At 44.8% G+C, this 1,146,645-nt stretch overlaps 5 protein-coding genes, 1 long non-coding RNA gene and 1 pseudogene across 20 annotated transcripts; 1 reads left to right on the top strand and 6 right to left on the bottom strand.

The window, feature by feature from the left end:
• The first annotated feature begins 57,343 nt into the window (after nt 1–57,343).
• Nucleotides 57,344–59,597, top strand: LOC125637316 (uncharacterized). The gene is made up of 2 exons (XR_007356895.2): nt 57,344–57,453; nt 59,357–59,597. It is a non-coding gene; the product is annotated as an uncharacterized LOC125637316 (long non-coding RNA).
• A 16,192-nt stretch (nt 59,598–75,789) lies between these two features.
• On the bottom strand, nt 75,790–839,312 carry NRG1 (neuregulin 1). 15 transcript variants are annotated; one of them, XM_048851616.2, is made up of 14 exons: nt 839,177–839,312; nt 498,963–499,037; nt 374,103–374,230; nt 275,756–275,933; nt 264,147–264,271; nt 249,279–249,329; nt 114,992–115,121; nt 105,576–105,634; nt 98,871–98,894; nt 92,656–92,758; nt 88,884–89,010; nt 88,168–88,298; nt 87,161–87,364; nt 75,790–80,945 (listed from the first exon to the last, which is right to left on the bottom strand). In XM_048851616.2, the coding sequence occupies exons 3-14, from the start codon at nt 374,224–374,226 to the stop codon at nt 80,294–80,296; spliced, it is 1,908 nt and encodes a 635-aa protein (XP_048707573.1). In that variant the 5' UTR covers nt 374,227–374,230; nt 498,963–499,037; nt 839,177–839,312; the 3' UTR covers nt 75,790–80,293. The 15 variants fall into 15 exon arrangements, 14 of the variants coding, with proteins under 14 accessions (XP_048707573.1, XP_048707574.1, XP_048707575.1 ...); XM_048851617.2 differs by lacking the exon at nt 839,177–839,312 and adding an exon at nt 822,074–822,129; XM_048851618.2 differs by lacking the exon at nt 839,177–839,312 and adding an exon at nt 822,074–822,118 and having other exon boundaries at nt 498,963–499,033.
• Nucleotides 210,932–211,271, bottom strand: LOC142072241 (uncharacterized). Its single transcript, XM_075128910.1, has one exon. The coding sequence runs from the start codon at nt 211,160–211,162 to the stop codon at nt 210,989–210,991; it is 174 nt and encodes a 57-aa protein (XP_074985011.1). The 5' UTR covers nt 211,163–211,271; the 3' UTR covers nt 210,932–210,988.
• A 139,509-nt stretch (nt 839,313–978,821) lies between the features above and the next one.
• On the bottom strand, nt 978,822–979,770 carry LOC142072265 (enamelin-like; annotated as a pseudogene).
• Nucleotides 979,771–979,938: 168 nt separating this feature from the next.
• Nucleotides 979,939–985,879, bottom strand: LOC125637416 (enamelin). Its single transcript, XM_048851814.2, is given in 4 exon segments — nt 979,939–980,033; nt 980,036–980,461; nt 980,464–980,792; nt 985,845–985,879. Coding segments are annotated over 4 exon segments (885 nt in total).
• An 11,339-nt stretch (nt 985,880–997,218) lies between these two features.
• Nucleotides 997,219–997,714, bottom strand: AMBN (ameloblastin). Its single transcript, XM_048851815.2, is given in 3 exon segments — nt 997,219–997,259; nt 997,262–997,675; nt 997,678–997,714. Coding segments are annotated over 3 exon segments (492 nt in total).
• A 93,469-nt stretch (nt 997,715–1,091,183) lies between these two features.
• Nucleotides 1,091,184–1,117,912, bottom strand: LPL (lipoprotein lipase). Its single transcript, XM_048851626.2, has 10 exons — nt 1,117,673–1,117,912; nt 1,107,811–1,107,986; nt 1,106,421–1,106,600; nt 1,103,278–1,103,389; nt 1,100,020–1,100,253; nt 1,099,251–1,099,493; nt 1,097,471–1,097,591; nt 1,096,521–1,096,703; nt 1,094,445–1,094,546; nt 1,091,184–1,093,375 (listed from the first exon to the last, which is right to left on the bottom strand). The coding sequence occupies exons 1-10, from the start codon at nt 1,117,767–1,117,769 to the stop codon at nt 1,093,357–1,093,359; spliced, it is 1,467 nt and encodes a 488-aa protein (XP_048707583.1). The 5' UTR covers nt 1,117,770–1,117,912; the 3' UTR covers nt 1,091,184–1,093,356.
• Nucleotides 1,117,913–1,146,645: the final 28,733 nt, after the last annotated feature.

Consider the following 1,146,645-nt stretch of genomic DNA (forward strand, 5'->3'; position numbering starts at 1 on the left):
AATTTATCCTAAAGCCTAATTTGGCTAAGATAAATATTTTACAGGCCTTAGCCTGTAGGTTTCATAGAATCATAAAAGATTTGGGTTGGACGAGACCTCAGGAGGTCATCTAGTCCAACCCCCTCCTCAAAGCAGGATCAGCACCAACTAAAACATTTCTTGCATTTCAGCTTTAAGCCTCAACCTATCCAGCTCTTAGAATAATCTATTAGTTACAAGCTACATTATACTAGAGTCAGGTGTGTGTGGGGAGGGGGGCTGTCCAGGCTTTGATATAAGTTAGAGCAGACTCAGGGCTGCTCTAAATTACACTTAGCTGCCAGAATGGGTCGTTGGGGCCATAGCCAGCTGAGAATAGCGACAGCCCAGCAGTAATTCAGCTATGCTGGGTGCTGTCCAGACATCAAATTAAAGGCAATTCAAAGCTCAAAGAGATTGCAATGTAAACAGGGACAAGACAAGGGTGTATAGGTGCTGGAACTAAGGGTGCTGCCACACCCCCTGTCTTGAAGTGGTTTCCATTATCTACAGGCTTTACAGTTTGGTTCAATAGTTGTCAGTACCTCCACTGTACAGATGGTTCCAGTACCCCAATAGGGTGGTGTAGAGCACTGTAGAAGGGGTGACAAGACTCATACTGGGAGACAGGGAGGGAGTTATCTTACCACTGACATGTGGTCCAGAGCCAGGCGCTGCAGTCACTACTCCTGGAGGAGGACTGGCCCATATATGTAGGTGAGAGGGGGTTCAAATAGCCAGTATGTAAAGCATGGCTGGGGCTGGTTGCAGTCTGTGGTCATTTGGGAAAGGCAGGGTAGAGTAGCACGTGCAAGGTTAGAACATCTCTGGCCCCAAGGCATATGGTGGGAGAGGGGAGAAGGACTCAGGGGACCTTACTTTGCAAACCCAGTGGGCCTGGGGGAAGCAATTGCTCCATCTCTTGTGAGACCGAAAACTGCTGACACCATCTCCTATTCTGCAAGAGTCCAGGAGTCGCTGCTGTCAGGAGAGACAGTCAGTGCATGAGCACTCAGCTCAGTCAGAGGCTGCCTGGGCTCCTGGAAAAACACAGTGCCACGTTACAATGGCTGTCTCGCCACCATGAAGGAGAGGGTGGGCTGTGCAAAAAGCCCTCTCCCATCCTCCACTCCCTATTGCACAGCATGCAAGGGAGTCTCACCATAACAATCCCTTCAGTTCCGGAAAGGGAGGAATTGCTCAATCTCTGCCCTACCTTGGGGAACAAATTGCTTGAAAAGGGACAGGGAGGGTCAGGCAATGGCCCTGCCCCCTCTGGACTGGCCTGAAAAACCATCTGTGCCTGAATGAAGAAGGGGCATAGAGTGCAGCTCCACACACACAGAGAAACGCCAGAAGACACTGAGCCTTCCTGAAGTAATTTTAATCGTGTTTTTAAAAGGCTGGGGAAATTAAGTAAGATCTATAGCACCACCCATTCTGAAATTTGGCACGAAATAGTCTGGGTTGAAATAGGCAGCTTTTACTGTCTCCCTGAAAATCCACTTGAACACAGCAGAGTTGTAAGCTGCAGCTCACTGCCACTTGAACCTGTGCATTAGAAGATCCTTGTAGGGTATGTCTACCCAGCAGAAAACAAAACACCTGCAGCAGGGCGTCTAAGAGCCTGGGTCAACTGACTCGGGCTCGCAGGGCTCCTGCTATGGGCTCCAGCCAGAGCAGGGACATCTCCACTGGTAATTGTAGCCATATAGCGTGATCCTGTGTCAGCTGAGACTTGCTGCCTTTTTTTTTCTCTTTTAATTTAATTTTGCAGCGTAGACATTCCCTTAGAGGTTGTCTCAAAGTCTCTGAACACTCCGTCTGCCCTGGGCGTGCGCCCGTGCCCAAGTGAGCCGACTGAAGCAGCCACACATAACCGACCTTCATGGGACACAGACAAAATAGTGGATTATCGGTGTGCTAGTCCAGATAGCTTCTGGCTTAGGGGAAAATGCATTGAACTTCTAGGCCGGTAGATTGTTATTAACACCCACCGAAGATTTGAACACACAGTGTGTTCTTTCCAACTGTTTTTATTGACTGAGGGCTCAAGCCCCTAATTTAGCAAGGTGACAAGGATTAACCTCCACATATTCCAAAAAGGAGTAACAAAGGCCGCACAAAGTCACTTTGGGCACAAGTGGGAATAGAACCCAAGTTTTATCCACTTACTCACACTATCAGGCAAAACCTGCTAAATCTATGTACCTAGGCAGGCTGCCTATAAAACAGGATACATCCGGCATATGTAACCCAATGTTTCATTGTATCCCCTTGTAGAGTCTAATCTACAGAACAGGGGTGGGCAAACTATTTGGCCCGAGGGCCACACTGGGGTTGCAAAACTGTATGGAGGACCGGGTAGGGAAGACTGTGCCTCTCCAAACAGCCTGGCCCTTGCCCCCTATCCACCTTCTCCCTCTTTCTGCCCCCCTAAGAACCCCCAACCCATCCAACCCCCCCTTGCCCCCTGACCGGCCCCTCCCGGGACACCCAACCCTAACCGTCCCCCAGGATCCCACCTCCTATCCACCACCCCCTGTTCCCCGTCCCCTGACTGTGCCCCCAGAACCTCTGCCCCATCAACCGCCCCCTGCTCCCTGTCCCCTGACTGCCCCCCGGGACCCTCTGGTCCCCCGTCCCCACCCCCTTACCATGCCACTCAAGGCAGCAGGAGCTCGCAGCCCTGCCACCTGGCCGGAGCCAGCCACGCTGCCGCGTTGCCCAGCAGGAGTGGCGGGCCAGAGCGCGGGTGGCGTAGAGAGCTGAGGCTGCAGCGGAGGGGGGACAGCAGGGGTGGGGCCTGGGGACTCAGGGGCCAGGCAGGACGGTCCCGCGGCCCGTAGTTTGCCCACCTCTGCTATAGCAGGTCACTGCTTATACCACTGCAGGCTGGTAAAGTTAGTCCTTTCGCTCAAGTAGGAGCAATCTGTGCTAAAAGATAGTGTTCAAACCCGAGTGATGAACCAGGGAGGAAGAGTTGTTACAGTTGCACATGACTGAATTTGTATTTTTTTTTTAAAACCAACAACCTAGGAAATGGCATACAAAGTGCTAAGAGAATGGTGAGGTTAAAGTCAAGCACTTAAGACAGGGAATGCTGTGGGCAGGCTCCCGTGTAACCTTAATTCAGCCCTATTGTGCTTATGCATTATGGCCATGTGCTATTTATTGTTTCCTTGACAGGCCCTTGCCTTATTCAGTAGAGAGCATTGTCCATTCTATGCAAAGTAACTCAATGCAGCTCAATTAGACTCCATTTCTTTCCTGTTGGAGTTCTAGGGTTAACTTACAGCAGTTACATTTCAATGTGTCATTTTAACAAACTGTGGAGTTTGGAAATAGGTTTCAATAGAAAACAAGTAGTCAAGATGGGGCCCTTTAAAATATGTAGTGCTGCTCAGAATAAATCTATCAATATTAGGTACAAGATTATATCTGTGAGCGTTCTGTCCTGTGGGTTTCTTCTGCTATTAGTTCTAGAAAAAAACCCTCAGGACAAGATTTGTCAGTATCTTGGAAATAGGAGAGAGAAGGAGAGCTGAAATGAGATGGGGGAGATTTCAGGATGCCAAACAACTGGCTTATGTAATTGTTCAGCAATTCTGCCTGGTTTCCACTCCACACTGGTATAAAGTGTCAAACTCCATGCAGCCAATCACTTTCCACGACTTCTACTGTTTACTCCAGTGAGCACTGTAAACCAGTGTCCCCGGACATGTGTTAGCATTATGTTATATTGAAACACTTCCTGATGTCCAGACAAGGATAATTTAAAAAAAAAAAACACCAAACCCAAAACTACACACACACACAGATGCAACATGAAAACATCCACTACTCGCCAACATTTAACTCAAGAGCCGTAATTAATGTTGAATTTACTCTAAATGGAGACTAATGGCTGAGGTAAAACAGGAGTGGTGAATAGAAACATGGTTTAAGATGAGGACAGATGGAAAGTTTTCAAGCTGGAAAGGGTTTAAGAGTAGAGTACCCCAGGGGTCAGATTTAGGACATCTGTTGTTCATAATGTGGGTCTATTTATAAAAATAAATTACTTGGATAAGGGTGTTGAAAACTTAGGCAACATTCTGCTCATAGTTCTGTTTGTGTAAATCCGAAGTAATTCCGCTGGCTTCAGTGGAGATAGTTCAGATTTACACGGACGTAATTTGAGAGAGGGATTTGGCTTGAGACCTCTGAATTTTCAGATGACGCAAAAATTGGAGGGTGAGCAAATAATTAGACACGATGTAACCAGCTTCCAAGGGATTTGGGTTATTGAAGTGCTGGGGCCAGCAGATGGCAAATACAGTTCATTGTCAAAATGATAAAATAATTAACCTAGGGAATATCTGCTAAACGGAACAGCCATTCAATAGCAACCAGGAAAGGGACTGAAACCAACAGCTACACTACATATAGACAAACAAAATGCTACACTAAATTGCATTAGTGGAGAAAGACTATAAAACAAGAGAGACAATACCTTTTCTACATAAGGAACTGGTTAGGCAGACTCAATTTATTGTCTCCAGATCTTGTCATCAGAGCATGGGAAGACCATCATAGTATTCCCTCTGCCTCAGAGAGAGAGAGAGAGAGAGAGTGACATAAGGCAAAAAATAAATTGCTACCAGGCCTGGGAAATTATGGATGAGGACAATGTAAATCAGGGAGGAGAGGCAGAGGGTGAAATTTTAACCCCCATTGACCTTAATGGGCATTTTGCCATTGACTTAAATGAAGCCAGAATTTGGCACAGAATCTAGGACACTTCTGGTGGGAGGGGTTTTTTTTTGGTATGGATGAAGCCATAATCTTACATATTAATACCCGAAAGCAATACAAGGCCCTCATCCTCTGTGTAGGCACAAAGCTCCGGCCATGTGGAACTCACTGCTAGAGCTGGGTGAATAATCGATTTTCTGGTTTTTGTGGCATTTCCAAAAAATTGGGGATGGGGGGATTTTGGTTTGAGCTGAACCAAATCTGAATTCTTGGTGAATCAAAGGGTCCATCTGAGGTTTGTGCCAGACTGGGGATTTGAACCTGCATCTTCCACATCCCAGATGAGTACCCTGGTCACTGGGCTAAAGATTATAAGGAGAGCTAGGGGCAGCAACTGCACCACCTCCTCCAGCCATTTAATGAATGGTTGAAACTACACACATCAAATTCGTGACTAGTTTTGGGTTGACTGAACCTGCATTCTTTGGCGAATAAATTATTTGTTTCAAAAAAATTTCATCCAGCTCTATTCATGGCAGGATTAGGGCCTATGATATAAAGAAGGGCATTTACAAATATTGGTTAGTTAATTAAATTGGACTGTTTTAGCTACTACACAACCAAGTTCTATGGGAAACTCTCAAAATCCCACAAATGGAGCAGGGTCCCTTAATCTGTGGCTGATGACACTGTAGATTTCCATGGGAAAATGTACCTGTTTCATGAGTGCAGGAACTCATACAGTGATTATATGCGCACTAGCAAGGATATAAACCTTAAAAGGCTATGACTTGCCCATCCAGACTAACCCCAATCCCCAAAATCTAATTGCCCAAGGGGGGAAGCTCTCATTCCTCTCATCTCCTTCGCAATATTAAAAGGAGCCTTGCACTGTAGTCAGAGGGTCACTAAAATCAGATTCCACCAGTTAAAGTTGCGGGGAGCTCAGGCGTGCCACCAGTCTTCTTCCTTTGAACCAGAGGTTGTTAGTGTGGGTGTCTCTGCTGATTACAGCTACAGATTCTTATCATGAAAAGAAGGGGACTCGCTCAGCCAGGTCCCAAATCATTGAGGACTTTATAAGCTTAAGCTCCACCAGAAAGTTTATAGTGCAGTTTATTACCTCTATTACTCTATCCTAAGTGCTGAGATAATACAGTGATGGGTTGTCAAGGTTCCTCCCCCATTCTGAACTCTAGGGTACAGATGTGGGGACCTGCATGAAAAACCTCCTAAGCTTATCTTTACCAGCTTAGGTCAAAACTTCCCCAAGGTACAAAATATTCCACCCGTTGTCCTTGGACTGGCCGCTACCACCACCAAACTAATACTGGTTACTGGGGAAGAGCTGTTTGGACACGTCCTTCCCCCCAAAATACTTCCCAAAACCTTGCACCCCACTTCCTGGACAAGGTTTGGTAAAAAGCCTCACCAGTTTGCATAGGTGACCACAGACCCAAACCCTTGGATCTGAGAACAATGAAAAAGCATTCAGTTTTCTTACAAGAAGACTTTTAATAAAAATAGAAGTAAATAGAAATAAAGAAATCCCCCCTGTAAAATCAGGATGGTAGATATCTTACAGGGTAATTAGATTCAAAAACATAGAGAACCCCTCTAGGCAAAACCTTAAGTTACAAAAAAGATACACAGACAGAAATAGTTATTCTATTCAGCACAATTCTTTTCTCAGCCATTTAAAGAAATCATAATCTAACACATACCTAGCTAGATTACTTACTAAAAGTTCTAAGACTCCATTCCTGGTCTATCCCCGGCAAAGACCCAGCATACAGACAGACACAGACCCTTTGTTTCTCTCCTTCCTCCCAGCTTTTGAAAGTATCTTGTCTCCTCATTGGTCATTTTGGTCAGGTGCCAGCGAGGTTACCTTTAGCTTCTTAACCCTTTACAGGTGAGAGGAGCTTTCCCCTGGCCAGGAGGGATTTCAAAGGGGTTTACCCTTCCCTTTATATTTATGACAAGGACTTTATAAGCTTAAGCTCCACCAGAAAGTTTATAGTGCAGTTTATTACCTCTATTACTCTATCCTAAGTGCTGAGATAATACAGTGATGGGTTTTCTAAAAAATCAAGATAGATCTAAGTGAGAGGCATAGTGTAAAAAACTTAGGAAGCATGAACCACATTCTGCATTCACTTAAGTTTTCAAGTACTTTTACAGAGTCGCCTCATGCAGAACACATTATTTAATTTCAGGACATAGTAACTTTAAAAAAACCAAAACGGTTCCAACCACTGCTCTGGGGTGCTTATACAATAAAACACATCTATCATCATTACCAATTAAATCATATTCTCAAGAGCTCCTTCTTACACAGTTAGCCACTCAAAACAAACAGAAACCACTCTCCTTAGCTCCCTTACCCCATTTATAACGTCTTCCCTTTTCCACCTCCACCCTCAAAAGCCTGAGAGTAGCAAACTCAGGCTCTGTCAGCCTACGTGAGCAGATAAGTTCCAGAGTTCGTAAGCTCTTACTACGAACACCTTCCCTTAATCCGGGGGGTGTGGGGAGGTTAGCTCACACACCTTTGCTGATCTATCACAGGAGAAGAAACTGGGCCTCTCAGGCATTAGGTCCTTCACTATTTAGGATTCTACAAATCAACAGCTTGAATTTTACCTGGAAACAAAAACAGGAAGATAGGGATGCACAGATGTAACATTTTTCCAGAAAGCCACCTCCCTAAGCAAGAAAACAGCTGCATTCTCAACCGGCTGTAGTTCTTCCAAATGATCTTTGCATGTAGCCCCTTGTAGAGTGCATTGCAACAGTCCCATCTGAAGGTGTGAAAGGTATGGATAACTTGAGAGAGATCCATGCCCAAAAGAAGACTTCAAGGAGTTCTGGTCAAACACAGATGAGAAAAGCAGTCTTAGGATCAGCTGCTCCCTGGTCATTCAGGAACAGTGGAGGATCAATAAGACCTACCAATTGTGGACCCCCTCATTTGTGGCCTGGTATCACCACTGCCTTTCTTCCACTTGCTTTCCCCATGTTACCAGCATTATCCCAGAATTACATGGGTTGAGTCTGAGCCAGCGAGGCCTTATCCAAGACCTGGCATCTGTCAAGCAGTGAGTGACTGGCACAGCTGCAGGAGCTGAGTCAGATCAGAAGGGGATAAAGAGCTGGGTGTTGCACATGTGCTGAAGGCACTGCAGCCCAGGCCTTCTCATTAACCCAAACGAGATCATGCACAGACCAAACAGCCCTGTAGTACTGCTCCTAAGAACTCCTTTGGGACAAGCAAGCATTTACCCATTCCTACCCCCGGGACATCTTGGGCAGAATGGAATGGGACCATACAGGTCTATCTACCCCTCCTAGGCACTGCACACGTATCACCAAGACCTCCTCATGACTAGTACTAGCCAAGGCAGCTGACAGATCGGAAAGAATCAGCATGGACCCTCTATCCATTACCGGGGGAGCTCATCTACCCATGCAACTTGTGAAGCTTCTGTACCATTCCAAGCCCAGAAACCAGAGTGAGTGGAGTCCAGCTAATCTTGTTCGGTGCCTCTAAGTGCTATTGTAATATAAGTAACAAGCCTAATAAAGGGAGGAGTAAGATTATTTTTAAAATGGGAGGTATGTTGAGCCAGACTCCCTTTCCCTGTTCCTAAATCTATGCTCATGTTAATTAACTCATTCCATGAACTCATAGAAATTAGAGATGGAAACAACCTGTCATTGTAGGTTGTCTAGCAGTCCATTGCTCAGGGGACCAATGCAGGATGATTTTGGACAGTAATTCCTAGAGCTTTGTCCAGTCTTAGTTTAAAATTTTCCTTTTCTTAATAATCAATGAATCCACTATTTATCATTATTAGATCTGGCTGGAAATTTTCCGATGGAACATTTTTCTATTGGAAAAGGCTGATTCATTGAAATGGAAACATTCTGTGGGAAGGTATCAATTTGGGCACAACTCACAAGGAACTTGTCTGGTTTCTTCCCCACCTGGCTCCTTGCCAGATAACTTGATAGGGGTCTTGGGAACCACAGCTCCCAAGCTCCTTGAAAGCCCACCGGCTGAACTGCTGGAGGGCCGGGACTCCCCAGCTCCCAGAGTTCCTGGTTCCCCAGGAACATGGGGAAGTGGGACTGGAAACTTTTGAAAAATTCCATTTCAGTTCTTCCAAAATAGAATTGATTGAAAATGTCCCTCCTGTGAAAAATTGTGCATATTCGACTTTTCCTTTCAATTCGGAGTGAATTTTTTACAGAAAGGTGAAATTTTCCATGGGCGGGAAATTCCAGTTCTCACTCGTCTCTAACAGTTACGTCTCCTCTCATCCATTCCTCTTGCACTTATTGTCTATGCCTTGTTTTAGCACTGGGGTGCCCAGGTTTGTTCCAATGGTAAATTATCATTGCTGTTAAAAATGTGTGCCTTATTTCTAATTTGAATTTGTCTGGCTGCACATACAGCTGTCTATGAGCAATCACACCCTTTCCGAGGCAGCAGAGTAGAACATTGATGTAATTTTTATAACCATCTTCCGATAAATATCTTTATGGAACTTTTCCCGTCTAAAAATCTGACGAATGGAAGTGTTGACCTTAGAAGAATTTAATCTCTTCTGACTGAAAGCCTGATACACACATTACTGGCTTGCAGAAGAAACTGGTATAATTTTTTAAAAAAATATTACCCCTAACAAACATGTATGGGCACCTGAATGGTTGCAGTCCACTAAAAATGAGTTTTGACTTCTTGGTGATCTCTGACAGAAATGTTACACTTTGAATCTGGAGTTAGCTCTTTGGCCTGTAATGAATGAGTGCACAAAATTTCAAGATTTTAGCTCCATGGGAATTAATAGAGTCAGTCAGTGAGTGATCTGTTGCTAGTCCCTGAGTTACATACTGCAGGGGAATTTATGGGAACAGTGAATAGATACTGGTTTCACTACACATCTTTTGTAAATTGCAGTTTAAAGAGCCACTGACCATATGCTAACAGATGTGAAAGCAATTGTCATACAGATTTATGGTTACCTTCACATTTTCACCAGAGAAGTACAAAAGACTGAGTTTCTCTTGTTGGGTTAGAATTCAGGACCAGCAACTTCCGTGTTATGAATGACAAGCAGTGATTTTTGCCGTTAGAGTGGTATTTTCACATCTCTGTCAAGCCTTGTAAGTCTTTCCCTGTGTCAGACACAAAATGCCTAGCAGGAAGTAATAGATGACAGATGCTTCTACTCTCAATTATTTCTCATATCTAGCAACGTTCCTTCAAATACTTTCATTTTGAGGAAGAGGGGTGGTTGCCCCTCATGAGATACTGGCCTAAAAGTTCAGCTTTTTTTTTTAAGGGTTCAAATTAGTTTTAATAGAGCCAGTCAAATTATTTCTTGCAAATTTAACCCTTTTTCTGCTTGCAAAGTATTCATGAATGGACTTCCACTTCACAAGACTAGTAGTTATTTACTATTATTTACACAACCAGTTTACCTGATTGGCTTTTCGATGAACGGTATCTATTTATTACACATGGTTTAAGAGTGGTTACCTAAGCAGCTCGGTGATAGCTCTGCTTCCTAATTGGATTACTGAAGCTTTTTAGAACAGTAAACCAACAACAAATAGCAAATAGTAAGTAATGAATACTCTTATTCATGGAGACCATACCATTGTTTGTAGTCAAATCTAGGTATTTCTACAGAGAACCAGCTATTCCCCAAGGGCTTATGAGACTAAAAACTCATTCACCCAAATAGCAAGGGGCAGGAAAATGGTCAAATGGAATAACCCGTCCAACCTTGATGTTAATCATTATTACACCAGCTGTACGTTTAAGAGTTGTCACCTGTCAGAACAGATGGATTTATGTGGTTTTTCAGTGTGCCTCTCTGATGCCACAGACAGTGGAGATTGCTCCAGCTTTCCTCTCTGTTTCAAAGAATGGTGGAGAAGTTGATTATTTAAGGGAATTCACAGAAACACTCACCACCCACAGATTGGCGAGACAGTGAATTTTCTTCTGGACCACCCAAGAAATAAATTTCTTCAACAGTATCTCCTGGGGAATTGATTTTAGTCAGGACACCCACGTTTGTTTCATTTTCCGTCATTGTTTGAGACAAGTCTGACAAACGCCTACAAAGCAGCTAGCCTCAGACCTCTCAAATGTTTCCTCTCAGCTCCAAAGGCTAATCAAATGTGTGATTCTTTGTAGCAAGAAAATTCAATTTCCACAGATTCCTTGTGGTTGAGTGCTGGCTTTCAAGTTAGAGTGCTACCCCGTAAACACGGGAGCAACCGGGGAACAAAGTTGGAGGGAGAGGAGCACCAGGAGGAAAAGATTTTTTGCAATGTAAAAAAAGTCCAGGGAACTGGCAACACAGCCAGCCAGGGCTGGACAGCACCCTAGGAGCCACTCAGAAGCCAGGGAAAGGGAAAAAGCAGAATGGTGTGGTGCATAGAGGCCTTAGGTGGAGATCAGCAGTAGCAGGAGGACTAGTTTCCGAGGGATTAGAAGCCTTTTCATTTTGAACTCTATAGCCAAGGAAGGGGGACAAACAGATTTTTAGCAGTATTGCACCTGACCAGTTCTACATCCACATTTGAATGTCAGTAACAGAAAAAAGATTAAACAAAATTTGCTTCCTATACAAATCATGCAAAGCCAACTCCCTAAATTCACTGGACCATTGTAGTTCAAACAAATCTACTACACTTCCTCTCTGTGTTGCACATGACCATTATGGTGGTGTCTGTACACTTCTGCAATGAACAATGGATGAGAAGACTCACAAAGTGCAAAATCAAGCCCCCCTCTCAGGCCTTTAAATGATAAACAGAATGTCTGCCTATTTGGTTTTCTGCGTGGCTGTGCACTGGGCATTTAATTCTCTTCCTTTCATATTGTTTTGAGCTGCCATTATTGAAGTCAGTCAAATTCTCTGTCCTTCTGTAGAAGGAAGGATATTTTAAAACTTTTGCTACAATCGCCCTTAGAATCTCCAAATTGGCTGCCATTGTAACAGTGATTTTGTCTGCTCTATGAGCACCTCACAACCACAAGTGGAGTTTATCACCGCAACACCCCAGGAGGTAGGCAATACAATCAACCCCATTGTACAGATGGGGGAAACTGAGGTGCAGAGCAGATTAAGTGGCTTGCCTAAAGTCACACAGGGCAGTCTGTGGAATCAATTGCACTAACCACGAGACTATTCATCCCACTCTGACCTCCAGCCAGTGAGACACTACGGTGTTTGTCAGAAATGGATTCCCATTGACGCCCACTAGTGGGCTTTGGATTGGGCCCACACAGACAGTAATTCACTACAGGAGCTTGGTGAAGATTTTTCAGCATTTTTTCAGGGAATCAAAACTATTTGGAAATGGGGATTGGATTCAGTAAATAGCTATAGTGCAAAAAATGGAATTTTGTTTCTGAAAAAGTTGCAATGGTTTGTTTCAACCCTGGCAAAATGAAACGTTTTGACTTCTCCTTTTGAAACTGAAAATGTCAGCTCGGAATTTAGCTACAGCTTTAAACAAAAATGGTGGAAAACACCCTGAAAGTGAAATAACCTTCCCTACCGTTCCCCACAAATTTTGTTTTGGTTTGCATTGGGGGTGTTTTTCAATCCAAAATGATTTTTTTTTCTTATAGTTTTTTGTTCTGGTGAGGGGAAAAACGAAAAAAAAATTTTCAGTTTTGGTTTGAAACTAATAAAAAATTTTGGGGGGTGGATTTTAAAGTTCAGTCCCCAAACAAAAATAATAACAATACCCCCCCACACACGATTCTTATGTTCTTATGTTTAATTATTCACTCAGCTCTACTTACTACATGCACTAGCATCTCTGAAGAACCATAGGTTTTGGCCTTCACATTGTAATCCAGTGAGTCAAGTTGCTGTCATTCCCACTTGCATGACAAACTTCATTTATGCTGGCCTTCCCACTGGTCATTAAAAATCCTTTCAGGAGAGCCTCCTGAGTGGCAAGCCTAGAGCCAAGGTCTTAATTAGGGTCAAGAGACAAAAGTAGAAAGCTATAAATGAGCAAGTGTAATACCAGGTCAGGGAGGACTTCTGACTTTTAAGGTTGGGGTAGAAAAACACCTAGAAAAATCGCTTGTTGCTATCCTTGGGCAAACAAGATTCAGCTAGGGCTCCATAATGCTCACTTGCGTAGAATTCCCCCCAACTGGTGGAATTAGTGGGTGAAATTCCATGGCTTGTGCTAGACAGAAGGCCAGAGCAGATTATTCGAGGGTCCCTTCTACCCTGAAAAGCCCTACATAAGGCTGAAACTTGCCTTTATTCCAGATGTACAGAGTTCAGCATGCATACTCCATGCTCTTCTCTAAACCTCCCCTTCCACACCTGCATGCTTGCTATTTGTATACATCTTTCACCCAATTAAAGCCCACACCAGCAGTTGCCTTGCCTTTAGCTCACTGACCTGCAGCCTATGTCTTTCTTCATTGCAGAAAGCCAGGCTTTATCAACCCGATAGAGTTCTCTGAAGGTATTAGTGATGTGTCAAAAGCATGGCATTCAGTGGATGGAGCATACTAACGTCTTCCACAACAGATACCAACGCTTTGGAAGAAAGAGCATTGGATAGGAGGTAGAATGGACCCATTCTGGGAAAATGGCTTAGAGCAAGGTAAGTACAGATGGAAAATTTTCAGACTGGAAAGGGGTTAGAAGTGGGTTGCTCCTGCTTTGAGACTTCAACATCCGTCTATCAGGAAATGAGTGACCCCGATTAGGATATTAAAAATAATCTGCAGAGTTGGATATTTTTATACGTTGCTAAAGCTGGAGACAAAATAAACACAAAGAGTACAGCTGGCCACAGTTAACTCATCCCGGGGCAGCAATGGTATGTGAGCGCTCTTGGCAAAGAAGCCACAGCCAGAATGAGCCTGGAAAGCAGTCTGTCTTCCAACGCCTGCAGGTGGCTCCCTCCATGTTTGAGGTGCAGTGGCAGTGCAGTGTGGAGAAATTTGCACTTCTGTCCCCGCTCTGTAGATAAGTCAGAAGACTTTGGGCACCAGAGCTGACTCCTCAGAAAACGGGCATTTTCTGGGATTCTCTGCTCAGCGTCCTCCACTGATTCCCTCATTTTGATCCTGGAACCAGCAGCCTCAGGCTTGTTTGTTCATTTCCTGTTCCTCACACTCAGCTGGTGCCTGAATTCTATGGCCCCTCCGTCTCTTGAGGGAGGAAGGCCTTCTGTTGCTTTGGTGGAGCCCAGCCACCAATCCCAGGCCAGCCCTAGTCACACAAACTTACACACACGTGCAGATGTGTGACGTTAGTGACTGTAGCTTTTCAGAGTTTATTTTCCTTCTGGCAATTTTCTGCCATCGCACCTTCCTCTCAGACGAGAAGTCTCCTAACACTGCTGCCCTTGGCTTGCCGAAGTCGGCTCCCACTTTACCACAGGGTAACCAATGGACAGAGAAGGCTAATGACGTACATTACCTATGTGACCAGTTTGATGCATTTAGCTAAATTCCTGATAAAGAAAATAGGAGATGGTGATGGTCAGAGATTATCTTGTTTCCAGGAAACAACTGTGACTGGGAAACCAATATGTTCAATGTGGAGTGCCAAATTGCCAACACAACCCTCCTGTTTCATCCTGCACACAGCTAGCGTTCAGCCGCTGGTGAGTTCAAAGAGCATGAGAAGGATGGGAGGAGCAGTAGGGAGTTTTCAGATCTTGTCAGATTGCCAGAAATGTGTCAGAACAGTTGGCCCCTGGGTGACCCAGCCCCATCCCAGAAGAGAAATGCCTGGCAAGAAGATTGCACTGGAGGAAAGCTTTGAACAGCTGGCAGAAGCAGCACCGTCCATCTCCCTGCAGCAGTAACGAAGGCAGGGGGAAGTGCCGATAGGAGAATCTAGCCTAATCAGATTTCTGAACCAACTGTCAAGTATAATGTAAGGTGTGTGCCCCACAAGATGGCAGCTTGGGGGTTTTTATACACCATGGTCCACAGAGAGACCCAGCCACATACCCTGGATAAGCTCTGCTGTACAATCAGAAATGTACCCTCATGGTCGTGTTTTCTTTCAAATGAGAATTTTAAAAAGCAATTTCAGAAACGATGGACTGGGTTCACCGGTACACTCTGACTGCACTGTGCCACTCCTGATGTTCAAAGAAGCCACAGAAGCAGCTTCCCTGCCTGGTTAAGCTGCTTTTTGGGCTGCCTTGCCTAGCCAGAGCAGAACAAAACAGCTGGAGTGTGCCAGTGAATCTGACCCTTTATGCTTCGTGGAGGAGAGGCAATACGACCACCTGAGGTGTACAATAAACATAGTTAGAAACAATGTTACCATTAAAAGTAGGGAAAGGTGAATTGTGAGCATTAGGCTGCTGAAAGGTTTCCCTCATGGCTGCGTTCTTCACTTTGCACCATGCTTACAAGTGACGAACTTTTCTTTCAGCTGTAATTCAGTCACAAATAGCACTGCTCTTCTTCCCTTTGTTAGGAACCCTTTGCCTTTGCTTCTGCTTGTGCTTTACAGAGTGGAAAATACGGAGTATCCTCTCTATGAGATTTAAAATATCATTTTCCCATTTACTACCAAATACATTTTCCCAGTTGTAGAAGACAAACCTTCTTGTGACATTTCAGGTGTTCGAGTTTCTTCCTGGGTGTAGCTGAAAATCAAAAGGCCAGATAAGAGGAAAGGTGGTCCAGTGATTCGATGCTTGTCTGGGATTCAGGGGACCCGGGTTTAGTTCCCTACTCCATCCCAGACTTCCTGTGCAATTTTGCCCTCTTTGTAATATGGGAATAATAGTACTTGTCTATCTTGCAGGGGGACTTGTGAGGATAAATGCCTTAATATCAGAGTACCTCATGTACTTTAACGTAATGGAGACCATACAAGTACATTAGATACAAAAGTGCCTCTGTTTTCACAGGGTGTGTGAGAGCTGCTTTCCCTCAGTAGCTAGCCTGCCCCTCTCACTTTTAACCTCCATGTGAAAAACCATGGGCCAAGTTCTCTCCTGGCATAATTCCACTGTCCTGAGTGTAGCAAACTGCAGGGAGAACACACGTCGCAGGAGAGAAGAGGTTGGAGGAAGCACCAGGAAGTCAATCTGTGTGCACATGGCTGGAATGCTAGCTGCAACTGCAGCTTCTCTAGGTAGCTCTTGTAATAAGGAACCAGTTTAGTTTTACAAGCCTGGCATCCTGCATGTAGGGCAATAACATGACTGGAGTTACACCAGCAGAAAGTTTGGCCCAGTATGTCTTTATTCTGTTCCAAGATACAGAGCTGCAGGTTTTCAGTTTTGTTTCCCCTCATGCTTCTAACCCACGCGGACTGAACTCCAGAAAAACCTCAGTAGTACAACAATGCGAGATTGCAGTCTAGTGCCATTAGCTGCCTCCCAGAGTAACTGACATCCCCATATCTACAGCACAATGCAGGAACATTAATGTCCCCATACAGGAGAATACACATAGTCCATTTAGTCAGGTATCCTGTGTACAGCAGGGGCTAATAATGGACCTTTCAGAGGAAGCAGGAAAAATAGGATAGTATTGCAGCATAAGGACTACTATTAAATTGTGGCAAATTTCATTGTAACCCCATCTGGTGGTCAGTTTATGCCTGAAATCAAGAGGCTAAGTAGCCTATAGGATTATTATCACAGACAATGTAATTGCAAATCGTATTCTCCTTTGTTTAGGTATCTAATCCCTTTTTGGAAATCTTACTGACACATTTGCTTCAGCATCTTGCAAGCCTAATTTAATTAGGCCTTGTGTGAAGAGAATTCCCCGTTATCCATTCCACTTTTAATTCCATCAGCTGACCTCTTCCATTATGGCAAAGGGTAAATATACATAGGAGTGCATGGCTGGCTTTCTCTGTACCAAGGGGATCTTAAATGATTCCACCTTAGACCCCAAATTCAGTTATCTTTTTTTCTCCCAGGATCCTATATCCCAGAATCCTTTGCACCACTTGAGAAGGGAGGGCTCATGGCTTTGGGGTGAAGAAAGTCTATGTGAATTGGATCACAACCTGCCCGATGAGGTAGAGTGATGCCACTGTGGTACCCAAGAGGGAAATTAACAGCCAGAAGAAAGTAAACCAGCAAATGAGGAACATGGGCCATGCTAGTGATGCTTATAAGGAAACTACCAGCATTTCATCCCCACCACATTCAAATGTCACCCACAGTTATCTTGGTAAAGAAAATATTCTAAAGGAAACGTTATGAATAAAGACACCCAGCCCCTCAGCTTGTACCCACTGGATTGCTACCTGGAGCAATCTCTTTTTCAATGGAGGCCAAGTTCATCTGCAGTGTAACCCCACTGAAGCCAAATTAGCTAACTCATCTCTGAACCTGCCGCTCAGGGGCAGATCTATGGCTGGTGTAGCACCACTGAAGCCACGGAGACAATTCACACCAGCTGAAGGTCTGCCCTTCTGTTCTCCTCTTATCTCACTCTGCTATGCCTCTCGCTACCTTGTTTCTTTTTCATCCTTTTACATCTGTCTCTTTGAACAAGGGATTAAATGCATTCAGTAATGCATATATATAATTACATATATGACCTTTGACAGCTTTAATCAACATATGGAATTTAAATACATAGCCATATTCCCCCATGAATTAGTAAGACTTTTACATCTGCCTTGACATCAATATCCTGCATCAGTGACTAAATAAAATTAGCAGTGGACAGGGACTGAAGTTGAAACCTACAGTTGCCCTCCCCCACAGTCCATCCTCCAGGAGGCTGTGCCATCTTGAATGGAGTGATCATGACACAGTTGCCAAGCAGCACATTTGAAACTGCAACATCAGAGACATAGAGCTTTTGAGAACCATGTTTCTCCAGGTGGGTGAGATATAGACAGTGGCAATGCGACCTAGGATTTCTAGCTCAGCAAATAAATGCAGAGCTCTCAGCTAGACGCCCCTCTCCTGGCCCGTACCCCATCAGGGCTATTGAGAGGCTGGGATGCTTTTGCTCTTGGTTACTGGGGTTGAACTGGTGCCAGGGCTTTGTCAGCAGGGATCCCTCATCTTTGTGCTGTCCATGGCAACACACCAGAACCTGATTCACAGATTTTAAGAACCAGAAAGGCAAATTATGGTCATTTAGTCTGACCTTCTGCATAATACAGATCATAGAACTTCACCCAGTGATTTCTACATCTAGCCCAATAACTGGTGACTCAACAAAAGTACGATGCTGTCTTCATTTAAAGACTCCAAGTAGTGGAGAATCCATTACATCCCTTGGTTCTAGTGGTTAGCCTCACTGGTTAACATTTGCATCTTTTTCTGCAACTGTTTGAACTTTGCTGACTTCAATTTCCAGTCCCTGGATCTTGTTAGCGTTTTGTCAGCTAGTCTTCCAGTATCAAATCTCTTCTTCATACACTGCTACTTAGAGATGGATCCAGTGGTCTCTTAACCTTCTTTAATTAGACTCAGGACTTGTCTACATGACAGGTTATGTCAACATAACGTATGTCGCTCAGGGGTGTGAATAAGCCAACCTCCCTGAGCGACGTAAGTTTGGCTGACCTAAGCGCCGGCGTGGACAGCGCTATGTCAGCAGAAGAGCTGCTCCCACCGACACAGCTACCGCCGCTCATGGAGGTGGAGTTATTGTGCCGATGGGAGAGCTCTCTCCACCAGACGCGTGACAGCGGAGCAGCTGCGCCACTGAGGCACTTCTAGCGTAAACTATGCCCTGAATAAACCAAGCCCTTCAGTCTGTCCTGGAGAGGCGCATTTCCCAGGCTTCAAAATCATTCTCGCTTTTTTCAGAACCCTTTCCAGTTTTGCCAATGTCTTTGCTTAGAGTTGTCACCAAAACCAGACACAGCATTCCAGTGATGCTCTCAGCAATGCTGTATACAGGGGTAATGTTGCCTCCGGGCTCCGTTACTAGTTATATATGGAAGGGTCACGGTAGCCTGCTTAGCCACAGCATCGTACTGGAAACCAACGGAACCCATCTCCCATGACCCCTACGTTCTTTTCAGCGGCACTGCTTTCCAGAATACAGCCCCCTAGCCTGTAATTATGGCCTTCATTCTATTTTCTTAGATCTAAGTCCTTGCATTCGGCTGTATGAAGATATGTTTGATTGCACCTGGCTTACTAAATGACCCAGATTAATCTAAGTAACCTGTGCTTGATCTTTTCCACTACAATCTGTGTCACCTGCAAACAATCAGAAACGGTTTTACGTTTTCTTCCAGATTATTGGTAAAAGTATTGAACAGTGCTGGTTTGGGAACCAGTCTTTGGGGGACCCCACTCACTGACTATACCTGATTAACAATTGCTCTTTGAGATCTATCAGTTAGCCTGTTTTTAATCCATTTAATGGGCCATATTGATCATGCTAATATTAAGCTAGGGGTTCTTTAGCATACAATGGATAGCTTATTCATTTGGTGTAATGCCTGCTTTGATCCTGGGGGGTCTGATGGACTCTATGCTGCATATTACAGAGTTAGTGTCAGTGTCTATCAGGCCCTTGCAGGTAGCATTGCATTATTTGTATCTTAACATTTTCTGTCACAATAGTTTGATGCCCCAGAAGTATAAGCAATTGCTACAGTAATGCCACAGCTTCCCTGTGCTCTGCTTTTCTCACATGCTCCCCTTTTACACTCTCTTGATGTTCTCTGTTATAGGCAGTGCGTTCTGCAGGAGATATTTACAACCACTAGGAGTCAGGTTTTTAAGATCTAGAATTAAGAGTTCCTTTGTATGCGTCTTTCAGTCCCTGCACCCACTGCTGGCCTCCCCCTTGAACCCTTCCCATTCTCCCCAGCATTCTCCATGTCCTCTGCCTCCTGTCCCCATTCCTATGTCCTCCTCTATGCCCCCAGGTCCCTGCATCTGCCTTCATCCCCAGCTCCATGCTGTAGCAGTCTGCTGTCCCCTTTCCACATCTCTCCCAGGGTCCCCGCTCCCAGCCTACTGCCCCTCTGCACCTCCCCCACCTGTGGCTCAGCACAGCCTGGGGTCCACAGCAAGGCAGGTTACGTTATATGTTTAACTTTAAAAAATCACTCTTTACTACATAGAAATATCCTTTCCTCTTTGTAAGTCTGGGATGCTCCCCAGAAGTACACAAGGTAGCAAGGTGAGAGGCACCTTGCTACCACCCTGCTCTTCGCATGAGGGAGCCTTGTCTGTATTTGCCAGGGGTCAGCTCCCTGTCTCATCAGCCATGGAAAACACAAGCAGGCTCCTCTCAGCCCATGCAGGCTCTGCTGTCCCTTTGCAGTTTAGCAATAGGCACACACCAGCCTGGAGCATCCCCCTGGAGTGCCCAGACCCTCTTCCACTAGCCACTCACTGATCTGCTACTCCCAAAGGAAGGGTACACACCAGCATACCAGTTTCAGCTCAGGATCACCACTACACTTACACAAAGCCCTTCCATTTGTTTATAGTGGAAACAAGTGAAAGTTTATGTAAAAGATATGAGAAGATTCAATGGAAACATTGTCTATATAAATGCTATCATAACATGCTTTCTAGAGCCTCAACTTAACTCATAAGACATCCCCTTGTCTAATAAATTTAAGATGCAGCTCAAAAGTTTCTAGTGTTTTTCAGCCAAGCCTGGCTGTGATTTCTCACTCCCCCCTGCCCATGAAACACACACACTGTCAGCTAGGTGAAGGATGCAGTGTGTAGCTCTGTACCTAGAGTTGTAGTCCAAAACTTCATTGTAAACAGGACTTCCTCCTGCAGGCTTATTTCATCCTGTCAATTCCCTCTCAAAGATTTTACAATCCCTTCATTAGCATTTGGCTCTGGCTAACTGGGCATCCATTGTGAACCATACAATACTCAATTTACATATAGCCAGCCAGCCAAACATCTCCTGCCTAAGAGAAACTGGTTTATCAACTTCTGGGGACCAGCCCCAAATCACAGACCTCAAGAACATATTTTTCAGTATATATAACTCCTTATCTATTGTCTATACATACATCTTGTAATCATTATGAGGACCAGTGTGACACAGGCTTTCAGTAGAGACCATACCTGGCACTCTCTGGTGAACTAGTATGCACATACCAGACCCAGGGGAACTCTAACTCTTATGTGTCTCTGTGCCCTCTGCCGGTTGGCACCAAGAGGTCTCTGAGTCAAAGTCCTATACTATCCCTCCTCAACACACTCGACAAGGCCCCTTTTCTCTATAACAGCAGCAGAGCTGTGTGATGTTATTGACATGAACTGTGACTGTATAGATCATTGTTGCAACCACTGTTATATATTTACAGCAACTATTGTACAAAGCTTGTTGAGTGAGGTGTCTATGACAAGGTTATGATTTGCTGGTTATGATTATGCTGTCTGTATGTGTATATCATTTTTGTATTTGAAGTTATGAATATTGGCTGTGTACTTGTATCTCAATGTGTTTGATTCTAAGTAGCCTCTGTGAAGCATTTGGTCAGCTCCTTGAGAAAGGACTATTCTCAGTAAGTGCCCAGTCAAGAAACACTTAACTGACAATGGACTTTGGGAGACGCCAATCCCCATCTGAGCTTTCCTGGGAACATTCAAACTAACATGTAAACAATGATGTCGGCATGCAAAAAACTGAATCATTCATGGACATGTGACTAGCCTCAGTGGCCACAAACTCCATCTTGTTGCTGTGACTTTGCACAGAAGAACCAAGGGGTTTCCACCCACAAGCGAGAGAATATAAAAGGCCCTGGAAATCCCTCCATTTTGTCTTCAATCCTGCTTCTTGCCTCTGGAGAAACTTTGCTACAAATTGAAGCTCTGAACAAAGGACTGAATGACCCATCCAAGCTGTGGATGTACTCCAGAGATTTGATTTGAACCTGCAGTTTATTCCATCACTACTACAAGCCTGAACCAAGAACTTTGCCATTCCTGTATGTAATTGATTCCATTTAACCAATCCTAGCTTTCATCTATATTTCTTTCTTTTATGAATGAACCTTTGGATTTTAGATGCTAAAGGATTGGCTACAGCATGATTTGTGAGTAAGATCTGACTTGTATATTGACCTGGGTCTGGGGCTTTTTTTCTTTTACTGGGGTATTGGTTTTCATAACCATTCGTCCCCCTAACGAGTGGCACCGGTGGTGATTCTTGGAAACTGGAGTGTCTAAGGGAATTGCTTGAATGACTTCTGGTTAGCCAGTTGGGTAAAAACGAAGTCTTTTCTGTTTGGCTGGTTTGGTGTGCCTTAATAGTAAAGGAAATCCAGCTTTGGGCTGTAACTTCCCTGCTCTAAGCAATTTGTCCTGAATTGATACTCTCAGTTGTGTCCCGCCCGAGGCAGCATCATTACAAGCTGAACAACCGGAGAGTGGGAAGGTGGAGACATTGGGAAGATAGGATGAGCCAGAAAAGCTAGGAATGTTTTTAACAACTAAACAAGAGGGAATGTTTTATGAATCCCTGTAACCCTAAAACACATTTTCTGACCCCACTCCAAGCTTCCCAGAACACCTCTGTGCTAGCAGGCGATGTGGCCAGTGATGTTTCAGGTGGGTTGGTTTCTACCTGTGGAAGTTTGATAGCAGGAATTGAAAGCAAATAAACCAGACAGAGTGGGAAGTTGGCTTCATCTTGAACTATTAGGCAGCTACAGCCATGCCATGATCCACTTAAGGGCATACTTGACAATGGTCAGGCAGCTGATGTGCTGAACCACTTCCCATCATGACGGCCAACATCATCTCATTACTCCCCCGCCTGTCTGTAGCCACCTGTTGTCTTACGCTGAGACTGTAAGCTCCTGGGGGCAGGGACTGACTTTATGTTCTGTATTTATACAGTGCCTAGCACAATGGGGCCCCACTGTGGGACTGGAATTCCTAGGTGCTACTGCTATACAAATAATGATTACTAATACTAGCTTACTTTCTCGTGCAACATGATAGTAGCTGCTATTGTGCAAGAGAGGTATCTAGGAGAACATTTGCCCTAGCGGGGGGCTTCTGATTTCTGAATGGAATGAAAGAAAGATGTCAGAGAAAATGTGGAGATATTAGTAAGGCATCATTGCATTGGGCTCTCGTGTTTGGTTCAAAGTAGGCCCAGCCTTTTGGGGCTGTCTTCCTTCCACCCGCAACACATTCCTGGCCTGTGACTCCAGAAATGCAGCACCACAACTTCCTACCTTGGAATCTGAGCTCATAGTTCTCTTTAGTCCAAGCTCACAAGATCTTTGTTTTCTCTGCTAATCCTGTTGAAGGAGGGGTGAGAGGGAACATAGTAGTAAAATCAGCAGGGGGTAGGGCTCACCAAGAGATAAGGCAGAAGAAGCAGTAGTGATAGGATGGGACTGATTGGGCAACATTCTGGAAGAAAGAGAGGAGTGGGAAATTGTATGCATGGTGTAATGGCATGTTTACTTGCTGTACATAACTCAGCCACTAGATGTCTCTACATACCACAGAGAATTCCAGACAGGGTGTGGTCCTTGGTAAACGAGAATCAAAGCTGGAACTCAAGCTGTGTGGAAACAGTTTATTTGTTTGTATCTGTGTAGCTGTTTTATTTAATATATGCCTTTTGTTTAAGAATGTCTTTGGTTCTGTAGATGTCATGACACATGGGAGAGGGAGGAAATAAGGGAGCAATGAGAGGGGACATGAATCTTTTAAAAAAGATTCTGAAAGACAGAGAAACAGACATGAAGAAAGAAATCAGAAGATAAGAAAAGGAGAGTGACCCACCGTTACTGGAACAGGTAGTGTTCCAGGAACTAAGCCATGTCACCAATAGTAGCAGAGCTAAGGGGTTAATCTCCTGTTAATAAATGTCTTCTAGTAGCTGCTAAAGTATAACAGTTGAATGTGTGAGTATAGCAGAAACATTCACTGGAGAAAACCCATGTAATTTCTCTATGCAAGTCCTGCATCATACATTTTAGAGCCATGACCATGGGCTGTAAATTAAATGAGTGACAGAGCTCACAGGGCACTCAGTGAGGGATTTAGAAAAGAATAAAATACCAGTAGAAAGTTCTAGTTTTTGATGAGGCTATGGAAAGACAAAATTGCTATCCTTGGTATTGTGCCAGGGCAGCTCCCTAACCCCTGACCGGAAAGCCCACAGAATTCTTGCAGGCCCTTCAAATCTATGGGAGGATTTTGCTAATGATTTTTCACTCTAGATTTCTGCTCCTGCAGTTTGTCTCCATCCCTCTGTCCTACTCACTCAGTGGCAGCTTTGCTGCTAAAAGGGTTTAGTATCATTGCCTAAGGCAACAACTCAAGGTTTTAGAGATGGTTTTCATGGCTGTGGTAGACAATTAATGATGGAAAAGGACAGCTATTAACTGGCAGCAATAAAGGGAAATACCAGGTTACCAACTCTTTATGTATGTGATGTTTTACATACATCCCCAACTCCAGGAGACAAGAGATTAGCTGAGAATCTCATCTTTCATTGAAAATAAAAAGGAAGTTGTAGTTGCAGGTGAAAGCTTGAAAACATGACCCAAGCGGATCCTAAAGGCTCTGAAACTGGAAGGCTCCCACACCCCAAAAAAGCCCCAATATGTAGCTGTGAGAGGTTGGATCACAGAAACCCCCTTTGGGACTGCCACCTGATGTGCCTAGAATACCTCTGAGTCTATTTTCCCTGCCAGCTTGGAACTTCAGTCCCTTGCCTTGTTTGAGCCAGACACACTTGCCTGCTGCAAACACAGATCCGCATCTGAACCACGTCCCCCACAAGCTGCAGGCTTAACTGAAAACAGCTTAAGAAGTGTTCCTGTCTCCAGAACTCAGAAACCCAACTCCCAATGGGGTCCAAACCCCAAATAAATCTGTTTTACCCTGTTTAAAGCTTATACAGGGTAAACTCATAAATTGTTTGCTTCTATAACACTGATAGAGGGATATGCACAGCTGTTTGCCCCCAACTCCCCGGTATCAATACATACTCTGGGTTAATTAATAAGTAAAAAGTGATTTTATTAATTACAAAAAGTAGGATTTAAGTGGTTCCAAGTAATAACAGATAGAACAAAGTGAATTACCAAGCAAAATAAAATAAAACATGCAAGTCTAAGCCTAATACAGTAAGAAAGTGATTACAGATGAAATCTCACCCTCAGAAAGTTCTGATAAGCTTCTTTTACAGACTAGTCTCCTTCTAGTCTGGGTCCATCAATCACTCACACCCCTGTAGTTACTGTCCTTTGTTCCAGTTTCTTTCAGGTATCCTTTGGGGATAGAGAGGTTACCTCTTGAGACAGCTGAAGACAAAATGGAGGGGTTTCCAGGAGCTTAAATAAACTTTCTCTTGTGGGTGGAAACCCCTTCTCCTCTCCTATGCAGAATCCAGCTGCAAGATGGAGTTTTGGAGTCACATGGGCAAGTCACATGTCCATGCATGACTCAGAACTTTACGGGTCGATGCCACATTCCCAGGAAAGCTCAGATGTGGATTGGCGTCTCTCAAAGTTCAGTGTTAGCTTAAGTGTTTCTGGATTCGGCAATTATGGAGAATGGTCTTTCCTCAGGAAGCTGACCAACTGCTTCACTGAGGCTACTTAAAAACAAACAAGTACAGAGCCCATATTCATAACTTTGAATACAAAAATGATACATGCATATGAATAGGATGAATAGATTCAGTAGATCATAGCCTTTGCAGAGATACATTACATGGCATATCTAGCATAAACTATATTCCAGGCACGTCATATTTACACTCATAAGCATATTTCTATAAAGCCTTACGGGGGACAATGTCACAGGAGCTTTTGAAAAAAAAGCTCATGAATTCCAAGCCAATCTCACGATTTTTTGGGAGGCCAGACTCCTGATTTTGGAACGTGTGGGGCTGCCAATGCTGCATGCAGCCTCTTTCCCCCCACACGCTAGTCTCAAGCAGGCTGTGCTGGTGCTCGGGTGAGTGCAGGGGCCAAGGGGGCAGTTTGTGACTCCTGAATTGAGGGGCTGTTCATCTCCTGGTGTAGGCGAGGGCAGACTTGAGGGCCATCCAAACTGGTTCCCCCAACGCCCACGGAGCAGAAGCCCCTATGGGGCATGTTGTGGCAGGGACTCAAAGCACAGGCCTGATCCAGGCATCCCCCCCACCCAGTCTGGTCCATCTTAGTCATCTTTGAGCTGGGGGCTCCTTGCCTAGTGCTATTCAGTGGAGGTGGGCTAATGCTATCAGGTGACTGCGAATCAGACCTTTTGAGTCTAATCTGGAATGCAAACAGACATTATAGTTCATGGTATGAGCTCTTTACAGCATGTGTATGTACCTCGCTGAAATCCACCCCAGTGCAGAGAGCCAGCACAAAGCCTGTGCACCACCCGAGCCCTATTTTGACAGGCACAAATGGAAAGAAACAAATCAGTTACTAGGTCTATTGACAGGTTTCAGAGTAACAGCCGTGTTAGTCTGTATTTGCAAAAAGAAAAGGAGTACTTGTGGCACCTTAGAGACTAACCAATTTATTTGAGCATGAGCTTTCGTGAGCTACAGCTCACTTCATCGGATGTATACCGTGGAAACTGCAGCAGACTTTATATATACACAGAGAATATGAAACAATACCTCCTCCCACCCCACTGTCCTGCTGGTAATAGCTTATCTAAAGTGATCATCAGGTGGGCCATTTCCAGCACAAATCCAGGTTTTCTCACCCTCCACCCCCCCACACAAATTCACTCTCCTGCTGGTGCTAGCCCATCCAAAGTGACGACTCTTTACATAATCAAGTCGGGCTATTTCCTGCACAAATCCAGGTTTTCTCACATCCCCCCCACCCCCATACACACACAAACTCACTCTCCTGCTGGTAATAGCTCATCTAAACTGACCACTCTCCAAGTTTAAATCCAAGTTAAACCAGAACATCTGGGGGGGGGGGGGGGTAGGAAAAAACAAGAGGAAACAGGCTACCTTGCATAATGACTTAGCCACTCCCAGTCTCTATTTAAGCCTAAATTAATAGTATCCAATTTGCAAATGAATTCCAATTCAGCAGTTTCTCGCTGGAGTCTGGATTTGAAGTTTTTTTGTTTTAAGATAGCGACCTTCATGTCTGTGATTGCGTGACCAGAGAGATTGAAGTGTTCTCCGACTGGTTTATGAATGTTATAATTCTTGACATCTGATTTGTGTCCATTTATTCTTTTACGTAGAGACTGTCCAGTTTGACCAATGTACATGGCAGAGGGGCATTGCTGGCACATGATGGCATATATCACATTGGTGGATGTGCAGGTGAACGAGCCTCTGATAGTGTGGCTGATGTTATTAGGCCCTGTGATGGTGTCCCCTGAATAGATATGTGGGCACAGTTGGCAACGGGCTTTGTTGCAAGGATAAGTTCCTGGGTTAGTGGTTCTGTTGTGTGGTATGTGGTTGTTGGTGAGTATCTGCTTCAGGTTGCGGGGCTGTCTGTAGGCAAGGACTGGCCTGTCTCCCAAGACTTGTGAGAGTGTAGGGTCATCCTTTAGGATAGGTTGTAGATCCTTAATAATGCGTTGGAGGGGTTTTAGTTGGGGGCTGAAGGTGACCGCTAGTGGCGTTCTGTTATTTTCTTTGTTAGGCCTGTCCTGTAGTAGGTAACTTCTGGGAACTCTTCTGGCTCTATCAATCTGTTTCTTTACTTCTGCAGGTGGGTATTGTAGTTGTAAGAAAGCTTGACAGAGATCTTGTAGGTGTTTGTCTCTGTCTGAGGGGTTGGAGCAAATGCGGTTGTATCGCAGAGCTTGGCTGTAGATGATGGATCGTGTGGTGTGGTCAGGGTGAAAGCTGGAGGCATGCAGGTAGGAATAGCGGTCAGTAGGTTTCCGGTATAGGGTGGTGTTTATGTGGCCATTGTTTATTAGCACTGTAGTGTCCAGGAAGTGGATCTCTTGTGTGGACTGGACCAGGCTGAGGTTGGTGGTGGGATGGAAATTGTTGAAATCATGGTGGAATTCCTCAAGGGCTTCTTTTCCATGGGTCCAGATGATGAAGATGTCATCAATATAGCGCAAGTAGAGTAGGGGCTTTAGGGGACAAGAGCTGAGGAAGCGTTGTTCTAAATCAGCCATAAAAATGTTGGCATACTGTGGGGCCATGCGGGTACCCATAGCAGTGCCGCTGATCTGAAGGTATACATTGTCCCCAAATGTGAAATAGTTATGGGTAAGGACAAAGTCACAAAGTTCAGCCACCAGGTTTGCCGTGACATTATCGGGGATAGTGTTCTTGACGGCTTGTAGTCCATCTTTGTGTGGAATGTTGGTGTAGAGGGCTTCTACATCCATAGTAGCCAGGATGGTGTTATCAGTAAGATCACCGATGGATTGAAGTTTCCTCAGGAAGTCAGTGGTGTCTCGAAGGTAGCTGGGAGTGCTGGTAGCGTAGGGCCTGAGGAGGGAGTCTACATAGCCAGACAATCCTGCTGTCAGGGTGCCAATGCCTGAGATGATGGGGCGCCCAGGATTTCCAGGTTTATGGATCTTGGGTAGTAGGTATACATCTGATGAAGTGAGCTGTAGCTCACGAAAGCTCATGCTCAAATAAATTGGTTAGTCTCTAAGGTGCCACAAGTACTCCTTTTCTTTTTAGGTCTATTGAATAAATCAAAACCAGGCCCCTGTCCACCCCAGCTCTGATTCCACAGGAGTGTGCACCAGCACTGGTTGGGGATGCCAGGGAATAAAGACACTGCTGGGAGTGGCCCTAGGTCCAGATTCCCACATTTATCCATGCACCTAACTCACACTGAAGCCCAGGGGATTTAGGCATGTAAATACCTTTGCAGTCTGGGTCCTATTTCTTACATCAGGCTGCTACAGCCAGGCAGTTCTTTGGTCCCATCAGGGCCTACTTCATATGCATGAATAAAAATGATTCCACAGAGCTGGAGCTGTTGTGCAAAACTCAGCTTTCCCTATGGTATCTTTCTAGCCATAGGTTTCAGAGTAGCAGCCGTGTTAATCTGTATCCGCAAAAAGAACAGGAGGACTTGTGGCACCTTAGAGACTAACCAATTTATTAGAGTATAAGTTTTCGTGGGCTACAGCTCACTTCATCGGATGCATAGAATGGAACATACAGTAAGAAGATATATATATATATATATATACACATACAGATAAGTTGGAAGTTGCCATACAAACTGTGAGAGGCTAATTAGTTAAGATGAGCTATTATCAGCAGGAGAAAAAAACTTTTGTCGTGATAATCAAGATGGCCCATTTAGACAGTTGACAAGAAGATGTGAGGATACTTAACTTAGGGAAATAGATTAAATATGTGTAATGACCCAGCCACTTCCAGTCTCTATTCAAACCCAAGTTAATGGGATCTAGTTTGCATATTAATTCAAGCTCAGCAGTTTCTCGTTGGAGTCTGTTTTTGAAGCTTTTCTGTTGCAAAATTGCCACCCTTAAATCTTTTACTGAGTGGCCACAGAGGTTGAAGTGTTCTCCTACTGGTTTTTTAATGTTATGATTCCGGATGTCAGATTTGTGTCCATTTATTCTTTTGTGTAGAGACTGTCTGGTTTGGCCAATGTACATGGCAGAGGGGCATTGCTGACACATATCACATATGTGCACATCTACCAATGTGATATATGCCATCATGTGCCAGCAATGCCCCTCTGCCATGTACATATGCTCTAATTTGTTAGTCTCTAAGGTGCCACAAGTACTCCTGTTCTTTCTAGCCATACACTTCCCTTAACACATACTTCCAGAGGCAGGGCGTGTTGCCAGTTATCCCTGGTAAGGTGGGCATACACAGGCTGTCTCCTGGGCCTCACTGTAATGGACTCTCAAAGCTTCAAGGAGCTGTAGCCCTCCCTTCTCCTGTCCCATACTGGAGAAGGGCAAAAGGCCCACATTGGCAGTGGCCCCTGGTTCTTTTAGCTAGTTCTGGTGGCATAAGTGTCCTGGGTAACATGAAGTGTGCTAAGCTCTCTGGCCTCACATGCTGTGCGTATGAGACACAGACCTCTAACAATCATGAGCTCTTTGGGTAGGGAGTCTCATTGTATTGTGGTAGCACTTAGGAAGTCCCATTGTGCTAGGCCCTGTACAAACATAGCAAATAGTAAACAATAACCTCACTAACATATACCTGCATATATCAGATTGCTGCTCAGCCAACAGTTTCCAGGTCTCTCTCTAGAATATCAGACCCAAAACTTCTCTGTACTTGAGCCATAAGACTGCTTTAAATGGCCCAGCACACTCTGTCACAAGTTGATACTGACCTTGGAATGCTGACTGGCCAGTCATAAACGTACCGTTCTCCTGCTGCTGTGCGTGGTTTGCCATAAACGGCTGCAAAACCTTGCCCATGCAGGTCTGGATTGGATGGAATGACATCTTTAGCTTTGGTGCCAACAGAGACCTACGTCTGGTGCTTTTGGTCTCTGAAATCCAGACAGGTGATATTCCCCAAAGTTCTAAGAAGATGCATGTTCTCTCAGACTTTAGAATCTTTTGCTTAAAACAATACGACATGCAACTAAATTGTTCACTAGGAGGGTGGTGAAACACTGGAATGCGTTACCTAGGGAGGTGGTGGAATCTCCTTCCTTAGATATTTTTAAGGTCAGGCTTGACAGAGCCCTGGCTGGAATGATTTAGTTGGAGATTGGTCCTGCTTTGAGCAGGGGGTTGGACTAGATGACCTCCTGAGGTCCCTTCCAACCCTGATATTCTATGATTCTATAATGACTGCATCTCCAACAAATAACCATCAATATCCCTGAATCCTGCCTGTCTTGTATTTCAGATTTGATATGGGGCAATGCATTGCACCACTGTTGTTACTAGGAATATTCCTGCTTTTGTTTTGCACTTTGCCAAGGTTCCTCCCCCACTCTGAACTCTAGGGTACAGATGTGGGGACCTGCATGAAAACCTCCTAAGCTTACTTTTACCACCTTAGGTTAAAACTTCCCCAAGGTACAAATTAATTTTATCCTTTGCCCTTGGAATATCCACTGCCACCACCAAACTCTAACTGGGTTTACTGGGAAACATAGTTTGGACACATCTTTCCCCCCAAAATCCTCCCAACCCTTGCACCCCACTTCCTGGGAAAGGTTTGGTAAAAATCCTCACCAATTTGCATAGGTGACCACAGACCCAAACCCTTGGATCTGAGAGCAATGAAAAAGCATTCAGTTTCTTACAAGAAGACTTTTAATAGAAGTAAATAGAAATAAAGGAATCACCTCTGTAAAATCAGTATGGTAGATACCTTACAGGGTAATTAGATTCAAAACATAAAGAATCCCGCTAGCCAAAACCTTAAGTTACAAAAAAGACACACAGACAGGAATAGTCATTCTATTCAGCACAATTCTTTTCTCAGCCATTTACAGAAATTATAATCTAACACATAGCTAGCTAGATGACTTACTAAAGTTCTAAGACACCATTCCTGGTCTATCCCCAGCAAAAGCAGCATACAGACACAGACCCTTTGTTTCTCTCCCTCCTCCCAGCTTTTGAAAGTATCTTTTCTCCTCATTGGTCATTTTGGTCAGGTGCCAGCGAGGTTACCTTTAGCTTCTTAACCCTTTACAGGTGAGAGGATTTTTCCTCTGGCCAGGAGGGATTTTAAAGGGGTTTACCCTTCCCTTTATATTTATAACTTCCTTTAAAATGTTACCCAACACGCCTTCCACTACTCTGGGGATGTCTTTCGCTGCAGGTTTAGTTCCAAATGTTGGCTTCTACACACAAAGCAGCGCTGGATTAATTTAAAGATGTGATTTTAAGCCAGTTTAAGAAAGCCATGTAAAACCTTTTATGGGCACTTAAACCTGGCTTATAGTAGGTTAGTTTGCATTGGTAAATTTAAAGGTACAAGCTAAATCAATATAACCAGAATTAAACCATTAAAAGGGTTTCCATAGTGGGGTTTGCACAAGAACCAGTTTTAGTTAAACTGGTGCTACATCTGGCCCGTGGGACCGTCCTTCCACGCCCCTGAGCTCCTGGCCGGGGAGGCTAGTCCCCGGCCCCTCCCCTGCTGTCCCCGCTCCCCCGCAGCCATGCTGCCTCTCGGGCAGCGTGGCTTGCACCAGCTCACTTTCCAAGCTTTCCAACAAGCCTGCCCTGCTGCTCTGAGCGGCCTGGTAAGCGGGCGGCGGGTTGGATAAGGGGCAGGAGGTCCCGGGGGGCACTCAGGGACAGGGGGCGGTTGGATGGGGCAGAGGTTTGGGGAAGGTGATCAGGAGACAGGGAGTGGGGGGGGCGTTGGATAGGGGGTGAGGGTTGGGGGGTTCTGGGAGGGGGGACAGGGAGCAGGGGGGGTTGGATGGGGGTGGGGTCCTGGGGAGGCAGTTAGGGATGGGGGTCCCAGGAGGGGGTGGTCAGGGGACAAGGAATGTGTGTGTGTGTGGGGCGGGGGTTGGATGGGTCAGGGGTCCTGGAGGGCCTGTCGGGGCGGGGATGTGGATAGGGGTCGGGGCAGTCAGAGGACAGGGAGCAGGGGGGGGTTGGATAGGGGGTGGGGTCCCGGGGGGGCCTGTCGGGGCAGGGATGTGGATAGGGGTCGGGGCAGGCAGGGAGCAGGGGGTATAGGATAGGGGGTGGGGTCCCAGGAGGGGGCAGTCGGGGACAAGGAGCAGGGGGTATTGGATGGGTGTGGGGTTCTGAGGAAGGCAATCAGGGGGCAGGAAGTGGGAGGGGGTGGATAGGGGGCAGGGGCCAGGCTGTTTGGGGAGGCACAGCCTTCCCTACCCGGCCCTCGATACAGTTTTGCAACCCCGATGTGGCCCTTGGGCCAAAAATTTTGCCACCCCTGCTTTAAAGAGCCTGTGAGGCAGTGGGCCATTGCAATGGCGCCCCCTCTGGCCAAGCCTGGTGCAGCCCCAGGGCTCACATGGCTGAACCGGCCGTCAGTCTATTCCTGGTGCCTAGCAATGTCTGAAACCCTTTCTCCATTCCCAAGCCTGTCACGGGGGTTCGTAGGGGGACCCAGGCCTACGCACTCCTGGATCTTTGCAGGCTCTCCTGCCTGTTGGTCAGTTTGTCCCCTCCGGGCTGGCTGGCACTCCTTTCTCCAGTCTGCTCACTTCTCTGGTAGCAGCCATGCCCCTCTGCTTCTCAGCCTTTTTGTCCTCCCAGCTGCTGAAAGACTTCCGATCAGCAGTGGCTGGCAGTGCCTGCATTAACCCTTTGGTCGCTATTTATAATCCATCAATACCACCCTGTCATGGGGTGTATGCCAGTGTGGGGGCCATACACCCCATGACAGGGTGGTATTGATGGATTATAAAAAGAACTGGTTTTGATAGGAAAATACCAGTGCTACATGAAGGCCATGTACAGTCTGCTGCAAAGCAACAGGCAACGTTCCTCACTCCCTGCCATTTCTGAGTGGCGGCTTTCACTCCGTCACACACAGGAAGGATGGTCTTGTCTTGTGGATAAAGCGAGGGAGTAGGAGGACTCAGCAGAACTCAGTTCCCTCGTGATTGTGGGCGAATCAGCCTCTCTCTGGGATTCTGCTCTCTCTGGAGATATGACCTTGTTAGGTCAGACCAAATGATCACAACACTCCCTTCCAGACTTTAAAGTCTATGTAGTAATAGAAAGACTCCTATTGACTTCAATGGGCTTTGGATCAGGCCCTGAATTTGCAGAACACTATCTGGCCTTGAAGAGTCTTTTGCAATCTGTGCAGTGATACTTCTCCCAGGTGTATGCTGCAGGCGTATGGAGGATGGTTCTCCTGATTTATCCTCCATATAACCATTGGGGTGCCTTCTTCTTTGATTTAATTGGGGATTGGTCCTGCTTTGAGCAGGGGGTTGGACTAGATGACCTCCTGAGGTCCCTTCCAACCCTGATATTCTATGATTCTATGATTCTATTAGAACGAGGGGTAACAATTGGATTGACTTGGTGGATGTTTTCCCCTTCTCAGCTATTACAGTTGAATGTATCATAACACATGGGGCCGTATTAACATGGAGTAACAGCACGGTGTGCTGCGTCACCGACCGTGGCAGCTCTCCCATCTTTATCCAGAAACTCATTTGTACATGCAGAGGAGTTTTAAAGGGCCACACAGCACGGACTCTGGTGGCCTGGGGCTGGGTGCTCAGGCAAAAATGGGAATTTCCCAAGTCAAGTGCTCCTGCTCTGGAAGTCTGATCTAAACCTGAGTGGATGCAGAGAACACGTGCTTGGGCAATGGTATTTTCAAAATCTCGTTACTCCTTTGTGGGCTAATAGGGGCTCTAGGTATGCTGCTCTGCTGCCCATTTCAACACATGCCCTCCAAAGTAGCTGCAGACACTGCATCAATCCAGCACAGAAAACCCCCCGCTCCAGACCTTTCACTGTGAAGCAGATTGTGACACCTGAGGCCAGATCCTCAGCTGGTGCAAATCTGCATAGGTGCATTGATTTCAGTGTAGCTATGCTGGTTTGCACTATCTGAGGTTCTGGGCCTTGCTAGTCCCAGCTCTACATACCACATATGATGGGTGCTTTTGGATTTCTGCTGTCGTTTGGTGCAGAAGAGGAATGTAAATGAAGAAAAGGAGCAGTCTGTACATATGCTGACCCCAAACAGATGAGACACTTTGAATAGCTAACTAGAGCAGGCCAACATTTTTCATTTGAAAACATTTTTTTCAATGAAAAATGGCTTTCCTCAAAATGGAAATGTACATAAGACCATCAATATAGTCAGACTGGGTCAGAAAATGGTCCGTGTAGCCCAGTATCCCGTCTTCTGACAGTGGCCAATGCCAGCTGCCCCAGAGGGAATCAACAGAACAGGTGATCATCAAGTGATCCAGCCCCATTTCTTTGGAAAATGCTCACTTTTGACTAAATTGTTCGGGGCTTTGAGTAATTAGAAGTGAAAAGCTTCAACCAAAACCTCAAGAGTTTTGATCAACCCTCTACCCACCCACCCCCACCCCCCGAAACATCAGTTTTTGGATTAAACTTTTTGGTTTTTGAGAAAAATGCAAAAATTTTAGAAGAAACTTTTCTATTTTTGCTAAATCTTTGGCAGGAACAAAAAGCCATTTCCCAACCACCATTACCCCTGTGCCCCACATCAGTCCTTTGTGCTGCAGCCGTCAGAGACATTTAGATGGCAGAGTTCCTGGAGATGCCATGGCAATGCTACGGGGGTAGGGGGAGCAGGTAGGGGCTATGCTCTGGGTAAAACCTGACATCTGTCACTGTCGGCTTACTGCAGGCACAGAGATGTCAACAGGGAGCATCAGGCTGGCTCATGACAAGACTAGACTCCTGGACATCTTGGAAGCCATTCAGGTGTCACCCTGGTCATGAGTGAGGAGTCCCCTGCTAAGCCTTCACTAGAGCAGTTAGAAGCAAAATGATTCTTCATGGCACAAAGCTGCCACAGGTTTCATCGGAGGTACTCTACCAGCCTACATTAGAGGCAAACTTGCTTCTTGAGGAAATGGGCAGTCTCCCATCTCAACCCAAAAGACAGGGGCACAGTAAGAGCCAGGATCAAGTGGTATCTCAGGCAGTGAGCAAGGACTGTGCTCTGCCTGCCTGGCCACCAGAATTTGCCTTGCCTTTTCCCAGGAGGTTTTGTGGCACTCCACCATTTGTCCACAGGAACCTGATCTCATCCACACTGTCACCCAGCACATCAGATAGGTCAGTGCATCAGCAAACAGCAACCCCCCCCCCAAAGCTATTTTTCACTTAGAATCATAGAATCATAGAATATCAGGGTTGGAAGGGACCCCAGAAGGTCATCTAGTCCAATCCCCTGCTCAAAGCAGGACCAATTCCCAGTTAAATCATCCCAGCCAGGGCTTTGTCAAGCCTGACCTTAAAAACCTCTAAGGAAGGAGATTCTACCACCTCCCTAGGTAACGCATTCCAGTGTTTCACCACCCTCTTAGTGAAAAGGTTTTTCCTAATATCCAATCTAAACCTCCCCCACTGCAACTTGAGACCATTACTCCTCGTTCTGTCATCTGCTACCATTGAGAACAGTCTAGAGCCATCCTCTTTGGAACCCCCTTTCAGGTAGTTGAAAGCAGCTATCAAATCCCCCCTCATTCTTCTCTTCTGCAGGCTAAACAATCCCAGCTCCCTCAGCCTCTCCTCATAACTCATGTGTTCCAGTCCCCTAATCATTTTTGTTGCCCTTCGCTGGACTCTCTCCAATTTATCCACATCCTTCTTGAAGTGTGGGGCCCAAAACTGGACACAGTACTCCAGATGAGGCCTCACCAATGTCGAATAGAGGGGAACGATCACGTCCCTCGATCTGCTCGCTATGCCCCTACTTATACATCCCAAAATGCCATTGGCCTTCTTGGCAACAAGGGCACACTGCTGACTCATATCCAGCTTCTCGTCCACTGTCACCCCTAGGTCCTTTTCCGCAGAACTGCTGCCTAGCCATTCGGTCCCTAGTCTGTAGCTGTGCATTGGGTTCTTCCGTCCTAAGTGCAGGACCCTGCACTTATCCTTATTGAACCTCATCAGATTTCTTTTGGCCCAATCCTCCAATTTGTCTAGGTCTTTCTGTATCCTATCCCTCCCCTCCAGCGTATCTACCACTCCTCCCAGTTTAGTATCATCCGCAAATTTGCTGAGAGTGCAATCCACACCATCCTCCAGATCATTTATGAAGATATTGAACAAAACCGGCCCCAGGACCGACCCTTGGGGTACTCTACTTGATACCGGCTGCCAACTAGATATGGAGCCATTTATCACTACCCGTTGAGCCTGACAATCTTCTTGAGGCACGCAGGGTTGTGAGTCACCTTGTTGCCATTTGCCTCCAGCATGAAGGTGTCTTGCCTTTGTCAGCTGGCTGTTAGCTTCCTAACAGAACCAGCCTGTCAGTGACTCAAGCACTCTCCTCTGGGCTATCCCAGCCCTCTCTTTGCCTTGCAGCTTGACAACAGATGCACCCCAGCCTCTGAGTCCTTTCAAAGTTTTCCCCTCTGGTATCCAGTCCCTGGTCAGCGGATAGCCACATAAATCCCAGACTCTGCTCCCAAAGGAACACTGTGCCATGATTTAGCAGTTTTACCTTAGACCCCTCCTGTAATATGCACATCACTTGAGTTCAATTATGAAACAAAAAGGAAATTTATTTAAGAAAGAATAGAGATTCAAATAAAAAACACTGTGAGAGATGGGAACAAATGGTTACATATAAAACAACATCACTTTACACATTCTGAACACTCAACTTAACTCACGAGTTGTCTTCCTGTCTAAAGAAGCTTAGCTCACTCAAAATTCTGTTCAGTGTTTTCATCCAAGCCCATCTGAGACCCATTTTTCATGAAGCCAACTCACTGTCAGTTTACTTCCTAGGGGAAGGATGCCAGGGTGTCTTTTTGCACCCCTCAATATACCAGAATAGAGCTTTCCTGATGGGATGGGGGGTTGGGGAAACTCTATTATGATCCTGTTTACCCCTTCCTGTTAGTTTCCTTCTTAAGTCTCCACCAGCTCTTCATCAGCGTTTGACTTAGAATTCTAATAGACTCCTATTCATAGAATCATAGAATCACAGAATATCAGGGTTGGAAGGGACCTCAGGAGGTCATCTAGTCCAACCCCCTGCTCAAAGCAGGACCAATCCCCAACTAAATCATCCCAGCCAGGGCTTTGTCAAGCCTTACCTTAAAAACCTCTAAGGAAGGAGATTCCACCACCTCCTTAGGTAACCCATTCCAGTGCTTCACCACCCTCCTAGTGAAAAAGTTTTTCCTAATATCCAATCTAAACCTCCCCCACTGCAACTTCAGACCATTACTCCTCGTTCTGTCATCTGCCACCACTGAGAACAGTCTAGATCCATCCTCTTTGGAACCCCCTTTCAGGTAGTTGAAAGCAGCTATCAAATCCCCCCTCATTCTTCTCTTCTGCAGACTAAATAATCCCAGTTCCCACAGCTTCTCCTCATAAGTCATGTGCTCCAGCTCCCTAATCATTTTTGTTGTCCTTGGCTGGACTCTTTCCAATTTTTCCACATCCTTCTTCTAGTGCGGGGCCCAAAACTGGACACAGTACTCCAGATGAGGCCTCACCAATGCTGAATAGAGGGGAACGATCACGTCCCTCAATCTGCTGGCAATACTCCTACTTATACAGCCCAAAATGCTGTTAGCCTTCTCGGTAACAAGGGCACACTGCTGACTCATATCCAGCTTCTCGTCCACTGTAACCCCCAGGTCCTTTTCTGCAGAACTGCTGCCTAGGCACTCGGACCCTAGTCTGTAGCGGTGCATGGGATTCTTCCGTCCTAAGTGCAGGACCCTGCACTTGTCCTTGCTGAACCTCATCAGATTTCTTTTGACCCAATCCTCTAATTTGTCTAGGTCCCTCTGAATCCTATCCCTACCCTCCAGCGTATCTACCTCTCCTCCCAGTTTAGTGTCATCTGCAAACTTGCTGAGGGTGCAATCCACACCATCCTCCAGATCATTAATGAAGATATTGAACAAAACCGGCCACAGGACCGACCCTTGGGGCACTCTGCTTGATACCGGCTGCCAACTAGACATGGAGCCATTGATCACTTCCCATTGAGCCTGACGATCTAGCCAGCTTTCTATCCACCTTATAGTCCATTCATCCAGCCCATACTTCTTTAACTTGCTGGCAGGACTATTGTGGGAGACGTATCAAAAGCTTTGCTAAAGTCAAGGAATAACACGTCCACTGCTTTCACCTCATCCACTGAGCCAGTTATCTTGTCATAGAAGGCACGACTTGCCCTTGGTGAATCCATGCTGACTGTTCCTGATCACTTTCCTTTCCTCGAAGTGCTTCAAAATTGATTCCTATTGATGTACAAGACACTTGGGTCGCCTCTGGAGATAAGTGTTTCCCCATCTCTTGTTCTGAGGAGTTGGTCTCAAGACACGCTACTTTCAAGTGACCCATTTTTAAACTACAGACCTAGAGAACATGACTTTTAGTACATATATACAATAACTCTTCACACATTCTCTATACATACATCTCACAAAGGTTACGACCACCAGTGTGACACAGGTTCATTAGAAACAGTACATGACATTCTTTTGGGGAACCCAAGTGAGCCCAGTACCCCATTATACCCAAGTGCCCTCTGTGAGGTTGGCATCCAGAGGGTCTTGGGTCACAGGGGTTGCCATTTCACATAGTCCTATCAGACCCATACATTAGAGTGCTCCAAGCAGGGTCGGTCTGCAGGGGGCACTGGGTTAATGTTCTAGTCTTTTGTTGTTTTTAAATCTTACCTGACAGAGGTTCAAATCCTAGCCTTCTCACTGATGAAATCAACTCAGATGATCTCATCCTATTTCCTCATGATAGACGTTAATCCACATCACAGAAACAACCACACAGTTTGACAAGACTGCAAGTCTGTACTCAAGGGATAGCTAGCAGCAGAACAAGAAGGAGAGGGGCTGCAAGATTGCATCAAGACTGCAAGACGGTGCATCAGATGACTGGGACAGAGAGCACCTGTCTGCCCTGTGCTTGCCTGCAGACAGTGCTATTAATTCATAAGCCCTGAAATTCACCCCCAAATATGGGGGGAAATAGTTACAAACTGCGATAGCAGATGTCAAGCTGTTCTGAGCTTCTTCACTAATATCTTCCAAGGTGGAACATTTTAACAGCGATTGCAAACACATCAAACCTTCCCTTCAAAACTGTCACACAGAACAACAAGTAGGAGACATGAACTCATACGAAATATAAATGGAGATTTCTCATGAGCAGAAAATATGCCCCATGGCTGCATGGTGACTTTATTTGGCAGTTCAAGAAACATCAAGCAGTTTATGCTGCAGAATTGACCTATCTTCAAATTAGTTTAATCTGGTAGGAAATGACATCTGAATTTTAAATGTCTGATTTTACATCCCTCCTTTGGCACAAAGAGCTAAGTCATAGAATCATAGAATCTCAGGGTTGGAAGGGACCTCAGGAGGTCATCTAGTCCAACCCCCTGCTCAAAGCAGGACCAATCCCCAACTAAGTCATCCCTCTCTGTAAGTGAGTCCTAGAGAAGGGGCCATATACCATGGAAAATTCAGAGCTTACAGAATTTATTGCCTGGAAGGAAGGGTGCAGGAAAGACTCAGGACAAATCAAAGTGCAGGCAATGGTGAGAACATGGCCTTTAATGGGGAAAAAGTAGCTAGACATAAAACTGTCTCTAAGGTGCCACAAGTACTCCTTTTCTTTTTTCATGGATTTACTGTTCTCATTCTGCGATTCCTTTTCCTATATGTGTCTGCAGATGCCCAGGTATGTTTTCCCTAGAATTTTTTTAATGAATGCCCTGGAGCAGTGGAGAGTCTACATAAGCCTCAAAGCAGGAGCAAAGCAAGACCCTGGCAAGGAACTTCATAGCTAAACTAGAGGAGTGGATGAGGGAGAGGTTTGCCACCCAAAGAACATCAGAACAATAAAACCCACAACTCTTAAATGAGCTAGATTTCTTGGTCCCACCCCTGGTTCCTATAGCAAGCAGCTGGTCCCTCAAAGCAGCAGAAGATATGAAAGGCCATTGCAATTGACATCATGATATCTTTTAGAATGTCCCAAGTCTGTAGATCTTAATTTTCCTACATTGATATTTATTTAAAGTACTAGATAACATTCAATGCCACTTTCCAGCAAGGCAGTGTAGTACCAGATTTATGTCTTAGTTTACGATCTATGGTAAAACTTAGAACATCAGAAATGAAATACGTTTTTTTCTGGAGTGTAAGTGATCACTGTTGAGTTCTCTGCAGCTTCTTGTGCCAGTCTTGTAATGTGGGGCCTGCAAGAGGTGAAGTCACGTGATTTAGCAGTCAGGCTAAAATACCTCCTCAATTGGAAAGCTAGTCTTCAGTGGAGTTCATCTGGATTTTTTAAACGTTGTTTTTTTAAATCATTGACCTCAGACAAACTAGTGGATAATTTATATTTTTTCCTATGTCGACTGTTATCAGAGGAAATGTCCTCAGAGTCAGGACTTACTGTTTTTGTGTTTTATCTGTGCAGCAAATTCCATTAAGTGAAATTTAATGCCAAAGCTGTAAGATCTGCATTCCTGGGGAATGACTGTTTGGGGCATTGTCTTTGAATCGGCTGCAAACACAAGCTGATAAAGCACTTGTTGGATTAGTCAGTCATGTCATCTTTTGCTGGACAGTAATACAAAATTGCTTAGAAGCAAAAGTATTTCCTCACGGGGACCATGATGCCTGCTGTAGGGCACAGCCATGCTAAGAAGCAAGTAAGCAACCGTGCTGTTTGGTAAAGTCACACTCATTTTGCTCCTGACTTGTACTGAGGTAGTGAGATCTTGGGCCTCAGTCGCATGGAGTGAAATAGAAGATTAGAATGTAATGGCCAGATGTTTTGATTTAGTGTCTGGGGGAAAGGAAGACGTCATCTCATCTCATCTTTCTCCAAGATTTGATTGTTTTGCATCTTGCATATGCTACAATGGGGAATCTACCTAGGAAGAATGAGCCATAGAAAGAAATCAAGGGACTGATTTCTCCACTTCCCTGCACCCTAAACACTGCCAGATTCGCCTTTTCTACTCCCTGTGCACAGGTGGAAATATCTATACAAGGTGCAGGGCATGATAGAATCAGACCCTGAATCTGTAACAGCATTATCAAACCTCACAGAAACAGGAAGGGAGCATTCTGAGCTTGGCAATTTACATGGTGGCCAAAGCAATTAGGCATGTGATTAAAGTTAAGCACATGCTTAAGTGCTCTCATATTCAAGGGCTTAATGAATTCTTCTTGTTCAAAGATGATCACCAGAAAGAAAGTAAGACCCACAGTGTCATGGACCCATCTCTACCATGTACCTGAGGTGCTGGCAAATCTGGGAGAGAAGATTAGAAACAGCCCCAAGGCAAGAGGGTTAAGTGTGTGTTCAACACTCATTGTGCCGGTTCTGTACTGATTTACAGCTCTGTGAAATCCACTTGACTTCAGTGAAATGGCATTGAGTAAAGTCCAGCGAGGGATTTACTCCCGTCTGCTCCGGCTGTTTTAATCTCTTTAATGTAGAATACAGCAGGTCCTGTGCAGGGCTGAAGAGGGCAATGGCAGGTCTTTCTCCAGCTGTACATCCAACTCCAATTTCTGCGTTTCCAAAAAGAGATCAGCACTTACTTCTCTGAAGCCAAATCAGAACAGAGTGCTACCCATGTTGTGGGAGTTCCTGTGTCCTCAGTTCTTGTTACAGTGCTTAGTCTCATCACATCCCCAAATTCTGCTAACACTGGAGACTTTACACAACGCATTTGCAACCTGTGCATTGCAACCCCCAGCAAAAAGGGTCATGAACAGGTACCTGGGGGGACTGGAGCCTCTTGGCCTTTCCCCTATTGATAAATGGAAGGGACGGTAGAAGGGGAGGAGAGACGTTCCCCAGCAAAGTGACAGGGAGTCTTGGTATGGAAAAGCTCAAGAAGCCGGGCATCATACACTGCGTCCACTAGTATCCAAATGAGGATTCTAATTAGCAGTCAAGTGTTCTCACCTTTTTCTAAACACACTTCCTGAATTCCTGTTCATTCCTACCCTGCTAGTGACACAGAAAGTGCCCTCTCATTCTCTTACATCAAACGAGCTTTTATAAAGCAAGAGAACAAAAATAATTTGTTCCCACAGGAATTTTAGGTTAAGGGAGCCAAATCACATGTTCATCCAACAAATACAGTCACTTTACTATTACCGAAGGTTACCTATTTCATTAAACAAAGCCTAAGTGCTGTGCGGTGTGACCTCGTGCAGCGGCTCTCAACCTTTCCAGACGACTGTACCCCTTTCAGGAGTCTGATTTGTCTGGCGTACCCTCAAGTTACACCTCACTTAAAACCTGCTTGCTTACAAAATCAGACCTAAAAATACATAAGTCTCACAGCACACTGTTCCTGAAAAATTGCTGACTCTCATTTTTACCACATAATTATAAAAATACCCAGTCGGAATAAAATGTTGTACTTACATGTCAGTGTATAGTACACAGAGCAGTATAAACAAGTCATTGTATGAAATTTTAGTTTGTACTGACTTCGCCAGTGCTTTTTATGCAGGCTGTTGTAAAAGTAGGCAAATATCTAGATGAGTTGATGTATCTCCGGGAAGATCTCTCGTACCCCTGGTTGAGAACCACTGACCTAGTGAAAGTGAGGGTGTGCCTACACTAAAGGGCCTATGCCCCTTAGTTCAAATGAGGCATGTGCTGACAGGAGCGTTTCCTGCTGATTTAGGATGACTTCCTCCTCAAACAGGGTTAGCTAAGCTGACAGAAGCACTCATCTGTTGGCATAGCTGCATCCACACCGGGGATTTTCTTGGCATAGCTGTGTCGTAAGGGGGTGTGGTTTTTTCATATCTCTCACCTATTTAGCTATGCTGATAGAAAGGTTGAGGTGTAGGAGGAATATCTGCACTAGGAACCCTACAGCAGCACTGCACCACTGTAGCGCAGACACTTACTACAGCGGCAGAAGGCGTTCTTCTGTCATGTAGTAAATCCAACTCTCAGAGGCAGCAGCTATGTTGATGGAAGAATTCTTGTGTCAACTTTGCAGTGTCCACACTGGGGCTTAGGTCGACTTAGTTACCTCTCTCAGGAGCATGAATTTTTCACACCCCTGAGCATCCTAGCTACCTCAGCCTAAGTTTTAGGTGTAGACTAGGCCCAAGCCTGAGTGGTGTACATCAGAACTAAGGGCCTAAAGATATAGATAGGCAGATTGTGGAATATTCAAAAGCAGCCAGTGGGAGTTAGAAGCTTTTGAAAATCTCACTAGGTGCCTATCTGCATCTTTAGCTACCCAAGGCCTGGTCTATTCTTAATAATGAGATCAGCCTGACTATGGAAAATGTTGCACCATGAACATCGTAGTTGACAGAAAAACCCTTCCGTCCATGTAGGAAGTGTCTACACTAGAGACCTAACCGCGATGCTCATACCACTGGTTTGCAAAATGTCAGTGATACACCGTAGCAAGGCTGCTCCCTCCCTCCCCGTCCCAAGACTCTAACCAGCCCTTTAAAAGCCAGTTTTTACCTCGGCACTGCTCCGTTCACTACATAGCACTCTCCTGTGCTGCTGCAGTTTGAATAAAATGGGGATTTCCAGCTGGAAAGAGCGAGTATCTTTGGGCTGCAGCTACCTTGTCTGACTGAAAGATTGCAACTGTCCACGGAGCTCTGTTCCCAGCATCATGACGATGGTTATGTAGTCAGTTGTTCATATTTTGTCATAAGCAGTTTTTTTCATGGGTAACACATTCCATTTCCACTCTGTCATTAAAATAACATTAAAATAACAATGTAAAATAAAATAGCTCAAGACCTCTCCCTGATAACCCTGTGGACTGTACAGTTTCCCCTCCTCCCGCTCCTCCTCCTTTTAAGTACTCAAGAGATGTAGTTTTGCAACAAGGCCACTCATTCCAAAGAGGGCGCAAACCTCGTCAGCATCAGGTAAACATATCAAATAAATAACGTAGGCCCGGTGCGTGAAAGAGGCTCACATCTGCTAAGCAAAGCTCAGGGCCTGATTCTGGCACCCTCACTCATGCAGTGTAGTACTTTACTATGTGCATCACCTCAGTGCGATTACTTGCACAGAAAGGTACTGTTCTGAGTGAGGGGTGAGGGGTTGGAAGGATCTGGGCCTCAATGCTATTAAAACGCTAGTGTTTACCAAATCCCCCAAGAGCTGTTATCATTTGAAGGAGTAATACACCTAGCAAGTTTCAACCAACATGCTTGCGAAACACACCTTGGAATTTCTAGGAGATTGTCTTTAATGACCTACTATTAGAATCTGAATTTCCTGGCTACATTATGTCCAGTAATGGACTGATTAAAAACGTATAGCTCAGTGATGAAGCACTGCTCATATCACAGACCTTGATGTCATGAGTCTCAATAAGTGACTAGTATATCCCCCACCCTCACCTTCACTGGCACATACATGCTCTTCTGTGAATGCAGCACGTCATCACCTTAGAATCATAGAATATCAGAGTTGGAAGGGACCTCTGGAGGTCATCTAGTCCAACCCCTTGCCCAGAGCAGGACCAATCCCCAACTAAATCATCCCAGCCAGGGCTTTGTCAAGCCTGACCTTAAAAACCTCTAAGGAAGGAGAGTCCACCACCTCTCTAGGTAACGCATTCCAGTGTTTCACCACCCTCCTAGTGAAAAAGTTTTTCCTAATATCCAACCTAAATCTCCCCCACTGCAACTTGAGACCGTTACTCCTTGTCCTGTCATCTGCTATCACTGAGAATAGTCTAGATCCATCCTCTTTGGATCCACCTTTCAGGTAGTTAAAAGCAACTATCAAATCCCCCCTCATTCTTCTCTTCCGTAGACTAAACAATCCCAGTTCCCTCAGCCTCTCCTCATAAGTCATGTGTTCCAGACCCCTAATCATTTTTGTTGCCCTTCACTGGACTCTCTCCAATTTTGCCACATCCTTCTTGAAGTGTGGGGCCCAAAACTGGACCCAGTACTCCAGACGAGGCCTCATTAATGTCGAATAGAGGGGAACGATCACGTCCCTCGATCTGCTGGCAATGCCCCTACTGATACACCCCCAAATGCCATTGGCCTTCTTGGCAACCTTGATTTTCAGAAAAGCTCAGGGCTGGAACCTGATTTTCCAGAGAGCTCAACACCCAGCAGCTCCCATTGTGACCCTTATGGCTCAATTTTCAAGAGCCCTCAGCACTTAAAATGCACATGGAAAACCTGGCCTCAGGTGTGTACATGCCTTTTCACGCTCACGCTATACCACACTGGTATCCCTGTTACAGCAGAAACCCCCTACTCATTTCAGGCTTGAGATGCTTCCCTGGCCACAGTACTGTAATAATCTTTGTACAAAATATGCATTGTAATGTATCATTTGAAAACTAATAACGCACTGGTTAATAATATCGTGGTGAAATGTATGTAACAATATTATATGTAAAATTATGAACATAAGCTGAAATCATGACTGAAGTGTGTTTACCAGACAAGTCTGGGATATGGGAAAGAGTTTCTCAAAGACAAAGGATAAGTTGATGCCCCAGCCAGGTGTCAAAGCTGATGAGCCATCACGTATCAAGTGGCCGTTCTTTGGCAAAGAAGGGGTTTGTGTGTGTGTTGGGGGGGCGAGGAAGACCAAACAGATCTGCATCTTAGCAAAGAACAGCGTGAAACTTCTCTCCCATCAGACTCCATGTCTCCTTGCTCGCAGCTAGAAAGAACTGTATCTAGGGGTCACTCTCAGGAAAATGCATTTCAAAAAGTGACAACTATAAAACTGAAGGGCAAAGACACTCCAAGTTCTCTCTCTCTACCCAGCTCTCTCTTGTCACCTAAGACAACAAATGAAACTGTTGTTGCACTTTGGGAGCAGATCCTGGCCTGAAATTTTGGTCAGCAATAGTACTGGAAACATGTGGGTAAGGACTTCACTTTGAACCTAGTTGCTTAAGTTTAGAAAGCATTTTATCTTTATATTTTTCTTGTAATCATTTCTGATTTTAGTGCCTCATTACTTGTACTCACTTGAAACCTACCTCTTTGTAGTTAAATACACTTGTTTTATTCTTAATTAAAGCTAACCCAGTTTTATGAACTGTGTGGGTAACTCCAGGTAGCAGACTGTTGAATGTTGATCTCCGTAGAGGAGGAACAGACCTAATATAGCTGGACTGTCCAGGAGAGGAATGAACAGTGCAGAACACACATCTTCGGGAGAAATCCAGGACTGGGAGTGTGTTGGGGTCACCCTGCAAGTGGTAATCAAGGTTGCTGGAAGGCAGAGTGTGGCTGGTGTTTGCTGACAGGCTGTTGGGGTCAGAGCTGCAGGACCAGGGTTGTCGCTATATACAGACGCGCAGGGTGTGACCTGCAGGCTGTCTGGCTGCTTGCGAAGCATCAAGGTTGCGGGGTCGGATTATGACATTCTGAAGCCCTAAGCTATGTCAGGTGTAAGAGGCCCCACACCATAACACCATATTTTCACAGAAAGGACATTGAATATATAAACACAAAAGCTTTATATGTGCGTAAATACAAAGGTGAAGTTGTAAAAAATAGAATAATAATCTTCATTTTCAGCAGCCCTCTCTATAACAATGACGTCATGAGAGAAATAAATTTTAGACAAATTCTTTGAACTAATTGCAAATGTAAGTAAGTAAAAGTAAACAATACAATAGAAAAATACAAAATAGAAAAAAATATAGTAAATACTACAATTTCCTAGAAGAGTTCTCAGGAAATTTTTCTTCTCTGTTGGGGCATCTAAATTGTGGAATTCCTTGTCTGAATATGCACTGAGACTCAGAGGAGAAAAGATGGTAATAGAGGCTACAAGAGGCAATAGAGGATATAGGATGCGGATAACCCACTAGCTTAAAGCTCAGTTATTAGCTATATTGATATTAATTACACTCAGGTAATAAGCAACCCATCAGAAAATTGTGTGTGGGTTGTATTTTTCCAATACATTATTTGTTTTGTTTTTGTAGAAGGTTATGCTGAATTACCTAATATTGGTACTAAAATTGGTAGCAGAAAGTTTTTATTGAAACCAGTAAAAGATTTAATTTTATATTATAAATATTGAGATTTATATATCTATACAACTATATATATGCCAAAAACCTGTGTTATTTTACCAGGATATTTCTGTGAAAGTTCGTGCTATTTTGTCTATGTTCTAACAGGAAAACAAGAGAGGACATATAACTTTTTTTACACCAGGAATAAGGAAAATTATCCTTCTTTTCATATGAATAAATGAAAAAACATTGATTAATTTTGTTAGGAAAATACAAAGTTTATCCAGACTATATATAAAATATATTTACAAATGTTTATTCCTATTTAATTTTCACTACAAAGCAATGAATTGTTGGAATACTATAAAAATACAATGTATTATGCATATGATATGTGATTTATAAGTCTATATAAGAATATTTACATAGGATACTACCTATAATAAAATATTATATTGCGTGCTCCAAACCTGCCGAGCAGAAAATCCAAGTCTTTTTTCTAGTCAGGCATCTCTCTTCACATTTGCTTCTCTATCCAATGTCTCCCCCAGGACGACTAATTTATCTTGAGTAAACACCTCGGACACACAGAGTGACAACAAGCTGTATGTGCGAAAGAGAAAGAAAGAAAAAATACTGGTAATCTCGAGTCAGACATTGAGAAAGAGAGAATAACTAGCCTATATTCAAGCAAATATAATGACTATTATAGGCTTTAATAGCCTTTAAATCATATATGCACATAATTTGAAATAACTTGCTCACCAAGTACTCAGAATATTTTGATATATATGTATATCTTCCTTCACTTCTCTCAAAACCCTCTATTTATCCTCTCGTCAGCACTCTCTGATATTTACTGTGAAGGTTCCCAAAACTGATGGAGGGGAGCCAACACAAATTTTTCCTCCTCAAGATCAACTCGACCCAAGTCGACAAGATGATCACCTGCAAACTCAATCATGTGAAGCATGGATAGCACATGATGCAGTGTGCGCGCTAAAATACAAACTTTTGTACGTGTGTACAGGTCAAAAGGAGAAAGAACACACTAACATACAAGTATGAGCTAGGCAGGATTGCTTCATGACACTGCTGTCTCCGACTTCACATTTTTCCTGATTTTATCGGCAGTGAGATTATTTATTTATTTAAATAAGCTATGAAGGCACCATCAGAATTTTACCAGTAGCTCTGGCCAACAAAATGCTCCCTTAGGAGACCGATAGAAGACTTACGCGTAGAAATACTAATTTTACAAGTGCAATTATCGTTTTTTTTCCGCCCTGGCCTCCCACCTGTCAATAATGAACAATTAGTAGGGCTATTGATTAATCACAGTTAACTCAAAAAAATTAATTGCGATTTAAAAAATTAATCATGATTAATCAAAGTTTTAATCGCACTGTTAAACAATAGAATACCAATTGAAATTTATTAAATATTTTTGGATGTTTTCTACATTTTCAAATATATTGATTTCAAATACAACACAGAATACAAAGTGTACAGTGCTCACTTTTTATTATTATATTTGATTACAAATATTTGCACTGTAAAAATGATAAACAAAGAAATAGTATTTTTCAATTCACCTCACACAAGTACTGTAGTGCAATCTCTTTATTGTGAAATGGCAACTTACAAATGTAGATTTTTTTTTGTTACATAACTGCACTCAAAAAGAATACAGTGTAAAACCAGGAACCTATCCTTGCAACAAAGCCCATTGCCAACTGTGTCCACATATCTATTCAGGGGACACCATCAAAGGGCCTAATCACATCAGCCACACTATCAGAGGCTCGTTCACCTGCACATCTACCAATGTGATATATGCTAACATGTGCCAGCAATGCCCCTCTGCCATGTACATTGGCCAAACCGGACAGTCTCTATGTAAAAGAATAAATGGACACAAATCAGACGTCAAGAATGATAACATTCAAAAACCAGTCGGAGAACACTTCAATCTCTCTGGTCACTCGATTACAGACTTGAAAGTCGCAATATTACAACAAAAAAACTTCAAAAACAGACTCCAGCGAGAGACTGCTGATGTGGAATTAATTTGCAAACTGGACACCATTAAATTAGGCTTGAATAAAGACTAGGAGTGGATGGGTCATTACACAAAGTAAAACTATTCCCCCATATTTATTTTTTCCCCCTACTGTTCCTCACAGTTCTTGTTAACTGCTGGAAATGGCCCACCCTGATTATCACTACAAAAGGTTTTTTTCTCTCCTGCTAGTAATAACTCACCTTAACTGATCACTCTCGTTTTGTGTGTATGGTGACACCCTTTGTTTCATGTTCTCTGTGTATATAAAATCTTCCTACTGTATTTTCCACTGCATGCATCCGATGAAGTGAGCTGTAGCTCATGAAAGCTTATGCTCAAATAAATTTGTTAGTCTCTAAGGTGCCACAAGTACTCCTTTTCTTTTTGCGGATACAGACTAACACGGCTGCTACTCTGAAAACAGTGTAAAACTTTAGCGCCTACAAGTCCAATCAGTCCTAGTTCTTGTTCAGTCAATCGCTAAGACAACCAAGTCTGTTTACATTTATGGGATGTAATGCTGCCCCCTTCTTATTTACAATGTCAGCTGAAACTCAGAACAGGCATTTGCATGCACTTTTGTAGCCGGCATTGCAAGGTATTTACGTGCCAGATATGCTAAGCATTCGTATGCCCCTTTGTGCTTCTGCCACCATTCCAGAGGACATGCTTCCATGCTGATGACACTTGTTAAAAAAAATATGTGTTAATTACATTTGTGACTGAACTCCTTGGGAGAGAATTGTATGGGATGATACATACATGGGCTGGGATGATTTAACTGGGAATTGGTCCTGCTTTGAGCAGGGGGTTGGACTAGATGACCTTCTGGGGTCCCTTCCAACCCTTATATTCTATGATTCTATGATTCTATGTCTCCTGCTCTGTTTTACTCACATTCTGCATGTATTTCATGTGATAGGATTCTCAGATGATGCCCCAGCACGTGTTCATTTTAAGAACACTTTCACTGCAGATTTGACAAAACACAAAGAAGGTACCGATGTGAGATTTCTAAAGATAGCTACAGCACTCAACCCAAGGATTAAGAATCTGAAGTGCCTTCCAAAATCTGAGAGGGACGGGGTGTGGAGCATGCTTTTTGAAGTCTTAAAAGAGCAACACTCCAATGCAGAAACTACAGAACCCAAACCACCAAAAAAGAAAATCAAGCTTCTATTGGGGGCATCTGACTCCGATGATGAAAATGAATCAATGTGCATTGTTTTAGATTGCTATTGAGCAGAACCCATCATCAGCATGGACACGTGTCCTCTGGAATCGTGGTTGAAGTATGAAAGGACATATGCATCTTTAGCACATCTGGCATGTAAATATCTTGCAATGCCAGCTACAACAGTGCCATGCGAACGCCTGTTCTCACTTTCAGGTGACATTGTAAACAAGAGGTGGGCAGTGTTATCACCTGCAAATGTAAACAAACTTGTTTGTCTGAGTGATTGGATGAACAAGAAATAGGACTGAGGTGACTTGTAGGGGCTAAAGTTTTACATTGTTTTAGTTTTGAGTGTAGTTATTTTTGTACATAATTCTATATTAGTAAGTTCAACTTTCATGGTAAAGAGATTGCTCTACAGTACTTGTATTAGGTGAATTGAAAAATACTATTTCTTATGTTTTTTCTGTACAAATATTTGTAATACAAAATAATATAAAGTGATCGCTGTACACTTTGTATTCTGTGTGGTAATTGAAATCAGTATTTTTGAAAATGTAGGAAACATCCAAAAATATTTAAATAAATGGTATTCTATTATTCTTTGACAGTGTGATTAATTGCGATTAATTTTTTAAGCGCTTGACAGCCCTAACAATTAATGAAGGGTAAGGGGTAGGGTAAGGGTATTTGTGTAGCTAGATGTGTATATTTTGGTCATATTTGAATGAAAATGTCTGTATTTAGAGAGAATCTTTTCTCCATATCTCCTTTATTTATCAACCAATTTTGATAAAATTTGAAATGGGGTCAATTTTTTCTTTTTTAGGGGCCCCTCATATTGTGAGGCCCTAAGCTGTAGTTTAGTTAGTTTATGCCTTAATCTGACACTGCCAGATTGGGAGGTACAAAAGCAAAGCATTGTGAGGCACCCCAGGTTGCAGAGCAAGTGATGACAGAGCCACTCACTAATCTGGATTGTACCCTAGAATGTTGTGCTCACATTCTCCACTCCAGCTGCCCATGTCTTCACCCCCTTCTCTCCGCTTCCTCCCTGCCAGCTGCCCCCACTCTCTGCCCCACGTTCTCTGCCTCCATGTTCCCTTTCTTCACCTCTCCTCTTCCTGCCTTATCCCCAGTCTCCACTGGGCCTGGATGCCCCCAGCTTCTTCCCTTCACCCACCCCTAAGAAAGTAGGGTGGTGGTGGTGAGAAGAGGAGCTGCTGGCCTGTAGGTCAGGTTCCCTCTTGCTCTGCACTCAGAACCAGTTGGGGCTGGGAATGGGGTCCAGCTCAGACTGATTGCAGCAAGCAGTCTCAGCCAGAGCCTCCAGCCTGCCCAGCAGGAGCAAGAGCAGCCCCTCTAGGCAAGAGGCCCAGATGAGTGCTTCTGTTCTGGAGCTGACTGACTGAGAGCTACAAGGACAGGCTGGAGTGTTCAGCTGAGTGCCCCTGCACAAAGCAGTCCCAGAAATTCTCCTCTGATGCCCACCCTGCAGCCAACTGACCACTGGAATGAGTGACAGGCATAGTGTCAGCTGTTCCTTAGTTGGTAGATTTCAAGGGCCTCCCCTGAGCCACCTAAAATTATGCCCAAACTAGAAAGGAACATTTTTTTGTTCTGATGCTAGAGCATCATGCATATTATTGCTTGATTTGCCTGGCAGTTCCTTTTGCATGGGTTACGTCATTTCAGCTCTTCTCCATATGTTATCAGCTGCTAAAAACACTAATCTGAAAAATATCTGACACTAAAAGTATTTCTGTTAAGTGCTGAAATAGTCTAAACAGATTGTTAATTGAACCACTGACTCTCTCCTAGACAACCATTCCAGCAAATATTCATCACACAAGCATTACATATGCTTTTGTATTTCTTAAACTAAACTGTGCCTGATACAAAATAAGGACAGTGCCTCGATATATAGAATCAGAGTCTGATTTAAACAAGAGGCATTTATTACAGAAAACAGCTACAACCAGAGACACCAGTAAATAGCCTTCCACAGAGCTCCAGTCCCAGCTTTGTCTCCCTTGTTTACCAGGCACCACACCCTGTTTGGAATTCTATGTAGCACCCAGACACAACCAGTGGCTGAATACACTGCATGTAAACATATCATTACATGCCCAATCCTACAGGGTGCTAAGTACCCTCAGCTCCCAGTAGATCTGACCCTATTGTGGTATGAGGACAAATGTGTCTGGAGCTCTGTGACCTGATCTGATTCTGCACCCACTGAGTTTGCCTTTCTTGAACAGGACCTCTCTCTCTCCCCCACCCTCATTTATTCATAGCTCTTGTTAGCTTTCTGAACAATCTGATTTATAGCTTTGACTCTTTCCCCATGTGTCTGTTTCTTCTCAAAAAGAAAAGGAGGACTTGTGGCACCTTAGAGACTAACAAATTTATTTAACCATCAGCTTTCGTGAGCTACAGCTCACTTCATCGGATGCATCCAGTGGAAAATACAGGAGGGAGATTTATATACACAGAGAAGATGAAACAATGGGTGTTACCATACACACTGTAGTGAGAGTGATCAGGAAAGGTGAGCTATTACCAGCAGGAGAGCGGGGGGAGGTTGGGGGGAAGAACCTTTTGTAGTGATAATGAAGGTGGGCCATTTCCAGCAGTTGACAAGAACATGTGAGGAACAGTGGGAGAGGGGGGGAATAAACATGGGGAAATAGTTTTACTTTGTGTAATGACCCATCCACTCCCAGTCTTTATTCAAGCCCAAGTTAATTGTATCCAGTTTGCAAATTAATTCCAATTCAGCAGTTTCTCATTGGAGTCTGTTTTTGAAGTTTTTTTTTGTTGAAGAATTGCAAGTTTTAGGTTTGTAATGGAGTGACCAAAGAGTTTGTCCCACCAACCTGCACTGTAATTTTCTATCTCAGGTGTCTCCTCTCTTTTTCCCATCTTACCAGATCTCTCCATCCCAGTGCTATGTGCGGCTGGGTGCTGCTTAGCCAGGAGGATCTTCTCAACCATGTTCTGTGTCTCAGATGCTGGCCTGGCATAACAGATTAACATTCCAACTGATGTTAATAGTCTAACCACAGGCCTGAATTTGGCCAAACACCTCAATCCTTCAGTCTTGTAGCTTCAGCTTCCACATCCAGCTGTCTAGGACTCATTTAAGAAGAGTGATACATTGCCACTTCATCAACAGCTCCACACTGGGCTGACATAAGGAGTCCTCAGTGGGCAGATGGGCTCCCCTAGCAACCTCCTGCCAAATCAATTTGGTAGACCTTGAGAGTCTGAGCTAAAGTTCATTGAAAGGCAGTGGAAAGACTCCCTCTGATTTCAGTGGGCTTTGGATCAGGCCCATAAGAAGAAGCTACACATAGAGAAACGGAAAGAAGCAAGAAAAAGCCATTAGTGCTCTTGATCAGATAAAGTCCCCCAGGATATCAGGGGAATGAGAGGCTAACAAATAGGAAGACAACTGACTTCAGTCTTGACAGCCACACACAGAGGAGCCCCTCTGGGAGCCTGGGGACTTTGCCCAAACTAATCCTGCTCAGCGCCAAGTCCCTTTCTTAAGCCCATTTTTCTTGCCAGAGGTATGAGAACCTGACAGAAGAGACGAAGGGGGCAGATTTATTTATGTGAACTCTCTACTCTGTTTCTTATGTAACATTCAGGGAAAGAAACATTTCCTTTCCACTAGGGCTGTCAATCAATCTCCGTTAACTCACGCGATTAACTAAAAAAAATTAATCTCAATTAAAAATATTAATTGCAATTAATCACACTTATAACAATAGAATACCAATTGAAATGTATTAAATATTTTTTGATATTTTTCTACATTTTCAATATTGATTTAATTACAACACAGAATACAAAGTGCACAGGGCTCACTATATGTTATTATTTTTGTTGATGTAAGCAGAGTCAGGATGAGCTCCACCATCACATCTGGTGGTGAGTTGTGGCAAGTTGTGGAAAAGAACTTCAGGGGTTGATCTCATTTGCATAGGCACACCCACCCCGCCTAGCATGAGCCCAATAGCTGCCCAAATGGTCACTTTGGCTGCTGTGGGATCCCCAGTTTCTCTGTTATTGAGGCAGGAAGAATAAATTGTTATTATCCTGATTATGTGAATCAAGGACAGTGGAACTGTACTTGGCCTTTTGTTATATTGGAGGGACTCGCCATCAACTAAGTAGCACTCACTAGGCAAGGTACATGGGTTCCAAAACACAATTAATTGAGAGATGCTGGGGATAGGTATTAATACCTGGTGGTGAGGGCCCAACATGCTAATTGCACCTTCTTGTCTCGCCACTGTAGAATGTCAGAGCTAGTTTTGATTCTATTATGAGTCTAGTCACAGTCTGCTGAGCTGAATTCACTTGGGGCCAATGGTGTACCAACACTGAGGCTATTCCTACTACAAGCTGAAATCACAAAAGAGCTAAAATTACTAAGAGCTGAAATCACTGAGTGTTGTGTTAAGTAGTGGGGGAGCCTGAAGATATATTGCGGAGCAGTTTGTTGGGGGTGGGCTGGCAGAGCAGAGTGATTTGTGGGATGGCTGGTAGAGTGGAGCGGAGCCCCATGGTGGGGCAATCAGCTTCAGACCATGTAAGGGGCCCCTTAAGCCTCCCACCTCCACCCAGGTTGGGAGGTAAAACTCTGCAGATAAATTTTCGAACTCTGGGGCTGCACTGACCAGGGACAGAGACTTTTGGGTTGTTGGACTTTTGGGACTTTGGACAACTTTTGGGTTGCTGGACTCAAGAACCAAAGGGAAAGAACACAGCCCAATTTGCTTGGGATGGGTTTTTGCTCATGGGTTGTGTTATGAATCCTGTTGGTGGTGTTCCCCCAACATAATGCCCCATTGTTTCTCTCTGTTATTAAAAGGCTTTTGCTACACTCAGACTCTGTGATTTTCAGAGGGGAAGTACTGCCTCTTAGAGGTGCCTAGCGGGGGGGTGGGGTATATATTTGTCCCAGGTCACTGGGTGGGGGTTCGAGCTGGTTTGCATTGTGTTATTGGAATGGAACCCCTAGATACTGAACCCGGCCCTTGTTGCTGCCAATTCTGACGGGCAGAAGGGTTACATTTACAAATATATGCACTGTAACAATGATAAACAAAAGAAATAGTATTTTTCAAGTCACCTCATACAAGTACTATAATGCAAGCTCTTTACTGTGACAGTGTAACTTACAAATGCAGATTTTTTTTTGTTACATAACTGCACTCAAAAAGAAAAAGCGTAAAACTTTAGAGCCTACAAGTCCACTCAGTCCTACTTCTTGTTCAGCCAGTTGCTAAGACAAAAAAGTTTGTTTATATTGACGGGAGATACTGCTGCCTGCTTCTTATTTACGATGTCACCTGAAAGTGAGAAGAGGCATTCGCGTGTCACTTTTGTAGCTGGTGTTACAAGGTATTTACATGCCAGATATTCTAAATGTTCATATGACTCTTCATGCTTCGGCCACCATTCCAGAGGACATGCTTCCATGCTGATGATGCTTGACAGAAAAATAATGCTTCAAATAAATTTGTGACTGAACTCTTTGCAGGGAGAATTGTATGTCTCCTGTGCTATTTTACCCGCATTCTGCATGTATTTCATGTTGTTATAGCAGTCTTGGATGATGCCCCAGCACGTGTTCATTTTAAGAACACTTTCACAGCAGATTTGACAAAACACAAAGAAGGTACCGATGTGAGATTTCTAAAGATAGCTACAGCACTCGACCCAAGGTTAAAGAATCTGAAGTGCCCTCCAAAATCTGAGAGGGAAGAGGTCTGGAGCGTGCTTTTAGAAGTCTTAAAAGAGCAACTCTCTGATGCGAAAACTACAGAACCCAAACTACCAAAAAAGAAAATCAACCTTCTGCTGGTGGCATTTGACTCAGATGGTGAAAATGAACATGTGTCGGTCCACTCGGCTTTGGATCGTTAGCAAGCAGAACTCATCATCAGCATGGATGCGTGTCCTCTGGAATGGTGGTTGAAGCATGAAGGGACATGTGAATCTTTAGCGCATCTGGTATGTAAATATCTTGCAATGCCATCTACAGCAGTGCCATGCGAATGCCTGTTCTCACTTTCAGGTGACATTGTGAACAAGAAGCAGGCAGCATTATCTCCTGCAAATTGTAACCAACCTTGTTTATCTGAGTGATTGGCTGACCAAGAAGTACGACTGAGTGGACTTGTAGGCTCTAAAGTTCTACATTGTTTTATTTTTGAGTGCAGTTTTTTGTACATAGTTCTACATTTGTAAGTTCAACTTTCATGATAAAGAGATTGCACTATAGTACTTGTATGAGGTGAATTGAAAAATACATTTTTTTTTGTTTTTTACAGTGCAAATATTTGTAATAAAAATAAATATAAAGTGAGCACAGTACACTGTATTCTGTGCTGTAATTGAAATTAATATATTTGAAAATGTAGTAAACATCCAAAAATATTTAAATAAATGGTATTCTATTGTTGTTTAACAGCGTGATTAATTGCTCGATTAATCGTGATTAATTTTTTAAATCTCTTGACAGCCCTACTTTCCACATATACCTTAGTTTTTGGCCTAGTAAGTAGCTGTGATGGATGCAGAAACATTTGTTCTGTCTTCTTTAATTCCCTTCCAGTATATGCCTCTCTGACTTTTGTTGCATGCCACAGTTTCACTTTTCAGTGCAGATGGCACCAAAGACTGGGGACATGTATTACAGCTCTTCTACTGAGCACGTGGGTGGTTTGGGAGAAAAGTAGCTTACTGGGTGTGTTGAATCTTTGCTTCCCTAAGTCCCTATGCTTTGGAACTGCTTGCCTGGCCAAATGCAGATGTCTGCTTCTACAGAACACGTCCTCAAGTGGGGTAAGTCAGCATAATCAGTGGAGCTATGATTTACCAGGGCTGAGGCTCTGACCCGATATTCTCTTAGTCACTGTTCTAGGGACCTTTTCCATCTCTCATTTCTTTTATTTGAATTTTATTTTACCTCTTACCCTCTTCGCAGATATCAATTTATGTCTCCCACGTCATCACTTTCTTTCCATTTTAAACACAAGTAGCACTCAGGGGTGTAGACTAGCATTAAAAAGATGAATAAATTGAAAAAAATCCCATAAATTGCTGTGAGCTCCCTACTTTCTCTTAGTTCCTATAGCAACCCCTCCAAATGTCCATAAAACCTGAGCTGTGAAGCACAGGTCTATGAAGAGTTAGAGCAGGCGAGTCAGTAACCTGCTTGGCGTTTGGCTTGTTTAATCTATTTTTCACACGCAGCTCTTTCATCTCCCTTCTGATTAAGTAGGATCCAGAATGCAGCAGGGTTCTATCAGCTGTTATTTTTAACAAGAAGCCTGCCTGCCAATGAGTTGCACTCAATGATAAAGATTAGAAGTCAAGATGAAAAAGAATAAAAAGAGAAATGTTCCTATTTATCGAACAGTGTCTCTAAAGCCTGAAATGTATATTGCATCATGAGAATGCCTTAGTACTATAGTTTTATATATGCATCAAGCTAAAACAGTTGGGGTATTTTGGACTGATAACATCATATTTAATGCAGCGTTCTAGGGCAGAAGACCAAAGGATCACCAAAAAAGTAAGTCATCCTTAAATGCATAGAATATCAGGGTTGGACAGGACCTCAGGAGGTCATCTAGTCCAACCCCCTGCTCAAAGCAGGACCAATCCCCAATTTTTACCCCAGATCCCTAAATGGCCCCCTCAAGGATTGAGTTTACAACCCTGGCTTTAGCAGACCAATGCTTAAAGCACTGAACTATCCCTCCCGCCCCACAATGGACTGAACTGGGTAAAAGGGCTGGATCCAGGCTAGAGGGATTTCTAGCCTGTGAATGAAACATCTGAGAACCCAGGGATAGCTCAGTGGTTTGAGCATTGGCCTGCTAAACCCAATCCTTGAGGGGGCCATTTAGGGATCGGGGCAAAAATTGGGGATTGGTCCTGCTCTGGGCAGGGGGTTGGACTAGGTGACCTCCTGAGGTCCCTTCCAACCCTGATAGTCTATGATTCATAGCCTAGAATGTCTTGTTAAATATAAAATAGATTGTAGCTATAAATATAGCTGACATGGCTTGCCAGCCAGAAAGCGTTAGCTTTTTGTATCGGGAGATGGGTCAAAACTGACCCTTTTCCATAAACCGTTTTGGTTTTGTTGAGCTGGTGTTTTCCACTGGAAAGGCATTTCATCAGAAAACTCCTGACCAGCTCAACGTTTGATCTAAATAGATAGAGTCGGAAGGGGAATAGACCCAGGAAGCTGAAATGAGTTCCCAGGGTTCCTCAGCATGTCACCATCGGAGCTGGAAAGAGAAGTCGGGTGGCCTGAGTCTCAGGGGACATCTAGGTGGCAGCCGAGGGTGTGAAAGGCAGCTCATGTCGATGTACCTGTGTAAGCTGTACTCTAGGTAGCTTGCTACCATTCGCAGTGAAGAAGCTGCAGCACAGGGTTGAGCACTGGCTGCCCAGGAGAGTACAGACGCCGTGGGTCGGGGGGTCATCTGCACTGAAGCCTGGGCCGTGGTGCCTCACTTCGATTTTTAGCATGTTAGCTAGCGCGGGTTTGTCTGCATGAGCTGCCCATTCACACTCCCGGCTGGAACGCAGACAGACCCTTAGTCTAATTCCCAGTCCATTAGGCAACACTGCTACTCCTGTCTTCGCACTATGCCAGGAAAGGCCAGTGTGTCTGAAAGCGTCATGGTATGTGTGGAGATCCATTGTCATTTTCCCTTTCCTTTTGTCGCAGAGAATCGTGCGCTGCCAACAAGAAGGCAACCCCCCTTCACTCCTCTGGAATTGTAATGGAGTCTATATCACACAGCAGTCTTTCCTGTTGATTGAATAGCAGTGGCAGTCACTTCTCATTTCATGCCGCTTAACCTCCAGTCCACCTCACGCTGCGGTAATCGCTAAACGAGCTGCTTTCTAACACGTTGACACAATTGCTTGAAATGGCAGAATAAATACAGTTTGTTTTTTCAGCCTCACTCCGTTGCTTTATTGACGGGGAGAATTTAGGAGCACTGCTGCTTTTTGTCCCCTAGTAATTGAAATTGTTTGCGAGGCAGGTGCTCTTGTTAACCAGATCGTGCAGGGGAAAATGATTGCGGTTTGCATCCCTGTTTGGAGCTGCTGTCTGCGGAATAGAGCTAGCTGTACTCGGTTCCGTGTTAAGCCAAGCCAAGGCTCTGCTCCTCACCCAGCCCCCCAAGGCCACCCACACAAGAGCGATCTACTGGGTTGGTGGAGAACACAGGACTACTCCTCGTGGGGCAGGCTATGCCTCTTCCATCCTCCTCACCTCAGACAACTGCTTTGTGAGCTCAGGCCTGGCTCAGGTCCAACCTGGAGGAGGGAGGACTCAGCAAGTTCTGGCCATGGCCAGGGAGGTGGCTCCACTCAGACTGAGGGGAAGCTGAGTGGGACAATGGCACCCGTAGTCCCCTCCCCTCAGTAGGCCAAGGGGGGCACTGGTGGGAGCTAGGCTGGGGGAGGGCACTGGGCTGTGTGTAGGCATGGGGAGGGAAGGTGGACTGTTTGTCTGGAACACTGGAATTTGGGGGGGCAGGGTTTGGGGTGGGCATGTGCAGTAGCTAGGTAGCCTCTGTGGCACCCCTGTCTGTGATGGGGGAGTCTGAATGGCAAACACGCTAGCTCACCTAACCTCTGGGTTCACTCTCACTTTCCGGCCCCTGCCTGAGTAAGACCCATTCTGCAACACAGGGCCAAGGGGGCTTGGGTAACACATAGGGGACCAGTGCTGCACTTGGGTTGACAACCAGCCCCACAAAGATTGTATTTGCTTTGAAACGTACAGCAACGGTCTGTTCAGTGCTAACAACTTTCATGCAGGTCTGGCAGCATCCAGAAAGCCTGTCCCTGTGAAGGAAGAGTGAGATTAAAATACAATAATAGAAACTTTCAGAAGTGCCGAATGATTTTGGGTACCTTATTTCTGAGTCTCCAACTTGAGACTACCTGAAGAGATTGGAAAGTGCTGAGCACCCATCCTCTGGAAATGAGCTCTGTTAAGCAGAGTACATGTAATCACTAGTCACCTCAGAAAATCTAGACCAACATTTGTTTATTGCTTTTTGCAGTCAAGATCACTGACTTCTTCAGTGGAAGGAGATGGCCTCTGAGGAGAAGGTCCTTTAGCTCTTTATGTTTTATTCAAAATTAAAATCTCTCAAGGTAAATTCTCTCTTTAATAATGATCATTCACTAAAACTTCCTTTACTCAAGGTCTCCTGGAGGGCTCGCCTGACAGTTACATCCTTGATGTTTCTTCCTCTCTTCCTGTGCCAATATTCTGAACGGCTGCTGTTCAGTCAGAATGACAGACGAAGTGGGGTGAATCAGTATGCTGTATCCTATGTCATTTCTCTTAACGACCACCAGATATCTTTAAAAGCACTTTACAGAAACTGTAAGTGTGTTTTTGTCTCAAAGGAAGTTTATACATGTCACATTTGGACATGTGGCTTATTTGAAAGATGTAAAAATACAGCTCTAAAACGTTTGTAAAACTGGACTCTCTCAGCTTGCTTGGTAGGAGGACAATTCTTCACTCTATGAAAGTACCACGTTTAACATTTTCAAAGAGCAAATAAGGAGTTCAGAAGAATCTGAGCTAGATGTATAAACTGTAGCCTTGTACTGTCTTTTAATAGTCATTAAAATTGTAGAAGATTAGGGCTGAAAGAGATCTCAGGAGGTCATCTAGTCCAATCCCCTGCTCAAAGCAGGACCAATCTCCAACTAAATCATCCCAGCCAGGGCTTTGTCAAGCCGGGCCTTAAAAACCGCTAAGGATGGAAATTCCACCACCTCCCTAAGTAACCCATTCCAGTGCTTCACCACCCTCCTAGTGAAAATTTTTTTCCTAATATCCAACCTAAACCTTCCCCACTGCAACTTGAGACCATTATTCCTCGTTCTGTCATCTGCCACCACTGAGAACTAGGTCCATCCTCTTTGGAACCCCCTTTCAGGTAGTTGAAAGCAGCTATCAAATCCCCCCTCATTCTTCTCTTCTGCAGACTAAATAATCCCAGTTCCCTCAGCCTCTCCTCATAAGTCATGTGCTCCAGCTCCCTAATCATTTTTATTGCCCTCCGCTGGACTCTTTCCAATTTTTCCACATCCTTCTTGTAGTGTGGGGCCCAAAACTGGACACAGTACTCCAGATGTGGCCTCACCAGTGCTGAACAGAGGGGAATAATCACTTCCCTTGATTTGCTGGCAATGCTCCTACTTATACATCCCAAACTGCTGTTAGCCTTCTTGGCAACAAGGGCACACTGCTGACTCATATCCAGCTTCTCGTCCACTGTAACCCCCAGGTCCTTTTCTGCAGAACTGCTGCTTAGCCAGTCAGTTCCCAGGCTGTAGCGGTGCCTGGGATTCTTCCATCCTAAGTGCAGGACTCTGCACTTGTCCTTGTTGAACTTCATCCGATTTCTTTTGGCCCAATCCTCCAATTTGGTCACTCTGGACCCTATCCCTACCCTCCAGCGTATCTAACTCTTCCCCCAGTTTAGTGTCATCTGCGAACTTGCTGAGGGTTCAATCCATCCCATCATCCAAATTATTAATAAAGATGTTGAACAAAACCGGCCCCAGGACCGACCCCTGGGGCACGCCGCTTGATACCGGTTGCCAACTAGACATCGAGCCGTTGATCACTACCCATTGGGCCTGACAATCTATCCAGCTTTCTATCCACCTTATAGTCCATTCATCCAATCCAAGAGGTAAGAATACCTCTTAGAGTGATATTCCTTTTTTTTTTCAGAGCAAGTGTAAAATCAGCACACTTAAATGTCAAGAAATGCTTTAAAAATAGCAACATCAGTATTCAGTAACTCACACTTTTGTGGGCAAACATGAAGATATGGGATTTTGGTGAAAGCATCCTCCCATCCCAAGTAAATATGATTTAACAAATATTTTGTTGAGGTATATGAACGTTGAAGCTATTTTGACGTAGGAGGGGGAGCGGCTTTTGCTGAGATTACAAACCACTAAAGATCAGGACTGACAGAAACTTTAACTCTGAGATGCAAAATGACAGCTACGAAATGACTGTTGCTAGGGTGGTTAGTACGTAGAAGTGAAGGAGGTCATACTGATGGTCATATGAAGATAAGAGATGCTATGATGGTGTGTAGCATAACTATCTCTAGACCACAGAGTTGCAGTAGGCTCTGGGTACTAGTTATTAAATTGTTGTTATTTAATCAGCTGTTTGGTTGATTATTGAACAAAATTAGTGCTATTTAAAAGTAAAACTAGATAGTAGTTTTTGTACCTACTGTCACAAACTAAGTACTTGATAGAAGTAGACATTCTTTTGAAATGGCTAGTTTGGGGCTACTTTTCTCACACAACTGGCTAAAACTGGAACCCTGAGGCTGATAACACTGCCTTTGGTTTTCACCCCGAGCCCTTGCCCCCCATATCGCACAACAAGTCTCTCCCCACCCCCATCCTGCTCCACCCCTCCTGGTGTGTCTAGTCAGAACTGCTACCCACCAGTCTCCTCCACCTTATGTTGAACATAAACTTCTTGGGTATTCCCCCTGATCTTCCCCAGCTTGGGGCCCACCCTAAACTGTTTCCCGAAGTTGTCAGAATCCTCCAGCTGAGAACAGGGGTTGCCATGGGACATGTTAGGCAAACATCTATATGTCACTATACCAGTGGTCTTCATGCCCAGAGAGAGCAGAAAAAGCATTCACCATACAGGCATATTCCTTTTGCGGCTATTCTTTGAAATGAGTTATCAGATACTGCACAGCCATCTTTATCAGAGCCCTTTGGAGCACTCTGAAGTTCAGCAGCTCCAGAATGAAAGCAGAGTATTACGCTGCATGCTTGATAGTGAGTCATAACCACTCTGCTCCCATAGGCCACAAGACATTCTGTTCAGTGCATGTAAGGCAGCAGAGCTGTTTCTCTCTGAGCCTCAAGATAACGGGGAGGGAGGGGGAAATTCATGGTATGAACCAAGCAGAGATCACTCTCTAAAGCCGACACGTGATACATTTTGGTTTAATCCTTTTCACATGGCCAAGAAAGACCCCAGATGCACTGGTTCATTCCTGGTAATGAACTCTGACTGTAACAAGGTTTGCTGCAGTGTTGTGGTATCACTAACACTATTAATGTAAGTGGCAATAATAATTTCCTTTGTACTTCCTCGCCCTAGCTTGACTAATTGGTATCAATAGAAACAGCTACATTCAGGGCCCTGCCAGCCCTTGCAGCTTTGCGAGCAAATATGGAAATGTTTGTTATCTAAGGAGAGCACAAAATTTTGATCTGCAGAACTAATTGTGTTTAGATAGAGGCTAATCCTCGTACACAAATGAGCACATTAAATACAGACTGCATTTTGCTGCAGGGCGAGTTGTCTTTTAACCTTTGAAAAATGGAGTACCTATGTTTCTACTGTATGGGAAGATAAAGGCTTTGTGTATTGAAACTGATTAGCCTCATTTGCATTCATGAATGAGCGGAGCGATTTTTGCTCAGGGCAGATGCTTGGTCAGCAGGAAGCTAGCTGATTTATTTTCCCCCTTAAGTTGGAGTTTCTCTCTGCAGATTCCTCAGCGGTCCAGTTGGAGGATAACACTCTTGGTGTTATTTTTCTGTACGTTTAGTTTTTTGATTTCTTATGGGATTGAAAATTTTCATGTGAAAATGAAGCAGGACAAGGCTTTAGCGAGCCCAAGAGTGAGATTCGGCCTGAGAGTACAGGCCATTTGTATTCAAGCTGCATAACAGCCAGACATAGTTTAGGATGACCTAGGGGTTAGAGCACAGGACTAGAAATCCCAGTAATACTGTTCAATCCCAACTCAATCACGTTTTCAGAGAAAGCTGGCACTGGCCACAAACTCCTGTGGTGTTGAAAAAGCCATAAAAAGAGGATGGGTGAAAAGCTTAACCAGCTCTAATGCTGCTTACATTACAGGTGGCATGGGAAGTGTCGCGGCCTCATCTTCGAAACCAAGGCATCTGAAATTAGACTCCTTAAATCCGTATGTAGGGATCGAAATCGAAAAGTGGCCTGATTTTCAGGAGTGCCGAGCAATCCCAGCTCCCCCTGGAATTAATGGGCGGTACAGAGGCTCAGAATCTTTAAAGTCAGAACATGTCTCTTTAGGTGATCTACTTTAGGCACCAGGGTTTGAAAGTTTTTGGAAATTGTTTGTGGAGATCATTGGACGGAAAGGACCGTATCTCCCATCGACCCAGCGTGGTGTGGACACCGCAGTTAGTCGACCTAGGTTATGTCGACTGCAGCTACATTATTCACGTAGCTGGAGTAGCATAATTTAGGTTGACTTACTGCAGCAGTGTAGACATAGAGAACATTTCATGTTTGGTCTTAAACAAGTAGCAATATTATTTGGTCATGTTGCAATGAAGAGGACATCTCTAGCATGCAGCTCTCCTGCACATGTGAACTCACTACCGTTGCTTAGGGGCAAACACAAGAACACTGCAGTGCAGTTATGCTGGTGAGCCAATAGGCAATTTTTCAATTAAATGAAGCCATAAATTTCATAATCTGCTAACCCTTTGATAATTTGCCAGGCAACAATTTCCGAAAAATGGTGAGTGCAGCAGCCAGAGTCCTAGAATGGAAATGGTAATTGTTTATGAGAGGCACGCAAATGTTCAAACCCAGGCCAGGCTGTAAAACACAGCCAAATAAATGAAGGAGTGGAGTGTAGAGTGACCTTGAAATCTAAATTAACTTGTGCTAATTGGATTTAAGTGATCGTAATTTCCAATTTGGAGTTTGTAAAGCTGGTTTCTACTAGTCAGCCCCCCTCTAAACGAGCGTGTTCTCTCATAACTAAAGTGAGAGGGACGCTCTTCTGGCAGTTCAATCAACTAGATTAGGGGCACTGATTTAGTACCACAACAACCAAGCCACTGAATATATAGATTTACAGCCACCCTTAGAAATAAGTTCGCTGTGGCCTGGCCAGCTCTTGTGCTAAAGTTTTAAAGCATTTATCACTTTATTTTATGGGCCATTAGAGATCATGGAAATATTGCACTAGTGAAATATTGAACCCCTTTGGCTCCTCTTTTCCTTTTGGGAAACCTGTTGGCCATGTGGTAGACACCTGAGAGGAGTTACTTTCTTGCTGAGGCTTCCGATTACATGTGACACCTCCAGCGTACACATGTAAGGACTACACACTTAGTGTGGGATTTTGGCCAGCAGTCAGCACTGGCCTAGCTCTGCTCCACTGAAGTCGATGGGCTTTGTTTTTCCATTCATTTCAGTGGCAGCCAATGCGGAATTCTTTTGAAAATCCCACCCATGCCTATACATGTCTGTGCCGCATGCCCCTACCGCTTCCCATGGCAGCTGGCATCCTGGCTGCTGGGCAGGCCCTGCTTTTCCATCTGGCTGCGCAAGTGACATGCAAACCAGCTACTCAGATAACATTAGGCAACTAGCATTTCTGAGAGCACCTCAGAACGATCAATGTGAGGGGTGGGTTCCTGATCAGGAGGCCAGGCCTGGCCAGGGCATCACATTAGGTGTCATGCTAACTCTAACCAGTAGTGTGGTCCTCAACATTTTCCATGCGGCTGTTTTCTGCCCCTTCCCCCCCACAAACCCACCTAGCTGGTGTCACCTGCCATTTAGCCATGTGGAAAGGGCAGGGTGGTCATGACCCCTTGACATCTATTTGTGGCACTCCCCTCAGAGGTTGTGACCCCCAGATTGAAAACCCAGGCAGAAGTCCACCCTCCTACTGCATACTGCTCTTTGTGTAGTGAGGGGGGTCACTCACTTCCAGGCTCTGACATTTCACTTTGGCAGCTCAGGTTGCAGAGTTGGGGATTTGAAAAAAGGCCTTTTTATTTGCCCAGAACAGCAATTTGTTATGCCAGCTGACACCCACAGTGGTATGTCCTGCGCTTACTTAAACCATATGCTCTGAACTGAGGCTATGGCTGTGTCTAGTAGACAATTTAATTAGCTTGACACCTGGCAGCATTAGGAAGTTAAGGGTGTGTTGGCATTTTCATGGCAGGCTCCGTGAATAGAGGTGTCTAGCCCAGCAGCTGAGTGTCTCTGCAGGCTGAGGGCCGGCACGTAAAGTTGCAGGGCATTCTCAGGGAGCGCTTCCTGAGTTCCATTTTACCAAACTGTTACTGATCCTGTGTTAGTTTAGCGGAGGTTCGATAGTTTGGCTCAGAGTCGAGGCTCAGTGGTGGCTCTGCCCCAAGGCCTGAGCAGGGAGCAGTGCATAGCTGCGCTGTCTCTGGAGAAGAGCAGGAACAAGACTGTGACTTGAAGCATTACAATCTGGCTGCTTGCTCCCTGAGCTGCTCCAGTCAAGGAGGTATTCTGTGCCAGCCCCTCTCCCTGGTGCAGACGACTCCCCTACTCCACACTGGCTGGCATGTTGTTGTAGCTGGATGGGGGAAGAGTCAAGCAGCCACCCATTCCCTGCTCACCTGGGTGGGGAGAGGAGCAGGGGGCTCAATCTGTAGCCACATCATTCCTTACTGCTATTTAGCGTGCATTGCACATGAGATCTACGTACCTGTGTACTTTCTGTATTGCTGAAACCTGAGCCCTCTGACTGGCAGATGTGGGGGCTAGAGGCATTCCATACGTGTTGGCAGTGCCAAATCCTGAGCATAAAGTGGTTTGACCTAATGTGAAATGTCTTACTCTCGCAGAGGTCTGGCCTTCCGTGCTCGTTATAATCAATGGCGGTGTTGCATGGTCTTTGGCCACGTCACCAGGATGGAAAACACCCAGACATACAATGCTCTCATATGCTCCATCAACATCCTGCCCCCCAACCTGGCGTTCCCTGTAGGGCCGCTCCAGAGATTTGTGGATTGGCAGGATTGACCCAGACCTAGGAATTTTGCTACATGACGCCTGGTGCGACTCCATCAACCGTGGGCACTCTGGCTGGCGCAACGGCCCTCCGTCAACTGTGCATGTTAGATGCTTGCACACCAGGAAACCAGTACGTCCAACAGTCTGCAGCAAAAGCAATCCCTAGGGTAGTCAGCATTCCTCCCAGACACTTTTTTTTGCACGTTCCATAACTTGGTTCCAAATCAGTAAAGATTTAATTAGCAATTAACAGTCAGTGTATTACCTGCGATCTGATCAATGCTCAGCCACGGAACGACTTTTTGTCACAGCTTCTATTACTATCAGAAGACCTGTCTTTGCTCAGGGAAGTTCTTAGAAAATTCTTCCAGTGTTTTCCTCTGATTTCCCCATGCAGCTCTCTCTATACAATGAAGTCCCTTGCTATCCGTAAAGGGAGTTATCTGGGTGGGGGGAGGGGCACCCGTTTGCCATTAACGTTAAAAGTTTCACTTAAAAACAAAGCCAGAGAACAGGCAAAGTTGTCACCCCACAGCCTAGCAGCATGGATGGAAAGCGTTAGGGTGACTCTGCGGAAGTAAATGGACGTTTTATGGGGGGGGGACAGGATTTTACCCTCAGGGTAAATGAGGATTGGCTTCAAATTCCCTTCACACCACGCTGTCAGTGTAAAAGGGCCATAATGTGGGCCTTTATACTCACTTCACAACCCTTTTCACTGTGAGCGTGGTGAAAGGAAGCCTTCATGTAAATGAGATTCTGGCCCTGTGTCATAATGCATAAGCACAGCAGGACAGTGCCAATGATGCATGAGCAATTCTGGCATCACCTAACTTTAACGTGCTTGACTTTGCAACCTCAATAATGTTCTTTTGATGCAGTTTTGCTGCATGAACCAGATTAGCTGGAGATAACATTATTCTGGGGGGGAGGCTCACGAGGGGGGCTGAAACTTCATTGAAGCTGGTGGTGTAATTGATGCCCTTCATTCAGGATACATGTACCCAAGTAGCTGAAGCAGTAGGAGCCACCACCCAAAACACAGGCACATGGCAAGGCTTGAGTACAAGGTGAATCATGTGACCCAATGGGTTTCTCTGGTGACTGATGTAGCAAAGGCTGGAGCTAGGGCCTTGATTGCAGGAGCTGTGTGTGAGAGAGAAGCAGCAGAAACACACAAAGGAGCAAAGAAGCTCCAGATGCAGACAGAGATGCCCTAGTAGTAGGACCCAGAGAAAAAGGCCAAGAGAGCTTTTGGGCTGAGTGCTGGCTGAAAGAGGCTTGGAACTATGAGCAAAGAAACTCTCCCCTGTTGTTTAAGTCCTGTTGGGATCCAGGAAAACGGAACTTTGTACCTTATGGATAAATAAACAAGATTGCATCAGTGAACTACCTGATTCCATTAGGAGGCGAAAATGATGATACGAAACAACCTGATAACCTCCCACCCCCTCCAAAACTGGCCAACAGCTCAGGTGAAAAGGGGATAACATTATTCGCTTGTGAGTGAAAGCTATGGTTAAGGCTGCAACATGGCTCCAGTGCTTAAGCTGTTTGTTTGTTTTTTCATTTGTTCATTGCTTTTCACCCATCTGGATGATATTTTTCCATACTTGGTTTTGAGCCAAAAAGTGTTTTTATTTTTAAAGTTAGAGCAAAATCCCACCTCCCATGATTTAGGCAGCTTAAGATGGAACAAACATGCACTTTTCTGTTTTGTTTATTTAAAAAACAACTTTTTTGAGAGAGAGAGAGAGAGAGAGAGAGAGAGAGAGAGAGAGAGAGAGAGAGAGAGAGAGAGAGAGGCCTCTGCCCAAAACAGCCGAAGTTTGAAACATGTAACTTGACCTCTGACTGATTCCTCAGTCAGGCGAGGAGCCTGCGGGTTTTGTTTTGTTTTTAAAAACATTTGCAAATCACAAACATAGCAGAAAATGTTAAGTCAGAAGGTGTGTGCTTGGGTTACCTGCCAGCCCATAGACCAGAGCAAGGTACCGGCAGAGCTCCTGGGATAAAAGGCAAGAAATCTGCCCCCCAAGCCTTGGCAAGGCAGCAGGCCTCCCACACCACATTCAGGGCTACCCCTAGAGGCAGAGCCATTGCTCTTATCCTCAAATCCTTGCAGCACAGCGAGGCAAAGGATGCAAGGCTACCCCCTGCTGCATGGAGGCACTGAATTCCATCCCCAAACTGGTGCTCCTCGCAATGAGCGGGGTCTCGTTACCCTCCGAGGCAGGCCAGGAGCGATGCACCATGCTGGCACAGCGGTGTGCGCGTAAACTTAACAATACGGATTCAGCAGTTGAGCAACAGATGACCCCCCCCCCAGCCTGGACCCCTCAGACCCACTGAGCCTCATTGTCCTCAGCCCCAGGGTTATACCATCCCCAGGGATGGGTAATGGGGTGCACTCACCTCTCGTGAGTGCCCCCTTGACCGAGTCACGCGCCTGCAGACTCTCTCTCTCTCCAATTGTCTCTGGAGAGGGCGCCCTGGGGCACTGCTCTATCCCAGAGCTGGGACAGTGTCTTCACCCTCTTGGGGCTTCCTGGCTACAGCTCTCCAGCTGGGCCACTATAGTTCAGTTCCCTTTTTGGGGTGCCTTAATGGCCAGGCTACTGTCCCCCAGTCGCTACTAGGGGGTGAGGGGGACCCAGGCCTGCCCACTACTCCAGGTCTCAGCCCAGGGACCCTGTAGAGAGCAGCCGTCTGCAGTGTCCCTTTAACTATGTCACACGGCTTCTCCAATTCCCTCGGCCACTTCCCTGCAGCGTTTTCACCCTTAGCTCAGGGCCTTGTCCTAATGGAGTCCCATCAACCTCACTCATGGCTGTCCCTGGCTTCTGGCAGCTCTGCCCTAACTGGGGTTCCATCGCTCCATCTGCCAGCCACACTCCTACAGCTCCAACAAGGAACCAAACTCCCTCTGGCCCTGCAGCTCGTCTTATACTAGGCTGCTTGGCCCTGATTGGCTGTGTCCCACACAGCCACTCCAGGCAGCTTGACGGCCCCTCTCCACTGCCCTTTTTGGGGCAGAATGTGGCAGAGCCTCCAGCAGGGGGCCTCAGAGGGTCTGGTATACCCGTCACAGGGTCACGCACCCGGTTCCCAAGTGCTTGGGCTTTGGAGTAAACTGGTGTACTGCAAGGACCTTGGTAGCTGGGCATGGCTGAGTGGGGGCTTTGCTCCCAAGACTCAGCTGCGGCCTCTCCTCCCTGACTAGGGAGCAGGTTTCCAGTTCTGTCATAGATGATTGGCCCTGGCCATGACGCAGAGCTGCACTGAGGCCCCTGTGACGTGTTCCCCATTAGGGGGACGTGTGCGAATGGTACAGCGGAGGAAAAGAACGCAGGGCACTGAAAATAACTGCCCCAGTGGGAAATGAAGTAAATGATTTGCCAAATAATCCGTTCATGCACCATTCAGTCCCACCATGTCAATGTCGGCGAAGGAACCTAGAGCAGGAGCCATGCTGCATATTGAGGACTCGTTAACGCCTCTCCAGGCATGGTGTTGAACTACTGCGGGAAGGAGACATACTAATTTAGCACCAGTGGGGTCCTGTAGGAGGGATGATTACAGCTTTAAACAGTCGCTCCTCCCAAGGCAAGTATCCCTGCCTAGGCCTCACTCATAAACACCTTCCTCGAGGACTGGATCAAGCCTACATCTATCCCCCTTGCAGATATAGTGGGACACGGCACTCCCAGGGCCCTACACTTTACTGCACCTCCAATGGGGAGCTGTCTCCTAGCCCACCGTAGGAGATGTTTTCTAGTGTTGTCCGCCTTGTTCAATGTATAACTCAGCGTGACTGTCAGGTGAACACAGCCAAGTTCAGCACACATGCTGCGTGGCCCAAGGGGATGTGGGCACACGAGCCTGGGCATTTCCTGTGGGTGGCCCTTGCACCGGTGTCTAGGGGGTTGCACGAAGTTGCCCTGCCCTGGCACAAGTGCTTGCCACAGCAGCAGTCTGTGCTCCCAGCACTCTGCAAGCAGGGGGCTGCTCACTCAGTCTAAAGTATTTAGCGGGCTCCCCTCTCTGCAGCAGCTGATTGCCTCATGGTTTTAATGTATTAATCCTTGCAACACCTGCTGCTATTATCCCCATTGCACTGCTTGGAACGGAGGCGCAGAGAGGCTAAGTGACATTCTCAAGGTCAAACGGGCTCTCTGTGGCAGAGTTGGGAACTGAGGCTGGGTCTCCTAAGTCCTAGGCTTGTGCCCTGACCACTGGACCATCCTTCCTCCTTGTTACCCCTGTAGGACTCCAAAAGGGGGTGGATAGATGAGAGAGAGAGAGGCATGCTTCTCCCTCCCCCTCTACACTCACCCAACAAAGCAACCTTGTCCATACCAGACAAGTAGCCCCAGGAGAGATTGTTCCTGCCCGGGGGCGCCTCTCCCATGCTGCTGCTGGAGCAGTTATTCCACGCTGCTCAAAGGGTGTGACTTCCAGGGGAGCCGTTCAGCTTTACCGGGCAGCCTCCACAGAGCACAGGCACGTACAGATCTCCTTACTCTATGTTCCATTCTGTGCATCTGATGAAGTGGGCTGTAGCCCCTGAAAGCTTATGCTCTAATAAATTTGTTAGGCTCTAAGGAGCCACAAGTCCTCGTGTTCCTTTTAGGCACAGCCCTTGTGCGTGTCACATCATGGAGGTGTGCCAGCTAGCAGCTCCAGTGTGACGGTGATGCTGGGCTTGTCTCTTTGACAGGATTTGGGGTGTGAGGAATGGCCCGTTCAGATTTGATTTGTATATGAATCCTCTCCAACTCAACATGTTGATGGACCAGAAGAGTGATATGAAAAAATATGGATCTCAGCTCATTCCTGTGAAGCACGGATGTGTCTGCAATGTGCTGGGAAAGGGAGTGTGGTATTATAAAGTAGCTGAGCAGACCGGTTTTGGCAGTTTTGCCTCTGTTTGCCATCAGATTTTGGCCAAATTCGAGTCAGGCACAGACGAATTCCCATAACTCTCTAAAACTCTCCACTTCTTGTTACCCATCATGAGCAAATTGTGCAGCCCTTACCCTCTCTCCCGGCAGTGCACTCTGGCCAGGAATACGGCAAACAGGCCTGCCGATGCTTCCCAAGATGCGCTGCAAAGGGCTACCAGGGAGCAGTGTCTTTAAAATAGCAATTCTGCCCAGAGAGCTACAGAAGGGTGCATAGGCCAAAGGAGACCTTAGAAAATAAATTCTCCGAGGGCAAAGAGAATTCACAGTGCCATAGACATATTGGGGTTCTACTGTCTCTCCTCCCACATGCGTTCAATTGGCCGTGAGTGGCAGGAAAGAGTTTGGCAGCAAATCAGATAAGCCCGATAAAAGCCAATAATACCGACAATGGTACTCCTGTGGCAAACACATGGGTCCAGCAGAATACCAGGCTGTCTAACCACCTGGATGAGACTTGGGCCTGATTCTCCTTTGCACACGTCCCCTTTACTCTGTTAATGTGGTGTAAAAGGGCCTGGGTGGAAATGGGACTGGGGCCCAAGGAGTTCACAAAAGCAGGCAGAAGAGGCTGTTGACAGAGTGCTCACAGAAATCGCCATCTCTGGGCCTGCTTCCCCCAAGTGGAAATGAGGGCAGCCCGTACGGCTTCGCATGCGCCAAGACGCAAGGCTCAGCCAGGAGCCGGCTGGGCATTTTAAACCTTCTTCTTCTGCGCTCGCTCAGCTGCACCTGAGACAAAGCAAATTAGGTCCGGGAGTCCCCCGCCCAAGCCCAGACGTTGCGGCCCTGTGGAACTCCACTTGCAGTATGCCCTTTCCCCTGCTGCAAACCACACAGGCAGGCGCCCCTCCTCCTTTGCTCTGAAGGTCTTTCTGTCCATCTGCTGCCTCACCCACTGGAGACTTATAGAGACTAGAACTCAACCATGTCGAGCTGTGAAAGGAGCAAGCCTGAGCTCTCGGCCCAAGCCAGCACTTCTGGGGTGATCCCCAGTGTCAAAAGAACTCAGCTCTCACTTAGAAGAACAATGGGATGATAAACTTGTAAGTCGACTGGGGCAAGAGCTGTCTTTATGTTCTGTCTGTACAATGCTTAGCGCTATACCAGCAAGACTCAGACTGAGGCTTGCGAGCCGCAAGTGGCTCTTTGCACCACATGATGTTAAAACACCATGTGGTTTAATTATTAACCAATCTAAGCTATTAACCAATCACTAGGCTGTTACTATGTTATTAACCAATTGTAGTTAATAAAATAAAAATACTTGGTCAGTCATTTTGCTGGGAGAATTATATATAAGCTTTTGACACGGTCTCCCACAGTATTCTTGTCAGCAAGTTAAGGAAGTATGGGCTGGATGAATGTACTATAAGGTGGGTAGAAAGCTGGCTAGATTGTCGGGCTCAACGGGTAGCGATCAATGGCTCCATGTCTAGTTGGCAGCCGGTGTCAAGTGGAGTGCCCCAAGGGTCGGTCCTGGGGCCGGTTTTGTTCAATATCTTCATAAATGATCTGGAGGATGGTGTGGATTGCACTCTCAGCAAATTTGCGGATGATATTAAACTGGGAGGAGTGGTAGATACGCTGGAGGGGAGGGATAGGATACAGAAGGACCTAGACAAATTGGAGGATTGGGCCAAAAGAAATCTGATGAGGTTCAATAAGGATAAGTGCAGGGTCCTGCACTTAGGATGGAAGAATCCAATGCACCGCTACAGACTAGGGACCGAATGGTTAGGCAGCAGTTCTGCGGAAAAGGACCTAGGGGTGACAGTGGACGAGAAGCTGGATATGAGTCAGCAGTGTGCCCTTGTTGTCAAGAAGGCCAATGGCATTTTGGGATGTATAAGTAGGGGCATAGCGAGCAGATCGAGGGACATGATCGTTCCCCTCTATTCGACATTGGTGAGGCCTCATCTGGAGTACTGTGTCCAGTTTTGGGCCCCACACTACAAGAAGGATGTGGATAAATTGGAGAGAGTCCAGCGAAGGGGAACAAAAATGATTAGGGGACTGGAACACATGAGTTATGAGGAGAGGCTGAGGGAGCTGGGATTGTTTAGCCTGCAGAAGAGAAGAATGAGGGGGGATTTGATAGCTGCTTTCAACTACCTGAAAGGGGGTTCCAAAGAGGATGGCTCTAGACTGTTCTCAATGGTAGCAGATGACAGAACGAGGAGTAATGGTCTCAAGTTGCAGCGGGGGAGGTTTAGGTTGGATATTAGGAAAAACTTTTTCACTATGAGGGTGGTGAAACACTGGAATGCGTTACCTAGGGAGGTGGTAGAATCTCCTTCCTTAGAGGTTTTTAAGGTCAGGCTTGACAAAGCCCTGGCTGGGATGATTTAACTGGGAATTGGTCCTGCTTCGAGCAGGGGGTTGGACTAGATGACCTTCAGGGGTCCCTTCCAACCCTGATATTCTATAATTCTATGATATATATAAATGAAATATATATATATATATAAATGAAACAATGAATTTACACTCCTGTGGCTCCTTTGGGGAATGTGGATCGTTAATTTGGCTCCTGACCCACTAAGATCTGAGTATCACTGCTCTCTAGAGTCCTGATCCGTGCTGGGGCTCTTAGGTGCTACAACAATACGTAAAACAACAAACAAAAATCAGGTCTTTAGAAAATCCAGCCCCGACTGTGAGCACTTTTAAACCTTGGCTTGAATGCTCCAGCTGACAGCAACACAGCCTCAAAGAAACAAAGTAGAGAAGGAACCCAACACAAAAATTGGGACACTTTCCTTGGAAGAAAGATTGACAAAACTGGACCAGGAATTGCTATTAAACGAGCAACGTATTGATGCGGGAGTGTCTTAAATTTCATATCCAAAAATCTTTCCATCTATATTATTTTGCTGCTCCACTCCAAGTCACCTGTTCGTCTTTCAGTTGAGCCATTAAGGACACGTGAGACATGACACTGGAGAATTTCTTTCTTCCTTTTTTACTTTCTTTGAAAATCATTATTGAACCCTGGTCTACGCCAAACTGCTCAGCAGCAATTAGACCCGCAATCTCTAGGAACAAAGGAGTCAGAGGATGGGATGGCAAACTCGACTCCAGAAATTAGGACACGAGAGAAAAATCAGGCCCAAATGACCACGTAACTCACCAAAACAAATGTTGGCGCTAGACAAGGTTGTCGCTGGAGAGTCGTATCTGGGCCAGGGAGCCTGACAGGACTGACGGAGTCTGCTGAGCCACTGTGCCAGCCCCACACAGCAGCAGTTTATTCCAGCACCTCTTTTACTGCAACGGAACCCTTAAATAAATCAACACTTGCTCCTTGCTTCCAAATGGGGATAATAAATTCTTTAGTTTATCAGTACCTTACGGCCTTCCAGGGTGCATTCTTTGAACAGTTTCATTACAGATACAATCCTCTCTTCTCAACAATAAATTATTTTTTTAAAGGAAAAGAGAAACAAGAGGATACATGATAATTTTAAAGCAAAAGGAAAACAAAACCTATTTTTGACATATATCTTCAAATAATACGAAGCCAACTCTCTCTGTGTTAAATGCCTAAGTATAAATAATAAAGGACATTATGGTATTTACAGTGTTACACAAGGAATTGAGAGAGCATCATTGACACGTAACTCAGAAAGACAATAAATGATGGAGGAAAACATTCAAGTATGTACAAGATGTATTTACAACAGAATATATCATTAAAATAATGATATGTGGCCATTTTCTTTGTCTGCATTTCTCTGCAGCATTTCATAGGTGCTCTTCTCACTGGAAGTCAGTGTGGCTGATGGAATCTAGCCAGTATCGAAGACAGAGAACAGGCTTTGCTTATGTTTGCCAGTGGGCGACATGCCCTTTTAGCAGGTACAAGTTTGCTATTCTGAATGCACGAGTAATGGTTTGTAATCTGTACAAAGATATAGTCGCTGGATGAAAACAGGAGACGATGCTTCATTGTCATGAAACAAGAGCAAGGAAAGAAAGTTTTATTGTTTCCATGGCAAAGCAAAGCGAAATGATGGTCCTTTCACACCCAGGGAGAAATTTTGCCGGATGAGGTGGGAGATGGGGGAAAACACAAATGTGAGGATACAGGGCCAGATTCTCAGCAAGTGTAAATCAGCAGCTATGGTACTGCACTGATTTATACCAGCTGAGGATCAGGCCCCCACATTTTACACACCACTTTCCATTGTTCACCCCGACGGGATCCTCTAATCATGCAGAATTTCCCAAAATGCAAAACTGCTTAGTATAAATACGTCCTGCTGGGGTAAATGTCATGGTCATGGAAATCAGGGTCATTTTACAGCCACCGAGTCTTCGTTCCCCCTCGGACTGCTGTTGCACTTACTGTGAGTTTTAGCAGAGGGACAGTGAGGCTGCCAGGGGGTTGCACATTGTTAAAGGGACCCCAATAGTACAAAGAGTGCAGCAAATGGCCCCAAGAGATGACTTGGCCTGCCACCGGAAAACATGTTTGCTCTAATGCTGAGAGTTGAGTTTCCTCCCCCTCAGTCCTGCGAGGTGAGCAGCAGGTCCAGGGATTGCTCAGCACCTCTTGCAGGCTGAAGCCCATCTCCAGGAGGCAACAGGCCACAACAGTGTCAGGGCTAGCCAGGCACCTCTTGCAGGCTGAAGCCCATCTCCAGGAGGCAACAGGCCACAACAGTGTCAGGGCTAGCCAGGTTACTGGTTCGTTAACCTCATCTCAGACTGTGCAGAGCTAGGTCCTACCATTCTCAGTGCATATTTCTAATGTGGCTCATGCAAGGGGCCAAATTCTGCTATGTTACACTGGTGCAAAACCAGGGTAACTCTACTGACTTAACACACGTTTGGTTTTTGCTGGGATTTCCAAAGGCGTCTAAGGGAGTTAGGCAGCCAACTCCCATTGACACTCATTGAGCACACGCATCTCTGAAAACCCCAGCTTAAAGCTCTCAGGGCTCATGCTCTGTTGTGCCTTACTCCACCTGTACACTGGGGCAGCTCCTTTGGCTTGAGAACTTGACAATGCAATCAGAAGAATATAACAGATTTCCCCAGGTGTCCCACATGCACAAGGCACGGACTTCCATTTTGTAGTGCTCTTCTGTAATCTTTGATAATACTTTCAGTGTTATAAGTAATTTACTCTGCTTTCATGTGATCAGCCCCACTCCCCCCCCGATTAATCTGTGAAAAGCCACAGAGGTCACCAAGACATGGCATGCTTCAGTGGATGGGGCACTGAATGTGGACCCAGGAGATTGGGGCTCTATTCCCAGTGGTGCAGCCTTGGGCAGGTCACTTTCCCTCTCTTTCCCCTCCCACCCTTTGGCCATCTAGTCTATTTAGTAAGCTCATTGGGGCAGGACTGGGTTGGATTTTCAAAAGCACCTAAGTGACTTGGGAGCACAAGTCCCATTGACAGTCAATAAGACTTTTGTTCCTAAACCACTTAGGCCTCTTTGAAAACCCCAGCCACTTCGTCTTACTATGTGCTTGTATAGTTCCTAGCAAAATGGGGTCCTGGTCTCTGCTGAGACCACTAGCTCTCCCACACTGCCAACAGCAATAATGACTAACATGAAATGAGCGCACGGCATCCAGAATTTACACAGGGCCCTGGTTGTGTGTAGATGCAATACAAAGACAGTGGTTAAGCACAGTGAAAATACAGCAATGCATACAAAAGAAGAGGGAAAACTGGGAAGGAATATGAGTCTTGGTAACACATTAATTAAAAACTCTGCAGTCTCCCATATGCTTTTTAAATGCGCAGCGATATGCAAGTACGACTGAGCCCACTGCCTGAGCCCTTTCACTGAAAATCACCTGCCCTTGCTTTCCCTTCCATCAGAAAGATTCTCCCTTTAATCTTGTCACCATTTCCCTGCTGTCCTAAGATCTCAGGCTGCTTGATCAGACGGCTAAGTACTTTCATCTCAAAGCAAAAGTGAAGCTGACGTTGTCTGCTTTGATAACACAGTACTGTAGCTCCCCGCCTTCATCCAGAGTACTGAGCAGTTTCATTTACCACAATAGGCCAGATGCTGCTTTTAGACCCTGAATGAGCTGTCCAACCTGTTCAGCAAAGCACTTCAGCGTCTGCTTAACTTTACTCATGTCTTACTGATGTCAATGGGACTTGAGCAAATGCTAAAGATAAGCATGTGCTTAGAGGTTTGCTGAATTGCGACCTTAGTTCCACTGGTGTATATCTGGCATAATCGCCTTGATATATTCTGATTTACACCCGTGTAAGTGGGATCGGGATGTGGCCCCAAGAGTAAATCACGGCTGAAATTTTTGTTGTCCTGAAATGGCTCCTATTTAGGATCAGCAATGCTCACAGCACTGATGTTCTCCTATTCGTACTCCCAGGGGTCCATGCAGAATGCTTGCTATTTACATCAGTCCTGAGTCTGCATTGTGCCAGCTGAATGTAAAATCAAAATCAAATGAGGGGGCCACCCCACTAAACTGATCAGAATTTGGTGCAAAAGAGGCAATTTGCTTCTGTCTGAAAGGGTGCAATAACTCCAGTATCGATCCCACACTTGCCTATGACCAGTCAAAGATTCTAATGCACAAACACCCGTGCACATTGTGGGGCTAAACGGCGCAGCGTGTTTGTCTACAGAAATGGGCTTTTTCATAGAACTATTAAAAAAATCAGGTCACCAGATATGAACTCAGTGATTCTTCCGCTGTGCCTTTCCCACCAGGGCTCTGTTTAGCTATTCAGCAAATTGATTTGGCTGCACGTCCTTTCTATGTGCAAGGATGACTCTCACTCTAATCGCAGCTCCAACGAGTCACAGAGTAGACATTGTTACAGGTTTCCTGTTGTTTTTTTCTCACCGTGTCCCCTTGGAAACAAAGACTCACTTGTCTATTAAAAATCAACATTAAAAATACGGGTAAAAATGGCTGCACTTTTATTAGTGGCTTTTTTCCCCAGCTAGTTCTTTTCCTTGTCTGGTTACAGACACCGGGTGTATTTTTTCCAGTAACTTAAGCGAATAGAAATCTTGTTCTTTTGTCAAGTCCTGGGTTCACAGCCTTTGCTACTCTGAGCCCATTTTCTAAGGGATAACTAGGACAATTAATATCTGGAAAAAATGTAATGACAGTTCCTAGTGAGTACAAGCTGATTTCTGATTAATAACATACTCAGTTTAAAATCACAGCATTACTCTCTTTCCAATATGTAACATTATTTAATGCAATTTTTGTTATCCTGCTGTCATTAACAGTAGCACGCTGTTTGATGTACTATTATTCCAGTGCCCAATGAAGCAAACCTGTTGGCCGGAAGAGAGCAGACACAACTCCTTTCAGATACGGAAAGCAAATAAAACCTCTTATAGAAGAAAACAGTATTGTTTTGTTGGTGGGTATGCCATTCTAGGGTATTGTGATTGGGGGCGGGGGTCTACTACAAGCAAACATAGGGACTTTTGCAATTCTTGCCAGTCATACATCCAGTTACCATAATGCAATGCACAAAAAAGCCAGGAGAATTGAAGGTCGGAAGGTTCTGCAAAATACCGTGGAACAGCAATTACTGTAACAGTACAAAACTTGCTCTCAACATAACATAACATAAAGGCACCATTGATATCTTTCTCATTTTTGAAATACTGTAAAAAATTGCTACATATGGCACATAACACCTTTGTACATACATATATTTAATTTATAAAAGTTTTTTTCCCCCTCCTGTTTTCTATTAGTGGAATTTGCTAAAATAAAATAAATTGTTTAATTTAAAGGTGGAATACTTCATTATATAAAATAAAGTTTTACATGTGAATCTATGCGTTTTGTTTATGTTTTATACAGCAATAGGGTCTTGATTAGCTATTACACTGGACAACCTTGCTTGTAATTCTTCCTGTGTGGAGAACCGGCTAGTTGGGTTAGTCCTGCTGTCAGCCAGTCGGTATGCAGTGGCTGGCTCTAGGCTGGTTGCCATGGGGTTCTGTATGCTCAGGAAAGGTGTATCCTCACCTATTCTTTCATCTTCTGTTTCACTCTCAGAGCTACTGCTCTCAGAGCTTGTGTCGGTGTCCACTTCTAATCTGTTGGAAATGTGGCCGTTGGGCTTTGTTCTTTTTGCCCTCCGGCTGTTGACTAGTTTCTTTGGGGGCTCTTGTGCTGGCTCATACTCCTGTGTGGTTTCATATTCCTCGTCCTCTACTATCCTCAGAGGACTAGGTGGCGGACTGTTGCTCTCATGGGCGGGATTGTGGTGGAAGGAGTTGAACTGCTGAATGTGATGGTCATACTTCTCCCGTAACCGAGGTGGCGTCACCAGGAGCAGAGGCCTCTCCTCTTCCATAAAGGGACTGACCGCCACAGAAGGGACAGATACAGTTAAGCTGGATACCGGTGGAGACATTTCTGAAAGGGGGGACTTTGGAGAACTTGGAGTGTGGAAATCAACAGGTGACATGCGAGCCGGTGTGGTCATAGCTGATACATACCTGAATAAGAACACATACAAAAAGGCCCCATAAAGGTGGAGAAGGAATAAACATAAGAGAAAACATAAGAAAGGCCATCTTTGAGGAACAAATCAAGTAGAATCTCCTTCCTTAGAGGTTTTTAAGGTCAGGCTTGACAAAGCCCTGGCTGGGATGATTTAACTGGGAATTGGTCCTGCTTCGAGCAGGGGGTTGGACTAGATGACCTTCTGGGGTCCCTTCCAACCCTTATATTCTATGATTCTAAATCATTGCCATATTATCCGTGTCCCACGTTTGTGATGTCACGTGAGATACCCTTGGGAATAAAGGAATTCATTTTCTAATGCATGCAATTGTCAAGATATATTTTTGCATGCGCTTGTCTTGCACCTGCCCACTGGATGTTGCATGCATGCATGCGAGCGGTGGATCTGACATGTGCACGTAGCTGCGTGCAGGGATAATCCTGGCAGTAGGGCATGCATACTGCTTTTCATTTAGGCCATCACTGAAAAACGCAGCAGCCTTTGTCAGTGCTCCCATAATCAATGCACCTGACAGACAGACATTCCCAATATTATTAGCCACATGGTGTGTTAGCTTAGAATGCTTTTGTGCTTATGGGGAAAAGTGAGAGAGGAGATGAATTTGATGAAACCAGAGGTGCAAGGTTATTGGAAGAGCAGGGGAAGTATTTTCAGTTCTTTGGCGAGTCCAGCGACAGGAGTGAGGGAGCAGGAGATGAAAGAAACACAATGCAGTTGCAAGTAGTTTATAAAAATTGTAGTGTTTGTTGTTCCAGAAAACATTTGCCCCATGTCTGGGACTTGAGGGAATGAGCAGGGAAAAAGAACTAAAATGAGCAGAGCTGAGGCTATCTGAAGCTTGAGCCTGCATATCTCTGGTAAAAACAGAGGGGCAGATTTTGCCACCTTTACTCATGTTGATTAAGTAGTTCTTTACAGTGACAGTAGTTCCATCAGAATTGGAACCAGAGTACTTAGGTGGACCCCTAATGTTAGAACATATCGGGCCTGAGTTTCCAAAATGAACTGGAATCTCCACCTTGTTCAGTGGAAGCATCTGCGTGCTGACCCCTGGAGAAACCATCCTGTCTTAGAGCATTGAGCTGGCTTTTAAATGCGTAAAATAGCATTTTAAAATGGCAGCTGTTCCTTACGTGGAATATGATCCGTGTAAGGTCTTTTTTCAGGACACACCTTCCCCCCGCTGCACACAATCTCCTTGCCAGTTCTGTGGGGGCATGAGGAGCCAGCCCCTTGACAGAATGACCCGGCAACAGCTTCAGAAATCAAAACACATAGCATTTCCTGTCCCCTGTGTGGAAACAAGAGCCGACACAAAGGACGGTTTGGCTCAGTATTAATGGTCCCTCTAGAGAATGTACTCAGTGTCCCTTGGTATCCTTCTGGGAAAGGTTAGCAGTTGAAGGTGATTTTTATAAATGGAGCTAAGCTGCCAGGTAGGCAGCCGTCCCTTAAAACAAAAGTCCTACTGACGTTCAAACAAGAAAGACAAAGGGCCAGATCCTCTGTTGGTGTAAATCAGTGTAGTTCCCCTGCACTCAGGGAAGCCAGGCTAATTCACCCCAGCTGAGGATCTGGCTCAAAATGTCTGATCAAAGGCACAGTGCCCAGCATGACATTTAACATTGTTTGGTTTTGCCTGTTTTTCCTTTCCCTGCACTTCACCAGCTTGAATTTCAATTGTACCCAAATTTAAGACATACCCTCGTCTTTACAAGTTACAGGCCTACTGCTGATAAGTGCATTTTATTTTTAATTGGTGAATAGTTATCTGAGTCTGAAATTGTCAAAATCAGTCTAAATACAAAATTGTTATCCAAAGCATGACTCAGTTCTGCATATTCCCCTTGATTAAACACAGCAGGATAATTGGAAGGAGGGGAAATTGGGTTAGACTCTCAGCTGTAGTAAACGGGTATAGTTTCATGGATTTCAGTGGTGCTCTGCTGATTTACATCTGCCCTTTGTTTCTAGGGAAAAAACGACAGCTGTAACCGTTTGTGGCAATGAATCAAGTTGGCCACCGTGAGACCAGAGAGGAACGAATAGGTGTGTGTGTCGAATAACAGAATTAAATCATTCCCTCTTTTTCCTTATATTCAGGAGCTCTCTGTTCTATTCAATCTTTCTATAACTGGTGCTGAAGGGATAGACCCTTCCACCCAACAAGTGCTGCTGACAGGAAGTTTCACTTCATTTGGTTTAGTTAAACCGGTCCAACGTTGTGTATTGACGCACGGATAGAGATACACCTGGATGGCATGTGATATGTTTGTGAATGGGATTATATGATGGAGTTTCCTGTCACAGGAGGGGACTGGTCTAGATGACCCAGGAGGTCCTTTCCAGCCCTATGTCATATGTTCCCATGACAATTATACGGGTTTAAAACTGGGTGTATCAGTTTAGCGTGTGCCTGTAAATTTACCGACATAAACTAGATGGATAGAATCCAGGTTTAAACTTATATAAGAGGATCCACACACAGAGATGCAGTGGTTTAATGAAATCAACACAAATCACTTTGAGTTGTGGAAAATGGCCAGTGCTACTGTGATGGGTCCTGCACTTTTTCTTGGTGTGGTGGGCCAGGGCGCCGCCCCTTGCCCCTATTCTTGGGCGTTGTGGGCTCTGCTAGTGCCTCGGTGGGCGAGAGAGGGGAGCGGGGAAGGGACCCACGTCCGCTCTCCTATCCTGGGTCCCAGCCCTTTCAGCTTTGCGGGCTGCTTTCCCTCTCTCCCCTTGGGTAGGGTTTCCCTCAGTCCTCTGTGCCAGGGGAGTCCCTCTGCTCTGCTTGGGCAGGGTTTCCCTTCCCCTGGTCCTCTGGCTAACAGCAATACTCCTTCATACTCTAGTCAGCTCTTCTTCATTCTCTCTGCCTGACTGAAGCAGGGTTTTTTTATTAGGTCTTGGGTGGGGCCTTAATTGGCTCCAGGTGCTCCAATTACCCTGTAGTAACCTTTCCGTAGTCCACAGGGAATAAGGCCTTGATCAGCCTAGGGTTTATATACCTCCCATCGACCACTCCTGCTGCTCTCTGGCCCTGCTGTATCACAGTGTGTAGACCAGATCTTAGGTCAGCCACCGAGATGGTTTCTACAAGCTTCTCTGGTGTGAGATGCAGCAAATATGTTCCACTGAATACTAGGTGGGTGCCCAGCAGGTGTAAACTGGTGTCGCTCCATGGACTTCAATGGAGCCAGGCCAACATGCATTAGCTGAGGAGCTGGTCCTCAACCTTCATTTAGCTTTTAAAGTAAAATTAAGATGTGACTCAGGTTTACCTTAGAGATCAGAGCGTGGAAGGAATATATTCTTGTCTCATTAACTCCCTGCGCAGCAAAGTCTTAGAGGAGAAGGGAATCTTCATTTTTATTTTAACCGGTTTTTTTATGGTTCCAATTCAGCTTTAATTTAGAGTCTCTCTCTCTCTCCCCCACCCATCTCCCAGAAATAATTTGCCATTTATTTCCTGCAGGCTGAAGATAGATGAGGCCTAGTTTAACACCCAGGGTTCATGGTCACATAAGGCACAGGTTTGGGCCACTGGTGATTTATTGTAAAAATGCACCCTGTATTTCCCCCTGGAATGTTATTTGCAGGAAATGCAATGTTTGGAGATGTGGTGCCCTCTTTCTCCTCGTTAGAATGAAGCGATATATACCCAAAAAGCTTGCTAATGTGTCAAAATGCTGCCCGGGGTTACCTAGACACTCCAGAAGGGCAGTGCAAACAACATCCTCTCTTCTCACCCAGAAGATCAAATATGCTATACTAATGATTATTTTATCTGCACGAACTTGGGAGTACAATCCATATAGCCCGTAGATGGTACAGAATACAATATTTGCTGCTATAGGCCCTAATCCAGTAAAGCACTTAAGCACATGTTTGATGGGGTGGCTGCCCCTCACTGGTATGTAAGGGGTTAAAGCCAACCTGGGGAGGCTGCACAGGAGGCAGCCAATAAAGAAAAGGCTTGTAGAGACAGCCAGTCAGGAGAAGCTTTATTGGAACAGCCAATGAGGGCCGGACTGGCGCATATAAGAAGGGGCTGCTGAGCAGAGCAGAGGCAGTCACTCCCTGGAGTTTGAGGGAGGAGGACTGGCTGCTTAGAAGGCTGGAGTACCATGGACAGAGCAGTGCTGGGCAGGGTCAGCGGAGTAGGAGGAAGCTCCAGGCTGACGGCTGCCAAACTGGGGCCCTGATACAAGCGCAGAGGAGGTGCTAGGGCTGTAGGGAAGTAGCCCAGGGAAGGAGATGGCAGAGCTGGAGGAGGGGCAGTACGTGGCTGCTGGCTATAGGGTCCCTGGGTCAGTGGGCAGGGCCAGGCTTCCCCCTATTTCCCACACTGGCCCATGAGCAAAGTGGTCAGTGCATGGACTGCAATCTGCCTCTGAGATGAGTGTCTAGAACCTGGACTGCAGACTGCCACTGAGGCAAGTGGTTGGTCGAAGAACTGTTGGTCCCCTGGAAGGGGGAAAAGAACTGAGTGGGGCACAGCCGGAGGGCTGTGTCCAGAAGAGGATGACGTGATCTGGGGAGTGATGTGCGTTCTGGATGCAGAGACAGGAGTGATGATGGGCGAGACACCACCTGAGAATGGCGCACTGGCAACCCTGAGCTAATTCCCAGGATGGCCAGCAGGCGGCGCCACAGTGGTGAGTTGAACCCATCACAACATGCTTAATTTTACACTCGAGTGAGCCCATCAATATTAACAGGACTACTCACATGATTAAAGTTAAGCACGTGCTTAAGTGCTCTGCTGGATCAGGGCCATAGCTGGTTCCCTGATTTTGGGGTTGCTAGACGCTGCATTTATTGAAAGCTAAATTCCAGAGTAAAATTACAGGCAGTTTTTTCACAATAATGCGACAGCTAGTAATGACCCAGCATTAGCTATGTTTTGCCTTCCTACATGCTACATTCATAGAGCTCATGTCCATTATTCACGCTTCCCTACCTTAGCCAGCTCCTCTCTCTGTAAGAACCAGTGCAGGATGTATGGCTTCTGCTGTCATTTGCACACGCTACTTTTTGACTCATGAAAGTGTCTCCTGCACAACTCAAGAACTTCTTTGATTATGCTTATTTGGCACATTAATGCTACCACAGACAGGCAGTTAAACCGCCCCTGTGAATTCATAACACTCAGAGAGCTGGTCTAACAATGGTTTGTTCTAATTTTTCTTATATCCTAACCCATAGAACTGTATGACCACACTCAGTGTTAAGTTAGGGCTGCCTATGAGGGCTTAAAGGGCCGACGGGGCTAGCTGGTGCTAACTTAATGTCTTTATAATTATTTTTCAAAGTTGCAAACACAACAGTGTATAAAGAAATAGTTTGTACTTGACAGTATGCCCCTCCCGCACTCCTTCATATGCCACTCGTCCTTTCCAATTGTAAGCTCCTGGAGGCAGGGACTCTGTCTCTGTACATGTCTGTACAGTGCAATGCCTCACACAAAAGATCCTGAGTGGGGCTCTCCTGTGCTCCTATAATGACGAGAACGACAGCGCTTCACAGGCATTGTAACTATTCGTTCAGTTTCCCCTTTTGCCTCTCTCTCTCCTGTGTACGTAGGCTGCCGACACTCCAGTAGTGTCAGTCACCCTACCCGGTTTCAGTTCTAGCCCTGCTTTCACTTACAAACACACCGGGGGGGGGGGGGGGGTTGTTCAAAAGCACCTAAGGGGTTTAGGAGCAGAAATCTCACTGAAAGACAAAGGGGCTTGTGCTCCTAAGGTACATAGGTGCTTTTGAAAAATCTCTCCCCCAGTGGATCAATCAATCAATCCTCTTTATCTTCCTCTTTTGTCTCTCATAAACTCCATAGGCTGCCTTACTTGAGTGCAGGAAGCAACCGAGAAACAGAACTAAGTAAAAGTCTCCCCTTTGATCTCTTTTTCTAGCTTCATATGCGAGAGAACCTCTGGCCAATTAGGTCTTGTATGTATGTGAACTAATGCCCAGTAGCCATGAGCCAGGACAAGAAGAGGAAGGAAGCGAAGAAGGAAGATTAATGGGGCACTGCTCGGCACATTTTATGAATAAGGAGGAACATTTTCTAAAGAAACGGAATTTTCTTTGTGGTCCTCAGGCACGAGGATTCACTCTGAATCTCTTCAAGCCCATCTTGCCCTGGCAGCTAGAGGAAGCAAAATTAATTTCTCGTAGTACCTTTCGCTGTGAGGTGAATCTCGGTAGGAGTCAGGAGTCTCTCTTGCATGCCTCAGGAAGCTGTTGCAATCTCGTGGACCTCCTATGCCGCCGAGGCGTCCTCTGGGTCCTGCTGGGCTCGGGTGCCTGCTGTTCTCTACGGAAGAACTCACAAGCACCGAGTGGCTTTCCGAGATAATGCTTTCAGTCTGACCGTTACTCCAACTGATGGAGGAGAGGGGGAAAGAGGAGAGAGAGAGCTTTTACTTTAAATTCAGAACAGGAGAAAGCAAGCTAATGGAAGTTTAACAATGGGAAAGCAAGGGCTACATGCAGCTTGGGATATGCCTGTTAAACGCCATACCAGTTTATGGCAATCGAAGACCCTAGTTGGTGTGAACTCTGCTATCCTACAAATGACAAGATGGTTTTATTTCTGTGAATACCAGTGGGTGGTTAAGTTAGGGGGGGGAAAAGACTTTTCCAGTCATTAGCTTCTCAAACTGTGGATTGGGACCCCAGCGGGACCCGTTTTAATGGGGTCGCCAGGGCTGGTGTTAGACTTGCTGGGGACTGTGAGTTGTGGGGCTCAGGCTTTGGCTTCAGCCCTGAGTGGTGGGGCTCAGGATACAGGTCTCCTTGGGCTGGGGCAGAGGGGCCCGGTTAGGCTCAGGCTTTGGTCCTCCCTTCTGGGGTCATGTAGTGATGAAGTTTGAGAACCCCTGAGCTAGAGCCATGCTAAGTGATCTCACAGTATCTCCAAGAATACACAGTATCGCCCCGATTCAGCAATTTGTGTGTATTAAAATTCACAGTACCAGTAATGGAACTCCACACAATCATTCGTCTTAGTAAACTCCGAGGAAGATAATTAGTTTCGGTGGCAGGATGTTAAGTCTCATACATCTTTAGATTAAAACCCCGTGACCAGTGCATTTTTATGCATCTGCTTTATGCAATGGTGGCAGAACTGACATCCAACACCAGTTTCTCCTTAGGCAGGGAGGTTTGTTTTCTCATTCTGGTACCTATGGCTGGGCGTCTGGGTGACAGTGGTGGAGTGATGCGTTGTCGAGGTGTAGTGACTTGTGGAAAATGACGTCTCTGTCTCTCTCTCAATGACGTGTTCGCTGGATATTACATGTTTAGATACATACTGCTGAAGAAACAGACGTATCTCAGGTTTACACGGGGAACGTACAGCACATCTGCGCACACACGCACACACACACACACACACACACACACACATTTTTTCAGATATTTATTTTGGGCCCCGGGTGAGCAACATTCACCAGCCTTTGCTGGCTTGAGGAACAAGAAAATGGGTTTGACCGTAACCTGGTGACTACAAAACAAAAAGCATCACAATCTACCAACTGGCAGTTAGGCTAGTCCACACCAGGAAGATTAAATATCCACTTGGTACATTATTTGTAGAGAAACCTCTCCAAAGACATGCTTCCTTACAGTACCGTTGCTATGAGCTCTGAGTTTCTTCTGCTAAGGCTGGTATTCTAACATCTCAGCCTCCGACACAGAGCGATCTAGTGACTGACATCCAATGTTCTTCTGAAATGGTTGTCCATGAAAATGCTCTGAATTTACTGTACATTAGAATCATTTCTTAAAAAGTGTCTAATCATTTCTTGGTGGAGAAATCCCACATTCCTGGAAACCCTGATCATTCATTTTTAGCAGCCAGCAGTTGAAAGGCCCTCAGATAAATGCAACGGCTACCTACATTGACCAGCTGGACGTTTTCGGGCGGTGGATTGGGACGGTGGGGCCCATTGGCCATGTTCACCATGTTGTTCTGCTCAGAGCGAAGGCTCTGCCTAAGACGCTCATGCAACTTTTTCCGTTGCTTCCTGTGTGGGAAAGAGGGAAATGGTTTTAATAGATGAAAGAGAGGCAGCTGCGCCACCCAGCATGATGGAAGCACTTTATTGTCAGCCCATGCCCATTGTTGAGGGTCTCCGAGCAATTCCTAACAGCAGGGTGAAAAGCGCTGGCAGAGCTGGGGAAGGTGTGTGTGGGAGTGAAGGAGTTGCAGAAGGACAGGGAAAGGTGGGAGAGGAGGAGATCCACTTCCAAAACTTACTCCATTTCAGAAGCAGTTCTCTTCTGAAGATCAGACTGACTAGGTGACATTCTGGATTTTACAATGCACTGACTTATATATAGCTTGGTTCCCCTCTACTGTACTGAGCTGCCACTCCTCATAACTATGCATCAAACCACAAAACACAGTGGATGTACTTCTGCCTTTGCTTGACATGTAAATGCAATATGGTACCATGCAGGCTGCTTACGGGTTTGATAGCATGGGCTGGATGGACATGCTGGAAACAATTCATCTATAACACATCCTATGGGTCTAGGAGCCGAGCCAGGGAACACCCATGTTACAAACAACAGCTAAATGCTTTGCACTGGCAGCAGCAGATCCTGTTCAGAAGAGCAGCAACATGCATCCTGCAGTGGCTGTTCACCGTGAGCCCTCCAGTCCTGTACCTGTTCCGCAAGCCTTGCAGCTAGCAATGTGTTACTGTGATGACTTTTCTCAGTCAAGACAGGAGGTAGCCCAGTGTTTCATACTGTGTGTTCTGGGACAGTGCAGCTACAGAATTTGCCATGGAATTCTCCCCCCACCACAGAACTGTGCTCTACAATTCAAGCTTTCACGTAAAAATATCTTTAGAGTCTTTATGGTTGCAGAGGAAATCTTGAAAATATTAATGAAGTGCTAACAGATGAAGTAAGGTTGGCCTAAGTATGTGGACACCCTGACAGCTCTGAGAGGTGTGAACTGCCTCATTTATGTAAATGGAACGTTAACTCTGAAACCTAGTGATTGTCACATTGATGTCAACACTGTTAATAGGTTCACTGCTGTTTTGACAAAAACATCCAACTTTTGTGTTTCTGCCACTATCTCAAAATGCCTCGGACTCCTCTGCTTAGACCACAACCTTGATGTCCCCTGCTCAGCTGCTAAACCATCTATGAACACTTCTATGGGCTAATAACAAGCTGCCAGTACAAAATCTATAGCACACCAAAAACTGAAACTGCAGTATAAAATATATCAGGACTACAGTATTACAACTGTTATTCAATTTCATACTTAATTTATAAATATCCTCCAAATTTGTTTGAAGGTACTGCAGAATTTCCGTGATAGTGCTGCAGAACCCAGGGAATTGAGTGTAAAATTTAGGTCCAGAGTATATAGGGTTTTGCCTATAGTACCTACAGTTCCCAAAGCTGTCTACAGAAGTGTAGATATTTTAGCAGGATAAGATACTGCAGGATATAACCATGTTATTTTCAACCCTTTTCAGAAATCAAGGGAGGATATTCCAGGCTTGGCAAAAAAGGAAAATAAGAAGCTGAAGCTTCTTAAAAGATGCTGTGATCAAGGAAGCTTGAATGCAAAGAATGAGTTACTGTACACTGTGCATTTTAATATTTTTGCATGAATTACTGGAGGCACATTTTGGTTTTTGTTATAATTTAGTGCAGTGGTTTTCAACCTTTTTGTCATTTGCGGACCCCTAAAAAAATTTCCAATGGACGTGCAGACCCCTTTGGAAATCTTAAACATAGGGGTCCGCGGTTGAAAACCACTGATTTCCACTCCTCCTGCACTGGTGAGGGCAAGATGTAGCATAGGTTTCCTGGATGCACTACAAATACAGCAGAGTCAGGAGATATGATTACTACACAATTCCAATGCACACGACTTTAGGCAAGTTAGGGAACATGATTCAGGTCGCATCTACGCTAGAACCTGGAACCGTGTTAGTGGATAGCTGTATGGTAACTAGGACACCTGACTCAGCTGTATTTGTAGTGTAGGCGGGTCCTAAACAGGCTTAGATTCATAATTTAGGGGTCAGATTCTTAGCTGGTATAAATGGCATAGCTCCACTAAAGTCAGTGGAATTCTGCCAATTTGCACCATGTGAGAATATGGCCCTATGAGTCTGTGCTACTTTTCACCTTCAGAAATATAGCTGGGCGCATTTTGCAAATGTGTCATTCTTCTTGCATTTAAAGGACATTAAGTAAAAAGAAATTGCAAAAGGAAGCTGAGAGGAAAGAGTAATGGGAAACCTAATGTGGTTTTGCGACGTCTCTTCATTAATTTAATTGCTGTGCAGATAGAACACTTCGGAATTAAAGATTCGCTGTTAGATGTCGTCTTCACACTCCATCAGCAGTGTCATTTGCAAAGATGCCCAGGCATTTCTAGATCTTTCTTTTCTTATGTATTCTTTTCAAACCCATGTGGGGTTTTGCTAAAGACAGGATGTGGGAGGAGGGAGCACACTGAGCATATCCAAATGCTAGCATGACTCCACTGCTACATTTGGAGGGCTTAACCTATCAGTCCCCTTTTCACACTCATCAAGTGCTTTAAAAATATTTCGCAGGCCGCTGACAGCAATTCCCAATATCTCCTGCCCCTCCTGATTGTCAAGGGCTGGTTTGGATTCCAGGCTGCTCTAGAGAGGTATTTTAGGATGTGTATATTTAAAAAGCTGTAGGTTAGAAGCCTGATCCAAACCCCACTGTCCATTGGTTTCAGTGAGTTTTGGATCAAGTCCTAGAAGAGCAAATCTAATGGAACATCAGCTTTGTGCAAATGTGGTAGACGTACAATACTTTATTTTAGTGTTTGGTAGGTACAATTAGAAGAGTTTTATAAAAGCAGCAAAATAATTTGACAGCACAAGTCCTATTGACTTTCACTGGGACTTGCTCCTAAATTTTTTACATTAGCCCCATAATTTACAGAGACATTACAGAATTTAACAGCACATGTCTATACATCAAATTCAATCCTTTAGTCTTTTGGATTTCCAAGTTCCTACAGCCACTGATCTTGTTCTCAGATACTTACAAACTAGTCTGATCTTTTTACTTCTAGTCCCTAAAACCCACATTACAGTGTTAAAAAGCTGGGCTCTGTTGTCCCATCATGATTCCCATGGGAATTATGAACATGTGACAAAAAAGGAATGAACAGATCAGTAAAGTTAGTTTGAATCACATTCTAATTGGGAGGATTAGTTAATAAATTAATGTTTGCAAAGCCCTTTGATATCATCCCAGGTATGATATTAGAAATACAATTATATATAATTGTACTTCTAATATCACAATAAAATTAGTATACTTTCACCCACTATTGAGTGAGATTTGTATCTGCCAGTATTTAATCTGAGTGTACCGATTCCAATTTTGTCACTTACATTTGAATTTAGATAAACACACATTGACTTTGCATGATGAAATCATCATGCTTACATACGTGGCCATCACATAGCAATGGTGTGAATCAACAATGCAAGCCTATGGCAGGTTTCAATCAGGCACTGACTATCACCCCACAACTGTCCAATGGGACTACTCCTGGGCAGTTAGCGTTATGTTCAGCTGTGCGGGTTTGTGGTATAAAGCCCTTAGGGATAATCATAGAGATAAAAAGGAAGAGAAAAGTTTACTTGGTTTTGCAGTAGGCCACAACACACATGATGCCAACTACAAGGAGGGCAATGCAGATGCCAGTTATGGTCAAGACCCTTTTCTGGTATAGTTCCTCTGCTTCTAGAAAGGGACAAAAACAGAGAAGATTACAAGATGCAGGCTGACGATTCAAGCAGATGACAGTGGACATGCTACATACCACCATACAGGACCACACAGTAAAAAAAAAACCCATGATCACCGTGCACTTTGGGCAAAACTCTATTGCAGGATCAGAACTTAATCTCTTAACACAATATCAGCGGCTAGTGGGTGCCAAAAAAACCATAACAAGTAAAATAAAAGATACTTATATTGTTCACTAGAACAATATCCAAAATATGACTTTTAAAACTGACAAAATATCAGCATTTGCTGAAAATAAAAACACAATGCGCTAAGGTAATAATATGATTTGAAAATGCTTTGGATGTTTTGCTCTTGCAAAGACAGCTGGAATAAAGGTTAATTCCCAGTCTCAGAAAACAAATTTAGCTTGTTTCTTCTCTTATTTTGTGTTAACATTCAATGTCGTCCCTTCCCGCAGCACCTCCCCCCCCCAAAAATCAAATTGATATCTCAGTGGTCTTTACAGGAGAAATTTCAGAGTATCTTTTTACATTCGTAACATGAGGTTGGCTTGTAATTGTATCACCAATGAAAATGAGACAAATGGTCAGAGGTCGCTAATAACGCTCAGCAGTTGAGCCTTTCGCCCCCAAATATGGCAATAGCAATTATTAGTGATGCACTGTATCAAAGAAACACTGTATGATTACTTACATGTCCAGATTTGTATTAAAGGAATGGTTCTAGCGAGAGAGTAGCCTTGCCCTCTGAAGAAAACCTGTTCTATTTCACTGATCTCATTCGCAGAGATATTTCACCATTCTAAAGAAATCATTAGCACCAGCGATGTTTGGGTTGGCTCAGCCTTCACATTCCGTCATCGGTCACACTTGGCGAAAGCATCATTGTATGTTGCAGTACAGAAATGTTATGCTTAGAACTTTGAACTGGAGACACGTAGACCCAGATCCTCATAGTCATTTAAGTGCCTAACTCCTACTGAGTAGATCTGGGCCCAACTGAGGGTTGACTCAAGACACGGCATTGCGAATTCTGGCCTGTTTCCCTCTCTTTGGGACTGAAATGGTCACCATGGTTGGGCTTTTAAAAAAAATTTGGCACTGCTGGATGAACTAGCCAGAATTCCCCATGGCAATCGAGAAATGTAGCCTTAACAGTGATGTGACGCCAGTAGGAACTTGGCCTTAAATCTGGCAGGGCATCATCTTGACACCAATGGTGAAACAGCCATAAGAGAGATTTACAAACAAAAAGAAATGCAGCTCCCCACCATGGTGGGGACTGAGTCCTGGCGGAATGGGCACAGGATTTGAAATCTGCTGGCCTGGTTCCTAGGGGGCAGTTCTAATTGGTGTGCTCTTGACCTGTCAGTCTGCCTCTGACCACACAGGAGTAACCTAGGGGCATGGAAGGTCACCGCTAGGCACAGAGATACACTTACTGTTGACCTGACCCTGACCTGCCCTCTGATCCCTTCATACAGGTTTATGGCAATACAGGTCTCCATTAGTGTCTCTTTAAACCCAGGAGCTAAATGCTTCACTGTCTTATGTCCCTTGCATATCCACCAATGTCAACGGAGCTGCAGGCAATGTGAGACAGTGAAGAACCCCCAGCATATCCTTTGGTTATCACATGGCTAAAGCAAAGGATTAGCAACATGCTCTGGCATTCAGTGGGCTTCCTCTGGTACCCAGTGTGGAAATTTGGAAGAAACCCTGAGTGGTCTATAGAGGTGGCTTGGTATAATTTTACATTAGCTGATTGTACTGAGGCTCTCGGAAACAAGGTCAGGTTTGTCAGAAAGGCTTTAGGAACCAACATGGGTGAGTTGGTGTCTATTCTAGGCTAAGTATTATAGTGATTGGCAGTAGATCCATGTGGCTTAAGGGTATTGGTTAGTTCCATTTCTATGTCATATGATCTGAGTAAAGGGGGAAAGTGAGGCGTCAGGGGATGGTGAGTGAGATTGGATGTGGGGATTGGCCTTACAGTCATGTCTCCATGAAGGTCCTGATTCTTCATGTTGCGAAAGGGCCAATTCAGGAGTTTTGGTTGGGAGACTGAACTTTACTGGTAATAAAGATACATCATACTCATAACATATGGTGAGCCAGTTAGGCTACTATTTAGAAATGGAAAAGGGACTTTCGAGAATTTAGTTGACGTCTAGGTAGCAATCCTAGGTGCTATGGTAATACAAATAAATAATAATTTCCTGAGAACCAGTTAATTAATTTAAGAAATGTTGTGGTTGGTTGATGAGGCATAACCCTGTATCTGTGTATGTATTGCCCACTCCAGAATGGCAGTGGCTATGCAAGGGAGTACACAAAAGCTGCTCAGATATTGTATGTCCTTTAAGGCCTGCCACTCTTGCAGAAACTAATTGTCTAAGGTAACAAGTTTCAGCGTCAATGGAGATTCTTCCCCCCCAAAAAAAAGTATCTTAGTTTCTATGATACATTGCACCTTATCATGAAATGAATACTTCCTGCAAGCCAACCCCACTGTAAATCAAAACACCAGTAAAGAGATCATGAACACCGTCAGACAAAATTAATAGCACTGAGTATTAACAGAGGGGAAGAAGAAGTCAGTGTGGTAAAACTAGAATGCTGCAAAATTTATTAAACAACTCAAAATCCAAGAACAGGAAGTCAAATGGGGAAAAAAAAGCCCAAAACAAACATGACAGACAGGAAAAGACAGAAGGTGAAATACAGGGAAAGACAAGGTTATAAGTTGAGGAGTCAACTGCAGGCCTGGCACAGCATGCTTGATACTAGAAAAAACAGAGTGAAGAAATGCTTGAAAAAAAGGTTTAAGCAGAGTCCGAAGGGATTTCTCATACAGCATAACTCCTAGCCTAGGCTAGTTAGACGCTTCCGTGAAAGTACTTATTGGTTAGCCAAGCAAATGGTGCATTTTGAGAACACAATAAACCAACATATAGGAGAACTATGTTAAATACAACATATTACATGTAAATTCAAAATGATTTGAACTGGAAGTCTGGTTTCATGTTATTATGTTAGCATATATTTTATTCTATATAACTCTGGAAAAGTCCTGCTCTCAGTTATATCAGTGTAAATCCTATTAACTCCAGAGGCGTCACTGAGGTTACACCAGACACTGAGGTAATGGAAACTACATTCTGCACTGTGATAGCTTTGATAACCGTGTTAGAGACGTTGAGGCTTGTTATAGGTACGTTGGGGTGTTCCGTGGTGGTCATGTGGTGTCTGTCATGTGTGATATATAAATAGACACGGTGGTTTGTGTGTGTTTATGAAGTGAATCTTGCACCGACAGTCCACCGCCTCCTCATGGGTGTGGAGCACAATGTGTTGTGGGTACTACAGGACAAGCTCCACGAGCCTGATTCTGAGTGGTGAAAAGGGGCCTTAGGGTAAGTGAGAACCAGGCCCTAATTAAAAAGTGGAGGAGACTGAAGGACGGCAGCAGAAGCGGGTATGATGGCCGGGGTGCTCACAGCAGAGCTGCTCCTTTAGTGTAGTGACAGGGTTCTTGCCGAGTGAACTACTTTCCCTTTTGATCTGGCCACTTCACCGGGAATAGCCCCTTCGAATATGTGCTAACTACGCGTGGTAAACGACCGGTTTGATCGTGTAGTTAGCTGTGGTGCTCTGAGTACCATTCCCAGGCCTGAGGAAGAGCTCTGTGTAGCTCGTCTCTCTCACCAACAGAAGCTGGTCTACGATATTACCTCCCCTACCTTGTCTCTCTCCTATCCTGAGACCGACATGGCTAAGCCTGGCCGTGATTCCCACCCAGACGTTTATTGGCAGGTCCCGATGAACCCCATTGCTGCCAAGAAGCATCGGCTAGGAGAACCAGGAGCACTTACTCTACATGGCTTGCAGCTGGGAGGATCTGATGGGCCAGGATTAACACCCCCCTTTTTTGGCTTCTATCCACCCTGGCCACAGCATGCAGCTACAATGAGGGAGTCCAGCCTAGTGCGCTGTGCTTCCAGGCAGCAGCACAGATGGGGCCAGTGCCCTCTCCCGATGCCCTGGGACCCGTATGGTTGGGAAATGAAATACTGCAGAAGGGAAGAGAGAGACAGCGCCTGGCTCTTCACAGCAATGCAGGTCACAAAGACTTCCTACCCACTAGTGGTGGCCCATCACAACTGTAGTCTCTGCACCCAAGGGGGTGGGTGGGAAAGGTCAGGTCACAAGCCTGTTTCCCCAATGCCAGCCTGCAGAATGGCACAGGTAGAGCTGGGAAAACAGGCTGCATGAACCAGCTGTGAATGTTCTGAACCACAATCCATGCGTATTCAAGCCAGTGCTCAGCGTCACACTCAGAGAGAGGGTGTGGGACAACCGAGATCTTTCTTGGTCAAATAAACCAAGTGAAGATTGACCAAACACAGGCCAGATCCTTAAACTGGTGTAGCTCCACTGACTTGAATGGAGTGACAGTGAGACAGTGACAGTGAGACACTGACCTGCCTTTCATATTCATTAGTTTGATCGATGTAACATTTACAGATTCATTTAATAATATTTTGCAGAACAATAACTACAATGTTGAAGTATTTTTTTTAAAATAACGTGGAAGAAGTTTAAAACAGCCTTGGGAAAAGTCCTTAGAGAGATATATGTGCAATGTGAATTTACAGATGGTTTTTTCTACTGACTGTTAAAAAATCCTTTATAGATTTGTTAGTTCTTCCTCAAGAATGCTAGGATAATGCAAATCACCATTAGCCTTAAATCATAATAGTGAAATATGTGTATGTCGCAAAGGCACCATTAATTACAAATTACGCTAAACTACTCATAATTACTAATGTATATGGATTTATTTTAAGTTTGTCCTCTAACAGACATTTGTGAAATTTTAAAAGAAAGAATCATATCTCAAGCGGTAGTTTGAAGTGCTTTAAAATGCTCTTTCCTGATAGAGGTTTGTATATGAGCTAAAGTCTGCAAGTGAGTCTGCGTGGGATTATAGCAAATAATTCACCAGACATTATTTTAGTAATAGAGTTTCTTCTATTACAGCACAGTACTATGTGACCTAGTGCCAGACTTTTAAAAGTATGTAGGTGCCAATAAGGGGTAGGCACCTAAATACCTTAAAAGTCTGGCCCTTGCAGAATATTTTGCTTGTGATTTTTTTCTTCAAATTTATAATGGTCAGCACTCCACACACTATTTCTGTGGCTATGAATTAATTATATATCCAGGCAATTTTAATAGGAATCAAAATTAATTCTCTTTTGCAAATAATGAAAAAAACAATTTGTCTACTTCATATTTTTGTAAAGAATTTTAGGAAATTCCAAATTATAATGAATTACATTAAATTTAGCTTCATTTTAATAATTCAGCCAGTTCAAGAGACGTTTCACCTCCTGCAAAACATTAGTCATATGAGCAAGGACTACTCATTTAAAGGGTTTGTAAGATCAGGCTCTAATCCTTATATTTACTGCACCATGGTGAAAATGGTACCTATTGTCAGTGCTTTTGCCCTTGCATAGTTTGGATTTATTATTGGATAGATTGAGCCCATTTTGTAAACTTGAGTATCTGAAGGGAGGCTTGTAAGCTCTTACTCAAGTATCTAAATACCTACTGCAGGCAATTAAGTGCTGATTTAGGCACCTAAATATGGATTTAGTCACTCAATTTTACTTTGAAAACTGAGCTCAATATTGCTTATTTTGTTGCAAAATTTAAGTGGCTATATTATCTTCTTGACTTTTTTTAAAGACAGTCCATTAGCCACTATGCTTAATTAATTCAGTTGGCTTTTCCAAAACCCAGCCACACCAAAAGATAACTAATGCTAATGTAACAAGTGTTTAAGGCCATCTGACAGAAAAGTCAAGTATGGCGACTTCAAGGCTAATGTATATGAAGTCTGGAGATTTAAAGTATCCTATGTTAACATTCTAGTGAGTTAATCACAACTAGGAAGTCGACAAAGGTTATTGTTATAGCTGTATGATCCCTTCTAAAGCGTAAAGAAATTGGTTAGAAATTGAAGGAGGGGGAAAAAAGGTTTTAATCTCTCAGGCTCTAAAATCTGCAGGCTAAAAGGAATGATTGGTCCATACCCATAAATTCAATCCCAAGATGCTCTGCCAATGCAGAAAGTTGACAAAAAAGAAAGAAAAGGGAAAAAGTTTCAGAAAAGAGCAATACACTGTACTCAAAAACAAATTACACATGAATATTACGGCTGTTCTGTGTCTGCACACTGAAACAGGACGAGTGGCGTGTGGTTAACAGGGCAGTGCTCAGATAAGCGCCTGTAAGCTTGCGGGTCAATAACGGTTGTATCAAAGGTGTTACACACCAGAATAGGAATATGGCATTTGCACGGGCACAATGCAGTGAACACAGCAGTTAACCCTTAAAGATCTTACTGAGAGGTAATGGAAGTGTGGTTAGGTGGTGATGCTTGAAATAGTTTATTTTTAATCACTGACAATTATAGTCTATGGAGTCCTTACATTGAGCTGAATTACCCCTGCCAGAGAGAGGATTTAGGGGGTGCTTACCCCCAGTTCCTGAAAACGGTGATTCTGGTGGGAGACACTGCCATTCTTGTTGTTTAGGGGCAACTTCATCCTGACCATTACTATTTTGTTTGATGGGAACAGATATCTGCCACAGAATGGGCCCTCGTCAGCTTCTCAGATGGCTTGAATCAGCACAGCTCCAGTGACTGCAAGGGCGTTCCACACCCACTTACACTAGCTGAGGATCTGACCCCGTGTCCTTAGGCCACGCAGCCCCTGCAGAATCCTCCCTTGGTGGCCAGCCATGCGTCCAAAGGAAAAACCCAGACTTGTGGGAGGATGTTTGTGTGTGGGGTGGGGGAGCTGTCGCTCTGATAAAATCAATAGTCTAATCTGGCATTCCACAGCCAGCACCAGTGGGGAACGCAAATTTCTCCGTGGCTGCATATTCTGGGAGACCCATGTAATTTCCATGGGTAGAGGAGGTTGTTTTCTTGTTCCCTTTGTAGAACTAAAAAATGCTGGATAAAATCCTAGCTCCACTGGCATCAATGGCAAAATTCCAATGGGCTTCAATGGGACCAGGATATCACTACTCTGTGCTTTGGCTAACTGGGTTGCATAACAAAGTTATCCATCAAAATCCAACAAATATAGGTTTCTCTTCCCATTGGGTGACACTTCAACCAGATTAGCTTTCGCTTCCTAAATTTTTTGTTTATTATGAAGTTTAGAACCTGACCCTAATTTTCTACGGAAGTAGATATTCAATTAGCTTACACAGATTGGGGAGAGTGAAGTGCACAATTCTTTCCTTGCCTATCGGTAACATTTTAAGGGTTAACTAAATTGGAATCCATCCAGATTTCTTTCTTAGGAGCTGGTACTACATGCCGAGGTGAACACTGCTAACAATACACATTAGTTGCATAGAAAGCTTGGTTAAATCTTCAATAAAATTAGTGACATGCTCATGCATATATATTACTGCATTTATGTTGTTTTATAGGTAAGACTGCTAGTCCGGTTCTAATTTAATTTGAACAGAAGTCATTCATATCATGCAGCTTCTTTTTCAAATAATTCACTGGAAATTGGTCCTTAAAACGGGAACATACTCTGGTCATAAGTCCTAAAAAGAAACCATGCTGAGGAAACATGCAGCGCTCATTCTGATCCTAGACAGCATAATTTATCTTTGCTATTCGGAGCGTCAGTCTCTTTTTGATTAAAAGAAAGCAGAGTACCCCGACACTTAATTTTATAAAGCGCTTATTACATTGTATCCATTCCCATTTCATGTTGTTGTCTCATATTCAACAGATGCAATATGCTTCCTGTTGAATTTCTGCCCGTGTGTTTTAAAAAGAAACACAAAGATTATTTTAAATAGTTAAGTTCCATTGTAAATGTGATTTCATGTTGGGCAAACTTTAAAACACATAGTTTAAGGGTAAAATTTTCAAAAGTGACTTAGGAGGGTAAGACCCATTTTCAAAAGTGACTTAGGGCCAGATTATTATAGGTATTTAAGTGTCTAGCTCCCATGGATTTTAATGGGAGTTAGGTGCCTAAATACCTTTACAAATCTGGGCCACAGGAACTTAGTAGCCTCGGTCCCATTGAATCTCTACTAAAATGCTTTTGAAAATTTGTGTTCTTAAGGCAGTTTTGAAAATGTGACCCCAAGTCTAATTTAAATTTGAGAAGACAGTAAATGTTCACTTTTGAGTGATCCTGCCCATCATATAAACGTCGAATAGTTTGCTACGCTCCAGAGCATTGGTCAGGCAATTTAGATTGAAAAAAAAAATGTGGCCTTTGACTTTCATCTTGGGGTGAGATGAAGAATAAAATTTTCAAACGTGCCTAACTTAGGAGCCTGAGTTCCACAAAATGTCAGTAGGACCTAGGTGCCTACATAACTTAACCACTTTTGAAAATTTTACCTGAAAACTTCTAATACCTCGGTAGCCAGGGTTCTATTTTGGAAATTTGTATGATCTTAGAGCAAATCTGCCAACTGTAAATTTCAAAACCTAAAATATAATTTATGTGTAAAAACTGAAAAGTGAGGGAGTTACTGTACAGCAATCAGCAAGTCCAGTGACAGCTGGAGTTGTCACTACAGTATGTCAGAACTTAATCAAACCTTGCCCATCATCCCCTGTAATTTATTGGCCAGACAAATCTCAAGGTTACATGACAGAAGAGTCTCATAATTTTCATAACAAATTATTCAACCATGAAAAAAAATGATCACCAAGCCTGATAAGGCTAAAATTGACCAAATTTAATAAGTGATGTGTATTGCAGGTCTTACCTTCAGGACTACAGGTTTCTTTCCCACATTTAGTCCCTTCTGCCACTCTAATGCATTTTATGGGAGTGTGTGCGTGTGTATATGTGCACATACACACAAATCATACATACCCCCCATGCAGATGTACCATACAATCTACTGAGAGACTCACAATTAAACTTACAGCCATGCAAGGGGTCCTCAAACCACCAGGGACAGGATAAAAGGAGAAGATGTTTACCTGTGCTTATGTTCTAGAGCTACCTGTCCCATGCTGACTGAGCACTGTGGATGTAACCTGAATCCCTGGGGAATATATTTTCACTAGTTCTGCATACATTCCCTTTAGACCTTCTCCTGACCACCAGGAATGAATCCTCTCCCCATCTGGCATGGCAGATGAAGACAGTAGATTGTACTTGGGTTTTGCCGCTAGGGTCCCAATTAAAGGGTGCTCTAGGGACTCCCAGATTTTTCACAGGTTCATAGATTCCAAGGCCAGAAGGGACCAATGTAATAATCTAGTCTGACCTCCTGGCCACAGAACTTCGCCAAACTAATCCCTGGAGCAGATCTTTTAGGAAAAACAGCCAGTCTCTGCTTGAACCAGATCTTGCACCAGTCATTAACTGTCAGTTTTATAACAAATTGTGCATCTTATTCCCCTTCCCTCACGATGGTAGGAAATTTTGTCCACTTGCAATCCTGATGGTAAATTTTGCAATACACGAAACCTGTCAATTGTCATGTTGCAGTGCAAGGCCCTTTAACCACGATAGAGCATGCTCATGAAGCTGGAAGCGAATGACCTTGCCAACATCCGTGGTGTAAAATGCTTCTACAATGTTTCCTCCTCTACTTAAAGGAAGGAAAAACTATTTCTATGGGGGAAGGTGCCTTAACTAAGATACCTATGAAAAATACCTCTCTTTTCAGTGCAGTATGAGGAGTACAATATTCTTAGAGATATCTTTTTGTTTGAACACCTGCATATGTTGAGTCCAGTCCAGGGCTCCGTATCTAGACAACCTCTTACTGGGGTATGTGGGGTATGCTAAGGATGGGATTTTCAAAAGCACTCAGCATTGGCTTCGCTCTGCTCCCGCTGACAGTCAAACTCCTTCTGACTGCAGCCACAGCGGAACGAGGCCAATGCTTTTAAATATCCCACCTTTTAAGCTGAATATTAACAACAGAAAAATGACATTAGGATTTTAATCCATAGGTCTTTGTATGGAGCCACATTGAACCATCCGCTTCAAAGCAAACGTGCCCCTTGAAATCAATGAGGACTTCTGCTTGAAATTGGATGGCGCAATCTAGCTTCCATTTTTTTCTTTTTCTATTGGTGCTTGCTTTGTTTAACATCTGATTTGCTCAATGTGCTTACCTGACTAAACTTAATTAAATCAATTGCTCAGTATGTGGGATACAGCATAAGCTCTTGCCTTTCAGCCCCAGATATAATGTTAGAATGATTCTTCGGATCAGGCAAAGTTCTCTTTTTAATTGTATGGCTTGACCTATACGTGGCTGTAAAACAAATGTAATAGAAATGCTTCTTTATTGATTTTTCTGGCTACGTTGAAATGGGCTCTCCCTGGTCTACTTCCAGAAGTGTCATTTTAAGATTTGTAGCATCTTAAGAAATGCCACTTTATGCTTCAGATCTACTGTATATAGAAAATGGTAGAATAAAATAAATAGGCTAGATTTTCAAAGTAGCCCAAGGTAGGTAGATAGGTGCTCTACACCCACTGAATTTCAATGGGGTTGTCAAAAATACCTCAGTGATTTAAAGACAGGCGTTCCATAGGCTTGTGCTCCTCAGTCCCTCGGAGTATTTCTGCACAACAAAAAGCCCCACAACAGTGAGTCTCAGAGTCTGGGTCACTCTTGGGCTTCTGTTGTGGGGGCTAAAAATTGCAGTGTAGACGTTTGGACTCAGGGCTCCGAGATCCTCCTCCATTGCCGGATTTCAGAGCTCCAGTCCAAGTGGGAAGTCAACATTGCTATTTTCAGCACTGGAGCGCAAGACCCAACAGCCCGAGTCAGCTGACCTGGGCTCTGAGACTCGCGGCCTCTGTTTTCTTTTTTTTTTGCAGTGTAGACATATCATACCTGTAGGTGCCTAACCCCCCAAGGGAGTCGTGAGGATCTGGATCTTAGGTGCTTTTGAAAATCATGGCCTTTTTGAAAAACCCAATGACTTGTTTAAAAATCCCAAGCATAGTTAGAAAAATTAAAAACAAATGAGAAAAAAACCCCAAATATATTATTTTTCTGTGTGGAAAAAATGAACTTGTGGTTCATGTCTGAGTCTCCATTTGAATTAATTTTGGAAAAGTGTAATTTAGCCTTTGCACTACTTTTTTTAAAAATAAATGTTGTAACACTTGTTAAAAGCACAGAAAATTTGGTTTTCAAAATAATAAATTAATGTTCATAATTACAAATCTAATACTCAGGTACAAAAGGACTGCACAGCCTAGAAAGGTATTTTAGTCTTTTGGTTGATACATGTAAGAGGCATTTTAAAAATTACTCACACTAATAAACCTTTTAAAATGCAGTGTAAAATAAATACTAGAATGCTGTGCAGTCGAATCGCCTGCCATTGTCCTGGGGATTTACCAGGGTAACTCCCATGATAGACAATATGAATTATGTATGTACATTCTTTGTTCACTGATGTAAGAGAAGACCTATGTCTCTATTAGGGCTCCAAAATGTCCAGTGTGTGCTAACAGCTTTTTAGCCTATGTACTAATGGAAATCTAAACTGAGCAATCATGCAGTCTCTGAAATCTTTCAATGCTAGTGAGTGATCCATCAAAAATAGTTCATATAGAACTGCCCTTACATCATAATGCAGTGGAACGCCAGCAAAAATTAATTATGAATAGCGAATGTGCATTAAAAATGTAAACCCCAGGCAATTTCCCTCCATTTTACATCTGACTTGGTTATATCTGAAGGCACAAAATAAATATGCAACGTACTTCGCACTTTCTCACTATTAAATAATAATTAATAGTTAACAAGACCATCCAAGAGGAAGTTTATGAAACTATGTCTCTAAGGCCCCAGTCCTACAGTGTGTGTGTGTGTGTGTGTGTGTCCAAAGGAGTCTACATGGCACATTTCTTCAGCCATTTAATCTGCCTCTGAAATATTTGATCTTTTGCACCTGTCCCCCATAAATAAGAAATGTCAATCAGCATCATTTAGGTCCCCTTCCCCCCTTCTCTTTCTTCATGTAATTTTCTTCCTACTGAAATGTAAAATGTTTGGATAATAAAGGAAAAAAAGCCCTCACTCCTGTTTGAGTGTATTCATTTGATACACCTGGAGCATGTAAACTTTTATTTTCCAAGGCAATTTATGTATATCCCTTTTGTTTGGAAGGTTACTATCTTTATAAAGATTTTATAAAGCGATTGCTGTTTTAGTGCTGGGATTTATTTCTTTTAGCAAATAAAAAGCGAGACTTTTAAATGACAGGTTTCAGAGTAGCTGCCGTGTTAGTCTGTAGCTGCAAAAAGAAAAGGAGGACTTGTGGCACCTTAGAGACTAACAAATTTATTTGAGCATAAGCTTTCGTGAGCAAGTGAGCTGTAGCTCACGAAAGCTTATGCTCAAATAAATTTGTTTAGTCTCTAAGATGCCACAAGTCCTCTTTTTCTTTTTTTGAGACTTTTAAATGTATCTTTGAACTTCTTGTCAGCTACAACTCCGTAGGACGTCATTCAATATTAATTTCAGAACGCTCCTAAGTCTCAAATGCCTAAACATCAATGCCAACAAATCCAACAGAGTACTGCAATTGCTTTTGTTATCATTTTCATGCAACAAGCAGAGGCAATCAATATTAGGCCTCAGGCAATAAATCTAGTTACAGGTAAAAAAAATCGGAGGAAAGATGCAGCGACAAAGAAGCAGCACTGACTAAGCATGCTCCTATTGAGGCAGAGACAGAAAGGAAGTGGACGTACTGTAGAAGCTGGCCATTACGTAGTTTTGGCAGCGATCACCAGTAAATTCATTTGGGCACCTGAGAGGAAAAACAAAAAAAATGGTAGAGAAAACAGAGAAAAGAGAAGAGGTGAATATACACTAAGAAAGAAGCTCCTTCAGTGTGAACTGATTTGACTTGGTGAGTTCACCTTCAGAAACTGAATCTTGGTTTAGCATGTCAAAATGGCTCAAGATGTTGAGAGCAGCCCACTTGCTTTGCAGAAGCCCCAAACCAATCGAGATCACAGTATATTTCAGGATGCAAAAAATTCACCATTCCAAATTTCCAAATCGCTTTTGTAAAGTAGTATTCGCAAGGCAGCTAGGAAATGAAATCTGTACAACATTCATCTCAGTCTACATATTCCTTTAGGGTAACAATTTGCAGCATTTCACCAACCAAGAAAGTTGGCAGAGTGAAACAACAGCAACAAAATTCTGCAGAGGATGAAAAGGATCCAGTTAAAAAAAAAAAAAGTCACACAAACTAGGAACATTTTTGACGCGATAATGCCATGGTGTACAGATTAATAATTAAGAGATTCAAGCCATAATCAGAATCAAAGGATGCCAATTCCAGCTGAACTGTGAAAACACCAAGTAATAGTGATTGTGTTGCTGTAGTTGGGGAGAAAGCAAAGTTCAGATTATTTTAACATACTTTCTTGGTTTTGGATTTTCATGGGCAGAGTGTCAGTACATCTTGCTCCAGTGAATCCAGGTTGGCACCTAAAGGGCAAAAATGTGATAAGCAATAGAACACCAAAACCACTGAACTATCAGACTGATAATTTTTTTCCTATGGAACATGGAAAGTCTCTAAATGACTTCAGGGGGCCAGAAACTAATGAAAAAATATAATGAAAGAAAAAATGTGTCCTCGGAGAATTATCATTGTGTAAAATTAAAAAAAAAATTTATTCAAGAAAATCTGTGCAGTTTTAAAAAAAGTCAGCTCTAGTACAAATGGACTGCTCATTGTTCCTTCCTGAGACACTGATTACGGAACCACACCAAATTTTCCCAATTAACGACACGGTGTTGGACAATAATTTTACATCCTTGCCTTCAACAATCATGTATATTGCAGGACCTATGGAAAGTCTACAGACTTTGCTGTTTCTTTAATAGCACGTTCTACCTTCAAGCTCATGCTTTTCTTTCTTTCTTTTTTTTTAAACACAGCTTTGTTCAAGGCAGCAGTTATGGTTAAACGTATTTGAGAAATGGAAAAGAGGTAGACCAAAAAACAACAAGCAGGGAGGTAGATATAAGTAGCCTCCTCTCATCTCATCTCATGAAGCACACATCATAAGCCTTGGAAAAATGCAACATGAATTCAACTTTGGTTGTAACGAGGAACGTCTCTCCCCCATGTTGTCCATGACCTCCTTTCTGCAGCTGCGGCCAGCTTTTCCTTCTTCCTCATTCTCCTGGACCTCAGTGCAGCTTTTGACATTGCGTGGGACTTCATTCTGTAAGGCCGGCATAGCTACGCAGGCTTCTCTGGTTTCCTTAGAACATGATTCTGATGGTCCTCTTATGGAGTCCCACAGGGCCATCTGCTTTTCTCCTACCTATTCACTCCATTCTCAGTGTTCTACTAAGTTATCTGCCTTTTACCGTCATGCTAAATCAAGTTATGTTGACACATTTAAATTAAGTTATATTTATGTCAAGTTATGCTTTATTCTGTTTGTTTCTAAAGCACTTCATGAGCTTGCTCCAGCCTGCTTCTGGTCTCTCTCTCTCTAATTCTGGCCTCCCATTTGTACCTTCTTGCAATCTAAATTCAAGAGCATTCTGCTCTGCAGCTGCATTCATCTAGAACAGTCTTCCTGTACCTCTTCAACCCATATCAGATTTTCAGCTGCACTGAAATCTCATTTCTCCCTTGCCTGGCTTTTTAAAGTTCTCTCTCCCTTTGCTCACTATTATCTGTGGCATTAATTAACAATAAGGATATTAACACACTGCACTTACATAGTAGTTGTATTTTTTAACCTTGTAAAGTGTTTTGGAATTTCATACAGAACATACGATACAAGATAAGCAGTGTTAAATACAAATGGATGCATCTTTGTCCAGATGCATTGCACAAGATTTACTTTCTTTCAATACAGGTACATTTTGAGCGTCTGAAGAGGTTTTTTCTAAACCGATTGCTGTAGAGATGAATCTGTTTATCAAAGGAACAGATTTTAAGCTTTCCAAAGCACGGATCCTGTCTTCTGATGTATTTGTATAGCCTTAGCACATTAGGACCCTGATTCCAACAGGGATCCTTGAGCACTACCATAGATAAATTCAATAAAGAATGAAATAATAAAGACAGAGGAAGGTTATGCCACTGGGCAGGGAAGTAGGTTGAATTTGGATTTGTATTAGCAAACTGGAAGAAACAAAACTGCAATAGAGTGTTTTATCCTGTTAATTTAATTCTTATTTTACACTAGGCTTTTACTGTTAAGTACCCATCCTCGTAGTAGTAGTAATGATACCGTGTTCTTCTACAGTGCTTTTTATCACTAAATCTCAGACTAAGGGCCGTTCATGCCTATCCTGGATTCCCATCTCCTGACTCAGGCCAAACTTCAAATGATGTCTATGAGCATTTTGCTGATTAAAAGGCTCAGGATCAGGCCCACAGTCACTGGCCTCTGGGGTCCGCTTGCTCCTTGTTCTATTCCTGTTGTCAGCAATGGGTGCAGCTGCATTGGTGTTGGCAATAATTTACATGCTAGTGCATTTCCAGTCTGATCGGGGTCAGGCTTCTTGACACAGCACTGGAAAACAATTTAGCTGTGTTTATACTGACACTTAAACTGTTGTCAACACTGGTGCAGTTGCCAACCATTGCAAACAAGGGATAAAGACTGGCCCAGTGTGGACAGAGGGTCGGATGACCATTTCCACTTCTGATTATTCGTGCATGTGAAAGGCATTTTATTGCGGACAACCAAAATTCAGTGCAGATTACAATTCTGCCTGTCAAACTGTCTCCTCTGGATTATACATGTATGAACAGGCAATATTTGAAAGTACCTTCTTATATTGTAATTTCTCCAATACTGTCACTAGTCATCACTCTCTTTTTTGGTTACCCACATAGCATTTTCAATTCTTTCCTTTTCTATATATGGGCCAGTGTCCACGCTCAGTTACATCAGTGTAAATCAGAATAAGGCCAATGAAGATAAGAGCTGCTCTGGATTTACAGTGGTATAACCGAGAAATTACTCTGGGCCTGTATCTTCTCTACTGGCTAATTAGAGGCTATACCAACTATTTATTAAAGAAATTGGATGGCTTAAATCATCAGGACCACAGCCTTTTCCTTGATCCGATAAAAGAATAATCATAGAATCATAGCATATCAGGGTTGGAAGGGACTTCAGGAGGTCATCTAGTCCAACCCCCTGCTCAAAGCAGGGCCAATCCCCAATTAAATCATCCCGGCCAGGGCTTTGTCAAGCCTGACCTTAAAAACTTCTAAGGAAGGAGACTCTACCACCTTCCTAGGTAACGCATTCCAGTGTTTCACCACCCTCCTAGTGAAAAAGTTTTTCCTAATATCCAACCTAAATCTCCCCCACTGCAACTTGAGACCATTACTCCTTGTCCTGTCCTCTTCTACCACTGAGAATAGTCTAGAACCATCCTCTCTGGAACCACCTCTCAGGTAGTTGAAAGCAGCTATCAAATCCCCCCTCATTCTTCTCTTCTGCAGACTAAACAATCCCAGTTCCCTCAGCCTCTCCTCATAACTCATGTGTTCCAGACCCCTAATCATTTTTGTTGTCCTTCGCTGGACTCTCTCCAATTTATCCACATCCTTCTTGTAGTGTGGGGCCCAAAACTGGACACAGTACTCCAGATGAGGCCTCACCAATGTCGAATAGAGGGGAACGATCACGTCCCTCGATCTGCTCGCTATGCCCCTACTTATACATCCCAAAATGCCATTGGCCTTCTTGGCAACAAGGGCACACTGCTGACTCATATCCAGCTTCTCGTCCACTGTCACCCCTAGGTCCTTTTCCGCAGAAGTGCTGCCTAGCCATTCGGTCCCTAGTCTGTAGCGGTGCATTGGGTTCTTCCGTCCTAAGTGCAGGACCCTGCACTTATCCTTATTGAACCTCATCAGATTTCTTTTGGCCCAATCCTCCAATTTGTCTAGGTCCCTCTGTATCCTATCCCTGCCCTCCAGCGTATCTACCACTCTAAAAGTTTTTCTAGTCCCTGATGATTTCTGTGTTTAGTGATTTTTAAGTTTGTAAAACGACTAGTCTCCATGTTTTGACTAACTGTACATATTAATAGAAAAGATCAAGAACAAGTCTCTTTACTATAAGCTAATATGTAGTACAGGTAGGTAGCACAGGAATATGTTATCAATATTTACATGAATCACTGTAAGAACTGTGCCTTTAATTGCTTAGTTCAGAACTGTTAACACTATCCTGCCTCTTGACCCACTCAGACTTGGCAAACCTTTCAGTTAGCACTGTAATAAGCTTACCTTTTTTCCCCTCAATTAACAGTTTTCTGGATCATCACATTAATTAATTCCTACTCAACCCATTCCATTTGCAAACAAGGATATAGACAATTATAAAAATAAGAAATTCATTCTTTTGTTGTTAAGCAAAGTCAAGTAATGTCTCTGCTAGAAAGAAGCACTGTTTTCAACCACCGAAGCTGTAGCATAAAATCACTTTGAGGGAATAACAGCAGCAAAGGCAACACAAATTGTGTGGTGTGTTACTAAGGAAATATCAAATTAGCGTAATCAAAAATGGGTTATGGAAAGACTGTTCAAAACAGGGCTTGAAAAAACACGAAGAATACTATATAGAGTCTTCTCCAAATAAAAGAGATCTGCTAACCACTCTCCTTTTCACAATACGGTTAAAATACCACATGGTCTGGCACTATTAGACTTCGGGTAAAATTTTCAAAAGCACCTCCGTGACTGAGAAGCCTAAGGCGTGGGCTACACCTAAACATTATATTGCCTTCGTTACATTGCCCGGGGCTGCACAAAATGTTGCGCCCTGTGCAACACAGTCAGGTTGAACTAAGCTCCATTATGGAGAAGGTTCGGTCAGCGGAAGAATTCTTCCATCACCCTAGCTACTGCCTCTCGGAGAGGTGGAGTAACTACAGCGATGGAAAAACCTGTTTCCTCGATGAAGGACGCATCCAAGGTAAGGCGTGACAGCAGCATGCCCTGTCGCTATGATACCGTAGTATAAACGTGAGTCCCATTTCCAGAAGTGATGTAGGCACTTAGAAGCCTACGTTTATGCCTGCACTGCTCTCAGAGGTGTGACTGCCACTTGTAGACATACCAGCCTAGCTTTAATCTAGCTAGCAGGCTAAAAATAGAGGCGAAGACCTGGTGATGCACAAGGCTGCCTGGGATTGCAGGTGTGTACTCGCGTTGCTAGCCCACGCCAGGGTCTGTGCCACCCTGTCTTCACTGCTATAGTTAGCCAGGCTACCTAGCTGAAAGCTAGTGTGGGTATGCCTACTCAAGCTGCAGTCACATCTCTGATTGCACAGTAGGCATACCCTATGTCTTACTGAAAGCAAATGGGTACGTCTATAGTGGAAGAAAAGACCCATGGCATGGACATGGCTGGCTCAGGCTCACGGGGCTCAGGCTGTGGTGGCTAAAAATTGCTGTGTAGATATTTGGGCTTGGGCTGGAGCCTGGGCTTTGGGACCCTTTCCCCTTGTGGAGTCCCAGAGCTGGGCTCCAGTCTGAGCCCAGTGAACTCAAACCGGGTGGCCCTGGCCAGCCATGGGTGTTCCATTGCTGTGTAGACATATCCAATGAGGTGAAGGCTTCCAAGGCCCAGATACTCAAAGGTGTGTAGGCGTCTAGCTCCCATGGGACTTATGCACCTAAATACCTCTGAGGACCTGGGTCCAGGTGCCTAAATCACTTTTCAAAATGACTCCTTTCTCATTTAGGCACTTTTAAAAGTTTTACCCAATGTCTCATTAAAAAAACCCTCCAAACCCTCTTTTTTTGACTGAGATTATTCTGTTTAGTCCAGGATTGTAATTAGATTACACAAAAGAGAAATGTATACAACACTGTGCCACTGTAGATGTTGCTATATGCAACATTTCAGGTACAGTACATTGTAGAAACATACACATCTCAGAAATAAATCCAGGTAACTAACAAACAATCAATTCGCTCAAAATTTATACTAGTATCAGTGAAAACAAAATGTGACACAGTGTTAATTATTATACCTTCAGTTTTTTGGAGATCACTTTTGATTACACAACTTCTGACTTTAGCAATAGGAGACAGATTCACGGGGGGCTTACATGACCAGAGACATTGCCTGGAAAATTCCATGGTTGTTGTGCATCTGAGTCACATTTTTTGATTCGTGTTAAAAACAATTTAGAACAATGAGGCTCATGCTTTAAAAATTTTGTTTTTGCTCTCAACAGATGGAGCATATGGAAAATGTGAACTTGCTACCAAGGCAGAAACATGAAGAGCAAGTACCATCTTTCAAGTTTTTTGATTCCATGGGCACATTCTGGAAAAAGATTTGTTATCACAGTAGAAGGAAGCAATGTGTCCTTGACAGATATTTGTTTTAACAGACACTTAAAAATAGACATCCCTATCTTTAACCATGCAAGAAAATAATGCTACTTTGTTTCTTCAGATTTGCAGTATGTACCCAATAAAACACAATTCAGATTCTCATGTCACTGTATCGCAGAGACATTTGTCTTGTTTTGTTACAGTATAAACAGCTTCAGGGCTGGTAAATATCAAAGAGACATAGCAGAAGCATTGCAAACTAGTTGTGAGCTTAGCTCTCCTTTACAGTGAGCTCCCTTTCCACTGCTTTAGTATAAATAAAAATCAGATCCTGTGATTTTACATTGTAATGACTTCTCCAGATATTTCTTTTGCCACCCAGAAAAGTGCCCTGCACAAATTTTAGGAAGTTATTTTTGTTTTCACTCTGATTCTAGATTTAACACTTATTTCTTTTCTACATCAGAAAAAATAATTTAAGAGGGCCTGGTACATTTAACATAAAATAAAATTACAATAATAAAGTGCAAACACTGTCAGATCTGGCTATTTCAAAAAGTGTCTTGAAATACACTGAAAAAGAGGTGACTCTAAATTCAACAGAGCAATACCAACGAATAGTAAAAATGTTCTGCACGCAGCAAACGTGTTACGCGCACAGCCATGGGGGCTGCTATGAAAAGTTCTGAAGGGGGTACGAGGAGGAAATGAAGAGGTGGAAGCACTGGAGCTGGTTTCTGGTAGGTTCCCAGGGGTGTAGTATTAAAATTGGGTCATCCTGCACTGCTCGGTTACGATGATCATGTAATTTTAGTGCAATTGTCCCAAAACAAAGTTGGTGCTTTTACTTTAAAGAAAATGGTTATAAACAGCAATAGAATAAATAGTCATGATTCCAGCAGCTTGGGAATTCGTGACAAAACAAATCTGGTTAATTGCAGGTAAGATCCACAGAAAAAGGCAAAACTGAAGTGAACAGAAAGTGTTTCACTAGAGTGCAGCCAGTATTTCCTGGAAGCAATTTCTATCTTCTCCTTTCCATGTGAAAGCAAGGTATCTCTCCACCCGCACTTTACATGAGGTTGCAGAAGAGCAATTATTGGGTTTTGATTTTTAGCCTTTATAAGACTGAAAATTCATGTGATTACACCAGATTGTGTATCTTACTGAATAGCTTCTGCTGCCTCTCTTGAAAATGCTAATATGCTTACAGAGAAAAGTTCCCTTAAGGTTCAGTTCTTCAGGATACTGAATGCCACGTGCTGAAGTCAGTGAGAATTCAGAGCACCCAGTTGCATCTGGCTCTGGTCTGTGATCAGCACCACTGCAGCATCCAAAGGTACCTGTTGTACAATGTGCTATGGCAAGATGCAAAGCTTCAGCCACAGCAACTGAATTTATACTTTTCAGAGGGGTAGCCGTGTTAGTCTGCTCCTCGTTGTTTGTATTTATCCTGGGTCTTCTGCAGAATAATGGGCTGGTGGAGGCTATAATTTGGTCTTGTTTGTGACAGCAAAACTAGGCCTCGATTCAAGAAGGGTGCTCAGGCACGCATTTCAAGCTAAGAATGTGCTTGAGTGAATTCCTGAATATGGATCAATGTTAGCACATCCTTAAGTGCTTTCCCGAATCAAGGCTCTGTGTCTAAAACACTGACATCCACTGATGAGTTCAGATGGCAATCTACATTGCTTATTATGAAATGTGCATTTAACAAAGTAATAACTCCTGTTATTAATTTGACCTCATTAGACCCGGCGACTTTGTAGTCACCTAACTTCAAAACAAAACATTTTCTGGCAGCACTAAGTTTTCTAAATAATATTTTAATTGATCTTTAATAAGTCATTTGTTTTACTACAACATGTTAATAAAAATTAACTACTGTATGTGCTATACTGTATGCATGTGCTATATCAGACATAGTTATTCCACAATGTATCTTTTCATTATTTGGGGTATATTTAATCAGTGATACCTGTCCTCTAAGATCTAACAGCCACGATTTCAAATAATAGTTATCTCAGGGTATCCATATGCCAGCTGGGCACATAGCACTATCTGTATTATGAAACCATCTGTGGAGTTTTAATAACTATTGTGTGAGCTATCTATAGGCTTGGCTTCATTGCAACAGTGAGTACACTTGAGTTATTCCACTAGTCTAGACTAGCCTCTCAGATGAGACCAACCACACTATGAAACAACACTCCAGCTACAAAGAGTGATGGGATTAGCGGCACAGTGATTGGATTAGCAGTTGATGAGTTGTTGTAACTCGAGCTATTGCATCCCCACTGCATTATTAGCTCAAGGGTGTCAAGTGGCTTCTCTGCTCTGGGCCAGAGCTAGAGAGATTAAAGCTAGTTTGGGTATGTTTACATGAGCAATCACACACCATGATTGTAGCATCGACAAACCCCAAGTGTCAGCACCACTCAGGTTTCAACCCCTTCCCTCATTCCCCCCCCCCCCCAAATAAGCTAGCTAGCTCGAGTATAGAGCACCACTTAACTTGAGCTAAAGATTCTGTGTAGAGATGGGAGTCAGGTTAGGGGCAAAAATCAAGTTATACCTTGAGTTAACCTTGCAATGAACATGAGCCCTGTTACACAGGGGTCATTCTCAATAGCTAGAGAGTTTTCATACCAACTCTGCCACACAAAGGTGAAGATGCGTCTAATGCTTCTGTTAAATATCTGCTGGGCCGTTTGTGGGAGAGAGAACTGTTCAGATATTAAAGCAATTACTTTGAGAAAAATTACACGAGAAACATGGTGGCTCCACTGAAATAAGCCAAAGGCTTCTTACCTGCACAAATATCTGGGGGGATTTGGAAGGTCTTTGACCATGTAACACTCTCCCCCATTGACACAGAAGGCTTTCTGCTTTATGTCACATTTTGTGAGATGACTTGTCCCAGTCGTCGATGTAGAAGTGGCTGGAAGAGAGAAGAGAGAAAATACAATTCAGGATGCTTTGGTTCTTTACTGAACAGTCTTTGGATTTGAATACAATTTAGGCATGTGTGTGGAAGAGACATGGGGTAGGGAAGAATTAGTCATTCTTGTGAGCTATCTGCATGTGGCCTCCTAGAAATAATCTGAGTCATGGAAAACAATAGTTAGTGGGGGCAGTATAGTGCTGACCAACTTAAAGAGCACAAAGAGGTTTACAATTCTTAGACATGCTCCATGCACATAAACTGGGAGAGTTTAAAATTCCATACTGCAACCCATCAAGCACCTGTAAATTCCATCAGAGCTCAAGGACATTTCATTAAAAGGACTGTGTAATTTATCTATGAAATTACTTCAATTGCAGTAAGCCTATTGTGATAAGATCTTCAGAGCAAGGATTGTCAGTCACTATAGGTTTGTGAGGCCCTCGATTGGTTGTCCTCTAGGTGCTACCACAATATACATGTTAAATAATAAATATTAATAATACTATATAATGTGATATTATGACATTCCGGGATACAATCCAAACTAGTGAGGGGCTCGGTCACCTCTGCCCTGCACCCTTGGGTGCCTTATAATGCTTTGCTGATATAGCTCCCAGTGGGCCACTCACAAACAGCCTTCAAGCATGCAGGTCACCCCCCCGCCCCCCACCCCGAGTGCCTGCCAGCCACACATAAGTCACATTCTGACTTCTACCATCTGGCTACCACTTGCAGGGTGACCGCAACATGCTTCCAGTCCTGGAATTTCCTCCAAAACCACGTGTTCTGCACTCTCCTACCCTGTCCTGGACAGTCCAGATATATTAGGTCCATTGCCTCTCTAAGGGGCTCAATATACAACAGTTTGCCACCCTAAGTGGAGTTACCCACACAGCTCACAACACTGGGTTAGTTCTGATTGAAGAATAAAACAAGTTTATTTACCTACAAGGAGAGATATTTCAAGTGAGTACAAGTATAAGGCATTAAAGTCAGAAATGGTTACAAGAGAAATAAAGAGAAACTAGAGTGAGTGAGTTCAAGGTGAAGTCCCATAACACTGCTGACCAAACTCCCAGGTCAGGCCCAGCTCCCAGAGTCTACGAGCTGTTTAGACTTTGGGAGCTGCTAAGCAGGCAGGATTTCTAAGGTTTACCTTATTAATTTGTTTATATTTTGTAATTTTGTTTTAAAGTTAACTGATCCAAAACCATCCAGCTGTGCATATAGCTTGCTCATTCGTATAAACCTGAGTTCCTAATGCTGTTTTCCAGGGCCTCCCTCCCTCCTTCCTTCTATTTGTTTGCACCCACTTGTTACATCTTGGGTCCTGATCCTGATTGGGGCCCCAAGGTGCTAATGAAATGTGAACAATTAATAGTAAATCCTGATAACAATCCATTCCTTTCCCCTTGCCCCTCAGGTAGGCTCAGTTAAATGAAGGCCATATCTAGTCTAGGTCAATAGACCATGCTTTAAAAGCCTGGGCTAACATGTTTTAACATGATGTTTCACCTACTGTAGAGAGTGCGTCATGTCGGCTGGTTGTGGTCAACCCTATGGGGAAACCTAGTCTAAGCATGGCTGTAGTAGTCCAAAGACTCTGTCAAGTGTGAGGTTATGTCTACATTGCACAGCCTAGGTCAGCATAGCCACCTAGTATAGATGCAGCACATGCCAATGGGAGTTCTTCTGCTCGTGTAGGAACACCAGCTCCCCAAATGACATTAGCTATACTGACAGAAACACTCACCTCCCTGACCGAAATTAGGGATGTAAATGCTGTTTAATAAGTTAACCATTTAAATGATTAAAATATTTTGTTTAAACGGTTAACAGAGTAAGCAGCTGGGCCCGCTCTGGCCAGGTGGTGCTGCTCTGGCTGCTTCGGCTGGGGGCCATGGCTGGGCCCACTCCAGCTGGTGTGGGGCCGCTGAGGTTAATGGTGAAGGCGGTTAACCGGTAAGACTAATCGGTTAACATTTTACATCCCTAACTGAAATATACACTGGTGTAAGTTTTAAGTGTAGACCAAGCATACGTTGAAGTGAATATGCGTCTCAGTAGGTGATACATTTTAGACTGGATAGGACTGGAAGGTGTAACTTACACTAGCTTAGACTCCCTTCTGAATTTAGTTCAACCTATGAAGCTTGACTGCGTATTGCCCTCCTTTTAGCCCCTTTAAAACATTTCTTCTTGAAAGTAAGACCATTGTTCTGAAGACATCCTATGGTTCAAAAATCTAATGCATTAATTTGAAATGAAAAGCAATACTGTCTGCCTGAACTCCCGCCGGCAAAGCTTATTACTACCACGAAGACTAATGGAATGTTTGAAATTGAATTATAAGGATAGTTGTAGGGAACGAGCCTGTAGCTATCTATAATTGCTCCGGTCATCCTGCTCGGCACTTTTTCTTTAAGCAACAGCTAGATCAAAATTGATCATCGTGGAGTTTGGAAGTAACCGTTAGTGCCCTGCTGATGTAAAGTGAACTTTGGATGGCTGCAGTGGCTCTGAACAAATTGTGAGAGATGGGAATACAGTGTCATTCTCAGACAAACCCCAGGATAGAAGGGATTTACATAGTTTTGCCAGGAGTTTTTTTTCCCCCTCACTCTTAAGTTTGGCATTGTGTGTCTTATAAATCTTATGCACGTTTTTTTCCTGTCTTTCTGATAGACTAGCACTGCAGTCTCAATCCACTCTGTCCTCAGTCAGTTAGTTCTGGAGACAGCTTGTCTTTGATGCATAATTTTTGGTGGATAAACCAGTATTAACTCTATCCGCTGCATGTCTATTTTGCAAATTAAATTTAAAAAGCACCAAAATCATGGTGTTTGCTTTCCCTTAAACCCACATGGCGGAAGAAATGTTGAGTTCTGGAGCAGGTGGTCCTCAGAGCAGATTTCACTCAATCCATAACAAGCCCCATAGCTCTTGCCTTCCGTAACTCATAAAGTTCTCAGAGGGGGCCCTGAGGGCCTGAGTTATTTTACAATGTATTGACAATGAGCTGCAGCGGAAAGGCATAGCACAGAAGTAGCTAACATATTTCTCTGTTACGTATTTAATCATCTAGTCAAAATTTTTACCCTAATTTCATTTCTATTTTATAAGCCCATATTAAATAGGCACGAGTGATATGTATATCTATTTGCATGATCCACTTTCCCTAATTCATTGTCTTAATTTCCTTAAAGGATAAACCACAAATCATAAAACAATTTGTAAACATCAGGCATAAGCAGACATTTAAAAATACTGGGTGTTCCATTTTCTTTTTTCATGACTGCGAGCAACATTTTCTTTACTAAACAACTGGACACAGCATAAATGACACGTAACATTCTCACTAATGCAAATATTCACAAGGCAATGAAAGACAATGAAACCTCTTCTCTCCTGAGGGAGCTACTCGAGCACAAATAGAAGACTAGAGAGGTATCCTAGATACTATCTTTCTCAAAATCGTAGACGTTTTAGACACATTTAATAACCGTTCTCTAAAAAATGCTTCACACTCCACCCAAAAGCCTTAGGGAAGCCCAATCTCTTAATTCTACCTTAGCACAACTTCACATCAGACAGTCATTGCAAAGTCATGGCAATTTTTTGCTTACCTGAGAGATCTCTAACCTTTCTGTGTCTTGAAACATGGAAATGCATGCTCGTTTGGATCCTCTCTCTCCCCCCTTTTCCCAAAATGGAACTCTACAGTAAATAATCTTGCTACAGTAAATAATCTTGTAAATAAGCTTTAGGACACACGGATCCTTTATAAGTGCCTATGACTCCATCTGCTACCACTGCCAGAGTTCTAAGAAGGCTCCGTGTTCTCATTGCGAGTGAACATCTGTGCGATCTAAGCACAATAGAAGCCTATGCCTATTTTAATCTAGTTTCTGCAGACATCGGTGTAACATCAGAAGACACACTCTCAGCCACCCAAGGTGACAGGTAGGATGTCAATGCTCAAGTGAAGAGAAAATAAAGTACCAGCCTCAGTGCACAGAAAGGATCATTATTCTATCTGAAGGCAGCTTATAGGTCATGAATAAGATTAGTTGCTGAATTGTAAGTAGACAGCCTTGTCTCCTTTTGTGAGACGAGATGAGAGAGAACGCTCAGTATATCATACGTTTCTATGACTAAACACCACTATCAACCGCAGCCTAGTTATAACTCACTCCAGCGAGAGAGACAGGGACAGAGATGAAAAAAGAGACAACTCTGAGACAACATATTCTGAAACAATGACACCACATATCCCTAAATGGAATCAGCCTTACTGTCCCCACATTCTCCCAACTGGAGCTCAATCACCCTATTCTATGCACAAACCCAACTCCCTACTGACCTGAACATTAGCCACTGAAAGATCTGCAGGGTGGATTAATTTCCCATATGGCCTTGGACAAGTCACTTCATCCTTGTATGTTTCAGATTAACCATCAGAAGGCTTATCCTGCTAAGTAATGAGCATCCTCAACTCCCACTGACTTCTTTGCTTGGCACCTCCCAAGAGTGAACCCCATAAAACAGAGTTAATAATATTTAATTATCTGCCCAACTCCAAGACATGCTGTAAGATTCCTTTATGTTTATATAGATCCTCTGAAGAGGTATTTGCAGACAGCTGCTAATGGGTAAAGTTCCCAATACAAACACTACACAAACAGAAGCTCGCTGGGTAGGTTTTCCACTGAAGTCAACAGAAGCTCTTCCATTGACTTCAATGGGAACAGAGTTAGGCCAATACCAACTGCTTTTGAAAATTCCAAACTCTGTGATTTTGGAACACACAGGAGAAATTTAGTTTCACCAGAAATATGGATGGAAATGTTCCAGCTTCTTTACATTTCATGCTTTTAAAAAGGAAACTCTAGCCATCCTTAAAACTACACACTGAAATTTCAAAATATAAGATTAACCGCTGGGCAAGAAAAAACTGCTAGAAAAATGTTTGGTGTATTATAAATAGGCATTTTGGGTCAAAGGACCAGATTCATCAGTATATTCTGGCTGCTTTGCATCACTCTGGTGATGCAGTGTAGCCAAAAGTCCCGTTTGGCTGGCAAATTACTACGATAATAAGGGCTTTAAAGAGCCAGGTTTGCATCGCAGGCATGGCATAAAGCAGCCAGAGCATACTCATGAATTTGGCCTGTTCTAGTCAATTGCAAAACTGAGGCACATATAGAAGTAACTTTTCAAATGAGCAATTTGTGATTGCCCAAGCTTTAAAACTTCATAATATTCACGCACAAATCAGTATTGTGTGCACACGTTTGTGAGAAAATCTGGGACAAAAAATACAAGGATCCCTACAATGGGTAGAATACACACCACTGCAGGCCAAAATATAAAACAAACAGAGGAAGACGCAAAGAATCACAAAATCACAAGTTTCACCAAATGCCTTTGTCATCATAGTGTGAAGCTGCAGACTTTTGGAGAGAGAAAATGGGTAGATGTATCAGCTTACATTTATCCAGAACCTTTTATTCGGATGGCTCCCAAAGCATTTTACAAACTGAACCAATAGAAAGACCATAACCTTCATCCATCAGCGAAATGCAGCCACCTCTGAGGTGAAAGATGACCACTGTTTGTAATAGTACACTGCAAATCTACATATTATTTTAGCACAGGAAGCAAAGACTAAATTACCCAATTAAAACTGCAAAGAAAATTTTAGGTTGGCAGAATGCAATTATGTATGGTGAGTTGGAATCTGGCCATAACACAGGGGTCAATGCTCCTACCCTTCTGAAGAATGCCATAGGATCTTTAGGACTAGATTCTGCCACCTTGTGAATGTTGAAGAGTATCTTTCCAGGTGGTTATTTGTAAAATAAGATGCTACTCAATGTGAGGTAGGGTGGCAGAAAGTGGCCTTGAATGGCCAGGTTGTCCATTTTGTCAGAAGGTTGACAACTCCAGTAACAAGACTCCATGTTGGGGCATCAATTCCTACTGACTCAGAAGTGCTTGCTACCTACTGTACCACCATAGCATAGAAAATGTCTATTCAAAATGTGAGGGGGTCGGGGGAGGTTGTCTCAGCTTTTTGTGACATACCTGTGAAGCCACAGACACAGCACAAACATTTCTAAGCTAGTGTGCAACATCAGAACAATGTGAGGTAGCACCTCACAACTGAAAATCAGCTGTGTGTCATGCCTTTCACTTCTTCAACAAGCATGTCACTCTGTCTGGAGTGGTTCATGACCGTGAGTGCCTACCTCAGGGCAGACTGTCAAAAATAGGGCAGATACCCCAAACTGGAGGTATGTTCTATAATTAGTGGAGTGGGGGCAGGGCCTGGGGCAGAGCCAGGGGTTGAGCAGTGAGCACCTGGAAAGTTGACACCTGTAGCTCCAGCCCCGGAGTTGGTGCCTAGACAAGGAGCCGCATCTTAACTTCTGAAGAGCTGCATGTGGCTCCGGAGCCACAGGTTGGCCACCCCTGCCTTAGAGAGACAAGGTGGGGGAAGTAACATCTTTTATTGGACCAACTTCCGCTGGTGAAAGGGACAAGCTTTTGAGCTCACACCGTGATCCTCTTCACAGGTTCTAGCAGAAGAGTTACAAGATCTGTGGCTTTTGTTGTTGAATGGCACATTTCGAGAACACACTGCTTGGGCTAATCCATAGGATATAACCTTTTAAAATATATATATTTAGCCTTAATCTTCAAGAAGGACTATTATATTAGTCACAATGTGGATGATATTCTGTGTAAGTTCACAGAAGATCTTTTAAGGAGCCAGTTCTGCTTTTAGAAGCCAGAATCAAGCACCTTAACAGTCAGAGAACGATTCTATAGCTCTCTTACAGTGGCACTATCTCTTTGAAGATCAGGGCCAGCTAAAAGGAAACAGGAAATCACTGGGTCTGGGAGATAGAAACTTCAGGAAAGTTTGAGAGAATGTAAACTGTTGTTGAACCAACACAGTTTGTCCCGCTCGCCTCCATGACACAGAGTCAGAAGCAATTTCCCTTCAAGAGTGCAAACCGAGAAAAGAAAAGCAGAAAACTAAAGACTAAGTCTTCAGTTCCTTGCGCCAGATCGCTTCCTCCCTGATAGGCCGACAGACTGACCCAGTTGGCAGCAGCAGTCCGGCAGGATCTGCACAGCATCTCAGCTCACCGCGGAGGGCTGAGAGGAGACGTATGCACCAGGCAGCATGACCAGGAACATTTTTGTTTTGTTTACTTTTGAGATAGAGAGGGAAATTTAGAGGCTGTTTTTAAGGAAGTCTGATTAGTGTTTCATATGAAAACACGAGATGAGACGTGAGCCCTGACTGCACATAACACAGGGGAAATTAGAAACTTGGGGAAATCTGTGATTAGGCGAGATGAGCACAGAGAGACCTGGCTTGCAATTGGGATTTCGGACAAGCAACTCTTTACAACGCTACAGATGAGGTCAGCTCTCACTTCAGGGAAATCGGAAGAGGCTAAACAATGCAGCAAGAGATGGCAAATTCACTGGTAATGGGGGGTTTAAATGCCCCCAATCCAATCGGAGGACAGAAGAACAGCAAAATAGATGGTCATGTTGGGGTACATGGTACAGATAGAAAAAATGCACAAGGTATGGCCAAAAGGTCATGTGTCTAGGAAAGTAGGCTCTGAAAACATGCATGGGAAACCAACAGTCGAATAGGTAAGTGCCTTATGTTTGGGTCCTGTGTCAAGCATCGGAGAAAACGTTCGCATTTGGAGGGGGGGGGACAGACAAGGAGGCAATTGTGGCTGCTATTATAGAAGGGACATTCCAAAAGCTGACTTCCACCCCGAGCTGGAGAATACACGTTATCCTGAACAATCTGGGTGGCCAAGTCAACCGGGGTAGGGAGTTTGTGGCTCATCACAACCCATTCATTTAAAGCCTTTGCAGACAGGAGGCCAATGCAAATGATTTACTGAGCTGCAAATTCACAATATAAATGTGCAAAGAATCCTGGAAGTCTGCAGCGCATTTGATGAGAATGGTCTCCTATACAGAGGGCCGTATTCTCATTTACAGTAGGTCCCTTTGCCCAGCTCTGGCAGTGCAAAGGCATTTTAAAGTGGGCGTGAATGTAATTTATACTCTGAGGCCTCTTCACAATGCCTACAGGGGTCCTTGTGTAAATGAAAACCAGGCCCTGAGAACCTATGAAAATAGATATGGTCCCGTTATCAATCGAGTTGCTCAGAGATGCTCATGTCAGTAATACAGTTCTAGAAATAAAGTGGACATATATACCCCTTCTTTTCCTTAGTACAGCTTTCTCAGGTGTACGGCAGATTGATACCTAGTGGGAAATTAATCAGATACACTACATATGCTGCATAGATGCGGGCAGAAAACCTTGAAGACAAATGCCAGGAACTTTCCTGGCATACTCAAGTGCTAGTATCACTCTTACATTTTTATTCCTGATCAACACACTTGCATAATACTGGTTGGCCTCTATGAAAAGGAAATGATCCCTTGTGAATGTCCTAGGCACTGCTTATACAGCTTAATGTAACACGCTGACAAGTTTCAGCTGCCCCAAAGAGAAGACAAGCCTGGAAGCATCAGGGGAAGGTTTCTAATGATACTCAGAAAAAGAGACAGATAATACGAAATAGGATAACGGAGCTAGTTCAGGAAATGGAGCCAAAAGTGCATCCACAGTGGGCCTGTGAGTCATGGGGATCCCCGCCCCAACAGGGCCAGGTGGAAATGATAAGAGGGATGTGACTGCACATGGAGCGAGAGCTCTATAGCAACTAGACCCTGAGGAGTTTGGAGAAACAAGATGACTCCCTTTCATTACAGCCCCAGCAAGGCTACATTTTAGGTTTCTCCATTTACACAGGAATTCACTGTTCCCTGAATTCTCTCCACAGAACCACACCCAGATCTCCCTTGGCTGCCAATAAGATTGTCAGTAAGAGACAACTGGAGTGATGTTTTTGTAATTAGGACACTTGCCTATTAGGAAGTGGGCTGACACCCTCAGAGCACCAGGAGCCCTATTTCATACATGCCAATGAACAGACATCAGAGGCACACACTGCTACAGAGGTATCTACAAAGCTGACCTGGATTTGAACCAGCCAACTAGACATGAAAAGGGTCTAGCCTCGCTCTTTATCAAGCTGCGGTGCCTAGCACAATGGTGCCCTGATCCTGACTCGAGTCTCTGGGTCTGATTGTAATATAACCAGTAACATCGTCATCATTTCTATCCCACAAATGTAGTGTACAGTAAATAAATGTACACAATGATTTTAATTCCAAAGGCATTAATAAACCCCTGTTCTTGTTTGGTGTCTGCAATAACAATTCCCCCAAAGGGGAAACACTAACACACATAGGTCCCAATCCTGCAGCTAGGTCTGCAGAGGCAAACCCTTGCACCTGCTGACTGCTAAGGTCTGCTTGCCTGGATCTGATTGCAGGACTGGTGCTGTAGTAGTTCACTGAGCCAGCAAGTATGTAAGAACACATACTGGAGTTCTTATTCTTGGTTACAGGCTCTTTTTCCTCTCACATCTATGGTTTTGTCTTCCTATGTGAAATGTTTTGCTATTTGTGGATCTCACCTATTTTAAACAACACATTCAATTATAAAAAACCCCTACACCTAACCATTGTGGCTTGAGTTAAACTGAAATAAGGTAGTGAAGTGTTTCATAAAACATGCCATCTAGGTCAGTGTTATTGCTCAGTCTGCCAAGCTTTTACTGCTCCTGCATGCTATTGTAGTAAGTGCTACATTATAAGTTCAATAAATTAATGCTTTAGTCTTGATTTATATGCTGATGAGATCTACCTATTTGCTTATGAGATGGACTAATGAAATACTTCCATCCCATAGAGATGTGTGATTCAAAGTCTGGTTTTCTTCCCCTTTTAGCTGTAGAATTTTTCTTATTAGTCCCAGGTGTGCACTCAAATTCTGTAGCTAAACAGAAATATACTAACTCTACTCATTTCTATTGGTCTGCTCCTAATTTCAGTTTAATCTTTCAACTCTTTCAGATTAATGCAATCTGCTGATGGTGACAGAGACAAAGTGTCTTTGAATGCTCGGTAGTAAAGTCCATTCACCACCTTCCTAAAATGTCACGCAAGCTTTTCATTATAAAGGACATGTCAGCTAAATCCAACCTGATAACTGTAACGTCCCTTTCTCCTCTCACTTCTCCATTGCTAGGGCCCCAATACAGCAAACCACTTCAGCATGCGCTTAACTTTAAGCATGATCCTAAGTTCATCCCCACCCAAGAAAGCACATGTTTAACTTTCTATTCTTAAGTCCCATTGACTTCGGTAAGTCTTCTGTATGTCCTTAAGAGCTTTGTTGAAGAAGGATGGATTTAAGCACATGCTTAAGTGCATTGCTGACTCAGGGCCTAAGTCAGGGTCCCAGGTTAAATCTGCTTGCGTGAGTGACCAATGTCCAATCCTCCCCTACACATTCTAAAATGTCCAATCTCTAGTGCTGCTCAGTATGAATCAATGGGTATGTCTACACTGCATCTGAGAGCAAGCCTCCCCATCCAGGAAGCTCGCAGGGCTCGCAGTTGTGTGTTGTTCTGATGTTGTGATTCAGGTTGGAGCTCAGGCTCTTAAGCCAGGGGACGTGCTTAAAGTTAAGCACTTGCTGAAATGCTTTATGTACTGGGTCCCAAGCAATGGAGGAGTGAGAGGAAAAGGGGTTTTACAGTTAGCAGATTGGATTTAGCTGAAATGTCCCAAATCTGCCTTCTGTTCAAGGTTTGCTACAATGAGAAATATTCTCTAACTCTGTCGGGAAATATAAATACCTGAAAATAAAATAAAATAAAAATGCTTCTGAAAGTTATTCAGTGTATCGAGGGTACAAAGGTTTTCTAAAATAAAGACAATTACTCATGCTCCCTCTCCACCCTAACATGGGTGCAAAGGAGCAGTGCCCTATGGATGCTTGGGCACGGAAGGGGACATGCCAATGATGAAGCATTATGGCTTTTCTCATCCCTCAGACAACTCCTGGGCCCCTCTGTGGTGCACAGCAAAGTCTGGCTCCCAGTTTGTGCTCCCAGCCCATGGAGTTTCTGTGTAAATCACAAACCAGTGTAGAATGATCCCCCAGATTCCTAGTGGAATTTATTGCACAAAGAATTTCACCCAGAAAGCAAAAAAGATGACTCGCAAGCTGTCAGGTGTCTCCTTGATAACTAGGATAAGACAGTAGCACTTGGAAAGGTCTCCTAAAGACCGTTGTCCGAGGATTGTTGCTAGAGACAGCTTCCTTCTTAATGCACTGAAGTCTGAATTTATTTGCCAATTTACTTTGATATTCATGTTCTCACTGACATTCTTCAAGGCCTCAGAACATTTTTATGAAGCACATTGCAATTTAAAACAAGTCTTTGAGAAATAACCCACAGAAAAGAAGAGCTATTAATTGCTTGACAGTTGTATCCCAATTCTTCATGCCAGCCATGCACTGTTCTCCATGGAAAAGGTTAGTAGAGTCTGACAAACAGATCATAGCACCTAACAAAGCTATTGGATCTGGCATGTGGTTTCTGCTAGGGGAGCCACCCTCTGGCTTTGCCTGAGAGCTGCTCATCCAGCCACAGAGCGACAATCTTTTCTGGGTGGGTACACATGGAAAATTCCACTCCAATACTCCATCAAAGCACCCCTTTGATATGCCTCTTCTGAAAAAGAGAGACAAGGTAGGTGAGATCTTTTATTGGACCAACTTCTGTTGGTGAGAGAGACAAGCTTTCAAGCTTACACAGAGCCCTTCTTCAGGTCAGCTGTTCTTCTGAAAAATGCAGACATTCATTTCCGTTTTCCTTCTGAGAACTTCTCACAGCAGAAGAGAGTAGTGGAGAATGATATTAGTAGGTGTTTTCCTTTTAGCCAAATCCTAGAGGTCTTGTAAGCAAGGTCTTTTTATAGAGAACTGTCAAGGCACTTGAAACTGCCATCAAGCAGCGTGCTTTATATATCAGGGAGACTTTTCTTTTTCCCCTCTCACTTAATTTCCAGCCCAATGGTATAATACCATTTAAAAATGAATGTGTGTGTGTGAAATGATACACCATCAAATGTGCTCCTGCCAGGAAAAAGGTGACTTCAGAGCAATTTTTTACACAAAGCAACATATTCCTTCCCAGTTTTCCCTTTTTACTTGACTACTTTCGGAGATAAACCCTGCTGATTTTAAAACAGATTAGTTGAAAATATAATAGCCAGCGGTTCTCAAGGGCTGTTCAGAGATTTGTACCCTCAAAGATTTTTTTGTTCCATACAGGGTAAGAGGAATCAACTTTAACAAGTGGCAGTAGAAGTTGCTAGTGTTTAATACATGTTTTTCATTTTAATTAGATGTAAATTTCTGATGCCTGATCTACACCCCAGGCTTCTGACAGCAGAGCTACGTCAGTCAGAGGTCTGAAAAGATGTGATCTCTGAACAACAGAGCTGCTCAAAGTCCCTAGTTTAGGGGAAGTTTTTACACGATAGCTTGTTTTGGTCATGGTTGGAGGTTTTACTAAACCGGTATAAAGCGCAGCTTTTCCAGGATTGCTGCGTTCATACTAGGAGCTCTTTGACAATACAGTATACTGGTATTCCTACAGCAATAGTGTCGTGTAGGCATGGCTTATGTGTCATGCCCTATGTGTCCTAGTGTAGACATGGCCTTTCAGTGAGAAGGTGATAGAGAATGATTGCTCATCTTATTTCAGTACTGCAGAGTCTTTATTTAGGGCCCGTGGAAGCCAAGGGCAAAACTCCAGTGTGAATGGGATTTGGCCCTTAATGCATAAATGTCGGTTCCTGTTGTCAATTTCGCTGTTCTAAAGACAAAGAGTGGAGTATTTCTGGTCATGGGGAAGGAGAGAATTTAATTGTCCTTGTCCTCCAAGTAGGCTGTCTCATTCACCTGCTATTTCCTCGCTGACAATTATATTATTAATACAGCCTGACAGTAATCTGGATTTAATCAGCACCTGCAGCAAAGTGTGTTAGAGCAAACCAATTCAACACACACATTACTGTGCCTGGCACTTCTGAAATGTGTGTGTGTGGTTAGAAAGTACAATAAAGGCTCCACAATACCAGCCTTTCCTTGCCTCTAAAAAAGTGATCTAATGTCTGTCAATGAGAAAATGCAACGTGGTAGAAGAGTAAAATGTGCTCAGGCTGAGACTCAATGGCACACTTCAGCCAGCCGATAATTTCTACAGTCTCGTTCTAAACCCGTCAAAAAGGTGATTTACAATGAAATGCTGACAGGCTCCTAACTATAGCTGTGCTAATGGCCCCACTGTAATACACGCGTCTCTATCCATAAATCCACCTCCCTAGTACATAAATCACTAACAAATAACATCAGCTAAACTTCAGCTCTATAATCTTGCTAACCTAGAGACTGTAGCTATCCCTGTGAATGTTTCCTTTCTGGTCCAGATTAAGAGAGGACCCTTGGTATCCAGACTCAGTGGTCCAAAGGGAGAGGACACTGCAGAGAAAATGAGTATGAACGATAAGAGCCAGGAGGGAGTCCAATAGGGGGACTGCCGATTAAAGAAGCAGTCACTGTGACTTTTAACACCCAGCCCACATTCAAGGATCCCTTACAATTAAAGCCCAGTAGTCCTGTGGAAGAATGTTCCAAACATGCCCTCTCACAACAGCCATACTGCAGGGCTCAGGAAGTTAATTTAAAATGCTACATACTATTTCTAGGAGGGGTGCAGCGGGACTGAGCCACCACAGGAGCCCCTGAACTAGTTTTTGCCAATTCAGGCAAAACTCCTTCAGCAGCCCTATGGAGCATACATCAGAGCAGGAGCGAAGCCACCATATACACAGATGCAGCACATGCTCCTCCCAGCAGCCCTACCCTGGCAGCAGGCATGGAAGGGGGATCTAGCACCAGTGACAGCTCCAATCTCCACTGGACATTGAGCTCACAGTCTAACACTGGGGATTAGGGCTTTCCCCGCTCCCCCCCCCATCCCATTCGCAATAGAGCAAGGCCAGTCACAATGCCACTCTGTCTTTAAGAGAGGGACTGTGGGAGGAAGGAAGCTCCAGGGGTCTGAGCGGGGATGATGTCTTTTTGTGGGGGCACATGAAATGATGGTGAACCTCTGGCCCCATGATTCCCAATGGTAAAAATGAGATCACTGTCACATGGAGACAGAGCAGACATCTCTGACTATTCATTCACAAAGCCACATGATAAAAATTGGTGGCAAAATAAAACCATGTGCACACACAGAAGCGGCAGCAGTTTAACTTAAACTGGTTTAGCTAAACTGATGTAAACCCTTACGTGGGCACTCTGATTTCAATTTGAATGGATTATTAATTATAACTTATTATTTGTATTATTGTCGCACCTAGGAGCCCAAGTCATGGAGCAAGGACCCCTTGCGCTAGGTGCTCTATGAACACGGACAGTTCCTGCCCCAAAGAGCTCACAATCTAAATATAAGATAAGAAACAACAGATGGATACAAACAGATGGAATGGGCATACAAGGAAACAACAAGCCGATATTGGTCAGCTTAATAGACTGAGATTTCAGCACATCAATGGCCTAACCCCTGTCAAGTGTTTTGGTGAGATCACAGCAAAGGGGAATTTTAAAGAGGGTTTTGAAGGAAGATAATAAGGTAGCTCTGTGGACGTTTACGGGGAACACGATCCATGTATGTGGGGCAGCATGTGACAAAGCATGAAGATGCTTGTTTGAAAATGTAACAAGATGGAGGCTTGCATCATGGGCAGATCAGAGACCGGAGTCGACACCTTAATAGTGAATGAGAGATGATAGGCTGGGTAGGGATAGAGCATGATGGGCCTTGAAAGTGAAGACAAGCAGCTTGAGTCTGAGACCAGCGGAGGAATGCAAAGAGAAGGGCGACGCAGTCAAAATGACAGGCTTGGAGAATGATCTTCACAGCAGCATTCTGAATGGCTCTGAATGGGGCAAGGTTGCATTTGTGAAGGCCAAAGAGATGCAGTAATTGAGACACAAGATGATGAGAACCTGGAGGAGAGTTTTAGTTGGATGAACAGATAGGAAAGGCCATTTCTTAGAGATGTTATGCAGACAGAATCAACAAGATTTAGATCCAGCCTGGATGTGAGGACCTAGAATGAGGTCTGAGTTGAAAATAAGGCCCAGGTTACAGTCCTGAGTGACAGTGGTGTTGTCCACCGTGAATGAGAAAAGAGGTAGTGGGAAGAGTTGGGGTGGTGTGGGAAGGGAGATTAGGAGCTCTGTTTTAACCATGTTGAGCATCAGCTGTCAACTTGACACCTATGAGGAGATGTCAGAGAAACAGGCTGAGATTTGAGTTTGGACAGGAAGTGACAGATCTGGAGCAGAGAAGTGAGCACAGAGATGGTAGCTGAATTTGTGTTTGCAGATGAGATTACCCAGAAATAAGATGCAGAGGGGGAAGAGAAGGTGACCAAGGACAGAGGCCTATGGAACCTTGTATCCTGAAGGTTTAGGATACTTGTTTCAGAATAGTCTTTAAACACGTATTCCGGGATGGGGAGTTTTGCCTGGTCACTGGGGACCATTCTGGAAGCTAATAAAGAAGCAGTTGTTGAGATCAGAGCTAGTGTGTTGTGCTGCCTAAATACTCTACACAGCTGTAACATACTGGCGAGGAGGTGTGCTGGCTGATGTGTGCAAGGCATTATAGGTGGATGCAGTGCTGTGGTACTCCGAGGAGCTGCTTCCTGGGACTGGCTGGTTTCCTGAGAGAGGAGAAGGGTCCTAGGAGCCCTGAAAAGCCAGAATGAGTTGCAGGAGAAGCGTGGAGGTGCAGACTCTGGGTTCTTCAGTCACACTAGGGAAGGATGCGCTACAGCAGGGAAGATGAATTCGAGACTCAGAAAGAAACATAGACACGTTATGTAGAACACGCCTACTGTTATCTATTGGCTAATGGTGTAATGGACGAGACAAAATGAAAGTTTTATCCTCCTCAGTGTTGTGGGTTGCAAGACCTGTGGACTGATTCATGATCTCCTGGGGCCAAGAACTACTGAAATGGTGACACTGGAGGCTATAATTAAAAGCAGAGAAGGATCATTATGAACCAAAGCCACCTGTTTGTGTCCTGTGGTTTAAATTTTACTTCTGCATCAGGGTGCCTAATGAATCTGTCTCACAGTTCGTGGTATAACTATGCCAGCTGACAGCCAGGTGTGAATTTGGAAACGGTTGGGAGGATATGCTGCATGACCATCAATGATGGCATAATAATGAAGCTATGCAGGGAATGATTCTGGCAGAGCCCACTCTAACACTCCAAAAGGCCATGGATATTTCTGTGGTGCTGGAGATGGCTGCCAGAAGCACTTGCCATCTTTTCTTGATCCCCACCAAGTGGATCCACAAGTTGAGGGATAGGAAAGGGATGGTCAAGCCACACTAGGAAGGTCCAATCTCCTGATCTTCTAATGCTAGAGGGAAAAAGAGTGGGCTACCGATGTGGGGGGAATCATTCTCAGATAGAGTGCAGGCATAAAGACTCAGTGTCATTATTGTAAAAAGAAGGGACATTTGGCTAGGTGCTGCAGAATGAGAGTCAGGGAATGCAGGGATACCTGAAAGATGAAGGGGAATAGGATGCACCATGTGGAAGGAGCATCAGCTGGGGACCTTGAACCGGAGGAGGAGGAAGCAGATGAGTTGCATGCTCTCGTGAATCAAATGAACTCTTGTGAGGCACCAATCCTAGTCAAGATACAGCTGAATGGGCAGAATGTGAAAAATGGAGCTTGATACAGAGGAAGCAGCTATAGTGTTGGTGCAAGAGACCTACAAAGATATCGCTGATGCGTTCTCCAGCTTGACTTTATCCCCTACTTGAGCTATACTCAAATCCTGCACTGCGGAGAAAATTCCCATATTAGGGAGGGTGGAGCGGAGGCGAGGGGGCTCGTCTCCCTCTCTTTGTGGTAGCTGGGGCAGGGCCAAACCTTTTCGGATAGTATTGGCTCTTCACCTTGAAGCTAGACTGGAAAAGACTCCTGGGATCATTGTATCACATAAGCACAAGATCAATCAATGACCTTTTGAAAAAATATGAGTAAGTATTTAGAGAGGAGCTAGAAGAACTCCAGAATCTCAAGGTGAAAAAAATATGCAGATCCCATTTCACACCCCTGATTTTGCAAGGCCCACCCTTTTCCTTATGCTCTACAAGCCAGGGTAGAAGAGGAACTCTGACGTTTAGGGACTGCAGGGATTAGCTAAACAGTGAAATCCTCTAAGTGGGCTGCTCTGGTAGTGCTGGTAGCAAAAGCTGACGGTTCCATATGTATGTGTGGTGATTACAAACAAACTGCAAACCAGGCTACCCACTTGAAACACTCCCCCATTCCTTGCACAGAAGGGCTTTACAACAAGTGGGTGGGTGGAGTCTTGTTTACCAAGCTAGATATGCCAACAGGTAGTCCTGGATGAAGACTCACAGGCTGTGATCACTGTCAATACACATAAGAGACTCTATAGGTATACCTGCTTACTGTTCAGGATTTCCTCTGCTTGCGCTATATTCCAAAGAGTCATGGAAGAGTTACTGGTTGGATTACGCAATGTCCAGGTATACCTAGACAATGTTCTTATTACAGGAGAGACAAAAGTGGACCATCTACGGAACTTAGAACAGTCCTACAAAAGTTAAGGGAGGTGGCGTTGTGACTCAAGTGCTCAAAGTGCATTTTCATGGCTAAGGAGGTGGTTTATTTAGGACATAGTGTTTCAGAAAAAGAACTGCAACTATTGGAAGAGAAAGTTAAAGACATCAAAAAAGCTCCAGTTCCAAAAATTGCACGTGAGCTCAAGGCAGACGTCCCTTCACCTTTTAAACTATTATGGATGATTCTTAGCAAATCTGTCAATGATGCTTGCCTGCCTTCACGCACCGCTAGAAAATGGCGCAGCGGGACACTGGGGTAATGATCAGGAGATCACCTTCAAAGAAGCCAAAGGGCTTCTGAAGTCAGCCAAACTCCAAGTGCATTTTGACCCCACGTGTGACCTGTTACTTACTTGCAATGCTTCACTCTGTGGTGCAGGTGCTGTACTTTCACACTGGAATATAGGACTGACAGGCCACTCTGCTACGCCTCACGCTCCTTATCGTCAGCAGAACAATGGTATCCCCAGTTAGATAATGAAAGATTGGCTATTGTCTTTGCTGTCAAGAAGTTCCATCAATATCTCTATGGGTGACAATTCACTATAACAACTGACCACAAGCCACTTTTGGGACTTCTGGACGAAGTCAAAGCTATTCCTCATATGGCCGCCATGCCTGCAATGTTGGGCATTACTGCTAACTGTCTACCAATATCAGCTGATTGATAAACCTGGAGTGGCTCTGTTCTGCCCCAGGTCTCTTGTTTAGTATAGCATTGGTGGCCCAAGTTGATAGTATCTTTGGACACACATCTGTATTTTCACAGGTGTTGTGAACTAAGTCTCCAAAGCAGAATTCTCCTCTGGGGATCACGAGTTATAATACATCCCAAGGCAAGAAGGTTAATCCTGGAGAAATTGCACAGAACGTACCCTGGGATGACCCAAATGAAAACTGTAACCGGAGGTTATGTCTGGTGGCCAAGCCTAGATAGAGAGATGGAGTAAGTAGTATTGTGCCATGCCACATCCCAACAGTTAAGAAAATTGCTTCCAGTAGCAGACCTATCACCAAGGGAATAGCCAGGAAGGCCTTAGATCAGACTACACCTCAACTATGTTGGTCCCTTCCTTGGGTCAATTTTCCTTGTTGTGGTGGATGCACATTCTAAATGGATGGAAGTCATTCCAGTCAGAGTAGCTACCTCATCTGTAACAACTGAGGAGCTTTGCTTCTTGTTTAGCGCACATGAACTGCCTGAGACCGAGGTCTTCGACAATGCTAATCTCTTTACCAGTGAGGAATTCCAGGCCTTCTTGAGGGCTAATGAGATCAAACAGATAACATCCGCTTCCTACCACCCATCCACACATGGGCTGGTAGAGAGAGCTATTCAGGCCTTTAAGAATGGACTCAGGAAGGTTACAGAGGGGTCGCTGCAGACCAGGCTGTCTCAGTTCTTGTGTAATTACAGAACAACCTCTCATGCTACAACAGGGGTATTGCCTGTGGAACTACTGATACGGCAGCGGATACATATCCGCTGGAGTTTCTTGAAACCTTGTCTGGAGAAACAGGTGCATCAACATCAAGAAAATATGAAACACTATCGTGACCATCAGCAGAGCACTTGCTTTGTGTCTCCTGGAGTACTCATTTGAGTTCAGAGCTTTGTGGGAATGCCCAAGTGGTTCCCTGCACAACTGTAAAAGCTACAGGACCACTTTCCTATCAGGTTGCTGTAGGAGAATTCCTGATGAGATGGCACATAGATCATCTACTTGCCTGAGGAAGAGGTGAGGAACCTGAGTCAGGTTCACAGGACTCACTGTCTCCATCTGGCGGTGATGGATCAGTGGATGCTACTGTTCCTGTAACAAACCCAAGTTCAGAGTCTGGGGAGGTAGAGTTTGCTCCTGTTGGAGCAGGTACTAGAATGGCCCTCTGGAAGGAGGTCTCAGTCTCCTTAGTACTGGGGTGCTTGTGGACTTATTGCCAATCCTGGCTACGCTGGGAACATCTACACCAGTTCTGCTTTGCCATGAGACAACACAACCCCTGCTTGAATCTAGTGTTTGGGTGACTTGTGGAAGAATCTGTAGAGTGGGGGTGAACTGGGGCAGAATAATCCCCTTTTTCCTCATTACCACATGAGGTTGGGTCGTCTACGCTGCACCTCTAGTTAGAGTTCCAGTTACTATACTGAGCTGTTGATTTTCTTCTCAAAGAAGTTTTTTGAACTTTGAGGGGGAGGGATATTGTATCCTTGGGGTTTAGGATAGTCCCTAAACATATGTTTGGAGTGTGTGTGTATACATATATATATAGGAGTTTTGCCTGGGCCCTGGGGGCCATTTTGGAAGGTAATAAAGAAGCAATTGTAGAGAACAGACCTGGTGTGTTGTGCTCCCTACATACTCTAAGCGGCTGTTACAAACCCCCACAGGAAGCTGGAGGTGGTATTAGGAGGATCCTCTAATGGGCATGATGAACGAGCGATTAGGGAGATAGGAGGACCTTACACTTCATCTTAATCCTATTCTCAGCCAATTTAAACCAGAATAAACCTGTTGTAAACAGAAATAACAGTGTCCACACTGCCTTTTGTATGGCTTAACTAAATCGGTTTAAAATCACACCTTAGATTAAACTGGTGCAACTTGTTCCTGTAGATAAGGCCAATATTTTTGGCTTTCATGGCGAAGAACCATTAATTCAAGTGACAATAGACCAGTGTCTTTTTAAACTCTCCACTTCCTCCAAAATCTTTATTTCCCTGTAACAAATAAACCAGCATTTACATCATTAAGCCTTTTAATGGGTTGTTTTCCATCTTTCTGGCCACAGGCTGATTTCAGACGGTCTCTCAATCACTGAATCAGTCTTAGAGTGCCCCTGAATGTGCCCTGAGGCAAATACTTGCACCAATGAGCACCTTGCATCTTGATGTATCAACACTTCTTGAAGGTGACCTAGCAACTGATTTTCCACCACCCTGTAAAGCTGCTCGTGGAGCTTGGCCAAATGATATTTCTAGCCAGATAATGTTATTTCCTGAGTTTCAGTTAGTAATTTAATAAAGCCCAAATGACAATGCAAAGGCTGGATGAGAAGTGTACATTTTAGCTCAGCTATGCTAGTCCTGGCCTTGGTCCAAATGCTGAATTTGTCTCACATACAGTAATTATTAGATAGATTTTGATCTTTTTCATGTTCACTGTAAAGTTGGAAACAAAGATTTCTGAAGATCGACACAAGAAGATGAGAGTTTAAAATAAACCAGGGAAAGGAACGACATCAGTAGTTTTACTTCCAAATATTAGATTAAAGCAAAATAGTGGGGAAATTTACAAAAACTTATAGATTAGAAATGTTTTTGTGTGTGTTTGGCTTTTTAAAAACACGAGTATTCGCCTAGAACGTGACCTAAAAAAACAACAGCAGTATTGCCAAACCCAAGAGCTCCAAAACCATGAGTCAGGCCAAAAAATCGTGTGTTCGGCTTAAGAATCACAGGATTTTAAAAGATAATAAATTTGGAGTTTTTATTTTGTCTGCTGCTTTTGAGCCCTTAAGATTGACATTTTCCAAGCTTTTTTCCACAACCATGAGGGCTAGCAACTTTCTTTTTCTTTTAAATGAAAGCCGGGATTTCCCTGCAACAACAGGACAGGGGCTTTAAGAAAGATACTGAATATTGCAAGATTAGCAATAAAATCCTGAGAGTTGGCAATGCCGCAACAACCCTGTTACTAGTGCTTGGGAACCAGAACTGAAACTGCCTAGAAGCTGCCTAGAAGCTAAAGTGAAAGCAAAGAGCCTATGTGCACTGCCCAAATGGTGTGAAATGCAAAAAAGGAAACTAACAGCTTAAATGGTGAGAAGGACATTAGATGAGATAATTTCTTTTAGTCCTAGAAATGCTTGGACCAGACTGTGTCTGTGTGCGGAAACAACAGCCTGAAGTTTCCAAGCTGAATGCCTCTGAATCCTTCTGTCAGTTTTCTCAATCTCCCCTAATGCACAAAAGAGAATGGGTGTCTGGCCCACCAAATGTGAGCCTCTGCCCCAACTTGCTGACTCAGAGCTGCCATGTTTTGAGGAGCTCCTTGAGTGACATTCAGTACAGGACGGGGGTTTCTGTTACGGGGGATAATTCCTTGGGGGAAAACTGTGGTTTTGTGTTCCCACTCCGTTGTGCACCCTTCATTTTGGCTCCCCTGTCTCTCACATTCTGCCTCCCCCTGCCGATTTGCTGCCCCGTTCTCCTCTGTAACATGCCCGCAGTGAGTGTCAGCTGCCCCCTCTTTATCCTTCCTGGCTGTTGTCACTGCTAGCCAGTCGGGGGAGGGGGGGCATGGTGTGGTGCGAAGGGAGTAGGAGACGAAGTCTGGCTGCTTATCCCCACAGAGACCCTGTCCCCAGAAAGCACGGAGGATGTCATGGGGTGAGTGAGTGAGTAGGGCTGAAGATGCCAGGGGCTGCTGGGTGGGGGTAAATGTGTGTGCTGGAAGCTGGGGCTGCAGGGCGGTGAGGAGGTATATTTAGCAGGTGCCTTGGGGCTGCAGTAGGCAGACCCGGAGTGCTGGGGCTGGGACTCCATCCCTGCCTTGCAGCATTGCACCCCGGTGGTCACGGCGTGGTGCCTGGCAACTGGCCCCCAGTGGCCAGGAGCAGGGATTGTAGAGAATTGGATTAATTTGGATTAACACACAGCATTCCAGTGGGGTTGTAGCAAAGCATGGCAGGGGGCTGCAGGTGTGACCGTCACATGAGATGTGTGAGACTTGGCAACCTTACTGACAGCATGGCTACTTGCCCTGGGATGTCCCTTTAAGGAGACTCCCCAGCATGGAGGCAGCTCCACAGGAAAGTGAATACCAGCATGACCTTTCCTTTCCTTATGTCACTTGGTAATGATATTCGGGCAGCGGAGGGGAAAGTGTGCCCTTTCAAAGCCCCCTACTCACCTGCAGATCCTTCGCCCAATGGAGAGCCCTCCAAGGAAAGAGGGGCTTGTGTCATGGAGTGGGGAGAGGGAGATATACATACAGGGGTCTCCTCTGCACAAGAGTCCTAAAGTCCTATGTTATTTTCAGTAAGAATGGAGGTAGGTAAGAATTAAGGGGCAGATTTTTAAATGACCAAAAGGCACATAACCACACCACTCCCACTGCAGGTCAGTGAGAACTGTGTGCCTTATGCTCACGTGTGCTTTTGAACATTTTCCCCAAATGTATTTGTATTACATTTAGTGTAACATTAAACTAAGGAACTTAGCCCTGCAAACCTTCACTCCCCTAAATAATCCCTTAATCAGCTGTTCCACTGAAATCATCTGCGTAAGGTCTACTCGTGTGAATCCAGTTTGTAAGGTTAATCCCCATGTGAATACAGAATAATAGCACTGATTCAGGTCTAAACTACAGCATATCTGTAGACTCACAAAGGCTCCACAGAATGTATTTCTCCAAGGTTAAATATTTCAAGGTCAACTAAGACAAGACTGACTTTGACTAACTAAGGGCAAAACCAGAAATGAATATGCCTTTCCTCAGGCTATTCAGTTACAGTCAAGCAGAGCTGACTTCAGGACTTTTTCAGTCTTTCCTGGGACTCAGAGATCTAGATCAATCATGTGTATCTTATACCCTAGACTAAAAGGATGGGACATCTCAATGACATGGCCACCGGAATACTGCTGTGTCACTGGCTTTCTTTGCATTTCTGTTCTGTTTGGAGAGAACTCTCTGTTCTCTTCCTCCACTTACCTGATTTTGCCTGCTTGTTCCAGCCAATGTTATTTTTAAAGTTTCTATTTATAACATTCAGAGAAATAAAATGAATTGTCACCTAAACTACCTCTTTGTAAAAAAAAGTAACCCCCTCCCCCCCAAATACTACAGCACAAATGATTTCTTATGCTAACCTTTGAAAATCTGGGTTGAATGATAATAAAACATTAAATAGGACAAACACTTATGGACATATCATGCCATTCATTTTCCAGCAGAAATCAATGGGGAGTTTGGCTTAAAACTGATGACAAAATATGGCCATTGGTCAGCAATATGTCAACAGCAAGTCAAGTTATAGTGACTGGGTCATACTTTACTTTCCGTGGTGTCTTAGAAATAGACCACAAGGTACAATTAATTTCTCTGGACTTTTTGAAACTCACTGAGTAGGATGCTACTGTGTGGTATGGTGTGATAAGGTAGCGATGAGAGAAAGGGGCATATGGGCACAAAGGATTTATCTGCTAGAGTCACATATGAATAGACTCAAATGAAAAACTGATCCCAGAGAGAGAGAGAGATGGAGAGTGTTCTTCTCCTGTCTGGCATTTGAGCACATCCTATTTGCCTTCATTTACATGGACCATGGCAAGTAATCCCCACAACGGAGTTCAGAAATGGATGCTGATAATGTCCCTAAGGCTGAAGTCAGATTCTGGAGCTAAACAGTTTGAATGACCATATGTAAATGAACTGTTTCAAGCAGCTATATAAAGCTACTCCCTTCTGGTTAGGGTTGTAAACAAAGATCATTTAATCAGACTTGCTTAAAATATTCAGATGAGGGGGAAATAATGATCTAAATCAGCAGATGACAGCTCTGATTAAAGTGTTTACTAATGGCAAAATGGCTTCTCTGATAAAATTGGAATAAGAATGTATAACACAGAATTTATTTGCTTAATTTCTAGCAGCAAGATCTTGTGCTCTCCAGTTTATTATATTTTTTGCTCTGTTGGCTTTGCTCAGCCTTTCAGAAATGTGTCACTAAAGAGGTACTTTGCTTACATTTCTGATGTTGATAAAAAAGAAACGAAGGTAACCCCCCCCCCAACAGTTATAGTAAATGAAATGAAAAATCTGTCACACATTTTATCGAGCCAGAAATGAGTTCAAGAAGCATGACTAAAATATTGAACAACTTTGTGCCTTCAAAAGCACCATTAACATTTTTAGCTTAGCATCTTTTGTTTCCTAAAAACAAGTAGTCAAAGCTAGACAGAAATGTCAGGAGATCAATAAAAAGTAATTAAGAAGAGTGTTTAATGCCCTTGAGAAGGGTTTGAAGGAAAAGTAGCAGGAAAAAAAAGGGATAGATCAGCATAGCTACCAAAATGTTTTCCATTTAAGGAAACAGTAACACATAATTTTTGCCCAAAATTGTGGTTAAATGTATTTAAATTATTAAACATGAGAAAACAAAAGAAATGGATTTGGAGATGAATTACCACCAAAACCCACTTGCTATTTTTCAACTAATAGTTCTTGCCTTCTGCATATCCTTTATTAATCTATTACCTCTATAGAACACTGTGTATTTGTCATCAATTCTCTTTTCTAATTAGGAGACAGAAAAATGTTTCTAATGTGAAGAATGATGATACTAATTCTCCAAAAAGAGAAACCACTTGATAAATCCTTTTTACTCCATCCTTTTATCTACAGGCCTCTAGAGCAGTGGTTCCCAAACTTGTTCTGCCGCTTGTGCAGGGAAAGCCCCTGGTGGGCCGGGCCGGTTTGTTTACCTGCCGCGTCCGCAGGTTCGGCCGATCGCGGCTCCCAGTGGCCGTGGTTCGCTGCTCCACGCCAATGGGAGCTGCTGGAAGCGGCGCAGGCCGAGGGACGTACTGCCAGCTGCTTCCAGCAGCTTCCATTGGTCTGGAGCAGTGAACCGCGGCCACTGGGAGCCGCGATCGGTCGAACCTGCGGATGCGGCAGGTAAACAAACCGGCCCGGAAGCGGCGCAGGCTGAGGGACGTACTGGCCTCCGCTTCCAGCAGCTCCCATTGGCCTGGAGCAGCGAACCGCGGAGACTGGGAGCTGCGATCGGTTGAACCTGTGGATGCGGCAGGTAAACAAACCGGCCCGGCCTGCCTGGGGCTTTCCCTGCACAAGCGGTGGAACAAATTTGGGAACCACTGCTCTAAAGCATTGCATCCAACAGTGACTGGGATGATAAGAGTGTGGCTTTCCCTAAGGATAACAGGCCCTAGTTATTTCAGAAACGATGGCTGATTTTGGAGGGCCAATTTGACACACCTTAAAGGGTCTGATTTTCAGAAAATGCTAAGGACCCATACTCTGAAATCAGGCCCCTATGACATATCTCAAGGTAGCACCCAAAATGGAAGAATCCAAAATTATGCATCTCCTTTGAAAATTTAGTCAGAGCACTGTAATTTACAGTAATTCCCCTAGCTTCAGTGGAATTACCCCCGACCTGTCTTCCAGTAACTGAGATGAGAATTTTGCCTGAAGTCAATAGAGGACACATTTTATAAATGAGCTAGAACAGGATGCTGTTTATTGCCTTCCATCATTCACACATATTCTGTGTGATCAGGTGGAGGGTGGCACATCACAGAAATACATCAAAGGGGATTATCACTTTGAGATACAGTAGGAAAAAGCAAGTCACAGAGATTTTATCCATGACCTTATTCTAGGTATGCAGAGGTGCTGTAGCTGTGTCAGTCCCAGGATATTAGAGACAAGGTGGGGGAGGCGATATCTTTTATTGGACCAACTTCTGTTGGTGAGAGAGACGAGCTTTCAAACTTACACAAAGCCTTTTGAAAGGAGCAACTAATACCCCCAAGACAGATTTACATTAGGACTAGCTGCCCGCTGATGGCCTTTTAAGGAGAATCCACTGTCCCAGTGGGCCCTTCCTGAAGCAGGTAGACAACTGGAATTGCTTAACCCAGTGACTCAGCAGGGGACGTAGAACATGTGATCCCTGACTCCATGTTTGAGACAGTATCTTTCTATGCCCATTGATTTTTGGGGGTACAAACTGGAGTCTGTGACATCACCTCAGGCCTCTCTCCTCCCTCATATACTCTGAAGGCAACAAGAAGAAAAGACTTTGAACTAGGGTGATTGGTCCCAGACTGAGCAAAGAATTCAGCCTGTGTATTAAGAGCTATGAACTGCTTACAACGCCTAGTGGGGTGAGAAAAACTGCTTGATTCAAATCTTGCTTAGTCTGATAAAGTGTAGAATTTAGACTGCGATTTTATTTTTATTTACATATCTACATAACCAACTTTGACCTCTATGTCTAACATTTATAATCACTTAAAATCTTTCTTTCTGTAGTTAAGAAACTTATTTTAATGTTTTATCCTTACCAGTGAGTTTGTCTAAAGTGCTTGGGGAATCTGCTCAGATTATAAAGCCTGGTGCATGTCCACTATCCTTTGACAAAGTGGCAAACTAATTAATGAGTTTGCATTGTTCAAAAGAAGGTCTTGAGCAGTGTAAAATGGGATATTTCTCAGGTGCTGGTGGGGATTTGCTGGTGTCTCCCTCTGTATAGTTCATGAGAGGTTTAGAGCACATTCATGCAATTTAGCTGGGTGTGTCCCTGCATGTTGTTGGCTGAGTGATCATAGCACCTGGAGGGGTTTGCTGCTTTTCACTAGCATGGCATTGTAAGAGTTAGCCCAGGGAGGAAAGTTACAGCAGGTCCCACAGTTCCAGGTTGTACCCCAGGGATCCCGTCACAAGTGGGTAATCCTGCCCAATAATAAAGGTCCTGATCTTGCAAGTGTGTGTCCACGTGGTTCTCAATGCAATAGCCAAACTCATCAGTGACTGTGTCCTGTGCATATTCTAATGTTCTTAGCCTTTTCTTTTAGACTGCAAACTCTTTGGTTTGCAGGCCTGTTTGTATCTTGATACAGAACACAGTGTTGGTGATAAACAACGAATAAATAAAATCATAACAGTTACAAATACAGTGCTTTCACCCTCTACAAATGTATCCCACTGTAAGTCTTTACAAACGTCTGGGGAGCTATGGAGAACTATGATTTTAGCAACTCTAGCTTCATATACACAGTTTAATTCCTAATACCTGGTGTTAAAGAGAACCCACCTTTTTATTTTTCCACCCCCAACAATTAGGCCAATGGGCTTTCTGGATTATTAGTACAAAGTTAATTAGGAACAGGTGAGAGGCCCATATGAAGAGTAACTACCAAGCAATGAAAGGATAAAAAGTGTGGAAATTAGCTCTGCTAATTCCAGCCAACGAAGATATGAGAATGATGCTCAAGTAGGAAAACCTCTTTCATATTATGTTAAATAGTAAAATGGGTTTCAACACACAAGTTACAACTTGTTGTAATGAGTATGTATTGCATTCAAGTAGTGTCTGCACAAAGAGATACAGGCGGCAGGTGGAATTTTCAAAGGGCCAGGCACTCAACTCCTTCTGAAATTCAATTCCTATAGGCTCCTTTGAAAAACTCAGTTTTTAGAGTGCTATAGCTGTACTCTAATGAAAATCTGTGTAGAATCAGGGAACCCTTGCCCACATATTCAGAAACAAATTGCTATCAGCAATGCTACAGATAAATATTCTGACAGAAAATCAACAGTGAACTTTACCATGGGAAATTTCCAGTCTATGGCCATTTAAAATGGAATTTTTCTATAAACCCAGGGCCACATTTGCTGCTACACTCCTGCTGCTTTGTGTTGCTCTCACAATGCAAAGTCCCCATAAAACTGGCTTAACTGGCTGCTTAAACTATGTGTTTAGCTTGGGTCCTTGCTTTTATATAAATTAAAATGTCACTGCTCAGTTCTACTGCTCTGCTGAGCCGCTTTTCCTTCTGGCCCCACCTCTCTGACTGACAGCTTAATTCCACTGCTCTGTTTAGTGCTCTCTAGTGCTCTCAACCACTCCTCCCTTTCGCCCCGCCCCTCTCACTGAGAGCTAAATTCTAATGCTCAGCACACTCCCTTGTCCCTAAACACCTCTGAGGCAGCTCAATTCTCTTTGCTCCACTCCCACTTTGTCTCTCAGCCACCTTCCCCTGTGACAGGTAGCTCATTACTGCTCGGCTGGATATCGCTCAACCTATTGTTCTTCTCTTGACGGCAGGAAACATGATGCTTTTACTTGCCCAAATAACACTTCTACTTGCCCTGGACTTCTGGTAATAGAGTTTTCCCAGCCTTAGCTGCTATACTTACTTCTTTTGAAAGAAATAAAAACCTTTACCCAGCCACAAACTGCACAAATGAATCCAGATTATTATGCCTGACAAACTTCTTGTATTCATGTATCTCTCCACAGAAGGTCTTCACAGAACAATCCACTTCTTTAGGTGCCCATATATCCTTTGAGATCCCTTCTAAATTAATTTGGGGTGGCCCCTATCTCTCTGCCTCAGGAGGATTCAGGTCTTTGATATGCGCAAGTCAATTAATTTTCTTCCTTTTCTTTCTTGGGACAGGTTTCAGAGGAACAGCCGTGTTAGTCTGTATTCGCAAAAAGAAAAGGAGTACTTGTGGCACCTTAGAGACTAACGAATTTATTTGAGCATGAGCTTTCGTGAGCTACAGAAGTGAGCTGTAGCTCACGAAAGCTCATGCTCAAATAAATTCGTTAGTCTCTAAGGTGCCACAAGTACTCCTTTTCTTTCTTGGGACAATGTCTTTTCTTTGTGCACAGTTCTTTAAAATATACAATACAAGAAATATGAGTGCGTATAAATGAAACTAAGGTGATGGTGCGCACTAGCTCTTTTGTCGGTATAATTTATGTCACTCGGGGTGGAAAAAAACTACCCCTAGGAGCAACATAAATTACACCGACAGAAGCGCCGGTGTGGACAGCGCAGTGTCGGCGGGAGGCACGCTCCCGCCAACAGAGCTGTCGCCGCTCATTGGAGGTGGTTTAATTATGTCCCCAGGAGAGCTCTCTCCCATTGGCACAGAGCGGCTACATGAGCAATCTTACAGTGGCACAGCTGAATCTGTGCAGCTGTAAGATCGCTAGTGTAGACATGGCCTAAGGATTAGGATCTTCCATTGTCTTTCATTTTGCAAAAGTAGGCGTTAAATGCAACCATTGGAGTGAGTGAGTGAATGGGTGTAATTGCACAAGGTGCAGGGCAGTGGAAAAGCAGGCCCTAGATGAGTGAAGGGCTCTTTTAAAATTACTTTTTGATAGAATCAAGTGTAATAATACCCCCATCAAGTCACAATATCAAATCTAAAAAGTAGAACATACATCCTTCTTTGCCATTTGTGACATGATGTCTCTAAGTCTTTTTTTGATTCTTCCTAAGAAGCATTGTTCTGCCATAAAATCTTGCAGCTGATATGAAATAAAGACTGGAGTACTCTAGGTACTAGTGTTCTGGAAGGCTAATGAGCCAGGAAAAGGAAAATGCTGTCTCAGTTCTATATACAGGCATCAAGACTACAAGAAGATCTTTAGATCCTTTATGTATGGCCATTACATTTTTCCACTGGAGCATTTAAATTAAAATTTCTAAGTGCAAGGTCTAATGCCCACTATATGCAACAGTATCTTTTATTAAAGTGGAAGACCACACTTCAAGGTGCACTTTTAAAAACACATGATTACCAGTCAGACATACCTAATTACAAAGTCTCTTCCTTCACATCCCCCTGCTCATGGCTGTGGATCAGTCCCATTTCTCCTTGGAATCAGTGCACTGGATGAAAAAGGTCTGGGCAAGAATTAAGCAGTTGATGTGCACATGGTAGAACTGAGGGTTGTCCTTAACACTGACTGAGCCTGGATATATTTTTTTTTCATTAAAATATAATCCCATGGCCTTGACTTTTAAAGGTGCTGAACATGTGCTGCTTCCATAGAAGTTGATGGGATTTGCTGGAGCTCAAAAATCTCAGTTTAATTAATCTGCTGGAAGCACTTCAAAAATTCTCAAAAAAAGGAGACTGCGGCCTGGTCTACTCTTAAAACTTAGATTGACCTAGATATGTCACTCAGCTCTTGTGTAGACATACCCTACACCAAGAATATCTCCCAACGATGCCAGATGGAGGCTGCTTCCTGAGACTCTCCCATGGTTCATGAGACAGGGCGTTCTGATAGCTTTCTGCTGTATGTGTCCAGATAATAGAATTAACACATCTAAGGCCTACGTTTTCAAAGGTGGCCAAAGATTTTGGATGCCACACATTTTGGTCATCTCACGTGAGACATTTCAAAAGGGCCCTGATTTTTAAATGGTGTATGCTCAGCATTTTCTGAAAATCAGGCCCCTTTAAGTGCTGGATGGAGTGGCATCTCCTCAGCTTTATGCTCTCCCTTTGAACTCTATGGCGTTTGAGATGTGCAGAGCTCCAGCGGAGGGCCATTTGTGTGCGGAAAGGGAGAGGATGTTACAGACGCGGCATTCCAGCTGTGATTGCAATCAGAAGTTTCTTCTTCTAATTTTTTAATAGACTCTTCTACAGAAACCTCCTCATGGCTGAATGAGTCTAATTAAGATTAAATCAGGACTTGAAGTCTGATATTGCAGAAAACACCGCGACAAAAGAGATCTTTGAACAGACTGGAGTCTGATGGGAAGCCGACAACTTGCCTGCCACACTTACTAACGTGATTCTGCTAGGGCCTAAGGAGAACGTGACAGGAGAAAGGAGAACCAGACTCTCCTTTAAATAGGAAGGACAGATGAAACAACACTTTTCCTCCCTTGCCTCCACATTTTCTCTTTGGAGACACCCTAAGTGCTAAATAAACAAGGAGGAGGAGGAAAGGATATAGAAATTAGGCCTCTTTTAAGTGCAGATAAGCAACTTGCCTAATCACTCAGCAAAAATGAAAAGCAAACATCTTTGTCCATAGTGGGATCTGATGTGTCATATGGAGAAAATATATGTCCAACCCTGCCCCCAACTCTTGGGAAAATCAATGGTAGGGCTCCAGGAGCCCAGGCAGCAGTATCGTCTGGGTATGAGCGGGGTATCCGGTTCCCTATACGCCATCCCCCAGGCCAGCACTCAACCGGTGAAGGCCCAACATGCAATAAAGACCCAAAAGAAAGGACACACAAACATTTTCCTCACAGGAAATTAAAAAACGTTGTGAGATTCCTTATGTTGGAGTGTGAGAGTCTGGAACCTCGGTCACAACCTTCAGCACTTTGACAATAAAAATGAGGGGGCTGCCAATTTGTGTGGGTAACTTTGGGACTAAAATAAGGGCCATACACCAGGTGCGCTCGGGGAAGGCGACGGTTAGTGGTCACGATCAACAACAGCAAGAGTGGCTGCTCGAGAAGGAGAGGCTTTTAAAACCACCTACCCTCCTGATGTCAGCTCCAGGAGGATGGGTCAATGGTGAAGGCCTCAGAGAAGCAGCAGCTTCTTCTTTCAGTAGCTTCAATCAGCTTTAGTCGGGATTTGTAAAGTCGCTTCAAGAGAGTTAGGTGCCCAACTTCAATGGCCGCTAGCTCCCTCAGGCTCCTGACTTTAATTTTATGTAACATGACTGAAGTCATGGTGCCTGAAATGACATCTTTTCTTCTCCCTAAGATTATGATCAACCTGCTTCTGCTGCCAGTGACCATCAGGGAGCACTCTAAACTCTCACTCCACCAGCCTGTCAAGGACAGGCAAGGAACAGCAGAGAATCGAAACACCTGGACAACAACGTCAGCTAATGGTAGACAGAATACAGGATACAGTGTGAATGTGAAAATATGGGCTATTGTCTTATGAGAGTAACTGAAGCAAAATAATTCTGTAGCAACTCTTAGTCATGGTTTGATTTTTTTTTCTAGGACAAGCTTGAGTAATTTAAAAAGCTATAGATATAAAAAAAGACCAGCCTTTTTGCTACAAAAACAAACGGTAGTGCTTCTGGGTGTGAATTCTGTAACTGATCTGTTGTGTCACAAACTGGTACCGGAGATTTGACTGTCCTCTTAATTCTGCTCAGTGCCTGAGGCATAGTGTCTCTCCGCCAGCATATGGAAGTGTCTGTATGATGACAGGTTTTTGTTGTTGTTGTTACAAGAGCACAGCTACATTAATGCACACACGCACCAATAAATCTTAATGAGGAAGGTAGCATGAGTACCACAAATCTGCATTGACTGGTATTAACTGCATCTCATCCCCACCAGAAGACAAGACAGATTACTAATTTCATTGAGGATGCTTCCTATGGCTTTTACTGGCCATCTGCAGATGTACTGAGAGAAGAAACAAATGCACTGAGTTTGCTGTGCAGTTAACTGCTTGCAAATGAGAAGACTTGTGTGTCCCTGTCTCACCCATCACTCACCCTGCTGTCCTGTTATGTTCTACAGCACCTCGCTTGTTTACATCAGAAAATTAGGTCTAATAAGATAGAAAACATCCTGTATCTATAATGACCTTCACATCATATTTATTTTCCTCTCTTAGTCTCTTTACTTGATGTATCCAGATCAGATGTTTCCCATAAAGTTTATGGTCACATCAGAGCCCGCAGTTTGATCTGACAACCCCATTAAAAATCATGAGGAAAAACAGCTTGGTATTAAGTGAAATCTCCTCTTTTCCCATCCTCCAGCATACACAGAATGAGCCGATATTAGTGGGAGTTACACGAGGGGTAAGGTTGGCCCAAGGGTCCTAAATTGAGTAAAAAGAACAATTTTAAAAATCTGAGGCCAAGATTTGCAAATCTATGTGCCTAAAGTCCGGTTTCTAAATCCACAACAAAGCATCTACGTAAAGGTGGCCTCATTTACAAAGTGCGAACAGCTGCTATTCCCATTAGCTTCCATGGGAACTGCAGGCTTTTTTATTTAGATATCTCAGTAAGGAATTAGGTGCTTGACTTCAGTTTTAAATTCTGGCCAAAACTGTTTGCAAATGAAAATGTAGATGTGTCCCTCCGCTGCCCTGTCAAATTCATCATCAGCTAATGGGCGCAAATCTGCTCATTTTGTCAGTATGGATCAGGACATACTCTTCTAGAGAGAATCAGAAAAGATTCCTGGAGAGATTTGCATAATGGTAAGCGAGAACAATAATTGAAAGTGCAGCTCTTCTTGGAGCAGTGAGTGTAAAGCTGGTGTTGTGGGGTTCTACAGTTATTGTCTCTCAGTTATGCCCAAATCAAATCTGATTGGCTTACAAGATATTTGTCTAATTGCCAGTCCTTCAAACTCACATTTAGAGTCTGAGGCCTTGTCTACACTACAAATGTTTTGCCGGTATAGCTATACTGGGAGAATCCCAAGTCAGCTTATGTCGACAGGAGTTTTTCTGTTGGCATAGTAACACTACCTCCCTGAACAACATTAGCTACGTTGACAGAAGCACTCTTCTGTTGGCGTAGCTGCATCTATAATGCGGGTTTTCCTGGCATAGCTACGTCACTAGGGGTTGTGGTTTTCTTACGCTCCTGACACAGCTGTACCGAAAAAAACGTTATAGCGTAGGTCTAGGCTGAAAGTCAAGGTAGGTTCATCACCATTAATTAAAATCCTGCAATCTGGTTTTAGTTTACAATTTTGTTCATGCATCAGCCAAAATCCAGCACACTCTTCCATAGCTGGGTTGGCTCCTTAGCATTAACAAGGGTAAAAGCAACAAAGCCTTATGTTAATCAGCAGAGTGAGCCGAAGTGGCTGAAAAAAGTGGTCCTGCTTCGAGCAGGGGGTTGGACTAGATGACCTTCTGGGGTCCCTTCCAACCCTGATATTCTATGATTCTATGATTCTATGAAAACACATAGGAAGACACATCTGAGTAAGAATGCCACTTTGCAGAGCAGAATCACATTTTAGTGACTTTGGGATTTGTCTCTTGGAAATGTGGTTCTGCTCTGAAATGTGATTCTGTAAAAATTGGCTTTGTGGCAGTCCATCGAGGGTCTCAGCGACTTCCATCTCATCTTTGTTCAGTTTACAAGTGACGGGATAGTTAGTCTGATCACCAGCCCCACTAGAACATGCTCCTCTTTGTTTGTCCTGCTTTGTAGGTCAGTTGCTAAATGTTGCACCAACTGTAAGTTTAAGATGGCCGTTATGGCCATTCCCCAGTACAATAGCACATTGTAATAGTCTAGCCTGAAGGTGGCAGAAGCCTGCACCATCGTGGCATATCTTCATCTGCCAGGAAAGGATGCAGAGTCCTGGACGGCTGTAGGTGGAAAAAGACAATTTTGCCCCTTGTTGCTCTAAGATTCCCAGGCTGCACACCACCTTGATAACTCAGGGGCAAGATGCAGTCAGTAGATCCTCAGTTATATGTATTTTCTTCTGCCAACCATTATCATCTCTGCTTTCCCTGGATTGAGTCAGTGCAGTTTGCTTTCTAGCTATGTCTCTATTTTGGCTAGGTATTTGTATGCTGATATTATCTGTCCAGGTACTGCCACCCTTAGTCACGATGTGTAGTGCCGTTATTCGCCAAGTAGCTCCAGTGGAAAAAATTCAGGACTTTTCAGTGCATCACTCTGCAAACTTAACACACTTGTAACAATCCTTTTGCATGGAAGTTCTTTTGATCTAATGTATTACACGTGAATACTGTCTAACGGAGCCAGTTTCCCATTCTCCTAATTTCTCTGCCTTATGAAGACCAATGGCTGCCCTTCCGTCCTGTTTATGAAAAATCTGTAATAATTATACTTAATCAGATCCATATTCAAGTGTAGTTTGATCTTGCAGAACATTTCTAGGAAGGCAGGAATCGCCATCCTGGATCAGACCAAAGGACCATCTCGCCCAACATCCTGTCTCTGACAGTGGTCAGCATCAGCTGCTACAGAGGAAGGTGTAAAAACCCCACCGTAGGGAGATGTGGGATAATCTTCCTCATACATTAGGTCTCATCTTGATCTCACAGTCAGATATCAGCTTAAGCCCTGAAGCATGAAGTTTAATATCCCTTCCAATATTTCTGTTGTCATTAGTTATGATAACTCTGTATGTTCTTGTCATCCATATAAATGTCCAATCTCTTTTTGAATCTTGTTAAATTCTTGGCCTCAATAACTTCCTGTGGCAAGGAGTCCCACAGTCTAATTATGTGTGGTTGGAAAGAGAATTTCTTTGCACTGGCTTTGAATTTCCCACCTTTTAATTTATTCAATGACCCCTTGTTCTTGTGTTAAGAGGCAGAGGCTCCTGACCTACCTGTTTAGAATATTCATTATTTGATATACTTTTATCATGTCCACTTGTATTTGTATCCTTTCTAAGGTAACAATCCCAATCTTTTCAATCTCTCTTCATATGAGAGTTTTTCCAGCCCTTGATCATTTTTGTCATTTGTCCCTGAATTCCTTCCAGTCCTACAATATCTTTTTTGAGATGGGGTGACCAGTACTGAGTGCAGCATTCCAGAGGACATCTCACCAGTCATTTATATAAATGAACTGCAATATTTTCCATATTATTCACCATCCCCATTCTTTATGCTTCTTAACCTCTAGTTTGCATTTTTGACCACAGCTGTGCATTGAGCAGAGATCTTCACTGAGTTGTCTACAATGATACGCAGGTCCTTTTCTTGAGCTTTCTCAATGTGACTAAAGAACCACACCCTCAAGTGAGAACAAACAACTATTTTTGCTTTCCTGGTGACAATTCTTGAGTTTAACATGACCTCATGGACAAATGATGTTTTTTTAAAAAGTCACATCTATACTGTAGGGGGCGCAGAAGATCACCATACCGTTGGCAGCTCCTGGAGCCATACTGCATGTGATGGAGACATAGAAACAATTCAGATCTCCAAGATCACTAGGAGTAGCACACACAACAGTGGCAATTGCCACACTGGCCTTAGTCTGCCTGTCGATGTGCCATGTCTTCTTTGGGTTTTCCAGCTGGCAATCCCTATGGCTTCCTGCTCCCTGGGATGCTGCCTGCCTGCTGGTGTGTGTTGGAGGTGGGGATGGGGGGGAAGAGAAGGGAAGGGCTCTCTGGACTCTTCTTTACTTGCATTATGGTAGTATCGATAGGCTCCAATTCAGATCAGGAACCCACTGTACAACACATAGTCAGAGACTGTGCCTACCCCAAAGAGCTCATGATCAAAATAGATAGACAGACAAAGGGTGAGACGGGAAACCGAGATAGGAAGTGGCTCGCCTAAGGTCACATAGCACATTAGTGGCAATTGCCCTATCTTATGCTTCTGTGTATGGGGAGCTAGACTCTGGCGCTATCTAAAATATAAACCATTGAGATAATGAGGCCGTTCCCTGTATCAAACCCAACAAATCACATAAAAAGAAATGGAGTACTTGTGGCACCTTAGAGACTAACCAATTTATTTGAGCATAAGCTTTCGTGAGCTACAGCTCACTTCATCGGATGCATACCGTGGAAACTGCAGCAGACTTTATATATACACAGAGAATATGAAACAATACCTCCTCCCACCCCACTGTCCTGCTGGTAATAGCTTATCTAAAGTGATCATCAGGTGGGCCATTTCCAGCACAAATCCAGGTTTTCTCACCCTCCACCCCCCCACACAAATTCACTCTCCTGCTGGTGATAGCCCATCCAAAGTGACAACTCTTTACACAATGTGCATGACAATCAAGTTGGGCTATTTCCTGCACAAATCCAGGTGAGTGAGTTTGTGTGTGTATGGGGGTGGGGGGGATGTGAGAAAACCTGGATTTGTGCAGGAAATAGCCCAACTTGATTGTCATGCACATTGTGTAAAGAGTTGTCACTTTGGATGGGCTATCACCAGCAGGAGAGTGAATTTGTGTGGGGGGGTGGAGGGTGAGAAAACCTGGATTTGTGCTGGAAATGGCCCACCTGATGATCACTTTAGATAAGCTATTACCAGCAGGACAGTGGGGTGGGAGGAGGTATTGTTTCATATTCTCTGTGTATATATAAAGTCTGCTGCAGTTTCCACGGTATGCATCCGATGAAGTGAGCTGTAGCTCACGAAAGCTTATGCTCAAATAAATTGGTTAGTCTCTAAGGTGCCACAAGTACTCCTTTTCTTTTTGCGAATACAGACTAACACGGCTGTTACTCTGAAACCTGTCATAAAAAGAAATGAAACCATCAAAAACCTTGTGATCTATTTCCTTTTGTCAAGCCCCTATTCTATTGCTCCCCTGTTATTTTTTGCACTGTTTATTACTCTCCAGTTGGTTAATATGAAGCATGAGAAGCAATTCCACTCCACTGTCTGTATTCTTACAAATGTGTGCAGATATATTCGCCCAGGAGACAATGAAACTTTGACTGACCCAGTTTTAACCAAAGTTTAACTTTCAACAAGGAAATAAGAAATGCTTTTGATCCAAACATTTCAGGAAGGAAACAGGAGAAAACCAAAGATGAAAGCCATCTAGTCACCCTTGAAAGACATAACAGAGTTGAGAGTATCTTTTTTTTAAGGGTGTCGGGGGTGGGAGGGAGGGGCAGCAAAGGAACTCCACTTTCAGCCCCGCCTTCGAGTATTACAAATATTTAGTATTAGGAGTCTTTAATCCTACAGCTGTTCCAAAATATAAATATTGGCAGCTCTATCCCCTATCATTTTCTTATTGACACGTATCTGGTGTAAGAAGGGCGACTGGACAAAGACATATTGTACATGCTTTAGTGAACTTCCTAACTGGCATGAAATTTCCCAGTAATCAATCCCATGTTGTTGATTCACACCAGACATTAAATGAAGAATAGACTCTCCGTTTTCCTTATTGATTTTTCTGATTTATTTTCAACGTCATGCCTCATTTCAGGGTGAAAAGTTTCCGGTATCCACATCATCCTCTCTCTGAGTTTGTCAGCAGATTGTGTTGCCATTCAGTAGCAACTGCAGATAGTACGATAGGCTGAGAAAATGGGAATAGCAGGCTGAGAAGGTTGGTTCAAATTCGGGGGTTGGCAAGAATATATAAAAGGCGTTTACAAAACAAACAGGTAGATTTTCTAAAGATCTCTGGGTCAGATGTTTAAGTATTCAACATCCGCACCTGGGTGCGGGTTTTCAAAAGAGCTCAGCTCCCATTTATGTACCTAAAACAGAGCCATTGTTTATAAAGTGTTCACTCCCAGTGCGATGCTTAGGGCCAGATCTTCAAAAGAGCCCAGCACCCAACATGCTGAGTTCTTTTGAAAACCCCATCAGTTACTTCAGCACCTAAATAGGCACTGAGCTCTTTGGAGGCTCGGGCTCAGACTGAAAGTGCTGGGCATGTTTCAAAAGCTGCTTGCTGAGCTGAGCCTTGAATGAAAGATTGGAGAGCTTTTCATTGTCAGGGCGTTTGAGGAGTATTTCAGGCAGCCAGAGCATATTGCTTCGAATATTGGGGGTTATAACGATGGTTATGTCTTCTCTATAGAATAACCATTAGAAAGTAAGTGAATAGCATGTCTGATTTGGTTGGGCAGGAAAAATATCAGAGCTTGAAAAATAAAAAGGCATACTGATAGCTCGACTCTCCCTTCCGCTACATTCAGTCACAGTCACCAGCTGATCCTTACATTTTCTTCAATTCATCCCGCTAATCAATCATTTATGTAATTCACAATCATTTAACCTCTACACATTTGGCCTAATTCTACAATAGGCCAGGCTCTTCAGATTATGTCATTAATGATGACTCCTGAGTAATCTCATCCACTTCCTTGGTCTCTCTACACTGATGACTCAAATCTACCCTCCTTCTTGGTCCGGCCTCTTCTGGGATTTCTGGTATGTCTGAATTTTCATGTGTTCTTCTAGTTCTTCATCCCTCTCCTTAACTCCATCGTCCCATCACTGTGATCTTAACTGACTGTCCATCCATACTGTGAACACCCTACCTCCCCTGCGGGAGTAAAGTAAAAGAAACGATACCTCGACCTGAGGTGCTGGACCAATTTTTATAGTGGAGGTGCTGAGAGCCCTTGAACCAAACTGTAAACTTTGTAAAAAATGGAAACCACTTCAAGCCAGGAGGTGATGCAGCACCCCTAGTTCCAGCACCTATATCCTATTATCCTCAGTAATATCCTATGACTTCAACACAAATATCCTAGGCATTTGTGGACGTCTTCGGAAACAGACCACATGGTTTTTTGGGGGGGGAGGGGCCAGAAAGGGGGAGGGGGGACGTAACTCCTGTCTGCTTAGTAGGCAGGATGCACAATTGCCACTGCTCTTATCCTGGGAAGGATGATCCCATGGAAACGCCTTGCATGGAAAACTGCAGGCTATTTTGGCCCTTCTCTTCCATATTGCACATGGAAAGAATGGTTTTGGCCCAGCAAACAGAAAGTTATAACGGTTCTTAATACTGCCTTGTTCAGCCTTCAGATGCATGTTGATAGATCCCACTCAAGTCACCAGAACTGTGTGAACATTTGAGGGCAGAAATGAGCCCTGAGGGAATTTCTCTGTAAGAGGAGATAGCCTAACTCTAATATTGTTGCTAATAATTTCAGATACACCAAAACTTGATTTTTCACCAAGGTGTTTGATTGTTTTACTTCTGAATCCACATTTACTTAGGAATACAGGAACTGACAGACTGGATCAGACCCAAGATCCATCTAGACCTGTATCCTGTCTTTTGCAGTGGGCCAACAGCAGATGCTTCAGAGGAAGGTGCAGGAAACTCTGTTAAAGCTCAGTGATGGAATAAACTGCCCCCAGAGAAATTTTCTTGCTAGAGTTTGACTTATGCCCTGAAGCTTGAGGGTTTATATTTCTTCCAAAACCTCTCATTTATTTTTAAGTCCTAACTATTATAACTCCTCTGGATATTGTTGCTGTCCATGTAATATCTAATCCTTTATTGAATTCTCCTAAACTATTGGCTTCCATAATATCCTTTGGCAGGGAGTTCTATAAGCTAATTATGCATTGTGTGAAACAGTACTTCCATTTATTAGTTGTATTTTTTGTGGGGGAGTGTCTTAATATAAATCCTTTTGCTATTTTAACTCCTCTTCCGTTTTCAGCACTAGACAGATCTCCAACTCCGAACTGCAGCAGAAGGCATAGGCCTATATTTTAAGCATAATGGGTGCCAACAATTCAAATGCTTTTAACATGGGGATCAAGTGTTGCTTAATGGTTGAGAGTGGTTCATTTTAAAGCACCTGTGAAGTTTCAACTTTTGAATGCAGGGAAAAACTGAGTGCAAAGGATAGGCTTTCATCTGAGCTTGGAAAAGAATCTGGGCTGCTTATTATTCTGGGCCTGTTTGAAAACAAGCTTGTTACGGACGCCTTAACCCAATAATTTGTTTCATTTGTTTAAATCATTTATTCATTGTTCTATTAGATACCTGCGATCCTCAGGGCCAGATTCATTAGAGCTGGCACCGACAGGTGTGAAATACACCTTTAGATGCCAGTCTTCCCCCTTGTGCTCCAGCGGAATTTGTTCCAAGAGAAGACAGCATTACATTTTTGGCGGGATTTTTTGATGGGGCAAAGCGTCGTTAAATTAAGAGCAGATCTTTACATGAACCCACCAGGGAAAGGCTGAATTACCAATCCCCCTGTTGCCTTTTCCAGATGCCTACTTTTCAGGCGGCACTGGCCTTCTTATCCCACAGAGAAAAGGGGAAGTTGAAATTATTTTCTTCTGTTGCAACCTCCCACCATGCAGACTGAAAGTCAAGCAGGCAGGTTACTGCTGGCCAACGCCAGCATAATCTCAGGCTTCCAGAATGCTTCAACTGAGTTCTGACAGGGAAAAAATAAACCCAAACCTTGTAACACAAAAAAAAATGGGGGAATTGGAAGAAGTGGTACAGGGCAGGGTGCAATCCCCCCCTCCCCAAAAAACCAAACCAGCTTCCAGAATATTATGAGAGGCGGCGGGAATGAGTTTACAAAAATGTGAACCACAACATGGCCATGTTCCTGACTGTTGGTTAAACAGAAATCAGAGGTTTCCCTTCACACCTTTTGTGGCAGTCATTCCAAAATAGGACTTAAAATCGCAATATTGTGTTACATCTAACAACTATTTTGCTCACTGTTCCAATACCTGGATGTGTGCCAAAGACTGTATTTCATAAGAGGTTGTCTTCTTTATCTTCTAGGCAAACAGATTTGACTCTTGCAACCACATTAATCACTAACCAAAGCAAGCTGTTTAGCTAATCAGAATCTGGGGTCTTACAACTGTTCTAATTTAATGATTCAATTTCTCTGCCATCATGGGCATACAGGGCCCTTCAATCACTGTCACCTATTGAACAGGAGGAAGTGAAACAGTTTCATTTTTAATGACTACTTAATTAAAGGCAGAGTAGCAACGGCATGGCAGTTCCATTCATGCGCAGCCACATCACTCAGGGGCCTACGAGTACCTTGGTACAGAGAGATCTCACAAACCTGGGTGACTGAGCAACAAAATAGCATATGAAATTCAACACCGATCAGTGGAAAGTAATGCACATTGGAAAGCATAATCCCAATATACATGTACAATGATGGGTTCTAAACTAGCTGTCACCACCCAAGGAGGAGATGTGATGACTCTGAAAACTTCCGTTCAGCGTACAGCAGTAGTTAAATATCACTGCATTTCCAAGCAGCATTCTCTCTCGTGCAGTTCCCATCCACTCAGCTGAACTGACCCCCAGTGAAGTTCTAATGCTGAACTTCTGACATCCCACTCACTTCCATGCTATGGAAGTAGATAAAGGGAATTTGGATGCAGACCTCTGAAATGAGCAGGAGTCAGGCTAACTCTTTAATAACGTGAGATTTGTAGAATAATATCTTTAATAATGTGAGATTTGTAGAAGCGGGGATAGTACGAAATGAGTGGAAAAGAACTGTGAAAGAGGCTGTTGTGACCTTGTATGAGATAAGAATAGAATGTAGACTATAAGAGAAATTGGTGAGGAAAATAAGGTATCATGAAGGAATATGTATAAACAATATGCAGCTGTTGCTTATTATTGTCTGCAAATAAAGGTATAAATGCTTGAGCCAATTGTTTATCTTTAGAGAGACCCGCCTAGGTGGGGGAAACCCTGTGTCCTAGTGAACTCTCTCCCTCTGTGAAATTGCTTGAGATAATAAAGTGTATCTGACTTGCTGCACCCAACCTGAGACTGAGAACTGTGTTTTTCTCTGACAATGGCAACGGTCTACGATAGCATAAACAGGTACCGCTTGACTTCGCTGCAAGATCGAACAAAAGATCTGCATGGATTTCTCAGAGGGGTGTTACTAAGCAGTCAAAATAAAAATGACACAAACAAGTGTAAGTGGAGAAGGTGTGATGAAAAAAGCCCTTCTTCAGATCCTTAATCATATTTAATGACCGCCAGGATACTACAGATAAACTACAAGAAAGGCAAATTGACTTTTTTGCGACTCTTCTTTTTTCAAATGTATTCCTGTATGAAATTCCTGTTCTCCCTTTAGCAGAGGACAAATTGAATCCATACATTCCCCTTTAAAAACCTATCAAGCTCTGTGCCTTTCAGTGTACTGTAGTGTCTTAATGTTTACTTGATGTAAACATTCTTTGGCCAAGGAATGTCACCTCTCCTAGGCCCCAACCCTGCAAGCAACTCTGGGTGAGTTGGTTCCAGTATGTGAACAGAGCCCCATTGACTGTGCACCTGCAGAGAGTTGCTTACAGGATCAAGGCTTTAAATTGGCCAATGAGATCACTGAAGAAAAACTGGAGGCATTCCCCTGTCCCAACACAGGCTGAGTTAGATGTCTCAGTTATGTTCCCAGACCCTATGAGCCTAAAGAACAAGAAATAAAAAGATAGCAAAGCATCCCTTAATCACAACCAACATCCCAAACATCTCCTCGCTGCACCAGGAACTGTAAGTTAAGAGAAGAAACACTAATCATTCCTCTGCTGAGACCAGCCATATTGAAAACACTTGCATTTTATTGCATCTCTCAACCTAAAATACATACAAAGGATCTCCTATATAGAGAATTAAAGGCCACTGGATCGACCAAGGCTCAGGTCCAAGGATGTTTGCAAGCGGGACTAGAATACTTTCAATTTAGTTGGTGTTGGTCCTGCTTTGAGCAGGGGGTTGGACTAGATGACCTCCTGAGGTCTCTTCCAACCCTGATCTTCTATAATTCAGTGTTGACACCGCAAGCGAGGAAGATGCATTTAGCTACAGCTCACAGTGGAGAGATGTGTTACACCAAAGAGGCTGAGGGGAGGGGGATGAGTGAGATGGGAAAGCGAAGCGAGAGAAGAAGAAAACACAGCAGGCCTCAAGCGCTAACAGTGGGTCAGCTTCATCCTCTGTCCCCACACCTCATGCCTGCATTATCTGTGGCAAAGACTGTCGCTCTATGACTGGACTTTTTAGCCACTCACACTGCTACAGCATGACACACAGTAACAGAACGGTTTTGGTGCTTATATCATCATCTTTCAAGATGGATGCCTGTCATATTAACATTGTGTACACACACACACACACACACACACACACACACACTGGCATTTTTCTGCACTGAACTTTGGTCCCAAATTAATTACAAACACTGTTTTCAGTGATCTCAATTCTTATTGTCTCTCCTGTGTTATAGCTCTTTTTTGAACTCCAGACAAAACATGCAATTACACTTGGAAGGGGAAAAAAGTGCTTTTCTGATGTGCTTCATTGTTTACAATTACTGTTGTCTTTACTGCACCAGTGCTGAACAGATTGCCTTGCACACAAAGGACCATTTTCAGCACTAAAGAGATTGCCTTTGGTGAATCACCGAACAAAGGCAGTATGCAGATGCTATGCCAAGTAACCTAATGGGAAAATATTGCAAACTATTTATCAGAGTAGTAGCCTGTGTTACTTAGCAAGGGATGTCCCTGTACTTGATAATAGTGGGGCTTCTATCTCTGTTGTCTGGGAGATTACAGGTCAGAAGTGAGTGTATGAAGATAAAAAGTGGGCAACTTGTAAATTATTCTTGGCCAATTCAATCATTTTTTTTTCTCTGAGGGCAGGTCTACACTACGGGGCTAACTTGACATAAGTTACGCAACTCCAGCTACGTAAATAATGTAGCTAGAGTTGACATACCTTAGGTCTACTTACTGCAGTGTCTACACGGCGCTGGGTCCTTATGCTTCTTGTTCCGGTGGAGTACCGGATTTGATGGGAAAGCGATTGGCAGTCGATTTAGTGGGTCTAGTGAACCCCCAGTGGATCGATCGCCACACGTTGATCTCCTGGTAAGTGGAGACAAGCCCTGCGAGACAGATCACATGAACAAAAATTCTGTAAGATTAGCTGAGTTGGAGGCTGTACATTCAGCCCTTGTAGGAGGGGAAGGCAGAAGTGGCTTGCATCACTCAACCATTACCATCAGGGGGATTCAGGAATGGCATTGGCACACATTCTGAGGGAATTCTAACCAGCGGGTCTTCACTATAAGATTGGTGGCTGACATGCAGGGGAGTAGGAGATGAGATGAGTGGGTTCCATGGACTGAGTGACAGCTATAGAGGGCACCTTCCTCATTCCAAGGAAAACACCCAGATAAAAATGGGTACTAAGAGGAAGAGGGATGTACACAGCTACATTTTCTAAAGCGTTGGATCTCAAAGTATGGTGCATGGGTACTTACGGAGAGTGGCCAGCCACACAACTTTGGCTCTTCCTCCTTATTATCAGCTGTCAGACTGCATTAAAGGACAGCTCAAAATACATTACACACTACCCAAATATGACTATCCTATGGGCATGCCTACACTGAATCATGGGTGGGATTGCAGCTTCTTCAGACATACCCAAGCTAGTTTGAATTCAGCTAGATACTGCAGTAATGAAGCTATGACAGCGTGGGCTGGAAAGCCCATGTGACTCTGCGTAATTGCTCAGATGGTTAGCCTGTGCTGAAGCTCGCCCTGCTGTGGCTTCCCTGCTCCAGTACTCGAGCTAGCTAAATTATAGCCAGCTCAGATATGTCTACACGAATCGCAACCGCACCCCGTGGTTGCTGTGTAGACATATCCTATGTGAACAACTTCTGCGGGTGCTATGGGGAGGGGATGGGAGATGATCGCTGAAAAGGACGTTACACAGCAGTCTAGTCTCAAGATGACAAAGGCATGAATGACAGTAGCAATATCTGCAGAGAAGCTGAAGACCAGCCGGCCAGATGTAGATGAAGAACTGCCTGTTTGGCTATTATTACTATTTGATGAGTCACACATGGCAGACACAATCTCTGAATGAGGGGGCAGCTATCATCCTTGTCCACTCTTTTGAATACTGCCCCCCGACCCACTAACACCTCTTTGATCTTGTCTGAATTAACCCTGAGCCAGCTTGTCCTCATCCACTGACTTCACCAAAGGCCCTGGATGGGTCTGAAGGGATAGCAAAGTGGGTCTGAGTGTCACAAGCATACACCCCCTCTACACCCCCTGTTTTCCCATGGCTAATGCACCCCTTCAGTCAATGGAAGCTTTGCTATTGACTTCAGTAGTACACCCTCAGGACCTCTCTAGAGTCTGAGCTCTTCCGACAGGGACCACCACCCTTTATTGAATGTCTGGAGAGAGGTTGGAATATCATGTGCACTACTGCAAAAAAACCAAAACTATCTCCCACTGAGCCTTAACTATTACCTCATGCTCCCATCAGCTGTTCTGACGACTGTATTTCTGACAACCCTTAATGAGAACAGCCCTCCCCAAAATCTCCATTTGCAAACAAAGAAGGCAGTGACTGTTTATACGGGGCCAAAAGTGTGTTAGGTGCTTCACAAAACAAGAGACACCATGCTCCCAGAAGCTTACATTATCCTTGGAAGGAGACCAGCAAACTGAGCAGCAAGAAGGGCTATGTGAATGGAGACACCCTAAGAAATGAGATCGGTGGTGAGGTTGGGATAGAGTTGTGCAGTGCATTGAAGGCAAAGATGAGAAGTTTAAAATTCAGTATTTAGATGGCAAACTCTTTGGGGCAGCACCATCCTGTTCTGTGACTGGTCCGGTCCCTGACTGTGACTTTTAGTCACTACTGTACTAGAAATAAATAATAACACACAGTGGCTAAGGGGGAGGGACTTTCAGGAAGATGACTTTAGCAGCTGATTTTGGACACAGAGCAGTGGAGTTAGATCTATACTCAGCCAATCATGTTTCCTTTGAAGAAGTCCCCGAGTTCTCGCTTTAACCTAGTATGAATTTATTGACATTCCTTACAATTATTTAAGCAGGCATGTAGAGGAAACCCACATCTGCAGGGGCATGCAAGGTAATCATCCTTGTGCTACTTGGTGCTGGCACTAGACTGAGCCCATGGAGGGATGGAAAGTCTTCTGGGATAAACCATGAAATGCCCGCTGTTCAGGTACAAGAGGTGGCGGCTGGGTAAGGATTTATGGCTGATTATGGCTGCAGGCTTACAAAGGTCAGAGGGGATGAGCCACCTTCTTTGTTCTCCTCCCTACACCTGTAACAAGTTAAAATTATGCTGAAGTTGGAGGCAGCCCTTTTTACTACCTGTCACAAAAATAAAAATCCTGGGGAATGTAAAATGTCCAGAGAAAGAATAGTAAGATGCTGTTCAGTTTGTAAATAGGTCTCTACTAATGTGAAACAGCATTATTGAAGCATTGTAATTACATGAAAATAAACCACAAAGTCAGGAGACTACAATGTAGGCTTAGTTTCATGTAATTACAACAAACCTGAATGTCCAGTACTGGTTTCCCAGGCCCACCTTAACTTGGACATGTTGCCATGAGTATCTTCCACTTACTGGTGGGAAAGCCCCACTAGCGACAACACAAAAGAATTTTCTTTTGCCTGCTGTGTTTATGAATTATAATCTTATAGTCACTGAGCTCACCTGCTGCCATCCTTCTGCTCTAGATTAGACACTGGGGATATCGCAGGCCCATCTCACACATAGGGTGCTGGAGTCTGCAGCCTGTATGCTGAGCATGGATGTGGAAGAAGTTTGTCTCTGGCTAAGGTCTGCAGTGTATGGTCTCTAACCAATGTTGGGAGGATGAGTGTGATAAAGCAGTGCAGAGTGGTTTATCCAGATCATAGGAGGGTGCTCGAAAAGGCAGTGTCCTATGTGGACCACCTGGGGAGTGCTGTGTGCAAGATTCAGGATAGTGGAGGTCTGGGGTGATAGTTGAACGTTAGAGAGGGGATGCTGGTCGAGAGTAAAGTTAAGGTCAGCACTGGAGCCTTATCTGAGAATTTCCAGATTTTCAGAGGTTTAGGTTGTTTCACCTACCAACGACCCTCCTAGTTTTCCGACTCTCAGAAGTTTCCTTTTTAATCTAAGCTTACAATTTCCTGACCATTTAAAATGACTGCCATACTTGTGGTCCTACATTCTCTCCATCCCCCTCATTCAGAGGGGCAGTGAATATTGCTAGGGGCAACCACCAGGAAAGTCCTTCTACCCCGGGGAACATGGGGACAGAGGTACAAGTAGGAGGAGAAGTTTCTTAAACACATATACACCCCCCTCCCACCTCTTGCCCAAGAGCTGGGCAAAACCCAACTGTGTGTGTATAGTTAGAAATACTGAGAAACAGCTAAGGAGCAGCTAAAAGTTCTGCCTATGCAAAGAGGAGTTATTTACTTCATACTGGAGAGCATGTAGTTTCTTGTGGAGCTCAGAAACAATGACAGGCAGAAGATTCAATTCCAGCCCCACTCCAGTGGATATTACAGGATCTGACTATGAGGGTGGCCCTCTTTAGCCCGGGAAAGGTTGTGCGCTCTGCATGCTCCCTGTCCTAGGTTAGCCTGGGCAGTTATTTCTGGTCCTGCAGATCATATAAAACCCACAAGCCCAATGAGAATAGCTGAGACTGGACAGTTTTATAATAAATTTCCAAATGCTGTAGGACCACAGAGGCTCTCAGGCTTTTCTCATTCTTCAGACTTTACATGGTCCTGTGGTTATACAGAGCTAGTGGGTCTCTCTTTTCCTGAACAGTTTATCAACCTTACTTTAGTCCCAGACCAGGGAGCCTGTGGAGTTTATCTGGATTATACATTGTGCCTTGGGATGCTGCAGTGTTGGAGAAGGACAACAGAATAAGCCACATTCAGAGTTTCTAGTTCAAGTTGGTTGTAAGTTAACTGTAGGATACTAAATAAATAAAAAAACAAACAAACAAAAAAAAAAAAACAAAAAAACCACCAAACTCCAAACCCCAAACCAAATAATAATTGGGAAACTTATACAAAAGTGAAATCTTCTGTTTTTTATATTTGGCTAGTTCCCCCATCCAATTACCCACTTACTTTCTAAACCAATTATTCTCCAGCAGAGGACTAGACATGAATCATAGACTGATTTAGTTTGAGTGGGGTGGAGGATTATAATCAAGTTTATAATGGAAAGCTAGTTACAGCCTTAACTATGGAAGACTCCTGACTCTTCCTAATGTGTGCTCCTGAAAGAGCAAAGCCTCAATTACATTGTCTGCGGTCATGCATACTGCATGCATCTCACACACAGAGTCTGAAGCTGTCTCAGAGGGAAAAAAGAATCCGTTACAAGAGTGCAGTGTTTAAACTGACGTTTAGCATTGCTGGCATTTCTGAAATGCCTACCTCTTTAAGGACTGAGACATTTCTCATGTATTAAAACACTATAACACCATACCCAAGGACTCTGCAGTCAGGAGATGTATGCCACTGAAAAGGAACTTCTGCAGGAAGGTTCAGGTTACGGGGAAGATGCAGAAAATGGGATTTTTGACTGAGGAGCTATAATATTTTGATCAGAAAGAAAACATAATTTTTTATCACTAATTGTTATTCAGTAATTTGACAATGTGTTTAGCATTGTACAGGCACAAAGAGAAACATGATCTTTGACCCCAGAAGTTTACAACCTATGGGCCTATCTCCGCCTCCTTTACTCAAATTACGTAGGACCTTACTACATACGAAACCCCATTTATAGTTGAGGTGTGTCACGTGGGAGTACTGCTCAGGGACCTAATTATATTTCCTAGCCCTAGTCACCTGAAATGCATCAGGGATACAAAAGATTAATTGACACTGATCCTAGGGGCTATTGCTACACTGTCCCTTTTTCAGAAAATTAAATGCAACTACAGCAGAACACCAGCTAAATTAAAACCCTAAATGGCCCAGGGGTCATTTCTACAGGTACAAAGGGCATTTAGGTGCCTAGTTCTACTGACTTGCAAGGGGAATTGGGCACTTAATTCCCATTTCTTCCTTTGAAAATCTCCCCTTCAGTTAACAAACACAGACAATTGGAGACATCTCAGGTGGACTTTAGGGGATGGCACGTCTACCAATAACTACTGTCTCGGACTCTCAATGGCTTTCTGATCACACACTTCTTGTTCTCAAAACAGTTCCTTCTGCCACCTGGAGCCTGTGATGATTGCCAGGGGTGCTGCCAGAATTTTCCATAAGGAGGGGGTCCAGAGCTCTCCCTCCCCTGCACCCTGCCCCACACATTCCTCCTAGCAAACCCTGGATGCAGCCTTGAGCTCTCCCACACCACTCCCCCATGCCCAGTCCTGAGCTCTCCCACACTACTTTGGTACCCAAATCTACACGTTCCCCCCTGCACACAGTTCCACACACATTCCCCTCCTGGTGCCCCATACCTAGGCTCACACTATTCCCCACATATTACTCTGTATCCAGGTCCAAGCTCTCCCCCATCCCCCCCTACTAAGTCCCATGGTCTGCCTGTCCCACACCCCGCCTGGGCTCTTACCCAAGGAGGCGGTCAGGCAGAAGAGTACCATCCCGACGAGGGGGCCAGGATGTTCTGGGAGTGTAAAACCAGCTCCAGGCAGCAGACAATGAACCCTGGGTCCCCCCTTGTTAAACTCCTGATTCCTGCTCCTAGTGGCGTTTTCCATCATTAGCAAATCAATAGGCGTCTGTTACTTCTGTCTGCAAAAGATCCCACACTCCTCTTTCTTATAAGTTAATGGTTACATGGCACAATGTCAAGTTCAAATATTTTCTTTTGCTTGTGGGTTATCTGGCCTCAGATAATTGTGGGGCTGGTGCAGTTTGTGTGGTTTGCATGGGGTTGTCTGGGTTTGGAAGCCACTGCGTGAGGTGAGTTGTGCAGCCTCAGAATTTATGATGTACAGATATGGATATTGTGGTTTAAACTGATTTATGCCTTTCAAAGGGTGGCAACTTTAGGCGCCTTGTGCAGAGAGCAGGGGCAAGCCTCCCCTTGTTGGGTTAGGATTACAGTGGTCTCCCAGCCCCACAGAGGTTGGGAGACATGCTTTCCTATGGATTAGGATTAGGCATCAACCCAACTATCATGATGATGGAGGATGGGTCCACAGGAGCTACCAAGCTCTTGTTGCAGGACCCTTAGTTCCCAGTGCAGCAGCCTGGGGATGCAGGTCTTGGAATGTTGCCAGTCCATCAGGGCACTGGGTTTAAATGGATGAGGCAGGCCTTGAACATTTGGGCTGCCTAGATTTTGAGTAGCAAAAGAGACACAAGCAGAGGACAGCATCTTTTTCCTTACGCTGATGCCAGGAGAGGATGCCTGTGTTACGTTGTTTTGTCTTTTAAGTTACAGGCTTTAAAAAATAGCAGCCAGGATGCAATTAACTAAAGGAACAAGTCCTAACTGAGGTCAAATGTAAAGTCTAGCCCTTTAGTCTCAACAGAGCAAGTTATATCCTAATTCTGCAGCTACAGAAACAAAAGCACAAAACCAAACCAACTCAAAGATTAAATAAAGAAATAGCAGCTAATGCCAAAAACATTGTATACTGGCCAGGATGAAATCCTGGAATATTAATTGTAACACAAACTATTATTGAGCCTGGTACTGAGTGTCTGTTATTAGAAAATACCTGCACATGAGTTGATAAAGAGGGGGACAGAGGAGATGCAGATATGGGTCAAAATTCAACCGTGTGGGAGACTCTTCTTTTAGAAGACGAGCGTAGACCAGCCTAAATAAGTTTGAGGAGTAGCAGTTGGAAAAAAGTCTCCAACAAAGCCAAAGTGATCTGTGTCTGCTGGAGTGTCATTGAGGATGGCCAAGGAATGCAGTGGCATCTGTGGGAAGAGAGGCAGCATAAACTATTTAGCATTTCCCACATCCTCCCAGAGCAAAGCAAAGGGGAAAACAGGAACACGGCCTGCATTGCATCTCCTCAACGCAGCTGGAAGGATCTGTGCTCATGTTGGCTGTTGTTCCTGATTGCTTTTTGGTGCTAGTGTTAATTTTTAATTGCCCATCCTTTTGCAATTTAAACCCCTAAGTGAGTCAGCCAACGTGTATCTTTCATCTAAATGTAAAACAGATCATTCATAAAAACACAATGCTTCAGGGCAACATGGTACCCAGACACAATCTGAGTTGGTTATTCATCCAAATGATAAGGAACTCATCTCCCAGCTTACTGTACAGCTGTGACTCACTCCAGGAGCCAGTGCACACCCACCCCTCTTGTATTTTCCCCATCAAATACCATTAGCATTGAATCAAAAGCCAAATGTGCCGCCAATATTTTCCTCAAACATTCCTATTATCTATTGCTACTGGTTGTATTGTTTGAACCATTTGGAGAGGACAGAAGTCCTGTAAGTGAGCGTAATGTCTAATTTTCCTAGTAGGCATTCACTAACACATTCCTTCTGCTTCTGCCACCCCCTTGACAATCAGATACTGTCCCCCAAAGCCTTGAAACTCACTTGTTACCTATGGGTGCAAAGGCTTTTGGAATATGCTTGTCACCACAGTGCCACCCACATGAAAGCAAATTGTGTGCTGTTGGACAAATTGACTTTGCTAAGAGGCTGAATGAAACTGACTCACTCATGACCATTAGGCAGCTGGCAGGAATCCAACTGGCTAGTAAATAGCTACACAGAACAGGTCCTTAGGACCACTGTCTGAGGCCAATGATGTCATACAGAAGGCTCCAACATTGGGCTACATGCTGGATTGCCTCAGTCTACTAAAAGTTTAAAAAACAAACTAAAAAAGGCAATAGAAAGACCAGAGGTAAAACGTTCACATTCACATTAGAATTAAAGGGCCAGTTTTTTTAATATGAATATGAAAATATAATGTATATTAATATTAACCACTCACATACACTATCTAGCAAGGACAACAAGATTAGGCTTTAGGCTGCACACTACATGTACAAACAATATAACTTCCGGTTATATTGCAGATGCACAATTTCCATTAACCAAAACACACTATATTCTAAAGATGAAGCAAAATAGATATGTAAGTGTATACAGATACACTCTCTCTCTCTTTTAACATTAGCAAAACTACCTATTTTCTCCTAACTTTGTTCTTGGAAATGGCTAAACTTTTTGTCTGAAACTTTCTAGACAAATTTAGCCTGGGGTAGATACCTGGCATGGAAAATTTCAGCCTGAATGGCTACAATTTATATAAGTTATAAGCAGCTGAAAGCAGGGGCTTATAATCGAAAATGTTACACAACCTTAACTACAAACATCGTTACCGGCTCTACCTATAGTTCATTTTGAAAATTAAATAGTTAAAAAAAATCATTTCCATCTTTATTCACATCCCAGGACTTGTATTCAGTGTATTGTGTTGCTGCTGCAACACTGGATGGCTTCTCTAACACTTAATATAGTGTCAGCAAGTGTTAATGATGTCATCCACCACTGCAGAGGAAATAGAGAGCTCTGAGCTTAGATCTTGGCAGGAAAAAATAATTTTGCACCCAATCTCTAATCAAGTGTTTAAATAAAGTTTATTTTACTTGAATGTTGTAGTGTCTAAGAATCATAGAATCATAGAATCATAGAATATCAGGGTTGGAAGGGACCCCAGAAGGTCATCTAGTCCAACCCCCTGCTCAAAGCAGGACCAATTCCCAGTTAAATCATCCCAGCCAGGGCTTTGTCAAGCCTGACCTTAAAAACCTCTAAGGAAGGAGACTGCACCACTTCCCTAGGTAACGCATTCCAGTGTTTCACTACCCTCTTAGTGAAAAAGTTTTTCCTAATATCCAATCTAAACCTCCCCCACTGCAACTTGAGACCATTACTCCTCGTTCTGTCATCTGCTACCATTGAGAACAGTCTAGAGCCATCCTCTTTGGAACCCCCTTTCAGGTAGTTGAAAGCAGCTATCAAATCCCCCCTCATTCTTCTCTTCTGCAGGCTAAACAATCCCAGCTCCCTCAGCCTCTCCTCATAAGTCATGTGTTCCAGACCCCTAATCATTTTTAGAATGATGTTAGTAAACTCCCCCCCGAGGCAGCTAGTCCCTGTGCTGGTCTAGATAAATGAAAGGTGAAGGCAGCACAAGGGGAAGGATAGGACAAGTGTGTGGCCTCCCTTTAGCCAGGTTAGCATCCACCTCACTCCACCGCTATGTCAGGTGTTCCTATAGTTATTGGGGCACACCTTTATCCTTTAGATGGCTGCTATCTTTACAATAGAATATTTAGAAACAGGCGCTTACATTTGCAAAACTGATTTTCTCAATGACCACCCAGCCTGAGAAGGTTGAAGGGGCCTGACTTTCAAACAGCACTGAGCACATGTACTCTGAAAATCAGGGCCCTTAGAGGCATCTCAAGTTGGGCACCAAAAATCACAAGCCACTTTTGAAAATTTAGGCAGAAACCTCAGCACTCTCTCCTATTGACTGCCAAGCTTTTAATTGGAGCTATGGCCTATGATCCTAGGGTCACCGCAATAATACAGTGGGTGACACATATAAAGTAAATAAATTTAAATAATTAATACCTCTATATTGTAATTTACCATTATATTTCCAATTTTGGCAACTTTGGAGTTGGGAGAGAAAGTACACATGGTTATAGTCATATTTCTACTTACATGTTTTACAGTTCTACAGTAACGTATGAATTTAGGCATATAGCTGAATAATAGTTTAGCCAGTGTAAGATAGTACAAAATATAATTATGGGATTTTTCTTACTGCACTAAACACACATGCAGTGTTAACAGAAAGAGGAGTGGCTCAAGAGCTGTCTAATACTAAGACCAAACCTAGACGTAGTTGCTGTTCAGATTTTGTGCTGTTTCCAGGCAGAAACCAAATGTAATTTACATTTTATCGAGTTGATGCAACCAATAAAGAGAACAGACCATGAACACCCTAGTCTCTTTTTCTTCCCCTAAAATAAGGTTTATCTGCAAAAGGAGAAAACCAACAAGAAATGGAACCATTTAAAAAAGTCAGGGAGGTGAAAGATCTTATCACAGAGAAGTATTTAAAAACACTACAGTTTGGTTGAAAAGAACCACTTTACAAATAGCATGTTCACATTTTGTTGGACTGGCTGTGCAGATGTTTTCAGTAATATCAGGTCCCTGTGTGTATTCAATATGCTGTCTTGCTTTCTTTGGCTGCAGAATGCTTTCTTAGAAGACATCTGGGACACAACGCATATGTTGTGTTTCGGATTCGGGCGTTATAACCCTGCAATGGTGAATGTGGTTTAAAGACAATAAACCACGAACAAAGTAAAACGTAGTGGAGCTTTTCTTTAAGGACAATTAGTTGGTAAACAAACCACTTATTATTATTTTTGCACCTTGTGTCGCATCGCAATAGAGACCCAAACATTTAGAGCATATGGATAATCATTCTTTTTAGTATACCAAAATCCAAGGATATATATAAATTTTAAACTTAAGCAGGTCAGTAACCACAGTGTATTGTTACAATGTGTCCAGCATAATGCTACGTGGCTGCCTATAACTCAAGTCAGATCTTCCGAGTTCTCCCTTCCTCTGACCTGCAACCTCCCCTCTAACCTATTTTCACTTTTTGGTGTTTCTTTGAAACATTTACTTCCCTTTGTGAGCCATAAACATTCATGTTTTTCCCTTTACAGCCTCTGTATGAGCTTGTGGCAGTGAAGGGTTATGGGAAGAGAAAGAGTTGTCTAACACATGGCATAGTGCTGGATGTTGGGCTTTATTGGCAGTCCATTGTTGTATGGGACCCTAAATAGCCAGTCTCCAGCTCAAGTTTCTGCTCTTGTTTTCTTTTCCACATTTGGCGACAATCCCCTCTTTACCGTGATACTCACTGCCTTCTTCCCACCCACACATTTCCTTGCAGTCCTCTCTCCTACCTTAGGACCTGATCCAATGCTCATTGAAGTCAACGGGAGTCTTTCCACTGGCTTCAATGGACATTGCATCAGGCCTTTTCCTGCACTTCCACATCACTGGTGTATTCCCATTCGGTCACGTCCTGTCATCAATCTTTCCAAACCATGCGCTGAAGCTATCTGACACTGCTTCACAGGTGCATGGTACATTCAGTTTCATCTCCACAGCTCCCAAGATTGCAGAATTACCTCATGTCTTGTGTCCTTTCTGATCTTGGACTATTGCCATTTTTTACCATGAGAACAAGTCTATTCCTCCATTTTTAATTGGTATAAATTCCTTTGACTTTTGCTGAAAGTGGATCACCTGCTGCCTTTTTTCCCTGCATTATTCCCTAGGTGGTTGCAAACAGTCACTCACCACTGGGAATAGCATTCTCTCTCTCTCTCTCTCTCTCTCTCTCTCTCTCTCTCTTTATTATCAGCTTTTCTACTAGGATGCTGCCCTTGCGAATGTGTTACCATCACAACCAAACAGGGAACCCTGCCTTGATTTTTGTAAGCTTTCTAATTTATATTTTGACAGTATTTGCTGCCAGTTCCTTGTTCCTATTATTCTGTGAGTGCCCAGAGAAGGACAAAGTGCCCTATCTCCCATTTTTCTCTAAGCCAGTGGTTCTCCAACTGAGGGTCCCTTTAGGAAAAGCAGCTTTGCCTGACTGATCACTGTCAAAAGCAGGTTTCAGAGTAGCAGCCGTGTTAGTCTGTACCCGCAAAAAGAACAGGAGTACGTGTGGCACCTTAGAGACTAACAAATTTATTTGAGCATAAGCTTTTGTGAGCTACAGCTCACTTCATCAGATGCATAGAATGGAACATATAGTAAGAAGATATTTATACATACAGAGAACATGAAAAGGTGGAAGTACCCATACTAACTGTAAGAGGCTAATTAATTAAGAGGGGCTATTATCAGCAGGAGAAAATTTTTTTGTACTTTTGTAGTGATAATAAAGATGGCCCATTTCAGACAGTTGACAAGAAGGTGTGAGCTCATCTTAATTAATTAACCTCTTAAAGTTGGTATGGCAACTTCTACCTTTTCATGTTCTCTGTATGTATATATATCTTCTTACTATATGTTCCATTCTATGCATCCGATGAAGTGGGCTGTCGCCCACCAAAGCTTATGCTCAAATAAATTTGTTAGTCTCTAAGGTGTCAAAAGCAGCTGCCCATTGTACACAAAACATTTATTAGGTTTCCCCTCAGGGGAAAATGTTCACAACTGATCTGAGCTGACAAGAGAAGAATCAATACTGGGGCTTCCTTTTTCTTATCTTAGACTCAAGTTGACTATAGCAGGAAATAAAAAAAAAACTCACTTTGCTTACTCAGGACTAAGTTGTGTTATTGCCACCGAACCTGCAGTGAGGGGCAGTGCACTCAGACAGGCACAGTAGCCCAGACGCTCCAAGGTGTTGAACTCCCACTGCAATGTTTCCAGGGGCAACGCACGGGAAAAGCCTGCAATGTCTACTCCAATAGGGGATGAGCACGACTGACCATGCCACGCAGGGGGAGCAAAGCTTCAATTACAGAGCAGCATGACTGCAGTTTGGAAGCCACAGTAATACATCTTTTCTGCTTTTCACCAAGTGAGCGTGGGGCCGAAATTAAGGCACACGACAATGACCAAGGCTCAGGTGTTTGCAGCGGTCTGGGAGTACAACACAACAGCTGTTGGTACAGAGCTGCTCTGAGAAGTTGCGGGTGCTATTACAAGTGACCCAACAAAAGCAGAGTCTCTGGACAAAGCTGCTTTTTTTGGTAGAGAAAAACCACCTCTCTGTAAAACAAGTGGCGGGGGGTGTTCTGTCAAAGCTTAAAAGAAAAGAAACAGGCAATTAAATCGATGATACTCAAGACTAAAAAACAACGCTCCCCCCCCCCCCGGTGTCTTAGGGTACCCAGCTTTTGCAGCAGGTTACCTGTGTGAAAGCCATCGGTTAGAGATTGGTGAGGCAGCCAGGTTCTTCTGCCTCATCCCTATTCGGTCCACATTTTAATAGAAGACTTTTTTTGGAGGAAATATTAGATGTCAGTATATTTTCAAATTACACATTCTCCCACTCTCACTGCTGCAGCAAGCGGTGAGTCAGCAGCAGACAATACGGCCCAGATTCTCAGCCGATGTCAGTCAGCACAGCTCCATTAACTTTCATGGGGCGGGGGGGGGGGAGGAGAGGGAGGAGGGGAATGTAACACTGTAAATCTCTGGCTATTGAGACATGACAGCACTGTATCAACTCAAATCAGGTACCTTACTATAAAGACTGAGGGGCTGATTCTCATTTACCCATAGGCCTCTTTACATGGCCAGAGTACCATGAGGGGGCCTCAATGTACATGAGAACCAGGCTCTTAGATTGGAGGTTGCTTCTGTCACAGTCTAATCAGAGGCAAACAAAAGTCAGAAGAATGCATGTGTAGGGGGAGGACGGGACAGGACAGGTGGGAACAGAGGGGGACACATCTCAGTGGACGAGACAAGCAGGCTTCTCTTCTCTTGGTGAAAAGCAGGTTTCTGTAAAACCTGCACACAGCCTAGTTTTGAAACAGCTGAATATCCATTATGTGCATACAAATTCTTGGTCACCAGGAATTCTTGGTCACGCTGTATCTCTCAGTGTAGTGTTCAAAGTTTGAGACAATCATTGTGATTTTCTTCTCCCCCACACAGATGCCTTCGTCCCCCCCATCTGCCTTCCCCTCCTGAGAGAAACCGGGAGAAATGCAGTGAAGTCTGCAATTAGATTCAGTCTGGCACTGACTCACCCAATGATATTTTTTCTTATGTTGTGATATTTCACAACATTGAAACCCACTGACAATTCCATAATCATATAACAGCAAGACCTCACTGTGTCATGGCTCTGGGGGCTGTGCTAAAAATAATTATATAATTTTTTAAAGCCAGGAAAAATGCTTGCACAGTTGTACAATACAATGACAACTGTTGCTGGTAATGCCATCCTATGTTACATGTCATGTGATGCTCAACAATCATACGTAAAACACTGACAGTAAGTACTTTATTAACAAAAACACCCAATAGACATATATGCTGCATGATACCCAGTGCTAAAATGAGGTTACAGACCAGTAAGGGTTGTTTAAAAAAGGGACATCATAATATTCACAAGTGATACAACCTGGGATGAACGGATGAGAACTAACTCCTCATGCTGGAACTAATGTCCAATGACCTAAATGCTAACATTATAACACAGGCACAGTATACCAAAAGTGTACTGTACTTTGTTTTATGGCAGTTTATATCAACACACATACTTCAGTGTTATGCAAATTGGCAGAAAGCACTGAAAAGGTCAGTGAACTAGTATGAAAATGGATATTGTGCTCTTCTGAACAACATCAGATGTAGTTAAGTGGTCAGAATAATTGAGTAATTATATAAAATAGGATTCTGTATATAGATATTGCCCAGAAATGCTAAAATGCACATAAACAGCATTATTTTTACTATCCAAACATTGAACCTTTAAATCAGAGTTGTCTTCAACCCAAGCCCTCCAAAAGTTAACAAGTAAGACATTTCCTCTTGCATAAATTCTGTTGTCACCACAGTGGGTGAAGACAATGGCTCTGACTCTAATCTCACTTACTCCTCAATTACAATGGTGTTGCTCCACTGACTTCCATGGCGTTACTCCGGATTTACAGTGCTGGGAGAGGAGAGTATGGCCCACTGTGGTGCATTTTAATTTCAGATGGCGCAGATCCTCAGCTGGTATAAACTGTCATTGCTCCATTGATGGAGTGATGAAAATTTACAACAGCTGAGGATGTGCCCAATTGCTTCTTAATTTCAGTGCGTATTTGACTAAAACTATATCGCAAAGTTCCAAAAATATTCTTCTATTATTTATTTGCATTAGAGTAGCATCGAAGAGTTTTAGGCATCGATAGGAATCTATTGTGCTAGGCACTGTACAGACAAAAAGACAGTTCCTGCCCCAAAGTGCTTACAATCTAAGAATAAGACAAGAGACAACAGTGGGTGACAGACTGACATTGGACCCCAAGGAAACAATGCAACAATACTGGTCAATATAATAAGCAGTGATTTCAGCACACCCACTGCCTAGCCATTGCCAAGTTTTCTGTAGGCATTGCAGCAATGCAGAATTTATATCATCTTATTTCGCTGGTCTAACAACAAAAGTGGTACACACCAGGGAGACAGCACTTGCTGTCTCCCCACAACAACTGTAATTGAAAAATTCCAAGTGACAACACGCCCTTCTGCAGTAGGTATCTCTGCAGTGTATCAGCTTCTGTTTAAAAAAAAACTGAGCACACAACAGGAAAGAATAGAGTTGCACACCAGAAACAGGGCATTAGACAGCTAATGGAGTGTTACAAGATTATTTCACTCATGACTAAGCTGGTTTTGACTTACTTGGTCTTTCAAACACTTTCCCACAAATATTCATGAAATATTTCTTCATTCATGCTGGGAGTTAAGTCACTATGTTCCAAAATGCAATGCCACAAACAGCACCAGTGAAGAACATACAATAACATGATTATGGCATTTGATTTTTATTACTAATATTGCTGTTCATTTTCCCAGTTTCCTTTTAATTGGAGCCTGTGTTTTGCCCACTGCAGAAAGGAGTAGAAATTCCATCCTGAAATGAGCAACTACAACTCATCCTACAACTAGTAGACCACTGGTAGGGCTGCGGGAATACATACAGGCTCTGTCCTGTTGTCTTTACCCAAAACGTTAACCTGCCATGAAGGGGGGGGGGGGAGGGGGAGGGAGTTCAAGCTATGTAATGTGCTGAAGCACTGAAATAAAGACAAATTTTCTCTAAATATCATGGAGACATCAACGACCTCATACGGTCGCCTTAGTCCTAGAATAAAATGAACTGCAAAACAAGACAGCCCAGTTGCAATTTCTAGAAGACTTTATTTTGTAGGCAGGTGGGCTTGTTTCTAAATAGCACAAAATCTTTCGCAGCAAAATCTTTTGCAGGAAGCATTACTGTGCAATTCCGAAGTACTCTCAATGCCTCCTCAGACCCCTGCCCTTCCCTTGCTCATGAGTCTTCATTACATTGACTGCCAGGAGACACCCAGCACGGAGTGTCAGCAAAAAGCCCAAGCCTTAAGATGAAGCGCAAAAACGCTTGCTTTGCTTGAACAGATTTTCAAAGGGAAAATCTGGAATCCATGCTCGTGGTATGGGCCATGCAGCTGTGCACAGGAGGGAGGGAAGGAACTGAGAGGAGGCCAAATCTTTCTCCGTCGTCACAGCCCTGCAACTCCCAGCCCCACACCTCCCCTCTTCAAAATGAAAGCCAGGGGATACTAAGAGAGTGGAAGATGGTACGTAAATCTCCACTGCTCCAGTTATTGCTACCTTATTCCTTGGTCTTCTCCTCCTCTCTTGACATTTACTCCTGGGAAGGCTGTTCTAGTGTTTTCTACGCATTTATCCTCTCCCGCCACCATCTGTGGTGCAGCCTTTGGGACCAGCATGTAGCCAGCATCATCAGCTCAGCTGGCCAGTCTCTGGGGTAGATTAAGGCAAGTCGGAGCCCTAGACAACACCACAACACATGGCCCCAATCTGGTGCTATAGCTCCACCCCATTTGGGGTGGTGGTAGCAGGGCAACCTCTCTCCCTTCCTTGAAAGCCTGGGACAGCAGCATAAGGCCCACTTCCTCCACCAGGAGTGACTCCTTGGGAACAGCATTCCCATAGTTAACACAGCAGCCAGGGTGCTTGGGTTGAGCACCCTGCACTCTTCACTTGCCATACACAGAGTCCTCTGCTGAGGTGCAGTTGGTGAAGCTGCCACAGAGCAGCGGGTCTTGGAGTTAACACCTCATTGAGAGTCATGAGGCACTTCGCCCTCTCAGAGCTGTTTTTCCAGGTTCTCTGCAGACATCACTACAGCAGTTCCACTCAGGTCACATTTACAAGTTTTTCTTGACAACCATGAGGACTAGAAATCTACCTTTTTGTCTAAATGAAAGCTGGGATTCTGATGTAATCACATGACTCCAGCAGCTGAGGGGCGCTAGGCATTGGCCAATAAAGCCTATGCCTGAATCCAACTCTGGGCAGTCAGCTGGTGCAAAAACGAAGGCGTTTTTGTAAAGCCAGTAGACTAATTCCCCAGCATAAGTCTACATCTGAAGAGAGTCTTTGATTGGTGATGTAGCAGGAGCCCCTGCTACGTACATGTAGCCAAAAATAACGGAGTGGAGCCGCATTGCAAAAATGCTTTAATTGCATTTGACACTGCACACGAATTTCTTAGCTTCATTAGGCTCAGGGCAGATGACTCAGAGCAATGTGGAATAGCGACGAAGGGAACACAGCAGGACGCAAAGAGGGGGAGGAGGAATTTCTTAAGCAGTGAGTAAATTTCAGTTGTGAGCAGTCCTGCTTAATGTTTCTTCTTCAGCTTGACTGTTACTGCAGGCCGGCAGGCAGTTTCCTGTGCAGCTGCCCACTGAAGGGAGAGATGGTGGCAATTTTCAGGACCAAGGGCTCTAATCTCTTTGATTGAGATCAGAGACTACAGTGTCCTTTCCTCAGAGGTCCTGAGTCACAGAACTAAATACAAAAGGGAAGAATCTAAATATATTCTGTATAAGTTTTAACCAAATGGCAAGCTGTTCCATCAGCCCCAGATCCACATCATCTGGCCTGAATCTGCATTTACACCAAAGCTCCTTTATGCGGGCAGAGCAGCGTAAAGGCCCTTCCCATACATGAGAATCAGACCCTTTGGGCCAGATCCTCACTGAGAGCTAGGTGCCTGTGTACCTTGGAAAATCCGAGCTTGTATGTTGAACTATTGCATTTGCCACAGTATATGGTATTGGCAAAAAACTCAGCCCCTCCAAGCAACTCCATAATGATCACGGGATTTATTTATGGGAGTTGCAAACATGAGCTTTTCACAGAGAAGGGCTAGGAACTCACGGCTGTATGCTTCATGGTGCTAGCAACCAACAGAGTTCATCATCAAACTGACAAGAGCACAGTCATCCTACATGATTCATACCACACTGAGAGGTTCCCTGAATATAAGTGCAATTACCTCCAGATCATTTCTCCTTCTAGATACCCACAATTATTATTATTTTGATTACAACACAGCCTGCAGGCCTCGCCTGAGATCATGGCCCCATTGTGCCAGGCACTGTACAAACACAGACCGAGAGACAGACATTGCCCTGAAGAGCCTACAGTATGAACAGAGAGGAGAGGCAAAGGGTAGATATCTCGGTGCAACATTTCTCCCTATGAAAAGGGGCTATTTACTGCAATGCACAACCCCGCTCTGAGCTGCCATGTCCTAGATTCGGACCAGGTGGGGTGTCCTGAGAGCAATGGCCCTGTTCGCCTAGAGGCTGGATTAGTTATCACTCTTACTGAATTCACTTTGGAGATTGAAACACATCAAGGAACAGCTCTATTCATGCAGACATTTCCTTAAACGCATCCCTTCCCGATAGAGCCAGTAAAGGTCCTGAGGAAGAGACAAGTTGGGGTCTCAAATCACACAGCCTTTGCGCAGTCACGCATGTCCATTAAAGACTGAGTTTTTCAGTGTCAAACATTTTTGTTCTCTCTCTCCCCCAGCTGGGTTCGTACATCTACTTTGTCCTTGGCATCCTTATTCTTTTTAAAGACCTCTCCTTTCCCTTAATGGTGCAGTTCTTTAAAGATGCAATACCTAACACACAGCAGGAGTGATTCACTGCTGGGCAAACAGGCATGGAAGGATTAGAGCATGGAAAGGGTCAGCTAATTTGACAGGTTTCAGAGTAACAGCCGTGTTAGCATCCGATGAAGTGAGCTGTAGCTCACGAAAGCTTATGCTCAAATAAATTGGTTCGTCTCTAAGGTGCCACAAGTACTCCTTTTCTTTTTGCTAATTTGACAGGCCTCTTTGGTACTTGCCTTTTAGTGCAAGCAAACTAATATGCAAAACTTATAAAGGCAACAGCAAGAATTTTAAGTCTAGATGAATGAGGAAGGCTTTGCCACAGGAATAATGAACTGTTTGTTAACATTAATGAGAACATCTTGTTTGATTCCATGTCTCTTGCCTGTGAAATACTTATGTCCTTAGAATTACCAGGCTCTGAAAAGTTATCAAACATTTGCCTGATTGTAGAATTTCTAGGAGAGGTAGGGTGACCAGACAGCAAATGTGAAAAATCAGGACAAGCGGTGGGGGGTAGAATCATAGAATATTAGGGTTGGAAGGGACCTCAGGAGGTCATCTAGTCCAACCCCCTGCTCAAAAGTAGGACCCATCCCCAATTAAATCATCCCAGCCAGGGCTTTGTCAAGCCTGACCTTAAAAACTTCTAAGGAAGGAGATTCTACCACCTCCCTAGGTAACGAATTCCAGTGTTTCACCACCCTCCTAGTGAAAAAGTTTTTCCTAATATCCAACCTAAACCTCCCCCACTGCAACTTGAGACCATTACTCGTTGTGCTGTCCTCTTCTACCACTGAGAATAGTCTAGAACCATCCTCTCTGGAACCACCTCTCAGGTAGTTGAAAGCAGCTATCAAATCCCCCCTCATTCTTCTCTTCTGCAGACTAAACAATCCCAGTTCCCTCAGCCTCTCCTCATAAGTCATGTGTTCCAGACCCCTAATCATTTTTGTTGCCCTTCACTGGACTCTCTCCAATTTATCCACATCCTTCTTGTAGTGCGGGGCCCAAAACTGGACACAGTACTCCAGCTGAGGCCTCACCAATGTCGAATAGAGGGGGACGATCACGTCCCTCGATCTGCTCGCTATGCCCCTACTTATACATCCCAAAATGCCATTGGCCTTCTTGGCAACAAGGGCACACTGCTGACTCATATCCAGCCTCTCGTCCACTGTCACCCCTAGGTCCTTTTCCGCAGAACTGCTGCCTAGCCATTCGGTCCCTAGTCTGTAGCTGTGCATTGGGTTCTTCCGTCCTAAGTGCAGGACCCTGCACTAATCCTTATCGAACCTCATCAGATTTCTTTTGGCCCAATCCTCCAATTTGTCTAGGTCCCTCTGTATCCTATCCCTGCCCTCCAGCGTATCTACCATTCCTCCCAGTTTAGTATCATCTGCAAATTTGCTGAGAGTGCAATCCACACCATCCTCCAGATCATTTATGAAGATATTGAACAAAACCGGCCCCAGGACCGACCCCTGGGGCACTCCACTTGACACCGGCTGCCAACTAGACATGGAGCCATTGATCACTACCCGTTGAGCCCGACAATCTAGCCAACTTTCTACCCACCTTATAGTGCATTCATCCAGCCCATACTTCTTTAACTTGCTGACAAGAATACTGTGGGACACCGTGTCAAAAGCTTTGCTAAAGTCAAGATAAAATACATCCACTGCTTTCCCTTCATCCACAGAACCAGTAATCTCATCATAGAAGGCGATTAGATTAGTCAGGCATGACCTTCCCTTGGTGAATCCATGCTGACTGTTCCTGATCACTTTCCTCTCATGTAAGTGCTTCAGGATTGATTCTTTGAGGACCTGCTGCATGATTTTTCCGGGGACTGAAGTGAGGCTCACTGGCCTGTAGTTCCCAGGATCCTCCTTCTTCCCTTTTTTAAAGATTGGCACTACATTATCCTTTTTCCAGTCATCCGGGACTTCCCCCATTCGCCATGAGTTTTCAAAGATAATGGCCAATGGCTCTGCAATCACAGCCGCCAGTTCCTTTAGCACTCTCGGATGCAACTCGTCCGGCCCCATGGACTTGTGCACGTCCAGCTTTTCTAAATAGTCCCTAACCACCTCTTTCTCCACAGAGGGCTGGCCATCTATTCCCCATGTTGTGATGCCCAGCGCAGCAGTCTGGGAGCTGACCTTGTTCGTGAAGACAGAGGCAAAAAAAGCATTGACTACATTAGCTTTTTCCACATCCTCTGTCACTAGGTTGCCTCCCTCATTCATTAAGGGGCCCACACTTTCCTTGGCTTTCTTCTTGTTGCCAACATACCTGAAGAAACCCTTCTTGTTACTCTTGACATCTCTCGCTAGCTGCAGCTCCAGGTGCGATTTGGCCCTCCTGATTTCATTCCTACATGCCCGAGCAATATTTTTATACTCTTCCCTGGTCATATGTCCAACCTTCCACTTCTTGTAAGCTTCTTTTTTATGCTTAAGATCCGCTAGGATTTCACCGTTAAGCCAAGCTGGTCGCCTGCCATATTTACTATTCTTTCGACACATCGGGATGGTTTGTCCCTGTAACCTCAACAGGGATTCCTTGAAATACAGCCAGGAGTAATAGGAGTAATAGGAGTAACAGGGGTAATAGGAATCTATATAAGAAAAAAAACCCAAAATTGGGACTGTCCCTATAAAACTGGGACATTTGGTCACCCTAATGAGAGGATGTTGTGCTGAAGTTATGATGCATTAGGCTCTCAGAATCAGGCCATTAATGGCTTTCTGGAGCAGTCAGTCCTACATGTGTGTTGCAGCAGCTACTTCAGAATCACAGAAATGCAGGGCTGGCAGGGACCTCATGAGGTCATCTAGTCCAGCCTCGTGCGCTGAGGCAGGACCAAGTATACCTGCCCTCCATTTCTGTCATTCCATACTGAGTGCTGCAAACACAGATATAAGACCTACTGCTCTAGAAGCAGTTCATGGTCCTATTCTGGGAGTCTTTCAGCACTGGATTCTTTATTAGTCTTTGCACAGATTAGCTGCAGATCTCCACACTTTACGTGCAAATTTATTTGGTTTCCTAAAGACGTAAATATGCTTTGCCTCCTTTTCTTGCCTTCAGTTGCATTGTGAACCATCATGCCGTATGTTTCCACACCCAGAGTCTCCTGCTGGTGCAATCAGGTCAGGACTTCTATGCAGCTTCTACAAATTTAATGATGATGAATAAAAATTCCAAGACAAAGCAGGGGGTAGAGAGGTCAAATTTTGCAGAGTCTATTTTGGGAATCTCTTTCCTCCTTGGGCATCATTGCTCATGACTTTAAACAGAAGAGTAACTCCTGTGTTTGGGGAACGGAGAATCAGGACACTGCATCATTACAGCGGAGTTTCCAGGCAACCAAACAGAACGCAAACTTATAATCATTTGATGTTGGTGTCAGCATGTGTTGTTTAATTTGCCAGTACAAATCACTGCAATCATTCTTGGTAAAACCAAAGATAGCTCTTCATACTTTCCTCTTGGGCTAAATGGGAAAGTTCCAATAAAATCAGTGTATTCAGAATACAAGGATAATGTGACAATGTCTTCATTTCTAAAAAAGAGGTATCACATTTTCTGTAAGGTCTTAATTGGGAAGAACATCTTTTATCAAAGATCCCCATCTTAAGTCTGAATTGGAATGTGGGGACCTTTTAATTCAGATGGGTGTTGGACTATTTGTGCTGCATATTATTAGCCCCGTATAAGAGAATCACTCACTGGATTTGCAAGTGTTAGGTTGCGGGATGCGGATTGCTGCTGTTTCTGGAATCTGTTTATGTAAACCCAATTAACACTCTTCCAAGTATATATGTTCTGATCTGGAGAGTTTCAAACCCGGGTGGTTCATGGTGATGATGTACAGAAAGCTACCTGATCACTTAATGCTGCTTCTCCTCCTCATTTCCAGCGATTAATGCACATTAAAAGAAAGGTAAAAATACATTAAAGCACTTTCCTAAACTTTTCCATGTCATTGCTGTAGCTGTGAGTTTCACTATCCTGGCTGTAACCACTGCTCTAACCATTAGGCTAAACTTTGCTCCTACAGCCAGATCAGAACCCAGGAATTTTCGTATCCAACCTTCCTCTGCTGTCCAGCAGAAAGCTGTGTAACTCACTAGTAAAGAAGTTATAAGGTAAGCAGTGAATGAGACAGGGACCTGCAGGAAGAGAACAGACGGTCTTGTGACCGTGTTCACATGTTCTAGACACTAGATGGGGGTCAAAGAATATGTTAGTGTAGTTGTGAGTGTTCAGTGTAACCCACAACCGAAGTCAATGGGAGCGAAGGATGCTCATTATACGTGAAAAATCAGGTCCTAGCTCTCAATTCCCTGTTCTGCATAGGTACTGTTTGAGAGGCCCAGATAAGGACCCTCTCCCCAGCCCTCAAATAGTCTGGGCAGGGACCTCTACCTCCAATCCCAATAACTGCAAACAGATCACAAAACAGGTTTATCTGATTCGCACACTGCGTGAAAACATCCTTAAAACAGGTTTAATATAACCTGTCAATGATGGCACGACGTGCAACAAGACACAGGTGTTCCACATGTCTGTTATTTGTCACACGCTGGCAGGCTTGAATGTTGAGAACCCTGGTTATGGGCTGTGTGACTGTGAATGGGAAGATGTGGTCTACACTATGAAATGTTGAGAACCTCTGTTTTCTCATTCACGCGGCATTGCAGTTTGACCACCAGAAGCGCTTACACCCAACAACATAATAACTTGTAGTTAAATTTTAGCTCCCCACTCTTGCTTTACGGATATCACACTGTATCTTTCATTATTGTAATGGTTATTAAGGGCCAATCTGGTGTACATATGGAATCACTCCACTGACATCAATGGGGTTCCTCTGGATTTACACAAATATAATTCACATTTGAATCTGACTCAGAAGGGAGGAGTGAAGTTAACTGGATGTAATTCCCCTTACCATTCACAACACTCCTTTTCATTTTGAAAGTTTTATTAATGTGGGTGATCTGCTTCATGTCCCTTCTGGAGGAGAGAGATTACTTAACTGAGTCAAGACCCAGCAGCCCTAGGAAAGCTTTTAACTCTCATGCTAGAAGAACTGAAGGTGAAGCAATTGATCAGAAGGAGCTTATTTTTAAGAGTATGTTTATCATGAGAGCTTGGCTTAATTTTCATCAAAATGACCACCACACAATGTTTAACAGGTAGAGCTAATAAAGCTCTTTGTTTGGATCATTAAAGCCAGAAGGAACCATTCTGACAGTCTACCCTGACCTGCATAGAATAGGCCAGACACCTCTTGAAACAGAGGGATTTAGGAGGAGAGAGAAATCTCTCTGAGCTCTGGCACATCGTGTGTGTGTGTGAGTGTGTGTGTGTGTGTGTGTGTGAGAGAGAGAGAGAGAGAGAGAGAGAGAGAGAGAGGAAAACAAAATGCACAAGTCAGCAACTTTGGGTCATTTTGGGGGCTGTTTATTGCCAGGGATGTAATAGTAATTTCCCATGGGAAAAATCTCATTTTGGAAAAGCTCCAGAAGGTTGTGATAATTTTTGAATTATCTTAAGTGTTTTGGAAATGTTCTAGAAGTTTTTTTTAGACATTTGTAACATTGCCCAGATCTTCCATCAGTACCAGGGATGTTTGTGTGTAATATCTATGGATTTTTATATTTTCCTACAAGCAAAGTAGAGGCTTCCTAGAAATAAGGAGGGATATTTAAAGAAAAAAAATAATCAGGCCTGAGAAACTTCCTATACAATGAAATCAGTAAATATCTCTTACTGAAATTAACATTTAAAAATCATATTAGCATAAACATCATGAGATTAAAAAAAAATTAAGATCTTTTTATTTGCTATTGGTTTTTTGAGCCTCACATTTTCAAGCTTTTGTCTGCAAGCCTGAGGGCTAGACACTAACTTTTATTTTTAAATGAAAGTTCAGATTTTCACATAACAACAGGATTCCAGGTGCTGGGGCTTTAGGAAAAAAACAATAAATATTCTGAAAGTCATGATAAAATTGTGAGAGTTGTCCAGATTGCAAGTTTTGAGGCTAAAGCTGGACAGAATTTAGGATCCACTTTTTATTGCTTACTCTTAAAGGGCTGCTAGAAACAAAAACCTGATTTGGCTATAAAAGATTTTCATGATCGTTCATCAGACCATTTATTTTTTAATGGCTTTTTTTTAAAACATACACAAAACAGATAGCTTCTAAGAAGAACTATCTTAATTAAATGTCTGAGGAGGACAGTTAATCAATACTCATTAGTAGTTTTTGAGCATAGCTGAACAAATCATGAGCCCGACTGTACAAAGGGCTAAACTGCTTTCAATTCCCACTGCAGTCCAGGAAAGCTGAGGTACTCTACCCAGGTACTCTGCCCAACTGGGCCCAAAATGCTGACGAGATGATATGGGAAAAATGCAGTGATTTGCTTCTGAGGGAAGAGCTGCTGCAGGGAGAAAGGCACCTGCAGGAAAGGGAAAAGTTTGCTGGGAAACAATGGGAGGTTCCCTTGACTTACTTCTTCTCAAAACGGAGAGGGCTTTTGTGGGCAGGGGGGCACAGCCCTCCTCCCTTACAGCATGGATACTACAGGAACAATGCAAGAACTGGCCCTTTCCACCATGTACTAAGGGCCAAAATTTTTAAAGGTTTGAGGTGTCTAAGGATGCAGATAGGCACCTAGTGCGATTTTTAAAATTGCCTAGACACCTAACTCCCTTTGGTGTTTAAAAATATACCTTTAATAATCTGCCCTTGCCCCCCAGCACCACTCTGAAGGGGTAGAAGGTGCAGAGAGCGAGCGTTCATGCTGCTTGAAGCAGTACTATTCACAATGAATTTCCACTCTGAAATCCGCTGGTCACAGACGGTAGCATGCTACATGCACTGACTGATGCACCAGTTCCCTGCACTACTATGCCCCTGGAGACAAAACCCAGCAGCTTGCCTGAGAAGCCACTGCTCACCTGAATACCATGCCCCTGAAGCCAGTTCTACTGGTTCTCACCCCCCCTTGCCAGCAAAGAGGGGAGAAGGATTTGGACCCATGCATTTAAAATTCTGGGGGAAAAACCCTTCCTATTTGATGACTATTTGAGAGAAGATTTCAGACCTGAGTAGAGATTCATTTGTCGTTCTGATCTTCAGGCCCCAGGTCATCTAGCAGGACACGCTGTGAGAATGCCACATAAGGAAATGGAATAACCCTGGACATCTACATCGGCATTGCTCAGAGCAGAATTCGGCCTCTGCTCTCCACCCCAAGAAACACTCATTTATACCCAGGCTGAAGCTGACCCTATGTCCCCCCGAAGTCCTGTAATGCAGGCTCTGAGTCTGGGCAGATACGCAGAGGACGGGTGGTAGTGCTGAGAATTTTCTGTTTTGTAGCCTTAACTAACAGTTGTCATGCAAAATGAATTTGCAGCCATGCCTCTGTTCTGTAGGGGATTATCCGGGTATATGGCTCAGTGGCACATTATCTGCGGAGCCCGGGGCTGGAGGTCGCTCTGAGCCGTTCTATCCCCGGGGCAGCTCACCTGATGCTGTAGGCGTATAACATTCTTCTCGCAGCACCGAGCCCTCTCTATTCCTTGCATGCATTTGCATAGGGGCCACTCACAATCTAGCCCTTATACCTCACGTTTAATCACTTCGTCGCCTACAGTGATAGCACGTTCTGAATACAACAACCTCTGCATGTACAAGCTAGCTAGTGCCGGCTTACCGCTGCACACACAAGCGCCAAGTGGTCTGCCAGGAGCTACTATCGTCCTTTTCTCTCCTTCACAGCTTGGAGTCCACGTCACAGCCTGGCCCTTAGAGAATTAGTACCCCATGGTAAGTGTCTTTTACATGTTCTCTTAAGATATTTGTTTCATTAAGTTTCTCTCTCAGCTTTTAACATCAGAAAAAAACGATTAATATTGGTTCAACTCCACTGATTTTTCTAAAGAAATGTTTGAAAAGCTCACAAGTGAATCACTACCATTTCTCCCCCCGCCCCCCTTTACAATTAAGGACGAGCGGCAGGCTTCAACGTACTCAGGAGCATGGTCCCTTTAAAACTCGATGGTCCAGAATCAGTGTACAACTCTGAGGAAAACCAGAGAGCAGCCTCTTCAAAGGAGCTTGTTCTAACAGTATGCAGGAAGTGAGAGTTTTTGCTATGGAAGCAACCGCCTTGGCAAATCGATGCTTTAAGGACTTGGAGGAATAAGCAGCGGCACAGTCCCGTGGCCTAGGACTCTCGAAACCTGGTTGTTGTCCTGGTTCTGCCCTTGATCTGCTGTGGGACCTTTAAGAAATCGCTTCCACCTTTTGTCTCTCTCATCTCTTTAGAGTACAAGCGCCGTAGGGCAGGGCCTGTGTCTTGTCTCTGTGTGTTTGTACGGCCCGTTGAAGATTCTGGGCACGACTGTAATGCTAATAATAAATAATAATAAACACTCGCAAGTGGATTATTAACAGGGCCTGAAAATATTAAATTGTTTTGTAACAGAAGCTAAAAACCACAGCACTCATGTCTACTGTTCCAAATCCTGGTCCCAGTGAAGTTGACATTTCCAAAGGTTTACATGGGACAAGGATGTAGGGCCAGGTTTCTACTGCCATTGGAAAGATTTGCATTGCCTTTAGTGGCAGTTGCATGGGATCTTGGTCACTAGAGAGAACTTTCACTTGAGAGCCCCTTCAGTATTTTTGGACGGTGTGAGCGCCTCACCATACCTCCATAAAGATCATCGCTAAGGGCCAAATTGTGAGAGGTAGTACACAGGTAATTTCCTCCCTGGGTCTTGGATTCCTGCACTACTCCACTTCCTGCACATGTGGGTGGGTGGGTGGAACATTAACTCCACCTCTTTCCCAACCTGTCAACCAGTTCAGCCCTGCTGGCAGAGACGGGGATGGGGTGGAGGGAGGGAGAGCCAGGAAATTAAATTGTGATTCTTTTGAGCTTCTGGGACATTGCAACTAAGGGCTTGTGGCAGCTCCGCAATTAGCCCTAATGAGAACCAGCATGGCAGGAATGCCAAAGCAGGAGTTATACGCGTAACTGCGTTTTATTCTGTGCAATTATAAAGCCGTACAGATCTGTAGGATATGAGTTGAGTAAAACATTAATAATGGAGGCCTGTTAAAATTGAAGTTTTGAAATAAATGGCAGTTTTTCTGCCTCTGCCAGTTTGTTTAATTTTTCCTAAAACTGGCAATCAACTGGAAAAAATAAAGCGGGGGTAGCAGAATTCTCATTTACCAGAGAGCTCTCCAGCTATCCCTGGAGATTTATTAAACCTTATGGCTTGCTCTCTGCTAACGTCTTATACTTTTGGATTGGCCATTTGTGGTTAGAATAAGCAATGGCATGCCTTTTCTAAGCCCAGCACAATGGAGAAAGATTGTCTTCTAGTTCTCTAAAAAGTTTAACTGAATTACACTGTAAAACATGAAACAGCACAGAATTTTTTGAAGCAAAAGTAAAACTAGTCACATTCAGTATCTATGGTCTTTCATTTAGCGGAAGAAACAGATGAATAATAGATGTTCCCTTGGAAATACTATTCTGTTCACTCTTAGTGGAAATCAGGCAAGGGCAATACATTAAGTGTAGTCAAGATTATTCTATTTTATCTTCATAGTGATACAGTAATTTTAGCCTTGTAAAAAGCACTGACAGCTTTTTTTGCATAGAAGACCTTAAATCTGTACATGAAAGGAGGCCTTCTCCACATCCCCTGGCAATAGATAACGAGTCTCTAGCTTCAGTGTCTTCTGTGGAAGTGTCAGATAACCAGGCCATGATATAAGGCATCCAGATTATGAAACAATATACCTCCACTACATTTCATGTTGTGGGGAACCTCTTAAAAAAGGCTGTCAATATACTAAGTAGAGAGACAGTCTATCAATCACAAATATCAGCAACAGCAGCAGGACGATAAACTGTTGTTTACTACAGATGTTTTAGGCTATGGTTGCCAGATCTCCAGGCAGAGGCTGGGCATGTGGGAAGCAGAGAGAAAACGGAGCTACCGCACTCAACATTCAGTCTACAGCTTTCTCACTATCTTTCTGATATTAAGATTTAATATCTGTAAAACATCACACCAGTCTGGAAGATCACACTAGTAATGACCAAACAGTAGCTGGTGCTTGGATGTCCAGAGTATGCGCTAATAGTTTTGCATTCTGGTCTACAACTGTGGTTACATTAGAGGGGCATTATCCTATGGGGACACTGCTACTAATAAACCCAAACAAGTAGCCTCTAAAGCCTAACTTTTTTTTATTGTTCTATTATGTATTCCTTCCTCTGTATTATCTCCCCACCAAAACACACCGCAAATTCATCTGAAAAGTTAAAGGTCCAGATAGAATTTTGTTTCAGTGTGATCTGAATCCAAACCAGATGTGTGGGATTACAGAGCAATGGTTTGCTTCTATGGGAGCAAGCGAAGCTGTTCTTTGTTGTTTTGCTTTTTAAATGGATATGATGTTTTGCTTCGTATTTTAGATATGACAGCACTCTACAAAACATGCAGCACTGAGTTCCATTGCTCCCTTCCTACACAAGGGGAGATGTTTTGGCAAAAATCTCCTGTTTTCTTTCCCTAGAAACCTGGTTTATTCTTCCAGCAGTCCCAGGGCACAGCGTGGACATGGGGTGTGACCTGGTAACGGCACATCAGCTAGGACACCCATGAGTAAAAACTGCATTAAATGAGGGCAAGTCTACACTACCGTGCTGTATCTTCCGCAGATGTGCTATGACGCCAGGAGAGTGTCTCCTGCCCACAAAGCGTGATGTGGACACAGCTTTAAGTCACTGTAACTTATGTTGCTCGGGGGAGGGGGTGGAAGGGCTGTCGTTTTCACACCCCTGAGCGACATCATTTACATTAACTTAAGTGGCAGTGTAGACTAGCCCGTAGTGCTTCATGGCCCATAGGTGCTCACCTGTTTGTCTTGACAGTTTCCAGACATGCTAGCATGGCCATCTCACTTGCTCCCCAGCTCCCACACAGCAACCTGCACTCCCACCCCCTCCAGCACTACATGGAAGGGACACACAGCATTAGCTTATGGATGGTTTGCTGCTCAAGTAGCTGCAGGTCACGATGGGAATAGTGAATCCACCTCCACCCTCAGCAATAAGATGGGTTTGCCACCCTGCAGTGTATAGGAGGGCACGGTGGGCAGCCGTCCTTCCACTCTGCACGGCTCCCTCTGGGCCACAGAATAGGCAGTCTGTACAGGCTGTAGGTAACGTCTCTATTGTTCGGGCGAATAGCTGATGATAATGATAGAGTTCATTAATGTGAGTAGGGTTTTCAGAGTCAAAACTGAGCCATGAACGTGGCATGTTTATGTTTTTACTAGTACTGTACAGTAAAGCAATAATTTGGGGTGCAGCTGTGCCATTTAGACATCGCCCTCTATTGGGGTGGTTCGGAACTGCATTGCCCTGAGGCAGCATGGAACAACGGAACGAGAGAGGTGGGGACCCCACCTCCCAACGCTACCCAGCACATGTAGGGGGAGGGGCAGAGCTGCTGCACCTGTTCAGTGGGCATCACGTACTCCTCACTGAATGCCCGTACTGCTCGGCTCCCATCCCTCCCCCAAAGACAACCCGCCTAAGGGTTGTCCTGCATCCCAGGAATCCCATAAATGAGGGGTGTGTGTCACTGTGCCCTGCCCTCACTGTGCCCCTGCGAGCAATCTGGACCACACTTCACAATATGATCATGAGAATCCTCATTCAGCCCTCGCACACAATCTAAACAGGACTTGAGGGCGTCCCAGCAATTGGTCACATGCACAGTTTGGGCATTGGGTTTCTTCTTAAATGCCCACACTTAAACCTCTTCTGTCCTCCTAAAGGGCTTGGCCTGGAGATGCTCTCACTCATTGTTCAGTGCTGAGCCATCTCATTCCATATGGAACCCGGGAAGGCCTTGCACTGGACCTGAAGTTTTGTCGGTCAGCTCTGAAGCAATCTAACTAATCTGCCAAGACTCAGTCTGGTGCAGGACACCAAGAAGGAGCAGCCTAACCCAGCCAATGCTGAGTGTCCAGCTGAGGCGGTGTTTGTGTCGCTTTCTGCCAACAAGAACAGCAGCAGTACTGAAGTGGGAGGATGCAGATGGAGGCACGAGACAAAAGGATTGTTTCTGGCCCGCTTTCCCCACCTACATGCCAGAGGGCAGCATGGTTGGAGCCTAGCAATGACCTGCAATTGATTAGCATAATGGCAACAGTCAAGGGTAAAGCTAAAGGATTTTTTAGGTCAGGGCTGAGAAGCAGCTATGAGGATTATAAAGCTCAAACAGTCAGTTCCCCTTCCCTGTCTCTATGATCCCCAGAGGGCATTTATGGCTTTCAAAATCTCCCTGACTCTCTTCTCCTGCATGCAACTCCTCACCAGCCTGGGCTAAGACCTTCCCCTAGCACATCCCCTACCAGCTCTGAAAGGCTCTGCAGGGACTCTGGAGGACAAAATTGTCCCTTACATGGGCCTTAGATGAATCTTTACAAAATGTCAGTGGACTGAAACTTTTTTTTCCCTGAAGGAAGCTGTTAGCAAACAATCTATTGCCTTAAAAAGCCAATAAGGCAGCAATAGAAAACAGCTTAACTCAAAATGTCAGGGTCTGATTTTCCTGTCATTCATTTAGTCCATTTTTGAGTCATTTGGGCTCTCAGAATATTCCCTAACAATATAGCGAAGCCCTGCTTCCTAGCTAGTTACAATTAACAAAAATTAACAATTTTCTACCAACAGAGAACATTTCTGGATTCAGACAAAATTTATGATTTTTCCAAATTTCTGAGTGCTTTTGGCAACCATAACGAATATTTAAGACTGGCAATTGTTTTGGCCATTTATTTTGTGTTTTCAGCTCATAAATGGCATGTTGTAAAGGGAGGACTGCACTACAAGGTGGGTAGAAAGCTGGCTAGATTGTCAGCTCAACGGGTAGTTATCAATGGCTCCATGTCTAGTTGGCAGCCGGTATCAAGTGGAGTGCCCCAAGGGTCGGTCCTGGGGCCGGTTTTGTTCAATATCTTCATAAATGATCTGGAGGATGGTGTGGATTGCACTCTCAGCAAATTTGCGGATGATACTAAACTGGGAGGAGTGGTAGATACGCTGGAGGGCAGGGATAGGATACAGAAGGACCTAGACAAATTGGAGGATTGGGCCAAAAGAAATCTGATGAGGTTCAATAAGGATAAGTGCAGGGTCCTGCACTTAGGACGGAAGAACCCAATGCACAGCTACAGACTAGGGACCGAATGGCTAGGCAGCAGTTCTGCGGAAAAGGACCTAGGGGTGACAGTGGACGAGAAGCTGGATATGAGTCAGCAGTGTGCCCTTGTTGCCAAGAAGGCCAATGGCATTTTGGGATGTATAAGTAGGGGCATAGCGAGCAGATCGAGGGACGTGATCGTTCCCCTCTATTCGACATTGGTGAGGCCTCATGTGGAGTACTGTGTCCAGTTTTGGGCCCCACACTTCAAGAAGGATGTGGATAAATTGGAGAGAGTCCAGCGAAGGGCAACAGAAATGATTAGGGGTCTGGAACACATGAGTTATGAGGAGAGGCTGAGGGAGCTGGGATTGTTTAGCCTGCAGAAGAGAAGAATGAGGGGGGATTTGATAGCTGCTTTCAACTACCTGAAAGGGGGTTCCAAAGAGGATGGCTCTAGACTGTTCTCAATGGTATCAGATGACAGAACGAGGAGTAATGGTCTCAAGTTGCAGTGGGGGAGGTTTAGATTGGATATTAGGAAAAACTTTTTCACTAAGAGGGTGGTGAAACACTGGAATGCGTTACCTAGGGAGGTGGTAGAATCTCCTTCCTTAGAGGTTTTTAAGGTCAGACTTGACAAAGCCCTGGCTGGGATGATTTAACTGGGAATTGGTCCTGCTTCGAGCAGGGGGTTGGACTAGATGACCTTCTGGGGTCCCTTCCAACCCTTATATTCTATGATTCTATGATTCTATGAGGAAGGCTGGTCTTACGGTTGAGGTATAGAACTGTGAGCCAAGAGACCTGGGGTTTGTTCCCAGCTCTGCTACAGACTTTCAGGGTACCTATGGCCAAGTCACTTGGTTGACACTTTTTATAGACTTGGGCAATTAGACTTGTTTCTGCTCAGCAAACCTGAAAACCAGGCCCTCTGTATCTCAGTCTGGCCACCCAACATGAGGGGAAACTTTTGCATACATTAGGCACCATCTCTCTGTGCCTCATGTTCCCGATTTGTAACACAGGGAAGGTGATAACAACGCTTACCTACCTCATCGGGTTGTTATGAGGGTCACCTCACTAATAATAGTGTAACTATTTAAACTCCTTGGATGGAAGCACAAAGTAGTATTATTTAATGTCAAATTTTGTGCATTGCTTAAAAAGTATTTTTCATCCTACACCCCCCGCCGCACACACCCACACCCACCAGTCCTACCATCTTTCTTGGTATGAAACTGACAAGAAAAGCGGTCAGAGACTGGAATGTGGCATGTGGTTCCTTTAAACAAAGATTCAGCAGCAGGTTCTTATTAACACTATAATAGAATTCACTGGTAATTTGTCATTTTAATTAAAAAAAGTAGTTATTTGTTTTCAAATTTGAACATTAGCCAGCAGCATAAAGCAAGCTCTGTGAGGTGAGGACTGTCTTTTTGTTCAGTTTGCACAGCACCTGGCACCATCAGGTCCTGGTCCATGAGTAGGCTCCTAGTTGCTACCACAGTACAAATAATAAATAATAAAATAATGCCACAAACACTATAACCCCAAAAGAACTTTCAAAGCTGAGATGCAGGATAAAGCTTCATAAAAGCTGCAGCAAGACCCTCCACCTGCGCAAAGCAAACGCGACAAGCCTTAGCATTGTCTCCACTGTTTGCAAGGAAAAAGAAAAAGCACTTGTATCATCCTGCATCTGGGGCAGGCAGTGAGCAGCTCAAGAACATCCTAAGCAAAAACAATCTCTCCAGGAACTCAGTACCATTTAGCGCACAAGCCCAAAGGGCCAACGCTACTGTGACATTTCAATCAGTCACTAATTTTTTCCAGACTGAAGCCCATTAACAGTCTAATCTGGGCTCCTTCCCAATGGTCGACTGAAGGAAGCACTTTGCTGACAGATTGGAGCCTAATAAATCTTACCACAAAACTCTAGCTGGTGCTCTCTCAGGTGATTAAATAGTCAGGCAGGGGAAAAAAATGGTGCAATTCAAGGATTGCTTTTAACCCAGCTAACACATAAAAAATGAAAAGTGGCAGTATATTACTTTGCCTCCCCCTTCCGCCCATCATCACCCCAAATAGTAGCTATGGAGTGCTGTCCTCTATATTATGGGCTTATGCATAATTCAAAAATCCTGTACTGTATTCAACTGTACGGAAGAGCCGATCACCACGTCTGTGTACGCTGAGAATATCAAGCGGCATGTGTCTGAAGCTAAGAGCAAGGACTAGTTCAGGGCAAGAAAATGAAGCACTGGCTGTACTGGCTGAGATAATTCATGTGATCAGAATAGAAGCTCACAAAGGGATAGATTGCTCTAAAGCTTTGCTTGCAAATTAACAGAGGTATGAGGCCATTTCTCAGCTCCCCTTTGACTAAAGTTTTTTTTTTCCTTCATTGAACAAGAAATGGGTCAAAAGCCAACCTTTCACATTGCCCATTGCCTTCACCACAGGCTGGTCTCAGAACAGTTACAGAATTTTAAAAGGCAACCAGTTTTTCTCCTACTTTCCATTTGTTAAGATAATAGGGGACAGGAAGAAAAGCAGAGGGAGATTCTAAAATGCAAAAATCTAAGCCACAGTCTCCCATTGCACTCATCGCAAAATGCCATTCCTTAGATCGGCCCCTCTTCTGAGCACCCCTATGATACATCATGTACATTCACCATGCAAACCACTGATCTGAAAGGAACTCACTGTACTTTACATTAGCAAAACAAATATTAGACTCTGGATGGTGTTATGGAGGTTCTGCTTGTTCCCTAACATCCAAGGCCCAGCTATAACTGGAAAGGTGGAGGACACTTTGAATGCTGAACTCTATTATGAAAACTGCCTAGTTTACAGCTGAAGTGCATTATTTTACAATGCAAACTGGAGTCAGCATTGAAATAAAGAGCAATTTACATTATTCAGAATTAAAAGGTCTCCATTTACCTTCAGTTACCAGACAGCGTGGTTGGAATTTACCACAACTTTACTTGGAATAGAAAATGTGTGGTACCCGTGTGGTGACAGTTAACAAATTCTGACTTTTCAGTGGCTTCTTCTAAGTTATATTAATGCATTAATCCACCCATTACAAGGAGATAAACTTTACACGAGTAGGAACTGTGGGCCATTTTATCCATGATAATTAAAGGACCATTTGGATATCCATTACCAAAATTTGGATAGCCCTACCAAACTCATGGTCCATTTTGGTCAATTTTACAGTCATAGGATTTTAAAAATAATAAATGTCATGATTTCAGCTATTTAAATCTGAAATTCCACGGTGTTGTAGTTGCCGGGGTCCTGGCCCAAAAAGTAGTTGTGGGGGGGTTGCGGTACTGCAACCCTGACTTCTGCACGGCTCCTTCAGAGCTGGGCGCCCGGCCAACAGTCACCGCTCTCCGGCCGCCCAGCTCTGGAGGCAGCGCAGAGGTAAGGGTGGCCACACTGCGACTCCCCCGTAAAGTAACCTTGTGATCCCCCGGCAACTCCCTTTTGGGTCAGGACCCCCCAATTTGAGAAAGGCTGGCCTCCCCCCGTGAAATCTGTATGGTGTAGGATAAAAGGCCACAAAACACCAGATTTCATGGAGGGAGACCAGATTTCATGGCTCTGAATTTGGTAGGGCCCTACTGATCATCCACCTTTCCCCCTCCAGCGAGAAAACGGCCTTGTCCAACAGACTGTTAAAAGTGACCCTCAAAGCCCCCAGCTGTACATGTCTGTCCATTCACAAAGTGCTAGTACCACCTCACTGATACCACGTGGAAAACACTGAACCACGCTCATTGCTGAGTCACTGATGTATCAACCCCCTTCCCTGGAGACAGCGATGGGCAAAATTCACCTGTGGCACAGAAGGCTGTACAGCACCCTCCACAACATCTAAATCAGGGGTTATCACAAGAATTTTTTTGGTGGCCTAGAGTGTGGTTTGTTTCTTTTGCCTTTTCAGTTGCTTTTTTTTAAAGACTTGCTAGCTAGTAAGGCTGCTGCTGTGAAAACTGATACATGTATATTTGTATGTAGCACTTTTCACAGGAGACTTACCAGCTAGCTGGGAGGCAGTGAAAAGTGATATTAACAAACTACAAATATTGCTTTTCACAGCAGACTTACACAGCCCTGGCAAGCCGGGGGACAAATTAAGCTGTGGATGGAGAAGTGGGTAGGGAAGCCAGGGGCGATGGGGGTGGGGGGGCGGGAGGGGACAGGGGAGCCGGGGACTGGAGCCCAAAACCTCGTGGCTGGGGGATGGAGCCTGAAGCCCTGTGGCCGGAGCCTGGCACTTGCCACCCCAGGGCTAAGCCGGAAGCCCAAGCCGCAGCACCCCTGGGAAGATGGGGAACTCACATCAGCTGCCTGCTCCTCTGGCATTTGTGGCTGCAGATGAGGGCAGGCCCCAATCCCTGCTGGCAGCTTCCTCCCCACCATCACTGCCCAAGAGGCTGTGGCTTCAAGAAAAGCCTCTGGTGGCTGCATTTGAGAAACACTGATTTAACACTGCACACAGGGCCAGATGGTGCAAGGAACAGAAAGGGTCTGCATGCTCCCTCCACAAAGACCGTCAGAGGTGTAAATGAGGAGAGAGACTCCAGGATCCCCACTGACATAGAGCTAAAGGCTGGAGCAGTGACCGCAGATGAGCTGCGCTACCATCCCGTGCTCTGTGCCAAACCTGGGAGTGGTGAATTTCACTTTCTCCTCATCCCTTCACTTCATCCACATAGTGCCCCAGCAATCAGGCTGTATGTGGATGACGTGGTTCTCACTCCTCACGCGGCCGTAGTTCTCCAATGGTTACCTCGCAATCACGGCCACAGCACGCAACTGCCATTCACAGGAAGAGAATGGGTACTTCAGGCCAGGAATGAGAAGCCAATGATGCTGAAGACAAAAAGAGCCTGTTCTCATGCAAAATTTCACTAATAATAAAAAGCAAGAGAAGGAAAGGTTTGGTTCAAGGGATAGGGCACTGGATTAGGAGTCCGGAGACCTGGGCTCTAGTCCCATCTCTGACAATGATGTACTGGGTGACCTTGGGCAAATTGTGGCACCTGCTTCCCCTCCCACCTGTTTGTGCAGCTTGTTTATCTAGATCAAAAGCTCTTTGGGTCAGGGAGTCTCTCTTATTACATAAGCTATATGAGAGCTGGCTTACGTACACCGAGCCTAACATGACAGAGCATCCAGTGCCACCTCAGGGTGCTGCTGTGTTACTAATACTAACATTACTAGCTCTAAGAGGGAAATTGTTTCTCTGCTCCACCCATTCTCCACATGCTTCCTTTCGAATTCTGCCTTTATTCTACCTTAACAACTTAACACCGATCAGTGGATCACATTCAGTCCCAAACCAAGCAGCCACTATCGTCCACTTACATTTGGAAAACATTGCTCTCATGGTTTGGTTTATGTTTACTGTTACTAACAAATGAAAAGTGTCCCCAGACACTGTCATCATATCTACATGGTCTGAAATATCAGAGCAAAGGAGAGATGTCAACTTCCAAAAGACCACTGTAGAGTCATAATTTTCAAGGCCAGATGGGACTATTATAATTGTAGTAAGAAGAGGCCCAGAAACATAAATTCTTGTATCAGAGGCCCAGTCTGAGGTCTGAAGCCTGAACCAAAGTACTTCCAGGAAGTGTTAAGCAAAGCTGGGCTGTGAGCCAGAGGCAGGCCCCACTCACAGAAGTTGGCAAGAAAAGGTTGTTAGAGGCCCGTGCACACACACACATAAGGGCTAATGAGAGGAACTTGTGCCAAGACGGCATCAGAACACTTCACAGACATAACATGGAACTGGCAGGTGCATCTTAAAGACAGGGTCAAAAGGACAACATGATGGATAGATTCGTTTGAACTATGATGAGTAATCTGTCCTGCAACTGTATAAAAGTAGCTTCCTGGAGCGCACATCTTTGTCCAGCCTAGGGGACAGTGGAGTGTCCCGCCACTGACTGAGCTGTGTCCATTGCCGGGGGCACATATTCGTAGTATGCCCTGTAGAGTCTATAGGGAACTATTATTGTGCTTCGTTTGACAATAAACCTGGCTCGGGTTCCTTCGTACCTTACTAGAGTCTGTGGTTTTTGGGGGTTCTCTTGGGGTCTGTTGTGTTAGCGATCTGCGCAGAGCTGGGGCAGCACACAGAGGGAACATGCACGCAGCCGACTGTTATCATCATGGAACAAGAACAGAGCACCACACCGGTAGCTACCGACAACAATAATCATCTAGTCTGACCTCCTGCACAACACAGGCCAGAGAATTTCACGCAGAATTCAGGCAGAATTTTATGGTTGAAGTACATCATCCCTTTTAGAAAGACATCCAGTCTTGTTTTAAATATTCCAAGTGCTAGAGAGTCTACCACATCCCTTGGTAAATTATTCCATGAGTTAATTACCCTCACCGTTAAAAGTTTATGACTTATTTCTAGCATGCATTTCTAGCTTCAGCTTCCAGCCACTGGTTCTTGTTATACTGTTTGAAATCTTCTCTTCATGTAGGTACTTTTGGATTGTAATCAAGTCACCTCTTAACCTTTTCTTGGATAAACTAGATTGAACTTCTCAAATCTTTCCCAAGTAGGTTTTCCAGGCCTTGAATTATTCTTGTGGCTCTCTTAGAATCATAGAATATCAGGGTTGGAAGGGACCTCAGGAGGTCATCTAGTCCAACCCCCTGATCAAAGCAGGACCAATCCCCAATTAAATCATCCCAGCCAGGGCTTTGTCAAGCCTGACCTTAAAAACTTCTAAGGAAGGAGATTCTACCACCTCCCTAGGTAACGCATTCCAGTGTTTCACCACCATCCTAGTGAAAAAGTTTTTCCTAATATTCAACCTTCTGATCCCTTTCTAATTTTTCGGCTAGCACTATTACCCTGTCCTCATGTGATCCTTGTTAAAAAAAAAATCACTCAGCAAAATATCCATTGTACCTTTCTGTAATGAACTTGAGTTCAGCACCATGCAGTTGTCACACAAAAGCAACGCTGGGCCCCCAGTTGGGTATTCAATACAAAAAGTTCACCCAATTAAAATAGCGCACAAGATCATTGGCGGGATAATGGCCAATAGAATATAGATTACTATCCAATTAAAGTGGAGAATATTACAGGAAAAAAATAAAATATAGGAAATTAAATCAACAACAGAATGGCAGGTATATAGGGCTGTTAGCATTAATGAGTCAATATTTACCAACATCCAGAACGGGTCAGAATTCACTGACAGTCACCACAATGAGGTATCTGAGATGCCGCCATTATTTTCCGTTCTAAGGAGAGGGCATACCTGGATGGTTGGCACATGCTAACTTTCGAACGGCGACAACTCTATTTACATTCTACATGGCTTTTTGAACCGTAACTTATTGAGACTCCACATTTGTCAAATCTCAGCACAGAACATAAGGAAAATAAACGTTTCTTTTCTTTCTCCTCTGCCCCCATATTACCAAGTCCCTCTTTGACCAGCTAACCTCCCCACTTAGCAATGTAAGTGCTTTTATATTTCATCTGAAACCACAGCTACTAAGACAGCGTTCTACTTCCCGAGCTTGCTACCACTGGTCTGCCTCCACTCACAGCAGACAAAAAAGAAAATACTGCTTTCAGATTTCACAGTGGCATAAGGAGAATGCGGCAAATGGAAAACTGTCGATTACCGGCAAGTAGTAAAATTATAAAGTTACTGAGCAACCTACCGATCCAAAGAAACCTCCATTAATCTCCATGGCAGGGTCAATTTAAAAGCTTGAAGCTAGCAAGAAAGAATACCTGGAGAAGTTGCCAGCCATATACTAGGACCTGTTTGTTCAACAGCCCATATATTGGCTTTATTGGCCACAGACTGTTTTATAAAGCAAAGGGGGAATTATACCGTATCTTTCAGTTAACTAGCTTTGAAAAATAGACTCTGTGCACTACCATATTGATTGTCTCTTTGAACCTGAAATATGGCCTTTCTTTGCAATAACAAACGATATGTACACAGCCATATATCTAAAATTACATGGCTGAAGCAGCTACAAATTGAGACTACTGTTATTGGTAACCTGAAAACATCTATTCGCACTGTAAGTGAATCGAAGCAGGTCTGGACACAAAAGAATGGTTGGATTTGTGAAACTTGTTGAGGTGGCATCCAGAAAGCACGACGACTTTCAAATGAAAGGACAGGAAGGGGTTAATAATGAAGAGCCACCTGGTGCTCTGATCTGCCGGCAGAAGGGGCCACTCTGGGGTCACTTTCTTCTATGGTGGAGGTGCTGTCCATGGGTCTCAGGATCCACGTAGTCCCCACAGTGGGCAGGCCTGGGATGAAGGGGGCATGCGGTAGCAAAGGCCGGGGAGGTTGGGCCTCTTTCCCTTCATTTCGAGGGTGCCCAGCAGAGAGTTTCTCAGACTCACAGTACATCCAGAGAACGTATTGCTTTTACACCTGTGCCCCTTTGCAGAATGTCCTAGAGCCAGCTGTGACCATGGGAACCCTAAGGAGTGGGTCCGAGGCTGATGCAGGGGCAAAGAGCCCTGCACTGATCTCAGGGTGTCTGTGGCACCAAAGGCCAGATCTTCTCTGCTTTCTTCTACAAGGGAGAGAGGACAAACCTGTCTTCCCTCATTTCTCCCACGCACATTGTCTCTTCTCTATTCGCCAACATCTTAAAATGCCAAAGCTTTTCCTGTTCATCTCTCCCTGGTCCATCCACAGCAGGCAGAAGGAGACTTCTCTCCTGCTGTCCTCTCTGTGCCTAAGTGACCCCAAGCTTCTTTCAGTCCTTCCCAGGCCCTCCTCTTTTATTTCTAATCCTCTCCCTAACAAAATATTCACATAGGAAACCCATTCGTCACCCAGAAACTACAATGCCTTCCATCCCTCCCATACCACAACTACACAAGCTACCCGCAATTGACATTGTTTAACGGTATTGGAAGCATGTCTAACAATCCTTGAAGTGTGCTGTGGTATTTTATATGAACTGCAGCAAATAAAAGTACAGCAAGAAAGCCTAGAATGTGAGATGTGAGTAATAATCTCCCAAGGGAGCTGATGGAAGACCCCTTGTTTGGGACAGTTAAAGCTAGATTGGTCAGATCCCTACACATTATATTGTAGCGGACAATCCTGCCTTTCCTATGGTGGATGCCTTCAAAAACTTCCACTGGCATAAACAAAAGCTGCATCTGTGAGCGAAGTGGTACCATTTCCTGGAGTAGGCAGAGCACACAGAGGGCTATGAGTATTAGGGCCCAATTCTTAGCTACACAAAGGCCCCTTCATATAGTTCTGGCGATGTTCATGGGCCTTAGAGAGGGTGTTACATTATTTTTGCCAGAATGGCAGAAAAGGGCTTTTAGTATTACTGAATTCAGGCCAGTGTGTCTACTAAGGCTGCAGACACTGAATTACCATAGCCAAAACAACAAATGCACTTGAAGCTCTCTTACTGAATCTAATTCTGGCACCTTCATGATGACTTTAATCAACACCTTAAAAGAGTCAAGTCATTTCTTTTTATAAGGCTGGTGGTTTCTTTTGCATTCAGAGAGGCTTATGAATGTGCCTGATGTCTTTTCCCCCTTTGTTGTGTCTAATCTTAAGAATTAATTGACTAATAAAAGTATAAAATTCCAACCTTTTGGGGGAACTCCAGAGCAAAACTGAATTATGTCACTAATCATACTGAAGATCATAGCTTCATATGCATTACCTGGCATCATGCAACTACCAAGCCATGACTGATTTCTTTTCATCTTGAAAACTGAAGAAAAACATGAACTGCCAAAAAGACAAAACCCATCTGAGTCTTCAGAACCCTCTGCCAGCCTGTTCCAGAATGGAGTATATTAAGAAAAAGAATCATACATGAAAAAGTTTTATTTCATTTAAATAGGAAATACAATGAAATAGTTGATACAGTAATGTAAAATAGAACTCAAAGAGGAGCTTTATGCCACCTTTCCTCTTCCCTTATTCTGGGCTGGCCTCGGGACTGAAATTACATCTAGTGTAACTGTAACCCTCTGGGCTGCTCTAAATTATGTCAGAGGCAGTCAGCCACTATGCCACACAATCAATTCTGTCCCACTCTGCTCCTGATAACCCCCTTGTGTCTCTGACACAGCTCCTGCATGGAGCAGGGAGGGCAGTGAGCACAGGTCGGTTACATCAACTTTGTGCTACCCAAGGAATCTCCTGTGCCAGACGGATTTCTCATTTGCACCTCTGGGGAGCTTTCTGGCTGCTGAGGACTGAGCCCAAATGCTCCCTTCTTCACTTTGCATACTTTCTTCTTAGAATAGATACAGCTTCCATAAACTGACTGGAACTCCCCAAAGAAATATTTTACCTGCACCCAGAAACAGTACAGTACCTACAATCACAACCAATAAATCTATGAAGCCTTTTCTCCTAACACCTCTGTGACCTTGATTAAATATGCTTTTCGTACAGGAAGCCCTTCATCACCTGCCATGCTATTTTATCAGGCCTGTCTGCCCTTTTCCGCCATCCAGCCAGAGTGGCTGTCTGCTGTAGATTGCTATCATATGATCTTTCCCTGAACCAGCTGCCTCATTGAATCGATATTGATTCAGACTTGGGTTTCTGCAGCAAATTGTTGCATTTCCATTAGCAGGACTGCAAATGATCAAACGTAGAAGGCTTCATTTACATCATTCCAGCTCCATGTCACAGAGTAAATGCACAAATACATATTAACGTGATCTGAGCCAAATTATGCCTTCTTGTCTCCTGTTGGGAAAGTAGCAGATCTCTTTTTAGAACCAAAGAATATCATCTGCAATGCAAACTGCAAATATAATAGTGAACTTAAAAGTTCAATAGGTGCAGAAAGATAGGAATTCAAGTCCCCTGCAGTGAAAATCCAAACTTAGGGCCTTATCATGCCACCAATTTTTAAGCAGTTCTCCCCACTGATCAAAAACTAATGACGTGCTATGGCCCCAGACACCATTTTTAATAAGTAAGTCATGATGAATATATACTTACGTATATACTTACAGATTATACATTTATCTATGCATTAATATAACAAATACAAATGGTTATATGCATATATAAAGAGAAAAAGGGTATTGAAGTTCTCCACTGTAAGAGCAAATACCTAATTTTCCATTACAAAAGAGGCTTACAAAGAAATGTTCAGATCAAGCAATTATAAACAAAAGCCTCCCCAACAAACTAAAACCTGGGTAATTGCAATCACTTCACTCTGAAAAAAACAGAGCATCTTTAGAAGCAAGGGCTTTAGAAATGACTAGAGACAACGCATTTTAATGCTATCAGCTTTACATAACCAAATATTGAGTCAAGCACTGCACTGAGTTACTACAGGTACAGGCCAGTGACTTGGGGGCTTTTGCACCAGTGCGAGCGAGCACAGAATGTGGCCCACTGGTTTTAGATCAATTTAGTCTGCTGCACATACAAACTGAATAACTGTTTTTCAATTAATTAATTTCATGAAAAGGGGGAAAATGGGAGTGAGAAACTAAAAAAAGAACCAAAACTACACAAAACGAATAAAATGCGTGATCCTCTCTGGTGCTATAAACATGTTATTATGACATGTTTTGGAAATCTGAATGGGTTTGCTACTTGTAGCTAATATGAACGATCCACATTTATGGCTCTCCACCCCTGTTTCACACACACGCACGTGTGCTTATACGTTACAGCCCTGTTGTATTCTGCGTATTGTTACCTTGATTACACGCATCTAAAGCTCCTCTCAGCACTTGGATCCTACAGAGACAGGGCTTTAGGAGTACACAGAGATTGGAGGGCTAAGTATCCGGGAATATCCTTAACCAAACCTGCTTAACAGAGGCCCAGCTACATCTCTCAGGATTTACAATGCTAGGCAGCCAGCCAGTGTCTCTATATTGCACGGTGGGTTGGTGGGTTTGCGGACCCTTTTGAATGCTTTTTCACTGGACCCTTGGCCATATGAAGCCTCATTTTTCCAGAGGGTAGGGTGTAACCTGTTGTAGATAAATGGGGTAGTCAAGCATATACATACACACGGACATACCAACCCCCCCCCATTATCAGTAGCAGCTGGAGTAACGGAGGCCAGTCAACAGAACAGGCCTTGTTTGAGACGGCAGCTTCAGAGTCAATAAAAAGAAAGGGAGTACTTGTGGCACCTTAGAGACTAACCAATTTATTTGAGCATGAGCTTTCGTGAGCTACAGCTCACTTCATCGGACGCATACTGTGGAAACTGCAGAAGACATTATATATACAGAGACCATGAAACAATACCTCCTCCCACCCTACTCTTCTGCTGGTAATAGCTTATCTAAAGTGATCACTCTCCTTTTCTTTTTGCGAATACAGACTAACATGGCTGTTACTCTGAAACCCTTCAGAGTCAATGGGAGCCTTGCCATTGACTTCAATGGGCATGAGATCAGGCCCCAGCTGTTTCAAGATCCATGCTTTGGGAATGGGAGGCCATCTCTTGAGCTCTCCTCCTATATGTTTAACCTTCATGAAATAAACCCCTAGGCTGTTTATTAGCTCTGGCTTCCTGCCCCCTTACTGAACACACCTCTGTGCACGACCTCTGAGGGTATGTCTACACTGCAATTAAAAACCCAGGACTGGCCTGTCCATGCTAGCTGTCTCAGGCTCGTGGGCCTCGGGCTAAGGGGCTGTTTAATTGCAATGTAGATGTTCGGGCTTGGGCTGGAGCTCTGGCTGTAGGGCCCTGCAAGGAGGGAGGGTCCCAGAGCTGGGGCTGCAGCCCAAGCCTGAAGCTCTACACCAGGGGTAGGCAAACTACGGCCCAGGGGCTGCATCCGGCCCTCCAGACGTTTTAATCCGTCCCTTGAGCTCCTGCCAGGGAGTGGGGTCTGGGGCTTGCCACACGGCTCCCAGAAGCAGTGGAATGTCCCCCCTTCAGCTCCTACTTGTAGGGGCAGCCAAGAGGCTCCGCACGCTGCCCCCGCAGCTCCCATTGGTCGGGAACCGTGGCCCATGGGAGCTGCAGGGGCGGCGCCTGCGGACAGGGAGGCATGCAGAGTTGCCTGGCTGCGCCTATGCGTAGAAGCCGGAGGGGGGCATGCCGCTGCTTTTGGGAGCTGCTTGAGGTAAGCGCCACCCAGAACCTGCACCCCCGACTCCCTCCTGTCCCCCCTTCCTCCGAACCCCTCGGTCCCACCCTGGAGCACCCTCCTGCACTCCCAACCCATCATCCCCAGACGGAACCCTCACCCCACCCCCCCGCACTGCAATCCCCACTTTTTTGAGCATTCATGGCCCACCATACAATTTCCATACCCAGATGTGGCCCTTGAGCCAAAAAGTTTGCCCACCTCTGGTCTACACTGCAATTAAATAGCCCCTTCGTCCAAACTCTGCGAGCCCGATTCAGCTGTGGGTGTCCAACTGCAACGTAGACATGCCCTAAAAAGCATCCCCAACTTGTACTACCAGAGAAAGAGAAAGGAATAGCACACCCAGGCCTGTCAGATTACATAATCCCTGCCCGGTGAAAACCATTGCATAAGGGAAGCAAGAAGTGGTGGTGGTATGTGTCTGTGGGGAGGGGCAGTAGGCTGAGATGGAGAGTTGAGGGCAGGTGAAGAAGAAAAATCAAAAGCAGAGGTATAAGAGCCAATCTGGAAAACGAGAAGAGGTGAAGGAGGCAGCAAAACCAGAAGAGTTAAGGGGACAGAACCCAGGGTAAGGAGCAGAAATGTGGACAATATCGACAATGTGATGTAAAGCCACTTAAAAGTCAAGTTTACCCTTACTTTTTTTCCAAACCCTAAAATAGGCCCATTTAGATCAGCAATTATGCCATGGTGCATCGATTATTTTGAGTGGAAAGAGGATGATTTTTGAGCTAAATGGTCCTGTTCTCAAGTCTGAGATGGCTTTTTTAATGGCCTGAACACCGAAAATAATCATTTTGCTGACACTTCTCCTGAGGAAAGGAACAAAAAGGGGAGACAAGTAAAATATGAGGCAGAAATCAGAGAAATGAAAATCAGAAGAGCTGTCTAAGCCAAGGGCAGACAAGTAACAACAATACTTACAGCTTTCCATCTTTAATGCACAGTGCAAGCGATAGCTAACCCCTGCGAGATAGGGACATATTATCATCCTCATCTTACACACGGAGAAACTGAGGAAGCGACGGGTCATGTGCTCACAGCGACAGTCACTGGCAGAGCTAGCAGTAGAATTCATTGGAATCAATAGGCTGACCACTTGGCTACGCCAGCTCAGTGTGTAGAAGAGTGGAGACACAAGGAAGAGCCCTTCTGCCATGAAGAACCCAGGCTTTTAGGCACAGTGAGGCATCACTTCATCCAGAAATGTCAAACCAGGCATCGCAAGTGGCAGAAACGTCAGAAGAGAGTAAATCACCTGAGCTGACGGAGGAGAATAAAAATGAAAAGATAAAAAGACAAAGGAGCCGTGTAGGCGAGGCCTGCCTGGGCTGAGCTCAAGCAGCTCTGCAGTGCCATGCAAGATGCCTGCCGGCAGGTTCCACATCTTGTACCAAATGACGTGCTCAGCTATGCTGATCTATTCATCTAAGCTACTCCAGCAAAATGGATTTATTTTTGATTTAAAGTGATGCAACCTGAGAGCAGAATTTGACCCACCTTGTGGAGTCAATTACACCTATGCAAGGGGAGTGCAGAGTGCTGGGGCCCATTTCGCTGTTGCCTTGCACCTAATACTGTCCTTTTCGCTAGTGCAATGTCAGAATCTGAGTGTTTTACGGTTACTTTGCACTGATGCAATTGACTACGCAAAATGCAGGGCTACGAAAACTCAGGCCAAGGTGTAAGGAAGTGGTGAATCAGACCCTGTGGCTGTCCAGAGAAGCTATAAAACCCATGGCTCTAACTCAAAAGTTACTGAGATCTCAAGGCTAGCACCACAGATTTCTAGCTACAATTTATCCTCTACCTTCACTTGCATATTATCAATTTTGCTCACATGAATAGGTTTAAGAACTTAATTGGTTTGGGCACAATCCATTTAAATGGAAAGTGAAAGCAGCTTAAAGATCTATCAGGAGGGAGGAATAGTTTAGATATTATGCAGCTATAAACAAAACAATTATTATGAAAACATACCCATTAGAGGACTATGGAAACATAATCATTAGAGTACGTGATGCCTTGCTGCAGGATTGCACTTAAAGAGAAAAAATAGAATTTAGTTCCTGCACTGTATTCCTATTCATAAGATCTACATGTCTTAGACATAATATTCTATAGACCCCACCTAAATGAAACATTCACACATATAATTTAGCAGAAACTGACATGCCTCACACATGTGGACACTTAGAAATGTTTGCTTCTGTTTTCTGTTTCAGCAAAGGAAAAATGACCATTTAAAATGGGGAGCCACCAAGGAAGGAAAGACATTATTTCTGTACTGAGAGAACACGAAGTATAATAATACCAGGTAGACCGGTCTTGGGACTAACACAGCTGACACAATTACTAGGATTGTCTCTCTCCTGCTCTCTCCCAGATTCCAGGATAAAGAAGAATCAATTAGCCCTCAACAGACTATGACCTTGAAGGGTAGAGCTCTAAACGGAATATGCTGAGTTAGATAGAAAAGGGAAGAGGAGACACGGCTTCTAAAGTGCACTGAAGGGTCTGGTTCAGAAATGATATGTCAGTCACTGAATAGGAGCCATGACAGCTCTTATTTAGTCCTCGATGGAAAAGTATCAATGCAAAGGGAAAGCTCACATGCTTTTTCTGAATAAATTACCTAGTCATGTTGGAAAAAGGAGAGAGGGTGAGATGCCATAAGGCCAATCCAACTTACAGATGTTACTTTCTGAGACACCATTCCCAGAATTTTACACTTGACACAACTCTTCATAAATAATAAAGTTTCAATGCAGTTTCTTGTTTATCCCTCTAACTTTTGCTGGCATAACATAGATTATGTTCGCAATCCAGTTTAAAATACCTCAGGACCAAATGCCTCTTTGAACTCTGTGGTAGATATTGTACAATCTGCCTTTCCACCCTTATTTCCACAGGGATTCAAGGAACTGCAGCTGCTTGAAGCTTCAGAACTTGCTACACTTACGCTTTTAGGCAGCAGTAAATCTTTCTCACTCCGTGCAAACCAAACAAAATCAATTGCCAACCCCCTCTTTTCTTTCTATCAAGATCTATGTGGAAGTCAGATCCCTTAACACACTTAGTAGATATTTATCTAAAAAAATTAATTCCCGGACAGCCGTTTATTTCCCAGATGTGAGTGGATCTGAATGCAGATAATGGCTTGTTGCCTGTGGCTGCTCACCAGCTAGTCATTTACTTCAGACTCTGAGTGATCAAGTGAGAGCAAACCAGCTGTTCCATGTTGAATTTTGCAGGGTGGTACGTTGCTGTTATTGCAGAAGCTGCTCTTGATTCCTCCCACCCCCAGCCCACAAGCCATTTCAGTGGGATGGTGTTCTTAGGTCACTTTGCCAGGTGCAAAGAGGTGGGGATTGCAGTGACATCTGTCACACCTTTAATGATACTTCTGAGGTTTGTCGATGATACTGCTACAAAAAGGAGTTGCTGTGCTAATTACTTCTGGGAGGAAAAAACCCTTTGTCATCATGGCAAAAGCTGGTCCCAATAACTTAATCCAGAGTCTCCCAACTGATTGTAAACTAGGCAAATAATGCTTTTGTTTGACTGCACACCCGTGTTTTCTTATCAGACTCTTCTCCTCAGAAAACTTACTCTCCATCTAACAGCAAGCCATCATACATTATTGAAGCAAAAGGCTACATAGGGTTATACATTTTTATCTTTACATTTTCCTTTCAATATCGTTGGAACATCATTTGACATTATGCTAACTGGGCCATGGGTCAAGTCAATGAAGGTATACCTACGTACACCAGCTGAGGATCTGGCTCATGACATTTTCTAATATAAAACATAACTAACCCAAGATGATTACTGAAAGAGTAAACGGGTGCTCCTGATCCTACATTGAGTCTGAGCATGCTTCAAAGCTGGATTCAGTGGCAAAACTCTCATTGATTTCAATGGAAACAGGATGAGGCCAAGTACGTATGAATCACCAAGTCATCAGCCTGCAGTGGTTTAGGAAGGGCACAAAGGTCGAGACTAGAGGGTCGCCTAAACAAGCCTACAACAAAATTTGTTGCCAGTTTTAACCACTGGAGACCTTGATTGTGGATACCCGGCCTGGTCTTTAGCACAGCTGTCTTTTCACTTACAAGAGTTACAGAGATCACAGGCCATCCGGCCTAACCTGCTTCCATCTGACAGGTTACAATGAAATGTTGAATAGATCATATGTTTTACAATGTTTTAAATAGATGTTTTACAATGAACACGGAGAAATTTCTCCAGAAGCTTGATTTGTAAAAGGCTAACTCGGGGCCCAATTCTACATGTATGAGCTCCTTAACCAAATCATCCGAGCTAAATCGATGAGACAACACTCATGAGTAATTGGTTTCAGAGTAGCAGCCGTGTTAGTCTGTATTCGCAAAAAGAACAGGAGGACTTGTGGCACCTTAGAGACTAACCAATTTATTTGAGCATGAGTTTTCATGAGCTACAGCTCACTTCATCGGATGCATTCATGAGTAAGGTTTTGCAGCGTCAAACCCTTGAGGAGGAAAAAAAAACCCCAACAACCTGTAATGAGCCCTGAATGAAAAAATAGCCATAATTGTAATTGCTCCATTAACAACTCTGGAATTTTTAGACCTGCTACAAATGTACGGTCGCCCTTTCCCACTGCTCACTGACTGCTTCAGGAAGACGGCAGGGGCATTTATCAGCAAGGCAAGACAGGAAAGAGGAAATAGACGTGCTTTAGAGACAGGACAATGATATTAACAAATATAAGGGACTCAAAGCAAATGCAAATCAAATTGATCACTGAAATGGCATGCTAAATTACATGAAAAAGATACCAATCAAAATGTAATTAAACTGATTCAGCCTTTTGTATAATGTATGCAATGAAATAACTTGTGAAGACTTGCCTCTTGATAACTGGCCAGGATATATGGCTTTACAAAATATCCTTTCTGGTACAACCACCATGTCTATTTAGCAACAGTTTCAGAGAGCTTGTGATCCACCCCTGAACCTCGCTCAGTTTATTCCAACCTAACATGCAATGTCAGATGCAAGGAAAAGATACAGAACAATCAAAGTCCTTTGTGGAAGAAAAAAATTAGCTGCTACTTACAAAGTTTTGGTGCAATTTGGAGATTAGTTTCTGTTGTTTGTGCCTGAGACACGGTGGTAGCCTCTCTCACCTCAGGCTCCAGCGTGGGCGGAGGGAAGGAAGGTGCGGCGGAGGGCAACAATGTAAAATCTAAGACACGGTTATGCGGAGAAGGCAAGAGGAAAGGCTCGGAGGGCACTAGTGAACTATCAGCTTGCACTGTTACTTCAACCTTGGTTTCAGGGCTCGGTACTGGGAAAGGTGAGGTATGCACTACCGAAGGCACCCAAGCAGACAGAGCAGTAGGTTCCACTGAAATCACCGGGTCTTGCCCTATCCTCCCAGGGTCTAGGTGGGTAGGAGAGTCATACTCAAAAATTTTGTCTACAAACACCCACTTGAGGCCAGCAATGCAGAGGCAGAGGCTGAGCAGGCAAGCCAGGATAGGGACGATGCAGATCTTTTCAGAGTTGAGGCAGCCCCTCAGTCGCTCTGCCTCCAGGCACACGCAGCAAGTAGCGGCAAGGCCTGCTATTCCCTGGACCCTCCCGTCCTCCGTTTGCATCCCTGACATGTTGTCCTCAGCGGGGAGCCCTTCAAGAGACGCAGCAGGGTTCAGCTGAGTCGAGGAGTGGGGAAAAGTCTCTGCAGATACTTCAGACATATTTAAGCATAAAAATCTCAACCAGCTCACCTCCAAAAGGCCTTAACTCTATCACAGTCCATTACTATGAGACAGGCAAAAATCAAATCGCCCAATTCTGGAAAAAGTCATACAGTGGAAGTCAGCAGAGAGTCCAAGTTCAAGAACAGCATCTGAACTGGGAGAGGGAAAAAATAAAAAAAAACCCTCTCCTATTGAACAAGAAATAGAGTTGCTTAGTAATTACTTAGCTCCCATTTCCTGGCCACTTTTATAATTCCTTCAACGCCTCTCAAGCCATCCCAGCTCTTCCGAGGGGGCTGGTGGTGGTGGTGTGGGGGGGGGGGGGGACACACCGCACCAAACAAAGCACAAATTGTTAGATTAAGTGAACCAATAGCCCAGGGCGAAAGGCTGGCTCCTCACCTTGAGCGTCTGAGGCTGGTGTCTGCTGAGACGAAGAAAACAACCGTCATGCAGCAGAAGCAAAAGCAAAATGAGGCACAGCAGCAACGGTGGCAGCAGCGGCAGAGGTAACAGTGCCAGGAGCAACAGCATCCTGCTGTGTTAAAGCCGCGGCTGGAAGAGGCTGAATCATTACAGAGCAGCAGGTGCCTGCTCCCTGAGCATCCCTGCAAACAATATCATTGCACAGAGGTTTGAAAGGAAGCGCAATGCCAGGAGGGTGGTAACTCCCTTCTTCCCCCCACCCCTTCCTCTTTGTCCTTCTTGAGCGCTCGCTCACTTTCCTCCTCTTTTTTCCCCCCTCTCCTCCCTCACAGTCTGTTTCTCTGATATACGGACACCCTCTCTCCTTTGTCTCCCCACCCCCACCCCTCTGCAGGACGGCTCTGAGTGAAATCAGTACACCCAGCAACACAGGACTGCAAGTGACTTCCTATTTTATCCAATTAGAAGGAATAAAGGCCATCAAATCAAAGGGAGGCAGGCAGGCAGCAGTTATGCGCTCTCTCTCTCTCTCTCTCTCTCTCTCTCTCTCTCTCTTCCTTCCACTGTTTGGTCAGAAGAAGATGGTAATCGATTACAGCAATCTAACAAAGCTGAGATGGGGGTGTAGATGGTAGGCTTATGGGTTAGACCTGATGCTCAGCAAGTCTGATATCTGATCTCTCCCAAGGGAAGTAGGTTTTTCTACTGCAGTTTCTTCCTGCCTGTCGGGTACAGATAGCATTCCTTCTCAATCACTCTAATAAGTTTAACTCTCTAACAATGGGGTGATGCATCTTAGGGAAACGAATATTTAAAAAAAGTCATTTTAATCTTTGACAAATTTGCCTGTAAGTTTATTATGGAGAGGGGGATTGCACCAGCTTTTTAAATTCTGTTTTGGAAATAAATTTAACATTCTTAAAAGAAAATCCATCTCTCAAGAGCTAGTTTGTAACTGATACAGAAAATACAATGTTTCGGTCCTGCTTGAAATTGACAAAGATCAAGGAAATCCAGCATTAATAAAGCTTCTGCTCTTTCCTTAACTTGGTCCATTGTTTCTCTGTATTGCAAAGATCTGTTACATCCTATGGTGCTTATTCATGCCTCACTTAAATTAGCATAAATCAAGGAGCAGCTTCACTGAAGTCAAAAGAGCTATAATGGTGTAATGGAGATCAGAATCAGGCCCTTTATGTGTTAGAATACATTGGCATAATATTAACATATACGATGAGAAAAGGGGCTCTGATTCTCAGCTCCTCTCCTCCGCCTTGTGCCATCATTTCCACCAGGGAATTGGCAGCGTTTTACACCCATTTTATACTGGTACGAATGACGGCACAAGGTGCACGGAAACAAAGAATCAGTCCCTCTGAATTGACCTGGTTTTGTTTCTTGTTTCGAATGATACTTAGTGACTAGTTTCCTTTTTATTTATTCATGGTAGTTGAAAATAACTAACTCCCACTGGGACCGCAGTGTAAGGGGGAGTAATCTTTGTCTAAACCAGGGTTATTGGCACTGAGGTAGTTCCACGGGTGATCTGCTGTTTACCGAGAGTGAACACCACCACCAGTTTCTTTGGTGCCACTGGGACACATTTATACCTGGTGAAAATCAACTGGTGTCAAAGGAATTATACCAGGAATGACTTTGTCCCATTATATTAAATTAAACCAATAGGGGTCTGCGCTCAGCTATGTTTATCAAATACTTCCTCTTAAATGAAAACAAATTGAGCATTAAGGCTCAGAAGTCAAGCTCTCATAAGCTAGACAATGCCAAAATGTTGCAGCAGTAGACAACGGGAGTCCAAGGTACTCAGCACCTTCCAGAAACACATCCATAGAATCATAGAATCATAGAATATCAGGGTTGGAAGGGACCCCAGAAGGTCATCTAGTCCAACCCCCTGCTCAAAGCAGAGTATCTTTGCTTGGCCAACTATAGCAGCGGTTCTCAACCTATTTACCACTGCAGGCTGCATATGCAGCTCTCTCTGTGTTATGTGGGTGGCATCCACACAATATATATACTACCTGTATGGCCCTGAGGATGACACATGGGCCACAGCTCTGTGCTGACTGGGCTGCAAGTGACCCACGGGCTGAGAACCACTGAACTATACAATAGTACATGGCAGAACAACATGTGAGAGTCTGGGGAGAGACCCATGGTTACATTAAAAAAAAATCCACAGCTGATAGCAACATTCTTTATAAAAATATAATCAACAATCTAAGGCTGAAATTCCATTGTGGGATCTGGTCTTAAGGTTTATGATGTGATCAGAAATCTCTGCCAGAATGATTGCCTTTGATCACATAGAGTTGCTTATCTTTTTACCTTTGCATTAGCTAGCTGATCATACTGCATCTTTTGGCAAATATAGCAAAATACTTCCCAAATGGCAATGAATCACACACATTATATTGCCACTGTAAGGTAGGGAGTATTATACTCTTTCTACAGATGAGGACCACAACGTTTGAGTGTCTTATACACATCTTCTAATGCAGTGGTTCTCAAATTAGGGCTGCCACTTGTCCAGGGAACATGGTGCGGATGCAGCAGGTAAACAAACCGGCCTGTCCCGTCAGGGGCTTTCCCTGAACAAGTGGCAGGCCTAGTTTGCGAACCACTGTTCTAATGCATTTCACCACTGGATTTTTTTTTTATTCAGCCTAACTATTTTCCAAATCTTGCTTTTTTATTATCCCTAACTATGACCTTTTCGCACACCTGGATCCCTCCAAATACGGGTAACCCACTACCATATTCCCCCACATGGAGCTGCCTTTTAGAAAAACTACATATATTTAGTTCTCTGAATCTTTCTCTGTAGCTCAGTCCCTCTACCCTATGCATCATTTCCGTTGCCCTTCTCCCAGTTTTCTCCTCTTTGTTGACATCTCTCTGGTGCGGAGATGAACAGATGTGAACGTGGCAGGGGCAGGCTCACAAGTCCCATCTAATTAATAAATAATGTCTAGTTCTCTGGAGGGCGTAGAAAGGGACGATCACCTCCTTCGCTCATGCTGTGACACCTCTGTGTATGCAGACCAAGAACCTGCCGTTCTTCCTTTACCACCACACCGCAAGCTGAAGATCACTAGGGCCCCACTGTACGTCAAGCTCTAATTCTGTGCACTTGGCCTGGCCATTTATTTTCAGCCCTTCCACTGGGTTTTCAATCTGTGTAACACGTCCACACTCATTTGAAATTGTTGCTCAGGCCGTGCTTTGTGGGAGTCTCACACATCTCAGTTAGAACAAGCTCCCTTACAAACGGTAGGTGAATCCGCACTGCCCACCTCAGCTGCGACCCTCTGCTGAAGAGTGGCACACCCCGGCACAGACCAGTGCCATAACCACACGCAGCGCACGCAGCTCTCTCCTGCTCGCTAGGCGGACTGCCCCTGCTGGGGGATTGTCTGTCCCGTGTCACTGGGAGCAGGGTTGTGCGAAGGTGGGGTGGGGCAGGAGGGAGGGAGCTGTGATAAAAACTCAGCATGCATCGCATCACTGCAGCTGCTGAACATGACTGGCAAAAACCAGAGTAACTTACTGTAGCTCCTCATTTGTTTCAGCTACTCCTCCACATGCCAAGGCCCTGCCCATCTGCACTGTCTCAGCACTTCGCTCGTCTAGGATGCAAACCCCTCCTGCTGCCTGCTTCAGCAGCATCACAACAGGCCTGGCTCCCCTCCAAGCTGCAGTAACCCCCTCCATCGGTCCAGCTTCTCCCTGCTCTTGACTGCAGGTCCCTTACACCACAGCACCACTAGGCCTGGCTCACTCTCTGCCTCCTCAGCATTAGCACTCAGTTCCTATCCTCCCTCACACAGGTCTCACTCCCCCCTCCCCATGATCCCCTTCCCACCAAGCCAGCTGCACTGCTGCTCTCATCACCCACTCAACCCCCCTAGCCCGCCCACACCCCCGAGGTTTAACAAACCCCACTGCCCTCCCTCACCACGGGGTGGGTGGGGCCACACCCTTTTTGTGGACTATCAGGGCTCCATTCACTTCTTCTGTGCCAACAAGCTTCTGCATGGGAATTGGAGCCCAGGGAGCAAAGTCTGCATCCTCTCCCACTCTGCGTTTCTGGCCCTGCTCCACACATGGAACCGGGGCCAGGGGGACAATCTGCCCGAGTGCTGTAATTCTAGCTCTGAGAAGCAATTCGTCTGGGCCAGAAAAATTGCTGGTCAAGGCACCCTCTCACACATAATCTACAAAAGAAGACATCCGTGGCTAGGACATGTGCTGAGAATGGAAAAAGAATGCTTACCAAATACCGCCCTTGAACCAAAGCCAGAAAATGCAAGAAGAAAGAGAGGAAGACCGCGAATAACATGGAAACAATCAGTTCTGAACAACATCAAGCACCTCAACATGAAATGGGAAGATTTGGAGAGAAGGGCAGTTGATAGGCAACGATGGCAAATGGGGGTAGCCCAACGTGCTGCAAAGCACGGGGTGTGAAAAAGGAAGGCATTGGAAGAGGAGGTGCGCTAGTACACCTTATCTCGCTTCACCTGGGGAGTGGGGGGTGGGGGGAATTTCTTGCCGTTTGGTGCTTTCTACCTATAGCAGGGTGGGCAAACTTTTTGGCCCTAGGGCCACATCAGGGTTGCAAAACTGTATGGAGGGCAGGGTAGGGAAGGCTGTGCCTCCCCAAACAGCCTGGCCCCTGCCCCTTCCCACTTCCCGCCCCCCGACTGTCCCCCTCAGAACCCTCAACCCATCCAACCCCCCCTGCTCCTTGTACCCTGACCACCCGCTCCCTGGACCCCCGTCCCTAACCACCTCCCCGAGGACCGGCAGCTGCAAGGTTTGGCTTTTCATTCCTGCATTACCATAGTAGGAAAGATGTATATTGCTTTAACATGGTTCTGTTGCAGGTTAGAGAAGATGAGCAGCTGGGAGTCAAACCAACAATGGGTTAATGGGAATGGAGACCCTGAAAGGTAAGTGAGTCTGGGTGACTTGTCTATAGCTTGCCGGTGCAGAAGTTAACCAGACTAACCCACTGGTAACAAATCATAAGAGTAGGCTAGGCAAGGGTCTCCGTAGGTGAACTCCCAGTGTACAGCAGTATGTCTGTGTACGTACATGACTTGAGCCTCTTTGGCCAAGAGGAAAAGGTGGTGCAGATTCCATGTCAATGAAGCTGTTGTGTGACTGTGATCGGACTCCTGCCATATAATAAATGGTAGACTTGGACTTAGAAGTTTGCAAAATGTTTTTGTATTGGGTGGTGCACTTTGCCAGTAAATTTAATATAAATCCCTTCACTGCTGTAAGTTCTCAAGAAGAAGAGAGAAAAAATAATTATTCTCAAGACTGAGATGGGGGGAAGTGAGCAGAGGAGTTGGTAGAGGCTGTATCAGTCCTTCTGACTGAATAGTGTCTAACGTGGTTTTCACACATTTTAAGGATAGAAGTCACCCTTTTAGTCTGACTTCCTGCATAGCACAAGCCACAGAATGTAACACTATAGAGAACCATCCTCCAGCAAGCCACAAATATACATAAAACATTTCTCAAAATAAAGAATAAATAAATATATAATCACCATGAAGAATATCCACTGCCAGCAAAGTAAAGCAACGAGTAACATTATTCTCAGGTGGTCACTCGTCCATGTACTAACCAGGCCCAAACCTGCTTATGGGTTTAAAAATTAGGCCTGATAAGCCTTATTACTCTTAGCATGAGGGTAATCTGATTTGAAATTTCCAGCTGCTACAACCTCACTTTAATTCAAAATATTCCCTACCTGGATTCCCTAAGAGTACACTACATTCTGGGAAGCATCAGGATCCGAAGAGACAAAGTATTTGCTCCTGGGCAGATGTATTGTACGTTACACTTGGACATGTTGAGTCACAGGTTGAGAATGGATGATGGTTAGTAGCAAAATACTGGTATTGGCAAAGTGACTTCATTCCGTGCATTGCACTCTCGGAACTTTCAAACAGACACGAGCAACAATATGCTCTTGTGGTATTAATACAGGGAACCACTCTATCAATTTGCATTTCATTCCATTTTTGCCATACACTGAGAAACTGAAAACAGTGTAACTAGGAGGATTAAAAAGCTGCACATTCATTAATATGGGATTGATGATTAAGGTTAAAAGGATCCCGCTTATTGATTATGGGCCACTTTCTTCCAATTAAATAAATGCAGCACTTAGAAGACGAAGGTCATCAAAAACCACCAAGCATGCCCAATGCGTATCGACACTGACAGCAGTTACCCCCTCTCCCCGAAGTGTATCGACGTGTGTGTATCGATATGTATACATAAGGAGATATCCATGTCATAAATTGGGGAACCACATGGTAGATCCATTTGTCATGCACCTTTGAGGACTCACCTGCCCTCTGCCCACTAATCCATCTCCCCAGGGACTAATTCCAGCCATCTGAACCTCTGAGAATTTCAAAGAGCTCCCATGAAACACTCCCACACAAAAAATGCTTAAGGAGAAATCCTATTTCTCTGTAAGTCCTTCACTGGAACGGCAAAAGCTAAAAGCGAGACCAACCTGAGCCTCGCTGTCACGTACAGAAGACATAATTTTTCTGAATGGGAGTGTCACCAGGGCTGTCGCGTCTCCCTGGCTCCAAACCATGTGCTGCCACGCTCGGCTTTTCAAGGAGGTTTATTTTCACAACAGAGGTTATCAGACAGGCAGAACACAGTCTGAACTCAATCCTCAGTGACAGGCTTCAGGGCCACCCCTCCAAGGGGTCTCTGGCCCTCCAGCTCCTGCAGGCCTCCCAGCCTTGGCCAGCTCTGCTCCCCTCCTGGAGCAGCAGTCGCAGGGCCGCTCCCCTGAGCCCTTTGCTAGCTCCACTCCAGTGTGACTTCCCCTCTGAGGCTCTGCCTGTTACAGCCCTCCCTCTCCAGCTGCCTACTAGCAGCCCTGTATAGGCCCAGGTGTGGTCCAGCCCTCTTTTAAATGGCTGGATTGGGCTCTGGTCCAGGGAGCTGGGTTTCATCTATCTACAGGGAGTCACAATTCCTTCCCTGCTCCCACCTTGCTCTAAGAAGGGGACAGGGGAAGGAATTCATGACATCCCTTTTGCAGGTGCAGATGACTTCTGGGCAGTGCATGCTCGGGGGTGGAGTGAAGGTTCTGTCTACTTCCTGACCAACTAGAGAGAGAGAGACAGAGAGAGAGAGGGAGTGAGAGAGAAAGAGAGAGTATGTGTGTGTGTGAGAGAGAGAGAGAGAGAGAGAGAGAGAGAGAAGCAGATGTCCCATGAATCCTGCTTTCTCCCATGCACACATAGCGGACCCCTCCCCCTCCCTCTGCCATATCCCCATGTCATTGGGAGGACAGCTGTGCTGGAAATCTGTACTTTATTTTCTCACGTATGGTTTTTGGTACGTGCGTCTCCTTTAAGGAAAAGGCAGGAAAGCTTTAGTGCTAAATACATATGGGCCCTAATCTGACACAGCACTTAAGCATGCGCTCAACTTCAGTGGGATCCCTTTGTGAAGACTAATACATTCCCTTGTGATGTGCACAATAAAAGATAGGACGCAACCTTCAACAAGCCTTCTCGAACATGTACCCGGAAGTGTGTCAGCTGGGGGCAATCACAACAACATATATCTATCAGAAACCTGCAGACCAGTCATTAGGAATGTCAGTGCACTTGAAAGGTTAATGCTCATCCCAGCATGCATTTTGACTTTACTGTGGAATCATCTATATGTACAGCGTATACCCATATACTATCTATTGGCAGGATGCAGACTCTTTAAGGGCAATCACTGCGGTTTCCAGAAACGTGCTTCACTAAAAACGACGGGTTCTCCCAAGAAATGTGAATCGTTTCAATCTTTGCTGCAAGTAATTGTAATGTAAAGATACAATAAGATGGGCTGTTGTTTAATGGGAACAAAAGGGTCTTCTGACTCTTTTCAGCCTCCAGTGAAATGTGAGACACTGCGTCTCTTTCATCCTAATCAGAAGCAGAGTTTGTGGCACTCCCTGTGACGCAGGACTATGACATGAAACATGAATTTCAGGAGCTTTAATCAATGGCAATAAATTGCTCAGCTGATGTATACACAGGCTCAGACTATGTTGAATACTGGAACTGTCCAATGGAAAAGATAATCAGGGGAATTATATGGTAAAGTAGCATTCAGGAAATGAGCAGACAGTTTAATACAAGAAATAGAAAGCACCCAACTCATTCCTCCTGCCTAGGAGAGTAAGCAGTGGGAAAGAGACGAGTACACAGTGTGTGTTTTACTTGAGAACAGTATTCTTCTCATCTCCCTCAGTGCTGTAGCATCTGAGTGGCTCACAGTCTTTAACGTTTTTATCCTCACAACACAGCTCCATGAGTTAGCAAAGTGTGGTGATCCCCATTCTACAGCTCAGGCACAGAAAGACACTAAGTGGCTCACCCAAGACCATACAGGAAGCCTGTGGCAGAGCAGGAATTTGAACCTAGGTCTCCAGAGTGCCAGGCCAGTGCTCTAACCACTGGGCCTTCCTTCCCCTCTGCTAAACCTCAGAAAAAGATGACACAAGCAGCACCTATAGTTCATTCAGCAGGCTCTGCACCAAGTAGAGTTCTTAACAAAGAACCCGAGGATGAGGGCAAAAGTGTTTTTCTGCTCCTCCCCCACCATATTTAGGGGCTGATTTACCACCCTCCTCCCAGCTCAATTTAGAGATTCCTTGGAAAACAGATGTAAATAGGGTAAAGGGACTCAACCCTGCATGGGGATATATGATATACATACTACATAATTATTCCATGGGGAAGCTTAAAAAAGAAAATTAAGGCTTTGCAGCCAGTGCTAGATGGAAGCATTTTTACAATTTACGAACATAAGAATGGCCATACTGGGTCAGACCAAAGGTCCATCTAGCCCAGTATCCTGTCTCTTAACAATGGCCAGTGCCAGGTGCCCCAGAGGGAATGAACAGAACAGATAATCATCAAGTGATCCATCCCCTGTTGCCTATTCCCAGGTTCTGGCAAACAGAGGCTAGGGACACCATCCCTGCCCATCCGGGCTAATAGCCATTGATGGACGTATCCTCCCTGAATTTATCTAGTTCTTTTTTGAACCCTGTTATAGTCTTGGCCTTCACAACACCCTCTGGCAAAGAATTCCACAGGCTGACTGTGTGTTATGTGAAAAAATACTTTCTTTTGTTTGTTTTAAATGGGCTGCCTATTAATTTCACTTGGTGGCCCCTAGTTCTTGTGTTATGAGAAGAAGTAAATAACACTTTCTTATTTACTTTCCCCACACTGGTCATGATTTTATAGATCTCTATCATATCACCCCCACTCGTCTCTTTTCTAAACTGAAAAGTCCCAGTCTTATTAATCTCCCCTCATACGGCAGCCGTTCCATACCCCTAATAATTTTTGTTGCCCTTTTCTGAACCTTTTCCAATTCCAGTATATCTTTTTTGAGATGGGGCGACGACATCTGCACACAGTATTCAAGATGTGAGTGTACCATTGTTTTATATAGAGGCAATATGATATTTTCTGTCTTATTATCTATCTCTTTCTTAATGACGCCCAACATTCTGTTCGCATTTTTGACTGCCGCTGCACATTGAGTGGATGTTTTCAGAGGACTATCCACAATGACTCCAAGATCTCTTTCTTGAGTGGTAACAGCTAATTTAGATCCCATCATTTTATATGTATAGTTGGGATTATGTTTTCCAATGTGCATTACTTTGCATTTATCAACACTGAATTTCATCGGCCGTTTTGTTGCCCAGTCACCCAGTTTTGAAAGATCCTTTTGCAGCTCTTCACAGTCTTCCTGGGATTTAACTATCTTGAGTAGTTTTGTATCATCTGCAAATTTTGCCACCTCACTGTTTACCCCTTTTTCCAGATCATTTATGAATATGTTAAATAGGACTGGGCCCAGTACAGACCCTGAAGGGACACCACTATTTACCTCTCTCCATTCTGAAAACAGGCCATTTGTTCCTACCCTTTGTTTCCTATCTTTTAACCAGTTACCAATCCATGAGAGAACCTTCCCTGTTATCCCACGACAGCTTACTTTGCTTAAGAGCCTTTGGTGAAGGACTTTGTCAAAGGCTTTCTGAAAATCTAAATACGCTATATCCAGTGGATCCTCCTTGTCCCCATGCTTGTTGACCCCTTCAAAGAATTCTAGTAGATTGGTGAGGCATGATTTTCCTTTACAAAAACCATGTTGACTCTTCCCCAACAAATTATGTTCATCTATGTGTCTGACAATTTTGTTCTTTACTATAGTTTCAACCAGTTTGCCTGGTACTGAAGTCAGGGTTACCAGCCTGTAAATGCCAGGGTCACCTCTGGAGCTCTTTTTAAAAATTGTCTTCACATTAGCTATCCTCCAGTCGTTTGGTACAGAAGCTGATTTAAATGATAGGTTACAGACTACAGTTAGTAGTCCTGCAATTTAACATTTGAGTTCCTTCAGAACTCTTGGGTGAGTACCATCTGGTCCTGGTGACTTATTACTGTTTAGCTTATTAATTTGTTCCAAAACTTCCTCTATCTGGGACACCTCAATCTGGGACAGTTCCTCAGATTTGTCACCTAAAAAAAATGGCTCAGGTTTGGGACACGTACTCAACCGTGAAGACCGATGCAAAAAATTCATTTAGTTTCTCCGCAATGGCCTTATCGTCCTTGAGTGCTCCTTTTAGCATCTCGATCATCCAGAGGCCCCACTGGTTGTTTAGCAGGCTTCCTGCTCCTGATGTAGTTAAAATTTTTTTTTGCTATTACTTTTTGTGTCTTTGGCTAGCTGTACTTCAAATTCTTTTTTGGCCTTTCTAATTATATTTTTACTTTTCATTTACCGGAGTTTATGCTCCTTTCTATTTTACTCACGAGGACTTAACTTCTACTTTTTAAAGGATGCCTTTTTGCCTCTCACTGCTTCTTTTGCTTCGTTGTTTAGACACAGTGGCTCTTTTTTGGTTCTCTTACTATGTTTCTTAATTTGGGGTATACATTTAAGTTGAGCCTCTATTACGGTGTCTTTAAAAAGTTTCCATGCAGGTTGTACTTTTGGTGCTGTACCTTTTAATTTCTATTTAACTAACCTCCTCATTTTTGAGTAGTTCCCCTTTCTGAAATTAAATTCTACAGTGTTCTCCGCAACAAATTTAATTATGTTATGGTCACTATTACTAAGCGGTCCAGCTATATTCAGCTCTTGGACCTTATCCTGTGCTCCACTTAGGAATAAATCAAGAATTGCGTCTCCTCTTGTGGGTTCCAGGACCAGCTGCTCCAAGAAGCAGTCATTTAAGGTGTCAAGAAACTTTATCTCTGCATCCCATCCTGAGGTGACATGTACCCAGTCAATATGGGGATAGTTGAAATCCCCCATTATTATTGAAAAAAGAAAAGGAGTACTTGTAGCACCTTAGAGACTAACCAATTTATTTGAGCATGAGCTTTCGTGAGCTACAGCCTTTCTAATCTCCCTGAGCATATCACAATCACTATCACCATCCTGGTCAGGTGGTCAGTAATATATCTCTACTGCTATATTTTTATTATTAGAGTAGGGATTGGCAACCTTTGCATGTGGCTTGTCAGGGAAAGCTGCTGGCGGACTGGGATGGTTTGTTCGGCCGATTGCAGCTCCCACTGGCCGCAGTTCGCCGTTCCATGTCTCATAATCTCAGCATCATCAAGGAGATTTAATATTTAATACTTGTCTCCTACTTTACCCACAAAGCCAAGAAATGAATGAATCACTCTTTTGGCATTGGATGGAGAAAGTTGTGGATTTCCAGCAAGTAATTAAAATTCAGTCAAGTAAGAATGACAAAGGGGAATTTTATGCTTAGTCAGCACTCTGTGTTTTAACCAATTTTGACTTGTTGCATACTGTAGTTACGTTTCTAATCTGAAACCTTCATCTGAATAGCTAAACGGTGTTTTCCGCTGTATCTCCCCTCTGCTATATCTTTGGTATTGTATACGTTACACATATCATTCCACAGTCTGGCACAGTGACTAGTATGTCACAGTTTACAGCATCAGTACGAAAAAGGCATGACATTCACATTACTACATGGTTGGCTGGTATTGAGCTAGAGAGAGGAACAGGGACAGTTACCAGCACCTGGATAATGTGCTTACTGCATTTACATTTCTATCCCTTTACCATGTTGGTTAGTGGGTTGAACAGGAAAGTAATGTTGCTAAGCTTTTTCAGTACATAAAACAGTCACTGAAGCTGCTTTTCTATGATGACCTGCATTTAACCAAGATAATTAAGAAACAATCAGATACAAAGTTTGGAGCTATGCTGCTGGATGAGTGTTCCTTGCCAGAATTTCAATAACTAGCCCTGCTAAAAGAACGCAGGGGATTTGGTGCATGTGTGTGTGCCAGAAGAGAATAAAGTTCATTCCTTAACCTTCCATACTTAACAAACATTAACAAATATCACAATGTATCCATTAGGGTTAGACACTGGCTAATTAAAAAACCCCATGCAGCTGGAGTCTAATCAGTAATAATAATTACTTGCAGCTGTTTCCACCACTGTCCATCCCCTATCTCCTCCCCTCTCCCGCAATAAAAACTCTGTGGATTCTTGTAGTTACAGGAAGCTGAATGCATTATTTATGTGGATGCAGAGTCGAGAAAGTCCAGGCATGCTACCTACCACTATAGTGGTAAGTTACAGCTATTGGCAATAGAAAGCTTGCTTGTGCATTAGGTGCTGTGGACAGATTTCAACCTTGCCAAACTAAATAGCTAAGTAATAACAAATATTAAAACAACAACAAAAAACAGCGCTAGGAATAGAAGGCCGGTCTGAATTCGCTACTGAGACAGAGTACAGTAGACCATCAACAGGAAGAATGATCCAGTAACAATTAACCTGTGACAATAAGATTGTATATTTCCTTTGATCTATTAACATGATTATGTTCAAATGTATTTACTCAAGCTAGGGCTCTCCAGAGGGTGTGTGGGGAAAACAACTGCAGATGGCACCACTTAATTTAGGCCAAGATGAAAAGTAAATGACGGCCTTTAGTGAGGCATTTCACTCTTGCCCCTCTCCCATTAAAACAATGCACTTTTTATTCAGAAAAATCATTGTGTTTGTCCAGGATTTCAAGGAATATCAAACTGGTAGTCAGGCAAGCCAGAAATGCTCATTTCCTGGCATGCTAAGCAATGACCTACCATTGCAGACATGTATCTGTCAAGTTGACATCTGTGCACACATTCTGAAATAATGCCTTTCAGATTTCATTTCCAAGCTGATCATGGGCAACAGATCATGCCACATACAAATATGGATGCAGAGGCTGAGCCCTGAAATGAAGGCTAAGTAACAAAGTGCGGGGGGAGGGGAGGGGAGATGAGACTTAAACAAGTAATAAGGTTGCAGACGGTACAAACTAATTAAAATAATAAAAAGGAAATCAGTCCTCTCCTGATAGGCTGCATTTGTTCTTCCCAAAACGAACTTCACCTTTTTTCAGGCAGCTGATTTCTGCAGGGAACTTGTGACTTCTTGACACAAGTGCTTAGCTGTGAAATCTATAAACAGCAGCAGGCGAATGTGTGATGCTGGCCTAATGCTGAAGGCTTCCCAATACTCCTCACATGGATCTTGAAGAGCCTTACTGATTTCAGGGGGATGCCACATGTGCACACAATGGGTCCTTGCCGAGAGACCATAAAATAGATCCATTAGGTTCATGGTAGGATCCAGGGGTCCAGTATTAGGGTGCAGCCTGGGTCCTGGGGGATGTTGGTTCAATTTCCTGCTCTGCCACAGACTTGATCCTGCATAAGTCACTTGGGTCCAGATCCTCAAAATGTATTTAGGTGCCTCACTCCCATTAGGCATCTAAATATCTTTGAGGATCTGGGCCTTAATCTCTGTGTGCCTCGGGTCCCCATCTGTACAAGGTGGATAACAGACTTTCCTACATCACGTGGGATGATGGGAATACAAATACGCTAATGAGTGTGAGGCGCTCAGTACCTGGGATAGATGGCACTTGCAGGAGCTTCCTATTCTAGTATACCCAGTGTCATAATGCAATCTTTGGGTTTAGGGATTCTCCATGGGCCATCTGCTGAAGTATGTCACAAACATTGCAGTAACTTGCAGAACGCTTCCATGGAACCCTACACAAACCCTCCAGGTCTCGCAAAGTGAACCTTACTACATCGTGAGATGATGGTGTTGCACCAGGTTAAACTCCCAATTTCTTCCTGCTCCCTGCTAATTACAGTCCCTTAGCAACAGTGCCTTAGTTCCACCATTAGTGGCTGGTGGTATTTTTGAGGCTTAAGTAGTTGTTTCCTGTTCCTATTGGCTAGGTGTACTGGGGCTCATGGCAGGAAGAACTGTAGCCCTCCATCTGAAGGTGACTCCATCTCTCCCAAGTGGCCATGAATTAAATGTAACCTTTTCAGCCATACTCTGACATTGAACCTCCGTGTGTCCTAGAGAGGCCCTTCAGCACCACTGTGGGGAACAGCGCTGGGATGGCATAGAGAGCCTCTTGTAATTATTTGGTCTAATCCTATTAGGAGAAGGAAGGCTTTCATTTGCTAATGTAACAAATACCTTTCCTAGAAGCAACCCCCTGCATTTAAAATAAAAACAAAACAAAATCTCAAACAACATGACATTTATTGTGTGTGTGAAACGCTGTATGTTAGATCAAAAGCTGTTTAATATTAAAAAAAAATTAAAAGGAAAGGTGTTATTAAATGGCGGCAAATTTTGAAACTACAATTCTGCACTCGTTATACAAGTGAAAACAATCTGAAGAAGCCGTGACATTGTTAAAGATGTATACCAGCCAAGCCAAAGAGGCAACTCTTTACAGCATATGCACTGTTTCACAGGGATTTTTGTATTGCAAAATATTCATATAGGATCACATTTGTGGTTGACAAAGTTGCCGTTAATTTAATGCTGCAATAATGTTATACTGGTTTCTATGTTCTCGATTGCAGGAATTAGCTATTTCAAATGCTGATCAGAAATGCAGGTAGAAGTTTTACAATTATAGTAACCCGATTTATTGAGCAATAAACAACATTCTTTCTATAAAGCCATGAGCCAAACCTTTAATTCCGTAATAGGGAATGTGGATTTAGAGCATCTTCTTTAAGCATCACACAAACAGCAAGGTCTTTAAGACCATCAGATAATTTAAGAAAAAATTCTCCTTAGCTGTGTAATAAAGAGCATTTAAATTACTTCTGAAAACATCTGTCTGTTGCTGAATGACATACCTGCCTCCCCATTGACATCAATGGTTAAATTACCACTTATGCCATTGTTGTGTATTTGGGTCCCATGCACCTACTCAGTCACATGCTTAGCCAAATCCTGGTCCCACCGAAATCAGAGCCCAAACTCCTCTTGATTAGAATAGGATCATAATTTGGTTTCTCTGTCATTTTTATCTGGCCCTTGTTTCTGTGGTAACTAAGTACTTCACATTCTTTAACATATCCTGGCAACACCCCTGTGAAGTAGGGCGGTGCTATTATCCTCATTGTGCAGATGGGGAACTGAGGCCCAAAGAGGTGAAGCCCCAGATCCTCAAAGGTATTTAGGTGCCTAACTCCCATTGCTCAAGTTCACACAAAGTCTTTGCCAGAGCAGGGACCTGGGTCTCCCAAACCCCAGGCCTAACCACTGGACCATCCAGTCCTCTGTCTTAGCTGAACACCTATTAAACGCATTCTTGTGCTAACGTTGTTTATTCACCTCTGCATTTGCTTAGTCAGATTTCATGTTATTGAAGGATTTAGGAATTTTTAAGCAAAGGAGCATTTCTGGAAAATCTAAGGTGGGGCTGTACTTGAAGTAAACAAGAGTGATATGCTTACCGGGAGCAGACGCGTGGAAGATCACAGAAGGTATGCAAATTCATTGTGGGACCTTATAAAATGCTTCTTTCATTCACCTACCAAGTGCAAGTAGCTGCAAGCTCTCTTCACAGCCTCCCACGCAACAAAAACAAAGGGGAATATTTAGGTTTGTGATGAGGGAAGAGAGAATATCAATTCCAAAGTTACAATCATCTCAGAAACAAATTGCTGTTGTCGATTCATATGTGAGTTATAAAACCCAGGCAATTAACTTAGACCTTCAGACCTGACTGGTGCAGCCCAAACAACTGTCAGAGACAAAAAATTGCATCTATATAGATGATTCCCCTCCCTCTCCACAAATGTTCCACCTTAAACCTGTACATTTCCTCATGGTAAAAGTATGCATCATGCGTGAAATAGACATAATTATGGAAATCCCATCTGGAAACGATTAAGGCTCATGATCCCCTGGTTTGCCAGAAAATGCATCCTTCCTTATTCACCCTTCCCTGAAATGAAGAGTCGGGTTTACTGTCTTGCCCTGATGACGAATAAATTGCTATCTAAGCTCTATCTGCACCAAGACAATCCCCTTCCCCAAGGCAGACTAAGCATGCAAATTCTGAAGACACATTTGATACCTTCCAAATTATTATGGATAAGCCAGAGCTTAGTTGCGCTGGCCCTCTGCACAGAGGTGAATGTCTCCTGCTATGTGCCTGTACATATTTACTGTATGTACAAAGACACACACAGAATTCATACATATATCATACAGATTACCTTGTAACCAGTCAACAGTCACCTAGGAACCTTACAATTACTGTGATGCACACCAGTCACTCAGCACTCCATAAGGACTGTGGGATTAGAATTCCCGTCCTCTATTGTCTATGTTCTCACATCACATCTAACACCATAGTAGCCAAATGCCTCTTGCTTGGAAAGCAAAACCCCCTACCACTTGAGCTAAGGAAGAATCTCTGTTGGCTGCTGGCAGTACAGGAAAATTGTGCCCCTCTATACTTCTAGAATTCTTCATGGATCATTGTGGCCAAGGAGAAATGGCCAAAGTTTCCTAGCAAGATAGAGGTAGAAAAAAACTTTTTTAGGGGGGAGTGTCATTGAAAATACCTGTTCACTTAGAGCCATTGAGGCCACAATCTTAGTAGGATTCAGAAATGAATTAAATATTGGTATGGAAAATGAAAAGTCTACAAGTGGCATCAGATAGCATACAAACGATTTATAGAAGGAATATAGACATTCATGCTTCAGGGCATAAGCCAAGCATGAACCAAGGGGGGACTAGGAAGAAATTTCCAGACAATAGGTTTTCCTAAATTGCCTATTAGGTTTTTTTTTTTTTGCACCTTCCTCTAAATCATCTAGGCAGAGACAGGATACTGGAATCAATGGATCACTGCTCTCATGTGATATGGCAATTCCTTTGCTCCTGTATCAGTCATGGATGATCCAGTTTCATGACTTTTGAAAATGACACATGATTTCAGCCACAATATATGATCATATGCCATGGCTATGGTTCCTTCTAGTCAGGGTAAATGATGAGTTAGGAGAGCTAGGAGCCAAAGGAAAGACAAAAACTTCAGTTGGTCACTTTCTGCTTAGTGCGGACCACCTCCCCAACCCCTTTGTTTATATTAGGCATGACACAGTACTGAGGCCCTCAACTCCTACTGAAGTCAATGGGAATTGAGGGTATTACTGACATCATACAGGACAGGGCTCATTATGAGCAACTTCACACACTATATAATTAGACTGTGGAACTCATTGCCACAGGCTGCTGTAGAGGTCAAGAATTTAACAACATTCTAAGAGAAATTGGATATATAAATGGCTAAACGGTATATTGACAGTTATGATTAGAAGAAAAGTTGTAGAAGGATATAAAACCTTGTGCTTCAGAGATTACACCAATCTCTAATTATTAGGGGTTAGCCAGAGAATCCTCTGGTGGGCAGATTATTCCAACATCTTCCTACTGCATAGGGTTCTTGCACATGCCTCTGAAGAATCAGCCGAACAAGATGAACAAAGCATCTGATCCAGTCTGGCAATTCCTAAGTTTTATCTTTCTTTGACTATTTTTGTGTGATGTCAGAATTCACATACACCATTTGTACAGCTGGTCAATTTCACTTTCTTCTCCACCAAAACAACAAAGGGAGGAACAGCAAGACTGGTTTGTGGGAGGTTGATGTATATGTGATCAGTGACTGGCTGGTATAGAGCTAAGGAGATGGAAGTTTAATTTTTAATCCACTAATATTTCAACCGCTTTGGGGGGAATCATTTTCCTCTGTTTCTGCCCCCCCATCACCATCACCATGTATGTAATTGTTCATGGATGGAAATACTCTTCTTTCTTTTATTACTGTCACTGCTATCCTAACTGTGTTTCCTGTGTTTACAATGTTACAGTTGTGTGCATGATGCTTTACACCTCTCTCACATCGTTCCTAGAACGCTTGACCACCACAGCAGATGGGCACTGAATGTGACCCTGACAGCAATTATGTCTGTCCAAAAAGAACAGTCACTCTTCTGTTCTGCTCTTTGGTATATTACTCAGCTTTTATCATTAGATAAACTGCTGAGTTTTCTTACTTGTGTTCCTGTGCACACTCAGTCGTAGCAAAGCTACAATTTTATCTTGGAAAGTTTATGAAAGATCATGAAGCTGGTCAGGATGAAAAAGGGAAAAGTGGTACAACCTCTGTCCCCTTGAAGTCCCAGGCATTATTTAGCACCAAAACCACATCTAATCGGCATACCAAATCTTAAATGTCTTTTCAAAAATGTAGGTACTTGGAGTGAGATTTACAAAGGTATTTAGGCACCTAAAGATGAATGTAGGAACCTAGTGGAATTTACAAATGTGCTCCATGAGCAAGGCCACCTAAACCCCTTTGACTTTCAGTGGGCATTAGGCACCTAACTTGCTCAGGTGCTTCGTAAATTCCACTAGGAGCTTACTTGCCTCTCTAAGTGCCTAAATACCTTTGTAAATCTGGCTCTTAGTACTTTGTAAAAACTGCATGTGCCATTTTGTGCAACCAAATTGTTGCCTTTGATAGTTTGTAACGAAAAAGAAAATGAATGAAAAAAAAAAAAACAGGTGAATGCTAGTTTTTTATGATGGAGAAACCAAATGTTTGTTTGAATTATTTAACTCCTCAGAAGTGTTAGTGAAGAGTTGCTGTTTTTCTAAAACAAGTTTTAAAAAGAATTAGTTTTTTATTTGAATAAAACTGTTAGCGCATAGCTAAGGGGTTTCAAGGAGAGCTGGTTTTTCCCGATGTGCTGTTCTGCAGTGTAGGGAGGGCTTATTTTCTACTTTTTTAATGTTTGTCTTTTATCACAGCTGGTTGCGGGTTTCGGTGAATGACAGTTTAATGTCAACAAGACATTTAAGAACAATAAAATTAGCCAAGATCACATATCATCCCAAGTAACAGATTTGTAAAGAATGAAAAGGAAAGCAGGCTGCTTGGTAATAATAAATAATCCCTCCAATATGCAAATCCCTTCCTTGAATGGAGGAGTGCTGTTTGGGCCCATATGTTGAAAACTCACTGGCATATGTGAATTGAAGTCTTTGCCTCCAAGCCTGTTCACTATCACTGCGCTCTTGTTGGGGGAGTAATGGGTCATGAATGCACAAGTATTACCTCGTAGGACTATGTCATTGCATGCACAATTCATATCCAATTACCCACAATTTTATGGCATATTTTACATGCATAACTCAGATATTAAAAAAAGAAGAAATCAGCCCTAAGGGTACAGCTACACAGCAAAAAATGCCACAACAGTGAGTCTCAGAGCCCGGGTCAACTGACTTGGGCTCACAGGAATCACACTATGAGGCTAAAAATAGCAGTGTAGATGCTCTGACTTGGGCTGAAACCCAGGGAGCGGGGAGGGTCTCAGAGCCTTGGCTCCAGCGCTAGCAGGAAAGTCTACACTGCTCTGTTTAGGCCTGTAGTGTAAACTGGAGTCAGTTGACTCAGGCTCTGAGACTTGTGGCCATGGTTTTTTCTTTTCTTTTTGCAGTGTAGCCAAGCGATAAGAGTCGTGCTCTGGTGTACTGTGTCACCACAGTGCTCTTGCTCAGCTCCTGTCTTCTATGGTGAAATTCACTTATTCTGTTGAGGGCCAGTGCAAGGTCTTGTCTACACAGTGACTTAACGCGCAGCAAGCCAGGGTGTGAATCTTCAGTGCACTAGCCTGCTAACTGGCTGTGTAGACCCTGCTACCATGCACTAACAGTTCCATAGTGCACTGGGATGTACTCCTATTTCAAGTAACCACCCACGCCCTGAGGAGGTGCTGTAGAGAAGGATTGTGGGGAAAGGCCTGTTAGCTTTCTACATGTCACAGAAAGTGCTATTTCAGTACTTGGCAATTAATACGCACAATTACCTGTACATAATAAGCAGCACAAAATGATTTATCCAAGTGCTTTGCATGTTCTAGAACATATTTTAAGGGAAAGAAAGCTATCAGAAGGAATGGAGGGAGAGAGCTGTTACTGAACATTTTAAGAAAGGGCTCATGGGTTAGATTCTGATCTCGTCTAAATGAGTTCAGTGGAGTTACTCCAGATTTACATGGGTTTAAATAATAAAAACATGTTAAAGGAATACAAAATACAAAATAATGAATGGTAGAGAAAAGGTAAAATCTGGCACTCCTATTTACTTTCTTATAATGGAAGAAGAAGAGATGACATTCAATTACACTAATATACAAAGCATTTAAATCTGAATGTTTTTAACTCAACTCAACTCAACCAGCTTGTGGAACTTATTGCCACTAAATATCCTTGTGGGTAAGTGCTCAGTAGAATTCAATGACATATTAGACATGGATAATGAGAACATCCCTGGCTATGTTACTTAGCATTAAAGACATTCAGAAGGAACAACCTGGGGTTGTCCATTGTCAGAGACAGGACACGGACTATAGGGACCATGGGTCTGACACAATATGGGAATTTCTGTGTTCTCCAAGTCTGTGTGGAGACAAGACATATCAATCAGTGTAACTGTCCTGTTAAAAAAAAAACATACCTTCTGGTTTATTGTAGGAAGTTAAATATATTCCCCAGAATGCTGCTTTATCTTTTTCTATTAAAAAATCAACCACTATAGTAATTCACGCCAACAAATGTGCTCACATTTTTAGACGCCAAAGACAGAATCTCCAAAATACCTTGTCAAAAATTTGAACATATTATTAATAATTTCAGTTCATGTAACTTTGAATACTAACAGAGTAAATGTCACTAATAAAACTCAATGTGTGGTCTGTTCCATCCTCTGCACTTTAGAACTTGTCATGATCATGACTTTATTATCTGAGCTTCATTTCTGATGCTAATACCACTCCACGTAGAAATGCATTATGAGAACATAACCTCAGACACAGGATGCTTGCAGATCCAGTCCTGTGCCGAGCCAAACACTTCCACATTCAACCTCTACTCTGAGTTTTAAGACTTTATGGTAAAAAAGCTTTTCCATGCTAAATCTTGGAAGACAAGTTCTCAGGTCTGGAAAAACTCTTCATAACCCCAGCAGGCTTGGGATCAGGAATATAAACCATGGTCCAGATTCTCTGCCCCTGAGCATCATAAAGAATCCAGAATCTGGTGCCAGCGGCCAAGGTTAGAATTCCCTTGGTATAACACCAACTACCCCTCACCCTGATGTAGGTGGCATATCAGGGGAGGGATGGGCCACGACGGGGGCCAGTGCTCATCTGGTCACGTAGGTACCACACCTGCTGTCAGAAATTAGAGAAACCCCTATGCTGCTCTAACTCACACGAGGGCCAGGGCAGTTTGAAAATCAGGGGCCATAAAAAGCTCCCCTCCCCTGGAGCAAGAAGGTCTAGGTGCAGAAGAGAATCCAGCCCTATACTATAATGGTGATGTGAAAGGGCAAATTTGATAACTAAACTTTTAGATTTACTTAATTTCTAATGAGGTCTATACCAGCTCCTTAGATTTGCTTATCTGTAGATCCCTAACAAAGGGGAAATGTCTAACCTAAAAAGCACTGAGTCAGAAGAAAAAAAAATCATAGGAAGGAACATGCAAGACATTATATATTTATATATTTATTGAAGAAAAACATTGACACCCCCTCAGATGCATACATCCATGATTCATAAATCACAATTGATCCAGGGTAGTAGCTTATTTCCTGACAATCTGAATGGGTTGTATGTGCCAACTTGCCATGCATTTCTAAGATACTGCAGATATGCCACTTAATTACCAACTAGTCAACTACCTTTATGTATTCAGAGGGACATACATTATGACAAACAATAGTATTTTTAAGTGATTGTGCTTTAATTGCTACATAAAGTACAGTTGTTTCTCTCTACTCTGTGTAAAAGGTAGAGTTTCATGAAAAGCCATAACATGAATTATAAAAATACATTAACTGCAAACAATCTCCAATAACATTTTGAAAATGAAAGTCACCGGAGATGTAACTTTTCTCATTTGCATCTAATTAGAAGAGGTTACCAAAAGGCAGCTGATTTCACAATTTACAAAGGAAAAAGATGCAAAGTGTGTGAAGGGTAATGTCTATTGGAGGAGAGTTTAGCATAGTTCTCATTGCATTGTAAGAACAGAAGTGCATGGGAACAAGGTTCCTATTAATTCCCATGATTAGAGCTGCTATATATATGGCCCAATGGAGATCCAGGTCATGTCTCAATTGCAATGTTTGGTATCCCCATGATATTGGTGACAGAGTACGCATATTGTATAGGTTCATTTCCAAAGCAGTGCCCCTTGAGCCAATTAAAAATATTTGTGCATCTAGTTCTTTATATATGTGGCTTTGAAAACATAACCCAGAGTGTGTAACTCAATTTTTTTTAAGCAAAAGGTAATATTTCAATGAGTTGCTTTTAAAACAAACATTTGTTTAGAACGATGAACTTTACAAATTATTCCAAACCTAGCAGTGTATCTCGTTATCTTTCTCTATTAATCAGTATCTTTTAATTTATCTTTCAAAGAACAAATCCAAATTGATGCTGGTTAGCAGAGGAAACACTTTGAAGAACTAGCTAGGACATTTTCATTGAAGGCAAAGTGGTGCAAATTCTCTAAATCCTCAAAAACAACAAGGAGTCTGGTGGCACCTTAAAGACTAACAGATTTATTTGCATCTCCAAATAAAATAAATCTGTTAGTCTTTAAGGTGCCATTGGACTCCTCATTGTTTTTGTGGATACAGACTAACACGGCTAATCCTCTGATACCTCTGAATCCTGTTTGACACATTACAAAGCTTAGGTGATGAGGTAGTGTTAAATGTTAATGACCAAAAATAACCTCTTTCACCTACTGCTCACTAATAAACTTTGCCCCTTCCTCTCAGGCAATGGCCTGGCCAGTGATCCATGCATTTATCACTTCCAGACTGGATGACTATAATTCACTCTATCTGAAGCTAAGCAAAGGCTCCAGTTTGTGCAGAATGCAGGTACCCGCCTCCCACACAGGTTAGGCTGCCATCAGCATATATCAACCTTATGCTCCAATCCCTCGATCTGAATCTTCTTCCACTGCCACTTGATGCTAATCCCACAAAGTCATTAATGGATCATCTCCCAGCTACACTAGAGATTGCTTCTTAATGGACTGCCAATACAGTTGCATTCCTTTGGGACAGTGAAGATCAGAAAGCCCAGGATGCACCACATGACAAATGGAGATCCAAGCTTCTGAATCAAAGGGAACACAGCTGTGGTACAAACTTTCAGGGAGAGTGGAGTAACTCAGAGCCAGACCACCTTCAGGAAACATTGCAAGACCTTCCTCTTTGATAAGGATTTCCTACCAGAATCAGAATGATATTGACAAATAGAGCCTCCTCTGAACAGAAAAGAAAGAAAGAAGACTTCATGAAGTCCCCTGGGAACCTTGCTTTTCCAATCATAGGTGGTAGGGGTTCATAAGAGTGATGAGCGCCTATACAAAACCCAGAGGGAGGGAGGGAAGGAGATAGAGATAGATATATAGTAGCTAGAATTCCATTGTGTCGGTCTCCTAAATTTTAGGGCAATTTATAATTACTTAATTAAAACACAAATATTGTTCTTCATGCAAAGCATTTCCACACTAAGTTTTGACTTCTACGAGGATCCGTTTTTAGTCTTTAATTGAGCGTTTTGGGCTCTGTTATGCTTTTTTAGAGTGCAGAGACATTCTTGATTTCAGCATAATGACATATCTTGATGCACCAGAATGTCTGAATTGCTTGTATCCTGTCAAGGTCACATCTTTCGCTGTAATTCAGCGGATCTCTGGTTGGCTAACACCATTGGCTCCGATGGAACTTTATTCCATCTATATTATCGTTATGCCTTGAAAATAAAATTAAAAAGGGGGATAATTCAGAGAAGCCTGCCCCAGTACTACTAGATATTGTAATAACTGCTGTCCAAAAGATGATAGCCAGAGGGAAGCCTAAGACCTTGACTATTTGTTATTGTAACAGTGACAGCTTTAGATTTTTTCCTCCTGTGGAATCCATAATGTAGCAATAGAAATGCTAAGGTCAAGCCTGACAACATATCCCTCTGCGACAGGGTGTCTATAATTACGCGATCAGCACAGACACTGCTGGCCCAATTTTGGTCATGCTGGTATAAATCAAGCATAACTCTAGTGAAGTGAAAGGAGTTACATAGGTGCAAACCATCCCCAATGTACAGGAGCACCCCACCCTTGGGAGCTAGGGAGGTGTGATTATTCCCATTTTCCACCTGCTGGGATTTTCAAATGTGTTCAGTCTTGGCCTATCTCTGCTCCAACTGAAGTCCATGGGAGTTTTTACCCTTGGAGCAGAGGGGGGCCAATGCTGAGCTTTATGACGATCCCACCCTGAGAGATTAAGAGCCTGATCAAAAGCCCCCTGAAGCCAATACAAGTTTTCCATCCACTTCCATGGGTTTGGGTAGGGTGACCATATTTCCCAAAGGGAAAATGGGACAGCGTGCGGGGCTGGCCCAAGCCGCTCACCAGAGCCCTGCCTCCCCCGGCGCAGGGCTGGCATCACCGCTCGCCTCCCACACGTTCCTCCACACCCCACTTTTTGGACAAAAGTGGGCATTTGTCCCGTTTGCTCTTGCCATCTCAGTTACACATGCCAGCATCAGTCACAGCACACCACACTACACAACTAATGAAGTGAACAAGACAAGAGTCATTCAGCCTAATTCACGACCTTACTTCACCTCGTTCACTGTATATAAAATGGGGAAGACTACAGAATTTCCCAATTAATCCACCAGTTAAAGAAGGTTAGTACAGGCCTGTAATCAGTTAATCAGCCAGTTTCCACACAAAACAAGGTAACAGAACAATGATATCACAAAGAGTGTTGATACCTCCGGCCAATTTCCTAGTGAGACATTTATTCAGTTTGGAACCTGGCATCTAAACAGAGCCTCCAAGCTTTTAGAGTTTTACCTACTGATTTAGAAGCACAGGCCCAGATCTGCAAAGATCTCAAATTCTCACACGCTCTCAAAGAAACTGCGGAATCACCTGATCAACATCCTCTAGAGCAAACAGGGAAAGATTAAGAATGAGCTCTCAGAATTGGATACTCTCATAAAAAAACAACCTTCCACACAAACTTCCTCGTGGCTGGAATTTACTAAAACTAGACAAGCCATTTACAATGCACACTTTGCTTCTCTACAAAAGAAAAAGGACACTAAACTTTCTGAACTACTACATGCTATAAGGGGCCACAGCAATGGTTCCCTCAACCCACCCAGCAATATTGTTAACCTATCCAACTATACTCTCAGCCCAGCAGAAGAAGCTGTCCTATCTCGGGGCCTCTCCTTCTGCCCCTCCACCCCCACGAACATGATACAGTTCTGTGGTGACCTAGAATCCTATTTTCGACGTCTCCGACTCAAGGAATATTTCCAAAATACCTCTGAACAACATACTAACCCACAGAGGCCTCCCTACCAACATTACAAAAAGAAGGATTCTAGGTGGACTCCTCCTGAAGGTCGAAACAGCAGACTGGACTTCTACATAAAATGCTTCCGCCGACGTGCACGGGCTGAAATTGTGGAAAAGCAGCATCACTTGCCCCATAACCTCAGTCGTGCAGAACACAATGCCATCCACAGCCTCAGAAACAACTCTGACATCATAATCAAAAAGGCTGACAAAGGAGGTGCTGTTGTCATCATGAATAGGTCGGAATATGAAAAAGAGGCTGCTCTGCAGCTCTCCAACACCACTTTCTACAAGCCATTACCCTATGATCCCACTGCGAGTTACCAAAAGCAACTACAGCATTTGCTCAAGAAACTTCCTGAAAAAGCACAAGATCAAATCCACACAGACACACCCCTGGAACCCCGACCTGGGATATTCAATCTACTACCTAAGATCCATAAACCTGGAAATCCTGGGCGCCCCATCATCTCAGGCATTGACACCCTGACAGCAGGATTGTCTGGCTATGTAGACTCCCTCCTCAGGCCCTACACTACCAGCACTCCCAGCTACCTTCGGGACACCACTGACTTCCTGAGGAAACTACAATCCATCGGTGATCTTCCTGATAACACCATCCTGGCCACTATGGATGTAGAAGCCCTCTACACCAACATTCCACACAAAGATGGACTACAAGCCATCAAGAACACTATCCACAATAATGTCACGGCTAACCTGGTGGCTGAACTTTGTGACTTTGTCCTTACCCATGACTATTTTACATTTGGGGACAATGTATACCTTCAAATCAGCGGCACTGCTATGGGTACCCGCATGGCCCCACAGTATGCCAACATTTTTATGGCTGATTTAGAACAACGCTTCCTCAGCTCTTGTCCCCTAACGCCCCTACTCTACTTGCGCTATATTGATGACATCTTCATCATCTGGACCCATGGAAAAGAAGCCCTTGAGGAATTCCACCATGATTTCAACAATTTCCATCCCACCATCAACCTCAGCCTGGTCCAGTCCACACAAGAGATCCACTTCTTGGACACTACAGTGCTAATAAACAATGGTCACATAAACACCACCCTATACCGGAAACCTACTGACCGCTATTCCTACCTACATGCCTCCAGCTTTCACCCAGATCACACCACACAATCCATTGTCTACAGCCAAGCTCTGTGATACAATTGCATTTGCTCCAACCTCTCAGACAGAGACAAACACCTACAAGATCTCTATCAAGCATTCTTACAACTACAATACCCACCTGCGGAAGTGAAGAAACAGATTGACAGAGCCAGAAGAGTTCCCAGAAGTCACCTACTGCAGGACAGGCCTAACAAAGAAAATAACAGAACGCCACTAGCCGTCACCTTCAGCCCCCAACTAAAACCCCTCCAACACATTATTAAGGATCTACAACCTATCCTGAAGGATGACCCAATACTCTCACAAATCTTGGGAGACAAGCCAGCCCTTGCCTACAGACAGCCCCCCAACCTGAAGCAAATACTCACCAACAACCACATACCACACAACAGAACCACTAACCCAGGAACCTATCCCTGCAACAAAGCCCGTTGCCAACTGTGCCCACATATCTATTCAGGGGACACCATCACAGGGCCTAATAACATCAGCCACACTATCAGAGGCTCGTTCACCTGCACATCCACCAATGCGATGTATGCCATCATGTGCCAGCAGTGCCCCTCTGCCATGTACATTGGTCAAACTGGACAGTCTCTACATAAAAGAATAAATGGACACAAATCAGATGTCAAGAATTATAACATTCATAAACCAGTCGGAGAACACTTCAATCTCTCTGGTCACGCAATTACAGACATGAAGGTCGCTATCTTAAAACAAAAAAACTTCAAATCCAGACTCCAGCGAGAAACTGCTGAATTGCAATTCATTTGCAAATTGGATACTATTAATTTAGGATTAAATAGAGAATAAGTCATTATGCAAGGTAGCCTATTTCCCCTTGTTTTTTCCTACCCCCCCCCCCCCGACGTTCTGGTTAAACTTGGATTTATGCTGGAAATGGACCACCTTGATTATCATACACATTGTAAGGAGAATGGTCAGTTTGGATGAGCTATTACCAGCAGGAGAGTGAGCTTGTGTGTGTGTGTGGGGGTGGGGGGGTGAGAAAACCTGGATTTGTGCTGGAAATGGCCCACCTTGATTATCATGCACATTGTAGGGAGAGTGGTCACTTTGGATGAACTATTACCAGCAGGAGAGTGAGCTTGTGTGTGTATGGGGGTGGGGGGTGAGAAAACCTGGATTTGTGCTGGAAATGGTCCACCTTGATTATCATACACATTGTAAAGAGAGTGGTCACTTTAGATGGGCTATTACCAGCAGGAGAGTGAGTTTGTGTGTGGGGGGGGCGGAGGGTGAGAAAACCTGGATTTGTGCTGGAAATGGCCCAACTTGATTATCATACACATTGTAAGGAAAGTGATCACTTTAGATAAGCTATTACCAGCAGGAGAGTCGGGTGGGAGGAGGTATTGTTTCATGGTCTCTGTGTATATAATGTCTTCTGCAGTTTCCACAGTATGCATCCGATGAAGTGAGCTGTAGCTCACAAAAGCTTATGCTCAAATAAATTGGTTAGTCTCTAAGGTGCCACAAGTCCTCCTTTTCTTTTTGCAAATTCTCAGAAGTGGCTCCTATCGCGAGGCACTTAGATCCATATCGCTTGAGGTGCTATGGCCTGTATTATGCAGGAAGTCAGACTGGATGACCACAATGGTGGCTCCTTCTGGCATTAGACTGCATGGATATTTATTTCACAGGGCCCTGGCATTAGAGTTCTGTCAAGGGAACAGGCCATGAGACATCCTACGGTGCATTTCAGCACTATGAATCAGCAGTGACCTTCGAAAAGCACTCCGTTTGGAATAAGTGGTCATAGCCTTCACCCTGAGGGGGAAATAAATATGGGAGGGACTGTTCTAAGACCCTGAATATCATCTAATCGTATTCAACTGACGAGTCAAGTGCCAGCCTCATGGATTTATTCCTCACACAGAAAAAACATGCAGATGGATAAAGCTAATGTTCTTTAATATCCTTTCCAAGCTGCCAGCTGTATTTAAGCATTATAAACTCTTCCACTTATTCCTCTGCTCCTGCAGTGTCAGCTTCTTCCAACTTTAATAGCACTCAGCCCAATCACTGCTTTTTACCTCTTTGACTTCCACTGGAGAGAGCGGCACAGGAGAGAATTGGCTTTGTATTAATTGTCTGTGAGCCAAAGGATGATGTATACAAACTTTCTCATGGAACTGGCTAATTCAGCTCAGACCTGCAGTGCCAACCTAACTCCCATGGAATGAAAGGAGAACCAAAGATTATAGCTAAAGAAAACGCTGTGAAATTAAGTAGTTAGAGGCAGATACTTAATACCACATAAGGACTGAGAACCAGAGGGCGACTGAAGATTGTGCGTCTCCTAGAGGTCTGAGAAATGTTAACTATTTGATTGTAACTGTTTCCTTTGTGATCCCTTCTGCAACCAGCTTTTGCCCTTAAATAGGAAATGTAAGATTCATTCATATTAATTATCTCAACCTGCCCAGTGTCACTTGTAAAATCCCTAAAGCAGAGACGACAATAAACTCTTGGGGGCTGATTCTGAAATGAACGATGCCGCAGAGTATTTCCCTGACTCAATGCCCCTGCATTGATATTAGGGGCACTGAGCTACTGGAGAGGTGCTGTCTTTCAGATGTGGAACGGGTCCCATATGAGGAGAGATTAAAGAGGCTGGGACTTTTCATCTTAGAAAAGAGGCGACTAAGGGGGGATATGATAGAGGTATATAAAGTCATGAGTGGTGTGGAGAAAGTGAATAAGGAAAAGTTATTTACTTTTTCCCATAATATAAGAACTAGGGGCCACCAAATGAAATTAATGGGCAGCAGGTTTAAAACAAATAAAAGGAAGTTCTTCTTCACCCAGCGCACAGTCAACCTGTGGAACTCCTTGCCTGAGGAGGTTGTGAAGGCTAGGACTATAACAGGGTTTAAAAGAGAACTAGATACATTCATGGAGGTTAAGTCCATTAATGGCTATTAGCCAGGATGGGTAAGGAATTGTGTCCCTAGCCTCGGTTTGTCAGAGGGTGGAGCTGGATGGCAGGAGAGAGGTCACTTGATCATTACCTGTTAGGTTCACTCCCTCTGGGGCACCTGGCATTGGTCACTGTCCGCAGACAGGATACTGGGCTCGATGGATCTTTGGTATGACCCAGTGTGGCCATTCTTATGTTCTTATGTTCTTAATTATGTCCTGAATACTTGTGGTCAGAGATCCTGTAGTACTTTTGACAAGAGCTGGGGTTGTTAGTCCCACTATGCTAGCAAAACTGCAATATGAGTAACTGCCTTCTGCCTATCTAAATTCCCTCAGCTGTTTCAATTGGATACAGTATTCTTCACTTCCTGCTCTGGACTAAATGACTGTGCAGTGTTGCTAGGCACTGTTAAAACAGTTGTGTCGTTTCACCCAGAGGTGTCTGCATTTCAGTGGTAAGTGACGTGATAGCAATATATTTTGTTGGTACGGTAAAGCAGTGTGAGCTCCCTTGGGATAAAAGATGGTAAATAAATGATAGATTATTATTATTCTATTCTGCTTGTCCTCCAATTCTTTATTCTGAGCACATGTACACTGATGCAGGAGCCACTGCACCATCTTCTTTGTATTTCTAATGTAGAGAGAGTATTAAACGTGAACATCTGTTAAACTCAGAATACAGTGGAGTCAAATAAAACTAAGGGAACTCAGAATTAAGACAGAAACTCCATCTCAAAATCTTAACACACCCCAATAAGCCTGTATGTTACAGGGTCTCCAGATAGCAGGTCATCTTACATACACTATGTGCTGCAATAGTTAGACATACGAAAGAGAGAGAGTTTAGAATTGAGTTTCACTCTCAGCTTTGCATTTTATTGCTTGTGTAGATTTTAGTCAGACCTTTATCATCAAACACCTGCAACAATGGTCTAATTATTCCTTAGTCCTGCCTTGGGTGCAGGGGACTGGACTAGATGACCTACTGAGGTCCCTTCCAGGCCTGTATTTTTATGGATCTATGATCAGTGGTGGGTAACTGTTGGGTCTCCTCGCTGTAATGCAATTTCCTTTGCTTTTCTTGCTAGTAGCATTAAAAAAAAACAAACAGAACAAGTAGAATCTCTGAAAACTAGACAGCAGGGTAACTCTATTGGCCTTAATGGTTCATTTCAAACCAAAAATGATCTATTCTCTGAATTACAGAAAAACTAACAGCGAGCAAGCCTTAATCCATTTGGAGGGTTGGGTAAGCATCCAGAAGTCAGAAGGCTTAGCCAAAAGCTATGCAAGCCTCCAAAGCTCTCAAAGTGGGTGTCAACACTGAAAAGTTACTGTAAAATTAGATTCCAGGTTTATTGTTTCCACCCTCCCCTTTCCTCTCCTTCTACCTCCCCCTCCCCCTCCCTGAGAGACCAGCTCTAGCTTGCTCCCTTCACAAACAAAAAATATTTTTTCTTACTGCAACTCAGTGTGTTCATATTTCTGTTGGGTTCTTTCCTTACTAGCATTAGGGAGGCAGTGTGGTTCGGTGGATCAAGCCCTGATCAGAAAGTCAGCAGACCTGGGTTTTATTCCCAGTTCTGCCACCTTAGGTAAGTCACTCCCCTCTCCATGCCTTGTTTTCCCCTCCCACACGTGTCTATTTAGATTTTCATCTATTTGAGGCAGGGACTGTCTCTCACTATGTGTTTATCCATCACTTAGCACAATGGGGCCCAAATTTTGGATTGAGGCCTCAGGGTTCTATTGTAATAAATTATAATTTCCCTCTTGCATCTTTTCACCAATAATAAAGTTCTGCAGATCAAACTACATCCTCACGTATACCCAGGCAACTGTTCTGAAGGCTAGAAGGCTGGCACAGGAGTTATGGAGAGCATGAGCTGGCTTCCTGATTTTTTATTACTGGTGATGATACCAGGAGAGAACCCAGTCTGACTCTAGTTTGAAGGAGTAGCAGAGAGAAAACAACTCTATTTGTAGATGGAGCAAACTGGAATGGAAAGTCACTGAGAAGCAGGGTACATGGAACCCCACAATGTAATTTTTAAAGGGTAGATCCCTAATGTAAGGATGCCCCCAGACTCGGAGAGCTCTCCAAAAACCTCCTGGCTTTATCTCAGAAAAGTCTTCTCTTTCCCATCCCAAAACTCAGTGCCCACCTGTGATAATAGGGATCTGTCCAGCTCTTTGCAGGAGGCTTCATCTCCAGCTCCTAAATCTCACAAGGAAGACTGCATGATTAAGAGTATCCAAAGGACAGTGCATTTGTGCTGTAGATCCTAGGCCCACCTGAGGTTGCTGCTAACTTAGAAGGCAGTGGGGCTCAGAAGGATTATAGTTCAGGAGAGGGTTGTCCTAATTGAGCATCTATCTGGAGAGAAATAATTAGCAAGTGTGCAGGGGAGGTTCTTATCACACACTTTTTACTAATCTTTATGGAGGGGTTGGGTACAATTTGGAGATGGAGAAAGGTTTGGGCCTATTCTTATTTGGCCTGAAGCAGTTCACCCATCACTAGCGAAAAGCATGTGATTTCATTTACAACATTTTAATATGCAGGCTACTGACTAGTGAGACAGTTATCTTTGACAGTGTAAGTTCATATTAACACACTGTAAAACTACAATCTCCTAATACAATCAACATAGTTTTTGCTGTTTAATGTGTATATATTTTAATGGAAGCACAATTTTGAACCTGAGATAGTGTGACAGCCAGAATGCCTTTGCGTGATCTTTGCTGTGTCTGTCTGAATCTGCTCCGCTTAATATGCAGGTTGGAAAATGCATTATTGCACTGTGAAAAACTGGAAAGTTGTGAAGATATCTAGCTATGTCTAGGATGGATTGAACAAATTATTATCTATGGATAGAAGAGATGAGCACTGCTAGCTGACATGTCACATCTCTAAACTGACTATTAGATCTAGCTGGCTTTCTTTTTTTTCCAGTTGTGCATGCTCTTGGATGCATCTTGTGGAATCATTGTGGATGGTTCTCTGAGAACATCCATTCAGTGTGCAGCAGCAGTCAAAAAAGTGAACAGAACATTAGGACTCATTAGAAAAAGGATAAATAATAAGACAGTAAAGAACATAATGCCACTATGTAAATCCAGGGTACACCCACATCTTGAATACTACTTGCACTTCTGGTTGCTACATCTCAAAAAGACATATTAGAATGGGAAAAGGTCCAGAGAACGGCAACAGACATGATCAGGGGTAGGGAACGGCTTCCATATGAGGAGAGATTGAAAAAGACTGGGACTGTTCATCTTGGAAGAGACGACTAAGGGGGGATATGAGAGAGGTCTATAAAATCTTGACTGGTGTGGAGAAAGTGAATAAGGACGTGTTATTTACCCATTCACATAACACAAGAACCAAGGGTCACCCAATGAAATTAATAGGCAACAGGTTTAAAAAAAACACAAGGAACTACTTCTTCATACAGTGCACAGTCAGCCTATGGAACTCATTGCCAGGGGATGTTGTGAAGACTATAACTGGGTTCAAGAAAGAATTAGATAAGTTGATGGAAGATAGGTCTGTCAATGGCTATTAGCCAAGATAGTCAGGGATGCAACCCCATGCTCTGGATGTCATTAGCCTCTGACTGTCAGAAGCTGGGTGTGGACACAGGGAATGGATCACTCGATAATTGCCCTGTTCTCTGAAGCACCTGGCATTGGCCACTGTCGGAAGACAGTATACTTTGCTAGATGGACCATTGGTGTGACCCAGCATGGCCGTTCTTGTCATTTAGGTTTAGGAGAAAATAAAGTGAAATTCATCCAGAGAGCAGAGGGTTAACACCAGGTGCTGCCCTCCACGTCAGATCTGAACAGAGGCTACACAGCAGGGCCATGGGAGGAGCAGCTGTGCGGAAGTTCCTGCACACCCTGGAAGAGTTCTCTGGCCTGGCTCGTCACACGCTTGCACAGCGGGCAGTGATGCATGCGGACGAGTGGACACAATTGGCAGCGGAGGACCACAGCTGCTATTTCAATCCACACAGTGGCACTCAACGACGAGGAAGCCGGTGGTGCTGAAACAATATAAACCAAACTGTAAACCCTGTATATGATGGAAACCACTTCGAGCCACGGGGTGCAGCTGCAGCCTCAGCACCAGCACTTATGGCGAGAGCTGCATTGCTGCCAGATCCTTTCTCCAGGTTGGAGGTGGCGGATTTCACCTTTCTAACCCCCCTCGCACTGCATCCACCTAGAGCCCAAATACTCTGCCTTCTCACACATTGCATGGGTTTGGTCTTTAATGAATGATAAGGCTAGAGTTTATTCCAAAAAGGCATGGGGTTTTCCTCTCTCTTTTTTTATTTTTCAAGAATAAAGACGGTCAAACACCCGGTTAAGTAGCTCACATGGGTTTTCTGAACCAGGACTTCCCGAACAGGACTGTTGAGGATCTATTTTAGGAAAAATAAAGTTGGGGTTTTTGTGGAATCAAGGCCATATGGAAATAATTCCACTGCATCAGTACAGGCATCCCTGTGAGTGAGGAATCCTCATTATTCAGCAGTACCCTTTCAGACAAATATTCTCCCCTGAGGTTTCTATCTTTCCTTTGACTCTCTTACAGGTTTTGACTCTGTTCAAGTCCAACGTTTTCCACTGCTATTGCTCATTAGTTTGAACTAGTTTTACCCCTAGAACATCAAGGATGGCACTTGTTCTATGTGGAAGAATGAAAAAGAGAAAACTCCTCTTCAGTTTCTTCTCTTTCTCCCAACCAACAGGCGCCCTGGCTTCATGACAGCCACCACACCCTCCCACTGTCTCTCCACAACACTTCAAGGCCTCTCACATTTCCATAAACCCTTGTACAACTCCCTGCCACTCTCATGAAGCAGAACCACCTAAGCCCTTCCCAGGTCTGATTTTCCTCTCCCCTCAGCCGCAAGCCCATCTGACTCTTCTGTCCTGCAAACAGTTCCCCCACGCTGATCCCGGCTGAGATCCCAACATGACTGGCTTCCCCTTCTTGATCCCAGCCTCTGGATTACCAGCAGGTCAAAAGTGCTCAGAAACTCTTCCTCGTGCTAATACAGCATACACAGAAATAGTGCCCAGCAAAACACTTTATGGAACATCCATTACACAGAGATCACCCACCCACTTCTCCCCATGCAGAGATTTTGCTGCAGAGCTCCTTCCTGTGCAAGGTTCTGATTATGACTGGTACTCCACTAATTGTCCGGTGCCTTATCACGGCACTTGGTCACTTTAGAATCTCACCACATTATAATTTTACAAGCAAGAATACATCTTTAGGGACACTTTGTAAAATAAGAGCAAGGCCATGCAACACAATATTTGACTGTCATGGCGATGAAGCAGAGCATTTTTACAGCAATTCTCTTAACACTGCAAAGCCAACCAAATTTTCCTTTCTGGTCTTAAGCATGCAGTTAACTAAAAGCACGTGATATCAAGGCACTGAGTTGTCTTGTTTCAGAATTACTTCTCTCTTACCAGCATCATACAGAAAAGAGTCATAGGTTGTGAGGGATTTGTTTCAGGTCACTGCAGCCCTAAAAACAGAAGAAAAATGACTTCCATTCCCTAACTGCTCAGATGACCTCAGCAGCCCTTGCTAATGATAGTGCAAAGGGCTCCAGTTACTAGTGATTTGCTCACTTAGCTCATCCAATCCTGCAGGGGAAATTCTATCACACAGAACTACAGTGAAAAGAAAAATAAAAGCTATAATTCAGTTTTCAGTATTGAATAATAAAAAATAAACTTAATGGATACTATCCTGCAAGTGTAATTTACTTTGAATTTGGAAAACAAACCACCTGACAGCGCTATCACTTGTAAGTTAGTATCATCCATAGATCCTTGCATGATGAAAGAAGATATGAACAGGCTTTGACCTGAATTCTTTTCTACTGATCCAGATGAACCGTTGGATAATTACAAGCACCAATACCTACATTTTAAAAGGGACTAGTGATTTTGAGGAGGGCACCTCAATTTTTGGGTGCCAAACTTGACACACCTTAAAGAAGTGGTGAGCATTTAGAAAGTGGTGAGCACCTGCCCACTGAAAACCAGGCACCCTTAAGATGTTTCAAGTTGGGTCCCCGCAAAAATGAGGCACCTAAAATCTTGCAAATACAGACTAACACGGCTGTTACTCTGAAACCTAAATTACTGGTCACTTAAGAAAATTTAGGCCAGGGCAATGTTCTGAGATTCTTGTGTTTGGCTGATGGTGACACTGCTGGTATGTTTTCTGAAACAACATCTAATCTTCTCAATGTGGTGGAAGGAAAGAGTTTATTTTACCTCCTGTGGCTGTTACAAGATTCATAACAACTACTGTGAAATGGGCATGACCCAGTCAAATCCGGAAAAAACCCTAAACAACTTCATGCCATATATGGGGGCCTAATTGTCAAACATCTCGCCTTGCCATGCCTTGTGTGTCAGTGTCTACCCACATGCAAAGCGAATGTAAAACACGACCATTCTGCTTTGGGAGCGTTTTTTCTACCCGAGGGGCAAGGCTGTAGGGTCTACTTGTGCTCTCTCAACAGTTTTCCTGTTTAATTCTACTGACTTGAATGGAGTGACTCCTCATTTACATCAGTGTGAGAGCAGAATTAGGTTGCGGAAGTCTCAGAGGCTATTTTAAATACCCAGTCCTGAGGATGCCTTTCAGGTGGGTTGTCTTTTTGCCCTGCTGTTATGCCTCAAAAATGTAAGATTCCATTTATTACTCTGACCTTGCAGGCTGAAAGATTTTTGCCAGCCCCTAATTTCTTGTTTTCCCTTGACACACAGTTAAAAGCACCAATCAATCCAATAGCTAGAAAAAAATCTGCTGGCATTAATCTTATTTCTCATTTTAAGTACGGAGAATATTCTGAGTTCCATGTCCAGGCATTTGGCTTTGAAAATGCCATATTATGCTCCTACAGTAGCTATTAAACATGAACTAAGGGCATCTATATATAGTTTGCTATACCGTGCAGAATACATTTTATAGAAACACTTGAACTGTCATGAGGGATCATCAGACCAATGGTCCATTCACCTTGGCAGTAGTCAGTTCCTAGTGGTTCAGAGGAAGATGAGCCCCGCCCCACCAATCGTCCTATCAGTTATACAGTGATGCCTTCCCGATGCTCAAAAGCTAGCTGTTTGGGCCAGGGGTGTCCAGTGGATGTATGGGCTTCTCAACTGTGGCCCTCCAGGGTGCTTGTGGTATGACGACTATGTGCACGTTGTCAGGAATGGAAAAGTGGCTCCCTGAGCTGCAACCTACGATGGCCAAGCTGAAGGGTCTGAATCAGCCCCATCACGACGTGGAGGATGTAGGAGAGCCACCTCCACAGCTGCTTCACACTGCTTCTCCTGCAGCCCCAGGAGCTCTCCTGGGAGCAGTCACAGCAGTTGCTGTCCCTTCCCTGATGCCTCTGCTCAGCACCTCCCCCCGGCTGGCTGCCTCTGCACTGCAGAGGAGGGAGAAGAGTAGCTTTTACTGCTCTGTTGTCCACGTCGCTGCCAGAGCCCCACGAAGAGCAGGGTAGGAGCTCAGCAGGCTCTGCCTGAACCTAAGGGAGCACTCAGCAAAAATGTCTCCCCTCCCCCACACAGCCACCCAGGGCAGTCCAGGGCAGGGGAAACAGAGAAGAAACGGTGAAGCTTTAACATGAGCCAGCTGACAACAGACTTGGAAGGACCCTCAGGGGCCATGCTCCAGATGGGGGTAGCTGGAGCTTTGCACATTCCAGTACCATGTGCTGAGGAAAGGGAGGTAGGAGCCAGAGGGCTTGCTGGGGACTCCCCCACAATGGGGAAATTCCCAGTAGGGGACTTTGGTGGTTTCCTCTCCCTCTGCACTGCCTGAGTATGGCCCCTCGACCTTTCTGAAATAATACGTTTCGCCCTCAGGCTGTAAAGGTTTGACCCTCTCTGGCTCAGGTTCTGAAGCTCAAAGACTGATACAATAGCATTCACGAACACTGACACTTAAAAATATATTGCTAGTCCCAATATGCAAATGGGTTGCTCCCTGTCACTTACTGTATCTCTGGGATAACTTCATTATCCACTCATGGAGCTAGAGAGGAAAATGTGTGTCTGGAGAGCTAGTTCTTAAAGACTTGAACTGTTTGTATGTACTTACAGGAGGAGGCATTAGTCCCTTCTGTTGATGCTTGTATCCCAAACACGGGCTCTGCAACACACAGAAGGTAACAACAAGGTCATAAGGAGATAACAAAAAAAACATCACATTATATTGGAAGATCTTAAACTTATCTTTCCCAGAAAAAAGATAAAGAAAACCATCAAAGGAAAGAAAAAAGAAAAACAACTCCAGAAAGTGAGGCACTTCGAAGTCACTACAGCAAGGGACACTCCATGAATAAACAATTAATGCAAAAATGTCCTTGGAGGGAAACATAAGAAAAAATTGGCAGTGGTAGGAACAACGTTTTCAGCTGCCTGTGACAGAATCAGGGGCCAGCCTCAAAGCAGAGGGCCTGAAAGTGGCCATTCTCTTCTGCGTATTGAGCAAGGAAGTGCCAAGAGCAAGTAACTCTCTAGAACAACACCAAATGGGTCATCAAGGCTACATGTAATAACAGCTGTGCTTAGGGACTGCCGTGACTAAAAAGAAAGCAGCGCCTATGAAAGCCACCAGGTCTGGCCATATCCACAGCCGGAAGGGGGCACAGACACAAACCTGCGCAAGGAAGATATGTTCAAGAACAAAACTGCACGTAGTGGCAGCACAATGTGGTAAAAAAGAAAGACTGAAGAAAAGCAGACTTAAGCGGGCAGGAGTGAATCACAATCTGTAGGGCAGGTGAAGCAACCAGTTCTGGGAGACATATAATGATGGGGTAGACTTCAGAAAAATTACTGGAAGCAATTAGTGTACGGAAGCAGGCTAATGGGTCAATCAAACCAGGCCCAGACCTACTGAGACAAAAGGTACGAGGCCCAAACGCATGCAACAAAACCAGGGCATGTATTTAGGAGTTGCAGAAGATCTACCCATCGAGGGTCTGGCAATACATAGTGTAACACATGAGTACAGTAGTCATATGCAAAGGTGTGCAGGACAGCATCTCAGCTAGAAAGTAACAATACAGAACCCATGCAGAAAGAGGACTTTACTTGTGGTAGCACTAGAATACCATGCAACCAGTGAGAGGAAGACAGAGCCAAGGAATGCCCAGCATTGAACAACAACGCCAAGAATGTATAGTGAGGTTTTTGGTAGACCATTGGGCAGAGGTTAAACACACTGCCATATTCCCAGTAGAGATCACAGGGTCACAGGGTGGGTCACAGTAGGTACACCAGATGAATGAGATATTTGTAGCCCATTGGGGTTCGAGAATAAGGCCCAAAAGGAATAATCCATGTAGAGGGAAACCACACTTGAAGTTAAGGTGACTCTGCAAGTTCCTTCAGCTCCAAAGATACAAAAGCAACACTCCTAGGCAACCAGATGGTGGCAGTCTAAACAGGAGCACTGTACACTAGTCCATCTCCAATCAACAAAGAAGATCTAATGTGCTCATCTGTACTGCAGGGTGTATGAAATCCCAATTATTCTGAAACAGCTAGAGGATTCTGTAATGATTTACAGAGCAGAAGTAGCATAGATCCAGGATTAACAGCTTTGTGGGTATGTTTGGATGTACAAGAGCTGAATAGAGTCATCCCGACCCACCCCGACTCCATACCAACGTAAGATGATCTCCTATGCTAAGTGGCCAACACTCTATTCAGAATTCTAGAGAGACAGTGGCTGGAAACAGTCCCTTGATAAGTAGTCATCAGATTTATGCACTTTAATACTCCCATTGGTGGAAAGTAGTTTTGATATTTACTATTTGGCAATAAATCTGCAAGTGCAGTATTTTAGCAGCAAATGTCCTTTTGAACACCTCAGAGACCACATCATAGCCTCTGCCCCAGTCACAGCAAAGAGGAGAATATTCCTGTGCAGAAGCAGGCAGTGGGAAGAACACAAGTAGCAAAAACACAGTTTATGTGAAGAAAGAAGCGCTGTGTACAGGTTTTGTTCTTACATCACAGGGGGTGAGGAAATGAAAGTGAAGTGCAGGCAAGGGCCAGCATGACACTCCTCTGAACAAAACTGGCTCCAGTGCTTACAGGAGCCCTTGCTATTAACTGTTTGGTCTAACATGTCTCAAGTGAAGCAATACTGACAGCCACACTGAGAACATGAGCGAATCCTGGATCCTCTGATGGGCATTTATTAGACCCCAGTGCCAAGATTTCCCAAGCTACCACATACAGAGATGCATCAAAGGACAGGCTGCAGGCATGCTCAATGCAAATTCTTGTGGTCACACTTTTCTCCTTGATCTAACCTACAAATGTTGTCATCTCAGACTAAAAGCAGCCTTTGCCAAAAAATAGGTTTTCCATATTTGAACATTCAAAAAAGAGGACACTCCACGGGGGGAGGGGGAGAGGGGGAGATTTGCTCATGCCCCCTCCGCCCCGCCCCAACTCCACCCCTTCCCCACCCCCATTCCAACCCCTTCCCCAAAGTCCCCGCCCCAACTCCGCCCCTTCCCTGTCACACTGGACCCCTTCCCCAAATCCCCACACCAGCCCTGCCTCCTCCCCTGAGCGCTCCGCATTCCTCCCCCTCCCTCCCAGCCGTGCAAAACAGCTGTTTCGGGGCGCAAGCGCTGGGAGCTAGGGGGAAAAAGCGGACACTCTCTCGAGTAATCAACATTCACTTTCTTTCTCGAATAATCAACATTCACTCTCTTTCTTGAATGCTCAACTCTTCTTTGAGGAAAAATAATAATGGCAAAATCCCAGACGTTTTTAGATATTTAAAAATTCCTCCCGGATGGCGATTTAAGAACCAAAAAGCTGGACATGTCCGGGAAAATATGGACATATGGTAACCCTACCAGATACGGCATTCCAGAAGAGCTAGCGAGAGACCACAGTCCCTTTGCCAGCCCGGATCTGTGCAATTTCGCAAATCCGTGGGATGTATGTCTTATCCACCCCAGTCTACAACTTCCTCAGCCAGACATGGTAGGAGAGACATGACCATTTATAAAGTATCACTACAGTGTTATATTGACCATCTACCATACAGGGACCATTCGTAAAGTAACACTAATTTTTTAATTTTTTTTTAAAGCAAGACAGTCCACTCTGAGTGCCCCTGGAGCCTAGAAACATGCCCCTCATACGCATGGAACACTTAACAGCAGAGCTGTTCAAGGGCAGAATGCTGAGAGGGACACTCACACCAACTGGGCTACACACAGAAGAGTTCAGACCAGACTGAAACAGCCTCAAAGGTAGTAAAAGCACACACCAAGAATACGACCTGCATTCATGAAACCTGCAGAAGGGCAGTACCAGACTGCAGATCCGGTCAGGTTAAGCCACCCATAGGAGAAAGATAAATGAGGTGCTGGTGACGTGATCACACAGGTCGTAAGGAATCACTAAGGGACAAGAAAGTGTCACTATGAGCTAGCCAGGAACCTAAGTGAGCCACATAGCCACCGAGGACCCACTCTTACATGAATGGGAGATAATCATCGTGTAGCCTGCAAGGAAACATGAACATATGTGACACTGCCATCCTACAAAATGCACATGCACAGGCAGAGAGTCAGACACAGCTACTTGCCAGTTGGAAAGATTCTGTTATGGACCAAGTGTAAAGATGTGTTCCAGCAGCTGAAGTGTTACTAGCAACCTATAACCCAAGAAGAGGTCAGGTGAGCCGCAGCACGCTGAGGGTTGCAGTGAACGACGCAGGACAATGTATACAGCTCAGAGACACTGGAAGTTATGCTTAGCCCCTTCTTTAATTGTTTGCTAAAGAGCACCTCCACGTTAAAGGATTAAAAAATAGTTCACGCCTATTTTAAAGTCACCAATCCAGGGCCAGTATTCAAGTCACTCTCACTCCCACATAATGGAGCTCTGGTTCCAGGCAAATTGTTATATGCAGAATGAGCTAGAGAGAGCAGACCTAGGTCTGAAGAACTAATTGGAGAGAGACGAGACCACTTAATTTGACTTATGTGAGGAAGTTTTTGCTCCTTCTGTTGATACGGGTGTCTTGCTGGACTGCTCTGTAAAACATAAAAGGTAACAGGAGGTTACAATATGGTTTCAGAAGATCCTGAACTCATCATTCTTAGCAGTAAAAGCCAGTTTATCTGTTAAGAAAGGACTGGCTCAAGAAAAAAATTAAAGCTCTAAAAAGCAAGCTCAGACTTCAGCCTCAGGGGGGCAAGGATGCCTACGGCTGTTGACTGTCTACTAGCAAAATAGCTTCCTGGGGGAAAACACAGGATGATCTATGGCTAGAATGACCCTGTTCAAGTCTCTCATTCTCGTCTGGGAATAATGGATCCATGGCAACTGAGGAAAAGCACACAAATGCCTGTATTTATGGAGCAGTTCAATGAGTGTATTGAGTCCTTGTGCTTCTAAGCAGTTGGATTTTGCAAAGAAAGATTTCTGGTCATCCTATTTTACTTGTTCATGAATATATCCAATGGCATCCTCCTCTACTTCATGGAAATCTTCTAACTCACGTGCACAGCCAACTCCCACTCATGGTGGAGGCGGAAGACTCTGCTTTGGAAGCCAGCATTCATGTTGCGCAAAAGTGGAGTCAAGTTGTTGCTATACAAAAGTCCCAGGGAACGACTGCTCTTGGCATAATGCCATAGGCTTCTCCCCACTTTGCTTGTTGATATAAAAGTCGGCGGCAATGGTACATGATAGAACCAGCACTTAGCTCCTTGCTAAATGATTAGCAGAGTGTCTAATAAGTAGATGGATGGCTTTCCGTTAGAGCGGGTTTCTGTGGGGACCCAGAGCACTGAACATCCATATCACAATATGCTATTGTGTTGTCTGGCTGAGTAGAACGCTCTTCAGCACATGTTCCTGGACTGTACATTTTCTGAAGTTGTCTAGACAGTTATCAAGCACTGAGGTGGTAAAGTTCTTTATTGCTGCACAAGTTACAACTCCATTGGTAGTCAATATCCTCATGCTTGGCTGGAGAACGAGAAGGGTCATGGATGACACCATTTCCAGAAGTGTCGGGAACATCCTGCTTAGAATTTTAAGCATGTGAGCTTCCAGAAGATCAGAGAAAAGGAATACAGAAGAAGAACGCAGAAGACACTTGGGAAAAGAACTCCGATAGCCACTGGCCATACTATAGTGTTAGATCTTCCTGAACAACTGTGACGGTGCCCAACTGTTCAGCCCTGTCACATTGTTCAAAATATTCCAGCTCCCTGGGACATTCAGATTGTTCCCATTTTCTGTAGTACTACAAAAATACAGAAATCCCTTATCGAGGCACGAGTTAGTGGAGGGACATCTGTCCACGATTTTCTTTCAAGGCAAATAAGACTACCAGGTTGTTCTCTGTTCTTGATCCTGGTTGCACATGGACATGACCAAGATCAAGAACCAGTCTATGTAATTTCACTCAATGTAGCTGCAATCAAAGCTTGATGTAAGGCCTTTGTATTAGGATCTGTTCACCTTTCTGGCCTCCCTTTTTCACTAGCTCTTCTGTTTGGATTTTTTCCCTTGTGGCCCAGTTTCCTTTGGCAAATTTACTGTTTCTCTGGAACACTTGGTCCACGATTATCTCATGATGCTGGAAAAATTGTTATGAAGTGCTCCCCCACTACTCTGCGGTGGGTGCTCTGCAAATGAATAGTGTACATATGCATATAAAATACTAGGGTCAAAATCTTGTCACACAAGGTCATAGCATGTGAGGGTCCATGGCTGGGCACCAGTAAGGATCTATGCAGCTTGTCAGGGATGGAGACAGTGCACTGATATATAATTTCAGCTGCCCAAACAATTAACTCTTGTTAAAAACGAGAGGGGACACGGCAGGTCTGGCACTTCAGACATCTCTGCATCAGGCCGTATTGGAGCAACATTTTCTTTTCTTCTTAAAGAAACAGTGCTCCATTCAGTGCCTGTGCTGAGCTGGTGGAGCCTGTCTCATCATTCTCGTTACAGGCTGAGCAGTATCAGTCAAAGCTTAGCCCATGTTTCCACAAAGACAGACAGCAAGTTGCATTTGTAGCGGGAGGTATGACCAGAAGCTCGGCACCAACAGGGCTTCCAGAAGAACCACATTCAGAAACCAGGTGGCACAGTCACACAGCATCAAGCGCGGTTCGTAACATTAACAGCTGAAGGTGTAAAACACAACAGCAGCTCATTATTGCTTATCGAGGGCTGTGTGCTGCACCACGGCTGCGATGCATTCCACTCCGCACAACACCTGTAGAAAACAGGCTGAGGAGAAAGAGGAAGGAGGCCTGAAGGTGGCCTCCAGTGCTCGCAGAGGCAGAAAAGCCATAGGCGGTTTTCAGTAGTGGTGTCTTCAGCATTGTGAGGAGCTGGTGATCTGGAGAGTGGCTTCTGGCCCTCTCTTCATCTTCACGTCTTGGTCTCCATCAACAGCAACAATGTGAATAGCCCTGTCCATTGCAATCCTCCCCCTTCCCCCCCACACACATATTCAGGGGTTCTGCAACAATTTCTGTAGTGGGAGTGCTGAGAGCTATTGAAACAAACTGTAAACCCTGTATATGATGGAAACCAATCCGAGCCAGGGGGTGGGGAAGCAGCCCCAGTTCCAGCACCTATGCACATATCCCCTTCCTCTTGGGGCACATCTAAGGTCTGTGAGAGGCGCGGCACTGTCAGGGCTTAAACAAAAGACACAAATTCTTCTCTGAAAATGGAAACATTTGCCTGTTGCTCCTCCACTTCCCTAGGCAAAAACTGCAGAGGGAGAGGCAAGTGAAACGTTGGGTTTTTTTGAGGTAACATGGAAGGAGTTCTCTGAGGCACCTCACTCCCACAGTCCCGGTCCCCCCAGCCAGACCCAGTCTGCGCTCTTTCCCCGGCAGGTGACTGAAGAGAAGGCAAAGACCAGGAAGCGCTCATCAGCACAAACTGCCTGCTGTGTCCTCACTCTGATCCATTGTTCTCATCCATGAAAGCTGTGCCGGGACTGCTGAGAAAGAAGGGCTAACCGCTCGGACAACGAGTGCTATGTGAACTCAGCTGAATGGTCCACTTGCTGGAGTCTGACCTGACATGCCACCCTTTCAAATCATTCCCAAAGGTGGGCCGACACCCATTGTGTCCATGCCTTCATAAGAGCTGGAGGCACAGATTTGACACCACTAATGGATTATACCTGATCCAGCTGACATTAAACAGATGACCGCACAAACCAGGTCAGCAATGCTCTGCTCTATGAACCCAGGCCCCGCTGGCACAGTCAGCTAGCCATGCCTGGAGGAGGAGGGGCTTCACAGATAAATGGGGAAACAGACAGGAAGGCAAAGCGAGGAGCAGAGAAATCCACTCCTAAGCAGTGTTCCCCTCAGGGACTTCAAGAAAGAGGAGGATCCCTGGAATAAAAGGCAGACCCCGTCTCCCTCACAGGCAAAGGGTCCTGCTGGAGTAGAGGGAGTTTCCTCCTCCAGAGCCTGGCAGAGAGATTGTGATGATCCAAAGCTCCAGGAAGGGATCCTAATCATGTTAAGAACAGAGAGTGCCTTTCTCCAGGGATAACTCCTGGTGCCCTCGTCTCATATAGAAGCCACTGGCACATCTCTGCGCTCCCTTTCTGCAGTGTTTTATGGAGAGTATGCGGTCTATGGAGGAGTTTGGTGAGATACCCATTTATGTTTAGTGATATAGTGTATGTATGAAAATATAATCAGACATGGAGGAATTGCTTTTAGCATGTTTCATTCACTTTCCAAGTGATGGCTTTCATGTAGCTCCTGTACAGTACCAAGCAAGATTGTTATTAAACATTTTATTTCAAATGATTAATTAGGGTTATGTTGCTGACATACCAAAAGGACGATCTGTCCATTCATATCTTCATGTTATTTATTTATCATTGAAAAGCTGAGCTAGTTATCCCTACGGGTTTCCCCTCTAGCTCATTGGAATTGATAGATTGGTCATTTTTATGTGACTCATATTCCTGTAGAAAGTTCCGAACGGAACAGATACCCCTGTAAAAAGAAAAGGAGGACTTGTAGCACCTTAGAGACTAACAAATTTATTTGAGCATAAGCTTTCGTGAGCTACAGCTCACTTCATCGGATGTGATGTAGCTCACAAAAGCTTATGCTCAAATAAATTTGTTAGTCTCTAAGCTGCCACAAGTCCTCCTTTTCTTTTTGTGGACACAGACTAACACGGCTGCTACTCAGATACCCCTGTTTTTTCTCATGGCTCCTTTGAGGTCATGCTTCCTGGTGCTTGCAAGAGCTCTGCCCCTAATCCAAACTCCTAGGGATATTTCTGCCTGATCTGATCTCAATGGTTGCTGCTGTCATTTAATCTTTTAATCACTGAAAGCTGTCCAAAGGAATGGAAGTTGCCCACACACATCTTTTCCCCCGGCACAGCTATGTTCATAGCTCCTTCCCTCCTCATCCATTCTTGAGGGGTGCTGAAGTGGTGACATTGTTCTTCCTACTCAAATTGCACCATTAAAACAAATGCAACTTGGTCCAGATCCTCAGCTGGATTCCACTGGCTGCAATGGAGCGATGCTGATTTACACCAGCTGAGAATCTGGCCCACAATTTCTAGCCTGGCCTCGTCAAACACACAAGAGAGGAGTAGGCTGGTCTCTTGCTCTAATCAAACCTCAGACTGATCAATATAGGGCCACAAAGGGATTTTTCTTTCATGAAATGCATTGCACATTTGGCCAGGTGCATTATAGGATTTAATGTTTGTAAAGCTGGGTTTCATTTATGATTTTATTTGCCTTCCTCTTAAGCATCAGACATTGGCTACCTCCAGAGGCAGGATAGTGGATTCCATGGACCAGCCTATGGTGGCATGAGAAATCCTGAATTCTTTACTGTCTCCATTTGACATGCTGAATGGTGTTATAGTACCAACACTATTGTGTTACACTGTAAAGAAGCCCACGCATTAACGAAATGGTGGCTGTACATCACCATTTCCAAACCAGGATGCGTAAAGTTGAAATCAATGCAGGGTGTTCAGTACTTTTGAAAATACAGTTACTTCCTTCAGTGTCTACATACTTTTGGAAGACACATTTGAAAACTCTGGCCTTAGTTTATATTACTGTATCAATGCTCATTTAGTACAGTTAAAATGATCCTTAAAAATAATAAAAGTAAGTAAAAAGTGTGCTGCAAGAACCCCTTTGCATAGGAAAAGTGACAAATTAGTATATGAAAAGCAATTAGCACAATGCACCCAAATCCCAGTGCTCTCTATTTATAGATCTCCAAAAGAGTTTTGTGCATCTTTTCTGACCTCAGTTACAGTCCTTCTTAGGGAACAAATGTGAAAAGGAAGGAGGCCAAATAAGAAGGCAGTTTGTACCCCATGGGCAAGTTACGCTCATTATAAATGAAAAGAGGACAGAAGAACTGCCGCATACCATTAAGACTGCTAGAAACTAGAAATTGTAATTTTTAGAATATTCTTATAATTTGATTTTAGTTGTATTTTTTAAATTTAAAAAAATCTATTAATAAGGCACTCTACGTGAGAAATTCAAGTTCCTTTCATCTCCCAACAAATTCTACGAGAAGATCTGTCCAGCCAAATATAGCGCATAGCCTGGTAGGAAGAAAAAAAACCCGCAGCATTAGGGCAAACCTGACAGTTTTCAGGCTCGCATTCCCAACACAAGGGGACTACTTCGGACTTGGAAGGAGAATAGGGAAAACAGAAAACAGTTGTTAAAACACGATGAGTAGACCCAAGATCAATTAAAAGTAGCTGCCTAGAACAAAAAGGGCTTCTGAAACACTCAAATAGCAGCCAATGAGAGACTTCTGATGGATCTCCTTGGGAATGGAGTTCCGCAAGTGAACAAGACATACACCATCTTGTTGCTGAGTGAACCTGGGAACGAAGAGCAGACATGACCCACCCAGCCTTATCTACTGGGCATGGACTCATGGTGAGATGCTTCAACAGATCATGGAAGGTGGGCTTTGATTCATTCACTCCTGTCTCATGAAGGAAGCAAACAGCCATACACTTCAACCTCCAGATTAATTTCAAGGGAAGCTCAGTTAGGAGTGCATTACAGTAATTAATTATCTTAGAGATGACAAAAGTACACGGCAGTTGCGTCAACCATTAGGATTTCTGAATGTGTTTTCAGATGGATTTGTATGCATGCCTTGGTGCTTTGGAAAGGGATATTTTAAGCCTTTAAATAAGGAAATAAATGGACTGAAAAGCATGCATACCAGCAGTGGGGACCCATGTCTGACAGATATGGGAAAGTTTTCCAGATAAAAGCTACTCCTAAACACTCACCAGTTAGTGCAGTCCCTGCATAATGAGCACATGTATTCCCAGAAAGGGCCTCAGAACACGTTCCACAACCAAAAGGCTTCACCTAACCAGGTGTCACTACAATAGGTAGGAGGACTTACTGTCCAAGAGCAATTCCCAGCTGCTGAGAAGGGATGGAAGTTCTGGGGTTCCTATAAAGAATCCTGCTTGGAGTTTTATCTTTTACATTAGACCAGGGGTCGGCAACCTATGGCACACGTGCCAAAGATGGCAAGCAAGCCGATTTTTAATGGCACGCTACTGCCTGCTGGGTCCCAGCCACCCTCCCCGCTCAGCCCGCTGCCGAATCCGGGCCGGGACCCCGGCAGGCAGCAGCGAGCCATTCAAAATCCTGCCCGCCCCGGCCTGCTCTTCTCCACCCACCCCCTAGCAGGGGCAGGATGAAGAAGCTTGGTCCTGCCGGCTGCTGCTGCAGGGCAGGAGAGCTCCTCTTCCCCTGCCTCTTCCCCCGGCATGCTGGGTTCCTGCCCCTCCTCCTCTCCCTCCCTGCTGCCCATCAGCTGATGGCCCTTGCGAGGGCGGGGGAGAAGTGGAGCCGCAGCACGCTCGCTGCTCCGGGGAGGAGGCGGAGAAGAGGTGGGGATGGGGTCTTGGGGAAGGGGGGTGGAATCAGGGCAGATCCCCTCCAGTCCCCTGCTGTGAGCTGCTCTGGGCAGGGGGCTGGGAGCACCCCCACGACCCTAGGCCACACTCCCAGCCCTCTGCCCTGACCCCTACACCCCCCCCACACCCCCCAGCCCCCTGCCCTGACCCCTGCACCCCCCACACTCCCAGCCCTCTGCTCTGACCCCAGCACCCCCCCACGATCCCAGCCCTGACTCCAGAACCCCCCACATTCCCACCCCCACCCTGAGCACCAAATGGGAGCTCCTGCACCCCCCCCACATTCCCACCTGCACCCCTTGCAACAAATGGGAGCTGCCCAGGTAAGCACTCCACACCCAAACCTCCTGCCCCAACCCTGGGCCCCCTCCCTCATTCTAGCTCCTGGCCAGACCCTACACCCCAACCCCCAGCCTGCTCCTTCGCCCCCAGCCCTGTGCTCAGTGCACCCCCACCCTCAGCTCAGTGCAGAGAGGGAGGAAGAGAATGGGCTAGAACCAGGGAGAAGGTAGGTACCCACTCTATGTGGGCAGGGCCAGGATCCCAGACCAGCAGTGGGCTGAGAGGGGCCAGCAGCCGGGACCCTGGCTGGCAGGAGCCAGTGGATGGAACCCCAGACCGGCAGCGGGCTGAGCCACTGCCAGTCTGGGGTTCTGGCTGCCGGCCCCTTGCCAGCCGGGATCCCAACCGCAGGCCCCGCTCAGCCTGCTGCCGGCCTAGGTGAACAGAGCCCCAGGCTGGCAGCGGGCTGAGCGGGCCGGTGGCGTAAGATCAGCATTTTAATTTAATTTTAAATGAAGCTTCTTAAACATTTTGAAAATCTTGTTTACTTTACATACAACAATAGTTTAGTTATATAATATATAGACTTATAGAGAGAGACCTTCTAAAAAACATTAAAATGTATTACGGTCACGCGAAACCTTAAATTAAAGTGACTAAATGAAGACTTGGCACACCACTTCTGAAAGGTTGCCGACCCCTGCAGGAGTGTTTCACTTTTATTTTCTTGTAACCAACTCTGATTTTTATGCCTCATTACTTATAATCACTTAAAATCTATCCTTCCATAGTTAATAAACTTGTTTTATTGTTTTATTTAAGCCAGTGTGTGCTTGGACTGAAGTGTTTGGGAAACTCCGTTTGAGATAACAGGATTTGTGCATATCATTTTCTATTAATAAAATGACGGCCTTTATGTGAGCTTGTGTTGTCCAGGAGAGGGCTTGGCAGTGCAAGACGCACATTTCTGGGGGACAGTCTGGGACTGGAAATTTGCTGCTGTTGTCCTGCAGTATAATTCAAGAGTGGCTGCCCATACCGCTCATACAGTATAGCTGGGAGTAATTTACATGCTGGAGGATGGGTGCGAGCAGACCAGGAGTGGTTGCTCTCACAGCAAAGCAGTGTAAAAGGCACTCCAGAACTGAGGGGTCACAGCTGTTCAACAGTCCAGATTGTACCCTGGGGAATGTCACAATCTTTTAATATAATCTCATTCCCAGAAACAGCTGAACCATTTTAGCTGAAATTTAAACAAATAAATACATAAATTCAGCCCAGATCAGACACGTGACAAATTTCAGCCCAAACAAGTGAAGTCTGATCATGTTAGACAGCACTGAAAACAGGATCTTATAACGGAAAGTGCAGAACATTAACTATAGGGGCTGCTCCCACCTCCGCCTAATTTATGTTTGTACAGCAACTAGCACAACAGGACTGGAGCCTCTAGGTGCTACCAGAACTCAAATAATTAATACTACTACATACATACGACTATTCTTTATTATTGCATTTAGAATGTAATGAAGAGAATATGGGGTTACGACACTGCGACTGTATAAACACACAAATTCCAGCAGCGATCACTTTCTTTAATTAAATGGATGTTAAAAGCAATGGTTCTCAGCCACTGATACATACCGAAACTTTGTCGCTTATACCTGGCTCGCCATCCTGCCATCAGGTGGTAACCCCCACAACCAGGGATGAACTTGGGATCCCACCTCTCTACTGCACCACTGCGCTTGGCTTCCATTCAACTCTACATGTGCTAACATTCCGCAACAGCACTTGGACTGCTCCAGACCTCAGCCAGCCACAGCACCTGGCCATTTCCAGGCTCCTTCAGTGACTGTGAGATGGAAGTGGAAGCTGATACAGAAGAGCTGAATGAGTTTTTATTATTATGGCAAGTTACAGACCACACATGTGAATAGGAGCCACATAATGTCTACACTTCAGGCCTCATGACAGAGGTTGGATCCCAAATCTATCATTAAGGTCGAAAGGGGAAGAGGTCACTGGCAGCAGAGGAACAAGGGGTGAGAAGGTCACTGGTACAGTGGGTATCAGAATCTGGTGAATGGATACAGCTCTCTGAGACAGTGGGGAACCAGTGCTTTTGTAGTCACCAGATGTTACCCATGCTGCCCTGAATTTTGGATGGAAAATTCCGCCAACAATAGCAGCTGCTCAGAGGTTTGGTTTGCTAGTAGAACCAGCTGAGATGGGCAGTGTCAGTGAGGCCATCACATATGTATGCTGAATTTATTTATCAAATCGAGTATTACTACACAGTATGGACTGGTGTTTGATATCGGCTTATCAGATTTAGTTTAGATCTAGGGTTCAGCCTCTTCAGAGAGACAAGGGACAGCTGCAAAGTTTAGATCAGGACCAAACTTTCCTTACGTTCAGGAGTATTTGAGATATTCTATTCTATTCTATTCTATTCTATTCTATACACCCACACTAAGAGTCATTGCACAACCATACATTAACAAAAAAGCCCAAAGACTTACACTGATGACAAATAAAGATTATAGTTTCATTTTCCAATTAGCATGGTACCTACCTCCTAGTTCAGGGCACAGTGTGCAACAAACGTGCATTGCATTGTAATGATGTCTTCAAATTCCATCACATTAAGAGACAAAAGTTGTCTTTTAGTTGCTGTATTGATCTAATCAGGTGTATGATCCCCCCCACCCCCACAGGCCTCCTACTTGAATTTCAACTGTTAATACGTTTTAATTACTCAACAACAAGTCCAAGAAACAGAGTTTAAGCATATACCTGCCAACTGGTCATAACCAGAAAGGTTTATATACAGTGATACAAACTAAATTTTGCTAGAAGCATATGTCACAATTCCTATCAGTGAAACAGAAAGAAGCCTTGAAAAATATAATTTTGTAGCTTCAAATGACTTTGAATAAGCTTGAGAGCTTTGCTTGCTCAGACCCTCCAGTCCTCAAATCACAAGTCTAAATGACAGTATATGAGACAGGCTTATGTCTGTGAATGACTTCATATGTTGATCACGTAGCTTGCATTAAAACATTTCTCTCACGTGCCAGCTTTCAGGACAACTATCGACATATGTGAAAAGAGAGGTGGTCACATTCCGTAGCCACACGAATATTACCTAGAGATGTGGGCTGGTTTTGAGGAAAGGCACTGGACTGGGACTCAGGAGAGCTGGGTTCAATTGCCTGCGCTGCCACAGACTTAATCTCTATGTGCCTCAGTTACTCTTTTGTATAATGGAAACAGTATTATCCTCTTTCTTACACCCTTTGTCGGTCTTGTCTGTTTAGATTATAAGGCCTTTGGTGCCGGGGCTGAGTCTCACTATGTGTTTGTACAGCGCCTAGCACAATGGGGTGTCAATCTCTGTGGAATCTTCAGGGTGCTATTGTAATGCTGACTCCGCTTGTTTGCATAAGGAGGACCAATTTAATCTAAATAGGCTATACCTACATCAGGCCTAATGTTTTTAAATTTATTTTATTTACACCACAATAGACTCACGTGTTTTCATCTCTATTTTGCTTCCAGTGTGGTCTAGTGGGGACGCACCTCTTGCAATGCTTGCAAGGTTCTCATTCACCTACAGACCCTTTTGGCCGGATGGCTCTTTTAATGCAAGAACTTTTAAACTGCAGTTAAACAAATAGCCATGTCTTACCATTGGTGTCCGTGATGGTGATGCTGGCTTTGGTGCTGTCATTCCCTAGTTTGTTGCTCACTTTGCATGTGTATTCCCCAGCGTCCGCCAGCGATGCTTTCGAAATGTGAAGTTCCGAGTACTTCCTGTGGAATCAGGAGAAACACGTTACATCTTTTATCGGAGTAATAATCATGACAAGCAGCTAATGCATTTATCCAATGAAGAAATTCATCTTCCATCCTCTGACTACACCAGTTTACCCCAACCAGAGTTTGGAGAACTCTGCAGAATAGGCACATGAAAGAGCTGAAATAAATACATTTGTTTGTTTATACTTTTCTGCTTGAGAGTTCGCTTTGTTATTAAGGGAAATCTACAAAAACCAGCCTTCTCCCTTCAAGAAACTGGACCCGGAGGTACTCCAACACCACGGAGATGGGTGCCTGTACAAAATATAGATAGATTCTCCTGTCATTGGGGTTCATGCTGCCAGTAGCAGAGTTCTGTGCAAGTACTATAGTTTCTAGCATCTGAATAAATAATCATGAGATAGCAAGAAGCTCTTTAAGCAACCTTTGAAACCCCACTAGGAAATCACTGTCCAGCGCAAACAAAAAAATGTGGACAGCAGTTAATCTGCATGAGGCTACATTTTGTTCCTGGCAAGGAGATGTAATTTAATCAGTCTCCAAGGTTTTAAGATTAGATTTTAAAATGCAGAACTCCTGCCTGCCCATTTATTTGGTAGGAGCACATTCTAGTGTCTCTCAGCAGGGCCCTCACCACAAGTAACCTCAGTAATTCCATTACCTGGACCTGTCATTCTCAGCTCTCTGTATGGCCACAGAACAGGTACAGCACAAGCGGTTTAGCCATAGGCTTCCTCACGCTGCCAGGCCAATCTGGTTTAGCTCTGCCCGGGGCAGACCATCTCTAAGGAGGAGAGGGTAATTCACTCTTTGATCTCACTGCTGAGAGTGCCAATATGGTAGGAATTTGAGGCTACATGAAGGGGTGGTTGTTATATTGTGGACACTTGTGAACTCCTAGCAGAACTAAGGCCTGTTCGACACCTCAACTGTAGGTCAACAGGGCGACATTGCTCAGGGGTGTGAAAAATTCACACCCTTGAGAGAAGTCTTTAAGCCAACCTAAGCCCTGCTGTAGACACTGGTAGGTGGACGGAAGAATCAAGGGTTTGATTACTAGAGCGATGGAAAAAACCCTTCTTTCGCTGTGGCAAGTGTGTATACTACAGCAACATAGCCACTGCAATGCTTGGTGTGTGGCCACAGCCTGAGACTCTTAGCTCTCTGCACACAGGGTGCCAAGCACTCATCGAACTGAAATGATGATCAGGAACGGATGGGCTGGGCTGGATTCAAATTGGAGGTGGCAACCTAGAGGTAAAAGGCTCTATCTACCCTAGTACCAATCCCTAGAGCCAGCCAGTGCCCCTTCTCAGCTCTTCCTTGTGCCTATTGGTCCTGCAACAGTATGGAGCAGTTGTTGCAAAGTAGCTTAAGGTTTCCCGTTTTCACACGAAGGCACAACTGTGGAGGAGATGAATCAGAACAGATGCTGGGGGAGGGGAGCTGTAGACTCAAGCCATTGGGGAGATGGGAGGCTGCAGACCCGCAGGCCATTATCAGAGGGAGAAGGCGGCATAGATGCGGGAAGTAGGGTGCTGTAGCACCCCAGGTTTTATGGGCGGCCACCAGCCTTGTGCCCCACTCCCCAGTCGCTGGCTCCATGCATTAAATCTGGGGGTGCTTCCCACGCCTATGCCCTGTTCCCGGCCCTCCACTCCACAACCCCTCACCTCACCTGGGGCTCGGGTCCCGGCCACCAGCCCCACCCCCTGCTCCCAGGCCTCCTCTCCTGGGGCCCCACTTCCGACCCCACACCCGGGGCTCTGCTCCTGGAGCCCCGGCCGCCGGCCATGCTCCCCAGCCGCTGGCCCCATGCCCAAGGCCCCGCGCCAGGCTCCACGCTCCCAGGGCTCCACACCCAGGGCCCTGCGCATGGTCCCACAGCCGAGGCTCTGCTCTTGGCCCTGCACGTGGGGTCCCGACCGCCACCCCCAACCCGGGGCTCCATTCCTGGCCCCATGCCCACCCCCAGCTGTGGCCTCAGCCCCCTTACCCCTGTCCAAGTCCCCCCACTTCTGGAGACACAGCCCTGCTCCCAGCCTCAGGGGCAGGGAGAGGTGGACAGGGTTAAGGGGGCTGGCTTTCAGCATCCCCACTACTAAAAATGTTCCAGCACCACTGGAAGAAGGAGTAGGCCAATAGAGCAAACCAGAGGCTGGCAGAGCCTAGGCCGGCTAACTCAGGATGCAACATCACCCCACTGATAGGCTGAGAGGGGGCCCGCTAACGTTGTGGAGCCAATCCATGGAATAGTATTCATTGATCCACCTTCCTGGCTGGAGTTCAGGTGGCATGATGCTAGCTGCTTGTGGATGATGTGGGATAAGAATATGTAAGAACATAAGAACGGCCATACTGGGTCAGACCAATGGTCCATCTAGCCCAGTGTCCTATTTTCCAACAGTGGCCAATGCCAGGTGCTTCAGAGGTAATGAACAGAATAGGCAATCGAGTGGTCCATCCCCTGTTGTCCACTCCCAGCTTCTGGCAGTCAGGGGCTAGAGACACCCAGAGCATAGGATTGCATCCCTGACCATCTTGGCTAACAGCTAACAGACCTATCCTCCATGAACTTATCTAGTTAGTTTTTTGAACCCGGTTATAGTTTTGGCCTTCACAACATCCCCTGGCAACGAGTTCCACAAGTTGACTGCAGGGCCAGTCTCGACCAAATGGCTCAGCAAGTGAGGAACATCTTTGGCGCTCCCCCTCCATTTGTTAAATGTTTGAATACCTTATGAGATCCTATAAAGATCCAGAACATTCTAAGGTGATTAGTGAAAAATGAATCCACATACGGAATACTTGAACCGTTACTTCAAACATCCTATTTGACCTTTTGTCGCTAACAACAAAAACAGCACCCCAAGCCCAATGCCCACCTGGTTGCCTGTGTCACCTGCCCCTAAATCTGGCCCTGCTTGACTGTGCATTATGTTGGTTGTTTTAAACCTGTTGCATATTAATTTCATTGGGTTACCCCTGGTTTTATGTCATGTGAGGGAGTAAAGAACACTTCCTTATTAATTCACTTCCTCCACACCATTCATGATTGTACAGACTTCTATCATATCCCCTCCTTAGTCGTCTCTTTTCCAAGCTGAAAAGTCCCAGTCTTTTTAATCTCTTCTCATATGGAAGCTGTTCCAAACTCTAATCTCTTCTCATATGGAAGCTGTTCCAAACTAGGATACAGAGGGACCTAGACAAATTGGAGGATTGGGCCAAAAGAAATCTGATGAGGTTCAATAAGGATAAGTGCAGGGTCCTGCACTTAGGACGGAAGAACCCAATGCACAGCTACAGACTAGAGACCGAATGGCTAGGCAGCAGCTCTGCGGAAAAGGACCTAGGGGTGACAGTGGACGAGAAGCTGGATATGAGTCAGCAGTGTGCCCTTGTTGCCAAGAAGGCCAATGGCATTTTGGGATGTATAAGTAGGGGCATGGCGAGCAGATCGAGGGACGTGATTGTCCCCCTCTATTCGACATTGGTGAGGCCTCATCTGGAGTACTGTGTCCAGTTTTGGGCCCCACACTTCAAGAAGGATGTGGATAAATTGGAGAGAGTCCAGCGAAGGGCAACAAAAATGATTAGGGGTCTGGAACACATGAGTTATGAGGAGAGGCTGAGAGAACTGGGATTGTTTAGTCTGCAGAAGAGAAGAATGAGGGGGGATTTGATAGCTGCTTTCAACTACCTGAGAGGTGGTTCCAGAGAGGATGGTTCTAGACTATTCTCAGTGGTAGAAGAGGACAGGACAAGGAGTAATGGTCTCAAGTTGCAGCGGGGGAGGTTTAGGTTGGATATTAGGAAAAACTTTTTCACTAGGAGGGTGGTGAAACACTGGAATGCGTTACCTAGGGAGGTGGTAGAATCTCCTTCCTTAGAAGTTTTGAAGGTCAGGCTTGACAAAGCCCTGGCTGGGATGATTTAATTGGGGATTGGTCCTGCTTTGAGCAGGGGGTTGGACTAGATGACCTCCTGAGGTCCCTTCCAACCCTGATATTCTATGATTCTATGATTCTTAATCATTTTTGTTGCCCTTCTCTGTACCTTTTCCAATTCTAATAGATCTTTTTTGAGATGGGGCAATCAGAACTGCATTCAGTATTCAAGGTGGGGCATACCATGGATTTACATTGTGGTATTACATTTTCTGTCTTATTATCTATCCCTTTCCAAATATTTGCTTTTTTGGCTGCTGCTGCATATTGAGTGGATGTTTTCAGAGAACTATCCACGACTCCAAGATCTCTTTCTTCTGTGGTAACAGCTAATTCATACCCCATAATTTTGTATGTATAAGTTGGCTTATGTTTTCCGATGTGCATGACTTTGCATTCATCAACATAGAGTTTCATCGGCCATTTGTTGCCCAGTCACCCAGTTTTGTGAGTCCCCACAGTCAGCTTTGGACTTAATTGTCTTGAGTAATTTTGTATTGTCTGCAAATTTTGACACCTCTCTGCTTACCTCTTTTTCCAGATCATTTATGAATGTGTTGAATAGGACTGGTCCCAGTACAGATCTCTGGGGGACATCACTATTTATCTCTCTCCATTCTGAAAGCTGACCATTTATTCCTACCTTTTATTTCCTGTCTTTTAAAGCAGTTGCTGATCCATGAGAGGACCTTCCCTCTTATCCCATGAAATGGGAATAAAATTCTGATAACCAGAGAATGCAGTGGGGAGCGATAGCTCAGTGGTTTGAGCAGTGGCCTGCTAAACCTCAGGGTTGTGAGTTCAATCCTTGAGGGGGGCCATGTGGGATCTGGGGCAAAAATTGGGGATTGGTCCTGCTTTGAGCAGGGGGTTGGACTATCCCTCCTGAGGTCTCTTCCAACCGTGATATTCAATGATTCAAGGTACTGCATATTTAGTTTACAGTCTTGTGCAAGACCAACATTCAGGTGTATCGTGTCCACAATAATTAAAAGCACAGTTTCAACAGTCTCTCATATTTTGGACTCCTACCACATTTCAGTTCACGTTGAGTGGTCTACTTTCCTCTCTCTATCTCACGTATCAAGATCCATGAGAACCATCTATGTGGCACTTGTAGCAGAGGAACAAACCCTCTACTCTGCACAGGTCATTACGTTAACTTAGAAAAAACAGTGAGGTCTAAACTTTTAATTTTAGAATAGAAAAAGGAAGTTAGGAGTCAAATTAGTCAAATTAGTTGTGGAAGTCTAACAAGCCTGGCATTTTGTTATTTTTCCTAGGTGCAAAATCCATAGCAGTAGTTCCAAATCTGAGAAAGAAATTGAATATTCATAGCATCAGTGGTATTATAGGCACTTATTGTTAGCTAATGCTACAATTCAAATAACTGCATGCACACCCAAACTCATTAATCACTTTAAATGAGGAAGCAGCCAAAAAATCCTGGGCTTATATGCATGCATGGAAGGAAGAAAACCCCACCAAGAATGCATCAAAGCCCAGACAATAGGAGGGCTCAGTATCATAGACTGAGGGTCTCGAAGCTGCCTTCCTGTCCTGTCCCTGTCCTCCTGCCTTGTTCCAGATCTGTGCTTCAATGTACTGTCCCAGCTACTCAGGCTCTGACCCTTGGCTTGACTCTGGCTCTGTCCACTAAACCTGATCACCACCGTTCTAGCCACTAGGTATAACTGCCTACGTCCCAGTCTATGACACTTTCTCTGTCTGTCATCCAGAATAGCTATCTGTAAGCAAATATTCAAATGAAACTGATATGGCAGCCCAAACTGCTGGTGCATTTGCATGCAGCATTTCATGAGTGGTTTCATTTCTAATATCAACAGCCAGGTGAAACAGCAAGCGCAAATTATTTAGACACAGGTGCCAGAAAGATTTGAAATGCACAGAAAGAAGATGAAGAACTGAAATGTTGCCATTAGAAGTGGGCAACTGAGTGAATATTTTACTGACGGGTGAGAAGACATGGACTGGTGCCAGACTTCTCTGAATGGCATTACCTGGTATGTCGACTGATACAAAGGAAATGTTTAGTCTTTTGTATCAGCCAGCCCACTGGCTTTCAAGCAGGCTTGGACAGAGACCACTCATATCAGGGGTATTCCTGAAGTCCATTGTAGATGAAAAAATGGGTTCAAAATGTCAATATGGGATTTACCTACGATTATCCCAAGGTGAACAGCATTAGATCATAAACCCATTCAAGCAAGCTAATAGGCCAAGGAAATACTGCATCTGTGACACATCTGCAGATGTCATTAGCTAACAATATGCATCAGGATATTGCACCAGTAAATAACAGTCAGCAATTTCATCTCCTCCACACCAAAGTCTGTTGGTTCTGGTGTCTGTTGGTCATACCGTCCCTGTCATTTTAAAGGAAGCTGCAAAGCTACTCCATTTCTGTTTCAGTAGTTGGCCACTTATTTTGCCTATCAGATATTTTTACATTTTGTCTAAAATTTTACATCTAATTTGTTGGAATTAAAAAAAAAGTTTCTTTCTTGAAATGACTTTGCACTTTCTATTATGCAGCCACACAATGAGCAAAGAGTTGGTGTGTAAAATCTGAAATTAACAAAAGTCACTGTTGATGGTTGGACACTACTTTCAACCTTAATGGAATTTTATTAATATGTATAAACTGTTCTTCTGAACTGTCTGGATTGGTGAAGCCAATAACATTAGGCTGCCTTGAATCCTGATGATGCTAGTGTGTGTCTTCTGCAGCACAATATAACTCACTCTTTAAGTAGCCATTTGTCTGTAAAATAAATATTAATTCTAGCCAGCTCAGGTGACTCTCTACACCTTTTTATAGATCATTATTATAAAAATTCCATATTAAAACTGATTGTCCATATAACAATATAGCAGCCCAAGAATAAGAAATATTTGCCTGCTCAATTATCTTGTATCATAAAAACACTAAAAATAGAGAAATATTAACCATTTAAATTCATTTAGCTTGGTATGGGAAATTGCTTGTGTTCCTTCATTAATCCAATTTGCACATAATATAATTCTGATCTTTACTGCATTCACCTGCACTGTATTATTTTTCCACTTATTTATTTAGCTTTATAATATGTTCCTGTCCTATGTATGTGTACAGTATAATCTAAACATGAATTTCAACTGAGCCAAGGGCTATGTTCATGATCTTCCACCAAAACAATACATATCTCTTCGCAGGCCTGGAGTGGTAGCAGCCAAAGCAATAACAAAAGCCCACTCTCTCCCCAAGTTACAATACTGAATGACAAATTCCTTCAGCTGGGGACACACCACAGGCGACTATCTCCGAATCTCAGCTAGACACTCTTCACTCACAGCACCTCACCTACATATGGACCAGGAAGGCAGACAAACGGACTCCTGTGGTACAGAGTATGGGAGTGATGTCAGGGCAGAGGAGCTGTCAGTGCTAACCTGTGAGGACTCTCAGGCTATGTCTACATTGCAATTAGACACCTGGGGCTGGCCTGTACTAGCTGACTTGGGCTTGCAGGGCTCAGGCTAAGGGGCTGTTTAATTGCTGTGTAGACGTTCTGGCTTGGGCTGCAGCCTGAGGTCTGGGACCCTCCCACCTCACAGGGTCCTAGAACCTGGATTCCAGCTGGAGTTGGAATGGCTACAGGGCAATTAAACAGCCCCTTAGCCATAGCCAGCTGGCATGGGTCAGCCACGTGGGTTTTTAATTGCAGGGTAGATATACCCTCACAGACAACACCTGTGCAGTTTGTCACAACTTCATCACCTTTTCGGTAAAAGCACAGAGCCACTCGAGCAATTTCAGCTGTCTCTGCCAGTTTCCACAGGCATATTCCCAAATATCATGCGGGCAGTGGTACTGAAGGCAGCTGATAGATCTGAAAGAATCAGCAAAGGCACTTGATTTGCTTCCACTTCCAGAAGGTCAGTAGCCAAACAGACCAACTAGGTAAGTCTCTGTACCGTATCCTAGCCTAAAAGCAGACTGGGGTGGGGGGGGGGGGGGCGTGTCAGGGAAATCAGAGAATTCCAAGTATTACCAGAGTTACCTCATTAGTCCTTCCCAATAAATCCTCTGAGACAGGGTCAGAGATCAAGTTCCTCAGAATCCAGATACAGTTTCTTGGGCCAAGGCCTAACAATTGCTTCTTTATGAGATTTTGCTTCTACACCCTTTCTAAAGGGTAGCATTGATACTCTCCTCCACTAATGGTCTCAACATTTCCCGGCAAAATTTGGTGAGTTAAGAGAGTCATTAGTCCAATGTTCTCCAATGGTCATACAACAAAGCTCCTCAAGCACATCAAATAATGTAGGGTGAACAAAATTGGCCAAAACAGAAGAAAAAATGGCATTTGTCACATATAGGCAGCCAAGGGTCAGGTTTCTCCACAATACAGACTGAAATTACTACACTGCAAGAAACACTTGACTCTGCAAATAGGTCTAGATTCACTGGGCTATTTATCACCTGGAACAGTTCCACTTACCAGGACTTCACAGGTGCAAAGTACGGAGGGCAAGGGCCCTTTCTTTATCATGCCAAGAAACTTCAAAAATTCTTTATGTCACAGTCAGACAGACTCAAGGGGTGGCTACTCTAGCTGACTCCCTTCCTGCTTCCTCTGTCACTGACTATACTGCAGTGCACTGCAAGGACAATGCCGGGTAAGAGAGGAGAGAATGTATCTTTTCAGTCTCATTCATTTGATAGCGAGAACAGATATGCTTGGTGTAACACAAAAAGATTAAGTGCTGCTATTTGGGTGGAGGATTTGACACACAACAATAAGTGTTCACCCCCTCAGAGGAAAATGCAACAAAATCCCCCACCTTAGAGCAAAACACCAAAACCAGTTGTGGTTTGTTCTACAGAAAAGTGTGTCTTCAGATCTGATCCTGTAAAGTTAATAGCACTTTAGCCTGAGCAAGGAGTGCAGGATTGGGCCCCAAGTGTCTTAAATGCACACAGTAGGACCTCAGAGTTATGAACACCAGAATTACAAAACTGACCAGTCAACCACACACCTCATTTGGAACTGGAACTCCCCCCCAAAGCAAACACAGTATAGTACTGTTTTAAATGTAAACTACTAAAAAAATAAAGGGAAAGTAGCTTTTTTTCTTCTGCATAGTAAAGTTTCAAAGCTGTATTAAGTCAAAGTTCAGTTGCAAACTTTTTGAAAGAACAACCATAACATTTTGTTCAGAGTTACAAAGATTGCAGAGTTATGAACAACCTGCATTCCCGAGGTGTTCGTAACTATGAGGTTCTACTGTACCTTTAATACACCCTTCTATGTAAGAGGGACAAGGTGCAAACCAGCTCTTTGAAACCAAAACATTCTTGTGGGAATAGAATGTCAAACCCTCCTCCATAGATGAGAGAATAAGGTATTACTTAACTTCTCTCTCTCTCTTTGACTGCCTTTTACACAGAAACAGTGCTCCAGATTCTTCCCGCACATGCTTCATCAGCCACCTGGTAAGGACATTTTCCTCCACCAGGAGCATGAATTTCTGACAGCTCTCAGAGGAGTGCCCAATCTTGTGAGGTTCTCACTGGAGCGCCGTAACGTTTTTTTGACCAAAACTTTTTTTTTCAGTGAAAATGCAGATTTGGGTCAACTGAAACATTTTGCAAATTTCTGTCCATTCTGGCAAATTGTTTCAGTTGAACTAAAAAAAATATGAAAAAAATCAAAACAGTCCATATTGACCTTTTTTAAATGAAATGATCTGATCTATTTTTTTTATTCCAAATGACTTTCTGTTTAGAAATGTCCTTACACTTTATTTTTAAAATTTATAGAATATTAAAAAAATCTTGATATCTAAATGAAGTGTTTCATTTTCGGTTGAACTAAACGTTTTGTTCGACCCAAAACAATTGTCGGACTCAACGGGTAGTGACCAATGGCTCCATGTCTAGTTGGCAGCCGGTGTCAAGTGGAGTGCCCCAGGGGTCGGTCCTGGGGCCGGTTTTGTTCAATATCTTCATAAATGATCTGGAGGATGGTGTGGATTGCACTCTCAGCAAATTTGCGGATGATGCTAAACTGGGAGGAGTGGTAGATACGCTGGAGGGCAGGGATAGGATACAGAGGGACCTAGACAAATTGGAGTATTGGGCCAAAAGAAATCTGATGAGGTTCAATAAGGATAAGTGCAGGGTCCTGCACTTAGGACGGAAGAACCCAATGCACAGCTATAGACTAGGGACCGAATGGCTAGGCAGCAGTTCTGCGGAAAAGGACCTAGGGGTGACAGTGGATGAGAAGCTGGATATGAGTCAGCAGTGTGCCCTTGTTGCCAAGAAGGCCAATGGCATTTTGGGATGTATAAGTAGGGGCATAGCGAGCAGATCGAGGGACGTGATCGTCCCCCTCTATTCGATATTGGTGAGGCCTCATCTGCAGGACTGTGTCCAGTTTTGGGCCCCACATTACAAGAAGGATGTGGATAAATTGGAAAGAGTCCAGCGAAGGGCAACAAAAATGATTAGGGGTCTGGAACACATGACTTATGAGGAGAGGCTGAGGGAACTGGGATTGTTTAGTCTGCAGAAGAGAAGAATGAGGGGGGATTTGATAGCTGCTTTCAACTACCTGAGAGGTGGTTCCAGAGAGGATGGTTCTAGACTATTCTCAGTGGTAGAAGAGGACAGGACAAGGAGTAATGGTCTCAAGTTGCAGCGGGGGAGGTTTAGGTTGGATATTAGGAAAAACTTTTTCACTAGGAGGGTGGTGAAACACTGGAATGCGTTGCCTAGGGAGGTGGTGGAATCTCCTTCCTTAGAAGTTTTTAAGGTCAAGCTTGACAAAGCCCTGGCTGGGATGATTTAATTGGGGATTGGTCCTGCTTTTGAGCAGGGGGTTGGACTAGATGACCTCCTGAGGTCCCTTCCAACCCTGATATTCTATGATTCTATGATTCTAATTCTTTTTGACTTTTCAATTGGACAAAAATACCAAAATTTTTCATTTTTGGATCGATCCAAAATTCATTTTTCTTTTGATTTTTCAGAATTCACAAGAAACCGAAAAAATCTATTAGCCACACAGCTCTAGTTTGGAGTGCCCCGGGAAAGCCAGTGGTAATTGAAGCCTCTCAGAATGACACGGGAGACACTCAGCAACTTCCAATGCAAGACTCAACGTTATTCCTTTTGATAGTTTCAAACAATCTGGGACTTCAACAACAAATATGAGATTTTATCAATGGCCTGCACCCAAGATTTACTAGTTTAAAAAAATGTCTGCACTTTACTATAAAAAACAACAATCGGAATAAAAAATAGAGTATTCGTTATGAGATATTCCATTTTTGTTATTACTTGACAACAATATATAAGTCCTAGTGAAAATAAAGATAACCTATTTCCATTAATTCTCTTTCCTTATTTCACAGCACTCAGTTGTGAATGCTGAGATCATTAATACTCCCAGTGCTTGGGTGAATAATTCCACTTTCTCCCCCCAGCCCAGCTTGCAAGATGTATCACTGTACTTACTTTTGTTTTTTGGAGATCTTGACATTTTCCGGTTTGTTTTTTTTGGTTATTTCTTTTCCATTCTTTAGCCATTTGAATCTGAGAGAGGGGTATTCGGAATTGGCTTCACACCTGAGCACTAGCTTCTGACCCACAGCGGACTCCTGGTTTTTCAGCTCCTTCAATTTGGGAGGCACAGCTAAAGAGAGAAAAGAAAGCACTGGTGATTAGGCTGCTTTCAAAAGAGAAAACCATGCTAACTGAAGTAGACCTAGGCAAGCCAGAACATTTACAGACAGAACCAGACTAAATGATTTCTAAACCAAAAAATCTCTCATTTGCATGAATTATACTTAAAATATATGAAAAAGAGAAGATATGAATTGGCTATATTGGTGTGTTTACCCTGGAAGGAAACAAGACTTCTTTGACTTCCCAGACACAAGACATCACAACCTATGCAGAACTAAAATGATGCTCCTATAGTCAATACAGAGATGCAGCCAATGAATACTGGGATCTGCAGTTGAGTAATGATCTATGTGGCAGGCCAGGCCTCTTGAAGCAAGACTTCATGATGGGATCTGTAGGGTATGTCTACATTGTACACTGAGCCCAGATCTGTGGGACCTGGGCTTGGTGTTTCCAAGCCTGTGCTTGAGCATCCAAACTCCATTGTAAACCTGGGTTTACAGTTACTGGACCCGTGTCTCACAGAGATGCCAATATGTCCATACTGCTCTATGCAGACCTTCTGTCTCCAATTTGTGGCTTGAGCTGCATCCACACTGCAAAAGGATAGGGCTTGAATCTGAGTCATGCAAGATTTAGGCTCTGACCCACTCCCCTAACAGGGACCTAGGACTTGGGTCCTGAGTGCTTGCTGACCCAAGTCAAACTGATGGAGCCCAAGCTTCCCTTCCATCCACACACCAAACCTGAGTCAGAGCCCTGGTTTGGGTATGTCTACACTGCAATAAAAGACCAGTGGCATGGCCGTGACTGGCCTTGGTCAGCTGACTTGGGTTCGTGGGGGGTTGGGCTGCAGGGTTGTAAAATTGCAATGTAGACATTTGAGCTCAGGCTGGAGCCCGGGCTCTGAGACCCACCCCTGTCGCGTGGTCCCGAACTCCAGGCTTCAGCCCAAGCCCAGACATCTACACTGCAGTTTGATATAGTCCCGCAGCCAGAGCCCTGCGAGCCAGAGTCAGCTGTCCTGGGCTCTGAGGCTCAGTGCCACGGGTTTTTTAATTGCATACCCATCATCTCCATGGGCCATACTGAAGGCAATAGAATAAGTAGTGTAAAACATGTTATTTATTTGGCTATCAGACACTGCCTATCCAAAGGCTCCAGGTACCTCTGATACGACAGACAGCTTAAAGAACAAATATAAGCATAGCAGCTTCCCAAACCACCGCGGGGAGAAGACACTCACTCCAGACAATAATTCCAACCCACATTACACTGAGCTCAACCTAAACTAGCCCCTTCTTTCCCAAGGCCATAGAAAAGAGGCAGGCTTTGAAGCATACTTTGGGGATCAGCAGATTAGGGCCATATTGGATTGAGGGAGTGGGCCTGAATTCCAGAGTCCAAGGTCAGGTCTACACTAAAATGTTAAGCTGACCCAGCTATGTCACTCGGGGATGTGAAAAATCCACACCCCTGAGCAATGCCATTAAACCAACCGAACCCCCAGGGTAGACAGCATTAAGTCAATGGAATAATTCTTCCGCCTTTTTAGTTTCTGAACGCTGAATTTCCCCCATCCTCCAAAAAAAGTGGTTTAAAACAAACAAAAAAGCCCAGGTTATGGAAGAACTGAATTGTTTTTGGGAACATTTTTGAAAAATAATAATAATTTTACCATCTCCCACAAAAACCATCAGCATTTTTCACCAGCTCCATTAGTGACATGCATGCTGACAAACGTGCCATTGAGTTTTGTGGATCGGAGATCAGGTTGTCTGTGAAATGGGGAAGGTGAAATTTGCACATCAATATTGTCAATAATGGAGCAGGTGAGCCGCAAAAGGTAAAAATATTTACATAACCTTCCTTAACCAGTTATCTGAATACTCATAAAACATGTCCCTGTTATATAGTCCGTATAACGGTTATATTAAGCAGGGGAGCAACATCAACTATAGGGTACCAGGTTTTTGTATTGGTTGAACTGTCAAGCTCAGTAAGAAATAAGAGCTAATGTTTTGGATCTTATTTTAATTCAACAGTTTCTGCACAAAATGGCTTGCAGAACTTTTTCCCATCAGAGCTGTCAATGGAAACCAGTGTTAAATGAATATGCTCCTGTAGCGGGATGGTCACCTGCTCCCGGCCCAAAGGGGTTAAAAGCCAGCCCTGGGAGAGGGCCGGGGCTGGGAGCCTTAGGCTGGGCTGATTGGGAGGCAGCCTCAGCTGTAGCCATGCCCCAAACAGACTCGGCTGGCCCTATGAAGGGGCTCCTGGAATGAAGCTCAGGAGACGCTCTCTAGCTCTGAGAGGTCACTCATTGTCTACAGGCCCTCCACGGAAAGCGGTACGATTTGCACTCAGATTTGACGGAAAAAGGAGTGTCTTTTTTCATTTCCAGTATGTTTGTTTGTATTTCCCTTCATCCATGCTTTTGCAAAGTTAACCATATACCTGTCAGGCATATGACAATGAACTTACTGATAAATTACAGCATAGAACGCTTTACACTTTGACATTTAGTAGAAATGCAGCTACACAGATTATAACTGCAGCTGTCCTTCACTCCAGACCTATCACTGCTTTTGGTGCAGTCTCTGTGGGACATGCATTGGTTTGGAAGGAAAGTGACTTTTAGAGATACTAGTATCTTTAATGCTTATCTTTTACTGTCCATTGCTTTAATAGCCCCTTAAAAGCTTGAAAATATTATTTATTTCTCTGTTAGTTTTGGCCCATTTCCATTCGGTAAGCACTGATTACTTCCCTGGCTTTATCTCTAGGGAGTTCATGCCAGCATGACTGCGCTTCATTTGTTCCTGTGTATGCCAACCAGCATCACGGATGTGACCAGCAAACATTTGCCAAATGGTAAGGATGAAGTTTGCTGTTACAGGGCTAGAGCACGTGAGCCCAAGACCTTAAACCTCTTCTCTCGGTAATACAAAATAGTGCTTATTAAACAATTGTTGGTGGCAGAATGATTTGTACAACATACATATTTAACACTGAGAAGTATAGCCCTCCAATGGTTAAGGCGGATCAAACTTTGGACAGAGCTCTTCCAGGGATTTCAGTATCGCAACAGAAGTGGTTGTACACATGACACCAGTAGAAAAATGACAAGGCCACACATTTAAAAAAAAAAAGAGAGAACCGTTTAAAAGTAACAATGGGAAAATCCCCAACGAAGCAATGCCCATATTAAGGTGCACTGGGGTATACTTTACAAGCATTCTTTGGCTGAGAAACTCATTGAAATACTAGGGGGTCTCATGTTTTAAACATTAAATTAGACACACAGAAAGGCATCCATATTTAACCCTGAGCCTTCCACACTCCCCACTAAGGATCACTCTCTACCATCTGCAGACCTCCACTGACATGACAAACTTCACGCCTCCCCCGCCCCCCAAAAGCAACACAGGATATCATGATGAGAGAGAGAAAACACTGTGAGAAGTCTCAACAAGTAGAGCCAAAAGGCCCTTGTGTCAGTAAAAGACCCAGCACTGCTAATGGGCTCGGAGAAAATTTAGTAGGCAGCAGAAGACGAGATATTAAACCTTCGCTTATTAACGCGGACTGACTATTGGGTTTTTTGTTAATTTTTCTCTCTGGGGGGCGCTGTTACTTTTGAAAGTCTCAGTGTATAATATTAAGGACAAGGAACAAACTTTTCTACATTTACTCTGCAAAGCCATGTTGATAATATAAAACCTGAGGTAATCTGTCATTACTGGACTTCGGAGAGTTTGGGAGCATGGAGTTCTCATCACCTTCAATGTTTGATTGTTTAGTTAATCTGCATGGAGCCTCAACACACTGAACAAATTAAACAGGAAATCTGCAAAATATCATCCCGCAGCAGCACACTTGCAGCTGAAATTCCATGGAGTCTTTCTAGAAGAGTACAAAACCTTTTAAGAGGGTGAACACAGGAACGTATTAGACACGCTTGCCATCACACATGTGTATTATTTGGTGTGAAAAATTGTGATTGACAGTTATGTTAATAAATGGAAGCCACAGGAGTAACCTCTATCGGTTCTTCGGGCTGCTGGTGTGCAAAGACCACAGCTTACCATGCTGACCAATATTGTCTCATTGTTTCCTTGTACTCCCCTGTCTGTATTCATCTGTTGTCTCTTGTCTTACATTGTGAGCAACTTGGGACATGGTGCATGGTTTTTTTGTTCTGTGTTTGTACAGGACCTAGCAAATGGGGTTCATGATTCAGGCTCCCAGGCAATTCAATAATACACATAATACAAAATAACTTATGCTCAAGGAAAGAGAGACAGTCACTTAAGTCAAAAAGAAAAAGAGGACTTGTGGCACCTTAGAGACGAACAAATTTATTTGAGCAGAAGCTTTCGTGAGCTACAGCTCACTTCATCGGATGCATTCGATGAAGTGAGCTGTAGCTCACGAAAGCTTAAGCACAAATAAATTTGTTAGTCTCTAAGGTGCCACAAGTCCTCCTTTTCTTTTTGCGGATTCAGACTAACACGGTTGCTACTCTGAAACCTGTCACTTAAGACAGAATACATCTACTTCCCAAATCCCCTCCGCGCCACATCCACCTTGCTGACAAGATTACAACCAAGCTCCAGTTTATAAACTCCAGACCAGATTTTCCAAAGTGCTCCTACAATGCCCAAAGGGAGGTGCAGGGGGCTGGGCACTTTTTAAAAGCTGGCCACTCCATTTCAAGGTATTGAGGCTCCATGCAGATTATCTACACAACCAAACACTGAGAGTGATGATAGGACATAATCCTGTGTTGCCAAACCCTCCAGAATACAGAAATTACTACATAGGCACTGAGCTCTTTGGAAAATCTGGCCCTATATGTTTCAGATTCTGTGACTTAATATTACTGTGCACTGTCATTTGCAAAGACGAACAAAAAGGAAACAGGCAAACCAGTAAGTAGTTATTAGACCTGAGCTGTCTAGCAGTCTAGGTACCAAAACCAAGAAACCAACAGAAGTCAGCCCGCCCAACCTTGGCACTGTAAACAGGAGATAAGCACGGGACAAGTACAACTAAGACTCTCCGACTGCCATGCTTCTTAGTGAAGCCACGAGGACATTTCTGCAAAAGTTTGAGCTGTAGATGCACCATCACTAGCATTTCAGCTGAAACTTTCAAAGCAGTGCTGCCACCCTGCAGTCTCAAGAGCTCTCATTAAACAGCTTCGTTTATTTTTTGGTGAAATTTTCAACTCGAATATGTGGCATGTCACCCAACCGGCACAGATGTTTACCTAGAAAAGTGGAGCTGCTCTTTGAACTTGGATTAGTGCCTCCTTCCTATTCTTTCCTTTATAAGTACAGTAATCCCCTCCGAAAGCAGTTATTGAAGTTGTAGCTCTTTCCTTGAAATGACTTTCGGAGAGCTATTATTAATCATCTTGTCTAAAGCATGGAGATAGAGTCAATTAACATTTCCCCAGAAGCTGGTGCAAGATGGTGTCACAATGAGGAACTAGAAAGTGAAAGCAGAGCATTAATCCGAGCATCTATGTTCACTCGCTGAAAACAATAATAAAGCAAAAACTAAAAACGCTGCATACATGGGGAAAGCCTGTTCCTCTCTGTTACAGTGTGTAAAGGGAGAGTAACCCTGCCAAAGTCCTGGGACGATGTTCAGGCCAAACCTGTGTGGCTGAAGGCAGAATCAGGCTCATCATGAAAAGGCTGACAGTGTCCCTTGGGTAGCCTCGACAAGGTAACGCAGCCACACAGAGCATCAGCTTGTAAGCTTAGTCACCAGATTTCTGCACTGCAAGGCAAGAGAATGCTGTCGAGAGAGCAAGCTGAATTCAGAGGTAATGAAAATGAGTGAGGGAGGGAAGGAGGGAGAGTGCCTAACCTACAGATTATAATTTAATTAACTTGCTGCTGATCATTTCTGCAGAAACATTCAGCTTACCCCTTCACCCCAATCTCATCAGCTACCAAATGCCTCCGCTGACTCCTACCCAGTTGCCAAAATTTCCTGCTTCCCCGATCAACTTTCATGATGCTGTTACACATTGTCAATACAAAAATCTGACCCAGCAGGCTGAAAACATGGGGACAGCATAAAATAAATGCAGTTAATATCAAAATAAACAATCCAGGGGCTATTACTCACATTTAAGTACATAAAAAGCACTTAAGGCTGATGTTGCAAACCTAGGAGCCTTCTAAATCCATATTTAAGTATTTAAATAAAAATGGCCTGATGCTGAGCAGCCACAATTCTACTAAAAAACAACGAGGAGTCCTTGGGGCACCTTAGAGACTAACACATGTATCTGGGCATAAACTTTCATGGGCTACAACCCACTTCATCGGATGCATGGAGTGAAAAATACAGCACATGAAAAGATAGGGGTTGTCTTATCAAGTGGGGGGGGGGGGTCAGTGCTAACGAGGCCAATTCAATTAGGGTAGATGTGGCCCATTCCCAACAGTTGACAAGAAGGTGTGAGTATCAACCGAGGGAAAATTACTTTTTGTAGTGACCCAGCCACTCCCAGTCTTTATTCGGGCCTAATTTGATGGTGTCAAGTTTGCAAATTGATTCCAGTTCTGCAGTTTCTCGCTGAAGTCTCAACACTCTCTTGTCAACTGTTGGGAATGGGCCCTGTGTTCTGATAGAACCTACATTAACAACTCTGTGTCCACATGACAATCATGGGGTCTGACTGCCACTTGTGTAGATATGTCTGAGCTAGCTTTAATCCAGGTACCACAGCAGTGAAACAGCTAAATAAAAGCCAGCTACATAGCTACATGAATTTCAGTCATACCCCATGAACGCAGTCGTCCTTTGATTTACGCTGTCCCACCCATCTGGAATTCTTACCCACCAACCCAGTCAATGACTCACTTCCTTTCCTTAACATTTTCAGTAAAACTATCCTTCTTTCTCTTGCCTACTCTGTTGTGCTGATTCTCAAGCATTTTATGACACTGTGTATTAAGTACACTGTATAGCAAAAAGATGCAAAATGCACTGGCTGGTTAGTAAATTACACATCATGGGTTTACCTTAATAGGACTCACTCCTATAACACCCAACCCTTGATTATCCCTGTGCGGGAGCAGTGCTGACAGAGCGGTGCCATCCTGCCTCAATCTTTTGAGTGCACAAAGGCGCCATGCCTTAGGACAATGAATGACACCATAAATCATAGTGCTATTGCCAGCAGTTTTCTTTAGGTGCCTGTTCAACACATCTGCCTAATTAAACTTGTCATGGCCGCAGCTGGGCCTCGTTCCAGTGAGATCTACACAACAATGCATGGAACAGGCTGCCATTTCTGTTCTGCAGAAGCAATGCACTGAATTAAAATGGCATCATTCATCATTAAACAGAGAATGTAAGCAAGTTTCACGGGGCACTAAAATACTTCTGCTGTCCTAAGAAGCGACTTTGGAGGGCATATTGCCATCCGTGGCAAGTTTACCTATATTACATACCTTGTTAGGTATGTTCTGACTGTAAAATGAATGCCAGTGCTTGGGCTGTCAACTCTTACATCTCCTTGCCTGTCTACAGTGCTGGAAGGTCTGGGTGAAACTCACCCCTCTGTGGAAGGACATCCCATGGACTACAACAACCTCTTCGATCCCACTTAAGTCTTGCCTAGATTTTGCCCTGGGCCACTGCAAAGCAGTGAGCATCACTCTACATGACTACACAGCATATGTGTTTCAGGGGGAGCAGCGTCGATGCTAAGGCCTCCTTGGGTTTGCAACAGGAATTTGAAATGTAACAGAGGATAGCTGTCGGGTCAGAGAGCACCCTTTGGCTGTCCTCATGGAAATCCATCCATCGGCCAAGTTACATGTTCAGAAATCACCATTTGATCAGCATAATGCTCCAGAGAGTTTGCCATCAGCTCACTGCCTCAAACTGGGAGCATTCTGCCTGCCTCGCTAAGCCCCCCGTCACATGTCCCATGTGCACCAAGTATGCCCCCCAGTGTCTCTCTACCGAAACAGAGAACCACAGCCACAAGCTGTGGGGACAGGGGAGTCTTTCTTCCCTGGTAACGTTCCCTCCCAGCAATTCCTGCCCTACATCTGGAGAATTAAAAATGAAAAAATGTCTCCCCTTTCACAGGCTTGGGAACTATGGGTACAGGGAATGCTGTACGCCCCCAGGTTTTACCCAGGGTCCTGTTTGCCGGCCCCACACCCGGGGTCCCAGCTGCTGTCCCTGCACCCGGCCCTTGCCTCGGCCCCCTTACCCCATCTGCATTCCCCACCTCTCGGAGCCACAGCCCTGCTCCCAGCCCCAGCTCTAAGGGGCGGCAGGGGGTGCAGACAGGGGTAAGGGGGGGGGCACAGCTCCCCCACTCTAAAAACTGTTCATAATTATGGCATTTCCTAACTTTTGAATGCTTGACTTTGCAACCTCAACAACATTCTTTAACATATTTTTGTATGTAATGATATTGTATATCATGTAACAAGGTACTACTAACTATGTACTAATGACATGGAAAAGTATGTTGGAGCGGGGAACAGTGAAGTGGCAAAATCTGCAGTTGGCACAAAATTATCTAGATTGGTCAAATAACCAAAGGATTGTGAGGCACTTCAGAGGGACCTAACAAAGCCAGGTGAATGAGTAAGCAGGATGGTAGATGAAATTCAATGCAAGGTAATACACGCTGGAAGAAATAACCTGAACTATTTATATACCCCATTGAGAGTGCTAAATTAACTGTAACCACTCAGAAAAAAGAATTGAGACATGATTTTCAAAAACAGGAGCCAAAAGTTAGGCTCCTAAATCCATATTTAGGCACCAAAAATACGTGGCCTGATTGTCCAGGTGATTTTTTTTTTGGTAACACACAACCTGTGGAATTCACTGCTGCAAGATATTACTCAACCTTCCCTGTGGATGCACTTTGATGTGGTGGGAAAGCTTGTGTGCTCCAATAACCCTGAAAGCTATGCCAGCAAGACCTATAACTTCTGGTAAGGCCAGCCAAGCTGGACAGATCAAAGGAGAGGGACCAGTTGGGAGTTGAGCAATTAGCCAACAATCTCTCCTTATAAAAAGAGGGATCTTATAGCAACACAAGATAGCCTTGTTTGAGCCCTAAGTGACATTGGCAAAGATTCAGATTCAGAAGATATTACTGAAGCAAGTAGCTTAGTAGGATATTCAGAAGAGTTTTGTCATTAATATAATTTTTTATTATTTGTATTGCGTTAGAGCCTAGGAGCCTCACTCACGGACCAGGATTCCAGTTTGCTAAGCATGAGGGACACAGAACAAAAAGATGGACCCTGCACCAATCTCAATAATATTCACAAGTCCATAAGACAGGACAGAAATGTTTACAAGATACCAACCCTCATCCTTCAAGACATAAGCCAACCACTAGGTACCTGCAAATGGGAAGAGATATCTCTTCTGCAGAATACCTGGGGATTACAGTGGATGAGAAGCTGGATATGGGTCATCAGTATGTCTTTGTTGCCAAGAAGGCTAACGGCATATTGGGCTGCATTAGTAGGAGTATTGCCAGCAGATCGAGGGAAGTGATTATTCCCCTCTATTAGGCACTGGTGAGGCCTCATCTGGAACATTGCGTCCAGTTTTGGGCCCCCCACTACAGAAAGGATGTGGACAAATTGGAGAGAGTCCACAACAAAAATTATTAGGGGGCTGGGGCACATGATTTATGAGGAGAGGCTGAAGGAACTGGGCTTATTTAGTCTGCAGAAGAGAAGAGTGAGAGGGGACTTGATAGCACCCTTCAACGACCTGAATGGGGGGTTCCAAAGAGGATGGAGCTCGGCTGTTCTCAGTTGTGGCAGATGACAGAACAAGGAGCAGATGACAGTCTCAAGTTGCAGTGGGGGAGGTCTAGGTTGGATATTAGGAGAAACTATTTCACTAGGAGGGTGGTGAAGCACTGGAATGGGTTACCTAGGGAGGTGGTGGAATCTCCCTCCTTAGAGGTTTTTAAGGCCCAGCTTGACAAAGCCCTGGCTGGGCTTATTTAGTGGGGTTGGTCCTGCTTTGAGCAGGGGGTTGGACTAGATGACCTCCTGAGGTCCCTTCCAACCCTGATATTCTATGATCTCCTTAAGGCGTGTTATTGTAGGGTTGCCCACTGTGCAGGTGTTATCTCTTCCTTTGGAGCATCTGGTAGTGGCTAATATCAGAGAGGTAAGATAACACACTAGATGGACCATTGGTCTGTTCTGGTATGTCAGTTCTTATGTTTCTAATCAAAATAATTAATAATAATGATGTCAGAATGATAGCCCAATAGACTCTGTGCATGTTCAAAACACAATTTAAATATTTTAATGAGGACAGTCTGAGCAGTGGACTACCTCAGTGGGTTATATAATATTTTCCAAAAATAATCACTTATCTCCATTAAGGTATTGGCGTGTAAGGAAAGAAAAACTGAACTGATTTTGGAAGATTTCTGATTTCTTTTTCCATTAGCAGAACTGAGGTTAAAAAGTACAAACCTTTGGAGAAAACAAGATTAATTTAAGCATCAAAAGCATAAAGTTGCTGTTAGAGTATAGGTGGTATAAAATATTCACAGCGACATGAAGAACTTTAAAGCTTTTAAGTCATTGATTTGCTAATGCAGAAGGCAATTCTTAAACTATGGATTTGGGCTCCTAGTTCAATGGAGTCTAATGTGTGATATTTTTGTGACGGGATCCCCAGGGTGCAGCCTGGGACCATGGGACTGCTATGCTCCCTAAACTCTCCTGCCTGGCTGTGTCTCACAACACTTTGCTAGTGACAAGCAGAAAACCCTTTCAGGAGCTGTGATCACTCAGCACACCCAGCTAGTTTGCATGAATGCTGCCAGAGCCACTCATGAATCACACAGAGAAAGGCACCAGGCAAATCCCCCCAGCTCCCAGCCTTGTACCTTAGGAAGACAAGCAGTGCAAGTTTATTAATTGGTTCACCACTTCATCAATGGAAAACGGACATACACCAGTCTTTACAAACATGAGCAGATTTACCACACACGTCAGGCAAACTCACTGGTAAAGATAGCAGTAAAACAAATGTATTGACCACAAAAGATAGATTTTAAGTGACAGGCAAAAAGTCAGAGTTAGCTACCAAAAGAAACAAAATATAAGCACGCAGTCTAAATTATCAACACTATTAGACTGGGCAACAACTAGATTAAGCAGTTTTTCTCACCCCACTGGATACTGCAGTTCATAGTACACAGATTTCACCCTTGAAACCTGGGCCAGTCCTTTCTGTTGGAGTCTTCAGTTATCTGAGTGTCTTTGTTGCTTGCAGCGTAGGTGGGGGCAGGAGAAAGGCCAAGCATGGGCCTGCTCTGTTCTGTTTTATACCCTCAGTCCATGTGCTTGGGGAACACACAAGTCCAGGCATGTCTGGGGGCATTGCTGAGTCCTTAGGCAAGGTTGAGAAATTCCCCTGGTGTGGCCTCATGCAGGTGAGTCATTGAATTGTAGCTCCCTTGCTGGACATGACTGTTGGTTGTTTGACACCCCACCTGGGTGTTGGTTACTCTCTTTGCTGTTGTCTCTGGGGAGCTAATAATATCTGGCTGATTCCCCAATTTACAGCATATTTTAATGACAACCATACAACACAATCTCATAACTTAATATGCACTAAAGATATACATATTTATATAGAACAATGACTTTCAGCTGATCAAAACCTTTTCCCCGATACCTCACATGGCCTGCTTTATATGCAAGATCACAATTATATATAAATGAGGAAAATGGGGGTCACAGGATGCTCCCGCAATTCCTTTTCTGGGATTCATCATAGTCTATATTCACTACCTTATATGCCTAATACTGTACTTCCCATGCTACATTATTATTCAAGACTTGATTTTTTTTTGAAGGGTCACCCTCCAAAATCTATATAACCTGGGATCAAGTGTACAGCTAAAGGGTTCAGAACTTCAATATAGTCTCTGTTTCACTAGAAGAGGCACATAGAGATGGTTTATGCAAAACAGAAATGGTCACTTTTAGGCAAAAGCTCCAAAAATGATAAGTGGCAAAATTGAAAGTCTTTCTACAAGACATGCTCTGAGTCTAGACCAACCACAGTTATTGGGGTAGGTGATGGAAACACTAGGTCAAAACTATAGCCTGTGTTATGCACAAAATGACTTACACATAGAAAGGGACATAAAAGGCAACAAGCAGTGGTTCTTTAAATACATTAGGAGCAAGAGAAAGACGAAGGAAGGAGTAGATCCTCTACTAAGCGGGAATGACAGCTAATAATTGATAACATCAAGACGGCTGAGGTGTTTAATGCTTATTTTGTTTCAGTCTTCACTAAAAAGGTTTAACTAGAACGGGGAAGGAATGCAAGCCAAAATACGTAAAGAAAAGGTTAAAGAATATTTAGATAAGTTAGATGTATTCAAATCAGCAGGGCCTGATGGAACTCATCCTAGGGTACTTAAGAAACTAGCTGAAGCAATCTTGGAACCATTAGCAACCATTATCTTTCAGAAATCCTGGAGGACGGGTGAAGTCCCAGGGGACAGGAGAAGGGCAAACACAGTACCTATCTTTAAAAGGGGGAACAAAGAAGACCTAGGGAATTATTGACCAGTCAGCCTAACTTCGATACCTGGAAAGATACTGGAACAAATTATTAAACAATCAGTTTGTAACTACCTAGAGGATAATAGGGTTATAAAGGAATAGCCAGCATGGATTTGTCAAAAACAAGTCATGCCAAACCAACCTAATTTCATTCTTTGACAGAGTTACTGACCTAGTGGATAGTGGGAAGCAGAAGACATGAGATAACTTGATTTTAGTAAGGTTTTTGGCACAGTCCCACACGATATTTTCATTAGCAAACTATGGAAATGAAGTCTAGCTGAAATTACTAAAGGGTGGGTGCAGAAATGGCTGAAAGACTGTACCCAAAGAGAAGTTATCAATAGTTTGCTGTCAAACTGGGAGGGTGTATCTAGTGGGGTCATGCAGGGGTCAGTCTTGGGTCCAATACTAGTCAATATTTTCATTAATGACTTGGATAATGGAGTGGAGAGTAGGTTTATAAAATTTCCCAAATGACACCAAGCTGGGAGGAGTTGAAAGCACTTTGGAGGACAGGATTAGAATTCCAAACAAACTTAACAAATTGGAGAATTGGTCTGAAATCAACAAGATGAAATTCAATAAAGACAAGCGCAAAGTACTTCACTTAGGAAGGAAAAATCAAATGTACCACTACAAAATGTGGAACCACTGGGTAGGGGCTAATACTGCTGAAAAGGATCTGGGGGTTATAATGGATCACAAATGGAATAAAAGTCAATAATGTGATGCAGTTGGAAAAAAGGCTAATACAATCCCGGCATGTATTAACAGGTGTTGTATGTAAGACTTGGGAGGTAATTGTCCCACTCTATTTGGCACTGGTGAGGCCTCGGCTGGAATACTGGGTGCCACACTTTAGGAATTCTGGTCAATTCTGGGTGCCACACTTTAGGAAAGAGGTGGGCAAATTGGAGAGAGTCTAGAGAGAGCAACAAAAGTGATAAAAAGTTTAGAATACCTGACCTATGAGGAAAGGCTAGAAAAACTGGGCACCTTTAGTCTTGAGAAAAGAAGAGTTGGGGGGGGGGGGAGACTGATAAGTCTTCAAGTATGTTAACGGATGTTATAAAAAGGACAAAGATCAATTGTTTTCGGTGTCCACTGAAGGTAGGACAAGAAGCAATGGACTTAATCTGTAGCAAGGGAGATTTAGCTTATAAGGGGAAAGGGCCATTACGCTCTGGAATAGGCTTCGAAGGGCGGTTGTGGAATCCCCGTCATGGGAGGGTTTTAAAAACAGATTGGACAAACATCTGTCAGGGATGGTCTAGGTTTACTTGGTCCTGCCTCAGTGCAGGGGGCTGGACTTGATGACTTCTTGAGGTCACTTCCAGCCCTACATGTCTGTGATTCTATGCATAGGTTGAACTAGATGATCCTAATGGCCCCTTCTGGCCTTAAAAAATGAATCTGTGAAAAATAATATAATTGGAGTTAAATACAAAATAATAATAATAATGAGTAATTATATAACACAGCAACATCACACTCAGAAGCCCAAACAGACCAGGACAAGACCAAAACAAATGGCGAGAACTGGTGATGCCATATGCTCCTGAGGGTCCAGGAGGATACAGAAAGAAAAAACAATAAGTATCAAACCACTGTAAAAGCATGACCATCTATCTCAGTCACTGTGCAAGAGGTATGTTTTGGAATGATTCTGTTCTAAGTTGATGATGTTTTCATTCAGCTGAGGGCACATACGGCATGTTTACACCGCAGCTGAGAATGTGCCTCCCAGCCTGGCTCAACAGACCCGTAATACCTTTATTCAAGCTAGAGCTCTAAAAATAGCAGTGTGGACCTTGCAGTTTTGCGGGAGGTTAGCAGCTAGTCACCAGTCAGCTGCCCGCTGGCTTTCTTCCAGCTACAATGCAGACATACCCATATATGTGTTCTGCAATTTCTCAAAAATATCATGTTTTGGAAGAATTAACACAATTTCACAGAACTACTGAAATGTAGGTCTGGAAGGGACCTTGATAGGTCATCTAGTCCAGTCCCCCGCACTGAGGTAGGACTAAGTATTATCCAGACCATCCCTTACAGATGTTAGACTAACCTGTTCTTAAAAACCTCAAATGGCAGAGATTCCACAACCTCCCCAGGTAACTTGTCCCAGTGGTTAACTACCCTCACAGTTAGGAAGTTTTTCCCAATGCCTAACCTAAATCTGCCTTGCTGCAACTTAAGCCCATTATTTCTTGTCCTGTCCTCGGTGATTAAGGAGAATAATTTATCACCTTCTTCTGTATAACAATCTGTTATGTCCCCCACTCCTCAGCCTTCTCTTCTCCAGACGAAATAAACCCAATTTTTTTCAATTTTCCTCCTAGGTCATGTTTTCTAGACCTTTAATAATTTTTGTTCCTCTCCTCTGGACTTTCTCCAGTTTCTCTATATCTTTCCTGAACTGTGGCACCCAGAACTTGACACAGTATTCCAGTTGAGGCCTTATCATGTTTTGCTTACAACACTCCTGATAATACATCCCAGAATGAAGTTTCTTTTTTGCAATAGCATTGGATTGTTGTCTCATATTTAGTTTGTGATCTACTATAACCCTCAAATTCTTTTTATGCAATATTGCCTCTTGCACAGTTATTTCCCATTTTGTATGTGTGCAATTGACTATTCCTCCCCGAGTGGAGTATTTTGCTTTTGTTCTTATTGAATTTCATCCCATCTATTTCAGACCTTTTTCCTAATTTTTGTCAAGATCATTCTGAATTCTCAACATCCAAAGCTCTTTACAACCACTCCCAGCCTGGTAGCATCCACAAACTTTTTAACTGTATTCTTTATGCCATTGTCCAAATCATTTCTGAAGATATTGAATAGAACCAGACACAGAGCAGATCCCTGCAGGGCCCCACTCAATATACCCTTCCAGCTTGACTGTAAAATATTGATAACTACTTTGAGTATGGTTTTCTACCCATCTTATAATAGGTTCACCAAGGCTTCTAGTTTGTTTATAAGAAGGTCATGTGAGACAGCATCAAAAGCCTTATTAACTCTATGTCTACACTATGGACTTTACAGTGGCACAGTTATACTGCTGCAAGGTCTCCTGTGTACCTGCTCTATGCTGGCGGGAAAGCACTTTCCTGACGGCATAATTAAACCCCTCCCGATGAGGGATGGTAGCTATACCGATGGGAGATGCTCTCCCACCAACATAACACTGTCCACCCTGCTGCTTTTGTCAGTGAAACGTATGTCCATCCGGAAGGTGTTTTCTGCCTTTTCTGAAACAGTGCCACTAGAATTTAATGGGAGGAAAGTCTCATTTTGTTCTCCACCCTTGCTGGGCTCAAAATGGCTGAAGGTATTTTGCTTGAACTTTGGGGGGCAGGATGCGGGAGGGGGAATTCGACTCCAAACAGAAACTGAGCATCAAAAAATTAACCTTAAAATGTGTGAAAACAGGGGGTTGGGACGTAAATTGCTTTGTAACCATAACTACAGCAGGCATGACCTAGCACACACGTCATGTATACTACGATACAGCATAAAGGGAGCACAGAGCACTGCCATGTGACAAACCCAATCTCAGGCAGGATTTAAGAGAGTTATTTCCCCATTGCGATAAAAAATGAGCCCATTATTAAGACAGTATAATATGTTCGGGCAAGAAACTATTGACTTGTCTCTTAAAGCTGGCACGCTGCTCTCATGATCCTGCAACAACAGCAGCAACTGTGTTTAAGAAAGGAAATGAGAACAAAACGGGCTAACCAAAAGTTGGTATGGTGACAAGATGCTTATAAACATAATGGATAGGCAGTTCTCTACTAGGGTAGCACAACCCCTCTTCCAGATGTCCAGAAGTCACGAGTACCCTGCCCTTCCCACATTGCTAAGGAAGGAAGGCCTGATTTGGAAGAGTTTGAGAACCACGGCAATAGGCAAATTAGACCCATGGTAGTGAACACTGCAAACAGCTGGAAGAAGAAGGTAAAGCAGTAAAAAAACAAAGAGAGGGGACATTAGGGTGACCAGATAGCAACTGTGAAAAACCAGGACAGCGGGTGGGGGGTAATAGGCGCCTATATAAGAAAAAGTCCCCAAAACTGGGACTGTCCCTGTAAAAACAGGACATCTGGTCACCCTAGGGAACATTCACAAGAAAATGCATAGGCCATTTTTTAATGATCTGTGAGAAAATCTAATATCCTAGGTCCCCCTGCTGGTTGTATGGGGAATTCTTAGGTAGTAACTGACCAAAGAGGTCACCATCATTGCTCAGGGAAATGCAAAAAACAGACACAAAAAATGTCCTGTAGAATATGGACAAACTCCTTCACTCAGCTTTGCCTTACTCTGAATCTCTGCCCGTCTGTAGGGAGAGATAATAAAACAACCTGACAGGAGATAATAATGAAAAAAATCAAAATGATTAAATTGATCCCCCACTCTATTTCTGCCTTTTATTCGTGTTTTATTTTTTCTAGCAGGAACTTAAAACACATTTCAGAAGTTATTAGTTCCATTCACACAGTTCTCTTTGCAAAGTGTTTTATCTCATCAGCTTTATGAATATCCAATATCTTTATAGTACATAAGTACACCAATGATTAAATAAAACTAATTTCGAAGTATTTTTTTGCTGGAATCTCTGAAAGAGCAAATTGGCTATTCATCAGGGAACAAGAAGAATGTACAGTCCTTAATAAATTTGCACAGAGGTGGGTACAAATGGCCAATGGCTGTTCCCATGAGATGACTGTGAAGTGAGTTGTGAGAGGGGAAGTCTCGATCTAACTGGACAGTTACACAGAACATAAAAACCATCTACAATAATCATCCAACTTGACACTATCCAGCATCTCAGTTGGCAGCCTTGGCAGAGTTGCCAAGGCTGGAATGGGTACACAGATTGGCACTGGATTTGACACCTAGGACTCTAAAATTCTGTGCCAAGTGCTGCAGACGAGCTTTGTGACCAGCTCCTCTTCCTTCTCCACCAATCCTTGAGGAGCAGGAATGTTGCAAAGATTTTTAAAGTTCTTATAAGGGGTGCTAACATGACAGCACTGATAAACAGATTCCTCTTCCACTCACACCTTCCTCTGTGTATCCTCATCCCACTCCTGCCCTGGAGGGTTAAAACTGGAGGATTCCTCTTGGTGAAGGCAGTTTTTGTGATGTGCACACCTGCCCACTGCCCAGGGGACTGAGACCACCAATTTTAGTCATCACATGGTAACATCTTCCAATCACTTCCGGCCTAGCCTAACTTAGAATTAGTAACTTAGAGGTGACAGACAGCCTCCCCGTCTTTACCAAACTCTTGAGTCATCCCAGCTGTATGGAACAAAGTTTAAATGCCCACAGCAAACATGGTTACTTATGTTACTTCTGCGTTACTCCTCTTCCCTCTGTTCAGAGACACTAACGGGAAACTCCTAGACTTTGATTTGATCTAAACATTTATTAGACTTAAGAGCTCACACAATGGTGCTATGGCTGTGCTGGGGCCAATGACATACTCCAAGGGTCATGGCTCCAAATTCTAAAACCATTAGCCTGGGGGAATGAAACTGTGTTTTCCATGCACCTGTGACTTCCTTACATCTCTTGTGTGCTGTTTCTCCATCCCACACCATTACATAAAACCTGTTACTGCAGTTCCCAGTTTCTGAAGCACGAGGTCTGAATTCTCACATGAGAACTGCGTTTGTGTTCTCATGAAGTCAAATGGAACCGCTGATTTGGAGGAAATGTCGCTGTTACAATACAGAATCAAAGATTTATGTTTTAAACAGGCAGCAGCTAATATCAAGAGGGAATAGATATATTACAAATAAGGAATTTCCAAGCAGCTAATAACCTTTCCCTACCCACCATATCCTAGGATACATTTTAAGGTTTAAGCATAACATATACATTGAAAATAGCAGAAACATCTGGGGTTTATTATAACACCACTTTGCTAGTCCAGGGCATTGTACTAATCCCTGCAGGCCGATGCTCACCCTTGACCTGCCAAACACGATTACCGCAGTCAAGCAACTTCCCCATGCTCCACAGCTGCTCTCCTTCCCCCACTCCCGTCAACAGACGTTAGAGCTACTATCCTATAGCAACCAATCAAGAACTTTGGTTGCCATGGTCACTGCATGGAGCTAAAAGATAGGATCACAAGGATGATCAGTGGAGTCATTTTGCCAGCAATGCTGGGGGCAGGCGAAAGACACACAGAGCCCCATAGTGCTACTAGAGTCTTGTCTCCCCATCAAAGAGCCCCGCAGTGTAAATCCCCTCCTTCTCCCTTATGCCCCCAGTCCTCATGTGGCTCTACACACCTCCAGTGACTCTTCCTTCCAAATCCCAGTCACTCCTTCCTCTCCGGACAGAGTCCTCCCTTCGCCCTTAAGCATTGCTCATGCCCAGCAGGAGTGAGAGCAGCTCCTAGTGTCAAGAGGTTGCAATGTAGCTGCCTTCTCCAGATGAGCCCAGCTGGCAGGAGAGTTCAGGTGAGCATTGCCGTGTAAAGCAGCTACAGAAACCTCCCTCTGATCCCCACTCAGCAGCCTGCCCCAGCCAAATGAAAGATGGGGTGGGGGCAAAGTTGGGATGTTCACATTCAAGCTATGACCAGATTTACCCCTGCTTACTTTATGGGAACTGAGGCAGTCCCCCTCCATTCTGAATATTCCCACTCCCAAACAGGTATTTGGGCGAACTGTTCTAGCAATATTACATCGTCACTGTCCTTCAGCTTTCCCTCCTAGATTAAAGTGCATTGATTAAGTGCTATCTTCATTTTGGTGGTGGACCACTTGAACCTTTGCTGGTTACAGTATTCTGTCCAATTTGTCCTGCAGGATAATTTGGAGAAGTGAATTTCTAAAAATAAGCCTGAAGTGTCTTGCTTTTCAAAAGTTCCATTTCTCAATAGCTTGGCAAAACCTCTGTGTTAAAAGTAATGATACTTACTTTCACTTTTTTTCTGTGTGTATTAAATTCAGCCCGCCGATCAATTGAAACGTCTTCTTGGAGTTATGCCATGGTGAAAGAAATGTGCATTTAGAGAATAAATGAAATTGATTCTCTGCTGGTATTAAGGGGATATCTAGATGATGATTTAAATATAACCCCGATCCCTCTCTGAAGAAGCACCTGGCAATTCTGGTTTTGGATTATAGTGTGTCTCCACAAAAACTTTATGAGGTCATGCATTTTCCCTTCCCCCATTACTCCTGGCTGGAACTTTTACATGTGGCGTGCTCCACGCTAGAGGCTTTATGAGAAATGTAGATACTAGCGCTGGTGAAAAAGACACAGTAAGCACCCAGATACTAACCCAGCCCTAAACTGGCAGCATTTTAACAAGGGGCTCCCTCAATGAGTGACACATGTGCCATTTCCTCTGTAGCTCATTCCCTTCTCTCCCAACTCAAAAAATCCTTCAGTGCTTCACTTTCCTTTCTCACCTCAAAAAAAAAATCAATCAAATCACACCCCAGATCCATCCAAAACTCCCCACACCTCGGATCTGCCCACCTATCCACTCTCCCCCACCCCCTTATGAGCTTCTCTAGGCAGTCCCATCTATCAGCTAAGTCTCACAGAGGCAGCTGTTGGGTCATTCTGTAGCCTCTAGCTATAGGATGGCTGAGATGGGTGAGAAGCAGGTCCCCTCTGATAATGATGGGCTGGGTGGGGGTTTGGGAATATTTGCTGCTTGTAGTGAGTGGGTCAGCCTGACCTCGTCTCCCCTCGCTGGGTCAGGGGAGGGAGGGAGCCCTCCCTGGCTTGCAGGAAGAGGGTCTAGACCAGTGGAGGGAAAGGGTCTTTTCTATCTTGTGTGAGAGAACTGGGGAGGAGGAGGAAAAGGGGAGATCAGTGCTAGTGCTATGGAATAAACATGAATCCCCGGCTAACTGACGGGAGAACAGCCCTGCATTCATCTTCTATAAGTACATTCCTTTGCCTGGGTTGTTGGTTTTTATCTTATCTGCTCAAAATTTATGGAATCAACATAAATGGTTGCAAAGCAGTTTTATGAATGTAATTGGCCTAATAACCATATTCCAAGCACTTGGTGCCTCAAGTTGTTACTTATCCTACAACTTCAAAGCATTTTACTGGTCTTGTTTGTTCTGTGCCTCTTTGGGACTGATCAGAAATGGACTCTGACTTTTTCCAGGAAATTGACAGTCCCTGGTTAGAGAAGAAGCCTTTAGTTACAAATTCACCATGAAACAAGGCAATCCAGCGATGCCTGGCGTCCTGTTAATCTGTCAAGGGAGTTCTGTACCAACTGGAGTTTTAAAAAAAGGAAACTAGCTATTCATAACATTCAAACGCTCCCCTGCTGGGGGCTGATTTCCGCTTTTCTAGAGAGAATTGACTTCCTAAGACTATCAAAAGAACATACTTTAGTCGAAGATTTGTTCCTCGCTAAGAGTTATTAATACGGAAATAAAGGCGTTATTTGGGAAAAAATACACTGGTCTCTCGCAGCAATCTTTATTTTTCTTACTTACGGACAGCAGCACTTTCCAAATCTGTGCCATCCAGCTGTTAGCAAATTTCACAGAACCACTCCCTAAGGGGGCTTTGTCCATAAAAGCTCCAGCATTTTTATGTAACCAAAAATTAAATACGGCTTAAACAAAAAGATGCACTTTTTCCTGACACATCCCTGGTGGAGGAATTCTATGATGTAATAACATTCTAGGAGGGCTTAAAGGCCAGGGGCATTTACAACTGAACTCGTCTTCTTGCTATAACTGTGAGGGGCAAGTTTTTGCATCCGTTTGCGCATGCCTTAAATCTGCACTAACAACTCTGAAAAGGTGAAACATTTTGCCATTTCTTTGCAACTCCTAAAAACATGAAGGTAGAATGAGAAACTGCAGTTTCTTACTTTGCAGAACCTGAGAATAAGATGACAAAGGTGCTGAAAACACCTGCATATCTAAAACCACCAGGTATACACAAATTCCACCTGTAAGTCAGGTTAACTATTAACTTAATGAAATAAGTATCAACATTACTGTTTCTCTTTCTCTTCCTTATCAGCTGTTGCCCTACTGGAGACCACACACAGAGCCTCAAACTAAAAGCATGAAGTCCAACCTAATTTCTTTCAAATGTTATGCTTGAAACACAGAAGACTATTCACTGTTTTAGTTTAAATGGCTAATTATCTTTTTTCTTGTTCCCTGGCTCTTTTAGAGTTATGTGCTGAGGTCACCCGCAGACTCATGTTTGAAAGCAGTGGGTCACTTACAGAGGGTGGAAGCAGTGTAGACCTCTTTCAACAGGACTCCACTCCATCTCCAGCTTCTGTGAACTAAGGACTCAATCCTGCAAAATGTTGAACACTGTGGTCTGTCTAGCAGGGCAGTTAAGCACGTGCTTAACTTTAAGCATGTGAGTAGTCCCATTGAAGCTAATGGGATTATTCACCTTCCTTACAAGTTAAACGTGTGCCTACGTGCTTTGCTCTTCGCAGGATCCAGCCTTGAGACCTCTGCACTTCTCCAGCAGGGGGATGAGGAGGGAAACGTGGGACTGTGCAATTGCAATGGATCAAAATTGTCTGCAGAGGGGAGGAGTGAGCTGGGCCCAGTGCTCTCCCTATGCTCTGTACTGGTGGCACTGGTCCAGCTGCACCGACAGCGTGCCGAACTGGGGCTGAACATTCCAACCCCGCAGCTCACTGAGAAAATCTTTGATGGGGGCTTCCCACCTCCCATAATCAGCAATAGCACATTCCTTTGCTACAGTGGGCATGAAGGCCCCCGGGAAGCATACATAACTGGGCCAAGTGAACGGCACTGGAGCTAATTAGCATCACAATCCATTCTTTGCCACTTCTGGAAGCAGTACAGAGCTTTTCCCTGTGGCCGGCCTTTTGCTCAGGAAGAGATGGGGACAATGAGAACAGGTTCAATTTCACCCTCCTCATCTGGCCTCTTTGTGCTGCTCAGAACCCGGTCACTAGCGTCACAGGTCAGTGGAGATCTCCCCTGGGGCAGAGGAGCAGCTCCGCTGGTGTAAAGCAGCAGAGCCGGGTCCTCGCCAACTGCCTCATCCTGGCAGTGGGCAGGAGGTGGCGTGTCAGTGCACCCAAGCTCCATCAGCTCTCCACTGATGGGGCCAGGGCAAGCTGGCATTAAGTTAAAGCAACCGAGGCTGCTCTAACTCATGTGGAGACTTGGGCAGTTTGAGAAAGAAGGAGCTGTTACTGGTGCTCACCCACCTCCCCTTTGAACAGGCCTTGATGCAGGAGAGAGTCTGAACTAATCATTTTAATTTTTGGCATCCAAAGACCCCTGGGCACCTTAGGAATATGAATTCAGAACTAAGTACCATAAACAGGGCAGCATGAGAAGATGAGGCATCAAGACGCTTTTTGGCTATTGCAAGCATCGCAGTACTTACCAAATAAAAACACCCAAGAAGCATGAAGGTACTCATGGGTTTTCATCTAAGTAATGTGCTGCCTTTCCTTAACCAATGCTACAACTCAGGATGTCAGATTTAACCTGCATGACAACTCAACAGGAAACCTTAACACACACAGCAAGAATTAACAGAGACTAGCTTTGGGTAAATTAAAAAAATCTAACCTGAGATTTAACAGTAAACATCGACACTTTCCTCCTTTATCCAGAGCTGGTAATTGACTTCAATGTTGCAGCTATTGCCAATGAAGTGCACTGAAGGAGCAGCTACAGAAATCAAAGCCGGTCATAAAGAGTTTTACAAAGCTTCATCAGGATTTAACTGCCTTTCTCTGTCCCTGATTGCTGCTTCTTTTCAGCATTTTGAAGATATTCTTAATGTGCACTAGTGATGATTAATGAGGGTCTTCCAAAGGACAAAAGAAAGTAGAAAGAAGGAGGGGGCGGGGGAGATTTGGGAAAGATGCAGGTTTGTTTGTTGTTACATTCAATACCAAAGCCAAAGAGACCATTTAAATATCATTTTCATGATGAGGACTAGATGGCTCACACATTGGATTGGGAAGGGGCACACAGAAGGTTGGTAGTGAATGGAAGTAGGAACCTCCTGATAATTGAGGCTTATCTACATGGGAAAATTGCACCAGTTTCACCTCAGATCTGAATTTAAGCCAGGTTAGTTACACCAGTGCAAATCCAAGAGTAGACACTTCTATTTCAATTTAAGAGTATCTTATTTTGATTCAGTTTAAGTCGATTGGGAATAAATTTAAGATAAATCAAAATAAGAGTGTCCACACAGGGATTTTCACTGGTTTAGCTAAATTGAGTTAAAACCTGATTTAAGGTAACCCAGTGCAACCTTCCCATGGAAACAAGGTCTTGACCCAATAGTAGGAGTCAAAAATGGGCTAATCCTGCAAACACATAAGCATGTGAGTAACTTACTTATGTGAGTATTATCATGGATCTTAATGGAACAATTCACGTGAGTAAAGTTACTCAGTGCTCACATGTTTGCTAAATCGGGCCCAAAGGCATTTCAATCGACAGCTTTTAGGAGATCTGTGTCAAATCAATTGGGGGTCCGAGTCCACTTTAGATGAAAAGTCGCCCAAAACACTATAAGCGGCAACCCAATTGGCAGAGAGTCCAATGACTGAAAGGGTACTGCACTCTCCCTGCCCAATCTCCCCTAAAGGTCATCCGCCTAGGACAGGGCTGAGATGGATTTGCCATGCAGCGGGAGGGTTCTGTACCTCTTCTGGGGGCAAAATGGAGATGCTGAGGAGACAGAGAACCTAAGTCTCCAGCACTGTCAAGCTGCTCACTTCCATAAGCGTTCATTCAGGAGACTTCCAAAGGAATCAGTGGAAGGAGCGCATACGTTGCCTGATTCTATGCCTACTGAAGACAATGGCAGAGCTGCCATTAACAGCAGGGGTGCAGGATCCAGCCCACAATACCCACTGAAAGTCAGGGGAATCTGCCTTTTGAAAATCTCTCCCTAACTTTTTTTTAATTTAGTCGGTGCTCAGAGGAAAGAAGAGAGGGGAAGAAATCAATCAAAGCACTGATGTATTTACTCCAACATCCACAGGATAAAATGCCTAAACTGGGCTCAAGACACTTATTTAAAATGATAATCTCTCTCTCTCTCTGTCTCTCTCTGAAAGCTGGAGAACATACCTTACTTAGCATTAGGGTCTGAACTTCCAGCACACAGTCAGGGAAAGCTGGGGAGTGTTTTCCCTGAATCAGGACTGGCTGACTGGGATCATAGGCAAGAGGCATGTGTAATGACCAAGAGGTAATTTATTTGGAGCAATGCCTAATTTCAAGCAAGAGTGACCTGATGGTCCCCCTTAGATCCACTAACAAAGGAAACATTCCACATGTGGTTCCCGCCATCCATGCACCAAAGGTGGCATTCAGTTGCCTCTCTAATGCTATTCCCCTTCCCTGCCTCCAATGGAGGGAACTCGACAGGAGATTCAGGGAAAGGGGAAGAGATTGAACACATAGCAATGAAGCTGCGAAGGGCCAGAGCTGGTCAGAAGGCACAGTGTCTCTGCATGAATGTCCCGGACTTTTCTCAGAACCCTTGGGATCAGCATGAATCTCTGGGAATCCTCTTGGCTAGGGGCTGGGCCACACGGATTTTTCACACCTCCTCCTCTAAGCCCCCTCACTGTGCTTAGCCAGGACCAATGTTCAACAGGAACAGAAAACTCAGAAAAGATGCAATGTTGAGTTAAAAGAATATATTTTTAAAAATCGTTTTAACAAGCAACATTCTTAAACCCAAAGAAATTATCCAGTTGCTATATGCTCCTGGCATGTCTCATAGTCTGGGCAAGCAAACTGTGTTAGCCAGTGTGACTCTGGGGTTCTCCTCCTTTAGCACAGCACACCAGTGTTTGTATTTACTCCCTCATATGCTTCAATGCAATTAATGTAGACAAAAATAATTCCTAAATCAAAATGTATCTAGGAACAGAAACAACTGGAGAGGCCAGAGCTGCTGGAGCCAGGGAATTCAATCTGGCAATGGTTCATAGGCCAGAAGGGGCCATTATGATCACTAGGCCAACCTCTACACCACAGGCCACTAAATACGGCATCATGCCCCTAACTTCTCTTTGAGCAATAGTGTATCTTCCAAAAATCCATCCAGTTTATCTAAAGACTTCAAGTGGTGGAGAACCCACCACATCCCTTGTAAGTGGTTCCAATGGTTAATTACCCTCACTGATAAACATGCTGTACCTTTTTTCTAGTCTGATCTAGTTACCAGTCATTTCCTGCATCCTCTGGAGCTCCCGCCTGGATGGAGTGTTTTGTCCATGGTTCATTGGCAGGCTGCCCTTTCCAAGAACAGGTATGACTAGCAGCTTTCAGAGTCTGGTGTCTGATTTTCAATAGCCTGGTTCATCTCTATAGACCAGATCGAGACTTCAACGGCTGATCAAGCTGCAGATGTCTGGTTGCAAATGTTCATTTGCAGCGGTACAGCCGAGAACAGTGGTGAAAAGCCGACGCTGGTACGGCTAGAATATGGAATATGACAATGTTCTGCTTTCCGTCTCCGTCAGCCGTGCTAACTCCCCCGTGGAAAAACCTGCCAGGGGAGGAAAACTCATGGAGCTCCTCTCCGTCCGGGTGGGTGGGAGTTGCTGTCGTTTGGACCCAGACCACTGGGGGAAATGGCAGGAAGCCAGAAACATCTGTGCCTTTGCAGGTCTCTGGCACTACACTGACACTCCCTGGTCGTGCAGGTCCAATGCAGTCGCGCTGCCAGGATCTCCTCTGTCTGCTGCTGCCCCCAGAGCCTCCCTCAGCGAGGAGTTCCCGTCACAGAATTGGGTGAGAGAAAAACGTGCATTCTATCTGAGACACCTACCTCTTTTCTCACCTCCTCCCCATGAATCCCCAGAACCAGAGAGAGCCCTGCAACACCCCTTTCTGAGCAAGGAGGGGGAGCTCCATGTTTAGAGGATCCTTCCATGTGCTAATGTTTAGGGCTTGATCTGGACCTATGTTACTTCTGGGTCTCTAAAGCAATCTTCATATATTGGGAAGGCAGTGTGGTCTAGTGGATAGAGCACTGGCTCAGGAGTCAGGAACCCTGGATTCTATCCAGGCTCTGCCACTGACCTGCCACAAGATCCTGTGCGAATCATTTTCCCTCTTGTTTTCCCCTGCCTTTATCTATTTAGACTGTAAGCTCTTTGGGACAGAAGCTGTCTAGCAGTATGGAAATTACTCTCAGCTGAGATTCTAGGTGCTGCCATAATGCACATAACAGCAATATACTCAATGCAGTTCCAACTACAGGCAAATTCCACTTGCACAATAAGAGGTCATATTTTATATTGTGGCATTAATAACCAATATACATTTCCCAAATAACCAATACACATGTCCCAAATATAATACAAAGACTAGGACTGAAAGCTGCATTCAGTGATATTTCAATACACAGGGGACAGAACACCCAATACACTACCGTTAAGAAACACTAAGTAGCCTACCACTAACTTGTAGTGCCCAACAGAATTGTTAGATTTCTCCTAAAATACCAATTTATGAGATTGCTTCCTGCAGTACTTGATTTAAAATCGAGCTTTTCTGTCATTAGCCGCACCCATGAAATCGTCCTTCAAGCATCCCTGCAACTGTATTTTACCAAGACTCTCAGTTTACTCATTGCAAAATCTATACATGAAGCTGTAACATTATTCTTCATGGGGGATCTCAACTATTAGGTGTACAATAATGTAAACTGCTGTGCAGGTAATCAGTAGACAAGATGAGGGCTACTGCCACATGAACAAGCTGTTAAGTGGGGCTGAACATGAATAAAAGTCCCAAACGCCAAACCTAGATCTGCCTGATCTGGATTGCCTCTTCTTATGGAGATGAAAGGGACAATCAACCCAGCGGGGCTGATAGAGGCAGACAAGGCATTAAAGAAATGATCCAAACAAACAATCTCAACACTGAATTGTGCTTACTTTGTTTAGTCCTATGGGGACCTGGCTCAATATCTAGTTGGCCCATATATAGGGCCAAATTCTGTAACTCTCAGCCTTGCCAGAATTAGGATTGCTTAATTTGGCCTCAACTGACCAATCCACATAATGGGGTATGTTTACACAGCCGGCAGAAGCCAGCCTCTCAGCCTGGGTCCACAGACTCAGGCTTGTGTCCGACTAACAGCTGTGTAGCAGAAGGAGCTCGGGCTCTGGAACCTACTTTTAGAGCACTCGTACGAGACCTGCTAGCCCAAGTCTGTTAACCCTGGCTGACAGGCTCCCTCCTCCAGGCTGTGTAGACGTACCCAGAGTGTCTGTTTTCCCAGAAATCCACCTGGGGAACTCCCACACTCCCGTGAGAGTTATGCCCGTATCAATGAGCAGATGGGTGCCAACAGGATTTCGTGCACTGAATGCCACAAGTGAAGCAGAAGTAATTATCTCACAGGATCTACGAGTTGACGTACCAGAGAAACACAAATGTTCAAGATAGTGGGTTTACCAAAAAGTTCCCCATTCATTCTAAGAAAATTTGTCGCTATATTCAAAGCATTCCCTAATTGTTTTTTCCCCTTAGCAGAAATAAAGCGGCTCCAAATACCAGAGGGGAAATGAAAGATGGGAATGAGAAAAGGACAGTACAGTATGTTCATTAGCATCTGTATGACCTCACACTGAACTTTTCATATTCAGATCACATGGGACCAGAGCAGAGTATGTGCCAGGACTGTGCTTCCCTCTCCCAGTTCACCTGCGCGCATAGCTTTGACACTGCTGCACTTCCGAACTCTTAGAGGGCTGCTCGATCCAAGCTGCCACTTTTGCACGGCTTCCTGCCATGTTAAGACGCTCATAAAATACAAATAAAGTCAAAGCACTGAAAGATCTTAATAAAACATGCCCTGCCTCCCACACAACTACACTGAAAGCTCAACAGCTGTCTGGGGTAGGCAGCTGCCTGCTTGCTGAAGCTGTGAAATGAAAGGTTTGGGATGTTTTGGCAAACATATTCAGAGCCAAATCCTGCAGTCCTTCTCAAGCCATGCTCCCACTGACCACAAGGGGAGTTAAGTCTAAATGGAGGCCCTGCGTGACTTCTGCCACCAATTGCCAGGCCTTCCTTGCTCCCAGAAATATTTCTGACACACAGAATCAGCGATTGTCACCACACTCTGCACTTCGCTGGGGCTAGGGAGGGGAGACATGAGACGACAGGATGAATCTCTCTCATGCTACAAGGCACAAGCTGACAACTGATTAAACTGCAAGGCAGGTGAATTTTGGATAGAAAGGAAGGTGAATTTTCCCAGCATAAAACCCCACCCAGCTGAGCCATGACTTGGGGGAATGACCTCGATTGAAGTCTAGTCTTCAGCATTCTCTACTCATGTCGTGCTGGGGATCTGAGCAAAGTTAGATATACGTTATATCCCCACATCACAAAGCCTAACACAACAGGAAGAGAGACTCCTGGAGAATGGGCCAAGATTATGAAACTCTCACCCCCCTACCCCGCGCAAAACTAGAATTACATTTCTGAAGCCAAAGACTGGTGATTTATTCCAAACCATTATTCTGCCCCCCAAAATACAGTGGAAGCCTCAAGTCTAGGGCTGGCCTTCAGGAAGCTGAGAGTAACACAGAAGTGAGACATTTGGATTTGTGAGTGGTGCTCTCAGAGCACCCTCTAGTGGCCAGAGAGGGGCACCATGGGAGTAGCTAAATTAGAGGAGTATAAAAATTCAGGATTAATGGCATCCAAGGACGTACTGGAAAAAAAAATCCCAGGACCTCACTTGAACCAGCCTTCATCTAAAATCATCATCACATCAGTATATCAGGTTATAGTCCCCGTGGCAAACACTAAGAGGGGTTGGATAAGTGAGGGGACGGCTGATGTTTTAAAACAGAAATTACAGAGCTGGCATGGCTCTGAGTAATTGTACCCCGCAAAAGAATGAACAAATATCCTCTCTTCTCCCTTGACAGAAAAACGACTTCTAATTTACTCACATCTATGTCGGAAGTCCTTTTAGGTACGTTCTTTCTGAAAACATTATTTCCCAATGTCTTTTGCTTACGATCAGGTAAAAGGAAACTTCTGGAGAACACTTTTCATTCAGATAAGGTTTAAACATTGCAAACATACTCTACACTTTTGAAATTTATTGACAGGTTTCAGAGTAACAGCCGTGTTAGTCTGTATTCGCAAAAAGAAAAGGAGTACTTGTGGCACCTTAGAGACTAACCAATTTATTTGAGCATAAGCTTTCGTGAGCTACAGCTCACTTCATCGGATGCATACTGTCTTTCCACAGTATGCATCCAATAAAGTGAGCTGTAGCTCAGGAAAGCTTATGCTCAAATAAATTGGTTAGTCTCTAAGGTGCCACAAGCACTCCTTTTCTTTTTGAAATTTATTGATACAACTCTCTTTTCTGTTAACATGACCAGTTAATAAAGATTGACCATTTTTTTCTTTTTTTTTACATTTCATATTTTTCCATAGCAAGCTCTGTTGGTGTTATGGTAGCACCTAATTGTAATGAAATGTTAAATTATTATTAATTTGTACTGTCACAGCATCTAAGAGCCCCACTCACTCACAGACCAGGACCCCACTGTCCTTGGCACTATATAGACACAGAACTAAAAGAGGATCCCTGCCCAAAAGAGCTAAAAGTCACTTATGCTTGTGCTTAAACTACGTTCCTTGTATTTTTCAATTGCAATCCTCACATTAAAACCATGTTTAGCTTAGATTTTCTCAGGCTGGAACAAATGAATTTAGGGTTGCCCACAGAGAATTCTGAACTGGAGAAGGGAGTAATTTAGGGTTAACTGAAACACTTGAAGTGCATTCATGCGGTTCTTTGTACAGCTTGAATGACTCACACAAAATATTGACACTTGGTTTGTTTTCTTGTATCATAACGGAACATGATAAACTATCAGTGCTGTTAAAGTTGCATTCACTCTTGTTACTTTTGGAATGTTAACAAAACACTGATTTGGTAAGAATTCATAGCATTTCCAGAACTTCTAACATTTTGCGACATGATTGTTCTTCGTTGTTTGACTCTCGATTGTAAGCACCTGCCCCAAACTACTATTGGACATTTAGGGCTAGATTTTAAAAAGAGCTCAAGACTAGATTTTCCAGGACTCAGCAACCTCAGCTAGCGGGTCCTGATTTTCAAGACAGTGCAGTTCCCATTTAGGCACCTAAATAACGCTCAGATTTTCCAATGTGCTCAGCATTCAGCAGCTCCCACTGTGACACTTGTGACCAGATTTTCAGAAGGGTTCAGCACCTTTTGAAATTTGGCCACATATTTTGGGGCCTAGATGGGGAGCTCAGCTGATCCCAGACTGAGAGTGTTGAGTTCAACCCCTTACCATCTCAGCTAGCATTCATAGTTGTTTGGGCGGGTACTGTTTCACACCAATTTATGTTTTCTTTCTGTCTCAACGAGTGCATTTGCAGTAGTCTCAGGAGGGAAGACAAGTGAGACAAACTGAGATTTAAGTGTTAGCTCACAAGCTTTGCCAGGGGTTAATGTTTTAAAATCCTTACATCACTAAACAAATCTGAACAATATTATACCAGAGACAAATACGTTCAGCCTTCCCCAACTACCAATATTTGCACAAAGTTTAGGAGAGTTTCTTTACTTATTTCAGGGGAATACCTTTCTATACACAGCCAATAGTTATTGGATAATCATACTGTAGCTATACTGGTATGTACTTACAATTTTATTTGCATTCCAGTGGCTATCCTGGAGTAGCTCTTGGTGTGTTACGTCAAAGGCAATTGAATAGTGACTGATCTCACATAGTACACAAACCATGAAGATACTTACATGCTTTAAACGAGATTCATTATCAAATTGTTCTGAAAATGGTCTGGTATGTTTGGAATCATTCACACGTTGCATAGAGGTAAAGGGCTTTTCCTTCCCAGTCATAGAATCATAGAATATCAGGGTTGGAAGGGACCTCAGGAGGTCATCTAGTCCAACTCCCTGCTCAAAGCAGGGCCAATCCCCAATTTTTGCCCCAGATCCCTAAATGGCCCCCTCAAGAATTGAACTCACAACCCTGGGTTTAGCAGGCCAATGCTCAAACCACTGAGCTATCCCTCCCCCCATATCCTCCCCCCATACTCCTCATACCAGGAGTATTTAAATATTTTGGGTTGGAAACGATAACATAAATTTGTCACTTATTCTGCAAGATTATTTTCCCCTAGAACTGGTCAAACATTAATTTGAAAACAGCTTTGGCTAACACCTCAAAGGATTCACAGATCTTCATCGCTCCTCCAAACCTGCCTTCTTCCATCCAGATCTTGGCCCGCCCTTCAGATCTCTCCTCAGAAATGTGCATGATTATCTATTTAAACTTAACATGCCCAAAACTGAGCTCTTAATCTTCCCCACCAAGCCCTTGGTTCTGCCTTTCTCTGTTACTGTGGTCAGCACCACCTCCTCCCATCATTCAAGACCTCTGGCTCCAGTGAATGCAATTTTCCTCTCCTCAAGTCCATTCAAAAATCACAAAATCATAGAAGTGTAGGACTGGAAGGGACCTCAGTAGGTCATCTAGTCCAGTCCCCTGCACTCAGGGCAGGACTAAGTAATAACTAGATCATTCCTGACAGGTATTTGTCTGACCTGTTCTTTAAAACCTCCAATGATGGAGATTCAACAAACTCCCTAGGTAATTTATTCCAGTGTTTAACTACCTGGATACTTAGGAAGTTTTTCCTAATGTCTAACCTAAACTGCCCTTGCTGCAATTTAAGCCCATTTCCTCCTGTCCTATCCTCAGAGGTTAACAAGAACAATTATTCACCCTTCTTGTTGTAACAGCCTTTTATGTACTTGAAAACTGTTATCATGTCCCCTCTCAGTCTTCTCTTTTCTAGACTAATAACAAACCCAATTCTTTCAATCTTCCCTCATAGATTATGTTTCCAGGAGTTCTCAGGACAAATTTTTTGGTGGCCTCAGAGTGCGGCCACCAACTCTTGCTGGTGGCCACTCTCACACTTTTTCCTAAAATACTTAATTAGTTTTAGGAAAACCAAATAAATATGCACATATACACATCCAAATCTTTGTAATTTATGTATTGCTAGCTAGTAAGTCCGTTGTGAAAAGTGATATTAACAAACATACGAATATCACTACTTCACCCTCCCCCTCACCATCACAGCCCAGGAGGCTCTGGCCGCAAGAAAAGTCCCTGGTGGCTGCATTTGAAAAACGCTGTTCTAGACCCTTAATCATTTTTGTTGTTCTCCTTTGGATTTTCTCCAATTTATCCACATCTTTCCTGAAATGCTGCTCCCAGAACTGGGGAGTTCTCCAGTTGAGGCCTAATCAGCGCGGAGTAGAGAGGAAGAATTACTTCTCGTGTCTTGCTTACAACACTCTTGGTAATACATCCCAGAATTATGTTCGCTATTTTTCAATAGTTGACTCATATTTAGCTTGTGGTCCACTATGACCCCCAGATCCCTCTTCCGCAGTACTCCTTCCTAGGCAGTCACTTCCCATTTTGTACGTGTGCAACTGATTGTTCCCTTCCTAAGTTGAGTATTTTGCATTTGTCCTTATTGAATTTCATCCTATTTACTTCAGACCATTTCTCCAGTTTGTCCAGATCATTTTGAATTTCAATCCTATCCTCCAAAGCACTTGCAACCCCTCCCAGTTTGGTATAGTCCACAAACTTTGTAGGTGTTCTCTCTTTGTTATTATCTAGATCATTGATGAAGATATTGAACAGAACCAGTCCCAGGACCGATCCATGAGGGACCCCACTCGATATGCCCTTCCAGCTTGGCTGTGAACCACTGATAACTACTCTCTGGGAACGGTTTTCCAACTATATAGTAGCACCCTCGGGGCTGTATTTCCCTAGTCTGTTTATGAAGTCATGCGAGACACTATGGTGGTGCTAAGGTTGTATCCCCTGGTTCTTTGTTCTGAAATTATTCCCTCCATCTTTGCTTCCCACCTTCTCCACCATAACAAACTTATCTCTACCTAGAAGACCCTTCACAGCTTAGCCCCACTGTGATAGGATGCTCAGAGGGCTGGGAGGCTTGGTGGCTAGTGAACCTGACCTCCTTGTCCTGCTGTCGGGGGAAGGGGTGGTAACAATGCCTGGTCCCTGCCCCCAGGCCAGGAGCATATGGGTCTCCCCGATGCATCTGGGTCCTTTGCCCATAAGTGGGGCCCTGTGGGAGCCGAAGCGAGCCTAAATCCACCGACATGGACTACTTCCTACCTATGGGCCCCTTCAGTTTGGGGCATGGCTCCTATGGTCCAAACAATCACCAGCTTCACAGACAAAGTCCCTGCAAGACCTGCTGCTTTTTAAAGTGTGTGGTGGCTGCGGAAGGGTCTACCAGGGCTTTCCCTGCTCTACGGCCTCCTCTCAGGCTCCACCTTCTGTCAGGCTTCCCGGAGAAGGATCCCTCTCTCCTGTAGTCTGTCCACTGCCCCCTTTCACCAGCATGCTCAGCAGGCCCGGAGGAGTGGGGTGACCAGGGCCCAGTATTGCCTTTTAACCCCTTGTAGTCCAGTGTGGGGTTTGTATACCCCATCACACCTGCCCTTCCTTTCGACCCTAGTAAGGTATCGAGCTGTTGATCTAACCCACTCACACAGTCTGACTCCATCCCCCAATGACCTCTGCTCTGCCAATGATGCCACACTTTGTTGCCCATTAATCCAATTTTCTTGCAAGCACCTTCATGCTTTCTCCTTTCCCACCCTTTCCATCTAGCAGGAGTTCCCTGCTCATATCCGCAAAGCCATTACCTTATCCTCCTCCCAAACTCTCCATAAAAAACTCACCTGAGCGGTGATGCTTGTGACCAGGCAGTTGATGTGCTTATTTTACCAAACACAGTCATTTCACTGATTTTGTCCAGCCCTCTCCCCTCCTGTTTGTTCTCCCCTTCTGTACTCTTTTCACGTGCTAACACTGTCAGCTCTTTGAGGCAGGGATGGTCTTTATATGACAGGTGCGTACAATGGGGTCCTGACTGGAAGATACTGCAATATGAGTAATAACAACAATATTGTAAGCTTCAGCATCCACTTGCTGTGGCTTTTGGAGGAAGCATCTGAAACTGACAAAAAGTCACAGCTTTCTAATGTCAGTTTCCCCTTCTGCCAGGGAGTGAGTGCTTCTCTGCGGGATGCCCTGGGGTATTCCAATGGTGTCGCAGAATGCCCGCCAACAGAACTGTTCAGCCTATTTGCAAACTTAGTTAGCATAGCAGGTCAATGATGTCATTTGGAGAGAAGCTGTCAGCTTCCATCCATTTGTAATACTAAGTTTCTCAGTTTTTCCACCACCTGTACTCACAAGAGCCTGACGTGCCCCACTGAATAAAGACACAATAGTTCTGGAGTTAGGACAAGCCAGATAAAATTGATTTGTTCAAGACCATTTGAAAGCGAGAATAATATTGTTCCTTCGCACAATTTTAGGGATGAAGAAACTATGGCAACAAACAATCCCTCAGATGATCCTTTTTAATATTGGCACTTAGCCCCTATTCTACCCTGTGCAATGAAAAGTGTTAAAAAGTTTGGGTTTTTCTTTTTCTTTGTTTCTGTTTTATCTGAAAGCCTTTTTAAATTTGCATCTCTGTCTTCTTTGACGGATGTTCTGCAGTTACCTAGAGTAACTTTAGAAGACAATTCAGTTAAAAAGAAAACCTCCCTGTGTGATTTATTTAAATAATAAAGCTGATTCTGAAGCTAATGACAAGTTACAAATTAAAACAATGCTTCCAGCCCCAAGACCGAAAGGATCTGAATTACTTTGACAGCAAAAATAGAAAAAAGGATTGAGAAAAGCTAGAATTTATTTACTAAGTTTATCTCTAGTGGTACAGAGAATTTTAGGAATAATTCCTTAGCTTAACTGCCACATTTCATATCCCAGAAAACCAACAGACAGAGACACCTTAAAGGAGATAAAGAATGAAAACCTAAAGCATAAAACTAGTATCTGCTGCTCCGCCCCATATGTTTAATTTTTTGTCTTTCCCACTTTGGAATAGCAGTTTTCATTAATAGGTTGAAATGCTGTGCTTTGATTTTTAATGTTACTTACTATCAAAAAAGAAAAAAGAAGGTTCTTAACAGGTAAAAGACATAACTCACAAACCTAAGATCAGCTGTTTGAACGTGTTCAGTGACAGAACTAATGCATAAAGGTGCATTGTGTTTCACATGAAAGTTTAAATTGTACATTTAGGTCTCAAGCCTACAAACACTTACACATGGGAATGACTCTACATGAGTTGTCTCGTCACATGCACATGTGTTTGAAGGACCCGGAATTTAATTACATAAAATGAAATGATACTTAGGCCTGACTAGAAACTTTTGCAGCTACAGCAATGTCACTTAGGGATGTGATTTTTTTCACAGTATTTCTTATACCTAGCATAGATGCAGTAATACTGCCGAAAAAGTACTTTTGCTGGTATAGCTTATTGTGTTTGGGGCACTGGTATAAGCTAATACTAGCAAAAGCACTCTTTTGCGAGTAAAAGGTACATTTATATTCGGAGGGTTTGCCAGGATAGCAATACCAGGAATCCCTTTCTAATGTCGGCAAGGCCTCACAGCACCTGGCTGACGAGCAGCTGGCTGGAGCTGAATCCTGATAAGACTGATGTGATGCTGCTAGGAAGAAAGGCATACTTCCAACAACTCACCTGCTCCATTGCAACCCCTGCCCTTGATAGCACCTGCCCTTGGATTCTAAGATCAGACAGCATCATTGGGGTTGTCACTGAGTCATTAAATGCAGTTACATACCCAAATATCCTTGCTGACAAAGAATTTCCACTTCCCTCTGCAGTTGGTCAGAGGACAATGCCCCCATCCTATTGCATCCTGATCTGGACCCATGTGTTTGGAATTTCCCTACACCGGAGAATGAGCCTATAGGAAGCTACACCTGATTCAGCAGCTCATCTGACACACACAGGGTTTGGGGACATAAATCCCCCCATTCGGTGCTCCCTACACGGGCTCCCCATTGGACACAGTTCAAGGTCTCTGTACTGATTTTCATGGCCCTGCTTAGAATTGGCCCTACTCCGGGAGAGACCATCTCTCTCCTCACACAATGATGACCTCACATAACAACTTTGCTCGGCTGGAAAAATTAAGTTGTCAACAGCCCAGAGAAGAGTAATCTCTGCAGGAGACAGAAGCTCCATGAAAACTGGACTGAGACAATGGAACTCATCACCAGACACAGTTAGCATAACTGCCGCCATCTCCGCATTCAGAGCGAACTGCAAAGCCATTTCTTTGACGTTGCTTACCTGTAACCACCCTTTCAAACACATCTCCATCCCCACACTATAAACTTATATCACCCATCTCCTCCCCCACAGGGAGCTGCAAGCTTGTTCCGGTCGGCAGGGCTGGAAGGGAGAGGGATTTTGGCGCTTCCTTTTTTTTGGAAGCCACCCAGATATTACAGTGATAACAAGCAACTTTATAAAACCTAGATGGATCGAGAGATAGATAATAAAAAGGTCAAAGGAGTATTTGTACCTGGTTTTGCATCGTAAGGGAAGTCTCCCCTGACGTATCTAAAACTCTTATTCACACTCATTGATAAGTGCAAGCCGTGCAATCTGTCTCTCACTGAGCAAGACAGAGCGAGAGAGGACATACATGGCGGTGGTGTGGTTTACTGGCATGAGACTGGGATAGCTGCCACTCGTGAATTACACAAGTCATCTCCAATGGCTGATTATTAAACCTTTATATTGTGTGACAGCATCCTGTGGGTCACAGCGCATTAAAAGAAACATTAATTTCGGCATTTGAAAGCATTTTCACATTTTCCGCTGCTGCTCCTTGTAAAGCAAGGCGCCTTATCTAACAATATTCCAACTGTACCAATGAAAGGCAAGAGATTTAAAATAAAAGAGATCTCTAGGCTATAGAGGGCTGATTCTCTGCTACCCTGCACCCCACAAAGTGAGGATGACTCTAAATTGCTACCAAATCTGAATTTCAACATTTTAAACTCATTTTGCACTGTTGTAAACCACTACACAGGGCCATGGGGAAATCAAATTCTAGATTTGTTGTATTTATATGACAGTCCATTGTAGACAGCCCAACCGAGGTCAGTGCCTCACTGTGTTAAGCACTGCACAAACACATAGTAAGAAACAGTCCCTGCCCCAAACAGCTTACATTTGAAATGTGTATAAAATAGCTTGTTGATAAATCATGGTGACATAATATAAGGTCTTGAGGGCAAGGTCCTGTCTTCCTATGTTTCTATAGTGCCTGGCACAACAGGACCCTGATCCTGACTGCAGTGATTGAGAAATACTACGATAAAAATAATACATAACATTAATTAGTAATAAGGCCCAATATCCTAGGCTCTGATCTAGCAAGCTGATCCACATAGGCAGGTACCTACAGCTGTTTCTAGCCCAGACAGCTCACAAAGCACCTGACCTTAAAGTACCAGGGGTCTGGTTTATCAGATCAGACTAATTTGGGGACAGTGGGGATGGACAGGGGACATTTTTTAACAGTGTGTTCTTTTTGTTAAAATCAAAAGTTGAAAGCAGCTCAAAAGTTTGGGCTCAGACACAGTCCCAATGGAGATGAATTAGGGGGCAAAGTGCATGCAAGGTGGCCAAAGGACACCATAAATGCAGCTTATCAGATGGCTCTGTGGTTTATCACAGATGCCAGGACCACACCGGAGTAAAAAAATAAACTAAAATCTACTTGCCAAGGGCTTACCTTAAAAACTTGAATGACATGTGGCTGACACTGGGCTCTCCCTTTCTCTCTCTCACACACACACTAGTGTCAGCTTAAGGCTCTGTACAAAGTAAGCCCATTATTACAGACTATTCCTAGTTCACGAGGGTCGCCGCAAGAGAAGTGCCGTGGGCATGGGGAAAGCACTAAGGAGCCCGCTGGTGCCAGGGGGATCTCACAGGCTGGCCCGAGCTGCTTGGCCGGCCCCGAGGAACCCCGGCTCGGCGGATCCCAGCGGCGCTGCCAGGCAGGAGGGAGCAGCGCACCCCCAGCGCTGGGCGCAGCGCGGAGCGCGCAGAGATGGGGAAGCAGCAGCCCCGCGCGGCCCCCTCCCCGGCTCTCTCGGGGCCCGGCTCCCGCAGCATCCGCGCTGGGTCAGGCGGCGGGGCTCCTCCTGCCCCCCAGGGGCACCTGTGCCCGGCGGCGGCGGCGGGTCACCCGGGGAGAGGACTCAGGGCTCGCCCTGGGGGGCGCAAAGGGAACAGGGCGCGCAGCGAGCCACGGACTCCGCCAAGCCCCGAGAAGCAGGAGAGAGAGGGGGGCACTTACCTGCCACAGGTTCGGCCGCAGCGCCCCCCTCCTGGGGATCCGCTTTCCGGCCAGCCCCTTTGCCGCCCTTCTTGCCTTTCCTCCCTTTGCCGTCTCGCTTCTTCTCGGACATCCCGGCCGGTGCTGCCCTAGCGCCCGGGGACGCTGCGCCCCTCTCCCCTGCTGAGCTCCGGGCCCCGCTCTCTGCCTGCCCCGGGCGCGCCGGCTGGAGCAGCGAGCGAGCCGGCTGGCGGGGGAAGTTCGCCTCTCCCTCTGCTGCCCCCTTCCCCTTGTCCCGGCTGCGGGGTCCCGCTCTGCTCCCTGCCCGCTCCTGCTGCTGCTGCTGCCACCTGGGACAAGGCGCCAGGACTTCCTGGAAGTTTTGGGAAACTCCGCTCTGCTACGTTGCTTTGCCCCCTCTTCACTAATACCCGCCCCGGGCACCGCAGGCTGCTCCGGGAGGAGCCTGTACAGGTCCGGGGCACAGGGCTGTGGGTGGGTGGGGAGGAGCAGGAGCGGCTGCGGCGGCGAGAACCCGACAGAGGTCGCTCGAGCGGCTGGGAAATCTCTGTGCGCACGCCTGGTGAGCAGGGACACGCACCTTGGCCCGAGCTGCGGCAGCTGCTTGCTGCTTTCACCGCCCCCCGGCTGCGAGCGCCTCCTTGCCCCGCGGGGAGCTTTGCGCGCCTGGGACCCTGTCCCCCGCCGAAGCTCTAGCACAGAGGGGAGAAAGTCCCCCCAAGGAGGGACAGCACTGGGGAGCCCCATTTGAGAGCCATGTGGCATTCTGAGATCTGACCCCAGGCCACTTCCCTCTTCCCCCAGGGCAAGGCTAGGTTCAGTCCCAAACTCTTGGAGAGCCTCCGCTGAAAGGCCCCAAAGAAGTGTAAAGAGCGTTGTGGCTACTTGCATGGTGGAAGTTAAAGTCTCCCCTTGTTTAAAAACAAGCAAACAAACAATAAAAAAACCCTCATTGTTTCCTTTCACTTTAATGATTTCCCCTTGTACTGTCAAAGCAAAACAGGCCCCCATATTTGTCTGCCACATTTTCATACTGCGGGGACTCTTACGGAGTTCGAGGCCCTGTTCTGCATGCTGAGCTAACCACCAGATCCAGGCCTCATGCTTTGATTCCTTCATGAAGGTCTGGAAAGCAAAGTACATAAATGTTTAACAATACATGTGGCTGACATGGCTAATAAGCCTCTTTCTTATCACCCCAGTTCAGAAGTCCATACCTATCCATATGTCCTTTGCTGAACAGGGATGGATTTAAGCACCTTCTTAAATATTTTGCTGAATAGGGGACCTTTTTGTACAGTGGAAACTAGTCTTGCAATTTAAATAGGGGTCAGGTTGCTTGTGTGTGGGGGGTTGGGCTTTCAAACCTCAATCCTACAAGCTGTTCTTTGAAAGTGGATCCTTGTCCCTATGTGGAGCCCTATCACGGGTGTCAAGCCCATGTAAAGTACACATGATGCTCAGATTCTCGTAGGAACAAATACTATATTAAAGTGGACTATGCAGTCTGTAGGCCCCCAGCTGAATTCTTCTTATCTCATTAAGGACCTGAGCCTGTAAACATTTGCACCCAAGTGACAGTCACCCAAAAACCTGGACGCTTTAGTAATGTTTAATGTTTAATAAAACATTTTTCTTGTTTGAAACCAGACCTACATTATAATGGGACCCTGCAGAGCTGACCTGTGTGGAATAACAGGCAGCACTGGTGCCTAAAATTGGGATTGCTGAATTTTCCCTTAATATTTATCAACATTTAGTAGATAACAGAGAATGGTATGTTATTTTTAATGTCCCTAGGATTCAAAGTATTTAAAATAATCACCATGTGCACAAATGGTGCGATAATAATGTCTAATATTGCCAACTACAACTGTTGAAAAAATATGAATTAAATTTCAAGAAAATCATGTGAATTTAGAAGTATACATTTTAGGTTCCTTTTATTTGTTGTCTAGGGTTGTAGCCTTTAGGGTTCATATTTTCAAGCTTTTCTCCACACTCACGCTGGCTAGAAACTTACTTTTCTTTAAATAAAAACTGTGATTGTCAGGGACCATGATTCCAGCATCTGGGGTTTTAAGAAACATACCAAATTTTGAGACACATGTGATAAAAGCGTAAGAGTTGACAATACTGCAGTGACCATCAAAACTGGATCTGATTCTGCACTCACTGATGTTAATGAAAATCCAGTGAGTTGCAAGACTGAGCCCTATCTGAAATATGCATCATCAGTGTATGAAAGAATAACATGCGTAAATTTTTAATAGACAAAGTCACTATCGGTGTCTATTTTTCCAGTGTTCAGTGCATTCAAACTGCACTTGAATTCTTGATACAAAGTGTTCTGACATGTGAACAGGCCAGACAGGGATTAATCTAAAGCCCAGAAAAGGAAAGCAGGTCTCTGCACAATTTGCGATTGAAAAAATGTTATTGGATGCAGTAGCTCTGTTTTTCCTGAAGGGGTCACTACTTAGCAAGGAGGAAGCATTATCTGGCAAAATGTGGAAAGAAAAATCCATGTGGAGAAATGTACTGTACTTTCAAACACTTTTCTTCTAATCTTCTACATACTTAAGTTTACATGCTCAAGGTAAAGTTTTACCCCACTATTTATTAACGGATAGTATTATACTAATTATTGTGAATTAATTGTATTATTATTTTTCAAGTGCAGACAGCGAACTGTATGCTTAGACATAGCTTTCCTTGTTAGGTTCCAATACTGCAAGTTGATGACTGAAGGTCCGCAGGATCATGGGCTAAAAACAGAGGGTCGGATTCTGGTGCTCTTACTTACTCCTCACAGTCTCATTGAAATAAACAGGGCTACTTGCATGGTAAGGGACTGCTTGGCATGCGTATGGATATCAGAATCTGCTCTCACAGAGGGAATTCATTCCCTTGAGACATGTTGTCGGTCTATAGTCGTTTGCAGAAGAGATTACTTCTAGATAAAAAGTGAGAAGGTGGCAAGGGCAGCTCCTGGTACTTTACCCTTCTCCCTCAGCATCTTCTTGGTGCCAGCTTCCAAGCACCGTGGCATAACCGGTAACAGCAGCTGTGTCACCATTTGCAGGAAGCACTGGACCTGACCAATGGCAGCATGTTGGTAGAATATAGGTTTCCAATACAATTGGCTAGAAAATGTTCACTTCCACCCCCACCCCCCACACACACACACATACACACAACCGATGGACAATTATGATGAAAATTGTCCCCAAATTTAGTTTTTTGTTAACATTTTCCACAGCTCTTCAACAGTTTCAAAGTTTAAATAGACAAGATTTTTTTTTTAAATCAATCATCACTGCAAATCATAAGGCTGACCCTGCAGTCCTTACACAGGCAAAGCTCTTACTGCCTTCAATGGGACTTTTGCCTGAGTGAGAAGTGTAGGATTGGGTCTGATGTTTTTAATGCACTGTCTGTACTTGTTAAATTAGTTTTAGTAGCGATAGTAAAATGTTCATGTCCTGGATACTACACAGGAATTATAGAGCTTTGTTGGCGATAGCTGTGTCTACACACAAAAGTTGCATCACTAACTTGACACACCCCTAGATGCTGCAGCTATGTCAACCTCACGCCTGGTGTAGTCGCAGCTCGGTTGATGGAAGAATGTTTCCATCAATCTAGCTACCGGTGCGTGGAGAGGCGGTGTTCTTATAGCAATAGAAAAAATCCTCCAATGCCGTCTACATTGCGATTATGGCAGCATAGCTAAGGTGCCATAGCTCTGCCGCTATAGACCCTGTAGTGTAGACATGGCCTCAGGATAGAGGGATTTCATCCCAGCATAAAGGGACAGCTTCTACCTGCACAGCTTAGTCCCATACAGGAAGTGGAGTAAGCTATACTGGAAGAAGGCACCTTTATACTGATATAACTGCGTCCACACTAGGTTTTGTACTGGTGCAACTTCACTGGTAAAAATCATGCCCGTAATTGACATAGTAGTACAAAAACTGTTTGTAGACCAGGCCTTACATTGCTAAGCACATACATTAATACTTGGTAATCCTGTAGCACATTCCATCTGAAGACAAAGCACTTCATCAATGTGAGTGAAATAACTCTGTGAGGCAGACAAGTATCATCCCTATTTACAGATGGGGAAACCAAGGCACAGACTTGTTATGTGTTACACAGAAACCTGAGGAACAGCCAGACTGACAACCCAGATCTCTGGGCTTCCACCCCTATCTTTTAACCACAAGACTATCCCACATGCGGTAGATTGGCTACATAGGGCTTGATTCTCCATTGCCCTGCACCTTGTGCAGCTATTTACACCAGTGCAAAGTGAGCAAAATCCTACTAAAATACCCACTTTGCACTTGTGGAAATGACTGCAACATGTAGGGCAACAGAGCCTCGTACTAAACGAAAAATAAATAGAGTGCTCCAGTGACATAAACAGCTCTGCGACTAAAACGCTAAGGGCCGATTCTCATTTACACTTAGGGTCTGTCTAGACTGCAGTCATTGGGTGCAATTGACACTTGTGTAAATGCACTTGAACTGGCCTTAATTTCACTAGATCGGGTCCCAGACCAGTGAAGCCACGGCAACATGAGCTGTACAAGCCCTCTGGGTAATTACTCACAGGGCTAGTAAAGCTGTGACTTCACTCTTCTGGGATTTACAGGGCTAGCCTAACTGTGGCTAGCTCAGATATGTCAGCTGAAGCCACAGTTACTCCCAATGGTTGCAGTCTGGACAGACCCATAATTTACATCCAGTTTAAGGCTCCTTTACATTGGCAGAGTGATATAAAGGGGCATTAGGCCTGGTCTCCGCTACACCAATTTAACTAAGTTGGTTTGTAAGGTGGGCAGTGTTGTCACGCTTTATCGCCGGGGGCGGGGAGCTCTCCAAGCGATAAAAAATAACCACCCTGAACGAGCAGTGGCAGCTTTATCCCTGGGCGCGCGGATCCTGGCGATAAAGCACGTCTATACTGGTACTTTTCAGCACTAACACTTTCGTTGCTCAGGGGGGCGTTTTTTCACACCCCTGAACGACTAAAGTTTTAGTGCTGAAAGTGGCAGTGTAGACACAGCCTCAATTGATTTAGTTACATACAATCCCCTTGTGTGGACTCTCTTAAATCCGTGTCTACACGCTCATCAAGCTAGCTCCCTAAAACTAGAATGTCGTAGTAGAGCGAGTGATGGGACAGGTGAACCGCCCTGCGTACTCTCTCCTCTGAGACGCTAAGTGTGTTCTAGGGCAGCTAAACCTTCCCACTGCTTGCGCCACTGTGGCTACATTCTGTTTTTAGCACACTGGCTTGATCAGAGCTAGCACAGGTATGTCTCCTTGAGCTGGGAATCACAAAAAGTGCAGACAGACCCAATCAATGACTGATCTCGATTGACACTACTTTAAAACCCCTGTAAGTGAGAGGAATTTCAGACGCATAAGCCTGAATTTTCATATACAGTAAGGCCCCTTTCTGCTGCTCTGACAGTATAAAGAAAGGGGGCTTAAGGTGACCACATATGTAGTGTATTCAGTATAAATGTAGCATAAACAAAAATCAGGCCCATAACTTCTAAATGGGAATAAACCACCTCATCTCTGACTATTCTTGAGATTTTGGCAGTAGTTAAACATTTGTAAGCTTCATAAAACCCCTGGACACGGACTCCGCTGAATCGGTACAGCAGTAGCTTTTATTTTATTGACCTTTACAAAGATGCAGACCCTGGTTACATAAAGTCTCCAAGCCGTGGTTTAAGGGTCACGGCTACAGACCAATGCCTTTGGCAACAGTAATGCTTGTGGCAGGGGATGACGTTTCTTTAGCGTCTTTTTTCTGGAAATAGCAAATTTGTGAGTTATTTGTGTATGTGTTTGTATATACACTGCCACGAAAAAGGATCCGACAGCATCTGATTTATCATCGATTTTATGGACCTGATCTGTGAAAGTTCAGAAAATGTCACAATGTGGGAATCAGAGTTTTAATATTTATTATTTCTGAGCTTTCAGGGGCTTTAAATCAGCAACTGCTAGTCAGATTAACAGGCAGGAAACTGACACAGTGAGAGGTCTGGTATGAGTCTGTGGCAATTACATGGATTTATGGAGGACAAATTTTAGTCTCCTTCAAATATATTGTGCTAAAATCTCCTTTCATTTATAGAAGTGCAACTCCTATTGCAGTCGATGAGAACTTCACCCATATAGCTGACAGCAGAATTTGGCCTTTTCTAAATGATAAATGAGGGAGAAAGGGCACGGAAAGTAAAGTTCTATTTTAAGGAATGATTTTGGCAACCTCCAGTTTAATTACTTTATCTCAATGTCCACTACATCCAGATCCACAAAACAGTAACACTCTGCAACGCAGGCTCTGCACTGAGACCTGGGGCTGCGGGGTCTCTCATTTATATTGGTGTAACTCCCGTGACTGAAATGGCAAAGTAGCATAATCCACATTGATTCAGTTCACGCCGCACTCCCCGTCAGGACCTGGCCCAAGACGGGGAAGCTAATGATCCAACCAGCAGCCCACATTCAGTGATGAATCCTGGTCACATGCCACTTGAGCCACATTGAGCATATGCTTAGAAGAAGAAGTATATTCAGTCGGGCTCAGGGTCGCCTCTCACTTACACTGATGCAAGTCAAGAGTAAATCCATGGTTACTCTTGATTTACATCAGACTAAGTGAAAAGAGAATCTAGTCCCTACTGAATAACAAATCAATGTGGGTTACACTACTTTGCCTTTTACGTTCACACCAACATTACAGTCAACTTACTTCTGATGGGTAGCCTACACTAAAGTATACAGAGCTACTGAATTTGGCCCAGGGATTTCGAATGAAGTTGCATGTGCTTATTACTGGTTGAATTTAGTGTCATATGTCCAAACCCACAATCCGGTGTTTTGCCACGTGACAGCACATAGGTTTTATTGATATCGCACCACTCTGTTAAGGTCTCATATAAACTTCACCAGGCCACACCATCAAACAGAAAATTATTACAAACTGGCAGCATGGAGAAAGGTTGAATTGTTCTCAATACAATTTTTTAACACGAGCATGTGAAATCATTCGTGTGTGTGCACGCATGTGATCGTCCCCAAAGGGATCATTTTCCCCATCTATCAGGCATTTGCGGCTACGTGTGAAAATGCACAGCTACCGGGCAGTCTCATATTTGCATAATTTCCAGAAATTGGCCTTTGCATTCCCAGCACCAATTTTATATCCAAAATACTGGGCTTGTGCGGGCAGCCAGGAGAACTTTGCAGACATTTTTGCACACAGCTCCAGGCACCAGAGGTTTTGAAAACAAGGCCATGGGCAGCAAAATGAATTTTTAAGACAGGTCTAAGGCAAAATCAACTAACAGGGCCGGATGCATTACCTCATAAATGCTATGCTTTTATCCAAGAATGAATGATTATTCCCAAATCTCCAACTAAACCACAGGGCTAGTTTTTTCAAACTCTGTTGGGTCCCTCAGGGCTCACTTTGCTACTCCTATCCTGCTTTGAATCACCAGCTATCTGAAGAGAATTGCTTCTCTTTGGAATCAGCCAACACAATTCAATCAAACTGGAGTGGCATTTTGCCCGTACTACTTATCTAAAGCAGTGGTTCCCAAACTTGTTCCGCCGCTTGTGCAGGGAAAGCCCTGGCGGGCCGGGCCAGTTTGTTTACCTGCCGCGTCCACAGGTTCGGCCGATTGTGGCTCCCAGTGGCTGCGGTTCGCTGCTCCAGGCCAATGGGGGCTGCGGGAAGGGCGGCCAGCACATCCCTCGGCCCACGCCGCTTCCTGCAGCCCCCATTGGCCTGGAGCGGCGAACCGTGGGCAGTGGGAGTCACGATCGGCCGAATCTGCGGACGCGGTAGGTAAACAAACCGGCCCGGCCAGCGAGGGGTTTTTCCTGAACCACCGATCTAAAGTACTTCTACAGCCCCCACTATCCACAGTATCTGCGAGTCTTCCAGTCTTTTTTGTATTTCTCCATCCCATGCAGTAGAGAAGTGCTACGTTCCCCTTTTTTACAGTAGGGAAAGTCACTTAGCCTATGGTCACACAGGAAGTTTACTCCACAGCAGAGACTGGAACATAGGTCTCAAGTCCTAGGCTACTGTCCTAACCACTAGGCCATCCTTCCTTTCTTCCCTGTATCATGTGGACTGTACTGATGCCATGTCCCCTACAGATCTTTGTGGGACCAGGGAGAGTGAAACTTCTACCTGAAATTTTCCCCAAGCGAAGAGCATTATGGCCACTCCAGCTCTGTTCCAAATTCTAGTTGTCAGTTAACAATTATTTGAATCACACAATGCATTAAATTGAGCAACTCTCTACCAAAGTCATGAAAAGCAAGTACGTTTTTCCTGGTGATACTTAATATCCTGTGTAATTCGTCAGGAATTTGTCACTTCTGAAGCACAGTGCTCATTTACAAGAAGTAAAACAAACGAACAAAAAACTACAGTGTGTATGGGGGAGGGAAAGAAATGTAAATCAGACAATTTCATTTAGATTCTTCTCTGTTATTACTGGATAAACTTTCCGACAAGAAAAAAGGGTGAGATTCTTCTCCCCCATAGGTCAGCTGGATGGAAAACTGATTTAGCCCAGTTGAGAATCTGGCCCTAATGCACCATGAATATTTCCAATCCAGTACTAATTTAGATGTTCCATTTAGGCTCCATTCAGGCCAGTCCTCGTTCACAGACAGCCCCCCAACCTGAAGCAAATACTTACCGACAACCACACACCACACAACGAAAACACTAACCCAGGAACCTATCCTTGCAACAAACCCCGTTACCAACTCTGTCCACATATCTATTCAAGGGACACCATCATAGGACCTAATCACATCAGCCACACCATCAGGGGCTCATTCACCTGCACATCTACCAATGTGATATATGCCATCATGTGCCAGCAATGCCCCTCTGCCGTGTACATTGGCCAAACCGGACAGTCTCTACACAAAAGAATAAATGGACACAAATCAGATGCCAAGAATTATAACATTCAAAAACAAGTTGGAGAACACTTCAACCTCCCTGGACACTCAATTACAGACCTAAAAGTGGTAATTCTTCAACAAAAAAACTTCAAAAACAGACTCCAACGAGAAACTACAGAAATGGAATTAATTTGCAAACTGGACTCCATCAAATTAGGTTTGAATAAAGACTGGGAGTGGATGGGTCATTACACAAACTAAAAACTATTTCCCCATGCTAATTTTGCCCCCTCCTGTTACTCACACCTTCTTGCCAACTGTTTGAAATGGGCCATCCTGATTATCACTACAAAAGTTTTTTTTCTTTTGCTGATAATAGCCCACCTTAATTGATTTGTCTCGTTAGAGTTGGTATGGCAACCCCCATCTTTTCATGTTCTATCTATCTATCTATCTATCTATCTATCTATCTATCTATCTATCTATCTATCTATCTTCCAACTGTATTTTCCACTCCATGCATTTGATGAAGTGGGTTTTAGCCCATGAAAGCTTATGCCCAAATAAATTTGTTAGTCTCTAAAATGGCACAAGTTCTCCTTGTTCATTTAGGCTCCGGTATATAAAAGACATGTTTAATCAAAGATAATTGATCCACTGCATATTCACGCCCTGATACCGCAAACACTTATTCACAAGCTGAACTTTAATCATATAAGAAGGCCTGTTTACCACAATAGGGGTAGCCATCTGTAAAGTTACTCACATGCATGTTTGCAGAACTGGAGGCTTACATGCCTTTTGCAGGGTGGACTGATTCAAACAAAGTGATTCAAATCACTGATTTTAATCATAATTCAAATCAGCAAGTGGGAAACCTTCCCTTTAAGCATCAGTTGTACTCTTATTTGTATTTGTACTTTTTAGTTATATTCCTAAGAAAGGTGGATTCTCATTGACTGATAACCATTAAAACATGTTGATTTGCAACTAAAGATAGCCTTTACCCTAGATTTGACATTTCTTTTTGCTAACCAGGAGAATGCACTTTATCTATACATATTTAAGCAATTATATAGCTTAATTTACATTTGTTCAGATTCTTAATTACTTTTTATTATGTTAGAAAATGCTGTTTGATTCAGCTCTTATTTACCAGACGATGAATAATATTTTACTTGTGATTTGTGACATGTCACATTTAGATGGAAATTGAAATTCAACTAAAATGCACAAAACCAGCATTTAAAAATTGTTTTCACAGTTAAATAATACTACCTTAAATGTGCTGGATACATAAGAAACAAAGTTTATCACAACATGTTTTTATTTTGTTTTTTAACTAACTGATTTATTAAACAGAGGAAATACAATCTGTAGTTTATGAACTGAATTGACTGTTTCCAGTTACCACATCCTTCAAGATTTTAAAGCTAGTAGATCTCACCTTCTCACACCTTGTTTTTATTCATGGCCTGGAAGAGGAAAACAAGCTTTCCTGGTTTTTCACCTCCCAATCGGCCTCTCATCTTTGAATGAACTAATCATTGAACTGAACTAGCTGAATAAATTGAAATGAAGAAAATATTCCCTCTGCACTAAATCTGATTTAGTATGTCAACAAACTCTGCTTCAAGGGGCTTAGCTAGTTACTTCCACCAGCTCAGTGCTTCGGTAGCAAACACCATGTACTACTTCAATTTTTTTATTTAATTAAATGATTTTAGTAGCAAATAGTAAGTTTAGGACTGAATGTAAACTGCCAGAATTTCAAATAGGTTTATTTTTAAAAAGAAAAATATATTAATTTAAATTGAAATATCTGATTTAAATATAAAAATCTGATTTTTTTCATATTGATTTTTATCCACCTGGCCTTTAGTATTTCAGCCATGAATTAAAAAATAACGTGAATCATCACGATACAAGCAAATCACATCTGATGATAACTTTGGACAAAACAGCACAATTATTTGGGCCCTGATTCTGCAAACACTTATGCACATTCTTAACTTTAAACATTTAAGTAATCCAGTGCAGTCAATAGGACTGCTCGCATACCTCAAGTTAATCGTGTGTGCATGTGTCTGTAGGGCTTGTCTACATAGGGAAGTAATATGGGTGTAAGGTGGGGAGTGAATATAAAGTGCTGTAGTTATACTGATATAACTCCCTACTATGTGGGTACTTTTATTCCAATTAAAAGCTCTTCTAGACAGGGAAATTGACCAGCATAGTTGCTGGGAAATGAGCTATTCCTCAATAACTCCCCATGTGGGGAATAAAAGTGACTTCATTCTGGATTAATAAACCCAATCAGAAAGCAGAGTAATTCCGTAATAAAATCACTTTTAATCTGGAATAAAAGTGTCCACACAGGGGAGTCATTCTGGAAAAGCTCAATCATTCTGGAATAGTTATGTAAAGTTTCCCATATAGATAAGGCTTAAAGTGTCCACATGGGGAGTTACGCCGGTGTTACTACAGTGGGTTAACTATCCTAATATAATGTCCCATGTGGACAAGCCCTGCACAAGAAACTCTTTACCAGAACATTAGATCCTCAGACACTTGTGCGTGTGCACACACACACACACTTAAAACAGCCTTCAATAAATATGATTTAGAGCATACTCTGGCATGCAGAGCCCAATCCACGTAACATTAGGAACACATACACATCTGTTTGCCGCTTCCTTTGGAGCACTAAAAACTTCTTACAGCTTTGCCATGTTTGCCAAATTTTGATTGTTTAAAATAAAGATAGCTGGGATCTGGATACTTCCTTTTAGGGCAAAGTTTGCTGTAACCCCCCATTAATCCTAGCCCAGCATCACTAACTTCTAACGAGTAGTTTTAATTGGATCATAAAACATTCAGAAATGAGCCAATGCCAAGACTCCCATTACTCTAAATGTACTGGTTCTATGCAATTTTCTAGTAAAATACTGGAAGCTGTTGGCTTATCTTACTTGGAGGGAAGAAGAATCCATTTTAATGGCAGATAGATTCTCCAGATTGGCTTGTGAGTTAAAATTAGAACTGAGCATACAATTTCCAATGAATACATTATTCAACATCTTTAGCCCTTCTTTATGCTCATGAACTATCCCCGGACAGACTGTAATGTTTATTAATGTGACTGCTACACATAATTGTTTGCTGAATGTTTTATCCAAACAAATTTCAGCCTATGAATTACTAGGAAACTGTTCATTGCAGCTATTCTGGATTCATGATTCAAAGCTCATGCTCAAATAAATTGGCTAGTCTCTAAGGTGCCACAAGTCCTCCTTTTCTTTTTGCGAATACAGACTAACACGGCTGTTACTCTGAAACCTGTTCCAGCTGTGTGATTGTTCGTGTGGCCGCATTGGAGGACTGAACATTTATAACTAGGAGCAGGGCCCGAACAAAACAATGGGGCTGTAACAGTAGCTGCCAGAGTGAGTGCATACTGACCCCTATCATGTGACTAGGAGTATTACCCTTTTGTGCCCCGGTCCCTGTTAGGTATTTGTGGTGAGGTAATAAAGGCTAGCGTCTTACTAGCACTCATGCGTCTCACTTTTACTACATGGTATCAGAAGAAAATTAAATCTTTGGCAAAAAGGGAGTAAATGAAGGCACCCGAATCCCTTAGTTTTGAAGGGAACCGGCCAGAGAATGGGAGGAGATGAAGGCAGAACTATCAAAAGTTCCTGGAGGCCGTGAAACTGAAGAGGGTGAAATTCTCCATACTGCTACTTGTCACATGCACAGAGACACTGGAGAACTACAATACATTCCAATGGGAACAGGTCGGAGAATGAAACCATTCAGAAATTTGAAGAACACTTTGATCTATGCAAGAATGTCACTTGTCAATGACAAATCTTCCTTGGAGAAACCAGCTGCCAGATGGGACCATTGACTATTGTGTTACAGTCCCAGGTAATAAGTAAAGGCCTGTGAAACAGGCTAATCAGAGAACAAACAATTTGAGGTATAACTGATAAGTAAGTCAAAGTGAGGTTATTTTGAGAAAATGGACTTGACTTTGCAAAAATGCATGGCTATATACAGGACCAGGAGACACTGTGTTTGCCAAATGAAGTAGGTTCCGACCCGAAGCCCACTGCAGTCAGTGAAAGGCTTTCCCCTCACTTCAATTGATAGTTGATCAAGTCCAGTGTTAGCAACTACTGAACCAAAGTGCATCTAATTAAAAAATGTACACCCAAGGCACAGAGACAGAGTGCAGGGCTAAACAAATGGTAGCATCAAGATCTGTTTGCAATAAAGAGGGAGGCAATCGCAACATGACAGACGTTCAGGCTCCACGGATGCAGCGTCATGCATGCAATAAAAGCAACCATTTGGCAACAATATGTTAGTCTCAGCACAAACGGCAAAGAATTACCAAAGGAAAACCCATGCGTGAACATACAGCTGGAGGCCAAGGCTCTGATGACGCTGCGGAAAAGGGAGCTCTTTGTCGGATCTTCGAATACATTTACAAAACAATGTTCCACAACAGATTGATTTGCGCCACTGGAAATAAACGGACAAAAAGTGAATTCCAGATAGACACTGGAGCTGAGTGCAACGTAATTAAGTACAGCAAGTACTTAGAAAAAGATAAGTGACCGCCAAATGTTACTGTAAAAAAATGCCCTTGTTTCATATACGAAGCAGAAGATGAGCCCTTTGGCAAAGCCTTACTGGCACCTCTGCATAAGGACAGATACCACTGAGCAGAAACTGAAATAATGGATGAGGAAGTCTCATGTGTGCTTGGCTTGAACTACAGTATGCAAATACAGATGGTCACACATGTTAGAGCACTTTACAATTCAAACCCCTATAGACTAGACTGTGGGGCCGTGTAGACAAGCCCTAAATCTGTTCCCCTCTGAAATCAATGGTAAAACTCCCTGATGGTCTTTCAGTTCCCAATAGACTTGCCTGTCACCCTCCATCATTCCTGTCTCAGCTCTTCCAATCCATCAGCCCATTCCTTCTGTAAAGGGCACCCTTTTTTCTCTTCTTCATTGCACAGTAAAACTCTTTTCTCTGTCACGTATTGCAGCTTTGAAAATACTGGACCAAATTCTCTGCTGAAGTTACTGAGCTGCACCCAGTTACACCAGCAGAAAATCAGGCCCCGTCTTCAGATGTTACAATAGCGGTTGCATTTCAAACCATTTTTCTTTGTTCTTAGCAAACAGAAAATGTGAAGAATTTGCCGACAAGTCCTAGCAAAGAGCTACAGCCTGAATCAGCCTTTGTTTGGCTTATATAGTGGATTAATTTTTATAACATCAGATATCCTTGGATACATCCCAATAACCACTGTTTGAACTAGTATGGTTCTTCTTAAAAAGTTTCTTCCATTCTGAGAGAGACTACTGATTCTGGCAGTATTTTCCAGGTTTAATTATAATCATTCCTAAGTCTTATACAGCACTTTTCATCCACAGCTCTCAAAGTGCTTTACAAAGGAGGTCAGTATCATTATCCCCATTTTACAGATGGGGAAACTGAGGCACGGGGCGATGACGTGACTTGCTCAAGGTCACCCAGCACACCGGTGGCAGAAGCAGAAATAGAGCTCAGGTCTTTTATGTGCTAATTCTATGCCCCATCCGCTGGACCACACTGTTGCCTGATAGGTAACATCTCTCAGACTGGTAAAATTGTTCAAACTGAAACGTGCAGCCACTTAACAGTACAAGCCTTAAACCCTTACTTAAGGCCTGATCCAATTGCTGTAGGATCAGTTGGAGCCTTTCCATTGACTAGCATCGTCATTGGCCCAGGCCCACAATGCCAACGCAGGAACAAGCTGGGAAATGGTGCTGGTGTGGGGTTTTGTATGGAATCAGATTTTCCTTCAGAGACGTCAATATTCTGTACTCACCGTGACAGGTAAAACTGTGAGGATCCCCTCCACCCCCTGAGCTGAACATTGCTTCAGTTTGATTTGCAGTCCCACATGAGCTACCCAGTCGTTGATAAACTCTCAGCAGCACTGGTATGTCCAGAGTAACTGCACTGAAATCTGGGTTCCTGAAGGATGGGCTTATGGCCTCTGTTATTTCTATGTTACAACTCTGAAGTGCTACCGTGGCAAATGACAAGGTACCCCCCTCACCATGGTAACTCCAGGCTGCAGCATAGTTGGAAGTGTGTGTATGTTTCCTGCCCCCTCTTCTTCGCTTGCTCAGACAGGCTACGCTGACTTTTTGTCATGCTTTCTTAGAGCCCTTAATTGACTCTTCCCCTTTTATGATCTTGAAGGGGCAAAAGTTGCTTGGCTGCTTAAACAGCTTAAACTTGGCCACTTGAAAATGTGAGGATAAAAGGAATCAATATGAATGCAGAAATGGGCAAGTTCCTTCAACTTTCTGTGTTTCTGTTTCGCCTCATGGCCTTTGTCTGTCTTCTCTGTTGAGTTAGTAAGCACTTGGAGGCAGGGACCTGTAGATGTACAGAGCCTTGCACAACTGGGCCCCTTCATCAGTTAGGCCTCTAGTCCAGTGGTTCCCAAACTTGTTCTGCCGCTTGTGCAGGGAAAGCCCCAGGCGGGCCGGGCCAGTTTGTTTACCGGCCGCATCCGCAGGTTCGGCCGATCGCGGCTCCCAGTGGCCGCGGTTCACTGCTCCAGGCCAATGGGAGCTGCTGGAAGCGGCGTGGTACTGGCCCATCCGGCCAGGGGCTTTCCCTGCACAAGTGGTGGAACAAGTTTGGGAACCACTGCTCTAGTCAATACTATAATACATTTGGGACAATGTATACCTTCAGATCAGCGGCACTGCTATGGGTACCCGCATGGCCCCACAGTATGCCAACATTTTTATGGCTGACTTAGAACAACGCTTCCTCAGCTCTCGTCCCCTAACGCCCCTACTCTACTTGCGCCACATTGATGACATCTTCATCGTCTGGACCCATGGAAAAGAAGCCCTTGAGGAATTCCACCATGATTTCAACAATTTCCATCCCACCATCAACCTCAGCCTGGACCAGTCCACACAAGAGATCCACTTCCTGGACACTACAGTGCTAATAAACGATGGTCACATAAACACCCTATACCGGAAACCTACTGACCACTATTCCTACCTATATGCCTCCAGCTTTCACCCTGACCACACCACACGATCCATCGTCTACAGCCAAGCTCTGCGATACAACCGCATTTGCTCCAACCCCTCAGACAGAGACAAACACCTACAAGATCTCTATCAAGCATTCTTACAACTACAATACCCACCTGCTGAAGTGAAGAAACAGATTGACAGAGCCAGAAGAGTACCCAGAAGTCACCTGCTATAAGACAGGCCCAACAAAGAAAATAACAGAACGCCACTAGCCATCACCTTCAGCCCCCAACTAAAACCTCTCCAACGCATCATCAAGGATCTACAACTTATCCTGAAGGACGACCCATCACTCTCACAGATCTTGGGAGACAGGCCAGTCCTTGCCTACAGACAGCCCCCCAACCTGAAGCAAATACTCACCAGCAACCACACAACAGAACCAATAACCCAGGAACCTATCCCTGCAACAAAGCCTGTTGCCAACTGTGTCCACATATCTATTCAGGGGACACCATCACAGGGCCTAATCACATCAGCCACACTATCAGAGGCTCGTTCACCTGCACATCCACCAATGTGATATATGCCATCATGTGCCAGCAATGCCCCTCTGCCATGTACATTGGTCAAACTGGACAGTCTCTACGTAAAAGAATAAATGGACACAAATCAGATGTCAAGATTATAACATTCAAAAACGAGTCGGAGAACACTTCAATCTCTCTGGTCACTCGATTAGAGACCTAAAAGTGACAATTCTTCAACAAAAAAACTTCAAAAACAGACTCCAACGAGAGACTAATGAATTGGAATTAATTTGCAAACTGGATACAATTAACTTAGGCTTGAATAGAGACTGGGAGTGGATGGGTCATTCACAAAGTAAAACTATTTCCCCATGTTTATTCCCCCCCAACCCCGCACAGTTCCTCAGACATTCCTGTCAACTGCTGGAAATGGCCCACCTTGATTATCACTACAAAAGGTTTTCTCCCCCCCACCCCCCTGCTCTCCTGCTGGTAATAGCTCATCTTAAGTGACAGGTTTCAGAGTAACAGCCATGTTAGTCTGTATTCGCAAAAAGAAAAGGAGTACTTGTGGCACCCTAGAGACTAACCAATTTATTTGAGCATAAGCTTTCGTGAGCTACAGCTCACTTCATCGGATGCATACTGTGGAAAGTGAAGATCTGTTTATACACACAAAGCATGAAAAAATGGGTGTTTACCACTACAAAAGGTTTTCTCTCCCCCCACACCACTCTCCTGCTGGTAATAGCTTATCTAAAGTGATCACTCTCCTTACAATGTGTATGATAATCAAGGTGGGCCATTTCCAGCACAAATCCAGGATTTAACAAGAACGTTGGGGGGGGGGGGTAGGAAAAGATGTTATCTTCTGTATTTTCCACAGTATGCGTCCGATGAAGTGAGCTGTAGCTCACGAAAGCTTATGCTCAAATAAATTGGTTAGTCTCTAAGGTGCCACAAGTACTCCTTTTCATTTACATACTGTGCATTTAGAACATGGATAATAAGTTCTCAAGCTTCTATTGAATAATAATACAATTATAAAATAAAATAATACCAATCAATAGCTCATATGCTCCATGTAAAGCATGAAAGAAAAACTCAAGCAGGAATCAAACAAGGCTAGTTTTTCAGCTGGCATACATCAGCAGTCAGAGCTGTGCAGATTACCACCAGCTGAGTACCATATACATTTTCTGCCTGGGTTTTTTCCTGTATCACAGACTGCTGTCAAAAAAAGCCGCAGGGGTGCAACACCTCAGCAGAGCCAGTGTGACAGATGATTGGCACTGAAGTCACCATGCAGTCAGACAAAAGTGAATTTGTGCTTCCAGTCTATTCTTGCAGCAGCGTCATGATGGGGGCGTGGGGGAACCCACAGGTCGTACAATCACTCTCATGCAGTAGGGAGACTTGCAAGAGCTATGTCTCACACACACTCAGTGAGGATGACATTTGGGGGGGCTTCCTTTTCCTCTAGCAAAGCTGTAAAAGCTTTCCTTTCCTTTCCTTTCCTTTCCTTTCCTTTCCTTTCCTTTCCTTTCCAGATGCCGGTTGGAACGCTGGGAATGTGCAGGCACAGGTCTATCAGCTGAAGGGTGGCAGGACGTCTCATGGCAGGAGCAAGGAAATCGTCCTCCAAAGTCTCTCCCGCCCCAGTTGACAACAGTGGCAGCTATAGAGGTTCATTTTTCTAAAGCATTTTCCTTCAGGAGAGGCAGTGCAGTCTACAGGAGTGCACACGTGCTTCAGAGTCCTTACGTTCTGATCCTGCCTCTGACGCTGTCTTGTGCTATGACCTTGGAGGGGCCCTTTCAACACACTGCCTGAGGTTTCCCCGTCTGTGAAATGGGAATATTCTGCCTCATTCATCTATTATACCGTAATAGCTGTGATTTGACAATAGCTTTGGGATACCAGATAAGATTGCTGTGTGCTAGGGCCCATTACCGTAGGACGGACTCTCTGCCCTGCATCCAGACCCAGTCAGTGTGAATCAGTTTATAAACTCCACTTATGACTCGTGTTTAAAAAAAGGCCTTTGGAAAACAAACATTATGTTAGCTACTTCCTCTCTTTCTGTGCGCCCAAAAAATATCTGCACTCAGCGAGTACACATCATCCAGAGCAGACTGTAGAGCATTTCTGTCTTTCTGATCTCAGTATGAGCTGGCAAGAGAGATTATTAACAAGTTACTTCTTTCTTGACCAGGGATTTTTTGATTACATGTGTCCAGTTCTCAGTGACATGCTGCTGACACACAGGGAAAACACATGGATTTGGCCAGCTAAGAATTGCCCCAGCATTACTGAGCTCCCAGTTGTCACAGAGCTGACACACTGATTCTCCACAACAACAATCTACACAATGGATTCATGCAACAGTGTTTGTACAACACCTTGCACAACGGAGTCCTGTCCATAACAGGGTAATGGTGTCTGAGTGGTTTTTCACTGACTCTTGGTTTCTTTGGGTAGCACGAGGTTCTCAATTATGGCTGAAATTTTCAGAGGAGTAAGGGAGCTAGGTGACTGACTCCCACTCAATTTCAAAGGGAATCCCTTTAGGCCCTTTCAAAAATCCCAGTTTAAAATGCCAACATTTACCCGCAGCTGCCACAGAGTGGTATCCGAGTCACTGCAGGACTTCTCTGTTCTCACAATGGAGACTCACTGCAGAATCTCAGCTCCCCCTCTGTGATGTCTGTGGGCACACGCTGATTTTAATAGTGATCACTCTGCACAGGAACATGGGAGAAACACTTCAGTGTATGCACATACATTATGGTCTAAATTCTGCAACCCCTCACCTACACTGCATATTACTTACGTGTTCCCACTGCCATCCCTGGGACTGCTCATCACGAAAAAGCCTTCTACAATCAGGCCCCAGATAACTGAGCATTCCAACATTTGTGCATAACTGAATTTAGAGCCTGATGCTGTAATCCTGGCATGATCCACCCCCACCCCCCAACTCCCACTGCCTTCCATGGGAGTTTGGGGAATAAAAGGTGTCCGGGCCCTAAGCCTTTGTCACCAATTTCTAAAAGGGTGGGGAGGGGCGGTAAAAGGGAGACAAAGAAAGCACTGCATTTGAACCAAGGAAGACGTTAAGAAAAATTGAACATCTGAGTCCCAAGTGTGCAATATTTAATTTTCTCAGCTAGCCCATTGCTTGCAGAAGGAAGAATCAAAGCTTTATACATAATGTATGACTTTCAGAAGTGCAAAAAGAATCAGTTACTGAATTCCTTAGTATAGAAAGGGGAGCCAATGAAACAGCCCATAGCACGGGACCAATCTACCATGCACGTAATATTGCTACCTCATTCAGGAATTGACAATTGTTTCCTTTGCATCAAGCAAAATAGAGGCTTTGGGTGAAGTCCTGTTAATGACAAAATGCCCATTGCCTTCAATGGGACCAGCATTTCACCCTTTATTGAACTAACTAGAGTAAAAGCTGCAGAATGATCAGTGAAGTGGCTTTATTTATGGAGTGTTACTGGATGTTTACCGGATATCAGTCTATTTAAAATACCACACCCCTAACTTTACTGGTATGCCATTCTGCTATTTTTGTTGAACACTCTTGCAAAGTACCTTTCTGATACCCAAATGGAGTAATAAGCCTTGTTGTCTCTATACAACCACTGTAGAAATATGAAGCTCATATCCACATGTTTCAAGTTTCAGCAGGGCAGATTCAGCATTTCATCATTCCAAAGGAGACAAATCGTTTCCCCTGCAGGTTACTAAGTGTGGATCATTCAGATGAGACATTGCAAATCAAGGTCTGGTGTTCGCTCTAAGGACAGTAAATATCCTGTGGCCTTTCTTGTGAGAGTAGGTGTTTTCCCACAAAACTCCTACAAGCGCACACACCCACAGAAACACAGCTGTGCACTATACTCTGTGCCACTTCATGGCTGCCCTCCATTCCAGAGGACACTACTTCAGTCTTACTGGATTAGGTACATTTTTATTTATTAAACCTATTTCTAAGATGCCCATTGCTACGGTACCTGGGCACCCTTCATACTACACGTAACTGAAGAATAACATTTCCCCCAGCTAGGGAAGAGAGCTTTCCATCACTTCATCTCAACTGCTTTCTGAAAGGACACACTAAATCTGATTTATTTCAACTCAATGAGACTTTACAGGCCTGACAACCTAGACAAATGTTACCAAAAGGTCCTGGCGGATCTGTCAGTAGTTAATTCCACAGTGGATGGATCACTTGATAATTACTTGTTGTGCTCATTCCCTCTGAAGCACCTGGCATTGGCCACTGTCAGAAGACAGGATACTGGGCTGGATGGACTTTCGGTCTGACCCAGTCTGGCCGTTCTCATGTTCGTATGTATGTTCACAGCCAAGTGCCCTCTGCTGAAGAGCACCCTGATTCCAGATGCCCAGAGTTCAACCTGCACTAAAAGCCAAAGTGTCCTCATTCATTTCAAATGCTGCGACTTTACAGAAGACCTTTGACTTGCCCCTGGAAATGAGCTTGGCAGCAGCCTCAGAATCACGTGCCTCCGTAGAAAGTGCCCTGCAGCATTCTACACTAGCTGCAGCTTCTGGGGAGCCCTAAATCAAGCCAGTTGAGCATAACACATGACTCTAAACTGAAGGTGTGAAGGCATGGACAACAGTCGCTAGATCCGCAGCTAGGAGGAAAGAATGCAATACCCTGGCCAGCTGTGGGTGAAAAACACCTTGCTGGTCTCTCCTGCTCTCTGGGAGCTGGGCTGAGGACAGTCAGACTGAGAAAATGCCACATCTTAACACAGCTGAGGGCAAAGTAACAAGCCTTGCTGCTTCAGCAAAATACTTCTCCTGGCCAATGGACATCTCTTCTGTCTGATGCCGATGGAACCTAATTCTGCTACTGGCATTTTTATCTAGGCTCCTATGTTGGCTACAAAGTGGGCATCAGGCCAACAGTTTTGTCTGGGCTTGGTAAGTAGATCAAAGAGCTGGGTGTCACCAGTATATCTTTGTGATTGGCTTGTTACATGTGCCCTTTAAACCTTTTCCTTTTAGCTGCTGGGAGCATGTTTTGTTCCCTTTGCAAACTGATACTTGTTTAGGGGAAAATCCTTGTTTTGCTCTATTTAACTCTGAGAGAGAAGGTCTAAAAGAACACTCTGGCAGCTAACTCTGTATCTCCCACGCCAGGATAAGGCATTTCTGCTGAAAATGTTTACTCTGTAATTCAAGGTGGTAGGTCAACAGAAGAAGGGTGAAATGATTTGATGGGCTTTGGGAGCCTTGCTAACTTTGTCTTGAGAATAGAGAAGAAGGCCAGAGTCTCTCCCGCTCTTCCAGGAACTTTGTGTTGCTCCAGCAATGAAACTCAGTCCTCACGGTCTAACTGAGAATTCCCCCATGCAGGGAAGCTCTGGGATGTGGCATAAAGTGGAATAGCTGGCTCCTATGCCAATTGCCTCCAACACCACCGAAGTAGGAAGAGGTACATTGTGCGGGAGGGGTGTTGTAAGTGGGAAAGAGTAGGGCAAAGTGCATCAAAACTTCACCAATTCTAAGCTGATGCATGGTTCCATAGGGGTCTTTGCTGGCTGGCATGAGTTAGAGCAGCTAGGGGCGCTAACTTACAATAATGAGACCAGGCTGACACAAATGCACCATGAGAATCAGGGAAGTGTAACTTGCTCCCTGGTCACCTGCATGTCCATTGTGGAGAGGAGCTCAGTATCTGGGCAGAGGATCTCTACAATATAATCCATGCAATATCAGCTCTTCCCTTTCTCATTTTTAGTTTTAAAATAAACAATCTCTGATTAAACCCATTCTGTCTGCTTCTGTAGCAGACCCATGTAGAATTTATATCACTGACTATTTTGTGCACCTGACTGTGGACCCAATCGAAAGCCTAGGAAGTCAATGGGAGTCTTTCCCTTGACTGCAGTACACCCCGGCTCAGGCCTTATGTGAAATTTTGCATTCTCTTTCCTGCAGCTAAGCGATAATCAAAGTATTTTTTTAAATCCTGAATTTTAATTGGTTTAACAAATCGCTTCCATTTCCAACATTCTACAGTGCATCATGGTTCCTGGATTTTGATTAGCTGAAGGCATGCAGAACTTTTAATACTTAAGCAAAAATACTACAACTTCCTTTAAAACACGTCAAATAAAGAAAATCAACATTAATGTTTTCGTTACCATTTTGGGGGAAGAAGTATCATAGAATAAGTGCTATGTCCCTCTCTGGTTTCAGAGTAACAGCCGTGTTAGTCTGTATTCGCAAAAAGAAAAGGAGTACTTGTGGCACCTTAGAGACTAACCAATTTATTTGAGCATGAGCTTTCGTGAGCTACAGCTCACTTCATCAGATGTATACCGTGGAAACTGCAGCAGACTTTATATACACACAGAGAATATGAAACAATACCTCCTCCCACTAAATTGGTTAGTCTCTAAGGTGCCACAAGTACTCCTTTTCTTTTTATGTCCCTCTCTGTGAGCCATGGCTAGAGCACAGGATTCCACAGTGTATTTTCCTTGTATATCTTCTGCTATATCTTGCATTAACACTGTCCTTGGCTCATTAGCGCTAACCTTTGATTTGAAGAGCAAGCAGATCTGTTTACCTGAGGACAGAACCTTGTCTACGCCCTTTAAATGACATCAGCCGAGTGAAGTCCATTTTTATGCCCAAAGTCAAGCTGCCTGAATCCCCTGTTTTTCAGGGCTTATCTTCCCCTCTCTAGTCAATGTGAACCAGACACCACTGGCAAACCTAGGCAGCCTGAACTAGGACAAACCCTTAATATTCCCAGCTGGGAAAACATCATCACATTTTTCAAACTTGGGTAGATAAAATTAGACCCCATATTCATGCACCTAAAGAGTCTGCCTGATGTTCAGGAGTGACACTGAATGAGGCAAAGTCCTGCAAAAAAAAATACTATGTGATTGTGTAATTAAAGCCTAGTGCAAACACACAAGGCAGCAGAAGTAGGGTTGCATAGGGCTGTGGTTCTCAAACAGGGCTACGGGTACCCCAGGGGTACTCAGAGGTCTTCCAGGGGGCACATCGACTCATCTAGATATTTGCCTAGTTTTACAACAGGCTACATAAAAAGCACTGGCGAAGTCAGTACCAACTACACATTCATACAGACAGTGACTTGTTTACACTGCTCTATGTACTAGACACTGAAAGGCAGGTCCTATATTTATATTCCAACTGATTTATTTTATAACTATATGGTAACAATGAGAGAGTCAGCCGTTTGTCAGTAATAGCGTGCTGTGACACTTTTATGTCTGATTTTGTAGTTTTTAAGTGAGCTGAAACTTGGGGGTACGCCAGACACATCAGACTCCTGAAAGGGGCACAGTCACCTGGAAGGTTGAGAGCCACTGGCATAGGAAACCTTAATACTGCCATTTCCTAACTTCTGAGTGCTTAACTTTGCAACCTTAGTGTTCCTTTAACATTTGGGTTTGTGTATGTGTGTTGTTAATATAGGTTGCTAAAATGTAATCAAAACTAGTTCATCAGTCATAAGGGGAGCTTGGAGACCATGCTGGAAAATGCTATACATCCATCTCTTGACAGACAGAAACGTGAACTTCACCATGGTCTCCATTACATCACAGGTTTCAGAGTAGCAGCCGTGTTAGTCTGTATTCGCAAAAAGAAAAGGAGGACTTGTGGCACCTTAGAGACTAACCAATTTATTTGAGCATAAGTTTTCATGAGCTACAGCTCAATTCATCGGATGCATTCAGTGGAAAATACAGTGAATGCATCTGATGAAGTGAGCTGTAGCTCATGAAAGCTTGTGCTCAAATAAATTGGTTAGTCTCTAAGGTGCCACTAGTCCTCCTTTCCTTTTTACATTGTAAAATGTATGACAGGCAATGGGAGTAAGTCAGTAATTCAAAAATCAAGTTAATCATCTCCAAATCATGCTAATGGTATTATATTATATTATAAAACTCGTGGAGAACGGGGGAAGTCCCGGATGACTGGAAAAAGGCTAATGCAGTGCCAATCTTTAAAAAAGGGAAGAAGGAGGATCCTGGGAACTACAGGCCAGTCAGCCTCACCTCAGTCCCTGGAAAAATCATGGAGCAGGTCCTGAAAGAATCAATCCTGAAGCACTTGCATGAGAGGAAAGTGATCAGGAACAGCCAGCATGGATTCACCAAGGGAAGGTCATGCCTGACTAATCTAATCGCCTTTTATGATGAGATTACTGGTTCTGTGGATGAAGGGAAAGCAGTGGATGTATTGTTTCTTGACTTTAGCAAAGCTTTTGACACGGTCTCCCACAGTATTCTTGTCAGCAAGTTAAGGAAGTATGGGCTGGAAGAATGCACTATAAGGTGGGTAGAAAGCTGGCTAGATTGTCGGGCTCAACGGGTAGTTATCAATGGCTCCATGTCTAGTTGGCAGCCGGTATCAAGTGGAGTGCCCCAAGGGTCGGTCCTGGGGCCGGTTTTGTTCAATATCTTCATAAATGATCTGGAGGATGGTGTGGATTGCACTCTCAGCAAATTTGCGGATGATACTAAACTGGGAGGAGTGGTAGATACGCTGGAGGGGAGGGATAGGATACAGAAGGACCTAGACAAATTGGAGGATTGGGCCAAAAGAAATCTGATGAGGTTCAATAAGGATAAGTGCAGGGTCCTGCACTTAGGACGGAAGAACCCAATGCACAGCTACAGACTAGGGACCGAATGGCTAGGCAGCAGTTCTGCGGAAAAGGACCTAGGGGTGACAGTGGACGAGAAGCTGGATATGAGTCAGCAGTGTGCCCTTGTTGCCAAGAAGGCCAATGGCATTTTGGGATGTATAAGTAGGGGCATAGCGAGCAGATTGAGGGACGTGATCATTCCCCTCTATTCGACATTGGTGAGGCCTCATCTGGAGTACTGTGTCCAGTTTTGGGCCCCACACTTCAAGAAGGATGTGGATAAATTGGAGAGAGTCCAGCGAAGGGCAACAAAAATGATTAGGGGTCTGGAACACATTAGTTATGAGGAGAGGCTGAGGGAGCTGGGATTGTTTAGCCTGCAGAAGAGAAGAATGAGGGGGGATTTGATAGCTGCTTTCAACTACCTGAAAGGGGGTTCCAAAGAGGATGGCTCTAGACTGTTCTCAATGGTAGCAGATGACAGAACGAGGAGTAATGGTCTCAAGTTGCAGTGGGGGAGGTTTAGATTGGATATTAGGAAAAACTTTTTCACTAAGAGGGTGGTGAAACACTGGAATGCGTTACCTAGGGAGGTGGTAGAATCTCCTTCCTTAGAGGTTTTTAAGGTCAGGCTTGACAAAGCCCTGGCTGGGATGATTTAACTGGGATTTGGTCCTGCTTCGAGCAGAGGGTTGGACTAGATGACCTTCTGGGGTCCCTTCCAACCCTGATATTCTATGATTCTATGATTCTATGATATGAATAACACAGGTTGGATTAGTAAGCAACCAATGAAGACACACTCCTCCCAGAGCCTGGAAAGTATTTTTTATGCAACATGTACTTATATTTGTCAGTGGAGTTATTGCAGCCCCAGGCTCCACATGCTGATTCATTAAGGTCTGTATTTTACCATCAGTCAGTCTGAAGACTCTGTCATACTGTGTCTTTCAGATGGCTGGTTGTTGACAGGAACGGCTGTATTTATCATTTCAGCATATGGCTACTGAGAGCACCTCAAGTGCAGAATTAAAATGACCGGCCCAATTTTATCATCAGTATGCTAAGAGCTAGAATTCCCCTCTGTCCACCAGCACAAGATCTGCTTAGGTCTTACCATAAAACCATCTCATCTCCCATGAGGACCATGCTTAATGGGCCTGCTGCCAGAATGGGAAGGAAAGCAAGATCAAGGTAATTAGCAGCAACTGTCATGGATGGCAGGACACTCATCTGTGAGAGCCTAAGACACCCTTCATGTTAGTTGATCAACAGACTCATGTGCCACCCTAGAAGCTCTGTTCATAGATTTCATCATCGTCTGATCTCCCGTATAATGTAGGCTATTACACTCCACCCAGCAATTCCAGCAGTGGAAGGAATTATTCTTCTCTCCTACGTGAGTGAGTACTACTGGGCCAGGTAATTTGTGGTTGAAATAGAGCATATCTTTTAGAAAGACATCTCATCTCAATTTAGAACTGCATTTTCTAAACTGACTTTGGGTGCCCAACTCGAGACCACATAAAGGGGCCCGATTCTCTGAGAGTGGGTGGTGGTACTCAGCACTTTCAGGAAATCAGGCCCTGATAAGGTATATCAAGATGGCACCCAAAAAGTGCTCCAAATAATAAATTTACCATGTTCCTTGACTAGCTGTTCTAATGATTAGTGATCCGGAGGGTTGGAAAGTTGCATTTTATTTCCAATTTGAATGTTTCTAACTTCAACTTCCAGCCATTCACTCTCGTCATGTCTTTGTTCCACGCCTTTTGATTACTGAAAATGATTTACATCAGCAAATCAGCATAACGAAACCAAGGTTAGAGAGATTATTCTTCATACCAAAAGAATTGATCAGACATGTCATTTCAAAGTTCTCAGCAGTACCTCATCAATTGGATCCTTCTATTTGCTTTGTGTTTCTGGTTGTTTCCAACCAGGGGAGAAAGGATATATATATAGTCAGTGATGAGCTGCCAAAATCTTAACAACCGGTTCCCTCCTCACCCCACGAGGGGGTCGTGGCCCGTCCCCGCCCCCTGGGACTCCTGCCCCATCCACCTCCCTCCCCTGTCCCCTGACTGCCCCTGGAATCGGGCAGGAGGGTCTCGTGGGCCACTGTAGTGGGTGCCCACCCCACCCCGCCCCCAAGAGCCAGAGGGACCTGCCGGGGGGCGAGGTGGGGAGTCCCGGTGGTGCGTACCTGGGACGGCTCCCAGGAAGCATCCGGCAGGTCCCTCTGGCTCCTAGGGGTGGGGTGGCATAGCTGGGGGGGAGCAGGGGGAGCAGCCGCTCCCCCCACTGATCACATCAAAAGTGGTGCCTTAGGTGCCGACTCCGTGGGTGCTCCAGCCCTGGAGCACCCACAGGGAAAATTTGGTGGGTGCAGAGCCCCCACCGGCAGCTCCCCGCCCCATGCCCAGCCCCAGCTCACCTCCCCTCCGCCTCCGGCTCCTCCCCTGAACGAGCTGCTCTGCTTCGCGCCCCCCCCCCCCATGGCTTCCTGTGAATCAGCTGTTCAGCAGGAAGCCTGGGAGGGCTGAGAAGCAGGCGGTGGCTTCGCGCTCAGGCCCAGGGAGGCGGAGGTGAGCTGGGGCGGGGAGCGGTTCCCCTGCACCCCCCCCGCCCCAGGTTACCTGCTGCGGCGCGGGCGGCCCTCCTTGCGCCCCCCATCCCAGCTCACCTCCGCCTCCCTGGGCCTGAGCGCGAAGCCGCCGCCTGCTTCTCAGCCCGACCTGGCTTCCCGCATGAACAGCTGATTCGCGGGGCGGAGCGTAACTCATGGGCGGAGGCAGAGCAGAGGTGAGCTGGGGCCGGAGACCGGTAGGGGAGCTGCTGGTGGGTGCTCTGCACCCATCAAATTTTCCCCGTGGGTGCTCCAGCCCCGGAGCACCCATGGAGTCGGCGCCTAAGGTGCCACTTTTGGCCGGTTAAATTTAGAAGCCCTTTTAGAACTGGTTGTGCCTCGCAGAACAACCGGTTCTAAAAGGCTTCTAAATTTAACTGGTTCCAGTGAACCCGTGCAAACCGGGTTCAGCGAACCGCTGTATAGAGTAAGGTAGAGGAATGGCAGCCTAGAGCCCCAGTTTCTTTTCCTGGTGTTGACAAAAACTTCCTGTGTGACCTTGCACCAGTCACTTAAGCACAAATATTAAAAGTGGAACCCAATTTTAAGTGTCATATTTTGGGTGCCCTTTTAAAAATTGTGCTTTATCCTCCAAGCCTTTGGGATAATAATATTCCAGGGGTCAGCAACCTTGCAGAAGTGGGGTGCCGAGTCTTCATTCATTCCCTCTAATTTAAGGTTTCGCCTGCCAGTCATACATGTTAACGTTTTTAGAAGGTCTCTTTCTCTAAGTCTATAATACATAACTAAACTATTGTTGAATGTAAAGTAAATAAGGTTTTTAAAATGTTTAAGAAGCTTCATTTAAAATTAAATTAAAATGCAGATCTTATCAGTTTAGTGTGATCCTTGCCTTTGCTTTTCCTTGCTGAGTTTTCCAACATCTGGCAGGTATTTGGATACTTTAAGCTGCACACAGGCTTCTGAGCGATCAGTTGTTAACTGGCTCCGAGAGAGACAGAGGACAGATTTCATGTGTGAAAATACCTGTTCACACAGGTATGTGGATCGAAATGCTGAAAGCATTGCAAACGCAATTTTCTTCAAACAGTTAAATTTCACTGGCAGGGACGTCCAGCAGGTCAGAATAGAGGCCCCATGATCTCTCTCAGTAGCTTCAAGTGCACTCTGCAGATCTTCAAACTTTGATGCCCCCAATTCTGAGCCTTTTAACTGAACGAGCTGCATTTCGAAATCTTCAACACCTATCCACTGAAATACAGACAAATCCAAGTTGCTTTCTTTGAACTTTTCAGGTTTAATTAGAAAAGAAAGCACTGGGCCAAATCGCTGGAAATCTGTCCGAAAATTCTGATTCCAGTTCTTGCATGTACATTCTAATCTCAATGTCAAACGCAGCGCGCTGTTCCACGTGGCGTGAGAGTGACGTAAGCAGCAAATCAGGACTTTAAAATATCCCACTACAGTGGTGCTGGAACCATTTTTAAGGTGGGGGTGCTGAGCTGTGCACCCTCTTGCCTCTGTCTGCAGCCCTCACTGCCCCAGGCGGGGGCCAGTGGGCCACAGCTGGGGGTGTCTGCAGAGCCCAGGGCCGGTGGCCAGGGCCTCAGGCCAGCAGCAGAGCCCCCCGGACCAGTGGCTGGGAGCCGGGGCTGGCAGCGGGCTGAGCAGGGCCGGCAGACGGAACCCCAGCTGGCAGGGGGCCATCGGCTGGTACCCCAGGCCAGCAGCAGAGCCCCTGGACCGGTGGCCAGGACCCTGGCAGTGTGAGTGCCTTTGGCACGTGTACCATAGGTTGCCTACCCCTGTAATATTTGCTTATTTCACTTTCTTTGGAAAGTGTTTTGAGTTCCTCAGATGGGGCCTGATCAAAAACTTGCTGAAGTCAATGGAAAGATTCCCACTGCCTTCAATCAGCCCTGGATCTGACCTGTGTAAAGCACGTCTAGAGAGAAAATCTGTATTCAGTTCCCAGTGCTGCCACAGATGCCTTGTGTGACCTCAAGCAAAATGTTTACTTCCTCTCCATTTCAGTGCCCTGTAACAATCCTTCCTCCCACCCTTCATCTGTCTTGTCTCTTCAGAGAGTAAGCAGCTTGGGGCAGGGACTGCCTCTCACTACCTGCATGTACAGAACCTAGCACAAGGAGGCCCTGATCTCTTCTGGCAACTCTAGGCATTACTGTAATAGAAAGAAATAACAGTAACTTAAAGGTTTGCTGAGCCCCCTTTAGATTATTCACCAACCCCTGTCTCTTCCTCCATCATATCCTCATCTGACAGAAAAAGGCTTTCCTATTTGGTCTTTGGACTGTATTTAAAAGAAGTGCAACCGGTGGAGACAGTTCATTGCAAATGAGCAAAGAGATGTTTGGCACTGATTCACAACTGCAGCGATTTAGCGGCAGGTTGACCTCCACACCACTTGCTGAAAGACTCACGCCAGGCGTGCTGATTGCTGGTGCCAGAGGGCAGGTAATTTTGTGATGGGGAAGAAGGCTATGGGAAAGAGAACAGAATTCCCAGAATACCCTTCACTTTTTCTTCTTGTTACACAGAGCCATTTATATAAAGTGGAAGCAGATTAATGTGTTCTCTAGCTAATGTGATGACTGCCAAGAATGAAAACCAAGGTTTAGAAACAGCCAGTGTTAGAACCTGCAGGGCTGAAAGCTGGATTCAAGGGGGCTCTGGGCTGCTGACACTTCCACATCATCACTGGAGGCTTAGGCTGGGCTCCCATGGGAGGACCTTGTGTTTAGGCTTGGGCTTGGCAGGAAGTTCTGCCCAGCAGGACCAGAGTGGCAGCCCCTCACAGCCGCCTGATTGGCTGATACCAGTATATAAACCAGGAAGCCATGAAGGGGAGCTGTCTGATCAAGAACACAGACTGCCTGTCTGTCTCTGCTCTAGACTCTGCTTGTGATAGACCCTAGACTCTGGTTTCTGACCCTGGTTTGTCCTCAGCTTTGTTATTCAATTGCTGTCTGTAATGTGGTACCTGTCCCCAATCTCCTGGTAACCTGCCTCTGCCTGCCTCCTGACGCCTAACTGTCAATTCACCCAAAAGGCACCTCTCCGACTCTGACCCCAGTACCTGACTCAGCCCAACTCCTGCTACAACCACTAGTTCTGACTACTCTTGTCCCTGCCATGACAGTTTGCTCAGACTATCTGCATCCTCCTCAATCCATCTGACCCCTCCACAGATGATAGAAGGGACGGGCTGTCTGCCAACCAGTGGCTCCCTAAGGTCACCTGTCTGCAGGCGGAGAACCATGCTACACAGTGTGGACCCGAAGCACAGGCCCTGCGCGAACAAATAGACCGGTTGCAGGCTCAGATGGCACAGGTCACTGCCGAGGCCCAGCCCCTATGCAGGCAGCTCACACGCTCACAGGGAGAAGCTGCGACACTACGTGTCCAAATAGACTGTGCATCACTTGCACCATCCCCTGCCCAGCTGGATGATTGGAAATTCTGAGGTTTCCTGAACCAATGCCGGCTGCTCTTCCTGCTCCACCCCTTAGTGTACCCCACAGACCAGACTGAGGTGGGACTAGCACTCAGCCTGCTCTCCAGCGAAGCGTTCAATTGAGCCTCCCCCACTGTTGGAGCAGAGCAGCCCTGTGCTCTCCAATTGGGATGCCTTCATGACAATCTTCAATGACCCACACCGCATCCACTTGGCAGAGGCTGCCTTCTGGAAGCTTTGCCAGGGGCAAGAGCTAGCCACCTCCTATGCCGCACATTTCCGACAGCTCGTGGCTGATGCTGAATGGAATGAGGCAGCCCAACTTTACCCGCTCTGGTGGGGGCTCAATGTTGAGCTACAAGACGAACTAGCCCGGGTCAAAACCCCACCCATCTAGCCATATTGATTGACTTCGCCCTGTGCACTGACTCTTGTCTTCATGAACAGACGGAGGAAAGGAGAGTTGGCTCAACACCCGCACGCCCACCCTCCACATTGAGACCTGTACAACTGAGTCCTGAACCCATGCAGGTCAGGCTGGGTCACCAATGTCGGAACCCGGAGGAGAGAGCATGTCAACAACAGCTGAACCTCTGTGTTTACTGCAAGGGACCAGGACACTCACCTCCTGCCCAGCTCAGAAGAACTCAGGAAACAGACCAGACCAGCCCCAGGACAGCCCAGACTCCTAGGAACTACACTGCTGCATGTACATGAAAGAACCAGACAATGACATTGATGAAATGTCCTGCAGGAGCTATTTTCTGCAACGTCCCTACCTCTTACTTGGTCACCAGATGGCAAGCAAAGTATGCACACCCACAGCCTTCACTAACAAGCGTTTTGCATATTTTAAGGATGAACTGGCCAGTTGAATCACAACAAAACAGTACAATGTCAAACTGCAGCTGAACAGTGTCTGTTCCTCTGAAACTTCTCCAGCGTAGTGTACTTGAAAAAGAATTGCATTGGAAAAAGGCCTCGTATCTCTTAATTCTACAATGCCCTTCACATGCAGACTTCCAACAGCTGCACTTAACTATTTTGTACCTTGGATATTTTCTGTTGTACAAATATATACTAACGGTGAAGTGCGTGTGTAACTTTAAGCATGGGACTCGTCTCATCCCATTGAAGTCAATGGGACCACTTGTGCTTTAACATTACATATGTGCTTCAGTGCTTTGCTGGATAGAGGTATTACTATAGGTACTACTGGTTATAATAACTGAACTTCTACTATAGAAGTTTCTTCGTAGTTTATTGCTGGTGGGTGAATGTTTTCAAAAGGATTCAGAGACTCTGGGTGCTTCAGAAAAGCCTACGCAGAACTCTTTGGTCTAGATATTGCAGAAGAATAGGTTCTGCCATAAGATTCCCATTATTTCCTTTGGCCAGTTCAGATAGTCTTTAGGAAAGGCCCCTCTCTTTGGTCTTCAGTGTTACTTCTTCAGGGGTAGGATAAGTCAAAATGGACAAAAGGAAATATTTCACCATACAACATATAATTAGCTGGTGGAACTCATTGCCACAGGATATTGAGGCTACAAACTTAGGAGGATTCAAATGTCCAAAGACATTTAGATGGAGAACAAGAATTTCCAGAGTTGTTATATGAAATACTTTAAAAGTGGTGGAAGGCTATAAGCAGTCATGTTTCAGAACTGAATTTTCTGCTGGAACAGTCTTCCATTGGGAAATCCTGATTCAACAAAATAAAAGTGTAGCAATTTTGTCAAAGTTTTCAACAGGAAATGACCAAAACTTTTTGTTTTGATACGGCCAAAATGTTTTGGACTTTATCATTTTGACTTTTATGTTATGTTATATTATAATATAAAGGTCAAAATTTATAATTTCAGGATATTTTGTTTAATGAAAAATTCCAACATTGACTTCATCCCGATTTGGGACTAAATGAAATTTCAAAAGCTACCTGCATGAAATATTATTCTCTCTTGGTTTAACGAAACTGGAAAGCAATTTTATTTTTTGTTTGATCATAACAGGAAACTGCTTATGCAAATAAATCATGATCATCATCTTATATGGCATCCCCATTACTGGACGTTTGCAACCATGGCAGTCCATTCTGTATGATCCTCTGCTGACATTATACAAACTTATACAAACTTGTCTCACTCCTTCTCTCTTGATCTCTGTTCTGTATTTTCATCTCCCATTATAGTCTCCTTCTGATTTCAGTATAATTGTTTTATTACTTTGAGTTCATATCCATCAATCCCTACAGTTTACAATATGTTGAGCAATTTCAAGTAGTGGTGCTTGTCAATTGATTTTTAGAAGTCAATAAAACACAAGTATACTGTTTTCTCTCTTTCAATTGATCTTTGTAATATAAGCTTCAAGTTCACAATGGTGACTATCATGCCCTTTCCACATTTGAAGCTGTATTGTTGTTTGCTTATTTCCTTGTCAATCCTTCCTTGTATTTGGTCTTGAACAACTTGCAAAAGTATCTTACAGGCATGGGATAGTAGGCTGTTTGTTTGTAATCTTGACAATCCATAGTGTTGTTCTTTTTGGAGATTTGGAAACACAATGAACTTTGTAAAGTCTTCTGGCAATTCTCCTGGCTCAAACCGATTCTTCATTACCTCTCAAAGGGCTTTTAAGCCTTTGGCCCCTATTTTTTTTTAAAAAAGAAAAGGAGTACTTGTGGCACCTTAGAGACTAACCAATTTATTTGAGCATGAGCTTTCGTGAGCTACAGCTCACTTCATCGGATGCATACCGTGGAAACTGCAGCAGACTTTATATATACACAGAGAATATGAAACAATACCTCCTCCCACCCCACTGTCCTGCTGGTAATAGCTTATCTAAAGTGATCATCAGGTTGGGCCATTTCCAGCACAAATCCAGGTTTTCTCACCCTCCACCCCCCCACACAAATTCACTCTCCTGCTGGTGATAGCCCATCCAAAGTGACAACTCTTTACACAATGTGCATGATAATCAAGTTGGGCCATTTCCTGCACAAATCCAGGTTCTCTCACCCCCTCACGCCCCTCCCAAAAACCACACACACAAACTCACTATCCTGCTGGTAATAGCTCATCCAAAGTGACCATTCTCCCTACAATGTGCATGATAATTAAGGTGGGCCATTTCCAGCACCAATCCAGATTTTCTCACATCCACCCCACCCCCATACACACACAAACTCACTCTCCTGCTGGTAATAGCTCATCCAAACTGACCACTCTCCAAGTTTAAATCCAAGTTAAACCAGAACATCTGGGGGGGGGGGGGTAGGAAAAAACAAGAGGAAATAGGCTACCTTGCATAATGACTTAGCCACTCCCAGTCTCTATTTAAGCCTAAATTAATAGTATCCAATTTGCAAATGAATTCCAATTCAGCAGTTTCTCGCTGGAGTCTGGATTTGAAGTTTTTTTGTTTTAAGATAGCGACCTTCATGTCTGTGATTGCGTGACCAGAGAGATTGAAGTGTTCTCCGACTGGTTTATGAATGTTATAATTCTTGACATCTGATTTGTGTCCATGTATTCTTTTACGTAGAGACTGTGCAGTTTGACCAATGTACATGGCAGAGGGGCATTGCTGGCACATGATGGCATATATCACATTGGTGGATGTGCAGGTGAACGAGCCTCTGATAGTGTGACTGATGTTATTAGGTCCTGTGATGGTGTCCCCTGAATAGATATGAGGGCACAATTGGCAACGGGCTTTGTTGCAAGGATAAGTTCCTGGGTTAGTGGTTCTGTTGTGTGGTATGTGGTTGTTGGTGAGTATTTGCTTCAGGTTGCGGGGCTGTCTGTAGGCAAGGACTGGCCTGTCTCCCAAGATTTGTGAGAGTGTTGGGTCATCCTTTAGGATAGGTTGTAGATCCTTAATAATGCGTTGGAGGGGTTTTAGTTGGGGGCTGAAGGTGATGGCTAGTGGCGTTCTGTTATTTTCTTTGTTAGTCCTGTCCTGTAGTAGGTAACTTCTGGGACTACTACATGCTACAAGGGGCCACAGCAATGGTTCCCTCAACCCACCTAGCAATATTGTTAACCTATCCAACTATACTCTCAGCCCAGCAGAAGCAGCTGTTCTATCTCGGGGCCTCTCCTTCTGCCCCTCCACCCCCACGAACATGATACAGTTCTGTGGTGACCTAGAATCCTATTTTCGACGTCTCTGACTCAAGGAATATTTCCAAAATACCTCTGAACAACATACTAATCCACAGAGACCTCCCTACCAACACTACAGAAAGAGGGATTCTAGGTGGACTCCTCCTGAAGGTCGAAACAGCAGACTGGACTTCTACATAGAGTGCTTCCGCCGACGTGCACGGGCTGAAATTGTGGAAAAGCAGCATCACTTGCCCCATAACCTCAGTCGTGCAGAACACAATGCCATCCACAGCCTCAGAAACAACTCTGACATCATAATCAAAAAGGCTGACAAAGGAGGTGCTGTTGTCATCATGAATAGGTTGGAATATGAACAAGAGGTTGCTCGGCAGCTCTCCAACACGAGTTTCTACAAGCCATTACCCTATGATCCCACTGAGAGTTACCAAAAGCAACTACAGCATTTGCTCAAGAAACTTCCTGAAAAAGCACAAGATCAAATCCGCACAGACACACCCCTGGAACCCCGACCTGGGATATTCTATCTACTACCCAAGATCCATAAACCTGGAAATCCTGGGCGCCCCATCATCTCAGGCATTGGCACCCTGACAGCAGGATTGTCTGGCTATGTAGACTCCCTCCTCAGGCCCTACGCTACCAGCACTCCCAGCTACCTTCGAGACACCACTGACTTCCTGAGGAAACTTCAATCCATCGGTGATCTTCCTGATAACACCATCCTGGCCACTATGGATGTAGAAGCCCTCTACACCAACATTCCACACAAAGATGGACTACAAGCCGTCATGAACACTATCCCCGATAATGTCACGGCTAACCTGGTGGCTGAACTTTGTGACTTTGTCCTTACCCATAACTATTTCACATTTGGGGACAATGTATACCTTCAGATCAGCGGCACTGCTATGGGTACCCGCATGGCCCCACAGTATGCCAACATTTTTATGGCTGATTTAGAACAACGCTTCCTCAGCTCTCGTCCCCTAAAGCCCCTACTCTACTTGCGCTATATTGATGACATCTTCATCATCTGGACCCATGGAAAAGAAGCCCTTGAGGAATTCCACCATGATTTCAACAATTTCCATCCCACCACCAACCTCAGCCTGGTCCAGTCCACACAAGAGATCCACTTCCTGGACACTACAGTGCTAATAAACAATGGTCACATAAACACCACCCTATACCGGAAACCTACTGACCGCTATTCCTACCTGCATGCCTCCAGCTTTCACCCTGACCACACCACACGATCCATCGTCTACAGCCAAGCTCTGCGATACAACCGCATTTGCTCCAACCCCTCAGACAGAGACAAACACCTACAAGATCTCTGTCAAGCTTTCTTACAACTACAATACCCACCTGCAGAAGTAAAGAAACAGATTGATAGAGCCAGAAGAGTTCCCAGAAGTTACCTGCTACAGGACAGGCCTAACAAAGAAAATAACAGAACGCCACTAGCCGTCACCTTCAGCCCCCAACTAAAACCCCTCCAACGCATTATTAAGGATCTACAACCTATCCTAAAGGATGACCCAACACTCTCACAAATCTTGGGAGACAGGCCAGTCCTTGCCTACAGACAGCCCCGCAACCTGAAGCAAATACTCACCAACAACCACATACCACACAACAGAACCACTAACCCAGGAACTTATCCTTGCAACAAAGCCCGTTGCCAATTGTGCCCTCATATCTATTCAGGGGACACCATCACAGGACCTAATAACATCAGTCACACTATCAGAGGCTCGTTCACCTGCACATCCACCAATGTGATATATGCCATCATGTGCCAGCAATGCCCCTCTGCCATGTACATTGGTCAAACTGCACAGTCTCTACGTAAAAGAATACATGGACACAAATCAGATGTCAAGAATTATAACATTCATAAACCAGTCGGAGAACACTTCAATCTCTCTGGTCACGCAATCACAGACATGAAGGTCGCTATCTTAAAACAAAAAAACTTCAAATCCAGACTCCAGCGAGAAACTGCTGAATTGGAATTCATTTGCAAATTGGATACTATTAATTTAGGCTTAAATAGAGACTGGGAGTGGCTAAGTCATTATGCAAGGTAGCCTATTTCCTCTTGTTTTTTCCTACCCCCCCCCCCGATGTTCTGGTTTAACTTGGATTTAAACTTGGAGAGTGGTCAGTTTGGATGAGCTATTACCAGCAGGAGAGTGAGTTTGTGTGTGTATGGGGGTGGGGTGGATGTGAGAAAACCTGGATTGGTGCTGGAAATGGCCCACCTTAATTATCATGCACATTGTAGGGAGAATGGTCACTTTGGATGAGCTATTACCAGCAGGATAGTGAGTTTGTGTGTGTGGTTTTTGGGAGGGGCGTGAGGGGGTGAGAGAACCTGGATTTGTGCAGGAAATGGCCCAACTTGATTATCATGCACATTGTGTAAAGAGTTGTCACTTTGGATGGGCTATCACCAGCAGGAGAGTGAATTTGTGTGGGGGGGTGGAGGGTGAGAAAACCTGGATTTGTGCTGGAAATGGCCCAACCTGATGATCACTTTAGATAAGCTATTACCAGCAGGACAGTGGGGTGGGAGGAGGTATTGTTTCATATTCTCTGTGTATATATAAAGTCTGCTGCAGTTTCCACAGTATGCATCCGATGAAGTGAGCTGTAGCTCACGAAAGCTCATGCTCAAATAAATTGGTTAGTCTCTAAGGTGCCACAAGTACTCCTTTTCTTTTTGCGAATACAGACTAACACGGCTGTTATTCTGAAACCTATTTTTTTTTAACAATTCAGCTGGTATTTCATCACATCCCAGTGCTTCTCCATTCAAAAGTCTTTTTATTGCTGCCATGATTCTTCATCCATTATTGGTGGGCTGACTTGATTGATCTCTAGTTGAGGTTTATCAGGCCTTTTACTAATTGGTATATTCTTGTCATCGCTTGTTCTTCTTGTCTTTAGGGTCTGCCACATATTGTCCATTTTTGTCCTTAAGGGTTACCCTTCTTCTATAATTTATGGCACTTACCTTTTGATACATCTCACTTTGTTCGTTTGCTTTATCCAATTGCTGATCCAGTCATTCATTCAGACTTTACTAATCTGCATTTATTCTTTATCATTTTTAATCTTCAGTATTCCTTTTTTTTTCTGTTGTTCATCTTTGTGCCTTTACTTTTCTTCTTTTGTCCATTACAGCGGTGACGTTATCCATGGGACTTTCTTAGCTATTAACTTCTTCCCTACATATTTATCTGCAGCTTCTTTGATACCATCTTTCAGACATTCCCAAGTGACTTGGTGTTTGTTCGCATTAATGATCTACATCACGTCTTCTTGGTAGTGATTTTATATCTCATGATTCAGACCTCAGACCTCCACGGTTCCATCCTAGATAGTGTTTGGCTTTCGGTAACTTTTTCAGTTTGATATTTGGTCTCTATGATCTGATCCACAATCTGCACTTGGCATTACTTTAACCTTCCTAACACTATTTCTGTATCTATGGTTAACCGTGATAAAATCAATTTGGTTTTTATACGTCCTTCTCAGTGAGTCTCATATACACCTTGCACTTTTTGTTCAGAATAAGCACTGCTGATAATGAAGTCATGTTTCTTGCAAAATTCTATGAATCTTTCTCCTCTATCATTTGTTTCACCAATGCCAAATGGGCCAAGTGCTCCAGATATTCTGTCCTCTCTTACTTTTGCCTTCCATGATAGGTGTCATATGAAAGGGAATTTTTCTATCTGCCAGTCAATAATCAACTATTATTACAACAGTATTTTTTTAGTTACAAGGACACAAATGTGTGCTACTGCAATACTCCTGTGTGAAACGCCTCACATATTTGCACTTTTAATGGTTAAATTTTATTTATGAATTAAGGGGAACTTTTCTAAAGTGCCTAAGGGGTTTAAGAGCACAAGTCTCACTGTAATTCAATGAGACTTGTGCTCCCAAATCTGCTAGGCACCTTTAAAAAACCCTCCCCTTATATTAGTTACATACAAAGAACATTTTTCAATTAGCAATTAAAAAAAACATTTTTGAGAAAAGGTCAACTTTTAGCCTGGAGTAAGGTTGCATATGCAGACTTAAAAAGCCATTGCAGTGTGCTTGTGTGTTAGGCCTAGCATTCTGTTATAGTAGAAATAAAAAGTTTTTTGTGGGTTGCACCTTCATATTAATGAAGGTCTGATACTAATCTACGGTGTAAAAAGCAATGGAAGTATAAACAAGTCTTTGTTGGCTTAGGAAAGGTGCTGAATTAACTGAAAACATCAGTTTTCCCCATCACCTTCATCTTCATACGTAAAATGACCTTATTAACATGTGATGGTTTTTCTGCGAAGATAATTTTGTGTCAAGTTACTAGTTTTATAAAAAGAATCGAGCACGGAGAGAGATGGAGAGCTCTTTTAACAGTGACCATGAGTTGGTTGAGTTCAGGATCCTGACACAGGGAAGAAAGGTAAGCAGCACGATACGGACCCTGGACTTCAGGAAAGCAGACTTCGACTCCCTCAGGGAACGGATGGCCAGGATCCCCTGGGGGACTAACTTGAAGGGGAAAGGAGTCCAGGAGAGCTGGCTGTATTTCAAGGAATCCCTGTTGAGGTTACAGGGACAAACCATCCCGATGAGTCGAAAGAATAGTAAATATGGCAGGCGACCAGCTTGGCTTAATGGTGAAATCTTAGCGGATCTTAAACATAAAAAAGAAGCTTACAAGAAGTGGAAGGTTGGACATATGACCAGGGAAGAGTATAAAAATATTGCTCGGGCATGTAGGAATGTTATCAGGAGGGCCAAATCGCACCTGGAGCTGCAGCTAGCCAGAGATGTCAAGAGTAACAAGAAGGGTTTCTTCAGGTATGTTGGCAACAAGAAGAAAGCCAAGGAATGTGTGGGCCCCTTACTGAATGAGGGAGGCAAACTAGTGACAGAGGATGTGGAAAAAGCTAATGTACTCAATGCTTTTTTTGCCTCTGTTTTCACTAACAAGGTTAGCTCCCAGACTGCTACGCTGGGCATCACAAAATGGGGAAGAGATGGACAGCCCTCTGTGGAGATAGAGGTGGTTAGGGACTATTTAGAAAAGCTGGACGTGCACAAGTCCATGGGGCCGGACGAGTTGCATCCGAGAGTGCTGAAGGAACTGGCGGCTGTGATTGCAGAGCCATTGGCCATTATCTTTGAAAACTCGTGGCGAACCGGGGAAGTCCCGGATGACTGGAAAAAGGCTAATGTAGTGCCAATCTTTAAAAAAGGGAAGAAGGAGGATCCTGGGAACTACAGGCCAGTCAGCCTCACCTCAGTCCCTGGAAAAATCATGGAGCAGGTCCTCAAAGAATCAATCCTGAAGCACTTGCATGAGAGGAAAGTGATCAGGAACAGCCAGCATGGATTCACCAAGGGAAGGTCATGCCTGACTAATCTAATCGCCTTCTATGATGAGATTACTGGTTCTGTGGATGAAGGGAAAGCAGTGGATGTATTGTTTCTTGACTTTAGCAAAGCTTTTGACACGGTCTCCCACAGTATTCTTGTCAGCAAGTTAAGGAAGTATGGGCTGGATGAATGCACTACAAGGTGGGTAGAAAGCTGGATAGATTGTCGGGCTCAACGGGTAGTTATCAATGGCTCCATGTCTAGTTGGCAGCTGATATCAAGTGGAGTGCCCCAAGGGTCGGTCCTGGGGCCGGTTTTGTTCAATATCTTCATAAATGATCTGGAGGATGGTGTGGATTGCACTCTCAGCAAATTTGCGGATGATACTAAACTGGGAGGAGTGGTAGATACGCTGGAGGGGAGGGATAGGATACAGAAGGACCTAGACAAATTGGAGGATTGGGCCAAAAGAAATCTGATGAGGTTCAATAAGGATAAGTGCAGGGTCCTGCACTTAGGACGGAAGAACCCAATGCACAGCTACAGACTAGGGACCGAATGGCTAGGCAGCAGTTCTGCGGAAAAGGACCTAGGGGTGACAGTGGACGAGAAGCTGGATATGAGTCAGCAGTGTGCCCTTGTTGCCAAGAAGGCCAATGGCATTTTGGGATGTATAAGTAGGGGCATAGCGAGCAGATCGAGGGACGTGATCGTTCCCCTCTATTCGACATTGGTGAGGCCTCATCTGGAGTACTGTGTCCAGTTTTGGGCCCCACACTTCAAGAAGGATGTGGATAAATTGGAGAGAGTCCAGCGAAGGGCAACAAAAATGATTAGGGGTCTGGAACACATGAGTTATGAGGAGAGGCTGAGGGAGCTGGGATTGTTTAGCCTGCAGAAGAGAAGAGTGAGGGGGGATTTGATAGCTGCTTTCAACTACCTGAAAGGGGGTTCCAAAGAGGATGGCTCTAGACTGTTCTCAATGGTATCAGATGACAGAACGAGGAGTAATGGTCTCAAGCTGCAGTGGGGGAGGTTTAGATTGGATATTAGGAAAAACTTTTTCACTAAGAGGGTGGTGAAACACTGGAATGCGTTACCTAGGGAGGTGGTAGAATCTCCTTCCTTAGAGGTTTTTAAGGTCAGGCTTGACAAAGCCCTGGCTGGGATGATTTAACTGGGAATTGGTCCTGCTTCGAGCAGGGGGTTGGACTAGATGCCCTTCTGGGGTCCCTTCCAACCCTTATATTCTATGATTCTATGATTCTATGATTTAACACTGAAGCTCCTGCTGATCTTCTCAGGATTGGAAATGAAAAATACACAATGCCAGAGGGTTTCCCCCTTCCTCTCCCCTCCCCAGCCCTCGCAAATAAGTTTAAAGAAGCGTTATTTATTGAACACAGGATGATATGTTAACAACAGGTGTGACCCTGAAAACAGACATGAGAAGCTCTTGACTACTGAAAATGTATTGGAAGCCGTTTTTTCTTAGGTTTCAGAGTAACAGCCATGTTAGTCTGTATTCGCAAAAAGAAAAGGAGTACTTGTGGCACCTTAGAGACTAACCAATTTATTTGAGCATAAGCTTTCTTGAGCTACAGCTCACTTCTTGCGTTTTTTCTTACTGTTTATGGTTCTCTTCTTTAAAAAGAGAAGAAACATAAGATGAATTAAACTGTGCACACAGCCAGTCTGTGCTAAAACTTCCATTTATTTTTTTTATTACCACTCCTTCCCTGCCCATTTGTATGCCTGGCCATCTGTTATGTTGTATCTTTTAGACTGTAGGCTCTTTGGGGCAGGGAGCACTGTTTCCAATGAAGGAGATTTTCAAAGGAACTGAACAGATAGGCATCCAGTTGAACATCAGTAGAACTTATGCCTCTAATTCCCTTTGGCGCTTCTGAAGCTTCTCCCCTATATATGCTTGTACAGAACGTAGCACAATGTGGCCCTGGACTGGTTGGCCCCTGTGCACCATTGTAATATACATGTTCAGTAATAACTAGGAAATTAAAGGAAAAATAGCTACGAAAACGGGAAGCAGCATGACACACAAAATAATGCGGCATTGTAGCGCACGTGGTGGAGGCAGCTTGCATCTGGCACAGCTTATGGTCTCTGTAGTGCACACTGAAATGGAGAGAGGCAGCTGTCCTGCTGTAAAGGCAGCTGTCATTTCATGCTCAGATGCAGCCTGCTACAGAGAGAGACACACACAGTTTGTACTCGCTTGAGCAGAATTTCCTTTCTGGATTTTGCAGCCTTATTAATCTAAACCAGAGGTCAATCTGCCTGAAAGTGGTAGGGCTTTGTGCATGGAAATATATAGCAGGACATATGCTGGTCCTCCCACCACACATCTATGCCTGCTAACGCCTATCCATAAAAATACAAATCCTTTATAGAGGCTCCCTGTGGCTGGATTTTCTGTTGACTGCAGTCGTGCTTGAGCAGGTGGGAACTTCCTCTCATAGTAAACTGACATCATTGTGCTAAAGCTACTCAGTGGAGTTCACTGAGACCCTTTTGTGCGGATAAGTAACAGCAAGTTCAGATGAGCAGCTCGGGCAGTGATGCTCAAGTTCAGCGTTGCTTCCTGAAGCAGGGTACGCATGCCCCAGAGAGGCAGTTTCAGCATGTGGGTATCAGATGAAATCCGAAGTATACGGTGGATTTACTCCCACGTTGTTAGCTTTACAAATCTGGGTTTGGATAACTGGGTGACCCAAATGCGAGGCCAGCTGTTCCCAGGCTTCACTTTCAGTTTCTTCCTCCTACTTTCTCCTTAAAAAAAAATTAGTGCAAAATCCCTTGATGCCTGTCATCATCAGATGCTTCCCAATTGCAATCGTGTTTTGCTTGATAAAAAGTGAGGTGTGCTGCTCAACAGCAAACAAGTGACTAAATGCTAATTGCCTTGATTGCGTGAAAAGCATAGAGAGACTTCTTCTTGCCACAGCATTGGAGTTCCATTGTCCAGTGGACAGGATGGTGGTATGGAGAGCACATGCTAGAAGGAGCATGTCAAGATGGGGTGGATACACCGTTTGATAAGTTTAAAGAAGGAGGATCTCTTAGTTTACTCACCACAAAATCCTGCTGGGGCCTGCCATCCACACAGTGCACCTCCTTCCTAGACCAGCATGAAGTTTTTGGTTCAGCCATTGTTATTGACACGGGTCTAGTTCTGACTCAATGCCGGAAAATAATGAATACTCAGCTTGATTGGCTTTCTGCTTCTGTGGTCATCTATCCTCCTCTTCATCCACTTCCCACTTTATGAACACTTTGCCTCCTGTTTGCTTTGATCCTCATCCATTGTCTTCCCACTGCCCTGTGTTTCCCTGCCTCACAGGTTATCTCACTGATGCCACCTAAATAAAGGGCCATCTAAGCACTCAGTGTTTCCACAACAACAAAAGGTAGGCTTGCATGCTTCAGTTCACCAGGAAAGAAGGGAAGAGCCATCAATCTTGCTGGATACTGGAGAGGTCAGAGTGCTTAGTCAGCTGTCCAATCAATTATCCACTTGAACAGACCATGGGTTTTAGAAAGAGGACTATATGCTATTCTTTCTGACATCAGGGCTGCAGGTATTTACAACAGATTTAAGGGACTTGGGGAGACCAATGCAACCATGTAGAATGCACCCTGAAAGCAAAGCAAGTCTCGTTTTAATGGTCAAATGTGGGAAATATTTTGGAGATTCAACAAACTTAAAAAAACCAAACTCCCTTAAAATCCACCACACAACATCATGCCCATTTGCTCAACACGTTTCTCAGTTTTCTTATCCGTCATCCTACAGCCTCATCCCAGATCCATTAGAAAGAGAAGTGACTTGCTGCAGTGATAGTTTGCCACTTGCATCTGTAAAAACCAAGCACTATTCTTATCAAACCTTATTCTCGTTCACACTAAGGCCAATTTACACCATTCTAGTATTAATGTAAATGTAATTAATGCCCACTTTAAGGCTTCTTTACACTGCCAGAGCCATGTAAGGTGGTTTAGCGTAAATGAGAATCAGGCCTAATGTGTCAGCTGGTCTAAGTGTCAATGCCACACCTCACCACTGTATCTCAGTGACCAAAATTTGATTAAGCAACGGACTGTAAAATAAAATAAAAAAATCACAAAAAATGTCGAACAGAGGTGCTGTGAGAATGAATTCGTTACTATCTGAAAAGCTGAACGGTGCTATACAGCTGCTTATTCTATTCTAGCATGACCAAGTACTTGCATTAACCCATCATTTTACATTATAGCATAGTCATAACAGTGAATACAAGCCGGGGGGAATCAATAGAAGGCTTTCAAGAAATCAAACTGCTCATCAAGGTTAGAGTTTATCTGTTAAATAAAAATCACACAGAACATGGAATCTGCATGGCCGACCACCTTACAGAAGCCAGTGCAGATAGGTAATAAATAATGCAGTCTAACTTTGAGTCTGAGTCGAAGTTGTGTGATCCCAGACTCAATACTGATATATTAGATTTACTGCTTTCCCTAGAGCCATAAATGAGTCACATGTTACGGTGAAAGAGAGCTGGCCTGGCCAATGGAAAGCCAGCTGTGTGGAAGCTCTGGTACCTTTTAGAGGCTTGGTTCTCAGAAGACATTCCTCCTGTTTGACTCCATCCAGTGACAGGTGGAGGAACCATCCTCCTTGATTCATCTGAAGGCTCAGAGAAGATGATCCTTGTGCAGGATCAGGGACCTACTACGTTCATTATGTTTACAGAAATACACATATCGAACACTCTGGGATAGGCACTCTTCATCTGTAGATAAATAAAAAACTAAATATTTGTTTGAAGTTCCTGCCTAGTGTATTGTAGAAGTAAATGCTCCTTGTAGCAGTCTGTGTTCCTGGCTATATTTACACACTATATGCCTTGAAACTACTTGATTATACACTTTCAAGCTGAGATCTTCAGGGAACTTTGGCAATTAGGTGCCATTCATTTCAGTGGGACTTGTACACCTGCATCTCCCAGGCAGGTTTGAAAATCCCCAGCACTAAACTCTGAAAAGTCCGCAGTGCAAACAAGAAACAATTCTCCCAAGTGAGAACATTCATACATTTGCACTTAACTTGTTTGTAGTCTGATTGGCTAGTAATGAGCTAAGGGGCACTCACCGGGTCACTGAAAACCAATCTAAAATCAAAGCAGCAAAATGTGCGTCTCTAGTGGGTGGAGCTTGTTTTGTGGGTGGAGCTGAGAAGAGTAGCACTTTTTTTCCTTCCAACTCAATCCCTTTGTGCACATTTTCTACAGTGAGGAAGGGGAAGATTCTGCCACCGTGAGTCACACTAAATACTTCGCTATGTGATTAGTTCTGCTAAAGTCATATACATCTACTACCTATTTTTTTTGTGCATTAAAAATGATGACTAATGAGACCATGAATTGTAAAAATGCAAACTTGAAAAATCTCAGCTTACATTTCCTGATGTTTAAAGAGAAAAAAATATGTTCAGAATCAACATGTTGCAGTGGAATTGTTATCTTCTTTGCATGTCCTAAGTCATTATGTTGTAATGAAATCCATCTTTTGGGTCCCATTGAAATCAACAGGCCTTAAGCATGTGCTTAAGAGCTTTTCAGAACTGGGACCAAAGGCCCTGATCCAGGAGGGCACTTGAGCACATGCTTAAGTTAAGGTATGTGATTGATCCCACGGAATTCTACGGGGCTACTTCCATGCTTTAAGTTATGGGCATGTTTAAGTCCTTTGCTGGATCAGGGCCTAAGTGTTTTTGCAGAATAAACTTGGGCTTAAAGCTAAACATATGCTTTGCTGAATCAGGGCCTGTGGCACCATGGCCACCACCCAACTCTATTTTCCTTTGACTTAAGGCCTCTTTAAAACTGACCCCTTTTCCAGTTGCATTCTCAGCCCCAAGCCTTTTAATTCAGTCTTCACCAGGCAGCTGCCAGCAGAGTTTGTCAGAAACAGAACTCCAAAGTCCCAAACAAACACAAGTCTTTCATCAGTTCCAGCTCCAGTTTCCTGGCAGTCCCAGCTACTTCTCTCAGCCATAGCCCTCTGCCCTGCAGATTCCTGGTGCCTTTTATATTGGGAATTCTTCCCCTCCGGCAGGGCTCATCTTGTAATCGGGGCTGGCTTAGCCCACAGCACCTTATGGTACATGTGCATGGATAAGCACATTTTAAAAAGTCAAATGCAATTAAGAACTATATTTCTCCAAGGATACCCACTCTAAGAAATATTTTACCCACAGGTTTGGCTACTACCCAATTCCTAATGTTGCAGAGGGAAGTCCGTGTGTAAAATTGGCATTTAGGCAGTGACTGGGGACCCTTGTGCTTTGAAAGATTTAATTTAATTAATTGTTTTCGTTCTGTTTCCTCTCCAGATACATTTCTCAACCCTTATGTCCCTTTTGTCCTCATCAGTGGTCTCAGCTTTTCTCAACCTAATAGTCTGTGAATTTGTGTGTTGTTTGCACCTTCTTCCAGAACATTTACGAGGAGATTAATTAAATCTGGTACTAAGAGTACATGTCTAGATACCAGTTAGGAGTACATCTCTCCTAACTCAATTCAGGACTTTGTTGATGGTGCTTAACACCTAATACAATCTGGATACATTTTTCAATGCAATATCAAATGCTTTCATAAAATCTAAGTATTTCACATCTACTGCCTGCCATCCATCCAATCAATTTATAATTCTGCCAAATATACTAATCAACATTTCTGGTGAAAATTATTCTCTATTAGAGCTGAGTGAATAATTCAAAATGAGTAATTTATTCCATGAATGTAGCCAGACTTAATAGAATATGTTCAAGCAGAATCCAATTTACTTGTTATTCTAATGTATCTGATTATTCATTAATCCATGGTTGACCCATGAATAGTTAAATACTCCAGATGTGGCCTCATCAATGCCGCATAGAGGGGAATAATCACTTCCCTTGATCTGCTGGCAATGCTCCTACTAATGCAGCCCAATATGCCTTTAGCCTTCTTGGGAACAAGGGCACACAGCTGACTCATATCCAGATTCTCACCCACTGTAATCCCCAGGTCCTTTTCGTCAGAACTACAGCTTAGCCAGTCGATCCCCAGCCTGTAGCTGTCATGGGATTCTTCCGTCCTAAGTGCAGGACTCTGCACTTGTCCTTGTTGAACCTCATCAGGTTTCTTTTAGCCCAATCCTCCAATTTGTCTAGGTCACTCTGGACCCGATCCCTACCCTCCAGCGTATCTACCTCTCCCCCAAGCTTAGTGTCATCTGCAAAGTTGCTGAGGGTGCAATCTAGTGTCGGCAACCAAGTTTGAAAATTTTGGCCTCAATGGCTGGTGAATATTACAAATTTCGTTTCTCTCATACGCAGCACCGATCTGGAGAGAACACTGTGCCAACTCATCCCTCATTCCTAAGCCTGGTTTGCACCCTCGTTACATTACAAGCACTCACTAGAAGTCTAAAGTGACCAGTCTCATGAACTCTCCATAGACTTACTATTTATCTTTTTATTATTTCATGACATTAAAAAAAAACAAACCTAAGGGCTTTTCTGCTTCCCTACCGTGAGCAACAAGGTGCTACCTTTCCTCCTCTCCTTCCTCTTCGTGGACCTGCCTGCTGCCTCTTTGATTTCTGCACTGCTGCCGTTGTCACTTGTGCCCTTGCTCTGGAGATCAGGGAGAGTGGGCGGATGAGGGGGGAAGGGCATACAGGAGACATCTTTGCAGCACAAGACCTGCTGCAACTGGCCATCAACCAAGTGCAGTGTTCACCGCATACACAAGGTATGTGTACGCGGGAGCTTTGAGCTAGCGTGCTAGAAATGGCAGTGTGGACATGGCGGCACAAGCGTGTGTGGACCCAGGGGGCTGGGTGAGCTTGGGTACTACCCGTGCCGCAATGGCCACACTCTGTTCTGAGTGTGCTAGCGAGGGGTGTCTGTCCACCCAGACTGGGACGCTCACTCCCAGCAGCAGCGTAGATGTTAGATAAAAACAAATACTCTGGCTGGAAGGTCACAACGTAACACGACTTTATTTTTTAGAACTCACAACAATAACACACAAGAATCCCCAAACCAGAGAGACAAAGCGGGCTGGTCCCTAAAAGAGAGAGGTACAACTCAACTCACCTTGTTCTAGGCTGGTTGGCTGCAGGCTGACTTCTATTAGGCCCAGATCGGACTCTTCCCTACAGAACACATTCACCTGCTGGCAGGACCATGAAAAACCCTTGAAATTTGAAGTGACAGCCTACAATTTTCACAGAGGTTTCAATACATCACACAAAGCAACTAAAGTGGTGGTCCCCCTTCCTTTTAAGCCTCCACGGTAGTGTGCCAAAGGTACCAGGTTTGCCAGCTGAAATGTCAATTGACGAGAACCATTGTACTAATTCCTTCGGATACAGATGGAACAGAGTCCTTTGAGTAAGGGAGCAAGTGGGTGTGACATATTTGAACGCTTTCTTTCCAGACCACAATAAAATATTACTCTTCTCTGATCAACAAAGAACCAAGTACAGAAATGTTCTGATCAAAGGCAGGTTTTCTCTACCTGACCTTTGGGAGAAGGTGTGAGAAACAATGGTCTGACTAAATATGCCAGGACGTTTCCATAAAAAAAGGATTCTAAAAAAAACCCAACAACCCAGTTTCTTGGCACTTTCAGATCTGGAGTTAGCAAATAATAAACTGCCTCCCCAAGGAAGAGAGACCAAAGGCCGATTAGACATGAGCAAGTACCCTATTCACCATAGATAATTAACTAGGCCTTTATCTGTGTTTAAAGAGGCACATTCTAATTCTGCTGATTGAGCGTGTCAGTGTGTGATTAATTGCCTTTGCCTTGCCACCCAACTGCTAACCAGCTCAAGCCTAGGTTTTGTTATTATTTGAACGCAAAGGCAATCCACACTGAGATGTTAGTATAATTGGCTGGGGTTGGCTGCATATTTTAAATATGCTTCATTCCAAAGTCTTCCTTAACCTTAAACCAAAACAAAGACAAAAGCCCAATGTGCCCAACCTTTAAGAACATGGTGAAAGTGATGTACATCATGGAGAATCAGGAGAGAAGCCATACAGATACCTGTTAACAAAAATTCTGATTGTTAAAGGGCAAGTACAGATTGCCATGGCTTTCACATGCTTTTCACACCACCATGTTAGCTTTCTTTGTTAACACTCTTTTTATTCTTCAGATACCAGAGAGTATAAATACAGAACCTGCTTCTGCACAAACTTATGTTTGTGTGTAACTTTAGGCATTTATCTAATCCCATTGAACTCACTTGGACGACGCATAGGTATAAAGTTACTGAAGGGTGCAGTGTTGCCAGCCCTCAGATTTTATCCCAAGTCTCATGATATCTGGTATTGTTCTTAAAGCCCCAGGCCCTGGAATCATGTGAATACACCAGAATCTCAGCTTTCATTTACAAATCAAAAGCCCATTTCTAGCCCTTATGGTTGGGGAGAAAAGCTTGAAAATATGAGCCCTAAAGTTCAAAAAAGCCAGGAGGCACATAGAAAATCTCCACACTTATTACTTTGAAAATGTCATGATTTTTAAGTCAATCCCATGATCTTTTGGGCCATGACTCATGATTCTTGAATGCTTAGGGTTGGCATTAGCTGGATCTGGGCCTTAGTCAAGAATGATATATTATGATAGCCTAAAACAACTTGCTGAAGACTTTGAACAAAAAGTAAAGGCCTGCAAAACTTTTCCTTTGGGAATAGTCCTTATGGAAGCAGCCTTACTGCTGTTGGCAGGACTGCTCGCGTGAGCAAGAGTTTGCAGACAGGGTACCATTTTAAGGTGATAGGAGAAGGAAGTTTGCAAAGCTGGAGGTTTCATTTTAATTTTATTAAAAAGGCAACAGAGTAAACAAAATAAAACACTAGGCACAACATGCTGTAAAGGCAAATGCTGTGAGATGAGAGTAGCATACGGGTTTATAGACAATGTTTCAATACTATCGTACTGGGCCCATGTAGAGAGCAAGAATGGTCCAGTGGTTGGGGTGCTAGGTGGGGACATGAGAGCCCCCCAGGGTTCAGCTCCTTGCTCTGCCATAGGCTGCCTGTGCCTCTTGGGCAAATTGCCCTGTGCCTCAGTGTCCCATATGTACAGTGGGGATAACAGCTCTGTTCTCCCTCACAGGGAGCTTTGGAGAGGGGCTCAGGTACTATAGCCAAGGGGGCTAGATAAGTACAATAGACAGGTCAACTGTAACTGCTCTGCTATAACATGGGTGATGCACCATTGGGGTTAGAGCTAGTAAAAACGGGCAAAGCTCAGTGTTCCCATCGAGCGGAGGCCAATTGGCAGTATTTGAATGGAGAGGGAGACTGGAAAGAATTATGTGCCCTCATCTTTGTGGCATCCATAGACAGCAAAAAGACAGTCCAGTCCAGGTTAGCAATACCGCATGGGCTGATGTTCCTTAGAGAGGTGATTGAACAGAAAGGATAATGGTGCTTCCAACCCACCCTTTGACTTATCAGCTCTTCAGGAGCGACCGAGTCTTACTGTCCATACAATGCCGAGCACAATGGGGCCCTGAGTTAATCTGGGACCCCAAAGTGCTACTATGGCAAAATTAATCCATAGTGAGGAAGATGGAGACCGAGAGAGCTAACATGCTGGCAACACCCCTGCCTGTTCCCTGCACATACCGCAGCTAGTGAGTAAAAATGTCAGCTTAAAATTTGCTTTGAACAATTCATATTTTTCTAAGTTTTGAAGTGTTAAGTTATAAATTGTCCCTCTGCCCTGATGGTTTCAGTGTCAAAGATATCTCCTAAGGTAAGTAACATTTTAAAATGGCTGCACCGGTGCTCTGACGAACTGCTGTGAAACCTCTCTCAGACTGGCCTTGTTGTACGGTGCATGATGCAGCCAACACTAGGGGAAAAAACAACCAGTTTCACAGGTGGCATGTTCTTCCTGTATGATGATCAAGTAAATTCCCCTCATTTTCATTGCAAAAAGTGGTTGGTAAGGTGGTTCTCCCAATAAACACTAGGGGGCGTATTGTCTACAATGATAGCAAAATCCGTAGTATCCCTCGGATAGCAAGGCCATATCCGTATCCATTCCAGGGTCTTCCCTGAACTCCTTTTACACTAGCATGGCAAAGTTATCATTCCAGTGGGGATCTTATAATGCAGTTTTGTCACCTCATCAGAACCCCAAGGTATAAATATAGCTTTATATTTTATCACTTAGCTATATATTATTTTGTCTGCCATTTAAGGTTCTGATTCAGCAAAGTACGCAAGCACATGCTTAACTTTCGGCATGTACTTACATCCCACTGAAGTCAATGAGATTTAAACACATGCTTAAATGTAACATGCTCAAGTGGCTTGCTAAACAGGGGTGCTTTGCTAAATTGGGGCCTAAATGCTGTAAAAATAAATAGTTGTCCCACTATAAAATACTGGATGATGTGTATGATCAAAGTTGTACCCTTAGCCAATCCATATCTCAGTCACTGGAGATTTTTAAGAATAGGTTAGACAAACACACCTTCAGGATGGTCTAGGTATAGTGTCACCTATGTATGGACCTTCCTTAATGTGGGGTGATGAACTAGATGACCTCATGAAGTCCCTTCCAGCCCTACATTTCTATGATTTTATATCCTTGTATTAAAGTTGAAACATCAAATGCCAGATAATTGCTAATGGGATGACAGCAGATATCATGAGGAATAGCGTCTGTCAATGATCAACACGAGAAAGCCACAATGCAGTGCAATGGCACCGAATGGCTGCCTAATTAAAAAGGCACATGGCAAGCAGCACCCTAGATGTTTCAGTCACAACAAACAGTTCTTCCTGGAAAGAAGTATGGGCCTCCATCCCTGCAGGTCCCCTGCACCTGTTGTAACCCTTGTTTCTGATATCTCTCTGCATCTTCTCTTCCATCTTTGTCATCTCCCTTCATCCTCTCTGCTCTTTCTACACCCTGGGCCTGATCCAAAGCCCACTGAAGGATTCTCATTGGCTGCAATGGGTTTTGGATCAGACCTCTAATTCTCTTGTCTCCATCCCACTCCTTACCTCTCAGCCTTCAAGCCCCAACTCTTCCCACTGATGACCTGATGACTACTTACTGTGTACCTGGACCTACTGCCCTCCTACACATTTACCCAAAATCTCTCTGTCCCCTAGGAGGATTTCCTCTCCACTTCCCCCTCTTGAGAAAGCTCAGTGAGGCCAGATCCTCAGCTGGCATAGCTCCACCATGGTCATGGATTTACATCAGTCTGGATCTAATTCAACATCTCCTTAGAGTGGGCCTCCAATAATGGAGAAACATGAGGCTTTGCCTGATTAGTCCATTGTACACAGCTCACAATCTACACTAGCTACAGGACTGCAGGAAAAGCACCACACTGAGGGCTGGTAGTACAGTACCACACTCAGTGTCTCTGCAAAGCTACTCCCGATGTGCTAAATAGTGTGATGTCTCCAGCAAGCAACTGCATTTGAATAGCTTGGAGAATGCCTTTTCCCAACAGCTGGCCCCAATCCCCTACCCAGAAGATTGACGTAGTTACTGACCAAAATGTGGGAGTGAGATGATGTTTAGTATCGGGACTAAGAGTATCCCTTTAGGAATCAGAGGTTGGGTTTTTCTAAAGTACTCATTGAAGTCGGTCGTTTTACTGTTGGCTTCAGTGGGAGCAGAGTCAGGCTAATGCTGAGCACTTCTGAAAAGCCCAGCCCTCCTCCTCTCTTTTACTTGCTTTCCCGTCTGTACTAGCTGGGATGTTTTTGTTTCTTACTAATAAATGTAGCTACCGTATTGCTAGACCCTGGCATTCAAAGTCATGAGTCAGCCCGCCTCAGCTCCTCTCACCCCCCAAATCAGGAGATTTTTAAAAACAGTATCTCTTGGGGCCTTTTTACCTCTCTTCTCATGCTGTAACCATTCTGGTTCTGGTACTTATCTGGCCTTCATCACTGTAGTATCTATTACACCTCGCAATCTTTAACGTATGCACCCTCACAACACCCCTGGGAGGCAGGGCAGTGCTGCCGGTGGGGAACTGTGGCCCAGACAGGCTGTGTGATCTGCCCAAGATTGCACAGGAACTCCATGGCAGAGCAAGGACTTGAACCCCAGTCTCCCAAGCCTAGGCTAGCACCGTGACAACTGGCCCATCCTTCCTCTCATTCATGAGTTCAGGCTTTCCTGTGCAACCACGGAGACTACACGATTCCTTGTTTTTTAAACGAAAGCTGAGATTCTCACCTAGTGACATGCCTCCAGAAGCTAGGGCTTTAAGAAAAAGGATGTAAAAAATGATAGCTGATTATGTTGATTAGAAACATTAAGACACGTCTTTCGTATTGGCCATTGCGTCAGTATTTGCGATGGACAAAGCAAGCTTGTGGTAGCCCTGTTTGACAACACACAGATAAGAAAGAATCCAGCTGGATCCTACCAGTTGTTAGTACACCTCATTTCTGGAGTTGTTATGAATGGTTTAGGTTGGTGTCACTGTCAAGTATCAACAACAATGTTTTAAATGACAAATAGCTGCTGCAAAGTGACCATGTGTTCTTTGAATATTAAACCAAACACTTCATTGCAGTAAGCCCTGACTATCCATGTGGTTTTGCCCACCTCCTCAGGGACCTTTATAGTGCTTCCCTTCCTATAAACAGTTTAAAGTCGTAATGGTAAACACGCAGAGCTAAAGCTAAACTTGCATTCGTTACATTTGTGTTGACTATTTGTGACAATACTAGAAATATTTACCAGTCCAACAGAGCAGTTTACACAGGAAACCCCCACACATTTACCTCTTGTGCCATGATTAATTCTTGGTTTACACTGAGGAAGAGACATAATGGATCTGGTTTTCTACACCAACACAACCTTGCAGGAACTCCTGGGTACTAAACTCCAGCATTTTGTACGGTTGGTTTAAAAAACAGATGGAGGCCCTAATGTTCCAGATCTATCCTGAAGGGTTTCATCTCTGTGTAGTTTCTCCCCACCCCCTGACTGATAGCTGACCTCAGAAAGGCCATCATCAGTGGAAGAAGAAAACAGTATGTGAGGACTAGATCCTCCAGGATACAACCGGAGGAGCAACCTCTAGATGGCATGCTGGGAGGCATCTTCTACTTGGTGATGAACACAACTGGTGCTCCTAGCAATCAATGTGATGGGGGCGGGGTGGTCATAGAGTGCTCCCAGGACCCACAAGTGAAGCTCTATTATGTGTAATGACATATTGCACCAGGAGGCACCTCAGGTGAGCAAATCATCTGTGGTAACAGCAAACCTGGAGCTGATGAGTGTAGGCTACATAATCCCATGGGCTGGGCCTTTAGGCAGGAAAAGAGATTTGCCAGAATTCACCTCTGATCTCTACTTTACCGATTAGACTGGGCAGGAGCCCTGCAATCTGTGCTACCTCTTCCGTGCCAAAACTGTAATTCTCCATCATTTAGCAACAGATACAGTAGGATGTCTGGGAAGAACCAGGCTAGAATATTACTACATCCCAGTGGGGTGCAATTATTTATTTATTCTTGAGATTTATGAAATAACAATGAGAAGGGGCCCATGCCAGAGCACCCTAGCCATATCTGACACCCATGTAAGAATACAATAAATCCCAAAGCATGCAGAAGCCCCATGACAGAGGATAATGCAAGTAACCAGGCCGTGCAAAAAGAAATCATAGTCTCAATTTTTCCCCTAAACATTCTCTCTCCTCGCCTCCCCCCCAAACAATCTCTGCTTCTTCAGCAGCCCTGCTAAGAAGATAGCCCTTGCAGCTGGCCCTTGTGGCCAGCAGATTCTGGATATTTCAGACCAGGATGGGGGCACCTTCCAAAGGGAAAAGACCACAGGGGCCCTTATGGAGAACACTGCCAGCAGCCTCATTATTATACCAAGGAGGAAGGTATCCCAGCTCAAGCACATGAACAAATCTCATCGCCACCCGACGCCGCAAGCTTCCTCCCATAGGTCTAGTAAGGCCTAATTCTTACTAGCCAGGAGGCCAGCTCTACATCTCACTTCATGAAGATGGTTTATTAAGAGCCACATATTATGGCCCTACATTCCACTCCAATGAGTGGACAACAGCAACAACACGGCCTCCTCTGAAGAGCCACAGTCTTCATAGATGCAAGCAGTTTCAGCTCTAAAATCCTCTTGAACCAAACCAGAACCATAGAGCAGCTCCTGGTACTTGACTGTATTAAAGAACTACTCCCTCTAAAAGCTACCATACACAATAATATTTGGGAAGTTGTTGCTGTAACTGGAGAAAGAGGGTCAGGTTTCAGGAGGCATTTGGATTGGCGTGACAAAGGCGGGCAAGTCAGGGCCAGGCTGCTACCACACAAACAGTAGAAGATCAGCTAAGACATCGGCAAATACCTGATAGATCCTAGTGCAGAAGAAAAAGCTGTTCATTATGGGCCTGAACCTGTGCCAACTGAGGTCAACAGCAAGACTCCCTTTGACGTCAATGGGGTTTGGATCTGGCCTCAGATAATTTGCCCAAATGTTAGTAGGCAGTAAGGAGGAAATTTTCAAAGGCACAAATGGCAATTAGGTGCCAAACTCCCACTGGAAATCAATGGAGTTAGGTACCTCAACTATCCATTCTGCCTTTGAAAGTCTCCCCCTAAATTCTTACCATTTGGATTTTGAATTTCCATTGGTACAAACATAAATGGTGCCATTTCTCAGGGAGTCACTACATGGAACCAACACTAGGTGCATCTGTGAATCTACTAGCTACAAAAGGAATGTTTATGAAAACACAGCATTTCTGAGGCCGACTTAACAGCGTACAAAAACAACGAGGAGGCCGGTGGCACCTTAAAGACCAACAGATTTATTTGGGCATAAGTTTTCGTGGGTAAAAAACCTACTTCTTCAGATGCATCTGTCATTTTCACTCTATGCATCTGAAGAAGTGGGTTTTTTACCCACGAAAGCTTATGCCCAAATAAATCTGTTAGTCTTTAAGGTGCCACCGGACTCCTCATTGTGTTTGTGCATACAGACTAACACGGCTACCTCTCTGATACTTAACAGTGTAGTAACTATAGTGCTTGTTTCTTTGGGTTTATTTAATTGCTAATTATTCTTAGTCAGGTTTGCAGACAGTGACTGTGAAGAGTGCATGTAACAAAGAAGCAGGAATCGAGACACATTTTTCCTCAGGTCCTGAACAGAAGCCAGATCACAGAAGTGCACATTAAAGAAGGGAAGTGTCTTTCCATTTCCCCAGTGTTACTAAACTGTCTGCAATTAGCCCAGCTACTAGTATTTTCCATGGGTTTTTGTTTTTGAATGTATCTTTTTTTTCCAGCCCCGCATACAGAAGGAGTTCCACAATCTATCTGCCGCCCTTTCTGGCCTTTATCACCTCTTTCCAAAATGTCTGCCTCCTAGGGCACTCCTCTGGCATGTAGTGGAGTGTTAATTTCCTCGTGTGTCAGACACATATTCCTGTCCCTTGAGGTAATGTTTGGAGAGTTCTAAATTTGAATTTTGATAGAAAACAGGTGACTTTCGTTCTCTTCCTTCATTTTTACAGTGGTGGTGTAGCTGCGTCAGTCCCAGGATATGAGAGAGACAAGGTGGGGGAGGTAATATCTTTTATTGGGCCAACGTCTGTTGGTGAGAGAGAGAAGCTTTTGAGTTTACACAGAGCTTAGACAGATCTCTTCAGGTCATTTTACAATTTCTTTGCTTGTCTTGAGGCCTTATTTATATACCCAGCCTAGCCATAATTTACATTATTATTGCTATTGTTATTTTATACTTAGGGCTTACATCTACCCTTTGAAAGATCCACAGGGGTAAATGCTCCCTAAATAGCGTCACTGTTCTTGCAAGTTACACTGATGCTGACTTGGAAATCTGTATTAGTGGAGCTGGCCGAGGTAAGGGTTTAGACAGATGTGTTCTGGTGGAATACAGGGTCAGTGTTTCAACAGTTGCTACTCTTGTCCTCAACCATGCCCCCTGGGGTGGGTGGGGGGAGTTTACAGCATCAACCTGTTGGTTTTCTGGAAAGAGGTGCCTGTGGATTCACATCTACTGATTGGTACAGAAGCAGCTGTCAGCCCCACAATTACTAGAGACCAGAGTCTCCCGTGAGATCTGTGGTGTGGTTTGTAGCACAGAATTTACTTATTAAATTACTTAATGCACTCTTTGGCTCACCTACATGGAACAATCACAGCACATACAGCTTTCAGACAAGTAACATAAATAGCAAACGGGGCTCTCTCAACATGTAACAAATCCTTTGGATGAGATGTGCACAAACCACAATGGGAGAAGAAAGAAAGAAAGAAAGAAAGAAAGAAAGAAAGAAAGAAAGAAAGAAAGAAAGAAGAAGTTGAATCACCCCCACTGTGTTAGATACACATCTGTCACTAATGAGGGCCTACGCATATTTACTAATGCAGAACAACACTTAAACTCATCCTACACACCCAACTCATCCTGGTACATACATAGGCATCCATGTACATCCACACACATACAGCCACATGCACACTGCAACCATTCAGACAGAAAAAAAAACACTAGACAAATATGCAAACAAATAATAAAATATATATTTAAGTATAATTGCAATACAGTTGCATTGTCTTTTTACTGACCCCTGTGGCCATTAAAGAGCACTAGATTCTGAACTACTGGAAGTTAAACAAGGCTGTGAATACAATATATCTGTTCACTAGGAAATGTATATAACAACACTGCTGCCCATTGAAAATCACATGACAAGTTAACTCATGACATTGTCCATGAACAACTGTATATGAAGGCTCAGCTAAGCCAAAAACATATGGAGACTGGTTGTTTTCTCCGCACGGTCAGCCCTTAGATTGTCAGCTCTTTGGGGCAGGCACTAGGTTTTAGCAGCACCCACCACAGGGGGACTCTGGCCGTGATTGGAGACCCTGGTTGTTACCACAATAGGAATATTAAATAATAATAAAGAATCTATAGTATCTAATCAATGGTTTCCCAAAAGCAAAAACACAATCTCAGCTCCTCAGCTAGCGACCAGTAGCTGTTGGTTTCAACAGAAGATTAATTTCAATGGAGCAACACCAGTTTATAGCAGGGGAGGATCTGGCTGACATTCTTAGTGTAGCTCACATCCTTTGCCTTTCGTTCCCTTCCCTCCAGCTATGGACACCCTTGTGCCTTTGCGGGAAGAGGTGGCTGGCACCTCCATTTCCAGGAAGACTCCGTATGCTGCGGAGTGAATCCACAGACACCTACCTTCGTATTTCAGGCTTTTTCCCCTTGTCCTTCTGAGAGGCTTTGGGTTCTGGCTTGGTCCATTGGACTGGCGAGTGCTGTCTCCTGCTGTTTCTTCTCGTTCATTTTCCTGTTTGGATCCCATTGGTCTGTGAAACAAGGAAGAGAGGAATACTGACTGGATGAACATAACCAAGGCACTGCTGACACATATCATAACGTATAGCTATGGCAAAGCCTTCGCACTGAGCTGAGAATATTCACTTCCTTACGCTCCCATCTCCCTGGTCCTGAAAGCAGTGTTATCCTACATGTCCTAACCCTACTGGGTAGTTATTCTGTTGCCTTTTCAACTATCCCCCTAAGAGCCATCCAAACCTACTCTGTGGATTGCTGCTGCCCATGGAGCGCTTGATGGAGGTGGCCTGGCTGGCCATTCTCCTTATTTCCAGCTGCTAAATAGATAGATATCTACAACACACTTGGTACTTCCTTGGTCTTACTCTTCCCCAAAACCAATTGCCATAGGTGCCACAGGGACATTACGTGATCACAGAGAGTAGATGAGATGGCTGCATGGTCATGGATGGGGCGGGCAGCGGATCTGTGCACTTGTGAATGGGAAGGGGAGGTGTCCCTGAGCATGTGGTCCATGCTATGAAAAAATCTGAGGACCCCTGTCCTGCTGCAGTGTGCAGAGCAATATGCAGTGTGCTATATGTGACACTGGGCTACTCCCTTAGAGATTGCATTTAATGACAACAGGTGCACACCGCCAGCCCCAACCACCGAAAAAAGAAAAAACAAAAAAAACCAAACTTACCAAGTGTGAGAGGCTGCAGGGCTTTCACAGCGCCCCCTACCGCCTCCCCAAGGTCGTCACACTAGCCCATGACAGCCGCTGTGCATACCACCCCTGGGCCATCCTGGGGAGAAGACGGGGGCATGTGGAAACCCTACTGCTGCAGCAAAGCCTTTTTCTTCAGTGATGTGTTTTCCTCAGAAGTGTGATGCTCATCGAGTGAGATCAGGATGCCATGGCGCGCATGGCTGCTTGCATGCTGGATTGCTAGCTGATACAGCTGAGGTAAAGTGACAGCACCTGCTATATTCTAGGTGTGTGTTTTCCTGCGGTACCTCATTTCACACAGCATTGTGTGAATCCTCGGCACACACCCCTAAAGCGGTTAAAAGGAAGCGATTCCCCCAACTGCTGAAAATCCACACGCAAGTCCGCCCTCGGTGTATTTCTCCACACCGTCATTCTAGAACTGATGAGGATGATTCCCACATACAAGGGCCATGTCTGGACGAAAGATCCGTGGCAGTGAAGAAATGCGCTCATGCACACAGTATGCTGTGTGTTGAAATGATACACGTGTTTGAAGGCAAATCATGCTACTCTAAATACTTGAACGGGGATCATTTAATCTTCAAGTATCTTTAGCTTCTAGGATTATTTTTATTTGTACTGCAGTAGTGGCTAGCGGTCCCAGTCAGGGGTCCGGGCCTCACTGCACTAGGAAAGTCTACCCCAAAGAGCTTATAATCAGAGCGGCTTCCCGTTTTCCTGGGGACTGAACTATTTGACTTCAGTGCTTCCCAGGGTCTTCTATCATGAACAAATATGCTTTCAATGAGATGTGAAGAGGTCAATGTACTCTAGACCTATTTAATCACTCGTTTCCACACCTAAAGTTAAATGGCTCTGTTGTATGAAACTAAATTGAAAGCTGATTGTATAATCATGTTCAACGCTACCCACAGGTAACCTAATTATCAACATAGGGACCAAGGAACATGCGTAAGTAGTTTTAAACAGAGGAGCTAGCAAGTGAAAATGAAAACATTACATTTGCTTTAATAATATAAAAGAAAAATTACTGTAGCGAGGTGTGTCGAAGATGGTTGGTTTCTTGGTTTGTTTTAGGAAAGTTGTCTGTGATTCATTGCTAACGGTGAGAAAGGCAAGATGAAGAGAAGCAATGATACAGTGTATACATGGCGCAGTTACTGTAGTAATTTCCTTGAAATAATTAACAGTTAGGAGGAGGTTGCATATGCTATTCCAGATGTGAAAGAACAACAGATGGGCAGCTTTCTAAGGCTCTGATAATAAAATGACCTAACACTCTATTTAGAGAAACAGAAATTCTTCTCTTTGGCTGTTTACAGATTTTAGAAATATCACGATAAGCAAATCCAGACAGTTCAAAGCAATGATATAAAGGACAAGTGGATAAATAATGACCCAACTTTGTTACGAAACATAGTGTAACTGTTGTATTGTTAATATAAACACAGATGACCTTTATATTTGCTCAACTTTTCGTCCTTAGCACAGGAAACAGCAGATGATCTTTATCAGACAGTAGAATCTTCCACTTTGCTTCTACTATTGAGCTGTGGGGCAGATTCTTATGCTGACTTTAAGGGCATGACAATGTCATTATCTTTTCAAAGCACATGCTGAAAACACGATATGGAGTGGAGGAGAAAGACACATGGCTTCCTGTAGCCTGGGGATAGCATGAACCTGGGCGACAGGGATCCATGCCGTTAGTTCTCCTCTTGATTTTCACAAAGCGAAGTCACAACATGAATAAAGTTCACAGTAAAAATAAAGCTGCAAAGCAAGAGAATCCTATAAACATAACCTGGTGGAACAACATGTCAGCAGTTGCACATTCGTTTTTATACAAATACAGCTAATGAATGTTGAAAGTTTCTGTTTCCATGGAATGTTTTACCTTGGCATGGAAGAATTTGAATTTGTTCTTAGTAATTCATGTATTTGCATTACAATAGTACCTAGGCCCTAGCCAAGATCGGGCCCCCCCGTGCTAGGAGCTGCACAAACACACAGTGAGAGACAGTCCCTGCCTCAGTGAGCTAACAATCTAAACAGAGGCGAGACAACGAGCGGCAGAAAAGTAATATATTTATCCCCATTTTACAGATGGGAATCTGAGGCCCACAAAGATTAACTGACTCACTTAAGGTCACATAGGAAAGTCTGGGGCAGAGCCAGGAACTGACCTCAGATTTCCCACCTCTTAGTCCAGTGCTTTAACTCTGCCGGGGGAAATTCAAGAGAAATTATTTCTATTGAAACACAGTTAGTCAGGGTTTAATGTATCCTACTAATTCCCTCTTCCCTCCAAGTATTAGGATTAATTAATATTTATGGAAAGGTTATACCCACAGGCCCTAGTCAGAGGCACCTTTGTGCTGACGCATAGAACCATACAGCTCTTGGCCCAAAGACCACTGTACTTCCCCCCTCTGCCACAAACAAACATGACACAAGTCATTCTGCCGTTTGGTGCACATGGTCAATGCTGAATCCAAGGGGACAAATTCCAAACAAACAGCAAGCCTTTGATAAAAGCCTTTGTAGGTTCCCCCCTCCCCTAGGTGAGTGTTGTAAGCCAGTGGGGATGGGGAAATGCATCTCTCTTTGGAACGGAGAGGTGCCAAAGAGTGGCTAGCAGTGCCTGACACAGAGTGGATATGAAGACAATACAGTGAGAGCCAATATGGAGTGAGGGAACAGGGCCAGTAGGCAGGGCAAGCACTGAGGGTGTGGGGGCATGCTGGTGTTGGGAAGGATCCTGGCTAGGGGAAAGGAGCTGTGGATTGGACCACAGCATCCCCAACAGTTGGCATCTGGAGTGGGCCCACGTACCCAATGGCCAGTGCCTGGAAGGGGCCCGGATACCCTACGACCAGCGCCTGTAAGGGGTACGGGTACCCAATGGGTGGTGCCTGTAGAGGGCCTATGTACCCAACCGCCGGTACCAGGGGAAGGAGGACCATAATCAACAGCTGGTGCCAGGCAGCAGCCACCATTTTTGGTATGCAACATTGATGCTTTGGGAGATGTTTCAACGTATATGCCTACAAAATGTTTCAGGAAGCTGTTATCCATATGACTACTGGGTTTGGAGCTGTATTCATCCAATTCCAACACGGCAGGTGGCTCACTCTTCCTCTGGGCCTCTGCTCATGTAGATCCCAGCTCTTAACAGCCCCTGTGTTCCTGCATTTGCAATGAAAGGAGGGAAGAACAGGAAGAACATGTTTCTATTTACTTTTTTCCAATATTATTGGATTTAACTTTTTTGCCTCTTCCTCCATTTACTTCTGCACCACCGATCCTCCCCCATTTTCCATGGCCCAGTCCAATCTGCATTTTCTCAGCAACTACCCCGGATGGTGCAGCTGCTCTCAGGGTGTTGTTCACAAAGGCTAAATTGGGGATTTAAACTTTGCAATAATTAGGATTTATTGACCTTTGGGGACTGAAAGTACATACAGTCTGCACCTTAGGTCCCAATTCAGCAAAGGACTTAAGCAGATGCTTAATTTTAAGCACACATTTAAATGCTTTACTGAAACTGGGCATTGGGTCACACATTCACTGCAGAAGTTTGGGGAACAGTGCCCAATTGCAGACCAAGGGGCAGTTGCAAGGCAGATGAAACACTGACAATAGCAGTCAGTCATCAGCGGGCACTGTTCCAGGCCAGCAGAGGGTGCTCTGCTATTTCCATAGAGCTGTCCTGGAGTTGGCTTGGAGTAAGATGTCCTTGGGATTCATATTACAAAGGTACAGGCGTGGTCCCGTAGGCTCTGAGTAGCATTGTATAGATATCTCACGGTGCACAGCGGGTAGAAAGTTCCTTTGCCAAAGAATTGTCCCATTTGATCCGACTGATCGAATACAACTAGCTTTAAACCTGCCTGCTGAGGAAGCTAGGCTGGGAGAGTGCTTTGAAAGTAGAGCCTCAGGGCATTGAACTCTGTTAGAACAGTATCATTGGGTTCCCTAGCTCCACAGTGGACTATAGCTCACCTCTAAGCTACCAGCAAGCTGCTATTAAGGGAAGTAGTCATGAGTGGCTTTTAATGGCAAACTCCAAGGAAATGCACTTGGCTCTGAACATTACATTCCAGTACATTGCCCATTGTCCCTTCCTCTGCCCATCTCTAACATGGCTTCCCTGGCAGTCTGCTACAACGTCTGTGGAAAAAGCTAAACTGGGAGCTGTTGAACACTTTCTCCAGCCTTATCACTGGTCAAGTAATATCAGTTAGAAGTGTGGGCTGCCAAGAAATTCCTAGTGGAGCTGGGCGAAGGCTTTCATCACAAGGAGGATGAGTTCTAGGGACTGGACTTCTATGAAAGCATGTAGGGCTTATTACTTAAAATTGTCCACAATAGTGAATGAGAAGAAGAGGAGAACTCAATGAACTACAGAATGGAAGGTACACCATTGTTTCCTGATTTCTGAACTTTAGTGGATTCCCAGAAAACTGAAACAGAAACAGATCAGAGACAAGCAAGCCCTGATGGTGGAACAGAGGAAAACACCAGTTTACGCAATGAAACCTGTGTAGAATTACAACAGTGCTGGGAACATTTTCAACTAAGTGGAAGCAAACTGCTGGAAGAGAATAAACAGGAGAAGACTCCCAAAGAGGAATCTACTTCTCATAGTCAGGAATCATAGTTGTTGTGCCATTTTATGCATCGCAAGGCAATGGAAATAAAAAATGAGACAAGATAATACAAACTTTCAAAAAGAGCTCAGTCCCCACTCAGACATTTACATAAAGGGCTCAGATTCATAAAACGGCCAGCACTCAGCAGCCCCAACTGAGAACAGTGGAGAATTCCGCACTTCCTTCCGCTATTGATAACAGTGGAAATGCTGGGCCCATTGGAAAATCTGACACCGCCCCCTCTCCTTTTTGGGAGGGGTGTGTGCATAAATGCGTGCTGAGCTCTTTGGAAAATCCGTCTTAGAGTCCTTCTGCAGTATTGCCAATCCCTAAAGTTCAAAAAACCAGAACATGAATCAGATGGTCCAAAATCATGAGACTGACTTAAAAATCCTGAATAAAATAATAATAATAATAATAATAATAATAATAATAATAATAATAATAATAAAATATACCAAGGGTTCCGTTTTATTTGCCTTCTGGTTTTTGAGCCTATAGGATGACTTCAGGCCACGTTTTCAAACTTTTCTCCACTACCATGAAAGCTAGAAATTTTTTATGTCAAATGGAAGCTGAGATTTCTCATGTCAACCCAAGCCTCAGGAGACAAACCTTTAAGAAACACACCAAATATCATGAGAATTGGCAATGCTGCAGCTGTGCCTTGTTACGCCAGCTGTCTGGGATGACTCTGTAATGTTACCTGTACCCTTCGTGTGGCAATGAAGATGTACAACGGGCTGAGTTAAGGATAGACTTTCTGCTTTTAGGCTGGAATTTCCTAGCCATTTGTGCAACAACTTAACTGTCACTTACAAAGACACATTATTACCATTTTTATTTAATTTACTCTTCAATGTTCATAACTCTTATAAACTTGGAAGGGAAGTTCTCGTCGTCATTTCTCTGTTTATTTCAATCTTTTCTGTTTGCAAACACTGATCTTCTGCACTTTGAGAAAAAATAACATTGTCCCTCTGAAAGATGGAGGTGAGCCAGAACCAAAACCATGGATCCAAATATCCCCAGACTTTGAGGTAGTCAAAATCTTGACCTGAAGTTCAATTCTGCAGTATACAGCCATCTTTCATTTCTATATAAGTATAGTCAGACTTAATATGGGTGGGTCAGAACGTTCCTGCAAAACAGTTTGCTATTATGTTCAAGTTGTTTCTGTGGGTTCTATTTCCATTAAACATCAAGAAAAGAGTAGATTAAAAAAAATCCTAAAAAAATGATACATTTAGAATCTGGAGGATATTCTTTGCTATGGCCCCAATTCAGCAAAAGTATTTAAGGATGTGATTAAATCCATCCCTATCCAGCTAAGCACTTTTCTGGATGCTTGAAGTTAAGCATGTGCCTATTTGCTTTGCTGAGTAAGAGACTAGCTCAGGACAATTTTTAGGTAGTTTTTGTACCGAAGCTTCTTAATAGCATCCTTGCAGATTTAGACCCCGATCTTGCAAAGATTTACACATGCTTAACTTTACACACGGTGGACCCAATTTCACACTACGGAAGCCAACAGAAGCTTTGTGATTGACTTCAGTGTGCATAGACTCAAACCCCACAAGTCACCCCACTGAAGTCAATGTGTAAAATGAAGAAAAGGCGTAAGCCTTTGGCAAGATGGGCCTTTGTTTGTTCTTTTATGATTTTAAGACAAACTAGCTGAGATCTAAATGGCCACGGGAAACTAAATACACTCTTGTCCTTTGTGGTTGAGGACAAGATGAAACAAGAATCTGTGCAACATATTTCATGCTTGTGTTTATCGAAGAAAAACATTTTCTTAATTCATTTGTTTATTCTTCTTTACTTTTAGCCTCGCTTTCTTCATCACTTACAAAAAATAAAAGTAAATGGAAGAAAACCCCCAAACACCTGGCAGTTGATTTCAATGATAAACCATTAGAAGGCAGATTCAGCCATGACTCAATTAAAAACAGAAAAGCTCAAGCTGATGTAGCCACGTCTCCTTTACCCGGGTTAACCTAACTTAAATGCAGGCTGCACCGTAGAGGCGGCTCTACTGATTTATTCTAATTAGCAGCATTAGTCACCCACGAAGCACTAGTGTAATTCTCTTTTACGAGCAGTTTCACAGAATTAAGAATAATGGATTGGTTTCCAACAGATGTAATTAAAAAATTGATGGAGCAGTTTTACTATTTCACTGTGCTGTTAGTTAAAGACTGGAGAGTGAATGTCACTGAAGAAATAACAAATTGTATTTATGGATATTATGGGTCTGTTTTGTGTGGCAGTTTTACAAACAGGCTACAGTATTATCCCCATTTATCCAAAACCCTATCATCTGAACCTCCGTGTTATCCATGTATTTCATGCTGGGGGACAAGGAAGGGATTTGAATAATGCAGAGGTTCGGATAATAGATCCCCAGCCAGGACTCTGAGGAGGAGGAAGAAGATGAGCCTGTGGCTATAGAGGAGACCATCCTGCTGCTGAATGGATCCTCTGGCAGGCCTGGAGTTCTTTACAGCCCCGCTGTCCTGGGAGCAAGTAAACAGGGCAGAGCACAGACCCCTGGCCACTGCAAGGAGAAAGATGAGCGCCCAGCCACAGGGGAGGCCACTCCGCTACTGACTGGCTCCTGACCTCTTGACTATCCAAATTCCCCATTAGCCAAATAAAATCTGTCCCCCCACCCCCAAGCCTATTTGGGCAGTATACTGTATATAGGGACTGAAGGTGGGATTTACAGAGGAGCTAGGTGGTTTTCAATGGGACTTTCTTAACGTCCTTTGGAAAATCTCAGCCTTAGGCTGGGATTCCCCACTCTGGGACACTGGTTTCATGCCATGCAGAATTACGAGGTATAGAACTGCTGTAATGAAGTGGAGGATTAGGCCTTTATGCTTTCAATATTTATTTAGATTTCAATTTTAGACAACCCTCCCCCCCCCCTGCCAAAGCTCTGGGGAATCCTCCACATACGTTTATTGCACAAGAACATTGGAGATAGAAAGTTGGGATTGAGCAAGGCACAGAACTTCTTCCTCCCATCCAAACGCACATCATTTGGTAACCAGTCATGTGACCAAAACACCTCTCACCTCTTACTTCTCTGGAGATGTGATTGCAACACCTGTAGACACACCTGAGCTAACTTTGATCTAATGCAGTGATACTCAGACTTCAGTGGTTCAGGAGCAAAATTAGCGATCAACATTCCCCAAAAGAGCCAGAGTAGTGTAAATTCATTGTTTCATATACATATATATATAATTCTCCCAGCAAAATGACTGACCAAGTATTATTATTTTATCAACTACGACTGGTTAATAACATAGTAAAAGCATCCTGATTGGTTAATGGGTTAGATTGGTTAATAATTAAATCCCACAGTGTTTTAATCTCATGTGCTGCCAAGAGAGACGCATCAAAGAGCCACTTGCAGCTCGTGAGCCACAGTCTGAGTATCACTGAGCTAATGAGATCAAAACTCACTCAAGTAACAATAGCAGTGACACCGTGGCGGCAGAGGCTAGCCACTTGAGAACATACCCAGGGTCTTGGGCAGGCAGAGCGAGCCCATGCCACTGCCACGTCATCGCTATTGTTACTCAAGCTAGCTTTGATCCGAGCTAGCTGAGGTCTGTCTATACATGCTGCAATCACACCTACTGATGACAGGGCAGACATAACCTAAGAGAGAAATCCCACCCATCACTATCTCAGCTGTCTGCTGGTACATGCGCAAACTGATGGGCTTGGCAGTGTGTGTGCAGAATATCAGGCAATTCCAGACCTTGGGGAGCATCAGGGAAGGAGCTTTTCTTGGTAAAATCATTAGAACACATTCGTTTTTTAAAAAATATGAACTGCATTTACCAAAGAAACGGAGTTGTGCCTTCTTTTTCGGACAGATACCACAATGATAATCACAGACGCTTTAAGTTTACCCCAAAACTTCTGTTTCAGTCATTTGATGGTTTAGATAAAACTAGGTAACTCCATGAAACTATGAAAGGCTCTCAGCTAGGGCCTCAAAGTCCAGTTCCAACTCAGAACTCTTCCACAATTCAAAGGGTTTTGTTTGGATCCACTCGGCATATTATTGAATATTTTTAAAAACACCTTCCTTCTAATTTAGGATCATAGGAATTGTCAAACTGGATCAGATATGAGGTCCGTCTACTTCATCATCACAGGGGGGCTGGCCATCCTCTTTAAACTGATTTTGTGCTTTAAATTTCTAAGGCGCATTCACCTGACTTGACTATTCCATTTGTCTTAGCTTTGAAGGCCCAACAATAGATGCTGAGCCTTTTACAGGCCCTGAAAATTTGCTATTAAAGCCTGCACCATAAAATGCTTAAAAGTATCAGTTGCCAATACTCCCCACATCGCTTAATGGTATGAGTTATCCGTAGAATAATGCCTAGTATCAGACTTTGAGTACACCACCCTATCACACATGGCTGCTGTGTCAGTTGGCTTCTGAATGAATGCATCATTTTTCTCATCTCCTCTCTGATTGCCAGACTACCTCTCCAGTGAACAGCCTTACCTGGGTTAGCCACTCTCCTGCCTTTTTATGGCTCTGAATCATAGAATCACAGAATCTCAGGGTTGGAAGGGACCTCAGGAGGTCATCTAGTCCAACCCCCTGCTCAAAATAGGACCAATCCTCCACTAAATCAGCAGCTTCCAAACAGCTTCATTCCACTGAGGGCACAAAGATCAATGTTTATGACTGTCCAAAGCCAGCCTTTTAAAAAGGAAAATGTTTTGGACCCCAGACACTGCACTGTTGTGAACTTGCTTATTGCAGTTCACCAATAGCGCTAGCTGGGGTGCCAACCGAGTGGGTCAAATATGAACAGCTCAGTGGAGTTGTGGATTTTAATATATGCAGCCAGACTAAAATAAAATGGAGCTAGGAGATAATCTGTAATTCTCATTCTAGTGTTAAATGGAGCCAGCAAGACTTCAACTGTAAGACAATATGTTGTATCTGCATAACATATATCCTTCCAGTCTTGCAAATACAGATCAGTTTTATTCATACCTTATGCACCAAAGTTTGCGCAAGGTATGCCTTGTCAGGTATAATTTAAAAATCTCATAATTTACTGGTCAGTATTGTCCTGGTAAAATATGTGTGCCAACATTGTACGTAAAGTTATAAGACTCCTCCATATGATTTTATTAACACAGGTTCCAAACCCCACAGGCTTGCCCAGACAGACGTTGGCAAACAGGTCTGTTCTTAACAAAGGAATGTGTGCTTACCATAATTTGTATTTAAGCAGTAAACAGAGTCATCAAGCAGGAAGGAAAGATGAAGAAAGTTAAACAGATGAAAAAACCAGCAGGGAGTATCCTTCTACACAGACTCTGTGCCTCCTGGCTCGCAGCTGGAAATGGTTTTCAAGCGGGAGATGGAAACTATAAAAAAGGAGGGACAAACACTCCAAGGCACCTATCTCCTCTCTCCTTGCTCATCACATTCACTGCACTTGAAGACGCAAAGGAAGAAGCCACTGGATGCTGGGGGAGGGGCCCTGACCTAAAGAGTTCGGTCAGTAAAACCACTGAAAGCATGTGGTGAGAAAACTTTGCTTTGAATCTAATATAATTTGTTAAGTTAGACACCAGTAAACATTTTATCTTTATTTTTCTTGTAATCATTTATGACTGTTATGCCTCATTACTTGTACTCACTTACAATCTCTCTGTGTAGTTAGTTGAGTAATTGTATTGTTTTATCTAATCCAGTGTGTTCAAGTTTAAATGTCTGGGTAACTCCATTTGGGGTAACAAGTTGTGTGTATATTATTCCCTTCAAGGAATAATGGACTCGATATATCTGTACTGCCCAGGAGAGGGCTTGGCGGTACAGAACATACATTTCTGGGTGAATCCAGGACTGGAGGAGTGTTGGGGTCACCCTGCAGCATAACCCAGGCTGGTAAGAGCCAAGGTGTGGCTGGCTGGCTGCCTGCCGCACACACACCGATGTAGCTGGGAGTGACTTACATGCTGAAGGTTGTTTGTGAACAGTCCAGGCATTGTAAAGGACACCCCAGGTTCCACGGCAGGGGGTGACACAGCCACTTATTAGCCTGGATTGTGCCCTGGTATGTCACAATATACCCTGCCAGTCTTACAGATACAAAGAAAGAAAGAAAGAAAGAAAGAAAGAAAGAAAGAAAGAAAGAAAGGTGAAGCTGTGACAGATAATTTGCTAGCACTTTACACTAAAAACAGCTTTTCTTGATTCTGAAATGTGCTCAACTGTCTCTGTGACTTGTTCTCATGTTTGGAGCTACTACCATGCCTCACATAAAATAAACATGGGATGTGAGGTTCTGTCAGTTGTCAAGCAACATGATTCATTAACAAGAAAAAAAGCTGATGATTCAAGTGACAGTGAATTGGAGCGTTGTATGTCAGGATGAGATGACTGCCATTGTATATTTCACCTTTGTATATATCATCTTTCACCGTTTTCTTTATAAAATAAAAACACCCGGTGATATACGTGACACTTCACTTTGAGGGGCTGGGCACACCATTTAGAACTGCAGCAAAGGAAGTGAGAACTTTCCCACTGTGCTTTATAAAATACATATCAGCTTTGGCCTGCAAAGACCTATCAAAGAATTCAGAGTCCACCTGCTAAGTCAATTATATCCCATGGCCTCTTGCAGCAAACACTCACAATTTTTGCATGGTTGACTGAGTTCTGAAGGTTTGCCTTTGATGTAGATGAAGATAAGTAAAATACGAAACATCATGGATATCAAACTTCTCATATTCCCTCGATTAATTATCATTGTGAATATTACTGATGAAATTATTATGAGGAAAAGGTCTCGCCCACAAAGTTGTTTCTATGGGTTCATTTCAGTTTACCTTATTACAAGTTCCTCTGCATTACTTATTAGCTTTCTTGGTACTCAAAGTGAAGAGTTTATTTCACATTTTTTCCTCTCCAAAAACAACCCAATTCCAGGGACACCTTGGTTTATTAATCCAGATTGAACACTAGCATCTCTACTGAGTTGGAACAGGGTGGAGTTACAAAGAGTAAAACTGGTGTAAGTTAGAGAAATTCTTAGAGTCTAACAAGCAGAAAGTGAGCTTCTGCATTTGCTGGACCCCAGACGCTCCACAGGCCGCCTAGGCTACGAAGACATGAAGGCTATTTGCCAATTCAGAAAGGACAGTAGCAATGCAGTAGTGCAACAGGTATATTCTTTTCCTTTTATGACTCTAGCTAGTAGTGATCATATTCATGGGAATGACACAAAGGACTAAGTGAGCATGTCTTACTAGAGGAATAGGTTCTTCCCCAGTTGACTGACTATCCATAAGCCAAGAAATAATTATACAGGGGTCAGAGTCCATAGATATTGGGATTCATTGGGATGTTATCTAGAGATGGTAATAATAATACCTAGCTCTTATGTAATACTTTCCAGCCCTCAATCTCAAAGCACTTTACAAAGGAGGTCAGAATCATTATCCCCATTTTACCGATAGGGAAGCTGAGGCTCAGAGTTGTGAAGTCAGTTGCCCAAATCCACACAACAAGCCAATGGCAGAGCAAGGAATGAAAGAAGAAAAGTGTCAAATCTTGGCTGGGTAGTTGTACTGCAGAATGGCAAGCAACAATCACCGTATCAATGTGATGGTCCACAACTGACACTATCATGGGAGCGTTGGTTGTGACTCTATAGTTAAGAATGAGTTTTTCACTGGCAGCAGGGATTAAGAACAAAATTTCAAAGCAGCTAAATCCCATTTTCAAAAATAACTTAAGCACTAGATGGGGAGGACTCTGAGTTACTACAGAAAATTCTTTCCCTGGTGTCTGGCTGGTGGGTCTTTCCCATATGCTCAGGATCTAACTGAGCGCCATATTTGGGGTTTGGTTTTTTTTTTTTTTTTTGCCTTCCTCTGCAGCATGGGGCATGGATCACTGCAGGTTTAAATTAGTGTAAATGGTGGATTCTCTGAAACTTGAACTCTTTAAATCAAGATTTGAGGACTTCAGTAACTCATCCAGAGGTTAGGAGTCTATTACAGAACTGGGTGGGTGAGATTCTGTGGCTTGAACTGTGCAAAAGGTCAGACAAGATGATCATGATGGTCCCTTCTGGCCTTAAAGTCTATGAGTCAATGGGGTGTCACTGAAAGGCAATACAATGGGCTCCTAAATGCCCAAGTCATACAGATGCTTTTGAAAATGTTACTTTTTACCTATTTGTTTTGTATGACTAATATAATGCATCTTCTCCAGTCCATGCTCTTTACGCAACAGATTGTCTGAGAGTTTGCAAGTCAATCTGTTAGTTTCTGAGTTAAAATGAATTAAGCAGGAGCTCTTTCTGAGTATTGCACCATATTTTGTTTCTTGGCTTCACTCTAGCTAACAAATAGCTTGTTACCAACTCTTCAAACTTTCGTCATAGTTAAAACTCATTGAAAGCTCATGCGTAGGCTACTTTTGAAGAAATTCAATTGCAATCAAGACAAGTCATTTCACAAGCTTTCAAGCCACATAGAGTACTTCAGCACCATTGATAGTCTCTCTATGGTCCTTATCTGGTCCCCATTACCATAGTATCTGAGCACTCCCCAAATCTTTCATATATTTATCCTCTAAGGCAGGGCAGTGCTATTATCCCCCTTTTGCAGATGGGGAACAGAAGCACAGGCAGAATAAGTGATGTGTCCAAGGTCACACAGCAAATCTGTGGGGAAGCAGCGAATTGAATTCAGGTCTCTGGAGTCCCAGGCTAGTACACAGACAACTGGACCATACTTCATCTAGCTTCGTAACTACAATGACTCTTGAGAACGGTTGCAGACAGGTTACAAAAAGCAGATTCATTATAATATATAATAACCCAGAGATAATAGTCTTCCAAGACTGCTCACAGCAAGAAATAAAATCATTTGCAGACTTTTCTATGAAACAATGAGAGCATGTAGGCCTTAAGCAACTGCTACTACAGTAAATATCAGAATTAGTGCTTTGCTGAATTGGGCTTTCTATAGCCTATAATACCATCAGACATAGCTATTCTGGTGCTATGTGAAGCTACCTGGCTCTTTTAGAGGCATATTATTTTCTAGACACCTTAATGCTAATAATATTTGTGGAAGTTTTAAAAAAGAAATGGATGCTTGTACTGAGACAAAGATATAATTTGGGATGTTAAGGCTATTAAAATATGATTATTTCTGTAACTAAATTAGGGTGTCAGTCTAATTGGCCCTACAACAAATACAAAAAGTTAGAAAAAAATCTGTATTTATTTAACCAGGCAAAGAACCCTTGAGGTATACATATCAGATTAGTCAGATTGAACAGAATGCTGAGAAATTATTGCCTTGAGATGTTTTCCCTGATTTCTTATTGATGAACTGTAGGTTGGAGTTATTGTTGTGACAGAAAGGAAAGCTTTTACAAGCTCACAATTGCTTGTAAAAATTTCAATAAAAAGCTCCACTAAATTCAAACTACTTAGGGGGAGAATGTAATTCTAATTTCAAGCCGCTATCACAGGACAGATTTACGACTCATAAAGTCTTCATTTGGTTATATATTGCTGTCTTGTTTTCAGCACCCCAAATCATGGCAGAGTCTGCTGTCTTCATTAACACTCGCAGCCAGCTTTCAGATCCTTTGTAAACTGCTGGTTTGTTTATTTTTTTTAAAGGACTGTTTTATCCCGGTGTTAAAATAATATTTCATCGTAGGGACATATGGGAGTGAAGGGCCAGTTGCTGCTTCCATTATAAAATGGCTTTCTAAAGTTTAGGACACATCAAGCTGAAAGTGGACACATGGGCCTGCATGCAATTTTTTGTAACTTGCTGAGATCCATTAATTTGCTTTCAGAGATGCTATGTCTAGAAGCTCCAAATATCATTTTCTGACCTCCTCCGGTGAAATAATAGTCTCATTTTTCAGTCACTTAGTTCTTTGCATGGACGGCCACTCTTAGCAATTAAAAGGAAAATTTAAACAGGTGAATTACTTAACTTTGCAAAGTGGCCAATATTAGCCTTACTATTAATAGTCCGAACAGTCCAAGAGCATGTTCATTGAAATTCAGGGCAGCAATAAAATGTCAAGTAAACAGCAATTATCCCGCAAACATTCATCACGCAATCACAGATAACAGTGTTTAGGAGTGCTGGGGATTACATCTAAGCACAGAGTTTTCAAAAACAGAGGCCTAAAGTTAGGAGCCTAAATTAATATTTGGGCAGCTAAATAAGTGGCCTGATTTTCAAAGGCGTTGAACCCCCAGCACCTCTCATTGATCTTTATAGGAGCTAATGGGTTCTCAGCACCTTTGAAAATCAAGCCACTTATTTCTATGTCTAAATATGGAGTTAGGCTCCTAACTTTAGGCCTCTGTTTTTGAAAACTCTGTGCTTAGATGTAATCCCCAGCACTCCTAAACACTGTTATCTGTGATTACATGATGAATGTTTGCGGGATAATTGCTGTTTACTTGACATTTTATTGCTGCCCTGAATTTCAATGAACACGCTCTTGGACTGTTCGGACTATTAATAGTAAGGCTAATATTGGCCACTTTGCAAAGTTAAGTAATTCAGCTGTTCAAATTTTAGGCCCCATTTTTTGAAAACAGTGGTCTTAATTTCCAGGGTTTGCAAAAAGGGAGATTCAATTCTTGTTATTTGTATTTTAATGTAGCCTGTAGTATAAGGCAGGGGACAGGAAAAGGGAAAAATGCTAACAATACAGGATGATGGGGCCTGCAAAGTTCCCTTGCTTATTGTTTGCTTATTGTCTCTGAAAATAAGTGCTCAATAAAGACTTGATCTAAATCTAACTGAAGTCAACAAGAGTCTTTCCGTTGACCTCAGAGAGCTTTGGAGCAGGGCTTAAGGCACAAATCTTTAGGCTAATGCCCAGTTTGAGCACTAGCCAGAGGGTGAAGGGAGTCTGGAGGAGGAAGAATGCCCTGCCCCCAAGCTACAGATCTGCTGTATGTTGACTGTTTCAGTCTATCCTACTTAGTGGAGACTCCAAAAAGACTTCTCCCGAGGAATCAGGTTAATCTCCACTACTTCCCAACACAACAAAGAGAGGATTTGGGACCCACAGGTAGTGTGTCAGGTAGAGAGCCCCCAACACAGGGAACCCTACACACAATCTCAACAGAAGTGAGAACACGGTCTTGAAGACTGATCAGACCCCCTCAGAAACTTGGACTTTAGAATACAGCTCAGGACTATTTCAATGCAATTGATAAGAGAACATCACAGGGTAAATAGTTTCAAGGAATTTCAAGTGTCTTCTGGATTGTTGTGCGTATTTACTTAAGAACAAGAGGGGCCATATTGGGTCAGACCAAAGGTCTATCTAGCCCAGTATCCTGTCTTCTGAAAGTGGCCAATACCAGGTGCTTCAGAAGGAATGAACAGAACAGGTAATCATCAAGTGATTCATCCCCTGTTTATGGTTTATAATGTAAGATTTAATCTTTTACTATATAGAAAGGAGCTGTGCAGTGGTTATAGAGGTCCTGGTCCTCCACAGTTACCAGAGAGGACCAGGATGTGTTGCACTGAGAAACTTAATAAAGGTAGGAACTTCCTGGTTAAGGAGCACTCTAGCTGCTGAATAAAGCATGGCTCTTTGCGTTTATGTCCTCATATTATTCGTGCCTTAGTGACTCCACTGCAGATCCTCTAAGCCTACCCTTCTCCGGTCCACCCACTCCCTGCATGATGCCATATAGGGCTCCCCTGTGGAGCAGAGTTCACTGCAAGACACAGGATGTCCACCCACCCTGAGATTCCCTACTTATCCTATTCCCCTACCGCCTTGTTCATCAGAACCACTGCCCAGTTCAGCTACCAGGGAACCTCTGTGGCTGCAGAAGGGGTGGGATTTGTGCTTCAGGAACCCTCCCTACACTCAGGGATGTGAAGAGAATGTGCAACATCACAAAGTAATCTGTGTGTAATCCGTGTGCCTGGGAGGGGCTCCTTGGCTTGGCTAAACTCTAGCTCTGCACTACCCTGAGAACCTAGATGTTGTGCAGCAGCAGAGCTAAGCACATTTCCACACTTGTGCCAAACATGGGATGTGGTCCTCCCTTTATTCAGGTAGCAACAGCCGAAGAAAGGAAATTGTTCAGTGTAAATTAGTCCAACCGCATGGTGGAATAAACAACACCCATGAACCTCCTCAGCAGCAGAGTCAGCAGGGAACTGGTCACACATATCAAATGTGTTATTTTGCAATTCATTAGATTGATGCAGAGCAGATGTAAGGACCCATTGCCAAGGGCACAGGACATTTGAGATATTTTTATTCATCTTCCACCTAACTCAGCTATTGAAACATAAAACATAGAGCTCGTGGATATGTGGATCCAGCTGGAAGAATTTTTTCAGCTGAAATGTTTTCAATAAAAATTGCCCATTTGGGACTACTGAAAATGTTCCTGAATTCATGATGAATGTCAAAAATTGTTTCAGCAGAAAAATCAACCAAAAAAAATTTAAAAAAATGTTTCATTTCAACGTTTTTGAAACAAAATGTTTCCATTTTGATTCAGAACTTTTCAGTTTGAATTTTACTTCAATTTTATTTTAAAGGGTTAAAAAACTCTCAAAAACAAAATGAAATGTTTCATTTGACCCAAAATTGTGTTTTTTCAATTTTTTGGTCAGTCAGCGAGCCAAAAAATCAGTTATTCGCACAGCTCTATATATGGAGCTGAGACCTGCATGAGCGGGATCTCACATCCATAGTATAATGAGATTACATTCTTCCATATCAAAGCCTTTTGCTAGTGATGTTATCAGAGTGAGATGTCATTTGCATTCTAAACACCTATTTTCAGCAGCCTATATCTTTCGCTAAACATTACTTTTTGGAGAGATGTGTTTCATGTTTGATCTCAAAGCACTTTTTGGAAAGTCTCCTTCACATCCACTGGACTGTTTCTGAGTTAATCAGAAGAAGAAAAATACAGTCATCTTTCAGGTGTTAGGAAATGCAACAAGCATGAAATCCCAGACTGCTATGAAATCAGTGACAAAACTCCCATTGACTTCAATGGAGCCAGGATTTCACCCTAAGGTTTTTTTGCACTGAGATAATTAAAAAAAGCTTTCCCCCCAAAAAAATTTCAAATTCTTATTTGTAACAATAACCACTGGAGTCAATAGATACTCTCTCATGCCAGGAGAGAGAGAGGTAGAGTCTTTTGTAGCCCTGATCCATGCCATGTGACTGGAGCCAGGAAATACAGTCTAGTTTCTTATCAGTACTTCTGGGTGTCACCCCTTTATTACACGCCCAGCCAGAACAATGGGTGACCAGTTGTGTAGTTTAAATCATAGAATCACAGGACTGGAAGGGACCTCAAGAGCTTGTGACGTTGCACTCTATATATTTTATGGAAATATGCTTATGAGTGTGAATGTGATGTAACTGGAATATGCTCTTGCAAAAGGTCTCTTGTAAGGTATCATAACAAAGGTTATAAACTACTGAATATATTCTTTCTATTTGTATGCATGTAACATTCTTGTATCTGAAGCTAGAAATATGAAGTATAACTCTGAGGTCCTATTGTAATTATGCAAAGTGTGGGCCACTAATGGTGGTTTAGAATCTTGATGGCTCCCATTGACTAGGACAATTGGTTGTAAATGGTTTATTTACCTGCAAGCCTTCCTATGTAGGTGTGCGCCAACCCAGGATGCATGGAGACTAGGGGTCTTACAGTGACATGTGACCAAGTCACATGATACTGGAATCCATCTTAATTCTTGTACTTTTCCATTGATGACGTGGGGATGGGGACAAGCACAGACAAAAGATTCCCACCTTGTGCCAAAGCTATAAAAGGGGTGGAGCAGGACAAAAGGGGCTGCCAGTCATGGGAAAACCCCTGCTTACCCCCTAAGATATCTGCTGAATCTAACAAAGACTGTACCAGGGAAAAGGTTTGGGCCCAGACTAGGAAGGAGTCTAGTCTGTGAAAGAAGCTTATTGGAACATCTTTGAGGGTGAGATATTACCTGTAATAAGTTTTTTAATGTATTAGGCTTAGACTTGCGTGTTTTGTTTTATTTTGCTTTGTGACTTACTTTGTTCTGGCTGTTATTATTTGAAACCACTTAAATCCTACTTTTCATACTTAATAAAATCACTTTTGTTTATTAATAAACCCAGAGTAAATTATTAATACCTGGAGGAGCAAACAGCTGTGCATATCTCTCTATCAGTGATATAGAGGGTGAACAATTTACAAATTTACCCTGTATAAGCTTTATACAGAGTAAAACGGATTTATTTGGGGTTTGGATCCCACTGGGAGCTGACTGTCTGAGTGCTGGAGACAGGTAACCTGCTGAGCTGTTTGTAGTTAAAGTCTGCAGCTTTGGGGGCGTGGCCCAGACCCTAGGTCTGTGTTGCAGCAGGCTAGTGTGTCTGGATCAACAAGGCAGGGTTCTGGAGTTCCAAGTTGGCAGGGAAAACGGGCTCAGAGGTAATTTCAGCACATCAGGTGACAGTCCCAAGGGGATCTTTGTGATCAACCCTGTCACAGAGGTCATCTAGTCCAGTCCCCTGCACTCATGACAGGCTAAGTATTATCTAGACCATACCTGACAGGTGTTTGTCTAACCTACTCTTAAAAATCTCCAGTGATGGAGATTCCACAACCTCCCTAGGCAATTTATTCCAGTGCTTAACCAGCCTGATAGTTAGGAAGTTTTTCCTAATGTCCAACCTAAACTTCCCTTGCTGCAATTTAAGTCCACTGCTTCTTGTCCTATCCTCAGAGGTTAAGAAGAACAATTTTTCTCCCTCCTCCTTGTAACAACCTTTTATGTACTTGAAAACTGTTATCATGTCCCCTCTCAGTCTTCTCTTTTCCAGACTAAACAAACCAAATTTTTTCAATCTTCCCTCTTAGGTCATGCTTTCTAGATATTGAATCATTTTTGTTGCTCTTCTCTGGATTTTCTCCAATTTGTCCACATCTTTCCTGAAATGTGGCACCTGGAATTGGACACACTACTCCAGTTGAGGCCTAATTAATGTGGAGTAGAGTGGCAGAATTACTTCTTGTGTCTTGCTTACAACACTTCGGCTAATACATCCCAGAATGATGTTTGTTTGTTTTTTTTTTTTTGCAATGGTGTTACAGTGTTGACTCATATTTAGCTTGTGGTCTACTATGACTCCCAGATCCCTTTCCGCAGTACTCCTTCCTAGGCAGTCATTTCCCATTTTGTATGTGTGCAACTGATTATTCCTTCCTAAGTGGAGTACTTTGCATCTGTCCTTATTGAATTTCATCCTATTTACTTCAGACCATTTTTCCAGTTTGTCCAGATCATTTTGAATTATAACCTATCCTCCAAAGTCCTTGTAATCCCTCCCAGCTTGGTATCATCCACAAACTTTATAAAGGTACTCTCTATACCATTATCTAAATCATTGATGAAGATACTGAACAGAACTGGACTCAGAACTGATCCCTACAGGACCTCACTCGTTATGCCTTTCCAGCATGACGGTGAACCATTGATAACTACTCTCTGGGAACGTTTTTCCAACCAGTTATGCACCCACCTTATAGTAGCTCCATCTAGGTTGCATTTCCCTAGTTTGTTTATAAGAAACTGAATAGCAGCCCCGGGTTCTTTTTGAATAATATCTGGGGTGCCCTTTCTTAGTTTGTGATATCCTTCCAATATTTTTTGAATATCAAATACAGTTGAATGCAGTGGGACTGATTTTCACACTTCCCACAAAGCAACAATTCGCTGGATTTTACTTGACCATTACTCCTAGATGAGCTGGATATTTAAGGGCTGATGTGCCTTGGCAGAGCTGAGGAGTGAGGGGAATCTGTACTAATCCTGCCTGTCTTAAAATGTCTTAACCTGAAGTCTCTTTAACTGGTCCCTTGCCTTCAGGAACACCAAAAGCAAGCCACAAGCATGAGACCCTGCCACTTCAATGATCTATGTTAGTGCTTTAGCTCACCTGCTAGGAGCATAGGCTTTTAGTTCAGAATATCAAGTGTTCAAACCTCACTGGCAGCCCAAGCAAGGTCAACTAAATGTGCACAAATAAAATAGTAAGTGTGAAACAGATGGATATCACTCAACAGCAGCCTGTTTAAATAAGGAATTGAGTCCTTCTCTTCACGGTCTGTACACGCCTTTGGAAATCCTCTTTCTTATTTTTAGCATCCTAATGGGCACGGCTGGGTTGTTTTAAAAGGTTGTTGCATCACTAATGCAAGAAAAGAAAACTGTAGTATCTAATATCTCAACATGCATGAGCTAATAGTCTGGGGAAGTCAGAGTCAGGCTTTGGCTAATGCAAATTCTGATGGGAAGCTTATGTTTGACATCACTTATTCAGGTTGCATATCTGGCTCTGGCTACAGCATGACGTTCAAATCCTCATCAGACCACCTGTTTCTTCAAATGTGGGACTAGGAACAAAGTGGAGTAGGCAGGTGGCTACCTAATCCCAGCCATTCGAAGATCTACATAACATTGAAAGAAACCCACTGATGCTGACAGCTGCTGTCTTAGCACAAGTGGCCAAGAGCAGCCTCTCACTATCTGTGCCCTTATCTCAGCTTATCCTGAGCTATCAGAAAGCAGATAGAGAGTGATGCTTTCACTAACAGGAATTAAGCACGCTTGAGAAGTTTCTGGTGGAGACACTTGAGATGTCAAGTATGGGATCCAGCCATCCCTTTGATTTTGTACTATCCTGCAGACACTGTCATCATTGTGAAAAGGAAATAAGCTCATTGCCAGAGTGGCTGGACAAGCTCATCGATCCAGGATGGATGTAGTAGGTGGAAAGGATTTATTTCCTTACTATTGGAAATATACTGCAGACGTTTGGGGCCCTGATCCCAGCACAATGTAGGCAAGGCCTTAGAGCTGCGTGTGTGATAGAAAGCCGTGGGTACTGGGATAGATACTTAGCTTGTGTAATCTGGCCAAGCACCACTGACATCAGTGGAGAGGGAGCAGCTTACACCAGCTGAGGATCTGGCGGTTTGGTTCTAGGGCAGGCTCACCTATTCACAAGAATGAGCCACCTGATGGTAAATCTAAACCCAGGAACAGGCACCTGCTTTCCATGGGGGGGAGGGATAGCTCAGTGGTTTGAGCATTGGCCTGCTAAACCCAGGGTTGTGAGTTCAATCCTTGAGGGGGCCATTTAGGGATCTGGGGCAAAAATTGGGGATTGGTCCTGCTTTGAGCAGGGGTTGGACTAGATGACCTCCTGAGGTCCCTTCCAACCTTGATATTCTATGATTCTATGGAGCCTGGGATTTGCTCCTCACCAAACATTTCAGCAAGAGAGTCAATCTTTTCAGTATGAAAACCTGTAATAATGTATGCCTTTTCTCAGCAAACCCAGCCTGCGTACAGTCACCAGTCTCTTACTAGGTGAATGAGTATCAGCTGGGCCCATGGAAGCCCTCTCCTACTTTACTGCTCCCTCTCCTGGTCCTTCAGTGTCCCCTTGTCACTGCGGCTGAGCCTCCTGTGTGGAGTCAGTGCATTATGCAGAAACTAACCCCTGAGGCTCTTTGCCTGGGGAAATTGACAACCCCTGACTGCATAAGGCAGGGAACCTTACAAACAAAGCTCAGTGGGATAGTGGTCCCAGTGAAGGGGCAGCAGGTTTGTAGAAATTTTGGTGGTGCCCAGAACGCCCAGAGCCTGCCCTGCTCTGCGAACTCCACCCCCACCTGCCTAAGGCTCTGCGAGGGAGTTAGGGTTGGGGGAGGAGGTCTGAGATGCAGGCCCTGGGCTGGGGCAGGGGTTTGGGGTGTAGGACAGTTGAGAGGTTGGGCTCTGGGACAGAGTTTGGGTGCAAGCTCTGGGCTGGGGGTGCAGGCTCTGGGAGGGAGTTTGGGGGCGGGAGGGGGTGTGTGGGAAGGGGGTGCAGGCTCTGGGAGGGAGTTTGGGGGCTGGAGGGGGTGTGTGGGAAGGGGGTGCAGGCTCTGGGAGGGAGTTTGGGGGTGGGAGGGGGTGTGTGGGAAGGGGGTGCAGGCTCTGGGAGGGAGTTTGGGGGCTGGAGGGGGTGTGTGGGAAGGGGGTGCAGGCTCTGGGAGGGAGTTTGGGGGCGGGAGGGGGTGTGTGGGAAGGGGGTGCAGGCTCTGGGAGGGAGTTTGGGGGCGGGAGGGGGTGTGTGGGAAGGGGGTGCAGGCTCTGAGAGGGAGTTTGGGGGTGGGAGGGGGTGTGTGGGAAGGGGGTGCAGGCTCTGGGAGGGAGTTTGGGGGTGGGAGGGGGTGTGTGGGAAGGGGGTGCAGGCTCTGGGAGGGAGTTTGGGGGTGGGAGGGGGTGTGTGGGAAGGGGGTGCAGGCTCTGAGAGGGAGTTTGGGGGCTGGAGGGGGTGTGTGGGAAGGGGGTGCAGGCTCTGGGAGGGAGTTTGGGGGCGGGAGGGGGTGTGTGGGAAGGGGGTGCAGGCTCTGGGAGGGAGTTTGGGGGCTGGAGGGGGTGTGTGGGAAGGGGGTGCAGGCTCTGGGAGGGAGTTTGGGGGCGGGAGGGGGTGTGTGGGAAGGGGGTGCAGGCTCTGGGAGGGAGTTTGGGGGTGGGAGGGGGTGTGTGGGAAGGGGGTGCAGGCTCTGGGAGGGAGTTTGGGGGCTGGAGGGGGTGTGTGGGAAGGGGGTGCAGGCTCTGGGAGGGAGTTTGGGGGCGGGAGGGGGTGTGTGGGAAGGGGGTGCAGGCTCTGGGAGGGAGTTTGGGGGTGGGAGGGGGTGTGTGGGAAGGGGGTGCAGGCTCTGGGAGGGAGTTTGGGGGTGGGAGGGGGTGTGTGGGAAGGGGGTGCAGGCTCTGAGAGGGAGTTTGGGGGCTGGAGGGGGTATGTGGGAAAGGGGTGGGGGTGGAGGCTCTGGGAGGGGGTGGGGGGTGCGGCACTTACAGAGAAGGGACTGCCATCACATCTGGCTTCCTTCCTCCCCTGCTGTTCCTCACCATAGCCTCACTGGGGGTGGGGGCTGTCCCTTTGGGCAGGAGTGGTGGCTGCAGGGAGGGAAGGGGGGAAGGGGCGGATCACAGGGTCAAACACTCACCAAAGCCCCAGCAGCTGCTCAGGTGAGTGAGGTCCACTCCAGATGTCTCCCGCCAGAAGCCCCCTCGGTGTCTCCTCCTGGTGGGTGCAGGGGGAAGGGAGGGCTGCCAAGTGCTGTAGCCTTAGCCAGCAGCAGCAGCCGGAGCCGGCAGGCGAGGGAGAGCCATGCTGCTTTCATTCAGGCAGGGACGCGCCGGGGCCTGCCGGGGGGACGCTCAGGGTGAGGTGTGCGGGGCAGGCGCAGGCTGGGGGCCGCTCCAAGCAGGGCCGGGGGACAGACCCAGCTCCAAACGTTGGTGGAGCAGGGTCCCCAGCCCTGAATATTCCTGGAGCCCGGGCACCACGCGCCCATACAACTCGCCGCCCTTGTCCCCGTGCTGTTGTGGCGAGACGGGGTGGTGTGACCCTAACAGCATCCCAGTACAAGAGGGCAATAAGTTTCAGCTGGCCAGACCAGTTGTATGTACCCCAGTTCACTAACCTGTATCGAGAGGGTGTTATCTAAGATATCAATAGAAAGCTAATACACTGATCTTTCATATTATTGTGTGGTGTATGCACAGAGGACAAATTCAAAATTACAAACATATTGGAAATGATGTTATCAAAAAGAGTCTGCCAGGCAGGGGTAAAGTTAGCCCAAGGTAGACAAAGGAATGTGGTGCAGCCACCTTGAAGAGACACATTAAGAAACAATGGGAATGCAATTTACCCAGAAGGCAAATAGGACCGTCAAGCCAACAAGGGGAGGAGATAACCACTATGCATCACAGCAAGGGGAGGAGATTGCGGGAAATAGATCTATTTGCAGTTTAGCAAACATCAGCAGGGGAATATACCAGCATGAAACTTTCTTCACCACCAGGCTGCATGTCACCTTCCTCACAGCTTGAATTAACTTTATTTGGGGCGGGGGGGGGGGGGGAACCTTCAGAAGAATCCATTACCAACGTTCACTGGCGTATAAACAGAGAGGCAGAGAACACCAACTGATCTTTCACCTAAGACATCAAAGGAACTGGGCACTCTGGACTTTGCAGGAGAACAGAGGCTTCGATCAGAGGGGTTGGGCAGACATCTTGCTGAAAGGTAGATTGGCAAGGAAACTGCCTTGAACAAAGGCTGTAGCATTCTTTGTTACATCTTAGACTCTAGAAAGTGTTTTCACCTTTGTTTGCTTGTAACCATTTCTAACTCTATCCTTTGTACTTGAACTCACTCAAAATTCTACCTCCGTTTGTTAATAAACTTGTTTTACTTTTAATCTAAAGCAGTTGAGTGCCATGTTTGATTTCAAGTGCATGCTACCTCCAGTTAATGTTGGCAAACTGCTGGGGATTATAAATTTAAAGGAACAAACAAACCTTAATATCCCTCTGAATTGTCCAGGAGAGGGCTGGACATTGCAGAGCACACAGTTTGGGGGAAAATACAGTACTGGGGAGACGTTGGGATCATCTTGCCAGGTGTAACCAGAGTGTGGCTGGGATGTAACAAGAAGGCTGCTGGAATGAGAATTGTGGAATCACAGCTGCTTAACACACTGAGCAGGCTTGTGTGCTGGCTGGGAGCATCCAGACAAAGGACACTATGGCAGAAGAGCCTTTGGAGTGATTTAGAATTACAGTGACACAACCCCGCACTGGTATGGATTGCACCTCAGCATGTGACGTGCGGTTGTTAGCTAAAAATGCCTCTCCTCTCCTTGGCTGACATTTCCATTCTCAGATCCTGCTGGACTAAGGCCTGAAGAACTTTACAATTTTCTCCTACTTGAATGAATGTCAACTGGCTTGCGAAGAGCTCCCCCACCCCAATCTTAGGATGTGGAGACAGCTGGGGGAAGTAGTGGCTGCTCCGTCCTTTGGAAGAAGATGCTCAGGTTTGTGCCTGCTAGTGAATGTGCATTTCCCCACTATGAAACACGAGCAGCCTCCAGAGCTGTGTAGTGCAATGTTGGAGCGAGAGTGTCTGTGCTGGACAGAATGTCAGACCTGCTAATGCACTTGGATTCCTTAACAATATGCCTTATTGGGTCATATTGGGGAGAGGGTGTCAGAAACAGGAGAGCAGAGAAGAGACTGAACTTTATTTCTGGGCCCTTTGGGTCTGGGTTACAAAGGTTAAATACCACTGCCATGTGGCAAGGGTCAACATCTACTAACTCTAGTGTGTGGTATATTGATGTCTGTGTTGGAATTGCAAGCTATCACTTTAAAAATGTGTGTTTTCAGGGGATTCCTGTTCCTGCTTGTGGTCTAGGGGCTCTGTAGGGAAGCGTGCAATGAGCATCAGTCTGCAGATAGCCTACAATAAGGTGGGGCAGGTTGTGCCTCTTTGTATCAGGGAGCAGCCTGCTTTGTCTCTCTCTGTTTTGGGTTCTTATGTGTTATTAGTGTGACTTCTATGAAATAAAGTAGTGTTGTGTTGCAATCCTACAGAACTGGGATTTATGTTTTTAGCTAACTTTCCCGTTTGTATGCTGTACACATAACACAGTGGCTGCAGTTAAACGCATGTGCAGAAGCAGCTGCAACAGACAACCAAGTCTCTTGCTATCTTTTCTGTTGCCCACATAGGAAAAGGATGGTTCAGGATGCTTTCTAGCCTCTAACTCAACAAACATAATGTGCCGGGGGGTAGTGGACCTACTCATGGTATGAGGGAGATCAAAAGATAAGGCTAGTAGTCACGGCATATATCAGGATCTCTGAGTCACAACGCTCTGTGAGTCATATTATTATTCATCATGAGCAAACTAAACTATTAAAACAAAATTTTAGGATAACATGACCCTTTGTAATCCTTAGAAGGATACTGTCTCAGAGTGGGGCACTACTGTTTACTTGTCAGTCACTGATGATTAATCAATGTTAGACACTAGTTAATGACTCATCAAATTAGACTGTAAATTCCCTAGAAGTGGTCACTTCTTCCTTACGTACATGGGTCCTATGGGAAAAACCTTACCATCATCCAGCAAATGGAGTATCTCTCAGGCTAGGTACATTCCGATGGGGGCAGCATTTGAAAGCAATTAAACAGGAAGATCCAAGGGTGAACTTCTTTGAGTTGTAAACTTCCCCAAGTACTGGTTTGTAACAGCAGTGGGGATCCACAGACAGGTCAGAGTTTCAGTACAGATAAGCACCCAGAGGTTCTGATGCTTATTCATGGCTCTTTGAAAAACTGGGCAGACGATGGCAAATTTCCATTCCTTCTTTGCCAGGAATTAAAAAATGGGTACTTCAGAAGTTAGGCTCTTTAGTTCATACCGAGCAGCTAAATAAGTGGCCTGATTTTCAAATGTGCTGAGCACCCAGTAGCGCCTAAAGAAGTCAGTGGCACCCATTTTTTTTTTAAATTAAGTTTTCAAGCTATTCTAATGTCTACCTGAGAAACTGTGATCTAGTCAGTAACCTTCAGGAACTCAAACAAAATTACATATGTTCCTTCAATACAGTTCTGACTAGCAAACAGGAGCAGCAAACGGGAGAGTTTTGCTAGGGTGTTCTCCAGGTGAAGAAGGAGAGACTATGTGACCCCTGGGGTAAGTTTGTTGTCTGTTAATTTGTCTTGTGTGCTTGCTTGACTAAAGAGTATAGTAGGGTCTGTTGTGGGGGCTGTTTGCTGAGCCATACTGTCTGCTAAACTAGGCTGAAAGCTTACTAAGGAGGCTCTTGCTTGCCATCCTTTAATCCCTACACCCTTTAGGATCCCTTGACAAGGGGCAAAGGCTAACTCAAGGAGGACGGGGTTTATAAAGCTAGCTCCTAAGCAACCAGAGGAGCTAGCCAAGAGGGGAGTTTCTTGAGGGGGTTTAGAGAAGGAGTGGGAGAGGCAGCTACATCTAACAAACATTCCCTAAACATAGGCCAATTGCCCCAGAAAACAAACAGAGAAACAAAAATCCCTGCAAGAATGAAAATAATGCAGGCAGAAGTCCAGTAACAGAGTGGGGGCTATCCTGTTTACTGCACTGAATGCAGCATAGATGATTACCTGCCTTGTGGGCAGGTGACATGTGTGTGCATGCGGTGCAAGCAGCTGATGACGCTCAGGGACCAATCGTGGACTCGTGAGACCAGAGTGGTTGAACTGGAGGAGCTAAGGGAGACAGAGAGGGACACAGTAGAGTGGTCCCATCCCCAGTCTGACAACCTCTGTGCTATTGAGGAGGATGAAGATCTTGGGGAAGAAGAACACCAAGCTGGAGCAGAGGGAAACAATCCCATAGTTGGGACTCTCCTTCCAGATGATGCCATGGTATCCTCTCGCACTGAGTGTACAGAGGATGCAGTTCCATGGAGATGGCACATGTGCAGTCCGGGTGGCACCAGAAGCTATGAGGGCATGGACCATGCTCAGTGTAACAAATCTTCAGAGATTTTAGCCGCCAAATTCTAACAAGTTTCTACTGAGGATAAGGAAACTATGATTTTTCAGAAGCTTATAAATTGGCCTAATTTGGATTGATTTTCACAGGAACAGCCATCAGCACATCCCTGCCACACTGGAGATCCCCCAGCCCAATTTCTAGCCTTTGCTCCAAAGCAAGGGGATACTAAACCTTCTCAAAGAAAAAAGTCACAAGAATTTTTTTTAATATTGCAAAACAATGTGTTTTCCCTAGCCTCAGTCTCAGAAATGGCTGAATCATTTTGCCTGAATTTTTCAAGAAAGATTCATCTCCCGGCAGACATCTGGCATGGAAAATTGCAGCTCAAATGGTTCAGGTTTGTCAAAGTTATAAGCAACTGAAAAGAGGGTCTTTAAATGGGAAGTGCTGAGCAACCTTGATAATAGGGAGCACGACGAGCCCTGCCCATAATAAAACATACAGGTAAAAGAACCAAGTAGGTGCCATTTGAAAATCTTTAGGTACATATGGAATGTGGTGAGGGGCAGAGTCACATTTATTTGTGGGAAAGGGTAAGGAAAGCTGACTCCTGGCTGTTTACAGGGAATTTGATAAACACACAAAATCAGATCTCTTTGGTGTGATGTGATAGTGATGCTCCCCAGGGGTACCAGGGTTGTGTGGCACCTCATCACCACCTGCCCTTAGTGTGAGGAGATCTTGTTTGTGTCTGCTGTGACTGAGCTTCCTGACTTCACCAGCCTCTGGCAAGATAAGCACTACTTTCAAGCCCAATATCTGAGCCCTCTCCAAGCATTTCCTGTAGAGTCTAGCCCCTCACTCATAGAATTACCAGGCCTGCTGTTCCCAAAGGAACAATACACACCAGACTGTAAGAGTTAGCTTGGGGCCAGCACTTTGCTTAACACCACAGCACTGCAATATGTTTATAGTGAAATCAAAAATAAATTAATGATCAAAGAATAGAGACTCTAGCAATAGTGAGCAAGAATATTGGAAACAAATGGTTACATGTTAAACAAAATCATAACATAATTTCTAGAGACTAAATTTAACTAACAAGTTACCTCTTGCCTGCAGAATTTTAGCTCATCCAAAGTTCTCTTCAGTGTTTGCAAGCGAGCTTGGCTAAGACCCTTTCATTGTCCTTTGGGCTCCTCAGTGAAGGTTGCCAGGGTGTCTCCATCTCCCAAGCACAGTGGAGCCAAACTCTGGAGTGCACCCGCCAGGTAGGATTTCTTCCCCCCTGCTCCTTTTTCTCTTCCTGTTAGATTTTGTCTCTGGAGTCCTCACAATCCTTCATTTGCATTCAGTTCAGACTGATCATCTGTGGTCCATTGTAAATGAAACAATATTCGGTACACATGTAAGCAGACAGATGAATAGACATCTCTTGTCTGGCAGAGAACCTGGTTTTCACTTTTGCTGGTGACTAGTACAAGACACACCAACTCTCACAAATTGAGAGATTTCAGAGTAGCCGCCGTGTTAGTCTGTATTCGCAGAAAGAAAAGGAGGACTTGTGGCACCTTAGAGACTAACCAATTTATTTGAGCATAAGCATCGGATGAAGTGAGCAAATGTAGCTCACGAAAGCTTATGCTCAAATAAATTGGTTAGTCTCTAAATTGAGAGATGTGATTTTTAACTAAAATGAAGCCTCATTCATGATGTCGTGATAGAACTCTGAAATATCAACATTTTTTTTCAGCAGGGGCTAAAAATAATCCTGACATTTGAGAGTTCTATCGAGATAAGGGAGGCTTAATATTTATTAACAATCACTGTCAGCCCCAAACTCCGTGGAGCTCCTGCTGGCAGCCCCAGGACCAGGGGCGGCACATGTTCTGCAGTAGTAGAGAATGGAAACCATCTGAATGGTTTCACCCGGCACAGTTGGGTGCCTCTAAGACAGGGCTGGGTATGGAAATTGTATGGCGGGCCATGAATGCTCATTAAGTTGGGGGTTGGGGTTCAGGGGGGTGAGGGCTCTGGCTGGGGCTGGGGATGAGGGGTTGGGGGTGCAGAAGGGTGCTCCAGGCTGGGACCGAGGCATTCGGAGGGAGGGAGGGGGATCAGGGCTGAGGCAGCGCGTTAGGGTGCAGGAGGGGATCAGGGGTGGAGGCCCCAGGCGGCGCTTACCTCAAGCAGCTCCCAGAAGCAGCAGCATGTCCCCTCTGCAGCTTCTACATGGAGGCGCGGCCAGGCAGCTCTTCACGCTGCCGTGTCTGCCGGCGCCACTCCTGCAGCTATCATGGGCCACAGTTCCCAGCCAATGGGAGAGGCAGAAGCAGCGTGCAGAGCCCCTTGGCTGTCCCTACGCGTAGGAGACGGAGAGGGGGACATGCCACTGCTTCTGGTAGCTGTGCAGAGTGGGGCAAGCCCTCAACCCCACTCCTGGCTGGAGTGCCAGAGCAGGGCAAGTCCTGGTTCCCACTCCCCAGCAGGAGCTTGAGGGCCAGATTAAAACATCTGGAGGGCCAGATGCGGCCCCCGGGGCATAGTTTGCCCACCCCTGCTCTAATACATTTGCTGTTGGGGACTGAGGAAAATAGAGAGATCTGTTGGGAAAGTAGTCAGGGTGGATCTGGGGAATTGGAGCAGGAATCACAAATAAGGGGGGAAGCTGCAGCAGGTGCAGGTGTAAAGAGAGCAATGATAAGGAACGGTGAGCTGGAGAACACCCACCATGGGAATGAAAGCCACATGCTGGGGTGAGGGGCAACAAGAACCCTCAAGGTAACCGGGTTTGAGAACTGCAATTTGGAAATGTGAAACTATGGGAATGGAGGCATCTCTCCTCTCAGCCCCAGCCCACAATCTTGCTTCCCTCTTGGTGAAGCCCTGCCAATTCCTCTTCATAGCTAACCTTGTGCCCATGTCCCTCAAGTGTGTGGTGGAGTGAGAGGGAGGAAAAGAGGCCATTGAGCTGGTGCGGGAGGAACTACACAAGGTGGACGTGCGCTAACCACAGTTCTTCTACCTGCCCACCAGGAAGTCACAAATGCACCAGCTGACAGGAGATTGCACTATACAGTCCGTCGGGGCTGGAAGTGTGCTGAGCACTTCAGCTCCAAGAATCCGCAAGGTCTCTTCTCCACACCATCTTCTGCCTCCCCTCCAAGCCAGCTAGAAGTTGGGGGAGGGGAAGGCACCCCCAAGCTGAAAGCTGGTGGGGGGAAAACATTCCTTATCTCCCCACTATAACTACATCCACATTTGTGGAGCATTAGTAGAGGAGGCATTTCAGTCCGAACCTACCAACCCATCCAGCCATTGCTGTTGCAGTCTTTCCAGCTTCATCTTACACTGACACTGTGAAAGCAGAGTCTGAATGAGCTCTCCCCTGACATCTAGTGGTGAGTTGTGGAAAAAGACTTCAGAAGCTGATCTCGTTTGCATGGACACACCCACCCTGCCTAGGTGCTCAGCATGATGGGATTGCTTGCCCAAATGATCACCTATAGCTGGTGTTGGATCCCCAGTCCCCTCGTTATTGGGACGGGAGTAATAAAGGGTTGTGTTACCCTTGTTGTGTGAACTGAGGGCTGCAGAACTGTACCTGGCACACCCCAATGGAGGGACTCACCCTCAACTGAATGGCACTCATTAGGCAGGGGACATGGGTTCCAAAGCCCAAGGAGTTGGGAGAGGATGAGTGTAAGTGTGTGTTTGGCTGTGTTGGTTCTGTTTAATGGTCCTAGAAGCCATTTGACTCTGTCTCTCTTCATGGTATAATAAGAAAACTAATTTAGATTCAATTAAGAGTCTTGTTACATGGTGCAGAGCTGAAATCACTGGTACCTAGGTCTAAGTATTAAATCTACTTTGGGAAAGTGTCTCTATTGCAAGAGACTCCTCAGTGTGCACCAGCAGTGGGGCTCTTCCCCCTAGCAGTGAAATCACTGAGAGCTGTGTTAAGTGTGGGGGCCCTGAAGACATCTTGGAGCATGACCAGCTGGTGGAGTGGCATGGCCAGCAGGGTAGCTGGTGGAGAGGTGTGACAAGTGCGTGCCTGAGCAGTGCAGTGCTCAAGGTGCCTCCTTACTGCTCTCCCCTGCTTTCCACACAGGGTGGGAGATGAACTGTGTGGATGAACCTCTGAACTCTGGGGCTGCACTGGCCAAGGACAGCAACTATGAGTGGGGAACAAATTAGGGATGGGCACATTAAAGGGACTTTTGGGTTGCTGGACTTAAGAACTTGAGGGGAAAAGGACACTGCCCAACCTACTTGGGGGTGGGTCTTTTGCTCATGGTTGGTGTTTAAGAACCAAATTAATTGCAGTGTTTTCCCAAATTAATGCTGAGTTACTTCTCTCCTTTTATTAAAAGTTTTTGCTGCACTCAGACTCTGTGCTTGTGAGAGGGGAAGTATTGCCTCTTAGAAGTGCCCAGGGTGGTGTGTAATTGTCCCAGGTCACTGGGTAGGGCTCGAGCCAGTTTTGTGTTGTATTGTTGAAAAGGAACCCCTGGATACTGAACCTGGCCCTTGTTGCTGCTGGCTCCACCAGGCAGAAGGGTTAGACTGTATGGCGGGGTGTTGTCACTGGATCACACCCACTCATGACACAGCAGGTCACTGGTGGCACCACCCTCAGTTCCCCCTGGCTTTTCCAAAATAACCCATTCACAGCTCAAAGTACTTAACAAAACATTCCCTCTAGCTAGGGTCCAATTTATTAAGTATTGATAAATATACCGCTTCCTTTGATCCTTCAGGCCCAAATCCTTTGAACTGGTTAAGAAATTCCACAGTCCACCCTTCTGAGGTTGTGCAATGGTTAAGGTCAGCTTCCCCAGCCTACCAATAGCCAGGTTCCAGCCTTGCTTCACAGATCCTCTCTTCCCATCTGCCCTTTGGTTCAGGGCCCCCCCCCAGCCCACCTTCTTACACAAACATTCTCCTTTCCGAGCTAGCTACCCTCTGCCCAGAGTCACCTCACAGCTGCTCAGGAGGTTCCCATTCACCAGCTTGTCTGCTGCTCCCTTAAACACCTGTTTCTTTAAGGGGCCAAGTCATAGAACAGGATGGGCTGGCCCCAACCCCCCTCCTCCCTAAAGGAGCGAGACCACCCAGTGTCATGCTGCCTCTGATGCTCTGCCTGCTGTCACATGCACACACCCTGAGGATGGGCAGGGGGAGTTCAAAAACCAAGAGACTGAGCTAAAAAACACAATGTAATCTTCTTTTAAAATGTCATGATTTTGGAGCCAATCTCATGTATTTTGGGGATCCGACTCATGATTATGGATCTCTTGAAATTGGCAATATTGTCATACCCACACTCCTTAAGAATATATGTATGTAGAACAATCACACAATTCCTTACACGGTATTGTACATACATGTTGCAATGATTGTGATTACAGAGTGACACTGGCTTTCATTTAAGATCTCACATAACATTCTTCGGTAAACTGGAATGTACACACCAGGCCCGTGTGGTGTCTCTACCTACTCTGCACCCCTTTGCCCATTGGCATTATGAGGTTCTTGGGCCACAGTGTTAATGACTCTAAATACAATTTTGACCAATTAAGCATGATGTTTAAAAAACAACCATGCTAAGTAGCTCTTACAGCATATAAACAAACAGAATGGAACTGCCTTGGGTAATATTTTTTGTAATAACTATCCTTTGTTGACAGGTTTCAGAGTAGCAGCCGTGTTAGTCTGTATCCGTAAAAAGAAAAGGAGGACTTGTGGCACCTTAGAGACTAACAAATTTATTTGAGCATAAGCTTTTGTGAGCTACAGCTCACTTCATCCTTTGTTGGTCCTTCTCACTTCCATCTTTTTATAAAAGATGACATGTTTTTTGTTTATCCAAAACTACCTGATCCCTTTGTTTTTTCCAATCACAGCTACTGCTTGCACTAACTTCTGCGCTAACGTAAGGTTCACCTTAATGGCTGGGCTCAATTTGTCAGCACAGCATTGGGGTGTTCTATTACAGAACTTCAGACTTCTACTCTCATGCTGGACCTTTGCTCTTAAGCCTCAGGATGCAATTGTTTACGAAACTAGACAACGGTGATGCTTGGATGTGCCTCTCAGCTGTTCCATCACACATGCTTATGCTGTAGCTGATGAGCACAGTTGTTAGTGAAACTCAAATCTGGCTGGTTCAAGTGTAGATTGTGGGGTATCTGGGACAATTACTCATTATAACCTTTATTTCAGCTCTTTAAAAATAAATGTTGTCTCTGACACCTAAAGCTGGTCAGGAATTTTCTGTTGCAATGATTTTCCAACAGAAAATGTCCTTTATACAAAATCAGAATTTTCCATTGGAAAATTTCTAGTTTGCTGAAAAATTTTCAATTTTCTATTGCAAAAACTGAATGGATGGCTCCCTGCCGAGAAAGCTTTTGTCCGGGCCACTTTCTGCCTACCTCAGGCTAAGCCCCTGAACACTCTCTCTCTCTGCCTTCCCCAGCTCTGGCTGCAGGAGAGGCAGAGAATTCTGGCACTCCGCCTCCTCCTCACAGCGCCTCTCCTAGGCTGGCTGGGAGAAAGTGAAATTGACAAGAGCCTTCCAGGAGGGTAGTCAAGAAGCCAAAAAGTTCCATTTTGGTTCATCCCAAGAAGGAATTTTTCTGAAAATCCTTCCTGGAAAAAAAAATGTGTCCCCTGAATTGGGAGCAATTTTTTTTCCCCAAAACAGTGATATTTTTCTCAGGAAGGGATTTCCATTTTCCAGCCAGCTCTATTGACATGCACTTTTCCAGGAAACCAAATGTTTTGAGGTCACAGAGGGTATGATTTTGCAGATGTGTCAGAACAGAAAATCTTATGAAGTCACCTGGCATTATATTCTTGGCAATAATGACTGCAGGTTAAGCTCATGGGACCTGCCTATTATCTCATGTGCAGCAGTGTAAATAAGGAATAATGACTCTGGTAGAAAGCCAGGATAAGTGAGATCAGAATCAAGCCTTCCTTTCCTTTTTCTTCTTTTGGACAGTGATATGAAGCTTTTTGCCCTGATGTTCTCAGCTTGTGAGGTGGATTCTTCTCCATTTCATTTTCTTGCTTAATTTTGAAACATACGCATGTGTTGTGTGCACATACATACAAACACACACAGAGATTTGCTCCTGGAAACAGGTGTGTTCTTTGTACCTATGACAGCAGAAGAGCAACGCCCTGCCACATGCACTGACAGATTAAAGACAGGTTATCCCTCCTCAGAGTAGCTCTTCCTTTAACCCAGGCGCTCTTTTATTTCCTTTTCTTCCTTTGTCTGTCTTGTTTGCACTGTAAATAGCACTCTGCTTAAAATGCAAATGCCAAACGAAGGAAAAAACAGAACAGTTTCTTCAAAGGTGATTAAGGCCCTGATCCAGCAAAGCATTTAAGCACATATGTAACTGTAAGCATGAGTTTCAGAGGAACAGCCGTGTTAGTCTGTATTCGCAAAAAGAAAAGGAGTACTTGTGGCACCTTAGAGACGTGACTTCCATGGAAGTTCTCATGTGCTTTAAGTTACATGCTCATCAAATATTTAGAAGAAAGGAAAATAATCCATGGCATGACTCAGCCTAATTGAATCCCAAGTGTTTGTAATATATTGGACTATTCTGTATTTGCTTTTCATCCTCTTCCCACAGTCACATCTTCACCATTAGTATATGGACAAAATCCACAGTCTCCATCTATCAAGTAGAGGATGTTCGAGCTGATCTTTGGAACACCCATATATCACAGCCATCCCATTTGTACCTTCTCAGGTGCTTGTTATGACACGAGGAGCTGATATGTAATGATATTATGAACACTGAGATGCAACAGGTTTATGATCAGGTCAGTGAGGCAAAGTTGTGATATACTGGGTAATTTGATTGTTCTGTATCGATCTAATTTAAACTTCACGTAGTGGAGTGTTTATTATATGTCGATAATGCATGCATTCATGGGATGTGTTCATTAGTGGCTTCCCAGATAAGAAAATCCAACCAAGCACTTGAAAGGCAATAGGGCAAGCTGTTAGCTTCAAGGATCCTGTCTCCAACAAATGACAAACTTTGTTTTGCCAAAGCGAGGAGATACCAGCACAAAATGGAATAAACAGTTGAAAAGTGACTCGATTGCTGTGAAGGAGGGTGATAAAAGCAGTGGGCTGCGAGTTAAGGAGTGAGCTCTAACAGGAAGACAAGCTGACAGACAGCGAGGCTCTGCAGAAGAGCCTATAGGTAGGACGTTAGACGTCCCCCATGTGGAATATGGTTAGATACCTGGTAAGGTAGGTATGCATGTCTTCTGTATTATCATTTTAAATATCTCTTTTCTCTGAAATGCTTTGTTCTAAATAAATGATACTTTGCTCTGAGGAGGTTGTTTGGTCACTGGTTCCCAATGTCGATGCCCATTACTAGGAAACGGATCAACTTATGTTTACGAACCAGGCCTCACTTGTGATATTCGTATCAGTGTCTAATCTTATTAACCTTACTCTTCAGGCCACTTGCTCCTTTCTGATTGGAAAGGAAATTGTTTTACACTCAATTTATACACACATTTCATTAAAGGAGCACCTATCTTTTGCTCTAAGCTCTCCACAAGACGAGTGTTGCCAACACTCCCAATTTTATCGTGAGTCTCGTGATATTTTTGTGTTTTTCCTAAAGATCCAACTTCTAGAATTAGGTTATTACCAGAGAATCTCAGCTTTCACTTACCTAAAAAGCAAGTTTCTAGCCCTCATGGGTCCTGGAAAATGCTTTAAAATGTGAGGTTCATTAAGAGAGCTTCCTGTTCATAATGCTGCCAAACTACGGCTTCATAACTGGTACTTAATAAAGGATCAAGCACAACTAAGCTTCACAAAAAAAGAAAGGCTGCATAGTCTGGTGGACAGGGTGCTGTCATAGGTGCCAGGTGATGTGGGTTCTGTCCCCCACCCTTGGCGCTGACCTGCTGTGTGACTTTGGGCAAGTCACTTTACTTCTGTGTTCTTGTTTTCCCTGCCCCCCTCCCCGCAGTCTGTTTAGATCATAAACTCCTCAGGACCCTGATCTCAGTTGGGGCACCAGTAATACAAATAGAAACATCTCTTCGCTGAATCATTAACATAAATCATAACCTAGCAGCTAAAACCTAATCTTCATGATCTCCCCTCATTGCTGTAAGGGTCTTTTCAAATACATAGCGTTAGATAGCTCTATTCACCAAGACAAATTGGCATAAAAGAGAGTCAAGGTTGAAAGTGAGTTTGAATGGAAACCAGTGGATGCCAAACAGCAACACTGCAGGTACAAATATCCTGTCTTTGGAAGCAGTCCAAATGTTGGAGATAGAACTGGGGGGAAATTTCCCACCAAATTTTTTTTTTAATCAAAAATTATGTTCTCAACTAAATGGAATTTTTAGTAGAATATGTTTAATTTGTGTCTAAACTGAAAACAAACATTTTCAGTTTTCCAACAAAAATCTGAATATTACTGACAAAAATGAGATAATTTTGTTTTCACTGACATTTTTCACAGGGGAAATAATCTCATTTCCTGACCAGCTCTAGGCAGAATGTCTAGAAATAAACAGTGAAGGCATCTAGCCAGTTCACCACAGCTCTATACTCCTTTATCACTTACTGTTAACCCCTCTGATTTACATAGATCAGTCAACCTCAATTTTGCTCATTCGTTATTATTATTATTTATTATTGGTATTATTGTAATGTGTAGGAGCCCCTGTCATGGACCAGGATCCCATTGTGCTAGGTGCTGTACACACATGGGGGAACCTTGTTTTGTAATAGAAATACACTGTTGGGTGCTTGCTGTTGGTTTTATCTACTGTTTACTGAATGTGTTGCAAAGACTTTGAACAGAATATAATTCCAGATCTAATCCCTAATCCTATGTCAGGGCTCGGGTGACCAGATATCCCGATTTTATAGGGACAGTCCCAATATCTGGAGCTTTTTCTTACATAGGCTCCTATTACCCCCCACCCCGTCCCAGTTTTTCGCACTTGCTGTCTGGTCAGCCTAGTCAGGGTTCTATGCATTTTCTCAAAGCGTGATATTTTGGTGGAGTAGCAGAATATATTTTTGAACAGAACCCGGATTGTTTAATCTCCTTGGCATATAAACTATTTATGCTCATTCAAACAGCTGGAAAATTCACAAGCAAAACTTTGTTAAAAAGAGTTGAGGTTGAGAGGGTGTTTCAGCGGAGTTCAGCTAGCAAACTAGGACCCTTTATTTGCAAAAATTCAATTCTTCTTTAAAAAGAACCCAAATGTGAGAATGTCTGGAAATGTTAAAGGACCCAGCCAGTTCCTCACTGACAGAATCCTCCATCCTTTATACTCATCCCACCTGATCTACACCACTGACATCTAAAATTTGCAAAATTATATGCAAGTGTCAAATAGCTACAGTACAAGGTGCTGGCACACATCTTATGCCCCACTTAAATTCCATCTAAACCTTCAAAACAAGGGCTTAAGTGGGGCTTAAGTGACACTCAGGCCTCTGCCCAGGGCCATTTCATCCAAGGAGATTGTGAAATATTATTTCCTATTAAAGGGATCAATTTCCAATACATCCTCAAACCAGCATACACTAGATTACTCACTACAGAAGGAAACTGCATAAAGCAGTTGCTGAGGAGTATAATTAATATAATTAAATATAACAATTTGCCAGGCTGGCCCAATGTAGACAGACCGGACCATGGTTTTCTTTAGCCTTGTGCAGAAAAAAGAGTAAAGCAGCAGACAAAAGAGAGCAAACTGGCAAGCAGTCCTTGATTTCTAAATGAAGAGCACAGCTGTGGCCCTGGCTAAGGGGCACCCTTGTTCTCTTGCCCAGACGTCTGATATCACGGGGTGCAGCACAGGAGGGACAGCAGCCTCTGACCCACTATTCTCCCACTAGTGCAGGTGGGTGTGGAGCCTTGGATGGATGGAGCCTTGACTCCAACCTTCCCCAATGCACTGGCCAGCACAGATGAGCCAGGGCAAAGGGGGTGTAGTCAGTGCCCTTCCCCCAGACTTTCTCTCCCCCAGCCATCCTCCCATTCTTTCTCTCAGATGCTTGGCTGGCTGGTTCTTGCTCACGGTCATATGTGGGGTCGGGAAGGAATTTCCCCCAGCTCAGATTGGCAGTGACCTCAGTGGTTTTTCGCCTTCCTCTGCAGCATGTGGGTGTGGCTCTCTTGCCAGGTCTATCTGGGCGTCTTTCACTAAAGCATTTCCCTGCCCCTGTGGGGGCCTTGGGCTCTAGGGCACCTCAGTTCCTTTTATTCCCTGCCTGTGGCCCATAATAATCTAGTCTCCTTTGGGCTGTAATAGTTTGGTCTCATTTTGGTTGTTGGGTTTAGTGTACGAGTGCTGGGTAGTGTTGGTGGCCTGTGATATACAGGATGTCAGACGAGGTGATCCGATGTTCCCTTCAGGCTTCAGCTGTATGACTCTAAGACTTCAGTGGCAGAACAGGGAGGCCACAGTGTGGGGGGAGGGGGGCAGTTGGAAAATCCCCACCCTTACAGCACAACAGGCTAGAGAACCTTTGTCTGTCTCTAATTTCTACAATGTAACTCTGGCCATTTTGAATAAATGGTTCTACAATTATCATGCGTCACAGGAGTAAAACAGCAAATAAATGGTGGTTGTAGAGTATGAAAAAACTTACTGATTTCTTCTCTCTTTTTGGTGAAATTAATATGCTCAAGCACTTCATTGATCTCCACTGAATGAGACATATCTTGTATTTTTTATTTAGCATGATTTTTTCACGTCTGTCTAGCACTTAACCATACTGTGTTACACCTAGATCTCTCTTCACAGATAACAACACTTATTGCACATTAATGTCTTACCAATGGAGTATTAAATACGTGTTCACTAAGGGTTAAAACGTAATTTGTCTTCCCTGAGCCCCACTCTTGGACACAAGCAAACACCAATAATTGTAAAGGTGTCTGGAGTACTCCTGGATAAACACAGACTGAAGGAGTGTCCTACAAGACCAGTCATTTAACAGCCTCTAAATCTAAAACCGTTAAGCTGAGCAAAGGCAAGAGTTGAGTTTAATCACGTCTTTTACCTGCAGACATCAGCACTGAGAATCAGTAGAAACTAGAGGTGGCCTGAAGCCAAAGTCTGGATCTGAAGACCCCTGAACTTTGGGATTCAGCCAGTACAGGGGTGATCCAGGTTTTATGGTAGACTGGAAGCTACAAAGAAGCCACCTGATACACTGTCAAAGTCAGACCTCCATCAGCTCAGGGTACAAACCCTCTTAACCCCATTGCCCCTAGGCTTTAGGGGGAAACAATGTTGCCAACTCTGGTGAACCTGTCATGAATCTTATGATATTTTATGTGTTTTTTCCTAATAGCCCCAGCTTCTGTAATCCAGTAATTATGGGAGAATCTCAGCTCTCATTTTGTTTTCAAGTAAATTTCTAATCTAGCCTTCATGGTTGCAGTGAAAAACAAGAGCGAATGAACTATAAAGGCTCAAAACCAAGGCAAATAAAAAGAACCTCCAATAAATTAGCTTTACAGAATAATTAACGTTTAAATGTAACTTATAGAATCATAGAAGATTAGGGTTGGAAGAGATTTCATAAGGTCATCTAGTCAAACCCCCTGCTCAAAGCAGGACCAACCCCAACTAAATCAACCCAGCCAGGGCTTTGTCAAGCAGGACCTTAAAAACCCTTAGGCATGTAGGCATGACAACCTAGGAGGAAGATTCCTCCCCTGCTCCCTCTTTATTCTGGGAGGGGAAGCAAGTTTCTCCTCCCCATACACCTGACCCACAACTCTGGATGTCAAGGAGAAGGTGGGGCCAGGGCTCCTCCTGCTCCCCATACTTCTTTCCCACCCACCTGCTGACAGCGGGGAGTATCAGGTGAGTATAGAATCATAGAAGATTAGGGTTGGAAGGGACCTCAGGAGGTCATCTAGTCCAAACCCCTGCTCAAAGCAGGACCAACACCAACTAAATCATCTCAGCCCGGGCTTTCTCAAGCAGGACCTTAAAAACCTCTAAGGATGGAGATTCCAGCACCTCCCTAGGTAACCCATTCCAGTTCTTCACCATGCTCCTAGTGAAACAGTTTTTCCTAATATCCAACCTAGACCTCCCCCACTGCAACTTGAGACCATTACTCCTTGTTCTGTCATCTGTCACCACTGAGAACAGCCGAGCTCCATCCTCTTTGGAACCCCCTTCAGGTAGTTGAAGGCTGCTATGTGCAGCGGTAGTCAAAAAAGCAAACAGAATACTGGGAATAATTAAGAAAGGGACAGATAATAGGACAGAAAATATCATGTTGCCTCTATATAAAACCATGGTACGCCCACCATCTTGAATACTGTGTGCAGATGTGGTCACCCCATCTCAAAAAAGATATACTGGAATTGGAAAAGGTTCAGAAAAGGGCAACAAAAATGATTAGGGGTATGGAATGGCTGCTGTATGAGGAGAGATTAATAAGACTGGGACTTTTCAGCTTGGAAAAGAGATGGCTAAGGGGAGATATGATTAAAGTCTATAAAATCATGACTGGTGTAGAGAAAGTAGATAAGGAAGTGGTGTTTACCATTTCTCATAATACAAGAACTAGGGGTCACCACATGAAATTAATAGGCATTAGATTTAAAACAAATAAAAGGAAGTATTTCTTCACACAATGCACAGTCAACCTGGGGAACTCCTTGCCAGAGGATGTTGTGAAGGCTAAGACCATAACAGGGTTCAAAAAAGAACTAGATAAATTCATGGAGGATAGGTTCATCAATGGCTATTAGCCAGGATGGGCAGGAATGGTGTCCCTAGCCTCTGTTTGCCAGAAGCTGGGAATGAGTGACAGGGGATGAATCACTTGGTGATTACCTGTTCTGTTCATTCCTTCTGGGGCACCTGGCACTTGCTGTTGTCGGAGGACGGGATATTGGGCTAGATGGACCAAGTAGGGCCTGACCCAGTAGGGCTATTCTTATGTTCTTATCAAATCCCCCCTCACTCTTCTCTTCTGCAGACTAAATAAGCCCAATTCCCTCAGCCTTTCCTCATAAGTCATGTGCTCCAGCCCCCTAATCATGATCATGCTGGCAGGTTTCTAACACATGATCTTTGAGTGCTTGGGCGGGAAATACTGGGAAAAAAGTCAAGTGGGTAGCTGCAATGAGGTCTTACTTTACTGCTACTTTTGCCTTGTCTTACAGAGGCTCATTCCCCAAAATGGACACATGCACAAAGCCATGGCAGCTTCTAAAAAACGGTTTTTAATGTGTAAATTTATCAGAAAATCAATCAAGGTTGCCGGGTATGATTTACATGCGGTTTCTCCTCGTCTCTGTGCTCAAATTGTGATAAAAGGAGAGTAGGTTAAACACGACTATGCGGACTGTAAAATGACTTTTAAGTCATTTGTTTTCATTTGTTTACAATATATTCAGTAGTAACTGAATGAAACACATTGACGAAACAGCTTGGCTTTTCTGGGAAGTTGCTAAGGCTGGAAGGTTTCTAAAAGGGAGAAAAATTGAAAACACTGTGTTCAGAAAATCTTCCCTATTCCAGATCTTCAGCCCTTTAATGGATTTTAATTTTAATATTTGGTATTAACAGGCATCAAGGGAATCAATTCCACAGATCAGTGGCCTGGAGAATAGGCCCTAATTCAGCAAAGCACCTAAGTACATGCTGCAGTCTATCCCTAATTCAGCAAAAGTGTGTTTTATGTTAAATGCATGCTTAAACCACTTTGACTTTAGTAGAACTTAAGCACACACTGAAAGGTAAGCATGTACTTAAGAGCTCTGCTAAACCAGGGCAGTGGTGCAAGTAGAAATCATTTCTTGCTGGTATGCTGCACTCATTGGAGGGACACGAAGGAGGGGCATGGGACCTCCCCAGCGGGGAAAGGAGCAGAACTCTGCCAGGTCCTCCGCCGGCTATACTGGCCCCAGCCCTGTCCTCCGGTGGGGCTGCTGTACGGACAGAGGAGACGCAGGTCTGTGGAAGGGCAGGGGGCAGGGCTGGGGGTGGGTTCCTCCTCTGTCTTTCCGGTACGCCGTGCCTACTATAAATATCTCACTGGTATGGCACAGCTTTTCCAGTGTAGACACACCCTTCCTCACAGGGACCATAAAGGTTGAAAACAGGAGAAAATCCTCAGATCTCCAAAAGGGATAACTAGACTCCCCCATAGTCCTTGGATTATAAATACATTTTCAAAAGCACCTACGTGGTTTAAGAGTTTGAGTCCCATTGACTTTGAATACAATGTAGCGTCCTAAGTGACACAGGCACTGTTGACAGATTTACTTTCTGTCTAATTTCTGACCTTTTCTATCACTTTTCAGGCACCCATCCCACCTTTTCCCCTGATGCCGCTGTCACAGTTAAGTATATTTCTGATACTTTCATCTCTTTGCAAAAGTCAGGAAAGATGCGCAGCATGCAGAAGTCTCCTTTTGTAATTACAGAAGCTCCATAGCAACAATGGCTCAAGTATGTCCCCATAGCACCCTCTACTGCTTCAGGACAAAAAGCTTTGGAGCTGATTTAACCTTCACCACATGCATGTTGCAAAAAGAGGCAACTCAGATGATTTACAAAAGAAATCTCTTCTCTCTTCAGCTTTCCTTTCTTAAAGGGGCAACCCAACATATGGCTTGACTTTTTTTCCTGAGAGGCTTGCCAAGCACAGTCCACATGACTGAGCTGACTTTTCATAACAAATGTTTCAATTATCCTTTTGTAAAAATAAAAAAACACCTCCAAACCCAGTGCCATCAAATGTGAAAAGCAACCTAACAACAATAACTTACTCTGTGTAGGTGATAAAACAAAAGCACCTTGTTAATTAAACCAACAGATTTCAAGCTGCCAATCAGTTATTATAGGAGTGAGTAATAAAACATGCCCAGGAATTTTCTCAACTGTATTCTTTCAAGATAAACATCCAAAGTCAACCCCAATGAAGCAAAGGTTTCATTTCACCCCCGCACAACATATTGTACAGGTGTGTTTTGACAAAGACACACAAAGAAAAATCTTGAGGTTCTTTCCACACACACCTCTGACCTCAATGACTTTCTTCTTAGAAACAGGCTTCTTGCAAGCAAGGAAAGACTACAGAAATAGTTGTAAGAAAAACAGAGGGGAGTGTGGTCTGTCTTTATCTTCTGAGGGCTGTGTGGCAGTCTGCTTCTATAACATTCCCAGTGCATGCATTCGTTATCACACACCAAGTCTCCAAGGAAGTGTTATACATTATACATACCAATATATAGAATGTTGTCAAAATGGTCTACAAGGTGCCTATAGGGTATGTTACATGCAACACACCTGGATCCTGGCTATTTTATTCCATCACTCCCTTTGGTCAATCCACACCTCCAGAGGAAGCACTCTGGGCTTGATCCAACACCCATTAAAGTCAGTAGGACTAGAGATCTTATTGGCTTCAGTGGAGACTGTATCGGAATCTCTGTTTCTATCCTTCTTCCAAACTTAACTTCATCATGCCTTCTTATCTGCTCTTTATACTCCTAACCTCCCCCCACATCTCCTACACTGAACATTCCCCTCCCCTTTAACTCACATTTCTCCCACAAAGCCTTTTCAATGATTGTTCTTACACACCCAGATGTCTGCACACAAGCACTCACTGATCTATGTCTGATCTATTTTGTCTGGGTCTGAACTAGCTTGGAGGAAGCTTGGGGCAAACACAGCATCTCCAGCTTGGTTACACTAAAGCAAAGAAACACTTAAATAGCAGGAGCACTTGTTTCAGAGTAGCAACCATGTTAGTCTGTATTCGCAAAAAGAAAAGGAACCTATCCTTGCAACAAAGCCCGTTGCCAACTCTGTCCACATATCTATTCAGGGGACACCATCATAGGGCATAATCACATCAGCCACACTATCAGAGGCTCGTTCACCTGCACATCTACCAATGTGATATATGCCATCATGTGCCAGCAATACCCCTCTGTCATGTACATTGGTCAAACTGGACAGTCTCAACATAAAAGAATAAATGGACACAAATCAGACGTCAAGAATTATAACATTCAAAAACCAGTCAGAGAACACTTCAATCTCTCTGGTCACTCGATTACAGACCTAAAAGTTGCAATTCTTCAACAAAAAACTTCAAAAACAGACTCAAACGAGCGACTGCTGAATTGGAATTAATTTGCAAATTGGATACAATTAACTTAGGCTTGAATAGATACTGGGAGTGGATGGGTCATTACACAAAGTAAAACTATTTCCTCATGTTTATCCCCCCCACCCCACCCCACACTGTTCCTCGGACATTCTTGTCAACAGCTGGAAATGGCCCACCTTGATTATCACTACAAAAGGTTTCCCCCTCCACCCCCGCTCTCCTGCTGGTAATAGCTCACCTTACCTGATCACTCTCGTTACAGTGTGTATGGTAACACCCATTGTTTCATGTTCTCTATGTATATAAATCTCCCCACTGTATTTTCCACTGAATGCATCCGATGAAGTGAGCTGTAGCTTATGAAAGCTTATGCTCAAATAAATTTGTTAGTCTCTAAGATGCTACAAGTATTTTTTTTCTTTTTGCAGATACAGACTAACACGGCTGCTCTCTGAAACTTAAATAACAGTTTCAGAATGGCATCTCTGGGATTATTCAGTTTCAACGGTGCATACTGGGTACATTTTTCAAAAGCACACAACTGATTTAGTAGTCAGAGTCCCATTGAAAGACAGAGGCTCCTAAATGACCTGGGTGCTTTTGAAAATGTTGGCCAATATGTAATTACTTCACAATGAGATATGCCATAATAGACCTAGCAGAACAAAATTTTACTCTCAGGTGAGCAAAGCACTTTGGATGACGCTGGTATGACATGGGTCTTGCACAGAGCTATGCACATTGTCGGTGCTCCACAGAGAATACGAACGACGTATTATTTTAATCTGCGTAAAATACTCCACATGCTCTGCTCTCTTAGGGCCTGACTCAGCAAAGCCCTGACACGTGCTTAAATTGAAGCACATGCTTATGTCCCTTTGACATCAGTGGGCCTTAGGCACATGCATACGTGCTTTGCAGAATAGGGATGAATTTCAGCACATGCCTAAAATTAATCATGTGCTTAAATGCTTTGTTGAATCTGAGCCTCATAGCATCTACTGTATCTTCCTGAGCGCTTGAGGATACATACTCAACTCCTCCGGTAATTCCATCATTTTTTCTTTTAATTTAATTTCTTTGGTAAAACTAGTAGCCTTACGCCGCTTCCCTCTCCTTTCTCATAAGTGGACAGGGAGTTTGATTATGATTATAACCTTTGTTTTAACTTGTCCTGTGTGCTGTATGTTGGTATGTACACACATATTGATCAAATGCAGCTGCATTTTGTACTCGTACTAGATATCAATAACAAACTAATATACACGGAATAAAATATCTTAATTGAAAGATTACCTTTTTCCAAGTCACCATAAAAGTGTCTATTTCTAGCTGGCATTTTTGGAATTTTAATTGCTTTTCCTCCACTTATTATACATAAATCTTTGTACAAGTGGTTTATGCTAATCTGCTAATATTCATTTCAGAGACAAATTTGAGACCATTCAAGACTCTACAAGAGGTATTAACAGGCCACTTCACCTTGAATATCACCCTGTCCCCGCTCCTCCCCCTCCCTCCCAGCGCCTCCTGCACGCCGCTGAACAGCTGCTCCCCGGAGTGCAGGAGGGACTGGGAGGGAGGGGCAGGAGTTGATCAGCGGGGATCACGGACCCCCAGCAGAACCCTCAGTTCAAGAAACACTGTCCTATGCCAGTGGGAGAATCCTTCCTGTCGGCACAGGCAGCATCTACACTGCAGCACTACAGAGACACAGATACAGCGGTGTAGACAAGCCCTAAGTCACATGTTCGCACAGGGAGTCTGTGGCAAAGGAGGGAATGGAATTGGAGTCCTAGGCAAGTGCCCTAGCTACTGGACCATCCTTTCTCCCTTCCTACACTATGCCGAAGAGCAGTGCCAGCTTGAACTTGTTGAATGTCAATGGCTTCTCTGAACTGGCGTCTTCACTGGCTTGGAACGTGGGCAGGCCTTCGCACTTGGGCCAAGCAGGTGTCAAACACTGCCGTTTTGATTCGGTAGCATTTTACACCCATTTTTGACAGGGTAAATGGCTGCCCCTGCTACAGGAAAGTGGAGAATCAGGCAGATTCATTGGCACACTCAGCCTTTGCACTTTTCCAGTCCCACAAAGCAGCCATTACCAGCTTTGACGGATAGCCTGTAGAAGACAGGGCTGGGGAAAAGGGGGGTGTCCAGAAGGCTTCTAGAAAGATCCCGGGGGGACTATTGCACCCTGAGTCCATTGAAGCAGCTCTGCAGAACCAGATGTGCTCCAAGGGTCAGGGAGTCTAACAGCCTTCTCAGTGACCTCTCCCACCGTGAGCTCTGCAGATTGTTGAACAGCCAGTCCTCAGGATCTGGCCCTTGCTACTTACCAAAGACAGGGTAGTCTGCCCCTACGGACCCAGTAGTTCTGTGCTATCAACTTCCAGCAGCCAGCTTGGAAAACCAGCCTCGGTCAAAGCAGCACTGCCAGCCTCTGACCTCACCTGACTGTCCTTGGTCCCCAGTTGCTCCTTTTTCTGTTTGAGGAAGAACTTAACTGTCTCCTTGCTCTGAATGCAGCAAGAGAAAACTCCCACAACTGTCCCCTCTTTCTAATTACTCTGGGGAAACCCAGCATCGGGAGAAAATTAACATTCAAACTCTTACCATTTGTCCCAAGCAGGAACTGAATGAGCAGCATGAGAGAGGCCGCTTAGTTTGCTACTGGTACCATGCTAATTACAGACAGCACAGTAGAGCCCATGTCTTCAGAAATCATGAGTCAAGTCCCCAAAATCATGAAAATGGCTTTAAAATCAAGAGATTAAAAAAAATAATAATAATACATTTGTGGGAAGGGGTGTCTTTTTCTTTGCCTTTTGGTATTTGAGCCATTCAGGTTCACATTACTAAGCTTTCACCCTGAGTGCTAGAAACTTACTTTTTAACAAAACAAAACTTGAGTCTCACACGATTGCCTGACTCCAGCAGGGGACTATAAGGAAAAGCACCAGATACCAGAAGCCTCCCAATAAGATCATGAGAGTTGGCAACACTACAATGGGGGTGCATCAGTGGCACATGCAGGAAACTGGTCAATGCTGTTTGCAGACATCTTTGATGCGGCTGCTGTCCTTAACAATGGTGTTTGGACTCATTCTTGGACCTGTTTGGATGGCTAAAAGGCAGGCAAGGTGAACACGATATTCGGTGGGAAGGGAAGAGGTAAAACAAGTGAGCTCCTGGCTCAATGAACGAATTTGAACTTTTCCAGCCCAGTTATCAGTCTGGGGGTGACCTGTATCACTGCTACCCTGGGAAGTCTGCACTGTAGCATTTCAAGGGACTACTTCCTACAGGCAATGCAAAGGGCACAGAGTATCTTTCCCGGTGACAAACAGTAGCAGCTGCCCCAAAGGAGAGGAAGGAAGAACACATTACTATGGTTACTTCCTGGGGGTCTGTAATTCCGCGAAACAAATTACCTCTGTGCCACGGATTAAGAACAGATGCAGCAGGATCCAGCTGCAGGGAAGCCTTTAGTGCCTTGTAGCAGAGTGGCCAACACCCAGCACCCCTGCTGACCCAAGGGCAGCCCTGCATACAGCACTTCACCTCAGTTTCCCTGCTTGGATCCCCAAATAAATCCCACACAGGGTTTTCCAGTCCAATCACACCAGGGTCTGATTTATTAACATAAAGTTCAAAGCTAAACACAGCCCCAACTCCCCTGGTTCCATCACAGCCCTTCCGGCCTAGCCGGCTACTCCCTGCCTCTCCCAGTGGGAGCAACTCCCTTGGTCTCAGGGTCTGCTCCACAGGAGCCTCTCTCACTTTCTGTGGTCTCAGGACAGCCTCCTGAGCTTCCCCTGACTGCTGCCACCTTGTATCCATGATGGGAAATTGCCTGATTCCCCTCAGGTGGGGCTCGTCTGTCAACAGGGTTGGCTTGGCTCCAGGCTCTCCAGCCCAAGGGCAAGCCACCAGTTACACACTAATATCAAGGAACAGGCGGCCAGAAGAGTTTAACAAGCTCTACAGGGTGGCCAGGTAGCATTCTCTACCTCACAACTTTATGGGTGTGGAGGAAAAAAACAAACATTGGGGGCCATGTCTGCTTAGCAGCTAATGGCAAACCAGGGCTCCCTGCTAACCAGGGACTTCTACAAATACAACGGCTGGCGGTATGGTGGGGAGGAAGCCCATGGCTAAAGCAGCAGTAGTGTTAGTATCTCAGAGGCACCTATGGATTCATGTTACGTTCCAATTAAGTCTTAACATAAAGGGCCAGATGCTGAGGTTTCTACTCAGACCTTACTAAAGCAAAACTACCATTGATGTCTACTGGGGCAGCTCCTCAGTAGGCGACTTCAGTGGAGCTATGCCTCTTATCAGAGCTGAGGATCTGGCCCTGTCTAAGTAAGAACCTCAGGAGCAATACCCTGTTAGCATGCCTCCGAGCTGGAGTCAAGGAGAGTCCATCTCTGTGTGATGAAGCCCCATGGAGAGGGAAAGCTAGATGGAAAGTTCCACTGGAATATAACCTTGATCCAAGAAAGGCGCTTCGTTTGTGAATATGGGGCCAGATCCTCAGCTGGCCTAACCCGGCACTGCTCCACTGACGTCATGGAATGACGGCCATTGATACCAGCTGAGGATCTAGCCCACACTGTGCACCCAGAGCATGGGCACAAGGTACATGGCACCAGTTTTCATTTTGTTTGGGATTGCTTGGGGCAGTGTGGTTTAGTGAATAAAGCAGTTGGGTGGGAATCAAGATACCTGAGTTCTATTCCCAGCTCTGCCACTGGCCTGCTAGCTGACCTTGCACAAGCCACTTTGCTTTAAGGGGGGAAGAATAGCTCAGTGGTTTGAGCATTGGCCTGCTAAACCCAGGGTTGTGAGTTCAATCCTTGAGGGGGCCAGTTAGGGAGCTTGGGCAAAAATTGGGGATTGGTCCTGCTTTGAGCAGGGGGTTTGACTAGATGACCTCCTGAGGTCCCTTTCAACCCTGATAGTTTATGATTCAATGTAGGGCACAGCATGCTTTGCACTTCCTCCTAATTTCCCCTTGGCCACCTCTGGTCCAGTCTATGCAACATAGGTTCTTATACCTCCCAGAGAGGGGGCAAATTTTAAGCAGATTCTACATTCAATCTGGAAAAGAACCTCCTCGGCAATTCTCTAGGCATCTCCTTAACTGATTATTATTATTTTTTTTTAAAAAGTTTATTAATGGAGCAGCAGCAACAACTTCCATGAAAGTCTCCCGTTCAGCCTTTTAGGAACTTAGCAGTAGCTTGCTCTTGTGTTGTGCCTTCTGTGTCCCAAGGCAGCCTTTGGAAAACGAGGAATGTGAGTGGAATAACAGAAAAATCCTCTGCCCCAAAAGTCCCCTTTTCTCTGACTTTCATTAAAAAGAAAAGCAAAAACCCAACAATATAGTCTTTAAAATCATTAATGAGACATTTCCAGCATTAGAGGAAGCAGCAACAAGCTCCTTGTCCTTTTTTGGGGGGGAGGGAAGGGTAGGGAAGGGGCTTTCATTCATAAGAAGGGTGATTCACGCCAGAGTTATGCTAAATGTGCAGCAGCAGCCCCCACCCACCTACCTGGCATGGATACTTACCCTGTGACAATATTGTTTGAAAAAGTCAAACAAGTTCATTAAGCAAAACTTGGGAGGGAAAAAAAAAGTCAACACGCCTCTGCTTTTACTTGTCTGGACAAAACCGGAGCAGAGTTGTCATTTTTTCCCTTTTGGTCAGAAAGTGAGTTTGCTTGGAATGGCATAATTTTGCAGAAGAGCATAAATGAAGGGGATTTTTAAGCAGCAAGACAATGTCCCTTCTCTGTGACCGAAGGCATAATGCAAGTTGATTAGATCAAAGTGTAACAGCAGTAGTTCAATTCTCAGGAATACTGTACTGTAAACAGAGAATGCCTGTCAATATTTATATACCCAATGCTTGGGGACATAGACGCTGCTGATGAGTTCTGACTTGTTTGAAAGGGCTCATGAAAACATGGGGCAGTGCTAAAAACCATACCAAGAGAACGACAGTCTGACATTGAAACCTTCTCAAGTACTTTGTTCCGAAATCAAGGGCACCAAAGTGTGGAACGTATTTTGACAGGAGTCTCTCTTTCGGCGTCACATATAGCGAGATCTACTGTTCATTGTCATTGCCCTGAAGCACATTCAAACGTACACAGCCTCTGTGAAAAGAGCGTCTCAGCAAAAATGTGAAGGCCTTACTACAATATAGTTATTAACTCGAGGCAACAGCCATGCATGCGATTTACCCAATGAGCATACGGATTTACACCATTACAAGCATTCATATAATACTCAGGCAACAAAGTCCTTCACAAATAACTGAGAAAAAAATTGGCCAATTTTTTAAAGAGTGACTAGTGATTTTGGGTTGCCACTCTTTTTGGGTGCCCTACTTGTGAGACCTTAAAGAGGCCTGGTTTTTAGAAAGTGGGTACTCTTCATTTTCTGAAAACCAAGTCTTGTTAAGATGTCTCAAGCTGGACACCCAAAATCACTAGCCACTTTTGAAAATGTAGGGCCTCATTGTGAATGGAATACCCCAAATGGACCCTTGGAGGCAGATTTGAGGTGCCTAAAGATGCAGATAGGCACCTAATGGGATTTTCAGACATGCTAGGTGTCTAACTCCCATGGATTTCAACCTTTTCTTTGAAAAAGCATTTTGACAAAAGAACTGACCATCCCTTCTGTACATTGTCCTGGAGGCCGTGTGGCTGTGCCTGATCTCTCTTCTGAGTGGCACAGGGTGCACCCATCAGTAACATGCCGGAGGCAGCAGAAATTCAGCACAACATTCCTGATTTTACATAACAGTACCACACTGCCAACAGTAATGGAGCGGCCCCTTCACTAGGGCAGGACTGGGCTGACCAGATGGTTAATATAGGGCTAGACTGCAATCTGCAATGGGGAGCTGGGGGTAGCACAAGGCAGGCAGAGCTTCTGCACAGCTCCCCTTTCTGCACACATACTTGCAATATCAGTCCATTAGTGTCCTTGCCCTCTTCCTCCCCGGCAAAGCAATCACCCCCAAAGAGGCAAAGAACAGCCTCCAGTGGAGGGAGCATCCTGCACCATTCTAATGGATGGTGCAGAACGTGTATGTGTAGCCAGCCGCTCGGGGAGAGATGCCTGTCCTGGTGCTCCCCCAAGACCAGGGAAGCTCTGCACCGCCCCCTGCTTGTGGCTCTCTGCAAACTGCAAAACTGAACCCATCATTATCAGAGAAGTACAGATAACTTGGGCCAGACCCTCAGCTGGTGTAAACTGGACCAGCCCCAGCAAAGGCAGTGGGGACTGTTCCAACTCTGAGGAATGAAATTACTTGGGAAGCCAAGAGTGGGAAGAGAGGTGGTTCTGACAACTCTCTTGTACAAGTCTGACTGCAGAGCTGCACAGCTGGAGGAGTCTGTGAATCTAGTGGGGAGCGGATACTTCACCAACATAGGGTCTCACCCAGAGCCCACTGAAATCAACGAAACTCATTCTATTGCCTTCATTGGGCTTTTGTCCAGCCCCTTAGTGATGAATGAGATAGAACCCCCCACCTTACCTACTAACATAGAGTTAGGGTCAACCCCAAATGGGTGATCCTTCAGCTCATGCAAGTGGTCCCATTGGTCTCCTCCTCCAGGGCCTCTTCACATATCTGATTCCAAATGCAATCCAATTAAATGAATGTTAATACTAATAATATAGAGCACATCATCAGTAGATCTCAAAGCACTTTAGAGAGGAGGTCAGTATGTCCATTTTATTGTTGGAGAAACTGAGGCACAGAAAGGTAACATGATTCACCCAAGGTTGCAGAGAAATAGAAACCTCTGACTCTCTGGTCAGTGCTCTAGTCACCAGGCCAGTTGTAATGGGGGATTTTTTTTGCAATCCCAGTTTTTCTACTGACCTCCGGAGCAAGGAATTCACCCCCTATTTCCAACTGTTTGACCACTGGCCAGGTTTAAGGGTAAACTGTAATGCCTCTCTCAGATCCATGATGGTGTCTTGTAGCACCCAGCTACCACAATGATTTAGACAGACAGATGCCAGCTCGTATAGATCCTGTGTTCCCTAATCATTAAGCCCCATACACTCCTAGTCGTAAAAACCCTCATGGATTTTTATTACTAAAAAATGTGACTGTAGGGGAAAGTTAGATTTTACTTCAACATATACATGTTACATATGTTGTGGGGAGGGTTTGAGCATTGGCCTGCTAAACTCAGGGTTCTGAGTTTAATCCTTGAGGGGGCCATTTGGGATCTGGGGCAAAAATTGGGGATTGGTCCTGCTTTGAGCAAGGAGTTGGACTAGATGACCTCTTGAGGTCCCTTCCAAACCTGGTATTCTATGTCTGCATTTTACCAATTTCCAAACTGCCAAAAGCAATTACAATGTATTTTACTGGACCCCTTTTGGAGTAACACAAGCAGCAAGAGTCATCTGAAACTAGCAGATATTTTGCACATACTTTAAAGAGGGGTAAACTGCTTTTTAAAAAAAAAATCAGTAAAAGAGTAATATGATTCTGGGCTGAGATTTTTGTATACAGGCTGGCCATGCATTTCCACAAGTGACTAGTGAGTTTGAAGGCCCAGGTTTTTGGGTGCCCAACTTGAGACACCTGTAAGCTGTATGGTTTTCAGAAAGCACTGAGCCCAGCCCCCTTCCCCTGTCCCAAAATCAGGACCTTTCAAGGTGTCTGAGGTTGGGCACCCACAGTGTTGCCAACTCTCATGATTTTATCATGAGTCTCATGATAAGTATTGTTTTCCTTCAAGCCCCAGCTCCTGGAGTCAAGTGGATATGTGATGATTTCAGCCTTCATTCTTAAAGAAAAAGTAAGCTTCTAGCCCCCGTGGCTGTGGAGAAAGCTTCAAAATGTGACCCTAGTGTACCCCAAAGGCTCAAAAAGCAGAAGGCAAATAAAAACAAACAACAAATATATTATTTTTTTTATAATCTCATGATTTTAAAGCCAATCTCATGATTCTTGGTGAGCCTGACTCATGATTTTGAACATTTGGGGTTGACAATAGTGCACCCAAAATCGCTAGTTACTTTTGAAAATCTTAGCCTCTGTGTGTGTAGTTTCTCTACACAGCACATTTTCCAGGCATGTTTGCTTTCGAAATATCCAGCCCATTCTCGCCACCTTCATCCTGAGTGAATCACAATACACAGGTTACTACTGTACAACTTTCTGTCGTGATGCAAAGGAGAAATGTGTTGGCTTTCTGCCACCTAAAATATCTAATGAATTCCTTTCCTTCCATTACTAGTGTTGGAATCTTTTATATGTGCCTTCAGTGTATAATACAGCACAGTCAAATGCTACAACAGTAATAAAAAGACTTCATAGAAAAGTAACACCTTTGCTTCTTAACTCAAAGGCTTATCTTCCTGACAACAGCACTTAAGTGATTTTTATCAAGAATTAGATTGTTCTTTCTGCCAAAACGCATTTAAGCCCTGATCCAGGGGGTCTTAGTATAATTTCTGCTACTTGCTTTTCTTTTTCAGGTCTTCCCAGTTGTATAATTTTCCTTTTCATTGTATTTGTTTATTCCAGCAGACAGACATTCTTTGATAAGGGAGCTGGCCAGCTGTAGTAGATTTGTATGAAATTTGCACTTAATAGACAAACCGAATTTCTGTGGGGTCCTGGCCCAGTCACACAGTCTCTCTGTGCTTCATGGGGATTATAGCACTGGGTGTTGTGAGGATAAATACATTAAAGATTGTGAGGCACTTTGAGATCTATTGATGAAAAGTGCTATACAAGAACTAGGTATTATTATTATTATTTCTGCGTGGATGCAGAAACTATTAATCAGCAACTTACTGAAGAAAATACATACTGATGGCTGGTCCACACTAGGAACTTACATCGGTGGAGATATCTTTCTCAGCGGTGTGAAAAATCCACACCCTTGAGAGATGCAGCTCTACCAACCTAACCCTCCAGTGTAGACAGTGCTAGGTTGATGGAAGAATTCTCCTGTTGACCCAGCTACCACGGCTCTGGGAGGTGGATAACCTATGCTGAGGGGAGAAACCCTCCCATCAACATAGTGTGTCTACACTGGAGCAAGACAGTGGCACAGCTGTAAATTTTTAAGTGTAGACATACCCTTAATGTAACCAATTAGAACCACTTGTTCATAGATTTAAAAGTAAGAGTACACCATTGCATTGGCAATCAGCTAGTCTGACCTCTTGCATAGCACAGGCCAACACATTTCATCCAGAGATTCCTACATCATGCCCATAACTTCTTACTGAGCTAAAGTATCTCTTTTAGGAAGGCATCCAGTCTTGCTTTAAAGACTTCAAGCAATGGAGAATCCATCAAGTCCCTAAGTAAGTTGCTGCAATGGTTAGTTATCCTCAGCGTTAAAATTTTGCACCTTATTTCTAGTATGAATTTGTCTAGCTTCAGCTTCCAATCACTGCATCTTATTATGCCTTTTTCTGTTAAAGTGAAGAGCTAGCTGCAATCAGAAATCTCTACCCCATATAGGTATTTGTAGACTGCGATCAAGTAATCTCTTAACCTTCCCTTGGGTAAGCTAAATAGATTGAGTTTCTTTAATCTCTTGCATTAAACCATGTTTTCCAGACCTCAAATCATTCTTGTAGCTCTTCTCTGAAACCTTTTCAATTTTTCATCAACCTTTTTGATGTGTGGACACCAGCCATACTATTCCAAGATTCTATCCCATAGGATGCTCAGTAATTCACAAATCTCAGTCTTCATCTCTTCCATTCATCCTCTCCTGGGTCACATGGAGTGAAGGACTTGGCTTTATACAGTGAAATTCCAGGGAACTGTATCTCCCCAGAGCAAGTAAACAGCTCCACCAGCTACAGAGACTGACAAGCCATAGGCTGAATAGAGACAGATGCAGGTATTATTATATCATAAATGTATTTGATGGAAACAGAAGGGAAGGAAACATAACTAGCTTTTTTAATCTTCACTATTGGGGCTGATGTTCAAAGTTCTCTGCAGGAGCCACTGAGCCCTGGTCTACCCTAGGAGATGAGGTTGAATTTATCAGCGTTAAATCGATTTAACCCTGCACCCATCCACACGACGAAGCCCTTTTTTTAGACTTAAAGGGCTCTTAAAATCGATTTCCTTACTCCACCCCCGACAAGAGGATTAGCGCTGAAATCGGCCTTGCTGGGTCGAATTTGGGGTTCTGTGAACACAATTAGATGGTATTGGCCTCCGTGAGCTATCCCAGAGTGCTCCATTGTGACCTCTCTGGACAGTGCTGTCAACTCAGATGCACTGGCCAGGTAGACAGGAAAAGGCCCGCGAACTTTTGAATTTCAATTTCCTGTTTGGCCAGCGTGGCAAGCTGCAGGTGACCATGCAGAGCTCATCAGCAGAGGTGACCATGATGGAGTCCCAGAATCGCAAAAGAGCTCCAGCATGGACCGAACAGGAGGTACGGGATCTGATCGCTGTATGGGGAGAGGAATCCGTGCTATCAGAACTACGTTCCAGATTTTGAAATGCCAAAACATTTGTCAAAATCTCCCAGGGCATGAAGGAGAGAGGCCATAACAGGGACCCAAAGCAGTGCCGCGTGAAACTTAAGGAGCTGAGGCAAGCCTACCAGAAAACCAGAGAGGCAAACGGCCACTCCGGGTCAGAGCCCAAAACATGCCGCTTCTATGATGAGCTGCACGCCATTTTAGGGGGTTCAGCCACCACTACCCCAGCTGTGTTGTTTGACTCCTTCAATGGAGATGGAGGCAACACGGAAGCAGGTTTTGGGGACGAGGAAGATGATGACGATGAGGTTGTAGATCACAACAAGCAAGCGGAGAAACCGGTTTTCCAGACAGCCAGGAACTGTTTCTCACCCTGGACCTGGAGCCAGTACCCCCCGAACCCACCCAAGGCTGCCTCCCGGACCGACCAGGCGGAGAAGGGACCTCTGGTGAGTGTACCTTTTAAAATACTATACATGGTTTAAAAGCAAGCATGTTTAATTATTAATTTGCCCTGGCATTTGCGGCTCTCCTGGATGTACTCCCAAAGCCTTTGCAAAAGGTTTCTGGGGAGGGCAGCCTTATTCCGTCCACCATGGTAGGACACTTTACCACGCCAGGCCAGTAGCACATACTCGAGAATCATTGTAGAAGAAAGCATTGCAGTGTATGTTTGCTGGCATTCAAACAACATCCGTTCTTTATCTCTCTGTGTTATCCTCAGGAGAGTGATATCATTCATGGTCACCTGGTTGAAATAGGGTGCTTTTCTTAAGGGGACATTCAGAGGTGCCCATTCCTGCTCGGCTGTTTGCCTGTGGCTGAACAGAAATGTTCCCCGCTGTTAGCCATGAGGAGGGGGGAAGGTTGAGGGGGTAGCCACGTGGTGGGGGGAGGCAAAATGCGACCTTGAATGAAAGCACATGTGCTACGTATGTAATGTTAACAGCAAGGTTTACCGTGAAAGAGTGTACCCATTGTTCTATAAAATGTGTCTTTTTAAACACCACTGTCTCTTTTTTTTTCTCCACCAGCTGCATGTGTTTCAAGGATCACAGGATCCTCTCCTTCCCAGAGGCTAGCGAAGATTAGAAGGCGAAAAAAAAGCACTCACGATGAAATGTTCTCTGAGCTCATGCTGTCCTCCCACACTGACAGAGCACAGACGAATGCGTGGAGGCAGACAATGTCAGAGTGCAGGAAAGCACAGAATGACTGGGAGGAGAGGTGGCGGGCTGAAGAGAGTAAGTGGTGGGCTGAAGAGAGGGCTGAAGCTGAAAGGTGGCAGCAGGGTGATGAGTGGAGGGAGGATTCAATGCTGAGGCTGCTGGAGGATCAAACTAATATGCTCCAGCATATGGTTGAGCTGCAGGAAAGGCAGCAGGAGCACAGACTGCCGCTACAGGCCCTGTGTAACCAACCGCCCTCCTCCCCAAGTTCCATAGCCTCCACACCCAGATGCCCAAGAATGTGGTGCGGGGGCCTCCGGCCACCCAGCCACTCCACCCCAGAGGATTGCCCAAGCAATAGAAGGCTGGCATTCAATAAGTTTTAAAGTTTTAAACTAATAAAGTGCTGTGTGGCCTTGTCCTTCCCTCCTCCACCACCCTTCCTAGTGCTTCTCTCCTCCACCACCCCTCCTGGGCTACCTTGGTAGTTATCCCCCTATCTGTGATGAATTAATAAAGCATGCATGAATGTGAAGCAACAATGACTTTATTGCCTCTACAAGTGGTGATTGAAGGGAGGAGGGGAGGGTGGTTAGCTTACAGGGAAGTAGAGTGAACCAAGGGGCAGGGGGTTTCATCAAGGAGAAACAAACAGAACTTTCACACCGTAGCCTGGCCAGTCATTAAACCGCGCCCTCCTATGCTCTTCTAACTGGCCTGGTGTCTGGCTGTGCGTAACCAGCAGCCGGGCAATTTGCTTCAACCTCCCACCCCGCCATAAATGTCTCCCCCTTACTCTCACAGATATTGTGGAGCACACAGCAAGCAGTAATAACAGTGGGAATATTGGTTTCGCTGAGGTCTAACCGAGTCAGTAAAGTGCGCCAGCGCTCTTTTAAACGTCCAAATGCAAATTCTACCACCATTCTGCACTTGCTCAGCCTGCAGTTGAACAGCTCCTGACTACTGACCAGGCTGCCTGTGTATGGCTTCATGAGCCATGGCATTAAGGAGTAGGCTGAGTCCCCAAGGATAACTATAGGCATTTCAACATCCCCAACGGTTATTTTCTGGTCTGGGAATAAAGTCCCTTCCTGCAGCTTTTGAAACAGACGAGAGTTCCTGAAGATGCGAGCGTCATGTACCTTTCCCAGCCATCCCACGTTGATGTTGATGAAACGTCCCTTGTGATCCACCAGTGCTTGCAGCACTATTGAAAAGTACCCCTTGCAGTTTATGTACTCGCCGGCTTGGTGCTCCGGTGCCAAGATAGGGATATGGGTTCCATCTGTGGCTCCACCACAGTTAGGGAATCCCATTGCAGCAAAGCCATCCACTATGACCTGCAGTTTTCCCATGGTCACTACCCTTGATATCAGCAGATCTTTGATTACATTGGCTACTTGCATCACAGCAGCCCCCACAGTAGATTTGCCCACTCCAAATTGATTCTTGACTGAGCGGTAGCTGTCTGGCGTTGCAAGCTTCCAACGGCGGCTCATAGTCATCCTGTGATCAACCAATACACCTAAGTCTTTCTCTTCATCTGTCATTTCCAACTGATATGTCCCCATCTTATAGCAAAAATTATTGTTGTTAGTCCCTAAATGCATGACCTTGTACTTTGCACTATTAAACTTCACCCCATTTCTATTACTACAGTTTACAAGATTGTCCAGATCTTCTTGTATGCTATTCCAATTCTCCTCTGTATTGGCAATACCTCCCAACTTTGTGTCACCCACAATTTTTATTAGCCCAATCCCGCTTTTTGTGCCAAGGTCAGTAATAAAAATGTTAAATAAGATTGGTCCCAAGACTGATTCCGGAGGAACTTCACTAGTAATCTCCCTCCAGCCTGATAGTTCACCTTTCAGAATGACCCATTGTAACCACTCCCCTTTAACCACTTCCGTATCCACTTTGCAATTCTCATATTAATTCCCATCTTCTCCAATTTAAATAATAAAAAGAAAAGGAGTACTTGTGGCACCTTAGAGACTAACCAATTTAATGCAGTTGATAGATTTCCACTCCATACGGCTAAATGCAGTGCCTTGCATAATGACAGGTTTCAGTCTCTAAGGTGCCACAAGTACTCCTTTTCTTTTTGCGAATACAGACTAACACGGCTGTTCCTCTGAAATTTAAATAATAATTTCCCATGTGGACCTGTATCAAATACTTTACTGAAATCCAGGTAGATTAGATCTACGGCATTTCCTTTGTCTAAAAAATCAGTTATCTTCTCAAAGAAGTAGATCAGGTTCATCTGGCATGATCTACCATTTGTAAAACCATGCTGTATTTTATCCCAATTACCATTAACCTCTATGTCCATAACTACTTTCTCTTTCAAAATTTGTTCTGAGTCCTTGCATACAATTGAGGTCAAACTAACAGGCCTGTAGTTTCCTGGATCAATTTCCCCCCTTTTTTTAAAAATAGGAACTATATTAGCAATTCACCAATCATACGATATGACCCCCGACTGAGCAGATTTATTAAAAATCCTTGCTATAGGGCTTTCGATTTCATGTGCCAGTTCCTTTAATATTCTTGGAGGGAAATTATTCAGGCCCCCCAATTTAGCCCATTAAGCTGCTTGAGTTTGACTTCCACCTCAGATGTGGTCATTTCTACCTCCAGATCCTCATTCCCATTACAGGTTTCAGAGTAACAGCCATGTTAGTCTGTCTTCGCAAAAAGAAAAGGAGTACTTGTGGCACCTTAGAGACTAACCAATTTATTTGAGCATGAGCTTTCGTGAGCTACAGCTCACTTCATCGGATGCATTCCCATTAGCCACCCTGCCACTATCTCTAAGATCTTCATTAACTTCAGTAAAAATGGAGACAAAGTATTTATTTAGGTGTTGGGCCATGCCTAGATTATCTTTACTCTCCACCCCATCCACAGTGTTTAGCAGTGCCACTTCTTTTTCCTTGTTTTCTTCTTATTTATATGTCTATAGAACTTTTTACTATTAGTTTTAATTTGCTTTGCAAGGTCCAACTCTACTTGGCTTTTGGCAGTTCTCATTTTATCCCTTCACTTTCTGACCTCCAAGAGGTCGCTTTCCTTGCTGAACCTTCCCATCGTCCATTCTGTGTAGGCTTTCTGCTTTCTCTTAATCACCTGTTTGAGAGGCTTGCTCATCCAGCTTGGTCTGTAAGCCTTCCCTATGATTTTTTCCCCTGGCTTGGGATGCAGGCTTCAGATAGCTTCTGCAACTGTGACTTAAGTAATTCCAAGCCTCTTCCACATTCAGATCCTTGAGTTCTTCAGTCCTGTCCACTTCTCTAACTAATTCCCGTAATTTTTTAAACTTTGCCCTTTTGAAATCAAAGATCCTTGTTGCAGATCTATTTTTGTATATCCTTCCATTGAGTTGAATCAGAATTAGTTCATGATCACATTATAAAGCCATATAGTTCAAGGCCAGAAGGCAGCACCCACCCAGATCATCTAGTCTGACCTCCTGCATATCAGAGGCACTAAACCCCATCCAGTTACCCCCCCTCCCTCCCCTGCCCATTGAGCCCACTAATCTGGAATAGATTAAAGTATTACAACCTTCCAGAGACTAAATTATTATTTGCCCCAGGGAGGACCAAGGTGCGCCAATGCCTGTTGCCAAATTGATTTGATGAGCTATACCCAGATGAACATTATACACCCTAACCCTAATAATTGTAACTGGGCTGTTGTTGGCAACTAGTAGGGTCTATGTGCCGGCACCAGTTCCAAAATAAGATCAAAGCACAGCCTGTCATGTGTGACATTTTAATTTAAAGTCATATAGGGTAGGTATTTTCACATCCTTATTATGTGCAACTGCTCATGTGATAGCACAAAACAAGTATGGAGGTTTTTATACTCTGCTTTTTTGCAAGTGTTTCAGTTTCTCTGTTACCTGCAGTTCATGCTAGTCACATACAGACAGCTCTCTGGAATAGGAGGATTAATGATGTGATAGTCTCTAAGATACCCGTTTCCATCTGTACATTTTTAACTTCACCCATATTACCGAATGGGAAATAGGTGAGCAGACACAGGAATCATATGTGAATGGTTTCCATGCATGCAGCAGAACCAGCACCCATACCAGTCAGCTGGGTAAATGCGACCTGGGGAAGGAATCCATTCAGCAGGCTGGAGATCTGCTTCAGGAAGCCTACTCCGTGTCAATGCCTGGCGTAGGCTGGTATTTACATGTTCCCCCAATCACTGAAGAATCTCAGGAGAAGTTCCGCAGAAAAGGACCTGGGAATTACAGTGGACAAGAAGCTCGATATGAGCCAACAGAGCGCTCTTGTTGCCAAGAAGGCTTATGGCATATTGGGCTGCATTAGTAGGAGCACTGCCAGCAGATCGAGGGAAGTGATTATTCTCCTCTGTTCGGCACTGGTGAGTCCACATCTGGAGTATTGCATCCAATTTTGGCCACCCACTATAGAAAGATGTGGACAAATTGGAGAGTCCAGCGGAGGGCAACGAAAATGATTAGGGGGATGGGGCACATGATGTATGAGGAGAGGCTGAGGGAACTGGGCTTATTTAGTCTGCAGAAGAGAAGAGTGAGGGGGGAATTGATAGCACCCTTCAACGACCCGAATGAGGGGTTCCAAAGAGGATGGAGCTCAGCTGTTCTCAGTGGTGACAGATGACAGAACAAGGAGCAATGGTCTCAAGTTGCAGTGTGGGAGGTCTAAGTTGGATATTAGGAAAAACTATTTTACTAAGAGGGTGGTGAAGCACTGGAATGGGTTACGTAGGTGGTGGAAACTCCATCTGTAGAGGTTTTTAAGGCCTGGCTTGACAAAGCCCTGGCTGGGATAATTTAGTTGGTGTTGGTGCTGCTTTTAGCAGGGGGTTGGACTAGGAGACCTCCCGAGGTCTCTTCCAACCCTAATCTTCTATGATTCTATGATTTGAGAAGGGACTGTCTCATACTGGATGTCTGTACAGTGTATAGCATGTTGGGACCTCAATGCACTACCCTAATGCAAATAATTAATAATAATAGAAGTAGTAGGTGAAATAACACTCTATTAGGAGAAGAATTATCATTTGTAGCATGTATAATGCACAAGTCCTGAAGGAAAACACACCACAACCAACACAAATAAATCCTTTGTAACTCAAATTTGTTTCCAAAATACACACCCATTGAATAAGTGAGGTTTAGTGTTACATCCATTGCAGTCTTTTTCTAGAGGGGATAACACTTTGGCCATTTGTATCTAGCTGTTTCAGAAGCTGGCATGAGCTCGAAGATGTTGTCATAAACAATTGTTTAATGTTATGCTAAGAATTTTACGGAAGGTTTCCTGAGGTAGGGCTGCTACCAACAGAAACAAGATGACTTTGCTCAGGGTAATTGGCAAGCCAATACCCACTCACAAGTAATTAGTGGTACCTCAGAAAATTCTTTACTGTCCTCGGCTGCTCAGTTCCCCTCTCACCCCCAACAGACTTCCATATTTTCAGGATAAGATTACTTGACAAGTGACCATATTGCTTTCATTTATCAAAATCAAGGTAAATATAACCTTATGCTTCAGGGCGGACACTGATTATCACCTTGGGAAAGGGGGAAAAACAGACTCCCAGATATAGCATTGGACAAATAGATGGAGCTTGGGCATTTCACTCCTTCCTCTGAAACCCCTGGGATTGCTGACCAGCCAAGCCAAGACTGACCTGAGGTCTGTCCTCATAAGGCAATATCTGTGTTTATGTTTGCCATTTGGGGCAGCACAGCGTTCAGAGCCTGTGTTCTGATCCTGGGTTTGCCACTGATTTTCAGTATGGCCTTTCTGGGCCAAGTCAGTTCCCCTCTCTGTCCCTATCTCTCCCTCACTACTTGTCTATCGTGTCTATTTTGCTTGTAAGCTCCTGGGGGCAGACATAGCGTGTCACTTGGTATTTGTACAATGCTTAGCTCAGTGGGGCATGGATTCTGACTGAGGCCTCTTGGTGTGACTGTAAAATACATAACTAAATAAGAAGTCAGTAGTGTTCACCTATCTCACAGGGCAAAGAGAAGGAATTATTAGCTGCTATTTCAAAATGCTATGTGTTATTAATTCTCATACATCAACAACTCTCACAGAGGCATTGTATCATCTTGTGCTAGACTGGGACCATAACATTTCGGGAATTTTGCTGTTAAACAAGTTTCCATGTCGCAAAGTCACAAATGAGCCCGCACTTTTTCTCAGAAAGCAAACTATTAAACCCTAAATCACCCCCTTTTCTCCCTTCCTTCCCACGCACCAAATCCTCCTTCAGACTCCACACATCCTGCCACTGAGCGCACCCCAAGAGCCGATGGCAGAATGGATGGCAGCACCGTCAGAGGAGTGGCTGCAACATGCACAGAAGAAAAGACCTTCCATGTGTCTTGCTGAAAAAACCATGAGAAACCCTGGCTTTCAGCACATGTTTCTGTTGGGTTGTCCCCTGCTGTCTCCTGGCTATTCCATATCCCCTTGGGCCCAGTGTTGAGGGAGAAGAATGTGCCCAAATGGCTGAATTTCACAGTTGTGTGTGGCTCTGGCAATAGTTTGTCCCCTTCTATATGTTTTGTGTATAGCCTTAAGACAGGAGATAGCTTTCCATTCAAACATTCATTATTCACTCTCTGTGCTTCCTTTTCCTTTTTACTGTGGCCAGTCATAAACATAGGTGAACGATTTAAAAAAAAACAAACATTTATTTTTTTGTATAATGCTTCTCAATGTAATCAACACATTAGTTCTGCTGCTGGTTTTCAGGGCATGCATGCTCAACACTATGAAAACTAGGCCCCTCCAAAGTGTCCCAAGTTGAACACCCAATGATGAAGGCACCCAAAATCCTTCATCGTTTCTGAAAACCTGGGCCTTACACAGACCTCAAATTCAGCTACCACTGTATGGGCCACTCTATGTATCCTCCCCTTCGCCAGCACTGCTTTGCCTGGACATTCGGGTGATCAGTGGGAGGGGGAGAGAACAGAAGGGTCCGGAAGTGGGATGCATGGCTATGTTCTCATTCCATCTAAATGCCCTACTACTGGGGCTGTTAACAGCAGGATCTACCCTCTCTCGTCATTATTATACTGTTACTTCCATTATTTTCTTTAAGCTGTATTTATTAGACTGATTACTTTTTTCTGGTGTAAAACTGCAGTGCATTTGCACGGAAACATATACTGTTAATTCAAAAGAATTAAAATTTGTAGCTTTCCTAGTTATTCCCTCATTTTCACAGAATGTTTCTAAATGCTTCTTACAGCCTTCCTCTTCCCCCCACCCCCACCCCTTCCTCCGGGGAAAATTTTGTATGCTTCACTCCCGCCCATAGCCATGATCTGTGCTATTTCTGATGCTCGGGCTTCCCTTCCAGATGATTGCTGAATCCCCATATCAAAACATGCTCAATTTGGCTACTTTGTACTGGCATATTGAAAAATAGCTGGTGTCGCTAACCAAGTCTTCATTCCATATGGCAGAACAATGGTGCTGCAAACCTCACTGCCAGCTCAAAGCGGAAGAAAGAAAACAAGATCTCCGGTCGCACTTTTATTTTTAGCTTTTCTTGGCATTATTCATGAGCAGAAATGTTTGGGAATTTGGCACTGTTACACTGGAAAAGAAAACTGATTTGTAAAGATTATAAACCCTCTAACACATTCCCTCCTCATATCTGTCTAAGTTTGGGTGAATTACAACATATGTCCTGACAAAATGTTTAGATGAATAGAAAACTAGTGCATACCTATGGAGTATTGCTCTTTGGTCTACTGATCTTCTGTAAATATGGATAACCATGACAATCATCCCGAGATCTAGTCACTCAGGACCTGTTCCTGCTCCCACTGGAGTTAGTGGCAAACCCCACTGTAGTATCTGTGAGGAAGCACTCTTCGGTTTCAGTGAAATGCTTTTATGTGATTAACTATTACATTCACCACAATGGATGAAACCAGATTCAATATCTTAACCTCCATCTGTTTCCATGTCTCTCTCTAGCCTACTTCTGGTTGGAAACCAACAGGGTCCACAAGATGGCACTATGCCACATTCTCATTTATGGCAGCAAGCTCAAGGCCTTGAATTGCAAAGTTGATGAGTAAGATTGCTCTGTATGTATTAAAATAAAATATTAAGAACAAAACCCAAGCAGATGGCATGGACAGTGAAATGGACCATTTCTCTTCCAGGGGTGTGAGCCAGATAAATGATGAGTATCCTCTGCAAGGTGCTACAGGCATTCAACTCCCATGGAAGACAGCTGGAGCTGAGGGTGCTCAGCTTTCCCCAGGAGATGTTCTGCACCTCACAAGGTCAAACCAGAATTTTCCAAGCCTAGGCCCTGATCCTGTAAAACTTCAGTGGGATTTCACAGGCTTTCTAGGGTTTTCTTGGGAGTTTCCAAAGGCCTCAGCAAAGGCCCAACAAACACAGTGAGCATTTTACCATTTGCATCAATGGGGGCATAGTTTGGCCAACTCTGAATACTTCTGAAAATCCCTCCTATAATGCTGGACTGAACATAATGCTATAAACTTGGCCATGCGCAGTTCTAAACAAGGCGAAATGTGTTCAACAGGTCAGAGTGTGTGTGTGTGGGCGTGCGTGTGTGTGTGTGAGGTGTTGAGAAGTCAGGAGCGCAACCTGAGAAAGTTGGAAGGATATAAGATTTGCCATTCATTTTTAAGTTACAGTTTTCTGTAATGTACATTTCTTGCCTTGCACAGATATAAATGCTAACGCTTTGCTATACTCTTCTCAAACACAGCCTGCAGAAATGTTCTAAAACGGGAAATCACTCCAGTAGAACAGATGTTGGCACCAATGAGATTAAAAAGTTACTGTTTGTCAACTGTTCAGTGTCATCTCACTTTTCTGCGCTTTTCCCCGACGCTTAGCACAGGAGACAGTATGCTCCTCAGGGCACGGTAGGACTCCGCTCTCATATATGCCAGTGGAAATCCATTGTCAATAGGGTTACAGTGCTGGAAAACGTATGTAAGTGAGAACAGAATCAGTCCCTGTGTCTTTATACCTGTCCATAAATCACTTATCACACTGTTACAGGTAGGCAAATAACAACACAATTCTTTTTCTTATTGTCTGTGTGTCTGTAGGGTAATGATTGGTAAGCATTGCACTGACTTTTTAACAGCTTCTTCTGTGCTGCATGCTTACACAACACCCCAAATTCAGGGGAATCGCTGAGACTTTATGCATGGAAATAAACTAATTAAGTCTCAGCAGGAAGCCAACACCATCTGCTACCTCAGGGAGATGTTTGCTTTTCCATATTTCACTGGTGTGTTCCCCTGTTTCTCTTTCTGGCACTCCCTTTAGAATAAAACAGGCTGAGGTTGTGTTGAATGTGTAGCAAGGCAACCCTCACCTTAGCAAGTTCAGGCAGACCAGTGTGACACACCCTGCTGGAAAAAATCACAATGGGGTCCGAGCATCACTCATTCTGTCAAGTCAGGGCAGAGAACTGCAAATGGGTCTGACCTGGCTGTTAGGACATGCTTTGCTGTTACTAACTGCTGTAATTATAAAGTTCAAAAGCTAACGTACTGCCAAGCCCCAGAATGAGTAGAAGAGAAAATAAAACCCACTGAAACAAATCACTAACCCTCCAGTTTAGGAGATTGTCCAGTTCTAAGGTTCAAATGACAGACTTCAGGAAGACGATGGGGAAAGAAAGGGAGGTGAAGGAGACTGGCATCAGAGAGGGCTATAGAAATACTTTGGAATAAACAGCATTAAAGAGATAACGTCCTTCTGACTTTTCAACTGACAGAAGGGATTGCTGGTCAGCAAAACACCAGTCACCCAGCAAACCTGAACATGAACTCTCAGTGTGCTCTGGAGGCTAAGAAAGCAAATGCCATCCTTGGGTATACAATATAAGTAGGGGTCTATAGACAGAAGTAGTGAGAAGGTATTATTTCTATATATGGCATTACCAGAATACTGTGTCCAGTTCTGGTGTCTGCACTTAGGATGCTAAGAAATAGGAAAGTGTTCAGCAGAGAGCCACAAAAATGATTTGATGTCTGGAAAACCTGCCTTCCAGAGAAAAACTAAAGAAACTCAATCTATTTAGCTTAACAAAGAGAAGGTTGAAAGATGACTTGTTTACAGTCTATAAGAGGGCCCTGAGCCTAGCAAATGGTGAGTTTGGTGGCTCCTGTGACAGGAGAAATCTTAACTGACAGGAAGGGCCAGGCCTCGCAAGATTTCTAGCTCCCACAAGACTTCTGGGCTGGTGATCTCATGGCATTTGTCATGAAATTTAGAGCCGTGAAGGAGCCCTGTGCTCTGGGCCACTTCCTGTTTGCCAGTTTGACCAGCAGTTGACCCCCACCTTCCTTCCCTTATCTAGGTCACTGTGGGCTGTGCGAGTCACTGCTTTGGGGCTGGCAAGCATTTTCCCCCGTACCTCCAGATTCATAGAATATATCAGGGTTTGAAGGTCATCTAGTCCAACCCCCTGCTCAAAGCAGGGCCAATCCCCAACTCCCCAGATCCCTAAATGACCCCCTCAAGGATTGAACAACCCTGGGTTTAGCAGGCCAATGCTCAAACCACTGAGCTATCCCTCCCCCAAGTCTGGTTGGTTTTTTTGCCTTCCTCACAGCAAGGAGTTTGGTTTGGAGTAACTAGAGGGTTGGGATTCTCCCCCTCCTGGAGGGCAAAGTCTGGACCTATGGGAGAGTGGTTGAGTGGTCATTACTTCTGGCAGGTTCCCAGTGCAGGAACTCGCTGATTTAGGCTCCAGATCTAAAAAAAGAAGGTAACATAGTGGGCATCTGGAGAGCATCTCCTTATGAGATGGGGGCATGGTGTCTGATCCCTTTCGGACAAACCAGGGGCTGGGACACTACCTGGGGGGACTGCCTGCGCCAATGCACCTTACAGTATGCTGTTGCAGGTCTCTCGTCTCTCGCCTCAACCCCCAAAAGAGGAAGGGATGCTAGCAGGCAGGTAGAGGCACCCAGAGAACCTCCTAGTACAATGATTGGCTCCCCCTGCAATGAGAGCACCCTCAAGAATTGGCAAAGGGTCAGTGGGGTGCAAGTGACTGCATTGGGCTGTCCCCCAACGGGAAACTTGGATGTAATTTGACTCATAAAGTTGCAGCCTGGTTAAACCCTTCTTCCGTGCAGTGAGCAGACCAACTACATGGTGAGACGATTTCTGATAGTTGATGGCTCTTTAATCTAGCAGACAAAAGGCCAAGAGCCAGTGGCTGGAAGCTGAAGTTAGACAAATTCAGGCTAGAAACGAGGTGCAATTTTTAATAGTCAAGATGATTGGTCATTGGAGCAGCTTACGTGGGGATGTGGTGGATTCTCTATCACTTGGAATTTTTAAGTCAAAACTAGAAGTCTTACTAACAAGACACTCCAGCTCAGTCAAAAGTTATGGGCTTGCTGGAGCAACCATGCTGTGAAATTCTATGGTCTGTGCTGTGTAGGAGGTCAGACTAGCTCAGGGGTGGGCAAACTTTTTGGCCCGAGGGCCACATCTGGGAATAGAAATTGTATGGGGGGCCATGAATGCTCACAAAACTGGGGCTGGGGTGAGGGCTCTGGGGTGAGGGAGGGGGTGAAGGCTCTGATTGGGGGTGTTGGCTCTGGGGTGGGGCCAGAAATGAGGAGTTCAGGGTGCAGGAGGGAGCTTCGGGCTGCGGTGAGGGAGTTGGGTGTGGGGATGGGGTGGGTGAGGGGTCCGGCTGGGGGTGTGGGTTCTGGGGTGGGGCTGAAGATGAAGACTTTGGGGTGTAGGAGGGTGCTCTGGGCTGGGATCGAGGAGTTTGGAGGGCAAGAGGGGGATCAGGGCTGGGGCAGAGGGTTAGGGTGCCGAGACCGGCTCAGGGGTGCAGGTTCTGGACGGTGCTTACCTCAAGCGGCTTCCAGAAGCAGCAGCATGTCCCTTCTCCAGCTCCTATGCAGAGGCGCAGCCAGGCGGTTCTGCGCATTGCCCCGTCTGCAGGCACTGCCCCAGCAGCTCCCATTGGCTGTGGTTCCCAGCCAATGGGAGCTGTGGGGCAGGGGCAGCATGCAGAATGGAACCCCCTGGCTGCTGCCCCTGGATCAGGGCCACACCACTGCTTTTGGCAGAGGCATGGAGCAGCCCCTGACCCTGCTCCCTGGCTGGAGTGGGGCAAGCCCCAGACCCCATTCCCCAGCGGGAGCTCGAGGGCCGGATTAAAATGGCTGGCAGGCCGGATCCAGCCCGTGGGCTGTAGTTTGCCCACCCCTGGACTACATCATCTAACGGTTCCTTCTGGACATTACATTTGTCCATCTTTGAAACCTGAAGCTTTTAAGTTTCTATCAAGCACATTTCATTGCTTTGTCTCTGTGTTTTTTCTGTCTCCTCATTATACATAAAGGACCAGATCCTGAACCTTTTTTCAGTGGTCTGTGGAGCTTTTGCCAATTTACACCAGCTAAAGATCTAGCCTATAATATTAAACTGTATTTTAGTCTCACTGACGTGGTTTATTTGAGTGAGTTTACTTGAAAACCTGGCTGCACCACACACATTCACTACTGCTTGTCTGATTTGCTCAAAGTGAAAGGTAAAACTCCAACTGGGTTCAGTGGGAGCAAGACTGCGGTTTTTATGTAACATAGTGCATGTGTCTACTTTATCAGTTTCCAGTTCCTAGTGTTTAAATTGTGACCTTTGGCTAGGAACCCCAGAGACTGAACCACCCAAATTCACAAGTCACTTCTGAAAATCTAGATCACAGTTCTACATGCTAGAGAGACCGGAACTATCATGAGAAGGGTGAACATTTCACACCAGAAGAAGCCAAAGGCAGAGCTATGTAGTTATGATACATTTGCTGATTGTTACCTTTACCCTCCTTTTGCATCTGGTAGCATACGTCTGCAGGTGTGCCACTGTGATGAATTTGCATGTCAGTGCTGATTTCCAGTCAAGCAATGAGGCTATTATAGTACAAAGCAATTTCTTAAAACACCTACTAGTCATGGAATTAAAATGTTTCTGCTAGGAATGCTGTGGGTTTGGAGCACATTCCTCAACAACGCAGGGAGGGAAATGACAGATCATAGAATCATAGAATATCAGGATTGGAAGGGACCTCAGGAGGTCATCTAGTCCAACCCCCTGCTCAAAGCAGGACCGATCCCCAATTAAATCATCCCAGCCAGGGCTTTGTCAAGCCTGACCCTAAAAACCTCTAAGGAAGGAGATTCTACCACCTCCCTAGGTAACGCATTCCAGTGTTTCACCACCCTCTTAGTGAAAAAGTTTTTCCTAATATCCAATCTAAACCTCCCCCACTGCAACTTGAGACCATTACTCCTCGTTCTGTCATCTGCTACCATTGAGAACAGTCTAGAGCCATCCTCTTTGGAACCCCCTTTCAGGTAGTTGAAAGCAGCTATCAAATCCTCCCTCATTCTTCTCTTCTGCAAACTAAACAATCCCAGTTCCCTCAGCCTCTCCTCATAACTCATGTGTTCCAGTCCCCTAATCATTTTTGTTGCCCTCCGCTGGACTCTTTCCAATTTTTCTTCTTGTAGTGTGGGGCCCAAAACTGGACACAGTACTCCAGATGAGGCCTCACCCCCAGTGTTGAATAGAGGGGAACGATCACATCCCTCGATCTGCTGGCAATGCCCCTACTTATACATCCCAAAATGCCATTGGCCTTCCTCGCAACAAGGGTACACTGTTGACTCATATCCAGCTTCTCGTCCACTGTAACCCCTAAGTCCTTTTCTGCAGAACTGCTGCCGAGCCATTCGGTCCCTAGTCTGTAGCGGTGCATGGGATTCTTCCGTCCTAAGTGCAGGACTCTGCACTTGTCCTTGTTGAACCTCATCAGATTTCTTTTGGCCTAATCCTCCAATTTGTCTAGGTCCCTCTGTATCCTATCCCTACCTGCCACCGTATCTACCACTCCTCCCAGTTTAGTGTCATCTGCAAACTTGCCAAGGGTGCAATCCACACCATCCTCCAGATCATTTATGAAGATATTGAACAAAACCAGCCCCAGGACTGATCCTTGGGGCACTCCACTTGATGCCGGCTGCCAACTAGACATGGAGCCATTGATCACTAACCATTGAGCCCGACAATCTAGCCAGCTTTCTATCCACCTTAGAGTCCATTCATCCAGCCCATACTACTTTAACTTGCTGGCAAGAATACTGTGGGAGACTCTGTCAAAAGCTTTGCTAAAATCAAGGAACAACACATCCACCGCTTTCCCCTCATCCACAGAGCCAGGTATCTCATCCTAGAAGGCAATTAGATTAGTCAGGCATGACTTGCCCTTGGTGAATCCACGCTGACTGTTCCTGATCACTTTCCTCTCCTCTAGGTGCTTCAGAATTGATTCCTTGAAGACCTGCTCCATGATTTTTCCAGGGACTGAGGTGAGGCTGACTGGCCTGTAGTTCCCAGGATCCTCCTTCTTCCCTTTTTTAAAAATGGGCACTACATTAGCCTTTTTCCAGTCATCCGGGACTTCCCCCGATTGCCATGAGTTTTCAAAGATAATGGCCAATGGCTCTGCAATCACATCCGCCAACTCCTTTAGCACTCTCGGATGCAACGCATCCAGCCCCATGGACTTGAGCACGTCCAGCTTTTCGAAATAGTCCTGAACCACTTCTTTCTCCACAGAGGGCTGGTCACCTCCTCCCCATGCTGTGCTGCCCAGTGCAGTAGTCTGGGAGCTGACCTTGTTCGTGAAGACAGAGGCAAAAAAAGCATTGACTACATTAGCTTTTTCCACATCCTCTGTCACTAGGTTGCCTCCTCATTCAGTAAGGGGCCCACACTTTCCTTGACTTTCTTCTTGTTGCTAACATACCTGAAGAAACCCTTCTTGTTACTCTTAACATCTCTTGCTAGCTGCAACTCCAGGTGTGATTTGGCCTTCCTGATTTCACTCCTGCATGCCCGAGCAATATTTTTATACTCTTCCCTGGTCATTTGTCCAATCTTCCACTTCTTGTAAGCTTCTTTTTTGTATTTAAGATCAGCAAGGATCTCACTGTTAAGCCAAGCTGGTCGCCTGCCATATTTACTATTCTTTCTACACATCGGGATGGTTTGTCCCTGTAACCTCAATAAGGATTCTTTAAAATACAGCGAGCTCTCCTGGACTCCTTTCCCCCTCATGTTATTCTCCCAGGGGATCTTGCCCATCAGTTCCCTGAGGGAGTGAAAGTCTGCTTTTCTGAAGTCCAGGGTCTGTATTCTGCTGCTTTCCTTTCTTCCTTGTGTCAGGATCCTGAACTCGACCATCTCATGGTCACTGCCTCCCAGGTTCCCATCCACTTTTGCTTCCCCTACTAATTCTTCCCGGTTTGCGAGCAGCAGGTCAAGAAGAGCTCTGCCCCTTGTTGGTTCCTCCAGCACTTGCATCAGGAAATTGTTCCTTACATTTTCCAAAAACTTCCTGGATTGTCTGTGCACCACTGTATTGCTCTCCCAGCAGATATCAGGATGATTGAAGTCTCCCATGAGAACCAGATGATGGTCTTGTCATGTGTGCTGCCAACGTACTTACACAGAGTCACTCTTGGAGATGAGAAATGTTAATGTTTCAGGAAAACCTTGCTGATCTAAACTAACGAAGACATGAAGATGAAACAAAGAACGGCCTAAAGGAAAACTGAAAGGAAGGACGGAACAAAATCCGTTTCCAAGGACAGTAGCACCAGGCTGCTAACACATATTTTCATTCCACTTTGGAGCCTAAATCCTTTAGGAACATACAAAACACTCTTTGGGCAACTAAGGCCAATTCATGGCTTGCCCTCAGTGAGTGGTTAGGAAGGGAGCTGAGCTAGAATGACGAAGCAGGAATTTCCTGAGCCATTGCGTGGAACATATGGCAGCAGAATGGTCAAAGGGTCAGCACCAGCACCAGGCCTTACTCCTGCTATGTGCGGTATGTGCTTCCCTCTGCCTGCTGCTAGAGGCCAGCTTTCAGACTGGGGAGGTGGAGGGAGTCAGGAGATTGGTCACACCGTCTCCCTGGCAGACCATCCCAACTTGGGGTTATGACGCACTGCTGGGCACATTGCCAGTGTCCTCTCTCTAGAATTTGGGAAGCGCTAGATATGAGTCTGGCCAGTCTCCTGCACAGCTGTGCTAGGGCTGGCAGTGGAGAGAAGCTTCCCTGTATTGTCGTCTCATCCCAGTCCACCTACACAGAGCAATGCAGAATTTGGCCTTCAGTGAGCAGACTATCTTGACCTCTGCAATTCCATGTACTGAAAACAGTGGCTTATTTCTAGCTATCAACATTTCCAAAGCAGTTATTACCGTGGCATGAAGGCTCCACATGCACAAATTACAAAAACAAAGTGAGATCTGCATAGAGGAATATTAGAGGGACAGGCGGCTCTTTGCCCTGGTCTTTGGCTTCACTGTCGATTCCCCTCTACCTTGGAGTGCATTCCAAGTTTTCCTGCTGTTCTGATTCCTGAGGGAGTGGTCTGGGAATGAGGTGAATCTTGCAGAGTGACCTTCAGCTAGCGAGGTCAGGCCTTCTCCTGAGCTCCTGCCAAAAGGTGCATTGGGGACCACCATCCAGAAGGCTCTTCCACTGGCTTGCTAAAGTTTATCCCAGAGCTCCATTAGTCACCACATGCTGGACACTTCTAGCTGTTGTGACAGGTTCTGGAAGGAGAGGTGGTTGTTGAGACTTTGTGGGCCTTTTCCACGAATGGTTTTGCAGGTCACCTGGGAATTTTTCCCCAGGTCAGATTGGCAGAGACTCTGTTTTGTTTTGTTTTTTGGCTTTTCTCTGTACCATGTGGCATGGGTCACTTGTAGGTTTAAACTTGCGTAAATTGTGGAGTCTGTGTAACTTGAAGTCTTAAAATCATGATTTGAGGACTTCAGTAACACAGCCAGAGGTTGTGGGTCAATTATAGGAGTGGGTGGATGAGGTTGTGTGGCCTGCAATGTGCAGGAGGTCAGACCAGATGACCATGATGGTCCCTTCTGACCTTAAAGTCTATGAGTCTATGGAATATAGGCATCCATTTTTAGTCTGAAACATGGGGAGTTATCCACAACATTTGCATTAATATTGAAGGGAGATGGGCAAGTAAAACCTTCTGCATCAATCTGAAAATGTTTTCACTGGAATGTCTAATGGAGAGCTAGATACAGGAAGAACAGTCCTGCTCATGTTTCTGTACATAGAATATTTCCCTATTCTGCACTTAATGAGCGAAGCACAAGCTTAGACAAGAGAGACAAGGTGCGTGAGGTAACATATGTTGTTGGACTGAGCTTTCGAGCTACACAGAACTCTTCTGCAGGTCTTCAGGTAAAGACCTCACCCATCTTGTCTTTCTAATATCCTGGGACCAAAATGGCTACATCAGCCTTATGTTGGTATAACTACGTCCACACCACACAACTGAGCAACGCAGTTATACCCGGTGGACAGGGAGCCTTGAGATAGGGCTCAAACTGGCAAGAAGCCAAGTACGAGGTCCATAGGGAGCAGGTTAAGCTCCTGTGGGGGAGGCCCTGAGAGAGGGTTAGTGAAAGCACTTGAGTGGGGGCCCAGAAGGGTGGGAGAAAAGCTCCAGAGAAGGGAGAAGCCAGAGGCCTGAGAAGCAAAGGGAGCTATGTTAAGCAACACAAGGGAGCATATGTATTGGGACAGCTATCCCAAGACCGCCTGTGTTACCCCCGGCTACACGGCTATTCCCCTCTATTTGGCACCGGTGAGGCCACATCTGGAGTACTGCATCCAGTTTTGGGCCCCCCACTACAGACAGGATGTGGACAAATTGGAGAGAGTCCAGCGGAGGGCAATGAAAGTGATCAGGGGGCTGGAGCACATGACTTATGAGGAGAGGCTGAGGGAACTGGGGTTATTTAGTCTGCAGAAGAGAAGAGTGAGGGGGGATTTGATAGCAGCCTTCAACTACCTGAAGGGGGGTTCCAAAGAGGATGGAGCTGGGCTGTTCTCAGTGGTGGCAGATGACAGAACAAGGAGCAATGGTCTCAAGTTGCAGTGGGGGAGGTCTAAGTCGGATATTAGGAAAAACTATTTCACTAGGAGGGTGGTGAAGCACTGGAATGGGTTACCTAGGGAGGTGGTGGAATCTCCATCCTTAGAGGTTTTCAAGGTCAGGCTTGACAAAGCCCTGGCTGGGATGATTTAGTTGTGGTTGGTCCTGCTTTGAGCAGGGCGTTGGACTAGATGACCTCCTGAGGTCTCTTCCAACCCTAATCTTCTATGATTCTATGATTTTATACTCACCTGATACTCCCCACTGTCAACAGGTGGGTGGGAAAGAGGTATGGGGAGTGGGAGGAACCCTGGCCCCACCTTCTCCTTGCCATCCAGAGTTGTGGGTCAAGTGTATGGGGAGGAGAAATTTGTTTCCCCTCCCAGAGTAAAAGGGGAGCAGGGAGGAATCTTGCTCCTAGGTTGTCATGGCTACATGCCTAAGGGCTCAGTCCTGCTGATGAGGAGTAGAACTGGGGAAATAATTATTACTTAAAGCCCCAATCCTATAATTGATAGCATGGGGGCAGACTGCTGGTCCCATGTGGACCACCCCTGACTCAATGCGATTCTGTGTGGGTGCAGACAGCCACCCACACATTGTCACTTGTAGGGTCTTTATTCGATGAATTTCCCGTCTTCCAGTCTATGAATTGCTTGCACATAAAGGATGAACGTTACAGTTTTATTCACCATTCACAGTTGTCTGTGAATTTCTTCAGGGACTAATCCTGGGGCTGTTCCCAACAGGGTCTGATTTCCTGCTGCCCTGTTAAAATCTCAGGGTCAGGAGTCAGTACCAGGACAGGATACGAGCTCCAGAAACTGGCAGGTTGCAGTAAGAACAGGATTCTGTTCTTACCACACTCAGTCTCCTTAATGCTTTTCAGTCACTACACGTTTGGTCTATAGACCCACTGATGATGCAAATTACAAATCCGGGGCTTGATCATGACTCTAGACACAGCCCTGCAACAGGGGATGGTGCAGAGCTGCTCCAGCCCCAGGGAAGTACTGGGAGACAGTCTGCTTCAAGTGGGTAGAACGTCACTTTCAGTATGAGAGAATGCCCAGGCTCACCGCGGCGCCTCTCCAGGAGAAGCCGCTTACTCCATCCATTGCACCGGTCCTGCTCAGCGGGGTTGCGCAGGAGGTCAGTGGGGCCACGACATATTGTTTGGAGACCAAATTCTCCCCCCAGTTACAGCTGTTCAACCTTCCAGAAGTTAACAGAGGTCTAACAGAGAGCAGTATGCCCCTTATAGGCCCAGCTGCTCTGCTGATGTGTACGGACTTCATTGGAACTGCACTGATTTATACCAGCTCAGGGTCTGGCCCTGAGCGCTTTTAGATTTGTATCTTTCCACAGTATGCATCTGATGAAGTGAGCTGTAGCTCATGTAAGCTTATGGTCAAATAAATTGGTTAGTCTCTAAGGTGCCACAAGTCCTCCTTTTCTTTTTGCGAATACAGACTAACACGGCTGTTACTCTGAAACCTAGATTTGTATCTGTTACTGAAATGTCTTTGATTCTTCAACAACACAGTGTTGCCTGCTACAGGGATTTTCCTGCTTCTTTTCTTTCTATCAACGAGGTTTGAAGGCAGAGCCAGTTACAAATAACCAGGACTCACTGTACTTGTGGTGACCGGCTGCCCTCCCCACCTTGCATTTCACAAACAGACAGATACACACACACACATACACACACAGCATGCCAAAAGCTCATCATGAGGATCCAGCAATTGCCACTGTGTGCAGGCGCATCTCAAGAGACCATGCCATGGAAGCTTGCTCCTTTACGGTCACATTATTCAGTACTAATGAAGTCTTCATACATGAGTGTGTGTATATATAAAACACTCAGGCCCTCTATCTAGCATGAAGAAGTATAAAAGGGCACAAGGTTAATTTTTAAAAAATCCTTTGCAAGTCACTTACTAGAATCATAGACGGTTAGGGCTGGAAGGGACCTCAGGAGGTCATCTAGTCCAATCCCCTGCTCAAAGCAGGACCAACACCAACTTAATCATCCCAGAACTAACAATGTGCTTTACAAATATCAATGACAATTTAACTGCACACCCTTAATTTCATACACAGGGCTCCATTCTGCCACCCTGGCTTTTGTTGAATAGTACTTTATGAATAGCCCACTGACTTCAATAGTGCTACTCTTGAAGTAACACACTACTCACTGTAAGTAAGGACAGCAGAACTGGGCCTGAAGTGGTTCAGAAGCCATTCCATTTTTCTTTACACCCTCTTTGATTCAGATTAAGGAAAGCTCCTTGCCATAATCTAGTACAGGTCAGCCACGGCCAGCTAGCAATCTTTTACAGACAGCTGTGGGTTTGTTTCCTTCCTAGAAATGTTTTTCAGAAAAAAAACATTAAGAAGTGTGCCACGCGGACTGCGGCAATTCCATTTCTCTCCATAATTCTTTACGGCTGGTGGCTTCCTCCTTTAGAAAGGGCACAGCCATGAGCAACTGGCTTATGCCTGAGATGGTTTTTCGCTCAGGGATTCCCTGTGAGAGAAAGCCAGTGACATCACTGGGAGATTTTCATTTCACTTCCATGGTTTGTGCAGGGGAGGGCACTCGCCATCTTTGATAGCAAAGGACGGAGGATGGGGAATGCAGGGAGTTTCCCGGGAAACACTGTAGCAGATGACCTGGACTGCTGATAAACAGTGACACAGCTGCAGCTCGACCAGTGGAAAGGGTATTTTTAGAAATCTCTGCTCTCCTACGTCTGGCTAGTGTTTTTCTCTGCTAGCTACCTTCCTTTTTACTGTCACCTTTCCCTAGGAAATGAGGCTTTGCAGCTTAGATTGCAAGCACATCCTCCCCAGCAATGCCATTTAAATTCTCTATTTATGCCTTTCTCTAGCCCCAACACCCCCTCTGCATCTAATTAAGCTCTATGGGCTCCTAGGATGGTGCTGAATAAAAGAGCAAATGTTGCCAAGGCAACAAGAACGAAAGGCATCCCTTTTTCAACAGATACTTTGTAACCTACGGTGTCAATTTTGCACCATTTAAATGAGAAGCCCCTGATAAGATCCAGCCATGCCTGCCTGTAAATAACAAGGCATACGTTTTAGCATACTCCCCCATACTTTGTCAGAATAAAAATAAAATGCCATTCTCTATTCATTTTGCACATAGTGTAGTTTACACAATGGTCTGGCTAGATGGGAAAACACTCCTCACGAAGGGCTAGGTAGTAACCTATGTGGCTGAACAGGTGGGTTAAGAGGAGTAAAATTCTTCCATTACATCCCTTCTACCTGTGTAGGTGAAAGCCAATGCAGTGTGCTTACCTGGAAGCAGGTAGTGAGTAGTTAGGGAACAGGTAGAGCCAAGATTCTGCTCCTCCCTCTCCCCAATGAACCTGCCGCCACACAGTTCCTTCCCTGTTCTGCTCTAGGGCCACCCCAGCTCGTGCCACCCCGTCCACAGGGCATGTGGCAAAGCTGCAACCGCAACCTAATTAATGTAAGCCCCTGTTACTAATGAGTCTGTGCAGGCATTTTGAACAGTCCCTGCGGTTTTATTGTTTCATTATTTTTATTTCGTTTTCACTCTTTGCCTTTGTATGGTGTCTGCCCAGCCAAATTCTGGGTGTCCTTGGGCAAAGAGAGCTTCTCCCTTTGCAAATCCACAGGTGGCTGAGCTCTTGTTTAAAGAGCTTTTAAAATCCTTCTGGTAAAGGGCCCAATTCTGAGTTACCTCCACTCCTGGCAGCTGAGGATACAAAGCACCTCGCACTAGGCAGGACTGGGCTCAGAATGCATGAGCCTAGGTTGCTGAGATGGGTGAAAGGGAAACGCAAACTGTGTTTGGATTTCTTTGACAAAACCCCGTCCCCATAGTTATCCCTTTAAAAGCAGCTCTCTATGGAGCTCAGCCCCTCGGTGTTACAGGAGATCTCCCCGCTCGGCCCCACCCCGGCACCAAGGCATAAATGAGCTGCGTAGCAATGTTCCCAAGAGTGAGATGAACCTATGGCCGAGGAGCACAGAGGCTGGCCTCTTTTAAGCCTTGCCACTTCGACGCACACAGCTGTTCTGCTTCTCCAGTGAAATCCACTCTTTGCTTTTTGTGTCTGACATCCCAAACCGGCTCTTTGAAATCCCTGCGCATGTGAGGATTCACATTGAAATCAACTAGACAAGGCAGAAAGTGGGAATGGAAACAGAGGCACAAGTAGTGAAATGACTGGCCCAAGTCGCATGGGCTGTTTTGAAAATCCCCCTCTAAATTCACCAAGTGGTGGCACTCCACAGAAATACGTGTGATGCCCTGTCGTCATGTACTTGTTTGTACAGCAGCCTGGAACTAAGGGCGGATTGCAGCAAAGGCTTATGCCTGTCGTTTACTCTAAGCACGTGAGCACTACCGCTGGAGTCAATGAAACGTCACGGGTTTGAAATTACGCACGTGCACAAGTCTTTGCAGAAGGCCGGTCTCAGCTTGCACTATACCGCAAACTTAGCCCTTCCTATGAGGCCCTATGGTGGCTTTCATGCTTCTATTCATTCTTCTGTAGGAGGACATGTTTCTCTAAGCAGAGAGTTGTGTTTTGCAGTGAGTGAGAAGAAAGATTATTTCCAGCAGCAGAGGCTCTGATTTTCAGCTAGATTTCAGCAGGATATTCCTTTTTGCCAGTGCAATTCCGAGCTGCAAAAATTGCACCTGTGTTGTGTGTGTTTGTGGTTTTTGTATCTATAATTTGTTAGTTGCACAAAGTTTTGCCAGTGCAGCTTGCCTTCCGAAAGTCTAGGCCTTTTTTATTATTTCTTTGCTCTTAAAAAGCTCTCTGTAAAACTAGCATGTAAATTAACAGAGTGAACTGAAAACAAAGCCTGTTCGTAGAGGGGCTGCTTGATACAAGAGCACAAGCAAGAATGCTGTATAACACAGGGTGCAGCTACACTGCCAAAAAAGACCCACAGCAGTGAATCTCGGAGCTCAGGTCAACTGAATCAGGCTTGCGGTGCTCACACTTATGGGGCTAAAACTACTAGTGTAGATGTTCGGGCTTGAGCTGGAGCCAAGGCTCTGAAACCTGATGAGGATTCACTGATATTTGTGGCCCTGTAGCACAAGCCGCTTGAGCCCAAGTCAATTGAACCAGCTCTGCGGTTTACTGCCCTAGATGTTTGTTTGTTTTTTTTGCAGTGTAGACATCCTGACGGGCTACAGAACTTCCATAAAATAATTCGTAGAGCAGATCTTTTAGAGAAACATCCAATCTTAATGTAAAAATTGCCAGTGATGGAGAATCCACCATGGCCCTTGGTAAATTGTTCCAAGGCTTAATTACTCTCACTGTTAAACATGTACTCCTTTTTTCCAGTCTGAACTTGTCTAGCTACAACTTTTGGCCATTGGATCATGTTATACCTTTCTCTGCTAGATTGAAGAGCCCATCATCACATATATAGGTACTTATAGATTACAATCAAGTCACCCCTTAACCTTCTCTTTGTTACACTAAGTAGACAGAACATCTTGAGTGTATTACCATAAGCCATGTTTGCCAAGCCTTTAATCAATCTTTTGGCTCTTCTCTGAACCCTTTCCAATTTATCAACATCCTTCGTGAACTGTAAACACCATAACTGGACACAGTGTTCCAGCAACAGTCGCGCCAGTGCCAAATACAGAGGTAAAATAACGTCTCTTCTCCATCTTGAGACTCCCCTGCTTATGCATCACATTAACTGTTTTGGCCTCAGGTTCCAATGATTATCCTCCACACCCTCAAATCAGAATCACTGCTTCCCAGGGTAGTCCCCGATCCTGTAAGTGTGGCCTTCGTTCTTTATTGCAAGATGTGTACATTTACATTTAGCCATAATAAAATGTATATTGATTGCATGGGCCCAGTTTATCAAGTGCTCCAGGTTGTTTTGTATCAGTGACCTGTCTCCTTCATTATTTACTCACTCCCGCAATGTTTGTGTCATCTGCAAACTTTATCAGCGATGATTTTATGTTTTTTTCCAGGCCAAGAACTGATCCCTGCAGGGCCCTACTAGAATCACACATGCTCAATGATGATTCCCCATTTACAATTACATGTTGGGACCTAACATTTAACCAGTTTTTAATCCATTTAATGTGAGCCCTATTAATGTTATCATTCTACTTTTTAAATCAACATTTCATGCAGTACCAAATCCAATGCCTTACAGAAGTCTAAGTATGTTACGTCAACACTATTACCTTTGTCAACCAAACTTTTAATCTAATCAAAAAAGATAAGTTAGTTTGACAGGATCTGTTTTCCATACACCTGTGTTGCTTGGCATTAGTTATATTACCCTCCTTTAATTCTTTACTAATTGAGTCTCCTATCAGCTGCCCCATTAACTTGTCTGGGATCGATGTCAAACCGACAAGCCTATCATTACCTGGATCATGCTGTTTATCCTTTATAAAATATTGGCACAACATTAGCTTTCTTCCAGTCTTCTGCAACTTCCACAGCGTTCCAAGGCTTATTCAAAATCAAATGTAATGGTTCAGTGAGCTCCTCAGCCAGCTCTTTTAAAACTCTTGGGTGCAAGTTATCTGGATCTGCTGATTTTAAAAATATCTAACTTTAGTAGCTGCTGTTTAACATTCTCCCATGATACCAGTAGAATGGAAAGAGTGTTTTCATAATGAGATGATATAACTACATTATCTGTTTTTTCCCCAGATACAGAACAGAAATATTTACTGAATGTTTCTGCCTTTTCTCCATTCTTAGTGATAATTCTCCCATTTCCAGCTAGGAAATGTCTGTAAATGCTTTGCTAAATAGGAAAGGGCTGCTGAACTGGGAGAAGAGAGTGCTTAAGAGCCTAAATCTCAATTTCAAAAGTGACTTTGGCAATTCGGAGCCATTTGAGACTTAGGCTCCTAAGTGTTTAAGTCATTTTTGAAAATGGAACTTAGCTTCTAAGGCCATGGTTGGACAGGTGGTAACATACGATGGAACTTATTTCCGTACCCCATTGGGCCAGGCTATTTTTTAGGTTGATATTTCTCAGGCTGAGAGATTTACATGTTGCAGGTATTCTTCTTGGACCTGGATCTGAGAAGGGCAGCGGGAAAGGCATTCCACTGAAGGAGTAAAAGTTGAATTCCCTGACGGGCCTGACAGCCAATTATTCAGAAACACTGTCACAGCTCACCTTACACAGATTCACCAGATATAAGGAAAATGTGTGAATTATTAATTCACAGCCATTCTCAGTGTTGTCCATTCTGCTGAGTGACATTTATAGTTTCATACACAACTTCATATGAAGTAACAGACGTACGCAGTTGGGTCTTATTTCCTTTAAACTTTCAAACTCTCCCAAGTAATATATGATACCCACCTTTTCCCCAACTGCTTACAGAGATTCTATGTCAGACTCTACACGCTGCTGCAGGAGCTCCATGTGACGGTTTAGAGCACAGGGCCTGGTGTGGGAATCAGGACGTGTGGGTTCTACTCTGAGGTCTACCACTTTTCTGAAAATCCCACCCACAATCCATCAAAGGCTTTCAGATAAATTCCGTCTCTGTTTATCTTAAAATATGACCATCTCTAAGGAAGCCACTTAGGAACTGGTCCTGGAGCAGCAACTGTCAGCACTCTGAAACCTGTCTTTCCAATGGCTCTTCTCTGCCATTTTTAAATTATCAACCTAATCTTTCTCTGTGCAGCGATATCAACATTGGCAGAAGCATTGTTGAATAACAGGAATCCCGGAGTAGCCAAACACCTGGCATTGGGATTATTATTTATTTTCTTCAACAACATACTCATAACCCTTCCCAAGGCAGCAACAAGGCATTGAGGCTTGGAGCTCTTCTGCAGATAGCCGTACATCCAACAGAACTTTGACAATCCCATGCGTCTTGCGATGTGTCCAGTCAATGCTGCACGTTACTCTGAAATACTGCAATTTAAAATGACCATGCCTTATTGCTTTACTATAAGACAACACTGCCTCTCACTGCTTCTCTAGTTTTTCACATGTCAACATGAAGATCCCATTAGTTCAGGGCTTCTGGGTCTCAATCATATAGCAACTGTGGAAAAAAATTGGGCCAGATTTTCCATTGCCCTGCACCCGTTATAGTCATTTATTGTAACATGCTACGACATCCGAATGGTAATGTTTTATACTCACTTTGCACTGGTACAAAGGACAATGAAGAATCCGGCCCATTGACTCCAGTGTGGCAGAACAAGGGTGGACACAATTTCTCTACCTGCAGTGCCTGTTGATTGCACTGCAATCTCCAGGGTTGCCCCAGTCCTCCAATCGAGCTCCTGGCAAGAACCACTCATAACATGTTTACCGCAGCTTCACACAGCTATTGACAGGCATGCTCCATGCCACCGTCCTGTTAGAACAGGATGACAGAGCAATCAGTGTCTTAGTGATTTTCCCCTGGGCACATAAAAATGCAATACCTCTCTTGTTAATGGACAAATGGAGGGAAGATGATGCAGATTCATAGATTTTTTTGTATTTCCTGCAACTAGGCAGGCCATTCATCTGGTTTGAAGTTCTAAGGTTTGTCCCCTGTCTGGTACTGAAACTAAATTGGATGTGGTTTTGTCCAGAATTGGAGGGGGGGTGCCATTTTGAAGAGCATGCCACCCTTCCCCCACCAGCATGACCTCGCATGCACTAAGTGTGAGGTCACGCTGGCAAGGGGCACTGCGTTCTTCAAAATGGTGTCCCCTGCGTGGCATCCCCTTGCACGCACCATGCATGCAAGGCCATGCTGGCAGGGGTGGGGTCACATTGGTCCTGGAAGTACTGGAATCTCCAGTATTTGGGGATGTGTGAGTGGCCACCCTATCTGCCAACCCTTACTTTGTTTCCATAAGTTACTTAGGTCAAAGCATTGTCTCTCTCTTCCCTCTGTATTAGATGACATAGTAGCATGTTATCAGGGGTTGCTGACTTTTGGGCACTATAATCCTGTACAAATATAAATAAATAACCAGGTGCAAGGGAATGAAAGGACTTCTTACTGTTTTCTAACCGAATGACTTGCTAAGGTACATCATGTATATTATGGGAATAAGAACAGGAATGCCATGCACTTTTATGTCTTTCTAAAAGATACTCTCTAACTCATCAGCAAGTGATCGGACTAGCTGCAGGAATAACAGGGTGAAATTCTCTGGCTGGTGTTGTACAGGAGACCAGACTAGATGATCATAATGGTCCCTTCTGGCCATAACAATCTATGAAGCTATTTCAGAACCAAATAGTAGTTTGATAAGCAGGGAAAACAATGAAAATGCCAGTTATAAATATATAACGTATTGCCCCTTAGCTACAATTAAACTACAGCGTGAGCAGACTTAAACACTATCTCAGCCCACACTCCAGTGAGTCTACATATATTCACATTCATTGGTATGCTCCAGAGGTTATGTGCTACTCAAGTAATACAAAACTACTGTATCTCTGGCTTTACTAGGCAGTTAAACCAGGTGCGTGGCTGTTTTGTGTAACTGGCCAAGTACAGAGCAGCTAGAGTGTAGCCATGACTAGCCCGTGATTGGGATACCAAATACTCAGTCGTCTGCCAGGCTTGCTTGGCTGGCTTGCATCTTGACAGTAATTTCCCTTTTCATGAGATCATAGGCAGATTTGTGCACCATGGGACTCTGCCCATCCTTTCTCAGGGACGGACAGAGCAGTACAAGTTCCTCCCACACAAAACCCTTCCAGCAGCCACAGTGATTTGACTCACGCCCTTTCAGCCTGAGGGCAATCTTCAGCGGAAACCCAGCAGCTAGGCAAGGGTGTAAAAACACATCTAGTCATTCCAGTCCTAGTTTCTAAGGCAACAAGGCAACAGCACTAATCAGAGTTCCAAGCACATGGCTAAAACCTCACATTCTATTTTGGCTATATAGAGAGAAGGCCCTATTTTTCACTGCCTGGCACCTTGTGTAATCACTTACATCTGCGCAAAGTACATCTAAAAGGACACCATTCTGACCTGGTAGCATATCACACTCACTTTGCATGAGTGTAAATGGCTACATAAGGCACGGGGGAGTGGAGAATCAGACTTAGATATTGTAGATAATTGGCCATATTTTCCAGCTCATGCACTCACATTTGTGTGAATATTTGAACATGCCATACCCTTGTGTTAAAAAACCAACAAACATGCTCAATTCCAACCTGCGTGCACACAGCATGGTATCATTACAACCAGTGAGATAATGGAATTTTCACGCCACAAGAAATATGTCATTTGTTTTCATCCTGAATTGGGACGAAAAGGCAAAGTACAAAAACAATTCATAGAATGAATAATTTAAAAACAATTCCATTAATAAATATCAAAACAAAAAATTTCACACTTCAAATTGAAATGTCTACATTTAAATGTCAATTCAAAGTGAAAAGTTTTGGTCAGAAATGACGTTAAGATGATGTTTTAAGTTGACATTACAATTTGAATAAAAATTTTCATTCAAATCAACATTTTGAAAACAAAATTCCAGTTTGTTTTGAAAAGTCAATTTGAAAGAAAATTTTGCTTTGATTTTTTCCAATGGAAAATAATTTAAGAAAAAAATCAACAAATTGACATTTTCCCATGAAAAAAATTAGATTTCAACAAATCTCTATTTCCTAACAGGACAATTTTGGGGTCAGAAAATTTCAAACAACTCTATGTATATGCTTCAGCTAGGCATATGCAAAATTGTGTTTGTGTTTTCATACACGTTTGAAACAGGCTCAGATACTCTATTTGGTCCTTAGATTCTGACGGGCTGAATCAGAATTATTATTATTTGTTTGTATTAGTGTAGCATCTAAAAGCTGCAGTCATGGACCAGCACTCTATTGTGTTAGGTGCTGTACAAACACAGAACAAAAAGATGGTCCCCACCCCAGAGTTTGCATTGGGGAAAGCAAGTGATAGTTCAGAAGGGCAGGTGAAAGATCACTGCACGTGATGCACTCTGCTTTCGAAAGAGAACATGGCCAAAACAGCTTCCATTTTGCAGAACTCTCAAAGTAAAACTCTAAGCTGCTTTTTATTTAACTTTTTAAAACTAGAAGCGAAATGACGAAGCGTGGTGGCAGCCGAATAAAATATTGCCGTGGAGAGAGAAAAACTGCTTTACTGGAAAAGATTGGAAAACAATGCCTTCAGCTTCTGGAATTATGCATGATCATGGCAAATATGCTATCCCCTAAGGCAATATTTACTGCAAGTAAAGTCAAAACGTGTCACTTTTTAATATGCATATTGGACCAAATCATCTCCTGTCATTACACCTTTGGGGTTGTACTGGTGCATCTGAAAAATGAACTTGGTTCAATATAGGTATCTGTTCCGTAGACAGTATTATGTACCCTTTCAGTCATTACAGTTTTCACCAAAATAACATTACAGGAGTGATTCTCCGCCTGGCAACAGGTTTCTTTGAGTCTAGAGTATCCCCCATGGCCATAGACTCCTCCTTAGCAGCAGACATAGAAGAAGGCAGCAGCTGATTGTGGCTCTTTCCCCAGTTGTTATCCCACAAGTTACACCTGCAGCTGCTGCAGAAATGGTCCTGCAAACAGCCCAGAGCTCTTTGGACTGCACGTACATAGGTAAAGACAAAGGGCCTCCATGGCCCTGCATCGTGTGCAGTCATTTACACCAGTTCAAAATGGGTGAAAATGCTGCTAAATCTGAATGGGAGCATTTCACACTCATTTGGCACTGGTGTAAATGACTGCACTAAGTGCAAGGCAGTGGAGAATCAAGTCCAAAATAATACGGTGTTGTCACATATAATGTAGTGACAGCAAATAAGAGCACACAAATTATACAAAAAGATTTTCTCTTTTCATAAAGATTCTAAACCTCGTCCCCTTGTTATTCCTGCTCCGTAATCTTACAGAAATCTTACCGTGAAAAGAGAATGGTTGCTTTTTAGCTATACTTCCTATGAAAAAGTGGAGGGGCGTGTAGAATTTTGTTATTAATGATGGAATGGTAACTCAATGAACCTGTTGAGCATAGCTTGCTTGTAAGTGTGTTGCCCAACCTGGATAATGTCTAACTAAAACTGGGCTCATATTGCAAAACAGTATTTGCATAACAAACTGGACATTTGCTCTGAATGCATGCTAGGCCTCTATTGTAAGTTTTCTGCATAGGAGTGATTTATTTTTGGTTCACGATAAAGTGCATGGCAAGTTTGTATTTGCATAGAGGCTCATATTGTATGTTTTCACGTGATCATCTTTAACTCCCATTGAGTTCCCTCTTCTTGTTCACAGGGGTGAAACTCAAAGCTCCATCTATTTAGTTGGTCAAAGAGAAGGTTACCTGGTGGCGTGATCATGGTCTATAGGTATCTGCAGAGGGAGAAGATTTCTGATAATAAAGGGCTCTTCAATCTAGCAGACTAAGGCATAGCAACATTCAATCACTGGAAGCTAAAGTTGGACACATTTAGAGTAGAAATGTGGCACAATTTTTTTCCATTTAAAAGTGACACGTTTTTAATGGAATGGGCACAAATCTGATGGATTCAAACATATCACCACCAGATAACGTAACTAGCAGGAACCAGACACATTCCCTCTCTATTCCAGAGTATAAAGAAAAGGAGTACTTGTGGCACCTTAGAGACCAACCAATTTATTTGAGCATAAGCTTTCGTGAGCTACAGCTCACTTCATCGGATGCTGTAGCTCACGAAAGCTTATGGTCAAATAAATTGGTTAGTCTCTAAGGTGCCACAAGTCCTCCTTTTCTTTTTGCGAATACAGACTAACACGGCTGTTACTCTGAAACTTATTCCAGAGTATATATATCCAAGTTTCATTCCCCCCCGCCGATTTAACCGTCATCTCTCTCTTATGGATGCTGCATTAGCCTGACCAACCAGGAGTCTCAGTAGCAATTTTAAGAGAGCATTAGTAAATAACCTGAATGGCAGACTGAATGGCAGAAGCATGTTGTTAAGATGTACGCACTACAGACAGCATAGCCAAACCTTAACCAGGTAGAGTTCATCCTTTGCTCTCCCCTGATTTCACCTAAGGCTTTATTAAATAGTGCCGTTGTGACATATATCAATATAGGTGTTAATTAAACAATCTGCATCTTTCCTCCTTGTGGTACTAGGCTTTTCAATGAACTTTCAATAGAGTTTTCTCTTCCTACTCAATCGCGTCTTTCTTTTTTGCCAACACCAGACACCACAGCTGCATCATTTTCCCATTCACCAAGGCAACATCCATGTCTCTTCCCCACCCCTGCAAAATCATGCACAGCTCCAATGATCTGTCCTCTTAACACAGTTGGTGCATCCCAGCTCTTCCTAACATATTGCCTTTCCCACGTACCTCACACAGCTGTAGCTTGCTCTGGTTGGCATTGGACAATTCTTGCATAAGTTACAGAAATAAAGAGTTATATACATTCTAATTTACAGCTGTAATTTGCTAAACTCTGAATACTGCCAAGTGTGCCTTGAACTGGCTCAGCAAAAACCTAAAGCCTTCTGTTCCAGCACTTGTCATGTGGGCCCAAACTTTTGCTGAATACACACCCACATGCACTGACATGATTAATATTTTCTTTTTGATTTGCTGTGCACATTAATACTGGCATTTCTGGAGAATGACAGCATTTGCAGGCAGCACGCACAATAAGTTGGAGGCAGCTACTTTGGCTCCAAAACCGTCTTTTTTAGTCGATCAGTTTCCTCAGACAAATTCCTTTTTAGTTTGTTTCTCATGCGTATGTGATTCATTGGCTCTGGGCATGTGATCATGTCCCCACCTAGTGGCTGACTCTGGAAAGAAGTCTTGCTCATTACTTGCAGTTAATTGACTCACCCTCCCTATTCAGGATAGCATTCAAACATGCGCTTAGATTTAAGTCGATTGAGATCAATGAACACATACTCAAGTACTTTGCTGAACTGGGACCTTAGTTCTGAAGGGTTCCAATAGGATCTCCACTGCGTATTAGTGCAGCCATTATTTGTTACTAATTGACAGATGGCTAGTTGAATTCCTGTGGGCCTCAGATATGCAGGATCAGCTTGTCCAGCAGGGGGTAGTATGTACTAACTCCATCACATCACCTTCTGCTCCTTATACTTGGTCTCAGCTCAAAGGAAAATTCTTTATTTCAAGAGCATTGCCAGCAGATTGAGGGAAGTGATTATTCCCCTCTATTCGGCACTGGTGAGGACACACCTGGAGTATTGCGTCCAGTTTTGGTCCCCCCACTACAGAAGGGATGTGGACAAATTGGAGAGAGTCCAGCGGCGGGCAACGAAAATGATTAGGGGGATGGGGCACATGACTTACGAGGAGAGTCTGAGGGAACTGGGCTTATTTAGTCTGCAGAAGAGAAAAGTGAGGGGGGATTTGATAGCAGCCTTCAATTATCTGAAGGGGGGTTCCATAGAGGATGGAGCTCAGCTGTTCTCAGTGGTGACAGATGACAGAACAAGGAGCAATGGTCTCAAGTTGCAGTGGGGGAGGCCTAAGTTGGATAGTAGGAAACACTATTTCACTAGGAGGGTGGTGAAGCACTGGAATGGGTTACCTAGGGAAGTAGTAGAATCTTCATCCTTAGAGGTTTTTAAGGCTCAGCTTGACAAAGCCCTGGCTGGGATAATTTAGTTAGTGTTGATCCTGTTTTGAGCAGGGAATTGGACTAAATGACCTCCTGACATCTCTTCCAGATTCTATGATTCTAAGTCCCAGTGAAATCAGTCAAACCATTTGAGAATGAAAAATACACACTTTTCCTGAACGTTCCCATCATACATGTTTCACTTGGAGAACTCAGACATGGCTGGAGGTGAACACTTAGCATGTGGGATGTTTCAGTTTTGTTGTTTTAGTTTTGGCCTTGAAGAGTAAGACAGGTTGTGAGAACAGCAGAATTTGAAATTTTCTATCCGTTTTTTCTAACAGATTTTGAATGAGGTTGTTAAGAACACCCCAGTTAAAGACGTTTTTTTAAATCAAGGACTCCATCACTAAGGATGACTGGCAGGCTAAAGAGCGCCGTATCTTACAAGGTTACTTAAGGATGGATGAGGTAGTGATGGCCAATGGAGTCAGAAGGCTGCAGATTTTATAAACTCTACATGGGAGAGAGCTACCGCACATGCCTTTTGCCCGGGAGAGAGGAATTTAGAAAAGAAGCAGGATGGTTTTTGAGCTCGGACTCATGAGACCAGGATTCAGTTATTGGCTCTACCATAGACTTTCTTGGGCAAGTTACTTAATTTCTCTCTCAATGTGTATAATGGTGATAATAATGATACTTCTTTCTCCCACCCCTTCCCTTTTCCATTTAGTCTCTAAACTCTTCAGGGCAGGACTATCTATTATGTGTATGTACAACCCCTAGCACAATGGGACCCCAATTTGGTCAGAGCCTCTAAGCACTACTGTAACAGAGATAATAAGATTGTTTAGGACATTGGTTCCCTGTATCCAACTGGAGAGAATAAACCAATTGGTTCCTGATTCGCTTGGCTCCTGCACTGAGCTCAGCACTTGTATAGGGATAAAATCGGGCTTTTATTTTCAGTGTCTGAACTCACAGCTGTGTACCAAGACCTATATCCTAGTGGATTTGTTTGTTGTACTAGATGATTTAATTAAGTAACACAAAACTGATTCCAACCTAAATATTCTAGTTTGGAAGATTTGACCAATTTACTTGTTTTTGTTTATTTTTGTTTATTTTTTTTTGTTTTACAAATAAAAAGTAGTTACGAAAAATTAAGACCAGAATCTGTAAGTGGATCCAGTATTGGAAAGGGAGCCAGTGCAGTAAGGATGACATCAAAGTCCATGTGAAGTGCTGTGTTTCCATTGGCCTGTGCTCCTTAGTAGAGGGTTTGAACCAGTTGGAACTTCCTCAGAACCTTCACTCTCATCCTCAGGTTATGATGTGTTTTTAAAAGACAAACAGGGGGTGACAAATATAGCTGATCAGGAATTTTCCAATGAAACTTTTATTGTTTGAAAATGCTGATTAGTTGAAACTGTCCCTGGGAAAGGATCTGTTTTGCTGAATCTGTTACAAAAAATTGAAAAGTTTAGAAACTGTCAAAACATCCCATTTTGACATTTCCAAAACAAAAAGTTTCGTTTTCTCAGTTTGAAATGATTGTTCAGTTAGAAATTTTAGTTAATTTATACTAAAAGAGATTTTTTTTTAGAGAAAAGTCAAATCTAAACAAAACAGTTTGATTGACCTGATCTGAATTTTTCCCCCCAGCTTGTCGGTTTGCAAAAATTGGATATTTTTATTTTTTGTCCCAATTTGGGACAGGAAAATTTTTCAAAATCTTGAAAATCCTCACAGGACAGGAAAGCCATTTCACGCCGAGTAGTTTTTGATGGACAGCTCTCTAGGTTCCCTGACTACTGCACTAAGACTTACTGCAACAGCAGGACGAGTTCCATCTTGATCCTGATGCTGTTTGTGAGGAAGGGGAAGGCAATTCCTGCTTACTCAGAAGAACCCAACTGAGTCTGGGGCACAGCAGCTCTATGTGGTTGCCCTGGGCATTTTCTCACAGAGCTGGGAATGTATTTTCATAATGGAAAAGATCCTTGAATCCTGAAAGGTCCTAAGTGAAGCGATGAATTGGACACTGCAGCCGACAGTCAGCCTTACAACAATCTGAACTTCCCCATATCAATCTTAATAGAAAAACACAAGGTATCTGAACTGGAAACGACTTCTCTTTAACATTCAGCTATAAAAACAACATGGGTTCATGTTAATAGGGCTCACCAAGGGGTTTTAACAATCTATTTTCTATGACACAAAAATTAGCATGAAAGTCCAGAACGGAGTAGCCACTTGGGAATGCTGAGTCCATTACTACACTCATCTTTAACCTCCACAGTAACCTGTGTAACCCTGAGTAGCTCAATATCACATTTTAAAGGGCATTTTTACAATTGTAATTAAAATTATTCTTCAAATAAAGTTCAGAGCTTGTATTCATAAATAACATGACCTAGCCCTAGCCCTTTCCATCAGGGTGGATTATATACCACGCTGTACCCAGAGAACTAGAGCCTAGCCTAGAGCCCTAGCATGCCCGGGTTCGCTTCCTCAGCTTCTTACTGTGAAGGAACTTCTCTCTTCGAAGCAGCCTTGTAGGACTTAGGGTCTGTTCTCCAGTCAATGTACAATCCTCAACCCCTGATCCTGGCAGTGGTCCCAGGACCCCAGGGAGAATGCCCCCATCTCCTCAGTAATAAAGGGAAAGCACAAACAGATATTTGCCAGCTGGAAGACAGAAAGATGCAAGGCCCATTTCACTTTTGTGCTAGCTGTGCCCTCTGTGAGGGCATCAAATCTGTGTTGCTGAGGAGGGGCACAGCTGTGTTCACAGGACTGGCAGATTCACACTCAGCTTGCGTTGCTGTAGTCCCGCCAGGTGCCAACTAAAGCATGTATGATGCAGGGCAGGTCTTCATCCCCAAGGTGGGGGGACCCAGTCTCTTAACCAGTCAGATATGGTAGGACCCTGCAATGTGATCAGAGATGGGATTCAGAGCTGGAAAGTACTATTTTGGGGCCTAAATCCTCAGAGCTTCCTGGGACTAGTCTCCCATTAAAATCCATGAGAGTTTGACCTGCTACTACTCCTACTTGGCCCTTCTATAGCGCTTCTCATCAGTGTATCTTCAAGTGCTTTACACAGCACATGAGCCGCGTGACTGGGGCCTTAGTCTTTTTTTGTCTCAGGACTAATGTCTTGTGAACTTTTAATTGGTTTGATCATTTTTCCTTTTGGGTAACATGGGGATATTGAAATCACAATTAAAATGCCAGGAATCCTTCTTTGCCCCAGAGATTGCTCATAAAGGCTGATAACAGTCTTTGAAAGTGTCGACATCGTTTTAATTAGTGAAAAATCATTCAGTAATTCTATGATCTTTCATTCCAACCAATATATGACAACTAAATGCAATCAGATGTCCTGTGGGTCAGAAAAAATGTTCATGCACAATGAGAAAATGCCTTTTTTAAGCCCCTTTCTTTTAACGTTCCCTCCTCTCTGCATGGATTACATTGTGAAGTTCGAGCGCTCGTCCCCAGAACCTGCGATCAGAGACCATTCACAGGAAGTCAGAGAAAAGACAAACCTATCTCACTGGAAGGTCAGGTTTTAAACCCCAGAAGATGGGTTAGAGTGAGAAACAATTAGCTTTTCTAGTGGAAGACAAGAATTTACAGACTGTGGGAATACTGCACACATTGTAACGTGCCCACATCCCATCCTCCAGCAGGCATTTGGATTAATGACAACCTCTGAAGTGGTGGCATAATTCCAATATTGTCAATTCCCCTCCATTTTAACAACTGCCTGCTAATACATGGAGTGAATTGATAGGCTTCAAGATACCCCGTGGAGAGGCAGTCAGAGGGGTATACTGGAGCTGTTACTGAGCTTCAGAGAATAATACGCTGCAGCAAAACAGAATACTCAGATTCACTGTTTACCAGGATCAGCCAAATACCAATACATTGAGAAAAGGAGTAAATGATAGTAAGACAGTAAAGAGACAGGGATAGTAAATCCCGTAGACAGTTAATTATAATCTCAGTAATGAATCCAAGTTGAAGGAAATGTTGATTACGCTACAACTTTAACAGTAGTTGAACGCAAACCTTTTGTGATGTGCAGTCAACACTCAACGCCCTCGCATGAACATTTTGCATACCTTTGGTACCACTTTGTCCACGAGATGTGTCCAATGTTTTCTATTCATGTGAGTGAAACAAATCCAGAATTGAGAAATAACCAAATATTACCCGCAAAGTTTAACAAATGAATTCCTAGCTAATGCTAAAATGTGGCTGAAATGTTCAAACTTGGGTGACTAGAATTAGGCTCTTAAATCTGTATGTGAGAACCTGCAGGGCTAGAACCTATGGACTTGTGTGCTGCTGATGCTTCCACACTGCCACTGTAGACTTAAGCTGGACTCCAAAGGGAGGAACCTGTGAGGCTTGGCAGGAAGTACCACCCAGTAGGGCCTGATTGGTAGCCCCTCACAGCCCCTTCATTGGCCAGTACTGGTGCTTAAACCAGGAAGCCATCATGAGGAACTGTCTGAGCAGCAGCACAAACTGTCTGCCTGCTTCTGCTCTAGACCCTGCTTATGATAGACCCTAGACTCTGGACTCTGACTCTGATTTGTCCTCGAGAGCAACTGAGTCTCACTCGCTTGCACACACACCTGCATACCCAACCCCACCCCCTGGCGGTGACTGATCTCTCTGCACACACACCTAGGTAGGTCCTCCACCCCTGACACTGATTTATGTCTCAGCTAGTTGTCTGGCTGCTCAAACAGACACGTCCGGTCTGCCAGGGAAGGGGCATGCATCCTCCACAGATTTCTTTGCTTCCCCATTTTTCTACTGGGAAACAAAGAAATCTGCATGGGACATGAATTCTGTGCACATGCAGTGACGCAGAATTCCCCCAGGAGTAGAGAATGCCAATCCTTCATTTAGAGAAGGGCTAAGCCACATAGAGCTGTACTGAAACCAGGGTTATGCTGGTGTAACTCAGGACAGAGTGCCCTCAAAGGTGGAAATAATGCCTAGACGGGGAATTGCAGTTGTGAAAAGTAAAAACTGTGTTCCAGAGATTGTCCCACAGTTGGCTAGTTCTGTCCCAAAAGTGGGTGGATCTGGCCAGAAACGGAGCATAGCCAGGGTATCCAGAAGAACTGTTAAGTCAGTGTACAGCAGAGCCGGAGCTACAAGTCAAAGCTGCCCTTTCCCAGTGCAGTTCCCAGGGTGGTGAAAACACCATCTAACAGTCCCTGTGGGTGAATCCCCACTACGGTACACCTCTGCCTGCTGCTGCAAGAGTTTATTGACCCCACACATGATAAAATACATTATTATAATTAAGCTTTTAATGCTACTCATAGGCATGATCTTTTCACTGGGAAAATGCACAAATGAGGTGTAACTGACTAGTTCTTAGCAATGGGTGGAAAGTTTTCCAGCTTTGCACTGCAGAAATATCTTGGAAAATGATAGGCTCATTGATGCTAAAACTTCATCGTCAGTGGAAAGTTTAATCAAGTTTATTAACTAGCAGTTTCTGAGCTGTTGGTCTTGTATGAGATTCCTATATCAGGGAATGCAACGTCCCAAACACATGAGACACAATGCTGAACTTTTGCTTGTAGAAATGTGTATGTTTTTACTGGCTGTCACTGCCAATGTGGCTTATTGGCTTCATCTCTCTAATCCCTGAAGCATTTTTACTTAGGCAGAACTGAAGGACTTGTACAAAAAAAAAGTTACAAAACTTAACACAGCGAGAACATAAAAGAAAGAGTCTAATGATGTGACCTGATCCCTCAGGGGCTTGGTAACTTCAGGTAGTGCATTCTGTAAGGCAACGGACAGCTCCTAGTTCTCGGCTCAAGTCCCTTTGTATCTGATCACATGTAAGAGTGCTGTTATCAAACCTAGTACTAATGTAACACTGACAGACCCCGGTCCTCAGCAGGTGGGAGCGAACCTGGGATCTCTACAGCTAAATGCATGAGCCTCTACTGCATGATTCAGGCTGTAGAGCAGACTCCTTTAATCTCTCTCTGTAAGTGGTCTCGGTGCCACTAGAGGGGACAGAGCACCACACCCAGGAGGTGTGTGGGTTACACTAGCATCCGCAAGACAACTCACACTGGGTGATTCCAACACTCACCCAGATATTCCTTTGACAAATCAGCCCAAGATCTACCACAAGTCATGGGCTTGATGAAGGAATTAGTGGGTGAGGTTCCCTGGCCTTTGCTATGCAGGAGGTCTGACTAGAAGATCTTAATGATCCCTTCTGCCCTTAAAGTCCATTCATTGAATGCCCACCATGCTCATAGCTGGACCCACAGAGCAGAATTTTTAGAAGAGCTCCGCTCTGACGTGTGCCCCCACAAAATGATATTGAAAACTTGCATAACTTTGAATATATTTGCATATATTCAGGCATAAACAATCAGAAATGCTTGCCTTCCTATTTTGAACTTATGCTGCAACAAAACCCTAGTGTGGGGAGGTAACTACATGTATTCATATGGAGCTACAGACTTTGTAGATATCAACTATAAAAACGCCTGAAAGGTGAATACATAAATAAATAAACTCCCACACAGTATTTCTAATGAAGTTCCTCCTCCCCTTCCATGGTGACAAGGAGATGCGTAGGGGAGAGAGAGTGCTTATTGGTGTTATCCTAAAACAACCGAAAAACGTCAATCAGAAGGGCATGCTATTTTGATCAACTCCATAGTGATGTTCTTGGAGGGATGGTAGTATATGGCCATGCCCTGGCTTGTTGAGAACTCAGAAAATTCATTCCTATGTTTTTACTCTCTGATTCCTGGGAACAACCTGAAAAATCCTCAAGGAAATTCTCTTAGTAAGTTTCAAACTTGATTAGCAGGAAATGAGAAATCTGAGAAAGCTGGACATTCCTTTTATTTTTCTTTAAAAGAGAAAGTGGTTGCCTGGAATTCTGTCTCATGAGAGAACAGAAGCAATCTGAACATAGATCATCTGAACTATGGAAGAAGTCAGGGATTTGGAAGCATCTGAAACATTGTGGTGTCAGGGCTATTTCGTACATACCCAAGTCACTCTCTGCATATGAAATCCATATGAAAAAAAACAGGGGATTGCTTGAGTTTCCCCATATAAAGGGCCAATAATCAGTGGTCTACATGGAAGAGCAGTAAAGTTGGCAAGTGTGTACTACGCCTGCTGTAGGAATGACAGATCACCACTCACATGCTGCAGTTGTTCACCTCCACTGGCTTTCCGAGCCATAATTTATCCCCCAGTATATTTGCTTCTCCTCTTTGCATGTTGCAGTAAAAGAATCCTTAAATTTTAAGCCTGTTAAATCTTGATTGTTATCAATCCAATTCTCTGACGGGCCAGGCTTTAATATATTCTGTCTCTAACTGCTCTATTTGTGTATGTCAAGAGAATGGCCTTCCTTGAGACTCAGCTTGAAATGGTGTTAGCTTTTTGCATCAGTCACTTTAAAGCTTTGCTGAAAAGGGTGTAAGCACATGTTTAAGAGCTTTACTGAGTCAGGATCCTACAGCAGAATCCAAGGGGGATAAAATATCTTCTCATCCATTTCTGTGTAAGTCTTGTTTTGTCCGCTCTTGGGTATGCTAAGCTTTCTGTGAAAGCCTTATGAAATACGACTCAGGGAAAAGGATAGATTGGCGAATGTCTGACAGTGATAGCGTCATACTATGAGACCTGTCATTTGTAGCATTGTAAAAAAGAAAAAAAAAGAGCAAAAAAGTAAATCACCACCAAAAATGACTAGGAGAAACTAGAGCCAGGTGCAGAAGCCATGAAATAGTAAACAGATTTTAAAAGATGTTCTGAGCTCCTAAAAATATTTTTGCTTTTTATCCATTTTGATATAATCTAAGATATAATCTATCAAGAACTTTTGGAAGCTGTCCATTTTTATTAAAATGTCAATTTAGAACATCTTTGATGGACTTTTGAAAATGAGGATTACTGCCACACATACAAACCAATACATAAAGTACAGCTATTGTGATCAGAACGATAGAATACACAGGTTGCCCTTTAGAAATCAATAACTGCCAACCTTTGCAACATGGTACTAACGGAAATACTATAGCTACTCCCTGTACTTAGGAAATGAGTACTTGGTTTGGGGGAAATAGCTGATTTTTTAATGGCACTACTTATACACAGTCAACATCAAACTTAGAAAATTCACCGTTCTATCCTGCCAGGTTTAAAAACAACAACTATGCAGCATGGCTGGTGAAAACTAACAAATCCATGCAGCTGGCACGAGGCAAGGCTATGTATTTTACATACTATATAGAAACTAGCATCAAGACTATGGTAAGGCTATAGAACCAAGCACTTGAAAGTCAAATTCCCACATGGCCAGCTTAACACTGCAGGAGAAACCTTGCACTTTGGAATGTCCTGATTTCTGAATGGATGTTTCCATCTTAGGCTGGGGCTCTACAATGATGTGATTGTAACAATGGCAGCGTGGAACTCCTCAGCTAGGCATAAACCAGGATTATCTGAACCCAGAGCAGTTTGTCATTGGTACACAATGAGTAATAAAGTTTTAAGGTTATCTAGTATGTATTTTAAGCATTTAGGGAAGAAGTTCCAACAGCCCAACCCCTTGTATGTCTCTAGTAAAAAGGATATCCAGTATTAGGAACTAATGGCCTCTTTCTTGGGTCCCAGTGCCCTTTATAAAGAGATGCTCTAGTTGAAAATGCTGTATGCTTTTATTGCAATTTCAGTTGGTGAGTGTCTCCTCAGCAATACTATATAGTCCACACCTTGTAAACAAGCTTTCCAGGGGAGGGATCAGAATTGGGGCCAGAACCATCTAGCTGCAGTGGAGACTGAAGCTGCTAGCAAGAGGAACTTCAAGAATGCACCAAATATGGATCAGATTTTAAAGAACTTGGGACATTTATAGTTCCCATGAAACTACATCCCAGCCACAATGCACATAGATATGCATTTTAAACCACTACTCTTGCATTGAGACATTTTAAAGGAGAGGGGAGTGTTAGCAAGTATTGACTCTGTTGGGAAAGGATTACGTGAGTTCTGATAACTCACCGAGAGTAGTGGCTCATAACTCCACCTGGAAATAAGGGCGAGGGTGGGGCTCTTTGGGGAAAGAGGACCTAGGGTCTGAGTTGAGCAATCTTGAGGGAGGAACCTTTGGAGAGCCCTCTCATATTGGGAAGAAGGTTTAGGTTGAACTTGATGGGTGAGATTTTCAAAAGTGCTCAGCACTGTCACAACTCTGCTACCATTGAAGTGGTTACGCCCTGACTTCAATGAGAGCAGAATTAGATCAATACTGAGCATTTCTGAGAATCCCACCCTGTGTATCCTTGTTGTTGATTTCTTTGTTAAAGGCACAAAATTCAAGAGATTTCAGTGCTAAGCATCACATAACACGTATGCCTTCGTTTTATTACTTCCCATTTTCAGTAACATTCACGTGCTCGCAGCAAAGGCACGGTGGTCGTGGTGATTTCTTCTTTAATATACTGCACAATATTATTTTCCTCCCAGCTATGAGGTCATTTCTGCTTGTTTTCACAGAATGCCATCTATCAAGCAGTGGTGTAACTGTGATAATTGAAAGCATTAGGAAAAGCAAACTATGCATGATGCTAAATGTGTGCTGGAAATCTGACTCAGTATGAAATAACTGTATTTGAAAAACCAGATGTGTTTGCTATAAATACAGCCCTGGCCACATTTATTTTGCTTACAGCAAACTTTTGTTCTCAACACAGAATCACAGAATCATAGAATATCAGGGTTGGAAGGGACGTCAGGAGGTCATCTAGTCCAACCCCCTGCTAAAAACAGGACCAACCCCAACTAAATCATCCCAACCAGGGCTCTGTCAAGCCAGGCCTTAAAAATTTCTAAGGAAGGAGATTCCACCACCTCCCTAGGTAACCCATTCCAGTGCTTTACCACCCTCCTAGTGAAATAGTGTTTCCTAATATCCAACCTAGACGTCCCCCACTGCAACTTGAGACCATTGCTCCTCGTTCTGTCATCTGCTACCACTAAGAACAGTCTAGATCCATCCTCTTTGGAACCCCCTTTCAGATAGTTGAAAGCAGCTATCAAATCTCCCCTCATTCTTCTCTTCTGCAGACTAAGTAATCCCAGTTCCATCAGCCGCTTCTCATAAATCATGTGCTCCAGGCCTCTAATCATTTTTGTTACCCTTGGCTGGACGTTTTCCAATTTTTCCACATCCTTCTTCTAGTGTGGGGCCCAAAACTGGACACAGTACTCCAGATGAGGCCTCACCAATGCTGAATAGAGGGGAATGATAACGTCCCTCGATCTGCTGGCAATGCTCCTACTTATACAGCCCAAAATGCTGTTAGCCTTCTTGGCAACAAGGGCACACTGCTGACTCATATCCAGCTTTTCATCCACTGTAACCCCTAGGTCCTTTTCTGCAGAACTGCTGCCTAGGCACTGTAGTAAACCGCCTAGTCTGTAGCAGTGTATGGGATTCTTCCATCCTAAGTGCAGGACTCTAACACAGGATTCAAACATTTAATATAATGAAGAAAAGTCGCTGCTCTATTGCTACAGTGTCAACTACTTTCAAGATCTACAATAGGTCAGTTTGTACTTAACCACAAGCATTGCAGTGGACTGCACCTTTAAGGGAATGGAGAGCGGCACTCACTAGGACGAGGAATTGGCTGGATCCAGCTGTGTAACGGGCAGAATGATCTCTGATGAAGCTGCAATTTATGTCTGTTTGTTGGGACCTTCTGGGTTGTATCTGTTGGTTGCCCCTATGCTCATACCAACCCAGAGAGAAGTCTTCTGTCTCCACATGTTTTTCTGTATTCAGAGCTCCCCATCGTAACAGCTCACTCTTACATCAAGTTAAGCTTGAATAACTGCACTCGGCAGGCACAGTGACTGTTGAACCGTCCACCACTAGGCTGCCAGGGCCAGAATGCTCAGTGGAGCTAGGCTGTGCTCAGGAGACTTCACTTTGAATGAGTGAAGAATAAGTGAGGCTTTTTCCACATTCAGAACACAAAGAAAAGGTCTCAAATACCACAGTGATGAGTGCACCCAAAGCGTCTAAATGACTGGATAACTGTTAAGCTCCAGGCTTTGAGCCTGATTCTCCATGCGCACCAGTTTCAAACCGGTGGCCACAGTTACTCCTGATTTATACTGTTGTTAGGTGAGAAAAGAATCAGGCTCCTTTGTCTTGACCCCTTAATTTTGCAGGGATAATTTGCACAAACTCTGGTATTTGGGGTGCAGGAAGAGGAGCACCTCATTTTACTGTGATACACCCTATGGCCGAGGTCCCAGTGTGGGCCAGCTGAGGTCACTCAGTTAGGGTGAACTGCAAAGAATGGGGCAGACAAACCCTAAGGCTGGTTTCAGAGTAGCAGCTGTGTTCGTCTGTATCTGCAAAAAGAAAAGGAGGACTTGTGGCACCTTAGACACAAACAAATTTATTTGAGCATGAGCTTTCGTGAGCTACAGCTCACTTCATCGGATGCAATGTAGCTCACGAAAGCTTATGCTCAAATAAATTTGTTAGTCTCTAAGGTGCCACAAGTCCTCCTTTTCTTTTTCCTAAGGCTGGTGGAAATTCAATACTTAAATTTACCAAGCCAGCACAAAACAGCTTCTTTATTACCTCGCTGGTTGCCCAAAAACCAATAACACAGTTCTTTAAGCAACCCAGCCTCAGGCCTCCATCCAAGTACCCAAGGCAAATATGATGAAGATTTCTGAAAATCATATTTCGTCATATAAAAGAAAAGGTTCTACCAATCCCAAAGGATCAGACACATTACCGCCCAGGTTAATGAATATTCCAGATCTCTCCCAAATACACGCTACAGCCAATTCTTATTAACTAAACTAAAATTTATTTAAAAAGAGAAGAGAGAGCGTATGGTTAAAAGATCAATATACAGACAGACATGAGTTCAGTTCTTGAGGTACAGATACATAACAGATATGGTGAGTTTTGTAGTTGCAAAGAGTTCTTTTAGAATTTAGTTCATAGGTTATAGTCCAATGTCCAATATCATATTCAGGGCAGACCAGTCAGCATTGGGTTCCCAGTCTTGTGGCTTAAGCTTCCCCTGCATTGAAGCATCAAGCAGATCTGAGATAAACAGGATCAGGACCCAACTCTCTTTTATACAGTTTTCTATCAGCCACTTGACCATATAGTCCTGGGTACACAATAGGCTTTTGATGTAACCTTCTGCTTCCTAAGCACCACCAGTAATTAGTTACACAAATTAACATTCGGCAATTTTTCCATTAGGCAGTCTATTACAAACTTCAAAGAGACATAGACAATGACATTATTTCATCCAAGATTCATCTAAATGTTAACATTCCCTTTTGATCTCTGAATTAAAGCTATAGTGACAGACAAGAACTGTCTGTTTACACAGACAGCATCAAAGATACACACAATTAATATTACTTCTAACAACATCGGTTTGTATTTCAAAGTTCTAGCCTATTTAGCATGCAATGGCCCTAATTATCATTCGCATATGTTTCTAACATATCTTTATCGGTCGGCTTTGGGTTAAAACAACGAGGAGTCCTTGTGGCACCTTAGAGACTAACAGATTTATTTGGGCATAAGCTTTCGTGGGCTACAACCCACTTCATCAGATGCATGGAGTGAAAACTACAGTAGGCAGGTATAAATAAACAGCCCATGAAAAGATGGGAGTTGCCTTACCAAGTGGGGAGTCAGTGCTAATGAGGCCAATTCAATTTCAATAAAGTGCAAACAGCGTAACAGAAAGAAACTTGGGCTTTAGTTTCACTCTACACAGATAAAAGAATTCCAGTGGATGTAAGGGTCAGTTCTGGCCACCCCTCTGGCATCTGTAGTGGAATATAAGCGCTGCAGATGAGCCACAAAGGGTTGGGGATAAGTCTGCCAGTGCAGAGCAGCATACGGCTGACGTAAATTTCCCTATGCTGCTCCTCTTGCAAGATCTGAAATAGGAAGTGTGCTTGTTGGCAGGATGGGGGCATGTTGGGGCACAAGAGAGAGGGGAGAAGCTGTATTGCTATCTCCACCACTGCAGCAGCCCAGAGTTGGGATGGCATACCACCATCTTTTAGGTTTGCCAGTCATCCGGTTTTCAGAATGCCCGGTCGAAAAGGGACACTGGCTGCTCCGGTCAGCACTGCTGTCCGAGCCATTGAAAGTTCAGTCAGCAGTGCAGCGGGGCTAAGGCAGGCTCCCTGCCTGCTCTGGCTCTGCACAGCACTCCAGAAGAGGCCGGCATGTTCATCCCCTAGTCACAGGGGCCAGCAGGGAAGCTCCGCATGCTGCCCCCACCCTCAGTGCTGGCTCCACAGCTCCCATTGGCTGGGAAATGCACCGCGCAGAGCCACCTGGCCATGCTTCTGCTTAGGAGCCGGACATGCCGGCTGCTTCTGGGAGCAGCACAGAGCCAGGGAGCCTGCCTTAGCCCCACTGTGACGCTGACCGGGAGCCACCTGAGATAAGCGCCACCTGGCTGGAGCCTGCACCCTGAACTCCCTCCCACACCCTGCCCCAGCCTTGAGCCCCCTCCTGCAACCCAACCCCTTGCCCCATGTTAGACCCTCCTCCCTAACTCCCTCCCAGACCATGCACCCTCACTCACACCCCAAACCCCCTGCCAGAACCCCTTCCCACACCCAAACTCCCTCCCAGAGCTCACACCCCAACCCCAGCTCTGAGTCCCTCTAGGAGCCCAAACCCCATGCCCCCTCCCACACCCCAACCCCGAGCCCGCTCCAGCACTCCAAACCCTTTGGCCCCAGCCCAGAGCACCCTCCTGTACCCCAAACCCCTCGGCCCCAGTCCAGAGCCCCCTCCTGTACCCCAAACCCCTCATGCCCAGCCCAACCCCAGAGCCTGCACCCCCAACCGGAGCCCTAACTCCCTCCTGCACCAGGTCGGAATCCCCTTCTGCATACTAACTCCCTCCTGGAGCCTGGACCCCACACCTCTTCCCGTGCCCTAACTCCCTCCCATAGCCTGCACCCCAACCCTCTCCCACACCTCAACCCCCTGCCCTGAACCCCTCCCAGAGCCTGCACCCTGTACCTCCTCCTGTACCCCAACCCTCTGCCCCAGCCTTGAGCCCCCTCCCACACCCCAATGTCCTGCCGCAGGTAGGAACCCCTTCCCACATCCAACTCCCTCCCAGACCCCACACCCCATCCCACACCTCAACCTCCTACCCCAGCCCTAAGCCCCCTCCTGGAGCCCATACCCTGAACCCTCTCATAGAATATCAGAGTTGGAAGGAACCTCAGGAGGTCATCTAATCCAACCCCCTGCTCAAAGCAGGAACAATCCCCAACTAACTCCAAATCCCTTGTCCCCAGCTCGGAGCCCCCTCCTGTACCCAAACCCCTCATCCCCAGCCTCACCCCAGAGCCTGCACCCCCAGCTGGAGCCCTCACCCCTTCCTGCACCCCAACCCCCTGCCCCAGCCCGGAGCCCCCTCCCACACTCTGAACCTCTCATTTATGGCCCCACCCCAGAGCCTGCACCCCCAACTGAAGCCCTCACACCCTCCCACACCCCAAACCCCTGTCCCAGCCCAGTGAAAGTGGGTGAGGGTGGGGGAGAGCGAATGATGGAAGGAGGGGAGCTGCAATGAGTGGGGGTGGGGCCTCAGGAAAGGGGTGGGGCAGGAGGCAGGGTGCAGGGCAAGGGTGTTTGGTTTTGCTCCTTTAGAAGGTTGGCAACCCTACCATCTTTGCCTACCCCTTCCACCGGCCTCCACCTTCTACGCTGCATGTCCCAGCACCCACAGCGCTCCACCTGACCCATGCGATCTTCACTGAAAAACTTGCACTCTCCACGCAGCAATGGATGCTAATGACTCCTGCGCCCATAGTATAGCAAGAGTCTTGTGTGCCGTGTCGAATGAACGCCTCGGCCTCTTCCTCCTCTGCCAGCGTACTCAAACTGTTCATGATCTCAGAGTGCCTTGTTCAGATTTATTAGCACCTCAACAACTACAGGTCTAGCTCTGGCAGCCTCAGCCACAAGGGGGAGAGGATTGGGTGTGCTTTTAAAATAATCTGTTTCCCTCACTTCTAATTGTGGGCCTCGTAACGTGCTCAGAGAAACTGAAGTAAGGAAAACCACTCAGCTGGAGTTCACTATTTGGGATTTCATAGTCAATGAAGAGGACGGGCATGCAGCTGCAGGAGAGGTCAGTCCTCTACTAGAAGCCAGCCGAAGGAAGCATTATGCCTCCCTTCCAATTAACACTGAGCGGTCGGGTTAAAGAAGGACTCGTTATTATTCAGGTAAGGGCTTCCCAGCAGCCAGGTGGTGGGCTAGGGCGGCTGCAGACAGAGTCCGAGCAATATGGACACCTGCATCACAGTTTCTGTCCCACCCGCCGGAGGTCAGCCAAGATGGGTGGGTAGGGAGGGACTCCACAATCACCACACTGGTCAGAGAAACAGGGCTGGAACATGGCAGCCTCAGCTCTGAGTCAGGGGTGCTGCAGAGCGACTCCACCCTGCACCCTCAGCTCCCCAGGGCTCAGCATGGTCCAGTCCCTTGCTCTCAGCTCACCCAGTTTGCTCTGCAGGCTGCCGTGGAGAGGTGAACGGGGCCATGGTGCTGCCTCCTCCCTGCCACTTTTGGAGGGATTTGCTCTCTCCCCACATGGAGGAGCCAGCCTCTTCCCCCTCAAGTGCTGCGACTGTGTCTCAGCAGCACAGGGGTCGGGGGACCAGGCCAGCTGCACTGTGGCCTGGGACAGCCTGGTCTATGCTACAGGACACTAGAAGAGGTGAGGATGGTGTGGGGCGCGTCAGCACGTATAAAGAGGTGGAATTAAATAACCCCCCAAAAGCCCATTGGCCCTGACTGTGAAAGCCTCACTTCCAGTGGTGAGCAGTTCCACTGACCCCAATGGGGCTACCCAGGCAAGCAGCTGCTCACTAATGTGAGTGAAGGGTCCATAATTGGGCCCTTTGTGGTTAGTGTAACTGACCCTGCTCAAGCTAACAGCGGGCTTTGAACCGTGGACTTTCAGAGCTAATGAGCAAGGGTCTCATTGGGGGGGGAGGGATAGCTCAGTGGTTTGAGCATTGGCCTGCTAAACCCAGGGTTGTGAGTTCAATCCTTGAGGGGGCCATTTGGGATCTGGGCAAAAATTGGGGATTGGTCCTGCTTTGGGCAGGGGGTTGGACTAGATGACCTTCTGAGGTCCCTGCCAGCCCTGATATTCTATGATTCTATATTGCTTGGGCTAAAGACTCAGTCTGTTAGCTGGAAGCAGTGACAGACTCATTAACTTCCCATGCGGAGCAGCCACTAGAGGGGGACAAAGCCCACCCAGTGTGGTTTACAATTAGTAAACCCCGTCCCTTTTATTGTTGAGCATTTGTATGTATTTTAACTTGGGTTTCCAGAAAGATGAAAACTGAGGGCACAGCACCAAGAAAGCTATGAATTTATGAACAAATGCAAATTGATGCCTGCGGGGCAGGAACACGCTGGGAACCTTTTGTATCAGAGAGGAAAATGAACCTCAACATGAACGGGATTTGTGAGCTCAGAAAAGATGCCTTGTTCAGGTGAACATTTAACTGTTGTACACAGATCAGAAGATGAACATAAACACGGGGCCTGCTCTGCAGCTATGAGCTGCCTTTGATTGTGGGGTTTTAGAGGAATTTGGCAGCTGAGACCACACCCTGGGCTTCTGCACCTGTTCTTAGTAAGAGTCAGAGCCAGATGTGCTGTGATCTCCACTCTCTCAGGGTATGTCTTCATTGCAGAGTGAACCCAAGTTATTTCCCGGGTTTGTCCCCTAGCGCTCACACAGAAAACCCTCTGACCCGGGCTTGGGGGTGCTTTCAGCCCAGGACAGCTTAGCTAGCTGGGAACATGGGTTAGAGTCCAGTTTCTGCTTTCACTCAGACTGGAACCCACCCACTATGCTGTGAGGATGAAGGTAAAACCGCTCAAGTGCTAACAGTCCTCCAATGCCCTTCCCACAATTCTCCCGGAAGGACAGACAGGTTCTCCCACAACTAACTGGGGAAGGCTCCTGGAGCATCTCACAAAGACCCATAGGATACGCCCCCAGACACATGGGGGTGAGTGAAGAAACACTGAGGGCACAGCAATGTGGCCAGGGCCTTCCAGTGGGGAGGCTCACCCAGGCTGGGCTAGCCCCGGTGCTCAGAACCAGTGCCAGTTAACGGTGCAGAGAAGACATACCACCAGAAGGACAAGCAGGGCCAGATAGGGATGCAATTGTATAATGGGGGTGCTGAGAGCCACTGAACCAAACTGTACACCTGTATATAATGGAAACCACTTCAAGCCAGAGGGTGCAGCAGCATGCCCAGCACCCCCAGCTCCAGCACGTATGGGGACAGTTCCTGCCCCTGCAGCTCTGTGGGTGCAGTGTCCGGACACTGCTCAGTGTAGCTAAGCTTCGTGCCTGCAGGGGGCCAACGGCATTCTGAGGGTGAAGGCCACTTCAGAAGCAGAGGGTGAGCTGATTCCTGACTGCTCAGCCCCCCTGGAAGCAGGGGCTGTGAGCCAGGGTCTCCTCTCACTCACGCCAGTTTTATCCTGGAACAGCCTCATGAACTTCATTGCTGCTATTGCCAATTTACACTGTACAAGAGGGGACCCATGTTGTGTCTTCTCCCTGACCATCGGGAATGCCAGGCAGTGCCTCCCCTGAGGTGCCTGCATAGGGCAAAGGGCCTTTCTCAGGTTGACTGATAGATGGTGTGAATACCCCTTTCCCTAGAGACACCAGAGGCAGCTGAGGGCTCTGAAATGGAGCCGTCAGATGGGAACAGCAGGGACCCAACTGGACAATCAGGAGCAGGATTGGGTCAAGACAGCTACCTGGAGCCAATGCAAGCCTTCCCCACCCACTTGGCAGGAAGGTGTTGGTGAGGTTGCAGTACAAGATCTTTCAACCCTTCAGAAATTGCTCCCTGTTGCTAACGTCATCCCCACTGTGAAAAGGTTTGAGAATATCTTTTAATGGGAGCATGCAGTGCGAGTGTTTTATACTCTCAGTCTGTGCTTGCCTCCATCAAAGTGGTTTAGGGTCAGAGTCTCATTTCAGCGATACTGTTGCAAACCTGAAGTAACTCCACCGAGGTGCACAACTGCAGCTCTACGTGAGGTACGTTAAACCAAATGGAATTACTTTGCATTTACCCACTATAAGTGAGAGCAAAATCTGGTTCTTAAAGGAAATATGAACAGGAGCAGAAGAGGGAATGTGACACTGAGTGAGGTGGACAAGGTGATTTAGAGCAAGCTAGAGTGAAAAAGGTGTGCAAGATTCAAGAGGCAGGTAAAAAAAAGGGAGGTGACAAAAGAAATGGTTATTCCTTTAGCCGTGATCTACACAGGCCACCTCTAAAATGCGAGGAAGGAGAGTCAAGAGAATAATTCAAATGCTTTCTATACATCTGTTCTGGGAAGGTCTTATTTTGTGTGTTATCACAAAATGGCTGCCATACAAGTATTTGTAATAGAGTTCCATGTGGGATCAGGAGATACACTGGCTGAGTGTAACACCAATACAGCCTGATAGATAACTGTACGAACATACAGAGCACAGACTGTGTTACTCACTTCAGTAGCAGGAGCAGATAACAGAAGGCACATAAAATCTTCCATGAATAACAAAATCCTATTTGAAGCTTTTTAAAAAACAGATGGAGAGTCCGTACTGCCAATGCATGAGGGAAAACAAAACAAAACAGATTTTCATAGATTCATATATTTTAAGACCAGAAGTAACCATTATGATCACCTAGTTCAGGGGTAATCAATTATTGTTTGTCAAGGTCCAAATTTCTTTGTCAAGATTTAGTCAAGGTCCAGACTCCAGAGAAAATAGTACAAAAATAATAACACTAATGATAATAAATAAATAAAACTATTTTGCGGTCTGGCAGTCTAGATTTGGCTGCAGGTCTGCCTATTGACTATCCCTGATCTAGTCTGCATAGCACGAGCCAATTTCGTCCAGTGATCCCTGCATGAAGCCCATAACTTCTGTTTGCGATAGACCATCTCTTGCAGAAAGGCATCCAGTCTTGAGTTAAAGACTGAGCGTGATGGAGAATCACCATGTCGCTAGGGAAGTCCCAGGGATTAATTACCTTCATTTTGTGGCAGGCCTTGTGTCGCTCCGGATTGAAAATTGTGCTGCTAGGCGTGAAATCAAGTTGTCAGGGAGACTTGCGTCTTAGAGGCACCAGGGAGGAGAGAAAGCTTGTATCTGAGGCAGTCCAGAGTGAACTGGGAAGGCATTCTCTACATGGCAGTCCATGCCAGGAGAAATCCGACTGAGCCCATTCCACATAAGCCTTCCTCTAGGAACAAGAGCTGTCGTGGCAACCAATGCAAGTAGCAGAAAGAAGAGAAAAATATCTGTAGAGGGAACCTCGAAAAAATTCACCGCTGTAAAGAGGTTCAGCAGTTCTCTGGAACTCCTCATTTTAAAAATGGGGAAGAACCTATCAGCATTTATAAAGTGCCAGTCACTATACTAGCTAGGTACTTGACCATGGTGTCTTGGCTTTCTGTAATCTCTCTGTTGTACACTCATTATCAGGGGCCTTTGGGAACAGAGTAGGCTAGAGGGGTTTGCTGGATGTTCATTTATGCCAGCCCTATCTAGCAAGGAGTCTGATTGTTGTTGCTGTTTATACCAGGGCAAAAAAAAGAGGGGTATTGACACTGCTTAAGTCGTGCACAATGTCACAAAGCGTTTAAGCACAGCTTGGTTTTATACGTAACACAAACAGGGTCAACTCGGTCAGAGTCTCATTTGCGTTTTGGACCGTTCTGAAGCTGGGAGAAGGCTGCCCCGGCACGCTGCAGGGAGAAATCTTGTAAGGCTTCTGTGTCATTTACCTAGTGCCTACACTTGCTCACGGGGATTTATGGCACTAGAGGTTCCACCCCAAAGATCAGCTGCTGCTTTCAGCCGACTCCACTTCCATTACACGCCAAGGTGCTGAATCTCCACTGGCACATTGTTCGTTTTTCATCTGAGCGGCACGATGAGTTATTGCTCTTGTCAGTGCGACAAGAAAGAAAGGAGACGGCACTTTGAAGTGAGGTGACAAAGCAGGGGAGAACGGCACATTTCGAACTGACGGAATTCCCAAGCAGAGAGAGTTCAGAAGATGTAGTAAAATGCATGCACAGGTGTGAATACCAGGGATCACTACTATTCTGAACCATTCCCGTTTATTCCTCCTGATTTCAACTACTGTGTAAAAGAGAGGGGCTCAAATGACCTGAGGCAAATACTTTTAAGCGCCTAAAGATGCAGACTGATGCCTAGTGGGATTTTCAAAAGCGCATAAGCAGGTTAAGTTTCAATCAGAGTTAGGCGCTTAACTTGCTTAGGCATTTTTCTAAAACCTGCATCTTTTGGCACCTAAATACCTTTGTGTATCTGGCCCCAGGGCGATATTTCCCAGGGACTGTCTTTAATTTTTAAGAGGGCTTTCTTTTTTTCTCAGATTCATTTAAGGGTGGGATTTTCAAAAGGTGCATAAAGGATTAAGAAACACAAGTCCTAAAGTTAGTGAGACTTGTGCTCCTAATTCATTAGTTATTATTGAAAATCCAGCTTCCAGGTCCCGGATCAGCAAAGCACGAAGCATGTGCTTGGGTCGCCATTAAACTCAGTGGGCGTTAAGTACAGGTTTACATGCTCCGCTGAATAGGAATGGATTTAAGCACATGCTCAAAGTTTAGCAGACACCTAAGTGCTCTGCTGAATCAGGGCCTTATGGTTTGAATTTATCCCAACCTCTAACATCAGGGTCCACTTTGGTTTTATTCTGTACATGCATATGGTGCCCAAGCCTTTAAAGAGAAGGGTTTTCAAGTCGTGGCCCAAATAGCCTGTTAATTTTCACACACCAGTCTCCCATTTCTCACTGTCATCTAAACCTGTGCATGGCACAGCCAGCACCAGTTCTGTGTAAGGGACACAGAACCCTTCCATTCCACCCACCTCTCCCTCCCCTGGTCTCTGGTGGCTGTTGACCCATGGAATCTCCTGGGACCTCATAGGTGTGACTGGTAGAGGAGACACCAGTAAGTCTCCTTTCTCTGGCAGGAAACACCAGGGTAGAGAGAAGCTCCACCTGAGCAAAGGTGAGGGCACTCAGGGTGCTCTGCATGCATCCAGAGAGAAGCCAGCCTTCTCAGCCTCACAGAGATCCCCAGAAGAGGGGCAGGAGAAGAGACTGCAGGTAGTAGCCAGATGGGGAAGGAGGGAGATGTGGAAAGGAACAGCTGAGTTACACCCGTTCCCCTGCAAACAGCAGCCCCTGCAGTGAGTTGGGAAGGGACTGAGCAGTCTGCTTTCCTATTCGCCCCTGAACTGAACTGCCTGCTGCCCACAGCTCTGACACAACTGCAGCTCTAGCCTTGAGGGGAAAACCCTCCGAAGGCCTGTGCCAGCAGGTGCAGCTAGCTGATGGCCTGCGGAAGCAGTGCAAAGGAGTTCTGCATCCCTTTGAGACCCCATCGTAACAAAGAACTGTATGGCACACAGAATTGACAACCTCCAGGGTTCAAAAATCATGAGATTGACTTAAAAATCACAAGAGCTTTAAAAGGAGACATTTGGGACTGTTTTGATTTGCCACCTGACAGTAGGCCTGATTCCACTCTCACTTACACCAGCATAGCCCCATGGGCTTCAGTGGACTTAGTCGTGCTCCGCAGCAGTGGGCGGACACTCAGGTCCATTCTCCACGAGTGTGCCCCGAGAGCGGCTCCAGTGTCAGGATCCTTGCTCTGGCCAGAGGCTGCTTAGGCCAGTAGCGTAGAATCCACCACCCCTCCACTTAGACAGTCATGCAGCGAGAGGACGGAAGCCACACAAGGACACAGTTGGATACATGGAGGCCATCGCTGTGACTGCTAAGAATCCTCCTTTTCCTCTTCTTTTTCCTACAGGAAAACTGCATGATAAATGAAGCAAGACTGCCTGCATCAAGATCCAGGATGAAGTCTTCATCCATAGCTCAATGGCATTAAAGGCTGTGGTTGCTCCTGACCAGCTTATCTGTTTATCCTTAGGAGAGCTTTCCCTTTTATACCAATGACCAATTCATTTTTTAGAACCACAGCTAATAAAAATCCTTGGCCGCTCAGACTAACTGACCAAAAGCACAATCAGACGTTACCCAGGGAGCGAGTTGTTACCACAGGCTCTGAGCAGCCCCAGCACTGATCTGCATCGTGACAATGGGAAAGAGAGGAGGACAAAGCAATTTGCCTCATTTTCATTCCCAGCGCAGAAGGCATGCTTCCATGAACAGTATATGACCTGTCCTTTCTGTTATTTCACCAGATACAACATAATGCTTCATGAGCTATTAATTTAATAGCTCTGAATATTGCTCTCATTTTCATGCCAGTTGAGCCTACATTACCTATTGGATATAGATAATCTTCTACATTGATTAATTCCTGCTGCTGTCAGTGCTAGTTGTCATCGGAGATGTTTCTCTCCCCTTTCATGCTAAGGTTGCAGACGCAATAATTCAACCGTGTAACTGGGGTGTCATATCGTAAGCCAACCTTTCCTCTCCATGCTCATTTCTCAAGACTTGGGAAACATTAGCATTCAGCTAGGGTGCAAAGGGGGAAAATGCATGACTGCAAATTTAAATGGACAATACCTGTCCACGTCACACTCAGATAGAGCTACACCAGCATCACTGGGACAGGAGAACATTTCTGCTACATTTTTTCAGTCATTTTAATGTTTTTCTCTTAATTTCTTGTGCAATTAAAAACTTTGTGTGAAAGTGGGAGCAAGCAAAAGGCTTCCTTCTTTGACTCTTCTCTCAAAGGCTGGGCAGGGTAAGGAGCTGTGGCAAATCATTTGGTTTGAAGTGAGACAATTATTCCAGAGCCTAAATCCATTGTGGAGAAATTATATTTGGTGTCTGCAAAGAAAGGGTAGAAACTAATGTATAGTCCAGCAGAGTACTTGTGTGCAATCTCTACAAAAATACTGGCCATTTAGAATCAGGGCAGTGATTCAAAACTACGCATTTGGGTTAGCTTGAAAGGGGTTTTAAATCACTTATTCAGAATGTCAAAGCTGTATTATTGCAGAGATTTCACCTAATTGCTCAGCTGCTGCTCTTGGATCGAATACATTGTGTGTATTGGTCAAAGGGCTTGTCTACACTGGAAATTTTTCCAACTATATTGGTATAACTCCCCATGTAGACACACTTATTCTGGAATAAGAGTGACTTTTTTGGCTCCATTTAAACTGCTTCTAAAGGGACAAACTATACTGAAAAAAGGTCCTCTTATAATGCTGGAATAAAAGTGTCCCCACTGGGAGTGATACCAGTATAAGCGCTTTAAATTCACACCCTACTTTACACTGGTATAACCTTCCCCTGTAGATAAACCCACCGACACTCCTCTGACACAACCTCTGCTGACTCTGACTCACTCTTAAATGCCACTCTTCTGTCCTTAACAGAGTCTGTTAAGGACTCTGTGGAGGAGAGTGTTTGGACTGGAATTTCACAGGTACGTGCAATACCCCAGTTTTCATTTCTTGGTCTCTCTGTACACATAACTGTTGGTTTTGGTCTCCACCTTGTATGTTTAATGGAGGACGAGGTGGTGGTAGGCATTTCACAGTGTTCACCAACATCTCACTGCTAGTTCTCTCAGGCTAGCTGTTAGCCTGGTGTGTTTCTCTATGGAGTTGAACATGGATGTTATGCTTCTGGAGGTCCCTAGGAGTAAATATACCTCTGTGGACTGTAGGTTTGCCATAGCTTACTCTTTTACTGCAAATATAGAGAATAATCTTCGACATCACTGCTGTGAAAATATTGAAACAGGTCCACCCTACAAATCTTGATTATTGGCTTTGCTTCAGACTCCGAAATATTTCTGTTCTGCTTTTTCAGCATTATTTATTATTATATTCAAGCTCTGAGTACATTGAGCACAACGTACTTTGTGAATTTCACAAAGAAATCGTATATCCTGACTCATAAGCTATGAATGAGTATAATCAATAAATCAGTATAATCACCAGCAATTGGATATTTGACAGTCACTGCCAAAATCAGGGTGGAGAAGGAGTAAAAAAGGTATATAGGAATTGCCAGACTGGATCAGACCCAAAGTCGATATAGTCCAATATCCTGCCTCTGACATTGGTCAGCACTATATGCTTCAAAGGAAGGTGTAAGAACCTCGCAGTAGGAAGACAATCTACCCTGAATATCATGTGTCATACTGAGCTCTAATAGCTAGAGACTGATTTAAGCTCAGGAGCACTATGTTTAATATCGCTTCCAAAATCATCATCATAAATTTTGACATTTGGATATTCTTGCTATCCTTAAAAATATCCAATCCCTCTTTAAATCCTGCTAAATTCCTGGCCTCGATAACTTCATTTGACAAGGAGTTCCACAGCCTAATTACACATTGTGTGAAAAAGTATTGCCATTTATCAATTTTGAATTCTCCACTTTTCAATTTCTTTGAACATCTTTTTATTCCTGTGTTTTGAGACAAGGAGAACAGAAGTTCCTGATCTACCTCTCTATTCATTATTTTATATATTTTTATCATGTCCCTTCTTAGTCATTTTATTAGCAAAAGAAGCAAAGAGACACAAGAATATTGATTTCTAAAGAGATGACCCTGAAATTCAAACACAACTGGAAAAGCAGGGGATGCTTTAACTTCCTACGAACAACTGGTACTTCCATAAATCATATAATTCCACCTTCCTTTGCTTAATTTATGAATTATGGTTAATACAAGAACATTAACACTCTGCATTGTTTCTGTTCTCCTGTGGGCCAGACCCTCAGCTGGTGTACATCGGCAATGGTGGCAATGAATCAATGTCAATTTACACCAGCTGAGGATCTGGCTTCACGGAGTAAAACATCAGGTGACATACCCATGTCTAGCTCGAGAGTCCATCTCAAAGTCTCATTTGCATAGCACACCTGTTTTTGCTTTTGGAGCGTTGTCAATGATTTTCCTTATTGGACAGGCAAATATCCACAGTTCCCCATTTGTCTCAAAGGTCAAGAGTGGGCAGGCACGTTCACAGGATAGGATGTGAATCTTTGCGTTAACCAGGAACAGTAGCAGTAGAGTAGGATCAGCATAAGCGGAATGTATAGCGGCAACTTGCCAGGCTACCCCTTGGAAAACACCCAGATGCAGCCACTATGGACTGACGCAAGCTGCTTTTCTTTTGCAGCATAATACTTAGAGCCTGATCCTCAACCTGTGTAAATCATTATTGCTCAACTGAAGTCAATGGCATTATGGCAGTCGACACCAGCTGAGGATCTGGGCCTTAGCGCTCAGTCTATATTAACCCTTGCACAAAGCTTTTAAAGGAGGTGAATCCTCTTCCTGTCTACATTCAAGGGCAAGGGCTACTAAAGTTAAAGAAGTGAGCAAGTGGATTGAGCTGAGATATGCCAGTTGGGACATAAGAACACTGACTGGAAGAAACTTGGAGCTGTGTGAGGTCTCAAAGGGGAGAAGAGAAAATGCAGCATGTGTACAAGAGACAAAATAGAAAGGTTGTAAAGCTAAGACGCTGGTGGAGGTAGGGTGACCAGATAGCAAGTGTGAAAAATTGGGACAGGGGGTGGGGGGTAATAGGCGCCTATATAAGAAAAAGCCCCCAAAATCGGGACTGTCCCTATAAAATCAGAACATCTGGTCACCCTAGATGGAGGGCTACAAAATCCTGAAATGGTATCAGAGTTATTCTGGATGAAACCACGAAGAGGCACGTGATAGAGATTACCAGAACATCGGACAACAGAGGGATGAGTGTTGGGAAGAGGTAACGATCCATATAGTAAATGGGTATGCGCTACAGTTAGGAGAAGATGAAAAGTTAAACTAATTTTTCAGTGGGTTATTGTGAGTTTTTCAGTGGGTTATTGTGTTTCACTGGAAACATACCACCCAATGAGAAGATAATTCTCAGAGCAAATCCAAGTGCACATGTTAGCACTGAGAAGGCTGTGTATGAAGTATTCCATGGAGGGCATGGCACTGGAACCAGAAACTCTGAGCGGGCAACGGTCCCACAGACTTGTCTGGCACGGGACGTGGTGATTGCAAACACAAACGTTCAGAAGAGGGAAAGTCACCTCATAGCCGGTGGAAGACAAAAGTCCCAAATGGATTTATTTTTAACAAAAAGTGATCAATCACCAATAATCAATGGTACAGTAATACCTGGCAAGTGCATTGTGAACCAGCACAGACTTTTCCTTATGGACTTCAGAATGCAGAGACCTTGGAAGCAGTGAAGCCCTGGACACTGCAAAAGCCTAAGTGATGGAAACTTAAAGGAATAAAACTTATGGGAATAAAAAGAAATCTTTAAACAGGACATAATGCATAAACTTCTTGACTACACACAGGGATGTATGGAGGATAATTCATGCAAACCAAAATTAATGCTGCTGGATAAGGTACATGAAGTCTGAGGAATGATGAAACCAGTGTTGAAAAAGATAAGAATGGAAACTTGATGGTGGAATCCTCCAATTCAAGACTCTGTTGAGAAGGAAAAGGTAATCTTAAAAAAATGGCAGGCCAGTGGCTTGAGCAGGGATAAGAGTGTGTATATGGAGGCAAAAAAGGAAGCGAAGTGTTACAGAGAAGAGCAACTCATTATACATTTTAATCTTCAAATCAGTATAAAGCACTATGTTGGAATTTTTCCATCCATTTTACATGCTGACAAAAATTTCAGGTTGCCACAAATATCAGGGCATCCTGAGGTACAAGTTAGTGCCACAGAGCATTCAGAAAGACATAAGTATAAAAGTTTTGCAGTAACAAACATCAGCTTTCAGTAGCGCACTGCTAACTTGTTGTAACACAACTAAGTTACTATATGTTCTAATAGTTCACTAGACTTGTTTCTACAGATCTTGTATCAAAAATGATAATCTTTTGCTGGTTGCAGCCTAAATTTGCTATGTCCCAGGTTGCCTGTTAGTTTGCCATTTGATAGGGCATAAATAACCAGTAATGTCAGAGCTACCAGTAGGGAAAACACCATCAATTCTATCACAGTAATTCATTTGGCCCGTTTAGAATCTGCTCCAAAGCCCATTAAAACCAATAGGAGTCTTTCCACAAACTTGGAGTTTGGATAAGGACCTTAGTGAACTGAATACAACAGCCAAGAACCCCAGAATGATGGGCAATACTTACTAACTCTGCATACAAAGCAGAAATTTATGCTGAACCCTTCTATCAGATTAAACACCAGTCACAACAAACAGATAAAAAACAGTGCTTAAAGAAGGGAATCAAAAATCCATCAAAACCAAACAGATTCAGCCTTTGACAACATACAAAAAGAGACCAATAAAAACCACGTCACAAATCATCATGTGATAATACAACATGCCTTCTTCCCATGAAAAGAACCAAGCCTTACCTCACACTCTAGCGGCAAAGTGTGGCTGGCATTTAGCCCTCAGAGAGCATCTGCTCCCTTACAGACCATGCAATGAAGTGAGATTAGTGCTTGTGAAAACTTTAGCTGCGTTGACAGACATGGAACCTGAGCGCTCGCCCACAGTACAGGAACAAGGCAGGCAGTACAAGCTTCTTCCAGTTCTTACCGATATGCCTCATCGCTGACCTCTGTGAGGGGGTACTTCAGTCTCCATGCCCCTGAGACAACTCACCAAAGTGTCGATCAGTGTCAGCTCAAGGTTTGTGGGGGATTGGGCTTTGTTTGCTCTTTTCAATACTTCTAAGCCACCCTTCAGTCCTTGTTTCTTCACTTCCTGGCTGCTCTGAGCATGTCGCAGATTTAATTCTGATTTAATACATAACATTCCACCATGCTCTTTTCCTCTATAACTCTGTAACCCATGTGCCTAATAGGGAGATATCTCTTTAAGAGACTCCTTGGGAGGAGGTAGGAGTGAGTTGTGTCTGGGTCATTGTTGCTAGGTAGATTAAGCACTCCACATCCAGAAACTTTGGGTATGCTCCAGTACAGGGGTGGGCCACATCTGGGTGGGGCAATTATATGCAGGGCCATGAATGTAGGGCTGGGGCAGAGGGTTGGGAGGTGCGGGAGGGAGTGCAGGGTGTGGGAGGGGGTGCGGTGTGCAGGAAGGGGCACAGGGCAAGGGGTTGGGGCACAGGAGGGGTGCAGGGTTTACAAGGGGGATCAGGGCAGGGGGTTGGGGTGCAGGAGGTGGTGTGGAATGCAGGAGGGGGCTCAAGGCCGGGGTTGGGGGGCTCATGGCAGGGGGTTGGGGTGCAGGAGGGATGTGGGTGCGGCAGGGGGCTCAGGGCGGGGGGTTGGGATGTAGGAGGGGTTCGGGGTGTGGGCTCTGGCCCAGCGCTGCTTACCTTGAGTAGCTCCGGGGTGTGAGCGGGGCTAAGGCAGGCTCCCTGCCTGCCCTGGCCCCATGCCGCACCGCTCCTAGAAGCAGCCAGCACCACGTCCCTGCGGTTCCCCGTTCCCAGCCAATGGGAGCTGCAGGGGGTGGTGCCTGCAGGCCAGAGCAGAGCGCGGAGCCCTGTGCTCCCCCCCCTCCCTCCCCCTGCCTTAGCCCCGCGGTGCCACGGGGGTGGCAATCCCGCGGGCTAAATCCAAAGCCCTCATGGGCTGGATCTGGCCCGCGGGCTGTAGTTTGCCCAGCCCTACTCCAGTAGGTTCCCTGTTGCTGGGGTCAGACTCCAGTCAGGGCAGCTGCTTTGCGGAAGGCCATGTGCCCTGTGTGAGTTGGGAGAAGTTGAGCCCAGGAGCAGGAAGCAGGCTGTTGTCCCTAACTCTGAAGCATTTTGCAGCACGTTAGTGATATTGTTAACCCTCTAACAGGGAAGCCTGGGCAATGCTAATTATAGCCAGGGGAAATTGGGAGGGAAAAATAACTCTTTTAATTGTATGCTTTGAATGTTGTTTTGATTTTCGCCAAATTGTTCCAGTTAAATTGTCTCAACTAGTCTGAGTCACCAACCTTTTTTTAAATGCAGTAATGGGGAAAGAGTCATTTCTACTTTGCTATTTTCAGTTTTGTGTTTTCTTGTAACAGGGTTTTCTTTAAATCTATACCCGTAACTGATGGTGGGTTAATCCATCAGCTGACTGGCTAGCAGTGATTTCAGCAGGGGAAGAGTCTACCTGGATCCAGCTGAAGATCCCTACGAGCAAGGGGAGGGAAGATGTTGTTTTAGACTCAGCAGACTGTCTAGATTTGGTGATCAAAGACTCTAACTCAGACTTAGGTGAACTAAACCTGCGCTTCTGGGAACTTTCCCTTTCTTCTCACTGTGTTTCTGTGGGGACTGAACAGTTCAGATTTTAATTTGTTTTATAATTTAATTTGTTTAATATGTTTATGTATAACTGTGAAGGTAATGTCTGTGGATTATAAAATAGCCATGTCATGCGGTAAAAATTAGATTATTTATTTCTTTATTATACGATTTTATAAAGTTATTTAATTAAATTCAGTTCTTTAGTTCCTTTTGGGACTTGCATGTGGAGAGGTTGACCCTGTGCGATCCTTGCTGAACTCTGGGTCTCCAGCTACTTTCTATGGGAGTTGGGTTTTTTTTAAGACACTGGAGGTGGGAAATGAAGTGAACTGTAGCCCACATAAAGGTTACAGCTCCTCACCATTGCACAATGGTAGAAGATGCCACCATTGGGTTTTTTTTGGGAAGACAGTTGATTTACAAAGAGGAAAGATGATCTTGTGATTAAAGCACCAGACTGGGTATCAGGCTAAGTTCAATTCCGAGCTCTGCTACAACCCTCTGGTGTGACCTCTTGTCAGTCTTGTGATCTCACGGGTTACATCTACACAGCAAACAATGTCGCCACACGGTGTCAAGGTTCAGAGCCAAGGTCAACTGACTTGGGTTCGGTGTAGATGTTCCTGCCTGGGCTGGAGCCCAGGCTCTGAGACTCTCCCCACTTGCTGGTCTCAGAGCCCAGGCTCCAGCCCAAAGGGGAACAGGTATCCTGCTGTTTTTAGCTCCAGAGAGTGAGCCCAAGTCAGTTGACCTGGGCTCTGAGACCTGCTGCTGCAGGTTTTTTTTTTCCTGTGTAGATGTACCCTCAGCTCCTCATCTGTGGCATGGGAATAACACCCCTTCCTTTCTCCCACCTTTTGTCCTATCTATTTAGACTGTAAGCTCTTTGGGGCAGAGACTGTCTCTCACTATGCATCTTTACAGTGCAATGGAGCCCTGATCTCAGCTGGAGGCTGCAGGCATTACTGTAATACAAACACTAATAACTTTTGGAGGTACTGTCTGGTGGTCTCCTCCCTGTCTCCAGATGTGTGGTGTTTAATACATTTGCTGACAGATGGGAGTGTCTGCTCAGGAGAGAACGAGGTTTTGAATATCCAAGGTATGGCAAACCAGGACTGAAGGGCATTGACAGCTCTATTGAGAGCCCTGCACAATAACTGCCTGCATTACTGCATGGCTTTAGCCAGTGCAGTTATCACCTGCATTTCACAAGCACCAGACTCACAGAACACTAAGCAGCCTGAATGTGTTTCTCTTTTGGATGAGGCCGCATAACAGGCATAATACAATCAACAACAATTCCTAGCTTTCAGATCTAATCCCAGGATTTGTTACGATCTGATTACGTGCAGTAACTCGTGAATCAAAAATGTAAAGTTGTGCAGTGAGACAAAGTAAGACAGAAAGGAACTATGGCAATGGGACTTTAAAAAAGGCAAAGGATGTGGAAGACACAGAGTGGCTAAGGGACACTCAAGAGACAAACAGTGGCTTTTAATTACAAAATGAATTGCTCTGCAGGGCACCCTCACAAGTGATAATACCATCACCAAGCTTTTTTCTTTTTTAAAGAGGAGCCAGTAATTTATAGAGGGACTATCAATGATCATCTGGTCTGACCTCCTGCACAGGGCAGGCCACAGAACCGCACCCACACACTCCTGTAAGAGACCCCTAAACGTGTAAACACTATGCTGAATGTCATACATCCTCATTGCACAATGTATGCATCATATCCAGTTTACCTGATGACATGCTCAGGGTCAGCAAAAGCCCTAAATCCCCAGGTGTCCTATATAGATACTCTAGGGGCACCATTCAGTTTTAAAATTCATTTCCCTGTGGTACAAACACAGGCCCAGATTCTGCAAATGCACGTGAATAACTTTGCATGTGAGTAGCCTCATTGAATTCAAAGTTCACCTCCATATACTGCAGGATTAGGGCTAGGACTGCCAAAACAGCTGGTTTGATTACCCAGGATATTGACACTTGTGAACAACAATTGACACAGGCAAATCACAGATTACAGGTACTGTGGAACTTGAGCAAACTAACAGAGAACAATTTACAGGGGAAAAACCAGTACAAATCTCTCAGATCATGGAAGAACCAGCTAAATATGGCAAGAAAACAAACAATTCTCATTTTTACAATCAAAGAGCAGTGAGCTATTGGTTTTGTGCTGTAACTCTCCCATTGTTCACCATGCAGCATAATACGATCAGATTTTGGTTTAGGCCATTATAACATTATTTCAGTTTTATTTATGGTTCATGAGCAAGAATTTAACAAATATCACTCTAGCAAACTATGTCCATAATGTACTAAGTGTGCAGTATCTATCTAACACATGGAAAATGTTAGAACTATGCTGAGGACAACAGAGTTTCCTTTCGTAAAAGAGAGGCAACCCCATCACTAAGGCTGTATTTTTCCTCTGCCCTAGAGGGGAACATTAGACTTGCATAAACACACAGTGCAATAGGCAGTATAAGGTGCTAGAAATTATATTGTACCTGTGGTGAGTCCTGAACTGGTGACAGGCTGAGGTCAGGGATCTCTCTCCCTTTCTGCCATGGGAGGGACCATTTCACAATAGGGAGCTAGGATTCCAGGTTTTCTGATGGCCAGCTTACCCATAGCATGTTCTTGGCATCACTTCCATCACCTTGGAATGTGTCTCAAGTCTCTGATGCCTACAAGCCCCAAATCCATTCACTACTCTCCACCTGTCATGCCCCCTTCTCCAATTCACTCATTACTCCCCATTCTGCTCCATAGTCTCCTTCAGTCTGTGCATGTGCACACTTCACTTAGACTATCTCCCCACTCTCACCACCCCATCCTTGCCCTTCTCCTCCTCCAATCTGCTAACTCCTTCCATCCCCCACACCGGCCTAATCCACCTGCCGAACGATGCCGGGGCAGGGGTCTCAGTAGCATCCCCAGCCGGGAAGGGAGCCAGCAGAAGTCTGTTGTTCGCTCCTCTACGGGGAACAGAAAGGGGCAGCTGTTTCTCCCCTGGACCTTGTAGAAGGGTCGTGCATTCTTATCTTTCCCTTCCAGAGCTCTTTCCCCACTGCCGGGGCAGGGAAGAGGGCTGTTCAAACTCAGGATCCTGACAGGTTTCAGAGTAGCAGCCGTGTTAGTCCGTATCCGCAAAAAGGAAAGGAATACTCGTGGCACCTTAGAGACTAACACATTTATTTGAGCATGAGCTTTTGTGAGCTTATGCATCTGATGAAGGGAGCTGTAGCTCACGAAAGCTTATGCTCAAATAAATGTGTTAGTCTCTAAGGTGCCACAAGTACTCCTTTTTTCAGGATCCTGAGTGACTGCGTGGGGGTGTTACAGCTGAAGAGTCAATGCTCCCTTTCCCTCCCATGCTGGGGAGCACAGGGAGGAGTGGAGAGGCCCAGGCTGACAGCAGCTGAATTGCCGCAAGCCAGCAGGCCGGATCTCTGCTGCTCTAAGAATAGATCAGGCAGAGTTAATGTAACATAGATCAATGCTCCTACTCAGCATCAAACTAGGATGGGCACCAGTCCCCTGGAGCATGCCAGAGAATGAGCAAATGACTGTTTGCCTGATAGCTCAGTCTGTGTCTGGCTTCTGGTTTCCTGGGCTTGCTTATATCATTAATATGCCTATATCCAGCACTGCAATAAGTTTCTCCGAAATTCAGGGAATTTCTAAAACTCATTTCGTTAGTGACATTCCCAGCTACTGGCTCTCAGGTCAGATCTCCCATGGCTCCTGTAATGGACCTTGCTTTGGGGATCGGGGGTGGGGGGGTGTCAGAAGCTCTAAGGATGGCCCAGGCAGAGGACTTCTGCCGAGTACAAACACATCCGCAGTCCTCAGTACAGTTACTGCACATTCCATGTACACAAAGTCACATCTTTCAAACGGTTCCTTGATTTTAAATCCACTCACTGTTGTAGCTGCTGTTGTTGTTAGTCTCTGTCGGTGCCAGGCTGTGCTGAATTGGCCCTTCAGAAGTGGCCCTTCCTGACAGTAAATGGGAGAAGAGAGGGGAGGCGGGGAGGGGGAAAGAAAGAGAAGGGAAGGGGATATTTAGATAATCTCACTGACCAAACAGCAAATACTTCAACTGTTTAATGCTATTTGCATGCCAGTTTGTATTGCAATGCCCTACCCCGCCCTCCCATGCACCTACTGTAGACAATAGCAATGGAGATGTTGGGCTGTCTGCTCAAGGTTGGCTTGGAAAAGCTGATGGCCTGAAGTCCAGCCAGAGGACCATTAGCCCTTGCTAAGCATCAGTCCCCAAGAAATGCTTTGCACTGTACTAAGATCAATACACACATGAAGAAAGAAAGTAATGGGCTGTTCGTTTTTTACACACGCCAAGCAGTCCCAACAGGCATGTCCAGGGCATTCTGTACATCGCTCTATCAGTATGCTTGGATCATCTTTCAACATTCCATCCAACAGCCCTTAAAAACACCAAACTCTTTTGTGTTACGAATGTGTTTAATTCATGTTGGTGAAACCGTTGTCATCTACGGGGTCTGCTTTTCTTTCACAAACCGTACTTGCTACATAATCTTGTAAGGAATCTGCCTGTGCAAAATTTACAGATAGGTGCTTTATAATCCTCTCATGTAATTACTCCCAAAGATATTGCATTTTAAAACAAAGAGGCAATTCACAGGACCTTAAAGCCTGCTGGGTTGAGAGGACTGCACATTTTAATGTTAGAGATGATATTTACCATGCATAGGATCCATTACTCATCTCACAGCCTGATTGTCCTCTTGCTTACACCAGTGTAAATCAGGAATAGTGTCACTGTTTTCCATAGAGTTACACTTATGTAGAGGAGTGTAGGATCAGGCCCCACGGTTATAAAATTAGCAGCTACTGAGGATGCACACACACATACATAGTAGCTAATTTTTCCTAACTGTGGAGTAATGAGCTTGGCATTAGTTCCTTAGTCTGCATCTGAGTTTGGGAGATTTCCTGGTATGCAGTCCTGGTAATGAACAGAGTCAAGCTTACTCTGTAAATATGAACCATCTCTTTTTTAAGCACTGGTTTCTCTTTAAATGCTCTCCCTTTTCCACTTATTCTTCTAGAACTTGATGGGACTCCATAGAATCATAGAATCATAGAATATCAGGGTTGGAAGGGACCCCAGAAGGTCATCTAGTCCAACCCCCTGCTTGAAGCAGGACCAATTCCCAGTTAAATCATCCCAGCCAGGGCTTTGTCAAGCCTGACCTTAAAAACCTCTAAGGAAGGAGATTCTACCACCTCCCTAGGTAACGCATTCCAGTGTTTCACCACCCTCATAGTGAAAAAGTTTTTCCTAACATCCAATCTAAACCTCCCCCACTGCAACTTGAGACCATTACTCCTCGTTCTGTCATCTGCTACCATTGAGAACAGTCTAGAGCCATCCTCTTTGGAACCCCCTTTCAGGTAGTTGAAAGCAGCTATCAAATCCCCCCTCATTCTTCTCTTCTGCAGACTAAACAATCCCAGCTCCCTCAGCCTCTCCTCATAAGTCATGTGTTCTAGACCCCTAATCATTTTTGTTGCCCTTCGCTGGACTCTCTCCAATTTATCCACATCCTTCTTATAGTGTGGGGCCCAAAACTGGACACAGTACTCCAGATGAGGCCTCACCAATGTTGAATAGAGGGGAACGATCACGTCCCTCGATCTGCTCGCTATGCCCCTACTTATACATCCCAAAATGCCATTGGCCTTCTTGGCAACAAGGGCACACTGCTGACTCATATCCAGCTTCTCGTCCACTGTCACCCCTAGGTCCTTTTCCGCAGAACTGCTGCCTAGCCATTCGGCCCCTAGTCTGTAGCGGTGCATTGGATTCTTCCGTCCTAAGTGCAGGACCCTGCACTTATCCTTATTGAACCTCATCAGATTTCTTTTGGCCCAATCCTCCAATTTGTCTAGGTCCTTCTGTATCCTATCCCTCCCCTCCAGCATATCTACCACTCCTCCCAGTTTAGTATCATCCGCAAATTTGCTGAGAGTGCAATCCACACCATCCTCCAGATCATTTATGAAGATATTGAACAACACCGGCCCCAGGACCGACCCCTGGGGCACTCCACTTGACACCGGCTGCCAACTAGACATGGAGCCATTGATCACTACCCGTTGAGCCCGACAATCTAGCCAGCTTTCTACCCACCTTATAGTGCATTCATCCAGCCCATACTTCCTTAACTTGCTGACATCATCACTTAAGCAATGTACGTGGTTGATAAAACAGCATTTGTGTTACTTAAAATAAAAGATATTTTAAAGCGAAGATGGGAAGCTAATTCTCCATTGGAGAAAGTGCTGAAACATGCATTTGAGCAGTCTGCTGTCAAAAACCTGCCCATTTCACTCATATAGAAGCAGCAAATGCTGCATTATTGCTGACACAAGTGCAACTGTTCCCCGTTAAAGTCATTTCTGTCTTGTGATAAGCAGAGACTAAAGAGACAATTCATGCTCAAGACCACAATCCCGCCTCACTGGATTCAGGTCCTGACGAAGCAGATGAACTGGGAAATCCTTTTTATAAACTAGAGTTTAGTGAAGAATGCATTCACTTTCCCCCCATCTTTGTGTAAAAAGTAAAAGTAAATAAAAAATTTATTCCTGCCCCTTGCCATGCCGACTTGTCATTACTTTTTCATTTAAAAAAACAAAACACAACTTTTGGAAGTCTTTCAGACTAAATTCCCTTTATAATATGGAAGGGGGGAGATTTTCAAAAGCACCCAAGTGAGTGAGAAGCACAAGTCTCATTGCTTCTGTAAATCTCCCCCCCCTCAGTGCGTGGCTCCTACAACACTTTGGGTGCTTATGAAAAATCTCCCGCTTTGGGGCATGGCTCCCATGGGTGCTGGTTTAAAGCAGGTAAAGAAAGAAATAGCGTTAGTTCTTCTTTGTGTTATCTAGCCAGGCAAGCACAGAGGGACTAATTTGTTCTCTTGGCTGGACTTTTTTAAAAAAAATCATATATTTTACATTAAGCTGCTCTTTATTCTGTGTTATTTTTCTCCCTTTGTCTCTTTGCTGAGGTTCCTTCTAACACATAATAAGAAGCAAACCTTCAAAGTCCTTCACTGGCTTCCCATTCAGCTCAGAGCCCATTTCCAAATAGCCCTTGTTGTTTATAAAGATTCTTCTTGAACTTGCTCCAACTTTAATCTTTCCCTCGTTCTGTCACTGGTCCATTTGCTTTAGTACTATCACTTCCCTCCCTCCCGTCTCTTCCTGCAGTCTCACCACTGTTTGTGCAAGAGCCTTCTCCTCTGCAGTTTCATCTCTTTTCAGTCTCATCTACCTGAAAATCTGTCTTTTCTCCTTTGCCTACACTCCAACTCTTTAAAGTCTTTCTTCCCCTACAAATCCATTTTAACTTATAAAAAGAAAAGGAGTACTTGTGGCACCTTAGAGACTAACCAATTTATTTGAGCATGAGCTTTCGTGAGCCACAGCTGTGGCTCACGAAAGCTCATGCTCAAATAAATTGGTTAGTCTCTAAGGTGCCACAAGTACTCCTTTTCTTTTTGCGAATACAGACTAACACGGCTGTTCCTCTGAAACCTGTCATTTTAACTTACGTCATTCCATAGGCATATGTTGTTTCTACTATGTCTTTTTATTTCTATATCTTATTTATATATTTCTTTTCTTTAATGAAAACAGATTCTCACAAAAGGGTATGTCTACACAATAGCTGGGAGGGTGCTTCCCAGCATGGGTAGACAGAAATGTGCTAGCTTTGCTTGAGCTAGTGTGCTGAAAATAGCAATGTGGCCAAGGCAACATGGATGGTGGCTCGGGCTAGCTGCCCGCAGTACAATACCCCTGGGCACGTACTTGGATGGCTAGCCTGAGCCACCACGGCTGCGCTGCTATTTTTAGTATGCTATTTTTAGTATGCGAAGCACCCTCCCAGCTGTAGTGTAGACTCTCCCTGAATCACATGAATCCAGCAGCTATGGCTTTAAGAAAAACCACCAAATATCACGAGACTCACAATAAAATCGTAAGAGTCAGCAACCATTGTACATCTCACAACTGTGGGCCTTGACTTCATTCGGCATTGGATCAGACCCGTTATGGCCAATTTGCCCAGCTGCTAAGACTAATGTGCGGCAGCAGTGTGCCTTTCTCTCAGCTGTAGGGTTGCCAAGTTTCTACTCGCACAAAACCAAACACCCTTGCCCTGCCCCTCCTCCAAGGCCCGCCCATGTCCTGCCCCTTCTCTGAGGTCCCGTCCCCCCACTCTCCTCACCCTCACTCACTTGCTCATTTTCACCTGGTTGGCTCAGGGGGCTGGGGTACGAGAGGGGGTGAGGGCTCCAGCTGGGGATGCAGGCTCTGGGGTGGGGCTGGGGATGAAGGGTTTGGGGTGCAGGAGGGTGCTCTGGGTTGGGATTGAGGGGTTCAGAGGGTGGGAGGGGGATCAGTGCTGGGGAAGGGGGGTGCGGTGCAGGTGGGGGGGTGCTCAGGGGTGCAGGCTCAGGGCTGTGCTTACCTCAAGCAGCTCCTGGAAGCAGCAACATGTCCTCTCTCTGGCTCCTAAGCAGAGGTGCGGCCAGGTGGTTCTCTGTGCTGCCCCATCTGCAAGCACCGCCCCCACAGCTCCCATTGGCCATGGTTCCCAGTCAATGGAGCTTCAGGGGCAGCACTTAGGTCTGGGGCAGCGTACGGAGCACTCTGGTTGCCCCTATGTGTAGGACCCGGAGAGGGGACATGCCACAGAGGGGAGCCTGCCAGTCCCGCTGTGCGGTGCCGCCAATCAGACAGTCAGTGCCCAGTCAGCAGTGCACATCCCTAAATACAGACACACTGGGCTGATAATGAGCCCCGAAGGGTGTGTTTACACAGCTAGCAGCATTCCGCAGCAGTGAGGCTCAAAGCCCAAGTTGACAGCCTCATGCTCACAAGGCTTGTGATACGGTGCTAAAATGGGTAGGGTGTTCAGGCTCAGTCTGGAGTTCGGGCTCTGACGCACACCCGCCTTCCTAGGCTTCAGAGCCCAACCCCCAACCTGAGCCCAAATGTCTACACAGCAACTACTTTTAGCACCACAGTGTGAGCCCGAATCTGTAGACCCAGGCTTTGAGACTGGCTGCCACAGGCTTCTGCTTGCTGTGTGGACACACCCTATGTGTTCATCTACCCTTTTCAAAAAAAAGTCTTTGATTAAAGTCACATTTTATCACAGGTATTGCGATATCTGGTGTTTTACTTAAAGCCAGAGCTCCTGGAGTCGAGTGTGAATGTCACATTATCAACTTTCATTCAAAACGTTTCTAGCCCTCATGATTGTGGAGAAAAGCTTGAAAACGTGACCCTTGAATTCTCAAAAAACCAGATGGCAAATTAACCCCCCCCCCAAATGTATTATTTTTAAAACCTAATGATTTTTAAGTCAATCTTCTGATTTCGGGGGTTGGGGGTTTGGTTCGTGATTTTGGAATATTTAGGGTTGGTATAAATACTGCATTTGTGTAAGTATAAAGGGCACGCTACTTAGCATTGCATTGGTAAGTTCGTTAATTGTGACATATTCTCACATACATACAGGCTTTACGAGGAGCCATTTCACAAGCTTCTTGACCTATGGGTGGACTTTCTTTTCCATGCTTATGACCTATACCCTACAAGTAAAACCACTTCATATACTGAGCTGCACACTAGATTTGAAATGAAATGACCTACAGAAGATTATGGCTTGCTGTTTTTTTCCAGTTCTTGTTATCTCTGGAGGAAAAAAACTTTGATGAAAGATATTTTATCTTGCGGATGATGCTATTACATGCACACTGTCGTGCTACCCTAAACAGAAATGGCCCACAGGTATGAGGTTGAGGTTCAGATCTGAACTTCCCTGAAGCACAGGCATATTTAAATCATGGGATTTTGGCTTGGGCTCATCTCTTGTCAGAAACCCCAAACCTTGCTGAAGCCCCATTCATCACTACCTTGCAATTTGTTTCTAGGCAGCAGTATGGATTGGATATTCAATAGCTCTCAACACTGGCTTAACTCTGCTCTCTTTGAAGCCAGTGGTAAATCTCCCATTGGCCTAACTCTGCTCCCATTGGTTTAGCAGGAGTGAGGGTGTCCAACTCTCAGCAATTTTGAAACTCCCAACCTACAGCTGCCAGTGGTGCCTTAAAAAGAGAAACAAACTAACAAACTTCTCTTTCACTCGGCTTTTGCAGGCATCCATCAAATTGTCTCTCTGGTTTCACTCCAGATCCCTTTTGCAACTCAACCAAGAGAACCGGCGCAAACATCATGTGTCAAATGTAAGAGGGAATCATAGACAAAGGCTATGTCTACAGTGCCAAGCTTTTTCGCCCAAAGTTAGACCACTTTTATTAAGGTGCTTTAATTAAATCGCTGTTGCATGTCCACACTGCGCTCCTTGTGTCGCTGGAGCACATCCACACCAGCAGCTCTTGCATCGACAAGAGAGTAGTGCACTGTGGGTAGTTATCCCACTGGGCAACTGGCCTCAGGGTGCTTTGGGAAGGGTTTACAATGCCTCATGGGGCAGGTACAGCATCATGTGATGCAGGTTTCTCAATCCCATTGTTCCATGGGCATCCTAATAGATTGCCAGCCACTTTTCAACTGAAGTGTGGGGCATAGCAGGGGAGAGTGTGTGACAGGAAGTGGGGGGGAGACAGACAGTGTGTGTTGGGGGAGAGTGAGTGTGTTGGCACACTGTCTGGTAAGTTCAGACAGTGCCAGAAGCAACCAGTCCTGAAGCAGGGGAAAGGGGACATCAGCCCCCACCTCCCTCCCTGGCTCTGCACAGCACAGAGTCTCTCTCTCTCTCCCTCTCTCTCTCTCTCACACACACACACACACACACACACACACAGATATCCACCCCTGCCTGCCTCTGAGTTCCTCGTGTGGGAAACAGCAGGAGCATTCCACGTGAATAATTTGGTCTTTGGTTCCTGGAGCAGAGCAGCACAGCACGGTGGCTGTCAGAACCGAGCTTTGAAAGGGACAGGGCGCAGGCCTGCAGGGCCGCTGAGTTCAAAACACTGAGCAGGGCGGTCACTTCAGGCATTGTGGGACACGCCCAGAGGCCAATTACAGCGAGAAAAGCAAGCAAGGTGTTTACACTGGTACTCTGGCGATAAAACCTTTGTCCAGTAAGCTGGATCCCTTTCCTCGAGGTGGTTTTATTAAAGCGCTGCCATTTGCAGCTGAGGAGGTTTGTCACAAAAAGTGGCTTTGCCATGTGTACACCTTGGCTGTTTCATCGCCAACAGCTGCCATTTGGTGAAAAAACTTGGCAGTGTAGACCAGCCCTAAACCAAAGCGTGCAAAATTGTGAGTGACTGTTGGTAGCTGTAAAGACAAAGAAAATGGAGGAATGGGCATTTCGTACCCCCAGGAATCCCCTTTGATGTGTAGCCTCTGGATGAGTAATGCAGTAAATCTGCTGTATTTCACAGATAAATGGGCCCTCAGCCTACCTGTGGAGTTCTTAAATATTTTCAATGATAGTAGCAGCACAGAGTTTATACAGTGATGGATAAGGGTAATTCAGCCTTTTGAAAGCTAGTAAATAAATCATTTCTGGGTGTCCTAAACATTTACATCCACAAAAAGCAGATTTCTTCAAACAGTTTTAAACAACACATATTGAGCTCACTTTTCATGCCTTTTAGCTGTGATCGAATTTTATGCAATGGGGGGGAAATAATCTGAGAGAAGCAGTTCAGAGTCACTCTCCAGACTCCAAACTGCTCTTATGTAAGAGAAGAAAAGCTGTAATTTAACTCAGTCTAAACTTGGGGATAACTGGGTTTTTTTGTGTGAATCAGACTAAAGTAATTGATTCGTTAAGGACCAAATTCTGTCCTTGGGTGGATGCATGAAGTGTTCACTGAAATCCACAAGTGCTAAGTGCCTGTGTCTGATGGCAGAATCTGACCCACATGTTGAAATGTAGCCAACCATCCTACAACCTTTACTCTTATGGAAGAATCCCATAGGTTTTACTAGAAAATGAAAACATTCTAAGAGAATTTTTAAACTAATCCATGGAATTCCATAACAGGGACAGAATGTTCTGTTAAATTGTATAGGCTGGCTTAAAATTATACAGAAAGGATAAAATTTTCTATTAAAAGCTATACATTTCTAGAAAAAATCTATAAACCCTACTGCATTCAGTTTTTATAGAAGCCTATCACATTTCATCACTATCAAATTCCAAAGGACTTTCCCCAAAAATCACATGAGTAATATTTATTTATACCACTCGACCAGATCCTCCCCTCGCCTGCACTGGTGTCAATCAGGAGCAACTCCACTGATTTAATTGGAGTCACACTGGTTTAAAATAAGTATATGTGAATTCTGTGGGATCACTCAGTCGAAACAAGACTGAGTCCTTTTTGTTCTGTTTCCAACCTAGATGGAAAATACCCTTTTTGCACTTGCAGCACAAACTCTACATTCAACTTCTTTCTCTTACCCCGCCCACCATTTAGACTCAGAATGCAAACTGCATCTTCCCTTGGCAAATCCTTCTGGTCTCCAGCCACTCACACCAATTCTTCCTATAGTACATTACAGTATATCTCGTATATTATTACAGTACCAAGAGTCACCAGCTGAGATCAGGGCCCCACTGTGCATCTTGTCATGAGTCAAGATCAGGAGTTGTTGAAGGCAGAGACTGGGGATTTTTTTCACTTGTTTTTACAGTACTTAGCACAATGGGATCCCAATTCTTGACTGGGGCCATTAGGCCCTAGTGTAATACAAGTTGTACATAAATAAACTCCCATTGAAGGGAAGCTCTGTACATGGCAGCCCAGCAAGATCATCCCCAGAGGGGAAGAACAGTTAATATTGGGTTGCAGAATGCATTTACAAATGTTATTCTGCCAAACTCAGGGAACTTTCTAACATGCTGTAGAGTTTGCATGTTTTCAAGCAATAGACAAAACAAATGAGTATCTAATTACAGCAATTTATAACCTCTGCATCCCTCAGCCCCCCGTGACACAATCAGCACTAAAAGTTAATGGACCGAGATATTTTGTTCTATACAAAAAGAAACTCCAGCAAGCAACATGCCAGCTATATACCAGTGTGGATAACACGTCTTCCAAACGGGTTTCCTTCACCAGCTATTCTAGCAGAGCCAACTACAGCCTGCACCCAAGGAAGCAAGGAAGCTTATATTTAAAATTGCAGGAGAGCCAAAAATATTGCGAACAACTAGCATTTTGTGCTGCTTCCTGCTGCTAGTCAACAGTGAATTCACTCTGTTCTCATTCTTTGCATGATTGGATGCTGTGACTAACTGCTTGACACCACTAGAATTCAACTTGACCGGGACAGAGTTGCCAACTTGGATCAGGGAAAACATTCATTGTTACAGCCAGATGGCATAAGAAAGGATTCTATTCTACATAGCTTTGTATACTGTGCTCGTCACTGTAGTATCAGAGCACGTTCCAGTCGTTCATTAAGCAACACGACTAACAGCTGTCTTGGGATACGATTTTCAAAAGCTTCTCAGTCATTTAGGTGCTTCTGAAATTTTTACCCTTAGTCAATACAGTTAAAAATGTTATTAACAAAGCTGCCCATTCTCACTTTTCCAGTTATTGTCAAAATGGCAGAAATCAGCCACGCGTAGCAGCATTTGTCTCCCACTAGATTAATGTTCGAGAAGAAACCTTCCTGAAGATTCCTCCAAATGACCTGCTACAATAAGTTGGAGAAACAGGAAACTTGTACTCTTTAAAGACATCTACCTGAGCTGAATGTCTTTTCTGAAATTAAAATATCAGATATTTTAAAACAGTTCTTTGGAAGGGCTCAATCCAAGGGCTAACTGCCTCGCTGGCTGTTGGCGCACACAGGATGAGGGACCTTCCTATCTTACACAGCTATGGAGGTTCTGACTAATTGAGGCCCCATCTCTGACCTGAATCTGGCCCCCTGAGAGAGGGATATCCTTTGCCGGCATGACATCAAGCTTCATTACCATATATTGCAGTCAGAGTTATGGGAATTATATCAAGCAACCTACTGGCATCATAACATGAGGGAATCCCACAACTTGCATCCTCTAACACAAGGACAGGCTGCTCTCCAACAAATTCAGTCAATTAAAAATGGAATGAAATTTATTTTCAAAGGCCTTCTTGCTACAACAGCCACTGGTTTGAGAGAGCCATTCTCCAAAGTCATATCTTGCAAGCACAGCAAGATTTGAATAGTACCTTTGCAGAATGTGACTGTAAGAAAAATGTGGAAATATATGCATATGGATATAAAGGAACTGGGTATAGCAAAGGTACAGCTTGCCTGTGCAGGAGACCACACTTTCACCAGGACCAGTCCAAAATTATGGCACAAGAAAGGAAGGATGGTTCAGTGGTTAGCACACCAGCCTGGGATTTGGGAGACCTGCATTCAAGTCCCTGCTCTGCCACAGACTTCCAGTATTCTCTTGGCAAGTTAGCTTACCTCATCTGTATAATGGGGACAGTAGCACTGCCCTACCTCACAGGTGTGCTGTGAGAATAAATACAGGAAACACTCAGGTAGTTGGGATCAGATAAGTACCACAGGTAGAACAAATGCCCACAGGATCTAAGAAACACCAAGACATACACTACTTTCTTCTCTGGGTACAAGTTGCAGTTCCCTTAACTACAGCACGTATAAATAATATTTTTCAAAGTACACACGCAATTTTTCCCCTGGGGAGAAGAAGAAAAGAACCACATGAAACAGATGTTAGTCATGTTACTTAATGCATCCCTGGAAAGTGCTCAGATCTTGCAGTGATGAGTGTGGTATCAGACTAGAATGAATAACGGTGGGAGCCTTTAAACAGTTCAGGAAACACACGTTGACATTTTCATTATTATTATTTATTTGTATTATGGCAGCACCTATGAGCCCCCGTCATAGGCCAGGACCCCAATGTGCTAGGCAAAATATTGAATAGATGCTCATTGATTGAGTACCATCCATCCTGGTGCATTGAATGAGGCAGGGGTCCTACAGAAAAAAACAGCATGTGATGATAAGTATGAGACATTACGTATCACAATGCCTCTGCACAAGGGGGCTGAACTGAGATTGCAGAAGCAGCCTTAATTCTGGCATGTCCTAATATTTGAGTGCTTGACAAAAGAATGTTCTTTTAACATAGTTTTTGTGTGTGTGGATAATAAATAATAATAATAATAATAATAACAATAATAATTCCCTGTTACCACATTTATTACTTGCTTGGTCTGGAGTCTAAACTTCCCATGTCACTTACAAGGCAATTCAGCAGATCTTATGCAACTGCAGTGAACTTGGCTATAAATAAAACTGCAGCAAGTAGCATTGATATTATTCAGCATTATGAACATGGGAACTGACTGACAATAAAAATCAAGACTGATTAACTCCAGGGCCTAATGGCTGCGTGGCAGCTGCTGCCAGAAATCAATGCATTAGGTCAGTAAAAAGCAATCTGCCGATTTTCCCTGTGAAAACTCTCTGAGGCAGAGCTGTGTTGTGCTCCCTGTTTTTGTGCTTTAAAGAGCTGTCATTTCTATAGTAAATTAAACGGAAAGCCAAAACGGAGGAGAAAGCATCTGACATCACCTAAGGAACCACAGAGCTAAACTGTTTACAGAATTCCTTACCAGGGCGCATGATGAATTCACCTTGGCATTGGCCCAAAATAATAGTTTTAATACACTTTAATTAAGATTGAATTTCATGTGCCCTGAAAGCACAGACCCAAACACCATCTTCCTTGCCAGAAACACCTAAAGGGAAGGAAATCTCTGCAAAATACCTTTCCCCAAGATCATTCTATCAGGTGCATGGGGTTTGCCATCTATTTTAGGTTCTTCTATGGCTTCCAACCACTGTGCTTTCTGAGCACTTTCCAACACCCCTGTAAGGTAGGGCAGTGCTGTTATCCCCATTGTACGGATGGAGAACTGAGGCACAGAGAAACTAAGGCCCAGATCCTCAAACATACTTAGGCTCCTAATAGCCATTGATTTAATTCTTCAAGTGAAATCCATGGAAGTTAGGAGCCTGGCTCTAGGGAAGTGATACTCAGCCTGGAGCTTCAGGAAACTCTTCAGGCCCCCCACATCTGGCTGTTTGATCATAGCTCCTCTTCAGTTCTTCCACAAGTCTGTGGAGCAGGCTGAGGACAGGGTCCACAACAAAATGAACATAGTGGCTCCCTAGGACTATACCTAGGACACAGGGACGGAGGGAGAGATGGAGAGACCTCCCCCAATAGCCAGGAAAGGGAGAGGAGGCACGGAAAGACTGGAGGCCAGAAGGGGGAGGAAACAGGATGCACGAAGCCAAAAATAATTCCATCTTATTGATGTGATGTTGTTTTCCTCATGGTTGCCTTAACATCCACACAATGAGACATGATGACACACATCATGATGGAAATAAGGCCATTGCAATAGATTCGTTTGTAGCTCTGTTCAATGACAATGTGGCCTGTTGCTCTAGGGGTTTTGCTTTTCCAGGCTACTTGGATGATGTCTGCTCACTCCCAACCCAGTCATTCTGTGGGGAAAAGTATGTTCTTACAGTATTTACAATCGACAAGCGAATCCTGGTATACACACAATGACCAAGATTTTCAAAAGTGACTAGCAATTTTGGCAGCCTTAAGTTTTGAGTGCCTAATTTGAGGCGTGGTTTTGTGCTGACCGCACACACTCCCTGTAGCGAGGCAGTGTGGCTCCCCGCCGCCCCGGAGAGGGTCGAGCCCCTCCAGACACCAGAGTGGGCGGAGCCAGGGAGCTCTAAGCCCGCCCCTCAGAGGGATAGGCAGCGACCCGGAAGTAGAAAGACACGACCTGGAAGTATAAAGGCAGGCCCACAGAGCTCACTAGAGGACCAGCCGCCGAGGAGGCCAGATGTAGCCAGCCTAGCCCGCGACTGGGAAAATCCCACAGCCCCAGGTCCATACTAAGACTGGCCGGCCCGGCCCCGTGCCAGCTGCCCAGGGGAGTGGCCAGCCCTGTCCTGCGCCAGCTGGCCAGGGGAGTGGCCGGACGTGCCCCGCGCCAGCTGGCCAGGGGAGTGGCCGGACGTGCCCGGCCCCGCGCCAGCTGGCCAGGGGAGTGGCCGGACATGCCCGGCCCCGCGCCAGCTGGCCAGGGGAGTGGCCGGACATGCCCGGCCCCGCGCCAGCTGGCCAGGGGAGTGGCCGGACATGCCCGGCCCCGCGCCAGCTGGCCAGGGGAGTGGCCGGACATGCCCGGCCCCGCGCCAGCTGGCCAGGGGAGTGGCCGGACGTGCCCGGCGCCAGCTGGCCAGGGGAGTGGCCGGACGTGCCCGGCGCCAGCTGGCCAGGGGAGTGGCCGGACGTGCCCGGCGCCAGCTGGCCAGGGGAGTGGCCGGACGTGCCCGGCGCCAGCTGGCCAGGGGAGTGGCCGGACGTGCCCGGTGCCAGCTGGCCAGGGGAGTGGCCGGACGTGCCCCGCGCCAGAAGGCCAGGAGAGTGGCCGGCCGGCCGCTTGTCCACTGTCCCGAGGAACCCATGGTGCTGGACCCCCCGGAGAACACTGCGGGGACCCAGGCACCAGAAGGAGGAGAGTTAGGAAGTAGCCTGGGGACAGCAACCGTAGTCTGGCTGTAACTCTGCCAGAACCCATGTCAGTGTGTTGTGGTTAGGATCCCCACTGACCCAGCAGCGGGTTGTTTGCTGCTGCTAGGGCCCCGGGCTGGGACGCAGTGGAGTGGGTGGGCCTGTGTCCCCCCTGCCACCCAACTCATGGGTGGTAGTCTCCCCCTCTTCCAGGTCCTTGGAGGCCTGGGCTAATTTAAACATGCTGTGTTGCTCAGCCCCTGCCTGAGGGCCTGAGCTACTGACTATTTGGTGCCCCGCCCTGACTCAGGGCCCGGACCTACGGTACTCATTCCAGTTACCGCAAGGGCTGCCGAGGGAGACTCCGGTGGCTGGACAAATTCCCCAGAGTTAACCGCAAGTAGCGAGCCAATGTGGCTCCCTGCCGCCCTGGAGAGGGTCGAGCCCCGGCATAGCCCCTTTACACTCCCTGAAAATCAGGCTCCTCGAAGGTGTGTCAACTTGGGCACCCAAAAATTTAGTCTGCTGAAATCGCTAGTCACTTTAAAAAAACTAGCGTGTGCTTTTAATATGTAACAATTTCCTGCAGGTGCTTATACAGGGAGCTTTTCAAAGGCACTTGGGTGCCCCAGCAATTCCCCCCATTCCCACCTCCTCCTCACACATCTAGACTCATCTCCATGATTCTTCTTCTTCTCCTGTTTCCTTTGGCTGTGGCAAAGCCAATCAGCTAATACAAATCTCTATTCCACAGGAGAAATTACCCTGAGAAGGGAGGGAAATCATTTCCCAGACTGTGTCCCACCCTAAAAGATGAAGAGGAGGCAGTGTGCAGGTGAGGGATGGCTCTGCCCAAATGGACCAGACACCATTTTGCTTCAGAATTAATTTTAAGAGGAGAAGGGTCTCATGACTGACGTTGTTGCTCTTGGTGAGGCAATCTATACCCTCCCTTTTTGTTCAGTCTGTGTGTGCTGCTCCTGCATAGAAGTTCTCCTCAACTCTTTAATGAAAAACTCTTCTTTCAAAATGCCCTTTGCTTTAACTAGATAATTGAAATGCAATGTGTTCTCTCGGTCTTCCTGTACATATCCTGACAGCCAATTTATTCCTTCTGCCTCTAATACTGGGAACATCTCATAAGATCACATCTGTTACAGTCCCATATCAGTTGAATTAAAGAATTTAAAACTTCAGTAAGACCTGGAGTGAGAAACTTGCACTGGATAATTTGTAATTTTCTGCACGGTAACAGTTATATTTTCTTCCCTGAACATTCGCCAGTAAACAGCACGATCAGAGACTGCTAAGCTTTAGGAACTCACTTTTTGGCAACTAATGTGCTATTTTTTTTTAATCCTTTCTCATCCTAATCTATGCACCACACAATGTAGCTGTTGCCTTTACTTGTACATGTAATCAGCACAGCTTTTATCATTAAGTACCAATAACAGGAAAGCTAATTCAAGATAAATTACTTATAGATCAGATCAAAGAGAAAACCCTATTTTAGATCACTCTTTTTTGTCATGCCTCAGATTAGATTTCACCTGAAAACAAAGGGAAATCATACACAAGCTGCTGAAAAGACACCAGCTTCTTCTGCATATTTGGACACTGTTTTATTAGTTTCACAGCACCACTGTACAGTCTGTGTTTTGTAGACAGATATACACTGGGAGCAACCACTTGGGTGGCACATGGGTAGAATTATTTCATTTCTGCCAAAGTATCACAAGTGCAAATTTCAGTACCTCGCTCTGCTTCTCAAAACAGGTAGATCTTTGTATTAACTGTGTAGCGTCCAACGCACAACCCAGTGAGGAACGCAGAACAGTAACTAAACCTGGTAATGAGAAGGGGTGGCATCAGAGTTGTTCTTTAGGTGCCAGTCCTACAATTTGGTGTGTGTGTGTGGTGCGTTTAAAACTGAGGCTGGCTTGAGGCTGTTTCCTTGGTTTAATTTGGAGCAGCCTCTGGGCTTTTCCATCAGAAATGTCCTCTGTGCTGGAGTCCAGGAGTGGTGGGGAGAGCCCTCTGATTTAGGTGGATTTAAGGCTCCCTTTGCACAGCAGGAGTGAGAGGTTGGCCCACAGTGCCCAGCTGTAAAAATACAATAACTAGAACTAGACAAGGTGTTATTCAGAGTCACAATAGTAGAGCTGAGCTGTCTACTGAGAGCACAAACTTCACTGTAACACAATGGACCAATGAACGATAGGTTAGGTCACCACAGGGCTTAAATTCTCCTAGATTATTTCCTGGAGTCCTGTATGCACCCCCATTCAGGGCTCTGGGCTTCAGCTGTGGCTGGAGGTTTCAGGGCTTTAGCCCCACAGGGGTTGGGGTCACACCGGCGCTCTGGGCTTCAGCCCATTGGGGGAGCGTGGGTGCCAGGGCTCTGAGCTTCAGCCATGGGGCCCTGCAGACCCCTGAAACTGGCTCTCGCCTAGGGTTGCCAACTTTGTGATTGCAGAAAACCTTGCCCCACCCCCTGCCCTGCCCCTTCCCCAAGGCCCCCTGCTCACTTCATTCCCCCTCAGCACTCACTCTCCCCCACCCTCGCTCACTCTCACCAGACTGGGGCAGGAGGTTGGGGTTCGGGAGGGGGTGAGGGCTCCAGCTGGGGGTGCAGGCTCTGGGGTGGGGCCAGAGATGAGGGATTTGGGGTGCAGGATGGGCTCTGGGCTGGGAGGTAGTGGCGAGGGGTTCAGAGTGTGGGAGGGGACTCCAGGCTGAGGCAGGGGGTTGGGGTGCAGGAGGAGGTTTGAGGTGCGGGCTCTGGCCAGGTGGCGCTTACCTCAGGTGAATCCTGGGAAGCGACCAACATGTCCAGCTCATAGGCAGAGGCGTGGTGCGGGGACAGAGTGTGGAGTCTCCCTGGACATCCATGTGCCATGGGGCCGCAGGGACACGCCAGCCACTTCTGGGAGCTGCACAGAGCCAGGGCAGGCAGGGAGCCTGCCTTAGCCCCGCGGCGCTACCGATCGGACTTTTAATGGCCCGGTTGGTGGTGCTGACAGAGCCACCAGGGTCCCTTTTCGACCGGGCATTCCGATCAAAAACCGGATGCCTGGCAACCCTACTCTCACGCCCTCCGCCCTGAGGCGTTTGAAACTATTTACTGGAGCTCCGCTCTGGACAGCTCTGGATGAATTTGAGTCTGGGGTCAGCAGTTCTCACACTGTGGCATATGAGTAAAATCCATGGGCAGCAGCCACCTAGACCTGCCACAGATGCCAAGGTTTATGCAGCTCCCAGCCCTGCCCCTACCGCTGCTTGGGGAAGAGTACATGGGATAGAAAAATCAGTGACTCTCTTCTTCTGAGAATCGCAGTTGGCGCTGTACAAAACTTGCCAGCTTTGGACAACCAGGCCTAGAGAAACAGCCAGTCTGGCTAGGAAGCAGGTATAATGCTAGGGCTGGCCGGAGAATAAAAGTTACGTTTTGCAAAGAATGTTGAGATTTGGGAATTTGGTTTTTATTCTGCCTCGGAACCATACTGAGATCTTCTGAAAATTGTTATGACAAAATACAGTGGAAAGACTCAGCCACAATAGCCAATAGCCCAGTATAAAACTGACCCATGGAGACCCACATTTAAATCCTGAAACGATGAAGTGAGCTGTAGCTCACGAAAGCTCATGCTCAAATAAATTGGTTAGTCTCTAAGGTGCCACAAGTACTCCTTTTCTTTTTGCGAATACAGACTAACACGGCTGTTACTCTGAAACCATTTAAATCCTGCTCTTCTTGATTTGGAGCAGGGACATGAATCTAGGCTTTCCATATGCCAAGTGAGTGCTGTAACCACTGGGCTACTGGCTGTGGTGGGGGGATGTGACGCATGCCCACAAAGGGTTAAACATCCTGCAGGATAAATAACTCAAATTCAACCCTTAAAGACATATGAGCAGATAATGTTTGTGTTTGTGTATTTACATACATATGGGTAGTGGTCAACAATGTAATCAACAGTCCCTCTCTATGCTGTATTCTGTTAATTCAGAGATCAAAAGAACATCCGAGCATTTAACTGAATTGTAAACACTGTATTCCTCTCTCTTTGAAACGTATAGCAAATCATCTGTAAATGGTGGTGGAACAGGCAATTGCCTTATGTTAATTCATATAGCTAAGTACTGGTGATGGACCTACTTCAAAATCACCCTAATTACCTATTGTAAGCCAAGGGACTCCGACTTGTCAAAGAAGGCTTGAAATTGTATAAAAGATCCTTGGGTCCCAATCCTTTTAATCTCAGATCTGCTTGAGGTTTCATGCAGGGGAAGCCTAAGCCACAAGGACTGAGATCCCAGTTCTGACTGGACTGCCCAGAAATATAAACATTGGACTATAGCCTGTGGACTATTTCTGAAAGAACTCTTTGCGACAACAAAGCTCACCATCTCTGCTATGAATCTGAACCTCAGGAATTTAACTCATATCTGTATGTATACTGATCTTTTAACCATGCTTTCTCTCTTTTCTTTTTTTAATAAATTTTAGTTTAGTTAATAAGAATTGGCTGAGAGCGTGGATTTGGGAGAGATCTGGAATATTCATTAACCTGGGCGGTAATGTGTCCGATCCTTTGTGATTGGTAGAACCTTTTCTTTTATATGATGAAATAAGATTTTCAGTAATCTTCATCATTCTTGACATGGGTATCTGGGTTGAGGCTTGAGGCTAGGTTACTTTAAGGGAACTGTGTTGTTGGCTTCTGTGCAACCAGTGAGGTAATAAAGAAGCTGTTTTGTGCTGGCTTGGTAAATCTAAGTATTGAAAATATCCACCAGCTTCGGGGAATGTCTGCCCCATACTCTGCAGTTCACTCTAATTGAGGACCTCAGATAGTGCCCCCCCGGGACTCTGGTCACAGGGGGTCTCTCTCTCTTTCATTCTCTTCAACCCTTTCCCTCTACCCCCACATATACTGCACCTGAGAAATTTTCCTGATGAAAGGCTCATAAAAATGATACATTTCTGTGAAATGTAGATGAATCTGCATTTTCCGATGAAAAAAATGTTTCAACAAAAATGCCCAATCAGCTCTAGTCTACACAACACAGGTGTTTTCATAGAACAACAACTTCCTACTGTGTTGGAATGTTCTTAAATACACTCAGCTGTCCACAAAGAGTGCTTAACCTGGACAGATATGCAGAGGATGAAACATGGATTAGAGCTATTGTACGAAGCCTGACAGTCAGACTTATATTTTTAGTTGGCATTAGCATTTTAAAAATAGCACAGAAATCCACCAAGGGCAGAGAGGAAAACAGAGCTTGAAATAACGCAAGACTATCCCAAGGTAAAGGGTGTGTCGCCCTCTCTCACCTCCATCAAAGTTGTGCTAATCTGAGTTTGCAGGTTTTTTCACTAGTACTTGATAATGGCTCTCAAAGGAGACTCTTAGAACACTTCACAAATGTTAATTAACTATGCTCTTCAATGTCCAGACAGGGCGGAAAGCATTATATATCCACTTTACAGCTACCTACCCTGAGGCACAGGGGCCCACATTCTCAAAAGTATTCAGGCTCCTAACTTCCTCTGAAATCTGTGTAACTTGGGACACTACCTTTGAGGATCTGGAAAACCTAAGTCCCTTGACCAATGTCATGTAGCATGTCAAAACCAAGACTAGAACCTAGGAGTCCACACTCTCAGTTGCCTGCTATAACCACACAGCCTTCCTTTGCCAGCTCAGGAACAGAAAGGAGAAGCTTGCTGCCCTAAGTGGCATGTAGCCCTGTTGCAATGGTACCCGTGGGGCTTTAGAGGGGCACAGGAATCACCCCTGGAAAACTCTGCCCCAGCCACACCTCTGCCTCCTTCAGCACACTCCTGACCCACAACAGAATGTCCCTGGCATCTGGGGCTACTGGGGAAGCAGGGCAGATCTGGCTCTGCGTCTAGAATTGTGGCTCTGTCCACTGTGGGTATTCCTGGGGAGGGCCACAGGCCTCCTCTGCTGCTCCTTTGTGTCAGAAGGGGGCCCCAGTGCAGCAATGGAATTCAGCCATCAGAGGCATCCTGCTGGGAGAACTGGTTCCCATCACTTAAAGGAAGGAGAAGAAAAAGACCATTCAGGGAATACAGCTATGTGCCCTCTCTAGGGCCCTCAAGGAATGACTGTGAGGGGCTCGGCAAATTAACTGGAGAAACACATGCCTTGGTGTCAGGGTTCCTTCCCCACTCTGAACTCTAGGGTACAGATGTGGGGACCCCCATGAAAGACCCCCTTAGCTTATTCTTACCAGCTTAGGTTAAAATCTTCCCCAAGGTACAAACTTTGCCTTGTCCTCGAACAGTATGCTGCCACCACCAAGCGTTTTAGACAAAGAACAGGGAAAGAGACCACTTGGAGACATTAACCCCAAAATATCCCCCCAAGCCCTACACATCCCCTTTCCTGGGGAGGCTTGAGAATAATATCCTAACCAATTGGTTACAAAATCATCAAAGACCCAAACTCCTGGATCTTGGAACAATGGAAAAATCAGTCAGGTTCTTAAAAGAAGGATTTTATTTTAAAAAAAAAAAGGTAAAAATCATCTCTGTAAAATCAGGATGGAAAATACTTTACAGGGTATTCAGATTCAAAACACAGAGGATCCCCCTCTGGGCAAAACCTTAAAGTTACAGAAAACAGGAATAAACCTCCCTCTTAACACAGGGAAAATTCACATAAAACAAAAGATAAACTAATCTGCCTTGCCTGGTTTACCTAGACTGGTTGCAATATTGGAGACTTGGATTAGGATGGGTTGGAGAAGATGGATTTCTGTCTGGCCTCTCTCAGTCCCAAGAGAGAACAACCACGTAAGCAAAGAGCACAAACAAAATCCTTCCTGCCCCCCCAGATTTGAAAGTATCTTGTCCCCTTATTGGTCCTTTGGGTCAGGTGCCAGCCAGGTTAGCTGAGCTTCTTAACCCTTTACAGGTAACAGGATGTTGCCTCTGGCTAGGAAAGATTTTATAGCATTGTATACAAAGGGGGTTACCCTTCCCTTTATATTTATGACACTTGGAAACATGTCTTGGTAAAGTCAGGCTCTCCATACCAGGCTCCAAACTTACTGGACTATGCCTGGTGCTGCTTGCACTCTGAATGACTAAGGAATAGTGTCATTTCCCCTTCTTACTGCTGAAAAGAAAAATTAGGTATCTGTTGAAAAATAACTTCTCACTCAAATTCCAGATGCATTTAACTAAATGAAAAAGGTCCCTTTGCGCACCAAAGCTTTAATTACATTATTACTTCTGAATATTTTATTTTCAACTATTTCAAGACCCAAACCTTTTTCTTTAACCAAAGAACATACTAATTTTAAACACATTGGCCGTGCTGTCTCACTGGTGTGACTACAGTTCTCAGATACTTTGCAGTCCACATGAACTCCTGGGGCCTGAGTTTCCATTGCGATCTGGCCATTCTGCAGCACTCCAGTGACACAAACACTCCATAAAGCCAGTGTAAACTCCCAGAGGTATAGTGACACCTCCATAAAACATAGGGGCGTGGTCAGAGAAATGATATTGTGCAGATCCCCAGCTGCCAGAATGGCCTTTTGTGCTATTAAAAAGATCGGAGGTCTGGAAAACATATCTTCCAATGGAGAGAATGCAGGGGCTCCATCTATTTAGCTCATTGAAGAGAAAGGTTAAGAGGCAACTTGACAACAGTCTGGAAGTACCAATGCAGGGAGATGGTCTATGATATTAAGGGGCTCTTTAGTCTTGCATATAAAAGCATAACCATAAACATAACAAGAGTCAGTGGGTGGAAAGGGGAAAGGATGCCTGCAGTAAACTGACATGTCAAGAGTCCACAGTTTGCACCATTCGTTGTTCTCTCAGATCAAGATATGGATACGGGCCTGGAAGGTTCCCTGAACAACTTTCTTTGCTCTTCAAGGAAAGAGTCTGTAAGTCCCCCTCACCCAACAGGGGTTTTCCTACAAATTCAATCCACGTATAGATTCATATTGCACCAGTCACCATGGTGTCACAGTGCTTTCTCTTTTGTTGTCTTCCATTTCATCTGCCCTTTCCAACCAGAGCCCTCCTGTGCTAGCACCTCAGTGTATTCCCTCTTAGGTCATGACTGACTTTGTTCCTTCTAGCCCACCCCCTCCTTGGAGAACCCTCAGAAAACCCAACGTTTCTCACTAAAGCGGCACTGAACAGTTCCTCCCTGTCCCGGAGCTATCCCCTCATCCTGTGGTGAGAGGCAGCCGCTACCTCAGTTTCTCTGCCTACCTATGCTTCAATTTCCTCCTGAGCTGCTAGGGAAGATTAATTGCACCCTCTGGTTAGCTTAGGAATGTCCTCTCCTTGTAGGATAAGGGAAAGTCCAAACAAAACACAATGACACCTTTGCCCTCCCCAAGCCGCAATCCTCTTGCCTGTGTGCATGCAGCCGTCTCCTTTGGATACAGGAAATGAAGGCGGGCCCTTCTGTGATCCCCAAACAATAAGCCAGTACCCATGTTGGACTCAGGCCCATACTGCTGCTCTTCTCCCAGGCTTTTTGGGTAGGGAACCTCTTAAAGAGACATCACAACTTCACCTTGGCTTGCACAGATTCCAGTTTCCTTGAAATCAAAGATTCTTAACAAGTTCTCTGTTGGGGAAACTAACCTTTCTAAAGAGCCTTGGGCTCTTAAGCACAGCAGGGCTTGAAGTAGTCATAACTTCTGTACCTGTTCTCCCTACCTCCAAGAAAAGTGCCACGTGCTCCACAGAATTTATACCAGCCTCCAAATTTGAACAGCCCTTAAAAGGTGTTAAATACGTTTCAGTTGCTTAAAATCCACTTAATTAGCAAGATAACACAAAGCCTCTCATACTAATCTTTGTATGATTGTTTTGGTATGAGTCTCTCTTCCCCCCCCCGAAATCCTCCCATATCCAAAACCTGAGAGCTTTTTAGAAACAGCATGGGAACGAAAGGTGTTTTAATTTGATTTCTCGTTGTTCTCTGCCAGTTGTGCATGGATCAGATGAGATAATCAGGTCCCTGGTACACACAGGGGAAGTGTTATGTTTCATGTGTACCCACAGAGCTAGCTCAGCCTTTTACTATATTCAGCAGTAACGCAAGGAACCTACAGGCCGGTATCCTGTAAGACATTGGCTTATTCATGATAGCATAAGTAAAATAGGCCTATCACCCTTAACATAATAAAATGGCTCGACAGTTATCCTAGATTTTGGGGAACTGGGAATAGCTTGCTCAAGAATGGGAACTGGTATGTAACCACAGGAACACTGAACTGATACTGGGCTTGGATATTTTACGATAGAATCATTGACAGAGGTTTAATCATAAACTTGCTTTAGCAACAGGTGATGTATATGATAATGGGCAAACAGGCACTAATATATTAACCTATAGGATAAGTGCACCCCACTATTATGAGGGAGAGGAAGTTAGATTTGCACATGGAAGGCTGGGCCTCTGAATTACTCATGATAGTGCCCAGGCACTATCATAGGCCGAGCCACCATGTGGCGTGGAATAGCTTTCCATCATTGACCCGTCAGATCTTCATTGTTGTCTACCACCAACCTTTGGGTGTTGGGGTTCTGGACCATCAGACTCATTTGGCATGCCAGAAACAGGCATGTCTCTCACCACCAGGTCCCAAAGGAAGGGTGTGAGTAAAATATAAGTATATGAGCATACGGAGAGGATGACACCAAAGATATCCCTAATACTGCATTACTGCTATTTGTTTATGTGGTTTGGAGTTGTCTTGTGTTTATTAATTGTGTTAATAATAGCGGCTAAGGCTTGGCTTTGCCCTCAGTGTGACTGTCTTTGCCAGACAGCCCGGGGCTCCCTATAAGATATTGAACTTGTTAGTTTTAATTCTGTGGAGCCTGATTCAGGGACAAGAACCCTAGTGCCTCCAGCTCATTAAATTAGTATAAATTGGCAATTGATACAATTATTATTAACCATTCAAAAGGATCAGGCAACACATGGCACACACACGGTTAGATAAAAGTTAGATAAAAACATAAATACTCTGGCTGGAAGGTTGCCAGAACCACCTGATCAACATCCTATACAGCAATCAGGGAAAGATTAAGAATGAGCTCTCAAAACTGGATACTCTCATAAAGAACCAACCTTCCACACAAACTTCCTCATGGCTGGACTTTACAAAAACTAGACAAGCCATTTACAACACACACTTTGCTTCTCTACAAAAGAAAAAGGACACTAAACTATCTAAATTACTACATGCTACAAGGGGCCACAACAGTGGTTCCCTTAACTCTCCCAGCAATATAGTTAATCTATCCAGCTATATTCTTAGCCCAGCAGAAGAATCTGTCCTATCTCGGGGCCTCTCCTTCTGCCCCTCCACCCCCATGAACATGATATAGTTCTGTGGTGACCTAGAATCCTATTTTCGACATCTCCGACTCAAGGAATATTTCCAACACACCTCTGAACAACATACTGACCCACAGAGACCTTCCTACCAAGACTACAAAAAGAAGGATTCTGGGTGGACTCCTCCTGAAGGTCGAAACAACAGACTGGACTTCTACATAGAGTGCTTCCGTCGATGTGCATAGGCTGAAATTGTGGAAAAGCAGCATCACTTGCCCCATAACCTCAGCCATGCAGAACACAGTGCCATCCACAGCCTCAGAAACAACTCTGACATCATAATCAAAAAGGCTGACAAAGGAGGTGCTGTCATCATCATGAATAGGTCGGAATATGAACAAGAGGCTGCTAGGCAGCTCTCCAACACCACATTCTACAAGCCATTACCCTCTGATCCCACCGAGTGTTACCAAAAGAAACTACACCATCTGCTCAAGAAACTCCCTGAAAAAGCACAAGAACAAATCCGCACAGACACACCCCTAGAATCCCGACCAGGGGTATTCTATCTGCTACCCAAGATCCATAAACCTGGAAATCCTGGACGCCCCATCATCTCAGGCATTGGCACCCTGACAGCAGGATTGTCTGACTCCCTCCTCAGGACCTAGGCTACCAGCACTCCTAGCTATATTTGAGACACCACTGACTTCTTGAGGAAACTACAATCCATCAGTGATCTTCCTGAAAACACCATCCTAGCCACTATGGATGCAGAAGCCCTCTACACCAACATTCCACACAAAGATGGACTACAAGCCATCAGGAACAGTATCCCCGATAATATCATGGCAAACCTGATGGCTGAACTTTGTGACTTTGTCCTCACCCATAACTATTTCACATTTGGGGAGAATGTATACCTTCAGATCAGTGGCACTGCTATGGGTACCCGCATGGCCGCACAGTATGCCAACATTTTTATGGCTGACTTAGAACAACGCTTCCTCAGCTCTCATCCCCTAATGCCCCTACTCTACTTGCACTACATTGATGACATCTTCATCATCTGGACCCATGGAAAAGAAGCCCTTGAGGAATTCCACCATGATTTCAACAATTTCCATCCCACCATCAACCTCAGCCTGGTCCAGTCCACACAAGAGATCCACTTCCCGGACACTACAGTGCTAATAAACGATGGTCACATAAACAGCACCCTATACTGGAAACTTACTGACCGCTATACTTACCTACATGCCTCCAGCTTTCATCCAGACCACACCACATGATCCATTGTCTACAGCCAAGCTCTACGATACAACTGCATTTGCTCCAACCCCTCAGACAGAGACAAACACCTACAGGATCTCTATCAAGTGTTCTTACAACTACAGTACCCACCTGCTAAAGTGAAGAAACAGATTGACAGAGCCAGAAGAGTCCCCAGAAGTTACCTACTATAGGACAGGCCCAACAAAGAAAATAACAGAACGGAATAACACTAGCCATCACCTTCAGCCCCCAACTAAAACCTCTCCAGCACATCATCAAGGATCTACAACCTATCCTGAAGGACGACCCATCACTCTCACAGATCTTGGGAGACAGGCCAGTCCTTGCTTACAGACAGCCCCCCAACCTGAAGCAAATACTCACCAGCAACCGCACACCACACAACAGAACCACTAACCCAGGAACCTATCCTTGCAACAAAGCCCGTTGCCAACTGTGTCCACGTATCTATTCAGGGGACACCATCATAGGGCCTAATCACATCAGCCACACTATCAGAGGCTTGTTCACCTACATATCTACAAATGTGATATATGCCATCATGTGCCAGCAATGCCCCTCTGCCATGTACATTGGTCAAACCCGACAGTCTATACACAAAAGAATAAATGGACACAAATCAGACGTCAGGAATTATAACATTCAAAAACCAGTCAGAGAACACTTCAATCTCTCTGGTCACTCGATTACAGACCTGAAAGTGGCAATTCTTCAACAAAAAAACTTCAGAAACAGACTCCAATGAGAAAAGGAGTACTTGTAGCACCTTAGAGACTAACCAATTTATTTGAGCATGAGCTTTCGTGAGCTACAGCTCACTTCATCAGATGTGATGATGTAGCTCACGAAAGCTCATGCTCAAATAAATTGGTTAGTCTCTAAGGTGCTACAAGTACTCCTTTTCTTTTTGCGAATACAGACTAACACGGCTGTTACTCTGAGACTCCAATGAGAGACTGTTGAATTGGGATTAATTTGCAAACTGGATTCAATTCACTTAGGCTTGAATAAAGACTGGGAGTGGATGGGTCATTACACAAAGTAAAACTATTTCCCGCTCCCCCTCTCCCCATTGTTCCTCACCCGTTCTTGTCAACTGCTGGAAATGGCCCACCTTGATTAGCACTACAAAAGGTTTTTTTTCTCTCCTGCTGGTAATAGCTCACCTTACCTGATCACTCTCCTTACAGTGTGTACGGTAACACCCATTGTTTCATGTTCTCTGTGTATATAAAATCTCCCCACTGCATTTTCCATGGCATGCATCCGATGAAGTGAGCTGTAGCTCACGAAAGCTTATGCTCAAATAAATTTATTTGTCTCTAAGGTGCCACAAGTCCTCCTGTTCTTTTTAAAGAAGTTTGTAAAGTTTAATAGTCATTTGATGGTTAATACAACAGTGCTACAACTAACAGGGCTATAAAAAAAAATCAGCCACACAGCACAGGATTGTTCTGAACTCTGGTTTCAGCAATTTAACAGACAAACAGGACTGAGTTGAAAAATTGCGTTTAATCAACTAACATTAGAACGAATGAAATGAGATGATAATTGCACACATAGTTGACTGGTTTTGCATAGCTCACCTCAGGGACAGCAGTGTGGTTGAGAGGACACAATTAACTAAACAAAACCACAGGCACAAATGATGAAGGAACATTGCACCCATCCATGCAGATGCCTAGAAAAAACTGCCTGGCAGTGTGCGTCTGAAGCCAAACCATCCCCTCCTCCAGCCCGCGGGCTGTGTGCTGTTGTGCAAATCCTTTCCTCAAGCACTGCTTCTCTTATCTATTGACAGACAGGTACAAATTATACCTATAGAACTGCACAGCTCCCCAGTACGGGAGGAAATGAAGCCTCTGGGCCACAGCCAGCTAAATGATTTACATGATACCCCTCCAGCAAGAACTCATCCGAATAGCCAATTTCTTTTATTTATATGCGACACCCGAAACATCAGTAGGGCAGCTGCAGGAGTGACATGGTTTCTAGGGTTTCTTTGCATAGGCCTCAATGCAGCAGTCCATTCCTTTTCAGCAAAAAGCATGTAGGCATGTACTTTAATGCTTGACAAAATTTGGACTTTAAAGCTCTAATTTGCTCCTCACTCTAAGAATCAAGCCAAATAAACCCCATGATTTTTCCTGTTACTGGCTGCTCTCTGGGAGATTTTATTTTTCATCTCCTCCCCTGCCCCTCTTAGAAAGCTCTGTCAGCCATTATGCAAAGGGAGCGTTTCCTCTTTTTCAAGCGTTTCCTCTTTTTCAAGGAATGACTGAGATTCCTCAATTTTGTTTGTATACATGGCATTCAATTTAACCGACTAGACATTTCGACCCTTAAAATATAGTGGGCTCAAAGGGGCACATGAATAGTTACTGCACATTTTATAGTGGACAGGAATTTGGTCCCAATTCAACAAAGCACATCCTTAATTTTAGTCACTACAGTAGTTAACAGAACTACTCCTGTGCTTAAAGTTAAGCATGTGCTTAAGTGCTTTCCTGTACTGGAGCCTTAAAGATGACAGAACATACCCAATGTAGGACCAAAGTTTGCAGCTCTCAGTGAAGTCAGTGGAAGCCATGGATGTTAAGAAAAGGACAAATTTGGCGCTCTAGTTACAGATACTTTGTGCAGGGATTGTACTCTAAGGGTATGTCTACACTGCAGTTAAACACCTGCAGCTGGCCCGTGTCAGCTGACTTGAGCTCCTGGAGCTTGGACTGCAGGGCTATAAAACTGCAGTGTAGACGTCGGGGCTTGGGCTGTAGCTAGGGTTGCCAACCCTCCAGCATTGTCCTGGAGTCTCTCGTCTGATGAAACCTCCAGGAATACATCCAACCAAAGTTGGCAACCCTAGCTGGACCCCAAGCTCTGAGACCCACTGGGGGAGGAAAGTCCCAGGGGCTGGCTGTCTACACTGCTATTTTATAGCCCTTCAGCCCGAGTCAGGTGACACAGGCCAGCCGTGGGGGTTTAACTGCAGTGTAGATAAACCCTAAGGCTTTCAGATACATTCATTTTGCACAGGAGAGGTTATAGTTACTGGCGATGTCTATATGCCAATTAATCACAGTTGTAAGCAACAGCTGTTTATCTCCAACACCAAAACTCCCCTGGTAGCAGAAGAATTACTTTCAAAATTTGTGACTGGATAATGGTAAGTAGTTAAGCTGTGATATAAACTGATCACACAGTCATTCACAAGGGGGTTTAAGTGCCAAACAGATAGCACTGAATTGTAATGATAAATGTTGGGGTTTAATTTACTTGTGATGCTAATGCCAAAAGCCAGGCTCAAACTGCACTTTGTGGAGTGAGTGGAAGCCCTGCCAATTCACAGCCGGTTTTCAGACAGCTCAGCCTGCATAAGAAGTACTGTGCGAGTTCCTTGTTATTTTTGAATCAGTTGTAAATACCAGTGTCATATAGCGGCACACAGCTCAGTGAATTCTCTATGCAGGCTTTCAGGTGTCAAACACCTGGTCCATGAGCCAATGCCAGCCTGCTTTGGCCCAGACAGCACACTCAGAATCTGCAGACTAGAGGCATGTCTATTCAGCTCACAGCAGTGCGCCTCCAGGACTGGGTCGACAGGCTTGGGAAAGCAGGTCTTGTCCCACCACACTAAAAATAGCTGTGTCGATGTTGCAGCTCAGGCTGGACCTTGGACAATGAAGCTCACCCCACCCCCTAGGCTTCAGAACTCCAGCCACAACTTCAAAGTGCTGTCTGCACAACTACGCTTAGGGCGGTAATGCAAGCCGCAAGAGCCAGAGCCTGTCAGCCTGGGTGGGGAGGGTCACTGGATGTGCAGATGTGCCCTAAGCTTTCATTTTCTTAAAAAAAGGGGAAAAAAGGAGATTTCTGGCCCTCATGATTGCAAATGAAAACAAAAACAGAGTATTATCAATTTAGTCTTGTCTTCCTGAGTCTGCAGACAGCTGGAAAAAATGACTGAGACAGGTGAACTCCCTCACCCAATCCCCATTCATCTTATCAGTGTTAACGCTAAATTGTTAGGTGGCCTTGAGGGTAAGATACTGGAATAGGATGCAGAAGACCCCCGTTCTGTTCTGCACTCTATCACAGAGCTACTGTGTGCCCTTAGGCAGGTCATTTCATACCTCTGTTTCCTCTCCCTTCCTTTGTCTGTCTTGTCTATTTAGATTATAGGCTCTTTGGCACAAGAACTGTGTTTGACAGTTTGCATGATGCCTAGCACAATGGGCCCCGGATATTAATGGGGTGTCTTGGTGCTACCATAACACAAATAATAAATACTGTATGGCCATGCGGAGATGCTCTATGGAAATGCTGTAAAAATTGAGTTAATTATGAAAGACAAACAATCACAGAATGATTTGTTCCCTTTTGGAGATGGAGAGAATCTTGTGGCCAAGCAGAATTTAGGATGACAGTTTTCACTTGGTAAGGAAAGCAGCTGGGTGGAGCATTTTGACTCTGAGCTCTCTGTGGCAGGGGCTGTCTTTGTGTAATGTTTGTACAGTGCCTGGTACACTGGCCCCCATCACTGATCAGCACTAGCCTTTGGCACTACTGCTGTAGAAACAAGAAGAGTATTTGCAGATTCAGTGCCATCCATCATTTCCAGTCTAAATTGGACCCTGTTAAAAACAAATACTTGTGAGCTCCCAGGGCTTGATCTAAAGCCAATTGGAGTAAATAAGGGTCTATTGATTTCAGTGTGCTTTGAAGCAGGCCCATGTGGTAAATTGTTCACTCAGCACTGGTCTAACTCTACTCCCCTTGAATCTATTGGCCATTTTGCTATTGATTTCAAGGGAGGAGAATTAGGCTAATAGGAGTTTTACTACTGACTTCAATGAGAGCAGAGTTAGATGAATGCTGAGTGCTTGTGAAAATCTCACCCTTCATCTTTCATCTCCGTCTGATTTCCATTCGTTAACCTGAAATTCTATCCCAGCTCTATCCCCAAGTGCGACAGCTGCCTTGCAGGGTAAAACAAGCGAAAGGTTATTGAGCTAGCTTCTGTTTAAAGCTCCTGAGTAATAATGTTCTGAAAACAGGATGGGGAAAGGGCCAGGAGATAAACAAGGAAATGGAGAGAATTAAAAAGATGCAATTCTGATATTTTTTTAAAACCTGCACATTATAAAATGATGAAAACCAGAGACTTTGAGCATGAGGTAACTTCCCCCAGCATCCTGCTTTCTAAAAATATCAGTGGTGTCTTCTTTTCCACCTTACTAAAAGACTGATGTCAGGGCCTTTGCTTAGGTCAACAGCTACACTGCTTCCATTTGTCTACTGTCTGTTTTCCTCCACATGACCACAGATGCTGTTATCAATGATAACCAGAATCACAGGGCTGTATCAAGGTCCTGAACGTTGCAGTCTTCAGGGCAGTGAGGGAAGAGGAGGAGAGAATTTCCAGAAGTTTGCAATCTATCCAACTTAGAAAAGTAGAAGCTTGTTTTTCACAGAGAAAATTCAGACCAACAGCAAAAATATTTTCTTTCCAGCTATGACTGTTTGCTGTATGATCTTGTATCTAGGGCCCCAGTTCAGGAAATCATTTAAGCATTTAAGCATTTAAGCTAAGTCATTTGCTTAGAGTTAAGTAAATGCTTAAGTGCTTTCCTGGATTGTGACCTGGATGTTTATAGCAGAGTTCTCTACATCCCACTATCATATGGTTAATCATTGCTCTCTGCTACTGTACCAGCATCTCAGCCAGGATGCATTTTGTTGGTCCTAAACTTGTCCTCACTAAAAAATTAGGCATTGTTAGAACATGACCTTAAGGTGTTAACTAACATGAGGTTAAACAGGACATGATGCTACGACCCCTTTTGTCTGAAGCTCTGAGTACTGCATCATGGAGCAGGCTGGAACCTAAAGTACAGCGAGCTAATGTCTTTTAAGCATGTTTAAATCGGGAGCCAGTTACTGAAAAACAAAGCAAAACTCATCTTAAAACTCTTGGATCGATGTCCAAGTGGAATATTGAAAGGGCATGGAAATGGTTGAAGAAGTTGCAGAATAGCAAAAGGTCTCTTTCAAATGTTCCATCATCAAGTTCTCCATAAGTTCCTTTGGAGACATGAACCTTTCCAGGGGACGAGAAGACTGTTGGACTTTCTACTGCTTAGATGTCATCTTATGGAGGACAGGAGCCACACAGAGGGGTTTTCCCCCCTCTTGTGGGAAGATTATTAAGGTTTCAGCAGATTAACTGGCTAGGAGAAATTCAAATCAGAGTCGTACTACAGGCAATGAACTACAAAGACTAATGGGAAGTGTACCAGGAGGATGGTTTCCTCCTGTTGCACATATTCACCCACATGCTGCTGTTTATCAGCTAGCTGTAAATCAAATGGCAGAGCTCTTCTCGGTTGGCCATTTCACAAAGTCGTTAGCTAGTCAGATTTTTTTTAAAAAATTAAGATACTTAATGGGAAGCAGCATTGTCTGCTGTCCAGAGCACAGAACTGAACATTAGGAGACTTAGGGTCAAGTTCCAGCTCTGCCACTGACTTACTATGTGGCTAAGGGCAAGGCACTCAACACGCCTTGGTCAATGTGTCTTCTTGATTAACAAGATGCCTGGGATCAACGGTGCCAAGATGATATTTTTTTGTCTTGTGGGCTGGCTATGGCAACATCTCCACATTGCTAACATGATCACAGGTACAATCTGGCAACTTGCTATTATCACATCACCAGTTTAACAGACTGATCATAGGAGATACTGAGTGCCCTAAACTCCCATTAACTTCAGTAAGAGTTGATGACATCCATATCTCAGCACGTAATAGTTTAGACAGAGGTCTATAAAATCATGAAAGGAAAGGATAAAGTGAGTAGGAAAGTGTTATTTACTCCTTCACGTAACACAAGGACCAGGGTCACTCAATGAAATTAATAGGCAGCAGGTTTAAAACAAACAGAAAGAAGTACTTCTTCACATAACACAACATCAAACTGTGGAACTCATTGCTGGGGATGTTGTGAAGCCCACAAGTATAACAGGGTTCAAAAAAGAACTAGATAAGTTCATGGAGGACAGGCCCATTAATGACTATTAGTCAAGATGGTCAGGGATGCAACTGCGTGCTCTGGGTGTTCCTAAAACTCTTGACTACTAGAAGCTGAGACTGGATGACAGGGGATGGATCACTCAATAATTGCCCTGTTCTGTTCACACCCTCTGAAGCATCTCACAATGACCACTGTCGGAAGACAGGATACTGGGCTAGATGGTCCATTGAGCTGACCCATTCTTATATTCTTAGTCTCATGTGGACTGTAATACTTTGGTCTAACTTCAGTTGTTGGGTTTAGTGTGCAGGTGCTGGTGGCCTGTGACACACAGGAGGTCAGACTAGATGATCTGGTGCTCCCTCCTGGCCTTAAACTTCATGAATTGGGTCCTAAGTAGGGTTATCCAGTGGACAGGACACTGGACTGGACTATGCTATTCCTGTCTCTGCCACGGACTTGCTGTGTGACCTGGGGCAAGTCACTTCCCTTCTCTGTGCCTCTGCTTCCCCTTCCCCACTTAATCTATCTTGTGTGTTGAGGCTGTACATTCTTTGGGGCTTCTCTCTTACTGTGACTAGCACAGTGGGGCCCGATCTCAGTTGAGGCACCTAGGTGCTTCCATAATATAAATAATAATGGTGGCATTAAGTACAGGCTTGCCATCTTAAATCCTGCCTGTTTATGATGACTTGTCAAATATCTTTCTAAATATCAGGTTTTGGTGTATGTGTGAATTTCTGAACAAAACTGAGATTTGGTTCAAAGAAAAAAATCTTTTCTCAGTAATCTGGAGCTCTCTCTTAAAGATATGCTGTAAATTCAATCCCATGCTATTGGGCTCCACAGTGTTCACAGATGTAGCATCAGGAAGAGCAATTCCTTGCACTGCGTTGTGTGGGGTTGTAAGGCATTTGACTTAGAATTTGGCTTCATGGACAAAAAAACACTCTTGGAACCTGCTCTAAAGGACTTTGAACAGGTTTTAGGCATCATCTCTTTACAATCAATTGGCCAACTGATCTAACGAATAGGATTGGCTCTGAAGGAGGCCAATTCCAGGACCGAATTTGCCAGCAGTTACTAGAACGGCATACAAGGAATAAAAGCAAATTTAACGGGACACACAAAGAGGGTGGAGAGATTGACCAGTAGTTTAATTACCAGACCTGAGCTAAGAAACCAGGGGCACCCTTACCATGGCAAGATTTTTCACTAATGCTCCATCTGATAACTTTTTTTTTAAACCTTGATTGAACCAAAGTTTAGCCATGTGCTATGTTACTAAATAACCAAAAATGTCCTTTGCCACTGAACTGACCAGGTTAATTGGATGTACATAATCCTTCTTCCCAGTTACATTATTGGGTAATCAATGCATAATTCTGTACTTTGAGGCAGGACACTCATAAAAATAATCTTGTTTGCCAATATTGGTGATGATTGATTTAATACGTCCTGGAACCATATAAATAATTTACATCTTGGTTTTCCCGCTAACAGATGTAAACATGTTGGTACAAGTGATACTAAGTGTCATAGGAGAAGGAATATACTTCAAGGAACACATTGTAAACTAGAGTCTTTAATATTCTATTACTGATTTGCATCAAATCTCCCATAATACTTCAAAAAAGTTATTTTTTTTCACGTGACAATGAAATGATCATCCTAAAATTCATCAATTTTAAGGCCAGAAGGGAACATTACATCATCAGAATGGGATTAATTATTTAACCTCTCCCTTTTCACATGCCCCAAATATTTATAGCTATTTATAGCTATACAAGTGGTGACTGCTAAGCATCAAGTCACATAGCAACTCCAGACTTTCCTGGTGGTGTGTGAATAGGAGTGGTCTCAGGTTTTGTTGGCAGAGAAGTGGCTCAGCGTTGGTGTTGAGTTCAATGGGAGTTGTGCGGGTGGAGCAGCGACAGGATCCAGCCCTTAACTAGCTGTGTGTCTTCTATATACTGGTTCTTATACTGTATTCATCACCATAGTATCTATGCCATGCACACCCGTTTACATCCCTCTTCATGGGCCCAGTCAATGGGAGCTTTGCTGTTGTCAAAGAGAGAAGGATCGGGCTTTTAGGCCCCTTTCCTGCACACACTTATGCAAGGAAGTAACTCTAGGTACAGGAGGAGTCACAAGGAACTCAATGGGACTAACCTGATGAATAATGTTGTTTGCACACGTGTTTGCAACGGTGTTGTCGTAGTGCTCACCTACAGACTTAGAAATGGAAACACCAACTGCACACGCTCAAAGTGCAATTTTAAAAGGTCATTATCTATCTTGAATCAAAACCAGCTTTGCTTTTCAAATTCAGTCATTCCGAAGTCTATTAGGACCATGGCAAGTTTGAGACTTTTTTTTCTGTAGCCCTGTCTAAAAAAAAACCTGTCATTTTTTCCAGTAAAAAAAAAATGTACCTTTTCCCCCCGCCAGCTGATGGATTTGGAAATGTGTGAAATGACTTCACTCAATCCTTAAAAAAGGGGTGACTTTCTAGCAGAGACCCTGAGGGCCTGGGTAATTTCAGCCAAAAACGGATAGTTTGGTAAAGTACATATGCATGAACACAAAGATAGTAGTAACACCTTTGTGACTTTAACTGCAGTGTGTAGTTGGGGCTACCATTCATAGACTTAAGGCCAGAAGGGACTATTATGATCATCTAGTCTGACCTCCTGCATAAGACAAGTCAGAGAAACTCACCCAATAATAAGCACACTGAAAAATGCTGAAACCTAAATTTGAAAGTTTCACACAATATGAAAGTACCTCTTCAGTGTAAAGTTTCTTTAGCAAGCACACGCCTTGCAAATGTACCTCTGTTTCAAGGACATCTCTCATTTTGGTCCCAAAGCTACCTCTGTTCAACATAAATACGGGGCCCTCTCAACTTTCACTGATGAAATTTGTTCATATCAGAAATTCAGGATCCTGTAACAGAGGGTGAAACGGGAGAGCTATTGATATGGAAGGAAGGAATTCCACATTATTTTCAGATGCCTGCATGAATAATTTGTGTCCCTCCCTCTGGCACACATCTCATGTCACTGATTCGTATGCCTTTCACTAGTGTAATGGAAGATTTCAGAGAACAGTCATTGGCCATTTAGGGCTAGGTTGTGCGCTTCAGATACAGTCCTGCATTAACGTTGGAACAGAGCTACACCAACCCAGGCAGCAGACCAGGAAGAAGTCTGCCTCGGAGTGAATGCCTCCCAGAGCTCCCCAGTACACAGAGGTGGCATGTCTACTGCTGCTTTGATTGTGAGCTCTTTGGGGCAGGGTCTCTCTTTTGTTATGTGTTTTACAGCTACCGCAATGGGGCTCTGATCCATGATTGAGACCCCATGTACTGTAATGCAAATGAATATATAATAATAATACACTCCTTTGAGGGGGACTGTGACAGGGTGTACCTACGCCGCACCAGTAGGGTTAACTGTGCTTTGTGGGCTAAGGAAGCCCCTCCCCTCCGACCATGCTGGGCATGCTCAGCCTGGAGGCGGAGTATAAAAGGAAGCAGCCCAGCTCAGTCTAGGTGGTCTGCTGAAGGGAGAGGACACAGACTGCAGGCTGTCCCCAGGGAGTGGCTGCAGGCCCTGACCCCAGGAACAAGGCACACAGAGGCCCAGATGGACACCAGACTGCCTGATGAGCCCCCGGGAGAGACTGTGCCGGTGGGAGCTAGGCCATTGGAGGACCCCAGAGACCTGGGGGAAACGTGGTGCTTTGCTGAGGGAGAAAGGGGAGGAAGCAGCCCAGGGGACTTAGAATCTTCTCTGGTGAGTGAAAGGGGGAACCGGTCCGTGTGTTTTGGGAAGATCCCTGCTGACTCTTTTGGGATGTATAAGTAGGGGCATAGCGAGCAGATCGAGGGACGTGATCGTTCCCCTCTATTCGACATTGGTGAGGCCTCATCTGGAGTACTGTGTCCAGTTTTGGGCCCCACACTTCAAGAAGGATGTGGATAAATTGGAGAGAGTCCAGCGAAGGGCAACAAAAATGATTAGGGGTCTGGAACACATGACTTATGAGGAGAGGCTGAGGGAGCTGGGATTGTTTAGCCTGCAGAAGAGAAGAATGAGGGGGGATTTGATAGCTGCTTTCAACTACCTGAAAGGGGGTTCCAAAGAGGATAGCTCTAGACTGTTCTCAATGGTAGCAGATGACAGAACGAGGAGTAATGGTCTCAAGTTGCAGTGGGGGAGGTTTAGATTGGATATTAGGAAAAACCTTTTCACTAAGAGGGTGGTGAAACACTGGAATGCGTTACCTAGGGAGGTGGTAGAATCTCCTTCCTTAGAGGTTTTTAAGGTCAGGCTTGACAAAGCCCTGGCTGGGATGATTTAACTGGGATTTGGTCCTGCTTCGAGCAGGGGGTTGGACTAGATGACCTTCTGGGGTCCCTTCCAACCCTTATATTCTATGATTCTATGATTCTATGACTCGGTGGTGAGCACCCCCACAACTGTCAGGGCCCTGGGCTGGGACTCAGAGGAGCAGGGAGGGCCCAAGTCCCCCTCCCCTGGGCACCACACTCCCCTCAATGGTGTCCCACTACCCCAACGGGCCAATAGACCACACAATCCCACAGAGGTGGGCTACCCCAGTGACTCCATCCACTGGGCTGCGCTGCCCTGTGTGGAAGGGCCGTTTACCGACCCTGGCCACTGGGCCATACTACCAAATTTGTAGTCAGTGTCACAAACATAGGACCTGACAAACTGCTATTCAGTTCTTTTTCCCTTCTTCACCCCATACGTGACCCAGTCTCCGTGATGAGGTATACCTACCCCACTACAGGGACCAGGGTATTCTTGAGCTCTTCTCATCCTCTTTGGGATACTATGTGCCTCAAGAGGTGAGGTGGGGGGAAGAGAGATAAGGAATAGTGCCGGAGCATCACAACCAGGACTTGGGCTGTGGTTGGAGCCAGAGTCAGCATCACAGTGTCAAGCCAAGGGTCAGAGCCAGAGTTGGAGTTCAGGGCAGAGTTCAGGAACCATGCAGGGAAGCAGAAACCAGGGACAAGTCAGGACAGCAGGGCTCAGGTGTCAGATGAGAAGTCAGTCTGATGAAATAGCCAGCGACAAATTCACCAGGTAGCAGAGACAACTTCCTGTACCGCCTTCTGTATTAAGTAGCACAGCTGGATCAATCATTAGGCCCAAGTGTTCCTCCAGCCAGGACAATCATGGGCAGTGTCTCTGGTAGGGCCAGGACTCCACTAGCTATTCAGCCCACTAGTTAGTAATAAGCAGGATGCAAAGGTTGCCTGGGGATCTATGTACCTGGGTTCAAGACCCATGGATCCACATACAGAGTAGCCACAGCACATCCTGAAACTCAGGACTGCAATCTGCTTAAGACAGAGAAGGGTCAATACACTAATAGCCCTAAATAAATACTGATTTGTTTTTAAAAGTGCCATAAATCTTGCTTAACCTCTAAAGCTATGTTTTTTTATTAGCAGTCATTTTATCAACACACAATACAATCAGAATCTGGTCACATTTATTTAAAGTTATTTTAATAAATGGCTTATAAAGGGTTAATAAATGATTAATAGATGTTATAAGCATACTACAGATATTAGTAGGTTACAGATGGTTATAACACACAGTGCTAGAAGGTGATATATAGGATCATAAGCAACCTATTGACCTGCTGGGCTCAATTAATTAATTGACTGTTTATTAAAAATGTCTATTAATCATTTATTAACTCCTTTTAAATGATTTTTAAATGGAATTGTAACAATGTGCAGCACAGTGTCCTGCTGAACCTAAATTAAATATGAGCGGGGAACACAATGCAGTTTAAAGCATCACTACATTCTTCTCTGCATTTGCCCACTCTCTCGCTGACTAAGTTCTGAAAGTATGTCATTTTTGTCCCACTTTCAATAAAACAGGCCTACAGTTTACTAACATCTGTTTCTGTATTCTTAAGTCGCTGATTTTAACTAACACCTCAGTAAACTGGAGGAAATTTGGATTTAGCAATATTTTCATGTGTTTTTCCCCCTCCCCTCTGGAGGACAGCCTAAGGTCTCCCGTTGCTTCACAGTGTAAAACTAATAACAAATTAAGGGTCCACAGAGGAAATAAACCAGGATGTTTAAATCTTGTATGGAAGAGTATGGGCTCATGCTCCCATTGGAATCAATTTATGGTTTGCCATTGACTTCAAAGGAAGCAGCATTAAGCTAAAAATACATTTGAAGCTTTCAAATTAAAAATTTCTCTGCTCCAGATGACATACATATGCTGAAGTTTAACAGGTCCAAGAAACGGAAAGTCAGATATTGCCGTAATAATACACCAGTGGTACAATAGAGGACAGTTTTACGTGCCAGGGTACTGTTGTAAACAAAAGAGTGTTAAAGGTTTAAAACTGCAGGAAAATAAGTGTAGACCAAAGTGCCAGATAATGTGTTCAGACTGCTTGTTTTTGTTCCTGTTAAAAACAAAAATCCATTCTGGCCAGCGGTTGTAAAAGTGGCATAATCAAGAGACAGGGATGGCTCTACCAATTTTGCTGCCCCAAGCAGTTGCTGCCGAATTGCTGCCGCGCCTGGAAGAGCGGCGGAGCTGCCGCCGACTTGCCGTCGCGGGACACGGACTGTCGCCTCATTCTGAATGCCACCCCAAGCACCTGCTTGGAAAGCTGGTGCCTGGAGCCAGCCCTGTCAAGAGACAAAGCCGAAAGCCAATGGTACCCCTACAGACTGGATTTCCTTGTGCTGCTGGGAAGCAAACATAGAATCATAGAATATCAGGGTTGGAAGGGACCTCAGGAGGTCATCTAGTCCAACCCCCTGCTCAAAGCAGGACCGATCCCCAACTAAATCATCCCAGCCAGGGCTTTATCAAGCCTGACCTTAAAAACTTCTAAGGAAGGAGATTCCACCACCTCCCTAGGTAACGCATTCCAGTGTTTCACCACCCTCCTAGTGAAAAAGATTTTCCTAATATCCAACCTAGACCTCCCCCACTGCAACTTGAATTGCAACATGTCAGAACTGTGAGCACCCAGAGGCACAGAGTGAGCACTACCTCCGTGGAAAGGAAAGGAGGCTGAGGATCATCTGATGGTGTGAACTGTTGCACTACACTGACTTATATCAATTGAGACTCTGCCTCACTATGAAAGGGCTTGAGCAGCAGATCAAAGCAACTGTTCAGTGCTTTAGATGACAGAAAAGATCATCCTGGATTATTGTTTGTATTACAGTAGCACTTAAGGGCCCACACCATGGATCATAGCCCCACTGTACTAGGCACTGGGTGATTTGGGAACTAACAATACTTAATTTGAAAGTCACAAGAAAAAGGTCTTGTAACTCGGACATATTTTGTGTTTAAAAGGCATCATATGAACAATGTAATTTGAGCTGGCTGAATATTTAAAAATGTGAAATTTTGAATTTGTTTTAATTTCAGAGTGAACCTGTTGCTTGCAACACTTTTCACCATTTTTTAAATCATACTCTTTATCAAAGTTGACAGCAAAATAATTTGTGATATTTTTTTGTTCACCAAAATCTTGATTTTCTGTAAACGGAAAACACTGATAACTATTTCCATAACTATTTTGAAATAGATTTCAACAAAAAAATATGAAAAACTTTGTAACAAATGTTTATAGTGTTGACAGTTTTTGAAAAAATGGTAGGTCTTGAAAATAGGCTGTATATTTTGACAAAAAATATATGGGGGAAAAAAATTAAACAAAAAAATAAAAAAAATTAAAACAATGAAACAAAACATAACAACATGCACAAGATGGAAATATCTATAAATAACAACATTCAGCATTCATTATTTGCAAAACCTGGAGGAAAAACAAACCCTGAACCTGTACAGGTCATGCAGGGAATCAGTTATTAAAGTGATTAAATAGATAAATAAGTGAGAACATAACCTATGAGTATTAGGGACTAATATATTAAGCTATAAAAGTATGCAATAGTTTCATGTATGACCAGACAATCATTTTTTCCAACCATTTCTATTAGTCTTTTTTTTTCCATTAATGCAGTAGCAGAAAGCTCACTAAGCCTGCATGTGTGAGAGGGAAGAATTGCAGATTCACATTGTCTCAAAATAACTCTTTTGGTGACTAACATGGTTACTGCAATCCATTTCTTAATATTAACTTGTAAGACCAACTCATCTGGCACCCCTCAAATACACAAGTTTGGAGAAGGAATGATAGTGACACACCATTTTTGAGAGAGCCCCAAATATGGTGTTCCAGAACACATGCATTTTTGGACAGGTATAGAGGAGGTGCAACAGGTTGGCATGTGGCTCTTTGGCAACATCCAGCAAATGTTGGATATACAATCTAGATTTAAACAAAGTCCAGGAGTACCTGTTTAATATCTTGTTCTGGAAGAATCGCAAGGATAAGGAACTTGAAGTATCTTCACATTAAGCCAGATATCCTCCCAGGTTTCTGTCACAGTAAGGCTAACTCCTTTTCCCCAATTTCTTTGAGACTGAGATTGAAAGGGTACCACAAAGCATTGAGCCACCTGTAAGTACTTTCTACAAAATGACTTTTGTTTCCATTTTTCTTAACATAGACTCCAAGAAGTGAAAAGGTGAAATGGATAAGTTGTCCCCTATCCTAACATGAATCCGTGAGCATAGCTGCTGAAAAAGAGAACTCTGAGACAGCAGTAGCTGATATTAAACATGTAACTGAAGGAGGCCAGTCTATCATCCTGTATTATATCTTTAATTTTTGTTAATCAGTTTTCTGTCCAAATTGTTTTACACAAGAAGTTGGCCTTGATCCTGAGGCCTGGGTTATCCCACAGTGGTATGAGAAAAGAATTAGTAATTGTCTTAATGGGTTGCAGGATGACCATGTAGATGCAAAGATTGGATTTTTCCTTAAGGATGTGGGTAACCTCTTAAAGTATATAAAAGAAGAGAGAGAACCAAATGGCATAGCTAAGCTTTTTTCAATCTCAATTCAAGCTGGTGTGCATACAGAGCAAGTAGGATGCATTTGGAATGCTAGATGATGATGATGATACTAATTTTGAAACCCCAGACCTCCAGTTGCCCAGGATTTTTAAGGGTCTTGTGTGACAAGTGAGGTTGTTTTTTATCACACATAAATTGCATGATAAGTGTATTTATTTGAACAAAGAGCAAAGGAGAGACCTTGAAAGGCAACAGGCTAATGGTATAAGTCAGTCTCTGGTAGATAGTCATTTTGGCTATTTCTAGTCTCCACAGTTAGGATACATTCTTGGAAATATCTTTTAAGAAATAAATGCATATTTATAGAAACTATTTTGGGAAGATTAGGACAAATCTTAACAGCTAAATAAGTTATTTCCTAGCATATCTGAAATGGAAAATGTGGGAACTGAGAAGGATCTGATCTTTTGGATACATCCACTGCTTGTGATTTATTCCTGTTAATACAAAAACCAGAGATTTCCCAAAAATATCAGCTACATTCAATAATGATGGGATTGAGGATAGATTCTTCAACAGTACAAAAATGCCATCAGCATATAAACTGATTTTCTATTCTTCCCTGTTCATAGCTACACCTTCAATGGCTGACTGCTGACGTATGCACATTGCCAGTGGGTCATGAGAGATTAAAAATGAGGGGCAAGAGGGAACAGCCCTGTTGAGTCCCTCTTTCTTGTTGAAATGGGGGAGAAATAATTCCTTTAGTTGATAGTGAAGCAAGGGGAGAGTTGTATAATACACTGACCTATTCAGAAATATTGGTTCAAATCAACTTCATAGAATCATAGAATATAAGGGTTGGAAGGGACCCCAGAAGGTCATCTAGTCCAACCCCCTGCTCGAAGCAGGACCAATTCCCAGTTAAATCATCCCAGCCAGGGCTTTGTCAAGCCTGACCTTAAAAACCTCTAAGGAAGGAGATTCTACCACCTCCCTAGGTAACGCATTCCAGTGTTTCACCACCCTCTTAGTGAAAAAGTTTTTCCTAATATCCAATCTAAACCTCCCCCACTGCAGCTTGAGACCATTACTCCTTGTTCTGTCATCCGCTACCATTGAGAACAGTCTAGAGCCATCCTCTTTGGAACCCCCTTTCAGGTAGTTGAAAGCAGCTATCAAATCCCCCCTCATTCTTCTCTTCTGCAGGCTAAACAATCCCAGCTCCCTCAGCCTCTCCTCATAACTCATGTGTTCCAGACCCCTAATCATTTTTGTTGCCCTTCGCTGGACTCTCTCCAATTTATCCACATCCTTCTTGAAGTGTGGGGCCCAAAACTGGACACAGTACTCCAGATGAGGCCTCACCAATGTCGAATAGAGGGGAACGATCACGTCCCTCGATCTGCTCGCTATGCCCCTACTTATACATCCCAAAATGCCATTGGCCTTCTTGGCAACAAGGGCACACTGCTGACTCATATCCAGCTTCTCGTCCACTGTCACCCCTAGGTCCTTTTCCGCACAGGAAAAATACATAACTTCTCTTAGGACTGCCATTAGACAAGGAAATACAATCCTATCAAAGGCTTTCTCTACATCTAGCTATGGAGGGAACATCTGAGCTTGCTGGATCGAGTGAGAAGGGCCAGCCCACAACATTTTGGTACCGGGGGGGGGGCTCAAATGACGCCCCCATGCCCCCTCGCTTGGGCCAAAACTTTGAAAGGTCTCAATTCTGCCTTCTTCCTGTTCTACTCCTCTCCTGGTACTGCTCTGCTACCTACCCCAATAAAGGAGAACTAACAACTTAAAATGCCTTGTTCAAAACTTTTAAGTAATACTTAACTTTCAAACACCTGAACAGCAAATGTAACTTTTCTTGTCTGCATAGTAAACACGGGCATTTTTATCTGTTTGAATAATCAAAGTGGTGTTTTCTGTGCCTTCTTGGTTGCAAAGATTTTAACTGCTTCCTAAAGGTCCACAGTCTGGGCCAGCTCATGCTCTATTGCGATGGCTGCTAGGCTAACCAGCCTCTCCTGTGTCATTGTGGAGAGTAGATGTGTTTTTATTAACATCAGCTTAGAGAAGCTGCATTCTCCACTGGCAACTGTTACAGGAAGTGTTAGAAGTATGCACAGAGCAACAAAAGCATTTGGAAAGAGGGTGGTCATCTTATTTGTGCACACATATTCCAGAACAGCCTTTGGAGTTGATCCTGCTGAGTGAAATGTATCTTGAAAGGGCTTTCAGTTCATCACCTAAATCACTTGCATCAATATCCCACGTCATCATGTGTCAACACTGTCTCTAGTGCCCTGCATTGCTGGTATAGGTCTTCTTCAGGTATAGTGAGGAGTTTTGGAATATGAATACAACATCCCAAATATACTGCTGTGTTCCTTGAGCTGCATGAAATATTCTTCAACTGACTGTATTGCACAATCTAGCACCTGATTAAAGAATTCAACTTTGAATTGTTTGGGGTCTCTTATAGGATTATCCCATGCCTCGTAATCAAAATATCTTCTTCTTCGGTGACTCTTGTATTCTTGAATGGGTGGGAAAACAGCTTCAGTGTGAAGTTCCTCTGCCAACTTATGTGCACTCTTCAGAACGTTTTGAAATCCCTCATCTGACTGGTAAGACTGTAGGTATGACTTTGCTTTGTCCAGTTGTTCATTGCTCCAGATATATCAAGGTCAACATCTTGGAGTCTCTTGCTTACAACATTTATTTCAAACAGTATGTCACGCCACAACACTAAGCCACACAGAAATGTGAAGTTATGTATGTTTCTGGTGATTCCATTTCTCTCTGCCACTGTTCTCCCACAAACAGTTCCTGTCATAGCATTATCCTCCATAATGGCAACTATGGCATCATCTGTCTTCCCAATTTGGTGTGTGATAGGCTTTATTGCCTCCACTCGACTTTCCCATCGTGTGGCACTCAGTGATTTCAGTGTCAAGGAGTTCCAAGATGTTGCTTCAAAATTTTCCATCGATGAGTTGATGCAAAGAAAAATACATAGATGCTTTGAATTACATTAAAAAATTCAGCACCCTCACTAGAAGCTGATGCTGCATCACTGAGCACCAAGTTCAATGAATGAGAACTGCATGGGACAAAAAAAAGCTCGAGGGTTTAACTCTTGGATCCTCTGTTCTTTCCTCTCATGTTGGCACCATTATTGTACCCTGACCTCTCATGTCAGCTACCGCAATTCCCGTCTCTTCCAGCTTTTTAAGAAGCACATTTGTCATACCAGCTCCTGTAGTATCATCAATGTCAATAAATTCTAGAAAATGCTCTCTGACAGTCACCGTTGCAGGGACATTTTCACTATGTTCTGTTAAAAAACGCACCTTTAAAGTAATTTGTTCCCTACGGCTGATGTCAGGTGTGCAGTCCAGAATAACAGAGTAATATCTTGCTGACTTCAGATCTGCCACAACCTTCTGTTTGGTTTCAGAGTAGCAGCCATGTTAGTCTGTATTCGCAAAAAGAAAAGGAGGACTTGTGGCACCTTTGAGACTAACCAATTTATTTGAGCATAAGCTTTCGTGAGCTACAGCTCACTTCATCGGATGCATTCAGTGGAAAATACAGTGAGGAGATTTATATACACACAGAACATGAAAAAATGGGTGTTATCATACACACTGTAAGGAGAGTGATCACTTAAGATGAGCTATTACCAGCAGTAGAGCGGGGCGGGGTGGGGGGGAGAAAACCTTTTGTAGTGATAATCAAGGTGGGCCATTTCCAGCAGTTAACAAGAATGTCTGAGGAACAATGATCTCATTTTGAATTGTTTTCCCAAAGTAGTGGTGTGTGTACATTTCTTGGGTGGTGACTCTTCTTAGATGCTCCTGGAGTACAGCATCAAACTCAGCCATCAGCTCCACAATTTTAAGGGTGTTTCCATTGTTTGGCACATACAGCTGATCTGAAGTGCCACGCAGTGCTAGGTTTTGGGTAGCAAGCATTCTCACAATGGCAATGAGCCTTTTCAGAACATTTTGCCAGTAAAGAGACTCTGATGCAATCTTCTCTTGATGTTGATCATCTATGGTGGCTTTTAACCTTAGTCTCATCTCAAGCTCTTTCCACCTATGGAATGCTCTCTGGTGATTTGCTGTCTTTTCATGGCATGCCAGATATCTAGCCAGATTTTTCCAGTCCTTTGTTCCTGTGGAACCCAATGTGGCTTGAACATTAGACTGGAAGAGTTTGCAACAAAAACAGTATGCAGCATTCTGGGTTTTTGAGTACATAAGTCATGGCTTCTCGACTTTGTCAGCATTGGGGATTTCACACCAGTAATGTGCTGGATGGAAACTTCTATTTTCATTGTCTTTGGGGAACATGAAGTTTTTCACTTGCTGTGGCCCATGCAGTACAAGGAAGTCCCTCAGACTACTGCTCAAGTGGGTCCACAGTCCTAGATCATCTAGACTTAAGGAACTAAACTCAGCAGAAGCTGTTTCTTGCAGCTCCACCACAGTCTTCTCTGATCTACACTTTTCTTCAGGAATGTGCATGGTTACATCCATTTGAGATGGAGATATGGATGCTGCAGTAGCTGCCAAGTCACCTGCACTCTGACTAACTGGAAGATCAGGCATCTCCTCACCACTCACATCCTCACTGGGGCCAGAAGGCTCACCGTGAACATTTGTGTCTATGTATCTCAGGAGAGCTCCTTCCTGCTTAGATAGAAAAGCTTCCTTTGCTTTCTTTCTTTTTCTGAGTGCTGCCCCAGAGGGGCGTTTTCTTCTTTCACTCATGACTGCTGTTCTGTGCCAGCTATAGTGGCTCTGAACACTCAATTGAAGGGGACAAATAAGCAGGCTGGTAGCAGGGCCTGAGTGAGGGAAGATATCAGCGTCTTAAGGGCCTAAGAGTAGCAGCCGTGTTAGTCTGTATCCCCAAAAAGAAAAGGAGGACTTCTGGCACCTTAGAGACTAACAAATTTATGCTCAAATAAATTTGTTAGTCTCTAAGGTGCCACAAGTCCTCCTTTTCTTTTTAAGGGCCTAACTGGCTCCTACTACTTCAGTAGACTGCCTGTTCTCCTCAAGTGGATTCAGAGAAGCAGCAGGAAAGAGGAAGCTCCCTGAGAAGCTGGTGTTAATCAGTCCAGCTCCTGGGGGTGCTAGAGAGGTACATAAGAGGCTCCTCCTCCTCTCTCTCCCTGCAGCTCCTGCTGCTTTCTGTTATTCCCTCTCCCCTTTTCTCCTGCTTGCCTGTTCTGTCTCTTGTGCCTTCCTTCCTGCAGCACTGCACTCCACCATCTCTGTGCATCTCGAGCAGAGAGAATCCAGATGCACCAGCAGCAGACACAATTTTCTACACTCTGGGGCCTAGTGGCGCCCCCCACCCCCCACACTCTGGCACCTGAGGCGGCCACCTCAGTTCGCCTCATGATAAGGCCAGCCCTGCGAGTGAGCGACTTTTCTTGTATTATTAGCTGTCAATCTTCCTTTAATGAAACCAACTGATTTATGTGTATAATTGTTGGGATGATGGTGTTCAGTCCGGTCACTAAAATTTTTGTAATCTGGGTTCAATAGAGAGATAGGGCGGAAGTCACCACAATTGCGACCATCTTTGTTCTTCTTGAATAACAAAGAAATTACAGTAGTTCTCTTGTCACAAGATGTCTCTTTTTTGGAATGTTTCAGTGAAGACCTTTGAAAGAATAGAAGACAACTGATTATAAATTCTTTTGTTGCAATCTTCCGGAATCCATATGTTTTACAGCCTGTACCATCTCTTGTGTTGTGAAAGTGTTGTCCATAAACATCACTTGTTCTGAAGTCAGAGCATTAAAACGTAGGCCTTCGACAAAATGCTCAAATGTATTAGAGCCAAGTGGGTTGTCTGATTTATATAAATCTTGATAGAACTGCTTACACTAATTATTTATATCTATTGGTTCACGGATAGCACTCCTGTCATCTTGTAATAAGGAAGATATATTGTTGTTGGCTAGTTCCATCTTAAGTCTCCTGGCAAGTAGTTCAACTGCTTTATCTCCACATTCATAATATCTTTGTTTGACCTTGTTGACTGTAATTTTGACTTGGCTGGATAAGCATTTGGTATTGATTAGAGAATGTAAGAGGTTTTCATTATTTGGGTTAGTCTTGTGTGTTCTCTGTAACTCGTGTTTCCTTGGCCAGACAGGCTAGTAACTTGAGTCTCTGTCTCTTCTTTTGAGAGGTACACTTTATGAATTCACCCCTTACAGTAGCTTGCAGAGCTTCCCAGGAGGTGCCATATAAGTGTAAGGGGACTGTTGGCCCCTTACTAACATTCAGTGGGGGTGTTTTGGTTGGCTAGCTTCCAGTACTAAAAAGGGGGAAGGGTCGATGGGGAATCAGGACCCTGAGACTGACAGCCCCCAGGAACAGTGGGGAGAGGCCAATGCTCCAGGTCAGCCTGAATGACAGGGTGGGCAGGCTAATCAGGGAGTCAGGAGGCCAGGGAGGTCCTGTCCTCCATGTGAGCTGGATTTGCCTGGGTCAGACAGAGTGGGGCCAGGCTAAGGAGAAAGCAGGGGCCCGAGCTGTGCTGAGGAGCAGAGCTGTAGCCCCAAAGCCAGAGGCACAGCCCAGAGAGAGCAGACCTGTCCTGGGAGCAGAGCTGCAGCAACCAGAGATAGAGGAGCCAGAAAAGCAGCCCAGGAAGCAAGTCAGTGCTGAGAGCAGAGTCACAGAAGCAGCCTGCAGAGCAGACCTGTCCTGGGAGCAGAGCTGTAGCAAACAGAGCCAGAGGGGCCAGAGAAGCAGCCCAGGGAGCTGGAGGCAGAGCAGCAGCAGCAGTCCTGAGACAGAGAGGTGCAGCTGGGGCTGGAGCAGTCTGGAGCTGAGTGCGGTGAGCAGCAGTGGAGACCGAGGGGGACCCTGGGCAGCGGGCCCAGCACAGGGAGACACCTCAGCCAAGGGGCTTTGCACGTCAAGCTTGGATCATAACCCCAACAGGGCATAGGCGATACTGGGAAGAAGGGTCCTACCACTTAGAGCCTGAGAGCGTGTGGCCACCACCAGAGCAAGTGTCCAACCCACAGCATCCCTACAGCACAGCCAGGGCCTGAGAAGAAGGCCTGGGACTTACAAGGAACAGACTGTGAACTGCCCGGACGTTCCAGAGACACTGTTTGTGATGTTCCCTGCCACAGAGCAGGTTGATGTGTTTCCTTTAACCTTTCCCATTTTTCCTTATTCTTTTTAAAATTAATTGTTGATTAAATAACTTGCATTTGCTTTAACTTGTATGTAATGGTCAGTGGGTCAGAGAAGTGCCCAGTGCAGAGAGAGTACCCCGGAGTGGGGACACCCTAGGCCCTGTCCTAGGTGACCACAGCAGGGTTGGGGGTTGAGCCCCCCAGGAATCCTGGGCCCAGCCTTGTTGGAGTTATGAGGACTCTGCCAGACAGGACAGTGGAAGGGGAGTCCTCAAGGGTAGGGAGGCCACTGGGTAAAGGAAGTGGGAGCGAGGACTCAGATCCTTTCGCTAGCCCACTTTACCGGGGTAGTGCAGAAACCAGGAAAGTTTCCCACAAGAGCGGGACTATTCCCCCGCTTACATAAGGTAACTGGGGCTCATTTTCTTGTATGAAGTCAGAGGAGACTGAATAAGCTGTAGAACAGAATTTTTTGTATCCTTTAGTAGCCGAGTGAATCTGAAAAATTTTAACCATCTCTAGTCAGATATTTCAGCTATAACTGACAAGAGCAGTTCATAAAGGAGAACAGGTTTAAAGAAAATCAGTCAGATCTCCAGACTATAGTACTGATACATCTTTTACAAATTATGACCTGAAATCATACATAAATATTTAAACAGAGTAGTAAATTCTCAGTTATACATAATTACAAAAACATTTGTCTGGGCAGGATTTTGCCTTAATGTGTAAATCATGCTTTCCATGATTTGCATTGTTTTGAAGAATATCTATTGCTTTTAAATGGTAGTATTATTTAAAAAAAAACTTTCTAAGGGGCAATTTCTTAATTGAGAACTAAAGCACTCGTAAAAGGTTTGCTCACGGGAACAAGGTGCAGGGACTTCTCTCCTGCCTCCTGCAGTCAGTGTATACGCAGAGCTAGACTGAGGCTTCTACTTCTGGGTATTTAGGGCTTGATCCTGCACCACAGAAGTCCAGGGGACTTTAATGTCAGCACAGTTAGGTCAGTGAGAGTTTTGCTATTGATTTCAGCAGAATCAGACCTAGGTTAATAGGTGTTTTGCCGTGGTCTTCAATGGGAGCAGGATCAGTATTTGTTTATTGCATCTACCCGTAATCTGTCCCCAGCTACTACCTCTTTGGCTGGCTGGTCTGTGCCTCCCAGGGAGACATGAGGCCAACCAGGGCTGCTCCTCAAGGAGCTAGTGGGGTATCAGCTCCATATGGCTGGGTAGGGGGAGGGTACCTGCAGCAACTCTCCCCTTTAGTTCATCTCCAGTGTTGGGGAGCATCTCAAAAGGGCCACTTTGGCTAGACCTCCCTCCTATGTGGCTGAATTGTAATTTGAGATGTCCATTTGCCTTATCGAAGATTGATATGTCTGTCTAGTCTAGTGTCCCTTGAGTTATTATCTATATTTAATAGGTAAGGGTAACAACTGTTGTAAATGCTTATACTCGTGTATGGGTAAACTATTTCTAGTTTTCAGCTTAACATCTTTATTGCTACTAGGGGACACATTTTTGAGACAATGAAAGACATTAGCCATATTGGAGGATCACCCTCAGAAAGGAAAAGCCCTTGCAGCAATGTCTGAAGCTTCAAACACTTTGTCTTTTGTAGGAAAAAGCAAATTAATGCAAGAAACGATGACAACCAAGCTCCAATCGTGGCAAAGGGCCATCCGGACTGGAGCTGAGAACCTGACCGCTTTGGTTCTACTGGTGGTTCTAGTCTTCCAGAGTAGAAGGATATGATGATAGCAAGTGTTCATTCAGCGTGGCCCTGGTTTTCACAGGTGCGAAGCACTCACAGCTTCAGCTGAAGTCAAAGGGAACTGCAGGCGTTCAGGCTCTGTTGTCTCCTATGAGACAGAGCTGTTGTACAGCTATACAGGAACATTAACTCATCTCTGCAAATTTACTTCCTTATTCATTTTAAACAGCCTAGTTTTGAAGATGTTCTTATGCTAATATTCAGCTGCTAAAAATGGACATGTTCTTGCTTCCTTGTTAATGAAATGTGATTGTATGCCAATCTGCAAAGGGTGCAATCTAAAATCTCTCTCTTCAACACTCCTAAAACAACCATTACCTGACCACCTCACAATCCTTAACATATTTATCTTCACAGCACTCCTTCAAGGGAGGAACTGCTGTTATCACCATTGTACAGAGGGGAAACTGAAGCACAGAGAGGCAAAGTGACTTGCCCAGGGTCACACTATTGTGGACTGGGATGTTGGCAGTCTGGCCTAGTAGACAGAGCAGGAGTCAGGTCTAGTGGGCAAAGCAGACATCTAGGTTGGGGAACAAAGCTGAGGGTCAGCATAAGAATCAACTGCCAGTTACCAGACCCTGGGGTCAAGCCAAAGTCAGAGGCCAGGGTTGGAAACAGGACTGGTAAGGGCAGGAGCTGGAGGAGAGGCCAGGATCAAGCACGGAGCAGGAGCACAGTGGGAACAGGAGCAGAGCAGGAATTAGGAACAGGGGTGGGTGCAGGAGGCAGCACAAGTAGAGTCCAATGCAGCCACAACAGGAAACAACCTTGTTGCTCAGCCAACTTCCCGTGCCTCCTTCTGGCTTCAGGGGCATGGCTGGAGCAATCAGTGGAGCCTGGGCCATCCTCCAATCCGGGCTCCCCTGGGTGGGGCCTTGGTTGAGGCTGTCCTCCTACTAGTTTTTCCGCCCCCAGGTTTCAGCAGACTTTGGGTGGAGGCCAGGATGCAGTAGATGTCTGGGAACTCCCAGGCCTGGCTGAAAGACCTGGGACGTCACACACACACAAGAAGTCTATGGGTGAGCAGAGAATTGAACCCAGACTCTGGAGACCCAGAACAGCACCCATGCCCCTGGCCTATGCCAAACCTTTTTACACAGCAGGGAGTGTAAATCTAAAAGCTTGTACAGGTATTTCTGAAAGAGTGGGAAACCACTGTTCCATTTACAGCTAAACAGGATCTATTCTTACAAATGTTGAGCCATAACATTCACACACTCTCCCATTATTTGAATGCCATGCCAGGTGCATGCCTGGACATGAAAGATCTGAGAATGGGCAACTTTTAAAAGGTGAAATACAATCAACTGTCTAATCTGGCACGCTATACTTCCTATTGATGTACTTCAGAAGTGTATGAACAGACGGGGTCTCTTGTACCATACCTGCTCTAGAGGTCCTTTAAATGTCAAGCTCTCCAGATACACACTCCTACTCATATTTACAGTATTTCTGGGAAAGCAGTGGTGTGCTGTGACATTTTAGTAAGGCCTGCAATTCTACACTTACATGCCGTATGGGGTTGTGAGGTCAAGCTGTGCAGAGGATACCTTTTTATTCTCCAAAATGGCATCCTCTGTGTGCATCTGGGGGCTGGATGGAATCATTGCATGGGCACAGCCAGTCCTGAGGCATACAATGCATGCCAAAGCTCAGCTGAGATGGTTCCTAGACCCGAGTTAGTCGGGACTTGTTTTCGTGTTGGATTTGGTGATTTCAATGTTACTGCCATCCAGCATGATGAGGTGGCCCTCTTGTCACTGAAAGGCCAAATTACATGAAATGGAATAAACAACAATAATGCTGTGTTAAGTCTCTCTGTGCCTCACCAGCACATTGGAGATAGCTACACCTTCACCAGGGAAAGCAGAAACTTCATTTTGTTTCCAGCTGAAAGCATAGAAATTGCAGAATGTTGAAAAATACAGCAAAATTTGTAGACCTTTACTCCATTGGACTTGCTGGTTTTCTTAGCACATGTAATTTTTTCCTGTTGATGTACAGGCCTTTTTTTGGAGAATTTTGCTGTGTGTTCCATTGAGGGAATTACAGTTTCTATAATCCCAGTCCCACAGCCTGCCTGAGTTCCCTGCCGAATACAGTCATGTCAAAAAGGGGGCGGAGCGTCACACTCTCTCCTAGCTCAAACAGCTGATGTCAGATCATACTTTAATAAGAAAAAAATTAGAATCTTTTCAACTTTTTTATTTTTGGCAAGCTCAAAAACTTGTCTCGCTCACCAATGGAAGTTGGTCCCATAATAGATATTACTGAGACATTTGGGACCAAATAGATGACGACGATGATAAATGGGCAACACTAATTCTGGCGTTTCCTGACTTTTCAGTGCATGGCTTTGCAAACTTTACTGTCTTACAATAGTTTTTTCTTTGCCTGTTTATGTAAAGCATTCTTCGGTATCACTAGTAGTTGGTATTAAACACACACACACACACACACACACACACACACACACACATATATATGTATGAATATTGCCTCTAGCAAATCGGAAAATGGAGCTTGAGCTCAGGTGCTTTGATAAAGGTAGGGCCTGAAGGTAAAAGCTTTAAGGGCCACTGACTTAGAGCAGCCATGAGGCTGCTGTAAGTGGCACTAGGGGACCAGACTGGTGCAGGATTTTCAAAAATAGGTCAAATGTAAAAAATGTGTATAAGCCTATAAGTCTGTGTGTGTGCGTGTGTGTTCATCTTGTTAAAAGTGTGTTATTTAGTCTTGTTTTAAAAGCTTCTCTCTCATGCTGATCAAAAGAGGAGGGACTGCATATTCAAATTGCCATATGCAGTGAAATAGATTAAACCTTGTGAACTCTATAGCTAGGGGCTTGATAAAATGTGAAATATTTTAGGCTTCACCATAGTTCTTCACTGATAGCCTTGAATCACTAGACTACAAAGACAATAGCTACATAGAATACTACAGTTCAAGAGCATTTGAATAAAAATCCTGTCCATTTACCATGGTTTTTTGGGTTTCCATAAGCTTTTGGAAGTTACCGCAGCTCTGAATTATTACATATTTTTTCCTCAAGCCATCTCTTAGGCCCATCCGTTCTTATGTCCATCCTCATTCAGCAAAACATGTGCTTAAGTCTTAATGAAGTCCAGGTGATTTTCTGAATAGGAATGGACTGCTGAATCAGGGGCTGAGTGATCTAGTAGATCATTACCAGAGATAAAACAAAGATATCTAACGCAAGAATGTTTCAACGTTCTTTTTAGAAACTCTTTAGATATTGGCATCTGTTCAACCGTGCCCTCAGTCCTGACTCCTGCCAGCCCTCTGTGTTGAGCTCCCACTGATATGAACGAGTGATCTGGACATTGGGTTTGCAGCTTTGGGCCTCATATACAATGCTCTCTATGAGTTCATTGAGCGCAGAATGTCAAAGAGAACTTTTTGCTTTTGTAGGGCCCAATCTCAATACCCTTGATCTTGTGAGTGGTACTACTGTCATCAGTAGGGCTACTTACAGAGTGAACTGCTCCTAGGTGTGACTAAAGGGATCAGAACCTGGCTAGGGTTACCATATGTCCGTATTTTCCCAGACACGTCCGGCTTTTTGATTCTTAAATCGCCATCCAGGAGGAATTTTTAAATATCTAAAAACGTCCGGGATTTTGCCACATCGGTCGGGACGCCCTTTGTCCCAATATCGGGGACCGCTCACCTCACCGCGCGCACCAAAGTCCCGGGGCTGGCGGTGCTCCCTGGGGCAGCTCCTGGCACCCGCCTGCCGGCAGGAGCCTGCAGTGTGGGCGGCCCCTAGGCACAGAGGCAGAGGGGGTCTCCGCATGCTGCACCGGCTCCCTCCTGCCAAATCAGAGCTGTGGGGGCGGGGCATGCAGGCACCGGCAGCGGGCAGAGAGCCCTCGGCCAACCTGACCAGAAGCCAGAGGGACCTGCCGGATGGCTCCCGGGAGCCGCCCCAGGTAAGCACCGCAGGGACTCCCCACCTCGCCCCCCAGCAGGTCCCTCTGGCTCTTAGGGTCGGGTCCCAGGGGAGGCGGAGGGCTCCCTGCGAGCTGCTGGCGCCTGCAAGCCCCGCTCCATGGCTCTGGCAGCTCCCATTGGCACTTTTCCCAGCCAATGGGAGCCACGGAGCTCGCACTTGTGGTGGGTGCAGCACGTGGAGACCCCTCAGCTGTCTCTGATCCGAGGAGCCAGAGGGACCTGCGGCAGGAGGGATGAGTAGCCGAGCGGGGGGGAGGGGGGGGGCGTGAAGAGGAGAGCGGCGAGGGAGCCATCAGCAGCAGGTGGGGTCCAATGGGGCAGGGAGGGGGCGGAGTTGGGCAGGGACTTTGGGGACGGGGTTGGAATGGGGGTGGGGAAGGGGTGGATTTGGGGCGGGGTGGGGCGCGAGCAAATACCTTCCCCCATGGAGTGTCCTCTTTTTTGAATGTTCAAATATGGTAACAATAAACCTGGCGCATACTTTCGCTCACTTGCTCACTCACCCCATCCTTTCCTGGGGACTGCGCCTGGATGGGTTGGAAAGGCAAAGACCCTGGTAGGGCCACCAGAGCCCAACGGGTCAAAGGGTAGAGACCAGATGAAAAGCAGCCCACTAGTACTCCAGGTTGGGTGTTGAGCTAGGCCAACAGCCTATCCTCATGCAATCACAGTGTTTCAATTTGAAGCTTCCAGAGAAATCAGCCCCAAAGTGAAACACTGCGACTGCATGATAATATCACAAGGGTTGATAACACTGCAGACTTTGGGGAGATCCCCTACACTGAGGGTGAGCTCAATCTTCATTCAGCATTAGTTAGGCATGAAGAAACAGAATTAAACGGTGTGTTTGCAAAACTGCAAAAAAATTGGTACATTGTTATAATTCAAACCTAACAGCTCAATCATAGAATCATAGAATATTATGGTTGGGAGAGACCTCAGGAGGTCATATATGAACACTGGGCCTAGTGGAAATCTCCCTAGTATTATAAGTAGGGAACTTGGCATCCCTGACAATAGGTATCTTCTGAAAATGACCTGTGTTACGTTACCTGTAGGAGGAGTCTATACAGGAGTCTACACATTATAAATATTGTAGTGCTGTGTGTCTGGGAAAAATAGATAACTGACGAGCATTTATGACTTTCTAACAGGCAGCCTATGCAATACAATAGAACTGCTGACATCAGCGAGAAGGATCGGCAGAAATAGCCCATATGGCCCAGCATTCCATCGCTGTTCCTGGAGGACACCTATATATCAGACACTTGGAATGAAGTTTATTACAGTTTTGCAGACATTTTGACTTTTTAAATCAAGCCCTTGGATTACACAGACTTCTCTCAGCAAATATAATGGTCTAATCCAGGGGTCGGTAACCTTTCAGAAGTGGTGTGCCGAGTCTTCATTTATTCATTCTAATTTAAGGTTTCGTGTGCCAGTAATACATTTTAACCTTTTTAGATGGTCTCTTTCTATAAGTCTATAATATATAACTAAACTATTGTTGTATGTAAAGTAAATAAGATTTTTAAAATGTTTAAGAAACTTCATTTAAAATTAAATTAAAATGCAGAGCCACTGGACCAGTGGCCAGGACCCCAGGCCGGCAGCAGAGTCCCCCGGACCGGTGGCCGGGATCCGGGGCCGGCAGCAGGCTGAGCAGGGCCGGCAGACGGAACCCCAGCTGGCAGGGGGCCGGCGGCCAGTACCCCAGGCCAGCAGCGGAGCCCCTGGACCGGTGTTAAGGACCCAGGCAGTGTGAGAGCCACTGAAAATCAGCTCACGTGCTGCCTTTGGCACGTGTGCCATAGGTTGCCTACTCCTGGTCTAATCCAAATAGAAATCTGATAGTTTGTGAATGTGATGCAGTGTTTAAAATCTCTGGGAGTGGCTGGGTCATTACACATATTAAATCTATTTTCCCATGTTAAGTATCGTCACACCTTCTTGTCAACTGTCTAAATGGGCCATCTTGATTATCACTACAAAAGTTTTTTTTTCTCCTGCTGATAATAGCTCATCTTAATTAATTAGCCTCTTAGTTTGTATGGTTTCAGAGTAACAGCCGTGTTAGTCTGTATTCACAAAAAGAAAAGGAGTACTTGTGGCACCTTAGAGACTAACCGATTTATTTGAGCATGAGCTTTCGTGAGCTACAGCTCACTTCATCAGATGCATTAGTTTGTATGGCAACTTCCAACTTCTGTGTGTGTGTGTGTGTATATATATATATATCTTCTTACTATATGTTCCATTCTATGCATCTGATGAAGTGGGCTGTAGTCCATGAAAGCTTATGCGCTAATAAATTTGTTAGTCTCTAAGGTGCCACAAGTACTCCTGTTCTTTTTGCGGATACAGACAAACACGGCTGCTACTCTGAAACCTATCAATTGCAGCTCTTCTCTAGGGCAGCATGCAGTTCCTGGCACGCTGGGCTTCCTACCACTCTGGGAATTCCCAGACTCTCAGAGCAAAACTTCCAGGCCTCCTGCTCTGGTGGGAACTCCCAGGGTCTAGGAACCACCTCAGCTGAGCCTTGGGAACTCTCTATCAGTCTCATTAGCTGCCAGCCAGTCACCTAGGGATTTAATTACTCCCAGTTTGGCCTTAGGTACATTTAGAAAAATGGAGGGTTTTCACTTAATTAAATGTGAAATCCTATGATACAGTCAGTCCATCATCCCCTGTGCTGTGGAACGGGATACTTCATTCTCTTTATTTTACAATGCCCTAGAATGCCTCATGATCAACGTGCTGCAGAGTTGTGTTTTCTGCTCTGTAGAATTACTAGGACAGACTCAGAGGTTGTGGCAGCCGGTTAGGAAGCTGCTTGGGCTGCTAGCACCTTGGTCAGTGTGGGAGGTAATTTGCAACTGTGGGATAAACAACATATTAGCTCAATGTCTCTGATAAAACAATCCTCCCTGACATGCCACTGAAATGGTAATTGTTCCTTTTCAAAGACAGCACTTCATTACGGTGAATGGGAGTAGTTCACACTGTATGCAGACTCAGGCAGATGTCACTATGTTTATGCTTGGTTCATGTTGCTAAGGGTGTCTTCACAATCAAAAGGGCTAGAAACATAGTTTTAAAAAAGAAATCTGAACTTAGGTTCTGGAAGGATAATTCTGCACCTACAGTGGATTCTGTGGTAAGTTTCATAGCTGTAAATCATGGAATATATGGGGCACTAACTATCTTTTCTAAATACTATATTTCCTCTTCAGATATTCTGGACAAAATCCTAGAGACCATATAAGGAGATTCCTCTGGGAGTACCAAAAGCAGCAGAGCTGGTGAATTTCCACGGTGCGGTGATCCGTATTCCCTGTGTGTGCAGAGGTGGTGCAGCGGCAGAACGGGAGGGTGAGGAGCAGCCCTTGTAAATCTGCTATTATGTGGCATATACCCCAACCGTACCCTCTCAAGAAAGGGGTCAGCAACCAAGGTGGTTACTGCTGTCCTGACTGTGAAGCCGCTCCCTGGCCACTCTGTGACCTTTAGGAGGGGACCCCTACGCACATACACACAACTTCCACAAACCCTCCGCAGCACACAGTAGGGTTGCCGGTGGCTTCTGTATCCGGGTGCCATTTAGGGTTGCCAGGTGCTCGGTTTTCAACCGGAAAGTCCTGTTGAAAGCGGGACCTGGTAGTGTCTGATCAGATGTACTGACTGGACACCAAAAGCCTGGTTACTGCAGGGTAGGGGGAGGCATCAGGTCATTAATCCGCACCAGTCCCTGCTCAACTGGGGCCGCCTTCTACCTGCAGGCAGGCTCCTTGTCAGGCAACAGCAGGTCCTGTCCCGGCCCCAGAGCAGAGGGAGCCCAGCTGGTGGGGGAGGCGAGAGGTGGATAGGATTCAGAGAGTAATGGGGGGATAGCAGCAAGTGATGGGGGCGGGGCCTTGGGCAGAAAAGGTGGAGAAGGGGCAGAGTCTGTGGGAAGAGGCAGAGTGGGGGTGGGGCCTTAGGGGTCTGGTTATCAGCAATTAGAAAGGTGGCAACCCTAGCACACAGGCTTACAGAGTAGGTTGCACTTTCCCCCTCACCCCCAGAGTAGAGACGCTGCATTCCTGAATGTCTGCGTGTAATGCACACGGAATGTCCAATACCGGAACAAGGGCAGCAGCCCTACTTGCACAGTCAGTAGCTGATGCGGCTTTTGCACCCAGTCAGCCCCGTGATGCTCTGCCCTGCACTGTGTAAAGTCTTCCACTCTCCTGACATTCCTAGCGGGGTGGGGTGGGGGAGGGTTATCAGTTTGGTTTCCTCTCCTGCTCACAGTGATAGAAAGAACATCTCCACATTTCCTCCACCCACTGAGAGCGCTAAAGGGATGACTGCGAAAGGTCAAGCAAATCTAGCTCTACACCCTTCCTTTTCAAGAAAATCACCAGAGCAAATATTTCACAACCGAGGCCTGGTTTATTTTACAAATAATTACACCTACACGAGATAACTCGCTGGGTCAATGCTCTGGAATTTTGCATGTTTACAAATGGCATTGTTCCTGATCGCTCATTACACAACTCGTTTTATGATGTTGCCAAGAACAAAAGAAAAATCAGCCCGAGAAGCAACATGCTTTGATTTGTTTCTTATCATCCGCTACTATCCAGAAGGATCTGAATAACAAGGGGAGCTAGTTTTCTTTGCAGCAGATAGAATATATAGCATATAATACATGCGGGCAGCATGGCCCCTCACAACTGAGCTCTGTGCCAGTCCACACAGAAAAACAGGCAACAGTTGCATCCTTGGCTTTTCTCTACACACTAAATATGTTTAAATCCTACCAAAGCTTTTCAAACTCAGCATCATGTTGTCCTTCTCAATCAATCCCTCCCCAACACCAGTAAAGCTATGAATGTATTCTGTTCCCCAAGCCCATCATTTAAAACAGATACTAATATTAGCCCAAATGGGGAAGAAGCTGCTGCAGCCCATTAGCTGAGGCCCAAACCTCTGTCGCTGAAAGGAAAGGGAAAACATGGGTTTTGCATGGCACATGGAAGAGGGTGAGCACTGGCCTATGCAAACTACCAGATGGCAAGTTCCAGAGCTGAGATCGCCCATTAAGAGTGACCTTCTGCCTGCCTCCAAGAATGCAGTCAGAGCTGCCTCTGTAGGTCACAACTGCCTCCGCTGTGCTTGGGGGTGGGCAGTCCCAGAGAAACCACACAGAAATATCGAAATGGACAACACTCTGCTAACGTCTCATCAGTATAAAAGGCAGAGTTCACGATAAGATTAACAGTGTTCCTAGTTAATTTAACCATTTAATACAAGACAACATTATGTATAGTTCTACACATTGTGATAGACCCAGGCCACTTGGGTACAGCAGAGTAGCCTTATTGGGATCCACTGATAAAGGATTCCCCCCCCCCCCAGCCTAAGAGGGGGGTCCACAGGACCTGGAAAACCAAATAATTACGGGGGACAACTAATGAACAACAGGGACAGGAGTGCGGTCAAAGGGTGAAACGAAGGGAACCGGATGGGGACACCGAGCAGAGGATCCTGGACAGCGCCTACTGCTCCTCGAAGGCGTCAAAGGAGTCAGTGGACGCTGCCCAGAGGAACTCTGCCCGGAGGCGTGACCGGACGGAGGATCGGAAATAGGCCCCACAGTCACAGGAGACTCCATGGGCCAACCTCCTTACCCTGATTTTATAGATGGCCACTTTAGCCAGGGCCAGGAGGAGGTTGACCAGGAGGTCCTGTGACTTAGTGGGGTCACGGATAGGGAGTGCATAAATAAGGGGGTGAGGGGAAAAGTGCAACCAAAATCTTAACAAAATATTCGTGAGGAGCCGGAATAGGGGCTGCAACCTGGCACACTCCAGGTATACGTGTGCCAGGGTTTCCCTCACGCTGCAAAAGGGGCAGGTGTCCGGGATTGGGGTGAACCGCGCCAATTACATGCCCGTGCTAACGCCCCCGTGAAGGAGCCGCCAACTGATATCCCCGGCGGGCCTCGGGACCAGGGTGGAATAGAGGCTGGCCCACTGGGGCTCCTCGCCCTCTAGAGGTGGCAGGAGGTCCCGCCACTTTGTGTCTGGGCGGGACGCGAGGATGAGGATGTGAAGGGTGGGGAGCACGAGCAGGTATAGAAGTTTCCTTGGCACGGTCTGGAACTGGACCGGCTGCAGCTCACGTAGCTGGCTCACGGTGAAGGGGTGGGGGGGTCGGTCGGGTCCACGGGGCAGGGGCCAGATGAAAATGTCCGGAGGGCCTGGGGTGTGAGCAGAGTAGCAGAAGGCAGATATACTGGCCACTGGATTAACAATTTTCTGTTCCCTGACTGACCAGAGCAGGGGCTGCTCCAGGCTAATGAGAACACCTGACTCCAATTAACCTGCAAAGAGTCAGGTGAGGCCATTAAGCTAATGTGACCACCTGACTCTAATTAAGGCCCCTCTGATAATATAAAAGGGCTCACTCCAGTCAGGCAGAGAGGAGTGGAAATGCAGCTGAAGGGCTGGTTAATGAAGACACCCTCAAGTCATTAGTAAGGGAGCCCTAAAGTAAGGGTGAAGAAGGGAGAAGCAGGAGAGCTGTGGGGAAGTGGCCCAGGGAAATGTAGCAACTCTGGCAGTGAAAGGTTGGCTGCCAACACCTGCTACCATTAGGGTCCCTGGGCCGGAACCCGGAGTAGAGGGTGGGCCTGGGTTCCCCCCAACCCACCACTACAGAAAGACCTCCTGGAAGGGGAAAACAGGCCCCTGTCAGGACAGGAGGCTAAACCGTTTTGGCATGAGGCCGTAGGAGCAACAAAGACTGTGGGAATTCTCTCACCAACCTCCATTGCTGGCTTATGATGAAAAGGGCTCAGTAGACTATATCCCTGTATCCCTGGCCCTAGAGAGAGACGGGCTACGTGGAGGGTTGCAGTGAGCCTCTGAAGCTAGCATAAACCGACTGGAAGCGCGGGACCCACGGGGACAAGGTCAGAGCTCTGCCACAACATATATATGCTCACACACACAATCAGAGCCTCTATTGGACGATCCGAAGGGAATATCCATTGTGTTGTCTTACATGACTTACACACATCCTTGAGTCATTACATGGGAGCACAGGACCACGTGTCTATGCTGAGCTGCCAGAAGAAAAAATGTTAAAGAAACCAAAGAATTGTTAAATTCTGTAATTCAGTTAGTTTCACCCAGGGTGAGTTGTTTCTACTTTGCACACACTTTCAGGTGCCTAGATCAGTTATATGATTTATATCATTGTAATCAAACCCTTGTCTACACTAGGGTTTGCCAGCATAGCTATCCCAGGAAACCCCGTTAGAGTAGATACAGCTTATACCAGCAAAAGAACTCTCTTCCTGGTATAGCTTATTCTGGTTCCCCAAACAGAATAAGCTACAGCTGCTTTTGCCAGTATAGCTGTGTCTACACTAGGGCTTTTCCCAGGGGAGGTGTCAGTTAGGGGTGTGATTTTTTCTAACTGATGTAGCTAAGACGGCAAAACTTTTTAAGTGTAGACCAGGCCTGACATTTGTTCAGCAATCTGAGACTTTTGCAGGTTAGTGGCCAAGCAGAAAATACAATCCAGACCTCCTGATTCCCAGCCCAGTGCGCTACCATCTGGACTGCCTTTCCCGTTGGAACCTGTGCAGCGTCCTATCAGTGCAGAATGTTATCACCATGATCAAGTCAGCCTTCCTGCAGTGAAGTTATGAAACGCTTTCAACTGTTTCCTTCTCCTGCTGCAGCATGAACACCGGCGCCCCATAGCTCCCATTAAGTTTTGTCCCTTTCCAGTTCCTGACAGTTCTTGTCCATTCAGTCAGGGCCTGTGAGCGTTAAGGAGGATTCCCTGGCTACTCTTACAAGCCTCCCATGGGAGAGGGGGAAGGATGACTCAATCACTGAAGCTGATCACTAATTCACCCCACCGCTCCCGATGTACACGGCAAGCAGTGTCTGTCACTATCAGTGCCTTCAGAGAGGGATGTGTGCTTCTTGCAACACAGCTGAACACATCATAGACGAGGAGGAGCAAAAGGAAGTTTATCAACACACACACCACACCAGGTACCGCTGTGAGCAGAGCCGCAGCTCTTCCTTCTGCCCGTTGTCAAAGCGACTACGCTGAAGAAAACTTTGCAGGGGGTTTTTGGGGCTGATGCACAGGTTTAGGGACATGCCGACTTTCCCGTCCATGTTTTTCCCTTAATTGTGCCACATTGGGGGACTCATGCCCACTCTCCCTCCTCCAAGACACCTCTCCCTCCCATTTGGGCTCAAAAAATAAATGCCTGGTGTAAAAGCCAGTCTTCATTTTCCTCCTTCCGACTTCCAACCCAAGAGTAAAATGAGTAAGTTATGAGTGCTGATTTGATGGCCTGAAGGGATACTATCGACTTGACACCTGGACGTAAGGCAGCCAATCAAAGTGTGCTCATTAGAGCTAATCTCCTTTCTTCTGTCTGTTGAAGTACAGTATGTACGAGGCCCCTTTACTGTAGTACCTGAGTGCCTCACAATCTATTCCTCTTCACAGCACCCCCTGTGTGGTAAGGAAGTGTCATTATCTCCACTTTGCAGATGGGGAACTGGTGCCCGGAGAGCGTGGTGCCCTGGTGCCCTGGGCGTGTCTGGTGAAACAAAACCTGACGCTGGGTTTCCAGAGTCTCAGGCTAGCACCCTGCCCCTGGATCAGTCTTACTTTGCCTGTTTCAGCAACAAGAGCCAGTAGGGGAGGAAGTGGGACAGACGGGGGCACGCTCAGTAACATGGCCTTTACACCGTGTTCATACTGCACAGTGTCCCTTCTTTAAACAGAAAATGCATTAATGTACTCCAGTTAGCTAAAGACGGGGATGGAAAACAGAGCTTTCAGAGAGTGTAGGGAACCTCTCTACATTAGAATGAGAGAAGAGAATGTCCCAGTACATGCCTCAGGGACTTTCAGGATTTCAGGCACATACAGAGCGTGACCTCATGGAAAAGCATCAGCCCCATAATGAGGAACTGGAGGCTGTATAAACTGCACTCCCTGCATTTTCTCCCTTCTGTTACTGCTGTCTGGGGGTGGGGGTGGGGGGGATATACCATGTCCCAGCAATATTAAATCAGGACTGAGTCATCGGTGGCTTCAAAGGAGTGAGGCTGACACATCACTGAAGGGATGAGGAAGTGTTCTGAGTGTTAAGGGACCAGAGAAGTAAGTGAAGCTGAAACAAGTCCAGACAGGTGAAGAGAGAGTACTCGGAAGAATAAGGAAGCTGTGGCCGTTGTTCTCAGCCTTCCTGGTACATATGTCAGATGCCTTAAGATCCTGAACTGATCACCAGATGAGAAATCCAACTAGAATCATAGAATATCAGGGTTGGAAGGGACCTCAGGAGGTCATCTAGTCCAACCCCCTGCTCAAAGCAGGCACGATCCCCAAATTTTTTTTGCCCCAGATCCCTAAATGGCCCCCTCAAGGATTGAACTCACAACCCTGGGTTTAGCAGGCCAATGCTCAAACCGCTGAGCTATCCCTCCCCATTAACTAGAGGTGGGAGAGCACACATGTCAGAAGAACTGATAAAACTTGAGCAGGCCACAGAGGAACCAAGGCTAGCATGCACAGCTAGTTGTGATGGCCAGGAGACAAGCAGCCTAGGATGGCGGTAACGGCTGGAAGTCCTGGAGTGATGGACAAAGTACTGATCTGTGGATGGGGGAAAGAAAACTGAAATGGATTTTGAGGTTTGGATTTTCAAAGAAGCCTAAAGGAATTAGGTATCAAACTTCCATTGGCTTTAGGGTTCTTTGGTACCTCCGATATCTGTGCTCTTCTAGCTCCAATAGGATTTCTCATCTGGTTAGCAGTTTGATGCACATCTGAAGGTTCTCCATGTACACACGGGAAGGCTGAGAGTGACTGACAACAGATTCCTTATTCCTTTGGATGCCTCTGAAAATCCCAGCCTGGAATTTTAATTCAGAAAATCCAGTCTCCTTGGTTTATTTTATTAGAACGTTGTCCTAATTTGGCCAAGGACTTTTACCAAACTATTCCTCTGATGCTTGAAAGCTGTGTATCAAGCAGTACTGGAATACAGCATAAACTGTCAGTTTAAACACAACTCTGTGCCTTGCCTGCCCAAGGAGAAGCGACTGATCATATATTTCAAAGACAGAGGGGTCAAACAGAGGGGTTTTCTGCCAAGCATCTTGTTCATGTCACAATTAGGACATTTCATTGTTAATAAGGATCAGAACTTATTTACGATGCTGTCAGCTGAAAAAGGTTGCAACCATGAGGTGTAAATTTCAGGATTTTGCAAGATCCTGCTGGATTTTATAAGATTTTTGGGGAAATTTTGCAAAGTTTCTACAGAACAAAATCACTTCACAGAGCACCTGATGGATTACCATATTTTTGGACTGATGAAACTGTATGAGATGCACAAATAATGATTTTATAACAAAGTCGTTATAAAAGAACTGTGTTTGCTATGCAAACTAACCTAAAGGTGATGAATATGCATTTTTACCTCTCAACGTGATACCTGCATTAGGTGCTGAGCACTGGAAAATCTGGCCACTTGTTTTGGTGCCTACTTGGAAGCTAAGCCCTTGGAACCTGGCTCTGAGCTCTTTGGAAAGTCTAAAGTGATCAGTCTAATTTAGGGACCAGCCTTGCAAACATTCATTACCCCTTGCTGCACACAGAGCCAGAATGGAAACTTGAGTTTCTTAAGACAATTGACACAGGTAACTACATCTTCATTATGCAAAAGAGCTTGAGATTCAACCTGGAAATGGAACAAATGTCTGTCCAGCATATATTATATGCATTCTGAGCTGGAATAGATCAGTGCTTGATAGTTCACCATGGAGGTAAGTAAAAAGGGCCATTCAGAGATGTCACAGATCCGATAGAACCTTTGTTGGTTTAGTTACAATAGCTCTTGGCATCAAGGGCTCTTGCCAGATGGGCTATTTCCAATCAAGTGTTAATTTAGCAATGCAGACACACTTAGCAGATGCTACTTGCTAAAATACACAAGTGATGCGGAGTCACTATTACTGAGCTGAAGGCATACAGTATATTTTATTGTGGAGCTCAGCTGGCACTTAAAGTCACAGAATGATGGCTATGCAGTATAGCTGTATCAGTCCCAGGATATTAGAGAGACAAGGTGGGCGATGTAATATCTTTTATTGGACCAACTTCGATGGCTAGTGATTTATAAGATGGGCCATCCTCGCGGTTTATTATATTATTGTTATTACTCGGCATTGATTGCTACCAGCTCTGTATTATTCTAATGTTGAATACTTCATCTCGTCTATATCAAGATAAACCTGCTGGGCTAGTCATTGTTGCTAAGCATTTTCCCTGCCTGGTAAATCTGCGCACAGTCAATACCCTATTAGTACTCAGTGCACCAGAAAACAAAAAGAAGCAATGAAATCTATACTGCAAACCAGTGCTGCCAAAGTACAGCATGTCTGCTCATAATCCTTTCTGAAGGTGTCCTACTACTAAAAGGTGGAACAGCAGGTTCCGGGGACATAGGGCATGAGTGACAGATACAGTCATAGAGCAATTACGATATTTTACATTAGCAAGACTGTAGAGCTTCCCAGAATTGTTAACACAGAGCCAATGAGATAAGTGCATGTGTCTCTCCATCAGCTCTCTATATTCACACTCAAGAGGTGGCTAAGAGGACCAGCTCTCACTTGCAGTACCTTCAAATCTCACGAGAGCCCTGGCTGGGGGTATGAAAAGGATCAAGATCGGAGGGTTTTCTAAAAGGTATTGCCTGTGTCATACAGCCTAGATGACCACAATGATCCCTTGTGGCCTTACAATCTGAGAGACACAGACTTGCCTAGTTCGAGCACCATGCAGGACAACTGCCCCAAAAATATATTTCTATCCTGGCAGACGGCATTTCAGGAACTAAACCTTTATAACACTCCCTAAACTTGCCCCCAGTAGTAGGGAGTTGTAAAAGTGATAGTTTCATGTCTTGTAGGAGACAGTGGATGACTGAGAAACTCCTAAGAAAATTGGTTGCTATTTGAATCATTCCGGTATTTTAATGAAATGTTTACATTTTAAAAACTTGATGCTCTTTTAAGTTTAGAACGAACATATAATGTTTAAGGGCGACCACTCCCTGGCTGCTGGTGGGCAAAAAAGTATAAAGAGAATGTCTTTCCTCAATGTGTGATAATTGCTTACTTATCTACCAACATCTGTTCTCAATGGGAGCTCTCAAGTGCTGAGCACTGCTGAAAAAAATCTGGGCATTTATTTAGGAGCCTGATTTCAGTGTGGTTGGTGTCACGGTGTTTGGAGTGGCTTATGACCATAAGTACCTACCTCAGGGCAGACTGTTACAAACAGGGCAGACACTCCAAACTGGTAGTATGTTCTATAATTAGATTTCACCGAACCAGTGACAAATATGAACTCTTGGATCACTATAAGATCTTTTTATACACTCAAAGCATGAAAAAAAAAAAAAGATCTTCTACACTTTCCACAGTATGCATCCGATGAAGTGAGCTTTAGCTCACAAAAGCTTATGCTCAAATAAATTGGTTAGTCTCTAAGGTGCCACAAGTTCTCCTTTTCTTTTTGCAAATACAGACTAACACGGCTGTTACTCTGAAACCAGTCTTACCATGGAGTCACAGACAGTTCCCTTGGACTTGCCAGTCTATCTTGTCACCCACGCAAGCTGGCCTTAGAAATAAATGGTCACTTACACCAAAAATCACAAAATATTCAGGTTGCTGCCAGTCCCTCGAGACCAGTCACTTACCCCAGATCAATTGGTACCCTAGATCTTACACCAAAGACGATGTCTGTAGCCAATTCTGTAATAAACTAACTAAAGGTTTATTAACTAGGAAAAAGGAATAAGAGTATTATTTACAGCTTAAAGCAAGCAATCATATACACAACAAATGAGTTGCAATCTAAATCCTAAGAGTGACAGAGTTGTAGTGATCTGTCAATTCAAAATGTCTTTCAGCAGATGTCTTTCAGCTGAACCTGAGGTAATCCCTGGGGATCTCTGCCTTCGTTTAATGTCTTTAGCCCTGTGAGAGTTCAAATAGCAAAGAGATGTAAAATTTTCACATCAACTATTTTCATTTCCCTCTTTCAGTATTCAGACAGGATGGGATGAGGCCTTCTGCACATACTTCTCCATGGGTGAATGGGGCAATTAACAAAGCTTTTGTCTTATAATGGCCCACTTAATTTTTGATAGTCCTCCTGGATGGACAGGCAAGGACAATTCCTATGCCTGGGTTCACAATCTCAGAGCAAACACTTTCAAAGTTATAAAGCAAAATGTATATATTTCCTTGTAGCCTGGAATACAGACCTTACAAATGAGCTTAATGCAGGCAGCAACTTACAAGCATTCCATAGAGTCTAAACACCAAATAGATTCTTATAAAACTGATACCTATTTGAACAACACTAATATACAGGTGAGCTGGTTTGGGTTCCAGCTAGAAGTTGGTCAGTTCTTAGCTAACGCCTAAGGCCTTCACCAGAGCTGGTACTTGGTTTAACCAGCATCATAGTTGGGTGCTGAGCCCCTTTGGAAATTTGAGCACAACCACATATTGGGTTGTGCATCGGGTGGTAGAAGCATAGGAACATGGTTTTAGTCTTTTAAAAATGTTAAAGAATTGCCACATGGCCAGGCTGATGATGCGTTAGAAATGTAACTTGCTCTTCATCTTCATTTTTATCTCCAGGATTTCTCGACTTTAATGTTGCAGTAACAGTTACGAAAGCTTATGCTCAAATACATTTGTTAGTCTCTAAGGTGCCACAAGTCCTCCTTTTCAGTTTGTATACAGTCTGTTAATAAGAGTGTCATGTACTTTGTGGAGTGTATGAACGAAAGGCACTGTATAAATACAAAGTCATTATACTCCTCACTCACTACAAAGGGAAAACCGGTGTGAGTCCAACTGCACCAACCCCAGCAAGGAGCCCCTCCATCAGGAAGTTTCCTCACATATATGAACTGGAATGTCTGAACAATAAGGAAGATGCAATGACAAGAATTCCTCTGGACACTGATCAGTAGTGACCACAGCTCCTGTCTAATCTGCACTGGGAGATTTTCAGATGACAGGAAATCTGCTGTTAACCAGATTCAGATATCAAAGATTCGCAAAACACCCCTGAAAACCCATAACTTCTTCAGCTTTCCTCATTTCCTCTTTCACCCGCATGAAATAAGACACTGTTTTCCTGAGTTCGTCTTTTAAAGTAATCACACACCACAATGTATTGCATCAAACCAGCATGAGTGAGCTACTCTGTGTGTAGAGATTTCCCAAACACTGTATTTCCTAACTTTTTCTGAATATTTTATCATGTATTCCCAGTTGTTCCAGCCATTAAAATAGCTAACCATTTTCCCTTCCTTTTTAAAAAAAAACTATTACGATACTGACCCGCTACTCAACATATTACAATACTTGTTATCCTTCCTCAGAGACTATGGAAAAGTGGATGAAAAGTGACGACCTAGTTTTCCTATGGGAGATAGTAGGGGACTTCGCTGTAATCTCATCTTTGTCTTAACACCTCCTGTTGTGTTTCACAAACTAGGTGCATAGATAACACCCTTAACATGTGAAGATAGGGAGGTAGTGTGACCTAGTGGATCGTGCCTTGGACTAACAGACAAGTATTCTATTATTGGCTCTACCACTGATCTGCTGTATACACCTTTGCCTGCTTAGGTGTAAGCTCTTCAGGGCAGTCACTTTCTATATATTTGTAGCATGCTTAGCACAATGAGACCCCAACCTCAGAAGAGGCTGTAAATCCTACCATAATATAAATAGCATTCGTCCTTATGAAGTAGTAAGTACTATGTCTAGAATACGACAGGGTGGAGACGGCGGTACACATAGGTGTGGACAGACACACGAGTGCACCGTTTTACTGCACACATGGCATTCATCATAGCTATTACTATTGTGGTTATAAAAGAATGTACTGTAAGAGAGAGAAAAATAGAGTCCTCAACCTGTCAGGGCTCAGGAAAGGTCTGAGGGGGCAGATCAGTCACAGTGATACGTGGTGTGAATTTTTCAGCATTTGGATATGACTGAGTAAATGACATTCTTCTTGTTTGCCGAGTCTCCTTTTGAATTTCAAAAGATGCAGTCATTCTAGTGACTAGCCCTGAGGCTCTCGTTAACAGAAAACCACCGTGTGCACCACAAAGACCTCTTTGCATATTTAGGATGTGTAGTAACTAGAGTTGCAACAAAACCAGAGTGAAGAAATATGGCTATTCTGGAAACTTGAAAGCAAGACTTCCTGACAATCCTTTGATTGTCCGATTGGTCCCTTAAACGTGAAGCCAGCTACTGTGATCAAACCAAAACTTATAAAGTACAAACTAACTACTTGTATAGCAGTCTGGATGTGAGATTCAGTCTGATTGGTGAAAGAAGCACAGGGACTGTCTCTGTGCTTGTTCAGCACCTCACACAATGGAGTCCTAGTCCAGGAGTTGGGCTCCTAGGCACCAGGGGAATATCAATAATACTGGTAGTGCTCTCAGGCACATCCTGAACAAGGGGTGGTGCGTAAGGAGGCACAGTGCAGAGACATGGCTATGAGTCACACACAATCCCTTCCCTGCTTTCCCCTTGTTCCAAGGGTTAGCGATTTGCTGCTAGCTAATCCCAAGAGCAATGTATGCCACACATGCCACTGCATTGGTTCATGTACACTAGGTACTGTGCTAGGGGAGTAGAGCCAAGGCACTGCCTATTCCCCTGTGTTTGGTATTAGTTGCTCCCCAGGGCCAAATTCTGACATCATTACATTCACTGAACAGTCCCTTACTCCACAAGCAGTCCCCCTGAAATCAGTGTGAGGGAGGGTGTCAAAATCTGGCCCTCTGTGACTACAGCATATATTTTTCCTGTGCCTGCCTGCTTCATTTCCTGGGATAAAGGTATAGATCTTCTCCCCAGCCATCCCTTTTCCTTGGTGGCCACCGGGTCCTTCCAGTTATGGCCTTTGCTCTCTCAAGACCTTATCTACCCGCCACTGAAATCAATGGAAAGACCTTCACTGACTTCAACCAATCTGGATCAAGCCCTGAGTCCTAAAATACTGCACTTCCAGCCATCGCCCTCTGACTACTGCTGCTGTCTCCTCTTTCACCCTCCCCTTTCTTATCACAGAACTATGGCACAAGAGGGTTAGAAGGGACTGCAAGGGCCATCTAGTCTAGCCCCCTGCCAAGGTCTAAACCTCCCAGACAGATGGCTATCCAGCCTCCTTTTGAAAACCTCCAGCGAAGGAGATCCCATGACCTCCCTAGGCAGTCTGTTCCACTCTCCCACTGTTCTTACAGTTAGGAAGTTTTTCCTGAGATATAATATAAATCTGCTATGCTGTAGTTTGAAGCCATCCCCCTGTGGCAAGAGAGAAAAATGTGTCTCCATCTTTTTTATGGCAGCCTTTCCAGTATTTGAAGACTGCTATTTATCCCCAGTTATTGCCTCCAGGGGAGGTTTTAATGTGGCTCCTGGTACTAAAGGAAGAAGCTCATGTTTTCACTTGATCACATTACTAAGTTTGGGTTATTCTGCGATTTAAGGTATGTCTATATCTCGAGCTGGAGGTGCAACTTCCAGCTCAAGGAGACATACCCATGCTAGCTCTGATCAAGCTGCCAGGCATGTATTTGGGGTGGCTAGCCTCAGCTGCCAATCACACAGCCATGGCTTCGTTCTATTTTTAGCATGGTAGCTCAATTAGAGCTAGAGTGGGTATGTCTTCTCAAGCTGGAATTTAGAACATAAGAACATAGGAACGGCCATACGCGGTCAGACCAATGGTCCATCTAGCCCAGTATCCTGTCTTCCAACAGTGGCCAATGCCAGGTGCCCCAGAGGGAATGAACAGAACAGGTAATCATCAAGTGCCCCATTCCCTGTCACCCATTCCCAGCTTCTGGCAAACAGGGTACGGACACCATCCCTGCCCATCCTGGCTAATAGCCATTGATGGACCTATGCGCCATGAAATTTATCTAGTTCTTTTTTGAACCCTGTTATTATCTTGGCCTTCACAACATCCCCTGGCAAAGAGTTCCACAGGTTGACTGTGCGTTGTGTGAAGAAATACTTCCTTTTGTTTGTTTTAAACCTGCTGCCTATTAATTTCATTTGGTGACCCCTAGTTTGTGTGTTATGGAAGGAGTAAATAACACTTCCTTATTTACTTTCTCCACACCAGTCATGATTTTATAGATCTCTATTATATCCCCCCTCAGTTGTTTCTTTTCCAAGCTGAAAAGTCCCAGTCTCATTAATCTCTCCTTGTTTATACTTCCAGCTCGAAGTGTAGATGTACTCTTAGAGGCACAATATCCCCAGTTAAGAGGAGTACTTAATCACTTGCTTAACTCCCATTGAAGCTAAGAAAATGCTTGAAGTTAAGGATGTGCTTAAATGCTTTGCCAAAGTGCAATCCCAGCCTCGACTGGATTTGTCTTTGCAGTATTTTCACTCTAAAACATCCATGATAGGTGAAGTTGTGGAACCACGACAGTTTCAGAGCTGAGCCCCGTCACACACTGTGCACATTGTTATGGCCCAAGTGAGCTGATAAACCCTGAAACGAGGGGTTTACAAAAGGGACAGCTGACATCCCCTCAGCTATAAGGTAGCGTATCACTATAATTATACGCGTCCCACTGACAGATATTACTTGTGGATAGGTGTTTGATAAGTTGCTCAGCTAAGCTCCTAATCGCCGTCTGCAGCCACACTACTTTCAATACTGAACAAAGCTCTTGGCCAACAAATATACATTTGGAGGCAGCACTGTAACAACTAGCATCCGTTTTCATTCCAGGGTTTCAGCCTGTCCTTTGTTCTTAAGTTCAAATGCCTACTTTAACTAGAGACCAGGTAGGTGAGGAAATATCTTAGACTGGGCCAACTTCTGTGGGTGGGAGATACAAGCTTGAGAGCCGCACAATGCTCCAACACCACCACAAACATTTTAACTAGGGCCGAGAGAAATGTTCGCAAAGAAACTTGAAGCTACAAGATATTAGCATAGCTTCAAATTGGGTTACAAGCTCAAGACTCCAACTGTGTGAGCTGAAAGATTCCCTCTGGTTTGCAGGCCTTTCAAATAAACATGGGCCCAGTGTCAAGATGCTTTCTGGGTTGGCATCTGTTGGGACTGTGCCAAATTATTATCAATTACAGTGACTAATATGAATGAATGTAGTAAGCGTGGTTTGGTGTGGCTTGGGATGTCAAAACTTGCTAGAGGATTCTGGGAGCAGGATTTTCTTAGCATCAGACAGTTGGCGTGGAAATTTACTGAGAGCGCTGCCAGTGAACTTGAATGGTTAATTGAGACTCTATCTGTGTGTGTGTTTCAACATGAGACTTTGAAACATGTCAGCCAATTGACCAGCTCACAAAGTAAAGAAAACGCAAAAAACTCGTGATCAATGGGCTTGGTACAGATTGACCTGGGTCAAAATAACCCCTTTTGGATGATACAACGCTAAGAGCTCAAGTGAATGGTTGATGAGAGGATAAACATCAACTGATCTTTGGACTGTCTCCGTTTTGCAGTCCCTTCTGAAATATTAATTAAAGAAAACCAGTAATGAATGCCCATACTGCATATTTCTGGGATATGTGACTCCTTTGAGGACAAAAGGTATAAATGCTAAACAAAGTTAGTTAGTTAGTTAGTTAGTTAGTTCCCCAATTAAGATCTGAAGAGGTCTCTGATGCTGTAAGACAAAGGGTCTCAGGGTAGCCAAGACCCTGCTACGAGGGACTTTTGTAGGACTTTTGAACCAGAGGGCCTTAAGATAACCAAGACCCTGCTTCAGATGACATTTGACAGACCAATTTTCATAGTAGCAGCCGTATTAGTCTGTATTCGCAAAAAGAAAAAAGAAAAGGAGTACTTGTGGCACCTTAGAGACTAACCAATTTATTTGAGCATGAGCTTTCGTGAGCTACAGCTCACTTCATCGGATGCATTCCGATGAAGCTTATAAATTGGTTAGTCTCTAAGGTGCCACAAGTACTCTTTTTCTTTTTTCATTTGACAGACCAAGTACCTGAGAGGGGAAAAGAAGAGAAGAAAAGAAGTCTCCGTCTAGGACCGGTAGCTATACCTGCTTTGTTTGCCAATCAGGATACTGTATAAGGCCAACATAGTTACTGAGGGTTTATGCCTGGGGAATTGAGGCTTATTAGGGAGATGTGTGATTCTTTCTCAAATAAACTGCTGAGCAAATTGAGCAAATTGAATTTGAATTTTCACTGGTACCGGTAACAATCTGCCCAGCTGTGGGCCTTTAAAGATCCATTTCAACAGCATCCGAATCATGTAAAATTTGCAAGCTTGTCTGAATTTGACACGTGGTTGGTTTGCACTTGGAGCAAAACATGGGAGCGCAAACCCAGCCTGAGTATATTCCAACAGGCCCTTGCCGCACCAAAGCCTGCAGCTCCCCCCAGTTCTAATGGAAGAAGGTTACTTTACCAATTGATGTATTGGTGGCTGGGGGCATATGGTTCTTTAATGGTAATGTAGAGGTTTGTGCTCCGGGATCATCCCAGACACTGCTGCAAGCAGGAGATGATTTTTAAGAGCGCTCAGGGACTCTTTTCCTCTGGCTCAGCACCCAGTTCACTGAGCTCTTTTGAGAACCCAGGCTTGTCTTTTGGTGCCTAATGGAAGCTAAGCTCTTTTGCAAATCTGGCCCACAGTGCTGACATTTAAGGATTGCCAGCTTTAGAGAGACTTGTCCTATGGGATTCAAAACAAAGTTGCATCACAGCATGGCAGCACTGGATTATGCTGCAAAATTACAATCTCATCATATTATGTCCCATACAGAGTTCCCCTGCCTGAGTTAAATTTGGGAATTTTTAATGACGTGAGAGCTAGTCTGCATAGATGCAGTAGTCTGCAAAACACCACCCTGAGAGTCTCCGAAATGTGGTTGCCAGTAAACTAGAGCACAGACATTTTACAGATTTTAGTAAATGGCTATAAGCTTTTATTTGCAGTTGCATATTGCGGCTGAAGAAAGAAATTTGTGTGTACACAGCTCCCTGATAAAGAATCTGTTGTCTGCCTGCAGGAAGGTGCATGAACATTTTCTGGGCTGGGTTTATTTTTATTTAATATGTAATGATGAGCTCACTGCTGGTCTTGGAGCAGTAAGCGCTGAAATATTCATTAAGATATAACAGAGATGGGGAGGGTGTCAAATTGAGCATTGCCTATTTGAAAAGCTTTGAAGGTTTTGAACAACCTCCAACCAATCTTGTTTTCCCATGTATAATTGTACAGCTAATTTGGAATCAAAGGCAAGCTCACCTTCCTCTCAGAAAGGGGAGGCTCACTGCAGAGATTTTCCGAGTTCATTTGGACAGATGGCGTAGTGGAGAATTACTCGCCCACTCTGGAACAAGGAAAAGGGAGTCAGGCCCCCAAACTGTATATTGCCCCCAACTCCCCAGAGTGGAATGCACTACGGAAGTCCAACACACTGCCTGCATCTCTGTTATTTGTGGAGCTGATCAAAACGAGGCATTTCCCTGGGTGTATTGTAAAGTGATGCCTGATCAAAGATAGAAATTAGAAATCTAGAACAATGTGTTTTAGGAAGAATATTAATTCAGGAAAAGAGAAATCTCCTGGGGGTGTGGGTGGGGTGCTCATCCTACATCAAATAAAGTCTTCCCTGCCCAACCCATGTTTTGGACTGACTAGGAGACTGCTTGGATGCGAAGGGGTAAAGGCAGCCTGTGGTGGCTCAGAGCTCCCTGAAAGAGGGGAAGGAATTAATATGACTTTTCTAAGCAATTTTTGATATTGAGGGACAGATCCTCAGCTGGTACATTGGTATGTCTCTCTCCACTGGCTTCAGTGACATGACGGCAGTTTACACAAGTTTTAAGGGAGGCAGTGTGTCCTAATAAACCAAGCACTGGACTGGGACTCAAGAAATATGTGTTCAAGTCCCAGCTCTGCCACTAGCCTGCTGGGTGACCTTGAGCAAGTAACATCTCCTCCTTGCGCCTCAGTTCTCCCATCTGTAAAATGGGGACAATGACACTGACCTCCTTTGTAAAGTGCTTTGAGATCTAAGGATCAAAAGCACTAAATAAGAGCTATTATTATTAAGGATCTGATGCTAGCTATGTTACTAGCCGCTGACTTTTCACAGTCACGTGCACAAGTATCCAGCTGAACTGGGGCCAGTAATTGTGATTGTGGGGGTTGAAAATACTGGAAGGTGGCAGAGCTGGTCACAATGACACAGACACAGCACACTGTCATGGTTGTGCCTTTAGTTACGGTCTCGTTTGGAACACATGAGTAAGTTTGCTCACTGATATTTTCAAGCTGCTGCTGTGCAGTGCGGGTTGTAGTCCTATCAGTGATCACAAGTTCGGTGGGGTTTTTTGTTTTTTTTGCAGGGAGCATTAATTTTGGGATACATTGGACAGCTCTTCCACACTCTGTCCCTCCCTTCCCCATCCCTGAATGCCCCCTGCACCAGTGTGTGTGGGAGGGAATGGCAAAGATTACCTTAAGCTTTTATGATGCCAAAAGTGGTCACACAATTTAAGGCCAGAAGGGACCAGTATGATCTTTTTACCATCTCCTGCAATTGGCCTTGTAATGTCACCCAGTGATTCCTGCATCAAGCCCAACTCATGGCTGAACTAGAGCACGTCTCTTGCAAAGACATTCAGTCTCAATTTAAAGGCTCCAAGAGATGGAGACTCCATCACAGCCTTGGCAATCTGTTCCAAGGGTTCATTACCCTCACTTTTACACATCTGAATCTTAGGGCCTGCCAACATGGAGAAGTTATTCTTCAGTAAGGTCGGGTGTGTGTGAATTTACAATGCTACAGCTATTGCAGAATAACTCCCCATCTGGACACGCTTATTTTGGTGTAAGAATGTCTACATGCGACTCTATTCTGCAGTAGGTCTTCTCGTCAATTTCTCCTTGTAGATAAACCCTTAACTCCAGTTTCCTTGTTTCTGATTTCCCCTTCCAGCCATTCGTTTTACCAGGGGCCGGGATTCTGATTTCACTGGAATGCTACTGGAGAACGACAGTCTTCGTGTAAGACTGCAGAGAAACAGTTGATTGAAGGGAGTAGAATTTGGGATATTATACAGGATGCTTTACAAAGGACTGTGGATATTGGGGCTGAGATTTTCAAAGCTGCTCAGCAGATATGGAGCCTGATTTTCATCAATTTCAGTGGGAGCTGGGTGTCTCCATCCCAGGGTATGGCAGCTTTGAAAACCTCAACCTATACCAAACAAGTGTGTTCTAGAAAGTGAAATTGCAGTGCACAGAAGAGACACATTTGGATGGCAGCCACTGTTAATGTGCACATTTATAATATCACTCCATTCGAATTACCATAAGCTTTGGAAATGAGATTGTCAGTACATTTAGTAAGGATGATCTCACATGCATTGTCACTGTGCTATGACACAGATGCAAACATTTCAAGCCTTTTCCCTTAAAAATAACTGTAATTTAACAATTCAGATGCAGTCCATACTTCCCCAGGCTAGGGATCAACCTCAAATCATTTACTGTCGCTCAAGTGTCTGCAGCTCAGAATGTGAATTATGGGGAGGGGGGGGGGAAGGAGGTGCAGAAAGGGAATGAAATCAAAATGTCTTTCCTGGCTGAAAAGGCTCTGAATGCCTGGTAAGTGACATTACTGGATTTGTTTTGGGTAATATCTGCGCTTTAAGACAGCAATTATGCCAGCTCCCTGGGATGACAGGCTTTTCAGTTTGGAAATGCAGGAAGAATATCAGGCTTAAATGTTGCTGTAAACATTTCTCCCCAGCAATTTCTTTTTAGTTATCTTTAGCATAGAGAGCAATTTGCAGGCAGACAGCTCCTCTGGGTGAAATTCACCCTGGTCATGAAGGGCCAATCCAAAGCTATCTATCTGCACACCTTAAGCTCTCCATAAGGTCTACATTAGGGGGATCCCTACTGGGAGAACTCACTGAGAGGATTCCTATGCACCCATTATGCATGACAGAAAAGTCCACTGTGCTGTCTGAGGCCTCTTGGGGTAGCCTACATAGCATTTGACAGCTCCAAGACACCTTACACTCATTAGAGTTGGTGAATTTGGGAGTATCTTTGGAGTGAAGATGACAAATACTGAGTAGTGCAACGTGACATGAAGAAACTAGAAAACCATCAAAAGGAAGAAGCTTGGAGCACTGAGGTACTAAGGAGAGATGGTGAAGTTGACACTGCAGGGAAAGGCTCCAGGCATCCTGGAAAGAGAGGTTCAGCAAGCACAAGGATTGGCCCAACATGGCAAAGAGGATCTTCAGCTCTGACGAGCTTGATGATACTAATATTCATCTTCAATGGCTGCTTATCCCATTACAACAAACTAGAGATCTTCCAGTGTATTTCTTGTTGACCATTTGACCCGGTAGCCTCCCGTTCAGTTTTTTAATTTTCCTCATTTTACTTGAAAAATTAAATCCAGAAGCTAACTCACGGGTCCAAACCAATAAACACAAGATGAAAACATTAGGGAAGAAAATATTCTGAGAATATTCTAAGGGCATCTGCTACTAAGAAAACAGCTTCTTTGGTGTTCAAAATAGCAACCACATGGCAGTCCATCTTTGTGAATGTTGCAAGACATGTGGCTCTCTCAGAACCTACAAGAGCTCACCAGGCTCAGAATTTTAACCAAAGATGAAGGTGTTTTGTGTATACGTTTATTAACATCTAGAGCCATGATACTACAAGAGTGATTAGTAGCTTTTGATGCCCAGTTTGAGACATCTTTAAGGGGCCTGATTTTCAGAAAGTCTGAGCACTTGCCTTCTGAAAATCAGACCCCCTTTAAATTGTTATAAGTTTGGCAACTAATAATTGAGGTACCTGAAATCACTGGTCACTTTCAAACATCTTGGCTTTATCTTTGAGCCCTACAATCTTTAGGTCTTGTTGGGTTTGTTTTGCTTTTAAATGTGTTGGAACACAGTAGTTTTGCTAAGGTGAAACCCAGATGAACTGTAACATTTAAATTGCAGAAATACCTGTTAAATCAGTGTAAACTGTACAGCAGTCCAAACCAATCTATAATACTCAGATATGGATCCCTCTATGGTTATTTCCCCAGATCTGACACAGACTTCTCTTAATATCCCTCTAACTCAGTTTACCCATCTTTAAAAAGGGAGATTGTTATAATTAAAGTGACAACATCAACTTGAAATATAGTTCAACTGGACAAAAGAGTGAAAAGCAGAGTAAGGTACTAAACCTGCCTCTGTGGTCATTCATTCTACTTCTCAATACTTCAGAGTCCATGATTACAATGTTTAACAGTCTGAATGGACTAGTATAGCACTCAGGATAAGACAACAAGTTCAGGTAGCTCCACCCACAGAGCCCCTTTAATACAGTCACAAATAATTTACTTTTCTCTCTCATGGCGTACAGCCAACATCTTCCCCCCTCACACTTCAGCAGCAATTATTTACTCCCCTTACTGGTCTCCATCACTTCCTCACCTGTGTACCTCATGAAGACTTGTCTTTGCTCATAACATAGGGTGACTGGGTTTTGGCCCTACTTATTTCTTGAGAACCAAGATACACCCACATCGGGTTACACCCTGACCAATAAAATTGCTGTAAACCCCCTTTACATTTACCTTCCATATATCCCATGTATATTTCCCCAGTAATCTCTCCTGAGTCATCTCATGGAGGATAGGTCCATCAATGGCTATTAGCCAGGATGGGCAGGGATGGCGTCCTTAGCCTCTGTTTGCCAGAAGCTGGGAATGGGCAACAGGGAATGGGTTACTTGATGATTACCTGTTCTGTTGATTCCCTCTGGGGCACCTGGCATTGGCCACTGTCAGAAAACAGGATACTGGGCTAGATGGACCTTATGTCTGACCCAGTATGGCCCCTCTTATGTTCTTATCAAAGAATCATATTGTGCTGCCAAGAGGCTCTGAACCCCTCAGATAGCTAATGAATTCCTATGAAGCTGTGAGCCCTCTGCTTAGTAGCACCCAATCTGCTGGAGAAATTAGTCTCTCACTCAGGTAGTTAAGTCTCCCAGGACAGTTATCTTCCATGTCCTAACTGCCCTTTCACTGCAACTCCCGGCTTCCTCCACTGCTCAATGCTTTTAACACACACCTCCAGGGCACCTACAGACATTTTACCCCAATCTTTCGAAAAGTTATTCAAATAGATTTGATTCCATTACTGGGTAACCTCATTGCTTTACTAACAGATACCAGAATGTTCTCCTGTCCAAACAGCACTACCCCTCTCCTTCCCAACTCCCGAGGACCACCCCAGCTCTCCATCTCACCAGATTTCCATACCTCTGGCTTCTCCTGACCAGCTGATCTGGCTCTAATGCAAACAGATTCCTTACCCAGAAGGAAATCTGGCAGCACCTGTGCTGGTTTATACTGAGAGGACAATCTGGGAAAAGGCAGAACTGCTACAATGAATCTGTCTCGTTTAAGTTCCTGGGTGGTAAATTGCTGAGATACTGCTCTGTTTCTTCACACAAACACTTACACACCTGGAGGTCTTCTGAGAATAATTCTTCTGGGAGCTTAGCCACACTTAATGCTTCGATTGTGTCAAGCCACATGTAGCCATTAATAGCCAGCTAAATCAAAACTACGGCAGCACTTGACACCTAACTTAGTGAGTTGGTACAGAAGACCCATTACTCAGAGACATAATTTAAGTTTATTGCAACTTTACTGCCTAGCTGCCACAAAGTGGCGTGCAAAGGAACTACTGAACATGGGCAGGTGCATACACTTGGGGCAGGGGATGGGAACAAACAAGCAGCTGTTACTGTAAATCTACATACGTTATAAAGCCTTGACATTTAGTAGTCAGTTGACTTCTAAATTACGGTGCTCATTGTGCAACAGTTAATGCTAATACACTGCACTGACAGAGATGCCGCCGGAGGGTCTCGTGGCTCTTTGCAAACAGGAACTGAACAAGCTTCACAGAGCAGGTTCCATTCATAGATTCCAAGGCCGGAAGGGCCCATTGTGATCAGCTAGTCTGACTTGCTGGAACACGCAGGCAATAGGACAGGGGTGGCCAACCAGAGCCTGAGAAGGAGCCAGAATTTACCAATGGACATTGCCAAAGAGCCACAGCAATACGTCAGCAGCCGCCCATTAGCTCCCCCCACCCTGCTCCCAGCGCCTCCCACCCACCGGCAGCCCCGCTGATCAGCTCCCTGCACCTCCCAATCAGCTGTTTCGTGGCGTGCAGGAGGCTCTGGGGGGGAGGGGGAGGAGCAAGGGCACGGCAGGCTCAGGGGAGGGGGCGGGAAGGGGTGGAGTGGGGGCAGGGCCTCTGGCAGAGCCAGGGGTTGAGCAGTGAGCACCCCCCGGCACATGGGAAAGTTGGCACCTGTAGCTCCAGCCCCGGAGTCGGTGCCCAGACAAGGAGCCGCATCTTAACTTCTGAAGAGCCGCACGAGGCTCTGGAGCCCCAGGTTGGCCACCGCAGCACCAGGACATCCCCAAAACAATTCCTGTTTGACCTAGAGCAGATCTTTTAGAAAAACATCCAGCCAGTGATGGAGAATCCACCATGACCCTTCCCCCGCCCGTTTTATGGATCAAATTCTCTGCTGATGTAACTCCATTGAACTCACTAGCATTATGACAGCAGACCATTTTGAATGTTTGTAAGGGAATGCTGGAGTTCTGATCTAGTGGACAGCATAGGGAATGGGGATTCAAGGCAACCTGGGCTCTAGTCCTGGCTCTGCTTTTAATCTGCGGTGTGACCTTGACTCAGACATTCCCCCTCTCTTGGTTCTGCTTCCCCTTCTACTCTTTGTCTGTTTACACCAGAAGCTTTTTGGGGGAGAAATGCATTGGTTTGGCATCTAACACAACAGGGCACTGATCTGAGTTGGGGCACTCCAGGCACTACCCCAATAATAATAATAATAAAAAATCCGATGCACCCAGAACTCTATTAATAATTCCGTTGACCTACTATCAGGGTTCAAGGACCTTTGCAGCATGCAAGATCTCAATGGGAGATTTTTTTTAAAACCTTAAGTTAGCTTTCAACCCAGGTCACAGACTTTGATGCAAAAAGGTGAAGTGCACAGAAAAGCATATCAGTGGGGAAAGGTGTGAAGGTGACTGGAAGCAAACTGAAGTGCTCTTGTACAGGACAAAAAATGTACCAATTCCTTTGAATTTTTGGAACTAGGCTGATGTCAGCTACACTTCCCAATGGAAACAGTCAGCAAAGAGTCATGCATGTCAGGCAAAATCAGTTTTCTGTCTGGCATAACCAATAACACAAACCACAATAAAGACACTTTGTTTGGAAAATCAGCTTTTCTGCACGTCTCCGATTGACTATGCGATCATCCAACTTCCCTCTATAGGTGCAATGCCCAGTTTGCATAACAGCATCTCAGTGATACCATCTGCTTTTCATTTTATTTTAGGAAACCAAAATACATTACCTCACACAGAACACAGTACCCTCAGATTAAGGCAATGTGTAAAATATTCAAAAGCCTCTAAGTGACTTAGGAGCATAAATTCCATTTTCACAAGGGACTTAAGCACTTGGGAGTCTAAAGGCTTGTCTACATGGTGCCTTAGTCTGCACCAGCTGGGTGTAAATTCTAAGGTGCACTAACATGTTGTGGCCTGCAGGGACCTTGCTGGTGCTCACTAAGAGCTCACTAGTGCGCATTACTGTAGTTCTGTTTCAAACAATACTATATTAATGTGCATTAGGCACCTTTCAGAGAGTGCAGGGATGGGGCACCAGATGCAGAGGGTTCTGAGTTACTATAGAAAATTCTTTCCCAGGTGTCTGGCTGCTGAGTCTTGCCCCAAACCACTTGGCTCCATTACCAGATTGGTTTTATTAAAGTGTTCTCAAATTCAATCACCACAAGCCATTGTGTGAAAACAGAGACAAACCACACCATTCCCAACCACTTAGGGGATGCATAGACTCAGAGTTTAAGGCCAGAAGGGACCCTGTAGGGGGGCAGTTACCCCGCTCCTAAGAGAGAAGGCTAGGCTGACTGGGGAAGCAGCCACAGCTGGGGCCACGCCCCAATCAGGCCACAGCTGGCCTTAGAAAAGGGTAGCTAGCTAGGCCCTTAGGCAATCTCTCTCTAGCTGTGGAAAGAGGTGGACCTGGCTGCCTGGGAGCTCAGGGAATGGAGCAGTGCTGGGGAGCTCAGGCCTGGCAATCTCCCAGGCCGCAGCCTGATAGAAAGGCCAAAGCAGGTATTGAGGCTACAGTGGCGTAGCCTGGGGTTAGGCAAAGGCAGCAGGTCCAAACTCTCCTTGCTGATGAGTGGTTTACAGACTGCAGTCTGCCCCAGTGAGCGGGGGCTAGATGCTGACTGGCAGTAGCCACTGAGGCAAGTTGGGGATACAGGGTTGGGGGTTCCCCTGGGAAAGGAGACCCAGAGTGTGGGGACACTGCCAGGGGGCAGCACCCCAAGGCAAAGGGGCACTGGGGTCTGGGAGGGACACAGGGGCCAGCAGCAGGTGAGATGGTAACAGGATAGGTTGGATGTTATCACTTTATTGCCAGGACCATTTACAATTGATAGCTCAGAATCTGGAGCTAAATTCTGCTCTCCTTTATACCCATGTAAAACTGGAATAGTCCAGTTTCTTCAGAGGAGTAACTCTGGATTGACACCACTGTCAACAGGAGCAGTGTGAGCTTGTTTTCTATTTCACCATCCATAATGCTTACATTTTATAGCCCTGTCCAGTCAAACTTGATCCTCCTCCCTTGGGAGGCGGGAGGAAGAAGGCATGCCATGGGCATAAAGATCATTTCTCCCTACAGTGCATGCAAGACTCTGATGAAGGCAGAGATTCCCTTCATCAGGCCAGCAGTGAGTTCACTGGTTTCTTTTTTCCTACCCCGATGAAAGCATTATAGTACTGACAGGGCAAGGAAAGCCAATAATCAGGTCTGACATGCCTTAGTTTGTACAAGGCAGGAGCGCTAAGTTCCCATTCTGGTTTCTAGCCTAACAAAGGCAGTTGACTCAAAACACATTAGTACAGCAACCCAGCACGTTGGGATCTGGTCTGTGCTGGGGCTCTGAATCACTATGGTAATACAAATAATAAAATAATATTAACAACCATCTCCTGAGGGACCAGAATGCAGTGTTTTGGTTTTAAATCCACATAATAATGGCATGCTGAATAAAATAGAGATTGATCAGCACGGACAAAGGCATTCTGTCCGAGTGCTAATCTTCTTACCTAATATAAATGCAGGAATCAACTGCTGCTGACAGTGTAATAGTTCGCAAAAAGAAAAGGAGTACTTGTGGCACCTTAGAGACTAACCAATTTATTTGAGCATGAGCTTTCGTGAGCTACAGCTCACTTCATCAGATGTTTACCGTGGAAACTGCAGCAGACTTTATATACACACAGAAATCATGTAATAGTTATTTGTATAACTAGCACCTAGAGACCCGCACTGAGATCAGGGCCCCATTATGCTAGGCTCTGCACAAACACATAGGGAGAGCCTGTACGTTCTAAGCAGGCAAGACGGACGGAGGAGTAGGCCAAAGAGGCAGAGAGAGATAAGTGATTTGTCTGAGGACATGCAGCAGGTCAGTAGCAGAGCTGGGAATAGAACCTCAGCCTCTTGAGTCCCAGTCCAGCACCTTACTGGCTGGAGGTTTGATTGTGCTTAACAAATAGGGGTGTTGACAGAATCTACACTAAAGGACACCGTCTGCCAAGATCGCAGTTACCGACTGCATGTCTGACCAGCTGCAGGAGGTGACACTGTTGCTGTATGTGAAGCAATCTGGGCTTCAGAGCATTTTTTCTCACCGCTGTAAGGCATGGGACTATAATTGAATGTTGTTCTTCTATTACACCAGAAACTAATGTTGACACTACAGAAGACTCCTTTCCAGCCTGCAGGGGATAGCACAGAGTCCTAAAATTCAGCTCTAAAATTTAGATTCCTTGAATGCACAAGTTTAAGGTTCCAGTTCAGCAAAGTACGTAAGTGGACGACTTCAATTTGCTTAAAGTTTTTCATGTGAAATAAAATCTTAAGCAGATCTGTAGAGAACAGTCAACATTCTCCTCGCGTAATGCAGGAGGGACACAGAGCCTTCTAGTGAATGAAGAAGTGTAGATCTCTTAAAGTGTAGTGGTTTATCACAGTCGATGAACATTGTGTTGAGGGTATTGTGGGGCCAATTGTTAGAGCACTAGTCTGGGGCTTGGGAGACTGGAGATCAAGTCCCTACTCTGCTATAGACTCCTTAGTGTGTCCTTGGGAAAGTCACTTAGCCTCTGTGTGTCTCGATCTGTGCAAAGGGGATAATGCCCTTCCCTCCCTCCCAAGTGTGTTGTGAGGGTGAATACACTATAGAGTGGGAGGCGCCCAGACACTGACAGTAATGGCCATCATGTTCTACTACATTCTTCATAGGAACCAGAATGACTGAACAAGGATGATTTCCGGGAGCAGTGGAAGGAGTGCCAACGTGGGGAGGAGGAGGGAAATGGCATTATGACCCCACGTGCCAGGTTACGATGCCACTCGCTCAAATTCAGCCAGTCATGATGGAAGGGCAGACAGGCCAAATCTGAGTGAATGGTGTTGCGACCTAGCACACGGGGGTCACCATGTCTCTCATATTGGCCTGCCCTCCTCACCGCCCCCCATTATGATAGCAGAGAAAGGGCTCCACGGTTATGCCACCCAGCTCTAGTCAGGGACCAAAGGGGGGGAACTTTGCCGCCCCTCCTTCTTTGTGCCCCTGCTGAGTTCAGGCTCTCAAAAGTGAGCGAACAATGGCCCTTTGCCCTCCCCCCACACCTGGTGCTTCGGATGATTTCTTACTGGGTCTTCTTCAGCCTTTACTGAGATGACGAGAACCCTCTTTCATACAGCTTGTTCCAAGAGACATTTCTGAGGAGACAACTTTGCCACTGAGAATCTCTCTGCAGAAGTCACAGACGCTGCTTTCAAAACAACTTGGCGGTGAGCACATGTAGTATTGTCTCGGACAGAAATCTGATGTGGGTGGAGGCATGAAATCCTTGCAGGCTGAGGGAAGCACAGACACACCTCCTGGGTGGAAAAACTAAGCAGAAAGAAGGAAGACATTCTGGGGAGTGGGTAGGAGAACAAAGCAGTGCAATCTTTAAAATAAGTTCCTTGATTCTTGAGATAAACTTTTATCCATTACACTGGCTCAGGGGTATCATTTGTCATGGTGACAATCGAATGACATCTTCCATCTTTGAGGCTATTTGACTTCATCACAGATTTTGACAGCTACATGGTTCTGGAGACAGCACTTGTCAGACGATGTCATCGTACCTCTCCAGATCTTTTCTACAGAGATCTGAGAGTAGCAATTTAATGAAAGTTCACAGAGAAATCAGGAAAGTGATGGGGAGGGAACCTCCATAACTCTGGATTTTTGGTCATTGCTTTGTTATAATCTAGCCCCGTGTAGATTTTCATTCTGTAACTAGCCATTTGAAACCTGTAGTGTTTATTGAAATCTTCAAGTCTTAGCAGGGCTTTTTTTGTTTGGTTAGTTTTGGTATAGTCCTTTTCTTGACAGAAACCTAAACATTCAACTACTGCTCCTGGGAATTCCCTGGCTGTTGGGGTGAATTTAGAGTCATAGAGTTTAAGGCCAGAAAGGAGCACAAGATCACCTGGTCTGACCTCCTGTACAGCACAGGCCACCAACACCACCAAGCACTCACACACTAATCCCACCAACTGAAATAGGACCAAACAATTACAGCTCCTGGAAGACTGGACTATTGGGTCCTGAAGGCAGAGAACAGGAGAGACTGCGGTGCACCAAAACCCAAGGCCCCCACAGGGGGATGGAAATGATTAAGTGAGATATACCCAAATAAACCTCATAAGTGACCCACCTCCTCATGCTGCAGAGGAAGGCAAAACCCTCCTGAGGTCACTGCCAACCTGAGCTGGGACATGTGGCGTGAGGGAAGAACCAGCCAGCCAAGCACCTGAGAGAATGCTCAGTGCCACCTGAGAATCCCGGCCCGCTCTCCCCAGTGTCTCATCTCCAGCTGTGAACGTCCCTGATGCTTCAGAGGAAGGAGATAGAAACCTCTCAAGCCCCAGAACACATGGAGAGTGGGAATCCCTTCCTGACCCCGGCAGGAGGCTGCCAAAACTCAAAAGTATGAGCTTTTAGGAATGTAAAAGGAACCAGAAGTGAGCCCCAGGGCTGCAGCACCTGTCCCCTACCATCACAAGTGACCCTGTCCTACCATCACACTCAAATGTGTCCAGCATTCTCTCAAAACTAATTGTTTGCCCTCACACCTCCTGTTGGGAGGCTGTTCCAGAACCTCACCCTTCTGAGGATTAGAAACCTCCTTACTTCCAGCCTGAATTTGTTCATGGCCAGTTCATAGCGGTTTGTTCTTATACCAACATCCTCCTTTAGCTTAAAGAGCTCTTCACCTTCTTGGGTATTGCCCCCTTCATGTATTTATAGACAGCAGTCAGATGCTCCCTCAGCCTTCTTTTTGCTAGACTAAACAAGCAAAGTTCTTCTGGTCTTCCAAGATTATCCAAAATTCTTCCTCTCTTCCCCCAGATTATCAAAGTAAGTCTTCCCCGCACCTGTTCCAGTTTAAATTCATCTTTCTTGAACATGGGTGACCAGAATTGTTCACAGTCTCCCAGATGAGGTCTTACCAGTGTCTTGTACAGTGGCTTTAATAGGTCTCTAGCTCTTTAACTGAAGGACCAGGAATTGGTTAAAATAGCATGCACTTCCTCCAGGACAAACGGACTGTCACAGCTTCAGGACTGTACAGTCCGAGGAGAATAATTTTAGGAAGAAAAGTTTCAGTGCAGTCGGCTCGTATACTGTAAGCTCTTCAGGCCCATATTTCCACTGGGAACTACCTGGCACAGAGCACTTTTGAAAATCTGGCCCTATATGTCCTATACTGCACACCTGTGGCACATACACAAGCTGTTGGTTATCAGGAAGCTTATCAAATAACTTTGCCATTACCACTAGGGAAACAACTGCGGGCTGCCTGTATGCAAGATTACTTTACATCTCCATACTACACTTCATGCCCTCGCACACAGCATCACCCTAGGTCATTTATAGATTTTAAAGCCAGAAGGGACCCTCAATATGATCATCTAGTTTGACCTTCTGCATAAAATAGGCCAGAGATTCCACCCAATAAATGTGCTCAGCCTCAAAAGTTCACTGCCCAAGTTTTCTAATTAGCAGCTACAATATCATTACGCAGCCATTGTGGGGCAATATGATAAATATGGAACAGGGAAAATGTGGTGGCTGATTGGGTTATATTACGGATCTTTCATAGGGTAGTACAGTACCATGAGATTTATTTTTAAATAACTCCTATTCCCTGAGCATTATGCCAGCATAAAACCAGAGTCTGCCAAAGCCGGTTCTTAAGCCCATGTAACAGCTGCTCCCTTTGTACAGAACACAACCAACTTCTTAGCTTAAGGGTATGTCTACACTACGAAATCAGGTCGAATTTATAGAAGTCAGTTTTTTAGAAATCAGTTTTATATATTCAAGTGTGTGTGTCCCCACAGAAAATGCTCTAAGTGCATTAAGTGCATTAACTCAGCGGAGCGCTTCCACAGTACCGAGGCTAGAGTCGACTTCCGGAGCGTTGCACTGTGGGTAGCTATCCCACAGTTCCCGCAGTCTCCGCTGCCCATTGGAATTCTGGGTTGAGATCCCAATGCCTGATGGGGCTAAAACATTGTCGCGGGTGGTTCTGGGTACATATCGTCAGGCCCCCGTTCCCTCCCTCCCTCTGTGAAAGCAAGGGCAGACAATCGTTTCGCACCTTTTTTCCTGAGTTACCTGTGCAGACGCCATACCACGGCAAGCATGGAGCCCGCTCAGGTAACCGTCACCGTATGTCTCCTGGGTGCTGGCAGACGCGGTACTGCATTGCCACACAGCAGCAGCAACCCATTGCCTTGTGGCAGCAGACGGTACAGTACGACTGGTAGCCGTCATCATCGTGTCCGAGGTGCTCCTGGCCACATCGGCCAGGAGCGCCTGGGCAGACATGGGCGCAGGGACTAAATTTGGAGTGACTCGACCAGGTTATTCTCTTTAGTCCTGCAGTCAGTCCTATTGAACCATCTTATGGTGAGCAGGCAGGCGATATGGATTGCTAGCAGTCCTATTGCATCATCTTCTGCCGCGCAGCCATGAGATGTGGATGGCACGCAGTCCTTCTGCACCGTCTGCTGCCAGCCAAAGATGTAAAAGATAGATGGAGTAGATCAAAACAAGAAATAGACCAGATTTGTTTTGTACTCATTTGCTTCCCCCCTCTACCCCATCTAGGGGACTCATTCCTCTAGGTCACACTGCAGTCACTCACAGAGAAGGTGCAGCAAGGTAAATCTAGCCATGTATCAATCAGAGGCCAGACTAACCTCATTGTTCCAATAAGAACAATAACTTAGGTGCACCATTTCTTATTGGAACCCTCCGTGAAGTCCTGCCTGAAATACTCCTTGATGTAAAGCCACCTCCTTTGTTGATTTTAGCTCCCTGAAGCCAACCCTGTAAGCCATGTCGTCAGTTGCCCCTCCCTCCGTCAGAGCAATGGCAGACAATCGTTCCGCGCCTTTTTTCTGTGCGGACGCCATACCAAGGCAAGCTAGACTAAACAAGCAAAGTTCTTCTGGTCTTCCAAGATTATCCAAAATTCTTCCTCTCTTCCCCCGGATTATCGAAGTAATCATGGAGGCCGCTCAGCTCACTTTGGCAATTAGGAGCACATTAAACACCACACGCATTATCCAGCAGTATATGCAGCACCAGAACCTGGCAGAGCGATACCGGGTGAGGAGGCGACGTCAGCGCGGTCACGTGAGTGATCAGGACATGGACACAGATTTCTCTGAAAGCATGGGCCCTGCCAATGCATGCATCATGGTGCTAATGGGGCAGGTTCATTCTGTGGAACGCTGATTCTGGGCTCGGGAAACGAGCACAGACTGGTGGGACGGCATAGTGTTGCAGGTCTGGGAGGATTCCCAGTGGCTGCGAAACTTTCGCATGCGTAGGGGCACTTTCATGGAACTTTGTGACTTGCTTTCCCCTGCCCTGAAGCGCATGAATACCAAGATGAAAGCAGCCCTCACACTTCACAAGCGAGTGGCAATAGCCCTGTGGAAGCTTGCAACGCCAGACAGCTACCGGTCAGTTGGGAATCAATTTGGAGTGAGCAAATCTATTGTTGGAGCTGCTGTGATGCAAGTAGCCCACGCAATCAAAGATCTGCTGATGTCAAGGGTAGTGACCCTGGGAAATGTGCAGGTCATAGTGGATGGCTTTGCTGCAATGGGATTCCCTAACTGTGGTGGGGCCATAGACAGAATCCATATCCCTATCTTGGCACCGGAGCACCAAGCCGGCGAGTACATAAACCGCCAGGGGTACTTTTCAATAGTGCTGCAAGCTCTGGTGGATCACAAGGGACATTTCACCAACATCAACGTGGGATGGCCGGGAAAGGTACATGACGCTCGCATCTTCAGGAACTCTGGTCTGTTTCAAAAGCTGCAGGAAGGGACTTTATTCCCAGACCAGAAAATAACTGTTGGGGACGTTGAAATGCCTATATGTATCCTTGGGGACCCAGCCTACCCCTTAATGCCATGGCTAATGAAGCCATACACAGGCAGCCTGGACAGTAGTCAGGAGCTGTTCAACTGCAGGCTGACCAAGTGCAGAATGGTGGTAGAATGTGCATTTGGAAGTTTAAAGGCGCGCTGGCGCAGTTTACTGACTCGCTTAGACCTCAGAGAAACCAATATTCCCACTGTTATTACTGCTTGCTGTGTGCTCCACAATATCTGTGAGAGTAAGGGGGAGAAGTTTATGGCAGGGTGGGAGGTTGAGGCAAATCGCCTGGCTGCTGGTTACGTGCAGCCAGACACCCAGGCGGTTAGAAGAGCACAGGAGGGCGCGGTACGCATCAGAGAAGCTTTGAAAACCAGTTTCATGACTGGCCAGGCTACGGTGTGAAAGTTCTGTTTGTTTCTCCTTGATGAAACCCCCCGCCCCTTGGTTCACTTTACTTCCCTGCAAGCTAACCACCCTCCCCTCCTCCCTTTAATCATTGCTTGCAGAGGCAATAAAGTCATTGTTGCTTCACATTCATGCATTCTTTATTCATTCATCACACAAATAGGGGGATGACTACTAAGGTAGCCCAGGAGAGGTGGTGGAGGAGGGAAGGAAAATGCCACACAGCACTTTAAAAGTTTACAACTTTAAAATTTATTGAATGCCAGCCTTCTGTTTTTTGGGCAAGCCTCTGTGGTGGAGTGGCTGGTTGGCCGGAGGCCCCCCCACCGCGTTCTTGGGCGTCTGGGTGTGGAGGCTATGGAACTTGGGGAGGAGGGCGGTTGGTTACAGAGGGGCTGCAGTGGCAGTCTGTGCTCCAGCTGCCTTTGCTGCAGCTCAACCATACACTGGAGCATACTGGTTTGGTCCTCCAGCAGCCTCAGCATTGAATCCTGGCTCCTCTCATCGCGCTGCCGCCACATTTGAGCTTCAGCCCTGTCTTCAGCCCGCCACTTACTCTCTTCAGCCCGCCACCTCTCCTCCCGGTCATTTTGTGCTTTCCTGCACTCTGACATTATTTGCCTCCACGCATTCGTCTGTGCTCTGTCAGTGTGGGAGGACAGCATGAGCTCAGAGAACATTTCATCACGAGTGCGTTTTTTTTTCTTTCTAATCTTCACTAGCCTCTGGGAAGGAGAAGATCCTGTGATCATTGAAACACACACAGCTGGTGGAGAAAAAAAAAGGGACAGCGGTATTTAAAAAGACACATTTTATAAAACAGTGGTTACACTCTTTCAGGGTAAACCTTGCTGTTAACATTACATACATAGCACATGTGCTTTCGTTATAAGGTCGCATTTTGCCTCCCCCCACCGCGTGGCTACCCCCTCAACCCTCCCCCCTCCCCGTGGCTAACAGCGGGGAACATTTCTGTTCAGCCACAGGTAAACAGCCCAGCAGGAATGGGCTCCTCTGAGTGTCCCCTGAAGAAAAGCACCCTATTTCAACCAGGTGACCATGAATGATATCTCACTCTCCTGAGGATAACATAGAGAGATAAAGAACGGATGTTGTTTGAACGCCAGCAAACATACACTGCAATGCTTTGTTCTACAATGATTCCCGAGTACGTGTTACTGGCCTGGAGTGGTAAAGTGTCCTACCATGGAGGACGCAATAAGGCTGTCCTCCCCAGAAACCTTTTGCAAAGGCTTTGGGAGTACATCCAGGAGAGCTGCGAATGCCAGGGCAAAGTAATCCTTTCACATGATTGCTTTTAAACCATGTATAGTATTTTAAAAGGTACACTCACCGGAGGTCCCTTCTCCGCCTGCCGGGTCCAGGAAGCAGCCTTGGGTAGGTTCGGGGGGTACTGGCTCCAGGTCCAGGATGAGAAACAGTTCCTGGCTGTCGGGAAAACCAGTTTCTCCGCTTGCTTGATGTGAGCTATCTACAACCTCATCATCATCATCATCATCTTCTTCGTCCCCAAAACCTGCTTCCGTGTTGCCTCCATCTCCATTGAAGGAGTCAAGCAACACGGCTGGGGTAGTGGTGGCTGAACCCCCTAAAATGGCATGCAGCTCATTATAGAAGCGGCATGTTTGGGGCTCTGATCCGGAGCGGCCGTTCGCCTCTCTGGTTTTCTGGTAGGCTTGCCTCAGCTCCTTAAGTTTCACGCGGCACTGCTTCGGGTCCCTGTTATGGCCTCTGTCCTTCATGCCCTGGGAGATCTTGACAAAGGTTTTGGCATTTCGAAAACTGGAACGGAGTTCTGATAGCATGGATTCCTCTCCCCATACAGCGATCAGATTCCATAGCTCCCGTTCAGTCCATGCTGGAGCTCTTTTGCAATTCTGGAACTCCATCATGCTCACCTCTGCTGATGAGCTCTGCATGGTCACCTGCAGCTTGCCACGCTGGCCAAACAGGAAATGAGATTAAAAAGTTCGCAGTTCTTTTCCTGTCTACCTGGCCAGTGCATCTGAGTTGAGAGCGCTGTCCAGAGCGGTCACAATGGAGCACTCTGGGATAGCTCCCGGAGGCCAATACCGTTGAATTGTGTCCATAGTACCCCAAATTCGACCCGGCAAGGCCAATTTAAGCGCTAATCCACTTGTCAGGGGTGGAGTAAGGAAATCGATTTTAAGAGCCTTTTAAGTCGAAATCAAGGGCTTCATCGTGTGGACAGGTGCAGGTTTACATCGATTTAACGCTGCTAAATTCGACCTAAAGTCCTAGTGTAGACCAGGGCTAATTCTATTCTATTCTCCTGGAGTTTCACATCAAGTACTCTGTACTCAGCCTGACTCACTAGTCATGGCAGAGGACACATACTGTCTTGCAGGAGATAAGTTAATTTAAAAATCGCTGTAGTACACAGCAAATTCTGCAAATAAAAATATGAAGGGGTTATTCAGCAACAAATAACTTGGATTTAATAGTTCCCCTTTTTTCAGAGGTCCCAAGGAAAGCCCAGTGCAGACCCTCCACCATGCACTTTGTTGGTTCTATTTCACTCCTCACTAGCAAACACTAGAGCTGGAAGACAGGTGATGGCAGCCTGACTTTAAAGGGAAGCTATTACTATTTATTTTTTGTTTTAGCACCTAGCAACCTGAATTGAGTAGGGTCCCATTGTGCTTAGATGCTGTACAAGCACATAGCAAGAGACAGCCCCTGCCCTGAAAAGCTAACCATGTAAACAGACAAGGCAGACATAGGATAAAAGGGGAAACTGAGGCACAGAGTGGGGAAATGACCCAAGCACATATAGCAGGCAGTAAATAGAACCCAGCTCTCTGAACTCCTAGATCACACTATCCCCTAAATCAGTGGTTCTCAACCAGGGGTATGTATACCCCTGGGGGTATCCAGAGGTTTTCCGGGGGTACATCGACTCATCTAGCTATTTGCCTAGTTTTACAACAGGCTACATAAAAAGCACTAGTGAAGTCAGTACCAACTAAAATTTCATAGAGACAATGATTTGTTTATACTGCTCTATATACTATACACTGAAATGTAGGTACAATATTTATATGGTAAAAATGAGAAAGTTAAGCAACTTTTAAATAACAATGCACTGTGACACTTTTTTATGTTTGTCTGATTTTGAAAGCAAGTAGTTTTCTTGTGAGGTGAAACTTGAGGGTATGCCAGGCAAATCAGACTCCTGAAAGGGGTACAGTCGTCTGGAAAAGTTGTGAACCACTGCCCTAGATCACAGTGCTTTTCAAGCTAAGCCCCAGTTGTACACGATCGAAAAAAGAATACTGGGGAATTCCTTCCTTCCTCCATCCCCAGAAGGTACTTGATATTTTCCTGATTAAACATTAAAAACTGAACCAAAGTATTTGTTTAGATGTTAGGCCATGCCTAGATTATTTTAGATCTCCACCCCATCCCCAGTGCTTAGCTGTCCCATTTCTACAGTCAATAGAAAAATCTCTTTATTAGATCCTTCTTAGTTATGCCTCAGCTGACAACCATCATAATGAAAACACAAACAATGATGAATGCTTAAACCTAGGACTTTCACACTAGCTGGAAAACAACATTGCCAACTCTCAGGATTTCATTGCGAAGCTGAGATATTTAATGTGTTTCTTAAAGCCACAGCTCTTGGAGGCATGTGATCAGGTGAGATGCCCAGCTTTCATTTAAAAAAAAAAAGTGTCTAGCCTTCCTAGTGTGGAGAAAAGCCTCCCCTCATAAGTCATGTGCCCCAGCCCTTCAATCATTTTCATTGCCCTCCACTGGACTCTTTCCAATTTGTCCACATCTTTTCTGTAGTGGGGGGCCCAAAACTGGATGCAATACTCCAGATGTGGCCTCACCAGTGCTGAAGAGAGGGCAATAATCACTTTCCTCCATCTGCTGGCAAGGCTCCTACTAATGCAGCCCAATATGCCTCTAGCCTTCTTGGCAACAAGGACACACTGTTGACTTATGTCCAGCTTCTCATTCACTGTAACCCCCAGGTCCTTTTCTGCAGAACTGCCGCTTAGCCAGTCGGTCCCCAGCCTGTAACAGTGCATGGGATTCTTCCGTCCTAAGTGCACTTGTCCTTGTTGAACCTCATCAGATTTCTTTTGGTCCAATCCTCTAATTTGTCTAGGTCACTCTGGACCCTATTCCTACTCCCCAGCATATCTGCCTCTCCCCCCAGCTTAGTGTCATCTGCAAACTTTCTGAGGGTGCAATCCACACCATCATCCAGATCATTAATGAGGATGTTGAAAGAAACTGGTCCCAGGATCAACCCCTGTGTTAAGATCCAACACAGAGTACATCTTCTATTCCTAACACTCCTGAGAAGTTTCTGGAGATATTTAAAAAACCCAGTGAATCTCAGCTGGCACTAGGCTTAATACACTTTTGAGGAATCTTGAAAAGGGCTGGGAACTTGAGTTCTTTGTGCTTTTGGGTCTGTTTGCTTCTAATTTCAGCCTTTGTGTTAGCCTGAGATGCTTATTCTGGAACTTTAAAAAAGCCTTGAAGAAAAGAACTCTTGCTTAAGGACTACTTTGGTATTCCAGCAAGAGCTCATGGGGAATAGTCCAGCTCGACTGTAAAATAATCCTTCAGAAATATGCAGCTCATTAGAACACAGTTGTCTCACAGAAAACCCTCAGAACAGTTATTTAGGTAAGAGCTCCTACAAACACTGATAAGAGTCATGCAGCTATCCCTGAAGACTCTTCCCATGGTGTTTATGTCCTAGATTACCTTGTCATCGTTTACCACTGATTTCAGTCTGTCATTCAGCTGACAGCTCAGAGACTGTTGGCTCTTAAGTCTCTCTTAATACCTGCTTCTGTCTCTATTTTTGGAATCATTATCTGGTTTTAGGACAGCTCCTCAACAGTGTGAAAGGAGACCAAGAGCTCCTGCATTCTCCAAATAAAAAAAACCCCCAAACCAAATGACAAAAAAGCCTGGTTGTAGATAGCACCATAGCTTTTCAGTGTGAGTGGGGAAGGTGTTGCACCTGACTGTCTACACTGTTACACTTGCATCAATGCAACCCCCAAGGGTCCATGGGTAGCACTAGGATAAGATGGGGATAGCATCAGTCTGACTTATCAAGGTAAGTCTATAACAGCATTGCCAATTCTCATGATTGCATCGTAAGTCCCATAGTACTGGATGCTCTTGTTAAAGCCCCAAGAGATTACAGGAGAATTTCAGCTTTTGTTTGTAAAAAAGTTTCTAGTTTTTGTGGCTGCGGAGCGAAGGTTGAAGTGAATGCACCCTAAAGACTCATCAACCAGAAGAACCCCCCCCTTATTATTATTATTATTTTAAATCTCATTATTTTGGTGGCCTGACTCATGATTTCTGAAGGCTTGGGGTTGGCTAGCACTGCAAGTCAGTACCAATCGAATTACCTCAGTGCACTTATATCAGGAGTTGGCAACCTTCAGCACACGGCCTGTCAAGGTAATCTGCTGGCGGCTCGCGAGATATTTTGTTTCCATTGACCATCCGCAGGCACGGCCTCCTGCAGCTCCAATTGGCCGGGACAAGCTCAACATAGTCAGGAAAGACTAATACATTGATACATGGAATTCAGGTCACAGTTATCATTTGCAGCCTATCTCAAAAAAAGATTGCTTGGATTTTTCTGTCGTACATTAAAAACTTCTGCCACCTCCCCTACCACCTTCAACTACACTTAGCCCTGGTCTACACTACGAGTTGAGGTCGAATTTAGCAGCGTTAAATTGATTTAACCCGGCACCCATCCACACGACGAAGACCCTTTTTTTTGACTTAAAGGCCTCCTAAAATCGATTTCCTTACTCCACCCCCGACAAGAGGATTAGCGCTCAAATCGGACTTGCTGGGTCGAATTTGGGGTACTGTGGATGAAATTAGATGGTATTGGCCTCCGGGACATATCCCAGAGTGCTCCACTGTGACCGCTCTGGACAGCACTCTCAACTCAGATGCACTGGCCAGGTAGACAGGAAAAGATCAGCAAAATTTTGAATATAATTTCCTATTTGGCCAGCGTGGCAAGCTGCAGGTGAGTGCAGAGCTTATCAGCAGAGGTGACCATGATGGAGTCCCAGAATCGCAAAAGAGCGCCAGCATGGACCGAACAGGAGGTACGGGATCTGATAGTTGTATAGGGAGAGGAATCCGTGTTATCAGAACTCCGTTCCAGTTTTCGAAATGCCAAAACCTTTGTCAAAATCTCCCAGGGCATGAAGGACAGAGGCCATAACAGGGACCCGAAGCAGTGCCGCGTGAAACTTAAGGAGCTGAGGCAAGCCTATCAGAAAACCAGAGAGGCAAACAGCCGCTCCGGGTCAGAGCCCCAAACATGCCGCTTCTATGATGAGCTGCATGCCATTTTAGGGGGTTCAGCCACCACTACCCCAGCCGTGTTGTTTGACTCCTTCAATGGAGATGGAGGCAACACGGAAGCAGGTTTTGGGGACGAGGAAGATAGCTCACCGCAAGCAAGCGGAGAAACCGGTTTTTCCAACAGACAGGAACTGTTTCTCACCCTGGACCTGGAGCCAGTACCCCCCAAACCCACCCAAGGCTGCCTCCCGGACTTGCCAGGCAGAGAAGGGACATCTGGTGAGTGTACCTTTTTAAATAGTATACACGGTTTAAAAGCAAGCATGTTTAATGATTAATTTGCCCTGGCATTTGCGGCCAGTACAGCTATTGGAAAAGTCTGTTAATGTGTCTGGGGATGGAGCAGAAATCCTCCAGGGACATCTCCATAAAGCTCTCCTGGATGTACTCCCGAAGCCTTTGCAAAAGGTTTCTGGGGAGGACAGCCTTATTCCGTCCACCATGGTAGGACACTTTACCACGCCAGGCCAGTAGCACGTAGTCGGGAATCATTGCAGAACAAAGCATTGCAGTGTATGTTTGCTGGCGTTCAAACAACATCCGTTCTTTATCTCTCTGTGTTATCCTCAGGAGAGTGAGAGATCATTCATGGTCACCTGGTTGAAATAGGGTGCTTTTCTTAAGGGGACATTCAGAGGTGGCCATTCCTGCTGGGCTGTTTGCCTGTGGCTGAACAGAAATGTTCCCCGTTGTTAGCCATGGGGAGGAGGGAGGGGTGAGGGGTTAGCCATGTGGTGGGGGGAGGCAAAATGCGAACTTTTAACGAAAGCACATGTGCTATGTATGTAATGTTAAGAGTAAGGTTTACCATGAAAGAGTGTACCCATTGTTTTATAAAATGTGTCTTTTTAAATACCACTGTCCCTTTTTTTTCCCTCCACCAGCTGCATGTGTTTCAAGGATCACAGGATCTTCTCCTTCCCGGAGTCTAGCGAAGATTAGAAGCCAAAAAAAATGCACTCATGATGAAATGTTCTCTGAGCTCATGCTGTCCTCCCACACTGACAGCACACATGAATGCGTGGAGGCAGACAATGTCAGAGTGCAGGAAAGCACAAAATGACCTGGAGGAGAGGTGGTGGGCTGAAGAGAGGGCTGAAGCTGAAAGGTGGAGGCAGAGTGATGAGAGGAGTCAGGATTCAATGCTGAGGCTGCTGGAGGATCAAACTAATATGCTCCAGCATATGGTTGAGCTGCAGGAAAGGCAGCAGGAGCACAGACCGCCGCTACAGCCCCTGTGTAACCAACCGCCTTCTTCCCCAAGTTCCATAGCCTCCTCACCCAGATGCCCAAGAACGCGGTGGGGGGGGCCTCCAGCCTCCCAGCCGCTCCACCGCAGAGGACTGCCCAAGCAACAGAAGGCTTGCAATCAATAAGTTTTAAAATTTTGAAGTGCTGTTTGGCCTTGTCCTTCCCTCCTCCACCACTCTTCCCAGTGCTTTCCTACTCCACCACCCCTAGCGGGCTACCTTGGCAGTTATCCCCCTATTTGTGTAATGAATTAATAAAGAATGCATGAATGTGAAGCAACAATGACTTTATTGCCTCTGCAAGTGGTGATTGAAGGGAGGATGGGAGGGTGGTTAGCTTACAGGGAAGTAAAGTGAACCAAGGCAGGGGTTCATCAAGGAGAAACAAACAGAACTTTCACACCGTAGCCTGGCCAGTCATTAAACTGGTTTCCAAAGCTTCTCTGATGCACACCGCACTCTCCTGTACTCTACAAACCACCTGGGTGTCTGGCTGCGCGTAACCAGCAGCCTGGCAATTTGCCTCAACCTCCCACCATGCCATAAACGTCTCCCCCTTACTCTCACAGACATTGTGGAGCGCACAGCAAGCGGTAATAACAGAGAGAATATAGGTTTCGCTAAGGTCTAACTGAGTCAGTAAACTGCGCCAGCACGCTTTTAAACGTCCAAATGCACATTCTACCACCATTCTGCACTTGCTCAGCCTGCAGTTGAACAGCTCCTGACTACTTTCCAGACTGCCTGTGTACGGCTTCATGAGCCATGGCATTAAGGGGTAGGCTGGGTCCCCAAGGATAACTATAGGCATTTCAACGTCCCCAACGGTTATTTTCTGGTCTGGGAATAAAGTCCCTTCCTGCAGCTTTTGAAACAGACCAGAGTTCCTGAAGATGCGAGCGTCATGTACCTTTCCCGGCCATCCCACGTTGATGTTGGTGAAACATCCCTTGTGATCCATCAGAGCTTGCAGCACTATTGAAAAGTACCCCTGGCGGTTTATGTACTCGCCGGCTTGGTGCTCCGGTGCCAAGATAGGGATATGGATTCTGTCTATGGCCCCACCACAGTTAGGGAATCCCATTGCAGCAAAGCCATCCACTATGACCTGCACATTTCCCAGGGTCACTACCCTTGATATCAGCAGATCTTTGATTGCGTTTGCTGCTTGCATCACAGCAACCCCCACAGCAGATTTGCCCACTCCAAATTGATTACCAACTGACCGGTAGCTGTCTGGCGTTGCAAGCTTCCACAGGGCTATTGCCACTCGCTTGTGAAGTGTGAGGGCTGCTTTCATCTTGGTATTCTTGCACCTCAGGGCAGGGGAAAGCAAGTCACAAAGTTCCATGGAAGTGCCCCTACGCATGCGAAAGTTTCGCAGCCACTGGGAATCCTCCCAGACCTGCAACACTATGCCGTCCCACCAGTCTGTGCTTGTTTCCCGAGCCCAGAATCGGCATTCCACCGCATGAACCTGCCCCAGTAGCACCGTGATGTCCACATGGCCAGAGCCTGTGCTTTGAGAGAAGTCTGTGTCCATGTCCCCATCACTCTCGTCACTGTGCTGATGTCGCCTACTCGTCCGGTTTCGCTTTGCTAGGTTCTGATGCTGCATATACTGCTGGATAATGTGCGTGGTGTTTAATGTGCTCCTAATTGCAAAAGTGATATGAGCAGACTCCATGCTTGCTGGGGTATGGCATCTGCACAGAAAAAAGGAGCAATTGTCTGCTGTTGCTCTGACGGAGGGAGGGGCGACTGAGGACATGTCTTACAAGGTTGGCTTACAGGGAATTAAAATCAACAAAGGGGGCGGCTTTACATCAAAGAGAAACAAAAACAACTGTCACCACAGAATGTTCCCCTCAAGGATTGAACTCAAAACCCTGGGTTTAGCAGGTCAATGCTCAACCCAATGGTCAACCCACTGAGCTATCCCTCCCCCCAGTATTTCACGCAGGACTGATTCTCCATTAAACTTTTCAAGGTGCCCCTGACAGACCTCACTGAAACGATTGTTGGCCATTGATTTCATGGAGGGAGGGAGAGGGGAGCAAATGAATACAAAACAAATCTGGTGTATTTCTTGTTTTGATCCACACCATTTATCTTTTACATCTTTGGCTGGCAGCAGACGGTGCAGTAGGACTGCTAGCCATCCTCATCTCCTGCCTGCTCACCATAAAATGGTGCAATAGGACTGCCGGCAGGACTAAAGACAATGATCTGGTCGAGTCACTCCTATTTTAGTCCCTGCACCCATGTCTGCCCAGGCGCTCCTGACCAACCTTACCGAGGTGGCCAGGAGCACTTTGGGCATGATGACGATGGTTATTAGGCCTATTGCACCGTCTGCTGTCACAAGACAATGTGTTGCTGCTGTGTAGCGATGCAGTACCATGTCTGCCAGCACCCAGGAGACGTACCGTGACAGTGAGCTGAGCGGGCTCCATGCTTGCCTTGGTATGGTGTCTGCACAGGTAACTCGGGAAAAAAGGCACAAAACGATTGTCTGCCATTGCTTTCACGGAGGGAGGGAAGGCATGACGACATGTACCCAGAACCACCTGAGACAATGTTTTTGCCCCATTAGGCATTGGGATCTCAACCCAGAATTCCAGTGGGCGGTGGAGGAACTGTGGGATAGCTACCCGCAGTGCAACACTCCGGAAGTCGACCCTAGCCTCGGTACTGTGGAAGCACTCCGCCGAGTTAATGCACTTAATTCACTTAGAGCATTTTGTGTGGGGACACACACAATCGACTATATAAAAACAATTTCTAAAAAAAGACTTCTATAAATTTCACCTAATTTCGTAGTGTAGACATACCCTTACAAAGGATGGGCCAAATTCAACCCTGGTGTAATTCCACTGAAGTAAAAGGAAACACGCTGCTCTTTGTGCTTCCCCATCTGTTTGTATCCACTTGTCTCTTGCCTTATGTGTAGATTGTAATCTCTTTGTGGGTTGGACCGTCTTTTTGTTCTGTTTACATGGCAACTAGCACAATGGACTCCTGGGCCGCACTGCAATAATAAATAGTAATAATCTCAGCCAACCCACTCTATGAAGGTGACCAGGACCCTGTATAACAAGCAAAAACAGATTAAAATGCAATAAAAATACTAGAACACACAATAGGTGGTTCGCAAAAAGAAAAGGAGTACTTGTGGCACCTTAGAGACTAACCAATTTATTTGAGCATGAGCTTTCGTGAGCTACAGCTCACTTCATCAGATGTTTACCGTGGAAACTGCAGCAGACTTTATATACACACAGAGAATATGAAACAATACCTCCTCCCACCCCACTGTCCTGCTGGTAATAGCTTATCTAAAGTGATCAACAGGTGGGCCAGCAGGACAGTGGGGTGGGAGGAGGTATTGTTTCATATTCTCTGTGTGTATATAAAGTCTGCTGCAGTTTCCACGGTAAACATCTGATGAAGTGAGCTGTAGCTCACGAAAGCTCATGCTCAAATAAATTGGTTAGTCTCTAAGGTGCCACAAGTACTCCTTTTCTTTTTGCGAATACAGACTAACACGGCTGTTCCTCTGAAACCTGTCAATAGGTGGTTGTAATTTTTCTGCACCAGAAGTTGTTTTTCTATAAAATTAAGTAGAAATGCAAAGGTTAAGATCCCCAAATCAATGTTAACTTTACCATGTTAAGTTTTTTTGGTGGTATGGTGAGGCTTGCAGGTGACACGTACGTTAAAGTATATGAGCCTATGCTAGCCTTATGGCCTGAGGAACAGGCCTATTCTGTTCTCAGATCACCAACTAATTGATCCCTTTACCTTGATTTTATTTTCTTGGCTACTGTTTCAATCTACGTGCACTTACACTCCCTTCAAAGTTATGTTCTGAATTTTAGATTCAGAACAACCACCCATGCTCAAAATGAAACTCAGCCAAACCTGCTTTATTTTCCTGGGCTCAGGACCAACCAAGCAAAACTGTTAAGAAGGTTCACAGGTTCTCAGCCTAAGCCCATAAATTCTTCTCAGGAATCTGTGCAGATGCAGACATTGCTTGAAACTTGGCCTAGGTTTGCCTGAAATGCTGCCCAGGGTTTACTGGAAAGTTTCATGAAACTGAGTGAATCTGAGTTAAGTTTCAGATTTGCAAGAAAACGGAAACCAGCGAAAAAAGGTAGCATCACGTAAGTTGAGCATGGTTCCTTGTTGACTGTCTATACCGCTAGTGCCATCTGCTGGCTGAAACATGTACTAGACTTCTTTTGGTGATACATGGAGAAGTCCACAATGGAGCTTGCTAGGCTGGCTAGCTGTTTAGAAGCAGCTAGTGAAGATCCAGTAGCCTATACACACAGCACCAAGACAGATAAAAATCAATGATGTTTTTAAAATGGGCAGTTTAAAAAAAAATTAACTGGATTTTTAAAATTTAAAATACAGGTTTTTTAAATAAACCTATTTAAAATTAAATTTGAAATTATGACAACCTCTGTTAAGGCCTAAATTTACTACAATCTACTAAAATAATTTAAATTAATTTAAAAAATAATAGTAAGCAGTACATATTTGCTGCCAAGTTTTAAAGAAACTCAAACCACCGAATTTGTAGAAGTCACAGGCTAAGCACCTGGAATCATAGTTTATTCAAGTCTTAACATAGCTTTTGAACTGTCTGCAGGTGCAGACCGAATATTTTTTTCTTTTCAGTTTATTCAACTAATTCAGTTCGATGAGTAGTTCATTCAAAGACGAGAAACCAACTGGGAGTTGAAAAAGCAGGAGAGCTTGTTTTCCTCTTAAAATTTATGAATAAAAATGGAGGAGTGAGAGGATGAGATCTACTAGTTCTAAAATCTTGAAGGATGTCAAAAGCAGAAAGACCTGTTCAATTCATTAATATAATTCCTTTGTTTAATAAATCATTTTTTAAAAAATATATTTTGATAAGCTTTTGTTCTTATGTATCCAGCACATTTATGGTAGTTTTATTCAACTAATAAAAAAAAATTTAAAATGCTGGGTTTGTGCTTTTTAATTGAATTTCAGTTTCTATTCTAAATGTAACATGACACAAATCACACCTAAAAATTAATCATCTGGAAAGTAAGAAATGACCATTTCCTAACATAATAAAAATGTAAAAATTAAGAGTTTGAGTAAATGTAAGTTAAGCTATATATCACTGCTTACATAAATGTAACTAGATATATAGTGTGTCCTCCAGGTTAGCAAAAAAAAAAAAAAGTACCAAATCTAGTGTAAAGGCTATATTTAGTTGCAAATCAAGATATTTTAACGGGTACCAATCAATGACAATCAACTCTTCTTTAGGAACATAAGAAGTAAAAAGACAAAAAAATAAAATAGGCAATTTAAATCAAGGTTTCATGCTTGCTGATTTAAACCATGACTGAAATAAGTGATTTAAATCACTTTGATTTAAGTCAATCCACCTTGCACAGTGCCCATCTCCAAGTTGAAAGTGAAATGCACATTTTCATTGTGAAAAGTCTTTGAACATTGGTTATACTCAGATGTGCTCTCTGGACTGAAAAAAAAAACAACAACCCTTAGACATGCTGATAAACAAGCCAGGAGTATTTACAATATATATTTGCAGAGTAAATTCACACTGGTGGCTAGAAGTTGTGTGGGGGATTTAACAGCTCCGGTGATGCAAATCCTATGAATCAGCTGTGTGTGTTAGACAGTACTGAGTGCATGTGTGAGACAAGGCTAACCATGATTCTGTACAGCTTTTTTCATACTTTTACTGATCTGCAAAACTCAGTCACTCAAAATGGCCTTGGCCTTACACCGAAGCCTTTCCTGACGGCTAAAAGAGATAACAAATGTAGCATTGTATCACCTTGAAGTCATTCTATGGAGAGCTCACTATGGGAACTGTGCCAGAAAAGGGGATGACGGGGGAGGGAGAAATGGACCAGCACGTGATCTTGGCTTAAGACATCACTGTCTTTTCAGTGCTGTAGTGCCTCTGAAGCTGCTTAGCCACATGCGAAGCCTAGACAGCTTGACAAAGAAATATTTGAAGAGCTATCAAGAAGTAAAGAGAAGATCTGGCAGCTACCGGGGATGTTTACTATGATTTTCTGAACATTTCTCCCTAATGTTTGTTAGTCGTATTGGCTACAATTTGCAAAAAACCCTAAGCGGCTTAGGAGCATCCATTCCATCTTCAGAAGTGGCAGGCACTTAAGAGCCTGTTTCACAGAAGTGCAATAGAACTCAAGTTCCTAAGTCACTTTGGAAAATGGGACTTTTGAAAATATTCACCCAAGGTCTTTGTTCTGTGATTCTGGTTTCATCTCTGCCCGGGTTCCAGGATCTCCCCTGCCTGCCAAGGACTTTCCACATGGAATTCAAGGTGTTATTCATCTATAGAGCAGAGCTTCGATGGTTTAGGACTAGTTACCCAAGAGACTGGCCAGTCTTGCAGTGCCATAATACAACTGATGTGACCTGTTAGACTTCCAATATAAAAAGACAAGAAGATCCAATTAATGCATGAATTGGGCCTTGATTCATTTTTGCATTGACTTCAATGAGCTTTGGATAAGGCCCCCATTCATTCATTAATTGGACCTTGTTTCTTTCTTCCAGTTATATTTTACTGGAAGCCTAACTAGCCCTGATTATTGCTGCCCTATATGTACAACTCTACACCGTTGTTAATTAATTTATTATTAATTAGCTGTGACACAAAGCTATAGAAAATTATTTGCCCCTCAGGGAGGATGCCCTGCACAGCAGATTCCCCCGGTCTGCAGCAAGTAACCTTCAGCTGACATGTCTGAACAAATTACACCAGTTGTAGTATGGTAGATTGCTTCCCCCCGGGCCCACCAGAGCCTTCTTTGTGACCTTTCAAGGCACGCTGCAAAGCCCATCTCGTTTTGCAGGATTGTGGGGAAGGGTTGGGCTAAGGTTTGGGTTTGAGAGAATGGGTAGTCTTTTGGCTAAGGCATCAGGTGGGACTCAGGAGATTTCAGGCTCTGCCATGGACTTCTGGTGTGACCTTAGTTTCTCTGGAACTCAGTTCCTCATCTGTAAAATGGGGACACTTCTACCTCCTTTCTCTCACCCTTTGTCTTGCATGTTTATCATGTAACCACTTCCAGGCTGGGACTGACTCCTATTATGTATTTGTACAGCATTAAGCACTGATCCCGGTTGAGCCTATGCACTACCAGAATACAAATTAAATAAACCCATAATCTTTAAAAAAGGGAAGAAGGAGGATCCTGGGAACTACAGGCCAGTCAGCCTCACCTCAGTCCCTGGAAAAATCATGGAGCAGGTCCTCAAAGAATCAATCCTGAAGCACTTGCATGAGAGGAAAGTGATCAGGAACAGCCAGCATGGATTCACCAAGGGAAGGTCATGCCTGACTAATCTAATCTCCTTTTATGATGAGATTACTGGTTCTGTGGATGAAGGGAAAGCAGTGGATGTATTGTTTCTTGACTTTAGCAAAGCTTTTGACACGGTCTCCCACAGTATTCTTGTCAGCAAGTTAAGGAAGTATGGGCTGGATGAATGCACTATAAGGTGGGTAGAAAGCTGGCTAGATTGTCGGGCTCAACGGGTAGTGATCAATGGCTCCATGTCTAGTTGGTAGCCGGTATCAAGTGGAGTGCCCCAAGGGTCGGTCCTGGGGCCGGTTTTGTTCAATATCTTCATAAATGATCTGGAGGATGGTGTGGATTGCACTCTCAGCAAATTTGCGGATGATACTAAACTGGGAGGAGTGGTAGATACGCTGGAGGGGAGGGATAGGATACAGAAGGACCTAGACAAATTGGAGGATTGGGCCAAAAGAAATCTGATGAGGTTCAATAAGGATAAGTGCAGGGTCCTGCACTTAGGACGGAAGAACCCAATGCACAGCTACAGACTAGGGACCGAATGGCTAGGCAGCAGTTCTGCGGAAAAGGACCTAGGGGTGACAGTGGACGAGAAGCTGGATATGAGTCAGCAGTGTGCCCTTGTTGCCAAGAAGGCCAATGGCATTTTGGGATGTATAAGTAGGGGCATAGCGAGCAGATCGAGGGATGTGATCGTTCCCCTCTATTCGACATTGGTGAGGCCTCATCTGGAGTACTGTGTCCAGTTTTGGGCCCCACACTTCAAGAAGGATGTGGATAAATTGGAGAGAGTCCAGCGAAGGGCAACAAAAATGATTAGGGGTCTGGAACACATGAGTTATGAGGAGAGGCTGAGGGAGCTGGGATTGTTTAGCCTGCAGAAGAGAAGAATGAGGGGGGATTTGATAGCTGCTTTCAACTACCTGAAAGGGGGTTCCAAAGAGGATGGCTCTAGACTGTTCTCAATGGTAGCAGATGACAGAACGAGGAGTAATGGTCTCAAGTTGCAGTGGGGGAGGTCTAAGTTGGATATTAGGAAAAACTTTTTCACAAAGAGGGTGGTGAAACACTGGAATGCGTTACCTAGGGAGGTGGTAGAATCTCCTTCCTTAGAGGTTTTTAAGGTCAGGCTTGACAAAGCCCTGGCTGGGATGATTTAACTGGGAATTGGTCCTGCTTCGAGCAGGGGGTTGGACTAGATGACCTTCTGGGGTCCCTTCCAACCCTGATATTCTATGATTCTATGATTCTATGATTATTATGTGCACTGTATTTCCTGGGGATAAAAAGATGGACTGAGCAGTCCTTTATATTGTATCATTATTGATATCAAGCATTTTAAATCATGTAATGGGCGCTCAGAGCATAGGATGGATACCTATAGATTGCAATAAATAGATAACACAAAGATTCACAATAAAAGATAACACAATGCTTTTAATAATTCTAATATTAACAAGTCTATTCACTTCTTTTCTATAGTACTTATAGCCAAGATGCTAAGCTGGCGTAAGTTGGCTGATTTACACCAGCTAAGAATGCTTCCCAGCATTATTTTAAGTGGCATTGTATTTTATTATTAGAAATGGGCTTTCATAGTCCCCCTTCCTTAAGTTCCACAAATAATTGAAGACAAAACTCTTTCCTGACATGAAATGACCTCCAGGGCAAGTGCATTTTAACTGTTAATTTCACTGCTGAATAGTTGAAAGAGCAGCAAGAATCGAACAGTTCTAGAACCTAATATATTATGTGCTTATGATGCAAGGTGTCAGGAATCACCTTCATGCTTCATGATCAAAGATACATGAAAGTGAAGTGCCTGATGCCCACTAGACCACTAAATGGAACCACATAGGACAGATCTATCAATCGTCGGTTAGCCTTTTCTTGCTTCCATTCCTGGCTGAAAACAGTATCAAAGCCCAGGTTTTATGGACTGTTTAAAACCCATTCTCCTTCCATGTGCTGGCCTTGCCCAGTAGGCACCCTTGCAACAACTGGAAGTAAGTAAACTGATATTCAGGAGCCATCAAATCAAGATTTCTTCCCTCTTTGGGAGAAAAGAAGTTGTCTAGATGTGTTTCTTTATTCAGCCTTGTCGGAACGACTCAAGGAGTGAGGACAATAAGTAGACATTTTAGAAGGAGAATAATCATGTAAAACTACGACACTGCAGGCTCAATCTGATATTAAGAATATCCCATTTCTTTCCCTGAAAAGATCTTGCCAAATTTATTTGTCATAAGGCTTAAGGCATTGGCTTAATTGGCACAAATTGTCAGCAGCCTTGTGTCTCAGCCAGTAAAGAACAATATACCTTTGTAGTCACAGGGCATCCATAATCAAGGATAGCAGGTCATTCAATAAAATATAACTATAAACATATCTTAAGTTTTAAAAGTCAACAAGGCCTAATGAAAGAATGAATTAGGGCCTGATCCAAATCCCATTGAAGTCAATTAGAGAGTTCCCTTGAGGCCATTGGGCTCTGCATCAGAACTTTAGGGTAGGAGAAAGAACCCAAGAGCTCAAATGAAGGAAAGCAGAAATTAAAAAGGAAACTAAGAGCCTGTAGCTCCGATGCAAAGGATGCCAGAGGTGTACCCTGCAATGTGCGAAGCAGGAGACCACCCAGCTCACTGATCCTTGACAGGGAAGGCCCTCTCTTGGGCCCAGGCTCTATGGGCCCTTCATTACTTAGCTGTCTTAAAGCCCAGTGACCTTTCTGTGTCCAGTTCCCAGTACTAGACAGCCCTCTACCAGTCTGCAGATGACACCAGGTAGCTTCTCCCCTTCTCAAGATTATTATAGGGAGAGAAAGATCAGCAGTTCTAACCACCACAACAGGACATAAGGCAGAAAATTATTCCCAGGCAGTTCAGTCCTACGTTATTTAAGACTTTAAATATTGACAGTAAAAATCAAAAGTGCGTTCACTGGACAATAGGTAGCTACTGGTAGTTTTTGCCACTGGCACATGCATCTTGCTTTGTACAATGCACTATGTATTCCACCCACCTAGAATCTTGAGGGAGAAACCCAATCCGTCATGTAACTTGGTGAGAGTAAACGACAGGTATTGAAATACAGCTCTAGTTATGGTGGTATTTATTCATCAACACTTTGGAAAATATATATGACATATTTTACAAAATAGTCCAAGAAACAAATGAGTATATCCATCCATAACCCACATTCCTTGAATGCAGTAACTAGCCCTGAATGACAATAGAATTCATGGAAAATGCCCTAACTGGTGTTAGGTTAATTCAGTTCCTTTCTCAGCATAGATTGTGGCTTTTAGCCTCAGCTTGGCACTGGGGGCAGAGCAGAGCCTCAGGAAGATATGAGCCCTACCAGCGCTCACCCAAGACACTGCAGGGAGAATAAATTTGCTACACTCCATTAAATGGATGCAACAGACTGCTCCTATACAGAGGAAGGGGAGGAGGATATGACAGAGCCATGACTCTACCTACTTGCTGCCCTTCCCCCTTTACTGTGAGTTGCTCCCAAAGGGGCTTTGTAGGTTACCTTTCACATGTACTGTAATACTCCAGGAACGACCCCTTTGCTTACATTTGGAATTTGCAGCCAGCGTTTCCCTGCAGCAAAGTGAATGCCACAGGAGTGATGTGCTTTTGAAGTAAAACTACCTACACACACCAAAAGCAAGGCTAAAAATGCAGTGACCTGAAAGGTGCGAGGGACCATCTTATAGCTGGTGAACAGGTTTGTATAAAATACATGGCTGGTGGCAGTTTAAAGGAAAAGCACAGTCATATCAAGGCACCAGTCAGGGGCCTGAAGTGGGGTGAGAATCCTCACCAGCAGGATCAGGATTCTCTGAGGGCCCAGGGAGAATTCAGGAGTGATCTGTGGGAAGACTGGTGTTTATTAATTCAACACAGAGTCATTTAAGTCATCAGGACAGTTTCATTCATTATTCAGGGTGCTGTAGGTCAGGTTTTATTGCTGGGCAGGCACACGTATTATGACTGGCAGTTAGATGATGTAGCAGACCTTGAAGAGATCACTGAATGGATGGAGCAGTTTTTATTGATGTGGCGCAATACTCTTCAAATGGGGACTATGGCAGTGTGGCTAGGGTGCTGGTTCGGAGTTCTGGGATCTATTCCTAGTTCTGGCACTGACCTACTGTGTGACCTTGGGCAAATCCCTTCACCGCTCCGTAACTGTTTCTCCCTCAGCCTTTGTCTATGTAACTTCTTCAGGGCAGGGACAGTTTATTTTACAATATGTGCCTAGCACAACAGAGTGTCTAGGTGCTATTGCAAAAATAAAACTACCCACTTTCAAAAACTGTGCTTAATGATTTTTAATGTTCAATGTAGAAAAAGGGTCCTTATAGCTTATAAACAGACCAATACAAAGGACAGTGAGCTATTCACATCTGACACCAGATCTTCAGCTCGTATGAACTGGCATAAGTTCCAATGGCTTCAACAGAGCTACAATTTACGTCAGCTGGGGATCTGGTGTCAGGGAGTTTAAATGCATTGAGACAAATCCATGCTTGTGTTTACTCCAGGGATGAATTCTGACCAACATGCATATGCACATATAACTACTGATGGGGAGGGGGAGTAGTTTTCAAAAGAATTTAGCATCCATTGATAAGAGCCAGAGCTTCAGAAGAGTTCAACCCAGCATAGATCCAAACATGCTGAGCTCTTTGAAAATCCGACCTAGGCTGTCTGATCTCCTCTCCGAATGATTAAGTTAATCTCCTGGTTTTTGGAGGAGCAGGGGAGGAGGAGGCATTTGATTGTCTCACAGGTCCATCACAACCCAAGTTGTAAACATATATTTCTGATCAAAGACACGTTGAGTATAAAACGTTTACAAGTAACATCAGCTCATTGCCCTTGTCCCCCTTCCCCGCTGCCCCGTGTGCCAGGCAGCTTTTCAACTAAGTACAGCAACAACTCGGAGACAGCCGCAGCTGACATGAGACATGTGCCTGAAGGAGGCCAGTTTCGCACCCTGTACGATCGCTGTAATACGATACCTGTTCGATCGCTGTAATACGATACCTGTACGATCACTGTAATTTTTGTTAATCCTTTTTCTATCCAAATTGTCTTATGTATGGAGCTGGCCTTGACCCTGAGGCCCAGGTTATCCCATGGTGGTACGAGAAGAGAATTAGTAAGATCGGATGCTGTAATTGTCTTAACACATTGCACGATGACTTATGTAGATACAAAGATTGGATTTTTCCTTAAAGACTGTGGGTAGATCATAGAATCGTAGAATCTCAGGGTGGGAAGGGACCTCTGGAGGTCATCTAGTCCAATCCCCTGCTCAAAGCAGGACCGATCCCCAACTAAATCATCCCAGCCGGGGCTTTGTCAAGCCTGACCTTAAAAACCTCTAAGGAAGGAGATTCCACCACCTCCCAAGGTAACGCATTCCCTTGCTTCACCACCCTCCTAGTGAAAAAGTTTTTCCTAATATCCAACTTAGACCTCCCCCACTGCAACTTGAGACCATTACTCCTCGTTCTGTCATCCGCTACCACTGAGAACAGTCGAGAGCCATCCTCTTTGGAACCCCCTTTCAGGTAGCTGAAAGCAGCTTTCAAATCCCCCCTCATTCTTCTCTTCTGCAGACTAAATAATCCCAATTTCCTCAGCCTCTCCTCATAACTCATGTGTTCCAGTCCCCTAATCATTTTTATTGCCCTTGGCTGGACTCTTTCCAATTTTTCCACATCCTTCTTGTAGTGTGAGGCCCAAAACTGGACACGGTACTCCAGATGAGGCCTCACCAATGCTGAATGGAGGAGAATGATCACGTCCCTCAATCTGCTGGCAATGCTCCTACTTATACAGCCCAAAATGCTGTTAGCCTTCTTGGCAACAAGGGCACACTGTTGACTCATGTCCAGCTTCTCGTCCACTGTAACCCCTAGGTCCTTTTCTGCAGAACTGCTGCCTAGCTGTTTGGTCCCTAGGCTATAGCGGTGCATGGGATTCTTCCATCCTAAGTGCAGAACTCTGCACTTGTCCTGTATGTAAGGTATATAAAAGAAGAGAGAGAGAACCAAATGATGTAGCTAAGCTTTTTTCAAACTCAAACCAGACTGGGGTGCCTACAGAGCAAGTAGGATGAACTTGGAATGCTAAATAATAACGGCAACCCCATGCCTCCAGTTACCCAGGATTTTTAAGGCTTTTGTGTGACAAGTGAGGGTACTTTTTATCACATATAAATTATATGATAAGCCTATTTATTTGAGCAAAGAGCAAAGGAGAGACCTTGAAAGGCAACAAACTATTGGATGCCCTGATATCCTTGATTATGCATGCCCTGTGAATACAAATGCATATTGCTCTTTACTGGTAGGGACACAAGGCTGCTGAGAATTTGTTCCAATTACACCAATGCCAGCCTCTTAGCCCCTCTGTAGCTACCCTGGAGCAGCTGCTGCTCTCCGGCTGCCCAGCTCTGAAGGCAGAGTGGAGAGAGTGGCAGCTGCTGGCTGAGCACCCAGCTCTGCCACCAGCAGGGGACTAGGGGGCCAAAGAGAAGCCCCTGGCCCATATCCCCACCCACCGGGGCGTACTGCCCAGGGGAGGTGGAGGGTCCAGAGGCTCCCCACAGTGGCCTGGACTGACCTGCTCCAGCCTGGGCTACTGGGCCCCACCCCCACAGTCGCTGCTCTCCGAGGGCTCTGCTGGCCCCGGAGCTGAGTCCCCCTGGCTGGGCAGCTGTTACCATCTGTGAACAGCCGAATGGTGTCGGGGAGCTGAGAGCAGCCTCAGCCCTTGGGCCCTGGGCACCTGCCGGAGGAGACGGGGGAGCATCGCAGCTGCCCGCACCATGACACCTGCCAGTGCAGCAGCCGCCCTGCACTGCCCGGCTCCAGCTTCTGCCTCCAACCTGGCCAGTGGGTAGGGCTTTGGGGGCAGAGAGGAGGAGACGGGGCCGGCACTTACCTGAAGAGGAGCAGCAGGTGGGGCCATGGAGAAAGGAGGAGCCTCATGGTGAGGGGGACAGCCCCCCAGTTTTCTGTCTAGCCCGCCTTAGCCTCCCCACCAGGAAGAGGGTGGCACAAGTGGCTCTTTAACGTGTCTCCTGTGGCTCTTGGCAGCACATGATATAAAAACACGGTGTGATTTAATTACCTAGTGTAAATTATTAACCCATCCGGAGGCTGTTACTATGTTATTAACCAATTGTAATTGATAAAATAATAACACCTGGTCAATCATTTTGCTGTGAGAATAACTAAATATAGATATAGATACATACTAAATATTTCCCTGTCACGCTGTTTAAATATGAATATCTAGTACTACAGTCCATGAAACAATGAATTCACGCTCCCGCGGCTCCTTTGGGGAATGCTGATCGCTAACTTGGCTCCCGAGCCACTGGGGTCTGAGTATCACTGCCCTATGCATTGCAGTCCTTTACAGTTGTTGTCACTGCTCAGTTCCAAAGGCGATCAACAGCAGAGTTCAGCTCAGCTGGTTATCTGCTCGGAGGCTTCTATAAGTGAACGTTACCATCTCTACAAGGATACATAGGAAACAAACTGATTTTTAAACTTTATGCTTTTCATGATGAAAAAAACATTCTAATTTTGGTCAAATCTGGTCTCAGTCTTTTAAGTGTCTGCCAAGCTTGAGAGGGGGTCTTGCAAAATCTTGTGGAGCCTGCTAAATCCACAGTGAAGGTGGATGGGTACTTGATGCTGTCATGTTGGTCCCCCTCAAGATTTGCTTTATATCATTGAATGCAGCCCTATTTTTGCTAAGCTCAGTTGAGAAGTCAGGAAAAAGAGAAATGTTGTGGGCTTCGGACATCAGGGTATCAGCTTTTATGGCAGCATTCTTTATCATTGAACTTCAGCAGCTTGAGCTGATGGGTCTGGGCTTGCCAGACTCCTGCCTTCTAGTACCAGGCATTCAATGAGCCCTTTCAATATCTAATGGGGGCAGCTCAGGATCCAATTTAAGTACGTAGTGAGCAGCTTCTGAGGAAAGCTGATACAATCCTCCCGGTCTACACCCTCAGCAATGCCCAAGAGGCGAAGGGTGTTTCTTCGATGTCTCTTTTCAAAGTCATCCTGTTTTTCTTCCAGTTTGCCTTTTCTAAGCTTTAAGGAGGCAGTTTCTTCTTTAATTTCTCTGGTTTCAATGGCAGCCTTTTGTAGCTCATTCTCCAAGTGAGCCAGTCGGGATTTTATATCACATACATCTTTAGAGAGGCCACAAACATCTTTTGAGATGGAATCCAGTCGGCCTGTGAGGAATTCTTTCGGTGCCGCAATATCCTGGCCTAGGTTCTGCTGTGGCCTTGCGGTCTCCCCCGCAATAAAACATCCATGGCTGGCCCATGTCATCTCACTCAGACTTGGGCTGCAGGGTTATAAAGCTGCAGTGTAGATGTTTGGGTTCAGGCTGGAGCTCAGGCTCTGGGACCTTGTAAGGGGGTAAGAGTCCCATGGGCCAGCCAGGGGTGTTTGACTGCAGTGTAGACATGCCCTAATGCATTCTACCTTCACTGCACTGTAAGCCCGGCGTTTGAACTCAGGCTCAAGCCTAACCCCCCTCCATCTACACCTGAATCACCTGAACACAGGGCTCAGACTCAAGGACCCAGGAGCAATGGGGGTGGAGAGTCTGAGCCTGAATCAAGCCAGGACCCAGGGTTAAAACCTTATTGCTTTGCAGTGTAGATACAGCCCCACTGACATGTGCTCTGGGAGTCTGCCAAAAGTATTCCACAATACTACAGCCAACTTTCTTTGTCCCCTGAACAGTAAAGTTTGGCAGCAGTCAAGTTTTCCCACACTGCACCACGAACAACGGCTTAGGGCAGCCACATTTTGAGAGGGCGCTAGGAAGTCTGGGATATCAGTGGTTGGACTCAGGCCTGCATAATGCAGCGTAGATGCTAGAGCCCCAGGTTGGGACCAGAGTTCAACAGTCCCTAAATCTGGGTCACAAATGAGTGTAGACACTCAACCCTAGATTTACAAACCTGGAGTCTGCTAACTCAGGTTCTACTAGCCCTGGGCTAACATTGCAGTGTAGACAGACCCTAACAGAAATAATTTGAAGAGAGCCTTACAGGAAGGGTTTATAGGGACTGAGAGAAAGCGGAGTGTGTGGCGGGGATTGGAGAGCTGGAGGGAGTGGAAGGAGGGAATGGCAGGGATAGGGGGTGGAAACAGGTACCCAAAGTGGGGGAGTAGAGGAGAGGAGGGAGGATCCCAAAGAGGACTGGGGGCCAGTGGTGGTGGGGGAAGCAGGGACCTGGAATGAGGGGTTGTGATGCACACAGAGCATGTGGCAATGAGGGTTGGTGATATGGGGGAGAGGATAACTTGGGAAACAGAGTCCCTACCATAAGGAAGGGGAGGGGGAGCTGCAAGAAGTCCCTGAAATGTTGGAGAGGGGAGAGTGACATACAGGGAGTTTGTGGAGGGATGGAAGGAGACACTGGTGGCTGCAATGCACTCAGCCTGCAGAAGCTACAAAGTGGGCAACCCTCATGTTAGACTCTTTTCTTTATCCTAGAGACCACAGCAATGAACACTGTAGTTAAGGCTGAAATGCAACTTACATGACACTCTGCCTTTTCCAGTGGCTGATAACTGTCTCAGAAATGCTTTAGGGCTGAAGTTTCCCAAACGTATTCTCTCTCTTTTGGAGAGTTTGATCAAAATCCATCCAGCTATATTTCTGAGGCTTTGGTTTCTGAACAAAAACTACATTTGCCCCATGTGTTCTCACCTGGAATTTCATGCACCCAACTCAATAATGTCTGAACCTACTTTGTTCACAACAGGCTTGCTTTGTAGAGATCATTTAAGCAATATGTCAGGATGGATAAATTTGGTTCAATAGTTCTTCAATGGTGAGTGCTGAACGGTTTGCCGAGGAGGAGGAGAAGGAGCGGTTTGCTTTGATCCTCTTAAATCTGTCAACCTTAGGTTCTGTGAACAATAGGCTCAGTTCTCACTCTCTGATTGGCCAGTTTGGAATAATGCATAATTTTGAATGGATAGGAGCTCAGTAGCTGAACTACCAAGGGACTTTCAATCCAGAGAACGCTTAGGAAGTCCAGTTCCACTTAAAAGAGAGCTCTGACGATAGTTGATCTCACTACAAGGCTCCGCAGACAGGAGACGCAGTGCAGGGCTGTAGATTCCCAGGTCTGTCATGGAACGCACACAGCGCTCTATGCTCGGCACTCAGCATTGACTTAGAACGTCCAGCACCGCAATGAAGTAAGCAAATATCAACCAACAGCAAATTTACCCGCCAGAGTTTGAAATAGGCAGATAATTTGCGCAGCACATTAAGTGACCTTCTTTTCTTCAGCGTCAGATACTGAAACACATACATCTTTTAATGTTAGAGCTCTGGTTACACTGGAAACCGCGGTCACTTTCAAATCCCTCCTTCAAACTCTAGGCTGCCCTGATGCCTGCCAACTCTATGGGGTTTTCAGACCTTTCTATGGGGTAAAATGCTAATCTATGGGGAAATCCTCTCTCATTGGCTCTCCTTCCCCATTCACCCACCCACCTCCTGGGATGGGAGCACATCGGGTGTTCGAGGTGTGTGAGGCACACCAGGGGCACATGGGAGAGCTCAGGAGGCAGAACTCAGGGGTAGATGCACACTGGGGGACAACAGATGCTTAAAACTTGATCAGGTTTTGAGCAGGCTCTACACTGCAGTGGGACTGGAATTGCCGGGTCCTGCAGGGCCTGCTGCCATTATAGCAGAAGCGGGATATAAATTCAACAAACAATGCGGGAGTGGGTGGGAGTGGGTATTACAGGGCGGGATGGGAGCAATGATTAAATAAAAAAGTCCTTCTACTCTGCAAACAACATGAATGTCCCGACCAGCAGCTGCCACTCTCTGGCTCTCCACCTCTGAAGGCAGCGCTGCCATGAACAGCAGCGCAGAAGTAAGCTTGGCAATGGGGAGCGACTGGAGGGAGGGCACAACAAATTCCATGAAAAAGTTTGCGCACCACTGGTCTAGAGCGTACAGATATTTGCAGGAAGAGGGTCACCTATTCGGCTGAATCAAAATTCACTTTGAATTTGAACTAATGGTTGCTGATTGTTTTTTCAACTCTCTAGTTTAGACAGACAGACAGACAGAACAAAAAACATTTTGTTGATTGCTCTCCCCACACCCCAGGATGATGAGACGTGCAAGTGAATTCCTCCGATCAGCTGAGTTTGCAGCTCAAAGCGCAAGGGAGAAGAGAATAAAACCCTTACCAAGAAGGAATGGTATCTTATGTTGGTTGGACTCTGGGGGACAAGGGTTACCAGGCCTAAGCAAAAGATCCCTAGTGCGTAGCCAGGGTTAGCCCAAAAGGGCACATAGAGCTTGCTTATTACAGAAGCTTCTACTTTTTCGCAGTTCAGGGCTGGGTTTCATATGTGTACATATGTTACCTGCTTTAACCTTGTGAATAACTCTCATTTACTTTGCCTACATAAGGTAATCCTTAGATAGTTTATTGTACGATTGGCTACAAGCGTGATCTTTGGTGTGACATCTAAATTGCAACTGGCCTGGGGTAAGTGACTGGTCCTTTTGGACTGGGAGTAACCTGAATATTGCAATTTTGCACAAAGGAAAACTTACCTGGGTGGCAAGACAGAGCGCAGTACCCAAGGGGATGGTCTGTGATGCCATCTTAAGGCTTTTACACTGCTTGAGCAGTTTACACTTGATAACTGGTTGGTGAAATCTAAGTATAGAACTTACAGCCAATCTGGAGGGGTTTGTGCCTTGGTTCTTAACAGTCTCCCCTGAGGTTGGTACTCATGCTCTTGAGCCAATGCAGGACAGCTTGAAAATATTCTCCTGCTTTGGCACCCCCTCTCCTCTTATGTCATCATTTAGACTTGTGCCAAATAGCGTGTAAACCCTGCTAAATCAGAATGGCAGCACTTTGAACAGGTGTAAAATGACAACTCCTGTACAAAGCAGGAGCGAATCTGTTTGTTTGAAAACCTGGTTTCACTGAAGTCAATGGCAAAGCTTCTGCTGACTTCAGTGGGGCCAGGATTTCACCTTTTCCATTTATGGTGGTAAAATGACATTCTTTGTTTCCAGTTGTAAGGGGATGAGAAACATAATTGTAACCGTTCTGCCAGGTGGAGCCAGCAGCAACCAGGGCTGGGTTCAATATCTAGGGGTTCCTTTCCATTGATACAACACAGAACCAGCTCGAGCCCCCACCCAGTAACCTGGGAAAATTACAAACCACCCCTGGGCCCCTCTGAGAGGCAATACTTCCCCACTTGCAAGCACGGAGTCTGAGTGTAGAAAAGATACTTTTAATACAAGAAGGGAAGTAACTCGGCATTAATTTGGGAAAACACCACAAACAGGGTTCATAAACACAAACCATGAGCAAAAGACCCACCCCCAAGTAGGTTGGGCAACGTCCTTTTCCCCTCAGGTTCTTAAGTCCGGCAACCCAAAAATCCCTTTCACGTGCCTGACCCTTCTCTGCACCCCACTCACAGTTGCTGTCCTTGGTCAGTGCAGACCCAGAGTTCAGAGGTGCATCTGCAGAGTTCACCTCCCATCCTGGGTGGAGGGGTGGTGGTAAAGAGGCACGTTACTCGCACCTTACTGCTCGGGCATTCACTCGCTGCCCTGCTGGCTGCTCCTCTCCACCAGCTGCCCGTCTGGCCACTCGCCACACCTCTCCAGACACCAGAAGGCCATCATCCAAACACTGACCCAGTCTCACCTTGCTTAGCTTGCCAGACCTGACAGATCATTTCATTTGGTGGCTTCACTGCACACTGGTTACCTTCTCTCTTGTTAATGATGTTGTCATGCCCTTAATGCCCTGTAGGAAGAGTTGCTCCCAAGACTCAGTTAGACAAGTAGTAGAAACACACCAACCATCTGAGATCTGCAATAGCTGTCTATTAGCAGTCTCTCCAAATACAGTCATTTCTCCAATTCTATACCAATTCTCACTGGTGGTTCTGTACTGTCAACTGTACTGGTTCTCTGAGCAACATGGGTGAGAAACCCAGTAGTACTCTGTGCTGGCCTAACTCTGTTCTCCCTGAAGTCAATGGAAGCAGAATCAGGCCAATGCCAAGCATCTCACTCTCTATTCCTATGTTTCCCTATGTTTACCCTCTAGGTAATTTAGACCTTTTTATACATTTATTTTACGCCACTTACTAGTGAGCCTCTCTCATTAAAAGGGACAATGGATGCCTAGGGCATAGTATGGTTAGGCACTGCTCAGATGTTCCATGCACATCTTTGCCTGTCCAACTCAAACCCCTGCCGCAAGACCTTTGCTGGGGCCAGCCCTGGGCCTCTCCCACGCAGAACTGGCAATAAGTTGTGTGTTAATGTTTTTCTATGTAGACAGAAGGGTTTAAGCATGAGGTCACCAAACTCATTTTGATTTGTGGTCTAAGCCAGGATTCAAATCCTGGTCTCCAGCAGTAAATGGAGGCCAGTTCAATGTCCCAAAACCCTATGGGTACTTTGTACCTCAGACACTTAAAACACTGTTGCACAGAGACAGTATTTCTCAACCTCAGCATGAATCAATGCCACGCAGCGGTACGCAACATTTCACAGAAAACCATCCCTTGCAATCACAGTGTGTAACGGAATGACATAAATGCTACTATTTATTATTCCCACACAAAAAGCCTTCATTAACCTATGTGTTAACCTGGCAAACTTATCCATTTGGTAATTTTGTAGCTTCTCTGATTACTGCAGGATACTGGAACTGTAGCAAGACAGGAACAAATTACAACAAAGATGAGGTGCCTCACTTCGAGCAGTAATTGCAGTTCTTTGAGATGTGTGTGCTTATGGGTGCTTCTCTTCAAGTGGCTTCCAAGGAGGAGGGAGTGTCCAAACAGAGTCCAGAACCAAAAATAGTACTGCAGAACCAAGTGTGGCATCGGATCTGACTACATGGATCAGGGCATAATGTTTCAAAAATCATAGAATATCAGGGTTGGAAGGGACCTCAGGAGGTCATCTAGTCCAACCCCCTGCCCAAAGCAGGACCAATCCCCAATTTTTGCCCCAGATCCCTAAATGGCCCCCTCAAAGATCGAACTCACAACCCTGGGTTTAGCAGGCCAACGCTCAAACCACTGAGCTCTCCCTCCTCCTAAATGTATGTATTGAAGCCCATGCAGCAGCCCCACATATGTCAGATACTGACACATTCTTAAGCAATGCCATAGATGTTGCCTGTGATTTGGTTGAATGTGCTAGCAGTCTTTTGGGGGTTGGGGGAGAGTAAATGTAGCATTATAAGTGATAATACATCCAGATATCCATCTCAATAGTCTCTAACCAGAGATCGTGGACGCCTTGGATCTATCCTTGAAGGAAATGAGGAGCTTAGGTAACTTTCTAAATTGCTTGAGCCTAAGTAGAAAGCCAATATCCTTCTAACAGCCAGGGTATGGAAACAGAGAAACTGTTGGTTTCTGTTTGTATCTTTTTACAAATTGTGGGCCAGATGCTGAGCTCCTGACTCATGCTGGGTAGCAGTAACGCAGTGTAAATGCAGCAGATTCAGGTGCTATGTTTGCAGGAAGAGGAGGTTTCATTGCAGGGTTAGTGTTTCCATTTCATCTCCATTCAAAGATATCACCTTCCCATAGCACCGCACTGTTTCACTAAACTATTTGTTCTGCAAAACAACACAGCTCTAACCTTATAATACTTGCCTAGCTGCGGCAGATTCATCGGTCGCTGCCATTATAACACTGAATTTTAGTATCTTTAGCTGGATTGTAGAGAAAGCAGCTCTCAACATTCACTGTCAGAACTACCATGTGAGTCGCCCCAGCAAAGGAAGTGAAGTGTTCATATAAGCAGTACCTCTTCCCAGAGAGAGAATCGCCTCCACTGGTCCATGGCCAAAAATCCTTAGTCAGCTCAGGTCTCTCACTTGGTAGTGAGATGTGTTACACAGCTGCCAGCACACTCACCTTTGTCTGACTGATGATAGTGTATTAGGTTAAGAAGAAACCCGATGAAGAAGAGGGGCGGAGGCTGCAAAAGGCACAGGAAAACCCACCCAGAGGACATAAACATGAGTTGACCTTCAGCTATAAAAATAATGTTCAAAAGAAATAAATCGTCCTTGGATCACTGCAAACCAGGATAATCTTTTCTTAAAATTTCCCCATTTCCACAAGGAGGAATAATAATAATAATAAATTCCCTTCAGGATCCTTAAAGTTTGACAGGTGGATAATTCTTAGCAGGAGAATTAATTGCAGCTAGAGGATACTGTATAAAAGGGTCACTAATCACTACGAATTTTCAGTACTCAGAAGGTCCAACCCTATCCCAATCCAAGTCACAGCAGACAGTTTTCTCACAAGTATTTCTTAGTCAATTTCTCTGCACTTCCACTCTGGGGCCCATACAGGCCTACAATTAACAGATTCAGTTCTGTGGACCAGTTTGTATCAAAGGTTAAATTAGTTTCACCCTTTGCTCTCAAGGGCCTGATTGGAAAGCCTATTGAAGTCAATGAGAGTATTTTCATTGACTCCAGAGGGCTTTGGATCAAGCCCTGACGTTGGCAGTTGTATGAGACCATACCGTGTTACTCTGACACAAAACAGAACAGGGAAGCTAGATATACTAATAATAATTCAAATCCTGCAGCTCAGATCATGGGGAGAGCCAAGCTACCACAAAGACAGATTTTGTCCCTGTTACCCACTAACTATAGAAACATTTGGGGCACAATGACCTGGCTTAGCCCAGATAGCAAACATAGCCTTTCTGGATTTGTGATGTACATATGGCATGGGATTTTCCAGAACACTTAGCATTTGCCAAACTCCACTCCCATTGAAGTGAGAGTTTTACCAGTGATGTCAATAGTGTTAGGTCAATGTTGAGTGCTTTGGACAATCCCAGCCCTCCAATGTACCTTCAGTACAGTTGTCACTGGCAAATTGGTGGGCTGGATTCTCCATGATGGCTGGGTCTGAGTCTAGGAACAGCACTTGTAAGTGCAAGCAGGTAGGCTGCAAACCACTAACAGGAGACCAGTGGAGGTCTGTTTTGTCTGTTCTCAGCCGATAATAAAGTGAATGAAGTGTCAGTTCAGTGTCATTCTGGCATAGCCAATAGTAAGTGCCACATTTTCACAGCAAAACCAGCTCTTATGCACTCTGATCTTCCAGTGGACTCAATGTCCGTTAAACACAAAGTGCACGGTATTTTGCTACTCACACCTTTCGACAGCTTAAAGCACTTTGTCTGATTTGACTAGCCTGCTGTGAATCCAGGGATGCTGCTTATCATCTCACAGTGTCAACGTATCCAGCTGGAATTCAGAACCATAGAGTGTAAAAGTAATTTCCATCCCGTCTCCACGGCTATAATTCTTGAGGCACTTATCAAATCAAGGTCTGTATCACTCTGAGTTATAAAAGTGTCCAGTAAATGCTCCCGCCATCTGATCTGGTTCAGCAAATGCAACATTTGGCAATGATGTGTGTGCTGAGCAGCTGCCGCAGGTGCTGTAAATCAATGCAGGGTGCCTGTGTTCCACGGGGGGCTGAAGCCTTCCCAGCAGATCATCTGCACAGATTTCTGGGTAGCAACGTTGCCTTATGAACACACACTACTGGTATCCGGTTCCCCTTCATTGACTGAATGTGAGTTGTTCAGCAAAGGAAATGCATCCTGCACTGGGGACAGATTTGCAAGAAAACTGAAGTGTAATGTAAGACAGAGTACAATGCAGGTCATTGTAAGAAATTTCTAAAGAAAAAACATTGGGAAGAAGAGAGAAGATTTAGCACATCTATAAATATAAACACACCCTTTTTTACACGATGAAAAAAAAATACCCCAAAGAAATATTTTAGTTTGAGAGAAGGACAGATTACAAAACATTCCTGGTGAGTCTATTTAAACTCTCATTCTTCCAAGCAGAGATAAATGCTATGTATTCAGTGCACACAAAGGATGCCTGTTGAGTTCCTTATTCAGCAGCGAGCTCTAATGTCTAAGGCTAGTGGAGACTAAGGGCCCAATTTATACCATTTTTATTAACTTCAGAGCTCAGCACCTCTGCAAATAAGCCCTTAAGGGCCTGATTCAGATCTTGCACTGTTAGATTTCAGTGGAGCTATTTGAAAAAATGTTTCCCACCACAAGATTTTCACAAAATAATTGGAAAATGCCTTCCCTCCCGACACACCATGGATTTTCTCAGCAGCTGGAATCAGGAGTGGCATCTGAAATGGACAATTATCCTAGTATAAAGTGGGTGTGAGTGAAAAGAGAATCAAGCCTAGAAGCTGCTGGCAAAGCAGGATAGTGGGTTTCGTAGAGTTTTAACTCCGTAGTGGAATGTTATATGGTATTAAGGCAAATGTCTTACATGAGTCTACATCTGGCATTCCCATCCCTGAGATGAAACTCAGAGCCACTGTGCATTTATCATGCACCTTTGGCCATCTCACCATTAATCCATCTGTGCCCAGACTGCTGGAAAGGACAGAGTCATATGTTTCCATTGGGGGATGTGCTTCCTGCCCTGAAAAGTCTTGAGGCACCAGAATTTTGAAAAAGCCACATTACAATGTTTAGTGAAACTCTTTGGGAGTTTCTAGAGCCTTGTCTACATGGGGAAGTTTTACTCATTATATTGGTATAGTTATACCAGTATAACCCCATTTGGGCTCTCTAATTCTGGTAAAAAAGTAGGTTTTTTTCACTTTGGTTAAACCTCTTCCCAAGTGATAAGAGCTAAACCACATAAAAAGTTATTTTTATAGTGGAATAAGAGTGTTCACACGAAGGGTTATACTAGAATATTGGTTTAAATTCCCACCTTACCTTACCCTGGTATGACTTTCCCACATAGACAAGGCCTAAAATGTATGTTTATTCCCCCTTTCCCTCTAAATCCTACCCAGTTCCCCTCAGGGAACACATGGGCTCAGATAAGAGAGCCTCACGGTAGGGGTGATCTCTCCAAGACATTTCAAAGATACAGTTTTACTGAATATCATGTGATGTATCCGGAATTCAAGACAGGCCGGGGTGGTAGAAGAGGTATGATTGGCACTCCTTTGGGATGACATGTGTGACTCTCTTGTGAATGACTGAGCTATGCAGGTCATCCCAAACGAATGACTCAAGAGTTGGGCTCTATTCTGTTCTCTGCCACTGACCTGCTGTCTGACCTTGAGCAAGTCACTACTCCTCTCTGTCTGTTTCCTCTCTCGCTCTTTGTCGGTCACGTCTATTTAGACTGAAGGCCATCTCTCACTGTGGGCAAGTAGAGTGTCTAGCGCAGAGGTGGGCAAACTATGGCCCACAGGCCACATCCGGCCCGCAGAACCGTCCTGCCCTGGCCCTTGAGCTCCCGGCCAGGGTGGCTCGCCTTCGGCCCCTCCCCCACAGCCTCAGCTCACCGCAGCTCACCATGCCGCCAGCGCTCTGGGCGGCGTGGCTGTCTCTGGCCAGGCCGCGCAGCTACAAGCCCCTGCTGCTCTGAGCGGCATGGTAAAGGGGTGGGGAGCGGGGGGGTTGGATAAGGGGCAAGGGGTTCCTGGGGGCATTCAGAGGACAGGGGGCGGTTGGATAGGCGTGGGAGTTCCAGGGGGCAGCGGTCAGGGGACAGGGACCAGGGGGGGTTAGATAGGCGTGGGAGTCCGGGGGGGGGCTGTCAGGGGGCGGGGGTGTGGATAGGGATTGGGGCAGTCAGGGGACAGGGAGCAAGGGGTTGGATAAGGGGTGGGGTCCCAGGGGCACGGTTAGGGGCGGGGGTCCCGGAAGGGGGCAGTCAGGTGACAAGGAGTAGGGGGGGAGTTGGATGGGTCGGGGGTTCTGAAGGGGGCAGTCAAGGGGCAGGGGCCAGTCTATTTGGGAACACAGCCTTCCCTACCCGGCCCTCCATATATTTTCGCAACCCCGACGTGGCCCTCAGGCCAAAAAGTTTGCCCACCCCTGGTCTAGCGTAATGGGACCATGATCTTGGGTGGGGCCTTTGATGCTTCTGTAATACAAGTAAATGGTAATAATGAATTTGCCAATCTTTACATTACATAAGAGTATAAGAACAGGCATCCTGGGTCAGACCAATGGTCCATCTAGCCCAGTACCCTGCCTCTGACAGTGGCCAGTGCCAGGTGCCCCGGAGGGAATAAATAGAACAGGGAGATTATTGAGTCATCCATCCCTATCACCTAGTCCCAGCTTCCAGGAGTTGGAGGTTTAGGGATCTGCAGCCCTGCCCTTCTTGGCTAATAGCCATTGATGGACCTATCCTCCATGAACATATCTCATTTTTTAAAGAACCAATTATAATTTTATCCTTCACAGCATCCTCTGGCAATGAGTTCCACAGTGACTGTGCATTGTGTGAAGTAGTACTTCCCTTACTTTATTTTAAATCTGCTGCCTATTAATTTCATCAGGTGAACCCTAGTTCTTGTGTTATGTGAAGGAGTAAATAACACTTCCTTATTTGCTTTCTCCACACCAGTCATGATTTTACAGACCTCAATCATTTCCTACCACTCCCTTTAGTTGTCTCTTTTCTAAGCTGAACGGTCCCAGTCTTCTTAATCTCTCCTCATACAGAAGCTGTTCCATAACCCTAATCATTTTTGTTGCCATTCTCTGCATCTTTTTCTATTCTAATTGATCTTTTTTGAGATGGGATGACCAGATCAGTATTCAAGGTGTGGGTGTATCATGGGTTTATACAGTGACATTATAGTATCTTCTGTTTTATCATCTCTCCATTTCCTAATGGTTCCCAGCATTCTGATCGCTTTTTGACTGCTGCTGCACATTGAGTGGAAGTGTTCAGAGAACTATCCACAATGACTCCAAGATCTCTTTCTTGAGTGCTAACAGCTAAGTTAGATCCCATCATTTTGTACGTATAGTTGGGATTATGTGTTCCAATGTGTATCACTTTACATTTTTCAGAGTAACAGCCGTGTTAGTCTGTATTCGCAAAAAGAAAAGGAGTACTTGTGGCACCTTAGAGACTAACCAATTTATTTGAGCATAAGTTTTCATGAGCTACAGCTCACTTCATCGGATGCATTGAATTTCATCTGTCACTTTGTTGCCCAGTCACCCAGTTTAGTGAAATCCCTTTGTAACTCTTTACAGTAAACTTTGGACTTAACTATCTTGACTAATTTTGTATCGTCTGCTAACTTTGCCACTTCACCATTCACCCCTTTTTCCAGATCATTTATGAACATGTTGAACAGCAGATGTCCCCACTATTTACCTCTCTTCATTGTGAAAACTGAGCATTTATTCATATACTTTATTTCCTACATTTTAACCTGTTATTGATCCATGAGAGTACCTTCCCTCTTATCCTATGACAGATTACTTTGCTTTAGGACCTTTGGTAAGGGACTTTGTCAAAGGCTTTCTTGAAAGTCCAAGTACACTCTATCCATTGGATCACCTTTGTCCACATGGTTGCAGACTCCCTCAAATAATTCTACTAGATTGGTGACACATCATCGTCATTGGGTTGACTCTTACCCAACATATTGTGCTTATCTATGTCTGATCATTCTGTTCTTTACTATAGCTTCAACCAATTTACCTGGTACTGAAGTTAGGCATACCAGCCTGCAATTACCAACAACACCCCTGGAAAGCGAGAGGGGAAGGGAACAGAGAGGAGCGAGCAGGGGCAGGGCCTCAGGGTCAAGGGGCAGCGCGGGAAGGTGGGGCTATGGTTCGGACGCCAGTGACCTCCCCACTTTTAGGAAGCTTCTGTCGCTCCTGACAGCAATCATTTATCTTGTCTAGAAATTTTCATCTCTGCATCCCTTCCTGAGGGGACATACACCCAGTCAATACGGGGATAGTTGAAATCCCCCATTATTATGGCATTTTCTGCCTTTGCAGCCGCTCTAATCTCCCTGAGCATTTCACAATCCCTGTCGCCATCCTGCTCATACAGTATATTCCTTCTGCTATACTCTTTGATTCATTTAAGATTCTTTATTATATTTGATTCGATGCTCCACCTGACCAGTGTGACCTACTCTATCATTCCTATACACTTTATACCCTGATATTACTGTGTTCTGTTGATTATCCTCATTCTACCAAGTTTCCGTGATGCCTATTGCATCAATATTCTCATGTAGTGCCAACCACTCTAGTTCACCCATCTTAGTATTGAGACTTCTGACATTTGTATATAAGCACTTGCATATTTTGTCAATATTCAGTTGCTTGCCTTCATATGTTACATTTAAATGGGACTCTTATGTTTGACCTCAATAGCTCCTCCCTGTAGTTTACCAAATTCTTCTCTATTCTCTTTAGTAGGATACAGAATTTCCCGTTAATAAATTCATCCCTAAGAGATGTTTCCATCCAAATCGGGTGCTCCTCCACACCTGCTGGCTCTCCCCCAACCCTTAGTTTAAAAAATCCTCTACAACCTTTTAAATTTTGCATGCCATTAGTCTGGTTCCGTTTTGGTCTGGTTCCATTTTGGTTCCGGCCTTCCTGTATAGGATTCCCCAAAGGCTCCCCAGTTCCCAATAAACCTGAAACACTTCTCCCTATACCTTCGTCTCTCTCATCCACGCATTGAGACTCTGCAGTTCTGCCTGTCTTTCTGGCCCTGCACGTGGAACTGGAAGCATTTCAAAGAATGCTGCTATGGAGGTCCTGGACTTTAATCTCTTACCTAGCACGATACATTTGGCCTCCAGGACCTCTCTCCTACCTTTCCCTATGTCATCGGTACCTACATGTACCACAACCACTGGCTCCTCCCCAGCACTGTGCATAAGTCTGTCTAGATGTCTCATGAGATCTGCAATCTTGCACCAGGCAAGTAAATTTACCATGTGGTTCTCCCAGTCATCACAAACCCAACTCTCTATATTTCTAATGCTCAAATCCCTCATTACTATTACCTGTCCCTTCCTAATAACAAGGACCCCATCCCACAGAGTGGTACCCTCCATGCAAGAGGATGCCACGACATGATCTGGGAGGAGGGTACAAACTATGGGATTGTTTCCCTACACCAAAGATTGATGTTCTCCTTCCCCAAGACTTTCATCCTCCTCACCAGCACTCAGGCTGTCAGACTTTGGCTGCTTTCCTGTGTCCCTGCAAGTCTGTCTCCCTTAGCTCCTCCAGTTCAGCCACTCTGACCTCAAGAGCCAGTACTGCATCTCTGAGGGCCATCAGCTTCTTCCACGCATGCACACACATGCCACCTGTCCACGTGCAATGTGCTGGAGAGCCTCCCCTCTGCTGCTGGACTTCTGCCTGCATCATTTTTACTCCTGCAGGGTTGGGGGGTGCGGGGGGGGCGCCTAAGTTTAGGATATATTTGTTAGGTGTATCTGCCTCTCACATTCCCTCTCTAAATGCCCTTTGAAAAACTCCCCTGTTTGCTAGCTCCTTTAGCCACTTAGCAACTGGCTTTTTAAACCTCTGTTGTCTTTAAGTTAGTCCCCCCTCCCTTGTCAAGGGATTCTCAAGGGGGTTCAGAGGAATCAAAAGGATAGCAAACTAAAGCCCCATTAGTAAGTTAAAATAGGCAGCGAGATACTGGGGAGCCCAGAGCATTCATATATGCCCGAAGTGGACTCTGGAAAGCCACATGTCATGATGTAGATAAGATACCATTGATATGAACACATCATGTAACCAAAAGAGATTCATTGAAACTTGGAGGAAAAGGACTTTTTAGGAAATAATTTCCCTCCCTCAGCAAACAGCCACACACTAAGAACACAGGAACCAAATTGTCAAGTAACAGAAAGCATAAATACTTTTGAGAGTGGGGTGGGAGGTAGGAAAGATATTGAAGCTCAAAAAAGACCCATCCAGATGCTGACAAAATGAACTAATTGCATTCTGACAACTGCTTAAGCGCTTATCAATGCATACCACACTCTTTCTACAAAGGTAGGAAGTTAAAACGTATGGAAGCTTTGAAGTGATGCAGCACATAATTCAGGAAATCCTAAATAAAATGTGTATTGTGTCAGAAGTTGAGGTGATAATTAGAGTACATTTCTTATCCACCCCAACACTTGTTTCAAAAGCAAAGGCACACATTTTTTTATTCCCTGGGTTTTTCTGATATTTTTGACAGTATTTGAATTGTTTCTGCATCTTCAGCAATGCAGTTAAATCTCATCTGTAGCCGCAGAGATAATGTCATGTAGAAAAATAATTGTCAGAACTTATTAGAGAGGTATAAAGGTCAAATACATATAGTCATGTAAATTAAAAGGGTCACAGGACTTGAATCATATTTACACTGTAATTAACATGTGACATCACTTTTAAAATACATGCCCTTTTCTAAATCCATTCAATTTGGTATACCAAATTTGGTATATCCATTTGGTATATCAGCTATGCCTATTTAAATGAAATGAAAGTTAAGAGTGTCTTTATTCGCATTTACTAAACTTGCACACATGGAAGGGCTGTACAATCACACCCTCTGTTATTAGGAATAGAGAAATTGTCATACTAGATAGAGCTGGGTAAAATTTTTCATCTGAAACACTTTTTGACAAAAAAAATGCAGATTTGGTAACACAGAAGTGCTTCGTGAATTTATGTCTGTTTCACCCCACTGTGTAAATAAAACACCCAAAAATTTCATTTTGACATTTTCAAAACAAGTTATTTCCATTTTTGATTTGAAATGACTTTTAGATTAGAAATTCCCTTCAGTTTTATTAAAAACATTTTAAAAAGTCAAAATTGGAAACAAAATGTTTCATTTCGGGTCAAACAAAACAGGGAGACCCTTTAGCGGACAATAGAATTGCCAAAAAGAGAAGTCATTTCCTAATTCCATCTGTTTGTGTTTGATGTATGTCCTGAAGATCAGTTTTACGTCTCATTTTTATATCTATTTTCTATATTTCACGTACCTGTGGATGTTCTTATGTTTTCAGTCCTTCATGGAACCCTGCTAACTGCTGACATCAATATTGTGTGGCAATGAGTTCCCCAAATGAATTATGCATTGCACAAAATCATTTTTATCATTTTTCCTTTTTGCCTTTCAGTTTTGTTGATGGTCCCCTTGTTCTTGTATTCTGAAAAGTGATTGACAGGGGAGCCTGACTTGCTTTCTCAACACCTTTCTTTAGATACCTCTACCATGGCCCCTGCTTCTCATCTTCTCTCTAAACAAAACAGTCACAATCCTTTTGGTCTCTCTTCACATATATCTCTTCAAGCCTCTAACCATTTTTGTTGCCTGTCTCTGAACCACCCTGTACCTTTGCTATATCATTTATGAGATGGGCTGACCAGAACTCAACAACAATATAATAACAAAACTTAGTTTTCATCAGTAGATCTCAAAATGCTTCACAATCTTTAACGTATTCAAGAAGAGGGTGACCCATAGCTTTATATAAAGACATTATTATATTTTCAGTGTTATTTCTCTCCCATTCCTTATGTGTCTTAACATTTTGTTTACTTTGTTGGACTATCGCTGAACATTGAGTTGTCCACAAGGACAACCAGGGCCTTTTTTTCTGAGCAGGTACAGTTAATTGAGAACCCGACCCTACTCCTTGGTGCTGCCATTATTTTTATTACTTTCTTCTCCCCAGCAGCATTATACCTAAACAAAACTTACTGAAAGACAAAACATTTAGGAACTTGACTATAAACTACATAAAAAAGATGTTGTCAAGGTTCCTTCCCCACTCTGAACTCTAGGGTACAGATGTGGGGACCTACATGAAAGACCCCCTACACTTATTCTTACCAGCTTAGGTTAAAAACGTCCCCAAGGTACAAACTTTGCCTTGTCCTTGAACCGTATGCCGCCACCACCAACCGTGTTAAACAAAGAACAGGGAAAGAGCCCACTTGGAGACGTCTTCCCCCAAAATATCCCCCCAAGCCCTATACCCCCTTTCATGGGGAAGGCTTGATAGAAATCCTCACCAATTTCATAGAATCATAGAATATAAGGGTTGGAAGGGACCCCAGAAGGTCATCTAGTCCAACCCCCTGCTCGAAGCAGGACCAATTCCCAGTTAAATCATCCCAGCCAGGGCTTTGTCAAGCCTGACCTTAAAAACCTCTAAGGAAGGAGATTCTACCACCTCCCTAGGTAACGCATTCCAGTGTTTCACCACCCTCTTCGTGAAAAAGTTTTTCCTAATATCCAATCTAAACCTCCCCCACTGCAACTTGAGACCATTACTCCTCGTTCTGTCATCTGCTACCATTGAGAACAGTCTAGAGCCATCCTCTTTGGAACCCCCTTTCAGGTAGTTGAAAGCAGCTATCAAATCCCCCCTCATTCTTCTCTTCTGCAGGCTAAACAATCCCAGCTCCCTCAGCCTCTCCTCATAACTCATGTGTTCCAGACCCCTAATCATTTTTGTTGCCCTTCGCTGGACTCTCTCCAATTTATCCACATCCTTCTTGAAGTGTGGGGCCCAAAACTGGACACAGTACTCCAGATGAGGCCTCACCAATGTCGAATAGAGGGGAACGATCATGTCCCTCGATCTGCTCGCTATGCCCCTACTTATACATCCCAAAATGCCATTGGCCTTCTTGGCAACAAGGGCACACTGCTGACTCATATCCAGCTTCTCGTCCACTGTCACCCCTAGGTCCTTTTCTGCAGAACTGCTGCCTAGCCATTCGGTCCCTAGTCTGTAGCTGTGCATTGGGTTCTTCCGTCCTAAGTGCAGGACCCTGCACTTATCCTTATTGAACCTCATCAGATTTCTTTTGGCCCAATCCTCCAATTTGTCTAGGTCCTTCTGTATCCTATCCCTCCCCTCCAGCGTATCTACCACTCCTCCCAGTTTAGTATCATCCGCAAATTTGCTGAGAGTGCAATCCACACCATCCTCCAGATCATTTATGAAGATATTGAACAAAACCGGCCCCAGGACCGACCCTTGGGGCACTCCACTTGATACCGGCTGCCAACTAGACATGGAACCATTGATAACTACCCGTTGAGCCCGACAATCTAGCCAGTTTTCTACCCACCTTATAGTGCATTCTTCCAGCCCATACTTCCTTAACTTGCTGGAAGTTTGTACAGGTGAACACAGACCCAAACCCTTGGATCTTAAGAACATTGAAAAAGCAATCAGGTTCTTAAAAGAAGAATTTTAATTAAAGAAAAGATAAAAGAATCACCTCTGTAAAATCAGGATGGTAAATACCTTACAGGGTAATCAGATTCAAAACATAGAGAATCCCTCTAGGCAAAACCTTAAGTTACAAAAAGACACAAAAACAGGAATATACATTCCACCCAGCACAGCTTATTTTACCGGCCATTAAACAAAAGGAAATCTAATGCATTTCTAGCTAGATTACCTACTAACTAACAGAAGTTCTGAAACTGCATTCCTGACCTGTTCCCGGCAAAAGCATCACACAGACAGACAGACCCTTTGTTTCCCCTCCTCCAGCTTTGGAAGTATCTTGTCCCCTCATTGGTCATTTTGGTCAGGTGCCAGCGAGGTTATCTTAGCTTCTTAACCCTTTACAGGTGAAAGCGTTTTGCCTCTGGCCAGGAGGGATTTTATAGCACTGTATACAGAAAGGTGGTTACCCTTCCCTTTATTTTTATGACAGATGTTAATACACCATTATGGTTGATGTTTTAAGACGCAATTCAGGAAATTGTTACATTTCTCAGTGCAACCATAACTGAGCAGACTTGTCCACAATGGGCCTGCTCCTGCCTCCATTAAAAGCAGTGGGAATTATGGCACAGAATTTAATGGAAACAGGCTTAGGCCCAGTGTACTATGGGTAAAAAATTCAAAAGTGCCTAACGGCTTACCAACACAGGATGTTAGTGCAAAGCAAGCCAGGATGGGAATCGACAGTGCACTAACTTGCTGCGCAGTAATATCCCATTGTGGTCACGGCTACAGCGCAGTGAAAGGCCATATCTACATTTCAGCAGTGCCGCTGTGGTGCTGTAGCATAAACGCATGCTACAGCAACTAAAGGGCTTTTTCCATCACAGTAACTCCACTTCCCCAAGCAACAATAGCTAGGTTGATGGAAGCCTTTGTCTGCTGACCTAGTTGTGTCTACACTGGGGATTTAGGTCAACATAGCTATGGTGCTCAAGTGTAGACTAATTCAAAGGCCTAGCATGTGCTTTGATATACTTCCATTTCAAACAACAGGAACGTTAAACAGCACTATGGAACTTTTAGCGTGCTTTGGCAGTGTCCACATGGGACATTACTGCCCAACACGCTTGTGTGCCATACGTTCACACCCTGGCTCACCATTCACTAACACCCTGTGTCGACAAACCCTACATTTCTTTTGAAAATGCCACGGAGGTGCTTTTGAAAAATTAAACTTAAGTCTCAGTGAAAATCATCCTTATTCAGAATTAAGTTCATTCACAGGTTTGCTGCCTTTTTTCATTGGAATCCTTTGAGTTTTCTGAGAGGGAGAAAGCCTCTTACAATGTCATTACAGCAGACAGACTGCTATTGTCCATGTTCATTCGGCACCAGTTCAGCAAAGTATTGAGGCATGGGCAAAGCCTTAACTTTAAGCATGTATTTAAGCCCACGTGTGATGGGGTCCTCAGTGGGTTGAGGAGCTAATGGTTAGCGCCCACTTGGTCATGAGGCAGTGGTAGGAGAACCCGGGCCTGCTCACTCCACCAGTCTCCGACCCCGAGCCCTAGGAAGGTCAGCAGCGTATGGCCTCCAGGAGGGGCCCTCTGAGCTACTTTCCCTGGATTGCTTTCTACAACTGCTTCCCTCCCTCAGCTTCTGGTCCCAGACAAGGGGAAAAGAAAAAAGATCAGGAAACCAAACTGCCAGCCCTGGCTGGGCTCTGCATACTGTCCTGTTCCTTCAGGGAGGCACCTCCAGCCCCTTTTGGCAGTAGCCTGCCAGGCCCAATACTGTCCTTTAACCCTTTCCGTCCCAGTGTGGGGTTCGTATACCCCATGACACCATGCCTGTTCAGCTAGGATTTAAGCACATGCTTAAAATTCCAGACTAAAAGGGCAATTTTTTTTAATGTTATAAACATCTGGTAATTGCATTTTGTAACAAAAGTGTGTCTAAAATGCTCTAATGAGGAAAAATAGATCCAAGCCAGCATCAATTAGGTCCCATATTCATGTGATCTTCATTTGTTTGTTACAATTAGCTCTCTGTTTTCATCATGGCTCAGTTTGGTGATATGAGGGTCTCACCCCAATTCAAATTCAGAAATGGCTGGAATATCCCAACAGGAAGTAGTATGCACAGCGGGAGTTTCACTGCCATTAGCAGGTGGAAGATTAAGGTTATTTTCTATTAGACTTTTTATAAATTTAATTATTTTTAATGGCTCAAAATCAAGAACTAAAACCAGCTAATTAATGGCAAGCACAAACTTGCCTATCTGAGTCCCATATGGGGCCATTATATCATTTCATCACAGAGATTGCCTTCGAATATGAAAACAATTACAAAGAATAGCCTGCAGTCTCTGATATACCCAGCTACTGGTGTAGTCCCAAAAGTTGGGAAGGGGCAGCCCTGGCGCCAATAGGCTCAAGGCATCCAGCGAATGCACTGACCATCCTCTATTGAAACACACAGGTCTGCTCTCCCTTGCAGTGAATCCCCCACCATGGTGCCCACAGGGGTGAATCTGTCCCTTCATCTCACTGCAGCCACCGACAAGTATCAATCTCAACAATTGCTATTGAGCACCATGTGGTTTTCAGTAGCAGCTCCACCGGCCAGTATTTCTATTCCCACAGCTTAGCTGGATAGTTTAGACTGACAGCTCTAGCAATCATCTTCTTTTCTCAGACTGTATTTTAGAGCACATAAAACATTTATGGAACATGGCCACTGAGACTCATCAAGTATTCAGAGCAAGGCCCAAGCTTTCACGGGAGTAACTGAGCAAATGATCAGGGGAAAGCTGCTGCTCTTTTGAGTTCCAGATTCTTATGGTACTACAACATTGCCTGGGCATAACACACAACTTTGGAGGTACAGGTATTCTGAGGGCTATTTTCCTAGTCATCACCTTCAAATATTTCCCACAGTTCCCAACAATGCCACTTTGGCCCAAATCTCAATGGACAATGAGTTATGTGCATGCAGGGAAAGAACATAAACAAGTAATTTGCCAATACACTACTTTCCAGATCACAAAGATGTGGGAGTGGGGGTGGGGTCTCAGCTTGGGGCAGTTTTTGTGTACCCTTATATGGCCCCCAATACTTAGTGTTTGAGCACTTCTATAGCAGCCTTACTTACATAAGTTACATTTTAGCGATGATATGTAGTACAAGTGAAGTGTTTACTTTTTACATGTATTATGCTTCATATATGTAGTATTTCATACTATTTTATAATATGAATAAAACACATTTTAAAAATGAAAAATCGAAAATTACAGCTAGCTGGGACATGCTAATTACGGACTACTTTAGTTTTTACTATGCAACTTGAAGCTTTTGAAATTGATCCATCACCATTTCCATAATTGCAAACAGTACTAAGACATAAAATGTTGAGTGTGCGCCAATCATATTTTAGTGCTCAGCACTTCAGCTGTTAATGAGTCGGAATGTATTTGTCACAGCATGCTATGATGAACTAATGACTAATCCAATATTCCAGATTTCAGAGCCGTTGCTTCTTTCACATGATTAAATCTGCAAGATGCAGAGGCTCATGTCTGTTGAATGACACTGCATGTAGCACGGAAGTTTTTATTCAGGGTATGTGGCGCTTCCTTTCATCCACACTAGGGTGGGAAATATGTAAATTACCTATGTAAAAAAAAAACAGAACCTTGTACTGCAAACCCTTATATCATGTGCAGTACTTACTAGAAACAATTGTTCCACTGGTTCTTGTGGGACTATTCATGGCAATTAATGATTTCTACCAGTCATATGTATTTATATATATCAATGTATGTTTGCAGACAACAGCAATCAGTGCAGTCTCCTGTTTCTCCAGTGTTCCTTCTCAACTCTGCAGTGTCTAACTGTGATGCTGACACATGCTGTGGGGATATCTATGTTATAAATTGCATGGCCATGCGATAGACTGCACCTTTGATGGTCTCAACTGCTTCCCCTCCTCCACCAGGATTACTTCCAACATTCCAAGCCTCTGAGCAGCTGCAAATAGCCAGTATTTCTTAATCAAACCACCAGCCATAAGATTGTTTCCTTCCCACCTAAAAAACTAGGAATTTCTACACCCCCACCCCAAATTACAACAGCCTGAAGCATAGAATGAGCAGTCTGTCCTAGCCCAGTGCCCAATTTATGGTCCCACAGCTTCCAAATATTCACACATAGAAATGGGCACTTTATACTAATGGAAAGGGGGAATTTCTAATTCTTGCTTCAAAGCCCTTGATGATCTGGAAATATCAACATCTGATACTGTGGCATTATTGGAGGAAGAGCTATTTTAGAGGTTTCTATAATTTCATGGTTATAACTATAATGATCCATACAGTGATAATCAGGAGAGGGAGACAATGTGTGATGGTGTATTATAAATGTTAAAAAAGCTTGGGGTAGCTGCATCACAAACATGTCCCAGTCAAACTCTTAGTTCACAGTAGCCCATCAATGTATTCCTTAGATGCCACATATTTTACAGAAAAGCTATTTTAGAAATCATAGAATCACAGAAATATAGGGCTGGAAGGGACTTTGAGAGGTCATGTAGTCCAGCCCCCTGCACTGAGACAGGATTGAGTAAACCTAGACAATCCATGACAGGTGTTTCTCTAACCTGCACTTAAAAATCTCCAGTGAGGGAGATTCCACAACCACACTTGGAAGCCTATTCCAGTGCTTCACTCTCCTTGTAGTTAGAAAGTTTTTTCCTCATATCTAACCTAAATCTCCCTTGCTGCAGATTAAGCCAATTATTTCTTATCCTACCTTCAGTGTTCATGGAGAACAATTGATCACAGTCCTCTTTCTAAAAGCCCTTAGTATATCTGAAGACTAACATCAGGTCCTCCCTCAGTCTTCTTTTCTCAAGATTAAAAATTATCAGGTTTTTTTTACCCCTTCCTCATAGTTCAGATTTCTAAACCTTTCATCATTTTTTGTTCTTGTTGTTGCTTTCCTTTGGACTCTCCCCAGTGTGTCCATATTTCCCCTTTCTAATCTTTTCTGATGCAGAGTTTTTAATATTGTCTGGATACCATTTTCATATGCTTTGTATTGTGTCTTTTGCTCTTTAAATTGCAAAACCAATATGAAGTAACTACATGGGCAAAGTTGGGTGCCAAATAACCATGTCTACTAAATATACACAGACATGCCAGGCCTAGCCATACACAGACCGCTGCTCCGACTGGTTTCTTGTGGCTTCTAACATATAGAACACAGTGAGCATCACTAGAGGACTCACAAAATATTTAAAGGGATACTATCTTATTCCTGAACACTTCACCTCCACATTGGACTTAAAGGAAATATATATATATATACACACGTCTCTACACATATACACACACTCACATGAGTATGAGGCCTCCAATTTGGAGAAATGATGGTAATTTAATGTAACTGGTTCTATTTTTGGATTTTACCTAAGAAAATGTCATATGTTCCAGGAAGGCAACTTCATTCCATACGTATCTACTCGCATCAGCTGCTCTGTTTATCATGGTTTTAATATGAGTGTTCATCAGTTTAAAACATATTGTGTCTGAAATCAAAACATGGCATCAGAAATCTGTCACTGTAACCATAAATTCTTATCTAAAGTGAGACAAATAGACCTATAATTAACGACTCTTCAAAATATACCATGCATGTCAACATATGCTGAGGCACAGTGAGCTCCACTGGATCGGGCAAGCATTGCACTGGATTTAGGGGACGTCGGTTTTATTCCCAGCTCTGCCGATGTCCTGGTGTGCGACCTTGGGCAAGTCAATTCACCTCTCTGTGCCTGTTTCCCCTCTCACCCTTTGTCCATCTTGTCTATTTAGACCGTAAGCTCCTCGGGGCAGAGCCTCTCTCTTACTCTATGTCTGTACAGTTCCTAGCACAATGGAGCCTTGATCTGCCAAGTCCAAAACATGTTAAATAATCTTGCCCCATTTCAGATCTTGGCATTGTGTCATTAGTCTTCTTGCATTTGGAAGCTAGGAAACAGACTTAAATTAACATATCTGAGCCTGGTTCATTTGCAGATACTCTATGGATTTTGCATTCTTTACAGCTATCTAGCAATAATATGGCATAGAATCTTCAAACATTTTCCATTTAAACTGAAATAGACTTCCACTATTACCATTCATGTTTTCACTATTTTTCCCATGGCTTCTCCATCTGCAGCTCAGGCAGAATTCAGAATTTATGCACCTATCTTCACAGAAGGGATGTGGCCAGCAAGAAAAGGGTAGGCTGAAAGTGTTCAGTAAAATAAGACCTTTTTTTTTTGACACCTATAATCCAAAAACTAGTGCTTTAAGGTAGTGATGGATGTACTAACTATAGGTGATATTACAATGAAAATCGTATTTTACACAAATAAATCTGTGTCAGTAAACACTTTGTATGTCATCATAATTTATATTTTTAGCCATTTTACCGTTATCCTTGAAAAATATGCTGAAAGGCAGGCAGGTATAGTTAGGGCAGAAGAGCATATCTGGAGTAGAAACACGGGGTTTTAATGATAGAGTTAAGTTTTAAAGAAGGCATCATACGTTGAAGACAACTTGATCGGTCATTACCCTTTCTGTAATAATAATAATACTTAGAGCTGGTCAAAAATTTTTCAGAGGGAACAGTCTTTTGTTGGATAATGTGCATTCAACAAAATCAAAATGTGCTGCGGAAAGTATCGATTTTGATAAAATTTCATGTAGACAAAACTCAAAATGATCCATTTTGACTTTTTCCTTTTGAAACAACTTTTTCATCACCATACCATCCCCTCCATCACCTCACTCAATAACCACTTAGAGCTAGATTGTCACAGACCTCACTCTGCCATGCGGGGAGATAGGCTAAGGTCCCCATTACTGCCTGGAGTAGGAGGAGCTTCGGGTCTGCTCCAGTAGTTCACTGAGCACACAAGCTGCTTCAAGAGAAGTGAGAAGTTACTTACTCCATTTTAGGGAGGAATTAGGATTCGGAGCCATAATCTGCTCTCTGGTTTGCTCCGCAGGGTAGGGCAGCTATGCATTACCCCTTACTCAGAGCAGACTGGCAGGTTCCAATGTAGCCATCAGATCTGAATGGCAGCAGTAGATGTTTGCTGAATAAGGACTGAGTCCAAAGCCAGGCTCTCCAGACTGGGCCCTGCGTGGGGGAGGGAAGAGTGCAGAGGTGGGGGAGTAGATGCTGTGTACGAATGGAACAGCAGTATATGTAGGAGTGGAGAGGTATATAGTACATGAGGAGCAGGTGATAAGCATGTGATGGTGAGGGAGGAGGCACCCCAATGACTTTTATTATTGATTTGTCTTTTTAACCAACAATATGAAGCAAATTCAGAAAAGAGCTTATAGAAGTATGTATAAACACGGATACGGTATGAAACACACTAGAAATATTCAGACTCAGGGGAATCAGGTAAAAACCCTACAAAGAGCTACTCTAGGGAAGTTATAATAAACAAAAAGAGATGGTTGGAAAATGTTTTTTTACCCAGCAGGAAATTCATACTAAAACAGAAATATTTTCGTTTTAATTGAAAATTAAAACACATCTTCACTCTAAACCAACTACTAGAGCGTTCACGGGAATACAAGTTCCCTTTGTGCATTGCCTTCATGGACTATGGGAAGGCGTTCGACAGAGTAGGGACTAACACTGTCCTTGAAGCTCTTTCAGAACAGGGCATCCGCATGAAATATATCACATTACTAAAGGAAGCGAACTCTGGCTGCAGCACGGACATATCGCTGTTTGATACTCCCCTCCGAATCCCCATCAAGAAAGGTGTGAAACAAGGAGATACAGTTTCACCAAAATTATTCACAGCCTGTCTTGAATTGGTTTTTCAATGAGCAGACTTGAAAGGTGGGATTAATATCAACGGCGAGCGGCTAAACCATCTCAAGTTCACAGATGATATAGTGCTGATAGCCAAAAATACAACCCAGCTTGAGAGAATGCTTAAAGAACTGAAAGCGAAAAATAGTCAAGTTGGATTAAAAATGAACCGGTCGAAAACGAAATACATGAGATCAGATGTTCTGCCAAGAACCCAAATAACTCTTGGACGAGAACTGATCCAAGAGGTTGATAAATACACAGGTTTATTTGGGCCAGGAAGTCAACATGCACCACGATCAGAAAGGCAAACTGTCGTGCAGAAAAAAAGCTGGATGGTGCGCATTCAGTTACATCAAGGACATCCTCCAAAAAAGATCAGCAAAACAACTTGTGCGAATCTTTTTAACTCGACCGTGCTTCCAGCAATGTTATATGGCAGCAAAACATGGTTGCTGACAAAGATGGAAGAATATCAACTGTATGTCACACAGAGGGCGATGGAACGAATGTTTTTGGGCATTTTACTCTGTGATCACATCCCCAACGAAATAATTAGGCAGCAGTCTGGAGTGCGAGACGTTGTTGTTGAAAGCAGGCTCAGCAATATGCGGTGGGTGGGACATGTGGCCCAACTCAGCGACAACAGAGGGACCGCAGCTATATCCGAGTGGTATCCGCAAAAACAGAAACAGCCACGCAGTCAGCCTTCAAAGAGGTGGGATGATTTCCTAACAAGGAGATATGGACAAGCATGGCAAAGGATGGTCCAAAGCGAGAGAAGATTGGAAGACGTGTTGTGATCGGCTCAGTCTCAACTGATGAAAGACCAATAGTCTACGCAATTGAAAATTTGTTTAGAAAAAGTAGACTTCTGTTAAAAAACCAAAACTTCTGTTTTCAACTTTCCGGTAAAAAAAATCAAAACTGCCTGAGAAAATTTCTGTGAAATTTTTAATTTAGTTCAAACCCAATTGTCCATCAAAAAGAAGCTTTGATGGAAATGTTTTAACCTGCCTTATAAATGAGCTATTTACAAAAGAAATTCTGTCCAGTATAAAATCGAACATGGGTCCTACATCTTCTTAAGAGCCATGCTGGCATGTGCTTATTCACTGTGCGCAGTTCTTCCTCAGGTGAATCATAGAATCATAGAATATCAGGGTTGGAAGGGATCCCAGAAGGTCATCTAGTCCAACCCCCTGCTCGAAGCAGGACCAATTCCCAGTTAAATCATCCCAGCCAGGGCTTTGTGAAGTTCTATGGCAGAATGAGGCCCTGTGGAGCTGATCTTTATATTACTAACACATCAGGTGTGAGCTACCAATGATATTTCTAGCTCTGATGGGAAGTGAGATATCAGACTTTAAAAGCATCCAACTGACTCAGATTACCAGCTGGTCTTTTTACCACCCATCGCTTCATTTCCAACTTGGTTTAATGACTACTCACTTAGAACCAAAAAAGCTAAAATCTAACCTTTTTTCTTATTATTTATCTAAAAGAGCTGGTATGCTGCTTTTCAAATGGGTTTTCATTTACTCTTACGCTAGCAGTTCATGAGATATTGGTCAATAAAGTCACCGCAATACTAAAGTGAGGGGAAAGAGCAAGGTACTGATGAGGATGACGCTTCTCAAGTTTTGTCCTTCCTAAGGACATTAGTTTCTCCATTTAGCTTTAATGAGCTCTGTGTATCAGGTTTTGCATTGCTCCAGCTGTGTAAAGCATCCAGAGATGGGATGGATCTGGCCCTCTGATGATTCCTCCAGGTAGTAGCTCCACACTAACCCCTTTCTAGAGGGCATGACTGAGGAAGAAGGCTCCAGCCAAGGTGCCCAAGCACTCAGGCAAGCTTCCAGAATAGCCCCTTGTGGCCACAGACAGCTGGGCACAAGTTTCAGCCTCAGGACCGGAGCACCTGGGACACGGAGCTTTACCTCACATTGTGTCGAACTATTCAGTAGTTTTACAAAGATAACATTCAGCGATGATACATTTGAAAAATTACGTGTAGACTACCACCTGGGCCTGATCCTGAGAGCTTCTAAACAGCTGCAGCCCCTATGGGAAGGGAGCTACGCCTGGGTTAGGACTGTAGGACCAGCCCCACAGCTTTCCGTGGCAAGTTTATTATATCTTTGTGCTAGTACAGGGAAACGCTTGCAATCACACATATGCACACCAGAGATTTGTATACATTCCATGTGAGTGCCTTTGTGCTTCTATTTGCTGCTTTTTTATCATTGTTACCCACTCCACATAAAGTGCTTTCCTCATGGGGAGCTAATGAGGCTTTTGCAGCTTGCAATCCCTGCACTATCCCAGTGCCATGCAGCTTCCATCTGTTACCATAGCTGATTAATTATAGCCGCATTATATTTTCACCTAGCAATATACTTGGTAGGAAAGACAACATGATTATAATACTTAGCATTTACAGAGTGCTTTACATGTTCAAAGGACTTTACAAACACCATCTAATTAATTAAACAAAAGACATCCTTCATCCTGCTGATATCACAGATAGGCATAGTTTATGGAAAAAATGAAGAGAACCTTATGTATTCTGACCGAGGAAATGCAGGAGAGAACACACAATAAATACTACATTATGTAAAATGTATTTGAATTGATACTCAAGATCGAAAGGGCCCTCATTTTCAGAGGGCAAGTTCTCAGCACTTTATGAAAGTCAACTTCCTCCCTTTAAAGTGTGTCAAGTTGGGCACCTAAAACAGCTAGTCACACTGGAAAGGCTTGGGCCATTGATCCCAAGACTTTTTGGTTCACCCAATCAATCACCTTTCCCCGAATCCTCAGGGTGGCCCTGCTGCTCTTTTTCAGCTTTGTGACAGATGTAAACTGTTTCCACGACTCGGCTTTAACACAGGGAGATGTTTCTGAGTCTTAGAGTAAGGCTTCATGAGCTACCTTTGCTCCACTTGCATGTACCCTGCACCCTGCAGCTGAACTCGTTAGTTTTGAACATTCTCAACAGCACAGTAGTAAATGACAGACCAGAAAGATTCTTTTAAGGATAAGTGCAGGGTCCTGCACTTAGGACGGAAGAACCCAATGCACAGCTACAGACTAGGGACCGAATGGCTAGGCAGCAGTTCTGCGGAAAAGGACCTAGGGGTGACAGTGGCCGAGAAGCTGGATATGAGTCAGCAGTGTGCCCTTGTTGCCAAGAAGGCCAATGGCATTTTGGGATGTATAAGTAGGGGCATAGCGAGCAGATCGAGGGACATGATCGTTCCCCTCTATTCGACATTGGTGAGGCCTCATCTGGAGTACTGTGTCCAGTTTTGGGCCCTACACTTCAAGAAGGATGTGGATAAATTGGAGAGAGTCCAGCGAAGGGCAACAAAAATGATTAGGGGTCTGGAACACATGAGTTATGAGGAGAGGCTGAGGGAACTCGGATTGTTTAGTTTGCAGAAGAGAAGAATGAGGGGGGATTTGATAGCTGCTTTCAACTACCTGAAAGGGGGTTCCAAAGAGGATGGCTCTAGACTGTTCTCAATGGTAGCAGATGACAGAACGAGGAGTAATGGTCTCAAGTTGCAGTGGGGGAGGTTTAGATTGGATATTAGGAAAAACTTTTTCACTAAGAGGGTGGTGAAACACTGGAATGCGTTGCCTAGGGAGGTGGTAGAATCTCCTTCCTTAGAGGTTTTTAAGGTCAGGCTTGACAAAGCCCTGGCTGGGATGATTTAACTGGGAATTGGTCCTGCTTCGAGCAGGGGGTTGGACTAAATGACCTTCAGGGGTCCCTTCCAACCCTGATATTCTATGATTCTATGATTCTATGATTTTGCCAAAACCTGAAGGAAAATGACTACTGTCAGAAGTGCCAGTATTACTTGAAAGTTATCATTACAGTCTTCATGATGCTTGTGGGGTTTGCCAATCCCAAAGGGACAAGCCAAATCTTTCTCTCAAACTAATGTGCTTCAAAGCTGCACATGCAGCTGGGTCACCACCATCATCATCAGATGGTTCCTTTCAGAAAGGCTATTATTAGATTTTAAGGCCAAGACAGGCATCTATGATCATCTAGTCTCATTTCCTGCATAACACAGGCCGTAGAATTTTACACAGGGATTCCTCATTGAATCCAATAATTTATGGCTGAACTAGAGCATGTCCCAAGTCTCCTTACACTAAATCAGTCATCAGCTTTTTTTTTTACCTAAAAAACAAGAGTCAATCCATTTTAAAGGTGAACACTGCAAAGAGTTTAATTGCATCAGGAAATATTTACACAAGATTCAGTGGCTAAGGTTTTTGACCTTGATTGTTCATCGAGGACATTTCACCACCAGTTTGCTTATCTTTAATCTGCTGAACAGACACAAGCATTCAAAGATAAGAGATTTACTTGTGACAGTAAATCCTTGATTACTAAAGCAATGATTGAAAATCCATTAGTGAACAAGCTCTGGTCCGACTGCTGTATTTCTTGTGTTTTACTCCTGTACTGCTCATAGAATTACTGAAGAGGACGCCCTGAAAGGGGCACCAATTTTAGCTGGACTGGCAGACTTGTCCAAATCTCCAGGACTTGATTTTGATCACATTAATTGCTGATATTTTAGCAATACCCAGTCAGAGTTTTTGATTCATAAACTGAGTGTCAGCTTCCATTCTTTGCATATGGCCCAGTTCCCAAATTCCTTGACACACTACAGAGGATAAAGAAATCAGCTCCTAAAGTCACTCTTCCAATTGAGGAATACATTTTCAGCATGCTGGATGTGGAACCTGGTACGTCTCTCCAAATTTACTACAGATACACCATACACCAGCCTGGAAATATACCTTCACAGCTGTTCACCTATCAATGCTATTACTGGCCAGCAAGCCTGGTGACTGATCTGGCATATCTGAGCGCACAGGGCCATGCATTCTGATTAGTACAGTGGCACATGGTGGTAAGTTAACACATTTTCACTGTACCTAAACTTTTGTAACAATGTAAGAGAGCTGTAGTGATTCCATGAATTACTCGAGAAAGCACCATCTGTTCACCACTGTGTTACTCCAGATTTGCAATGACGTAACTCCATTGATTTCAATGGAATTACACAAGCATAAAATTGGAGTAATGAGTGGTGAAATCAGGCACTGGACATTTTTCCACCTGCAACAATCGAGTTCATCGCAATTTTTGTAGTAAATACAGGGAATTACACCAAAACAGCATTATCAGCATCCACTTTAAATGGTACTCATCGTATAAAGAAATATGAAATAAAAATGGAAAGACAATTATTACAAAATGAGAATCAAATGAAAGTGAGGCCTCATAAACATTTGTACAGAACCTGCGTGATGTTAAACACACACCTGACAAGAAAAGAGATCCGATACTGGAGAGTGAATTCTTTCTCTAGCCGCCTACTTGTTTTCAGTGGGCTGGTATTAAAAGTGCATAAACAGAAGGTAATGTTAATACACTGCCATTGTGAAACATTTTCAGAGCTGAACAATAGGATTTAACACACTGAACCTGCAAACACTTTTACGTTCAAATACTTCCCTTATTTCAGGTATCAAAGCACCTTGCCATTTTTAACGTATTTACTCTGCCAACACCCCGTGACGCAGAGCAGTGCTATTATCCCCATTCTACAGGGAGACTAAGTGACTGCCCCAAGGTCACACAGGAAGCCTATAACAGGCCAGGGAATTGAACCTTGGTCTCCTATGGCCCAAGCTAATACCCTAGCCACTGGGCCATTCTTCCTTGCTAAAGAACTTTACTCGGGTAATTAGTAGTACTGATTTCACAGAGGCTACTTGCAAATGTTTGTTTGTTTTGAGGGAAGAAATCCCACTTTCTCTCATTTTAATTTTTTTTCTGGTGGGGGAAAAAGGGGATGGGGAAGAGGTGGGACTCAAAGTGACAGAAAGTGTGAGGAAACAAAACATTTTCACCTTTCCCCCATTTTTCCAATGGGGGGAAAGTTTAAGTGGGTCTTCCCCAAAATTTTGACATAAACATTTGTAACAGCAACAGACCCAGATTGTTGGTGGGCAGGAGTGAAACTGGGACCTTTGAAGCTAAATGCATGAGCCTCTACTGCATGAGCTAAAAGCCACATACCTATTAGCTAATGCTGTAGGGCAGACTCATTAATCTCTCTCCAAGTGGTCTCCATGCTGCTAGATGGGACTGAACATCACACCCAGGAGGTGTGTGGGTTACATATTTTCAAAAATGTTTGTAGAAATTTTTGTTGAAAAATTTCACTGGAAGAAAAAATGAAATGAAAATGTCAATTAGTACTGCTGCTTTCACTGGCTCTGCTTTCATGAGCTAACTTATTCATGTGCCTAAATATTTGCAGAATCAGGGTCTAATACCTTGCTTCACCCATGATTTGTCACTGTTCCCCCGTAAAACCAAAACGACTGCAGTCTGAGAGGCAAAAGTCTTGAGCTGCTGGCTCAGGCTCTCCATCACTCATTTCACATGACCAGTAGGCACTAGTCATAGAACATCAGAGTTGGAAGGGACCTCAAGAGGTCATCTTAGTTCAACCCCCTGCTCAAAGCAGGACCAATCCGCATTTTTGGCCCCAGATCCCTAAATGGCCCCCTCATGGATTAAACTCACAACCCTGGGTTTAGCAGGCCACTGCTCAAACCACTGAGCTATCCCTCCCCCCTGCTAATGCTAAACTGTGTACAGAAACTAACATGTGAGTAGGGTTTAAACTTGCCTCATAAATAATTATCTAACCCTTTGCACTTACTATATATAGGGCTTTTTATACAATGGTCTCAAAAAGCTCCACAGATGTTTGTGGTTACAAATTGGAATGTTTCCTCAAAGGGAACTCTAGCTTCCATGTTACCTGTAAACTCAAGGCTAGTGAAAAAGCCACAGTTCAGCCAAATAATAATTAAATGTGGCTCTTCGCTCCCCTCCCATGCTGTGTAAAATGTGCTTTTAGGCCCCAATCCTGTAGCCCTTCTCCATACAGAACGGACAGTGCATTCAGTGAATGATGCACATGTGGAAGAGCTACGCGTCTGAATCCAATAGGTAGGGCTAGGGTTGGTGATGGAGCACCAGTCCCAGTCTTACCCGTGGGATTAAACTGATTGCAGCTCTTTTTGGCAGAGCTGGACAAAAAATGCTAAGCATACATAGTAAAAAAATTGGTAAAAAATGAAAAGTTTTTTGTTTCCTTCAACATTTTGCACAAAGCTTCTAGTTTTGCAATGAAAAATTTCTAACTACACATTCTTATTTCATTTTTATGGGAGAAATCCCTCTTTCTAGGATTTTAATTTTTTTCTGGTGGGAAAAAGCAGGGGAAAGGAGGTTGCAGTAAAAGTGAAAGTGTGGTGAAAAGAACCCCCTTTACCTTTTCCTCACTTTTCTAGGAGGGAGATTTGAAAAAAAGGGTAAGTGGGATTTTCCCCCACAATTTGGAAATAAACATTTCTAAAAATGTTTGAGGAAATTTTTATTGAGAAATTTTGTTGGATAGAAAAAATAAAATGAAAATTATTTTTTGCAAAAAAAATGTGGTTGTGATTAAAACCCCCATTTTCAGCCAAAAAAACTATTACAAAAATGTTGACCAACTCTATACCCAGGTTAACTGGGTTGGTCTAGGTACATGGTGTGACAAAGTTCCTCCTCTGCCTTGGTGGGCCCTGCGCTTATTGGCGGATTTGCTCGCCTCAGAGATTCACGGCAGCCCTCAGTTTGGCCACTTTTGCTAGTGGCTCAAACCTGCCGTTCACTCAGCTAACCTCATCACTGGCCAGCATGTGGAAAAGGAAGGAGAACAATCCCCACAGTCTCTGCTGGTCCACCTAGTGGGTCAGGGGACAGGCCAGGGACCTTCTCCTCTGGTGGGACCCACAGTCCAGGTCAACTCCTCCTGTATCCAATAGGGAGTTGGAGGAATGGAGGGAACCCGGGCCCGCCCTCTACTCCAGGTTCCAGCCTAGGGCCCTGTGCATCACAGCTGTCTATAGTGTTTTGTGTAACACCTGTGTGACAGCTACAACTCCCTGGGCTACTTCCCCATGGCCTCCTCCCAACACCTTCTGTATCCTCACCACAGGACCTTCCTCCTGATGCCAGATAGCGCTTGTACTCCTCAGTCCTCCAGCAGCACACCCTCTCACTCTCAGCTCCTTGTGCACCCCTCACTGACTGAAGTGAAGTCCTTTTTAAACCAGGTGCCCTGATTAGCCTGTCTTAATTGATTCTAGCAGCTTCTTAATTGGCTCCAGGTGTCCTAATTAGCCTGTCTGCCTTAATTGGTTCCAGCAAGTTCCTGATTGTTCTGGAACTGCCCCTGTTACCTTACCTAGGGAAAAGGGATCTGTTTAACCTGGGGCTAATATATCTGCCTTCTATCACTCTCCTGTAGCCATCTGGCCCGACCCTGTTGCAATGGTTAACCTGACCTGTTTCTAAAAGTTATGAAATATTATTTATCTGAAGCAATGACAAAAAATTATTAAAAGGGAGAGAAAAATTTTAAAATGATTTTAGCAGATCATAGACTCATAGAATATTAGGGTTGGACGGGACCTCAGGAGGTCATCTAGTCCAATCCCCTACTCAAAGCAGGAGCAACACCAACTAAATCATCTCAGCCAAGGCTTTGTCAAGCCAGGCACTAAAAACCTCTAAAGATGGAGATTCCACCACCTCCCTATGTAACCCATTCCAGTGCTTCACCACCCTCCTAGTGAAATAGTGTTTCCTAATATCCAACCTAGATCCCGCAATTTGAGACCATTGCTCCTTGTTTGGTCATCTGTCACCACTGAGAACTAGCTCCATCCTCTTTCCCTCTTCAGGTAGTTATAGACTCATAGACATTAAGGTCAGAAGGGACCATTATGATCATCTAGTCTGACCTCCTGCACAATTAAGGCCACAGAATCTCCCCCACCCACTCCTGCAATAACCTCTCACCTATGTCTGAGCTATTGAAGTCCTCAAATCATGGTTTAAAGACTCCAAGTTGAAGGCTACTATCAAATCCCCCCTCACTCTTCTCTTCTGCAGACTAAATAACCCCAGTTCCCTCAGCCTCTCCTCGTAAGTCATGTGCCCCAGCCCCCTAGATGTGAGAAGCATCTCAAGACAGTGGATCTTAATTTTTAAATAGACAATGAAGCCAAGAGCAGTTGAGCAACACTTTAAATTGATACCATGTCAGATAGGAGAATTTTTGTTCAAAGGCCATTATCATAATCTACACCAGGTGGCAGATTACATCAACTCTAGAAACTGCATGGCACATATGGAACTGTATCCAAGTTGCACAAGATTATGTGGGAAACCAGGCATTATTTCTTTGTGAGATTTAACACTCTGCTGCAAGCCCTAAAATGTGCCTAGTGCACTGGCAGAACTGCCTGGGCAATAGCATGTCAGGGATTGGAAACAGAAAGCATTTGTCCATTTAACAATGCCACTGTAATACAAATTCTGTTTAGAAAAGCATCAACTCCACATCTGAAGACAATGTTATGTGAAGGTGGAGCACCTACTTTGGGCCCCTGCCCTGTACTTGGACCCAAGCAAACAGGTTATTGCACCCCTGCCCAGCTCCAGTCCCTTCAGGATTGGGGCCTTGGACATTAAGGGCAAGACTGTGCCTTGTAGGGTTAGATCGTGCAAGGCGGTGAGCGCTCGGACCAAGCACAGCACTCAGGCGGCATGTGCTTAACTTTAATCATGTGAGTAGTCCTGCAAGTCTCAAGGTGCAGCCCTGCACTGGAGGCACTATGAAGCCATACCACCTTAGGGATACGCTAGAGGGATTGGGTCTTGGGGGGCAAAAAACCCGTGCACGCAGGGGTTGCATGGACTGCAGCCTATCTGGGGATTTCTCTAGCCCCAACTTACTGTTGTATTAGAGACCCTCACAATCCTTAGTGTATTTATCTTCACAACGCCCCTGTGAGGCAGGGCAGTGCTATTAAACTCATTGTACAGGCAAGAAACTGAGGCACAGAGAGACTTGCCCAAGGTCACACAGGAAGTCTGGTAGAGCAGGCAATATAAGCCATGCCCCTCCACCCTAATGACTGGACCAGCCTTACTAGCGTACCTAACCCATTCCAGGCAATGCAAAGAGGTAAGGACTGGGGCCATGGCCTCCTACCTACCCCTTCCTTTCCACTTTAGGAGAACGTGTACCTCCAGGGACACATGAAGGGAACAGCTCCTGTTCTCAGACTGCTAATGCCCCTTGTCCTTGTGCAAGCTGCAAAAGGCTGGCTGCTTGACCCTCCTCCCCCCCAGGACCTAGGCCTGCTGATGACATGCCCTAACATGCCAAATGTTCTGTGTTGCTTCACTGGGCCAGCTCCTCAGCTGGTGTAAGCTGGCGCAGCCCCATCTCTGGTCAAAACACAAAAAAACAGCTGGGACCCTTATAAAGCCCCCAAGTTTTCTATTTTGAGAGTTCCCATTGCTGCTAACTGCCTCTCTACTTTCATATGCGGTGCGTTAGCCTGAATCTTTGCTTTCCAAGTATTTTTCCTTCCATGACAAAAAGATAAAAAGAGGAGAAGAATTAGGCTCCCTGATGCCTTTTGGGCCATAGCTGACACTGAAAAGACAGCAGTTGACAACCCAAATTTAGAAACAATGGTTAACGTTAAACTAGTCTATGTTGGCCTAGACTGTAATCTTTGGGGAAGGAGCCACCTTTGTTTTGTGTGTGTATACAGTGCCTTAGCACAATGGGGCACCAGCCATTGAGCTTCTAGGCCGTACAAATAATAAATAAAAGTAATGTACAATAGTGAAACTATTGAAAGAAGTAGGATTTAATGTATGACTTGCGGACAAAATTTGACCCAATATATTCTAAGTGTGAAATTCTTTCTTAAAGCTCCTTCCCCTGCAAACTGATGATGTGTGATCAATAATAGAATTGCTAGCATTTGTTTGACTAAACTCTACCCTACGTCCCTGTAAAAAGCTGGAATTGAGTAAATCACTGATTCTTTGATTTTCGGTCTGGTTTGCTGGTTTTATCTTAAAATCAACAAGAATATTAAAATAATCACAAGAGTTAGATTTTATTCTTTGAATGCATGAATGGAAAGAGAGATGCACAGACTGTGGAGTTATATTAAATCAAAGTGTTATATTAAATGATCAGAGAGAGACTTTACATTTTTCAGTTAAGGACTTTTGTCCCCTCTGAAAGATTTTCAACTAAGCAGTAATTTCAACCGTTACTTACACTAACGAAAAATAAGTGAACACAACATGAGTTATATGCATCCTGATCTGAAGGTAGAAGCACATAACGGAAGGCAAAGTCAAAAGTCTGAATGTTGACCTGGATAAAAACAAAGAACTATTGTGGTTATAATACTTAATTTTCATAGATTGCAAAGTAAAGGAGGATCATTCTGTTCATCTAGTCTGACTTCCTGTGTAACACAGCTTCACTCAGCGATTCCTGCATCAATCCCAAGAGCTGAGCTTTTCTGGTTTATTCCAAATGTTTTCTTCATATGAAACTCCATGTACTTTTATTTTCTTTAGTGTTCCCTCCTCTTCCAGATACTAATGCAGTACACATCTCCACTTCTGGCAGTCACTGTATCCATGGACATGGCACATTGCCATTGTGGTGATTAAGATAAAGCATGCTTAAAACGTGAGCTAATTACCCAGCAAAGATTCATATACTGGTATTTCCCCTGTTTACATGACTCATCTCTCCTGCGTCACATGACATAGAAGCATGGAGAACAGAACTCACATTCAACATCCTGGTATGTTTACACTGCAGCTGGGAGTGACGCTTCCAACCCAGGCAGACCAGTCTGGCACTAGATTTGCTCCACCTAGAGTTCTAGAAATAGTATTCAGTAGATTAATTCACTGTGGTTTGCTGCAGAACTAAAACAGAACTCAAAACACAATGCCTCAAACTCTGAGATTAAGAAAACAATGTGTCTCTCATCCTCAAATAAAACTTTTCATTTAAATAAAGAGTTTACTCTTGTAGACTTAGAACTATTAGCCTATAAATATTTACATTTAATAATTGGGGCACACCATTTGCAGCGCATACACTCAGCTTCCTCCTTTTCTCCTGTTTTTGTTTTTGTAATACTTCCCTGTGTTCTGAAACATATTCTGATTCAGATTTTCATTTTCTTCCTATTTTAGTGTGTCAGATCTCTAAACCGTTATCGGCTAACAACTTGAAATGCATATGTGGTGGGCATGAGATTCATCAGTACGTTCAGTTCCGCACGCACTTCAGAGCTTGTCTGCGTGCCTGTTTGTTTATTGTGTGACTCTTATCTAAACTAATATATAGCCTTGCTTCAACATGCAGCTTTGCATATACACACAGACCAAGGTATTATTGTAATACATGTATCTCCTGCAATGAATTGTATTTCCTAATAAAACAAGTTATTTTTTATACATTTGAACGATACAAAAGTCAGATGAAAATCAGGAAAAAACGAGTAATACTTTTTGTAAAACTCGGGATATTTTCTGTAAAACTCGGTTTAAACTGAAAGCGAAGGGGCTTATAGATAGGCTACTGGCATGGGAGTCAGAAGACCTGGGTTCAGATCCTTAATCTGCCACTGACCTGCTCGGTGACCTTGGGTCACTTCTGTTTCCCCTCCCACCCTTTGTCTGTCTTGTCTATTTATAGTGTAAACTCTTTGGGACCAGGACAGCCTCTCGCTATGTGTTTGTACAGCACCTAGCACAATGGGACATCTGGGCACAACTACAATTCAAACAAATAATGACCTCACACCTCCTCTAAAGTAGGAGAAGTGAAATGTGATTTTATAAGCATATGAAAAGTTTGAAGTGGGAAGGTGTGATAGGTAATATTGTGGATTAGGGGTTTTATTTAAAACCCTCACATTTTTCAACATTCTAACCCTGACTTCACTAGATCTGAACTTTAATCATTAAAACAGGCTCCAATATGTTCACTCCTGACCCGTGCATTCACACAAAGAATCTTGGGAAGTCACTGGCCAACCACGTAAACTGGCAACCCTGAAGCATGCAGGTGTTTCCACCTTACAGCCAAGAGAGGTGCATCTTTGCAAACTGTACCCTGAAGACTTAGTGCAGTCAGAAGCCATGCCGTTCAATAATGATGTCCTATTGTTTGGCTGCATAATATGAGATAAAATTAGCAATGCTCTTTAATTAGGGGTCCCCTCAGTGTTTAGATGATAAATCCTCACATCAGGTGCAAACCTGACAGAGCATATCTCAGACCAAATAAGATTATTTTACCATTCAAATCAGTTTGACTGTTGGAATTCTCTCTCTCCCAAGTTCCATTGATACATACCAATACCAAGGCCATCAGCCAACGAGTCCCTGCAATACTAGGGCCAGAATTCAAGACCACACTATTTCAAAACACTTAGCTCTACTTGTGAGCAAAAGTAGCAACCCCACCGCATTGGTCAGCATAGGCTACATTAGCTCTGGATGCTTTCTTCACTCCTACAACTAATAACCTAGAAAACCAATCCAGCTCACTTTGCTGATTGTGATGCTTTAAGAATATTCAGTCCAATTTGAAAAAACTGCTCCTGAATAGTCACAATTTGTACATTACATAAAGATTTTTAAAGCCACTGCCTTGCATGGCTAATCAGGAAAACTATAGAAGTCCTCTAGGTTGAAATGGAATTTCATTTACTGTGAGTCACATCATTGTGTTATTGGTCCCTGAGACCTATTAACATACAGGCAGTACAAAATCGTGGCAAATGGTATAATGTGCAAATATCCGTGCAAATCCCAGAACAACGCTGGCCCTGATGCTATTGCAGTCACAGATGAATTTGCCAAATTGATCTGAATGAAATTTTGAATTAAAAACCCTAAAATGATGCCTGATTTAAGCCTTAAGTTTTTAAGGGCTCAGCACCCATAACTGGAGCTCAATTTCCCAACGCTCAGCTTCCATTTAAGCATCTAAATAAAGACCAGGTTTTCAAGACAGCTCAGCACCCAATGTGCACCCCTTTTGAAAATCTGCCCAAGTATTTTAATACAATTGTTTATGCCTGAATTCACATCTCTTTGATTCAGTTTTAATCCCCACAAACATAGTTTGTAATGGAAACAGCAAGAAAGCTATAAAGATTCTTTTGGACCCTCTGGGGAAGATCCTCAGCTGGTATAAACGGTGATAGCGACAATTCACAGCATGTGAGGATGGACCTCTCATACCCTCACATGTTAAAAGAAAGCTTAAAAGCACATTTAACCTGCCTGGGACCAAACTGAGTCCCACTGTATACCCCACACCACTGCATTATGTTCAATAGGATTAAACAGGACATAAATCAGTGTACAATTTAACTCTTATGGCCAAGTTCAGCCATGGCGTAAGACCCTGCAGCACTTTTTGATGTCAGTGGATCAGCACAATGTACCCCAGCCCAGAAAGTGCCTGCCTACGGTAAAACCAGCTGGGAGGGACCATAAGGGGAAGAAAACCCTGTGAGGTTCATCCTGTGGAGTTTTTAAGAAATTTCTCCACTGGAGAGGGAGTTGTGTAGCTTGCTCAAGACTAGAGGTAAAGCCACAGTTGGTCCCTTTATATTTTCCACAATCATTCACAATTGCAATTGCCACTTTGGATATACAGATTTGCTGATACACACATTGGTTGTCTCCCAGCACCACCTTCGACATGTATTTACCAATAAGTATGCTCCACTCCAAAGCCGCTCTTTGCTGTAACCTGTCCACCATGCTTCTGCATGTTAGGCATCCTGGCTGGGGGATGTCAGTCTGAATCCCACTCACTGTCTGCCTTTAAAGGACAGTGCTTTTCTTTTCCTGTCATTCCCCCGTATCCAATCTGAATTACTGACCAATTAACACTGATCTGACACAGTCCAGTTCTCCCCTCAGATACACCATTACATCTCACTGAAATCACAGTTGGCTGTGCGTGCTTTTACCAGGGTAGGTTTGAGCAGCTGAGTTAAAAAGAAACGTATAGTGCAACAAAGTAACAAACTCATTCTTATAACAGGGAAGGGGACAGCAAAACTTTCAATACTTCTTTCAGTCCAAAGAATTGCCAAACCCAACTGCATTTTTATTCAAAAGTTCTCCTCAACATGTATCTGTGGGTAAATTTTCATAAGTGCCCAATTGACTTTCAGTGTGGTTTAGGGCAGTGGCTCGCAACCTTTCTAGACTACTGTACCCCTTTCAGGAGTCTGATTTGTCTGGCATACCCTCAAGTTTCACCTCACTTAAAAACTACTTGCTTACAAAATCAGGCATAAAAATACAAAAGTGTCACTATTACTGAAGATTTGCTTTCTCATTTTTACCAAATAATTATCAAATAAATCAACTGGAATATATATATTGTACCTACATTTCAGTTTATAGTACACACAGCAGCATAAACAAGTCATTGTCAGTATGAAATTTTAGTTTGTACTGACTTCGCTGGTACTTTTTATGTAGCCTCTTGTAAAACTAGGCAAACATCTAGATGAGTTGATGTACCCCTTGGAAGACTTCTGCGTACCCCCAGGGGTACATGTGCCCCTTGTTGAGAACCACTGATTTAGGGTCTTAAGTCACCTGGGTGCTTTAGAAAATTTTACCCTGTTGTGGGTTTTAGTTTTTTATTTACAATTTTCGACATAATCTGAGGGCCTGTCTCCATGAGGAGTTACCCTAGGATAGCTATTCCTGATTAACTTCATGTATTGACGCTCTTATTACAGAATAAGTGTGTTTTATTCCATATTAGATTAATCCTGAATTATATCCTGAATACTTCCCCCACCCCACATGAATTTCAGGTTATTCATTTTCAGCACAAGCCAGTTACAGGTCCAATGAGCATCAGTTACTGCAAAGCCATTTGCTTTCACACAGTTAAGTGAATCAAAGAAGCTTTTTAAGGTCTTAAATGTAAAGTGACTGAAGGTCTAGAGGTTCTCTGCTTCGCTCTGGTTTTCAGGAGCTCAGCAGACTTACTGCACAACTGTCTACGCAGAGCATGTCTTTTCATTGATCCCATAAAAGCATTTGCTGATCCCTGACAAATGCAAATGATTTGAGTGCAAATGACTCAAGAACTAAAAACGGGAAATCCTTTGTGACAACTCAGTAATCACTAGGGAGGTGTCATGCTTTCACAGCTCGAGGTACAGAAACGGAAATATGTGCCATGCTGCTGTAACAGTATTAAGGCATGCAGAACTGAGAAACAAGAACACTCGAAGATCCAGCCACCAACTGCCAATGGAGGCTCCAATCCTGTGATGATACCATGCGCTGGACTGCGACGTACGTACAGAGCGACACTCAAGTCAATGGTGGCTGCATGTGTCCTCCTATCTAGATCACAAAGCAAGGCTGGGGCATACATATGTTCTTCCTCAGCTCTGTGTGCTGTAATGTTGTAAGGTAAATGGCGGCTGTGATTGCAGAGCCATTGGCCATTATCTCTGAAAACCTGTGGCGAACGGGGGAAGTCCCGAATGACTGGAAAAAGGCTAATGTAGTGCCAATCTTTAAAAAAGGGAAGAAGGAGGATCCTGGGAACTACAGGCCAGTCAGCCTCACTTCAGTCCCCGGAAAAATCATGGAGCAGGTCCTCAAAGAATCAATCCTGAAGCACTTACATGAGAGGAAAGTGATCAGGAACAGTCAGCATGGATTCACCAAGGGAAGGTCATGCCTGACTAATCTAATCGCCTTCTATGATGAGATTACTGGTTCTGTGGATGAAGGAAAAGCAGTGGATGTATTCTATCTTGACTTTAGCAGAGCTTTTGACACTGTCTCCCACAGTATTCTTGTCAGCAAGTTAAAGAAGTATGGGCTGGATGAATGCACTATAAGGTGGGTAGAAAGTTGGCTAGATTGTCGGGCTCAACGGGTAGTGATCAATGGCTCCATGTCTAGTTGGCAGCCGATGTCAAGTGGAGCGCCCCAAGGGTCGGTCCTGGGGCCGGTTTTGTTCAATATCTTCATAAATGATCTGGAGGATGGTGTGGATTGCACTCTCAGCAAATATGCGGATGATACTAAACTGGGAGGAGTGGTAGATACGCTGGAGGGCAGGGATAGGATACAGAGGGACCTAGACAAATTGGAGGATTGGGCCAAAAGAAATCTGATGAGGTTCAATAAGGATAAGTGCAGGGTCCTGCACTTAGGACGGAAGAACCCAATGCACAGCTACAGACTAGGGACCGAATGGCTAGGCAGCAGTTCTGCGGAAAAGGACCTAGGGGTGACAGTGGACGAGAGGCTGGATATGAGTCAGCAGTGTGCCCTTGTTGCCAAGAAGGCCAATGGCATTTTGGGATGTATAAGTAGGGGCATAGCGAGCAGATCGAGGGACGTGATCGTCCCCCTCTATTCGACATTGGTGAGGCCTCACCTGGAGTACTGTGTCCGGTTTTGGGCCCCACACTACAAGAAGGATGTGGATAAATTGGAAAGAGTCCAGCGAAGGGCAACAAAAATGATTAGAGGTCTGGAACACATGACTTATGAGGAGAGGCTGAGGGAACTGGGATCGTTTAGTTTGCGGAAGAGAAGAATGAGGGGGGATTTGATAGCTGCTTTCAACTACCTGAGAGGTGGTTCCAGAGAGGATGGTTCTAGACTATTCTCAGTGGTGGAAGAGGACAGGACAAGGAGTAATGGTCTCAAGTTGCAGTGGGGGAGGTTTAGGTTGGATATTAGGAAAAACTTTTTCACTAGGAGGGTGGTGAAACACTGGAATGCGTTGCCTAGGGAGGTGGTGGAATCTCCTTCCTTAGAAGTTTTTAAGGTCAGGCTTGACAAAGCCCTGGCTGGGATGATTTAATTGGGGATGGGTCCTGCTTTTGAGCAGGGGGTTGGACTAGATGACCTCCTGAGGTCCCTTCCAACCCTGATATTCTATGATTCTATGAATAGTCGCAGCCTACTGTGAAGCAAGGAGATTCTTTTCCCCAAGAATCAGGCAGGCACAGACAATACTGAAGGGGTTTATTTCTCGGTACTGGGAAGACTGATAAACAGCTTCGAAAGTGTGGAGTTACAGTGACCAATTATATACCTTTCTCTTATCACTTAATTTGCATTTATCACTTAATTTGCATTTATCTTGTTCTTACAGAGACAAACATTATTTCACAGACAGAGAACGCACTGAACATGACAATGACAGGAACAGAACATACACATCAAAACTATTTTGATTACATTGATTATCTATAACTGCCCTTTAGGCGAAGGGGTTGGGGGGGGTGAGAGTTTACAGATATCCAGAGGGCTGTGAAGGGAGGACTTGTTCTGTTCTAAGAGCCGAGTTGCTGGGCGGACATTTGACCATATAAGTTTATCAAGAGTTTACAGTTGCCAGTGTCCTTGAGCTTCCGGTGTTCCTGCTTGTTAGTTACGTGGGTTTCTGTCTCACTGCTAACTACATTTTTAACTCTTGCCTAACACTACAAATCACAACAGCTTTTTAAAATGTTGTTTATTCAAATGTTTAAACTGCTCAGCTCACAATATCTCTAAGGGCCTGATCCAAAGCCCATCCAAGTCAATGGGAGCCCTTCAGTGGGCTTTCAATCCAACCCTAATCCATGTCCAAAATCCACTAAAAACAAACTTCAGAAAAGTGTCAAAAGGATCTCACCACTCATCTCATTGCAGTAACAACCCCAACTTAATACTCTTTCCTACTCAGTTTCCTCTGCCTACCCTGGGCAGTCCTAGCAGGATAGACACATTGCAGCATGCCCTGAAGTTTACTAAGGCTCTGATTCAGGAAATCATCCCTGTTCAGGACAGTATTTAAGCCCCACTGAAATCCATGGGACTTAACCATATGCTTAAAATTGACCAGACAATTAAGTATTTTCCTGAATCTGGGCTCTGGCACACCAAGAGGAAAGCATGTTCCAAAGTGAAGGATGTTAACTGAAGACACCCTGTCAGCAAGTAACTGTCCCTTTTATACTGCAGGGGCCTGCCGCTCTGCCACAGTATACATGCAGAGACTGTCAGAGGAAAACACCAGGTTAGCATTGTCAGCGAGCACGTACAATCAAATAATTATTGCATCGTACCTCGGCTGAGGGGTAGCAGACTTCATCTAAGGATCTCAAAGTACTTCACAAAAATTAATTAGTCCTGGCACTCCCCTTCTAAAGTAAATAAGTAGAAAACCCACTTTACAAACAGGAAAACACAGGCCCAGAGGTTTTATATGACTTGTACAAAGCCATCCCGCTGGTCAGTGGCACAGCGAAGGATAGGACCCAAAATTCCTGACCCACATCCTCCTTTCTGTATTAGTGAAAAATATATTTAGTTGAAATAAAAGATTCTGTTAATTCAAGATGCCTGGATTAGTCATGACACCACAGTGCTCTGACTAAGTCAGTTTCCAGGGATCAGATGAAGTTTCGGCAGGCTATTTTAAAGTTGCTGGGGTTTTTTTTTTTTCCAAATATGGCCAATTTTTACAAATCTTTACCATACGAACACCAAAAATACAATGTTAACCATTACAAAACTCAGCACTCTTTGTTGGGAGAATCATTAAAAACAACACAGTCTAGGATAAACTGTTGCTGGGTATTTTGTCAAACTGAAAGCTAATTCTGTCTTTATTCAAATTACCTAATCAAAGCCAGTACATTATACTTAGCAATATTTTAAAAAATCCTCAATTGCAATTTGTGTGGGCAAATATTGACTAAATGGTAACAAAATATCTAAGTATCTCTTCATCCTCTATTTTGCTGTACATCTACTGGGTGCATTCACGTCTCTATAACAATAACCTTCCATTCCAACAGTTACAGCTGATAGTTCCTAGTCTCGCACAGTGATGTCCAACCTTCCTAGCCTGAGCTTGACCCACATTACATAATGGGCCACAATCAATACTTGGGGAGAGATTCTCTGGGGCTTGCACACTGCAAAGGGAGCACAACTTTTTCCATCCTCCCAGCCCCATGCAAATCCCTTGCTTGGGATTCCCTTGGAGGGTGGGGAGTTTCCACTGGGCTTAAGGCTAACATATGTGGCTTCCACACCACCTCCTTCACAGCCCTGGCATGGGGAACTGGCTGGAGTATGTTGCACTCTGGTTATCCCCAGCTGACATATGGGGATAGGCAACTGGCACAAGTTAGAGCAGCCCCCAGGCTGCTGCTCTGGGGCCAGGGCAGAGATTCAGAGAGCCATAACTGGCTGTTGGTTCTCAGTGTGTGCTCCTTTCCCTCTCTCCTGTGCTGACTTGGGTGTCTGCACAAGGGAGAAGAGCCATAGTTTGCTTGAGTCTCCCATAGGCTCAGATTGAGTTGAAGTCCCTATCCTGCCCTTCCTGTGGCTCCCCCAGCCCATCAGGCACGCTCCATACCTGATGACCATAGGGATGAGGCCAATTCATACACTTTAGTTTAAATAACTCAGGGTGCTGCTCAGAGGGGCACATGTTCAATTATAATCAAAGACTGACCTTAATAACGTTGTCCTCAAGGGCTACAATTTGGAGGGCCACAGGCTGTGTATCCCTGGTGTGATAGCTACTGAATGATGGGAGATTAATTCTTTATTCCCTCAGGTGAAACCTTTTCCACTAGACCATTAAATCAGCAACTATTCCTCCCATAATGAACCATCCAACGTAATACTGAGGACTAAATAATATGCATGTATACTTAATTATCCATATTTATTATGATAAAAAGGCCCCAGCAGGCTTACCAAAGAGCCATTTAATAATCAATGCCCAACAATTCACTTTTGTTTTCTTAATAAATTGTATCTCCTGCCAATAGTTGAATTATGCTTCTTATAATGGGAGTTTACAGGCCTCTGTGGAGCCAGAAGACTGTTAGTGCCAGCAAGGAAGGTAAGAAAGTAAGAAAGAGAAACTCTGAAACAAAAAAAGGCAAGGTAAGCAAGAGGATGTAAGGACAGTGGTATGGGAGAGGACACACAACCAGCTGCAGTGCCCATGGGAGTGAAATAGGGCATGACAATGAGGATCTAGCTGGGAATAGCTACAGAGAGCCAGAGGGGAGAATGGATGAACTGCTTGTAAGAGGTGAACAGAGAGATGCTAGAAGGAGAATGACGAGGACGTGAGATAAGGGCTAGAGCTGAAAGGTAGCCGCAGGCTGCAGAAATCCTTTGACAAATGGAGCTCCGGGAATTCTGTTTTCCCATTGGGCGTGCTGCTAAAGCATCCCTTCAGGGTTATAAATGAGCAAATAATGGGGCTAGCTTTGTTTAAATGGAACAAGCATTCTCTTGTCTTGATATTTAATGCCTTCTGCACTTTGAAAAGTGCATTGGTTCAATATACTAAATCTATCATATACCGCTACAGTCCTTTCCTTTCCTGATTTGTACATGATGCTATTATGCCATGACACGCCTGCAGCATGCCTCTGTTTGGACCACTCTGACATGATACGAGGTGCTCAGACATGATGATGGACAATAAAATATACTTTTATTTTAAAATAATAAATGTAGGGTCCTTTTTCATTTGCCTTCTGATGCATGAAACTTCAGGTGCGTGTTTTCAAATGTTTCTCCCCAACCAAGAGGGCAAGAAACTTACTTTATTTAAAAAAAAAAAAAAGCAAATATTCTCACATAAGTAACATGACTCCAAGAGCTGGGTATTAAGAAAAACATCAGCGACTGTGGGACTCATGATGAAAGTGCAAGAACTGGCAACACTGCCTCCCTGACTCAGACACTAAAGCCATTTTCATCCACCAGGTGGTTGATGTAATTGTTAAATAAAAGCATTTCACTGATTTGACAAAGCCCTGGCTGGGATGATTTAACTGGGAATTGGTCCTGCTTCCAGCAGGGGGTTGGACTAGATGACCTTCTGGGGTCCCTTCCAACCCTGATATTCTATGATCCCCCTGCTGCCACACACTGCTGACGCCAAATCCTAACACTCAGCATCTCACAAAGGCTGTGTCTACACTCGGAGCGGGGGGTGTGAGTCCCCTGCTCGTTTACACCTACTCCCACTAGCTCTCATGGAATTAGCATGAGCATAGATCGCAGTGAAGCCGCAGCAGTGATAGCAGACGGAGTCCGTTAGCCATGCAGCGTATGTCCCTGCCCATTTCAGGCAGGCTCCGCCACGCCTCTGCTGCCTCTACCTGTACAGCTGCAGTGACGCTGCTGTTTATCCTCACACTAGCTTGATGAGAGCTCATGCGAGTCTGCATAAGTGAGCAGGGGAATTACACCTCCACCTCACAGTTCAGATGAAGCCAAAGAAACATTAAACTGAAAACTTCTCAGTGACCAGCACCCAATCAACTGCAATTCCACCCCTATTCGTTCAGGGCCTGAGCCAAACTTCCAGGGAAGCCAGTGGCAAGCGGTCCTTTTACTTCAAATGTGAATTGCGCCAGGCCATTATTTGCCTTTTTACCTTTGCAAATATGGATCATTGAGAATACATGAGCCTATTCTCTAGTCTGCAGTATCAAGCTGGATGGTTTATTATGGCATGAATAGTTCATGATTTAACGTAACGGACAGCGTAACTGTTATGCTTAGTCTACATTTTTACCGTCGCTTTCTCTGGAATTTTGCTGTGACTGTCACTGCCTGGGCAGGTGGCTTTAGCAACCAATGAGTCCCCAAGAACTTGAAGCCCTCCAAAAATGGTTCTGACCACCTGGCTGCCTCAGTATCCCCTACTGGCCTGTGAGCCTAGCCAGGAGAGAGACCAGGAGATGCACTCAGGAGCGCTGCACGCTGTGGCTGTCCAGCAGATCCACCACCACATGAGTTACAAGGAGCACCAGGAACGATTTTGCCCAGAAGGAAAAGCTTGATAATCGGATATGTTGACAAACAACAGCACTAGTGCTTGTAACAGAGCAAGCTACCCCAGAGGATGCAGAAGCCCAGTAAACAGATCTTGGGAAAGGTTAACTCAAAAGCCTGCGTTAATTGTACTAAATCCACATAGAATGATTTATAGGTGGAGTCACAAGGAAAACCAACCCCCTGCTGCAGGCTGCACACAGCAGAGTGAATCTCTTTCCATTGCCCTTAGCTCAGAGAAGAGACCCAGCCAGTCATACTTTAAGGCAACATTGATCCTGGATCCAGGAGAGAACAACATTTTTGCTGAGGCTGCTGGACTCCATTTTGGTTCCTGGGAGGGGGTTTGTGAGTGCTAGGGTTGCCAACCCTCCTGGTTTCGCCAGGAGTCTCCCGGAATCGGGCTCTATCTCCAAGAGGGTACTTAAGCCAAACGGTGAGTTTTTAGGCTGCTAAAAGTCTGGCGGCGCAGTGGGGCTAAAGCAGGCTCCTTGCCTGCCTTGGCCCCATGCTCTCCCGGAAAGTGGCCGGCACATCTCTGCAGCCCCTGGGGGTGGTGGTGAGGGGGCTCCGTGCGCTGCCTTTGCACTGAGCACCGACTCCACAGCTCCCACTGGCTGCAGTACCTGGCCAATGGGAGTTGCGGGGGTGGTGCCTCTGGGCTGAGCCTGGAGCAGAGGGTTGGGGTGCAGGAGGGGATGCGGGCTCTGAGAGGGAGTTTGGGTGTGGATTCAGGGCTGGGGCAGGTGATTGGGGTGCGGGAGGGGGTAAAGGGGGTGGCACTTACCTCAGGTGGCTCCCAAAAACAACCAGCACATCCCTCTGGCCGTGACTCCTAGGCGGGGGGGGGGGGGGGGAAAGGGTCTCGGCTCGCTGCCCCTACCCATGGGGACCGTCCCTGCAGCTCCCATTGGCTGCGGATCCCAGCCAATGGGAGCTGCAGAGTTGGCAGCCCCTGGGGGGGGGGCGGGGCAGGGGGCTCCATGCACTGCCCATGCCTGCAGTTCCACCCTCCCCCCCACAGCTCCCATTTGCCGCAGTTCCCAACCAATGGGAGCTGTGGAGTTGGCGCAGAGATGTATTGGACACTTCCAGGAGAAGCACAGAGCCAGGGCAGGTAGGGAGCCTGCCTTAGCCCCACTGCGCCACTGGACTTTTAACACCTAAATTCTCCCAGTTTGGCTGCAGTAGCCTCAGAGAGATAGAGCCTGATTCCGGGAAACTCCCAGCAAAACGGGGAGGGTTGGCAACCCTCTATGAAAACCTCTGCTAGGGGAAAGACCGGGTACACACAGTCATGTGGAAGGTGTGGGTCATAGCATGCCCCCAAACAGTGTGTTGCTTTTGGGAAACTCTGTCATAAATGTGGGGGAAATAATCATTTTGCAAAATGCTGCAGATCCCAAATTCAGAAAAATCAAGTGCATTCGGGTAAAAACAATCTGGTTGAGGAGTTTTTCATTGACGTACTGGAATCTAGCAAGCCTGATGAGAAGGACTGGATACTGCCTATGACAGTGAGTAGAACAATTATTCTACAGCAACTGGACACAGGAACTCAGGTTAATATTCTGTCTGAACAAGATTATGGGAGACTAAAAATAAGACCAAAACTGGGACCAACAAAAAATAAAGTAACTGGCTATTCTGGAACAAATATACCAGTGAAGGGAAGGGGCATTGCTAGCATTAATCATAAAAACACCTTGTACACGCTCCTGTTCAATGTAGGGCCAAAGGAGGTGATGCCAATTTTAGGCCTGGCTGCACGTGAGAAACTCAATCTGATAAAATGGGTGCTCTCTCTACAAGGTCACATCGAACCTGGCTATGAGACACTCTTTGGGGAATATCATGACCTGTTTTGAGGGTTGGGTTGCGTGCAGGGGGAACATACAACCCAGATAAACAAGCAGGTCCCTCCAGTTTATCTATCCATGTAGAGAGGTGCCATTTGCACTCTGTGATAAACTCAAGGCCATCGAGATGCTGGCGGAATCGTATGAGTTGGGTGATGAAGAGTTCATGTCGCAGACAGACAAGACAGAGCAGCAGAACACACTGCACACTCCGTCCAGCAAAGTGGAGGACCTGAGCACATGCAATGACCTGACTGGCAAGCACGGCACGGCACTGCAGCATTCCCTCAGCGAGGTGGAGACCCTCAAGCTGCCTGCTGAGAGTAATGAGAAGATCAAGCTGGTGAACGAGCGTGCCACACCCTTCTGCATCACCTCCAATGTCATGATCAATGCCTGCTGAGACTTGCTAACCTGCCTGGGAAAAGACATATTTGAAGAAAGTGAGTGGTAAAGATTCACTGGAGAGTGATGTGCTGATAACCTCTCCTCTCTAGGTAGTTGATATATTGGGTTTATGGAAATGTACTAGATGAGATGAGAATTTAATATATGTGTTATTATATAGTTATTAACTGTTTATATATATAAGTTAATTCATTTTTCTTTAAGAGGAAGATGTAGAAATATGTTTATTAAAGATTGTGATTTGAAGATGCTCCCTCATAAGTGACAATGTTGTGAATGTGGGAACTGGGGGATTTGCTCTGGAGGTGGGAGGTTGGGAACACCACATGGCTGTGTGCAGCAGCTCACTACAGAAGCTCTCCAGTTTGTTTTATTAACAGTTTTATTCCTTTCTCATTCATTTGGTTTGTTATTTAATGAGTTCCAAGATTGTTACAATTAGTGACCTCATATGGGATGCGGGAGACTTAGGTTCAAGTCCCTAGTCCAATGATCACTTAATTTTGTATACAAAATGAAATGTACAGGAGAAATTGACAGAACCCTACCCCAGTGGCTGGGCACTTATTGGAGAAGAGAAAGAGGTGGGCTCAAATTCTTACTCCCCACCAACCAGAAGGGGGAATTGAACTTGGGTCTTCCACATCCTGGGTGAGGGCTCTAATCACTGGTAAAAAGGTATAGTGATGGTGGTTGTTCTTCCTTGGCTTGTTGCAAGAAAGGACTTAGCGATCTAACTCTAGGAGAGGGTTCACAGTTGTGAATCACAAGTGGAGATAGGCGCCTAGAGAGTTATACCACGTCCCTCTCCGTGGCATTTCCTATTGGCTAGCGTAGGCAGCTCCATGCTCTGTGTGCTGGCTTGTGTGGATTACATTTTTAGGCACCTAACTCTCTCCATGCATTGTATAGGGAGCCTGGGCATCTAATGCAGGACTGTGGCTTCCTCTAGGTGGTAAGGTGCCTAAAGTGAGGTGTTAAAAATCTGAGCTTACGTCTTCTTTGTGGATCTAGCCCAGTAGTTCTCAAACTGTGGGTTGGGACCCCAAAGTGGATCGCGACCCTGTTTTAATGAGGTTGCCAAAGGTTGGCATAAGCCTTGCTGGGGACCAGGACCTAAGCCCAAGCCCCACTGTCTGGGGCGGAAGCACTTGGGATTCAGCTTTGGAGGCCCCGCCCCCCGAAGAGCGGTGGGGCTCTAGCTTTGGTTTTGGACCTGGCACCCCTGCCCAGGGCGGCAGGGCTCGGGCAGGTTCAGGCGGGCTCAGGCTTCAGTCCCCTCCTGGGGTCGTGTAGCTTGTTGTCAGAAGGGGGTCACAATGCAATGAAGTTTGAGAACCCCTGAGCTAGCCCATGGTATCTTGTGCATCGGTTTGCCTGCTGCTAAGTCTCCTGAATTTTTAGATATAGCTCCTCAGTTGATGTCTGCTGTCTCTTTATGCTTTTAAAACTTACGGAAGGCATTTAGCGTTCCTCTATTGGAAAAAAAGCTCACCACAGATAAAACACTGTATGCCCTGACTTTTCTTTTAATGAAGTCAAGACTTTCCACATTATTTTCCATGACAAGCAGCCAGACTGAGTTATAACTCAGCCAGTTTTGTGACTCTTAAAAGCACACAGAGGATACTGAGCTCATCACACAAATCTTCTATACAACCCTATGTACCCTTGCAAGGGAATCTCCTCCTCAGGCATCGCACATCCCAGTGTTTCCCTCTTTCCCACTACCTGTTCATGAAACTGATTCCTTCAGGGTGACAGACTCGGGAAGCCCGACTCAGTAGCTAAAATTATTTTGACAGACCCGCTGCTCTTCAGATCACTTTTCATCACTTCTGTGACAAGTCTTCCCTGGAAAGAAACGGACGAGTTCAAGACCAGCATTTCTGCACACCAGCTACAAACGTCCAAAGTGCAGTTAGTGCACCAACAGCTTTCGGTATGAAACGATACATGTCCCCAAAACCTGCTTATTTTAGGTCTTAGAATGTAATCTTAGCCACATGGTTCTTAGATGTAAACATGGTTCCAGTCTCATTATTTCTCTTTACAAATGTGTTATCACCCTTCTACTTTCAGTGCTAACTCTAGCAACGGTAATACAAATAAATAATAATAGCTACCTAGAGTTATCACAACTGTAATAGAGTAACTAGGCTCTGTTCCTTTAACCCTCCACTGCATGTAGTCCAACCCTTGCCATCAATCATTTCCATTTTCTCTTCCTTCCTTCCTTTTTCTTTTGCACTCTATGTGAGCTATTGACTTTATTTCCTACAATTCAATATTTTCCATTTTCCACGGACTGAGGAAAGTCTGGTGAGCAAATAAAATGATTTTCGATCATGAGTTAGTAACAATAAACACAAAACAATATGTAGGAGCTCGATTAATACCAGTCAGGTGTCTGCTAGTTGTTTCTTTTACTAGTTTTATTAATACACATTGTGAATAACTGGTAACTTACCCAAATTCTGTGGTTAACAGGCAGTTTTAATCATGTTGGGCTATATCCTCAATTACTGCCAACGAGTATAGGTCGATTTATGCTGATGATGGAGCCACAGCAGAGTGATGGAGCCACAGCAGTTTGCACCAGCTGGGGATCTGGGTCATTCCTTGGAAGCTGCACTTGCTACATGTTCGATACACTTCACTTTACCAGTAGTTTCACTGATTTCAAGGGGGCTACTTGTGGTGTAAAGCCATTCTCATTAGGAGTAAGAAATCAGAAACCAGCTCTCCTGAAGCATCAGGCCTAAGCTACTACATAAACAAACCCATGCCATCCAAAATTCTTTAAGAGTCATAGATTATCAGGGTTGGAAGGGACCTCAGGAGGTCATCTAGTCCAATCCCCTGCTCAAAGCAGGACCGATCCCCAATCTTTGTCCCAGATCCCTAAATGGCCCCCTCAAGGATTGAACTCACAATCCTGGGTTTGGCAGGCCAATGCTCAAACCACTGAGCTCTCCCTCTCCCCAAAATCCAAAATGAGCAGCCTGCCCACTGCCCCACAGACTCTGGGCAGACTGACCCTTTAGATGCAGCCCCAGATGCTGCATGTAGTAGCACTGACCCCTGGGGAAGAGGTGTGACAGTCACAATTGATCCATGAGGGAGTCATTTGCTATGGCCCCTTGCCATGTGTAGCCTACTTCCTCCCCTGGCCTCAGTTCAATACCGCCAGCCAGCACATGGGTGGGGCGGGTAGTGTCAAGACTTCACACCCTGTTTTCTCCCAGGGGGTGGCACAATAGAGCTTGGAGCAGAAATGTGAAGAGGCCATGAAGGGGAGTGTGTCTTCCTCCCCTGTCTGGGAGAACACTCTTGGCTTGCAAGCACACACTAATCTGAATAGGAAAGGATGAACCTGATAACCCAAAGAGGGTATGTTACTTGAAAGACAGCACCTCCTTCATTGGCATTGGATGGGAGGGCAGAAGGCACCACTGACTTTAGAACCCTCCAAACTCCATCAGCAGCTCTGAGGCTTCTCTAATTGCTACAAGTGAGGAAGAGGTTTGTGCACATGAGAGAAAACAGAAGGTGTGTTCTACGGATAATCTTCACGTCAGGTTTGATAGGAAGATGCTGACACATCTGCCAGCCTATCAGGCTGTAATCTTAAGATTACATCTATTTTCACTCTAGGTCAGAGCAAAGGTGAACATGCAGATGAGGCTGTAGGAGACTTCTCTACCAACATTTTCAGGAATGAAAAAAAATCTTGCCCTAGAGAGCTAATTTCAGATGACAAAAAGGATATGCAGGTGAGAAACCTTTTTGGCAGCTCTGTTTTTAAGAGTAATCCAAATTATCATAGAATACCAGGGTTGGAAGGGACTTCAGGAGGTCATCTAGTCCAACCCCCTGCTCAAAGCAGGACCAATCCCCAGTTTTTACCCCAGATCCCTAAATGGCCTCCTCAAGGATTGAACTCACAACCCTAGGTTTAGCAGGCCAATGCTCAAACCACTGAGCTCTCCCTCCCCCTTTTGTTTTTGAGTATCTCTCTCCAAAGGCTGAGAATTCAATCAGAAGCTACGTCATGCAAGCAGAACAGCCGTCAGGCAATTACTTCGGTTACAGACCTCCACCAGCTGCAGCACTACTAAGCATTTATGGTTCGTTTCACACGACCACATCGTAATGAGGGGTCTTCAGGCGCGGAATGGATTTAAGTGCGTGATTAGTTGAATCGTGGCCCTTATACACCCAGGTATGTGAGTGAAGTTAGAAGGTGCCCCCTTCCTACTCCGCTCAGCTTATCAGCATTGCTGGGCTGCTACTCACTTAATGCACAAGTGGGTGGAATCTTAACTGCCTCCTTCCTCCAGTGCACTGGTCAGAAGCCTCAGCACAGATCACTTCCCTATGGATTAAGGGGAGCGAGAGAGAGAGAATTCATAGATTCGTGGCCTCTAGTCTGACTCTGAGCCACAATCCCCCCTGTGATCTGCTCCTGAGGCAGCATAGCTACACGATGTCTCTTCCTCAAACCAAAATGCAACCTGACACTCTGGCCCTTAATGTTCTTAAACTAAACTGATCTTGCATTTCTGCAAATGCAAGAGTACTCTAACTTTATTTTAAACCCCCAGAACGAATGGCCAACGTGGGTTTTAATCTGGGAGGCTTCAGCAGCAGCACAATCTACAGCTGAGCTGTAAATCCTCGGAAGAGGGAGTTCAGAAATGGAAGCCTTGACTGCAGCAGTCGGAATGTCATTGCGACAAAAAGTGCCTCTCTATGTCCACATCTCTTCTCAACAGCAATTACCAACCCTGGGTTTTACCAATAGTTTACAACCTGAACAAAAGCAAGAAGGGTTTCATCTTTGCTTGAAATTCATTTCAATGTTTCTGCAGCTGAAAAGACCCTTTGCAGAAGTGTCAGCTCAAATTCTACAGTTACCAAGAGCAACTAATGACACCAAAGCAGTATTTTGCCCCGATTTGTGTTCTGCCACTTCCCTTCTCTATCTGCTGTGAATTGTTTTTGCAAGAGGCTTTTTTTATTTTCCTTTGCTGGAAGTAGGATGCCAGTCCTGTTCTCATTTAAGAACTAGAATAAGAAAGAAAAAACAAATGGAAAGGCTTTGGGTGAGATTGTGATACCCTTACGTAGGCTAAGTAGCACTTTACTCTGGATGCAGTCATGAGCTATCCTGCATGCCTGCACAGGGGAGTATGGAGGGGTAAAGATGCCCCTACACAGGTTACCCACATTGCCAAACCTGTAGGCAGGGATGGGGGAGTGGGAAGAGCCTTGGTTCCATCCCTCAACAATGCCCCCAGCCTACGATGGAAAGTAATCTGTGCCAGGAAAGGGACCAGTGCAGGTTACTTCCTACACTCCCAAGCAAGGGAGGAGGGGTACTAGATGGGGACTCTCAGAGGGCTTGCTATGTGACACCCCTTACTCCGACTGGACTATATGTTTACAATCCAGTTTTCCATGAGACGATCTGCTGATTTTAATGTGACTACTCCTGAAGTACCACAGTCCTGCTGAGAAGTATTTTACCCTCTGCATCCTAGTGCTAATGTATAACTTGACAGGACACTGAAGGGGAAAAAAAAAAAACAGCAATGCATCATCAGTGATCTACAACCCATGCTGGACAACGATCCCTCACTTTCACAGGCCTTGGGAGGGAGGCCAGTCCTCACCCACAGACAACCCGCCAACCTGAAGCATATTCTCACCAGCAACTACACACCGCACCATAGTAACTCTAACTCAGGAACCAATCCATGCAACAGATCTCGATGCCAACTCTGCTCACCTATCTACACCCGCGACACCATCACAGGACCTAACCAGATCAGCCACACCATCACCGGTTCATTCACCTGCATGTCTACCAATGTAATATAAGCCATCATGTGCCAGCAATGCCCCTCTGCTATGTACATCGGCCAAACTGGACAGTCCCTACATAAAAGGATAAATGCACACAAACCAGATATTAGGAATGGCAATATACAAAAGCTGTAGGAGAACACTTCAACCTCCCTGGACACACAGTAGCAGATTTAAAGGTAGCCATCCTGCAGCAAAAAAAACTTCAGGACCAGACTTCAAAGAGAAACTGCTGAGCTTCAAATTTGTAGTTCATTTGCAAATTTGACCCCATCAGCTCAGGATTAAACAAAGACTGTGAATGGCTCGCCAACTACAAAAGCAGTTTCTCCTCCCTTGGTGTTCACACCTCATCTGCTAGAAAAGGGCCTCATCCTCCCTGATTGCACTAACCTCGTTATCCCTAGCCTGATTCTTGCTTGCATATTTATGCCTGCCTCTGGAAATTTCCACTACATGCATCCGACGAAGTGGGTATTCACTCACGAAAGCTTATGCTCCAATATGTCTGTTAGTCTATAAGGTGCCACGGGACTCTTTGCCATAATAGATTGCATCTCTTGTTTTGTTTTGAGAATACCTTAATTCAGAAACCCCAGCCCTTACCAGATTTGATAAGATGAACAGCAGCACTAAAGTAAACGAGCTGGGAAGCATCAGGGTGAGATTGGTGTGATTTGTTTTTCTGAGTTTAGGTTAATGTGTTGATTAGCTTTCCCCCTTAATTTCACCTTTTCTTTCTGAAGCCAGGAAAGGACAGCTGAGTGCGAAACCAAAGTGCTCTCCACCAGGGAAGCAACATGCTCACTGAAATCTGATTTTAAAAGGTCATGTAATTTGCTTGATTCCATTAAAAACGATGCCCAAATGTTAACTTTGCAGTTTGACAACAGTCAGGGAAAATGATAATTTAGAGGAATGGATGGAAAAGCTTTGGCCATGTTTGTGAAAAAATAGTTCAATTTTTTTACCCATGAACCAAAAGATAACAAGCTTCCTCAAACACTAGTTGCATGAAACACTTCTCTGCTTCTGTAAGAATGGCTTTTCTAATACAAACGTGTTCTCCACCGTAGAGACTTCCCACTGGAAACAGCCTTTTAAAAGCTGCATTACTCAGAAAGACAGGCAGGCTAATATGGAATTGAATCAAGTCACATCAATTAGCCTCTGGATGCAAGGACCATGAGGACAGACAGTTATGGGCCAGAACCTCAGCTGGCATAACTCAATTTACACCAGCTGAGGATCTGGCTCCATATCAGGCATATTCAAAGGGGGAAAAGAATTTGTGAAGGAATGGAATTGGAAAGGGAAGTCATGCTGTTTTTCAGGCTTCAAAGTATATTCCTACTAATAATTGACCATCTACAAATATCAGGATTTTTAAAAGAACCCTAAAACTTGAGGAATATATTTTAGGAAGGAAGAAAAGAATTTGAGTTTAACATAAGAAAGCAGCATGGCGTTCTGGAACTAAATCTTATATTCCTGTTCTGTTTTTACCCCTAAATTATTGATATGTACTCTCAACATTAATTCTATCTTAAAGTGGTATTTATGTCGGGGAATAAAATATGAACTTCCTAAGAGTTAGGTAACATTGTAGTGCTGTCAATTCTTGGTCATAAAGCTCTGAGAGAAGTTGCCGCACAGTAAGTGGTTGGTATGTTTACTGCTGAGCTCCCAGTAAGTGCAGAGTGTGGAGACACCGCCATTTGCACAGTCTCACTTACAGTTTGTTTACTTCTTCATGATTGTTCCTTATGGGCAACTTACCATGAACAAGGATAAGAAATTGATACTGGAACGAGATTTGCAGCTCAAGACAGATGAACTGAAAAAATACTGCATTACGAGCCAGGGCCTGATTCTTTCCAGGTGCAGAGGGCGTGCCCAGCCTTGCAGCCGAGTGGATCGTGTGTGTTGATCCCTGTCTGGAAAGATGAGACAAGCTAACTGCACACCACAAGACAGGGCATTTTGCAAGAATTGGTTATGACCAAAGAAAGCAATCCATATATGCAGATAGATATGAGAGGTCCATAGTACTGCTTAAAAATAAGCTATACGCTGCTCAGGGAAAAGGGGTTCCCAGCCACATCGACAAAAGCATCAGAATGTCAGACCACCTAAAATTTTGCTACATGAGGGGAAAATAATTTATCTTCCTGGGGGCCGCTAGTTAATATGGGGACTAACGGGGTGAATTCCACCGATAAGGCAGTCAGAGGAAGCAGAGGGATTAGATCAAGAGGGCTGGAGAGACCCCAGAAAAGGTGAACAGAACTGATCATTTTATTTATACAGCAATAAATTCGGACCATGTCAGGAAAAGAGGACTTTGTACATTCTTTGTAAATAGTCAGGAGTGCATCAAAGAAACATTGGACTCTGTCATCAATTTCTTCTCCAAATGGAAACAACCCACATGTCCCAAGTCTTGGTTAACCTTTTAGGTCAAAAGGAACAACACAGGTTAAAAATCTCCCCTTTTGACTCAAATGGTTAGCCAGAATTTGGGGCCTGTATGTTGTTTCTATTAGGAGAAATTGATGATAGAGTCAGGTGTTTCTTTGATACAACCCTGTCTATTTACAAAGAATGTATGAAGTCCTGTCTCCCTGAAGACAGGAGGAATCAGACAACAAGAGATAGTGTCTTTGCCCACACCTGCAAGCCCCTTTCCAGCCAGCACTCAGCCCAAAAGCTATGTCAGATTTTTCTCAGGGCCACGCCTCTAGTGCTTCTATGGCTGTGGCTGGTGCTTCCCTGCTGCCTTCTCTCCCCATGTCTCTGGTCTTTCTTTGCCTTTCTTTCACAAAAAGAACAGGAGTACTTGTGGCACCTTAGAGACTAACCAATTTATTTGAGCATAAGCTTTCATGAGCTACAGCTCACTTCATCGGATGCATACTGTGGAAAATACAGAAGATGTTTATATACGTACACACCATGAAAAAATGGGTGTTTACCACTACAAAAGGTTTTCTCTTCCCCTACCCACTCTCCTGCTGGTAATAGCTTATCTAAAGTGATCACTCTCCTTACAATGTGTATGATAATCAAGGTGGGCCATTTCCAACACAAATCCAGGTTTTCTTCCCCCCCCCTTTTTTTTTTTGCAAGGTAACCTATTTCCCCTTGTTTTTTCCTACCCCTCCCCTTCCTCTGACGTTCTCGTTAAACCCTGGATTTGTGCTGGAAATGGCCCACCTTGATTATCATACACATTGTAAGGAGAGTGATCACTTTAGATAAGCTATTACCAGCAGGAGAGTGGGGTAGGGGGAGAGAAAACCTTTTGTAGTGGTAAACACACATTTTTTTCATGGTTTGTATGTATATAAACATCTTCTGTATTTTCCACAGTATGCAACCGATGAAGTGAGCTGTAGCTCACGAAAGCTTATGCTCAAATAAATTGGTTAGTCTCTAAGGTGCCACAAGTACTCCTTTTCTTTTTGAGAATACAGACTAACACGGCTGTTACTCTGAAACCTCTCTTTCACAGACACACAAAACTTCACAAAACAATAGGCAGAGAACCCGTCTGATTATATGTGCCTTTTGCGGGGGAGGCGGGGAGGTAGTGGTGACATGTGTCTCTGTTTGGGGTGGAGGCCACTATTGTTTCAGCTTTCTGGTTTGATAAAGGAATGACCTTGGGCAAATCACAGTCTTGCTGTGTGCCTCAGTTTCCACATCTGTAAAATGGAGATAACTATACTGATCTCCTTTGTAAAGGGCTTTGAGATCTACTAATAAGTGCTACATATTATTGTTTTTATTTAATGTTAGGTAAACTGGCAGTATGATAGTAATACATTTTTCTTTTACTTGTACCTCATGTTCCATGGATCTGTCAATAGGTTAAATAATAATTCTGCTTGCAAATATTGACTTCTATAGGGCCAGTTGTGCATTTGGGACTTGTGGAGCTAAATCCCACCAATGAGTTGGGCTGCGTGTAGGATGCAGTACGACATGATGTGACTGGAAGACCCTCATGGGGCTGGAGCTGGTCCAGCCCTATGGCTGCTGCAGTACATCTGGCTGTCACCATGGGGAATTCTGACCCTGCAGGAGGCAGAGGCAGGAGGCGCAGAGCTGGGAATACAGAGTTCTGTGGGGCTCAACCCACAGAAGCAGAGACACCATGACAGTAGTGGTGGGTATCCTGGAGGAAAGGGAAGCAGAGGTTTCTGAAGCTGCAGGGAGTGATGAGCATGTGTGTGCGCGCTTTCTGAGCCTGGGAGTGTCAAGTGGGGTAGGGTTCAGTACTGCAGGGTTCTTACTCTCGCAGAGAGTGTGTGAACAGTATTGCCAATCCCAAACATGCAAAAACCCTGAGTCAGGCCCCCAAAATCAGGAATCATAGAATATCAGGGTTGGAAGGGACCTCAGGAGGTCATCTAGTCCAACCCCCTGCTCAAAGCAGGACCACCTCCCTAGGTAACCCATTCCAGTGCTTCACCACCCTCTTAGTGAAAAAGTTTTTCCTAATATCCAACCTAAACCTCCCCCACTGCAACTTGAGACCATTACTCCTCGTTCTGTCGATAGAGAAAGGAGATTGGCTTAAGATCCTGAGTTTCTTTTACATAAAATGGTGGGGTTCTTTTTATTTGTATTTTGCTTTCTGGTCTTTAGGATGCACTGGGGTCACATTTTCAAGCTTTTCTACATAACCACAAGAGCTAGAAAATTGCTTATTTAAACAAAAATTGCAGCAGAGATTCTCACATCATCATTTGTGTCCAGAAGCTGAATCTTTAACTACAACATCAACTATTGCAAGATTCAAGCTAAAACCATAAGAACTGGCACCAGCGTACGTTGATTTTTCTGAGTAGAGAGGAGCTGTGGAATTTCTGAGCTAGGAGCGGGGCAGGCTGGGTTGGTTGGGATGCATGCAAGGAGAAATGAAGTCAAATGGTGAATGAAGATGTGGGGGCAGGGAGGGACCTAGATCAGCAAGGTTGGGACTAGGCGAAAACACTGAAAGGGTCACAAAACAATCAATATTGTTTTTTCCCATCCTGCCCTTTATTGTAAAGTGTCCCAGATTTTCATTCTGAAAGGGGGACTGGTGGGAGAGAGGGAGGAGAATGTCCCTTTCTCTTTCTGTTCCATAGATTAACAGATTACAAGGCCAGCAGGGACCACTGTGATCATCTAGTCTGATCTACTGTATAACACAGGCAATAGGACATTTGAATTTCCATGCTGATTTCCTTTATCTCCCAGCAAAACATTGTGATACCCCCGATCATAGAATCATAGAATCATAGAATATAAGGGTTGGAAGGGACCCCAGAAGGTCATCTAGTCCAACCCCCTGCTCGAAGCAGGACCAATTCCCAGTTAAATCATCCCAGCCAGGGCTTTGTCAAGCCTGACCTTAAAAACCTCTAAGGAAGGAGATTCTACCACCTCCCTAGGTAACGCATTCCAGTGTTTCACCACCCTCTTAGTGAAAAAGTTTTTCCTAATATCCAATCTAAACCTCCCCCACTGCAGCTTGAGACCATTACTCCTCGTTCTGTCATCTGATACCATTGAGAACAGTCTAGAGCCATCCTCTTTGGAACCCCCTTTCAGGTAGTTGAAAGCAGCTATCAAATGTCCCAGTTATTCTCTTGAAAGTGTGATCACAGAATCATAGAATATCAGGGTTGGAAGGGACCTCAGGAGGTCATCTAGTCAAACCCCCTGCTCAAAGCAGGACCAATCCCCAATTAGATCATCCCAGCCAGGGCTTTGGCAAGTCTGACCTTAAAAACTTCTAAGGAAGGAGATTCCACCACCTCCCTAGGTAACGCATTCCAGTGTTTCACCACACTCCTAGTGAAAAAGTTTTCCTAATATCCAACCTAAACCTCCCCCACTGCAACTTGAGACCATTACTCCTTGTCCTGTCCTCTTCCACCACTGAGAATAGTCTAGAACCATCCTCTTTGGAACCACCTCTCAGGTAGTTGAAAGCAGCTATCAAATCCCCCCTCATTCTTCTCTTCCGCAGACTAAACAATCCCAGTTCCCTCAGCCTCTCCTCATAAGCCATGTGTTCCAGACCCCTAATCATTTTTGTTGCCCTTCGCTGGACTCTCTCCAATTTTTCCACATCCTTCTTGTAGTGTGGGGCCCAAAACTGGACACAGTACTCCCGATGAGGCCTCACCAATGTCGAATAGAGGGGAATGATCACGTCCCTCCATCTGCTGGCTATGCCCCTACTTATACATCCCAAAATGCCATTGGCCTTCTTGGCAACAAGGGCACACTGTTGACTCATATCCAGCTTCTCGTCCACTGTCACCCCCAGGTCCTTTTCCGCAGAACTGCTGCCTAGCCATTCGGTCTTTAGTCTGTAGCGGTGCATTGGATTCTTCCATCCAAAGTGCAGAACCCTGCACTTATCCTTGTTGAGCCTCATCAGATTTCTTTTGGCCCAATCCTCCAATTTCTCTAGGTCCCTCTGTATCCTATCCCTACCTGCCACCGTATCTACCACTCCTCCTAGTTTAGTATCATCCACAAATTTGCTGAGAGTGCAATCCACACCATCCTCCAGATCATTTATGAAGATATTGAACAAAACCGGTCCCAGGACCGACTCTTGGGGCACTCCACTTGATACCAGCTGCCAACTAGACATGGAGCCATTGATCACTACCCGTTGAGCCTTACAATCTAGCCAACTTTCTACCCACCTTATAGTGCATTCATCCAGCCCATATTTCTTTAACTTGCTGACAAGAATACTGTGGGAGACAGTGTCAAAAGCTTTGCTAAAGTCAAGAAACAATACATCCACTGCTTTCCCTTCATGCACAGAACCAGTAATCTCATCATAGAAGGCAATTAGATTAGTCAGGCATGACCTTCCCTTGGTGAATCCATGCTGACTGTTCCTGATCACTTTCCTCTCCTCTAAGTGCTTCAGGATTGATTCCTTGAGGACCTGCTCCATGATTTTTCCGGGGACTGAGGTGAGGCTGACTGGCCTGTAGTTCCCAGGATCCTCCTTCTTCCCTTTTTTAAAGATTGGCACTACATTAGCCTTTTTCCAGTCATCCGGGACTGGAGGGGGAGGGTCCACAATCCACAGGGTAGAGGAATGATGGAGGAGGAGGAGGAGGAGGCAGACTGCTACCAGCAACCTCCTCACTTATTTGGTGCATCAACCACTAGTGGTTCTGCCTTTTTTGGTGTACTGTAAAAAAAATTATTTATACACACACACACACACACACACACACACAGTGGGCTTTGTTTAATTTCTTCTTGTTGATGGCCTAACTTGGCAGCACTTGGAGTACCTGATATTCTGATGCTCTTGCCAAGAATCTATTACCACCATCAACAACAAGTGTGTGTAATTTGGAGCCAAATGTAATTAGATAAATAGTAGGGTTAATTACCTTGACTTTATGGAAGGCAACAACTCAATCCTCTTTAAATTGATTAAGAAAATAAATTCCTACAGAACAGAACAGGCCTGAATAAGAACAAGCTGTAAAGGGGAAAGGAAGGGGGGGCGTGAAACTAAAGAGGTTCACTGAGTTCTCCAGAGAGGGTGTCATAAATATAAAGGGAAGGGTAAACACCTTTAAAATCCCTCCTGGCCAGAGGAAAAACCCTGTAAAACACTTCACCTGTAAAGGGTTAAGAAGTTAGGATAACCTTGCTGGCACCTGACCAAAATGACCAAAGAGGAGACAAGATACTTTCAAAGCTGGAGGGGGGGAGAAACAAAGGCTCTCTCAGTCTGTGTGTTGTTTTTGCCAGGAACAGAAAAGGAATGGAGTCTTAGAACTTAGTAAGTAATCTAGCTAGATATGTGTTAGATTATGATTTCTTTGAATGGCTGATAAAATAAGCTGTGCTGAATGGAATGTATATTCCTGTTGTTGTGTCTTTTTGTAACTTAAGGTTTTGCCTAGAGGGATTCTCTATGTTTTGAATCTGATCACCCTGTAAGGTATTTACCATCCTGATTTTACAGAGATGATTCTTTTACTTTTTCTTCAATTAAAATTCTTCTTTTAAGAACCTGATTGTTTTTTCATTGTTCTTAAGATCCAAGGGTTTGGGTCTGTGTTCACCTATGCAAATTGGTGAGGATTTTTATCAAGCCTTCCCCAGGAAAGGGGGTGTAGGGTTTGGGGAGGATTTTAGGGGAAAGACGCTTCCAAGCGGGCTCTTTCCCTGTTATATATCTGTTAGATGCTTGGTGGTGGCAGCAATAACGTCCAAGGGCAAAAGGTAAAATAGTTTGTACCTTGGGGAAGTTTTAACCTAAGCTAGTAAAAATAAGCTTAGGGGGTTTTCATGCAGGTCCCCACATCTGTACCCTAGAGTTCAGAGTGGGGAAGGAACCTTGACAGAGGGTAAAACAAAGATTTGGTTTTGAACTGACTTTCTGTTCCCTTGGGATCCCAGCTCCGTGCTTCAGTTACTCACAGGACTGTGTAATGCTTTGCCCTAAAAACAAACAAATAAACAAACAAGGCTGTTGAAGAAACCCATGTAATTATTCTGGTAACCTGCTCTCTAGTAACTGTACAAAATAAGATCCTTAACCTGACTAGGCAGACTGGGAATTTAACTCTTTGAGAACTCCCAAGATAAGAAACTCTCCAAATACACCCTCGCTCTAGCAAAGAGAAGAAAAGCCTTAGTGAAAGCTGTCAGGCTAAGCTTATTTCATATTATTCCCAGCAAGACTGAAAGTTGTTTATTAAGGTCAAAGTTTTATATTCCAATACCAGGAGAGTTTGTTTATCTCAGGTATATATGTGGCTCCCACTACCATGGTATCTGAGCAGCACACAATCGTCGATGTATTTAGTCTCATGACACTCCTGGGAGGCAGGGGAATGCTATTCTCCTCATTTGACGCATAGGGACCTAAGGCACAGAGAGACTAAGGTCTCTCAGGAAGTTTGTGGTACAGCTTGGAATTGAACCCAGGTCGCCCAAATCCTAATTACCAGCCCAACCACTGGGCAACCCTTGTGCTGATCTCAAGGGGAACGGAGGGGACAAATCCCTGGGGCAGCTTTGAAAGTCTCAGACTTTCTGCTAAATTAATCCAGCAATGGGCATGGCAAGAAAGAGACAGAGCAGGACCTGATGGCATGGTCTCATACACTCTTGCTGAAAACACTGAATAATGTGGGTTTTTTTCCCCAGTACTATTTACTTTCTCTTGGAAGGAATATTAATATTGCCATTTGTGTTAGTATTTAAGATCACCTCCTACCTGACTCTCTTTTTCAGAGTCATCTAGTTCAGATGAACAAAGACAAGACAAACAGCACTTCATGTGCCTTGTACGTTGGAATAAACACAATTAGGAGTTGGGCCATTTTACTAATTTTTACCTCTGCATCAATCCCAAGGTGAATGCAAATAGATAGAAGGTTGCTTTGCACTCTGTGGAGATAGTAGTGAGTTTGGCGCTGAATTCAGAGATGTCCTACTTTGTACATTACAGACTCATCTCCCATAGGCTCAACGCCATGTCAATAATGCTCAAACACGAGAGACTGACCCAGCCCTCACCAACACCACAACAAAACACTGCTGAAGTAAATGGAGTCAACCCCATTTTAAAACAGTGCCAAAGGAGAATGTGACTCTGGATCTCTAAGATCCCTAAGACTGCACTCATTAGGTATGGTCTCCTCTTGTCTTGGAATGAGGCCTGGGTTTCATAACGACAGCTGCCCCTGCAATCAGCTTTTTCCCCTCGCATCTTTTCCCCTCTGTCTGGAATTACCCCTTTCCTTCCATTACCTGACATGCATGTCTCTTGTCAACTGTTCTTACTGTTGTAATTACACTAAGAACACAAAATTCTGTGAGGCTTAAAACAGAACAAAAAAGAAGCATGACCAAAAAACACAAACCCTTTGAATCCTCATTGATCATGAGCTGGTAATAAGATCCAGTCACTGAGGATGTTACTTTTATATGCAGATCTATAAACTCTGGTCCCCTATCCTGAGTCACAAAAGGGTTATTAGAGGCATGTCTCCATAATCAGTATTTTGAAACGGTTTTCTCTTGGGATTAGTTAATTTAAAAGACCCTATGCATTAAAATTAAAGGGAGAAATGACACAGGAGTCTTGTTAGTCACATATCCTGCGGCTATTGTAATTCCCTCCGTTGGCTCGCTTGTCCGCATTTTAATATGTCCGTGTTGCTCATGCTTGATTGCTATGACTATTGTGATGCTTAAATTTCATCACTGTAGGACTATGTGCTCAGGAGGCTCTGGGATGCAAAATTACCTGGTCCATTCCGCAGACTTTTCATTAATGCTGACAAAGATTATTACTGAACAGTAAAAATCATACTCACTAAACGAGTTAATTCTTTTTCTGGACATTAAATCTGGTTTATTTCATTTTTCTCCTGTGCAATACTGCTTCTTATTCTTAAGTTTTTGAGCAATATTTGTTGGCACAATTTCTATAGTGGTAGTTGAAAACTTAATAAATAAAAATCAGTTTTTAGAAACCATCTTTTATAAAGTGCAGAAAACCCCATTTGAAGAGAGTGTGTGCCCCATCAGAACCCAAAATTCTGATCTGAGATCTGTAGTGCACATTTTGACATCAGTGGTAATCCTGTATATGTAGGGTGAGCTGCATGCAAGAATGGAGATTCACTGGAGTGATCTGAGGACAGAAATTTGCACTTAATACTGTGTGTGTTGTAGGATGGGACTGTCAGAAGTGCACAATGGTGACTTAACTCAGCTCCCACTGAAGTTGGTGGAAGTTTAACCATTCTCTCCAATGAGAGCAGAGCTAGGCTGATGCTTAGTGCTTCCGAAAATCCCCCATGTAATTCTCACACATTGTACAGTTCAGAGATGCCACCGGTTACTTTGCCGTTAACCCAAGAGATAATGAATGAAATTGTGAGTTATCCGTAGGAATGGGCAAGCGATTTAAGTCAAAATAATGGAGTCCTACCTCTTTTTCAAAACCTCTGCTCATTTTAAAGAACTGAATTTGAACAGCGTCTTTCCTGAGCCTCTGAAATGTTTGGAGATGGCTTTGTTATGATTTATGTGAATGGGACTTTTGTAATGAATGAACCCCACAAGGGCTCTCTTTATATTTGGGAAGATGCTTTGGACTATTTCTCCTCAGAAGAAGGGAAACTGAAGCAGGCACACCTGTCATGCCACAGCCTGCTGCAGGAGGGCACTCTGGGGGAGGGGGAACGGACTATCCTATAGCTGCGAGTAGCCCCACCACACCACACCACAGACACCAGGCTGCCTCTGAACATGCTGGAGTCACTCTGCATGGAAAGATGACATTAGAGAAGAAGAGGCAGGGCAGGGGAGGGGTGGTGGGTTACAGAGGGGGAGAGGGCTGAGTGGGGAGAGTGGCCAGAGGGACCTCCTCAAACTGCTGGGTAACTTGAACCAACTTCCAAGATGCTAAATGAACTATCTGTGTGTCTCATCATTGCCTCAAGCCTTAAGTTGAAGTGTATAAAATACTAAGTTAAAAATTCATGTAATTATACTTGTCTCATCTTTAGTTAAGCCTATCCCAGAAACATGGGCTTTTCTTTCTGAAGTCTCATAAAAAATATAATAGCTTCTCTCTTTTTTTCATTCTGGCTTTTTAAAAAGCCGCATAAAAACAAGTGGTAAAGTCCTATATTATCAAATTGGCTGATATGAAGACACCTAGCCAGCCCAGGCCTAGAGAGAGATGCTCTCTCATAAATACATCTCAGAAAATAACATTTGGGGAGAAGGATAGCTCAGTGGTTTGAGCATTGGCCTGCTAAACCCAGGGTTGTGAGTTCAATCCTTGAGGGGGCCATTTAGGGATTTGGGCCAAAAATTGGGGATTGGCCCTGCTTTGAGCAGGGGGTGGGACTAGATGACCTCCTGAGGTCCTTTCCAACCCTGATATTCTATGATTCTATGTGAAACTGGAAAAGCATCAGTCTCTTTCTGCTGTTTGAAGAGAACTTTAAGGGTTTCCTAGAAGCTAATTGACAACTACAAGAAATAAATCTGGTTGTCTTAAACAGAATTCCTGCTCTGAGCTCTTTCCAGCAAATAATTGACTCGTCTGCAAAAGGCTTTGAGAGGCAGTGACGAACAGAATGCGGTAGAAATGGAAATGTGAATCCAGTGCTATGTAAAGATCTGTTAGGAATGGCTCTGACTGCTAAATGAGAAACAAGAAGACTAGAAAAATAAAAATGGAGGCCAGGTTTTTTTATCAGTGTGAGGGTTAGACTCTAGTAAAGCGCTGAATAATCCTTTCTTGGGTTAAAGCTTACCTATGGGGTACCTCTGGTTTTAAAGTTTTTTTTGACTTATATTGCTTGAAAATTAAGAGCTTTGGAAAACATACCCAAGCAATTTATTTAATTATACTTTGCATTTTAACCTAACTACAGTCACCAAAGAGTGAAATCAATGCACAGTTTATCTTTGTGCTTAAGCCAGTTGGAATAGCTGCCTTTTGTGACTACACACAAAAAGAATTGTTGTTAGTGATAGGGAAGAAGGTTTGTGTTTGGGGAGTGGACTGCTTGTGGATACAAATAAATGAACCACCATTCTACTAATTATGCCAGTTTTGAAGAACACATGAAGCTATTCTCTGATGCTCTCCATACAGTCTCAGATAATACCTTTGAAGTGGGCTCTGTACATGTGTGGGGGTAATCTTTGATGCAGGCTGTGCTGGAGAAAAAGCTTTAATTAGTTTTGCTCTCATATTTCTGTTGCTTTTTCTTAATTTTGTTTATATTGGGTATTACACTCTTGATTTCTTGCTCATTCTTTGGAAAATAATGTTCTAGATATTGAGTATTTTAGTTCTAATAGCCCATTACTACAAGACAGGCCATCGTAGCTGTGATGTGGTTCTTCACACCTGAATCTGCCGCTGGAAAAACTGAGAGGACAAACTTAGGATGGAGCTGGCAACACGTCAAGTAAATTCAACCATTGGGACCAGGAATCAATACCCAGTAGCATTCCTGCACTGTCTAACACCATGTGGGAGCCCTGTACCTCAGGAGGCCAGGGAAGCTCCAGACTTATCTGTAATGCTCCTCGAGCGGTCAATGATGTGAACACAACCTGAGGTTTGTTAACAGAGTTATCCATTTTCCTACTTTTGCAGGTTAAAAGCACATCTTCACAGGAACAAGAGCTTCTGAATGGGAAAAGGAGTGCCGCACACGACAAATGCTAGTTGTGTCGCTTAATGCACTCTTGGAAGGTGCTCCGACAGTCTGGCGATGGAAGAGGCATAAGAACCTGAATAGACCAGACTCATCTGGATGTTTAAAACGTATATAAAGATTGGACTTTACTGACACACTTTCAGTAGCAAGGGACAAGTATCCAACAATGTGCTACTTTTGGAAATGTCTCACTAGAATTTCATGCAATACTGAACATTTACTGTACTAAACGTTTACTGAACTACTTTCCTGTGCGTAAGTACGGAATCAACTGCATCGACTGAAGACTCGGCCTGAATGACTCGCTGCACTGAATCTGATAGTGTACTTCACTAGTAAAACAAATGCAATCAATTCTTCATATATTGCCATGGTAGGTCTTTATGGTGCAATCATCTTCACTACACCAAACACTTGCACCTTTACACACCATCTCTGTGGGCCTGCATGGCCCAAGATGGGCTATTGCTATAATGATCAAAGCTACATATGCCATCCATGCACAACTCCTCGCATCCTCCCTGTGGGTCTATGCAATGCTAGATTGTTTATAATTGTTAGAGATTATTGAAAAGTAGATATTTTCTTCCGAAAACAAACATGAACAAAACATTTTAATTTCAAATTTTTGCACAGGAAAATTTCAAACAAAACTTTCAATTCAAAATGGAAATTGTAAAGTCAACTTTCAAACACCAAGAATTTTTAAACTTTTGAAATCCTGAATATTGTTTCCCCTTTTTAACCACTAATTCCACGAGAATTTCTACCTTGTCTCTCCAATATCCTGAGCCCAAAATGGCTACAACAAAATTACATTCTAAAATGAATGTCTTTTTAAAACTTTTCTCCAGTTTTGGAAAAGATACAGTTGGCAAAAGGAAAACTTAATTAAGAAACCACCATCAACAACAAAAAAGCCCAAAGCCCCAAACAAACAGAGACATCCTTAACTACTTTGTAGTCAATGGTAAAGGAGACAGGAGGTGGGGGAAAACAAATCCTAATTTTTTTTTTTTGACATTTAAAAAAATTGAAACAAATGTCCCCTGAAATAAACAAAAATTTTCATTTTATTTTGAATTTCCCCACTGAAAAACATCATTATAAACACCATTTGTCCCATGAAAAATTAATCTTTTAATGAACTCTCATTTTTGAGTGGGATTTTTCTTTTTGTAATAAAATTTCAACCAGCTCTAATGTTTGGCATTCTACTACTATTAGGTGACTTTATGAAAATGAAGGGCATGTGTTTGTGTGTGTATAACTTTTTTTAAAAAATTCCAATAATAGCTCCAGTAGGCATGTGATAGGAACTAAGTAGTTTTTTAGAATTTAGATTCTTGTCCTTTACAGGTTTTAAACCCAACCTGGAAAAACTGGCTGCCATTTTGTTGTCTTCCCCCTTGCTCCCCCATTTTTAATTTGCAGCTGCATGCCCATTACTCCGCAACCTTAGCAGGTGGGTAGGAAGGGGGCAAAGAAAGGCAGGCAGGAGGCAGACCCCGACCCCAATGTGCCAGCCAGAACTGCTAAGTCAGTAGGAGGCGGAGAATACAAGGCTTTCTGTCAAAGGCTGCAGCAAGCTACTTCCCTTGACGATCATAGAAATAACTGAAACTGAATCATAACTTTACTCCAGGGCTCCCCCTGGGGCAAAGTAGCTACCTGCTGCCTCTTCCCATGGCTGATCCTAAAGAAACAATTTATCCCTCAGACAAGAAATTCAAGGCTGGATTCTATCACCCTTACTCATGTTGGATAGTACCCATCCCCCAAGTGTACCTTGTTTTGAGAGACATCACTCATTTTGCTCCCAAAATTACCCATATTCCACATAAATTTGGTGAGGCCTCATGTCTATTGTCAAAAATGTCTTTTCCTGGAGCTAAGGACCTAAAGTTAATCACCCCGACGGAGTAAATCCCAGAGCATCTTCAGTTCCCTGTGTAACGTTGCACTCCACATGCTTTGTGAAAATATGCTTATGAGTGTGAATGTGATGTAACTGGGATATGCTTTATGCAAAAGGTCTCTTGTAAGGTATCATTACAAAGCTTATGATCTACTGACCGTGTTCATCCCATTTGTTTGCGTGTATCATTTCTAGGTCTGGAGTTAGGAGAATAAGACATAAACTTGTATCACTAATGTAAACATATTAAGTGGAAGCCATTAAGGGTGCTCCAGAATCAATGAGCTGTCAATGGCTCTGTTTACCTGCAAACCTTCCTGTGTAAGTGTGGGCCAGTCCAGGAAGAAAGGAGGCTGGGGTCTCACAGGACATGTGACCATGTCACATGATACTGGAATCCATCTTAAATCTGGTACTTTTCCATTTAGAAGGAGGAGTGGGACCCAGAGAGACAAAAGATTCCCACCTTGTGCCAAAGCTATAAAGGGTTGGAGCAGGACAAAGTGGGGCCAGTCATGAGAAAGCCCCTGCTTACCACCTGAGATGGCTGCTGGAACTAACAAGGACTGTACAAGGGGAAAGGATTGGGCCCAGACTAGGAAGGAGTCTAGTCTGTGAAAGAAGCTAATTGGAACATCTCTGAGGGTGAGATATTACCTGTAATCAGTTTCTTAATGTTTTAGGCTTAGACTTGTGTGTTTTGTTTTATTTTGCTTGGTGACATTGTTCTGTCAGTTATTACTTGAAACCACTTAAATCCTATTTTTTATACTTAATAAAATCACTTCTGTTTGTTAATAAGCCTAGAGTAAGTGATCAATACCTGGGGGGAGCAAGCAGCTGTGCATATTACTCTATCAGTGATATAGAGGGCGAACAATTTATGAATTTACCCAGTATAAGCTTTATACAGAGTAAAACAGATTTATTTGGGGTTTGGGTCCCATTGGGAACTGGGTGTCTGGGTGCTGGAGAGGTAACCTGCTGAGCTGTTTTTGGTTAAAGTCTGCAGCTCTGGGGGCATGGCCCAGACCCTGGATCTATGTTGCAGCAGGCTAGCATGTCTGGCTCAACAAGGCAGGGTTCTGGAGTCCCAAGCTGGCAGGGAAAACGGGCTCAGATGTAATTTCAGCACATCAGGTGACAGTCCCAAGGGGATCTCTGTGACCGAACTTGTCACACCCTGTAGGAATAATGTATGCTTCCCCCTCACTGGGAGTCTGCATCACATATTGCATCCCAAATTTGGGCCTCAGCAGCTTGAGAAATATGGCAGCAGCTTACTCCATGTGTTGTTCTGTCAATTACAATGAGACTGCTCATGGGGCAAAGTACTATTCAACATGAGACAAACTGTCAGAACCTGGCCCCTTGAAAGCAAGTTACCTTCCAGAGCATTGACATAAAATGTTTTATTTATCAGCTAACGGCTAGATTTTGACTCTGCATGCTCACATGGCAGCAAAAGGGGGTGTAGGAATCCCATTTATGTCCCTGCACAGGCTTCCTGGACCTTAGGTTTGGGTATGCAGAAGCAAACCAGCACTGCATGCCCACTTAATCCCTTCCTAGATCAGACGGATGGAAAAAGTGGAGACTTGACTCTCAGAACTTCAATGCACCAGCCACCAGAGCTGAGTGGAGATGGCAGCACGCTTGTTATTTGCTGCTAGCATGAGCCATCTTTTCCTGGGGCAGTACAGCAAATGTCTTGCCTAGTACTATCAGCTGTTGGGATGGCTGCCATCTTGGCTGGCAATAGGGATTGAATTAGGGACCTCCAGAGCTGGAAGCCTCTATAGTTTGTTAAAGAGCCAGGATCTCAAACTAAGAAGTGAAAGAGAATCACATTCTCAGTGGATTGGGCACTGACCCACACACACTGACTAGTGGGTTACACCGTCCTTGGGACATAAGGGCACTAAGTGTTGATTTTGAGATCCAAGTTACCTAAGCATCACTAGCCCTCCTGCCCCAGATACTGAACACTGGCAGCACTTAAACAAAGAACACACTGAGATGGTATTACTACCCCCCCAACCCTGGTATTGTAATTCCTGTCACTCAATAGAAGTATAAACAACAGTGTTCCGAGAAACAACCAGAAAATACCAGGGTCCTGGATTTTGCAGCAGGTGGCATCTGCCAAGTAATTCTAGTGCTATTGTGACCTACGGCTTTGCTCTTTGCCAGTGCAGCTGATGCTGTTGGACAGAGCATGACTAGTGTTTATATCAGAGTAGACCATCTGGAAACACAATCAGAATCCACAGTCTTAGGGGATTACTGAAACCAGCAGAGCACGAAAGGAAGATTTGGGCCCACAGCTATTTGGTTCTGTCATGAACTTAGCTCTGTGCAGCAATAATTTTGACCCTTTAATGTGACTAAATCAAGTACAGGCGCCAGTTCAGTCTGCCACCACAAAAGTAAGACACTGTACAGCAGCAGGTGTCCGCACAACTTAAAGCCTTGTGTGTGCTATAAAATCTACACAGAGTTGCCAAAATATCGTGTATCCCATTAATTACAGACACAAATTCTTGTAAATTTATCTTACTTGCAAAGCAAAATATTGAACAATCTAGTTTAGTTTTGGTTGCACTCAAAGCTTTTGCCCCAGCTATTGGCTTTTCAATCAAAGTGCTGCTTTTTTATATGGAGTGTCAACTTCCTCTTAAAAAATGGTCTGTGCCTGGAATAAAATGTGACGTTTACACACACAAGCAGTCTCACTGGGGTCAGAGGGACTAGTCTCAGTGCATAAAGTTAAGCGTGTGCTTACATCTTTGCAAGATGGGGGACTCGCATAAGAAAAATAACAGGTCATATTGTGCATCAGTTTTTAAGCAGAATGCCCCATTGACCTCTGTGGGATGTTCTGCTTTTAATAAAAGGCACAATTTGACGCAGTTGTATTTCCTTACCCAAAGTACTGATCTTACAAATATTTAAGCATGTGCTTAACTTTATGCCCAGTAACTAGTCCCATTGATCTCAGTAAGACTATGTGTGTAAAGCTAAGCATGTGTATAAGGCCATGTCTACACTACAAAATTATGTCGACCTAAGTTGTATTGGCATACAGCCACTGCAGTTATTACACTGCCTGTGCGTGTGTGTGTACAGTACGCTCCTTGTGTTGGTTGTGCACGTCCTCACCAAGAGCACTTATACAATGCAGAATGAGTGCACTGTGGGTAGGTATCCCACTGTGCAACTTGCCACCATCCAGTGCAGGGTGTTTTGGGAAGATTTGGCAATGCCTCATGGGGCTGAAATGGGTCACTCAGGGATGACTGGGAGCACTGAGTCAACTTCCCGTAATGCAGTGTTCTCCATCCCATAATTTCATCTGCATCCCATAATATTTCACACCTCTTTTCAAAGAGGTTGCATGCATACGGCACCTGATCCTGCAGTATTTGCAGAGCCACAAGAGAAGCTGCTTGGACCATGATGATTCCTTGGAGGCTAGATTGCTGTGGAACATAGAAAGAAACAATTTCAGGTTGTTGGTGTTCAAGGAGCAGCTGGAGATGGTGGAGTGCTTGCTCTGGGCCTGAGAAACAAGCACTGACTGGTGGAATCACATCGTAATGCAGCAAGAAAAGGAGTAATAGTGGCACCTTAGAGACTAACCAATTTATTTGAGCATAAGCTTTCGTGACCTACAGCTCACTTCATCGTAATGCAGGTTTGGGATGACAAGCAGTGGCTACAGAACTTTTGGATGTGCAAGGCCACCTTCCTGGACCTGTGTGCCGAACTCGCCCCAGCCCTCTCGTGCAGGGACACCAAAATGAGAGCTGCACTGATAGTGGAGAAGTGAGTGGTGATTGCACTGTGGAAACCTGCAATGTCAGATTGCTACTGGTCAGTCAGGAATCAATTTGGAGTCAGGAAATCTACCCCAGGGCCTGTTGTCATGCAAGTGTGCGGGGCCATTAATTGCCTCCTGCTATGCAGGACTGTGATTCTGGGCAATGTGCGGGACATAGTGGATGGTTTTGCAGCAATGGGTTTCCCAGACTGAGGTGGGGCAATAGATGGCACATATATCCCTATTTTGGCAGCAGTCATCTTGCCACAGAGTACATCAACAGAAAAGGCTACTTTTCTATGGTAATGCAAGTGCTTTACCAACATCAGTGTGGGCTGGACAGGGAAGGTATATGACACATGCATCTTTAAGAACACAGGACTGTTTGGAAAGCTGCAAGCAGGGACTTTCTTTCCCAACCAGCAGATTACCATTGGGAATGTTGAAATGCAAATAGTGATCCTGAGAGATCCAGCCTACCCCTTGCTCCCATGACTATGAAGCCATACATCAGCCACCTCGACAGCACGAAGGAGCGGTTCAACTACAGGCTCAGCAGGTGCAGAATTACACTTGAATGTGCCTTTGGTTGTTTGAAGGGTCGCTGGTGTTGTTTACTTACAAGATTGGACCTCGGTGAAAAAAATATCCCAGTGGTTATAACTGCCCGCTCTGTTCTCCATACAAAGGGGGAAAGGTTTCTGACCGGATGTAGGGCAGAGGTGGTGTGGCTGTCTGATGAATTTGAACAGCCAGATACTAAGTCTATTAGAAGAGTTCAATTCAGAGCTATGTAGCTCAGGGAGGCTTTGAAAGAGCATTTTAATTGTGAGACAGAATAGTGATTGTTGCTATAGTGTGTTCTACATGGCCATGCTCTTTTGCAGCCCGGTATGAATCTTGTGGTAAATTTTGAGTATGTAGGAATACAACATTGTCAATGCACTTAAAAATATTGTCTGTGAATGATGTTATGGGTTCTGTGACAAAATGAAGTAACAGGAAATCGGTTGGTATCGTAACTGCTCAGCATCAGACAGCATATGTTATGAACTAATAAAGAAGAATTTTGTTCCAAAAATAGAATTTTATTTGGTAACATGAACCAGGCAATTAAAAAACCATTTAAAAACTTAATATAGAAAAGGAACAGAAGTTATAAGGGGGAAAGAACACACATTTTCATTTCAGGTACACATACACCAACCAGGGCTTTCACAAGTCAGTTGTATGTGAAGCTGTGATTGCCTTTAATGTCCCCCTAGGTGCACTGACCCCTGATGCCACGTGGGATGTTGTGGGTGGTGTGACAGGTCCCCCCCTGGGGTGCCACCTGGAACTGGGGTACCACTCAGCCCCCCTGACCTTCCACCCTGGGCTCCCTTTACACCGTACTGCTGTGACAAGTTGCCCAGCCCACATATAGATAGAAACACACCCAGCTGAATTTATATGTGTGGGAAGGCTCCCAGGCTACTCAGGCACGTACCTCCTCTGGAGTGTAACTGCCAAATTACACCATCTTGCACTGCACAGGGAACTGTATAGCATAAACGCATGAAATTCGCTCCCACCCTCAATGTGGAGAGGAATACACAACAGCTTTCTGCCCTGAGTTATGACTCCCACACTGGTTTTAAACGAAGCAAAAACAAGTTTATTAACTACAACAAAAAAGATTTTAAGTGATTATAAGGGATAGCAAACTGATCAAAGCAGATTACCTAGCAAATAAACAAAAACACAATCTAAGCTTAATATGCTAAAGAGATTGGATATGAATAGCAGATCCTCACTCTAATTGATGGTACAAGCCGGCTGCAGATTCTTAAGGGGCAAGCTGCACTTGCTTACAGCTTGAAATCCCCAGGTGTTCCATTCACAGGTTAAAAATCCCTTTAGCCTGGGTCCAGCACTTCATAGATAGATTCATAGATATTAAGGTCAGAAGGGACCATTATGATCATTTAGTCCGACCTCCTGCACAATGCAGGCCACAGAATCTCACCCATGTCTGAGCTATAGAAGTCCTCAAAACATGGTTTAAAGACTTCCAGGTGCAGAGAATCCTCCAGCAAGTGACCCATGCCCCACGCTGCAGAGGAAGGCAAAAAACCCCCAGGGCCTCTTCCAATCTGCCCTGGAGGAAAATTCTTTTCCGACCCCAAATATGGCGATCAGCTGAACCCTGAGCATGTGGGCAAGACTCACCAGCCAGATACCCAGGAAAGAATTCTCTGTAGTAACTCAGATCCCACCCCATCTAAAATTCCATCACAGGCCATTGGGCCTATTTACCATGAATAGTTAAAGATCAATTAATTGCCAAAATCATGTTATCCCATCATACCTTCTCCTTCATAAACTTATCAAGTTTCATCTTGAAGCCAGATAGGTCTTTTGCCCCCACTGCTTCCCTTGGAAGGCTGTTCCAGAACTTCACTCCTCTGATGGTTAGAAACCTTCGTCTAATTTCAAGTCTAAACTTCCTGATGGCCAGTTTATATCCATTTGTTCTTGTGTCCACATTGGTACTGAGCTTAAATAATTCCTCTCCCTCTCTGGTATTTATCCCTCTGATATATTTATAGAGAGCAATCATATCTCCCCTCAACATTCTTTTGGTTAGGCTAAACAAGCCAAGCTCCTTGAGTCTCCTTTCATAAAACAGGTTTTCCATTCCTCGGCTCATCCTAGTAGCCCTTCTCTGTACCTGTTCCAGTTTGGATTCCTCCTTCTTAAACATGGGAGACCAGAACTGCACACAGTGTTCCAGATGAGGTCTCACCAGTGCCTTGTATAACGGTACTAATACCTCCTTATCTCTACTGGAAATACCTCGCCTGATGCATCCCAAGACCACATTAGCTTTTTCACAGCCATATCACATTGGCGGCTTATAGTCATCCTGTGGTCAACCAATACTCCAAGATCCTTCTCCTCCTCCATTACTTCTAATTGATGCGTCCCCAGCTTATAACTAAAATCTTGTTATTAATCCCTAAATGCATGACCTTACACTTCTCACTATTAAATTTCATCCTATTACTATTACTCCAGTTTACAAGGTCATCCAGATCCTCCTGTATAATATCCTGGTCCCTCTCTAAATTGGCAATACCTCCCAGCTTTGTATCATCCGCAAACTTTATTAGCACTCTCCCACTTTTTGTGCTGAGATCAGTAATAAAAAGATTAAATAAGATTGGTCCCCAAACCGATCCCTGAGGAACTCCACTGGTAACTTCCCTCCAGCCTGACAGTTCACCTTTCAGTATGACCCGCTGTAGTCTCCCCTTTAACCAATTTCTTATCCAGCTTTCAATTTTCATATTGATCCCCATCTTTTCCAATTTAACTAATAATTCCTCATGTGGGAAAAGCCTTACTGAAATCTAGGTAAATTAGATCCACTGTGTTTCCTTTGTCTAAAAAATCTGTTACTTTCTCAAAGAAGGAGATCAGGTTGGTTTGGCATGATCTACCTTTTGTAAAACCATGTTGTATTTTGTCCCATTTACCATTGACCTCAATGTCCTTAACTATTTTCTTATTCAAAATTTTTTCCAAGACCTTGCATACTACAGATGTCAAACTAACAGGCCGGTAGTTACCCAGATCATCTTTTTTTCCCTTTCTTAAAAATAGGAAATATGTTAGTAATTCTCCAGTCATACAGTACAACCCCTGAGTTTACAGATTCATTAAAAATTCTTGCTAATGGGCTTGCAATTTCATGTGCCAGTTCCTTTAATATTCTTGGATGAAGATTATCTGGGCCCCCCGATTTAGTCCCATTAAGCTGTTCAAGTTTCGCTTCTACCTTGGATGCGGTAATATCTACCTCCATATCCTCATTCTCATTTGTCATGCTACCAGTATCCCTAAGATCCTCATTAGCCTCATTAAAGACTGAGGCAAAGTATTTGTTTAGATATTGGGCCATGCCTAGATCATCCTTAACCTCCACTCCATCCTCAGTGTTTAGCGGTCCCCTTCTTCTTTCTTTGTTTTCTTCTTATTTATATGGCTATATAACCTTTTACTATTGGTTTTAATTCCCTTTGCAAGGTCCAACTCTACTTGACTTTTAGCCTGTCTCACTTTATCCCTCCATGTACTGACCTCAACAAGGTAGCTTTCCTTGCTGATGCTTCCCATCTTCCACTCCCTATATGCTTTCAGCTTTTTCTTAATCACCTCTCTGAGATGCTTGCTCATCCAGCTTGGTCTACAACTCCTGCCTATGAATTTTTTCCCCTTTCTTGGGATGCAGGCTTCCGATAGCTTCTGCAGCTTTGACTTGAAGTAATGCCAGGCCTCCTCCGCCTTTAGATCCATAAGTTCTTCAGTCCAATGCACTTCCCTAACTAATTTCCTTAATTTTTGAAAGTCAGCCCTTTTGAAATCAAAAACCCTAGTTGCAGATTTATTTTTGTTTATCCTTCCATTCAGTTTGAACTGAATTAGCTCATGATCACTTGAACCAAGGTTGTCCCCTACAACCATTTCTTCTATGAGGTCCTCACTACTCACCAAAACCATATCTAAAATGGCATCCTCTCTTGTCGGTTCAGCAACTACTTGATGAAGGAATCCATCAGCTATCGCATCTAGGAAAATCTGAGCCCTATTATTATTACTAGCACTTGTCCTCCAGTCTATATCTGGGAAGTTAAAGTCTCCCATGATCACGCAGTTTCCATTAGTATTTACTTCATTAAAAACATTAAAGAGGGCTCTATCCATATCCAAATTAGATCCCGGCGGTCTATAGCACACCCCAAGCACTATCACGGGTGGGGCTCTAGTAGTTTTCTTCCCCAATGTGATTTTTGCACAGACGGACCCTGTCTTATCCATTCCGTCGCTTCTTATTTCTTTATATTCTACCTCATCATTGATATACAGTGCTACTCCACCACGTTTACCTTTATTTCTGTCTTTCCTAAACAGCATATACCCTTCAATACCTGTAGTCCAGTCATGACTACTATTCCACCATGTTTCTGTTATCCCTAGAATATCTGGTTTCACTTCCTGCACCAGTAGCTCTAGTTCCTCCATTTTGTTACCTAGGCTCCCTGCATTGGTGTACAAACATCTTAATTTTTGCTGTTTGGCCTCGCTCACATTCTTTACCCAATGAGGCACGGTCATTCTACAGCCAGCAGAACCTATTAGACTGGTATCCACACTGCCCTTCCTCCTTATGTCTATTCTCCTACCCACAGCTGTATCCTTTCTTACTTTGTTTTCTTCCCTCTCAATGTTAAAATCCAGCGTGGAGATTACCTGGACATCTCCCAACCATCTCCCCCAGATTCCTAGTTTAAAGCTCTCTTAATCAGTTGTGCCAGCCTCCATCCTAGAAGACTATTTCCTTCCCTCAGATGAAGTCCATCCCGAGAGAACTGTCCTCTGTCCATGAATGCTTCCCAGTGGCAATACATCCCAAAGCCCTCCTCATAGCACAACTGCCTGAGCCATCTGTTGAAAGTCATTATCTTGTCACACCTTTGTTCAGGCAGAATCCCACCGAAGATCACCTGAGCCTCAATTTCCTTAAGTGTCTTCCCCAGCCTGGCATAGTCTCCCTTGATATGTTCCAGCGAGAATCTACCGGTATCATTTGTTCCCACATGAAGGACAATCAGTGGATTCTTTCCCGCTCCCTTTAGGATCCTCTTCAACCTCAGGTCCACATCCCATATCTTAGCACCTGGAAGACAGCACACCTTTCTATTCTCTGGATCAGCTCTGGTTACAGACCTGTCTATTCTTCTCAGTAAGGAGTCCCCGATCACGTAGACCTGCCTTTTCCTGGTGCAATTCTCTGGTCTATCCCCTGTTCCCTCTGGCTGCAAGTTCTTTCCATTCCTATTCTCCCTTGTAATCCTCTTCAACCCATCCTGTATCCTCCTGGGGATCATATTTGGTGTAGTCTCCATTGACTCTTCCCCTTTTCCTATAGGACTAGCCGCTCTTCTCTTCTTCCTTGCCCTTCCACCTTCAGTGACCACCTGCTGAGCCCCTTCTTCATTTTTCAATCCTGCAAACCTGTTCTTGAGCTCTATTTCTCCTTCAGTAGCCCATCTTTTCCTCTGCCTGGTTCTCTTAGTCACATGCTTCCACTGTCCATTTTCTTCACCCAGCAGTCTCCCCTCAGAGTTCTTCGGTCCTGCTTCCATCTGCAAGTCTGAGCTTTTTCCTTCAACTGCCTCATGTCTTTGCTCCATAATCTGCTCGAACCCCCTTCTAAACTCAACCAGACTTTCCACCTGCATCTCCAATCCTCGGATCTTTTCTTCCATCAGCTCTATCAGGCGGCACTTCACGCAGACAGAATTCTTTCCAGGTACCCCCTCCAGGATCATGTACATACCGCAGCTTCCACATCCAGTCATCTTCATTGTGTCTTCCACTACTTGGGTCACTCCCACTGCTGCCTCTGTATCTGTCATAGCCTTCCCACCTAAACCCTGTTAATCTGGGAAACAAACCACTCCAAAACACCAGCACCCACAGCAAAAACAAAACCCAAACGAGCACCGCAATACAAACTCCCCTTTCAAACTCCCACTCAAACTCCCCTGTTTACAGCTCTGTTTGCTGGCTCCTGTGCTGCTGCGGCTGTTGGAGGAGAAGTTCAGTCTTCGTTCCTCAGGTGTTATCAGGAGTCTTTTTGCATGGGAAGTCAGTGAAGAACTATGATGATGTCACTCCCGCTGCCTTATATAGCTTTTGCATATGGCAGGAATACTTTTGTCAAAGCTTGGTTCCCACGCCAGCCAGTGGAAAAATACTGATATCCCAAGATGGAGTCCAGTACCAGGTGACCTGGTCACATGTCCCTCTAGTGTCATAGCAGCCATTACTCAGAGGTTGTCTGCAGCTTCCTCAGGACGTCTCCCCAGGTGTGACATAAGCTTCTTCTAAGGGCTATTGTTTTCTCTAATGGCACTTCCCCACCCAGCTTTTCAGAATGAAAGCATCTTGCCCAGTGGGCGTTCCCTAGGTGTGAACACATTTGTAATACACATATATAGTCAATATTCCTAATTTCAGATACAAAAATGATACATGTATACAAATAGGGTAATCATATTTAGTAAATCAGAACCTTTCCAATGACAGCTCACATGGCTTATCTTGCATCAAATACATCACAATTATGCCATAATCATATCATAATAATATCACTGTGAAGAATATGGGGTGCAGTGTCAAAGGAAGGTTGGGATATTGAGTTCTCTATGGGCTGCAGAAGGAGGGAAGCACAGGATTGCTGAACCTGCAGGTCCACCAGAGTCTGCAGCATGTTTGTTTGCTGTCTGAGAAGTGTAAGCATCTCCTGTTGCACATCATTCTCCTTTTCTGGTGCCTTTTTCCTCTCTACTCTGTCCCTGGCCAGGCGGTCCGTGAGGGTGTTGCTCCAGGCCTTGGTATTGTTCTCTGATGCAACACTGGCTTGCAGGGTCTCCTGGAACATGTCATCCCAAGTAATCTTCTTTCTCCTTTTTATCTGGCTCAGTCATTCTGTGGGTGTCGAGGGGGAGAACCTGAAGGCCACAGTGGCAGCAGCTGTAGATACAACACACAGAGGTACCACTGTCAGTGTATTCACAACGGAAAGGAAAACTTAGGATTGTGAGCTCACTCCCCTTGGTCCCCAAAAGTTGTAAACACTACATCCTCACTTCTCCTTGGGACTGATAGAGCATGGTAGCAGTCACAACACCAGCCAGGTGAGTATGGCCCTAAGGTGGGGGTTGGGGAAATGAGGGGGGGAATAGCTCACAGGCATGAGTATATGTGGATTGGGCAATGGCACTGAATATTGGCACCATTTTCCACCGGCTGTGGTGATTTTAGCTGATATCTCACTCCTGAGGTAACAGAGGCAAGAGAGAGCACAGCTGCTGCTAGTGGCCCGATGCTGCCCAGGCCCATATGCTGCCAGCCTGTGCACTGCAATGGTACCTGCTGAAGTACTTGCTGAGTGATGTGGGAAAGTGTCCTACCGTGGTGGGTAGATTCCTTCCCCTGCATTAGGCTCATTTGACCTTGACTGTTGGGACTGAATGGACTGCAGTGGGGTCAAAAACATGTCCGGGCTTACTGGATCCCCCAGTCACCTGTCCCCCACACTCCTCCTCCTCTTTCTCATCCACCTCCTCCTTCTCCCTGTTCACAACAGGGATCTGTGACTCAGGCTCCTCCGAAGTGTCAATGGCGCTCTTGGGTGGCGGTGGTCTCTTCACCAAGGATGGCATGCAGCTCTTTGTAAATGCAGCAGGCCTGTGGCTCCACACCAGATCAACTGTTGGCCTCCCTGGTCTTCTGGTACACGTGCCACAGCTCTTTTTCTTTCCGCTGTTCCCTGTCGTAGCCCTTCTCCTGCATCTCCTGAGCAATCTGCTTGTAGATGTCTACTTTTCTATGGCTGGATTGGACCTATGCCTGCACTTCCTCTTCTCCCCACAGGATCAGGAGATCCAACACCTCCTGTGTACTTCAGGCAGGAGCACGCCTGGAACATGTAACCAGCATGGTCAGCTGGGCAGTTACACCCAACAATGGGGAGCTGCTAGGTGTGTTCACCATGCAAAAAGAATTTCAAAAATTTGCAGGGCTTTAAAGAGGAGGGGCAGTTTCCTATCCCTGTGCAGCAGAGTTCACAACTGTGACCAGAGTGATCAGTGTGAGGCATTGTGGGATAGCTCCTGGAGGCCAGTAATAATCAATATAAATAGCACAGTGTCGGTACTGATATTGTGTTGACCTAACTACATCAACCCTGAGTCTATGACACTAGGAAAGGTGTTGTTATTAAGTCGGCATAACGGGGCAGATATGTCAGCAGGAACAATATTTAAGTGTAGACCCATCCACAGCTAGATCGAAGCAAGTTGCCCTTGGTCGACCTAACTGTGTAGTGTAGACTAGGCCTAAGTCTTTTCAGGAATGGAGACTTATCGAATAGGAAAGATTATATTCATTTGATGTCAAGTACTTTTTTCCTTGAACTTAAATTACTTGGGGTTGTTCCATTTTCTGATGGGGTGGGGAGGGTAAAGAATTTCCATTTTACAGCAATGTAAAAAAAGGAAAGCTGTAGTTCTTTACTAGGTAGGCCAAAGAAAATGACAGACCATATGGGAAAGTGGTGGCTACTGAAAGGTGCTATGTTATTTGTGTAGAGCCATTCATATTAACCACTGCAAAATAACATGAGGAAAGGGAATCAAATAACTTGATTTTTTTGTATTTGTAGCCAGTCATTTTAAGAGCAATGTCAATATTTCTGAGTGTTTAAACAAATGCTAACACACATACACAAGCTGAGATTTGCAGCGTTATCTAAGGGATTTTGTACACCCAATTTCCAAAAAACAAATGCAAACTGGGCATCCAAATTCCCTTGATATCTTCAAAAATCTTAGCTATAGCATATCCATAAAATGTATTCAATACATTAAAAACAACACAGAATCAATGGGGAGAGAAAGGAAAAAGGAAGCTATTGTAGTCAATATTTGTAGGGCACGCAGATGCCACATTGATGAGGATGGTATAAAAAACTTAGTTAAAGATAAAATAATCTTATTCTTAATTTCTTCTTTGGTGAGGTTTTCTTCCTAACTGCCCTTATCATCATTTAGCCAGTGGGTTCTAAGGTCTTCTTTGTGACGAATGTGACTGAGGAGTTTCAGCAGGACCACCATACCAACTAAAGCTTTCTTGACTCATTCACCATAAAAGAAAATCATCCATTATTCTGATAGATAAAATATGCTTATAAGAACCTAAGAATGCCCACACTGGGCCAAACCAAAGGTCCATTTAACTCAGTATCCTGTCTTCTGGTAGTGCCCAATGCCAGATGCGTCAGGGGGAACAAACAGAACAGGACAATTATCAAGTGATCCATCCCCTGTTGTCCAGTCCCTGCTTCTGACAGAGTTAGGGACACCCAGAGCACACATGTGTCCCTGACCATCTTGGCTAATAGCCATTGATGGACCTATCCTCCAACTTATCTAATTCTTTTTTGAACGCCATTATACTTTTGGCCTTCACAATATCCCCTGGCAATGAGTTCCACAGGTTGACTGTGTGTTATGTGAAGCAGTACTTATGTTTGTTTTAAACCTTCAGCCTATTAATTTCATTGGGTTGCCCTGGTTCTTGTGTTATGTGAAGGGGTAAATAACACTTCCCTATACACTTTCTCCACACCAGACATGATTTTATAGACTTCTGTCATATCCCCACTTTAGTTACCTCTGTTCTAAGCTGAACAGTCCCAGTCTTTTAAATCTCTCTTCACATGAAAGCTGTTCCATACCCCTAATCATTTTTGTTGCTCTTCTCTGTATTTTCCCTACTTCTAATATATCTTTATTGAGATGTGTAGAGCCTTGAATACAGTTCTGGTGGAGGGACAAGAACTGCATTCAGTATTTAAGGTGGGAGCATATCATGGATTTATACAGTGGCATCATGATATTTACTGTCTTATTTTCTATCTCTTTCCAAATGGTTCCTAACATTGTTCGCTTTTTTTGACTGACACTGCACACTGAGCTGATGTTTTTCAGAGAACTATCCATGATGACTCCCAGATCTCTTTCTTAAGTGGTAACAGCTAAGTCAGACCCCATCATTTTGTATGCACAGTTGGAGTTATGTTTTCCAATGTGCATTACTTTGCATTTATCAACACTGAATTTCATCTGCCATTTTGTTGCTCAGTCACCCAGTTTTGTGAGATTCCTTTGTAACTCTTTGCAGTTCGCTTTGGACTTAACGATCTTGAGTAATTTTGTATTGTCTGCAAACTTTTCCACCTCACTGTTCCCCCTTTTTCCAGATCATTTACGAATCTGTTGAACAGCACCCTGTATATATTCTTTGGGGGACATCACTATTTATCTCTCCCCACTGTAAAAACTGACCATTTATTTCTACCCTTTGTTTCCTACCTTTTAACAGTTACTGATGAGAAAACATTCCCTCTTATCCCATGACTGCTTAGTTTCCTTAAGAGCCTTTAGTGAGGGACCTTATCAAAGGCTTTCTGAAAGTCTAAGTACACTATCAACTGGATCACGCTTGTCCACATGCTTATTGACACCCTCAGAGAATTTGTATAGATTGGTGAGGCATGATTTCCCTTTGCAAAATCCATGTTGACTCCTCCCCAACATATTGTGTTATATGTCTGATAATTCTGTTTTTTTTTAATAGAGTTTCAACCAATTTGCCTGGTACTGAAGTTAGGCTTACCAGCCTGCACGTGACATGATTGCATCTGGAGCCTTTTTAAAAAATTGGCATTGCATTAGCTATCCTCCAGTCGTCTGATACAGACGTTGATTTAAATGATAGGTTACATACCAGAGTTGGTAGTTCTGCAGTTTCATATTTGAGTTCCTTCAGACCTCTTGGGTGGATCCCATCTGGTCCTGGTGACTTATTACTGTTTAGTTTATAATTTATAACTTCACAAGATCATCTACTACCCCTTCTTTTTTAAAAAAAGTAGATATCAGAACACCTTTATTAAAGAATATATATATATATTTTAGTTATATTAGGACAAAACCAAATCTGTATTGCTTCGGTGCATGGAATCAGATTTGTATTTTAAGGAGTGACCTACACTGTAACCTAATGCCCTAATCTGATTCTTCATTCTTCGTGCCATTGTGCGTATTTCCATCCCTGAGCCTGCCCTGCAGCAAAGATGTAACATGGATTCGATAAGCTAACCTGGTCTGATACTGCACTCTATCAAATAAATATTACAATTGTCCTTCCATTACTTATTTGTGTAGTACAAAGGGAAGCAATTGTAAATAAATCTCTTGTACAGTCAGAATGGCTTTAATCTGGCCTAAAAAGAACTAACTGCAGATGGTTTGTCTGGAAAGTACAGACCAGAGCTATGTAATCATGATCTGGTAGCTTACAAATAGTATTATATCAAATAAATTAGAATTAAAGACAAACCAAAGAAGTTGGACAACATAGATAAATGTTAATGGCTTGTATAATCCACTCACATGGACGTACCAGATACCCTGCTTAACGCATTTGTACCTACGCTCCAGTGGGCATCTACTCCCCAGTGCAGTCTCCCCCTTCATATTAAATCATTCCCACTCCATTACTATGAGGTAAAAACTTTAGCTGCATGTATACAACAAAAAGATGAGAAGAGAATGAACTACTCCCCAGAACAATAGACTAGATTGTGCCCTTTCATGTGAGAATCTGCAGGAGGGAGGAAAACCTATATTATACGACAGTAGAACTTCAGAGTTACAAACTAACCAGTCAACCACACACCTCATTTGGAACTGGAAATATGCAATCAGGCAGCAGCAGAGATAAAAAAAAACAAAAAAAAAAAAGCAAATACAGTACAGGACTTTCTTAAATGTAAACTACTAAAAACATAAACGAGATTTTTAAAAAAAATTGACAAGGTAAGGAACCTGTTTCTGTGCTTGTTTCTTATAAATTAAGATGGCTAAAAGCAGCGTTTTTCTTCTGCATAGTAAAGTTTCAAAACTGTATAAACTCAATATTCAGTTGTAAACTTTTGAAAGAACATCCGTAATGTTTTGTTCAGAGTTACGAACATTTCAGAGTTACGAACAACCTCCATTCCCAAGGTGTTTGTAGCTCTGATTTTCTACTGTCTCAGGGGGTTGGAGTTGGCAGCTCACTGCAAACCCTTCCATTCATATCTCTACTATATTAGCTGCAGAAGCACGCTTTCTAACTCAAGTACGCTCTCAGCTCCCAACATGTACCACTATAAAAGGGGCCATTGCGGCCTGATGCCTCATATTAAGATGGTCCTCTTTGAATGCATTGTAAAAATGATGCTCTAAAAGGTCCATTGTGCCTGGTGATACTGATACCCTTCCAGACCATGCTGCAGCCCTCAGTGTAGTGGTGATGTCCTTTGCAGTGGTATCTCAGGAACGGGACAAATCTGAGACCTGTGCCTGTGTAAGCAAACTGTTGGGGTATCTATAAGATAAGATCTTGCTGCTCCAAGCACTGATCTCCATATTGGAAGAGAAGATTGAAGGTCTGGAGCAACAGATAACAACCCTGCGTTGCATACGGGAAACTGAGGATTTTCTGGACAAAACTCAGGATAGGCTTCTAGGGGCACAAAGCTCTACAGATATAGAGCAGGTTGCACAGAGGAGCCAAGAGGCCAGTGAAGAAGCTTGGCAACATGTGACCTCCAGAAGAGGTAAGCGGAATGTCCGGGTTCCAGTAAAACAGACACAGGTAACTAACCGCTTTCATGTTCTCTCCACAGGTATCGTTGCGGAGAGTGGACCAGATGATATGTCTGGGGCGAGAAAGCAGAAGGAGACTCCGCTGGTTGGAAGGCATGAGATGCGCTGTCCTGAGGTTGGGAGTTCCACGACCACCACTCCCAAGAGGAGAAGGCGGGTGGTGGTGGTCGGGGACTCTCTCCTCCGGGGGACTGAGTCATCTATCTGCCGCCCTGACCGGGAAAACCGAGAAGTCTGCTGCTTGCCGGGGGCTAAGATTCGCGATGTGACGGAGAGACTGCCGAGACTCATCAAGCCCTCGGATCGCTACCCCTTCCTGCTTCTCCACGTGGGCACCAATGATACTGCCAAGAATGACCTTGAGCGGATCACTGCGGACTATGTGGCTCTAGGAAGAAGGATAAAGGAGTTGGAGGCGCAAGTGGTGTTCTCGTCCATCCTCCCCGTGGAAGGAAAAGGCCTAGGTAGGGAGCGTCGAATCGTGGAAGTCAACGAATGGCTACGCAGGTGGTGTCGGAGAGAAGGCTTTGGATTCTTCGACCATGGGATGGTGTTCCAAGAAGGAGTGCTAGGCAGAGACGGGCTCCACTTAACGAAGAGAGAGAAGAGCATCTTCGCGAGCAGGCTGGCTAACCTAGTGAGGAAGGCTTTAAACTAGGTTCACCGGGGGAAGGAGACCAAAGCCCTGAGGTAAGTGGGAAAGCGGGATACCGGGAGGAAGCACAGGCAGGAATGTCTGTGAGGGGAGGGCTCCTGCCTCATACTGGGAATGAGGGGCGATCAACAGGTTATCTCAAGTGCTTATATACAAATGCACAAAGCCTTGGAAACAAGCAGGGAGAACTGGAGGTCCTGGTGATGTCAAAGAACTATGACGTGATCGGAATAACAGAGACTTGGTGGGATAACTCACATGACTGGAGTACTGTCATGGATGGATATAAACTGTTCAGGAAGGACAGGCAGGGCAGAAAAGGTGGGGGAGTAGCACTGTATGTAAGGGAGCAGTATGACTGCTCAGAGCTCCGGTACGAAACTGCAGAAAAACCTGAGTGTCTCTGGATTAAGTTTAGAAGTGTGTGCAACAAGAGTGATGTAGTGGTGGGAGTCTGCTATAGACCACCGGACCAGGGGGATGAGGTAGATGAGGCTTTCTTCCGGCAGCTCACGGAAGCTACTGGATCGCATGCCCTGATTCTCATGGGTGACTTTAATTTTCCTGATATCTGCTGGGAGAGCAATACAGCGGTGCATAGACAATCCAGGAAGTTTTTGGAAAGCGTAGGGGACAATTTCCTGGCGCAAGTGCTAGAGGAGCCAACTAGGGGGGGCGCTTTTCTTGACCTGCTGCTCACAAATCGGGTAGAATTAGTGGGGGAAGCAAAAGTGGATGGGAATCTGGGAGGCAGTGACCATGAGTTGGTTGAGTTCAGGATCCTGACACAGGGAAGAAAGGTAAGCAGCAGAATACGGACCCTGGACTTCAGGAAAGCAGACTTCGACTCCCTCAGGGAACGGATGGCCAGGATCCCCTGGGGGACTAACTTGAAGGGGAAAGGAGTCCAGGAGAGCTGGCTGTATTTCAAGGAATCCCTGTTGAGGTTACAGGGACAAACCATCCCGATGAGTCGAAAGAATAGTAAATATGGCAGGCGACCAGCTTGGCTTAATGGTGAAATCTTAGCGGATCTTAAACATAAAAAAGAAGCTCACAAGAAGTGGAAGGTTGGACATATGACCAGGGAAGAGTATAAAAATATTGCTCGGGCATGTAGGAATGTTATCAGGAGGGCCAAATCGCACCTGGAGCTGCAGCTAGCCAGAGATGTCAAGAGTAACAAGAAGGGTTTCTTCAGGTATGTTGGCAACAAGAAGAAAGCCAAGGAATGTGTGGGCCCCTTACTGAATGAGGGAGGCAAACTAGTGACAGAGGATGTGGAAAAAGCTAATGTACTCAATGCTTTTTTTGCCTCTGTTTTCACTAACAAGGTTAGCTCCCAGACTGCTACGCTGGGCATCACAAAATGGGGAAGAGATGGACAGCCCTCTGTGGAGATAGAGGTGGTTAGGGACTATTTAGAAAAGCTGGACGTGCACAAGTCCATGGGGCCGGACGAGTTGCATCCAAGAGTGCTGAAGGAACTGGCGGCTGTGATTGCAGAGCCATTGGCCATTATCTTTGAAAACTCGTGGCGAACCGGGGAAGTCCCGGATGACTGGAAAAAGGCTAATGTAGTGCCAATCTTTAAAAAAGGGAAGAAGGAGGATCCTGGGAACTACAGGCCAGTCAGCCTCACTTCAGTCCCTGGAAAAATCATGGAGCAGGTCCTCAAAGAATCAATCCTGAAGCACTTGTATGAGAGGAAAGTGATCAGGAACAGCCAGCATGGATTCACCAAGGGAAGGTCATGCCTGACTAATCTAATCGCCTTCTATGCTGAGATTACTGGTTCTGTGGATGAAGGGAAAGCAGTGGATGTATTGTTTCTTGACTTTAGCAAAGCTTTTGACACGGTCTCCCACAGTATTCTTGTCAGCAAGTTAAGGAAGTATGGGCTGGATGAATGCACTACAAGGTGGGTAGAAAGCTGGCTAGATTGTCGGGCTCAACGGGTAGTTATCAATGGCTCCATGTCTAGTTGGCAGCCGGTATCAAGTGGAGTGCCCCAAGGGTCGGTCCTGGGGCCGGTTTTGTTCAATATCTTCATAAATGATCTGGAGGATGGTGTGGATTGCACTCTCAGCAAATTTGCGGATGATACTAAACTGGGAGGAGTGGTAGATACGCTGGAGGGGAGGGATAGGATACAGAAGGACCTAGACAAATTGGAGGATTGGGCCAAAAGAAATCTGATGAGGTTCAATAAGGATAAGTGCAGGGTCCTGCACTTAGGACGGAAGAACCCAATGCACAGCTACAGACTAGGGACCGAATGGCTAGGCAGCAGTTCTGCGGAAAAGGACCTAGGGGTGACAGTGGACGAGAAGCTGGATATGAGTCAGCAGTGTGCCCTTGTTGCCAAGAAGGCCAATGGCATTTTGGGATGCATAAGTAGGGGCATAGCGAGCAGATCGAGGGATGTGATCGTTCCCCTCTATTCGACATTGGTGAGGCCTCATCTGGAGTACTGTGTCCAGTTTTGGGCCCCACACTACAAGAAGGATGTGGATAAATTGGAGAGAGTCCAGCGAAGGGCAACAAAAATGATTAGGGGTCTGGAACACATGAGTTATGAGGAGAGGCTGAGGGAGCTGGGATTGTTTAGCCTGCAGAAGAGAAGAATGAGGGGGGATTTGATAGCTGCTTTCAACTACCTGAAAGGGGGTTCCAAAGAGGATGGCTCTAGACTGTTCTCAATGGTATCAGATGACAGAACGAGGAGTAATGGTCTCAAGCTGCAGTGGGGGAGGTTTAGATTGGATATTAGGAAAAACTTTTTCACTAAGAGGGTGGTGAAACACTGGAATGCGTTACCTAGGGAGGTGGTAGAATCTCCTTCCTTAGAGGTTTTTAAGGTCAGGCTTGACAAAGCCCTGGCTGGGATGATTTAACTGGGAATTGGTCCTGCTTCGAGCAGGGGGTTGGACTAGATGACCTTCTGGGGTCCCTTCCAACCCTTATATTCTATGATTCTATGATTCTATGATCCTTGTATTTGACTCTCCATGACATGTATATCTTTTAGCTTGTATGGGGTCTAATAACTCATGTTCCATGGTTAACATGTTTTAAAAATAGAGGCCTAAAGCGAGGCTCAAGGCCATATTCAGGCACCTACATAAGTGAAATGGTTTTCAAATGGCTCTAAGTGGTACCGCACTACTTCTGCATGAATTACACGTGTCATCAAGCTCTGAATCTGTTCAGATAGTCCTGGACTCTGCATGCTGTGCTGTGCTCTCCCTCTGCTGTTTGCTGTTACTCAGTGACTGTGATGGATGGATCCAAGCATTTGAGCTCTCAACTGTTCTGATGTACCAAGCCTTCAACCTTTTCAAAACAGACTCTCCACTGATTTGCCACTGGTTTGGGAACTCTTCAAGAACCATTCCATCTCGTGGCTAACCTGTCTCTGCCAAACTTGCTGGCAGGTTCTACCACCTTTTCATGCTGGCTGTATCTATTTAAGTTTTGACTGAGTTGCTGGTAAACTTGGCATCCCTAATCTCAATTGCTCTTAGCTGTTCTTCCTTTTCAATGGAGAAAGCATTTATTAAAACAAGATGTGATAGGGGGCTGGGCAGCATAGTGGTCAGCACATCCGAATTCTGGCCCTGTGCCTCTCTGCCAAGGCAGTAGAGGTGCCTGTTCCTGATCCTGAACTGTGAATCTTCTGCTCTCCACCCACACCTAGGCTTCTGTCCTTAAGAGGGTGTAATAGGAGGACCCAGGCCCTCCCCGTCCACCAGGTCCCAGCCCAGGGTCCTGTAGGAAGTGACACTGGCAGGGTTCTCCCTGCAGTGAGTCCAAATCTGCTGAACTGGGCAACTTCCTACCTATATGTCCCTTCAGTTTGGGGTCTGGCCCCTATAGTCCAAACAGTCACTCATTTAATGCAAAAACAGTCCTAAGGAGCAGAGCCCTGCAGGTTCTCAAAGACAGAAGGTGGGGCATGAATCATAGAATATGATTCTATGTTTCTATAGAATCATAGAAGATTACAGTTGGAAGAGACCTCAGGAGGTTATCTAGTCCAACCCCCTGCTCAAAACACGACCAACCCCAATTAAATCATCCCAGCCAGGGCTCTGTCAAGCCAGGCCTTAAAAATCTCTAAGGTAGGAGATTCCACCACCTTCCTAGGTAACCCATTCCAGTGCTTCACCACCCTCCTAGTAAAATAGTGTTTCCTAATATCCAACCTAGACCTCCCCCACTGCAATTTGAGACCATTGCTCCTTGTTCTGTCATCTGCCACCACTGAGAACAGCCTAGATCCATTCTCTTTGGAACCCTACTTCAGGTAGTTGAAGTCTGTTATCAAATCTCCCCTCACTCCTCTCTTCTGCAGACTAAATAAGCCCAGTTCCCTCGACCGCTCCTCATAAGTCATGTACCCTAGCCCCTGAATAATTTTCGTTGCCCTCCGCTTGACTCTCTCCAATTTGTCCACATCCCTTCTGTAGTGGGGGGACCAAAACTGGACACGGTAGTCCAGGTGTGGCCTCACCAGTGCAGAATAGAGGGGAATAATCACTTTCCTTGATCTGCTGGCAATACTCCTCCTAATGCAGCCCAATATGCCGTTGGCCTTCTTGGCAACAAGAACACACTGTTGACTCATATCCACCTTCTCGTCCACTGTAACCCCTAGGTCCTTTTCTGCAGAAACCCAGCCAGTCCCCAGCCTGTAGCAGTGCATGGGATTCTTCCATCCTAAGCGCAGGATTCTGTACTTGTCCTTGTTGAACCTCATCAGATTTCTTTTGGCCCAATCCTCCAATTTGTCTTGGTCACTCTGGACACTATCCCTACCCTCCAGCATATCTACCTCTCCCCCAGTTTAGTGTCATCTGCAAACTAGCTGAGGGTGCAATCCACACCATCCTCCAGATCATTTATGAAGATGTTGAACAAAACTGGCCCTAGGACCAACCCCTGGGGCATTCCACTTGATACCGGCTGCCAATTAGACACTGAGCCATTGACACTACCCATTGAGCCTGACAATCTAGCCAGCTTTCTATCCACTTTATAGTCCATTCATCCAATCCAATTAACTTGCTGGCAAGAATACTGTGGGAGACCGTATCAAAAGCTTTGCTAATCTCAAGGTATATCACATCCATTGCTTTCCCCATATCCACCGAGCCAGTTATCTCATCATAGGAGGCAATCAAGTTGGTCAGTCATGACTTGCCCTTGGTGAAGCCATGTTGACTGTTCCTGATCATCTTCCTCTCCTTCAAGTGCTTCAAAATGGATTCCTTGAGGACCTACTCCATGATTTTTCCAGGGTCTATGGTAAGGCTGACCAGTCTGTAGTTCCCTGGATTTTCCTTCTCCCCTTTTTAAAAGATGGGTACTATATTTGCCCTTTTCCAATCATCTGGGACCTCCCCCGATCACCATGAGTTTTCAAAGATAATGGCCAATTGCTCTACAATTACATCAGCCAACCCCCTCAGCACCTTAGGATGCAGTGCATCCAGCCCCATGGACTTGTGCATGTCCAGCTTTTCTAAATAGTCCTTAACCTGTTCTTTCACCACTGAGGGATGCTCAACTCTGCCCTACTGTGCTGCCCAGTGCAGCAGACTGGGAGCTGACTTTGTCTGTGAAGACTGAGGCAAAAAAAAAAAAACACTGAGTACTTCAGCTTTTCCTACAACATCTGTCACTAGGTTGCCTCCCCCATCCAGTAAGGGTCCCACACTTTCCCTGATCTTCTTGTTGCTAACATACCTATAGAAACCCTTCTTGTTACCCTTCACATCCCTTGCTAGCTGCAAATCCAGTTGTGCTTTGGCCTTCCTGATTACACCCCTGCATGCTCGAGCAATATTTTTATATTCCTCCTGAGTCATCTGTCCAAGTTTCAACTTCTTGTAAGTTTCCTTTTTGTGTTTAAGCTCACCAAAGATTTCTCTGTTAAGCCAAGCTGGTCACCTGCCATATTTGTCATTCTTTTTGCACATCGGGATGGTTTCTTCCTGTGCCCTCAATAAGGCTTCTTTAAAATACAGCCAACTCTCCTGGACTCCTCTCCCCCTCATATTAACCTCCCACGGGATCCTACCCATCGGTTCCCTGAGGGAGTCAACGTCTGCTTTTCTATAGCTGGAGAAGCATGGTTGGAGAAGGCTCTGCCTGGCACCTTACCTGCTCTGTGATCCTCTCTCTGGCTGAATCCTCCATCTGGCTTCCTTGGAAAGGGTTCCTCTCTCCAGCAGCCTGTCCACTGCCCTTTGCCTGGGCTGCTGAGCCCCTTTTTACCTGCTCCTCCAGTTGGAACATGCTCGGCAGGCTCTGAAGGGCGTGGGTAACTTCAGGTCCAGTGTGAGGTTTGTATACCCCACCACACAAGGCTTTTAGATGGTAACCTGGATCCCAGTAAGACGACCAAGGATTTGTGGTAAGTCTTAATAGCAAAGTCCAGACACATCCTTTTCTATCTGACCACATCGACATTCCCTATTTGTCAGGCTTGTTGAAATGAAGGCCACCAGGCACTAATCTTCTCATGGGTTGTAGCTGGGACATGACTAAGAGCTTGTAGGATGCAAGTTAAACCTTTTCTCTTGTATCTTGAAGCCTAGACATGACCACCTTGGGGCAACACTTCCTTTAGGATCTACAGAAACCTTAAACTTGTTTGGTTTTTTGATGGTAAGTATACTGTTATTCCTGTCAATTGGTGTCTAAATTTGCACAACATCTAATTACTCCAGCCAGTCAAGTTCACTTTTCACTTGGTTTCCAAGGTCCAATGGGATGGTACATGGTGTATTTTTACACCCTGTTTTATAGGCAAGTAATACACGTGTTTGGGCATCTGCATTTACAGACTGCAATTCAACGCAAGTACAAATGGAACCTACTCTTCCATTATTTCAAATTCTTAGTGATACTTGTTCTTTATACAGACATACAAAGGGGCTTTACCCAAGGGTCTCATTTTGTGTCCACTACATGAAATGAGCTTAGTTTTGAATTTTGGTACCTGGCATTCAGTAATATTTTCCATATGTTTGCTGTGTTCACATTACATGCAGCTCCAGGATCTGTTTTGAAATTCACTTTTTCTTCATTTCCAATGTCACAAACAAATCTGTTACAGATCTTTTCTCTGTAGATTTATTAAAGAACCCAACCAAACCCCCTGTTTTATAAATTCCCCTCAGAGATTTATCCTCCATCTGTATGATCAAAATATTTGCCCTCATCATTTGTATGACATGACAGCCCTTGTGCTTTACATTTTGTTGCACTTGCCTGCACATTTTATTACAAACAAATTTGGTCCCTGCCATTTGTTTACTACTGAATTTTGTCTTTATGGTTTGTGCATTTTAATTAGATTCATCTTAGTTCTTTCTCTACTTATTAACACTTTCATTTGAGAAGCTTTTCACTAGAAATATCCAATATTCTTTACAATGTCAAATTCATTTCTCAGAATAACTTTGCATTGATCTGATCTTTAGTTATACTTCAAATAATTTGATTCTCTAGTCCAGCTAAAAGCAGTTGTCATTATTGTTATTATTTATTATTTGTATAATCATACTGTATAGGAGTCTCAGTCATGGGTAGGGACCTACCACAGACCTACGGCTGTGAAAAACGTGTCATGGACCATGAAATCTGGTCTCCACCGTGAAATCTGGTCTTTTGTGTACTTTTACCCTATGCTATACAGATTTCAGAGGGGAGACCAGCATTCCTTAAACTGGGGGTCCCAACCCAAAATAGGGTTGTGTGGGAAGGGAGGAAGTTGCAAGATTATTGTAGAGGGGTCATGGTATTGCCACCCTTACTTCTGCACTGCCGTCAGAGCTGGGTGGCTGAAAAGCCGCAGCTGCTGGCCAAGCACCTAGCTGTGAAGGCAGCATTGCCAGCAGCAGTGCAGAAGAAAGAATGGCAATATGCGGCTGGAGAGCGGCGGCTGCTTGATGATGGCCCAGCTCTGAAAACAGCAGCGCAGAAGTAAGGGTGGCAATACCATGACCCCCCTACAATAACCTTGAGGACCCCCCCCCCACAGACACACTGCTCCCTTTTGGGTCAGGACCCCTACAGTTACGACACAGTGAAATTTCAGATTTAAATATCTGAAATCATGAAATTTATTATTTTAAAAATCCTATGATGATGAAATTGACCAAAATGGACCGTGAATTTGGTAGAACCCTAGTCCTGGGTTAGGACTCCATTTGCTGTACAAACACAGGACAATAAGATGGTCTCTAACCTAGGGAGTTTACAGTAAAGTTTATTTCCAAGACCTAGTCACCGGGATTAGGGTTACCAAAGGCACACTATAAGGGTCAATATCCATTGATACCAAAGGTTACTCTTACACTCTGTCTCTTCACTTGGAAATTCCTACAGAACTTAGCAACGTACATCAGCGGGCTTAATCATCTTTGGTTAACCCAGAGCGTTAGTGAACCTGACCTCAGTTAAACAGGGAGGACCTGTATTCCATCCCTAGTTGGTGGCAGAAGCAGTAATTTGACTTCCTGTCTATATTATTTTAGGGCATACAACTCTAATAAGATTTTTTAAATACATAAATGAGAATTTGTAAATCTGACCAAAATACAAATAAGCAAATTAATTGTCTATTATTCTTCATTAGATTCTAAGACAATATGACAGCTACATATTCAAAGTTCACTGTGTGCTAGCCAAGATCTTCAGAAACGATTAGTGATTTTAGGTGTCTCAATGTTTGTGCTCAACTTGAGATCCCTTAAAGAGGGCTGATTTGCAGAGGGTGGCTGCACAGAACTTTCTGCAAATCAGGTCCCTTGAGGGTGCTTCTATTTAGGTACCCAAAATCATGAATTAATTTTGAAAATTCAATAGTGAATTGTATGGTCAGCGATGATTTTTCTCAGGAGTAGTTAGATGGTTAAGAAAATTGTTAATTTTCTGTCTATCACTCTGACACTTCCCATGTGGGAAGAAAAAAGGCATCTCGCTAAATCATGACACATTAAATAAGAGTCAACCGCAAAAATTGTATTTTGATGCCATGTATTGCGAAGTCCATATGAACAAAGAATTGAGTCAACTGAAAATGGCAACTTTTATTTATTTTCTTTAACTTTAATAGGGAGAAAAACAATAATAAGTGATATTTGTGCAGTAAGAATTCTACCTTGGGAAGTGATATATTTAGAAAGATTTTTTTCCCCTCAAAAATGTTCCCTGTGGCATGGTTACAAGTGAAAGAGTTTCTGTTGAGCTTAGCTGAAAAATGAATACATAAGCATGCAATATTTTAGCAGGTAGAGTTCAAGGGTAGTGCAGCACTCACGGAAAAGTGATTTTCTTTCTTTATTTTTCTTTTTGTCTTTCTTTAAAAAATACCTCAATTCTCTTGCCTCCAGTGAGTAACACACATTTTTGGGTTAGAAATATGCTGAGAAACTCCAAACTGGGACTGTTTTATCAGGTAAAAATATTGTGTTCCCAGTTCTAACAAGTCGTGTATCTGTTCAACTTTCAAAATAAAGTAAAGGGAAGAGTCTCGTAAAGGAGGGGGTAAAAAGTGGCAAAAGATGTTTAACTGGATAATGAAAACATCCACTGATTCAGAAAAAAAACCCACTTTTTTATGTCTTAAGCCAATCACTAACCCATCTGGGGTGAGTGATTTTTATTTTTTGCTTTAAAAGCTTCTTGATTTTAATTTCTATTCCCCAAAACTCTGTCAGATTAATATTTTGCACATAACTGGTTTTCAATTGCAATCAGACAAGATCATGAGCTGGTCATCTCATTCCAAGATTTGAACAAAATATAGCGTTCAGACTACAAGCCCTATGATTAGAATTGTGTTATTTAACTGGAGGCTTCTTCCGGGTGATAATTAAAGCAGAAGATAATCATATAAAGAAAAAAATCAATGGGCATGATTCTGACCTGATTTACAGGCATGCAAATACAGTGATTTCAGCAGAGTTACTCTTGATTTACACAGGGGTAACTGAAAGCAGAATAATTCTCTGTCTGTTCCATGAAACCAGATTAATTAAAATATCCCACTGTAAGATGAGTAAGCTTTCTTCCACTGGCAAATAAGTAACTGTTAAATCTAATATCTGTCCCATACAGTAGAATAAACTCCAGGTAATCTATTGAATTGTAATTGGTGAATTAACTTTCTTGTATTATAGTTAAAAAATAAACAATGCTAGAGAGTAGAATATTAGATTATAAATGGTTTCAGTCTGACAATAATTTATATCGCATAAAGGCAACATTCCTTGATAATCCAATTGCTCTCCATTGATTTCAAGTCTTATAATTACGGTGCAAGAATTCGACTTATAATTAAACAAGTAAATTTCAATCACTTGACACCATTGGCCACAAGCTGCCACAAAACATTAGCCCCATCCCATTTATGGTATATTCCTTTTAGTTTGAGGATTTACTTTTGGCAGCCTTTTAAGCAGAATCCCTTTAAAGATAATGGTAGCAATAGACTGCAGCTTTTTAATGATCCGTGAGCATTTCTTTGGTTATGTGTGTTTACAGTCTTTTCTCTAAATAAGATGGCTTTTAGCAAGTATATATGTGTATTTGCATGTAAGGGGAAAATCTGTATCCCTCCTAATTGTTAATGCAGACTCATACTACATATAACGTGAGCCTAGACAATTTAGGATTCTAGTTTAGGCTATCTAGCTTAGGTGTTACTCTGGCCCCATTACCAAAGTATCTGAGCACCTCACAATCTTTAATTATACCCTCACAGTCCCTCTGTTGTGGGGGAAGCACTATTATATTTACAGATAAGGAAACTGGAGCACAGGCAGATTACATGACTGTCCCAAGATCACATAGGAAGTCTGTGGCAGGGCATTCTCACTTACATTCTAAATTCAAATGAGAAAGGGATTTGATTTTTATTGACTGGCTTCTCAGTTGTGGAAAGAAGCTGGAACTGTCGCCTGTGCATAGTGCACAGGAAATAGGCATAACGGCAGAAAAGACAGCCCAGAAAACAAAGTTGATACAAGATGATCAGTAAAGAGCAATAATGGAGGTGGTTCCAGAATGAAAGAACTTTTGATACAATGGCACAGAACCTCCACATCGTCTGGATGTGTAACTCCTCGACTTTCATCTGACGCAGTCAATGAAGGGATCAAACTGTCTTCGCCAAGTAATACTGTGTGTCCACTGTACATGTTTTGCCCCGGTGAAGGGTAAAGAAGGAACCGGTTTATATTTTGTAGCATAGTTACAAGCCAGGACTGCTTGGCCGGGTTTGAAAACTCCATTTCTGGCTCCTATTCCTTGTCAATGTACTATACTTGTGCCTCTTGCTCTGATGCCATCTTTCAGGGTTCAGTAAGTCAAAACAGATACCCAGCTGCTGTCCAAATACTAGAAGTGACGAAGCCCTTTGCAGGGGCTGGTGCTATTATTTTGATAAGATAATAAGCTAGCAGGCATTTATGAACTACTTATTTTACTTGTAAAGAATAATAAAGCTTGTTTATTTATACCTTGCAAGATGAGGGACTTTATTCTTACAGGACATATTCTGGGAAGTAATGACTCTGAAAAGGACTTAGGGGTCATGGTAAACCAAGTGAATGGGAGTTCCCAACATGATCCTGTGGCAAAAAGGACTAACAAGATACTTTTATTATTGAATTACAGTAGCATCGGAAGGCTCCTCATAGTGCCAGGCACTGTAAAAACAAAGAGTAAGAAACAGTCTTTGCTTACAGTCTAAATAGACAAGATAAAAGGAGCGGAAATGATTTGTCCACAATCACACAGCAAGTTAGGAGCAGAGCAGGCCTAGCACCTCGTTCTGGTGTCCATTTAAAAAGGGATGTTTAGAAAAACTGAAAAAGGTTCAGAGAAGAGCTATGTATCAGAGCTTCATAGTCTTGAAAACATGTCTTATACTGTGAGAATAAAGGAGCTTGATTTATTTAGCTTATTGAAGAGAAAATTAAGAGGTAACTTAATCACTGTCTCTAAGTACCTGCACAAAGAGACAATATTGGTTTGAGAGAGAATTTTTAGTTTAGCAAAGGCCTAACAAGATCACAAGTTCAAGTCAGCAAAGTACAGCACTGGAATAATGATGAAGGTAGTTAACTCTGTAAATAGTCTGCATCCAAAGAAATGGGTATTCACACACAAAAGCTTATGCTCCAACACGTCTGTTAGTCTATAAGGTGCCACAGGACTCTTTGCTGCTTTCACAGATCCAGACTAACATGGCTACCCCTCTGATACTCTGCAAATACATTAGCTGTGAATGTGTTAGATTCTCTATCACTTGGAGTCTTTAAAACAAGATCAGATGGCTCACTGAAAAAGATGTTCAACCCTACCTTAATGGGCTAGCTACAGGAATGACATTCTCTGGCCTGTGTTATACAGGTCAGCCTAGGTTATCATTATGGTCCTGTCTGTTCTTAAAATCTATTGGTCTATTGGAAAATATTGAGTCTCTTCTAATCTCTTGGAGACTGGATGGAATGGTGCTGATTGGATCTGATGCTCACCATTAATCTCCATAAAAGTATGAACTCATCAGTTATAAACAGGGTTCATTGTCACTTATCAGGTGGTCTGATGGACCATAACGGCTGAGCATTGCACACAGTCTCTAGATAGCACATTCAGTAGTGGGCATCAAGCAGATCTGGCTTCAAGACCTATCTGCCTTCAAGATTAAACTCAATAAGTTTATGGAGGAGATGGTATGATGTGATAATGTGATTTTGGCAATTAACTGATCTTTAACTATTCATGGTAAATAGGCCCAATGGCCTGTGATAGGATGTTAGATGGGGTGGGATCTGAGTTACTACAGAGAATTTTTTCCTGGGTATCTGGCTGGTGAGTCTTGCCCATATGCTCAGGGTTAGCTGATTGCCATATTTGAGGTCGGGAAGGAATTTTCCTCCAGGGCAGATTGGAAGAAGCCCTGGGGGGTTTCGCCTTCCTCTGTAGCATGGGGCATGGATCACTTGCTGGAGGATTCTCTGTACCTTGAAGTCTTTAAACCATGATTTAAGGACTTCAATAGCTCAGACATAGGTGAGAGGTTTATTGCAGGAGTGGGTAGGTGAGATTCTGTGGCCTGCATTGTGCAGGAGGTCAGACTAGATGATCATAATGGTCCCTTCTGACCTTAATATCTATGAGTCTATGAGATCTCTGGCTGCTTCTAGTAAGTAATGTGGTCTTGCCACATTACTAACAGTCTCTCCTGCCTGCCTGTTTGCTTGAAAGTCTTGCTTCCATGTGCACTTTTGTAGATGTATTCAGAACATTTGTAATCCCCTTGCAACAATGGTAAAAGAAATGGTGGTTTCCACATCTCTCTAGTTGTGAGCAGCAGCTTGGAGACCATGCACTGTGTAAACGACGCACAAGCATGCTGCAAAGGGTGTTGTGTAACACAGCTGTTAGCAAGCTCCTTTTAAGAATGCCACAAACTGTGAAACCACTTCCCCTTCTCTTCTTGGTTTTCTTCTATGAACACAGAATCTCTTGGCAGTTACCCACAGTCTCAGAGTGCAATGTGACTAAGTTCTTTCCCAGTATCTGTATTGATTTTTGTTCCAGATCTATCTAGTTGTATCACAATGTGCAACAGAGTAAAATTTTTACTTCCCAGTCAACCCAGGAATGGGGGTGTGAGCTGGTGCTCTGGTGTGACATTTGCAACTACAGAGCACTCATATTGTTCAATGCAGGAGCTCCAGTGTCCCACAGGTCTTGTTACAGACACCAGCCTGGGGAATTTTATTTAAATAAACCAGTGTCTTCACAGCACTTCCATGTCTCTACTGCTCCCTCTCAGGTCTGTTCAGCTGCCTCCCAGTGAAGTTTCCTTGTCCACTGCTATGGACAGTTCTACTTTTCTCTTTCAGCTTTTATCTCTTTTTTTCTTTCTGTATTGTTTACAACTGACACACTCCTTCCCCCGTTAAGAACTTTCTTCTCTCTCTTGGGATATTCTCTCTCTCATTCCAGCATCTGGCTGGCTTTTGGGAATACACACAGTTCAGCCAAATACACTGGTTTCAGCTTACCAGATCCTTCTGTAGCTAGGAAATTGAATCTTTACCCTGCAGTTGTTCTCTCTCTTTCTCTATAAGCTTCCCAGTTGTCTTGTGGCAGTTTTCCTTATGCTGAAGTCAAGGTTGATTTGTCATCCTCAACACCGCAGTTACATTAGGAATTTAAATAGACTCCCAAATAAATTAAACAACAAAAACCAGCTGCAGAACAGCACCTATTCTGTGTTGCCCATAGGAAGTAAGTTAATGATTACAGAGAGGCTGTGTTGCCCAATGGATAGGCCACAGGCATCAGATTCTGGAGATGTGTGTTCTGTTACTGGCTCTGCCTGTGGCTTTTGGCAAAACACTTTGACTTCCTATGCCTTTGTTTCCCTCCTTCCTTTTGCCTGTCTTGTCTCTTAAATTGCACATTCTTCAAGGCTGGGACTGTCTCTCATGTGTTTGTACAGGAGACCTGATCTCAGCTGGGGCCTCGGCATGCTTCTGTGCTATAAATAATAATAATCTTCATTTAAAGAAAACAATTTTAATTATAAATGTGTGTAAAGTGAGTAACAATGTGATCATATTTTTATACCTCTTAATCTTCTTCACCCTCGTTAAGAGCTGCATATAAAGAGCTGCACCTAGGGAACCATATTACCTTGCACAACAACATTTATTGGTCCTTCCAAACCTATGAATAGTGCTGCATATCCCCTCCCCCCCTTTTATTAAGGCAAAGTTACAATAAAACATTACAATGCTGCATTGTTTATTACTTACTCAGAATCAGGTTCATAGTCAAAGAACCTGGCTAAATATTCTGGCTTGCTGTCTGGAGAGCCCTCCTCCTTTAAATATGCACTAAAGGGTGACCAAATTTCTAAATACCTAGCCTCTTTTGTGGGCGTACTTGGTATGAAAGCTTTTCCATTACAAGGACAGTCCATATGTTACTATAGCACATTTACTTTGACCAGACATCCTGATATTATTCGGACCATCTGGATATTAGAAGCTTTATCTTATGTACGCAACTATACCTGCCTAAGTTCTCTGTAAGCTGCGCGCCCCTCCCCGGGCCCCACCTAGCCCAGTCCCCAACCTGTCACGGGAGGGGCACCCTTCCCCCGGCCCCAACTCCACCTGTGGCCCAGACCTGCCGTGGCCAGGGTGGCACAGCCCAGACTGGATCCAGGCACAGCCAGGGCAGCCCTCCCCCAGGCCAGACCGAGGCATGGCTGGAGCGGCCCTCCCCTGGATAGGACCTGCTGGGCTGGGGGAGGGGTGCCTATCCTGCAGCCCCAACCCCAGAGCTTCCGTGGCCGGGAGAGACACCTTTCCCCCCCACCCAGGTGCTAGATCTCAGTTTGGCAGTCATCAGCCTGGAGCTTTCTCCTACTCTACTGACCCTGCCCAGCACTGCTCTGTCCATGATGCTCCAGCCCTCTAAGCATCCAGCCCTCCTCCCTTGCCTTTCAGGGAGTGACTGCCCCCTCCTCTGCTCAGCAGCTTCTTCTTATATGGGCCAGCCTGGCCCTGATTGGCTGTTCCAATAAAGCTTCTCCTGATTGGCTGGCAATATAAGCCTTTTCCTCAATGGCTGCCTCCCGCACAACCTCCCCAGGGTGGCTTCAACCCCTTATCTACCAGTGAGGGGCAGCTGCCCTGTGACAGTACCTACAGGGCTTGCCCCTGAGCTCATGGTACATCTGGCGCACTACCAAGAGATCTGCAAAGATCTGGTGTCCCACAGGACTCCAGTAGCTCCTCAGCTGGAGCCTACCTGCACCATGAAGAATACCAACACGTCGATGTGCACAAGGCTTTGAAAAATCACAGAACAGCAGAAGTGGAAGGGACCTCAAGAGGTCATCTAGTCCAGCCCTCATGCTGAGGCAAGATTAATGTAAAATGCTCAGTGTTATTACTATGCCACATAGTCTGCAGTCCAGATGCTCAGTGCAGAAGTTGTTATTGCCCAATCCAAAGACCAGCAAAGTCAATCAAAAGATTCCCAGTGCCTTCAATGAGCTTAGGACCAAGTCTTGAGTCTTTTCATCATTCCTTAGTCTCATAAATAAGAAAAGAACTTCTTGTAGACTGGCTTGCCCACCTAACACTGAGGTTTTACAAGTCTTCCATAAAGGGATAAATGTTGAGTGTTTATAACTGCCAAGGTGATTAAAGGAGGAGTTACAAATTTTCAGTAAGACACACATCTCATTTTCAAAATTGTTTTTCCCCAAATAGCATAATTTAGTCACAACAACAGGAATATAAATATGTTTTTGTTTTAAAAATGTCTAGGACGGAAAATTAACTGAAGGACCAACGGAAATCTTGATCTCATCCAAAATCATCAGCAGACACTCCTTCACTGCCAGCCATGGAAACAAACACTTCTAACAAGCCCTGAGATACCCTGCTTGCAAGCTACGGGGCTGCAGACTTCTGAGCACCACTGCGAAGTAAGCCCTAGCTTCTGAATGGAGATGGGAATGGTAGAAATTAATCATGTAAAGTAGGCAGTTTATTTTATTCTCCTCAGATGACCCTTAACAACCTCAAGCTAATGAAAGATGCCAGCGACAATTATTGGGAAACAGCTTCTTTGGAGTGCTGGCATCAGTCACCCTCAGCTGTGGGGGCTCAGACTAATAACAATCAAGCACGGAAGTTTATAAAACACAGGGGCGGTACATAATATTTCATCCTGCCTCTGCTGTAACGTCCAAAACACCGACATACAGAAAATGATATAGTTAAAAAATAACAGAGTAAAAGCCAGAAGAGGCATTCCATGATGAAATAGCTTTGGAGAAGCTTATGATAAAGATTCATTTTTGATAAGTAAGCAAACTCCAAGCCTCATACACAGCGGGTCTCTACCTATAACGTGCTAGGCCTTGATGGGGACCCTGAAGAACTGAGAGGTAAATTCATCAATAGGTTCCAGGTGCTTTGTGTTGCAATAGCACCACAAAAATAGCCATAAATTGGTTTTACTGGTTGGTTAAGACCAGGAACTGCCAGACCAGATCAGACCAGGAATCCATCTACTCTAGTAGCCTGCCAGAAGGCTGACAGAAGCTAGTGCAAGTCTAAGGAACCCCGTAGTTCTATTCTCCTGCATTCTTATACAGGGCTCATCACCGTAGTATCTGAGCACTTTCCAGCTGTGTATTAAACAATATGACTAACATCTGTCATAGATTGTTTGTTCTTCCATCCTCTTCCCAGAGGGAGAAGTGTGTGCAGTGGCATGTCTTGTGTCGGTAGGGTTTTTTGGCAGTTGTAGGATAACCTCCTCCTGAGAAATTTCCCCTGACATAATGATGTTGACAGCATTGAGGACAGTTCTTATTTGGAAGAGGGGAAGAGGGGAAGAACATATATGCTTCCTGGACTAAATCCTGTTTAATGTATTTATACAAAACTCCTAGATCTACAGAAATTAGACCTGCATTAGAGGGGATCCCAAACTGTTCTGAGTCCCGAGAAGAGAACACATTTAGCTTAAATCATTTTGTTTGTTTCCTTTTTGCTTTTTTTCGTATTATCTACAAAAGAACATATCTGGCTAGAGCTTCCTTTGGGGTAAATCAGCAGCACTGCATTTAAATCAACGGAAGACACACAGAAACAGGAGCCGGTCCAAACTGCAGTGGTCTGTCTCCTTAGACGTGGATTAGGGATTTGTGGGGGCCTGGGCCAGAGCAAGTGGGGAATGCTCCACACCCCTTCTGCCTAAATCCACCCCCAACCCCACCCCAGCGCTCCTCCCAGGGAAATGGGACCGGGGCATGGAGGCTTACCCAGCTCCCCGCCTGGTGCTCCTCCCAGGGAGTGGGTTCGGGGCCCGGGGCCCATTTTTCCAGGGTCCCCCAATTGGCTGGGACCCTTGGGCATGGGCACCATTGGCCCAGTGGCTAATCCGCCACTGTGTCTCCTAAAAGGAAAACAGGTAAACACAAATACATCACACTGGTCCTCAGCAAACTATATACTGTATCTGATCCAATTGAAAGTTTTCAATGGGCCAGAGCCCAAGTGCACAAAAGACTGCCTCTCCCTCCCTAGTTGGCAGATATGATGCACTAGTCACTACCTAGAACAAAACCCCACTGAAACTGGAGACAACGCATTCTCTATGAAAGGTGCCCTGCTGCAGGAGATCTGGATGCACTTACATCTTGTCTTGTTTCAAGCATAACGTAAGCTTCCTCTCACTGCAGTGGTCTTTCCTTAGATCAGGTGATCGGACAGACAAAAGTGCCTGTATCTGATGACTGGATAAATAATTATTTGCAAAACATAAATAGAGAGAGAAGAGCTACAAAGTCCCCACTTGGATTTCCTTAACACATTCTTACATTTTATTTAAACACAGAAAGAAGATTTGAAACCTCCAGAGACCAAAGTACAGTCTCTCCAACTTCCCACCTCTCTAGCACATTCTCAACACAGCTCTGTTTTCAGCAGTGATCTGGCTACTCTTTGGCAGACCTCTATCTCCAGGCTAATGGAACAATGTGTCATCAGGAATACAGTAGTTCAAATGGACTCTTGCATTATCTCTTATTTATACATTCTATTCCCTCAAGATTATTAGTCAATGTCTTTTAGCAATATTCAAATACACGACTGAGTCACAAAATGCAAGCATCTCCTGCTCTTTCTCCCTCTTCTCTATCGTACTTTTCATGAGCTCTACAATCCTGCAGTACAGCAGATCTAATATACTGCCCCAGCCTGTCTAATTGCTTTCTAATGTCTTTTTCTTGTGGAGTATTTACAATTTGCATACCCACAATTATGGTGGACAAATTATATCTGCAAACCACCAATTATCTGAACTGCTAGAGTTGTACCAGGGTGACGCTATTCATATGCATGAAGGTTACAGCTGAAATGTGTGTGTTTGGAATGTAGACAGGAAACCAAAATGTTCTGGCCATTTATAAATCTAGATCTTTTAACACTTTAGAGGTGCATGCATCAAAGATGATCTGGTAAAGCCAGGTTATGAAATGATTATGATGACAGGCAAAACACACCAGAACGTGCATAACGTGAGCACGGGGCTGTAAGATGAGCTGGAAGAGTCAAGAGGAAATGGAGTGAGCAGTATCACCAAACAGGTGGGAAAGAAATTGGCTGGGCAGTATTAGTGACCTGACAGCAAAGAGAATGGCTTGCGAGTGAAGAGACAGAGTTTAGAAAGGTGATTAGTAGACGTAGTGAGGTCCTATGGCTAGGGCATTGCACCGTGACTAAAGAGCACAGGGGGTCTATTCCCAGCTCTGCCACTGACCTGCTGTGTGACCTCAGGCAAGTCAGTTGTGCTCTCGCTGCTTGTTTCCTTTCCCTTTGCCTGTTTAGACTGTAAGGGACAGATCCACAAAGGTATTTAGGTACCAATGAAATCAATGGATGCTTGGCGCCTAAATACTGTTGTGGATCAATGAATGAATCAATTCAAATCAATGGAAGTTAAGAGCCTAAATACATTCGAGGATCTGGGTCTATGCTCTTTGGCACAGGGACTGTTTCTTACCACGTGTTTGCCCAGCACCTGGTGTAGTGGGGCCATGATGTCAGTTACAATCTCTAGGCACCACCTTCATATAAATCATAATAAAAAGCAGAAAGATCTATGTCAATTTAGGACTCGGCCCAGAGCTTCCTTTGTTCCCTCTGAGAGCCTGAGTGAGCATTCAGTCTCCAGCTGCTTCTCTTTATGCTCTCAAGCCTACGTGAGGGCTAAGTAGGGAGTTAACTCTTCACTTGCCAGTACTCAGGCAGCTCCTCCGCACCCTGTAAATGCTGTGCAGAGGGAAGTGGATTTTAGACTGAACTGGGATATAGCCGGAGCAACACTTCTGTTTGAGTTTCTTTATGTAACAAAACCTCTTTTGTATGTGTTGTAACCTGTGTACTCAAATTCTCCTGAATAAAGCTTTCCATGGTGAAGGGCTTTGAGCCACCTGCTCCACTCCATTATCATACAATGAATAATTTTTGCCTAGTATTTCAACTCTGCTTCCATACTACCTCAGCTTTACTACGGAATCCACCTGTCCATGAGTGTAGGGCATTCAGGGGCACATGGACCGTAAAATGATGGAAGATCCTAGATAAGAGGCAGAATTAAGGCTAGAGGAACATCTTGGTGGACAGTTCACATGCTCCAGGAAAATACTGACAGATGTGCAGAGAGGAAGGTAGTGAGGGTTTCCTGAATAGCTCTTTACAGTTGAAGGATGCGGGAGAGAAGCCAACCAACTAGCTGCCCTCTAAAGAGTTCTGGAAAGGAGGGGAGGGGAATGTTGTACATTGGTTGACACCCTTGCAGGGGACCAAACCAGGGAAGACAGGATCCAGACTTTGTTGGAGTAGGTGCATTCTTGGAGCCGGTAGATCAGAGTGAGTTCCATTGTTTTCTTACTGAACTTCTCCAAATTTGGAGGCAACTGCTGGTTTGAGTTTTGCTTGAATTGGGGAATACATCAACACAAAATGTAATGCAAAACTGGTGGGGTGAAATGTGAGCTAAACTTGTGTGCTGAAACCCAGGGGAACTGGAATAGGCAGCCTTTGCACAGCTTTAGTTGGAAAGAACAAACTATTTGTATTTCTGCTGTTGTCCCAAGTGGTGAAATCATGATTATTCTGTATGAGAAACTGTGCTACTTCCCATAAAAACCTACCCTAAATTATTGATATTCCTTTGTCTAACCTTTGGTCACAGAATAATCTAACCCATTCTAATCTTACTCTGTCTTTGCTGTGGCGACACTGAAATCATTCATTGCCCAAAAAACCACCACCAAATCAATGTGCCACGTCAGCTAGTTCTTAAAATATTTCCACTTCACCATTCAAACGGAGAGTAAACAAAGACGCATCTCCTGTGAATGGAGATCTTCAACAGAACTTCTCCGTCCAGCCCAGCTTTTTTACAGGAGTCAAATTACATCAAATGTTAGAGCAAACTGATGACAGTGATTATGAGCGCGTACATGCATTGTTGCTGCATTTGTGTGGAAAGGGGTAGAGGGAATAGGCCCTGACAACATTCTCGTCGTTTTCAACAGCTGAGATAGGGTTAGCCCTTTTCTCGTTTCGTGAGTGAGACCCCATTTAAAAGCAGAGCTGTGTTCAGGGCAACACTCTGCTCCCCTGCACAAAGCCCTTTGAGAAAGGGGAAGAAGAATCTTTTCCCCGGTGCTGATAAAGCACGAACACAGCCACAATTACGGCCCGTGGAATGTAGGAGTAGCTGCTGCACCCGTACGTTCAGGACTTTGAGAGCTTCAAATTGTAGGCCCCTTAAACTACAGCAGGTGGAAAATTTTCTGATGAAACATCTTTTTGACAGAGTACGGTGTTTTTGTACAAAAAAAAAGTTTTTCATAGAAAGACCAAAAGTTTTTGTGTCCTTGGTTTTTCAGTGAAAACCTGAAACATTCTGGAGAATGTTTAGGCAGAAATGAAAAAAATGTCATTGAAATACTTTGTGGGAAAATATAATTGAATTCAATGGGACAAGTCACATGCTTAAAATTAAGCTTGTGCATAAGTCTTTGAGAGATTGGGACCCAGGTGACTTGCCCAAAGTCACACAAGAAACAGTTAGCAAATCCATGAATTAAAATTAAAGTCTCTTGAGTCCTAGAAGTTAGTGCATTAACCACAAGACCATCCTTCCTGTATGGTGGCTTAGTTTTTGTGCTGTTTGCATAATTAACAGGCATAGTACTTTCTCAATGTCCAAACAACTTTAGTTACTCAGCACTATACAGTATAAGAAATGTACCGACAAACACTCAGGAGTGATATTCAGTTTTAAAATTCTCTCTGATATCACCAGTTTGTTTTCTTTCATGTCCCATATTCTGAGTCATATTTTTCTAATTTGACGGAATGACAATCTAAATATATTATAGTCTCCTTTTGGTGTAAGAGAAGAGTTTATTATATTTCTTCTGATGTTTTCCACTTATTCACACTAGAAAATAAAATTTAAAATGAAAATAAATGTATAGTCTGTTTCTGTGGTGATTTGAGATGCTAATTAGCGACTAATACACTGTTCATTATTCTGACCAATTACATAATCACTGCACACTATATAAACACAACCTCAAAAGAAACCATCTTTTCATAATGTCTTATATCATTGCTAAACAGATGAATTTGATCAAGGAATACTGCTTTAGGGGTGTAAATAGGGTAATTAATATGTTTAGTTTGTACTTGCTCTGTGGTCTATAAACCTATCAGGAACAGATTTCATATGTACACTGTTTCACTTATTTCTTCATAAACTATATAGAGAAAGAAAGGAAGGAGTAAGAAAAGACCTAAATGGAAAATGTAATAGACTCATGTGATCTTCAGGGCAGGGATTGTCTCTTCTTAATGTTTGTACAACGCCCAGCACAATGGGATCCCAATCCCTATTGGGGCCTTTGAGCACTACATAAATGTCACCCTTCTGCCCGTCAGAGTTGGCAGCAACAAGGGCCGGGTTCAGTATCTAGGGGATCCATTCCAATAACACAATGCAAACTGGCTCGAGCCCCCACCCAGTGACCTGGGACAAATATGTACCACCCCTGCTGGGCGCCTCCAAGAGGCAATACTTCCCCTCTCGCAAGCACAGAGTCTGAGTGTAGCAAAAAGCCTTTTAATAACAGAGAGAAACAATGGGGCATTATGTTGGGGGAACACCACCAACAGGATTCATAACACAACCCATGAGCAAAAAAGCAAGCAAATTGGGGCATGCCCTTTCCCTTTGGTTCTTGAGTCCAGCAACCGCAAATCACCCAAAGTCCCAAAAGTCCAATGACCCAAAAGTCTCTGTCCCTGGTCAGGGCAGCCCCAGAGTTCGAAAGTTTATCTGCAGAGCTTTACCTCCCAACCTGGGTGGAGATGGGGGCGGGGGTAAGAGGCACCTTACATGATGTGAAGCTGACCGCCCCACAGCTCCACTCCGCCAGCCACCTCACGAACCGCTTCGCTCAGCTCCGCTCTGCGGCCCACAAGCGGCTCCCACCATCCCACAAACTGCTCCACCAGCTGGTCCACAAACTGCTCCGCGTCCCACCAGCAGCTCCTGCCATCCTATGAACTGCTCCACCAGCCATCCTGCAAACTGCTCCACACTATATCTTCAGGCTCCCCCACTACTTAACACAATGCTCAGTGATTTCTGCTCTTAGTCAGTTCAGCTCTTTGGTGAATTCAACTTATAGTAGGGGAGCCTCAGTGCTGGTGCACTATTAGCCCAAAGTGAGCTCAGCGGCCTGTAACTAGGCTTCTAATGAAATCAAAATTAGCTCTGATATTCCACAATTGAGAGAGGAGGAAGTGCAATTAGCATGTAAGGCCCTCACCAAGGGGCCCATACCACCAAGTATTAATACTTGTCCCCAGCCTCTCTCAATTCACAGAGTTTTGGAACCCATGACCCTTGCCTAGCGAGTGCTGCTTAGTGGATGGTGAGTCCCTCCATCATAACAAAAGGCCACGTACAGTTCCAAGCACAGTTCCCATAATCAGGGTAATAATAATTTATTCTTCCTGCCCCAATAACAGAGACACTGGGGATCCCACAGCAGCCAAAGTGACCATTTGGGCAGCTATGGCCTCATTCTAGGCGGGGTGGGTGTGCCTATGCAAATGAGATCGACCCAGGAAGTTCTTTTCCACAACTTGCCACACCTCACCACCAGATGTCAGGGTGGAGCTCATCCTGACACTGCTTACATAAATATAAAAACACATATCATATAAATCATGTAAATATAATCTATTTACACATTCTTAATGTGCTTATTATTATGTATAGACAACACCTGATGTGTTTTCTCCACAGTGCTTTATCGGGTCTGCATTCCCATGGGGTTGGGGTTAACTTTATGGCCAGATTCTCAGACAGCACAAAGCACAAAGCGAATTTAGGCCCTGATTTGGCAGCCTGTCCTTATTTATCCAAGTGAGCCAGTACTTAAAGTTAACTTAAAGCATGCGCGTAACTCCCATTGATCACAGTGGGAGTTGAGCATGTGCTAAAATTAAGCATTCAGAAATGTTTTACTGAATTCAGGCTTCAGCACAGCTGTGGATTTCCCTGTTGAAGGGGAATCTTCAGCAGGCATATGGCTGACTACAAGAGTGCTAAGCCACCCAACTCCCCCCTGCCTTCCCCCAGCAAAACTGGTGTTCCAGAGCATAGGCATGGGGGAGGGGATGGAGGGAGCAGGAGTAGAATGCAATGCCCCTTGGCAATCCTGCATAGCAAAATAGCTCTTTGGGAGCCACTATCTGCTGACACAAGTTAGAACAGCCCTGACATTATGCTGAGGCCCATTCAGTCCCCAGCAGCCCTGAGGAGGTGAAACGGTGGAGCAAAGACATCTGTGCCCCGCTGCCCCCTATGCCCAGATGCACCAAGCTCTGCTCTGGCACTCCGGGAGATGTAGCCCTCTGCTTTGCGCTTGCTCTCAATGATAATCACATCTGCCAACCTGCCATGACTTGGCAGGAAACAAAGGATTTTAGTGTGACCTCATAAAGGAACTAAAAATGAAAAGCATCTGGAGCTGTAAGGAATGTAATGAGAGCTGATCAGTGCCAATCTGTTTGAAAGGGTCTATTTAAGTAAAATGCATATTGTTGTGTACAGTCATTTGTTGACCCTTTCCCATCCCCTAACACGCTATTTGAATTATACGTGGGTGAGTTATGTTTCTTGTGTATGAGGCATCTGAGCGTGATTCATTGACCCTGTAGCCTAGGTAGAAAGAAAAGCATTGTTACTACTTTCAGTGGGCAGACTGATATTCGCTAAAAAGTGCTAGGTTTTGTCCTCTATGCCATGACATAGGAGCACTGCTACCTACATCTTGGTCCCAAACCCACGCAGCGTGAGAAAAGAAGATCCCATATGGTACCATCCGTTTGTTGCATGTTTGTACAGTGCATAGCGCATTGGGGTCCTGGTCCACCACTGGGCTTTTAAGAGTTGTGCTAATATAAATAATATGATAGCTTCAGACAGGATTTTGAAAGGACCCTAAGGCTGCCATTTGAACCAAGCACACAACTTCTTTAGGTTCCATCCTAGGGGTTTAATTCACATAGGATTTGCACCAAACTGGGGGACAAAAGTAATTACTCACTCAAGCCTCACCCACAAATCAAGATCCACCCATTTGAGTCACCAGAACAACACTCCACCCCCAGCAGATCTTCATAATATTATCGCCTGCTTCATTTCTTGTGCGCTCCGATCATCAGGGAGCAATACTGACTTTTGAAGCATTACCGTCACATTTCAGGGATGTGATGGAAAGGGTATTACAGCTCCAAGCGTTACTAACAATATGGTGTTCTGCTACCTGATTTTCGAAAGGAGTTTATATTATTGCTTTTTAAAGATTATGGCTCTTCTAAAGATCATTATTAACATCTTAAACGTATAGCTTTTAAGTCCAAAAGGGACCATTATGATCATCTAATCAGACCTCCTTCTTAACACAGGCCAAAGGATGCCACCTCTGTAGACAGCTGATGCTGAGATTTTTTTTTTTTAAAAAAAAGCCTTCTTATACATATTTCTAAAATTCAGAAATGACCCATGAAACCCATCAGCATTAATACCTCTGTATAATGACAGGTCTCAGAGTAGCATCCGTGTTCATCTGTATTCGCAAAAAGAAAAGGAGTACTTGTGGCACCTTAGAGACTAACAAAGTACTCCTTTTCTTTTTGCAAATACCTCTGTAGTAATCCTTACAGTAAATCGGAAAATCTAATTAAAGACAATCATCCTTCTCTTTAATAAACCAGGATAATAGGCCTGAATCCCTAGATTTTCTGTTTCATAAGGATCCTGGGGATTTGGCTACCTCAGGCATCCAGAGCTGGCTTATTGCCTAAGTAATTTGGAATCAAGTTTGTACCATAATATGCTAGAGAGCAGGAAATTACAGAAAAAAACCTTTCCTGAATTTCTGTACCATCTCATCTCTTCCTACAAAGATGGAACATCAGTTAGTTCCTTCATTCTCTTAAAAACTATGGCACTACACCAAGTGACTGAGACCCACATTTTGAAAGGTATTTAGGCATTGCTGTGCTCAGCGTTGCAAAACCTAACTGATTTAGGAGCCTTCATTTTATTTTCAAAAGTGATTTAGCAATATAGGGAGCCAAAATCCAATTGATTCATTTGCAAAAGTGATTTAAGCACTTAGGAGATTTAGACTCCTAAATCAGTTAGGTGTTGTAATGCTGAACACAGCAATGCCTAAATACCTTTCAAAAGCTGGGCCTGAGAAAATGAATCACTTCTTTAGAGCATGTGATTGTGCAACAATCTATGGAAGAGACTTTATCATTAACTTTGCTTTTAATGATACCCTAACTAGAAGGGTATTGAATATCTACATTTAGCTGAATACTGAATGGTGTGAGATGACATGTGGTTGAAACCTAATTGCAAGTTGAATAGCGGGTAGAGGAATAAATTATACAGACTGGTGTGTTGTAGTTGATCATTTGAGGTTAGACTGTGCAACCCTTAGTTGCCCAACTACTCCCACAGAGTTCAATGGATCTACTTATGTAAGTACTCACCAACTTAAGTGTTGCAAAAGCTAGTTCCCTTAGGTCTCAATTCAGCAAAGCACTTAAGCATATGCTTAACTTTAAGCACATATTTAAACACCATTCCTATTCAAGAAAGGCAAGTAAGCACTTACTTAACTCTAAGCACTTACTTAAGTCTTTCAGAAGGTGCTTAAGTACTTTCCTGATGTGAGGTCTAAGTGTTTTGCTGAACAGGACTGGACTGCTGAATTGGGACCCAAATGAATTAGGGTATTAATAATAAAATAAAATAAAATAACAAGATCTTAAATAGAGCATTTAATCTTTAGATCTCAAAGCACTTTACAAACCTGTATTTTACAAATGGAGAAACTGAGGAACAGGAAGATGAAATGACTTTCCAAAGGTCACGCGGCAGGCCAGTGTTGGAGCCAAGAATAGAAAACCAGGTCTCCTGAGTCCCATTCCAGAGCCATATCCAATTATGACACACTACCTGAAATAATTTCTGTCATTAAATAGAGAAAAGGCCTCCTCACCTCACAAACTAAACATATTAATGATCCCAATACATTTGTTAATGACTGTTATTGCCACTGTAGCATATTATAGAACTCACAACACACAGAACTGTTCACAATTAGAGGTGTAATACAATTTATTATGCACTAATATTATTAACCTCAGACTATCTATAGACCTGTCTTCCAAACCACAAATGTGGTGTAAAACCATGTGTGATAAATGCTATTTTTCACCTTTTACCACAGCACTTGCCCTCTGCCCACTGATCCACTTCCCACAGGAGTTATTCTAACATTTCAAACCTCTGAGCAGTTTTACAAAAAGCTGCTTTTTTCATTTTAAACCAACCTGCCCCAAAAATGTGTCCTTCTTTCCCCCATAAAGTTGTATACTCTACAAGCCAATGGGCACTGGATGAGGAGGAGCTCCTATGCAGATGGAACTGGAACATTTATCCAAACTTCCCAAATCTCTGAACTCAAAGGGCTCGAATAATATAGGGCCTGTTGAAATCAAGATCTGTTTGATGATTTTTAGTAAAGTAAAATCAAAACCACCACCTAGTCTGGGAACATATAAGAGAGCCAACCTGGGCACAAATTTGCTTTGTTTGTCGATAACCACATTTGCCTTCCATGCTAGGTAAGTGGCAGTCAGGTGTATGTTCTGAAATACTGCCCAGTTCCACATGCAAATGGTCTGTTTGTTGAGGAAGACGTAATTGCTTGGAATTAAGAATAGGGATTCTATTTGGAATCAGAATAGGGATTCCAGGGATACCAGGTCTCTGAATAGCTGTAGAACAGACAGGACTGTGCTGATCTCAAGTGTGTTTGCCACATATGGATTTTTAATTCCTAAACAGACCAAGTATCCTGTGCATGAAACCAGAGTATGTAGGTCCCCTGTCCCATGCAGGATGGATGTGTCTATGATTACACTATTTGGTATGCAACAATTTCGAAGTCTTTTCATAACTGTGAATTGTCCCTATTCTGCTAACAAAACAGTACAATTTGGAGGGAACCCATCACCCAAATATGGTGGATGAGTCTTTGGGTGACTTGTGACTACAGATGGTAAAAAATTTTGGCTTGAAAACAAGTGGGTTCTGGAGGTGTTTTTTGAAAATGGAAATGTGAAAATGATTTTCCTTAAATTTAATCTAATTACTTTTAATTTCTCCAAACCAGAGACCCCATGCCCAACATGCCTGGCTCACAGAAGAAATTAATATAATTTTTGAAAAATGTTATCCAAAATATACGTGTTAAGGCACTTGCATGGCTGAAATAGACAAAATGGGGTCTGATGACATCTGGCTGAAAGGACAAACTTCAAATCTGTTTTTGTTTGTTTTTCCTGCACTCCTTGGCCTATAGCATATGAGTGTGCCAAAAATCAATATTCCACTCAAAAGGAAAACTGAAATTAATTGGGTGAATCAGCATTGAGTGACTTATTATAGCAGGTGTATTATATTTGACATCTTTAAATACATGATTCATCTTCACTTTAAAAAAAAATTCATTACAAAGTCCTTCTACTGATAAGTAGGGATATATTAAGTTATAAACCAGTTTTTACAACATTTGCTAGATAGAAAGAATGCTCGAGTTCTGACAAATATCAGTCATACGTTAGCAGTGGTTGTTTAATATCATAGCCAATACAACTAACATTCTTCTATATCTTAAACTGCAAATGTTTCTACTCAACCCAACTCAGGCCTCATAACTTTGAAACTCAGATATAAGGAAGTCTATATAACGAATAATATTAATTGAACTGCACTAAGATGTCTTATTTTTCTCATGGAAGTACAGGATCTCTTTTATACCATAGTTTTATATCACTTCCTTACAGCCACATAAATGATTGTGCTGACAGAGATTACCTATAATATTATAGAACTGTATGACATTTGCAAATAAAAAGCAGAGAATATAGACAGGCACAGTGGAGAAATCAAATCTATTGAGCATGAAAGATCTCTGCTCTCCAAGACTATGGTAAGAATTTTGTCCTTATATGAAGCAGCATAACTTTGTATTAATCCTTTCATCCGGTTGTTTCTGCTAGGCCTGGAGGGGAAAATTGTGCATAACATGAATCCTATGGGCCTAAATGTAAGATATAACTGCAAATTTGTCATTTAAATTTAGCAAGACATTCAAACTATGGTAAATCAGCATAGTAGTTAATCATCTAGTCCCTGATTCAGCTAAATATTTTAGCCTTAAGCGTATTCTCAAGTCCCAGTGCTTTCAATACACACATGCCTATACATTATAATTGCATTTGGAGGAAATAAAGAAAAAAGATGTTAAGGAAAAGCTTAGCAGATGCACCCAAAAAGCAGCAAGTTAATAGATTTTGGAATTCAAAGCAAATGCATGGATGAGGTTTTTTTTAAACGATACAGTGACAGCAACGAATGAACCCCTCTCGCCCAAAGTGTTTCTTTTTGTAATGACTACTTGTAGAGATTATCATCACTGCTATTGTTAATGGTGGCATTATTTTTAAGTGTTCTACATCAAGCCATCTTTGCACTAATAACATCAGTATTGTCAATATCTTACAATGATGCACAGCCTCATATAATAAAAACAGCCCATGGTGGCTAAAATTTCAAATCTGGATGCCTAAAGTTAGGCATGTAAGCCCAGAATTTGTTGGTTAACTAGCCTGATTTTCAGGGGTACTAATGAACAGCCACAACTTTTAATTTGAGGAGATGTGCAGTCAGGGAATATGTCCCTGGACTAGGAGTCTGGAGATCTGGATTATTTTTCCAGCTTTGCTGTGTGACACTGGGTGAGTCACTTTGATGGTCTCTGCCTCGGTTATTCTGCATGGGAAGAATCCCAGGTACCGCTACAGACTGGGGACCGACTGGCTAGGCAGCAGTTCTGCAGAAAAGGACCTGGGGATTACAGTGGCTGAGAAGCTGGATATGAGTCAGCAGTGTGCCCTTGTTGCCAAGAAGGCTAACGGCATATTGGGCTGCATTAGTAGGAGCATTGCCAGCAGATCGAGGGAAGTGATTATTCCCCTCTCTTTGCAACTGGTGAGGCCAAATCTGGAGTACTGTGTCCAGTTTTGGGGCCCCCACTACAGAAAGGGTGTGCACAAATTGGAGAGAGTCCAGCAGCAGGCAACAAAAATGATTAGGGGGCTGGGGCACATGACTTATGAGGAGAGGCTGAGGGAACTGGTGTTATTTAGTCTGCAGAAGAGAAGAGTGAGGGGGGATTTGATAGCAGCCTTCAACAACCTGAAAGGGGGTTCCAAAGGGGATGGAGCTGGGCTGTTCTCAGTGGTGGCAGATGACAGAACAAGGAGCAATGGTCTCAAGTTGCAGTGGGGGAGGTCTAGGTTGGATATTAGGAAACACTATTTCACTAGGAGGGTGGTGAAGCACTGGAATGGGTTACCTAGGGAGGCGGAATCTCCATCCTTAGAGATTTTCAAGGCCCATTTGACAAAGCCCTGGCTAGGATGATTTAGCTGGTGTTGGTCCTGCTTTGAGCGGGGGTTGGACTAGATGACCTCCTGAGGTCTCTTCCAACCCTAATCTTCTTTGATTCTATGATTCTCATCTGTAAAATAGGGATAATAGCATTTACCTTCCCTTGTAAAGTGCTCGGATATTGATGGATAAAAAGCATTGCATGAAAGCTAAGTGCTATTATAGAATGGTCACTTTGGATGAGCTATTACCAGCAGGATAGTGAGTTTGTGTGTGTGGTTTTTGGGAGGGGGGTGAGGGGGTGAGAGAACCTGGATTTGTGCAGGAAATGGCCCAACTTGATTATCATGCACATTGTGTAAAAAGTTGTCACTTTGGATGGGCTATCACCAGCAGGAGAGTGAATTTGTGTGGGGGGGTGGAGGGTGAGAAAACCTGGATTTGTGCTGGAAATGGCCCAACCTGATGATCACTTTAGATAAGCTATTACCAGCAGGACAGTGGGGTGGGAGGAGGTATTGTTTCATATTCTCTGTGTATATATAAAGTCTGCTGCAGTTTCCACGGTATGCATCCGATGAAGTGAGCTGTAGCTCACGAAAGCTCATGCTCAAATAAATTGGTTAGTCTCTAAGGTGCCACAAGTACTCCTTTTCTTTTTGCGAATACAGACTAACACGGCTGTTACTCTGAAATCTCTCTACAGCAGAATGTTTAACATCATTAAATATTGGAAAACACACGAAGTACTTTCTTTGGACAGTATCAAAAGAACACTAATTGGCAGACCAGCATTCAGAAGCAGATCCAAGACTGGAGAGCGCATAGTGCAATCAATTTTTAAGCAGAACATCTGCTTGATTTCAGCTGGGAGCTCTGCTTAAAAAAATCAATTTCAGAACATGGACCTATGATGGTGAGAAGTTTTATAGGAAAGAGGGTTAGCTTCACACCAATGGTGTCAGCTCCAGATGAAAGCAGTAATTTACCTTTCTGATAAGGTCATGGAAAAGTTGTACAATGATGGGGGAGGGCTGCAGTATGTATTAAAGAAAGAAGAGGGGAAGATCTTAAAAAAAAAGAAACAGAACAAATGTATTTCCTAACCTCCTCCTGGGTTTATTTATTTATTTATTTATTTATAATCATGATTCATTTGGAAGCATTTTCAAACTGTGTATAATTAACACAGTAGCATATATCTGAATGTGCGGGGTGGTCTCTGATGAGCATATTGTTATAGTGAGGGACTGGTAGTTCCTGCTAGAGTTAAGAGGTTTCCCTTATTATTATTTGTGTTCCAATAGTGCCCAGAAGGCCTCAACCAAGATTAGTACCCCATTATGCTAGGTCTTCACAAACATATCATGAGGGATAGTCCCTGCCTTGAAGAGTTTAGAATCTAAACAGACAAGACAGACAAAGGATGGGAGGAAAAACATAGGCCCAGAGGAAATGCCTAAAGTCATTCAGTAAGTTAGTAGCAAAGCTAGGAATCGAACCCAGGTTCTGAGCCCACACCCTAGCTACTCAGCCATACTATCTTATGATGCTGCCCTTTGTTTTTCCTGATTATATTTTTAAGAAAGATCCTCTTTTGGACTTGAATCTTTCATGTTTGTTCCTTGCTGAAAGACAAAGTCTGGGAATGATCTCTTCTGCCATTCTCGAGTATTTAAGAGTGAAAAATATACACTTCCCCTGTTAAGATGTTAAGGAAATATTAAGATACTCTTTTGGTCACAACAAACTCAAAAATGGCTAAAGTATACAATGTGGAATTGTCAGCATGTCTGCTTGTCAACAAGAATTAGGTCCTGGTTTTATTTGTAAAGAAAATCTAAATAAATAATGAATTATAAGGATTTGAAAATTGGGCGTGGCACTTGTAGGAAGTGTACTAATTTATGACAGTTAAAAAGCCAGCATGTGTCAGCAGTTACCAGATGGTGTTTTCTGAGATAGCTTAAACCTAAGTTATCTCAGAAAACACCAAGGCTTAGGGCATGTCTATACTATAAGCTTAAGTCGACCTATGTTAGGTCAACTTACTACCATTGCAGTACTGCAGTGGTTCATCTCCACATTGCCATTTTTGTGTTGGTGGTGTGCATCCTCACCAGAAGTGCTTCCACCAACTTAAAAGCGGCAGTGTAGGGGGCTGAGAGCCCACATGCAGCTCCCCGCCAGGAACCTGGCTGCCCCCTGGAGCTCCCCCCTGGCACAGCCATGCTCCCAGTGGGGAGCAAGGAACTGAGAGCCCAGGGGGGCAGCCGGTATTCCATCAGGGAGATCCACGCCCATAGTCCGGTCAACTGCCATGCTCCTGGCGGGGAGCTGAGAAGCCCGGTGCAGCTGCCCCGTTCTCCAGCTCGGAGTGGGGAGCCAGGACCCCAGGGGTCAGCAAGGCTCCAAGTGGGGAGTAGAGAGCTTGGGTGGCAGCCTGGATTGGAGCGGAGACCAGGCAGCAGCCCAGGTAGGAGTCGGCTTTCTTGTCAATTTCACGGCTCCAGCAGAGCGTTGCTCTAACTACACCAACATAAGCCCTCTGCCTCCTGTGGAGGTGGAGTTATGATGTTGGTGTAGTAGGACACTTACATCCTCGGTAGTGTGTACACAGACATAATTAGGTTGACGTAAGCTGCCTTACATTGACATAATGCTGTAGTGTAGACAAAGCCTTAGAGAGGAGACAAAAGTGGTAACTTTGTGGTACCTGCCACCTAATGCTGACTTATTAAAGGTGACCTCTGCAAGTCTGGCAGCAGAGGGAAACACGGTATTAGTGATGTCCCTTGGTTACATAGGAGTTGATTGACAGTGAGATACTATTGCACAATGACAAGGATTGGAATGATATCATGCTATTAAATACAATGCAAGTTCCTCTTCTCAGGGAGAATATCAATGCTAAATGCTTAGATATCTTTGCACTCTGATTTTACAAAATAGAATACACACAAAATTCACAAAGTAAATGCAGAAGGGAATGCTACGGTGTCATACAACATCCTCAGAGGTCCTGGGAAAGTACAAAATTGAAAGACTTCTAAGCAATGGCAGATACTTGACGCAAGCTATTTTAAAGACATACCTCTCAAATTCTGGCTCTTGCTGTGTTAGGAAAATACCAGATATAATTAAATTAAACAGAAACAAATACATTAATTTCGACAGTCATGAAGTATTCCTTCACTATCACACTTAAACATGCGCTTTATAGTCCATCCCTGTTAAAGAAAGCACTTAAGCATGTGTTTAACTTTAAACCCGTGCTTAGGTCCCTCAATGACATTAAGCACGTGCTTAAAATTAAGCATGCACCTAAATGCACTTCCTGAGCAGGGGATGATTTTCTCCACCACTGGCCCTTTTTAAAACAAGATTAGATGTTTTTGTAAAAGATCTGCTGAAACAGGAATTATTTTAAGGCAGTCCTATGGCCTGTGTTATGCGGAAGGTCAGACTAGGTGATCACGGTGGTCCCTGCTGCCTTAGAATCTGTGAACACAGGCCCAGGACAGACCTGTGGTGTCTAGGGAGCAGTGCCGTGCACCTAACAAGGGCCCAGAAGTCCATCCTCACAGATCCAACTGCAGGGTCAGAGCTATGGCTGCAGAAACAAATAATATCTTATAGGCATGTGGTTCACAAGGATGAAATAATTTGAAGTGAAAAGCCCTTCTGTCTGTATTAGATTAACAACCAAAACTGTCTGAGGAAACATGATGTAAACCAGATGAGCAGATTTTTTAAAAAATCATTCCTGTATCAATTACTGTGACAGTAGGTATATGTATTGTAAAACCTCGGACTTCTGAGTGGAAATCAGTAAAGCCTGAAAACAAAGGGCCTTGCACAGACTGCCTCATTCTGCTGTATGCTCTTATCTTGTCCTAGCAGATAGCCGCATGCGCTTTGGATGGATGTGGCTGCCAGTATTGGCTCCTGCAGAACACTTACTCCTCTACAGCAATTCTCTTGGCAAAAACATGATAAATAGAACTAGTGATCTCAGATGACCTTCATTTCTCCACATCAGACAGCTGAGATCTGACAAAAATAACCTTCCGTGACCTCAGGTGGAAAGGACACATTTGAGATTTTATTTTTTCTGTACTCAACCAGATTTCAAGATTCTAGCTCAACGGGAAGATAAAAATGAATAGTGCTGTTCAACTGGTGAGTGACCCGTTACATGCGTCTGTGTAATTTTTAGGTACCTGATGCTTTCTGTACAGGTTCTCACATACGAAAACAGCTTGTGATTTGTGACAGAGGATTTGGTATTTGTCAATAACTCGTATTTCACAGCAGGTGATGATTGGTAAAAGGAAATTTACAGAAAAATCCCATCTTCAGCTTTGAGGGGTGTAGACAGACTGAGCTAACACCTATAGTCAGGAACAATGGATATGAAAGTTGGAATTCAGTCACCATGACTTTTGATGGTGGGAGGTTTACAGACAACTGTGGTGTGTATGTAGCTTCATAGAACTCTAGGGGATACTGTTTGACACAGAGGTGGGGGTTGTGTGGTATAATGATACACCAGAATCACTGGACAAAAAGCTTTTATGAAAGTCAGTGGATAAGAGAATGAATTCTAGAAACCTCTGTGATCACCCTGGGTCCAGCAGGCTTGAAAATGAGGTCATAGAATCATAGAAGATTAGGGTTGGAAGAGACCTCAGGAGGTCATCTTGACCAACCCCCTGCTCAAAGCAGGACCAATCCCCAATTAAATCAGGGGTCTCAAACACGCGGCCCACAGGGTTATTTCCTGCAGCCCGCCAAGCTCCCTGCCCTCCCCCCACACCCTGCTGGAGTTATTTCCCACAGGCCACCAAGCTTGCCTCCACCACCCCCCACCATGCCGCATCCCTGCTCCTCTGTCTACCTCCAGGCGCTTCCCGCCACCAAACAGCTGTTTGGTGGTGCATAGCGCTTTCCAGAAGGGAGGGGGGAGGAGCAGGGAGCTGCGCTCTCAGGGGAGGAAGCGGAGAAGAGGCGGGGCAGGGGTGGGGATTTGGGAAGGGGTTGGAATAAGGGCGGGGAAGGGCTAGGAAGAGGCAGGGCAGGGGCAGGGCCTCATGGAAGGGGTGGAGTGGGGGCGGGGGCAGTAGGGGGGGTGTCAGGCCAATGTAGTCTTCATGTGGCCCTTGTGGTGATTCGAGTTTGATATCCCTGAACTAAATCATCCTGGCCAAGGCTTTCTCAAGCCAGGCCTTAAAAAAGGTCCTGGAAGACTAAAGGGAAGTTCTGCCATTTTTCACCCTGGATTCTGATCTGTGGATGCTTAAATTCCAGCTGGCACTTCTTAAGAGTTTAGCCTCTGGAGACTGCCTGGAAGACACAGTGAATGAGAATGTCTCCCAGCCAGCCTGGCTCTACTCCTATGTGAGCTGACCTCATCAACTTTGTGCATCACTTCCCCCACTCTGATTTTGGGGGCTTACAGTCCACATTCCACTAGTAGAAACTGAGTTATAAATGAAGCCCTTTATCAGAATTTACAGTGTGTACAGTCACAGGGGTGGGGCTGGGCAGACTCAGAGAGAGTTTGTGGAAGATGGCAGATTTATTTTTCCCTGTTCATATTGAGAAATTGTTTTCTCCCAGTCACGTTACATAAAATTTCTCTTTCATGGAAAGAAGTGGTGCTTGTACAAAGACTTCAGAGATATTACCTGAGGCCTAATTGACTGTTTACTTCAGGTGGAATTGCATGTCAGATCTTAGGGGGTGTTCACGCCCCTCACATTTAAAAAGAAATCAGCGTGGTTCTCAAAAAGCAGTTTTATAACTAGTTTAATGTAGTTTCATAGGTTTTTATTCAGATTGTCATATGGAAATTTTAAGAAAGATGTCTGTTCAAATGCTAGAAATGGGCTATGTACTGCTTGCTATGTACTGCTAGTTGGGAACTGGTCCTGCTTTGAGCAGGGGGTTGGACTAGATGACCTCCTGAGGTCCCTTCCAACCCTGATATTCTATGATTCTATGAATTAGAGGCATTTCTACTGAGGGTAAGGCACAATGCATTATGATATAATGGACATATTGCCAAGGAAATGGTTTTCCTTTCCATAACTGGTCAAAAAGTTTCATGCAAAAAATGTTTTAACATAAGAACGGCCATACTGGGTCAGATCAAAGGTCCATCTAGCCCAGTATCCTGTCTTACGACAGTGGCCAATGCCAGGTACCCCAGAGGGAATGAACAGAACAGGTAATCATCAAGTGATCCATCCCATCGCCCATTCCGAGCTTTTGGCAAACAGAGGCTAGGGACATCATCCCTGCCCATCCTGGCTAATAGCCATTGATGGACCTATCCTCCATTAATTTATCTAATTCTTTTCTGAACCCTGTTATGGTCTTAGCCTTCACAACATCCTCTGGCAAGAAGTTCCACAGGTTGACTGGGCGTTGTGTGAAAAAATACTTCCTGCTGTTATTAATTTCATTCGGTAGCCCCTAGTTCTTGCATTATAAGAAGGAGTAAATAACACTTCCTTCACACCAGTCATGATTTTAAAGACCTCTATCATATCCCCCCTTGGTCATCTCATTTCCAAGCTGAAAAGTCCCAATCTTATTAATCTTTCCTCATACAGCAGACATTCCATACCCCTAATCATTTTTGTTGCCGTTTTCTGAACCTTTTCCAAGTCTAATATATCTTTTTTGAGATGGGGCGACCACATCTGCATGCAGTATTCAAGATGTGAGTGTACCATGGATTTATATAGAGAAGTGGTTCCCAAACTTGTTCCGCCGCTTGTGCAGGGAAAGCCCCTGGCGGGCCGGGCCAGTTTGTTTACCTGCCGCATCCGCAGGTTTGGGCGATTGCTGCTCCCAGTGGCCGCGGTTCGCTGCTCCAGGCCAATGGGACCTGCTGGAAGCGGTGCGGGCTGGGGGACGTACTGACCGCCGCTTACAGCAACTCCCATTGGCCTGGAGCAAAAAATCTGATGAGGTTCAACAAGGACAAGTGCAGAGTCCTGCACTTAGGACGGAAGAATCCCATGCACCGTTACAGACTAGGGACCCACAGGGTAGGCAGCAGTTCTGCAGAAAAGGACCTAGGAGTCACAGTGGACGAGAAGCTGGATATGAGTCAACAGTGTGCCCTTGTTGCCAAGAAGGCCAATGGCCTTTTGGGATGTATCAAGTAGGGGTACTGCCAGCAGATCGAGGGACGTGATCATTCCCCTCTATTCAACACTGGTGAGGCCTCATCTGGAGTACTGTGTCCAGTTTTGGGCCCCACACTACAAGAAGGATGTGGAAAAATTGGAAAACGTCCAGCGGAGGGCAACAAAAATTATTAGGGGACTGGAACACATGACTTATGAGCAGACGCTGAGGGAACTGGGATTGTTTAGTCTGTGGAAGAAAAGAATGAGGGGGGATTTGATAGCTGCTTTCAACTACCTGAAAGGGGGTTCCAAAGAGGATGGCTCTAGATTGTTCTCAGTGGTAGCTGATGACAGAACAAGGAGTAATGGTCTCAAGTTGCAGTGGGGAAGGTTTAGGTTGGCTATTAGGAAAAACTTTTTCACTAGAAGGGTAGTGAAGCACTGGAATGCGTTACCTAGGGAGGCGGTGGAATCTCCTTCCTTAGAAGTTTTTAAGGTCAGGCTTGACAGAGCCCTGGCTGGGATGATTTAGTTGGGGATTGGTCCTGCTTTGAGCAGGGGGCTGAACTAGATGACCTCCTGAGGTCCCTTCCAACCCTGATATTCTATGATTCTATGATCTCACATCCCATCTTGCAGAAAACATATCTTAATTATGCCATGTTCATATCATAACAATATTTCTATGAAGAATATGGAGTGTAACATCACAATAAGTAGCTATACAGGGAAAAGTGATTTGATCCTAGAGAACTCGCTATATGTAGAAATAAGCTGCAGCATTTTAAGTGAGCTCCCATCCTTAGAACAGCTTGCCAAGGGATGTGACGGAATCTCCATCACTTTGAGTCTTTAAATTGAAATTGGATGTCTCTCTACAAGATGCACTCTAAATCAACCCCAATAGTGATCATTTATGAAGTAGGGAAGAATAATTCTCTCGAACACAGGAATCACTGCATGAAATCCTATGTCCTGTGCTATTCAGGAGGTCAGACTAAGGTTAGCATTTTCAAAAGGGCTTAAGTGATTTAGGAGCCTAACTCCCACTTTCCAAAAGTGACTTAGGCACATAGAAGGGACTTAGGTGTTTTGGGAAGTTTTACCCCAGATGATCATAAAGGTCCCTTGGGTCATAAATATTTAAGCATCTATTTATCATTAGTGTTCCCCTCCCCCCGAGAATAAATAATGTAAAAGCATGATTCATTGCTAACACCAAAGATCAGCTTTTTGATAAACTGCTGCAGCTTGCAGCATTGCACCGAATGAATACATATCAATCCATAGTTCTCTGGCACCTATGTCCTTACGCCAGGGTCTATTAAAGTTGTGAATTAAGCACTGTGCCACCCTAGCAGATGCACATGAATAGGGGCACCCAATAGACCATGAAGGCACATCAGCGGTGTAGGATGCTGGAATTTCTCTCCACTACAGATTGTCTATACCTATATCAAATTTATAGGAAGGGCTTTTTCCCACTCTAAACAAGCTCAACTTAGAAACAGCCTTTGTTTTTCAGAAAGGGCCTTTTTTATCCAACTTTGGAGCTGAACTGATTGAGACACAAGCGGGTCACTTGTCTTGCCTGAAGCCACGGATATTCTAGGCACCCTCATGGTTTTTTCAATAATATAATAATAAATAATAATAAAAGGCTTCTCTAGTCACTTAAGCTAATTGGGTTTTTGTTCCTTTGAAGTATTCCTTTCCCACACTCTGCTAAAAGCAAAGAACACCTCTGAAATGGAGGTTAATCAATAGCCCTACATTTCTGTGATTCTGTGTGATGTGCCAACATGCAAACCATGTTAAGTTGGAGTGAAATTCACCCCTGTGCAGAGGGCTAGCTCATATTAATGCCATATTTTGAGGGCTAACACATGTTGGCTTTGTGAAAAATGAGCAATTTCACTGATACAAGATCATCCACCTAAAAAGGAAAAATGGCCAGGCACCCCTATGAATAACTGAAGCAACAGTGTTATTGTTACACCCAAGGCTACACAAAGAGTAAAGAGGAGCCACCAAAGAACATGGCATGAGGGTGCCTAGAATATCCTTGTCAATAGAATAGCCAGTAGCAGAAGTGAAATAAACAACCAGGTTTATTTAAGTTATTTAGCCAAGAGAGTGCCTAAAAACTAATCTGTGCTAGAGTTAGATCCTAGTGGATGGGGGGAAAGAAAATAAAGTAGGGAAGTAAATACGTGGCCTGCTTCTTTTCTTCATGGTTTCTCTTATGCTATAGGGTCATCTGGAAGTATTAAAGGGATTATAAAAGAATGTAGGCCTGATTTCCTCCGGGTCACGCCAGTTTTACACCACTGACTTTTGATGATACTTAGGCCCCTCTGTGCCAGTTACTTCTCCAACTGGGACTTAGATGCTTTTGAAAAAATCATCCATTTTGTTCATCTCCAGCAAACAGTCCCTGTGCTAGGAGAGCGGGTTTCCCCATTTCTTACTGCTTTTTATTTCCAAGTCTCCCCTCCCCAGTGTGGCAACATGAGCACTTTGACCTCATCTTTCATAGAATCATACAATATTAGGGTTGGAATAGACCTCAGGAGGTCATCTAGTACAATCCCCTGCTCAAAGCAGAAACAAAACCAACTAAACCATCCCAGCCAAGACTTTGTCAAGACGGGCCTTAAAAACCTCTAAGGAAGGAGATTCTACCACCTCCCTAGGTAACCCATTCTAGTGCTTCACCACCCTCCTAGTGAAATAATGTTTCTTAATATCCAACCTAAACCTCCCCCCTGCAACTTGAGACTATTGCTTCTTGTTCTGTCATCTGACACCACTGAGAACACCGAGCTCCATCCTCTTTGGAACCCCCCTTCAGGTAGCTGAAGGCTGCTATCAAATCCCCCCTCACGCTTCTCTACTGCAGACTAAACAAGCCCAGTTCCCTCAGCCTCTCCTCGTAAATCATGTGCCCCAGCCCCCTAATCATTTTTGTTGCCCTCTGCTTGACTCTCTCCAATTTGTCCACATCCCTTCTGTAGTGGGGGGACCAATACTCCAGATGTGGCCTCACCAGTGCCGAATAGAGGGGAATAATCACTTCCCTCGATCTGCTTACAATGCTCCTACTAATACAGCCCAATATGCCGTTGGCCATCTTTGCAACAAGGGCACACTGCTGACTCATATCTCAGCCACTGTAATCCCCAGGTCCTTTTCTGCAAAACTGCTGCTTAAGCCAGTCGGTCCCCAGCTTATAGCGGTGCATGGGATTCTTCTGTCCTACGTGCAGTACTCTGCACTTGTCCTTGTTGAACCTCAACAGATTTCTTTTGTCCCGATCCTCCAATTTGTCTAGGGTCACTCTGGACTCTATCCCTACCCTCCAGCCTACCTACTTCTCCCCCCAGCCTAGTGTCATCTGCAAACTTGCTGAGGGTGCAATCAATCCCATCATCCAGATCATTGATAAAGATGTTGAACAAAACCGGCCCCAGGACTGACCCCCTTTATACCGACAGCTTTATACCGGCTGCCAACTAGACATCAAGCTGTTGATCACTACCCATTCAGCCCGACAATCTAGCCAGCTTTCTATCCACTTTATAGTCCATTCATCCAATCCATACTTTTTAAACTTCATCTAACTAGCTAGCATAGCTATGGCTTTAAGGCACCATAACATTGGCCGTTAAGTGTAAAGGCTTCTTTGAGGGGTTTTCTACTATAAACAGGGATAAAAATCTGACATCTGGTAATTTTTGTTCATATTGCAGGATGAGTCCATATGAGCAATAAAAGAAAAATGTATGGAGAAACAAAGCACAGAGGGTATTGCTTTGAAGTCAGGAGCTAGTGGTGGGAGTGGATCTGTGTGAATCAAAGCATTTTCAATGTGCTGGCAATTCTGGGAAAAAATTGTTTGGGATGAACTTAAAAGAAAATTTTCAAAATTTTCAGCAAGTTGAGAAGTAAAAAAAAGTAATTTCAGGTTGAACAAAATGTTTCATTTCAACAAGATCCAAACATTTTGTTTCAATGTTAACCATTTTGAAATGGTTTTGCTTGATTTTTAAAATAAAAGAAATTTCTAAATAAAAAGTCATTTTTACCCAAAAATATCTAAAGAGAAAACATTTAGATTTTTTCAATTTTTTTTTACAGTGAAACTATTGAGCGAAACAACATGAATTGTGAAATGTTTCAGTGTCTCTGAATCTGCGTTTTTCACTGAAAAATGGCTGGAAAATTTTGCCCACCTCTAGTCTGGAGTAAGTAAGAGTATTTAATAAAGTTGCGAAGCAGCTGTTAGGCTTTCGCAGCGGTTATTCAGACTGGCCAATCCTGAGCAAATATTCAGAGTACATTTGATCAGTGGCCAAAGATTTGGGACAGTTTAATATTTTCACAACCGCAAATGACATCCATAGCAAGACCCCTGCATTACAACAGTTTTCTTAACCATTTAGTAGATATAGAATAAATGAATTCTGTTCTGCTGGGCCTGCATATAATTTCATTGGCAGCTGCTGGATTCCTTCCCCTTGGTATTTATCCACTGAGGGGCATGGGTGTTAGAGTCCTTTCTTCTCCTTCTGACCCCTTTTATCCCATCATTGATGGCTAACATTAAAAAGAACAAAAGATGGAACTTTTCTGTCCATTTCCTTGTTATTTTTAAAATACTTCCCAATGGTCAAACTACAATCACTGTTATTAGTGTTAGTAATAAAGAATATCAACAGAACTGGGTGCATTTGTGGGATATATGAAATGCGTTTAAGCTACCAAGAGGGTCACTAATTTTGGATGCCTCCATTTTTGGATGCCCTGTTTATGACACAGAGGCCCTCATCACCAGAGGTGCTGAAGGTCTCTAGCTTCCATTGACTGAAACTGGAGATGTGGGACCTCAGCATCTCTAGAGATCAAATCCTAGGAGTCTCAAGCTGGGCTGAGGTTGCCAAAATTAATAGACACACTTGAAATGTTTGCCTTTAAAACAAGGTTGTTTTGTTTTTAAATATATCTCCTTTGTTGCAGAACTCTTTTTTTCTGTGAAAGACGAAAATATCAACTTATAAATTTTCCTTACTTGGGAAACAGTCACCATTTCTCATGATTTTATTGTGAGTCTTGTGATAGTTGTTTTTCTTAAAGCCCCAATTCCTGAAGTCAAGTGATTCCATGACAATCTCAGCTTTCACTATGAAAAGCATACGTTTCTAGCCATTGTGGTTATGGCTAAATGCTAGATCACATGACTCAAGTATAACCTACACACTTTGGAACACAAATAAAAATCCCCACATGTATATTTTTTGAAAGTCTCATGATTTTAAAGCCAATTTTTTTTTTCTGATTCATGATTTTTGAATGCTTGGGGTGGGCAATACTGGGGATATGAGTAAGAGTCACAGGACTGGGCCTATATAACTCAGTTCAGCACAACATTTATGCATAAGTTTAATTTCCACAGCTCATTAATGCATGTGGTTTAAGCAGATGTATCAAGTTAAGCACACTCAAGTGTTTTTTTTTCTGAATTGGGCCATCTCCACTTCTTTCCAGTCGAATGCTCTTCCTCCAGCTTTGCTCAGGTAGCGGGAATACATTTTTCCCTTTCTAAAACTGAATTGTAATTCCTTTGGTCACTATCCCCACCTTCACTCTTGCTCTTGCATTTGTCTCTCTCTCTGAGCACCTAATCCATTTATACCACTGTTTCTGAAGTAGTGTGAAGCACTTGCATTTTCCCATCTCTGACCCACCTCTGTTAAAAAGGAATACTGCTAGTATTCGGATCTTTCCCCTGTCACAGATACAAGGACTGCTAGGTCACTATGCAGGAATGAAAAGAGATTGAAAATGCTGCAAGAATCTCAAGTCCAGCAGAGCTCTATTACAGAAATTCATTGATCCAGTGACATGGGCCAGTACCAACACACAAGGTCATTGTGCCTTGGCTCTCTGTGGAGCTGCTCCTAGTCTCACCACCAGGTCTCAACAGCCCGGTTAAACAGGCTGAGTGATGGGGAGATTCCCCTCACTCCCCAGCTGCAGAGTAGTATCAGACCCACGTTTTAGCCTCTAATGCACCTACGGGAGAGAAGAGCTGTTTGATGTGTAACATCACAGCCCCACTAGTCTCACTCCCTCTCCTCCCCAACTCTGAAGCACATTTTAGAGACAAGACACCCCCACTCAGAGCAGAGCTCTGTAATGCAAAGAGAGTATGTTTGGAAGTTCCTGTGCCCATGGGGAGGGGGCAGGATTTGCCCCTACTTATCTATCACTCCCACTCCCTTTTCCTTACTGAGAAATTTGCTTCAACTATTGTGGATGTTGCTCTAGGAAAAAGCTGCTAAGAATAGAAAATAACACAAGTACAGCTCCTAGGCAGACATTTTTCAGTAGAAAATATCAGCAGGATGGGACAAATTCATCCCTGGTGTAACTCCTTTGACTTCCATGGATTTACCTCAGGAACATATTGAGCACAATATATCTAATAATGCAAAGAATTAAGTGTCTGTGGATAAAGGGCAGTTTAAAAAATTCCTCCAATTTTCAAGAGAACTAAAAATAAAATATTGAATCTATTATATTCATTCCTGTTAAAAAATGAACAGCCTAGATTACAAAGACGATAGACTTTATATTCTTCTTTGCGCAGTCACGTACACTGGGACAAATTGGATGCAAGATGTGACCATTCTGACTGGGCAATGTTTTTGCAACAATTTTGCACTGGTATAAATGACTGCACATGCACAGTGGAGAATCTGTCTCTAGAACTCTGTAACCAGCTGAGTTAGTTAATATCTGGATGGTGAAAGACTTTAAAAGCCAGGTTCCAAAGTACTCAAACCCCAGCAGTTCCTACTGTTGAAAACCTGGTCACTCCATTGAGGTTCAACTTTTGAAAAATATGACCAAAAGTTTTATATCATCACACCAGATATAATGCGATATTTTCTTTACTTTTTTATTATAATAATGTAGGTTTTTAATTTACACAAGGCCCTCATGTCCTCCCTCCCACCACTTTAATGCTCCCTGCTAAGGTGCTGTATTGCTGAGGTCCAGGACTCAGAGTAGTCTTCCTCTTTGTGACTCTGCCCTTCAGCCAGGTCACTTAGTTCTCCCCTTCTGGGAGGCTGTCAATGTCTCTCTGGACAACCTGTCCCTCTACCGTTCCGGGTGGTCCTCTTTCTATGTCCAAAGCTGTGCCCCTTCCCCAGTGGCTGGCAGGGAAACCCAGGTCTGGCCTTGGCTTCTAGTCTGGGTTCCAGCCCAGGGACCCTATGTTCTGCAACTATGGCCTACTTACTCCCAGACCTGGTTGCTACTTCCCTAGGTTTTGTCCTACTTCCTCCTGTCCTCTAGCACCCCTGGGTTTAGTGCTTATCCGAGCTTCCTCCAGTCCCCATAGCTACTTCCCTCTTTAGCTTCTTGACAGACCCTGTAATCTCTAACAAACCTCCCTTCTGTCAGGAAGTGACCGCAAACTATTTCCCCCTGCAACCCCCTTCTGTTCTCTGCTTCTTAGCTTCCTAGATGCCCCACCTGTTCCTGCTCAGGTGAGCTTCATCCTTAATTAAGCATTACTGATCCCTGGCTCCCCTCCAGGCGCAGCCTATGCCGTTAATTGGCCCATCTAGCCTATTTTAACCCCTTCAGGACTGGTGTGAGGTGAACACCCCATCACAGGCCCCAGAAACAAGCTCCACACATGCTTTTTGTCCCTTTTCCCAGGGCCTAATTTATTGACATAAAACTCAAAACAAAATGACAGGTTTCAGAGTAGCAGCCGTGTTAGTCTGTATTCGCAAAAAGAAAAGGAGTACTTGTGGCACCTTAGAGACTAACAAACACAGTCTTGGGGCTTCTCTTCTCCCATTTCCCCCTTGAGTCTACTCTCTGTAGGTCTTCCCTACCTTGGTAGGCCATGTGCAGCCCTACCATTTTGGAGTCTTTCTGCTCCCATGAAGTATGCTCTTCCTGACCCTCACCCTCAACCTTCTTCAGCTCTCCAGATCTAGCTTCCAGGCCCAGACCCAAACCCTCCCCTGGTCAATGACCTCCTATAGAAACTTCCTGCTCTCTGCAACTTCTGCCACAGTTTCCTCCTCCTCCTATTCCCTGATCCCAGCTGATGTTTTAGGGACCAGTTGCCCTCAAGGAGGCCGCATCAAGAGGCTGTTACTGAGGCACAAGCGGGCTTTAAAAGGCCCAGTCCACCCTGTAACAAGAACACTGTGCCTTAGTACTTTGAACTCAGGTCCATCCAGTTCTAATAGGCTCTGATTCAGGAAAGCACTTAAAGCTGTGCTTAAGTGTCACTGAAGTCAATAGGACTATTTCGCTAGGAGGGTGGTGAAGCACTGGAATGGGTTACTTAGGGAGGTGGTGGAATCACCATCCTTAGAGGTTTTTAAGGCCTGGCTTGACAAAGCCCTGGCTGGGATGATTTAGTTGGGGACTGGTCCTGCTTTAAGCAGGGGATTGGACTAAATGACCTCATGAGGTCTCTTCCAACTCTAATATTCTATGATTCTAGGACATGCTTCAATATAAGCATATGCTTAAAGTTAATCATGTGCTCAAGTGCTTTGCTGAATCGGGTCCACTGAGTGTGAGCGATCCAGTTTTCAGCACAAGATTGACTACATTACTTACATTACAGTTATAGAACCCTGCACAAAATGACTGTTAAACTTCTTCAGGCAATCTCTGCTGAACCTCTATGGCATGCCAGCAAAGGGGAGGCTTTGTTTATTTCCACTGCTGAAAAAACAACTTTAAAAAGAAAACATTTGTCATTGTGATGCTCTTGCAAGAGAGAAGGTGCAGCGCTAATCTCTTATTGGCATCTCATCATGCTAAAAGAATTTATCAGGTTTAATTCCTCTGACAGGTGGTACAGATTTAGATCAACAGTATGGAATTTGATAGGCTCTCCTGCAGGTAGCTTAATCAATGTAATCTCCTGAGACAACAAATACACTGCTCTTCATCACAGCCTGCTCTACAATCTTTTGTCTTACCTTCCTCATTATTTTATAGGCAAGAAAATTGAGAGACTTAAGAAAAGAGCATTTAAAACCTTTTGCAGGAAAATATTTTACCTCCCAAGTTCTCTATTTAACTCCCCAAGACACTGAAACGGCTGGAATTAGTACTCAGCTGTATTTCCTCAGAATAAAAATAATGCTGTAGGAAAACACAGACCCATCATATATGAGACATAAGAATGGGGTCAGAACATTACCCTACATGGTATTATCTGCGCAGTGAAACATAGAATCATAGAAGATTAGGGTTGGAAGAGACCTCAGGAGGTCCTCTAGTCCAACCCCCTGCTCAAAGCATGACTAACCCCAATTAAATCATCCCAGCCTGGGTTTTGTCAAGCCGGGCCTTAAAAACCTCTAAGGATGGAGATTCCACCACCTCCCTAGGTAACCCATTCCAGTGCTTCACCACCCTCCTAGTGAAATAGTGTTTCCTAATATCCAACCTAGACCTCCCCACTGCAACTTGAGACCATTGCTCCTTGTTCTGTCATCTGACACCACTGAGAACAGCCCAGCTCCATCCTCTTTGAAACCCCACTTCCGGAAGTTGAAGGCTGTTATCAAATCCCCCCTCACTCTTCTTTTCTGCAGACTAAAGAAGCCCAATTCCCTCAGCCTCTCCTCATAAGTCATCTGTCCCAGACCCCTAATCAATTTCGTTGCCCTTCGCTGGACTCTCTCCAATTTGTCCTCATCCTGTCTATAGCGGGGGGGACCAAAACTGGACGCAATACTCCAGATGTGGCCTCACCAGTGCCGAATAGAGGGGATTAATCACTTCCCTCGATCTGCTGACAATGCTCCTATTAATGCAGCTCAATATGCCATTAGCCTTCTTGGCAATAAGGGCACACTGCTGACTCAGATCCAGCTTCTCACCCACTGTAATCCCCAGGTCCTTTTCTGCAGAACTGCTGCTTAGCCAGTCGGTCTCCAGCCTGTAGCGGTGCAAGGGATTCTTCTGTCCTAAGTGCAGGACTCTGCACTTGTCCTTGTTGAAACTCATCAGATATGTTTTGTCCCAATCCTCCAATTTGTCTAGGTCACTCTGGACCCTATCCCTATCCTCCAGCATATCTACCTCTCCCCACAGCTTAGTGTCATCGGGGGACTTACTGAAGGTGCAATCAATCCCATCATCCAGATCATTAATGAAGATGTTGAACAAAACCAGCCCCAGGACCGACCACTGGAGCATTCTGCTTGATACCGGATGGCGATTAGACATCGAGCCGTTGATCACTACCCATTGAGCCCAACAAGCTAGCCAGCTTTCTATCCACCTTATAGTCCATTCATCCAATCCATACTTTTTTAAATTGCTGGAAAGAATACTGTGGGAGACCGTACCAAAAGCTTTGCTAATCTCAAGGTATATCATGCCCACCACTTTCCCCATATCCACAGAGCCAGTTACCTCATCATAGGAGGCAATCAGGTTGGTCAGTCATGACTTGCCCTTGGTGAATCCATGGTGACTGTTCCTGATCATCTTCCTCTCCTTCAAGTGCTTCAAAATGGATTCCTTGAGGACCTACTCCATGATTTTTCCAGGGACTGAGGTGAGGCTGACCGGTCTGTAGTTCCCCAGATTCTCCTTCTTCCCTTTTGTAAATATGGGCACTATATTTGCCTTTTTCCAATTGTCCAGGACCTCCCCCGATCACCACGAGTTTTCAAAGATAATGGCCAATGGCTCTGCAATGACATCAGCCAACTCCCTCAGCACCTCAGGATGCAGTGCATCCAGCCCCATGGACTTGTGCATGTCCAGCTTTTCTAAATAGTCCTGAACCTGTTCTTTCACCATTGAGGGCTGCTCACCTCCTTCCCATACTGTACTGCCCAGTGCAGCAGTCTGGGAGCTGACCTTGTCTGTGAAGACTGAGGCAAAAAAAGCATCTAGTACTTCAGCTTTTTCCATATCATCTGTCACTAGGTTGCCTCCTCCATTCAGTAAGGGTCCCACACTTTCCCTGACCACCTTCTTGTTGCTAACATACCTGTACAAACCCTTCTTGTTATCCTTTACATCCTTTGCTAGGTGCAACTCCAGTTGTGTTTTGGCCTTCCTGATTACACTTCCTTCCTGCATGCTTGAGTAATATTTTTATACTCCTGCCTAGCCATCTGTCCAAATTTCCACTTCTTGTAAGCTTCCTTTTTGTGTTTAAGCTCACTGAAGGTTTCACTGTTAAGCCAAGCTGGTCGCCTGCCATATTTGCTATTCTTTCTGCACATTAGGATGGTTTGTTCCTGCGCCCTCAATAAGGCTTCTTTCAAATACAGCCAGCTCTCCTGGACTCCTTTCCCCCTCATATTAGCCACCCAGGAGATCCTGCCCATCAATTCCCTGACAGAGTCAAAGTCTGCTTTTCTGAAGTCCAGGGTCTGTATTCTGCTGCTCTCCTTTCTTCCTTTTTTCAGGATCCTAACTCAACCATCTCATGGTCACTGCTGCACAGGTTGCCACCCACTTCTACTTTACCTACCAGTTCTTCCCTGTTTGTGAGCAGTGGGTCAAGAGAAATATGGCCCCTAGTTGGTTCCCCCAGCACTTGTACCAAGAAGTTGTCCCAACACTCTCCAAAAACATCCTGGATTGTCTGTGCACTGCTGTATTGCTCTCCCAGCAGATGTCAGGGTGATTGAAGTCCCCTGTAAGACCCAGGGCCTGTGATCTGGAAACTTCTGTTATTGTCCGAAGAAAGCCTCATCTACCTCATTCTTCTGGTCCAGTGGTCTATAGCAGATGCCCACCGTGACACCACTCTTGTTGCTCTCGCCTCTAAACTTAACCCAAAGACTCTCAACAGGCTTTTCTCCAGTTTCATACTGGAGCTCTGAGCAATCATACTGTTCTCTTACTTACAGTACAACTCCTCCACCTTTCCTCCCCTGCCTGTCCTTCCTGAACAGTTTATACCCATCCATGACAGTGCTCCAATAATGTGAGTTTTCCCAACAAGTCTCTGTTATTCCAATCATATCATAGTTCCTTGACTGTGCCAGGACTTCCAATTTTTCCTGCTTGTTTCCCAGGCTTCTTGCGTTCGTGTACAGGCACCTCAGATAACTAGCTGATTGCCCTGATTTCTCAGTATTCAGGAAACCTCCCCTGTTGCACCCTCCTCCTTGTGTTTCCTCCCAGTATCCCATTTCCCCACTTACTTCAGGGTTTATGTTTCCATACCGGCGAACCTAGTTTAAAGCCCTCCTTGTTAGGTTAGCAAGCCTGCGAAGATGCTCTTCCCTCTCTTCATTAGGTGGATCCCATCTCTCCCTGGCAATTCTTCTTTCTGGAACAACATCCCATGGTCGAAGAATCCAAAGCCCGTTCTCCAACACCAGCTGCGTAACCACGCATTTACTTCCAAAATTCGATGATCCCTACCTGGGCCTTTTCCTTCAACAGGGAGGATGGACGAGAACACAACTTGTGCTTCAAACTCCTTTATCCTTCTTCCCAGAGCCACATAGTCTGCAGTGACCCATTCAAGATCATTCTTGGCAGTATCATGGGTGCCTACATGGAAAAGTAGGAAGGGATAGGGGTCCGAGGGCTTGATCCGTCTTGGCAGACACTCTGTCACATCCTGAACTGTTGCTCCAGGCAAGCAGCACACTTCTCGAGTTTCCCAGTCTGGACGGCAGATGAATGACTCCGTCCTCCTTAGGAGGCAGTCCCTGATCACCACCACCTGTCTCCTTCTCTTGGGAGTGGTGATCATGGAACCCCCATCCAGAGGACAATGCATCCAATGCCTTCCGGTCGATGGGGTCTCCTTCTGATCCCTTCCCTCAGATGACTCTTCCAAACCATTCTCCGCCATAGCACCAGTGAATAGAGCCTGAAAACAGTTTCTTACCTCTATCTGCTTTGTGGGTACATGGGTTCTCCTCTTTCTTCTGCTGGAGGTCACGTGCTGCCAGTTTTCTTCCTTGTTCTGCACTGTCCTCTCTGATTATTCAGCATGCGGTGCCTGCAGTAACAAATGCTGACTTCTATCCAGAAAGTCTTCATTTTCTCTGATGCAATGCAGGGTGGTGATACTTGGGTCTCTAGTTCTTTAACCTTCTCTTCCAATATGGAGACCAGCTTATGCTTCATACAGACGAAGTCATTTCTATCCTCTGGGAGAAGGACAAACATGGCACATCCTGTGCAGATCACAACAGCTGGTAGCTCACTATCCATATTGTCTTCCTTCTAAGAGCCTCTTCAGATATTGTATTTACTGCTCACAGAAGCCTGAAAGGCAAAAACTCTGTGGGAACTCCCCCCAGGTGAACTCCCAGGCAAACTCCCTCTGTTTGCTTCTCCTCTGTTCGCAGCTCAGTGGGCAGAAGATTCTGTAAGGTGTCCCTTATGAAGTTTCCTCTGTGTTCCTCCTTAGTGGATCAGACCCCCCTAGAAGAAAGCAAAGATCTGGCCCAGAAACTCCATGGATATCCCAAGATCCACAGGAATACAGGACCATCTGCACAGAGGGCCAGTACCTCAACAGCCATCCTTCCAGTGGTGCCAATTAAAGAGAGCAGGGGAAGGGGAGCAGCAAGGTTTTTGCACTTCCTCAGAGTTCCATAGGCCATGAAGCTGGGGCGGGGGGCATGGCCTGACCACTTTTAAGCAGTGGTCCCAAACTAAATCAGCAGGGCTGCGGCTGGAGCAGTCCAGAGTGTCGCTCTGGCTCCATGGTCACAATGCTGCTGAAGTTTGGCCCGGCTGCCACTTCATATAAACGTAGGGGTGGCCAGGTCAAACAGTGCTGACACCTGGGGGAATTCTGCACCAAAAAATAAAAATTCTGCTTACAATATTTTTTAATTCTGCAAAATTCTGCATATTTTATTTGTCAAAATAACGCAATATAATCACACAGGTTTTAATTATTTTGGTAATTTATTTAAATTACAGTACAATGGATGGAGAATGGGAATGTGTCTGGGCTGCACAGACACACAGAGCACTGCTGCCAGGGGGAACGCTGCCTCCTCACTACTGAGTGTCTGCACCAGACGCATCCCGAGAAATCGGGGGGAGGGGGGACATGACCCCCCAGGAACCTTTCATTTGTGCCCCCAACACACACACACACACACACTAGCCCCAGCTAGAGCACAGGACTGAGCCGTAGGTTTAAGAAGAAAAAACCCAATAAATGTGAGGGCAGTAAAAATATCAAATGAACTTCTACACTGGAAAAGGAAAGCATCCCTCCCAATTTACCCTATGGGGTTTAATCTCACCTCAGTCACCAAGACCAGTGAGATCAGAGACAACCTAAGGAATACCGTTTAGTTATAACATGCAGAGAAAAAGCAAAGGGGGAAACAGCAAAACATTTAAACACAAAAACGCTCCTAAAAAAAAAAAAAGGATTTCAGCTGCAACAGCCTTAAAAATGTATGATTAGCTAAATATTTGATGAGGTGTTACTGAGACAGGCCATCCGTTCCTTAGGAATTATAGTGCTCATGTGTGCAGAACATCTTAGCACAGTAAACACCCATTTCTTTTGTTTTCAATTGGAATTTTATTCTGGTACACTTTTGGAAAGCAGATGAAAAGTTCAGGCAAGATGAGCACACAAGAACAGCTCTGTTCTATCCAGACCCCTCTCTTTCATTTCAAATGAACTGTCTCCAATCACTTAAAATCAGTGCTGCCAACTGAATGGAATACCTGTAATGCTGAGGTGGAAGTGCTCTATGAAAACACTAAGGGAAAGCACCCCTGTTTAAGTGCTAAGATGTTCGTAACTTTACTGTCCATTTCATGGCTATATCATTGCATTATTATGGTCTAAAAATGCCTCTCTCTCTCATTGATCAAGTTCTGCATGAAATTATAAATTATAAAATGGCTTGTACAAACCTCTCAGTAATATTTCACCACAATGAGCACACAATTAATATTTATACAACTGTAGCTAAAAGTGCAACATGACTCTCAAAAAGTTTTAAATACATAGAAAAATTAGCTAACTACAACCTGTAGAAATGACTTGAAAGGCAACAAAATCCAACTAAGAGAAAAGGAAAGGAATCAGAATAAAATCAAGGGGAGACTCACACTCTTCCCAACAGACTTTTTGAAATCAGCATTGTTTCATATTTGAGTTTGTCACACAGCATGCTGTGCAGGGACCAGGCATCTGGAGAGGACCATGGTTGAAACTAATTGATTTCTCCATGAAGACAAATAGATGGCAAATCTTTACTATACATTCCTAGAATCTAGTACATGCATTCATTCTAAAGTCTTCCCACGTCAGAGATGTGTCTAATAAGATGGCATGGTCACAAGCCAGAGACAGTGTGGTCCAGTGCATAGGATACTAGACGGGGAGCTGGGGTCTATTTCCAGCTCTGCCACTGACCTGCTGTGTGATCTTAGGCAAGTCATTTCCACTCCCCGTCTTGTCTATTTGGACTCCAACTATTAGGAGGAGGGACAGCTGCTCGCTATATGCTTACAGGGTGCCTAGCACAGTGGGCCCTGTAGGTGTTACCATAATGCAAAACAGTAATTAGTGGTATTAAGAGAGAGAAAAAGTTCACACAGCAGAAGACGACTGCCAAGAAAAGATCATATGCACAATGTAAACATGAATATACAAACTTGAAAGTAAATTAAAGCTGACCAAATACTAGAGGGATTCTTTAAAAATTAGCATACACAGCACTTCATGGTATGTGAATCTCAGTAAATGTAAAGTAAATATTTACTTCTAAAATCATTCAGCCTCCTGACTGAGAATCATTGTATTTGCCAAATGAATCTAACGCTGTATAACATTACAGATTAAATAAATAGCAGAAGGTGAATCTCATTTGCAGTTTATTATTATTGATGGCAGAGTGAAGGAATTACCTTCGCATGTACTATAAAGAAGCTGTGTGGTCTAGGGGATAGGGCACTAGAGAACTGGTTCTGCGTCTACCAACCCATCACATTCCCCTCTCCTGCTTTGTCTCTCTGGTCTATTTAGATGGTAAGGTCTTCAGGGCAGGGATTGTCTCTTACTATCTGTATGTACAATTCATAGATTCCAAGGCCAGAAGGGATCATTGATTAGTCTGACCTCCTTTATAACACACAAGAATGGCCATACTGGGTCAGACCAATGGTCCATCTAGCCCAGTATCCTGTCTTCCAACAGTGGCCCGTGCCAGATGCTTCAGAGGGAATGAATACAACAGGGCAACTTCAAGTGATCAATCTTCTGTTGTTTGATCCCAGCTTCTAGCAGTAGAACTTTCATACAGGCCACAGAACTTCCCCAAAATAATTCCTAGAACAGATCTTTTAGAAAAAAACATCCAATCTTGATTTAAAAATTCCCAGCGATTGAGAACCCACTGTGATCCTCTGTAAGTTGCTCTGTAAGTTGCTCCAGTGGTTACTGTCACTGTTAAAAATGTATGCCTTATTTCCAGTCTGAAACCTGATGGGGCCCTAATCTTGGTTGGGATTTTTAAGCTGCTATTGTAATACAAATAAATAATACTGTGGTAGAAAGAGAACAAACATAGGCCTTCACCTAGTCCTGTAATTATATCCATGTGGAGAGACCCCCACATTTATAGGGGGCCCTTTTGAAGTCAGTGAGCTCTGTCTGCGTGGATTAGATTGCATGATCAGGGCCAGAGAAGTTCTCTAATTTTCTCTGATGCTTCCAGATGAACCTTCCCTAAACACAAGCTCACACAGTGAAAACGACATGTGGCCTGGGCTGATGAGCCAGCCAGCCAGCCAACTTCTTTCCCTGACCATTGCAAAGCTCACTGCTGGGCTACTGAAAACCATTCTGAATTACATAACATATAATAATTTGCTGCTGGGAGACAACAATCATGCATAATGGCACATGAATATTTAACAGCTTTGTAAGTTGCAGTGCAAATGGCTATTTTTGCCATGTAGAATATAATACTTCTATAGCTCTACATCCCACTATAATGTCTCCACTGATACCCACATCCATGACTTTGGCATCCACAGCCTCCCTTGGCATCAGGAGAGTGAATCCTAAAGACATCAGCCGCCCTGCGACATACTGGGTGGGATTTTCAACAGTACTCATTAACCTAATTCTGCTCCCATGGAAGTCAGTGGGAGTTTTACCCCTGTGGTTAGTGGTTTGGAAAATCTTGCCTACTAGCCATGGACTGGGTATTCAGAAACACTCCTATTGAAGTCAATGTTCAATGCCTCTGAAAATCAGGCCAATCTGTTTGTGTTCTGTAACCCATACTCTCTGGGCAACTTCTTAGCGTACCCGCAATGTGCCTCCGGTGGCATATGACCAGGGTTCACCACTGGATTTGGTCCGCTGGTTGCATCATTAACTTCCCTGGCCTGGGCTAGGCACTGACTGCCCTCATCTCTGGGCATTATGGAGCAGATCACAAGTTATGGAAATGACTTTAGGGTAAAAATATGCAATTCAAGAAAACACTGACTTTCTTAGCACTGTGTGGCATTACAAGCAAGAACGTGTTTTGGGCAAACACTTGATTTTGTTTATTAAAATACTTTAGTGTGTGATCTGAAATGCTCCTCTTCTGTAAAGATGCTTTGATGATACAAAAAAACAGATAGCCACCCAGCAATCATTAGTGTAGGGCTTGACCTTGCATTCCTTAAGCAGCCAGAATCCTCAGAGGGCAATGGAAGTTTGGAGTGCTGAGAGAAGGCAAGACTGGGCTCCTCCATTTGGAGAGTAACACATAACCCTGCTACTCTTTTAACTGACTTGTTACTAATAACTTTTCACAGAGAACAGTGTATGGCAGAGCTAGTATAATGCATGTGTAAACAGCCAGGCACAGATGAAAGCCCCTTTGCATAGGATCTCCACCAGTGGGGAATTCCCAGGTGGAATAGATGCAGCTCTGCTGGCTCCATGCCACTCTCTCTCCGATGCTTGGTGTAGGGAACATTGCCAGAAGAGCCCAGGTGAGATCAAAGAACCCCTGCATTCCAGCAATCCTCAGCAGCCAGAACAGCGCAGGGTGGTATAAATTAGTATAAATTAGGGAAGAATTAGTAGGGGAAGCAAAAGTGGATGGGAGGGAATCTGGGAGGCAGTGACCATGAGTTGGTCGAGTTCAGGATCCTGACACAGGGAAGAAAGATAAGCAGCAGAATACGGACCCTGGACTTCAGGAAAGCAGACTTCGACTCCCTCAGGAAACTGATGGGTAGGATCCCCTGGAGGAATAACATGAGGGGGAAAGGAGTCCAGGAGAGCTGGCTGTATTTCAAGGAATCCCTGTTCAGGTTACAGGGACAAACCATCCCGATGGGTCGAAAGAATAGTAAATATGGCAGGCGACCAGCTTGGCTTAACAGTGAAATCTTTGCGGATCTTAAACATAAAAAAGAAGCTTACAAGAAGTGGAAGATTGGACAAATAACCAGGGAAGAGTATAAAAATATTGCTCGGGCATGTAGGAATGAAATCAGGAGGGCCAAATCTCACCTGGAGCTGCAGCTAGCAAGATATGTTAAGAGCAACAAGAAGGGTTTCTTCAGGTATGTTGGCAACAAAAAGAAAGCCAAGGAAAGTGTGGGCCCCTTACTGGATCAGGACTTCAGTAGGAGCCAAAAGAAATCTGATGAGGTTCAATAAGGATAAGTGCAGGGTCCTGCACTTAGGACGGAAGAATCCAATGCACCGCTACAGACTAGGGACCGAATGGCTAGGCAGCAGTTCTGCGGAAAAGGACCTAGGGGTGACAGTGGACGAGAAGCTGGATATGAGTCAACAGTGTGCCCTTGTTGCCAAGAAGGCCAATGGCAGTTTGGGATGTATAAGTAAGGGCATAGCCAGCAGATCGAGGGACGTGATCGTTCCCCTCTATTCAACATTAGTGAGGCCTCATCTGGAGTACTGTGTCCAGTTTTGGGCCCCACACTACAAGAAGGATGTGGAAAAATTGGAGAGAGTCCAGCAAAGGGCAACAAAAATGATTAGGGGGTCTAGAACACATGACTTATGAGGAGAGGCTGAGGGAACTGGGATTGTTTAGTCTGCAGAAGAGAAGAATGAGGGGGGATTTGATAGCTGCTTTCAACTACCTGAGAGGTGGTTCCAAAGAGGATGGTTCTAGACTATTCTCAGTGGTAGAAGATGACAGGACAAGGAGTAGTGGTCTCAAGCTGCAGTGGGGGAGGTTTAGGTTGGATATTAGGAAAAACCTTTTCACTAGGAGAGTGGTGAAACACTGGAATGCGTTACCTAGGGAGGTGGTAGAATCTCCTTCCTTAGAAGTTTTTAAGGTCAGACTTGACAAAGCCCTGGCTGGGATGATTTAATTGGGGATTGGTCCTGCTTTGAGCAGGGGGTTGGACTAGATGACCTCCTGAGGTCCCTTCCAACCCTGATATTCTGTGATTCTATGAATTAGGGCACTCTAAACTAGACGCAGGATTGGAGAGATGCACTTGTCTCCTTGACACCCAGAGCTTCTCGGCATAGTTGAGAATCTGGGATTGAATGTATTCAGTTTTATAGTCATTTCCTTGGAAAACGGAAACATATGGCTCCAGAAAATACCCAGGCCCAAAGCATCCCTGGATTCTGATGTAAGCTCTAGAACAGGGGCAGGCAAACTTTTTGGCCTGAGGGCCACATTGGGTTTCCAAAATTGTATGGAGGGCTGGTTAGGGGAGGCTGTGTCTCCCCAGACAGCCAGGCGTGGCCCGGCCCCCGCCTCCTATTCGACCCCCCCATCCTGCTTCTCGCCCCCTGATGGCGTAGCCTGGCCCCCTGCCCCATCCAACACCGCCCCCCCTGTTCCTGACGGCTCCCCCCGGGACTCCTGCCCCATCCACCACCCCCAGACCCCGTACCCCTGACTGCCCCCTGCTGCCCCATCCAACCCCCCCCCCCCGCCGCCATTCCTGACTGCCCCCCCGGGACCTGTGCCCCATCCAACCCCCCTGTTCCCCGCCCTCTGACTGCCCTGACCCCTATCCACACCCCCAACCCCTGACCACACCCCTGAACTCTCCTGCCCTCTATCCAACCCCCCATGCCCCCTTACTGCGCCACCCAGAGCACCGGGTCAGGCCACGGCTCTGCAACTGCGCTGCCCGGCCGCCCAGAGCCTTGCGCCAGCAGCGCAGTGAGCTGAGGCTGTGGGGGTGGGGGGACAGCAGGGGAGGGGCTGGGGACGAGCCCCCCAGGCCAGGAGCCTAGGGCTGGGCAGGAGGGTCCTGCGGGCCGGATGTGGCCTGCGGGCTGTAGTTTGCCCACCTCTGCTCTAGAATCTAAGCTTTCCTATTTTAAATTTGACATTTCTTGCTTTTTTATCGTGACTTCAGTAGGAGCATATTTAGTGACAGACAGAACAAACAGAACTAGACAGCTCCATGACTCCTTACTGGCTTGTCTCCTTACTGCTCTCATAGCCGTATCAAGAAACTTGATTCATTTCTTCCCTTTTCACATTTTTGTAATAAAGATTTTATTCCCAGAATGAAATTACAGCCTAATGTTCCTAATATCCCAAATATTTTGAATACATTTGATGTAAACAGTTCAAAGTGACCTAGAAATTCAAAAAAGAAACAATACCTGGAGAAAACTGGTTTTTAAAAGGTATCACACCTGGCTGGGTATTATTTCCTGAAAAACACTGTGGGTTTTTTCCGGAGTGCTAACAAATGTAGGTCCTGACCCTGCGTGTGACCAACTTTACACGCTGTGCGAATCCTGGACACTGGCAGCACATAGAAGTTAAGCACACACATAAATCTCTACAGGATTGGGGCACTAGCAATATGAGGGGTCACAATTCTCATTGGTGTCAACAACATACTTCCACTGACTCTAATGGAGCTACACTAATTTATACCGACTGAGACTCTCACATTTATTGGCAGACATACTCAAAGCAATTCAGGGTTGTGCCCCAGGGAATTCAGAAGAGACATTTATTTCATAATAAAAAGACTTTAAACCACTTAAGTGATAGAACTTGAGCATGTGTTAACTAGGCTGTGACATTCGGCTGTGTACCCTCCTATATCACAATCCTATTAATCCCATAATTAACACTCACTGGGTAGCAGAAGAGAAAAGGCACTGCACAAGTCTATGAACACAGATGGGAAATAGTGATGATCACTGGTCAGTAGCAATCAGTAACAAAAGCTGATCATTACTGCCCTATATTCTAGCACTACAGACATTCAGTTAAGAATACTCAGCTTGCATCCCTTATTCACCTTCTTCTGCAGCATAGGCCACTTGCTAGGATCATCTGGGTATATCTCAGTGCCCTACCATTGCAGGGGCTTTGAGCATTAGTGTATCTCAGTCCCTCCTGTTCTCTGCTTGTGGCACACATTATTTTAGTCTCCCATGGACTGCAATACTTTAGTCTAATCCTGGTTTTGGGGATGGTGTGCAGGTGGCTGGGTCATGTTGGTGGCCTGTGATATACAGGAGGTCAGACTACATCTGATGGTCCCTTCTGGTCTTATACACTAACTCTGTCAGATCCCCAATGAAATTAACAATACAAATTTAAAGCAAACCAGCATAAATATCTAATAAGATATACCTTATTCTGTCATCACGACGTGCTGCATCATCACAGTGGAAACAGGCACTCTGGCAATGGCAATTGATGGTGCACTGTGATAACAGTGGTGCTTCATCAGCTGGCAATCATGCTATTAGTGTGCCATACGAACATGAGAACGGCCAGACTGGGTCAGACCAACGGTCCATCTAGCCCGGTATCCGGTCTTCCGACAGTGGCCAGCACCAGGGGCCCCAGAGGGAATGAACAGAACAGGGAATCATCCAGTGATCCATTCCCTGTCGCCCATTCCCAGCTTCCGGCAAACAGAGGCTAGGGACACTTTAGGGTACGCTTTTGCATCTCTGGCCATTCTGACTAATAGCCATTGATGGACCTGTCCTCCTTGAATTTATCTAGTTCTTTTCTGAACCCTGTTATAGTCTTGGCCTTCACAACATCCTCTGGCAAAGAGTTCCACAGGTGGGCTGTGTGTTGTGTGAAGAAATACTTCCCTTTGTTTATTTTAAAACTGCTGCCTATTAATTTCATTGGGTGACCCCTAGTTCTTGTATCATGAGAAGGGGTAAATAACACTTCCTTATTTACTTTCTCCACACTGGTCATGATTTTACTGACCTCTAGTATATCCCCCCTTAGTCGTCTCTTTTCCAAGCTGAAAAGCCCCCGTCTTACTAATTGCTCCTCATATGGAAGCCATTCCATTCCGCTAATCATTTTTGTTGCCCTTTTCTGTACCTTTTCCAATGTATTTTTTTTTGAGATGGAGCGACCACATCTGCATGCAGTATTCAAGATGTGGGCGTACCATGGATTTGTATAGAAGCAATATGATATTTTCTGTGTTATTATCTATCCCTTTCTTAATGATTCCCAACATTCTGTTTGCTTTTTTGACTGACGCTGCACTTGAGTGGATGTTTTCAGAGAACTATCCACAATGACTCCAAGGTCTCTTTCTTGAGTGAAAACAGCTAAAATTTTATATGTATAGTTGGGATTATGTTTTCCAATATGCATTACTTTGCATTTATCTGCAGGAGCAATACGGTCAAATCACTCACCGCTTTCCCCCTAAACAGCACATTATTACTATAAAATATACATCTATACTGTTATGTTTTATGTCATACACATGGAGAAGTTAGATAAAAACCATCAAATACTCTTGCTGGAGGGTTGCAGCATAACACTACTTTATTTCTTACAATCCAGAACATCACCACATATTAACCAAAAACGCACACACAGAGAAAGTAGGCTGCTCCACAAGACAAATAGACACAACACAACCCACTCTGTTCTAGACTGGTTTTCCAGACCCACTCTGATCACACACTTCCCTACATAGCCCCCAAGGCTGCAAGCAGGACCAGGAAACTTCCCCGCTCTTAAAGTGATAACTTGCAATTCATACACAATCTTCAATACACCACATATACAACATACCTGTATATTATTATGGCTTTTATTAAAATTAAGACTGCAGCCATTCTCTAGTTCTTTTTACAGAAAGCATTAAAGGAGAAAACAAGGTTTTGTGCAGTTACATGACTTAAAAATAGCAAAACGGTATACAAATGAAGACATTTTAAGTCTAATGATTAAGAAGTCTAATAGTGGAGGTTGCTGAAAGTTTGATACTTTTATTTATTTTATATATTTATTGCTGAACTGATGTTTTTAATTTGCAAAACAAAACAAGAAAAAAGGAAAGAAGGAAAGAAGATGGGGAGTAGATGGCCAGCCCTCTGTGGAGAAAGAGGTGGTTAGGGACTATTTAGAAAAGCTGGACGTGCACAAGTCCATGGGGCCGGACGAGTTGCATCCGAGAGTGCTAAAGGAATTGGCGGCTGTGATTGCAGAGCCATTGGCCATTATCTTTGAAAACTCATGGCGATCGGGGGAAGTCCCAGATGACTGGAAAAAGGCTAATGTAGTGCCAATCTTTAAAAAAGGGAAGAAGGAGAATCCTGGGAACTACAGGCCAGTCAGCCTCACCTCAGTCCCTGGAAAAATCATGGAGCAGGTCCTCAAGGAATCAATCCTGAAGCACTTACACGAGAGGAAAGTGATCAGGAACAGTCAGCACGGATTCACCAAGGGAAGGTCATGCCTGACTAATCTAATCGCCTTCTATGATGAGATTACTGGTTCTGTGGATGAAGGGAAAGCAGTGGATGTATTGTTTCTTGACTTTAGCAAAGCTTTTGACATGGTCTCCCACAGTATTCTTGTCAGCAAGTTAAAAAAGTATGGGCTGGATGAATGCACTATAAGGTGGGTAGAAAGTTGGCTAGATTGTCGGGCTCAACGGGTAGTGATCAATGGCTCCATGTCTAGTTGGCAGCTGGTGTCAAGTGGGGTGCCCCAGGGGTTGGTCCTGGGGCCGGTTTTGTTCAATATCTTCATAAATGATCTGGAGGATGGTGTAGATTGCACTCTCAGCAAATTTGTGGATGATACTAAACTAGGAGGAGTAGTAGATACGCTGGAGGGCAGGGATAGGATACAGAGGAACCTAGACAAATTGGAGGATTGGGCCAAAAGAAATCTGATGAGGTTCAGTAAGGATAAGAGCAGGGTCCTGCACTTAGGACGGAAGAACCAAATGCACAGCTACAGACTAGGGACCGAATGGCTTGGCAGCTGTTCTGCGGAAAAGGACCTAGGGGTGACAGTGGACGAGAAGCTGGATATGAGTCAGCAGTGTGCCCTTGTTGCCAAGAAGGCCAATGGCATTTTGGGATGTATAAGTAGGGGCATAGCGAGCAGATCGAGGGACGTGATCGTTCCCCTCTATTCAACATTGATGAGGCCTCATCTGGAGTACTGTGTCCAGTTTTGGGCCCCACACTACAAGAAGGATGTGGATAAATTGGAGAGAGTCCAGCAAAGGGCAACAAAAATGATTAGGGGTCTGGAACACATGACTTATGAGGAGAAGCTGAGGGAACTGGGATTGTTTAGTCTGCAGAAGAGAAGAATGAGGGGGGATTTGATAGCTGCTTTCAACTACCTGAGAGGTGGTTCCAGAGAGGATGGTTCTAGACCATTCTCAGTGGTAGAAGAGGACAGGACAAGGAGTAATGGTCTCAAGTTGCAGTGGGGGAGGTCTAGGTTGGATATTAGGAAAAACCTTTTCACTAGGAGGGTGGTGAAACACTGGAATGCGTTATCTAGGGAGGTGGTGGAATCTCCTTCCTTAGAAGTTTTTAAGGTCAGGCTTGACAAAGCCCTGGCTGGGATGGTTTAGTTGGGGATTGGTCCTGCTTTGAGCAGGGGGTTGGACTAGATGACCTCCTGAGGTCCCTTCCAACCCTGATATTCTATGAGTCTAGGATTCTATGAAAGGAGAGAAGGGCCAGCTCCTCCGCAGGTTTAAATCAGTGTAGCTCCACTGACCTGGTGTAAATTGCTGTAGCTCCACCGACTCCAGTGGAGTTATAGCAATTTACACCAGGTCAGAGTCTGGTCCCAAGTGTCCCAAGCGCATGTGCCAAAAACCTGACTGATCTGAGGTTTCAAGCCCCCAGATGTGGTTTGAATGGAAATGCTGACTGACACTGATCTCTACCAACCCAACTGGTGGGCCCTGGTACAAAACAGAAACATCTGTGCATTTCAGAATGATGTCTTATAAAATCAGCACATCTGTGTGCAGTAACTGAATTTATGAGATACACGGTGACCTGAGACTGCACTACTGAGATCACAATGGAGTTGTAACTGGTGCTAATCACTACCTTTACCTGAAGAGGCCAGAAGCTTGCTGCAGTTATCTGAATTCATGGTCCTTTGATTAAGCTAACAATATCTGCTGAGTTGTTTTCTGTTGTCCTTTTTATTTTTGGGGGGGAGGGTTTGTAATGGTGCTCTTTGAAATATCCCATCTCTGGTTTAACCAACCATGTAGTCAGTTTCATTAATTCTAAGGAGAATTAGGATACCAAATCCCTTAGACAGCTTTGAAAATCTCACCCCAGATTGCCTCTCACTCTCCTGGAAGGGATTGCTATTGCCATTTTAACACCTACAACCACCTGAAACAAAAAGGTGTGGGTTTAAATACGTTTTAATCCTCAGTCATTTAATGAATGTCTTAAATATTTGTGATACGTGTACGTTAGACATTTGCGATGACATGTTATGCAACCATCGCGGCAATCTCTCTCTGAATAAGTGCTCGAGTTCAGTCTCCTTGGAGACAACTGTGTATCCTGCAGAAAAATCAAGTCTCGCGATTCCCATTTGGCTTCAAGATTTATTCTTTATGAAAGCTCAGACTCTGCTTTCTGTCACAACTAACTGGAGACCTTTTGTTTTATGACTTTTATGCACCTGTAACAAAGCATAATATGTGCACTTGCCATCTCTTGTCTGAAGGTACATCTAGACTGCCATCAGAGGTGTGACTGCAGCTCAGACAGGCATACCCAGGCTCGTTGCCATCTAGCTAACATACCTAGAAAGAGCACGGAAGCCCCAGTGGCCCAGCCTCAGTGTAGGCTAGCAACGCAAATACATACCCAGGGTTCCAGGTCCTGGGCTTGCACTGCAATACCCAAAAGTTATTAAACAGTTTTTCTAGAAAACATTTCACTCAAATCTTATGGAGAAGATGTTTTGTAAGAGATGAAGAGGATTCTCAAAAGAAGACTGTAGCATTTCTACCAGTCAAGGCCGAATCCTGCAAGGTGCTGAGCACTCTTCTCTAGGTGGATATCAACTGGGTATGTCTACACTGCATTGTAAACCTGGGTCTGTGGGACCTATGCTTGTAGATTTGGTGTTTCCAAGCCTGCACTTGAGCATCCACACTCCACTGTAGAGCTGGGTTTACAATTGCTGGACCTAGGTCTCACAACCATACTAACATGTTTGTACTGCACTGCACGGACCTTCTGACTCAGGTCAGTGGCTGGAGCTGCATCCACACTGCAAAATGAGAGAACTGTACCTCCCTGAGGTCACAACCTCTTGCCCCTCCCCAACAACAGAAGTTCCCCTAGGGTTAGGTGGCTTTGCATCACTGTAAACCAATGACTAAATGCCACAGTTTGGCTCTGAAAATATTGTTGATCATATGAAGAAAGTCTGAGAAGTTAGGGGTTTGGGTTTTTTTTCATTCTCCTCGGTTTTTGTATTAGAAATGCAGGTCTTCCCCGTCTTGCTTTTCCTGGGCTATTCTATGGACCACTGGAGAACTTATAGGATCATGACATCAGAGAACTTATGAAAGTGAAACCTGATTAATTAAGAAGGAAATGATTGTTACTCAGGCTGCTCTTTCTATCTGGGTACTTAGTATGGCTTTGATTAGCCCTGGTGAATCAGAGGAGAAGTGGCAGGAAGCCAGTTGTGGCCCTGGAACAAGTTAGAATAGCTGGGGGGCTTCTGTAGCTTGTGCCTGCTGACAACAGTCCCACAGGAACTGTCCACTAGCTGAGCATAGCTGTAGTACATTGTATTCAAGCCCCTCCTTTCTGCCACTGCCCACCCCGACACAAACCCTGTGCTGGGAACTTATGGGGAAGGCAGCATGGGAAGATCTAAGCCTATGCCAAGGGAATTACCACCTTATTGCCTTCTATGATGAGATAACTAGCACTGAGGATATGGGGAAAGCAGTGGATGTGATATATCTTGACTTTAGCAAAGCTTTTGATGCGGCCTCCGACAGTATTCTTGCCAGCAAGTTAAAGAAGTATGGATTGGATGAATGGACCATAAGGTGGACAGAAAGCTGGCTAGATTGTCAGGCTCAATGGGTAGTGATCGATGGCTCGATCTCTAGTTGGTAGCCGGTATCAAGCAGAGTGCCCCGGGGTCAGTCCTGGGGCCGGTTTTGTTCAACATCTTCATTAATGATCTGGATGATGGGATGAATTGCACCCTCAGCAGTTCGCAGATGACACTAAGCTGGGGGGAGAGAGACAGATACGCTGGAGAGTAGGGTCCAGAGTGACCTAGACAAATAGGAGGATTGGGCCAAAAGAAATCTGATGAGGTTCAACAATGACACGTGCAGAGTCCTGCACTTAGCAAGGAAGACTCCCATGCACCGCTACAGGCTGGGGATCGACTGGCTCAGCAGCAGTTCTGCAGAAAAGGACCTAGTGGTTACAGTGGACGAGAAGCTGGATACGAGTCAACAGTGTTGTTGAGGTCTCTAGTTACAGCCAGAATAAAAATTAATTAGAATTAGGGCTGTCAAGCGACTAAAAATATTAATTGTGATGAATCGTGCGATTAATTGCACTGTTAAACAATAATAGAATACCATTTATTTAAATATTTTTGGATGTTTTCTACATTTTCAAATAAATTGATTTCAATTACAACACAAATACAAAGTGTATAGTGCTCAATTTATATTTATTTTTTATTACAAGTATTTGCACTGTAAAAAAACAAAAGAAAGAGTATTTTTCAATTCACCTAATACAAGTACTATAGTGCAATCTCTTTATCATGAAAGTTGAACTTACAAATGTAGAATTATGTACAAAAATAACTGCATTCAAAAATAAAACAATGTAAAATGTTAGAGCCTGCAAGTCCACTCAGTCCTACTTCAGCCAATCGCTCAGACAAACAAGTTTGGTTAAAACTTGCAGGGGATAATGCTGCCTGCTTCTTGTTTACAACGTCACCTGAAAGTGAGAACAGTCATTCATATGGCTCTGTTGTAGCTGGTGGCGCAAGATGTTATGTGCCAGATGCGCTAAAGATTCATATGCTTCAATCACCATTCCAGAGGACATGCGTCCACGCTGATGACGGGTTCTGCTCGATAACAATCCAAAGCAGAGTGGACGGACGCATGATCATTTTCATCATCTGAGTCAGAAGTTGATTTTCTTTTTTGGTGGTTCAGGTTCTGTAGTTTCCGTATCTGAGTGTTGCTCTTTTAAGTCTTCTAAAAGCACGCTCCACACCTCGTCCCTCTCAGATTTTGGACGGCACTTCAGATTCTTAAACCTTGGGTCGAGTGCTGTAGCTACTTTTAGAAATCTCACATTGGCACCCTCTTTGCATTTTGTCCAATCTGCTGTGAAAGTGTTCTTAAAACGAACATGGGCTGGGTCATCATCTGAGACTGCTATGACATGAAATATATGGCAGAATGCAGGTAAATTAGAACAGGAGACATATAATTCTCCCCCAAGGAGTTCAGTCACAAATGTAATTAATGCATTATTTTTTTAATGAGCATCATCAGCATGGAAGCATGTCCTCTGGAATGGTGGCCGAAGAATGAAGGGGCATACAAACGTTTAGCATATCTGGCATGTAAATAACTTGCAACACCGGCTACAAAAGTGCCATGTGAACGCCTCTTCTCACTTTCAGGTGACATTGTAAACAAGAATCGTGCAGCATTATCGCCTGCAAATTTTAACCAAACTTGTTTGTCTGAGCGATTGGCTGAAGTAGGACTGATTGGACTTGTAGGCTCTAAAGTTTTACATTGTTTTATTTTTGAATGCAGTTATTTTTGTACATAATTCTACATTTGTAAGTTCAACTTTCATGAAAATGAGATTGCACTACAGTACTTGTATAAGGTGAATTGAAAAATATGACTTCTTTTGTACAGTGTAAATATTTGTAATAAAAATATATATAATGTGAGCACTGTACACTTTGTATTCTCTGTTGTGACTGAAATCAATATATTTGAAAATGCAGAAAACATTCAAAAATATTTAATAATTGTCAATTGTTTAACAGAGTGATTAATTGTGATTAATTTTTTTTAATTGCAATTAATTTTTTTGAGTTAATCGCATGAGTTAACTGCAATTAATTGACAGCCCTAATTAGAATACATGTACTGTAGGGGGGAAATAACCCTTGTGCCTACTGTCTTGGACCTGATCCTGCTTACACCGAAATACACAAGTGCCAAAACTCCCATTGAGCCAAATGGGAACAAGATGAGACCCTAAAATTAGACTAGATGGTGACTATCAGTCAGATGGCAAATTGTATGATGGCTATTTCCCAAATGCCAAGACATGACGTTTATGGTTTGGGGATTAAAGAAAACATGTAAACATGAGAAATGAAAAAGGTCAAAATAATGATAATTGGGGCTATAATGAGTCAATTTTTCTATTGGCCTCATAGAGGGCTCAAGTCAATGGAAAAATATCCATTATCTTTATTGCTGTGGGATCATGCCCAGAACCCTGAAGCTAAGGTTTCCAGAGTAGTAAGATTCTAAAGCAAATGTGTATGGCGAGTTGAGCTTGGTCCACTGTGTAGAGCAAGCCACATAATGAAATCATCAGCACTAATCTGGCACATTTGATCAGTCTGCCTGTTCTTGAATTAATTTATGAATTTAGGACTCTAGGAGTGTGATCTTTACACCAACAGCACTCAGAAAGTGAATGTTCCCTGTAACTTTCTTGAGTGGAATAGGACTGTGGTAAGCAGCCAGATCTTCTTCATATTTACTGGTTTTAACATCACAGACTTAGGCCTCAATTCGGGAAAGTTGCTCTATTCAAGAAGGGCATTTAAGTACATGCTTAACTTTAAAGCTTATGCTAAAGTCCCACTGAAGTCATTGAAAACAAACTTTCAGAAACAGAAGAAAAAAGGTAAGTGAACATGACAAATACTTATTTCTCAGTTCAGAACATTCCATTCCTTGTATTATTTATAGTCAAGATGGCTGGAGAAGGGCAAACATAATGCTATTTTTAAAATGGGACACAAAGAGGACCGGGGGAATTATATGCCAGTCAACCTAATTTCTATACCTGTAAAGATACTGAAACAAATTATTAAATAATCAATTTATAGCCACCTAGAGAAGACTAAGGTTATAATAACCAGCATGGATTTGTCAAGAACAAATCACGCCAAACCAAACATAATTTCCTTCTCTGGCAGGGTTATTGACCCAGTGGATAGGGAGGAAGTGGCAGACATTATATATGTTAATTTTAGTAAGGCTTTTGACAGTCCCATATGACATTCTCATGAGCAAACTAGGGAAATGTGGTCTAGATGAAATTACTGTGAAGTGTGTGCTCAACTGGTTGAAAGACTACTCAAAGAATACAATAACTCCTCACTTAAAGTCGTCCCAGTTAACATTGTTTTGTTGTTACGTTGCTGATCAATTAAGGAACATGCTCGTTTAAATTTGCGCCATGCTCCCTTATAACGTAGTTTGGCAGCTGCCTGCTTTGTCCACTGCTTGCCGGAAGAGCAGCCCATTGGAGCTAGCTGGTGGGGGCTTGGAACCAGGGTGGACCAGCAGCCCCCCTATCAGCTCCCCTAAGTTCCTTGTACAACAGCTGCCCAGCAGGCTATAAATTGCTGGCAGTTCAGCTGTCCCTTCCCCCACTGCCATGTGCTGCTCCTGCCCTCTGCCTTGGAGCTGTTCCCAGGAGCCTCCTGCTTGCTGTGCAGGAGTGGGGGGGAGAAGTGTGGGGGAGCTAATGTCAGGATATCCCCCTCCCCCCTGCTCCTGCACCCTGCTTACCCCATCTCCATAGAGCGGTGCGGGGAGACAAGATAGGGCTTAGGACAGAGGGAGCACCCGCTGTCTCAACTTTCTGATGTATTTAAAAAGGCAATGTACTTAGAGTGCGGTCAGTGTGCTTAAAGTGGCAATGCGCATCTCTCTCTCACATACACAGGGTGTGTGTCTCTGTCTGCCATGCTGTCTCCCCTCCCTCCATTCGTGCTGTCTTGTAGAGTGTGAGGCTACATTAATAACAATGTGTTAGCCCTTGAGGGCTCAGCCGAGTGCTAGTTCATCATTTAGCAGTAAGGCGTTCCCTGGGAAATATCCCACCCTCTTCCACCCTCTGACTTCACCACCTCAACTAAGCTTCACAATCATCATCGCTGTGTACAGTATTAAATTGTTTAAAACTTATACTGAGTATACATATATCTATCTATCTATATATATATAAAATATAGTCTTTCGTCTGGTGAAAAAAATTTCCCTGGAACCTAATCCCCGCCCCCCCCCATTTACATTAATTCTTATGGGGAAATTGGATTTGCTTAACATAGTTTTGCTTAAAGTCGCATAAGAACATAACTACAACGTTAAGCAAGGAGTTACTGAGTTATCAATGATCTGCTGTCAAACTGGGAGGATGTATCATAGAATATCAGGGTCGGAAGGGACCTCAGGAGGTCATCTAGTCCAACCCCCTGCTCAAAGCAGGACCAATCCCCAATTTTTGCCCCAGATCCCTAAATAGCCCCCTCAAGGATTGAACTCACAACCCTGGGTTTAGCAGGCCAATGCACAAACCACTGAGCTATCCCTCCCCCCAAGAATCAGTCCTGGGTCCAGTACTATTCAAGATTTTCTTTACTGACTTGCATTATGGAGTGGAGATTATGTTTATAAAATGTGTGCATGACACCAAGCTGGAAGGAGTTGCAAGTACTTTGGAGGACAGGATTAGGAATTATCTTGGGGAAGTTCTATGGCCTGTGTTATAGAACATAGATCAGACTAGATGATCACAATGGTTCCTTCAGGCCTTGTAATCTATGAATCTATGAAGAGTCCTCAAATATGTTAAGGGCTGTTGTGAAGAGACCGTGATCAGTTGTTCTCCATGACCACTGAAGGTAGGACAAGTGGTAAGAGATTTAATCAGCAGCAAGAGAGATTTAGATGAGATATTAGGAAAACCTCTCTGACTATAAGGGTAGTTAAGTCCCTGAACAGGCTCCCCAGGGGTTATAGGACCCCCATCACAGGAAGTGTTTAAGAAAAAGTTGGGCGAACACCAGTCAGGGATGGCCTACGGTTACTTGTTCCTGCTTCAGTGCAAGAGGCCAACTTGATGACTTCTTGAGGTACATTTCCATGAGTCTATGATATGTCAGGGCTAGACTAGGCACAAGTGGAGAGAGAACACGTTCTAGTGATTGTGAGATCACGCCCCAAACCAAAATGGGGCCGATACTGAATTGACTTCACTTTTACACTGGCTGAATTCCATTCACTTCAGCGCAGTTACTCACAATTTGCACCAGTGTAAGTGACACTAAAATCAGGTCCAATTACTTTTTTCTTTCTCTGAGGTTAAGCATTTAATAGCTTTCCACAGTACTTGAAACATTGCTGTTACTTGCTGTCATGGTTTCCGCTTGCTTCTGTGATCAGAGGCAGATTATTTTATGTCATTTACCTGCATCAAAGAACAGAAAATAACTCTGTTTTCTTTTTTGGAGACAAGCACATATTTAATTTTTCATGTGGAATTCTCTTCAGACACGTACTGTTTTCTCCTGTGTTGAGCTGCCCGTAACAGGGCATAAATGGTATGAGCTGAATATCCATCTGGAGAGGTTTCTATTCCCTTGCAATTAACTATAACAGTTCCAGGGCCATGCCAGAAGCCAGCTTTTCTCCCTATGTGCAAGTTGTTGAGGATGCAATGTGTGTTTTAAATTGTTCTTTGTCAGCACACATATAGGTCTCAGATAAGGCCTGCATCCCCCAAAATAAAACTAATTTGATTAAAGATGCATTTGGTTTGGCATAAGACTTTGAAAAAAAAAAAAAAAAAGAACGACAGTTAAAAACCATCAGAGGATACCCAGGCACATCAGAGCCAATGCTTATAAGTGGGATCATACGGGTCCCCAGCACAGAAGTGTGCCTAGCCTTCAAACTGATTTCATCTGACCTTGTTTCTAGGTTTGCTCCTCTATTCTGTGCACAGAGAGGGTTTGATAAATAATTACATATGATATGTCAATATTTAAGTCAAATGGAAACACAGAGATTTGGGACATACCTAAGAAGACTCAATCTTGAGATAAACATTTTATATTTACTCTCTAAAACTGCAACATTTGTGGTGGTGGATTTTCCCCCTCCCATTAAATACGGACACTGAACGCTTTGATTGCTTTGGGCAGCTGTGAGAGTACAGCATATGAAAGGATTAGAATAGGAAGTATGACTAGTATTCCATGTTTATGTACATACACACACTTTCCTCACCCAACGGCATGCATTGGAGGGGGAAAGGTTTCAAAGTTCATTCTGAAAAATGCAATTTCTACAGAATTAATGATAGATAGATGTGAATGAAAATTACCAGTAATAAATGTGGACGCTTCTACACATTGCATTATCTGAATCCAATGCACTGCTTTTAATATTCCAAGAGAGCTTTTTCTTTAACACAGCAGAGCGAGTTCTGCATTTCCTGGACCAAACTCAACATTCCATTTCCTCTTAATGAAAAAGTGAGAGTTATGGATTTGTAGGGGTTTTTTATACGCTAGTGAAATATGCTATTACTGATATTGCAGCCCAGATGAAATTTTGTTTTTCTGGAAAAAATCAAAATGTGTGACTGACTGATCCAATGTATGAAGCCATCTCAAACATTTTGATATATTTTAAAATATTTAATATAAAATTCACCTTGCATAAAGGTAAGCAGAAGGTGTTTTGACTCACAACAAGAGCTGCATGGGAACTGAAATTTCCATTTTGCAGGAATTTCTGCAATTTTGAAATATGTTTTGTTCTAGAATAGAACAAAACAAAAATCAAAAATTTTCCACAAAATTATATTCTGAAAAATAAATTCATTTTGCGTCAATCAAAATAATTTGTTTAGATAAAATTGAAAAATCTGTTCCAGTTTTTACTTCTTCTTCTTCTTTTTTTTTTTGCTTTATGAAAGTGTTTTATATATAAAACAATTCATTTTCTTTCAAAAAGTCATAGCAAAACCAAAATGTCAAAATAGGATGATTCAGCACTACTGAAATTCTTTCATTTTGAGGTGGCGGGGTTAAACAAAATTTTGCCAAAATTGAGGCGTTTCGATGTTGACAACAAAGGCATTCCTCATCAAAAAACATTTTAATGAAAACATTCCAGCTCACTCATCATCCAGCCAGCTCTACTCACAATACCTATAGGGCCAGACTGTGGCCCCGCCTACACAACCCACACAGGGACAAACATTCCCTCCCCTCCCACCATACACACACACACGCACACACACACACACACACACACACACCAGCTTGATCTCCTCCATTTCTACTGCAAGCTTGGTGGTAAGATCAGGGGTTGCATGCTCAGTATTTCCCCCTTTCTCCTATGCAGTGGGGACAGGGAGAAATGGGCAGACCCATGGCTCCACCTCCCCAACATGCAGGCCACACTCATCTATGTTGATGATGAAAGCAGTAGCACAATACTACTCCCCAGAGTAAAGGGGGGGGGGGGGTAGGGAAGGCAACCTGTGTGAGCCACAATTCATTTCTTGGGCTCCTTCTGAGGTAGCACAGTTCTGTGTCATCTCTTATGGCATTGTCTAAACTGCAATCAGAGATGTGACTGCAGCACATATAGACATACCTGAGCTAGCTTTAATCTAGCAGTGAAGCCAGGGCAGTCTGGGGAGCAGCACAGGCTAGCCACCTGAGTACATATCCAAGGTCCTGAGAGGGCTTGTACAGCCCATGCTGCAGTGGCTTCACTGCTATTGTTATTTGAGCAAGCTAGAAGAGACCTCTCACGTCACTGTGGATATACCCTTAGACACTGATAGGACCAAATGTTCAAGCTAACCCAGAGAGTCCTATGAACAGCATTGCCAAGATAGCTAACATTTTAGCAACCTACAGGCCAAGTCACGCCATCTGATCTACATGTGAAACTCAAGGACAGAAAAACTCAAGGACAGAAAAACGGGGAGAGTATCTGTATAGCTCTCACAGCAGTTCAAAGACAAATCTTTACCAGCTGATCCTGCAGAAACTTACACACATGCTTAACTCTGCAGATTGTGTGTCATTTCATTGACTTCAATGGGACCACTCACAGTGCTGGAAATTAAGCATCTGTATCAGTCTTTTCAGGACTGGGGACGTAAGCTCAGATCCTCAAAGGTATTTAGACACTGTGACAGGCTCAGGCCAGATGGCTATAGGAGAGTGATAGAAGGCAGATATATTAGCCCCAGGTTAAGCAGATCCCTTTTCCCTGGGTAAGGTAACAGAGGCAGTTCCAGAACAATCAGGAACTTGCTGGAACCAATTAAGGCAGACAGGTTAATTAGGACACCTGGAGCCAATTAAGAAGCTGTTAGAATCAATTAAGGCAGGCTAATCAGGGCACCTGGTTTAAAAAGGACTTCACTTCAGTCAGGGTGGAGCGCGCAAGAAGCTGAGAGAGAGAGGGTGTGCTGCTGGAGGACTGAGGAGTACAAATGCTATCTGGCATCAGGAGGAAGGTCCTGTGGTGAGGATACAGAAGGTGTTGGGAGGAGGCCATGGGGAAGTTGCCCAGGGAGCTGTAGCTGTCACACAGGTGTTACACAAAACACTATAGACAGCTGTGATACACAGGGCCCTGGGCCAGAACCTGGAGCAGAGGGTGGGCCTGGGTTCCCCCCATCCCTCCGACTCCCTATTGGATACAGGAGGAGTTGACCTGGACTGTGGGTCCCACCAGAGGGGAAGGTCCCTGGCCTGTCCCCCGACCCACTTGGTGGACCAGCAGAGATTGAGGGGATTGTTCTCCTTCCTTTTCCCCATGTTGGCCAGTGATGAGGTTAGCTGACTGAACGGCAGATTTGAGCCACTAGCAAAAGTGGCCAAACTGAGGGCTGCCGTGAATCTCTGAGGCAAGCAAATCCGCCAATAAGCGCAGGACCCACCAAGGCAGAGGAGGAACTTTGTCACAACACCTAACGTCACTTCTTTGTAAGGACCAACTGGGAATAAGAGCATAACTATACATGCAAGACAGAGAAATGGGGCTACATTCTGCTTTCCATTCCGCCTCCCCAGTTCCACTGACTTCACAGTGGCATGACAGGTGTTATTAAAAAGTAGTTTGGTCTGTGATGTCTTTCAGCAGAGGAGCATTGGGGCTTGATAGCTTTTTAAGTGTTTTATTTATTACAGGCTAATTATGCATTTGGATGTGCAAGTGAATCAATAAGTGAAGTCACTGGGAACTACATACCTGTCTGAGGGCAGAATTCCACCCCCCACCGCCCAAAAAAAGATCCTCCCACATATTTTCTTGTAATTTATTTGTAAACACATGGAACGAGAGCTATGAGTAAGTCAACAGCTTCAGTTTGCCCAGACCTGACAAATGGGACAACTTTGTTCCTTACCTGGAAATTCTTGTTTACATACCTATTAAGGCTGAAAGTCAAGAAATCCAGAGATTCTATGCTAAGTGATGCATTGAATTTCATATTTAATTGTTATGCTTAGCTCATTTGAATATCTGTCTTTATGCAAGTTGTTTTGGCTTCTTCTCCTATTCCCAGCTCTCAGCACATCATGAATTGCTTTGCTACAGTTGCAAACATGCTATAAAAGTCAGCAACAATAATAATTTCACTAGACATTTAGGTGCCTGGTGAAACTGATGTATAAATACAAGCTAAGTTAAACGCTTGAGTTTATGAATTTAAGTGTTTTTAGTCACTGAAAAACTGATGGGGTCTCCAGTGAGCACTGGAAGCAAGGAGCTCAGACATGACAATGTGGTGGGGTTGAGGGAAAATGCATTAAAAAAAAAAGTCACGTTATATCCGCAGGATTCCCAGGCAGGAGAAGCCTGGAACATTCTAGTTCTTTCAGGAAGAGATTCACCCTCTCTCTCTGGGCAACAAGACCCCATGCCCTGCTTCCTGAACACTGGATCATTAGGCCATTTCCAGACCCTGCTGTGCTATTGTTGTCAGCTATTCCTTGCTGATGCTCCTCTCCCCACAGCCTCAGCTCCCACTGGTACATACAGGTAGAGTGACGTGTTCTGTCCCAGTACACTCTTCTGAAGTCATCCCTGACCATTTAGCATGAGTCTCATGATACTTGGTGCTTTTCTTAAAGCCCCAGCTCTTGGATTCATGTGAACATAGCTGCACCCATCCTCATTTTCTTATAGTTTTGTAACAAAATTCTGACAGGGAGAATTTTATGATGCTCAGAGGATCTCTGCATGCGAGCAAAGCTGCATGCCTCCAAGCAAATTACTCCCCCTCATAATGCAGTCTCATATCTGCCCATGGGTGTACACCGGCATTAGGCAGAAAAGCAACACAGTCATGCGTTCTGCTACAGCGTATACTTATAAAATGTACACTGATTCTGCCATCATCCAAGCATCCTTCCCATGAGTGATCCACCTATTACTCATGTCTGAAGTAGTGTCATCCTTAAGAGGAGCATATTTAGGTTCCAGTAGGGCATGTGGAGGTTGCCTGAATCCCCACCAGACCATTTGGGTGGCTCAGAGTCCTTCCCGTTTGTGGCTCACAAGGGATTCTCTAAACAAAACAAAGAAACTAATTTTTTCCCTCTCCCTCCGCTGCAAGAGGGAGAATCAGAGTAAGAGAAAAAGACAAAGGTGGTGTCTCCCAGGCAGTCACCCCTTTGGGGTTCAGCACATCTGCCTGTTCTAGTGTCCTTGATCAGGGTTAGGGTCTGCCTCCAGCCACTCCTTTTGGTAACCTCTGCTTTATACCTGATCCATTCAGTCTCAGGGGCAGCAGGGTCTGCAACCGCAACTCCTGGCCACTGCAGGTGGCAGGGGTGAGCCCTGCAGCTCCCCACGGCCGCTCCCGGGCACCACAGGCAGCCAGGGGGAACCCCGCTGCTCCCTGCCCCTGCAGGCATCAGGGCTACCAGCCACTGTGGGGCAGGGGGAACCTGGTGGTGGGGGGGATCCCCACTGCTCCCAGCCACTGCGGTTGGCAGGGGGGTTCCCCACTGCTCCCATAGCTGCACAGGGTACCCATTTTTTCATGGGTATTTTTAGTAAAAGTCAAGGATAGGTCACAGACTTCAGTGAATTTTTCGTTATTGCCCATGACCTGTCCATGGCTTTTACTAAAAATGTCCATGACAGAACTTAGCCTTAGTAACGAGCACTGATGAGCACACCCGGGAGATATGGCTGGCTTGTCATCTTGCACGACACACAGTATTTGCAGAAGGCAACATTCATAGCAAATGATGGAAGTGGTCTGCTTCACAAGTGGCAGACTAGTTGGTGATTGCAGACATAAGCAACTCTAATGTGTGGCCAGTTTTTTTGGTACCACAAAAGTCACAAGATTAGGACAAAATTGCAGCAAAACTGTCATAACACTTACTGAAAATCGGGAAAGGAGCAAGGTTGTTTTAGTTTAATAACTGCACTTGTGGATGGCATGAGATAGAGCCTGCTTCTATTACTTCTTTCTTTCACATTGGCTTAGCAATAGGGCTGGTCAAAAAATTTCCACTGAAACATTTTTGCATGGAAAAATGGATTTTTGATTAAACAAACATTTTTGCTAAAAGTGTTGCCTTCCTCAAAATTTTTCACTTTTTTCAGAAAGTCAAAAATCCCCAAACTGAAAAACTTTGGAGAAATTTTGGTGAAAATTTGGGCTTTCTGCACTTTTCAGCCAAACATTTCAGGTGCCCGATACTGGGGAAAAAAAATCCATTTGGGAAGGTTTTCCGTTTTTTAATGAAATACTAAAATATTCCAAATGAAAAAAAAAAAATCTGACCATCTCTATTTAGCAAATGTCTTGACAGGGACTTGAATTATATGGCTTTCGCTGTGAAATTTGTTTCAAATTTTATTTGTGATGGAAGCCAAAGTACTAAAGGTTATCTAGTCAACAGGAAGATTTTAGATGATCAGATTCTCTTTACAGTTGCAAATATATTTGTACACAAACGTTGTCTGCCAGACCCCTATCACCAAAGGCTACAGAGGGAGAAATAGTCTATCTAGCATATGAAATAACTTGCCCTCCTGGAATGGATTCAAGTCAGTTGATTTTCAGATGCTAGATACTGAATAAGATGGAGGGATGCTTGTTGAAAATACTCTCTTTTGGTCAAATCATGGCCCATTTGTAGGTCCAACAGCTGAAATTCAGGAGCCAAGAATATGTGAGAGGATGGAAGAATCACACACAGCATTGATTAAGGATTTAAAAGATCACAACAACCTTCACTTCAGCCAATTTTGAGATTAGAGAGTAGGCAGAATGTTGTACCTGTAACAAAACATGCCATGGGGGTCTGCTATATCCATTCAACATGGGGAAGCTGTCTACTGCATGTGAAACAGTAACAGGCGACACTTACTCCAAGTCTGGAGGAGTTGGTTTTATTTTATCTCCAGAGTAAGTATGCTCCTTTAGACTTAGCTAAAATAAATATCACGAGCCAAAATTGTGAGCTCAAATGTGCATGTTCTGCTTCCAGTGACCTGGCAAGTTCAAAGAGGAACTAAAAAAAACCAAACCTCTACTAACAGATAGTTCCAATGTGTTGCTAACCCAGGTCAGTCCAACCAACTGCAAGACAAGGAAGGTAAATAACAGTGATTCAAAGTAAGAATTTTCATCATAATTGATACTGTGGGATAGCGTTTCATAGCACTGGATAGGGATTAGCTGTGACTTAAAGTCAACTTGCTTTACACATAAATGTGTCTTGACTTCTAAAACTTCTCCATCATCGATCAATGATTTTGCTGTTACTGTAAAAACATACAGTACTGAAAGCAATTTTTTCCAAGACAAAAGATATGTGCATTAGTGCATAAGGGAAAATGTCTAAATCTTGTCACTTTTCAAAGATCAGGCCTTTTCTGTCTCTCCTGACTGCCAAAGCTCTTGGTCCATGCCTTTATCTCTTGTACATTATCATCTTCACCTCTCTGACCTTGGTACCTGCAACCTTGCCCCCTTCAAATTGATTCAAAACACTCCTTCAGTGTGATTATCTTGCTGGCTCAGTGACCTAACCACATCACTCTCCTACTCATGTTTCTCCACTGGCTCCCCCTTGTCCACTACACCAAACACACGCTTCTTGTCTTCACTTTTACAACCCTTCACTATTTAGCCCTGCCCTGCCTATCAGACCTACGATTTCAAAATCGCAATATCAACCTCCACCTTCTCTCTGCTAACAATACCAGCCTTTATTGCCTGCTTGCACATTTTCCCCACAAGCACCTTTGAGCTATCTCCCCTGCTGCTTCTGATACATTGGGGAAACCTGTCAAAATCCATGAAGCTACCATATTATCCACTTAACACTCAACTCTGCCATGATGCATCAGAAAACTGCCATCCACAAAGAGCAAAGCAGGTGGTGAGATGTTTACTATTTATTACACATAACGTGTTCAGTTTTATTTTACTGCTACTTCATCCCACTAACCCATTCCCTCATCCCTTGCTGTTACTTTCATCTCTTGTGTCTTGTCACAGTCCTTCACTGTGAGTTCTCTGGGGCAGTGTCACGGGGTGCTGTCCATTTGCGGGGGGGAGAAGGCCCCCCTGCTTCACCACTGCAGGGTTGATACACCCTATCACACAGTCGTCAAGATTCTCAGCTGGGTCAGACAAATATAATCAGGGACTCTGGCCCTCTGAGCGGTCAGAGCCAAGGAACAATCTGTAGGCCCTCATCTCCTGCCTGGGGTAAACAATAGCAAATAGAGGTTTCAGCCCCCTGGGTGGGGCACAGCAGAGCAAACAGACAGTCTATAGCTAGGGTATCCAGCAGTAATGCCCACCTGCCAGTGCGGGTTGGAAGGTAGGGGAACCCGGGCCCACCCTTCTCCACCGGGTTCCAACCCAGGGCCCTGTGGAGCCAGCAACCTCCCAGGATTCATGTATTGGCTCACAATACATTCTCTGGGTCACTTCCTCCCTTAAGTCCACTTCAGGCTTGTGCTCTCTGGGCAGCAGCTTTGCATCCCCCTCAGTCTCCACAACTGGTGTGCCCTCTGTAGCCTGGTCAGGATCCCTGTCTCAGCAGTCTGGGCGGCTGACCATTCCTTAGCAGGAGCTGGCAGCATACATCCATCCTCCTCCTCGGTCAGCCCAGACTGAGCTGACCAGCTTCCTTTTACCGGCTTTCTCCACACGCAGCATAGGCAAGGGGGCGTGGCCTCTTGGGCCCAAAGGGACTGGTTAAGCCCCACTTGCCCAGAGCAGGGTTGATAAACCCCGTCACAGGCAGGTATGGAGATATTTATATGTTTATGCAGCACTTAGCACAACAGGACCCTGATCTTTGTTTGGAGCCTCTAGGTGCTGCCACAGCATAAATACTAAAGGATTCAGGAGCCATTATCATTAATTAATATTACGATGTCCCCAAAATAAAACCTCCATTTTCAAAAACCTGGCATTATTTACCTAAACCCACCTTTCTGGTGACTACAGTCAACATCTTTGCAATTGCTACCTGATCACGTTACGGCTTTGTTCTGTGTTTCATGCAGAAACCTCCCATCTGAGACAAAATGATGAGAAAGAACCGGGCTGCACTGCCTGCTCGGATATTGAATATTGATTGCCAGGGCTGAGAAAAATAGTCAAAATTGTTTTTGGGAAAGAAAAGCCAATGGGATCAGGGATACAGCTTTGATCTAAAATTTACAGAACTAATTTCATGAGTGGTTTTGACAATGTATTACAGTTAAATATAGACCAAGATCCTGATTCAATTTTACATTAGCTTGATATTTCCAAGAGCTTAACTGTAGAGCAAACTATCTTGCCCAGCAATTAAGTCCTCATCGATAGGGATGACTGCCAAACTGACCAAGCCAGTTCTACTGGTACCCTAAAGGCAGTGCTGAAATTAACATTTGTTCCTTTCTTAAAATTAAATTTTATTGCAATCTACTGTTCTGCTTTTTAATTCTTCCTGTCTGTGTCTGAAAGACTCAGTATCAGAACAGCAGTGCTAATGGTTACCATATCAGAATCAGTCTGGCCCATTCTCTGCAATATACATCCAAACCATTTTATTCTGTGCAGACAGAAACATAGCTGTAAACAAGAGAGCACTAAGATGGCAGGGCTGCCTGTATAGTGAAGAAGACCTTGCACATGTTTGGAAACAGACCTATGAGAGCAGCTCTGCCAACCAGACTGAAACCTGCTTTACACTGGCATGTGTGGGACTGGTCAAGTCTTCTGTAACTAGAAGAAACCAATTTCCAGACAAGATGGTGGCAGTGGTTGTTTGAGCGCAGGCTCCCAACTGTGCACCTTGCAGGTTTGTTGCCCACTTGAGCCAATCTTTCACTTTTTCATTTTGATTTGGCTATAGTTGAAGGAAGGGGGCGGGGTTCTCTGCACTGAACAGTTGACATGTGGGTGTCCTCTCTGCAGCTGGATACAGCTGGGAGAGTTGAGGAAGGTGAAAATGTCTCCTTTCACAACGAGATACAGAGGTGGGGTATCCCTCCTCTGGCTGGTCACATTTGCGGGGAGAGCCTGCGTGTGTGACATACACCCAAGTATAGCTGCGGAAAGGAGAAGGGGAATGCCCCCTTCTCCGTGGCAAGATAAATGGGTGGTGAGGGATGCGGGTGAGGCTCCCCAGTGTCGGAGTGTAGTTGGTGGGACATTGGGTAAGGTGGTTTCCCCTTTCATGGCTGGATTCTTCTCCCTACCCAGCCCATGGCTCGATATTGTTGTTGGGAAGGAAGTTGCAAGAAACCGTGCATGGGAATGAGACCTGGGAACATATATTCTGGTCATGCTAGCAGCTGTGTTATAATGCTCATGTGGGGTTGGGGTTTCCATGCCAGGACACAACTTGGCAGGGTTGCTAGCATGGACTAAGCATGTGGCGAAAGTGGATTCCATGCTTCTGCTCCTTTAGAACTAAATTCTCACCAGGTGGCCAGAAAGGAACCCCCTTACTCTTATTGATTAGTACCTTCCTTTATGAATAGTCCCACTGAACCATTGTGAGTAATCATGTAAGCTAAAATAATAAATAATGTTTTTCATGCACAGCACTCAGAGTTCACAAGATGCATGATGAGTTGTTTCCTACCTTTCTCTCAGTCATCAGGCACTAGCCTCTGTTAACAGTCTGACTGGAACGTATGCTGGTGTGTGTAGCAAAGAAGGAGTTGTTTTGCCACATATTTTTTTAAGTATTTTCTTAACTGTAATGTAGGGTTTGCTCTTGGCCCCTCCAATTAGCATGACACACATCTCAAAGTTGTATGGAAACAGATTGTATCACCCATCCACACCATCCTCCAGATCATTTATGAAGCTATTGAACAAAACTGGCCCCAGGACCGACCCTTGGGGCACTCCACTTGATACCGGCTGCCAACTAGACATGGAGCAATTGATCACTACCCATTGAGCCCGACAATCTAGCCAACTTTCTATCCACCTTATAGTCCATTCATCCAGCCCATACTTCTTTAACTTGCTGGCAAGAATACTGTGGGAGACCGTGTCAAAAGCTTTGCTAAAGTCAAGGAACTTTCCACTGCTTTCCCCTCATCCACAGAGCCAGTTATCTCACCATAGGAGGCAATCAGGTTGGTCAGGCATGACTTGCCCTTGGTGAATCCATGCTGACTGTTCCTGATCACTTTCCTCTCCTCTAAGTGCTTCAGAATTGATTCCTTGAGGACCTGCTCCATAATTTTTCCAGGGACTGTGGTGAGGCTGACTGGCCTGTAGTTCCCAGGATCCTCCTTCTTCCCTTTTTTAAAGATTGGCACTACATTAGCCTTTTTCCAGTCGTCCGGGACTTCCCCCCATCGCCATGAGTTTTCAAAGATAATGGTCAATGGTTCTGCAAATCACATCCGCCAACTCCTTTAGCACTCTCGGATGCAGCGCATCCGGCCCCATGGACTTGTGCTCGTCCAGCTTTTCTAAAAAGAAAAGGAGTACTTGTGGCACCTTAGGGACTAACCAATTTATTTGAGCATAAGCTTACTGTGTACTTTCCACAGTATGCATCTGATGAAGTGAGCTGTAGCTCACGAAAGCTTATGCTCAAATAAATTGGTTAGTCTCTAAGGTGCCACAAGCACTCCTTTTCTTTTTGCGAATACAGACTAACATGGCTGTTACTCTGAAGCTTTTCTAAATAGTCCCAAACCACTTCTTTCTCCACAGAGGGCTGGTCACCTCCTCCCCATGCTGTGCTGCCCAGTGCAGTAGTCTGGGAGCTGACCTTGTTCGTGAAGACAGAGGCAAAAAAAGCATGGAGTACATTAGCTTTTTCCACATCCTCAGTCACGAGGTTCCCTCCCTCAATCAGTCAGGGGCCCACACTTTCCTTGACTTTCTTCTTGTTGCTAACATACCTGAAGAAACCCTTCTTGTTACTCTTAACATCCCTTGCTAGCTGCAACTCCAGGTATGAGTTGGCCTTCCTGATTTCACTCCTGCATGCCCGAGCAATATTTTTATACTCTTCCCTGGTTATTTGTCCAATTTTCCACTTCTTGGAAGCTTCTTTTTTGTGTTCAAGATCAGCAAGGATTTCACTGTTAAGCCAAGCTGGTCGCCTGCCATATTTACTATTCTTTCTACACATCGGGATGGTTTGTCTCTGTAACCTCAATAAGGATTCTCTAAAATACAGCCAGCTCTCCTGGACTCCTTTCCCCCTCATGTTATTCTCCCAGGGGATCCTGCCCATCAGTTCCCTGAGAGAGTCAAAAGTCTGCTTTTCTGAAGTCCAGGGTCCGTATTCTGCTGCTCTCCTTTCTTCCCTGTGTCAGGATCCTGAACTTGACCATCTCATGGTCACTGCCTCCCAGGTTCCCATCCACTTTAGCTTCCCCTACTAATTCTTCCCGGTTTGTGAGCAGCAGGTCAAGAAGAGCTCTGCCCCTAGTTGGTTCCTCCAGCACTTGCACCAGGAAATTGTCCCCTATGCTTTCCAAAAACCTCCTGGATTGTCTGTGCACCGCTGTATTGCTCTCCCAGCAGATATCAGGGTGATTGAAGTCTCCCATGAGAACCAGGGCCTGCGATCTAGTAATTTCCATGAGTTGCCGGAAGAAAGCCTCGTCCACCTCATCCCCCTGGTCCGGTGGTCTATAGCAGACTCCCACCACGACATCACCCCTGTTGCTCACACTTCTAAACTTAATTCATGTCCTCTTCCAGTTCCAGAGACAGTATTTAACTTGATGATTCTAAGCAATAAAGGTCCACTACATGCTTTATGAAGCAGTATTTCCCTTTTATCTGATATAAATTTACTAGCTATTAATTTTATATCCTACCCATTGTTCTTATAAGACCAAATAGGGACTCATCAGTTTTCACAATATCTTTCACAATTTTTAATATCAGTGGTCTCACATAGACCAGTTTACACATATGTAACTCCAGTGAATTCAATGGAATTACACCAGTGTGAGATAAGGATCAGGTCCCATGTCCTCGCTAACTTCTTTGCAGGTTAAATAATCCTAGTTCTAACAATTTCTTATCAGTAGTAAATCTTGCCCATTTTTATTGCTTTTCCAGGCCATTTGACTGTTGGTATCAACATATTCCTTATGGTGTAAAGACCAAGACTGGGTAAAGTATTTCACATGAAGGTGTACCTTTGTTTGGTATATTGTCATTGCAATGGCTTCATTAATATCCCTTTTTAAATACACCCAATCATTCTATTTGCTGTTTTTAAACATTATTTCTTGACTAAGGTTTGCTGTAGCTCACTGGGAAGACATTTCATTGAGTTACCCATCGTAGTGATTTCTCCAGCGGATCGCTCAAGTTCAGACCCAGCAGGATATTTAAGAAACTGAGACTAGTTGTACAATGTTCATCCCTTACACTTATTGCAGTTGAATTTTATCTGTCATTTTGATGCCATGTCTCTAAGGTATTTAAGGCTATCCAGAGTTTCTCAAAATGCTCCATAATTTTTACTAACCCTGCTTAGGATCATCAGCAAACTTTGCCAACATGCTCTGCATTTTCTCCTCTAAATCATTCATGAATACACTACATTCAATAACTCTAAGCCTACCTTAACCCCTCTCCACTTTGAGGTGCAGCCATCGACAATGACTTTTTTCCCCCTATCACTGAACTAGTTTAAATCCAAGAGAATACTTTGTCATTTACCCTGATTTTTGAAAATTTGATTAAATTATATTCACTTTACCCCTTTTAGCTCCTCTTTTAAGTTGTGCAAACCACTCTGGCAGGTTTGAGAAACAACCTTTTTCCTTTCGAAGCTATTCTGGAGTTATATATTCATTAAACGGCTCTCCAAGCACAGGTGCAACTCTATTAGTGACAGCTGACTGTACAGATTAATGTCCGCATTTTGCTCCTAGAGCATACATTATTCTCCCAGATTTACCCTCACTAACTTCACTCCATGTTTGACTCTTTTACAAAGTAGAATGTTGCTCACTTAATCTTGCTAAAAATGCCTATTCGGGGCCCAGGCTCATTCCTTTTGCAAGTTCCACCAATACAAACATAGGAGCTGTCCAGAGTTGAAGATGACGTTTTGATAAACGGCAGAAAACAGCACCAGCTGAATTAGAGATGGCATCTCTGATCCAAGGGAATAGAGCACTAATTTAATGATCACAGGCTATACTTTTAGTCTGTATATATTACACAAAGCAAAAACTCATAGACTCACAGACTAATAGACTTTAAGGTCAGAAGGGACCATTGCGATCGTCTAGTCTGACCTCCTGCACATTGCAGGCCACAGAACCTCACCCACTCCTGAAATAGATCCCTAACCTCTGGCTGAGTTCCTGAAGTCCTCAAACCATGGTTTAAAGACTTCACATTACAGAGAATTCACCATTTACACTAGTTTAAACCTGCAAGTGACCTCTTCCCCATGCTGCAGGGGAAGGCAAAAAATCCCCAGGGTCTCTGTCAATCTGACCTGAGCATGTGGGCATGTTAGCTTGTGGGCATGTTAGACCCTGAGCATGTGGGCATGACCCACCAGCCAGACACCTGGGAAAACAGTCTCAGGAGTAACTGAGAGCCCTCCCCATCTAGTGTCTTGTCTCCGGCCTTCGGAGATATTTGCTACTGGCAGTTGCCAATGGGTTACGTGCCACTGAAGGAGATCAGGTTGGTCTGGCACAATCTACCTTTTTTAAAACCACGTTATATCTTATCCCAATTACCATTCACCTCTATGTCCTTAACAATTTTCTCTTTCAAAATTTGTTCCAAGACCTTGCACACAATTGACATCAAACTAACAGGCCTGTAGGTTCCTGGATCACATGTTTTCCTTTCTTAAATATGGGAACTATATTAGCAATTCTCCAGTCATAGGGTACAACCCCCAGGTTTACAAATTCATTAAAAATCCTTGCTATTGGCCTTGCAATTTCATGTGCCCGTTCCTTTAATATTCTAGGATAGAGATTATCCAGACCCTCCCGATTTAGTCCCATTAAGCTGTTTGAGTTTGACTTCCACCTCAAATGTGGTAATTTCCTTCCCTTTAGCCACCCCGCTACTACTCCTAAGATCTTCATTAGCCTCATTGAAAACTGAGGCAAAGTATTTGTTTAGGTACTGGGTCATGCCTAAATAATCCTTAATCTCCACCCCATCCTCAGTGTTTAGCAGTCCTACTTCTTCTTTCCTTGTTTTCTTCTTATTTATATGGCTATAGCACCTTCTACTATTGATTTTAATTCCTTTTGCAAGATCCGACTCTACTTGGCTTTTTTCAGAGGAACAGCCGTGTTAGTCTGTATTCGCAAAAAGAAAAGGAGTACTTGTGGCACCTTAGAGACTAACCAATTTATTTGAGCATGAGCTTTCGTGAGCTACAGCTCACTTCATCAGATGCATACCGTGGAAACTGCAGCAGACTTTATATATACACAGAGAATATGAAACAATACTTCCTCCCACCCCACTGTCCTGCTGGTAATAGCTTATCTAAAGTGATCAACAGGTGGGCCATTTCCAGCACAAATCCAGGTTTTCTCACCCTCCACCCCCCCACACAAATTCACTCTCCTGCTGGTGCTAGCCCATCCAAAGTGACAAGTCTTTACATAATCAAGTCGGGCTATTTCCTGCATAAATCCAGGCTTTTGGCAGGTCTCACTTTATCGCTACACTTTGTGTCCTCCAAGAGATAGCTTTCCATTCTGATCCCTTCCATCTTCCATTCTGTGTAGGCATTCTGCTTTCTCTTAATCACCTGTTTGAGATGTTTGCTCATCCAGCTTGGTCTGCAACCCTTCCCTATGAATTTTTTCTCCTTGCTTGGGATGCAGGCTTCAGATAGCTTCTGCAACTTTGACTTAAAGTAATTCCAAGCCTCCTCCACATTCAGATCCTTGAGTTCTTTGGTCAAGGCCACTTCCTAAACTAATTCCTTTAATTTTTAAAGTTAGCAATTTTGAAATCAGAGACCCTTGTTGCAAATCTATTTTTGTTTATCCTTCCATTTAGTTTAAGCTGAATTAACCCATGATCACTCGAACCAAGATTGTCCCCTACAACCAGTTCTTCTATGAGATCCTCACTACTCAACACTACCAAATCTAAAATGGCATCACCTCTTGTTGGTTCAGCAACTATTTGTTGAAGAAATCTGTCAGATATCACATCCAGGAAAATCTGGGCCCTTGTATTATTAGTAACACTTGTCCTCCAATCTATAGCTAGGAAGCTAAAGTCTCCCATAATCACACAATTCCCAGTACTATTTATTTAATTAAAAACAGTAAGAGGTCTCTATCCATATCCAAATCAGATCCTGGTGGTCTGTAGCACACCCTAAGTACTATATTAGGGGAACCTCTAGTAGCTTTCTTCCCCAAAGTGATTGTGGCCCAAACAGACTCTGTCTTATCCATTCCATCACTTCTCATTTCTTTACAGTCTACCACATCATTAATACACAATACTGCTCTACCACCTTTGCTTTTATTTCTGTCTTTCCTGAACCTGCACATACCCTTCAATACCTGTACTCCAGTCATGATGACTATTCTACCATGTTTCTGTTATCCCTATAATATCTGGCTTCACTTCCTGCACCAGTAGCTTTAGTTCCTCCATTCTGTTACCCATGCTCCTTGCATAGGTGTACAAACATCTTAACTATTGTTGCCTGGCTTCGCCCACATTCCTCATCCGATTGAGTACAGTCATTCTACTGTCAGTATCGCCCATCTGACTGGTATCAGCACTATCCTTCCTCTTAATGTCCATTCTTCTACCCACTGCTGTTCCTTTCTCCATTGCTGTATCCATTCTTACTTGATTTTCCTCCCTCTCAATGTTAAAATCAGGCATGGAGATTACATGAGTATCTCCAATGATCTCCCCTGAGTTCCTAGTTTAAAGCTCTTTTAAAGAGTTGTGTCAGCCTCCATCCCAGAAGTCTGTTTCCCTCCCAACTCAGGTGGAGTCCATCCCATGAGACCTGTCCTGCCACCGAATGCCTTCCAGTGCTCAAACGTTCATTTAGGACGAAATCCTATCAATGGTAGTTTTACCAACAACTTTGCTACAGTCAAGTTTTCACCTTCTTTGTTCACATTATACTAGTGTTTTTCAATGATAGTAAAATTATTCATTTCAGTAAGTACCATGTAACCAATGCTAGATGTAATAAACTCTTGTAAAGAGTCTTTATTTTAAAATGAATTAGCAAGATCTCAGTTTCACAATCTACAAAGAAAAAATGGACGATCTACAATATAGCCATCATTTTGAAACAGTAAGAACATAACAGCCATACAAGGTTACACGAAAGGTCCATCTAGCCCAGTATCCTTCCAATACAGCCAGGTGCCCCAGAGGAAATGAATAGAACAGGTAATCACCAAGTGATCCATCCCCTGTCACCCATTCCCACCTCTGGCAAACAGAGGCTAGGAACACTTCAGAGCATGGTTGTGCATCACTGTCCATCCTGGCTAATAGCCATTGATGGACCTATCCTCCATGAACTTATCTAGTTCTCTTTTGAACCCTGTTATAGTCTTGGCCTTCACAACACCCTCTGGCAAAGCATTCCACAGGCTGACTGTGCATTATGTGAAAAAATACTTCCTTTTGTTTGTTTTAAACCTGCTGCCTATTAATTTAATTTGGTGACCCCTAGTTCTTGTGTTAGGAGAAGGAATAAATAACACTTTCTTATTAAATTTTCTCCACAACAGTCATAATGTTATAGACCTCTATCATATCCCCCCTTAGTTGTCTCTTTTCCACGCTGAAAAGTCCCAGTCTTATTATTCGCTCCTCATATGGAAGCCGTTCCATACCCCTAATCATTTGTGTTGCCCTTTTCTGAACCTTTTCCAATTCCAATATATCTTTTTTGAGATGGGGCGACCACATCTGCATGCAGTATTCAAGGTGTGGGCATATCATAGATTTATATAGAAGCAATATGATATTATCTGTCTTATTATCTATCTCTTTCTTAATGATTCCCAACATTCCGTACTCATTTTTGATTGTCGCTTCACATTGAGTGGATGTTTTCAGAGAACTATCCACAATGACTCCAAGATCTCTTTTTTGAGTGGTAATAGCTAATTTAGACCCCATCATTTTATATGTATAGTTGGGATTATGTTTTCCAATGTGCATTACTTTTCATTTATCATTATTAAATTTCATCTGCCATTTTGTTGCACAGTCACCCAGTTTTGAGAGATCCTTTTGTAGCTCTTCGCAGTCTTCTTGGGACTTAACTATCTTGAGTAGTTTTGTATCATCTGCAGATTTTACTGTTTACCCTCACTGTTTACCCTTTTTCCAGATCATTTATGAATATGCTGAATAGGACTGGTCCCAGTACAGACCCCTGAGAGACATCACTATTTACCTCTCTCCATTCTGAAAACTTACCATTTATTCTTACCCTTTGTTTCCTATCTTTTAACCAGTTACCAATCCATGACAGGATCTTCACTCTTATCCCATGACAGCTTACTTTGGTGATGGACCTTGTCAAAGGTTTTCTGAAAATCAAAGTATACTATATCCACTGGATCGCGCTTGTTGACCCCCTCAGAGAATTTTAGTAGATTGTAAGACATGATTTCCCTTTACAAAAACCATGTTGACTCTTCCCCAACAAATTATGTTCATCTATGTGTCTGATAATTTTGTTCTTTACTATAGTTTCAACCAAATTTCCTGGTACTGAAGTCGGGCTTACTGGCCAGTAATTGCCAGGATCACCTCTGGAGCCATTTTTAAAAATTGGCATCACATTAGCTATCCTCCAGTAATTTGGTACAGAAGCTGATTTAAATGATAGGTTACAGACTACAGTTAGTAGTTCTGCAATTTCACATTTGAGTTCCTTCAGAACTCTTGGGTGAATCCCATCTGGTCCTGGTAACTTATTACTGTTTAATTTATCAATTTGTTCCGAAAACCCCCACTAATGACACTTCAATTTGACACAGTTCCTCAGATTTGTCGCCTAAAAAGAATGGCTCAGGTTTGGGAATTTACCTCACATCCTCAGCCGTGAAGAGCAATGCAAAGAGTTCATTTCATTTCTTCACAATGGTGTTATCTTCCTTGAGTGCTCCTTTAGCATCTCGATCGTCCAGTGGCCCCACTGGTTGTTTAGCAGGCTTCCTGCTTCTGATGTACTTAAAAGAAATTTTGCTTTTACTTTTTGAGTCTTCGGCTACCTGTTCTTCAAATTCTTTTTTGGCCTTCCTAATTATATTCTTATGCTTCATTTTCCAGTGTTTATGCTCCTTTCTATTTTCCTCACTAGGATTTAACTTCCACTTTTTAAAGGATGCCTTTTTGCCTCTCACTGCTTCTTTTACTTTGTTTAGCCACGGTCGCACTTTTTTGGTTCTCTTACTATGTTTTTTAATTTGGGGTATACATTTAAGTTGAGCTTCTATTATGGTGTCTTTAAAAAGTTTCCATGCAGTTTGCAGGGATTTCACTTTTTGCGCTGTACCTTTCAATTTCTGTTTAACTAGCTTCCTCATTTTTGTGTAGTCCCCTTCTGAAATTAAAAGCTACAGTGTTGGGCTGCTGTGATGTTTTCCCTGCCAAAGGGATGTTAATTTAATTATATTATGGTCTCCATTACCAAGCGGTCCAGCTATATTCACCTCTTGGACCTGATCCTGTGCTCCATGTAAGACTAAATCAAGAATTGCTGCTCCTCTTGTGGGTTCCAGGACTAGCTGCTCCAAGAAGCAGTCATTTAAGGGGTCAAAAGCAGAGTAACAAGTAAAACATGTAGATTCAGTGGGCCTCATCCTCATTTATACTAAGGCTCCTTTACATGACTATGGCAGTGTGAAAAGGCTTTAAAATGAGAGTAAGTAATTTATACCGATTGTAAGGCCTCTGTACACAGAATGGTGTAATGGGGCCACAGCATAAATGAGAATCAGACCCAAAAAGTTCAGGACTCGCTTGTATCGCTGCAAAATTAGTTTGGTTATAAATGCTGAGCGACAGAGGCAGCAATAAAGCAGTCAGGGCAAAAAGCATCTGACAATTCCAATAAATGATGATAAATTGTGATGTAGAATAGCAGGTCTCTAAGCTGCTGGTTTCAAAGACGTGTATTTTAAGGATAATTTTCCCTGAGCTGCATACTTGGAGAAGAGGTGTTTTGACTGAGCACCATTCTTGACAAAAAAATAATGTTGATATTACCTTATTGAGAGTGAGAATTGAAATTTATTTCACTTCTAAGCAAAATATACCTCCCTGGTGGCAATTTTTTCTCTTCTTTATGTAAGAGTGTTCTTGTGATCCAAGGTATATCTTCAATAAGCTAGCTTGGAAGGCTTTTTCCATTACTGCATTATGAAGTTTTTAAAGGTATCTAGTCAAATAATTGCTTAATTGGCAAAGCATTCCAAACCATCTCAGACACAGGATGGACTGGAAAAGCGTTCTTTACAACAGGCTATGCAAGTTTGTAATCTCTTTGTATTAGGAGAAGGATGAGCAGCTTTCCCCCCTCCTTGCTATTCTTTTATGTCAGGTCATCAAAATTAATTTCATTAAAGTAGAAGTCATAATATCCTGCAAGATATGGATAATGAGCCCTATGTGTGTAGCCACACAGGCAACTCACATGAGCTGGGGAGAGGTGATGTAGTGCAGTGGATAAAACAATAGGCTAACATCCAGGCCAGCTGGGTGCCGTGACACCCACCTGCTGTGTGCAAATCAGTTCATCTCCGTTTTCCCTCCCACCCTCTGTCTGACTTATTTATTCAGATTGTAAACTCTCTGAGACTGGGGCTGTCACTTACCATGTGTGTGTACAGCACCTAGCACATTGGGGCCCAAGTCTTAGTTGGGGCTGCTAAGTGCTACTGTAATGTTAATAATAAATGATTCCCACAAGTAATGGTATTGACTTCAGTGGGAATATTCACAAACAGTATTTGGCATATAAATATCACCTGCATTTGAACAGATCCAATTTTGTTCCAGTTGGATCCTCTAGTGCTAACGTAGTACAAACAACAACAGTGGAAGGTGTTTTTATGCAGCAGTTGCAGAACTGTGTCCAATTCAAATACAAAAACAATTCACTTATGCTGTACATAGAGATAATAATAGGGAGCAGGGGTAAAACTAAATCTGAGGTTTCAAAATTGTCATTATTAAAAAATGCTCATATCCCATTTTACTGGTGATCAATGAAACAATAATGCCAGTTCTGGATGAAAGAAAGAGAAATTTTAAAAAGTTTTTGCATGGAGTAAATCCCCAAATTAGCCTTAACCAGATCATTTATTTTCTCTGCAATAGCATGTACACCAATCCTTCATGACAGAGCTATGTGGGGACTGAGGCAATTTTCACTTATCAGCCTCAGCCATCCCATATGAAAGGGCCCTCATTACAACATTCCTGCCAGAAAAAATATTTCTGGTGTTATACTCATCATAATAGACACTTTCTTTTCTCCTTCAGTGTGTCCATTAATCAGTCAGCAAGGAATAATAAAATAGCAGTCACCATTAAAAAGTAAACATTTACTTCAACACACCCCAATTGCGTTGTTATAATTAGAACGGGAAAGAGCTACAGTGTTTTGGATACCTTTGAACAGTAATGGTGGGTAAAAACTGACTTGTTACTGACAAACACTGTATAAAAAGCAACATACACAGGGAGGCAAGTAATTAAGCTACATAAACCAAGCTCAGTTAAGGATATGAAAGTAAAAATTACATCTTCCATTATTAGCTTGAATTTTATCACATACCAAAACACTACATTAAAATAACACCAAAGTCAACACTCAACAGTTAGAAAATGTCAGAATTAAGGTTGCCCATGAAGCTTCATAAAATGAATTGTCTGGGGTAAGATGAGAGGAAATCCTGTTGGCTCCAAAGTATGTTGCAGAAGGTCACCACTTAAATCTCGAGAATGATAATTTCCATGCAAATCTGCATGCTTTCTTGTAGAAATATTCATATCTTTCTCCATCATGGGGCACTCTCTTTCCTCTCCCATTACCTGTGTCTTCATTATAAATTATAAAGTACAGTATAAAATAGATTGGAAGAGATATTCTTCTTGTGGTGTATGATGTTTCACTCCATATTCTTTATGAAGATATGCTTATGATATGAATATGACATAACTGAGATATACTTAATGCAAGATGGCTCATGTAAGATATCATTGGAAAGTTTGTGATTTACTGAATGTGATTATCTAATCTGTATGCCTGTATCAGTTCTGTATCTGAAGTTAGGAATATTAACTACGTATCTGTATTTCAAATGTGTTACTTTGGGTGTCAACCCCAACCAGCCTTTCGGGTACATCAATGGAAAAGCCAGACAGGGCTAATGGGCCATTAGCAGAAACAATGGACTGTGAAAGAGCTTAGTCTTCCTGTGGACTCTGGAGACAGCCTACAAGCAATGGCTGCAACAGCCATGCAGAGATATGGGTCCAAGTCACCTGGCACTGGATACTCCTCCTCTTTTTGGAATGCCACTGGTTTTCCACTAGAAGACAAAGGGTTCCCGCCTTACACAAGAGCTATATAAGGCAGGGAAGTGACATCATCATGGTGCTCCTCTGCCTCCCCACCCAAAGAGACACTGAAAAACACCTGGAAAAAGAAGAACTGAACTGGGGAGGAAGGACTGAGCCCAAGCTGGAAGGGCATCCAGCTTGTGAGTAATACTAACTGAGGTTTCAAGCTGGGGACCAGTGCATCTGCCTTTCAAGATATTCCTCTGGACAAAACCGCTGTCAATAAAGATGTGTTCAGGGACCCTGCACTAAAAGAGTGATGTAGTGGTGGGAGTCTGCTATAGACCACCGGACCAGGGGGATGAGGTAGATGAGGCTTTCTTCCGGCAGCTCGCAGAAGCTACTAGATCGCATGCCCTGATTCTCATGGGTGACTTTAATTTTCCTGATATCTGCTGGGAGAGCAATACAGCGGTGCAGAGACAATCCAGGAAGTTTTTGGAAAGCGTAGGGGACAATTTCCTGGCGCAAGTGCTAGAGGAGCCAACTAGGGGGGGCGCTTTTCTTGACCTGCTGCTCACAAACCGGGTAGAATTAGTGGGGGAAGCAAAAGTGGATGGGAATCTGGGAGGCAGTGACCATGAGTTGGTTGAGTTCAGGATCCTGACGCAGGGAAGAAAGATAAGCAGCAGGATACGAACCCTGGACTTCAGGAAAGCAGACTTCGACTCCCTCAGGGAACGGATGGCCAGGATCCCCTGGGGGACTAACTTGAAGGGGAAAGGAGTCCAGGAGAGCTGGCTGTATTTCAAGGAATCCCTGTTCAGGTTACAGGGACAAACCATCCCGATGAGTCGAAAGAATAGTAAATATGGCAGGCGATCAGCTTGGCTTAATGGTGAAATCCTAGCGGATCTTAAACATAAAAAAGAGGCTTACAAGAAGTGGAAGATTGGACATATGACCAGGGAAGAGTATAAAAATATTGCTCGGGCATGTAGGAATGATATCAGGAGGGCCAAATCGCACCTGGAGCTGCAGCTAGCCAGAGATGTCAAGAGTAACAAGAAGGGTTTCTTCAGGTATGTTGGCAACAAGAAGAAAGCCAAGGAAAGTGTGGGCCCCTTACTGAATGAGGGAGGCAACCTAGTGACAGAGGATGTGGAAAAAGCTAATGTACTCAATGCTTTTTTTGCCTCTGTTTTCACTAACAAGGTCAGCTCCCAGACTGCTGCGCTGGGCATCACAAAATGGGGAAGAGATGGACAGCCCTCTGTGGAGATAGAGGTGGTTAGGGACTATTTAGAAAAGCTGGACGTGCACAAGTCCATGGGGCCGGACGAGTTGCATCCGAGAGTGCTGAAGGAATTGGCGGCTGTGATTGCAGAGCCATTGGCCATTATCTTTGAAAACTCGTGGCGAACGGGGGAAGTCCCGGATGACTGGAAAAAGGCTAATGTAGTGCCAATCTTTAAAAAAGGGAAGAAGGAGGATCCTGGGAACTACAGGCCAGTCAGCCTCACCTCAGTCCCTGGAAAAATCATGGAGCAGGTCCTCAAAGAATCAATCCTGAAGCACTTGCATGAGAGGAAAGTGATCAGGAACAGCCAGCATGGATTCACCAAGGGAAGGTCATGCCTGACTAATCTAATCGCCTTTTATGATGAGATTACTGGTTCTGTGGATGAAGGGAAAGCAGTGGATGTATTGTTTCTTGACTTTAGCAAAGCTTTTGACACAGTCTCCCACAGTATTCTTGTCAGCAAGTTAAGGAAGTATGGGCTGGAAGAATGCACTATAAGGTGGGTAGAAAGCTGGCTAGATTCTTGGGCTCAACGGGTAGTTATCAATGGCTCCATGTCTAGTTGGCAGCCGGTATCAAGTGGAGTGCCCCAAGGGTCGGTCCTGGGGCCGGTTTTGTTCAATATCTTCATAAATGATCTGGAGGATGGTGTGGATTGCACTCTCAGCAAATTTGCGGATGATACTAAACTGGGAGGAGTGGTAGATACGCTGGAGGGGAGGGATAGGATACAGAAGGACCTAGACAAATTGGAGGATTGGGCCAAAAGAAATCTGATGAGGTTCAATAAGGATAAATGCAGGGTCCTGCACTTAGGACGGAAGAACCCAATGCACAGCTACAGACTAGGGACCGAATGGCTAGGCAGCAGTTCTGCGGAAAAGGACCTAGGGGTGACAGTGAACGAGAAGCTGGATATGAGTCAGCAGTGTGCCCTTGTTGCCAAGAAGGCCAATGGCATTTTGGGATGTATAAGTAGGGGCATAGCGAGCAGATCGAGGGACGTGATCGTTCCCCTCTATTCAAGATTAGTGAGGCCTCATCTGGAGTACTGTGTCCAGTTTTGGGCCCCACACTACAAGAAGGATGTGGATAAATTGGAGAGAGTCCAGCGAAGGGCAACAAAAATGATTAGGGGTCTGGAACACATGAGTTATGAGGAGAGGCTGAGGGAACTGGGATTGTTTAGTTTGCAGAAGAGAAGAATGAGGGGGGATTTGATAGCTGCTTTCAACTACCTGAAAGGGGGTTCCAAAGAGGATGGCTCTAGACTGTTCTCAATGGTAGCAGATGACAGAACGAGGAGTAATGGTCTCAAGTTGCAGTGGGGGAGGTTTAGATTGGATATTAGGAAAAACTTTTTCACTAAGAGGGTGGTGAAACACTGGAACGCGTTACCTAGGGAGGTGGTAGAATCTCCTTCCTTAGAGGTTTTTAAGGTCAGGCTTGACAAAGCCCTGGCTGGGATGATTTAACTGGGATTTGGTCCTGCTTCGAGCAGGGGGTTGGACTAGATGACCTTCTGGGGTCCCTTCTAACCCTTATATTCTATGAAAACGCAAGGCAAGGCGCGAAGCCAAGGTGAAATTTGAGGAAAGATACAAAACTGGCAAGAATAAGTGGTTCTTCCAGAAGCTGCGATTCTAAACTTGTAACATGGCTGAATCAACAAATGTTTATTAAAAAAACAAAAAACAAAAACAAAAAAAGACTTTATGTAATCTCTTTCCAACAATCTCTAGGGTGAGAAATGCTATTTGTAACCAATTTCTTTAGTGAAACTAGATTAGTTTGCATCAACTGCTGGAAATGGCCCATCTTGATTATCACTACAAAAGGTTCTCCCTCCTTCCCCCCTCTCCCCCGGCCCTCCTGCTGGTAATAGCTCACCTTAAGTGATCACTCTCCTTACAGTGTGTATGGTAATACCCAGTGTTTCATGTTCTCTATGTATATAAATCTCCCCACTGTATTTTCCACTGAATGCATCCGATGAAGTGAGCTGTAGCTCACGAAAGCTTATGCAGTCTCTAAGGTGCCACAAGTCCTCCTTTTCTTTTTGCGGATACAGACTAACACGGCAGCTACTCTGAAACCTTTCATTTGCTTAGTAATCTATGTTCTGTCTGTTATCTCTTATATTCACTTAAAATCCATCTTTGGTAGTTAATAAACTTATTTCTTGTTTATAATAAAACCCAGTTTATGCAATTTCTAACTGAGGCGGGCAGCGGGGCGAGAAGTTGTGCCTATCTTCCTGCACATTGAGGGAGGAGGCAGATTTCATAATGTACCTTTGGGTCTGCACTCCAAGGGAGGTGGACGCCTGGGTGTTGGGGCAAGTCCCTTAAGCTGAGCCTTCCCAAAACTGATCTCTGTGTCTGTTTCTTTCTGCAGTTGGGTGCGGCCTTGCCTGTATGTTTGCTGGAGGAGACAAAATAGCCTGGCTCAGCAAGACAGGTAGAAAGGGTGACCAGACTGGCGTAACAGGCTCAGTGGTATCTCAGCACATCAGGTGGCATCCTAAGGGGTCCAACCCGTCACATGGTATATTGAAAATAAGTTCAAATTGTGATATATCAGTTTAAATCGCAGGGATTTTCCTGGTCCTGACTGCAGGCAGGGGGCTCTATAGGGTAGCATGGGATCAGAGTCAGTCTGGAGACAGGTTTCAGAGTAACAGCTGTGTTAGTCTGTATTCGCAAAAAGAAAAGGAGTACTTGTGGCACCTTAGAGACTAACCAATTTATCTGAACATAAACTTTCGTGAGCTACAGCTCACTTCATCGGATGCATACTGTGGAAAATACAGAAGATGTTTTTATACACACAGACCATGAAAAAATGGGTGTTTATCACTACAAAAGGTTTTCTCTCCCCCCACCCCACTCTCCTGCTGGTAATAGCTTATCTAAAGTGATCACTCTCCTTACAATGTGTATGATAATCAAGGTGGGCCATTTCCAGCACAAATCCAGGGTTTAACAAGAATGTCTGAGGAACAGTGGGGGGGGGGAATAAACAAGGGGAAATAGGTTACTTTTTATAATAAATCAACCATTCCTAGTCTCTGTTCAAGCCTAAATTAATTGTATCCAATTTGCAAATGAATTCCAATTCAGCAGTCTCTTGTTGGAGTCTGTTTTCGAAGTTTTTTTGTTGAAGGATAGTCACTTTGAGATCAGAAATCGAGTGACCAGAGAGATTGAAGCGTTCTCTGACTGGTTTATGAATGTTATAATTCTTGACATCTGATTTGTGTCCATTTATTCTTTTACATAGAGACTGTCCAGTTTGACCAATGTACATGGCAGAGGGGCATTGCTGGCACATGATGGCATATATCACATTGGTAGATGTGCAGGTGAACGAGCCTCTGATAGTGTGGCTGATGTGATTAGGCCCTGTGATGGTGTCCCCTGAATAGATATGTGGGCACAGTTGGCAACGGGCTTTGTTGCAAGGATAGGTTCCTGGGTTAGTGGTTCTGTTGTGTGGTTGCTGGTGAGTATTTGCTTCAGGTTGGGGGGCTGTCTGTAGGCAAGGACTGTCCTGTCTCCCAAGATTTGAGAGTGTTGGGTCGTCCTTCAGGATAGGTTGTAGATCCTTGATAATGCGTTGGAGGGGTTTTAGTTGGGGGCTGAAGGTGATGGCTAGTGGCGTTCTGTTATTTTCTTTGTTAGGCCTGTCCTGTAGTAGGTGACTTCTGGGAACTCTTCTGGCTCTATCAATCTGTTTCTTCACTTCCGCAGGTGGATACTGTAGTTGTAAGAATGCTTGATAGAGATCTTGTAGGTGTTTGTCTCTGTCTGAGGGGTTGGAGCAAATGCGCTTGTATCGCAGAGCTTGGCTGTAGACAATGGATCGTGTGGTGTGGTCAGGGTGAAAGCTGGAGGCATGTAGGTAGGAATAGCAGTCTGGAGACAAACAGCCTAGAGCAAGGTGGGGTGAGTTGTGCATCGCTGTTTTTAGGGAGCAGCCTGCTTTGTCTCTCTCTGTTTTGGGATTCTATGTATTATCATTCTGAATTCTCAGAAATAAAGTAGTGGTACACTGCTAACTTCCAGAAAGAGTAATTTTTGTTGTATCTAGCTTCTCTGTTTGTATGCTGTGAAATACAACACTGCTCAGAATATCTTCTTTTGACAAGGTTCTTCTTTTGAATAGCCAAGCTAACATATTTAGGCTGGGAGATTTTTCAGTGCAATGGGCCCCAGACAATCTTGTCTCTTCATAAGAGGAAGAAGTGCTAATGTTGCTATAGGTGTTGAAAACAGGAGCCAGCCTGGCCAGTTTGGCATTTTCAGTATAACCTGTATCCTGCATTTTTATTTTCTGCAGTGTCCTCATCAGAACAAGCAGCAGCGGGAGGGAAGAAGTGTATATTAAATGTTTTGACCTAACCTGCAACATGGCATTCCTCCCTAGACTTCTGCTGTACTGTTCTAGAATGCTAAAAAAAGATGCTTTTTGTGTTCCTAGCGATTTCAAAGAGATGTACTTATAGGTGTCCTTTCATCTGTGTGATCCAATCCAACATCTCCTAGTATAGAGCCCACTCTCCCTAATGAAAACCAGTCCATTTACATATTAGCATCACATTTTATATGTCTGGCTTTTAGCAAATTAAAGATGTTTCACTGCATACAGATACAATTTTATTTCTTTTTGATGAAGTGACAGTGCTCTAGTTTTCCTTAGTTCATCTATGGGCCATGATAAGTTTGTCATGTTATATGCCATTAGCAGCACATGGTATTGTTCCAACTAGCTCTGAAGGGATATGTGGTCTTGGTGTATTGCTGTTAGCTCTAAGAAATAGATGCATATTTACTGATGCTCATTTTCTTTTTCTTTTTGATTCCTGATTCCATCTCATGAAAAATATTGCAAGCAGAAATGGGCCTGAATCAAATCCCAGATCTCAGCATCTCTGAATTTTGAAGGGTTCAAAAATCTAGATCCAATTTTTGTGGCTTGGACTCATCCTTTCAACATGTTAATCAGTGCCTCTGCTGTTTGTATGTAATGGAACTTGAAAGGCGGTCTCCTTTAGCAGGGTGGGACAGATGCAGTGATGGTGTAAGTGACGGTGTAAACTACATATCAGGCTTAATTTGGATCAGTGCGTGTGAAAAATTAGCCCAATTTAGAACCATTTGTCATTCCGTGTCAGCAAAATTCAGCCCTGGCACAAACAGATGCTACAGCTCATACTACAACTAACTTCGGCCCTGGCAGTTTTGGGAACAGAGTGGGATTAAGGCAAACAAGGCCCTCTCCTTTAACTTTTATCCTCCTGCTACATGATTTTCATGCTACACATTCCATTTTGCCTTCATGGGGCCAGTTTCTGATCTCAGTTGCACCAGTTAAATCTGGACTAACTTACTGCTTTATTGTAATTACTCCAGATTTATACTGGTGTAAATGAGAACAGAATCTGGCCCCACTGGTGTATAAATTACTCTAATTTCGCACACCCTCTGAATCCCAAATTGGTTCATTTTACATAACTGAACCTCTTATGACAAATTTACACCCACCAGGTAGCTTACATTACCATTAACCCATCTCTGTCAAATTTGGTTTATGGACTTCCATGGAAAGATGCACACACAAGCTACATGTGTTTGAATTTGATCATACAGCCCTCATTAGCTGCCAATTCAATGACTGGGCCACTGAATTTGGAACTGCAAGGTCATTACCCTTGGTGCCCATTGTGTTTCAAAATATGAAGGATGCACATGTACATTCTTGCTCATAGTACTACATCCAGACTGATTACCATAACTCCAGGAAACAGCAGACTTTGCACGGGTAATCTCTGGTGTCACATCTTGGAGATTTGTAACTCTTTCTTGTGGAAGAAATGCCCTCTAGACCATTGCCTTGCAGAACACGTGATGTATTCCACTACGATGCAATCAGGCTACTTTTGCTTTTGTAGATAATAAATCTGGGATTCTTTAACTCCAGGATTCTTTCATGTGTTGCTTTGATGGCAAATTTCCCTAGAGCTGGTTCTTATCAAGATGTTGTCTAAGCAAGGAAAAAGATTTACACTCCGTGATCTTACAATCACTGTTACCACTCTGAGGATCTTGGTAAATGCCCCCTGTGCTGTTGTGGGGCCATCGTGAAAATTCTTATGTAGAAATTGTACGCAAACTAACCATTCTTCCTGTGCAAGTCTGGTGCCAGTCCTAGATAGAAAAATGTTAACATACCATGATAGGTCTTGATCCTGCAAAGTGCTTGGCACTTTGCCCCAATCCAACCAAGCACTTACATACGTACTTAACTTTAAGCATGTGAGTAACCCCACTGACTTAAAATTAAGCATGTGTTTAAGTGCTTGGCTAGATCAGGGTCAGAGTGCTCGTTCACTTGCAGAATCCAGCCCACAGATAATCTTAACTACAATACATGCTAACACCAGGTTTGCAGTAGCCTTGAAAATAGTCATGATGAAATTCTGAAGTATTCTAAGAAAAATCAATATATTTTACTTCAATTATTTTCACATAAACAGGAATTGTTCCAAGAAAAATATTTTGCAACATGTGCCAATCAGGTATATTACAAGGTTAAAAACAAGTTTAAAATCAAAGTATGTGATGTTTAAAGTACTGTATTTAGACTTTCGTTTCAAAAACTGACATCTGGTTTAGGCAAACACATTCTAATCTGCCAAATGTGATCTTATATCTTTCAGTAAGACCAAGGATACAAACAAAAATGGAAAGGCTCAACAATAGAAAGAGGTTTTTTATTTTTTTAATACTGAAAGGCTTCTGGGGAAACATAAATTGGAGAGGGGGAGGAAGAAGTACTGCATGCTAGATGGGGACTCATGCAAGCACCAGGTTAAATGACTCAGCCTTTGGCACCCCTTAAACTGAATCTAAGCTTTCATTTTAAAAAATAGTCAATTTCTGGCTTCTTTCCTTAATGAACCTTGAAACCATAAACCAACATAAACCAATTGTTTAGGGATGAAGGGCATGTGCAGCTGTGCTGTGCTTCTGCAGCAGGTGGGTTAGACTAATACAGCATTACCAGCTTGCACCAAAATCAGGACTCTTGCAATACTTAATGACTCCAGAAGCTGAGAATTTAAGAAAAAAACATTAAGTACCAAATATCTGGAATGAAGTGTGCCATAATTCTGCAGGTGTTTTAATTGAGTACTTGGATTATATGGTCTTCTCTTAGTGAAGACTATGCTCTAGCCTGTCTGGAAATCTCACCTTGTCCTGTTTGTCAAACTGATAGACTGTTTAAAATCATGATTCTCTGTTCCTAGATAGGGGAACAGTGCTGATAACTCTCACAATCTTATGGTGAGTTTGACCATCTTTGTGTTTTTCTTAGAAGCCTAGCTCCTGTTATCATGTAATTACATGAGAATCTTAGCTTTTGTTTTTAAAAAAATAAGTTTCTAGGCTTCTTAGTTGCTAAGAAAATTTTGAACAAATGACCTATAAAGACTCTAAAAGCTCAGAAGGCAGATAAAAAGAACCCAATTTATTATTTTTTAAATGTCATGACTTTTAAACCAATCTTCAGATTATTGGGGAGGCCTGACTTGTGATCTTTGAACACTCAAAGTTGTCAAAACTGCTCTTAAACCGAATCAATTACAGTTGGTGTGCATCCTAAAGAGACATCTTGATGACTCTCCCCAGCTGCCTGGCACCAGCCCAAATGCACAGCGGTGTGATCATAATGGCCAGGAATTAGTGAAGTTTAAGGTTGGTGGAGCAACAAAAACTTTATTTGCAGGCCCACCAAAAAATGCTCTGGCTGCTTTTGCTTGTTAGCATATTCAGCCCGCCCTTAGACTGGGACGGAGCTGGCAGCGGTTCACTGAGAAAGCTTCAGGCCATGGGCATGCTCACCATTACCACAGCCACTGTAACGATAAGACCTAGCTCCCCGTAACCTGCCACCATTGCATCTAGGCTAGGGCACATGCGATATACTCCTTGTAGTCCCCACACCTCCGCCTCAACTGCTGCAATGGCAGTGCACATGAAGGGGCCAAGCCGCTGCAGCATTAGCAGCAATCCTGCAGCCAATGAGTAATTAATTAAGAACATTTTAACGTATTTCCAGAGAGAGAACCTACATTTCACTGTGTATACATTTCTGACTTCTACAGTCTCTAGCTTTTAAGATTGAGGGGCCTGAAAAATCATGAGACTTAAAATATCATCTGCCGTTGAGGGACCGTTTTTAACTCATTAGAACTCATAAACCGATTAACAGATTTACCGGAAAACCCTCAGAAAATTCGATCTTTACTCACGGATTGTGTGCTGCATGTATGGAGAAGGATACACCACACTTTTCATGCAATACAAAGTTTGAATCCCTGCTTTAAATGCAAAAATGGAGCCCAGCCTTACCGCCACTCTTCCATCATGCAACATTTTAATGGCCTACGGTTGGTCATCGAATCACCAGTAAATTATCTTATGACAATAAACACATGAAACGAAATGACATAAAACTGCTCTGTGGTTTATAGACAGGTCTTTCACAGTTTGTCTTACAATTGCCCCTCTTTACCTGCAGTTCTTCTCTACATAAGGAGCCATTTACAGTGCACAGGAACAAGAAAGTTTTACTGGTCCTAAAAAACTAGGAACAATGCTGCATATTCTTGACACCATCTATGGGCACCTGATCTATTAACTCGCTATTTACGTATATACCAAACATCTCTCATTTTTAGAGTACTCCTGTGACATATGCAATCAAGACAATATTGACTAGATTTTCTATTTACTGTATCTTTTGGAAAAGCAGATGACATTTTCTTTGCTACGGGAGGGACTTTCTTTATATTAAATATTTTTGAGTGGTAATCTTTCAAAATCAAACTATGAATTGCACCCCACATGAACATGACCCCAAACTGTAAGAGGACACTATGGGAAATAGGTTAAAGAGCAAAGTGAGTAATGCACAAGGGAGACAAGGTGGGTGAGGTAATATCTTTTGGTAACAAGCTCTTTCACCCACAGAAATTGGTGCAATAAAAGATATTACCTCACACACACCCCTCCTGCCCATCTCTCCAATATCCTGGGACCAGCAATGGCTACAACACTGTAAATAAAAAACAAGGTTCTTTTTGCAGTGCTTGTTATGTCCTGCCATTGATGCTTTTGGTATCTGGCTGCATAGTAACCTAATTTCAAAATGGAACAAATTAACAGAATTAAACAGAAGGGAACAATAGGTCATATTAAGCCATTAAATTAATGGAGCTACAGTGAAGGAGTTAAAGGCAAGAACAGTACATTAATCACTCATCGGTATTTACAACAAAAAACCAGAGTCCCTGAGGAAGCTGCTGGTGGTAACTGAAGAATGTGGAAACAAGAGAATCAGCAAAGCCTGACAATCCCTATCTATGTATTTGAGAGATAAAGCTAGGGTTAAGATAATCCACTCTGGAAAAAAGTAATGACTGAGATAGATCTGACCTAATACCTCCTTGTTATTTACTAACTATATCCCAGTTTTCAATTTTATTTAGGCAGATGTCATATAATTGGAAACCTCTAACGCTTCTCAGACAAACAGTAATGCCAAAGAATTATGATAAAAAATTACAAAATTAACAAGGAGCCTAGTTACGTGATAAATAATAATAATGGGAAAAGAAACGCTCAGCATGCCGCTGTATTTTAAGTGAAAGGTTTGTGCTTCTAGGAATCTCTTCACTGCTGAATGTCTTCCTTTTTTTATGATTCTCTTTAGTCTGGGTTACAAGAGACTTCCAGTGGCAAAAGCCTGCAGTGCTTGGCAGTCTTTGCTACGCTGCAGCCCTGCTAGTGCTGATCACTAACATGGCAAGAGAAAGGAAGAGAGTTGGAAAAGGTCACTCCTCTTATTTTCCTTATCCATTCTTAGTTTACTTCTCATTCAGTGGAACAGTGTAGAACTGATGGTTAAATTAGTTAAAAGTCAGATTCTTCCCTGAAAAAAATGGTATTGTATGGCTCCATGTTTATTGCGCTGTCCAATTCCATGCCAAGTCTCCTCTCTTTAAAACAAGAATGTACTATTTTCCAAATGCCAGCCCTTCAAACTCACGGTGTTCACAGGAGCTGCAGGCAGCACTGAAAAATCAAACCAGTTAAGCAACTACACATTTTAAACTTGAGGCTACTACCTTTGAAAATATTGGCCCATTGCCTCAAATACACAGATGATGCTCATGGGCCACGTATTTAAAAGTGACGAGCCCCAGCAGGTCCCCTGGAAAACATCAGCGGTTGCTGTGTGGGGAGCACTTTTGAAATCCTGGCCCCAACAATACATCTCCTTCTCCTTAAGTACAATTCACACCATTCCCCAGCTTTCCCCACGCCTGAAGGAAATCAGCTCCTGGACCAAGCTCTCCATGGGCTGGGACTGAGTTACCTCAGAGACTGCCTCTCCCTCCAGAGCCACCGGAGGTAGCCATCGCCTACAGGATCAATGAAACTCACAATAGTTAGAAGTAAAACACACAGAATTTTTGGCAGAATGTGGAACTAGCTGGCAGGAGAATTGAGGACAATGAGTTTGATCTGAACACCTTTAAGACAAAATACAAGACCTCTTTTGATATCGCCTTCCCATAATACACACTCGCCGACACCCATCAAACATACCCACCCACCACTTTATCTGCTTTCACAGTTGTGGAGACATGGAGGAAAAAAACCATAAAGGGACAAGAAGAGTTAAATGAAGTTCTGACCAATCTTTCCTACCTCTAGGAAGAACAATAGAAGAGACATATCTGGTCTCTGTTTAGACATTCATAAAGACCGTTTAATTTTGCCTAGCACTTGAACACCACAGGGAAGGATGTGACCCACACACACAGATCTTAAGTATTTGGAAACACATAAAAATGTCATTGTCAAGTAAACTCACAAATGTAAAAATTGTCAACATCCTAGAGTACATGTCTGGTTTTATCCATGAGATAATAGCTGGATGCAAGCAGAATACACTCACTTCAATCAACTCTTTCAGACTTTAAATTTGAGGCCACTTCAACAACGCACTCAACAGTAGATTGACAGTTTTTGAGGCATTGTGATAATCTAGTCTGAGCTCCTGCATAGCACATCCCACAGAACTTCACCCAGTGATTTCTCATTGAGCCCAATAACTTGTGGTTAAATGAGAGTATAGCTTTTAAAAAGACATTTAGTCTTGATTTAAAGACTTCAAGTGATGGATAATCCATTACATCTGCTAGTAATTTGTTGCAATGATTAATTATCCTTACTGCTATTTTTACTTTGAGCTTTTTTAGCTTCAACTTCCTAGATTGAATATTTCTAAATTAAAAAGTTCTTTATTACCAGAAATCTTCTCTCTGTGAAAGTACTCTTAGATCATGATTAAATCACTTCTTTACCTTATAGAAGAGAAGGTTAGTAGACTAAGGTTCTTCAGTCTCTCATTATAAACCATGTTTCCAGCCCTCAAGATATTCTTGTAGCTACTTCCAATTTTTCAACATCCTTTTTAAAATATTCACACCAGAACTGGATACATTATTCCAGTATTTGTTTCACCAATACTGTCTGGAGAAGTAATATCAGCTCCCTACTCCTATTCAATATTCCTCTATTTATACTTCCACTGTAAATGTCTTTGTGGTAGGGACTGTCTTTTTTGTTCTGTGTTTATACAGTGCCTGGCACAATCGGATCATGGCCCATGACTGGGGCACCCAGACATAATGATGATGATCATCATCATCATCATTATTTTAGGATGACATTAGCCCTTTTAGTCACAGCATCATACCGGGAGCTCATGTTTCATTGGTTGTCTACTATGACCCCTGAATACAGTCCCTCCTGCCTGTAAATATAGCCTACATTTTCTGTTCCTAGATGTGACTTTGCATGTGGCTGTATTCAAATGCGTAGTGTTTGGCTGCACACAGCTTAAAGTGATCTAAGTCCCTATGTATCAGTGATCTGTCCTTGTAATTATTTATCATTCCACCAATATTTGTGTCATCTGCGAAATTTATCAGCAATGATTTTTTGTTTCTTACTGATTATTGATAAAAAAATATTGAAAAATGTTGGGCTGAGGACTGATTGTTTTATAACCCCACGAGAAGTTCCACCCTCCATCATTGATGATTCCCACATGAACAAGTAGGGTTTGAGATCTATCAGTTAGGTATTAAATGGATTAAAAACTATGTGCTACATTGCTTTAGCGTAGTGCTATTTTTAACAGAATGTCATGAAAGGTTAAGTTAAATGCCTTACAAAAGTCTAAAAATATTATGTCAACACGATTACTTTTATCAACCAAACTTGTAACTTCATCAAAGAGCAACACTGGGTTAATTCGACAGAACCTATTTTCCATGAACCCATTCCGACTGGCATTAATTATATTTCCATCCTTTATTTCTTTACTGATCAATTCCTGTATCAACTTTTTAATTATTTTGCCTGGGATCAAAATTAGACTAATCGAGTCTGTAATTTCCCAGGTTATCCCATGTACCCTTCAAAGATCAGATTTTTATAAATAGGTCCAAGATTACCGGCATATCAGAATGGCCTGGGCAGGTATACAGCAACCTGAATCCAAATTTGCAAGCGAAGTGCAAAAACTTAGAAAAGCAGGTACACCTAACATCTAAGACCACTTTGTACATAACTTTGGTTAATGCTGAAATAGAGAACTCACAGCACATTAAAAAAAATATGGGAAGCAGAATTCCATGGTACCATAAAAGATGTCTTTCAGATAAACGTGCTTCAGAATTCACACACCACCACTGCCTCACTATCATGGAATGAATTCTAATGGAAAGTAAATACACTCTACAACATCAGCAAAACAAACTCAAGTAGCCAAAGCCCTTGCTAGAGAGAATAAAGACAACTGGGTCATAACACATACATTTTCAGAGAGTGTGCACAAAGCCAAACATTTTAGTCATACGTTAATGGAAGCTTACAAAAAACCATTTGACATACACAAAAAAATCCAGTGTGTTATGTTCTGGCAGACTCTCCCCCAAAATCTACCAAACAATAAATGAAAAGATGTATTCTGAATATTAAATAACAGCAGGAAAAATATATCACAAGAGAAAATCATACCGTTACAATCTGGCAAAACAAAATACCCGTATTCTTTCATGCTTTGTGTGTATAAAAAGATCTTCTACACTTTCCACAGTATGCATCCGATGAAGTGAGCTGTAGCTCACGAAAGCTCATGCTCAAATAAATTGGTTAGTCTCTAAGGTGCCACAAGTACTCCTTTTCTTTTTGCGAATACAGACTAACATGGCTGTTACTCTGAAACCAGAGAAACAAAGCAGGTTTGAAAAGCATTGGACTTTAATCAGTGAGTTAGTTATAACCTGCAAGAAACAAAAACAAAATATAATGACCTTGAGCTACAGCTACACTGTCCTCTATCTAGAAAGAAATTAATCTCCCATAACACCTGCCTGCCCAAGTGTCTACATGCTGCACCAAACACCCATATACCTGCATGTGTATAAAAACTCTACCTCAGCTTCTTCTAGATTCATCCATTTATAACAATATTTCACCAAATAGCTGTGTATAATAAATATGCATCAGTTGCCTCTGTATATTCTTATGTGGAAACACAGTATCTGTGTTCTTATCTGCATATAATAATAAAGCCTGTGTCCATACCTGGGTATTTTACGTGTATATAGTTACCTGTATAAACAAAAAGAAGTACTGTAAATCAAGCCTGAAGTGTTGGAAAGTCACACGCTACACAAATTTAGTATTTGATTTTTATTTTTAAATAGCTTCACTGAGATTCAAGGCTCAAGATATCGAACACACAAGCATACACTTGGAGTTGTGTTAGTTGAAACAAAGTGCAGACTAGTGGAGCTACGTCGTCATTTTTAAAGTTCAGGGACCGTTAAACCACCACGGTAGATTGATTCACTCAGGATCAGGGGGAAAGCTAGGAAGTTGTGAAACCTTAATTAAGGGAGACAAAAGGTGATCACACATCTGAAAATGGTCAGGAGACTCTTTTGAGCCTCCAAAGCAAGGTCTGGAAGTTAAATAGATTAATATGACTTTTCAAAGGGATTTTTGAAATCAATACCTCTGCACAGAAGTCAATGGTTATTCTGTATTATTAGCGCAAATATTGAGTTTCTTGAGAGAAGTGATGAGAACAAATATTCCCTGCACAAAAGAGGAAGACAAGAAAAATATATTGTCCTCCTTCTATAAATATCTTTCTTATAAATGTTTGCTATGAGTCACACCCCTGAGATAATCAGCCAGGTTGAGTCACAAACAAACAAGCAAACAAAAAATTAGCCACGCGTGGCAAGGGAAACTTCTTTCTCTACATGCTCTCAAAGGCTCTGATTTAGTCAAGCATCCATAGTCAGAAAAGCATTTAAGAATGTACTTAATTTTTCGCACGCACTTAAGTCCCATGGAAATCAGATAATTAGTAGCACGAGCACTCTGATAGGCACATGCAATGCAATCGGGGGAGCAAAGGTGTGGATGCTACTTGCACCCACCAAAGGGAGGCCTTTTTGAAAATTTAGTCAATAGAGTGATTTAGTCTGCACATTCAGCTATAGTGCAGTATAGCCACAATTTTCAAACCTGCTCCTAGGATCATAATTAGGCACCTAAATAAGTTAGAATGGATAAAACTCATATTAAAAACAAACCAGTTCTGTCTTCTGTATAATTTTTTAAAAATTTTATATTTAAAAATACTCAAGGCAGTTTCCACTGATACAGGCTGCCCTTAAATTTATTATTCCTGTTCCCTTTCCCTATCTTTCTTACAATTGTCACTCCTTTGAGGAATTCTCTGCATGTACAAATGACAGGACTTTTCTCCTGATCTTTTTAACTGTTGTCAATAAATGAAAATATTCACATTTGTATAGTGGAAAAATACCCTTCAGAAGATCCCAAACAAACTGAAGGGTTGAAATCCTGATTTCATTGAAGTCAAAAGCAAAACTCCCATTGACCTCAATGGGGAAAGGTTTTCACACAAGATGAACAAAGATACTTGGACGAAAAACATGAGCCAAGTTATTTTCTGCTGTACTTTATGCTTTTTCCACTTATTTTGAGGGGGGCGGGGGGATGACAATGTCCTTCTACGATTCCCTGGGCCAGATCCTGTGCTGGTGTAAATTAGTATAGCTCTGTTGAAGTCTCTGGAGCTCTGCCAGCTGACGAACTGGTTTCTGTAATTCTTACCAATGACCTGTGAAGCAGTGAAGTCCCTTCTGGTCAGCTGAAAGTGGCTACTAATATCAGCCAGTAATGAGAAGAGATTTATATGAGACATTCACCTTCCAGCTTTTCTTCCTTGGCACCCATAATCCAACCAACCTCCGATCAAAACCCATACTGGGGTGTTTATATAACAATGTGTTGCATGGCCAGTATGTACCTGCAAGCCACTCCCATTTTCCTCTGCTTTAGCAAATAAGGATGGGGTTTTCAAAGATACCTAGGGGATTAGGATTACCAATTCCTATTAACATTTAATAGGAACTGGGAGTCCTAAAGAAAACTGAGCATGCAAATCCCCTAGGTGGCTTTGAAAATCTCAGCACAAATGTTTAGAATAACAGCCCTCTGAAGTGTTTATTCCCCTTATGTTGCTAGGGTTCAAAATGTCTGAGAGAAAATATCTTGCTTTCCAGATGCTGATACATTTAGTAAGATTTAGGTCTGCTTAAATATGACACCCAGGGTCATTTGAACCATGTATTTATCAATGTGATGTCAAATACCTAATCTTTAACAAGTGATCTGTTCACCTTGCAAAAAGGTATCACTCTTCATATTTAATCAATCTTTTGAAAAATATTAATCATCTGAGACCCTCACAACAGCTCCACTGATACAGTAACTTTGTCATAAACATTCTGTGCCTCTGGAAAATACTCTCTAACCTATCTTTGCTCCATGTTTCTTTTATTCAAATTGATATAAAAGGAAACTCAATCACAGGATCTCATCACCAGCTGGCGGTATACTTGCAGGTTGGTAACTGATGACTTTCAGTAACCTTAACAATTATTCAGCTTACCATTAATAGAAAGGCACCATGTTTTTGCTTTTGAAGACTAGTGTTTCATAGTAAAACATAATCTCACCTTACATGAACTATATGTTGTTACTGCTGCTATTTTATGCTTTGTAACCTGTTAAAATATATATATGTATTAAAAAATCATGAAAAACCTTTGATCTAAAAAATAAAATGTAAAAATGTCCCTGAATTAATATACACAGAAGCCTAAAGATCCAGCAATTCAGTGTTCCAAATGTGATGGGAGAAAAATAATTTCAGAATCATGTTCATTAATATGTCACAAATAGCCACTCCATTTTCTTACCCAATTTGTGCTGGACTGTAATTATAGCTTCAAGGGCTGTTCCTGCTGTCAGGGAAAGTCAATGGAAGTTTCGCTGTTGACATCAATGGAGACACGAGCAGACCCTAATGTAAATTGGAAGTTCAAACACTTTCAAAATCCTACCTGATAAAAAAATAATGTTGCCCAATATTTTCAGGATCAGCTTGTTCCAAATATTTTAGAGTTCTAATGCAACACAACCAATGTATCTAGTAAAGCCCAAAAAACTTCCACTGATTTTCAATGGGATTTATGCATGTTTATTTAAGTCCTTGATTGAACAAAGCACTTCAAAATGTGCTTAAGGCCCCTATCCAGAAAACATTTATTCACATGCTTAACTTTAACTTTAGTCTCATTGCTGGGACTACTCACATGATTAAAGTCAACCATGCGCTGAAGTGCTTTGCGTAATCAAGCAAAGCACCTATTGATTCCAGGGCAGCAGAATCAGGCTTTAAATGCTACAAAATTGAGCTGCTTCATTTGATCAAATTGTTTATTGAAAATTAGCCAAAAATGTGACACCTATGTTCAATGTTATTCCCACCAGTGGCAGAAAAAATTAACATGCCAGAATTTTTGTTAATAATGTCCACTGAAGACCCCAACTCTGTAACCCTTACTTATGTGATTCACTGTTGCTCACACAAGGAGCCCTACTGACCTCATGTGAGTCAATTCACTGAATAAGGGATGCAAAACCGAGCCCACGGTGATCACTAGAAATAATGGATTTTTTTTCTTTTGTTTTTTGAAATGGGAGAAGAATTCTGCCTTTGTCTTCATTTGCACATTGCTGTGAGATTAGGGCAATTACTAGTGGAGTAATTACACAAGGAGTACCAAATATTTCATTTTAGTGTAGTGGTAATATCCTGCATGTAAACTACTAGATTTAAATGGTTGATACAGCTTGTAACAAATCTGCCCCTTTACAAAATTACTATAGAAAATATTTTATATGTGAAAAATTATTATTAAAAAAACACAACTGTTATTGAAAGCTTCTCACTTATGGCAGCTGCTTTTGCAAAATATTTTAAATGACAGATATTAATACATTCTGATTTGTTCCGCTGGTAGATGCAATCTAGCGTCACTACATTTTCAATAATTATATATCTTTCAGCTCTGAGAACAATAGAATTAACTGTTCTTCAGCAGTTACTAATAAGACAGCTTAGCATAGTTAAATAACAAATGTGAAAGACGAGAAGGAATGGCCTTGCAAAAGGACTGGATGTGTTTTAGACAGCTGTTGCAAAAATTAATTGAATCCATATTCACTGTTCTGAATCTGATTCCCTTCTTCTATACTACCAAATGCTCTTTTGCACAAAGGAAGTAAAAACACATACATATAACTGTTAAAAAACAGACAACTGGTCCTGATAGAAAGTAGGTGGTTTATAAAGGAATTGTAGCTGTTGCCATAAACAGACTTGTTGATATCATGATAAAAAAGTTGTATTACTCTTACAGGTTTTTGAAAACTCATCATAAAAATATGTTTAAAAATAGTAAACAAATACTGTGATGACACACATTTTGAAAATACAGGCAATAGAAATACAGACTGTATATTACACCATCTTTGATTTCAGCAGGAATTTTGTCTGAGAAAAAAATGCAGAATGAGGACCAAATATATCTAATAAAACATAGGCATACATTTAACATAACTTTGCTTTGAGAATCTGAACACTTTCTAATGCATGTTACTGAAAAGAACCATATATTTTGAAGCCGCTGGCCTGCCCTTTCCCCGCACGTTACAAAGGGCACGTTGAACCACATCGGCAGATGCCCTCCCTCCCCAAATTTCACACAGTCCTAATTGGCTTAAGAGCTCCCAGAACCCCTCACAGCTTATGTCAGGAACTAAAAGCGAATATGACTTTGAGTATGTTACACTTCTGTTGCTTAGAGAATGGAGATGCATGACCTTTCTGTGACCTATCTTTTCAGCCTGCTTAAAGTTGTTTCTGTGGTTGTAATTGACTCTGACTACTGGAAGAACAAGTTATAAAGCTGTAATGAAAACCACAAGAAAAGAGTAAGTGGATAAGAACATTATAAAAGGAAAACACAATGAAAGGCAAACATGACAGAATATGACATTTAATAACGATTGGTTAAAGACTTGTTCTGAACCCATGTCAAAGTAGCTTGAAGCTGTTTTTATTCTTTGTCGCTGGGTAATATGAAGGATAATATGAATGGAAATGTAACTGTCTACATTTCCTGTTGGCTGACTGATCCTCAGCTGCCTAGTTAAAACCGCAAATTGTAATATAGGAAAACCACCTTGGCTATAAAGGTCCATTGAAACAATCATAATTCAGAACAAGATGAGCGACAGAGCCCCAGTACAGTACTTTTCTGTTTATGCTGCTTCTAGTCTTCGATTAATAAACCAAACTTGAGCTTGACCAGTTGATGTCTCAATTAATAAATAACCAAAAGAACCCATTATTTATAGCCTCCTCCATGGATGTGGGGGGGGTAACAATCTGGCCCATAGTATTTTGCTTTTGCCCTCATTTCTCCAGATCACATATTATTTTCTAGAGTTTGCAGATCAAGGTTCTTATGCACACATACTTTTGTGTCATAGGTTGCTGTAGGAAACATTAATTTGCAAAGAGGATTTGAAGCGGGTTTTGACACAAGTTGCTAAATTTTTCTGTGGGTGTAACCCTTTGGAGCATAAAGCACAGTCAGTCATGAGACAGGTGTAGAGAATTTTCCACAGTCTCCATAATGAAATGATGGGGCTCTTAAAGTCTGTCCAGTAAAGTAAGAGTTTACACTAGTTAACTCTTTATAGTTTAATCTAAATTTAGGGAAGACATACACTGTGAAGACTTAACTTTAAATATTTATTATGTAACTTGCCCATAAATTATAATCATATATGAGGGAGAGAGAGAGAAATGTCTATCGTACACTTTACATATGATACTATTTAGATTATTTAAAGTGTCATTGGAATAATGTGAATCAAACAGACTGAAGTGAAGAGAAAAATCAGATTTCAAATGTCTTTGAAATACCTGATTCCCCCTGTATTTATTCTTGTACATATATATATGATGTGTGCATATGTCCATCTGTCTATATATGTACACCTGATATAAAATATATCCTTTATACAAGAATAATGTTGATATATACATAAAAATTAGAAACTGAATATATAAAAATGAATATGGCCTCAAATCAGCAAAGCATTTAAGCATGTGAACTCTGAACAATCATTTCCAGGTAGTGATGTATATCTTCTTTCTTTAAAGAGACACATTATTAATATTATCCAGCCACAATTTGATATTTATTCATATACCCATTTAAATGAATTATTAATATAGTTTATTTTCAGTAATTCCAGGAATAGCTAAATAACAATAATAAGTACAAGGGAGGGCCAGGTATTTATATTTTAAATCTGATTTTTTTTTTTAACTTCAGTCTATTTGTGTAAGTGGCATTGCAATACTGTGAATCAATTTAAATAGTAAGTGGACAACATATTTAAAGTACAGGACAGATATTCATATGCTTTGCTCCTTTATTTAATTAGAAACATGTATAGGCCAGTGAGATGTACAGTGTATTATTTTGATTCTTTAGACAGGGCTGTTAACCTCACTGAAATGATTCACAGTCTTAGGGATTGTATCTAACCTCTGTGTATAACAGAGTATGTATGTAATGTCCATTAGAATAGTGTGTGTGCAACCTAGCATATAAAGAGGAAAATATACTCCCATGTGTGAGTAAACAGTAAAGCAACAATTTTTAACTCAGCTTCAAATGTCTTTTTAAATTGTTTGTATTCTAAGGGGTTTTCCCATATGACTATATTTCAGTTTTACTTAGTGAACACGGATGAGAAATTATTTTGGTGTGTACTGAATATCCACACTATAAAAAATAATAAAGTTACACTTCTCAGTAAACTAAGTGCTTCACTCACATGATGGATTTTAGACATCATGATTTGTGTGTTTAAACATAATTTTTGGTGACGACCAGCATATTACTTTGGCAAATTACATTTGTGCATATGTATATATAAACTGTTTCTATTCTTAATGCTAATCACTTAATATAGCTTTGTAAAAATCTCTTTAATGCTGAACAGAAAATCCCCACAGCAGTATTTTAATGTGAATATCTCCTTATAGTCAATATACTTTAAATGCCATTACACTTATAAAGTGCTGAATGCTATATATTATATAAATATTGAATACAGTATCTCGGAATGTAAGACAAACCAGTTCTACACACAACTGACATACAGGAATACAAAGCTGATACACATTCTTATTATACTAAAAAATTTCTCCTGTTTACTGTAGACACCACTTGAAGATAGTAAAATACACTGTATGCGTAATGTTTCTCTAAACGAAAGCTCACTGCTGTAATTATTATTGTTTTGTCTCTGATAATTACATGCCAATGATTTGTAAACCTTTAGAACTTCCTAAATAAATAAACAAATAAAAAGTGAAATGTAAGAAGAGATGCTAGCTTTACTGATAAAATTTGGCCAAATAGAAAATCATCCTGCATACATTTAAAAAGGAAGTATATAGAGACATTCCTTAGATCATATGTAGCCCAATCCTGCAAACCCTAGGCCAGACTGTACCCCCATAATAAATGTATAGCATAATCCCACCCCTTTCCTAGACCCAGCTGGGGAGACATTCTATGGCATCTTCATGGAAGGGATGGAGGCTAGGAATGAGGGATAGATAGCCACCCACGTTGGAGGCGCCACTTCATTCCCTACAAGCCCCAGGCATGTTATCTAGGAAAGATCAAACAACTTATGATGGGGAAACCCCTGTAAGGAGACCAGCCATGGTCTGGGGAATTCCCTGGTAGCAAGGCCCTGTTGAAGCCGTGTTGACAGGGAGTTGGGGGTGGGGAGTATATTGGGGGTATAGAGCCAAGGCAAAGGCACAGGGCCTCAATGAAGATGACATTAGTCTCCTGCTGATCCCTTGGGATCGGCACAGACCCAGGGGGCTCCATGTGGCTTGTCATTTCACAAGGGTCTAAGTAGACCAACTGAATGCCACAAAATGATCCTGACTGAGCTTTCCTCCCCTGCTTAGCCCACTACGGTATGTTCTACCATGACAGACGGCAACGTGGCCACCTTACTCATGTGAGTTAGTCTTTACCTTTGAAGTCAATGGTGCAGCTTGTATGAGTAATAATTAATCATATGAGTAAAGTTCACAGAATCTGTACATGGGGATTAGGTGCCTAAATACCTTTGAGGATCTGAGTCTTAGAGACTGGAGGCCCAATCGTCAAGACACTACCCATGTGGGTAGTTCAACTGGAATGCAATAGGAGCATTTACATGAACAAAGGCTACTTGGATGAGAAAGAACAGAGTTTGGCCCCATATTAGTAAATGTCAAAAGATTTCAAGAATCAAAAGTACTTGGCATTCAGTCCTTCTTCCACTGAAGTATAGGAAAACTGCTATTGATTTCTTTGGGAACAGGATCAGAGGGAGAGAAAGCAGTGAAGTAAAAGAAAAGGACAGAGGGCCAGTTCCTCAGCTGTTATAAAACAGTATAGCACCACTAACGTAAAAAATGGAACTATGACAATTTACATCAGCTGAGGATCTGACCCAGAGACTGAAAAACTCTGGGAAAAATCCTGGCCCCGTTGAACTTGATGGGAGTTTTGCCACTGAGTTCAGTGGAGCCAAGATTTGGCCCTCTCTTGCTTCCAAAAAGCAAGTTAAATGTCTTTAGATAATACCCCCAAATAATGTTAAAGTAGCCTGACATTTTTAAACCAGTACAGATCATCATCATTTCCATACAATCACTACAGTGTATTATTTCCTGTGGTTTATTTGTATAGGGAACAAAGCCTGGGAATATCCCTCCCATCCCCTGCTAATCTTGCTGATCAGTCAGTAACTTCTTAGCCAGATAATTTATTCCCCACCTCCTCGATTTCATTATATTTCTGTGCTATGCACTGTTATTTACCAAATATATTATCACTATTTACCTCAGTCCTCTGCTTATAGTGCCAGATGTAGAGACCCTTGCATGACTGTGCCTTCTGCGCACTGTATCCATCACTAGAGAACTGAGAAAATTGTGTTTTGTGTTTTTTTAAGAATCAAAGACAATTACCCAAACCCTAGGAAGGCAAGACCTGAGCTCACTTCTATATGGAATACCGTGTCCTTCTTTCTTCTGGATTTCAGTGCCTAGATACTGCGGGAAACAGCACCATATAAATATGCGTGAGAAAAGGAAAGGTTTCAAAAATAAGGGAACAACCCTATTTTTTTACTCTTAGGAGTAATTCCACTGAAGTGAACTGGGTTACCTACATGAGTAATTGAAGCAGCATTTGATTCCAAAGTGGCAGTTTTATTCATTCCACAGTTTACGTCTTAAGTAAATGTAAAACAGTATGTGTACACATTAGCAGACATCACAAGGCATATTCTTAAGTTCAAATGCAGCAAGAAGGTAACCTATAATTACTTTATATTTGCCAAATTGCAGGCTGCAAACAAATACTGTAAATATACACACACATTGCACGGGTATAGACTAGAAACAGCAACAACAACAAGATCCTTGCCTGTTTTGAACTACTATGTTAATTGCTGTTTGTATCACCTTGTTTTCTCACTGATTGCTCATAGTTTTAGCTGCTTGAAGGATTCTGCAGCTACAGAATTGCGATGATTAGAAAGCATAAGCACAGAACAATGCCCAACTAAATATTTCCCATTCTGAGTACAATAATAAAACCATGCTCGCAGAGATAATATGGGTTCTATGTTTCAAGTAGCCATTGAAGGCTTGCAGAAAAAATTGACATGAAAATTTGAAACTCTTTAGACATTGATACTGTTATAATGTTCTGAATCAAAATGATCCTGGGGGTGAAGGTTTACACAGTGATTCTTACCACACGAGGTTCATAGCAGTATTGACTTTCTACATGCAGTTCTCAGCTGGGCCTATTCTGTGGCTAAAACAAAATCCTTTCTGTATGTATTTAATGATATCAGAGTTGTTATTAGGGAGGATTGAACAGGCATGCCTTCAAACTCTACAACAGGAGAACACAAGCTGCTGTATAGTATTATTCAGCTTTTATGCTAGCTAATAAGACAGGTCCCCTGAAGAGTGTTTCCCTTGTTTTACAGTGACATCTATCAGCCAGAGCTGGGGAATCCCAACATCACTCACTCCTGCTCAGCACCACTGCGTGTGAACAGCTCCCCTCTGCACACTGGGGCAGCTTTACATTGCTCTGGTGAAAGGGAGGGAGAAGGAGAAAAAAACCAAGTCTGACTAAAAAAAAAAGTTGAAAAATACAGGAGCTAAGCTGATAAGCACCTCATCCTAGCAGCTTGGGCTCTAGCAACCATCCCGGCCCCAGCCACACAATAGAATCACCTTGAAACATTCAAATTAAAGAGGAGTGACAGACTGTAAATTACAGGTGTTATGAAACATGACCAGGTGGAGAGTCGAAAACAATCCAGTTAACCCAAACAGTTCACATTGGCTGGCCGGATTCTATAGGCTCCAGGCGAGCTTATTTGTGTCTAGAGAGCGTTGTCATGTGCAGCCATGGTAATACAGGGGCTGGGAAGAGATCTTGCCTCCTTTCTGTGAAAAGGTAATCACCGGATTGCAAGGATGATTGCAATCGGAGTAGAACAGAAAGGACCGAAATAGCCCTGCTGCCCACATAGCGTAACCAAGATAGTTATCTGATCTGTCAAAGCGGAGCGGAGCAAGTCCGAGGCGGGGGGCCAACCTTGCAGACCCCTTGATTTGTAACTGGGCTCCTCTTTAATTCTTCTTCATGGCCCGAGGGCTAAAGCTCCGTCATCGCCTCTGTTTAACCAAACTCGCAACGTACAAATCGAAGCAAGACATCCAGGCTTTGACTCCCCCAAACCTCTAACCCCCCCCCTATTTCTCGGGAGGATAGGGGAGCAGCCAAGGCCTTTACTAGGTGAAATCGACAGCTCGCCAGCACCCCAGCTTTGGTGACACTTTGAAGCCTCTCCTCACAAACTACCACTGATTTGCAAAGACAAAGCACATGCTGCTTGGCACAGAGCTCTCACACACAGCCTCTGCCGAGCACCCCCAACTCCCGCCCAGCCCGCTGGATGGCACGAGTGGGCGTGGGGCCGGCTTACGAAGTTTCGCCCTCCCCACGCAGCTCTCTGCAGCCAGCCCCAGCAACGTGGCATGCCCCCGGGCAGCGGCCAGGGAAGCCCCCGGGGGCCGAGCGGACAGGCGGGCGCAGACCCCCCATCCCCAGCCCGCCCTCCCGGCGCACGGCGCGGCTCACTTACCACATCCCCGGCACAGCGCCCGGCTGACCTCCCGCTTGAGGTTGCGGCCGGTCTCCAGCGGCGGGGAGGACGCCTGGAAGAGCGCGGCGCCGGCGTCCAGCGGCTCCATGAAGAAGACGTAGCGGCTCTCCTCCTTCAGCCGGCCGCAGGCGGAGCCGGGCTCGCCCCGCACCCGGAGCAGCGAGTCCTTCCGCAGCCCGCCGCCCTTGCCCGCCCACACCTGGTGCACCCGCACCCGCGCCTCCCAGGGCGGGGGCGCCGGGCTGGGGCTGGCGGCCGGCGGCGGGGAGGGGGGCCCGGGCCCGGCCGCGGGGGCGGGGGGCGGCCCCGCTTCCCCCAGCCCTGCCTGGCGGGCCGCCTCCCGCGGCAGCACCTTGCCCTCGATCACCACCGCGGCGCGCCGGGCCAGCTCCTGCACCGAGCCCACGCCGGGCGGCGCGGAGGAGCACGGCGGGGCAGCCGCCAGGGCCGAGGTGCCCAGCAGCAGCAGCAGCAGCGGGAGCGGCAGCGGGCGGGCGGCGGCGCGGGGCGGCGAGCGCATGGTGCCCGGCCCGGCGGCGGGGGGCGCCGCCGGGGGCTAGGGCAGGGGGCGGGCGGGAGACGCCGGGGAGCGGCCGCCCGGCTGCGCTGCTGCCGCCGCTGCCCGAGCCCGGCGCTGCCGCATGGAGCTGGGGAGGCGGCGGAGGTGGGGACCCGCCAGCGCTCAGGGCTCCGCCAGCCCCTCTGCCAGCCAGGCTGCGGCGCCAGGGGCCGAGGGGGGCCGGGAGGCGGGGTTGGGAGGCTCCGAGTCGCCGGAGCCGCCAGCGGCAGCCGCGGCCATGTGTTCCCTGGGCTCTGTTTACCTCCCGCGCTCGCCCTGCGCGCCCCCCGCCGCCCGGCTGTCATCGGCGGGGGTGTAGCCCTGGCTCGTCACCGGCCCTTCCTCCCCCCTGTGTGTGTGGGCCGGGGGGGGGGGTGTATCCCCGGGGTGTCACCCGGCCCTTCCTCCTCCCTGTGTGTGTGTGGGGCAGGGGGGGTGTATCCCCGGGGTGTCACCCGGCCCTTCCTCCTCCCTGTGTGTGTGTGGGGCAGGGGGGGTGTATCCCCGGGGTGTCACCCGGCCCATCCTCCTCCCTGTGTGTGTGGGGCGGGGAGGGATGTATCCCCGGGGTGTCACCCGGCCCTTCCTCCCCCCTGTGTGTGTGGGCCGGGGGGGGTGTATCCCCGGGGTGTCACCCGGCCCTTCCTCCTCCCTGTGTGTGGGGGGCGGGGCGGTGTATCCCCGGGGTGTCACCCGGCCCTTCCTCCTCCCTGTGTGTGGGGGGCGGGGCGGTGTATCCCCGGGGTGTCACCCGGCCCTTCCTCCTCCCTGTGTGTGGGGGGCGGGGGGTGTATCCCCGGGGTGTCACCCGGCCCATCCTCCTCCCTGTGTGTGTGGGGCTGGGGGGGTGTATCAGCGGGGTGTCACCCGGCCCTTCCTCCCCCCTGTGTGTGTGTGGGATGGGGGGGGACTGTATCCCCGGGGTGTCACCCGGCCCTTCCTCCTCAGTGTGTGTGTGGGGAGGAGCATCCTCCTCCTGTCACTCAGCCCCTTCCTCCACAGTGTGTATGGGGAGGGGTGTCCTCCTCCCGTCACCTGGCCTCTGCCTCCACACTGTGTGTGGGGAGGGATGTCCTCCTCCTGTCACCCGGTCCCTTCCTCTTGTGTGTGGGGGGAGCGGTGTCCTCCTACTGTCACCTGGCCCCTTCCTCCTTCGTGTGTGGGAGCTATGTGGCCGGGCGTACCGTGCCCTTTGATGCCCCCTGCTGAAGGCCTTGTGGTCCTGCCACATCCCACCGCAGGAAAAGGAGTAATGAAGTTCGGTCCTCCAGGCCTGCCTAGCGAAGCTAAAGGGAAGTGGCCAATCAGAGTGAAGCAGTCTCAGATAAAATGAGCTGCAGGGGCTGAGTAGGTCAATTGCTAGCTGGGACCAGATGAAGGAAGAAGGACTGGAAGGCTGCAAAACTCCACTGGTAAAGAGGCTTGGGAGAGACCCTGCTCTAGCGGGAAACAGCCAGAGAACCCTGAGGTAAGGGCGAGGAGGAAGGGGCTACATGGGAAGTGGCAGAATAGCAGCAGTAGCAACAGAGTTAAAGGAAGCAGTATGGGGCTTCTATTTGTAGGCTCCCTAGGTTGGGACCCTTAGTAGTGGGCAGGCCTGGGTTCCCCGCAACAGGCACTGGCAGAATGGCCAAAGCCCTAAGAAGTGGGATATGTTTTGTGTAAACGCCCCAACACAGGGCTGGAATTTAAATGGCTTTAGGATGGGCCTGAAAACCTTGCAGGAGGCCAACTATCTGTTGAACTTTGTTACCCCAGGAAGAGGACCAAACTTGAACGAGTAACCAGGCTGGAGAGCTGGGGCAAGAAGAACTGATAAGGCAAAGAGTCTCCAGGGAGGAAGCCAGGGGGCACTGCTCCATACTAGGGTAGGGATGGACTTAACGCTAGCCCAGAAGGGGCTGAGAACTGATCTCAGAAATAGGGCTGCTGATACCAAACCATAGTGATAGGCCTTGTTTGTTACCCTGGAAAGAGTGTGTATGTTTGTTCACATATTGACTGTGTTTGACCTGGCTGGAAGGCTGGGTCACTGAAGACCCACCTGATGAGGTTAACAGCTGACTGGGACAGTGGGAGCAGAGAGACAGTGTGCAGGTTTGCGCCCAACTGACAGGAGGTGCTCACGCGAGGTGAGTGTCCCCTGTCACATGGAGGAATCCCCTTCCTGTCACCCAGCCCCTTCACTTCTCAGTGTGTGTGTGTGAGAGAGAGAGAAGGGGAATGCCCTCACACAGTCACACTGGAGGAGAGGAGACTAATGGGCTCTTCTGTGTCTGTTGCGAGCTAACAAGGTGTATCTGTAAGGCTTGCTCTGCTTGTAGGCAGTGGGGGAACTTAAAAAGGGGAAAACTGACACTGGAAGGGACAGTGAACAAGAGGAGGGCAGTTCCACCTCAGAGTCCATGGACTACAGAAAGAAATCAGCCAAGAGGGAGACAGCAGCAGGCCTCACTGCCCTCAAAGCTGCATGGACCAGCTGCAAAGCAGGATCCTACAAGGGGAGGGGCTTTGGAGGTAGACCCTAATAAAAGACAATAGACCCACTGATAGGCTACGTCCAAAGAGCTGAATCCAAAAAGACCGCCTGAGAGACAGGTCATCTTTGCTTTCACTTGGATTCTTCTCTGTCACGAGGGAAGAAAAGAGATGACCTTTCTTTTGTCTGTCTGTTTTACTTAGAGAACCCCTCCTATCCTACAAACTGGGGGCAAAGGACATTACAAATGACTTGAAGTAGGGGCTGGAGAAGACTTGGGGAAAGCCTTATGCCCCACAGGTGATGGTGAATGTGGGCATAACTATACCTGATACAAGGGGTTTAAAAATAAAAGCCTTAGAGGGGATAGATCTCTGCTGCTCCATGCAAGATGGAACTGGATTGATGGTATAAGTGGTTAGTGGAGATGCAACAGCAGTTCCGGCATCAATTACTGCAACAGTGGACCACCCACCACCAAGTTCACAACAACAACAGCTGCTGAGAGAACTGATGGCCCAGCATCAAGAGTTTGGAAAAAATGATACAGCAGATAGTGCCAGCCCTACGCTCCCAAGGAGTTCCAGTGAGTCATGCTTCTGCTGAGGGGATTTCCCTGCCAGTACCAGGGAAACTAACCAACATGGGACTGGATGATGACCCTGAAGCCTTTTTAGTTACATTTGAAAGGGTGGCACTAGCAGAACAATGGGTTTTGATTCTGGCCCATACTTGACAGGCTGCCTGTGCTAGACCCATCATGATCTGGAATGTACAAAAGACTACAAAGTCTGTCATTTTGGACTATTGTGATATTTCCAGAGAGACCCACTGTCAACGAGTTAGAGCCAAGAGCTGCCCCAAGGGGGTGAGACACTGAATAGTAGTGGAATGGTTGAGGGACCACTGTAGGAAAGTGGCTCCATCTGGAGGAATGATCAGGGGCCCAAGTGGCCAAGACCATTGTGACAGACCGGTTTATGAAGATGTTACCTGTGAAAGGCAAGGGGTTGGAACTACAGCACTGCCTGGGAATGTTATCAGCGGTGGTGAGGCTAAGGGTGGATTTTGTAGAAGCTGAAGGAGAATCCCTCAAGGCATCGGGAGGGCAGGTGATGGAATGGTGAGAGACCTGGGAGGATGAGCCAGAATCAGTAACAATCTCTCTGCGGGGCCTGACCCCAAAGGAGTCCTCCCAGATGATCAGACCACCCCTTAGGATAGTCCAAAGGGGTTAGGCATGAATACAACACCATCAGTGGGACTGCCAGAGACTGAAACAACCGAAGCAGGACTCACAGGCCAGGGTCCTGCCACTACCCCACAACCAGCCTCACCAGCACCTTGGAAAGGTGCCGGTGACCCAAACCCATTAACAGCCTATTCCTGTGGGCGGACAGGACACAAAGGGTGAGTGCCTTCTTATAGAATGTGAATACGCCTAGGTCTGGATGGCAGAAACCTGGGTGTGGAAAGTTAATGGTACCAGGGATGGTCCAAGGGAAGAAGCTTCAAGGACTCTTGGACTCCGGCTGCAGCCAGATGGTGGTTCAGGCCTCCGTGGTGGGAGATGATGCCACTCCTATGAATACAAGCCACCCCCAAAGTATACATGGCAATGTCAAAACATACCCCAGCCACCATTTACAAATGAGAGAAGAACATACTGGAGTGATAACGGTGGCCCTAACCAAATAATTGGCATACCCCATAATCCTAGGCTGAGACTGGCCCTCTTTCTGACAAGTCATTAACACATGAGCCTGGGTAGCAAGTGAGGATCTGGACCAATCATTACAACCAGTCCCCTGGAACATGGTAAGCCTTGGAGAAGCCGAAGACCCTGAGGAGGGAATGTCTCGAGAAACATGATCCAGGGGAATACAGGTACCCTCACCAGGCACCTTCTGCCTAGGCCTCAAATGCCTCCCAAAGATCACACAATGAATCCACTAGCTGCACTGGTCTGGGCCAGATGGATCAACGTTGGAGCCACCTTGCCAAGCTGCTTCAGGAGCACCTTTGCTAAAATCTTATAATCTGTATTCAAGAGGGTGAGAGAGCTCCAGTTTTCTAACAGCAATGTGTCCCCCGCTTTGCTTAGCAGCATCAACAAGCCCTCATTAAGTGATCTCTCCAACTCCTTCCTATCCAGTGCCTGATTAAACATGATTGTCAATACAAAAGCCTCTGGGAAAGTCTGGTGCAATTCACTTGTCAGCTCATTTTTACCTGGGGCCACAACTTTCTTTAAAGCTTGAATTGCTTCTAAAACTTCCTGACACTGAACAGGGGAGCATAAACCTTCTGCCTGTTCTACTGTAATTTTGGGAACTACTGTGGAATCCAAGAATGCCCCAACCTGAACCATCCTTTGTAGGTGACAAATCTGAGGAATTGTCACAGATTGAAGTGTCATTAGAGGGGGTTTTGGACTTAACAGTAACAAGTCACTGGGACCAGATGGCATTCACTCAAGAGTTCTGAAAGTACTCAAATGTGAAATTGCGGAACTATTAACTATGGTTTGAAACCTGTCCTTTAAATCAGCTTCTGTACCCAATGACTGGAAGATATCTAATATAACACCAATATTTAAAAATAGCTCTAAAGGTGATCCCTGAAATTACAGACCAGGAAGTCTAACATCAGTACTGGACAAATTAGTTGAAACAATAGTAAAGAATAAAATTGTCAGACACATAGAAGAACATAAATTGTTGGGCAAAAGTCAACATGGTTTCTGTAGAGGGAAATCATGTCTTACTAATCTATTAGAGTTCTTTGAAGGGTCAACAAACATGTGGACAATGGGGATCTAGTCGACATAGTGTACTTAGATTTCCAGAAAGCCTTTGACAAGGTCCTTCACCAAAGGCTCTTATGTAAATTAAGTTGTCATGGGATAAGAGGAAAGATCCTTTCATGGATTGAGAACTGGTTAAAAGACCGGGAACAAAGGGTAGGAATAAATGATAAATTTTCAGAATGGAGTGGGGTAACTAGTGGTATTCCCCAAGGGTCAGTCCTAGGACCAGTCCTATTCAACTTATTCATAAATGATCTGGAGAAAGGAGTAAACAGTGAGGTGGCAAAGTTTGCAGACGATACTCAACTGCTCAAGATGGTTAAGACCAAAGCAGACTGTGAAGAACTTCAAAAAGATCTCACAAAACTAAGTGAGTGGGCAACAAAATGACAAATGAAATTTAATGTGGATAAATGTAAAGTAATGCACATTGGAAAAAATAACCCCAACTATACATATATGATGGGGGGGAGAGCTAATTTAGCTACAACTAATCAGGAAAGAGATCTTGGAGTCATCATGGATAGTTCTCTGAAGAAGTCCACGCCGTGTGCAGCGGCAGTCAAAAAAGCAAACGGGATGAATTAGTAGGGGAAGCTAAAGTGGATGGGAATCTCGGAGGCAGTGACCATGAGATGGTCGAGTTCAGGATCCTGACACAGGGAAGAAAGGAGAGCAGCAGAATATGGACCCTGGACTTCAGAAAAGCAGACTTTGACTCCCTCCGGGAACTGATGGGCAGGATCCCCTGGGAGAATAACATGAGGGGGAAAGGAGTCCAGGAGAGTTGGCTGTATTTTAAAGAATCCTTATTGAGGTTACAGGGACTGTCATAAATATAAAGGGAAGGGTAAACCCCTTTGAAAACCCTCCTGGCCAGGGGAAAGCTCCTCTCACCTGTAAAGGGTTAAGAAGCTAAAGGTAACCTCGCTGGCACCTGACCAAAATGACCAATGAGGAGACAAGATACTTTCAAAAGCTGGGAGGAGGGAGAGAAACAAAGGGTCTGTGTGTCTGTCTATATGCTGGTTTCTGCCGGGGATAGACCAGGAATGGAGTCTTAGAACTTTTAGTAAATAATCTAGCTAGGTATGTGTTAGATTATGATTTCTTTAAATGGCTGAGAAAAGAATTGTGCTGAATAGAATAACTATTTCTGTCTGTGTATCTTTTTTGTAACTTAAGGTTTTGCCTAGAGGGGTTCTCTATGTTTTCAATCTAATTACCCTGTAAGGTATCTACCATCCTGATTTTACAGGGGGGATTTCTTTATTTCTATTTACTACTATTTTTATTAAAAAGAAAAGGAGTACTTGTGGCACCTTAGAGACTAACCAATTTATTTGAGCATGAGCTTTCGTGAGCTACAGCTCACTTCATCAGATGTTTACCGTGGAAACTGCAGCAGACTTTATATACACACAGAGAATATGAAACAATACCTCCTCCCACCCCACTGTCCTGCTGTATACCAGCAGGACAGTGGGGTGGGAGGAGGTATTGTTTCATATTCTCTGTGTGTATATAAAGTCTGCTGCAGTTTCCACGGTAAACATCTGATGAAGTGAGCTGTAGCTCACGAAAGCTCATGCTCAAATAAATTGGTTAGTCTCTAAGGTGCCACAAGTACTCCTTTTCTTTTTGCGAATACAGACTAACACGGCTGTTCCTCTGAAACCTATTTTTATTAAAAGTCTTCTTGTAAGAAAACTGAATGCTTTTTCATTGTTCTCAGATCCAAGGGTCTGGGTCTGTAGTCACCTAGGCAAATTGGTGAGGCTTTTTACCAAACCTTGTCCAGGAAGTGGGGTGCAAGGTTTTGGGAAGTATTTTGGGGGGAAAGACGCGTCCAAACAGCTCTTCCCCAGTAACCAGTATTAGTTTGGTGGTGGTAGCGGCCAATCCAAGGACAAAGGGTGGAATATTTTGTACCTTGGGGAAGTTTTGACCTAAGCTGGTAAAGATAAGCTTAGGAGGTTTTTCATGCAGGTCCCCACATCTGTACCCTAGAGTTCAGAGTGCGGGAGGAACCTTGACAGGGACAAACCATCCCGATGTGTAGAAAGAATAGTAAATATGGCAGGCAACCAGCTTGGCTTAACAGTGAAATCCTTGCTGATCTTAAACACAAAAAAGAAGCTTACAAGAAGTGGAAGATTGGACAAATGACCAGGGAAGAGTATAAAAATATTGCTCGGGGATGCAGGAGTGAAATCAGGAAGGCCAAATCACACCTGGAGTTGCAGCTAGCGAGAGATGTTAAGAGTAACAAGAAGGGTTTCTTCAGGTATGTTAGCAACAAGAAGAAAGTCAAGGAAAGTGTGGGCCCCTTACTGAATGAGGGAGGCAACCTAGTGACAGAGGATGTGGAAATAGCTAATGTACTCAATGCTTTTTTTGTCTCTGTCTTCACGAAGAAGGTCAGCTCCCAGACTGCTGCACTGGGCAGCACAGCATGGGGAGGAGGTGACCAGCCCTCTGTGGAGAAAAAAGTGGTTCAGGACTATTTAGAAAAGCTGGACGAGCACAAGTCCATGGGGCCGGATGCGCTGCATCCGAGAGTGCTAAAGGAGTTGGCGGATGTGATTGCAGAGCCATTGGCCATTATCTTTGAAAACTCATGGCGATCGGGGGAAGTCCCGGATGACTGGAAAAAGGACAATGTAGTGCCCATCTTTAAAAAAGGGAAGAAGGAGGATCCTGGGAACTACAGGCCAGTGAGCCTCACCTCAGTCCCTGGCAAAATCGTGGAGCAGGTCCTCAAGGAATCAATTCTGAAGCACTTAGAGGAGAGGAAAGTGATCAGGAACAGTCAGCATGGATTCACCAAGGGCAAGTCATGCCTGACTAATCTAATCGCCTTTTATGATGAGATTACTGGCTCTGTGGATGAGGGGAAAGTGGTGGACGTGTTGTTCCTTGACTTTAGCAAAGCTTTTGACACGGTCTTCCACAGTATTCTTGCCAGCAAGTTAAAGAAGTATGGGCTGGATGAATGGACTATAAGGTGGATAGAAAGTTGGCTAGATTGTCGGGCTCAACGGGTAGTGATCAGTGGCTCCATGTCTAGTTGGCAGCCGGTATCAAGCAGAGTGCCCCAAGGTCAGTCCTCGGGCCAGTTTTGTTCAATATCTTCATAAATGATCTGGAGGATGGCGTGGATTGCACCCTCAGCAAGTTTGCAGATGACACTAAATTGGGAGGAGTGGTAGATACGCTGGAGGGTAGGGATAGGATATAAAGCGACCTAGACAAATTAGAGGGTTGGGCCAAAAGAAATCTGATGGGGGTTCAACAAGGACAAGTGCAGAGTCCTGCACTTAGGACGGAAGAATCCCATGCACCGCTACAGACTAGGGACCGAATGGCTTGGCAGCAGTTCTGCAGAAAAGGACCTAGGGGTTACAGTGGATGAGAAGCTGCATATGAGTCAACAGTGTGCCCTTGTTGCCAAGAAGGCCAATGGCATTTTGGGATGTATAAGTAGGGGCATAGCGAGCAGATCGAGGGACGTGATCGTTCCCCTCTATTCAACATTGGTGAGGCCTCATCTGGAGTACTGTGTCCAGTTTTGGACCCCACACTACAAGAAGGATGTGGAAAAATTGGAAAGAGTCCAGCGGAGGGAACAAAAATGATTAGGGGACTGGAACACATGACTTATGAGGAGAGGCTGAAAGAACTGGGATTGTTTAGTCTGCAGAAGAGAAGAATGAGGGGAGATTTGATAGCTGCTTTCAACTACCTGAAAGGGGGTTCCAAAGAGGATGGCTCTCGACTGTTCTCAGTGGTAGTGGATGACAGAACAAGGAGTAATGGTCTCAAGTTGCAGTGGGGGAAGTTTAGATTGGATAGTAGGAAAAACTTGTTCACTAAGAGGGTGGTGAAACACTGGAATGCGTTACCTAGGGAGCTGATGGAATCTCCTTCCTTAGATATTTTTAAGGTCAGGCTTGACAAAGCCCTGGCTGGGATGATTTAGTTGGGGCTTGGTCCTGCTTTGAGCAGGGGGTTGGACTAGATGACCTCCTAAGGTCCCTTCCAACCCCGATATTCTATGATGTTAGGAATCATTTAAAAAGGGATAGAGACTAAAACAGAGAATATCTTATTGCCCTTGTAAAAATCCATGGTGTGCCCACATCTTGAATACTGCGTACAGGTGTGGTCTCCTCATCTCAAATAAGATAGACTGGCATTAGAAAAGGTTCAGAGAAGGGCAACTAAAATGATTAGGGGTTTGGAACGGGTCCCATATGAGGAGAGATTAAAGAAGGTAGGACTTTTCAGCTTGAAAAAGAGGAGACTAAGGGGGGATATGATAGAGGTATATAAAATTATGAATGGTGCGGAGAAAGTGAATAAGGAAAAATTATTTACTTGTTCCCATAATATAAGAACTAGGGGCCACCATATGAAATTAATGGGCAGCAGGTTTAAAACAAATAAAAGGAAGTTCTTCTTCACACAGTGCACAGTCAACCTGTGGAACTCCTTGCCTGAGGAGGTTGTGAAAGCTTGGACTATAACATGGTTTAAAAGAGAACTAGATAAATTCATAGAGATTAAGTCCAATAATGGTTGTTAGCCAGGATGGATAAAGAATGGTGTCCCTAGCCTCTGTTTGTCAGAGGGTGGAGATGGATGGCAGGAGAGAGATCACTCTATCGTTACCTGTTAGGTTCACTCCCTCTGGGGCACCTGGCATTGGCCACTGTCAGGAGACAGGATACTGGGCTGGATGGGCCTTTGGTCTGACCCAATATGGCCATTCCTATGCTCTCCTATCCCTTTGTACTGATGTCTGCTGCTGTTGCTCTTCTGCATCAAATAATTGGCATAATAATCCTGGATCGCATCCAGCATCTCTTCAGGGTCACTAGTATACCTCCCTTCTGCATTTCTCGCACCCAGCATGTCCCTAGTCTCCTTCCTCTCATTTTTATAGGTGAAAAAGCTGGTGACAATGGTGGTTGCTCTTCCTCTAACAGCAGCTACTTTCCTTTTACTTTTATTCTTAACCCTGACATGAAGGCTGCTTATATTCTCCTCCCCATCCTGCGATTACCGCTCTTACCCCGGACTTCCAAGTCAGGGTGCTCCTGCCCTACCACCTCCTGCGTTCCTGACTGGGAAGAGGGTGTGGTCAAGGCTGGGGCTGTAAGGGGATCCTTCCCATGAAGCATGGCTGCTTGAGACTCTGCAGCTTCTCTTGATGATACAAACACAACACTCTTTAACTCGACCAATTCCTTCTCTAGCCATTGCCTTCTCCCCTGACCTTCCTGCCTCTGCTCCACCACACAGGTCAACCTCTGCCCGTACAGCCAATACCTCTCCATTTTCTGAATCTGTCGGTCCTTGGCAAGACGCATGAAAAAATGCTTTATTTCCTCCTTCCTATTTAACCACTAACTCACCAAGGACCAATATACCCTGGTCATGGTCTCGGATTCCTTCAACTGAGCAAGGAAGTGGGGAACCCAGTTCTTTCCCCCCCTGCTTCACCTGGTCGCTGCCACTCATTACTTCCAAGTGCCTGGGATTCAACTTCCAAATGCAAAGTGACCTGCACTGAAATGATCTGAAACCTCCAGTGCAATGGTTCTAAACCTTACACAGTTCACTCCCTGCTGTATGTATTACAGTCTATTACTTCTACGCTTCCTTTCCCCCTCTAAAAAATGTACATCCACCACCCTTCCCCACCTCCTGCTTCTGGGTCGAGTCCTCCGAATCCTCCTCTTAAAAATAAAAAAATCTTTCAATTCAGCTTTTCATACTATCATATGTAACTATTTAACATCTGATCCTTTGATGCCCATTCTGATCCGCCCCACTGCTCACACTCTCTCCTGTACCTGAACATGGGAGTTAAAGTTACATCCAAAAATAACTGTCCAGGAAGTGAAGAGATAAGGAGTAACAGTATTGTTGGAAGGTGCTCTTTCCCTCCCAAAGCTAGGGTGCCCAGAAACAGTAATAAGCCTCTACCTTGTGCCATCTGTATACTCAAAGTCCACCTTAGTGCCCAGCTGAGGGATTTTGAAGGTGTGGAATAATATACCCACACCATCGGTTTCACTGTCACCCACTGACCATACAGACCACCACCAGCCCCGCCCTCCTCCAGCTAGATCTAGCCTTTTCACAGGCAATGGGTCACAGTGTAATCTGGTTTCCTGAATCATTAACACATCCAAGTAACACTGCCACCGTCCACACCTGTGCCCTTGGTGCTCTAATACTATTCATATCCAGCATCCCCACCATCAGAGGGTCTGGCTCCCCATCCACCCCCTGCCCATTATGCCTCTGCAGCTCATGGGGTCCTCCTGCACTGTCGGAAGATGCTATCAGGAGCGCTTACAGGATGTTTGATAGGCCTCCCCTTGGAATCTGACACTTATACATCCACATCCTCAGTGCCTCAAATATCCTTCCTCCTTCAGTTCTCTCCAAACTTGCCCCCTTCGTACCCTGTGCTTTCTTATTCATGCTTCTCAACTGTTTTCCCCATCCCCACAGCTTGTGGATAACCTGGGTGCAAGGGGAAAGACTGCCAGTGATACAGGACACCCCTTCCCCCCTCCACACACACACAACTACCTGGGGACTAAGAGTCAACAGGTGCATTTCCACTGCTGGACATGACTGATCTGCAATGGCCAACCCAGGTGCCCCTGCGAACTGCTCCAGTCCCTTCCCCCAACCATCCCCCATCTTCTCATCCTCCTTTTCCCTTCCCCGCCTGCTGACCCACCGATACCTCCACATTTCCCTCTCCCCCCCACATTATCCACCACTGATGCCAAAGCCTCTATTGATGCAACAATATGCTCCTGCCTCCCTGGCTGACTCCTGGGCCTCCACCTCCTCTGCCCAACTGACCAGAGGGGCAAATGTGTTGCCACAAGGGGATGCTAACAGACAGAGGCCCCACATTACAGTAGCCAATTGAGGTTCTTGGCTTTAACCTCTGTGCTCAGATTCTCATGTGTAAAACAGGGATAGGAATGGCACTACCATGCCTCACAGGGGTGCTGTGAGGAAATCATTACTGTTTGCTGGGGACTAAGACACTGTCATGAGAAGAAAAGCCTATGAGGAAATTCTGTCCTGGGTTTGGATAGTGTACAGCAAATAGTGCGTGTGGCCACTCACTGAATCACAAGGCTAAAAGAGAAATATGGAATAGCTACCCACTCAGTGAGCACGGATTATCTTGTGCATTGAATGAGGCAGGGGTCCTGCGGAAAAAATGTATATGAAGTTAAAGACTGTCACATAATGTAAACACACAAAAGGCCAAATTAAGGTTTTGCAGGCAGTCTTAGTTCTGGTACTTTCCAACTACTGGGTGTTTGATTTTGCAGTCTTAATATTCTTTTCAAATAGAGTTTGTCTGTTTTTAAAGAAATGTGTAACTTTTCTGTGTGTGTGAGAGGGTGTCTCATCTTTCTCTGTCACTCTTCTCCTCTATTCTGCACTGTTGCAGAACAAGCACAATAACAAAAAATTCATTGAGACTCTGCCTCCACAGATCTTGGGTTTGTGTCTGAAAAGAGGGAAGTCCTTAATACAGTTTATAATACTGAAAGTAGGTGCTTGAATAACACCTTCCCTCTGGGTATCTGCTAAGCCTCAGAGTACGCCTAGAGATGCCTGCATAGGAGTTACAGTCTCCATTTCCACTTGTACACAAAGAGCACATGGCTACTACTCCAAGTGGGGGACCTGCCATTGACTCTCTCCCTGTTTTCTTCCTTTTGTTTTCACACTAAAGTGCTTAAATACCATAAGCATGGGTGGAATTTAGTAATGTGCGAAAGGAAGTCTAATTTTACTGTGACATTGCCTTCCATAATGTTTTATGGAAATATGCTTATGAGTGTGAATATAATGTAACTGGAATATGCTTTATGCAAAAGGTCTCTTGTAAGGTATCCTTACAAATCTTATAATCTACTGAGTGTGTTCATCCTATTTGTGTGCATGTATCATTCTTGTATCTGAAGCTAGAAATGTGAAGTATAACTCTGAGGTCCTATTGTAATTATGCAAAGTGTGGGCCACTAATGGTGGTTTAGAATCTTGATGGCTCCCACTGACTAGTACAATTGGTTGTAAATGGATCTGTTTACTTGCAAATCTTCTGGTGTGTGTGCGGGCCAGCCCTGGAAAAATGGAGGCTGGGGTCTCACAGTACATGTGAACATGTCACCTGATACTGGAATCCATCTTAAACCTGGTGCATTTCCATTTAGAAGGAGGGTTGGGGACCCAGAGAGACAAAAGTTTCCCGCCTTGTGCCAAAGATATAAAAGGGGGTGGAACAGAACAAAGGGGGCTGCCAGTCATGAGAAAACCCCTAGTTAACACCTACAATGTCTGTGGGAACTATCAAAGACTGTACCAGGGGAAGGGATTGGACCCAGACTAGGAAGGAGTCTAGTCTGTGAAAGAAGCTTATTGGAACATCTCTGAGGGTGAGATATTACCTGTAATCAGTTTCCTAATGTATTAGGCTTAGACTTGCGTGTTTTTACTTTATTTTTCTTTGTAACTTACTTTTTTCTGTCTGTTATTACTTGAAACCACTTAAATCCTACTTTTTATACTTAATAAAATCACTTTTGTTTATTAATGGACCCAGAGTAAGTGATTGCTCCCCCAAGGTATTAAACAGCTGTGCATATCTCTCTATCAGTGTTAGAGGGCGGACAATTTGAGTTTACCCTATATAAGCTTTATACAGAGTAAACCAGATTTATTTGGGGTTTGGATCCCATTGTGAGCTGGGTGTCTAGGTGCTGGAGATAGGTGACTTGCTGAGCAGTTTTTAGTTAAGTGCTAACTTTGGGGCGTGGACCAGACCTGGGTCTGTGTTGCAGCAGGCGATCATGTCTGGCTCACCAAGGCAGGGTTCTGGAGTCTCAATCTGGCAGGGAAAACTGGCTCAGAGGTAATCTCAGCATGTCAGGTGACAGTCCCAAGGGGGTCTCTATTACTGAACTTGTCACACTTACTACAGCCCTTAATAACCCATTCCATTCTTTGCCATATTGTTCTCCTGTCTCCTTTAGGACTCCTGTTTTGTTGGCTTTGCTCTTTCCTGCTTTCCCAGTGGTAGCCATTGCCTTTGTGCCTCAGAGGATATCCAGGAATGTCACGCATGGAGCTGCACAAAACTTGGCAGCTGTGTGCAGAACCCAGGAGGTGGGTGGGTGAGGGAGGATTGCACAGTGTGGATGCTGTGGGTACATTATGCTGAATAGACATGGCGGTGGTGGGAGGATGGCTGATGCAGGGAGAAACAGCATCAGGGGACACAGAAGGCTATACACCTACACACAGACTGACATGATCACGTTCATACACATAGGGTATGTCTATGCTGCAATGATGAGCTGTGATTGCTGCTCGTGTAGACATAACTGAGCTAGCTTTAATCTAGCGAGCTCAGGTACTGGAGCAGCAAAGACCCAGCAGCATGGGCTTCAGTGAAGACTGTACAAGCCAGCCAAGCACACTGAGTAACCTCAGGTGGCTAGCCCATATTGCAGCCTATGCTGCCACATCCTGACTGCTCCGGTACCTGAGCTACCTACAGTAAAGGTTGCAAGGATACATCTACCCAAGATGCAGTCACACCCTGTGATTGCTATATAAACACACCCTTCAATGCCTCCACACGCACGTTTTATGGTATAAGTGCGGAACACAGTTTTATGGGAGAGGAAGGGAGAGCTTTTAGGAGGAGGGAAACAACCTCATCTGTGGAGCCAGCTCCTTGTCAACCGTTACTGTGCTACAGACAGAGAAGCAGGAATGCAATTAAGTTGATTGCAAGTCCTTGCTTTGCTCAGCCAATTAAATGACCCATAATATCAGGAATAAAAAATAGCACACACATGCAATGTGGCTCAGAGCCACCCTGGAAAAAAACACTTTCCATTTTGTGACTTTTTAAAAGAACAAAACAAAACTTCATTCTTATGATGTTAAAGTAACAGTTCTGCATTTAACAACCCTGCATCTAGAAATTGATTATTTAGTGCAATAGAAGTAAAACTCTCTGAATAACGCAGACAGATATCCAAATACCCTGAGCAGTCTAAAGTGCAAGTGCATTAGATATTGTTTGACTTCATTCCCCTGATGCAAGAAGATATAGTTCAGACAGAGCACACTTGAAGTAATATTTACTTAATGTAAACTTGTTGTTTTCATAGAGGTTGAATGAAATTAAAAGAAATAGACTTAGACAAAGCTTATAAATCAAATCTGTTAAAGTGGCTCTTTGAATACGTTGTAAAAGTTTCACTAAACAGTAGCTTTACCTAAAGCGTCAGATGAAATCTCTGGCCTAGTGTTTTGTGCTAGATCAGACTTGATGTTCCTATGGTCCCTTCTGGCCTCAAATGCTATGCATCTATGACATCATTTATATTTCAGTAGCACCTAGAGATCACAACCACAAGGTCCTGTTATGAGAAACGGAGAGATGGTCAAATTTTTCAACTGTATTTTTTTTTCCATGGGGAAAACTACTTTTTGTTGAAATCAAAATGTTTAATGGAAATGTATTCATTTGAATTAAAATTTTTGTTGAAGATTTCTCCAGTTCATAATGGAATTGCTGGAGAGAGCCCCCCCAGAATAGCCAGTAGCCCAGTGGTTAGAGCACTGACCTGGGAGACCTAGGTTTAATCCCTGCTCTGCCTGGTTCAAGGCAGGGACTTGTACCTTTGTCTCCCACATCCCAGGTGAGTGCCCTAACCACCAGGCTATTCTGGGGTGGGGCTCTTGCTTGCACTCTCTTTTTTTCCCCCTTAAATTCAAAAGGGTTTATTTTTGTTCCTCATTCGAATAAAAGATTTGGAATCTCTAAATTTTTCACCTAATGGAATCACTTTCTGGCTAGCCCTAGAGCCGGCCTGTGTGCACACTGTGAGAGACAGCTGTTACTCCCAGTGGGTTTTCAATCTAAGTAGACACCATAGGCAAAGGATAACAGAATCACAGAGAGGCGAAGTAACTTGCCCACAATCACACAAGCAAGCCCATGGCAGAGCTGGGAAGACAATCCAGGCCTCTGGCTGTCTAACTAATGCCTCACCCACTAGATCACATTACTTCCCTCCACATGCTTTCACATTTGTGCCATCTTTTCATTGTTTACCCCTGTTACAAGTAAAACTAATATATAAAAAACACATGGACGACTCTCACCATTCTCTTCTCTTTCCAAAGCTGAAATTCATCTATGTTAAACAGAGCTTGTGAAATATATCCTGCACCCAACAGCCTGTGGAATATGCCTCTTAGCTGCCTACAGAGTTTTGAATAGCAGCAGAGCAAACTGTTAAGATTCTGACCGATTTTCACTCTGCTCCAACACAGCAAAGCTGTGAGCTGCAGCAGAGGCACTTACAAGAGAGAGCTGCTTTGTTTACACTTCGTTCACTTTTCAAAGGTTGTCCTCGCAACCATGAAGACTAGGACTGTGTGTTTAAAAAACCAAAGCAAAGCCAATTTGAATTCTGCAGAAGACAATGGCACTTGGCCTGGGGGAGTAGGAATCTTTCCCAGCTGAGCAGAGTTTTCATGCCTTGATGCTTGACATTGGCTCAGTTCATATTTTTTGAACTGGATGCATAAGATCTCAGACCTTACACAATGAAGTTAGTGGGAGCTTTGCTGGAGTAAGGACTTCAGGATTGGGCACAGAATCATTCAGATCTGCCTGGGCACCTTCCAATCCATTCTGAGGATGGGGCAGTATCTAGCTGCACTGCCCCCAGAGCAGCATCAGGGACTGAACTGTGACTCTTACAAGTCCATCCCTGCTTCCCTCTTGCTCTATGGGGGAAGTATGTTGGGCAGGGATGGCCCTTTGCCTTCTGTGTGCTGGCTAAGCTGTGCTGGCCAGGACTTTGAGGAGGGCACAGGGCTACACCCATTCCCCCCTCCTGCCCAATCACTCCCTGCCTGGCAGTGGCTGATATCCTTCCTGGGGAGACTCTGGCGGTGTGGATAGCCCACGTTATTAGGGTCAGGGAGCTCCTTATGCTCTCGCCATTCCCTGCATGGACCCATGATTGGGCTTATACCTGAGCCCTTAACAATTAAGAAAAAATGAATAATCTTTGCAATCTTCTGAGACCTAAATGACTCTGTGATTTGAGCAGCACAATGAGGTCTGATTCGCTCTGAAATTTTTTGTGATTGGTGACAGTGATGGTAATGTTTCTGGACAGCACAGCTTGCCTGTTTTCTGCTTTGCAGACAGTAAAATTCTAAACCTTCCCTTTATGCCACATTGCCTTTCATGTGGCAGGCATACTGCCCCAGCAGCTCACGTGGTGCTGATCTAAATCCCCTGAAATTGTCCCGATCTTACACTCATGCAGAAATCTAGCTTTTATACCAACAATGCTGCAGACCTCAGATTTGGGTGTCTTCCATTTTCAGCCTTTTCATTTATTTTAATGACTGTACACAAGATGCAATGCATGAAGTTTTCCTTTGATATAAGTGTAACCCTTCTGCCTGTCAGAGTTTTCAGCAACAAGGGCTAGGTTCAGTATCTAGGGGTTCTGTTCCAATAACGCAATGCAAAACCGCCTCGAGCCCCCACCAGTGACCTGGGACAAATATATACCACCCCCCGCCCAGGTGCCTCTAAGAGGCAATACTTCCTCTCTTGCAAGCACAGAGTCTGAGTGTAGCAAAAGCCTTTTAATAACAGAAAGAATAATAAGAAAAGGAGGACTTGTGGCACCTTAGAGACTAATGAATTTATTTGAGTATAACCTTTCGTGAGCTACAGCTCACTTCATCAGATGCATGAAGTGAGCTGTAGCTCACGAAAGCTTATGCTCAAATAAATGTTAGTCTCTAAGGTGCCTTAAGTACTCCTTTTCTTTTTGCGGATACAGACTAACACCGCTGCTACTCTGAAACCAGAAAGAAACAATGTGACATTATGTTGGGGAAACACCACCAACAGGATGCATAACACAAACCATGAGCAAAAACCCACCCCAAGCAAATTGGGCCATGTCCTTTCCCTTTGGTTCTTGAGTGCAGCAACCCAAAAGTCACCCAAAGTCCCAAAAGTCCAGCAACCCAAAAGTCTCTGTCTCTGTCCTTGATGAGTCCAGAGTTCAAAAGTTCATCTGCAGAGTTTTAAACCCCCTCCCCAGCCTGTGTGGAAATGGGGGGGGGGGGGAAGGAGGTAAAGGAGCACCTTACATGCTCTAATGGCTGACTACTTCATCTCTCCATGAGTTTCTGCTGCCACTAGCCACTCCTCTCCACCAGTCATCCAGTGAGCCACTCCACCAGCAGCTCCTCTTCAGTAGCCATCCTGCAAGCTGCTTACCAATATATCTTCAGACCCCCTACTACTTAACCCAGTACTCAGTGATTTCAGCTCATAGGAGAGGAGCCCCCATATGGGTACACCATTAGCCTAAAGTGAATTCAGCTCTGCAGTCCGTAACCTGACTCCTTGTGAAATCAAAAATAGCTCTGCTATCACACAGTGGAAAGAGAAGGTGCAGTTAGCATTTAAGCCACTCAGAAAGGGTCCATAGTACAAATGCCTATCCCCAGCCTCCCTCCTTTCACTAAGTTTTGGAACCCATGTCCCTTGCCTAGCAAGTGCTACTTAGTTGATGGTGAGTCTCTCCATCATAAGAAAAAGCCAAATACAGTTCCAGTATCCTTGATTTACATAATCAGGATAATAACACTTTATTCTTCCGGCCCCAATAACAGAGAAACTGGGGATCCCACAGCAGCCAAAGTGACCATCTAGGCTGGGAGGGTGTGCCTATGCAAATGAGATCAGCCCCTGAAGTTCTTTTCCACAACTCACCACCAGATGTCAGGCTAGAGCTCATCCTGACTCTACTTACATAAGTATGTGCTCCTAGATTTCCCACATTTTTCCCCCCAGTCTCATCTACATTAAAAATGTATGTTAATTGGCTCCACATTGCCAGCGTGTGTTCACTAATTTAATACCGAATACCATTGACCTCCTGTTGCAGTTAGGTTTTTATTATGATATTTTCAGGCCCAATTCAGCAAAGCACTTAAAAATAGTCTTAAATCCTAAGCCAGTGCTTCAGATTAAGCATACACTTAAATGCTTTGCTGATTCAGGGCCTTAGTCTGAAGCAAAAAGCAAACTATTTGCATTTCACCTTAGTAGTAAAGTTAAAAAATGCCCTGGGATAGAAGAGAAGAACAAACACATTTGCACCATGAATATAAATGCTTATTGGGTTTAATTTAATGCTCCTTTCAGGACGTACAGGACGTAGTAAGTGACTTGGATCGTGTAATGGGAATTCTTTGACCTCAGGTTTGGCTTTTATAAAATCCTCAAACTGCTTCAAGTAGTGTGCAGAACACGCTTTAAGTTTGTCTGCATTGTGTGCCAGCCAATGTGGATCAGACATACTATCCCAAATAATCTCATGTACTAGATCTTCCTCATGTTTCCTTGTGTTTGTGAATGACATGACTGTTGCAGAAATATGGAGCAATGACTTTTCTTCATGACTGTCTCCTCTAATTGAATGTGAGCCGTAATTAAAGGATGCCCTATGTTTTGACTATAGTATCTCCGCTAATAACCTCTATAGTTATATGACAAAATCAAAATGTAACCCTTCTGCCCATCAGAGTTGGTAGTAACAAGGGCCGGGTTCAATATCTAGGGGATTCATTCCAATAACACAATGCAAACCAGCTTGAGCCCCCACCCAGTGACCTGGGACAAATATATACCACCCCTGCTGGGCGCCTCCTAGAGGCAATACTTCCCCTCTCGCAAGCACATAGTCTGAGTGTAGCAAAAAGCCTTTTAATAACAGAGAGAAACAATGGGGCATTATGTTGGGGAAACACCACCAACAGGATTCGTAACACAACCCCGAGCAAATTGGGGCATGCCCTTTCCCTTTGGTTCTTGAGTCCAGCAACCCAAAATCACCCAAAGTCCCAAAAGTCCAATGACGCAAAAGTCTCTGTCCCTGGTCAGGGCAGCCCCAGAGTTCGAAAGTTTATCTGCAGAGCTTTACCTCCCAACCTGGGTGGAGATGGGGGGAAAGAGAGGTAAGGGGCACCTTACATGATGTGAAGCTGACTGCCCCACAGCTCCATAGGCCTTCGCTCCGCTCCGCCAGTCACCCCACAAACTGCTTCGCTCCGCTCTGCTCCGCTCCCCACAAGCAGCTCCCGCCGTCCTATGAACTGCTCCACCAGCCTGTCCACAAGGCACTCCAGCCATCCCGCAAACTGCTCCACAATATATCTTCAGGCTCCCCCACTACTTAACACAATGCTTAGTGATTTCAGCTCTTAGTCAGTTCAGCTCTTTGGTGAATTCAGCTTGTAGTATGGAAGTCTCAGTGCTGGTGCACCATTAGCCCAAAGCAAGCTCAAGCAGCCTATAACCAGACTCCTAATGGAATCAAAATTAGCTCTGATATTCTACAATAGAGAGAGGAGGAAGTGCAACTAGCATGTAAGGCCCTCACCCAAGGGCCCATGCCACCAAGTATTTATTTATACTCACTCACTCACAATTCACAGAGTTTTGGAACCCATGACCCTTGCCTAGCGAGTGCTCCTTAGGTGATGGTGAGTCTCTCCCTCATAACAAAAGACCAAGTACAGTTCCAAGCACAGTTCCCATAATCAGGGTAATAACAATTTATTCTTCCTGCCCCAATAACAGAGACACTGGGGATCCCACAGCAGCCAAAGTGACCATTTGGGCAGCTATGGCCTCATTCTAGGCGGGGTGGGTGTGCCTATGCAAATGAGATCAGCCCCTGAAGTTCTTTTCCACAACTTGCCACACCTCACCACCAGATGTCAGTGTGGAGCTCATCCTGACACTGCTTACATACAGATTAGGGGTCCGATGCTATTCCCTATATGCTGCTCTGGAGCTGTATAAGGGCCACACAGGATCCACAAAGAGCCAGAGAAGAACTCCACTAGTGCAGTCGCAGCATAGTCAATTTAAGCAGCCCTAGGGTGCCTGCCCCTCCCTTCTGCAAGCCCTGGTGTAGGGGGTTTTCTGGGACAGGCCTGCTGGCAGCAGGGGGTACAGACAAAATCTAGCCCCTAGCTTGTGTTCAGTGGCATCTTCGTCTTCTGGTCTGGATCTCTGTGGCACGTTGATTTGACAGACAAGCTGGATGAAGTAATATATTTTATTGAACCAAGGTATGACCTCACCCCCCCGGGTCTCGCAAATATCCGGGGGCTGACATGGCTACAGCTAAATTGCGTACATGTTAATTTGAGGACATTTATGAGCGGGAATACTTCTCAGCTGAAGAAAAATAAGGGAAGGCCTAGTTCCAACAATATATGATTAATGTCCGGCAGGGCTGGGAGTTAAAATGTCTCTGGCACAAAAACTGGCGGTTTCATGCACGCTGCCATGAAAGAAAAATAAACTGATGCCATCGGTCACCATTTAGAATGAGAGTTAAAAAATGGCACAAAAGCTGGCAGTTTTTCTGGAATAAAAAAGTAGGTGACAATACTGTCCCATTCAGTGCGTGAGCCATGCCATAACTATGGCATGAAAGGAGATCAAATAGCACATAATCCCTTGGGGAAATTTGAAAAACAGCTGGAAAAAAATAAATGAGTAAGGAAGGGAAGGGCCAGGATACCCCAGGAAAAGCAACAATTCATCTACGAGGCCCTGTGACAGAGTGCAAACAGGTGAGCCCCGCACTCTGATCACTCTACTGTTAATTAGTTCCCCAGGAGGAAGCTGACGGGGGTAACTACCCAATCAGGCTGCCCAGCTGAGCCAATTACCCCAACAGCCATGGGCTAATAAGAGGTGGCACAAGAAGGGAGGGGAGAGGGCAGGGCTAGCCGAGCCAGGCCAGGCCAGGCGAGGCGAGGCGAGGTGTGGGGCGGGGCGGGGCGGGGCGGGGCTCAGAACAGGGAGGCCTCTGTTATCCTCAGGCCCTGGTGAGAGGGCCAAAAGCAAGCTGAATATTCTAAATAAGCAGTTGCATAGGTACTGTTTGAGGCTGATGGCAGGAACATGAAATAAAAAGGCATGGTGAAGGCTCAACCATTGGAATCTGTGTAATATTTGCCAGGAGAGGAGCCATGCCCTGTGACAGTCCCTCCTAACAATGTTTAAATGTACAGAGCTCAGGGAAAGTGGTAGGTAGGATTCTGCCCCGCTGCTGCCCTATTCTGTATGTTGTTAAACGTCTTCCTTAGTTTGCAAATGCTTGTATCATTGCAGAGCAATCCCAGGTTCCTTGACGTTTGAGTGGACTGGTCAGACAAGCCTGCCACCAAACGTGTGGAGTTCACAAATTCTGCCTACTATCATAGCTAAGGTTATTATTAGTGCTAGCTAAAACCTTTTGAACAAAAAGGGTCTTTTAATATCTCAAAACAATATTTTCTGCTATATATATAAAAAAAAGATATTTTGGCTCAATTTTCCATCAGGACAATCTAGCCAATATTGTGTTTTGGGTCAACATGGATCTGTGTCCATCTGAGCTGCTGTCATGCCTCCAGAGTTCTACTTCCCAGCCCTCTGACGGCTCATTCTTCCCAACGGGAGTTCCAGGAGGCCTTGTAGCAGCTCTGCCACAGGGAAAGACGGTGATGTGTCATGGCAGAAGTAGGCCAGCTAGGGAGCAGGCCCCAGTGGGGAGAATGGGGGGAGCTGGAACTAAAACTCCCACAGGGCACGGCTGTGGTTCAGGCCAATGCAGAGATGAATGCTGACCTCACCTGAAAAGAACCATTTTGATTCAGGAATGTCAAAATGTTTAATTTTGATGTGAAATGTTAAAAACAAAATATTTCAACATTTTAGAATCAATTTTTTGAACTCTTTGTCCCACAAAATGCTTTGCTATTTTGACATTTCATCCTGATTTGGGATGAAAACAAATGTCAAAATATAGGAATTTCTCCAGAGACAGAAATTTCATTTCTCCAGTCAGTTTGAGTTGGTTTATTTATATCCGCAAAAAGAAAAGGAGTACCTGTGGCACCTTAGAGACTAACCAATTTATTTGAGCATAAGCTTTCGTGAGCTACAGCTCACTTCATCGGATGCGTACTGTGGAAAATACAGAAGATGTTTTTATACACACAAACCATGAAAAAATGGGTGTTTATCACTACAAAAGGTTTTCTCTCCCCCCACCCTACTCTCCTGCTAGTAATAGCTTATCTAAAGTGATCACTCTCCTTACAATGTGTATGATAATCAAGGTGGGCCATTCCAGCACAAATCCAGCGTTTAACAAGAACGTCTGAGGAACAGTGGGGGGGGGGGGGGGAAATAATAAACAAGGGGAAATAGGTTATTTTTTATAATGAATCAACCATTCCCAGTCTCTATTCAAGCCTAAGTTAATTGTATCCAATTTGCAAATTAATTCCAATTCAGCAGTCTCTCGCTGGAATCTGTTTTCGAAGTTTTTTTGTTGAAGGATAGTCACTTTGAGATCAGAAATTGAGTGACCAGAGAGATTGAAGTGTTCTCCGACTGGCTTATGAATGTTATAATTCTTGACATCTGATTTGTGTCCATTTATTCTTTTACGTAGAGACTGTCCAGTTTGACCAATGTACATGGCAGAGGGGCATTGCTGGCACATGATGGCATATATCACATTGGTGAATGTGCAGGTGAACGAGCCTTTGATAGTGTGGCTGATGTTATTAGGCCCTGTGATGGTGTCCCCTGAATAGATATGTGGGCACAGTTGGCAACGGGCTTTGTTGCAAGGATAGGTTCCTGGGTTAGTGGTTCTGTTGTGTGGTATGTTGTTGCTGGTAAGTATTCGCTTCAGGTTGGGGGGCTGTCTGTAGGCAAGGACTGGCCTGTCTCCCAAGACTTGTGAGAGTGTTGGGTCATCCTTCAGGATAGGATCTACAACCTACATTAAATGTGTTAACTATGCATACATTTCAATAACCATGTTTACTGATGACATGTTATATCATGACAGAATACTATTTTTCATAGGAACTATTTTGACACAACACAGCAGACATATAGGGTATCATGGCCCTAAAGGACCTCAGAAGATGCCACTGTAACCTGTATGACTTTGTCTCCCTGTAGTGGCCAGACCACAGATCCAAATTTATGGATCTACAATTGCCCTTGAGCTAATAAAGCTGGCCCTTTAGCTTAATCAGCAGATACTTGTGCTTTCAGAACCAGCTGTCGAAGGTTCAGTCCCTAAAGGTGACCCAGCTACTGGTATCGTTAAAAGCAGCCACAGATATGAGGGTTTTGAACTGCAGTGGGCCACTGATGATTAGGAGGAGCTTCCCCAGCCAGCGAGAGTATGTCAGCTATGATAACCCAACCAGGGGACAAAGACAAATGGGGTTATCTGTGGAGACTGAACCTCTGAATCTAAAAGAATGAGACTTCATGGCTCTAGACAAAGGCCATCTCTCAGTTTAAAGGCAGTAGCAGGCTCACTAACCTCTTTATGGTGCAACCAATGGAAGAGGATAAAGACCCACTGGATTAGTGAGTGTTAACACTACCTACAGTCAGAGTGTACTCTGATGACAATGTTTCTTTGTACAAAGAAACATTCTCTAAATTTAAGGCAATACCCCTGCCCCCCATTTTAAAAAAAAGAGAATCAAAACCCAACTACAACCAAGGCTGCGGGAGTAAAAAGAATGCTGGCAGAAGTCCAGGAACAGAGCAGGGGGCTATCCACTTGTTGTACTGATCGCAGCATGTACGATTACCTGCTTTATGGGCTGGTGGTGTATGTGTATATTTAGGGCTAGGAGCTCATGGCCCTCAGACAGTACATGCTCTGGAGATGAGAGTGGCTGAACTGGAGGAGCTAAGGGAGACAGGAGTGCGGTCCTACCCCCAGTCTCACAGCCTCTCTGCTGTTGAGGAGGAGGAAAGTCTCAGGGAAGGAGACCATCAAAGTGTAGTGGAGGGAAACTCTCCCATAATAGGAACCCTCCCTGCAGATGATATCATGGTATCCTCTCGCAGTGAGGATCTCTCTCCGGGGGAGGGAACAAAGTTCCATATAAGCTGCGTGGCAGGCTATCAAGGGTCACAGGCATGCAGGGGGGAGAGGAGTCTCTCCCCCGGCCCCGGCTCCCTGCAGTGAGAGAGGGCTGCAGGGGAGTCCTCTCTCCCTGCCACAGCCCTGGGGTAGTCTGCACCCCAAACCCCTCATCCCTTGCCCCATCCCAGAGCCCACACCTCCAGCTGGAACCCTCACTCACTGCCCCCAAACCCCTCATCCCCAGCCCAGAGCCCCCTGCTACGCTCCAACCCCACCCCCGCCACACATCACCTCCATATTGGTGCACATAAAATTCATTCTGCACATGTTTATCAAAAGTTAGAGGGAACCCCAGTTATTAGGAAGAAACAGGTAATAGTAATGGGGGATTTGATCATTAGAAATATAGACAGCTGGGTTTGTGATAAGAGGGAGAACCGCATGGTGAATTGCCTGCTGGGTGTGACAGTTGCAGATCTTTCAGGACATCTAGACAGACTTATGCACAGTGCTGGGGAGGAGCCAGTGGGTGTGGTACATGTAGGTACCAATGAGATAGGAAAGGTAGGAGAGAGGTTCTGAGGCCAAATTTAGGCTGTTAGGTAAGAGATTGAAATCCAGGACCTCCATGGCAGCTTCTCTGAAATGCTTCCAGTTCCACGTGCAGGGCTAGTTAGACAGGCAGAAAAGCAAGGTTTCAATGTGTCGATGAGACAGTGGTGTAGGGAGCAGGGGTTTAGATTTGTTAGGAACCGGGGAAACTTTTGGGAAAGGGGGAGCCTATATAGGAAGGATGGGCTCCACCTAAAGCAAAACAGAACCAGATTTCATTTAGGCCATAAATGAGTTTTTCAATGAAGGGCTGGGGGAAAGCTGACAGGTGTGGAGGAGCACATGGCTCAGACAGACATCCCTCAGGGGAGAATCTATTAATGGGGATTCTCTGGACCCTAGTAGGGAGGACAGACTGGAAGATGATAAAGTACAGGTGATGCAGTTAAATGAAAGGCATAATGGCAGACAGCTAAAAAGGAACATTTTACAAGTGTATATATAAAAATGCCAAAAGTTTAAATGCTAAAATGGGTGAACTTGAATGCCTTGTAGTAAGTGAGGATATTGATCTAACAGGCATCATAGAAATTTGGTGGAATAAGGATAATCAATGGACAATCAACAGTAATACCAGGGTGCAAAATATATCAGAAGAATAGAACAGGTCGTGCTGAGGGGGCAGTGGCCCAATATGTGAAAGAAAGCGTAGAATCAAAAATACTAAAAATCTTTAATGAACTAAACTGTACCACAGAATCCCTTTAGCTAGAAATTCCATTCTTGAATAATAAGAATATAGTGGTAGGGGTATACTGACTACCTGAGCAGGGTGGTGATAGTGACTGAAATGCTCAGGGAGATTAGAGAGGCTATAAAAATAGAAAACGCAATAATAGTGGGAAATATCAACAATCCCACTATTGACTGGATACATGTCACCTCAGGATGGGATGCAGAGATAAAGTTTCTTGACACCTTAAATGACTGCTTCTTGGAGCAACTAGTCCTGGAACCCACAAGGCAAGAGGCAGTTCTTGATTTAGTCCTAAGTGGAGCACAGGATCATGTCCAAGAGGTGAATATAGCTGAACTGCTTGGTAATATCTACCTTAATATAATTAAATGTAAATCCCTGTGGGGGGAAAAACACCAAAGAAGTCCACCACAGTAGCATTTAATTTCAGAAAATGGAACTACACAAAAAATGAAGAAGCTAGTTAAATGGAAATTAAAAGGTACAGTTCCAAAAGTGAAATGCCTGCAAGCTGCATGGAAACTTTTAAAAAACACCATAATAGAGGCTCAAATTAAAAGTATGCCCCAAATTCATAGTAAGAGGCCCAAAAAAGTGCCATCATGGCTAAACAAAGTAAAAGAAGCAGTTAGAGGGGAAAAAGGGATTTTAAAAATTAGAAGTTAAATCCTGCTGAGGAAAATAGAAAGGTAATAAACTCTGGCAAATCAAAGTAAAAGTATAATTAGACAGGCCAAAAAAGAATTTGAAGAGCAGCTAGCCAAAGACTCAAAAACAGCAAAAAAATGTTTAAGTACATCAGAATCAGGAAGCCTGCTAAACAACCAGTGGGGCCATTGAGCGATTGAGATGCTAAAGGAGCACTCAAGGACGATAAGGCCATTGCAGAGAAACTAAATTAATTCTTTGTATCGGTCTTCACTGCAAAGGATGTGGGAGCAATTCCCACACCGGAGACATTCTTTTTAGGTGACAAATCTGAGGAACTGTCCCAGACTGATGTGGCATTAGAGGAGGTTTTAGAACAAATTGATAAATGTGAAAGTAGAATGAATTATATTGACATTATAATTCATTAAAGAAATGCTACTTGAAGGGTTTGTTGAAATATAGTTGTCAGGAAGAGAAACATTAAGGAGTGTGAGACAATGGGTCCTCAAACTAATTAACTTAGAGCTCCTACTAAGCGAGGAGATTGGTAAACGTTAGTATGCAAATAAGATATGTATGTATATTTGTCAGTTTCTGCTTCCTTTTGTCTCTTATGTTAACTTGGCTTTGGCTTAGCTGTATAAATAAGTTATCATGAGCCTCAGAGAGGGGCTCACATCTGGGTGCGTTGGCAAAGCACTTTGCTAATAAACAGAGTGGTCTAACAAATTATGTGAGTCCTGAATCTGACTTTGACATAAACTAAACAGTAATAAGTCACCTGAACCTGATGAGATTCACCCAAGAGTACTGGAGGAACTGAGCTGTGAAATTTCAGAACTACTAACTGTGGTATGTAACCTGTTGCTTGTAGCAGCTTCTGTACCTGGTGATTTTAAAAAAGGGAAGAAGGAGGATCCTGGGAACTACAGGCCAGTCAGCCTCACCTCAGTCCCTGAAAAAATCATGGAGCAGGTCCTCAAGGAATCAATTCTGAAGCACTTAGAGGAGAGGAAAGTGATCAGGAACGGTCAGCATGGATTCTCCAAGGGCAAGTCATGCCCGACTAATCTAATTGCCTTCTATGATGAGATAACTGGATCTGTGGATGAGGGGAAAGCAGTGACATGTTGTTCCTTGACTTTAGCAAAGATTTTGACAGTCTCCCACAGTATTCTTGCCAGCAAGTTAAAGAAGTATGGGTTGGATGAATGGACTATAAGGTGGATAGAAAGCTGGCTAGATTGTTGGGCTCAATGGGTAGTGATCAATGGCTCCATGTCTAGTTGGCAGCCGGTATCAAGTGGAGTGCCCCAAGGGTTGGTCCTGGGGCTGGTTTTGTTCAATATCTTCATTAATGATCTGGAGGATGGTGTGGATTGCACCCTCAGCAAGTTTGCAGATGACACTAAACTGGGAGGAGTGGTAGATACGCTGGAGGGTAGGGATAGGATACAGAGGGACCTAGACAAATTAGAGGATTGGGCCAAAAGAAATCTGATGAGGTTCAACAAGCAGAAGTGCAGAGTCCTGCACTTAGGACGGAAGAATCCCATGCACCACTACAGAGTAGGGTCCGAATGGCTAGGCAACAGATCTGCAGAAAAGGACCTAGGGGTTACAGTGGACGAGAAGCTGGATATGAGTCAACAGTGTGCCTTTGTTGCCAAGAAGGCCAATGGCATTTTGGGATGTATATGTAGGGGCATTGCCAGCAGATCGAGGGACATGATGGTTCCCCTCTATTCGACATTGGTGAGGCCTCATCTGGAGAGCTGTGTCCAGTTTTGGGCCCCACACTACAAGAAGGATGTGGAAAAATTTGAAAACGTCCAGCAGAGGGCAAAAGAATGATTAGGGAACTGGAACACATGACTTATGAGGAGAGGCTGAGGGAACTGGGGATGTTTAGTCTGTGGAAGAGAAGAATGAGGGGGGATTTGATAGCTGCTTTCAATTACCTGAAAGGGGGTTCCAAAGAGGATGGATCTAGACTGTTCTCAGTGGTGGCAGATGACAGAACGAGGAGTAACGGTCTGAAGTTGCAGTGGGGGAGGTTTAAGTTGGATATTAGGAAAACTTTTTCACTAGGAGGGTGGTGAAGCACTGGAATGCGTTACCTAGGGAGGTGATGGAATCTCCTTCCTTAAAGGTTTTTAAGGTCAGGCTTGAAAAAGCCCTGGCTGGGATGATTTAGTTGGGGCTTGGTCCTGCTTTGAGCAGGGATTGGACTAGATGACCTTCTGAGGTCCCTTCCAACCCTCATATTCTATGATTCTATGACTGGAGGATAGCTAATGTGACACCAATTTTTTAAAAAGGCTCCAGAATTGATCACAGCAATTGCAGGCTGGTAAGCCTAACTTCAGTACCAGGCAAAAAGGTTGAAACTATAGCAGCAGATCTCAAACTGTGGGTTGGGACCGCAAAGTGAGTCACGACCCTGTTTTAATGGAGTCGCCAGGGCTGGCATTAGATTTGCTGTGGCCCGGGGGCTGAAGCCGAAGCCTGAGCCCCACCGACTGGGGCTGAAGCCAAAGCCCAAAGCCTTCAGCCTTGGGTGGTGGGGCTCAGGTTACAGGCCCCTCACCTGGGGCTGAAGCCCTTGGGCTTTGCCTTCCCCATCCCCACCTCTGTTTGGGTGGCAGGGCTTGGGCGTGCTCAGGCTTTGGTCCCCCATTGTGGGGTCATGTAGCAATGTTTGTTGTCAGAAGAGGGTTATGGTGCAATGAAGTTTGAGAACCCCTGAACTATAGTAATGAACAGCATTATCAAACACATAGATGAACACGATTTGTTGGGGAAGAGTCAACATGGTTTTTGTAAAGGGAAATCATGCCTCACCAATCTACTAGAATTATTTGAGGGGGTCAACAAGCATGTGAACAAGGGGGATCCAGTGGATATAGTTTACTTGGACTTTCAGAAAGCCTTTGACAAGGTCCCTCACCAAAAGTTTTTAAGCAAAGTAAGCTGTCATGGGATAAGAGGGAAGGTCCCCTCACTAATCAGTAACTTGTTAAAAGACAGAAAACAAAGGATAGGAATAAATGGTCAGTTTTCAGAATGGAGAGAGGTAAATAGTGGTTTCCCCAAGGGTCTGTACTGGGACCAGTCCTATTCAACATATTCATAAATGATCGGGAAAAAAGGGGTAAACACAGAGGTGGAAAAATTTGCAGACACCACAAAATTACTCAAGATAGTTAAGTCCAAAGGAGACTGAAGAGTTACAAAGGAATCTCACAAAACTGGGTGACTGGGCAACAAAATGGCCGATGAAATTCAATGTTAATAAATGCAAAGTAATGCGCATTGGAAAACAATCCCACTGTACATACAAAATGATGGGGTCTAAATTAGCTCTTAGTAGGGCTCAGTGTCTGTAACGGAGGTCACGGAAGTCATGGATTCTTTGACTTTCCACAATAATAGGAAGAGGGCCTGAAACATAAGCCCACGGATTAGAGGCCTGGTATGAGGCTTGAGGCCTGGGCTAAAGTAGTCAAAACTCTGCTGCTATAAAGCAAAGTGAAGCTGTGAGCAAGAGGCAGGCCCTGCTCACAGAATATGACAAGAACAGGGCTAATATTCCAGAAACACACATTTCTAAGTGGTGCTAGGCATAAGCATATGCACGCAAATACATTCCAGAAAGGTGGTACCAGAACATCTTACTACTAAACACATTCCCCCAAAATAACAGAAACACACTGACCCCTCTTAAGGATAAGGTCAGGACGACAGCACAATGAATAAAAACGTTTTAATTGAAACATGTACAAAGTAATGGGTGGCACCCTAATACATCAGAGGGTGGCACCCTGATATGTCAAGGGTGATACGTCACTTTTTTGTATTGGTGTATAAAGACGTATCTCAGAGGAAGTGTCTTTGGCCAGCCAAGGGAGCAGTGGAAAGTCCCACCACTCACTGAGCTCCATTGTCACGAGCCTACATGTCTTAGTCTCCTCGTAGAGTCTGCCAGGGGCTCTTACCGTGCTTTGTCAGCAACAAACCCGGCCGGGCGCCTTCGCTACTAAACCAAGTCTTGTGGTCTTATTGGGCAGTTCGATCGGAGCCTGCTATATGGACTATCTGCCAGAGCCAGTGCAGCACACAGAGAGAACGCACACATGCAGCTGAACATCTGATGATATCGGTGATCCCCACCACTAATCTGGTGAGTAAATGAGCTGTCCTCTGTAGGAATCGTGATCTAACATAAAAAACCACAAGATGAAAAACTCCCTTAACTCCTCCCAGTAAATCCCCACAAAGTTTAATAGAATATAAACAAGCTGTGTTGCTTTCAAAAAGAGTCCATATAAATTAAAAACACAATAAAAACACCATAAAATAAAATTTGTAAAGCAAAAATTGACAGGTTTCAGAGTAGCAGCCGTATTAGTCTGTATTTGCAAAAAGAAAAGGAGGACTTGTGGCACCTTAGAGACTAACCAGTTTATTTGAGCATAAGCTTTCATGAGCTACAGCTCACTTCATCGGATGCATTCAGTGGAAAATACAGTGAGGAGATTTATATACACACAGACCATGTAAAAATGGATGTTTACCATACACATTGTAAGGAGAGTGATCACTTAAGATGAGCTATTACCAGCAGGAGAGTGGGGTGGGGGGCCTAATCACATCAGCCACACTATCAGAGGCTTGTTCACCTACACATCTACCAATGTGATATATGCCATAATGTGCCAGCAATGCCCCTCTGCCATGTACATTGGCCAAACTGGACAGTCTCTACATGAAAGAATAAATGGACACAAATCAGACGACAAGAATTGTAACATTCAAAAACCAGTCAGAGAACACTTCAGTCTCTTTGGTCACTCGATTACAGACCTAAAAGTGACCATTCTTCAACAAAAAAACTTCAAAAACAGACTCTAACGAGAGACTGCTGAATTGGAATTGATTTGCAAATTGGATACAATTAACTTAGGCTTGAATAGAGACTGGGAGTGGTTGAGTTATTATACAAAGTAAAACTATTTCCCCATGTTTATTCCTCCCCCCCGCCCACTGTTCCTCAGACGTTCTTGTTAACTCCTGGAAATGGCCCACCTTGATTATCACTTCAAAAGGTTTTCTCTCCTCCCACCCCACCCTCCTGCTGGTAATAGCTCATCTTAAGTGATCACTTTCCTTACAATGTGTATGGTAAACATCCATTTTTACATGGTCTGTGTGTATATAAATCTCCTCACTGTATTTTCCACTGAATGCATCCGATGAAGTGAGCTGTAGCTCACGAAAGCTTATGCTCAAATAAATTGGTTAGTCTCTAAGGTGCCACAAGTCCTCCTTTTCTTAAAGCTAAAATTGTGGCCTTAAAATGTAAATACTGCAAACTATAACCATGGCTGTTAAATGGTTAAGACAACATGTGACAAAATTGTCTAACAACATCCATGACTTCTGTGACTTCTGCAGCGGCCAGTGTGGCTGACCCCAGGGCCATCCAAGCATCTGGCTCTGGGACCAGCTGTAACTGCACCTCCTGAGAGACATATGTCAATTGTTTACTACGCATTTTCATACCAGCCATGTGCTCGTTCTGTGCAACCTCTTTGGATGATGACAGAATATCAGGGTTGGAAGGGATACCAGGAGGTCATCTAGTCCAACCCCCTGCTCAAAGCAGGACCAATCCCCAACTAAATCATCCCAGCCAGGGCTTTGTCAAGCCTGACCTTAAAATGCTCTAAGGATGGAGATTCCACCACCTCCCTAGGTAACGCATTCCAGTGTTTCACCACCCTCCTAGTGAAAAAGTTTTTCCTAATATCCAACCTAAACCTCCCCCACTGCAACTTGAGACCATCACTCCTTGTTCTGTCATTTGCTACCACTAAGAACAGTCTAGATCCGTCCTCTTTGGAACCCCCTTTCAGGTAGTTGAAAGCAGCTATCAAATCCCCCCTCATTCTTCTCTTCCACAGACTAAACAATCCCAGTTCCCTCAGCCTCTCCTCAGAAGTCATATGTTCCAGTCCCCTAATCATTTTTGTTGCCCTCCGCTGGACACTTTCCAATTTTTTCACATCCTTCTTGTAGTGTGGGGCCCAAAACTGGACACAGTACTCCAGATGAGGCCTCACCAATTTCGAATAGAGGGGAACGATCACATCCCTTGGTCTGCTGGCAATGCCCCTATTCTTGGCAACAAGGGCACACTGTTGACTCATATCCAGCTTCTCGTCCACTGTAAGCTCTAGGTCCTTTTCTGCAGAACTGTTGCCTAGCCATTCGGTCCCTAGTCTGTAGCGGTGCATGGGAGTCTTCCGTCCTAAGTGCAGGACTCTGCACTTGTCCTTGTTGAACCTCATCAGATTTCATCACTTCCCCTTTGTTTGTCTGTATGATCTCTGTCTGGTTCTTTGATTGTTTCTGTCGGTTACAAAATTAATTTACACCTTGCAAAATTAATTAAGGTGGTGGGGTAGGATTCGTTAGAGAATTTTGTTACAATATGTTGGATTGGTTAACAAAATTTTAGTAGAATGATTGGTTATGGTATAGCTAATCAGGGCTCAAGTTTCACTATATAAATTAGGGTCCAAAAGGAAGTTATTTGGGAACTAGCTGCAGGACACAGCTCCAAGATCAGAGCTGCTTGACCTCAACACTCTGCCAATGACACCATGCAGAAACTGGAGTCCCCCAAATGGACCTGATCCCGACTCGCCATCAAGGAAAGTTCATCTGTCTTATTGGGAGTGGTGAGCACCCGTATGTGTAGCCAGGACCGGCTCCAGGCACCAGGTTCCAAGCAGATGCTTGGGGCAGCAGTCAGAAAGCGGAGGCAGAGTTTCTGCCGCGGTGGCAATTCGGTGGCAGCTTCTCCGTTCAGCCAACCACGGTGGCAATTTGGCATTAGCTTCTCTCTCTCTTGCCAAATTGCAGGAGAAATTTGGCAGCGACAGGTTTTTTCACTGCTTGGGGCGGCAAAAACGGTAGAGCCGGCCCTGTGTGTATCATGTGCCTTCTGGTTTTTGGAGATCGTTAATAAATAGAGGTTACGTAGTATATTACCGTGTAAGGCTCTTTCACTGGTAAAAGACCCCATAAACCCGCAAAAGATTAAGCCCTGAGTCCACAGGGAAAGGGTGTTTGCCCTGAGCCCAAGGAGGACTAGAGCCTGGAGCCCAAGGAGGGGTAAAGTTAGGTGCCTTTTGCATGGAGCCCAAGGAACTGGGTAAGGTGGGTGTCCTACAGTGTGTGAGTAACAGAATTTTTTTTGCGGGTAACAGTCTAGGAATCAGAACTTAGTTCTCAACCGGACTCCCACTGCTGGCTTTAACACTGCAGTTCGCTGCCTCTGTTTCACCATCTGCAAAAATGGGGATAATACAACATACTTTGCTACCTCCATGGGTTGTTAAAGATGAATTCAAGTTTCCAAAGCACTTTGAGAATGAAAAGTGCTATGTATTATTATGCAAACATTATAAACATTCATTTTTAAGCACCCGTTACATGCATAAGAATAGATTTTCCCCCTTTGTTTCTCCCTTCTCACTGAAATGGAAAACATGAGGACGGACAAAACTTTTAAGACAATGGGGATTAGTGCACACATAACAGTCCATTTGAAGGCAGGACATTACAGCAGTGGGGCCTTGGTTCAGTAGTGTTTTACCAGTTTATAATGCAAGCAAATTTTACTGTTAGCAATACTCTATTTTTATATGAAATAGTACAATACACCTTATATAATTATCAAATACATACACAGCCATTAAAACAATTGTTTTTTTCATTATGGAGAAGTAGGTTCCTGTAGGATATTATAGCTCTTCCAAACTATCCATTTGTCTATTGAACTAAAGGGGACAGAACAATGCAGTCTTAGCATTTGTCATTAAATAATTTCAAAAGGGGCTATAAAAATGCGATAGTTTTCTCTGTAACAAACATACAATTGGTTCAACGGCTGTGTGCAAGCCATGTCACTGCTCAATGACTCAGTTTCCCCAGCTGTAAAATACTGACCTCTTTTGTAAAGTGCTTTGAGATCTATGGCTATAAAGCAGTACAGAGGAGCTAGGCCTTTAGTATTATGTTAACATTACCTTTAGCACATCAACAGAAACATTTCTATAATAGGTTCCAATGTCCTGGTTCAGCCAGGTATTTAAGCATGTGCTTTATTTTAAACAGGTGTGTAATCCTATCAAAGCCAGTGGGACCTCTCAAATGCTTGAAGTTATTCCTGTTAAGTATCTTGCTATACCAGAGCCTACATGCTGCTTGGTAGCAGCCCCAGGCTTGCAAGTTACCTTAAAAGGAATAGGGGTGCAAGAAGGAGGCAGGGGCATGACCCTGCCTTCTTCCACAATGGTCAGTGGAGAAGGCTGGCTGCTGAGGGGAGCATATTTGGGGCCCTGCCAAGGGCTCACAACAGGGGTATTCCCACTGCATGCTGGGGTAGGTCTGTGTCTCCCAGAGGAACAGTGCCTCCTGGTGCTCCCACTGAGATGGGGGCAGCATGGAGCTGCCCACCGAAAGCTGTTTGCCAAGGGCCAGATTCCGACACCCTTACTCAGAGGAGCACCTGCCTCCACGAGCGTTCTGTTGCCTTCAGTGGGACGTCCCTGGGATAAAGTACTCCTGAGCTGAGGAGTCGGGGTGTCAGAATCCAGCCACATGTGGTACAATCTGGCTCCCGAGATGGATGACAAGAAAAAGATGAATGGAGGCAAGCCACACTGACTTGTGCTGTAGAAGAATGGGAGAGGTAGAGGGTAAGAGATTGTATTTCCAGGGTTCTTGGGGGTCGTGCACACAGAGCTGGGTGGGGGAGAATTGTAAAACAATAGAAGTATAGTATCCCCCAGCAGCCGCATTGTAAGCTTCGTTTGGTTTAAATCTGTGTGTGTTTATTAGGGTTGCCTTTCTACTCGCACAAAATTGAACACCCTTGCCCCGCCCCTTCTCCGAGGCCCCGCCCCTGCTCACTCCATCCCTGCTTCCTCTGCCGCTCGCTCTCCCAACTCTCACTCACTTACTTTCACCAGGCTGGCTCAGGGGGTTGGGATGTGGGAGGGATGGCAGGGATGAAGGTTTTGGGGTGCCGGAGAGGGCTCCAGGCTGGGGGGTGGAGCTGAGGGATTCAGAGTATGGTAGGGGGCTCCAGGCTGAGGCATCGGGTTGGGCTCTGGGATGGGGCCAGAAATGAGGGGTTCAGGGTGCTGGAGGTGGCTCTGCGTGGGGCAGGGGGTTGGGATGCAGGGGGAGGGAGAGGGCTCTGGCTGGGGGTGCAGGCTCTGGTATGGGACTGGGGATGAGGGGTTTGGCATGCAGGAGGGTGCTCCAGGCTGAGCCTGAGGGGTTTGGAGGAGGATCATGGATGCAGCAGGGGGCTGGGGCATGGGGGAGGGATCAGGGGTCTAGACTGCAGATGGTGCTTACCTCAAGCAGCTCCCAGAAGCAGCAGCATGTACCCCCTCTGGCGCCTATGTAGAGGCATGGGCAGGCGGCTGTGTGCCACCCCATCTGCAGGCGCCGCCCCCGCAGCTCCCATTGGCCACGGTTCCCACCCAACGGGAGCTGTGGAGCCCATGCTTGGGGCAGCGTGCAGAGCCCCCTGGCTGTCCCTACACATAGGAGCCGGGACATGCTGCTGCTTCTAGGAGCCATGATTTAGCCCCGCTGACGGAACTTTTAGTGTCCTGGTTAGCAGTGCTGACCAGAGCCCCCAGGATCCCTTTTCAACCTGGTATTCTGGCTGAAAACCAGACACCTGGCAACCCTAGTGTTTATAGCACTGGTGGACCAACCGTGGTATTATATGTATATGTATGTATACTAATGGTGATCTGTTGTACCTAGCAGTAATCTCTCAGTGGTGGTGTTGTCCCAAGTCCTGAGCAAGGGGCAGTATGGCAGTGCATTTCGCCACAGAGCAGACTCCTTTGCTGTAGGTGGGTAGCAAGCTGTAGCAGCCTGTAGCAAGGCAAAGACTCACCGGCACAGCACCCCCTGCTGGTTGTCTGGGAATTAGCTCTTTCCAGCCATCGGAGCACCCTCTGCAGGCCAGTGTCTCACCTGCCACTGGCCCCTATGTCCCTGCTGGACCCTGGTGCCCCTTTACCTCAGGGTTCTGCCCCAGCAGCACCCCCCATGCTCTGGGTAGCCCCTCCCAGGGGAACCCCCAACCCTCTAAACCCACCTTGCCTCAGTGGCTACTGCCAGTCATCATCTAGCTCCCACTCACTGGGGCAGACTGTAGTGTCATGGTCAGTCATCATTGGCAAGGGGTTAGGACCTGCTGCCTCTGCCTATCCCCAGGCTGCCCCAATACCTTTTTGGGCCTTCACCGGGCTGGGGCTGCCTTTTTGCTAGCACAGCTTCCCAGACAACTAGCCCTTCCCACTCCAGGGCTAGAGTGAGACTCCTCTAACTTCTGGCCCACCAGCTCTCTTATAAGGGTCAGCTGGGCCCTGATTGAGCTGGCCACAGCTGTGGCTGCTACTCCAATCAGCCTAGCTTGGCTGTTTTAATTCCTTTTCCCAGCCGTACCCTCTCCAGGGCTGCTTTAACTATTGGCTCCCCAGGGCAGCCCTCTCCCAGGGCTGTTTTAACCTCTTCAGGGCCGGAGCAGGGTGACCACCCCACTACGCAGTCCTATACCTGGTGCAGACTACATCCCCTGGAGTGTGATACCAAGTCTCTGCTTACTTCCCCTTCCTGCCAACCTGTGTAGGAAGGGGTGTAACAGCTCCTACAGATCATGCTGTCCTCTCCTCCCCACAACCTGGGATCTAGTTAAGCAAAGGCGTGCTTTTTCCCTACTGCCACTGCAGGGGCATGTTACCAGGGTGACAATCTGGCCCTAGGTGCTAACAAATTTAACTGATTGCATCAAATCAGATGTGTCAAAACAGTTAAATAGGATCTCCCTCAACGTATCAGCCAACCACAAGACCAGAGCGACCACTTCAGCACCCCTGCCATGCGTTTGAACTCAGCTCCAGCATCATAAACCCAGAGGTACAAATCAGACAGTACAAATCAGAGGTACAAATCAGCAGAACCAGTAGAACCAGCAGAACCAGTTTCGAAAAATGTCTATGCACTTAGTTCAGGTGCTACCTTGCTTTGCATAGGACACGTTCTGAAACATTAGGCTTTCTTAACACTCCTGTGTCACATTGACATTTGGAAATCAATTGGCTACAGACGCTGTAGAAACAGACTGCACAAGTAGTGGTTTTCTTGATATGGAAAACTGAATTGATAAGGTATCAGATAAGAACATAATTGACTTTTGCTGGAAATCACTTTGGTTTCCATTGACACTTCAGGCTACTTCTCATCCCTTGCCCTCCCCTCCCCCCCAATATAGCAACAAATACAATATCTGAAGATAAATCTTGATCATTAGTCGTGTCTCCACACCATGTTGACATATAGTTCAGCTTATTTCCTGTGCAATGTTTTGATTCCTTCATGCCATCAACAATAAAGCATTTTCCCCAGAGAGAAGAAATAATTTGCCTGAAAACCAATTGCATTAAGTAAAACATTCTCTCTGGCTGATATTTGTTTTCTTTCTCACTTTGATAAAATTATCCCACCAGCTGCCAGAAAAGATTTAAGCTAGTAAATTTACTGACGGAAATCCATCAACTTGAATGCACTTCCCAGTGACTGACTGTGTTGTATGTGAGAGGGGATTCAGGCCCAACGTCTTATTTTACTCTTACTCTGTTTAGCACAGGGGCCCCAGAAAGTGACCAGGCTCCTGTGCACTGGGAGGAAAGGTGTTTTAGGGCAACAGGACAGGTTGGAATGCTGAGCATTAAGCCTTTTGTTGATCTGACAGGTCTGTATTTGTGCATTTGGTTTTTCTTCCCTAAGTGTAGCACCTCACATTTGTCTTTGTTGAATTTCATTTTGTTGTCTATGCCCAGTTCTCCAATTTATCAAGACCCTTTTGAATTTTTGCTCTATCCAACCTCTCCCTGCCTCTCCCCACCCCGTCCCGCCCCCGAGCATCTGCAAATTTGATCAATATGCTCTAGTTCTACATCTAGGTCACTAATGAAGATGTTAAATAACATCGGATCCAAAACAAATCCCTGTGGAACCCTACTTGAGACCTCCTTCCAATCTGATATCATTCCATTAATGGTTACTCTCTGTTGGTGGTTGTTTGTTTAACCAATTATGTATCCACTTAATCGTAGTTCTCTAAGCCTGCGCTTCTCCAGCTTCCTTATCAGAATGTCATGTGGGACTATGTCAAAAGCCTGGCTCAAGTCCAGGTATATTATGTCCACTGCATTCCTCCTATCCACCAAACCACTTACCTTGTCAAAGAAGGAAATCAAGCTGGACTGGCATGACTTGTTCTTGGTAAATCCATGCTGGATGCTTGTGATCACCCCTTCAGCCTCCAGGCATACACAAACTGAATGTTTTATACATTGCTCTAGTAGCTCCCCAGGTATCAAGCTCAGGCTGACTGGTCTATAGTTCCCCAGCTCCTCCTTTCCCCTCTTTTTAAAGATGAGCATAATGTGAGCGCTTTGCCAGTCTTCTAGGACCTCTCCTGTCATCCATGAATTTGGAAATATTATTGCCAGTGGCTCTGCTATTTCTTCAGCTGATTCCTTCAGCCCTCAAGGATGAAGAACATCAGGCCCTGATGACTTGAATTCATTCAAATTAGTCAGAAGATCTCTGACGTGTTCGTTACTTATCCTGATCAGCAGTCCCTCCCCTTCATTGTCCATAGTAACTTTGCTAGTCATCCAGTCACGTTTTTTGTGAGAAGACTGAAGCAAAGTAGGCATTGAGGAGCTCTGCTGTCTTATCTTCCATTCATAGAATCATAAAATTGTAGAATATCAGGGTTGGAAGGGACCTCAGGAGGTCATCTAGTCCAACCCCCTGTTCAAAGCAGGCCCAATCCCCAACTAAATCATCCCAGCCAGGGCTTTGTCAAGCCTGACCTTAAAAACTTCTAAGGAAGGAGATTCCACCACCTCCCTAGGTAACGCATTCCAGTGTTTCACCACCCTCCTAGTGAACAAGTTTTTCCTACTATCCAACCTAAACCTCCCCCACTGCAACTTGAGACCATTACTCCTTGTTCTGTCATCAGCTACCACTGAGAACAGTCTAGATCCATCCTCTTTGGAACCCCCTTTCAGGTAGTTGAAAGCAGCTATTAAATCCCCCCTCATTCTTCTCTTCCACAGACTAAACAATCCCAGTTCCCTCAGCCTCTCCTCAGAAGTCATGTGTTCCAGTCCCCTAATCATTTTTGCTGCCCTCCGCTGGACACCTTCCAATTTTTCCACATCCTTCTTGTAGTGTGGAGCCCAAAACTGGACACAGTACTCCAGATGAGGGCTTACCAATGTCGAATAGAGGGGAACGATCACGTCCCTCGATCTTCTAGCAATGCCCCTATTTATACATCCCAAAATGCCATTGGCCTTCTGGGCAACAAGGGCATACTGTTGACTCATATCCAGCTTCTCGTCCACTGTCACCCCTACGTCCTTTTCTGCAGATCTGCTGCCTAGCCATTCGGTCCCTAGTCTGTAGCAGTGCATGGGATTCTTCCGTCCTAAGTGCAGGACTCTGCACTTGTCCTTGTTGAACCTCATCAGATTTCTTTTGGCCCAATCCTCCAATTTGTCTAGGGCCCTCTGTATCCTGTCCCTACCCTCCAGAGTATCTACCTCTCCTCCCAGTTTAGTGTCATCTGCAAACTTGCTGAGGGTGCAATCCACGCCATCCTCCAGATCATTTATGAAGATATTGAACAAAACTGGCCCGAGGACCAACCCTTGGGGCACTCCACTTGATACCAGCTGCCAACTAGACATGGAGCCATTGATCGCTACCCGTTGAGCCCGACAATCTAGCCAACTTTCTATCCACCTTATAGTCCATTCATCCAGCCCATACTTCTTCCCAGCTCCCCTTCTCCGTCGAGCAACAGGCCCCCACTATTCCTGGTCTTTCTTTTCTGCGTGACTTATTTGTAGAACCCCCTCCTATGGTCTCTAACATTTCTTGCCAGTTGTAGCTCATTCCTTGCTTTGGCTTTCCTGACTTTGTCCCTCGTGCTATTCTCATGTATCTTCCTTAGTGACATGCCCCTCCTTCCATTCCCTGTATGTATCCCTTTTGGATTTTAGGTAGCTAAAAAGCTCCTCTTGCAGCCCCATTGGCCTCATATCCTTCTGCATTGGAATAACTTGATGTTGAGCCTTTAGTATTACATCTTTTACGAACTGCCAGCCCCCTTTGACTCCTTTTCTTCCTAATGGTTTCTCCATGGGACCTTGCCTACTGTTTCCCTGAGTTGGTTGAAATCTGCCTTTTTCTGAAGTCCAGTGTCCTTGTTTTGCTGTTCTCATGTCCTCCTTTTCTTAGGATCTTGAATTCTATCAGGTCGTGATCACTTCCTCCCAAACCTGACCATCTTTGTGTTCGTAGCTACTTCATCCCTGTTGGTCAAAACCAGAAAAAAAATGGATGGCTAACTCATTGGGGAGCTGCCTGTCGAAAGCAGTGCTTGAGTGGAGAGGTGAGCATGCAGCGCATGGAATCGGAGACATGAGGATAGGTGAGGACAGTGGATGAGGTTGAGTGTGAGAGCTGCTCAGATGGTTGGAATGCTAGAAGCAGTCCTGATGGATTACTCGACGGAGGTCAGGTAAGGGGATCAAAGCAATTCATCACATCTCTGTAACTTATCACATGGACATGACCACCTCATGTGTGGGGTCCATGGGTGTTTATTATAAGAGCATTACCAGCTAAATAGAGGGCTGGAAGGGATCTTGAGAGGTCAAGTCCAGCCCCTTGCAGTGAGGCAGGATCAAATAAACCTAGACCATCCTTGGCAGGTGTTTGTCTAGCCTGTTCTTAAAAGCCTCCAGCGAGGGGGATTCCACAACCTCCCCTGGAAGCCTATTCCAGAGCTTAAACTGCCCAAATAGTTAGAAAGTTTCCCCTAATACCTAACCTAAATCTCCCTTGCTGCAGATTAAGCCCATTACTACTTGGGAAGGGAAGAACAGTTGATCACTGCCTTCTCACAGCCTTAACATATTTGAAGACTTATCTGGTCCCCACTCAGACTTTGCAAGACTAAACATGCCCAAGTTTTTTTTAATCCTCTCCTTATTGGGCAGGTTTTCTAAATCTTTGATCACTTTTGTTGTTTTCCTCTGGACTCTCTCCCCAATTTGTCCATATCTGTCCTAAAGTGGTGGTGCCCAGAACTGGACACAGTACTCCAGCTGATTCTCACCAGCCACTATCCACAGAACTAAGAACGAGGAGTACTTGTGGCACCTTAGAGACTAACAAATTTATTTGAGCATAAGCTTTTGAGGGCTAAAATAAATTTGTTAGTCTCTAAAGTGCCACAAGTACTTCTCGTTCTTTTTGCTGATACAGACTAACACGGCTATCACTCTGAAACTTATTCACAGGACAGTTATTAGTGCAATAATATTTGTAATGCACTGTCAGACCGTCAGATGAAAGGTGGTGTAGACATCCAAACCATCATGTCAGGGGTCTGCACTCATCTGAGCATATGAGGATAAAGAATCCTTTACAGTGCTAATACATGTGTTCTTCTGCTTCCCAGCATTATGTATTGTCTGTGGGGAAGGAACCTTAACATGGTGGCAGTGGTGGAGGTTCCTTCCCCACTCTGAACTCTAGGGTACAGATGTGGGGACCTGCATGAAAACCTCCTGAGCTCACTTTTACCAGCTTAGGTTAAAACTTCCCCAAGGTACAAACTATTTTACCCTTTGCCCTTGGACTTTCCTTGCCACCACCAAACGTCTAACCGCGTTTCTGGGAAAGAGTTGTTTGGAAACGTCTTTCCCCCCAAAATCCTCCCAACCCTTGCACCCCACTTCCTGGGGAAGGTTTGGTAAAAATCCTCAGCAATTTGCATAGGTGACCACAGACCCAAACCCTTGGATCTTAAGAACAATGAAAAAGCATTCAGTTTCTGAAAAGAAGAATTTTAATAGAAGTAAAAAGAATCACCTCTGTAAAATCAGGATGGTAAATACCTTAAAGGGTAATTAGATTCAAAACATAGAGAATCCCTCTAGGCAAAACCTTAAGTTACAAAAAGACACAAAGACAGGAATATCCATTCCTTTCAGCACAGCTTATTTTCTCAGCCATTTAAAGAAATCATAATCTAATGCATATCTAGCTAGATTATTTACTAAATTCTAAGACTCCATTCCTGTTCTGTCCCCGGCAAAAGCATCACCCAGACAGACCCAGACCCTTGTTTTTTTTCCCCCCCTCCAGCTTTGAAAGTATCTTTTCTCCTCATTGGTCATTTTGGTCAGGTGCCAGCGAGGTTATCTTAGCTTCTTAACCCTTTACAAGTGAAAGGGTTTTTCCTCTGGCCAGGAGGGATTTTAAAGGTGTTTACCCTTCCCTTTATATTTATGACAGACCATGTGGGGAACAACAGCTGCTGCCACTAGGTAACTCTCCAATTATCCTGGTCCTAATTCTTCCAACCCCATTGCAGCTGTTGAACTTTGCTTCCTTGCTATTGTTCCATCCTACTCCACTCCTTAACAATAACCTACCAGGGAATAACTACCCATTTGGGCCCAGTGGATGCACTTCTTTCCTCCCTCCTGCCAGTCACAATATCCTTATAATTTCCCCTCTGTATGTCTGGGTGAAGGGTTCATAATAAACAGTTTGTCAGATGAATTCTGTATCTTTTTTTTTCCTCTTCACAAGTGATCCAAAACAGAATATGATTTTTGTTTTAAAGACTTAGTTATTTACCAGTTCATTTCTAGGGCTGGTTGGAAAAACGTTAACAGGCGTTTTCTGTCAGACTGCAGCTCCACCGACATTGAAACACTTTGTGAATTCATGTCAAGTTTACTGAAATCTTGTTTTAGAGGGGAAAAGTGTGTGTGTGTGGCGGGGAAGCAGGGGAATGAATGTTCAACCCTATTGAAACAAGAAGTTTAGATTGTTGGAACAAAACGTTTCTATTTTTTCCTTTCAGAATGACAAAATGTAAAAAACCTAACTGAAAAGTATTAACTCTTATAAAACTTGAAAACAAAAGGTTTTGACCTGAATTTTTTTTCCAGAATCTTCTTTCGTGGAGAATTTCCAAGTTTCCGGGTTTCATTCCCAATCAGAATCCTGAAATGGAATTTCCATTCTCTACACAGCTCTACTTGTTTCTGTGAATAGTTCTTGGCTGGTTGTATTGCAGCATTTGTTGGGAATGTGATAGTCCAAATTCATGCTCTTTTGGCCCAAGTCACAAGTGTGGAAGTGGGAAACAAGCAGAGTGAAAGTAAATTAGAGGACTTACCGGTACGCTGGAGTCCTGAGCAGTGGGCGTGGCCTCAACCGGAAGAGGCGTGGCCTTGACCGGAAGAGGCAGGGCCTTAAATCCCTGGGCCCTTTAAATCTTGATTTAAAGGGCCAGGGCTCCAGTTGCGGTAGTGGCAGCTGGGCACTCAGGGCCCTTTAAATCACCCCCGAGCTACCAGCTGCAGAGGTGGCTGGGAACTCCAGGGCTCAGGGGTGATTTAAAGGGACCAGGGCTCCGGCCGCCGCTACTGCAGCGGAGCCCCGGGCCCTTTAAATCACTGAGGAGCCCTGGGGGCTCCCGGTTGCACCGCTACCCCGGGGCTCTGGGCTCTGGCACAGCTTTAAAGGGCCTGGGGCTAAGTTGTGGTAGCGGCTGCCGGAGACCCGAGCCCTTTAAATCCTCGCCTGAGCCCTGCTGCCCGAGCCCTGGGGTAGCGGTGGCCGGGCTCTGTCGGGGATTTAAAGGGCCCTGGGGCTCCAGCCACCGTTACTGCCCCAGCCCTTTAAATCCACTCCGGATCCCCGACGCCGCTACCCCAGGGTTCGGGCAGCAGGGCTGAGGCGGGGATTTAAAGGGCCCCGGGGGTGAGGTAGTGGGGGCTGGAGCTTCAGGGCCCTTTATATCCCTGCCAGAGCCCCGCCGCCGCCGCTACCCCAGGGTTCGGGCAGCAGGGCTCAGGCGGGGATTTAAAGGGCCCCGGAGCTCCAGCCGCCGCTACCTCCCGGGGCCCTTTAAATCCCCGCCTGAGCCCTGCTGCCCGAACCCTGGGGTAGCGGCGGCGGCGGGGCTCTGGTGGGGATTTAAAGGGCCCTGGAGCTCCAGCCGCTGCTACTGCCCTGAGGCCCTTTAAATCCCTGCCAGAGTCCCACCGCCACTACCCCAGGGCTTCGGCAGCAGGGCTCAGGTGGCGATTTAAAAGGCTGGGGCAGTAGCAGCGGCCGGTGCTCCAGGGCCCTTTAAATACCTGCCGCAGCCCCGCCACCGCTACCCCAGGGCTTTAAATTGTCCTCTGGGAAAACCAGTCCTGGTATGGCGCACCGGCTCTTACCGGTACACCGTACCGGGGCGTACCGGCTTACTTTCACCTCTGGAAACAAGGAGATAATGTTGTCTTGAACACCAGGCTTGGTGTTCCCACAAGGCCTCAGAGCAGAAAAGTACCAAGATGGGGAGAAAAAAACAAAAACGAGGAATGAAAACAGTGGGGAAGGAGGGGGAAAAGAAATAGGGGAGGGTAGATGCAAAACACCAGATGAAAGGGCAAACACAAGACAAGGCAAGGAGTGAGTCCACCCCTTTGGTTAGAGAATGAGCCAGGGCCCTGGGAGGATTCACAGCTATTGCCTCTGAGTGAGTGAGGTTGCTGCCGTGTGTTCGTGGAAGGAGCTGTGTAATTGTAACCCCCATACCTCCTGGGTGTGGTATTCCAGCCCCTCTAGTGGCACCGAGACCACTTAGAGATTAATGAATCTGCTACAGCCTTAGCTAAGAGACATGTGGCTTTTAGCTCATGCAGTAGAGGCTATACATTGAGGTTCCAGGTTCAATCCCACCTGCTGCTGACTGGGGTCTGTCGGTGTTACACAATCACTCACTATTCCAGAGAACTGGAGTTTTGTACAAAATTTTCTAGCCTTTTGAAAAAAGCAGTAAGAGTGATCTGGGAAATTGCAGGCTAGGGAACCTGTCACAGCTCACGGCTGGGGCATGGCCTTGTGGCTGCCTCTGGGGAATAGCTCCACCTAGTTTGACATCCCCTTCTGTCTCTGGTTCACACTGTGGCCCCTCATGCTCTAGGAGTTGCAGTGCTTCCTCTTTGTGGCTTAGGGAACTCCCTCTTGAAGCAGAGATTCAATCTCACGGTTATGGAGAAAGAATACGGCATCTCCTCCCCAAAACTACAGCCCTTTTTTTTTAGGCTTGGAATGAACCCTCTGAAAACTTACAAGTAAATCCATTAACTGATTTATGCATTAAAATTAATTTTAAAAATGGGATCTTTTGCCCTGTGCCAAACCTTTTTGTCTGGACTAATCTCAGTAATGGAATAGCATAGACTCTTCAAACTGATCTGGCAATGTAAAGAAGCAGTAAACCCAGCTTAACTGGCCAGTGTGCTCCGGCTGCTTTGCCCTGCTGCAGTGGGACACAAAGCAGCCATAGCCTACCACTGAATATGACCCTACTACAAGTTAACATGTTTTCACATCTACAGAGCATTAGAAACAGTCTCTTTGGGTTACTTGTTCATGTATGAAATCAGTAATAATTTTAAAAATCTAAGGGACCAGACAGAAACTTAAGACAGTTATTAATGTTAAGTACATTAGGATAAAAAATACGAGCATTCAGGAAACATAGGTCTAAGGTTATATTTACAAGAAATCCAAACATATTATGGTATGGACAATGGCACTCGAACCTCAGGTCTGTTACATGTTACATTAACACACCTAAGAATTAAATGACATAAGTGTGTAAGCAAAAGCTAAAATGACAGTAACACTCTAAAATAACCAGATGAAAAGGTAGCAAAATTATATCCAAGACAATCTGCTTTGTTAAAGAAGCAATCTAAAGCAGAGGAAGAAGAAGAAATCGGAAATAGACCCTTTTTTAGCATTAAAGCTGAGGCACAAAAGTGTCATATTTGCAAATGTGTTGTTTGTAAGGAAACGGTGGTTTGGAAGAACAATTTGGCTTTGTAATAATCCCTCTGTGATCTGAATGTGTCAGTGAGAGCTCCAATTTTTATGTCTTGTCTCAGCCATTTAAAACAACTTTTTGTTTTCAATCACTAGAATATGCCAGCAAAGATTGGAATTTGCAACCATTGTTGACGGGTATATGTAGCATAGTTTTGTGCCATGACAAATCTGCAGCTGCTGTTTGAATACATATGGAAGCAAATGTTGGTGATTGTGTTTTTATACTTCTGCAAGCTCATATCCTCTTTTGTGAACCGCTTCATTCTGAATGAATTTCCCTGGAGCAAAGTCTCAGCCAAGTGCAGTATTTACGTAATAAGGAGGGTATGAATGCCTCCTGGAGACTGTTTTTTTTCTGAAGTTGTTAAAGGTGGATGGCTACCTTATTGGTTGGTGCAGAGATAAAATCATGGAAGCTTTATAATCAGAGCATGCAAGCAAAAGCAAAGTTATCATGGGCTAATTTGTACAATGATGGAGCCGCACACTCATCCTCTTAGACTCTTATTTAAAGCCATGCACATGCTCTCTTTGCTCATTTATTACATTCCACCAAAAAATGGGGTTTGCATATATCTCTGGCTTGATTTGTCTAATGCTCCCTGCTTTGGATCTAAGGCCTGGACTACACTTAAAATTGAGGTTGACATGACTACATCACTGAGGTGTCAAAAATTCATAGAATCATAGAATATCAGGGTTGGAAGGGACCTCAGGAGGTCATCTAGTCCAACCCCCTGCTCAAAGCAGGGCCAATCCCCAATTTTTGCCCCAGATCCCTAAATGGCCCCCTCAAGGATTGAACTCACAACCCTGGGTTTAGCAGGCCAATGCTCAAACCACTGAGCTATCCCTCCCCCCAAATTCACCACTTTTGAGCACTGTAGCTATGACAACCTAAACCCCAGCATAGCTGCAGCTAGCTCAATGGAAGAATGCTTCTGGTGACCTAGCTACTCTTGCTCAGTGAGGTGGTGTTCCTTCACAGACAGAAAAGCCCCTTTTGTTGGTGTAGACTGTGGCTACATGACAGGGTTATACTGGCATAACTATATGGTACCATAGCTATGCTGGTATAGTCCCTGTAGTGGAAACATACTGTGACGCACCCTGTATTCGCACCCTATTGTCGTAATTGTTGTACAAGGCATGCCTTGTGCGGTACCATCTGAAAACCTGTAACTTGCTGATCAGTAATATCATGGTAAAATGCAAGTAGCAACATTAGGGGTAAAGTTATGGACACGAGCTGAAATCATGACTGAAGTGTGTTTACCAGACAAGTCTGGGGAGTGGCTAAATCAGTTTCTCAATGACAAAGGGCAAGCTGATGCCCCAGCCAGGTGTCAAAGTTGATGGGCCATCACCTATCTAGTGGCCATTCTTTGGCATGGAAGAGGGGAAGGGACAAAGATTTGCATGTTAGCAAAGAAACAGCATGAGGTCTCCTTCTTCCTCCAGACCCACTGTTTCTTGGTTCTCAGCTGGAAATGCTTTTCAAAGAGGGACTGAAACTATAAAAAAGGAGGGGAAAACACCCCAAGACACCCCTCCTCTCGCTCTCTCTCTTTCTCTCACTCCTTGCACTTGAGAAGACCAAGGAAGCAGCCCTGCACTGTGTGGGAGGGGTCCTGACCTGAAAGTTTGGTCAGTAATGCTGATGGAAGCATGTGGTGAGAAACTTTACTTTGAATCTAATATAGTTTGTTAAACGAGGCACTAGAAAGCATTTTTGTCTTTATTTTCTTGTAACTTTCTTTAACTTTTTTCTTCTCACTTTTATGTCACATTGCTTGTACTCACTTAAAATCTATCTTTGTAGTTAATAAATTTGTTTTATTGTTTTATCTAATCCAGTGTGTTTAAGCTAAAGTGTCTGAGTAACTTCATGTAGGGTGGCAAGTTATGTTTATATTATTCCCTTAATGGAGTAACAGCCTTAGTATTATAAGAAATAAGTTTATTAAATACAAAAGGTAAATTTTAAGTGATTATAAGGGATAGCAACCAGAACAAAGCAGATTACTGAGCAAATAAAACAAAACACGCAAGCTAAGCTTAATACACTCAAGAAACAGGTTACAAAATTTAATTTCTCACCCTAGATGTTGTTTTAGGCAAGTTGCAGAGTTTCTGTAGCTCAGAGTTCCAGTTATTTCTCTTTAGAGACTGGACCCCTGTCTCAGCCTGGACTCCATCCTGCCTTTCCCTTCAGGTGTTTTTAGCAGTCTTCCTTCCTGGACAGGCAATGGAGGAAAGTCCTGAATGCCTTCCTTCCTTAAATAGAATTTACATAAGGTGGGAAGCCTTTGTTTCCAGTGGAAAAGTACCAGCAGTGTCCATGGTGGTATTTTGTACCAGGTGACATTATCACATTATCTTGCAGTGTCAGGGCAACCATGAAACAAGGTTTATTTGCAAGGTCCACAGGAAGGAACTCCCGGGAAGATGGGAGATCCACATCTTCGAAGACTCGTTGTCTTTTCCTAATGGCCCATTAAGTCTGATTGCTTACTGTCTGGTGGGCGTTTCCCAAGCACGTACCCACACAGTTGTAGTTGTTACATAGACAATATTCCCAACTTCAGATACAGAAATGATACATGTATACAAATTGGATGAACATTTTCAGTAAATCATACCCTTTCCAATGATATCTCATGTCCAATCTTGCATAAAACATACCTGAGTTGTGCCATATTCATATCCTAACAATATTTCTGTGAAGAATATGGAGTGTAATGTCACAATGATTCTGTGCCTGCTGTAATATAGTCAAAGGCTTATAGGAACAGCAAGTGGCTTTTGAATATTTTTTAATCTTAAAATGTAATTATATAAAAACTAGTAATTTTGTATCTAGAATAGTATTGCTAATGTATGAACTACATGTTACTAGACAAACACCATAAAAGTGGAGAGAGAGAAATCATTCCTTTCGTTTTTCTGGTTAAAATTGTTTGTTTGGCACAGTAGGACCTTTGACCTTGTATAGCACATCTGTCAGGGATCAAGCTCATTGCAGGCTATAAGCTGAACCTGAATTCGGCCCCCTTGTTCTCTCTTGAAACATGGCCTCTCTTTATAAATTATTTGTCACATATGACTTCAACTGAACTCTAATATAAGTATACATGTTGGATGCCATACAGCTAGTGGGACTATTCCCAGGGTTAACTTTAAGCATGTCCTTAAGTGTGGTGTTGGACTGGCACCTAAGTCTGGACTCTTCTCATGATTAGGGCAATCTCAAATGGCACACCTCTCATGCTTCTTTGTGTAACAGGGTGGTTTGCCCATGGATGGAAGAGCCTGGGGCTAAGCCAGCCCTGACTGCAGGACAAGCTACACCTGGGTTGAATCAGGTGAGCTAATATAAAAGGCAGCAGGAAGCGGAAGTGGGGGTCTAGCTGAGCGGGAGAATGTGTATGGCAGCACAGAGAGGGGTGTGGCCTGGCAGCTTCAGGCAGAGCTTAGGATCACCAGACGTCTGTTCTTTGACCAGAATGCCCGGTCGAAAATGGACCCTGGTGGCTCCAGTCAGCACCTCTGACCGGGCTATTCAAAGTCTAGTTGGCAGTGCAGCAGTGCTAAGGCAGGCTCCCTGCCTGCCCTGGCTCTGTGCAGCTCCATAGAAGTGGACAGCATGTCCGGCCTCTAAGTTCAGGGTCAATCAGGGTAGCTCCATGTGCTGCCCCCAGTGCCAGAAATGCAGCTCCCATTGGCCAGGAACTGTGGCCAATGGGAGCTGCAGGGGCAGCGCCTGTGGGTGTGGGCAGCGCGAACAGTGCAGAGCCACCTGGCTGCGCCTCCACCTAGGGCCAGACATGCCAGCTGTTTCTAGGAGCAGTGTGCAGCCAGGGCAGGCAGGGAGGCTGCCTTAGCCCCACTGTGCCAATGACTGGGAGCTTCCTGAGGTAAGCGCTGCCTGGCCGGAGCTCGAACCCCCACCTGCACCTCAACCCCCTGCCCCAGGTCAGAACCCCCTCCCACACCCTAACTCCCTCCCAGACCCAGCACCCCCACCTGCACCCCAAGCCTCTGCCCCAGCCCTGAGCCCCCTCCTGCACCCCAAACTCCTCATTCCCAGGCCCACGGCAGAGCCCACACCCCCAGCTGGAGCCCTCACCCCCTCTTGCATCCCAACCCCCTGCCCCAGCCCAGTGAAAGTGAGTGAGGGCGGGGCAGAGCGAGTGATGGAGGGAGCGGGGCTGGAGTGAGTGGGAGGCAGGGATAAATGAAGGCTGGGGGGAGCTCCCTTTTATGGACACCCAGACAGCCAGTTAGCTAGAAAATCCCTCTTGGTAGCTGTTCTCTACTTCCTTTATCTGTAAAGGGTTAAAAAGTCTGACTGCATGCATAGGTAAAAGGAATTGAGTGGGCACCTGGTCAAAAGAGCCAATGGGAAGTTGAGAACTTTTTAAAATTGAAACAAGACTCCCCTTTGGTCTGTCTGTTGTTGTTCTCCGGAGAGAGGGGACAGGGCAGGACAGGGCTGGAACTATGCTGCAAAAAGCTTTAAGCCAGGTCTGAAAAATCATTAAATCATACTTAAAACTGACTTATTTGAAACCCCAGACATGTAAGTAGACCAGGAAATGTCTAGAAAGACACGGTTAGGGTTATTTCTTTTATTTCTTTAGGGCTTGTGGACTCCTCTGTGCTAACCCCCAAATGCTTTTGTTTTGCTTGTAACCTTTAAGCTGGACCTCAAGAAAACCATTCTTGATGCTTAATTATTATATTTCCTCTTTTTAAGTCTAGTAATAGCCTAAGTTCCAGATGCATTTTCTTTCTTTTTGTTTTTAATAAAATGTACCTTTTTTTAAAGAACAGGATTGGGTTTTTTCTGTCCTCAGAGGTTTGTGCAGATGTTGTTGAATTAGCTGGCGGCAACAGCTGAGTTCATTTGTTTTCTTTCTCCGCTCTTCCCCGGAGGTGGGGGTGAGAGGGCTTGAGGGCACCCCACAGGGAGGAATTCCCAAATCTGCCTTCCTGGGTCCAAAGGGGTTTTTTGCACTTGGGTAGTGGCAGCATCTGCCCATCCATGGTCAGAGAGAAGCTGTGACCTTGGGAATTTAATACCAGCCTGGCGTGGCCAGTATTAATGTTTAGAATCCTTGCGGGTCCCCACCTTCTGCACTCGAAGTGCCAGAGTGGGGAATCGGCCTTGACAGCCTCAGAGAAGGGACGAGGCAGAGGCGAGGCCTTGGGGAAGGAGTGGGACAGGGCAAGGGTGTTCGGTTTTATGCAATTAGAAAGTTGGCAACCCTAGCACAACTGCTTAAGATGCTGGACTTTGTGTTGAGCACTATTTGGGTGATTTTGCTATTAAGGACTGAGGTTTGTGTGAACCTTGTCTGCCATTAAACCGCCCTGAGGAAGGAGTGCTATGACCATCAGGAGTGCTTAAGGGGCCTGTAAGAAGAGGTTGTTAGGGCAGGGGGCCTGTAAAGCAACCCCTGGCCACAAGGGGATGCTCAATGAGTGGCCACACCACTACAGAGTGCTTGGCCCTGTTTGAAGTCAATGGCAAAACTCCCCTTGGCTTGATAGGACCAGGGTTTCACCCCATGACATTAAACTTTTGGGACATGCTGTGAATGGGTAGGACACTAGTGGTTGAAGAGTGTGCCATGTGAGCTTCAGGAAAGGTTCCCTAAAAGCTGGACTGCACAGAAAGTGCAGCGAGCAGGACAAAACAACTTAAGAACAAAACTGCAGCCATAGCAAGAACCAACCCTGTGGCCTCCTGGTTAGAACTCAGATCTCCTCCCCTCCTCCAGACACATACAGAGATCATTACAGTGGGAGAATGCAATCCAGTTAGATGGTAAAGGATTGGCTCTGATCTAGCAGCCCTTATAGGTCACTGTTATCACCAGCTATGGAAAGACAGAAGTTATTTTGGGTATAAAGCAATTCTTGTGACCTTCAGCTGAATTTTTAAACTACCTTTCCATGACTTTCTCTCTTCACCAGGACTGGCATGGGACAGTCCCTAACCATGAACATAGTAAAGGTTTCATTTGTGGTCTTTTTCTCAGCAACAGCATGAGAAAATCTCTTAACTCAGTTGCTTTGCAGCCTTGGCCTGCAAGCTGGACAGCGGAATGAGAGATCATCTAGTCGAATTATAGACAACAACTGGCCATGCTAACTGCAGCAGTCCTCGTTGCTCACGTGAACAGAAGTAATGTCGGTGTGTCTGTCCCCTTAGCAGCACCACGAGTCCGGAAGGAGGTTCCTTTCACCCTGTCCTTCACTGAGCACCTGTGCAAAGCCAGGCACAATTCAAACCACCAGACTCATGCTCTTACTTTGCTTACTATTCAATAGCATTCTAGACAGTGTTACATAGGTGGGAGGTAGTGGATAAGACGCTGGGCTGTGACTTGGGAGACCTGGATTCTTCTTTCTGGCTCAGCCCCAGGCAAGTCCTTTCACTCTGTTTCCCCTCCCGCCTATTCTTTGTCCATCTTGTTTCATTCGATTGTAAACTCTGTGCTGCTGGGACTGTCTCTGTGTTCAGCACAATGGCACTCTGATCCCAGCTGGGGCCTCTAGATGCTACTTTCACAATAATATTTCTGTACCTGATCCTTACTAAGGCTTTATTAGACTGCACCAAATAAAAATAATCACAAAACTGTTAAACCAAAAGCCCTGTTATCACAGGAGGCAAGTTTCCAATGTGCCTGGGGGTGCTTGACACCTGGCTCTGCCCCAGGCCCCACTGCTTCCCCCAGGGCCCCACCCCCTCTTCCCACAGCCTCTCCACCCCCGCCCTGCCTCTTCCTGCCCCATTCTGCCCCCTCCCCTGAGTGTGCCATATCCTCGCTCCTCCCTCATACCCCCCAGAGCCTCCTGCATTCTGCAAAACAGCTGATCATGATGGGCAGGAGGCACTGGGGGGAGGGGTTGGTGCTGATAGGGGGCCTGCAAATGGGTGCTCAGCACCCATCATTTTTTACCTATGGGTGCTCTAGCCCCAGAGCGCCCACGGAGTCATTGCTTATGCCTGTTATCCTACAGACGTAAGGCACAACCATAATGGCATGATTCCCGCACTGAAATGCTTTTCCAGGCAATACTACACAGCACGAGGGCTTGGACCTACTAGGAAAAGTCCCATTAAAAGCAGCATCCTGTTCACTTTAAGGGGTCTTAGATACTTATTCAAAACATTTGCAGAGGTAAACACTCTCCCCTGCACAGTAACAGGGCCTGAATGTTTCAAGCCTACCTGTGGTAATGGATGCCAATTTGCATTTCAGCTTGGCAGAACAGCAGCAAGAAGCCAGACTTAACGGATAGGTGAATGAGCGGGTTGTGGCCTAAGGGGTCTCTTCCATTTCTAATTTCTGTTCTCACACAAAACACTTAATTGATATGGTGTTACACTGGGGAAACTTTATTTCCCCACACCACAGCAAACACTTTAAAGCATACGTGAAGGCAATATTCACACCTGACGCAATACCAGTCTCCAGGCACTGGTATGACAACGGTAGAGAACCACAGAGACCGAAGAGTCAGTTCCCCTTAACACGAACGAGACGCTCTAAGGAAAAACAAGCATTACCCGTAAAGCTATCTGTCTCACTGCAGAGCTTTACTGCAGTACCTTCCCCTACCCCCCACTTTGCCAGACTTCTGGCTGCAATTATAAAGAAACAGCATGTATATCCTGACCTGGACTGGCTGTGAAATAAACCAGCACCAGGGCACTAAATACATTCTCCATCATGCTCACTTTCCAGTCACTGCGACTAGCCCCCTCAATGCACACATCAGAGAAACCAACATCGCACGCTGCACTGCACAGCCGTAACTCCAGCCTTCCAATACTATTTTATTTATTTTGCAGATGCAGCCATTGCAGGGACTGCTGCACTGTGGGGAGGCCGCCCCTCTTTCTAGTAGCCCCTGGAATGAGAATTGTGAGAGGAGACCTTCCCCATTGTGGGGCACAAGGACCCAGGGGATTCTGCCCCCTTCATATAGCCTTGAGGGAAAATTGTAAGGAGGAACCAGCCAGAGAGCAGAGATTCCAGCCAGTAGGGACAGGAGCAGAGACCTTCAGAGAACTTTCTGCAGTTTTGACTGGACTTTCTCGGCCCTGTGCTGATTGGCTGTTTGTTCCAACCCTCCCTCTCCCTTGGTCTCTTCACTTCAGCTTCACCGCACACCTGCCCTTTTTACCCTCTTCTGCCCTCCCCCCTTCACCTGCCTTCCTTTCAACGTCTCCTCTCCCTGCACTTTTCTTTCCACCACCCCCAGAACTAAAATGATTCTTGCTACCATCCCACTGCGTACTCTGCTTGTGTGTTACACCCTGCGCCCTGCCCTGCGTTTGTCTTGTCTGTTTAGATGGCAAGCTCCTTGGAGCAGGGACCATCTGCTCCTCTTTTTGTACAGCGACTAGCGCAATGGGGGCCCATTCTTGGCTAGTCCTTAGGCACTACTGTAATAAATATAATTTTGGTTAGTCTCTAAGGTGCCACAAGTACTCCTTTTCTTTTTGCGAATACAGACTAACACGGCTGTTCCTCTGAAACCACTCATTTAATGACAACTGTAATACTGGTGTAATGAAATTACAGTCTTAGCAACTCCTCTGTGTCTCTGGACTGTATGAGCCATGTTAATTCTCTGAGTTCAAGCTCAGTATAACCCCTCCTGGTTTAGTTTGATGGCTTTGACTTTGCTTGCAGCTAATATGTAAATTGAAGTAAACCCACTTTCCTTTGTTTAGGATAAAACTGTTTATCACCTTTACCTGGGGAGGTGGTGGAATCTCCTTCCTTAGAGGTTTTTAAGGTCAGGCTTGACTAATATGTAAATTGAAGTAAACACACTTTCCTTTGTTTAGGATAGAACTGTTTATCACCTTTACCTAGGGAGGTGGTGGAATCTCTTTCCTTAGAGGTTTTTAAGGTCAGGCTTGACAAAGCCCTGGCTGGGATGATTTAGTTGGGGATTGGTCCTGCTTTGAGCAGGGGGCTGGACTAGATGACCATCTGAGGTCTCTTCCAACCCTGATATCCTATGATTCTATGGTAGTGTATAGGGTGTGAATGCAGGGGTGCCTATGGTCACAGGGCTAAAGCTGGAACATCACACAAGCCTGTTGGTTTTATAAGCTGCAGGGCCAAAAGACTCAGGGGGCTGGAGCTGTCTGCTCCCTTTATAGGGGTGAAAGGAGATTATTATTATTATTACTGTACTCATGAAAGGACATCAGAATTATGAGGTTATGTGTTGGGTGAGGGTCATCCTGACTGTGTGGCCAGTGGACTCTGGTTTGTCAATGAAATTGATGCTCAACAGAAAACAGGAAAACGGTGTGATTTTTGGAAACCAGGTGTCTTTTCCCAAGGAGTAGGGTCTGCCTGCCTACATTCTGGGATGTATTAGCAGGAGTGTTGTAAGCAAGACATGAGAAGGAATTCTTCTGCTCTACTCTGCGCCGATTAGGCCTCAACTGGAGTATTGTGTCCAGCTCTGGGCGCCACATTTCAGGAAAGATGTGGACAAATTAAAGAAAGTCCAGAGGAGAGCAATAAAAATGATTCAAGCTCTAGAAAACATGACTTTTGAAGGAAGATTGAAAAAATTGGGTTTGTTTAGTCTGGAGAAGAGAAGAAAGTACATAAAAAGTTGTTACAAGGAGGAAGGAGAAAAAATGCTCTCTTTAACCTCTGAGGAAAGGACAAGAAGCAGTGGAAGCTCAAAAGGAGCTTCAGAAATAAGTGACTGCTCTAAGGACCTCGTGATCATGCACATGGCAAGTGAGTTTCCTAAAGACACCGCAAAGTGGGGGAGGGGAGAGGTCCCATGCAGTTCTGGAGTAAGGCGCGGACGCAGGTCAATGATTCTCCCGCCAGAACTGATCCATGGGGTTTTATCCACTTGTTTCCTCAATGGACTCCCTGTATTTCCAGGCGAAGGGAAGGTCCGAGCAGATCTGTCACGGGTGAGGCGATGCTCCCAGGGGTGAGATGTGTCCGTTCTGAAGGAGGTGGGGGGGCCCCTTGAGTCAAGGACCCATTGGGCGAGGTGCTGTACAAGCCCACAGTGAGACAGCGTCCCAGTCCTGAAGAGGTTACAAACAAAGGGGATGCCTACGCTGCCATCAGAGGTGTGACTGCAGCCCGTGGAGGCAGCTCAGCAGCACAGACTCCGTGCACTGCCCGCAGCACTGGGTGCTTACTCAGGGGCCAGCCCATGCTGCCCTGGCTTCCCTGCTGTGGGACATGAGCTAGCTGGATTATGTCTCCATGTGCTGCAATTACACCTCTGACCTTAGGGGAGACATACCCTCAGGAGTCCAGGCAGGGGAGTAGGGGGATGCTTTACACTCTCTTACTCTCCTGCCTGAGGGTGTAGGATTGTGCCTTAAATAGTTCATGCATATTATCCCCATTATCCTTTATTAGTGGAGATTTTTTTCCTCTTTCCAGACCTGGGATTACCTCCTGCACTTGCAGCCCTGCTGAAGTAAGTCTACTCCTGCCAAGGCCTGCAGTGTACAGCAGCTGCATTTATTAACCCTTTTTAAAATTAAGTTGAACATAAGTGCTTTGCTAAGAGCCTATATTCTCTTTACTCACTCAGACTGGGGGGAGAAATCCTTTTCCTCCAGCCATTCGTAGAGCATAAAAGCAATGATGGAAAGTATAAATATATTCACAAGGGAGTCGCATTCGAATTCCGTCCCCTTAAGAGTTGAATAAATGGCACTTACCATTCCTCCAGCTTCAGCCTGGAAGGGAAAAAAGGCTTGCAAGGGAGAGAGGCTATCCACTGGAGGTGGCATGAGACAGGCTGGAATCTAACAGGCACTGCTCACAGGGCTGCAGTGGGAAACATTCAAGAGGATCAGCTCCCCTTTGCTCACTGTGCTGCACCCTACAAAGCAAACCTGTCTAGTTTAACTAGGTTACCTGCATTCCTCCCCATTTCAGCCTCTGACAAGCAACTACTACAGCAGTGCTCAATGTTTGTAATCACATGCAACACTCTCAGACTTCTGAGACCATTCGGAGCATCGAGTCTGAGCTCCTGCATGACGCCGGCCATAGGACTTCACACAGGAATTCCTACATCACACCTTTCTTGTGAGTGAGCTAGACAGAGACAGTTTTGTGATATCAGGTTGTACTAGGTTGTTTGGGGAGAACGGCAGGGGTGTTTGGGGAATGCCGTGGCTTTTGGATGGATCTCATACGGATGGGAGAACCTCCTTACTGTCTACAAATTAACCATTGTGTTCTGGATCCTTAAAAGTCTCCAGGGGCCTAACTCCCATTGAAATCAATACCTTTTGGGGGTCTGGGCACTTGGGACAACGAATTCCCCACTGTGCTGCTCCAGCAATGCAAAGGGACCATACAGACCGGCCAACAAGGCAGCTGAAGTTTCCGTGGGTGGAAGGGAATATCTGGCTGCTATTGAGAAGATGTAGGCAGCTCTATATTGCCCCTGCTTCATAGCTCCTGGCACAGAGGCCATATCGGGGTGTGGCTAGTGAAAAGTAGCATGGCTGGAGCACCCCTGTTGCTGGCATCGAGGCCCCTTGGCTCAGTTTCCACGTGGCTGCTGTAAGTGGCACCAGAGTCTGAGTCACTCTCCAGGCATCCCTAAGATTGGGGAACCCCAAAGATTTATGACCTCTGCCCCAACCTCTCTGCCTAGGTGCAAGTGGAGCTCTCCTGCAATCTGAGGATGGAGCCCTTTGCTTTGCTATGTTTTCCTGCTTGCTGGACTGTTAGAAAACCAGAGCAGAACACAGTTCTCAGCCTTGCAGTACGCTCAGCACTGCCGTTGCCGTTGCTCTGCAGCCTGGAGGATGCCACAGACCAAGGCTCCAAAGTGGCCATTTTCCCTTTGGTAATTAATACATAACTAGCCCTGCTCCCTTGGCTGGCTTCTGACTGTGATCCTGTGCTTGTCTCCTGGTTCCTGACTCTTAGTTCTGACTCTAGGGGCCTGTTTCTGGCTCTAACCACTAGGTCAGACTGCCCATGTCCCAGTTGCTGGCACTCATGACATTTGCCAGCATCTCAAAATGTTTCTAAGTATGCTCCTGTCAAAAACTAAGAATGGTCAAGCTTGGTCAGTGTCGGCATGGGAGACCTCCAAGGAGCATGGAGGGGGCTGCAGGAAGTTGTGCAGCTATTCCCTCTACAAGTGCACTGCTCCCAATATCCCACTGTGATTTTAGGAGGCATGCTGCTGCTAAATGGCTATTGGTGGTTCATTAGAGGGTGTTCTCTCCTCTGTGTTTTAGCAGAACTTTTGTTAATATTGTCACAGTCAAACAGTAGTTGTTCATTATCATTGGATTTAATTAGCTCCCTAGGAGATGTCCCAGTGAAGCAAATTTGCCGATTAAGCTCATTGTGATCAAGTGGCATATGCCTGTAACGGAGTGATAGGAGTCACCTCTTGCTCCAGGTGATGGAATCATGCTGGCTAATTACTTCTGCTTCATTAGGGCAGCTGTGGCTCATTAGACTCCACCCCGCTTAGAAGGACATACTGCTGTAGGTGACTTGAAAATTCAAATAATAATTATCCCAAAGTTACACAGCCACTGGACTTGATCTGGCATTGAAAGGTGACAATTCTGGGAAATATGTTATTTAAAGTGGTTTTCTCCTGGTTTGTACTGAAGCAAAAGTATCAAACTCTTACGTGCCAAGGCTGCAGTCATTTCTCCTTTGGTGCACCAAGCAACCAGAGCTGCTGATTTCCTTTGATTTATCACTGAACTCATGTGACTTTAACACAGAAATGTAAGTTTACATGTGCAATTGTCTATGTCAAGTATCCGGATATGTAAAAAGCATTATATCTGAGAAAGTTGGCCAGATCCTCAGCTGGTGTATAGAAGAGAGTGGATGGAGCTATGGCAATTTTCACCATGTGAGGATTTGGCCTGGGGTGTTCTAAATTAACTTCCTCTTGTTACCTAGTGTTTCCACTGCACTGGTTACAGGTCTCTAGTGCTGGCATGGGGATGGAAAAAGTCTAAAAAGTCAGTTTCCAAATAAATTGCCATGGAAGTTGTGAGAGATGGAATGGTCCTAATAGGTCCATCCCAGAAAGTAGGGCTTGTCTGGGTTTTGAACCCAGCTGCCCTCACACGCAACATGAGGTTCACACTTCTAGATCAACAAGCTGTTTTGGTGCTAGTTGTGAGCAACTTAGCCTGCGTCTCTCTGTAGTGCAATTTTTGTGAAGGTAAAAGCTGAAGCAGGATGCTTCAATGGGAGCGGGTTTCTCTGCAGCTGTTTGGTATTTTGGAAGATGAGCAAAACCTTTGAAAACCTGGCCTTGATTTAGGATCCAGAACTAAGCTCTTTTGAAACTCTCACTCCAATTGTGGGTGCTGGAAATCTGTCCTATGCTGTATATCAACAAAATTATCCAATATTCCATGCCTTTGTGCAATTCTTTTGGGGATTTACAGCTTCAATGTCAGCCCTAATGAACTCTGTAATTAGCGCAGTTCAGCTGAATGATCTGTTTGAGGGGACTGTTGTGAGAGTCCCAGTACTTGGTTGCAATGTTTTGCTGATGCTTTTATAGCTCTGCAGAATTTTATCCTACAAAACTGCCATCACGCCTATCTTACAGTTTTCTCCACTTTGAGTGAAATGACCCAGATTGTAGTCTGACTGCTGGTGTCTTTCAGAGGCCAGGAGTGTCAGGAATTTTGTGCAGCTCAATATTCCCTTCTTAGAGCTTTTATGTCATCAGTTTCCAGGGTCCATCTTGTCCTGGACCGTGTTTTCAAAGTCAAACCTTGTTGCCAACGTACATCTTCAAATGTCTTTAGCAAGATGAAAGGCATAGTTTGGTGAGACACAAACAAGCTGGAAAATGGTTTACACACAGAACTTATTTAGTCAGTAGACCTATGGCTTTAATCTTTGTCTGCAGGCCAGAATCATAGAATCATAGAATCATAGAATATAAGGGTTGGAAGGGACCCCAGAAGGTCATCTAGTCCAACCCCCTGCTCGAAGCAGGCCAATTCCCAGTTAAATCATCCCAGCCAGGGCTTTGTCAAGCCTGACCTTAAAAACCTCTAAGGAAGGAGATTCTACCACCTCCCTAGGTAACGCATTCCAGTGTTTCACCACCCTCTTAGTGAAAAAGTTTTTCCTAATATCCAATCTAAACCTCCCCCACTGCAGCTTGAGACCATTACTCCTCGTTCTGTCATCTGCTACCATAGAGAACAGTCTAGAGCCATCCTCTTTGGAACCCCCTTTCAGGTAGTTGAAAGCAGCTATCAAATCCCCCCTCATTCTTCTCTTCCACAGACTAAACAATCCCAGCTCCCTCAGCCTCTCCTCATAACTCATGTGTTCCAGACCCCTAATCATTTTTGTTGCCCTTCGCTGGACTCTCTCCAATTTATCCACATCCTTCTTGAAGTGTGGGGCCCAAAACTGGACACAGTACTCCAGATGAGGCCTCACCAATGTCGAATAGAGGGGAACGATCACGTCCCTCGATCTGCTCGCTATGCCCCTACTTATACATCCCAAAATGCCATTGGCCTTCTTGGCAACAAGGGCACACTGCTGACTCATATCCAGCTTCTCGTCCACTGTCACCCCTAGGTCCTTTTCCGCAGAACTGCTGCCTAGCCATTCGGTCCCTAGTCTGTAGCTGTGCATTGGGTTCTTCCGTCCTAAGTGCAGGACCCTGCACTTATCCTTATTGAACCTCATCAGATTTCTTTTGGCCCAATCCTCCAATTTGTCTAGGTCCTTCTGTATCCTATCCCTGCCCTCCAGCGTATCTACCACTCCTCCCAGTTTAGTATCATCCGCAAATTTGCTGAGAGTGCAATCCACACCATCCTCCAGATCATTTATGAAGATATTGAACAAAACCGGCCCCAGGACCGACCCTTGGGGCACTCCACTTGATACCGGCTGCCAACTAGACATGGAGCCATTGATAACTACCCGTTGAGCCCGAAATCTAGCCAGCTTTCTACCCACCTTGTAGTGCATTCATCCAGCCCATACTTCCTTAACTTGCTGACAAGAATACTGTGGGAGACCGTGTCAAAAGCTTTGCTAAAGTCAAGAAACAATACATCCACTGCTTTCCCTTCATCCACAGAACCAGTAATCTCATCATAGAAGGCGATTAGATTAGTGGGGCATGACCTTCCCTTGGTGAATCCATGCTGGCTGTTCCTGATCACTTTCCTCTCATGCAAGTGCTTCAGGATTGATTCTTTGAGGACCTGCTCCATGATTTTTCCAGGGACTGAAGTGAGGCTGACTGGCCTGTAGTTCCCAGGATCCTCCTTCTTCCCTTTTTTAAAGATTGGCACTACATTAGCCTTTTTCCAGTCATCCGGGACTTCCCCGGTTCGCCACGAGTTTTCAAAGATAATGGCCAATGGCTCTGCAATCACAGCCGCCAGTTCCTTCAGCACTCTTGGATGCAACTCGTCCGGCCCCATGGACTTGTGCACGTCCAGCTTTTCTAAATAGTCCCTAACCACCTCTATCTCCACAGAGGGCTGTCCATCTCTTCCCCATTTTGTGATGCCCAGCGTAGCAGTCTGGGAGCTGACCTTGTTAGTGAAAACAGAGGCAAAAAAAACATTGAGTACATTAGCTTTTTCCACATTCTCTGTCACTAGTTTGCCTCCCTCATTCAGTAAGGGGCCCACACATTCCTTAGCTTTCTTCTTGTTGCTAACATACCTGAAGAAACCCTTCTTGTTACTCTTGACATCTCTGGCTAGCTGCAGCTCCAGGTGCGATTTGGCCCTCCTGATAACATTCCTACATGCCCGAGCAATATTTTTATACTCTTCCCTGGTCATATGTCCAACCTTCCACTTCTTGTAAGCTTCTTTTTTATGTTTAAGATCCGCTAAGATTTCACCATTAAGCCAAGCTGGTCGCCTGCCATATTTACTATTCTTTCGACTCATTGGGATGGTTTGTCCCTGTAACCTCAACAGGGATTCCTTGAAATACAGCCAGCTCTCCTGGACTCCTTTCCCCTTCAAGTTAGTCCCCCAGGGGATCCTGGCCATCCGTTCCCTGAGGGAGTCGAAGTCTGCTTTCCTGAAGTCCAGGGTCCGTATCCTGCTGCTTACCTTTCTTCCCTGCGTCAGGATCCTGAACTCAACCAACTCATGGTCACTGCCTCCCAGATTCCCATCCACTTTTGCTTCCCCCACTAATTCTACCTGGTTAGTGAGCAGCAGGTCAAGAAAAGCGCCCCCCCTAGTTGGCTCCTCTAGCACTTGCGCCAGGAAATTGTCCCCTACGCTTTCCAAAAACTTCCTGGATTGTCTCTGCACCGCTGTATTGCTCTCCCAGCAGATATCAGGAAAATTAAAGTCACCCATGAGAATCAGGGCATGCGATCCAGTAGCTTCCGTGAGCTGCCGGAAGAAAGCCTCATCCACCTCATCCCCCTGGTCCGGTGGTCTATAGCAGACTCCCACCACTACATCACTCTTGTTGCACACACTTCTAAACTTAATCCAGAGACACTCAGGTTTTTCTGCAGTTTCGTACCGGAGCTCTGAGCAGTCATACTGCTCCCTTACATACAGTGCTACTCCCCCACCTTTTCTGCCCTGCCTGTCCTTCCTGAACAGTTTATAACCATCCATGACAGTACTCCAGTCATGCGAGTTATCCCACCAAGTCTCTGTTATTCCGATCACGTCATAGTTCCTTGACATCACCAGGACCTCCAGTTCTCCCTGCTTGTTTCCAAGGCTTTGTGCATTTGTATATAAGCACTTGAGATAACCTGTTGATCGCCCCTCATTCCCAGTATGAGGCAGGAGCCCTCCCCTCACAGACATTCCTGCCTGTGCTTCCTCCCGGTATCCCGCTTTCCCACTTACCTCAGGGCTTTGGTCTCCTTCCCCCGGTGAACCTAGTTTAAAGCCCTCCTCACTAGGTTAGCCAGCCTGCTCGCGAAGATGCTCTTCCCTCTCTTCGTTAAGTGGAGCCCGTCTCTGCCTAGCACTCCTTCTTGGAACACCATCCCATGGTCGAAGAATCCAAAGCCTTCTCTCCGACACCACCTGCGTAGCCATTCGTTGACTTCCACGATTCGACGCTCCCTACCTAGGCCTTTTCTTTCCACGGGGAGGATGGACGAGAACACCACTTGCGCCTCGAACTCCTTTATCCTTCTTCCCAGAGCCACATAGTCCGCAGTGATCCGCTCAAGGTCATTCTTGGCAGTATCATTGGTGCCCACGTGGAGAAGCAGGAAGGGGTAGCGATCCGAGGGCTTGATGAGTCTCGGCAGTCTCTCCGTCACATCGTGAATCTTAGCCCCCGGCAAGCAGCAGACTTCTCGGTTTTCCCGGTCAGGGCGGCAGATAGATGACTCAGTCCCCCGGAGGAGGAGGAGAATCCCCTACAGGGGGTAGACCCAGGGAGAGAAGAGGAGGGGAGTAAAGTGTAAAGTAAAGTAAAGTTTTATTTGCAAAATAAAAACAATACAAAGACACCTCATTGGCACAGTTGGGCCCCAAATCACCATGTTTACTAAGCAGGAAGAAACATGCAAGGCCAAGTTACGTACGCACTTCTGCCTTGGCTGCTTTCTACAACATCGAACACAGCAAGCATCACTGGAAGGCTAACAAAATCTTTAAAGGGATATTCCCCTATTCTAATATACTACCCAAATCCAACCCTACCAATGTAATAATCCAGGAATATCACCATAGGGTAGGGGTGGGCAAACTTTTTCGCCCAAGGGCCACATCTGGGTATGGAAATTGTATGACGGGCCATGAATGCTCACAAAATTAGGGGTTGGGGTGTGGGAGGGGGTGAGGGCTCTGGCTGAGGGTGTGGGCTCTGGGGTGGGGCTGGGGATGAAAGGTTGGGGGTGCAAGAGGGTGCTCCAGGCTGGGACTGAGGGGTTCGGAGGGTGGGAAGGGGATCAGGGCTGGGGCAGGGAGTTGGGGCATGGGAAAGGGTCAGGGGTACAGGCTCCGGGTGGCGCTTACCTCAAGCAGCTCCCAGAAGCAGCGGCATGTCCCCCATCTGGCTTCTATGCAGAGGCACAGCCAGGCACCTCTGCGCACTGCCCTGTCCGCAGATGCTGTCCTTGCAGCTCCCATTGGCCATGGTTCCTGGCCAATGGGAGCTGCGGGGGTAGCACTTGGGGCAGGGGCAGTGTGCGGACCCTCCTGGCTGCCCCTATGCGTAGGAGCACCAGAGCGGGGCAAGCCCCTGACCCCACTCCCCAGCAAGAGCTTGAGGGCCAGATTAAAACATCTGGAGGGCCAGATGCGGCCCTCGGGCCATAGTTTGCCCACCCGTGCCATAGGAGGCTGTTTGTGGACATTCCCATCCTTCAGAACTCTTTCCCGTGCATTTCTTTAAAATGGAGCAGCTGTGCCTGTGTGATTAAGACTGCTGCAGTTTTGTAAAGTTGCAGAAGAAAACATAGCAAGTTATATCAATAGATGAAGTTGTTCTGATGCTTTTTACTACTGATGGTTTGTGTACTTTGTCTAGTCCCAACTTCAAATGCACTGTAAGCTCTGAGGTACAACAATTGCAGTGTGCACAGCTGCGCCAGGTCCAGGAGACAAGACTTAAAAAGAAAGCACCTGCTTCAAGGTAAAATGTTGACAATGAAGCAATACTTCTATGATAGCTGTAAGGCCTTCCCTAACGAACTATTATCAGCCCCGTCTGAACTCAGTCATTTAACACATGGCCAGTCCTTATTGGCCTGCAAAGACTGCTACAGAGGAAGTAGTGGACGCTGTCAAGGACACGATACTGGGCTAGATGAAGCCAACAGCTGGTCTGATCCAGTCTGGCAAGTCCTGTGTTTCTCTTTACTGTAATTAATGGTGAACAGACACACTTTCTTAGTGTAAATATACTAAAATTGTCATTAAAATAGGAAGTTCACTCAGTAAAAATGATGCTGAAACTATGTTCATATGTTGAGGCAAATCCACAATGCTGGGAAAATGCACATTATTATAGAACTAGGGGCCTGAACCTATCTCAATTACACCACTATCAATGAAGAGTAACATCATTAAAATCATTGGAGTGTTATTAGATTCACACAAAGGTCGCAGAGATCAAAATCTTGCCCTAAGTACTTATCTACAGCAGAGTACAGAAAGGAAGGATATAGTTGGGGATTCCATGTTGTTGTACCAATAAAATAAAACCCAGAAGGATCTTATTAAAGGGAAAAAGGCAAAATACCACATTTATTGTGAATACAGAAAGAATCATAGTAAGCAGTTAGTTATCGCTATAACATTCCATTCAATCTCATATTTATTCACACATTCATTCATACAAACACACACACACACACACACAGGTTCTGCAAAGTTGTTATCATAGTTACCAGCCTTAGAGTTGCTCATGCCAAGCCACTGGCCAGGTGGCCTGGACATGAGGAGGGAGCAGGGCCTTGTCAGATGCTCATCTGATGCTCCTGGAAGTTGGTTTGCAGAATCAGACCCCAAAGTTCTCACTTTTTAGAGTCTATTTTTATAGGAATTTCTTCCTATGCCAGTCTATGGGAATTGCTTCATCATGCTGTTGCTGAATCAATCAGCAGATAGCACATTCCTGATGGCTCCGTGCTGCTAGATGTTATCTTGTTCTTTGGTTCTCCCATTCTTGAGGCTGTTGGGTGGATTCCAGTCTGCCCTCCGGGGGGTCCTCTGGTTATTTCCACTTGACGCCTTCTTCAGCCGATGGACACTGGATTCTTAGGCTGGCACCTCACTGATCATTCAGTTATTATCCACACCAAGCATCCATCCACATACATCCTCTATCTCTATTTTAATCACAATTGTTAATACAACAAAAGGGCGGGGAGTCTCTGGGTGCTGTTTCTGTTGTTAGAGCATTGCTTTGAGTCTCTCTCTCTGTGAATTGCTTTGAGAACAGACTCTGTCTTAGAATGTACTAACACAGTTAGCAGCTTGCAAGTTTCACACATAGAGGGAGAGAAACAGTACCAAAAACCAAGAGTCCTCTTAATTAGTAATACCCTGGAATTTAAACTATGGGGAATCAAACTCATTTGTGATTTTAATACAGAACTTCTTTAATATGATCCAACAATGTTAAACCAGAATCCAAGTTAAACCAGAACATCTGGGGGGGGGGGGGTAGGAAAAAACAAGAGGAAACAGGCTACCTTGCATAATGATTAGCCACTCCCAGTCTCTATTTAAGCCTAAATTAATAGTATCCAATTTGCAAATGAATTCCAATTCAGCAGTTTCTCGCTGGAGTCTGGATTTGAAGTTTTTTGGATGATCTGGAAACTCCTGGATTTAAACCTGGAGAGTGGTCAGTTTAGATGAGCTATTACCAGCAGGAGAGTGAGTTTGTGTGTGTATGGGGGTGGGGGGGATGTGAGAAAACCTTGATCTATGCAGGAAATAGCCCGACTTGATTATGTAAAGAGTTGTCACTTTGGATGGGCTAGCACCAGCAGGAGAGTGAATTTGTGTGGGGGGGTGGAGGGTGAGAAAACCTGGATTTGTGCTGGAAATGGCCCACCTGTTGATCACTTTAGATAAGCTATTACCAGCAGGACAGTGGGGTGGGAGGAGGTATTGTTTCATATTCTCTGTGTGTATATAAAGTCTGCTGCAGTTTCCACGGTAAACATCTGATGAAGTGAGCTGTAGCTCACGAAAGCTCATGCTCAAATAAATTGGTTAGTCTCTAAGGTGCCACAAGTACTCCTTTTCTTTTTGCGAATGACTTCTTAGTTCATCACATTAAGTCCCAGACTTAAAAACAAAGTTATTTGACACTTCCCAGCACCCTCTTTCCAGGGCAGCAGCCGCCGGCACCCCGGGCCCTTTACCTCGCCGCTGGGGACCCGGGGGGGGCAGGCCAGGCAGCACGGAGGGGCTGGCTGGGGGATGCTGACCCCTGCCCCGCCCCTTCCACCCGAGGCCCTGCCCCTTCCGGGGGGCTGGAGCCAGCCTCTGTACCGGTAAGTTCAATTTTACTTTCACCCCTGCCTATTTCACAAGCAAAGTATAAACAAATCAATTGTAAAATGTGTGATACAGCATGGCCAGAAGGCAGCAGGAGAGTGATACAGGAGAGCTATGGAATTCCCAGGATGAGGAGAAGCCTTATTCCCTGTAGAGAGAAAAAAGGTTTCTATAGATTAATTAGAAGCACCTGAAGTCAATTAGAGCACCTGAAGCTAGTCACCTGATAAAAACCCCATGCTTCAATCAGCCAGGGGAAGGAGCTGGAGCAGAGAGCAGTTTGGAGGAGTGCCATGGCTGGCTAGAAGACCAAGACCCTAGGTAAAGAGACACCCAGCTTGTGCAAAGAGAGAGGGCGGGAAGCCCCACAAGCTGAAGAGCAGGAGAGGGAAGTAGCCCGGGGGAAGGAAGCACTAGTTCAAGTAGTTTACCGCTATACGTGGGCAGGGACCCGGAGTAGAGGGCGGGCCCGGGTCCCTCCCTCTCCACTACCCTTCTCTGGGTTACTAGTGGGACAGTAGATACCCTAGTTCAGGGGCAGGAAACTGTGCCCTGAACACCCCCCCCCCACCCCAAGAAAAGGAAGTGTGGGACCCATCATAATCGTACCGGCAATTTGCCACAAATGTACAGTAGGTTGATCTTGCAGCTTTCTATATTCACCAAAGTTAAGATCCCTTCTAGTTCATATAACTACTCCCAACCTTGCTAGAGGGGTCCGAGCTTCGGCCTACCTATTATAAGGCCCCGATCCTGAAATCAGATCCATGCCGGTTCAGCTTTGAAAATGCTAGTTTTAGCTTCGGCCCGATCTCACACACACACGCTGATTTTCCTGTGTTTATTTAACAAGAGAGGCTCAACTCTCTGTTCAGCCCCAGGGGGTGAAGGGAGGGGACAAGACATCTTAGCTACACTGCTAGGGTCCTTACAAGACACCCGCGAGTAAGCTGAGAGGAAACGAGACTGCTACTGTCTCGTTTTTGTCCCAAAGACAGTTGCAGAAGATGAGATCGGCAGTGAAATACTGTCTGGTAAAAGAGTGATTAGAACTCCAAGCGACTGCTCTGGAAACTCCTAGAGGAAGGACTACCCTATGCAGCAAGCATTTAAACACATGCTTCCAGGGTTACCATATTTGAACATTCAAAAAAGAGGACACTCCACGGGGGGGAGGGGGTATTTGCTTGCGCCCTCCTGCCCCCAGCCCTGCCCTAACTCCACCCTTCCCCTTCTTCCTCTGTCCATCAGGGGGTCAGTGCACATGGGGTGCAGCCTTCCACTTCCCTTCTGACCCCAGCCGTGTTTCCTTTCCCTGCACATTGGGGAAGCGAGAGAGGCAGGAAGTTGGGTCCTGGCAGCAGAGACCACCTGACCACTGCAAGGAGTGGAAGGCTTCTTCAACTACCATGCGGTGGGTATCCGTCCATCACCATGGGTACCATCCCCCGGTCTGCTGCCCTTCATTTTTGGTTTTTACCATTTCCTCCCATTTTAAATGTTTTTTAAGTAAAATCCAAAACATTCCCAGGAAATAAAAAATAAAAGCTGAAAAGGAAGAGCTTTAGTGACTAAGAAAGAAAGGAGGGGGAAAGGATCAGGAGCTCCATTTTGACCATGTATGGAGTTAACTGGAATGTTTCCTCCTAGGCATCCAGCCACCAAAGAGAGCCTGAGATTTTAGTCTGGATGGAAGGAGACATAGCTGGAGTAGACTCAGACTTGTGAGTCATCAGCATAGCGATGATGGTTAAAGCCATGTTTTTAATGAAATAAAGACCCCTCTGTAGCTTGATCTTTGTGCAAACCTCCCCTTTGACAGCAGTCGAGGTCTGCTGTGGACTGAGGCAAAGGGGTAGTGCTAAATGTATATACTGTGACAATAATGCAAAATGTGGCCATCTTTAGACCTTGACACTCCTGAGTTACCACGTTCAACTCAGATGACACATCAGATTTTTAGTGAGGGTCCTGATTCCTGAAGTTTTCCAAAGGGATTAATTAAAAGGGAAGCATTGATTTAGCTGCGATAGAAATCAGGAACCTTTCTTTGGGCTAACCAAGTTATCACACAGCTTCATTTATCCAGGAGCGTTATGCAGAGAAAAGGAAGTCTCTTCATGCATCCATGTTTGCAAGTCTTGTTCAAACCCAGCTTCTTCTTTATACTTTTTGAAATGCTGTCCTGTACTTCCAGTCCCAGGGAAGACCTAAATGATAGGCCTATACAAGTCTAATTCTGATAAATAGGCCCTACCCTTAATGTCTAATCCAACAGGTGCTGTGATCATAAAGCTACATAGAAAAGTGGGTGGAACTGTCCAGAAGAGGACAAATGGGCTGGTTTAAAACTTAAGAGCTTATTTCAAAATAAAAAATAGAGGGAGATTTTCCAAAGGCACAGCTGAGTATTAAATGCCCAACTCCCATTGAAAGCCAATGGGAACTACCCTCTGTGCCTTTAAAAGTCTCCTCCTAAAATATCTTCTGTAGAGTGCAGGAAAATGTGGTTTTGAAGAGCACAGTCTGATATTTTTCACCTCATTCCCTAGCTAAACGCATCAGGGGATATGTTTCAGAATGGCTTTTATTCTTTTCTTTTCTACCTTTCAGCACTGAGTCACCAGGAGGTAACAGCTTCACGTCAACGAGGGGATAAATAAATGGTATCTGTGGCCCCAGCATAACAAAGAAAAGGTTAGAACAGCAGACGCCCTGTGATAGCCTTTCTGCAGATCTATAAATAGTGTGCTTCTCTAGAAAGGACTCTAAGAAGTGCAAAAATACTGTCAGGTCCTGCTCAAGGCACCCAGACCTGTAAGCCCCTGTGAGAGCGCTTTGCTGTGCTGAGCTCTGTGTCAGCTACCTGATGCACCAGCCTGTCTGCCTTGCCTGCAAACTCCTGTTACCTGCAAGGCAAGGTTTAGACTGGCAATCAGTGAACCCCAGTTCCTGAATTCCCCCAAGACATCTCTCTGCAGTGTCTACTCCCTCTCACTGGATGCTCACAGAAATTTGGTTTGCTGTCTCCAAAGAGATGGAGCCCACAGCCTCCTATTAGGTTAGCTGAAGACTCAGACTCACTTTAATACACAGCACTGAGATGGTTTGGTAATAAAACAAGAATAAGTTTATTAACCAAGAACAGAGATGTAAGTGATATTAAATAAGAAAGAGGCAGGTATGGACACAAACAAAACAAAACATACTTTCTAGTGACTTAATCTTAGCAAGTTGCAATCTGACTAAGCACTTTTCTTACTCACATCAAGTTATGGGCATCTCCAGCTCTCCAGGCCAGTACCCAAGGTTCACAGAATCCAAGGCTGCTGTCCCCTTTGTTCCCTAAGTGATGGATAACTAAAATGGCTTTTTGCTCCCCTTATATGACCCAAAGTCCATTGTGTCTGCCTCAAGAACCAGGAATGATTCCTGGAGTGCAAACTCTGTTCCCTGGTGTGCTCACTAAGCTGCTGCTTGTTAGCTTGATGGCTTTGTTTACCATTTCTGTAAATGTACTTCCATTATCCTCTTGCTAGCAATCAAGCCAGTCAGACAGGTAAATCTACATTCCTTTCTCTAGGGCAGGCTAAATTCATGCACTGCCCCCCAAACACAGTCTAAGGACATATTTCCAGTACCCATCTATAACTTTGTACACAATCCCTACATACATCGTGCACTGATTTCCAGGATCAGGGTGTCACCAGTTTACATCCAATACCTTACAAGACACCTTTCAGCTACGTATTATGACATCAGTGTGTTGGGGGTAATGAGTGTGTCAGGTGTGATATGTTTTACAGTATGGTGGCCACTCTGCCAGTTGGCTTTGTGAGACTCCCTGGCTTAACAGCCTTGCTCTTTTTTGACAAAGTCAGTGCATCTTTCCCCAAATAACACAAACTTTGAAGTGCTAATGGCAAAATAAAATGTTATGTTACCCACATCCACCAAGAAGTTCTCCTTGCTTTGCACTGTTCTGGTGACCCTAGACAACTATAAATGAGGCTTAGCTGGCTGGCTAAGTGCGGCTTTGCATTACTAGGGTGGTACGCAGTGTAGTAGTGGATCCGGGCTCCTATTTTTAAGATGTGTATATGACGTGTAACGACCAAGTGTATACTGGAGATGGCTGATAACAGAGAAGATACTGCACAATCTCAGTGCTGCTGACTACATTATATATGTACATTTCTCTTATAAGAATTGAGGACATATGGTAATACAGGCCTAGTTAAGATGCTTTTAATTAACCAATTTCCCATATCAAATAAGGCAGCCCTGCCTAGAAACCTTCAGCAGAGGATTGCAGAGTACCTGCATGGAAAGTTTCATTGAGCTATTTAGGAGGATTCATGAGACATCCCTGTGAACATAAGCAAACTGCCTCCGTGGCCGCCCCACTACCTAACTCTAGAGGGGAGTTAGCCTCTTCTAGCACACGTCAATTAATGATAAGTCAAAAGATGTGTCCTGTTACTTCAGGGGGGCCATCCCTGTAATTGAAAATGATACTGCACACTTACCCGACGTTCCTCCCCTGCATTGGGTTCACCCGTGCTCCACTGGTGGGACTGGCTGGAGCACAGTGGCATCAAACACAGGTTTGATGGTTCACTCTGCAGCTGGATCCCCTGGTCACCTATCCCCTATACTCCTCCCCCTCGCTATTCACGGCAGGGGCCAGTGACTCGAGCTTCTCGGAGGTATCCAGGGTGCTGTTGGGGATGGTGGTGGGGTCTCTGCTGAGGATGGTATGCAGCTGTTTCTAAAAGTGGCAGGTCTGCGGTTCTGTACCAGATCAATTGGGGGATGGGTGGGGGGAGAAGGATAGCTCAGTGGTTTGAGCATTGGCCTGCTAACCCCAGGGTTGTGAGCTCAATCCTTGAGGGGGCCATTTAGGGATCTGGGGCAAAAATTGGGGATTGGTCCTGCTTTGAGCAGGGGGTTGGACTAGATGACCTCCTGAGGTCCCTTCCAATCCTGATATTCTATGATTGTTGGCCTCCCTGGCATTCTGGTACACCCACCACAGCTCTTTTTCTTCACGCGGCACTGCCGCTGGTCCCTCTCATAGCCCTTCTCCTGCAACCCCTAAGCAATCTGCTTGTAGATGTTCAAGTTTCTATGACTGTTTGGAGCTGTGTCTGCAAACCCTCTTTTCCACACAGGCCCAGGAGAGCCACCCCCTCCTGTCTATTCCAGGCAGAAGTGCGTCTGGAGCATGTAGCCAGCATGGTCAGCTGGGCAGTTGCACTCAACAGTGGAGAGCTGCTAGGTGTTTTTGCCAAGCTGGGCAATCAGGAAAAGGACTTTCAAAAATTCATGCTGCTTTATAGGTGAAAGGGGGGCTTTTGGTCTAGGTGAGACCCGGGCAGCAGAGTTCACAATGATGACCAGAGTGGTCAGTGTGGGCCATTGTGGGACAACTGCTGGAGGTCAGTAACAGTCGACATAAATAATGCAGTGTCTACACTCGCACTGTGTTGACCTAAACACACCAACCTTGGTTCTACACTGCTTGGGGAAGTGGTGTTAGTAAATTGGCATAATGGGGCACTTATGTCTGCGGTAGCCCAGTTGAAGTAAAGAGACATGCATAACTTGGTTGACATAAGTTGCCTTGTGTCAACCTAACTTTGTGGTAGAGATCAGGCCTTAGAATGTTCCTTGACACCCCGATCAGCTGCCTTCTTGCTCAGACTTCCCATTGTCTTCCACGGGAGCAGAGTTAGGGTATGTCTACACTACGGAATAAGGTCGAATTTATAGAAGTCGGTTTTTTAGAAATCGGTTTTATAAATTCGAGTGTGTGTGTCCCCACAGAAAATGCTCTAAGTGCATTAAGTGCATTAACTCGGCGGAGCGCTTCCACAGTACCGAGGCAAGCGTCGACTTCCGGAGCGTTGCACTGTGGGTAGCTATCCCACAGTTCCCGCAGTCTCCGCTGCCCATTGGAATTCTGGGTTGAGATCCCAATGCCTGATGGGGCTAAAACATTGTCGCGGGTGGTTCTGGGTACATATCGTCAGCCTCCCGTTCCCTCCCTCCCCCCGTGAAAGCAAGGGCAGACAATCATTTCGCGCCTTTTTTCCTGAGTTACCTGTGCAGACGCCATACCACAGCAAGCATGGAGCCCGCTCAGGTAACCGTCACCCTATGTCTCCTGGGTGCTGGCAGACGCGGTACGGCTTTGCTGCACAGTAGCAGTAACCCCTTGCCTTCTGGCAGCAGACGGTGCAATACGACTGGTAGTCGTCCTCATCGTGTCCGAGGTGCTCCTGGCCGCGTCGGCTGGGAGCGCCTGGGCAGACATGGGCGCAGGGACTACATTTGGAGTGACTTGACCAGGTCATTCTCTTTAGTCCTGCAGTCAGTCCTATTGAACCGTCTTATGGTGAGCAGGCAGGCGATACGGACTGCTAGCAGTCGTACTGTACCATCTTCTGCCAGGCAGGCAAGAGATGAGGATTGCTAGCAGTCGTATTGCACCATCTTCTGCCAGGCAGGCAAGAGATGGGGATGGCTAGCAGGCGTACTGTACCATCTTCTGCCGAGCAGCCATGAGATGTGGATGGCATGCAGTCCTTCTGCACCGTCTGCTGCCAGCCAAAGATGTAAAAGATAGATGGAGTGGGTCAAAACAAGAAATAGACCAGATTTGTTTTGTACTCATTTGCCTCCTCCCCTGTCTAGGGGACTCATTCCTCTAGGTCACACTGCAGTCACTCACAGAGAAGGTGCAGCGAGGTAAATCTAGCCATGTATCAATCAGAGGCCAGGCTAACCTCCTTGTTCCAATAACAACGATAACTTAGGTGCACCATTTCTTATTGGAACCCTCCGTGCAGTCCTGCCTGAAATACTCCTTGATGTACAGGCACCCCCTTTGTTGATTTTAGCTCCCTGAAGCCAACCCTGTAAGCCGTGTCGTCAGTCGCCCCTCCCTCCGTCAGAGCAACGGCAGACAATCGTTCCGCGCCTTTTTTCTGTGCGGACGCCATACCACGGCAAGCATGGAGCCCGCTCAGCTCACTTTGGCAATTAGGAGCACATTAACCACCACACGCATTATTCAGCAGTATATGCAGCACCAGAACATGGCAACGCGATACCGGGCGAGGAGGCGACGTCAGCGCGGTCCCGTGAGTGATCAGGACATGGACACAGATTTCTCTGAAAGCATGGGCCCTGACAATGCATGCATCATGGTGCTAATGGGGCAGGTTCATGCTGTGGAACGCCGATTCTGGGCTCGGGAAACAAGCACAGACTGGTGGGACCGCATAGTGTTGCAGGTCTGGGACGATTCCCAGTGGCTACGAAACTTTCGCATGCGTAAGGGCACTTTCATGGAACTTTGTGACTTGCTTTCCCCTGTCCTGAAGCGCATGAATACCAAGATGAGAGCAGCCCTCACAGTTGAGAAGCGAGTGGCGATAGCCCTGTGGAAGCTTGCAACGCCAGACAGCTACCGGTCAGTTGGGAATCAATTTGGAGTGGGCAAATCTACTGTGGGGGCTGCTGTGATGCAAGTAGCCCACGCAATCAAAGATCTGCTGATATCAAGGGTAGTGACCCTGGGAAATGTGCAGGTCATAGTGGATGGCTTTGCTGCAATGGGATTCCCTAACTGTGGTGGGGCTATAGACGGAACCCATATCCCTATCTTGGCACCGGAGCACCAAGCCGCCGAGTACATAAACCGCAAGGGGTACTTTTCAATAGTGCTGCAAGCTCTGGTGGATCACAAGGGACGTTTCACCAACATCAACGTGGGATGGCCGGGAAAGGTGCATGATGCTCGCATCTTCAGGAACTCTGGTCTGTTTCAAAAGCTGCAGGAAGGGACTTTATTCCCAGACCAGAAAATAACTGTTGGGGATGTTGAAATGCCTATATGTATCCTTGGGGACCCAGCCTACCCCTTAATGCCATGGCTCATGAAGCCGTACACAGGCAGCCTGGACAGTAGTCAGGAGCTGTTCAACTACAGGCTGAGCAAGTGCAGAATGGTGGTAGAATGTGCATTTGGACGTTTAAAGGCGCGCTGGCGCAGTTTATTGACTCGCTTAGACCTCAGCGAAACCAATATTCCCACTGTTATTACTGCTTGCTGTGTGCTCCACAATATCTGTGAGAGTAAGGGGGAGACGTTTATGGCGGGGTGGGAGGTTGAGGCAAATCGCCTGGCTGCTGGTTACGCGCAGCCAGACACCAGGGCGGTTAGAAGAGCACAGGAGGGCGCGGTACGCATCAGAGAAGCTTTGAAAAACAGTTTCATGACTGGCCAGGCTACAGTGTGAAAGTTCTGTTTGTTTCTCCTTGATGAACCCCCCCGCCCCTTGGTTCACTCTACTTCCCTGTAAGCTAACCACCCTCCCCTCCTCCCTTTAATCATTGCTTGCAGAGCCAATAAAGTCATTGCTGCTTCACAGTCATGCATTCGTTATTCATTCATCACACAAATAGGGGGATGACTACCAAGGTAGCCCAGGAGGGGTGGTGGAGGAGGGAAGGAAAATGCCACACAGCACTTTAAGCACAGCACTTTAAAAGTTTACAACTTTAAAATTTATTGAATGACAGCCTTCTTTTTTTTGGGCAATCCTCTGTGGGGGAATGGCTGGTTGGCCGGAGGCCTCCCCACCGTGTTCTTGGGCGTCTGGGTGTGGAGGCTATGGAACTTGGGGAGGAGGGCGGTTGGTTACAAAGGGGCTGCAGTGGCAGTCTGTGCTCCAGCTGCCTTTGCTGCAGCTCAACCATACACTGGAGCATACTGGTTTGGTCCTGCAGCAGCCTCAGCATTGAATCCTGCCTCCTCTCATCACGCTGCCGCCACATTTGAGCTTCAGCCCTGTCTTCAGCCCGCCACTTACTCTCTTCAGCCCGCCACTTACTCTCTTCAGCCCTCCACCTCTCCTCCCGGTCATTTTGTGCTTTCCTGCACTCTGACATTATTTGCCTCCACGCATTCGTCTGTGCTCTGTCAGTGTGGGAGGACAGCATGAGCTCGGAGAACATTTCATCGCGAGTGCGTTTTTTTTTCTTTCTAAGCTTCACTAGCCTCTGGGAAGGAGAAGATCCTGTGATCATTGAAACACATGCAGCTGGTGGAGAAAAAAAAAGGGACAGCGGTATTTAAAAAGACACATTTTATAAAACAGTGGCTACACTCTTTCAGGGTAAACCTTGAAAGTTAACATTACATACATAGCACATGTGCTTTCGTTACAAGGTCGCATTTTGCCTCCTCCCACCGCGTGAACGGATTTTGGTTGAATGCCAGCAAACATACACTGCAATGCTTTGTTCTACAGTGATTCCCCAGTACGTGTTGCTGGCCTGGAGTGGTAAAGTGTCCTACCATGAAGGACGAAATAAGGCTGCCCTCCCCAGAAACCTTTTGCAAAGGCAGAACCGCAAATGCCAGGGCAAAGTAATCCTTTCACATGCTTGCTTTTAAACCATGTATAGCATTTTAAAAGGTACACTCACCAGAGGTCACTTCTCCGCCTGCTGAGTCCAGGAGGCAGCCTTGGGTGGGTTCGGGGGGTAGTGGCTCCAGGTCTAGGGTGAGAAACAGTTCCTGGCTGTCGGGAAAACCGGTTTCTCCGCTTGCTTGCTGTGAGCTATCTACAACCTCCTCATCATCATCTTCTTCGTCCCCAAAACCTACTTCTGTATTGCCTCCATCTCCATTGAAGGAGTCAAACAACACGGCTGGGGTAGTGGTGGCTGAACCCCCTAAAATGGCATGCAGCTCATCATAGAAGCGGCATGTTTGGGGCTCTGACCCAGAGCGGCCGTTCGCCTCTCTGGTTTTCTGGTAGGCTTGCCTCAGCTCCTTCAGTTTCACGCGGCACTGCTTCGGGTCCCTGTTATGGCCTCTGTCCTTCATGCCCTGGGAGATTTTCAGAAAGGTTTTGGCATTTCGAAAACTGGAACGGAGTTCTGATAGCACGGATTCCTCTCCCCAAACAGCGATCAGATCCCGTACCTCCCGTTCAGTCCATGCTGGAGCTCTTTTGCGATTCTGGGACTCCATCATGGTCACCTCTGCTGATGAGCTCTGCATGGTCACCTGCAGCTTGCCACGCTGGCCAAACAGGAAATGAGATTCAAAAGTTCGCGGTTCTTTTCCTGTCTACCTGGCCAGTGCATCTGAGTTGAGAGCGCTGTCCAGAGCGGTCAGAATGGAGCACTCTGGGATAGCTCCCGGAGGCCAATACCATCGAATTGTGTCCACAGTACCCCAAATTCGAGCCGGCAACGTCGATTTAAGCGCTAATCCACTTGTCAGGGGTGGAGTAAGGAAATCGATTTTAAGAGCCCTTTAAGTCGAAATAAAGGGCTTCATTGTGTGGACGGGTGCAGGTTTAAATCGATTTAACGCTGCTAAATTCGACCTAAAGTCCTAGTGTAGACCAGGGCTTAGTCTAGTTTCAATATTCACTTCTCCCCATTGCAAACAATGCATCGTCTAATTAACCATTGTGTGGTGCTAATAACTGGTGACATCTGAAATACGCAGGGAGCTATTGATAAAACATTAATTTGAGTTGGATCAATGTCCTTGTACAATTATTTGGGCAAAAATCTTTCCAGTTCTGCAGGTTTTTCAGGGCAATGATTTAGAATAAATAATTGGCTTGAAATAGATATTAACTGTTTGTTAGAAAAGACCTTTACTGTCACAAGGGAAGAGAGGATGACCTGGTAAGAGTCTTTCCAGCATTAATTTTACTATTCTATGAAAAATTGTGCGTGCATACACACATACACACACACACACACACACACACACACACAAATCTTGAGTTTTTTCTGCCTCTTCCTTAAGCAATATTTGTCTTCTGAATTAAAAAAAAAAAAGCCCTGTACAAGTACTGATTGTTCATTGTGGGTGGATTTGAAATGTTTTATGGTAGTTTACCACTCACTCGTCTTGCTTAGAAACCCTCCCCTACTGTCAGCAATCCTGAGCCACAATGTCCTAGTAGAGGCTGAGATTTTTAGAGTGACTCTGGTATTTAGCCATATAACTTCCATTGATTCCAAAGGGAGTTGTGTGGCCTTGGAATTGGGAAATATCAGCAGGAGTGAATAAATAAATACTCACTGTAGCTGTGGGGTGAAAGAGTATTGTGTTGCTATACACAGAAACCCAATGCCAAAATGCTCAGAGTTGGGGGCCTAAAGTTAAGCACCTAAATCCACAGTTAGATACCTAAATAAAAGCAACCTAATACTTAGAACTGCTGAGTACTTGCAACTCCCCTTGACTTAATCGGGAACAGCAAGTGCTCAGCACTTCTGAAGATCAGGCTGTGATGGGTTGGATCACAGAAACCCCCTGTGAGCTGCCACCTGGTGTGCCAAGACAACTCCTGCTCCTGCTTTCCTGCCCAGTCAGCTTAGGACTTCGGTGCCCTGCCTGGTTTGAGCCAGACCCGCTAGCCTGCTGCAAACCCAGACCTAGGTCTGAACCACGTCCCCTAACAGCTGTAGGCTTAACTGAAAATAGCTTACAGAAGTGCTCCTGTCCCTGACACTCAGATGCCCAACTCCCAGTGGAGTCCAAACCCCAAATAAATCCATTTTACCCTGTATAAAGCTTATACGGGGTAAACTCATACATTGTTCACTCTCTTTAACACTGATAGAGAGAGATGCACAACTGTTTGCCCTCCCAAGTATTAATACATACTCTGGGTTAATTAATAAATAAAACGTGATTCTGTATTTAATAAAAAGTAGGATTTAAGTGGTTCCAAGTAGTAACAGATAGAACAAAGTGAATTACCAAGCAAAATAAAATAAAACCCACAAGTCTATGTCTAATAAAACTGAATACAGACAAAACCTCACCAGTTCCAGTAAGCTTCCAGTAAGTTCCAGTAAGCTTCCTTTTACAGACTGATCTCCTTCTCGTTCAGGTCCAGCAATCACTCACACCCTCTGTGGTTATTGTCCTTTGTTCCAGTTTCTTTCTTGCGGGTGGAGAGGCTCTCTCTTTAGCCAGGTGAAGACAAAATGGAGGGATCTCCCACAGGCTTAAATAGACTTTCTCTTGTGGGTGGAGACCCCCTCCTCTCGCCTATGCAAAGTCCAGCTCCAAGATGGAGTTCTGGAGTCACCTGGGCCAGTCACAGGTCCATGCATGACACACAGTTTTTACAGGCGGAAGCCATTGCCCACATGGTATTTTTGAATGTCTCCAGGAAGACTTTTTATGTGGACTGGAGCCTTCCAAGATGCATTGTTCCTTAAGTGCTTCTCGATTGGGCACTTAACTTTGCGAATTCCTTTCTCCAGGAACTGACCAAATGCTCTACTAAGGTTATTTAGAAATCAAGCCAGTACACGGCCAATGTTCATAACTTCAAATACAAAAATGATGCATGCATACAAATAGGATGAATAGATTCAGTAGATCATAATCTTTACGTAGAGATGTTACATGGCATATGTAGCATAGAACATATTCCAGTTATGTCATATATATTCATAAGCATGTTTCCATAAAGCCTTATGGGGGGCACCGTCACACAGGCTACTTGTATTTTGCTGTCTAACTTTAGGCATCCAAGCCTATATATTTTAGCCCAGGTTTCCACAGAAAAGGTGGGATTTTCCTGAGTGCTCCATGTTGGTCTGACTCAGTTTCCATGACAGTCAGTGGTAAAACTCCCACTGACTCCCATAAGAGCAGGGTTAGGTAATACTGAGCCCATTTTTGAAAATGCCACTCAAAATTTCTAAATTAAATTTAAAGAAAATAATTATCTCAAAAATGTGTCAGGATTAATTGCCTCTCTGTTAACATGTGTTGCCTTACTAATCTCATTGATCAATAAAACCAAGATGTTCTTATACATTTAAAACTGGAGAAGTTACTTTACTTTTGTGTTTCTGTCTCAATGCTTAGGGTAAATGTATGGCATCAACTGATGTGTGTTCTCTAGTACAAACTGCTAACTATCACACCATGAAAGTTATCAAAACCATATGGTTAAAACTCTTTTGAGAGAGACAGGCAGTGTGGTGCAATGGGCTGGGAGTCAGGAGACCTTGGTTCTGCTCAGAGCTCTTTCGTTGACCTGTTAGGCAAGTCACTTCCCCTCTCTGAGCCTGTTCTCCTGTCCCATCCGTTGTCTGTATAGATTGTTAGCCCCTTGGGGCAGTGAATGTCCCTTGCTATGGCCTTGTCTACACGAGGACAGGTTTGCCAGCACAGTTAAACTGGAAAAGCACTCCAGTGTGAATGCAGACATAGTAGTGTAGGAGTGCTTATATCAGTACAGCCTTGTCTAGATTACAAAGGATTTGCTGATCTAGTGATACTGGTATAACTGTTCTGGTACACCCACCTCGTGGAGATGCAGCTTATGCTGGCAGGCATCCTTTTGCTGGTATAGCTTTTAGGGTTCCCTGAATAAAATAAGCCATAGGGGCAAAAGCACAGTTTTGCCAGGGTCACTGTATCTAAAGTAGGGTTTTTACTGACATAACTATGTCAGGGAGGGTGTTGTGATTCTTTTACTCCTAACTGACATAGCTCTGCCAGCAAAACGTTTAAGTGTAAACCAGGACTATAGTTTATGCTAATTCCCCCCAGCTGGCATAAACTCTACCTGTAGAAGCACAGTTATACTGGTATAAGTGCATCTACACTAGGGCTCTCCCCGGCATAGCAATTTTGGTAAAAAAAAAATTGCACTCATAACCAGCATAGCTACTTCAGTGAAACGTTTAAATATAGACCAGATGTGTTCATTCAGTGCGCAGCCCAGCTGGGTCTTGAGAGACGTCTGAGTGCTACAGTAATATACAGAATAATCAGAGAAAGTTCTACGAGAGTGCTTCAAATAAAGGGTCTTTAAATACAGACTGTGGATAGATTTAATCAATAGACGATGATGTAGATTGTTTTATTAAACTTTGAATGTAAGGTAAAAAAATGTTACACATTGGACAACCCCTCACCCGCTCAGTATCTGCAGCAAAATGAAGACTGGTAAATATTTCAGGGAATCAGATGGTCTTCTGTGCATGATGTCAGCCGGGGAAATCCTGCTGAGTGTGTCTGCACACAACAGGCAGCTGCACAAGCCTATTTGCTACCTGGAAATCATATTTTTGTGACCCAATATTCCTTTAAAACAGCAGCAGTTACAGCAGGGTTCCTCCCTGACTCTGGTTTAGAACATAATCACAAGCTTAGCTCAGCGATTTCTCCATCAGCGGTGGGGGCAGGCACAGCAAAAAAACAGATCTGCTACAACATAATTTAAAAAGACTTTTGCTTACCAATGTCATTGACTGGAGGAAAAGAGGACTTGTATTAAAGGATTTACAAGTGAGTCCTAATCCTGCGTGCTGCTCTTTAAATACTCAGGTTTCATTATTTCCCTCTTTGTCTAACAAGATGTTTAATCTCGAGAGACTTCACAAGGAAAATAATCAGTTTGTTTTCTGATACAGCCCAGCATTCCAAATTTTAATGGGATTCTAAAAACATTACTTCCCTTCCAAGCAAACAAGTTGGGAGCAACATCTCTCTCACTGAGAGTGGGCAGATTGATTGAATGCTCTGCAGAATAGACAGAGAGAGAATTTGTTGTTGAAATCAGTAAAGACAGAGGAGCTCCAAGGAGAAAACAAATGAGTGGGGAACCAAGTGACTGAAGTATTGGTGTGCTGCTGTATTTCAATAAGTGCTGAATGTTTCCAAGGCAGCCACTTGCCATGCTCCAATGCTAGTCATTTTTCCTGAAAAGCAGTTACCTGATTATTAAAACCCCAAAGAATCCATTCGAAAAGGAGAAACATGAACAGTTAAAGTACGTGGCATCACGCAGGTATGTGAGGTCATTACAGATAGACATAGCAAGATCATTGCAAGCCCTGTGCATGTCTTGAAAACAGAATAATCAAGAGAAAGTCACTTATGAGTAAAGAGTACTTCAGTGCCTCAAAGATCAAGTGACCATATTTTCCCAAGGGAAAAACGGGACAGAAGTCGGTCCAATACCCGCCTCCCAGCGCGGGGCCGGCCCCAGCCCTCCGTGCTGCCTGCTAGGGTGACCAGATGTCCTGATTTTATAGGGACCGCCCCAATATTTGGGGCTTTTCCTTAAATGGGTGCCTACTACCCCCTACCCCCATCCCGATTTTTGACACTTGCTATTTGGTCACCCTACCACCTGCCCACGCGGGGCCAGCCTGAGGCTCCCCTCACCTCCCCACGCACGGGGCAGCCTGAGTCCCCCTGCCGCCCGCTCATGGCCAGCCCAGCCCAAGCCGCTCTCCTGAGCCCTCCCCCCATGTGGGGCTGGTGTTGCCTCCCCCCCCCCCACACACACACATTCCTCCATGCCCCTGATGATCAGCTGGCAAGAGCAAATGGGACAAATGCCCAGTTTTGCCAAAAGAAAGATAGGGCTTAAAAAAGGGACCGTCCCGGCCAAAATGGGACATATGATTACCCTACAAAGATGTCTTTTTCTTGTAGCTTTTGGGACTTCATCTTTGCTGCCATTGGGGGCCTCATGTGACCCAAAAGATCAGGAAGTGTCACACTTAGCACCTTCGAGTATGGAAATTGCCCAATAAATGCATTTTATCCTTTTTTCTCAGAGGACAGTCTTTGAAATCTCCTGTATAGTTTTCAAAACTGCAAAGCATCTAGTTCTGAGGCTTTTAATCATTTGTGTCATCAGAGGAAATGCACTGCAAGGCTACTTGATATGATGTAGTGAGCAGCAAAGCCCAAGACATCAGTTCAGCAAGCTTCTTAAACACATACCTAACTTCAAGCATGTGAGTAGTTCCACTGAACCCACGCGCTTCGTTACTGAAGAAACGTGCTGAAGTAGCGTACTATATTGGGAACAATCCTGAATGTTCCTCTGCTCCTGTACCTTCCATTAATTGCTCAGCCCCTTTCAAGACTCAGCTATAAAGCAGCTGTTTTTCTTTTGCATTATATACTGATCCATGGGGCCAGTCTAGGAAAGCTGAGATTTTTGGTTATGACTTGATTCTTTGCCAATTATAGGCTCTGGGCCAGATCCTCAATTGGAGTAAATCAGTGTAGCTCCATTGACTTCAGAGCTATGCTGGTTTCCAGTACCTGAGGATCTGGTCTCTTTGTAAGAGGGGTCCTGAGATTACCTTCTGGTGGGAAACTCTTTTGAAAATATCTGAGACCTAGCGGAAAGACCCACACCAAAAAATTGCTCTTTGGTATTTTTATGAGCCCCACAGCTTGAATGTCTGGATGGTTGGTAGTATTCTACCAGAGGCAGAGAAATCACCCCAACCTTGCCTTCCCTGTGCTGACAGTATTTTAACAAGGGGCTCCCTGAGCCTCTGAGAGCCCCTTCCCTGTTCATTTGTGTCTAGCAGGGATCAATCTAATTGTGCAAAAGGCAAAACCAGCCTCAGGGCAAAGAGTTAAGTCACTAGCATGTTCTCTATTCATCTTATATTACCAACCTTATAGTACTTCAGTCAAGTACCCCAACAAATACATCTATGCAATTTGTTCTGCCGCTAGAAAGAGGAAATGCAAAATCCTCCCCAGAGAGAGAAAGATCATTTCATTCTTCTGTAATTTGGGTGACTTTCTTCTATCTGCAGCACTAAACGTACAACAGATTTATTTACTGTACAGGACTTGGCCAAAAGACTGAATTTTTGGAGATGTTCAAACCCGTTAAGATGCTGCAACCTATTGCAAATGAGTCTTTGGAGGTTAAGAGACAATTTATCTTGCTGTCTCTTCAAAGTGGAGAGAGGTGGGTTGTGAGGACAAATGGGATTTGAGTGACAGTCTATATTCCTTTCTACCCAGTGAGTCAATCATGTAACTGGGCTGGCAGGAAGGGGACAAGGAAGAAAGTGCTGGTGGCATGGGCAGAATTTTTAATGGTAAAACAGTAAAGACAGCAGCCTTTGACTGCACTGAGAATAGCACAGGGGAGTGACAGATGGTAACCCCCAGCTAAGTGGTGAGATCATGCAGTTGTGAGAAGGAGCCTGGAAGAGGCAACAGGACTGATATTCCGGCTGCTTTGTGTCATTCTGCCAATATAAATGGACCACTAGGCTGACCTAACCTGCCAGGAGAGGATTGACTGGTGTAGGGAAATCCTCTTGTAATCTAGAACCGGTTTAACTACACTTGGTTCACAGCTGCCAGCCGAGGGTGTGTGTAGGGACATGGCTACGGAGAGAGGACATCCATCCTGCAGACCACACATGAGGAAGGCCAGAGAATCAAAGTCCTGTTGCTTGACATGTGGCATGCAGAGCAGTAGTGGGTAACCATAGGACATTCAAGGCTTGTTGCCTTACATCAGCCCTGTGGGGCAGAGCAGGACATCCCAAAGGCCTGGTTCCTAACATCAGCCATTGCATTAAAATACCTGTGGTTTGACATCCTTTCTGGAAGGCAGAGGAGAGTCAGGCCAGGACATCACAAATGCCTGTTGCTGACACTGGCCCTGCAAGGCAGAGGTGGGTAAGGAGTAGGGCTATTGTTTGACATCAAGTGTTCAGAATGGATCTGGGTAAGACTGGGATATCAGAAGGCAGAGACATGTGAAGCCAGGATGACACTGAGACCTGTTGCTTTACTTTAGTCTTGTAGGGGAGAGTTGGCTAAGGCTGGGACATAACAAAGGCCCATGGCTTGACATCAGCTCTGAAGATGAAAAGTGGATAAAGTCAGGCTATTGCAGAGGTCTCTGGTTAGACATCATCCCTGGAGGACCCAGTGGGATACGCAAGGCATGACAGGGGCCTATTGCTTTACAGAACCCCTGGAAGACAGAAATGAGTGCAGCCAGGACTCAAATCTATTGTTTAATATCAGCACTGCATGACAGAGGTAGGAAAGTCCAAGATATCTTAGAAGCCTCTGGCTTTGCATTAACTGTGTAGAGAAGACCTGGGCAAGGCCCATGTTCTGACAGATAGCTTCTGAACAGCTGGTATGATAGCATGCTTAGGCATAGGGGAATGTCTAAGAAGCTAGAGAACTCTGCTGTGAGGAAGTGCTTCATGAAGGAGGATGGTATATGAAGAGGAAGGAATAAAGCATTTTCTCTCTTTTTATGCTTGAACACTGAACAGCCAGGACACTGAAGAGGCCTGTTATTTGACATCAGCACTGAAGGGCAGAGATGGTAAGGCCGTTGAGGCAATAGTATAAATTCTTTTGGCTTGACATAAGCCCTACAGGACACATCTGGGTAAGACCAAGACATCAAAGGCCTATTTCTTTACACCAGCCCTGCAAACCAGCTGAGCAGCAAACAGCAGAGCAGCTAACAGAGGGAGTTTGCCTGGGAGTTCGCCTGGGGAGAGCCCGCTGAGGCTTACATCTTGCCGGCTTCTTTGAGTAGTTACTACAACTCCTGAGGAAGCTCGTAGAAGGAAGGTAATATGGATGGGGAGCGTTCAGCTGTTGTGACCTGCACTGGATGTGCCATGTTTGTCTTTCTTCCACAGGACAGAAGCGACTTTGTCTGTACAAAGTGCAAGCTGGTCTCCATATTGGAAGAGAAGGTTCAAGGTCTGGAGAAACAGGTATCGACCCTGCGTTGCATAAGAGAAACTGAAGATTTCCTGGACAGATGTCAGGATATGCTTCTACGGACACAACGTCCTGAAGATTCAGAGCAGGCTGCGCAGCGGGGACAGGAGGACGGTGAAGAAATTTGGCAGCATGTGACCTCCAGAAGAAGAAAGGGGAGCGTCCATGTACCAGCAGTGCAGATACAGGTAAATAACCGTTTTCATGTTCTCTCCACAGGTACTAATGCGGAGAGTGGACTAGATGATACATCTGAGGGAAGGGAACAGGAGACTCTGCCGATTGGAAGGCATGAGATGCACTGTCTAGGGTTGGGGGTTCCACGACCACCGCTTCCAAGAGAAGGAGGCGGGTGGTGGTGGTCGGGGACTCTCTCCTCAGGGGGACTGAGTCATCTATCTGCTGCCCCAACCGGGAAAACCGAGAAGTCTGCTGCTTTCCAGGAGCTAGGATTCACGATGTGACGGAGAGACTGCCGAGACTCATCAAGGCCTCGGATCGCTACCCCTTCCTGCTTCTCCACGTGGGCACCAATGATACTGCCAAGAATGACCTTGAGTGGATCACTGCGGACTACCTGGCTCTGGGAAGAAGGATAAAGGAGTTTGAGGTGCAAGTGGTGTTCTTGTCCATCCTCCCCGTGGAAGGAAAAGGCCTGGGTAGAGACCGTCGAATCGTGGAAGTCAACGAATGGCTACGTAGGTGGTGTTGGAGAGAAGGCTTTGGATTCTTTGACCATGGGACGGTGTTCCAAGAAGGAGGAGTGCTAGGCAGAGACGGGTTCCACGTAACGAAGAGAGGGAAGAGCATCTTCACAAGCAGGCTGGCTAACTTAGTGAAGAGGGCTTTAAACTAGGTTCACCGGGGGAAGGAGACCAAAGCCCTGAGGTAAGTGGGGAAGTGGGATACTGGGAGGAAGCAGGAACGCGTGAGAGGGCAGGGCTCCTGCCTCATACTGAGAAAGAGGGACAATCAGCGAGTTATCTCAAGTGCCTATACACAAATGCAAGAAGCCTGGGAAACAAGCAGGGAAAACTGGAAGTCCTGGCACAGTCAAGGAATTATGATGTGATTGGAATAACAGAGACTTGGTGGGATAACTCACATGACTGGAATACTGTCATGGATGGATATAAACTGTTCAGGAAGGACAGGCAGGGCAGAAAAGGTGGGGGAGTTGCACTGTATGTAAGAGAGCAGTATGACTGCTCAGAGCTCAAGTATGAAACTGGAGAAAAACCTGAGAGTCTCTGGATTAAGTTTAGAAGCGTGAGCAACAAGGGTGATGTCATGGTGGGAGTCTGCTGAGGACCACCGGATCAGGGGGATGAGGTGGACGAGGCTTTCTTCCGGCAACTCACAGAAGTTACTAGATTGCAGGCCCTGGTTCTCATGGGAGACTTCAATCACCCTGATATCTGCTGGGAGAGCAATACAGCGGTGCACAGACAATCCAGGAAGTTTTGGAAAGTGTAGGGGACAATTTCCTGGTGCAAGTGCTGGAGGAACCAACTAGGGGCAGAGCTCTTCTTGACCTGCTACTCACAAACCAGGAAGAATTAGTAGGGGAAGCTAAAGTGGATGGGAACCTGGGAGGCAGTGACCATGAGATGGTCAAGTTCAGGATCCTGACACAGGGAAGAAAGGAGAGCAGCAGAATACGGACCCTGGACTTCAGAAAAGCAGACTTTGACTCCCTCCGGGAACTGATGGGCAAGATCCCCTGGGAGAATAACATGAGGGGGAAAGGAGTCCAGGAGAGCTGGCTGTATTTTAAAGAATCCTTATTGAGGTTACAGGGACAAACCATCCCGATGTGTAGAAAGAATAGTAAATATGGCAGGCGACCAGCTTGGCTTAACAGTGAAATCCTTGCTGATCTTAAACACAAAAAAGAAGCTTACAAGAAGCGGAAGATTGGACAAATGACCAGGGAAGAGTATAAAAATATTGCTTGGGGATGCAGAGTGAAATCAGGAACGCCAAATCACACCTGGAGGTGCAGCTAACAAAAGATGTTAAGAGTAACAAGAAGGGTTTCTTCAGGTATGTTAGCAACAAGAAGAAAGTCAAGGAAAGTGTGGACCCCTGACTGAATGAGGGAGGCAACCTAGTGACAGAGGATGTGGAAAAAGCTAATGTACTCAATGCTTTTTTTGCCTCTGTCTTCACGAAGAAGGTCAGCTCCCAGACTGCTGCACTGGGCAGCACAGCATGGGGAGGAGATGACCAGCCCTCTGTGGAGAAAGAAGTGGTTCAGGACTATTTAGAAAAGCTGGATGAGCACAAGTCCATGGGGCCGGATGCGCTGCATCCGAGAGTGCTAAAGGAATTGGCGGATGTGATTGCACAGCCATTGGCCATTATCTTTGAAAACTCATGGCGATCGGGGGAAGTCCCAGATGACTGGAAAAAGGCTAATGTAGTGCCCATCTTTAAAAAAGGGAAGAAGGAGGATCCTGGGAACTACAGGCCTGTCAGCCTCACCTCAGTCCCTGGAAAAATCATGGAGCAGGTCCTCAAGGAATCAATTCTGAAGCACTTAGAGGAGAGGAAAGTGATCAGGCACAGTCAACATGGATTCACCAAGGGCAAGTCATGCCTGACTAATCTAATTGCCTTCTATGACGAGATAACTGCCTCTGTGGATGAGGGGAAAGCAGTGGATGTGTTGTTCCTTGACTTTAGCAAAGCTTTTGACACGGTCTCCCACAGTATTCTTGCCAGCAAGTTAAAGAAGTATGGGCTGGATGAATGGACTATAAGGTGGATAGAAAGTTGGCTAGATTGTCGGACTCAACAGGTAGCGATCAATGGCTCCATGTCTAGTTGGTAGCCGGTATCAAGTGGAGTGCCCCAAGGGTCGGTCCTGGGGCCGGTTTTGTTCAATATCTTCATAAATGATCTGGAGGATGGTGTGGATTGCACGCTCAGCAAGTTTGCAGATGACACTAAACTGGGAGGAGTGGTAGATACGCTGGAGGGTAGGGATAGGATACAAAGGGCCCTAGACAAATTAGAGGATTGGGCCAAAAGAAATCTGACGAGGTTCAACAAGGACAAGTGCAGAGTCCTGCATTTAGGACGGAAGAATCCTTTACAGAGTAAGGACAGAATGGCTAGGCAGCAGTTCTGTAAAAAAGGACCTAGGGGTTACAGTGGACAAGAAGCTGGATATGAGTCAACAGTGTGCCCTTGTTGCCAAGAATGCCAATGGCCTTTTGGCATGTATATGTAGGGGCATTGCCAGCAGATCGAGGGACGTGATGGTTCCCCTCTATTCGACATTGGTGAGGCCTCATCTGGAGTACTGTGTCCAGTTTTGGGCCCCACACTACAAGAAGGATGTGGAAAAATTGGAAAGAGTCCAGCGGAAGGCAACAAAAATGATTAGGGGACTGGAGCACATGACTTCTGAGGAGAGGCTGAGGGAACTGGGATTGTTTAGTCTGCGGAAGAGAAGAATGAGGGGGGATTTGATAGCTGCTTTCAACTACTTGAAAGGGGGTTCCAAAGAGGATGGATTTAGACTGTTCTCAGTGGTAGCTGATGACAGAACAAGGAGTAATGGTCTGAAGTTGCAGTGGGGGAGGCTTAGGTTGGATATTAGGAAAAACTTTTTCACTAGGAGGGTGGTGAAGCACTGGAATGTGTTACCTAGGGAGGTGGTGGAATCTCCTTCATTTGAGGTTTTTAAGGTCAGGCTTGACAAAACCCTGGCTGGGATGATTTAGTTGGGGATTGGTCCTGCTTTGAGCAGGGGATTGGACTAGATGACCTCCTGAGGTCCCTTCCAACCCTGATATTCTATGATTCTATGAAATGGCTATGGCTTGTTGCAAGTTCTGTAGGGTAAATCTGGATAAGGTCAGAACATCAGTGAAGCTTGTTACTTGGCATCAGCACAGCAGGAACCAGCTGGGTAAGACTGAGATATCACATCTGCAGCTTGGCATTCTGGGAGCCCTTGAGCAATCTCTCTATCTGCTCCTCTCCCCCTGCTCCCCTCCCCCACCGCCGCATCTCTGGGCACTCCTGTCCTTTCCAGTTACAGGGGAGTATCAACAAGCACCATCCTGCACTAACGCTCCTGCCCCCAGGAGCCCATTGTACCATTATCATGAGGGGGTTACTAGGTCCATGTCAGCCCTCCTGTCTCCCCACTAACAGAAGAGGGGCCAGTATGATTCATTGTCATAATGGCAGCTTTCAAGTTAGGAACAGGAAATTCCACTCACTTCAGCCACAATTTCTGCTCCAGAGCCAACAAGAGAGTCGGATGAATGGGATAATCTCTGGAAGAGTGTCAGAAGATAGACATCAGGGCAAGTTTCCATCACACAGGTGAAATCCTAGAACTGAACCCCCAACAGAGAAGCTGCTCCCAAACGACCACTGTGATGTCATTGTATTCCACTCAGAAAATCACCGCATGATTCCAGTTGCCATTGTAACACTGACAGACCCCAGTCCTCGGTGGGTAGGATTGAACCAGGGACCTCTAGAGCTTAGTACATAAGCCTCTGCAGCATGAGCTAAAAGCCAACTGGCTGTTCGCTAAGGCTGTGGAGCAGACTCATTTTATCTCTCTCTGTAAGTGGTGTTGGTGCCACTAGATGGGACAGAGCCCCACACCCAGGAGGTGTGTGGGTTACATTATGACAATCAAACGCTCTCTGTTAATAAAGCCCACTTGTCACACAAGCTTTCAGAGATGAGCCACTACGGGCAGCTTCCCTTTTGTGCATCCCATTCTCAGGTGCCTCTCACTCCCCAGGGGTTGTATAGAGAGCCGAGGTTTGGGGATTCTTGTGCCTAGAAGTTAGGCCTGGTTCCAGATTTTTAAAGATATTTAGGCACTAACTCCCATTAAAATTAATGGGAGTTTGTTACCTATGTACCTTTAAAAATCTGGCCTTAAGTTTCTGGGCCTGGGTTTTTTTCTGCTGACCCTGAGATTTCCACAGGAGCCTGTCTTCCTGCCCAGCAACTGAGCTTATGCTGGTTTCTATGAGGACCGGGGAATCTTCAAGCTATTGCCTGATCCCTAGCCCCACAGCATCAGGTGCAAGGTAGCTGATTAGTCACAGGAGGAGGCTAGGTAGGCCCAGCTCCAACTGCAGGGACAGCCAACCTGTGACAACCACTACAGGAGCATCAACCACACATTTATAGCTGCTTGACCCCGGTGGAAACGTGAGGGAGTGCACTGCTGCTTGTTTTCTTCACTCAGCTGACCCCAATAGAGCTGGGTCACAGCAGGTGAGTTAAGCTGTATGTACAGCGTTATGGCTCTCCGGAGTAGAAATGATCTTCTGCAGAAACTAGCCTTTTGGTCTCCTTAGTGGACATATAGGAGGAGAACAATCTGTACATCAGGTTAGGGTGACCAGACGACCTGTTTTAAAGGGACAGTCCTGTATTTATGCCCTCCTGCAGGTGTCCCAACTTTTTCTTAAAAACGGGCAAATTGTCCCATATTTTCTGACTCCTCCCCCCCCTCACACACACACATCGGCACTGGTGGGTCCTGCTGATGGCAGGAACCCTGCTCACCATCCATCCACCCATCGGCAGTGAGTGGAGGGGTCCAGTGGCCGATGATGGGGGTGGGTGTGCAAGGCTGGTGGCTGGGCCAAGCTGCAGCATGCAGGGCCGGCCGCTCCCCGTGCTGGTCCATCAGCGCAGCCCCTGCTACGTGCCGGCTCTCGGCCAGCCGGGCCCTGCCCCCATCCAGTTTCTGGCCGGCACTGGCTGCACGCTGCACGCTGCGGTGGCCGGTGAGTGTGGGCAGGCGCCAGGCGGCAGCCGGTTAAATGTCGCCTCTGATGCCCACCCGTCTGCCCTTTACATGCTCCCCCCCTCGCACTGTCCTCTCCCTGCTTTTCCCCTTCACCCCCTCCAAGCCCCACAGCCCCGCTGCTCCTCCATGTCCCCCCCGGCGGGGCACGTCCCACTCCCAGCGCTGTGCGGAGAACCAGCCCCTGGTCCGAGCGCTCAGCTCACCAACAGCCTGGCCGGCGGGCTCCGTCCTTCCCCCACCGCCTCTGGCTGGGCCCGCGCCCCAGGAAAGCCCAAGACCCTCCGGCCTGGGGCGCTGGCCAGGAGGAGCCACGCCCTGCATGTGCCAAAGCCCCGTACAGCGCTGGCATGGGGAAGCCTCTCTGCCCCTCAGCTAAGCTCTGGAGTGGCGGCGGGAAAGTGATTTCCAGCCTGTTCACACCCCAACCCTGCAGGCTCCACAGCAGCCCCCCGGGCAGGGGCTTAGCACCCTCTTCACTCACCCACCCCCACCCCACCCTGGGTCCTGCCCCCAGGGAGCGCGGGGCTGCTCCTTCCCCTAGGCACCCTCCCCTGCTGAGCCCCCTCTCTGGCCAGGTTCGCTGAAGCCCCTGCAGTCCGGTTCCCTGGGCCCTGCTGCACAATGCAGCCTTAGGGCTTAACCCCTTCCTGCCCCCACTGTAGCCAGGGAACAGAAGGTGGCTGGGTTATGTCGGTGGCCAGCAGCCGCCTGGAGGTGTTAGCTGCCTTTTGACAGGGACAAGCTGCTTCCAGACACAGGGGAGTGGGGGGGGGGGGGAGAGGGAGAGAGATGAACTCTACAAAGACATGAGCCAAGTCACCCCTTCCCCCACCCCCAACCCGCAGCTCCCATCCCTTCCCTCCCACACAGTGCCGAAAGTCTGCTGCTGGCCACATTCTGATGTGAACCCTGGCAGAAATTGGGTGGGGGGGACATGTGACCCAGCGCTCCCCTCCCACGTGTTGCCTCAGGAAGGTACCAGGAGAGTCGGGTCCATCCCAGGGGCCCAGCCAGTCATGGAGGGCGTAGAGCACCAGGCAGGGAGGGTCCAGTCAGTCGGTCACCCCCCCAAGTATGAGAGAGGTGTATGGCAGTGTGTGTGTGTAATCTCTCCTTGTGTTTGTCATCCCTCCCCGTCTGAACCCTAAAGCCTTAAAGATAAGACAGAAAATAAAAAGAATCCAGCTATGCAGTGTTCTTTTTAACAGGGGCTCACTCAACTTGATGTTAATTTTAACATTTGTACTACATAGTACTGATTGATTGCCGTTGAACTCACTTGAACACGAGTGATTTTACCAGGTGTCCCGTATTCAGCATTGGGAAATATGGTCACCCTATACCAGGTGTTCAGTGAGGGGACATTTCTGGACAAGCTCTTGGATCCCATACAAGCTGTACAGTTCTTGCAAAGCTTGTAATTTAGTTGGGTTTGTTATTCCATTGCAAACAATGGTGGCATTGGCACCAACCGCTGTCATAAAAGAAGAAACACTAATACCCTTGAGAGATTATTGGGATCGGCCAACCATGCCAAGATTCAAAAGGCTTTCCTACTACTGATGCCTCATCACATTCTTGCTGCGCTTATCACTGTAACACACAATGACTTCTTCCCTCAAGAGGAGTCACTAGGACAGAAATTCTTGCTAGAATTCTCTGGAACGCACAACAAAATAATGTGGGGAGTAGAAAGAAATGAACAGTTATCCAAGTGCCCATTGACTTTACAGGTTTGTGATGCTGTCATCAGGGCCGTCCCTACCTATTCTGGTGCCCTATGCAGACCCCCCACCGGGGGGCTGTGTGTGGCCCCAGGCCTCTGCGGGTGGGGGGGCAGGGCTGGCTTGAGGGGCAGGGGGGAACCACCTCCCAACACTCACCGGTGGCATGGCTGCAGACGGGTTGCTGCACTTCCTGCCACCAGTGAGTGCAGGCTCGGCCCTGCTTCAGTCCTCAAAGGAGTGGGGGTGGGGCTGGGGCAGAGCAGGAGTGGTAAGAGGTGGGGCTGGGGCAGAGCAGGGGTGGGGGCCACGGGGAAGAAGCGGGGCAGGGGCTGGAGCTGTGCAGGGCACCAGGAAATTTGGTGCCCCAAATGTCCTGGTGCCCTACGCAGCTGCGTACTTTGCATATGGGTAGGGACGGCCCTGGCCATCGTGGCTGAAGAAGTCCAGTGGAAGCAATATAAAGAAAAAGATAATGAAGCACAATAAAGCAAGGACCTAGGACTGTGGCTAGTGTATTAACACAGCGATGTGCCTCAATGAAAGTTGAGCGAAATTTTTCAAATTAATTTTTTTTTCATGGAAAAAATGCAGATTTGGATTAATGGAACCATTTACATGATTTTGTATGGAACTGACTGAATTGTTTCAATCAAAAACAATCCAATTGTTTCATTTTGAAAAGAAACATTTTGAATTTTTGATTCACAACCATTTCAAAATTGACTTCAATGTTATAAAAATAAAAGTAAAAAAGAAAAACCCCTCTCTAAAGTAAAAACTGTCCATTTGGGGTCAAACAAAACATTTTGTTTGATCTACAATGAATGCTTTTTTTCTTTTACCTTTGTCATTCATCAAAAAATGCATAAAACGTTCATTTGGTGTTGACCCAAAAATAGTTTTATTTCCTTCTTGTGTGGCCAGAAAACTAAAAATCAGTTAATTTGCACAGCTTTAGCCTCGGTCAAAGACATACCAGGTACATTAAAAGAGCAGTCAAGAGATTAAGGGCCCAAGCTCTCTCCCACTGAAGGTGAGCCAGTTGATGTTGACTTCAGTGGAAGTAGAACTGGGTTCTAAAGATCGGGTTCTCAGCTGGAAAGGAACTTCATTGTTCCATTGACTTCCGCTGAGCTGTGCTTATTTACACCAGCTAAGGATCTGGTCGAGAGTGTTTAAGGCTGGGATTTGCAAAGGAGGCTATGGGATTTAAGTGCCCAAACTATGTTGAAAAATCAATGGAATTTGGGTACCTAATCTCCTTAGGTTCCTTTGAATCCCAGACAGAGTGTTTTCACTCACACATTCTAAGGACCTGCTGCTAGCACACTATATTATACACTTAAACAAATGAAAAGATAGCTTGCAACTCAGAGCTATTTCATAGAGTCACAGACTATCAGGGTTGGAAGGGACCTCAGGAGGTCATCTAGTCCAACCCCCAGCTCAAAACAAGACCATTCCCCAATTTTTGCCCCAGCTCCCTAAATAGCCCCCTCAGGAATTGAACTCACAACCCTGGGTTTAACAGGCCAATGCTCAAAGCACTGAGTTATCCCTCCCCCCATTTTCAGTTGCTTGTAGCACAATATTCTTGTCTGTTCTATAAATCACAGACTAATAAAAGGAAGACATCATCTGGTCAAGTTTGTAACTGCATACAGCTGGAAGCTGCTCTGTGTTGATTAATTAACATAATTGATTAATGTAAATGATTGTTGACTTTGAGGCAGTGTATTATGCATCTATTGCCTAAATCCAAGTGAAATCCATTACAAAACTCTGTGTGGCATTAGAAAAGCAGTGCTTGAGATCCGTGGCAGCTATGCTTTTAAAGTGCTACCCAAGGATTGCTATGAGTGACTCCTCCTAGCAAAAATGGTGAGGATTGGCAGGGTCAGGCACCAGACAGCATTCCCCTGTAGTACTTATTCTTCAGTCTGCTGTTGTGAGAAGCTTCCTGAACATTTGCCTTTCTTCATCATTATTTTCATTCACTTTGCAGCACTTCTTAATGTTAATGTTGCCTCTCAAGTTGTTTTGCACCCTTTCCCTCCCCCAGGTCCCTTCCTGAGGGAGGTGGTCTAGCTAGGTACTTATATGGCCCTCAGTCAGCAGTCAATCTGAGCACCTCATTCACCTCAATTACTGCATCTTCACAGCTTCCTGTCAGGTAGGAAAATGCTGCTGTCCCCATTTTAAAGAAGAGGGACTAAGGCACAGATTGATTAATGGACTTGTCCATGCTCATGCAGGAAGTGCATGGCAGAGTCAGAATTTCCAGCAAACTGAAAGAAATAAATCATTTGGCCAGTTCCGGGCCAGTGCCTTCATCACAAGTCCCCCCCTTCCTCTCACGTGGATTTGGGTGCCTGGGATCTCCCAAGCTCTGTTTCTGTCTCTAAACCTGGCGTTCAACATGATGAGCACGTTTCAAATTCTGGTCATTTATGTTGACATCTAAGAGGTAACTGAGCTTTTTTTAGAGTAACAGCCATGTTAGTCTGTATTCTCAAAAAGAAAAGGAGTACTTGTGGCACCTTAGAGACTAACCAATTTATTTGAGCATACGCTTTCGTGAGCTTATGTAAAGTGATCACTTTACATAAGCTATTACCAGCAGGAGAGTGGGGTGGGGGGAGAGAAAACCTTTTGTAGTGATAAACACCCATTTTTTCATGATTTGTGTGTATAAAAACAAACATCTTCTGTATTTTCCACAGTATGCATCCGATGAAGTGAGCTGTAGCTCACGAAAGCTTATGCTCAAATAAATTGGTTAGTCTCTAAGGTGCCACAAGTACTCCTTTTCTTTTTGAGCTTTTTTTGCCAGTTTAGCCCCAACAGTGGGTGCTGAGCATTTATTTTTTGGGCAAATCTGGCCCCTAGATGATAAGCAATGTGGGGCAGGGACCATGTGTTGTTTCTCTGCTGTCTGAGGCACCCAGCATGCCTTTGCCGGGGCTGGAGCACCCATGGGGGAAAAATTGTGGGTGCTCAGCCCCCACCAGCCACCTGCTGATCAGCTGTTTGGCAGTGGAGATGGTGGGTGGGGGTGTGTGAAGAGGTGGAGCAGGGGTGGGGCCTTGCGGAAATGGGTGGAGTGGGGGTGTGGCCTCAGGGTGGAGCACCCTCCCAAAAAAATGAAAGTCGGCACCTGTGCAAGAGAGACACGGTGCGTGAGGTAATATCTCGTATTGGACCAACTTCTGTTGGTGAAAGAGACAAGCTTTCGGGGTGACCTGAAGAGCTCTGTGTCTTTGTCCTTCTAATATCCTGCGACCGACGTGGCTACAACACTGTATAGCACATGCAGTAGAGTTCCCTTTCAACCGCCCCCACCAGTGCGGGTGACTGTGGGAGAAAGAAGGGAGAGCTGAGGCAGCATCTATTCACATGTTGATTTCTCCTTCCCTCCCACACCACTGTCCTAGACAGAGTAAAGTCTTGGCAACTTCAGTCCAATGGAGAAGCAGAGAGCTGTTTTTCCTGGATACCACACTCCAGGTCTGTCACACAGACTCAAGAGAGACACAGTGAGAGGAAGGTAAGAGTTTTATTGCCTTTCCGTCATCTTCTCATTTCCTTTGTTCACCAGTTTTGATTTCGGAGCCCGTGGCCTTTCTAAGCAAGGCTAGTTCTTTTCTTCCTGGATGTTTTTCAGCACTTGCTTAGTCCATTAACAGCAAGAGACATTTTCTAGAGGCCAAAGTGAGACGACTGTATACTGGCTCCATGTCGTACCTTAGCGTCCACACACAAATTGCACCCATTTGCTAAATCAGTTTCTTAATTGATTTAGTTAAATCAGTGTGCCCCCTTGTGTAACCTCATAAATCAGTGTCAGAGTGAGTGATCTTGATTTAGTTTAACTTGGTAACAAACTGAACTAAAGATTCTATATCCACACGAGGGGCTTGCAGGGACTTAACTAATCAGTTTAGAAATTGATTTATTTCAGTTGGTGCAATTTCAGCATGTAAACCGGGCCTCTGTTGCAACTCCAGACTAATTGCATCGACTTCAGTCCTAGTTGCTCAGTGTTCAGCATTTCTGAAAATCAAGTCATTTATTTAGTCTCCCAAAGCCATATTTAGCCCTAACTTTAGGCAGCCATTTTTGAAAATCTTGTATATACAATTTTTGTTAATTTGAAGAAGTTTTTTCTTGTGCTTTTTCACTTTTCAGCCCCTGTAGTTAGAGCTATAAAGGTTAAAAAAAAATCCAGTAAATGTCCTCTGACCAGTTTAAAATGCAATGGGAAAACTCCCCACACAATAGTAAATGAGCCCATGTATCACCATTACAGAAATAGCAACTGTAGTTCTGAAAAAGGTCAAACAAAGAAAACTACTTTAATCATCTCCGATGGTTAATTTGTATTCCAAATAATGTTATTTCATCAATATCACCTGAATAATATTTGAAATCAAACTAATTTCAACAGATTTTACAGGAAGGAAGATTCCTTTGATACTTTGCCTTCCTTTTGTTTTCTCCAGATAAATTCTTTCATCTGACCTGTATATAAAAAATTGTGTACGTGACTTACACTTTGTATCTTTAAAAAGTTTCCTTTAATCTTTTTATCATTATGCAAGGCATTAATGATATAAGAAGGTATTCCCCATGCTGAGAATGGAAATATCACTCATTTTATTCTTATTCTTATTTAACATTTATACTAAATCAACATCTATCGACCTTACACAGTTCAGGGCCATGTTTTGCTGGCTGCTATACACGCACATAGTAAATTACGGTTCCTGCCCCAAAGATATTCCAGTTTAAAAGACTAGACATAGTGGGTGATTGAAACAAACTAGTGGATCAAGTTTTCTTTGAAGCTATAAAAAAACAAAATCAAACATTGCCATTTATTTTAGTATCTTCCCAACTCTAATTGGATGTGATTTCATTTACAGAATTATTTTTGTAAAATCACTATATTTAAAGGCTGGAAATCTTCATTTTCCAGATGGTTAGAAACAGAGACCCAGAAAAGATCAGTGGCCGAGTCAAGTATTCCTGGCTTCTGGTCTGGTGCTCATTGACCTCCCTGTAGATACCTGTACTCAAAAATGGAGCCATACAAAAATATACAGATGTTGCCTTTCAGGGAAAGGTAATGGGGTGAAACGAGGCAGAGTAAATTCAAAGACATGGGCTTTGACAGGTCTCAATGGGAAAGGTAGGAAAAAGCACTACAGCGTGTGCCCATATAGGAGCCAATTGAGCACAGTACTTAGGCATGTGGCTAATTTTGGGGGGAGGGATAGCTCAGTGGTTTGAGCTTTGGCCTGCTAAACCCAGAGTTGTGAGTTCAATCCTTGAGGGGGTGATCTGGGGAAAAATTGGGGATTCGTCCTGCTTTGAGCAGGGGGTTGGACTAGATGACCTCCTGAGGTCCCTGGCATTCTATGAATTTTAAGCACTTTGATTTCAGTGGGATTGCTCACATACTTAAAGTTAAGCATCTGGTCAGGTACCTAGCTGATTCTGATTTGGGGCCTAATGAATGAACAGGGAGATGAAAGAAATGATTCCAAAATTATCGACCCGCTTTTCCTGGTATGGGATGCCATTTATCTCCTACCAAAGAGGGGGGTAGCGGATGTCCCAGTGAAATTGAACAGCATTTGTAAAGTTGAAGCTTTTGTTTGAAAACCAAATATGCCTCTGGAAGAAGTCCATCCAAATGTGATCCAAGTGCCAATACATGGTGTGTTAAATCTATAGCAGCCAGACAGCTGGAAATGAAAGATGTAGGAGGGGTGCACTTTGCTCATGCATCTCAATGGGGGGCTTCTGAAATGGATGCATAGCCTCCTAGTTCTCAACGTGAATTTAGCTTCATAGTGCCCCGTGAGGAGCGTTGTTGTAGCTGGGTTGGTCCCAGAATATTAGGGAGACAAGGTGGGTGAGGTGACATCATCTTCAGGTAAGAAAAGCTCTGTGTAGCTTGAAAGCTTGTCCCTTTTGCCAACAGACGTTGGTCCAATAAAAGAGATTGCCTCGTCCACCTTGACTCTGTGAGGTAGGGAAGTATTGTTCCCATTTTACAGAAGGGGTCTGAGGCACAGCAAAATTAAGTGATATACTCAAGGTGCCACAAAACATCACAACTTCCTGAGAAGTGAACCCACTGATGGGCTCCTAAGTGATGCAGGTGCAGTTGAAAATCCCATCCCAGATCCCCAGAGTCTCTGTCCTGTGCTTTTAACAAGGCCAGACCTCCCCTCAAATGTTACTTGGTTAAATAAATTAATCTTTCTTGCAGTTTGCTGTGGAAGCCAGCATCTCAGTCTCAGGGTGGAGGGACTACCTTATATCTGTCTCCTATGACGACTTTAGCTGTCTTAGGATCAGCAAAGGTGGGCTCTAGCTGTAGCAGGTTCTAGGCCTGCTCATGGGGAGAAGTGGCCTTTGGGAAGGGAGGCCCTTAAAAGGGATGAGAGCAAATGGAAAGATAGGTTGCATTGGGTGTGGATTATCACTAGAAGAGACTGCAATGGTCTCCATGGAGACTGATAACTCTATGCCTGTGCACTCAATTCAGGATGTGTTTTCAGTAATTAGGGAACTAACATTTTGTTTTGATGTGCATTTGTATTTATTTAGCAATGTTTATCCCTTAATATCCCTAATTTGCTTTCATTAGCAAAGCAATTTGCTACCGGTTACTCACACGGTGCTCGTCTGTTTCAGCTCCAGATGCATTCCGCACCAAAGAACAGGCTGCCGTGCAAATCCCCAAAATGCCAAATGTTGGTGTGAACAGTGTGGCCTTGGAGACAGGCTGACACACATGCCACTCCACAGTCCTGCTGCAGATAGTTTCCTGGGGTGGGCTGAAACAGCGAGACACTTGATGTCCTTGGTAGGCAGCGAATTTGTCACTTCAACAAAGCAGTAAAAAAGAAACCACCATGAAGAAAAGAATTGCAAAACGATATGCCATGCTCAGCAGGGGCAAAATGTGCCACTGTCCTTTTCAATCATTCGGATGAGAGACTCGCTTCAATTTACATAAGCCTCCTTCTCTTTGTCACTCAGAATCGCCTTGGGGAGTAACTGGCAAGCAGATCTACTGAGGTTTTTTTGTCCCAGAGGGACCCATGGTCCATCCCTAGAGCTTGAGAAGTTTCCCTGACTGACAGCGCAGAGCGTGCTCTCCTCTAGTCAGGCAGCTTCGTAACTGACAAGCAGGGGAAATGGGAAAATGTAATCTACCTGGGTGGAGCAGCTGTGGTGTGTAAGGAGGTGGGGTGCGTTTGCAGAGGGCATTGTGGGAGGCAGGGCTCTGGGTGCAGAATGCAGATCTGAGAGAGGCAGGTTGCAGCTTACAGCACACTCTGGGTTCCGTGTGGTGTGATGCTGGAATACAAATAATAGAATTGTTCAGTGCAAGCTCTCATTGCTTTAACATGAAGAATGGCACACTAACTAAGCATGCGTAGGAACTGGGATAATGTGAGCTTGTGGTGACTCCTGTCCATCTACAGATAGTAGACCATCTGCAATCAGGTATAGTGCCCCTTTAAGAATGGAGGGAGCCAGAGGGCCCCATTCCAGGGAGTCAGATTGAACACAGACTCAGGAAATGGCCAGGCAGTAAAAGAGAGGGAACAGTCTCGGGGAATGAGGAGTGGGATGAGGTACAGGGGGGAACCCTAGGACATTGTTCCTTTAAGGGCCCAGGATCAAGAGCCCTGTAGGGTGGGGCAGGGCTCCTTTTCTTCCAGCCAATAAGGAGGAGCCTGTGGAGGAGGGCAATATATAGACAGCCTTCTCCCTCAAGTCAGAACCAGGGAGACACTGACAGGAGAAAGAAGCCAGGGGCAGAGGGCTGATTTCCAACCAGAAAGGGCAAGGACTGGTGGCCTCAGGTGGAACAGACCCCCAAAGGAAGAGTTCTGCATGTGTGACAGGGCACTGTACTAACCACACGTTTCCCTCCCTCTTGACTGTTCTGGGGATTAGCTCTGGGCAGCCAACGCCCCTTCCTGTGGTTGCACTCCACCACGCTCTGTCTCTTTCGACCTGCAGACCCCTCTTGCTTCAGGGACTGCAGCCTCCTCTTCATGACTCGGCCCTCTAGACGGGTCACTCCCCATTCTGGGGGACAAGAGCCCTTCTGCACGACCTGTCTCGGCCATCTTTTCCAGCGCTGCCCTGATGGTGCCACTTTCCCCAGTGGCTGGTCGGGGAACTCAGGCCTGCTCTACTCCAGGTTCCAGTCCAAGGATCCTGTATCTGGCAATCATGGTCCACATTAGCTCAGACCCTGCTGCTTCTTCTCTGGGCTTCATCCTACAGCTGTTGGTCACCGTCCCCGCACAACCTCCCCCCTTCCCCCGGGATGTCCCAGCTCAAACTCCCTACTCCCAGCCTACTTCCATGCAGTCCCTCTCTATTGCCAGCTTCCTGGCTGTATAAGCCCAGCCAGCTCCTCCCTCAGCTGGACTTCATCAGCAAATAAGGCCTTAGCACTCCCTGGCTTTCCTCCAGGTTCAGCCTTTAAGTTAACTGGCCTAATTCTCCCCCTTCAGGCACCCCATCACAATGTGGCAGGAGAATGAGGGCTGAGTGTGAACTTCAGTGTTATCTTTACAGACTTATCTGGGGGACTCCATGCTGCTTGTTTGAACCTTTTTGTTATTATGGACTCTGGGGGTTGTCTGAACCTTTTGTGTTATTAACCCAGATGCCGGGGGGGGGGGGGGGTGCTGTTAGCCACAAGGGAGACTGGGTGGCAGAGAAGAGGGGGCTAACAATGGCAGTGTGCCTGCAAAGCAACCTCTGGCCATGGGGGGTGCTCTGTAATTGATCACCGCTATACACCGGGTACATAATGTGGAATTCTACTGATTTTTCTTCCTAGAGCGAAATAGATAGCAAATCCGCCAAAGAGCAGCATTATCTAACAGCAGCTTGAATGTGACTCTTCAGCTCAGGAGAAACTACGGGAGATTAAAACACGAGTTCTCAGTAGCCTTATAAACACAGAGAAGCCCGTTCTCCCTGAATGGGCATGCTTAACTCTTGCTGCATCTATGAAGGGAGGGAAAAACAGGCCACATTCTCCTCCCAACTTTGTTTTAGGCCTGCCGATCATGAAAATGTATAGCGACACTGGAATGTTCATAGCTGGTGATGTAACCTCTCCACATCAACAAGGAAATGACTAAAGGAGGGAATGCATTCTCTAAAAAGCTTGCAATGAAGGCTTGAGATCTCAGGTTAATGCGGTTTTCTTGATTGAACTGTTTGGGGCAAATTCTTTTGAATTGACTGACAGGGAAGTAGATACAGTAACCTTTCAGGGTCTGCTTCAGACTCACAGGCATAAAGTTAGGCATACGCTTAATTACCTCACTGAATGAGGAGGGCCTCACAACGTGAGTTTTACAGAATCATGCTTCAGTTTAGAGCTTTACTCTGAAGTTCCCATTCCAGACTGATGAGTTTTGGGAATAATTTGCACTCTGTAGACCATGGTGTTATAAGCATTAAATCCACCACAATATTATTCTGCACAACACAGACATACATATGCACATATTTCAAACCATCAGTGAACAAAGTAGCAAATGACATCATCAAAGCTTGTTTCTGTTGCACCTCGGCTATTAATCTACAAGCTACTTGTGATATAATCCTTCCCCTTCATGTGCATTTGTATTTATTTAGCAATGTTTATCCCTTAATAATACCCTTTATTTGCTTTAGTTAGCAAAGAAATTTGCTACCCATTACTCAAATGGTGCTTGTCTGTTTCACCTCCAAATGCACTTCCGCACCAAAGAATAGGCTGCCGTGCAAATCCCCAAAATACCAAATGCTGGTGTGAACAGTGTGGCTGTGGAGACAGGTTGAAAATGTTTGAAATTCAACCAAATGTTTCATAGACATTTCACAAATTTTGTCAAAAGAAAGGGTTAACATTTTAACCAAAAGTTTTGACCAAGTTCTCAACTGTTCGGAATGTTTTAGCTGTTTGGAAAATGTGTTTTGTCCCTGTGAAAATGTTTACTAAAGAAATTTGGTTTTGTATTCATTAACATTTTCCTTCAAACTTTTTGGGATTTTTTTTTAAAAAAGAAAAACCACAAAACTGATTTTTTTTCAGTTTTTGGCTAAAACTTTCTAATTTATAGTTGCGAAAAACCAGGGGGCAGGAATCAGCTTTCGGACTCAATTATTCAATTTTTTCATGAAAACCTGAAAACAAATAAAAATGGACATTTTCTAATGGAAATTTCTGAAAGTCTCTTTCATCAGAAATGTCTGGAACAGAAAGTTTCAACTAGCTGTACCCAGTGCATAAACGTTAAGTAACCCAACCCCTTTTTAAATTGATCTGTTCTGGAAAATTCAGTTTTTGTTGAAGGAAACAAGTGCCTTTTTAAAAGGAATGGAAGGTGATTCAGTGGAACTTACACAGCACAAAATCCCTGTAAGTATATGAGGCATTTTAGGCCATAAAGACAGCAGATGGTGTTCTCACACAATCCGTGCTCATGAGAGGAAAGGAGAGGGATAGAGAAAACAATCTCAGTTCATATGGCCTGATGTAAATCAATGGTTTTATGTCTTTGCCTCTGCTTTCTAGTGATGCACTTCACTGGAATCAAATTATAAGTATCTTGAACCAGTAAGCAGAGAAGGCTATAAAAGGTCTTGTATATGTCTGACCACAATGAAATGGCAAAGCCATGTCAGAGGGAAAGTCACCTCTTCAACAGATTTGTTTAATAAAAATATCATCAACAGTTTTTCAACTGGCAAGAAATTTATCTTAATTGGTGCATCAAAAATCTGCTCTCATGCAGAATGACAAGAGATGCACCAATGAAATCAAACAGAATTGTATTTCTATAACTTGTCACTGAAAAGGGTTCAAGTTTGGTTAAGAGTGACATTCTTGCCAACACAGCCCTAGAAAGCAAGCAAATACCAAGTTATATGAGGACTCATAACTTTGCCCTATAATGCCCATGCAGCACGTTTCCATGGGCAGTGATAGCCTTCACAATGTCATGATGCCTCCACAATGTCACAATGTCAATGTCACCATGTCAAGTTACTTCTGCCATCCAGCAGACAGGAAAATATACTGCATGCATTGTGTTCACGTGCCTGGATGGATGAGCTATTGGTTAGAATAATAGAATCTCAGGGTTGGAAGGGACCTCAGGAGGTCATCTAGTCCAACCCCCTGCTCAAAGCAGGAACAATCCCCAACTAAATCATCCCAGCCAGGGGTTTGTCAAGCCTGACCTTAAAAACCTCAAACGAAGGAGATTCCACCACCTCCCTAGGTAACGCATTCCAGTGCTTGATCACCCTCCTAGTGAAAAAGTTTTTCCTACTATCCAACCTAAACCTCCCCCACTGCAACTTGAGACCATTGCACCTTGTTATGTCATCTGCTACCACTGAGAACAGTCGAGAGCCATCCTCTTTGGATCCACCTTTCAGGTAGTTAAAAGCAGCTATCAAATCCCCCCTCATTCTTCTCTTCCGCAGACTAAACAATCCCAGTTCCCTCAGCCTCTCCTCATAAGTCATATGTTCCAGTCCCCTAATCATTTTTGTTGCCCTCCGCTGGACGCTTTCCAATTTTTCCACATCCTTCTTGTAGTGTGGGGCCCAAAACTAGACACAGTACTCCAGAAGAGGCCTCACCGTCGAATAGAGGGGAACGATCATGTCCCTTGATCTGCCCCTACTTATACATCCCAAAATGCCATTGACTCATATCCAGCTTCTCGTCCACTGTAACCCCTAGGTCCTTTTCTGCAGAACTGCTGCCGAGCCATTCAGTCCCTACTCTGTAGCGGTGCATGGGATTCTTCCGTCCTAAGTGCAGGACTCTGCACTTGTCCTTGTTGAACCTCATCAGATTTCTTTTGGCCCAATCCTCTAATTTGTCTAGGGCCCTCTGTAGCCTATCCCAACCCTCCAGTGAATCTACCTCTCCTCCCAGTTTAGTGTCATCTGCAAACTTGCTGAGGGTGCAATCCACACCATCCTCCAGATCATTAATGAAGATACTGAACAAAACTGGCCCGAGGACCGACCCTTGGGGCACTCCGCTTGATACGGGCTGCCAACTAGACACGGAGCCATTGATCACTACCCATTGAGCCCGACAATCTAGCCAGCTTTCTATCCACCTTTTAGTCCATTCATCCAGTCCATACTTCTTTAACTTGCTGGCAAGAAAACTGTGGGAGACCGTGTCAAAAGCTTTGCTAAAGTCATGGAATAACATGTCCACTGCTTTCCCCTCATCCACAGAGTCAGTTATCTCATCATAGAAGGCAATTAGATTAGTCAGGCATGACTTGCCCTTGGTGAATCCATGCTGACTGTTCCTGATCACTTTCCTCTCCTCTAAGTGCTTCAGAATTGATTCCTTGAGGACCTGCTCCATGATATTTCCAGGGACTGAGGTGAGGCTGACTGGCCTGTAGTTCCCCGGATCCTCCTTCTTCCCTTTTTTAAAGATGGGCGCTACATTAGCCTTTTTCCAGTCATCCGGGACCTCCCCCGATTGCCATGAGTTAGGGTGTTAGCCTGTGATTTGACTTCCCTGCTTTGCCTCTGACTCTCTGTGTGATCTTGGGCAAGTCACTTAGCTTCTGTGTGCCTCCGTTCCCCACCTGTACCATGGGATAATCGCACTTCCCTACTTCAGCAGGGGTGTTGTGAGGATAAATACATTAGAGATTGGGAGGTACTCAGATACTGTGGTGATGGGGCCTGTACAATAGGGTTGCCAATTCTGACTGAAGCTATTCCAGGAGATTTTTGTTCCCCAACATGATGTAATGTCATTTTCTTAAAATAGCCTATTAAAATCTCCTGGATTGCTTTCAATAGTCACTGGGAGATTGATGCTGATGCCAGAAGACTACAGGCCAATCCTAGAGGGTTGGCAACCCTATTGTACAAGTTCCTAAAATAAGGTACACATATAATGCAAAAGCGCAACTACAGCCCCAGCTACAGCTGCAGATGTGCAGGGTTGACCTGAGCACAGGTTAAGAGTGTGGTGTGGTAATGGGGGAAGCCTCAGCTCATCATTCATGTTCTGTATTATGTTGTGAGTATCAGAAATGGGCCGGAACAAATCCCAGCAGTCTGAATTCTGGGGAGCTTTAGATCTGGTTCCAGGTCGGGATCTGAATTTTGTTGCTAGAACCCTTTTCTACATTGGGCCCAAACAAGGACCCCCCCCCCCCCCCAGCCTGGCCTTCTGTCCCCAGATGCCATGGTTTAAATACACTGCTAATGAATGCAAGCTTGGAGTACACCCAGGCCAGTGGGTAGAATACAGCAGAAACTGGTGTCACTGAATTCTTAATTCCCAGTGCATGCAGGAAGGAATTATGTGTGGCAGGGAGCCAGCTGAAGGTCCCACCCTGAAGGGATACCTACAGATCTTCCATGAAAAATCTGCTTTTAATATGGTCACAGATAGGGTTGTAGCTGGAATTTGTTTCCCTTCTGTGAGCTGGTGACAAAATGTCTGTCTCCCTGTGTTCATAGGCTCTGCTCAAGCACTTCCAGACCAGTAAGGAAGCTCTCCAGATTCTAGGGTGTTCTTTTAGGGTGTCTCTCCTGCGATGTTTGTGAAGATTTCAGCTTGTGGGGAAACACTTGACCATTTTTATTATTGCTGCTGTGGCTGCTATTGTTCTAGTGGTCATCAAAACAAGCAGCAATCCAATGTGCCACCAACATTTTAATAAAGGGGTCCCCAAAATTCGTCCCTGGAGCCTGTCTTCTAAGTGTATGCGCAACGTGCTTGAGCTTGAGGAGAGGAGGGGTGAGCAACTGAGGACTCTCTCCATTTGTTTTCCCATTACAACCACAGTACTTTCTCATTCCCCTGGACAAAGAGGAGGAACCATCATGTATTGAAAACCACATCATGTGGACGTTGCTGGAAAGATTTATACTTTGATCCTGGAAATATGTACTGACTACTTAGCATGGTGCTCAGCTTATGCAATAAGACATGCACTGAGATAAAGAGGTTGCAAGAGATCCTGGCATTGCCCTCTGCTGGGACAATTCCCAAGATTTGGTGCAACCTGGAACTCTTGGGAAGTATATTTAGGAGCTAAAGGATGAATACTTTCTGCCGTGCATGATTTAGCAGCATCTGCAGGGCAGGTGAACATCATTATCAAGGAAATCACTGCAGATCTTCTTCCATTTAGGGACAACATTTTAACAAGGGGCTCCCTGTGTACCCCAAAAGCCCCTTCCAGGGTTTTCATGGCTTTTGCACTGTGAGATGCTCCAAAAATGAAGGCCAAGGTTTTCAAAAGTGACTAGCCATTTAATTTTTAGCTGCCCCATTTAAGATTTTCAGCAGGTGTTGAGCGCCTGCCTTCTGAAAGTCAGACCTTATAACGTGTCTCAAGTCAGGCATCTCAACACTGAGGCACCTTGCTTTTGAAAATCTTGGCTTTGTCTTTTGGGGGAATCATGGTCGCTATGGGAAGGCATGGTGTCCAGTCTATACTTTGGAGCCAGTTCAGGCAACACCTTCAACTCACTCACTTTTCTTTCCAAATGTTTGGAGACTACGGAAGGTAAAGCTAGCTAGAAGGCAGCCTGGTCCCGGTGAGTGATTGCCACATTGTGTTTTTTGCTTTCCAAGTATATTCAGTTTCACAGAGGAAGATTTTTAAGAGGCCTCCCAGGGTTGAAATTTCTGTCAGCACTTTTGACATACTGTTTTAGATGGGCAGAATTCAGCAATAAAACTGGCAGTAGGATTCCTGCGGGTGGAAGAGAAGTCAGCATCTGTCTTTCCTAGCTTGTTCTTCTCAATGCGGTTCTGCACAGGATCTCTTCTTTTTCTTGGTTGTTCTAGAAGGCTCTCAAGCAAGTAATAGGTAACGCTTCAGTGACTCAGAACTGCCTCTTTAAGCTGATTCTTGAACAAGTCATTTTCTTCTTACAGCTGAGTCAGAATTTTTCTGGCCTCGACAGTCTGACCAAAATGTCCATGGTGCTGACATGTTAGATTTGTTGTTAAAAAAAAACTCTTTATCATCCAAGCAGTTGCCGTGGAAATGCTAATGTTTTCCTTTGCTATTTAATAGTTTTCTTGTGAGCTTTGCTCTTCTCCACAGCAGAGGTGGCGTGGTGGAGACTTGGATGGATTCTTGTCATCCAGTCCTACCTCTAGGAGTCAGTATGTGGAAGGGGGAGATTCTTCCAAAGCACTGCACATTGGCTTAACTCTGCACCCATCAAAATCAATGGGGATTTTCACACTGACTCATCATACCAGTTTTGCTGTTTTTATTAGTATATGCACAAACGATCACGTTCCTCTTTGCCTGATCCTTATATGGTGTCTTGTTCCTCAGTAGCTATTCTCTTCCTTCATTCTCTCAAAAATCCTCTAATAAAAACATGAACACCGAAAGATGATCGCTTTGAGCTCCCAATGTAGCATCCCCCCTTTGGCTGCAGACCATTCTGAAACCCTGTATGTTCTCCTTCCTTCCTTCTGCCCATTGACGGTCCCAGAGGTGCAGAGATGCTGGAGCCGATTCCTCATGCTGCGGCCAGATCTGAAGGGAAACCTGTCTCGAGCTCAGCTTGCCAATGTGACAGATGCATTTGGCCACAAGGTAAAATAACGACTGAGAACAAGCACCAAGTCCATCTCTTGCTCTTTGTGACGCTGTCTCTGGTACGAGGCTGCCCAAATTCTAGTGTGAATTTTGGGACTTCACCCTGTTCACTTAGCTGGCAAAGGATGTGCACAGTAGGGACAAGTCAAGGAAGCAGACCTTACATTAGTGTAGTTCCTATTCACTATCCTCTCGCCTTTCCATTCACCAGGGGCTGCCGTACCAGCTGCCTTGCACTGTGCCCTTGAGCCAAATGGAGGAGGATTCTATTCCGTATGCAAAGTCTTTGTACTTAGGTTTTGTACAGGGGACCAAGATTGGACCTTTAGGCCCCTGTTATGCATGAGGATCTGCTAGCAGGACCCCTGTGTGGAGTCCTATTGACCTCCATACAGATTAAAGATCCACATGATAGGATCCCGGGGTCGGTCTGGGGCCTTGGGCCCTGATTCAGCAAGTCACATAAGTATGCGTTTAACTTTAAGCATGTATTGAAGTGCTTTGCTGAATCGGGGTCTTAATGAATAACAGCAAGAAGAAGCGGACGTTGCTATTATTTGAACCACTGCTGCTCCAGCAGGATCCCTCTCTGCATGACCTTCTGAAGAGGGCATGGCCCATCTACTCACAGCCAAGAAAGGAAGAGGCTTTAGGGTGGGATTTTCAAAAGTGTTAAAAAAAACATTTTTTTTAATTGACCAAGGGCTAGATGTTCTCAAGAGTAGCTTCTATAGAGAACAACGGGAGCTTCTGGTTACTGAGCACTTCTGGAAAACTAGCCATTTAATTGGGGAGTTGGGTGCTGGGCTTTTTTGAAAAATCAAGCCCCAGAAATCCAGTTAAACGATCCAAACAAAAGCAGTATGCGAAATTTGCTAGCTGGTTGAGAAGATAACATTTCCTGCTGGTTTGCATTTCTCCTTAGTGCTGATTCATTTCATCTAGATATATTACAAGTGAAACAAAGCTTTAATTGCAACCACCATTTTGGAGTTTGGGGGTACTTTTAGTTTACATTGTTAAAGAGAAAGATTTGTCTCTGTAACACTTCCTCTTCATTGTTCTGCTGCTAATAAGGCGGCAAGCTTTATATTTCACGACAATAAATTGAAATCCTTATCCCCCAGTGTGTTTTTAATAGCGTTTTGGAAACCAATCCACTTTTTAATTGGAGTCTCAGGAATTCATAATTGCTTCCTTGTCAGTGGAGCCAAGCAGCCGTCTTTTTCTAGAGAGAAAGAAAAGATCCATGATAGTGAGTGGCCTGGGGCTGCTGTACGAAGAAGAAAATGGGTGGAGTTTCACAGGCGCCATTTCCGATGAAGTCGTGATCTACTGCTCAGCTTCTGAGTCATCTCCAAGAGCAGCACTGCAGAGAAATGAATTGAATTTCTCAGGGATGAGATCTTTGGAAAGGGTCAGATCTGTATTTTCATGGGATATGTAACATGATGGCTGCCACCCAAGCCTCCCCTGTGGCCTGGGCTGCCTTTGCAGTGCCCTGCCCCTGCTTTCCCCTTCTTCAGGGTTCTTGAGACCATGCTTCATGCAATCTTGCTCACCACTCTCAATCTGATTTCTTTATTAACAGAAAGTTCCAAACAAGCGCAAACAGAAATAAATCTACCACCCAGCCTGAAGCTGGGCACAGCCCTTCCTGCTATCTGAACAGTCAGCTCTCCCTGCAGCTACACTCTGCAGTTCTCCTTCCAGCTCTGCCCTCACTGATTTCCCCTGAGCCTTTATAGCTCAGGAGGAGCCCTGTCCCCTTAACTGGCTCAACTGAGAACACCTGTTCTGGCACAGAGGCGCTGCACTTGTTTCAGTCACAGGAGGCCAGAGGTCTTGTTTAGGTGAACCAGAACATAAGAACAGCCATACTGGGTCAGACCAAAGGTCCATCTAGCCCAGTATCCTGTCTTCCGACAGTGGCCAGTGCCAGGGGCCCCCGAGGGAATGAACAGAACAGGTAGTCATCAAGTGATCCGTCCCCTGTCACCCATTCCCAGCTTCTGGCAAACAGAAGCTAGGGACACCATTCTTGCCCATCTTGGCTAATAGCCGTTGATGGACCTGTCCTCCATGAACTTATCTAGTTCTTTTTTGAACCCTGTTATAATCTTGGCCTTCACAACATCCCCTGGCAAAGAGTTCCACAGGTTGACTGTGCGTTGTATGAAAAAAATACTTCCTTTTGTTTGTTTTAAACCTGCTGTTATTAATTTCATTTGGTGACCCCTAGTTCTTGTGTTATGAGAAGGAGTAAAGAACACTTCCTTATTTACTTTCCCCACACCTGTCATAATTTATAGACCTCTGTCATATCCCCACCTTAGTCGGCTCTTTTCCAAGCTGAAAAGTCCCAGTCTTATTAATCTCTCCTCATACAGAAGCCATTGCATACCCCTAATCATTTTTGTTGCCCTTTTCTGAATCTTTTCCAATTCCAATACATGTATATCTTTTTTTAGATGGGGCGACCACATCTGCACGCAGTATTCAAGATGTGGGTCTACCATGGCTTTATATAGAGGCAATATGATATTTTCTGTCCTATTATCTATCCCTTTCTTAACGATTCCCAACATTCAGTTTGCTTTGTTGACTGCCGCTGCACATTGAGTGGATGTTTTCAGAGAACTATCCACAATGACTCCAAGATCTCCTTCTTGAGTGGAAACTGCTAATTTAGATCCCAGTGTTTTCCAATGTGCATTACTTTGCATTTATCAACATTGAATTTCATTTGCCATTTTGTTGCCCAGTTTTGAGTGATCCTTCTATAGCTCTTTGCAGTCTGCTTGGGACTTAACTATCTTGAGTAGTTTTGTATCATCTGCCATATTTGCCAACTATATTTGTCATATATTGTTAAAATCAAGGCAGTGTTGCCTACTTCTCCTGAGCACTCCTTGGACTCAGGAGACCTCAGTTCTATTCTTGGCTCTGTCAAGGCCTGCTGGGTGACCTTGGGCAGGCCCTGCTTTGTGCCTCAGTTTCCCCATCTGTGAAATGGGGTTGATGATACTGCTCTCCTTTGTAAAGCACCTCTCCCCTCCTGCCCTAATCACATCCTCCAAGCCCCGCAGGGCTTCTTCTGCACAGAGCACTAGAAATGATCTCGGCCAGCGTTACCAGGTGCAATGGCTGAATGGTTAAGGTGCATGACTACAATCCTGAAAGTTGTGGGTGTATATCTCACTTGATCGCAAACTGAGAGGCCACTTCCAGTTCACCCAGCTGCAAACTGGGTACCTGATCCGTCGGGTTAGGGCAGACAAAGGTGGTCGGGTGTGGTGTTAGCCACTGCCCTCTGTGCCGTGGGCTATAAAACTTGTGTGCCTTGACTGTGTCAGCCCAATGAAGAACTTTGACTATTACCAGGGGATAATCTCTGGTTGTAGCATCTTTGGAAGTGCTACTGTAGACCAGATGCCATCATTTTAACTGCTGCCACTTGGCAAGAATGGGAAAGGGAATTTCTAGTATAGCCAGGACCTTAGCCACCAATGGGGTAGTTTTCTCATCAGCCTAAACAGGGTGCATGCTGAGCCAGGAAAGCTGATGGTCAAAATGTTTGCTGAAATGCCTCTATCCTTATGTGTCACAGCGTGTCATTTATTATCATTTATATGGATGCCCCAACAAAGATTGGCCTGTGTTGTATGTGGCAGGGTATAAACACCTAGCGAAATAGTCTCTCTCCCAAAGAGCTTGAATCCTAAATGGACAAGATCAAGGATAGAAGGAGAAACAGAAGTGGAGTAACTTGCACCAGGTCAAACAGCAAAGCAAGGAACAAGAACCCAGGGCACAAGACTGGAAGTCAGGAAACCTATCTAATAAACCACACTGCCTCCCCTAGCTTTTCTGTTCGGCTACACGACATTAATGTAAGTCACAAGTTGGGAACAAACCCTTCTTGCTGCAAGTGCCCGGGAAATAGAATTTGTTGGCTTATTTCAGTGCTAAAGTTGTGTTGAAATGTTGCTGTGCTCAGAGCTCCCTTGGAAGCAGGATGCAGTGGCATGAGTTACATTTGGGTCTAAAAAAAGGGAAGAAAAAGAAAAAGTTACACCTACATTTCTTAAAAAAATGGAGGCGGGAAGTTAGCTTATTTATGCACCTGTGTAAAGTGTCTTGATTGTCCATGGCACTAAGCAGCCAGCATCTGGCACTCACAGAAATGGCAGCGGGGGGTTCTGAGCACTTTTCAAAATCATTCCACTTATTTAGGTGCCCAATTGTGAACGTAGGGAAATCTTGGCCTCATTACTCATCTAGCACCAGGGACTATGTATTGTTTCACAGACATGTAGGAAGACAAAGTCCCTGATCCAAGGAATTAGAGTGACTCAGAGACATTTGTATTTAGCTTAATGGGCTGCCTTTTGTGAGTGCATTGCATTAGCCAAGTTGGAACATGGTGCTGATTGAAATAGAACAAAATCCTCATTTAAAAAGAAAAAAAAAAAAAAGGAATAGCGTGTGTACCAGAATATGAACGGTGAGCCATCAAGCTAGAATGCTTTGTTATAATTTAATACCCACTTCTTGGTGCTTCCCAGCATTAGTTAACACATTTAACATGGTGCTTTTAAATTACAGTAGCTGCATTTTCACTAAGGAAGGGAGCATTTGGTTTAAATTTGGTCCTAGTACCCCCTCCTGTGGCCAAAGGGACATGTGCATGTAAATATATAACATAACTATGGCAACAATGGAAAACACTATTTTAAAGATATTGTGACCAAGAGGATGTAGCCCTTATTGGTACTACTCTCTGTAAATTTCAGTTTGTTAGGGGAAATCAAACAAGAGCTGGCTTCTGTCCAAATGGCTGTGGTGTTCTTACAGAAAAATAAAGAGATTACTCTTGTTCCATGCCTAAAGCTCTGACCAGCTTACATTAAGTACATATTTTTGCCTCCCGTAACTCTATAGCTTCTTTTCTTGAGTCCAACACCTGCTTTGTATCTCCATAGTTCAATCACAACTTCTTGTGACCTCTTCAAACTTTCCATATAAATAAATCTGACTGGGGATGCATGTTTTTTAAGAAAATCAGTTGTAATTCAGCAAAACTGTGAGTTATTTTGCATATGTCTTTGGGTCCACATCCTCTCTCACTGATTCCAGTCGGAATGATGGGGCCAGTCTTTTCCGCATTGGTGTCGGTGGGAGTATTTGCTCTTTGATGTTGGCGAGGAAAGGATCAGGCACTATGTGTGAGTGTCTGTTACCTTGTCTCAGCTCGTAACTTAGAAAGGAGGTAAGGGTCATTCTGTAGGTAATAACAAATAGAGAGATACCTTATTATTGTTTATACTGTGGTAGGGCCTGCAGGCCAGGCCCCATTGTGTGCTGAGTCATCCCACTTATTTCTGAGCCTGTTTATGCCTGATGAGTCATCCCTGAGCCAGAGATTGTGATGAGCAGGGATCCTAGTTTTCCGTGATAAAAAACCACAAATGATCAGATGAAAAAACATACAAAGCCACGTTTTTCCACAATTAAAACGAAACACTGACCTTTAGTTTCTCTAGCCACACCACAGATAGGTATCAGGGGAACACAATGTTTTACTGAGATGTTTACCATTTTTGAGCGGACACTGCCCCAAGCCCTGCCCATTCTTCGGATGGTCCAGTCTGGCTCCAGTCCCAATTAGATCGGAAAATTGGGGTTCCACTGTATATGTTTTTATTTTTTTGCAAAATGTAAAAACTAAAGAGTCTTTGTAAAAAAGCAAATTCCGTGTTTTTCCATGGCACACAGATTTCTAGGATCTCTGGTGAGAGTCCTCAGAGGCATTTACCTGCTGGGCTTGTAATAGGCCCCATGTCATTCAGTCAGGGTTTTGCCAAGCCATAGGCAAGGACTCATCCAGGAGATCCAAAGGCAGGTATATAGGCTCCCAAGGGAAGCTGCAGTCTCTCCAGGTGCTGACTGGGTGGCCTGGCCTGGCTGGTCTGGCCTGGCCTGGCTGGCTGAGTTCTTCTTTGTGGGAGATGGACGGTATAATGGAGAATACTGAAAGTTGAAGGAGATAGCAGAGGAGAAGCCTGGTCCACAAGCTAGGAAAAAGAACGGGGGGGGAGGGGGAGTGCCAGAGCTCAAAGAAGAAACAACAGGCCAAAAGACAGAAAAGAGTAAAGAAAAAAAATGTAAATGCAATCATCATAAAATCACTAGTTAAGGATGTGGAGATAGAGGATAGAAACCCTCTGAAAGTGGCTGAGTGGATTAAAAAAGTGCTGGAGACCTAGGAAGAACTTTGAGTGTAACAACAACAAACAAGTGGGGAAACAATAAAGATTAAATTATTCGGAAAACTGAAAGTAAACTGCCAACTGCCTAAGTATCCAACCAAGACAAAAGAAGTTGTATAGGGGGTTACAATCCACATGACTAAAGATAAAGGCATAGGGGTGATGTGCTACTACTCTGTGCTAAGCAGCTAATTTAGCAAAAGGCAGGGGGAGGGGGGGAAGCTACCAACACCTGTGTTAATTGCATTTAAGGGAGAAACCCTTCCGGATAGGGTAACAATAGTATACCACATTTTTTGGACAAAACCATATGTCCCATCCCCGGTGACTTGCTACAGATGCCGAAGGTTTAGACGTGTGGTGAATATATGAAAGGGAAGATCAGATGCTGAAATGTGGAGGGGAGCCCGCCTATGACAATTATTTGGATGGGACACAATTGAAGTGTAGCACCTGTGGAGGAAAGCACAGTGCGCATGTGGGGGTTGGATAGCTGCAAAGCAAACACCGGAGAAACAAAAAACCAGTTAAAGCAGCAGAAAAGTACCTACCTATTAGCAGCTTAGCGGTACATTGAGGTTGGAGGTACCTCCCTACCGTGGCTACCCCTGGAGTGTGTCCCAGTATACTAAACCAGCGCTGATTATTACTGCCAACAGCCAGTATTCTTTTGCCTTTGCTTGGGGAAGGGCACCAGACGAAGATGCCCTCTCTCCCCTTACTATTCAGCTTGGCACTTGAATTCTTTGCCACAAAGTCCAGGCATCCCTCTGGAAAATGGGTCAGTGCACCAATGTCTAGGCCAGAGGGGGGCAAATTGCGGCCCGCGGGCCACATCCGGTCCGCAGGACCCTTCCCTCTGGCTCCTGAGCTCCTGCCAGGGTGCAGGGTCAGGACAGGCTTGCAGAGGAGCCAGCCCAACTCCTCGACAGACCGCTGAGCGGGGCGGAGCCTAACCCCTGGCCCCTCCCCTTCTGCTCCCCTCCTTCCCTGCCTCTCTCGCAGTCACAGTTCCCCCAGCACCTGGGCAGCATGGCTGCAGCGCCGGCCAAGCGGCACGGCTATAGCACCACCAGACCTGGTGCTCCAGGGCGGCGCAGTCGGGGGGAGTTGGGTTGCGGGGCCTGGGCCCTGCTGCCGGAGACAGGGGCAGAGCAAGCCACCTCCAGCATGCTTGGCCCCTGTCCCCATCAGCCAAGCCCAGACAGGGAGCGAGCCCTGCCCGACTGCCAGGGAGAGCAGCCAAAGGTGCAGGGGAAACACACAGGGAAAGGACTAAGCCCCCCTTTCCCCCACCCCACAGGTAACGTGGGGCAGGGAGGGTTGGATGGGGTGGGGGGGGCCCAGGAGGGGTGGTCAGGGGGTGGGGAGCAGGGGGGATTGGATAGGATGCAAGAGTCCCAGGGGGCAGTTGGGTGAGGAGCAGGGGGGGTTGGATAGGGGTGGGAGTTGCGGGGGGCTGGAATGGGGTTGGGGGCCAGGCCATGCCTCACTGTTTTGGGAGGCATAGCCTCCCCCAGCCTTCCCTACCCAGCCCTCCATACAATTTCTGTATCCGGTGTGGCCCTAGGGCCAAAAAGTTTGCCCACCCCTTGTCTAGGCCATGGGGCATTTTGGTGAGGGATGCAAGAGGAGGAGTTTTACAAGGCCCTGGGCTTTCCTTTTATTTTTGATATGTAGCCTCCTCAGCCTGTTCAAAGGTAGATGATGAAGGTAGTCTCTGGGGCCAGGTTTTTTCTTCCATCAGCTTAATTGACAGACAGTCTTGTCTAGTTTCCAAATAATGCCAATGTTTGAAACTCCTGCACCTTGAAGAGCGCCCCTTGTTGGAGCCATTGTCAAAACCTCCCTGAGTTTCCAACATGGTGTCACAATATAATTTCATTGGGAAGAAAGAGGGGGACAAAGGAACTTTAGACACTTAGACCTGGTCTGTGCTAGAAAATTAAGTCTTGCCTGTGTCTGCTGGGATCAGATCCCTGAAACCACCAGCCTCTGGCTGCACCAGCATGGCCTTTCAGCCCTCTGCAGGCCTCCCTTTCTCCGGACAGGTAGTGATAGGCATACATCAACCCCCTAGTCCTCACCAGGGCTAGATGAAGGCAGGGGCTTTAGGAGCTGCAGCCTGGAGCCCCGGCACAAGGGGGGCCCCGCAAAAATAAATCAGAGGCAGTGATCCCTGGGCTGCTAAAAGGGGCGCTCAGACTGTCTGCCTGCCCCGGAAGCAGCTGGCTGCTGGCATGTCTTTGCGGCCCCTGGCGGGGTGGAGAGGTGGGTCTGGACACTGCCCCCAGGCCCAGCACCATCCCCGCAGTCCGGCCAATGGGAGCTGTGGGGGCGGCGCTTACGGGCGCGGGCAATACACGGAGACACGTTGTCCTCCCCCAGGGGCACACAGAGATGCGCCAGCAGCCAGCCACTTCTGGGAGCGGCGTGGGTTACAGCATGCAGGAAGCCTGCCTGAGCCCTGCTGCACCACTGGCCAGGAGCCACCTGTGGTAAGCGCCTCCTGGCCAGAGCCTACACCTCGTATCACCTCCCTCCCCCCAGCCCAGAGACCCCTCCTGCATCCAAACTCCCTCCCAGACCCTGCACCCCTCACTCCTGCACCCCAACCCCCTGCCCCAAGTCAGAATCCCCCTCCTGAACCCAAACTCCCTCCCAGACCCTGCAGCCCCTCCTGCATCCCAATCCCCTCCCTCAGCCCCCTCCTACACCAAACTCCCTCCCAGGAAAAAGACTTGTATACAGGGGCCCCACAAAATCTAATAGCTCCGGGCCCACAGGAGAGTTAATCCGGCCCTGGTCCTCGCAGGGTTCTCTGCAGCGTCCAGCCCCTGTTCCACTGAACACTCACACTCCTAAAGTGTCATTTGAATTTGCTATCCTTCATTTGTTCATCCATACATCGTGAATTTGTCCCTTGTTGATAGATTCTGAGAAGAGGTGAATAGATAGTTCTTGTACCATACTATTATTTGTACCCTTCTATCATGAGGCACATGGGAAAGGTGCCCCCTTCCTTTTTTTCTGAAAAATGAACATTGTACTGTTCAAAAATTAAAGAACTCACATTACAATTAGCCATAAATCAAACTAAGTCCCCAAATGTCATAGCTTTAAAAAATCATTCATGAAAGAATTAAGAATATAAGAACATAAGAACGGCCATACTGGGTCATACCAAAGGTCCGTCTAACCCGGTGTCCTGTCTTCTGACAGTGGCCAATGCCAGGTGCTTCAGAGTCAATGAACAGAACAGGGAATCATCAAGTGATCCATCCCCTGTCACCCATTCCCAGGTTACTGGACTTGCTGAATGTTTGATGTTCCTCAGTCTACTTGTATGAGTCTGTCCAATAGATTAGAAAATTATTTAACAGACCATTTTACTATTTACTTTCCTTGATGAACAAATATTTCATTATGTCATTGTTTCCAGCACTCTCATCACAGGGGAAATATCACATGACTGGACTGTTGTCTAGCACAGGTGTTTTATTAGTGGCTCCCAGGCACTGGCAGGTCGAGTGTTGCACGGAACAATAGACCAATCTGTTGGGAAGGAGATGAGTTTTTGTGCTGGAATCAAGGAAGCCAGACAAGACGACCAGTTCCTAGGGCTAAAGGAGTTTTGTGTCAAGTAATCAAAGTACTCAGGTGGGCAATGAGTGGTGATGACTCCCTGTACTTGATTAAGGCCCTGATGCAGCAAGGTGTGTAAGCACATACCTAACTTTAAGCATGTGAGTAATCCCTGATCTTGCTCCCACCGAAGTCAACGGGAGCATAATCAAAGACACATACTGTAGGCATTGCAAATGAGAAGACAACTTATGCCTCTGGCTCATGTTCTCTGCTGTCCAGCTGTGTCTGTATCTGTCAGCACCACTTAGTTTGCCTACCAGGTTACCATCTCCACTTTCCCGCTGCTCTGTGTGGGCTTGTAAATAACCTCTTGGTCTGGATTCTGATGCAGTTTCTTTACACAGCCAGGCAGAGTGTGTTCATTTGGGGTAGCTCAGAGGATCACATTAATTAGAATTGGGGAAAAAACTATTTTCTGCACATGATTAGATTCACTTCTAATAGATTCTGTATTAGTTTGAAAATGGGGGAAATAGCACATGACTGGACTGTTGCCTAGAGAAGGTGTTTTATTAGTGGTTCCCAGGCACTGGCCGGTCGAGTGCTGCAGGGAACAATCGACCAATCTGTTGGAAAGGAGACGAGTTTGTGGGCTGGAATCGTGATAAAGGTAAGAGCCTAATTCAGCGAGGTGCTTTACATTGGAAAGCTGCATTACCCTTTCAGTGCAATGCAAAGGAGTCAAGGCTGGAAACGATGTAAATAACGTCAAACAATCACTCTTAGCACATATTATTACAGGTATTCTATATGGCCACCCATGTTGCATTGACAATTTATTCCATCTCCTTTAATGAGATTCTTTCTGAAGTGCTCTTTCTATACGGAATAGAAGATGAAGCAAACACAGATTGTCAGAATGTCTTAATCGTGGACACTGATAGATGTTGCATTTTCCTGCAAAAAAACAAAAAAAAGAAACCCCAAAAAAACAAGTGAATTTCAAACTTCAAAAACTTCCAAGGCTTGTACATTTAGAAAACGAATAAATATAAAACCTAAAGTGAGAATCTATCCTCTGCCGACAGTACAGCTTTGCTAGAACATTACAGAGAGAAAAAGTAAATGTACAGTTACATTACATTAGGGGTGGCCATGCATCATCATCATTATATATGAAACCCATATGGTGTGGCTCTCTGTCTTCCACGCTGAGCTTTGTCTAGATCTTGGTCTGTTAGCTCACGCAATTGTGGTGTGCCTTTTGATATAGAGATTCGAGGTTCAATCCTGGCACCCCACAAGCAGCAACGTGTTACACACGGGTCGTACTATTTCTCTTCCACTGTGGCAGATACAAAGACTCATTAAACATTCTGCATGGTGACCAGAATCATATGGGGTGACTGAATATTAAAAGCCTTTATAAAAACACCTTATAAAACAAAGCTTTTACCAATCACTGAAAGCAATAGTTTCAGGAGAAAAACACAATGTACAGTCACAATTTCACGTCACACAACGTACAGTCACAATTTCACAAGTTCACTACTCAGTGTTATTAATGAATCATAGAATCATAGAATATCAGGGTTGGAAGGGACCTCAGGAGGTCATCTAGTCCAACCCCCTGCTCAAAAGCAGGACCCATCCCCAATTAAATCATCCCAGCCAGGGCTTTGTCAAGCCTGACCTTAAAAACTTCTAAGGAAGGAGATTCCACCACCTCCCTAGGCAACGCATTCCAGTGTTTCACCACCCTCCTAGTGAAAAAGTTTTTCCTAATATCCAACCTAAACCTCCCCCACTGCAACTTGAGACCATTACTCCTTGTCCTGTCCTCTTCCACCACTGAGAATAGTCTAGAACCATCCTCTCTGGAACCACCTCTCAGGTAGTTGAAAGCAGCTATCAAATCCCCCCTCATTCTTCTCTTCTGCAGACTAAACAATCCCAGTTCCCTCAGCCTCTCCTCATAACTCATGTGTTCCAGACCCCTAATCATTTTTGTTGCCCTTCGCTGGACTCTCTCCAATTTATCCACATCCTTCTTGTAGTGTGGGGCCCAAAACTGGACACAGTACTCCAGATGAGGCCTCACCAATGTTGAATAGAGGGGGACGATCACGTCCCTCGATCTGCTCGCTATGCCCCTACTTATACATCCCAAAATGCCATTGGCCTTCTTGGCAACAAGGGCACACTGCTGGCTCATATCCAGCTTCTCGTCCACTGTCACCCCTAGGTCCTTTTCCGCAGAGCTGCTGCCTAGCCATTCGGTCCCTAGTCTGTAGCTGTGCATTGGGTTCTTCCGTCCTAAGTGCAGGACCCTGCACTTATCCTTATTGAACCTCATCAGATTTCTTTTGGCCCAATCCTCCAATTTGTCTAGGTCCATCTGTATCCTATCCCTGCCCTCCAGCGTATCTACCACTCCTCCCAGTTTAGTATCTGTTATTAGTAATGACAGGTTTCAGAGTAACAGCTGTGTTAGTCTGTATTCGCAAAAAGAAAAGGAGTACTTGTGGCACCTTAGAGACTAGCCAATTTATTTGAGCATAAGCTTTCGTGAGCTACAGCTCACCTGGATTTGTGCTGGAAATGGCCCACCTTGATTATCATACACATTGTAAGGAGAGTGATCACTTTAGATAAGCTATTACCAGCAGGAGAGTGGGGTAGGGGGAGAGAAAACCTTTTGTAGTGGTAAACACCCATTTTTTCATGCTTTGTACGTATATAAACATCTTCTGTACTTTCCACAGTATGCATCCGACGAAGTGAGCTGTAGCTCACGAAAGCTCATGCTCAAATAAATTGGTTAGTCTCTAAGGTGCCACAAGTGTTATTAATGGGTGTCATACAGCATCAGAGGAGTACTGCCCATATTAACTCCCCTGAAAACAAATTGCCAGATAATATAAATCAATCCATTGACTTAATAGATCTCTACTGATTTACATCAGAATCTGGCCCTAGATTTTTTCTGAGGGTGCTTGGTTCTCCTTTCTTTGTAGCTATTGCAGCCACTTATTTCCTGTCTCCCACCCACCAGGTTGAAATCTTCCACACTCTGCTTGCAGGCTGCATAACCAGGGTTCGTCACTCTGCTCTTCCTCCTCACTTAATCATAATGACACAGGAAAGGCAAGAGGTGAAAAGCTGAAAAGGTTTTTCTTCCTCAGCAGGAAGCTCTGTTAAAGCAGCATGGAGCAGATCTGGTGACGTGTCCGTCTTAGAGTCTGCAATTTGATGAAACACCATTTATTCTCAGAAAATTATGGAAAAAATAGTCAGACAGATTAGTGCTCATAATTTAAGATTTATTATTTGAATTGCTGTCATGGTTACAAGCCCCAGACAAGACAAATAAAAATATTTCTGACCCCAGCTCTCAGGAAAGCTAATGACAGCAACACACAACACTCTAAACTCCCTCTAAGCTGTGTAGCCGTGCAGCAGGCTATCGAGGGCTGTGCAGGCAGGGAGAGGAGTGGAGCTGTCGCGGCCAGAGAGAGGCACCTCTCCCCCAGCCCTGGGCTACTGCGGCGAGAGAGGGCTGGGGGGAGTCCTCTCTCCCTGCCGCAGCCCTGGGGCAGCCTACACCCCAACCTTCTAATCCCCGGCCCCACCCTAGAGCCCACAACCCCAGCCAGAGTCCTAAACCCCTGCACTCCAACCCTCTGCCCCACTCCTGAGCCCCCTCCTGTACCCCAAACCCCTCATCCCTTGCTCCACCCCAGAGCCCTCACCCAAGCCAGAGCCCTCACTACCTGCACCCAACCCTTTGCCCCAGCCCTGAGCCCCCGGCCCCACCCCAGAGCCTGCATCCCCAGCCAGATCCCACCCCCGCACCCCAACCCTGTGCCCCAGCTCTGAGCCCCCTCCTACACGATGAACCCCTCGGCCCCACCCCCGCCACACAACTCCTCCACGTTGGTGCACATAACAAAATTCATTCCGCACATGGATGTAAACAATTAGAGGGAACATACACTGCAGTGTACTGCAATGGGGTATATAGACCCTATGTTTCAACAGCCACCAAGGGGTTAATGGACAGAGCTGCTACTTCCCCACCTGTGGCTCATTATTTGACCAGCAACAGTTAGGGCAGAGACTGTTCTTCCTGGGATACCTGAGGAGGACTTTGCATTGGCGGCAAGCTGGGAGGAAGTGGTGTAAGGTGCTAGAAATACCAAGCACTGGAAGGAGCTGGGGGCCTGGAGGTTGATGAAGGTAGGAAGTGGCCTGGGGAAGTAGCAGAAAGTTGACCTTAGCTGCTTGATTCAGGGTCCCTAGGATGGAACCCGGAGGGGAAGGAGGATGGGTGGGTCTGGGTTCCCATATCTGCCTCTAAGGAAGGGGATGTAAAGCCCTCCTGATGCAAGGGTTAGGGACAATTGAGCCCAGCATGGGGCTGAAGATGGGTCATAAGGTCCTTGTTAGCCTCTATGACCCTGGGAGGGATGGGACCATAGGCAACCTGGCTGGAGGGCTGAGTGATGAAAAGGTGCAAATCACTGCAGCCTTGGAGTGGCTTCTGGGATGCCAGAGTCACGGAGGCTGCTATACCATGCCTTGCTCTAAGGGGGTGCACTGATTAGTGAGTAACCCCTCTCTGTGCCCTCTGTATAGCCCAACCCTTAAGAGTAATTTAGGATTGTAAAAATAAAGAGGAATAAAACTGGGCAGGACTTCCAGGAGTGCTAGTACCCACGGCAACCGCTGACTTCAGCTGGAGTAGTCTGTGCCCCTCTGATTCTCCATCTCAAACAAGATTTATGGCCCGACAGCCCTTGGAGATAACAGGTTTATTTTGGAAAATTCCAATAACCCTATATAATGACAGGTTTCAGAGTAGCAGCCGTGTTAGTCTGTGTCCGCAAAAAGAAAAGGAGGACTTGTGGCCCCTTAGAGACTAACCAATTTATTTGAGCATAAGCTTTTGTGACCTACAGCAGCCGATGAAGTGAGCTGTAGCTCAGGAAAGCTTATGCTCAAATAAATTGGTTAGTCTCTAAGGAGCCACAAGTCCTCCTTTCCTAATAACCCTATAGGGCACCACAGTTTATTCATATGACCCGTAAGTGTTGCAGGCATTTAGCAGCAAGCACTAGTGTTAAAAAGCACACAGTCTCCTTCACATAGAGGTGGATTATACACTGGGGTACTTGGAGACCATTAGCCTAAGCAGAGGCAACTAAGTTAGCAGAGGTAGTTTTGTAGCTCACCTGACACCTAAAATCAGGGGCAATCCCTTGTGCGCAAAGCAGAGGGTGCACACCTGTCACCTAGGAAGAGAGGCTTTGTTTTTGATTGCCCATGACTTACTTCCAGGGAACGAGCACATGAGCCAATTCAACCGCTGCTCACATGTACCTGTGTAGCCAGGAATCTGCTCTCTGAGAGCCTAGAACAGCAGCTCTAGTCAACAGCTAAGGCGGGATTTTAATAAACCACATTAATTTGGAATGATGGGCAATTTAGGTAGGCAGAATGTAGCTAGCCCTCCTTTTCTGGAGCAACCGTCAGCTTGGCTAACACTCAGACTAGTGCTCCAATTACCACAGGATCGTTAATGACAAGTCATGAGCGTTAGGTGCACGTGAAGAGCTGTGTGCAGTGCCCAGCAACTCTTATCGGTCCTGCAAAACCTCTGAATAATGTTGCATATCCTTGAATGCCATCTACTGGCAAATCTTCTCTTGGCATGCACACAGGCACCCCTTTTGCACAGCATTCTTGCCACAATCAGCACCTCTCTTTTATGCCTCAGCTAAAACATGGCCCCTTCCACACAACAGTGCCGTGGTAGGACACTGCTTTGGGGCGGGGGGAGGGGGTGAGCTTCTTAATTAGCTACCATATTCTGGGTTTTTCTTACAGGCTTCCTAGCCAAGAGCTATCTGGGCCCACGGCTGCTTCCTTTATAAAATCTGATCGAGTTAGAGGAGATGGCACTTTGGCTCCAGGTGCAGAATGAAGTGGGTACACGGAAATGCCACCTTTCTAGTGTCCGCACTCAGACGTCTTTTCTGGCCGCTCTCCTACTGGCTCACCCCTCATGATATGGTTTTGAAGATTCAGGCTGTGAATCTGACAGTTTAAGAGACCATCAGAAAATGAAGGCAGGCACTAGTCTCAGAAGAGCCTCTTGCAAATGGGAAGGATCCCTGAGGCCTAAGGATAGAGGTGAAAGGAAGAGGGGGAGGTTGGATTAGATTGGAAAAGGCAAGTTAGATTTGAGGGGGAAGTCTTGCCTCTCCTCAGCGTTCCTACCTGCAGCTCATTGGCTGGTGCGACTTATTTATTTCAGTTGCTGGATCAAATTCCTCTTGCAGATGAAGACCAGGTAACATTCCAAGCCTACTGCAATGCTGTGTGCTGACTGTCGAAGAGCCCTCTGGAAACCAGGCTTAAAGGTAACACAAAGGTGTTTTAGTTCCTTCAGTAACACATCTGCACTCAGTTTTATCTGACTTCACCGCACTGCAATGCCAATACCCTCGACAGAAACCTATCTTGTAGAATTCTTTGTTCCATGGCAGGTAGCGTGGCATAAAGGCACAGCTGTCCACCCACAGGTAAGAGCAATTTGATATTCACATCACAGTATTATACTCGGCAGCTTTTCCTAAAAATTGAGCTGGACCCAATTCCCAGAATCCTCCTCCCCACTTCTGGTGTGGGTCAGATCCTCAGCTGGTACAAATCAGCATAGCTCCCTTGAAGTTAACGGCACTCTATCAGTTGACACCAGCTGTGGGTCTGGCCCTATTCCTTTGTTTAGAATTGATTTGGTTTCTGCAGCTTTATTCCTAACCCTAAATCACAATCTGACGTGGATGACCTCATGGTTAGTTGAATAGCCACCAAGAATTATGATTTTAAAGGGATTTTTTGGTAGTTAAAAAATATAAAGAAGGGTGGGATTGTTACGTCAGATCCTCGGGGGGGATCTGCTTCAGTGACTTGGCTCATATCCTTTGCTGGGGTAGATTAGTGTGACTCCAGTCCCTTATTTCAAAGAAGGATGGTTTTCTAAGACATTCCAGACAAAATGTCCAAAAACGTGTTCCATCAAAAATGTAACTTTGTTCATGGTGGAGCATCTTCCTGATTGACTTTTACTTTATAGAATTAGAATCATAGAATATCAGGATTGGAAGGGACCTCAGGAGGTCATCTAGTCCAACCCCCTGCTCAAAGCAGGACCAAGCCCCAATTTTTGCCCCAGATCCCTAAATGGCCCCCTCAAGGATTGAGCTCACAACCCTGGGTTTAGCAGGCCAATGCTCAAACCACTGAGCTATCCCTCCCCCCCTTTGAGTGGGACCTTGCAAAAAGTTTTGTTATGCTACAGATCTGGCCCAACTGACTTGCAGCAAGTGCTCAGCACCTATTTAGGCACCCAGATGACATGGCAGATTTTCAAGAGTGCTCGAGCCAAGCACTGCCCTTTGTTCTCAGTGGGGTTGAGGGAGTGGGGGAAGGATATTCTGCATTGTTCTAAATGGGAAGTGCTGGTAGCTGCTATTGTCTTGGTGCAAGTTGAATTCTATCGGGGATGTCAGAACAGAGACTGGCATAATATGAATCGTGGGAAGGCCTGTCCCTGCCCTGCCCACTGCTGAAGGTGAAGCATCTGGTGGGATACGAGCTAGCACTGAGGGAGAACTAGCGTCGTGGTGGTGGTTACATTGACGCTAGACATGAGCAGTAGAAGACCCCAAGAGTTAAACTCCGGTAGCTAAGAGCTAGATGGAAACTTGCTCCCAGGCTGAGGCTGTTATCCTTTATGAGGGACTGCAATGCTGCTTCCCCCACCCGCTGCTGCCAGTGAAGCAATAAAGGATCCTGCTGGGTGCACTTGCTGTTTAATGAGTCATGTGTTGAATTTACTGGTGGGGGTTGGTGGCCTTTTTTTTTTTTTTTTTTTAAGAACAGCTTGAATTCCTTTTATGCTATGCTTAATTATAAGCCTCTGCTGCTGCAGCAAGGAGAGCAGTATGCCTGGTCCCCTCCAGTTCTGGGACAGGTAAGAGTTTTCTGCATTGTGGGCCAAGTTTCAGCCATGTCTGGTTTTTATGGCTATCCTGGTGAGAATTTCAGAGTAGCAGCCGTGTTAGTCTGTATCCGCAAAAAGAAAAGGAGGACTTGTGGCACCTTAGAGACTAACCAATTTATTTGAGCATAAGCTTTCGTGTAGCTCAAATAAGTTGGTTAGTCTCTAAGGTGCCACAAGTCCTCCTTTTCTTCCTGGTGAGAATGTGTTTTTATTGCAATAAGTCCTAGCACTGCAGATAAAGTCAGTGAGGCCATAAGCACATTTAGCAAAGGTGAGGGCATGTTGCCTCAGCTGGGACTACACCTTCCAGGTCCAGCAATAAGCATTGTGACAACCTGGAAAGGGGAATGGCAGGGTGACCCAAGTAAATCACTTCTCACACAGCTACTGTTTAGGTTCTTCTCCTTGTCTGTTGGGGATCAGTTCCTTTCCCATTAATTACTAAACAAAGGCCTTTGCCAGATGGCATGTGCTGAGGATAAATCATGCCCTCCGGCATTACTGGGGGACAGTGGAAGATAGGCAGAAAATGCTGACTTTGAGTCAGTGCAGTTTCTGCAGCTGCATCCAGTCAGAGCAGTGGTTCTCAACCCATGACCCAATCAGCACACAGCTGTGGCCCCTGTGACATCCTCAGGTCCATACAGGTAGAATATATATTGTGTGGATGTGGCCCACATAACACGTAGAGAGCTGCATACGCAGCCCACAATGATAAATAGGTAGAGAATCACTGAGTCAGAGTTACAGCCCTTGCAGAGGGTGCTGGCAAGGTGGCTTAAAATAGGCCCTGGAGGCCTACAGCATTCTTGGAAAGACCCAGTCAGAGAGAGCAGACTTTTCATCTGTACATGTGCGGGACGGCGAAGCTGGCATCGGAGCTATCCTGCAGTAGCCCATGAGCAGGGCACTGTAATACTGGTGCAGCAAGGTAGTCGGAGCCACCAGAAGCAGGGCTCGAGGCTCCATGCAAGCTCATTGGTTTGAGCATTGGCCTGCTAAACCCAGGGTTGTGAGTTCAATCCTTGAGGGGGCCATTTAGGGATTTGGGGCAAAAATTGGGGCTTGGTCCTGCTTTGAGCAGGGGGTTGGACTAGATGACCTCCTGAGGTCCCTTCCAACCCTGATAGTCTGTGATCATGCTGAAGTTCAACATCACTTTGTATCGTGTAGCCCCCTCTGGCTTAATACCACAACACACGTGGTGGGTCATCTGTAGCAAGGATGGAACCTGGGACTTCTACACGAGCTTCTGTCTAAGCAAAAAAGACCCAGCTCTGTTAGCCAAAGCTAAAGCCGGCCCAGCTACCAATAGAGGGGGACAGAGCACCACACAAAGTAGGTTACAATGCCACAGACTCCGGTCCATGTCCACCTCCACCCGCCCTTATTTTTGGATGGGAAGGGGAGATCCCCCTCGGCCTCATCTGCCCCACCCCTTCCATATATACTGGCCTGTGACAGCTTGTATGAGGCCTGTTTTCCTCCCCTGCTCCTGTACAGCTGTGGCCCTTAGTAAGAGGGATAGAATGAAAGTGCCACCTTTGCCAAATAGCTGGTCTCGTTTTTCAAACAGGCCAGCCTGGAGTTGAAGTTGACTAGGGGGTTGCCCCACCCACGGTAGCTAAAACCCCCGAAGGAAAATTTGCATTGTGAATGGGGAACCTTCTCTCTAGCTGAGCTGTGCTTGGAGATCCAATGATGGCAATGGGACTGTGTGAGTCCTACAGCACTGATATCATCTAAGAATTCTCCAGAAACCTACATAATTATTTGAAGTGTATTGGAATCAGAAAAATAAAATGCCAGCTAGCATGGAGTTGAGGCGCATCCGTACTGTATTGTGGATATTGCCAGACAGCTGTGTCATCAGGGACATTAGGAAAATGCCAAAAAGGAAGCCAGTCATAAAAGCTACCTGAAAGCTTGAAGCAGCTCTTACTATATTCCTAGCTGAGTACATCAAATTGGAAAATGAAGAGACACTGCAAACACTGTCTGTTTTAAATGCCTGTCTTCCATTAGTGTGGTGGGTTTGGTTTGAACTAAACTATTTGTCACAGTTCAGGGCATCCACACTGGCAGGGTTCCTTGAGGACATCTACTCTAGGCTCCCAGCTCCTCAGAGCCCTAGATATTTATTCTTAAAGAGACTTCCTTATAAGGTGAAAGCATTAGAGAGAGAACCGGTTTTTGACAGTTCCTATACACATGCTAAAAAGCTTACTCAAGGTCCACTCTCAGTTGTGTGGGGTCCCACTAGGCTAAATTCCTTCCACTACTTCCCAGGAAGAATTGAGGACCCCCTGGGACAGAAGGCTCTGGCAATTTGGTGGATCAGAAAGAAGGCCCTGAGTCCGTTTAAATTCAGGCTATTTATCCAAAAATCCTTTCTTTGTCTGGTGGTCTCCGGGGCATCCACTTTGAGCCAGTATATGCAAGCGACTCCAGGAGGGGACATGTTCCTGAAGGTGAAACAACCTGAGTGAATTTGCCTAATCACCCTCTCTATTCTTAGCTCCTGGAGGAACTGTGGTCACATACATGCAATCCCTGGGACTCCCCTTTACCCCAGATACATAAACTTGTACAGTAAAATATTACAGGAAATTGCCCTGTCTGGCTGAATTTTGAATGAGAAGGCTGGTGAAGTTCAGTAATAGCAGGACTCTTGAATACAATCAGTGAGTTACCTAGAGAGAGGTGGACTTCACTTCCTAACTATAAAATAGCCTAGCGTTGTAGAAAACAAAACTGATCATATTAACCCTTAGATTGTTGCCACATGTCTCTGTGACTCCTGCCTCGGGAGGTATGACCTGCTCCATTCTTCCCAGGGAGCTCACAGTCTCCATGACAAGTTAAAATGTCAATATTAACTATTTCACTGCTGATCCAAGCATGGAATAGATATGGTCCGTATTACAAAGAACTGCACAGTTTACAGTGAATGGTGTCTCACTTAGTCTCAAGGAGGTGAGCACTCTTTGTGGGCAGGGCTTGGCAGAGTACTCACTTTTCCCTCTCTCTCCCCAATTCCATCTCTGCTTCAGGGATATGGCACAGTCACTTCCAGTAGGAGTGACTTGACATTGGGGATGTCAGCTGGCAGCCAGGTGTATGTAGCTAACTTAGGATGACCAAATATGGCTCATATTTGGCAAATATACCAGTGTCATGCAAGTTGCCTATCCCTAGCAACAAATGTAATCACGTGAGGATCTATCACTAGGCCAAACTGAGCTCAGGTATAGGAAGACACAACTCCCTTTGAAGACACTGTCCGTTCTGCCCACTTACCCTTGTGATAAATTTGCCCCACAGCATCCACCAAAGCACTTCCAACCCTTGAAAAAGCAGCAGCTCAATGAGGCTCACCATGAGAACTCCTTGAAGCCCTGTGCAGTGACATGACTTCTCTTTAGCTTCTGCAGCTGCCGTTTTCTCCCTCTGCTCCGCTGCAGGAGATTGAGAAACAGCCGGGAAGAGGAGTACCAGAGCGGGCACTGTAGAAGACGTATCTAGTTCTGACTGAGTGGCTCTGGTACCCTCTGTCACGCTGTCTGGAGTGGCTCACAGCAGTGAGTGGCAACCTCAGGCAGCCTGTCAAGAAGCAGGGCAGAGACCCCAAACTGTTTTACCATAAAATCACAGGCAGGCCCCTTGGGCATTGCAGTCTTTCTTGCCAGTCAGGCAAGCTGGACTTAGTGATAGATAGTCCCTTACGCCAAAAATCACAACAGTGTTCAGGTTACTCCCACTCCCAGAGGACCAGTCACTTACTCTCGGTCAATTTGCACCTTAGATCTCACACCACAGACAATGGTTTCAGTCAGTCCGATAGTAAACTATGTAAGGATTTATTCGCTAGGAAAAGAAATGAACGTTATTACGAGGCTAAAGCAGGCAAGCATACAGGCACAAATGAGTTACAGTCAATGGTTCCGAAAGATGACAGTCCTAGTAATCTGTCAGCTCTGAATGTCTTTCAGGGCTAACCCAGGTTGACCCTGGAGATCTCTGCTTCTGTTTTCTAGCTTGAGCCCTGTGAGAGAGCACACAGCAAAAGAAATGAAAAATGTTCTTGTCAGTTATTTTTATTTCCTTCTTCCAGAACTCAAGCTGATGGGACGAGCCCTTTTGCATGTAGAGTCTTCATTGGCCCAAGGAGGCAATTAACAAAGTCTTTCTATTGTGATGTTCCACAGTGGTCCATTTAGTTTTGATTAGGCCTTCTTGAGGGGCAGGAGACGATCCCTCCTGACCGGGTTCACAGTTTCAGAGCAAACTTTTTTTTTTTTTACAGTTACAAAGCAAATACTTAAATATTGCTTTATAGCAAATGATAAAGAAATTATGCATGTGATTAATGCATGCAGCAACTTACAAGCATTTCATAAAGTCATAAACACATTATTATAATCCCAGTCCCCATCTAAACCATACTAACAGACTGGTTTCCAGCAATGAATTTGTCAGAGCTCAGCTGACGCCTAACGCCTTGGCAAGAGCTGCACTGGGTCTGCCAACATCATACCCTCATCACCCCCTGAATGATACGTGTGTAGGCATGTTATTTCTAATTTGTCGTTTCTCAAATCAGATCACACATTTCTATATTCAGGTTGGTTCCGTAATTGGTAAACTATAAATCATATTGGATTAGCGTGACTGAGAGATACAAGAAACATGTTAGATAACATTATGCTGAGGCATCACTTAACTGTAGATGTAAATCAATCGCCTACCTTACTTCACTGAAGTCAAAACAAAATTAGTGCTTAATTAGCAAGGACTGAAGTAAGAAAGGCTTTGTTGAAATGCCCAATAGGATTAACCGCCTGAAATGAGAAGTCCAACAATACCATTTTTGAAGTCCAGAGTTCATTTGATTAATTAAACAATTACAGCACACAGTACATTTCCTGCACACTAATGACCAGATGGGGAAAGCTGATGGGCACAGAAAAAAAAAATTCAGACTATTAATCCCAGCTGCTTTTCAAACCAAGCTTTGCTGGAATTACTGTTGCTGTTAAACCTCTTTGTTTAAAAAATAAGCATTAAAAGTCCTATTTTCTTTCCTGCATGAGCACATGTCATAAGAAAAATAGTGTCCATTTTTTTATGAGTTTGTTGTTGAGTTTGTCCATTAAATAAAAGCTGCCAAGCACAATTCCTTTCTTGCTTTGCAACATTCTCTGTGAGGTTGTCATCTCCCCATCATTCCAATTAAAATTGTGAATGCTAATTTTTCCTCCATGAATAGGTTTCCCTCCCATTATTTCTAGACTGTGCAATAAAGGAGAGTTGCAGGGTATGTAATAAAAGTTAAGAGGTGAAATAGAAGTATGAATTATGTTGTAACACATGGTCTACAGTCTCTATGATATTCAGCTTAGCCACACACTGCCTTAGACCTGAAACAGGCTGGCGTGACTAGTTGACCAAAAGAGAACCATGCATCTCTAAAGCTACATTTTACAGTAAAAGATGCGTGAAGTGCCTATGTTCCAGAAACTATGCAGCAATAGATTGCAGTATATTTTCCAACATGCCAGTTAATACTGTAAAATGTCTAATAGTAAGGCTTTGGATATTATCTCACATGACCTTCTCTTGAACAAGCTAGAGAAATATAGCCCAAAATGACCCTATTATGAGGTGGGTGCACAATTGGTTGGCAAAGGGTACTTGGAGAGTAGTTATCAATGGTTCAATCAAACTGGAAGGGCATAGAATATCAGGGCTGGCAGGGACCTCAGGAGGTCATCTAGTCCAACCCCCTGCTCAAAGCAGGACCAAACCCCAATTTTTGCCCCAGATCCCTAAATGGCCCCCTCAAGGATTGAGCTCACAACCCTGCATTTAGCAGGCCAATGCTCAAACCACTGAACTATCCCTCCCCCCTGGGAATCCTACAGAGACCTGTCCTGGATCTGGTTCTATTCAATATCTTCATAAATGATTTGAATAATGGCAGAGGTATCCACTTATAAAGTTTGTGGATGATACGAAACTGGAATGGGTTGCAAGCACTTTGGAGGACAGGATTAGAACTCAAAATGATCCGGGCGTTCTAGTGGATCATAAGCTAAATATGAGTCCATAATAGAATACTGTCGCCAAAAAAAAGCAAACATCATTCTGGGATGTATTAGCATGAGTGTTGCAAGCAAGACACAGGAAGTAATTCTTCACTTTACTCAGTGCTGATAAGGCCTCATCTGGAGTATTGTGTCCAGTTCTGGGCACCACATGTTGAAAAAGATGTGGACAAATTGGAGAAAGTCCAGAGAAGAGCAACAAAAAATGATTGAAGGTCTTGAGAAAATGACCTATGAGGAACGATTGAAAAAATTGGGTTTGTTGAGTCTGGCGAACAAAAGCTTGCGGGGGGGATTGTTATAAAGAAGAGGGTGATAAATTGCTCTCCTTATGCACTGAGCATAGGACAAGAAGCAATGGGCTTAAATTGTAGCAAGGAAAATTTAGGTTGGACATTTGGAAAACCTTCCTAACTGAAAGTGTAGTTAAGCACTGGAACAAATTACCTAGGGATCTCTAAAAAAGGAAAAGGAGGACTTGTTGCACCTTAGAGACTAACAAATTTATTTGAGCATAAGCTTTTGTGAGCTACAGCTCAATTCATCGGATGCATGGGATCTCTGTCATTGGAGATTTTTAAAAATAGGTTAGACAAACACCTGTCAGGTTTGGTTTAGATTGACATAGCATCTAGAGTGGCTCACAGCTGTGAGTGCCTACCTCAGGGCAGACTGTCAGAAAACAGGCAGATGCCACAAGCTGGTGGTATGTTCTATAATTAGATTTCCCTAAGCCAGTAACAAATGTGAACTCCTGGATCACTATAACAGTCTGACCATGGAGTCACAGACAGTCCCCTTAAACTCTCCAGTCTATCTTATCACCTAGACAAACTGGAGTTTGTGATAAAATGCTCTCTTACACACACAAAAATCACACCACATTTAGGTTGCTTCCAGTCCCAAGAGACCAGTCACTTACCCCAGATCAATTGGTACTCCAGATCTTACACCAAAGACAATGCTGGCAGCCAATTCTATGGTAAACTAACAGAAAGTTTATTAGCTAAGAAAAGGAAATGGAAGTTATTGAGAGGTTACAGCAGATAAAATGTATGTAGAGGTGAGTCACAGTTTTTGTAATTCCAAATGGTGGCAGTGATGTAATAAACTGCCAGTTTCCCAAAAGTTTTTTCAGGGTACTCAGTTTGTCTCTGGGAATCTCCACTTTGCATTTGGTACACTTCCCTGTAAGAGTTCAAACAGTCCAGAGATGAAGGCTCTTTCCTTGAATCCATACTTATAGCTTCTTCTTACAGAAAACAAGCTGACAGGGTCACTACCCACATGGGCTTTTCCTTTGATGACAGAGCGTGAGGAACGCATTGTGAGTCTTTGGCCTCTGATCATCACACACAATGATCGTTTGCTTTGAAATTAGCACTTTTCTGATAGCTCTTCATTTGCATTCCACAAGGCTTCTTTCTCCTTTGGCGAGTTATTTCATTACCGGGGTATTCACAATGTAAATGTTTGCTACTATGTTATAATAGGATACGGATAAGTGAAAACAATGCAAGTAACATCCCACTAGTTTTCATGAAGTGTAAATACCTAATACACTCTGATACATGTAACAATCACTTTGATCTGTACTAATACACAAGTGAATTGGCCTGGGGCTTCAGCATGAGTTGGCCACACAGATAATACTAAGGGCTTGTCTACACTGGCAACGTTAAAGCGCTGTGTAGTCGGGGCACAGGACTGGGGGAGAGCTCTCCCAGCGCTCTAAAGAAACCACATCCAGGAGGGGCGTAGCTCCCAGCGCTGGGGCACTGTGTACATGGCACTTCACAGCGCTGGAACTTACTGCGCTCAGGGGGGTGTTTTCTTCCACACCCTTGAGCGAGAAAGTTGCAGTGCCGTAAAGGGCCAGTGTAGACAAGCCCTTCGTCTTGCCTCATTGTAGGGGACTGGACTAAGATGACCTCTCGAGGTCCCTTCTAGTCCTACATTTCTATGACTTTGAGGGATTTTGTAATATCTTCAAGTTGCTATGGTAATTCATTGATGTAGATCTTAATGGGAACTGAGGGGATAGCCAGTGAGAAATGGGACACCCCTACATTAGTGGGGTGTGGAAGTACAGGTAAGAAAAAAGGGGTTGGAACACATGCATATGTATGAGCCTTAGTAGATGTAAGCATAACTCAGGATAAAAAGGTATTACCTGGCCTGTGTGCTGGGGGGCAGGACACAGGGACCCACGGGGAGACGCCAGGTGACAACCATGGGTGGCGATGGTGCTGAGGAAGAGAATGACTGATGCTCCAGGGTCCCCCAGCAGGAGATGTGAGTGATGCCTGTCCTAGGGCTGAATGCTTTGCATACTCTCTCTATCTGCTATTGTATTTCGGAGTTGGTGGGATTGTTTATCTGCTTAGTGGATGTGTGAAGATCTTCACAGCACGGCAGCTGCAAGAAAAGTGTCGGGAGCAAAACCAACCCCTGTACATGGCTTTTATTGATCTAACTGAAGCCTTTGACTCGGTGACTTGCTGTGCCCTCTGGACTGTACTCTCTAAGATTGGGTGTCCTGATGAATACATCAATTTAAGATTGGATGTCCTGAAGCGACTAAAATTGCTTCCTGATAACATGAAAGCGACTGTTCTGAGCAGCACTGGCTCCCAGAGTGAACCTTTCAAAGTATAAACAGGAGTCAAACGGGGCTGTATCATTGCTCCAGCCATGTTTGCGGTTTTTATTGCCGTCATTCTTTACCTAATTGCTGGGAAGTTTACAGCTGGGGTTGAAATCATTTGCAGAATGGACGGAAAGTTGTTCAGGTTTAGCAGGCTGAAAGCCAAGAGTAAGATCTCCACACTATCTCTGGTGGAACTCCAGTATGCTGATGATAACGCAATCTTTGCCCACTCTGAGAAAGATCTTCAAACTATCTTGAATGTGTTTGCCGATGCTTACTCATGTCTTGGTTTCACTCTTAATATCAAGAAGACTAAAGTGCTCTATCAGCCCTCTTCAAATGAAGTATTACGTGCCCCATCTATCAAAATCAAGGGTGTGGCTCTGGAGAATGTTGATCATTTCCTCTACCTTGGAAGTCATCTCTCATCCAAGGCAGATGTTGATGCAGAAATTTAACATCACCTGAGCTGTGCCAATCTAGCTTTTTCTCGTTTACGGCACAGGGTTTTTGAAGATCATGACATTCGAACAGACACCAAGCTTCTCATTTATCAAGCCGTTATGCTCCCAGCACTGTTGTATGGGTCCAAAACTTGGACAAAACTATAGACACCACTTGGAAGTCCTTGAGAGGCACCATCAATGCTGCCTTCGTAAGATTCTGAAGATCAAATGGGAAGACAGGCGCACCAGTATTAGTTTCTGGAAGAGGCAAAGACCACCAGTATCGAGGCAATGATCATCCATCAGCAATTCCGCTGGACTGGTCATGTTGTCCGGATGCCAGACCATCGCCTCTCAAAATAGGTCCTGTTCTCTCATCTGAAAGAAGGGTACCGTAACATGGGTCGACAACAGAAGCGTTCTAAGGACTTGCTGAAGGACAACCTAAAAAAGTGTAATATTGACATTGACACTTGGGAGACGCTTGCCCAGGATTGTTTAAAATGGAGTGAAGTCCTATGTGATGGTCCTCTGCATTTTAAACTTGCTCGCTGTCAAGCCGAAGAGGACAAGAGTTGTAGGAGGAAGGAGAGACTGTCTTCCAATCATGGTCAACACCCTCCTGCTGAGCCTGAAAACATCTGCCCTCATTGTAATAGAGCTTGTGGTTCAAGGATTGGCCTTATTAGCCACCTGAGGACCTCTAACTCCCATGGAAGATGATCATACTCGGTAACGAGTGATCACCCATCATCAGTGGATTTGTTAATAAAGGAACTTGAGAAAAATGGAAATTATTTCTCATACGCTTCTAGGGTCTCTCATTCTAATGAGACTGCTGATGATATTCCTGATGCTATAGCCTGCAGGACACTGAACCTTTGTTGACCACTACAGTCAAAGAGGCTAATCAGTTAATCAGTGTTAATAACCAATCACCGATCCATCATTGGCCACAGGGAGCATGTCTAGGTTGATCCTGTTCCCTTGAAACACTGGGTAACTGAGGCAAGAAACGCTACAGATCACCTCTTCCTGCTTACTACCTGATGATTAGAGGTTTGGACGCTAAGGGCTACATTTTCATATGTGATCCGGACCCACAAGAGAGCTCAGCTCTCATTTAAATCACCTAAATCAGAACCAGATTTTCCAGACAGCTCAGCAGTGCTGGGTGCGGAGCACTGGAGATGCACTGGTTCTTATTTAGGCAACTAAATGGGGACTGAGTTCTCTCGACAACCTAGCTGAAGTGGCCAGAATCAACCCTTCCCCCCTCTCCCTTCAGAAGCCAATGGGAGTCTTACCATAGACTTCTAGGGGGTTATGATCAGGTGTCAAGCTTTTTTGGTGCTCTGCCTTTTAAAGGCATCTGATCATCAGATAGTGCTTACCCTATCCTTTGCCTGTCATGTCCCTCTGTCCATGTTACTCCATGAGAACCCACTCTGGACATGTGCAATGACAAGTCTCCTCTGAAGTACTGTAACTACCAAAGAAGTTCTGCCCATCTATTAGTGCACTGAGTGGCCATCTGAAACTTCTCCATCTAGATGAAATACTTATATGGCCCATAGCAGGTGGGGGCCTCACCATCTGTTAATGTATTTATCCTCATAACACCCCTGTGTGGAAGGGAAGTGCAATCTCCCTTTTAGAGGTGGAGAAGCGAGGCACAGAAAGTCAGGGGCTCACCTGCATACTGTGTTAGTCTGTACTGGTGCAGTGTAAGCTTTAGTCAGCCTCTATATGTCACATACTACCTGGCCCACGTGGACCCTGGCGACATGCACTAAAAGTTCCCTACTGTGTATTATTGTCGTACTGTGTAAAATGGGACTACATTAACATGCGCTAGTCAATGTGCACTAGGGACCTCCTAAGTAAAATCACGTCAGGCATGTCTGCATGGTGCGTTAGTCTGTGCCAGAGTAGACCAACCGTAGGTAATTTCAGTGGAAGTTAGGAGCCTGAATATGTTTGAGGATCTGAACCAAAGTGACTTGTGTAACTTCACACAGGAAGTCTGTGCCAAAACTGGGACTTGAACCCAGAGTCCCCAGCCCAGGCTAACCCCTTAACTACTGGGCCTTCCTTCCTCTCTGGGTGAAATCCTGCCCCCACTGCAGTCAATGGGAGCTTGTGTCATTTTCACTGGGGCCAGGGTTTCACCTGCTGCCTGGAAACATCTTCAAGGTGATGCAGCCTGTTTTTGGCAGGGCGTGTGTGGACAGTGGGAAGAGGAGATGCTGAAGGTGGCTCCAAAGATTCAAGTGCAGCCTTCCCCCAGCCACTGTTCTTACCAAGGACATAGCAGTGGGCCTCTAACGTTTCAAATACACAAACTCTTTGGTTATTAACTCCTTTATTCCATAGCACTGAGAGGACTAACTGGATCCAGGGAGACAAATATAGCTCCAGTCAGCTGCTCTGGGTGCCTCAACCAGGCACTGACTATATCACTCAGCTGCACCATTACCTGCAAAGTGAGCTGAATATTGCTCTCCGCGAGAAGGGTCCTAGTTTGTAGCCAAGTGGAGACAAGCCAGAATAACCCGGTTGTTTTCAGTTCACAGCTCTGCTAGTCAAGACTCTACCAATACTAAAGGAGATTTCTTTGCCTCTTGAATGGTCACAGCATAGGATTTTGAATGATCCTTGCACTGCTAGGAGGCATATGAAGACCTCTGTCCCTCACATGCTATCCACCTTCCTTCTCACTTCATCTGGTACAAACCTGCTATACAGCAAAGACTGCAGAACCGTGATCAGGGTGACAGGGCCCCACTTATTCTGTGAATCGACAGGCACATAATTCCACTTCCCATAGCATTGTGATCCAGTATCTAACTCTTTATTTTATCTTTATTTTAAGCCCTAATAGCCCTGCCTGAAACTAGAGCTCTGAGAGCTGGAAATTGACGCATTCATCTCAGTGGACTGATAAATCTGAAACCTAATTTCGGGGTAGGATTTTCTAAAACATTTTGGTCTGATTCTCATTTACACTGTGACCCCTTTGCACCACTCCAAAAGTGTAAAGTGGGCAAATGAGAATCAAGCCTTCAGAGATGGCTTAACCCTGCTTTCATTGAGTCCTATGATTGCTATTAACTTCTTTGGGAGCAGGCCAAAGTCACACCATCATGCGGGCTAATGTCCCCAATTTCCCCCTGCCAAATCCTCCATTGGGTCTCTGATGGTTTCTAATGACGCCATTTGGTGTGATCAGTGGAAAAATTAACAACAGAAAATGTGGTAACAGAGTAAGTTGGCTTTAGTTATCAGAATAACATGCTGATTGCTTTACTCCTCTTCCTTGAAGGTGCCACATATTCTCCAGCCTGCTGCACAGTCGAGGGGGTCTTGGCCAACATTTAGGTCTTACTTGCTGCAGTATACGCAGGGCCGTGCCTGGAGCCCCTGAGCTAGAGCAATCCCAGCTGTGCTCATGGAAGTTGATCACAGCACTGAAAGTGCAACAGGGGTGGTGGGGACAATGCCCTGCCCTGCAGACGTACCTCCATGCTGTCCTGGTGGGCCCACCTTGGGGGTAGTTCAGTCCTTGTGCCCATTCTGCTCTTGGCATCTCCGCCTTCCACTAAGGAGCCAAACAGCCGGAGCTCTTGTAATGCAGACCTTTGTCTCTAAGGAAGCTGTGGACAGAGCCTTAGACAGGGGCTCAGGAGCCCTGGGTTCTATTCCCACTCTGCCACTGGCCCGTTGGGTGACTCTGAGCACATCACTTTGCCTCTCTGCGCCTCAGTTTCACCATCTGTACAACAGCAGTAATGATACTGTCCTTGTTGGTAAGGCACTTTGCGATCTGATGAAAAGGATTGTCTAGGTATTATTAAGCATTAGATTGAAATCGCCAATATTTTACATAAACTACTGAATAATCCATGGGACGGTGATGACTTTTCGGTCACTACCAATTATGGGCTGGATGTGAAGCTGTGACTCAGATGGGAAAGGCTCTGTATTCCATTACCCTTAAGTGATCCAGTCTCCACTTATCTGAGACTCTTTGAAGTAACTGGTTGTCACCCAGCCTTTCTAGCCTCAGGTTACGTGGGGGTTGTGTATATTTAATAATTTATGCTTGACTCTAGAATGTTATATCAAGTCTTCCTGTTAGACAAGATTGATCTGCAAAGTGTTGTCTATATTCTTTTCTTCCCTCTAATGCAGGTTTATCCTTTACCTTCAGCTGCAGGAACCTGAGAATTTACCTTAAATTGTTCTTGTATTTGTCCCCAACCTTGTAATTGCCACCTCCTTTCTTATGCATTTGGAATTTACTTTGTGATCCTGCAATTTTTGAGGTTTTAATTGAAAGGCAAAAAATCCACAGCTATCCTGTTCCTCTCTAGATATGCTTGCTGAAAAGGGAAGAGGACTACAGAAAGCATGACTCACTCATTAGCAAAGGTTCCCTGAACAGAATGCTTTTAAAGATTTACCATGTCGCCTCAACAGCTGGTTAAGCGTGTGTAACGTTGTGCAGTGAAAATGAAATTAATGCCCAATATGGCCAGATTGCAAAACAATGACCGTGCCTTTTCCTGTTCCTTGTCTTGTGGACTGACACTAGTGAGGAGTAAGCGGGAGATGAAATGGCGTATACCTCTCCAAGGCATAGAAAGAATGCAGGTTGGTCGATGCATTCACGGCTGCATGTTTTGCTCAGTACACAGGCGCACTCAGTTGAGCTCCCCTGCTGTTAGAAAAGACAAAAAAGCTTTGAGAGGAGACCATTAAAGCCAGTCCCCCCACCCCCGCCCCAAGTAAGTTTGGTAATGGGAAGAATGCTGCTGTCCCCCTCTGCTACAGCACACTGGCCCACACTCTCATGGGTCGGTAGGTGCCACTCTTCACAGAAAACAGAGGTGACCAGAAATGTCACAAAGAGATGGATCTTTCCACGGCAATATTCTAAAAGAGCTATTATTCCGTGACCTAGCTCAAGCTGGTTGTATTATGAAAAGGGAAATATGCCCATTGTAATGGTCCCAGCAGGCATGGCTGGCCTTTTCAAAGGAGCCGCAGAAGTTCAGTGGAAGTTGCTCATCTCTAGACCTTAGGCTGCTCTGCTTACAGCTGAGTTTAAGGAAACATGGGAGAGAAGTAGCAAAAGGGAGTGAAACGAGCATCCTTGCTGGGCGGGTTGCTCGTTCTGCCGGCACTCCCGCTGACTCAGCAGACACGACGCTGGTGTCTAATTGGCATTTTGGAGGGAGCCTCCCAGCCTGCATCGATGGACTTGGGTTAGCAGGACCCGCACTGGCGCTCCAAAAATAGCCATGCTGGTGACACTTTGACTGTGGCTCCGGCTCTTAAGCCCACCCACCTCCCTCGGCTTCAGCCCAGGCCACAGCTTCGAAGCACTGTTTACACGGCTATTACACGCTAGTGTGAGCCCTGCTAGCCTGCTCCAGAAAGCTGTGTGGGCCGACCCTTAGGGCCCTGACGCAGGCTGGAGCAGCAGCAGCCAACTTTACACACGTGAGTAGTTCCATTGATTTCAGTTACTTTCTGTGCTTAGCGTTAGGCAGGGAGTTAAGGGACAGATTTTCAAAGGTATTTAGGTGCCTAAAGATGCAGATAGGCACCAACTAGGATTTTCAAAAGTGCCTAAGCAGCTTAGGTGCCTAATTTGTGGAAGGTCTATTGCTTGGGTGCTTTCGAAAATCCCATTAGGCATCTGTCTTCATCTTCTGGGCCTAAATACCTTTGAAAACCTGGCCCTAAAGTGCTTTGCTGGATTGGTGCCAGCATGCTCAGAACCTTTCAGCGTTGAGACCCCTACGGAGGATTATATTTTTTCCCCTAAAGATAGGACAAAAAATCCTAGAAAAGTATATCCACTTTAGCAGATCAATACTTTTGCTCCCATCTAAGTGTTCTAAAGCAAAATCCAGTAACTGACAAGGGCTTTGGCCACATCTGGCTGTTCAACCTGCTGATTTTTTAAAATCTCGTTTAACACACAAGTCCCTAGTCTTTCATTTTAAAAATCAATAAATTAGGCTTATTATGCTCCAATTTCCTGGCTGCATGCAAACAGTGCAGTTACGCTAAACAAACAGGGTGGAGCATCTGTGATTTCATCGAACGCCTCATAAAAATGATAATGATGTACAGCTAAAGATTTACTGATTTCCCAAATGTCTGATTATTTTTAAGAGTGCTAATAATTGCAAATGCAAGAAGTGCTCAGGACTTTTGGATTGATTCCATGCCTAGAAGGTGTATTCGCTTTGTGGAAGTGATAGTGTTTTAAATGCTTAGTCTCTTTTGTAATTATACCATTACCTAACAGCTAGCTATTCCTATCTTTCTTTAGAAACCAGTTTACCTTACTTAAGACCCTGCCATAGTGACACCATCCTTGCTAATTGCCTCATTTGGTAGAAATCTTAGACTCTTTTAACAAGCTCTTTTTCCAGTCATGTCTTCTAAATCTGGTCCCCTGTATACAGAATTTTCAGAGGGACCTAAGGGGCCTTTGACATGGTGAGTGGCCTAGTGGATGGAGCGAAGCTGTAGACATGATGTATCTTGATTTTTAGTAAGGCTTTTGACACAGTTTCACATGACTGTCTCATAATGGATCACAAACTAAATGAGAGTCAACAGTGTAACTCTGTTGCAAAAAAACCAAACATCATTCTGGGATGTATTAGCAGGAGTGTTGTAGGCAAGACGCGAGAAGTAATTGTTCCACTCTACTCCACACTGATAAGGCCTCAACAGGAAAATTGTGTCCACTTCTGGGCATCGCACATTGGGAAAGATGTGGACACATAGGAGAAAGTTCAGAGCAGAAAAACAAAAATGGTTAAAGGTCCAGAAAATGTGACTTATGAGGATAGATTGGAAAAATTGGGTTTGTTTCTTCTGAAGAAGAGAAGACTGAGGGGGGACAAGATAACAGTTTTCAAGTATGTAAAAGGTTGCTGTAAAGAGGGGGGTGGTAAATTGTTCTCCTTATCTGCTGAGGATGGGTCAAGAAGTAATAAGCTTAAATTGCAGCAAGGGAGATTTAGATTAGACATTCTGAAAAAAACTTCCTAATTGTGAGTATAGTTAAGCACTGAAACAAACTACCTAGGGAGGTTGTGGAATCTCCGTCATTGGAGGTTTCTAAGAATAAGCTAGGCAAATAGCCATCAGAGATGGTCTAGCTAATACTTAGTTCTGTCACACCACAAGGGACTGGACTGGATGACCTCTCAAGGTCCCTTCCAGACCTACATGTCTATGATTCTAAGTGGCCTGAGTCATGCTTTTAGCCCTCTGAACTGCCATGTGAATTAGTTAAGGAGGGTGAGTTTATAAAATAGAATTGATCCGAGTTCCTTAAACATTTATTCCATTTATTTATGTTGGATATTTCTGCAGAAGGGTTCCAGATGCTTCACTATAGGCATATTTGGAGAGCTCAGCTGAGTCTTTGTGCACTTTGTCCAAAACCGATGAGTTTAAAATAATGAAGGAAAGATTTGCCAGTCAAACTGCTTGGGCCCAGCAGTAGCTAAGTTTTTATTTGCAAGGGCGTTAGACGCACTATTAGGCACAGGCCAACTCTCTCCCCAGATCGAACCCCGCAGCAGCAAGTCACTTTACTACAGAGCCCGCTTGGCTCGGGTCGGCGTATCGCTCTGCCTCTAGAACTGTCTGACTGACCGCTAGCCGCCTGCCAGCTTTAATCTCCCCCTTACTAATCACCTCCAGCTGTGTCTGTCACAGCTTCACGGGAAAATTCTTTAAAGACTATGGGCTCCAAGACATCAGAGCTGCCCCGTGCTAGCCGAAGCGTGAGAGAAGGAGCTTTTTCACTGCGAATGGTTCAAAGCAGCTAACGTGAAGGAAAGGTCCGGAAAACAGAGCTGCCAAAAGTCCCAGGGGCACATGGCTCAACTGTAAATAGAGCGTCAGAGGAAACCCCTGCTCAGCTATTTCTCAGGTGAAACCCACTCTCCTTCCTGCCCAACGTCCAATAGCGCAGCTGAGGGCCATGTCCATGAACTCCAGCAAGGGTATAAAGAGAAAACATAAGATGCTGATCAAATACATAGGGCTAGAGAGCATGGTTTCATTTTTCAGAAAGTGGCTAGTGATTTTGGCTAGTGCTTTGTGTTTGCATGCTAAATATGAGACACATTAAAGGGGTCCAATTTTCAGAGGGGGTGGCTATTAAGTCAGGCACCTTTAAATTCTCTTCAAGTTGGAGACCCCAAAATCGAGGCACCTAAAATCACTAACCATTTTTTAAATTCTTGAGCTGTGATTTCCAGTTTGGAGATTGAGTTTTATGTTGGCAGTGCAACAGGGCTGGGAAATCTGGAATCGACCTCAAAGACTGGAGCAATGTGTCATCGTTAGAAATTTGTCAGACCACTCGTTTCTGATGAACAAAGGATGGATGCACCTTGAGGCACAATGCCAGGTATTCAGATGAGCACTGCCAGACCTTGCTTACGACTCCTCCCAAGTGGCTTCAGACTCCGCTCCAGATTCTAATCCTAATGGAGAGGAGAATCCCCAGCCAGGCTGGAATTCTGTCTCGTTCGAATTCAGCAGCTAGGTTTTGAGTTCTAAATACAGGAGATCCTTGTGTTCGCACTATTAGTAGAAATGGAAGAATTGTCAGAAGACCTAATAGATGTATTGATATGTTTATGTGAGATAAATAAAACCAAAGGGAGGATTGTGGCGTACTGCCATCTTGTGGACACAGCAAGCACCTATTTGGAAGTGTAGAGGCAGGAGGATGTAGACTAGAGAGAGAGATGAAGATGTACAGGGTGAGAGCCTCACACTGCACTCTGGCCCCTTTATTCCACATAGAAGAGCCAGGGCAGCGTCAAAGGACCTGAAAAACTCTACATCCAGCCAAGCGCAGTGGTGCAGAAGCCAGGTTTAAAGCTGCCGCCCAGGGATTCTATCAGAAGTCCTAGCACAGGGACATGCTAGGCCAGCCGGGGAGGGGAGCATTGGGGGGTAGAACTACAGCACACAGCACTGCTGACATTCTGGGCAGCACCATTGCCCTGGGAGGTTGCTATAATGTAGACAGGCCCTCAGAGCTGTCTAAGTTATGCCTTGGGCCTCTGCAGTCCAGGATCTGGCAGGTGCTTAAAAAGCCACCATTAGCTCCCATCCATCTGGGCTACAATCTTTCAGATCCTGCAGACCAGACCCTCAGCTGGTACATATCACTATAACTCCATTCACTTAAATGGAACCACGTAGACTTGCACTAGCTGAGGGTCTGGCCCTGAGTCTAGTTTCAAGCTGTAATGCCGTCGGTCTTTGAGAGCTGCGGGAAGTGAAATGGCTAATGGAAATACTCAGTTGTGGCATAGCCAGTGTGTTCTCCAGGAGATGACAATGAAGGTCTGTTCGTTCGAGCCGCCTTCGTTGTGTCTGTTAGCGGCTTCGGTGTCTGATACCAGACTGGTGACATTACACATCTGTTACGCTGCTGATGTGATAGTTACATAAAGGCATGTTGCTGAAACCCGAGTCTCCTTGAGAATACAGCAAAGTCCACTCAGACCTAGTATTAGTACTTCTATTGCTGTGGTGCCTGTGAGCCCCACTCAGGGAATAGCATCCCATTGTGCTAAGCTCTGTACAAGCAGGGAACAAAAGAGTTTACAATCTAAGTACAATATTTCCTCTGTATTCCTGAGCTGTTTATACAGACATTTTACATGCACAGCTATTCCGCAGATCATAATGGTATTGTAAGATGTATCTCCAACGCAGAGTCAGTGCAAAAAAATGGTTTAATCCAATGTAAGTAAGACAGATGTAACTTCAGTGACTCCGCCTCTGGGGGGAAAAAGCTGGGCTATGAGGTCAGTTTAATAATGGAGCCAAATTCAGTCTCTCATGCAAATCATTTGCCTGCAGGTGTTATAATTAATAAGCCTGGTACTTGATTTTGAGAAGGGAATTATGAGTGAGACAGTAACATTAGTGCCCTGCAGTGGTCCCTGTGTATTAGGCCAGTTTATATTCACTGTGAGGCAGTTCTGTGCTGTCCTCTATAGGTATTACACTAGCAGCCGGAGGACCCGCAGAGATATGTGTGTGTGTGTACCTACCTGGGGAAAGGCCCTGCCTTGAAGTGTTTACAGTCTAAATGGACAGGACAAAGGGGAGGGGGGAAGGAAATGATTTGCCTGAGCTCACACAGTAGGGCCAGGAATAGAGCCCAAGTCTCCTGAGTTGCAATCCAGGGCTCTATCCCCTGGACCGCACGGCCTCTCGTGTTCCCTTTTTCAAATCAGAATATCAGGCTTAGAAAGTTATAACACCTGCAGACGAAGGGTTTGCCCGAGAGACTGCATTTGGCTCTGTTATTAAACTGGGGGGAGGGATAGCTCAGTAGTTTGAGCATTGGCCTGCTAAACCCAGGGTTGTGAGTTCAATCCTTGAGGGAGCCATTTAGAGATCTGGGGCAAAAATTGGGGATTGGTCCTGCTTTGAGCAGGGGGTTGGACTAGATGACCTCCTGAGGTCTCTTCCAACCCTGATATTCTATGATCTTGTAGATCAGCTTTTCCCCCAGAGATTTTGAGTCATTCACCAAATACATTATTCACCACAGATAGTTTGCTTGTCCTGAGAGCTGGGTAAATGCAAACATGCATTTATATAACAGAAGTTCGTGGACCATCTTAGCCCCAGCATTCACTACTCAGAATGCTATTATAGGGCTCTCCTCATTTGATCCCTTATTAAAATGCAGCCACCTCTGGAGGGGTTTTTTATCAGCCGTTATAACAGTACCATCAACACTAATGGTTTTAGGACAGGAAGAAAACACCATGTCCAGCTGGAAGCACAAGGTAATTTAGAAAAGCAAAATGCAGTGACTCAAGATATTTAGCCAGGATCCCGGGGCTAACGTCCCTTGCTTTTGGGAAGAGTGTCATGAGCTATGAATGGCCAGAAGCATGCTGTTTCTTTAGCTTGGCTGCTCACAGGAGAGCCGGGTGCACTGGAGCAGAGAGGGCACTCTGAGACAATCTGGGGACATCAGAAGTATTTCTCAGAAATTAGGGAAACATTGATACTGGCTGCTTTCCTGTGTCTCCTGATCAAACCATTCGGCAAGAATTAGCCTCAACCCATCCCATGGCAGTTACAGAGGCAGAATCAATGAGACAAACCAACTTTACATAGCACCATGTCAAGAACTTGTTAATAGTTTAAGCCAATCAGAATGTAACAGACAGCTTTATTCTGATCCTTCTTATGCAGGATTATTTCAGACCATAATTTCTGGCACCATCGGCAAGGACCAGCTGCTGACTCTGCTGCAGAACCTGTACCCCAGAGAAGACCCAAAGACCATTCATGAACTTGCCACTCTTTACCTCAGTGAAGTGGATAAAAGCAATCAAGGTAATTTGGCAGCTGCTGAGTTAATGATTTGCCATGTTTGGGAGGGAATACATCATGATTATGAAGAGTTATTGGCTTGATAGCAGCTGCAGGAGCTACCTGCTTTCAGAGAATGAGAGAGATGGGACAGCCTGGGAAACTGGAAGAAAACATCTGTTGTTCCCTCAGGGATATAGCACAGTGCTATCTTGTGGACCCTGCCAGTATCCAGGCCTGAGAGAAACTGAGGCAGATGGAATTTAGGGGTTCCCTGGATAAGACAGAGGCCTAGTTCCAGCCATGTTGCTGATGTAATTGTTAGCTCAAGACATTTTACTGACAGCTGAAGCTCCCTCCTCCCCTGTGCATATTACAAGAAACCCATAATTACAGCCTGTCAATTCCACCAGCCGGTGCCAGTCACCACACTGACTCCCTCTGGTTCCTATTACTGACATTACCTTCTCCCCTGCAGGAGGACTTTCTGAAAGTACCGTCACGGTTCAGAGGTGAGCCAGAGTAGAAGGCAGCAGAGGAGAGATGCCTGATTCCCCATTGCTCTGAGCCTTGTGTGTTCACTTATCTCTGTGAGAACGTGCATGATACAAAAAATACTGTTCTGATTGGGAAGCATTTTACCCCCGGCTACCTTCACACTGGGCAGGTGTAAGTGACTGCCCACGGCGCACAGCAGCAGGGAGTCAGGATCTCGCACGCTAATAGATGGAGAGTCAAGGACGTGTGAGTTGGACTCTGATAATGAGCTTTCGGGGCCAAATTCATCATTGTCCTTTGAAAGCGAGAGAATGAGAATGCTATATTGGGGTCACAGTTACATTTATGATGTAAAGTAGGTACAACCTTAACTATGGCTGCAAGTGTATGATTCCTTAATAGTAGCAAAGCAGTGCCAAAACTTACTGATCTTTTTTTTTTCTTACAGTGTGATACTGTCATGTTTGAAACTGGAAAGATTGTCATGTGAACAAAAAGAAAAGGAGGACTTGTGGCACCTTAGAGACTAACCAATTTATTTGAGCATAAGCTTTTGTGAGCTACAGCTCACTTCATTGGATGCAACTGTAGCTCACGAAAGCTTACGCTCAAATAAATTGGTTAGTCTCTAAGGTGCCACAAGTACTCCTTTTCTTTTTGCGAATACAGACTAACACGGCTGTTACTCTGAAACCTGTCATGTGAACAGTTTTTCATGATATAGTCCTATCGCTTAAGATACCTCCCAGGGAATGAAGGGGGAAAATGAAATCCAAATACTGTACAGTGCAGTGTAATTCCAAGTTTGACTTAGCAAACAATTGTGACCACTGCTAGTGAATAATGGCTTTCGGATTGCATGGTTTATCTCTGAAATTTGCATACCTCCAGTTGGCTGCATACAACCTTGAAGAACAAAAACCGTATATCTGTGTTCTTAGATTGTATTAATATCTGATTAGGTTATATTGATGAAGATCAGTTTGTTGCTTGGATGCGGACCCTTCCACAACATATGCTGACATCAGCGATGCATTTTCCAATAATACCATCAAACATCGCTCTTCTTAAGGACTCACAGCCATCTTTTCCTCCTGTACGTAAATTTTTAATTTTTCAACACCCATGTGATAGGTTAGAGAAGGCAGCAAACAAGTTCCACTCTACCTGGCACTGGTGAGGCCTCAGCTAAAGAGTTGTGTAAAGTTTTGGGTACAACAGTTTAAGAAAGATATGGACAAGTAGGAGAAAATCAAGAAAAGAGCAACAAAAATGAGAGGTTTAAAAACTATAGCCTCTGAGGAAAGGTTGAAAGAACTGGGCATGTTTCAACTAGAGACGGGAAGGCTGAATGGAGACATAACAATCTTCAAATATGTTAAGAGCTGTCAGGAAGAGGACAGTGATCAATTATTCTCCATGTCCACTGAAGGTAGGACAAGAAGTAACAGCTTAGTCTGCAGCAAGGGAGATTTAAGTTAGCTATTGGGAACAATTTTCTAACTATGAAGCTAGTTTAGCTCTGGAATAGGCTTCCAAGGGAGGTTTTGGAATCCCCCTCACTGGACGTTTTTAAGAAGAGATTGGCCCAACACCTGGCTGGGATGCTCTAGGTTCACTTGGTCCTGCCTCAGGATGGGAGGATGAGCTCAATGACCTCTCGAGATCCCTTTTCCATCCCTACATTTCTGTGATCTCTAAATTCAAGATTTTTAATGCAAAAAGTTTCATTTTAAATAAAACTTTAACCCTTTGGCTCTGGGGGGGAATCCCAACAGTAGCAGGCCAAGATTTTTAAAAGTGACTAGTGATTTTAGGCACCCGGGCTGAGGCACCATAAAGGAGCCAGACTCAGAGGGCTTGACACTTTTTGAAAAATCTGGGCCAGTTCAGATGTCGCCGTTTGTGCACTCAGAGATGGATGCCCCTGAATCACTAGTCATGGTTGAAAACCTCGGTGTCAGTTCATAACTGATGTGGGTTTTCACTAAGGGAATTACTGTGGAACTATAAACGTCCATATAACACCCCACAAGAGGTGGCCTCTTGTGATTCACTGCTGAAGTAGCCTCTCTTTCATCAGAGACAGCAGCCCTTGCAGGGGTAAGCCCTGAACCCCAGTAGCATTATGAGAGCATTAATCTCCATCTCTAATTTACAGAGCGTTTTCTGGGGTTGGGGTTTCCTGAGAAAAATCAAACCTACAAGGAGCTGACGGGAGTTAAGTCCCCAGCTTCCTTGATTCCCTTGGAAAATCCCACCTTTAATCCTCAGTAGATCTACCATGCTGTTTCTGTCACTCTGTGAAATTAAAGAACGAGGGAAGCATGCTTATCTTGCTGTGAGCCAAGAGGACCTACAACTGACTCTGTGGCATACTCCCCTCTTCCCCCACCGTCACAGAGGCTTCTGGGAGGGAAGCCAGGCTACGGTGCCAGAGAATTTCTGCCAAATTCCTCTGCCCTACCAAATCCATGGGGCAAACCCAAGCAAGTTACAGAGACAGGAAACAGTTACTCGCATGTGCCCCCTCTCCACATGAGCCTGGCCCTGTCAGAGGGCTTACAAGGGCATTAGCAATAGGGAAATCGTCTGCCTCCTGCAGAAGCAGTGCTAAGAACTAGCTGTGGCTGCCCAGGGAGCAGCCAAGAGTTGATTGGAAAGAGGGTCTGTTACAAGATCCCCTTACCCTGCTTGGTGCTCCATGCCCATTCTCCTGGTTCTGGACACTTCCATCTCCTGCTCTTCCATAGGCCAATTTCAGGGTCTCCAAATGATTTAGCCCTCCAGCCAAATCATGAACTCAGTGCTGGGGTACATTATAGAACCTCTTTAGAAGCCAAGGTGAGTCTCAAAAGAATTACATGTGGAATTATAATAACTCACATTGCTGAACCTTTGCCAGTGCTCCCAGCAGGGATGGTGCACATCGGACTAGGAACCTGATCCATAGTCCATTGAAGTCCATCAGGAAAGAACCCCATTGACGTCAGTGGGTTTGGATGAGGCCCTAAGTGCATTGTAAGGGGTCTGCTAGCTTTATGACAACCCCTTTCAGTTAGCGAGAAGGTGCAACCTCTTTCCCACTGTTTTTGAAGGCAGCTGTCGATTTCAAGGACCGATCAGGGTTGGATGACAAGCAGCTCCTGAGGGTTGCAGTGGAGATGTCCCTTAAGCACAGAGACTGGAAGCTCTTAGCAAACAACCTGGGCCTTTTGGAGAAGGACTGCTCCTGTCTGGAGCGCAAGCGTTTGGATGTGAAGAGCCAGGTAAAAACCAAACACCAATGGAAAAAGTGAGCACTTAGTTTGGATCATTTCTGTTTTAAATTGTAATCTCTTTGGGGCAGGGATGAAGTCCTCCTGAAAAGTGTGTGTAGAGTGCCCAGCATAATGAAGCCCTGACCCCAACTGAGTATTGTTTCTACTGTAACTAATACTATGATTACTAATACCTTCTCAAATAGCCTGCCCTGTGTGTAGAATCAGCACTGATTAGTTGGGGATGCTGGAGACTGTTGTAATGAAATGAATGGCAGTATCTGTTTGATCCGTTCAGGAGTTATTGTATGCGGACTTCTGTGAGAAACACATAACCGTGCTGTGACTATTTGACAGGGTCAAACAATAACCCTTGCCTCTCCTTTTATTTATCTGCAGATCCTGGCAACGTTGCAGATTTGGCTGAAGACCTGTCGGGAAGCCCCGCTTCCTCTCCTGCAAGCAGTGCTGAGACACAGCGGCAACACAGACATTTGCAATGTAGTGTTTTCCTTGAACTTCTGAAGCTCCCGTGTGGGCAGTGTGCAAATTAGAGAGAAATGCACACACTGCACTTCAAAGAGCGGCGGGAACTCACGGCCATTCTCCTTGGGAGAGCAAACATTGATGCCCGTTAATTTTAATGGGAAAGGGCATCCAAATCTCTTAGCAACGGCTTTGAAAAGTGAGCTGTAATTTTTATATTAAATATGAATTTGCTATCTAATGGACCAAGGCAGTGCTGGGCATTCTCTCCCATTCAGATACTGAGAGCCAGGTCATACCATCTGTCTATCATATCAGTAAAACCATAATCTAGCCCCATAGCTGGAAATCCTAAATTGTTTTGATTTTCTTTGCAGTAGTTTTACTTTACAACCTGTTGGGGGTTTTTGTGTGTGTGGGGGGGGAAGCATGTTCCCTTCAATATCTTCATGGCTTGATTTGTGAAAGGCCCATTGCTATGGGTATCTGGGAGGATGGCATTGTTTTGGCAATCGTGTCAGAATGAGTCAAGAGCTATCTCTTACCCCTCTGCTGAGAGGGACTAGATTACAGATCTCCTCAGTGGGTGAAGTGCCACCTTCCACTCCTGTTACAAACTACGACTTCTTCTGTTGCATTTGCCCAGCTCTAACTGATCCAATCTAACTGATCCTTCCACGTTAGCTCCACTGGAGGACAGAGGGTGAAATTCTCCCTGTACAGTGGGCCAGCACAAAGCTAACATAGGATTTAAGTGATGCATAAGCTTGAGGGCTTTTAATTGGGACTTAAATGGGGTATAGTCCAGTGCTGATCCTCTTCATATGAGTGAGTTTCACCCTAGAAGTATAACAGTAGTGTTGTGATACCATAGTAGAGCAGGGGTGGGCAAACTTTTTGGCCCGAGGGCCACATCGGGGTTGCAAAACTGTATGGAGGGTTGGGTAGGGAAGGCTCTGCCTCTCCTAAGAGCCTGGCCCCCACCCCCTATCTGTCCCCTCCCACTTCCCTCCCCCTTCAGAACCTCCGACCCATCCAACTCTCCTTGTCCCTTGTCCACCCCCCCCCGGGACCCCGGCCCCTAACCACCCCCCAGGACCCCACCCCCTATCCAACCCCCCCTTCTCCCTGTCCCCTGACTGCCCCAACCCCTATTCACACCCCCGCCCCCAGACAGGCCCCCCCCGGGACTCCCATGCCTATCCAACCCCCCCGTTCCCTGTCCCCTGACTGCCCCTGGGAACCCCTTGCCCCTTATCCAATACCCCCCCTTACTGTGCGGCTCAGAGCAGCAAAGCCCCGCCGCCCAGCCAGAGCCAGCCACGCTGCCGCCGCATGCCCAGCACTGCAGAGCACGGGCATCACGTCGCGCTGCGGCTGCAGGGGAGGGGCTGGGGACAGCCTCCCTGGCCGGGAGCTCGGGGGGCCAGGCAGGACGGTCCCGCAGACCGGATGTGGCCCACGGACCGTAGTTTGCCCACCTCTGTAGTAGAGGAACTGCCTTTTACAAACAGAAATAGAGAGTTTTATCTCCATCCTTCCAAACCATTCTCATTATTCTAGTATATATCTTTTATGGATTCACTTGCTACAAGTGCATCAACTGCTCTCTTGCAAGAGAAAGTCTTTGTGTTGTATATGAATGGAAAAAACCACCCGTGAACCTTTAACTGATTGTATTTCAAGCTTGTTAGCTTCTGCAGCCACAGTGCATATCACTGAAAGTGCGAGAAAATCCGTTCGTTATCAAAAGCACTGATTGCACTTATGCTGAGTGCAGCAAATGCAGCTGATATGCAAAGCTGCCCTGTTTCACAGGGGGTTAAGCACTGGTTTTAAAAGGAGCGTTGATTCCTAGCAGCAGACATCCTTTTAGGGTTTTTGTCTAGACAACTTTTGTTTGGGAATAGGCAGCATTGGCAGTAGGTTAATAGAAATAAAACGCCTTGCAGTATCTAGCTTATCTAGTCAAACTCCAAATTCTGTTAAACTTGTTACTTTTCTAATTAAAACAATTCCACAGTGCTGGCCTCAAACCCCTGTAGAAACCCTATTATAGGGTGCAGTGTCTGGGGATGTTATTGGAGCATTTTTGACCTACTCTCTGGGTTGTCTGAAGGTAGAATTATTAGAAGGAGGTCAGTTGGCCATACAGATTTCCCCCCTAGACTGCCTGTTTCAAGCCAGCCCAGAGGCTTAATCCCACGAATGCTTACCGAGCATTATCCTGATCAGTGCCATGGTTTCAATAGTACTGCTAGCAATATGTTCATTAGCAAGGTTCTGTGAAATCAAGCCCCAGCGGCTGGTAGCTATCATCATCTCATGACTATTGGATGTCCTATGTGAAAGTTACTCAATAGATTTTAGGGCCAGAAGGGACCACTATAATTATCCCATCTGACCTTCTGTACAACACAGACCCTTGCTCTGTGCCCTGATTCAACAAACCAGCCCCTCTCAGCCAAGCAGTCAAGCATATGATTAACTTTAAGCATGTGCGTAAGTCCTATTGATTTTAATGCCGTGCAGTAAGTGCTTTGCTGAGTCAGGGCCTCTATTCAGGGATGCCATTGTGTAGCACAAGGAATGCTAAAGATTTGTTTCCAGGAAGAGTGACAATGCTTTTATTGCTCTGCTCTCCTAAGGGTATTATTCCCCTCTCAGATCCACACACTGCATCTCAGCACCATTGGCATCTGGTGCAAGCAGAGAAGGATCCAAGTATCAGAGCTGAGAATTCATCCCATTCATGTTGTATGCTCATGTCACATGGTCCCTCAAGGGAAAGAATATGTACATTTCAAAACCAGGGGGACCCTTGGTGCAGAATAGACATTGCTGTTGTTCCAAAAGCAGTTGGTGCGAAGCACAAATCCGTTCTAAAGGGATAGGATGGTATTAGATTTATACTAATGAAATTTTACACGTATTGAAAATTAGCAGACAAGAGCATGCATGAAAACTACACACACACACACACTCTGCCTGTATGTTTCTAATGAGATTAAAGATAATAGCATCATTTTTATTGCAACATCAGCACAAAGGTATCCGCCAGTTTTATTTCTCTGATCTTAAAGGCCAATTTGCACTTGTTAGTTTTGCAATAGTAGACAGTCTGGCATCCTTTCCTCTGGATCATTTGTCATATCTCCTGTTAGAGAACTGGATGGAGAAGGATTTTCTTCTCCATTTGATAGCTCAGCCTTTAGCAGTGCCTTGGTTTCCAAAGCAAAGTGTTTGCTTTTCTAGGGGGCATTATTTGTTCTCGTGTCTTGTCACCAGGTGGTGCTACAGTGCTGGCCAAATACTGCGGTAACCTGTTTCCAAAGCATGGTACCCTTCCAAAGCCATGTGCTGCATGGTTTTGTTTCCTATCACCTTCGCTACCCAGAGCTGCACTTTGGATTCTTTCCTGCAATGGCCCTTCTTTGGGAACATTTAATGGCCCCATCACAAGCTTTTCAGGCACCGCTTCACCATTTTTCCTACTGAACTGACTTGCTCCAAAGATTTGTGCAAGGACATTGTGTCCATCCCCTTTACGGCATTTCTAATTGGATCTGCACCTGCTCCAGGGTAGAATCCATGTCTCTCTTTCTTCCCTAATGTGATTTTAGAGTATGGCGTATTCCTTTCCTGATCTGATGTTCCATCTCCATTTTCTTGTGGACTAGGTGCGGGGGGAGGGGAAGAGGAGGGGGCGGTTTCCAAGCACCAGTGAGCTGTTCCTTTGACTAGTCTGAATACCAGCTGGGTATCAGACATGCTTGGCATGCTCTGAGTTACTACATGCAAGATATTGTGAGCTTCCTCTTTCTTCCCAGGAAGAGAATATGACCGGGGGAAAGTCTAGCGGAAAAAGGGATTTTCTTTTGGTGCTGGAGAATTCCCTGCACAGCACAAATGGCCAGAGGAAGGATACGCTGCATTCTCTCTGTGATCTGCTGGGTTGCCATCTGGGACTGACATGGTGACGTTCTGGTGTCCTTGCTCCAGTGAACCAAACCCTCTCATCTGGACACACCCGTACTTCCAGGCCATCCCAGCCAGATGCTTTAGGTTCTCTCTAAACCCAGCTGGGAAACTATTGGGGTACGGTGCAGTCTCCATCTGTCCTAATAAACCTATGTCAGGGCCCCAGGAATATCATTCTGAATATCGCGATCTGCCTTGGTGAGACGGAAGGCTCTGTAGCTGGGAATTATACTCCTAGTCCCACGAATTGCCCAAGGGGGTGCTCTCTCCTTCCAAACACACCACTAGAATTAAATGGAATATTTCCCGTTTGCTTTGGGAGGGAGGGGCATGTCATAAGCTGGAAAATTCTCTTCAGGAGCCCAGGGGTTAATTTCATTATACTGTAAATCTCCCCCAAGGCTGGATGGGTTGTCTGTAGAGTACTGGAAATAGACCTGCTGCTCTGCTAGATCACATGGGATGTACTGTGGGTTCCCATGTTGTCCAGCTGGGCTGCCCTCAGGCAAGGGATGCTCATGGCCCCATTTTCTTTGTCCAGGGTAAGACTCATGCCCTAGCTGATCAAAGTGTTCGCTTTGATAATAGCAGCTTCCTTGCCTCTGACTTGAAGGAGAATCTGGGGGATAAAAGGGATTTCCCAGTTGCCCTCCTGGGCTGATGCCAGGAGAGCTTTTTCTGCCATCCCAAAATCTGCCCCTAGAGTAAAGCACATCTCCCCTTTGACCATAGGAATAACTGTCAGGGTAGGAAATGCTCCCCTCTGGCCCAACGAGGTACCTGATGGTTACACCGAGCCTTTGCACTGCCCCATTGTGCCTGCTTCAAAGACCGGGGAGTTTTGCTGGTGATGCCACACCTCACCTTCTGGACAGGGAAAACCGTCTCTTTCAAGATAGGAAGGGTTAACTGTCTGTCTCTCCCAGTCATGCTGACTGGTTACCGGCTCAGACAGATGTCTCCTTGTATCTAAAAAGGCACCCTGAAGGGATGGCTGGCTTGTCAGTTGTGTCCCAGAACCTGGGATTCAACCAGTATCTTCCTTTGGATGACAGAAGTTGTCAAAAGAAAGGCAGTACTTGTCGCACCTTAGAGACTAACAAATTTTTATTTGAGCATAAGTTTTTGTGAGCTACAGCTCACTTCAGTTTGCCCTAAGGTAGTAAAGCTGGGATCTGGAGAACTCCCTTCAGCGCCCCTGTTCTGCCCCCACTCCATCTCTTTCCCCCAAGGCCCGGTCCCCTGTTCACTCCTTTCTGCCCTCCCCCACTCCACTGTGGCCCTGAGACCGGACAAGCTTTGTGCCCCCACCATGGCCCTGGGGCTGCATTGGGGAGCAAGAGCTCCTCCAGCCCCAGGGCCGTGGCGGGGAAGATTTTTCTGGGGGCCCCTAAGTGGCCAGGGCCCCTGGGCAAGGGCCCCGTGAGACAATGCAGTAATCCACCATTGCCCCTCCCACAGCCTCCATTATGTGCTGCCCATGCCTGGTATATGCTTTCTACTGACACCAGTTTTCGACGTCTAATTTCTTGCAAGAAGACATGATACAGTATAAACTGGGGGAAACTGGTGTGGATTTATCTTTCATGCTATTCGTGTCTGTGGTGGAGTGTATACCCCCACATTGGCAGTCAAAGGGTTAACTGGTGCAGACCAATTAGTGAACCTGGTTGCACCCGTAGGGTGGGCCAGGCCTAATTTAGTATTAGGCCCAACTGGGGAGGAGTTGCGTGACTGATACAGGAAGGACTTCATGGCAGAAGGGCCTGGGGATGATCTCCTGAGAAAGAAGTTCTACCAAAGGGTCAACAGAGAGACACAAACACACAGAGAGCCTGAGGCGAGACAGAGGAGCGTTGGATTGCCACGGACAAAGCTATTGGAGGCCTGTAAGAGCCTAGGAAGGAGCTGAGGGAAAGAGCCTAGAGACTGGATCAGTTAGGAAGTGGTCCAAGAAGACAGCCAGGAGTCTGAGGAAGCAAAGGCTTGCTTAGAGGCTTGCTCCAGTGTTCCTGAACTGGAACCCAGTGTGGGGGGGCTGGGTTCCCCAGCCAGACCCCAAGGAGGATGGCATGAAACTCCCTGATACGGTGGGTGTTGAGTCCAGAATCAGGCCCAAGACCTGGTGTGAAGCTGCTGGATTATTTGTTTGGCAGATCTCTGTTACCCCACAAAGGGGTGGGGGACCTGTCCGGAGTGCAAATTGGCAAGAAGCAGATCACTCCAGGTACTGGAGAAGGACAGTCTGCTATGCCACGACCAGCCATGAGGGGGCATGCTGGCTGGTGCATTGCTCTTCTGCAGTGTCCTAGTGCTATGTATTCAAAAGTGAACTAACTCGCCCTGAGGAACCCCCCCCCCCCGCCCCCATAGATATTATGGAAAAGGAAGAAACTCCAGGTTTAATCTTCAGAATTCCACCAGTCTCTGCCAGGAAGATAAATTGCTTTATAACTAACTCCTTGTCAGAGGGCACTGAGTGGTGTAATTAGATAAGGTCTTCTGCCTCTAGCTCAGGTAGGTGGGGACCAAATTCATTATCATTCGACATCTATTTGGCAGCTTATGTGACACCAAGGATGAACAATAGATGCATCAGAATTTGATATGTGCAATTATATTAGAACCAAGTAAAGGAAAAACTTACTTGGGGTGAGTTCAGCTAGGCAGATTGGCCATACTGCACCATCTGCAATCAAATAAATTCTGTGTTTAACTGAGATGTGCCCATTAAGCACTAACCTAGCACCAAATGGAGGTTACATTTCTATGTTCACAGCATAGTGTGTGGCTAGTAGAACAAATTTCTTGACTTTGGCCTTCCATTTTCATCCATTCTCCATAAACTTCCTCTAATAATCAGGCCCAGATTCAGGCATGGCCACTAGAAGCTCAAACCTAGGGCTGCTCCTGGTGTCCCACGTGACAGCAGAACAGAAACTTTCACTTATTAAAAAATATTGTGTTTCTTGTCCTCATTTATGATCCAAGCAGACAGCTTAAAACAATAGCTCAGTGAAGTATGCGCTGCCTCGTTCATCGTAAAGGGGTGTTTTACTCCAAGACCCACTGCACAAGGTTCCCGAACCGACCACCACATGGAAATCTGGTCGTACCATGTGTTTCACTTTGTGAACCCCTGCACTAAAACCCAACAGCAGACCCGCAGGAGAAGACTGTGAACATGGTAGGCCCCTGCTGCCACTATCCCCTCATGAATGCAGCGTGGTGTGGGCAGGATTCATCACGCACACAGCCCTCTGGTCAGGTGAATGGGGGCTGAATCCTCTCTCCTTTCCAGGCAGCCTGACGCCTGTCTCAGACAAGAAGAGGTGGTCCTGGAGGTTGCTTTGGGTTGGTGATCCTGGAGGAGAGGTAAGGTGGTGAACTCCCACCAGACCTGCAGGTGGCTGTTATGTGGAGCAGTGTGTACGGCTACCACCCCATGTGGGGGCAGGGCCTTGGGGTTCCCCTTTGGAGGGTGTGCCTAGAGATTTGGATAGCTTTAATCTGGCTCCGGTAATTGCTGACTTTGAACTCTGCAGCTCCTCTCATATCTCCTACAGCTCTGCCTATTATCCCCAGCGCCACATTGCTCTGAACTCCACCCTCTCAGGGCCACTTCTGCCGAGAGGCCTCCTCCATGTGTGTCTCGCCTTTCTCATTGAATGCATCTCGCTTCCCAGTGGGCTACCGCGTCCCTCCTCTCCAGACTTCAGCATGTTCAGAACATTGTGCTTTGGTGTCTGCCGTTCAAAGAACTCTGACTGCATCACCCCCGTCCCGCTAGCTCTCTCTTCCCTTTAGGCTCCAGTTCAAACTTTCCCTTGTTTCTAAAATATTTATTTTTAAAAAACTATTTGACCAGCTCCATTAATAACTACTCCACAATTCAGATTTCTAAATCCAGTTTTATTTATTCTGTTTAATAGGCTTGTAGCACTGTGTGCACTCACCGCCGTGGCGCCTCCTGCTGGTCAGTCCAGGAATTAGCTCCTTCCAGCCTCAGAGCACCTCCAGCTGATCAGTTTCTCTCCTTTGGTTACCAGCCCTGTTGTCTCCACCACCTCTGGCCCTCTGTCTCTCCCACACCCTTGGGGTGCTGCCCCACAGCAGTGCCCCCACACTCAGGGTCTCCCCTCCTCAGGGGAACCCCAACCCCCCGATACCCACTTTGACTCAGTGGCTACTACCAGTCTTCATCTAGCCCCCTTTCTCTGGGGCAAACTGCAGTCTGGAGTGGCCACTCATCATCGAAAAGGGGTTGGACCGGCTGCCTCTGCCTGTCCCTGGGCCGCACCTCTACAGCCCCAGTACCTCCTTAGGCCTTTAACAAGGCCTCAGCCTGGGGAGTTGCCAGGCAGGAGCTCCTCAGCTCCTCTTGCCCTTCCCCAGCACTGCTCTGCCCAAAGGACCCTGTGCTCCCAGGCAGCCAGGTTCTTCCCACTCCAAGCTGGCGTGAGACTGTCCCGGCTCCTGACTCACAGCCCCCTTATCAGGGCCAGCTGGGCCCTGATTGAGCTGGCCACACCTGGGGCCAGCTACTCAGCCAGCCTCCCTCAGCTGCTCTCACTCCTTTTATCCCAGGAGCAGGGTAACAGCCCAGCTACAAGGCTGTAGTGTGGATCACTTCATGTGTCGTGAGTCCCATTGTGCACTCCATTGCGGCCCAGCAGTGCAGGACGTGTGACCCAATACTGTCAGCTGAGCTAATTGCCTCCCCTAATTTATTATTCATGATAGTTGATAGTGAGTTTATGCTGTGGGAGCGAGGGTTTCATCCTCACAATTTTAAACAAGTGGGATTTAAAATAATCCAGTTCAAACGTAAAATATGTATTTTGATTAAGGGAGGGACTTTCCAAGGTGCAGGATCATTTAGCAGCAGAAATCCCCTTGCCAATGGATGGGACTCTTGCTCCTAATTCACTAACGCTCTTCCAATGAAACGTGTGGTCCTTTGAAAATTCCATCCGATCCCCTTTGCCTAAAAATAAGCCACCGTCCGATTTTCATCTCTTAGCATGGAAATCTGGTTGTACCATGTGTTTCACTTTGCGAACCCCTGCACTAAAACCCAACAGCAGACCCCCATGAGTAGAGCTGAACCCCAGGGAGCCGACCCCAGAGAGAAATCCTCATTTGACTGTTGGCATCACCTAATCTCATTTTTTGCAACTCACAGGGGTGGAGCTTTTGTGGGTGGAGTTTGGTTTTGTAGGCGGAGCATAGAAGAGTACCGCCACGCTTTTTTCCCAGTTTGACCCCGTCCTTCAGGGTAGGCTTGAGGAATAAGCACTGCCATCACCAGCCCTGTACTTCAGCTTGAACAGTATATCTGAAGAAACAAAATTCTTCACTACACCAATCTCTGGGCCTGATCCAAAGCTGGTTGATGAAGTCAGTGGAAGGACACCCACCGATTACAATGGGATTTGGATGAGGCCTTCTAATTCGCCCTCAACGTTTATTGGAGGCAATTGTAATGAAAGAATCATAGAATATCAGGGTTGGAAGGGACCTCAGGAGGTCATCTATTCCAACCCCCTGTTCAAAGCAGGACCAAAGAAAGTGGGACATGTAGTTACCGCTTCTCTTTTGCTTCCAAATCCAGCCTTATGAGGCAGGCGCATTTAGGATAATAAAAATACGTCATTGCAGAATTAACACAAACAGGTTGTTTAAAAAAAATTGTTCGAGCTGGTTGAAAAAAACAAACAAACCTATTTTGCAAAATAATCAAAAGAAATTTTTCATTCCATTTGAAATTTTTCCGCAATTTTTTTCATTTTTTGACAAAAATTAAAAACATCTTGTTCAAAAAGTGTTTTGTTTCAGCGGGATAAGAACCACTTTCTCTCGCTGTACTGTTTTTCCATTGGAGGTAAAAAGGGGGGAATAAAACAAATGCAAGACAGTCTCTTCCCCCCCCCCTTCCCCGTCACTGAAACGGCATTTAAAAAAGACTTTTCATTTGAAATTTTTCATCTAAAATGGAACATTTTGAAAAGAATGTTCATGGGGGAAAAAAAATCAGAACATTTTCTATCAGGGTGGGGGAGAGAAATGCTGAACGTATCCAAGTAACTCTAGAAATCAAGAAAAATAACATCATGCGGGCGAAAGACTGCAATTCTCACCGGCACAGCAAGAGGAACAGGAACTGGAAGAACATCCTTCACCTTTGCACTTGGGAAGAAATGACAAAAGTGAACGGTTCACTGTTACCCTGCAGGTCTCTTTGTCCCCCTCTAGTGGCCGACTCAAATAAGAACCTTGAGTCTCCCACAGCCCCATGCTAATAGAGTGGTTTTTTAGTCTCATGCTTTGAGATCTAGAAGGGCATCATTCCACAAGTCTCCTCCAGGAAATTTATATGAGACGTAGAAAAACAGGCTGATAGATTGGCTGAAGCTGAGACAGGTTTAAATGGTCATTTAGACACAACTCACCTGGCTATGCCTAGTTACTCTAGATAATTGGTGCTTTACCAGAGAGCCTCAGTAATAAAAGGGGTAAAATCACATTCGCTCAGAGCTGTGGGACACCTAAGAAAGATTTTTTTTAAAAATAAACTTTGAAAGGGGGTTTGCAGTGCGGTGGTGGCACAGAGTGTCTGTTTCTGCTGTGGAAGGCTCTGGAATCAACTGAGCTTTCAATTGACCTAATAAGCAAAAAAGTGTAAGTAAAGCAAGCAAATAAAAACTGCTTAGAATCTATGCGTTCTTTAAAGAATTATTCTACCTGTATGTTTTTGACTAAGGATAATGTGGAGTTTAAATAAACTTATTCAGAGTGGTGTGAACAGGACAGAATTTATTTTCAGAGACAGTTTTGCAGTTTTTTTGTTTTGTCAAATACTACCTGCTGGCATTCCAGGAATTTCTGAATCTCCAATCTGTCTGTCTTCACTGTTTGTAATGGACACAAAATCACAAGTTGTACTGCTAGATGAGAGATTTTCCTTTCAAATTCACCAGTACTCCTCTACATCCAAAATTGCCAAATTTCAGCTGGATCCCAAAATGTTATTGGATATTCATTTCTCAGTTAAACCCATATTTTCTCTTAAATGACATTCGACAGTAAAGCCTAATAACCCAAATCTGAACTAGCAGTATATATAATGCCTTAATTTTAATTGTTCTATAATTAACTATTTTCTTTTGGACCTGGGGAAAAACGGATTTCTAAATTTCAAAAGTTTGAAGGAATTGTGAAAAATAAATGAATCACCTATAAATCTTAGAAAGTTCTCTTGGGACCATAGCTGAGATGGGTGAGATAATTTTATTTCCGTTTAAAAGCTATTAGCAGGGCGACATTTAAATGCTGTTCCAAATTTGCAGGACCAATCAGCGGTCAGGAACATGATCCTCATATCATTCTAGGTTTCGACCCAACATCTGGCAGTGTATGGTTTAGAATGTGGTGTTATATGAACTGCCAGATGAAAGTCTCTTATTAGGTTTAATAACAAGTTCAAAAAATCAGCTTAGAACAGTAACATTCACAGGCTGCTCCTCTAGCTAAAAGAGGTAACAATGCAAAGCTCTCTGCTTTTATGGCAGCTGACCTTATTTAATCAGTCCGTAAAACAGCTGCGCTGGTTATATAGTTTACAAACACCGACATTTATTAGTAAGCTGGTAGCACGGCACACAGTTTGCTAATACTCCTAATTAATTATGGGTAATTATCCTCCAAAGATAGAGGATTGATTCTATGCAGATAAGTCCATGGGTGTAACAAGAGCCAATGGCTGGAAACTAGACAAATTCAGACTGGAAATCAGGGGCAGATTTTTAACAGGGAGGGTAATTAACCATTGGAACCATTCACCAGGGTTCTGGTGGATTGTCCGTCGCTGGCTACTTTAAATTAGGGTCAGAAGTTTTCCTAAAAGCTATTCCTGTTCAAAGTAGAGCATGAATTCAGGGGAGTTCTGTGGCCTGTGTTATGCAGGAGATCAGAATAAATTATCATAATTGTTCCCTGGGGCCTTATAATCTATGGATGCTAAGAGGACTCTTTTACTTAGTTAATAGGGAAGAATAATTCTCACCAGTACAGGAATGGCCCGGTGAGAGTCTGTGGCCTGTGTTTATTCAAGAGTCAGACTAGATTAGCACAGTGTTCCCTGTGGCTGGTAAATGTATGCCTCCATTCAAGCTGCAAACTGGGCTGCAAATTTAGGCAGAGCAGACTTTCTGGTGAAATTTCTCATACAGCCCGTGTGTCGTTGGGCCAGCTATATGGCAGGACCAGTGGTATTGCAGTATTATTCGATTTGTGCAACTGCTCAGTGCACTTCTGGTGACACCTGGTACACTCGGCAGCTTTATACATTGGGTATCTAGCTAACCCACAGAGTAGCCCTCTGCCTGTGCCCCTGCCCCACTCGGCTCCCTTTGTGCTTCCCCAGTGGGCTGGAGAACGGCTTTAACAGATCTGCTGGGGGTTCCTGGTGTGCAGGGTGATCCCCCAAGGGTCTACCTCCTGCTGCGTCGCCGACGCTATGTCCAGACACCTGGAGGAGTTGCTGGTGTGGAGCTAGAGGGCAATGTGCTCTGGCTATCCCCAGCTGAGGGTGCAATCTCCCGGGGACTATATTAACAGGGGTAATTTAGAGCAGGCTCAAGGGTAAGGTTACTTCCCCAACCTCAGGTCCCACAGCAAGTACAGCTTGGTTGGACCCAGGGATCTGGTCCCTGTTGTCCACAGTCTAATTACACACTGTGTGAAAAAGTCCTGCCTTTTATCGGGTTAGAAATGTCCCACCTTGAACATCCCTTTGTTCCTGTGTTACAAGACAGGTTAAACAGAAGCTCCTGATCTACCTTTCCTAGACCATTCACTACTTTATATAATTTTAATATGTTCCCTCTTATTTCTCTCCTGTAAGGCAGTGATTTTCAACTTGTGGTCCATGGACCCCGGGGGGTCCACAGACTATGGCTGAGATTTCCAAAGAGGGCCACGCCTCCATTTGAAAATTTTTAGGGGTTTGCAGATGAAAAAAAAATTGAAAACCACTGCTGTAAGGTAAACAGTTCCAACCTTTTCAATCTCTCTTCATATTAAGACGCTGTCTAGACCCTAGATCATTCTCGTTGCTACTTTCTGAACCCCAGAAATTCTGCAGTAAATGTTGCAAATCAAAATCCAGGATCCTAACACCCCAAACATAGCAGAGATTCAGAAACCAAACCTGGGTGTGAATCCAAATTTCTCTACTGGCCAGGTCTGTGCAATGACCTGGGTCACATGTTGTTTGGGTTTGGCAATTTGATTCACACTCTGAAAAGACTAGTTCTGGTGATGAATTTTGGATCCAGAGGCTGGTGTGAATTCTGTGGTTGAGGCCCATCTCTATCACAGAGGCACCAATCAGGGAGGTGTCTCACGCTGATGCCTAATAAGAAGGGCCAGGAATAAGACAGTTGCTAGCTACTTTCATGCAACTGCAGTATATTTGACTTTATATCTTTCTGAATCCAGTTCAGACAGACTATTAAAGTCCCCAGATGAACAGGTTCTTATATAGCCACTATCTCTCCGGGATGCTTGGCCCCCACAAGGAGCATCTGAACAGCCCAGCAGTTCCAGATACCATTCACGAAGCTCCCAGTCTGTTCCTTGCATTACTGTAATGCATTCAATCTAGGGCTAATGATGCTCTGTATCCTATCGTGCACCTCTCCCATGTAGAGTGATACTTTATTCTTTCAAGTAGTCCTGTTGACTACAGCGAGACTCCTCGTGGAGTCAGGCGTTTTTAGCATAGATAAGGATGGCAGAAATAAGCCTCCGATAAATAAAGGGGCCAATCTGTGCCCAGTTCTTCTTCTCTGCTCATATGGCTCAATCCAGTCTGTGCAGAATAGTATTATTTTTACAGTGCACCCAGGCAGGCCATTCATCTGGTTTTAAGCTGGATAGACCTCTTTGTCTATGGTTGTCCCCATCTGGTATTGGGACAAAACTAGACATGGCTTTGTTGGTCATTGTGGACATGGGATGCCATCTTGAAGAGTGCACTGCTGAGCTCTTCACAATGGCATCCTCTAGGCAGCATGAGCTCATATGCACCAGGCGTGCAAGATCATGCTGGAGGGGGCAGAGTCACGCAGGCAACGGGGAGTCCATGCCGTTCCCAGAAGTACCGGAATGTCTGGTGTTCTAGGGATGCTCAGTGGCAAATGACTTGCCCAAGATCCTACAGTAGAACCAGCAGATCCCACAGTAGATCAGAGTCGATCCAGTAGATCCCATGGTAGATACAGTAATAGATCACAAGTCTCCTGACTCCCAATCCAATCAAATGACTTGCTCAAGATCCCACAGTAGATCCAGTAATAGATCGATTTAATTGGGGATCGGTCCTGCTTTGAGCAGGAGGTTGGACTAGATGACCTCCTGAGGTCCCTTCCAACCCTGATATTCTATGACTCTATGACTCCCAATCCAATCAGCTGGCCCACACTGCCTTTCCTGTTCTCTAACTCATTTCTGTTCCATTCAGTTCCTTATGCCATGCACTTCACCACAGTATGAGGTCCCTGGTACTTAATTTGTAATGAAAGAGGTACCAGGGGTCAAGAAATTTTTTTTACATTCATAACTGATGCAGCCAGCCCAGAGGTGCCGAGGCTATGAACTGCCAACCCTGGAAGTGCGGGGGCTCTGCCCTGGCACAAATTAAGCACTGGGGGTCCCCTAACTTTACACCTCTCCTTATGTTCTATGCAATTGCTCCGTGACGCTGGCAGACTAGGCGCCAGCTCATGCCAAGGCCCCAGGCCTCACTGAACGCTTACAAATGCTTAGCTGGGAGCCAGTCTGGCTTACCTGTGTGTTAGCATTATCAAAATAGATACTAGATGTTGAACTGAAAAGAATGTGTTTGGTGTTTTAAGATATGGCTGTAGGACATTGCATGTATTATTCTCATTCAGCTATACCCCATCTTAGAAAGCGAGAGCAAGCATTTGCTTTGTAAACCTCTGTGACTATGTAAGTTATCAAGCAGGGGAAAAGCCTTGTGTACTACAAATGGGCTCTAATCGGAAGATGTTAAATCCTGTTCGTTAAATGCATATGAGCCATTGTGGAAGATCAAGGATCAAAGACTTTATTACGCGCATTCCTCCCCCCGCACTCCATGAAGGGACCTGTGTGGGAACTGCTGCTGTCAGCTTGGTTTCTGTGAGAAGAAGCTATAAATATGGAGAAGAGGAAAAATGCTTTATCCCTGGACTGTTTGGATTCTAACAGCGTAGAATAATTGAACAAGAAGACGGGGAGCCTAAGTTCCCTGTAAGCAGTGCGGCCGCGTGGCTGAGCAGTAGGCTCTCAAGGGCCACGCAGGTTGTGAGAGGTGCCCCTCACCCAGCCCAGCCCAGCCCAGCCCCACCAGAGCTGCCAGGAAGAGGCGCCCCTCACCCAGCACAGCCTGGCGCAGCCCAGCCAGAGCTGCCAGAGAGAGGAGCCCCTCCCCTGACCTAGCCCAGGCCTGCCGGAGCTGTCATGGCTGGAGAGAGGTGCCACTCACCCAGCCCCAAGCTGCCCGGGGGCAGCCTGCACCCCAAGCCCCTGCACCCCACCCCAGAGCCTGCACCCCTACCTGGAGCCCGCACCCTCTGCACCCAACCCTCTACCGTTCTCCTGTGCCCCCTCCAGCACAGCAATCCCCTCATCCCAAGCCCCACCCCAGAGCCTGCACCCTCACCCCCCCACACCAACTCTCTGCTCCAGCCTGATCCCCCTCCCACATGCCGAATGCCTCAGCCCCACACCCAGCACACATCACCTCCATATTGGTGCACATAACAAAATTCATTCCGCACACAGATGTAAAAAATTGGAGGGAACACTGCGGGGAGTCCCAGATTTAGAATCATAGAATCGCAGAATCATTAGGACTGGAAGGAACCTCGAGAGGGCATCTAATTCAGTCCCCTGCACTCATGACAGAAGTAAGTATTATCTAGACCATCCCTGACAGGGGTTTGACTAACCTGCTCTTAAAAACCTCCAATGATGGAGATTCCCCAACCTCCCTAGGCAATTTATTCCAGTGCTGAACCATCCTGACAGTTAGGAAGTTTTTCCTAATGTCCAATCTAAACCGCCCTTGCTGCAATTTAAGCCCATTGTTTCCTGTCCTGTCCTCAGAGGTTAAGAAGAACAATTTTTCTCCCTCCTCCTTGTAACAAATTTTTCTCCCTCCTCCTTTTACATACTTGAAAACTGTTATCATGTCCCCCCTCAGTCCTCTGTTTTCCAGACTAAACAAACCTAATTTTTTCAATCTTCCCTTGTAGGTCATGTTTTCTATACCTTTAATTGTTTTTGTTGCTCTTCTCTGGATTTTCTCCAATTTGTCCACGTTCTTCCTGAAATGTGGTGCCCAGAACTGGACGCAATACTCCTGTTGAGGCCTAATCAGCATGGAGTAGAGCAGAAGAATTACTTCTCGTGTCTTGCTTACAACACTCCTGCTAATACATCCCAGAATTATATTCGCTTTTTTTGCAATAGCGTTACACTGTTGACTCATATTTAGCGTGTGGTCCACTATGACCCCCAGATCCTTTCCGCAGTACTCCTTCCTAGGCTGTCGTTTCCCATTTTATATGTGTGCAACTGATTGTTCCTTCCTAAATGGAGTACTTTGCATTTGTCCTTATTGAATTTCATCCTATTTACTTCAGACCATTTCTCCAGTTTGTCCAGATCATTTTGAATTTTAATCCTATCCTTCAAAGTACTTGCAACCCCTCCTAGTTTGGTATCGTCCGCAAACTCTTTATGTCATTATCTAAATCATTGATGAAGATATTGAACAGAACTGGACCCAGAACTGATCCCTCATCACTCATTATGCCCTTCCAGCCTGACGGTGAACTACTGATAACTACTCTCTGGGAACGGTTTTCCAACCAGTTATGCACCCACCTCATAGTAGCTCCATAGTAGCTCTAGGTTGTATTTCCCGAGTTCATTTATGAGAAGGTCATGAGAGACAGTATCAAAAGCTTTACTGAAGTCAAAATCTACCACATCTACCGCTTCCCCCCATCCGCAAGGCTTGTTACCCTGTCAAAGAAAGCCATCAGGTTGATTTGACACGATTTGTTCTTGACAAATCCATGCTGACTGTTACTTATCGTGTTATTATCTTCTAGATGTTTGCAAATTGATTGCATAGTTATTTGTTCCATTATCTTTCTGGGTAGCCCTAGAAGACTTTTGGGAAACTGGCAGATTACTACCTCTCTGCTACTTTTTGACATTATGGATTGTGACTCGCCTGTACATATATTTTTATCTGCTTTAACCTCTCAATATCTCTCATTCCTTTTTCCTAGCTAATAAACCTTTAGTTAGATTACTATAGAATTTTCTACCAGCATTGTCTTTGGTGTGAGATCTAGGATGCAAATTGACCTGGATGAGTGACTGGTCTCTTGGGACTGGGTGTAACCTGAATATTTTGTGATTTTTGGTGTAAGTGACCATTCATCACATAGTTCAACTTGCCTGGTTGTCAAGATAGACATGTGGAAGGGGACTTGTCTGTGACTCCATTATAAGACTATTGTAGTACTTTGGGCATTCACATTTGTTACTAGCATGGTGAGATCTAATTATAGAACATACCACCAGTTTGGGGGTGTCTGCTCGGGGTTGAAGGGAACTGGCAGCTGGGTTCCATTTCTGCATCAGGCAGCTTTGGGATGGAACATGAAGAACCCACACCAGCAATGTAAATGAGACAGTTACATTTGGGGATATGTCTTGAATGGAACTGGGAGAAACTTTTTGTGCTGAAATTCTTTCTCGCTGAAAACCATATGTGACATTACACTCCATATTCTTTATGGAAATATGCTTATGACAGAACTGAGATGTACTTTATTCAAGATGGCTCATGTAAGGTATCATTGGAAAGGTTATGATTTACTGAATGTGAATATCTAATTTGTATGCATGTATCATTTGTGTATCTGAAGCTGGGAATATTGACCATATGAGCTACATTGGATGACGCCAAACAATGTTAGTGGCTTACTGAAGAATTGTACACAAGCATAATGACAGGTTTCAGAGTAGCAGCCGTGTTAGTCTGTATCCGCAAAAAGAAAACGAGTACGTGTGGCACTTTAGAGACTAACAAATTTATTTGATCATAAGCTTTCGTGAGCTACAGCTCACTTCATTGGATGCATTCAGTGGAAAATACAGTGGGGAGATTTATATAAATCAATTTTAAAATGATTTTTTTCAGTATTTCTGGCAAATTGAAAAACCAGAAGAAAATTCACTTTGGGTCAAATGAAGCATTCAAGATGTTTCACTTCAGAAATATTGAAATGAACCATTTCAGCATTTCCAATTTGTTTTTCTCCTTCAACTGAGACAGTTTGACAAAATAGACACAAATTTGCAACACCCAAGTCTATGTGGCGACAGGTTGGACCCCCTTCTAGGATGCCACCTGATCTACTGGGATGTCACTGAGCCTCTCCTGCTCAACCAGCCTGGGTTCCCTCTCTCCGCTTTGCTGGATTAGGCTCTTCGGCCTCTTCCAGCACACACGTAGGTAGGGCCACACCCCGCTGCAGACACAGACTGAAGTCAGCTCGGTGTCAGAGGACTCCCCCAGCACTCACGTGCTCACCCCTTTTGGGAGGTAAACCCCAAATAATACTGTCCTGCGCTGCAGAGAAAAATCTGCACAGCATAAGCTCATAAATTTTTTGCCAGAAGCTGGGAATGAACGACATGGGATGGATCACTTGATGATTCCCTGTTTTGTTCATTCCCTCTGGGGCACCTGGCATTGGCCACTGTTGGAAGACCGGATACTGGGTTAGATGGATCTTTGATCTGACCCAGTAGGGCCGTTCTTTTGTTCTTATGTAAATCCGCCCTCTTCCTCAATGTGAAGAGAGATATGCATGATTTCTTGCCCCACCCCAGTTAGAAACTGCAAAAACTGGGTTTAATAAAATGCAGTGGAAAATACAGCGGGGAATGCTGGGGGAGTCATCTGAAGTGAAACGTCCTGAATGCTTCATTTGACCCAAAGTGAATTTTTTTCTGATTTTTCAATTTGCCAGAAATACTGAAAAAAATCATTTTTAAGTTGACCCACAAGGAGTCCCATCGTCCGTCCCCTTCCCCCCCCCCCCCCCCCGTTTTTGAGAACAGCCAGCGAACCAATAAAACCAACAGTATTTTTGTGCACTTTTAATCCCAAGCACTTCTCTTGCTGGCCTTCCTCATGCCTGTTAGGCTGGGCCTGTGCCTAATGGGGTGATCGTGTGGTACAGGAACTGGTTTCTCTTTGAGAAAGGGGAGAAGGACAGCAACAAAAATATGCCTCGCAGAAGCACCCCTAGAATGCTAGGGCTGGCTTTGTTTCCTAGCATTTTCAGCCCTTTCTGAGGCGGGGCTGAGCTGGAGGGTGTTCACTCAGGCAAGGGTAGAAAGTCTGAAGGGTCTGGGCGGGAGTGTGGAAGGACGGATGGCTTTTCAGAGGGGTTGGATGGATTTGGTGGAATTTTAGGGGTAGGGAAAGCGCGTCGTACAAAGGCTATATCACATATCACAGGCTGAGGCAGAACAGCTTGGAGCAAGTCTTTTGTTCAAAATGTGACAGTTTATCCCCAAAGCACTGCTCTCAGATTGAACGTCTCTTTTGATCCAAGCAGGGGTGGGGGACCTTTTACTGTTGGAAGCATCAGTTCTCCATTTGGGATGTACCTGAGGGGCCCCCCACCCCAATGTCCCTGCTTCTATAATGAGGGCTGGCATCTCTCTCTCCTCAGGATTGTATCCATGTTCTCTCCTACTGCCCCCTTCCCATTGCTGTTCTCTTTACCCTTTTTGTCTCTCTTTCTAAATACAGTCTCCCCATTTCCCTTTCCATTTTGATTGACATTTTTTCTGCCTGCCTCTCTCAGCGGCCCTCGGCTTTCAGCCTCTTTCTACCTCACCCACATCATCCTCCTGCCTTTGATTCCTTGTCACTCTACCAACCCAAGATACTGCCATGTGCAGGGACAACATGGGGAGAGACAGTCTCTGCTGGAGTTTCTCTGTGCACTCACAGCATGCGGATTAGGTGGGCACAGATCACTGCCTCTGGGAACTTTATTTGAATGTCTAAGCTGTGTAATGAATCTGCTGTCCCCCAGTGCATCATCCAGCCAGCACAACTCCTTAGCACAACACACCTCAAGAGCAGCGCTCCTTGCAACGGGATAGGTTACAGCTGTAAATAGCAATAGCATGGGGTCCCAGACAATGGTAACCCCCCAACACACACATTGTTTGACCAGGGTGTCAGAAAAGTTTTAAATCTCCAATTCTTGACACAGCCTGCCCTCAAGAGGTGCTGGCCGCCTGGGGTGACGGATTAAAGTTCAAACTGGGGACATCGCTGGAGTCATTTTACAATTTCTTTAGAATTTGATGCCAGATTGTAAATACAGCACACATCTCACTATGTTGTGGCCTTTTCTTAAGTGTATTCACATGTGTGTAACTGTATTAGTCACTGATCGTGTTTGGTGACAGTGCAACCCTGAACAGCAAATGAAAATCATAGGGCAGAAATTCTATTATCCTAGCCAGGGCCAGGCTGAAATTGTCTTTATGCGCCTTTCTGATGCAAGGTGAGAGTTTGGCTGGGTGCATTTTGGATGACAGGGAGCTCCCTCCACATGCCATCCCTTCAATCCATGAGAACAATGCTTTATTTGAGTTACTTTTATTTAAAAAGTAACAAACACTTACATGATTCATTAAAAGTTTGTTACACGCCACCTAATTATCAATGCAATAGAATAGACCAAGACATCTAGTGAGAGCTGGGGCCTGGGTTACACACACTCACAATTTTAATGAAACAGTTTGTGGTTCTGAATGCCTTTCCGTTCTCTAAAGTCGGGGGTTTAATGAATAATAATGATTATCAGATGCCGTGTCGGTTTTATACACATGAGCACTCCCCTAGCACCTGAAATTGTGCTGATATAAAGAAAACTGACAGTAATGAACAGCAGAATTTAGTGTATGAACCATTAACCTGTTTAGGTCGGTGATTTTTTCTGCAGCTAAGATTAAAAAGCAAAAGGTTGCACCAGCATTTCCATGGCTGTCTACATTGATTAGCATATTTAATGCTCTGTTCCTCACTCCATAGAAGCAGACTGTAGATCTTTTTGCCAGTGCATCAGGTATAGTAAATACATGAACACTACAGAAGTGAAAAGAAAAGGAGTACTTGTGGCACCTTAGAGACTAACCAATTTATTTGAGCATGAGCTTTCGTGAGCTACAGCTCACTTCATCAGATGAAGCTCACGAAAGCTCATGCTCAAATAAATTGGTTAGTCTCTAAGGTGCCACAAGTACTCCTTTTCTTTTTGCGAATACAGACTAACACGGCTGTTCCTCTGAAACCTGTCACTACAGAAGTGGTGTGTTTCTTCAATACACTCAGGGCTCTTGGAAATGCCAGGCATCTTGTATGAACTGTTGGCCTCATTCCCTGCCACGAGCATATGTTGGGCATCAGGGGGCAAGGTAGGATCCACAGCAGCTCCTTGCTGGACATCCAGAGGCAGCGTGCTCTCGCCACCAAAGGGCATGAAACTATCAGAGAGAGCTTGAGTTACTTCAGGGGTGGCAGCTGCTGGAGTAGCCCCTGAAAATCCTCTGCTCTGAGCTGCAGGTTCACCACCCGGGCTTGGCAAATTGTTGTTGCTTTCTTGGCCCACTGGGGTCCCCTCTGGAAGGATGACAGCAGTTCCAGGACCTGACGGATTAACTCCAGGAAGTGGGGAGACTCCTTGGGGAACCAAGCTGAACCTTCCTTGGACTGCTGGTTTGAGTGCTGTGGCTGGTGAATCATCCTCAACAGTAAAATCTCCCTGCAGGGCTGGGTTTTGTGGCATCCAAATCCAGCGCCCATGCCTATAAAACCGGGAGCCATGTCCCCATAGGCAGGCGCGCCTCCTCCACCTCTCTGAAAAACCCAGGTTGTTTCACCACATTCCCATCATCCTGGTTAGTCAGACTTGCTCCAGCGGTGCAGAAAGCAGCCATGCTTGGACAAAAGCCTCGATATCTGTGGTTTTCATGCAATTGATGAAAGCTGCTGGCTTGACAGCCGTCTAATCACAGAGCAGGCAGAAGCAATAGAAACCTTTCTCACGCAGCCACAGGGGTATCTGTCTGTCTGTCTGTCTTCTGTCTACTAATTCTTCACACTTGTTAATGAAAGAAAATGTTTCTGTGGCTTTTTCATTAAGGTATGGGAAAGGAGTATTTTCCATCTTCCTATACTCCTAATCAGATCTGTTTACGGATTTTTGCTCCATTTTTCTTTAAAAAAAACCAACAACCCCAAACTACTACTTTTTCTGTTGAAGGACATTAAAATTCTATTCAAGGGTTTCAGGTCATCCTATCTGTTTCGTCCAGGGGTGAAAGTAACTTAAGGGACTTACCGGTGCGCAGGGCCAGGGTCCTGAACAGGGGGGTGGGGCCACAACCGGAAGGGGCAGGGCCCTTTAAATCACCACTGGAATCCCATGATAGCGGTAGCTGTGGAGGTGGCCGGGAGCCCTGGGTCTCTGGCAGTGATTTAAAGAGCCCGGGGCAGCAGCCGGAGCCCAGGGCCCTTTTAAATTGCTGGCCTGGGGAAGCTGCCCCCTGCCGATAGGGTCGGCTGTGTACCGGCTCTTGCCGGTACAACGCACCAGACTGTAAGGGCTTACTTTCACCTCTGGTTTTGTCATTGATGGGACACCAGAGCCAAGATCATCAGTGGTATTTAGGTGCCTAAATTCCCTTTGAAATCATTGTGAGATCAACCTTTGAGGATCTGGGCCTTAAAGCCTGATTCACATTTACACTAAGGCCCCTTTACACTGCTCAGGTGTGTAAAGTGGCTGTCAATGACATATAAATTGTAATAATTTAAGTTGTGTAAAGTTCGAAGTAAGCCCTGTATATACACTCTCTGGCAGAGCAAGCTTTTTGGCACAAGGTTCATAGAGCTTTTGCTTAACACTGGATTAAAAAGACAGGTGGGAAAATGTGTAACTCTTCCCCCGAAATACACATAAATACATCTTCAAAATCCCAGATAATCTGGGAGGCCTGTGGTGTTCGATCTGCTAAGAGATCATAAGCTATAATGGGAATGGAGATGAGTACTTTATTGTAAGGTTTGGAGGAAGAGTGTGGTGTCTATTAGTGGCAATAGATTTATCAACGTGAACCCGTTTTTATCACATTTCTTCGGAGCTTGTGATGCCAAGTCTAACAGGAGGACCCCACAGGAAACATATCAAAGCCTGGATCAATCTAGACTAGTGCACACAATACTCTGCTGTTGTTAAAACTTTGGCTGAGATTTTCAAAGCTGCGTAAGGGAGTTGACTGCCCAGTTGCCGTTAAATATTAGGGGGATTGGGGACCCAGATCCCTTTAATGGCTTTGAAAATCTCAGCCTTTCATTTATATGTGTTTCAACTGTAATAGTTCAATTAATATTTTTCTTGGATTGAGGAAAAAAAGAGAGAGACTTGCTCCTTGGTTTGCTATATAGGGCGCATAATACAGCCCAGGGTAAAGCTGGACATAAAAGAAAGTAATCGTTTAAAAAAAGTTGTCTGCTTTAAGAAAAAAATGTTAAAATCAGACAGCGGCACAAGAGCAAAGAATGAATTGTGGGGTGGCGATAGGAAGAAGCTTCTTTGTGGCTGTTCTATCGGGTCTTGCTGAGCTACTTGATCTATACCTGGGTACATTTAGAAACGAAAAAAGGGAAACAATATTGCAGTGCAACACAAGACAAAATGGTAGATAACACAATTGCTCTGATAAATGCAAGAAAGATACACAAAGAATGATGAATATATCATAGATACCTTAGTAACAAACAAACAAACATTTGGACTCTTGTAGCAAACAGAAGGGAATTTATGTCCCGCATTGAAAATGGATATTTTGCACATGCTCTTTTGAATTTCTGTTTTGCTGTTAGAGATATAGTACAGAAAGAGGCAGCTCTCCAGTTGGTCATAGCTCCCAAACAGCAGCATGGCAATTTACACCAGTTAAGGGTCTGCCTGTAAGTCTTTGGTACATAGATAATCATGTTCTGGTTAACAGGCAAGACATAAAATAAATATCTCTACTTATGGCCTGATCCAGTTGCTCTGAATACTCTAGTGCTGGTAACTGCAATATAATAATACAAAAATTGCACAATAAATAAAACAGACCTTAAATGCTAAGAGCTAATAAGGATTGAACTAAGCTGACCAAGGCAATGAAAAAGAAGAAAGGTTTCACTATACATTACACCAGCCAGATAAGTTTGGCCTGGCTAGAGAACCTCTGCCTATAGGGGTAGGAGTTTTGCTACCTGACTTTCCTCCACACTATGAGCTTCTGTCATCTTGTATTCCTTTATTCCCTGAAATAAGGTGATAACGGCATTTCCAGAATTATATCCTGGGAACAGATCAGCCTGTGCTGTGACGTCATTATCAGAAGTCCTGTCCTCTGGAGGGAAAAACCTCTGACTTTTGGAGAAACAGGAATTTCAATCTGGCCCTTCTCATCTTTGGAGCATGATGGGTGCTGGAGGGACCTGCATACAGCCCTCTTCAGCTAGAAGGAGGGTCATAGAATATCAGGGTTGGAAGGGACCTCAGGAGATCATCTAATCCAACCCCCTGCTCAAAGCAGGACCAATCCCCAATTTTTGGTCCAGATCCCTAAATGGCCCCCTCAAGAATTGAACTCACAACCCTGGGTTTAGCAGGCCAATACTCAAACCACTGAGCTATCCCTCCCCCCTCCAATTTACAGGCTGCCAACTGAGCTGGTGTAAGTCAGCATGGTCTATAAAAGTCAATGAAGCCACACTGATGTTCTGTGGCTGAGAAGCCGGCCCTGTTACGGTTATAGACGCACATATTTTTCCCAAAGTTGAGTGACTGTAAAGTGTTTTTATTAGGCTATGTAGAAGAGCATTTCAAATCTTCTGCCCTCAAAGAAGGGACTGGCCCTTTGTATCAGGTTATGCCAATGGATTCCTCCAGTCCCCCCATATACCCCTCATGCCCAGCCTGCCTACTTCATCTCTCCCAACGTAGGCACATAACAAGTAGCCTGATTTTCAGTGGTGCTGAGTCTCCAACTGCTCCCCGTACAGTTGGAAATAAATATTGACTGGTTTCATTTTATGTAGGTACATCCAAATTATTAAATACTGTACAGGCCCTATCCAAAGCCTACTGCAGTCAATGGAAAGACTCCTGTTGACTTCAGTAGGCTTTGGATCAGGGAGTAGATGCAGATGGAAATGGCCTGTTGTTGTCTGCTAGCTAGAACCAGCTGTTCTTGGACTCCCGGCAGTTCTCCTAGCTGCAGTGATGGCTGTCCCTGATGGACATGGTTGGTGCACTTCATTCTGCGGCCTTGCCTTGCAGGCATCTGAGTTGGTTGTGGGAAAGGATTTTGTGCTTGTAATCGAGGTTGTTGCAGTTGAAGAGCCGTCTGCTGTGATAGCAGAGGTGGAGGGTGCAGGGGCAAGGCATATTTATAGTACTGCAGAGAGATGGAAGGAGATGTAGCCATGTTGGGAAGGACGAGGGAGTGTTAATAAATTATGTCACAGATGGAGCATTCTTCTAAATCAAGTTTCAGAGTAACAGCCGTGTTAGTCTGTATTCGCAAAAAGAAAAGGAGTACTTGTGGCACCTTAGAGTCTAACCAGTTTATTTGAGCATAAGCTTTCGTGAGCTACAGCTCACTTCATCGGATGCATACTGTGGAAAATACAGAAGATGTTTGTTTTTATACACACAAATCATGGAAAAATGGGTGTTTATCACTACAAAAGGTTTTCTCTCCCCCCACCCCACTCTCCTGCTGGTAATAGCTTATGTAAAGTGATCACTTTACATAAGCTCACGAAAGCTTATGCTCAAATAAATTGGTTAGTCTCTAAGGTGCCACAAGTCCTCCTTTTCTTTCTTCTAAATCAAGAACATCATTAAAGAAATATCATGGCGTCAGCATATGAAAAAATGAGAGCTCAGCAATGCTGCCTGGAGTGGTCATGTCGAGAATTCTCCCAAGGTTGTTGATTGCATTTCTCAATGTTTATAGCTGTGGTCCTTAGCTTCTTCATACCGTGATCCTTTACGACAACAGAGTACAATGTTGGGCCTCTCTTGCTATAGAGTTCAGGATCCCACTCTCAACTAGCCATGGAGAAAAGGTGTGGTCACAGGCCCACAGATGGACAATCTATGGTTTATAGCATTGAATTGTGCTACACTTACTCTGTATTAGAGTAATTACGCTAATCCCTATTCCCATGCATCATTACAATGCAAACTTTAAAGTCTTGGTCCTGCTTCAGCGCAGGGGGTTGGACTAGGTGGCCCTTCCAGAGTCTATGTGATAACACCCTGTCTGTCAAATAATGTGACAGAACGTAATCACTGTTTTCTACAATATTAGATTCACATTTATATATGAGTAGGGTTGGAAGGATTAGACTTTTGTCCGTAAATGCCGATTTCACTTTACACAGGATAAAATCGATATTTCCATAGATGATCGCTGGTATTTACAGATCGGCAAAGTAAGCAAAATGCTGCTTGAGTACGTATTAGCGTTTGATTTAAGGCTACTTACGCTGTATATGTTGATGTGATGGTGGCACTTTGTGTTTCCATGGTTATAAAGCTTTAACTGTTTGAGTCTCACATCTAGGGTCATTAAATAATTATCTGATCCCCCATTGTCTCCCCCCCCCACACACACACACAATTTCCCACAACTGTGCAAATCTAAATGGCTTCAAAATAAACAGAGATATCATGCACCAAAATGATTTTAAAAAATCCAATTGAGCCAAGCCTATATATAAGATAAACTGTGAACACATAATGGCAGAATCAGAACTGTGTGTTCAGCCCCCAGTTTCCCATTTCCTGATTTGAGCTGTTTAATTCTGCATCCTTAACACTGAATTCACATGTCCTGTTTTACAATTACATTGAAAAGAAAAATCCTTATTTCTCTATAAAAAGTCTTATCCATCTGAGGTATTTCTGTGCCTTCCCATTACCATAGTATCTGAGCACCTCACAATCTTTAATGCATTTATCCTCACAACACCCCTCTAAGGCAGGGCAGTGCTATTATCCCTATTGTACAGATGGGAAACTGAGGCACAGAGCAGCTAAGTGACTCAGCCAAGGTCATTCAGGAAATTGAACCTGAGTGCCCTGAGTCCAAGAATAGGGACTGGACTAACTACTAACTCTAGCCACTGGATATTCCTTCCCCTCCAGTATCTTCTGGATCTTTCAAAGGGCTCAGAGAAGTTTGGTGTCCAATTCAAAGGGATTTGGTCACCTAACTCCCTTAGGCATTTTTTGAAGATCCCAGCTATCCTTGTTAAAATGTGCCTTCATAGTCTGTTTCCTGTGGGTGACTTAATGACATTCATAGGAACATAGCACACCTTTAGTCCCTTATGTGTGCTACCATGCCTCTGTGAGTGACTCATTTTGGATGCTTCAAAGTAAGGCACAAACCCATAATGCACCTAACCTTCCTGAGCCCTGGTTGAGTCACTGAGTACAGTTTCTGGAGTCCTGTCCAGATGGCAATGGCATGAAGAGCTCACCTGTTGGGTCTCATGTGGTCTTCGTTGCAACCACGGAGATGAAGAGTGTGGTGGCAGGAGCCCATGCAGCGAAAATTATATACATGGTTCACCATAGTTGTACCGAGTATACTCAGTGAATAGCAAAAGCAGAGGATTTGTTTTCTGTAGTACTATGCTCATTTCTGACACTAACAGATCTACGTAAGAAGTGATGCTCAGCACCATGTTATGATTCCCCTCGATTAAAACTTGATGGAATTCAGATTGCAAATATGTATCAATAATTTAAGGATCAGGGAATGTAAGAAAATGTACTGACACCTTGGCTTGGTTTTCTTTCATCAAGACCATAAGCACACAATAAATCCTCCCTAATATCAAACTTATTATCCTGCTGGCTGTGAAAGAATGGAGAGATTGCTATTCTTATGTCTATTGTCTGATGCTCGGGAAGCATTTGATACTATTCAGGTGGAGGCCAGATAAGTAGGTATGTCTGTATTGGTGATTCTATTGTGTATTATCAGACCTACTGATGACAGAGAATGAGAAGTCCTTAGAGGAGTACAGGAGGCTCTCTTCACTTAGCTGGGTAGCAGCTAAGCTCTTACTCAATAGCCATAATTTGTTGCCGGGGAAGATTTATGAAGGAAGTTGGGTCAAGGCAGCACTGCTGTCGTTTAGGTCCTGGGTTGTTGAAAATGCCCCTGAACCACTGTGGTGAATGATTTCAGCTGTGGCTCTCAAGATAACAAGCAAAACTTTCATTGATATCCATGGAAATAGTTAGGCCAACACTGAGTACCTTTGAAAATCCCACCCCTTGTGTGTAATATATTTCAAACAACAATAATAGTCGTTAATACTTAGTGTGGCTTCTGTGTTTTCTATATGCCTTTGTGTTTTAGGTGTGTCATGGCAAAATTACAGGTGAAAGCCTCATTCCACTGAAGTCAATTGGAGTTTTGCCATTGACTTCAGTGAGGCTTGGATCTCACCCTACATGTCTTAACAGCATGGTGGTTGATCATGTGAACTTCTGTGGTTATAGCTACTCTAGCCTGTGCTAATTTGCTCAATCAAATGCCACTAGAGGTATTGTCCTATGAGAGAGAGCGCACACGTAATCTGTGTAATGAAGAACATGGACATTGCAGGAAAGCGTGTCTGTGGTTTGACTGATTTCTTCAGTTTCAGCTTTTGAACTCTTTAGATATTGTTCACTCAACGGAATGGGTGTGACTAGATAAACAAAACGGAAAAAAACATACAACTAGTGTAGGAAACGCTTGCGATCCTTGCAATTTTTCTTCTGAGGGTTATATACTTTTAAAATGCAAAGGATGCAGATATATTTCTTAAATGAACATACTTTGTTAAGAAGGAATAAACTGCTATACCACCTCTACAATATCTTGAGATTATCTGAATTTTAGAGAAATAAAGCCATGAGGAGCCAGACTTCCCAAACAGTTCAGCAGCTGGTAGCTCCTACTGAGAACAATAGGAGCTTCAGGACGCTGAGCACTTCTGAAAATCTGGTCCTAGATCTTGACCGTAAACAGCTGTTATCTTGTCAGTATAAACCCAGATGTACAACTTGTGCAGCATAATCACACCAGATACCATGCATGGAATCCAAAGAGAATGACAGATTGTTTTTTGATGTTTTATGCTAATGAACAACTTATAGTTTGATAGACAGATATGACTTACTGGCAGAGCAAAATCTGTGTCTAGGAGGCATATAATCAGCCTCCAGTCATTTAAATTTCAGAGCTCTATCTGAAACAGAAATATGTTGGGAGAATTGCTAATTAGTTTTAGCTCCTGGAAATGAAATAGTGTGCAGTGAATCAACAGCATATTCAATATGAGTGCCATATTCCTTGAAAATCCTCTTAATTTCCAATCACTGAAATTCTGTGGAGTGCTCAAATACACTGTGAGATTACAGGCTGTAATGCATCTTTTATGGGAATGCAGGTATAATTTGGTTTATACTGAAACACTCAAGGGAACATACGCTAAAACATGAAATTTCAATGTTTGCTGACTGATAAATGTGCCTATGTGCTGTTTACAGAATTATTTTTATCACTAATACTCTACTCTGCTTTTTTTGTCTTCAAACATTTAAGCGTCATGGAAGGTACAGATTAATCCAATTATAGCTACAGGTTTTCACAGTAAGGAGACTATCTAAGTAAACCAGAGCTCTGTCTATACTCATGGTGATCGTTTTCCTATGTACCTTCAAAATGAAGGCTCTGATTATTTTTGTTTACTCTATCTGGTGAACAGTACTGGTGAACAGTAGACATGCAGTCCCACAAATTTTAATTCCCCAAAGGAGGGGTGATTACTGATGTTATGTCCCAAGCTGAGGGAAAATTTGCTGACAGCAGAAGCCGGTTTGGGCCAGCTTAGTGCACTAAGTGAAAACAGTAGCCCTAATGAATCAACATCCAACCATGTCTACGCTAGGTCAGTAAAATGAACGTTAACATCACTGATGAATGTTACGTGAACTGCTCTTCCAGAATCTGGTGATGGAAGTAGAGAAAGCTTCACGAGATAAAGACTTCATGTTTTGTTGCAGAACACAGGGGTTTTCAATGAAATTGCAAGGCAGTTAAGGTAAAGCAGATGAAAAGCAATACTTCTTTACAACACCTAACTAGCCTCTGGAACTCTCAGCCATAAGAGATCACTGAGGTTTAAAAGGATTCTTTTATAAAAGATGAAACATTTCTAAGGCTACTGAGAACATCCCCAGTTGTGAGGAAGCCAGTTGTTTTTAGAAGGGAGACAAACCCTTATGCATCCAATCTCTAAAGCCTAGAAAGAAATGTCCTCTGTGGTTATTCCATTATTGTCCACTGTGGAGCTTCTTGCAGTTCTCTGAAGCAGCTCATGCTGGCCACTGTCCGAGACAAGATGCCATGTCATCCGGTCCAGCAGTTCCCCTGTTTATATGCTGCACTGAGTTTTCTTATCAGCACATATTCTAAAATGAAGTGGTTATTTACCATGTCCTCAGAGCCCGGCACAGCTCCCTAGAACCCAACCAAGAAACACAAAATCGGAGTTAGCAAAAATTGGGATTAAGGTATAGACATTTTCTTTTCACCTTTAAAAGATGTGAAAATCTTAACAGGTCCACTAAGTGAGATGCAATGGATTCTTCCTTTTGACCATATGGGCCAGAAAGACATTCAGAATTAAAATCGGGACTTTAGGGGGAGCTAGGCGTATATTAGAAAAATTGCACTGGTTTAACTACATCAGTTTGAAATTGATCTTGTTAAACCAATGCAACTCCCTAGTGCTGCTGCACTTAAACTGATTAAATCAATTTAACTTAATTCTGTGACTTTCCTGCAAATGTTATATCAATTACAACAAGAGATAAAACAGTTTAATGGCATCTACATTAGGGGTTTGTACTGGTTTAACATGATTGACTTTGAAATCAATATCGTTAAATGGGTGCAATTTTTCTAGCAGATAAGCCCTTATTGGCATCAGAAGATTTAGTTAGCCCTGAATTCTCTCTTCTCAGTAGCCTTGGAACTGATAAGGAACTTACTGGTATTATCCATTGTCCATCTTTAGGAGAAAGCGGAACCGCTGCAGAATTGCATATTTAAACTAGAGTTGGGCAAGCAGCAGAAAAGCGATCTACTAATTGCAGTTTCTCAGTTCATCTCTGACTTGTTCCTTTCGTGCTCCTCTTGGTTTACTCAGCTACATACATCTACCTGAAGCAGGTTTTTGTCAGTATAAACACCTGGATTGGCTGATGTTTGTGAAAATACATGTATTCTTGTGCAAACAAGGTTATCTGATGAATATGGGTGTTCACTGGGCGCTCTGCCAGAAGTGCTGTGCGTGATGCGTTCTCACACACACAGTTCAGAGGTTGTTGGGACCTGAATGTCACAGGAAAGGTCATTTGATCTTTATCCTAGAAATCATGCTACTTTGCCCATTCTCATGATGCCTGTTTCTTAGATGGGAACTTTCAAGCATACGTTGTAAAGAACTAGAAATGATGGTTATGGACGTAAGCACACACTCTCAATTTCAATAGCACCAACAACAAGGATATTCTATATTATAGGACATAACGCATCCTCCTTACCTGTGGCCCCATTTGTGCTACTATAATTGGAAACATCTGCATAAAAATAGATAAATAATTAAATGGAGGTTGTTGAGCCAAATTCAGTTAAATCTGTACAAGACTAAGACTGGAGAGACGGACTGGGTAGACAAAGCACTTCACATTCATTTAGCCACATGGCTGCAATGTATTTGACTAAGGAATAGGAAAAGTATTTCATTGACTCAGTAAAAACATGTGAACATATGTGGACTTTTAGGGCATCACAATATTTTGATTATATAAAAAACAACGATAAACTGTATTAGAGAAAAAACGTGGCTGAAATTTTGATCTCTCTCTCTCTCAGTATTCCTGCCCCACCAGCAAAAAGCATCGTTGGGGAGACAAGGAAACAGAACCCCTTGACTTTTAAAGTGCTCTTTAGTGCCGAGTTAATAATTGATTTAATTTTTGGTTTGCTTTTTTCCTGGGGACAAACCAAAAAGTCTATTAAAAAAAAATTCAGTTTAATGAACCAAAACTGATTTTTTTTTTCTGAAACAAAAGAACAAAATTTTGCTTTAGGTCTAAGCAGTCTTTTTTCAGTGTTTCATTATATCAGAGCAGGGGGAGAGGGAAGCGTTTACCCTTTTTTAATATAAATATAATTCAATTGCAAAACAAAGCATCATTTCAAAATGAAAAGTCAAGCCAGTCATTTCAAAAGGAACCATTTCAAATTCCTAAAAAAAAAAATTTTCAGCCAAACCTATTGTCTGAATTTGTTCTCAATTTGCAAATAGTTTTGGTGGCCAGAAAAAATCATCAACCAGTGAATTTACTATTCGCTGGGGAAAAAATTGCCCAGCTCTAGGGCTGCCAACTTTCCAATCGCACAAAATGGAACACCCTAGCCACGCCCCTTCCCCCAGGCCCCGCCCCCACTCACTGCATTCCCCGTCACTCGGTGGCTCACTTTCACTGGGCTAGGGCAGGGGGTTAGGGTGCAGGAGGAGGTGAGGACTCTAAGTGGGGGTGCCAGCTCTGGGGTGGGGCTGGGGATGAGGGGTTTGGGGTGCAGGAGGGGGCTCCAGGCTGGGGGGTGGGGTGAGGGATTTGGAGCGTGGAAGGGGGCTGCAGGTTGAGGCAGGGGATTGGGGTACAGGAGGGCACATAGGCTCTGGGCTGGGGGTGCAGGCTCTGCGGTAGGACCAGGGATGAGGGGTTTGGGGTGCAGGAGGGGGCTCAGGGCTGGGGCAGGGGCTCAGGGTTGGGCCAATGGGAGTGTGGAGCTGGTGTTTGGGGCAGGGGCAGCGCACAGAGCCCAGTGGGTACACCCCCTCGCCGCGTAGGAGCCGGGCCTGCTGGCTGCTTCCTGGGTGCAGCGCCGTGCCGGGACAGGTAGGGACTAGCCTGCCTTAGACCCCACAGCACTGCCAACCAGACTTTTAACGGCTGACTGGAGCCGCCAGGGTCCCTTTTTGACAGGGCGTTCCAGTCAAAAAACGGATGCCTTGCAACCCTACCCCGCTGGAGTGCCAGGTGGATTTTCACCGCAACGCTTAGCTCATGCGTGCCTAGGAGCCTCAGCGGGCCAGGCTGCCAGCAGGACTCTTACTCCGGGGGCTGGCTGCTCTCAAGATCTTCTGTACGCAGTCAGCAGCCAGGAGGGCTGTTAGCACAGCGTGACTGTGATTCTAGACCTGAGCATGAGCCACACACAGAGCTGCCTTCATGAAGGTGTCAGGGAAATTGTGACTGAACTTACTGATTGTTGTGGCAGCAGCTGCTGTTGCACATTCACCCCATTTCCTGCTCTCGGCGGTGCCTGTCACTGGCCCCTTTCTTGTTGCAGCCATAAGCTACATGATGGGGAACGAGATGCTTCTAACGGTTAGAAGCAACCTCACGCAGAAGTGAAGAAACACATGCTACACAAAGTAGAAGTTTGTTTAAATTCCAGCTAAAAATCCAACCAGATTCCTAGAGTTTTAATCCCAGACCCAGAAATGCCAGGTGGAAAAAACAAGTTATCTCATTCACCCCTGCCAGTACACAAATGAGAGGCTTGCAATCTGAAAGACTAGGCCAGTTACCCTTACCCTTCTGTAGAACACACACACCCTTTTACATGCCAAACGTTGCATAATTCTTTGTCTTGCTCATCATACACTGGAACTGGAGCAGTATCTCTGCTATTAACTGAACCTTTTGCAATAAATGAGTGAACATGAAAATAAAAAAATTGACTGTAAGCGGGGAAAAAATCCTATCTTTGAATTTTTATATTAGATGCTTTCTTCCTAAAATTAAGCTAGTGCCACCCACACTTCCTGTGTCCGTAAGGAATACAAGCAGTAATTAAAGACACATTTCATTAGTCTGCAGCTATCGATATTTTGAATAAACGTTATATTGACAGGCTTCCACCTGGCCCGAAGCCGAGGAAGGTTGGTCTGGGGCTGGTGGATGACAGTGTCGTGTAGTGGATAGGATGCAACTCGGGAGACTTGGGTTCCATGCTCAGCATGACATTGGCCTGCGGGGCTCCCCTGGGCCAGTCATCCTCCCCCGCTCCCCGCCCAGGGCCCCGCTTCCTCGTCAGTAAAACAATAGATAATGATATGACCTCCTTTGTAAAGAGCTTTCTGATCTACAGATGAAAACTTCACTAGGTATCAGTAAGCACCAGGGATTGTGGTTAAACCACTGAAGTAAAGTATAGACTTTTTGGGTCCAGTTCCCAGGACCTCTCATAGGCTTGATGTGAAATTTTGGTCAAGTCATCTAACCTCTCTGTGTCTCATTTATAGAGTTGGTCTGGGTTTTTTTGCAGGGGGGGGGGGTTGGGTTTTTTTGCAGTCTTGTTATAGCCGTGTTGGTCCGAGGAAAGGAGACAGACAAGGTGGATGAGGTAATATCTTTTACTGGACCAACTGCTGTCCATGAAAGAGACAAACTTTCGGGCCCCACAGAGCTCTTCATCAGACCTGGCATGGAGCTCGGAAGCTGGTCTCTCTCACCGATAGAAGTTGGACCAATAAAAGATATTACCTCACCCACCTTGTCTCTCTCGATTTGGTTTTCAAACATTGCTGGTCTTGCTGAAATTTTTCAGGTATTTGTCAAAACACTGAAATATTCAGTGAGAAATTTTGGAAAGTTTTTTGTTTTTCATTGTAAATAAAATACAGTTTTGGTGGAGCAGTACTCAGTTCCCTTTCTGTAAAATAGGATTTTATGGTATTTCCTTTCTCCTTCACTATGTCTGTGTTGCGTGTTAGCCCTTTGGGTCAGGAACCTTACGGGGTGTGTGTGTGTGTGTGTGTGTGTGTGTGGCACTTAGCACAATAGGGTCCTGCTCTCAGCTGGGGCCTCTGGGACTGCTATAATATAAGCTAACTGAACTGTAGAAGGAAATATGACATTTTCTGATTTTCTCTCTATTATAGTGGCACAAAACTAGTATAAACAGATGGAGGATGAGGCTTGTTCTCTCATCCTGCTGTTGGCTAAAGGCTCCTGTCACATGCTGAGCACCAGAAGCTAATCTTCTATATCCGATTGAACTCCAATGCAAAATAGAGCTAGTGCACAATACCTGCGTTTGGGGAATGTTGTAGAGTTGCAGCATTTAGGAATTGGAGATGAGATTTTCAGACAATATGGCTTTATGATACATTCTCTAACTACTCCTCATGAATTAAAAGAAACAATCCACTGGAACCAGAGCTATAGTTTTAGGTAGGCGGTATTTTCCGGGCTCAATCAGTTTCTTCTCATGTGTATCATTATTGGAGCTGTTTTTATGACACAGACGCTTCAACTCAAAGACAGCTCCCATTTGGGTATAATTTAGACTGCAAAATTACACTGAATTTCCACAGCACAGACGAGCAATGAAACACAATATATATTTTAACTAAAGCTGACATATTTTTGTAGCCTAACTGGCAGTGAGTAAAAGAATAAATGGACACAAATCAGACATCAAGAATTATAACATTCAAAAACCAGTCAGAGAACACTTCAATCTCCCTGGTCACTCAATTACAGACCTAAAAGTGGCAATTCTTCAACAAAAACACTTCAAAAACAGACTCCAACGAGAGACTGCTGAATTGGAATTAATTTGCAAACTGGACACCATTAACTTAGGCTTGAATAAAGACTGGGAGTGGATGGGTCATTACACAAAGTAAAACTATTTCGCCATATTTATTTTTCCCCCTACTGTTCCTCACATGTTCTTGTCAACTGCTGGAAATGGCCCATCTTCATTGTCACTGCAAAAGGTTTTTTTTTCTCTCCTGTTGGCAATAGTTCACCTTGACTGATCACTCTCGTTATAGCAAAAAGAACAGGAGTACTTGTGGCACCTTAGAGACTAACCAATTTATTTGAGCATAAGCTTTCATGAGCTACAGCTCACTTCATTGGATGCATTCATTTTTTTTCCACTGAATACATCCGATGAAGTGAGCTGTAGCTCATGAAAGCTCATGCTCAAATAAATTGGTTAGTCTCTAAGGTGCCACAAGTACTCCTGTTCTTTTTGCGAATACAGACTAACACGGCTGCTACTCTGAAACCTCTCGTTATAGTGTGTATGGTAACACCCATTGTTTCATGTTCTCTGTGTATATATATATGTATATCTTCCTACTGTATTTTCCACTGCATGCATCCGAGGAAGTGGGTTTTAGCCCATGAAAGCTTATGCTCAAATAAATTTGTTAGTCTCTAAAGTGCCACAAGACCTCCTTTTCTTTTTGGAGATACAGACTAACACAGCGACTACTCTGAAACCTAATAGACAGCATCACTTATGTAATTCAGCTAGGAACACAGTAGTTGCTACAACGAATATGTCAGCTAAGCTATCAGGTTCAGGATCCTTCTTCTGAAGTTAATGGAGAATCCAGATCTAATAATCCAGTCCATTATTCTATCCACTTCACCGCTCTGCCTCTCAGTTGTCAGCTGTCTGACACATTACTGAACCACAGCTCTTACGGATGGTAGAGTTCTATGAGCAGACCATCTCTCTGCCTAGGTACAATTGCTTCTACAGTACTACGTGGCTGATTGTGAGCCGGTTTTAACTATGACAAATGCTGAGGCCCTTAGCTCTTCCCTAGGGAGATTATTTCAAAGCCTAACACTTCTCACTGTTGGGGAGTTTTTTTTAAAAAAATACTCAACCTAAATTTTGCTTTGCTTACCAAATCAAGCAAGTGGATTACCATGGTTAACAAAGAAGACATAGTAAACACACTTACCGGTATTAAGATTTGCTACCTGTGCCAAGAAACCAATGTTACTCTTTCTCTCTTGTTTGATTTCTAAATAACATAGCCTATAACATAGTCTAATGTGATCTCTGCCTTGGTGAAGAAACTTACTTCGACCTCTCTGTTCTCAAGCAGCACCATACCAATGAACAGATTCACCAGGCCCCAATGATTTCTGATGCGCTTCTCTCAATATCCCTGGCCCTTTGAGAGTCCTACTTCAATTTAAACACTGCTCTGAGAAACCAGTTAGAAGAGAGGAACCCACATGAAGTCATTTGGGTTTCATTCATTGCCAAATGCTTCATTAGTTGTGTTATTAGCCGCAGATGCCATTATGCCCCATAGCATCAGCAGGTATTTAGGAAAATCTCTTCTGAATGAAACAGACCAAAAAAAATCATGACCTAAACAAAATCAAGCCTGCATCCCCCAGCACTGACAAGGGATAGACTGTGAAAGGCCAGACTCACCCCACACTTACACTACAGCGGGGCAAAAAGTTTTGCAAGACCTTTTTTCCCTGTTGGAATACATGGGTTAGGCAGAATTGAATCTTGCTGTGGGAAAATGTTCAGCTTATTAAATTATTCAATTTTCAGATTGGAAGAATCAGAATGAAAAGTGACATCTGTGTCTATAGATTAGGCTTTGGAATGATCTCACATAAATTGTAGTATCTGTTAGGGGGCTTATTCCTTCACCCACTTACTTCCCTGGTCTTTCTCGCATGAACAGAGAGCAACAATACCCGAAGTCCAAAGGTGCAAACAATTCGATGTTTATTGGGGTGAACTTCCAGCAAGCATGATTCCAGTTTCCTTCCTTAGTATCCTCCTTCCCAGCTCTGACACCACAGAGCCTTACACCTGTGTCCCTGTTCCCATTACTACCCTTAGCCAAACATGATTCCAACTTCCTTACTCCCATTCCCTGTTCCCATTTCCCCCTTTAGCAAAACATGATTCCAATTTTCTTACCCCCATTCCCTGTTCCCATCTCCCTCACCCACATGCCCACCCCCACCCCCACCCACACCCACACCCACACCCAGTCACTTCCTCATTGACTACAGATTATATAGTAAAACTTGAGTTCTGCTTAGCTATACCTTAACCAATCATTTTCCTGAAATTTAACTAACCAATCCTAACATATTGTAACATGATTATGTAACCAATTATATCCCACCACCTTAATTAGTTTACACCCAGCAAAATTAATTATACAGCAGACAGGAACAATCACAGAACCAGACAGAGATTATACAGACAAACAATAGCAAAGTGGGAACTACAATGACAAGACAACACAGAAGTGAGGATTTCACATCCCAGCTATTGATAAGTGAGTTCTTGCCAGACAGGATGCTATCAAACTAAGTTTCCTTTTACATTTTCTAGGCACTTCTCTTTCTCTGGAGGTGATAGGAACTATCAGGACAGGATTGTATCCTAACAGCCCAATAGCACCTTATTTCAGTGTGACTAGTTTGGAATGTGAGGATGTGACCGGTCGCTTCCCAGCTTATGGCTGCCTCTGCTGCTTAGCCAAAGGCCTTAGCCTAAGAACAGGGCCTCAGACTGTCACAGTAAGAGAAGGCCCTTACACCAGCAGACAGTGATTTTGATTCTTTCTTTTATACCTCTATCACTAGCCAAGTAATAAGAATACACCTAAATTCTTAGAGTACAGGCCTTTGCAGACAGGCCTGAATATCTATATCCTAACAGTATCCATATATATGTATACAGCATTTTTCTTTTGAAATGGCATTTTAACATGCTGCATTGTTTTCTTTCAGTCAAAACTGTCAAATTTCTGTTTTCACCATTTCCAGTTTGAATTTTTTCAGAATTACTTGTTTCATGAAAAAATTTGATCGTGTGACTTTTTATTCCTCTTTGGTGTAGAAAGTCATTTATGTAGTATCTTGCCATGTTTTGAGCAGCTCCACTTTACAACAGTTCTGCCCAGAATGTGATCCATGGAGCCAGTCCTCATAGTCAAAATATGACACACCCTGAATTTTCTGCAGCCTGATTAAAAAGGATCTGAGAAATACACAGATCAATAGAAACATTTCTAATATTATAAGGTAGATTCTGCCACCGTTACTCAAACTGAATTGGACCACTCTAGATCTCTTCGGCCAGTAACCTTCATGAGTTGTCCCTTTCTCAGATAGGCCAGCCTCTTTCATGAGCACTAACTCACTTTAAAAATTAGAGGAGGAACTTGTTTAACTTTGTGCTGATGTTCCTTCAACTATCTGCAGGCACCATGTAGTACTCTCTGCTGCTCAGTGTCCTCTCTATTGATCATGCTGCAATAAACAAGTGAGATTTTTAGGCAAATAAATCATTTGTCAGACAAAATCCACCAAATTCTGGAATTAGTTAACCAGCTGTAATAGTGTAATTAGCTGCCTGGAGAACAGGAGACTAAAACAAAATCCACCGCATCAGCAAAGCAGCAAACTCATTTAATTAGTTTGTAATGACTCAGAAGAGGATTTGAATGTTTGTGTCTAACTGTATTAACTACCTCCCGCAATTTTGTCACGCTATCTGGGAGCAAAGAAACCAGAGTCGTGGCTTACCATGTATCATGGGTATGTCCTGTAGAAATAATAAGGTAACATAACATTCACATGATACTCTGTAATAAAGGGCAAGAACCACTAAATACTTTTGATTCATAAGGTGAGACTGTTTCTTGCATGCACCTCCTAAAAGGGTCCTGGCTTGGAACTCTTATGGGTGGTACCATGCAGTGAGAAATGAGACATTCTGGTTGAACCCAGCTCAATTTGCCTATTCAGAACAAGCTTCAGGAATAAGGTTGAGGTGGTCAGTGGGGTAGTGAAGGACATTTTCCATTGCTGGTGCCTATGCAGCACAAAGAGCCTAGTCTAACGCCTGTTGAAGTCAATGGACCTTTGGATCACTGGCAGTTCTACAGACAGAAGCCTTCTTTTAGGGCCTCATCCAAGGGCCAATCTGATGCCTTGTCCCATAGGAGAGGCCTAGAGGCTGCTAACATGAGAATTTGTCGCTAAGAGTCTGGAGTGATACAGGGCCAGAGAGAGAGTGCGTTGGTCAAGCAGCACGGGAGAACAGAAGCTGTCTGTAAAGATGCAGTGCTCTACTGACCTCTGTAGCAAAAAGAAAAGGGGGAAGGTGAAGACAACTCTCACCAATTTTAAAATGCTTCCTAGCTGCTTTAATATTGCGTCTTGCAGCCTAAAATATTGTATGAAATGTCAGATCCATAAATGTTTCCATTATGAATGTTGAGGGGATCAAAAAATAAGTGTCTAAGACATTTCAAAATCAACTGACTTTTAAATTCTTCCTTCTTTAAAAACCAGGGCTGGTTGGAGTCCAAAACTGAGTTAGAAAAATTCAGCTTGAAAGGGTTATTATTTGGGGAAAGATTTGTGTTGAAGGGAATGTGCCCCCTGTTTTAAATGGAAAATGCAATGGAAACTTTACTGTGGGGCCATGAGACTACTTCTTTTCCCTACAAATTAGCCTTTTAACAATGATGGGACTCTCAAAAGTGCTGAAGGGAGTTAGCCACACAACTCCCAGCCTTGGTCTACGCTAGGAGTTGAGGTCGAATTTAGCAGCGTTAAATTGATTTAACCCTGCACCTGTCCACACAATGAAGCCCTTTTTTTCGACTTAAAGGCCTCTTAAAATCGATTTCCTTACTCCACCCCCGACAAGGGGATTAGCACTGAAATTGGCCTTGCTGGGTCAAATTTGGGGTACTGTGGATGCAATTAGACAGTATTGGCCTCCAGGAGCTATCCCAGAGTACTCCATTGTGACCGCTCTGGACAGCACTCTCAACTCAGATGCACTGGCCAGGTAGACAGGAAAAGGCCCGCGAACTTTTGAATTTCAATTTCCTGTTTGGCCAGTGTGGCAAGCTGCAGGTGAGTGCAGAGCTCATCAGCAGAGGTGACCATGATGGAGTCCCAGAATCGCAAAAGAGCTCCAGCATGGACCGAACAGGAGGTACGGGATCTGATCACTGTATGGGGAGAGGAATCCGTGCTATCAGAACTCTGTTCCAGTTTTTGAAATGTCAAAACATTTGTCAAAATCTCCCAGGGCATGAAGGACAGAGGCCATAACAGGGACCCAAAGCAGTGCCGTGTGAAACTTAAGGAACTGAGGCAAGCGAACCAGAAAACCAGAGAGGCAAACGGCCACTCCGGGTCAGAGCCCAAAACATTCTGCTTCTATGATGAGCTGTATGCCATTTTAAGGGGTTCAGCCACCACAACCCGAGCTGTGTAGTTTGACTCCTTCAATGGAGATGGAGGCAACATGGAAGCAGGTTTTGGGGACAAGGAAGATGATGAGGAGGAGGTTTTAGATAGCTCACAGCAAGCAAGTGGAGAAACTGGTTTTCCCGACAGCCAGGAACTGTTTCTCACCCTGGACCTTGAGCCAGTACCCTCCAAAACCACCCAAAGCTGCCTCCCAGACCCGCCAGGTGGAGAAGGGACCTCTGGTGAGTGTACCTTTTAAAATACCATACATGGTTTAAAAGCAAGCATGTTTAATGATTAATTTGCCCTGGCATTCGCGGCTCTCCTGGCTGTACTCCCAAAGCCTTTGCAAAAGGTTTCTGGGGAGGGCAGCATTATTCCGTCCACCATGGTAGGACACTTTACCACTAAAGGCCAGTAGCACGTGCTCGGGAATCATTGTAGAACAAAGCATTGCAGTGTATGTTTGCTGGCGTTCAAACAACATCTGTTTTTTATCTCTCTGTGTTATCCTCAGGAGAGTGATATCATTCATGGTCACCTGGTTGAAATAGGGTGCTTTTCTTAAGGGGACATTCAGAGGTGCCCGTTCCTGCTGGGCTGTTTGCCTGTGGCTGAACAGAAAAGTTCCCCGCTGTTAGCCATGGGGAGGAGGGAGGGCTAGCACAAAATGACCGAGAGGAGAGGTGGCGGGCTGAAGAGAGTAAGTAGCAGGCTGAAGAGAGAGCTGAAGCTGAAAGATGGCAGCAGCGTGATGAGAGGAGGCAGGATTCAATGCTGGGGCGGCTGGAGTATCAAACTAACATGCTCCAGCATATGGCTGAGCTTCAGGAAAGGCAGCTGGAGCACAGACCGCTGCTACAGCCCCTGTGTAACCAACTGGCCTCCTCCCCAAGTTCCATAGCCTCCTCACTCAGATGCCCAAGAACGCGGTGGGGGGGCCTCCGGCCACCCAGCCACTCCACCCCAGAGGATTTCCCAAGCAACAGAAGGCTGGCATTCAATAAGTTTTAAAGTTTTAAACTAATAAAGTGCTGTGTGGCCTTGTCCTTCTCTCCTCCACCATCCCTCCTGGGCTACCTTGGCAGTTATCCCCCTATTTGTGTGATGAATGAATAAAGAATGCATGAATGTGAAGCAACAATGACTTTATTGCCTCTGCAAGTAGTGATTGACGGGAGGAGGGGAGGGTGGTTAGCTTACAGGGAAGTAGAGTGAACCAAGGGGTGGGGGGTTTCATCAAGGAGAAACAGAACTTTCACACCGTAACCTGGCCAGTCATGAAACTGGTATTCAAAGCTTCTCGGATGCGCACCACACCCTCCTGTGCTCTTCTAACCGCCCTGGTGTCTGGCTGCGCGTAACCAGTGGCCAGGCGATTTGCCTCAACCTTCCACCCCGCCGTAAACGTCTCCCCCTTACTCTCATAGATATTGTGGAGCGCACAGCAAGCAGTAATAACAGTGGGAATATTGACAGGTTTCAGAGTAACAGCCATGTTAGTCTGTATTTGCAAAAAGAAAAGGAGTACTTGTGGCACCTTAGAGACGAACCAATTTATTTGAGCATAAGCTTTCGTGAGCTACAGCTCACTTCATCAGATGCATACTGTGGAAAATACAGAAGACGTGGGAATATTGGTTTCGCTGAGGTCTAACCAAGTCAGTAAACTGCACCAGCGCGCTTTTAAACATCCAAATGCACATTCTACCACCATTCTGTACTTGCTCAGCCTGTAGTTGAACAGCTCCTGACTACTGTCCAGGCTGCCTGTGTATGGCTTCATGAGCCATGGCATTAAGGGGTAGACTGGGTCCCCAAGGATAACTATAGGCATTTCAACATTCCCAACGGTTATTTTCTGGTCTGGGAATAAAGTCCCTTCCTGCAGCTTTTGAAACAGACCAGAGTTCCTGTAGATGTGAGCGTCATGTACCTTTCCCAGCCATCCCACGTTCATGTTGGTGAAACGTCCCTTGTGATCCACCAGTGCTTGCAGCACTATTGAAAAGTACCCCTTGCGGTTTATGTACTCGCTGGTTTGGTGCTCCGGTGCCAAGATAGGAATATGGGTTCCGTCTATGGCCCCACCACAGTTAGGGAATCCCATTGCAGCAAAGCCATCCACTATAACCTGCAAATTTCCCAGGGTCACTACCCTTGATATCAGCAGATCTTAGATTGCGTTGGATACTTGCATCACAGCAGCCCCCACAGTAGATTTGTCCACTCCAAATTGATTCCCGACTGACTGGTAGCTGTCTGGTGTTGCAAGCTTCCACAGGGCTATTGCCACTCGCTTCTCAACTGTGAGGGCTGCTCTTATCTTGGTATTCATGTGCTTCAGGGCAGGAGAAAGCAAGTCACAATGTTCCATGAAAGTGCCCTTAAGCATGCGAAAGTTTCGCAACCATTGGGAATCGTCCCAGACCTGCAACACTATGTGGTCCCACCAGTCTGTACTTGTTTCCCAGGCCCAGAACCGGCGTTCCACCGCATGAACCTGCCCCATTAGCACCATGATGCCCGCATTGCCGGGGCCCGTGCTTTGAGAGAAGTCTGTGTCCATATCCTCATCACTCTCGTCACCGTGCTGACGTCGCCTACTCGCCCGGTTTCGCTTTGCCAGGTTCTGGTGCTGCATATATTGCTGGATAACATGCTTGGTGTTTAATGTGCTCCTAATTGCCGAAGTGATCTGAGTGGGCTCCATGCTTGCCGTGATATGGCGTCTGCACAGAAAAAAGGCACGGAATGATTGTCTGCCGTTGCCCTGACGGAGGGAGGGGCGACAGACGACATGGCTTACAGGGTTGGCTTACAGGGAATTAAATTCAACAAAGGGGGTGGCTTTACATCAATGAGAAACAAAAACAACTGTCATACAGAATGGCCCCCTCAAGGATTGAACTCAAAACCCTAAGTTTAGCAGACCAATGCTCAACTCACTAAGCTATCCCTCCCTCTGGTATTTCAGGCAGGACTGAATCTCCATTAAAGTTTTCAAGGTGCCCCTGACAGACCTCACCAAAATGATTTTCGGCCATGGATTTCACAAAGGGAGGGAGGGGGGAGCAAATGAATACAAAACAAATCTGGTCTATTTCTTGTTTTGATCCACTCCATCTATCTTTTACAATTTTGGCTGGCAGCAGACGGTGCAGTAGAACTGCAAGCCATCCTCATCTCCTGCCTGCTCACCATAAGATGGTATGATAGGACTGCCTGCAGGACTAAAGAGAATGATCTGGTTGAGTCACTCCTATTTTAGTCCCTGCGCCCATGTCTGCCCAGATGCTCCTGATTGACCTTATCGAGGCAGCCAGGAGCACCTCAGACACAATGACAATGGATTTCAGGCCTATTGCACCATCTTCTGCCACAAGGCAATGAGTTGCTGCTGCTGTGTAGCAATGCAGTACCCCGTCTGCCAGCACCCAGGAGACATACGTTGACAGTGAGCTGAGCGGGCTCCATGCTTGCCGTGGTATGGCGTCTGCACAGGTAACTCAGGAAAAAAGGCATGAAACGATTGTCTGCCGTTGCTTTCACAGGGCGGGAGAGGCCTGACGACATGTACCCAGAACCACCCGCAACAATGTTTTTGCCCCATTAGGCATTGGGATCTCAACCCAGAGTTCCAATGGGCAGCGGAGACTGTGGGAACTGTGGGATAGCTACCCACAGTGCAACGCTCCGGAAGTCAACGCTTGCCTTGGTACTGTGGAAGCACTCCGTGGGGGAGGTTTAGATTGGATATTAGGAAAAACTTTTTCACTATGAGGGTGGTGAAACACTGGAATTCGTTACCTAGGGAGGTGGTAGAATCTCCTTCCTTAGAGGTTTTTAAGGTCAGGCTTGACAAAGCCCTGGCTGGGATGATTTAACTGGGAATTGGTCCTGCTTCGAGCAGGGGGTTGGACTAGATGACCTTCTGGGGTCCCTTCCAACCCTGATATTCTATGATTCTATGATTCCGCTGAGTTAATGCACTTAATGCACTTAGAGCATTTTGTGTGGGGACACACACAATCGACTATATAAAAACGATTTCTAAAAAACCGACTTCTATAAATTCGAGCTAATTTCGTAGTGTAGACATACCCCCACTGGCAGTTAAAGGGAGTTAGAAATCTGGCTGTAGTACGGAGTTTTGAGAATTCTGTGACGCTGGCAGACCAGGCACCAGCTCATGCCAAAGCCCCAGGCCTCACTGAACACGGACAAATTCACATCTGGGAACCAGGCTGGCTCACCTGTGTGTTACCATGGTTAAAATAGATCCTAAGTTGATAAGAAAGTTGAAAGGAAGCTGCATGTATTGATCTCACTTATACAATCTGTAACCCATGGTATAAAGTTATGCTTAGGGTATGTCTTCACTACCAATGTTAAAGCACTGCCTAGGGTGACCAGCTGTCCCGATTTTATAGGGACAGTCCTGACTTTGGGGTCTTTTTCTTAAGTAGGCTCCTATTACCCCCCATCCCCGTTCCGATTTTTCACACTTGCTGTCTGGTCACCCTAGTGCAGCCGCAGCAGCATTTGAACATGGCTTTGTAGTCGTGGCACCAGCACTGGGAGAAAGCACACCCACCCAGCATTGTAAAAACTCCACCCCCACAAGGGGAGTAGCTCCCAGCGCTGCTTACATGGCTACTTTACAGCGCTAAACTTGCATCGTTCCGGGGGGGGGTGTGTTTTCACATCCCTGAGCAAGAAAGTTTCAACTCTGTAAAGTGGCAGTGTAGACAAGGCCTGAGTGTTTGCATTGTAAACCTCTGTAACTGCATAACTTACCAACAGGAAACAGGCATTAATTAATGTGAAGTGCTGCCGTGCACACAAGAATGTCCATTGAAACCAAATGGGCCATTGTGAAACATCAAAGAACAAAGACTTTGATTGCCTGCAACCATGAAGAGGACACAGGTGCCAACACTTGTCCCATCAGTTCCAACTCTGGGGAAAGGGAATAAAAATCTCTGACCAGAAGGAACTGTCTGCTGTGAATGTTGTGATTTTTTTTTTTTAATGTAAAGGACTATCTATCACAAAGGCAAGCTTGCCTGGGTGGTAAGATAGACCAGAGTACCCAGGGGACTGTCTGTGACTCCTTGTTAAATCAGTTACAGTGAATAAGGAGCTCTCACTTGATACTTGGTTGGAGAAACCTAAGTATAGAACTCATAACCTGCTTGGCGTTTGTTACAAACCAGGGCACAATCTTCCCTGAGGTTGGCTTTCACGGTAGTGATCCATTCCAGACAGCTTGACAAATTCTATCCCAAATAAACAAGTGCTAGGTCACTTGTTTGACAGAAAAACCTGAGAAGACTGAGAAGGACCCTGCAGAAAAGCATTCAAGCACTTGGCTGCACGTCCAAATGATCTGAATTAGCTGGAAGTTTCCAATGCACTCAATATTGGCACAACTCTTCTCCCACTTAGGTCAGAGTTTTACCATTGAATTCAGTGGGAGCACAGTTAGACCACCTTTGAAAATCCCACCTGTTCTGTCTAGAGATTTTCTATCTTTTTGGCACTAAAATAGTTGAAACTGTTTCACTCAATATGCGTTTTATAGGAGACATCTTCCTTTCACTTCTTTTTGTTCACCTGGATAGTTATAACTGCCTTTACACTCAGCTTAAAGAGCCCCAGAAATCTTGGTTATGGCTTTTGTCTGTTTTGCAAAATGTAATCAGTAGTCCTGCTTTCTGTTCTGAAGTGGCGCATCTTGTATCTGTAAAACTCCAAGATCTCTCTAGTTTATCAGATGTGTTTTATTACACTGTGATTGCAGAACCGTAATGTCTGTCCCCTTCTTTTTTGTGAATAGAACTTTTAAAAAATAATCAAAACTAAAAGTAACGAAAAATCCTTTAAAAAAATGTATAATCAGTTTTTAGCAAAATAGTTATCAATGTTTTTTGTTTTTACTTAAAACTGTTTTTTTCTCTGGGGTATATTAACAGGAGTGTTGTCTGTAAGACATGGAAGGTGCTTGTCCTGCACTGCTCGGCACTGCTGAGGCCTCAGCTGGAGTCCTGTGTCCAGTTCTGGACACTTTAGGTAAGATGTGGATAAATTGTAGAGTTCAGAGGAGAGCAGCAAAAATAACTGTTTTAGAAAACCTGACCTATGAGGAAAGGTTAAAAAACTGGGCATGTTTAGTCTTGAGGAAAGAAGACTGAGGTGGGACCTGATAACAGTCTTCAAATATGTTATTGGCTGTTAGAAAGAGGATGGTGATCAATTATTCTCTATGTCCACTAAGTTTAGGACAAAAAGCAATGGGCTTAATCTGCAGCAAAGGAGATTTAGGTTAGATATTAAGAAAAACTTTCTAACTGTAAGAACAGTTAAATTCTGGAATAGGCTTCCAAGGGAGGTTGTGGAGTCCCCCTCATTGGAGGCTTTTAAGAAGAGGTTAGATGGACAAACCTGTCAGGGATGGTCTAGGTTTATTTGGTCCTGCCTTGGTGCAGAGGGCTGGACTTGATAACTTCTCGAGGTCCCTTCCAGCCCTACATTTCAGGAAATTCCAATGTTTGTGAAGAATTTAGCCCAAAATGATTTATTACTAAAATGAGACTTTGGGTTGGATTACATGTAAATCCTCATCTGAAGAAACCATTTAAATATTAGACTGGATGATACTTTGGCGACCTGCACTTTGGACCCTTCTCTGAGTTCTGAGTGCCCCTCTGTCAGGCATTAGGTCAAATAATTAGATACCTAATTATGCATTTAGGAGCCTAACTTTAATTCCACGCTTCTCAAAATCTTAGCCCAAGCCTACAAGCACCAAGGAGAATTTTTTTAAGGAGTGGGGATTGGACTTCACAGGTGGTGGCATTATATTATTATATAATGGGATCCATAAAAGCCAGCACGCTAGGTGGGAAGCTGCCTAAGGTAACCATTGGGAGCTGCCTACATGAAGGGCATGTGCTAGGCACCACCCTTCCCTGGGAAGTAAGCGCCTAAGTCCAGGCTGCAGGGAGGCACGTATCTCTGCTGGCCATCCGTGAATGGGAACCTGGCGCCTGGAATCAGGTGGCTTAGGAGCTACGGCATGTCTTGTGGGAACAAGTTAGGAACCTGCCTCAGCCCACTCAAAACATCCAGGGGAGGAGGAGGTGCGCAATTTATAATGTTTAGCCCAGTGGTTAGCGCAATCACCTGGGATGCAAGAGACCCAGGTTCAATCCCTTCCTCTGCCATTGTTTGGACAGGGCTCTCCCACCACTGAGGGAGCGCTCTGACCACTGAGCTATGGGATAGTCAGCTGTGGGGTTCCCTGGGGCTCTGCTGTGGAAGCTGATTCACTGTGGATAGCTAATGAAGGAGTGACTGGAGCAGGGGGCCTAGGCTCTGGGTCTCCCCATTGGGAGCCCTCCTCACTGGAGTGCAGAGTCATTCCTGCCGTCTATATTATTTAGTATTTATTTACAGTGGAACAGCTTCAACAGGAGAGACGGAGGAAGCCACACAATCCCCGAGTTCAACGTTTAGGGCACCCTCCGGGGAGGTGGGAGATCTCCCCCTTTGGCAAAGGGGGGATTGAACCTGCATCTCCTGCATCCCAAGTGAGGGTCTAACCACTGGGCTAAAAGTTATAAAGTGGGTGGCACCGCCCACCTCCTCCAGCCAGATTCTGGATGGGACCCAATCCATTAGGCAGCTTCTGAGCATGCCTATGGGATCGGGCCCTGCACACAAACACACCTGTCTTCCCCTACTTCGTGAATCACTCTGAGGCTCAGGTGGGAACCAGGTGTCCGGACGCACGGAGGAGGCAGCAGTGCACATGCTCAGAGGTAGAAATGTCGGCACCAAGGGGACTTTCACCCTGAAAACTTAGGTACTGAGTGAATTTAGGCACCTACAGGGTTTGGCAGGGGTTTTATGGATCACAGTGAAACCTAAACTTAGGTTTAGGGGCCCCTTAGGCATGGGCCCCTAAGTCTGGGGATAAGGCCCTGTAAGCATCCCTGGACTAGCACCTGGGACGGTTGACGTTCCCACAGTGCCTCTGGGAGGTCATGCAGAGCTACAGCCAGGGAGCACTGTGGAGCGGAGGTGCTGCAGGAAGTACCGCCCAACAGAGCCAGAGTGACAGTATCCTGCGGCCCTCTGATTGGCCAGCTGTCCTATTTAACCCTGGAGGTTGCCCAAGAAAGGTGTCTGGGTAATCGCACAGACTTTGAGTTGTCGCAAAGTCATGACATTAAACTCCCTGAAACAACTGAAATACTGCCCATCCTGAGCATTCAAAAATCGTGAGCCAGGCCCCCAAAAATCAAGAGATTTTACAAAAGAATAAATGGGCTTTCCTTTTATTTGTCTTCTGGCTTCTGAGCCTTCAGGGTGCACTTGTGTTTGTAGAGAAAAGCTTGAAAACACGACATCAGGGCTAGAAACTTGGGGGCAAAGGCTTAATGAAAGCTGAGATTTTCACACAATCACTTGATTCCAGGAGGGGGTGCGGGGGCTTAAAGAACACCACCAAATATCATGAGATTTCCAATAAAATCGTGAGGATTGGCAACACTTCTGATGGAGGCGAGTAATGGGGTCCAGAATTTGAACATGGTAATGTTTGTTTCTCATCTAGGAGGTTAAAACAGAACTTTCCCCACTGGAAAGCATTCAGATGTTAGGGTTGAATTATATACTCGTTGCTTGGGCAAAATATTAGGGCCCCGTTATGTTTTTCACCAGCCTTGTTTATCTGAGAATAGGTATGTATATAAATGGCCTATTTGTTATTCACCTCTGCTAACCTCTGTCTGTTTGTCTGTCCTGAGACTACGAGCTCTTTCTAGAGTATTTGGAGAGCGCCTAACAATCACTCTTGGTGGAAATCTGTGTACAGCAGGCTCTGTGAATCTGAGAAAATAACCCCTCAGCCAGGACATGTGACTCTAGGGTTGCCAATTGTCCTGGAGCCTCCAGGAATTAGAGATTAATGTTTAATTAAAGATTATGCCATGTGACAAAACCTCCAGTAATACGTCCAACCAAAATTGGCAACCCTCCATGTGATGTTAACAACTCAATGAAAAACAGTCAGCGGCAACGCAGTAAGTAGCAGGAACATTTTTGGATGGTACATCTTGTGGCTTCACAGGCCGTCCGGTTGCTGACCTCACCTGGTCACTACTGAGTCAGTGGCTGAACTGTTTTTGTGACGAGTGAGCGGTTGAGCACATAGCAGGATTATGTTCTGTGCCTGTCCTTGATTCTCCTTATGTCTGTAGCCTCCCTGTGGCCTTGAATCTTTGTCCTCCCTGGCTGCAGAATGCGTACAGCAAAGCCCAAATCCTCCGTTATGTTTCACAGCCTTGTTTGAACACATTTGTTTTTGGAGAGCACTTGGCTTTTGACTTAGATGTTGCTGTAGAAAATAAATGTTGTGGCAGTTCTGTAACTGGGCACTAGATGGCACAAGAGACACAAACTGCATGTCAGTTTCTTCACACCCTTTGCTCTGCTTCCAGACTCCCAAATGTCTATCTCCACTTTCATAATCCTCACCCTATGGAGAACAGTATACAGCAGCCAATGCTGCTTAAAGGTTTTCTCCTCCAATTGAAGGAGGTTTTGTAATGCACAAAGCAAGGCCTAGTCTTTATTTTGGGAGGCTGCCATGCTGTGGGAAAGGCTAATCTACTGTAGCTACTTGTTGTGCCATTTAAAATATAGTACACAAGGGCATGTTTTCTGTAACTGGCACAAAGCACCTAAGCAGCATGACTGTCTGAGGCAGGCAGGGAGGACTTAAGTTTCAAACACTGTCTCAGACATATCTGTGAATTCGGGGCCCACCCGTATTTGTGCGTTCAAATGAGACACCTGTGCATGCAAACTGGGCAGCTAGATGCCCATGTATGGGGTCCGATTTGTGCGTGCAAATGGATGAGCTCAGAATTTTGGGACAGAATGTTCGTGACCTCCAAAGGTCCCCTAACTCAATACATCTTTCTTTGATCAAAAATCCTGCACTGTCTTCTGCATTGGAAAGCATGACACAGAGCTCCTCCAGCACCCCTTGCAGCCTCCCTGAAGAGATTTTAAGGCCAGAAGGGACCCTTATGGACATATCTCTTCTGACCTCCTGCATATCACAGGCCAGACATTGTCACCCAGTGACTCGTGCATCAAGTCCATAGGGGTGGTTGCGTTACAGCATGTGTTTTTGAAAGAGATTCATTCTCAATTTAAAAACTCTGAGTGCTGGAAAAGTCACTACATCGAATCCAGCCCATCCTTGGAACTATCTTCTTCTTTCGTACTGTTCATCCCGTCCTGCTCTCAGGTAATCCGCTCCCGTCTATTAACACTGGATTAACCCCCAGCTCATCCAAGGTTGGGGTGGACTCCTGAAACCTTCAGATGACCAGAGAAGCTGGGAGCTCTGCTCCTGGAGCCCCTTGGGAGTTAGTGCCAGACCCATGGAGCTCTTACTTTTCATAGGAACAGAACTTTGCTCCATGCCAAGGGCCTGGGGTGGCCAGGTGTAGATTGATAGCCATAGCATCAGGAACCTCTAGGGGGAGCTCTGTGCATCTGTGCCTCTACCAACATCTCCAGTCCCACCCATAGCCCATTGAACTCCCTTCAGTTATCCTGGCATATCACTGGGCTTGACTGGTGCGCATAGCGCTTGTCAGACAACCATAGAAAAAGGAGGCCCCTGCCTTGAGGGGGTGACAATCAAAAGGTCCAGTCCCGATCTGACAGAATCAATGGGAGCTGAGTCACTGACATCGGTGGGAGCAGGATTAGGACCTGGAGAGTTATTGCAATGAATTATGGCCTTAGAGCATGGTGGGGAGGGGGACTGGGAAAGAAACAGAGACAGCAGGCAAGGGAATTCTGTTCAGAGGAGTACATTGCCATTTCATAAGGAATAAAGGTCACACACATGTCCTGCTGGAGAGTTTTAGCGGTCAGGCACCAGACTGGGAGCGGGGAGTGGCCAAGTAGAAATCAGTTTTGTAAAGCTGGCCAGTTTCACTTGTATTTCAATATAAATGTGTCTGGCCTCTGCTATCAGCTGTTCAGTACGGCTGTATGGTCTCCTCAATGCCTGTTGAATTACTCATGACTAAGGATACAATTGTGGAAACCTCCGTGACTTCCAGATTCTGCCTCAGCCCTAGGTGGCGGGGCTCAGGCTTGAGCAGTCAGCCCACCCTAGCAGCAGGGCTCCCAGCAGTCAGCCCCGTGCAGGAGCGGGGCTCAGGCTGTCAGCCTCAGGCAATGAGCTCCAGCCATCAGCCCTGCGGCGTGGAGCTAGGGCTTCTGTGATTTGTTGTTTATTGCCCACGTTCTGCCCATGACTTTTAATTGTAAGCAGTGTCAGGATGAGCTCCACCCTGACATCTGGTGGTGAGGTGTGGCAAGTTGTGGAAAAGAACTTCAGGGGCCGATCTCATTTGCATAGGCACACCCACCCCGCCTAGAATGAGACCATAGCTGCCCAAATGGTCACTTTGGCTGCTGTGGGATCCCCAGTGTCTCTGTTATTGGGGCAGGAAGAATAAATTGTTATTACCCTGATTATGGAAACTGTGCTTGGAACTGTACGTGGCCTTTTGTTATGATGGAGGGATTCACCATCAACTAAGTAGCACTCGCTAGGCAAGGGTCATGGGTTCCAAAACTGTGTGAATGGAGAGAGGCTGGGGACAAGTACTAATACTTGGTGGTATGGGCCCCTTGGTGAGGGCCTTACATGCTAATTGCACTTCCTCCTCTCTCCACTGTGGAATATCAGAGCTAATTTTGATTTCATTAGAAGTCTAGTTATAGGCTGCTGAGCTCATTTTGGGCTGACAGTGCACCAGCACTGTGGCTCCCCTACTACAAGCTGAATTCACCTAAGAGCTGAAATCACTGAGTGTTGTGTTAAGTAGTGGGGGAGCCGGAAGATATATTGTGGAGCAGTTGGCGGGCCAGCTGGAGTGCCTTGCGGACCGGCTGGCGGAGCGGAGCGCAGCCGAGCGAAGGAGTTCGTGGGGCGGCTGGCGGAGCGGAGCGAAGGAGTTCGTGGGGCGGCTGGCGGAGCGGAGCGCAGCCGAGCGAAGGAGTTCGTGGGGCGGTCAGCTTCAGATCATGTAAGGTGCCTCTTACCCCTGTCCCATTTCCACCCAGGTTGGGAGGTAAAGCTCCGCAGATAAACTTTCGAACTCTGGGGCGGCCCTGACCAGGGACAGAGACTTTTGGGGCATTGGACTTTTGAGACTTTGAGTGATTTGGGGTTGCTGGACTCAAGAACCAAAGGGAAAAGGGCATGCCCCAATTTGCTTGGGGTGGGTTTTTGCTCATGGGTTTTGTTATGAATCCTGTTGGTGGTGTTTCCCAAACATAATGCCACATTGTTTCTCTCTGTTATTAAAAGGCTTTTGCTACACTCAGACTAGGTGCTTGCGAGAGGGGAAGTATTGCCTCTTGGAGGCGCCCAGCGGGGTGGTATATATTTGTCCCAGGTCACTGGGTGGGGGCTCGAGCCGGTTTGCATTGTGTTATTGGAATGGATCCCCTAGATATGGAACCCGGCCCTTGTTGCTGCCAACTCTGATGGGCAGAAGGGTTACATTTTTGGGGGCTCGTCCGGGATCGCCTGGGTCAGTACCCCTCGCAAGCACCTGTTGAGTGATCCACTACATTGGGAAACAATTTATATTTTTTTTTGTTTGTGCTTATATTTTGAGGAAATTACTGTTTGTATAATGGCTAATATGTCAGGTTTGTTGGGCCCTGGCTCAGCAGCTTCTAGCTCAGAGGCTGCAGCCTCGGCTGATGATTGGACAAAAGCTCTGGGGCAAATATTGGAAAAGGTTGTGCTGCCCCATGCTGAGTCAGACTCTTGTCGTAAGTTAAGAGTATTTGCTGGGGAGGAGGAGTTTGAACCCTGGTTAGAGCATACCACTGAAATGCTGCAAGAGTGGGCCGTACCAGATGCAGAAAAGCGAAGATGCCTTATAGAGAGCCTTGGCGGCCCAGCATTAGATGTGATTCGCACTCTGAAGCTCATTGACCCTGGGGTCAGTGTGAAGGACTGCCTAGAGGCCCTTGAACACAACTTTGGGAGCGTAGAGGGCCCTGAAGACAGCTACTGTAAGTTCCTTAATTCCCGACAACAAAAGGGCGAGAAGGCTTCAGCCTACATACAGAGACTGGAGAGACTGCTTCAGAGAGCTGTCATGAGGGGAGCAGTGACTGCTGAGCAGATGGATCAGACCAGACTGGCTCAAATTGTAAGAGGAACTCAGTATCAGAACCCGATTCTACTTCATCTCCAGCTAAGAGAACGACGGGAACATCCCCCAAGTTACTCCCAGCTGATAAAAGAGGTCCGAGAGGAGGAAGAAAGGCAGGCTGCGGTGAGTTTTGGGAAGCCCAAACATCGGAGCCAGCCAGCACAACACCACTGCGAACGGCCAGTGTACTGATGTTGAGCACCAGAGAGGAACTTGCCCAACAAATGCAGGTCCTGACGGAACGGATAGCTGAGCTGCAAAGTACCGTTGACCGAGTTAAGACTTCCAGGAATAAGAAGCCTCAAACTGTGGCGATTGAGAAGCCCGCACTTAGAGCCACCATCCCCCCCAGGCGAAGGGGGAAAGGTCAATTCTTCTGCTACCGATGTGGTCAGGATGGACACAGTGCTGCCAAGTGCCGTAATGAAGAAAATCCCTCCTTCGTGTATGGAAAGCTGAGGATCAGTTGGGAGAGATCCGGTAGCTGCCAGAGGGTCTGGGGACGGGGACCCCCCAGGTCTGCAGGATTTGAAGATTCCCCCAGAAAAGACTGTTCAGCTGGGATCCCTGCAGGACTGATAGGGCCTCGAGCAGAGGTCATGGTGAGGATCGAAGGGGTGGAGTGTAAAGCAGTGCTTGACACTGGATCTCAAGTGACTATTATATTTCAGTCATTCTACCAACAGATGCTTAGGCACCTGCCTATACAGCCACTGACTGGCCTTGGCCTGTGTGGCCTCAGCATGGATGAATACCCCTACCAAGGGTATGTCATCGTGCACCTGGAATTCCCAGAGGAGGTTGCTGGGGTAAGAGAAGAGGTAGACACAGCTGCCTTAATATGCCCTGACCCTAAAGGGACTTCTGATGTGTCTGTGCTGATAGGGACCAACTCCAGTCTCTTCAAGGTACTCGCGGATTACTGCAGAAGGCGGGCTGGGGACCAATACCTGAATACCCTGATGATCCATACGCTTTGTGCTGAAGCCTATAGGAAAATTGAGAGCGCTAAAAGGGACACCTCTGAGCTACCGCTTGGGGCACTGAAGTACGCGGGCACAACCCCCTTAGTAGTGCCTGCAAGGACGGAGCAAGAAGTGCTTGTCATGAGTACCTGTCTGAAAGGCAGTAAAGGGACGTTAGCAATGATAGAGCAGCCGATGGGAGGAGAGCTCCCTGAAGGAGTGCTGGTCCCCAGTGGAGTCATAACCCTACCTGCTGAAGCCCAGGAAAGGGTGACTATACTGATTGCTAATGAAACGAGTCGTGATATTTTTGTGAAGCAAGGACAAAAGATAGCAGACCTCTTTGAGCCTGAGTCGATTGTAAAACCCCAGTGTGAAACTCAAGTTCCGACAATAGACCCAGCAAAGTTTGACTTTGGAGATTCACCAGTGTCCGAGGACTGGAAAGATCGCCTGAGGAAGAAACTTTGTGAAAGATCCAAGGTGTTCTCACTGCATGAGTGGGATGTGGGATGTGCAAAAGGAGTAGAGCACAATATCAGACTACATGACTCTCGACCTTTCAGGGAGAGATCTAGGAAGATTGCTCTCTCTGAGATGGAAGATGTGCGACATCATCTTCAGGAGCTGGCTGCGAATGGCATCATTACAGAGTCCCGCAGCCCATACGCCTCACCCATTGTGGTAGTCCGCAAAAAGAATGGGAAAATCCGGATGTGTATTGACTACCGCACCCTAAACAGCCGTACTGTGGTCGACCAGTACACTATTCCTCGAGTGCAAGATGCCTTAGACTGTTTGCTGGGAAGCCAGTGGTTCTCTGTGTTGGATCTTTGAAGTGGATACTACCAGATCCCTCTGGGAGAAGAAGATAAGGAGAAGACAGCCTTCATCTGCCCATTAGGGTTTTATCAGTTCGAACGCATGCCCCAAGGGATTTCTGGAGCACCTGCCACCTTTCAACGTCTCATGGAGAAAGTTGTGGGAGACATGAATTTACTGCAAGTGTTAGTTTATTTGGATGACCTGATTGTGTTTGGAAGAACCTTAGAGGAGCATGAAGAAAGACTTCTTAAAGTGCTTGATAGGTTGGAGGATTATGGTCTGAAGCTTTCAATTGACAAATGCCAGTTCTGCAGAACCTCAGTGAAGTATGTGGGTCACATTGTGTCCCAAGAAGGTGTGAGTACTGATCCTGATAAAATAGAAGCACTCACTACATGGCCACGTCCAAGTAACTACAGAGAACTCAAGACCTTTCTTGGATTTAGTGGCTACTACCGCAGATTTGTGAAGAACTATGCTACGATTGTAAAGCCTCTGAATGATCTTACCAGGGGACATCAGTCCAGCAAGAACAAATCTAAGTCCAAGAATAAGGGGAGGTCCCCAAAGCCTCCTGTGCAGAGACACAATGGCCCCTTTGCACCATTTGGGCCACGGTGGGATGAGAGATGTGAAAGGGCTTTTCGAGAAATCATTACTTGCCTAACTCATGCTCCAGTCCTAGTTTTTGCTGACCCAAGCAAACCATTTATCCTGCATACTGATGCCAGTTTGGAGGGTCTGGGAGCAGTCCTGTACCAGGAAGTGGAAGGCAAACGTAAACCTGTAGCCTTTGCCAGCCGAGGATTGTCTGATAGTGAAACTCGCTATCCCACCCACAAGCTGGAATTTTTGGCCTTGAAATGGGCCATTACTGAGAAATTTCGAGACTACTTGTATGGTGCTCAGTTCCAGGTGTGGACGGACAACAATCCACTGACTTATGTGTTAACAAGTGCTAAGCTGGATGCTACAGGGCAGAGATGGGTGGCTGCCTTGGCTAGCTATGAGTTCAGCATTCAGTACCGATCAGGGAGAAGCAATGTAGATGCAGATGCATTGTCCAGGCATCCGCAGGCTCCAGAAGTTGCTGTGATACCCACAGATGGAGTGAGAGCTATTTGCAGTGTGAGTCGCCGAGAGCCAGAGGCCCGTGAGGGCCTTCAGGGATGTGTTGCAGAAGCTTTGGGCCTGCCCCCTGAATGCATGCCTTCTGCTTCAGTGAACTATATTGCATTAGACCAATCTCCTTTGCCCATGCTCAATGCGGCTGACTGGCAAGAAGCCCAGCGGCAAGATATTGACATTTGTGATACACTACTTGCCAAAAGGGAGGGGCGAAGCCCAGCTGTGGTTGTCCCACCTAACCCGGAGGGTAAACTACTATTGAGAGAATGGACCAAACTAAAACTGATTCAGGGAGTGCTACACCGAATGACCACTGACCCTTTACAAAAACAACGAGCACAACTAGTACTGCCAAAAAAAGTACAGAGCCCTGGCTATGAGGGCCCTGCATGATGACTTTGGGCATTTAGGGATGGAGAGGACCCTGGAACTTATTCGTAGTAGGTTCTATTGGCCCCAAATGGCTGAAGATGTTCACAGGAAATGTGAGACTTGCGCTCGATGTGTTCAAAGGAAAACTCTGCCCATGAGGGCTGCATATCTCAAGAACATCACCAGCAACAAACCTTTGGAGTTGGTATGCATTGATTTCTTGTCTGTAGAGGTAGACAAGAGGAATGTTGGAAACATTCTAGTAGTGACTGACCATTTTACACGGTATGCACAAGCATATCCCACACGTGATCAGAGGGCCACCACCGTTGCTCGAGTATTGTGGGACAAATATTTCTCAGTCTATGGATTCCCGGCTCGGATACACTCTGATCAGGGGCGGGATTTTGAGAGTCACCTTCTGAAGGAGGTGTTGAAGATAGCAGGAATTAAAAAGTCTAGGACAACGCCTTATCACCCCCAAGGTGATCCTCAGCCAGAGAGGTTCAATCGAACCCTATTAGATATGTTGGGAACTTTGCGACCAGAGCAGAAGGCAACCTGGAGCCAGCATGTCGCATTTCTGGTGCATGCCTACAATGCCACAAAGAACGATGCTACGGGAGTCACCCCATATCTCTTGATGTTTGGGCAAGAACCAAGATTACCCATAGACTTGTGCTTTGGTGTATCAGAGGATGGAGATAGCTATGAAACTCATCAGCAATATGTATCCTGACTAAGAGAAAAGCTGCGGGATGCTTATCGCTTAGCTACCGCTGCGGCTCGGAAGAACGCAGACCGCAACAAACATCGATATGATGCTAGAGTGCGTTCGCAGGAGCTCCAGCCGGGGGACAGAGTCCTGCTGCGAAATTTGGGTATTGCTGGCAAACACAAGATAGCTGACAGATGGAAGGCAATACCTTACCTGGTGATGGAAAAGCTGGGAGATCTGCCGGTCTACAAGATCAAACCTGAAGACGGTCCAGGGCAAATAAAGACGGTGCATAGAAACCTTTTGCTCCCTGTGGGGGAATTGGTAAGCACCCCTTGTGAGATGGGCCTCGGCAGGGCCGCCGCGCAGAACAGAGGTGCTAGACCAAAGCCGCCATCCAACACAGACAGTGGGCCCCCTGCAGCTAACTTACCCCTATTCTGCACATCTGAGAGTGAGTCTGAGGAGGAAGACACAACCCTGGTGTATCCTGGGATGGAGACAAGATTTCAGTCTCGATCAGCTGAACCAAACGAGAGTTTTCCCTCTTCCGCCCTAAACCCAATGGCGGAACTATTTAGGCCCCTTTCTGATACCCCGGTGCTGCTGATGAGACCCCCCTGTGATGACACACACAGGTTATTGGACAATGGGGACAGACAGGTAGAGGATGTCCTGGGCACCTTGGACCCTCCAGCGTTAGAACTAGGAGTGCAGGGACCTACGCCAGTAGCCGAGGGACCCAATGAGTTGGTATAAAGGGAGTGTGATTGTCGGGACGACAAAGTCTCGGCTGGGGGGAGGATGTAAGCAGTGTCAGGATGAGCTCCACCCTGACATCTGGTGGTGAGGTGTGGCAAGTTGTGGAAAAGAACTTCAGGGGCCGATCTCATTTGCATAGGCACACCCACCCCGCCTAGAATGAGACCATAGCTGCCCAAATGGTCACTTTGGCTGCTGTGGGATCCCCAGTGTCTCTGTTATTGGGGCAGGAAGAATAAATTGTTATTACCCTGATTATGGGAACTGTGCTTGGAACTGTACGTGGCCTTTTGTTATGATAGAGGGATTCACCATCAACTAAGTAGCACTCGCTAGGCAAGGGTCATGGGTTCCAAAACTGTGTGAATGGAGAGAGGCTGGGGACAAGTACTAATACTTGGTGGTATGGGCCCCTTGGTGAGGGCATTACATGCTAATTGCACTTCCTCCTCTCTCCACTGTGGAATATCAGAGCTAATTTTGATTCCATTAGGAGTCTAGTTATAGGCTGCTGAGCTCATTTTGGGCTGACAGTGCACCAGCACTGTGGCTCCCCTACTACAAGCTGAATTCACCTAAGAGCTGAAATCACTGAGTGTTGTGTTAAGTAGTGGGGGAGCCGGAAGATATATTGTGGAGCAGTTGGCGGGCCAGCTGGAGTGCCTTGCGGACCGGCTGGCGGAGCGGAGCGCAGCAGAGCGAAGGAGTTCGTGGGGCGGCTGGCGGAGCGGAGCGAAGGAGTTCGTGGGGCGGCTGGTGGAGCGGAGCGCAGCCGAGCGAAGGAGTTCGTGGGGCGGCTGGCGGAGCGGAGCGTAGCCGAGCGAAGGAGTTTGTGGGGCGGCTGGCGGAGCGGAGCGCAGCCGAGCAAAGGAGTTCGTGGGGCGGTCAGCTTCAGATCATGTAAGGTGCCTCTTAACCCTGTCCCATTTCCACCCAGGTTGGGAGGTAAAGCTCCGCAGATAAACTTTCGAACTCTGGGGCGGCCCTGACCAGGGACAGAGACTTTTGGGGCATTGGACTTTTGGGACTTTGAGTGATTTGGGGTTGCTGGACTCAAGAACCAAAGGGAAAAGGGCATGCCCCAATTTGCTTGGGGTGGGTTTTTGCTCATGGGTTTTGTTATGAATCCTGTTGGTGGTGTTTCCCAAACATAATGCCACATTGTTTCTCTCTGTTATTAAAAGGCTTTTGCTACACTCAGACTAGGTGCTTGCGAGAGGGGAAGTATTGCCTCTTGGAGGCGCCCAGTGGGGGTGGTATATATTTGTCCCAAGTCACTGGGTGGGGGCTCGAGCCGGTTTGCATTGTGTTATTGGAATGGATCCCCTAGATATGGAACCCAGCCCTTGTTGCTGCCAACTCTGATGGGCAGAAGGGTTACATAATATAAACCCCCATGATAAAATCTTAACCTTACTCATGAATGCAGCTAAACCTAGGCCGGGAGGTGGGCACAACCCATTACATTGCCTAGAGGATGCTGTTTTCCAAGCTGGCTGATAAAGGCGCTGTATTAAGAGGAACAATGAGAATAACTTTCAGGTCAGGCAGGACTTTGACTTTATATCTTAAAATCTGTTTATTTGAGGGTGTGATTTGATGTTCTAAGGTTAACTTTAAATCACCACCAGTACAGTGTATGCCGTGTTGTGCTGTGTCTCTTCGTTTGGGAAAGAATTCAAACAAACCTTGAATGTTATCTTGGCTGTGTTAACACTTTGCTCTCACAAAGGAAACATGCTTTTGGGGCCAGATCCGCTGCTGGTGCAAACAGGGGTAGCTCCTCTTGCCTTCAGTGGAATGACAGATTTACACCCTCACTTCTACACCCACACATAAACTGTTATTGACTCCGAATTAAGGCTACTCTAATGTATTTCCTATCAAACAAATCACTGAGGACCAGGGGAAGCACCAATTAAGCTGACATTAATGTCCACACCCACCTCATTTCTCATGCCTCACCCCTAAACACCATCACAGACTTGGCAACTTCACAGTTCTCGCCTTTTCAAGTCTCGCCCAAAGCCGTCGAGATCCAATTTCTGATATTCACAATTGCCCTCAAAGCACGGCCTGAATACTCACTCCATGAAGATTGGAGCGACAGGGGAGGTGAGGTCATATCTTTTATTGGACCGGCTTCTGCTGCTGAGAGAGAGACGAGCTTTCCAGCTTACACCGAGCTCTTCTTCCGAAAGTTTGTCCAACCAATAGAAATTGGTCCAATAAAAGATATGACCTCACCCACCTTGTCACTCTAATATCCTGGAACAGACATGGCTACTCCACCACTGCATACAGTCCATGTAGATTAAAATTTTCAATAGTGCTTGAGGGATTTAGGAGCCTTTGTCTCATTTTCAAATGATGTGCTGAGACCCATATTCTGAAAGGTATTTTAGGCATTGCTGTGCTGAGTGTTTGTAAGGTCTAAGTGCCATTTTCAAAAATGGCTTAAACACTGAGGCTCATAAGTGTCTAAGGGATTTAGGCCCCAAAAGGGTAGATTTCAGAAGATGTCTAAACATGCAGACAGGTGTGTAGTGGCACTTTCAAGAGCACCTATCCAAGTTGGGCACCAAACTCCTGTTTAGAATGAGACACATCTGATGGGAATTGGAAAGACTCTTTACTTATACCTCGCACGCTAGGGTTGATGAGGAAGTAAGCACATGACCTCCCACACCAGCGATGACCCCTACCTGCTCATAGTGGGGTGGTAGGGGGACAGAGTGAGGGCCGTGGCTTCAGCAGATGTTGTACTCAGTACAAGCCAAGCCACAAATATGGGGGCGGGGGCATGTGACCCCCCCAACCTGTCTCGCTCCGATCCACATCCCAACATGGAATCATCCCGCTGTGCCGCTGTAGCACTTCAGAGCTACCGCTTATGCAAAGCAATTAGTTTGTTTGCCCAAGGGGGATTTCTTGCCAAAAATTAGGGGCCCAGAAATTAGAGATCTAATAATAATCTTAATGATTTTCCCTCTTCCATAATAACTCTGCTGTAACAGTCAGAGCATAACATGTGCAGACCAGAACCTTGGGGCAAGCCTCGTCTAAGAGTCCACTCCTACTTCAGAGTGCCTAGAATGGGTCCATCTCAATCTAAGCAGCCGCACACGCAGGAGGAAGTTTAACTCCGCTCACAGTAGGGCACCAGAGGGGAGGAATCCTAATCTCCTTGTTTCCATGTGCTTCATGCATACAATCCACAGGGAAAGAAAGAGGGTGCTTATGTCATTTTGCCATTAAAAAATGTCACTGCTGGCCCCAAGGGGGTGTAACTTCTCAGGCAAGTGGTCTCAGCAGTAGGACGTAGCCATTCTGGAAAGATAAGCCAGCTGCAACTTCTCAAGGCAAAACAGTGCACATAACCCATTCCCACTGCTAACCAGTGTAATGCCTCCCAGAATATAGGGGTATGTTTGTTGGTGTTTGTGGGTGTGATTAGTAAGAAGTGCGGTGAAAGCGGGGGCTGGCTGCTGAGATCACACCAGACACAATCTCCAAAAGTTCATTATTTTCGCTTGTAATTTTCCTTGCAGTTAATATTCAAGCTGCATGCAAGAGATTGTGTCACTAAACAAATCTCAGGTTGCTGTGTAGACTGGGTAGAGCAGCGGTAACACTGGCTCCCCTGAGTTTTGTGCCCTGTCACTTTCGCAGCAGGGCTAGCAACGGCAGATTCGCTGGGTCGCTGTGCAAGGTGATGCTGCGTAACTGTACTGCCTTGTGCAGGAGCAGGAGCTAGTTAAGCACTGTGCCGAGCACACTTGCTTCTCCTCGGAGAGGCTTAAGAAGCTTTGCTGGATCACGTCCCTGATCCTTGGTTGTTTGTTAATGCCTATTTAACTCAATTGCCTGAAGAACACTTGTGAGAAATAATGTCTTTGTTAACAGTTCATATCAACGGATATCTGAGAGTTTGCAATACACAGCTCTCAAATCCCCAAGAAGTGCAAAACTAGGGAAGACCAGACTGGACATCCCTCATATTTTGAAGGTTAACAAAAAGAAACTGAAGAAACCCTTTACAAAAATCTTTCAATGATGCAAAGAAAGGCACAAAGTCTTTTGAAAGGAAAAATCAATAACTCAATCTGGCCTTAAATCCACAAACACCATTTCTCTTCTGTCACTGAAGACACTACAATATCTCACCTAGAAACCTCTCTACAGGTAACAGTTTTGTGAGTTTTGAGAGTGTAGCTCCTTGGGGATGCTGGCATCCCTCGTGCAGAAGCCCCAGCCTAGATCAAAACCCCATTGTGCTAGGCTCTGTATATACACAGCCCCCTTCCCAGCAAGATGCAGTCTCTGCCTGGAGGCAGAGACTAGAGGTGCCACTGAGTCTGCCTGTCTCACCTGTACTTGAGGGACACACCCAGCTTATAGGGGCTGGACCAGGAGCCTGACTGACAGTCAAGATGACCTACTACAGGCCCCAGGGAGCCTGCCCGTGGCTGGGACTGCCCTGAGGTGTGAGCTGAGCCCAGGTGGAAGCAGTGTGTGTAGACAGAGCTCTGGCCAGAGGGAGGTGGGTTAGAGTAACTGGAGAGGATGCAGTTGCTCTCTGTTGCAGAGGACTGGAGACTCCATTTGGCCAGGGAAGACTGGCTGCCTGCAGTGCTGGGGCTGGGGGTGGAGGTGGAGCTTCCCTTGCACCAGGAGCCAGGGCTTGACCTCACGGTAGCCGAAAGACAGCTGTTGGCTTCCCAGCAAGAGACACCAGTGCTTCACACCAAGCTCCAACCCCACCACCCAGGTAAGGCCTTGGGGGAGAGTTTGGCGGGTTGCTTCCATTATATTCACTTAGTTCATGGGCATCTAGTGTTTGTTGCTGTGGGATAAGGATGAGATTCCTTTGCCTGTCCCCTTCTCCCTTGTTCAGGGTACCGCTGTCATTTCGGGGGGTGGAGGGGGGACCACATGCTGTTTATTGTGAGTTGTTGGTCCTTGATTCCCTGATGTGATGTACTTGCCAAGAGGTCACAGGGGCTGCGCATTAGTTTATGCACCTGGCCACCTAGTGGCAGCACTGTGCATAAAGAACCCAGAAGCCATTGGTCAGAAGGTGGATCACCGGAGCCCTGAAGAAGGAGGAATAAGGGGCCCTACCACCCTTGGGGGGTGGGGTGTGTGGGGGTCAGGGCTGGCCCAGGCTATGCACACAGTAAGAGAGAGTCTCTGTCCTGAAGAGTATGCAGACGAAATAATCCCTGTGCAGGAGGGATTGTCTTTTTCTTCTGTGTTTGCACAGCACCTAGCGCCATGGGGCCCTCGGCTATGAGTAGGCCTCCTGGATGCTATGATGATCATAATAATAGAGAGAGGGAAAGGGACTTGCCTCGGTCACACAGCAGGTCAGGGGCAGAGCTGGGAACAGAGCCCAGCTGTACTGACTGCCACACTAGTTCCCTACTCACTGGACCCCACTGCCTCTAGCTGGCTTGAATAGTGCTAACGAGGACGCATCGGAGCTTATCAACATGAGAAAGAGTTGCATAGCTGGGCTCGAAATGTGGATTCTTCCCTGCCTCCTGAAACAGATCTTTGGGTCAGAGCCCTGCAAATAAATGTTATCAGGAAAGTCTGGAGGTTGGATTGGCTCCAAACAGCCATACATCTAAAGGCAGATATGTCATAACACTCCTAGGGCATTGTTCCTGGGAATGTACTTCTCTGAGCATTTCCAGATGTCCATAGAAAAAAGAATGCACAGAAGAAACATCATTTTATAGGAATCTCCTGAATGGGAGAAAAACTCCATAATCACATGTCCCGAGAGAGCGATCACTACAGGAACAAGAAATGCTGGGAACAAATAGATGTGGCAATCATTACAGATGTATGTCAAATTAACATGCCAAATAAAGTGTATGTGGCAGGGGGCTGGGGGTGGGGGAAGTCTGTTGAAATGGTTCCTGAAGCCCCATCAACCAGAAAATGTCCTCTTTCCCCCAGACCTGATGTTTCCCCAAAGAGTCCCTGACCTCTGGAGATTTAACCTGGGCTTCTCCTCCCAGGAGAAATACAATAAAATCTCTAAAAGAATTTATCTGTAGGGGTATCTCTGTGCGTGTCCTTGCTCTGACCCCAATTCCGCAAAGCACTTAAGCACTGAAGTCCTCAGGACTTAACAACGTACCAAACGTTATATAGGAATTGCCATAATGGCTCAGACCTGTAGTCCATCTGGTCCTGCCTCCAGCAGTGGCCATTACAAGCTGCTTCAGAGGAAGGAGCAAGAACCCCCCAGTAGGTAAAGATGGGATAATCTGCTAGGGGACGCGTCTCACCCAAAACAGTTAAAGATTGGCTTAAACCTCAGACTGTATTTTCCTTGACCTGTGATAATTCTAGATATGCTTTGATCCATATAAATGCCCAGTCCCTCTTTGAATCTTACTGAGTTCTTGGCCTCTAGGATATCTTGTGGCCGTGAATTCCACAGTCCCATTAGTCATTGTGTGAAATGGTCTCGGTTTCAGACTTATGCCCTTCCAATTTAATTGAAGTAAAGAATGTGTTTAGCTACTACTATTCAGCTACTTAGGGGCCTGTTTCTCGTTCCATTTCCTCATTTAGTTTGCTTCTCTCGCTCCAGTTCATCCTCTCTTCCTCCATCTGACCTTTATCATCTTTCTGCTGTTTTTTCCCCACTTTCTTTCTGTTGTTTTCCCTCTTCTCTTTACTATTCCCTCTCCAATTCCTGGGTCTCATTTCCTTCTATTTCCTCCTTTCTAGATCTCTCCCATTTCTCTCTTTCACTATAGTTCCTCCATCTTCTGCTCTCCCCCTTACCAAAATCCATCTGTATCCCTCCTCTTTCTCCTCAATCTCCCATCAATCTCTCTCAGCGCTTCTGCCCCAGTCTCCTGCTTCCCTACAGGAGTTTCATTCTTCCTTCCCTCAACCATGTCTCTTCACCCTTCCTTTGATTCCTCACCCCTCTCTTTCACCTTGGTAAGCAACATTGGTAGAGTGGAATTTGTCCTCGTCCTTAGCTAAAGAGGTAGCCCTGGAGGATTCTGCGTATGACCCAAATCACACTGTACATGGTCACTACAGTCATTCTGCTTCATCGGAGCCCATCTTGGTAGTACTTGCGAGAGGAACGAGCTTTTGAATTGAGTTGATTGTTTCTTGAGCTCCTGCAAAGGGGAAGGTATTTATTTTATGATTGGCAGGCAAATTTGCTGTCCCAAAATGTTAAATACAGTGAGTCGGGCTGTAATTATTGAAGCACCACGGCATTGTTATAGCTGCAGTTGCTTTGAAACAATCACGCTCAAGTGGAACAGCTGCCTACGGGGGAGCGTTCCTTTCAGTCAGCTACTAGGGTCTCTTGCTGTGTCTCTGGCGGGCGACCGCCCACAGCTGCCAGAGCACCTCTGCTCCCATTCCTCAGAGATGAGGCTGAGACAAGAAGCTGGTGTTAAAACACAGGCAAAGACAGAGCTCGATGTCTTGTGAGGTCGGGTTAGCAATAGTTCCTGGTATGGCTGCATTTAAGCCCTGTCTACATTGAAGAAATTCATGCCGGTGTTCCCTAGGACATGGTAGACAGGGTTCAGTTCCTGAACTCAGCCACAGATTGCCCGTGTGACCTTCGGAAAGTCACTTAATCCAGCTGGTGCCTCCGTTTCCAAGGTGGATCAGACTTCCCTGGCCCTCTAATGATTGTGAGGTGCTCAGGTGTATCATGTCTCAGGTGATGAGGATGGCCGAACCGTCAGTGGGAGTCAGTGGGAGTTAAGCACATGCTTAAGTGCTTTGCTGAATAGTAACATACTCAGCACGTGATGAAATGCTTTGCTGAGTCCTGGATGCCGTTCAACGAAGCTGTGCTGTGTAAGCCCTGCTTCATGCCAGAGCACCACGTTCTGATGGGGCTGGTATTGATCATACTGGTGAGAATGTCCTTAATGTAGACACAGCCTGAGAAATGCCAGGAGACTGGCCTCCCCCCCACACACACATTTCAGCCACAGCGAGACAGCAGGATGCAGAACAATTGCACTCTTGCTCTCCCCTACCTCCAAGAACATTTCAGATTTCATTTCATTTTCATCTAAACGGGTCCAACCAATCCCCAAGGGGAACTTCGTTATAACACACAGTAGTGTTCTACCCATTTCAATACAGGTCTGGAGGGACCCCATGATACATAAGCACAAACACTATATGTCCCTGCCAACCTGTTTGCTGTTCAAACCGAATTGCCAGCCCCCTGTTAGAATAACAGTCAGCCTGAGCTAAACTCGGTGAAGGAAGAACATGATTTTAAGGCTGCACATGCAACCAGAAAGCTCAGAAGATGGGGTGAGAACACCAGATGGATGGCTTGGTCTGGGATGCATAGGAACAACTTGGCTACAGTAAACCAAGGTGGTTACAGCAGCTTTAACTGAGAATTTCCCTTGCTTGTATCCCGCCCCTCTCCTCCTCCCCTTCTCCCCCCTCTCCCCCCGAGTTCCTGTCAGAGCATGTACTTTTTGTTTTGCCCAAGAAAACATATCGTTGCTGGAAAGGACAAGGCCAGACCCAGCCCACCAAGTGATCCATCCTTTATTTTACAATATGAAAAGGTGCTGAATGACAGTGGTGCCTCAAGTTAGCAACAGGCTGCTGTGGACAGGGTTTTTAAACTGGGTTTCCCAAAGCTGGGCGCGCTGTATTTAGGCACTCACATCAGACACGCAAGGACCAGGTTTCCAGTTCATCAATACCCTCAGCTGGGCCCATGGTTTTTTTTCAAATGAGCTCAGCATCCAGCAGGTCCTGTTGTGACACATGGCTGGAGTTTCGAAAGATCTGAGCACCCTAGAAATGAGCTGTCTGGAAAATCTGTCCCTTGGGGCCACTGCTTCACAGACGTTATGGGAGGCCCCAGATCTATTACAGCTCTCTGATTTTTCTACCCAGCCTAACCACACATTACATCACCCTACGGGCTCCTCTAGCCTGCACCAGCTGGCGATGGTTCCCAACAAAGCATCCACTGCCTTAGGATTGCTGGAGTGCACCACGCCCAGGCCACATCTCCTCCCCACCTCTCCCAGCCCCCAACCCACTCCCTCGTGCCAGGGGGTGTAGAGAGGCCAGTGTAGGGCTCTGCCTCATGTCGGAAGATTCCCCAACGAGGGGAATGTGACCAGTCTCTGCTCCCCTTGCACTGTCTGAGGCTTGCTTACCCCTGTGGGCCCAGGACCAAGGGGTAAGGATGTAAGGGGGGATTCTTGCTCCCTTGAGCAGGTGCACAGTCTTCCTGGCTCCTGCACCCTGGGGAGACGGATTACCTGTACTGACGGGAGAACCCCTCCCACTGCTCTAGGCAATGTCTACACTGAAGCGGTGCAGCTGCGGCTATGCTGCTGTCGCAGTTCAGGTGTAGACAAGCCTTTAGCCTTGTGCCCCTTCTATGCCTCGTGGCCGTCTCCATTTTTCCTGGGCCCTTTGCCCATATCCACACCCCTTGCCTGTGGCTCAACCCAGCCTGGAGCCACCAGCAGGTCCACTTAGACTTATATTAATTACTTCTAAGTGTTACACCATACAACCATAGAACCAGCTCCTTGTTAACTTTGTATTCTCCCCCACCCCACCCCCCCTTTCCTTCATAAGGCCAACTGACTGGGGATGGAGACAGAGGCCATGGTCTCCATCGGTTTCTTCAAATATGTCAGTGAAGACTAGAGCTGGTCAGAAAATAGGGACTTGCTCTTGCAGGAATTTTCATGGTGGTGGGGTGGGTGGGGGGAGGGCTAGAGCTCCTAGCTCCTGAAATACAAATAAATAATAATAGGTACCTACCTGGGAGCGGAGCACTTCTGAAAATCCATCCCTTTTTCTTTTTTCAGATAAGCGTGTTACCACTGCAAAGCAAGGCAAGAGTCCAATCTTTCATGACAGATCAGCGATGTCACAATGTGCGCAGATTAATACAAATGAAAACTTTACAGTTTTTCTTTATAATGATGATCTTTGTCTGTGGCTTCGACATGGCTGGGATGGTATCTGAATGTTCTATTTCAGACCTTTAACGATAAAGGTAGAATTGATGAGATAAGAACAGCAGCAAGAGACGATGGCAGGGACAGAAAGGTTAGTGGCGAAATATCTTCAGGGATGGAGTATAAATTGGAACGTGTACTCACAATCCACGCAAAGGTACATTTACGTAAGGACCTGCTCATTCCATCCTGCTGTCTGTTGTTAGATCTGTTCTCCTTATAGCAGGAAGCAGTCTGGTTAATGGAAAGAGTGACTTTCCCCCCACCTTCATAACAAGCAAATGGGAAATTTTTCTTTTCTGCATGGCCGATGGTGGTGGTGGGTCTTTCCAATGAAGTGATAAGGACTGGTGTAGGGGCTGATTCAACAAGGCATTTAAGCAAAGCACTTAAGCACACACAGGCATGTAAGTCCCATTGAAGTGTATCCTTAAAGTTAAGAAAAGGAGTACTTGTGGCACCTTAGAGACTAACCAATTTATTTGAGCATGAGCTTTCGTGAGCTACAGCTCACTTCATCAGATGTTATACCGTGGAAACTGCAGCAGACTTTATATACACACAGAGAATATGAAACAATACCTCCTCCCACCCCACTGTCCTGCTGGTAATAGCTTATCTAAAGTGATCAACAGGTGGGCCATTTCCAGCACAAATCCAGGTTTTCTCACCCTCCACCCCCCCACACAAATTCATTCTCCTGCTGGTGCTAGCCCATCCAAAGTGACAACTCTTTACATAATCAAGTCGGGCTATTTCCCTATACCGGAAACCTACTGACCGCTATTCCTACCTGCATGCCTCCAGCTTTCACCCTGACCACACCACACGATCCATCGTCTACAGCCAAGCTCTGCGATACAACCGCATTTGCTCCAACCCCTCAGACAGAGACAAACACCTACAAGATCTCTGTCAAGCTTTCTTACAACTACAATACCCACCTGCAGAAGTAAAGAAACAGATTGATAGAGCCAGAAGAGTTCCCAGAAGTTACCTACTACAGGACAGGCCTAACAAAGAAAATAACAGAACGCCACTAGCGGTCACCTTCAGCCCCCAATTAAAACCCCTCCAACGCATTATTAAGGATCTACAACCTATCCTAAAGGATGACCCAACACTCTCACAAGTCTTGGGAGACAGGCCAGTCCTTGCCTACAGACAGCCCCGCAACCTGAAGCAAATACTCACCAACAACCACATACCACACAACAGAACCACTAACCCAGGAACCTATCCTTGCAACAAAGCCCGTTGCCAATTGTGCCCACATATCTATTCAGGGGACACCATCACAGGGCCTAATAACATCAGCCACACTATCAGAGGCTCGTTCACCTGCACATCCACCAATGTGATATATGCCATCATGTGCCAGCAATGCCCCTCTGCCATGTACATTGGTCAAACTAGACAGTCTCTATGTAAAAGAATAAATGGACACAAATCAGATGTCAAGAATTATAACATTCATAAACCAGTCGGAGAACACTTCAATCTCTCTGGTCACGCAATCACAGACATGAAGGTCGCTATCTTAAAACAAAAAAACTTCAAATCCAGACTCCAGCGAGAAACTGCTGAATTGGAATTCATTTGCAAATTGGATACTGTTAATTTAGGCTTAAATAGAGACTGGGAGTGGCTAAGTCATTATGCCAGGTAGCCTGTTTCCTCTTGTTTTTTCCTACCCCCCCCCCCAGATGTTCTGGTTTAACTTGGATTTAAACTTGGAGAGTGGTCAGTTTAGATGAGCTATTACCAGCAGGAGAGTGAGTTTGTGTGTGTATGGGGGTGGGGGGGATGTGAGAAAACCTGGATCTATGCAGGAAATAGCCCGACTTGATTATGTAAAGAGTTGTCACTTTGGATGGGCTAGCACCAGCAGGAGAGTGAATTTGTGTGGGGGGGTGGAGGGTGAGAAAACCTGGATTTGTGCTGGAAATGGCCCACCTGTTGATCACTTTAGATAAGCTATTACCAGCAGGACAGTGGGGTGGGAGGAGGTATTGTTTCATATTCTCTGTGTGTATATAAAGTCTGCTGCAGTTTCCACGGTATAACATCTGATGAAGTGAGCTGTAGCTCACGAAAACTCATGCTCAAATAAATTGGTTAGTCTATAAGGTGCCACAAGTACTCCTTTTCTTTTTGCGAATACAGACTAACACGGCTGTTCCTCTGAAACCTTAAAGTTAAGCACATGCTTAAGTGCTCTGTTGAGTATGGATGGACTGCTCAAGTGAGTGTTTAAAGATGGCCACTGATGATAATACCCTTGCCGTCTGCTAAATTGGTATTGTCTTTATTCGGTAATGCTTCCTTTCTCCCACCCTTTGTGGCCTGCAATGGCCAGGAGGTCAGACTAGATGATCCTGATGGTCCCTTCTGGCCTTAAAGTCTGAGTCAGTCTTGTCTATTATCTCATTTACTATGTGTATGTACAGCCCTGACCACCACAGGGCCCTAGTCTCTGTTGGGAACCCCAGGTGCTATTGTTGTACAAGAAATAACAATCCAGCTTGAGGGAGAAATGGGCAATGGAATAGAACAGTATCTGAACATTTCTGGGAAAATGTCAGTTCAGCCTCTTCTTCTGTAATCTTGCAAAGCAAAAATCCAAACAGCTTCTGTTGGATCCTGGCCATGGTCTTTGCAGCAAAATTTGCGGACTTGGCTGCCTGATGGAGATGCCAGTACTCCCTCGCCTCTCTATCACGTCTTGGGCACTGACCCAAAAATCACCCACGTGTAGTTTAATGTCAGTAACACTTCCTGCCCTAGCTTTCCCGTCATTCCCTCTGTTAAACTATGTCTGTGACACGCAGATGTCTCAAACAATAACAGAATGTTGTAAAACTTAAAAATAGTCATCTCTGGACTGAGCACCAGTCTGAGGAATCTCAGCCCAAGTGTGCAGGTAACTGGAAGATTCTTGATTTGGAAGTGAATTCTCACTTGTAATGATATCATCATGCGTTAGAAGCAATAATCGCATCTCCAAAGAAGCAATAAAGCCACCATTATTTTCATTATTAGGTAACCACCTGTCACTTTAAATCCTGGTGCAAGATGAAGGCTCGAAGTCCTTCACTATTAAAAAGCTCATGCTCCTCTTCAACGATATTGTGAAAAGGCCAGTGCCCTTCCAAAGTTCAGGTTGCCAATGGCTTCCTCTGTAAAGCTCTATTTAGACACCCTCTAATTTTGGTATGAAGAATTGACATGGTCTGAAAAATGCCAGGCTCACTGTGAAAGCAACAGAGAAGTTTGAAGAAGATTCAGTTACAGTTTTTGGGTCACCAGGTATTAAGAAATTATCTTCATTTATATTTTGACTTTTATCAACTGTGTGTTTGTCTCCCTTTAGCTCAAAAGCTGCTGTTGCTGCCAATTCAAACTGTCCATATATAGTAGAAGCTTGGTCTATTTAGCTTAAGGAAGGGACGGTTAAAGGGGTGACTATCAAGGTCTATAAGTATCTGTAGGAGGAAAAAGCTCTCTAAGAGATTCTGAACGTAGCAGACAAAGATCTAACAAGATCCAATGGCTGAAAGCTGGCACTAGATAACTCAGACTAGAAATAAGGTGCACATTTTTAACAATGAGGATAATTAACTTTTGGAACACTATATCTAGGGGTGTGGTGGATTCTCTATCACTGGAAGTCTTTAAATCGAGACTGGGTGACTTGCTAAGAAAGAGCTCTTAATTTCTGGTTGAGCTAGAGCAGGGGGTCTCAATCTTTTTCTGGCTGAGGCCCCCTCAACATGCTACAAAAATGCCAGGGCCCAATGGGGTGGGGGAGCTCAGGGCTCCGGGGCGGAGCGGGACCCTTGGGCATAGGAGTAGTTTTACTTCTATTTTAGAGGGGGGCGAGAGCTGTTGGGGCTTGAGCCAGCGCCGCACAGCAGGGTCCATGGAGGTAGCCCCGCAGCCACCCTCTGACTCACTCTGGAGCCACCCGGCCTGTCTGAAATATACCAAAAAATATAACTCAAAGGGCGGACTCAGTTCAAAAAGTTTGAAAACTGCTCAGGGTAGAGGATGGGGGTAGTTAGGTCTGTGTGCAGGCAGGGGGTATCTAGGGGCTGTGTGAAGTGAGGGGAGTAGCTCAAGGTACGGCAGGAGGGAGCTCAGGGTGCAAGCAGGGGGTAGCTAAGTTCTGTGTGCAGGAAGGGGCGAGCTCAGGGTGCAGGCGGAGGGAACTAGGTTCTGTGTATGGGCAGGGGGTAGGTCAGGGCACAGGTAGGGGGTAGCTAGGGGCTTTGTACGGGCCGGCTGAGAACTGCTGAGTTAGAACATAGTAAAAGAATAGCTGGGTGACCAGAGCTATCATGTGTCTGTCTACCCAAGCAGCTGGGCAGTGCACTCCCAGCTGCCATGTAGACACCTTATGAATCTATAAATCTCCTAGTAAACTTGTGTACCCACTACAGTTGACATATAGCTCCTGGCAAGACTCTCAGACTAACAAACGTTCCACTTACAGAAAGAGCTATTGCATTTTCAGTTACCCCAAGAGAACAGGACTTTGATTCTATGTGTTAAGCAAGAGACAGCCTGCCAGCACAACAGGGGTTTGTGCTACTCCAGCATGCACTTTGAACCACCACATCCAAAGAGTTAGTATCCTTTATATTAGTGAATCAGATTGTGTGATTCTTAAATTAGCATGTTTCAGAGTAGCAGCTGTGTTAGTCTGTCTTTGCAAAAAGAAAAGGAGGACTTGTGGCACCTTAGAGACTAACCAATTTATTTGAGCATGAGCTTTCGTGAGCTACAGCTCACTTCATTGGATGCATACCGTGGAAACTCCAGTAGACATTATATACACACAGAGACCATGAAACAATACCCCCTCCCACCCCACTGTCCTGCTGGTAATAGCTTATCTAAAGTGATCATCAAGTTGGGCCATTTCCAGCACAAATCCAGGTTTTCTCACCCTCCGCCCCCCCCCCCCAAACTCACTCTCCTGCTGGTAATAGCCCATCCAAAGTGACCACTCTCTTCACAATGTGTATGATAATCAAGGTGGGTCATTTCCAGCACAAATCCAGGTTCTCTCACTCCCTCACCCCCCCTCCAAAAAAACACACACACAAACTCACTCTCCTGCTGGTAACAGCTTATCAAAAGTGATCACTCTCCCTACAATGTGCATGATAATCAAGTTGGGCCATTTCCAGCACAAATCCAGGTTTTCTCACCCCCCCCACCCCCATACACACACAAACTCACTCTCCTGCTGGTAACAGCTTATCAAAAGTGATCACTCTCCCTACAATGTGCATGATAATCAAGTTGGGCCATTTCCAGCACAAATCCAGGTTTTCTCACCCCCCCACCCCCATACACACACAAACTCACTCTCCTGCTGGTAATAGCTTATCTAAAGTGATCATTAAGTTGGGCCATTTCCAGCACAAATCCAGGTTTTCTCACCCTCCGCCCCCCCCCCCCCCCCCCACACACACACAAACTCACTCTCCTGCTGGTAATAGCCCATCCAAAGTGACCACTCTCTTCACAATGTGTATGATAATCAAGGTGGGCCATTTCCAGCACAAATCCAGGTTTTCTCCCCCCCCCCCACCCCCATACACACACAAACTCACTCTCCTGCTGGTAATAGCTTATCAAAAGTGACCACTCTCCCTACAATGTGCATGGTAATAAAGGTGGGTCATTTCCAGCACAGATCCAGGCTTTCTCCCCCCGCCCCCCGGGAACACACACACACACACACATAAACTCACTCTCCTGCTGGCAATAGCTCATCCAAACTGACCACTCTCCAAGTTTAAATCCAAGTTTAACCAGAACATCGGGGGGGGGGGGGGGTAGGAAAAAGCAAGGGGAAACAGGCTACCTTGCATAATGACTTAGCCACTCCCAGTCTCTATTTAAGCCTAAATTAATAGTATCCAATTTGCAAATGAATTCCAATTCAGCAGTTTCTCGCTGGAGTCTGGATTTGAAGTTTTTTTGTTGTAAGATAGTGACCTTCATGTCTGTGATTGCGTGACCAGAGAGATTGAAGTGTTCTCCGACTGGTTTATGAATGTTATAATTCTTGACATCTGATTTGTGTCCATTTATTCTTTTACGTAGAGACTGTCCAGTTTGACCAATGTAAATGGCAGAGGGGCATTGCTGGCACATGATGGCATATATCACATTGGTGGATGTGCAGGTGAACAAGCCTCTGATAGTGTGGCTGATGTTATTAGGCCCTGTGATGGTGTCCCCTGAATAGATATGTGGGCACAGTTGGCAACGGGCTTTGTTGCAAGGATAGGTTCCTGGGTTAGTGGTTCTGTTGTGTGGTATGTGGTTGCTGGTGAGTATTTGCTTCAGGTTGCGGGGCTGTCTGTAGGCAAGGACTGGCCTGTCTCCCAAGATTTGTGAGAGTGTTGGGTCATCCTTCAGGATAGGTTGTAGATCCTTAATAATGCGTTGGAGGGGTTTTAGTTGGGGGCTGAAGGTGACGGCTAGTGGCGTTCTGTTATTTTCTTTGTTAGGCCTGTCCTGTAGTAGGTGTTCTGGGAACTCTTCTGGCTCTATCAATCTGTTTCTTCACTTCCGCAGGTGGGTACTGAAGCTGTAAGAAAGCTTGATAGAGATCTTGTAGGTGTTTGTCTCTGTCTGAGGGGTTGGAGCAAATGTGGTTGTATCGCAGAGCTTGACTGTAGACGATGGATCATGTTGTGTGGTCAGGGTGAAAGCTGGATTTGTGCTGGAAATGGTCCACCTTGATTATCATATACATTGTGAAGAGAGTGGTCACTTTGGATGGGCTATTACCAGCAGGAGAGTGAGTTTGGGGGAGGGGGGGGCGGAGGGTGAGAAAACCTGGATTTGTGCTGGAAATGGCCCAACTTAATGATCACTTTAGATAAGCTATTACCAGCAGGAGAGTGAGTTTGTGTGTGTATGGGGGTGGGGGGGTGAGAAAACCTGGATTTGTGCTGGAAATGGCCCACCTTGATTATCATGCACATTGTAGGGAGAGTGGTCACTTTTGATAAGCTATTACCAGCAGGAGAGTGAGTTTGTGTGTGTGTTTTTTGGAGGGGGGTGAGGGAGTGAGAGAACCTGGATTTGTGCTGGAAATGACCCACCTTGATTATCATACACATTGTGAAGAGAGTGGTCACTTTGGATGGGCTATTACCAGCAGGAGAGTGAGTTGGGGGGGGGGGGGGGGCGCGGAGGGTGAGAAAACCTGGATTTGTGCTGGAAATGGCCCAACTTGATGATCACTTTAGATAAGCTATTACCAGCAGGACAGTGGGGTGGGAGGAGGTATTGTTTCATGGTCTCTGTGTGTATATAATGTCTACTGCAGTTTCCACGGTATGCATCCGATGAAGTGAGCTGTAGTTCACGAAAGCTCATGCTCAAATAAATTGGTTAGTCTCTAAGGTGCCACAAGTCCTCCTTTTCTTTTTTTAAATTAGCATGATTTTTCATTAGTTTTTCACCTACTTAAAAGCTGCTTTTTTTTTTCTTTGATGGGATATTCAAATTGAAATGTTTTTTTTCTTGGGAACAAAGAAGAATCTGTGAGCATACCCCTGATAATAGGCAAGGTCTGTTTGGATTTGTCTGCAAAAAAAAAAAGGTCATAATGGGAGATAACTTAATCTGGAGATAAATTAGAGATAATTGAGTGTAAACTGCATGTGGTCAGAACTTAGTTATTGCTTAGCTGACACATTAGCGCTATAATTCTTGAGAGGCAATGTGGTCCAGTGGATAAGGCATGGCTCAGGGGACCTGGAGTTTGTTCCTACCTCTGCTACTGACCTACTGTGTAACCTTGACCAACTCACTCCCCTTCACTGAGCCTCCTTTTCTCTTACCACCTGTTGTCTATCTTATCTCTGTAGGTTGTGAGCACTTTGGGGTAGGGACTCTCTTACTGTGTGTTTATACAGCGCCTAGCACAATGGGGCCCTGATCTCCAAGGGGGCTCAAGGCCCCACCACAGTGGTTCTCAACCTATTTACCATTGTGGGCCGCATCCAGTACTACCTGTATGGTCCTGAGTATGTCACATGGGCCACAGCTGTGTGCTGATTGGGCCGCAGGTTGAGAACCACTGCTGATTTCATATCACTCAAGAAGCAGCATCCTATAGACTTGTCTGACAATGTATGGCCTGAGCCTGCAAAACCTTCTGCATGTGCTTAGCTCTGTTACTCCTGGTAGTAAAACTAAGCACGTGTATAAGTATTGCAGGGTTGAGGCCTAAAAGAGCATATACCACTATGGGGGGGCAGATATAGCCTCCTGATTCAATGGGGGCACTATACTAGATTGCCCACGGGCCACTGCCCACCCACAGCAACACCCTCCATCCTGGCACCCTAACCATAATCCCAGCGTGGTGCAGACAGGGATGGAGAGTGAGCCCATTTTGCACTCACTGTACAAAGGTGGCTCTGGTCTAAGGGGCTGGGCCTGGATCCCCACTCTGGGTGTTGCAACCTGACACACAGGGTAGCAGCACCGCTAAGGTTTGACCCGGCCCCTGGCGGAAGGGTAGCTGGGCCAAAGGTGAGTAGTTCATCGACCTTGTGTGCTAGGTTACAATGCAACTTACTCAGATCTGGTCCAGAACAAACCAACCAACTAATGAGGCTTAACTTTCATTTAAAAATATAAACAAATAACTGAACACTGCACATGCTTGATTACTGCTGCTTTTAGTTTTAAAATTACTTCGATGCATACTCCTTGAAATTAACTGTTTTGCCCATTACATGTTCATGAATGTTCTAAAAAATGTTCTAATTTCTAAAAAGAAATTGTGATCTGCACAGGGCCCTACTCATGTGATTTATACACTGTGCTGAACAGAGGCCTAAATTTTTAGCACACGAGAAAACTCTTTAATTGGGGATTATAGAGACATCCAAACAGGTTGTGACCTGGTTGGTGAAGAGCAGCAGGAGAGAAAGTGACCTAAGTTTGGGGGTTTTTTAATTTCCTCTTATTAGGCTTTGAATTAAGCAGAAGTGAGATGCAGTGAGATTCACGAGAGAATAAAGAAGATCAGGAAACGCTGATTTTTCAATCTTTGAACAATAAATGCATGTGTGATAAATCAGAGGGTTTTTTTAAAGAGTGACCTGGGTCTTCTACTATCTAGGGGGAATTACCGTTTGGGGAATGGAACTATCTGATTGCAGCATAGAAACCAAATTATATTTCTCTTTTGCTTCTGGTAGAGAAGTAATTGGAGATTATATGACTGTATCTATTCAGAGTGAGATTTGTGGCTCTTTAGATTCCTTTGAAAATCCCAGTCTGGGGGGCCAGGACAATCGAAACTACTACTGTTGGCAAAAAAGTTACTGAAGTGTTAATGTTAAAATCCATATAATAAAAAGAAAAATCTGCTATCTTTATTTCTGAAAAGTCTTGATGTTGAGGAAGTGTAAGGGTCAGCATCGGCTAGATTAGAATTTGGGTTGTGGAGGGGCAGAATCCATTAAGATTTCACTAGAAATTCTTCAGATATTTCCCGGACTTGTTTTAAATCTGAATTAATACACTTGATTTGTAGGGTTGCCAACTTTGTAATATTTAAAAACTGGATGCTTCAGCAGGAGTGTCGGAACCTCCCCGCCCCAGCCCCACCTCTTCCCTCCTCCTCCTGTCACTAGCTGCTTTGTCCCCTCTCCCCCTGCCCCCACCCCCCAGGTCAAGAGGGACTTGCCTGCAGAGCCGGGGCTGGAGCTTCAGCCGCCCATGCAGGTAGGAAGCTGAGTAGGGGCTGGCACAAGTGATGATGACCCAGCGCCTCTCCACCTGGACTTTGGGTGTCTGGTCACTAGATCCGACCGGACACTGTCAGGCCCCCTTTTTGACCGGACTTTCTTGTCGAAAACCGGCCACGAGGCCACCCTAGATTTGAGTGAATGAAAAAGAAGAGATCAAATTATTGAAAAATTGTAGTTTAAAATAAGAATCCTCCACTGTCCTTTAATAGGTGCCGACATCTATAGCCCACCAAATCAGCACTCTTAGAGCCAAATATTAATCAAGTTTCTTGGTCGTGCAATGATAGTAAAGGGGTCTCTGCTCTGCTTCTCCAGTTGAAAACAGCACTATTCAAAGGCATGTTGTGAGACTGGGTGGTTTCATGTCAGTAATAAAACCTGTACATTTTGCTTCTTATTTTTTCCAGTTTTTGGTGCCAGTTTTTCGCTCTTCTGAACATGTGCCTCTTTGGAGGAAGCGATGGTGGACCTTAACTTTGCCTTCCCACATCTCCGTGCTGCAATTCAGCACTGCTGGTGACAATTCTCTGGGCATGCCTCTGTGCTGCCCAGCACAGGAACAGGTTATGTTAGGAGAAACTTGATCGTGAAGACTAGAAAACTCTTGTAAAAAAAAAACAAACGTGAATGCCTTCCCTTGCATTTCTGGGATTAAATATACATGCAGGTCTTTATTTTAAAAGAGGAAAAGATGTGGGTTCTGATTGTTGTTGATGCTAGGGCCCCTTTACACCACTCTGGACAGGATCCTTTAAGAGAGTGTAAATGTATGCAAAAAGGAATTAAATGTAGACCCATTTCAGGGCCCCTGTACATTGCCAGAGTGTCAATAAGAACCAAGCCCGCATTTATTATGCCTCATCTATACCTTAGGTGCTTTACCAAACCCATCTCTGATACCAACGTGGCAAATTATCGATGAATGAATGATTGCTTTCTGCCCTTGCAAGGCCCCAATCTGGCAACTCAATGCATAGGGCCAGAGGCTGCTGCCCCTGCATGCAGTGCCATTGATTTCACATGTGGAGGATTTTTTTTTTTCTGAGGGCCCCCTTCAGTGCAGAACCTCTCCCTGGAAGCAGGATGCCTGTTGAGTCATATCAGCAAGTTTGCTGTGTGTAGGCCTGGAAAGCTTGCATTCAGAATGAATGGTGAATATCGACAAAGCAAATCTGGAGCTGCAAATGTGGCTTGCTTTTAGAAACACAGTAAAAGAAGGGCACTCTTTGCTCTTTGACCCCCCAGCAGAGAACACTCCCCGGGCTTATGGGGAAAAGACTGAAAAAAGAAAAGCTGACTCGCTGGCTGACTTTCTGCCGGACAAACAGGGTGGGGACGGTGGGGAGGGGATAGTTTCATAGGCTGTGTGTATTCTGAGCCTACTGGCTCCTTTGTGAGGTTGCATCTGGTCTTGCGCGCTCTCTCTCTCTCTCTCTCTTAAGATGTTTCCTTGCTTTCTAATGTAAGGGTTTCTTGATGTTTCTGGCTGTCTGCCTAGTGAGCAGCCCTGCCGCTGTAACATGACACAAATACCCACCACGGCCAGGAATGCCCTCTTCCCCTTCCTGACACTGCCTCCAGGGGGTCACGCTGCAGGAGAGGAGCTAGGCGGGAACTCCCTGGGGCAGTGGGCTGACACTGAGGGTCCTGCTAGGGGAACAGTGACAGAAGCGCTGCCATCCCTCCCTGTGCCGTGTTGAGCAAGCCATGATTTGTGAGAGGGAGCGCCATTGAACATCCCTACAGATTCCAGATACTGGCGTAGTGCAGAAATAGGCCACAGAGGCCACTGTTACCCCCTTTCTGAGAGGGTCCTGAGGCGTTCAGCCACAGGAATATCCGTAGTTCATAACTGCTTTTATAGCCACCCCTTCGGCTGGTGAGAACAAGCCCGGGGGGCTGAGCTCCCCTGTTGACACAGTTCTGTCCGTTTAAGCGGCTGAGGACCTGGTCTTGAGTTTGTGACATGAGCTGGCTTGACCTCTCATTGTTTCTCCCAAAACAGGAATTTGGGGTGAGGTGTAAAAACCACCTTGCCTGGGGATTGTATTATAAGAGGAGCTACTGCCAAGGCCAAAGTAATGGCCGCCAAACAAGAACCCTTCGGTGCACCTTCCCTCATGGCCGTCGACTGCTTCGAAAATGGCCCCAGGGCTATGGGCAAGAGTGTGGCTTTTGCGGCATCAACAATACCAGAGGGAAAGGGTTCCTGTAGCCAAGTAACCTCTATCTGCTAGACCCATGCTTCTTGCTCAAAGCCTGAGGCCAGCTGCCCTGAAGGTAATGCCATTGCCCAGAAGCAGAGGGGATGTGCCCTCAAGAGGGAATAATTCCACAGTGTGGAAAGAAGGGGCTGAGGACCCCAATAAGTCAGCCTCCAAGGGGCTTCTGCAGCAAAAGCTGGGAGAGGAAACCAAACCTCACTTGGCCTAAGAGAGGGGGCTGAACTGAAGTATCTCTCAGGATTCGCCAGTCTCTCCTTTCTCACTTGGCAGAATCCTGACTGGACCAAGCTTTGTCAGCTAGGACTTCATCACAGCTTGTTACAAGATGCTTTTAATAATTTGTTTTTATTGTGCTTGGAAAAGGGGGAGGGGCTGCAAATGATTGTTTGCAGTAAATAAAAGGTGCCCTGGGAAGTGGTTGAGACCCACTGCTTACGTTTTGTAGCTTAGAAAAAAAAAACACCTCACCTAATATTTTTCAGTCATTGTCTAAGAATGGAAACCTCCAATGTTCTGGGAAACTTCCAAGCAAGCTATTCCGTGGCCAGGCATGCTTTGCTGGAGAGCAGGTTACAGCAGAACCTCAGAGTTACGAACACCAGAGTTACAAACTGACCGGTCAACCCCACACCTCATTTGGAACCAGAAGCGTGCAATCAGGCAGCAGCAGAGATATGGGGGGGGGGGGGAAGCAAATCCAGTACAGCACTGTGTTAAATGTAAACTACTAAAAAAAGGGGGGAAGTTTAAAAAAAAATTAAGATGGTTAAAAGCAGCATTTTTCTTCTGCGTAGTAAAGTTTCAAAGTTGTATTAAGTCAATGTTCAGTTGTGACTTTTTTTGAAAGAACAACCATAATTTTTTTGTTCAGAGTTATGAACAAGCTCCATTCCTGAGGTGTTCGTAAGTCTGAGGTTCAACTGTACTTGTTTTTCGCTTTTTTGTTTACTGTCCCACAAATCTCATTCTTCCCCACCCCCGCCATCACCACCACTTCCTGCTGATTCAGGCTCCCTTGACACTCTCAGTTCACTCACTGGAGAGTCTTCAGATATACGTCCTCCGGCCCAGTTTGGGGCTCTTGCCGCGTTCAGAAAGCTTCTAACTCTGTGGCACTTCGAACAGACAGTTCCTTTTCATACACAGGCTCTCACACACTTGTGAAATCCTGCACAGCTCAGTCTCGCTCCCTGCTTGTTAAATGTCATGGCAAGGCTCCTAGAGCTCATGTATAGCTATCTTTCTTTTATGTACATATAATAAGAAGAACATAAGAACAGCCACGCTGGGTCAGACCAATGGTCCATGTAGCTCAGTATCCTGTCTTCCAACCGTGGCCAATGCAGGTGCTTCAAAGGGAATGAACAGACCAGGCAATCGTTAAGGGATCCATCCCCTGATGTCCACTCCCAGCTCCTAGCAGTCTGAGAGTAGGGACACTCAGAGCATGGGTTGCATCCCTGACCATCTTGGCTAATACCCATTGGTGGACCTATCCTCCATGAATTTATATTGTTCTTTTTTGAACCCTATTATAGTTTTAGCCTTCACAACATTCCCTGGCAACGAGTTCCACAGGTTGACTACGTGTTGTGTGAAGTAGAACTTCCTTTTGTTTTTGTTTTAAAGCTGCTGCCTACTAATTTCATTGGATGACCCCTAGTTCTTGTGGTATGTGAAGTAGTAAATAAACACTTCCTTATTCACTTTCTCCACAGTATTCATGATTTATAGACCTCTATCATATCCCCCCTTAGTCATCTCTTTTCAAAGTGCAAATATCCCCATCTTTTTAATCTCTCCTCATATGGAAGTTGTACCATACCCCTAATCATTTGTGTTGCCTTTCTCTGTATCTTTTCCAATTCTAATACATCTTTTTTTAGATGGGGTGACCAGAACTGCACACAGTATTCAAGGTGTGGGCATACCATGGATTTATATAGTGGCATTTTGATATTTTCTGTCTTATTATCTATCCTTTTCCTAATGGTTTCTAACGTTGTTAGATTTTTTGACTGCCACTACCCATAGAGGGGATATTTTCAGAGTACTATCCACAATGACTCCAAGATCTCTTTCTTGAGTGGTAACAGCTAATTTAGACCCCATTATTTTAGATGTAGAGTTGGGATGATGTTTTCCAATGCGCATTACTTTGCATTTATCAACACGGAATTTCATCGGCCATTTTGTTACCTAGTCACCCAGTTTTGAGAGATCCCTGTTGTAACTCATCACAGTCTGCTTTGGACTTAACTGGATAGTTTTGTAGCATCTGCAAATTTTGCCATATCAATGTGTACCCCTTTTCTCAGATCATTTATGAATATGTTGAATAGTACCGGTCCCAGTACAGACCCCCGGGGGACCCCACTATTTACCTTTCTCCATTCTTAAAACTGAGCATTTATTCCTACCCTTTGTTTCCTGTCTTTTAACCAGTTACTGACCCATGAGAAAACCTTCCCTCTTATCCCATGAAAGCTTACTTTGCTTAAGAGCTTTTGGTGAGGGACGTCATCAAAGGCTTTCTGAAAGTCCAAGTACACTATATCCACTGGATCACCCTTGTTCACGTTTGTTGTATCCCTCAAAGAATTCTAGTAGATTGGTGAGGCACAATTTCCCTTTACAAAAGCCATGTTGACTCTTCCCTCAACAAATCGTGTTCATCTATGTATCTGAGAATTCTATTCTTTATGATAGTTTCAACCAATTTGCCTGGTACTGAAGTCAGGCTTACTGGCCTGTAATTGCCAGGGTCACCTCTGGGGCCTTTTTAAAAAATTGGTGTTACATAAGCTATCCTCCAGTCATCTGGTACAGAAGCTGATTTAAGGAATAGGTTACATACCATAGTTAGTAGTTCTCCATTTTCAAATTTGAGTTCCTTCAGGTCTCTTGGGTGAATCCCATCTTGTCCTGGTGACTTATTACTGTTTAGTTTATTAATTTGTTCCAAAACCTCCTCTCTTGACACCTCAATCTGGAATAATTCCTCAGATCTGTCACCTAAAAAGAATGGCTCAGATGTGGGAATCTCCCTTACATCCTCTGCAGTGAAGACCGATGCAAAAAAAATGCATTTAGTTATGACAGGCATTCATGACATTATGACAGGCATTGCCAGATGGTGTTGCTACAGCGTCTTCCAAATTCATGGCATGCCAGCAAATGTTGAGCCTATGGAAGACATGCTGTGTTATGAGTTTTAATGTATTCTGGTAGAGGCAGTGGTCCTTGAAAGGGAGTTGTGCAGGCAACAGGAGGGTTTGCTCTCTGCCTTGGGCTCTCATTGGAGTCAGTTCTTGAGGCAGAGTTGCTTCCTGCTGGGACCTATTATTGGTGTTGCACTGAGGTTCCTGAGAGAAAGGATTGCCCTTCTCTCCAGGTCTAGTGAACACGTGTAAGTAAAACAAGTTAAACTTAGAGCATACTTAGACCCCACCTCACTGATTTCTCCCACACTGGGAGGTTACTTGCAAAGGCCCTGGACATGAGCATTGCTGACATCAGAATAGAACTCTGGCATTGAAAGAAGGGACAATAACAATAAATAACTGTCTATTATGGTAGCATGTAGGAACCCAAACTAAGGATCAGAGCCCCATTGTGGTAGGTGCTGTACAAACAAGTAACAAAGACGACAGCCCCTGCCCCAGAGAGATCACCATATAGGTTTTAGACAGAATGCAACAGGAGGAAAAAATAGAGAAACAGAAGTGGAATGTTAGGGAGAAGGATGTAATGCAAAAACATATTTTGCATAAAAGCAGAAATCAGAATTCGCCACTTGCCTAACAAATACCAGACAGAAGTCAAGGCAGAGGTAGGCTTTAAGGATGGATTTAAAACATAAAGTGCCTACTTAATTAATATTGATGGGGAGCTTTTCTCATGCAATAAGGGGCAGCATAGAAGAAATCATGGAGAAGTAGACAAATACAGTGAAACAATCTGAAATATTAAGTATTTTCCACAATTAGTCTAAGCGATCAATCCAACAGTAATAATTCAACGACATACAATAGACTGAAACAATGTTTGTTTCTCACAATTAGCCATTTTCCCATCGTTCTAGGGATAATGTTGCTAAAGTAACAGGTTTCTTAGCAACATCCTAATTTTGTGCATAGGCTCACAATACTAGAGTACTCCAGACAGGACTGATTTCTTTGGCGTGCACAGTATAAATTCGATGTATTAGAGTAAGAAAGGGGTGGGCTTTCTTTCAAATATTATTATCTCTTAAGATCTTCACTGTCTAATTTAACAGTAAATTGGCCTAGTATGAAATATATTCTACAGAGGTAATGTATTCAGCAAGAGGAAAAGAGTGGGCCAGATCCTCAGCCGGTGTAACTAGACAGTGCTCCACTGAAGTCAATGGAGTGACACCATTTACATCAGCTGAGAAGCTGGCCTGATGTTATAATTTTGCGTTCATTTTTTTCTGAGGCCTCTTTGTGCTTAGAATCACAGTATTTGGCTTTTCTCTCTAGCTAGATTTTATATCGCCACTGTTGTCATTACATCTGAGCACCTCCCAGGAATTAATTTACCCTCACCACACTCCAGTGGGGCAAGATTTAACCCTGTTTTTCCTGAGGCACAGAGAAATTCAAAGATTTGCCCAAGGTCATAAGGAGTGTCTGCAGCAGAGCAGAGAGCTGAACCTAGATCTCATTAGGCCCAGTCAAGGGTCTTAACCAGCTTTCCCATCCTCTTTTCATTGTCAGGATCAACCTTGCCTTATATTTTCCTTTTCTATGTAAGGAAATTAAATACCACTTAGAACTGATTCACCAAAACCCAGATTTGATGGGGCAGGTTCTGGTGCTACTGTAACATCTTATCTTAATTCATAAATTGGTTATCACTGTTCTGCACTCACAGCCACAACAAATAAGAGTTAACAAGAGCCATCAGGTCCACATTGACCTTTTGAGAGTGTTTTTTTATGTAACAAAGTGTTCTGGATGCAGCTGAACTGTCTTCGCTTTCATATCTATTATTGTTTCACCTGCCTTGACAAGGGAGCTGGAAGCACTTTGATAAACAGACGGAAAGGTCATCTGGGCTCTGCATGCTGCTGCATCTTCTCATTCACAACTGAAAAGTGATGTGTTGAAATCTCTCCAAACCATCTTTTTCAGTGAATCATAGCAGATATCCCAATTTTTCCTGCAGACATATCACACTTTTCTACAGCAATGGTATATATGGAGATCATAGTTTGAAGTCAATGGGGGTTTTACCATTGGCTTCAACGGGAGCAGAGTTAGGCCAGTGCTGAAGCCCCCCTTCCCCACTCCTATTCATTCTCTTTTTTGTCAAGTGGTGGGAATAAAGAAGTACTACAAAAGACTCTGCCATGCCAGTAGTGGCAGTATAGAACTAACAGACACTTTACTCCAAGAGGTAGACCTAGAACAATTAGCTAAACTTTTATAATGTTGCTAACTTTTATAAATATATTTTAAATTATGATCTTAGCATTTAATATTTAATGTCATAAGTTGTCTGGAATTGGAAAACATTACTTATTTCATTGCCAGGGATTCCAGAATATCATCCTTCGAGAGTTTCCTGTGAAGTCTTACATTTTCCACTTACTTTTTTGGTTTAAGCTCTAAAACAGAAGTTCTCTTTTTGGTGGGTTTCTTTTTCTCTATACTGTGGATGTATTAACATTTCTTTTATCACACAAACACAGTAGCATTCTAGTCCCAGATCTGCCCTGGATATGTTGTTTGGCCGTGGGCAAGTTACTAAGAGTGAAATGTTCGAAAGCAGCAAAGTGCCTTTAGCGCTTTTGACAGTGTTACCCTGAATCTCTTTGTGCCTCAGTTTCCCCATCTGTAAAATGTCAACCATAATGTTAACCCACATGTGTAAAGTGCTGTGATATTTGGGGAGGGGGAGGGAGGGTTGAAAAGCACTATGTGAATGCAAGTTGTTATACTTAAGATATTTCCACATGAGGGAAGCCACTGAACTTTAGTTTGCTTTAAAAAAAGGCTGAAATTTCCAAAGGCACGAAGTGGGATTTTAGCACCTAACTCCCAGGTTTTGTGTAAAGCAGTCTGTCACAGTGTGAAATTCCTTTAGGAATATTCCTTTTCCTCCTGTTCTTGTATTGATTGCCCTCTTGGTCCCTACACCTAGTCTATTTAGTGTGCTCAGTGTCCCCACTGTATTTGTGTATGTGCGTTTTTACAGACAATTTTAATCCTTTGTTTTAGAGAGTCGAGATTTCGTGACACCTATTACTAAAACAGGAAACATTTGTGCTTGTCTGCAGGAGTGACAGACCTTCTGCTGTCAGAGTTTTCCATCGCAGTTAGGAATCTGAGGGAGAAGTGAGTAAATAAGAGGCATTTTATAGTATTTCAGCTTTTATATAGTAGCATACACCTCTTTTAACTGACACTTGTACAACGTTTATAGAGTGTGTAGCGTATCTCCTTGAAGTTGGATTGAGTATATAATTATGGGGAAAGGAGGGGTAGCGTGGGCTAGTGGATACTGTACTGGACTGGTCCCTGCCATACCTGGGTTCTGTTCATGCCACTGACCTGCTGTGTGACCCTAGGCAAGTCACTTCACCTCTGTGTGCCTGTTTCCCTGCCTAGCCTCTGCCTATTTAGATGGTAAACACTTTGTGAGAGGGCTTGCCTCTCCCTGTGTCTGTACAGTGCCTAGCGCAATGATGTCAGGATCTCAGCTGTGCCCCTCGGTGTGATTGTGATCTTAATCTTCGGTACAGTATGTGGATTACGCTAATTGAAGGACCACGTTACGCTGAGCTCAGCGTCGGCCGAAGCATCTTGTCTGTTGCTCCTTTCGCCAAGAGGTATGCCTTTGTACCGCTGCTGCTGAGGGACTCCAGCGGCCCCACCGCTCCACGTGCCACGCCACGCCTGGCCGTCGGCACTTGTGCCTCGCCACGTGCGCCTGCTGCCAGACGTGCAGAATAACGGCTCCGGCGGAGAGTAGGGAAACATTGGCATGTAGATTGTCCCTTTGCTCCTCTAGAGGGAACTCTCATGACGCTGTTCAAATCACTCTGCTGATGATTAATACAACTGACTGGGTCAGAGGTGGGAAGAATTTCAATCTATTCTGCCAGACAGAAAACTGACGCAGCTTTGGGGTAGTTAGCCTCCCTTGGCAAGAGCCTCACCTTTCCCCATGGTTCCTTCTGTCCCCTCCCCAAGGACCCAGGTCTTTGGGAGGTTTGTGTGGGCGTGCTTGGGAGAAGGGCGCAGCGAGCTGGGTTAACACCAGCCATTGCAGCCAAGGCTTTTATTAGGTGAAATCGACAGCTCACTAGCACCCCATCCCTCCTCTGCATATAAACTCTCCCCGGCAGCCACAGAGGGCTCCCGCTTCAAGGTCTGCTCTCTGTATGATGGGACCAGGCATGCCGGGCAGCAGCCAAAAGAAAATGTTACTTTGTCCTGAATACTGAATGGGGGGTGGGGAGAGGGGAATACAGACCACCCTGGAGTGTGCTGTCCAGCCATCTCTTTTATTAGGAGCCTAACTCCCTGCAAGTGGCACCTTACCCACAGCTAGTCCCATTCCGGTCAATGAGCATGCCCATGGAGTAAGATCCTATTCACCACTAGGAAGGAAGGGCCTCACAATCTGGCCCTCAGAGCTTTGAGCACTAGAAAAGCCTAGTAGGCTTCAAGGGGTCTCTGGCACTTTCCCCCTTTGCTGTCTCAGTGCCACTGGCCTGCAAACCCATTTAACGGGCTGGAATCTGGAGATGGGGAGCAATGCCATTTATAGAGCGGGTGGCCTCCATCTCCCACCTTCCCTGCTACGAGCTGTCCGAAGGATTAGCGACCTTCTCACAAACCTCTGAGTACTGGTTCAGAGGTGGGGTGCAAATCACCAGTCGCATTCTTCCAGTCTTCTGCTCAGAGACACTGTGATGCTGTGGTTTGCTCTGCTCAGAGGCCATGTTCAGACAATGGCCCGAGTCTTCATTCATTTCATAGATGTCTTGAAGTCACAGCCAATGACAGAGGGGCAGATTGAGGTCAGGAAGGAATGAAATAATGGGTCAGCCTCTGACACAGCGGGAAAGAGGCAACAACCGATAGGGACAAATTGTGATCCAGGTCAGAGTCTAATGAGATAGAAGCGACATGAAAGGGACTGTCTGAGTCTAAAGCAGATGGCTGACAAAGCAATCTGTCTGTTTTTTCTCGCGGATCACCATTGCTCCTGCTTGGCCTTCTATTGCAAATCAGTTCCAAGATCCTGCAATCAGCAAAGCAAATATTTGCTGATATGGCCACTCATCTGCCATAGCATCACCGCACTGAAAAACCATTACTTCAGAAGGTGTTTGCTGGAGCCAGACAGAAGAGGATGTATAAGCCACAGCTTTCTCTCCTTGTCAGGTCTTATATTAGTTTTGCCAGAGGCAGCAGTTTCTCATTTACCGCTTTACCCGTTGGAAGGAAAAACATCCGAAAACTCACGAGAGAAACCTCTGAGACAGCAAAAAGAAAACAAAGTGCCCACGCTCCTCTTTTGTACACAGTCACACATGTAACAGTGGTAATCATCGGGACTGCTCTGTCTGAACCCAGGGACCTTTGGCCAGATGACTTGAACAAGCAGCGGCTTGTTGGAGGTCACCCTGGTGACTTTTATGACGTGTATATACAGCCCAACTCTCTCATCCCTAATGTCGTCTGAGATGTCTTACTATTCACTTCCTCCGTTTGGTTCCCCTGACGCATTTGTGGATCTGGTCCATGGGTGCCTGGTTCTCCATGCTGGAACTCCATTGATTTCAGTGGAGTGACTCCTGATTGGCAGGGGCCAGAATCAGGTCCCGGCAGGGTATAACTGTCAAAGTGCAGCACTGGCTGAAAGGCTAATGAGTACATTAGAAATCTAACTCACCCTGCAGGAAGAGGTGGTGCACTTCCCTCCCCAGAAAGAAAAGGAGTACTTGTGGCACCTTAGAGACTAACCAATTTATTTGAGCATGAGCTTTCGTGACCTACAGCTCACTTCATCGGATGCATACCGTGGAAACTGCAGAAGACATTATATATACACAGAGACCATGAAACAATACCTCCTCCCACCCCACTGTCCTGCTGGTAATAGCTTATCTAAAGTGATCATCAAGTTGGGCCATTTCCAGCACAAATCCAGGTTTTCTCACCCTCCGCCCCCCCCCCCCACACACACACACAAACTCACTCTCCTGCTGGTAATGGCCCATCCAAAGTGACAACTCTCTTCACAATGTGTATGATAATCAAGGTGGGCCATTTCCTGCACAAATCCAGGTTCTCTCACCCCCTCACCCCCCTCCAAAAACCACTTGGAGGGGGGTGAGGGGGTGAGAGAACCTGGATTTGTGCAGGAAATGGCCCACCTTGATTATCATACACATTGTGAAGAGAGTGGTCACTTTGGATGGGCTATTACCAGCAGGAGAGTGAGTTTGTGGGGGGGGGGGAAGGTGGAGGGTGAGAAAACCTGGATTTGTGCTGGAAATGGCCCAACTTGATGATCACTTTAGATAAGCTATTACCAGCAGGACAGTGGGGTGGGAGGAGGTATTGTTTCATGGTCTCTGTGTGTGTATAATGTCTTCTGCAGTTTCCACGGTATGCATCCGATGAAGTGAGCTGTAGCTCACGAAAGCTCATGCTCAAATAAATTGGTTAGTCTCTAAGGTGCCACAAGTACTCCTTTTCTTTTTGCGAATACAGACTAACACGGCTGTTACTCTGTTCCCTCCCCAGGCAGCTCCCTTAACCCTGTTAACCAAGTAGTAACATACAGCTTTTCTCTGACTTGCTCTGTGACAGCTGTCTCTGGCTTCTGCAAATGCAGCCTCCCTGGAACACTTGCAGGGAGCAGCTGAAGAGCCCAGGTGATGTCTCCAAGGGCCTTAGGGGGAGCACACTGAGCCTGGCTGCCTCTCCCAGTGGGTGTAGCCTTTGCACCCCTGCCAGCATTTGCTGGTATGTGCTTGCACTAATGTGCCTCCTCTGGGATAGCAGCAAGCATCACTCCACGCTATGACTGTTCATTATGGACAAGACTACGGCTTGCCCTGCGCGCCCGCTCAGGGGAGAGAGTGGGGGTTGGGTGCCCTCTTACCCAGCTACCCGTATCATGAGTCACAAGCCAGGTGAGAGAGCTCTCTGCAGGGCTGCTACTCCCCATCCCGCACAGGTGGGTGCGGAGTGGGTGCAGCCTTGACTCCTCACCCACACAGTGCATTGGCTGCTGTGCCAGGGCACCGGGCATCACACCTGTACCAGCATTCTGGTCAGTGTATGGCCAGCTACACGGCTGCGGAATAAACCTGAGGGACAGAGCTCTGCCTAAGGGGCAGATTCGAAGGGACTGGGCAGCATTAAAGCCCTAATTGGCCCATGAGCGCAAGGAGTGGAAGGGGGACGGGGAAGTAGAGAAAGCGAACCAGGCTGTGTGAACCAGAGCCAAGAGAGATCTTCTCCCCCTCCCAGCCTTGGTACAGAAGGCTGAGGAACTCTGTGCTGTTGTTGTCAGCAAGGTGCTGGGCATGCTGTGACGGGGCGGGGGGAACGCTGTCAATAACCCACCCCCGGGGTTTCCAAGCAGCGCGTCTCCAAGCTGTCTGTGCATGCATAGGGTATACCCGGTCCCAGGAGCAATCTACAGCTGGTAAAAGCTTTGGTACAGATTACTGTCCCTTGGGAGCCAGGGGCACAATTCAGTCCCTGCCCTGTGGCTGGCCTAGCATAGCTATGTACTGGCCTTTACTTGGGACTATTGGCAAATCTAGAATCTAGCCCCAGGAGTTGGTGGCACCTTTCCCGTTACGGCACCTATCTTTTGGCTCTGGAAGTATTTTTTTTTCTTTGCCAGCTATTTCCAGGCTCTCATGCAAAGTTGGATTTGCCTCAGGAGCAACTGACATTTCTCATGGCATCCTCTCCAAGCCTAATGCAGACAGACATGCTGGCAAGTCCTCCCACTCAGGCGCAAGCCGCGAAACCTCAGGATCTTCATTTTACGTCACATTGCTGTGACTACCAAGGCATTCCAAAGCCCTTACAAAGCAGCTGTCTCTAATTTCCTCATCCCGGAGTGATGAGACCAATTTAGCTTTAGAGCCTGGGGTCCTCTCCTGTCTGTGCCCCATCCCTACCCACTTGGGCACAAGCCCCCGCTCTCCCCACCATGGCTGGAGTTAGAAGCTGAGGTCCCCACGTGGGCCAGGGAAAGGCTGGGAGAGCCATCCCTCAGAGGATTGGCCTCAGTGAGCTCTACCATTATCCTAGCAGTCTGGTGGAATGAAGGCTTGGAATCCCATATGGAGGAACGCCAGGCATGAGCAGGGAGTAGTCTAACTACCTGTTCTGCCTTATAGCACCTGCCTCCGGCGGGAGGACTGATCACAGGTCTAGATGACCAGTCTGGTTTTTGGTGCATCAAGAAGTCAGGCTCTCACTGGAAAGGCCCAGCTGCAGCTTCAGGATAAAAGAACAGGAGGACTTGTGGCACCTTAGAGACTAACAAATTTATTAGAGCATAAGCTTTTGTGGGCTACAGCCCACTTCATTGGCTGCATAGAATGGAACATATAGTAAGATAGATAGATAGATAGATACCTACAGATAAGTTGGAAGTTACCATACAGACTGTGAGTGGCTAATTAGTTAAGATGAGCTATTATCAGCAGGAGAAAAAAACTTTTGTCGTGATAATCAAGATGGCCCATTTAGACAGTTGACATGAAGATGTGAGGATACTTAACATGGGGAAATAGATTCAATATGGGTAATGACCCAGCGACTCCCAGTCTCTATTCAAACCCAAGTTAATGGTATCTAGTTTGCATACTAATTCAAGCTCAGCAGTTTCTCGTTGGAGTCTGTTTTTGAAGCTTTTCTGTTGCAAAATTGCCACCCTTAAATCTTTTACTGAGTGGCCAGAGAGGTTGACGGGTTCTCCTACTGGTTTTTGAATGTTATGATTCCTGATATCAGATTTGTGTCCATTTATTCTTTTGTGTAGAGACTGTCCGGTTTGGCCAATGTACATGGCAGAGGGGCATTGTTGGCGCATGATGGCATATATCACATTGGTGGATGTGCAGGTGAACGAGCCCCTGATGGCATGGCTAATGTGGTTAGGCCCTATGATGGTGTCACTTGAATAAATATTTGGACACAGTTGGCATCGGGCTTTGTTGCAAGGGTAGGTTCCTGCGTTAGTGGTTCTGTTGTGTGGTGTGTGGTTGCTGGTGAGTATTTGCTTCAGGTTGGGGGGCTGTCTGTAAGCGAGGACTGGTCTGTCTCCCAAGATCTGTGAGAGTGAGGGATCATTCTTCAGAATAGGTTGTAAATCTTTGATGATGCGCTGGAGAGGTTTTAGTTGGGGGCTGAAGGTGATGGCTAGTGGCGTTCTGTTATTTTCTTTGTTGGGCCTGTCCTGTAGTAGGTGACTTCTGGGTACTCTTCTGGCTCTATCAATCTGTTTTTTTCACTTCAGCAGGTGGGTATTGTAGTTGTAAGAATGCTTGATAGAGATTTTGTATGTGTTTGTCTCTGTCTGAGGGATTGGAGCAAATGAGGTTGTATCTTAGAGCTTGGCTGTAGACAATGGATCATGTGGTGTGTCCTGGATGGAAGCTGGAGGCATGTAGGTAAGTATGGTCAGTAGGTTTCCGGTATAGGGTGGTGTTTATGTGACCATCACTTATTAGCATAGTAGTGTCCAGGAAATGGACCGCTTGTGTGGATTGGTCTAGGCTGAGGTTGATGGTGGGATGGATGTGCACTGGACCTCCAAAGCTCATGGGCCTATGGACTGTGGCCCACATTCTCAAAGGCATTTAGGCACCTCTATCAATGGGAGTTGGGTGCCTAAATACCTTTGAATATCTGGGCCTGTGTCACTAAGGCTCCAACCCAGGGACTGAGGGTCTCGGTTTTTGCTAATCTGTGGCTCATGACTCTAGTTTGCGGTGGTTGTGTAGTTGGGAATATACCTGCTTAATGAATTGTTATAGCCCAGATCATGTGCTTGCTTTCTCATTATGACCCCCAAGGGCATAATTTCTTTGCACCTTGATCCACCAGGCTCCAGTCTGCTCTTAATTAGGCTGAAAGTATGAAGCCCTTAGGGAGGGAGAATAAACTAGTGGATGGGGTGCTGAGCTATGATTTAGGAGTTCAGCCACAGATTTTGGATGAGTCATTTTATCTACCCTGTATTTCTCTCGTCCCCAGGAGCACGAATAATATCCCCCTATCTCACAGTGTGTTCTCAAGCCACCCACCACCCAGGAATGACAGCCAGGTGATCAGGTGCTAAGGTGATAAGTGCCATGTAATACCTGGATACTAACAGTTGTTTTTTAAGTATGCTAGTTCCAAGCCATGCTCACTGGTATTTTCTTGGAGACAAAATAGTCTCCGACTTCAGTCTAGGACTAAGAGTCTTTCAAGACGTCTACTCTTTATGCCTATCCACTGCACTTCTGGCTCTGTGCACTTTAAATAAAATCGCAAAAATAGCAAAAAGAAGTACACAGAGTCCTTCCGAATGTCAGACCTTATGTTTGTTCCCATGCCAGCAATAGTCACATGGGAGTAACAGTCCTGCAGCCTCAGCAGGAATTTGCCCTATAGTAACCTTTCTTCCCTGAAGCAGTCGGATTGTTTTAACGCAGATCTCAAAGTTAACATCATGGTGAGCTGTCAGGACAGACGATTCCTGAGTCAAAATCAAGTAGGAAAAGGAACTCAGTATTTCGACACAACTTAATTTATTTTTGTAAGGGAAGTTGGTATTATTCCTTTTTCAGAAATCAATAGTGCTTCATGCTAACCAGCCACTGCTTTCTCCTTAAGGCAGCAGAAGCCTTAATTTTCTTTAAGGAGTTGACTTGAATGGGATTCCTTGGTGTACACCTTCATGTACCTCTCTTTGCTATTTACTATGCCCAGGGGGATGTGCAGGAATTTAAATCTCACTGCTTTTGGAGGGGCATGTTCTGTGCCCCCTCCACAGTCCTGGGGCTGGAGGAGTTCTGTGCCCTCACTAGTTACTGGGGGGGGGGGGGTACTTGCCCCCTTGTGCACTTCCCTGACCACACCCTCTGTTTTGTGAAAGTTCCCATGGGAACGGAATTGCACGCCACGCTGCAGCTAGTTTGTGATTTACCAACCCCCCCGATAAGGGGTGGCACAGAGAGGGCCAAGGAATGAGCTGGGGTGCTGAGAGTTCATTTCCCAGTTCTCCCACCTTGTTCCAGTGGGATGTCATCTGCTACTGGTCTATATCAGTTGCAGATTGCATCCCTTTTTATAGCCGCTCCACCGGCTAATGGACTGGAAAGATGGAGTCAAGCAGTACTTACTTTGTTCCAGGGCTTGCCAGGGCTGAGTCCAAATACCTCTAGGCTTAGCAGCTCACAGCCCTGGCACCTCTGAGCTTGCTGCGTCAGTTATAAAGTAAAAACATTGCTTGAGCCCCAGCACCTCTTTCATTACAAATTAAGCCCTAGAATCAGAATTCCACTCCCTCCCTGCCCCTGCCTCCCTGCCTGCTGGCATCCTAAAGGCTCAGAAACTAGAAGCAAACAATAATGTATTACTACTTAAAAATGTCTTGTGGGGAGGGAAGGCAGCTGACTCATTGATTTTGAACATTTGAGGCTGGCAGTAATGGGGACCTCAGACATCTATGGGAATGCACCACGCAGCTCAGTAGCCCTGTTTCACCAGAGGCAGTTGTGGAAGAAGTCATCTAAAATGTTTACAAAAAGGTAAAAATGCTCTCCCTCCCCTCAAAAATGCAGTGTATGCTGCTCTCCCCCTCCAACCATCCACCGCCGCAAGGTACAGTAAACGCTTCCTTCAGTCAAATGGTTTAGTATTGGCTGTACCATGGCAGGGCTTCTTCACTGCTGTCCTGTCCCGGATCCCCTCATGTTTCCCAGAAGGCCCTCAGCCACCCAGCTGTCTGTGGCCTCAGAGCTGCAGAGCTTTCTGGAGATGGGAGCAGAGCCGCTGCATGTTTAACGTCTGGTGGGGTCAGGCAGGAAGCCTGGCAGCCTGAGGCGCCGCTCCCCTCCCGACACCCTGCCTGTGACAATCACAGGGCCACTCAAAGCCTGCTTTGCTCCATGTGAGCAATATAGGATGGAGCCACGCCATCCCTCAAAACCAACCAAAGGCTCCTGGGTCACTCCATTAGCCCCCTCAGTCTATCCTGCCATTAAAAACCCATGGCTGGCTCGTGTCAGCTGACTCGGGCTCACAGGGTTCCAGGGCTGTTTAATTGCAATGTAGACACTCAGGTTGGAGCCCAGGCTGCAGGACCCTGCAAGGTGGGAGGGTCCCAGAGCTCGGCTGCAGCAGAATGTGTAGAGTGCAATTAAACAACCCTGCAGCCCGATCCCCACAAACCTGAGGCAGCTGGCACAGGCCAGCCCAGGGCATCTAACTGCAGTGTAGATATTCCCTCCAAGGCCTCTAACCCCTCCTTGCCGGGAAGTGGGAGAAGGAGAGAGCACAGCACAGGAGCTGGCCCAGGAGAAGTGATTCAGGTGGAAGCTGGAGCACGCTGCGTGGCATGGAGCTGTGGTGCTGCACTCCTGGACAATCATTTTGTTCAAAGCTGGTAGAAAATAGTAATTATAATAAAATCAGTAGCAAATACGGCAGCGATGCAGTGGGCAAACCCGTGAAGCTAGTCCCTGCCTACAGGATGGCCAGCAAAAGGCTGTGAGCCTGCAATCCATAAATCAAGATTTCCCCTCAAATTTATGGGGAGGGGAAGAAAGAGTGAGTGCCAGCTTTCCTGATTTCTAATAAGGGTTGTCCTCTATTTATACCTGCCAGAGTGCTCTGTGCTGTGGGTAAGAGCCAGCTGGTTTCACCACCACCTCCCAGCCCTTACTTAACAAGTTGTCTTTTAGGATGGCTCAGTCAGGGTTGTGGAATGACCTCTTGCCCTCTGCCTGTTTTTTCTCTTTTTTCCAGAACAGAAAACAACATTGTATTTTGTATTTTTTAAAAGATATTTTAGGATTTTTCCAGATCTGTTCAATTTTTAGTTCTCAAGTCGTTCTGTAGTGTTTACAATGAACTTAAACAAAGAGATGAAACAAAGAGAGGCTAGAAACATTCAGCTTGGATTTCGGTTTGTGAATGAAAACTACATTCTGAAAAGTTAAACAGGAAAGGATGAGACCACTGCAGTTCTTGTTATTCCCTTCAGGCCTGTGAGGGAATGAGACGGTTCTAGACGCCTAGAGGGGAAGGGGAATGGTTGGAGACGCTGGTGATTGGAGGGAAGGGTGTGGCTGGTAGGTTGTATGAACTGTCATTGGTAGTAGGAGAGGAGAGTGGGTGGAGTCAGAAAGTGATAAATAGGACTTGATTGGCTAGACTGTGGAGTCGCCCCTGGAGAGTGAGTAGGACGTGATATCCTGGTTATATTTGAAGATGACTAGCTTATGTCTAGGCTTTGGTCTTCAGGATGTTGAATTCACTAGGAGGCTTTTTTTCCTCGTTCTGTCTGTAAAAGCTGCTGATAAATACCACAAATGTGTGATTAATATTTACAGATCACTGACCCAGGTGTGTGAATCTGGGACCCAGCATAGCTGACGCTGAAGGAAGTGGTAGGAGACAAACTCAAAGGGACTGAAGAAATGAAAGTAGATAATTCCTCTGAAGTGAAATGTATTTAAGCAATGATATGCAAAGGATTTATGTAGAAAATTGATTTCTTTGGGTTCTTCAAGATCAAATGTGCCATTGAATGAAGCCTTGTCCATTGAAGTGGAAGGAGCAGAATACTGATAAGTCTGATGACGAGTGTACTGTTAGTGAGACATTTTCAATGTTTTATAATCGTCATCTAAAAAAGCCATGATGACTTAATTCCTTGTTCCAGACCATCCAGTTGCTCTTCCATATCATTTTCATTTGGAAACAGTCCATTCATCTTCAACATCCAGAAAATGGCAACAACCAGTCTGCAATGAGACCATGAAAACAATGGAAAGGGAGACATGAACTTGATGAACAAGTCGCAATCTTCTGTTCTGCAAACAACCTTACCTTCAATGTAGCACACACTGAGTGATTTAAAGGAACAATTGAAGCCCTCTAAATCTGTCTGGAGGGACATAGCCTATCTCACAAGCCCATTTCTAGGTGGTGAAAATGAAGGAAGAGAGGAAAAATTCAAGGAAGAACTAAAAGTATCTACCCTGATATTAACACATGATGGTTGGTCAGATAAGAGACATGACCCAATAATAGCTGCATACATCAATACAGGGGAAAATGTGTTATGCTCAATAGCATTAAGTAAGATGTCAGACAAGAAAACCACAGGACATGCATTGTGTCAAAATTGCTGAAAACGCCATCCAATAATGCAGGAAAGAGTCTGACTACAAGGTCTCTCCTATTTGCTGAGACAACAAAAATATCATGAAAAAGGAGAGACTTTTTCACAAAGTAGTCATCCTATACTGGACATGAGGGTGTGCGCCACACTAGTTAAACCTTGGTGAGAAAGGAGTAACACCTAACCAGTTCTGAAGCACATAGTGGAAATTCAGAGTGGGGTTTTCAAAAGAGCAAGCCCTCAACTTTTATTGAATTTCAGTGGGATTTGGGTGCATAGCTTCTTTAAATGCCAGCCTCAAAAAGTCCCCTTTTTTTCAAATTTAAATCTAAATGATTAATATATAAAAATGTTGTGTAAAATCTTTTCAAAGTTCTTCATGAGGCGTCAGTGGGTCTTTTAATGTGCTGAAGTTAAAAAGAGAAACAAAGAATTACTGCCCAAGTTGCGTAATGAAAAAGCAAGCCATCTCCCAAATCCTGAGCAAGTCATTGTGCTTACATTTTTACATCCACCATATTCCATGACTTCTCTCTGCTCTGAAAACTTAAAATAGGATTGATATGGGGCCATATTTTTCCTGGGCCCAGCTTTGGCCTATGTTCCCTTTTTCAAAGAAATTAAGATTGCAGGGCAAAGAAAATAAGCCAAACTCCTTTAAACTGCAGACGGAACTTTACCAAAATTAACGAGGAAATCTGGCTTAATTTTGGGTCTGGACTAAAAACATTATTTTTTTAAAAATTAGTGCATATATAAATAATTTTGATTACATTCCAAAATATGTGGGTGGGTGTTCTGCCTTAGCAAAATATTTCATCCAAAACACTCCTCTACTTTCCCATACCTTCATTTCACACACCTAATAATTAATGAACTCCAAATGTAGCCTCTACTAATTTATTCTTTATTTCTATCTGATGTGTATCTTACTCTGTTATTGTGTTGTCTGGGTGATCTTTATACAATAGTTTGACTCATCACTTTTCCTTAGTATTTATATATATATTTATTTGCTTTGCAATAATTAATAAAATTCACCACAATACGGCCCCATCTGGCAAAGTGCTTAAGCATGTGTTTAAGTGTGGGCTTAAATACCATTGAAGTCAGTGGAACTTAAGCATGTGTTTAACTTCCTTGACTTTCAATGGAACTGGGGGCTGCGGCATACCATCTAAAGGGGAGCACTATAGATTTTCTCCCCCCGCCAGACCCTCCTCTTCCCCCTCTCAAGCATTCCCCCCACCATCAGCCTGACCCCTACACCCACCCCTTCCAAATCTGAGTGAGTGGCATTGCAACCTGGCACACTGGGTTGTAACGCCCCTGTCAAGGTTCCTTCCCCACTCTGAACGCTAGGGTACAGATGTGGGGACCTGCATGAAAAACCTCCTAAGCTTATCTTTACCAGCTTAGGTCAAAACTTCCCCAAGGTACAAAATATTCCACCCTTTGTCCTTGGATTGGCCGCTACCACCACCAAACTAATACTGGTTACTGGGGAAGAGCTGTTTGGACGCGTCTTTCCCCCCAAAATACTTCCAAAACCTTGCACCCCACTTCCTGGACAAGGTTTGGTAAAAAAGCCTCACCAATTTGCCTAGGTGACTACAGACCCAGACCCTTGGATCTTAAGAACAATGAACAATCCTCCCAACACTTGCACCCCCCCTTTCCTGGGAAATGTTGGATAAAAAGCCTCACCAATTTGCATAAGTGACCACAGACCCAAACCCTTGGATCTGAGAACAGTGAAAAAGCATTCAGTTTTCTTACAAGAAGACTTTTAATAGAAATAGAAGTAAATAGAAGTAAAGAAATCACCTCTGTAAAATCAGGATGGTAGATACCTTGCAGGGTAATTGGATTCAAAACATAGAGAACCCCTCTAGGCAAAACCTTAAGTTACAAAAAAGATACACAGACAGAAATAGTTATTCTATTCAGCACAATTCTTTTCTCAGCCATTTAAAGAAATCATAATCTAACACGTACCTAGCTAGATTACTTACTAAAAGTTCTAAGACTCCATTCCTGGTCTATCCCCAGCAGAAACAGCATAAAGACAGACAGAGACCCTTTGTTTCTCTCCCTCCTCCTAGCTTTTGAAAGTATCTTGTCTCCTCATTGGTCATTTTGGTCAGGTGCCAGCGAGGTTACCTTTAGCTTCTTAACCCTTTACAGGTGAGAGGAGTTTTTCCTCTGGCCAGGACGGATTTCAAAGGGGTTTACCCTTCCCTTTATATTTATGACAGCCCCTCAGGGCATGTCTACACTTACCTCCGTAGTGATCGATCCACCAGGGATCAATTTATCGTGTCTAGTGAAGACATGATAAATCAACCCCCGAGCGCTCTCCAATTGACTCCGGTACTCCACCGGAGTGAGATGTAGGCAGAGTTGACGGGGGAGTGTCAGCAGTCGACCTACCGCAGTGAAGACACCGTGGTAAGTAACCCTAAGTATGTCGACTTTAGCTACGCTATTTTCGTAGCTGAAGTTGAATAACTTAGATCGATCACTCCCCCCAGTGTAGACCAGGTCCCAGGTTTGACCTGGCCAAAAAGTGATCAGTCCACGGCCCAGGTAGTCCCCAGCTCCGGGGCCTCTGAATGGGAGTTTGGTGCCTAAATACATTTGTGAATCTAGACCCTAAGGGGTGGGTGTCCCACAGTATTCACAGCCACTTCCTGCAGTGAGTCGGCTAAAATACACCTGTGAGGAGGGAAGCAAATTCAGTAGCTGCATACTTTTTTTTGCCATAGGTAAGGGTAAGTTGAATTTTCCTGTTAAAGTGGGATACTATTCTGTCTGTTATGGCCTGATCCACTGAAATCAATGAAAAGACTCCCATTGACCTCCCTGCGCTTTGGATCAGTCCCTCAGTAAGGAATACCCCCACCTCCCAGCCTAATTGAAATTCACATGTTCACTGGTAGGGTAGAGATGGAATTTCGGGGAAAGTAACAAGGAAATACTTCAAAATATCTAGGAGCTCTAAAGAATTAAAATTGCTTCTTTTTAAAATGGATGGGCTCTCTTAACATTTCTTCAGGGCTCTCTCTAGCTCAAAAATAGCTCATTACTAGCTTTGAAATAGGCTCCTAGACTTTAAGGCCAGAAGTGAGCATCAGGATCATCTAGTCCAGTGGTTCTCAAACTGCGGTTTGTGAACCCCTGGGGGTTCATGAAATGTTACAGGGGGTTCTCGGGAAAAAATTCCCTAATGGTGAACAGAGCTGTCCCTAGGGACACTGGGCAGCACGGGGCCAGCAGCCCGGAGCCCCTGGACTTCCAAGAGCTAAGCAGATCAAAGCAAGCATATCTATCACATTGAGGAGATTTAAACTTCAAGACTCCTTATAAGAAATGGAAAGAGAGGTGGATATTTTTTGCTGTTTTTAAAATTAAATAGGCAGCTTTATTGTTTTTAAAATTATTATGAAGAACAAGTTTAAGCTTTGTTGTAACGTGCGTTGCTTGCCTGGACTGCTGAAGACCTGAATGCTTGTGTAGGAGGAACTCTCCGAGTTGGCTTCTTAAATATCTTCATGCTGTTTCACATCTGAAACTCCTTGATGAAACAGAGGAGCCTTGTCTTGTAACAGGCTTATTCAATGTGATACAAGCTACAAAAGTGATATCTTGGAACAGTGTTGCCATTTTCATGATGTAATAAAAATACTGTAATGATAAATCATAATTAATAATAAATAGTGTGTAATAAACATGTCATAAAAACAAACTTTTTATTTCCAAGATCCCTGCTTTTATAATTTATACTCAGGTAAAGGAGAAAATCCCTGGAAATATTCATTTTTAGGAGGGGGTTCACGAGACTTGACATTCTAGTGAAAGGGGTGTGATGAGTTGGGTCACAGAGACCCCCTTGGGACTGCCACCTGATGTCCTGAGGCTACCTCTGAGCCCATTTTCCCTGGCAGCTTGGAACTTCAGAACCCTGCCTTGTTGAGCCAGACATGCCAGTCTGCTCCAACACAGACCCAGGGTCTGAACCACATCCCCCCAAAACTGCAGACTGAACTGAAAATGGCTAAGAAAGTGCTCTTGTCTCTAGCACCAGATACTCAGTTCCCAATGGGATCCCAAACCCCAAATAAATCATTTTTCTCTGCATAAAGCTTGTACCGGGTAAACTCATAAATTGTCTGCCCTCTATAACACTGATAGAGAGATATGCACAGCTGTTTGCTCCCCCAGGAATTAATTACTTAGCCTGGGTTAATTTATAAGCAAAAAGTGATTTTATTAAATATAAAAAGTAGGATTTAAGTGGTTCCAAGTAATAACAGACAGAACAAAGTAAATTACCGAGCAAAATAGAACAAAAACACGCAAATCTAAGCCTAATACATTAAGAAACTGATTACAGATGAAATCTCACCCTCAGAGATGTTCCAATAAGCTTCTTTCACAGACTAGACTCCTTTCTAGTCTGGGCCCAATCCTTTCCCCTGGTACAGTCCTTGTTCCAGCTCAGGTGGTAGCTAGGGGATTTCTAATGACTGCAGCCTCCTTTGTTCTGTTCCACCCCCCTTGTATAGCTTTGGCACAAGGCAGGAATCTTTTGTCTCTCTGGGTCCCCACCCCTCCTACTAAATGGAAAAGCACCAGGTTTAAGATGGATTCCAGTACCAGGTGACATGGTCACAAGTCCTGTGAAACCCCAACCCTTCATTCATCTTGACTCACAGAAAGGTTTGTGTCATAACCATAGGGGTAGCTTAAATTCCTCCTTACCTGTAAGGGGTTAAGAAGCTCAAGTAACCTGGCTAAAGGAACCAATGGGGACAAAAGATACTTTCCAATCTGGATGCGGGGAGAGGTTTTGTTTTGGGTTCTTTGTTTCTGTGGCCGTTCGCTCTTGGGATTAAGAGGGACCGAACATCAATCCATGTTCTCCAAATCTTTCTGAACAAGTCTCTCATATTTCACACTTGTAAGTAATAGCCAGGCAAGGCATATTAGTTTATCTTTGTTTTCTCAACTTGTGAATTTTCCCTTTGCTAGAGGGAGGTTTATCCCTGTTTTGTTGTAACTTTAAATCTAAGGCTAGAGGGGGTTCCTCTGTGCTCTTTCAATTTTCTGCTACTCTGTAAGGTTAACTACCAGCCTAAGTTTACAGAGGTGATTCTTTTACTTCTTTCTCTTTAAATAAAATCCTTCTTTTTAAGAACCTGACTGATTTTTTCATTGTTTCAAGACCTAGGGGTTTGGGTCTTTGATCATTTTGTAACCAATTGGTTAGGATATTATTCTCAAGCCTCTCCAGGAAAGGGGGTGTATAGGCTTGGGGGAATATTTTAGGGGAATAGGACTCCAAGTAGTCCTTTCCCTGATTGTTTGTTAAATCACTTGGTGGTGGCAGCGATCCCAAGGCAAGAAGGGAATCTGTGCCTTGGGGAAGTTTTAACCTAAGCTGGTAATAATAAGCTTAGGGGGTCTTCCATTCGTGTCCCCACATCTGTACCCCAGAGATCAGAGTGGGGAAGGAATCCTGACAGCTTGCGAGTAAACAGAGCCATCTACGGTCAATTGTCCTGGTTAATTGGAACCATCAAGATTCCAAAGGACCATTAATGGTCCACACTTTGCATAATTACAATAGGACCTCAGAGTTATATTTCATATTTCTAGTTTCAGATAGAAGAGTGATACATTTATACAAATAGGATGACCACCCTCAGTAGATTATAAGCTTTATAATGATACCTTACAAGAGACCTTTTGCATGAAGCATATTCCAGTTACATTATATTCACACTCATTAGCATATTTTCATAAAATCATATGGAGTGCAACCTCACAAGAGGTTCACAGGTTGTTAAAATTTGGGAACCACTAATCTAGTCTGACCTATACTTCGCCGGCCACAGAACCTCATGCACCCACTCCTGTAGTAGGCCCATAACTAAGGCTACATTTCAGTCACAAGTATTTTTAGTAAAAGTCATGGACAGGTCACGGGCAGTAAACAAAAATTCATGGCCAGTGACCTGTCCGTGACCTTTACTGTATACCCCTGACTAAACTCTGTGGGGTGGGGGTGGCCCAGGGGGTGCTGGGGGGGGGGCGGTCTGGGGGTTGCCACGGGTACTGGGAGGGTTGCGAGTGCAGCAACCTCCAGCTCCTAGCTCCAGTGTTGCCTCTGCTCCGCCCCCAGCCCTGGTTCTGCAGCTCCCATTGGTCAATGGGAGCTGCGGGGGCGGTACCTGCGGGTGGAGGCAGCACGTGGAGCTAGAAGCTGAGGGAGGGGAGTTCCTGTCGCCCTTCCAGGAACACCCTCCTCCGGCAGGTAAGCACGGCCCCGCACCCCAATCCCCGGCCCTGAGCCCCCTCTCCCCAAAACTCCTGCTGCTGGGGGCTGGCGGGACCTGATACTGCCCCAGCAGCAGCCGGTGCGACTGACCCAGGAGTTGCCTGGGCTGCTGCAGAAGTCACGGAGGTCACGGAAAGTCACGGAATCCATGACTTCCATGACAAACTCAGAGCCTTATCCATAACCTCTGGCTGAGATTGATTTAAAGACTTCAAGTTACAGAGGATTGACCGTTTATTCCCCAATTCAAACCAGCAAGTGACCTGTGCCCCATGCTGCATGTGAAGGTGAACACCCACCCCCGCCCCGAGTCTTTGCCGATCTGACCTGGGGGGAAATTCCTTTCTGACCCCAAATATGGCAATTATTAGACCCCAATCATGTGGACAAGACCCACCCACCAGACACTTGGGATAGAATTCTCTGTAGTAACTCAGAGCCCTCCCCATCTGTGTCCGAGCACCAGCCATTGGAGATATTTGCCAATAGCAGTTGAGGATTGCCTAAAATATGGCCCATCTCCTCATCCCATCCCCTCAAGAAACTTATCAAGTTCAGTCTTGAAACCAGTTAGGTTTTCTGCCCCCAGTGCTCCCCTTGGAAGGCTGTTCCACAACTTCACTCCTCTGGTGGTTAGAAACCTTTGTCTAACTTCAAGCCTAAACTTGTTGATGGCCAGTTTATATCTCTGTTTGTTTTTGGGCCAGCACTGGTCCTTAACTACCTCCTCTCCCTCCCTGCTGTTTATCCTTCTGATGTATTTATAGAGAGCAATCTTATCTCCCCTCACCCTTTGTTTGGTTAAGATGAACAAACCAAGCTCCTTAAGGTAGGTTCTCCATTCCATCCTAGTAGCTCCTCTCTGCACTGGTTCCAGTTTGAATTCATCTTTGTTAAATATGGGAGGCCAGAACTGCACACACTATTCTAGATGAGAGCTCACCCGTGCCATGTACAATGGTACTAACGCTTCCCTGTCTCTACTGGAAATACCTCACCTGATGCACCCTAGGACTGCTTTCATGCTTTCCAGCTAGTTAAATCTCATTAGAAGCTTCTGGGCAGGGTGCATTTGTAGAAATAAGGTTGTCATTAAGCAACGTCATTCGTGGTTTTCATAGCTCCCCTATTTAGAGTGTTTCGGGTTCTAGGATAATTTTGGGTAAATATCTTTAGCAGGGGTGCTGCTTCCTGACTTTCTGTGGCTTGTTGAGAATGGACACACAAGCCAGCCAGGCTTCCTCGCTGCTCAGCAACAGGTTTGATTTGGTGGGTTGGTGATAGTTAGGACCCTACCAAATTCACTGCGATGAAAAACGTGTCATGGACCATGAAATCCGGACTCACCCGTGAAATCTGGCTAGTGTAGGGGAGAGGCAGCGCTGGGGGCTCTTACCATGTGTTGGTCTCCAGATGCTAGTCCCAGCTGGGCTGGGGAGGGACAGGACTTCCTCTTCCCCTGCAAGGGCCGCTCTGATGGTTGGGTCAGACCCATCTTCAGTAACCTCCCCTAGCTGCAGGCAGTTCCACAGCTGCTGGCTAGGAGCCCAGCTCTGAAGGCAGCACCGCCGCCAGCAGCAGTGCAGAATTAAGGGTGGTGATACCGTGACACCCACCCCCAGGACTCCCTTTGGGGTCAGGAACCCCCCAGTTACAACACCTTGGCATTTCAGATTTAAATATCTGAAATTGTGAAATTTATTATTTTTTAAATCCTATGACCATGAAATTGACCAAAATGGGGACCCTGACTTTGGTGGGGCCCTAGTAATAATAATTGATCCAATCTGAGTAAAGGAAGAAAAAGGTATCAAGTTACAAATGCATGTTACATGAGAAGTTCCTGTGGAACTCTAAGAACGCAGAGTTTATGTGACGCAAATGACTTTTTGATTATATTATCTAAAGGCGCCAACAAAGTTTGTATCCAGTTCTGGAGCATCTGCTCTCCTGATTTGTACACATTGTTCTAGCTGGGTTAACTTTGAAAGCGCTAAGTCCTCCGTTCAAGGAAGCGTCCCTATTCAGCAGTGAGGTTTGCTGAATAGTGGTGAGAAGCACAGTCTCAAAGCTAAGCATGTTCTTGAGAGCATTGCTGAACTGGACCCTGCCAAAAGTCATTCTCCCTCCCCTGCCAGTTCCCATTCCCATGTTCCCTTTGTGTACCTTGTGAACTCAAATCCCTCCTTCATTTATCTGTGACTTTCTGCAAAAGGCATCTGTTTGGAGGGTTTGGGGAAGAGGGCTGTGGGCGAGCTTCCTAGAGGATAAAGATGTAGATGGCTGGCTGAGTTCCTGGAGCAGAGATGATTTTTAATGCTGCTGAGGTTTAGTTTAATTAATTAATGACGTTAGGGCATCTAAAGCCTCAGATAGGTGTCTCTACTTAAAATGTAAAAGCATAAATATTTTATTTAAGCTTATTCTTCAGTCTTTCTTTTTATTAAAAATACATTTGGACCACATTTTTGGATGTCATCCATGTCTACAGAAACAATACCATTCAGATAATGCCTCATTCACCCAAAGCAGCAGAATGCGTGCAGTATTTCACAAAACCAATTATGTATCCACTTAATGATAGTTCTGCTGAGCCTGCATTTCTCCAGCTTACCTATGAGACTCTCATGTGGGACTGTGTCAAAACCCTTGCTCAAGTCCAGGTATATGACATCCACTGCATTCCCCCTATCCACCAAATCACTTACCCTGTCAAAGAAGGAAATCGGGCTGGTTTGGCATGACTTGTTCTTGGTACATTCTTGGCTGCTAGGGATCACCCCTTCATCCTCCCAGGTATTTGCAAATTGAATATTTTATATGTTGCTTTTTTTCTCCTTTTTGCCCCTTCGTAAAGATGGTCACTATGTTAGCCCTTCTCCAGTCTTCTGGGACTTCTCCTGTCATCTGGGAGTTTGCAAATATTATTTCCGGTGGCTGTGAGATTTCTACAGCTAATTCCTTCAGTATTCTTCAGTGAATTAGCATCAGGCCCTGCTGATTTGAATTCATTCAAATTAGTCACAAGATCTCTGACATGCTCTTTATTTATCCTCATCTGCATCTGCATTCCTCCCCTTTGTCTATCATAGCTCAGTAGTCATCCGGTCACATGTTATTTTTTGTGTGTAGACTGAAGCAAAGTAGGCATTGAGCAGCTCTGCCTTCTTATCTTTCGTTATCAGCTCTTCTCCACTGAGCAGCAGACCCACGCCATTCTTTTTTTGTCTAACATATTTGTAGAACCCCTTCTTTTTGTTTCTAACATTTCTTGCCAGTTGTAGCTCATTCCTTGCCTTGGTTTTCCTGACTGTCCCTACACGCGTGTGCTATTCCCATGTATACTTCCTTAGTTCCATTTCCTGTATGTATCCCCTTTGGGTTTCAGATAGCTAAAAAGCTCCTGTGGCAGCTCTTACCTTTCTTCTGCATCGGAATAGTTGGATTTTAAGCCTCTAGTATTACATCTTTTAGGAACTGCCAGCCCCCTTTGACTCCTTTTCTTCCTAATTGGTCTCTCCGTGGGACCTTGTCTACTATTCCTCCAAGTTGGTTGAAACCCATTTCCACTCATGCTACAGCGAAGTGCTCAGATGCTAGATAAATAGGATCAGAGGGCAGAATTTGGCCCTGTGGTTTTCCTGATATTTCAATTCTCAGTTTTGCCCATCCCAAACATTCAGAAATTAAGAGTGAGGACCTCAAAAATTCATGAGATTGGCTTAAAATTGTGCATTTCTTTTAACTTGTGGGTCTGGGGTTTTGAGTCTTTCAGTGTCACATTCCCGAGCTTTTCTCTGCAACACTGAGGGCTACACACTAATTTTAGTAACAGGGCCTCACTTAATCCATGACTCCAGGACCTGGGTGCTTTAAGACTACACCAGATTTTGTGAGACTTCATATAATGATAGTGAAAGCTGGCAGCCCTGAGTTCCTTCAGTGTGCGGGAGGAGAAGTAAGACACATGGGCAGGAGAATCTCCCTTGGCTCTTGTTTTGTGAGATTCTCTTAGTGCTGATGGAAAAACAAACATCCAACAGAGGGACTGCAACAAAAATGTTGAGGTCACCACTTCCTCTTGCATCTGATATTCACATTAAATGCTCCTTCTCTCCTGTCCTTTCTCTACCTCCCATTTCACTTTCCCAGCTGACCCACCCTCTCCCATCTTCCCTTCCACACTTTTCTTTGGAAATCTCTTGTCTCCTTTCCTTCTTGCAACATTCTGGAGAGCATTGCAGGGTCAGATAAGCACTGCTATGAGATTAGGGCAGGGGTGGGCAAACTACGGCCCATGGGCCAGATTTGGCCCATCAGGGCTTTGGATTTGGCCCGCGGGATTGCCACCCCCCGTGGCGCTGCAGGCCCCGCACCTCTCCCTGAAGTAGCTGGCACCAGAGCCCTGCAGCCCCTTATGGGGGGGAACAGAGGGCTCCACGCGCTGCCCTCACCTGTAGGTGCTGCCCCCCACCCCCGGCTGGGAACGGGGAGCTGCGGCCAATGGGAACTTCGGGGGAGGTACCTGCAGGTAAGGGCAGTGCACAGAGCCCTCTGCCCCCCTCCTTCCCCAGGGGCCCCAGTGACGTGGGGCCAGCTGCTTCTGGGAGCAGCATGGTGCAGTGTGGGGCCAGGGCAGGCAGGGAGCCTTCCTTAGCCCCTCTGCGTGCTGCTGCCACCCTGGACCCACACCCCGAACCCTTCCTGCACCCCAACCCCCTGCCCTGAGCCCCTTCCTGTACACCACCCACCCACACCCCAACCCTCTGCCCCAGCCCTACATTCACGGCCCTGCATGCAATTTTCCCACCCAGATGTGGCCCTCGGCCACAAACAAAAAGTTTGCCCACCCCTGAATTAGGGAGATGTGCCCTGCTGTAACTTTCCTATGAAATGGCAAAAGTTTGATATGAACAGCCAAAGCAGCCTCTCCCACATCAAGAAAGGAAAGCTGGGTCAGCTACAATAAGAGTGAGGTCAGCTTTATCCGATCCCTCAAACCAAACCTCTCTTATGGCTCATCTCAGGACTTCAGACCTGGTTCCTAAGTTTCTGCCTCTGACCATCCAGCTAGAGCTGAGAGGATAAATTTTTTTCACTTCACTGGCCAAACTGAAAAAAAAAAATAGTTTTGGTTTGAACAAAACATTTTGCTTGACTTGAAGTTTTGTTGTGGAGAGTTGTCATATTTTCAGGGGATTTTCACACTTAATATTTTTAAACAAATTTAGCTAAATTTCAGAATGAAACGTTGTTTCAAAATGGAAAGTTGAAATTGATTTCAACTTTTGATTTTTTTCCCCTTGTGCATGTGGCTGAAACTATTCACTGGGGGCTTGGCTACACTTGCAGATGTAGAGCGCCGGGAGTTAAACCAGCCCTCGGAGAGCGCAGTAGGGAAAGCGCTGGAGTGTGTTCACACTGTCAGGTGCAAGCACAGTGGCGTGGCCACATTTGCGGCACTTGCCGCGGCATTTGGAACGGTGCATTGTGGGCAGCTATCCCACAGAGCACCTCTTCCCATTCTGGCCCTGAGGCTTGTGGGAAGGAGGATGGGGGGCACGGGGTATCCTGGGTCCTGTCCTCATGCCCCGTGATGCATCGCTTTGCATCCCAGCAGTCCCTGTGCTTCTGTCCACATTTGGTGCCATCTTTCAATGTTTTTTGTACTTTTGGTCTGCGGGAATGGATCCCGAACTGCTGAGGAATATGCTAATGGGTCTCGCCAGCATGTCATGAATTGCAGTCAAGTTACTCCTTAAGCTACAAAGTGACAGTGAGGAGTCCGACGATGATGTCGACTCGAGTAACGCATACGACACGAGATTGCTTGTGGCATTCACGGACATGCTCACCAACATGCAACACTGCTTTTGGGCTCAGGAAACAAGCACTGAGTGGTGGGATCACATCGTCATGCAAGTCTGGGATGATGAGCAGTGGCTGCAGAACTTTCTGATGAGGAAAACCACTTTTATGGGAGTGTGTGCTGAGCTCGGCCCCACCCTGTGGTGCAAGGACATGAGATTGAGAGTTGCCCTGATGGTAGAGAAGCGGGTGGCTATTGCAATCTGGAAGCTGGCTACTCCAGACAGCTACCGATCTGTCGCTAACCAGTTCAGAGTGGGCAAGTCAACCGTTGGAATAGTGTTGATGCAAGTGTGCAGGGCCATTAATCGCATCCTGCTCAGAAGAACCACGACTCTGAGCAATGTGTGTGACATTGTGGATGGCTTTGCACAAATGGGTTTCCCTAACTGTGGAGGGGCATGCATATTCCAATTCAGGCACCAGACCACCTCGCCTCTGAGTACATAAATCAGAAGGGGTATTTCGCTATAGTTCTCCAGGTGCCTGTGGATCACCATGGGCGTTTCATGGACATTAACGCAGGCTGGTCTGAAAAGGTGCGTGACACACATATCTTTCAGAACACAGGTGTGTTCAGGAAGTTACAAGCTGGGACGTTCTTCCCTGACAGAAGATCACCATAGGGGAAGTCAAAATGTCCATTGTGATCCTTGGAGACCCCACCTAACCCTTAATGCCATGGCTCATGAAACCATACACAGGGAGCCTTGACAGCAGCAAGAAGCAGTTCAACAACAGGCTGAGTCGATGCAGAATAATCATTGAGTGTGCTTTTGGCTGTTTAAAGGGCTGCTGGTGCTGTCTGTATTGAAAGCTGGACCTGGCCCATGACAACATCCCAATAGTTATAGCCGCATGCTGTACCCTCCATAACATTTGTGAAGGGAAGGGTGAAAGCTTCACTCGGGCATGGACCAACACCTGGAGGCTGAATTTGAACAGCCAGAGACCAGGGCTATTTGAGGGGCCCAGCGCAGGGCTGTAAGGAGTTGGGATGCGTTGAGGGAGCAATGTGATGCTGAAAGCCACCAGTAACGTCTGGTGCCCTGCACGGGAGTGAAGTGCAGTGGTTCTAATGCTAGTAGGCACCTGTATTTGCTATGTATGATGCACTGACTAGTAGTACCTGTTGCTTTCCTGGGCTATGCTATCTTTTACTTAATGCAATACAGAATGTTCCAAAACCAAAAAATTCATTTATTGAAAAGAAACACAACTGCTGGGGAAACGCACATGGCGTGACACATCTGTGCTGTGTGGGAGGAAGGAAGGGGGTGGGTGGGGAAATGGAACAATCACAGATTTGCATATGTCCTGTTACCATATTCAGCCTTCCTGTCTGGAGGGCTGTGCAATGAGTGCTGCACTTCAGGCTGGCTAAAGTGCAGGGTGATTAGGGCTGAGTGCAGTGGGTCAGGGTCGTAGTTTGCAGGGCTGGGTGGTGAAGCTAAAGGTTTTGGAGGCAGCTGGTGGCGAAAAGAACCCGGATGTTGGGGAAAGTGGGTTGGTGGTGACATGGGGGCGCAAGGGAAAGAGTTTTGGAACAAGGGCTGCAGGGGGGGCGGGCGCGGATCTGCTCTGTCTGCAGTGCCTGCATCGCGTCCGCTTGGTGCTCCGTAATGCTTAGGAGCTGCTACATGGTTTGTTGCCAGTGATCTGCATTCTCCTGGTGGGGCCTCCTTTTGGTCTCCCGCCACTCCTGTGCTTTTTGATTTTCCGTAAGGGACTGCTGCATGACTTCATGTAGCATGTCCTCTTTGCTTCTTCACAGCCACTTCCTGAGTCTTTGCAGTCTTTTGGCCGTTGATAACAAGGACGGCTGGGATCTCAGGGTTGCATCTGTAAAGCCAAAATGCAACATTTTACAGAGGCAGCATTGTTCACACCAAACAGAGCAATGATTTGGCCGAACTTATAGACAAGCACAGTATACACAATAGAACAAACTGTCCCACAGTGAACGTGCATAACCCACAAGTACCCTGAAATGATGAGTAACCACAGGGGCAGGGGGGACTGATTGTTCCAGGGCCGTACTGTCTTCTGGGATCTTGTGCGTTGGGGAGAGCCAACAGCTGCTTGGGGCCCCTATACTCAACACTGTCCCCTCATTTTCCACAGGATGAGTTCATCCTGGAAGCTATCTCGCTGCTGAGGGTGACCTCGAAAGCAAGGGAGGGTCTTTACTACAATGCGGTTTCTGCCCTGGCCCTTATGCAGCTTGCCTGTGTGCTGCAGTGGTCCCCCCGTGCCTCACAGCACGGTGGCGTGGACATGTTAGCCTGACTGGGACAAGGAGCACAGTAGCTCTTCCAAGGAACCTGTGCAAGCGGCTTGCCCAGCTTCTGCATGAGACCTTTGAAGAGATCACTGAGGTCGATTACTGCGATGTGAAAGAACACATCAAAGCCCTGTTCCGCATCTAGGCATGCATGCAGCCCTAACCCTTCTTTCTGTCACCCTCCTCTCCCCGACAGCCCGCACCCAACAACTCCCTTCACAAAATCAAAGCCGCTTACCAGGCACCTCATCTGCTGTTTGTTCTTCCCCGAGCACTGTCTGCTGCATCTGACTACCTTCCTCCTGGCTTGAAAACAGCTCCTGGTTGCATGCATCTAGGGATGCTGGGCCGTCCTCTGGCTCTGGCCCCCGCTCCTTCTCAGCACCCTCGCTCCCGCTTTCCTTCTCCTGCTGCCTTGTTGCACTCTGAGCTGCCACGGCCTCTGAAGTGTCCATCTGGTCTTCGGAGTGGAGGTGGGGTCGCCCCCAAGTATCACGTCCAGCTCTTTGTAGAAATGGCAGGTCACAGGGGCAGCACCGGAGCGGCTGTTTGCCTCACAGGCTTTGCGGTAGGCATTCTGCAGCTCCTTCACTTTAACCCTGCACTGTACTGCATCCCGCTCATGGCCCCTTTCCATCATGTCCCTTGATATCTGCCTGTAGGTACTGTAATTCCTAGGGCTGGCGCGCAGCTGGGACTGGACAGCTTCCTCCCCCCAAACACTGATGAGGTCCAGCATCTCGCCATTGTTCCATACTGGGGATCGCCTGGCGCGGGGGGGCATGATCACCTGGAAAGATTCGCTGAGAGCACTCCACGCTTGGCTGAGCGAACAGGAAGGGGACTTTCAAAATTCCCAGAGAATTTAAAGGGCAGGTCTGACAGGTGGTCACCTGAGGGCAGGGCAGTAGACTTCAAAGTGATGACCAGAATGGCTAGAACAGGCATTGTGGGACGCTTCCTGAAGGCCGATCAGAGCGCATTAATAGACCAGGACATCCACACTGGCACTGCGGTGCTCCAGCCGGGGTGCAGCAAGCTCTATGCTTCTTGTGGAGGTGGATTACCAGGGAGCTCCAGCCGCGAGTCTGGGCGCTTTACGTGCCTTGCCAGTGTGGACACCTCAGGAGTTAGGGCGCCCGGGGCTGATTTAATGCGCTCCAACTTGCAAGTGTAGACAAGGCCTGAATTCACAAATAGCTTCAGTTGCACCAAAACTGCATTTTTCAGTGAATAAATTATTTGTGAAAAAGTTCACCTACCTCTACATCCATAAGCCTATCTTCATTCCCCACCAGTGTCCCAGCTCAGTCACTCAAGCATTGCCCTGTGCAAGGAGAGCCTCAGCTAAACCAGGGCTGCTTTAATGGCTCCTAGATCACCCCTTCTGTCTTCACTTGATGAGTGTAGCCAGGGCTCTTCTGCTTTCTAGCTATCACTGTCTATTGTGGTACAATACGTCATAAAATTACAGCCGCCTGCAGGCTGCTCTAGCTTGTCCTGGGTGAATTATTATGGTGCAGAACGACCCCAACAGCAGGAGGTAGTGATGGAAATGTGAAGTGGATTACATCTATCTTTGTCCTCCACACAGCCACCCATCCCTCTAGCTGCACCAAGCACACCTCAGCCATGAGCAAGTTTCTAGTCATGTGTTTGGTAGCCCTAGAAATGTAATTATGCCATATGCAAAAAAACAAAACAAGACTTTCAACATTATAGAAATGGACAGTGTCAAGTTTGGAAGGCCCAACATTTGATTAACTACTTTTTTCCTTTGGGCCAAGATTTTCAGGAGTGGCTAGCAATTTGAGGAGCCTTTATTTGGGGTGCCCATCTTAAAAGGTTCTGATTTTTTCGGCCTTTTCCTTAAAATCAGGCCCCTTTAAGGCATCTCAAGGAGGGCAACCAAAACTGGAAGCACTGAAAATCACTAGCTGCTTTTGAAAATGTCTCCCTCTACCTGTTCCCAGAGTCCAGCAAATTTTGTCAGTTTTAAAATACTACTAATGTTTCAATGCTTATTTCCGCAAAACAAAACTAGTTTAACTAGGGAATTAATTTGACAATTTTATTGAAGTCTAGGGTTTCCATTCTGTACAAAATTGAGATGCTTTCTTTAGAAAATGTATATTACACTGCATTATTTTATAAGCATGGTTAAGTAGGTCTTTGAAAGCTATATACAGGATTAATAGCACACAGCTGTATAAATGGAGATAGTCTTGATAATCTCAGCAATATATACAAACTACCTTTACACACATAAAAATATATATATTTACAGGTAATAAATAACATTTCAAGCTAAATCATGTGTCCTCATGTATAGAAACCTTTCACTATTGGGCATTCAAGTGCTGTAGGTGTTTTATTACATCCTGTATTAAAAGTATACATGTCCTCACAGGTCTTCTTTCCAAAGAGCTCAACTTTCAGGAAAATGCAAGTAAAAGCAACGTCAACTGGAAACATGAATCACTTTATTTTTTCACTTTAGAGGACTTGAGTGACATGCTCCAAATCCCAAGCAGCTCTCTTATCCTCTCAGCCATACTTCACTGGGTTAAGACATCACATTTTTAGCACCTTTTGAATTGTGGGCATTCCAACCTATTGCACTGGGTTAGCTCTTTGTTCACCTGATCAGCTAATGAATGGTATGCGGACTGAAAAAAACAACATACAGACAGGCGTAGGTTTTTCTTCTGGATGACTTAGCACAAATGCTACCTTCACCATATGCTTTGTAAATGCAAGGATTATAAAACACGGATATGTAATCATATTCTAGCTCAGGATTTCCTCCCCAGTTTTTGATTTATGATTTAATAAAAGAAAGCTACTGAACTTTTCATGGCATTAGAATAAATGTACATTATTTATTTTTTAAAAAAGCCAACCCTTCAGTTTTACAGTACTTGTGTGTGTGTTTGTGACACTTCTAATTCAAGCGATCTCAGAGCATTGTGTTTTGTGAACAATACACTCAGGCTCCTTGAATGGCCTAGATGCTGCACCTTACTGAAATTTGTGACATTTCAGACAGACAATCTTGCAGCTCACAGCTTCTACCCCTATGTCATAGGCAAGAAATAAATAGAGAGTGGTCTTTGGAAACAAGACTATCAGCAAAGGGAATGATGATCATACAGCTGATCCATTTTCATGTCTGGAAAATACAGGTGAACACGAGGCTAGAACAGCTGTGGCTCGAATGACTGAAACTCCGTGTCAGAGCAGAATGGCCTGGTTTTCACCTCATTTTGCATTGCTGTTGTAAACAGGTGATGAAAATAAGTTTCCTGCAGTTTCCAGTTTGTTGCTTCTTTTGAAGCCCCTAATCTAGCGCAATGTCAGAGTTTAGATGGCTTTATTTGAAAAACAGGTTACCCATTAATGTTAAAATATCATCACAGGACAAAGAAAATGCCAGCATCTCCCATGATTGGAAAGGTATTGCAGGATGAACTATTTAACAGAGTAGAGATGAGCAGGTCATACCTAAGGCTAAATCGGTACTCACAGCACTGGAGTTTACCTCAAGTACGATTCGTTATTATCCAGAATTTTCTCTTTCCATATTCATTCAGTCCTGGGCATCTTTTGAGTACCAGCCTTAGCAAGAGCAGGTGCATGCTTTCCCGAATGAGGAAATGCTAAATGAGGAACACATGCTAAATATGTATTTGACCACCTTGAGCTAGGGTCAGCGAAGGGTCTTTAAACTCATTAATTAGCTGAATGGTAGTTGCCCAACCACAAAAACAGACATCTGTCCAGTTTTAGAAAAGTCTTTAAAAATTAAGAAATCAAGTTAAAAAAGCCAAAATACAGGCCCAGAAATGAGACTTTTCAATAAATACTAGGAATTTGCTATACAGTACATTATATCAAGAAACCTTGTTACAAGGTGGTATTTTGAGGCAAAATAACTCTTAATTCTTCCCGGTAATCAAGATGTTACACTTTCTGTAGAAGTATTTTAAACTACTTGGCTAATGTGTTCTTTATAGTTAAGTAACCACTTTGTGTGTTCTGAGACACTGAACAAAAGCATCTCCTAGAATAGCTAGGAATAGCAGACTAAAAGGCCAGCAATATTACAGCTGCTAAATATTTCAATACATTCAGTTCTGAACACCCAGCATAATGGGGATTATTTTTCCATCCAAAGCAGAAATGTTTCATTCACTTCATTCTTCAGAAAATTCAAGAGCTGATCTTTCTTTAAGGTCTTGACTGGTCTCTAAAAAAGAAATAGGAACAGTTTATAACCTATATTAGCCTTATTTGTGGGATTTGTAAGAAGTCTAAACAATTGTTTTGTGGGACAATATGTTAGCTGCTCAACTCTTTGAGGGCTGTTGGTCACTAATTATCACACACACCCCTGATTTTTAGAGTCCTGAGCACCAACAAGAAAAGGAGGACTTGTGGCACCTTAGAGACTAACCAATTTATTTGAGCATGAGCTTTCGTGAGCTACAGCTCACTTCATCGGATGCATACCGTGGAAACTGCAGCAGACTTTATATACACACTCTCTCTGTGTGTATATAAAGTCTGCTGCAGTTTCCACGGTATGCATCCGATGAAGTGAGCTGTAGCTCACGAAAGCTCATGCTCAAATAAATTGGTTAGTCTCTAAGGTGCCACAAGTACTCCTTTTCTTTTTGCGAATACAGACTAACACGGCTGTTACTCTGAAACCTGAGCACCAACAGTTCCCATTGACTTCACTGGAACTTAGCCCTGGAGCGAGGGTCTGGTACATCACTATGCAGAACTGAGACCTAAATAGACAGGTGCACCCATGAGACCTAAAAAGAGCTACTATATCAAATACTGCCCCACCACTGATGGCCTGAAACCTAGCTGTAAAGCCCAAACAAAGATGGACATGTTTTAAAAGAAAGCGCAAACAGTCCTGAAGACAAAAAAGTGTGTTTGCTTCCTGATGAGTTAGAAGGCATCACTTTATACCCGACCTGGCCGCTCATGTGCAAAGCATGGATGTAAGCCTGGTAGGGATTTACGACCCCTCTGCCCTCCCTTTGCACAGGGGTCAATGACTATACAGGGTAGCAGAGAACCAGGCCCAAATATTCAGTCACTTGAGTTTCGATAACCTTGGCAAAGTTCATATGCTTCCCCAAAGCTCACCAAGCACTGACCAGCATTACCATGGAAGTCAGTTTTCTCACCAGGCTTTTGGTACTGCCTGGTTTCAGCCAATACTGAGAACATCCCTAAAGCAATGTTCTACATTCATTGATTTGTCTGTGTGGCATCATATGTTCCAGGAGAGCTCTTACCCTTTGTCTGTTTTGTTGGGCTTATCAGCACATTTCACAAACATCACAGCCTTCTTCCCTCTTCTGAGGTGAGAGATCCCATCTTGAGAGCAGAACACCATCCTGCAGATCAAACATAAGATTGTTCACACAGCTGAGCAGGGACAGCCGTTTTAGCTCTGAGAATGCAATCAATGCCCAGAACCAGTGTGCCTTTGTCAAGGATGGTATCGTTTCTTTCTTAAATGCAGGAGCAATTGGCTAAGGAACGGCTAGAGCTGGGAGAAACTTTTCAGCTGAAATTTTTTTCCAAGCAAAAAAAATAGGTTTGGCAACACTGAAACATTTCACCAATTTGTGTCAATTTGGCCAAGTTTTTAGTTTCAACCCTACGCTTCCCCCTCACTCTCCTCCCCCCCAAAAAGAACACACTTTGAAAATTTTGTTTTGACACTTTCTTAACAAAATATTTAAATTTCGCTTTGCAACAAGTTTCCATTTCAGAATTTCCTTTAAAAGTCTAAACAAACGATTTTACCAAAACATTTTTGTCCAAACTAAAAATTTTTTAAAAATGCCAACAAACCGACAAAATCTATTTATACAGTGCTAAAAAGAACATTAAGATACCCTATCTGAAAAACAAAACCAGTATTTGTTTTTAAACATTCCCGTAGTGTCATTTGTAACATTTCAAACAGCCCAGGCAGTTTCTAGTGAACTTAGGTACAATGAAACTTCATTGGTAAGAGATTTTAAAAAGACACTGACTTGTTCCAATGCACTGTTATGGACAAATGGCTACTCCACTTAGAGTGACAATTCTGCATGCTCCCAAACTGTCATTTCTTGGCCCAATTCTGCAAAGTGCTGAATGACCCCAACTCCTAAAGGGTCATAGTGTAAGGTGCTGAGCAATCAGGCTCTGGGGACATGATTCAGGAAAGCACTTCTATACAAGCAGAAAGAAATTTGGGAAAGGAGGTAAATTTGACTTTTTGCAGACCCTCTGCACCAAATTTCACCCTTTGTGATTAATGACATGTTTTTTAAATGGCTGGAAGAACCTCACTTCCAGTGCAAATTCTGGCCCAGGAGTTTACACACATGAATATTCATGTGACTTTTGCTTTCTCTGAACATTCTTGGTTAAAAACCTTGCTCTCCTGAACCTTTGTGAATGAAGTATGCTGCCAATTTCACCCAAACCCAGCAGCTGCTTTTATTGGCCAAAGCTACTTGTTGATTATATTTTCCATATTTGTCCAGCTCTTTTACTGTGTATTTTGATAAACTTACTACTGTACAAAATTCAGAGCTGGCTGTATTACACTACAAACAATTAGACAGATTTAAGTCCCTTTTTCAGTTCAGATTTTCTGCCAACAGATTTCAAGCTTTATGAATATGGTCACTGTTCTAAATTTGGTTTATGTGAATGTATTTCTGCTTCTGAACTACTGATGAGTGCTGCTTTGGGTATGCGGTATTCATTCGCAACAAAGTCACATGCTGCCGTTGCTGCCCTCCTGATTGGAGGATTCCCAAACGAATAAAGAGCTTCCAAGATGGCCACACACACACTTCCTGTGGGAATACAAATGTGGAACGGTGTTCCTCCCTTCTCATGAGCATTCTTTGTGATGAAAATGTTATTTACACAAATGCTCAGAAGGAGGCAGGCTAGAGGGGCTGCAAATACGATCAAAGTCGCTGATTCAGCAAGGTTCTTACGCACAAGAATAGTTCCACTGAAGTCCACAGGATTACTCATATCCTTAATGTTAGCCACATACTTAAGTGCATGGCTGACTGGAATTTATGGGACCAGAATCCCTGAGATGCTGTAGCTGCTATGGTGATGTGAAACATCTGTAAACCTAACCTAATTAGCTGCTTGAGCCAGGTTCATGGCTCTTTGCATCACTACAGCAGCACAAAACAACCAGCATGTATCTATGAATCTGACCCCTGGCTTTTATTCAAACAAATGCTCCTAATCACTTTCCGCCCCCACCAGGTATCTTGAGAGTCCTGACACACTGGCAATGAAATCCAATCTTGAACTTTTACTGTAAGCAATTTAAACTGAATTACTTTTTCTGAGTTTCTCCTGCCTTCACTCTGACCCTCTGGATGTCAAAAGCGTAGGAGGTCCACCAGTCCGACCAGCTGAAAATGGATTCCTTCTCCCACTGCAATGTCAGCATGAGGAGGTCTCCAATATTGACTTCGGTGTAAACCAAGAAGGAGTAGGTCTTGTTTGTGGAAATTTCAGGTCTGTGGAAAAAAAAAAAGTTACAATCTGTGAGTGGGCCTTTGTGTATTTTCAGAGATGGGCAAGTGTCTCACTCCGGGCCTGATCCAAGGTCCACTGTAGTTAATGGGCATCTTTCCACTGACTTCAGCTCAGGCCCTTACAACCCACCCTAGCTCCCATCTCTGAGTCAATCTGTTGCTAGTCAGCTCCTACGCGCCTCCCCCTCTCCCCCCATCTGTCTGGCTTGTGGCAGACCCATGTTGAACAAAACTATGTTAAGTTACATGTAAGTCTTTGCCTTTAACTCAATGGGAACATGACATTAAGGCTCTACAGTGGGCGGGGTGGGGGAAGAGCACCACTCTTGCATAACAGCAAATCCAAGCTATCCTAGCGTAAGCAGAACTCTCCACTGCTTTCCACAGAGAGCTCTGCTTGAAGAGACTGATGCCACAATAAGGTCTTGAATTTTTTTGGCTTGGAGAATTTTTGATTATGACGAGCCACAAGCCTGACTTGATGTTTCTTTTTCAAATCTCTGTTGGATCAAAGTGCCCCTTAGGGAGCCTATATGCTAAGCCTCAGTACTGCACGGCTGACAGCTGCTATCTTAGCCACATTTGAACCACAAGAGCTCAAAGCAGAAGTCTCTACTGTTTGTGCTAGAGAGCCAGGTTCTTTAGTTGGGGCTGCAATAGATTCATACCCTCTGTGACTGAGGCCTAGCAGGAGACCCTGTGAGCAGTGGGTTGTACTTGTGCTTGTCTGGATTTCCGTTGATACTCACAGTATCAAAGCAATGTTCTTGCTTTCATCGGCCGTGCCATACAAAGAGACCAGGAATGGCTGATTTGTCTTGGTCACATTCACCTTGCCAAAAAAATGGACCTTGACCTGGTAATGAAAGACTGGGTGGAGGAAGGAACAGAAAAGGAAAATTCATCATTACAAACAGCCTGCAGACAGAGAGAGAAAGAAACTAGCAAACCTGACAACCCTGGATCTGCCACCCTTGCTCAAGCCGACTAGCCCTTTGTTATGTGAGTAGTTCCACGGACATCAAGGGGACTCTCGTGTGTTAAGGATTACTTAACAGGAGCAAGGATGGCCGAATCAAATACTTCAGGGTTATTTGCGCTTGGCATTGGAATGGCAATATAAACTGTTCGCTTGGGCTTCAGTACTGGCTTGGTATCATTTCACGGGAAAGGTCCAAGTGTCTTGGTGCTGGGGCTAACCTTGCACGCCCAGACTCAAAGGAGTAGTTCTTTCTCATGCAAAGAGTCCCTGTGAAGTTGATTGTAACTCAGCGGTGGGCAAACGACGGCCCGCGGGCCACATCTGGCCCGCGGGACCATCCTGCCCGGCCCCTGAGCTCCCGGCTGGGGAAGCTAGCCCCCAGCCCCTCCACCGCTGTGCCCCCTCCCCAGCAGGGATGCCGCTGCACGTGTAGTGTGGCTTGCACCCACCCACCTCCCAGGCTTTCCAATAAGCCTGTCCTCCCGCTCTGAGTGGCATGGTGGGGGGGGTTGGCTAAGGGGCAGGAGGTCCCGGGGGGCAGTCAGGGGGAACGGGGAGCAGGGACAGAGAGCAGGGGGGTTGGATAGGGGGTGGGGTCCCAGAGGGGCGGTTAGGGGCGGGGGGGTCCCAGGACGAGCCAGTCAGGGGACAAGGAGCGGGGGGGTTGGATGGGTCGGGGATTCTGAGGGGGGCAGTCAGGGGGCAGATAGGGGGCGGGGGCCAGGCTGTTTGGGGAGGCACAGCCTTCCCTACCGGCCCGCCATACGGTTTTGCAACCCCGATATGGCCCTTGGGCCGAAAAGTTTGCCCACCCCTGTTGTAACTGGTTCAGCGAATCACCACGGCACTGTAAACACCCACAAACTCCAGTCTGGCCACTGTTCCAACACTGGCCGCACCAGAGAAACTTGGAGCACTGCTTGTCCTCGGCTTACTTCTGCAGTAGTGCAGCTTCTTGTTGCTCCTTACTCCGTGCTTGTGGCAAAGCCATAACTGGGTCCTTCATATGTTACTGTCAATGCTACTAAGCTGACCTAGCCAGCCATCTACCTTAACAGTTCCTTCCCTAGCTGAAAGCTTTCAGATTCTTTCCAGAAATTTCCTTTTCAGACCAGCCACTGTGGCAATCAGGAAAAAAAAGTGTACGTCTTGCAGTGACAGGCTCTGGCACAGACATTACTGTATCGAGTTTGAGTCTGATGACTGCACATCTCAGAATAAGTCACTCACCACACTTGGGTTCGCTTTTAGTTTTTCCAGCAACAGTAAGAATTGGTTTGGAAAAGAAAGAGATGGAAAAATTCAGAGAGTCAGACTATTCCAAGCAGAGTTACTGACTACACTGGACAAGATAGGTCCTTTTCCCTTTGGATCTCTTAACATTTTGTTACATCAACTTCCCCACCCTCTTCTCCTTAACGGAAAAACCTCCAAGATCTTCAGGAGCTCAGCGTCTCCTGACATCAGTTTGCAAGATCATCATTCTCCTCCCACACAATGCAGTGTGAACAAAATATCTTTTCCACAATGAAACGGTTGCCACCTACCTTTATAGGGCATCTGAGAGCGAGTCTTCAAATACATTTTGCTGTTTCTCTTGGCTCTCACTTTGTTGACCGGATAGCCCAGATTGTTGCAACGGTTCTTCCTGCAGCTCAGACACAGCCCCTTCTCAAAGGTTTCCCTTGTGTTGCAGCGGTAGGCCAGGCTTGGCTTGTCTTCGTACAAGAGGGAGTCGATGAAGAGGTGGATGGAGCGTTCGTGAGAGCACTTCACCAGTTGATCCACATCTTTGAAGGAAGATAATCAGATTCCCCAGTCAGAGTGATCAGTAATAAAACAATCTATTTGAGATGAGGGCTTTATGGGGAGATGGTCACAAGTGCCTAGGGCGCACCAGCCCCATTGACTTGCAGTGCTCCTAAGTAGCCCAGGGTCCACCTCGGCTGGAGCTGGAGGAGCAAGGAGCAGCTTGGGTAGATGCAGCATGCTAGCTTCGATTAAGCTTGCTCGATAAAAATAGCAGCACAGCTGCAGCGGCGCAGGGGGCGGGACAGACGAGTTGCCCAAGTACTGTCCCATCCCGGGCCCTAGGTCCTTGCTTGGGCCAGCTAGACCACCCCAGGGCCCACACAGACATGGCTACACTGCTGTTTTTAGCATGCTAGCTCAATCAAAGCTGGCCTACGTATGTCTACCCGAGCTGGAACTCACTTCCAGCTGCAGTGTAGCCCAGCCCTTAGGCACTGTTGAAAGTCCCCCCACCCCACGATCACTTGGGCAGGTGTTAGCCCTCTCTTTCCCAACTAGCCTTACCTCCAAGGCCTTTTTCTGCAATCAGGCGCAGAGCTTCACCTAGATTACAGCCTGGTTGGAAGCCTCCTCCATTTGGGTAGATGTCAATATGCCCAACAGGCTTCTGTATCCCAATGCTGCGATCTGGAGACCCCCTGGTGTAGGTGTGTAGGACATCGACAAAATCAGCATCATCTGGGGAGAGGCGTGTGGTTGCTTCAGCATATTCAAAGTTAGGTCCAGCTGGATCTAAACCTTCATGGGAGTAAAAAACATCCAAATCAATAGATGAAACTGATGTAATCTGTGCTACAGGCCCCAAGTTTGGGAGCCTTAGTTTAAAAGTTGTTTTGTTTGCATTGTCACCTCCTTAAATACATTAATGAAAGCACACATTCATGTATGCTAAAGCATTAAATAGACATTAAAGCTTCATTAATTATTATTATTAATACACAGAATATGGTGTATATAAAAGAGGCAGTTTAACTGTTACATGTTTGCAGTATTTATAGCCGGTGAAAAAAATGACTTTTCTCAAAATGTTTTCCCATTTTTCCACGATTTTGAAAATTTGAAGTTTTTTAAATTCAAAATGTCAAAAAATTGAAATATTTCAACCAGCTCAACTGCTGGTACAAAAACAAGCGTGTGTGTGTGTTGGGGGGGAGAACGGGAGATGAATAATGGGGGAAAAGATCGTCAGTGTTCCTGATTTTTAAAGAAAGTTCTAATTTCAAAATTGTATCAAAGTCAAAAAAGTGACCTGCTCTAATAGTAAATAAAAGTTTCAATTGTGGCACTTGCATCCACTTCCCTTACTGTGCAAATTCCCATAGCAAAATGGCAAAACAGGTCTAAAACAGATTGTTAACCTTGCTAGGACAGTTCTAAGTTTAACTCAGGGGCTCAGCACCTGGGTCTGAACACCAGGGTTAGCTTCACCTGGTTGTGAGCATCGACACTGCAATACCCTACCCAAGTTACTCCGTCCTCACTGGTACAGTGCTGCACTCATCTGGGGGGAACACTAGGGGTTCTGGGGGCATATCCATGATTCTTGTGTTGCAGTGAATTGAGCTGCTCTACAATTCTCTCCTAGGAGTCCCAGTGAATTGTGAAGTCTTGTTCTGTCTTTCTGGGCAAAAGTGGGGGAAGAGGGGAACAAAATTGTGGGAAGGAACTGGAGGACTATCAGCACTCAAGTGAGTTAGCCTGTGTTCTCACTGCAAAGTGGATGGGTTACCAACCCAAGTCAAAGCAGCACTTGTGATCTAGCCAATAGCCCCAGCAGGGCCAACCAACCTGGGTTTAAAGCAACACAAAACTCTGCGGGTGGACAGGAAGGAGGTTAGAGGCAATATCAGAGTAACAACCTGAACTAGCTCTGCAGTGAAGACAGACCCACAGACAAACTGGGGGTTTTCCTTGCTTTATAGGTCAAGCACAGTGGGGCCTAGCACAGTGGGGTTCAGCCCTCTGGGGCCCATCATCACACAAATCAATAATCACAATAGGCCAAGCAAGTCAACAATAAAAGGCATAAAACATAGGCACAATCACCATTGCTAAAACTAGGGCTATCAAGCGATTAAAAAAATTAATTGCTATTAATTGTGTGATTAATCGAACTGTTAAACAATAATAGAATACAATTTCTTTAAATATTTGTGGATGTTTTCTACATTTTAAAATATATTGATTTCAATTACCACACTGAATACAAAGTGTACAGTGCTCACTTTATATTTATTTTTTATTACAAGTATTTGCACTGTAAAAAGTACTGTAGTGCAATCACTTTATCATGAAAGTTGAACTTACAAATGTAGAATTATGTACAAAAAGTAACTGCATTTGAAAACAAAACAATGTAAAATTTTAGAGCCTCCAAGTCCACTCAGTCCTACTTCTTGTTCAGCCAGTCGCTCAGACAAACAAGGTTGGTTACAATTTGCAGGAGATAATGCTGCCCACTTCTTGTTTACAGTGTCACCTGAAAGTGAGAACTGGCGTTCTCATGGCACTGTTGTAGCTGGTGTCGCAAGATATTTACGTGCCAGATGCGCAAAAGAGTCACATGTCCCTTCATGCTTCAACCACCATTCCAGGGGACATGAGTCCATGCTGATGACAGATTCTGCTCAACAACAATCCCTAGCAGTGCGGATCGACGCATGTTCATTTTCATTATCTGAGTCAGATGCTACCAGCAGAAGGTTGATTTTCTTTTTTGGTGGTTCAGGTTCTGTAGTTTCCACACCAGAGCGTTGCTCTTCTAAGAATTATGCAAGCATGATCCACACCTCATCCCTCTCAGATTTTGGAAGGCACTTCAGATTCTTAAACCTGGGTCAAGTGCTGTAGCTATCTTTAGAAATCTCACATTGGTACCTTCTTTGCATTTTGTCAAATCTGGAGTGGAAGTGTTCTTAAAATGAACATGTGCTGGGTCATCATCAGAGACTGCTATAGCATGAAATATATGGCAGAATGTGAGTAAAACAGAGCAGGAGACATATAATTCTCCCCCTAGGAGGTCAGTCACAAATTTAATTAACACATTTTTTTAACGAGCATCATCAGCATGAAAGCATGTCCTCTGGAATGGTGCCGAACCATAAAGGGGCATACAAATGTTTAGCATATCTGGCACGTAAATACTTTGCAACGCCAGCTACAAAAGTGCCATGAAAATGCCTGTTCTCACTTTCTGGTGGAATAGTAAATAAGAAATGGGCAGCATTATCTTCGGCAAATGTAAACAAACTTGTTTGCCTGTGCAATTGGCTGAACAAGAAGTAGGACTGAGTGGACTTGTAGGCTCTGAAGTTTTACATGGTTTTGTTTTTGAGTGCAGTTATGTAACAAAAAAAAAATCTACATTTGTAAGTTGCACTTTCATGACAAAGAGATTGCACTACAGTACTTGTATGAGGTGAACTGAAAAATACTATTTCTTTTGTTTATCAGAAATAATATACACTGATTTCAATTACAACACAGAATAATATATATGAAAATGTAGAAAAACATCCAAAATATTTAATAAACTTCAATTGGTATTCTATCGTTAAACAGTGTGATTAAAACTGCAATTAATCACAATTAATTTTTTGAGTTAATCTCATGAGTTAACTTTGATTAATCAACAGCCCTAACTAAAACCAAACCAAATGTCAAGACGAAGGTAGGAGAGAAAGAAGCCCGGAGAGAAACAGAGTCCCCCATTCTCTCTTTGTGAGCACACAAACAGATAAACAGCAGAGTGTTTTTTACCAGTGATCCTGTTAATCTTCTTTTTGGTCAGACTTCCAGCAATCCCAGCAGCATGCGCACCAAGACTATAGCCCAGCAAATGGAGGTTGTCGAGTGGGTAATTGAATTGCTCCTATGGAAGATTTAAAAAAAAAAAAAAGTTTAAATTCCAAGGGTGCAAAACCAAAACAATTAAGACAAAAAAGGTATCTGAAAAATTGCAATTTAATTTAAACCTACTCAGTCCCTGACTGAAGACAATAGGGTTTGACGTTTATTTCAGTGGGGACAGGATTAGGTGCCATGTAAAAGATTAAGGGCAGATTTGGGGGGCTTGACAAGATGACCCTTGTGATCCCTCCTAACCCTGTGGTTCTACAGTTCAAAGGCACAAAGGGCAGATAGACTCCCACTGAAAGCCACTGGGAGTTGGGCACTTCACTCCCATTTGTGCTTTTGAAAATCTTCTCCTAAAGAAAATTAATGTCAAGCAAGGCTATAGAATCATAGAATCATAGGCTGTCCTCGTATATACTGCTCTCATCACTGCCCATCTCAGAGAGGGGTGAACTGTGCACATATCCCATCATTGATTTTCATATGAATCACAGCACTACCCTGCTACCATAGCAACATTGTTCCCTGTACTATATTTTCTGGTGCTTTGTCCAGTCAAGTTTAACGGGTCCCAGGCACGGGGTTTCCACTTGGCACTTGGGAGGCTATTCCACATTTTAAGACAGGGGTGGGCAAACTTTGTGGCCCGAGGGCCACATCTGGGTATGGAAATTGTATGGCGGGCCATGAATGCTCACGATATTGGGGGTTGGGGTGTGGCTGGGGGTGCAGGCTCTGGGGTGGGGCCAGAAATGAGGAGTTCAGGGTGCAGGAGGGGGCTCCAGGCTGGGTGAGGGGGCTAGGGTGTGGGAGGGCTCCATCTGGGGGGGCAGACTCTGGGGTGGGGCTGGGGATGAGGGGTTGGGGGTGCAGGAGGGTTCTCCAGACTGGGCCAAGGGGTTTGGAGGGTGGGAGGGGGATCAGGGCTGGGGCAGGGGGTTGGGGTGCAGGCTCTGGGTGGCACTTAGCTCAAGCAGCTCCCAGAAGCAGCGGCATGTCCCCCTCTGGCTCCTACATGGATGCACACAGCCAGGTGGTTCTGTATGCTGCCCTGCCCTCTGGCGCTTGGGGCAGGGGCAGTGTACAAAGCCCCCTGGCTGCCCCTACACGTAGGAGAAGGAGGGGGGACATGCTGCTGCTTCCGGGAGCCACGCGGAGTGGGGCAAGCCCCTGACCCCGCTCTCTGGCTGGAGCGCCGAAGCAGAACAAGTCCCGGATCCCGCTCCCTGGCAGGAGCTCGAGGACTGGATTAAAACATCTGGAGGGCTGGATGCGGCCCCCGGACCATAGTTTGCCCACCCCTGGTTTAAGAGATTTCACCACTAAGAAAGGTCTCCTGCTTTTTAGCCTATATCTTCCTTTTCTTAGTCTTGTCCCCTAGTACCACCCTAAAATAAAAAAAAACCCTCTCCTTCTGCCATTCAGATATTGGTAGACTATTCTTATAATACAAGAACAATGGATTGCTGAGTCTAAGCTCTTAATGGGGTTTTAAAACGGTGTAGGGGGGATTTTCAAAAGCACTTGGCAGTGGCCACTGACATCAGTGGGAGGAGAGCAGGCCAGCTTTTGAGCATTGAGTGCTTCTGAAACCCCTCCCAGCAAGGAGTGGAATTAGCCTACGGGGACGCGGGATTCTGAACCTGACCTGCTAACTCGTGTGAAGACTCCGAACTGCCTTTTTACTAAGATTTTCTCTTGCGTTAGATAATGTGATTTAAGAACACCCCTTTTCCCTAGTGAAGCCATGGCCTTAGACATTTAGATAGATAATGAGAACATCCAAAGTTGCAGAGAGTATTAAGACATTTTATGCATATAAACACTTGAACGTATGTCCTGAAATGTATCACTGACACATGGGATTTAGGAAGAGATTTTCTGAGGGCAAGTTGTTCCTTAATTATCCAACTATGGGGTTTCTTTCACCTTCTCCCGAGACATGTGGTATTGGCCTCCATCAAACAAGATGCTGAGCAGTAGATCAATATTGCTCAGGGAATCAATATGCCCCATTCAGAGCCATCCCTTGGGTAGGGCAAATCGGAGCAGCCGCCCTGGGCCCCACGCTTTGATAAAAATTGGGACTGTCTCGATATCTAGCCCTTTGTCCTGTGACCCAACCGATGTACGATTGGTCCTGATATTTGTCCCAATATTCAAGTGAGGAGGTGGGCGGCGAGATGAGGCAGGAGGGCAAGCGGGATGAGGAGGCAAACGGGAAGGCAAGTGGCAGGCGGGAGGGGGTGATGAGGCGAGCAGGCAGACGGTGAGGAGGAGAGTGGTGGGCAGACGTTGGGGGGGAACAGGACCGGACGGACACTGAGAAGACTAGCAGGGAGGCGAGCAGCGGTTGGGAGAGCAGTGAGGAGGAGAGCAGCGGGCGGGCCGGCACAGGGCATGAGGAGGTGAGCAGCGGCTGGGCAGATGGCAAAGAGACTAGCGGGAGGCTAATTTGTCCTGTTCCCCCCCACCGCCCCCGAAAGGGACAGCATTCTCTTTCTTGCACCAGCCGAACTTTGTGGACTTTGTTGTGTACTGGGGTTGCTCAGCATCTATGAAATCAGTCCTAAGTACAGATGTAGGCACCTAACTTTAGACCGTTGGTCTGCTTCAATGTCAGTTTCTCTTACCATGTGCCCTGCCTTCATGGTCTTCAAGGAAAGCTATATTTCAATTCTTTTAACTTTTCCTGATCATTCAATCCCTCCATCCCTTTCCATTCCTCTCTGAATTCCCTCTGGTTCATCAGAATCTTTCTACTATTGAAACGACTACAAATGAACACAAACTCTTCCAGTTGTGATTTCTCCAAAGCAATTCAGATGTGTGTGTGGGCCATGTAGAACATTTACCTAGTTTTGCCTCTATTATTAAATCTTTGGCTAGAAAAATCACACACACACACACACTTTCTGAATGGCCTGAACTTCCTCTTGAAAGAAATCTAGAATGGAGATAGAACAAACTAAACTGTACTGTTAAACTATTCTAACTCTGAGCACCTACACAATCCATGTCATCTAGCCCTCTGTACAAGTGCTTACCTCCATCCAGTCAATAAATACTGCTACATCCTTTCCCACCAGTTTAGTGTAGGCAGCAGATACTGGATAATGCTGCTGGGCACGGCTTAGCCAATCTACAACGACGACATTAGAGTCAGGTTCTCTCTTATACAGAGCATCCACCAGCTTTGGGACCCAGCTCTCATACATTCCAGTTACCTGAAAAGAGATTTCGCATTATTATTTGTATTGCAGTAACACCCAGAAGCCTCGGTTGAGATTGGAGCCTCACTGGGTTAGATGCTGCACAGACACATCGTGAGAGAGAGTCACTGCCCCCCCCCCCCCCCCAGATGCTGAAGGAGCCATACAATGGGGAAAGTAAAACCTTTTTTACTGTAAACATACTTCTGTCATGGGCTCAAGTTTCAGTAATGCATTTCACTGTATGGCACTGAAATGCACCAGGCTTATGCAGCAGTTCTGCAGAAATGAACCTAGGGATTACAGTGGATGAGAAGCTGGATATGAGTCAGCAGTGTGCCCTTGTTGCCAAGAAGGCTAACGGCATATTGGCCTGTATTAGTAGGAGCATTGCCAGCAGATCCAGGGAAGTGATTATTCCCCTCTATTTCATAGAATATCATAGAATATCAGGGTTGGAAGGGACCTCAGGAGGTCATCTAGTCCAACCCCCTGCTCAAAGCAGGACCAATCCCCAATTTTTGCCCCAGATCCCTAAATGGCCCCCTCAAGGATTAGAACTCACAACCCTGGAATTTGGCACTGGTGAGTCCACACCTGGAGTATTGTGTCCAGTTTTGGGCCCTCCACTACAGAAGGGATGCAGACAAATTGGAGAGAGTCCAGGGGAGGGCAATGAAAATGATCAGGGGGTTGGGGCACATGACTTACGAGGAGAGGCTGGGGGAACTGGGGTTATTTAGTCTGAAGAAGAGAAGAGTGAGGGGAGATTTGACAGCAGCCTTCAACTACCTGAAGTGGGGGTTCCCAAAGAGGATGGAGCTCGGCTGTTCTCAGTGGTGGCAGATGACAGAAGCAGCAGCAATGGTCTCAAGTTGCAGTGAGGGAGGTCTAGGTTGGATATTAGGAAAAACTATTTCACTAGGAGGGTGGTGAAGCACTGGAATGGGTTACCTAGGGAGGTGGTGGAATCTCCTTTTTTAGAGGTTTTTAAGGCCTGGCTTGACAAAGCCCTGGCTGGGATGATGAAGTTGGCGTTGGTCCTGCTTTGAGCAGGGGGCTGGACTAGATGACCTCCTGAGGTCTCTTCCAGCCCTAATCTTCTATGCTTCTAAGTAACTCACTGCAGGGCTGGACACTGCAATTGCTCGTTGTGTGTGGAGCTCCCACTGACAACAATAGGAGTTCTGGGTGCAGCTCAGCTCCGGGAGAAGTTTTCTCTTACCGTCCATCCATGGATCACCACAAAGGTTTTACTGGTATGGTTGAAGTTGCATCGTGCCACAGTGTCTTCTTGACCAGGGACCAAGTAGCAGATGTCATCATCAGGTTCGTCAGCTGTCCTTAGAGAAAATTTGCTCTCGATCCCCTCAAAGTCTCTCTTTGTTTCTCTGGTGCTTCCTATAGTGGAGGCAGCATTTTGGGAACAGGTATTAAAACAGGTTCAGGAAGATGCATAATAAAAAAAACAAGCATTTTGATAGTCACAGATCTAAAGAGGTCAGAAGACAAGGTAAAATCAATTTCATCCTGCTCTAAGGCCCATTTCCCTGCCAGAATAAGGACAGTTAAAATCTGGCCAATTGTAGGAGTATGTTTATTTTAGGCGTTTATTTTAATCTGGTAATGGAAAAGATATAAAACTGGTGCATCTGAAAAGCAATTCGCACTGCATTGTGGAAAAATGCCCAAGTGTTTCAAATTAGGGGGTTGGGGAAGAGGGAGAAATCACTGATAAGCTTCATATTATTGAGGTATCTTCCCCATAATTTCAGCTTTAATGAAAATCACTTAAGCAATAACAAACAGATTCTTCAGTAATTCATTAGTAGCAGCAAACTCATCCCTGCTTTTATGCAATGTGGGTGTCTAGGTTTGTTCTGACTAAAAAAAAAAAAGCAAGTGGGAAGGTCAAAAGCCAGCCTTGGGGATTAAAACTGAGCTAACGAAACAGAAGCCCATGTTTCAAAGGCAATATTGCGTCAGACAATCTGATAATCAACTTTCTAAGAAAAGCTGCTTCTCTCCATCCTAGTGAAGGAGAAAGGGCATATTAGTAATGACACTGCATGTGGTATGCTATGCCTGCAATGAGCAGTTCTTCCTTGGAGAAATTTCTCTGCTTTCAAAATAAACATATAAATTGCTTTTCATTTTTATGACAAGAGGAAGGAGGAGAGTGCAGTATAAAAAGTATACACTTTTATAATAGTAATTTCCTCCGCTGTTTGGAATACGCTCCTAAAAACTGGAAACCAATATTTCTCCCCCTTTTTAGGCCCTGATGTATCCAGGTCATCCTTACTCTCAGCAAAGTACTTCAGCTTGTGATTAACTACAGGCTTTGCTGAACGGAGATGTATGTAGACATGTGCATAAATGCTTTGCTGAACTGGGGCCTTAGTTGGCAGATTTCCTTTTAACAAGTACTGATTTCTCCTCTTCTCAACCCAGCAAAAGCCAATACTTCTCAGTTCTGTTTACCAGTTTGTTTATTGGCACCATTTGCGGCAGGATTTCACAGAGTTCTGGGAATATAATCAGTAGTGAGCTGGAGCCGGTTCGCACTGGTTCACGCGAACCGGTTGTTAAATTTTGCAGCCGGTTTAGAACCGGTTGTTAAAGGGGTGGGCAAACTCCTGTCCTGTCCGTCCGTCCTGTCTGTCCCACCTGAGCTCTTGGCTGGTGAGGCTCCCCTGTGAATTTTTACTCATCTGATGGCACTGCGCGCCTTCAGTGGCAGGTTCTTCACTCGCTCCGGGCCTTCGGCGGCACTTCAGCAGTGGGTCCTTCAGTGCCGCCGAAGACCCGGAGCGTCTGAAGGAACCGGTTCTTCAGCTTCTGGCAGCTCATCACTAAATATAATCATTAAATGCTCAGACCCAGAGCAGGGAACACAAAGATACAAAGTATGGCATTTTTACAAGACACACACAAATAATAGCCATTTTTGCTTGATTTTTTTCCATGACAAAAAGTTGATTTTCTGGAAGGAAGATGTTAAGAATGAGAGAATATTTCCTGCCTGGTATCTATATTTTTCAATACTGTCATTCTGTAAATTTCATGTATTATATATATATCTTCATTGATTTAAAACCCAACCTTTTGTGTTCAGTTAAATTGCCTTATTCAGCAAGGTAATTAAGCAAGTGCCTAACTTTAAGCACTTGAGTAGATGCACTGAAGTTAATGGGATTCCTTACGTGCTTAAAGTTACGCCTGTGCTTAAATTACCTTCTTGAACTGAGGCCTAAACTGTTAGTATTTGCATGTGCCCTGAAGTCCTGGAAACAAAACACTGCTGTTACTGTGAGTGTTAGCATCCAGCATCACAAATAAACAGTGATACAGCAATATCAGCTATACACGCAAAAGCAATTTCATGCCAATAGAACTGTCTACACTAGGGCATTTGTATACTGACAAGAAAGAAAGAAAAGTCACACCCCCTAACTGACATTGCAATGCCAGTAAAAGTTTCTAGTGTAGACCTGGCTTTTATCTATTCCTTATAAATTACCCCCTTTGGGGATTTCCTTCTCCCCCTCCCCACCATGTACAACCCATTCAGAACTTCTCACTCTCACCACAAATGTTAATTATCTCTTCAATCCATTACCTTCTTTCTGAAAAACAGTCTGAGTGTAACTAGGATCATTTTTCTTCCACCCAGAAAAAGAAAGCCCTGGAGGCTGACTAGTTCTTAGTTAAACATCAAACTGTTTAACTTTCCACTCACTGATGACTCAATAAAGTCTTAAAAAGGAATAAAAGCAGCTTTCAACTATGAAATGCATAGAACCTCATAAAGACTTTGCATATGTAAGTTCCTTTTTCATACAGGAAGACAAACAAGAATACTCCACCTGCATTCCCTTTATACTATTTTCTTTGTATTTAGCTATTACATGGCAATTCCCCACTGCATTAAAACTATTTGATAATCATCCAAAATATAGACTAAACTGGCATCTGCTTAATAGTGTGTCCATTCCAATACATAGGCTATTATTTCTGAGTAGCTGGGAGTATACCCTCTAAAAGATATTTTATATAAGATATTACCTCATCCACCTTCTCTCTAATATGCTGGGGCTGACAAAGCTACAACACTGTACGGAATAGACCCTCTAGTTTGTAATAACTTAACTCCCAGGGATGCTCTTACGTTGAAGTGTAGGTGATTATTAACGAGAAGAGCTTGCATTTCTATAGCACCTTTCACTGGAGGAGCTCAAAGTGCTTTACAAATATTCATTAACTCAGCCTCATAAAACACCTTTATACATAGGGACCGTTTCATCCACCACTGAAATGCAGTCACCTCTGCGGCCACATCAATCATGTAAACATGCAAAGCCACAAGCCATTGGTTAGAGGAGGTGAAGGTGGTTACTGTGTCCAGCTGAAATCGCAGGGGAGAGCTAGGAGGTCAAAATGAATAGCGATACATCTAGACTGCCAGGATTAGCACCCCTATACTTACAATAAGTGCCATGGACTCTTCAGTGGCCACAAATGGTCAGGGATTCAGCTGAAGGGCAGCGTCTCCAGCAGCAAAGTACACCAGGTAGTTACTTACTCAGAGTACATTATGTATATGCGAGTCACCAATAATTACTTCCTGCTGTTCTGAGGTGTTCATTGGAGGTCTTCCTCAAGTACTGTCCTGACCTCCCATTGGCATGCCAAATCTGATTAGATCACAGAATAAGATGATTTGGCTGCATCTCACATCTTAAAACTAGAATTCACTATAATTACAATTCTTTCCCCCTTCTATTTAGAATCTGCAATTTCAGTGGGGTGTGTGTGTGTGTGTTTGTACGTACACATTCATTCGTATACATATCTCACACACACTGAATATAGGCTGCAAAGGTCCTCAAGAGGTCATCTAGTCCCTCACCCCATACTGAGACAGGACCAAGTATATCTAGACCATCTCTGACAGGTGTTTGTCTAACTTATCCTTAAAAACCTCCAATGAAGGGGATTCCCCAACCTTCCTTGGTGATCTATTCCAGTACTTAACTACCCTTATAGTTAGGAAAATCTTTCCTAATATCTAACCTAGATCTCCCTGTGAACTGTGCTTACATACATGTGGACTACATACTGCTTTAAAATAACAAAGAGGTTCTATGGGCTAAAAGTAGGCCCACCTAAGACACATTATTAAACAGCCATGTACAGCCACTCAGAAAACTAAAATTTGCCAGTTCAGTTTGTGCCCCTGTTCAAAGTATAAACGCAATGTCTTTTGTTGTACCAGCTCAAATTAGTTCAAATAATACTACCTTTTCCTGAAGGCATAATGATTGTAGCGACCATAATGAGAAGAAAATCTCATCACACAACTTTAGTTTAATATTTGTAAAGTAGCTGAAAGGAAATTCTGATGCAGGGTTTTAACCGTTGAGTTCTTACATAGAGCCAAAGAAATGTAGGGTTGTCTATACACAAACTCATGTCAGTTTAACTAAAGGTGAGTTTTAAAAACAATTTAGTGAAACTGCTGCATCCCCCCTCTAATCATTTATTGGTTTAAAATGGCTTGTATTAATTTAGCTGAATTTGGCACTGAATGGACATAAGCTAAAATTGATAGAAGTCAGGTTTCAATCAAATGAAGAATATCCACACAGAGGTTTTCAACTAATCTTAGGTAAGATGGTGCAACTTTGTGTTTAGACAAAGCCTCAGAGAATGTGACTTAAGTGCTCTTTAAAAGCAAAATTATTCCTTTTTAAAAATTAGTATTTGCTCTGGTCCTGATTCAGCAAGGTACGAAAGCACGTATGTTGCTTTAAGCACATGAATAATATCATTGTAGTCAGTGTTGCAGTACCTTTCAGATGCATACTTTTAAATACAAATTATAATTTTCTGGCCTTTGTCATCTCTGTAGGGATGATGCACTATAAAGAAATTCCATTTTCTTGCCATGAAATTCACTCTGGCTTTTTTATTGTACACATTTTAACCATAATATTTGTCTGGGAGCCAGTCAAAATAATGCAATCTACAATGCTTGGCTTATTTTATTTTTGTAATTGAAGGGAGTAGAAGTGTTATGAGTAACAGGCCAAGTACAGACTCTGCTCTGAAAGAACTTGCTTTTCTGATCCTGCCCTAGCTATGTTGCCTATTCTCGCGATTTCATCCCAAGTCTCACAGTATTTGGTGTTTTTCTTAAAGCCCTGGTGCTGGAATCAGGAGGCGACAAGAGAATCTTCACCTTCCTTTTGTTAAAAAGGAAACTTTTCTAGCCCTCTTGGTTGGGAGCGTGGCGGGAAGGGGGCGGGAAATCTATAAGTGAAACAAGTGTGCCCATAAGTACCCATAAGCAAAATAAATATTTATTTTTTTAAAAAAACCCTTGTGATTTTTAAGTCAATCTCATGATTTTTTGAGGCTTCACTTGTGATTTTTGACCACGTGATGTTGGCAGCGCTGCAGCTGTGAAAATCAGCAGGAACTCCAGTCCCGCTACGGCCTGATCCGTTGCCCACTGAAGCCAACGGAAAGACTCCCATTGACTTCTCTAGACATTGAAATGGCTCCTGACTCAAGTAGAAGGGTAGTATCAATAAGAGGAGAATCAAGCATTATGGACCCGATCCTGTTCCGACTGAAGTCAATGGCAAAATTACCATTGACTTCAATGGCAGCAAGACTGTGCCCTTCATTGAATTTATCGCTATTGTCAGGTGGGTTGAGAACTGAATTTTGAGCAAGTTGAACTACCCCATCTAGGTGCAGGATATAAAGTATCATAAGATCTTTATATCTTGGATAAACAAGAATTTCATCATTTGTACACGGATGTGGAAATTCAAATTGTTAGATACATAAAAACATCATGGGATAGATCCTCGGCTGGCACAGCTCCATTGAAATCAACACACACATGCTCAAATATTTACACAAACAACAGTGAGAGTTCTGTTGAGATAACTAGTCCTACAGCTGATAAAGCGCAATAGAACATCACGTATCAGTCACCTTGAATACCCCACCAAGCTTCTTATATTAGCCCATGTTCCCTAACAAAGTAAAGTTTTGTAACTCAGACAAGTGAAATGCCTTTGCAAGGGCTAAATTACAGAAACAATCAATCTTGATTTGATTTGAGTGGTTTAAACAATACAATAAAATCACACTGTTTGTTACAACTCCACAACACAACCCATAAAGCAGGCTATTGTTTAACTACTCTGTCGAAGAGCTCCAACTTAGTTTGTTCATCCCACACGTGAGGAAAGAACTCCGTGGCCTTAATCCTGCAATAAATGTTACATGGGCTAACTGCTGCACTTGCATAGAGCTCCCTTGGACTCAGCAGGACTCCACGTGGGCACAAATGTCGGCACACATGCTGGCTCCAAGCCTGAGTCATTCCCTGCGGAATGACTGCGTCCCTCAAGTGCATTTGGTATGCTTGTAAAATGATACACTGGGAGTACTTTCCCATCCTTTAGACGCCCTGGAGCATCTCTCCTACATTTTAGGACCGTCCACAAAGCGCAGTGGTCCTAGCATCCTAAAACACTGTAAAGAATCACTCTTTAAAACAGTGTTAAGATGATAAAGTGCAGCTGTGGGCCGACTTCTACAATAATAAATACAAGGTCCCTTTTGATATTGATGCCCAAGGAGTATATGTACAGGCCAGTTTCCCAAACAGGAGATTTTCTCACACATTATAAATCCAGCAGGATCCTATGATTGCACTATGCTGTTAGTTCTCCAATATACCCTCTCAGACGTGCCAAAGATTCTGTTGGAAAGTTGTTACAGTAGCAGCTCTGGCAGAGCTATCCCAAACACAGCATTTACAAGGAATATTAAAAGCTGGGGGCCAAATTTTTAATCCTTTACACTAATGTAAACTGGTGTAACTCCTTTGATTTAGATGGAATTACTCCAGATTTACACTGGTTAAACTGAGAATTTAACCCTATAAATATAATCTTCCTCTGATTATACCGTGCACTGTTTATTAAGGATTCAGACGTTGTTTCCTGCGGCCCAGATCCTGCTTTCCCCTGCTCCTAAAACACCCATTGACTTCAGTGAGAGTTTATGGCATGGCTAGATCTGAGGTGTTCTTACAGGTGGTTCCCACATCATCTATTATTAGGGAGAACTAACACATTAAGCAGAAAGGCTTCAAAGCAAGGAATGAAAACAACGTTTATAAGTTTGCTCTGGGAGGGAAGAGAATTCTCATTTTATGCCACTAAACTATTATTGTGATGGGTGCTCTAGAATTACCATTGATAGAATAAGATTAGATTCAAGGTGAGAATATATTCCTTTCACTGTGGCCTAGGATGATCATATGTCATGTTTCGGCCAGGACAGTCCCTTTTTTATGCCCTGTTCCGGCCGTCCCGACTTTTTTGGCAAAAGCGGGCATTTGTCCTGTTTGCTCTTGCCAACCTGATCGGTGGGTGGGAGATGTGTGGGAAGGCTCAGGCCAGCTATAAGAAAAATAATGAGAAAAAAAATGTAGACCCAGATCCTCAAAGGCAGTTAGGCATCTAAGTACCGCTAAGAATCTGGGCCATAGTTAGTTACCATCTTAGTTTCACTCGGTGGTTTGCAACAGATGTGTCCAAACTTTTTTCTAACTGCGCAGACTTTTAAAAACATTAGTCTCTCTCCCACCTTTGATGAAAAGTCGGTTGAAAGTTTCTTTGTTGAAAGTGTATTAGTTTTGTGGATTAGCAAAGTGAAAATTAGTGAAAGTCGACTATTCTCTAGGTGATATATTCCTCTATTCCATGCTCTGTGTGTGCTCTATATGTATATCCACTGTGGGATTAGAATATTCATCTTCAAACTTTACTCTAATTGCTTCATCTTCTTGAAAGGCATTTGTTACAACACCAATCCATGTTGCAACTAGGTTTTGTTTTTACATGAATGCTCAAGATATTCCAGCTGCGTCTATTGTGCAACTGGGCAGGCCACTTGACCCACAAACATAAACAGTACACACAAGTAGGGCCGGCTCCTGTGCGGTACCCAGCTCCGACTGCCACCCAGGAGATGCCATTATCACTAGCGGGGCAATCAGATGCCACGTTGCTCATGACAAAAAATAACCCAGGCCCCCGGGCTTGTTCCCTGGAGGCATCTCGCTGCAGTCAGCGCCCGCACCTCAAGGATGGGGAAGCCACTTGGGGCCAGTAGCCAGGTGCCCTGCCCGGGCTAGGGGCCTGACCCTCGTCTCCCCGGGGCAGAGCAGGCGGGACCCCAGCGCCACCAGGGACGTGCCGGGAGGGCCGCAGAGCGCGGCGCCGGCGGCTCGGCTCGGCTCGGCTCCGCAGCCCCCGGGACGAGGAGCGGTGAGGGGCAGCCCGGGGCCCGCGGCACACGGCTGGGCACGCCGGCAGCGTGGGGCGGGCAGGAGCGGAGCAGCCCGCAGGGACTCCCCGCCCGGCCCCGCGCCCCGGTGACCTTGGCCCGCGTGCCGGGCATTCCAGCGCCCCGCCCCGCCCCGCACACGCCCCCGGCGCGCCCCGCCCCGCCCCGCCCCGCACGCGCCCCCGCCCCGCCCCGCGCCGCCCCCGGCGCGCCCGGCCTCGCAGCCGGCTGGGGACGGGGCGACCGGCCCCCTGCGAGCTCCGGGCCCCTCTTCTTCGGCTCCCACCGCCGTGCGTGGCCCGCCCCACAGCCGCCCCGTCTGCCCTACAACCTCCCCTGTGCCTGCCCCACAGCCTCCCCCAGACAACCTCCCGCCTGCCCCGCACCCTCCTCTGTGCACGGCCCCAGCCCCCTCCCGCCTGCCCCACACCCTCCTCTGTGCATGGCTCCAGCCCCTTCCTGGGGCCTGCCCCCCAACCATCCCATCCCAGCCCCCTCCTGCCTGCCCCACACCCTCCTCTGTGCATGCCCCCAGCCCCCTCCTGCCTGCCCCACAGTCTCCCCCAAACAACCTCCCGCCTGCCCCATACCCTCCTCTGTACATCGCTCCAGCCCCTTCCTGGGGCCTGCCCCCCAACCATCCCATCCATGCCCCCAGCCCCCTCCTGCCTGCCCCACACCCTCCTCTGTGCATGGCTCCAGCCCCCTCCCACCTGCCCCACACCCTCCTCTGTGCATGGCTCCAGCCCCTTCCTGGGGCCTGCCCCCCAACCATCCCATCCATGCCCCCAGCCCCCTCCTGCCTGCCCCACACCCTCCTCTGTGCATGCCCCCAGCCCCCTCCTGCCTGCCCCACAGTCTCCCCCAAACAACCTCCCGCCTGCCCCATACCCTCCTCTGTGCATCGCTCCAGCCCCTTCCTGGGGCCTGCCCCCCAACCATCCCATCCATGCCCCCAGCCCCCTCCTGCCTGCCCCACACCCTCCTCTGTGCATGCCCCCAGCCCCCTCCTGCCTGCCCCACAGTCTCCCCCAAACAACCTCCCGCCTGCCCCATACCCTCCTCTGTGCATCGCTCCAGCCCCTTCCTGGGGTCTGCCCCCCAACCATCCCATCCATGCCCCCAGCCCCCTCCTGCCTGCCCCACACCCTCCCCTGTGCATGCCCCCAGCCCCCTCCTGCCTGCCCCACACCCTCCTCTGTGCATGCCCCCAGCCCCCTCCTGCCTGCCCCACAAAAACCTTCCCTGTGTCTCCCCCAAACAGCCTCCTACCTGCCCCACACCCTCCTCTGTGCATGCCTCCTGCCCGCTCTACAACTTCCCCCATGTATGCCCCACGCATCTCCCCTGTGCATGCCCCGATGCTTCTTTTCCTTCCTGTGCATCCACCCAACATCACCCTGCATCTCACTAGTCATATCCCTGGGCGCCACCATGCACGCCCCCAACACTGCTTCTCTTTCTGACATGCACATCCCCAACAGCCACCTGTACATGCCCCCATCACCTCAATCTGGTCTCCCCCATGCATGCTCTGATACCCACCTGTGCACGTCCCCAGCAGCCCCCCTTTCCCCTGTGCACATCCCCAGCAGCCCCCCATCCCTTTAGTATAAAGTCACAAACAGAAGTTCAGTTGATGTTTGCAAAAGTGATATTGTCTTGCAGCTTCTAGTGCTTCTCCCACTCCAAGGACTCAGACTTACTTGGGACAGTGGCTTGCGTCGTGGCAGTAGCTGTGCAGAGAGCAGCGAGGTAGTGGATCCACAGGCCCAGGGCTGCCAGCAATGCTCCCCTTGCCATCACTGGAGAGGTCTCCCTTTTCCTGTGTCCAGAGGAAATCAAGTGAGTGCACTTTGTGCAGCCTGCAGCTCCGTGCAAAGTTTCCCTAAAGTTAAGTGCAAAAAGTGCCAGCAGGTCTCCTGGAGTAGGAGGGACCCTTTTCTGTCACTGCTTCAGGCTCCTTATGTGAATGGAAATATGCAAATAACCCTCACCACCTATTGGCTATAAAATCATAAGTGAGGGCGGAGGAGGGGCCCCATGCTCAGTTCCAAATACCAGCACTCAGTCTCTCCCTGCAAGAAGATGGGAAGCATGAGCGTCCTTACAGAGCTGGAGTTCAGCTGCAGTTTGCTCTGCCTTTGCTTAAGCAGTTTGCTGGGGAGTCTCCTGCATGAGGAGCAGTGGCTGATGATTACTCCTCCGGCACATGTATTTTGTAAACCCAGATCCTCTAATTGAGCTCTTCTGTCAGCTAGGGAGCCCAGTTTTAAAAACCTTTACAGAAGGATCCTCCAACTTAGGCATGCACTTCTGGAAAGCACTCAGTACAACATAAGAATCTATATAGAATTAGGGCTTGTCTACACTTGAGTTAATTTGGATTAATAATGCCTGATTAATGCCATATGTGGACATTCTTATTCTGGAACAAGAGTGCTGTGTTCCTGTAGCTTAATCCACTTCCAAAGCCTTTTCAAATAGCTATTCCTGAATAACTCCATGTGTAGGTAAGCCCTTAAACACGCAAAACTGAATGAAAAGAACATTAAGGTTGCAAAGTCAAGGACTCATAAGTTAGGAAATGTTAAAATTGAGGTTGCCTGTGAAACCGTTGTTCAACCTCCTTGCGTGTATGCATTATGATGCAGTCTTTAATTACATAATCACATACTCTTTTTTTCCCCCCAAGATGCCGGACTCATTCAATGCACGGGCTGGACCTTGCTCTGAGTATGAGTGAAGGCCAATGCTGGCATTTCCTAACTTCTGAGTGCTTGAGTTTGCAACCTTAAATATAGGGGGTTTGTGTGTAATTTCCTAGGTTTAAAAAGCAAACTGGGAAAACAGAAGTCCCATCATGTGGGACCATTTTGATACCCACTTGACCCACCAGCAGGATTGGAATCTTTAGATCCTCCGCACAGACCTCCGCCCCTTGAGCTAAAAGAGTGACTGTAGTAGTAGGTTGTCCCCCTCTGTGTGGGCCAGGCACCAGAGGGGAAAGTGACATGCTTTGCCAGTTGGTTTCAAGAGATATTTGCTGACAGAGGAGGACTGCTGGGACTCCGGAACCTTGGATTCCATTTTGGGTTCCAAACGAGAGTGTTCTCTCATGAACACAGACTCTTTCTTGAAGCCTGGCAAATTTCTGTCCATGTCTCCTCCAGCTTTCCCTGGCTCCTCATTCCAATCTCATCTCCATCCCTGGCGCCCAGTACCAGTCTTCCCTGACGGCACATTGTCTCAATCTACTCCTTCTGCCCCCTCTTCTTGGTCCAGCTCTTGTCCCCTCGGCATTTCAGTCAAGCTCCCTTTTCCTAGTGATACTTTTGCATCCCTTTCCAGGGGTGCTGGAACAATTTTTATAGTGGGGGTGCTGAGAGCCATTGAACCAAATTGTAAACCCTGCATGTAATGGAAACCGTTCAAGCCAGAGGGTGCTTACCTAGTTCCAGCACCGATGTCCCTTTCTTGCCTCCATTCCTTGCCCCCTCTGCAATGAATGAGGGCTCTCCTCCAAGGCCTTAATGCTGCCTGGATGCCTTCAGGGGGAGCCCTGAGAACATAGGAGAGACTGTCTCCCTGCTCTCAGTTCCAGTGCCTGGCACTAGAGCAGCCTGCAACAGCAATTGCAAGGAAAATCCTGCTCAGTCCCTGCAGTCCTCGGCTGCAGCATGCTCACTGTGGACAGCATCTTTGGAGAATTTAGCTGTTAAGCTCCAAATAGGCTTTACCAAGTATGTGCAAACTGAGATTTTTTCAAAGGCTTACATAAGGTGGCCAAATTTGAGTGGCATTTAACGGGAACAGCCAAAGGCGCATCCCTGGCACCAGAGTGACCGCTCTGCCAAATTTCAAGTCCCTGCTGTAAAGCAAGGAGGTGCTAGAGCTTCTCAGCAAAACAATTGTAAGATGATTATTTTTTGTAATATGGGCAAAACAACATATTTGTCCCTCATCTAATTCTTGCAGAGAGCTGAACTGTTTTAGATACAACTTTCCCCCGCCAAAAAACGTCAGCCTGAGGCAGATATCTGGCATAGAACATTTCAGCCCAAATGGTAAAGCTTGACAAAACGATAAGGAACTTAAAAAAAGCTGTTCTCATGGAAAACATCAGGCAGTCATCCGACAGGTGGTGTTACCAGCTCCATCTGAAACAGAGAGCTTGTCTGATGGACACCTACCTCTTCTCACATCTGTGACTCCAGCAATTACTTGTGTTGTAAAGGAAGGTGTTTAATATATTTTAGCTGCCTTTTAATGTGATTTAGCACATAGAAATGAGGAGGCGGAGCCAGTACCGCATAATGAGCCAGCTCTTTATAGACCATCAGCAAGTGTTGTACAGACAAGCAGCAATCTCCAGAACAGAATTAGTACTGGGGCTCTCTGGTTTTTGCACTCACTCGCTTGCACATCTTGTAAATACCAGCTGCGCGGGGTAGGATGTCGCTCCTCAAACTTGAGTACAATCAAGTGTGTTACCAAGAAATTGTTACTGGAATCAATTTCTCCCTTTTTCTGCAGCCCCTCCAATGCCATACAAAATCCCCTCTTGCTTATGAAATTCAAGGGGGAAGAATACCAGCTTCTTGTAACTTGAACAAATGAGTCACCCAATTACAAGAAAATCTGAGATATATGGGATGTGATAAAGGAAGAATGAATCCCTTAACTCTAATGGTTTGCAGTTGTGCTCTTCTCAGTGTGTACGTTTCCCAGTACTACCAAGTTTTCCTTTCAGCTGCAGATAATTGTCATCAGATTGAGAAGAATCTTCATATGTAGATCTAAATATACTCAGTCCAACTATTATTCAGATTTGAATCTTGGAACCTCTTAAAGTAAATAATGTTATGGGGGAAAGCATAGTTAAATCAATAAAACACAAACTGATTTATAGTACTGGCAAAGATAAAAATGGGTGGAAGGTAATAAAGTTCTCCAAAATATAGATAATGTTATTGCTAACAAGAAAAAAAAAGTTTAGTGGAATGGAATTTAGCAGACACTGGAGTTGCAAAATGATGCTGTTAATTGCGCCAAAAGACAATGTAGAAGGTTAACATCAAAACAAGCCAGCAGAAATGCCAAGGTTCCCAAAGACAAAAGGGTTGTATTCACCCCTCACTTTGGCGTAAGTACATTAACTCCAAAGCAGTACTCCTAACTTACACCACTGCAACCGAGGGGAGAATCAGATTCAAATATTTCACTTGTACTCTGATCTAGCAGGGACACTAACGGTGAAGTTTAAAAAATTGAGAAAAAGTAACACTCTCACTTTTTAATATTTTCACACTTTTCCAGGGGAAATATTTTGAACGTGTCATAATGTGTTATCCCCCTGCTGCCCATTCATACACACACTTTCTCTCACTTTTTAACAAAACTTTCCCCCAACTTTTTCTACTGAGAAAAAGTAAATGAATAGAAGAAGTGTTTTTCTTCACTTTCTCCAGCTTTTTTCCTTTTCGTCCACTGGAAGAGGGGGTAGTTTAAAAAAAAAAGAAATGAAGAGAAAGTGGAATTTTCCCCCCACTATTTGAAGACAAAAGTTTCAATTTAAAAAATCAAAATTTTTCATTTTGAAATTTGTTCAAAAACATATATTTTATTGAAATTGATCTTTTTTCCTGAAAATTTTTTTTAATGAAATTCCATTTTTTGGCTAAAAGATTTTTACCAGCCTAGTCCCTAGTTCTGTACCAAATTTGTTTTACTGCAACAGCATCATACAAATTTGATTTCTTAGAACAGAGTCTCCTGGCTCTGGGTCCTGCTTGCCAAGGAAAGAGGGACTGTAACCTTGTGATCTGCCCTGAGTAAGGAGCAACACATTGTTGGCCTGCCCCAGGAGCAAAGGAAGGGACTACATTATCATTCCATCCGTGTGGTCCTCTAGCTCTCTGCTTGATCCATGGGGAAAGTAATCTGCACCAGCCCTTTTCCTAGCACACACTACTTATCCTAAATTCTAGCTAAATTGGGGAGACTGGCAGATAATGAGGGGCAGAGCCACTCCCTGCCCACCTGTCAATAGGGGCAGTAGCAGCCCAGGAATCTATTTTCCCCCTTATACTCATGCTGCTACCTGCAGTATGGGGAACAATGACAAAGGAGTAATGTGGCTCCTTTTGTCCCCTTATTTCCCTGCATGCGTGATCTGACCCTTAGTAAATAGCTGCTGTAAAACTCAAATTAAATATTTTTCAAATTACTCCTGTGCTACAGTGCTGAGATTCTCCTTTTCTAGTCTCCCATTGCAGCCCACATCCTGTCTTTGTGATTGTCACCAATAAATACCTGCAACAGTTTCACTTCACTCTTCCTCGCCCCCCTCCACACCCTCCACCACCTTATTTTTAATGCTAAACGGGATCCTCTTGTTTATTCAAGCAAACAGAATTGGACAATAGACAGAAACTCTCCTCTGCACCAGTAAACTGCAGGCTTTGGGTTTAAAATAGCTTACACTGCGGTGTTGGTAACTGTGCTCTAATTAATAATCATGCTGCAGATACTGCCTGCCGGAGTTATCTAATCCTCCAGCCAGACACTGCTTTCAAAATGCAATGCAATAACACAGACATTGCTGATAGGGCTCCCTTCTGGAGGGGGTGGGTGGTGGGTGTGGAGGCCAAATCGCCTCTCCCATTGGTTGTTTTGCTGGTATGGTGATCAGGTGCTGATCCACTAAAGTTGAAGTCAGATGATAGATTCCTACCTTATTGCTGCAGTAGGTCAAAGATGCCACTGTTTGAAAACTTGTGCAAGGTTAGGAAAATATGCAAGAGAAAGAGAGAGGCAGGAGGGGTCTTTGTCTAAGTGATAGAATTTCATCCTAGCAGTTAAAACGAGCTTCAAGTTTCTTCATCATGCCAGCAGGATCAGAGCTAGGGAACTGAGCCGGTTCCCACTCCGTTTTGTCTGCTTCCTATATTTATTAAATGCATAATTTTAGCAACGGGAACAGACCCTCTGTGCTCTGGGTCCTGCTTGCCAATATGAATCCCTGCTTGCCAAGGAAAGAGGGAGTAGGATGAGCCAGAGCGGTGCGTGTGGGGAAATGTATTTATCATTTCTTTATTAAGAAACACCCCAGAAAGATGAGCCACATTCCCTTATCTTTGGGCTCTCCGGCTGGGGCCAGAAATCATGCACATTCTGCTTACCCTTTATTTTCCAGTAAAATTCTAACAGATGGTGAGTGTTGCATGCTGCAAGTCAGGCTGAATTTCAACTCCGAGTGTGTGTGTGTGTCCGTCCCTCCCCCCCCACACACACACCTTTCTTTCAGGTGTCTGTGACTTTCTTGAAAAAGACCTCTTGGGCTGACATTTTCTCTACTCGGACTCAGCTCAAAGGTGAGTTTTTAAAGACGTTTGGGACAAGTTGGCACAGCCATTTTGGAGTTATTCAAGCAGAAATAAAGCCTTTTTCGCCCCCCATGTTTTGAGTGGACATTTTGTGCTCATACAGAGCCAGAGAGGGACTTGCCTTAAAGCAGCTGTCCATGTTAGGGCTCCCTGCATCCCAGTTCAGGTACAAAGGGAACAGCAACATCTGCCTCTGCAATACTTCTTTACGAAACAGATGGTCAAGGTGAGACAGAGAGAGAAGAGTAGGTCGTGAACAGAACGTGCTCCACCCGCAAGCATTGGCTAGCAGAGCTGAGCCAGCAGCATTAGTTGAGGGAGAGAATTAAGCTGCAAGGAGGAGAGCATAGTGACACTTGGGAGGAATGTGGCTAGCGGACAGAGGACTAGGCTGCGGCACAGGAGACATGGCTTCTGTTTCTGGCTCTGCCTCTGGGTGTCCTTGGGCATGTCACTTTCCCTCTGTACATCAGTTTCCCCATCTGTAAAATGAAGCACTTTGAGATCTGCTCATGGAAAAGCATTTGATAATAGCTGGGTGCTCTTATTATGCTATTCCTTTTCTGGGCCTCTTGCAGCTCGGCATGATGATATGCCAACCCTTACTCAAGATTTAGAACTCGAGCTCAGTCTGGCCCACAGCGAAAACATGAATGAAGCCAGATATGTCCACCTTGTCTTGTAGCTCTCATTAAGATCTAAGGTTCAAGCAAAGATTGAATTAAATCAGCCAAGCAGTTTGAAAGCTATAATCATGGAAACAGGCAAGTTTTGCACTTGTTCAGTAGAATTTTTTCTGTCCAGTTTTATTATGAATATTATTATTGGGTGTCAGTTTTGATCACATAATGGGATCACTTAAAGTTACAGACCCTGCCCCAAAGAGATTGCTGTCCAAATTCAGAGATGATAGCAAATGAGGAATATACATAGACCATAGGGGAAGGGAAGAGGATGGACAAGAATTTCAGTAATAAGACTGCACGGTTTACTAAATTTATCCCAAGTCAAAATACACATGATGGGAGCACTCATGTGTTCCTAACTTTAAAACTACTGACCGGATTCATTTCAGCCTATGCAAGGAGGACTACATGTACAATAAACAGTTTGCATCAAATGCATCCTTAAGATGGAAAAGAAATGTATCAAAAAATGTTTTTTTGTCATGAGGCTGTTCAGGAAGGCCATTTGAAGTAAGAGGTATGACTGTACGCTCTGCACTCTATTGGTAGAGAGTTCAGATTCAGGCATCTTTGTCATCACTCTGCAGTCACCAAATCTTTGGCAACTTTCACTTGATTTTTAAGTCGCCGAGAGCTCAGTTCTGCTACTGAGGGTTGTCAGTCATCTTGTAGAAGTGGCCGTGGTCTTAGGCTTATTTCATAGTGCCCAACTTTACCTTCTCCTGCATGTATACAGCTCCTATTGAATGCTTAAAGTCCATGGGAATTGTGCTCACGTGTCTAGGGGTCCGTCATTTGTGTTTATACATGAATCTGAAGCTGCGTAGATGGGAGGTTGATGAATGAAAATGGCTATTCTTGCAAATCTTCCTGTTTACTTAATATCCAGTGCAGTTAAGGTAATAACCGGCCCTGTGTTCATAAAGAGCCCATTCAAAGACTCACTAAGAGGCTTAGAATTCTGTGAAGCTCAAACTCCGGGAGCGAGTTAGATAATAGTCGTATTTGGGTAGTCTGGTTTGTGTGGCGGCTGATAACATTGTAACTAACCAAACTGTGACATAAATATGACTGAGGAAACAGGCAAATAGTTTGGTTTGTTTCAAATTATTATTCCTGGGGGGATTTCAAGAATTCTAGTTAGATAATCAGGGACACATGAGTTTGACTCTAGTTTTTCTGATGTCATAAGAATTCTGGGAAAGCTGCTTCGTAAGCAATCTAGGTTTTTGTTTTTAAAAAATATTTCCCCAAAGTTTTCCAGGATCATAATCTTTAATAAAGACAATGGAGCAGTTTTAATATTTATTACAGTGGCGCCTAGAGTCCCAACACCCCATTGTGATAGGGGTTGTACAAGAATATAACAAAAAAGATGGTCTCTGACCCAAAAATCTTAGGGAAATAAAAGCTGACTAAAGTGGGGAAAAAGCCTTTAGCTCTTGAACTGTTTCAAGGGGTGGGATATGCTGAAATTGCAGTGAGACAATTTGAAAGGGGTAGTGGTGGTGTTTTAATTTAGATGGAATAAATGGGCCCCAAGAGTGTTAAAATGACCCTGAAACTGACCAACATTAAACAGATTTAAGCAAGGTTCAGGGTTTGGTATTCAGAGACCTCAGCCTGCTTAATACCATGGCAAATACATTATTGTTTTTTAACCTTTTATTAAAGAAACAGAAATGAAGGAAAATAGTTAAAGCATTTGAAATATAAAGTATTAAGTGAGATTTGAGTGTTTTAACATCTCTTGTTCCTTTTCCCTTTAGCTAGAGAAAATTTTTAAAAAGAACCCCCCTTCCCCATTTGACAGTCTTTTAGATGGTACTAGGAAGTAAAAACTGTTGGTTTTTGTGGAAAAGAAAAAAAATTGTTGAACTGGACTGGAGCTGTCATTCTTGCTGCTGCTGTTCAAGTCTGATCCCATTTTCTAGAAGGGAGAACAATACATACACAAGAGAGGAGAGAAAAGAACTGCAAAGATAGAAAATGCAGCTTCTGTGTCTCTTGCTGATTTTTACTTGCAACCTCAGTGTTGGAAAAATACAGGCATACATGCCTTCTTATCAGCCACTCCAAGACCTGGCAACCTTCTACCAGCATCGGGCTGTTTTGGTCATTACTTTTCTTTGCATATTTTACAACACTGATGTAAGCCTGTGACCAGAGAGGCAGTCTTGGCTGGCTAAGCCAGATTCTGATTAGACAGAAGGTAAAAGGAGAGGGATAGGAAAGGGAAGAAATAAGGCAGGGAAGGAAAAGGACACAAAATGTTACGTCCCAGGTGATGCTTGAGAATTAGTCAAAGCAGGTGGAGGTAGCGATGTCATCTGGGTCTCTTCTTTTGGCCTGGCCTGGTCAGGACGTTTTTCGGGATCAAAGGCCCAGTGGTGTTATAGTAGAACCTAGGACCCAGTGGGGGTGGCAGTCATAATGGCTAATCTCATTCCTTCCCTTCTTTCAGTCAGCAATTGTTGCGTTCACTTCCCTCCTCATTTTTCCCCCAACGTCTTTTCTTTTAAAGACCCCAGAAGGGAGTGATGGGTGGAATCACCTTATTATTTGGTTTACCAATTAGGCTTCATTTTTGCCACACCAATTTTGGTCCATTGATTTCTGCTCTCATATGTCCCTTGTTTACCAGGCATGATTTTAACACAGTTCTTGAATTATATAAGTGGCTCTTTTTTTTGTTTGTTTGTTTTCCTTTTGTACCTTTTTCCAATGTTTATTGTTGTCAGTTAGGATAACATTTTATAAACTTTTACTTACTTTTACAGTTGAGCTTACAATCAGGGTCAATTCGTAAACCCAGTTATTACCACAGAGGGTTCTTTCTACCAGCAGGAAAAGAACTAGGTCAGACCAGATGATCACGATGGTCCCTTCTGACCTTGAAATCTATCAGTCTAACCATCAAGCCGACATATACTTTGTAATTTACATCTCCATAAAAGGAGCAGGAAGGCAAAATGGCTTGGCTGCCATCCCCCGACCAGCCATTAAATTGTTCCCTCTGCAGATTGACAGAATTGGGAGTGAGAGAAAGAACAAACAAATATTTTAGTGTTGCTTCTAGCAACGCATGGATGCCAAATCTATCCTTTTCAGCGGTAGGAACCATCCGTTTCTGTTCTCGCAGAAGCAGCATCCTTAGGATTGAAAGGGGTTAAGATTAGAGGAGGAAACGGAAGAAATGCAAGAAATATTGTTGTCAATTGGCTCTCCTTCTGCAGCCAAACCTAAGAAAGGCAAATGTCTGTTAGCATCTTCAACAGAGGAAAGAACAAGATGAGCACCATGACAAGCAGTACAGGGGGCAGAGATGCTTGCCCATCGCCAGGCCATGGAGAACCACAATATCTGACTCCTCTCCAGTTTTGAGACCTCTGAGGGGTCAAGAGAGGCCAATTCCCCCAAGTGCTGCTGTGTGTAGCAGGAGTGTGCCATCCCTCCCACCCTCATGCCAGGTCAGCGGAGGAGTTGAGAGAGGAGAGCCAGACTCAGCGTGGGAACCAGGCTTTTTCCCTGACGTCTATAGCAAAGAACTAAGGAAATTCCCAGCCCTAAACAACAAATGCACTAAGATGGAGTCCAGGTTGTAAATACAAGCTGATAACTCAAAGGGAAAACTATGACGGGTTAGAAATTTCCCCTCCAAGTTGGTTTCCGATGGAAAATTGAGTTTTTGATGGAACAATTTTTTTGTGTGTGAGAAAAGTGTCTGCATTTTGCAGACAATTTCGATATTTCATCAAAAATCCAAATGTCCAAAACCCCAAAGTGTTCAGTTTTTGGCTGAACTATTTCAGTTTCCCCCCAGAGAGGAATTTACTGCATAACAAATTGCAAAGGGAGCTACTGTACTGATTGTATTAGTCATGATCAGATTGAATTCCTCAACCTGCTGCTATTTTAATTAAAATGCACTTCCATCTGCTGCACTCGAGTGCCTGGGAATGGGGGGAAATCAGCTCCAGCTTTCTCTGAAATACGAAGTGCCTTGGCTACAAGAGTCTGGGTTTATAGCACCTGAATTATTGAGCCCAGGGCTAGGCAGAGGGAAAGATCAGGGAAAACTGGAGGCTGGCCAGAGAAGGGAAACAGAAATAGAGGGACTGAGTCATCAGGGGAGATGAAAAGAGCTCCAGGAAACAAGTCTAGCTTGACCAAGGGGCGCCTCAGGAGATGTGAGACAGGATAAGAGCCCAGGCCTTGGGTCATAAACAAGAAGGGAGAAGAATTGTTTAGGGTGGAATGAGGGGCCATAACCAACTGTGAAGGGAAAGTGTTAAAGATGGGAAAATAGAAGCTGATTATCAGGTTAACGCCCTGACAGTGAGATCTGTTGAATCATCTCTCCCGTGGGACTGATGAGAGCACCATCACCTGGGATATTTCAATCTAGCCTGGACAAACCCTGGATAATGTACCTTGGAGAGCACGTGTGCATTGGCTCCTAGGAGAGTGTCAGGATGGGGCCTACTAGCTCTGTTCCAGCTCTGTAAGAACATAAGAGGGGCCATACTAGGCCAGACCATTGGGTCCATCTAGCCCAGTATCCTGTCTTCCGACAGTGGCCTTTGCCAGATGCTTCAGAGGGAATGAACAGAACAGGCCAATCATCAAGTGATCCATCTGCAGTGATCCACTCCCAGCTTCTTGCAGTCAGAGGCTAGGGGGACACCCAGAGCATGGGGTTGCATCCCTGACCATCTTGGCTAATAGCCATTGACAGACCTATCCTCCATCAACTTATCTAGTTCTTTTATGAACCCTGTTATAGTTTTGGCCTTGACAGCATCCCCTGGCAACGAGTTCCACAGGTTGACTCTGCATTGTGTGAAGAAGTATTTCTTTATGTTTGTTTCAAATCTGCTGCCTATTAATTTCATTGAGTGACCCCTGGTTCTTGTGTTATATGACAGGGTAAATAACACTTCCTTATTCACTTTCTCCACACCAGTCATGATTTTATAGACCTCTATCATATCACCCCTTAGTCCTCTCTTTTCCACATTGAAAAGTCCCAGTGTTTTTAATTTCTCCTCATACTGAAGCTTTTCCATACCCTGAATTAATTTTGTTGCCCTTCGCTGTACCTTTTACAATTCTAATAGATAATATTTGAGATGGGATGAGAAGAACTGCACACAGTATTCAAGGTGTGCGTGAACCATTGATTTATAGAGTGGCATTATAATATTTTCTGTCTTATTAGCTAGCCGTTTCCAAATGATTCCCAACATTCTGTTCGCTTTTTTGACTGCTGCTTCACATTGAGTGGATGTTTTCAGAGAACTATCCACAACTCTAAGATCTCTTTCTTGAGTGGTAACAGCTAATTTAGACCCCATCATTTTATATGTATAGCTGGGATTATGTTTTCCAATGTGCATTACTTTGCATTTATCAACATTGAATTTCATCGGCCATTTTGTTGTCCAGTTACCCAGTTTTGTGAGATCCGTTAGTAACACTTTACAGTCTGCTTTGGCCTTAATTACCTTCAGTGGTTTTGTGTCATCTGCAAATTTTGCCACCTCACTGTTTACCCCTTTTCCGAGATCATTTATGGATATGTTGAATAGCACTGGTCCCAGTACAGATCCCTGGCGGGGACACCGTTTACCTCTTTCCATTCTGAAAACTGAGCGTTTATTCCTATCCTTTGTTTCCTTGTTTTAACCATGTAATGATCCATGAGAGTACTTTCCCTTTTATTCCATGACAGTTTACTTTGTTTAAGAGCCTTTGGTGAGGGACCTTGTCAAAGGTTTTCTGAAAGTCCAAGTACAGTATATCAACAGGATCGCCATTGTCCATATGTTTGTTGACCCCATCAAAGAATTCTAGTAGATTGGTAGGGCATGATTTCCCTTTACAGAAGCCATAAATCGTGTTCATCTATGTGTTTGATAATTCTGTTCATTACTATAGTTTCAATGAATTTGCCTGGTACTGAAGTTAGGCTTACCAGCCTGTAATTGCCAGAATCACCTCTGGAGACTTTTTAAAATATTCTGTCACATTAGCTATCCTCCAGTCATCTGGTACATAAGCTAATTTAAGTGCTAAGATACATACCAGTTAGTAGTTCTGCCATTTCATATCTGATTTCCTTCAGAACTGTTGGGTGAATCCCATCTGGTCCTGGTGACTTATTACTGTTTAATTTATCAGTTTGTTCCAAAACCTCCTCTACTGACACCTCAGTCTGGGACAGTTCCTCAGATTTGTCGCTGGAAACAAATGGCTTAGGTGTGGGAATCTCCCTCACATCCTCTTCAGTGAAGGCGGATGCAAAGAATTCATTTCACTTCTCCACAAAGGCCTTATCATCCTTCAGTTCTCATTTACCACCTCGGCCGTCCAGTGGCCCCCACTGATTGTTTGGCAGACTTCCTACTGCTCAGTGAAATTTGCTGATAGTTTTTGAGTCTTTGGCTAGTTTCTCTTTTAATTCCAATTTTTTTCTATCAGTTCTAACCATCTGCCAGTGCCCCCCTTGGAACTGCAGCAGTGAAGAGCCAACACGCCCTAAGACAAAATGAAATCTGCTGTCAGATGGCCCCTCTCCTAGTGGAATGAAGCCCGTTTTATAGTGATGGGTTAATTTGTGTGGCAACAAAATAAAACAACACTTCCTTGTAAAAGAAACTCACTGTCCATCCAGCTAAGTACTCAAGGGAACTGTATTGCTCCTCCCACAATTTCCTCCAAGTCTGTAAATGAATTTTAATGCTCATAAAAGTAAAGGACTAGTTGTTCTGGCCTGAGTGGCACCAGTGTGAGCTTCCTCCCTGCGATCAATCAGTCTGTGTCACCATGTGTGTTGCTGTACAGCTCTGCCTACCTCCAGAGATTATGCTGTGCTTTCACATGTACTAAGCAATACCCTTTTCCACAAGGGTTGTGGCATTGGTTCAGAGAGCAACAGGTTTTAGAGCAAGCATAGTGCTTTGGCCTGTTCTACTGTCATTCTGCTGGTCTAAAAGTGTTTTGTAACCACAAATTAAGCCTCAAATGCTGCTGTGAGTTAGGTCAGGGATATCTACGGGTCACTCCACCCATTAGAGAAATGCAACCACCTCTGGTGTAGAACACAACACTACTTAGTAGTTTAGAGGAAGGAAAATATTGTCTCCAACTGAAACTGCAGGTGGAATTTATACAGGTAGAACCTCGATAAGAGGTGGACTCGGGAAGCCACTTGCAGGGTAGAACAACAACTTTATTGTTATGAACAAACTATGTATTCTTTTGTGCCAGCAGATGGTGATCTAACTATGGACACATTTCAGAGGAACAGCCGTGTTAGTCTGTATTCGCAAAAAGAAAAGGAGTACTTGTGGCACCTTAGAGACTAACCAATTTATTTGAGCATGAGCTTTCGTGAGCTACAGGTCACTTCATCAGATGTATACCGTGGAAACTGCAGCAGACTTTATATACACACAGAGAATATGAAACAATACCTCCTCCCACCCCACTGTCCTGCTGGTAATAGCTTATCTAAAGTGATCAACAGGTGGGCCATTTCCAGCACAAATCCAGGTTTTCTCACCCTCCACCCCCCCACACAAATTCACTCTCCTGCTGGTGCTAGCCCATCCAAAGTGACAACTCTTTACATAATCAAGTCGGGCTATTTCCTGCATAGATCCAGGTTTTCTCACATTCCCCCCACCCCCATACACACACAAACTCACTCTCCTGCTGGTAATAGCTCATCTAAACTGACCACTCTCCAAGTTTAAATCCAAGTTAAACCAGAACATCTGGGGGGGGGGGGGTAGGAAAAAACAAGAGGAAACAGGCTACCTTGCATAATGACTTAGCCACTCCCAGTCTCTATTTAAGCCTAAATTAATAGTATCCAATTTGCAAATGAATTCCAATTCAGCAGTTTCTCGCTGGAGTCTGGATTTGAAGTTTTTTTGTTTTAAGATAGCGACCTTCATGTCTGTGATTGCGTGACCAGAGAGATTGAAGTGTACTCCGACTGGTTTATGAATGTTATAATTCTTGACATCTGATTTGTGTCCATTTATTCTTTTACGTAGAGACTGTCCAGTTTGACCAATGTACATGGCAGAGGGGCATTGCTGGCACATGATGGCATATATCACATTGGTGGATGTGCAGGTGAACGAGCCTCTGATAGTGTGGCTGATGTTATTAGGCCCTGTGATGGTGTCCCCTGAATAGATATGTGGGCACAGTTGGCAACGGGCTTTGTTGCAAGGATAAGTTCCTGGGTTAGTGGTTCTGTTGTGAGGTATGTGGTTGTTGGTGAGTATTTGCTTCAGGTTGCGGGGCTGTCTGTAGGCAAGGACTGGCCTGTCTCCCAAGACTTGTGAGAGTGTTGGGTCATCCTTTAGGATAGGTTGTAGATCCTTAATAATGCGTTGGAGGGGTTTTAGTTGGGGGCTGAAGGTGACGGCTAGTGGCGTTCTGTTATTTTCTTTGTTAGGCCTGTCCTGTAGTAGGTAACTTCTGGGAACTCTTCTGGCTCTATCAATCTGTTTCTTTACTTCTGCAGGTGGGTATTGTAGTTGTAAGAAAGCTTGACAGAGATCTTGTAGGTGTTTGTCTCTGTCTGAGGGGTTGGAGCAAATGCGGTTGTATCGCAGAGCTTGGCTGTAGACGATGGATCGTGTGGTGTGGTCAGGGTGAAAGCTGGAGGCATGCAGGTAGGAATAGCGGTCAGTAGGTTTCCGGTATAGGGTGGTGTTTATGTGGCCATTGTTTATTAGCACTGTAGTGTCCAGGAAGTGGATCTCTTGTGTGGACTGGACCAGGCTGAGGTTGGTGGTGGGATGGAAATTGTTGAAATCATGGTGGAATTCCTCAAGGGCTTCTTTTCCATGGGTATGGACACAGACACACATGCACCGTTCTGGTCTCTGGTCTTGTATAGAGCACTCCATGTCGGGTTGCCAGGCGTCCAGTTTTCGACTGGTACGCCCAGTCGAAAAGGGACCCTGGCGGCTCTGGTCAGCACTGTGGACCGGCCATTAAAAGTCCGGTGGGCGGCACAGCAGGGCTAAGGCAAGCTCTCTGCCTGCCCTAGGTTTGCACAGCTCCCCATAAGTGGCCAGGGCAGGGGCAATCAGGGAAGCTCCATGTGCTGCCCCTGCCCCCAATGCCAGCTCCGCAGCTCCCATTGGCTGGGAACCACAGCCAATAGGAGCTGTGGGGGCATTGCCTGTGGGCATGGGCAGCACATACCACGCAGAGGCGCCTGGCCACGCACCTCTGCCTAGGGGCCAGACGTGCCAGTCGCTTCTGGAAACAGCGCAGAGCCAGGGCAGGCAGGGAGCCTGCCTTAGTCCTACTGCGCCACCGACCAGGAGCCACTTGAGGTAAGCACTGGAGCCCACACCCCAAACCCCCTGCTCCAGGTCGGAACCCCCTCCCACACCCAAACTCCCTCTCAAACCCCACACCCCTCACCCCCTCCCGCACCCCAACCCCTCTGCCCCAGGTCAGAACCCCCTCCCGCACCCAAACTCCCTCCCAGACCCCACACCCCTCACCCCCTCCCGCACCCCAACCCCTCTGCCCCAGGTCAGAACCCCCTCCCGCACCCAAACTCCCTCCCAGACCCCGCACACCCACCCAAACCCCCTACCCCAGGTTGGAACCCCTCCTGCACCCTAACTCCCTCCCAGAGCCCACACCCCAACCCCCTAACCCAGGTCGGAACCCCCTGCTGCATCCAAACTCCCACCCGGAGCCCACACCCTGCACTCCCTTCCACACCCCAGTCCCGTACCCCAGCCCTGAACCCTCTTCCACAGCCCAAAGCCCTCATCCCCAGCCCCACCCCGGAGCCCGCACCCCCCGCTGGAGCCCTCACCTCCCCCTCACACCCCAATCCCCTGCCCCAGCCCAGTGAAAGTGAGTGAGGGTGGGGGAGAGCGAGTGAGTTGGGGGGGGCCCTCAGGGCAAGGGGTGGGGCAAAGGTGCTCAGTTTTGTGCAATTAGAAAGTTGGCACCCCTAATTCCATGTCTCCCAAACTGGAATTCAACCAAGACACCAATCCCTAGCTGTGCGAACGGGGCCAGGCTCAAGATCTTGGGTTGAACTGTGCACCTCAGCTGTGACATGGCAGCTTGAGCAGCTCAGGGGCTGCTAAGGTGGTGCAGGGGCCTTGGTGCAGACCTGAGTCAGATAAAGGGGTACTACCTACTGTGGTGAATAACTCGTGCAGCCTCCGCGCAGCCCCGGCAGGCGCTCCAGCCAGCGGAGTTGAGACAACCTGAAGCAGCTTCCCGTGATCTGTCGTGAGCACAGTCCAAGATGTAAAGGCTGCCAGCCATTAAAACACTCAGCAGCGACGGCCAGGGAAGGTTTGTTTTCATGAAAATGTTGTTCCCCTTTTTGTTAAAATTGAAAATCCCAGTGGCCCCTATTGCTGTTGTAAAGTTCAATTTTTTTTCAACCAGCTCTAATTTTTAATGGTAGTATTATTGTCACACTGCTACCCACGGTGGGCTCGGTGCTGGCGAACTGTTCTACTAAATTAAGGCTGAAGGTGCTCATTTTTGTACAGTACCAAAATCTCATGCAGTAAGTCATGCTCCCCCCTCCTGCCCCCATTTTCCCTTCCACCACCTATTGGTCTGTCTAGGATGTGCTAAGATCCCAGCTCTCCCCACCCCTTTCTGCTGACTCAGTATTTTGTCTGTTAGACACTGAATACAATGAGACTACTCAGACACTTCAAGCTGAATGTGCCCTTAAGTGCTTTGCTGGCTCCAGGGCGGGTACATTGGGAATCATGCCATCAAAGTCAATGGAGCTAAAGCCATGTGAAGCTGCAGCAGCTGAGAGGTGACTACGGCCCTTTCCTTTCCATCCTCAAACAGCTGCGCGTGCTCTTGGAGTGCAGCTGTATTCTTTTGTCCCAAGTCCTTGCACCATCCTTGCTCGCGTTCCTTCTCTTATTCCACAAGTGAAGAAGCAGAGCAGCCCCGCCTGAGTTCTTTGGGAGCCCACTGGTGCCCTAATAAAACACCACGACAATACGCGTCGTGTTTCTGGCGCAGCCCCATGGAGAGCACGTGGGTCTGGGATGTGGGGTGCGGGCTGGACTCCCTCGGCAAGCAGACACAGTGAGTGCGAAGTACAGTGAGACTGGAGGAGGGTTTTTTCCATTTAGCACGGGGTTTGGAGCTTTGGGCCTAGCTACTTGATTCAGTGAGGTCTTTCCCCCGCTCCAAGCAAGCATCACTTCATATATGTGCATGCCCGTGATTTAAGCCCCCTGTCGGGGAATAAGTGCTTAAATAGGGGGGTGCTACATTTCCAGCATCTTGTGAGACCTGTTATTTATTAGTCTGACTCTTTGCACTGTTGATTTTGGTCAGGACTTTTTGTTTTGTTCTCCATTATATAAAGCAATAAAGAGGATGTTATACAAGAAAGCAGCTCGCTCTTTATCTGATCCTTTCCCACGAATCCGTGTTTTGGATTCAAAGCCAGGATTCCAAGCTGAGCTCTACCATTGTGATCTGCATCAGGGTCTTACAAAGAAAGGCCCCCCACTGCCGCACAACACCTAAGCACACGCTTCAGCCTAGGTCTAGTCATCAAAGCGCTTGAGCGTGGGCTACATCTGTTCACTTAAAGCTGAGCAGATGCTTAAAGTGAGTTGCTCAATCAAGGCTATAGACTCTATACGCACACTGGGGCTCATTAAGGGACCAGCACAAAGAGAGAGCCTGCAATCTCCCTGACTTGCACCCTCCCCTCCTTGGGGAACTTGTGCTCAGGAATCTCGGCAGCTTCCAGAGCCAGGCAGTGCCAGGGAGAGCAAGAAGCTTCGCTGCCTTTCTACCTCCAAGCTCAGCACCGCAAATCCCGCTGCGGCTCTCGGGGGGGGGGGATACGAGAATGCTAGACCCATGCAATCCCCCCACACATCCACCCACACACCAGCAACTTTTGGCAGGCACTTGCATAGTTCCTCCTCTCCAGGGCAGAATTTGGCCTTCAATCATCGGCAAATGCAGACTCAAATAGTGCACCAATTAACACTGCAAGAGAGACGATCAGTTGTTTCCCTTGGAAAACTAACAGGATCTAATGAAGTGGCATGGCGCAACAATCAAATAGACGGCATGATTATGGGGCGGCTGCCCCTCAGACTACCCCCTGAGTGCTGCCTGAGTAAAACTGACACGATCGGACGCCCAGCTCACAAATGAATAGGAATTGAGCATCCAAATCCCTTAGGCAACTTGGAAAAGCGAAGCCTTGCTCTTCCACAACACGTTACTGTGACACTGGTAAACCAAGTGCCAGCTCTGGCCAGGGCCATAGGCATTAGCTAAGAACTGACAAACTCATCGCTGGAAACCAAACCAGCTCACCTCTATGTTACCTGTTTTGAACAAAACTATCGGTCTTATAAGAATGTATTTAGTGTTTACACAGTGAAATGCATGTAAGTGGCTGCCTGCATTAATCTTACTGGTAATGTCTGTAGCCCATGTCACCTGGTAAAATATGTTTGTTTTATAATCGTAAAAACACCTGCTCTGAACTTGTGAACCCAGATGGGAAGAGTGGCTCCCCACCTATCCAGGGGTACTATCAAAAATTAAATGGGCCATTGTAAGACAAAAGCTTTGTTGACTGCCCCATCCACCAAAGGAGAAGTATGGGCAGAAGGACTTGTCCCACCAGTTTGAATGCTGGAAGGGGGAAATAAAAATAGCTAACAAAAAGCTTTTTCATCTCTTTGCTGTTTGGACCTGCACTAGGGCTAACGCTGAGAAACAAAAAAAACAGAGCTTCCCAGGCCGACCAGGGTTAAGCCCTAAAAAGACATTCAGTGCTGACAGATTACTCCATCTCTTCGAATCACAGATGGAAACTCGTTTGTGTATATATGATTGCTTGCTTTAACCTGTAAATAACTCACATTTCCTTTTCCTGGTTAATAAACCTTTAGTTAGTTTATTACGGGATTGGCTACTGGCGTTGTCGCTGATATGCGATCTAAGATACAAATTGACCAGGGGTAAGTGATTGGTCTCTTTGGACTGGCAGCAACTTGAATATTTTTGGAGTAAGTGACTAAGTCCAGCTTGCCTGGGTGGCAAGCTAGATCGGTGTGCCCAAGGGGGCTGTCTGTGACTCCATGGTAAGACTGTTACAGTGTTCTAGGAGTTCACATTTGTTGCTGGGTTGGTGAAATCGAATGATAGAATGTAGCCCCAGTTTGGGGTGTCTGCCTTGCTTTTGACAGGCTGCCCTGAGGTTGGCACTCTCAGCTGTGAGCCACTCTGACAGCATGGCAGAGAAATTTCAGCATGAACTGGCTGGAGTCTCCTGCAGCAGAACCATACAACAAGTTGTTTTTTATTCTCCAGCTTATGCAAGATCTAAGTACATGGCATTAAAAGGACACACCGTTTTGAACATTCGATTGCATGCCCTAGGCAAGAAGCCCAAGGACATCTCTGCTGCTTTGACTGAGGCTGGTGTAAACACTGACAAAGAAAAGAAGCCTTTGCAGCACAAAACCATGTATCACCAGAGATGCAGCGAAGGCAGGCTAGCCATTGGTCTTGGATGGCTTAGACACAACAAATCCTGCATCTTGGCAGGGGGTTAGACTAGATGACCTTTGCGGGCCTTTCTAACCCTCTGGTTCTCTGATATGGTAAGGAGCAAATTTCTTGCTGCTGTTGCAGAGAGATGGTGAAAGTACAAAATGCAGATGACTTGGTTATTCCTGTATAAACAACAGCATCAGCACCCATGGGTGAGAGCTGGCGAAACTCAGCAGATCACAAAAGAAGAAACAAAAAATAACCATGCCTCAGCTAGATGCTGGGCTAGCAAGGTGCATCAAGCTTTATGGAAATGCAGGAAGGAACAGTATTAATCATGTAATTAAGGAAACCAGACAGGATGCAGAACTGTGTCATTCATCCTTAGTGTACAGATAGTGGAAAGGCTCCCGTACAGCCCAGTACAGTATTAAACAACATTTCAAGTCCTGAACTACCTTGTTAATTTTTTTCCTTATTGAAATGAAATCCTAGCGCTGAAGAGGAGAATGATTTGTGCCTGAGTCTTTCTGCCAGGAAAGGCTGGATTAGCCTTGCCTCCTCCAGCTGGCCCTGCTCTTCTTTGCTGTGTTTATAACTGTACGCAAAGGGCACTTGGTGGTCTGTGGCGGGGGGCGGGGGGTGTTGGTGGGGAAAGCTAAGCAAACAGCCCTGCTGTGCCTGGGGCTACAAAGGCCAGACACCTCGCACAGCGTGCTGTGGCCCACCTTGTAAGCGGGAAAGGCTAACCCGCTTACATTCCTCTGCTGCTGCAGGTTCCACGTGGCTTCCTGTGCAGGGTGAGGACAGCAGCTGGACCATGGGATTAATGCACAAAGCCCTCAATGGCCCAGGCCTTGTCTGTCTCTCAGAGCGTATCTGGTCTGTACAGCTGGGAGCTCTACAGCAGATAGAGCACAGAGCAAGGGTTGTAGGAGTGGGGCTTTTGGGCAGCAGGGCCTCCGTATGAGCAAATCGTCCCCTCAGAATGGGCTCCAACCATAGCCCCTTGAGGGCATGCCTTCATGCTGGGACAACAGCAGCGTGGCCTGGTGCTGTGCCCCTGCTGAGAAGGGCTGGGGAGGTGCTGGGCCTTGTAGCCTTACCCCATGCAGTTAGAGGGAGGGCTGAAGAATATACATCGCTCCGGCTGGATGATGCTTGATCAGGTGACAGTTACTAAATACCGGTCTCCTAATATTCTTTTGTCCTCCACTGAGGGCGTTTGGATGAAGAATATAATTGGCATCGGATAATGATCAGAATTCGTTAATTGTGAACGTTGGAGCGTCACATCCATTGTAGCTTAATTCTCTGGTGTCTTATTTTTATTTGTACTCATTTCTGAGTTACTGCCGAGCTACAGCCCCTAGTTGTTACTTTGGGATCTGTTCTCACTGGAGAATGACATGCATAGCAAGCCCTGCTGCATTCACATGTATGTAATATGCTGGTTTAATGCATGTGAGCCAGTCTCCTTCCAGGGGCTAGCCCCCACAAAAGGTTCACAGATACAGCTCATTACACATTCTTGCATCAAAAAAAGTACAGACCCCTAAATCAGCCTAATTCCCTCCCTAATTTCATTTCCTAACTTGGGGGAAATGCCCTTTGGCCTAATAGTATATTAATTGCTCAACTATTAGATAGTTTTGCTGTCTTATAAAGAGAACCAGCCTTTGGGTTGCATCACCTGGAATGCTGGGCACAGAAAGCACGAGGGGGTGCTGCTGTAGCTACATGAATTTGTTCCCAACATTTTGTTACATTGAATGGCACCATAACCTGGCTCTTGCAAACATGGTGTTTGACCAAAAGCTGTCCCTAAATTTGGTCTGTTGCCCTCTTTCATCAAAAGTGATTAAAGAAGGTCCACTCCCATTTTGCTAGTGCAATCAAGTGAGTTTCAGTCCTAAATAAAAGGCATCTTATGCTGCAACAAAACAATTCCAAGATGCCTGTGGGCGTTACATGGTTGTGAAATTATATTTCACCAGCAGCCAAACAAGCCTGGGCTGCAATTTTGTCAGATTTCATAGATTAGGTAGCGCTAGATTTACTCAATAGTTAACTGAGAGACCTCCAAGGAAAACTGAGCTTGTGCCAAAAGCAGCCTTGATAATTCAGCCGATGGCACCTTTTCCCTGGACGCTGGGAATGTCCCAGCATAGCATTAGTAGCCATGTCTTGGTGGAGATTTTATCAGCGCTTTATATCTTGAGCTTAAATGTGGTACATATGCTTTTGGTTCCACAGCCACAGGTTCTGTTCCTGCTTTGGGCCAGTACGGGAGAGATTTTTCAAAAGCACTCAGCACTGGCCTAACGCTGCTCTCGCTGAAGTCAGTGAGAGCTTAGGAGCAGCTAGGCCAACACTAAAACACTTTTCCTACAGCCTTTTAGTGGTGTTTCCACCAGTAAAATGGCAGCAGAATGTCACTCCCTCAGAAAGAGAGAGAGAGTTCAGAGAGGAGAACACGAGGAAACTGAGCCCCAAGAGAAAAGCAGGGATGAGGAGGTTGTGACGAGGGCCCTGTTTGTTGACTGGGGCCGGGCCCAGTGCAGGGTTGGTACATCCCATCACACAGTCATCTGGACTCCCTGTGGGATCAAAAAATTGTAACAAGGTGGCCTCAGGACCCCTGGTGGGGCCAAGCAAATAATCCACCTGTGGCCCCTGGGCAAGGTGGAACCATCAGTTTGTAGCCTCCAAGCCTCCTGGCTGGGGCAAGCAACAGCAGTTGTGGGTCTGGGCAGGGCAGGACCAACAGTCAGTTTGCACCCCCCGAGTGGGGCTGGGTAAACAAGCTGACTATGGCCCCCGAGCCTCCTGGGTGGGGAAGGCAACAACAACTGGGCGGGGTTCTGACCTTCTGGGCAGAGCAGAACAAATGGTCAAGTTGTAGCCCCCAGGCAGGGCAGAGTAAACAAACAGTCTATGGACCCTCAGCCTCCTGGCTGGGGCAGGCAAACAAACAGTAGCCACACTTAGTAGCAAGTAGGGTGGGGTAGGGGAACCCAGGCACACCCTGCTCCACTGGGTTCAAACCCAGGGCCCTGTGAAGCCAGGGGATTCTCCAGTCAGGTTTTAAGCACCGACTTCTACTACATTCCCTGGGTCACTTCCTTCTGCAAGGTGCATCTCAGGCATCTCCCTGGCTGGCAGCAGCTTGGCGTCCCCATAAATCTCTGCAGTCATCTGGTCGTCCCCAGCGTAGTCCGGGTCGACGATTCCCACCAACTGGAGAGTCTCAGGCATCTCTGCAGGAGCTTGCAACACATATCCATCTTCCTCCTCAGCCAGCCAACACTGAGATGGGCTTCCTCCTTTTATCTGTCCCTTCTACTTGCAGCATGCGCAGAAAGGGTGAGGGGGCGCGGTCTCTTGGACCCACAGTGATTGGTCCATCCCCGTTGGCCCAGTGTGTGGTGAGTTCACTATGTCCTTGGCACCTTTCACATAACCAGGCTAGGTGAGTAGGCAAATTTCAGGCTCCTCATTCATTTTTACAGGCCACCGTACTGGTTTGTCTGCAGACACTGTGAGGAGGCAGAAGGAGAGAGAGTCTGAGCCGTAGGGATCCTTGCAATTGTTCTTAGAACTTGAACTCTAACCACACCTAAGCAGATGCCCCACAAACAAGAGAGAGAATTTTTCTAGCAGTGCAAGTGTCCCTGATACTCTGTACAGCAACTAAACCTATAGCAAAACGAGGTTACTGAGATAGAACCACAAGTAACAAATAACAATCCTTACTATTGGATGAAATCCTCCTGTGATCAACTTCCTTTCCTTCTGCTAGCTTCACCTCTAGTTTTCCTGGGCTGAATTTTAGTTAGCTGCTCACTTTCTTCAAAAAACAGCCATTTGTCCCTTGGGTCATCTCACGTGAAAAATTCTGGATCATCAAACTCACCTCAGTCCCTGGAAAATCATGGTGCAGGTCCTCAAGGAAACCATTTGGAAGCACTTGGAGGAGCGGAAGGTTAACAGGAACAGTCAACATGGATACACCAAGGGCAAGTCATGCCTGACCAACCTGATTGTCTTCTATGATAAGATAACTGTCTCTGTGGATATGGGGAAAGGAGTGGGCATGATATATCTTGACTTTAGCAAAGCTTTTGATACGGTCTCCCACAGTATTCTTGCCAGCAGGCTGAAAAAGTATGGATTGGATGAATGGACTATAAGGTGGATAGAAAGCTAGCTAGATTGTCGGGCTCAATGGGAAGTGATCAACGGCTCAATGCCTAGTTGGCAGCCGGTATCAAGTGGACTGCCCCAGGAGTCAGTCCTGGGGCCAGTTTTGTTCAACATCTTCATTAATGATCTGGATGATGGGATGGATTGCACCCTCAGCAAATTCACAGATGACACTAAGCTGGGGGGAGAGGTAGAGACGCTGGAGGGTGTGGATAGGGTCCAACGTGATCGAGACAAATTGGAGGATTGGGCCAGAAGAAATCTGATGAGGTTCAACAAGGACAAGTGCAGAGTCCTGCATTTAGGAAGGAAGAATCCCATGCACCGCTACAGGCTGGGGACTGACTGGCTAAGCAGCAGTTCTGCAGAAAAGGACCTGGGGATTACAGTGGACGAGAAGCTGGATATGAGTCAGCAGTGTGCCCTTGTTGCCAAGAAGGCTAACAGCATATTGGGCTGTATTAGTAGGAGCATTGCCAGCAGATCGAGGGAAGTGATTATTCCCCTCTATTCGGCACTGGTGAGGCCACATCTGGATTACTGCATCCAGTTTTGGGCCCCCCACTACAGAAAGGATGTGGACAAATTGGAGAGAGTCCGGTGGAGGGCAACAAAAATGATCAGGGGCTGGGGCACGTGACTTATGAGGAGAGGCTGGGGGAACTGGGCTTATTTAGTCTGCAGAAGAGAAGAGTGAGGGGGGATTTGATAGCAGCCTTCAACTACCTGAAGGGGGGTTTCAAAGAGGATGGAGCTCGGCTGTTCTCAGTGGTGGCAGATGACAGAACAAGGAACAATGGTCTCAAGTTGCAGTGGGGGAGGTCTAGGTTGGATATTAGGAAACACTATTTCACTAGGAGGTTGGTGAAACACTGGAATGGGTTCCCTAGGGAGGTGGTGGAATCTGCATCCTTAGAGGTTTTTAAGGCCTGGCTTGATAGAGCCCTGGCTGGGATGATTTAGTTGGTGTTGGTCCTGCTTTGAGCAGGGGGTTGGACTAGATGACCTCCTGAAGCGTCTTCCAACCCTAATCTTCTATGATTCTATGCTATTAGCCCATCTGAAGAGACCCAGCCCTTGAAAATAACAGGTTTATAAAAACTGACTTGTGCCTCAAAACAGATAAAGTGTCCTTGGTGTTGCAGAGATAACTGGCTCAGAGAGTTGAATTTGCATCTATCTAGGGTTTGAAGAATGGTCTTGTGGATAAGCCACTGGGGACTTGAAGTCAGAAGACCTGAGCTTAATTCCTGGCTCAACTACAGATTTCCTCCCAAGTCACACCTGTAAAATGGGGGCAGTATTCTCTGTCTCAGAGCTCAGACTGCATGACAATGCAAGCAATACAAGTATATACAGAGACTCCCATCAGGACCAGCGCTATTAGAGAAGACTTTTCCCTTCTGTCTCCCTGAGAATGGTCTGATTTCTATTTGTTATATACAATTTGATGATGTCAGTCGAAAAGGTTTTAGATATTTATTTGTGGTTTACCTTTGCGCTGCTTACCTTTGCTCTCATATTTAGGATTACCTCTGCTCCCAGTTACAGGTCAATAAAAATGTAACATCTATTATTAGCAGTGGAAAGGCAATTGCATATAGCATGCCAAGTTCAGATTCTGGACTTACTAATTCTAGGTAAACAAGATAAATTTAGATATATTTGAGATGCCAATAGTAAAAGCTTTCAATGTCTGTTAGAGAAATGTCTCCTATACCTCCATGTCAAGTGTAAAAGTATAATTAGGCAGGCCAAAAATGAATTTGAAGAGCAACTAGCAAAAGTGTCAAAAACTAACACCAATACTTTGTTTAAGTACAGAAGAAGCAGGAAGCCTGCCAAACAATCAGCGGGGCTACTGGACAATCGAGGTGCTAAAGGCGCATTCAAAGAAGACAAGGCCATTGCAGATAAGCTAAATGGATTCTTTGCATCAGTCTTCATTGCAGAGGATATGAGGGAGATTCCCACGCCTCAGCCATTCTTTTTAGGTGACAAATCTGAGGAACTGTGCCAGATGGAGGTGTCAATAGAGGAGGTTTTGGAACAAATTGATACACAGTAATAAGTCACCAGGACCAGATGGGATTCACCCATGAGTTTTGAAGGAACTCAGATATGAAATTGCAGACCTACTAGCTGGGGTATGTAACATATCACTTAAATCAGCTTCTGTACCAGATGACTGCAGGATAGCTAATGTGATGCAATTTTTTAAAAAGGCTCCAGAGGTGATCCTGGCAATTACAGGCTGATAAGCCTAACTTCAGTACCAGGAAAATTATCTGAAACTATAGTAATGAACAGAACATTCAGACACACAGATGAACACGATTTGTTGGGGAAGCGACAACCTGGGTTTTGTAAAGGGAAATCATGCCTCACCAATCTATTAGAATTCTGTGTGGGGGTCAACAAATATGTGAACAAGGGTGATCCAGTGGATATAGCGAACTTGGACTTTCAGAAAGCTGTTGACAAGGTCCCTCACCAAAGGCTCTTAAGCAAAGTAAGCTGTCATGGGATAAGAGGGAAGGTTCTGTCATGGGTCAGTAACTGGTTAAAAAGACAGGAAACAAAGGATAGGAATAAATGCTCAGTTTTCAGAGAGAGGTACATAGTGGTGTCCCCCAGGGCTCTGTTCTGTTCAACTTATTCATAAATTATGGGGGAAAAAGGGGTAAAGAGTGAGGTGATAAAATTTGCAGACAATACAAAGTTATTCAAGATCGTTAAATCCAAAACAGACTGCGAAGAGCTACAAAGCAATCTCTCAAAACTGGGTGACTGGAGAACAAATGGCAAATGAAATTCAATGTTGATAAATGCAAAGTAACGCATACTGGAAAACATAAACACAACTATACATACAAAATGATGGGCTCTAAATTAACTGTTAACACTGAAGAAAGAGATCTTGGCGTCACTGTGGATAGTTCTCTGAAAACATACGCTCAATATGCAGCAGCAGTCAACAAAGCTAACAGTATATCTGGAATCATTTGGAAAAGGCTAGCTAATAAGACAGAAAATATTATCATGCCAATATAAAAGTCCATGGTACACGCACACCTTGAATTCTGTTTGCAGTTCTGCTCATCCCATCTCAAAAAAGATCTATTGGAATTGGAAAAGGTACAGAAAGGGGCAACAAATGTGATTCAGAGTATGAAACAGCTTCCATATGAGGGGAGATTAATAAAACTGGGCTTTTCCAGCTTGGAAAGAAGATGACTAAGGGGGGATATGATAGAGGTCTATAAAATTATGACTGGTGTGGAGAAAGTGTAAAGGGAAGTGTTATTTACCCCTTCACATAACACAAGAACTGGGTGGGGAGTCACCCAACGAAGTTAATAGGCTGCAGATTTAAAACGAAAGTATTTCTTCACACGACACACAGTCAACCTGCAGCACTCATTGCCAGGGGATGTTGTGAAGGCCAAGACTATAATGGGGTTCAAAAAACAATTAGATAATTTAATGGAGGGTAGGTCCATCAATGGCCATTAGCCAAGATCATCAAGGACATAACCCCATGCTCTAGTTGTCCCTAGCCAGAAGCTGGGAGAAGTCAACAGGAGATAGATCGCATGATAATTGCCCTGTTCTGTTCATCCCCTCTGAAGCACCTGGCATTGGCCACTGTCAGAAGACAAGATACTGGGCTAGATGGACCATTGGTCTGACCCAGGATGGCCGTTCTTATGTCTTATAGCTGGGGACGGTCTTACATGTCCATTGTTTTTAATATATCACAGAGAGGAGACAGTGTTAATTGTGAAGAAGGGTTATTCCAGTAAACATCTTTGGCAGTTCTCTGTCACCCACAGCGTAGGGTATTACCGCAACCTTCTGCGCCAGCCCAATGCAGCTCCTCAGCATCACCGGGTTATTCTGGTTCTGTTACATATAGGTTCTTATACTGCACATCTCATCATAGGAGCTGAGATACTGCGTGTGAGCTGGACACAGCTGCAATCCTGCGGAAGTTTGTAAGACCGTTTAATATGCTCTTTGCTAGACAGAGAGGGGTCTAGCTTCCTACAGAGAACCTCACAGCAGTAAAAGAGTAAACAGTGCCACCTGCTGGCACCAAAGGGAAGGATTATATATTTTATTAGCCTGCTCCAACAAACCATTGACCAGATACTCACTAATAAAGGTCCCAAAGGAAATGCTGTCAGCGTGCTCTTAGATGATGCTAGTGTGTTTTATGTGAAATGCGAATACCTTGGAAGTAAATGCTGTCTCTCCTTGTGAGTATTAGCAGCTCAAGCTGTCTTTACTGGAAACACTTTAAGGCTTGGCATTGACTTAGGCCATGTCTACACTTACAGCAGCACAGGTGTGACATGGTGGCTGCCCTTCTGTAAGAGCGCCCGGGTAGCCGTGCCGTGCCGATGGGAGAGCGCGCTCCCATCGACATCATAAAACCAGCTCACAAGCAGCGGTAGCTCTGTCAGTGGGAGAGCGTCTCCCGCCGACATAGCACTGTGCCCACAAGCGCGTATGCTGGCAAAACATACGTCACTAGGGGCATGTGTGTTTTTTCCACACCCCTGACATAAGTGGTAGTGTAGACACGGCCTTAGTCTTGCTGCGGTACTTAGCTAACCGCCATTACTGTAGTGTCTGAGTGCTGCCTGATCTGTTACGTATCTATTCTCACCAACCCCTGTGAGGTGTGAAGTGATATTATCCCCATTGTACAGACAGGGAACTGAGGCCCAACCAGACTAAGGGTATCTCTGCACAGCAGCCGGGAGGGTGCTTCCTTAATGTGGATAGACAGATGCGCTAAAAATAGCCTGGTCACATTGT

The sequence above is a fragment of the Caretta caretta genome, chromosome 5, assembly GCF_965140235.1.
Source record: "Caretta caretta isolate rCarCar2 chromosome 5, rCarCar1.hap1, whole genome shotgun sequence".
NCBI lineage: Eukaryota > Metazoa > Chordata > Testudines > Cheloniidae > Caretta > Caretta caretta.

Bases quoted from the DNA above. Each gene is read 5' to 3' on its own strand.
- NRG1 (XM_048851610.2), bottom strand. From the start codon at position 210,625: ATGTCTGAAGTATCTGCAGAGACTTTTCCCCACTCCTCGACTCAGCTG. The intron at 89,011-92,655 runs GTAAACTTTTCT...TTTCCCACACAG, and splicing joins GTGGCCTACTGCAAAACCAA to GAAGCAACGGAAAAAGTTGC. The intron at 80,946-87,160 runs GTACTACGAGAA...GTTCTTATTCAG, and splicing joins GATTCACCTCACAGCGAAAG to GTATGTATCAGCTATGACCA.
- LOC142072241 (XM_075128910.1), bottom strand. From the start codon at position 211,162: ATGCTGTTGCTCCTGGCACTGTTACCTCTGCCGCTGCTGCCACCGTTG.
- LPL (XM_048851626.2), bottom strand. From the start codon at position 1,117,769: ATGGCAAGGGGAGCATTGCTGGCAGCCCTGGGCCTGTGGATCCACTAC. The intron at 1,106,601-1,107,810 runs GTAAGAGAAAAC...ATCTCTTTTCAG, and splicing joins TGGTGATCCATGGATGGACG to GTAACTGGAATGTATGAGAG. The intron at 1,099,494-1,100,019 runs GTAAGGCTAGTT...CTTCCTTCAAAG, and splicing joins TGCAGAAAAAGGCCTTGGAG to ATGTGGATCAACTGGTGAAG.